At 40.7% G+C, this 1,153,433-nt stretch overlaps 1 protein-coding gene and 2 long non-coding RNA genes across 30 annotated transcripts; all 3 read right to left on the bottom strand.

The window, feature by feature from the left end:
* Nucleotides 1–116,321: 116,321 nt before the first annotated feature.
* LOC116786115 lies at nucleotides 116,322–152,511 on the bottom strand. 2 transcript variants are annotated; one of them, XR_004356828.1, is made up of 3 exons: nucleotides 152,404–152,511; nucleotides 117,789–117,855; nucleotides 116,322–116,485 (listed from the first exon to the last, which is right to left on the bottom strand). It is a non-coding gene; the product is annotated as an uncharacterized LOC116786115 (long non-coding RNA). The 2 variants fall into 2 exon arrangements; XR_004356829.1 differs by lacking the exon at nucleotides 152,404–152,511 and adding an exon at nucleotides 124,762–124,825.
* Nucleotides 152,512–408,186: 255,675 nt separating this feature from the next.
* On the bottom strand, nucleotides 408,187–921,569 carry ADGRL3 (adhesion G protein-coupled receptor L3). 27 transcript variants are annotated; one of them, XM_032685683.1, is made up of 27 exons: nucleotides 920,586–921,569; nucleotides 828,959–829,025; nucleotides 740,144–740,383; nucleotides 683,331–683,544; nucleotides 628,146–628,255; nucleotides 592,398–592,412; nucleotides 589,828–590,628; nucleotides 557,723–557,803; nucleotides 517,785–518,090; nucleotides 515,691–515,794; nucleotides 506,024–506,209; nucleotides 502,669–502,707; nucleotides 489,925–490,108; nucleotides 488,989–489,111; nucleotides 486,606–486,814; nucleotides 485,765–485,938; nucleotides 474,859–475,068; nucleotides 474,125–474,345; nucleotides 466,598–466,664; nucleotides 465,092–465,183; nucleotides 452,511–452,537; nucleotides 449,079–449,247; nucleotides 443,984–444,109; nucleotides 441,346–441,442; nucleotides 425,431–425,559; nucleotides 422,012–422,029; nucleotides 417,558–419,957 (listed from the first exon to the last, which is right to left on the bottom strand). In XM_032685683.1, exons 3-27 carry the CDS (start codon nucleotides 740,196–740,198, stop codon nucleotides 419,152–419,154), a joined length of 4,563 nt encoding a protein of 1,520 aa, XP_032541574.1. In that variant the 5' UTR covers nucleotides 740,199–740,383; nucleotides 828,959–829,025; nucleotides 920,586–921,569; the 3' UTR covers nucleotides 417,558–419,151. The 27 variants fall into 27 exon arrangements, with proteins under 27 accessions (XP_032541590.1, XP_032541595.1, XP_032541574.1 ...); XM_032685680.1 differs by having other exon boundaries at nucleotides 485,765–485,941; XM_032685681.1 differs by having other exon boundaries at nucleotides 485,765–485,941; nucleotides 920,418–921,569.
* A 35,200-nt stretch (nucleotides 921,570–956,769) lies between these two features.
* Nucleotides 956,770–967,184, bottom strand: LOC116786441. The gene is made up of 3 exons (XR_004356932.1): nucleotides 967,004–967,184; nucleotides 957,688–957,841; nucleotides 956,770–957,080 (listed from the first exon to the last, which is right to left on the bottom strand). It is a non-coding gene; the product is annotated as an uncharacterized LOC116786441 (long non-coding RNA).
* Between the last annotated feature and the right edge of the window lie 186,249 nt (nucleotides 967,185–1,153,433).

Consider the following 1,153,433-nt stretch of genomic DNA (forward strand, 5'->3'; position numbering starts at 1 on the left):
AGCTCACACAGGGGCTCTCAGAGCCCATCCAAGCAGCGCTGGAGATGCAGTCCCCCTTGGTAGGGTACTGGTCATTTCAGTCTTCCAAGCAGGAATTGGAAAGCTTCAAGCAATTTGTATTGGTGTTGACACCAAAGTCATCACAGCAACAGGTCTGAGGCAGCAAAGGCAACAAGGGAAAAATGAAACTGAAGAATATGCATTTGCACTGTGACTGCAAAGAGCCTGGTGATTCCCTGAAGAAATGAGGCTCCAGAGATGGGAATTGCTCTCTTGCCTACAGATGAGAAAATTATTTAGGTGAATATCACAGCTGCACAAACCCCAGCATCTTAATATTTAAAAACACCAGGGAGTAAGGGAGAAGAAAAAAGAAGGATGGAAACCTGGGAAATGAAAAGACCAAGTAACTGCAGGGGAAAAAAACAGCAGATGAGGGCAGCAGAACAGCCAGCAATGAGTTTATGACAAAGCAAATGATCAGTGCTTCTCCCTTTATTTTTTTAGGGAATGGTTTAAAATGTGTTGCCTGGTTGTTGGTTGGTTTGGTTTTTTGGTTGTTTTGGGTTTTTGTTCTTTGATTTGTTTGTTTGGTTTTTCATCCTGGCTTTTTACGTGAGAAGTTGTCAACACACTGGCAAGAAGTTTTACCAAAAGCTAGGAAATTCCTCACATCTTGCTACCCTTGACACTAGAGAGGCCCTGAGCACTGTCAGAAAAGCCCACCTTTATCTCAGCTGCAGTGAAATTTCTCTCTGCTAGAGGACTTGGCCAGGACATTCAGGCCACCTGGACAGCAGGGTTTGCTGAGACTTTGACATGCATGGTATGTCAACCTCAGACAGCATGTCCGTGGGACTGGAGAAATCCTATTTCCAGCCTGACTCCTTTGACAGCTACTCATGAAGCATTTGGTAATCAAGGGACTACATGTCCTATCAAAGTCCTTTGGAAAAGAAAAACAGAATTTGTACTCGGTATTATTTCAGATGTGGAATTATAAGCTGCTTTTGTGCAGTATTAAGTAAATAGTTAAGAACAAAGCATTTTTTAACAAAAAGAGGTAGTGAGATACTCATGGATTAGTTTTGCACTTCAGCAAGCCTCATAGAATTGTCTAAAATATCTCACAATTCTCAGGATGTAGCTTTTTCTTTTCAATGAGCCTGTCACCTCCTGTCAGCATCCCCTCTGCCTTCCTTCATCCTCTTAATTAGTGACTGCGAGCTCTGCCTTTGTTCTCTCTATTTGGCTTTAAGCTACAGAAATTAAATCGAAGGAATCCTCCAGAAGGCTTTGTACCTGCACATGAAGGTGTCATAAATAGCTTGTTAATGATTTCAGAAGTGACTAATAAGTAGCTACACTGGGTAACCTTTCAGCATACTGAATAATTTGATAAAAACTTAATCATTTTAATGGAGGATAGTTTAGTACCAGTATGGAACAAGGCAAATTGAAACTCATACCAGCAGTGTTGTTTTCTATGCCTCTACTATGGAGAGGCTTCTCCCCAGATGTCAGTACTGGGACAGAGCCAAGAATTAGGGGGCGAATTAACTCAAGGGCCAAAGCCTAAGGCAGATGTTAGGACTAAACTCCTTAAGTAGAAAACCCTGTAAATAAACCAATACAGTCCAAATACTTCAGCTAAAAATAATTGTCATCTTCAAGGGATACTCCCATATCTAATAAGCCAAATAAAAATTAATTCCTCAATTTTCTGCACCTGTACTGTCATTACAATCTCATTTCTAATCTCCGTTTTCTTGCAGCAGGTTCAACATCATAGTAGAGCACTGGAAAGTTATCGAATACTTTATCTTCTAGCTGTTCCTGCCAATAAACCAAACAACTTTGGAACTCAAGCAACGGCAAGACATTGATGTACTGTTCATGTCCAGGGTTACATTGGTCACTGCTGATTTTCAGAACTGAAGATTAAGGCAAAAATGTAATTAAACAAATAATAAAAAATTAACATAATTACTTGTTTGCAGAAGATACACCCCTACACCCACACTCTTCAAACACATTAATATCTCATGCCTAAAGGGAACATATGTATTAACAGGAGTTTCAGATTTTGTGCGTTAATGGGGACTGAAAAATGTGCTACTGTGACTGGCCACATCCCAACATGGGATATAATGAGACTGCATTTAAACCAGTGTATAGTTCTAAACACTTCTGGCAGGAAAGTACCCAACATTAACTGTTAACTATTAATAAATTAGTCTGGCATTGACCTACAAATTTGGTAAAATTTTAGGATGCTCGTGTCTGAATGGAACTCTCTGTAGGAGTAACAGAAATACTCTACAAAGAATAAGCCTTCTGAGACTCTGTGCATGTATCATTATCAGACATGACACTGTGAACAAAATAAAATGTTCTTATGACTAGTGACAAGAAATCAGAGTGCTTCTCTTTCCAGACAGGCCAAGGAAAGGGGTTTTTTTTCAACTACAACACTGCAGATTTCACAGTATCAGCAAGCATGTCACAAATCTTTACCCTGAACCAGACTGCTTGCTCTAAATCTGTCTAAGAATCTGTGACGAAACACCTAAATTTTTCCTTTTGAAATGGTTACTCATTTGGAAATATCCTTGAAATTTTCTTCTTTTCAAATACTTCAAATCTTATCCAAAACAACCTAGTTCAACATGGGTTGTGGCAAAACATATATGTCAGGGAGAATTTCAATAAAAAACATCTGAATATTTCTTTCTTTGAGCATTTCCCACCCCCAGCTTTTCTGTATCTGGCAGGTCCCCCTGCCAAATCCCCAATTTCCTTTTTTTCTCAGACCTGGACCTCAACTGGCTAATTTATCACCATAACTGTGCAGCCGTAGATCAGGGATGCTAGTCTCACAGCTAATAGCACAGTTGAGTTCCTGAATGTGTAATGGTTGAGGTGGCAGGAGTGAAAACAATGTTAAAGTCTTCATCTGGGAGCTTGATCCAAAACTATCAAAATGAATGGCAGGACATTTCTGTGTTAAAATCCAGGGCACGGAATAATGTCCAACGCAAACAGTAGCCCCAAGAGAAAACAAAGTGAAATAGATTTTGGGGGAAGAGACAGAGCGTGATTTTTTTGTTTTGTTTGGGAGTTTTCTGTTTAAGTTGCTAGTTTTGTTGTGTTGGGGTTCTTTTATTTGCAGTATGGTGTTAGAAACAAGATTTCAGTTTCACGCGTCCCATGAAAATATAAAAAACAGTGAGAAGGAAAATATTCGAGTTACAGCATGAAAATATCATAAGGGTTTGCTTTTGGTTTAATTTTATGGACTTGGAGTCCTATTTAATGGTCCCTGAGACTTGCACACTCAAAGGCCACTCACAACCTATTTACAAGGCATGATGCTGGGGTTCTTTTTCTACTTGGGAATGTGCTTGCTCTTCTATTTCTCCCCAAGTCATGTCTCACTAGCTTTGACTAACCTTCAACTCTGTAACTTAAATGCATCACATTTACGCTCTGGTGTGCTTTGTAAACCTTGATACCCACCTATAAATGGGAAAACATGACTCTACTATAGTTTCTTCCATTTGTAGGAAGATAAATGTGTATGGCATCAATGCTTCTTGGCTCTCTGACAGCAGAGCCATCACCTCCTGATCTGAGGCAAGCTTTAATGATGAAAATCGGTAGTGCTTTCTGACTTGGTACTCACAGAGAGGCATTAGTGAGACAGACCCCAAGTGCTTTTTGATTAGTGCATTTCTCCAGGCAAGAGTCTGATTGAGTAGTAATTTCCAGGCTGAAGCCCTTTGAACCAGTGGGGCATCTTTACCCGTCAGAGTAAAGTCAGTGGCAACTGATTCCTTAACTTCAGTGGACTGAGATCTTTTAAAACTGTTTCACAGAAAGGATACCTACAATCAGGTTAAATATAACAAACACAAACCCCTGATACCCTAATTTTGACAAAATTTCTGATTAGCCCAAGACTTTTGCATCTTTACATCCTACTATACCTGTATTTTTTGTGAAAATAGAATTAGAAATCATATTACTAGGTTAACACTTACTAATAACAAAAATCTATGTTGCTACCCCTGAAAAAAAGTACATCGTTCAGATGAAGAAATTCTACTTTTTAAAGCATGCAATACAGGAACAAATCTACTACTTGAGGTCAAGTTTACCAATTTTAAGAGAAATATAGTGCAGACTACATTTCTCTCATTTCACTGGGCATGATATACAGCTTATGCAGACTCCAGTAGAATGAGTTATTGGCTTATGTGTCTTGCAAAGGTAAAATCCCTATGGATTTCACTGAGAAGATGACAACTCTTTTGAAGAATTGTATTGCTGGTCCTTTGTACCAATAAAGTAATTGAAATTGGAATCTCTGATAAACACGCAAGTTTTTTCTCTGATAAAGGCCCATAGTAAGAGAGGAGGCAAGATGTAAATGTTTTATTCTTGTTAGGGTTTTTGTTGTATTTTTCTTTATGCATTCACTAAGGTCAAATGTATACTATATAGAACCCTTTAAAAGCCTTTTTAACATGTATTTCATACAGTTTGTAAAAGCCTGTATTACTTTCTAGCTTTGGTTTATGTACCAATGCTTTATAGTGTTTACTGGACACATTTCCAAAACCAAAAATCTATGATTCTACTAAAAACATTTCTTCCATTTTTCTGTAAAAAACAGCAGCTTTGTACTTTCCTGTAACTGAAAAAATCACTGCCAAATCCCAGAAAAAAAAATCAAACAAAAAGAAACCACAAAGCTAGATCAAACTAAGTACTTATTACTTTCTGTAGAAAATAGAGACCAGATTGGGGGTTGTTCGTGCATGGGATTTTTTTTTTTACATTAAAATAGATGAAACAGAAAGAAATGCTTTTTGGTTTCAGATTTTTAAAATTCTGCCTTGAAAATGTAGCCACAAAACCTTCCCTCACAAAGCAATTTTATCTCACTTAAAATTTCATCTTTGATAGCAGTTGTCAGTATATTCTGAGAGACTGCGTAAGTTAAAACCTGCTGAAAAAAATATTAGGAGAATAAAGTGAAATTTCTTGCTTTTGTGTCCTCCCAGCTTGACTGTATTACAGCATGGAGGTGCACTAGCTGTCACATGAGCCTGTATGTGCTGTGATGTGCTGTACAGATTCCTCCACTAATGAGAAGCAATGAGCACACTCCCATGCCCTGCTGCATTTTACTCAGCCTTGTTGCTTTGCAAGGATCTCTTCTCATCACTTCTCAGCAGGAATTTCTTTCTTTCGCAGAGGAAGATGGAGACAGCTTGGTGGGTGTTTGTCTGGGTATGGCTTCAGAAGGGTATCTTTGAAAGCTGTATGTTGCACAGAATAATAGCAAGCTGCTTAGCCTCCCTGTCTCAGTTACCCTCTAAAAGAGGAGCTGTAACACAGGGAGGTACAAAGGTAATTGTATAGAAAAAAAATTAAGAAAGCTTGAATGCTGGATAAAGAAGTAAAATAAATATCACAGGCATGGAGTATAAAATATTTGAAGTAATAACATGCATGCTTGACTACATGGACAACTTGTGTAAGACTTCTCTCTGGTTTGAACAGTAACCGAACCCAAATACCTTGAGAAAAGCATCTGGAAACTCAATCCTAATCTGCTCTCATCACTAAACTTCAGCTTTTCTTTAATATCTGATTTCAGTAGATGACTTCACATGACACAATTATCCCTGTTTTGGTTTTTTTTCCTTAAAGTGAGAAAGCACTAAGGGAAGCTATGGAAGGGATCCCCTCTGCCTTTCACGTATATTTGCCTTGAGCACAGGCTGCAGGCATATAATGAATCAGCTCTCGTCAAACAATTGTACAGGACAGAGCTTTGAGTTCTTGCTGAGAAAATTGCCTGGAATAGGTGAGCCCTGCCATCACTCCTCTTCTAGGGAGCACAAAATCCAGTTCTGTTTTCATAGCCAACAAGACGTGCTAGCACTGCCTTGCCAGTCACCTACTGCTGCTCCCTGAAATTTGCAGCTTCAAATGACTGATGAATAGACCTAAGACATTCAGCCTTCCCCACTTCTCTGACTTGAAGAAGGGAGAGGCAGCCCAGATAAAAGTCTAATGCTGCTTTGCTGCTAGTTCTGCAGGCAAAAACATTTTGTGACAGCTCTGGTACCTCAAGGTTGAACCATAGGCCCAGCACTCTCACTTTGAAAGAACTCAGCTCTGACCTTCAACCAATTTTTTAACGGATTTGGAAGCATCAACAGATTTCAGGTTCGTACTTTGTCAGCTCCCCATCTTTGAGCTGATACACAAGATGGTTTTTCTCAAAGATTCCCATGCTGCTAAGCAGCTTCCTGACTGTTTCTCCCCAGAGCCTGCTTCCAAATAGGAAGTAGGACAAATATATAGGACAAATATGAATTTTGCCACAGATGGAACACAAACAAGTTCAAAAAGACTTAGCTAGAGGCTTCTACAAAGGCTGTCATTGGAGATGTATGGGTGAGTGTAAAGGGTTAAAGCTGTGAAAGCTGAAGCCTGTTCCAGCATCATCTGAGAGGTGTGTCATACAACTAATGGCATGGAAATACTGGAAAAATGGCTGAGCAAATGTTCTCTGGCAGACCTCACGGCGTAGTTTAAGATCTCACTGCCCTGACTGACTATAACACATCAGAGCTAACATACCTGAGTGGTTCATAGAAGCACTCCCAATTTGTTTTAGTGCATTTAAATAATTCACAGCAGTGAAGCAGATCAGAAATCTTGCACAGGTTTAGGAGACACCATGACTGTGAGTACAGGCATCCCTCCTGGAAAGTTGAGGAAGGAAAAATAAGGAGCAGATAGTCGTACAACTTCAGAACTCCCAGCAGTCCCACAGGAGCACCTTGTCTAGACCCTAAAACAACAGGGGCAAATAGTTGTGCAGGGAGCTGGAACATGTCCAAAGAAGGTCAAAAAAGCTGGTGAAGGGTCAAGAGCACAAGTGCTATGAGGGGCAGCTGAGGGAGCTGGGGCTGTTTAGCCTGAAGGAAACCTAATGATAAAATATTGTGGCAAAATTCATCTGAGAGAGAAGAAGGAATAAAGCAATAATCTACTTGGTGGAGACTGGCCACTATTGCCAACCAGCAATCTGTAATTCCCTTAATCTGAAAGAGCCTCCATTTGATGCCAAGTTGCATAAGGTGGGTTGGATTTGTTAAGTTGAAGAGTCCTTGGGCATTTGTTACTTCCAACTTCACAGTTTGCCTTGTAAGTTTATAATAAAATCATTAAACCAGCAAGTGAGTCTGGGCTCCCTGCAAGACAGGAGGCTTCTTTCCTGCTTCCTCTCCTCAGCTCCTTCTCCAGAGATCTCTATTTTACTTTCGTCTCTTGCCTTCTTGTTTCCTGTTGAGTCACACAGTGAGAAATAAGTGTTTTGTGATCTCTTGTATTTTTCTTCTCAACTTTTCTTTCAAAGACGAAAGGACCACAGGAGAAAAAAACCCCACTCCTTCAGAGAAGATCAATTTCACATGTTATGAACCGTAGGACAAGGTTTCAAGGGAGAAGGCCCTTCACAAAGCAAAGAAGTTGCCATCCACCCTGCAAACAGAAGGTCACGGTCATTCACTGTAGGATAGTCCTCGCACAGACTTTCCCAGAGGGAAAAGACCAGTTTGACCGTGATGCTGAAAGGGAGAAGAAAAAGCTGTCTTATGGATCTGAGTAAAGATAAAATAAAGGTCTCACATGAAATTCAACTAGAAACTACAGTCTTTAATGACACCCCCTCCCTGCAACAAGTACCTGAAGCTCCGGAGACCCCAGATTAAGAAGCATTGCCTTTGTTTGAACAGTTAGCTGTTAACATCTCTCTTGGGGATTTTTCCAGTGGATAGTTTTGGAGTTTCATTAGGGTTTTTTTTAATATTTGCAAACTTTCAGTGGTTAAAATATTCTACATCAAGAGTTTCCATGGCTGAACTGTATGTTTTGTAAAAAAAAAAAATACTACTTTGCATTGCTTTAACCCTTTGTGTGATAGTTTTTCCTTACTCTACACTCTAGTCCTTGAAGTCTTGGAAGAAGCACTGAACAATCGCTCTCTACCATGAACTCATGGTAGACTTGAAAAGTCCTAAGCTGCTTGATCACTCCCTGTGCTGAAGCTCTTCTATATTTTGCTTGTCCTTGATAAGTGTAGCTATCCTTCCCCTCAAGGGTGGGTCATCACAATACGTCTTTTGTATCTTTTCCAGCAGTGTTACTCAAATGTAAGGCTGCCAGAAATACAGAGCATTCGGGAGGTGGGAGTAATGAATTTCTATACTGCTGTAATAATGACTTCTACTCTGTTGCTTATTCCTTCACAATAGTTTCTAAGCTTATGTCTACTTTCAGAACTGCTACTGACCATTAAGCCAATGTTGAGGCAGAACTGCCTGTTTTAACCCCAACATTTTCTTCTTGAAAGGCTAGCTGGTAGCTAACTATATGGTTAGGGTTGTGTTTTTTCCCCAATATCCCCCAATTTGTTTGGGTTTTTTTTCTGCACTGAGTTTGACTTTTTACTATCCAACCACCCAGAATTGTGATGTTAATGACATTGCCCTCCATTCACAGATAAGAAACAGAAGAATGAAGATTATACAGGGATTTCAATAGAGCAAAGGGTAAAAAGTGAGTCTGCCATATCCTCAGTTTTCCTCAATGTGAAAAAACCTATTCTTCTAAAGCTGCTTTGATGTTCCTGTATACCCACAGTGTTTGAGGAGGTCCACATTAAAGCAGCCATTTCCCTTTCCTTCCAACAGTGGGGAAGTTTCTTCCACCACTAGGAGAGCAGATGTATGCATTACCAATGTCCCTTCCAGGGCTGCTGCGGGCTAGTGTGAGCCACCCAGCTACCGATGGACAGGTAACCTGTTCCTGCAGCCTGATCATGGGGAGATCAGCAGCTGTAGTGGTCTGGTGCTGCTGCACACCTTTGTGAAAGATCATCAGTTTTCAATATTGAAATTAATCTTAATGCTAGCCTAGCTTGATGTTCAAAACCCCTTTCAGATGCAGATCTACAAAAGATGTGACAGCATTTGGGGAAGTAATTGAAAACACTGCAGCCTGGACACAGGTTCGGGAAGCATATGGACAATATCCTGCAAATAATTTCCATTTATAGCTGTTATTTCAGACCAGATCTTGTGTATGTAATGGCAGCTTCTATTATCTGCTTTTCTCTCCTACCTTCTCAAAACTTTCCATCTGTTTGGTTCTCAAATTAACGGGGCATTTTAGCACGATAGGCAAGATCCTCCAATCTATTATCCCGAAGGGAAATTTACTAGCTCAGATTTGCTGACCTGCACATTAACTCTTAGTTTTCTGCAGTTTGCTAGAATTCTCTACAAAACAACTTGTTTTATGCCACACCTGGAGACTATCATGAGATTTCAGGAAGTGCATGTCCCTGTCTAATACAGACGCCAAGAGCAGCACACTGTCGGGGCAGCACAGTCTCGTTAGTGTCAAATTAAGCCCATTCTTTCCAGTTGACACCATCTCTATCCACTCAGAAGGCCTCTTGGCCTTCTTGAGAAGACCTCATTGAGAGCAGCCCTGCAGAGAAGGACTTAGAGTTTTGGTGGACAAAAAATGACATGAGACAGTAGGGTAAGCTTGCAGCCCAGGAAGCCAATTGCATCAAAAGAGGCAATACCAACACGTTGAGGGAGGTGATTTTGCCCCTCTACTCCACTATTGTGAGACTCTACCTGGAGTAATGCACCCAAGTCGGGGGGCCCCCAGCACAAGAAAGGCAGGAATCTGCTGGAGCAAGCCCAGAGGAGGCCATGGAGAAAGTCAGAGGGCTGCAGAACCTCTTTCACGAAGACAGACTGAGAGAAATGGCATTGTTCTGCCTGGAGAAGAGAAGGTTAGGGGAGACCTTAAAGCAGTCTTCCAGTACCTAAAGGGGGTTTATAAAAAGAGAGACACTTTTTACATGGGCAGAGAGTGATAAAACAAGAGGCAATGGCTTTAAATTAAAAGAAGAGAGATTGAGTTTAGATATTAGAAGGAAATTCTTTACTTAGAGAGTAGTGAGACTCTGGAAGAGGTTGCCCAGAGAAGCTATGGCTGCTCTACCCCTGGAAGTGTTCAAGGCTAGACTGGACAGGGCCCTGAGCAACCTGATATAGGAGGTGGTATCCCTGCCCATGGTGGGGGGGTTGGAACTAAATGATCTTTAAGATCCCTTCCAATCCAAGCCATTCTTTGATACCATGAACCTTGGCACTGTATGGCAACTGCAGTCCAGGGTAAAACTAAAGCTATCATATTGTTGGTTTCTTGATCACAGCATTTTTCAGAGCTGAACTAAAATGGCTCTCTCCAGCAGAGGAATTTCTTTCTTGCTTATACACATGTTTATTAAAATGTCTGTTGGACAAACCCAGGGGTGTTGAGTATGTTTCTGAAGAATATAAGCAAAAACCCACAAGCAACAAAAGGTCTTCATTATCCATATTGGAAATTTCTATCAAGGACACGATCTAGCCCAACACAGAAAGGAGATTAGTAGCAGACTCTCATGTCTGGAGGCAGACAAATACTTGGTTGGAGAAGAGCCCAAGGGCTTGACTAAACTGACTGAAATAAAATAAAAGAGTCTTGGGAGACTCTGTGAGCTTGGCCTAAACTCCATTGTGAGCCCCCTGCTCTGATTTTCATTATGGTGCAAAATTTATGCTGCTCTCATATTTGTCCTGGGGAAAAAATGACTTCCATAACCAGAAGTGCTTTCTGCTACATCTGCCCACACTGGTAGTACACAGCTACCCCAAGCCAATAAAATATATTGCTGCCTGTCTTTTGCTCCTTGTGCAGTGGGCTTCCTGACTAGTGAATGCCTCTTCTTCATGTACACAGAGTTGGACAGAATAAGACTTTGAGACACTTTCAGCATGAGCTCAGATAGTGCCTACATGCCAAGACAGAGGCTACAGCACAGTCCCCTTTAGCCTGCACGCTGACTGACTTGCTTTACCGTGTAACATTGCCTAGAGGAGCTACCTATGGCCTGGAGCTCCAGACAATAATTAAGTTGTTAGTGGGTTGCCCCAGCATTACAGTAACTGATGATTAAAGCAGGTACAGGACACCGCTGAGGCCTGGCACGCAATAAGGCTGATCAGTTGCTATCCTCCAAATTCACACCATTGAGCAATTTTCTTACACGCATCGTTCCAGCACGCTGACAGCTTTGCTGTTCCCTAATCAGCTGGGGCAATTTATGCAGTTTCTGGCTGTGTTTTACATCAAAACTCATTTGATTCTCTGGTATGTTGCAATACTGCTGAAGACAATTATCCTTCAAATACACTTTCCACGCACATCATTCCCCTCCTTTGCCAGTTTTACACGAAAAGGGCAACACACAGCTGCGTGTGCTAATTGAGAAAGTTCTTATGTGTTGCACTCAGCATATTTCTCTGTTTTGTTTCTCAACTGTTCTCCTATATAACCCCACAGCTGATATAGTAAAACATTGATAATGACAATGGTATCACTAGGTTTGAAGTGGAAAGGACGACATTTTGTCGTCTCACACAAGCAGTGCTACATCCAGCCAGGAGAGATGCAAGAGTCTGAACACCAGTTCAACTAAGCACTAGCTGGTCTTTTTACGTACACAGAATGGAGAAGGAACTTGTGACATTGCCGTGTGTAAGCTTGTGTTGCTACTTTATAGCTCACCAGCTCAGAACAGACCTCTCATAACAATGACCTCAGATGAAAGGGAGAGATCTCCTTCAGTCTGAAATACTGCCTAATTGGAAGAAAAGTACCTCATGACATATTCCAAGCAAATACATTTGTATCATCAAATGCTTACCCGTAAGCAGATGGCGGGAATTGCACAGTGGGGGTCCTTCTTGTAATCTGCCACCACTAAGAGCCATTTGAGTCAGATCCAAAACCTCTTCAAGTCAATGGGGTTTTTTTTCAATTAACTTCAATAGAAGTTGGGTGGGATCCAGAGAATTAAGTGACCCTGGAGATGTATTCTGGGTGTCTGCTGACACTCTCCAGGGGGGAATTTCCATGTCCTCTAGGTTTGGTGGTTTTGGGTTTTTTTAAAGCAGTTCTGAAACAAGAGAGGTTTATTTCAAATCTCCAGAAATTTATACTACAGGAAAATCCTGTTGAAGTGAGAGGAAATTTGCAATTTATAGGAATTTTTACTTATGACTGCAGTACACTCTACCCCAGAAGTTTTACTGGCTTAGTAAACTGCTCAGATTGGCAAACAGATTCTTTCAGTACCAAACAAACAAGGCCAAAAATAAGTACCTAAACATTGCTCTTGAAATGCCCCCAAAAACTCTCTAGTAGCTGGAAACTTTCCACCACTCCATTTCTTGGGGGTTTATAGCAACCCTACCTGTGAGATCTATTAACATCAGCCTTTCCCTTCCTCCCACACTTGAACTATTTTAAAACATTCTGCAGTTAAGCTAAAGTCTCCATAAGTTTTGCATTAACGTGTTCTACAGTTCCAGGATGTGAAGTGTAGCTATTCCCTGGCTCAGTTTTGCTTTGCACAGAACAGAGGGACCTCCTAAGAGCTGTGTCATGGCCTATTGACAGTAATGCAGCTTTGACAAATTTATGTGCAAGGCCATGAGAGCTAGGCTTGGTGGCATTTTGAAAGAAAAGCAAAATTAAGCATTTTTATGGAAAGAAAGTAGCTTGGATACTCAGGACTCAGGCAGTTCAGATAGCTAGCAAAGAGGTCTACTGGGGATATGACAAGTAAAATTTCCTACATTTACCTCAGGTAATATGTCTCCAGCAAAAAAAAAAAAAAGAAGGGGGGGAACCTTGGTCTGTGATGAAAAGAATTAAAATGGTTCTTCAAGGTGCCAGTCCACAAACAAAAAAACTAAAGCCCATTCTGAAGCCCTATCAAGTGAATATTCTGTCTCCCACTCCTTACTGAGGACTGAGGGAATTGTATTCACTGAAAAGGTAACTTTAGGGGGTCGGGACATTGTGGTAGAAGGCAGGCTGAAACGGAAGTGTTAAGGATGCAGGCAAAAGAAAGGGAGGTTTAGGGAATCCCTACCCCTCTACTTCCTTCATGTCCTTAGTTGCTGTGCCTCCTGAAGTACTAAGGCTAAAGATGTGCAACTGATGACTCTTCCCTATACACCTAAAAGAAGCTCACCCATAATCATAGAGGTATATACACCAAGTCAGTGTTCTGTTTATTTACCTAGTATATCTGGTTTTGGTTTGACCTGAAAAATGTCAGACTCTATCTTGGCATTTGAAAAATGAATCTATTTTTTTTTTCCTTTCCAATCCCAATTTTTCCCTTTTTTATAGGTAGAACACTCAGAATACTCAGATCAAGATATTTGGATTTTTTTAGGAGATAAAAAGCTTTAAAAATGATGTCTCAAAAAGTAAAAATTTGAGGTTTTTTTGTTGTCGTTGAACCTGAATGCCTATACTGGCCATTTTTAATTTGTAAACTTTTGGAAAGCCTGCACAATCATCTGCATTTGCTTTCCAATGGACATCCAACAGGCCTACAAATGGTAGGTCACACGCACTTCCTCTTCCAGTCAGCTTTGTTCTGTGCCTTCCACAGGGAGAAACGCTGCCTGAGGGGGAGCCCTGGGAGACTGTGGCTGCAGACCTGGTACCAAGACACCTATAGACCTCTATCAGTTTGACGTTCTCTGTCAGTTCAAGTCCTTTGTGCTTATTCAAGGCTAAAGCAGAATGGTACTGAAGAAGTTAGTATTCTGTTTGTTGACATCATCAGTGATATCATAATCCTGGCAATAGGTATCTCTGTAATGTAACGCTCCACAGAACCTAAATCTCAACATTCCTAGACATATGATGATACACAAAAAGGCCCAGCTTTCCAAAGAATCAAACCCTAAAAGGAGATTCTTCTGGAAGGTAATTTTGTCTTTCACTAGCTTTCCAAATCAATCTCACCCAACCTTCCAAACTATAACCTGAGCCACTGAATATATTTCTGTGCTATGAACACAGGACAAAGTCAGCGTAAAAATCTTGCCATCAGTTAACTAGTTCAAAGTCTTTCCTATATTTTGTGTTGACTGGAATGATAAATAATTTATTTTTGGAGTACCAGATCACAGAAATAAATTTCTAAAACAAAACTCCTGCAAAATACAATTATTATTCAACTCATTTTAGCAATTCAATAAATGCAGTGCAATGACTTCCGTTAGCTATTCTCCTAGCCAAGGTCTACTACATCATTGAATATTATTGAGTTGGGTCTGCCATTTTACTTGAAATTATGCACCTGGCATTTTAGTCTATGGCCATAAATGCTGGAAATGTCAGTTATATAAGCATCCATCTTTTTCACTTCTGTCTCCCATCAAACATTAATGGTAAGAGCTTTAATCCATTCTACACAGTCCCAGATATCTACGTTTGCTAGGGAAGGAACTGCAACAGAGTGCACTGACAACTCACAGTAAGTAATTACTCTTAGAAATATCTCAGTAAACTCAATTTGCTCCCAGAGGTCTTTTAAATTATATCTCGTTAGAGTGCAATGTTTTTTCAAATGACAAGGTCACACAAAAAGGCAAAACTCTATTTTATCTTTATCAGAGCTTTACCCCCCCACCATAAAACTGTTATAACACATAATTTCAACCAGATAGAGATATTGTGTTTTACTGTTGCAGCCCAGGAAAGCCATAAAGCAAGCAGAGTTGTTGCTTACAGTCACAATAAATTTGGAATACCATATAGCACTCTAGGTGAGGCATACACATCTACTGATGTCAGCTGAGTGGGAAGAAGTAATTCTTTATTATTATTTTTTGAACTTTTCTAGTAAAATAATTTTATTTTGCATTTACACTGAAAAACTTCTCATGAATCAGAAAAGATTTATTGCAAACTATATTAATATTGCAGAACATACACTTTATCTCATCACCCTACTTATCTGCCTCAGTGACTTTACAGCAAGAGGTTATTGAAAAGCAACATGGATTGTGTAGTTGACCATCACTTCTAATTTTATTGCAAGTCTTGAGAGTTAGCATTCTTTCTTATAATCCCACCTTATGTAGCCATGCAATTAGGAAGGTAAAAAAAAAGCAAACACTGCAAAAGTAACAACATGATTCCATTTTAGCAGTAGTCATCGTGGGTGATAAAGCTGCAACTTCATTAATAGAGATTTTAGTTTAACCAAAGAGGAGATAGAAGCAGCCAAGCTGACCCTTCATTAAGAATGTCCTTAATTTTGTTCCCATTCGAAAAACTTCACCATGAAGTGAATATGTTCTTTTATTCTTAGGTCCAAGTTATCTGGCAGATTAAAAGAATGCACTAAATTGAAACCCAGCAGCACTGGTATATCTCAGCAAGTAACTACCTCCAAAGAAATTTTCCAAGAAATTCAGAGGAAAAGAGTCTGCAATCACAGAAAATGCACAGCCCAGTTTGAGAGCCACTATACAGGGGATGGAACACCGCATCATTCTGCAAGCAGTGGTAAGCCCAAGTCTTTCCAGAAATGTACCTAAATAAACTCACCTACTTACAGTAGAGGTCAAAAAAGCAGGAATAACTTTGGAAGAATCGATGTCCTCATAGTGTTTTTTTTTTTTAATCCTTTTTGTTCACAAAGATATTGTACAGGAGTGATTTGGGATAAACTTGCAGGAAATTTAATGGGTACAGTAGAAAGACTGGCATAACAGTCAAGAAAGTAGCACTTACAATTCTACAAACTTTACTAGCTTGGATTTGACTTATTTCTGTTTGGGTTTTTTGGTTTTTTTTCTATGACCATCACAGGATGAGAATTGCAAATGGATACCACCAACGGACAACCACTTTATATCTTTCCCAGAAAATTTACCTTCTCTAAGCCCTGTCAATGAAAATGGAAGACTACTTCTGACAAGGGATCTTCACATCTTGTTATAGTTCCTTGCATTGCATAATCAAGACGATATATAAAAGGCAAATACTGAAATTAATGCTTAAGAGTACAGATCACAAAGCTATAATTTTAGCTTGGTGCTAGAATGGAAGGGCTGAAAAACCTCATTCAAATGCAGGAGAAAATTATTTTAATAAATTAAACTGTGCCAATGTGATGGAAAGTGAAATGCGGGTTTTCTAAACACACCACAACTCAACTGTGTGGTCAGTAACATGAGCTCAGGCAAAAAAAAATATCCCACAACAGTCCTTTAGGCTCTCATTGGGCTTTCTGAACATAGGTTTTTCTGCTCGGTTTCTGACAGCTAGAAAACCATACCTCTCTGACAAGGGAGGGTGGAAGGACTAATAAAATCTTGCTGACGTTCCATGACTGCCTCTTGCTGCTACGATGGCATCTGCTGTTATTTACTACAGGTGGAAAGAAAACTATATACAACCTTATCCTATTTCCTCAGAGGCAGCAGTGAGTCACTACTGCCTGAAATACACAAGTACCTATGTATGCAGGGGAGGGTGGAAGGACTCAGTAGAGAATTAAAACTGTCTTAAATATATCTGGTATAGTCCTATTAGAGGAGTTAAAGGAATGTAAGGGTGCCCAGTCAGGTGCTACAGCACTATCTGTTAAGAAATCTTTTAAGAGAGGCTCTCTGGATTTGTTATGCCAGTAAGAATTACGAAGTTCTTTTTAAACAGGACAATGAGGGAGTCAGGAGCTGGGGTGGGAAAATAATTTCTCCTCTCCCAATATTTCTTTGATCTTCATTAAGGATTTGTGGCTACAAAAAAAATTATGGATGCAAAGCGTTAGACCAGTTATTAAGGGATATATGTCCACACTCTGAAAAATCCCCTGAGAGGTACAGAGGGCAGCTGCTTGGGCACAAAGGAGAAATCGTAGTTGAAGAAAGCATCTTTCCCTTTCTGAGCTATTTCTGTAAATCAGGGCACAAAGTCAGACTTGTGAGTTTCTGTCCCTCCATCCCACACACATGACATTGTCTGTGGACCACTTGGTGCAACAGTAAAAGTCATCCACAAGAAAAAACTTGAATAGAATAGAAAATTAAAGATTGCAAGCAGAGAATGTATAGATTTCAGGTAATTTTCTGTATCCTTATACTAATTTAGACTATAATTTGCATAATCAGCCAGCGCTGTTCCAACCTCTTCCCTTTACAGCTCTTCTATGCAGAACAACATTAACAGAGCAAACACCTCCGAGGACTAATTTTAGAAATGTCTTACCAAGTCACCCAGCTCAAAGCTTCTCAGCTGCTGAACTCTGTGCTGAGAACTCAACAATGGTTCAGACTGTTCAATAAAACCTCAAATAGGTCAAATCTGCCACTGATCTGCATCCAGTAACTTCATGAATAGAAGTGTACACCCCTGCAGATGTGGTCCACCTGACTTCATGACTCTACTGGTGCTTTGATTCATATCAGCTAGGAATTTGATCCCATGACTGCAAAAGCATTGTGCTAATTTGTTGCTGGAGAAAACTCGGAAAAATGTCTATACCTGTAAAACCATAGTCTGAGGTCCCTTTTTCTATAGTATCTAAATTTCAAAAACAACTCATAATCTGAATTATCTTTATTTTTTTTGGCCCAGTTTTTTAGAGAATACACACAGAATGCTGATATATTTTAAGGAATTTGGAACTGGCTGATAAAAAAGTTAAACATAACTGCAAGTCAGATTTATCTCTTTCTGTAGAAATATGTCTTGTGCTTGAATTATTCAATTTTTTTGCTGAGCTTTGACTTTTAACTCACTCCTTCACTTTGTCTTGCCCCAAACAAAATCAAAATGTTTCAAAGCCCAAATGAAAACAACACATTCAAATTCTGCACAACAACTTTGGCTTGAGGAAAACAAAAGCTTTCATGAAAAACAGTTTTCAGTAGAAAAACACTAGGATAGGAAATTTTTAGCCAGCTCCACCAAATAACTGTATCCTTTCTTTCTGACATTTTTACCTTGCTGGTAATGCTTTAATCCACAGTGAATCCTATTGATTTTCTTGGAGCTAAGTGATGTCTCTGCAGTCAGCACCCACCAGACAGTGATGCCTGAGCCATACCACTCTGGGAGCACAGTCAAGCTCTGTGGATTCATGAGGCAGGATTTCCTCTTGGTTTCTTCTTTGCTTTCTAAAAACAAAGGCAAAAGGTTAGTAGTTCACCACTGCCTTAATTTATCCAAGCAGAAAGAGCGTTTCTAGTGCTTCTAAGATTCTTCAGCCTATCAGACACATCATTCCTACCTCTGCAGGCTGTATATTGAACTCAGAATAATGAAAGAGAAAGAGGCGTGTTTCCATTTTTTTCTTCAATCTGAGTTTCTAACTGGCAGAAAACTATCCAGAGGTCTTGGAGGATGTTCTCTGAGAACATCTGGAGGATGGTGGTCTCTATCTCCCTAAATTTTAAAGATTTATAGATTTTTATAAGTCCTTAAGTGTTCAAAATCAAGACTGAATACTACTCTAAGAACTTTGGGTTAGTTCAGCCACAGGTGATTAGGCTTGGAGCAGGACTCATGGGTAAAATTTAATATATGCTGGTCAGTTTAGAAAACTATCCCAGCCCGTTCTGCATTAACGATCTACAAAACTGTGCAATGAGCAACAGAATGTAATCAAGCTTTAGCTACCCTTCTTTATTCTCCTAGTTGTATTTTTTATTGCAACCCTCCAGAGACATAAAAATTAAGAAACAGCAAGCCTGAAATCAGAATGATTAGATGAAAAACAAATGAAACAAACAAAATGACGAAAGCTGTTGTTATTTTTTTTTTTTACCTTTTCATCACTCCTGTTCTTTTTAATGCCACCTAGAACTTTTCAGAGCCACTGAAACTTTCCTATTATACACAAAGCTCTGTCTCAAAAATCTAGGCTATGCTGTCACTATTTCCCACTCTCAGACATCCCTACACAAACAAGTCTTTCAACAGAACATTTTGTCCTCATTTTACCATTCTCACTGCGAAAACTTCCTCTAGGCTTTCACCAAACTGAAGGATGATCAGAATTTTTTGTGGTGTGCTGATAACAACCAAACACAGTGAGTGTCTCAAGATGCAGTTTTGACTGTGGCTTGCATTTCTCAAGTGCATTGAGAAAGATCACAGGCAGCTGTTACCCCTTTTCACACCTCTGCATTAGTCAGACAAGTCACTATCTTCATGACCATGTGGTGGAGGAAATCTGCCACAGCTTGCATCAGAGTTAGCCCTTGTGAATGAAACTGGTTGGGGGAAAAGCAGTGATGGGAGTATTTTTCCCCTGATTTTCCAGTAGTTTTCCAGCAGTTTTCCAGCAGTTTGGAGTCAGAGCAGTGGTCAGGCGAGCACCCACACAGCCACTTTTAAACAAATCACAGACTCATCCACAAAACTCAGAGAAAATCTATTAATTCCTACAAAACTTAATCCAGATTGCACCCACAGTGCTATAACTGGATGTTGATCCATAAACAGCTACAAATCTGTTTCTATAGCTCAGAACAGGCTATCATCACTTTAATGACGTATAACACACACAAAACACCATAAAGTCTTAACAGAATAGTAAAGCCAGTCTTTATCCTTTTAAATAATCTGCATCTGGACTAGCTATCCAATCTATTTTCTCCTTGCCAGTTATACTGAGAGGCCATAAAAAAAAGGGAATGCCAATAGCCAGTAAATTAAAGTTCAGGCAACTGAAAAGGTCAAAGTAGTATGCTTTATTATTGTCTGTCACCGAGTATATGGCATGTCAAAATTCATATATGGTCATTCAAGAAAATAGAAACAATAAGAAGTCAATCAACATGCATTGACTCTACTAAAAATAATAGGATTAAAAAAGATTGTATCTCAAAAAATCTAGATATCAAGAAAAAAAACTCTGTTTCCTCTCCACTACCCTAACAGGTGGGAACTCAGAGAGGGACTAAACAACGGAAGCCTGCATGTATTTCAGCAATACTGCTGAAAAAAATGAGATTGCACCCTCAGCTGCAGATTGATCAATTTTTTCATGCATGTTTTGCAGTGTATCAGCATGAAGGCACAGATCCACAGCCCTAAGTGAATCTGCTGTTGTTAATAGTTTTGTTGCATTCAGTTTCAAGCAGTGGAGGAAAATATTGGTTCTCGAAAGGGATCTCTTGGACTGGCTGTCTGGCCCATGCATCTCAGGAGTACCTAGTATGGCCAGAACTGATCTTTGAAAACTGCACTAAGCCAGTTATCATAACTCACTGCACACAGGACAATTTGGTATCATTAAATTGGTTAAAAATGGTTGGTCCCTCACCGAGAACAGGTTGTCTGCTTTTAGTCCCTCCAAGTGCAGCTGCAGAAGGACATGTTCCTTTAATCACACAAGTGAATTATTAGAAACAGGGTTGGCCAGATGAAGTCTATTTCCAGGGATCTGCTAATTTTGAACACGACTGTGAGTATATAGAAAAAGAATTAGAGAGAGTTCACAGTTTTGAAACATGTTGTTTGTGATCAAGTCCACCAAACACTAATGAGACACGTCTTGCCTGCAGCACAGACTGATATATTTTTTGTCATGTAATTATATGTCACTGTGGCAGAACATATTTGCCTCGATGATTTTCTTTCTATCCATCTGTCTACCTATCACTGGGGAGTGGACTAGCTATTTACAAAAAATGATAAAAGAGAAGTAGTGTCTGGTCTTACCATTTCTCTTAAAACCTGACTAAATGCTCAAGCTCACTGATTTAGAATAAATATATTTTCTTCTACTTTTCCTAAAGGAGGATATGGGAATTGTTTTCACACCTGCTGGATTCATTGCCACTATAATTTTATTCTTTGACAGAACCAAAAACTATTGTATTTCCACGCTGTAACTGCAGTTCTGTGGTCACAAAATGGCACCTCTTATATAGTGTTCAAGAGTGTGAAATGGCCAGAGAAGACACCTGCAGCTGGTGTAGAAAGTAAGTAGTTCTTATATCTCACCAGTTTTCAAAGAGGATGGAGGGTAAGTCCTCAAACACACCACAGTGTCTCTTCCTTCACTTGGAGGAAAAAAGGTACATGCAACTTCTATTATGTTGTTAAAAAACACTGTCTTTTGTCATACTTTGGTCAGCTGCAGAGATAATTTCACCAAATTCTAGTCCCCACAGTGGTTTCCTCTCTCAGTTATTATTGTTACAGATAATGAAATATCATTCAACAAGACAATTCTGCACTGAGCCTTACTGAAACTGAACTAACAATCTTGTCTCAAGATTAAATACTTAGGAGGTTTAACTCAGAAGAAAAGCTGTCTGTGGAACACATGATCCAAACCTGAGGGAGGCTCATCAGAAAGATAAAGCAGTACATAGATTCCTGGGGTTAAGAATATAAATCCTATAAAAATCCTGTTAGAAATAGACCAGACTTTCCCGTACTCCCATCACAAAAAGCCTTGACACCAGTCTTTTCCAGCACAGGTCAATTCCCTTTTGGCACTGCTACTATCCTAAAAAGTGTAGCTCAAAACCTCTCTTACTTTTGGTTTGGGATTGGCAGATCACTGAAGCCTGTTAACCAACAGGTCACAGAAAGAGAAAATCTGATGTGAAATTCTCCCAGCCTTAACTGGGTGGAACATAAATTCAACTCTATCCCAGCAATTAAAGCTTTAATTTTATCCCTTTGAAATCCTTCAGTTGGTATTTGTCAGAGATTGGCAGAAAGTTACCTTGCTCGGACTGAGCAGATTATCAAACTCTGCTAGAAAGAGACAGAACTTAGAGCATGGCTTCCAACAGAAGTTTCTACTCTTTTCCAATTGAGTTTCTTGTCAGTCTGTCTCATATTTATCTTCTTTTCCTGCTTATTAAAGCTGCCACACTTATGACTGAAAATACTAGGAAAGTACTTTCAGTCTAATCAAAATAAATCCCCTTTTCAATCTCCTTTGCATAGGCGGTAGTTCATGAGCAGAGAGTAGAGCTAGGAGAACATGGCTGGGGAAAAAGAAGAGCAATTGTTTTTCCACTGGTTCCCAGGAAGCTAATTTTTACCAATATGTCATATCCCATTGCAAAAGGCTGTCTCACTGCTCACAAATATTTTGTCCTTGCTGGATGTGATCTAAATACTCGGATATCCTTACTGAGGCATTGCTGTGTATACATTTTCCTTTTGTGGCATATGAGGTTCTCTAGAACACAACAGGTGAGAAACAAACGTTGCAAAACACATCTGTTGCTTACCAGGGAGGTGCCGATACTCCCAGTACCTACTGAATACTGAGGATTACAAGGACCAGGCAGATATTTCCCTGAGCCTGTAGGCTAATGCACTTGCAGACATACCCAAATGTATCCCTTCATGGATGAAAATTGGGTAAGATGGTCATAAATACCTTAAAAGAAAAACAAAACTTCTATGCTGAAAATCTAGTATGTTCCATCTGTAGCAACTGAAGATTTTGAAGGGTGCAGAGTCAATGCATTCAGCCAGCCCAACTGAACGGATTAGAAAACCAAAGACTGATTTTAAATGACCTTAAATCCTGCCAGCAGGTAGATTGAAAGACTTTCTTTAAAAATACTCGCTTTTCCCTTAGGAACAGTTTGAACTCTGGTCCTGAACGCAGTGCCAGGTAGTTTTAGCAGACAGGAGGGGAAGTAAAATATATATTTAAGGGCATTTCATCTCAACACCATTAGGAGGAGAAACTGCATGGTCTAGTGGCTACATCACTAGGCTGGAACTTATGGCACATCTAGAAGTATGCCAGGGAACACTATACTGAATACAGACTCAACTCTTGGACCAAATGCAGGAAAAGGCGTGACAGCACCGTGCTGGACCATGTTGCTTAGCTCTGCTGGGAGCCCAAGCTTATTAAGCGCAGTATGGCACACCACTGATGTGACTGTGCTGCTCAGGTAATCCAAGGGAATGTATCCTGCTAGGTTGAAGCACAACACCATTAATCTCCCTTGATCGGTGCTGCCACAGCTGCCCCTGCACCAGGCTCCATGGCACGGCACGGCACAGAGCCTTAAGGAAACTCGGGCCTGGCAGCCAGCTTGCACACCACACACTGCACGGGACACTGGCAAAGGGTCCTCTCCCACACCTTGTTGGTTTTAGTGGTTTTTTGTGTGTTTTTTTCTTAAATATGCCAGCTTACACATTTTCACACCACTTAAAAGTTTTGCTTTTATATTTCAAGACTCAGTTTTTTTAAAACGTTCTGGTGTTGGCACGGTTTTCCCACTGTGGTTGGTGGGAGAATTACACAGGTGTTCTGAGGTGGCTTTCTAGACTTCTGTAGTCCTCAGGAGGGAAGAACCAGTCTCACAAAAGATTTTGCTCAGTCAGAATTGGGCCAAAACTTCTTTTTCTAGGTCAAACACTACTTTCCAATTCCAGATGTGAGATGCAAACAATGTAATACATTGGCAGCCTCTTTCATATCATGATTTGTCTTCATCTGAATCATTTCAGGACAGACTAGTTTAAGTAAAGGTCAAAGCAAAGACTTGACCCTGTACCACTACACGTACTGTCTCTACAGAAGGCACAATGAAACACTGTACGTAACTGTAGCAAAAAATTAGCAGTTAAAACTTGAACAAATCCAAAACCTTTGCATTTCGGTTTTAATGAAAAGAGTCTGTTTAGACAAATTCTCTACCATAAAAATCTTCTGAGTCGAGGTAGCAGAGCTGCTGTGTTTTTTATCATCTGAGGTGTTCCCCTCTGGAAAGCACATCTGCTGAGATAAAGGGATAATTCTGACGTGTTGGTATCTTACAACAAAGACCTATGTGAAAATTTTCCATCAAAACCAATGAGGCAAACTGGGCTTTTGATTAAAGAGAAAAAAGCACAACTTTCCACTGAAAAAAAGAACCAAACCCAAACACACCAAACGGAAAACTTCTCTAGGGCTTTGCTACTGCAGTGTTTTAAAATAAAATTAAGTTCCTTCTCCTCCCTGAGTTCCCACTCTAACCTGCTGACCAAGGGTAGATCTGTCTTTGATCTGTCCATCTCACATCATGGGCAGAGACTCGAGCAGAGTTGCCACTTCTCTCCAAGGGATAATCACTGACCGCCAAAAATATACTTCAGGTCATGTTTACTAGCATTATTCTAGACATGCTCTGAGCTCACTGCAAAACTGATTCCTCTCTCACCCCTTCTCTAGGTATTTGAAAGTGGTAGGAGTAGGTAGTAGCAGAAAAAAGTATTTCAAGCATCAGAAAAATGGACTGATGAAGAAGTAAAGGGCTAGTGGTAGATTTTTATAAATTCCTACCTTGAAGTTGGATTCATTTATGTGTTCTTACCTGACTTGCAATCAGTTTACTGAACTTTTCTTTGTTTGGCCATCTAGTCAGACAACCATATCCCATTTTGCCTCCTCAGTCCTCCATTCCCTCATCATCTACTTCTTCCACCAAGCAACACTTTCTTGTGCAATGAAGATTTATTCTGCAATGCTCTTACCTAAACCAGGGATTAATAGGGAATATTATTCCTCACCATGGCCTCACAAAATATTAAAAAAATATGTTGGCTCACCTAAACCTATATCTAAGAAGCCTGTCTCTGGTGCTACTGCAAAGAATAATCTCTGTCAGCCCTTTCAAGGGGGTAATAAACCACCTGATGATCAATCTGGCACACCAGTCAGGGGACAAGGCACAAACCTGGGGAAAAGTTAATGATCTCTCTGCTTCTGCCTCCTTTGCAGGTGAAGTTTGTAGTCAGCACCACTGTCTTGAACTCTGGCTGTCTTTTCTCATCGCTTCTCCAAAGGAGGAACTGCAGACACTGCATAAAAGAACTCAGTGAATTATACTTTTCGCCTTTTTTCTTTTTTTTTTCATTCAAATGAGATTCATGTTTAAATCAGACTTTAGAGAGAGGTTCAAGGCTAATTCTTTTTTTTTTTTTTTAAATCCAAATGTGGTTCTCCCATCCTTTATTTCAACCTGCAAAAATACCTCTGCTCTGCGTTTTCTGACAGTTCTGCCTTTGCCTTCAGCAGTTGCTGAGTTGCTTTGGACATACTTAGCCTGCTCTCAGCTAAGAAAATCAGTCTTTACAAGAAAAAAAAGGAAAGGAAAGTATGTGAAACAGACAGGTGAAACAATGCTGATCTCAGGCATTTTTCTACCCCAGCCACTGGTGCAAGGTCAGCCCATTCTGAGAAAACACCTCTGCCATTAACTGGTTTATTTACTTAAAGTTACCCTGCCCACCAGACATGCTTTGCCGCATTAACTAAGACTCTCTACTGCGGTCAACCTCTTGTCCACAACAGCCAGTCTCACACTAGTCTGGGGGGTTGTCACCTCTGCATCCATGTGCTGGCAGCAAGGATAGGGAGGTAAAGTCACACAACCCAACTGTGCCTTCTTGCTTGTGGGCAACCCTTTAGATTTGCCCTAATTTCCCAAATACGCCTGATGAGAGTATTTTGTTAGAAGAGGGCAGAAACCTGACCATCTGTCGCTGAAATGAAAAGGGCAGAAATGGTTAACAAACAATGTCCCCCATGCCCATGGAAACCAACAACATGAGCCACATGTACGGGAATGCTCTGAGCACAGAATCCCTAACTCTGTGACCTTATATTCATTGCTGTGATGAAGACATGGTACAGCAGGAAAGTGTCCTGTGAGGTACTGCATGCTCCAAATGCCCTGCATTTGGTTCAGCAAAAAGATAGATTTGCTTTTAACTACATAAATTAGGCTATTTCCTTTATCCTCGGTTTCTGTGCTGTCTGAGAAAAGCTAATGCTCTGGAAAACTAAATGAGAACTACTCCACAATCTTGAAAAATCCAGCTGCATGGCACTGTAACAGCTTGGGATTCTTACTACTATGGCACATGGAGGAGAGGGAGGTGATTTGAGACAGTCAGCATAGCTTCACGAAGGGCAAGTCCTGCCTGACCAACTGAGTGGCCTTCTATGATGAAGTGACCCCATTGGGGGACAAGGTAAGAACTGCTGATGTCATTTATATGGGCTTCTCTAAGGACTTTGACATGGTTCCCCACCCCATCCTTCTCTCTAAATTGGAGAGAGAGGGATTTGATGGATGTACGATTTGTGGATAAAGAATTGGTTGGGTAATGGCACCTGGAGAGTAGTGGTCAACTACCCAATGTCCACCAGAGGTCTGTACATGGACCAGTGCTCTTCAATATCTTCATCAATGACATAGGGGGATCAAGTGTGCCCTCACCAAGTTTGCAGACAATACCGAGCTAGGTGGTACTGTAGACACATCTGAAGGACGGGATGCCATCTAGAGGGACCTGGACAAACTTGAGAAGTGGGCCCATGGAAAATTCATGAAGTTTAAGAAAGACAAATGCAAGGTGCTGCACCTGGGTCAGGGAAATCCACAGAATAGATACAGGTTGGGGGATGAACGGATTGAGAGCAGCCCTGCCGAGAAGACTTGGAGGTGTTGGTGGATGAAGGGCTGGACGTGAGCCGGCAGTGTGCATTTGCAGCCCAAAAAGTCAATAGTAACCTGGGCTGCACCAAAAGAAGCGTGGCCAGCAGGTCACGGGAGGTGATTCTGCTCCCCTACTGTGGTCTGGGGAGACACCTCCTGGAGTGCTGTATCTAGCTCAGCTCTGGTCCCCAACAGAGGAAGGACATTGACCTGCCGGAGTAAGCCCAGAGGAAGGTCACTAAGGCTGAGAGAGATGGGGTTGTTCAGCCTGGAAAAGAGAGGGCTTTGGGGTGATCTAATTGCAGCCTTCCAGTACATGAAGGGAGCCCACAAGAAAGATGAAGTGAAACTTTACAAGGGCTCGTTTTTACAGGACAAGGGACAATGGCTTCAAATTGAAGAAGGGTAGGTTTAGATTAGATGTAAGATAGAAATATTTCACAATGAGAGTGGTGAAACACTGGCACAGGTTGCCCAGTGATATCCCATCACTGTAAACATTCAAGGTCAGGTTGGATGAGGCTCTGAGAAACCAGATCTTGTTGAAGATGTCCCTGCTCATTTCATGGGGGTTGGACTAGATGACCTTTAAAGGTCCCTTCCAACTCAAACCATTCTATGATTCTACTACAGAGACAGTCCCTGCTCAGCCACAGGAAGAGGAGAGGAGCTCATGGCCACATGTGTTTGGTTGGGTTATGGTAGCATAAACAAAAAGTATCTATGAATTAAGCTACTGTAATAACAAATTCCCTCTTAGGTAGGACCGAGCTGAGACCAGCAAAATGAAGCTGCATATGACTTAAGTATTTAGACAGATAAATGTGAATATCTGGGCTATTATAAAGGAGCAATTTGTGTGAAGGGAGATTGCATTATGCTTATTGAAAGTCAAATTTATTTCTTCCCTTTCTTATTAAGAATCTCATTTTAAAAATCCCAGCCTCGGGTCAGGGTTATACTTATAGGGCTCACTTCACATCTGGCAGTGCAGAATTCAAAATTCCTGCAAAATTCCTTGCTGTAGTCAATCAACAGCATAAGCCCCCTACTCGGGACAAGATTTTTTTTATTTTTCTTTTAATTAAAAAATAGCCAGAGGGCATGTACAGCTTAAATTACTTGCATAGAAAAAAATGCTTCTCTAAGAAACCTATTAGGAGATATGGCTTGAGAGCAACAGAAGCACTTCAGACTAAACAGAAGTTTAATTTTTTTAAGGTAGTGGAGAGGAGGAGAGATATTCTGAAGAGTTTTCTTCAGCTAATTTTGGACTGTTATTTTCTGCCCTGAAGCCATAGTTGAGTTACCTCTGAGGAGATCAAGAGAGAGCTCTTGGGGGAAGAGTCAGTCACTTAGCAGAATGGTGGAAGGAACTTGTCTGTGTGTGGATCTCTGCCAGTGTGGGTTTGTTTAAAATATGTAAACCTTGGATCCAAGTCAGTTCCAAAAATACAACCCAATGATAGCTACAGCAGTTTGGCTTGCACATCAGCTGGCATTTTTATGACATACATATTGTTAGTTGGTATAAAGCACCTGGAAGCTCTAATGCAAACAAGAGTGGCAAACAACCTCCACTGCCCCCCCAAAACATAGAAGGGGAAAAACAAAATCCCAGAATCACACACACCTTTTGGCTTCCCAAAGCCACACTGCATTGAGGATGTGGAGTCCTCCTTGCCTGCAAGCAATGCGACCACATGTTTTGACAACCTGTCTGCTTGCCCTAGGGAGAGATGCAAAAGCCCTGTGCCATCTGAACACAGGAACAGAAAGACTCAAGCCAAAGAGGACTATGAGTTGTCATTTTTAGCTGGTAGGTGGGGAGTCAATAGCACCAGGTTGTGCTGAGTCAGCCAGAGCCAACAGCATTTCAATCAGAGTCTACATTTCCAAGGGACTTAGAGTTAAGTAGCATATATCCTTCCCTGGCTTGGTCAGTATGCAATTTCAGGATCTGACAGGCTGTTCTGCAATTTCTTTTAGGGAAGCATCAAAAAATGGCATACTCTACTCCACCCCTCCCTCTCCTAATTTTCTTCTGATATCCCTCATTTTCATGCAAATGATGCAGAATCCTCCTGCACCTCACTCTGTAGTAGCAATATTGAAAAAAATGCCCTGAAATGGCAGTTTAGGTTCAGAATTATTCCTCCTTTGAGAGGCAATGACCATATAATAGCGTTACACTCTAGTTAGGCTTAAAAGTAAAGCCTCGAATTAGAGAGCAGATCATTTCAGTGACCAGACATGAGGCTTAAATGACTGAGAATTTAATGCAAAAATATGGATGGGCTCATTTAAATACTAACAAGCTGTTGTCTTGGCCTATCTGCAGAATAACTGAAGAGGGATAGATGAAGTCTGAAACAGCAGCTGTGACTTTTGAACTACTCTTCTGCAAATGGATGAGGGGGACAGCAAGGGGGACAGAACAACCTGATGTGGGTAATGCTGAAGAAAAACATAATGTCACACAGAAGAAGGGATTTCTCCCTCATCACCAGGATGGGAATTTCTTTCTTCCCTAGCTACTAGATGAGGACTTCCCTAGCTTTGTAGCAAGAGCCCTCTGCAGCTATCTGGGCATAGATGAAGACCAAGGAGCACCTATAACTCCAAGTCTTGACCCCTGGTTTTCTAAGGAATATGAAGTAATTCAGCTAAGTTGAACAGAGAACAAAACAAAAGGGAATTCATCAATAGATTAGAGCAGGATTTCTCTATCTTTGTGAATGTGTGGATCCACTTTCGGCTTATCTGCTTGTATGTGATCCTAAGTCAGCAGCAGATAAGCTCCTCCAGGCCAGGAGCACAGGCTGCAGTCCCAGGCTGCGAACATTTTCTTCCTACTCCATCATGTGAGAACTGAGCAGTAAAGAGAGATTCAAGACAGTGAGCAGCTAACAAACTAGTGGAAACCCTTACAGTTTGTGACTTCACCTGGATTTCATGGTCCTGCCCTGGAATAGTAACCAGGGTTGGCAGCTCAGAGAAGATGGAGTTGATTCAGACAGCTGCTGACACTCCATTGTTCCTTTTTGACTTTCCCAGCTACAGGCAACAGCATCATGTAGGCAGCAGTGATGACTGAAATAAAAGAAACTTGACTTTAGTACGTGTAACATACATTGGGGCAACAAAGAGTCTGCAAGAGAAAGAAGCCTTGACTGTGACCCTCCCAGGACTTGTGTCCTCTGGTCAGCCTTGCCAGAATGCATGATTTACACTGGAGCTGAGTGCAGGGAAAGAGGACCCATTAGGAGAAGAAGAAAGCTACATCATTCCTTAGCTGACTGCATGTTTTGTGCTGCTGGCACATGCAGTCATCTGGGAAGCGGCAGCAGAAAGTTGCATGGTGGTAAACTTTAAAAATACCTTTCAGGTGAAACTGCCACCACACCAGCAGTGGTTTATGCTGACACGTTAAACTTCACAGGGAGAGAGAAGAGCTGCACCACAAGCTCTATTCAAAGGCAGCTGTAAGAAACTGTCACCTCTTCATTGTCAGTTACCAGTTCTGATCTTACCCAGGTGACCTTAACATTCACTAACCTATCAAAAATAATACAGATCTGACCTGGCAAGTTTGATCCTGTGACTGCCAAAGCTGGATTTTCCTTCCACACCTCCTGCCGCTAACAACCTCTGGGATGTAAAGAGCATTTTCAATGGCTCAAAGAAGCCTTTTCAGTACAGGAAAGAAAGAAAAAGGATTTCTCAAGCTGAACATAGAAATCTTGCGATGTCCTGAAATGTCTTTCATTTATATGTATTTTTTAACTACAGGGCCTTTAGCCGTCTAGAAGACCCTGTAAAGACAAGGTAAGCATTACCCTTTCCAGACAGGTATCTTGCCATCTCTGAAGCTCTGTGTACAGTCTCTAGACCTCATCTCTTTTGAGGCCTTAAACCTGATGTGTAGTGGAAACGAGACCGAGCCCATTTCCAAAAACACAGGGCATCCCCTTCTACCAGATGAGGCAGAAAATGTGCTAGCAGCAGCCACTTTAGAGATCCATGGCACACACCTTATCAGTCAGAGAAGAAAAAGATATATTCTGCTGGGATAATTAGGAGATTAAGTGAAGGTAATGCAGTCATGTTTCCCTGCTTGTTTAAAAGAGTGGAAGCTGGAGAGACAATTTAATGCCAGTTTTCACTACAAGAGATAAAAAACGACAGGGACATAATAAATATAACACCTTCTGCCTGGGTTGCCTGGGATACAGCATCTAGGAAAGATAGACAGAATGGGTGAAGTACAAACCAGTCCCAATTCTCACAGCAATCATTGCCACCAGAATGCATTCATGTTGTGCCATTTTCCATCTTGTTATAACCTTTGTCACAAGAATGAGGTTATTGGACAAGAAAGGGTTTTCCATATTGGGTTTAGAAGTATTGCTGCCATTTCCTTGATCTTTTCAATATTCTGTAATTGATCGGTTTGCCATCCCAATTTCCCCTTGTTTACAGGCTCTGTACCTTGTAGCTGACCAGGCAATTCAAGTAGATAAAGGACTACTAAAAAATCCCTGCCTTGTAGCACTCTGTTCTGCCAGAGTAATCAAGGAGCAGGGGCCACATTTTTCTGCTAGTATAAATAGGTGTAGCTTCAATTATGCCAGTTGGGTTTATTCTCTGCAACAGGCCTTGAGCAAGCAAGGTCCATTCTGCAGTTTATTGAACAGGTCTACAGAAATGTCAAAATAAATTGAAAGTTTCCATTGTAGAATTACAATTCCTTTTTCTTTCTATGGCACTTCTGGTGAAATGAAAAATTCTAAATAGATTCTGCCTAAAAATATCATAAATAATTAAAAGGAAAATGTGTAAGATTTGAATTCTTTAAAATAGTTCTTAAATTCAGCTTTGTCTGTACTGGAGGCAGAACTCTGAACCTCTTCTTGGCAATGCCTAGATCAGCCCTTTGCAAAGGTACAAAATCCTAAGCCTGCCACAGCTTAATGCTGCCTTTCCATCTATTCACTGGGTCTTTAAAGCACTGCTTTAGTCTACAGTTTCATTTTTCTCCTTCAAAACGGCAATAACAGTATTTTTTCCACCTCATTTACTTATATGAAGAATTTTAGGACAGAGGTTACAAACTCTAGTATGCCTAACACTCAAAATAGGCAAGTAATTTCAAAAGGTATTTTGCCCCAGCACAGCCTGAAACAACTACCAGCTACCAGTGGCAGAGATGGTTAAAATAGGTTGGTTAGCCAGAAGTATGGGTCAGAATTCCCTGCAAGGGGAAAAAGCATCTCTTTCCATGTTAAGTAGCGTGCAGTGTATGGAAAACCTAGTCTCTGTTCCATTAGGGAAATAACAACCCTTTCACCTGCTGAAACCCAAACTTCTTCTTTCAAGTACCAATACTGACAGAGCCCCTCTGGCAGCAGGTGAACTGCACTGCTCCTCACACTCATTTGGGCCACTTCGTATGGAGCACTACAGTGATATCAGAATCCAGCTCTGTCCAAACACATTCTTTGCACAGTGACGGGGCCCGGATGCCACATCAGCACCAAAATTGCCATCACGAGCTCCGTGTGCCTCTTCGGCAGTGAGAATGTCACTTGTGCTCAGAGAGCAAGGGATCCAGAGGCTGCCCTCGAGCTCCTCAACCTGCCAGTTGATGTTGCAATTTTTAGGCAGTTTGCAAAGCCTGTATGGGAATTTATAGCAAAATAATCAACTGGGGACAGCAAAGCTCTCCCCAAGTGAGTGAGACACTTGGTGCATTGACTGCATCAGGTATGGACCCTGAACAGTGAAGGTCAGCACAGAGCTCTTCTATAGAAGCTGCTTATTTTTTTACTCTAAATAAAAGTGTTTTCTGTTTGCAATCCTACAACACAGTATTAAAAGGGTTACACTGTGTAAACATGCAACATACTTTCCACTATATAGGATAAAGTATAAATGCTCAAAAAATTACAGTATCTTTGAACTTCCCAGATCAATCTGATTGAACTACATACATCATTTTAAGTTTACAATACACTTCTTGACATCAAAGGAGGGAAAGAAAAAAAGGATAGTGTGCTTTTTTTAATCAGGCTGATCAGAAGTACTGCTGTGACATCTCTTCTATGGAGTTTCAATAATTCAGTGATTTTCTTTTAAATTGCAGTATTTTGTATATTTTAATCTCTTGTTTTATTTGGCTGCCTTTGAATTTGTTTCCAGGGAGCTCTTATGTTAGAATCTTGGTACTATTTTTGCTATTGGTTTGGCATTTTAGAATTTCAATGTTCATAAGAATCTTGAACTGGGAATAACTTGGTTTCATATTACTAAAATCAATTGATTGAAGGAAATTCAGCAAAGAATCACCAAAAAAACCCCTGCCTCATACTGATCTGATTTATTAAGGACCCATTTCTCTCCCTCTGGAGTTAACTTTGAGATTGTTTTATTTACTCCTAAACAGCTCACATCCACTGAATACATGCATACGGTTCAGGACCTTGTGCATAGACTTGCTAGAAAAAAAGCTGCTTCTCTCTCTCCGTCTACATTGGCTTAGTGAGAAAGGAAGCCATCGATTTAGAGGCACATTTTTATCTCCTGTACATCAGTTTAGAGGCCTTGATATCAGCTGGGTTAGGCTGCTTTTCATAGAGTCATAGAATGATTTGGGTTGGAAGGGACCTTAATGATCATCTAGTTCCAAGCCCCCTGCCATGGGCAGGGACACCTTCAGCTAGACCAGGTTGCTCAGAGCTCCATCCAGCCTGGCCTTGAACATGTGGCATCCACAACTTCCCTGGGCAACCTGCTCCAGTGCCTCACCACCCTCAAAGTAAAAATTTTTTCCTAATATCCAATCTAAACCTACTCCCTTTTAGTTTGAATCCATTCCCCTCTTGTCTTGTTACTACATGTTCTTGTAAAAAGTCCCTCTCTGTCTTTCCTGTAGGCTCCCTTCATCAGTTAAGATTCAGTCCCTTGGTCTTCCTTTAATTTCCCAACAATTTCAGTAATGTGCAAATTATGCTAGAATACTAAAGTAGCACAGCTTCTTTTCTAACCCTGTGCAGCAAGCAGAGGTCACTAGGTAAGCTTTTTCTTCTTTGCTCTCTGAATTTTAATTGTGGTTATTTCACAGCTTGGCTCTAATTTCCAACACTAATTTATAATGAAATCTCCGTATTTTACTTAGCTTCTGGCTTTACATTTCCTGCTTGCTGAGTTGCTCTGGATATTGTTAGCTGACTCCCTGCTGAGAAACTCCACATAATTGCAAAAAAATTTTGCAGTGCCCTTCCCCAAAGGTTTTCCAGGTAGAGTTAGCTAGAATCAGACTTCTGCCCTACAACTCAGCACCGTTTCCTCTTTTTGCCTCATCTCTGTTTAACACAGTGAATAAACAAAATGCACAGACCTTAAAAATACGTAAAACTTGCAATAATCTAGGTCCTAATTATAAAAAGAGAGTTAGCCAAGCTTGTCATAAGAGCAGCTTGCTGGAACAGTCAATAAAGGCAATAGAATATATGATGGTGGCATCTAGAAGGACCATATGCCATTAAACAAAGTTAGTAGTCAGCATGAGGTACCCAGACAATTTCCATACAATCCTCCCACCAACAATTCCCAACGCTTTGATTCATTTGCTGACAGGGAGGCTGAAGTTACACACCTTCCCCAGCTCAGTTCACTGTAGGTGCTAGCAGCACCCAAAAATGCAGGCAGTGGGGTGCTTTTAGCAAATGGGGAACTATTTGCTGCAAGAAAGAATCTCACAAGTTGGCTCTAAATCAAGGACATTTTAAACATCAGCCCTGCAAGCTTCACTTAAATGCAGCAAGTGCAAGCCTAGCCATCACTGAAAGATTTTTACAGCAGAAGCCAGGTAGGAGCAGCAGTGACATTGCCTAACCAGGGATGAGATACCCCCTTCACCAGCCTCTGCAGTGTGACAGGGTTGCAAGGCAACTGGGAACACACTCAGCAGAGCACACAGACATCTCACATGTCACTTGTTCTGCTCTATCACTCCTTCCTAGTTTTAAGTTAAATGGATCATTGCTAGAGTTCCAGCCCACCGATCCTTACTTCTGTTAACCAATGGAAATATTCCCACAAGTAAGGTCTAAGCAGTCTGGTCTGCAAGATCTTGCCTTTTGCTCTAGCCCGGCACCACCATTGCGCTGTGTTTGATTTATGGTTAATATTCCTGTCAGCACCACAGGCCTTTGACACTCAAATCACATTACTCAATTCCACCTACTGCTGCCAATAACAAGCGCTGAAGTTTCAGTTCCCAGCAGTTTGATATGTGAAGCTGAAGAATAGTTAGATTATCACCAGTTATGCAGACAGCACATTTGACAGCCTTGCAATGATGTTTTCAGCTCTCAGTTATTGCAGTTACAGTGTGGAAATCACAAAAGGGGTGTGCACTGAATATGCACTACGAAGACATCTACTTTGGAAGAGGCAGGCTTCTGGTTAAATACATTTTATAACATAATTTGGCAACTCAAAATCATCATCTTTATATCTTAGTAGAGAGGTGGTTTTCCATGTAAATTAATTATGATAAGCTTGACTCACATCAACACTAAAAGAGATGGCGGGAATGAAAATTTTCAGCACTAATTCTGTGCTGTAGAAAACTCTCACATGACAAATGTCTATAGTACTACAGTTTACCCCTGCAGACAACAGTTGTAACTGAATTACAATATCTGGTTGATTAAAAGAAATAAATCTTTCCCCATTTAAAATATTTGCCAGTATAAAGGAAAATCAAAATTATAGAAATCAATATTTTAACTTATATAGACACACTTGCAATTTCTCAAACCAAGCAATCCCCATCACTAATCTCTTAAAAATTGTGGTTTAAGTCAATTATTGTTGGAGTGGGAGGAGGGGCTTAAGTTGGACACAGTTTTACTCTGATTATTGTAATGAAAGGGTAATACAGAAACACTGAAAGACAGACATCATGACTGAAAAATTCTTTGGAAATATTATCAAAGTTTCTTTGAATTCTACCTTTAGACAACAATCCACAGTTTGTTTGCGGATACTATAGAATTGTAACCCTATTGCTAGTTACTGTCTTTGCATAACATATGCTGGCAGGTTCCTATTTGACTGAGTTGTCAAAGGTACCTACTACTATTTTCATGTAATTTTTTCCATTGTTCCAATAAAACTTGGAGCAAACATGCAAATTTTTAGTGGTCAACAATAGTAGTTCAGAGGAGTTACAAGGACACAGCAAGCTTCCTCTGGGTACTCTGTTCCCATTAAATTCTTTTGCTATTATTTGAAAAGCTGGCATGTATTTAATTTGAGTGCCTACCAGACTGAATATGGGATATTGTATTCCAACACAGCCAATGCTGGCACATCTGATCTCACCGAAGACATGAGTATAGATATTTGTCTTTGGTCCTGAAGAAGCTTGGACCACTTCATCATGGGCAGCATAAGTATCAGAGAGCTGCCAATATCTGATAACTATTTTTACTTTCTCTGCTACTAGTCCTGCAACACAGAGGAGTTATCCCGAGTTAAGCATGACCAAACACTGGCACAAGTGTCCAGAGGGACTGTGGGAGTTTAATTCTTGGAAAAACTCAAAACTTAACTGGACAAGACTCAAGCAACCTGCTTTTATAGGACCTACTTTGAGCAAAGAGATAAAGCAGAAACGTCCAGAGACCATTTCCAAATTATAGCATGTCCAAATATTAGGAAGGTTTTGAACTCAAGAGGGCTCTCTTCTGCTACTTCCTTAACTGTTGGAGAATCAACAGTAACACAAATCATCTCCATCACACAGTGAACAGTCCAAGACAGGTAGATAAACAGCCTGTGCATTACTCTTCCTGATACGTGTTTTCCCCTGTGAGGAAATGTTCTGATTTTATTCAAATACTCAGGAACAGGTTTTAGAGAAAAGACCCACAACCAGCATTATCTCACTTGTGTTATTTGCCCACCACAGTGTGGAATTTAGACCAGCACACAAGAAAGGTGAAGGTGAGTTTCCCATTCCCGATTTCATGCAAAACTATTAGAGAAAGAACAGGTATCTTTAACTTGGGAAGGACTGCATACATTTCTTAGTAGCTGCAATAAAGATCTTTGCAAGAATAAACAGGCAAACTGCTGTTTCAGGCAGCATTTTGGCTATCTTTCCAAGATATTCCTTTTTATGTGGTCATCAATAAGAAGCCTACTAGATTTATCACATGAGAAAACGGGAGCTTGGGGCACAGTGGCTGAGTAATATAGACCAATGCTTGGAGTTCTATGTCGTACTAATGGCTCTGCCACCCACAGCATTTAGACCAGCAGGCCCTCGGCTTGTGGTGCTGCTACTCATCTGACTTCATCAACAGCACACACAGTTGGAGATTTGCACAGTGGGGACTCATCTCTTAAAAAATAATAATAAAAAAAATCAGGCAGCAGCAGTGAGAATGTTTTCATTGATATGGAAAGCAGCTCAACATGAAGAGCAAACATGCTAATAGCACAGACAGACAGGTGTGCAGCACAAAGAATAAAAATAGTGCAGCCCTCTGTTGAGCAACTTCTATTCAAGATTTATTGATTCTATCTTCCACCAAATGAGAAATAAGTGGAGCAAATCAAAGCATAAGCTAAACAGAGCAGAACAACATGAAACTTGTGCAGGACCAGCAGCTCCGTGCCCATTGCCTGAGGCAATCTGCTGCTGAAGGATAACGTGCCAATGCTAATCAGATGATCAGTTCCCCTTCCCATTAGGCATTCTGCTAACTCAACAGATAAGCCTTCACTCTCCTGTGGTTCCTCTAGGAATGCCAGCTTAACCTGGGAGGCAGCCCTGTTTCCCTTCTGAGTTACATTTCAATATTCTTGTTATTCCTCGGTCTCAAGCACAGTCCTGGAGATGCTGACACCATCCCCACCCCCCACCCCATGTTACTGAGCTCTAGCCAGCCTGCAGCACTGCACTGCCAGCCTTCCAAACGCTGCCAGCCATCTTGCCCTTTTAAGAAAAAAATATGTGATCCTGCAGAGCCTGGGCTGCCAAAAGACTGCATTCTGATCCCTGACCAGAGAGAAGACTAAGTTACAGCAGGCATGGTAGAGTATGCAGTGGTAAGAAACAAGCTACAATTACTTCTTTGACAATCTGAGAATCTTCCCTGCACTCAGAGACCAAAAAACCTTCAAGCAGCTTTTGCTGGTCACATGCTCACACATATTTTTATTTTATCCAATGCTAATGTATTAAAAAAAAAAAACCAAAAACAAACAGAAAAACAAAACAACGTCACAGCAGACTGTGGAAGAAGTCCAATTCCAATTGTAGACTGCATTATTTTCAAGGCCATAAATTTCCCATCTCATCTTATTCAAAAGTAAATACAACACTGCTTTCTGGCAAGGAAAAGAGAGAAATGCTCTCTCTAGGACACCTCACGGAATCACAGGGCAGGAAGACACACAACAGATTTTACCCATATTCAATGCTGTCTGCTTAACGGCTGGGTTGGCTTAAAGGGCCCAATCCAAAGCTCTTGGAAGTCAGTGGTTTCCATTAGGCTTTGAATACATCCCAGTTACTGATAAATAAAATAATGGTCAAGTGGGGAATGATGTACAGAGCAAAAAAACCCCTCTGCATACTAAGTAGGATTGATTCATTTTGGTGTGTGCTCAATCATCTGCTAACACAAAATATAAATAAGTGCTTGTGTGTATATTCTCTATTGAAGAAGATATATTCCAGAATGAGTAATGCTTTTCAACTGCCGAGACAGACATGCCACTCACCATGTCAGATATATCACATACAAACTCTGACACACTGCCTGCTAAATGAGACAGATTAGCTATTACACTGAACACATCAGCCCTTAACTGGCTGTATTCACAACTGGGTCAGACATGCAGTATGCTCAAAGTTACCACCTACTGATTCACAGAGATAATTTAGTAAGCTGCATCTACAGAGTGCCTTTCCCACCACAATCTATAATAAGGTAAACTTCATATAATGTGCCTACCTGGAATCAAACTCATTGCTGTGCAACAGCCATTAATGGGAAATATATCACCTTTGAAAATTTGGCTTTCTGGGGACACACTAAGCATGTGACTGGGTGAAATCACTGACAGAAAATGTTACAGTCTACAGTAGGAACAGTAGTTTTTCTTTTTTTTCTGCAAAGTTGTTATTACTCTTCAAACACAGGGGACACCAGCCAAATGTTCAAGTAACTGGAACAAGCACTGTCAGAACAGAAGTACTCTCTCTAGCATAAGAGACCCAGCATCAGTCTTTTGTATCAGCTTTCAGAGACATTTCTGAAAAATTTAGCAAGCAGGCAAACAAAAAATTCCCCCCAGGACGAGCAGAGCTCAGATACTTGATCACTGCTGATGCCTATACTACAGGATAAGGTAGTTATTTATCCATGTGTTTAAATACCTACTTTCTTAAAGCTCAGCATCAGAATTCAGATGGCACTTTAGTTCTTTAAGGAGCACAAGTTTACCCACTGCATGAGATGACCTGGGGTTTACTTACTGCTGATATTAGCCTTTTGTGAGTGAGATAAGGGGGATTATTTAATACTAATCCGCATTTACTTTTGCACCCATCTCCAACAGTGCCAATGCAAATACACTTTGGGAAGCAGGCAGAATGGAGAGACAAGGGATGAATAGGCTGCCCAGCACTTGCCTTTCTCAGTTTTGCACCATTACAAACAGCTGGTTTTCCATGGCCACCTAATATAGACCAGGTAATAAAACATGCTTTCTTTTCTTCTGAAGCCACTAGTTCAAATTAACAATTACTGTCATGTAAACAGGAAACCAGGGACTTTACACTTACTTACACATTACTCTTATCCAAGCTCTTCATGGCAGTGCTTGCCAGGTGATGTCCACTTGACAAACGTCAGTGCACTTGCCTTCTCATGGCACCAGGAACTGAACCTCCAGGACAGGGAACAGCGCTGGATTACAAATCAGATTTGTGTGAAGGACAGGACAAAAACAGATGAGACAGGAGACTAACCACAGGGCTGCATACAGGTATTAGTTGTCTTTTTCAGAGTTGTCATTTTGCAAATACGACCACAATGCATAAAGGGCCTGTTCAGTGCAATAAAAAATAATAGAAGTAGCCAAACTTGAATGCAGGAATATCTTCACTTTCAGACAGCCCTTCTTCTCCATAGGATTGTCCTAATAAATACTTCCCCCTCATTTGCGGGTTTGATAGTAACTCACCCTACTAAGCTTAAATAGTCCCTAGTCTCTAAGATATCTCTCAGCTTGGGTTCCCTTTGTTTCATCTGGAGGTTCAAGCAACCACCTAGAACTCCTTCTAAACTGTTAGCCCACCTGCCTCTCCCACCTTGCACAATCACACATGCTGTGGCTGTTGTTTTGTGAGAAGCAGGAGAGAGAACTCTTCCTCGTCATCCCCCCCACGTACAAAGGAGTAAAGTTGTAACACCTGGGAATTAATTCACAGTCCCCAGTACAACTAGGACATAGTTTTGCTTTTGCAGTGTGGACCGTATCTGTATCTGCTGCTCATTAACACAATATTGATTACACTGGAAACTATCAAGGGTCTTGGTTGATACACATAAAGAGGAACTGTAAACCCATCCATTTTCAGGAAGACACTCAGATATATATCTTGCAAGTAGACTACAGGCCTTGCTAAAGCTTTCAGAGTCAGAACCAGGGATAAGGCTGTTCTAGGTTAAGACTGTACCAATGCTAATGGACCTGTTTCATTATCAGTGCTGGTTCCTAGAGGGGACCTACTCCAGTCATCTCACCTCATCTCAGCAAAGCTATCATATGTCAGACACACCACCACCTCTGCTAGGTCTCACTGTCTGCATCTCATCAATTAATGATGAACTAAAATGAATAAATCAAGTGCACATAAAAAAGTGCAAAAAGGTCAGATCTAGAAACCAGCTATGCCAATTGCTCCCACAGAAAAACATGGGAGCAGAGAGAGGTTAAGCCCTTCAGTGCCTCTGTTTATACAGCTGCTTAATAGGAGCTGAGCTTCATGAAAAATCTAATTCATGGTCTATGGTTTAATGTTGTTCATTCATTTCCTTTCAGTAAATAATATCTCTTTTGTTATTTTAATTTAGTCTTTGGGGTTTAGTCTTTTACATTAATTTTAATATTCACTCCATAGAAACAAACGATATGTCAACTGTTAAGCACATGGGGTTAAAACTAGAGAGGTTTATAGCTGAAGTTTCTCTAAAACACAGAACCCTGAATAGAGGCATAGCACAAGCCACATAGGTGAAGGAAGTGAGAGAATGCAAGAGATGATGACAGCATGCTTTTGTGATGAGGCCAAATATTAGTAACACAAATAACACTTGCAACTGCTGCTGCTGCTGCTGCTGCAAAAAAAAAAAAAAAAAAAAAGCAACTACGCTTGTCTTCCCTTTCGTTCGGATTCTTGATGCTTTTTTCTTCCTAATAGCAGCACATTTATAAACCTACCAAAAAATCATACCTTCTTTTTAGCATCCCCTCCTTCCCAGAATGGTGGTGCAGTGCAGAAAATCCCAACGCTCCTCCAGGAGCCTTAGTCTGAAATGACAGAGTCCCTTCCCAGCAACGTGGCTGCACAATCTGAAATTATGGAGACTGACATCTATTAACCCATTTGTTAGCTAACACCAAGAAGACGACTAAAGTTGCCCAACAGACTATTATGAGATCTTGCTTTCAGCAGCTTATAAATTTACCAGCATTTTATCACTGGCATTGAATTATGTTACATCAGGTATTTTCCTCACAAGCACTACTCAAAAAGCCAGTAGGAGGAGGGAAAACTTTTTTATTTTGCCTGCACTGAAACTTTGAAAAGAAGATCCACTAAATCTTGGTATGGGTTTTTGTCTCTTCTTTGAAACCTTTGCTGTCTAACATGCAAAAGCTGTTCTGAGACTGGGATTGTGCCTCCTTCCTGTGAGTTCTCTACAATGCAATAACAGGCAGATTCATATATCAAGCTTCGCTGTAGATGACCAGCAGGTAGAGGAGGGAGATTTTTATTAACATTGGATTAACTAAGTCTCTTCAAAACCTCTGTCCTCTACGTGACAGCTGGATAAAATTGGTTGATAGAATTTACTGAAGCACATTTAGAGTGGGTATAAAAGGGACAGGTAGACCTTGATTTCAGTAGCTTTACATTCTTAAGCAAAACCTCTCAGGCTCAGAAAGTCTGTTTTCTTTACTTAGTTGTAGCTCTTCATGTGGTGGAAGCTGAGGCTTTGCACTTCATGCAGAAATGGTCTATGTGACAGAGATGGGCTATGCCCAGAGTCAAAAAATCCATGATAATTTCAGCAAGGTACTAAAAGTCAATGGTTGAAATGTGATAGCAGAATTTATGAAGAAATCTAGGCAGAGAATAAGTTGTTCTGATGAGATGGGACAGCAGAAAGAGACAGGGCTGGCTGGGCAGAGGCCACTGGCATCTAGAAATGCAGGATCTTATATGAGACAAATCTTTTACAGGAAAGAATACTTTAAATGTCATGCGTGGTGTTGTAGTTCTTCATACCAGCTAAGAACTTGTTCCATGGCTTTTCCTTTAGGGCAGGACACATGCAGTATAAATGATATGGTTTACCTCAGTAAACCTGATGACACTGTGGATAATAAGATGAAATCAAAAGCTCTGTAGACCTTCATGAAAACCCAACTGCAGGAAAGAGTCCACTTCTTTAGTCCAATTCCCATATGCTTCACTGCAGCAGGTTCAATTTTTTAGCAGAGGATAAAACACAGCTATTTTGCACTGTGATCTGTTTTGTCATACAGTAAGATTGCCAGCCATGCAGAAAGCATGACAGCAGGTTGTATTTCAGACTGAAGTCTAAAGATATATTTCAGTGCACAAAGTCTTCTCTTACAGTAATGGGTTACTTCTTGTTACAGTAGATCTGTTTGTGTGTCTCAGTGTGTTTAGAACAATAAACAAGATCTGTACTATTCACTGGGCAATCTCTGGAGACAAAGGGGTAGTTGCATTTAAAAGTGGGTAATAATAGATTTTATGGTGAGATGGTAATTGGAACAAAAGCTTTGGGAAGAACCTCTACTCAAAGTTCAGCACCGTGGAGTATTTTAATCAGTCTTTTGAAAAAAATTGGCTTTTGCTTGTCTGAGCATTTAGGGGCCACTAGACTATTCCCCCAAATAAGTTGGCCAAAGTTGCATTTATGAAGTGGTCAGGACTTGCAAAAGCCATGTTCTCAGTCTAAATCAAGTTTGTATCAAATAAGGTTACTCAGCTCAGACAGTGACATGTGAGCCACCCTGGCATAGCCTCAGCCTTACTTGGCTGCTGCATCCCATACTGACAGAGGCAGTTTGGCTGCTTTGACAGGATCAGGTGTGCAGAGCATGACCCATCTCTGAATCACCGATAAAAGTAACATCCAGGGAACACTGAAGTGTTTAGCTGGCAAACAGCTGCCCCATCTCCCATTCCTGGTCACAAGCCCCATTTCTCCTGCCTGCAGAATAATTCAGAACCGTCTAACTTTTTCCATTCCTTCTTTGTCAAAAGAGTTGCAGAAGGAATCTTCGGAAATGGAGACAGTGAAAAAAGGGATAGCCTAAGAGCCATCACCTTTTTCAGCACCACTGTTTTTTCTGTCAACCCACTTATTGGGGTCAATTTTCATGGCCCTGAGGGTGAAAATCTCCATAATCTTTCTACTGTAGAATTTGGCTACAATTTTTTACACTTTCTCAGATGTATAAGACTTTCTTTGCTTTCCCTCTAGAAGATGGAAATGATGCCTACAGTTCTGCATCTTCCTAGAGAGTTGGTGCAAACACTATTACCAATATGAGAAATCTGCTTCAATCCCAAATACAAAATTGCTGGCACTCCCACACAGCCCAAGAAGCAGTGTCCATGAACATTTTGCTCAGGTTTTTCATAGTCACACCATATATATTAAGAATGAACTGCAGGTCAAATAGTCTGGCAATTCACTTGCTAGCTTAGAAGCTTGAGGCTCTGCCTCAGGGCCTTTCACACCAGCAGCTATTAACTACAAAGAAATGTCACCTGTGGTGATCATTATTGTTAATTATGGAATTCCTCTATCCACACATCTCCATACTAAAAGCTTTTCCTACCAGACTCCTTCCTCCATCAGGCATGACCAGATTGCTATGATTATCATACCTGTAGAAGCACAAAGCAGTGAACAGTAGTGTCTTCCCAAAAACCAGGTTGCTACACTTTATCTACACTGGCTCCAGTAACAGAGACCAGGCAGAGGCTCAAGCCCTGCTCACTGCTGTCTTGTTCCCTTATTTGCAGGGTTACCTGGTATTCAGACTGCCCACAGTCTTGATGTATATGAAGCCAGAACCGTTCACCTATGCCCAGGTGGATGAGATTTTAGTATCTGGTTAAGAAAACACAGGGTGGATGGTATTTATGGATTCATGCAAGGCTTTTCCTCAAAGGGCAAGCACAATTTGAAAAGAGGGGAAAAGCAACAGTAAATCTACAATGTTCAGAGGAAGCTACCTACGTCTCATGGACAAAGATTTTCTCTTGCATGTGATCTGTGAGCTGCCTGATGTTCTATGCTTGCACTGCCTTACAGCACAAGCAGATAAGGGTTGAAGCAAAAAGGGGATGAAGAGCACTTTCCAGAACAAGTAAATGAAAGCTGGAAATGACCACAGTGCAGGGTAGAGCCTTGATATATACAACTACAACCACCACAATGTGATACTTGCTTATATTTTGCAGGCTTCTACTCAACCATTAAGGCCCGAGAGACCATCTCTCTCCCTTACCTAAAGACAATTTCGATTCACAGCTTTCCACTCACCCAGATGGAAGATCTTTAAAGCTCTTCTCACTCCTGTGCCATTTCTCCACAATACTTCTGCAGGAGAGGAACCAGATAAGTGGCTGCTATTCAGCAACATCTGCATATATCATAAAGCAAAAAATATCCTCCCACTTCCATCAGAAATTGCTGCAAGATGCAACTATCCTTGTGGATAGCTATCCCTACTTGCCCCTGGAGGATATACTCACTAACTCTTAGGTATCACTTAGCAATTCAAATCCAGAGTCCTTATTTCATCAAAACTTGATTTGTCCTGCAATCTGTTGTTTCTTTAGGAAAAACATTCAGGAAATGTCTCTCTTCATAAATCCAGCCTAAAAGGTCCCTGGGAGGTAATATGATTGCAGACTGTAGCAAATAATTTCTAATAATTTATGTCTATTATGACATATGGTTATACCAGCCAAGGAGTTATCCTGAAATCTATCTGAAATGTGAATTCAGCATGCCTTTCACTTCTTGGAAGTTTTATATGCTTTATTACTGTGGGTTTGGACTCAACAGGCTAAATAAAGCTTCCTCTTGCTTGTCCAAACTGAAATGTAAAATAACACAGGGGAAATAAGCATTTCTCTTCTACACAGCAGCACATACAAAATTTTTTCACTGAAAAAAGAACTATAGCAGTCAAGTCTCTGGGTCATTCTTCTCTCTGTGAAAAGACTGGTGAAAAATATATGTTAATGTTCCCTGCCAATTTTTCTTCTCTTAGCCTCTTCCTTCCAAGGCTTTCATTATGTTCCCCCTTCTATGTAGTTTTAAAAGATTTCCTTGTTTGACAATTTTGCTGAAGGCAATTATGTTACTTGCCTTCTCCTGAGCTCAATATACAACAGCAGAAGTGGTACACTGTACATATGGTTAAGATCTGTTTTAAAAACACTTGCAGATTGCTATCAAATCTTGCTGTGTGGCTTGTCATTTACATTCAGCAGATTATGTGAAACCCTAACACTCTGCTATGGGATAGTCCCTTATTTGAAACTCAAGAGACGAAGTTTCTATTGTTCAGCAGAAGAGACTGTTCTGTATTAAATTGAAACAAGAAACACATTTAGAAACTATCAAGGAAAATACACATCCTGGGATGACAGCACAGTTTCTTGTGCTTTGTTAAGTGTTCGGGAGTCAAGACTATTCACCTTTCTAATGAGAAAATGGTTCTTATTTTAAGTTTATAGTTACAAAAAAGGCACATTACAGATCATAGAGGGTGCATCTCCAGGGCAGTCCCGTCTGTGCATAACATTTCAACATTCACCTGTCAAAGTGCAGCCAAAGTGCAGTGCAAGTCCTGCTGTAGGACTCAGCTGCTTTGGCTAAACACAAACCCCTTTACCTACTTTGGAGTTATCAAAGCCAACGTACTAGTAATTACACAGGCAGGAGAGTTTTTGAAATTTGGTTTCTGAGTGCTTTCATTGAGTATGTCTCTCTTGCATGTGGATTCCCTGGTGTACAATTATACAGTCGAGCTCAAATTTCAGTCTTTCTCTTTAGTGGGGCACTGATAAGGTTTGAGTCCTTTACTTGACCCCCTATTTTCAGAAAGCATGCAGAAACTCAGCATGCTCAAACCGCCTCTTCCCCAAAATCAGGTTGAAATAAGCTAGTAAGTTCAAATAATACCAAGGTGGAAAGTCAAAAAAATCAAGCCAAAACAAATACCATGCAATGAGTGGGAAATCCAAGAAGCTGATTGATATGAGAAAGAAAATAAAATGTAAATAAAAGTAAAATAAAAAAGTAAAAATAAAAAGTAAATAAAAAGTAAATAAAATATTCATAGTGACCATGGGAAGGGCCTCTATCCTCATGGGCAGCCAACGTGCTTTCCCTGCCCAAGCCCCAGTACTGCCTCACTGCCTGGGTGATGCACATGTTCAAGTCTGCCTGTTCCTACTATGTGTCCCACAGATTCTGCTCATGGTGCTCCAGACAGGTGGAGAGTTATAATATGGGATGAATTCACAAGACAGCAATGCCGCGTCTTTGAAATTAGTCACTCTCTCCTTTTGCTGCCATCCTGTTACCATGCCAAATAACACTTAAAAAGGGATCCTCTTTCTCAGCCATCTCAAAATATCCCTTCTACTGGGGAAAAAACCCACTGTGTCTACAATATAAGCACATCTCATTTGTACCCTTTTGGGAAAAGGTAGTGCAGTCAGGCCTTTGTCATCAGCCTGGTCCACAACAATCCCACAGCTGGGAGTGTGACACAGGCATCCCCACTTCACTTGATCCCAACAAAGAACCTGGGTAAATTCAAGTGAATCAAAGGAAATATGAGAACCTAAATTGCCTAAATTTTGAGAATTTGAAATGATAACTTTAATGTCACATTAGCTTAGTTTTTGTGTTAATTTCTGCTTCTTCTAAACACTTCCTTTGTCAAACAGATTTTTCCCTATCAAGGGAATTTAAAACTATATGCAAGCCATTTAGGTACACAAAGGCCACAGAACAAAGGATATTTGCAAAACTGAAATTGGATGAACTTTGCAAGAAAAGGCCAGCTTGGGGAAAGTTATTTCTATGTATCACTGCCAAGTTTAAGTAATGTAGTAATGATATGGGACTGGACACATAAAAGACCATCTGTATAATTAAAATATACACAAAGGTGGAATGCAGACAAGTATCACTGTATGTTAACAAAGTAAAAATGGTAAAAAAAAAAATTAACCTTTCATGGACACATTGATGTCAGAGACAAGTGTTATGGAAAAGCAGGAAAGTTGGCTTCTCTAAGACTCACACTACACATACCTCTCCTCTGACAAGCTCATCCTGCAGGTCATGCCAACAATTTAGCTCCAATTCTGTAGTCCATGTAATGCTTATGTAACTTAAAGCATAGGCTCTGTGCTTGTAAATCCTTAAACTCACATATAATGCACCTAAGTGCTTTTCCTCACTTCAAACAAGTGTACTGCTGTCTCTCTTATCACTTTTAAGAAATCATACTGCATTTTCCTCATCTCTTTATGTTACTGTGTATGTATTCTCACACGTAGTGAAAGTTGGCCGTGCAAAACAAATGGTGCAACATGGCTCTAATATTATGAAATCAGGAACTGAATTATTACAGTCGATAAAAAAATTTTGTCAAGTTCCTTATAACTCAGTTATCCACCCCAGACTGATCAGAAGGTGGCAGTATTTCAAAACATTACATTTTGATTTTACCAGAGGGGCATTTATTTGTTAATTGACTACTCATTAATAATGAATTTTATTATTCCTAACACATAAAGGTCAAGAGCCATAACTTCTAGTGGCTGAGATGCAGCGGAAGAAGTAACCTGTGTTACACTGCAGTTTTGAAGACAGTCTGCTGAATCCATTAGTATGGGGAGATACAGAAGGCTGCACTGGCTTTCCAACTGCTTTTATTTGTGGTAAACTATGTTAGATTCTTTTACAGAAACGACCTATTCTATGAAATATGAGATAAAAATTTCCAAGGCGTCCAAGGGTTGTTCTTGTGTCCCAAAGCAGTCCCTAAAATCAACAATGTTTCTGGGAAATATTTTGCCTGATTCATGTCCTGTACCTTCTACAGATTTATATAAACTATCCCTTTGCATATTTCAAACTGCCATCCTTTTTTTTAAGCAGGTTACACACACTGTGAACTGCTCTTCTTGAAGTCAAAAATACCTTACTCTTGTGTTTGAGCTGTCACTGCTTTGTCTTCTCCCCCTGTACAACAGAAAGTGGATTGTAACACAACCCTTTAGCACCTATCACTTTACACACCCAGGAACATTCACACTCTGCTGAAAGACATTCACTGAACAGCTTCATAGCAAATCTACCTGTGGCTTGAAGCTCCATATAATAGCTCTGAATCACCTAGGAGTTAGTATATTCAGGAAAACCACCACAAAAAAGGTGTGAGTCTACAGTCTATCTTTCCCACATATGTGGCTCCACAGTGAAGCTGTCTGATTGAATTAAAAAGAAGGTGAGAGAGAACAGAAAGTCTGCCTTCACCTCACAAGTAAATCAGCAAAGGTTCCTATAGAAATAGAAAAGATCACAGAAGAATCTTTGCCTCCAATATTATTCTTCCATTATACACTTTACTCTTAACATGATTTTGTCCAATAACTTTAGAAATACGACTCCAGATTACAGAGGAGAGAGCGTAGAAGTCACCGACTAAAATGCAGTTGGTCAGACTAATACACTTCCTTATCTTTTTTTCTGCATGACTGCAGGAATTATCCAGAAAAGAGGAACATTTTGTTGGTGGTTTGTTGAGCCTACTCACTGTGTTAAATCACCTGTGCCAACACATTTAAGGAAATTATTAAATGCCATAAAAAGCAGTCATGAGACCAAAGCACAGTGAAAATATCTAAACCAACAAAATAGTTTAGCAAACTGAAATAAGAACTAGGAATATTGCAGTATTCTTAAATCAGCCTTAGATTGCCATAGGCTTGAACTAACATTCCCCAGCATTCATGGACGAGTTTGTCTGGATTTACATAAGCTGTTTAAAATTGTGGGATCATAGAATATCCAGAGTTGGAAGGGACCTACAAGGATCATCAAAGTCCAACTCCTGACCCCGCACAGAACAACCCCAAGACTCACACCACATGCCTGAGAGCATTGAATTGCTATGATACAGACTCTCAACTTCCCTTGAATAACACTGATCAAAATGACTATTCAATATTCTGGGCTTGCTGGTGAAAATTATTTCAGGTACTGGATGTTGAATACAGTTTAAATTTTATTCACATTTAATCAGTGCAAAACAGAGACATTTAGTGGATCTGCTCGATGTCTAGAGAAAGGCAACTAAAAGGAAGTTTTATCTACCTTTACTTTGATAAGGGAAAATTAGGCAGGAAGTCTAAGAGTTAAAATGATGAATGATTTACATCCCCAAATAACAAGAGAAAAAAATGAAATTCTGTTCCTATTTCTTCAGAGCAATTAAGACTGCCAGCTGCCTGGGCAAAAAAAGCAAGAAAACCCACTATCTCCTGCTAATGTTTTGTTATAGTCACTGCCTGACAATCATTTTTGTCAAAGAGCCACATTCTGTAAACACTTGACAGTGGTCTCCGCTGCTTTGCTTTGCTCCTGCGGCGAAGCATGAAGTAAAACAGCGATGCAGGAATATTACCACAGTTGCTTGCTCTCCTCTGACAATAGCCAGGCTTCTCTGGAAGGATCTCCGTATTGGCAGGCTGCTTTTCATTACAACAAGGTGGCCAATTTCGAATATCACATGCAGCTGAAAAATTGTGAGTAAACTGCCATTACTTCCAGTAGGAACCGAAAGGGCTTTGACTTGCAGAAGGGAAGATCACAGACCAACAAGAAATTCTTTTTATTTAGGTGGACTGGAGAGAAAATGAGGGTTCATGGCCTCAAATTGCAGCAATCCTTTGTTCTGTTATCTCCTTATACAATAGTGGGAGAGCCAAATACATTTCATTTGTACTCAGAGAGGAGAGTTACCCTCATGCTCAGTTATACTGGACAAAGCTCTATTGAATTGGCCAGGACAAAAGCAGGCAGTTTGTATTAAGCATGGATTCTTCTTACAATGCTACTTGGTTTCTAAGGCACAAGTCTTACAGGAACTTAAGCATCGTTTTGCTTAGAGCTGCAGTGTTTAACCAATTGAGGAGCTCAGCTCTTACAGGGAAGTTGGGCACACAGAAGTCACAGCCTTATTTATTTCTGCCATTGCTTAGAGGTTTCCTGTACAGCCAAGGACAGACAGCAGTTCACCACCTCTCTCCATGTGCAAAGTCAGCTGGGTCTGGACCAACAGGAATCCTCAAGGCTCTATAGATGCATCTCTAGGAACCCAAATTCTTTAAAATCTAGCTCTAAATGACTAAAGAGAACAAATCTCATTAGGGCTGATATAACAATAAAAGCCAGTTGTGTTCTTTTGAAAATCCTAAATAGCTCTTGGTTTCACAGTCATTCTATTTTGTGCCCAGGAAGGAGTTACTCTCTGTACAGTAGTTAATGTTAGAGTGAGTGACTTCTCCTCATACTGGTTTCCAATGCATTTAGTTTCCAGAAAGGGATGTTTTTGCATTGGCATGATGCAGATTAGAAGAAAACAGCTCCTCAGTGGCTGTGCCAGGCGAGGCGCTGCCACATACAGCTTGACTGTGCTGATACTAAACGCTTTGATTTTCCTCCTAAACAACACTGCTTGAAAAAGCAAGAGAAAGGTGAAGTCTCTCATTACACAGACAAAAGGAGGTAGGGAGCATGAAGCATCTTACTGGGTGGGCTCTCCTTTTTGCCCCCGTTTTGTTTTCCTGGATTTGAGTTTTAAAATGGGTTATATTTCGCTTGCAGCAATTTCTTTTAATAACTACAATTATTCTCTCCCATTGTTCTGACTCTTACAAGCAAATTAGGGAAATTCAAAGGCAATTTTCATGATTGTTTGTTGTCAGGGGCTTATGAATGGCTGTTCTATTTCACTGGGATGTTGCATTAAATAAATAATGAGCATGGCACAAGAGTCATAAACAGTAAGATAGAGATCAGTTCATTTGGGGACAGATGCTGCTTGGTGCATGCTAGGTGAGCATGCAGCAGACACAGGAGGACTCTCTCCAGCTAGATCTATTGACAGCTTTCGTGTTTAAGAAAGGGCAATATTGCTCTCTCACATGCAACTGTGCATCTTTAAAGATCTCATTTAGCATGTTTTTCACGCCCTAGTCAGAAATTCATGCAAAGAGGAGATAGAGTTGGGAGGTTTGACATCCCCTCCTCTCTCAGTGCTTGCGTAGCAGGCAGGGAGAAGTTGCAGACCACAGCAAAGTGCACCCTGAATAAATAGCACCAGGACCTCGTTACATACCGTGTGGGAAATAACATTCACGATGTGAGCTTAGAACAACAGCAAGACTACATTTCTGGAAAAAATCCAAAGCCACGGCCTCTAAAAAAGACTCAAGCATCCATTTATCCTGCTCAAAATATCATGCAAATATGTTACTAAGTGGCATTCATCAATGACAGAGGATCAGGAACACATGCCAAATTATTTCATGTTCAGTCTGGCTGGAGAAAGATGAATGTACAAGGCAAACTTAAGCTAAAACCTTCCAAGCGCTCCCATATCTCTAAGGTTTTTAATGTATAATAGGATTAATTCCCATTTCCATCGGCATGTGCATACTCCTCTGCTAGATCACTGTAGAGACAAACCAGGTATAAAAGACAAGCCTGATGTTTTTAGTCTGGTTTAGTTTTTTAAACCTCTGATCAACTGCAACCAAATCCAGTGAAGTGGGAGAAATCTCAGTCTAAGTTACATAAAATTAAATTAGATTCAATACATCCAGCTGATGTCCTAGCGGACTGTAGAGGCTCAACAGCATCAGGTATCTTTATAAATGTTCCCAGTTGGCACTCATAATTAGCCACGAGGCAGGCATCTGCTTGATATTGAACTTCAGTTCCAGTTCTTGCTGAATTACTTTACTACATACTATTTTAATGTTGATGAAGGAAGACAGAGAAACGAGAAGTTTCAGCAAAATGCCTGTAACCTGACAAACAATTCACATACGGAATCATCTCTGCTCATTTAATGTCATTTGTGTATCACAGATTTTGTACAACCTACCTTGGCTACAGACAGAAATCAAACCATTCTCCTCCTCTAGAATGACTCAGCAGGGAGAAAGTCAGAGACATTACTAAAATGCCTATCCAACTCTGTGTTCATAAGGTGCTCTGAAGAGGTTCTGCCTCATAGATGCAGCTGGGCAACCTGTGTCACTTAGAGTTTCTTCTTGGAGATCTACGCTTATGAGAATTTCTAAAAGACCAGAGGCAAAAAATTAACTCTGGCAAGAAGAAATTAGCAAACTCTCCTCCATCTGCTTATCCCAAGGCAACCTGAGCCTGGTTCTGGAAACATTAATCTGCTCTCAGCAGATCTTCTCACAGAAGGACTGTGGACCGCAACCTAAATAACCACTTTTTATAACTTTTACTCTGGTATTCAGAATCTTCTTTATCTGCCTCTGCCTTTGCCACAAGCAACCATGCAGAATTGGATCTATAAATTTGCTCAGCCTCATGTTCTCCTGAGCTCTTCAGGACTATAGACCGATGTCTAACAAGAATTTCCTTTTCAACCTTTGGGAATAAAGGTAGAAATTCTGTTCAGAAAATGGCTATATATATGTTCACTCAAAATAATATATAGGCTACTGATATCATCTACAAAAACAAAGAACATCAGTACAAAAAGAAAAGCTGATCTTGTGTCTCTTGAATTTTAGCTATGAGGGTCTGCATCACTCCTTGTAGCACTATCTCATCATGGAAAAACACCTTACAGGTAATTTTTTTCCTCATCCCCTTTGGTTTGAGTGTGTGCCCCAGGCAGCAGGCATGACCTGTTGCCCTGTGCTCTCTTTGCTTGTTGGCAACCTCTTCCAGCCAGCCAAGCCCTAGGCAAGATCTCCTTTCTCCTCCCCATCCCAGTGGGCACATCTCTGCCAGACAACAGCAACCAGGCCAAGATAGACATGTACATCTCTTTTGACAGCAAAACCTGTGTAAAGCAATACCAGGAATACAGATCTTATCCAGTAACAGGGCGTAGCCAACCAGCCTAAGCACCAAGCTGTGGGCTCTGCAGTCTCATGTCTGTGTTGTGGGTGAGAGCAGAGGTGATGTCAGATGGTGAGATACAACAGGACACAGGCAGTGTTGGCACAGCCTTCCCCAGTGCTTTCTATGTTTGCCCCAGACATGGGTCAGGCCTTGACTGTTGCAGAACCCCTTCGTGTGTACCCAGTCCTCTTCAAACAGTCAGCTCCCATTCTCTGCCCTTTGCTCAGGGTGTCCCTATTCGAGGCTACCTTCACATCCCACACTCTAGAGATCACAAAGTCCCTGCTGCCTCACAGACCACACGGGTAAAAGAGCCCTCTGCACCCTCTCTCTTCTACATAGCCATGCCAAGAGAGAGGTGACTGGTCATGAGTCACAGGGATCCTTAAACTTTTTGTCTGAAAATTTCTAGCCCAGTCCTTTGTTAATGTTCACACAACTAGAAAAATTTTCTCTGTGATATGAAGAAATAAACAGCAGAAAATAAACTGTACTGGTTTTGCATTTATTCAGACTTTTTTTCACCAAAAAATCTAAGCCTTCATGAAAGAGGAGAGAGAACCCTAGACAAAACAAAACAGTAAACCTACCCAGGGACACTTAGTCCATTCCATACCTTTGTTTTTTTCTTTCTCACTCTCTGGTAAACTGAATTTATAAATTGAAGTGAAGACAGAAAAGTAATCAATGCTTTCTAGAGCCATTATTGGAAACACCTAATGATAGACAACTCTGTTAGTAAAAAAGCCCCAAAGTCTTAACACTGTAGCCTTCTGCAGTGGCATTCTTATAGTGGCTTTGCTGACCCTGGTCAATAGAGAGTTAGTTTATGATAATTTAAAAAAGATTACAGTGTTGGTTGTGAAGAACCATAAACAGTGATAGAACTGGTAGAAAAAATAGGGCTGGGAAGATAAATAAAAATAATGATTTTAAGTAGCTTAAACGTAACTTTTTTTGTTCCAATGAGACTTTTGCCCGTTAAGCATGATTTTAAATAGCACATCCTTGCCATCCCAATATACAGCTTCTGAACTACTAAAAGGATATTTTCAATGCAGAGCTTTATTTAGCAAAGGGCTTGATCCAAAGCCACTTTATGTAAGGGAATTTTCCTGCTGATTGGAACAAATGAAGCCATGAAACAAGGACAACTACTAAAAGTAGACAGAAAACTAAGAGGAGATATAATAGCAGTAATCAAGTACATAAAATGTTACAGGAAAAAGGAAGAAGGCAGCAATCTATTCTCCACTTCCAGGGTAGACAAGATAAAAATAACAGGCTTAAGTTACAATGAGAAATTTTTGCATTTCACAAGAAAAAAACCAACACCTTGTTAGCAGTAAAGCACTGCACTTTGCTAAAAGATGAAGGAGTTGTCTCTTTACCCAGTTTCAGAGCAGCTACCAGACAACTGAGGAGTGGCTGAGGCACATCTGGCTCTGCTTGGGCACTGAAAGTCCCTTACCTACCTCACTTCTGGCAATTCTTCCATGCTCACTTTTCCAAATTGCAGCAGTTGATTACAGTACCTAAGCCTCCTCTGTTTCACAGAGAAAGTTATGGGTGATAACAATGCAGCTATTAACAGTACTCTTAGCCTGGAGTGTTGGAGGAGGATGACCATTATGGCAAGAAGGAGCTACGGGAATCTACAAATACTGTGAACAAGTAGCAAAAATCTCTGCAGACCTCCTGTTTCCAACCTGAGAAGTAGCCATCCTGGTTCAGAATACATGCACTCAGTTCAAGTTCTTCAATCAGCCAGTAGCCAAACACTTAAGATAAGGTGTAAGAATGGAGTATATTCATACATCTCAGAGCTTTCAGAGCCATGTTGTAGAATTTGTGACAGGGTTACAAGCTGGGCAGAGATAAGAGATAGAGCTGCCCCGTCTTTCCTTGGAAGCACATGCACCAGTAGACTTGAAGGGATTTCCAGTCTTTTGAGATACACTGCACTAAATGGGAGAGAGGTACCTCTGCAGAAGAACAACAAAAATCTGCTGGATGAGGTAGATCAAAAGGTGTGACAATAAACCTCCCCTTATCAAATCTGTCATGCTTTTGTCCCAGCCAATTCAACAGGTCTTTCTCTAGTATAACTGAGTCTGGAGATAACTCTTACCTCTGAGTAAGAATTAAATGTGGTTACAGAAACACAGCCTTCACTCCAGCCATTCTTTCAGTGTAAGCAAAGACTTTGAACAGGGTTCTCCATGCCTCCTCTGGAGCTTCAGGGGATTCCCTTCCACTTTTGCCTATGCCTCCATGGTCTGGCCGTGGTCTTTTCCCTGAGACAAGAAGGGTCCTTGCCACCCCCACAGCTCTTCCACTACACTCCTTGATGCTTCTGGCAGACATACACATTGCAGGAAAAGGTGTGACCTTAAAATGAACATTCGCCTAACAGTAAATGAAGCACACAGAAACATATTCAACACTCCCCAGGACATTTTAGAGGCCTAATCCTGAGTGGAAATGAGACAATCTCTGCATTGTGCCACTTATGAAAACAGGACTTGAACCTCAGGTGGCACAGGCACCCTTGCACATCCTATTCCACATTTAAACAATAATAAGAGCTGATTCATAAGGAAAATTTGTGTCTCCTTTTACAGTCCTATTTGCCATTTGGGTGCGAAACATATATATTTCATAAAGAGTTGCTAAAGAGTTAATCTGCATGTTAATACATAGTAAATCAGTTGTTATGGAGTCCAACCATTGTGCAGGTGGCTTGCAAGTTTGGCTTGCAGCCATCTACGGCACCTTCAACTGATGAGCTAATAACCTCTGTAATACACACCATCCACTAGTGGAGCCACCTATGCTTTCAATCTATCATTTATTGCCTTTTCTAAACTATAGATAGACCCTTAATATAAAGAATGACCATTTTATGTTTGCTTGCCTGAATATATATGAGCACTCAGCCACATCATTAAAATAATTTTACTGCTAAGGCATACCTAATATTCCAAACAGATAGAGCAGAATTTAAATTAGGGGAAAAAGGAGATGGTGATTCCTTACAAAAAGGTTTGGAGATGTGACAGGAAAGAAGAAAATGGATTTGTACAAAATAACAAGCCCATAAAAATGTGAACTTTACTGAGAAGTTTTCTGAGCTTTGACTGAATCTCAGTTCACTTTTAGTTTTAATTATGATTCTGCATTATCCTTGCAATTTCTGTGTTCTCCTGGCCACAGGAGAAAAAGTACTGAAATACCACCATTACCATAGCAGATGTTTTTTAAGTCAATGCCAAAGCTTAAAAAAGGTTTCTACTCCACAAGAAAGGACATGCTTGATACAATCCTAAACTGCCTCAGATCAAGGAGAACTGGTAATTAAGGCAGCTGAGAGCAAAAGGTGAAGAAGAAGGCTATATGTTAAAAATCCTAACCAAATACATGCATGTACTTTTTATTTTTTTAAAAGGCTCAGATCCTGGAGTTATGGGATGGGAGAGGGAAACCTCCTTTGTTTTCTACAAATATATTTCTCATTTTGTGATTACCAAGAGAGACCCAAATCCATAACTAAAAGGGAAACAAAATGGTTCAATGTCCTCTGTGCTTTAAAATGGCTTTCTACAAACATGATGCATAAATGTTTGGGTGGGCAAGCTTTGCAAACAGGCATAGAAACATGAGAACATGGGAGGGTGCTACTGCTCAGAGAAACAAAGGACACTTTTCCCAGTCTCCCTTCACCTACCATAATATAAATAGTCTTTCAATACAGCTGGAGTGTTGCTCCTTGTCCGTGGCACTCTGACACTACTGTGATTTTCACTCAAATTTGTCCCTGGCATTAAGAGACAGATTATTGTCTTACCTGAAGGCTGGCTCATGAAATTCCTTTTGCTGGGGGCCATAGTTGTGTTGGTCATCCAACTATCCTCTGGGGAGGAAACTGAAGCTCTTTTCTTTCACCTGTAACAGTCTTGATGAGAAATTCACTTCTGGCAATTTAACCAGTCCTCTTCTGTGAACTCCCTCCTTGAATATCTGGAGAAGTGCCGAGCCTGAAAAAAAGACAAAAGACACTGTTCTGAGAAGCTGAGAGACACAGGAGCTGACTTGGAAGCCTTTGGTGGGGGCTTGCACGCCAAGTATGAGATTTGACAGTACCTCCCCTTTGCCCTTCAGTTTACCACCTGCTCTGCTCTGATGGAAGGATTCAATTCTTTTGCAAAACACAAAGCTGTGAAACTTCAGAAATTAAATCCATGTAATACGATCCTCTTGCCTCCTTTTTCACAAAGCTGTCAAAATAATGATGTATTCATGGTGTTTTACTTGATGTGTGAAATTTCCAGCACACAGATATGAATCAAAGCATTCTGTGCTATTTATCCTCTCAAAAGGATTTTGAGCAGCTTTCTTTTAATAGATGGAAACTATAATTTTAGAAGGTGGGTAGTGAAACTTCTCTTTACACTTGAGTGGACAGCTCAAGGTGATAAGGGAAGTGCTTGGGAAATACAGCAAGCAAAAATGTTTTATGTCCAGTTACACTGCAGCCATTCCATGTCTTGTCTGATTTAAGGGAGAAGAATCTGAAGTGAAAGAATGCATGAGGATATATGAATACAGCCATGTATATATCCAGCATTGTTCTCCTGTGGGAGATGCATCCTAATTGCAATATCACAATTCAGCAGCGGGGAAGTGGTAAATCTGTGCCATTATTGTACGTCTTTGTCTTAGATGGATGTGGCACCACAAGCCCCACTGTGCTGCCCAACTTTACTGCAGTGAAGTGGCCACCTTGTTCAAGGCAGTGGCTTTGGGCTACCTTCAATTCACAGGCACATATTAAGCAAAAACTACTTCAGCAGAATAGGTTCAAACTGACATGGTTAGTAAAGAGACTCATTTCTTTAAAGCACAGCTAAAACCAGTTAAGACTGGCTTTGTATGGGAATGTGTTTATTATTTCTTAATTTATTTATGCATCAAGTGCAGTCAGATTAGAGTGGGAAAACATCAAGCAATGCATACAAAATGCATGATGAATTACAAAGTTGGGCCAAAGTTCCCAGCTGGGTAAATTGGCACTGACCCTTTGACTTTTTGGACTTTAATGGATTTATAGCCAGCTCAAGACCAGGATATATTGCCACAGAGATTATAGGGAGTATTTTCCCTTTTGCATTTGCTCTGCTTCTAGAACTCATCAGCGTTGTCAAACACAGATAGGACAGTGTAATGCTGGTGTAATCTAAACAGCATGTATTAACACTGAAACGAAGATGGAGTGAACCATGTTTTGAGTACCACTCCACTGTAGATTTGTACTATGGAACTGAATCCCCATCAAGCAAACAAAAATGTACTCAAAACCTACAGAAATCAATCAAAAAATTTCTTTCTTGGGTGGGGGGTTGAACTTGGTGTTTTAAAATATCTTTTATAAAATTTGGACTTCAATAATGACTGAAAAGACTACAACAGAAGAGATTTAAAGGATCTGTCACATGACGCTTTTTACAAACAACTACTCATATGTGTAAATATTTTTGGAAACATGCAATTCTTACCAGTAATTCATTTGCTATCCCAGAAAAGTCTTTTAACACAGCTGCAGAAGATGCAACGCTTTTTCTCAAGATCTCAAACCTCCTGAACAACCAATTACGTTGATTGAAAATTGGTTATTTCCTTCGCCAATTTCCCACCGATCAGGATAACACCACAGCACAGGTTCCTAATCAGGGTTCGTTAGGGTGAGGTCTCCTTTTGGATTACTTCATGCTATTCTTTAGGATAAGAGGCTTGACTTTTAAAAAATAAAACAAAATCAGCTCATAAGAGCAAATTATATATGAGTGATATACAGGAAAAAAGTAATTGCACTTACAGGAACAGATACCTGAGGATAGAATTTTCTACAAAGTATTTATCTCTTAGGTGTAACCCTTTTCAGAACAGCCCTGTAAAATAGAAAACAAAATAGCTTCACAGGACTTCTCAATCTCACCACAGACTTTAAGAGAACTAAGTTCCACCTATGGAATTTTACACATGGCAGAAACATACTCGATTATTTACCCTAATTAACTCTGTTGGCTTTGTATTAAAGAGGACCCTAATGAATATCATAAAAATCTTACGTATTTCCTCTCTGTCTTCAGAGACTTGAATTTCACCAAAAACCCTAGAATAACATTTAATTTCAGACACAAGGGAAACAACTGATATGGCTGTTCAGTTTCTACCTGAATTTATTGGCACTCTTTCAAATGCCAGTGCTGACGGCTATTTTTCTTTCATAAAAGATGGGACAAATATCTTGACATGCTGCTGGAACTGGTAAGCAGCTCCCAGGCGTGCCTACGGCAGCAGACCAAGTTAATTCTGTGCCTGTCATCAGACCTTGCAAAATTGGATGTCATGTGCTGAAGCAAGTTATGGCATCTGCAGGGCATTTTACTACTGGAGATTGTGTCTTGCAGCAATGTGACATGAGACACACTGGGAATTAGCCCCAGTTTGCACCTCCCATGCTTTTCAGTTCCCACTTTCTACAGCTTCTAGTGTAGACTCTTTAGTATATTCATAAGCCTATATGACCTTGACATTTTTGGAGGTTCACCTCTCCAAGTATTTCCTCTCTACCAAGATTAAGGTCCAGCCACTGAGTTTAGCAGTCTCCCCTTTTCTGGCCGCAAAAGACTTGATTGTTTTTCATCTTTCATCTCTCTTTACCAAAAACTAGACAGTAAACTTTACCAGGACAGGAATTACTGACTCCTCCTTGGAAGGCACTGTACCTAAATGGACATGGAGAAAATTCCTTATAATATAGATTTCCCCAGTAGAAAATGTGTTTCTTTATTTTAAACTGGTTATTTTAAAAATTTTCATAGGCATGCTTTAATTATGAGTATTCCTGATCAGTGCAGTGCATTCTTTTATAAGATATTCCCACAGTATTTGATACTGGTTTTGTTCTATGCTTTCTGTCTCTAGTCAGACTGTTGCACCTTCTTTTTATTTTGTTTCTCAACTTTAATTAATTTGGTAATTTTTATTTTTTTTTAAATGTGTCCCTTTCCTATGAAAGCTGATTAACAAAATAAAATTTGTGAAGTTAGACATGATCTAAGAAGTAGATCACAGGTATGAAAAGTACCCAGACAAGTACACACACACTGACAGCAAATTAAAAAAGATTAAAGAAGGTATTTATTATCCCTTGGATGCCAGGTATTATAGTTAAAGTACTGACAGCGGTACTGGGCTCTGATTATCAGTGAGAAGACACATCATTCTCATTTTAAATGTATTTATCAGACTATTCTTCCTTAAAAACTGAAAATCAGGGTGAAGGTATGAATGCATGAATGTAGGGATGTGCATCAGTGTAGGTATGTCAACACTGAATCATTTTCAGCAGGACAGAAAAAATATAGCTACAGAGTCATCCTCATTTGGTTGGCATGGTAAATTTTGAAAGGCTGATTTCATGGCTTAATAAGAAATGAGAAACTGTGAGAGGGCAGAGGATGGGGGGAAAAAAGAGTAAAAAAAAAACCTTCGCCAAACCCAGTAATTCTCCCTCTCTGTAGAAAGAGCTTTATAATCATGCATTTCCTAACCATGCAAACACCTTCCCAGGAGCAAGGAGTACATATTCTTTCTTTTCTTTTTTTCAGCTAGAACAGTTTGAGACTCAGATTGAGTACGTGACCTCAAAATTATCAGTTGACTCCTTCTACCCAGCACAGTCCCAAAGCTCTGAAGATTCACAGAGGCTATCACTATAATATTACACTGTTGATTAATAGGGACAATTTAGGCTGATAATCTTACTTCATTGCATTCATAAGAACTGAGTCATGGGGGGTCTTTTCATCTCTAAGAATCTCAGAAATTTCACCACATTCAGTGACTTAATAGATGATGTGGCTTAGAACCACATTGCACAACAGCAGAGCACCCTGGAGATACACTCACTTGTCATAATATATAAAGCTTCTTCCAAATCCATTGTACGTGGCTTTACACTGTTCACTGCAGACCTCGAAGGAAGAAAAGAGTCTTTTCTTGTCTCATTGCTCCCAGGATGACATTTGAAAGCCAGCAAATGAAATATTGGGAAGGTGTCTCAGAGTTCTGTTATATATTTGTTTTTCTCTAAGAAACAGAGTGGAAAATGGCTTCACAGAAAGTTACTTCAGAGTAGAATTATGAATGCTATTTACAGAATACCCTAGGCATTAATATTTGACTTGTACAGGTATGTTTGCTAGAAAAAAAAAAGATACACATCTCTTGCACAATATTAATCAATACAGTATCCCAAGATATGAAGTTGCAGAGTCAGACACCTGTGCAAAATGAAGAGAAGCTCAGCTACTAACTTGAACTGCAATCAGAAATAGATCCTTGACAGCCTGGCTGACCAGCTCTGGTGCCTCAGCATCAGGCACTCAAGGGAGCTTCAAACCACCTGTAGGCAGGTTTGTCAATACTAAATACCCATAGTCTCCTTTTAGAGAAATGAAATTACTGAAAAATTTTCTCTATAGCTGGCTGAGTTTTCATCCGCCTTGATTTTCTGGGCACATCATTAGAAAATTAAAAAAAAATTAAGATAATTGTTCTGAAGTGACATAACAGGAATATCTCTTTCTTACATTTGCACACATGGTAAGTGCTCAAAATGGGAGTTGTTGGCTTTGTCTTTTTTGGTTTTGTTACTATAAATACACATAAATGAAAATACCCCACCCAGCAGCAGCATCAAACTTTTGACTGCTGTTACCACCACAAGAAATTTCCTACCAAATGGCTTGTGAGTGAATGATATACATATATTTAACCTTTATATATGGTAACAAAAAAGCTGAGTGGCATTTTCGTTTTTTATCTGTGGAAACATGACAGGACAGGCTCAAGCTAGTCTACATATTTTCTAAATGTACTTAACTTGGGCATCTCAAGGAAGAAAAATTCCACTTATCTTTAGGATTTCTGAGAGCACCTCATGTGAATCACCAGTATTAAATATTGCACTTCTTTCCTCTGTGAATGCAACCATTAACATTATATGACAGTACTGGTTAGGAACATAGAAAGGAATCAGTGTTATTCAGGTGATGTTTTCTCCTTAACATTGTTTCACTTTTCAATGTTCAACTCACATTCTCTGCTTTTTCATGTTTTCACTTTCATTCATATATGGTGTATATGTGTGCCTAAGTTCCAATATTTTAAAAATAAAAACTGAACCCTCCTCTGAACCCTGAAAGCCATTATGTAGGACCCAACTGACATTGATATGGGCAACGGGAGGATTGGAACATGGACTGCCATATGAGCCATGACAATAACATGGACTAGCCAAACCCACGGGGGATACTCAAGAATGTCAGGTGTCATGCCACTGCTTAGTTAGCTGTCAGTACAACAGTCCTCCTCATCTTCTCCTGGTTGATTAAAATCCCAAGATATGGGAGGAAGGATGCAAGCAGGCAAACAACAGCACCGGTTGCACACTCAGCTCACTTGTCAACTGGCAATGTAATGGTAGGGTCTCCAAGAAACCTCACCTTCTCCTGCCTCTGTACGACTCTCTAATGTCTGTAAAAAATGTGATATACCCCATGGCTGACAGCCCAGTGAATATATTTTGAAAGCAGCCTGAAGGCTTGGCACGACTAATTCTGAAACAACAGACAAGCAGCCCTCTGCTCTCCCCAGCCAAGGCAAAGACACTTTGGGCAGGACCTGGTACAATCTCACCTTCTTTCACACACTCCAAAATGGCTTATCAGGGTTCTGCCTCTCTGACTCACTCCAGGTTGTGAGCTAAATCAGACAAAACCTTGACTCTTAGGTGCCAACAAGAGGCATTTCCACCCCCAAGCACATGTGACAGACCAACATCTACCAAACTAAGTTTCACAATCATCGTGTGTTTGTGAAAACACCCTTACTTAGTTGTAGAACTTGTAACTTGAAAAATGTTGTTATAAAATGTTACAACATACATAAAGAGTCATTTAAAAAGTAAGGCCATAAATGTAGTAATTTCTAAAAACCTGTATATTTTATTTGGATTCATTCAGAGCTTGTAAGAAACCTGAGAAGCAAAACCTTTAAAAGTTTGCTGAATACCTTTCAAAAAATCACTTAATGAGAGGAAAAATAAAAAAGCCTCTACAAAAAACTTCAAGCTGGTAAACAGACCAGTGGGCTGCACAAAGAAATCACTATGCTCCAATTCCAGCACGCTGTTACAACCTGCGTCACAATTCCATGGGTATATTGATTTCCACACACAGAAGGAGATACATATACATGAGGTGAATGTCGATGTATGGTACACAAAAACCGTACAAACACACATGAACACATATCAACAAATACCCAGATGTTCCCTCTCGTATTTTCCTTCTGTTGTATGTATTTTTAGAGGGAGCATTGATATACATGTACGGTGTGTATGACATGGTGACATTTGCTTCTAACAGCACGAGCCTTTTGTTCTCATTTTGCTTACCTGTCACTTCCTCTTAATCATATGACTGATGCAGTTATAACCTAATACAACTAGAAGGCACTGCCAAATGCTTAATAATTTGCAGCCTTCCTTCACTGCAGTCTTGGAGTGCAAGTGGCACAGAAGAAGCATGCTTGAACTCACTTGACCTGGACAGCTGCTTGAATAATGGCTCAAAAATTAACGCCAACTCCAAAAAGTGTTGAAGGCAAACTTTTGGCATGTGTCCTTCTTTGTTCCTTTGCAGATTTCAAGTATCTTTTTAAGAAAATTAATATAAATAGAGTAGACTGAAATGTAAAGATCAGAAACAAAGCAGAAAAATGTTTATAAACAAACTTCTTTCATACGATGAACTCACAGATGAAGAAAACTTTGTTGTTAAAATAATTTTGAGGGTCTGATGTTCAGACAGAAATAAACACAGATCAGAATGGTTACTGTACTGCTTTTACCTCTGCAGCATCAAAACATTGTCCAGTATGACTGAGGCAAGTAATGACACCACCAGCAATGGCAAACAAAAAATCCTACTCTTTTCTTTCATTCCAGCCCTACTTCCACTTATTTCAGCCCAGAAAATTATAAGCAGCTCAGTTCCATTTGATTAAAATATCGTTCCCAAAAATATTAGTTCTACATTTTTCAAATCTGAAATTACACATAGGCACCTAACTCTACACCTGAAAAATGTCTGGGAAGCTGTGCACCCCCAGTGCTAGTGACAATAGCTGTCCCATAAGCACCTTGCAGACAGCTTTCCTAGGTGAAATACCAAACCTAATGCCACATTAGGAACATTCTAATCCTTTGAGTCTGCCTGTGGATGTGAAAGCATAGAGACTCCCCACACCTTTTTTCCAAGCTTTTTTTCCCTATAGATAATGAGGATACCAGGGACAAGTACAGATCCTGCTTCCCATAGTAAGGCAATGTCACAAAACCTCCTCTGAGGGGTATCCTGAGAGCACCCTTATACCGCAATCCACTACCTGTACAGAGCTTTGGTACCCAATAGGAGATTCCTTGCAGAGGATATGGTCCCATGGAAGAATGAAACTAAGGCCAGATATCTAGAAATGTCAACATAGGTACAACAGAGCACATTTCAAAAGGGGCTATTAACTTACAAATGTTATTTGGCACCTCGCTGGATTAAAATAAAATTTCAGTCCTCCCTTCAAAGTTCAATGCCAATTTTTCTTCTTCCAAGCAAGCCAGATCTCTGCAGAGCAGGCAGTCAGGCATGTGGGACAATGTAGTTGGGAACCCTGCAGCAGTGGAGGCTGCAGGTTACTCAGGTCACCCAAGCACTTGATAAAATTTCTCTTTCTTGTGCCTACGTGTCAGTTTGAGCATCCAGTGGAAGAATATCAATGCCCTGTTTTGGTCACATCTGAAAACCCCCAAAACACCTCTTTAGGTCTGCTAAGTGATGAAGAGCTGGAGGGGACACAGCTAACTCCAAACAATGTAAAAGGTTAAAGGTACCATTGCAACTGTCAGTCACGTCCACACACAATTGCTGATATCAGTCTCCACTGAAAACTGGCTGCAGAGCAACACAGGCAACATTTTTGCCTGCAGAGCAACACAGATAACATTTCCAGCTGCAGTTTGCACTGTCAGCCTTCTCTGCTTTCCATGCCCTCTGCTGTGATTGCTGTGATGCCTTTAGGAAGGCAGCCAGTACAACTGCATACAGCTGACTGCTTATGTCATTTTATCAGCTTTAAAATGTGTTCTAGGTAACTAATTACACTCACATGAAAAGTAAATACATGAAAGATTGATCAGACTTTAAAAAGAATGTGTGTGCCTCCTCAATATGGAAGCCACCATCAGACATTTTGAGAGCTACTGTCCTTCTGCCATGAACCTTGGCAAATTGGGATCAAAATACTATTTAAAACCATTCCTTCCTTCTAAAGCAAAGTCTACCTCTTTCCTGTACTTTCCAGTATTATTTTCTCCTCCTTTTTCATGCTCTCATTTATGGCCCTTTATATTTCAATTAAAATACTTCCTGTGCAGAAGGATAAAACACAAGTCTCACCAGACCAGATGCAAAGCCCAGACTGTACCGGCAGTATATGGGAAGGGCAGTGCTGGAGTGCTGGTGACTGGAATCCTTGGGCTCAGACTTGGGCCAGACATGCAGCATGTCTCATAGCAGCCAGTGTTGAACCTTCATCTGGCCCCTTATATTTTGTACAAATTTTGCTTCTTATGCTGACAGTGATTATGGGACTCTAGGCAAAACCAATTAAGTAGCTATATGGGTTTCCTATTAATAAACCTGACTCTTTTTTTTTTCCCCTTGCTATGCTGATGCCACCTGAATGCAGGTATGGTTATAAATCACAAGGAAACATGCTATTAATCAAGGAGCAAGGATGTTATACATGAAGAATGGCCATTCACAGGTAGAGCAGCCTCTTGTTTTATTTGTAGTGCTTCTTCGTAGAGAGGGCGAGTGGAAGGAGAAACTCACAGTGGGTTCTCCTTTAAACCCCAGCCCTAGGCTTTCCTAATTTTCTCTTCTAGCACAGAAATTAAGCATACTGTAGTGCTTTTTCCACTACTAATATATGTCACTGAATGGTAGCTATTACATTTGATTAAGGGTACAGGCATACAGTGATTTACACTCACCTGGAAGGTACTTTTACACGATCCTATTGACATAAGGGACTGTGATTCATTCAAAAGCAAAGCTGTAAGCAAAGTAATCTCTGGAAGGCAGAATTCTCTTCAATTTTTTGAATGCTTCCTATTTGTGTGTATGCATTGCATGTGACTTTATATTTAATTGCAAGCACTTTTCTTTTTAAAATATGTTTTTTAGAAAAACAGAGTAGTGGTTTACATCACAACTTTGAAACTCCCAAGGATTTTAATGGTAAAGCCATTCTCTGCAACTTACTTTATATCACTGTCTAAAGTACACCTTCCTATTTCTCTGATAGCCAATATTTGTACGTGTGTCAAACAACTGAAAGTTGCACAATTAATTTTCTACTTCTTGACTAAGCAAACATTTCATACTCAGTTCAAATATACACTCATGGATGTAACGTTATTTTTCATAATAATCCTTGCAACTGCTTCTGAAATGCACTTTTTGTCTCCTCTCCTGACAGAGAGGCCAGAATATGGTTACATTGTAAATTTTCCTGGCATTCGCCTTTAAGTCTTTCCGAGCAAATTTCATTAAAGCCATTTGCTTTGAGGTAGTTTGCTTTGGGAGAAATTTCATGTTTAGTTGTATATCTTTTCGAGACTGGCCAAAAAATCTGAAGCCTCATATGGATCTTTCTAAATAAACTCAGTGATAGTTTAATTCAATAAATGTTTTGGCCTGTAGTCATTTTTTCTGCAGATTCCCTTTGCCACTTGAAGATTATATTGAGAAAACTGTAAAATATGAGTGACATTTCAAAGAATTCTTAAAAATAAATTCATCTACATTAACTGCATTAAGACAAGAAATGAGCTCATGGCAAGTGGCAAATTCACCATCCTCTACAACAAACAATTACAGGAGTGTGGAGTATATACAGAAAATCGCATACCCTACAGCAAAGCAGGATATTAGATTTGCCTGCTTATAAGTAAGCCATCAACTGGCTTATGGCTACACTACTTATGAGTTATACTATCTTTCAAGATACAACTCACATTTTGCTTAATGCCAAATGACACATTCAATTTAAATCAAGATATGGCAGCGAAAAACGCTGTCCCTAATAAGTGACCCAAGCAGCCAATATTTTTTGGGTTTCTTATTCCGAGTATGCAGAGTTTAAAGGCAGTTCAGAATCTTTCATTTCATACATCTAAGATTTCTTTACTTACGGTACAGGAAAATCACATCACTGTAAATCTCTCAAGGTGAACTATCAGCTCTGCAAGTAGCCAGGGAAAGGATTTATTTTTAAAACAGGGATTATTATTGCTGATGACTGTGCTACAACTATGGAAGCAATGTTTAGGGATGCATTCACTTGTAGCACTCTCATTATGTATCAATCTATGTTCCCAGCCCACCAGAATCCAGGCTTTAAGAACTGTTCTCACCACCCCATCTAAAGAAGGAGACAGACTAGAAGATAGGAATATCAGAAACAGTCAAGACAGCTTCATCTAAGAGGAGGCTTTGCATATACAGATAACTGAGCCTGGAGGGAAGATGGCAGAGATGTATCTTAATAGAGGTCTGTAAGATCAAAAATGGGGGAAGAGGAGTATGAAGCTGGTTTTGTTTGCTGCTTTTCCTGTCAGTGAGATGGAGGCATCCAGGGAAACGACAAGGCAGCAAGTTCAAAAGAAACAAGAGGTACTCCTTCCATACAGCACAATGGGATATTACACAAGCTGAAAAATAAGCGGATTAAAAAATGGATTAGCCAAATTCCTAGAGTTCAGGTCTCTCAGGTACTAGTAAATACATTGGCCTGGTTGCAACCCCTGATCTAGGCAGCCCCTTAGCTAGAGACTGCCAGAAGTTGGGAAGCTATCCAAGGGACAGGTCATTCACAACATGTTATGTTTGTTAACTCCCTCCCTGAGCACCTGCAAGGGGACCTTCCTGTGGGAACATTATGGGACAAGAAAGACCTTTGCACTGATTTGACACAGCCCCACTCTATTCCTCAGCTGCCTGGAAAAACTCTACTTCAGAGCTGGTTCCATCACTGTTCAGGGTAACCACCATTTTGGGGCCTGTCAGAAGTTGAAAAAGTGCCAGTTCTGCACTTTAGAGTAAAACAAAGGTATAAAAATAAATCTCCCGGCAGAATTAATAGAATACTTCAGCCAAATTCACATGGAGGAGGCTATGCTTAGACTCTGGCGAGATTCTTTCAGGATTTTTTGGAGTTTCAGTATTTTGTGTAGCACCAGGACGCCCCACTGAGTAATAGTGATGAGGAGAGCGTCCCACTCCACTTGCACCTCCCCAGAGTGATTGCTCAGCTCTCACTCTGCATAATCTAGGGAAAGCCTTTCCAAATGCTGCTTTGCAATGGGAGAGGCAACACTACAGAAAATATTCCTCCATGGGCACCAGAGGAGGAAGATGTTTAGTCTCCAAGTGAGCTGGCAGGCAGGGGTCATTGTATGCCCCTGACCCTGCAGCTGCTTCAGTTTTTGAGTTTTGCTGTGCTCTCAATGTGCTCCAGGTAGTCTGCTGGGGCTGGGGCATAAACTGAGATAGGCATCTGAACTCCTTACACATGCCTTAAGTGCTTTCCATAGCAAAAGTATTTCTGAATCTGCTCTAAGGAAACATCTGGTCTTACTTCTGTGCAAACCATTCTCACACTGGTGTTTTTAGTGATTAAACTATTTTAGTTATCGATGCCAAAACTCCACTGAAATACACTGTCTATATGAGACCAAGTGTCAAGAAACTGTCCAGGCAGAGTATAGCTAAAGTCACAGATATGCAAAACCAAACCCAAAACGTACTGCAAGAAAGGAATCTCTGGATGAAATTCAGTGATATTCAAGTGATCTGACAAGATTACCATAAGATTCCAGATCATCTTCAACATACAGGAAGATAAAAAAAAAAGAAAAAAAAAAAAGAAAGGAATATAAGAGCAAACCTTTCCAGTTCTTTGTTGCCTCTGGGGTTTGTCACAGTTACACTCACAATTCGAATTCAAACTAGATGGTAGACAGAAATCTTTTACTTTGGATCAAGGCTGAATCAAAAGCCATCCAGATTTTTTTTTTTATAACATCACAAATCTCATTCAAAGTTTTAAGCACCGTGTGCCTATCAGCCATCTGCTGGTGTTGGATAGGATCAGTAGGAAAATAAATATTTTAGTACAAATTCAATTACTGGTTCTTTTTACCCAGGCAAAAATAAAATCTCTTTATAATACTATGAAATACAGCGAGTTGCAATGGGTAATGAGCAAATTCTTGCACTTAAGGGACTGTGGCTCAATTCCATTATCTGCCAGTCAGGATACTAATCACAGAGCAAAGCGCCTGCTACTGAGAAGGAAGGAAACACAAAAAAAGGAAAAGCAACTACAAAAAAATCCCACGGCTCAGGAAAACCAAAAAAAAAGACAGATAGAAAAAAAAAAAAGCAATTGCCCTTTAAGTGAAAACTATGCAAAGCAAGAGTGCAAAACTGGTAACAGCCCTAGAGCTGACAGCTTGCCTTAGAAGTGAAAGGAGATTCCAAACATTACCTTGAAGGAATAATACACAATTACAAACACATCAAAAGCACAATCTGCTGGGAAGGAGAGAACAAAGGTAATCAAAAATAGTCTGGGAAGTGCATTTTCTAAAAGAAGGCATGAAATAAGTTTGTTGGCAACCTATTCCAATATATCTAGCAGGCACTTAGTGGAGTACATTAGTGACAGAAACCCATTCACAAAAGAATATAGGTAAGAACAGGTCAAAACTTAAATCAGTGCCAGTACATTGACTTTGGAGGAACATCACTGATATTTATCATGATGGGGTCTGACCCAGAAAAGCTCAGTAATAGTCTTCCCAGGAATCCTGACTCCATAATAATGAAAAAGATCCGGTATTGCCTACAGAAAATATGTGTTCAAGTACACAGGGGACACATGGAAACCACCAACCCCATCAGCCCCATGCAGAGTGTACAGAAAGCACTGGCTCATGGAGGTGGGCTAAACACAGAACATCCACTTGTGCACCTGTAACACATACAGGGGATGTAACTCACACCTTTGGATTCTGCGTGAAAAATGACAGCTCTTACATGTGCAGCTGTTTCCAGTATTCTCCAATGTGTGCACCAACAGGCATTTTCCGCAGAAGCTGCAGGTCCCTGTGCTTTCACTTTAAGCCTACCCACATAATGCTTGCTTCTTTCTGTTGCTTTTTGCAGATCTTTAGACAGGGTACAGCTCCCCAGGGGGATGGACACCACAGGCTGAACATTGTTAGTGTTTCATATAGAGAAAAGGGATGTGGATCAGCAACTTCCGCCTCTGCACCCCCCATATCATCCTAGCAGTGTTACTTTCCACCAGAAGTCACCTTTCCCTTACAGGCACTAAAGCAACCTGGAGGCTCAGGCTTATTAATCTACCTACTGTTCCTCATCTCTTTCTGTACTTCTTCCATGCAGGTCAAAAAGTCTCAGCCATTCACAATTTCACATAAGCTGGTAGTCACCATATATTTTTTGTGATAAGAAAACTAAAAAGAAGACAGGATATCCGTAACTGAGAGGTGGTCTCTCTTGAGAGGCTCTCCTAGCTCCTGGTGAAGCAGCTATTGAGCAAATCTTGTGACAAAATTCATCTGTGTCACTTCTCTAATAAAAATACAACAGTTGCACAGTTCATTTTACAGCACAATTGATAAATCAATTGGAACATTTCCTGCAGAGCTAATAGCACCAGACACAACTTCTCCGAACTTTTCTAAGAGAAAGTGTAGCACTATCCGCTTGAGGAGAGGACCAAGCAAGTTTGCCAATAAACCTGAACAAGCCAAAGGAAAAATCCAGCAGCAGGCAAGACACTTTAAGGAAGCTTTAGTCGAGTTGATGTGCATGCTGGACTTAGTGGGAATCTGGGTCTAGTTCCTGGCTCTGCTGTAAACTTCCTTTGTGACCTTGGCTAAGCTCCCTCAGCAAGCTGTCTTCTCAGTTGGTAATGAGACACTGAAATAGGAGGCTGAATGTCTGTTGTGACAATATCTTGCTTGCAAAGCAGGGAAGAAGAATGAGAAAATGTTTTCTGCCCAGAGTATCCAACTGTACCATGAACTATCCCTTGCCTAGCAATGTGCAGCACAGAACACATGTTGAGGCTTTGATGCTGGTCATGGTCCACTAACTGTATTTTAATACAAACAATAATGAACAAAAAACATTTTTCAAAGTGCCTTTTCTGGCTGAGTGTAAAAATTACAAATGCAGTAGACAAAGTCTCAGTGTTTTTTAAATATATCTATAAAATTACTTTGAAGCAGGAGAGAATGGTTTATTATTTCAAAGTAGTACAGTCTTAAACAGTGGGAAAATATTCCCCATATTTCCCCCCATTCTCTAACAGTGGCAATGAATGTCATAAATCTCATTTTAAATCTAGGGATATGTACACATAAAAAGTGTTACATTTATTCTGAGACCACAAAAGATTACTCTGAACGAGTCTCAGGCTAAATATATTTATATGCAGTGATAAAGCCTTGCTCTACATTAAAATCACTCAGACAGCTTATGAATTCAAGGTTTCACCAATGTAAATAAAAGAAAGTCCTGTTATTATAAAAATGGAATTGAAAATAGAGCAATGATGGAATAAAACTTTGAGGTAAATTAAAGACTTGATAAAAGTCACCTGTCTTCAATGAAAAGTACAGTGACAGAAGTGAGATTGTAAATCACTTCATGTGGCTACATTTTCTAAGAAACTTTTAAAATGAATTATCCTTTGAGAGTCACAGTCAAGCACACACACATAAGAAAAGATTATATTAAAGAGGAAGGTAACAAGGTGTTGCTTTTCAGCATTGCTGCTCATGCTTTTGCCTGTGTGATTCCCACTAAACAAAAGAGCCACTCTGCTCAGATCTCTTTCAGCTCTGAAAGGTGCTGGTGTGATCCTAACAAGCTCAACTGACAATGGCAGGCTGCCAAGGATGCTTGGCCAGCAATGCAGCCCACGGTGAGAAGGGCTGAGGGATCTCAGCAGGCTGCCTTTCTCCTTCTCCCTTAGCCCATCCTGTAAGCCCTGAAATGCATGTGACAGAAAATCACACTGACACAGAGCCTGAAGCATTGCCAAGCAGCCCCTGCATGCAGCTTCAAGCTACAGCCATTCCCAGGCCCACTTTGCTGCCTCCCATGCCACAGCAATGTATTTCAATTTCCAGCGCTCTGATCCAGCCCCTACCCATGTCAGTAGCTCCATCTTTCCATCCTCCCTGATAATGAGTCTTTCCTTCTCCATTGCTGGGTCTCCTCAGCTGGCCACTGCAACTATCCCAGCATACTCAGCTACTTTCCCTCCCTCCTCTTTTCCCCACCACTCATCTTTCAGCTCCATTTTTTCATTTCTGCCCTACCCAGCCTCACGACCTGAGCTGCTGTTCTAGCTCCTTCTTTGGTTGTGACCAATGCAAGGTTTTCAGATTCCAGCTCTTCTTTATTTCACTCTCAGTAAAAATCCTTCTCCTACACCCCCCTACTCCCACTGGAAAAGCTTAAGACCCCTAGACTCACAGGATAGAGAAAAGATCACAGTGTTCCCCAGAGTTTGGGCTAATCCATATCTGACCTGTTCCAAGAAACTCATGCCTATACCCAGAGGATAGGTGAAAGGAACTCTCTGCTCTCATGCATGGTATTTACTTATCCTGCACTTTAGGAAGAGAAGAAAAGGCACAAAAGAAAACAGATTTAATTTGGAAAATAGAAGAACTAAACACTACAGGGTGGCAGGTAGCCCAGTGGCTAAATCATTAATGCCCCTGTGGTGTCCTTCTTCCAGGTGAATTCCTAAACTACAGTTTGTTTGACCTACAGTTTTTTTTGTCTTCAACTAACCTTTAGTAATTTATAAAAACTAAAACTCTAACAAGAAATAATGACCAGGGTATAAGTCATGGCTGGAAATCAGAAGGCAACAGCTTGAGCCAGGATCTTTTAAACCACATGTGCTGGTCCCCAAACATACATACTTTTCTGAGTGAAAAAAACCTTCCTACTGAAAAAGCCAATGAAACCAATGTGCCTCTGGTAAAAACCACCCTGATCTGTCTCTGACACACTGGCCAGAGCTGGCAAGAGGAAGCTGGACTTTCTTTTCTGCACTATGCATAGCCACTGCATCAGCTCCAGGCTGAGGTATTCAGGCAACAGGGCTAAGCGTCAGAAATATCTGTGAAAGGAGTCTGAAGAGACACATGAAGAACAGAGGAGAAAGCAAAGAAAAAGTAGAGAAGAAAGTGGGTGGGAGAAAGAAGACAAATATGAAGACAAAGAACAGCAAGAACAATGCAAAACGGGTAGATAAAGGGAACGAGGAAAGGAGTAAGACAGAAAATCCATCTTGCCAGAAACAAACATTTCTTATCAGTTAGAAGAAAGTGGTACCTCTGCAAAATCCAATTTCAAATGTCAGAAGAGAAGTGATAGGGAAGGAATGAATCACCTGCATAAAGGTACAAATTCCTTAATGATTGAAAATCTACACTGGGAGGTGCAGAGAAGTCTGAAGGACATAGGGTTTTAAAAGGAAGGTGTGGATAGCTTTGAGAATTTGAAACCTTTCATCATTTGAGGTAAGGTATTGAGCAGCTCTAAAGCTCTATCCACACCTCTCTAGGTCATCCAGCTATAGTCTGACTGTCATTGACACTCAGAGATATTTTTACATGCAAGGAGCAGATTAGTGATCTCAGATTAACATTAGGTGAAGTCCTATTTTGCAGGTTTAGAAAAGCCAACATCTATTTCTCCTGTTGCATCACCAGGCACATCTACTTGGTGATGTCATATTCCAGGGGATCTGGAGTCACCCTGTCAAACTTATTTAGACTTCCTAGTTCCCAGTGCTACAGGCATCACACACTGGCAGCCGTGTTCCTGTAAGTTCCACCAAGGCTCTTCTCATGGTCCATTAGGAGTGTACCCCCCTGCTTTCAGCTCATACCCTGTACATGGCCTCAAAGGAGAAAAACCTCATAACTAGGTTCTAAATCAGAACTTAAAAAATGGTACTTAATTGCTTTCCTAAGGCTAGGATTGCCTGATGGCAAAGAAGGAACCATTTCAATATTTTCGTGTTATTTATTGTAGCTATATAGAGAGTACATCACTACCCAAAAAGGGCTGAACATTAACAGGGAGGAAAGAAAGAGAGACTGGCTAAGAATAGTCACTGAAATCTTTTGTTACATATATCCAAGGTAGGGAAGGCTGGCCTTTTCTGGTGAACTCTGTACACACAAAAATAATAGATATCAGAAAATATCAGCACAGAGAATCAGTGGCATACAGTAACTGTACATAGTTTCATCAAATAATCAATAGGACTTCAACACACTATTTATCCAACAAAAGAGGTTTCTTTGGCTTTTTTAAGAAATAAGGAATATAAGACTGCAATTTCATGTGTCGTATTTGAATCTAGATAAGGGGAAGGCATATTGAATGAATTACCCCTTACAGGATCAATCTGCATGAACATTTTAAGACATCAGGAAATTGTTAGTTGGGAAACAGCTATACAGCTTCTGAACAAAAATACAACCATGAAATAGGGAGAAAGTTTTTATACTCACTGCCTATACTTTGAAAATCTTAACAGCAACAGTGTTGAGCTTGTTTTTTTTTTTCCCTAAACTATTTTTCTTTGGAAATATAGCAGAACACCAGAAAAATCTGCATGTGGCAAAAATCCATGTCACCACAGCATAGATTGCTGAATGGCAGCAAACTGGCCACCAGCCCTTCAGAATAAACGCATGCACCATCTGCAGGAGGCTAGAATATCTCCTCTGGTCTAATTTTTGGAAGATGCCTAAAAAAGGGACAACACAACTTGGAAAAAACTCTTTGTCCTGTGTGTGGAATGGAATGAAAGATGAACGGGATTTTGCCTGTGGGGAAATTCTGTGCTCAGCCACACAAAATACTTTTGGCTGCTAGACAGACACCAGCAAGGCGATGTTACAAAGATGACAGCCAACTGTGCCCTTTAATTGCTAGGCCATCATGCAACATAATTTCTCTATGTTATTTGAAGCAGACACAGAACACAACCAATACAGAGTTTTTTTAGATGCTGATGAAATAGCATTTGTTCCTTTCAAAGATTCTTTGACAAGACAGGAATACTTCATGCTGGGAAGGCTGCCACTACGGGATCATGGCTTTCCAGAAGTGTAAAACTCCCATTTCTGAAACAGCAGATCTGTCACACACCAGACTCAAAATTTTATGACAGTTTATCAATTTGGCCATTTTTTTCTTTGTTTTAAGGAACAGAGTTGTTGTACCTCCCTCACTGAGTCCAGCCTAAGAATTAAAAAAATAGGCTTTTCACATAAGACACGAGGTTCTGATTATTGTGAGTTTTGATTGTAGAAAACAGATGCTTTTCTGCCAAGCTGATGGGGGTTCATTACTTACAGGGATTTAAACTAGAAAGAACAAAACCAGTAAAACAAAACAAACAATAATTTAAGTTGCCCAAAAATGTAAAATGTTAGAATGAGCTTTTAAAACCTGTCAGTAGCTCCTTAGGTCAGACTGGAATTATAAGGAATTTAAGCTGTGAGTTTTCACTGAGTTGGATTAATGTCTCCATCTCAAAATGACCATAGCATTTGTAATTTACTTGCAATGGGACTAAAGGTCTGAAGTGGCACTGGATCAATTTACATCAGAGAGAACACTCACTCTTACTGCGTATATAAACAGCTACCATTCATAAAGTAGTGCAAGTGCCCACATTCAAAATGATACAGTAGGCAGGGGCTGCTCTCAGGAAACACAGCCCCATCTAATACATTTGTTGTCCTATTTTTCAGTCTCCAAGCTTGCAAGCAAGTGACAGGAACCATAAAAACGCGTGACAGATCACCAAAAGGGAATGTGTGCTTTGCTGAGTGTTATGACACAACACACTGGTTACTTTAAAGGTGTAGTTTTAATATTAATTAAAAAAACTTATTTAAAAACACTTCCCATCACACTAAGTACCTCAGTCTACAATATCCATATACACTCCTGATACCTGCAGGACACAGTAGTGTTGATGGTTTACCAAGAGCATCAGCCATGTGAGGAATGCTTTATACTTCTATTAAAACACCATTCTACAAATAGTTTTCTGTGTGAAGATTAGCATATTGGGTGAGCCAAAGGAAGTGTTGGCAAAAGAATTCCCTTCAAGAGGATACTGATGTAGAACATGTTCATATACCTTCTAATAAATGTCCTTCCTATGGCATCAAGTACAAATGGCTGTAGAAGATACAGAATCAATGCTAATGAGATAAGTCATGTTTCATCTTGACCTGACTCCCACAGAAAGTTCTGTCACCCCCACAGAACCAATGGGAGCCAATCAGAGGCAAATGTGGCACCACTTTAGGACTGTACAGCTTGAGGATTTCCAGGCCAATTTCTTAAAAATGTAACTCCTACAAGTAGCTCCATGGCCTTAACAACAAAGCAATGCTCGGCTAAGTGCCACAAAGTTCTGCCTGGGTTTGGATGAGTATCACAAAGGAACAAGTTCTCCAAGCTTTTATTTGATGACATAGTGATTGAGAATAAGGGCTCCAGAGAAAATTACTCAAACAAAAGTCAAGGATGGTCTCAGTGACTTCGCCTTTCCACAGGACTCTGCATACCACACATAGGAGAACAACTCCTGTCTTGGCACAGCCATTATGGCAGAAGTTTCCACTAAAATAAAAGCATGCGAGCAGCATAAAGGCTTATAAGATAATCAGTGAAAAGACTGCTTTGCAGCAGCAAGAGAATGAAATCCTACAAACCTTTTAGCCCTGATGCTGTCTACAGTCCAAGATATTAGTACCCTAACAGTGCCTTGATCTTATAAAGTCAAAGCAACTTGGCCCAAGAGCTAATACTGCTGCTACTTTGGCAGTACTATTTTCTAGTACAAGTGCAGTCCTACAGTTCAGGTTTCCAAATCCCCCAGTCTGAGAGTTGCTAAACAATACTCTAATCCCCAGAGAGTGCCTGCAGGAACTGATATTTATACACTTTGGAGAAGTAAATTTCTCTTTATCCAATTTCTAAAGCTTTCTGAATACAAAAAATAAAAAGATAAATTAAGGTCTGGCAATCAGTGACTGAGCAAGGTATTTTGCCTCTGGCTAATCCAGGTTATAGAAAAGATGGTTGTTTTGTGATCCCAACTACTTCCATGGATTTGTTACACCAGCCTTTTATTTTCTTTCACTTTGGTAGAATGCAACTCTGGAATTATACTTCAGGCTACTGATAAAGTTGGATACTCCCCCTTCTCATTGACTGATCACTGTAGCAAATGGCCCTCTAATCATTTTAAAGACACTCCTTGTCATAGCAAATGCTGTCATAAAGAATTGTCCCAGGATTTTGCTCTGTGGGGAAGTGAAAATATAACCTGGAGGGATGATTAAATCTTCTCTCTTCCTAGATAGCTTAAGGTACTGCTTTAAAGAGAGATACCTTAAGCTAGACATCTGCTCAACCTTTCAGAGTAACCAATGCAGCACTTATTTTATTTAAGAGTTCCAGAAAAATAACATATTTCACTTAGGATGTCTGTATATTTTCTTGTTTTCATCACAATACTTACCTGAAATCACTTCAGGGTGCCAAAAACACAGGAACTAAGGACACAGAAGTCATGAGGATCAATTCAGAAGCTGTGGCACAGGATAGAATAACTGAGGTAAATTTTACTCTTCTATAAATTAGTTGTTCTAGACTTCTTCGGTAGAGATTGCAGACACAGGCCTCTCATCCAGTCCTAGCTTGTGATGAACTGCCTTCTGGAAGGGTCTTTCTCTAATTTTTTCTTTTTTTTTTTTTTTTTCTTCTTTGGCCCACAGAGGGCACATGGGGTTAGATAAAATACATACCTCCCAGAGCTAGTCTTAAATTAAATAGATCTTCATTTTATAATCCAGCTAGATTGTAGAGCCAATGATTGGTTTAGCCAAGAAAGAACATTCCTAAGAAATGAAAGCAAAGGTAAGCAGCATGAACCAGAGCAGCAACAGTCTTTTGTATTCATAAAAAGGCTATGCCTGTTTCAAAAAGCATAGGTACATGAAGTCTTTTCAGAATTAAGATAATAAACACACCCAACTTTCAGGAGATGCATTTCTTCATCCCTGGTAAGGCCAGTCTGCTTTTGAAACACTGAATAGCTCTGTCAATCTTATCTGACATCCTAGAGGTTGAGAAGCTCATTTCTCTGGCAGACTACAAGCATCTGCTTAGTTGCCAAACCCTGAGCTCTCTGAGGCACTCTCTGAAGCAGTGGGAAATGCAAACAGCATTGCCAGTGTGGCACTACAGCAACGGAACTTCAAAAAACTCTTCTTTCAGTAGGCTTCTTTCTGGAGGGGTATACTAGCAGTATGTTAGCTGTAACTGGCCTTCAGTACTTCAGCGTCATCTGTAGCATAGGGATAATAATTTCTACCCTCTGCAGTTTGTAAGTAGCTAGGTTTAAGAAGAAAAATTGCAAATATTCCTATTCCTACAGTCAGAACAACTTTAAAGTAGAATAAGCATCTTACTAATAGCATTTTGCAGACAGTATTCAATGTGAATGTCAGGGACATTCTGAATGTCAGGGAGCAAAAATATAATAGACTCATCTCTGTAGCAAGAGAAGGAAGTGGAGAGACACAAGATCAAAATCTGAGACAGTCGGAATGATGCAGATATTGTTCAGAAAATGTCAACTATTTTTCTTGGGATATATTAAGCGTGTAGAGTTTTCCTACTCATGCGGGGGTTGGTGGTTTCCAGGAGAGGAGTTGGGTTTGCTTTCTTCAAACTAGGAGTTTTCTTCATTCTAGATTATGCAAAATCTAAAAGAGTTTGCAGTTTTTCAAAACTGGAAAGCCAAAAGGCTTGCAAGAAATACACTTCCATTAAAAATATACTTTCGTTAAAATTTTTGGTTGGGGGTGGGGATGTCACTAAAATAACATTGTCAGAAATACATTGAACAACCTCATGAGGCGAACATTTGGGGAAATTAGTGAAAATAAAAACTTGAAAGAAACAATACTGAAACAGACCTTGAACAGATGATAGCAAGAGCTTAGACAGAGAAATAACAGAGGGTTTGCAGGTCAAAATACTGGCCTGAATTTCTCACGTGCTTCTTAGTGACATATCTAGGAGAAGACAGAGTTAGAATGTGTTAATAAGGGTTATATCTAAGCTACTGACACCTGGGAGAAGGTATTCAACTGCTCACAAATCTGTTCAGGTAATTAGCTACAGACAGGGAGAAAGACTTCTTATCTATAAAAAAATCTTCAGCCTTTTATTCAGGAAAAAAGTAAACACCAAATACTACCCATAAAACCTCATAAGTTTAAATAAGGTTTCAGTTTGCAGGTTTATCAAAACACCAGATTTTAACAGGAAATTTTCTACCAGCTGAAGTGTGATCGAAGATAAGAATCATTTTACTGTGGATAAAATCCACATTAACAAAACAGTTGGGAAAGACTACAAAACCAGAGGTTATGAACATGAGTGATAGGGAGAACTATTTTTGAACTCTCAAAAGGAAATAATGAGGACAAGATTTCCAATGAAATTGAGAAAACCAAGATGGAAACTAAGTTTCAGGGAAAACATATCGATAGTGAGCTAAGACAACTGCCCATTGTTTTCTCCAGCTTTGATAGCCCCAGATGAGCACATGTATTATGGATATTTCCCACAGTCCACATTGAGAATGTGGTCTGCTAGAAACCAATGCTATTTTAAAACTAAGGGGCTGGACTGTGCCTTCTAACTGCTGCAAAACCTCCAGTAAAGCTGTGGATGATCCATCACATGGTGCATGTAATACTGCAAAAAAAAAGCCTTAAGAAGCACCATGGAGAGAACAATTCTACACTAGAGAGGAGATGGATGGGGTGGTCAATAAATCCTTTTCCACTGCAACTTCTGTAATTAAGCAGAACACATTGCTCATTCTTATGATTCAAACATAATCCTGCTGTTGTCTTGAACATACAGGATTTGCAGATTCTAACTGTTTTAATGACAATGTACCAAAGAAAGCTTTTTCCTTGCTTTCCCAGACAAATTCAGAGTCCACATCGGGAGGGAAAGAAACCAGTGGGGTGTGAGGGATTTTGGCCTTATAATTATCTTTCCAATTCTAGCATATTCCTTTATTTGAGTTTTACTTAAACAGCTTTAAAGCTGGAGCTAAGGAGGGAGGGAGCGAGGGGAGGAAAGGAAAACACCACATTTTCTGTTGCAAAGAGAGATGCAAAACCCCATCTAATACCATGCAGCTTTACTAACTCCAACATATACTAGCAAAGATGCATTAATCTATTAGAAAGCAGGTACAAACCAGAGAATGACAACACTCTGCCTTCTGCTAATGAGTATTTACCAGTGCTAGCCTTTGCTAACGGATGTTCATGGTATCCAACAAAAGCAAAGCCCTGAACACATACTTACCACCACATTAATAGTTCTCCTATAAAGAACTCATTTTTATCTATCTTTTCCAGACCTAAACAAGTTCTGCCCTTTCCTCCTCTTCCTAACTTTCAAATGAGCCATGTTAGATCTTTGATGTTTTTTTTAGAGTTTTGATAGTCAGGCTCCCAAAGTCCCATAGCCCTGGGATACCCACAGCAGCAGCTTCCACTGAAGTCTGCCCAGCTCCATGACCTGTTGCCTCTTCTAAGTGATTGTCAATGACTAGGGATGGAGGGGAAGAAAAGGTCTGTCTTACTCATGCTGAAACAAGAGAAATGCCAGAAATAGCGTGTGTGTCATTGAGAGACAGCTGGTAAACACCAATGTGCTTCGAGACCTTTTGTTGATTCCTGCAGATCTTCTCTCTTGCTATACAGAAAGAAATTTTAAGATCTGTTTACTGGAGTTTCACCTATAGGGTAGCCTATCTTTAATAGCATCCATAATCCACTGTCCAAAGAGCAAATTCTCTTCATGCTTTTCTATACTCTAGTGAAAGTATAGAAATAAGGATTTTCCCTTATATTTTTTCTTCTTGCTATACCACAGAAATGGGAAATCTTTTCCTTAGTGAGAGCCAAGAGTTCTTTCTAACACTTTTGGCCAAACACATTTTAATGCCCCTGATAATAGTGTAGGTCTGCTACAGCATAGAAAACCAAATGGTTATAGGCCACATACAATTGGATAGCAGACTTCTCCTGGGCCACAGACCAGGAATTTTCCATCCTTGCTGGTTTGTAAGACAGCTGAGGACTTGCTGTAATGGAAAAAGCTCTTTTGCTTCTAAAAAGCATCAATAGAAAATGAAAGATTTGACATCTTTGAGAACAGAGCACTCTCCACCTGCCACTGTCAAGGAGTTTGCTCGCTGAGGTTCAGTTGTTTAGCAGCCACACAAACATTTTAAGTAAAATGTATGGCATTATCTTTTCTTTTGAAAGTTGGTTTAATCTGATCAATAAACTATCACAGCTATGATTCACAGAAAAAAATCTCTTGAGGCAATATCACAAAGTGATAGGCTCTTTTAAGATCTTATCCCAGATTCTCCATGACTCCCTGTGAATGCTGAAAGCAGATATTGATACCTCTAGAAATGCTTTAGACAGTCAGTGATCCTTCCACTTGAATGGTAAATGCAAAGAATTTCTGCTTAGAGAGTGTTAAGGTGCTTAAATGTTATTAGGAATCATTTAGGTAACTTACTTGAGAAAGCTGTAAGTCATTTTTAGAAGCGCTGAAGAAGTGGTAAACTGTGGAAGAAGTCAGCAAGACAGAAATTCTTGCTACTCCAGGAAGGTACACCAGTGCCTCCAGTTTGAGAGGGGCAAGACTTTTGCTCCACTTCCACTGTGAGCCTCATACTGCCTGCAAAGACTGCTGAAATGACATTTGGAAGGCTTGGAAAAATACATGAAGTTGAGGAAACACCTGTTTCTGGAGCCTAGACAGTGCTAAAAGAAAAAGGAATCTCATATTCCCTTCCATCCCCCAATGGATACACAAAACATCTCAGTTCCCACTACTCTGAGCCTCATTTATTTGGTCCTCCGTGCAGAGTAAATTGCATACTCCTCATGGAAGGCCACTGCACTAACTCATGCATCATCTTTTGCTCTCAAGAGCAAGACATCAAGGCAATTTATGCACCGAGCCCCAAAGTGCAGCCTAAACTTGATCTACCTTCTCTTGTGCCAGCTGCTGATTCCAGATCTCTGCAGCCACACAAGGTAATATCTTGCCTGAAGCTTTTCTCATAGGAGCATCACAGAAAGCCATGAAGCACAGAGGACTACCTCTCAATTCAAGAACTCTCACGTGAAGACAAGAGATTACAAACTCTTCATACCTGTGATACACTTTCTGTGTATTGGCACCTAACACCTCAGATCTCAGCTGGTATTTTTTCATTGTAACTAGTACTCAAAGTTTGGCTGGCAGACTGCATAAAACCACGAGCTACTTTCACTTCACCTAAAGATATCATCAATCCCATGCAAATGAGGGACAGATATATTTGTTTATCTACACAAGCAAGGCCTTTAAATTCAAAGAAAGTGACAGTAATTCAGATAATACACAACCACTGTGCAAAATTATGTGCAGAGTTGCTGCCATTACTCTTTCCCTAATCTACAATATGCAGAAACTGTGAATTTAATGAGCTTCATAATTATTTTGTTCTCAAAATTCCTTCCTTTTTGGTAATGACATTATTTCAAATGATATTTTTTTCGCCATGTCCCTAGTCAATCATGTCAACTCTCTGAAAGATGTACCTCAAGTAAAGTAGTAAAACCCAGAGAGAGGAGGAGAGGTTGATTTATCTCAAGGACTTTGCACCTTAAATAGTCAGTAAAATATTAAACATCCCTATCAATAACAGGTGGACCGTATTATAAGCTTCCTCATAACTGGAGTTCTTAGGAACAAATTGACATCTTTCTGAAAAGGTGTTAAGAATTTCATTTAATCCTTTTTATAGTGGTGACCATCAATCTATCTTAATGTTTATTGGAGAGAAAATAATTGTCTTTTCTTTTTGGCAATGGTATTTCATTATATGCAGTAGGATAAATAACTACAATTCAAAGCAAAATGAGATGAAAATGTCTCTGTATTTTTTCCCTGGCTTCTTTTCTTCTTATTTTTAATTTCATGATAAAAAACTATAATTAAATTAAGCTTGATTCTTATTTAAATGCGCATCTTAAAGTGAAAGCAGAGAAATTACTTTTGTTTTCAAAGTTGTTATATCCCAATTGATCTTCCACACATTGGTATTATTATCTGATTCTGAAGATATATGCATTTATCAAAAGCTAGAGCCATCTGTCTTAATTCTATGTAATTTCATTACATATTCATCATTTATCTAGTCTGAGTATGTGACATGAGACCCTACTGACTAGGAATTCTATACTCATTATCACTTCACACTGCGTTTGGATGGACACAAGGCTGTCAACTTCCATTAATCTACTTTTGATGTAAAAATCATCGTCTTGGGATAAGCCTCAGAGCTCCTGAATAATCAGGCCACACTGCTACGTAAATGTAGAGACACCAGTATTTTTATAAAAGAGCCTGCAGCATTTATTCCTGCTTGTCTTTCACAGTGTGCAGATGTCACCCTGCAGATGCATCTGAGGAATGGAAGTATAAACATCAGCAGATTGGTACACCTGGATATGCAGGCACACACCGCCCAGAGGTTACTGCGACCCTGCCAAGTGTGACTCTCACGAATGTGGAGATGGGCAGGAGTTAATGGATGTAAGGAGAGGTTTTCTAACTTCAGTCACAATTGTTGGAAGGTCCAACATAATTACACAGTAGGGGCTGCATCAACCCACTGCAAAGCTAAAGGTATTTAACTTCAGCCTGTCAGAGTAATTGAAACTGCTTGTTCATTTCAGAACAGACTTTGGAGAAGCTGTTTTCTGTATGACAATATTTTTAAAGCTTGATAGTGTAACCAGCCATCTTTCCAGAGAAGTGGTCACAACACTAAGCATGACAGAGTTCAAGAGATGTTTGGATGATACTCTCAGGCACATGGTGTGACTCTTGGGGACGGTGCTGTGTGGGGAGCTAGACTTGATGATCCTTGTGGATCCCTTTTAACTCAGCATATTCTGTGATTCTGTGATCTTCTTAGCCTCTCTAGTTGCGTGATGCAGCCATTCATTTTGCTCCATGTGAGCCTTACAGGGGAGAGACCCTGGGGAGAGACCAGCTATGAGATAGGTTCTCCCTGCACAAGCAACTGGGACCAGCTGACAGCCTGGACTCTGCATGCTTTCCCTGTTCAGCTACTGCATTGAAACAAAGATAATAGAGATAACAAAAGATGGTTCATTATTTACGTGGACCTGAACTCAGATTTTGAAAATTAGATAAAGTGATGGTAACACCTACATAGACAATTATTTGTCTACTTTACATGAATTCCGGGTTGCCAACTCTTTTTGTGAACATTTTAGTGAATGAGCTACCAGGCAAGAGTATGTGCTTAAACCTATGGCTACTGCAGAATACTTAAATAAGTGGAATTTCATTTTGTAAACATGAATATTCACACTGGAAATGTCATTTTAAGAAGAATCAAGCTCATCCTATCTGGAAACACAAAGATAGGCTGTGATTTGTCTGTCAAAAGGATATATATCAAAACATGTCTCAAACTGCACATTAGGCACACTTGAAATTTATGAAGCATCCACAGGGATGGTAAGAGACAGGATTTTATTCCCAATGGCTAACTATCAGCTCTGCTGCTTTTCAGAAATTGGTTTTCATTGCTGTTTTCCCATCAGATAAATGGGGATGAGAGCACTCACCTTCATCTGTGAATTGCTCTGATCTCTACCAGGCAAAAAAGTTCTGTATCACAAATCAACACTGGTAACAGTCGACTCAGTTACAAAAGTGACAAGGACTGATTAACTCACGAGCAGAAAAAAAAGGGCTGCAGTTGACGAATGCACCTTGTCACTAACCAGATGTCTGCTTGAATAGTTCAGTGCACTGAGGTAGAGCCTAAACTCCCAGGACAGCTGTTGAACCCACTGGGCAGATACTTGCAGTGACTGGCATTCTCATTCTGCTGGGTCCAGGGATTTGCACAGGGAAAGAGAATTTACAAGTTTACATGTGGTAAATTCACACCCCACTTGATGGAGCCTCATCATCTATCTTCATGCAGACAGACTTCATGCTGAACCTTCTAACCCAAAAGAATCATAGATTCATAGAATATTTTGAGTTGAAAGGGACCCACCAGGATCATTAAAGTCCAACTCCTGGCCCTGTGCAGCACAGCCCCAAGAGTTACACCATATGTCTGGGAATATTGTCCAAATGCTTCTTGAACCCATACAGTCTTGGTGCTGTGACCACTTCCCTGGGGAGCCTGTTCCAGTGCCCAACCACCCTCTGAGTGAAGAACCTTTTCCTGATATCCAGCCTAAACCTGCCCTGACACAACTTCAGGCCATTCCCTCGGGTTCTGTCACTGGTCACCACAGAGAAGAGATTAGTGCCTGCCCCTCTGCTTCCACTCCTTCCAAGGAGGCACAGTACATTTAAATATGTGGAAACTGTGACTGGGAAAATCTAAATGATGCTGAAAACAGTGAGAGAGCCTGCTCCGAAATCACAGTGTGAGTAGTCATGACAGCTCTCTGAAAGCATTAGGTTAGCAGTGAAAACAAACTCCCATCATCACCCATGCTAGATGGATCCAAAAACTAGCACTTGAGTCCCACAGAGAAATATTACCTGATCACACACAAGTTGGTTGGATGTGGTGGGATGTGGTATGACTAGATATGTACAAGAATGAGGTGGTTTGATCCCAGAGCTCAGTCAGGGTAGACAGTGATACAGGGTGAAAACCATCACCATGCCTAAAGCAAATGGGCCGTTTGTGTGGAAAGCAATGTGAGGCAGCTTACGGTGCTCAAGGTAGCTCTGAGCCTGCTAATACATGTGCACAGGGTGAAGGGGCTCGGGGCTCCCTAGATCTACAGGAGCGCAACCAAGAGACCTCAGCTTTACATTCAGCTCTGGCAACAGAGCAGACGATGCTGGCTTGGGGCTTCTCAGCACCACAACACACTGTGCAGTCCACAAATGCTGCAAATCACTTGGATTCCTCGGATGGGTAAGAGTTTTCTCACCCACAATCTTTCTAAAACCAACTTCCTGACCACTGAAAGCCATTAAGCACTCCATTACATCACAAATTAACTGTAACAGTGTGTTCAAGTGCTAGTTTGGCTAACTAAAGTACTTTTCCTTTTCTTTCTGTATAGGGAAATTATTCCTTTCTGTATTTTCCCAGTCTTACACAGTTCCACTGAATGGTCCTGTCCTGTCAAAAAATGGTTGCCTTTACCTTAGCTTTTTAGCTAAATTTTCATGACTGATCAAATTCTCCTCTGGTTAAGAAGGGTTTCACTATTTTTGCAAAATACATTGCAGTTCTGACTCTGCATAAAGCATATTCTAACCATTAAATTATTTAACTCAAAGATCTGGTTCAATTTAGTTTAGCCCACTTGTGCCCGTGAATATAAACTGCATTTTAAATGTTCTTCCTTCACCAAAGTCGTGGATTCTGGCAATGAGCCGTCCTGTAACTGTAACATTTAGACATGTGTTGGTCAGAATTAGGAAGGGAACATGTGCCAAGCACCATCAGAAAGTTGGTAATTTGTTATTGTGACTGCTACTGCTTATCTTCAATTTAATTGCAATCCAAAGATTTCTTTTTCCTCTTCCCCAAGCGTTCCTGTTAGTTCTGATAATTATAGTGAATATTTCCTAAAAATTAAGCCACCTACACAAATCTATCCCCAAAATAAGTGCTGGAAGCAAAATATAACATCTCCCCGTCACTTCATGGGTATCTGTATCGTCACTAGATTTATGTTCTAATGCTACATTATTACCTATTACCATAGCTGTTAAAACCTTACTTTTCATGCTAATGAAAATGATGAAAGACAGGGGGTTTGACATAAATACTGTAATAAGAACCATATTAATGTGACAGACGATTGCTCCTCTGTGACAGACTATGAAATCCTGTGCAAGAGTTACAGAAGGTTCATTTACATGTCTGCTCATCTATCTCTCCCTACAGGGAAGCAAGGGACTCATGCTCAGTATTGGAATGGGATGAGAATCAAAGGCGGCTTAAAGGCACAAATGGTCATCCTAAAAAGGAATGCATCCCAAGGCATACTCTTCCTAGGTGACCATAAGCATAAAATGTCAATTACAGGATCTAAGATCAGACTCCTAACACCTCTTTTCAGGCATCTAATTACACACCTCTAGGTAAAACTTCCAAAATTTAGGATGGAAGCAGCACTACCAGGAAAATGGTATTTGTGCTCCTAAGACACATCCTTCTGTTTTGAATTTGCAGCATGTTTTGTTCACTACATTTGACACAAGTGTTACCATCTTCCAGGCATGGTATGCCACTCCAATTCTTTCCATGGCTCTCCTAGTAATTTTCACAGGTTACGTGTGTGCTCTACTTCTCAGAAATATGTCCTGACCATCCTCAAAGAGAGACCTGGGTTACAGGCAAAAAGGGAGCCAAGATAGTCTTATATTCCCAAGTCCAGATGATCAGGAAAAGGGCATTGAAAGGCAAAGTGCAACCACCTATTGGACATCTGCCTTTTGGAGTATTCTGTGTAGTCACAGAAGATACAGAAATACCATCGTCACACACCAACCTTTTTGCCAATCACACAAGTTTTTTGTCAATTGTGACCCCAGTGATTTCAGACCAACCACTGACTTGGATTAGAAGATTGTAATTTTACTCCAATTCACACTGCTACCTGATCTGCTAATGTCACAGTAACTGTGACAATGCATGACTGGTGCTAGAGGTAGACTACTCCATCATAAGACAACAATTCTCCCTACCTACTCTTACAAAAAAACAAACAAAAAACAACAACAACACAAAACCCCCCAACCAAATAAACAAAACCTCAAAAAAAACACAACAGCAACAAAAATCCAACACCCCATAAAGTAAAAACAATAATAAATCCAGACTTGTTTCTATGTGCTTTCTACCAGTAAAACATTTTAGTTACAGAAATATTTATTTTCCTTTTAGAGTCTCTCTCCTTGCAAAGAGAAAGAAAATAGCAATCACATAGATAATTTATTATTAAAACTCTAATTTACTGATAACATGCAGACAAAGATTGCTTTCCCCATTTTTAACAAAGTAAACATGGTATCTATTAGAGGAGATCTCTGAAGGTTCCTCATCTTTTCCCATCTTTGCTGTCTCTCTATCCCCTCTTGCTTTATTTCGATTACCTTTCTCTAAACTTGGCTATATTAGCATACTTTTCTGCACTTCAAATGTTCGTGTGTTTGTTCTTTGGTCCACCTTGAGCAGGTGGCTAGAACTGATTTCTAATTTGTCTTGAAAGGTGAATTTATTATTTTCCTCAGTGAGTAAAGTAACCAGCAAAAGAAAAAAAAAAAAAAAAGAGGTTCTCTCTCATCTGTTTCTTATCCTTAAAAAACCAAATGAAGTGAAATTTCTAAGGCTGCTTGTGGCATCACCTTTCACTCTACAGTTTAGCACATTTTACTTTAGCAGTAGTTCAAAAGTTCACTATCCTACATCTGATGCCTTCTGCTCACTACAAATGTCTGCAGTACAGCAAGAAGTTAAAAAGATTAAAATATTACAGCACACAGGAACACCCAGATCCCATAAAGTCCATGCTTAAACTGAAACACCATCACACAAAATTCCCCCATACTTATTTGCTGTGTAACACATGATCAGTTAAAGCTGAAGTTTAAGCTTTTCTGGTTTTCATCTACTTTCACCAAACATGTTTGTATTTTTAAGATTTCCTCTGCAGGGTGCCAGGTTTGAAATTTTAATGTTTGTGAAAAGAGGCAGAGGCAAAATATTTAACAATACATTAGTATCTTCTGAGGTTCTAGCAAAACCCTCAAAGACTGTCAGTGGAGTTATGAGATGCAATACATACTGTATCCTTCCAGTGCTTCAAAGGCAAGCACTGAGACACAGAAATTGGTCCCGAGACTGTCAGAAAAAGAGTTTTTTTCTGGTATGGCTTTTTAGCACTATTTGCAAGAAATCAGATAGGTAGGAAAGCCTAACACTAAGGGCCTGCTCTTTACTCCAAGTATGTAGCAACTGTGTCATGAAACAAGAATGGAAACTGAGCTATGATTACAGGAATCTGCATGCTCAAGGTCACAGAGAACATCCTCACATATTGCTCACCCAGCTCATTCTCCAGGGCTTAACCCATGAGGTCATGTGCCTTGCAAAAGGAGTCGCATTGCCTCTGTGTTAAACATTGTATTTGTATGGCACCTTTCCTTCTAGTCTATTATTTTTTGAGTACAGAATATGCTGTCTTTCATGTCATGTGCTTGTCTTCTCTATGAGATGCTGCAAAGTCAGCAAGCGTTGATAAAGCTGTGAAGTAAGGACCTCTGCATGACTGCAGGGTTATTGTGGGACTCCTGACTCTTGTGCACTGGGGAACAGAGATCTGACAATGATTTATTTGTCAGTGCACTACACTGACAGCCAAATCAGCCAGAGAGCAAGTAAGAAATAAAAGGGCAGAGGGAAAATATTTGGGTTTGAAGTTGTTCTGAAAATTTCTCATAAAAAAAATCAATTACAAACCAAAAAAATGTTGTGTGTGTCTAAGGCTATGTGCACTGGCCTACAGCAAGGAGCAAAGTCATTTATCTTCAAGGCAGTGATCACAGGTAAAAATAAGAATGCCCTTTTTTTTCCCTCCACTTGAAAATCCTAAGCAAATTGAGTTGCTAATTTGATTTCACAACTTTCAAGAAACCACTTAAATTATTGGTCCTATAGATTTGTGATACTAATTTTCAAACTGCTTCCAAGGCTCCCTTCTCAGATAAGTTCTGTGTTGTGAGTTTAATATTGCAACTGAAAAAAAACCAGCTCAAAAATAACTTTAGAAAAGAGCAGAGAGGAGGGATGCTGCTTGTGGAAAGCAAAAGCCATAGCAGATTAAGACTCAACTCCTCTGAAACATTTAGCAAATCACTTTCTCAGTTTTCAACCACTCTGGGTGGGTACTGACTGCATGCTCTTTCAGACATGGATCTGACTCTCTGCTTACACAGATGGGGAAATAATGGCTTCTAGCAACCTCTGAAAAATTAGAAATAATAAAAAAGCTTGTCTTAGTGGGGGAAGCAACCCAGACAATGTGACTGGTTGCATACTCCATCTCTAAATGTCTTTTCAATGATTTCAGCCTCGCCACTGAAGCAAGCATGGTGAAAGGCTGTTTCTGCTCTCGTCGGCACGTTGCATATCTCTGCTAAACATCTTAACCCCTGCTAGGTCCCTGCTTATGGTCTGGAGCTCTTTAGAAGGAAACAGAACTAGGACTAGTGATTTTCTCCTTTTTAAAGTAAAATATTAAACCAACGTAGATTATTTCTCAAAAATTAATAATACTTACTGGGAGCTTGACATTATTTACCTTATAAAAAAATTGTCTTCTTAATTTTCAGTCAAAAGACTTATGTAGTGTGTAAATCAATGCAGCAGTTATATTTCTTATTATCAATTCTTCTTAAGCTACAATTTCAAACATCAGCAGACGACTCAGTGTTTATCCTTCCAAAGCACAGGAGCTAAAGACAGAAATAACCCATGCAAGAACCTTAAAGAAGGATTTTCCCTGAAAAATGGTCACATAAAATCAAAATCTTATTCAACAGATCGCTTAACTTCATGTATTCAGACACACCTGCTCATTTTCTTATGAAAAACTGACTTTTTATCACTATTCTCTAACCACTATTGGCACAGCTCCCCAGGAATGAACTATCTATTCTTTCCTGGAATCATATGAATCCTTTGTATTTTTCTATCCTGTGCTGCCAGCTATAACTATTCCAAAATTATAAGTTAGGCCATAAAATTAAGGAACTTGTTTAAAAAAAAAAATAAAAAAATAAAGTGGCTAAGAAAAGAAAGAAGTCCTTCTTTCTTACCTTTCTTTTATGTTCAGTATAAGGTCATTTCCAAGCATCTCTTTGGGGGCTACAGACTTTGTTGACTTGATTCAGAAAGACGAGATCACAGGGAAAAAAATTACTGCTAGAACCACGATAAATTCAGGAGAGAAGGGAACACTGCTCAGAGCAGTATATACCTGAAGAGACCTGATCTGCTGATCCTGGAGCTATATTTAAGTGCAGCACTGAACAAGTAACTTTCAAGGCACAGACACATTTTGTGAAGGAAACCTGCTCCTCTGATGTGGCCTATGAAAATCAACGAGCTAAGATAGTTTCTTAAGGTAAAGGACTTGATCTCATATTTCTCACCTACAAAATTTTCACCCCTAAATGATGGTGCAAAGGCAATCAGGTCCGAGTTCAGGTTTCCACTGAAATTTAATGTATAAAACAGGAGTCCAGGCACTGTACACACAGAAGAAACAGCATCTCCTCAGGGTCAACTGGCTTTCAAGTGGCCTCTGAATACCTCCCTACCTTCTGTGAGCAGTTGACCTGTGGAGAGAAAGCAAGGTGTGGTAGCTTCAAGCCTCATTGCTTTATAAACGCAACTTACAGTGAAATCTATTGAAATCAACACAGCCAGGAGCTTACCTTTCATAGTAGATTTTTCTGTGCACAGAAATACTGTAAAATAAACCTTTTTTTGATGGGAAAACTGCTTATATAAAAGATAAAATCACTATGTTTATATCCAGGTCATGACAGAATAATGTATTTGACTAAAATAGTTACAGTAAATTTTTACACCATAAAACATTCTGCACATCAGACAGAACCGTAAGTTCCTTCTCTTTCATATTTGTGAACTTCAGTATGGAAGCTAAAAAGCAAGCAGTTTGAACAGATGTGGTGTTGATGGGGCTCTGCTCATTCTAGAATTACACGTTGTGTCAGCTGGGAGACTATAGAAACAGCTTTCAAGCTTAAATTCCTTCAGCATGCTGGGGAATGTACAGTGTGGGATGTACAGTTCTTGTATCACATTTCTTTCTTTTTTTTCTTTAAATAGCAAGTGTTTGTAACACACACACACACACACACACACAGAGAGAGAGAGAGAAAAGCCCCAAGAGATGCAGAGCCCTGAAGAGCAGTATGAAATAGTTTTTGCTCAAAGCATCAATGAGTAATTTCTGTCACCTTCAGATAAAAATGGGAAAAGTGTAATCCCACTGAGTAGAAGTATGGAAATACCTCCACTACTGGTGAAATAACTGCAAGACTACTCTCTCCATACAGCAACAGATCTTTCAAAGGATACCTCAACATTTTAATTAAGCATAGCTAACCTACACAACTATTTACATTATATGGTACCTAAAAGTTCCAACTGACAGTCAGATTGCCCAGCGCTGTCAGTGCAGAAAGATGGGGCATGAACTCTGCTTAATGTGGCCTCAAAACTGGAAAATTGGGGAAATTCCCAATAAGTGGCCACTTGTCAGGATTTCTAGGTGGGCCCTGCACCGGTGCAAACTTACAGCTACTGGACAAGTACAGTGGGTATGGACGTGGTCCTCATTTCTAATAATGAGTGCATTGTGGTGACCTGTCTCGTTTGCTTCCAGTGAGTTGGACAGAGATAAATAGAGACTTCACAAAAACTCAGAATGTTAAAATCGCTGTTAAATTATTCACTGTATCAGAGAAGATGTCTCAGAAGAAAATCTGTGAAAACTGTACTTTGGTTTGTAAACCCTTATTATTGTAGGGTTAGGAGGAATTCTCCATCTTAACATATAATTAAACTTAATGGGAAATATTTAATTAAACTAAGAAACATGAGAAAATTCCCTCAGCAACAAGATCCATGATTATAGTGTTGCAGTAAGCCTAAACAAGACTTAACATATTGTAGGGCACACAGGGCCAAAGCTTTTGGGCTATTTTTAACATGTTGCAGAACACTGGTAATTAGAAATAGGAAATGTTAAATATACTCATGTCAGGTTCACACAGGGAATTTCATCAAATAATAATTGAACAGCTTCTGCTACTACAGGGTGATACACACTCAGTTTTAGGAAAACACCATCCTACATTGTTAACATCTGGATTCAGACTTTGGGAGCTTGGAATTTCTGGATAGTAAGAACAGGTGAGCAGGTTTGTCAGTTTTATGAACAAAATAGCTCCAGAGAGTCCACTAGCTTCCTAACACTCAGGTCCATCTCTCAACAGTAAGAAAGTTCTAAATTTCAACTTCATGATCTCCTGAAATTTCTGACATATGTACGTTAGAGGTAAAAAAGCCTGATAACTGCGAGATGGAAAGGAAATTGTGAAGTATTTGTAAAGCAGTATATAATTCAAAATCAGGAGTTATTCAAATATCCTTAAAAAAAATCCAAGCAATCATATTATAAACAGATGGATCTATAACAAAGTCAATAGTGAACAGAAAATTTGGAGATAAAAAGGTCTGACCAAAAGTTCATGTAAGGCAACAGGTTTCCCCTTGGGTCAAGTGGGTAAGTTTTCCCTGATATAAGCTGACATAGCTTCACTAACACTACAGTTTTTTGTCCTGTGGATTGCATACAGATATAACGACATTTCATCTTCACCACGTTACATGCTGAAATCACCTAGGAGCCACTAATTTCTGTGATGACTGAAACTACCACTACACCAAGTAAAAAAAAAAACAATCCAACCAAAAATATATCTGAAACCTAAGCAAAACATTTACAACGGCAAATATACATTTAGCACAGAGATAATCAGAGATTTTTATCCCACCGAAAGAGTGTACACACTAGTGCTCTACAAATTAGGAGAGTATTGCCAAGCAAATCTATTGCTATGAATCCCTTGGTCTTTTAAGGGCAATCATTCATCTCTCATTCCACCAGAATTCTCTGTCCTTTCAAAAGTAGTCATGAATCCCTGCAACATCAAATAAACCCCCTACTGTACTAAATGCAAAGATAATAAAAGGAAGAGCATTTTAATGAGACACATAATTATGCTGTAATGTAAAATTCCTGAACAGCTTCTTTTGATTTTTTTCATTTGCTCATCTTCCTCCTCTAATCTGTTTGGGGTTCAAGTTTGGTCGTTTTGGCTGCTTCCCTAAAACTCTCTGCTAGAAGAGCCTCCCAGCTCTGGGAACTACCTTTTTCTATACAGGAACCTATGTAGCACCACTTCAGCATCAAGTGCTAAGGGCAGCTGACAGTGCCTGAAGGCACTTAACTCAAATGGACAAATCTCCAAAATTATGAGTTCTTGTCAGTTCCTAGTGGATGGATAAACAGCGTTGAAGCATGGGGAATATCTGCATCTGAAGATAGACAAAATTTTGAAGTATTTTTGATAATCTAGTTCTGTCGTCTTTTACCACCTCCTTTTCTGGTTTCCTACCTACTTGTTTCTTTTCTTCAAGTGTGGTATGTGAATGAAAGAGATGTTAAAGCATCAAGGATACATTCAGGTTTTAAAAGTACTTCATTTAAAAAGCAGTAGAATGTGTTTGCAGGGGGAAAGATATCTGTCATCTTTAAACAAGGATTTGCAATCATCAGCTCTAGTTAAAACCTTACACTGAAGAGTTACCTGAATGTACAATAAGCAGGTACAATTATTTTATAATAAGAAGAGGGAGAATTAGATTTAAGGTCTGCCTTTGGCAAAAATATCCTAAAGTAGCACAATTTTCTGCAGAATTACAGTTGCAGCACAAGCTGTGCTACTCAAAAGAATAGGTTAGTTCCTTTAGCTTTTAAATAAAAATATAGTCATTTGTGTTCTTCACCTGGACAGATTCTGTACCCTTCAATCTTTTGTCCTCATCCTATACAACATTCAAATAGGAGGAAAAGTGTGAATGCCTCTTGAACTTGGTACAACATGGTATCAACATCACAGAATGTGCTGCAAAAGCCTGCTGGGTTTGAACCTGCAGTAATACTTTAGTGACAAACCCACTTCACCCTCAGAAACTCTCTTCCAATTATAAAGTCCCAGGAGCAAAAAAAAATTTAGCAAGCCCACCAGGTGTATTAAGACTGCTTGGTATCTCCAGATCTTTTGAGTTTGCAGGATCTCAACAAAATGCATTGCACAAGCTGGCATTGTCAAATCATCACTTATAGTCGTACACTGTTAAAACATCACAGTTTGCACCCCCAAAGCTCTGCAGTACTCTGTCCACATCAGGGGTGCTGTGTGTATTTCTAGGGTGCAGTCAGACTTCCCAGACACAGTGCAAGGTTTGGTGATGTGGAAAGACAACCCACAAACCTGAGTTTGCTGCCACCACTTTCGTGAGTCTTCTCTTTGGCTAAGGTATTCTACCATCACATTTTATAACTTGCAAAAGTTACAAAAAAGAAGAAAGCAGAGGGGGAAAAAAAGAGAAAGCAGCAGCATCTTTGTAAGAAAAGAGGTCTGTTCCTTGCGTCATAAAACCTTGGGCTTCTAAAATATTAACTTTACTTGACAGCATATTTTCAGTTTGTGCAGCTTTAAGCTTAACTGTCTGTCAGAAAATTATATAAATCTGATTGCCCCTGTCAGAGTCAGATATGCTTTAGCTCTCACACTTCCCAGAAATGATGCTGCTTACCCTTTAGAGATGGAAGTGGTGTTTGCCAGTACAACCAGCATCTCATTATGGAGCCTGATGCAGTTAATGATGATTTTGCACAACACTGCATTCATTTGGGAACACACTAACAGCAGAAGAGGCAGTAATAGTCACCTGACACATATGGAAGTGAACCTATGAGTGGTCTGCTTGGAACCACGGAAGGCAGGGAGGGCAGAGATCACTGAAAGGTCCAATTTCGCCAGAAAACTTATTATAAACCCAGAACACCTCCATCTGCTTAAATGGGGAAAATTCCTGGAGAGGGATCAGCTGAACCAAAGCACATTCTCATGATGGCCACAACACAAACCATGGCCTCTCCAAAAGCTAGGCCTAGAGAAGACCTCCACACATTGGCTAAAACCACTTCTCTGTGGCAGGATCAATTTGATGGAATATTTGTCTTTAAGTAAAGTCAAGGCATGCTTGAGCATGTACATAAACCACACTAGGAGTATGTCTCCTCTCTTTTTACTATGTTTGTCACTGTATTGGCAGCTCTTGGATATAGAAACAGTTCAGTACCTGGCCCTTCAATTTTTCCCCCCATCCTCTTCACAAAAAAAGAGCAGCGCTCCATATTCATCTATTTGGACCAGGATGGTCCAGATAACTCTCCTGCCTCTGCCTCTGAGACGAGTGTTTGGTTTATATTCTCACAGAAAATTTGAATAATTTCTGTTTTCTCCAGCAGAGAGGAGCTCTATTCATATCATGAAGGCAGAGACAAGAGGGAAAAAACATCAAGAGAAGATCTGGAGTCTCATTTATGTGGAATTTTCCATTTGGTTCACCAAAACATACACCAAATGTTTCCATTCAAGTTCAAATTATATTTTTTCCCCAATGCAATCTTAGTTAGGTCCTGTTGCACATACATATTTTGACAGCCTTTAATTAAAGAACCATGTGTTACATTTCTACAGTGTCTCAAATATTAACTTATGTAGGTCCCACAATTTCATAAGTCTTGGTAAAGAGCTGATTGAGAGACCTACATAAGCTGAATGATTAACTGCAAAACTGTTTGACTGTTTTTGGTTTTTTTGGGGTTTTTTTGAGGTATGCCTTGTCAGAGGGACCATCACGTATCGGAAGAGTCCTTTAAACAAATGAGTAAGTAACAAGAATTGCAAAACTAATAACCATTCTATGAAAGTTTCTTCCTGGGAATAAAAATAACATTAGTTTTTATTGCATGCTGTGGTTTTTTTAGCATAATTTTCCATCTTTGAGTAAAGATGTGGGTATAAACTAAAACAGGTAATTTGCTACATTCAAGTTTTCACTCTCACAACTGCTGTGCTTTAAGATGTGTTTGCTGAAACCTATATTTTGCATATACCTCAGAAGAACTGCAAGGTATTACTATACTGCTTCTGAGAGATTTAAAGTGCTCAAAAATGGTTAAGGTCCCCCAATGACAAGTGATACCACATGACTTCTCCACATGCTGGCAGAGCATCTGTTAAAACCAATTAGGTCATTACTCAATTTCTCAATTTTTTCTTTAAGGTGAGAGAAAAAATACAAACCTTAAATGTTTCCCATATTATTCCAATGTAGCCAGTCCTCTAGGAAATAAAACCAGTAACATTAATGGAATGAGGCCCATCAATAAGACGTTTACATTAAAACAAGGACAAATAACAAAAAGATGGCATGTAATTGTGAGAATATCCTGGGCATTTCATCTCAAGACTACTGTACTCATTTTGAACAGGTTCTTGGACTCATTTTAGGCTGTATTTAATCCTGTAATTCCTACTGCATTCTAGTGTAATAGCATTGAAACCTTGATTGTTAACAGCATTTCATTTCCCTTCCTTGATTTAGGTCTAAAAATAATAGTTTCAGAGCCTTAACAGCTCAAATATTTCCCCATTAGCAAAAAGCTAATTCCTGAGCTCATTCCAAGGGGCAATTAAGTTGGAAAAGCAATTAAGGTTTCAGAAATGCCTGACAGTAGGAAAGGTTCAACCTAATATCCACAAGTACATGAAAACAAAACATATTTTAGGGTTATTAGGAGAATATGGCCTCAGACTGTGGCCAAGAGCTCACAAAATCAGAGTTATTAATAGCCTTGCTGTGTGAAGCATGTTTCCACCTCAGATGTCATGTAGGTCCTGGAAAGCAAACTGTCAACTCAATGTTGAATTAGTCGGTGCCACAAGGTCAGCTGAAGAAATTTCTTGCTCAAGAGCAGCCCTCTAAACGGGCTGTGTGCCACCTGGACCGTCCATTTAGCTGACGCTCTGCAACCTGTCCAAGAGCTCCTATCCTCAACCTGCCCAAGAGTCCCTATCCTTTTGCAACGTCACCCAACAGAGGTTCTCTTCTTCAAAAGGCCTTGCTAATGGCAGAAGCTTTGGGTCCTCAATCTCACCATCATCATCAGCTAAGCTGCACCATGTTCAAATATTTGGGTTATGCCAGTTCCTCCCACTCTTTCTTACTCAGATGCTCCTTCTCCCCAAGTAGGATGAAAAAAAAAAAAGGACCGTGGAAGAAGAGTGTAACAGAAATGAGTGGCTTTTATGTCAGAAACATAAGCCATTTTCCAACAATAATCTGCATGAACTTAAGAGGTGGGGAGCAGAAATATGAGGTTTAGTGGAAAAGTCCTTGGGCACTTCACACAAAAGGAAAATTTTTTTCTTTCTAAATTTTCAAACACCTCCACAGAGAGTAATCAACCTTCAACCTTGTGTAAACTTCCTCACCAGTCAGCTTAAAGTAAATTTGAAGGCTGGATTCAGTTAAACCCTCTTTCCTTGAACCTTGCAGTCAGCCTGACCTTACAAGGTAAACTGAGATGGCCACATGAATGAACTTTCTTGCAAGGGTGTCAGTATTTTCCACTAGCAGTCAGACTAAGAAGCCAATGAAATATGCTCCGCTCAGCACTTTTGCCCTTTCGCAGAAGGTTCCATCCAGCCCCTGGAAGGGTAGATGCAAACAACGAATCACAACCAGGAGGAGAGCAGTTTTAGATTTCAGCTGCAGTGGAAACTGTTACAAAGCACAGGTTATGGTGTCATGTAAGACCCAAGAATTCCTCATAATGAACGCCTAACATGTCACAAATAGAAAGAAAAGAAGCGTATCCAAACCCAAATAACTCAACAGTTCATAAAAAACAAATGCGTATGGGAAGAGGAGAATATTTGAAAGAGGAGTGGTTGGTTTTGGTGGTTTGTTTGCCAACAAAAAAGCCACAAATCCCAAAACCCCTGCTGTTAGTGTCAATACTTGCTGGTGGTTCTCTCTGACCAGAACATCACCTGAGCCTACCAGTACTTTCCCTGTATGTCATACTGTCACAATTTTCACACTGCTGATGTCATGGTTCCCTTATTGGTTCCAAGACTGCTAAAAGCCTCTCCAGAACTGGGCAGTTATCATCTAAAAATAATCATCACCAGCATGCACCTGTGCATTGAGCCATGTTATAGCACACTGCAGAGAAGAGACGTGCCATCTGTGAACCCAGGCCAGTGTATGCCAGCTGAACCTCCAACACAACCATAACTCCCTGTCCCCAAACATGACTCTTGGCACCCTGTACTGTAGAGGTTCCTTTGCAGCACTCATTATAAACAGTATTTAAAAACAGAAGAAAAAACTCACAGTCTCGTTGATAGCATATAACAAATTAGTTGTGCTTTTAATCTTCTTGTTATATCTTTTCTAATTCAGGAATCTTTGCTCCTGGCACAGTTGAGCACAGATTTAAAACATTCAAACACTTTCACATACTGTCTCTACTCATCTTGTTTTCAACTAAACTGCAGTTTTCCATACCTATCAGCCTCAGAAACACAATCAGCAGAAAGGCACCTGCATGCTCTCCACACAGGAACAGAGATGTCTGAACACCTCCTGGGTATGCATGGGTGACCAAGAAGCACAGATTTTGTTGTCACTTCTTGCTCAAGTCAAGTTCCATAGAAACGACTTGAATGAAGACACCAGCCTACTTGGCAAGGATAATAAAATTGATGAATAATGATACATCTTCTGTGATAGCAATTTCATTCACTGAACAGATTTGACAGTACGGTGAGGTTATTATGCATTATTTTTAGTACTAGAAATCAATAGCACTATTGTCCTTTTCAGTTCAATTTGATTTAGATGAAGCTCAGTGTGCAGAGAATAATGAGGAACACTGCCTCACATTAAATGGAAACAGAAATCATGTTCTTAGCAGGGTGTGTTTTATGATAAGGTGATTGTTCTGTGAACAGCATCTTAATTCAATATTTTGGATGTTTAAATAAAGAGTGTGCTTGAGACAGATGGAAGTCTTCTAGGAATTATATTTCCCCAGCATAAAAATGACAAATTCTTCTGTGAAGAGAGCTACTGTCAAAATGACTCTCAAGGGTCTGCTGTAGAGAAGATGGACAACAAACTCATGAGGGAGGAAGACTCCACTGAAGAATAACTGTGTGACATGGGCATCTTTCAAAGCCTGAGTTTGAGTTCCTTGTTCTAACAAGGGCTTGAACCTTGGGTTTCCATCATGGGAACAGGTCCACCCCAATCTATGCCAGTGCCTCATTTTTGGGAAAAACTTTGCAAAGCTGTCATTTTATTTTACTCAAGAATGGATTTTTTAATATATTCTTTTAAATGTCAAACATTTTTGCAAGGAAGAAAAACCACTTTCTCCTAATCAAGGGAAGCAGCAGGACAAATTTTCCTTATAGAGCTATGTCAGAGGACTTCAGTTTTCATCTGTTGATGCAAACAACTAAAAAAGTCACAGTTCCACCCTCCAGAAAAACAAATGCAAGTTACCTCCTCTCCTCTTCTGAACAAAATAGATACAACCACTTTGTACTGTAAGACTGGGTGACAAATTGCCCAATCATACTCTCCCTTTCCCAGGTGCTAGAAGACCTACTTGCCTCCTACTGAAGCTTTGTTTCCACTATTTTTTGAAACTGCACCTGTGCTGCACAAAAATATACTCTGCATGAAAAATAAATGAATGAGGTATCTCCTGGTGATGATTACACTGATATGGCTCCTACTTCATTAAATACATTTATTAAGTCAATTAAATGACAATAATAAAACTTTCCTGCCGTGCATTCCTTTAGAGCTGCAAATCATATCCCAGCTTTTCCACCTGAGGTTTATAAAGACCCAAGGGAGCCTAGCTGACATGTGGAAGAGTGGCAGCACATGCAATGCTTCTGGCAGAAGCTAGTTGAATGTGCACATCCTTCTGTGAGATAGCACACCACTTAAATGGGACATACACAACAGTATCCACTGACCTGTTCTATACACACAGCCCAGTCGAGTAGCAAGAGGTGGTTCTAGTCCACGAGCTCTGCCATGCAGAGCATGTGGGGGTTTCCACAGACTTTGAAAAAGCTGGAAAAGGAATCAAAGCCGTGGTCAGAGTTACAACTAGGCTGGCACTTTGGATTCAGGGCTCACCTGGAAGCCATTCAGTGTGAGCTGAAGCATTCATTTCACGTATTAAAGAAGCAGACAATAAAGACCCCTTGTGCCAGTAGATGGCACTCAGTTAATGACCTACACACACTTAAGAGCCAGTTCTGCAGTATTCTACACAATTTCTGCAGTAAATACAGAGCCTGCAGCTCTTTCTGTCTGCTCTGTGGAAGAAGTAGCTTTTTGTTGACAGAAGACATCCAGCTCCGTCCCTAGACTCTGCTTCACACAAAAGTAGAGTTCAGCTCCTCTCTGTACTGACCCAAGTCGTGCTGGTTGATGCACATTCTGTCCATCTGCAACCCACTCCTAGGCACAGGCAGGAGGATAACGCCCTGCTTACCAGCCACCCATCTCATTACATCTTCATCTACAGCACACGACTGATGCAGGAGCATATTGCCTTGGAGACAAACAGAAGATTGGTCAGGTTGGACTTGAGGGAGGAAAGTTGCACAATTACTGTTCAAGGGAGAAGGTGGCAATATGCAGAATAGCTCCCTCCTAGACGCAAAACATCTGAAGAAACTCTTGCTCCTAAGAGCAAAGCAATACCCAGCAAGTTCTGAATTACACATGGCCATCAGCCAATGCCAGTACAACCTGAAGAACTCAATCTCTCCTCTGCAGGAACCCAGGCCCTACATACCAGCAATCCAACATCTTGGCAAGGCACTTTGTTCCTGTACTGATGCATAATCATGAACTACAAGAAGATTTCAGTTCTGTTACACAGATTCAGAACAAAACAGGTAACTGTTGCTTTTGAAAACATGACACAAAGCCAGAGTTCTTCAGTAAAGAAAAAAAAATTAGCTTTGCAGCAGTCATTCTCTTCAATACAATTTTCAGTCCTACTATAGCTTTTCTCACTCTGCACTCCATTGAAGGGCAAATTCATAGCAGCTTTAAGTCACAGAGACACTGTACTTAAAACATTATTATATACTTGCTGGCATCATCCTAATTAAGACCACTTCTTCCCTCCCAAGAGGCAGCCTTGACTATAGGCACCACTGGATGCCTTCAAACAGAAGACATTTCCTCTGAATGCAGCATTCCTGTGTCACAGAATAACAGATATCTCATTTGTTTGCTTACAACACCTTTCTCCTTTTGGTATAGAAAGTAGTAAACAATCCTTCTTTGCTCGCACTTTTCTATATTATCATGCTTTAAGTGAGTTTTAAGTATGTAGAACAGGAGAAAAAAAATAAAAAAAGAAGAATGAAAAAATGCTCTTGGAAAATAGGACACCATGAGTGCCTCCACTAGAATGAATATAACCTAGACACCCAGAGGCAAGAGGGGGTGACAGTTTCCACATGCCGGTGCTTTTTTGTTTATCCCAATAAATAGTCTCACTTTGATGTCCCGTCCAAGCTGAGATGCCCAATAACAGACTCAAGCAACATCCCTTCAATTACAACAGCTAAATTCTCCTTTAAGGAATATTATCCACAAAACACAACTTGGGGCAGAGAGCTGAAATTCCAGGTCCATCATAAAAAGATGACAAAATTTATTGATTTGTCAAGTTTGGAAAAACCCAGCCTCCAACCAGAAAGCCCATTTTTCTCTATCAGAGGCTGAAAACACATATTTCTGGTAGCTATAAAGCTTTCAAGTAATGAGGCTTCAGGCTGCATTACCAATCAAAATCCATTAAATGGTCTACTTAATATAGCATAAAAAATGCATAAGCATTCAAATGAAGTTTAACAAAAATCTAACCCACTTGGAGTTACTGAAATTCTGCTAAGGCTTTAATAAAGCTTGAACTTATTCACTATTGTTTAGAGCAGGAATGAAAAACTTTTTCCATTAGACAGCAGGTGCCTATTTGAATTTTCCACTCCTGTGAATATATGATTTATGGTTGGAGTGACAGATTCAAAATCTGGCCTGGAGAGTGACTGCTGCACACCAATTCCACTTAGTGGAAGTAACTTCAAATTCTAAGTACTGGCAAAGGCTCTCCCCACCCCCCTCCCTCAGTCTGCCTTCTGTGCATGTGTAAAATGCCCTCTAATGAGCACAGATCACAAGCTGAGCATGTCAACAGCAAAATTGTTGTGAAAAGGCAAATGTCTAAGACAGAAAAAGGAGGCAAGTCTATATGGTGCAAAACCTTCTTCCCTGCTCCACACTAGTTGTAGCACTGTTTCTACTTTTAGGTGCCATAATGCAAGAAAGCTAGTTGCCAATATCAAGCAATCTAAAATAAGTTATTAAAATCAAGAAGATTTGGAAAACTTTCACAAAAAATATGCACAACATGCCACTGTCACTGATATAATCTCCACAAGTATTTTAGTAAAAAGCTATTTTCTCACATGCATTTTCCCATAAGCCATGTTGCTGAGAATACAGCTGCCTTAGGCAGGACACATCTCCAGGATGAAGGATCACCACCTCCCTAAGATCTTGCTTTATGGTGAACTTACCACCAGCTGCCGCATGAGAGGAGCCCCGAAGAAAAGATACAAGGACTCCCTGAAACAACATCTCAGCCTTGGCCACATTGATCAACATAACTGGTCTACTCTGGTCTCAAATCGGGAGGTCTGGAGACACACCATCTATAACGCTGCTGCTTCCTTTGAGAACTCACGCAGGATCACTCTCGAGGAGAAAAGACAACACAGAAAGAATCGTGTCTTGCAGAATGTACCACCTAAGGAGTCTTTGTGCTGTACCTTTTGCAATCGGATATGTCTATCTCGTATTGGCCTCATTAGCCACCAGCGTGCTTGTAACAAACGTGGATAGAGCCTTCCTAAATCTTTGTTCGCGAAACCCAGCCTTGATGATGATTTTAGTAAAAAGCTATTTTCTCACATGCATTTTCCCTTAAGCATTAAAAGTCATAATCCAAAAATTCAGACAATGTTTTATACATAAATGTGAGCTCATAAATATATATATATATATAAAACCCCAGCAGCTGCCCATAAGTACACAAGCGCTTGAGCATACAGAAAAAGACAAATATTAATAGAACATCACTATAAATCTTTGTAGTGGTACATGCTGCTGTTGAAAATACAAAGAACTAGCAAATACAAAGAGAACTGCTTCTGGTGTTCAAACAAGAACTTTGGATTTCAATGCCCATTTCTGGATAAGCTACTGCTTTCTCCTGTATAGTTGTGTTACTCTGTCTTTGATGTATATGATAGGACAGGGACTTTGCAAACACAAGAGAGCACAAAACACAGGTATTTTTAAAACTGCTTTTGCAGCTGTGCAAGCTGAAATGCTGTACACTCAGTCACTACAGAAGTGGTTGGTTGAACCTCAAATTCTGGAGCAGTTTCAACCTTATTTTCTCTAAGATTTGCTTTTTACCTCTTACTTGCTATTGATTTTGAGTGACCTTAGTGTCCGTTTGTGAAAGAGCAATGATGCCTCTCATCCCACATCCATTTGAAATGGCTGATATCAGCAGGCTTATACAACTGTAAAACAGATACATGGCTGTGCGCTTTTTTTTTTGTGGATTTGTGCATTCAACCAAGTGGCTTTTTGTGGCTTCATAATGTCAGTCTCAAAACTTCTTTGGGACTGTCTGTTCAGATACCTATGCTGAAAAGCAGAGTAAGTTTTATAGACCTCTGGGCAGTGTCAGAGTGATTAACAGTACATGGGTGGAGTAGACAGCTGTTACTGAGAAAATGGACCTTGGTAAAGCTGATTGCGTCCAGCTTTTGGGATCCCTTTAGTGACCACTAAGGCATAATGTACTTTTATCCTTTCAGTAGCATCACCTTCTGCCTTCCACCACCAAGCAGTATCCACTTTCCCCCCCCTTCCCTCCATTTTCCAAGCAGCACCAAGCTGAGAGGGGCTGTTCTGCCACCCACAGGTGACCCATCTACCCTGTTGTTGCAGCAGCAGTATAGCTTTAGTCAAGTAACTCCAGGAGAAGAAATCTGGGGTTAGTCATGGTTTAACACCAGCTGGCAACTAAGCACCATGCAGCTGTCTACTCACTCTCCCCCCCACACGCTGCCAGTGGGGAGAAGAACAGGAAAGAAAAGGTAAATCTTGTGGGTTAAGAACAACTTAATAATTGAAATAAAATATTATACTAAACATCATGATCATACTATACTACTAATAATAAATTATTATAATAATTTTAACGATAAAGAGAGGGAGAGTAAAAGAACCTGAGTAAAACAAGTGAGGCACAATACAGTATCACATTACCAGCTGACCAATGCCCAGCCTGTCCCTGCGCAGTGATCAGCACCATCCTGGTAATTCCCCCAGTTTATATGCTGAACCCGAGATTCCATGGTGTGAAATATCCCTTTGGCTTGTTCAGGTCAGCTGTCCTGGCAGTGGTCCCTCACATCTTCCTGTGCACCCACTCATGGGCAGAGCATGGGAAACTGAAAAGTCCTTGACTCAGTGTAAGCACTACTCAACAACAACTAAAACATCAGCGTGTTACCAACATGATTCTTATACTAAATCCAAAATAGAGTACTGTACTACCTACTAGGAAGAAAATTAACTCTGTCCCAGCTGAAACCAGGACAGGGGTCCATGCAATGTCTCCCACAAATTCTCTTCTGACACTCTGCCCATAATGGAAGCAACATATAGGAGGTATACCCTCCTTAAGTTGCTTATAGGAGCACAGTGAACCTTGTCCCACTGCAGAGTTTCTGTACAATGTAGGGTACAGGTATGCTTTTTCCTCTTAGTAGGTCAGGCCAAAACACTTGGATAGTAAGTTGGTCTCAGAAACCACTGACTTGCAATCTTCTTCACTGAAGGTTATTTGTACCCACTGAATGCAATGTCCACGCTGCAAAATTTGTCAGATGAACCTGTTATGTTGACTTTTTAAAATGAGTTTTCTTGAAGAGGATGAGCAAGCAAAGAGGCACTTAAATTAGCACATCAGTGAGCTAATATACTGCAATTTCACCAAGGCAATTAAAGATAGAACAATGTGGTGATGACATCAAGGTCATGAGTAAAATCAAATCAATAAATCAAGAAGTTCAAGTGATTAAATCATCAATAGATCAGAGTAAAATCAAACAATATATATTACAGTAAATGTAAACTTTTTTGTTCAAACCTTCCTCTGGAAGAGGGCACGAAAATATTTCTTTCTAGTTTGAGGCCTAATCCCACTTTTGGCAGTAAGTGGACTGCCAAAAGTACAGATGGATGCTTGTGTCCTATGCTTATGACTTGAATGTTAGCTCTGGTCCAATGTCCATGCAAAACAGCTTTAAGCAAGCACCATGGTATATAGAGAAGCTTTTCTGACTCCTCTCATGTCCTGACCTGATTGCAGGGGGTGTGCTGCAGAGCTGTATCTTTGTGGATGGGCCCTGGCAAAGCCAGGAGAAATGTCTTGTTCAACTAAACTCGCCTAGACAATTGTAAAGGACATCAGTGATAAAAGAATGATTGTACTCCAACTTCTTGTACTTTGATTATCTCAGAGCTGTTTCTCTCTTTCTTAACAACTGATTTGTTGGCCTGCCCTGACAGCTGACCTGCTAGAGACATGTCCTCACATATGACTACATTAGGCTTTGGATAATATCTAGGAGGAGCTCTATTAAATAGACTCCTCTTGCTGGGAGTTCTGTAGCACTCCTACTCAATCTCTCCTCTCTTCTTCACTAAGAGATGAAGATAGCTTTAGGGATACAGACTGCATCCATTTTACCCCCTTCGGATTCATGGGATAGACTGTCCATTCTTTCCAATAAAAATGAACAAACTTTCCTCAGGTAAAAAGTACCTCTGTGTTAAGCTGTCACCATCTTCCATAGTTCACTAGCAAAACAGTAACAATTCCAGTTGTCCACAGGAAAATGTAACTTTGTGTAATTCATTGGTCTATTTCACTGTTAAACATCTCTGTCTCTGGATACTGTTCATATATCATGCATTTTGCATCAAGTATGTTTGCTGATGCACAGACAGACACAGAATATATTCAGCTATATCAAACACAATCCCTCTAAAATGAATCATGCCAAGGAGACTAATGTCAGCCACTTTCTCCTAAGCATTCTGCAACACAAGCTAACTCTTCCAACCAGATAACCTCCCTGGAGCCTGTAATTCTGTTTAGTTTCAGGTGCTGTGCAGCTGCCAATAACTTACTTTATCACTTCCTCATTTAATTTCACCCCCACTGCAAATCACTTAGGATACTTTTTTTCTTCTTTGACAGAATAGCAAAGAATTTCAAGACATGCACAGGAAGAGTTTTGGGTAGCACTGCTTTTTAACCCAGTAAAATCTGTGACTGATTAGGTCACAGGACACCATTTGAGCCAGTGAGCTGATACAAGGTGCCAGTCTCAGAAACACACACCTCACTCAGGCATTGCTTTGTTCCACCAGCACCTTAGTAGCAGTGGGGCTCTTAGGGTCCTGTAACCAGGAACGAGACAACAAATTATAGGTTGTTGCATACAGAAGGGGGTAGGTTCAGATGACACACAAAAATGAACCCACAGGATGTGAAGGGAGTCCTGTCAGCCACCAGCTATTGGACCACCTAGAAGGCACATGCAGGGATGGTTTGAACTATAGTGACACTCCTCACTGTGAACTTTCATTCTGGGACAGATCTTTGATATACCATTTTCTTTCAGTTTTCCAAACAAATGGTTTTATAGCTTATGATTTGCCACAGAAGTAAAAGCAAAAACCTTGCTAGAGATGAAAGCTTCGATTTATCAGTTTTACTCTTTGTTTACCTATGCATCACTGACAATGATTTTCATTACTTGCTTTTGCAGATGAGGTAGCAAGAAGCCTTATAACCATTGCTCAGCTCTGATATCACTGCACTGATACTACTGTACCACTGCTTGGATAAGGGTACGCATTGCCCCTTGGACCAACTTGAGCTGCTAAGTCAGTACATCCATGAAACCTCACATGGAAATTAAAGGAATGGACATTTGCAGCTATTTTCTTGTGATAAGAAAGTAAGAGGGACCCTAGGAAAGTGTGTTGATGAATGGGGTGTTCGTCTGCCTTGTCATCCCGATCCCCTTCATATAACCTATGATTAATAGATTAGGTACAAACCTGTTTGAAAGTAGTTTGCAGAAGAAACAATATATCGGGTAAGATCAGCGTGCCCTCAAGTCCATTATCTTGTGTCTGATAATGTCTAGTCACAAGATGCTGTAGACAAGTTTAGCTAAATTTATATTCCATTAAAACCCTCCTTCTTATCCCAAGTAACGTATTTAACCTTGAAGCACATGGTCAGTACTTCCATGATTAATATTGCATTGCCTATAAAATTTTCATTTTTGGGACTGTAAAATTCTACTATTTTTCCAGTATTTTTTGCTAGTCTACAACAGCTTAAGGTTTGGCAGATCAGAATGCACTCCTTATTCTTAATGTAACTCACTCATTACTTGTGGTAAGACTCTGCATTCACAATGGAAACCACTATCTCAGACTACTTATATTCTTAAGTCACTTTTTGAATAATATGCTGTTTCATGAATGCATTATCACATATAGAACTGCTAGTTGACATATATTGTCTGTAATGCAGGCATTGTTGTCTGCTACACATATGCTGCAAATTATCAACATTCCTGACTCCTGGATAAAAAATGAGGAATTAATCTGATGAACGTAAAGTTTGGTTCATGTCACGATGCTCTTGGTGACATGAACCATCATGAAAAATTAAACAGAGGTATTCCTATGAATGAGATTAATTTTGGTCAGTGATCACGCTGCGAATTCTTTCACTGAATAAATTTACTCCACCTGGGCTGCAGTAGCTTTCTGTGATTGGATCTACTTGTTCTGGTCATGGTTGCATGCCCTGTTTCTGATCATATCACAATCAGCTGTGTAGTTACCACACAAAGCCAATGCTATACACCTCCAATTGACTACAGAAATAACGGTGCCTTTCAGCAAATCAAACACAAGGCTACAGATATTAACCCTGCGAGTATCCAGCAGAAATGTTTTTTAATCTAAGGTGGGAGAGGCTCACAAATAATTTACAAGGAGTTATGACTTTATATTATCTGAGTAATATATCTGGGGAAAAGGACCAGAATCGGTGGTGTGGACCATTCCCCTTTGAGATCTGTAATAAATTTTTTACATTATAATCTGTGGTGAAAAATATTCTGGTTGTCACGCTTCATACACTGGAGGCATTCTAAGTGGCCTGCCACTGAGTCCCCATTTGATGATAACACTGTCCAGATTTCTCATCATTTCACACTTTCACTCCATAGCTGTGTGCTTGTTACAACCTGCTGCTATAAAAATGATTTTTAATGGAAAATATCTGACAGAAACTTTATGCTTTCTTGACAAAATTTTTATTGGGCTGAATACTGGAGTATTACTGAAGTAGCTTTGGACAGACACCTGTGAGCTGAGGAATTGCTTTGGGAGGAGGGTGGGGAGGAAGCTTTTATTACTGTTCTTATATCCCTGAAATGAAATGCCTTTAGAGCAGAGGAAGGATCTTGGATGCTGCTATCAGAGAATGGTATGATCCCTTGGGGCTTATCAACACACTCACATCATCAGGAAGAAGCAAAGTCACATATTTTTTTTCCAGAAGTTCAACACACCCCAAAGTGTCATTCCTCTTTATCACCATAATACATAAATACATCCTAGTCTTGTAGTCATCCTCAGCTGATGCCTGCAAAGTGGGAAGTGGGCAGAGACTAAAGAATCCTGAGCACATGGGCCCATTCCCTGCCCTCTTCTTGAATGTATGATTCAGGCCCATTGCACCTCCATGCCATCAGCAACCTGTGGTACCCGTGCAGAGCTAAATCTCATGCTGTAACTATGCAAACTGAAGCCAAGCAGCACAAATTGTCCTAATTACTGGCAGCCACAGTCACTCCTTCATATTCGTCCTCTCCCCATAGCAGCGTGTCCTTGTATGCTTCTTTGTGCTGACAGGACTGTCTCAGAGCACCAAATAAGAAAAAAGACAAAAAGAGGGGAAAAAAACACCCCAAACTCACAAGCCATTTATTCAGTAGTGGGGTCGTGGCAGCGGTTAGTTGACTTGGCTCAGCAGCAGCGAAACTAGGACCTGACCTGTGAAACCAGGAGAGTACAGAGGTGATTACCAGAAGCCAAGCTGCTTGGTCAGCCCAGATTTGGTGCCTCTGCATACTTTCTGCGACAGACAGTTCAGGAAGAAGCTGCGTACTGCGATCCATGATCTTGGCAGCACAGTGTTCATCTATTTCCCATCACCATCATGCTTAGGGCACATGTGGAGAAGCTTCCTCCTCTCCAAAACCCACTACTCCAAACCTTTTGCTCGGGGTAGGTGTCTAGGCCACCCTTCCTGCTCAGTGCTGAGGGAAGAGTCATGATTGTCCAGCCTCTGAACAATGCCATGTAGCACTCTCCCACGAGGAGAAACCAGGACTGCTCTATGAACTGTGCCTTACCATTCCTACTGTCTCAGTAAACAGCAGCACCACAAAGCGAGTTTTATCACAGATATACTTAGTAACAAACCTCAGTGAGTTAAACACATTAGTAATCATAGTCTGACCTTCAGAAGTTCTGAATAACTCCTGCAGACTTCTGAGAAGTAGGACATTTGTTTAATTTCACTGGGAAAATTTTAATGTTGAAGTCTAACACTTAGATGCAGCCTAAAGATGTTAGGTCTGGATTTATGGAAGTATTTAAGGGTTTAAAGATGCAGATACAGACAGTAGCAGAATTTTGAAAAATGCCTAAGTACCTAATATTATGAAAATCCTCAGAAAATCTGTCTAGCTAGATATCTGTATCTTGAAGTGCCTAGTGCTGAAATGACCAAAGTTCGCAGTCCACCAACACTCTCTTACAAATACTACTGGAAGTCTGTCCTTAAGGAGCCAATGGCTTTTTAAAAGACTTAGAGAGTTTGGCTCAGACACTGAGCAGGATTTACATGGCTATAGGATATGTAGATACTTTCCTGTCTTAAATCTAGCCCTCAGTATACATATTGCTGTTTCCCTGCTTTTTTATGGTTGTACTTTTCTGCAGCTTATATTGTGTGGTATGAAAACACCAATGCTACTTTGCTGGCATCTGTAAGCCGAAAAAAAAAGATAAACACTAAAAAGAGCTTTTGGATAAAACCATATTGACAGTAATTGAAATTACATGCTTAATCAAAAGTACTGCAAAAGTACTAGCAGACTGCATAGAGGCCTCTTCGCTAAGTATATGTTGACCTAGTAGAAATCAGTATCTATTGAAAAAAGATTAATTAAAATTTGTAAGCAGAATTTACAACTGTGAGCTGTTCCTCAAGGGGCTTCTCAGTTGTATGAAAAGTATCATGTACCAGGAAAAACATTTCAGAAACTTCAGCTAAGAAATAAAGAGTATGCAGCTCCATCCCTTACTTCATAATATGACCTTTGGCCCTAAACACTTCTAATGTATCTCCTAAGACTTGCAAAGACTCACACTGCTCGCACTCAACATGATTGACTCAGCTTTGCAGGGTAAGGACAACACACAGTCATTTGATTCTCTCTGTGCAGTTCAAATGGCAAGAGGAGAGTCATTTAGCCAAAAAATTATATATTAACACAGCTTCCCCCAAAAAAACACTCTACTAAAATCATTATTTCCCTCTTGTCTCATGACCAATGGCACAAACCTCTTTACCTTGCTTGCCATAATGTGGATTACAGCAACGTAACGTTGTTGGCAGTTATTAGAAGCACTTCTCTATCAGTAGTAAAGCTTACTCATTCAGTACCTACAAGTAAATAGGGGTCTGTTATTGCATTAAAGGACATTAAAAAGGACATTGTCAGCTGCATACTGCCCACTGAAAGAGCCAGGCACTGAGTATTTAAGGTTGGCTCTTCCTTCTCATAGTAGCACTAACAGCTATGACAACAACATACTATTTGCATTATCTAGAATAAAACCCTGCTCACTGGAACAACACTAGTAAAACAAAGAGAGACATAACAGCATCTGATCATATCTGAAAGGCCTTTTCTCTGTATTAGTCTTGTTACAGGTACTCACCGGACGTCAAGTCTCTTTGCTGTGACTTAGTGGTGTGAGGTTTTATGGATACAAGCAGACTAGTCAGGCAGCAGCCACTTGGACACCTGTCACCAGGATCCCAAAGTGGTGAAAGCCCAAGGCCCAGATTTACTTTCCTGACAGGCTGTGTCACAACAGTTGCTTCGTGCTGCCAGCATTTATATGTCACTGGCAGGTCTGTCTGGAAAACAAAAACTGTATTTCATCACAAACACTCAGACTCTGACATTTAGTTCTGTTCCACAAAGAGGAGGATATCAAGAACTTTCGTGGAAAAATTCTGAAGCAGCATGCAAGCTGAACATGTTTTTCCAGAATAGCCAAAACAGTGTCCTGGGATATGAAAGACAAAGAAGAAAAACTTCTTTGGAAACAGAGCTACAAATGCAGCTGAAAGCAGTCCTGCTGAATGCCCACAAGTCATTGAAACAGTCACTTTGCCCCCATCAATGCTTAAGTACCCACTGTGTCCATGAAGAAGAAACCCAGCAAGACAGACAGTAATAAAGTTTAAAAAAAACATTCAGGTTCCTGTTCCAAATTACAGTAAGCAGATCTTTATGCCTGGCAACTGTGGGCAAGAATGACAACTAGCTGTGTAGAAGGGCTTCCTTTTTCTTGTTGGCTCTGGCCAGAAATATCATATTGAATCTGAAGTAAACGTAGTTTTGAAAAAATTCTGATTCAGAGTCTCATCAACCCCTTGGATTTGAGAGAGGATTTTCTCCTCTTCTGAATACCAACTGGAACCATTAAGGAACATCACTGAATAGACTCAAAGTCAGTCAGGAAGAGAAACCAAGGCTAACAAAAATCTCAGCAGCAATATAAAAAGCAAAAGGACAGCAATTCAAGGGAATTTATGTTTTCATTTATTATCATAGTTCCTTTTGCTACTCAGAGGGAGATTGAAAATAAATGACATGCTCAAGTGAAATACTGAATGGCTCAGGTTTTTGTGTTGTGAATATAAAATCACATCTGCTTTAAAGTACTCTGGGAAAACTAAAGCTTAAGATGAAATTCTGTTTTCGTTTTCACAGGAAGATCCTGCTGCAATAGCAACAGGATATATGCTTTAGAGATCAGAGAAGACAGTTCTAGGATGATTTACTTTAAATCACTTGACTCACCCCTCACCAATAAGCCTACAGCCAATCTACTGGCTGAGAATTTAGACCCATTAGAGAGTTCTGTACTGTTAGGTTTAAGCTTCAAAGCACCAAGCTGTACAATCCATGTCTTAATTCACAGATGGATTAAAAAAATAGTTAAAAGTATGGAAGGAACTATATAGATTTAGACCAAGCATTCTAACCGAGGATACCATCTCTGACAACAGACAGTACTGATGATTAGGAATGTAAATGGGGCTACTCATCATGTTTGGGAGAGATTTCTCTTAATAATGGCCATGCACAGTTTAAAAAATCTCCTCAGTCAGAGGTTATATGGGGACTGCGCTGTTTGCTGGTCACATAACGACAACAAATTTCTCTAATGACAATTCCATAGCATCCTGAAGCAACAAGCTGCATGCCGCCTAATTATACCTGGTGTAGAGAAAGCCTTCCTTTTACTTGTCATTTCTCTCCCCAGCTAGAGAGTCAAGCAAATTAGTCTCTTCTCAGGCTATTCACTGTAATACGGAGCTTTTTACCACCTGGTCAGTTGGGTTAATACCCTAATAGAGATTACTTGTGCGTATTTCACGGGTTAGAGCCAATCTCACCTAAATACCAGCCTCGCTGTCACTGAGTGAAAGGGCTGAGTGACGTGGAGGGGTGACCTTGAGCTGTGGGCCAGCTCCTTCGTGGCTGAGGAAGAAGTTTGAGGCAGCAGGGCATGGTGTGAAGGGGAAAAAGGTCTCACACTGATTTGCCGTGGTATAGGTTCTGTATATTGTAGCCACACTATTGCAAATGTGGTCTTCCTCCTCTACTGGTTGACTGAGTCACTTATTACCCTGTTTATCCTTCAGAATAACCCTTGCCCTTTCACGGCTTGCAAATGCCCTGAAAGCCCTCCTGCTGTTGATCCAAGGGAGGTGAGTCAAAAAAGCTGTCTGAGGCTGAATTTGATGGCCCTCCAAGCCCTCTGCAAGAGCCATTTCCTGGGCAAGTTGACAGATTTTCAGAGATAATGGCAATTTATGCAATGAAAATTCATGTGTGTGTAAATGAGCCACCAGCTAACCAGTTTCATTTGCTGCTGCTGAACAACCACTTTCTAGAGTTACTGAGTGTATTATGTTGTTTGAAGGTTTAGCACATGTCATCATGCCACGAACTCCTGGGTCACCGTTGTACCGTGATAGAAAAAGCAGAAGCACAGAAACAACAGTGAACACAGGCTTACAAATTCAGTCTGTAAATGCTCCCAAGAGAAATTAGCCCATACTGAGCTCTGGACTACTGTGACATAACAGCTACTGAGATCCCAAAACACACCATTTGGGGGATCTGTGCCCTTCTGTCACAAACTGCTAGGTGTGAAAACCACAGGAAGGATTAACAATCCCTGAAGCACCAAGTATTAGCAAACAAGGACTACAGACTGCTTGGCTTGTGTCCAATAACCTTTGAAACCATGTTTAAAGGGATGGACATCCAAGGGACACTGTGCTCCTTAAGTTTTTGCTATTTTCAGGAGAAGTCTTGTCCCAGTACATATCAAGTCCCACAAAGCTTTTAACTTAAACTTTGCAGGTACCTTCAAACACTTCCTCTCTGTGACCCTCCTCCACTCTCCTCATTCCCTCTGTTCAAAAAAAAAAAAACCCTCAAAAAAAACCCCCCTCATTAAAAGTTTATTTTCTTAACACATATGACTATTTTTTAAACACATCATAGTTTAAAAGACATAGCACACCAGGAGGTCTAAATAGATGCAGACAGGCAGGACAGCCAGATGGGGAGGTGGGCTTGCAGTAGGCTGGCAACACTCATGCGCCACCCCAGAGGTACACAAATTTTACTGACTTAGGATTAAAGGTCTGGTTACTCTACTATGATGGATAGCCAGCTGTAACCATTGCCAGGACATAAGAATACAGGCTGTGGGCAAAAAAAAATGAATAAAACTTACCTACCCTCAGGACTGAAAACTGTTGTCAAGAACCACTTTATTAATGAAGCTGGAACACCCATGAAGAATCAATGGTGTTTCTATTCCTACTATTCACAGGAGGATGAAGCAGAAAACAGAGGGTGCCAGCATAAATTAACTTTCACCTACCCCACACTGCAGCAGAAGGTTGCTTTCCTCAATTTCTGTTTAGGAAGGCACCCTCACATGACCAACTGAGCTTACTGCCTCATAGTGACCCTGAGATGCTGTGGTTGAGTTAACAAAATGAAAGAGAAAATGATGTGTCTAACTATGTGCAGCAGATCAGTAGCAGAGCTGAGAGCCCAGACCACTGCCTCCCAGTCTTCTCCTAGCAGCAAACTACTGGCACTCTCACTGGTTTTTCCTCCTTCTTCATGTTCTTGCAGAGAATGAGTTATAAAGTCCTTGTACTGATTCACATCCATCTGTATTTAGCTATTCTTTGCCAATGACACCAATTGTGTACCTAATCACAATGCTTTGCACTGAAGAACATATGTCTGAAGTTTTTTATATGATGAATCAAAATCCACCCTTGTACTCCTACCAGGTACCATTGACTGGAAAGCAAACTTATTATTTTGATATACTTAATGTGTTTGTGCTTATAAAGTCCACATGGACATACCTGGTAAATGACAAAGAGAAACTCTTTTCCCCTGGCTTTCTGCCATGTAAGCAAGACTTCCTCTTCCTTAGTAAACAAGTTGTGTTACGATCAGCATGGGACATGCCTATATGAGTTTTATAGCTTTGGTGATTTATTTCCAAATCTCTTGTTATTACATTAAAATATCACTTAAAGATATAATGGTTAATATTTGTGTTTGATATGCTTGCTTCATCTAAATTAAGAACAGTTTGTTGATCAGAATTTCAAGAGAAACTGCAAACTACTGTAACTATGTCTCCAGCTATTATGAAAATATGTATCTTTCACACACTATACACATAATAACCAGACATTCTGTAGCAAAAAATTAGCTGTCAGGTGATAACTCTGAACACAGTTAAAAATAAAACTAGATTTACTAATATAGTTAAATACATTATATCAATTATATTAAAGCTCACTGAAACAATGTGTGCATGTGCAATCCTTGAAATAAGAGCAATTTTAGAAATATTCTAAATGAAGTTGCTTTATAGGAGTGAAGTAAGTCACTGTCACGTTCAGTTGGAGATGGTAGCTTGAACTGCCAATCCACTGGCTAGAAATCTAAAAGCAGCAGATCCTACCCTCTGCTGTCCAATCAAAAAGGTCTACCACATGCCCTTGTCTTTTGACAACACCCTACACAGAAGGTCTATCCCCCAGCAGATGTCAGAAGAAATTTCATCCCCATCCTCTAGCTCTGACCCTACAATGAACTTTCTGTACCTGTACCAAGTCCTCCATCACCAGATGCTGGCTGGGAATGAGATTTTAATGAGGTCTGAGCCCCTCTGTATGACAAACTGTCTTTCAAGGTTACATGATAAATGTCATTGTCAGAGCTGTGGATTACATTCCTTAAATTACATGACAAAACCAGTCAGCATGGAAGGAAGATGGTCATATCTGTCAATATGTGTGTGTATAATTGCTTTTTAAATCCTATTGCTTTTTAAAATTTCTTGTTATGATGGGAAGGAGAAAAACCTGAAAGTATAAACATCTACTTGTCTTGTATGACTATAAATAGGGGAGAAAAAACCAAAGAGTTATCAAATGCTGTCCATATTCGAGTAGCTAGATAACATACATAAAAAGGCCTAAAGGCCTTCATTTTAAATCCTGTAGTTTCATGGATGACATACATTGTTTAGACTGTAACTAGAACTGGAATTGCACCTTCTACTACCCTGACTATTCACTCAAATAAAACCAGCATTTGCTGTGGTTGCATTAATATTCATTTTCTGCTCCCTCTCTATGGATACTTTTGGCAAGTGAATTTCCTGGCAAGGGCATTATGGAAGCAGCAAGTTTTAATTTAACATCGGAGAACATAGACAGAAGGTGTATGGTAAACTCATAAACACAACTAGCAGAAATTTGCTTTAAAGAACTACTCTCATTATCCTCTGGACTCAGTAAAGTGCTGAGGAACATACTTACCTTCAAGCAGTTTATGAAGTCCCTTTGAAATCTCTGTTTTAATATTTTCCTGAACTGGAACCTCCATCTGGGGAGACAAACAATACCTTGCTATAAGTGATGTGTCTAATAAAAATGAATCAGCACAGCTTGCATTTTGATTGCCAATTACTTACAATCAACTGCTTAGAAAAACTCTATGGTCAAGGAAATGCTTAGAAATATTCATTAAAATATTTGTGAACAATTTCAAGTGTATACAGGAAAGAATATGTATAAACAAGTTCAATTGCATATAGGAAAGAAAACAAAGTTGTTGCTAAAGAAGCCATGAGGTGATACTTCAGGTAATTTATTAATTTCTTTTCTATTTACGTTGGTCTTATTGTAAGGCTATACAAACTAAAAATTCAGTTTGCTGTTTGAATCGCTAACAGCACAATTAATACCACTGGTTAGTTTGGGAATGTTATAATAAAAGGTTTTATTTGAATGCATCTATATTCACCATCAAAAAACTTCATTAAGTCTCAGTTACAACTGCTGCTCAGAATTGAAGTTAGACAGAATGTATCATAAATACTGAAGAAAAATTAAGCCTATAAAAAGCATGGCAAGTAATAGAAAGGGAAGCAAGATAAATATTCAAAGACATTTCCATTTCATGCACACTTCTGAATAACTGTGAGAGTGGAAAGTACCAAAAATACTAAAACAGGCATTAAAAAATAACTCTGACCCTAAAATCTGGTCCTCAATCAAGGTGAAAGAACATGCTTACTCAGCACCTTTGTTATGAGAGGATATTTAAAAGGTTCAAAGACAGAAACATTCAAGTTCCAGTGAAAGCTGAGAGGCTTTGCAAACCTAATTCTCATTTGGGTCCTAAAAATCTTCCCCTGCTTCTTGAGAAGCTGGATAAAAGAGTAAAGACAGCTTAAAAGTTATATTGCCTTGTTGCTCCAGACACCTCTTTTTCAAAAAGAATTTTTTAAATAATGAAAGTTTAAGAGAAAATTCCTATTTTAATAGAATTGTTTCAGTCTTTTGGCGAAGGCTAAGAGGAAATGGAACATTTTGATGGGCCTTCTAAAGTCTGAAAAATAGGGGCTTTTTTCATGAAAAATAAGTACCACTCCGCTCAGGGATCATCTATTTAAAACACAACCTAAGCAAACAGCTGCTAGAAGTATGCCACTGTTTAGTTCAGAGGTATATCCACCTGAAAGTCACCCCATCACCTAGACTGCTGCCTGGGTTTCCCATCTGCTGTTGCTAATAGAGCAAAACTTATGAAATCACTTCACTTGCATCCAACTGCAAAAATTTTAGCTGACCTTAAGGGTATAACCCCTTTCTCTCAAAGTTACTAACAGAGACAGGTTAGCTAAGGCATATAATGCTTTCGGAAAACTCCACAAGAGAGTATGGCGTAATAAACACTTAAAGAAAAGCACCAAGATCAGTGTTTACAAAGCCATAGTCTTGTCTACTCTCCTATACGGCTCCGAATCATGGGTCATCTACCGCCACCACCTGCGTCTCCTAGAACGCTTCCATCAGCGCTGCCTCCGTACAATCCTTAACATCCACTGGTCAGATTTTGTGACCAATACATCTGTACTAGACCAAGCAGCTGTCACTAGTATTGAGGCCATGTTACTGAGAACGCAGCTGCGATGGGCAGGGCACGTCTCAAGGATGAAGGACCACCGCCTCCCTAAGATCCTGCTCTATGGTGAACTTGCCACTGGCTGCCGCATGAGAGGAGCCCCGAAGAAAAGATTCAAGGACTCCCTGAAACAACATCTCAGCCTTGGCCATATTGATCACCATAACTGGTCTACTCTGGCCTCCAATCGGGAGGCCTGGAGACACACCATCTATAACGCAGCTGTCTCCTTTGAGAACTCACGCAGGATCACTCTCGAGGAAAAAAGGCAACGCAGAAAGAACCGTATCTTGCAAAATACACCATCTAAGGAGTCTTTCTGCTGCGCCTTTTGCAATCGGATATGTCTATCACGTATTGGCCTCATAAGCCACCAGCGCGCCTGCAGCAAATGTGGATAGTGCCTTCTCAAATCTTCGTTCGCGAAGCCCAGCCATGATGATGACTAACAGAGATCAACCCACCATGTATACACCACTGACAGACAGAGAGGAATACTTTAGTATATGTAGTGTTATGGGAGCTGTGTCACTGCTTCAGAAAGTATTTATCCAATGGATGCATATAAGAGGTATATTCGGATGTATCTTGTTCAATCACAAAGCAGATGCAAGCATGGACAGAAAGATCAACAAAAAGGTTTTATTGCTGACTCCAAATTTTGCTATTGTCTGCTAAATGTAGCAGGTCATAGTACATTACAGTTCCTTGTCATGCTGAAACCACAGTCAAATTCAAGGCACATTTTACCACAAAAGACAAAAAAGCTTTCACTGCTGTTCTTAGTGACTTTCCTGTTGTCTTATAGTTTGGCACCATTTATTCTTCTATTATTTCTTTCCTAAGAGAAAAATATAATTTGTATTAAGTAGGTGACAAAAACTTTAACTTCTTTTAAGGAGGAGAATGAAATTAGGAAGAAGGGGAATTGGATAATGGCTGTATTATTCATAGGAACGCATACCTAATTTATATAGTGCTGCTACTATGCCTTCTAAATTTGCTGTAACTCCAATTAAGCCCATTTAAGTAATGAAAAGAACTACTCTACTGTGTCTGAATATTAATTTCATGGTCTGTTTTACATATCAGAGAGTAAAAACATATTCCTAACTCTTAGAGTAATTTTACAACAATTGCTGGCAAAACTTTCCAAGGTGCAAAGGTCCATCCAAACTATATTATTCCTAGATCCTATGATCAAATTTCTAAGTACTGGACAGGATCTTGGGACAAAAATGTCACAGAGAGATGAAATCTGCATTAAAGTATTTAGTTGTCTGGAGGATTTGGAATTTTAGCCATGTTAACTAGTCCTCAAGACCCAGATTTTCTGCAAAAATCAAGCCCTGTAAGTGTCCCTAAATTGGAAATCCATAAAATCAGGTAACAGCTTTGAAACTCTTTAGAAAATACAGAAAAATTAATAAATAAAAGCTTACATCAAGTTTTTCGAAAAGGATGTTAAATGAGGCTAGACAATCTCAGTTCAAGAAAACAAATAGCATTCATATTGGGAACCAATTTTGAACAGAGGGTAATGTGTATATTTTTGAAAGACAGTATAAGGAGAATGAAAAATTATTGAATGGCATACTAATCAATGTTTATTTCTGCATTTTAACCAACTCTAGAATGCACAGTAGGTGTATATCCCACTACTCTTGATGCTCTGCAGATTAGTGTGCATGCTCAGCTGAAAGCAAGCAACTCCCACACTTATTACCACAATGAAGTGGGTACATAAGCCTTTACAGGATGGAGTCTAAACTCATCAAGGACATAGAAGGACTGAAAAAGAACTCTAGAAGGAGTGATAAGTAACTGTGCAAGTAACTCTCCATGTAGTTAATGACTTCAACCCTGTAGGAACTCAAGCATCTGTAATTTGTGTTAGTAGTATTCACGCACACAAGCATTTGCACCTCTTTTTCCAATGCATTAGTTCTTTGCTAAGTCATATGCAATTAGTTCTGTTTTACTTTCTCAGTTTTTTATCCCTAAAGTTACCTTCAGCAGGCTATTTCTCCTCTTCCTATCTAGTAATAGGTAAAATAAATCTATTGAGCACAGTTATGACAACATTTTGGAAAGCTTGAAACTTACTCTACCAAATATATCACAACAGTAAATGTGACATCCAGCAAGCAAGGGAAGAAAGAAGCTAAAGGTAAGATCAATATGGTGGGAGTTAGATATGCAAAGAGTTGGATTAGAAAGTCCAGGTCCTATCAGGAGTTTCACAGGAAAGTGAGGTGATTTGAGGGTCAGTGCTGATATACTGCTTGTCCTTACGTTCCTCAGGGAAATGAAGTCATCAAGACTGCCGAGACATAGGCATATATGTTCCTCATTTCTTAAGACTTGATATTCCTGGATTGGTACTTTTCCTTGGCAGTAGAATAGTTTCCAGACAAAGAAAAATATTAAGCAGCAAGTTAGAGCAATATTCTTTGAATTTTGGTGCCTCAGAAGATGTCCTTTGTGCTTCACATTCATATAATGAATGGTCTGTTGAAGAAATCGGGGAGTAAAGAAAGCAAAAATGGATATATCCTTTTTTTTTTTTCTAGATCTTTTAATGCATACAAATGCTAAAGTTGTCAGATCAGCTTTCAGTCTTACCCACTGACCTCAGAAATGTGTGCCCCTACACAGATATGTTTTTGGCTTTCTGATTAAAATCTATTTCCTATACCTCAAACCTTCCCTGTCATAAACTGTTTAGCTTCATTTTTCCATTGTCCCTTCAATTACTGCTTGTGTATGCATGCGATTCTCTTCCTACTTAGGTAGGCAGTTATGAAAAAGGAGCTTTTAAAAATCAGAGCTAGTGTTCTCAGACATTATCTCCCACTGGTCAGGTCCTACAGCCTTCAGTTGGAGCAAGGGCAACGTCCAAAATCCCGTAGTTCAGTCATGCCTGGAGGGGGATTGCTCTAGCCCTCCTTTCAGACACCCAGGCTTGGAGGCTGGGCTTCTGATATAGGTAGCCCTTCCAAAGGAGGAACTACAGAAAAAAAATAGAGCTCCTGCTCCAGCATGTTTCTCACAGTGCCCACACAGAGCTGCACAGTAGCTCGGGAAATACGGTACCCAGTAACAGACTATGGGCTTGTACCAGGGTTGCCAGGCCTCAGGACAGGGACGTCTCTGGCTTGGTTTTTTTGGAATGTATCTTGACTGTTTTTCCTAGAGGGGTTCGACAGAACACCAATTTTTATGAAAATCTGAGGACAGTAGGGCCAGCATGGAAGAGTATGGGGTGAAAAAATACAAGTACAGTCCATCAAGAATTTGATCATAGAACAGCAAGGTCACATGGCCAAATTTCCCAATTTCTGAGGGTGAAGCTGGGACAGGGGAGTCAGGAAGGGCAATCATAGTCAATACATGAACATAAGACATAAAATACCTGGAAGTTTAATGCTCAGTGCCCCAACCACGTGTCAAGATCTAAAGCCCCCTCCTCGTCCATCTTAGACATTTAAGCCTCTGCTGCTCCTTTGATTAGGCTCCAGGCTTGCCAGCAGCACGGCAATGACTGTGAGACTGTTTCCATCACCACCTCTGGACTAATTCAAGCACTGTGCTTGCAACAACAACAACAGTGCTGCAGCAGGAGAGACCAGAATACAGGCTGACAAATGTAGTATTGCTGAAGTCAAGCGGTCACTACCATGGCAGCTGCAAGAGTGAGCAGGTTTAAAGCAACAGCATCTTGACCATATGGCCATCTGATGCCTTACTTTATGCACATAGGCATCAAAAACTTCAGTAGGGGCCTTAGAGAATGAATTTGCAAGATTCTGCCTGTATTGCAAAGCCTTCAAGCATTCCCAGTCATTACCTAGATACTGCTACCAAAGAGAAGTGAAAGGTAGCGATGACTAAAATACAGAGGAAAAAAATCCTAACAACAATTATATATTAAATACTCGTTAAAACTCGTACTTTGGAAGTACAGGAGTAAACAGTTAAGGTCACTCAAGCTGATAAAAAATGTGATTGTCTCACATTTGTGCTAAGAAAACTTTAAACTAAGCAAGACTGCTTTGTACAGTATTAAATAGAGGTCGAGAATCAGATACACACGTTTATCACAAGATGAATGGATTATAAATAGACTTTTAAGATGGCAATAAAATCATTCATTACACCTTTTAAATGAAAAGATGGAGTGAAAATATTGGCCAGTGTAATAATTGCTATGAATAGCCACAGCTGGCAAGCAGCTGGATTTTAAATAGGCTTTCTTTCCCAAATGCCAAAAGCACTAATTCATTGCTGTAACTGCCTATGTGAATTATAACTTTTGCAAACACTGTCTATTAGCATGATATACACAGTCCCTGCATGTTCTGTGCAGAGTACACTGTATTAATCTGGGGAATGGTAAAACACAGAGAACTGGTATGACCTCCATCATCAGAGCCCTCTCTACAAGCACAACATTGACAAAACATTGCATCCAAGATAAGCCCATACTGAAGTAGTTCTGCTGGAAACGGAAGGTTTTGAAACAAAAGGTGACCTCTAATAAAATTAAAACCCTGCATCTACACTTTGGGAAAAAAAAAACCCTTATTTGTGAGGACCGTGATTCTCATTCATCCGACAGTCATGCACACAAGACCAGATTCCCAGTCGACCTAAGAGAACAGGATTAACTCAAACCAGCAAAGCCACAATGATTTATAGTGACGTTTTCTCTCCTTGCATTAAATACCTTTCCACAGTTACCACTGTAAGTATTTATCACTGTCTGTAAAAGTGAGCGGTACCCAAAATGTATCACCTTCCTGCCTTAATTGCACAAAATAAGCTTCGTGTATCTGCTGGCAAAGGTCAATGTTGCAGCAGCAGTTATGATATCCCCAGGAGCTAAGTTTCACCGAGTATTCTGAATAAGCAGCAGGACAGATTGCTTTGGGCATCTCCAGACCTAAGGGGTCTTCAGGATCATCTGCCACAAATAACATCACAATACTGTAGCTGTAGCTGCAGTGGTCTAAGAATACAGGAGCATGACAAAGTTTGCAACTACAGATCTCAAGATCTATGTCTATACTTTCCAATAAAGCTCCCCTATACTTTTTAGTTGTGAAGGATAATAGATTTTGCTGGCCCTGCACTGCATTAGTGCAAAGATTAGAGGAATTCCTGCAGTTCTTTCCAATCCTAATTTCTGTGAATCTCTGACTTTGAAATCACAACACAGAATACAGCCTTAACATTCGAGGTAAGGAGGTTTTAATAGAGCATAGGATTCAGAGGTTCTGAAGAAAAAGCAGCACAGATCAAAGAATTACACCCTCCTACCACACAAAGTCCCTGTAGGTTGATGGAGGCAAGTTACTGTAGCTGCTGAGATGATAACTGAAAGGCAGGGCAGTCACAGGATGTGCCCACATTATTACATCAACCACAACGGGGCCTGGGCATCTGTGTTCCACTGCAAACACCAGTGAGAGTGGCAGCTGTCTTAAAAGCTCTATGTAAAAATAGAGTATGCGGACACATTTGCGGTGTGGCAGCGTAGTATGTTCAGGAAGAATGCCAAATATAAAGCTATCTTTGAGGAATACAAAGTTCCCAAAATAAAAAGAAGTAAAGAGAACAGCTGAGTGAAAAACTTATAATAGGTATCTTCTGAAATTGGAGTCTGAGTTCACATTTGGTCAGGACACTGAAAAAAATCCTTCTTTTGATTGCTACAAACTGCCCTAAAAACATTAATTTTTGGTTTGTCAGGGAAATCTGCTAACTAGTGTAACAGTCCACCATAACAAAACAATATTAATTTCTCATAATTATATGCAACTGGTAACCTTTTCTCCAACCTACCAAGTGAAATTACTGTCAGTTCAATAAAGAATACTACCCTCACATGTATTGAACACACAGAGACACACACAGAGAGAAGTAGACAGTGTACTCTTCATTCCAGAAACAGAAGAGCCTTGTACTATTGCCAATTACTGCCTGCAGTACTTACACATTCATTGCACAGTATTAGAGCACCCTAATACTTAGCCTTTAGCCTTTTCCTTGCAGAATTGATGCTCATATTCCCACACTACCACCAAAAGAATTAAAACACAGGCAGGTTGACTTGCTCACATTCATGAGAACACTGACTGAGTGTGAAGTTAAACCTGCATCTCCAAACTGCAGACAAGCCTGCTAGTGCTGTCTAGCTTCCTTCCTTGGTAGCAGAAATGTTTGTGTAAAACTTTTCACTAGGCTGCTGTGGTAATGGGAATTGCTGCTGTGTTTACACAAACCTTAGGCTATCACAGTTTCCCTGTCTGGCCATCAATCCATTCTTCTGGGTAAGAAATGGTTTAATATATGTTCTGCAGCAGAGATAAAAGCTCCCAAGTAATCAAAAGGTAGATGCTTCAGTGAGCACTAGAACTACTCTGGGCTACCCAGAGAAGCAGGAAACACTTTCCACAGAATGCAAGACTCAAAGACTGAGAATTGAAAGTAAAACAGAAAACACAGATGTATTTTAAATTTGTTCAGCACCTTGGAGATAAGGGAGAGAGGAAACAGCTTCCCAGAGAGCATGACCCATTGGAGGCCAGCTGGTCCTGCTCAGAAAGATGCTGCACTAACACCACATTGGTATAGTCATTTCTGGATGCATCGCTTCTCCTCAAGGTTAACTTGGATATGGTTCACATTCTTCCCAAGCCACATTCCTCAGAATGCACTCTCAGTCTCACTGATCTCAGGTCTCACAGGTGACTCAGACTTCCTATACCAGAGGTGCATGTATTAGCCCCGTAAATTTCTCCAGTTATTTATTTTAAAATCATGTAAACTTTCAGCATTTATGTTGACACAAAAGTTGTATGGGAACCCACATAAGAAAATCTGTATGATATATGAGAACCATGGCAGGAGAAGGGAGTTTTATTTTTATGCAACTTTATTTGTAGCCTTCCACTTGTAAATAAATCTTTAAAGATGTTGCAACAAAGGCTATTTCACTAGCTTTAAAGGAACTCATATATCCTCTACAGTAAAATATTATGCTTAGTTGATTTTTTAAATTTTTTTTTTTTTTTAGTTTTACACCTAACTCCAATTTTCCAGCTTCTAGCATGACCCAACGCATATATAGCAAACAGAGAACCTTTATTCCTAATACTACTTCTTAACTCTGCTCATCCAGGTTTATATCCTGTAATATGTGGTAGTAAGAATGGAGAAACCAATCCAAAGCTGAAAGTACATCGAAAGCCATATACAGCCACAGGATACACAAAAATCAGAGTCCAATGAATCATATTTCTGCTGTCAGAATTTTCTTCAACCTTAGCTTATTTTGGAGATCTTACTGAGGCTTGAACATGAAGTACGGTCCGTAATTCTGCAAGAAAGAGCTGGGGGAAAGGATCTAATCCATGTTTCACAGTAATGGGTTTTTTCCTATGAATCATCTACATACTTTTTACAACATTTTTTGTTTTAGCCTAGAAAGCTGACCTTACAAGTGAAAAAAAAACCTTCAATGACACAAATTTAGGTATTTTCATGCATTTGGCATCAAAACAGTTCCCCTTCCTTACATATTGAATGTAAGCAAACAGAAAACCAGAAGAAAAACACACAGCATTTTTATGCTTCTTTTATATCATTTTTACAACTGAATTTCCCAGGGGCCAGGAAATCTAGGAGCCAAGCAAATCGATGTTATGACACAGACCTTCCAACAACAGACAGTTTGAACACATTCTTCACGCTCAGATATATTTTTTAATTCTCCCACTGAAGAAAACTGAAGACTGACCATTAGAAAAGACAGACTGTGACCTTCGGATGTACCTTAAGCTGACAGCACACATGCACATGGCAAGGTATGAGGTACAGGTACAGCTGAGACAGCTGTATGATTGCTTGGTTAGGTTTGGGTTTTACTTTGAAGAGAACACAAGCACTCTGTCAGGACAATTTTAGTCTCGGGGCCTTGTCGTAGCAGCTGCTCAAGTTTGGGTCGTGTGAGCTTTTCTCTGGTTGTTTTTTTGTTGGTTGGTTGGGTTTTTCTATAATTTTTCAGGCTCATCAGAACAGCTAATGGAAATTAGCACCATGGCAAGTTCACAGTGAAAAGTGCAAGTCAGTAAAGCAAACTCGGCCCAAGAGGGGGATCAACAAGAGATATAGGGAAAGGTATTTCCTCAGTTAAGAGAAGAAATGCAATACTACATTTGGAGTATTTGTAGCACAGGTATTGTGTTGGTTAATGAGACAGATGAAGTGTAGTAAAGCTTTCACTAGGCTGGAAGTTTTAAGTCCTTGCTTTCCTGCAGATTCACTACCCATAAATACCACCTTCAGCACAGAACCTCAAAATGGAGTTGAGACTGCTAGTTTATTTGGAGAAGCCACACACAAAGGGAATCCAGCTGTCTGGAGACTGTGTGTGATCCTTCTATAAACCCTCATCCATTCTGTTATTTTAAAAAGAACAAAAATATCCTAAATAAACCCCCTACATGAAATTCCTCTCAAGGAAAGGATGAGCTGTAAGTGAGAGATGTTAGATACGTTACTTAACACAGTACTGGAGGGTGTTAATGTATAAGACTTGGGAAGGAACATGTACAGAATACAAGGAGAAGCACAGGACTGTTCAGGACAACACTTGAGCAAAAATTTAAGGGCACTTCATCACTGCGTATATTATAGTGGCTTTCTTCACCTGGAGCCCCCAATAACAGATTATTCTATGCCAAGAGGAAGGGGGAAACACTATGAACAATATCAAGCATTCCACACCTAAAAGAGCATATTTAGAAGCTCAGACCCTCTGAGCTTCCTACACAATTAATGAAGAAAGATTTCTCTAAAAAACAATACAGAGAGTGTTTCCCAAAGTTTAAAGTTCTCTTCACAGACAATGGAGAAAAATTTACCTAATTTGCTAACAAGGAAACAAGCTAGTTGCATTAAACTGCAGATATGAACATTCTTCTGCAGCACAACACACAAGCGTTTGAGCACATACATCTGGGAAGACGAGAAATTAACTCAAATATTTCCAAGAAGTAATATGGAACATGGTCCAAGGTAGACATATCAAAATAAAGTGGTACCAGGACTTGCAACACTGGTCTGACTTTTCACTGGGTAGTGTCATCTCTCTTTTTAGATGCAATAGAGAAGGCAGAAGTGTACAGTTTTGCTCATCTCCACCTGAAGCACCTAATTCTCTTCTATTCTAATTCTAGTGCTCTATATCAGCATCCTGCTCTAATGACTGGAGTACAATAAGTAATTGCTACTTCACAATCATAGGAACCATTCAGTAAAAGAGACACTACCTGTGCTTAGAGGCTGGAGTTAAATAACCAGGAAAGCAACTGTACTTCCTAAACGTGCATGGTTTATTTGCTCTTATTTTCTGTCCTCTCTTTATTCAAATTTCCCTACTTGCATCTGCCACAGTTGACCAGATTTCTTTGTCTTAAGCAAAGCCCTGCAGGCTTCCTTGTGCCAGCCTTCCTCCCTTGGGTAGGAAGAAAACATAGATTTCAAATGTTTTTTTGCACCTGTACTTTTCTACCCACAGAGGTGTTTCACAAGAATCAAATTCAACCAGGTTTGAGAAGTTCCACAATAAAAGCATAATTAGCAACTGTACAGTATTTAACATTGCAAAATGCAAACCAACCTAGGTCCTATTGAATAATGTGTATGCTTAACTCAAAGCAACCAACCACCTCATTGGGGAGCACTGGGACCGTACATGCCCAAAAGACTTTGTTTAGTCTTATCCAGAGTTGTTTTTCCAGGAGTACGTCCATAGTAACTCCAAGAAAGTTAAACAGGGTGCAAATACCTTCACATCCTTTAAGATTTACGAGGATTGCCTCTAACGCGTGGCAATGAAGATAGAGATGACTGCAGACAAAACATTTGTCTTCTCTATTGCAAGCTTGCCCATTCTGAATACAGAATAATTCAAATATGGATAGTTGAGACCAACTTTTAATAAGCAACCTGTAAGACAACTGCCCAGTGCTTTTAGCATATTTAGCCTCCCTTAATACTGCAGATTTGGAAAGGCAAACCATGTCATCACTATGTTCAACTCCATTCATGTCCTGTCAGAATCAAGATTCAACCATCTTCAACACATACTCATTAACTCCACTTGGTTGTATCAGTTACATTTTGTCAACTCACACTTTCAACTGTCTTTTCAACTCACACTTTCAACTGTCTCTCGGTGGAGACTTTAATTCCCAAACACGGACACAGTGGTACCCAAGTGGGACAGTCAGCTCCTCATTTTAAGGAGAATTAATAGACCAAATGAAAACATAAATGGTTTCCAAGTTCAAAAAGCAGGCCATAATTCGTTGGGACTTTGTTCATTCAGGCATATAAATAAATTAAAAATACATTGTTTTTGAAACAGAAAGGTTAAATTTGAACCTATATTTCCCATAGGACTCCCAGAAAGAGACAGGCAATAACATTTAGCAAGTCACACCAGAGTGCAATCACTCTGAGGAGCACTGTGTAAGATGCAGAGCAAATCAGAAGATCAAGTTCCTGACCACATCAATCAGCTGTTTTATAGGATCCACACAGAGCATATAAAGTCCCCAAGTCAGGAAGCCAAATGAAGGGAAATAAAACTTAAGAGGCAAAAATTCAAAATGCTACTTTAAATCTCTACTCAGTTCCAATTTAAAGCCAGTTTCATGATACAGGGATTGGAATTACACAGAAACTTTAGGTAGGTCCTCGATTTAACAAACAAAAACAATGAAAGGAAAGACTGGTCCGGAAAAGGTGCATTGCACTGAGGAGGCCTCAGCTATTATCAGAACCTCACTAATGCCTGATGTGTAATCTCTCCCCCATCCATTTCCCTTTCTGTTTTTTGTCTTCTTCAGTTGATTAGTTGATTTCCAATCCAAGACTGCCTTCTTTTTTTTTTTTTTCTAAATAAACAGAGCAATTTGCACTAGGTTGCCCTGTTTCCTTGCAGACAACAGACATTATTCTTAAGAAACTGATTACATATTCATATTAATGAGAAACTGTTTTATCTGCCTGTAATTAGTGCACTATGGACCATGGCCCATTCCTAAGGTCACCTACGCTGAATTAATAAAGCAGATATACTCAGCTTCCAAGGTAAGAACTTCAAAGGTGAGAAAGTAAAAGCATGATTTTGTAAACGCAATCAGGAAACTGCACTGGAAACAAGGGAAACATAAATTATGTAAATCAGTAACTGTTTATTCTGCACTATTAAATGAGACACTGCAGATTGTGGAGGTTTCTGGAATCAGCTGGACTGTTACTCAACTGAATATAAGCAGAACAAACTCCCAGCAGCTTAAGCAGCAGTGTTTTCAGAATCAAAAGAAAATTTCAGAATCAAAGGAGAGAAAAATGCTTCCTGCTGTTGGTTCATCTTCTTTTTTTCTGCTTAAAAAAAGTAACATAAACAAATAGCACAAATTGATGAAGACTGACACAAGAAATTTAGAAAAAAGTCAGGAACACTCTGAACTGCCTGTGTGTTGTTGATGAGTTGAATAGGGGCATTGCGACAGATGAGATCCTTGACCAGAGTATAGGATTGCTGAAGATCAACATTACCTAAAAAACCCTGTTTTGGTTCTACATCATAAATAAAAATGAGACTATCTTTTGTAAAGAAGTTTACCATGAAAAATTGTTCCTTTATATGAGAGAAAATCTTGCCTCTATATCAGGAGTTAAAAGGCTGTTCACAATATCAGGTACTAATTTCAGTTTGCCAGTTTAAGCAAGAAATCAACATTTACCTTCTTTTTGGTAACCACTTAAACTTCAAACATTGCACTTCTCCAGAGGTTAGTGTGGCGGCCCAACTACACCTCAATTTTTAAGGAAGCCAGGGCAAGTTCAGCAGTCTTACTCTGTGATTCAGTACTGTGGCTGCCGAGACTTTTTTCCCCCAGATGAATCTTTCTTCACTGCTTTCTTGATGTCTGCAGGGTGCCTCTTCGAACAATCTTTTGACATTCATGACTGCTCTTCTCAAAAGATATTCATCTAAACCCAAAGCACTCAGTTTTAAGCAATACCTATAAAGGGACCCACAAGATGCTCTGAGCATCATGGGGGTGACCAGCAGCCTGTGGCCTTTGATTCATGTGCCAGTATTTTAGGGTGTGGTCCTCTCTTTCCTTCATGATCACTTACTAGCCCTGCTTTGCCTAGAAGCCACTAAAGCCATTTCAATCTCCTAGGGAGATCTGGAATACCTATTGCCAAGTCTCAAGCATTGGTTTTACTGCCAGACAGAAACATGTCCTTATGTTTTCATAGAAACCAGCTAGTTTTCCTTCACTGCACACTCTTGCTTGCACACTCAAGGTTAACCAGGTTGCAAATTTTGTGTTTGCTGTCTGCTCAGAACAACAAAGATTATTATTTGACTTGTCTTCTTTTGCACCTTGTGCCATTTGCCATTGTCTGCATCGTGTATGTGTTTTTTGAACCAGGAAAGATCCACACGGTTACAGGTTTCTGGCAGCACTCACAGATTTTCTTATTGTTTTATAATTATATATGGGGTTTGGCATGGATAGAAGGTACATGAACTTTTTCAAATGTCATCTCTGAAGGCACCATATTTGAGGATACAATTCATATGCAAGTGTCCTAAGAGGAATCCACATGTGGGCAGGTCCTGTTACTCTTTTCTCTTAACATCTGCCAACATTTCGAATGCATTCAGAAAACAGAAGTAACTACATTGCATACAAAAAGCCATTACAGCCTTCTCCCACCTGTGAGAGTGTGCTAAACTGAACAGAATTCAATTACAGTTTATAGTGCACTTTACCAGGAGAGGAATTTTTATGTAATCACAGAAAAAAAATCAGATAGAAAGGTTGTCATAATGGCATCAAAGTATGCAGAGGCAACACAGATAAAGGGGGGGTCTTTGCTGTGCATGCCACAACTAAAATACATTTCAAGCTATCCCTGAAGACTCTACTTTGACCTATTACCCAGATAAAGCCAATCTCGACCGCGGGAGGAAATATTCTACCTAGACTCTGGTGTTTTAGATGCTTTGTCATAAACAAAAAGAATTCAAAGACAGAATTTCATTCTAGTTTTTCCCATGAGATTCTCCGAATGAACATCAGGATTCTGAGGTTAAAGATTTTAATTAAAGGAATATAAATTAAAATCTAACAATTCACTACCACTTGTGTTAAATCTCATTAAAAATATGAGGCTGCCCTTTGTCCTCCCCACTACCAACTGGCTTCCTACAGAATCACTACCAGAGGAGATAAGAAGTATCCCTGGGCATTTTTTCCTCTACATCAATGTGTAAAATATCTATTCAGTTCTTTCTAGGGACTTCTGCAGACTCAGGGACAACAAGATCACAGTTACATACAAATGATATACACAATTAAACACGACCTTCTGGGAGAGACTAAAACACCACAGTGACTTATTGATTATTTTCAAAAGCAAAAGGTCAGAGGTGGATGGGATTTTTTTCCCAAAAACACAGGGGCAAAACATAGATGGATTTTAAAGAATGACAGTTGCTAGTGATGTTGCATCCCCTGATAATCTTGCTCCACCACAGGAGGAATGTTTAGGACTGAAGGCCCATGGATAAAATACCTAAATGCATATAAAGATGCGCACCCACAAAACGACTTCCCACAGGATTTTTACCCATGCTTTAACTTGATTTCACTTTCCAGTGTGCCATAAGCTTTATCAAGCTCCCCTGCACAAAGAGATCATCAAAATATGACCGTTATGGCAAGCAGAAAATAGTCCTGGAGAAATACCTGAAGTACCCGAGGTGAGCAAGAAGAGCCTCACTGAGCTGTGCCCCCTTGGCTTGCACTCCAGCCTGTGTGGTGCTGTCAATGAGAGTTCTTGGCCAGTTTATCTACAAGCTACGTCAACATAGCAGAGTACAAATTCTTCTAGAAGCCTCTAAAAAATCTTTTAGGGAAGACAGGAGAGGGACCAAGAAGATGGAAACTTTATTTCATAGATTCATTAAATGGTTTGGGTTGAAAGGGACATTTAAAGGTCATCTAGTCCAACCCTCCTGCAATAAGCAGGGACATTCAACCAGATAAGTTTATTTAGAGACCTATCCAGCCTGACCTTCAATGTTTCCAGGGATGGGACATCTGCAATTTCTTTGGGCAACCTATTCCAGTAATTCACCACACACAATACAAAATTACTTCCTTATACCTAATGTAAATCTACCTTCTTTTAGGTTACAACTATTACCCCATATCTTATTGCAACAGACCTACTAAAAAGTTTGTCCCCATCTTTCTTGCCCTTTTAAGTACTGGAAGGCTGCTGCAAGGTCTTCCTGGAGCCTTCTCTTCTCCAAGCTGAACAACCTCAACTCTCAGCCTGTCTGCATAGGAGAGGTGCTCCATCCCTCTGATCGTTTTGGTAATCCTCCTCTCTGATCTCCTCCATCAGGTTCATGTCTTTCTTGTACTGAGAACCCCAGTGCTGGATGTAGCAGTCCAGGTGGATCTCACAAGAATGAAGCAGAGGGATAGAATCATCTCCCATGACTTCCCTCACCTGCACCTCCCTTGGTCACACTGCTTTTGACGCAGCCCAGGACTCAACTGGCTTTCTGTGCTGCAAGTGCACACTGCCAGGTCATGTTCAGCCTCTCATCCACCAGCACCCCCAAGTCCTTCTTGTCAGGGCTGCTCTCCATCTGTTCATCCCACAGCCTCTATTGATAACAGGGAATATCCTGGCACAGGTGCAAGACCTTGTACTTGACTTTGGTGAACCTCACGAAATTCTCACGGGTCCACTTCCTGAGCTTGTCAAGGTCCTTCTGGATGGTATCCCTTCCTTCAGGTGTGTGAACACACCGCACAGATTGGTGTAATCTGCAAACTTGCTGAGGGTGTGCTCAATCCAATTATCTATGCCACTGATGAAGACACTAAACAACACAGGCCCCAGTATGGATCCCTGAGAGACAGCACTCGTCACTGAACTCCAGCTGGACATAGAGCACTACTCTCTGGGTGTAACCATTCTGATGATTCATTATCCACTGAATAGTCCATACATCAAATCGGTATCTCTCCAACTTAAAGAGAAGGTTGATAAAATTCTATTTCTTGCCCTCAGTTTCTGGGTCTGTAAGAATTTATAAATATCAGACAGATCATGATGCAGTCCATCTGTTCAGAACATAAAAGTAATACAGTGGGTCAGGCCAAAGGTCCATCTGAGCCAGTATCCTCTCACTGACAGCTAGCAAAAGCAGATGCCTAGGTAAAAAGGGTAAGAACAGATCACATATATTTAGTACTTCCCCCATCAAGAAACCTCCCGAGGACTCTGGGGAACCATTTGTCTCCTGCATGAATTCATCCAGTCACACAAACCATGACATTTTTAGTATTCATAACATCCTGTTACAAAGGCTTCTGGAGTATAATTAAACCTCACATGAAAACTATATTTGTTTCTTTAGAACCTGGACCATAGGTTCTTGTACTGAAAGAGACTGTATTTAACTGAGCTCTGTCACCCTTTCCATACCACTCAGTGTTGTTACCCATCATATTCCCCCCAACACCTCTGTCAGACCCTAACTATTCCCTGAAACTTCAAGTTGTACTACATCCTTTTTGAGATGAAGGGAGCAGAACCACATAGAGTTTTCAATATGCAAACCACAGCTTCATGCAATACCATGATTTAATTTTCCTTTCTATTCTACTTTTAATACTGCCAGTGATGCTCTGCTCTTTGACTTCTGAGCTGATGTGTTCAGGGAACTCTCTATCATAAGCTCAGATCTGCTTCTCAGGGATTTACTGGCCAGTCCAGAAGCCATCACATAACATGTGAAACTAAGATTTTTTTTCCCACCCATGCATCACTTAACATTTATCTATGTTTCATTTGATCTGTTCATCTATTGCCCAGCCACTGACCGTAGGGTCCTTCCATAATTTTTCAGTAGGCCTTCATCTTTACTGTTGTGAATAATGTTTATTGATAGCACTAATTCATGTCCTTAATAACAGTTTGCCCCTTTTCCATTTCTTTTGTGAATATATTGAGAATGAATAGATGAATATGAATGAGTATCAGCACTGATGCCAGCCCAAACCCTTTGGAACTCCACTGACAATTATTTTACTACTGTGAAAACAGATCACAGAGTCCTATTTCCTTTTTATACCTTTTAAAAGTTGTCTTTGTGTTGCTAAATTAATGGTCAGGTACACAAGCCTCACGTGACAACTGCTCTGTTTTCTTGAAAGCTTTCAAGTTTGAGATCTTGTTGAAAGGACTACAAACATCATTTCACTCTACCTTCAAGTGAGGGGAAATTCAACTATGAATTTTACTTTAGTTGTTCTTCTGGTTTGGGGCTTTTTAGGTTGTTTTCTGAAACAAATCAATTAGATCTAAGAAAAGATTTTCTAACTCAAATAGAAACTTTACTTAAACCTCTACAAGAATTTTTTAAAAAATAAATCAAATTCACAAAATCATGCACTGACATCACAGTACACGTGCAAAACTTTTGAAAATAAACCAAAAGAAGGCTGATGCCATCTGCAACTTCAGCAAAGACTTATATTTTGTCATATGTGCACAAAACTGTTCCTTATTTACTGTATTGTGCTTCGAGATATTTCAAAGTGCAGCATTGCATTGTATGTTGTCCAATAAAACAAAACCCAGGCTAAATAGAAGCATTTATCTCAAGGGGAGTTAAAAGATGATTCCCAGTTATCAAAATATTTCAGTGAAGCAGAAATATACATTGACCAAGACACAAAAGACCAGTAATCGGTATGATTCTCCTCCTACTCTCCCACATCAGGATCGATGCCAACAGAACTAGAGTGGTATAGAGTTCCAGCTGTGTTAAATATCTAGGGTTATGGAAATTTTTCTCACAATCCAGGATTTAGAGTCATGATGCTCAGCCTCCTCCTGCTGCCTAATTGTTGTGTTTAGTTCACACAGAAAACACATAATCTTCTATGCTCACATGACAACATTCATCTCTACATGAAGCCAAACAGTTAAACAGAGTGAGAAGGCTGACATATCTCTCCTCTTCCATGTGTCTGGAGCCAGCTCAAACTAAAGGGTCTCAGCTTCAGCAACAATAGCACTCAAATTGGTTGGGGCTGGATGGGGGTTTAAGCAGTTTGATCTACTGGAAGGTATCCCTGCCCATGGCAGGGGGGTTGGAACTAGATGATCTTTAAGCTCCCTTCTATTCCTAACCACTTTGATTGTATGAGATGATAACAAGCAGCTCTTTAATATCAAACTTGAAGGAAACCCTACTCCTGAAGAATCTCCCTGCTGTAAGCAACAGCAGCACCAGAAGGGTAGATGGCTGCAATTACAGCAGGATGTCTTGGGTGACAGCAGTTCCAGTCCAGTGCGATTGCAGCCTACAGCAACACTGAGAGAAGTCAGAGAATGATCAGGGTGATTTTATGGAAGGTGGATGCCAGGAATCATCCTGCACTCACGAACAAGGTCAAATTCCCCTGTAACTTCTGTCCTGAGTTGCATACTAGCTACAGACACCGGATTATAATTTCGGGGTCTTCACTGCTGCACTGCGTTTCTGGTTGAGCCAACCACACCCCATCTTGAAGGATTCTGAATCATTTCGACTTTCAGCCGGTAGGGAAGTACACAAACCTTGTATTATACCAATTTCAACACAAAACATTTTGCCTTTTCATTGCCTTTCATCACAAAGTCAAAAAGAAATGGAGCTATACTTAAATATATCCTCTGGGAACAAAATAGATCTGCGATTTTCATGGTATGCAAATTTCCAATCTATTTCCACATGATTAATCATGTTTTTAACATCTGTAAATAATTTGTTTCTTCCAAAACTACTATCATTGCACTGGCTGTTACTACCCTTTTATAAACACTTTTTAGACAGTTTTTTCACCTACACCTCATCAATGTGGGAGGTGAGATATCACAGGCTCCAAGGAATCTAAGTTCTTGAATCTTTAAACTCGGAAAATCTCCTACTGAAAAAATCATATATTAAATTAATGAAAAGTAGCAGCAGTTCTCTTAAGGTTTTTTTCCAGCCCATCACTGTCAGATTTTTAATATTTTAGAGGGGAAAACCAGAAAATTTCAAGGCAGGCCTCAAAACTATAATTAACATGAAATGCTTTGGGTATTTATAGCTGGCTATTTCCATTTAGCAGCCTCTATTAATTTGCTTTTTATTACATCAATCTCTTTTTTTGTGAAGAAGCAAAAGAGAAAGTTAATCTTGGTATTAATGCTATCAGATACTGGGAAGGGGAACAGTCATAACTGCATCTCTGAAGATGGAAATAATATTCAACACAGTAATGCAAATCTATACAGCAAATTAAAGATTGCTGGCTACCTTCAGCACAGCAAATGCCTATAGCTTATGTTGTGCAATCTTGGTAAAACATTGAAGAAAGCTTTGTTTTGATTAGAAAAATACTCTTTAAAGAGTCCACATAGTCTGGCACTATAGATTGTACCACTCCCTTGAAAAACATCCAAGAGTAAACTACTAAGATCTATCTCTTTTTTTTTTCTTTTTCCCCTAAAAGAAATAACTACACTGTAATTCTTCCCATCTGCATTTATATCCCTGCTCTCATCAGACAGCTAATAGCTACACCAGCCCTCGAGGAAAAAAAGAGGAGAAGAGTCTGTCTCAGAGTATCTTCATACACCTTTCCCCTTTTTTCCCCTCTCTCTCCAAAAACAGCAGAAGAAAAAGAAATATGCCTGAGATTAATTCTTATCACCAGACCTGCAGGGCTGTCATGTTAAGAGTTCCTGAAGCTATTTCTTCTGGCTTTTCCACTTGCAGACTCTGGAGGTGGCAATAAGGAAAAAGAAAAAAACCAAAGGCTTATTCACCAAACAGCAATTAAATATGAAGTGGCAGTGCCTGCCTTTACTTGCAGCACCTGGCAGCAAAAGCTGAGACTGCAGCAGGACAGAGGTTTCTTTCCAGCTCCTAATTGCTCTCTACAAGCTTTTTAGAGTGACAGAAGACTGAACAGTAGCTGATACCTTAACCCCTTCTTTCTAGCTGTATTTGCCTTTTGGCTTTCTCCTCTTTTTCTTCTTCTCTGTTTTTTTCTCTCTGCAGTTTTCCCTGCTTGTGCAACTCACTGTCTCCCACAGCCAGGCTAGAGCAGATGCTGCTGCCCTTCCAAAGAGTGCAGGGCTGTACCAGCCCTTCTTCAGACCTGGGGTCAGGCGTGCTCAGGGAACCTCATCAGGAACCTGGAGATACTTCTGCTGAAGGCAAAAACCACCCTGACCTCTGCCATAATTCTTCACCACTACAGCCTCTCTGTAGACCTGCTGTTGCTGTCCTAGGCTAAACAAGCAAGGGGAGATACATCTTGCACACCTTTCACCCAAGCATCAGGATATGCAGTTCATTTAAAATTGCCCAGCAAGCTTTAAATCCCTTATTACCACTACCTGTCACTAAAAGAAGGGCAAAACCACAGCCATGCCTCGTTCCCTGTCCTCATATATTCCTCCTGCAGTTCCAGAATTCTCTTCTCTGTACCTGATCTCAAATTTGCGTGCTGACTGATAACTGATGACCAAAGCCCATTACACAACTCTCTAGGTTGTCCCCTAATCCATGACAGAGGCCCCTGGGTCCTGACAAGAGAGAGTTGCTATCATTTATTCAGGTCCCAGACTGTCCCACAAGGCCAAAGCTCTGAAGCACCCACCGAAGCTGCCTGGATCTCTAATGCCGCCTGCACCTGCCCTCTTTCAACTTCTGCCTTCCACCTGAGCCAGGAACCTGTCTAGCAAGCCAGGTTTGAGGTCACTGAAAGCAGCTATGAACCTGGCAAAGGAGGTAAAGGTGCTAAATGTTTGTTGTCTATTCATTTGCTTCAATAAAATGCAATGCTGACAGACTGGACAGGAGCTTAAGGGAGTGTTTGACTCCAAGATCAAAAACATCCAAGAAAAATCACATCTGTAAAGTCAGAACCAAAGGAACCCAGGCAGGGTTCAACCAGAGATCTTGTGAACTGATTCCACGGCATTTCACTCAGACCTAGCAAGACAACACCTCTCCCACTCCCCACACACCACAAGGCTCCCAGCACTACTGGGCGCAGAAAAATCTTCCTACTAACTGCTGCTGAATGAGCTAAATGCTCTGCACTACTGGTAATGTGAAGAGGGAGAGGTTTCCACTTCATTCTTGAAGCAGATGAAAAGGGTCTGAGGTTTCATTTAGTCATCAGCAAACTCCTGAGAGTTACATACTACAGAGGACAAGCAAATGAAATGGTTTATTTTTGAGTAAACAAACCCAAAATGAGGAAGTGAGACTAGCTGTGCTGGGCATTCCTATTGAGAAGGGAAGTCTGGGGGAGGGGGGAGAGAGGGTATGACACAGGTCTCGTTCAACAGCATCTGTGTCCTCTCCACCCGTTTATTGAGCAGGACTGCCTGCTATTCTTTAGTAATATTCCAAAACTTGCTTCCGATGCATCCAAGGGGAAGTGCAAAGTAAAGGGAGACAGAACTCAGAGCAAGAGTTGGGCATGGGAACAAGATTAAACCACAAGTGGGAAGTTCCAATGGAAGTTTTCCTGCAAACAGATGTAGAAGTTGGACCTCCTCAGGTACCCAAACACCAGGGTAGGTTGAAATACATATATAACAGTATCTCTCCAGAGACATTTCTCTCAGCACCAAGATGAATCAGGTTTTAAACCAGCTCCTAATCAGAGGCAAAAAATCTGCCACGAGGCAATTATATTTCACTTTGTGAGCACAGATTTTGTTCAGCACTACCAGCACTGAAAAATCAAGAGTAAAAGTTATCTTAAATAAAATATGGAGAAAAATTCTCAATCTATGCCAAAGTATTTTTATGTTTTCCATAGCTTCAAAAACATATGGGTAGCTCATATGCCACTTTGGAAAGGTTAAATGAATAGGGGAGCTTGAAACACCTCAAATTTCTTCCACTTCATCTCATCTCATCTCCTTTATCATCATTTCTGCAATGACTCCAAAATCCCCCTGGCATTCAGAAAGCGCTCAAAAGGGCAAGAAATGTTTTAAGACATCACTCCTTGAAAATCGATTGAAATCAAGTGAACAAACGCTTTGCTTTAGCTTGGACAGTTGTTCAGAAATGTTCCTGGCCACAACTCTACTTGCAGATTTATAATTCATTGCATTCCCAAGAGCGAGCATAAGCAGCTGGTGCAATGAGATTAGTCAGGCTCACATCTCTCCTTTTCATTCCAACGGTATCACTTGGCCATGACCCCTAGGATGGAGGTAACAGCCCACATTCAGCCAAACAATCCGGGCCTACAGATGATCTGTAGGATCAGATCCTCTGAAATTCATTAGCTAGAAGACACTAACTCTGCACCATCTTTTTTTAGATAGTTTGGAGATGCAGAATACCCCACCGTCTCCTTCTTGAGACAGCTTAAATACAATTCAGCTTCTAAATAAAATCTCTCATGTCATTTAGTAGGATGCACTGAGGTGGAAAGAAGAGACAAAAAAAGAAAAAAACCCACCCAAACCCCACCACAACAAATGGATGACAACAGAGATGGGATCACTCACAGGTAGGCACAAGCAGCAAAATATATGCAACCATTCAAGATTGTGAGCAATGTATTCATGTTTCACATATTAGATTTAAAATTAAAAGTTAAGAAAAAAGAGAGAACGCATCTGATGAAATTTAACAATTTGAGGTAACGGCTAAACCAACTGAAAATCACATGCATTCATTAAAATAAGCTATTACACCCAAGCATTTCCTAATCAGATAATTAGTAGCCTCTAATGCAATTAAGTTTACACAGCCAGCTAGCATAATTAAAAAACATAACTGAAACAGAACCATTATCACAGGATAAGTGTCTTTTGTCTGATTTTTATTTTTGTTTTGAAACCTTTAGCCAAAATTGCGTGTCCAAGGAAAACATGCAGACTCCATTTAAATGCTAGATGCATTTCCACAGGAGATCAGAGGTTATTCTCAGACTGGAAGATAAAATAATTCATCCAAGTGATACAGGAATATTTTAAAACTTTATTATAATTATGCTGTTCTACAGTTTTGTTGGGGCTGTTGGCTGAATTTGCCATCTAACTACCTGCTCTCCAAAGACCTGGCACCTGCTCTCATATTCCATGCCAGGGAAAGGATCACTGTACTAAGAGGCAGCCTAGGAAGACTTTAAAGAGCAGCTCCTTCAGCTGTGGAACCTGTAAGCACAGGAGATGTGTGTCTAGCTAGAGAGCACACACCATGAGCATCACATTCAGTGCTAAAAGTTTACCAGCAAAAACCTTCCTAGAGTAACAGCATACAGGAGAAAACAGGCAGCTTCTGCCACTTGGACTCACTGAATACTGCTTTTCTCAGTACCTGAAGTGGCAAGCACTACTGGAACCTTCAAGAAATAGGGAACAGAAAGCCTTAGGGCTAATTAAAGTTTCAGGTCCCACAGTTTCGTGTTCCTGGCTCTGTCACATACACACTACTTCCACTCTAGTGGATCCTTGCAAACAAAACCAACTGATTTCTACCGTCCCCTGCAGCTTGGGCTGCAATTAGATTCAAAAGCACAATGGGCTACTGTTTTAGTGATTAGTTCTGGATTATATTTCTGTCTGTGCAGGGAGAGCATATGTATTTTCAGGCTCCTGTTCCTCTCAGAGGTTGTTTCCTGGCACATCAGGACAACCCACTTACCTCTGACTGAGGAAATGAGGAGAAAAATCCTCAAAAAAGCAAACACTCAAGCCTATACATTTTACAGAAAGTTTTCTTTGAAAGTCAGTTCCCGCAAGGTCTTCAGGAAAACTGAATATTTGAATATTTGTATTCAAGTCTACAATTACAGGTCATGAAACAGTCTCAACCTCTTTCATAAAGCAGAATATCAATTTTTTTCAGTAAGAAACCTGAACTCATTTACCTGAACCTGAACTCATTTGTCTACATTTATGCAGCCAGTAAACCAGAGATTTGGGGATATGGATCCCATTCTACCTGCTGGTGCTGGCAGAGACCAATCCTACCCATCTTCTAAGCCTTCTGCCCAGGATCTCTGTAGAAACAGTCCCGTAAAGTGCAGTAATCTGTGCCAAACATGGAAGCCAAACAACCTAGCCTAGAATAGATGCCACACTTGCTGGGGTGGCAGTTCAGTTACTTGCACACTCTGCTTTGACACATAAGGACTTGAAGACTGAAATAAGGCAAGTAGACGGAAGCATCCATAAACTTGTACAGGTATCTTTGCACTGTGATAAATAAGTATGCTTTTCCTCTTGTCTATTTGTGAAAAAGTGTAACATACTTTTTACACTGTTGAAATATGGAGGTTTATTTACATTCCCCTAGAACTGAATTAGGCCCAGCTGTCATCCATGATAGTGCAATTTAAAGCTGTGGAATGCTGTGCAATGCAAAAGGAAATAAAAGGGACCTCACAATAAATATGCAGTGCTCAAAAGGAACCACAAAAGCTATGAATCTCACTGGGGCAATGGGAACCTGGGAAAAATCACTTTTTAGCCTTTTCAAGTCAACCAACAGCGGCAACAAGGTTTAGCAAACCCAAATGAGGTAGAACTGAGCTGGACTAATGGGCAGTATCACATTTTGCATCTGTTTTGTCACCTGTGTAACCAGAGCACTAAAAAGAAAATATTTCCACCAAGGAAACATTTGCACGTGATTCACAGCAAGAGATGGGACCAAAGTTTAAGTGACTTCAACACCTGGAAATATTTAAACTTAGACCAAAATAAAACAAATTAAGACATACAAGATGGTACTCAATGGGTTTCATGTAACTTTACCTGTAGGGTACTTAAAGTTGAAAGATCCAAAGAACAGGATAGGTCACGCAAACTCGGACACATACAAAGATCTTATTAAAAAGGCTATCTAGATGGAGGAGCTCTCAGAAGTCACTAAACTTGGCAGTCTTTCCTCCCCATAAAAGTCTGATTAGACCTGGGAAACCTCAAGGACACTACAGCAATCTAATTTTTCCCTGCGTGGGGTGAAAATATGAGCACTACTTACCTTTTTTGTATAATACAGAGACATTACAAATGGTGGGGAATGAGCATAAGGATGTAAAACAATCACCCAAAGCCTTTTCCATGTCCTGTTTTCTCTGATTAATCCAAAAGTGATACAAATCAAGAGCAGAGCCCTTCAGCACATGCGCTGCTGCCATCAGCTCTGCTGTCACTGACCACCTGTTCTCATACCAAGTGCAGAGACTTGCCTTGCAAAAGCTGATGTTGTTCTTACTAGAAAGGGCTGGTTTAGAGAGCTGGATCCGAACACAGCCTCAGAGGTCAGGTGGTTTTCTGGCCCTTCTTTGCTAGGGCTGGTATATTTCAGATTAAAAAAACAAACCAAAACAAAAACACAGAATTGGCATAAGTACTGGGTCTCAGCAGACTGACTGTGTTAGTTAAAAGCAGCAGGATCCTGATGAGATTTAACTTCATTCACTTTGTTCTGGCTTCATCAGCAAATGTATGGAAAGATGGCAAAAAGCCAAAAACTTTTCTAGCTGTGTACCTGTCTGTAAATCTCCTCGTTCTCTCCAGGAGCAAGCCCCTACGCCTAAGACAACTTTCTGTCCTTGTGCTCCATTAGTACTGATTTATTGGACAACAGGAGCTGCTGGGAGCCTGATTCAGTCTGTTTTGCAGCCTCCTAGCTCCTTTGGAAATTAGCACAACAGGAAGCCAATAGAGCCAGGGAAGCAACTATCTTGCTGACATCCCTTCTACCTGCTTTCTCAGGCCAGAGAAGCTTCACACCGTCATCTCTCCAGCCCACTTGATTTTAACTCTTCAAACTGTCTATTTAGGATCTTGGGATGTGGAAGGGACAACACACCACTGTTGTCTTCCATTAGTCCTGGTAGATGTCAGCTCCACCCTTCCTGCAAATAACTGAATCATGATTTCAGTGGGCCTTGTTCCACTGGAAGAAATTTGGAGTTGTTAGAATTACTAAGTTTGAGGAAACACTGTACTGGTTAAAAGGAGCAGGGGCCACAATCTGCACTACTTTATCTGTGGAGTTTTTTCCTAGACTTTTTCACCTGAAACTATTATATTTGGAAGGAACATGCACATCATATCTGGTCAAGTGAGTAATACAGATCTTCTATGCCTTCACCAAACCCTTGGCTCTACAGGAGCTGATACACTTCTTATGGAAAATAGCCAACCTCAATTCAAATATTACATTAAGAGATTCCAGGGAAAAGCAAGTAGCAAGCAAAGACGGAGAAGAGAAAAAGTTGTCCCTTGCCCAGGGGGAATGTATGCTTTCCTTCTGTTTCCTCCTACCTGAAAATGAAACACACGGGATCTTTAAGCTGCTTCCCCCCTTTCATCTGTCTTTCCATTGACCTCCTCAAGGGAAATGAGAGGGTGGAGCAGCCCTCCCTTCCATTATCCCTTAACACAGTGACTTTCTGAACCATTATTTCCCAGACAGGTTTCCTCATTTTGCAGCCTGCTGCACATGGCAATGGCATTTTACATTCTTCCATGCTGCTGGAGCAGTGGCATTTACTTCTGCTTTCTAATTATCTCGTTCTGCTAAGCAGTATTCTCTTAGTATTAAACAGTATAACCTTCACTGAATAAAGAGTGCTTTGAAGTCCAGCTCCTGATTTCTCACAGGCATACAGCAATACTACTACCAGAGTTCTGATATCGATCTTCTTCCTTTAGTTAAATTTGTGAATAAGAGACTACGAACTCACAATTTTAATGGGCGGAAATAATTCCTCTGCATTTCTGTACTTGTTTTCATATCTTTTTTCTCATCTAGCAAAGCATCTGACAAGGAATTTTTTAAAGTATTTTTTGCTTCATCTCAGCATGTGGCCAACTTCGAAGAAACAGCTGAAGTTTCATGTGAGAAAGTATAAGCAATGTTTCAAACACATATTGTGTCAACACCTTCCTCTGTCTCAGTAAACCTGGGCTAAGGCGCTCAATGCAAATCATCTCTCAAGCTGCTGAAAGAACTTTAATATGTTGACTGCAGTGCAGGCTTCCTCAGATTTGTAAATACAGATTTGTTATGCTTTGTTTTACTGTGTGCTTCAGAGAGAGTGTGCCCACACACGTGCCAAATAAATACCACTGCTCCCTCTTGTACAAACACTGAGAGATTAAAATTAATTTTGTTTCATCTAAAGGGATCACAGAAGCCTGCGTGATAGATTACCCTCTGCACATTCAAATCCTTTTTATATTTATATTTATGTAAAAATAAAATAAGTTGCTCTAAAACCTCAGGGAAGCAGGATCTTTTACCTATAGAGAGATTTTGCTGCCCTATCTCTTCCCATTAGGTTGGGGATCATAAAGTTCCTGAGCAAAAGTAGTTCTTTTGTTCTGACAAGACAGCTCGACAAATCCAAATCATATTCACAAGAATGCATGTGATCCACACAACTCACAGGAAACAATTCTCAGGTCAGAGACAAGGAAAAGCCACAAGAGCAAGCAGGTAAGGTTAGGAGAAGAAGGGGCTCTGCTTTGCTTTGTGTTTGAGCTTGGACTGGCCCCAGCAAAGAGTTAAATCTGATTTCTAGGCCCCATCCAGGCTTCCTTTACAGCAGATTGGGAGAATGTGCTGCATCATAAACAAACTTCCACTGCAAGCCCTGAGCCCCCGCAGGCTGCCCTCCTAATAACAAGTAGTCTGTGAACTATCCAGCCTGCTTTCCTGCAGTGCGCTCCCATCCAGATTCTCCAGTGCCTAATTAAAGAAGCTGGGCTCCTGCTGCCCTCTTCTCCACTGTGAAGACATCAATTTGGATGTCTTTCTCCTCCACCCCATCATGAGCTCTCAGTTAAGTTTTAGGAACATTTTATTCTGCAATCCCTGCCCTTCAGCTAACTTTGGTTCTAAGTGGCAAGCAAATCCATATGCTGCTGAGGGAGCAGGGAGGCAAACAGCCTGTCCAGCCACATGAGCCCCACATCTCTGGGAAAGAGTAAGTAAGCATGGCTCAGGCACCTGACATCCTTCAGTAGGGAGACTTGCTTTCCCTCGGCCTGTTTACACCCTTTGACAGACCTGTCACGTCCTGCTTTCACAGCAGTCTGTGGCCTTCCCATGTTTTCAATATTTCTCTTTGCTGGCTGAAAGGCAGGGAGCAGGCAGGTCCACTCATGTCTGAATGAAACATTTTAGCAAGGATGTTGTTATACGTACAGGCCTTACAGGAGCAGATGGACATATGCTGCCATGATATATTGGTCAGCAGTTGGTAAGGTATCGTGGGTTGCCCCAAGAAACATTTGTGGTTTTTTTCAACCACCTAGTGTGTTTTAGTACCTTTAGTCTGAGCTGGAAGCACTGTTCAGTGTTACCATGTCCCCTCCTGGATGACAGTACAGCTGAGCAGTCACTAAAGGCTGGATCTAACAGTGACAACAAAATATTATCGGTGCTTTGGGGAAATAGTGTGGTTCATACTTTTCGGAAGGGAATAAGGCTTATTTGTGACCAACAGCTTCCTGCATGAAACTGCATGTCTGTGCAGAAGCCAACTTAAGACATTTTCAAACCAAAAAGTTCATAATTTAGCAGACTTCTTCTCACAGAAATGCTGTTTCTGTGCCCACAAGTAAAAGGTTTACAATTCCCAAGAAAGGAGAGCCTAAAGACTGGTTTTCAAGTTTTCCCTGTCTGGCAAATCTAACTTCTGCACTAAGTCTGAAAAGTTTACCTGTAGGTATCTGAATAATCAGAGGAGTGAAGACTGCTGCACACACTCCACTTGAAAGCTTACTTCAGTCCAGATGGAGAAACATAAATGCAAGCCTCAGAGTAGGCTCCTCTGGCTGTTTCTGGGTTAGAGTTATTAAATTATGACTTAGGGTCTCAACTTAATGAATTGCTTCGATATAGTTAAAAGGATATTTTGTAATGGCATAACTTCACATCCCCAAACATTCCTCTCCTGCCAATAAATAGAAACTGCTGTGCCACAGCAAGCAGTGACAGGAGATTATCAATTTGGCTTGCTTTGCTCTTTCCCTTAGTGCAGGGATACCACATACCCTCGTGTGATATCCATTCATTAAGTAAATAAACAAAAATACAAAGGAGTTTGATTGAGTTACCTGTAATTGGAAAGATGTGCCTCTATCCTTATGGCTCAGTGCTGCCTAGCTGCTTTAATTACAGCCAGTGGAAAATTCCCTTTGATTTTAATAGGGACTAGCATGACACTGATGCTGTATGAATCTCATCCTGGATGTTGTAATATGGTGACTGCAAATCATCTAAGATCTGCAAATCCAGTATGAGAGAGACTGCACTACAAAAGACAGCCCTTCATTACACATGTTTACAGTACCAAATACAAAGTATCAGTATTATATTTTCAGTCCAGGAGTTTCAGTTAACTTAAGTTATATGACTCAAAATCATTATTTAGAAATCACACAGCAATTTGACACGGATAGGAGGGGGCCCAGTGTCCGCCTAATGATCTCAAACAGCATGAACAAGAGTAGATGAATAGGAATCGTTAGCTTATTATTTACACAGCATTTCTCAAAACACCAAGGAACTCTACCAAGTAAATGAAGACAGCAAATATAAAACAAGGAAAGGGAAAATAATGAGTTTTAAAAAGAAATTTAAATCATTCACAGAAATCTTAATCCTGCTGCTTGCAGAGAACACCAATTACTACTGTTTTACATGCACATAGCACACACTTTCCTGTCCAGAAAAACAAAACATGGCTCCCTCAAACTCTGCCATCTTCCTCAGTTAATATCTTATTCCATAATACCTCAGTATATCTTAAAAATCATAGGCATACTGTATTGCATTGCTGTGCAGGAATTCAGCCTTCAAAAGAGAAACCTAGCTTGTACAATGACCTTAGTGCTCAGAAAGAAGAAACATTCAGAAGAAGTGAGCCATGTCAATGATTTTAAATAAAAACGTTGAAAAAAAAAAATCTTTTTGCATAGCACATCCCCCACCAACGAAAGAGGCACATCTGAAATCAAAGAGGCACAACATTATCTCCCTGTTTTGGACTACAACTTACAGGTTTATAACACGGAATTGCAAGAAAAATGTTACCAGCTGAATACAGGAGCCGTGGAATCCTGGTATAAAACTGAGGAAAAAAGCCAGTCTGTGCACCAGGCTGGCAGAGACTGTCACAGGAGAGAGAAATGTTATTGCCCCAACAAGCAGCACAGAGACATTCAACCTACTGCACCTCAGCCTCCTGTTCTTAGCTTTTTGCTACCCAACCCTCCACACGCAAAAAAACCCAGGATGTACTTGGGTCACTTGCCCCGAAACAGCTGCACTGACACCTCCCAACTAGGTCATGTAGGTGTCTTGTCCTTGAGTGCTTTGTGGCAGGGGAGATGAATTCATAATTCCTGTGTTAGGGGGAACAACGGGAAAAAGAAAGTCTGATAAACAATTCAGCAGCTACAGAAGGATGTCCCCCCTGCCAGAAAGAGGAGATACCCAGCAGTGCCTCCCACAGCAGGTACCTGGCCCCGAGGTGCAAGCCAGAATCTGAGCAAGAAGAGAAAGAAACAAGCAAAGCTATGAAAGCTGCCCTCACCTCAACTAGTTTGCCTCCTAGCTAGGGCTCAGCTAGAAATTGATTTTTTTGGTTGAGTAACTGGACTGGAAACCTCTGAAAATGTTGGTTTGTGCAAGCATGCGTAGAAAGATGCTGATCATAAAAAACCTATTAGTTTTGCACAAAAAAATATTTCTCCTCAACAGTTAATGGAAAAAGTATGAAAATACTGTGCTTCATCCCAAACTTGATTTGTTTATTTTTTAAATTTAAAACTAAATAAATGAAAATTTAAGCTGAAATTAAAAGATTTTGATATGCAATGGCACAATGTTTTAGTCTGAAAATATTCAAACTGTGTGGGGATTGTTTCCATGTACATTTCAGTTTTGACAGTACAGAAACGCCATGTTTTTCAAAAAACAAACTACCTAAAATGACTCATTTGGTTGTTTTAGTTTACTTAATGCAGTACAAAAAGTACAACAGGTAGGTTGTGGGAGACCTCCCAGAGAGCCTACAAGCTAAAGGACATGGTCAGAAACCCTCCAGGCTCTCTCATGTTGTGCCATACAGCTGCCAGTACCAAACCTCCAGTCCCTTCAGTTATGCTGATTGCAATAATGGAATCAGTAATGCAGCAATAGCAGTGGCAAGGCAGATGAAGCCCAGCCAAAACAGGGATGAATTTTCATTTTGGGTAAAGTTTGGAGCACCTAAATAAAGCTAAGCATGTGCTTTGTGTTTGCAGTCTTAACACAACTGCCATTCTGATTTCTCATAAATAGTCCAAGTGCTTTCTTTCTCAGAAATGTATCAAAGGCTGTAAAATGAGGTGCTAGAACACTTAACTGCCAGTGTCCAGCAAACAGTATCATTACAGTGTATCTAAAAGTCTCCTGGGGGATAGGCTGGACATAAAAATTCAGCTGGATCATTAGGAGGTGATGATTTAACTGAGAAAGCACTATAAGTCTCCAAGCTGGCAACAGAAAGACATAAAATGAGTTGGAGGACTTATTTAATGACTAGTAGACCAATAAGGGAGGTATTTCATTGCACAGTAAGATACGTCGCATCATAAGAAAACTGCAATTTATCAAATATGAGTTGTTAGAGTCTTTCTAATCTGCAGCTAATTCCTGTTACATCAGTGACACTGATATCCTAAAAATCCTAACATGAACAAAAGTCAGAAGAAGCCAAAAGCTCTGAGTATTGAGCCTCCCTGGTACCAGACACAACAGAAGACTTTGGGGCCTGTATATGTTATGTATAATTTTGCACAAGTAGAAAGCAACCTCTTTGCACTCTATACAGCCTGAGGATACTAGTCTCAGGTGCCAAAGGCTGCATTCAAGTCCCCCAAGTCATTGGGATGAAGTATTTTGCCTTGACTCATACAGATTGGAGTCCAGTATCTCACTCATCTTCATCCTGACATCTGCTCCAAATTTCTGCCAAAGCTGTAGTGCATACACAATTTACCAAGCTAGGCCCTGGGTTACTGTGGTGCACATGTGCAGTTTGTGCTGTCACACCTCTTCCCCTGGGCTCCAGGAGACAAGAAGTCCCCGCACTCTTCTTCCTCAGCCTCCCTACACCAATGCACAGAGAAAAGTGTCTCTGCTGCAGAGTACTGATGAGAAATTAAAGGACATATTAGTTATACCTAGTGCATCATGCTTAGCATGTTTAGTTAAGACGAAATAATAAAAGATCTTTTTCTTAGACAGCTGCAGCAAATATATGCTCAATTGGCTCCCACTGGCTATCAAGGTAAGTGTAAGCCCAAATGTCACTACAAGCCTTTGAGAATGCCACCCAAAACCAAACAAGTGCACATGATGCACATAAAAAACCTCAAAAAAAATAATAATAATAATAAAACAAAACAAAACAAAAAACCAAAGCAAAGCAAAGCAAAAAAAACAAACAATCAACCAATAAAAAATCCCAAAAAATCCCCACTGAACAAACCAATTTTTTTTTTCCTACCTACCCATGTACCTTAGATTGGCAGGAGATGGTAGCATTTTTAGATCCTATCCTTTTTCTCCCCGGGCCAGAGGAGCAAAGCAAAGAACACAGACCTAGTATCAGGAATTCCTGGGTGGTAAGGTAGTGAGGAACTCCCTTGCTTCTCACACTACAGAATGAAAGAAGTATGCCTCAAGAAATGCAAGTGTGTTTGATCGTGAGAGCCATATAGCCCAATTTGGCTACAGAAGAATCACGCTGGAGCCCTTGATTTTGGAGCTCCACAGTGATTTCTTATTGTCTGTGATGATGATAGACTTCTCCATGGTCCTTCTTGAGCCAGATCATTCTCTACATGTATCTTCAGGACTCGCAGAGATGGGAGGCACATTGAGATAGTTAAATATCATCTAGCAGTGAGTGGGAAGTCTTAAAAATGGCCAGCTTTAGTGCACTGACTCCTGCTGAAGTCACTTCAAATTTCAAAAGCAACTTTTCAGTGAGATGAGTAAATGCAAAATGGGAAAACAGTATTCAGGAAGGAAACCTCAGACACAAGATTGGCAGACTTCAGTGAAGCAGAATAGAGTCACTTTGAGCTATGATTTTTTTTTTCCTGTCCTCATCAGTAAGGATTCTTGGAAGAGAATAAAATGTTCCTAAAAACCTTAATGGGAAAAACCCAAACAATTCTCTTTGCAAAGCATGTTTGGTTCATACTCTTTCAACCATGCAAACATTTAATGAGTTCTGTGAAATCTTCATTCCTGTCATTTCAAGGCTAGCAGATGCAGTCTTGGTAACTGAACCATGATTTAGATTCCCAGAAATCTGTGTCAAAATGGGAATCATATGAGCACTAGAGACAACAATAATGTGCATAAGCATACAAAGTACAAAATTATCAAAATACTACCAGAAATAAGCATGTGACAAATATAGATCTTGGAAGATTAGATAGGAGCATCTCTATTGTTCATGAGAGCTATGGCACTGACAAGTCTGATTGGAAAGGCTCATTTTCCACATGGTCCTTTACACTAAATGTACGTGTTTTGCTATTTGATCAGTACTCGCTCCTCCAAGAAATAAACATTTTGATTTGGGAGCTTAAAACTTCATTAATTGCTGTATAATTTCAATTTTCTGCAGAGGACTAAGATTCTACTTGCTGCCATTTGAAACACAAATGAGCTAAAGTGAGAAAAAATTATGGGCATTTGATTTTTCAACAGTGAAGATCCTGCTATGTGCCTACCTGGCAAAAAATGTCCTTCTGGGTTGGACTTCCAGGATGCTTACAGCTTCAAGGGTAGGCACACTACTGTCTAACATTGATTCATAGGTGCAGTCTGCCAGGGAACTTTCCTGTTTATTGCAATGGAAATTGTTATTAATCAAAAATATGTCAGGTTAAAATAAAGTATTTAAAATATTTCTTTTAAATATGTTTAAATAGGAGAACAGAGGAAAAAAGCAGTACATGAAAAAAAATTCTGTGGAAAAATTTAGAGATTAAGACTTGTGTTCATTCAGAGCATTCTAAACTGTAAACGTTGTTTCAGAACAAAAAAATAAGTTTAAATTCATTGTTATGACTTTGTTCACTGAAGTTTAAATGACTTATATTTGACAGAAATTACTTGTTAATATTTGGAATTACCACTAATTTGCTTCCTTAAAAATCTCAAAAAGAAAATACAATCTTTTAAAATAAACATTAGGTTTTTCAGATGCATACAATGACTCCATATTCTGCTGGAAAACATATCTAAGAAATAAAATGCACCTGTTATTTTACCCAGTGTTATTTGATCTATATTCAGAAAATTAAAATGGCACTGGTGCCTCAGAAAGGCATGTATTACTATTACCATGCATTAAGATTGAGTTAGCATCCGAAAACTCCCAGTCAAGACCAGACCATAGTGTAGCAGATTGTGTTAAAACACAGAATTGTACATCATTTGAGTACAGATTTTATGATGATTTAATGCTACTTTTTTCCTGCACTGCAACGTCCAGAGGTTTCGTAGGTTTGTATAACCAAGGGAAAAAAAAGTAAATTAACTCAGTACTTAACTGTAGTAAACATATCTCCACTCAGCAGTTGTTTCCTGTGTACCCGGGCTACTATATTATACTGTAATTTTTTCCTAAAACAACATTAAATGGGATTTGCAGCCTTTTTCTGAAGAATCTAAAGAAAATGGGTTCTGGCTTTGGCTAGGATAAACTTAATTTCTTCACAGTAGCTGGTATGGGGCCATGTTCAGGATTTGTGCTGGAAACACTGTTGATGATTCAGGGGTATTTTGGTCACTGCTGAGCAGGGCTTACACAGCAACAAGGTCTTTTCTACTTCTCATCCCACCCCACCAGTGAGGCTGCTAAGGGTGCACAAGGAGTTGTGAGGGGTCACAGACAGGACAGCTCACCCCACCCAAGGGATATTTCACACTGTATGGAGTTTGCTCAGCACAAACTGACAGAAGAAAGAAGGTACATTTGGAGTGATAGAATTTGTCTTCCCAAGTAACTGTTACACATGATGGAGCCCTGCCTTCCTGGAGATGGCTGAACACCTACCAGTCCATGGGAAGCAGTGAATGAATTCCTTGCTTTGTGTGTGCTTTACCTATTTAACTGTCTTTATCTCAACCCACAAGTTTTCTCACTTATACTCTTCTGATTTTCTCCTTCATCCCATTGGAGCAGGGGGCAGTGAACAAGCAGCAGTGTGGGGTTTGGTTGCCAGCTGGGGTTAAACCACAACAAAATAATATGAAATCTTACAACTAAAGGACACTTTAGTTGTTATTTATTAAGGTGGTACTTCAGAACCTTGAGCACCAGTGAAAACAGCTAATGAATTAGTCCTTCCTTGCCACAGTCTGCTTCTGTTCTTAAAATCTGACATTATAATCAATTAGTGAATGTGTTTGGATGAAAGGAAAAGCACTTTCCCTTCTCTGTCTGCTGGATGCAGCTAGCAAGTACCTGGATGTTCCAGATCTTGAAAGATTTTTTAACTTTATAACAAAGGCATTGCTTAAATTTAGACTGGATTTTTACAAACATGCATCTACAGAAAGATTGAGAGGTACCTTGTATAAAACTACTCCAGTTACTCAAAACAGAGGAAATTGGTGTCTTGTCAGGCTGTCCATCACCCTTCTGATATAAAGTGCCTGGTGTAATCCCTCTCTAGCTGATGTAAGATGAGTTAGTCTGAGGACAGGAAAGGTTATGCTGCCTTCTTGTTGACCTATGCTATACTATTTAGTATACTGTATGGGAAACTTTCAATTAGCTTTCATCATTCTTCTTTGGTGTTTTTCAGAGTTTCCTAACAAATCTGCTTTCCTGTCTCTGCCCTAGACTTTTCTCTTTTCTTCTTTTTTTTCTTTTTTTTTTTACTTCATTTTGTGGGGTGAGGAGAGGGTGATATGTGTGTGCATGAAGACTGGTATTCTCATTTTCTTTCGTTTTAGAAAAACTGAGGAGAAAGAACAAAACATTATTAGTGTAGTCAGTTCCTTCAGTGTAGCTATTACAGCCATCAAATATTTGCAGTTCTGAGAACAAATTCACTGTTTTTCTACAACGAAAGATCAGGTCTTGGTGGAGTGAGATGGTTGTTCCTGCTGCTACATTATTGGTGTAGTGTGATTTTTATTTAGTGATTTTTATTAAAAAGGAGGAAAAATGGGCTTGGAGTTTTCTAAGTGACCAGGTTGAAAGGAGCACATGCAGAAATACTTTTTATTGTAATAGTATCAAGAGATCCCAGTACTAATAAGTGTGTCACTATGGCAGAGCTTTGCTCACACATTGAGAGTGTGCTCCAGTTCTAAAAAGCCAACAGGCCAAAAAAAGGGACACAGAAAGGGGCAGAACAGGCAGTAGAGATGCATGTCCTGGTACCACAGAGCCCCAGTGCAATAGGCCAGGAACTGGTGCACATTGCTGCTCTACAAATAATGACAACTGTTTTTAAAGCTGCTTCTATGAGCTGGGATCCTGTCTCCTGCTTTCAAGATGACATGAGCTATTAACTCACTGAAAAGCAATACCTCTGGCAGCACATAAAATGCAAATAATGAGCTCAAGCGGGAGGAAATCCAAGTAGCTTTATCCTGCCCTCAATGCTGTCCTAGAGGAAGGAGAGGCCTCCAACATCAGGAAACAGCCTTCATGGTGAGAGAGTGGCCAATGCTCTGCACTTCCCCACAAGTACAGGGATTTCCCAGAGTTTCTGCAGCACACAGAATGCTATTCCTTTGAGGAACTGAGGGACAATCCTTGGATCTGGCTTGCCCAGTGGATTTCTCAACCTATCAGAAAACCTTGGTGATCCTTTGACCTTTTAACAGAGACAGCATAAAGCAGCCAGAACAAGGACAAGAGATCCAGGCAGTTATGGCAAGTGGGAGAGCTGAAGGAATAGTTTTATAGTGTCCACATCTTACAGTGACAGGGGGCCAATTCCACCCACACCAGACCAAAAGCCACTGAACCATCAGTCTGACTCAGTAACAGTGTTGCTTACCTATGCTATGAAACATGCATGCAGCATGTGAACTTGAAATGGCAGCACAGGAATCTTTCAATTCTTGATCTGTGAAACTTCTTCTCTTACAGGTTAACACTTTTCCAGGGTAATTTTAATCCAGGATAATAATTTTGCAGTTGAGAAAACAAACAAACAATGAAAAAAACCCACTCAAACACCCAATATATGTACAAAACAAAAACTTAATCTCCCTGTGTACTGTGACTACTCCTGTCATGATGTCTGCCTTGCTCCAGCAATGACAGAGATCTCTGACCAAATCCAACAGGATACTCACCATCCCCAGCTACACGCCATCTTTCTTTATCAAATTACTTTACTCACAGTCCAGATACTCCTCTCCATACTTGCACAAATCATAATCCCTTTGCCCTGCTGGAATTTAAACATGCACTGCTGTCAGAAGAGAAATAAATAACAAGCTGTGTGACAGAAAGCATCGTAGCTGCAACTGATGTGTAAAGAGACCATCTCATGTCTTCCCATTCATATTTCCCACAAGTTTCTCATGCCTGTCAATCTTGTTTTGATTAGAATAGCTTCCAGAACAGTCCTCACTGCATTTGTAAATTAATCCTTGAAACACACAGGTATCTCACTGATGCCAGGAGTCCAGTTAAGTCCATTTCTTCTCTGTGGAATTCTGTGTAAGCTCTGAAACAACCAGCCACGGCAACTCAGACAAATAACACAAGACAACTCTTTTTCAAGCTGTTTTGGGACTAAACAAAGGATCAGGTAGATAATTACGTTTTAGAGAGTTAATGGAAAAACAGAATAGGAGGTACCAAATCAGGGAAGTTTAACTGGGTTATGTCCAGATTACACAGCTGATTGCTGGGGAGAAATGAATTGTGCTCACATGTGCTGGGAACATTCCTCTTGTCCTCACTTCTGCAACCAGAAATATACAACTCTTAAAATATTTCTGCAGGTTTCTACAGAGTTAGATCTACAGGTCTGAGTACAAGGTGAGTGATAGAAAGAAACTTTAATAATCCAACTTCATGAAATTCTCTTCTGAAGCAGATCATGAAAGTAGAAACAGTGAGGGTATGGTCCTTGAGAGAATAAAGCTGATCACAACACATGGGAAGCAGGAGACTTGGACCTCACCTGGAATTTCGTCAAAGAAAGGACTTTGGTACCATGAAGAAGGACTCAGCACAGTTACATAATTCTGTAAACTAGATTAAAATAAAATTAACTACTAGTCCAGTAGTCCCCAGGAGGTCTCTCAGATCTCTCACTGACGAACTCTTCTACCCAAAACCTTTCTCTGACAGTTGAAGCTGTGATGTTGAAGACTCCTAGGGTAGTCCCAGACAGCACAGGGAGGTACAGATTATGTTTACCATCCCAAGGTACCCTGCTCCTGTACCAGAAAGTCATATAAATAACAAAAAATTGTGTCACCGAGTTATTTCGCTTCAGGCAACCCAGGAATCTTGCTCATGGTTCTCAAATCCATTCCAAATGCCAGGTAGATTTTTAAGACACTTAAAATTGAACCACTATTGAACACCTTTCCTGATGCATGCTTTGGACTGAGCTTGAAATACAAGCTGAAACTTGTCCCAGATGTGAGCCTAGATATTTGTATACTCAGACTAGAAACTGTGAAACCTCAGGCTAACTTGAACAGTGTCCCATTCCAATGACTTCTATGTATTCTACTGTCTGTGGTACTAGGCATTTCATAAACACATTAGAAAGTAAAGTCATATGTAGCTTCCAAACTATAGAGTAGAGAAAGCACTAGAGGAAAACACATCCTGGACCTCTGATGCAGTACACCATTCACTGGGCTATTTTTGTCTTTAAGCAAGTTTAAAAGCCCCAGCCTCACTCTCTGCCATAAAGTTCACAACTTCCAAGTAACCTGTAAGAACAGCATATAGGCAGAACAACAGAATATAAACAGTGACATGAAAAGCACACGGCACAGAAGTCTAAGAAAGGATGGTCTGTTCTAATATATTATTTTTCTCTGTAAAAACTAATATTTAAATTGAGCATTTGTGCTAAGCAATCGTAAAACTGTCACTACCTTAACGAAAAAAGGTAGCTACATGGCAGAAATTCAGGCTGCATACAGAGGAATATATTGCATTTGTCACATTTTAGAGGGACAATTAGCTTTCAGAATGGTTGAAAACCTATTTCCCTGAAGGTTGAGAAAACATATGTACCAAGTTATTCCCCAAACTGCAGCATTTACATGTTTATACAGTATCTTGACTAGAATGGGTAAATGATAAAGAATTGCATAAATCAGGTAGGAGGGAAAAGGCCTGTTCGATACACAAAAATTCTGAACATCCTCAAACTTGTAACCCAAAGCATGTCATTGATGAAGGCATACCAATCACATAAACAGCAACAAAACAATACATGGAGATATTGTGAAGGAAATCTGAAAACACCAGGTGGTTTTTTTTCTTCAGTCTCCTTAAGCCTTCAAGTTACTGACAAAATTTAATCACTTAATTAAATTAGATCAGGTTTTACAACTAATTTGGGGAATGCAATCATATTAGTCTATCACAAGCATGGGGTTTATTGCTGGCCAGAAGGCTCACAGTGAAGGAACCTTGCTTTGCTGCAATTACATGGGGTCTGCAAAGTGACAACAGAGATTGTGTTTCAAACTTTGGTACACCAGAGCAGAAGACAGACCCAGAAAACATCTCTCATCCCACCGCTGGATCTGCTAGTATATCAAGTGGTCCAAAATCATGGCTGCTGATTCTCTGGAAACTGTATTTTCCACAAAATACTGTTTCAATTTTGTTAACTCTTAAAACTCAACAACAACAACAAAAAGTTGAATGAAGTAGAAACTCCCAAGGAACTTGAAATTGATTAACAAAATGGATTTTCCTATTCCCATTAATTCCAACCACAAAACAAACACCAGGACTTCCCACTGCAACTAAGAGAATATTGGACAGGGAGGAAGGTGTCCACAAATTCTTCCTGGTATCGATTATTGTCCGCACAAAGGTTCCTTGCCAAAGGTCCAAGATCATCAATGAATTGCTTTTGATACACCAACATTTCAGTAACTGCCAGCCATTTCAAACTTAAGAAATCAACATTTTGCAGTAAAACTTCACTTTGCTGTGGAGATTCTGGCTCCCCAGAATTACAGAGATTTTTGTGAGAAAATGTTACGAAATGGCTCTTTGATGCTGATCAAAGAAAATTGATCAGTGGATATCTCTTACTGAGACTGCTAATGGAAATACTATCAAAATCCATTCCAACAGCTTCAGACACAGCAGTGAGACCAAGAGTTATACAAACAGCCCATGAGCTTCCCCATTTTTCTTTCACAGATTGCTGCATAGCACAGCAGTTGCATTGTCCTCACTTGTACAGTCCTTCTTGCCTTTTTTTTTTTTTTTTTTTCACAAAAGCAGGGCTTGAGCCTATAGGTCTGTTCTAGTTTCCTCTGGGAAGAGAAAATTGATTGACAGTGTTATAAAGTTAACAGTTTTGAGCTGTGTATTAATTTTATGTCTGTCATCTACACTCCACTCCTCTCAATTAAAAAAATTACTGACTTTGATAATTAAAATAAGTTGTTGAGAGTAACATGGCTGAGGAGACAGTACAAACAGCCAGCCTTGGCAAGATGTACTTCATATGTGCAACGGTCCGAAGGGGTAGAAAAAAATAAAAGCATAAAAGCACAAGTTGCCCCTTTTAAGCACCATTCCAAAATAGCATAGTGACATGCCTCAGAGATGTAGTGATTAGATTATCGCTAGAGAATGTGGTATTAGGTTGGGGAGTTTTACAGACATTATTATTTCTTTTTTTGACAGCAGTTAAAGAGCCCAAATCATGCACTGTGAGAATTGAGATGGTGATTATACAGAGAGAAGGAAGAAGAAAAATCCCCGCCCAGGGAGTTTACATTCTAAATGATACTCAGATACACTAATTATTAGGTTGCCTGACATTTAATCAATCACCAAACAATTTAAATGCTTGATAGAAATGAAATATCTGTCTTTGATTTATGTATGAGCAGGTTTCTAGCAGCAAAAACTTAAAACTCTATAAACCAATTATTATTCCCATTACCTCATCCTGAGTGACTCTCTGGGATGATAAAGCCATATTATTGGACTTATTGCTGAGAAACAGACTTCTAAGGCATAAAGTTCTCCAGATGGATGCTTTTGGGGAATTAGTTGAATAAGAGAGATTTAATCCATCCAAAAGTCAGTATACTTAAATACGTGATGAACATAAAAAACTCACTGCTAATCCAAAGTGACAGGTACTAATAGGGTACTTAGTGGATTAATAGCTAGCATGCTATGTTGCTAGGACCATGCTGTTTATTTCTATCGTGTGCTGGAATGGATGCAAAAAATAAACTCATTCCCTCAGGTGTATTTAATTCAAGTGGACAAAAATGCATGATTGTACATCTAAGCAACCAATTGAACCTGTAAGTTTATCTCTAAGATGCCATATTGCTTCAAACACTCGAGAAAAAAAGTAATAATCCAATTCTGGAAGAACTTTCAGATGAGGGTTTGCTGGTTTCCATTGCACTACCTTTTGTCAAACGGAATTTTTCAGTGTTATTAAACTGTCTTCTTGGGCTTAATTAATACCATGCACAGGTGCCTTGCAAGATAATCACAGTAAATCACACAAAGGGTTATGAGTCTCTGAAGAACTGCTATTAAAGACAGTCACATCATAAAACAATAGACTAGAAGGATGAAATTGTCACACACTACCCACTTCAGTTGGGGCTTTTCACTTCTGCAATCTTTCCTTCTACAGAAGGAATCAAATTTGTTTAGCCCAAGGTCCAACCCTTTAAAAAAAATGTGAAAACAGACAAAAAGACACTGTTCCACTAACACTTTCTGTAACTTGAGGTGCTGCAAGCAGTGTACTTGATGAACCGATGATATCCCTCATACTCCTAGCATATTTTTGCAATTACTGTTTGGATGAAAGTAGTGTCAGCCTCCTAAATTAGCTTCTGAGATCCCCCAAATATGTGGCACCAGAAGTTGCAAAGGATGGGTGAGCTAAAAGTAGAAGGTAAAGTTACTCTCTGCGATTGAAAAATAACCACTCCTCTTGTTTTCTCTCACTGCACATTGGACAAGGGTTTCAAGTCTAACAACCTTAATGACTTATGTTACATGCTTTTCTACAGTCACACACTGTAGAAAATATTCAGAATTGCAATTTGTTCAAAACTGATAGTCCTCTTACTGCTAGCACTGCAACTTGACAGACTTCTCCAAAAAGACAGGTTGAGACAGATATTGTGAAGTCTTCCATATTTAAAAGATTAAATCAGGTTTCCTGTGTTATTAAAAGAAGAATCAATAGGAAGAAGCTCAGTGCATCTTAGTGTTCTCTTGGGAAGCTGAAAGGATCAGTCTCTCTAGGCTGCCCTGCTCCCTTGCAGGCTGCTCTGACCAGCTCTACAATCCTTGGGAAAAAAGGTAACAAATGACTAAGTTTTTCTAAATACCATTTCAGATTTCCTGTTTTCAAAGGATATTTTTCATTCTACTAAGAAACTATGTCCTTGAAATCAAACTAACAGATTTTCCATGCAATGGGAATTCCTGTTTCAGCACACTCTAAGCAGTGCTAATGAAGTAACATCAAGAGATGCACAGACAACTGAAACAAAGAAATGCCAATGATGATAATAATAACAACAACCAATAAACTCTGCCCTCAAATCATTGTAAGCAGCAGCAACATTCATAGCAACACACCAAAAATTCATCTACCTCAGTTTCTCTATCCAACAGTGAAGGACAGAACATACATAAAAGGGAGCTAGCATGAATTTGTTTAATAATTCAAAAGGTTTTACTTCGAACTGAAATGTAAGAAATAAAGGCCATATTTACATTTTAATTGCTTTCACTTCTATGGTTCTGTACCACTTGTGCAACCACGTATGCTGCCAAGGGTACATTTTTAAATTATAGAATTTTTTTGTTTGGAAAAGACTTATAAGATCATTGAGTCCAAAGGAGTATGCTGAGGTGGAACTCACAAAGTCATAAAAATATCTACACAAGATTCTTCCTAAATATAGAGAAAGTATATTTGATTTGCCAAGTGACGGGACTCAAGGAAATGGCATGAAGCTGAGTTAGGTGAGGTTTAGGTTGGATATCAGGAAAAGGTTTTTCACCTGGAGAGTAGTTGGGTGCTGGAACAGGTTCCCCAGGGAAGTGGTCACAGCACCAGGCCTGACAGAGTTCAAGAGTCATTTGGATGATACTCTCAGGCACATCATGTGATTCTTGGGGTGTCCTGTGCAGGGCTGGGAGTTGGACTCAAGGATCCTGGTGGGTCTCCGAACATGTTGTATTCTATGATCCTATGTTGGAGATTTACTGTAGATTACGGAAACATTTTTTCTCAAGTATTAGTATGCTGCATTAACTGCCAAATCACGTCTCCTTTTCACCCTTAATGGAAAAGTGAGGTACGGCACCATAAACAGAAAGAGCAGAACATGATCACAGTGTCATGAAGAGGAGCACAAAGATGAAAACCTCTTCTGGCAACAGTTACAAAGTAACAGTAAGCAAAGAAGTATTCAAGGAACCATTAAGGAGTCAGGTATGCTGTGTTTTCCTGGGCTTGGTTTTTTTAGTTGTTTATAAACTGGACATAGCATACACTAAAAAAAAAAAAAAAAAAAAAAAAAAAAAACCACAACCACCACCTCTGAATAATCTGCTAACTTTGTAATATGGAAACAAACAATTTTCTTTGATGCATTGGGAAAACAGAGAAGGTAAGTAAATGGGCAGAAAAGGTCCTAAGACAGTGTCATCAGAGTTCAGATATGAGCAAGAGGAAAGAAAGCTCACTTCCTAGAGGAGAAAAAAAAATAATTTCTCACTGTACAAAGGTATGGTGGTGCAAAATTATTATAAAACACAGGTGAGTTCTGAGTTTTCTATCAGCTGATGTTAGCACACCAGAAAACAAAAGCAAAGCTACTCAGGAAAGCTTTTTTCTCAGCTGGCCATACAACTGATAGAAAGTAGCAAGAATTGCAAGTAAAAGGAAAAATAAACTGTCAAAAAAATCAAAGGCAAAAAAGCTCTCTGACTGTGAGGGAAAACTACGATTTCCATTTTTAGAAGACACCATATTTTAATCATAATTTAAGGAGAAAAACAAATTTCAGCACTTTGTATTCTAAGATCCTGGAGCAGAAACAAATACACTCACTCATACTGCTAAGGAGGTTTTAGCAGAACTGCAAGCAGGTATTAGTAATCAACAGACTCAGGACTCTGGAAGCAAACTCTACCACTTAAGTACTAGATGAAAATCCCAATCTCTGCAGTAGCTTTCTCAATTTGAAAGCTAAATAAGTCTATTTTTTCAAGAGGTTTTGCATTCTCATCAGTAAAACAAGAGCCAATAAATGGTTTACTCCATGTATTAACTTGAAGTTTCCAAGCAAAAACATAACAAATTCCAAACATACACTTTAATCATTTTCTGTGGCCCCAAGTTCTAGTGCAAACCATAGTAGTAATCAAACACAAAAACCTACTTTTGCAATTTCTGGATAACAAACTAAACCATCATTTTGTAGCTAAAGTTTTCAGAGAAAATCCTGTACAGTGCTCTCAGGAATCTGCTTCTTCTTGTGCAGGTGCAGGCAGGCAAACAGGATGGGGGTTGCAGACTCCCAGAAGAGTCTGACAAACAGAAGGGTTTCAATAAGCAGGAGTGTGCTGCTTTATTTTTTTCTGATACATAAACCAAGGGTAAGTTTTACCAGAACTAAGGAAGCCTGTTTCTTGAATCACACCCTTCTAGAGCTTAAAATGTAAACAGTCCTATTCCACTGTCAATCCACATAGAGGCATTCATTACAAAAAGTTTGGAAGGAAAAAATCTGAAGTTGGGACAGGTATCTATTTTTGCAGATATAATCTTATTGCAGCTCTTTTGCAAGACTTTTTCTTCCTTTTACCCTTGCTCCCTAAATAATCTCATAAAAGAAGACACATTCCTTTGCCTGCCACACTGATACACCATCTTTTATTTATCTAAACACATAAGAAACAGACACATCTCCTTTACTAAAAGATCAAACTCATCCTCTCCCTCCCAAAAAGCTACTTGGTGAAGTGAAAAAGTATCAGTTGCACCATCGCAGAAAGGAAATCAGCAGGTACAGCTCTTCTTCAGTGATAATCTGCTTGCCCAAAAATTACGCATTGATTAGGAAGAGCTAAATAGGTTTGTGAAGAAACTTTATCCAAACTACCAATTAAATGCAACCTGAATTTATTATGATTTTTCACAAAACTAAGGCAAATTAGTTTTATCAGCTTTGTTCATGCTCACAGTCATTTTTCTGCATTGAGTTCTGGCCACTGATGAGAAACAAATGCAGCAAAAATTCCATAAAAGGGCAAAATTATGTTCTTGATGAATTTATGATACACAAGGGTTCATTATCTGAATCACTCTCATTCTCTGAATGAACAGTCTCTACCAGGCCATACCAACCTCCTGTCTAATTCTAATTTATCTTAATTAAGGGAAAGCTCTGGGATACATCACCAAGCTATAGCTCCAAGGTTCCCTCTGAGAGGTTTTAAGTGCAGGGAAACAAGGAAGAAAATTTTTCTAGTACTTCTTGATTGCTTCTTAAAGAAATTTAAAAGCATTGAATGGTATATATTACTAATTCCCACAGAGAAGAGTAAATCAATGAAGCTACAGTCCTACTTTCCCCTCTTTTGGTAAGGGAGCAGCTGATATAAGAGTGATTAGGCAGTGCTAACACCTCTCTTATGCAAAAGAGTGAAGCAAGAGTTTGCTTAGCAAGCTAGCAGAAAAACATACCTTCATGTTTCAAGGAAGAGATCATGAGCTCATAAGATCTTCCATCCCAAGTAACTAAACAGAATTTCACTCACTGAATGAAGAAATGTTACTACAAAAGAAAAGAAAAAACAAACAAACGAACAAAACCAAACAAAAAAACAAACCAAACCAAACAAAAAAAAAAAACAAACCAGCTTGATTTGAGATGTTTTTCCCATGAAGAAACGTTTCTTATCCTTCCATAAGTTCTTCTGTTGCTGAACACCCTCACTCCTCAGACTCACTCCCTTTACTAAATCTGTATTTCTCCAACGTGAACTCCTTGTCTGTCCCTGGATACTGACAGACCTGTACCTTGACAGTTTTCTCATAGAGACTGTTCTGTACAGTACAACTCCAGCTGGCAAAGTTTCAGGGGCACCAACCAGCCCCAGTCACAGCTCTGCCAGTTGAATGTGACACTGTTTTCTCCTCTGTCTAGAAAAGCTGGTAATGGACTAGAAGCTGGATTGATGCAAAATACACTGAATTCCAGCATACAGAAATAGCAGACATTAATTAGATCAGAACAGCTTAAATGTTCCTTTTGCCAGACTGTAAATTTGTTCATAATTTGATTTATTATAATTTGTTGAGGAAAAACTCAATTGCTGAGTGTTCAATGAACCTTGGATGGTCAACTGTTATTATCTGATATTTCCCTTCATTGTTGTCTGTTATAGTGTTTGAATTGTCTTCAAAATTAAATACATCTAATAAAATACATGTTTGTTAAACAAGAAAAAGAAAAAAAAATAAAACAAGTAGACACTAGCCAAACCCAAATACTATTCCATCCTCCTCCCATCAAAAAAAACCAACAATTTCAGGTTAAAACAGCCTGGAAGGTGAATCCTGTGATAGGAACCAAGGTTTAAGAATTATAGGGTATGTGTTCAGGGGTCTAGCTCTCCATCAGAACACTTATATGACAGGATATTAGAAAGATAATAGTAGTATTCTAATACTAAATGTAGCTATCCCATTTACTGAAAAGTTGAGGGAGCTGTAAGATCTCCATAGGCTTTCTTCAGTGTGATCCTACTTTACTTTCAATGTTTCCTACTTTAGATGGTTTTGTGTGAAAGGAATAAAAAAAATTCCTTCCCAAAAGGAAAAAAATGGTGAAACCATCATCATTCTGTGTATGTGGTAAATGATGGATGTCACAAGTACATTTTCTAACGCATTTGCCATGCTTTAGTCCTGAATTTGTCAGGATTTGTCAAGAAATGAAATAATTTCTTAAGTCTCTGATGAGTTCTAGGCTCATCCCTGGAAAAACAGAAATATCCCACTGGTTAAAATCCAGTATTTTTTTTTGTTTCACAAAACATTTTACATTCCTAACACCAATCTTATGCAGACTCTCTGCAAGTCAAAAAGCAACACTGTGAATTTAAATAGTCTTTCAAGTGATTATTACTTTTTTTAATTGCCATTCCACAGCTGGAAATCTTACCAAGGTCACCTTGGTAAAATTACACATGCGACTGACAAGAAAAACAGACATAGCTAACCACAATAACAAAAAAAAGCTCTGAGTAATCTCAATTAAGTATCTCAATCTACTTGAGATACTTAACAGAGCAACAGGCTTCAGTTCTCAGGAGGCAGAAAAACAACGCAGTCTGGAGGAAGACACTCTACACAATAGAAACTGGCAGGTGATACCAGCTTCATTAGAGACATGGCTAATTTGGATTCAAGTGTCATACTAATGAAACTATCCTCCAAAACCTCAGTCAGTAACTCCCAGTAAAGTTTGTATAGAATTTTCTAACCTGGTTTAACATTTGCAGTTTGATTCATTTCAAAGTCCTACACTGACTTTCTAACGACTCCCTTCTGTAAGAGTACACCACACAGAGACAAAAGCAGAAAAAAAATACAATGCAGAACTTACATGAACATTTTTACTCCCCTGTGACTACATTTTCATGGAGTACTGGCAGCAAGATACTTGCCTGCACAAAAGAGATCTGAATGTACTATGGAAAACTAACATGTTTTACCCACGCAGAAAAAGAACTTAATTTTTCTTATGTACAAAACCAGTACTGTTCATTAAAAAGCACTTCCTTAAAAGCTGAAGGCTTGAAAGGCACAGAGAACAAAAATTATGCATCCCCTTATTGCAGCTGTTGAGTGGCAGATCTGGAACTGCCTAACATGCACACAGTAAATAAGCATTTGTGTTTCAGAGAAGAGACTCACAATTTGGGCCCTGGAAAGCCCTGGATCTCACATAAGATTGTTTTACATGCATTGGATGCATATGGCTCTCCTCTTAAGCACCATCTGAAGTCATTGCAAGCCTTTGCTCTTAATTCAAAGGGACAGTGGCTAAGTCTGTGGGGCACAACTATTTATAAACAGTATTAGAACTCTGGTAATATAAAGAGAAGTTGAAAGCTCTTTGCAGATGCATGAAAGCGTTTTAGGTAGTTGGTAGTACAAACACTACCCCCTAGTTTTTACTGTATCTCACTCCCCACTAGGAATATCATATGATGATTATTATGAGGAAAATAAAGTCCCGCATCTGAAATGGAATGATGTCCAAAGAGGCTGTTATGATGAATCTTCCACTGCCAAGAGAATCAGGAAAAAGGTGAATCACTTCTTGGAACTCATGTACTATATATCAGACAGGAACATATAAAAAATACATGTATCCTTGCTGTGAAGAATCCTTTGCTGTGTGCCATGGTTTAAAAAAGAGCTAGTTTCATCCTAATCTAACTTCTTGTTTTCCCATTCAGTTTCACCGCTGACTTGAGCACAAGTCAAGAAAGGGCCAGGCCTATCTTTGAATTCAGAGCAAAGACTGCTCTGTCTGGAAACCCTACCGCTCCAGCACAAGTTGCTCACAAAACGTATATTCAGTTCATGTATCTTATTTATTCATTTGTTATCCTCTGCTGTTTTGACCCTTATTGCTCTCTGGGGGCACTCAAAGTACTTCCAAGAGAAAATAAGTTTCCAGGAGAAAGGCAGCAGCAGCTCTGGGTTTTCTAGGCCCCTTAAAAAAAAATTTAAACCTGCCTGAATCATATGTCCAGTGAATTTTGTAACAAATTGAGTGAAACTGTTCATGTTCGTTTCTGCTTAAATACAGGTCTCATTTAAAAATGGGATCAGCCTGATTGTTGGATCGTTAAGGTTATTTGGAAGAAGGCTCCGTTGCACTTCTCACTGCAAATCAAGGTTTGATTTCCCTCCCTCTCCTTTTTTCTTTTCGTCTCCCTCTGAAATTTACTTACAGTCGAAACAATAAACAAGTAAAACTCCATTACTTTGGTCTCACTCAAAAAAACAGAGGGAAGAAGAAAGGAAATCAGAATCCAAAGTCTTTGGTGAGACTGAAAATCTAACCCCAATTTCTCAACAGTGACTGGCAGCTAAGAACATGTATTCAGTGACATTTGGAAAATAACACGATCCAGCTTCACAAACCAACCAGCTTTGCAGCCTAACATTTAAAGCCTGTTGAAGGCAGTGGGATCTAGTTGAATTACAGAAAGATGTTCCAGCCTCATGTGATATTAGGATTTCTTATTTTGCAGTTCCATAAACACTCAGGCAGCAACCTCCCTGACACATGAAGCAAGCATGCCCTATAAGGGGATATTGATCTCTTTTCCCAAGTAACAAGTGACGGGAAATGGCCTCTGGTTGCACCAGGGGAGGTTTAGACTGGATATCAGGAAAAATTTCTTCAGTCACCATCCCTGGAGGTATTTAAAAGGCATGTAGATATGACGCTCAGGGACGTGGTTTAGTGGTGGACTCAGCACTGTTAGGTTTATAGTTGAACTCAATGATCTTAAGGATCTTTTCATACCTGAATGATCCTATGGCAACAGACTGAGCTAACTGCCTGACAACCCTTTTGCACTATTTTTCAATAAGTTCTTTCACAGCTCACACACCTTCTGAAGGAGCTCTGCTAGTCAAAGGCAGTTTTCACAGATGGGGAACTCCCCTAGGATGACATGGCTCATCATGATGTCCACAGGCATGACCAGCACATCATGTCGGTTTGACTTTGCTCTGTGAAGCTCAGCTCCAGTCCCCTAAGGTTTACTGGGAGGTTCTTCCACTCAGGATTTGACACTGTCTCTGCTCTGGAAGCTAGGACCCAGTGGTAGTATCTATGCCAATAAAGGAAACAAAAAGAGCCCTAAGCACAGAAAACAAACCATCTAAACAATGCAGCTACTGGAACGTCTGGGCATGAATTTGGTCAGGCCAGTTAGGACTGTCCCAAATAGTATCAGGATGCAATTGGGGCATTATCAGGACCTTTTACCACTTGGTAGATTTGATGAGGCCATCCAATCTGTCGAGAGAGGAGGATTTAGTAAACTGGTTGTAAACTGAACCATGCCTCTTTGCTTTAGTTTTATGGCTAGGGAATAAGCCCTAGCCTGGTTTACTTTAATAGCAGGGATAGAAAATGGGCATAGTCAGGTGTTACAAGTTTTGGCCTATAGGTCTGAGCAAAACTTCATGTAATGTGTCTGAAATCAGCACTACTAGAGCTGCCGCTCACAATTCTGCACCAATAGCAGCCCTTGGTGGAGCAAGGCTGGATCTAGCCATCCACAAATGTGGATGCCATATAAGTGAGCTTAATGGCATTTCTCCACGATCTGCTGCAGTCTGAGCAGACTGACATCACCCAGCTTCTTCATACACTGGATTTTCATGCATATTCAGCAGCAATCTGGGAGGAAATTGCGTCTTGCCCTTGCTGTCACATGATAGGGAGTAGCCAGCTGCAACCCAGAAGCCTTCCAATCCTTGTAGAGCCAAGGTCTCAGGCATTTTCTAAAGCAATCGTAAGGTCCAGGAACCACAGTGAGACATTTTGCTGCCTCTGCCCACGTCCCTGAATGCTAAGATTGCAGCTCTGCAGCCAGCTCTAACTCATCTCCTCATCTCACAGATACTCTCAACCAGCACACTCTGCAGCAGAAATAGCAGGACTCATGATCATTTCTGACCCACAGTCATTTTTCTTCAGAAAGATGTTGGAGTATAAACCTGATTCAGCACCAGCAGCCTTTTCTTTTGTTTCCACAAAGAGGCATTTAACTAGGCTTGGCAGAGGGAGGTAAGCCTCCAGGAAGACATTATCTTGACAGCAAACACTGGTGACTGGCTTTGTGTGTATGTATGTGTGAATTTGGCAGACTTTGGATGCTAAATAAATATGGGTTATTAATAAAGTGCTAGCTGGAGATGGAAAATAAGATTGAATGCTTCATCTTCCCAGAGCTGTTTCAGGATCTTAGGGGGAAGATAAAGAACAAAGACAATGGAAAATGGAGAGCAATAGGGGAAGGATTGCAGGGGGAAGGGAAGTCAATAAAGAGGGGAATAGCAGCAAGGAGGAGGCAGTAAATCTGGATGGTTGTAAAAGAGGCTCAAGCAAAAAAAAAAAAACAAAAGGTAACAAAATAGCACTGGTATAAACAAAACGTCAACCACCTTTTGCCCCACTGAGTTTCAAAGCAAGATATGAAAACACACCACATGGGCCAAGAACACTTGCAAGACACTGAGAAGGAGCAAGAGACAAACAAATAATCTAAAAGGGAAAAAAGAAAAGGAAAGAAAAGAAGGTATAACATACGCAAAGAAGGAGTCCCCATACTCCATAGAGGTTTTAAAGTGCTGCAGGACTCTACAGAAATGACCATGAGTCCTGGAAGGGCTCTGCTCCTGCCTTCATCCCCATTGACATACTACCCAGCACAGCCACCTGCTCTTCTGTGCCTCAGGTCAATGCCGGTGCTTGAGAGACAAGTGCCAGTAGGTTCTCCTTTCACCTTGCCATTTTCATAACTTTGCCTTTTCCAACTCACATATTGCACATAACTTGGAACTACATTTTTGTATCCACCTTTCTAGGGACTAACCACACATATTACTTCTGTGGTAGCGCTGTGATGTCATACAGTGACACTACAATAACCTAACTTTGCAAATGTCTTATAAAGGTATGTAGTACTACAACAATCCTTAAACTTAGACTACATTTATTTTAGCCTAAGAAGTCCTTACATTGTTATACTTCATAATTAACAGCAGGGCTACTTTTCTGGATCAAATGGCAAACTGTTATATCTATCTTTACATAGGTGTAATTAATTTATTTTTGCCAAGCAACAAAGCACCTCATTAATTAGGTCTCTCGGGTCTAGTTCTCTTCTATTTGTGCTACAATAGTCCTAAAGCTGTCATACAATTAATAAAGGCTACAGTTTACAGTTACTGTCATGTTTTTGACCATGGCTATAGAGTGTTTCAGATTTGGCTGCCTGGAATTAATGGTCCCAGAGAGCAGTCTTTTTTTCAGAGAGGATCCACAACTCCACTGGTTTTAGTGGCAGGCTTGTAATTCAGAATCTGGATAATTTACATTTCTTTTATGTAGGAGTGGAGTCTCTTACCTCCTAGGGCTCCTGAAGCCTAACCTGGAGCTATTTCTTTAATTCTCACCAACATATATCACCAACCAAAACCTTGTTTTGAAAAGCACATCCTCCTTAGGTTTTGAAACTCACCCAGGCTTTGATCTATTACCTTTGTTCTTCAAGATGAGATAGAGACTGAAACAATCTTTTAAGACAACGGCATCAGAAAAAACCCACATTGTAAACCAAACTTATTAGTTCTATACATTCTTTTTTACACATGACTCAATACATACATCACATAGATGGGTTTACTGACTTATTTTGCAGAAATCCACACATGCTGCTCAACATGCCCATGTGCAGACGAAGCACGCACAAGCAGGTGCCTCAGCAAAACACGCTGGTCCAATGGTCCATGAAAAATTTATATGCACATGCACAGAGAGGTCAGGACATGGAGGATGCAATGTTCTTACTTCACAAACCTAGGTCAGCTACATACAAGGAAGATGCAATAAAACTTGGTCAACCATCAGAATGCTATTTGCTGCCACCCAGCAAAGACTTAGGGGATAAAAACCTAAAAGGTAGGATGGTTGGAAACCTTCCTACTGCCAGCCTTACTCTGGAGCACTATTACCAGCAGCACCTTATTGAAAAACTCTTCACGCTCCAACAAGTGCTGTTCAAGCAGAGATAACGTATGATTCCTTTGCCTTACCCCTCACAGCAGGAGTACATGACACCCCTGTAAGGGCAATGCAAAATGTTCAGTATGAGGTCTCTTAAGTGGCTCTCAGCCTTAGATCTCATTTAAGCACTCGTTTCTAGTACCATTACTGATGTTTTCTCCTACTCGGGTACTAGACCTTGGCATGAAAACACCATGATTTAACTTTGCTGTATGATGCAGCATATACTTTATGGGCCTTAACTGAGAATATATTTGTGGGTGCTTATGGTAGGGTTGTGGAGAAAAATGAGCTCTTTTCACAAATTATGTGACTTTATGCATATTTTGATAAGTGCATCAGCTGAAATAAAATATACTGATAAAGCAAGCATTCATTATCCCCTGCCAGCTAATTAAGTGGTCATTTGTAACTTCAACTAGATGTATCACTCAGAAATCAGTTTTATGCATAACAGTTCTGTTTGAAGTGACATCAAAGCCTGAAATCAAGGCATTGCTACATGCAGCATGAAGGCAACAATGACAATTCTGTTTTGTTTCATTATTCAAAGAAGGAATTTCCAAGAAAAATGCCACTGGAGGCTAAAACACTATTAGAGATATCTAGCATACAAAAAGCTCAATCCCATGGATGCTAAACAAGGGGCTCTGCAAAAATAACTGTTAGCTGCAGAGGTGGCTTCAATCTTTCAGGCAAAACATTTGAAATACCTTTTTTACAAAAAAACCTGAAAGTTCTCCATGAGAAACAATCTCTTCTGCAAGCTTTATACTCACTTCTGTCTTTTGCCCTACAGAAGGATACTTTCTTTCTTCAACAGACAAGGGAAAAATAGCTCAAAGCCCATGAAACTGGAAAAAATCTTCCCCTCTTCTCAATTAACTCTCAATATACTTCAGCATCATTACATATAGACATTTTTGAACTCCTCCAGTAAATGAAGGACTGCAGCCAGTGTTTGTGTAACAGTTTTCTCTTCTTCTGGGTCTCCTTTTCCATGAGGTCATCTGTGTTTCCTAAGAGGAGAAGCAAGGGATAATTGCAGCTTAGGCAGCCACATCAGCAGCCCACTCATCCACAGGCAGGTGGTTTTGCTTGGTGTCCCCCTCTTGCTTTTTAAGGCAGCGTAGAGGAGACTATATATCCTGTTTCTCTCTGTTTCTGCTGGTTTTCTCTCCAGGAAGAGAAAGAAAGAACCTTTATGTTCCTTTCTCCACCCAGAACAGGTAGCAGAGCTGTGCTATCCTGAAAGTTCCCTGCCACAGCAGCCTGGAGCAACTGAGAGAAATCAGTGGGAGTTCTCTCACCCACCACTCTGCTGAGTTACATGTGCTCCTGAACCAAGCTAAGAGCAAACACATCAAGTGAAGGGCCTGATCCAGGCAGGCAGTAACTCCCTCTGGCAGGATAAACCCTGTTGCAACAAAGGGATTATTCACATAAGTACAGACTACAGACTACTCTAGGGACAGAGTAGTCTTCCTTTGCAAAGGGAGGAACTGTGTGAGACCGCTGTGCACACCACATGTAGTCATTCTCAATTACCCTCACACCTGAGGACATGCTGCTACCATGACCAAAATCTGTTTTCACTTCAGGCATTTGATGTTACACTCTCTTCCTGCCAAATACTTCCCGCAGCCTAGAGGAGAGAGAGGCACTTTCTTTTCTTTTTTTTTGAAGTTAATCTGGTTACCAGTAAAGGCAGGCATATCCCACAGAGTAACATGCAAGGGAAGAAATAAGATTGCTGCTGCATTCCTGAGACACCCTTCTTCCAGGTATTCCACCCCAAATTTCAACAACCCTGGAGCAGATGTTGCCTGCAGTGGAGAGCAAGCCTTCAGATGATTCATGTCTGGGGATTTCTAGCTGCCACTGTTTGTCACCACACTGCTCAGAGGAGTTTATAAGCTTGCTGAAGGCAATAAATAGCTTCTAAAACCCTGCTCATTCATGTAGTCTCTACTTTGATTGTATAAAACAGTAAAATCTATAGCCAACGCAACCCAAACAGAACAAAATTTTCTCTTCACTTTAATGATAGAATTTTTTCTACTGGAGTATAGAATGCATACCAAAGGTGATAAAACTTGGTAGGTGCCCAAAAAGGTTCCCTGCCTGTGATAGGGTTGGATTTGTTTCTCAAATCCACACTGTCTAATGTGCTGTGGCATAACACTGTTCTTACCCAGCAATGTTGTTTCTTTGTGATATGTCCTAACACTAAAAGTCTCTACCTGTGCTGGTAAGGAAACGCAGGTGGAAGGATATATGTGAAAGACAGAGAGAAACTGGTGACAGACTCATGGAAGGGGAACCAGGGATGACACAGAAACCCCAGCCCAGCTAAACTTTAGGCCCAGGCTTTCCAAAGCACACCTACCACTATACACAGGGATTACTCGTGATTACAAGAGACTGGCAATCAAGGGTAGTAGCAGAAATGTAATCACACAGAGCACCCCATTGCTTGATGGTAGACAATGTGAGAAGTATCATTTGAAAAATTAAAAGCCCCTGGCCCCTGCCCTAAACAGCAAACAAGTAAATTGTTTTGAGTATCTCAGGAATCTGATCCAAAGCAAATGGGGGAGCCAACTAAACTAACTGCCTTTGGAAAGACATTATTTCAAACTCCTTGGGGAAAAATATATTTATCCTCTAGTATTGATGTTAGTTGACAACTGCAAGTGCAACTGTTTCTGCTTATTCATCCCCAGCCCTGCAGATACATTGAAGTCCTTGCAAGCAAATGGCTTCTCTCTATTCATGGGAATATTCATGTTTTGAAACATATCTCATGAAACATGGTTGAACATGAGATGCAGAGGAATAGCAACACCTCAAAACCTTATTCCTGGAATGAAGAGCATATGCTGTATATAGACTCTGCACTGAGACTACAGAACATCATGGGAATACAAAGACCGCTTCAAACACACTCAGACACAAAGGTCAGGCTTTCCTACCAGCACTGGAAAACCTCAGTCTGTGCTCAGGACAAATGCCAAATATTAGCTAAAACATCATAGTAAAATTGATCTTCTCCAACCTTCAACCAGCTAACAGATCTTAATTCTTTCATCCCCAGTCTTCTCCATACTAAAATAACAGCCTCCCTTCCCCTTGGATCCTGCTACTCTTAAGCAATCTCTCAGCCCATCACAAACATACCACAGCCACAGTTTCTCTCCACATGCTCCTCTCTGCTGCACCATGTTAGCTGGCCCAATGGGCTACAAGTTCCCAACCTCTCTTGCCCTGGGTCACAAAGCCTAAGGCTCACAAAGGCTAACTTGAGTCTGTATCTGCATGCCACCTACCTTCTGTTCTGACTAAGGAATCAGCTTCTCTAAACCTCTGCTCAGGCTTGTGGCAGCAAACATCTCACAACACCAGGACGCTGGATCTCTGCTACAAGAGCTTCCCCGTAAGAATCGTCACCAAAAAGGTTGGATGCAAAATTACATCAAGTGACCTCTGGGACAGTGCCTGTGCACTACTGTGAGAAGGATGGTACTACTGCTCACTGTGACAGCAGATATATCCTTCAACAAACACTCAGCAGAAGAGTTTGCCAGATACACCCACTCTCACAAGCAACAACACTACTACTTTGTACACAAGGTAAGATAAATTGAAAAGACTGCATTTAATGCACATTTCCTATTTCAGTCTCTGGGCTTATATCTTCATTATCAGATTAAGTGACTGTTAAATAACCCAAGATGCCAATATAAACCAAGGAAAACTCTTCATCTTGATCTGGAAGTGTTGAAATATGAATTTCAACAATGAAGGGCATATGTCCAATACAAACCTATTATTCAAGGGATAAATGAAGCTCTGCCCTAAATCAGGTCTACTTATATCTGAAAAATACCAAGGAAAAATGCTTCAAAGGAAGACGCAGCAAACTCACTCTTGCATATTGCCTCTTATTAGCAATACTTGAAGCAGTTAACAAAACTCAGTCCAGTCCCTGCTACCAATGAGGGAAACCAAAATATAAGAAAAGAGAAATGTTTTGTAGGCAGGAAAAGGAATTAGATCCCTGGCACCACACCCTGTCAGTTGATTTCTCCATCTAGGGAGACCATGTCTCCAAATATTACTTCTTCCAACACAGGCAGGGAAAGGAACAATCCCCAAATCCTCTTTAAGAATATGAAAAATATCTTCAGAACATAAGTCAAAATATTCATATTACCCATAAAAATGCAATTCCCTTTCAAAGAGCATGAAATGATAAAACAGTATTAAAATATTAATGGGGCACTAATCTGGTAAACAGCTTCATTAGGAGATAACAGCATTTAGGGAAAAAAAATATTTTTTTCTTATTGCTTATTCTGAAAGGAACTTGAAGCACAGCTGAGCAACTGGCTTTGGAAACATTTGCTCCACACCTAGCTCTGAGTCTCTGCCTGCAAAGACACAGGAAAGCATTTGTTCTGTTTGTGAAATCAGAGTGAGGCTTTTATCCACACATTTTGGCAATGGTCTCTGGTTGTATAATGATTTCCATATGTTTATCACATCTAAACAAGAGCAAAACAGCACAGTACCAACTGGTTCTGTTTACATTACGATTTAGCCTTACATTTGTTTTTTTGTTGGGAGGTTTGTCAGGGGCAAGTGAATGCTATTCAAAGTACCTTTCGCTCTTTGACACCAAAATCAAAGACATTGCCAGTAGGAAAGGGAAAAATCTGAATTCATTAAAAAAGAAGCAAGGTCAGAACAGCATGAACAGAATGCTGGATAATATAGAAGGAACTGGCAGTAACACCAATGTTTAAAGTGCCCTGACATACCTCATTGTAAGACCTTGTTTTCAACTACTTACAGCTTTGTCAAATTAACTGGTTTGCCAGCAATTGCCTTTCCTAGGTGACTACCTCAGGCTGGGCTTTTTTTTTTGTTTTGTTTTTCCTGGGGTTGGGGCTTCAGAGAAAAAATGTTCCATTGTTTCTGAACGCTGGAAACATTTCATTACAAAAACCACATTTGTTTCCCCCTTTTAGAAATAAATAAGCAAATCAGATTTGAACAACTTTCTAACTGAGCAGTAGTAATGTTGTAGAACTAATTGGTCCTCAGAATTTTGCAGTGGTAGTTTTGAAAATAAGTCGTCTTAATTGATGTCACAGGAAAAAAAATCCTGTGAAATAACATACTTGGTTAAGTCTTACAGAAATTCAGCAACTGTACAGTAGCATCTTGTACAACAGAGGAACTGGCAGTGGGATAAACTCAGGAAAGGAGGCTGTCTGAAGGCAAAGCTGAAACCAGGACTGGTTATAATAAAGGGCTGGGACTGAGAACCTGAAGAGAGGAAGCTTGATTTAACCCTAGATCATAGAATCATAGAATGGTTTGGGTTGGAACAGACATTGAAGATCACTTAGAGTTCCAACTCCTCTGCCATGGGCAAGGACACCTTCCACTAGACCAGGTTCCTCATAGTGCCGTGCAATCTGGCCTTAAACATACCCAGGGATGGGGCATCCACAGCTTCTCTGTGCAACCTGTAACAGTGCCTCACCACCTTCACATATTCTTCCTAATATCTAATCTCACCTACTCCCAGTTTAAAACCATTCCCCCTTGTCTTGTTACTACATGCCACTGTAAAAAGTCCCTTTCCATTTTTCTTGCGGGTTCCCTTCAGGTACTGGAAGGCCACAATTATGTCACCCCTAAGCCTGCTCTTTTCCAAGCTGAACAAACCCAATTCCCTTATCCTTTCCTCACAGGAGAGGTGCTCCATCCCTCTAATCAACTTGGTGACTCTCCTCTGGACTTATTCCAACAGGACTACGTCCTTCCTCTGCTGGGGATCCCAGAGCTGGATGCAGCACTGTGCGTGGGGTCTCGTGAGAGCAGAGAAGACGGGCAGAATCAACTCCCTTGCCCTGCTGGCCACACTGCTTTTGGTGTAGCCCAGGATACAATTGGTTTTCTGTGCCACAAATGCACATTGCTGGCCCATGTCCAGCCTCTCATCCACCAGCACTCCCAAGTCCTTCTCGGTAGGGCTGCTTTTGATCTTCATCTCCCAACCTATACTGACAGATGAGAAGCTCCAGACAAACTGCTGCAATAAAGGAAGGACTCAAAAATGCAGAAAAATGGGTGAACTGAACAATCTTGGTAATGAGGAGAAATCAAGGGATGGGGAGGGAAAGCTTATGACAAAATGCATCTGGTTGAAAGAATTATTGGTAGAAAATTAGTTACAAGGGGCCCAACGTACATCTTCTGAATCAAGAACTGGGTCTTCCTTTCTGGAATTTCTCTGTTCCTCAGCTATGACAGTCAAAGGTCTGCGCTGTTCATCCAGCATCCATCACCACACTGTGGAATTTCAGTATTTCATAGTGCTACAAAGAATCATAGTAAACAAAGCTGAAGAAATGACACGCAAACACATCTTTGAGTTAAGCACTCAAAATCTAAGCAGTGCAACTTTAAGCTTCTATACAGAAATCTTGACAAGGCCCTTTTGTGACACTGCCTTTGCTGTGCAAGGCACCATTACAGCTACTTTCTGTTCTGCAGGACTTCTGAGAGCACTGTGCCAACCTGGAAAGCACTGAAGACTTCAGTCAACCCATAAACAAAGCTTCAAGAAACAATAGGAATTTTAAACACTACAGCTCAGTGGTACCACAATAGCTCAGGCCCAGAAAGATGCTCTTTTCAAACTAACCCAAAACATGTTCTTTCCATTTGTTTTTTCACCAAATAAAATTACGCCCTAAAAGGAAATTTTCACCAGCAAATTTATGTCTCAGCAGCAGAAAACTTTGATTCCCAGCAGTAATAAGCATATAATTATGACTGTCCAGGCACTGAAGTGCTGAGTCTAAAGGTAAAAGTATGTCCTGCAGCAGAGAAGCATTTCTGTGTTATGCAGATTAGATCTGGCCAGTGACCACAGGGGGAATGCTCAGGAAACCTGTCTGTGTCAATGCAGGCACAGGACAAGAAGGATTGCCTCAGTTACTGCAGCTAACACTGGCATTATCACTTTATACAAAACATATTCTTTATTTAAATCCAAATGATACCAGCTAGTGAATATACCCCACCATCACTCTATATTAACTTGAGGTGCCCAACAAAATGAATCATAATCCACAGAAATTGTAAAACATTTTTTGTGGAAAGCTGGTGAAACTAAATATAAAACCTATTTCCTAGGGCCAGGCAACAGCAGCAGACTTCTGACGTGAAAATACCCAGTTGATCCTCTGATCATCTCAGGTTGACAGAGTAACACCTTCAAGGAACACCTAAAGTGCTGGATCAGGTGTAACGTGTGGAGAACTTCAAAGCACTGCTGTGTTTTCTCCAGCTCGCATCCATCTGGGACAGTTGGAGAAGCAAGAGGCACTTTCCCCAGGCTGAGCACACCTGGATGTTGAAATAAGTAGCAGCAATCAAACACAGCTGCAAATGAACTTCCTGTCTATGCTCTGCTCTGTTAACATTGCTAGCTAATATTTCTGGAAAGGATTAGAAGTGTTTGCAAAATGTTTTATGCCTAATGGCGTGCATCTCCTGCAGCAGCTTTTGAGCTGCAGGAGGAAATAAACATACAATCAAAATCCTGTTCATCAGTTCCCACAGCCTCTCTGAGAAAACATTTTTCCAGACTGAAAGGGGAAGTTCATGTTGTCACTGGAAGCAAAACACATTTTCTGTTTTAAAGGGCAGCACAAACTCCTAAAATAGTTCTCAGCACTGCACATAAAGGAATAGGCTGAATCCAGCACTGCTAGCGCTGTGAACTAAGCAAACATTTAGGGATTTTAATTTCTACCAAGCAAAAATACTTAATTATGGCAGCAGAGGTAATGAAGGGAAGAAAGCCCATTATCAGGAGGCTGAAATTTACTCAACTGGGCTCCACACCTGCACTGGAAAAATTTCAAAGATCTGCAAATTGAGAAGGCTGAAAAGTCAAACCTGGAAAAAAAGCACAGGTGTAGAAAAAAATGGAGACAAATCTCCCAGAAGTTATTCATGTAAGTGAGAGAACAACCCTTCTCCAGTAGGTTGAGCAGCCAAACCGATCTGGCAATAGAAGGGAGAAGTGCTTTGCTGGAGGTAAGAACACCAGCAAGCGGCAGAAGTGTGATCATATCTATCCTGGGGCTTTTGGTTCTCAAGTCAGAGATCCTTCCATCAAATCATATCCAGAGAAGAGGACTATAGTAAAAGTGTACCTCTTTGTATATTCTACTGGAAAAGGTCTCACAAACACAACTGTAGTGTGTATATATACAGCAAGTATTCTTCTGAGAGGTACAACAGCACCCATTTACTGACCCAATGAACTCCCTGCTGCCGTGCTGCTTACTGAGGGCTCGTATCAGGGAGGTCACCAAGAGACTACCAGACTTTGTAAAGTCCACTGGCCATTACCCACTGCTGCTTCACATGGGCACCAGTGATACAGTCAGGAGCAGCCTGAGGAGAATCTGGAAGGATTACAGAGCCCTGGGAGCAGCAATAAGGTACTCTTCAGTACAGGTGATTTTTTTCAGTTAGTCCTCCCACTAAGAACAAAAGGGTTTAGAAGGGCAAGTTGAATGTGATGAATCAGCAAATGGATATGGAACCAGAGGTTCAGCCATAGGACTCGCCTTGGGAAATGTGGTCTTTTATGGTCTGACAGGGTCCATCTGTCAGAGAAAGAGCACCTTCATTCACGGGCTTGCTAAGCTGTTGAGGAGGGCTTTAAAATAAAGTTGCCAGAGGGGGGGGAACCTCAATCCATCCCACTCCTACCAATGTGATGCCAGTGATAGCAAGAGAGGCCCAGAGCCTGGAAAAGGATTGCAGGTCAGCAGAAGAGCACCTGAAGTACAGCACGAAGGAATTTCAGCAGCTCCAGCCAGCTCTATCTGAGGCCCAATTTAAATGGCTCTATGCAAACACACACAGTATGGGAGTTAGACATATGTGCACAGCTGCAAGGCTGTATGGGCGCTGGGGAGACATGATGGGATGCTTCCTATGACCGGAGTGTTGAAATTGAAGGATGCAGGCGCTTTAGGAAGGATAGGCAGGGGAGATGAGGAAGGGGTGTTGCCCTTTATGTCAATGACATTCTGGAGTGCATGGCGTTCCACCTAGGGGTGGATGAGGAGCCAACCGAGAGCTTGTGGGTCAAGATTAAAGGGAGGGCAGAGGCAGGTGACATTATAGGGGGGGTCTGCTACAGGCCACCTATCCATGAAGACCGAGCTGATGAGGCCCTCTCTAGGTAGATAGGAGTAGCTTCACATTCATAAGCCCTGGTCCTCAGGGCAGACTTAGCCATCAGGATATCTGTCGGAAAGACAATACTGCAGGCCACAGGCAATCCACGGGGTGGGTTCCTGGATGCGTTGAGGATAACTTCCTTCTCCAAGTTACAGAGAAACTAAAAAGGTGCTATGCTGCACATTGTTCTCACCAACAAGGAGGGGCTGGTGGGGAATGTGAAGCTGAGAGTAGTCTGGGAGGAACACAGAGAAACTGAGTGGCCACAGATCAGTTTAGGAAAGCTAAATCCCTGATAGAATTGAATCTGGTCAGGGACATCAAGGGCAAAAAGAAGAGTACATTGTTGATAAAAGGAAGACTAGGGAAAATGAGGGCCTTCTCTGGAAGGAAATGGGAGGCCTGGTTACCCAGGGCATGGGGAAGGCTGAAGTAACTCAGGGACTCTTTGTCTCTGTCTTCAGCAGCAAGAACTCCAGTCACACCACCCCAGCTGCAGAAGGCAAAGGCAGAGACTTGAAGAATGAGGAACTGCCTGCTATAGGAGAGGATCAGGTTTAAGAACATCTAAGGAACCCGAAGGTGCACAAGTCCACTTTTACTGAAGTATGAGCTTCTCTATAAAATAAACGAGAAATTAAATTTTGGTGTTTGGTATATTTGATATTTTTACACTTTGATTTTTAAGCTATTAAACTCCCAATGAGGTGCAATTATCCCCAGTTCTAATAATAAGAATAAGTGAAGAAAACCAGCAGGATATGAACATGCAAAGCCTAGGAACAGTCATGGTCACAAGCATACCATATTTAAATAAGAACCAAAACAACTCAACCAAAGCAGTATGAGTAAATATAGATGAAAAGAATTCAGTGGGAACTGTGTCCTGTTTGACAGTGCATTTTTATACATATCAATGCACATGATGAATGTTTAATTTTAGAGAGAGGGGAAAAAAAGAAAATAAGGCAAAAAATAATGATACTCAACTGTTCCCCCCATTCAGAGCTTTCTTCCCCAACCAAACTCCAGTGGGAAATACATGAAGAAACCTTTTTCCAGCTAGAGAGGAAAGCTAGCTCTGCTACACAGACCTCTCGCCCCAAATCAGCAATCTTTATTTCTGCATTTCCCAGAGCTCTCACAATTGTACATTCCATTACTTTGACAACTGTCAAACAATATTAACACTGTTCATAGTTAGATATTCTGCTGATTGCTTAGCTAGTTCATCCTGTAAAAAAATCATGAAGATCACCAAAGATTAGCTTATCCTGCAAGAAACTCAGAGTCTATCCCAAGGTGCTTTGGAACGTCTCTGTAAACATCTCAATCAAGTATAACTTAGGAAGATTAGTTTTTCTAAGCTAAAGGTAGTGTTCTTTTGAGCTAAATATAGCCTAACTAGCCTCTGTGGGCTCTACCATCCTTGCTTTCAATATTTTACCTTATAAATAGTTTTGATTTAGAAAAGAAAAAAGCAGCATTTTATAGTGACATACAGTTAAGCACCTAGATAATTTAACTTAAATTCAATAGAAAAATAAACAAAACAAAAAAAGTGAAGGTTTTCAACTTCATAAGAGCTAATTTCAAGAAATGAACAAAACAGACCAGTGAAGTCAACTGGATTGACAAGTAGAAGGATTGAAATATGAAAGAATTCATCTCCATTGAGATGCCTCCCATGCAAGGTAGAAAAGCTGGAGGACTAGAGTGCAGGTCTGAGCAGATTTAAGTGTATTGAAACTAAGTAGTGAGCCTATGAAAAGAGGAAAGTGGACGATAAGCAAAGTGGGGGACTTATGGAAATACTACCAAGACTGAAGTCACACTAGATCTTGAACAGATATTTAAAAATTAGTGAAAGTATATCAAGCAGTAGAAAGGAAGGAAAAGAGGGAAGAATATTTAAACATCTCTCCACAAACTAAACGAGCAGTGGCCCAGTTTTCAGGAAGAAGGGTTATATTGAATAAAGGAAAGAGAATGATGGAACAGAAACTATAAGGATATCTTTAACCATTAAATCTGGAAGCTTTTCAACGTTAGGAGTAATGAGAACAAGCAACAACACTGGTTTCTAAACAGAGATGAAAGTATTAGGGAGCAGTAGAAATCCAGACTTCAAGGCCCATAAAGTTACCTCCAGCTCCTCTTTCCTAAATTTCTTTATCTGCAGTTTTCCTTAGATGGTTATCTAATAAACGTAGGATGGTACCTTTAAAAATAAATTTCCTTTGCCCTTTTCTTTTCTTTTTGTATTGAAGAAAGATCTTCCCATTGAACAAACACTGTTTATTGTTTCAGAGCTGAGAAAATCACTAACACAGCAGAAAAGATGGGAGCTTTTCTGAAGATGATAATTGTTAGTTCAGGAGGGCCAACCATTGCAATATCACTGTGTAAGGTTGCCTTACTATATCACAGCATGAAATAGGAGGAATTGTGCTTTGTCCATTTAACTGCAGCACTCACCTTTCTTTACAATGCTGAAACATCATAAAAAGGGGGTGCATAATCTTTATCCATGGATTGCAGGCAAGGGCTACAGGTCTGATTCCATAAGCCAAGGCAGGTTTGGGAGCCAAGCACCAAGAGACAGACACCTCCCACAGTGGGATCTTAAGATAAACTGATGAATCTTTAACATCTAAGTATTCTTCAAAATCTGACCCTTCAACTAAATACAGCAAAGAAACTACACACCTCCTGATTAAAATTAAACACATGCTATACTTCAGGGGAATGAGGGTGCTGGAAGAGGTTAATACACATCCTGCAAGAGTCAGAGCTGCAAATGCAGTTGGCAGATACCTGCCTCTTGTACAGTCACCATGAAGTAGGTTCAGTGTATCCGAAAACCCTCAAGTCCCTACAAGATAACCACATAGGTCAAGCCCAGCTTGATTAATGAACAGCAAAGCTGCAGCTTTTCCATGAATGTTTAAACATCAGGCTTCAATGCCCTGTGCTTTCTACCACTTTGTTAGATCTATAAAATAGCCACAATTAGCCAACACAGACATGAAAAGCTAAAGGGTACCATTCCAGGCAAAAAGAAATAACAGATTTGATGGAAGTAATAAAGCCTGAGTCACTGGTACTCAAAAAACCTCTGCTGCATCATTACGGAGGGGTAAAAACAGCACCTTTCATTTATGGTAGGTGGTGGAGATGGACTTCAAACCCCAAAAGTTTATTTGGAACTGGGTGAAATTGCATTCATTTCTGCGTATCCTGGAAAGGTCAGGGGCTCTGGCAGGGACTTGTGGTGCTGCTGAGGTCCCTTCTGATGAGATGCTTTTTATGACTGTATTTTAAAAAGTATTTATTTAGACATTGGCTGACAATGGCAAGAGACCAATCAGCTGGGCCTGCCTTGTTTTACACAGAGGAACAGTATGGTCTCCCACAAAGATATTTGAGGGGCTTTCCTGTATTATTGCTTATTCCTACACTTCCAAGTTATCCTGCCTCAAGTGTACCAGGCTCTTCAATTAAGCCCTTTAAGGAGATTATGGAGAGAGGAACTACACTCAGACCCTTGCCCTCTTTCAGAAACCTAATTAAATGGGTGAAACTTCCTTCCTTCTCATCTGTGATGGCAATAGCTGGAAATTTTCCACTATTAGCTCAACATTTCAAAACCTTTTAACACCTTTTTTTTTGAAAGCAGGTATTTTTAATAACAAAATCATGGATAACTGTAAAACATCATTATGTTTTTCTATCATGGTTGAAGAAAGGCAATTTTTAATAAAAGTGTGCATTTAAAAGTCTCTCTCTGCCAGAGCATGGAAACAGTGTTAGGGTTTCTCTCCTTAACACTGGTGCATATGAAAAATAGAACCAACAAGGAAATTTCCTGACCAGTTTGAACTATTTTCTACGAATGCCCTTATTTTCTTTTATGGAAGCAACTTACTTTTCTCCCCAGTGTTTGGAAGACTTATATGGAGGATTTATTATTAAATTATTTTATGAATGATATTCAACATTTTTAGAGCTTCATGTAAGAAATAGTCCCAAGACTTAACATTCCATAGAGACTCCTCTACTTTGAAACTAAACCATGATTTTTAGTTCCATATAATTAGTGTTCCTTCATTTCAAGTCAGTTACTAACATGAAAGGTAATTTGTGAAATTAGGCAGCCTGTTAGAAGGACTGTTTTTTCTTATTTCTCCCAGGATATCAATACTAAATTCACAGTCAAACATTCTTTCCTTTGTACTTTGGTAAAATACTCTATCTAGCATTGGAAGGACTGTATAGTAGCAGTTCAGTTCGATGCCACTTCTTTCTATTAATGTTCAGCTTCTCTAAACAAACTTGTAAAAAAACAGAGAGATACTGAAAAAAACTCAGCAGACCACAGAACAGAGAATCACTTCAATTTTATATGAACAAAGACAACTACACAAAAATAAATTCTGGGGTTTTCCCAGCTCAGTGAAAAATAAATATTTTCCATAAAACATTCCTTTTGTTACTTGCAGTTCTCAGTGTGGACTGCCTGAGTAACAGGGAAAATACTGCAGACACCCCAGAGCTCCAGAGAAACAAATCAATAGTCCCATCCCCAGCCAACACATTTTTCATGTGCCTCAGGTAACAGAACTGAATTCTCCAAATTAGGACAGAACTGCAATTTCCTGTAAGAGCATCATGGGCTTAAGGCACCAGGGCTCTACATAGTGTTTCTGAAGCAGAACACTATCATGTAGAAAGACACAGTATTTCAAATCTCGGTTTCTTCTCAGCCCGGATAAGTCTTTGCATAATGATTTCCGATTTTCTGCTTTATGGGTGAAATTGTGAATAATATCTTAGCACACTGGGGAAAAAAAAAACCATACCTTTCAAGAAAAGCATATGACCTTCAGTTACTCATTTTCTTCATATAAGTCCTCCAGAATTTTTAGGTTTACAGAATATAACTATTCTGTAAATTCATATAAGCATATTATGAGTGAGGCTACAAAGACTGTATTCTGAACCCTACTCACTGTGAGGTCTGCTGTCCCTGGAGGTAATTTTAACTCTTTGGCATCTAATGTCACCAAAAATTGCTAGGTTTCTGTGAACTGCCTTATAAACAGACCAAACCAGACACAACAAAGAGCACTCGCTGACACATAATGACTAATTCTTACACTGGGTTATTTACAAGCACATTCTTCACTGAAGATTTAAACAGATTAATGGTTGAGTCCATTAATTGCAATAAAGTGCATTCAGTAAATAAGTTTGCACCTTACATTCATCTCCTTTCTTGTTTTGAAATATTGCATATTGGATCAGCCCTGGCACTAATGGTAAAGCTACCTTCATAAAACCTGACAAGACACACAAATTATTTGGGAAAGTAAATTCCGTTTTCAGGGATAACTTCAAATGACCTTTCAAGGTAAATTTAAGCACAACAATGAAAGTATCTAATAAAGTGCTCTTTTTTACTTTTTTTTCAAAGACGCAAGGAGTTAAAATATAGAAAATTTTGCAAGCCTAAAACAAATGTTTAGACACCCCTGAAATGCTCAAAAAACTCTGTTCAGTTTCCACATTTCTCTACACAAAACTACTCTAAGTCCACCAGTGTCATTCTCCACCCAAACTGGCAGACTATCGATAAGAGTCCCAGGAAGGTCTTTCCTACTCCAGCCTTACCCAGTGCTATGGCTGACAACACAAGCTACAAGATAGAAACCACTCTTCTGAAATTCTGCAGATTTCAACACAAAATCAATATCAGTATTATAAGGAGACTCCCAACCAGCTCTATATGAGTCAAAATATAGGAACAAAATAAGTCAAACTAGTGTTTGCCACATCCCAAGTAGGGAATGTAAAAGAGAGAGTACCCAAACAGGTACAGTGCTCTTAGTCTCAAAAGCATCAAGGCCACAGCAGAAACCCCCAGCACAGTTTAGAAAGGACATGGACAAAGCAGAAGGACAACAAAAATTAACTATGAAAATAGGTAAGGAAAAACAAGAAGGCTGGATATAAACTTCCAGGCCATTGCTGAAAAGCTGTTAAGCATACAAAAGATTGCTGCAAAGGGAACAACCTATTCACCACAACCATGGAACAAAGTCAAGAAACCACTGCATAGATACAACTTCAACAAGTAAATTAAAACCCTTCAATATCCAGAGTTTCAACTGGGGAAGTTTAAAAGGATGGTTCAGGCATGTGCACGATGGCAGAAAGAGTACTTAGGGGACTAGGAAAAATGGAGACAACATGCATGCAACAAGAAAGACCCAAAGGGATTGAGCCAGCAGTGCAATGACCCAGCAAATCAGGCCCAGACTCCTGTTCTGTAAGTTTTACTGTATGTAAAAAGAAGCACACCTCAAACAAGGAAGTTTAATGATATTGTCTAAGTGAATCCACTCAAAACTGAAACCACAAAAATGTATGAAACCCTTCTTTTACATGGCACTGTCCCCACACCAATACAAATGAGGGTGGTGAGGCAGTGGAACAGGTTGCCCAGAGAAGTTGTGGACGTCTCATCCCTCAAAGTGTTCAAAACCAGGTTGGATAGGGCTCTGAGAAATCTGGTCTAGTGGAAGGTGTTTCTGCCTGTGGCAGGGACATTGGAACTAGATGATCTTTAAGGTCCCTTCCAACCCAAATAATTCTATGATTCACTGACAATGGTCAGATTACCTAAATATGGTCCCCAGCTTTCAAGCCTTAGCAGTTGGCGATGAGAAAGAGGGATACAGTGAAAACTCAGAATCTTCATGTAACATCCAAAATGATATCTAAAGATAATGTTTCATTTCTTTACTTGCTCTTAAAATATGTCTTTCACTGGATTAAGAACCACAGTGGTAGCCAGATGTATTCTCTTCAATAGCATCAGATTTTACCTAGTGAGAGATATATTAAAAAACATATGGTTTTACTTTCAGCTGTTATTTTTTCCTTACCCAAAAGCATGCCTGAAGAAACAGTCCAATCACTGCATCGTATAGGGGTGTTACTTTTATTAAGAGATTTCTCAGAATTGTGGTAACATTTATTGTTTAAGGGTCATTCCTTTACATGCAAAATGTATTAATCACCTACTCCAACATCATAATATTCAGAAAAATCACAGCTGGGTAAGTCCTCAGCTGCTAAAGCTCTTCTATAACAAGATGTTAATTAATTTATTTTGCTGAGGGGTGAAAGCTTAATTATTGTGGATTTGTAAACCCCCATTTGGCACTTTGGGACAGAATTTGTAATATTTCTTTCAATCATAGCAAGTCAGGCTGTGTTGTACACTAGGGAGTAGTATAGAACAATGGCATAATCATATTGTAAGGAATGTAGAAGTAGAAATATCATACAGAAACATTCAGAGTGGTCTTCAGCATTCCTTTCCTGCCTCTCACAAAACAACCTGTAGAATCCGGACACACATTTTGTATTACACTCTCTATAGACAAATCATCTTGTTTTCACTGACTTTTAAGGGAGTTGCAACAACTTACATCCAACTCCATGTCTGAGCCAAGTAAGAGTATCAAATGTTGTCTGTATTTGTCCACTCTACGATGTTGACCCATCTAAGTATCCTCTATGCAAACAAAACAAAAAAGCAACTCCTTTACTTTTTTATGCTTCTCTTGACAGATCCACTAGTGGTCAAGCAGAATTTACCTGTTATTAGCCGGAGGATCTCAGCAGAATATTGTTGTGTGTGATCACTCCATATATAAATCCTGACAAACGAACCCTGGATGAAGCTATGGAGGCTTCATTACTTACTATAATCTTTATGTTGTCCTCTTCATGTGCTCAGCATAAAATTGAGCTTTCAACATAAGGACATTAGACTTATAAGGAAGAAAAAAAATCCAAACAAACAAAAAAAAGAAAAACCAACGAAGAGATGAGCACAGCAGAGAAGATTTTTTTTTTTTTTTTTAATTTCAAGTTCAGGATCTACATGCAAGGCATGTGTCACCAAAACAAGTAAAAAAATCACTACTAGTTATACTGGTAGAATTTTCTGCATCATTTTTTTGAGGTACACCCTCAGTCTGGTTCCCCAACCAACCATAAAACTTCAGATTCTGCTGAGAGGGCAAAAATTACTGGTTCAGAGTCCTGTGGAACAAGCAAAGAATACAGCTCTGCTACATCCAGACAGCCCAACAATGCCAAAAATACTTATTTTCACTTTTTAGGCCTGTTGACTGTGTTTGCAGAATCTGTAAAAATTTTTGTAGTTTTCAATGCTAAACTGCCTATATGTAATCTTATTCTAATTCACTGTTTTACTGCCTCTAACAGGTTCTGCTCCTCCACATAGGAAAGATATATTATACTTTAAAATGATGACCATAGACAGAACACAGATGACACTCCATGAGGATGGGGTAACATTATTTCCTGTTATCTCCAGCTGCATAGGTTCAGTCCCTAAAAGGTCCTTGGTATGAAGAGAAGGCAGGAGGGTTTTTCGTTACATACTGAATTAACTCCAGGCCAAATGATATGAAAGCAGCGCTGACTGAATGTCTTCCTCATTTTTAGCCTAAAGGGTTTAACACAGGTTCCTATCATTCCCTGGAGAGACTAATGAACCTCATTGTTAGGAAATCTTACTTGACATTTTGTTTAATTCTCTTTCAGCATATTTTCTGAGTTACTTTGCCTCAGCACAGCCCAAAAAGCAATTCTTGACCTTTCCTCCACATTAAACTCTTGAATTTCATTTTGGAAACACTTTCTTCAGAGGAAGGTTGACCTCTGGCAAACATACACACACAAACTCAAACCTAAAAGCCATACACAAATAATTTCAATTGAAAGCATAGTGTGTGCCTGACTATAACTTCAGATCATCAAGCCTCCATCCTCACCAACACCACAGATTCCTCAAAGTACCATGACCCTTTCTCACCTGGTAGCACGCTGAGGTGTGGATTTACAGAAGAAAACAAGAGGTCAAGTCACCTGCACGACAACATTCATTTCAATTATATGTATTAATAACTCGTTCGAGACTGCAATAAGGATATACAGAGAAATCCTTTGAAAAAAAAGGTTCTTAACCATGCTAAATATATTTTGAGAAAGTAGTTAGACTGGAGAACTCCAAGCATCTATAATGAACATAACAGCTTGTAGCTCAGAGCTACACATCTGGGTTATTTAGCTGACAGGCAGCTGTATAGAATCATAAATGGACAGACCTGATCAGAGTAGCTCTGTCATTCCAACTAACACAGGAAGAACTAACGTCTGCAAAATGAGAGTCAGTCCCTTTCATTTTATGGGTTCCTTTTCCTCAAGTCTTTTGTCCTTTCTTTGTGAGACAATTTATCAGGTTTGTTTCATGCCAAATAGAGCATTATAAGCTCTATCATGAGGCAGCAAGTGCAGCACAACCATCACTTCTGAACATGACCTTTCTCATACAAGTGCAATTTATAAAGCATACAATTTAACAAAGTTTTCTGGAACTCATACTTGAGAAAGCAAAGGTGAAAAAGCATTACCATGGCTAGCAACTCTGCTATTTTTAAAGAATATATTTTTAAAGATAGATTTATTCTACCTTAACTGAACCCTGCACAAGCTCCAATTTTACCAAGAAGTCCATGTGTTCATCTCATTAAAAAAATGTTTTCTTTAAAAATGTCCTTCTTTCTCTAATACTGTTCCTTTGAACCACCAATGTTTTAGGATGGAGACTGTCTTTTTGTCATATATTTATATATAGTACCTGCTAAATCACAGTACAAAAATCCTTATACAGTACAAAAATACAAGCAGTGAAAAGCCTCATTCTTTACATCTGGTGGTATTCCTTTGTCCCCTACCTAGACACAGCACCTTTTTTGAGACATTAAATAAAAACATCTTTTTAATGAGCTTTCTCATTTCTATTTGAAATCTAAACACTGAATTGGTGATTTTTTCTTTCTGTGTTAGTTTGTGTGTCTGGTTTTTTTTCCTGTGGAAAAATGGCCATTTTATAATGCTGCCTCTAAACAGTGGAAGTTCATAGTTTGAAATAGATTCTGTGCTTTACATGGGGATGTATCAAGAGTTTTCTCCCTTCACACCCAGAGTAGCTGCTTCCAATAGTTATTAACTGAGACTAAAAATGCTGTCTTGCTATCACTCTCTGTGTATCCTGTGTAGGTTCCCATTATCACAGTATTTCTTCCCCACAGACTCTTTGATCTATGTATCTCACAGCTGCTCTGACTAGCTGGTACAATGGCTTTAAAGGGATTTCTCTCCACTCTCAAGAGAAACTTAATCCATAAAGATACTTATTGATAGCTTGCTTCCTTCACTGCAAGCTTTCCTTAACATGTAACTTCACTTACAAAGAATTACCTGCTCTATCATTTCTACAGACTTTATACCTAAAGATAGCAGTGTCCCATTTTTTAAATATTTCACCAAGTTTCCAAAATAGCAGTTATATCAGTGTCTTCAATTATAACAGATATTCCCATTTGTCCTGACTACTTCCTAGTCTTTGCAGGAAGGCTGCACGTATTTGGGGCCCCAGTGTTTGTGCCTCCATGTCCTGATAAACTGAGACTTCACCTTTTCAAACTCTTTTTGTTATTCCCTCTCTGTCTTACCAACTTTTGTCCTAGTTTTGTCTAGAATTAGTTTCTTAACTTCTTGAAAAGATGTTTCTTCTCTGAACACATTTACATTTCTTAGCTTTTTGGTTTTAAAACTCCCTTAGATTTTTTTTTTGTTATTTCCATTTCAAGCACTGCCTGGTTGGCTCTACATTGGTTCTCTCTCCCCATATGGTCTCTACCCATTCCAGTTTTTCCCCAGTTTTCTAATGAATATGATATCCTTCCCCTATACTATTTTCTTTTGAGCCATGACCTGAGATTCCCCTGCTCCACCTGTCCTTGCACATGACACTGGCAGTATGTCAGAGACTCGTGTCTCAAATCTGCTACCCAAAATCATACTATTGCATTCAATAATTCATCATCATTCCTGTCCATACAATGGGTACACACCCGCAGAAAGCACAACCCGGTAGCTCCACTACAACATGACAAAAAGTCTGTGTCTGCTGTATTCACACACTATCAAAGTTAGTCCTGGTGCAGCTCACAGTGGCATTAAACACCCTGGTATCTGCAACCCTTATAGCCAGATTCCCAGTTCAATAACTTATCTCCTTCCTACAGCTGAGATATGTTCCCTGGCTGTGTGTCCCTGTTACATGGGGATATCAGACCATTATCCAGAGCAACTGTGGCTACTCAGGCAGCCTTTCTCCCTCTTCACCTCACTGCCTTCTTTTCTGGAGGGTTTATTCATTGCAACAGTACAGGACCATAAAGTCATACAATGTGAGGGTTGGACTGCTCCATGATGCCCTCAAAACTCTGTGGGTTTTTCCATTTCTCTGAGTTTCTCTTGTTCACCTCAGCTAAATCAGTAATACACTGCAATACTCTGAAGGCCATAAGCTGCTAAGCACTGACTTAATGCAAATCTCATCTAGCAAACAAAGCAGGTGCCATTCAGGATTGTGGCAGTCACTCAGTGCCCTGGATGAACCACATTCATAACTATTTCTTTATACAGTAGCTTCAATGGAACTAGGTGGATAGAAAAACACAATTTGTTCACTTTATCTATCATAAGGTGCCTTTGTCAGATGTTACTTCTAATCTTCTAACAGAGACGATGTTACTTCTCCATATGCCATCAGCCCTATTCCCTGCTCACAGGATTTTGTTCCTGTAAGGCTGCTGCTACCCTTTCTGAGACCATCACTTTAGAAGGGATGTCACATGGCCTTAAAAACAAAGTGAAAATTTCTGAGCTACATACATTTGAGGTCTCCACAGCAACAGAGTAATCAAATCTGTACCCCCTGCAGTATTTCAAAAGGACATAAATATTGTTTGAATAATACAAGACTGTAGAAGCACCCACCACACATCTGTTTAGTTTGAAATCAATAGTGTCTTTACCTTCTTTCTTCAAAATAATTAGTCTTACTAATGATGATACCAAAAACTAGACCTCCTTCAGCTTTGCCTCTTCTTTGGTTTAATTGCTCTACTTAGTCTCTCAGGCACGAATGTAATTCTTCTGTAAAGCATAACATGCACAGTAATATAAGTCCCCTGTAAATCTGTCAAGATTCTTGAAAGAAGAGAGAGCTTTTGAAGTCTGGCTCATTTCTGCTAATATTTTCAAACATGCAAATATAGTAAGATTATAAATTAAATCAGAAATCATGTAATGAATCACGTATCATTAAAAAATTATCTTTGGAGGGGGGGTGTGGGCTGGGTTTCTTATGACAGATAAATGTTAGTTTTCACCAGAGACATGTTTGTTGAAATTTCTACCTTATCTTTTTTATGCACTAAACCAGTGAAATTAACTATTCTGCAGAAGACTGAGTATAAAAAAACATATACATGATTATGAAACTAAAGATACTAGCTAAAGTGGCAGATGGAATCAGAACATAAGGACCTAGAAAAAGGAACTATATTGGCCGTATTTGAACAGCCTTCACCAGGTAGATGCAATTGAACTAATTTTCTTAAAAGAGGCATTCTGTTTTCAGAAACTTGGGATCATTGCCTTTATGATTTCTCAGGCTGGTCAATGGGGAAAAAAAAACCAAAAAGCAAAGGGACTCAAAATCCATAGTCCCTCTAACAATGCAGATTTTAAACACTAGAGCTATATCAACAGTAGGAGAGAAGGCATAGCATGCAAGTAAGCTGGCCAATTTAGAAGTTATTAGACATCTAAAGTCTTTGCATGTAAGGAGGAATATATCTAAAATTACCCCTTTCTGACATCAATAGCACTACTGCAGGGTCTTGTTAATATCTCCTTCCCAAAATCACAGTCACCTACTTCAGATCAGTGCAGTTAGCAACAGAAAAAAATAAGCAAGCTGAAGGAGCTCTCTGAAGAGCCCCAAGAGTTACCAGCCTGGAAAGACAGTCACCAATTAACATGTTTGTAGAACTCAGCACTTCCAGTTTAAAAAAGAGAGACAAAAAATACAAGAGGAGGATAGGAATGATAATCCACAGCACACTTTCAATGATATGAAACTGCATAGCTAAAGGAAGGGTTTAGTGTAATATAAAGGCCTTCACTACAAACAACAGGTGATACTACAAGAGTGAAAATGTAAGCTTAATATCACAGTTGAAAACTAATGCTATACAATAATTTCACAAAAGAAATGATTTCCTGACTGGCACACCTAAAATTAGATCACAAACTTTACAAAGGATCAGTTCCTCAAACAAACTCAGCACCCAAGAGCTCCCAGTTGTTCTCCTGAAAACCACAAAAGCCAAGTCTGAAAATTATGGCACTATTTATCTACTCTCAGTGGGGACTGGCCCCAAACAATTATCCAGCCCACGTAAGACTCACTTCTGCAGACAGTGTTTACCACTAAAAAGAGAAACAAAACCCTCACTGAATTGTGTGATGGCCCTTTTTCTTTTTTCCTGTCAAGATATTGACTAAGACTGGTTAGAAAGAATCAAAATGAAAGTGATGAAGAAAAACAATTGCTATAGTTTTAGACTGACTTTGCAAAAACCTGTTCAGTCTGAACATGATGATGATAAATTAGATATTTAAATTACACTGAAAGTATTATTATCACTGCAAATATCTTTTCTAATACAACCATCTCTGTGAGTATGCATATCTGTTATTTTATGATTTAAACCAAAGGTGATTACCAAGATGCACCTTCTCAACAGGTTGTTCAGATGCATCAGTCACTGCCCTTGTGGCTGTGCACACAAAGGGACACAAGACAGAGTATTACTATAGTAAACATGTCTCAAAGGTTCAGTAAAAATATCAGTAGCGTGTTAAACCATGAGCAGTGAGTCCCATATCAACCTCTGATAGCAGCTAATGCCAGATACCTCAGAGCAAGATGCAAGGAAGATTTTTGTACAGAGGTATAGGATTGCATCCTCCCAATTTTGAATAGACAGATGATGATTCCTGCTGTAGTTCTTTCCCTCTTCCAAAAGCCTCCTTTGTTCACTCTTTTCTCTTAGCAGTGTACAATCTATTTATCTCTGTAGTATTCCAGTCTGTCTTTAATTCTGTTAAAATTTTCACCAGGCAGCTTTTTGATGGAATGAGTTTTGTAACTGAATAAAATTCAGAAGAAAAAAGAATGTACTGGTTCACACAGGGTTTTACCATGTTTGATATAATGGCTCCTGTCAAAAATTCTGCTGGTCTATCCACAGCCTTATGACACAGAACAAAAATCTTCCCTGGAGTAGGTAAAGCCTCTCTGGGGAGATCCTGGAGGCTTTTCAGCAGTCAGCTCTCAGGTTGCACATATCTTCCTGGCACAATGACAAGCCTGTGACAAGAAGAAATCAGTCTGTGATACTCATTTTGGGGGCATTTTGACCTTGGAAGAAGCTGAGATTGAGCAGTTTCTGAATTCAGCAGGCTTTTTTGAGGGAGATTTTTCCAAAGATGGGGAAGCAAGGTGTTTTCATGCACAAATAACCGTGTGATGCTGGACCATGAGAATATCACAACAGCTTTCTACTTTGCATTTATTACGAGCACCTTTATCATACACGTACTAATAAAAAGAGGTAGAAAAGCCAGGCATTCTTCAGATAAATAGCTGTACATTTCAAATGACAAACCAAAGAAACAATTAAAAGGCTTTGGCAATAAAAGTTTAACAGATGATGCACCGACAAACCACTACAATTACAAAACATATTTTCAGCTAATATGGTTAGCATAATGTACTTTGCAAGCATTAATGTAATACTGAGTTGGCTGTAAATCACTTTATCAATTATTGAACCACAATAAAATATTTATAAATGGGTTCTTATTATCAAATGCAATTGTGATAGTTTTAAACCTTGGCAAATGTAAGGGAATGTTCTTATCTTTTCCTTAGTAGAAAATTGTGGAGTGTTAATAAATGGCTTTGCCTTAAATCATGCTTTGCTTGTTTTGCATCTTTAGTAGTTCTGCTTTAGTGGAATAATACAACTGACCACTGACTTCATTTTGCCATAGTCTGTGCAATAAAACAATCCATTTATTGCTGTGAATTAGAACCACCATGGGTAAAGAGTCTACCTAGTTTAAGAGGTTTCTTCCATGAAGGCTACTGGGGTTGAGTACATTGGGTAAAATTGTCAGATAATCTATGAACTCTTTTAGGTCATATTACAGTAATAACTGGCTTTAAAGCATTGCATTTTTCATTGAATTTTGGAGTAGCATTCAGAAAATTGAAGAAAATTTTCCATTTTCTGACATATTTTTATGTGTCAGAAACAGTTTCAGTTAAATCAGAAATTTTCAGAAACGCCAAAAGTTTGGCAAATACCACCCTGAGAAGCCTCCGAAAGGCTAGGGTGCTTCCCTCAGCCCACCTGACTACTACCTAACAACAATCCAAAGCAAGAGGATGAAGTACACAGGGTACAATCTGGACTTTCATTCCAAAAAGGGAGCTTAGGCCCAGAAGTCTGCCTCCTGAAAAACCTTTTCAAAGTCTCTGCCTAAATTCCATTGAAAAAGAAAATCATTGTTGAAACCTTAAGAGTCAGCACCACTGTCCAGCTACAGTAAAAACGATTATCAAGTCAAAATGATAATAGGAGCAGTTAATCAGGTGTCTCTCAAGTCCCTGAATGGAAATCATATACTTGATTTTTAATGTTACAAGGTTAAAATTTTGAGCATATTCCTTCATAGCATAGTGGGAAGAAAGCAGACAGGCTGCTATTACATGGCCCTTGATGCTGCTGATAACAGGACAAAAGTGAACTAAATTACCGAGTGCTACTCTTCCAAGCAAGAAATTACTAACTGTGTTTCTTAGTAGAAATCTGCTGGTGTTTTCAGCACAGGAGGTGTAACAGGGCTTTACTCATTTTGCTCTGAGGCCAAGGCACCTATTTCAGTTAATAAAAAGGATATGCAAGAAAAGAAGGCTCAAGTGTCATGTGACACAGCAGGTGTAACAAGCACCACTATAGAGAGGCAGGTCTGACAAACACCATAGCCACTGATAGACTACCAAAGCATACAGTCAGATACATAAATTCTTCCTTCAAGGCCTTTAGCCAAATCCCAATAGTTGTTGTAAGATCACACTGTCAGAAAAGGTGTTGTTGAAAACTACCTTTGCTGCTGCCCCCACAACCACAAAATTGCAGCTGTCATAGCAAATCTGAACTGTAAACCACCTAATCACAGTCTGATTGCACAGTCCAAACATCATCTAGAAACACTGAAGTGCTGCAGAGAGCATCATTACACTTCATAGAAAAACATTGCTAAATATGGGTCTATTTGAGTGGGCAAAATCACTTCACTGGAAAAGTCTGTGTTAAACCCCTCCCACCCTCACAAAAGCCAGATGAAAAACATAGTCCTGTCTCACAAGGCAGGGTCAGAAAGCTCTCTGAAACAGGGGGCAGACACTGTCACTGATTTATGACCATACTGCTGATCAAAACCAGAGATCAGTAATTTTGCTGAGTGCTGGTAGGAGTTTTCCATGTTTCCTCCGAAGAAACAAATCTCGGAAAACCACAGTTGATGTAAAAAGACATATCTGAGGTTGTCTGTTGCAGAGAAATGCTGCCAATGAGGTTCCTACAACACACTGCATCAGCAGCCACATCTCAGTGGCTGACAATTGAACTTCAGCTAATAAAGGAACTCAACAGGAGACAGAGCAGCATGCAGGAAAGCTCCGTCTGGAAGAGAACAGGAGGCTGTCAGCAGTGTCTGAGCCAGCCAACAGGAAGGGTTGCAGACCTGAAGCTGTCCTGCAGCCATCCATTCAGCACAAGGACAACTGGGAGCCTCTGTCCAACACAGGTCTCTAAAGTGCTTTGTTTCTGGAGGTCTTCCCTGGTTCATCTTGGACGATACTCTCAGGCACATGGAGTGACTCTTGGGAATGTAGCTGTGCAGGGCTAAGGACTGGACTCGATGATCCTTGTGGATCCCTTCCAACTCAGCATATTCTGTGGTCTTGCCATGACCTACCTGAGCCAAAGCCTTGGGATGGGGGAGATGACAGCACTGTCACTGTAAGCTCTTTCCTGCAGAGACAGCAGCAGCATATCACACAGCCTGCAGGAGACAAGTGCTTGGATGAAGGGAAGCCTGTTCAAGTACAACCAGAACAGTACAGTCCTGGACAGATCCCCTGGATCATTTTGCCTGCCAGCTTCTGGAAAGGTGTCACATCTATTGGGTATATCTTGCATTTGGAAGTACATAGACCTTGTGAATAAAACAAACCTCCCATTAATTTGTCCTTTGGAAAGGTTTCTCTTTATGTCTTCCATTTCAATCTCCAATCAAAGACACAGAACCTCATTTATAAGAGAGATAAGCAAATCAAGAATAGAATATGGCCACTTCATTTGGACTCTTGAACACTTTGGCTGACTCAATAATCCTTCATTTTTGATTCTAGAAAACTTCATGTTTTTCAGAACATCTCTTATCCTGATAAAATTATATGGGTAATAGCAAATTAACCATGTTCCTAGTTAAGTTTTTTCAATAGTTTTGCCTGTAAAATTTCTAAATGCATTTAGCTTTGGTGTCCAACCACTTAACTGTCATATTTAGACAGCATTTTCAAAACATGCAGTAATGAATGAACTTTGTTTCCACAGAAATTAATCCTGAGCCACTAAGACCACATATCTATGTCCCTTACACATGTGTAGTGTGAATACACATCATATGTTACACACTCCCCAACAGTGTGCTCATTGTTTTCATGAATACAAAGAGCACCAGCTCAAAAAGAATTTAGTTCACCACAAAAAGTATTTCAAGCTTTTTAGCTTGCCTTGACAATATACAAAAAAATACATAACCACAGCAAATTTAGCAAGAGTGACAAACTGTTACATGCTAGTTGTGGCTGGAGCTGTTACCGTCCCTCCTCTCAGAAAATGCTACTCCCCAAAATTACTGGGATGCCCACAGAGACACTCCACAATTGTTTGCAGTCCAGAGTATTATAGAATCATAGAATGGTTAGGATCAGAAGGGACCTTAAAGGTCATCTAGTTCCAAGCCCCCTGCCATGAGGAAGGATGCCATTCATTAGATCAGTTTGCTCAAGTCAACTGTGGCCTTGAACACTTACAGGCATAGGGGGTGCACAACTTCTCTGGGCAACCTGTTCCAGAGCTTTACTGCCCTCTGGGTAAAGAATTTCTTCCTAATATCTAATCTAAACCTACTCTCTTTGAGTTTAAAACCATTGCCCCATGCCCTGTCACTATTTACTCATGTAAAAAGCCTCTCTCTCTCCTTTTTATACGCTCCCTTAATGTACCACAATGAGATTGTCCTGAGGCCTTCTCTATGCATAACAACCCCAGCTCTCTCAGCCTGTCTTATGAGGAGAGGTGCTCCATCCTTCTGAGACCCTCCTCTGGGCCCATTCTAACAAGTTGACATCTTTCTTTTACTGAAGATCCCAGACCTGGACACAGTGCTACAGGTGAGTCTCATGAGGGTAGAGGAGAGGGGCAAAATCACTTCCCTTTCCCTACCAGTCACTTCTCTTTTGATGTGGCCCAGAATGCAGTTGGTTTTCTGGGCTGTGAGTGCACTCTGTTGGTTCACGTCCAGCCTCTCAACCAAGAGAACCCCCAAGTCTTTCTCTGCAGGGCTGCTCTCAGTGACGACTTTTCCCAGTCTGTCCTCACGTCTCAGATTGCCCCAACTGAGGTGCAGCACTATTGAACTCCTTGAGGTTCTTGTAGGCCCACTTCTTGAGTTTGTTCCAGTCCCTCTAAATGGCATCTCTTCCTTCTGTTGTGTCAACAATTTCAGTAAACCAAAATCAGTGCTGATTTGCCATAATGCACTAAAGGGTAAAATCTAACCTTTCCAGATAACTTCACAAGAGCTGCAGCTTCTCTGCAGTGGCACAACAGCCTCAAGGTGAGAGGCATAATAGCCAGGGACAGCAAGACAAGTGAAATACCTGTATATTACAAGTCCAGATGTGCCCTGCCACTATACATAACAACTTTCACTCAAGAAACTTGACAGTTGAGCAGTTCTAAAAACAGTCCAATTCACCAATGTACAACACCTGTCCAGTTACAATAAATGGGCTGAAGACATTGAAATTTCAGTGTCATTCTGCAGACAAAAGGTCTACAGCTAAAACAGATGCTTCTAAGACATGTTTTCACTTACTGCTATCTTCTTTGTCACTGTTTGCTCTGGCCAAGACGGGACATTTGTGAGCAGGGCTGATACTCATCAGAGTCAACGTCATGCTGATCATAAGCCCTAGTAAGAGATTGACCCACCCCATAATCTTCTGATAGCTAACTTGTTGCTACAGTGTCTTCAGACTTGTTGGATGGGCAGGGAGCATGCAGCCTACCATGACAAGGGCAGCATACACACAGGCTTTATCTTGCATCAAGAGATTCCCTTTAGAAGCTGAAGATTTGGAAAGTTACTACCCTTGCAGTTCATCCCCTTTGTATTGGTTTGGGTTTTGGATTTATTTTTTTTTTTTTAATTAAACATCTAGCCTGAAATCCACTTATTTTTCTAATACAATATGGTTGTTTCACAAACATCTCAGAAATAACTGTTAGCAATTTCCTAAGTGGAACCAAGAGTCCTTTTATTTTTCTTTAGCCACTTCTACAATCTTTGTTAAAGAACTCATTACAGAAAGGCTTCTGAACGAATGACAGGACCTAATAATATTCTTCATGTACCAGAAATACGTGAGTGGGACTATATTATTTAATTTTCTGCAATGGTAGAACACCCTGCCACAAAGTTTACTAACTCAGGCTGGTCTCCTCTTCCCTACACTTAAAATGCAGATCTTACATAGACCCAGCAATTATCTGCAGTTTACCTAACAATTATTACATGATAAGTGTGTTACACAGTGAAGATTTTGCATCCTTTACCTTGCAGAACAGCCTCTACCTCACTAGACAATAATAAGTTGGAAAAGGGGCCTTGTGTAGTTAATGGAAGTACAGGGCAGAAAAAACTGATCAAGCTTGGTATTAAAATGATCCCCAGCCTAGTGGTTTTTCATTTTCTGGTTCCACATTTACTTTTTTTCCTATCAGCTAAAATCAGAAGTCTCACTGAAAATATTTTCAGAAGTTAAAGTGTTATTGCCTTGCCTCAAATACCTGAAGTTTAGAGAAAGACACCAACAAAATGCATGAGTTTAAAAAATAAGTCCTTTGGAATTCACTGGCATTTTAAACCAGTTCTAATGTACAAACAGGGAGGTAGTGCCTTGGTCATACTACACTCTCGTTAAGAGCTTCACAAAGATGTTCTGCAATACTCATTTCTGATGAGGGAGGCATGATGAGGGAACCAAGTACAAGGGTGCATCCAAATTCAATGTTTCATTGGATTTATTACATAAATAAATGTAGTGTAAAAAATTAAAATGCTATTGAAAACAAATCATTCTACATCCTGAACAATATACATTTCCAAGATACAAAACATACATTATACTTCCCATACTTCACATATCTCATGTTTCCAGTACATAAACAAAGTTTTTAGAATTCCAGTACTGAAGGCATGCTTTTCTTCCTCAGAGCAATCCCATTTCTTGTCTGAACGTGTTGCAAGAAGTCTAGACTAACTGCTCTAACTTAGGAACTTACTGTGCCATATTTATAAGCCTTGGGTTGGAAAGATTGTATGAGCCTTTAAAAGGAAATTCAAAGATATTTTCAAGTTATTAGATAATGTGAAAGAAGCTTTGATTTCTCAGCCTTCTTTTCCAGCCTTTCCCAGAATACCATTTTCTCCACACTAACAAGATTTTATCCAGTTCATCTCACCCTCTACTCTTGATACTCTCCTTCTGTTCCAATAGGTATCCCCTGCCTTTGTGTTTTACAAGATAAGGACCCAAAACAACACTTTACAGAAAGACAGAAAAAGTACTTCCATGAATAAAGAAACAAAAATAAGTATCTATATCAACCCAGTGTCCCACACAAATAGCAAGAGGTTGACCACTTTGGGTGTTAACCAAAGTAAATCTGTCCACCCACATGGCTTTTTTCTTATTATTATCACTTATCTATAGGTATGACATGATGTTCACTAAAAACACAGTAACACTGATGTTCAGCAACTGGTAGCACAGTCACAGGATAGATCAAATGTTCATATATTCAGAGTTTGAGACAGAACACTCCTGTCAGGCCATCCAGGAGCAACTCTGGGAGTCATACACTTACCACCCCAGACTTTAATTCTTGGGACTGAAGCCCCTTCACAAAGGGCAGCTCAAGTGAGCCAACAGGTGCCTTGCTTGACTCCCTACCCACTCATACAATCAGACAAGTTTTCCTTACCAGCTTGACCCCATGTTTCCTATAGGCAAGTCTCAGACATCTAGACTCTTAGAGCAATTTAATCACCTTTCCAGCCTCACTTCTATCTCTGCAAAGGTGATGGAACAGATCATTGTGAACTTCATCACTGAATATGTAAAAGAAAAGAAGGTCATCAGAAGTAGGCAGCATGAATTCACCAAGGGAAAATCATGCTTGGTCAACATGATAAGCCTTCTATGATAGGCAGGATAGGTCGACAAGGGGAACGAGTGGATGTTGTCTACCTCGACTTCAGAAAGACTTTTAACACTTCGTCCCATAACATCCTCATAAGGCAGGCTCAGGAAATGTGGGTTACATGAATGGACAGTGAATGCATCAGTCCCTAAGCTGACTGATTCCTAGACCCTTCCATCCAGGTCTCACTGAATCTCTGAAATGTCAAGAAAGTTCTTTTATAAACCTGGATCTATGCCTTGAATTATCATCAGCACCGGGAAATCAGAGAAGCTATAACATAAGTAAATGTACACAAACTCTTATTATATTCAAATGCTTTACTCATAAAGCTTCACAGTGCATTCCAAAACCATCAGATCACACAAAAAGACTGTTCAGAGTCCCTCAAGCCATCCCTCAGCAATGTTGCCAATCTAAAGGGTTAGATGTGTTCCAAACATACAATGTGTAATTGCCAGCAATCAAAATAGCTTAGTAAATTTGCTTATTAAGAAAGGAGCTTTGAGACCATGCAGCTTTAGTGTGGTTAGAACCAAGGCTGCATGAATACACGGTTCTTCACAGAAAACATCATGCTACTGGAAAGGAAGCAATCAGCTAACATACCATGAAGAATCATACTCCCTTGTCCCTGCTTGGATTGTGCCTCACAGCTGGAGAGAAGTCTGGTGCAATAAAGTTAATTGCTCACCAGCAAAGAAATAAGACACATACAGGTAGTATTCACTAGCCCTAAATAAATAAATGTTGATTTCCCTTCCTCTCACCATGAAAAAATAGAATGTAACTTGGCAATTCAGTTTTGTGTTCAAAGATGGTGCCAGAGGAGGAGAGAAGGTGGGACTGGACGAAAGTCATGAACAAATTAATGTGTTAACCTTTGAAAACTCAAGATGCTTTTGTTTTTAAAAACCTGTGAACTCTGAACTCAAGTTAGCAGAATTAAACCAGTTCAGCTAAAGGAGGCATATCTACCCCGTGGTCATTTCAGAGACATTTCCTCACAGTCTAAAGCAAAAAGTCTGCTTCTACATCTATTTTACCACAACCTGACTGTTCAGGTGCTTTGCTATTCCCAAGCCTGTGTAGATCTCTAGGTTTCATTTCCAGAGATGCAGATCTCACTCAAAGCATCAGGGCCTATTGGCTTCAGATTTGTACTGGCTCCTTCCGCTTTCCAAGAAGGGTTTGAAATGAAAATGAAATGCAATACTACTTTACATGTTGACCACCTCAGTGGCACTTCAGAATCCCTTTTAAATCTATGTTGTTTAAAAGGGTGATAAGACAGTATAATATCTCCTGGTTTACAGGGTGATACAACAAAGAACGCACACTTAAGAGACACCTTGAGCTCCCACAGAAAGAAACAAACCCAGTCAGTCATTCAATCTACACCAAGGCACTCAGTGGCAAATATTCCCCTAAATCGCTTGTCCAAAATCACAGTCAGCTGCACTAGCCCCAAGTATAGCTTGAGACTTTCCAGGTTGCCACTCCTGTTCAGAGATGCAAAGGCAGGAGATGGAAGCATTCCCTCCAGGTGTCATCCTTCTCTATTGTGCAGCTTTAATCTTCCTTACAGTTTAAAGTGTCTCTGCAACATAGATAAAACTGACAAGGTCATCCAGGCCTTGATGTGAATCCTGTAATGAGGCACAGAGATGCCAGTATGTTTTCTTAAGGCCATTTAAGAAACAGAGACTGTAATCAATTATCATCAGCTCTGGAAATGAGGCAGATACAGAAGATGAAAGAAAACTGCTAGCACAGATCCCCACTGCACTGTTTTTCAAAATTCTTTGAAATAATTTCATTAGAACTTCTTTTTTTTTTAACTCACATAACACTGAAATTCTAAAGACTATTTCTTTAAAGACAAGGAGATCAGTTCGGACATTCAGAAGGACACTTATAAGCAACCAAAACCAAACCAGTCACTTTCCACTGCAACTGGGTTGCCACAGGCAACTGGGTATTGCTAAGGCATAAAGAAAATTTACTGCCACATATTTAAGATACACTTCCAAGGAAAAAACAAAAAACAATCCCAAGAAAAATCTGCTTTAAATTCTTTTAAAGTGTACACAAGAAAACAAAAAAAAAGCTTAATCAAGGAAGGAAAAATGCCAGGGGTGATTCCCCTACAACTAAACCCCAGGTACTCATCCTCTTTGTGGTATATCTCTTTCTTCTTGTTGTGAAGAAAATGGAATTTAATTAAACATAAGAAAAAGAAAGAAAGAAAGGCTCTCCAGAGATTTCATTAATTTTGCAAAACTCTCTTTAGACTGGCCTATGATCTGACAGTAAGTTTATTTTAACACAAGTTCAAAATGCAGAACTCGTGATGATGCAAAGGTATTCATCTCAGACTATTTTCCAGAAACGTTTTGCTGTGAAAATGAATAACAAACAAGAAAAAACCCCATTCTATTATTTTGCTACGATCCATGAACTAGATTCTCATTTAAGATAAACAGGAGCAAACTTACCAAGGCAGTGGAGCTGAATACACTTACATTGTCTGAAACTCAGTTCCTTATACATGTTAACAAGCGTAACCTAAAGTACATGTTTCAAAGTGGCACCAAGAAGGAAGTACATTTCTGTGGTAAAGCCAGACTGTCCAAGGTAGCAATATTCCTGATTAACAATTCTTTAAAAGAGGTGCTGAGGATTCCCAGATGATGCTGAGGATACAAGAGAACATTTCTAAAGTAGTCCAACCCTTTTGCTGAAACACAAACATTGCAAGGCATCAAGGAACTCAGGGCACTTGGAAGTTGAGTTTTAAAGCACCAAGGATTACAGATGCTACCAAATAGAAATATTTTTCAGGTATAAGTCCTTTTCTAGACACAGAACACTGAGCATTCAGTTCCACCAAATTGCTTTGTACAAGCAGAACTGGGAAAACTATCAGGATGGTAGGTTGTAGCAAGTGTGAGATAAAACAACACAGCTTCATCCTCTTGATGGTGAAGGTTTCATTTTGCTGTGGCCTAAGTGCGTAAGTGCCACAGTCCAATGAGGAGTTTGAATTTTGAATTGTTGAGCCAATTGGTTGCAAATGGGGGCAATTTTTCCCCTGAATCTTTTGGTAAGAAGCAAACTGACTGTAAGCAGCTCTGGTCACTGTTCTGTGCTGCCAAATAAAGCCTCTTGTGATGCCCCGCTCAGTAAAGAGAGTTTTGGACACAAAACTAGGGCTTATTTTATCTGCAGTGCCAACACATCTGTCTTGCAAAGTAATCCCTTTTGGACTGAGTTGTCCAAGCTCAACACTATGGACAATAATGCCTCAGGATACTCAAGCACACATTGCTTGAGCCAGATCAATTAGCATATCTCACGATAATATTGTAGCTCTGCTGAAATCCTTATCCTGATTTTTTATACCTTTAGAATGCAAGAAGCACTATGACTGTAGGTGGGCAAAACAAAGTGTAGACCTGCAGAAACTGGCAATTCCTCCCAGCTAGCAGCAAAACTGTCCGAACTGAAAGTTCTTCAACAAATTGCACAAAACCTACTGAGAGCAGAGGGTGAATTTGTGTATGGTTATCTCAGATTTATCTTGCACTCTCATCCTTACTTTTTTGATTCAACACAACCGGACCCTTCACAGCTACTTTAGCTTCACTAGATTAGAGTGGATAAAACCTAGATATTCACTGGTTTAATGGATAAGGTTTCAAGAGAAAAACTATAAACTCAGCACAGAATTTCTTTATTTTGGGGCGCCCTAACAAGAGAACAAAATTTCCTTTTAGAATGTCTTTGCACAGGAAGAAGAAAGTTACAATACATTAATAAATCCTGTAAAACTGAGAAAGAAACATTTCTTGTTTACTGTAGCAAGAAACAGGATTAATGCGCTCTAACTCACAGTGTCAAAGGGGAAAATTCATAATTCATAAATTCTCATAAAAAATTATCATCCCATGATAGCTGTTAGCTTACAGATGACAAGTCTTACTGCTTAAAAACCTCCTGAAATGAGATATTAAGTTGATATTTAGATCCAAATCTGTCCTGTTTTGCATGCACTGTTTTATACATTAAATAACTAGTTTTGCTGCCAGTCATCTCCCAAGGATGGTCTTTGCTCTTCACAGAATGTCATACCTTTATTTTCATATAAATACCATGTAATTTTTATTTATTTTTGTTCTCACAGTCATTCTTTTCTCCATTAGAGCTGCTGTGCAACATATATGCAGGTCTTTGTTGTTAGATAAATCAATATTTTATTTACAAGGAAAATGCTTTATTTAGAATGCAGCAGGAGTGAGATATTTGCTGAAGCATTGGTGCATAAATAAACTGCTGAAGAAGTCACCTGAATAGGAAATTTTTCTCTCTAGGACACTGTCCTGTGTAGACAGCAACGGGTGATTTAACCAAATTCACCAGATGAGCATTACATCATGTCACATCATCTGCTTTAAAGGCCTTGTAGACAGCAGCCTGTATCATAATCAGTGCAATCCAGCTACTCTAACTACAACCAGGCAACAACTAGCATGAAGAGCTGCCCTGGCATTTTCCTTACACTTGTGCAGGAACCACTCTCCCTACCTTGAGACCCCCTTGAATTGAGGAATCTTTTGTCCTGTATCTGGCCATTTTTGAAAGGGTGTTTGTTTTGGGAAAAGTTCTTTTTGCAAGAACAATAACAATTTGTGTCATTGGTGGCGAAGTAGAGGGGGAAGGCCAATATAGAAAAGGAGAGGTTAAAAACAAAAGGGAAAAAGAAAGGGGTCAAGAGCTATTTCCCAGAGCAGCAGGTAGCTCAGGTGATGACACATTCCCTGAGGCGGTAGGAAAACTACTATGAACTATATGCTATGACAGCATGTAACTTTGCTTTCCATATCCCATACAATTACCTTACTTCTACTGCTGCTCCTGCTCACTAGTTTGGGCTCGTAACACTATTTAGAGCTTGAGAAACTTTTCCCATCACAAGTAGTTTTGAAACTGGTACCTTCTAGGTTTCAATTCAAATCCATCTTATTGGAAAATTCCCAGTCAATTGTAATTCTACCAAATAACAGTGCCAGAAGACATGATGTAGACATTACTGAGATCAATTACGTAAGATTAAAGAGTCCACTTACTGCCTAGTTTCTTTTTCCCCATAAAGATCCTTCAACTGCAATCAGGTTACCTCCAATCATTTTTGTAAGCTGAACAGATGGAGTTCTTTAAAATTCTAACCACTGAGAGTTTTCTTCAGCCTTCAGGCCATTTTTCTGTGGTTGTTCCTAATCTTCTCCAATTTTTCACCAATTTTCATGGTGAAAGAACTTAAAAGGAATCTCTTATTAGAAAAATTGAACATGGTCCATCCTTAGGTGATTGTAATTAATTAAAAACCTTGCATTGTGTGTAGCTCAAATTAAGCCTTCCAATATGTACTGCACTGCAGTGCATTTCTCACTCTATAAATACATCTCTCCACTTTTTCCAACATTTACTCACTATGTTTTATTAGCTAGCACAGGAGCTCTTGACAATCTTTTTTAGACACAGCTTTGAGTAACGTGAATACTTTACATTCTGAGGATGCACTTCCTCCAGATTTTAATGTGTTTGGTTTTTAAGTCATGTTCTATTTTTTCCAGATGTAACATTATCTTCACACTTGTGTTCAGAGTAGATACTGGGAGTTCAATTTTAAATACTTTTCAGAAACAATGACAAAGAACAAACTATGCTTTGTCTCAAACTAGTGCCTGTCTATTCCATAGGCCTAGTTTTCACATCAGGACCAGAAGACACACTTTTGCTAGTTGTTGGATTCTGTTTGCAAGTAGCTGGATGAACAGGATAATGAAATATTTAAGGAACCATAAAAGTGCTGATGAATAGTGCCATTTCCCCAGGTGAACTAGTACAGGGAAAGACTGGATGCACAGGTTCCCCTGCTGACTGGGGGCAACAGGTCAGGAGCAGGAACAATGATGCTTTTCCAATACTTAGCGTAACAGACAAACTCCTTGGATCATCTGGTTGTTACATGTAACAGCACAAAAATCCAGCATTGCTTTACGTCTCAGCCTCTCTTAAAAGGGAGCAATTTAACTAGGAATGATGTTACTGTCTCCTTCATAAAACGTTTTCTGATGTCAAGGGGCAAGACAACTCAATAATGAACTGTATTACATAGTGTGGCACTTGTGCAATTCTCTAGCCAGGTCTCCAAGAACTAAACTCTTCTATGCAAGAAATCAGTAAATAATGAACAACAAGGAATGAGTAGAATATGGTTTTGTTGATCATATTGTGCAGTAAATTGAGCTACCAGTATCTGAAAGAACCCAACAGTCAATCCCACTGGCTCTACTCCCCAGATCCCAGACAGAACAGTAAGAACAGTAAGACGAGCTTGTGGAGGTAACCTCATTTCATTTGCTAAAAATGTTTGCAAAAATAAGGGTTGGCAAAAACACTGCCTGAAATTTTTTATTGCTTTAGTTTCCTACTTCTGCTTCTCCACTACAAACAATGCATTTCCTTTCTCAGTGCTTTGATAAAAGGCTCTACACTCCTGGTGGGAGTTTCAAATTTACCAACAGAACAGAACATTTCATACAGGCAGTTCTGCTATTCTAGTAGGCTGCTCTATCTTCACTATGTTCTGTGAATACTACGCAAGATCTTGGGAAGTAATTTAACAGCAGCTTGTCTGTAGAAGCAGCAATAATAATACAAATTTTCATCATTAGGGTACCAGATGTATTTTAGGCAATTCTGGGTGATCCCTCTGCTCAGTAGAACAAATATTCAGCAAGAAACATAAGCCTGACTAACAGCAGAACATCTAGGACTTGAAAGGGAGACAGGCATCTGCAGGATGGTATGCAGAAGGCCATCAGGGTGCAAGGACTGTGTAAGAAGCCTATGCAGAAGTCACATGAAAAGGGAGGACACTTGGATCTGGACTTGTTCCATATAACTTCAGATGCTTAGTTAAAAACACTTAAATGACAATCAACGCAGATAAAGAACAAAATCAGTATGCCAAATCACCCTTTGGGAGGGACAGAGATTTGAACTGCATGTCCTGTCCTGTTTCTTTCTCTCTGTTAATAGAAGGACAAGGGGAGCAATGCAGAAGTGCTCCCACTGCTAGCTTAAGCACTCCCAGCTAAGTATGCAGCAATGGATAAGATAAGCCTCAGCCCACTGCCCCATCCTCCACAAACACCACAGTAAGAGATAATGCACTGCTACAGCCTGGTTACCTCAAGGCACCTTCGTCATTTTTACCACGTAGACACAGAGGACTTAAACAGCAGGGTCTATATAGCTCAAAAGCATCAGCCTTAGAGTTCAGGGGGAAAATAAAGGATAAAGATACTCATGGAAAGACTTACATTCTTAGACGAACCTCAGTATATGATGGAGGCTTAATGGATTTTTCTTTTCCACAGCTCAGGAGCTGAGACTCAAGAAAGGATTTCATTAGACAATCCCTTCTCATTTTCTCCACTGCTGCAGTAAATGGCTGTGAAAAAATTAAGCTCAAATGGTAAGTTCCTCTTCAGGGCTTTACTCTGTAGAAGTTCATATCTCCTTATGAAAAGGAAGCTTCTCTTGACATCTACAGCCAGAACTGTTAGCATCTTTTTCTTTCATTCACAAGATAAAGAGCCCTGCAATCTTCCAATGCATTGCAAATGGACTTCACTGTTTACACCTTATCTTTAAGCCTGGAGGAGAATGCAGGCCACAGCATCATGGTGAAATGACCTTTAAAACCATCTTATGCTGCAGTGGAAAGAGACATGATGCCCCAAGGCAAAGCTGAGAATCCTCTGGCTCAGCCTCTAAAAGTTCAACCTGGTAAAGGGAATAGGAGGGAAAAAAGAATGCAAAAATTTGCAGGGAAGCTGAGACAAATCAACTGATTTGCCAGATGTTTGAGATGGGCTCCCCACTCCAGTACAAAAAATAATGGGGGAAATACTTTGAGTTGCCTTGGGTTGAGAATATAAATTCCTTCACAGAAGGTGAAGAAACTTCTGATAGAATAATTTGTTAATCAAGGTACTTTTCAGAGTGGCAAACCCAGAGTTTTAAATCTCCCCCAGACTGAAGAAGGACTAAGTTTCCCAGTCGCCTAGTAAGTGCTATGGGCATGAAACCTTAAGGGAAGTTAGAAAGTATCTAAGAGGACTAAGTGTGAAGCAAGGACAGTTACTTCAACTGGGTCAGTCCTGGGCATGAGAGTCACGGCTATACTTCCCTCAAGTCCTTAGGGGAAAAGAAAGTGAATACTTAGAGAGGCAACATCTTTGGTGCTTGCATTCAGCCACCAGCTTTTTGTAATGACATTTTTGGGCTCTGATCCTTGAATTACTGTGAAGTTTTGCCTTCAGCACCTAAACACATTAGGATGCTATTTCTGTGACACAAGGCAGCTCAAGGCTCCATGAAGGACATCAGGACTTCAGAGTGCTTGGTGCAGAGATCTCTTTTCAAAATAGGACAGAGACTTCTATAAATAGCCCTGGGCAATCAGAAAGCTTTAGCCATTACATATGTTCTCTATACTAAGTCCTCAGCAAAGGTTTCAATCAGCATAAACCAAGGTTCAATGAAGGGTTGAATCAAAGGCCTAGTCCTATAAACAGTCAATTTAGTGCCACGAAAGATGACATTTATTGAACTCCTATTTCCATCCAAGCAATCCTACGGTGCCTGAATCTTAATCCATTCCTCAATGGATGATCGGAGCAAGTATAAAAAAAAATGTTTGAATAAAACAGAAATATCAGTCATCAAATCTGCTGTCAGGCTTTCTTGCAGTCTATTCGACCACAATAAAGATGAGGGTTATGTCAAAGTACACTGGAAATTTGCTGCAGCGGAGCCAGTTTTAAGCAGTCTACTCTAATAAGGCTTCAGGGGGGTTTTTTCACCTTATAGTGGACAGTTTCAGAGCATTATTGCAGAAAGGTGGCCTTTGTTCCCTTTCTCACTGTAAAGCTCCATTTGTAACAGGCAAGCTTAGAGTCTCTTAGACCATTTTCTAGTGAGAATTTTCCAGTGTTTTCAGTTTCCTATCGAAATCGGATCAATCACAGAAGTTGCCTATATCCTCTATTTCTCCAAGTGACTCTGGAAGGGCTCCAAAAAAGATAAATACACAGCCAACATAGCACAAAAAGATCCATCACAACAATTTAGGCAGTTCTGCTGCAGCATTCAACAACCTCTCAACTACAGTGCATCTGCATTATCTGTTGTACAGAGGCATTGCACACCCACCATGTATGTCCTTTATACGGTATTTACCACCAGCTTTGGGGTCAATTTGTGGGTTATTCATGCAACCACACTAAAAACACAACCTATAAAGCTATTGAAGTGGGATAGATTTCTAGAGATATCTTTCTGCCTCTTTCATCGATGTAAGCTAAATTTGCATTGTGCTATTCCAGCGCCCAGCAAAATCCTAGAGTGAGCAATGCCTACACAAAAAACCAGCATGCACTGGTACCAAAAGGATGGCATAGATCTCCCTCCCCTTCCACCAAAACTGGAGAGTAACCAGACCCAGCAGCATCTACCAGTCTGGACAAGCCCAGTAGAAGTAACAGGTTGCTCAAAATACAAAATGGCACCTACCAACCTTTCTTAGCTGTGCAGCAAGATAAGAAGGTAATGATCCCATTTGCGGAATACCAACAGCAGTTATCCATTTGACATCAGGGACATATCAAACTCTTGAATTTTAAAGGTAGAACCAACTACAGAACCCTTTTGTGTATCATTAACAACCTGGTAGTTATTAATCTACTTAATTGCAATAGTAGCTTTGTATTTGAGGACAGGACTTCGATCATTAATATTTGACAAGCACAGACTTGTCCATTATTATGTTTTGGAGTTAAATGGAAGTGTTGAAAATTAATGAGCAACTCTTAAGCTATCTCTTTCTTTGCCTAAGGGAGCTCTTTTCCACCCTCCAATCTTAATATGTTGTCTCCTGGTTCTTATCCTAGAATATTACTCCTATACTACTAATCTAGTGCAAGATCAATATTACAGCATTCATTCTCAGAAATTCGGCTTATCAACTGACCCTCCACCCCAGAAAAACCCAAACTCAACAAATGAAGAAAAAGAAACCCAAGAAACAAAAACCAGAATAACCTACAACAAACCAACCATAGTTAGTTGAACTCTGCTACCACAAAATACACCTAGAATGAATACAATTCAATTTTCAAGCTCCATCTTATATGAAAATTCAGCATAGATATGAACTGAGATTAAAAATCAGTACCACAGATTTGTATTAATGAAGAATCAGTTAATAGGAAAATAGCAAAGCAATCAATTGTGAGCAGGTGTTCATGACAGCAGCCTTATATAAAACTAATGGAAAAGGTCACAACAGGCCAGCAATGAACACCCTGTAGCTTGTGAGGTTCATTCAGAAATCTGAAGCAGCAAAAAAGAACCATAGACAAGGAAAACCTACAAATGAACTTTTGAACTCTCCAAGAAGGGATTTCTACCAGGGGAAGACCAATTTAGAATTTGATTTTCTGAGAAACAACTAGTTTTCATATGGGATTGGAAAAGTTTTCATTTGAAATAAGAGGAAAAAAAATTGAGATCTGAAGCTATATTGCAAAAGTCAGCAGTAGAACAAGACCCAAATCTTAAGGCAATATTAACAGAAGACCTCCCTTTTCCAATAACCATCAAGAGGTGGTACAAGTATGAATTTTTATCTTCTTTATTTTAATGTAATGGCCACCTGACTTCCAAGTTGCTTGAAAGAATGAGTACTTTCTGCATTTTTTATCCTTTTATTATTTTACTGCAACAAATGGCTGCACACGTAATTAAGGATTTAAATAATGAATAGATATTAGCATTATGTTAATCATCATCATTTTCCATTAATGGGAACTGGTGATAACTGTCTGTGAATCACAAGTGTTAGAAGTCACACAGACTTACACATTTTTAAATTTGAAACTCTATGCCTGTTATAAATTACAATCAAAGCAGCTCTTTTGACTACTCTTAGATTGTTCCCGATTCAATCTGTTGCACATCTGCTAGGAAAACGTTATGTCCAAGGCTCTTAAGAGAATATGGAATACATTAGTATCTTGAATTAAGAGAGCATGGAGTGTTCAAACTGTGATTATTCCAGCCAAAATTAAAACCTCCCAGTTAACATTATGTACGTCTATTCAAATTCCATTTAGCTAAGGTCAGTTATGAAAAACAATTGTCGTCTCACCACTCACTGCTCTCATCTGTCTTTTTTAATAAACTCATTACCAAGCTATAATTGGAGTGGTTCACTTAGGCCAGGTCTGGAAAGCGTTGCTTGTCTTAATTCTTCTTTCTGTATCTATTTCCACTGTGGTTTGGGGCTTAATCCACTGACACTCCAAATAATGAGTTCAACAAACAGGCAAGACAACAAAGTCTATTCTGAATGGTACACTGCACAATTTTCTTGTTCTACATAAACGTGTTTTAGTACCAATTTCAATAACAGATACTAAACAGGCAGCAAAGGCTAATGGGACACCCTTCTACATCACTCTGGAGTGCTCAAGAGTCAGCGATGAGGTTCACTATGCAGCTATCCATACACCAGCAATATTAATCATCCTCCCTATTATAAAGTCTAGTTTCTAATATCAAAACCCAAGGTCTGAATATTTCCCAAAATACACTTTTCCTGAATATGAAATTATTTTATTTAAAAAAAAATTGTATCAATCACCAAGTAGAAAAATACTTTAATAACCTGCATTTTCTACTGAGAAATAAGAGAGAAATTAAGTGGTAACTGGGAGTGCCACAGGAAGTGTAAGTTGGCTGTTTTGTTCATGGTATGTAATGCCTGGCAGAAGACTGATATGAAAACAGAATTAAGATAATAAAATTAGTTGTTCAACTGCATCTGGATGTCCAACACCATCTTTTTTTTCTTTAAACAACCCCCTGTCAAAAATTCCAGACTACATGTGTAAATACTTTAAACATAATAAAGCTGGGATATTTAAATATAAGAATGCCCAGATTTCACCTAGCAAGTAAGTTTTCTCCTACATCAGATGGAGAGGGATGTCTACAGAAGAGAAGGAACAGGGGGAAAGATACATTCTCACAAACAATTCCTCAGCCTTCAGTTGATTTTGATTTGGTGTACCTCCTGACTGACTCATTCTGGCAACTGAATCAAAATTTCTTTAACATTTTCTTTTTCAAATGCTCATCCAGTCTCCCCAACCCTTGAAAACTTCTTGAATCCATAACATCCTTTAACAAGAAATTAAAAGGTTCTGTACAGTGCACAAAGAGTGTCCTCTTAAATTTGGGGGTTTTTGTCTGAATCTAGGCCCTACCACCTCCACTTGACAGTGGTGAAAGCAATTAAGTGCATCTGTATCCACCCTTTAGATTATGTCCATCTTCAGGAAATGTTGGTTTTCCAAACACAGGTTAGCCAGCTGTTCCTTATTCGAAATCCTGTGCGCGTCTCTAATTTCTTTTATCTTTCTCTGCAACTTTCTTAACTTTCAAAAATAATTTCTGAGTTAAGGGGACAAAACCACATGCATTTCTCAGGGTGTAGCATGATGCTATCTGGGTTGCTCTCAATTTCTTTCCTCATAGTGCCCAAGTGCTCCCACCTCCCACCACTTCCCAGCTTTTAGTTCATGTTTTCATCTTGCTGCTTGGCTGTAACAATTCACTCAGAGGCCACTGTTGCATATATGGCACTGGATTCACCCAGTGCATTATTTTGTTCTTGTATACACTGAATTTCATCTGCCACTTTGATACCCATTCAGTCAGTTTGATAAGGTCATTCTGTAGACCTTCAGTCAAGTCTTTGTCCTTGCAAACCCAAATATCGTCACACGTAGCCAGTTTTATCACTTTAATGCTTACCACTTTTTCAAAGTTGTTTATGAACATAGTGAGCATCACAGAACCTGGTAGAGAGTCCAAAGACTGATAACATTTCCTCAAGACAGGTGAGCATTTACTGACCTTGCCTACATACAAATGAGCACACACCACATGCTAGGGGTTAATCTCAAGATGACAAGGATGCACTTGATTTATGTGACAAAGATCCAACATCAATATTTTGAGTAATGTGAGAGTTTCAACTACAGTGATTTAAATGATGATAGCAAATATTCACAGATCCTCATTCAAGGAATGGTAACCAGCTTCGCTAGTGGTATTTAGTGAAACTTCTTAATTGATCTCTGCATGTTTCTCAGAGTGATCTTTAAATACTTAGGTTGAAAGATCCACTGCCACCACTTTCCTATGCAGAAAAAACAGCATGTGCATTGACAGTGGACCCAGGCTACCCAAACTACACAATATCTACCCTTTATGAAGATATTCCAAGATTCATTATCCATCAATCTCAAATTGGGCTGAAAAACTGGAAGAGTTCCTCAAGGTCTTGTCTTATCTCAAATCTGGGATAGGACACTTTGATAAAGCAGGGCAACATTTTGAAATTAAACCTATGAGAACTATTAAAGCAGCACTCAACATTTCCTCTGTTACATGCTGAGACTAACCCCTTGCCCATCAGCTTAGCAACCCAGCTCTACTTCTGGTAGTACTACAGGTTGGCTTTATGCCTCTGCTAGATAGACTTGCCTATGTGACATCAGAAAAAGAAATAACACTCAGAGAAATTATCAGGTTGAGCTAATGAAAAGCAGACATTAGAAACTGGCTCTCAATTCAGGTTGCTTCTTCTCCTGACGAACTCCCATACACGACACATAACAAAACACCGAAGGGAAGTTATGCAATCGCACTCCAAATGTTACACAGGGTTGACTGCCAATAATATGCTAATTCTAATTGAGAATATCAAAGCAAACATTTGCAAAATGTCGTTCAATGAACCAGTATTCCATGAGCCCCTACTGTTAGTTTGGAGCTAGAGAGTTCAACTCTAGCCTTTCCAACTTGTGAAGGACCAGGAATCAGAATGGGGAAAATCTCAGAAGTGGAAAAGGATGTACAGTGATTGAACGGACTTTATGATGCGGACTTTATAGTTATTATGTATACACACATTGTATGTTCCCCCAGAATTTGTATCTTCTGGGTATATCCCGGCCTGTTCACCTCCCTGCTCCCCTGTTTCTCTGCCAATTGGCTGGAGGAGCTGCAGGGAGGAAACAGCCTCCATTTGCCCCTTCTCTCCTCTGTTCCTCCCACGTTCCTCCCTCTTTCACCTGTGCCCCTCTCCTGATTTGCTCCCCCATTTGTCTGTCCGATACCCCACCCTATGTTCTGCTCCTTTCCCTGCCTGAACCGATAAGAATCCTGCGCGCACCTGAATAAATCATTCTACCTGCATCCCACTCTCGTGTCCCAGACCTGCGCTTGTGCCATGGTCCCATCCCCTCTTTGGACCGTGGCACCAACTCAGTTTAGTTTGTCCTGTGTAATTGCCACATTAGCGACTTTCAGCATACAAGAACAGCAGACGAATGGTGATCAATAAATTTAGATTTTTTTTAAGAAAAAAAACCCCACATGCATCTATCACCTTGTTCAAAACATAGATAAGCCACTTGAATTATTAAAACATGAAAGGTATGACTGAAGGACAATCTGTTGTATAGTCTGTCACATTTCCCAGACTCCATACCAAGATGCTTTTTCCTTTTCTCCCTTCCGTAAACCCTTTTGGCTTTTTTCCTTAAGGACACTAAGACTGAGCCATGCCTGTTTAATATTTCCTTTACCCAGTAGGACTACCTTTACTGGTAGTAGGACATATCTACTCTGTATCGATCACTTCCATAAAGAACATTCAAAATAACTTCTGCTGTTATAGAAAAAGAAGCATCCTCGAGGGATGGGGAATTGTTTTTCTCACTGAACAGGAATTCTGCTAAGAGAACATCTGCAGTTCTTACTGTCTGCAAAATTGTGAAGTGAGAAAAAAAGATGTCTTTAGCTTCCACAAGATGCAAGTAACTTAAATGTCACTGAATCCATGCCAGAACACAGCTGCACAGTGGTCTTTGTCTGCAAGAGAAGCAAGACCCACAAGTGCCCAGTCCTTTCAAAACAGTCCTCCTGGGATCATCCATTGCCCTTGACGCTGCTGCCAAATGAAAAAAAGAACCAACCCTCTCCAAAACAAATGCAAAGGCCGCTTCAGCTCCAGAGAAAACCTCATTACTAGCACAATCAGACACAAACAGGCAGTACGGAAAGTTCCGCTTCTCCTGCAAAGAGCTAATGGATCTGCCCTGAAGGCCTCCTGAGGTAAGAGTTGTCATGGGCGCTGGTAATACTCACGCCACATCACCTCACTCAAAGGGTTCCACTACTTTTGCTTCTGGACCTGGAAGGAACACAGGACAGCAGAAATGGGAAACGAACATTAAGAAAGCTGTCATCAATATGAGATGCATTCCTGAGTCCAGGGAGGTCCACACAAACAGCAATGGTCATCGTCCCCAGCATCACCCAACTAAATTGTGGTCTTTCCACACATACAAGCAAGGCCTCAAAAACACAGCACACAGCAGAAAAAGAGCAAAAGAGGTCAAAATTACCCAATCATGTTAAGAACTCTGAAGTAGCAGGGGAGTTGTTAAATGAAAATGCTTGAGCAATCTTGGCAAGCAGAGTCAGATACCACTATACAGAGAAAAGAAAGAAAGTTTGGACTGGCATTCAGCTGAGACATTACCAATATTGCATGGGACTAATAATTTTCTGTATGAATTTTTACTATTCCCTCTGAGTCATGGAAAGAATAAATATGAGGTTTCATTTCACTTTAACGATTTTCAGAATGAGGCTCTGAAGATAAAGTCAGAAAGCAAAAATAAGTGTTTAGATATCTCTTGTAGTCTGCTCTGTGATACTGTCTCTAATCTCCATTCCTGGATGAGGAGCTCTGTGAGCTAAATCATCAGCTTGGAGGTGGAAAGGGCCTGCCCCAAGTGTAATCTGTTAGGTAGGCAATTAACATGCAACAAAACCTAAGGGAACAAACTTGTCAGAAACATTTGGTGGATTGAGCACACCAAGGGGAATACTTACAACATTTTAAAGCGTTTTGTTAAGAGCCCTAGATAAGTAGAGTGGGAAAGACAATGGTATTTAAGTGCATTCAGGGCAATACAATTAGGATACAACTAAACCAAAATTTTCCTTACACTGTCCAGGCATTGCAAAACTACTGAAACAAGCCTAAGTCCAGATTGTAAGAGAAATATTAACTCCTGGTTTTAAATATACAAATTACAACTATTGATGTGTTCTAAACCTAGGTCAGAAAATGCTTAGTGATGGATGAATGCTTATCACACACATCCCTATGATCAGGCAAGTAATTAGCTTCAGTCCTCTCTGTTGAATAAGTATCAGTGGTGGGTGAAGAATTCATGAAAATGAACTTAAATCCCTTAACTGCTGTGAGGAAAACCTCAGCTGCTGGTAGAAGACAGCACCAGTCAACACCAAGAAGAATCTTTTGGACTTGGGCCAGCTTGAACCTGAGGTCTCCAAAGATGAACAAGTAGATTCAGTCAAACATTATTTAATTTCACAAAGCATTATTCAGATTATTTTTACTCTAATTCCCCTGAGTCATTCCCCATAGTCCAGGAATCCCTGGAACCATTATTTTCAGGCTCTGAAAGATCAGAGACATTGCAGGATATGGCAGACTACGGACAAGGTGAAAATCAGAACATCCCTCTTTTCCCATTTCATTTCCCTCCTCTCCCCTGCCATTCCCTCTGATGGGGAGAGGAAAAGAGTGAGTGTGGCACATGCAGCACTCAAAGAAAGGTCAGTGCACTAATGGCTGCCTTTTCCACAAGTCAGCCACACAGAATTCGATCTGAAGATGCAATACATCAATGTAGAGTTCATTTTTTTTGACTGAGTTGACAGAAACAAAGGAACAGGTCATATATTCAATCTCTCGGACAACATAGGATTGCTTCATTTGCTATAAAGGTCAAAACCAGTAACCTGCTTAAGGGCTAAGTGTTTTTCTAAAGGTGAAACACTGATGAAAGCAAAACATCATTTATTTTTAACTAGCTAACAGAATGGTATTTGATTCTTCTAAGCACAGCATTCTTCCTATACCTGCTTATTCCTAACAAAAAGGTATCATTGTCTTTGAGCACAAATCTAGTGATCTGGAATTTTTTTTGCAGGAAATAGGCTAAGTAACACTGCAGAGTCACTGCTGATGGAGTGACATCATCATCTTCCTGAAGATCTAAGTTCCCCAGGGTGAGCTAGGCACAAGAACTGCAACAAGACACATTCTCTTTGCTTAACTGAGAGCTTTTCCAGCTCTGCTCCATGGCCATCTCTGTGACAGTTGTGTGAGATGGAGCCAAGTAGCTAAGAGGCCTCTTCCCATCATGGGGAGGGGACTGCCATGCTCCTTTGTCCCAGCTGGTTGGATGCTCTACCACTAAATACAAAGACAGGTTCCATAAGCCAGCAATTTGCAATTGTCCAAAATGAATCATGTGAAAAGAGACATCAAAATACTCATATTTAAAATAGCCAGATGCCTAAATCTGCAGGGACACATGTATATCCCAGGCTCAGTCTTTTGTTATGCCTGATTCAGAGTTTGGGTCTCCCTAACCCCTGGCCAGTCCATCCTAGTGTCTGACATTCAGCAGAGGGCTTAATTTCAACAGCCTTGAATCTCAGGAACCTCTATCCCTCTATCACAAAAGTAGAAAACCTAATGAAAAAAAATCATTTTTGGCAAATCAATATTTTCTATTTCACTAAAAACATCCTAGACTGCTCAAACTGCAAGATTGCCTTCAAATGCTGCTCATATCTCCTTTGGAAAGAGATCTTTTAGTATTCTTCTCACAAGGCACCAGATTGTGACTTAGACCTTGAAACTCTGCAGCAGGGCTGGAAAACACAGGTATTTAATATGGATGCATAGGCATATGCACAAAGCACTGCCTGAAACTCAGACTCAGCCAGGTGATGCTCAGAATTACTTTTTATAAGTTTGTGCATTAGAAAATAAAAGAGGTAATTCACTGTACTATACTGAATATGGGCCACAATGCTGATAAAAATCACAATCCTTTTTAAAAAGGGGTCATTATTCTTCTGTTCTCATCATTCCTACAAAGAAAACATTATATACAGATTTTGATCCACATTCCACCTAAAATCAGCTGTAGCTTGCTATTCCTTTTTATTAAAAAATACTTTGCTTAAGCTTGGCATTCTTAAAACAGGCTATAAAATTTTGAGAAGCTCAATGCCTTGAAATCTCACAGAACCTTCCCATCCACAAGCACGAAGCAGGGGACATTTCACGTCCCATGACGCACGACAGAACAATCTTATCTGAATAGCTACTATTTCTGTAACAATTTGCTTGCATTCAGACAAGATTATTTCCCTGATCTTGTCAGGCCACACAAATACATGAAATAAGCAGAGACAACAGCTCACATAAATATTGCAGCCAGAACCTGTGATTAAAGGTGTTCCCAGACACATCTTTGTCATTGGCTGCATTCAATTTTAAACATTTTTCCCCTAAACAAACCTTGTCTCCTCTTCTCTCTCCCTCTTTTTAATTAAATCTTCTCTTTAAGATAATCTTCAGATGCATCAAGTATTCCCCTCTGATATTTTACTGTCAAGCAATGAACTACTCTTGGTGGTTTCCCAGATCTCTTGCCAATGTAACCATGGAGACCTTGCCAGCTGCTACAACATCTTGAGGAATTTTGTCTCTCTCACTAGCTTTCCCCATGGTAAAATCATTACCTAAAAATGGAGTCACAATCGCTGCAGGATTTTTTTTTTTTTCATTTTTGAAACACTCACTAACTTACACGCTTATTATGCCAACTGTTGGATAAATTGCTCATTATTAAATAACAGTACTCGCTACTTACATAATAAAAGTATGCAGAGGAAACATACAGAGGTTGTCAGGTAAATGCCTATATTCTAAACAGTCCAAGGGATAAGACTCCATGACACCCTATTTTCATGAAATAGTTCCCAAAAATAGAAGTGCTCAATTAGCTGAAACAAAACGCTGTATAATCCACCTTTAGATGATGTTAGAGCACAGATATTGACTGAGAACAGCACAGACTCTCAAACCAAATGACCTAGAAATGTGTGTCAGACCTACATTTAATGGGTGACCCTACAATCGTACAAACAGGTTCTGTTTACCATCACCTCTTTCCAGCATTCTTCATGTGGAAAAGGTCAGAAGTACAATTCAAGCAGGATGCCAAAAGGAAATAAAGGGGAGGAAGGGAGAAATAACATTGCTCACTCTTAGACCTTAATTTTCATGCTTTTCCACTCTGTTACAGATGCCTCACCAAGGTTCTTATCCCATAACAAAAGAATAAGAAAACAGAACTTAGAAGAGAAGAATCTCTTCTTCTTTCACTCCCCTTTCACATCTTCTCTTCCTTACCACTCTCCTCTTTACTTTGCACAGTAAGGGCATGGTCTGTCCAAACAAGGTGCAATCTTTTGCAACACTTCTATAAATCAACAGCTAAAAGCCAATACCAGGTGCAGAAACTCAATTTGTTTATTTTGCTCTTACCCCTTAAGAGGCATTTATTTCTCATTCCTTTCAAGGAAACATGTTCATACTTCAAGAGCAAGAACTCCAGCAGTTTTAGCCTATCTCACCTATTTTGAGCTCTTTTTCAATTTTTAATTTGAACAGGGGCTTTAAAAACATTCCCCTCAAACACTCCTAAGGAAAAAAAAAAGCAAACAAGAAATATTGGCTGCTTATGCTCTCTTTAACCCTTTCCATTTCAAACACTGCAATGATTTTTTAGCTTTTCCTAGTGTATTTATAAATTGAAGGTAGCAAACGTTTCTAACAGGTATTGTTGCCAATGCACCAAAAGAGTTCAGTCATCTATACAGCGCCCATGCCACTGAGTTTTTTATTCCATTGGAATTAATCTACCAGTGCCATCTTCACAAACAGAAATAGGCAGTCTCCATCACAAACAACTTGCAGAGTCGAGACACACAGACAAGGCTTGCAGAGAAAAAGCATCCAGCAGTTCCAATCAGCTATGTCACAGAATGTACTGGAATTGCAACACACAACTGCTAGTTCAAGATACTCCAGCTTTTACATATTGTTTCTTGCTAGAGTTTCCCCCATTCCTACATGGTTTGAGGCAGAATAGAAAGTGCACAGTTTCTGGGGGCTTTATAAAAAAAGAGGAGCTTTTCCTAAGCTATGCTGTCCAGTGAATAGCACTGTTGCAGCCCAAAAACATAGGGCTTGGTATCTTTTACGGGTAGTGGAACATTTGCTGTAGCCCTCGTTTTACTTTCCAAGTACACAAACATACCTAGTTACTGGCAGTTTTATGTGATAAGTTTCGAATCAATTCTAATGCAAGCTATATAGTGTTCATGTTGTACTAACATGCTGCAGTGATGTAGAGCTGTCCAACTTAAAGCAACCCTTGTCTACTTCAAAGCTCTCAAAGGAAGCTGCAGTATACCTGTTAGGTGCATAACAGCTTGTTAAGCATGGGCGATCTTTGCTGAAGCAGCTCTCTACCAGCATTTTATGAAGAGGTAAGTGTCAGTCAAAAAGGAAGAAGGGTGACTCTAGGCCTTTTTTTAGAGCTCACAAGGAAAATATGCTAAATAACAACAGCTCGGAAAGTTCCACATCTCTACTAGCCAAGCGTAGGATCAATTTATTAGTGAAAAATTTCGACAGTGGTGGTATGAACAGGCCTCTTATGTAAATCGATCAATGGACTACAGCAGTAGCCTCAAATTTTGGATTAGTTCCACCCTCCCTCAAATGCTCCCCACTCCAGTCTAAGTGCTATCATAGGGCCTGGTCACAATCAGAAGCTATGAGTGTGTCCCACCTACCATAAATATTACATTAAAATGAAATTGTTTGTTTATTTTGAGGAAAATCTCAAAGTTTAAGGTATGGAAAGACTTCAGACACATGGCTTTACAAGTAGAAGAGAGCAGGCAAACACCTTTTAATAGTTTAGTCATGTCTTTGATGCGTGTGCATCAGGGCAACCAGGCCACTCTTCCAGGGAAAAGAAAATGTAGTAACAGAAAAAGGAGGAAAAACTCAAATGTATGTGCTGAGAAAGGATCAATAGACTGGAGCAAAGGATGAGAAATTGAACAAACCCTTACTTGAGCCCTTGGAGTATGTTTTGCTGCTTAAGCCAAGCATCCTTGCTGAAAAGAGAAGACAAAGCATGCAGTACAAGCAAACTTCCTGCCCTGCATAATCTGGCATGAGCTCCAGTTTGCCAAGTGAATAAGAGAGAGCCAGAGGCTTACCACAGACACCTTTCAAATGTGATCTTGCAGTAAGTAAAATAAGCATATTGTTTCTTTTCTTTCCTTTTGTCACTATAAACATCATTTGCATTGACTTTGTCTCTTTTGCATTTCATTAATATACTCACATTTTCTTTAGATTTTAACTTACCCTGAACTAAAAGTTCTGTGAAGGTAATCACCTTCTCCTGTGTGCAGTGACCCTTCACAGCAGATGTTCAAAGAAGAAACATCTTCTGCTGAGACATGCTAGTCAGGAAAACTCTCTAAAAGAAACTGGGGTATCAGATAGAACACCTAAAAATTAAGAGTCCTAAGGAAGTACATAACACCTTAAAATCATGAATTTGTTTTTAGCATAAAGAACAAAAGCCATACTTTCACTGTAAGAGCAAACGAACACGCACTCCAAAAAAAACCCACCAGAACCCAAACGAAAACAACAAGACAACAAAACAACCAACCAACAAAAGCCCAAAAGGTCCTCTAAACTCCAGACAGATGGCTGAGCTGGTTCTGGCTGGAACAGTTAATTTTCTACTACAATAGCTTATTCTTAAAAGGACAACAAAGCAATCCTCAATTTTCACAAGTGCTAGAAGTGAAGGCAAACTTTTAATTTTTAACTCACCCTGCTAACACACAAGATTAAAAATTGCTCTGGCATTATTAAGACTTTAAGTGAAGTTCATTAGCTTGAATTAAGAACATCATTTCTTCTCCACAACACCGCCCATCTCCACCCCCACACCTGTTAGCAATGGAAAGAAGCCATTCTGCTTTGAGAGCCGGTGTAAATGGGCTTCTCACAGTGCTCATCAGCAGCCTGCCACGGCTGCTAATCCCAACAACTTCAGTGAGAAGAAAAGAAGCCCAAAGCTGCACGCTTCCGAAAATCTTGCCCTGTTCAAGTACATACAAAATTGTTCATTGTAATTAGGATAAATTAGCACCTTTCATATTGCCCTTATGTCCTAGGAGTGACCACTACCAGTCACAATTGCAGTACAACCTGGGAACGTTTTCTCATCAACTCACATAATCCAGAGTACAGCCCGAGCTGGAATAATTACACCAGAATTAGGTCAACATGTGAATTGTATGGGGGATTTTTCATTGTGAAAATTTCAGTTGGGTAATGTTAAAATGTTTGGAAATGTGTTTGAGCAAAAGATTAAAGAAAACAGATTTCAGAAGAATTTGAAAGAAATAACTTATGTTTTCAACAGCTTTTCATTTCAAACCTCATTTCATTTTATAGGAGTAAAGAAGTAATTGAATTTTTGGTCATCCTAAGAAAAAAATATAGTTTATCCTGAAAATGATACCCTCCTTCAATTCAAAATTTCTTTCTTAATGGGTGCAGATACAACAATAAAAGAAACTGTCTGGGCTTTTTCTCTAGCATCAATAGGAGGAGAATGTGCCAAGTATGGCAAGGCCATCTGAGCTTTCCTTAGTGAAACAGTAGTTATGTAAAACATAGTCCCAACATATTTTTATTTACAACAGAAAATCAAGTATTAATCAGAGTTCAGGAAGAAAATACAGAACTGAGCTCCCGATCAAAATCTATCCTGAAAGGTTTAGCACAGTCTCCTTCAGCAAACTACTGGTTTTAGATCACTTTGTACCACGTATCCTCCAGGTGATTATTGCTGGATTCACAGCAAATGAACCTCTCATATGTTCTGTTCAACTTTCAATTTTATTTTCTATCTGCAAGCTTTCCCCTAGTGATGACTAGCTCTAAACACTACAGCTTTTGAGTTTAATGGCACTCGAGCTTAACAAAACTCTTCATGGTCATTAAGACAAAATGACTGAATTAATTCAGAAATTCAAGAGCATTCAGCTGAACTGATATTAAACCTCAAAAATACATGAGCCAAAGTCCATTTAGGAAAAAGAAAGGCAAAAATGAGTAATAAGAAATAGCCACAATTCAGTTTTAATTTAACTAAAGCATCTTAAGAAGAAAACACTCTAATGAACCACTTAATGACTACTTAAAATTATTTTAACAACTGATGACTTCAGAGAGAATTTAAAAGATAATTTCCCATCAAAAAGCCTTATGTAAAGTCCCACCTCTACCTATTAAATCTGAGAGTTTGGGCTGACTCACTCTGCAAAGCCACATCACAGAAAAAAGACAAGCAGATAGTCTAGGGAAAGATGGTATTCTGTATTTTACCTTTGTGCATATGATACACAAACAGAACTACTTTCACAGAGGCATAAAGTCATCAGACCCAAGACATCAAGCTCAGTTCTTCACAGGTATGTGCAAAGTACTTACCAGGCTGAGCAGGGCCCAGAGTAGAAACCAGTCCAGACTCCGCCTTCTTCCCATCCAAGTTTCACAAGCCAGAAAATTTCTCTCAAGATGGTGTATAAAAAATTTTAAGTCCTTCAGTATGGAATACACCAAGAACACAAAGTAGAACATGGCACTGAATGAAGAAGGCTCAAGAATCACTAAAATCCTTAGAATACCACACTTAGTCAGATGAAAATACTAAAATAATTCTAGAAATGAACCAGGTTTCACAATACAGAAAAATCTTACAACCAGTTTGAAGACCACCCTGTGGTCTTCTGAGCATGCATAAGATTGCTAGGGAATCCACTCACACCCCTTTTCCAGGTGATGCCAATATACAAATCCCCACCCCTTTTCCAGGTGATGCCAGTATGCAAATCTTTCCAGTAATGAGGTAGGTGCGGGGGAACCCTGCAGAACTTTAATGATACTTCATATAGGTGGCTGCAACATGCTCAAAATAATCAGTCATTATCTGCAAATAAACTCTCACTCTTTCATTCCAGCCTGAACACTGGGTACAATATCATATTGACTACCTCCTCCCACACACATTTTGTTCTCTCCTGTTCCTCCAGTAGCTTAAAAAGATAAAATGAAGAGAGGATAGAGGTCTACTCACACTTACTTGGTCCACTGGGTTGGCAAGCTCAATATCTGTTTCCATAGCAATGGAGAAATCTGGCCAGCATTACAGCTCATCTTCTATCCCCTTCCCCAAATGCTTTGCTACTCGTTTACATCTAGATGAGCTGCAGGTGGTTTTCAGCAGGAGCTCAGGTCAGTCACCTGAGGTCCCCAGCACGGGGTACTGCCACACCAGAGACACTGAGATTGCAAGTCCCACACAGAAGCCCCAAATTCCTCCCTTTCAGCCTAAAGGAAGGACAACCTGTTCATCAGGCTCAACCCTTGGGTTTTTTTGTGTTGTAACTCATTCTCTTTTGTATTCCTCCTAAAAGTCAGACAGTTCCTCCAGTCCTTCAGTACAAAGGCCCTCTTCCCTCTAACTCTAGTTGTGTAACAAAGAGTGTAAGTCTTCTTAATAACCACAGGGCTTGGAGTTGTGCTGCATGTGGTAAGCTCAGCTCTGCTTAGGCAAGCATCCAAGAATCTGGACTCTAGGTATCATAAAGTATGCCCTCAGCTCATATGTTTGCATTAGAATTATGTTATATTACTTCACAGTATGAGAAATGATGCTCAGCAATTCAGCTTTTCATCTAAGCTAGCCATACTAAAGCAGCAGTTCTGATACCTGATTCTCAGCGAGATAATTCCTTTACAGATGTTTTCATGGCAAACTGATTTCCCTCGTGTTTCACTCTAGTTACAGTCGGCATTGTTAATTTATTTTTCCTTCTACAAGGCAATAAACTGCTGCACATTTTTCCCTGGAAGGGAGAGATATTACTGGTTTATTTTGCATAACAGGAGACTCTGATACCAACCATTGACATAGATGAGCAAAAACCCACTGCAGAATCTTGGTGGAATCAACAAAACAAACTGCAATATATCACTAGCTTAGCACATGACAATAGTATCCTCTGCCTTAACTTATACCTTCACTACCTTCAGAGTAATTTGTTTGTCGTACGTAAATACTTAAGCTGTATCTTTAGAGAAATCATGATGTTTAATGTTTCACAATTGTCAGTTGTCTGGAATTCAAATTGAAAATATCCAAGTTACAGTAGCTATTCATAGCACAGTTCCATGAAAAGTAGGATTTGTCATGGTTGCAGCATATGGATGCCAAGGACATGTATAGCACTAGCATACAAGAAATTCTCTCTCAGGTATCATTACGGAAAGCCAAGGCTTCTCAGGGTCTTGAAAGACAACAGGAAAAGATGACCTTCCAGAGGACCTTTCACTTCAGACAGGCCAGACTACATAGAGGAGAAGCACTCTTCACTGACTGACCAAAAGCTTCTATTTAACACTCAGAGATCTCTGTTATCTCACAGAATAGTACAACTCCACATCACCTTCAGTAACACACCGTGTTTACTTCAGATACTGAACAGATGAGGTAATAGGAACAGTTGATGGGGAAGAGGGACTGACTTAAATTGTACTTGCTGCTAAGACAGGGTCCCCCCTCAGCAGTAGTCAGGTCTTTAAATTATTTACACTTATGTGGATTTGCTGTTCTAGAACAGCACATAGAACTAGAGTTGTGGGACCGGTTTACAGACTCTGTGGGAGGGAGTCACTTGAAGTGTTTGTACTGTGATGACAGAGGGTTAATTCTTGTCATTCACAGCTTCATCCTAGACCTGATAGGAAGCAGCCAAGATGGAAAAACAACAGATCCAGATAAACTATCTCTGGAATAAGCATGGCAGGAGGCTAGCAAACAATGCCTGCAGTCAGACAGTTGAAGAGATTACATTTCCCCTTCAAGTCACACTGCTCTTACACCAAGCTCAGGAAAGAACAGACCAAATGAACCCGGTGAACAGGGACAGGTACCACCCCTGAATAGACAGGGAGACTAAAAAAGGTCGGCAGATTCCTGCTAAGGACTAAGACAACACTAGTGGTTTTCCTAAGTTTCAAGCAGTTAGTAAACCTCAGAACAGATGAGGGTACCCGCATAGGCCAGTTTTTGCAGTCCCCTCTGCCAGGCTTCACTGTTTCCCTTGCTATGGAGATTTCACAGTACTCGGGTTCAGCAGTGCTATCCGGTTACAGACAACAACAGTTGCAGCTCCCCTGGGAAAACCCTCTGAGCAGTCACTGCTGATCCACACAACATGGTACTCCAGGGAAGGCTCCTCCAGAGAGCTTTACACTTGGGTAAGGGATAGTAAAGGGTTTCTCTCCTGTGTGCCAGCACCCAGAGAGCAGGCACACAACAGAGACACAGCCTGCTGTGCCTTGCTTGCTTTGCAGATAACAAAAACACATGGGACAGAGAGGATTTAATTAGTAGACCAGTTTAAACTGTTTAAAGTCTTTCTTTGAAAATAAGTCAGAAAGAAAAGAGAGAGAGTGAGAGAGAGAAGGTTTCTGATTTTGGAATATAATACAACAAAGACTGTTTCTTTCTGACTTTTGCCCTTTGATTATTTTCCATAAGAAAAGAAAGTAACAACAGCAAGAAAGTGGGAGCAGAGACAACAGATGACTGAATCCAAACCATTAATCTGAAAACATTTACATTTTTGTCAAAGTAGTTTTTTAAAAACATTTAACAAAAGAATCCATTACCTCACAAATTTAACTTCCCAGGGAAATGATATTTCAGAGTGCCTCAACACTAAACAAAATCATTGTATTCTGCAGAAGATGGCAAAATTGAAATTACTGATCTGCTCAAACAGAGATTGTATAGTTATAATGTGGAATTCATCGCCTGAAAACAGTAAGATGGCTGAATCCATCAGGAAACTCATGGCAGACTCAACTGAAAGATGCTTACACCTCCTTAGACCTTCTGTTCAAGAATAAGTCATCTAGGTTTCATCTGTGCAATTCACCCAAGAGTTCTGTCACTCAGTCTGCTTCTTGTTCCTATAATGCCAGTCATAGTCTCCCATGTATGTACCCTAGGCCTTCAGCATAATTAGAAAAATAATTATAAAATGTGTACATCTTGGGAATTAAACTAATACCAACATGTCATAAAAGAAGTAGGCAAATAACAAAATTAGGCCTTTTTTCCTTCTTCAGTTTTATAAAAGAAATACTTAAAAAATGTTTTTATAAAGGTACTATTACAGAGACACTATGTTCTGTTTATACACACTGAGCCAAAGAAGTTGATTAAGCTCATTATAATGTATTCTTTTCTTGTTCCATGTCCTAAGGAGTAGGAAAGTATACAATCACACTGGCCCTACTACCCTAAATAACTTCTCAGCCCATTTTATACAAGATCTAACTGAGGTTTCAGAAACAGATGTTATTGATCTGCTGGAGAGTAGGAAGGCTCTGGAGAAGGATCTGCACAGATTGGGTCAATGGGCTGAGGCCAGCTGTGTGAGGTTCAGTAGGCCAAGTGCTGGATCCTCCACTTGGGTCACAGTCCCCTGCAATGCTACAGGCTGGGGCAGAGTGGCTGGAAAGCTACCTGGCAGACAAGGACCTGGGGATGCTTTTTGACAGCTGGCTGAACATGAGTCAGCAATGTGCCCAGGTGGCCAAGAACACCAGTGACATCCTGGCTTGTATCAGCAATAGTGTGGCCAGCAGAACCAGGGCAGTGATCATCCCCCTGTACTGGGCCCTGGTGAGGCCATACCCTGAGTCCTGTGTCCCGTTTTGGGCCCCTCACTACAAGAGAGACATTGAGGTGCTGGAGTGTGTCCAGAAAAGGGCAACAAAGCTGGCAAAGGGGCTGCAGCACAAGTCTTATGAGGAGTGGCTGAGGGAGTTAGGGGTGTTCAGCCTGAAGAGAAGGAGGCTCAGGAGAGACCTTATCACTCTCTGTAACTACCTGAAAGGAGGCTGTAGCAAAGTGAGGATTGGTCACTTTTCCAAAGTAACAAATGATAGGGCAAGAGGAAAGGGTCTCAAGTTGAGCAGGGGGATGTTTAGACTGGATATTAGGAAAACCTTCTTCACTGACAGAGTTATTAAGAATTGCAACAAGTTGCCCAGGGAAGTGGTTGATTCACCATCCCTTGAGGTATTTAAAAAGACGTGTAGATGTGGCACTTAGGGACACTACTTAGCAGTGAACTTAGCAGCGCTGAGTTAATGGGTGGACTCAATGATCTTAGAAGTCTTTTTCAGCCTAAACGATTCTATGGTTCTATGATTATTAGGTTTGTGACTTTGAATCATTTAAGCAATCTGTTTGAACCCTTCAAATATGCATCTTCCAGCTTCCCCTTAAGATACCTAGAAGAGAGATGACATCCCTTGAAGCTGAACTCTACTCCAGACCAAGGACACTATGAACATAAAAAGCTGGCCCAGAGTGTCCCCAGACAGATTAAGGATTTCATGTTATCAGCATTTCACAAAACAGTATTGAAGGAAAGCGGTAACGTCTAGGTCTGTAAATTTCCCTGGTTGAAGAGGGACATGAAAGTAGAAAGAAACAAAGTGAGCAAGCTCAGAGATTTAGCGGGGGAAGAGGGCAGAAGTTCTGTGTTCCCTAACATGGAGAGCATGGTATGCATCACAGCTATGCACCAGAGCCATCATATCTATGAAAACTTTTATGGGAACAGCTTATCCTCAGAATACCTTAGAGAAGTAAAATTTTGTGCAAAAGATGTAGACAAGGTCTTCCAGGTGGCCATGAATTGCATTTTAAGTGACTTTGCTTTGGCCTCATAAGAATTTGGTGAACTCTGAGTTATCATAATTTCCACAATGCAAAGAAATTATCCGGAAAAATGTTTAATTGCAATGAAGAGTCGAGAGAGGAGGATTTACAAGCAGTAGGGACATGTTCAAGCAGTTATGAACTAGGAGAAAACTTGATCAATAAGAAGATCAGAGATTAGGAGGATTCCTTTTGGTCTGTTTCACTTCTCCTTGTTTACCTTGATCCACCACCATTTTACACTGCTACTTTCCCAGCAGTGCTATTTCTACTTGCTCAATATAGTGTTTAAGCCACATGCAGTACTTTAACACATCTGACCATCGTATGTATTTTCTAGTAGTGCCCTGTAAAAGTAACCAAAAAGTAAGTCTACAGTCCTGCTATCATGGGCTCTGATGAAATCAGAATCAGCTTTTATAAACTCTATGAAAGGCAACCAGCAGGCTCAATAGCTCATAAGCAAGAAAAATAAAAAAGGACATATTTCCACCAAGTTTCCACACAGTTTCCCTTCTAATAATAGCTTTTCCTGGGAAAGAAGAAGGGGGGGGCGGGGGGAGGGTGGAGCTTGAGAACAAAACGTACCCCCTCTTAATTCATGAATTCTCATCAAACTGTGTTGTGTCCTAGTAGACCCCCCTGTGTATCTAAAGCTTGTAGGATGATCTGGGATGGGACATTTGCTATATGAAACCTCTACATCTTCTACCTTGGAGACTGGGGTGATACACGGTGTATCTGGAGCATTCCAATGAAGAGAGCATTCCAAGAAGAACCAATTTTGTCATTTCTATGTAAAAAAGGTGCAGCTCTTCCTTTTTCCTCTTGAAAGTTTTTTCTTGCATGTACAGCCTCCTTGACTTGTATGAAAGTTAAAAGCATTGCTTCTGGTTTCTCATAAAGCATTCCCACAAAATTCAATGCAGCTTAGGTCTTCTCATAGCCTGAACACAATGGCCTGTTCTGATTAAGAGAACAAGGTTCATAACAAGCTCTGAAGCCAAAAGCACTGAAAAGGCTCCTCCTACTGCTTTACTGACAATAATACATTTTAAAAACAAATGAACACAAAACAACAGCAGCAGCAAGACAACTCAAAAAGCCACAAAATAACCCCCCCACACACAATGAACTCTCATCTTGCACACGTTCACTTGTACAACACAGTCCCTGAGGAGATGCTAACTCAATAGCTAGCTCAAAACTGCCTTAAAAGTATGGCACAGAGCCAAAGAACATAAACTCTGCTTCCAGGTTTAGTGCTATGCTGAAACGGTTATAGTGCCTCCAGACTTGGTGATAGGTCTGTCAAATCTAACTCCTTATTTCTGCTCTGCAACTTGTGCACAGAGAAGGTATGTCCAGTGTCTGCCAACACACTCTTAGTCGTACCAGTTTGATTTTACTTCTGATGAAACATTTCATTGTTCAATCAAGTGGGTGCAAAAAAGAAAGTGTGTGTCGAAGCGCAGTTCACAAATCAGCTCAAGTACGTGTCTTCCTAACTGAAACAAGCCAATTTTGACCAAAATATATGGGCAGACACACTCCTCTGAGACATGACTACATTAAAGAGATGTGTAGATCCCAGGACTCCTGCATCTCAGCTCTCTCCTCCTTTCCTTTTGCTCCAGTGAGGTTATTATTTCCTGCTGGCTTATAACATAAACAAATCTCCCCACTAAGTAACTAGAGAAATACAACCACAGACCACATGAATCTCCCTTTCCCGCTCCATGTATTTCTCAGCAAAGTCCCCCATAATCTGCACAGCTCATTCAGACTCACAAAATCAACAAGGTTGGAAGAGACCTTCAAAATCATCTAGTCCAGCCATCAACCTAGAACCATCATAATCACTCTCATACTATATCCCCAAGTGCCACATCCAGACATCTCTTGAACACTTCCAGAGCTGGTGACTCCACTACCTCTCTGGGAAATTTATTCCAGAGCCTAATGACTCTTTCAGTGATTATTTTTTTTTTTTTAAATCTAATCTGAACCTCCTCTGGCAAAATACAAATATGGAAGTGAGTTTCTCACCCTGTAGCCCAATTCACAGTGCAGCTCTGGATGACTTGATGTACTTAACACCAAAGTTTATCAACACCGCTGTGAATCCCAAATAACAGAGAAAAGATCAGAAGGCAGCATAGCCTCCTGCTACTACTGAACAAAAAGAACCTCCTTAATTGCAGGCCAGAATATTTTGTTCTCATTTCAACTCTACTCTGAACTGCACACTGAAATATTTTCACTGAAGAGCAAGCTCCTGGAATTCAGTTACATGGGAATCTCAGCTTTTCCCAAAAAGGAAACAGCTAGTCTGCCTAATAGCAGAGAAAACCTTGAAGACACATTCTGAAACTTGAAATGTCAGAGAAATGTTAGATAAATAAATAAATGGTTTGGAGGAGAAGGAGTTTGCAGCAGGTTAGTATTTCATGTCAGTTGTCTTCTTGGATTCTGTCAGAGCAGAGAAGCAAGAAATACAGTGTTTCATTAAACATTGGAACGCTCTGATTGAAAAGGTATATTAGAAACATAGAGTGCCTACAGAAATGCAACATAAGGCCGTGTGCATTCTCATCACATCCTGTACAGGTCATAGCACTCCACCAAAGCACAGGAGCTGGTCTGGGAGCATTGTCTCATAGGCCCAGTGTGTTAAAAATGAGTGCTATGTACCAGATCTACCAAAAGACAAAGATGGTGATACTGGGTATTATTTGTACAAAAGAAGAACAGCCTTCTTTGACAGATGCATCTCTTGCCTACCCAGTAAGGCACAGGTGTGGAGTATGTTTATTTGAGTCATTAGTTTGGGGGTTTTTGGGGGGTGTTAGGTGTTTTGTTTTTTGTTTGGAGGGATTTTTGGGGGGTTTTTTGTTTTGTTTTGTTTTAGAGAGATGTTGAATCACAGTTCAAGAAGCAATTACATGTGTGCAAAATGCTGCCTACAATTTTACTACCTTGTCTGCTTCAGTACTCCTTCAGCTGCAGAAAAACATTGTGGCTACTCAGAGAGCTGGAGTTCATGATTTATTACCCATGTTCGGCACTTACTGGATCCATCCCCAGTTCAAGTGCTTCAGCTCACTTCTAGAGACAGCACGTGCCAGCAGCTGGAATTTCAGAACCATTTCAGCCAGGACAGCCCAGCCACATAGAATCTGGCAGTTAACAGAGATTCATTCTTCTGAGTTCATTCACCAAACTGATAAAAAACATCATGAATTTTCAGAAATACCTAGTTCTTCAATTTCACTGAAGCATGGATTAAGCTGCTGAAAAAAATTAATTCATCTCCCAGTGTGAAAGAAGGTGGTTTTCCCCCCATTAGAAATTTAAAAAATATATATTATTTATCTATTGCCCCAAGATTATGTTTTTTAAAGCAGAAAAAATTAGGAAAACTAGGACTTTACTGAAAATTTATTCTGTCTGAATCAACTTTCTTTTTCAAGAAGTTCTGGTTTTGATACAGTACTGACTTTTGAACTAAAAGCTGTTCAAAAACACATAGAGCTATATCATATCCATTCTTCTCTGTCAAAGGAACTGAGACTTATACTTGGAAAGGACAATGAAGAGTTAAAAACATGCATTGTTTACAGAGAAAAAGCATAGAATTTCCTTAGAGAATAAAGTATAATTGCCAGGCATTGATAAATTGTGTAAGAAACACTATTGATGATTCATACCAGTAGAACTTGCTGCTAAATAAACTCTGACCTTGATACTCAAGAGACCCAGTTAGAACATCCTGCAAGACAATGATATATTTCTCCACACTAACCTTTGTGAGTAGTCTGCCTCTTCAGTTCCTTGAAACAAGCTAGTTCCAATTAAAGAGGAAAAGTGGAACTGTGTCATACATTTGTTTAAGTGACAGGACACATGGGGGTTATGATGTCATAGTGCCAAGAATATTGGGCAGGAAAAGATGGGTATGGGTTTTCTTCAAATTTCAGATATGTATAATTGCAACACTGCAGAAAGTATTTCCTTCTTTATGAGAAGAGAAAAAAAAAAAAAAAGTGGAGCTGTTAGAGGGAGGGAGAGGGAGAAAAAAATGCCATAGAAGATAAAACTTAGAGCTGAGAGGAGGCAGTTGTGTCCACATTCCCAACCTCTTCTCACTATGCAGAAATAGGGATGTTATTTTACTTCCTACAGTTCAGCTTCTCAGCTGCAATGCAGAGAGAATACAAACTTTCTCCAGCTTCTTCCTTGTTAGGTCTTACCCTCTACATGGGACATTCACATACAACACAATTTGGATCTATCCCGCCAAAGGAGTAACTCCCAGTAAAGCAGCAGTGAACAGAGAAGACCACCACGAGATGGCAGAGTCCTCAAGAACAACTCAATGAGAAAACTGAAGTCCCTTCTGATGAAGGCAAGACAGACACTGGGGAGAATGAGAACAGAAAAAAACCAGGAGGTTTTGGATGCAGAACTCCTCCATCTCAGCCTCTGAAGTGGAATGAATCAAAACTTTGAAGAGGTGTCTGCAGCACACAGGGGAAGAGACTCCACACAGCTCCTCAGCTGGCTGTTCTACTGGTATTTTTTCCCACACAATATCAAAGCTTCATGTCCAAACAGCAGGCAACAGTACAACTAGAAATCACTACTTGTGAATCTAGGGGCTGAGGATTGAACAATTTCATTGACTCATCCATGTCATTCTCTTGTAAACACTGTCCACCGTGTAACACATGAAAGTCCTTGAGAACCCCACTAAATAGTCACAGAACACTCGACAGTACCAAACCAATGACCATCCCGGCATTCTTTTTACAGACCTTTAGTACAAAACACCAAAAGCCACAGCACTGACAACATTCGTAAAGAACAGAACAGTGAAGGTGCAGGGTGGTACTTATAGCCTGTGTCACCTTTCCTTTGCAATTGGAAAATGAGTCTATAAACATCTTATTACGTGTATTTAAGGTCTACCATGCCTTGTTTGTTTCTGGGACAATCACATAAGAGAGACAAGCCTTGAAATGGGGGAAAAAAGTGAAGACTTTTAGAGGCATTTCTTAATCCCTAGATCTGTGTAGCAGAGAGAAGGGTATAGGTACAGAATTTTCATTCTCATATGTAAATTTCATCTCTGATGAACAGAAATTCCATCCTTTCAGTAAGAAGCTCCCAAGGAACCAAGCTGTGAAACATGCCCTTTTATGCTATAGCTTCAGGCAATCTAGGCTCAGGATGCAGAGCAGCTAGGATGGACTTGCTTAGTTTTGAGCAAGAAGCCCACACAGCAAGGAGAGGACAGAGGCAATTACTCATGGAAATGAATAGCTAGGAAAGTATGCCATGGTACAGTTTGCTAATGGAGCTGAAACACAGAGGGAGGCAGGAACAAGAGAAGGAGTGACAGTGATGGAAGCAGATGGGATATAGGGGATGTTTCATAATGTAGCATGAGAGAGACATTAACATGTTTGAAAGCAAAGGGAAAAGACAATGCCTGATGCAGAGAAGCAGTGAAGGGATGTAGGAAACAGCATGGCTGGTGAGGAGAGGGAAAAAGGAGAGTCCAGGGATTCACTTTCATCCTGATGTATGCTGAAAGAAAGTCTCAAAACATTTAGCTTTTCCTGTGAGGGAAACTTTGTTCTCCAATCACATCCAAAAGGAGAATCAAGCCTGGTGAGAAATCAGTTCTGAACTTCCCCAGTGTACAAGGTGATTTGCTTCAGGCTGACTTCTCTTTGCTTTTAAAGCCTGAGCAGCATCCTGCTACGCCTGTGAGTATCAAATAATGGTGACAGAATCAAACCATAAATAAAAGAATGAGAAATCCCTTGTGTCACGGTGTTTCCTTTATGACTCATTGGTGCCTGCAAATGAGGACTTCTTGCCATATTCCCACTGCACATCAAGTAATTAGCATTTCTGGTTCTTTCCTCAGTCACAATCAAACTGAAACAGGAAAAAACTCAGCTTTGGGAAGAAGCGATGAAGTTAACTGACAACTCTTCTCCAGTTACCTTGCTATTTATTTTTAAGATCAGTCCTGCTTGCTATTAAAAATGAATTTCAGGTATTTGGGATGCATTCCACAGTAATTCTATTTGTTCAAGCAAAATAAGTGAAACTCTCTTTCCCCTGCAAGCATTCAGTGATGAAAAAGACTAAGAAACATTGATTGCTTGTTTTACATATAGAAATGCAGCATGCATAAACAATAGGGAGCAGTAAATAAAAATTTCATCCTGGTTTCATAGAAAAAGTAATTTCAGCCAGTTGAATAATACAGCTGTCTAGTCCACCTCACAAGTTTGGTGCTTGTTAAAGACACTGCAGGAAATTTCATTATTAAATGAAGTTGGTAAATGAAACTTCAGCTGCTAGTTTCTGTAGAAGAGAAATGGACCCACTGACCCCTTTGAACCCAAAAGCTCTTATTACAGACACTAATTGTTGTAGGCTGTTCTCTCCTTTCCAGCTCTGCTGTGCCATTCTCATAAGATTCAAATTAATTCACCTCATTTGTCACTAGCCCTTCTCAGGACAGACTTTTATGCATTGCTGATGGTTTAAAAACTCTTGCAGCAGGTTTCCACAGCGACTTTTATATCTTTAAAAGAAAACCTGCACTTGAGGAGGAGTACATATAATGTACAGAAACCTACTATTAAATACAGGCTTTTGGGTAATCTTCCACATACTTTAAGGGGTTGTGCACTTTCCATTTCACTTTATCAGAATCTTCAAATCTTACAAGCTCATGAGTTTTGCCCTCGTATGTATTAAAGGGAATAGACTTCCTTATGTTTCAAATCTATAGAGACAAGTCAAAGACCAAAGCCATCTCTAGCTCTTAGGAAGCCATGAGCTGTTCAAACTCCATTCTCAGTTTAAGATGCGATATTACAAGATGCTTACTTTTCAATAGGGCATACATTATGTTTCTATTTTCGTAGTACTTGGCCAATTCCAGTATGTATTATCCTGTATCATTTGGTCCATGAAAGCTAACAGGAGTTCTTCCCGCTTTGGAAAAGATGCAGTGAAATCAGAAAATTATCTGCTTTAAAGTTAAAAATGCAATGGCAAATACTTTATGCGCAACCCAAACAATTTAATGGGAAAAGGAAGAAGAAAGAAAAAAATTGCTGTTGTGAAAGTCATCGTGTCATAGGAAAGGGTACATATTAAGAAAAAAGCCAAAAAATAGGAGGAACAGGAGGCCATCGTGCAGCAGGAAAGCTCTGACGTAGCCACCACCACAGAAATGTGGTGGGATGATTCACATGACTGGGGTGCTGCAATGGATGGGTACATGCCCTTGAGAAGAGACAGGAAAGGAAAGAGAAGTGGTACATTAGGGAGTCTTTTGATTGTATAGAGCTTGAGGACAGTGATGATAAGGTTGAGTGCCTACAGGTGAGAGCAGGGGGAAGGTAAGCTGGATATTCTGGTGGGAGTCTGTTATAGACCAGCCAACCAGGATGAAGAGGTATATGAGGTGTTCTATAAGCGGTTGGCTGATGTTCCACGATCCTCTGCCCTTGTTCTTGTGGGAGACTTTAACCTGCCTGATGTGTTCTGGAAACTCAATGCAGCAGAAAGGAGGCAGCCTAGGAGGTTCCTGGAGCACATGGAAGATAACTTTCTGTTGCAGCTGGTAAATGAGCCTACTGGGGTGGGGCCCTGCTAGATCTGCTGTTTACAAACAGAGAAGGGCTAGTGGGAGATGTGGTGATCGGAGGCCACCACGAGCAGAGCAACCATTATATGATAGTTTTCAATACTCAGTGAAATAAGGAGAGGTGTCAACAAAACTTCTGCCCTGGACTTCCAGAGGGCTGAATTTGGCCTACTCAGGACACTGATTCGAAAAATCCCTTGGGAAGCAGCCCTTAAAGCAGCCTTTGTCCTTTCTGCAGTTGTTCATGCAGCAGATCTCATCCGACAAAGTAGCCCTTCTCTCAGAGCAGGGAGTATAGAAATGGGATCTGTGCTCCAGTACAGATTCTCAGAAACAATTTGTAGGTGAGAAATTTCCTACGAGAAAATAATTTCCTGGGAAAGTGTTGAAAGTAGGCCTAATGACCGTGGAGCAAAGGTTGAAAATGCATGTCCTTTTGAATAATTTCAACCAGGATGCAGGAGGACTTTCAAGACCATAGGCCTGACCTGTATTAAAACCAAAATGTCTCACCAACTGAGTCACCTTGGTAGTGGTGAAAACAGACATCATCACATGCAAATATATTTCAAATTAAATAAATGCTAAAAAATAGTACAATTTGTTCTGAACTTCAGTCTTAACTCTACCTCAAAATTAAAGGGTTCTGTAGGCCAGAAACTTTGAGACATGGGCTACATTAATACTTTCAGAAAGGTACCACAGATCAGCATTAGCTACATCCAGACTAGCTAGTTCCAAAGCTTCCAAAGTACCTGCCTTATATCCCAGCTGCAGTCTGCAATGCATTTGGCTAAGGTACAACATCCTAACATTAATTTTAACATATAACCACAACACTCCACTCACCTCAGCTCCCTAATGTAAGAAATCAGTATTAAATAAAGGTTGGACATATTCATACAATATAAAGTGGGTAAAAGATAATAATTCCAGTGTCAAAAATCGGAGCCAAAACTATCTTTCCTGTCACATCTATGTGTGTACATAAGGCAAGGAAGTTTGCTAACACAAACCCAGCAGGCTGCAGAAATAAAAATGATTTCAGATAATTGGTAAGATACAAAGAAACTACTGCTTCGACAAAAACATAATTACAGCATCCTGCCCAAAAGGGTCTGTGTAAAGCAGCAGATGCGGGAGCCATTGTGATCCCAAGGAAATACTTTAAAGGGGAGATTTTTCTCATATTAGTCTATCACTTTGCAAATTTAACACCTTTGAGGCAGTCTATATCTTACTATCTTCTATTTTTGGGGAATATAGCAGAGTGCTGGACCTCTAAGACAGTTAATATAATACAAAATAAAAATTATTACATTTGCAACAACAAGAATCTATAGAGATGAAATAATGAGGCATGGTGCAGTGAATTACAGACATTATATTAATAGTGTTGACATTATTGGTGGTAATACTGTTACATGCATTTCGCAAAATCATGCCCCAGTTTATTACAATAGAGAAGTGAATCTAATAAAAGCAAATCAGCTCTCACTAGACCTGAAAATATTTTTCATTTCCCAAAGGAGCACTTCAAATCTTCTCTTTAAGACTGAACCAAAATTGCTAATAGGAAAGCTGGCCAAAACAGTATTGACAGCTGAGGAAATGCTAGGGACTGGAGTTGGGAGGTTGAGATATTTGGTGGGTTTCTCTTTCTTTTTAAATTTGGTTTAAGCCTGAGTTGAATGCAAACTTCTCTCTCACAGAAAAACAAGATATTCACATCACCTCCACTTCCATGCACGCACACAGGTGTGGCTGAGAATTTGTGTCCCAGTTGTATCAATTCTACAAAGGTCTGATGTTGTTTCTCAAAGCTACCTACCCAGGGAACCCTGAAGTCCTGGATACAGAGCTAAACAGCTCAAGAAAAGCAGCCTCTCTGTCTCTTCTATGTCTACTTTCAGACTAAGCCATAAAACACAGAGAAGGCAGCATGGGCAGCAATGACAAACAAGAATGTTTGTCTGCATTCTCAGAGGGTTTTGAAGTGGCTTTGTAGAAAAAGGTCAGCCCCTAGTGATTGTGATTTTACACTCCTGCTAATGAGGGCATACATATGCATTTGGTAATGTTTGTCCCAGAGGGACAGCCAGACTTTCATGGGGACTAGTTTTGACTGCAGCTGGAGCTTTTACTACCAGAGACAAGGGAGTACTCAACTAGATACATGCCCGCCTTTTATAAATTTCTTTCCTTTTTGGACATAGTCTCAAAAGCAGTGACATGAAAGATATAATAGATATGTAGCTATGGAAACAATGGTTTATTGTTAGTTTCTGTAGCAAGAAACAGAACAAGGACAGAGAGGAAGACAATAACTTGGCCTTAAGTAAACCTATTTTTAGAGAGAAGGCAGAGTACAGCACTCTCAGTTGCCCTGCTCCTCTGGAGACCCAGTACAAGGCCAACACAACACAGTGCAATGCATCTACTCTCTTTCCTGGAATAAAGGCCAGAAACATGAAAGCTTTGTCCAAGCACCACAAGAATAAGAGAAAGGGAATTTTCTGATCAGTACACAAGTAAAAAGCCTTAGTGAGGACTCAGGTTACACAAGGGACAGCCACAATAGTCTTATATATGCATGCATGGCCTTAAGTATTCTATAGGCTAAGCCAATAAACATCCAGCCCTCTACCCAAAGGGGGTTCCACCAATGACTTTGTGTCTCTGAGCTATGTGGTGAGATTCTGACCCCCTGGTTCAGGGATTCCGATCTTCAGATTTTAAGACACCCCACTGGCATACCCTATCCTCCACACAAACTCTTTTCCTAAACAGAATAAGTTCTAGGAGTAACTGCCTGGCCATTCACATAAGGTCTCAGATGCCTTTAAGCAAGCAGGCACAGGGCCCTCAGTAGATGTTCCTTCAGTAGTCCCACTCACAAGTGTGGTTCTACACTTCTGTCACACCAGAACAGTATTGGTATTAAATTAAGTCATAAAGTTAACTTAGAAAGATTAGTATTCTCCTTAGGGAACACACCCTTAATTCCAACAGTTGTCCTTCACGGAACAATAAAAGTAACAATAATCCTCATGTTCGTGTTTGGGGTTTTTTTTAAAAAGTCACTTTTTTAATGAAGGAAAGGTAGGTAGTGAAAAGTTGCTGCACTGACTAAAAGATGGGGAAAAAAGAAGGAAAAAAGTACATCTGGAAAAAGAAGCAAAGGTTAGAAGCTGGTACAGAATAGTCTGGTGGAATTCCTTTGTCAAGCATATTCTCTTGTCTTTTCAACTAAACCAATTTATTTTTATTCATTACAGAAAGAAGATAAAAGATTCCATAATTATTCATTAGATACATAGAATAAATTGATCTTTGCACAGAATAAAGTGATCATATCACTTCAGACTTTAAATACACAGAGGCATGTGATTAAATCAATATTCTCAAAGGAGACAACACTCACTAATAGCTGGCTTTAATAATCATAATTTTGCAACCCACTGTGCTTTGAACACAGGAATGAATTAGCCATGTCAAAGCCAAGTCCTCACAGGAAGAAGGTAGGCATTGGTACATCACAGTCTTTTTTCAGCTGTGGAAACGGAGGCCAAGGGTTTACTGGTAGCATTTACAGAAGGAGGAGGCACTTAAATACCATGATGCCCCTGGCTTTCTGTCTGCTCTTACAAGAATAGATGCCTAACTCACTTCTGGAACAACATTTTAGAAAACAAAATCATCTAATGACCATGTTTCTGTAAAGATGATTAAAATCACTCAAGATACAGGTAGTCATCTGAAAGGTTACAATTTCTTTAGCTGTCTTGTACTGTCTAGGGCTACCAGTTATGCTATTCATGTCCCTGTACTTACCTTTAATACCACACCTGACCCTTGAGACTGAGTTCACCCATGCCTCTAAAAACATTTCTTTGTCTCATTTGCAGTGCAAGACACCTTGCCAGGCAGCCCTGGACCCCCAGAGTTTAGATATCTGCAGGAGTTTGCTGTTGGTCAGGCTCTCTATTGCCAATGCAAAGAGGTATGTACAGCCTGAATGTTGAATTCCTTTCTTTCCCAGAAGTTCTTGTCCCTTTCTCTTGACTTAAAAGACATCTATGGTGCATAAACCAAACAGGTAAAAGAAACACATCCACTCCACACCTAGCAACAGGAACAAATCCCAGCTGTGTGCAGCATTCACGATTTGAAGGAGAAGAAGGCAAGGAAGATGTCATCCTGGAGTTTAAAGAGCAATTCGGTATAATAGGGGACTGTAATTCTCAGGTGATGGTCTCTACACCAGCACACCACTCCCCTCAAACATCTGTAGCAGCAGAGCAGGAAAAACTGCGTGTTCCCCTCCTCTACCAGTGCCTTGCCTTGTAGTGATCAGGGATCAGCACTTCTTTTTATTCTAATGGTAACACCTACATGGCATATAAGCACTTCTTTTCCCCTAAATGTTTTGTGAGGGAAATACACACTTTCTGAGCACCAACCAAATCCTGGAGGTCTGTGGTTACCAAACAGAAACATGTCAGAGATGTCTGCCCTCACTGACTGAGCTTGGTCTAGGCAAGATGTCACATTACCAGGCTCACAGCAGTTGCTGTCTTGTTATGCACCTTTCTTGATTAACCAAAAAATTCCCTCCTAGAGGCATCTGAAGTAGAGTACTCCCTCTGAACTGAAATTGAATTGATCTGCCTTTAATTTTTTTCTCCCTTGTCTCCACTTGAATTATGCATTCCAGTCTGGAACTGCACTCACAGAGGCTAATCTCCTACTGGTTTCTTTTCTAGGCAGCTCAGACCCTATCTCCAATTTTAATAACTGTCAGCATGTGACATTTGTGGATCAGGATGTAAACAGATTTAATGAAAATGACACCAGAGAAGGTAGATTCAAACAATTCCAGAACGGAAACAGCATTACCAGAAAATTTATCTGAAACTTTCTATGAAGCCAACAAAAAGAACAATAAACATCAGAAAAGGCTGAAAAGATTTTAAAACTGAGCTTCTTTACTACCCCATAGTGTAAAAAAACTCTGCACCATCTTCCACAGGGAAATGCATTGGAAAGAAACAGTTATATCTAGGAAGATTTTTACTATAACACAGGAAAGCAAACACTTTCTTTTTTCTTGCTCTGTCCTTTATTCCTGAGCTAAGAGCTGCATTTTTGTAGTGCAGTTTACTCAGGACATAATAGGGTTAGGACACACAGAACCCCAGTTCTTTCCCTGCTCTGGTCCCAGCATAACACTTGCCTTGGTGTTGTATACTGTCTTGGTCTCTTGTTTCTTTAGTATGACCCTTCTGCTTATCTTTTCACAAGCACTACGACCAAGGTTGTAAAGGCAACTTCTTTTGTAAATGCTGATGTTAGTATGATCCTATTGAGACATGCTGAAATTACAATGAGGAGGACATGACAGCCAATTCAGAATTCAGGCACAAATACCAGTGACATTGTTTTCAGCTAATCATATAATAGTATTGTTCGATAATTAACCCCAGCTTTCTCATTTCATAGGTTCTTGGGCAGGGTGTCTTTCTTCCCAGATATAACCATCTGGATAATTAGAAGTGAGGTAGGGGTCAGCTGTGCCAAAAATTGGGGGAGCCATGGGGAGCATCTTCAGGGAATATCTGCACTGTGAAATTGAAGCCAAGCAATTCAGCTGCATGAGGAGAGGTTAATGTCTGCAAGCAAGCAGTAGCAGACAAGAATAAGCAGTACAATCACATTTTCAAGAAGACTGAATTATCAGTCATAAAACATAACCTCTAAATTGTCTATCTTGTAAGTCAGTTTGATGCTGTACATGCTTGATTTTGTGATTCTTAATAGTGCAAATAAGTCTCCGATACATCCAAAAACTTAATATGTATTTCTTGACTTTACAGCTGAAATTGTTTGAGGTATTCTGGTGCCTAGGAGTAAATGAAAGCAGCAAATGTTCTGTAATCTCTGCAGCAGTAAAAGATCTCAATGAAGGAACCTGCTGCTATGTCACGGACATTTGCAATAATCACATTTAGGAAGGGAATGTGACACCACTTGTTCAATGTGATTGAGCTATTGCAGAGACTTGTGCTAGCTAATTAATCACTAGGATTGCTAAGGGAAAGAATCCTTTCCAGACAGATTTATAGGCATAGCTGGAATAAGCCTGAGAACTTTGTGCTTTCCCTGGGTGTGTGCAGAAAGAAGTCAACTAGGAGGCTGGCACTTGCATTGGTGATCAGCAGTGGGCTAATAGTGAAACACTATTCTAATGGAGCTGGAAACCCCGCCCCAACATTGAGTAAATAAAACTCTTATGTGAATTTCCTCTGCAAAAGCAAAAATCAAGATGGAAAAATCACAATAAATATCAGGCTCTGAAGTATAGTGACCTGTAGAATAGTCTGTTCACAATTTAAAATATTTTAAAATTCACTGCTGTTTTTAAAGATCTTGATTTTTTTTGTTCTCCTTAAGAAAAATGTGCATTTTCAGCTTCCTATCAGTATTGATAGAGATGCAAAAAACCAGACTGAATGCCAAAGCATTAGGACTCTGACAGAAATGTCTTTATCAGGATCCTAGGGAGACATTCCTGGTTAGTCCAGCTACACACACAGGTTCTCAGTATCTCAGTCCTCCTCCTTGGCAATTGCTGCATTTATGTACTTCCTCTGATTTCACTTCTGGCAGTTCTACTTTCAGACCAAAGAATTTTCATTTTTTTCTTAGGTCAAAATTTCCTATGACATCTGAAAGAGGAATATTTCTCTTTCCAATGCCCACTACTACTTTAAAACAATCTGTACAAATTTTGATTAAGGGTGTCTGATTTTTAAGAAACATGACAGCATTTTTTCAAAGAGGTGGACCCTGTTTTGAGGCATAGCCATTGCAACTTCTTGATTAAACAGCAGCACAAGTATCTCTTTTGGATTTAAAATACACTGTCAATTTGGAAACGGGGAGAAGGGAGGTGCCTATTCCATTGCTCCTTCCTCTTTCTTTCTCTTCCTTCACATAACACGCAGTATTCTATACCATTCTCCAAGTGAGGACCATGAATACCTGTTTGCTCCTGAAGGCTATAGGTAGAAATTAATATGCCAGAAGATATATTTACCTGAAAGCTATCTACAGGAAACGTTGTGCCTCGAGGAAGCAGTCAAGCATGTGCCTGTTCCAAAAGACATTATTATATGCTTCAGTAGTTTTCTTACACTGAGGTTTGAAGGATATAATCTCGAAAAAATTCTCATGCCCATATCTAAGTCATTTTCCTAACTGGCAAAAGATATTTGCTATGTCAGTATGTATTCCAGTCCACATCAGGTTGAGTTGGATTCTTTTTGAAGAATTCTTTCTTTTTTCCTCCAAAGAAGCACAGACTTCCTATACCCAGGCACACTGATATGGCCACTCAAGTGGAAAGACATTATTCAAGTTATTGATCTAACTCAGATGAAGCAGGATCTCCCAATCCACATAAATCAATCCCTTCATCAGCTACCAGAAATTGTGGGCAGGGGGACAGGAGGCACTCTTGGATTTCAATTGCAGATTCTTCTCTTGGTACAAGGGGATTATTTTGCACCAGTTAGGTGCAATGGAAGATACCACATGGGGTTGAATCTTTGAACCATCTGTATGAAAGAAGTCAATGCATGGGAAGAGTTTGTGATCTAGCTTCTTAACCTTAATCCGGCAAAAGGCAACTGTTTTAATACTACTTCATTTTTTTAGGTAGAAGAGGAGGATTATCTGTGTTGCAATGCATAGACAAGGAGACTGAGTTAATGGAGCATTCTATTTGGTTTCCACCTAAAAAACTGTAACATAAGAAAGCACATCTCCCCAAGAAATCTCTGAAATTTATTTAAAATGCATTTGAGAATGGTTACAATCACATTTCTGAGCCTCCTACCGGTGGCAGCTATCAGGATGAAATAGCATCAGTGACATGAACAGCATGACAGCATTATGTAAGAGATTATGAAGCCGTTTCAAACCTGCTTTGATTTGGCATTAACAATCAGCAGGAAAAACTTTGTTTAATATTTCAACAACATGTTTAAAAGTTAAACACTTTCATTCCTCTGATGGTGCAAAAGCCTGAGCAGTACAGAGACAGAAAAAGGAGGAGATATTTCAAGGTTTTTTGCGTACAATGTAGGATTATCACAGAAATCTTGTCAAAAAACATTCTTGCATTCCAACAAGATGCCCAGCATCAGAGGAGAACTCACTGGCATCCATTTCCAATGCATTTCCTTATGGGTACACATTTCTTCCCCTTTCATTCTCATGACTTGAAAATGAAGTTTGGGTATAGGCAAAGTGAAGCAATTTTATGGAGCCCAAATGGGGACAGAGAACCCATCTCTAGGCTCTCATATCTTCTGGATCTTGGGCCCAACCATGGACAAAATTTAGTTCCTTCAGAACCTGCAGCTCTCAAATGAGAAGGACTTACTTTTCCACCTCAGGAAAATCCTCAGAACAGTAAGAGGGTAAGGCATAATATTAAGCCCCAGGGAAGGCAGGACAAGAAAATGTGTCCCTTGAAACACATTGGAGACAAATCAGTCAGGTCCCTGCTTAGAGACTGTGAAACCATAAATCAATCTGGATGAAAGTGAAAGGACTGTTGTTCTTTTTAATGATTCTCTTTCTCCACAGACACACTGACAGTAGAGGGAAAATACTTAATTCCCTCATGATTTTGGAAACTCCTCCAAATATCCTCTGCATTTCTTTTAACTCAAGGCATGCTTCCTTTACAAACAACTCCTTCTGCTTTCCAGCTGTTCTGTGTTTTCAAAATGAAAGTACAAAAATACTCTGAAAATGCAGACAGACTTCTAGAGGAGTAATGATGGAAGTAATGAGGCTCAGATGGAACCTATGAGTCATGGCAGTGCTCCACATCATTTCCTGCAAATGCCAGATCTGATGAGAACTGTTCATTTTGGCCTTCATATCTTTAGCCTCATCCAGTGTATGAGTGATGGTGAAGAGTATTCTCGTGGTATCTTTAAATCAACAGACTTTTTTTGCCCCGTCATCTCTTTGGACTGATCCCCTCATTCTAGATGATAAGTACATATTCTCCCAGTATTTTAGCCATATGAAAGACAATATCTATTTCAAAATGGTGTCAGACATTTGTCAGGCACCCTGACAAGCTGTGTCACATCTTAAACAATTAGAGTTGACTTCCTATCCAGCATTCCATAACAAAATCTGTGTAACATACAGATTAACATGTGGCATTTTTCTGCTATTGTGGTGAATAATAATCAACCAATTAACCTATTCCATCAATAAAGTTGTTCCACTGTCAGGACTCACATCTTGGGATTCAAAGGATCTTTCAGGTCAATTCAAAAATTTAACATATCCAAAGAGTTGTTTCTCTCCTTGGTATAAATCTGGCAAAGTAAATTCATGCTATTAGCTTGAAGTGCACAGAATCTGTTTCATTGAAGTTACCCCTGTGATTGTGATTACTAGAACGGAGAAGCGCCTACTATAGAAAAGGTCACAAGTCTGAAGTCTAGATCCTACTGGGGATTAAGGAACACCACTGCAAACACTTCCCTGTCATTTGCTCATGGAAACATGGCCCCATTTTTTCAAATATATTTGTCATACTTTATTCTTGCACTCTATTAATCAAAATCATCAGTCACAAAATCATGATCACATTGTTGTACAATTAACTAAGTTTAGATAATTTGGGTAATGACTGCTGTATTATTTAGGTATTCTTACTAGAAGGAGATATGTGAACAGTCAATTTCCTACTGAATGTTTAATACATTTCTAATAGGCAGTTTATGCAGTTTTTGATGGCACACTAAATCATCCAGTATTTAACTGTGGCACGAAGATTGATTCAGTTTTGCAGTGGGAGTAGAACAACTGAATATACACAAGAGCTGATAAATGTGTAAGTTAAGATATAATGCTGCCACGCTAAACCTTAAAAGAATACGGAATCTTTTCCTATAAAAATGAGATTAGTAGGGTGAAACCACTTGTTGGATCAAGATATTGAGGCATAGTCAGGATTCTGAAGGGCTCCTGTTTTGTTTCTTTCTCCTCTCCCCCAGTCTGTCCATTTTGAGATACCTTTTATTTTCCACAAACTGAGCTTCTTCTGACAACATCAGAAGCAAGCCAAACTGTAGGGACTCACACTGGTTGGGGAAGGCAGCAAAATCTTCTTGCTTGCCATGTCATATCCCAAGAAGACAGAAGTATCAGCCCAGCTACTCAGCTAGAAGCTTCCAACTCATACTTTCATCTTTCCATCCCCAGTTGTATTAAGAGCTCAGTGCCCCAAAGATTTCCAAAAACCACTTTTGTTTGCCCCTACTTCACGAGAGAATGTAGTGACAGGACCAGGTGAATGGCTTCAAACTGAAAGTAGGTTTAGACAAGATATTAGGAAAAAATTCTTTACTGTGAGGGTGGTGAGGCACTAGAACAGGTTGCCTAGAGAAGTTGTGGATGCCCTATCCCTGGAAGTGTTCAAGGCCAGGTTAGATGGTCTAGTGAAAGATGTCCCTGCTCATGGCAGGGGGTGGTGGAAATAAGTGGTTTTTAAGGTCCCTTCCAACATAAACAATTCCATTATTCTATGATCCTAATGAAAAAGGTGCAAAGCTTCACTCAGAATTAAGGAATTCCTTATGCAGCAATGCTCTATGTGTATCACAATGTTTATGTGCTGCAGATAAACATAACAATCCACTTGCATAAGGGATTGTTTAGATACCTAACTGTTGCCTATTTACTTGGTGCCTGAATATCTGAAAAAAGATACCTACTTCTAACTGTCAGAGCACAGACACTAAGCTACACAGCTAGCATTCCTACTGATTTCACTAGGAGCTCTATACAGGAAAGCCTTCCCTCCCCCACTGGCACATTTTGTATTTCTCTCCTAGGGAGCTCAGTTGAAAATGTCAGTCATCCCCTGCTACAAAAAAACTTTGACACTCTAGGTTTAGAGAATGCAAAGAGAGTCTATAATTATTTATTCATTTATGTATCTTTTATTTTTCATCCTTTGATTTCTGAGAATCACCAACTAGATTTCCTAGCACAATAATTATAAATACTTCATGATAGTGTATGGATGTAAAAATTCTATTTGAAGTTTTGATGAGAGTCTGTGATGAAATGTTGGCGCATTGTTTTTACTCATCTAGGGACTTCGATGCTACAGTAATATTCAGATAATAAAACTTTGGCATTTACACATTACTTCCCACTTTCCTCATTACTTATCATTCACTTTTTCAGCTTGGAGTGTCATCTCCCAGCAGATAATTCCACCGATGTTTTTAATGTGGCACATTCGATTAAAAACTAGAAGAAACAGAGTTAGATTTAGCCAGATGAAGGACATATACTTGGCAAGAATGCACACACATGAAAGCTTGTTGCAGCACTAGCAACATCAAGCAAATGACAAGCTGAAAGCTACCTGTACCACTGACAAACAGAGAATGCTGTACACTGCAGGAATGAAATTTAGCCCTCTCTGTACACAGCTCTGCTGAGAAAAAGAAAAGCAATTTCCAAGACTAACCTGCTGTAGCCCTGAACAAGTCACCACAAAGATTTCCTACCGCTGTTTTCTACATTTTCTCCGATAGTCTCTAGAGGCTGGGTGACAGGGTTCTTCAATACGTAACACAAAAAATCCAAAACAAAGTGCTCATGTTAGTTGCAGCTGCTGAAATAGAACTATAAAGTTATCAGCAAGGCAAGACTGGTTTTTTAGTTCTGAATTTCAAGCTGGAGCAGCAGAGGTTACACTTGGAACTGGAGTGTATCACCTCCCCCTACACAGCTCTTGCAAAGGGCATGAAGCAATATCGAGAAGAAAACTCATCCTAAAGGAGCACCTTGGACTAGAAAAATACAGCAAAACAGTGGAAAAACAGCAGCCAAGCAAATGCAATGTTGAGCAAGCCATAGAACATGAGAAGAATAAACTCCTACCCTTTTGTCACTGAAAAATGCATGGAGCAATTAACTCTGTGCTGTAAAGCCAGTAATTCAAAGATATGAGAGGCTCAGGTTTTAGTCATGAGCCCACTTACAGAGCAAAATAATGCTTAGAAAATGCAGCACAGGAAGAAAGCTGCAGAGATCAGATGGGCAAGGACAGCACAGCCAGAAATCGAGCCAAATCTGGCCCTACTGCTCTGCATGTACAGCTTCAGCTGAACCAGAATGAGAGATGACTTCCCTGTAAAACAGGGAAACTGTTTACTGGCTTGCACACATAATTGCCCATCTTTCAGAAGCAGCCTTTTGATAGGATGCTGATGAAACCCGAGGTGTACTGAAAAGCTCAAATGCAGTATGCCTTTTCTTTCCCAGTTCATACTAACACCCATTCATTAGGCCACCATGCAATCTTTGCAGATCATACAAACAAATGGCTTGAAGTAGGTGTCTGGAAGTATCAGGAACACGGGTCCCTGAAGTACTTACATCAAAAGCATTGGCAGCAATGAACTGCAGTAAAATGGAATGTTATCTTAAACAAGGACAATGATGACAGGGATTTCAGGAAAAGAAAAAAACTCATTTTTATTTCAGCCCTTCAAACATCACATCAGCAATTCTGAGGCAGAAACTAAAGTGTATCTGTAACCAGTTTTATCTTTCCTCCCACAGTTAGAGCTTTTATTACAATTGTCACCTAAACTTAGAAGTTCATATTTATATTTCACTCGGTGCTTGTGATTTGTTTACAACACTGGCACTTTCAATCCAATTTCCACAAAATATAAAGACAGAAAGAGATAGGGTACAACCAATAGCGAAACTTTCAATCAGTCTATGTAAGTTGTTCAAAAAAGGTAAAATTTGCCAGAGCTCAAATGCTCACAGAAAAAAGGATGGCAAGAAACATCTTTGCTCATCTTGCGAATTAGTATCTCCTTCTGCTTCTCCCGTGAACTGATCTACCTTGAACGTGCTTTTTAGGTTTAACTCAAGAAAACATATCTGTCATTTTTAAATTAAAATAATAAAAACAGTTCCTCCTTTGAAGTCTTCATTAGCATGCATTATATCAATTTCCAGCACGGTAGTGACACTGACATTTTCAGATTTTCATTATGAATGTCAAACACAGAAAAAACTGAAAACCACAATGAGTTGATGCCATTTGAAAAGACTCTTTAAAAATAAAAGACAGAGAAATCCTGATGAGAATGGTGATAAAGCAGCCAAATCATGATTGGAGAAGGTATTATGCAGAATGGAAAATGGAAAGCCATATTAAAAGACCTTTAAAATCATACAGCCAGTTGCAATCCAGTTGCTTTCTGTCTGAGTCATGAAAACTACACATTTAATCACATATGCATAAAGGATGGAAAAATCATAGGCACTTTTCCTTGCACAGTACTTGATTCATTGGACCTTTACATAATTCACTACTCTGAAAGTGCAGGGGATATCCAGAGAAGTGTCACTCAAGACATTTTCCATTGCTCCATTTTTAAAAAACTCTTAAATGGGATTATGTAAATTATAGGAACATGAACACACACTGATGTATGGACACAAACCTCTGCCATTTCTAAGGTATGCGTACTCTTTCACGTTTTTTATTTCATGGACACAAAAACACGACTGCCAGGTTTTCAAGTCATCACCACTGCAAATGAGCTTTTTCCATTTGATCATTAATAAAAAAATAGAAATGGTAATGGAGTATATGCTGCTTTCAGCCCCTTTAAAAATACCTTTTACTTGATGCATTATGTTTTGATATATCCCAGTCAAATTAAGCAGAGGCTGGCAACTGCATATGGCAATCTGATTAATGACATAATATGATTTATGTGCTTCATTTCAGTATATTGGGTCATTCTGATTTTTTAAATATATTCCTACAGATGTGAATGAGCACCACATTAAATCCTGTCTCAGACAAAAATCTCCCATTGAGACTGAAATGACTGAACATTCTCATTTAATGGGAATTGCTTAAGGGACTTGGGTTAGATTTTTATTTTTTTTTAAGGCAGCCCAAACGCCATCTAAAGGAATTTCTAGAAAAGTCAGTACTAGCCAATACCAGCCATTTTAAAGACACTAAATAGCCATTAAAATGTGCATCTAGGCACATGAAATCTGCAGAAGTTCCACACCTTTTCAGATTTGGTAGTCTTCTGGGGCTACACCAGTCTGCATCAAAGTCCACTGACATCAGTTTACCACAACTGCGATTTTTATGCAGGCCTCCGTACTTTTGCACATTTGTATGAACAGCAGAGCCAAAGAACATGCATTCCAGACACAAGTGTGATTCCAAATCACTCTCCATTGAGATCAGCTATCGAAGCCATGGAGGCAGAACCATAGTCTCCTTGTATTTCTTCTTCCTTACAGCACAAATAGCACAAGAAGAACCTACAGGATCAAGCATCCCTCAATCACTTTCAGCTATTGCTTATACTACACACATGTAGGAAACTGGCAGGATAGAATGAAATGCTTCTTTTGCCACTGAGTGTCCGGAATTTTGATAGAATTAATAACTTCGGGTAATAGAACTTTTTTTTGCTATGAGAGCCTAAAACTGAATGTGAAGGAATTGTTTTTTAGACCTTACCTTGGAGCTTTCTGCTGGCCCTAGTAATTCTTCTCATTTTGAATGATGAACAGAATTGTCATTACTGAGAGCTTTGGAAATCCAGCTCACTAATGTCTACTTGAATCATCCAGCTACTTTTCCACTACAACAGTTTCAGAAATACTATGAGAAAGTGAGCTAAAAAGAGACTACGAAGGAATAACGAAAATATTTGTTAGAATTCTGAAAATTTTCAACAAGTCTCTTTAATCAGGGGATAGAGGGAGACAACAGTCTAAAATGCAAGTAGAGCACTTCATTAACATATTTTTTTAATAAATGTGTTTTGCTCAATTGCAGATATTTCTATTTTAAAAAAGCAGGATGGCACATTATCCTTATACTATCCCTGTGAAAGCTTTTTGTTGTATCTCCTTTCCTTGTAGTTTTAGGCAATGTTTAGGCCCATCTGACACTAAAGATAATTCAGTTTGTGAAGCCTAATTATTAGGGATTGGAGTCAGGCATTAGTTTATTGCTTAAGTGTACACAGTAATTATTACTGATGTTAAAAAGGATATTTAATCACTGAGAGGCTCTTATTGCATTATTGCTGGTGGCGTTGGCACCACATTACCAAAACTGTGTCTTCAGGTTTCATCAGCATCACACAGACATATGGGATTTTTTCATCTGTTTCTTTCTACATTTTTCACTTTCCATTGCTTTGTGGACCAACATAAAAAAAAAAAAAAAGTAATGAAGCAGGGCTGTTTTTCTCATTTCCTTGGGGAAAAATCTGCAAACATCACTAAGACACAAGCAAGTCTCAAAACACAGCAGTTTGTCTCAGGACTTCAAACTCAATCAAGTCCAAAGAGTTAACTTATAAAGATGTTTAGTGGGAAAAGTCAAAACTAACTCGTGTTTCTTCATTCTAACAAGCCAATACAGAACTTGCAGTTTGCAGCCTGAAGTGAAGACTTGCTGGGCAGTTTCCCATGCTCCACAATATTGAGATTGCTTAGCAGAGAGTCAGGCTGCATTTTCTGTCCCTCATAGTCCTCACATCAGGATACTTCAGTCTAATTCTACTACAGTTGATCAGTCTGGTGGAGGAAATACTGGTAAGAGGGTCTTCAGACTAGAAGACTCCAAAAAGTCATAGTGCCTCATCCCAGTAGTCTCATTTCATACTCTGAACCAGGCCACCTGACACTGAAGTAACCCTATTTTTGGCTCCTTGTTGCTGAAATACCACTGATAACTACCAAAAAATCCATCCCTCTTCTCCCTTAACTTTTCAAATTGTATCTGAATTCTTTTCCCAGTTCATTCCCAATGACTAATAAAATCCTCTATTATTCTTATTTTGTCTTTTTTCAGCTCTTTCTCCTCAAATAAAACCAACAAACAATGCAGTCAAAGCTGTACAATCTTCAATTCACTTTTTTTTTTGGACTGACTGGTGAAAGCTGCAATCGCTTACTGAATGGATGTACCTGATTTAATCTAAGGATCAAGAGATGTCATATCAGGAGAGACAACAGAAAATAATTACAGCTGCTGAAAACAACATGTGCAATGTCTCAGCAAGACCAAAGTTTTGGACTGTTGAAAAAGCAAGAGGCTACTATCATATTTTGCAGTGGGGATCATCCATCAGGAATCTTAAGTTCACTTTCATTAAAAAAAAATTTTCTTTCCTCTGTCATAACAAAAAATGGTAACTCAAAATAAGTATAATTTCTTCCATACCCTGGAACTTCCAAAGTGTTTATATCAAGACCATTATGATATTGCCTTTTTTTTTTTAATAGAGTGATGCAATAAATGTCCATTTCAAAGGGCATACGTAAGCTGAACTTCATATGCCCTACTCTATCTTGTCTAATTTTAAGTCAAGTTGATGGAGCTTTCTACCTAGTAGATATACAAAGCTGTTATGTTCAAGAAAGTAGTATTATTTTTATAAACTGTTGCTCAAAAAAGAAAGTCTATCAATCCTGAATACAGTTATGTATGTTAATATTCTAATACAAAATGGAAAGTGCATCATTGTTATTTAATCACAAGAATTTAGAAATGTAGGATTGAGGGTGAGGTTATTTAGGGAATGTGTCCTTACACCAGGTAATGTTCTAGTTCAATATTCCTCCATTAAATTACAGAAGTAGTTAAAAAACAAGAATGATAGGTTACTCAACTGTTCATCATAAAGTCATTTAACTGATAACACATTGTCTGGAATGTGTTATACAAAATGCTGGTAAGCCACTTTACAGGCAAAAGTATTATGCAGCTCTTCCAGATAGCTTTCCCTATGAATGAAAGGTTACTTAGTTGCTTCATTAAAAAAAAAAACAAAACCAATCCAAATATAGAGCAGGAAAACAATTTTCAAGAAAATAGTTTTTAATATTTATGAAAGATCAAAAAATAGTATTTTTAATTCATATATATATAAAGAGCTCAATGCTAAACTAAGTCTTGCGTTTGTTAATATTCTTTAACTGCTCCTAAAAGCTCTATTCTTTCTTGATCACTTTAAATTAAAAGAAAAATCCTGATTAATGCAAACAACTAAGATATTTCTAAATTCTTCATTTTATTTCTATCAGATTAGATGTCTAACCAGCTCAGAATATATTCCTTCCCTTTGGAGAAAGTAGAAATACTAGACTGTTATATTCAGAAGCAGAAGACCTAAGAGAAAAGACCTAAAGACCATCAGGATTCTTGGTCTTATTTCCCTTTCCCTGGGGACTGAGAACTTGTGTGTTTTATCTGTTTTTCACTACAGAGTCATTATGCAGTTTCTCAGGAGACCATGAAATGTCCTAAACCTTGCCCCTGCCAGCCACAGGAGGAGATTGGTCAATTCTTGTGGGAGAAAGATGAAGTGGAAGCCCAGACCAGTTATTCCTGCTTCTGATATCAGGAACATTACTTGTAGAGGCAGTAACTTCTCTGAGAGTCCTACAACTATCTTCTCCCCCTCGATACTAGTTGCAGTTTGCTACAACTCCATCCTGGCGTTGCATTGGGCCGTTAGCATGATTTTCCCAAAACATAGACCAAGCAAGGAAGACAATGCAAAGGTTGTGGCAATTCTTCTACCTACTCTGTCTCTGGCAGAGCCAGCCCTTCCTCCCTGCACTTTTGCTGAACTTGAACCCATCTCAAGCCTAAGTGCCTGGCTATGAACATGATACGTCTTTGGCAGGCATGTTATTTTTCTGCAGACTTCTGGAAATTAAGCAGATCTTTTTTATTTAACCTGATAAAGATATGCCAAATCAGAAACAAAAATATTACTCTGGAGCAAAAAAAAACCCTAATTGCTCATAAAATGGCTTCTTGCAAATAAATAAATAAATTTTTAAAAGAGGAAAAAGAAAAATATTTTACACAATGGATTCTTTCTTTCTATGTTTTATGGGAAAATAAGGAAGCCAGTAAATCTCAATAGGAAGCAGAAATCACACTTCTTATCAAGAAACTCTCTACTGCAGTGAGTTTCTCACAAAGCCTTCCAAGGAACCAGCATGTACATGGTATTCCAGCACTTGCCAACATGCCTCAAAAGTCTGTAGAGGTACATTATAAAATTGTGGTTCTTTACATTTGTGTTTTCTACCACAGGCAGTATTAATAGAAGAGAACTATTAATAGGGAAAAACTATCTGTTAACATCAGCCTACTATTAGTCTACAATTCTGTACTTGGTTTTTATCAAGGTGTGTATTTCCTTCTGTGCACTATACAACTAGCCTGTCATTTTTAAGAATGATTTTCAGGCAAACACACACTTGGCAAGGTAGCCCTACTAAATCACCTCCCAGAGGGTTTTTTTCTAGCCATCTATGCTCATTCCTAGTCAAAGATTTGGTATGTGCTAACTTGTGTTATGAGGCATTCTTTTCAGGACTTCTTTCATCAGCTGTGGATTCTACCTGTGACACAGCTCAGAAGGAGAACACAGAGTTGCTTTAAAGCTTTGCAATAACATACATGGAAAATAGAAATTGCATCCTATCAAATATAACTTGTTTCACTATGCATTAACAGCAGAGTCATATGACTTTCAAGGGCATATTACCTATAAACATACTAAAATTCAGTAAATGAACAGTGTCTGAGACTAGGAAGCCAGAAGAAGGTGGTCACCATTGTAAAGCCCTGGGTTTAAGCCACATGCTTGCCCAGGCAGTTTAGTTTTATTTAGACTCCCAATAGTTTGCCCACGTGAAACTTTTGCAGAGTCTTAGTTCTTTGATACCTTGAATTCATGTACTGAGAAAAAGCCACAGACTTTTCCCCAAGAGAATTTCTTTTATTTAGTGAGAAAATAAGCATTTTGGCAAAAGGGTTTTACAGGAGTGACAAACAACCAAGGAGAAGTATTACAATAGAGCACCCAGTAAACACCAACCCCATACTAGTCAAGCACACCTGCCTTACTCCTAGCTTCTAGCTACCTTGTGCTCTGCAGAAACATCTGTAAACTTCAAATTAGGTCTTGGGGGGTTTTTTCCACTATTGTCAAGCGTTCTTGTCTTCCATTACTTAACTAGTAAAATCCCCTATTGGGGTAGTAAAATCTTTGTGTCAGCTGACATGGTGACCTGTAATTTCAGTACTGAACTGAAAACCCTGGATGAGAACAACGCTCAAAGAAATGAAGAAGCCAAGGTGTGGGGAGGGAAAATTTTTAACAAAGGGAGAATAAAATTCAAACTATTGAGTAACAACTTGCAAACTATATGATTTTTGCACAGATCCTAGTGACTCAGAAATAAGCTTGATTAATTAACTTTACTTGCCAGTTATAGAGAAAGTATAAAGTATGTGCATAAAGTGTGCAGATTTTCTATATATGCACGTACTTGGCTGTATAAATGCTCTATTTGTCCCCCACTTAAGAATAAAGGCGATAGCATCATCCAATCAAAGGAAGAAGCAAGAGTAGTTCAAGGGGAGAATTATTTTTATTGTAAATTTCCAGAGGGAATTAACCAATTTTCTATATTATGATAGAATCAGCATATTGTAGATTGAACCTGTAGATAATGTCAAAGTAGAAGAGACGCTTTCAGATTTGTGTGCCTGCTGAATCTCAAACACAAAAGGCTGCCGTACTTCTGTTTGCTCTGCAGTTTTCTCATCAATGTGCACATTATTGAACTTTACTGTGGTTGCAATGAACACTTCAGAGTGGCTGATGAAAGAAGTGAAAATACCCCTCGGATCTCGTGCGATTCAGGACTTGGCAATGACTGTCTGTCCCGTCAGTGCATGTGTGATGGTGAAAGAACAGGAAGGAAATGAGATCATAGTCATATTCAATGAATTTTTTGAGCATGGATACATGCCATGCTGTTTAAAATATTCAAAAAGTCTTTTATTATTATTATTGCTATCCTACAATCTAATGCTGAATATGATTACCTCATACAGAAAAGAAGTTGGCAGGGAACTGACATGAAAATAAGGGAAATACATAATAGCTAGGAAAAGCAAGAGAGAGCTCATAACATTCAAATCCTGCTTTCCTACATTCAATTAGCATATACATTTTAATATGTCTCCTGCAATGTTCAGGAAAATGACATAGTAGCCTTCTGGATATATTTTATTGAAATTGGAGGGTTCAGTGCTAGATATGATGAAATAAGCATTAAAGATGATATTTTACTCTTTGGGTTTGAATGAATTTTTAGAAAAGCAGGTGCAAGTGAATAGGAAAGACGACGGTACTGAGGTACTCAAGGAGCAATCTATTACATGAATCTAGTATACAAGTAAATTTGGTTACACCGCAGAAATGGGATGCCTCCTAGTTTCCTACAGGACTTCCCCATATTTCCTACTGTTCTCCTATTTTCTTAGGGAGCCGATGTGGCAGACTACTGGAGTTTCTAGTCTTGAGGACACTGAGGTGTGTCCAGTTTTGTACAGCTGGAAATAGCATGCTGCATTTTACATCCAGGAAGCTTAAGAAAAAGGGGAAGGAAAATAATTAAATAAAGTAGCCCCAGCCTTGGGGTCTGCTTGTTAAGTACTGCCCCGAGACTCAGATGTTATAACCACCTAGAACCAATTTCACCTTCTAGTTTCAACTCTGGTATGACACACACTAGGAAAGCTTTCTTATTGAATCATCACTGCGGAGTGAATCTGTAATGATTCTTGAATATCTCAGTCATTAATTATACTGATCATTTGAAATGAAGCTGAGCTTTCAATTTGTTGTTGCTGTATGTTGCTGTTCCTTTGTTTGATAGCTGGACACCTGTTACCATATTTCTCAAGCATTCAAATAGACATTGCTAGACTGTTATCAAATTGATCTATGTTTTCTTTAAAGAAATACAATACATAACCAGTATGCTTTTAACTAACAGCTCAATTTTCAGGATCTCAAGTGTCTTCCTTACAGTTCTCCTCTTAATTTTTCCCCTACTTCTTAATCTATCAACATGAAAATCAGCTATGCATTCCAGTAGTGGTCCTAACAGCAACAAATTACAATATAAACTTTGTACTCTTATTGTATATTGCTCTTTATACATTTGCAATCCATGTAAGTCTCTTGACTCATAAGCACTGTAGGGCATCCATCATTCAATATCCCATTCATCAGCCACCATAGTACCTAGCTGGAGCATTGTACCTCTTTCTGGAGACATGGTGTCCTTAGGACAGAGCCCCCACCCAAGTACAGTGAGCATTCTGCATCTTTTCAGGTGATCATGTTGGAATGCACATTGTTTGCAGATTTGGAATAAGCTGCATGCAGACTGCAATGATTTCAACCTCTTCATTATTTGCTATTGCTTTAGCCTTAATGTCATCTGTAGCTTTTATCAGTAATGATTTTAGTTTTGTTTGGTGAAAATGTCATACAGGCAGAGACGAGGAATAACCCATCCAAGGTTAGGATGGGCAATCCTAGATTTACAGTTTCATTATAGGTTTTTTAATACAGACCATATTGATAAAACTTATTTCTACTTCTTAAGTAAAATGTCATGCAATACCATGTCTGTACTACATCTTTTCTGCAAACTAGATATAGAAGTACTTTTCTGCTTCACAGAGATATGAGAGTCTACACTGAAGCACTTTGATACTGTGACATTAACAGGCAACAAAGAAATGCAGATATCTGCTTTTAAACCAGAACTATTCAATTTTCTCACAGGAAAGTAAATGTTGAAAAGCATTTACTGCTTTAACACAAGATTTTATTGGTGGGAAGGCAGAGTAAAAAGATTGGTATTTTGGAAAAGTCAGCCTCAAGAATTTCTGTGAAGAAAAAGTCCTGGAATGAAAGAGACCAAGAACTGAAGGTAGGGTTCACTGGTAAAAAAGCAGGCAAAGACCTTGTCTTGTCGGAGTGCAAACACTGAGGGAGAAATACTAAATAGGTGGAAGGCTGAGGCTTAAAAAGAAATGTGAGTGCAGCAGGCCTATACTAAGCAACAGTGGTAAATTTTCAGGCTGGAAACAAAATTGTTCTTCAGGGTCTGGATTTCTGAAGTCATATTTTCCATTATGCCCTAGTTTGCCCAACTGAGGAAAAATAAGCATCAATTCAAATCCCTTCGTGTTACTGCCTACAGAAACCAAATCTTTCTACTAGAACCTTCAGAGAGAATCTTTAACAAAATGCACAGGTCTAAAGCGGTATGGATGAAGTTTCAAGTGTGCTCAGCACCTCACAGCTCCCTTTGTTCTCAATAGGAGAGTTCTTCTCCATTGTTCCGAGGGAGAGCAGCTATACACACTTCCAAAAGACTACTCCATAATCTCAAAACCCCTTCAATTTGCAGGATCAAAAATAACTTTTGCAATGCATAGGTTTACAGTCAAACAAGTGTAATTCACACCAAAGCTGAGGAAATAATTTATTCATTTATTTATTTTAAGTGTTACCTCTTAAGCAAAGTAATAAGGCAGTTTTAGTACCCAGAAATAATCTACAATAAATAAAAGTAATACAGTGTGCACTACAATAAAAAGGAATAACTAAAAAAAAAATTAAAAAAAAACGGTTTTTTGTGCAATGCAGTACATAAGCTTTCAGAATTGCTTCAAGCATAGCAGTTCTTCATGAAATGTGGTGACTACCATAAAAATACAGGTGCATTTCTAACATTTGAGGGAACTGTGAAGCGTCCCGCCCTCGTAACAAAGACACACCAGAAGGTTCTTGCAGTCTCTCTCATCAGCAAGGTCAAGAAGTCATGCATCAGGCTAGCAGTAAAACTGGAAAGAAAATACAGGCCCTTCTGTGCTTCCATTAGTATTCTGTCCACTAATAAACCAATAATGAAATGATACTCTAATTCTGAGAAGGCATCATCTCCTTGAAGGCCCAGAAAGGCAGAGACAAAGGACTGAAAAGCACCTTAAAAGATTGCCTAGTCATCTCCATCCTCTGCAAAAGCACGCCCAGGCTTTTCCTACAGTATCTCTGCTACTTGAGATTCTGCATCATATTCAGGCAGTGCAAGGTCTTACTAGTCTTACTGCTACAAAGTTTCGCCCAAAATATCTTATCTAAATCATTGTTTCTGAAGTTTAGACTTTTCACTGCTTGTCCTATCGGTGTAGCAGCCTCTTATAAACCTGCAGACAGTTACAACTCTCCTTGATCTTTCCCTTTGTAGGAAAATCCTTTACCAACGGCAGAATATTACTTTACAGCAAAACAGAAGAGCCTATGAAATGAAACGGCAGAAGCTGCATGAGGTAGGACATTCAGAGTCAGACTGCAAAGCAGTAGGTTGCATGGGGAACAATTTGACACCTCAAGGAAGGCGTCTGAGCTGAATAACCCATAAGTCTTAGCATAAGAAGGGTTCAACCAAACAAGTGAATTCTCAGAGCTTTCATTCTCACTTTTGAATCTTGTTCATGTAGCTCTTGTGTTGAATATGCTCTCTTTGCATTCAGAACCAAGTATTCACGAGCCTGATCTCAGACAGTTTTTCTAGTTGTCATTTTAGCAAAAAAACCTCAAAACTGTAGGATGATGTTTGATCCCAGGTGGAGAATTGTGACTGTCCTCAACCAGCTGAAAGTACTATATAGTGCATGCAATATATGCAGGCCCCACTATTACAGAGCACTTAAAAAAAAAAAAAAAATCAGACAGAGCCAATATTTACTTAGTAAACTGGCTTTGTTTCTGCCTGGTTCCCTTTACAAATTCCAGTATAGTCAGTTTGAAAGTAATTTTCTATCTAAAATTTTCAAGCTAGCAACATTACATACAACAATAAAATGGGGGGGAAGGGCGGTCTGTGCGGTGTGGGAGAGGAGACAATCATTTGAAGAATCCAGTGTATAATATTTAAGGTCTGTGAACATGCCTGCCAATCCTTTCCTGTATTTCTTTTGCAGAAACTCAGCACCAGCCTATGCAAATACACTGTAATTATTCTTGTAGTCTACAAAGAGCTCAGGTGTCAGTATCTAGAGGAAAATCCACAGAGTAGGTAGCTGTGATTTTTCTAATTTGACATGTTCCTTTTTTGAGAAGGATTTTTTTTAATTGGAAATTTCTCTGGTGTAGGAGAGATGTTTTAATCAGGCATCAATCTTCAACTTAAAGATGTAAGGTAGAAAAAAATGAATTGTGAAACTAAAATACGTCTATGTGATAAATTTTGAACTAGGACTATTCAGGTAGAATTTATGAGGAAAGATTTATATATTTAACTACCTTTTTTAAAAATTAAATAATATGTCTTCTGAATATCTTGTTTTTCCTTATCAGTCAGCAAAATAATCTATGGCATATTGTCTGCACATTGTCTTTTATCTTGCTGTGTGAATAAGAAAGGCTATGATTTTACAGAGAGTTTTTCGGTGAATTTCAAAAAAAAGAAAAAAGAAAAAACAAAAAAAAAAGAAAGAAGATATCCGTTACCCCCATAATCAGGTCTGTAAAAGACAGGTACATAGATTGCACCATATTACATGAGACAATCTTGCTTTGGGCAAGAAATCATGCTTGACATTCACAGCTCCTCTTCTATATCCAGCCTGTTTTTTAAAATCACTTTGCAAATGGGGTCTTCCAGAGTAATTTGTGACAAGAGGCACACAGTCAATTCTGGATGCTTTGGAAAATTCCACCAACATTACCCATTCTTCATCAATCATAAAGTGGCAACAAGAATCTGCTGCTCTCCTTACTTGTTCTGCAATATCTCTACCATCAGAGGCTTCTCTGTGGCTGGTGAGATACAACTTCACCTTTCCCCACAGTAGTTGGGCTCAAGGAAACCCCTTCACCAACACATGTAAAGACAGACAGCCATAGAGAGGAAGAGGAAAAACTGTGTAATTTCATTTTCCACCTTAGATACAGCCCAAATGTTTGTTTGACACATGGAATGGCTAGATTATTAAATATGCTCCAACAGCATTTTGGATTCTGGGATGAAAGAATCTGATTACCATAAAAACAAAGGGACTGTAGAGCTTCTCCGGCTGTGATCCTGATAAGAGAGCTGCTGCTCTAAGGAAACCAGACTAGTGTCATAAACTGGATTTCATCAATCCAATTTTTTTTAGAAACTAATTTTATTTTTCTTTCTCATGCCAGATGAGATCATGGGAGTGACCTGAAGCTGAACAACAATGATAAAAGTGTAGTCATTTGTTGACAGAAGCTCAGGCCAGCTGAGAAAAATGTAGAAGTGCCAAGCACTAGGGTTGTTATCCCCTTTTCCCGCTGTTTTAGTGCCATTACAAATTTCCCACAGCAGATGACAAAAGCTGGAGCTTATCCAAAGAAGCAACCACCCAAGCCAATGAACATGACCTTCACATCCCTGATTAAACTAAAATAAGGAAGATGAAAGGCAATGCAAATCTACTCCTGGGCAAGCCCTTCCAGTTGCTCTTGCCTCTCTCCCGTTACATTTTATCCCTTTAGACCGCTCATTCAGCATCAAGCTCAATAAGCAGTCTAAGCATGGCTGAAGTGTACAAGCACCACTATGATACGAGGAATAGTAACATGAGTACAGAAGGCTTCAAAGGAGCGCCTGAAGCACGGCGGAAGGAAATACATGTCAGGTGAAGAGCTCCACTGTTACAGATCACCAGAATAGCACAAGTCAACCAGAGGTTGCATGCGGCTCAGGACTAACATATGGAATACACAGCAATCTTCAGAATGAAATTGTCAATCCAGAACACAGCATAACATTCCATTTTTATAACATATCCATGAATTGAAACAGTAAATCTTGAGATAAAATACCAAAGCATACCTCTTTATACATATCTTTGGAGTTCACTTCCACAGCCTGCCTTTGAAGTTCCAGAGCCTGATTTCAAAGATATGTGCAAAATTTATTCCTACTTGGGTCATTTTTCAGATCTTACCTTGTGACAATTAAATGAAGTTAAGTCTTGTGACTCTCTGGAGCCCCTTTTTAGAGGCAGTATTTCCAAAGCATTTAAGTAATTTAAGAACTTGGGTAACTTAAGGTAAATAGCTCTTGGCAGAACTAGAAGGCTTACAAAGCTTAGATTTCATTTGAAAAACCCACCATCTCCACATTGCAATCTGTTTTGATCACTATCAACAATTTTCTATTGTTAAATTGCCTTGTCAAAAGTAGCAAACTAACTAGCTTTGCAGACAAGGCACTGCACATATCAATCATTTAAAATTGCTGTGCTAATGTTTCTGCTCAATCTGTGTAACTCATCTCAGCATAAAAGTCTCTCTGTTGGTAAGGACTAGGTAACCAGTGCCAGGAAATCATAAATGTTTGCGAAGAAAGATACGCAGACACCCAGGGGCTGAAGTTAATCCTGATGAGGTTTGACACATTGACACAGCAGTGAGCTGAGAATATTTTTCCTAACATTTGTCTATTTGTTCATAAGAAAAACAGCAGCTCTGTTTGCAGATGTGCTTAATTTATTTAGATTTCTTCACCTGTGATGCAGACTCACGGAAAGTTCTTATTTGGAATAATGAGCAGATGAAATAATTCAGCATGGAATAAGCTGTAAATACTGCTCAATTCACAGGTAACATATAAATGCAAAAGGAGACAGTGATCAAGTTCTCATGAAATTAAGCAAATGCATTATTCAGTTATTTATTATTTAATTCATCCACTACCTTTTCCTCACCTCTTCCCAGCAACTGCTGGGACCAACAGTTAACTTTGATATATGTATCCTTCAGAGGACACCGGTCTACTGTCAGATAGAAGTTAACTATCCAGTCTAGGACATTTAAACAGGCTTCCCACTAGGAACTAAGAGAGGTGTAGGCAAAAGGAGAGCAAGTTCATTCACTTTAGATGTGCTTTGCGCTATGAGAAAACTCTATCGGCCAGAGAAAGAGCCCTGACAATTAGCTTAGATGATGCGACCAATACTGGGAGAGATCAGTCTGACTCTTGGTGACTGAAAGCACTCTCTGGTTCCTACAGTATCAGTTGGGACCATCTGCTGTGACCATAGCAGAAAACTTATGGGTCAATCCCTACAGCAAGGAAGAAAGAAGCATCTCTTCATCTATATTACATCTCTTTTGCAGCTGTTCTTCAACACACCTTGATGTGGGTCTGGAGTGTACACAGTGAAAAAATGACTCTGTGGTGCTTCGTTCATCCTGAAAGTTGGTAAACTCCTCACTGCTTTGACTGTATCTGAAATCAGTGCACCACTTGCATTAATAAGGTTATTTTCATGTACTTTCACAGTAGAAGAATCATCTCACATCAAGAACATCGCATGAGTTCAGTAAGTCTGGTTACAGTCCCATTGCCAAGTTTCCAGTATATCAGAATATCATCATCAAACCTAAGAACTCAATCTTACTTGCAATTTAACACTAAAACATGGCACATTTCAGAAAACTCAGCTCTTCCCTAGTAGCTTTTCCATGTGCCATGAGCCCAGGATGAATCTCTGCAAGGCAGCAGAGGTGCATGCCTCTAACAACTCCATGCACCCTTCTCCTCCCATTCCCTAATCAAACTAAAGAAAGAGAATATTGGCAGAAGATCTGAAAAATGAAGCATTCTTCAGTAAGTATACCTGATGAATGAGGTCTTGGAGGATCCCTACACCCAGTTAAAACTTCTATGGCTTATAAGGAAGAAAATGTAGAAGGGGCAAACACATACATGACACAGAATTATAGAAGCCATTCAGGCAGGCTTTCACATATGTGATTTATTACTACACATTAATGATTTTCATTATTATTGCCCATTTCAAGTTGCAACACACTATTTGCACTGTAATCACTTACCTTTAAAATGTGCCGTAGGAGACATCACCACATTCTACCAAGATTAGCTGTGCTGTGTTTCAGACATGTAATTACAAAGAAGGGCATCACAGACTCTAAACTTGTCAGGTTGATTTTACAATGGCCACTGTCAGTTGTTCACATCAAAGATGTTGGTCTTATATGTAGAGGCAAAACAGACAGAACTGAGACACAAAAGTATTCTCCTCAAACCCTAATCAGAATTTTTTCTGCATCAAATCAGTTCTCTCTTCACTTTGAATGTGACAGCAGCATCAAAGTCTGGTTTTGGTCTCCCCTTTGGTGTTTTAATGCAGATAATCCTTACAATAGAGCATTAACTACCATACACAGAAGCATACACTGACAGTCTGGACAGAGCAGAAGGGTAGGAAAAGCTGGTTTCAAGGGAAAAGACATCAACTTCAGCTGGACCAAGATTTTAATCCAATATTGAATGGGTTGAACCTCAGAATTCAAGCCTTGTCATAAACACCTACTACTCAGGTTTGAGTATTTCCAAAACACTCTACTCAGAATACATAAAATTAGTAGCAACAGGTAAAGGATGACTATAAAGCTACCATATAGTGCAGCAATATAAAGTAGGTATGGTGCTTAAACAACAATTTAGGAAGCTCGGCTTACTGCCCACTGTTTTACAGTGAAAAAAACATTACTTGCTTCACCCATAAAGCGAGCCAACAAAACTCCAAATTTTGCACTACTCAAACAAAAACCATCATACAAAATCCTGTAAGAAACATCTTCTCACTGATCCACACGCACCAACAAAAATAATTCCATTTTGATCTCAAGAAAAATTCAATTTCATAAAAGCACAACATTCCAAGTAGTGCAGTCTCTTGTGTCCCATGCGAATGTCCTAAATGATAAGCCTAGAACCTCAACTGTTTCAACTTCTCTCTCTCTCTGGCCTAGTAACATTTAAACAAAGCTTAGTGGTTTTGGTTTTTTTTCATAGGACAGTCAGCCAAGAAAGTCACACAGCATAACGTTGTACACTAATTTTCAAGATGAATGAGAACATCTTTAAGATAAACTACAGAGGAAACTAATTCTTTTCTATGTGCCTAGAGACCTGTGCCCTGTCAGTGGATCTTCCCTGCCAGTGGAGCTAAGAGAAAGTGATGATGCTTGTATGTGCCACAATACAAAAAGCATTATGAAGGGCTTTCAAAATACGTGGCAAGAAGAACAATGGCAAATGCTGAAGTAATTAATCATTAAGTATTTCCTGTTAAAAATGAGTAAGAATGCCCTTACTGAGATATGCCGTAGAGCTTTTGGGCTCAGTTGTCAGTCAGGAATCCACAACTTCATTAGGTGTAAACTTCAAAGAAAAATGAAGCTTTTCACCTTCTCCACTGACATAATGAAAGTTTTTTACCTCCCTGTTCTGTGCAAGTATGTGCAGTTACAGGTGGTTTTCTTTCCTAATTATCCTTGTAAAACACTTTCGCGGGATGAGTTTTTCGTATTGTCTGACATTTGAATAGTACTTTTCAGTTCCTTTTCTTCTGTTCAATCTATAGTATTAGATTAGATGAGTATCTTTATGGAGTGTTCTCTGAAGCTATTTCTTCATCTCTAGCTTTTGACAGCACTTTCATGCCTAATCTACAAAAAAGTAAAGAGTAAGGGAGCTATTGATTATAGCACTGTAACCACTGATACCATCTCCGTAAAGAAGATATGGTAACTCAACAAACTGAACAAAGGTCAAATTGGACAGGATTGACTCTGCTGTGCCTATGCATGCCCATGATACATATGGAGCACATAGTGTTCACTTGCAGATTTACCGGTTATTCTGCTATGGAAATTAACAGAAAATCCTAAAAAACAGCCTAAGAAAGGAGAAAGGGATCAAATGAAGACAGAATGAATACACTACAACATCTGAAGTATTGCTGCTAGGTACCCACCTCACTTTATACTTCCCTTCTTGGATCCTTTTGCAGGAAGCTGAATCTGTACAACAATTATGAGCCTGAAAATATTCCTCCCTAAAATCTGAAGCACTGTAGATATCTTGGGAGAAGCAGGAAGAAGGAAGTTCTGAAAGGACATGCTCTTTGATTTTACTCCTCAGAGCACATAAGATTATGCAACCCTTGATACAACCAAAGCACCCCTCCTTTCAATTCAGCTGTAAAAACTGCTGACCACTCACCACTCATAACTATCCAGGTTATGAGATAAAAATCTGCTGGAAAATGTTACATTAGAGCTTTTTATTTACTGGACTAAATCTAAATGCATGCAAACCTTTGTAGTAACATGGCTAAACCCAGCAGTGGTGCATCAGCCAACCTCTCCATTGAATAAGACCTACAGTATTTTCAACTAATAAATGAGAACTCCAGTTTTCCATGTATCCACTGTATCCATGTATCCTAGTGCTTTCACAGCAGGCAGCTTAGGGGACAGAAGGCTGTTTGTTTAAACCGTGTGCTTAACCCCCTCATTCATGGAAATTAACAGTGCAGCTAAGTCAGCATGTGAACCTACCAAGAGGTGGCACTGGAAGGACACTCTTTGGAAGGAGCCAGGCAAACTTCTGCTCCAGGAAAAGATGGTGAGAATCAGCTTGTACACACAAAACCTCAGGAGGGACTCATGGCTCATCGGTTTCAACAAGTAACTGAAGCCTGATTTTCTACCTAGTTCTGCAACTTCGTCACACTAAACCTACTAGCACAAAACAGTACACACACATACACCATATAATGAAGAGTCTTGAACACAAGAAAACATGAGAAAGCATTAAGAAAAGTTAGGTTCAATCACATTATTCACACCTAAGAAAATATTATCCAAATATTATCCAAAATATTTTCCTCTTTTTTGAACACTGTTGATAATGAATTTAAAAGAATAAAGCCACTAGCAAGACATTCAAACATAGTTCAAAACTGCTGTTAACCTGGCAACTCTACAAATCTATGACAATTTCTAAGATCACCAGGAAAAGTAGACTTGTTTTAGTGAGCTTAAATCTACTACACATGGGAATCTGCATCTCCCATGGAGAAATTTTAGCAACCTACAATTAGCAGAAGAAAGAAATAATTGCAAATCATGGTATTAAAAGAGTACCTGTAATACTACATATGGCAGGGCACCCCTGCTTTTAGGGTGTATTTAGATGCATACCTATGCAAAAAACCTATAAATACATTATGTAAATTAAATTTTAGACATTTTCCCAATGAAACATTTCAATACTATCAGGAAAGTAGTCCTGAATTCACTTACTGGAAATTTGTATTCAGTGGGAAGTTTGACAGTCAAGCTTTTGTTATCAGCTGGTAAAGAACAGTTCTCATTTTACTCTCTCTCTCCTTCCTCAGTTTCACCACCAAAAGAAAACAACAGTTTTTGGTTAGCCTATTTCTTTTTGTTTTTACCCATTCCAACAAACGAATTTATCACAACATATTTAAGTCCCAGTGCTGAGAGAGTTTATACACACACTTTAGTTCATTCTTAAGTAACAAGCTGCTGCAGTTAATGAATCTACTCATAAGTAAATCTAAGTGTATATTTGCATGACTGGAGTTTAAAATCAGGTTACTCAAGACAAAAATTTGACCATGTACAATCTAATCACATGTAATAGGTTCTACATATACAGCATTTGAAGTATTTTGAATAATTTATTTCTGAATTAAGATTTTGTGTAATGACTTGTATGCAGTGTCCAAATCAGTTCCTGGACAAATTACAAGATGGAAGTAAAATGACTTATTTTAGCTGACATTTCACGTAAGGTTGATCATTCTGTTTCATCATAGAGAAAAAGCTGTTAGAGCATTTACAGATGTTTACTGAATATTGAACAACTCTGGAGTCTTTAGGTGCCTGCAGAGGTTTGCAATTCATCATAATCAAGAATTACTAGATATCTTAATTGTGAATACTACTCTATCATAATTGCAATGGCACAGTTTTGAGTTGACAGAAGTTCATTATGAACTACACCTAAATTGACAAGGTATACTTAATTCTGGTTTACTGACACTGGGCAGCTCTGTTGCTGGGTTTATTTGCTTGGGGAAGGAAGGTTTGTTTGGGTTTTTCTTCCACTAGACATCACAGTGGAAATATTAAGACCCATTGCAAAAAGATTAAATGCTTCATAAGTATCTGGATGGCAAGCAGTTGAAATCTCTCATTTCTTTTGCTTTTATGCAGGCAAAAAAATATATCTGAGAAACAAGTTGAACTCACAAATTTGTTCCAACAAAATGTTATCAGAGTCTGACACATTTCAATTACCTGTGTAATCAAATCATAAATGAAAATCACACAGCATTCAAAATACCTCTAATGTTCCAAGTCAAAATATATTCTTTACAGAGAGAGGTAACTCACATCGTTATGCTTCAAATTGATTACCACAAACTGTACCTATAATTAGATATAACTAATGCAATTTAAGGAAGAGAAAACTAATATTTGAAGCTAAACACTGAAAGTAATCTTGTTGCCTTCCAGTCAGTTACCAAGCAGAAAATGTACTGTCTCACTAATTTATTATTATTAGAAACATCAGACTTTTAATCTGTTCTACGGACATAACTATGTATTTAAGGTAGTATTTTCCAGCTGTATTTCAAAACAACAAGCCTGATGGATTTTAGCTGAAATAAAAAGCACAGAACTCCCTCACTATTACTATAAATGAATGAACCAGAAAAGGTAGAGCAGGAGCCAGCTGAAGAATGCTGCAGCATATTAACCAACATTATTTTACTTTTAGCTGTTTAAATGCTTGATTCATAATGGAAACATAAAAAAAAATGAAAAAAAAAAAAAAGGTAAAATCTTTCTGAAGGTTCAAGTGACAGGTGCTACAGAACCAAAGAAACATTTGGCATCATTTCAGCTAATATCTCGTCCTCAGGAATCCCGAATAATTTTTGCACTGTGCAGATGACAGGACACAAAAATGTTCAGACAATATTCCATAACAATTCCGTCCACCAAGCCTTTGGGTTTCTTCTCTAGCATTCTCAGATGATCATTTATACAATTAGGCCTTTAGCCACACACAGCAGGCATTATGGGTTCCACTTCTTGTTGATCCCAAGTTATGGTCTTATTCACCCATTAAGCTACTATTGACAACAGTACCACATGTTGACTGTTGAGACTCATACCACAACCTCTCTTGATCCAAATAGTTCCTGGGTGAGCACATACCTTCCAGCCTTCCTATCTGAAATATCAGGCACAGATATTTTCCTACTCAATTAGAACAATGGGCAGAGGTTCCTCACCATTAAGACAACACTAGGAGCACCATGACCCTCTCCAATACTAAGTGTGAAGGTTTTCTCCTCCTCTTAGCCACCTTGCAAACTCTACAGAATACTCTCCTTGTGCACTTGCTCTTTCTCAGCCATACTAGGAATAATGGCTGAACATAGAATCACTCTGTTCTCTGAGCAGCAGCTGTTCTTGCTACCTCCTGGTGCCTCCCAAGGGCTCCTATCTAGTGACAAAACACAGTACCTAACCCAAGGAGACAAGGCAAATAGAGCTATCTTAACTTACAGTTCTCTGAAGCAGCAGTACGTGAAATTTCAGCACAACCTCAAGAAGTGATATGATTCACATACCCAGCACTGCTCAAGCCTGTGCCCCAATGCACAATTTAGTTTCAGTCATATAGAAGAGCCTTACTGATGCTTTGTACACATCAGCAACATGGTTTTTATCTCACTTATTGCTAGATGATAAGAGCATTATGCCCCTTCCCGCAGACTAGGAATCATCATCATCTCTGTCTAGTTGCCTGGAGACAGACAAAAGTGACATAAATATCATGTGCCACTTGTTACCACGACAAAAACAGCCTAATAGGGAGGCAGAAGTAGATTGGTCCTGTACTTCCGACCTATCCTGGGAAACCTTAAGAAAGACCAGAACTTGGTCAGACTAGATTCGGAAGACTCAAAAAACAACAGCACTCTGTTATCATTGCACAGCTGAAGAATTTTATCATACTGGCCCCATAAGAAGTCTGTTCTCTAGAGCTAAGCTTCTCTAGCTCAGGAACATTAGAAGCCTCAACTACAATCTTCCAGACAACTTGCTGTTATGCTCACTGGTGGGCCTGAGGTACTGTGGTTTCCAAGGCGATTTGTGGGCTGAAGGCCTTGCATGTACAAGTAGGCATACCAGTCATTTAAACTTACCTTATTTATCTCTATTTCCAAGTCCTGAAATACAAGCCCACTACGCAACAGAACTTCATACTGAGCATGAGTCACCCACCTATAAGGACATGGTCCAAGATCACTTCCTTCTACAAAGGCCACTGAACAGCATCATCTGGCAAGTAACTCACCATTATGACTAATTGAAACTCTTGACATCATACTTGATGCCTAGTCTCATCACTGCTTATAATAGCAGCAGCACTCTGAGTAGCATCTTCACAATCTTCATTTAATGAGCAGTATAGCACGCAGAACCCCCTTCCCACACAGTGAGAAGTGGAAGACGAAATCTTGTTATGAAGATGACTGTCATATGAACAGTATTGAGCTCTTGTAAAGACACACACCTCACTTTAAAAAGCAGTTCTACATCACCAAGAGAAAAAGCATCCACACAGATGTCCACATTCTGTAAAATTTAATGGGAAAGAATACTATTGAGTTGACTTTTAAGTTCTTCCTTAGTGCCAAATGCCCAAAAGAAGACAACTTTAAAGAAGCGATCTGGATTTGGCAGCAGGGCAAACCATTCCTTTGCAGTCCTATTGCACCTGTGTGCTCTGATCCAGCATTCAGGAGAAGGTGTTTTCTGAAGGTGCCTAATGTTCCATTTTTACTTTGCAAGAGCAAAAACCTGACTATTAAAAAAAGGAAAACAACTGCGGTGGTAGCAGCAACTCTGCAACCTTTACTGTAAGTTGGGCTTCAACAATTTTCTTCAACTGATACAAAATTTCACATAGTGCTATCAGAAGCTCTGAGTAACCACTATTGTCTGCTGTCAGGTCCAAAACTAAAACTTGCCAATTCACAGAACCACAGAATCATACCGGTTGGAGAAGATGTCCAAGACCATTGAGTCTAATCTTTGACTGATCACCACCTTGTCAGCTAGACCATGGCACTAGGTGCCACATGCAGTTTTTTCTTGAACACCTCCAGGGATAGTGACTCTACCACCTCCCTGGTAGTCCATTCCAATGCTTGGCAACCTTTACATGAAGAAATTCTTCCTGAATTTAAGTGTGAGCCTGTGTTATGCAGAGCTTTAAGACCAGAGAATCTGACAAACAAGAGCGTGTACATTTATGTTCACGTGTGCGTTCATGCACACGTTTGAGAACCACAGGTGAGACATACAGATTCACCCTCAGCACTGTATCTTCAGTGTTAGCATTGGGCAAAGTGCATGTGAAAATCAATTAGAAAGCTCAAAAAGATATCTTTAGCCCTCACCTGATTCGAGGCATCTAAAGGTTGCACATTTAGTATAAGTTCCTGTTTCTACAAATATACCAAGAATCTTCAAAAGGGGAGAATACAAGAACGTCTTTCTGACTAAAACTGAGTATGCACAAGGACCAAGGCATACCACTAAGCATCTCAAAACAACAGGCAATTCCACTGATTCCCTGTGTCCCTGTGGCAGGAAGTCACACACATTGCTGTCAGGTCTAAGCAGCTACTGAGGAAGTACTCAGCATCTGTCAACAGTTTTTCTACTGGACTGGATTCAATCCTGTGGACAGCAAGGTAAGAAATAAAAAACCATGTAGGTACAGCCCCAAACTATTAAAATCCCATTTGTCTTCTATCAGAGAAGCAACAAAACAACACAAAACCAAAAAGCAGCACTATGTATATACATATCGTTGAAGAGATGACCACACGGATATGCAAAAGAGTTCATACTAAGATATAATTTCTGCTTCTTAGCAACTGAACCCATTGTGAAAAGATGCTTGCTCACAGTTAGTGAACACACAGGAACCAAGGTCTTTCAAGAATTTTACCCCAGTTTAACTTCCATGTTTTGGGCAAGTGGTGTGTCCTCCCAATATCCCTTGTGTTTTACCACCAGAATAATTAGGCATCACACACTGCTAACCGGAACACTGTGCAATAGAAAATATAATTTTCTTATTATATAAAGGGATTGCAGTGGAAGTGTCCTCTGGAGGGAAAAAAAAATAAACCAGCATCAAAGATGGAAAAACTACAGAAGATTGTTATTGCTCCAATATTTCCTTTGGTGATGTTTACCATTGAAATTCTCAATGGTAAATTCTGCAACTTGTCAAACTTTAAGACACTTTGTCAATCATGTGAACGAATTGACCTTAATCTAACAGAAGGTCACCACGCAAAAAACCCCACCCAAAACCAGAGATTTCAATTAGGGATTATATGCAAAGAAGAAAAGACAGATGTAGAGAAATTAGCATTATGCTTTTATAGCTCCCATGTTGATACTCAACAGCTGATTTTTTGTTGAGTTTTAGTGGACACATCATTGGTTTGTTAATAGCAGCAGTCATAAAAGCCCTAATGAAGCCCCCTGAGCACTCTGACCACACCAAACTAAAATCTTGTATTCTTGTTTCAGCACCTTGGAAAAATCACATCTTTTGTCTGTGCTCCACTTTTTAATTATTATTTTGCTGTGGGGGTTGGTTTCCTATTTTGTTTGCTTCTTCCTGTCACTACCTTTCACTTCCAGTATTCTGACATCTCGAACTGTCAAGAGTCAATGTGTAAAAGCCCTCAAACTTGATTGCCAAAATACTGAAACAATTTTCTTGTGTTTATCTTCTTTGCTCTCTGAGTGTTTGCAATAAGCCTGCTTCCAGATTCAATGTTTGTGTTTAAGAGGCTGTAGTATTAGCTAGAAAGGCTCAGAGTGCAATCCCAGTGATATTACAAACTATGAAGCAAGCACAAAAGAAATGCAGAGCTTTTTATAACCAAGTTTTCACCATGTAACTTAGGAACAAACGTATTTTTTTCTCTCACTCTCTCTCTGAGACAGTTCATTAAAAAAGCATCAAAAATTGCTTGCTTTTTTGTGATGGATTTTGTGCTTATGAGAAGAGACAGATAATGCTGGTAGTTGCTGTTTAGTCTCTGGGATATTAATCTGCCCAAGAAGCCATTCCAATTCCCAGTTCACCAGTCAGGTTTATAAACTGGGCAATGGCAAGCCATATTAAATGGAAACAATCTCAATACGGGACAGACTAGTTCACAGTCATGATAGCTGGGTGACATTCACACACTGCATGATTTATGTTAACTGCAGCAGAGCTTCAGTGGTATTAGGCCCTAAACAGTAGCATGGGATTGCAAAATGCACTTAAGATGTTCCTGCCTCCTGAAGAAATCTAATAATTAAATCAGATAATGTTTATATGTTAGTGTGGAGGGAGAATAGTGTTTGCACGGACCTTCTCTCTTGGTATTAAGTGATTTAGCTCCATTTAAAAGTGGTTTAGCAAACCCATTGTCCCAGTCACACACACGCATACTCACTGGGAATCTGTTTCAGAAGCTCACTCCCCACCCTCTGCTATACCAAAATTTCTATCATTTTCCAGTCCAAGCTAAATTTGTTGGCAGTAGTGGCCTTTTCCCCTGTTACCAGATGCTGCCATAGGACTCAATTATTTAATTTCTTTCCCCAAAGTTTAACTCCATCTATTTAGATCTATTTTGTCTCCATATCACAATATTGTTGGTTAGAAAGTCATCTTTTCTACTTTCCCATAACAAGACAGATCTTCTTTTCAGTCTCTGCCATTATTCTGAAATACACCTTCCTTGATAAAGAGACCAGAATGGTATAGGTGCACACATTCCCCACACCAACCCTTACTCTCATGGTTCTTCTAGTAATCATATAATTTATTGAAGGACAAAATTGTACACAGTGAAAAAAAGAATAGTCTTCAACTGTGGAACACACTGTACAATTCCTAATGATCACTGATAATCTTTCTCCCCATTAACCCTTCCCATACATACTTTTACTACGGTAAAGTACCTCGGGCTTATCAATTTGGGACAAGTGTGATTTTGATGACTTGGGCAAGGCTTTTGGATTGGAAGAGAGGTAAGGGCTGAGAATGACTTGCGGAAAGAGAGTAAAAATATCTATGGAAGCATTTTGAAAAGTCTCTTCTGAAAACACCTGCATGTGGAAGTTCCCACATGAATCTTGTTCCCACATGAGTCTTGTTCTAGAGCTGTGTTTCTGCACAAACAAGGCAGTGTACACGTGGACTCAGATCCACTCGAGAGTACAGTTGTTGTGCCTTTTCTTTGCATAGCAAAACTGAAGTCAAGTAATAGGTAAGCACATACAGGTCGGGTTAGAACCAGAAAGATAAATCAGAGCATGGATAAGTGCAAGTTGCCTAACCTATGTAACTTATGATCTCTTTATTAGAAAACTACTGTTATCTGCAGTTGACTTCTCAGGAACCTAGGCCCCCAGCACAGGATACAAATGTTAGCTACTCCAACCCATACCTGAGAAAACCACATAAGAAGGTCTGACTTTTTTTTTTCACCTATCAAAATTAGAGAGGAAAAGTGAATTGCTCTTTCTTCTCCCTAGGAGCACTTTAACATTCGAATGCAGGAATACTCATTTATCCATTGACACCACAGAAAAATTTTGAGCTAGTGTCTCACAGAGACTAGAAACTGCATCCTCCTTACACTGTACAGGCACATGTTCATGAGCCCTGCACTTTGTCTTTCAAGTAAGCACTCCATTTATCCAGAACTATGGAGTGTGCAGCTTCACACATCTATCAGCCAGTCTACAGGCTGCAGTGTAATGCTGTGTTTTCTGAGATAGGATCGTTTTGATGAACACAGTACGAGTGACTAGTGGGATTGCCTGCATGTCCAAACAGGATGTATGCCACTCCAACTCACATCTCATCCAACTCATACCTCATCCGTAAGGGAAATCACAGAGCTGGAAGGGAACGCAGCAATTTACTGCTCCCACCTCCTGCATGGCAAACAGTACAAGTGCTTAATATGATAAAGGCTTTATGCCTTTTTTCAGAACTGTCTGCTGTGTCTAATCTACCATTTTAGAAAAGAAGGGATTGTTCTTTCCATGAGGGTGACTAAGAATGCTCTGCAGAGAGAGAATGATGAGTGGCCAAAAAATAAATGGAGAGAAAACTTGACTGTTGTATGCAGTACAATTTAATGCAAGTCCTGGAAATGATGAAAAGCAAAGTGATTTTATAAGAGATACAGAAGGGACTGTTTGGATTGTGTGCACCCTGGAGCAACTGAAATCTGCTAAATTAAAGTAGGATGGAAAGAAACTCACTGAACAGTGTGGGAGTTTGCTTTGCTAGAAGGACAGAGCAGCACACTGAGATAAGGTAAACTGCTAAAGAAGAAATGCTTAAATCTGCTGAGTGAAACACCCTTTAAATTGGAATGCTAAAACAAAGTCATAATGACCAGAAGTCTTCACTTAGTATTGCCCTTTCTAAGAAAACAATCAAGCAGAGAAGTGCAGGGTCTGACCAACCCAGAGATGTGATAAAATAGGGTAGGCTCTATCCCTGTTTTTTTGTAACATACTCAACTCTTCTACCAGCATTCCACTACTTGTGGGCAACACAGTTTCAGAGTTTAAGTTTTTCCTAGTATTAAGCTAAGATCTCTATTGTTTTCAATTATATTAATTACTTCTTGGCTTAACCTCAAAAAGAGGTTCATTGTTCATTGTTCATTGCACTTCTCTTGTGAGTACTTTATACACTGGAAGAGATCTCTTTTTTTAGCTTGAACAAGTAGTTTCTTTTTTTAAAGGTAACATTCAGTAACGTTATAATTCTTGGTAAAAATGATAAGAAGTCACCATGAGACTCTTAAAGATTAATCTACATCTTCCTGCAGTGCTCTCAGGAATGTCTAAACCAATAATCCAACCAGGTTCACACTTTTGTCAAATAGAGTAGAATAACTATGACTACCTCTCCTGCCTAATAGAATTCACTCCTATTAACACATCCCAGACTATTAGCAACTGCATTTCCTGCAATGGTATCATCTTGTTGCCTTTGGTACATATTCAAATACACTGAAGAGATTGTTCTCACTCTGTATCCCAAACAGCTTTGAAGCTGCCTGAGATTTCAAGGGATCACATGAGTCTGAATAGAAACCAAATGGTTAAATGCCTTTAGGTTCAGACCCTCTCTGGGGCCTCAGGTAATTGTTTTGTACCACTCACCAATTTTCAAAGGCGAAAAACAAAACAAGGGCACCCCAAAGAGAACTAGAAAAATTCATGGCAAAAATTAATGGCGTGGTTGGAGGCAACTTTTAGCAAGAAGTCCTGTAATAATTACTGCATTGTCGCTCATAGCTGACCACTCCTTACTACTTGTCAGCTCCAGTCTCAGTCATACAGGATCCAGAGCTACCAGACAAGTTCACTTGACCATTTCTTCATCTACCATGTGTCTACAGAGTGCATGTAAGCAGATGTCAGGAAACGTGTTCACTAATAAGTAAATTGGTTCTCTAAACACAGTTCACTTACCTGTCTGAGATGAAAATAGGGCTTCACAACCCCTATGTTTACAAATTAGTTAGCTGCACGTACCTTCAGTCCCTTCTTCCATGTTGCAGTGATTCTCTGTGGGCTCAATTTAGAGAGCAGTGGAGGTAGCTGTGTGAAACAGCCAGCAGTCAAGCTAGAGGCAGGCTAGTTCCATTTATTCTGCTGTGAACAGGTAAATTGGATGGGAAAGTGTCTAAAAAAACTATTCACAACAGTTTCTCCTTATTTTGAAGAATGCATTACTCATTTGATCTAGGTTTTTTTAAACCAATGAGATTTTTAAAAATATCAGCAATATACACATTCTTTATTTAGACACAAGACATATAATCCAAGTATTTGAACAAAAAATAACCAGCTTTCGATGACAAACTAGATTCAGTAATCTGGAAGTCTCTGCCCTGTCACCCTTTAGAGCTAGGTGAAATGCTGGAAAACAGCCCTACCCCAATTCCAGTCCAACCTTGTACTACCCCACTCAAAATTTAGCAACTGGTGCCTCCTTAGAGCAGAGACCACAGTACTCTGATTTTCACTGCAGTCCAAAAGGCAGGATGTTCTGGAAGCAGCGGCTGTTACAGACAAAGAGATGACCTTTTTCCAGTCATAACCTTTAAAAGTTCCCCACCTTAACAGCAGAAACACTGCAGAAAGCTGAAGTCCAACTCTACAGCAAGCCTTGGCCAGGATTCTTAGAGGCTGAGCAACATCCCCTGTCCAAACCCACTCTCGTTTGCTATACCAGGGAAGGTATATACTCCCATTTGATCCCCACAGGCAATAGCTTTCAGAACATCTGTCCTTGTGACACTCCTGTGAAACAACTGAGAACTACTAGCCCTTGTTTACATGGGGGTAATGAGACCAAAAAAAACAAAGGACTTGTCCACATGGTAGGATCAAGCAGGTATGGAAACTTAATAGCATGACCGATACCTTTAAAAGCCTATGTGGAAAGGCAGGTGACATAACAAGCAAATGTTTTCATATGCTGTATCTTTTCTGCAAGATAATTAACACAGTTCTTCAGTCGGCTATTCGCGCATCACTCACTGACAGTTTCCCATACAAAGTCCAAGCAATGCACCTGCAAGCCATAAGAAATCTGTGGCAAAGCAAGGACAAATGCCAATATCCCAAATACATAATCCCAATAACATAACTACTATGTTATCTTTCAGTGCAGCTCAAGTGTATGCCAACAGTATGAGGAAGGTTTGCAGTCTGTAAGTCTATTTGTAAATCAATTCCAAGAGCAATGCTGCCTCTTGACCAGGATATTCTCTGTGCTGCTCCAGGTAGGTGAATATAGCTCAAGTGATAGCAGTTTTGTGTCCCAAAGCCTCTTATTTCCACTGCAAATAAAATTCACAGGTAAAAGGCTTGATTTACGAGGCTTGATTTATACTAATGACACTAGAAAAAATCAGGCTGCAGGTGTTGTGAAAACTCCTCAAAAGGGAAAGGTAAATTGAGGATTAAATTTGAAGTGCTAGCTGTAGAGCAGATTTGGACACATTTCCCCTCTTAAACTGAAAAATGTTCATGTCAAAAGTTAAGCAGCGCATCATTAAATTCAGAATTTCAATCTGGCCTCCTAACCACTACTGATATAATAAAAAAGGCAAGATACACTATAATGCACTTTGACTCCTCCTTATTATAATGCAGAGCATTTAAAGGCTAATTTTTCTCAAAGCACCACAAAGACCCCATCATCAACACAGAAGGGGCCACTGAGGTGTGAAGCATCTATCTGATCTGTCCCAAGGAGCAGAACAGGAAACACACCCACAGTATCCAAAAGACTATACTTAGGGAAATTTTGCTGTAGACTTCAGCCTGCTCATAGTACACCAAGTAGATGGAAGACTATTTCTGTGTGGATTAGACACATGGGATGAGCCAATGATGATCAAGTTCAACACGTGGGCTCCATAGTCTATAACTTGCTAATGACTAGGACTGCTAGCAAGGCTTAAAGAACTGGATCTGAAGGACCAGACACAAGAGTCCTCGTGGGTCTCTTTCTGTTACTAATCTATTTATGTGCTTACACTTTGTGTCAGGCAGTGCCTAAACATGAGACAGCCTTCTGCAGGCTCTCTCGATATCAGATGGGCTGCAAGCAGATCCATCTCCATACGGAGCAGATCTCATTTCCACTGTGGGATCTAAAGGGAGGTAAGTTAGTATTTTAAATGATGACTCAGATCAGCAGACATGGGAACAGGAATCTAGTTCATTTTACAGTCTTTACACCACTGAATAGCATCTAGCTAAAAATGACTCTTTTTTTGGATCACTTCCAAAAAGTGATGGTTTGGTTTCACCTAAATTAAGACTGAATGGAAAGTATTTCAGATACAGAAATTCACTGCCCAATACCATTGCCAAGCAGAAAAGAAACTTATCCAGCAAAAGGATAATTATCATCACGACAAATCCTACAGAGGATTTCCTGAGGCATTGCCACAGGGAAATAAGGTTATAATCACCAACAGTGACAATTACAGCTGACACAGAACCCCAAAATAAAAGCATGCCTTCATCTATCCAGCACCATCAGTTGCAGGTCATTGTTACTGACAGGATACGATTAAATGGAGGAGTTAAGACATTTCAACATTGCTTCATCATAACATGCTTGAATTATTCAGTTCAAAACAGTTGCAGAATGTCTATCATTACTTTTACCATAAGTCTTCTCATTTTTACCATAAGCCTTCCCAAACAGAAGGGATTTGATTATTGCTTGTTAATACATGAAGCAGTTTCACAGGTAGGAGTGTAGGACACAGGAGTTTGAATCCGTATCCAAGATATTTCAGCCTATGCTTTCTTGTTAGCATGGGCTAATTCTTAGAAAGCATTAGCATACTTTCTTCAAGTTCTAAGTTTCCAGAAGTGTGATAACAAAAAGAACCAGCATTTTCCAGTTCTCGGAGAAGGGATGCTGAGGTATGTGTAGGTGAGAGACACAGAGAGGAAGGGAACATCCTACCAGTGAGAATGCAACCTTGAACATCAACAAGTCCTCAAGCAGAGTCATTTATAACCCATCATTCCCGATCACTGATTGCCCCTAAGTTACATGGCATACAGCGCACTTGATAACAAATTATCCCCTTCATTTCCTTGCCAGAAGAAAGATGTCTCTGCGTCAGTGTACAGTACATTTACTCTAGAAAATTTGGTCCCTTAAAAATGCAGCCTCCTTGCCCAAGTTTTGACAGGCTGTGAAAAAATTCTGGCATTCATCTAGCTCAGCTTAAAAAAACAAACAATAAAAAGCACACACTGCAATAACAAAACATTAAAATTTTATGGTGAAAAACTTACATGGCTATTGAAAATATATTGTTGGATTCTAATGGCTCTGTGCCTGATGCATGGATGGAGTAGTATGAACTCCCAAAGGGTACATGCATATCATATAAAAAAAAAAAAAAGAAGAGATGAGAGTGAAGAAACAAAACAAGCCTGTCGTTCCCACACCTGGTATTGGAATGTCCAGCATTTGGTCTCAAGAACTGGACAAGCACAAAAAAAACCACATGCTTTTTGTTCTACTGCCTTGGAAATCCTGCTTTTGTTCCTCAGAACAAATCGTCCTCTGGGTGATGCAAGAGACTGCCACTGAACTGTGGGAAATGCAAATTTTAGTCATATTGCAGGCTGGACTGGATGACATCCCCAGCCAGTGACAGAGGTGCCTTTAAGACAAGCAGGGGGGGCAAAGGGTCTGCCTGTTCTTTGTTTCCAAACCAACAAGCCCAAAGTATTAAATGGACAAGTAGAATCTGTCTGCTCACACTCAGAGAATCCAGAGAGCCCAGAAGAAGTGTATCAACTAGAAACTATTATGCTGGCTCATAACCCTAGTGGAGGGAGGAGGTATGCAAACTATATTGAATACCTTTCTACTGCAGAATAAAGGAGAATGGCATCAAAAAAAGCAAAAGGAGAAGAAGAGGTTTTGGGGTCCAAAAGGCCTCCCAAATCTTGGGCCTGAATCAATGCACTCTTTGTAGGCAGGAAGGGTCAGTTAGAGGATATTAACATTACAGTGTTGGAGAATTCTGATGAGTGAAGGACACCAGGGGAAAAGTATCAGTGCATACCCAGCAGACCCTCTACTTCCAATAAAGCCAGGGAACAGAGATATAAATTTTTTAATAGATAGCAGAGCCACACATTCAGTAGTAACTTGCTGTCAGGGCCTGCTAACTAATGTCACAATACTAATTATTGGGACAATAGGGAAAAGAACTTTGCAGCCATTTTGACAACCTATGACATGTACAACTGGAGATATTAAACTGACTCATGAATATGTATGTCCCCTTCCATGTCCAGGATGCAAGTTAAATGCTCAAAAAACTTTTTTGAAAACCTCTCTACCAGCTATACAGCCCACAGGAAACAGCCCATGAAAGACTCAAATCTGTTTACTAATGGACCAGACCTTGAAAGAACCTGAGAATGACATCCCAGGTCCAGTATTGAATTTGGAAATCCCTCTGGTGTGGGCTTCAGAGAAACCAGGCAAAGCAAAGGATGTGAACTCCACTTAAAGTAGAACTCAAACCAGGAGCACAACCAGTGAGGTTAAATCAATACCCTATTAGACTGGAAGCATGTAAAGGATTGGAGCCCTTGATAAATAGTGTCACACAGTATGGACTGCTTAGAGAATACCAGTCTGAATTTAATACACCTATTTTACCTTGTTCTCATGAATACAGACTGGTACAGAATTTAAGAGCAACAAACCAAATAACCATGAATATATATGTATACACCACCATAGTAATTCCTTACACCTTGACAGCCTCAGTTCCAGAAACAAATGCTCATTTTATTTGTTTTGGATTTTAAAATGCCTTTTACTTTTTATTTTCTTTTTAATCCCAGTAGACCAAGACAAGAAATTTTTTCCCTTCAAATCAGAGAATCCCACAATGGGAAGAAATGTGCAGCTGTGCTCAATTGTGCTCCCTCAAGGATTCAAAACCAGCTCTACTCTGTCTGGTAACATATTGGCAAAAACATATTCCCATTGGATCAAATTGTAAGGTAACAATAACAGTGTAATTCTGCTGGAATATGTTGATGAGTGAAGATCAATTGGCAGAAACTCCAAAATGTTAAAAAAAAAAAATCTTCAGAAGAATGGTGCATAACTCCAAACCAACACATTCTCAGAACCGTTCAAACAAGGAGTCCTTCTTAAGAAGTTACATGAAGAAACTCACATGGGAGTAGATGCCAAGGTAAGCAGTGTTAAGAGATATGATGTGGGACCAAAAATGCAGCTGAATGCAGATATAATAGTAAAAAGACTCCCAACATGTATGTAAATCATCCTTAAATACAAAGAAATACCCACAGGTGATGTGAAAAGAGGCCTAACTCCCAGAGAACACTAGCAGATAGATTTATTCAAGTTGCCATTTATGTAAACAATATAAATATCTATTTGTTATAGAGGATATCTTTTGAGGATGGTCAGAAGCCTTCCCTTGCCACAACAACTAGGCTAGGGAAGTCATCAAAGAACTGTCAAAGGAAATAATCCTTAGGTTTGGAATTCCTGAAGGATTGTACTCAGATACTGGGCCCTATTTTATTTCAGAAGTAATCCAAAAAGTATCAAAGTTTCTCCAGCTTAAATGGGATTTACATACCCTCAAGACACCAAGTCTAGCAAAAACGTGAAAAGCAAAAACAAAGACAACAACAACAAAGTTTTCAAAGTTGTGCCCCGAAACTCAGCTCAAGTTGGTAGATGTTTTATGGATTACCTCAATGAGAGTTAGAATCACTCCATGAGTCGGGGAAAGAGTGAATCCTATTGAAATATTGTAGGAGAAGCCATATCCAGCTAAAAGGGTGGGTATTGCAGCAATCAAATGCATGTTAAAGGGGAAGGAATGATAAGAGATTATCTGTTGTCTCTTTTGCACATTTTATCATCTTTCCATAGGTACCTCAATTAGCAAACCTCTTTGCCCCTGGACATACCAGTACGCAACCTTCAACGTGGAAACTTTATATTCACACTTGTAAAGATGAGCTACTGAAAGAAAAACTACATTGTTCTGTTAGCTACTTATACGACTATAAAGGGGGAAGGAATCAGTTCCTGGATTCATTATACACCAGCTCCTCCAGCAGAAGCTAAGGTTGAACAGACAGCCAAATTAACAAGGCCCTTAAAGACTATATTGACACACCACCGTACCACAAAATCTAAAATTATATGTTTATTACCTTCTTTCAATATATAGAATTTACTATGTTTTTTTTGAAATACAGGGTGGAACTTCTGAGAAATCTACTGTGGATATGTCCATAAGTCTCAAAGGAGAGAATCTGATGTCAGAGGAGATTAAAAACCCACAAAGAAATTCACAGTAACTATGGATTGGTCTTGAAACCATGACAACAGCGTACTAAAGCAAAGGAAGAGTGAAGAATCCCCAGGAACAGAATATTATAAATCCTTATTTCACTGACAATTAATTGTTCAAATATACTCAAGCAGAAACTGTAATAGAGTATATGATTAAATAATAACTTGGTGTTAGCTGATGGATGAAAATATAACTGCAAGTTACCCTAGATTATTATAATTCTAAAAAATACACATCTGAGAAAATTTGTGTATGCAAATGATAGCATGATTAACTGGATCAAGACCACCACATGCTTTAAGAATTTTGTTACATAAGCACAAGTGACCAACCACCTGTTTCTGTATCATTCATTCTTAATTTACCTTTTGTATAAAAGACTGTGCTTATTTCCTAGAAAGTGTGCTGGTTGGGTTTGATGCCTGGTACTCTATTCTGCTGAATAGTAATAAAATTAAATATCTCAATTCAGTATGTAGATTGGCTCTTTCACACCCTGGTGAAAGAACCCAGCTTTAGGGGACAACAGTATTAACTAGTTGCCTGCTGCTCTATTCAGTAGCTCCATCAAGCAAACATCACACTTAGATACTAGTTTCAAACCAAGGAAATGCACTGAGAAAAGCACTAGTGGCCAGATCAGATTGGCCATATTAAGATAGGAGGTCAGATATAGATACATTTAATTAGAAAGAATTGTGTGATTTTCTCATTCAACAGGAGCTAGGCTGCTACCTGGAACACTGCATGGTTGTTCCTATTTTCAGAAAAATTTGAAGAATGCACATTTCCTGAGTTGGAGCCTTCATTTCTGGGTACCCTCCCAGCAACAATTGATGCTAGAGCTCAGCATATGAAGGACTGGAAAGAGTAAGACATCAAATTTAGCCCTAGTCCTCCTGTGGTCACTTCACAGTAAAAAATAAAAACCAATTACCAAGTTTTTGTTCAGGCTTGTTTGGGTTTGTTTTGCTTCTGAAAAAAAAAAATCTTCTAAATCAAAAAATTACCCCAGATTCTGTTTTTATAGTGAGCTGTTACACATGTTAAATAGTTACCATGAAGGTTTTGATTTTCCTGGAAAAGTACAGATGCATTCTCACATAATTTCCAAATGGCTTGTAATTCCTGAATTACTTTCCTCCCACCTATTTCAGAGTTTATTATGTTACAGGCTTTATGCCAAGGTCATCAGTTTGCACACAATGTAGATGTTAGGATATTTTATTGGAGTTTATGAATGGAAATGTCTCTTGACTATTGATTTACAAACTCTCGAAAAATCTACATTTTCTTTCACAGTTGAAAAACTAAGGCAGTATGGTTGACACATGGACACTTTATGGTGTCAGGTACAGACAACTATTATTATTGAGAACGGTGCAAAAGTAGCTTTCAATCTGGACTTCATTCAGTACAAATCATCTTGTCTCTAAATCCTTCTTGTGTTTGACATACCCTGAAACTGTTTATTTACGTGCTCATAGAAAGGGTAACAGAGCCATGAAACACCTCATCAATTACTGTGCCTGACCTCTGGAAAATGGCTCTCCTAAATTAAAATCCCTTTGAATGAGGACACCTTGCAGAAAAACATCCAGTAGGGATTAAAAATTGTCCAGGACCAGAGATTCAACAAAAGTCTTTGGTAAGTCATGCTGTGTTCCATTACCCTGTAGTAGGGTTCTCATTCTGTTTCTCTATTTTGAATGTGCTCACACAATCCTATAAACAGCACCAGTGCTTGGCTTTTCCATTCCAGTTTGCCAAGAGTCACACAGTTTAAGATATGGCTGTGCAGACCATACCTCAGCAAAGCACTGAACAGCCAAACTTTGGATATATGGAGTCACTGCTACATTGACCAGTGAAGACTAGGGGTCTGCTCAAGACTCCGATGAAAAATGTGAAAGTCATCTTTTAGCTGGAACCGTAAAAGACTCCTATTCACAATCAAACAGGGTAGACCTGCCATTCACTCTTATCATCAGGTTACATGGGCATTTGAACAGTTTCAGAAAAATGGTTCTTGGTTGGTTGGACAAAGGAATTATGCATTCTCTGAAATATACTGATTTATTGAACTTAGGAAGAGCCTCTTGATTTTCACATATCAAACAACAGCTTTGAGCACATTCACTTCTATTTCCCAGAGATCTCCTACAGAGGAACTGTACTTCACACACAAGTACAGGAACATGCGGCACCTGTTGCTTAAGGGCCACTAATTATTATGAATGATGCTCTTGCAATCACACAACTCCAAGAGACCAATAGATGTAATCTCTACTTAGCCATACAAGCCTTGAGATCCATTTAATGTAGGTGGAGAAGTTTTCCTCACAGGGATGTTTGAAATGAGATTACGATATAGAGTTAAATGTATGATGTATGTATGTTAAATGTACCCTGTGAATCTCAGAGCAACTGAATGTTCAGCTCTTGTACCTGGCGAAGACCAAAGAATACCAGGATATTTCCAAAAAAATGCATGCTCACCAAGACCCTTAAGTGAAACATACTGCTTCCCAAATGCAGCTGGCAATTCTAGAAGATGAGAGATGGTTACGAACTGCTGATCCAGGAGAATAGCCTCATTTACTACCTTCCTTTTCTGAGGAAACTCCTCTTTCATCTCTTTCTACAGTCCAGTCCTCTTTTTCCCTTTCCTTTATTTCCTCCCGCTTGAACAAATTAACCCACCCATTCTGTAATCTTACTTTCTATGCAAACAATTCATGCTTCAAAACTTATTTTCCACTGTGGAATATGCTACAAAATAGCTAAGCCTAGAGAGAAGGACAACAAATAAAAGCTCTGGGGAAAAAAATATCTCGGTAAAAGAAATGTAGAGAACAACCTCCATTCTAGTAGACGAGTCTCATTCTCTACAGTGCAGGAAAAAAAAAAAAAAAAAATCACAATTTGTATTGCATTATGCTATGCACTGGAATGAATGAAAACACGGGTGAATGCAATGCCATCCTTAAAAGTAATACTGAGATAAATGTTTAAAAAGCAATCCTCCTGAGAGGTTGAGAAAACGCAAGGATCTTTGTGAATAAGTGATCCTCTATGACACCCACAGAAATAAGTAGAACAAATCTCCAGATCTAGCTTCAGGGCACATCGTAGCTGAACAACCTTTCCAAACAGAAAGGGATTCAGTTACCACTCGGGTTCAGCTGTGAAATGCCTATCTGTGTCTACGAACTGTCAGAGGCAGCAAATTTCAGTCTCAGGCAACATCCCGATATTTTGGTTGATGCCAGCAGGTAAGTTGAATCACATGCTCTAAACATAGCATGTGAGCCTAAGGCCTGCAAGTCATCAAATTACGCAGCACCTACACTGAAGCCTCAACACACTGAACGTTCTTACAATTACAGATGGACTACCATTGCTCTGTGGAAGCGGACTGGATTTAAACCCATGCATTAAACATTTTGTTCAACTTCAGCCTGACCTGCTGAGATGTATAAACAGACAGCTTCTGCTCTGTTTAATCCATTTAAAACATGTCTGACACCTTCAATGCTGTTAACTCTGATCTTCAGTTACATCACTTAGCTCCAGTGGCTGAGCCAACGTTCAGGGTCCTACACGTACATACATAACCATTTCTGCTAAGAAAGAGTAAGCACAGGAAAGACCTGTTGACCTAGGGATTGGAGCTGGGGGCAGATCTGGGGTCCTAGAAACCAACCTTTCTCCTATTGCTACATGTACACAATTCCACCAGCACCCAGCCGATTACCACACAAAAACCTTCTATAATGGGTTTACTTTATATCCTTCTCTTTTCCTAAGTTTTCTTGTTAAGGAATCTCAATGCCCTTGTAAAACCAGAGCACAATCTGGTTTCTGTCACAGAAGTCAGAATCCAGAAATGGATTTGTTTTCTGTTGTGTCTATGTTACCTCTTAGACCATGGCTTGTATTCCTTTAAATACTTTAATTGGGCTTATAATTAGACCCTGTCTCCCTACCTTTATGTACCTTTCCCCAGCTTCCTTTTCAAAGTGCTAGATCCTAACAATATTAACATTCTCCTCTGGAACCTCTTGAGATCTTAGCAGTAATTTCATGCACCAATAATGTTTTATTGAAAATAAACAGACCTAAAACATTGGTAACCTGGGAATAATCAAGAAGTCACACGTGTCCTGATATACAGCCAAGCTGCCTAGTGACCTCTGTAATTACGTCACTCATTAACATATCCCTGGCCAGCTGGCTTTCCTCTGGGTGATAGAAAGCATACCTGCCTGGCTAAGCAGACTGAAAAGGTGTGACCGACAAATCAGTGAAACCTAATGGGATAGAACCCAGGTGCCATAAAGGTTTAGGCTCACTGGAGTGGTTTTGTAGTAAGGGCAGATGATCAAATTCGAGGTCTGCAGCAGGAAACTGGTATTTATTCTGGCACAGCTCTAACATTATATATTTTAAAGGATTCAAGGCACCTCTTGCATTCCTACTAATCACAGGTTAATTTCTGCCAAACCATTCTGGACAGAGGCATGTGAGACTCCACTACTGCCTAATATAAGGCAACTATTCCCTTCAAAAGCACTGATACTCCCATATCCAAATCTTTGTTTCTCCATAGGCAGCAAAGAAACCTTGGTCATGTGCCAAGGAGTGAGCAAATGCCAAAACGTGTTTAAAACAAAACCAAAACTAAACACCACACACATACACACAACAACATGGAACACACCATAACTTTAATCCTCCAAACACTGAGATCTATGCAGAAGAATGAGACAGTCTTCTTTCTTGGCACATATAGTAAATCTCTTCGTGCTGCAAAACACTTCCATTAAAAACAAACTTCCAGTAATCTTTTAGAGCATAGATGCCCGGTGGTTCTTCTACAGATTATAAAACTTGGCACATGTGCAAAAGACAAAAAAAGGACAAGTTAGCTTTTTAGTTTCAAGACCACCTTCCTAATTGCAACTGGAACTTCAAGGAGTCAGAGACCACTGAAACAGGAAAACAGATTACTCCATGGTATATGGAATCTTGGCTAGTGGTGGGGTTTTAAGAACCTTCCAAACAAATGTGCTCCAAAAAAATACACAAACATATCCTTTATCAGATAACAGGAAAGGAGTACCTAGCCATGGAGATTCATCCTTGAAAATTTTTTTCTGTGATTTCATGTCATTTTCAGAAAAAAAAAAAAAACCTAGATGTACAATAAGTACTTTCCCAAAAATTATTCTTTGCTTTCCTAAAACTCAAATATGAGACATTTCAGTCTTAACGTTTTGCATCCTGGGCATCAACTCTATTCTTCGGTAGTCTAATTAAAAAAGAAAAGCTACTCCAAAGTTTGGTTCAATCATGGCCTTCTAAAACATGGAGTTTGAATCAGCCTCTGGCACTGATCTCTGCCCAAAGACTACTGGCAGAGTCTGGTTCACTGGCTTAAACCAAAATCTAACTGTAAGCACAAAGAATCTTTCTGTTGGTCTGAGTCACAGGCAAATGGAAACAGTTTGTAATGTTAAAAGGCAGAGAACAATACAATACATCTTCAAGCAAATTACCATATTTATAAAATATTTTTACTCCATTCTATTTCTTTGGTCCTAAACACAATGAAGTCACTCATCTCCATTTCAGTGAACAGTTGCATTTCTGAATCTGCTGTTAAACTAAAACAGAGAGAGTGAGTTTTTTGTTTTCATCGAGGTTTTCTTTTTTCTTTGTTTTTAATGGCATGTTGAAATCCACAGAAGAACAATCATCTCCTCTCATTATGTTTCAGTCTTCAATTACAGCATGACAGAGGAGCAATCTTATTTCAAAATTACTTTTTTAATGGGAATAAGTCAATCTCATAATTTATTGAATTCACAAACTCCAACCGCAAACACTGTACAAAAGTTAAATCAAGATAACAAATTACAGTAAGCAATAGAAAACCACAGAAATGTAATTATACAGTTTCAACAGTTGTTCTTGTCCGGGCAGTGGAAAGCATGCAGACAAATCTGAAACTTACACTGAATTTTGTTGAATTCACCTTAAGAACCACCTCAAACGACAGAGTCAGAGACATCTGGTCCAGGATTTGGGGTCAAGTTATGGCATACAACAAGTGCTTCAGGAGAAGCTGTTAAAATAGCCCTCACATCCTACCCTTTACAGATTCATTCTCATTCCCATTGGCAGAAACTGGGTTTTCTTTCTCTTTCTAGACTTCTCAGCATTAACTACCACCATCTTGGGTATTAAAGACAAACCTCCAGTCTGTTATTTCAGCATTAAGGACTCAAAAAAGGTGACAACTCAGCTCTGCCAGAGGCTTCGCTGTAACCCTGAGCAAAGTGTTTATCTTCTTTCACCTCTCTTTATCACAGCAACTTAGAGTGCAGCTTCTTTAGGAAAAAAATGCATCTTAGCAGACAGATAGAGGAAGAGACCCTCAACTTTATTTGATCCTCTAGGCACCACTGTAATTACAAAACAACGATAATCAGGAGACATGATCAAATAATTAATGTGAAAAAAAAACCCTCGAGATGCATCTTATAAAATATTCAACTAGCTGCAGTTATTAATAACTTCCTAGATTATTGAAACTAAGCCAACAATAAAAATCAAATTTATTTTTGCTACCACTTCCTTCTGTTACCATCAGCCTGTAAGACAGAAAACTACAATGGCACATTTAACGTAACTGAGGACACCACCACTACCAAGTGTTGCCTTTGGACAGAAAGCCTTGTAGGGGAATTTTTCCATTGCAATGATTTGCAAAGTCATAATAATATTTCTATGTCCATATTAAATTTTATAGAGGCTATTTTTTTATTACCAAATATAAACTTGGGGCCTCTATTACCTGCCACACCATCTTAAAAATAGTTCCAAGGTTATGCTGTCATCGCATAACTCTGGAAATTTGTAACCCTAATTCAAGCATTGGAAATCTAACACATAATGTACAGCAAAAGAAACAACGCAGTGCCAAGTACAATTTTCTACTACAATAAACTGGGGAGTGTCTGAGCAGAAAATTCATCTTTCATATTGTACGCATCAGTAGTCCATAAGTGAAGATCATGCTTCTATCAAATGCTCGAATGATAATGTCTCTTGTGAAGCCACTTCTGAAGTGTCAAAAGACAACAGCAATAGTTTTCTGAAGTCCTGAAGCTAATTGTTTGGCTATTTGGAAATCAATGTAACAGGGAAACCTATTTTTAATCCCATCACACTTTGTACTCAACGTACCCAGCCTTGGCTACAGGTCCTCTACCATCTGCTTTATTTCTTAGATCAAAGTAGCACTCCTTGAAGATGCAACTTTCCATCTGACACAGAATATTTGGAGAAAGCAGCAATAAAGCATTAAAATTCCTTAGTTGCCAGATATTAAGAAGACCAGGAAACTTTTTTGTACTTTGCATACCAAGACTGTTAAAAGGCCAGGAACTCCATGCAAAATACTCCACAGACACATTGTCTGGCAAGCAGCTTGTTAAAGCTCAAGTTTTGCCAGAGCATGACAGACTTGGGCTGAGCATTTCACAGCCCTGCAATTCAAGTTTCCATACAACAGAGGGGAACAAGGAGGGAACAAGGACTCAAGACTTCTGTTGTAAAGCAGCCCACCACACACACACACTGATGAAAAGCACCATGCCTGATGCATTCTCATCACTGTATCGTACAGAAATATAACTTCATTTAGTGGGAAGACAGCAAGACACGCTAAAGAACCTGCTAGCAAGTATCAGGTTCAGACAATAACACATAAGCAGAATAGCAATGGACTGCAAAGGTCTAAATAGACTCCTATAAAGCAACAGCTTTATTGAATATACTGATCTATGAATGCTATGCATTTTGCACTGTGAAACAGCATGATCTGCATCATGTTAAGAGCTGTCTCTGCGTGCAAATCTAAAAGAGATAGTCCATTGATATATACCTCTCAAACATAGAGACAACTAAAAAAACCCAAAAAACCCATGTGAAAATCTCTGGTAACCTGCTGTTTTACAGAAATTACTGAATCGAAATTGTTAGCTGCACACTGGGAATGGCTCCAGTGTTCTTAGCCTAGGTTTCATAGCTGTTCATAAAACATGCTCAAAATGCACCTCAGAACAGCGTCTCTGCCTCCATCCCAAGGCAGTAGAAGTGCTATTGCTTTTCATTATCATGCAGGAACTCTAACTGCAGAAGTAGGAGGGCTAAACCCTGACTACCCATGAAAATACAGGGAAGTCTCAATAAACAGAACACATGAAATGAAGCACAGGAAAAAAAAAGCTCTGCTCAAGGAGACAGCTGAATAGAACCTAGTTATGGCAGTAAGAGAATCTGCAGTCTTACATCAGAAAGGGCACTCTTTCACGAGTTACACAGGACAAGGCTCAGAGCTAATACCACTATTTCATATAACATTCAACACCTAACAGAGGGTAGCTAAAAATGAAAAAAAAAAAAAAAACCACACAGTGAATCCTGGACAGAAACTTCTTAGCAAGTCATATTAGTTCTACTGAAAAATAGCAACACAGATGTATTCTTCTGCAGCATACTTTGCTGCAGTCTTAAAATTTACCTTAATGTGTTGGCTATAAATATCCACCCAAGAAATGGCACACAGTGGTACTACTCTTTCCCTTTGAGCTGCATTTCAGAGCTACAGCTGGCAGGAAGATAAGTTCATAGTGCATGTAACTACCATGCATCCACAGGAATGGAAGGGACTTCAAGAAGTTACAGGGCAAACTCCCACCTCAAGACCAGCTCAGTTTTGCCTGTGTCATTCCTGATCAGTGTTTATCTGACCGGCAATTGCAGACGAGCCACAGAGACTTCAGATTCTGACCAGAAAGTCTAATCCACCGTCCTTTCTATTGGAATGCTTTTTCTGAACTTTTTCTTCCAGAAATGTAAGCCTACAAATTCCCATGTTATCAACTACAAATGTGGAGTATAGTGGGTAGATTTCCTCCTCTCTGTAAAAGGAAGATTATTTCAAATATGTTGATATTTTGATAATCACTACTACCCTTAAAATGGAGAAATATCCCTAGCAATGATAATATATCTCTCCAGAATCCCAGTGTAAGATTAAGGAGGCACTGAAATAATAATTTTAGGTGAAAGTCAACTCTATTTACAACTACAATATATTCACTATGGTTAACAAAGAAATTTGCACATCAGGGTTTTGCCTCATGATTAATGCCACTTTTATTTACTGGTCAGCATAAGATCAGTTACAAAATCTGTTTCCATAAGACAAAGATAAATTTATACTAGGAATAAAACAGAGTCATTTTATGTTACAAACATAATGTAACCAGAAGCTTTTGTTCTGCTTTTAGCAATAAATGCCCCCAAGAGATAAACATCTTTAGCTATTTGAACAGATCTTTAAATCTCAAAAACAAGGAGGACCAGTCAACTTCTTCATTTGAAGGAATAAAAAACCCTGAAAAAACCCAAAGGGAAGCAGATGAAAAATAATCCCTCTGCTTGCTTTGCCTTCACTGCATGTCTTCCACACAGGGTTTCAACCACACCTCCAGGGTTCTCTGCAAATTCTATATGAGCCTAGGGGTCCCTATGATGTGTCCACCTATCACAGCAGAGCCAAATTGTATATTCCCTCCCTGCGCTCTGCAGACCCTGTTGGTGACCTTCCCTCTTCTCAGCAGCCCGAAGGTTTCTAGCCTTCTCTCAAAGGAAGATGAGTGTCAACTCTTTTTAAGGGACTAATTCATGCATGCAAGAAAAAGTACATTTCTGTATACATTTGTATAAGCAAGCTCTGACTCAAGGTAAGGGAAACAAGGAGTGGGATTTTCTGGGAGGCTTACTGCAGATCTGAATAGAAACAGATTTAAGCCAGTCATCTCTACATCACAAAATTCACCAGTGTTAATTGTAAAATGTAGCACTGCTAAAGCCAAGAAAGCTCAATGAAGATTAAAGAAAACAACTTTTAAAAAAAGATATCCTTGTTGTCAGTTTTCCAAAGGATCTAATAAACCTGGAGGCAAACAAGCAGCCCAAATCCTGCCCTTCAGGAAAACTTAGAGCATCAGATTCTGGGAATTTTGTCACCAATTTTGTAAAAAGGTTAGCAGTATGTCTCAGTGTTGACTTATATCAACAAAGAAATGGCAACAGGCCTTGTCAAGCAGAATTTTTGCACTTGAATCATCACCAAAATTCTCCAGGTCAAACTCAGTGTTCTGGAGCCAGGATCATTCATGGCTTAGATGGGGTCCTTTCTCCAAAAGGTATATGCCTGGCTTATTTAGCAGGATTCCCTTCCTCTGGGGAACAGAACAAAATACCCTTGCACAAAAGGGAGAAAGATAGGGAAAGACAAGCATTTCCATCTTGAAATTGCTCTGCTTGGAAATGCATTTGCATGTGTAGGATGAGCTACACATATAGCAGATATATAATTATCCTCAATAAGTAAGGATTCAAGAAGTTTGCTTTTTCAGAACAAATGTGGAATAGCACAATCTAGCATCAAGGACAGCTCTGCTACTGCTAGCCTAGGGCCACAAGGGACAGAGTCCCAGCTCTAAACTTTTATCATCCCAATTGCCTAAATCTGCACCCATATTGCACCCAATGCATCTGTAGTAAACCTCACTGGGAAAAGAGCAGTCATCACTGCGGTCATACAGGCCCTCAACAGCTTTAGTAACGATGTTTCAGCATTTCAAATGACAGAGCACCATTCCAACAGTGCTCAGTATGAGAACTGCGAGCTCTTGTCAAAATCTGTGTTCAGATTCTGAGCAATGGCCATATGAGCTGATCCCCAAATGGCCAGGCCCAGTCAGGCACTAGGGAAGAGAGCATTCACACAACAAAGGGCATTACCTGCTGAATAGAAGGGCTTTAACAGTTTACTGATGCAAGAAATGCAGTACTTAAGTCAAGGGTACTTATTTATAGCCTACTTGATTTCAAAATAATAGACAATGAAACTTCTGTTTCTTTCCTAACATGACCTTTGACCAATCTCCCAAGAGTATTTTAAATCCATACAGTTCTTCTTTCAATTTGACACCAAAATGAGGCCGTGGTAATTTAAGATTATCTTACAGTAAGTGGAAATTCAAGATTAGCTTTCAGTCAAAAATACTGTGGGACTGTGGTTCACAGTTCTACACTCAGCTTGCAAACATACTCTGGAAATATAAGACCCTAAATAACAGATGATATGGCAAAGCTAGTGAATGCCACATGGTGAGATACAAAGCCGTCAAGGAAAGAAGATGTCTTGTAAAAAATAAATAAAAATATAGTACCAGAAATTGACTATATTTATTTCATACTCCATAGGATTTGGTTCCTTTCCCAAATGTTGCTATACCAATAAATCCTCCTTCCCTAGGAAGTTACAGAATCACAAAGGATAGAGGAAATGACACATAAACAATCTGTGTGTTGACAAGAAGGCAATTTTGTAATATGTTGTTATTTATGGCCAACACTTAAGCAGATGGAAGATGCATCAAAATGAGAGTTTCATTTAGAACATGCAGGCCAGGGAGAAGTCTCCCCAGGAGAGTTGCACCACGGGAAAACATGAGGCACTTCACAGTTAGAACTGTCTTACAGTATTTGTTTTAACTTAAAAAGAAACATGTGGTAACATACTGGAGATCAGGAAAAGGTGCAACAGAGAGGATCTCTCAAATAGGCAGTGAAAGGAGGAGTTGGAAGCGAGACCTTTCTCAAGGGTGCACATACCCTGAGTAGACCTCTTGCTTCCTGAAGGAAGCAGCAAATCTCATGACATATATTGGGTCTGGCTGAGATGAACTTCATTTTTGCACAGCAGCCCTCACAGTGCTGTGCTTTGGTAGCTAGAAAGGTGTTGATAACACACCAGTGTTTTGGCTACTGCTGAGCAGTGCTGGCACAGCATCAGCACTGTCTCTCAACATCCTCCCCCCACTACCAAGGGGATGTGGGTGTGCAAGATCCTGGGAGAGGACACAATTAGGCCAGCTGAACCAAACTAGCCAAAGGGATATTCCATACCATATGACATCAGCTCAGATACAAAAGCTAAGGAAAGGAGGAGTAGGGGGCGGGTATTCAGCATTTACAATGTTTGCCTTTTGGAGCAATCACTCCATGTGCTGAAGCCCTGCTTTCTGGGAAGCGGCTGGATATCGCTCGCTAATGGGAAGTAGAGAATAAACCTTTTTTTTTATTTATCTCTTTACTTGTGCAGGTGCAAACTTTCACTTTTGCTTTTGTTAACTGACTTATCTAAACCTATGAGTTGTATTCCATCTTATTCTCTCTTCCCTGTCCAGCTGGGAAGGGGAGTGGTAGAACGGCTTGGTGGGCACTCGGTATCCAGCCAGAGTCAACCTGCCACAACATGTCCTGCTGGAAGTCTGTCATTTTACTATTCCTTCCCCAGTACTGGAGACATCCCTCCCTTTTACAGGTGCAGACTCTGAACTACAGTCGTGATGGCAAAAGCAGGTGCACAACTTGGCCCTCTGTGTACTGACTAGATTTGCATTCATTACTCTACTGCGTTCATTAGACTTCCCAAAGGCTGCCTGCCTCCAGCACTGCTGAGAGCACATGGTGATACAGTGCAGGAAAAGAATGGACTGGCTTAACAGGCCAGTGAGCAAATTCCATCCGTAACTCTGAGAAGCACAGCACACAGCTCCCAACAAATGCACTCATTTTAGCTGCATCATTTTCCATTGCATTAGCTCATACACAAAAGTGGAAAATAAATTAACAAGGGAAAATATTTATGCCTCCTCCTCTTCCCCCCCCCCCCATTTCATTTCATTCTAAATCAATTTGGAAGCCCTGCTAGCATCAGGGCCCTGAAGCACTGACAGCCTCAGGGAGCTTTTACTATCTGAGAGTCCAACTGTCTATTTTCCTCTCAATTGGCAAGGCCCCTTAGTCATACCATGGGACACAAGAGGCAGCAAGGCAGTTTTAGAATAGCAATCTTTTTCTAATAACTGATTTAACTTCCCAATCAAAGCTGAATTTTAGGAGTTTCCCACCCACTGAGGCATCCCCATGCATGCTAGGATAATAACCTCCTCACCTCACTCCCACACCCGCTGGCAATCCAACTCCTCATGTCACATGACTCTGTTCTCCACGGATTAGGTTTGCGGTTTAGTTTCCAAACCAGTTAAAAGCTCTGTATGTGCCTTTTTGCCTCTCTCTGCTGACTGAGCTCATTAGCCAATTTCCTTTGCCTTTGGCAGGGAGGAAGAGCCCCCAGAAACATTCATGTTTTTTGCAGGAATCAGCAGCAAAGCAAGTGAAGCAACTGTTTATGACCCTGGCTGGGAGAAGACTGTACCATGAATGCTCCCCCTGACCAGGCCCCAGCAAACCTACATCAGAGATGCTCATCGAAAGGCAAACACATGGGAAATGAGGGTTCATTAGCGCTGCTTCTCTATGAGCTATTCCATTTTTTCTAGGCTTCCTATAGCTTCATCCAAGCTCCATGGTGCTCATCACAAACTCAGCCTGCAATGTTTATCAATATTCTGTCTGCCTGGCAAAACACTTGTATGCAATGTGGGGAACAATGGACAGTGAGTGAAGAGCACCATGCCAGCAACAAGTAACGTCACAGGATCCCAAATGCAAGGCAGACTTCTCACACCCAGTGGCCTTTGGCCTCTAACCCCTTGCAGGAAATATCAGACAGCAAGCCCAGATGATGAAGCAGTGCCACTAAAGCAAATGTGCCAGAGGTGTCCTCCCTTCTCAACAACTTGCTCTTGTCTCTGAAGCATATTGATGTAAGCACCATGTTTCCTGCTAGGATGCACATGACAGGAGAGTGATCCAGTACAAGGATCACAAGGAGCCACATGAATAAAACATGGGGCAACAGGTAGAGTTTACAGCGGGACAGATTCCATCTTGATGCAAGAAATTTTTTACAGTGAAACAATCAATCACTGGAATAACCTCCTCAGGGATGTTGTAGTGTGTCCATCACTGGAGGTTTTCAACATGCAATTGGACAGCATGCTAGACAGTCTCATCTAGGCTTCCCTTCCCACAAAGGGTTGGACTAGATGATATTTCAAGCTCCCTTCCAACCTGGGCTGTTCTGTAATACTGTGCTTCTAAAAGAAAGGGTCTGTTCATTGCATCAATACCCAATGCCACACATACACAGCTCATGCCAGCACAGAAACACCATAAAGAGACTAAGGAAAAACCCAGAACTAGGGAGAGACTCCTTTTCTTTCAGTGATGCAGATGGATCAAATGCACAGCAAATCTCAGTTTTACAGCATATTTCTGGAGGTCATACCTCAGCTCTGTTCTGCTAATAATTGCTACATAACAGTCTTCATGTGAATATAAAATCAACTACCAAGAAAAACAAGTCTAAAATGTAGTTCTGGTTTGTCTGGGAGTATCTGCAAGATCAAATTAAATTTAGCTAACAGGTATGATCAGGTAAAGGTAGAAATGAAAGTGGTCAAAAGAACCACTTTAAAAATTGAGCATTTTGATGTTCCTTTTCAAAATGTTTTTCTCTCCTCTGAGAACTATTTGCTTTTTGGTTTTGGTAAAGCAAATAATTTTCTCTCCCCTTCCACTGACTGAAACAGTTTCACCTAATATTTTCTCCAGATTTTGACAGAGTGAAAGGCTGAACCTTCTGCTTTACGAAAAAAAAAAAAAAAAAAAAAAAAGAGCAAGAATAAAAATTTCTCCATTTAGATCAATGATTTGCTTGGGCTTTTTTAGGAGAACAGAAATCTGCAATTCTGTGAGAGTTTCTGTTTCTTCCATACAGCTCTTCACAACTTTGCATAGTTAAACTGCAAATTAGGCTTGGAAGAGTTACGACTTTTGCTTTGTGAAAATGCAAGTAGGGCATTTTTAGGTCTGAAGCCTCAGCTTAGCATCATTTACTAGACTTAGCTCATTGCCAGTATTGAGACTGCAAGGACACAACCTAAATGCACGACTTACAATAACTGAGCTAAATGAAAAACTTACAATGTTATGTTAACAGCTAGAGTGGAAAATACAGACATCACAGCTTGTTAAACTGGGTTAGTTAGAAAGCTTGCCAGAGTTGTTTTGGCAGTGAACACACTGATAAGCACCCACAAGGTGAATTACAGCCAGACGGCCACAGCAATGCTGCTGATGTCAGAGGGATGTCTTGTACAACAGCCTCCTGGGAGAGCACTGCCTGATGGTGGAGCAGGGCACCTCACCTGGGCTGTTTGTAAACACAGCAGCAAGACAAATATACTGAAGACGTTAGCATAGAATAGATAAAGAAGCAAAATTAGAGCTGAGGTTTGTGGTTTGGGATTTTTTTTTTTTCAGAAGTCCCTTTTTCTCTGGGGATGATTATTAAAAGCCTTATTTCGCTAGTTATAAAGGTTAACCTAATTTTAAACCCATGAAAATTAATATGGATTAGATTTTGTAAACTGCTTTGTTATTATATACATCTTGATAGGGCTGCTTGGGCTTCTGCAAAGGAAAAAAAACAATCCCAAGCACGACCATCCCAATGCCCCAGTTTCAGCCAGCCTACAACTCCACAGGAAGCCCGCCCACAGAACTCACTTCTTCCATGGTTTTCCTGCAACACCTCCAGAGATGCCTGCTGGCAGGAAGCAGGTTAAATCCACCTGGTGACTACCCCTTGCCCAAGAAAAGGTCCCTCCTTGCTCTGTGCCCAGCCCTGAGCAGGAACAGTGGTGGCTGCTGACCCAATCAGCAGGGCTCCCACAAGATGGTGGGTGCACAGACCAGAGTGGCCATAGGATCCTCGGAAGTGTCCTGAAGCAACAGGAGTCAGAAAGCCTCATTTCCCATCCCCCACCCCCCAGAAACCCCTCCACAGAAAAAAATAAATCCTCACACACATCCCCCTCTAAAAATCACAACTTCTCACCATCTCTGTACAACCATGTTCATGACTTCTCATAGTTGCACTTCCCTACCCTGGGAAATCTTAAGCACTGAGATGAGGATGGGGAAAACCATCACCATCAAAAAAGGCTCCAAAGCATATCTGAATCTAAAACAGCTGCTTAGTTGTCTTACACTGAACCTTCAGGCATTGCAGTGGCTTTCATGTGTGTAAAGCAGCACAAGGGGATACTTATCTATATGTTTAGGAAAAAAAAAAAATCAAAAACTTTCTGCCAACTAAACAGCCAGAGAAGCAGACAAAACAAAATATTTTTACACAAACAGGAATATAGCTTGTTTTGCTATTTTCACCTCAGAGATTTAAAACCTGCCCTGCCTCCCAAGTATGCTTCCTTCTCACAATGTAACTATTAGTCAGAATACTATAAAAATGTTTATCAAAGCTTTTCAGATGTAACATCGGAGAGGAGAGGGAGAGAGAGAGGAGAGATTATCTCATTGCTCTGCCCATGCACCCAGCATCTCTTCTTGCATCAGTCAGTGAGCTGGCTTGCTTCCTCCCCATCCCCTCTCTGTTGCTCATTATGCCTGCTGTCCCAATTTTTCATGTTTAAAACGCACATGGCAATATTTTGAGGCTGAAACCAAGGGCCAGGATGTAGTGAAAGCAAGCTGGTGTAAATCCTGAAGTGTCATGGAGTCGTGGTGATTTACACATGCTGTGCCAATGGCTCGCTTTGCCTCCTCTGAAGTACAGCACTACTTGCGTGACCATAAAACAATAAATAACAATAATAAAAATGCTCTGCACGCATTCTAACTTGAATAATTGCTTTCTGTCTCCTTCCATTCCCCTCAAAGTGTCAGCAGGACACAGCTACTCCCATTACTTGCTTTGCTAACCCAAAGAAAAGCGAGCTCTTAAAGTGATACATCCCAAAAGACATTAGGAATGTGTTTACACAGCAAAGCAGAGGTATCTTTACAGCAAATGCCAACATCTTTGTGCTGCCTTGAGAGATACAGCAGGGACACAATGGCAGCAAAGTAGGCTTTGGCACATTAGTTGAGTATGAATTTACAAGAGAAGGGATTTCAGCACTTGCTCTAAATCTCCACCTCTTCCTCCTTCACTTCCAGAGCAGAATCAGTTTGTTATCTCAGACATCAGTAAGTACCTTGCTGGCTAGTCACACCAGGCCAGCCACCTTAGTCACCAAAATAGATATCCAGCTCACTGAAAGCATTTGCACCTTGGCTGATAGCACGTCTGCTGGTGCACCCTCACTGACTACCTCACCTATGTCAATGCAGTACATTACTAGTTTGCTTGGTCTTGCTGTAGTCACACTTATTTTGTTACAAAGAGCCAAAACAAAATTGCCTAAAGGATCCAAAATCATTGGCAGCCCTATCACACACCAAGTGCTTCATTACACGATGACAGATGGTGACAGGGAAGTCTGCTCATTCAATGACCTCCAGCTGCTTGCTCAAGACTATCCAGGATCATGAGGACAGAAGCTCTAGAGGTCTAGGTTTGACCTAGGACTTCATAATTTCTCTAATCCTTCCTCTTCTTCTGACATAACCTGTGCTTCCTGACCTGTCCTCTCCTATAAAAGTATACATGAAGATAGTGAAAGGAAAAAAAAAAAAAAAATCAGTACAAAGCCCTGGGAAGCAGAAGAGAAAAGAAAGTTGAAGGGCTAGAGATTCACGGAGATAAACACTGCAGAAGAAAAGGAGATTGGAAAGAAATGGTGCAAGTACGGAAAAAAATGGAAAAACCATGTACAGTTTTATACTGGAATGGAGCTGGGAGATGCAAGGTAGACTGTTGAAAGTTCTGTGCACTGGTCTGGCTCTTCTGCTTATCTAAGTGATAACACTCTTACCAAAATCAACCCTTAGGTCAGTGGTGCAGAGTTTAGGTGTTCCCCAGAGGGAATGTGCAACACAGATTAAAATAAGAGTGAAGAACTGGAGGGAGAGGGGCTGGAGAAGAGAAAAAATAAGAGGAAGAACAGAAACCTGCTGCTTCAAAAGGCATGTGTCCCTGTGTGATTCTACCTGCTCAGTGACATGCTGTTAAGTTTCCTCTCTGTCTTCCAGAATGGGAAAGTCCATACCTATGCAACCATGACAACAGCACTCAAATACAATTATCTACACAGTAAAATATGTACCTTAAGAGACCAATGAAAGCAAAAAATTGCCCTACAAGGTTTACGGAATAAGTGTCTTCAGTCACTGCATCACCAGTATGAAGCTGACCACCTCTGTATGTTTGGAAATATTTCAAAGATTCATTCAATTTTTTTGGGAACAACTGACCATTTTTGCTATGTCTAAAGGAAACAAGTAAACAGAAAAAACAGGCAGTAATACTAAGCTATCATTTCTCTCTAAACCTGGAAATCTGACCTTTTTAGAACCGTCACTGTAGCTTCAGACTGGCATAGGTGTTAACATCTGGAATGACTGCATTTATCCATTCACCATCACCTGCTGTCAGAAAAAATTACAAAATATACACTAATGGCACTCAGCTTTGTTTGAATACTGTCGGAAAAATGAAAACCACCTTTCCCAGGGTGGGAAACACCACAACAACTCAGACAGTGCAGTTTTCCCTCTGGCTACAGGAGGACATCTGGCAGTCTTGATTTTAAGGGCCCAAAATGATTTATTGATTGCTCAAGTCTGCCAGAAACTGGTGTGAAAGCACAGCTCTGCATTAGGCAGAGGTATGTAGAGTCAGTCAAATGTATCTCAGAGAGAATCCCTTCTAGGGCTCTTTGTGGGAATAGCTTTGCTACTCTGTCTGAGTTATTCTTACTAACCTTTATATTGGTTTAGCAGTCTAGAAACTCTGAGCAAGATCAGTGCCCCAGTAAATTTTTGCACAGCACTCCCAAAAGGAACCCCTGTTGCAAACCTCACTGGCTGAAAGCCTGGCACATTTCAGCGGAGCCAGGATACAATCCTGACCCAAGCAGAGAGCAGAAAGCCACACAACACTGTAAGCCTCTAGGGGAGCCTAACAAAGAATGCAGGACTCCAGATTTGCACCGTGATGCAGTGCCTGGCAGACTACCTTTCTCCACAAGACCTACCTAGTACATCAACATGCTGACCCTGTGATAGCAGTTTTGCAGAAGGGCAGCAGTGGGCAACACAGGAAATTCTCATGTGCACAGAAACATGAAGTCAAGAATCAAATACCATCTGCCCCTGACAGTCTTTCACATCAGAGGTGGTTCCCGCTGGGGCAGCTCTGATACCACCACACATTCTCCATTATCTCAGATTCTCTGAAAGCTGACAGAGCTAACATCCCATTCAAAAGCCTTGACTAAGAGCCCTGGGAACTCAGAAACTGATGCAATTTGCAGGCTGTCAGCTTCAGGTCAACAGTGAGAGACTGACCAAAGCCTACTGCTTCTCCTGTCCTGGGGTGGTTGCTTTAGAGGCCGTTGTCCGCATTCAAAATGGAGTCATAGGCAACGTGTAGAGGCCAATACACCTGCTTGCATAAGAGAACAATTCTTTTAACTGTTGAATCTGTAGCTTTTATAGCCAAACACTCTAGATTTGAGCCCTTTTGTCAAGAAGCCAACACAGGGTGCTTTACATTATAGTATCTATGTACAGTAAGAGTTACCACAGCTTCCAGGATCCTATATTGCTGCTTTTAAATATCACCATGTCAACTAAAACTCTACAAGGGGTTGCTGTGTTTCTCAAGGGGATAGGAAGTCCATACTTTATGGAACTAATTATGTCTTTTTTCCTGCCATTGGTTCACAGTGAAATACAAATTAGAAATAGCACTATGCACAAAATTGCACTTTTGGGTTTTTAAGCCACTGATTATTTCTCAAGCCTTGTCATCCTTCCAGATAAACAATGTGACATCCTCTTCTTTAAAGTTTAGCTAGCATATAGTGATTATTTGTGACTACACAAAGGGCAGATTGTTGTTCCTATAACGATGCAGTGAAAAAACTAAAGGATGACTTACATGGACTTCCAAGTCCATATAAGCCTTTCTTGTTTATCCCCATATCACTTCACATTTGAGGTACAAGCTTGCTAAAAAGGTTCACTGCTTTTAAAGCAAGAGAGGAGCTTAAAGAATGTATAGGCTTTACTTGCAAGACCAGGAGATTAAAGTTTGGGAACTCAAGGAAGGATTTTCAAAACAGCTCAGCTTTGGCACAACTCTGCTTTTAACACAGCGGTGATAAGACTCCCATTGTCTACAAAGTGGGAAGTGCTCCTATTTCACTTGGAGAAAGAGGGTCGGCAGCATGCGATTTAAAAATGCCCAGCAGTTTTGAAGTCTCTGGTACCAGGAAAACATGTTTTACCACTTCTTACACAGCCAGTAGGTTGGGAAATCTGGATTTGGGAGAGCTGCCTTGTTTCAAACATGAAAGCTCATAGCCTCACTGAAACACTTACCTTAAGAAGATGGAACACTGAGCTGACCTTCAACTACTGAGACATCATAAAATCCTGAAAGCCAGCAACTCTAACAGGGGACTGTGGCAGTTCACAGCAGCTTGTCCTCTTTTTTTATCAGTCTTCTCTAGGCTAATTCCTATTGCTATGCTTCAGGAGAAAACACCTCTGTATGAGATTTTATACTGTAGCCAACTGCAAGGGGTGGTGGAAGTCTTTCGGTGGCAGTGTGATGAAGAGTAGATCAAACAGAAATTGGTAGGAACAATATTCTTCTATTCCCAGCTCTGCATCCTATTACAAAAGATGGGAGACCTCAACCTGCATAAAAAGATGTAATAATTGGAGGAGTTTCTGATCCTGGAAAAGCTCCAAGTTAACTGACTTGGGGGGGAAAAGATAATAAAAGAAGCTTATTTGTTTTGATATGTTAATTATTCTATCCAGTTTCTGTTGAAGATCAAAGACAAAATTCTGGTGCAGAAAGACTAGTGGACAAGAAAGCTCACCAGAGTACAGGAACTATAAGACAGAAACAATTCTTTTAAACCGTAAACTTGGGTAGTGTAGTGGGGCAGCAGACCAAACCCTAAGATCAATTTGCACCAGGCCAAGGTACACTTTCTGCTCACTACCACAGGCCCAGCTGTACCTTCTGCACTTGTTCTCTGGATGGCAAGCACATAGGAAGGAGAAACACAGGAAGATGGCAAGGCATTACAGAGGCCCTCCAAGGAGTCCACCAGATGCAGAGGCTTCCCTCTGACCTCAAAAATGCCAGAGAGATTGCATCTGCTGGTTCAGTATCAGTGATGGGAGATCAGTCCACAGTTACAATTAGGGATGTACTGGCAGATGCAAATGACTCTGTGGAACTTTCTGTATGCCTTCCTTGTTCAGAATAGATGAACATAGGCACCCATGAAGAGCCCTAACAGATGCAACAGAGATTCTTTACAGGCACCCAAGGTCCACCCATACCAATAAATTTGAAAGAACAGACAGCTCTGGATAATATACTCTGCACCATCAGAAATATAGAAGCCACCACAGAGGGTGGTCCATAAGCTTGGGTCAAATAATATTCATCCTCTCTTGTTGCCACATGGTAACTTCTGGGTACCTCAAATTCCCGAATGAAAGTTTTGCTTTCTTCTCTGTGCTGTTTTCCCTGTGCCATGTCCAACCACCTGATCAACACTTATAGTTTTTTATCGGTTTGCTTAAAATGAAATGAGCCTAAGGCTGTGCTTGGTTTCTGAATATTTCATTTGATCATGCTGTACTTCAAATATGACATCCCTTCAATGACATTGGACCTCAGCAGCTCTGCTGGAGCTCTAGCACACAGAGAGGACAGATGCACTGCCTCCTGTATTTTCAAAGGAATTTTTCCTCTCCTTTCACTGAGAATTATGCAGGAAGCCCAGTAGAACCTTCATATATACTGCTGAGACCTTTAATTATAAGTTTCTAGTAGGCATCCAGTTACTATACTGTATCACCCAAAGACAAAGTAAGAGAACTTGGTGCCCCTTTGTCCTCTTCATACAAAATCACTTTAAGTGCTTAAATTAACATTGTATGTCTGCCCTTGAAGGAATCCTTCATATTTAACCTTGAGTTGTGTGCATTCCCACTATTGTCTGTGCAAGCCTCTTGTTCTCACCCTAAGCACAGCCCTGCTTAGCTTTCCCCATTAAATTTAATAAGTATCCTATCCATGTGATATGGGATTCTTTTAGCTTGTCCTCAACTGGAACTAAAAGAAGTCTACTGTACCTCATGTTGCATGGGGTTAGAGACTAAATTTTTGCTTTGATTCATTACCATTATGAAATCAAGACCATTCCAGAATGAGATCAGTGTGAATTCATCAAGACTAAATCTTGATCTTGCCTGGCAGGGCATATGGGCAAAAAGAAAACAGCAAATGGAGTGACCTTTGCTTTGGCAGCTCTCAGCAACAGGTCTGACTGGAAATACCACAACTTCAGCTTTGCATATAGACTCTGGTGGGAAGATGAAAGTCCATATACTTAGAGAAGGTGACTGTGGACAAGGACTTAGAAGCTGCCAAACATGACAGCAGCAGGACCTGCAGTTCAAGGAGATCAGGTGGGAAGGGTATGATTGCCTTTTGCTACCTAAACAGCCCTCTGAACAAAAAGCATATGATCTACTGGGTGGCAAACAGCATGTACTCAGTGTTACTATCCTAAACACTACTGCTACACAGTAAAGACTGGCTTTATGAAATATGTCACTCAGAAATACGACTTTAGCCTAGATAGCCAAGCTAGCATAAGTCCTCATATGGGTCCAACTGTACTGATACAGACACTTTTGTATTGCTATATTTGTGTTTCCCTATGGAAACACAGGTTAGAAATACAGTTAAATTAGCTAGGCCAGTTTAGGCAATATCTGGGATGTTGTCAAAATTTTCCTGTGACAAACCAAGAGCTAAAAACACAAGATGAAAGAGAAGCAAAGTGACATGCCTGAGGTTATTGAGTATTTCAGTGACAGAAGCAAGAATAAGCTTGAATTCTCAAGTTTCATGACTGTCTGCCCATCACTGGCAGAGTCCAATACCTCCATTTTTTAAATTTTTTTTTTCTGTCAGACTAGATACTTTTAGATGGTCCACATATGGAAGATGTAATGTTTCATTTCAAAGGTACTTGTTTGAATATAGTTGATGTTGCATGGGATTTCTGATTTAGTGGAGTAATACAAAATATACTGAAGACATAATAAAAGCATACATTACACTTAGCAAAATGTTGCATTTGTAATACACAGCCCAGTCACAATACCAACATGATCCCCACCACTGGTCTCTGTAATAAGCCAACTGTCATGACACCAGGCATCCCCAATAACCAGGAAGTGATACATGGCTTGAAGCCAGCTCAAACCTGTTCAACTCTTCTGAATTGTTTTTCTAGTTGTTTAATTTTTTACTATATGTTGGGCTAAGACACAGATTCACTCCTCCCCACTCCCCCCTGGCCCTTCCCCTCCCCTCTGACCGTGCTGGTCCCCCACAGGGAGACAGTCCCTTTCAAGGAGGTTAGGGAGAAACATATACACCACCTATTCATCCACTCAGCTGTCGATAGTTATTTAACTAAACCAAAGGCCACCTTCTGGTAACTTTTGTGTTGACATGAAGCCAGCTTTCTTAGCAATAGTTGTGGTCCCTGAGCTTCATAGATATGTTGGCCTTGACCAGCTCCACTGAGCCTTCTTCTATTGTAGGGCTTTACTGATTGGACACAACTGGGTGTCTCTAATTGTGTGCACCTCATTGTTAAGGCTCTGCCCCAGAAGTGGGTGAGCATTATCCTGGTCTTCAGGATTTTCCCAGTATGATGTGCTGGACAAGGTGGGATTCTGAAAGAGCAGAGATCAGGAGCACTTTCCTCCACTTCAGACAGCATGGGCAGTTCAGATAGGGCTTATAGACTGAATTATCACAATAACAGATCACGAAAAACATGTTCTGGATGAAGTTAATCTCAGGCTATAGATACATTTATCCTCCTTTTGAACCCAGCATCCCCTTTCTCTCTCTCCATAAACCAGACAAAGCTAAAGCCTATGGTAGTTACCTTCACTTAATCAGTAGCTTATACAGCTTGTGAAGAGGAATGGGACAACCAGTCACAGACATGACCAAGGCCAAGAAAAAGAAATAGTTTTAAATGTCAAAGAGGACTTCCAATAAGCTCCTGGTAGCTGGAGTGAAGAAAGCTGAAATTTCAGGAGAACATACACATAATACCTGCAGCTTTCAAGAAAAGTGATGGGGAAGTCAAAGAACAGTGAAAAATAAGCAAAGACATCACTTTGGGGGAGACAGAGGTCTAGGGACAAAGAAAACAAACAGAAAATGTGTCTCTTATCTTTTCGAATTTCCAGGCCCAGTAAGAAACTGCCTCTACCTTGAAGGCAGCAACAGTCACTTTAACAGCAAATAACAAAAGGGTTAACATTGAAGAACTCCGAGTTAAACCAAACTTTCAGGAGCTCTTTGCAAAGGCGTACAGCTACAATAGTACTGTGGCTCACATACACTAATCAAAGATCTTCAAATCATTTGTGTAGGACAAAGGGTTGAGCTTAAGAGACACCAAAGAGCAAGAAACTATAGTAGAGACCTAAAAAAAAAAAAGTCACACTGCAGGATGCAGAAATTACATTAAAATCCAAAATGCTACTATCAGCAACCAAAGCTAACAGCTAAGAGCACTGATATCTAACTTTCTTTTAGAGCAGATTTGATTCATATACTAGATTCAGATTTACTGAGTTAATTCAGACATGACCTCCTTTGTATCAAATAGGAGCCTATAAATGTATTTCACTTTACCTGGTGGTGCCAGAGAAAGAAGGAAGATCTTAGGTTAGTCCAATCATCCGGAAATCCACAGGAGACACAGAGCTGGTTAGGAAGCAGTCACATGTTTTAGAGACCAAGGAGCTTTTTCCTTATGAGACCGTTGTTCTCAGCATTAATACAGACCTTATACTGTGTTATGTACTTGTGTGAGAGCTAATCAGATCATTAGTATGTTCAGGTGAAGCAATCAGCTGGGGCAAAGCCTTTGAAAGGTATGGAAGGAACCTAATTTAACTTATTTATAATGCAGGACCACCTGAGCGGAGGTTAAAAAAAAAAATCACAGGAAATCAGATTTCATCAATTCTACTTCTTACAATTTACACATCCACAAATAAGAATTTCAGTGGAAGGTCTGATGAGTTGTTATCTGGATAATCTCTAGGCAAAAGGGCTCTGCTAGAGGTACCCACATCCTTAAGGGCTCCATTTGTTTGGTTTTGAGTTGAAATGACCTGCAATTAATTTCCTTTTCACATTCTTGAAAAACTTCATTCTATATTCCAAGAGGAAATATTGCCAGTTTGGGAAAGAGACTGCATCTTCCAGGCATAACAACAGGATGAGCTGTTGGGAGCTCAGCCTTTGGGAACTGAGCATGTGTAAAAGCAGCATTCCCAGTCTCCAGGTCCATCTGCTCACAGCTCCATGGGGAAGTTTCAGACCTGCTCAAAAACTCATAAAAGAAGTGGTTTACTCCCACCTTCTACTTTTAATGGATTAATTTCATTTGACTAATTTTGTTTCATTTGACTAATTTTGTTTCATGTTGTTTATTCATTTCATTCCTGCTACTCCTTATTGGGTGAATTTCTTCCAAAAGTTAAGCGTTAGCAGTATTTCTTTGGGAAGGGGAAATTTTGTCTGCTATTGCAGCATTTCCCAGATCCTACTGCTCAAAATCAAGCATCAGTATTTTTATTAATAAAAACACAGCTTAATCCAAAAGTTAGCCATTCCATTAGGAGAAATTAGAACATGATTTTGGCATTACTAGAACAGAACTATTGGTAAAAATCTTATCTGTATAAAGAGCAATAAATTATGGAATTACATCACTGCCATCACAGAGTTAATTTCACACTATGTTGACTGGTGTATCCAGAGATTAACTATTTTCTCATTTCGTGTATTTTACAGAGACTCAAGCTACCGTCTTAGGGGTTTTACAAGGAAACAGAAGAAACTTTTATTTCCAGTTAGTTAGAAAACGTGAATAAATGTAGTTATAATAATAAGTACGACTAGGAATAATATCAGTTCCTGAGAGCTGGATGTGACTAAAATTCTTGATCAAGAACTAGAACTTAAATTGTTCATGATACTTGAGCTAGACCTAAGTTGCAGAATGTGAAAAGCACATGTAAAACCACGTTGAAGAAAGTAAAAGGAAAATGACCGTGAGATGAAAGGGAGGACAAAAACAGCATCCTAGTAGCAGGTGACATTCACATACAGTACATCACCCACTTTTTACCTTCAAGCTGTCCCAATAATACACACAAAAATGACTACAACAGAAACTCAAGATTAGAAACACGTCCCATTACCTTCCTCACTTTGAACACTGCAACATACAGAGATCACAGCATAAATGTTTTTCCCTGCCCTCTTGTTATAGAGTCTGCATTGAAGTGTTGTCTTCTGTGGACTCAGTGCGTGGCATTGCTGCACTGATCAGCACAACACCCTGGAGGTTAATGCACAGGTACTCCCACGATAAGCCCTCCCTGTTTCAGTTCCTGATGTCAATGTACAACAGAGCCATCTCATTGCATCTAAAGTTGAGTTGCTCCACGGGTGGATGAACAACACAAAGCCCTGAGCTGGGTCTGAACTAAGCCTCACACTTTTGAAGTTCTTTGGAGTTTCCAAAACTCTCTGATGGATTGAGATCTCTAACTTTCCTGAATGGCTTCCATAATAGCCATACAGAGACTGAAGTCCAATTTTAATGCAGTCTACTTTATGTGAGGGCAAACATTTAAAGCAACTTTTTTTGTCTGGTTGATTGTAATTTTCAACACTGAAGAGGCATGCCACACCTCAATGCATTTGCCAGTTCCACTTCAGTGTACGTAGCTCAGAGATGATGTGTTAAAACATCATCAATAGGGAAATAATTATTACTTATATATTAAGATTGAATGGTTTTGACTTCAGAGAGAAAAATACAGCCATAATAAAAGATCTGCTTTCAAATGTTGCGATATGACTAAGATTTTGGAAGTCACAACGGCCCTTCCCAAAATAATTACTTTCTGCTCTCATCTGGAGGGAAAAGTAATTGATTTATGGCACAAGATAAAGAGGGTTCTAGTATATATGCTATTTTATATTGTGAGTACTTAGCATACCTATATGGCAACTTTGTGCTCAGCAGTACAACTACTTTTGTACATCCATGCAAAATAACACAATTATCTTTGGAGGCAAAAGCAAACTGTCAGGTAAAGCAAGGGAAGCAAGGAAGCTGCTATTAATTTTTATGATAAAAAAAGCACTTCTCTCAACCAATATATTTGATTATTCAATTCAGATTGGAAATTCCTCCTTGGAAACACTGCTGCCAGTAACCCTTTTAATTAATAGTATCCAGAATCCCAACTGAACACTTATATATTGTGTTTCTTTCACAGTATGTTAACTTTTCGGGCTGTGCTTCAAAAGAATCCATACATGATGAGCACTACTCTAAGAAAAGCAACAGATCATGTTTTAAAGTCAATCTTGAAGCTACCGTGTGGAATGAATTTAGCATCCACTGGATGTCAACGGAGGTCTATATTTTATTTGTATATAGGATGTGTGTTATTTTAAAACTAGATCTCATTACTGATTTTATTAGGATAATTTTGCAGGTTTTTAAAGGGGATGGCTCTTTTCCCAGTATTATTATTATTCAGTGCCTGCTGGTAGCTGATAGAGGGAGCTGTTATCACAAAATGTCAAATGTCAATAATGCAGAGACAATGTCCTTTATCTCTCTCACTTCCACTGCAGGACAGTGGAAGATTCAACAAGTTTGGTGCTCAGTCAGGACTGGGAAGTGCAGGAAATACTGAAGGTAGTTGCATGAAAGGCAGCAGTGAGATTGGCATGATGAGAGAGATGTTTTGCAGTGAAGTGGAACAGGCTGAAGTGATGCTTGAAAACCATGAGAAATATCCTGTCTAATTAGTGTGGCTGTGCAAATGATGTAATGAGGCATTTGAGAATGAAATTGAATAGCAGTTGGATAAAAGATTAATAAACATCATGTCTGTCATCTATCAAAGGCCCAAGAGACGGCTGCACAAGACATTTACATTGTCATATGCATCAGAAATGTCCAGATATGGAAATACACACTGACATAGGATGCTGGAGTAGCCAGTTGTAGGGAATATCTGAGCAGCAGCAAAGTGGAAAGCTGAGTATGGGGCAGGGCCCCATAGCACCTAGAAATCCAGTAGTCCCTGAGACAACAGTAGTTATCAATGTGACAGAGCCCATCTGTGGACAGCAGCCTATGATGTTAAATTAAACCGTGAGACAATTTAGCCATTTAGGGGTACAGCTGAATCAGCAAGGATTACATAAAGTTCCTATATCTGCATTTCACATAGGACGACACTGCTGGGGGCTTGGAAATCCAGATGCCACTTTGGTGTCAGCTTACAGCATGGCTGGTATCCAGCTTTATTTCCACTGCCTTAAGTATGTTCTCTTACTAGCCCAGATTACTATTTTCATCTCAGGTACAAAAGATCAGAAACTACCTTATCTCCTCCTTCTCCTCCTCCAATATATCTCCTTTGTTTTTAGATATTATTAAAATTGCAGAGGCCTATTTCCACTTTCAGAGTTTGTTTCAGGTCGTCTGGAATCTTGGGAAGAAATAATTTGCTTATTTATATGCTGATTTTTTTAAGGCTTCCAGTACAGACACGAGAGCTGTAGCTCCTCAAAGTTGAACAGAAATAGCAGTGTAATCCCATGACTCCACAAGCTGGGGCTATATACATCAAACTTGAGCCTCACCCCTGGGATATAAGCATGGCTTAGGATTCAAGTTTTCACAAAGTGTCTTACAGCAAATGCACAATTAAAGACAGTGAGGGATAACGGATGAGATCTGCACAGAGGTAGCTCAATGAGGAAATTGTAAATTGCTGCTCTGTAGAAATTTCAAAGTGGTAAGGGTGTCATCATTCATTCACTAGCTAAAAGCCATGGCCAAAAGCTGACAAACAGCATCATTCTATTGCTCTACTAGTTCTGCAAGTCAAAACAGATAGTGAGTTATTTGGTGAGGGAGGGAATATCACTATTAAATAAATTACAGTAACACCTCTGCTAGAATTCAGCCGATGGGCAATGACCAGACATAGCTGCAGTGATTAAAAGACCTCATTCATATCTAATGATCACATACAGTAATAATCTCATTGTAAAAGGTAATCAGACACTTGTTCACTCTTCTTATCTCTTCTCCACATTTGTAGTTACTAACAAAGGATCCGCCTTTGATCATCTTTTCCTGTGCTGCTCTTTAAGTCATTTCATTAAAGGGTCAGAGTGTCCTGGATTAATGGCCATTTGTCATTTCCCCAAATCAATCTTGCCCGGAGTCTGCCGAGACCTTACAAACATTTCCTCAAGAGATTTTTTCAGAATTACAGAAGTTACAGTGTTGTGCTCAGATGAAGAGGTTTTATTGAAAAAAAAAATATTGCCAGAGAAGCTGTTGTTTTTCTTTAAAGGTATGGAAATGTTAATTTTTATTTCAATTTTTCTTTTTAAAAAAGAAATATATGTATATTGATTGACTCCATTTTTTTTCTGCATGTCCAAGAGGTCTTAATTCATTCAACTTTCCAATCTGATTATTTCTCTTGAATTGCCTCTGGAGCCTGGGCTCAGCCCATCTGTTACTCTTGAGCTCTTCACTATCTTATTTCATTTATGTCTAACACATCTGCTTTTCGGGCTCAAACCTGACCTGTAGACTTCTTTTGAAAGAGCCCAGTATTTTAATAAACTCAGTACCATGCTAAAATCTCTTTCTTCCTGGGGAAGACTGCCACCTCTGCTGTCTCAGGGAAGCACAGCCATTCTAATTAGTAAAGGAAATTCAGTCCTTCGTACCAGTGGAGAGCTGAATTCAGTGGCAGAGGTTTTCTTCAGCATTCAGATTTACCTGAGGGCTGGTACTACTACCAACCTAATAATGAGGGTCAATTTCAATATTTAGCAGGAATATGGATTTTGAAATGGTTTGGTTTGTTTTTTTCTTCTCCAGACAAAAAGAACTTTCCAGTCCTTCATTGGCACATGATGGTGGGGAGTGGGATAATTATTGGTCCATCTCCATCCTTTGCCAAGATTGTTTCCCTTGCAACTCCTGCACATTTGCTAAGAGGTATAACAAATTTAACACAAACTACACAGAGATCTCTTACCCTTTTCAATCAAGCCATGCATTCTTACCCAGCAGGTGTAGTTTACTCCATTTTTCAGTGGTGGTATGGAGATGAAAAGACACTAAAGATTCGCTAATTGTGTCTTAGCTCTTGAATATATACCACAAGACATATGTCACTGGATTTTCACAGTGCTTTTTAGGCAGGCAATTGCTTTGCACATGGATTTGCAGAGCTGCTAATGTGTTAGTTATTAGGGTAACACTAGAGGCCTGACTGAGGCTCTCTAAATGCTAATTCCAGAGCTGCTAGACTGTGATGGTATCAGCTAAGAGCCTTAGCAGGCCTTCTTCCTAAGCAATTGAGGTCTGGGTAGAAACATATGCTGGGCCCTCCACCATCCTGGGCCATCCAGCTGAAGCTCCTGCAAGTCAGAGGTATTTCTCATCTCTCTAGATCAAGCTTGCTGTGTAGTTTGGACGGGGTGGGTAAAGAGGCAGCCTTGGTTTGAGGTTTCAGATCATGACAGATTATTCCTGTCCCTAACTGGGGTAGAAGTACATATGCTGCTGCTAGCAAGCAGTAGTGGGATATTACAATTTGACCTGCTCTCAGCAGCCCTCTTTGGTAAGCCTGTGCCAGATTGGAACCCATATACCCATCTCACATTTAATGTAAACTGATCTTGCTGAAAAGTGAGGGTGTTGGGGTTTGCTTGTGCTCAGCCTCAGCACTGTACAAGCCACAACACTACATTCTGGTCGTCTAATTAGATACCTCCATCAAATACAGCTACAATTTGTAAATGTGATTGCATTACTTTGATTTTTACTGTTTTAATAGTAATTCACCTAAGTGACTTGCATTCAATTGAGAGGTATATACAGGTCATGCTTCGTTCAACTGGGGCGGTTCAGTTCAATCAGCACTCAATTCTCTTCGAGGAAACCTTCCAGAATTAGGCTGGCCAAAATGGGCAAGATGAAATTATGATAACAAATGACAGCGTTTTTGAAAAAGGTCTGAAATGCTGGACCGACAAGACGGAAGGCAGCAGAGAGCTGAGGAATGAAGCCTCGTAACAGCCCTTCTTAAACCAACAGTGATGTAGCTACCATGCATCTTATTGAAACAATAAAAGCTATTTTATACGGATCCAAAAAAACAAGGGATCCAAGGAAATGTTTCTCCCAGCTGAGTGGGCATTTCCCAGGACTTATTGGTTTTATTACCTCATCTGTGCCCTTAGCTGTCAGCACAGTAGTGCTGAAAGCTCCCCATTTAAAGCAGGCCATAGAAAACAGAGATTTACCATCTATCCAAAGCTTGTATAAATTTACTGTGGGCACAAGCTCAACAAAAGCTTATAAAAGAGGTACCTGTGGCTTCCAAATTAAGCCCTTTTTCTCTAATTAGCCTCCTTCTTCACAATTTTCCTTTTTCCTTCACTCTTAAAACAGAAAAAAAAAGGAAGGAATGGTAATACCGTGAAGGCCATAAAATCCATGTGCTTATACAGAGCAGGCACTTGACGCGTTAAAATTTAGCTGGAAAAGAAGTACAAACTTCTACTTCAACTGCAAAATGGACTAGGGAAATCAAGCATTCTGACGGACTTGGATGTGGTCGTGAGAAACCTTATACATTTGCCTGGCACTAATTTCCATCTGGTTATATTCCGAAAGAGTCTGTCCTCTCCTTGGAAGTTAATTCCAAGCATAATTGTTCATTGTTTACAAGCCAGTTTCTTTTACCTCCTGCTGACAGAGCAAAACCTCATTTCATCTTTTAATCTGATAGAAGTCTTACTGAAAGCAACCAGCACAGAACTAGTTTCTGGCAAATGCTGTCCTTGCTGTTAGATTATCATTGTAAAGAGCAGGGAGAGGTAATTTGTTTGTTAATGTTAAGCAACTGCAAATAAAAGACTTCTCCTAGGACTAGTCTGTAATAGAGGAGCTCTAAGATAATAATTTTAATAAGTAGCTTAGGAGGAGTGAATCGCTCTAGTAATTAGAAATTGGCTACAGAGCAAAGAATGTGGCTCGTGTGCCCTGTGCTGGGCTCCGATTAAATCTTGACCCTCCATAAACTCAGTTCATCTAGCCCAGCTTTAAGCTCTCTCTACAGCACTAGAAGAGTTGTGTACAGAGAGTGCAAGGTGAAAATCCACAGTTAACTTTGGTGCTCCAGTGGGATTCATAAGGCCAAAGAGCATTTCAGCTCTCCCATCCCCCTGTCACACAGGCAAAGGATACCTGCTGCAACTTCCCTTGGGAGCATGAAGCATAAGCGGGGCAGAAAGCCACAGACTGTGCCAAGTAGTAGAAGTATCCCATCCTTCCTTTTCAGCAACTTAAAATTTCAACCAGTTCTCTTGGAAGACAGTGATACTCAGGGATAAGAAAGCTAGTGGGTGTGGAGAAGCAATTGTCTTTCCTAAGAGGTGGACCAAGCCAAGGAGTCAGTCCATAGTTTCTAAATGGGCAGCCACATTTTCAGATCCAAATTAAAGGGCCTAATAACAAGTGTTTCAGATCTAAACAGTGGCCCAAGCACTGCACTGGAATTACCGCTGTGTTTTATTTAGCTGAACAGGAGGAAAGCTTCTCTGGAAACAGTAGGCCAGTGCCTTAGGCAGATTCTGCTTATGGTAAGGATTTGGTAGGGAAAGTTTCCCTTTGTCCTCTTGGCTAGTAGATTTGTGTATGCTTATATGAAAGATTGCCTGTGTTGGGCATGCACTGTTGTTTGCCTCAAAGGAAGGATGGGCATGACCATAGCACTGGGACCTATTTGCACATCAGTTCTTGGTAGAAGCTCTACTGTCTGGAAAGGTTACAGCCCTTCACCCACACTCCTTCTCCCCATTGGGGCAGCCACTGCTGCTCCCTGCTGTGGTTTACCCACTTCCAGACCTGCCAACTGAGCCACTCAGATGAGATGAGTATTCCCTGGCCAGTCTCAGAAAAGATAATACTGCAGCTAAACACAGTTTGAGTAGCCACCATTCGCTAACCATATTGCTCCCGGCTGAAGCAGGGCAGAAGATATAGTGATGTCCAGGTGGGAGAACACATTAAACAGGGCAGACTGTGATCTCTGTACGGCACATGCAGCCCAAGGAGCCTATCCAAAAACACTCTCAATGAACCTGCATGCATTTGCCTCCATAAATCAGTGAAAATGTGTTGTACTTTCAAATAGACCTGTATCCTGACTTAATTGCAAGAGGGGAAAAATAACTCCAACCAGAAGGACAGGTATCTGAATCACTCACAACTTACAGCCTGCAGGGATGAGCCTGGATAACCAGGGAGGTTCTTTCTGCTTCTAATGCACATTGATCTATTCACTGCATGCTGAAAATCTTCAGGCTTTTATTCTGTACCAACAAACAGTGAAGTCGTTTAGGTTGTACCAGATATTTACCCCCTCCCTGTCTCTCCTCAGTCATGAATAATCTTATGAATGCAAAGAAAATATCTATGAAAAACGAAAGATCTCACAATCAGCAAAACCCAAACTGAGCTGAACTTAATAGAGCAAGCCTGGAAAATCGCCAGTAACCAGTTCTCCATAAAAGTATCATGCAGAGGCAACATGCATGTAATACAATATTTGATTTGGCTTGTTTCTTTGTTTTAGCAAAGAGAGTTATTATCAAATTACTTTGAAATGTTTACGCTAAAGATGAGGTTTCTCTCTATTTATTTGTTGTTCACAAAATACGGTCATTTTTATCTTCACGTAGAGATCTTGATTTGTACCTGGATCCAAAGCTAACTACGTTAACGCAAAAAAAATTCAGTGAAGGTGACAATAGCAATCAATTCCTTCAAAATAGCTGGAGAAATTAAGGACTATTAAGACATGGAAATGATGGATCAGATAGGGTTTAAGTGATCATCTAGGAGCTGCTAAGCCTAATTTAAACACAGGAAGAATATCACGTTTCATCAGTTTCCATCTTCAGATTTAAGAGCTTCTCAAGTCCTCATTTATACCTGAAGTGTCACTGGCACATACATTAAAACTGACAAAATCCATTTACTGCAGCAAGCTGTTCAAGTTCATCTTCTTATTTTCTCCAATCATGCTAATTTTCCTTCAGTGTTCTTTGTTTATGAAAAAAGAAACAAACAAGCACTTTGTGTTTATTAGTCTGAAGTTCTCCTACAAACATTTATGTGCATTTAGGAACTGCACTTGTGATCATTGCTGGCATTCAGTCCAACTGTTCTTTAAAATCCCCAGCATGTCTCATCCTCTGGACACTGCTCCTCCCTATCTCACAAAAAACCCCAAACCACCAACCTTGCAAAACAACCTGTCCTCAATAAACACGTTTCTTTAAGGAATGCTCAAACTCGCCTGAAAGCTGCGGCCACTTGAAGTATAAACAAAAAATTAAATGAGAGCTTTTCCTGAGGCTCCCAGGCATTACTGTTCAAGGAAAGTCATGCATCCTTTCTTACCCTCCCTTAGATATGGGAAGAAGACCCACACCTTTTCCAGCGTTCTCTTTTTAATCCTGATTTTTTTTCCCTCAGAAAAGCAGATCTTCCTCTGCTCCTGCCTGGGAAGGAAAGACTTTATTCTTTGGTATTTAACAGGGCACTTGCTCCAAAGAAAGCTCAGCACTGGTCTCCTGACTCTACTTGGGCCCCATGTCTTGTGAAACCACTATCCTAAGGCATCTGCCACCTCACTTAAGTGTGTTTGAATCTGACCAGTTTGGATCATGGAGGGACAGGAGGGAGTCAATCACAGAAAGCAATTTCATAGCTGCCTCATATCCTCAACACACAGGCTTAAAAAAAAAGTCTTTTTCAGACTCTTTCTCTAGAGGGATAGATTATTTTCCCCTCCACATAGGCAGAGTCCCCCAAAGCCATTTACTTTTCAGAGGGTCTGTCAGAGAGGTCAGACCAGCCCAAATTAGCAGATATATGAAGAAAAGCAAGGAAACTTTTGAAATAATATCAATTCATCACCGCATCTCAACCCCCTGACTAGAACAACCACAGCACCTTACAACAGCTGAAATGCTGGTCTGTGTCCCTCACTGTTGTTAATTAGTTGCCCTCTGCTGATTTATGCTTGCTGTCATCTGCTCCACTCTAGCCATATTTTCAGTGCTGCTAAGAACACACTCCTGATACAAAGCTTCAGAAATTCCCTGTGGTAACACAACCCTTTTTCATTCAGCTATCATATCTGCAGGTATAAGTCCCAATGTTTCTGCACCAGCACCCCACAGCCATTCCTGGCATTCCAGCACCACCTCAGTCCCTTTGCAAGAGTCTGCTTTCTTTCTTCTGTTCCTTTCTCCCTGTACCCCCACCACGGCTCGAACTCACTTGTTTCTTGCAGGGAGACCTGATCATCTCTTCTCTGTCTTTCTTTGCTTTTTCTTCCTTAAGAGGAGGGGCAGTTGGGAAGTCAACAATCAGATGGACCTGACAATGGTTAATTGTTGGAATTTTTCACCCTCAAAGATCTGTAAAGTACTTTAAATATTTTTTTTTAATTTATCTCCTGATGCTTGTATATCTACGTGAATTAAAGCCTACAGGGGACCTAAATAGTGGGCATCTGTACCACCCATATGTCATACCATTAATTGCTTTGAGCATAGACCTAACTCTGAAGCCTTACACTACATGCTATAGCCTATTATCCGTTCCAGTCAATACCCATGGCTCAAAGCAGTGGTGAATTCCCATTTTCTCTATCACCTCCAGGCTCTGTCTCCTTCATCATAGATCATGGTTCTCCAAAATGTTTATTTCTGTCTCAGACCTGAGCTTGCCCCTTGCTCTCACATCACAAGCCTTGCTGGGGCCTCTCACACTCTCAGACTACGTGTGACCTCTGGGCTCTATCAGTCACATGTGTAGTCTTACAGCAGCATACAGGGGCATACCTCTGCAGTTCCACACTGATGGGCTGCTTTGGCCTTCTGGATGACTCCCAAGCAAGTGGGAGAACACCAAGGACACAGCTTGCTTGCAAAAGTGGTGCTAGTATGGGCTAGTACATCTCATTCACAGGGGGGAAGAAACATGAAACAAACTGAAACAAAAAACAAAACAAAACAAAAAAACCCCACAAACAAAAAACCAACAACAACAACAAAAAAAGAAGGGATCTTTTTGCCCCTTAGTTCTTTTTCTTTTTTTTTTCCCCTGAAAATTTCTTGCTTCCTTTTCTTTTTTTTTTTTTTTTTTTTTTGTTTCTTGTTGTTGGGGGGGTTTTTGTCCCTCTGCCTTTACGCAGGGCTCTTCTCTTCCTACTGTCTCAGGAACCGAAGCCCACTATGCTCAGTAGATCTATCTCCATGTCTGAAGATAAGCACCAACAGAACCACTCATAAAAACAGCAACCTGATGAGATGAGATCATTTCACACGTGCCATTTGTTTCCTGTTATACTGGGGAATTTACAGTGGCTGCTGGCCACTATAAATACTGAACCAGCAAGACAGCTTTCTCATATATTTCACTGCAATAGTCATTGCTGCGTTTTTTCCTAAGAGTAATTTGATTTGTTGTAATTGATTTGGTTGGGTTTTCATTCCTAATTAACTGTTGTTATGATGGAATGATGCAATCTTTGTTCACAAACCAGAGCCCAGAAGTGAAATTCAGAACAAGGTAATAGTAGCAGAATGGAGGAGAGCCTTACCTGCCAGGAGGGCTAAGTAGTGGGCTGGGAAGCCAATTAGTCATGGTGTTGATTGTTGCTGCTTACGTTAGTGGTGTGAGTAGACATGTCCAGTCTTCTCAAGATTCTGGTCAGCACCCTGCAAAATTCATTTCTTTATAAGACTTAGTAAATAGGACATACGTCAATAAGAGCTCCCTAGTGGTGTTTTGGCAGACCCTGCCTTTTGCTAATGATTGGCCAAATCTGCCCATCACTAGATCTGGTAGTGGAAGGCTGAGGCCATGGAGCTTTACAAACACACATGCACTGCCATCTCTGCAAAACCCTCCACTTGCAGTCAAAGCCTCCAACTGCTCATGGACATACACAGGGCAGAAGGAAAGACAGGGCTTTTGGAGAGAACGAACATCCCAGCTGCCTCTCAGGCAGTCTTGATTTACTTTTGGATGCTTAAGGCCAGGAGCAAACACTGAAACACAGTCGAAGTGAGAGCATCTCTCACCACCAGTCTGTCAGTCAGGCCAATGCATTTACCTTTGTTACTTGGAATTTATACTGCTATTTCTCTGCTTGTTTTTTTTTTTTTTTTTCTTCATGAGACCATTGAGAGTGCTTAAAATGTCTTAGCTGGAATCCTTTTCAATTGCTAACCTTAATTTTGGGAATGGACTGAAACTAGGAGCACGCAAATACCTCCAGAAAACATGAATCATGAGTCTTATTTCAGAGGTGCCTTTTGAAAAAAATGTTGTACAAATCAGAAGGTTCTGTGAGCCCAGACCTGAGATGAAAAGACTTTATTGGCAGCACTCTAAAACTCTCCTCTGCTTTTGCAATTCTGTTGCAGCTCCTACTATACTGATACAAGGCATGTTCTGTTAGTTCTTTCCTGGTATTTCTATTTCAATCAGATCATAATAAATGCAAAAACACCTGTGTGTATCACTTGAGAAACTAAAGTAGGTATTATTGATCACAAACAGCACCTAGTTCCCCTGAATTTTTCTTTTGTTTTTTTTCCCGTGAGGAAACCAGACAGAGAAAACTATGTGTTCTAATCAAACCAGAAAAGGTGTGTATTTGGCAATGATTTTGACACCCCATGGTTCAAATGCTGTGGTTTGTCATTCTTTTCTGCCAAAAAAGCTCTAAGCTAGTTTTTATGATACACCAAGGTCAGGGTGTTCATGATGCCACTGACCTTTCCCCAACACCCAGGAGTCATCAAGGGTGGCTACATAGTTTGAACCAGGTAATTTGTGTGTCTGAACTTTCCTGTTTAGCCCAGAATTGCAATTTCCAAAAGGCAAAAGTATTTATAAATTAATTTCTTTATGGATTTAAGCCAAAATATTTTTGTTTTCCACTAAAACATTCTAATACACAGTTTTCCACAGTGATGGGGGAAATAATCCATGCTGAAAAAAAATGAAAACACTTTTACAGTCAGTTCTAATAACTAGCTCTGGGCAGAATCTTCCTTTACTTAGAATGACCGATACTATGGAAGGTCTTTTCCCTTTAGTTTCAAACAGATAAGATGAGCTGAGTTAAGATAATGGTAAGTTTTCTTCAAATCAGAGCCTCCAGGATGTTATCCATTTTTTTCCTTCTATGGAGTTGTCCAGGTGAGGAATAGGCAATTGTCTTTATCTGAAACACTAATGGAGTTACAAGGAAGAAGTAGTAACATTAACAAACTATTCAAGCAATGTGTAGTAAGGAGCTCAAATGATGCTTTTTTCTTGGCAAAGTATCTCTTCTCATCTTGGGTTTCAAAATGTGGTGTGATTGTGAAGGAGGCACAGAATAAATAAATGCAGACACACTTGCCCTGTTTTGGACCTGAAAAAATGCTGCTTAATTAAAAAGAGGAAACCCTTTCATCTCCAGTGAGAAGCTGATCCTCTCTCTCTCTTGTATTCGCTCTTATTTCCTTTTGCCCTTTCAATTCCTTAATAACAGATGGCAACACAGGTGTTAACAATATTCCCAGCGTGTCCTGTGGCAATACTGAGGAGATCTATATGCTGCTATTAGCATTAATTGGCAACATCGCCCCGATGGACAAGCTATTATCTTCCTAAGCTTTAGTTGTCTCCCTCTGAATACTTATCTTTATCCAACTGGTAAAGTCAAGGTTCCACTCTATTGTTTTCTCCCACAGAGGGTGATTTATTGGATAATACGGTTTCAAAGACAATCTCTTCCTAAATTATCCTATCCATTCCATTATTTCTTTTCTATTATCTTGAAAGTCCAAAAGACTAGGTAAAAAAATTAGATGCCAAATTCACTGTAAGTTTAGAAACTGAGACTGACATCTCTAAATTCCTTTGATGAGATTTTGTGATGTCATTCTGTCTTTCCAATTAACTTGGAGTGGTGTAGTGGTGATAAAAAGATTTGGTCAGCATTTGTCTTCCAGGTATTGTGTAAACACAAGTCTCTCTATTTCATCCACACTTACTTTTTGTTGCAGAAGCAATGAATATATTTTATTTTATAAAGGTCATGCTTACTTCCTTTCCATGCAAAAAAGACACATTCTGTATGTGTGGAAAGTGTCATAACTGAAGAAAAAATAAAATAGTCTGGAACAGGTACTAGTTAAAGATGCTCTTGGGGAAAGCAGTTACATTTATATTATCAGGACAGGCAAGTCTTTAATGCTGTGATACTGTCATAGCAATTCAAAGATAAGCTACTTTATAAATATTAAATTCCTAAGGAAATAGAAATTCATGGTGTACTAGTTTCGGAACGTTACTTCCACCTGTCACTTAGATCCTGAACGTATGGTCTCTGAACAGCAAAGGACTTTTCCAATATGAAGATGTAGGCGTCAGGATTTTTCTTGTAGCTATGTATAAGAAGATCAATTTTTTGTTGCTCTGGTTTTCTCCTGAAGGATATATAAACTGCTTTCCTCTCGGCATCATCCTCTGGTCACAACAAGTGATCTCTGGCCCTGTTCTGTTGGTGTGTATCTTAATTAACATCTAATACCCAAGTACTAGTAAAAATAAACAAGAAACATTTCCTGATTATCCAAAGAACTATTTGAGGTCAACACTCTTTGCTGACTAGCACTCAAGGCCAAAAAGCAAATGAATCTTGTCTGGATAGTGTAATAGTGAGCAGGCTGGAGAGGGGATCCTACAACACTGCACCCTTGGCCCTATTTGCTAGACTTTGCTCAAGACAAGCCGTTACAGAATGGGCATTAAAGCTGGAATAATGGCAGATCTCTGCAAAAAAAACCTACGGCACCATCCCAGAGACAGAATCTACAGAAACATCCATTAGTCATCACATGCATAGAGTTACTCATAAAGGGACCTCTGACTTGCCTGACTAGCGTGTGAGCACCTGCCTGAAGGTGCCATTAAAAGCCACACAGCATGTGCATTTTTCACTAACGCAGCCTGCAGGAGTAGTTGTTTTTTTCCTACCACATACTCACCCTGAAGGACTGAGTCTATTCGACTACACAGTGCTGAGTGAAACTCTTTTTTTGTTACTGCCTTAAAAGTTGTGAAATACTGCCTCACTGTTTCTTCTTCTGTGAGGTGAGAGCCCTTCTCCACTTTCAGACAACATCTTGCAGAAAGCCAAGAAGAGATCTGTGTGCTCAACATCTTGTAATAACTTGAAATCTTTGCTTCGAACTCGCAGCTTTCTCAAGAGCAGGGTCATTGTACTGAACCAGAAGAGAGCAAAGCTCCAAGCTATCAAGCAGAGTACAAGCAGATTAGAAAGAAATGAAATTCATCAATACGGTGCCCTCTTGGTCAAAAGTTCACTAAGAGAAGGGAGCTGTACGATTCACCCATTTCCATTTAATTGGCTTGAAGCTGCTTCCTACCATGCTCAAGCAGATGTGGTGTCAGTGGAAGCCATGCAAAAGAAGAAACTTTTAATTATTTTAAAATGGCCTGCTTCATCTTGGGGAGCTGTGGTTAGGACTTGACAGAGAGAGAGATAAAAAAGAAAAAGCAAGAATGGGCTAATATTTGCTGGAATAAATCTCTGAATTTGCTTCCAAAACTTTTGTGTCCAGTGTATACTAATGCAAGGGTAATTTTTTCAGCAGGACACGAGAAGAAATAAAACTGCTGTGAACATTTTTGCAACCATGCATATTTATGGCCGAATCATTGTGTGATTACTTGGGATTTATTTACATCCTTTTCTTAACTCAAAAAATTGCATCTATAGAGAGGGAAGAAAACAGGCACCATAAAACTGATCACAAACCACAAAACAGCTAGCTGTATATTGGATATTTGAACCATTAGTTATAAGGCAGAAGTTAGACTGAAATACATGTAATATATCTGAAAACTATAAATTCTTGAGCAGACATAATCTCTCCTAGATGATGAACAAACAAACAGCAGCTAAGGCAATTAAACCTGTTTCTCAACATGAGTAGGTCTGCAATGGACAATATTGGCTAGAATCATTTTCATAATCCTCAGCCTTCTAAAATCTGATGTGGGAATCAGAGGGACATACCCTTTTGCTGAGACAAAGTTGCTGTTCTCTGAGCCTTCCCTTCACTGAAAAAGGCTGTGCCTGCCAAGGGGTTGCTACTACAGGGCAAAGAGTTATTGGCAGGCTGAGTCCAGGGTGGCAGGGAGAGTCCAGAAGGTACTGAAGTGACAGAAAGAAAAACAAAATATTTGAAGACACAGAAAGGGACTCTGTGGTTCTTTTTGCAAGCAGAAAACAACAAAAAGCTGCTGGCCAGAAAGGAAACCCTATGCAAGAACACCCTATACAGGGCAGAAATATTTTTATAAATCTTGTTTATTGTTCTCCTTTAAAATGTCACAGTTGTAGCTCCACATCCAACAAAGCCTAGATGCTGAGAATAAAAGCCCTGAGATGTGTCTGGAATCTGCTTTTTAAAACCTATGGTTCAGGAAGACCCATCTTAGAGATGAGAACATTGTGGAACTGAACACAGACCCATGATACCTTTGCATGGAAAGTATGAAACTTTTTTACAGCTGCCTCATGCAACGATGAACATCTGTAGATCTTAGCATGGACCATAATGTGTGATAAATGTGTAAATAATTATTGTGAAAAGCCAAAACCAACTTTCATTCTACCATCCTATTAAAAGTGTTTTCCAATGTTGATTTGGCATTTCTCTAAAATATTTTATCAACTCACCGTTCCTGCCACTATGAAATTAAGCCATAGCTGATACCTTCTAGTAAAACAGAGCTCCAAGTCCTACATTTTCCTAGTACCTATAACCAATAGGCTGTAAAAAGTGTTTACTGTTGGCCTAATTCACCTCCCACTGGTGCTACAGGGCACTTTATCACTGAGTCCAAAAAAAGAGATTGAGACTAGCACAGTGAGCTTCCACAAATCCCATCCTACCTTCGTTTTTAGTCTTATGAAGCAACAGCAGGATCAGAGGGAATGTTTATTGCTAATCAAATATTGATATATTACAATAAAAAAACTGACCAATTATGACTATCTGCCGGTTGTGTTTTTCCAGGGTTCCTGTGGTACCTGTGCCTGCTGGGATTTAGTTTAGCCCATCAAAGTGTCTGTCAGGATCAGCATTTCTTCATAGTGCTAACAGGATCAGTTGAACAGTAACTCCCCTTCAGCACACACATGTAGAGCATCCTAGCAAAACATTTCTCATTAAAAAAAAAAAAAAAAAAAAAAAAGACAAATTTGTGCTGGAAGGTGAAAACAAAATAGGAAAAAAAAATCATTGATGGCTAGAACCTAACTAACTTGAGAGAATTAATGAGCACTTGCTATGAAGTCTCTGCAGATTCTTTCTTATGACAAATATGCTCTTTTTAAAACTTGGAAGTTACCTGTAATGTTCCACTTTTTGGCAGCATAATGTAGCCCTATACCTTCTCAGCTAAATCTCATCTCTGCAAATGTCTCCAAACAGACACCTTTAGGCAAGTCCTTCTGTGGTCCACAGACCATCTTGTCCATCCAGATTGTGTAGAAGGTGCTCTCCTCCCTGCAGGCTCACCATCCTGACAACATATTAAGTCGCCAGCTGTGCTGAGGCACCCAGATGGGTCTTAGAGGATCCTGAGGTACATCCAGCTTGATGCCTGAGCTCAGACTCATAGCTCACATATCTGCTCTGAGCACAAGTGTCCTTTCAAAGACAACCCTGATGACACGCTGGAGTCTGGGCCAAGAGCACCCCTTGCCTAATGTGTCAAGTACAGGATGTCCTTAAGTGCTTACAGAATTAGGACACTGCTTGCTACAAAACACGCTTATAACCATCCTGAAAGCTTAACTGCTTGATACTATAAATAACTGGTTTCCTTTTCCCCCGTGACTGTTACTGCATTTCTTTAAGCTTCTCAGTTTAAAATAAACACCGACAAAAACAATGCGTTAGAAGGTGCCAAACTGTACATAAGGGAAAGGCATGTGCAAGAGTGCAAGCTATTCCTGAAAGTCTGACAAACTCACACAATGTTTTCCTTAGTTTAATAATAAATAATCATAGCATTCAAAGCACGCGGATTACACTAACAAGGACAGGATGACACACACACACACAAAAAGATTCTCAGTTTTTTGGCTGCTGAGTCTGAGTTACACAAACTATTTGCCAGAACTGACAGCTAGAAAGAAGATGGGATTCATCTTCTTGGATCATGTGGGCCTTTTATCTAATTCCTAACTACTGCAGGTGCCCCTCATATTTCTGCTCTCTTGTTTTGACCCATTTTAGTTGACAGGGCTTCTGGAGTTTTGCAGTATCTTGACGCAGTTGAGGCCAGAAATCTGAGCAGCAAGGATGGCCTGAGGTAATCCAATGGTCAGGGACATTCAAAGATCATTAAGCAAGGAGCAAGGCAAGCACACAATCAGAAGCAAGTCTTGGTGAAAAGCAACTATGGAGATTACAATATAACTGAGTCCAAAATAACAGACAGGTAAACAACTCATGAGGCAGAACAAGCCTTCAGCAGCAGAAGGCAAGAATAAAAAGGAATCTACAGAAATGCAGCTACAACCAAGTAGTGAGTTGAGCAGCTCAGAGAGATTGCTCTTGGCTCTTGACAGGGGAAGTTATGTCAGACTTTCAAGAGATAAGAGAGACCACATTTTAGGTTCCCAAGTTCTTTGTTCTCTTAAGTCTTGAGCTATAGATCAGGGAATAACCAGAAGGCTTCTGGCCACTGTTATTCGTGACAGCAAAAGGATTGACCCCTCAGGGTCAGGCTGGGTCACTGGTTGAATTTCAACCCACAGAATTACGTTGCTGTTCCTCTGAGTTTTCACTGAAGGCAAACGCATCACAGTGTGTTTGTCCCACATCTTCTCACAGCCTTTCCAGTCTCAAAGACCTTGGCAGCATCCAGTAGTTGCTGCTCCCAACTCACCTTCCTTTCCTTTTCCTGTTGGCTTATCTTCCAGCTCTGGAAATCGGTGTGGCCATTTTCTTTCACTCCACACATATGGCTTTGCATTTTGATGGGCAGAAAACCATGCTGGCACTCATGTTGAGTTTGTTTTATTCAGCTGTTTTCCACTCCCATATGTACAAAAGCTGTTTTTAACTCTCACCTCTCATGCTGATGCTTATATATGCCTCTGCTTTTCTGAGCTATACTTGCTTTATGACCTGCTGCTCGGAAAGTTGGCAGGTGTTTGCTGCATTTATATGAGGAATATTTCTCTTATCTTCAGCAAAACTGCCCCGGAGATTTTTGTTTGGATTGCACCTATGAAAGTACTGTCCTTGTGAAGGAAAAGGGAGAATTTTCACTGGTGCTAGTCTCCTTTTTGGGTCTGGAGTTCTCAGTCAGTTGTAGAAGGGAATGAGTGATGAAAGGTACTTGCCTCAAACAACAAAGACCATAAGGTGTGGAGAAGAATGCTTCAGAGAGGGAGTGAGGGAGGCAGAAGTAGTTTTGCCTTCAGAGATGAATGCTGAGAGGGATATCATACTCTGAAACCGTGCTGGCCACAGCTGGAAAACGTTCTGTTGCTTTTTAAATGTGAAAGTCATTGAATAACTGTATTTCATAATCATGCACACCTTACATTTTTAACATTGCCGGGAAGACTGTTTGAATATCATAGTGCAGAGGGAGTGTTTGCAATAATCCTGTCTCCTGAAGAGACATGGCCCACAAAGCTCAGGATGGTCTTTGGTGCCAACTGTCCTTTTAGCAAATGAATTCCCATCTGTGGGAGGTAAGGGCTGTGCTGGAGGAATTTCATAGATGGATAAGAAGGTATTTCTCCACTGGAATATAGCTAGATAAAATTTGGTACAAACTCAGTCTGTCTAACTTAACAAATACCAGCTCCTCAACTAGTTTATTACAGTTATCACAGTTAAACAAACATGCAGGTGTATACACACGTGGTGCTTTGTATATTTTTTAAACATTTTAAATTGCTGAGAACAGAAATAGTACATTAAAGTTCAGATTTTTCAGAGCCTCTAACAGTAATGCTTCCCTGCTGATTTAATACCATTTACACTCATTTGTACGTTCCATGGTTTTATAAAAGAATGTATGAGCACTATTGTTCATTAGATTTAGATAACTCTTTGAATATAAAACTGACCAGACAACAAGCCTGTGCACATTTCATGGTAGGTCTGAAAATCTTGAGCCACAGTGTGGAGCATGACCAAAACCCACAGGAAAATTTTTGCAAAAATGGAATCCCATAGTTTTGGATTCCCCGCCCCATTCTCCCCAAACAGAATTTAAGCTTTTCCTTCGTGCAGCCTTATGGTTACAGCATTCATCTAAGCTGTACAATGTCTTCTTTCTATTCTTTAGTCTGAATCAGGGCAATTTTTCACTCTGCATGACTGCAACTCAGAGGGCAAGGGTCTTTTTTTTTTTTTTTTCCATCCAAGGCTGGTGTGCTAAACCCCATGAGCTTAAGAAAACAGAAATATGTAGAAACATCATGAAAAGCAATACATAGCTTAAAAAAGTTATGATGTGAAATGACATTATATTCTCACAGTGACTAACTCAGAAATGTTCCTACTGGTCCCTATATGGTTTAGCTGAAGGCACCTCCTGTAAACGTCAAAGGTGGGCATTGAACTGCAGACCATGAAATAATTTCTTGAATAGAGTGTAGGTGCCAGCTTCTCAATTGCAATAAATCAGGGTATCTCCATGTAGATTGTTTATCTAACCCAATGTGTCCCTCTGTTTCTATTGCTTATTAAGCCAGAGGATGAAATGTAGATATTTTGAGGATGGATACACACCCTATATTAAGTATGAGAAGCCCACAAATGCTTTCTTGTGTCCCTTATGTATTCACCTAAAGGCAGATTTGTAGTGTCCACTTGGAGCTGACCCAACTTTCAGAAATTTGCCTGGCCATGCCTCTCAGCTGGGTTCAGCACTACATTCTAAAAGTGTCAAAGTTTTTTGGGAAAAGACTCCACATTCTGCCTTAAAGTAAGTTACACAGATGGAAAAATAAAGCCCAGGTCTTTCATCATTTATTCACATTGTACAGACAGGAGTCCTTAGCATGCTGGAACAGAGCTTGGAGTAGCATAGTTTTACAAAGCCAAAGTAAATTAGAAAGAAAATGGATAAAATCCCCTCATAGTTCACTGTTAAAGAATAATCATATGGCATCTGCCTTCATGTCTATAGCTGCATTACAATGAAGGACACAATCAGTCTCTCAAACATATATTGCTGGCATAGCTTATCATTTCTTACCTCTCAAACTGATCCTTCTGCTTCTGTTAAGTAGTTTTCCACTGACATTTTCTGTTCTTTTTCAATACTCTAGGAGCTTTTGATGACATTGACTGTTATAGGACTTTCAAAACTCGATCTTGTTTAATATGAGGACAATATGACTTTCTGGTATCTTGCCTTTTGCATTTGTCCTTAAATGGCACAGGCTTTTTGAAAGGACTGAAACCCCTTAATGGATTTCTCTGGAGTTCCAGTCTGATCCTGTAAAGCCCAGAAAGCAGAGACTGAGAGGAAGAGGAAGGTATTGCTGAATATGAGCCATTTTTGAAATTTACCCTCTCGTGGTAAAGTGAGGTAAGCTGACAGCGTTGAAATATTTTTAAAATCTCAGGGATTCAAAACTTTGCATTTAATGACATTTTTTAAAGGGACTTCGTGTCTGTGAATCACTAGTAACCTGTCCTCCTAAATTAACCCTCGTTTTACCTTATTTATTTATTTATTATATCTATCTGTTTTTTCTTTAACATCATCTATTATGAGGAAGGTTGTTAATCTCTTACAGATAAATTGGATCACTACATCCACCCCCACCTGCTCTTAGTAATATTGCAACTCTGAATTGGTAGTAAGTCATTACAGACTTTTTTCCCAGACACTTTCTTCTGTCATGATGCTATCACAAAACTACCTGGCAGCTTTCAAGCAGTCAAGATTTATATGTTGGATCAGATAAACAAAAGGCAGAGTTTCTGCAAGAATGTCCTGCAGCTTCTAAATGTGACCAAGCCTAGGCTGAAAGATACAGAAGATAATGTCTCCCCACTAAAACTGATTTTGTCAAAACCAGTGGACTCATCTGCTCATGCTCCTCTTGTTTGCATGACACCACACCATGCTTACTCATTCACAGTGTGTGAACGGGCACGAGATCTGGCAAATACAGGTATGTGTGTATGGGCATCTATCAGAAGTCAACCCATTCCTCTTTAACTCCATAATCGTGACAAAAGAAAAATACACAGGGATTTTCCAAGGCTGTAGTTCTTCATCCCCATGCATACTGCTCACAAGTGCAGAGTCCTGCACTCTTGGTGAGCAGAGGTGGTGTTAGCAGCGAGGGTCACCCGGTACTTGGGAAGGACAGGTGTGGCCTGCAGCTTGTATGCTGCGTTCCTCTGAAGGGCTGCAGCTCAACACCCCCAGGTCATGGCATTTGCTCCAATCTGAAATGCTGTCCCACACACACTGCTCTAAGGTCACTATCAACAGAAAGCAAGAACCACAACTCCATTAGCCAGCCATGATTCCCTCTTTGTGCTCTCATTAGCTTGGTAATAAACCTCTATGCTGGATTTTGATGAATTTTGATCTAAAGCTGCTGTCTACTTCTTTGCTAATTTTGTGTAGCATTACCAACACCTCTTTGGATGGTGTTACAGAATAGGGTACAGCATGGTCAGTAACACTTCAAAGCCCTTTTCCTATTAGTCATCACAAAAATTCTGGTGGATTGAGAACCACCTGAATTGCAGACCTCAGAGAGTTGTGATTGGTGGCAGGGTCTAGTTGGAGCCTTGTCACTAGTGGCGTCCCCCAAGGTTCAATACTGAACTCAGTATCATTTAACTTACCATCAATGATTTGGATGAAGGGGCAGATGCCTCCTCAGCAAGTTCACTGATGACAGACAGAAAGCTGGGAGGAGTGGTTGATACCCTGGAGGGCTGTGCAGCCCTTCAGAGGGACCTCGACACGTTGGAGACATGGGCAGAGAAGAACCACCTGAAATTCAATAAAGGCAAATGCAGGGTCCTGCACCTGGGGAGGAACAACTCCACACACCTGTACAGGCTGGGTGCTGACCTGCAAGAAAGCAGCTCTGAAGAGAATGACCTGGGGGTCCTGGCGGACCACAAGCTGTCCATGAGCCATCCGTGTGCCCTGGTCGGCAAGAAGGCCAGTGGTATCCTGGGGTGTATTAGGAAGAGCACTGCCAGCAGGTCAAGGGAGGTGATCCTGCCCCTCAGCCTTGGTGAGGCCTCACCAGTAGTGCTGTGTCCAGTTCTGGGTTCCTCATGACAAGAGAGACACAAAGCTCCTGGAGCTGGTCCAGTGGAGGGCTACAAAAATGATAAGGGGACTGGAGCACCTCTCTTAAGAGGAAAAGCTGAGACAGCTGGGCCTGTTCAGCCTGGAGCAGAAAAAATTGAGGGATCTTATCAATGCATATGATTATCTGAAGGGAGGATGTCAAGAGGATGGAGCCAGGCTCTTCTTGGTGTTGCCAAGCAATAAGGCAAGGGGCAGAAACCGATGCACAAGAAGTTTCACCTGAACATGAGGAAGAACTTCTTTACTGTGTGAGTGACAGAGCACTGGAGTAGGCTGCCCAGAGAGGTTCTAGAGTCTCCCTCACTGGAGATATTCAAGAACCATCTGGACATAACCCAGAGCACAATCCAGTGCCCTAAGAAAACCTTCTTGGGCAGGGAGGTTGGACTAGGTGACCTCCAGCAGTCCCTTCGAACCTTACTCATTCTGTGACGCTGTGATTTAAAGTGTTGACAAGCAGGAATCAAAAGACTTTGATTCAGAAACATGGGGCAAGCATTAAGAACATGCTTAAATATAGGTGTATATTTAAATGACCTCCTGAAACTGCGTCTAAATGTTTGTAGATTGCATCTGAGCTGATTAGTACCAACAACCACGTTAGATTTCTACTGAACCCATAATAAGCTCCTCCTTAATACTGTAGCAAGGGACTAGCGTACACCCACTTCTTATTCAAACACTTATGAAATTATTTTGATTCTAGAACTAATTAACTGGACTGTATCTTAATCATTCCTACTAGTATCATACAGACGTAAGCAAACTATCATATGATTCCCTACCAGCCTGATATATTTCAATTTCAACGTAACTTAATAATTGCAGTACCAATTAGTTAAAACGTTAAGTAGGAAAAAACATTGGATGGAGACATCTTAATTTAAATATAATCCATTAAGTAAAAACTGCTATTCTAATTAGTGATAATGTAGCACAATTAGGAAATAAAATTTGATTGGTACATTGGAGTTTAAAGTTAATTAGTAACTGCTATCCTAATTAGTAAATGCAATACTTTTCATGTAGTGTTTTGTCGGGGAGAAGTGCATGTACAGTAGAGATGATGGTGAGGAAAGAGGCAGCAGGGGGACTGAGGTGGGTAGTGTGGAACAGAGGAGTTCAGCCAGTGTCAAGCCCAACATCCTGATTCTGAACCAACAGTGACCCCACAGCAGAAGAGGTTCAATCTCACTCAAAAAACTTGATGTGAAGGATGATTCACTGTCACCTACAGGCAATCTCTTCCCATGGTTAATTACTTCCAGTGCCCAGATGAAGTGTTTCACTTTGACATCTACAGTTTTCTATTTCCAGATCTGGATCAGCAAATTTTGATAAACTAAGGAAAATAGTTGTGGAAGTCAACTAAATGGAAGAGCTCAGCATTTCGAATTAGGAAAATGCAAAGTTGTCCTAGACACAAAGGCGCTATAATACCCCAGGTCCACACTCTTATGAAGGAAAGGATGTTGGAGGAAGGGGCTTGAGACCTAGCAGGATCACCAGCCTTCTTCAAAAGATCTTATAACATTTCTTTTAATGAAAGAAGAGAGGTGAATAAAGGCCCTTTATTAGGTATACATATTTAGCACCATTCTCCAGTGTATTATTTTGCATTTATTGACACTGAGTTCTGTCTGCTATTTTTTCAGCCAGTCACTTGATGTCTTCAACACTTCAAAGGCAATTTTAGGTTTGTGTTTCTGGACTAGCATGAAAATACCAGGAAATTTTATTGCTTCCCAATCACTCCTTTTTCAATCACCTGTGGTCATGCAGAGCATACCAGGTTCATCACTGCTATATGTCCATTGTATGGACTGCCCTTTATTCTTCACTCATTACTTGTCTTTCAACAGAGGAAAAAAACTATATTGAGAATAAATTAACTACAAATACTTAATACATAGGAACAAAGTATACAAATTAATTAACTTTTCCCCTTATCTCATGATAGCTTTAAAAGGTTTTTTGACAAAGAGTCTTTGTCAAAAGATTTTAAAAATCCAGTATTTTGTATTGATTGATTCTCCTTATTAATACATAGGTTGCTACAGACAGCTTCAATAGATTTGTATGGTAATGACTTTTATAAAAACTACATAGGTGGTTATTTTCCCCACTGGATCATATTTATCCAAATGTCTACTCATTCCATTCTTAATTACAGTTTGCACCAGATGCTTCCAGACTTTACTTCAAAAATATTTGTTATATTTAACACTTTCCATTCTCCTGGTACCAACAACTATTTAAGGAGTACATGAAAACAACACAGCTGGTATGTCAGTACTTTCATACTTACATTCCTTGGCACCTCTTGTGTGAATATTAGTTAGATTTTGCAATTGGTTCCTATTCTTCCTGCTAATTTATTTGGAAACCTTTTCTATCACTAACTTAATTAGAGTTAGATTGTCAGAAAAACATCCCAGAAAGAGATGTTGCAACATGGGAAAGCTCCCTCAGTTTCATCAAAATGAATTCTTTTAATGCCTTTTTATTGCATAATCTGATTTTCTCTGGGTGCCCCTGACTGTGCCTCAGTCATTTATTATCCCTACAGAAGAGACAGCAACATCCCTATTACTGATATATGTAGGAGGTGGAAAGTGCATTTAGCAAGCTCAGCTCCACCCCCCCACACCTCCTTTTTTTTTCCCAGGATCTTTTTAGGATTTAGCATTTAACTTTCCAGAATTTAGGCATGTCTATTCCAGTGGGTACATAAGTGTTGAAACATCATATATAGCTTTCCTTAGTGTATTCCTTTATTAACACTGTTTGACTGTAATTCCTTGATTTTTTTTTCTCTCATGGGTAACACATTTACTGTGAGCTTCTACTTAAAAAGCATTTATGCTATAATCCAAGAATTTGACCCCTTTGACTGCTCTTTTTATGTATTTGTTCCTTTCTAGTTTGCCTAGATGGCTAGAGAGTAAGCTTTTCCATTCTTACACATTTTTTAATTCTCCCCTTTGAAGTTAAAAATGAAGCAGCACATTTTCTGTTCCTGAATGTGAAGCTGGGGAAGTAAAACACCAGCATGCATCTGCCAAGTGTAGTGTGGATGTTTCCACTGTTCAATGTCTTCACATGGGTCACACAAATACCAATCAGGAATTTTATCAAGATGGCTGGGTGGGCTTTGAAGTGAGGGTAAGGAATACTTAATCATGAACGGTTCCCTGCAATGTTGTTTTTCTACAATTTTACAAAATGTATGAGGGAAATAAACACCAGGGAGAAAGAAAAGCCTCTCATGCTGAGGGTTAAGGTTGGTACAAGAACAAATGCATTTAACTAAGTCACAAATAAATTAAGACTGGCAATTAGAAGATGGATCATGTCTATCAGTGATAGATTTCCAACCAGCAGAACAGGTTAGGAAAACGTTAACTCGTTTTAATAGACAGATCCCTAAATCTGTGGGAAAGATCATCTTTCTGTGAGAGCAAGGACTGTTAACTGCAAAAGATCTTTTGTAGGTAGTTCAGGACGTTTTTGTGCCCTTTTCTGCTAGAGGATCCTCCCCTCTGAAAAACTTTTGTTCTTACTCCCCAGATTGAAAGGCAATTCAAGATCTGATTCCATTTTGGCAATTACTTCGGCAGCATAAATCGCCACTGTCAGAAAAAAAAACCAAAGGCTTCCTTTGTTTGTACTGAATCTGCTACTCAATAATTTCATTTGATGTTCCTGACTCCGGAGTTATAAGATCAATGCACTTCCCCCTCTCCACCAAACTTGTATTTCTATAGTTTTTCCGCATATCTTCCCCCCCCCAGGCCCCCCCTTTTTTTTTTTTCCACCCACCAAAAAGCCTTAGGCCATTTAATCACCCCTTAGAGAAAGCTGTTCCATACTACTGATAATCCTTATTGCCTGGCTTTGGAGGTTGCCCAGTTCTGTTAGATCATTTTTGAGCTAGACAAACGAATCGCACGCAGCGCTCAAGATGTAAAAACACCATGCATTTAAACAGAAGCCTGAGGGTATTTTCTGTTCACTTTTCCTATTAATTTTTAGCATAACTACTAACAAGGACCGAGCAGATGTTGAAGCTCTAAGACCCCTTTTCTTACTGGCAGCAGTCGCTTTAGAACACATAACTGCAAGTGTAAAGATTTGAAGGGTTTTTTTAACCTATGCAGGGCTGTTGATTCCAATGTGTATTCCACATCCTGCAGAAAAAAGAGGCTTTCAGTCACCCCGATTGGCAAACTGTCATCTGCAGCATATACGTCCCTCACTGATACATACCAGAAGCCATTCACAGACAGCTGCAACCAGCCATTTCTCCAGACATCTTATCAATCTGGACTTGGGATATTTTTCTATTGCAATACACTCTCACGTTTCCATTCAAATAAGTCACGTAAGTATCTGTTTAATACCACTCTTGTTAGCTAAATAATTAAGGGCAAAGCTACCATTATGCACCTAACAAATCCTCTTATATTCAGCAGGATTTCTGCATTTGCTTGAATTTAAGTGTAAACTTTGGTATTTTGTTGAGTGGAGATGCCTTCTTGAACAAAGGTTTTATCAAATGAATTAAACAAACAAACACAGATTTCCTAAATCCTAGGCTTTCACCTATTGGAAATTGGTTGAGCGTGTGCATGGCTTAAGAAATAAAGGGAAGCTGAAGTTGTCCATCAGAATTATTTTATGCCAGCAAACACAAACTCTGCCTTATTTATCCTACATTTGAATTGTATAATTTGTGCCTCACCTGAGTCAAACTTCACAGAACAAGAGATGCAGATCAAGGGGAGGTCTTGAAGAGAAAGGCAGCAGCAGCAGGCCACCAGGCACACACATTGCAATTACCAAATCTGAGTAAAGATAAAATATCAGCATGCCTCTTGAAAAAGCCTCTCTGACCTTGGCTTAATGCCACAGGAGTTCCTTGAGGTGCATGCACATCTGATGAATCACACTTATGGTTTTAAAATAATGTAATTATTGAGCTTTAGGTTTCCTCTGATAAGTCAGTATTAAAGTCTGAATCCTGCCTTGCAGTTCTGCCTGCTCTTTGGTTAGGAGAAGCAAGAGCCTTTTTATCTGACTGTGTTTTACCAGGGGAGTATTTCCTTCTGGTCCTACTGTACTGCCCAGGACACTGAAAACTGCACTCTGCTTTGGGACCTGTTGCAGTTTGGAGCAGGGAGAGGGTCTTCCTGCAGGATTTCTGAGTGCTGGCACCACAGTACAGTGGCAGCAGGCATAGAGAACACAAAAATCTTACCAAAGGGGAAGGTGTTGCTGTGACTGGTAGCTGGAAGCCTGCACTGCGTTACACCTGAAAAAGTATTGATCTGTCTTACCAGTTTTGCACAGTGTTGTTGTTTACAAAATCCTCTCCAAACTCCTTTTTTACTGCGTATTTTTATAGCCTCCAGTACAACAGGGTTTGAGCCCCTGACCTCAGCTCTTAGGTAAAAATCATGATTCAAAGACCTAAGGGGTAACCTACAGGTCCCTCCCAAACTGGTAATGCTTTTCTGCAGACTGCCTGGGAAAGCAGTGGTACAGGTAAGCAGGAGCGAGGAACTTGCTTAAAGTCACATCATGAATTAATATCTGAGGGAAGAACATTACCTGCCTATTCTAGGCTATACAAATTGCATTTCTGCTCCATCTGCATGAGCTGAAATTACAGCTTGCCTCATACAATGGACCTGAAATAAGCAGAGTGTTCCTAGTGAAGGGCTTGTACCATTAGGCCCTAGTGGATAAGTAGTATTTGTTCCTAGAAAATGATGGTCACATCCTCTAAATGCCCTTTACTTTGACACATTTTGATTAAGCATCCTGAAGAGTCCCCCGATGAAGAGCCAGCCTGCCCTCATGCCACACTAAACACTGTAGAACAGCTCAGCTAATTTCAGCTGTCAAAAAATTAACTACCTAGACACAGCAGTCACTGGGGTATGCTGCACTCAGGAGAGATTCAAGACTCAGGCAGACTTCATTTCCCTCAGAGCTACCTGCCTCTCTGCAGGAGGGGGTGATTCATCCTATCCTAAAATAGGTATGTAAACCAGGGATTTGCATCACACTCCAGTAATGCTCTTCTTTCCTCCTCAGCTCCTGATGACTCTCAAGGGAGCCCAGATACTCAGCACTGACCAGCCCTGGGGCCAGTCTAAAATAATTTAAGATAAATCCAAAGCAATAAGCTTTTTCCCCACCCTAAGTAGCCAACTGTCCAAATTGGGTAGATCTTCAGAAGAAAGGTTTGCAGCCATCAGATCTGCTCCTCTGTGTAAGACAAGCACCATCCTTACTTACGGGCAGGGCTTGCAAGTAATTGCATTTCAGACAAGATTTTCTATCCTCATCTCTGCTGAGCCATATGGGGACGTTCTCATTTCAACATACAACGGAGCGTGGCTTTGGCATGTTCTGTGCAGAGTACATTTGACATTTTAATTGATGCCATTTGTTAATTAAGAAGGCTAAATGATGACAGGGAGAGAGGAGGAGATCTTATAAAGAATGAATAATAACCTTGTTCAAAAGCAGGTAATGAGATACTGGGTTAAAAATATGTAAGCGCTTGCAAAAACATCTAAATGTTTTTCAGAAATCAGGCGCTGCCCGTGTTTTCCTTATCGCAGAAATGTCAGGGAACGAAATTCATCACCTACTTACAACATGTGCTCTCTATTCAAGGTTTTCCTAGCAGAAAAGGCCATGCATCCCTAGGTTAAGCAGCAGTTTAACCTCTTGCCACAGTGTGAACTGGGTCTCACCATTCCCTTTCTCTCCACTTGCCACTACCACAGCTACCAGCAAGGCAAGAGGCCACACCATTGCCAGGCTCAGCCTGCCCACACTGGGCTGGCCCCCCCGACTTTGCACAGGAAGATGCCAGGTGCCTTAGCAGTGAGGAAGTAAAAGGTGCAGTTGGTGGGTGATGCTCAACACCGATCCCCTTTTCACATGCACCAGCAGCTGTGTTTGGGGCTTGTTTTCCCTAAATGCTGTCTGTGTGTTACACAAAGCCCCTTAATAGAGAACAGAGTCTGTTAGCCAAAAGGGTGGCTCTGCAGAAAAGCAGATCCAAAAATCCCTCGGGTCTAGCTCCTTTCTGTGCAGATGCACAGTTAAGTAGAAACAAAAGGAAACATCGAGTAGAGGTTGGAGATGAAAGGAAACAATTTTCACTAGCTGACATAGGGAGTGGGGAGAAAGGCAACCACAAATTTCCAGTGCCAGTCCCAAGCTTCGTGTTTTGGATCAAGAAGGACTTTTAACATCTAGCAAGAGGCAGTCAGGCTGCCCTTCCTTTAGAGCTCCATCTAGACTTTCCTGTCCAATTTGAAACAGCACTTCTCTCTCTCCCTCTCTCCTTCATGGGGCAAGGCTTGACCCAGGGATGGTCCCATTGCCATATTGCATTGCTCGGACTCACCTTCAACTTTCTGATCTCACCTGCACTCTCCTGCTCCTCTGCACAGCCCAGGAAGAGCACTGATATCTACATCTGCATCTGTGCAGAGTGTAGCATAAGTCCTTCTATTTAGTACACACTAGGAAAACTGTACAGGTGTGGGAGTTATTTATTATGGTCTATAATGAGTATATGATGTATATCTCCCAGGATAAAATGCGAGATAGTGTACAGAGGGTTTCCATGTTCAGGAGCTTAGCAGCAAAGCTGCAATTTTGGAGGAACCGGTAGAGCATCCAAAACATCCTGAGCCCCTGTTTTGACTCTCCTACAGAGCCTGGGTTACGCCTTGAGCATGTCTTCTGCCTTTCCCAGCCCTCAGTTATCTTTGGAGGTGGGAAGGCAGCAGTTAGCATTACTGCAACCTTGTCTGGACTCTGAGATGAGCACCAGCACAGGGGCAGTGGCAGGGATTTCCACACAAAGGTATACTGCAAAATTGCTAGAAAAGTTCATTTTCAATTTGCATTTAAAAAAGTCTGTGAAAAGTTTGGGAAGGTGATTAATACCAGCTCCAGAGTGGTGCAGGCTGACTGTTTGTGGTTTTTTTCTATTTGTTTTTCGTTGTTTACTCAAAGTATTCATTTATTTACCCTGTTGTTTTCCACTCCTTGCATCTGTTCATTTGTTTAAGTACAAGCCTCGGTGTTTTCTACTTCTGTTTCCTCTCATTACAGTGGAGCATCTGCTTAGCACTTAAAAAAATCAATCAAAAATAATCTTATACCATGGAGAAGAAAGTTTTCATAAACTATGAGTGAAGAATGATTATTGTCTGCATAATCCCTTTTGTTATTACTATTTGTTTAAACTTCAGTTTGACAACAATTCTGGATGACCTTGACAAACATATTTTGGGGGAAAAGGTAGGGATGACGACCTAAGAAAATACCTAAGAGAATCAGCCCTCCCTGAAAATCAAGGAAACAAGACTATTATCTTTCCCTCCCTCTGCAAGTAATTTTAAAACCAGTCTTGAGATGGGGGTAGCCTGTAAAAATATATGGTCTTCCCTGCTAGCCAAAAATCTTAAGTCAGGATGAACCTGGCTATATGTGACCCGGCTGCAAAACCTCTGCAGAAAGCTCAGCTGGGCACATTTGTGCAGCGTTCACGGCAAATGCAACACCACTGTCACCTCCATCAACTCCCCCTCTCCTTGCCAAAACTCTCCTTTCTTTCTTTCTCCCTTGACCAGCAGCTGCTGGGCTCTGAGAGTCTGTGGCCCCTTCCTTCCTTGCAGGGAGGGAGCTGGGGAGAGCATCCCCGCGCCCCTTTGCCTCCCTGCCTGCACAGCAAGCTCGGCTCTCACTGGTTATTCGCACGGAGGAATCTGATCTGACCAAGTGACATTTAGAGGAAATTGTCTTGCTGATTAAAGGAAACACGTAGGATCTGTGGAAAAGATATCAAGAGCACATAAGGGGGTGACATGAGGCTGAGTGTCCTCTTGATGACTAACAGCTGCGGGCAAGAGTTATTCATTAATGTAATCAAGTCATGCAAAATTGCATGACAACACTGGGGAGTTTTGCACAAGGGATTAAACGAAAAAGCAGGTACATGAACCTCTGTCAGCTTTTCCAGCAACTTCCTGAATTGCCTCCAGGTCCAAGTTTAGGGTTAAGAGGTGATCCTATTACCAGCAATCTGTCACAAGTGACTCTGAGCTCCCATTCAACATGTCTCCCTGGTGTTATTGCCATCCAATAGATCTTAAAAACAAATAAAAAGCAAATAAAAACAACACCAAAAAATTCTCACACAGCAACACTGTTCAGACACCATTGCATTAGGAAATCCTGGCCCCTATGATGAAATATTCAGAGACAGAGCATCTGGGTTGAGTTGAGGATGGACCAATGCCTTGTGAACCCTACCTGTTTATTCAGATATTTCTTTCTCCTCTCACCAGACATAAGAAAGCGAAGGCTTTCCACAAAACAAGATAAGACTTGCTGCATGAAAGTACTGTTCTTCTAATTAGCAGAGATATTCATGGCAGTGAGTGGAGGAAAGCTTTTTTCCCCTGCCCTATTCTGCTGTAAAGATATGCTATCATTTAGAACATCACTTAATTAAATACTAGAAATGAGGACACTTTGGAACGAAATAATTCTTCTCTCCAACAATTTTTTCTAGTGTTCAAATACTGGTTAGAAAAAAAAAAAATCTTGTCACAGTCATCTAGTACTTAATTGGTTTTTTATTTAGTTCAGCATTAAAGCATGAACTTTGAAGAAAAAATTAATTCATCGCTCTCCAGTGTGGACAGCTTGCAATGAGTGATTCTGTGGAAAGAAAGAAAACAATGCTGAGTCTTTATAAAGCCCCACATCTGATCTTGGTATCATCTCTCATCCTTTACAAAACCCTAGCTGACAGGGGAGGTACCTCCTTTCTATGTTAGCATTAAAAAGCAAACTGAAGGTAGGATTTTTCAAAGGCACTTATTTCTAACTGCTCTCTTGATTCCCATTGAAACCACTAGCAAAACTCTTCTCTCCCTTCCCAGAGACAAGGGCATGCCAAGCACATCTAAGCACCCCACATACGTAAAAATCAATAAATGCTTGTTTGTATCATCTAGATGGTGTCAGGTCAATGATGTGGAGACTCAAAGGTCATTTTGACCAGCCAAATCCACTGGGGGTACTCCTCCCTTCAAGTTGCCTCTTTAGCCCACAGCACAGCTCTTCTCATGGTGCAATTTGCTCAGGCAGCAGAGGAGATCCTACTGGTGCTGCCTTCTCCTTTCAGCTTTGCTCCAATTTAGACAGCTATGGAAGAAGACAACTAGGATTCCCTAGGGCAGGAGAAGGGAGTGGTGGGATTACTTTGGCCTGTCACAGTGTGTAGGACAACAGCAACCTCCGTGCCAGGGGCTTGGCAGAGATACTGGGGCCAAAGTGGGAGTCAGTTGCAGGAGTTGGCAGGGAATTTGGGAGCTGGCCCACGGGGCCATCACTGCATTTCTTTTAGATAGCAGGTATGGGCACAAGTCAGACCTGTTGTAAAGTGATAACAAGACTTGTATTGACACCAGGAACAGAGGACTTAATACAAGGGATAAAGGACAAAGACCATCTTAGGCATCCAGGAAAGCTTGATTTTAGAGAGCAGCTGCTGTTCCCACTCTCCTCTTGGAACTGTCTTACACAGATATGGCACAGGGATGCTGGTCCCCATCCCTGCTCCTGCATCAGTGATGTCCTGCAAGCAAGGGTGATTGAAGGGAAGCCACATGTGTGAGATCATATTAATTAGAAAAAACTCTGAGAGTACATGCCTCTACCAATGTGCTTTTAGGAGAAAGGCACATTGATAGAAGTTTTGGCCAAGTGCTAAAACCAAGTTAGCAAAGACAAGGAAGGTCAAAGTTCCTGTGCACCAGCAGATCACTGTGTTAATTAAAAACTACAGGCTATCCTGCTTTTCTCATCTGGTTATCATACAGTAGCTAAAATGCTCAGGGGACAACACTCTTCCTAGTGAGAGGGTGTAAGGGAAAGCACAGGGATCAAAAGGATGCTGTAGAATCAGTGGAGAGGTAACACACAAGGAGATCACAGTCTCTTCATTAGCACCAAATAAGAGCAGTTTTGAAACACACGAAACACTTTGCTGCACCATCTGTTTTGTCCGGCTAAATTCTCACATTAATCATCTTTATTCCTTGTGAGTAATTCCCTTATGGGAAATCTACTGAGCATGTTTAAATTTATTAAAACCATCACAGTTTATTAAGAGTCCATACTTCTGCCTTACAAACCTGATGATGGGGAGAGAAAAACAGCTATAATCACAAAATCATTTCTCTCATCTCTATACTTCCCAGTGTTATTCATGGCAGTAGTAGGTGTTGATGTTGCAATGACATTTCATGCATGTCCACTGCAGTGTGGCAAGCACTGTACCAGCACATCATGTTTCTCCAAAAAGCTTGTGTCAAAACATTCATAAGAGATGCAGATGTGGTTACATCTTGTTTAAGGAGGAAAGCTCTTGCCTGCTCTCCTATTAGCTAACATAAGCCTGTTCTCCATTTTTAACCAGGCAGCCTAGGTAGGCATCAGCCACTTGATTAACTCTGGACCACATCTCCCAAGACAGCTAAAAAGATTTTTTTTGCCTTCATTACCCTGTTCAGATAACCAGAGGGAAGCAAAAAACAAGGCTGGCACCACAACTAGCCAGGGAGCACTTGACAGATGGCAAAACTTTGTATTCCAGAAGTTTTCAAGATGTTCATCTCTAACAGGACAAGGAAATACTGATATGGTTTCCATTAAGTTTGTTTTGTGTTCTCCAGTTGCATTAAAAGACAGGGAATTTTTAATGACAGAAGAATGACTCATTTGTCTGGTGTGAATCATCACACTCTGACTGTGCCTCCTAACTTATATAAGGAATACCAAAATATTTTTTCTTATTAGTAATGGAAATTACTTAATGTGTATAAAGGGCTGTCACGCCATGGCCAAAGATTGAGCAAGACTGCAAAATCTAAGCCAGGGACCCTTTGTTTCAGCCTGTCAAACCCACATGCAATGTCAGAGGAGGAGCTATGCTATCCCATCAGTCACGCTGGCAACACAAATCCACCTCACAGGGACATCAGCTGCTTCACCAGACCATTGGCTGAAGCACGGGCACTGCTGGGGCAAGGAGTTTTCTGCCCACTTTGCACCAAGGCCAGGAACCTCTGTGGGCTGCCATGTCCCAGGTCACCAGCTTTTGTCCACGACCCGATTGAAGCCCAGAGCTGTTTCGCCTCTGGCACACTTTATTAGAGTTATCTCAGCTTGGTTTGCATGGCACAGAGAAATAGGAAAGTTAAGCACAGCCAGTTTTTTTCAGCCAAAAGCAAACACAGAGGCAATTATCCCCGCAAAACTCACTTTGCAAGCTTAACACACTCCATCCAGGCAACCGCTTTAAATCTGTACTGGCTAGTGACTCCCTGCTGAATAAGCTTACTTCTCCTTGAGGGGGTTGCCAGTCTAACTCAACTCATGTGCCTAAACTGGCAAAACCCACTGAAGTGTAAACAGGCCATCTAGGGTGTTCAGAGACCCATTCCTGGGTAATTGGCTTCCATAATGACTCATACACACACAAACACAAAACATAGGAAAGCTTCCCCTCAGGTTTGCTCAGAGTACATATAGCTTTTCACCTATGATGAATAATAAAGAACTCTTCCTTTTATTCCCCTGCCCATGAATTAATCAGGCAGGGAAAAAGGGGGTTTTGGATGAGTGCCATGGGCTAAAGGATAAAAATCACATACACACACAGAGAGAGCAGGGACATGCAGAAATGCCATATGGAGAGTAAACAAGCTGTAGTGACCTTCTCAGGCTTTATCAAGTATTCATGGGAAGCAGGCTCATGGGGATACAAAGCTAATAATAATGAACCCACCAGCATCCTGGCATGTTCTGGTTCTGCCTTCCAACAGCATTGACTCCCCATTTGCATGCCAGATGCCTGCTGGGCTTCAGCCCTTTGCTAATATTTGGAGCTAAAGCAAAGAGAGAGGGTGAAACAGCATAGGGAATTTCTTCATATCCAGGCCTTTTTAAATAGAGAAGAGTGGACAATTTTTTTTTACTCTTGTACCTTGAACATAGACCTTGGGTTTTTTCCAGCCTCTGAGGAACATGGTCATTTGGTACTTTCTGGAGATCAGGGATGGCATATGTTACCAAGTTACTGACCTCAGACATGAAAGGAGTCATCTTATTAGAAGCCAGCCATTCAACCGTAGCAAATTATATTTCTTGAAGGATTTCAGCCTTGAATTTTCATTCCATGATATATTTAAAAAAAAATGGGACCTCCTATACAGATAGTTAGAAGAATGAACTATGCAAGATAGGATGATTTTTCCAAAGGACAATATTCTATTTAAAAGCAACACAAATAGCTGAGTGGAAATGATCCAAATTATGTTGATGTGACTACTTGAGAAAGCTAAATGCACGCAAGTCTTTGCATCATCAGTGCTTTTGGCTTTAATCTCTTAGAAATAAAGGGAAAAAATGGCAATGTTGTCATTGCTTGAAAGACAGTGGCAGTATCTTGATTTTGGTATTCTGTGCTTCTCTTTGAACTGTTTTTCTCTCTCCTATATACTTCATATCTCAAAATAGTTATTTTAAAATAACAGATGTAATTGCCCAGAGGCAAGACAGAAAAGAAAGAGGTAAAAGAAAGGTTGTATAAAGACCGAGGGAAAAATAGCTGGACGATATCTATAAAAACAGAATTGGAAACTTTGAGGGCTCAAATGTTGCAGAAAGCAACTTAGGTCAGTTGCAGTAACTACCTGAAGGTGAACATTAGGCCATTTGAAAGAGGTTTGGTGAGCTTAGAGAATATTTACAGCTGTGTGAGGACTGAGCCAAAGCCGGCTGCAGCCGCCATCGCCCCAACCTTGCCCCAGGGGGAAGCAGGGGTTTTCCAAGGTGAATAAACCACTGTAACACAGAGCTGCTGCTCTGATTTCCCCCTATACTTTTAAATGGCTCTTGTATCTCTTGCTTTCTCAGGCTATAATGTGTCCCTGTAATAATTTAAACAGTGGTGCTGTTTAACGCTAAGATCCCTACCTCGTGCTTGGGTGGCTGGGGGTAGGGTAAATATGTGTCATGGGATAAGCTGCATTTCTCCTATATTTTTAACCACCTCCTTCATGCTTAGCCCATTAATCCAGTATGTATGTACATACTTCTAATATTCCAGGCACCTGAACAGGTCCTGCTGCCAATAAAAAACCCAAGCATAAAAGCATATTTTTCTTTTCCTTTGCTCACATGTGAAACTGCCTCAACAAAACCACATTCATTTGTGTTTTATTGGTGAATAAATTAGTATTATGGTGCTAGGAAATGTTGAGTAAGGCCAAAGAGAAAGTAAAACAAAACTTGATCCTTCAACTATCTGGGAGAGAAAGCTTGAAGAAAGATGCAAAGAGAAGACAGTAGGAGTGAATGGAGATCTGTGAGGTTCCAGAGGTGAATGGAAAGATGACAACAAGGAGGCCCCATACAAAGGGAGCAGTGCAATAACACATTACTTTTGATCATGACACTATTTTAACCCTTGAGGTGTTTCACTCTCATTCATTAACACAGGAGAATTTTTCCTCCTAAGCAGGCACAGGCATTTAGACACACATGTACATCCTGACTCAAGAGCAGCATCCACTACCTTCTCAGAAGCAGTCTCTATCTTTAGACTGACACATCAGTGGTCACGCTACAACAACATGATGCTATAATTGCTTATTTTGTCCAAACCAGCCCTCCTTTCCCCACCTCTGCATCAAGAGCTCCTAAGCACAACATTGTATACCATCTGGCCCCTGGAAACATGATATGCTTTGGTTTTAATTCAATCCAACCTTTCCGCTTGCTTTGGTGTTCTTTGCTCAATGTCACAGCAAGAGCAGCTTCCTGATTACCTTGCTACATGTTTATAATTAATTTCTCTCAGGAGGATTACAGCCAGTATTATTACCAAATGCATTTCCTAGGTATTGAAGCAGCACTGGTTCCAAAAAATACATGTGATTTATTTTCTCCCTAGGGAGTAGACATTTGTAAGTAGCAGATTACTGACATGCCGCAACCAGAAAGCAAAACATAATAGCAATTAATACAGCCTTGTGAGGGAAAGCTGCAGAGACCTCTCAACAGCAGCAAGTTGACAGCACCCACATCACAATATCTGCCGCAGGACTCAAAATACCAAGCAAGATTAAGACTAAGAGTGTGGGACTTGAACTCATTGCAGTAGAGACTGTCCTTTTATTCTGCCTTTGAACAGCACTGAGCAGGCAGAGGTCCTGCCCTACAACAGGTGCTACGAGTGTCGGCACTAGGGATGAGGGGGTAACACACACCCATATGAAAGCTCTGTGGGTGTTTCAGAGGAACTGAGGCCTTTTGATGGGATAACTTTCAGAATAAATTTCAATTTTTTTCTCTTTTAAACCTTCATTATTTCAAAGGGAAAAAGAAGATATACATTGTTCTTTTTAAAAGAAGCCATGAGCTTCCCCTGCTTTCCATACTCTTTTGTTTAAAATTCCCTCAAATGTGTGACATAGTAGGTTCTCTTGAGATTGTCCTTAGCAAAAGTAGCTCTTCCTAGGAAAACCGGCTTTTGGAGAAGATATCTTCGACTAGCCATGAAAAAATAAAACAAATGGCCATGGTATGATTTTAAATCACTAATCTCTTAATACAAAGCATAGGAAAGTGTCTCATGGTCCTCATTCAGTTCAATAGCCATTTAGCCCTATCCTTCCTTGATGAGCCATTCCATGGAAGGAGTAAAGGGGTCTTGCTTACTCAAAAAATACTTATTGACTTGGCAACCCAAACCACAGGTGCACGCCAGAGGCATCTTTGCAAGCACAGAGAGAACCACAGCACTACAGCAAAGCTTCAGCTCATCTTGCCTCACAGCAAGGACTTCCCTTCAGCACAGCACTGGGTCACATCCCAGGCTCTTTTGTAGGGGTCCTCAGGGAACCAGTTTGCTCATAGCACATCTCCTCCAGGTCTGCCTTTATGCATAGGCATTACAGGAGGAAAAGAGCATTGCAAGGTACCTGACAGCTGACTTGGTGGACTTGAGCCCTGTAACCCTCAAGCCTCTCTCCCTCATTAGCTCCAAAGACAACAGAAGTGGATGGTGGCAGAGCACGGGGGAGAACAAGCCACCTTGAAACCCAATGTGAAAGGCCACATTAATGAGGGTTGGCAAGTCCCTGCTTGTGGATGATTTGAAAATCAATTTCTAATTGCCAGTGCAGGTACAACCTCAATCATTTCCCAGACAAAAACCTGAGATGTTATGCAAGAAAACTACTTTTACTGAGAAATAACCAGCAAGGACTTTCAACTTTTCCCAGTAGTACATGACCAGCAGGGCTGAAAAGGGTAAAGAGGATCTGCAAGAGGATGGGCAGAGTCCCTCCTTCCCACTCTCCTTTATTCATCCACCTGTAAAACCAGCACTTAAAGCTTTACTATATGAACAAGGTAGTTTGCAAATGTTGGTAAAATATTTTTTAAATCACAGAAGGGAGAGAAAAGCAAATTTTAAAAAGTGCAATTTTCCCTATCCCATTGTAGTTTTTTTAATTGTTTTAAGGGGGAGCACAGGGCTTGTTATTATTTGGGGGCTGGGCATGTAGGGATTCTGGACATTGTCGAGATCTCTTCACAGATATCCCAGCTGTTGCAGCATCCAAACTTTCACTTAAAGATAGTGTTTCCACCTCTGAACATAACTCAGGGTAAATTGCTAACTTTCTGAATCCACAGCAGAGCTGAAATAACCACGCTAATTCTACCGCTGCTTTCCAGCACAATAAGGTTTTTAAAACCTAATTAATAACATTAAAGTGTTAACAGCCTTAACCTTTTCAGTACCTGAAGCAGATTATCACACCCCTTGCTTGCAGCCTGTGGTTGCCACAGTTGCCTTTGATGAGCCAGGCATTGGAAAGGATGGCATGTTACAATTAACTATATGGGTCTGGACTATGAAAAAAGTGCTTGGATGGCAGGAATAAGTGAACTACTCACCTCCCAATTATACTAGCTGGACTGATTATGATAACTCCAATTTAAAAATACAACAGCAAGCTTGTTCTTCCCCTTTCCTGACTCAAAAGCCAATTTTGCTTCACACTCTCTTCATTTTGATAGTAATGAACTTGGAGTCTGGCTCACAGTCAGGTTTGTGAGCTTTTTCTGCCTTGTGTGTTTTTTTTTTTTTTTTTAAGAAAACTTCACTCAGTAATGAAAGTAGATCCTGGATTGTTGGACAACAAGCCAGTTTTTTTCATATGGCACTAACTACCATCAAGTTATGGTTATTAAGCCTGGAGATCTTGAGAAAATTTCTGGCTTTTGGTCTTAACTGTTAGAGCACTAGCTGGGAAGACACCACTGTATGCAAGCCTGGTTCTTCATCTTATCCCATTTTCTTTGAAATTGGGATGGTGGGTTAGGTATCTGACCCTGTAGGACCATTATTCCATTCTTCAAGGCATACAGGACAAAAATCACTGGACTGTTGATTTAACTTAAAGCATTTTTCAAAATGCTTCAAAGTGTTATTTTCCCCGTAGTTTAACTAAATGAGAAAATTTTCCAGTTTGTGATGTCTTGGGTTATGGCACATGCACATATTCACTTTTTACTACATGGTAATGGCAGCAGCTGATCAGAAGGGTACAAATGGAAATGCAAGTGTAACCTGCAAAGCAGGGACAACTTGAGATCCTTAAGAACAATTAAAAAAGAAACATATTTTTTAATAAACAACATGACTGCTTGCTTGAAAGCCTTAGCAAGGTGAATTTCTCTGTTGTTTGCTAACACAGAGCGAGAAGGTTGTGCTTGCTTCCCCAGAACAGTAGCCCTAAATGTCTCCCAGCAGCATCAGCACATTTAAAACTGAAATTTGAAGTCTTGAGTGGCTCATGTTTGAAACAGCAAGTTGGTCCTCCTAGAATTAGGAAAACAGGGCAAGAATGGCGTGGTTTCAAAAATAATGCATTTTCGGTTCTCTGCGTTATTGGTCTTTGATATCAATAGTTTGGAGTTTTCTTCCTACAGCACAAAAGCAGCCTCCTGGCTAGAAGGGCTCCAAAGCTTTGGGTCTTCCTACCTCCTGACTGCACTTGTAGCATTTTGAAGGCCTGTAGAAACATGTGAGAGTCCTTATGGGTAGATTTCTAAAAGATACCTGTGGTGAATATTACTGCAGGTCTCCACCCTCCAAGTGGTAAAACTATTTCTCCCCTGTTTTGCTGTGACCTAGACTTAGGTTTATAATTCCAATGGCTTGGTTTTATTTGTTTGTCTGGGGGTTTGGGGGGTTTCTTTGACCCTCCAGCAAATAGTTATCCACAGAACATGAGTCATTCTCCTGTCTTTGTATCTCTGAGAGATACTTGCATTCTTTTTGTGATAGGCTGACCTCATAATGTCCAGCTCATAACACCCAATTTATTCCCTCATTCATAAGTGGAGGCCCACTTCCTTATGCATTCACTGGAAGATGCATATTATTTTATGAATTTCTAGTCAAAGTTATATACTGATGCCTAAAAGTTGTTCTAATTAGTCTCAGCTTTAACAAGGAAATGAGTAAAAATTCATCATGTTAAGACAAAAGGAAGCTGGATTAGATGCAATCTATGCCAAGCATGTATGTTACCCCTTACAGACCCATCTCATAATCCTAATTAGCTAATCTGATTGCTTGAGTCCAATTATTTTAAATACTCCTGGCAATCAATAGAGATTCATCCCCGTAAACCTATTTGACCTCTTTCCTCAGTGAGGCGTGATTACACACATAACAGTCCTCTATTAACCTTTGACAGAGGTAGGAATTAGTGATCAAGTCTGACATACAAGTGGTGGAAAGTTGCCAAGCAGTTTCACAAAAAATCCATCTCCAGAATGAACCCAACACTGTGGCCTTCTAAGAGAATAGAAATTCACCTGACAAGGTGGATACTAAAAGATAAGAGGCTTTATTGATCTCTCAGTTCTCCCTACTGCACCACTGTTAATTGCAAATGATAAGAGGAAGAGTATTCAAAGTAAGCAAAGCTTTTCAATATTAACCTCAATAAGCGAATTAAGCAGCAATACTTCGCATAAAATTGGAGATCACTAACAGGTCAAAAAATGCAATTCTTTCTTGCTCTGGGCAATCAAGACTCTCAGATGATAGACCTCTGCAACTTACTGTGAGCCTGGTAATTGCTGCCCATTACTGCAATAATCAGTCTGACCTCAGGGACGAGCCATACCAAAATCCTATTGGATTTCAGTGGCACTGGGGCAGCAGCCTCCACCACCAAGCCTATCTTTTGAAACGTCCCAGCCAATAATTCATCCTACACATTTGAATGAGGCTGTCATTTAAACTGCTTCCAGAAGAGCAAATCCATCCCGAGGCTATCCTGTTGAAATGATGATAAATCTGGGACACTGTTAATTAACAACTGCAAGAGATTCTTTTCCTATTAGCAGTAAAAAACACACGAGTATTCACAGGCAGCTATATTTCACCAGTAAAGGTGTAATTGATATTGAAAATTTCCAGTTTAGCTTCTGAATCTCTTAGGCATTGCAAAGCTCAAAGGAGAGAATAATTCCCTTCCTACAGGGGAAGGCATGAAGAGCAGCTGTACAGAGGTCAACGAAATAAAACTGGTGCAGAAAGACATGCAAAGCCTAAAGTAGCAAATATAATCTTACTCCCTACCCCAGTGCAATTTGCTTTTACATCATGGAGAATTTGTCATACCTGATTCAAAGGTCCAGTGATGCCAATAAACTGCCTTTAACAGAATCCAGCACCTCATACTTTGAAAGAAGACAGAAACACCCGGAACCTGTGAAAGTACTCAGAAAAACCACCAACCTGTAAATCTTCAGAAGAAGAACAAATCTGCAAAAGTGTATCATAATGTAGGAAAGTTTCTGCATCTCATCATAGCCTGTCCTGCATTCACTGTGCTGAGCACTGACTCACCCAAGTTCTCTGAGGGCTATTGCAGACTCCAGGCCTGGGTGCAGTGTGAAGAAATGGGTGTGGTGGCCTCAGCAGAAGGGAAGTTCTAATCAATGGGTATTGAAAACAACTGGAGCTGCCAAAGTAGTGCTTATGACAGTTGAAGGCCTCTGCGGGTACCTTTTCTCTGTATGGTCATGAGGGAGGCAAAGGAAAATTGGAAGGTGTTTCTAATTAGATTGGTGATGACACCTGGAGAAGGACTTCAGTGACACACATGGGGCAAGTCTGGACTGATTTTGTGCTTCGTTTGGCTCTCGGAGATGAAAAACAGCTGCTATATACATTTTCATGAGTTTTACATTTAGAGGGTACCTATAAACTGGTATGTTATGGCACTGAGCCAGTAGGGTCAGTTCTATGAAGGGAAACCATACGAGAAATGTTAACCTCTAGATTAAAAAAAAAAAAATAAATATTAACAGCATCTACCTGTTAGTATTTGAGTAGTAAAATTTAAAAATCAGATTGCAATGTGAACAGCAGATGAACATAACTTGATCCAAATTATTTTCTCCATCTTGCACACAGATTAGTTCTTTACAGTTTTGCCCTAAAGCCGACTTGACAATTCACACACTTGTTGATGAGCAATGTGCTTGCTCTGTCCTTTCCTCTGCGCCCTAATGGAGCCTCACAGCCTTTGATATGTTTATCCTCACACCACCCCTGTAAAGTAAAGGAAAGCTATTATTCATTCTTTGTATAGGTGAGAAATTATTGAAAAAAAAAAAAAAGATAAAAGGGTAGCCTGTCAACTATTTTTAAATTAATGGGAGTTAGACATCTAAATAACTGGGTGAATTTGGACATTGAAGAGTCATCTGGTGTCAGGCAGTAATTTCTACTGCTGTGCTTCATTTCCAATATACAGGTTTGAAGGTCTATCTCCCCCCTTGCTTTATCTTTTTTCTTTTTCTGTATCTTGCAAACCTGGATTTGGTTTGTGTCTTGTGTTCTAGGAGCCATATTATGGGTCCTTCAGCCAACAACCCCACTTCCAGCTGCTGTTTGCAACAGTGAGCCTACAGAGAGTGCACTGCCACGTTTTAATGATATTGAATTCCTGGAACAATTGTCTGGGACCATCCTGCAATAGCTCATACCATTTTCAAGCATTCCAGGAGAAGAAACACAATAAATTTCTGCAGATCAGGGAAATGCTAGACTTTTTTCCCTGTGCAAACACGAGTGATGCAGAGGTGCTCTACTTCACTTTTGAATTCTGCAGACATTTTGCTTCCTTGACGCTATTGTTTAAAACACTCAACATTGTGCTTAAAATATGCACACTCACATTGTGCTTGCAGGCCCTTGTAGTAAAACCAATGGTGCCCTCAGAGACCTCATCTAAAAGTTTAGTTCCAGCAGTACTTTAAACAGGAGACAGTAGAGTAACAATTCTGGAATTCTGCTGTGAAATAGTTACACATTTTATATCTTTTATCTTCCTCTTACACTAATCTTGTACACTTCAATATACTGGAGTTCTCTACAATTGAATGGCATGAATATACAAACTCCATTTCTCTCCATCTCCAACCAGCTAGATCATATAACCTGCAAGACAGTGACAACTTACGTTTGAGATGGTCATCTGTAAGCTTTGGTCACAGAGGTATTCTTGCTGATGTTCAGAAAAGGTGTTATTCACTACAGCAAGCTCTGCAGGAAATCAAAGAGCTGTTTTACTTCTACCTGTCTAGTGCTGTTTTGTGTGTATGACCAACTCTCCTATTAACTTATCTCCAGAGTCCCAGTTTCATCTCCCACTATTAAATTTTCTCCTTGCCAGTCATTTATGATTTCAGAAAAGTGTTTCAAAATGGTATTTTCTCTTTGGAAGTCAATCCTTTTACAATGGATCAAGTGGGGAAAGCAGGTACGGGATGGTGGGAAATTTCAAGGGAAGAAGAACAGAAAGAGCACGTTAAAAAAAAAAGTTGCTTATGGAATTTATTCATTTCATACCTGACTGCTTCTCTTCCCATAAGCATCTGCACTTGCCAGAGACAGGAAAAGCTCTCATTAGATCTCATGGCTTTTCAAAACATAAAATCTGCGTAGCACAGACGTGATTCATAAAGGGCTGTAAGACAGTTCAAACACTGTCATGACAAAAGCACATACTGAAAGCTTCCCAAAATTGCATGTGTCCCCACCTCCAAATTGCTGGTAAGTATAATAAATCCCTTCTGTAGGATCTATGTTCCTCCCTCCCCGTTTGCAACCTTTGTAATGGTCTCTTTCGTGCACTCTCTCCCCGACTGCCACTCTTGGAAAGGACAGCGACTCACGGTGTGTGGGCAAGACCAAAGGTGCCTTAGGAAACTGGTCTTTCACACACACTTGCAATGTTTTGTTCCTCCTAGTTCTGCATGTTTGTTTGCATTTTGCAGTTTCCAACTCTTTCAGAGGGCTGTATTCAGTTTACCTTGTTTCTATTGGCTCGTAAAGAAAGGCACAGTACCTCACCCTGCCAGCTAAGCAGAAACATTTTTTTTTTAAGGCATTTTGCTTTAAAACTGCTTTGCTCTCTCCTTCTCTTGCACCCTCCATCCCATGGTCAAACTGGTAAACCAGTTTCCAGCTCACACATGTAGTCAGATTCAAGTACTGAGTGGCAATGCCCTAGGAAGTACTAGGATGTACACTCCCTATTCCATGTTTTTGGAAGCCTATGGTGCTGTGCAACTGCAATAGGGTGACACAAGTTGTCTAGGACGCTTCACATACAATTAATCTCCCTATCCATGATTAATGACATACCTCCTCATAACCTTTATGAGTGTGCCTGTACATGGGCCGTGGCTGATGGGGTCATTCCTGATTTGTATCAGTGGAAGAGAAAAGAGGATCAGGCTCAAAATATAGTAGATACCTTGGGGGCTTGCAAGAGGTACTAAGTGTACAATTTTATTAGTGAGTCAGTCACACACGTCTAACCAGCTTTCCATTAAGTGGTTGTTTTAGTATGTTTTGACCCACCAAAAAATGTGACATAATTAGGAAAATGATCAACTGAAGTGCAGGCACAGGTGTCTCTGCTTGTTATTCATCCATGCTGCATGATATTTAGATGGGAAACAGCAAATGCGTGTGTGGTGCAGCCTGCAACAGCCCCAACATCACCACAGAGGAAAATATTCTTATCAAAAACAACACACAGAGGTAGGTTGGGTTCCCATCCCATGTAGAATCTTTTCTTCTGTCTTAAGGATCCAGTGCCCTGGGGAAGGCACCTCCACTTCTCTCTTTGCATTTCACAATGGAGATGAATCAGATCAGACTAGTCTTTTCTGCACATTGAATCTTGGGTCCTTTCTAGCATCTGCCCATGAAACTTCAGGGATGGCAGTATTGCACTTGGGCAATGGAGGTGTAGTATGCTTATATGCCCATGCCGAAATCCATCCTGCAGTTGCACTGTGACTGCTGCCTTGGCCCACCTGTCTTGGTAACAACTGATCATTGTGTTCATAGGACTCGAAAAACACTACTGTAGTTCCTGCTTCACCCAGAAGGATGGGTTCTCAGAGCTGGAAGTAATTCTTGAGGGAAACTAGTGGAGCAAAAAACCAAACTAGTTTTAATCAAACTATATTAACTCCACTAGGAAGCTGCTTGCAGTATTTGACTTCTGGACCACACAGTCTCATCAGTCCTTTCCTGTTTTTTTCTCAAATTCCTACACCACAAAGTTAATTCCTTTGAAAAGAGGACAGAATTGTCCTTTATACTGTGTTTTAAAGGCGATCCTGTGATTAAAAAGCAGATCCCACCTGTATTCCGATCCCAGCAGGATAGAAGGCTATACAGTTTCCTGTGCCTTGTCCCTGTTTAAGTACCCCCAAAAATTCTGTTTAATCTTGTAAAGAAGTACTAAGTAATAGGTCGTGGCCTCTGATACAGGGATGTAAACTGAGGTCCCTTTTCAAACCTGCTGCTAATAGGGGAAATGAAAGTACAAGAAGTAAGACCTGGTAGCAATTCTAGACTGTCCCTGACATGGCCAGTGCAACTTCTCCCAGTTTAAAGATTCTCACTCCAGGATGAGACCAGTGCTCTCTAGTAACCCTGCTCCCAGGAGAAGGCATTCATTTCATAGCTGCTTTTGTCTCCTACCTGCAGAGTAGAGAGACAGTGCTCTGTTAGAGCCCACTATTTACAAAAAGGAGGGATTGGCTGCAGCTTGAATAAATGACACAAAGCAGGAGGTGGCAGATGCACCAGCCTCCTTCCCTGGGCTGTGTCCTTCTAACTGTGGCATCTGTTGTCAGCAGGCAGCATCAGCAGCTGAGAGGAGAAGTAAAATGGAAGTGACTTCATTTCTACCCACTGTCATATATTTGAAAGGAAAATTGGGTCTGTTTCTCTCATCTCCATTACCAGCAGGATTTCTGGTGAGCTGGCTGCAGATTTCAGACAGCTTGTTTGAAATGTTCCATGCCAGCATCTGGATGTCCCCTGGTCTCTCCTTTAGCTTCGTCTTCATCTTCTACTTAGCTCTTTGAAAAAGAAAAAAACAATCATTCAGATGCAGAAGTTCCTATTTTGGAGCTACCCTGCTGGGTTGATGTTCTGGGGCCAGAAGGGGTGACAAATGCAGCCATACAAATCACCTTCGAGGTCCCTCAAATGCTCTGCCCAGAGGCATCTTTGTTCTCCAGAACACCTCCAAGATGCCTTGTCAGCTTCCCTACAGCCTACAATGCTAAGCCCCTTTGGTGAGCTGCTCTCCATCAATGACATCCCTCTTCCCTCACTCATTCCTATTTAGGAACTTGTTGAAGGGGCAGAAAGACTGCATTTGGAACAAGGAACTGGAAGATCCAACTTCCTGGTCTCAAGTCCTGCAGTGTCTGGACAGCAAAGGAAAAGACAAGTGGAAGAAGGGCAGCCCCTATCTGGAAAGGTTTGTACTTGCCCTCCTGAGCAACAGCAGCCCTCCCATACACTCTTCTCTGATCTACCTCACTCACCACGAGCCTTGATTTCTCCATGATTTCTTTCCAAATTTGCCTTCCTATCAGTGTGATACTCACTGAGCCTTTCATTATCTTATACCTGCAAAAATCTCTAAAGAAAACTTTGATCCAAATTTAAAGGTTGTTTTATTTGTATAAAGGCAGAAAACATTCAAAGTAGCACCTGGAATCTCCAGTAATTGTATGTAACATTTCTAGTGAGAACTGCACTGGTTTCACACTAAACTCTAGTTCAAATCACCTCTGGGAAAAAGATCATAATCACAATCTCAGAAACAAGCTGCTGAGTGGACTGCAGGGAGAACATTTGCTCAGGAAAGAATAGACCAAACCTTTGAAAACCAGGCCCTGATGTCTTCTGTTGGAATTGCAAATGTGACTGTAATTGGAAGCTGTCAGCTCCCAGGTAACAGTGGCAAATTAAAGTGATGAACCAAGGTAAGAAAGTGAGGTTTATAAATGGAGACACACTTTGCTGTCTACAGGTAGAGTCAGTCATATGTGAAGGCTGCATTGCAGAGCACTATTTATAAGAACACTCATTTGGAAGAGTGCCTAACACTATGCCAGGTAGATTTAGGTTTAGGGGGGGAAAAAAAGAAAAAGAAAATGGGTGGGGGTATATTTCTTTCATTGAGTTTCCTTCAAGTTTTTTTCCTCCTTTCCACCTCTACTGAATTTTCCCTGCACCTCTGCTGTGCCCTGCTCCATGGTGCTGGACAAGTGCCTTCAAACCTTATTTCGGTCTATGCCCTCCATCCCTTCTTTGTGCAGTGCATAACACAGTCCACTTTTTCTTTGCAATGGTAACAAGAACTGCAAATGGAATAATGGCTCATTTTCCTCCAAATATTTGTTTTAATTATGCATTCCCACACTATAGAGGCTTATGGTTTAGTCCAATGTGTATCTCAGCAGGATCCTGGTTTTCTGAAGGAGGATCTGAAGAGTTTGATGAGGCATAAATTCGTAGAAAAAAAATGGAAACAACTTCTCATTCTGCTTTGAGCATTTTCTCTCAGTACTTGTCCACTGTATGAAAACTGGTATGGATAGATCACCCCTGAATCCTGCTGCAAATAAAAAACATGTCAGCAAACAAGGAAAGAGAGACTTGAATGGGCCAGTCACAGTAATACTGTGGGTAATACAGTTGGGTGGTATTACCGCTCAAACAAATCCATCTATTTCCAAGTCCAAATTGTGCCCCTGGTGATACATAACATACCTTTGGCTGCACATCAGTTGCTCTGTAGAGGTGCCTTGAATTTTGCATTAACTGTGTAGGGAGCCTAAATGCCCATGGGCTAGAGTATTATTAGATGACTGATATCACGGTAGAGGGCTGCTACTGTTTTGGCCAGGTCCAAGGACTCCTTAAGTGAAATGGAGACTTTTCTCTGGCAGTGTGGGCTCACATACCAGTAACGTAGTGCAGTCTCATCAGTTTAGTATCAATTAGCATTGCAGCAAGTATTTATGTGAGGAATGAAACAATGGAGATGGGCTTTAATAGGAGAACTGATTGTGAGGGCAAAGGATCTCTCCTCCTTCTAGGGTGGGACCATTGTCATGTTCAGCCTGCTTTTTTATGGCTGGAAAAGCCTCTCAGCATGGTAAGGCTGTAATATTTACAGACTAAAGCTACTCAAAAATTTATTAACTCAATAAAGCACCAATTTCAGGGTGCATTTTATTAGCAACAATAATTACTGATCACTTAGCTTGCTATTTCATCTTACAAGACCTGGATTTACCAGCCACTGTCATCTCCTCCCTAAGGCTGGCATAGGTCAGGGATGCAACTCTCATTTTACATGGTGGTGTACACTTCTTCCCACTTACATTGATTATGACTAATTAAAAGTTTATATCATATAAAGACCAGATAAAATGCACTTTAAAGTAATTCTGGAGCTTATGCCAGCAGTAAAATATTTTAAATTAAAACTCAATTGTAATTCCTGCAATATATTACTATACCATTTATATTTTTGGGCTTTCCTGTTTAAAGAGATTTATTAAGATCAGGAAGATGTCCAGCTTTTAGTTAGTTTTATCCCAGATTAGTTACATATAGATAATGATGTTCAGGAGGACTTGCAGATGCACATCCCCATGGAGTGGCTAAGTCCCTTTACAGGGTGACGCAGCAGTATCATGCTTCATGGAAGGGAGAGAACTCTCAGAAAAGAAGAGGGACCCAGTGTGCATTTCTCTCCCCTGCACACTTTATTTCCTTCCTCTCCTGGTCTGTATTAATACCTCAGACAAAGATTTAAGTCAGCTGAGATTGGGAATGTCCCACCAATCTCTGTGGAAGCAGTAACACAACTGTGCTTTCAAGGGCCTTAGCACACAGGTGCTTCGGGGAGCATATTTTGTCTGGCATGGAGCGTTGGTCCAGGGAGAAGAGTGAGTAGCACTGCTGCTTTGATTTTAAAAGTGTGCTTTTGCTGGTGGAGATGATGGCCCTGGGGCTGTGGCTTTCTGTGCACTTTTACATCTCAGCCTCAGGCTACCATTCGCTTCAGGTGGGACCTGTACTCCTTAAATCCTTCAATTACTTCTAAAAATCATAAGACATACTCAACACCAAAGTCTCCCCAGTCTGCCTCAGGTTGAAGATCAAACTATGCATGGAGTGTAAGGGTCTCTTCCAGCCCTAAATACTCCTCTTGTGCTTATATCCTTCCCTTCCTTAAAGATAATAGTACGTAGATCTCAAATTCAGATTGTTCTTCCTTCTAATTTGAGGAAGCAACCTGCTGCCCTCCTAATTTGGTGATTTTATGTCTCTTGCTCTCTGGGCTAGATATATAACACGAAGGTTTCAACAAGAAGTTTTGCTCTCATGTTGCATGTACACGATCCCTCAGGTTGAAGGTAGCTCATAATAAACACCCTCAGTTACTGTTTGTTATCACTATATGCCAATTTCCTGTTTAATTTAAAATGTATCTTCCTTGCATATTGCATAAAACTGCAATAACTTCTAGCATTACTGTTTTAAACATCAAAAGTTATACCAATTTCTGACAGCTTTCCTTGATTTACTGACAATATTTAAGTAGTGCCTATTTTATAGCATTTGCTGCTACTAAGCTGAGATTCAAAGCGTTCAGCCCCCACTACATTTGCCTGCTTAAGCAGAGTGAGAGAGGAGAGCACAACAATCCTGTTTTGTGGCCACATTTTCCACCATAACTCTCATCAGGTTCATGGTTCATGATACAGCCATGGGTAAGCACAGGTTAAAAAATAAGTCGATCTATCTCCAACCAGGGTCGCTCAGAGTTGTTCAACTTTTTGTTGGGCTGACACAAAACAGGAGGATGTACTCTCTTTATGCCGCTGCACTGGGTCTTCCAGGGAGAAAGCAATGTGTGGGATCTTCCTGCTACACAGCCATGGCAGCAGTAAGGCCTTTAAGACTTACCCAAAACATGACACCCAATCTGCAGGCACTTTGAAGGTTGCTGAGCTGATCCATAGATGACTTAAGTCAATAGGACATTTCTCATGATCTTCAACAATGTTTCCACCAAGCTACAATACGGAAGAGAAGCACTGATTAAGGAAAAGTACCAAAAGCAACAATTCAAAAAGTGTCATCTCTACACTTCTCCCCCCATGAACATACTGCACCCAAGAGATCTGTTGTTCAGATCTTGTGAATGGCTATAATCTATGTTATTTGTCCTTTAGATTTTTTGTTTGTTTGCATTTCTGCTGAGGAGATTCACTAGGCATCTTTTTCTTTAAAAGCATGAAAAGTTTTCAGCCTATGTGTATTAGACTCTGTGTGTGTATAGATTGGAAATGTTGCCACACTACCACCTGGGAAACATATTTCGTGATCATATTCTTCCCAGTTTCCCCACATGTCCAGTCCAAAACATGAGAAAACATATCACCAACAGCTTCCACAAGACAGGCATTCTTCTGCCATGCGCTACCATTGTGACTCTGAAAACCATGGCCCTGAGACAGCACAATCCTGAAGGATATTTTTCTAACAGACTCCATACAACTACTAATTAGAAATGCTAATTATTGTCATATGAAAGATACTCAGAACCCATGGATGGCAGTATAAACTAAAAAAATAATAAAAAGAAAAAAACCTCCAACCTAAAGTGGGTGCAGCAGAGCTCACACCCATCCTCTCTCTGATGCATTGCAAGGCAATTCATTCTCTTTCAGAAAGGCTCCCTCCCTCACTCTTGTCACCAATACGATAGCAGACGTGGTCAGACCTGGTGGGAGTAGGATGAAGCAGGCAGAAATGGATGCAAGAATCCATCCCTGTGTCTATTCACAATGAAGAAGAAACAGCTTTTTCTGAACATAATTACAATGGGTGCTGGAGGCTGCCGATCTTGTCATGAGTGAATGTACCTTTGCAAGAGCAGCCAGGAGTCTCACCAGCTCTCTGGCCTTTCTCACAGCAAAAAGCAATTGCTCCAGCCCTCCTGTGCCACCTTCTTTGTAGCATCCTGCTGGGAAATATCATTAATGCAGCAGCCCTGCTGAGAGAGAAACCAATGGTGATTCACCACACAGGAACACTGTCTCAGTGCCAGGCTCTTCTATCATTGACTGCAAACACACCATTCCAGTCTGATTTTTCTCCGAAAGGAATTGTTGTAGGATCTCGCTCTGTGTACCCTTGCCTTTCCACCCAAAGGTCGCTTTTTAGCCTCTCAGGCAATTTTTAGCTAAACACAACAGATGGATTTCTCACAGGCTCTTAGATCCTACACAGGTTTGACAGAGTTGGGATGTAGGTAGGGAAAAATTCCTCTCCTTAGCCCCTGGGGAAATGGCTAATGAGTTTTACTAAGCATCAGCATATCTGCACAGGAAAAAGGCAGTGGAAACCAGACTTTGTAACTTCCAGCATGTGAAAAAAATTCTGGTTTAAAATACCCATTTGCAATGGTCTGGCTGGGCAGCCCAATCCTGGAGGGGCCACGATGTCAGTGGATTGTACACCAGAGCTCCTGCGGATTATAAAGATGTTCAGCCTCAGTGGATGGAGATCCTTGCTTCTGCATGTGGACCTCATATTGGCTTTCAAGATCTATGAGTCCGGGATTTGCAGTGTGATGACAACTCAGATATTTCTAAGAAATCTCTAATGTAATGCACAACTTGTGCTTATTTTGCCCGATCCAGCAAAAGGCTTTACCTGAATAAAAGGCTGATTGGTCAGATGAACTCTCTTTACATACCTAAATAGAAGCAAGGGTCCAAGGTTCTGAACACAAGAAGTTTCTGTGCACATTAGAAACTCATGTTGCCTGTAGCAGTAACATGTCCATGACACTGGAAAATAAGACAGGTAATCATACACAAGGTATCCAAATACTGGAATATGAAGATTACTGGAACGCAAGATGCGGTTTATCAAAAGCCTAGTGCAGGCAGATGCTGTGCAGTTTTCAGCAAATACTTTGCATTTTGGTTCTTTTCAAATGCGGCTCTGTAAACAGTGAATAGTCCCACTGTTAATGACTGGCTTGCTGTATTTATAGAAGGCCAGATGTTATTTAGCTATGATGGGATTTAAAAAGCAGTCTAAGAACTGAGGGCCCTTTTTTTTTTTTTTTTTAAATTCCCAGCAAATAATCATTAAAGCTTTGTTGTACCAACAACCCCAAATGAGAGGGCATCTACTCAAGGTTCAACAACACCATCATGACACAGGACAAGGAGCTGCTGCTTTTTCTAGAATAAATTATGTGATCTGGGGAAAGGAGACCAGAGTGTAAATAGCAACAAAGGTTCTAATCCTGCACTGGTTCACTGTAATTTATCTCCTCGCCCACTCTTTCCTGCTTTGAGCCAAAACTCTCTGAACAGAGCAGCATCAGGCTCATTGGGACTCTATTGTTGGCAACACTATTTTTGACATCGCCAAGATACTGATAAAAATCATAGACCTCTTTCCACCAATCCAGCGGGCTGTGGTTGCTCACCATATATTTGTTGAGAACAGGATTTGAGACCCCATCAGCTTTGGGCATCTTGCTGTCCATGTCACATACTCCTCTTCCAAGCAGCTGGTGCCAAGATTCGAAGCAGAGGTAAGAGACAGACAAGAAGGTAGGAAAGGGTAAGAAAATGAACAGCAAAAGAGACTTATAGAGGCCCTCCTGTTTAATTCCCCTATAGTGCAAGAGAAAAGAATTGCTAAACAAAAAAAGGTCTGCTGACTCTGGCATAGACTGGTTCTGCATGCTTGACATTATTTTGATAAACACTGATGGCAGACTGATGACTATCAGCTATTAACACTTCACCTGTGTCATCCTTAGAAGAGGTGGCAAGCCTCCATGCTGCAGGAGCTGCAGCTGCCCATAGCACCCAAGCAGCATTTTCTGCATGATGCTCCTGTCTTCCTAGCACAACACTGCTGGCTCTCCTGAGGCCAAAGTTAACTCAGGCAGATTTCTAAAATGCCACTTCAGCCTGCAACACTTATTGGGGAGACAGCATCACTTCCTTCGATAGAGGGAAGAACAGCAGCTCTTCCCATCCTTCTCCCACCCACAGGGAGCAAGAGTTTGGGGTCTCATCACTTTTACTTTTGGGAGTGCACTGACAGAGCACGTCCTCCACCCCCTTCAAGACCTCAGTAAATTTGTGTTTTCAGGTACAAACCTCAGCTTTTTTGTCATCCCAGTGAGGAGTTCTGCTCTAGTTGAGAATGGGATTTCATTTGCAAAGAGCTAAATTTTTTAAGGCAAGGCACTATCACCATTTACTGGCTTTTGCAATGCTCTTTATACCAGCTTGAGCTCTCTTCTTTGGTGAGTTTTCTTTTGCCTTCTCTAGAAGGATCTACACAAATGTGCTTATAGCATTTTGTCCCTGCCCTGTGCCTTACATACTGGAAATGTTGCTGCTTTTTCTCAATCAGCACCTGGCTGGGTATGTGCGGAAATAGAGTCCCCACTTCACAACCTAATACTGATTTCTTTCCTCTGCACAAGAAAAGTTCCAGCAGATATTAGCATGAGGCTGACAAGGCTGCCTTTCTTTTTGGGTTTACATTTGATAAGGCAGAAATCCATACCTCAAATCTGTGATGTATGTGGCTCACACTATCAGTGTGTTAGCCTGGATTTAAAGAAATACTTGACCACGGCTCCCAGGGGATCTTGATGCACAGACTGGGAATGATAGACCGTCTGTCCCCAGATCAGGGAGAAACCTGATGACAGGAGCTATCTTTGCCCTACTGCCTTCAATGTGTCATTTTGCACCCTGTCTTTTATTACACTCTTTTCCTCCATTCCTTCAGAATTCAGCATTCAGGCTCTTTGTTCACTCCTTAGATAGAGTACATTGATGGTTCTTAGCACACTACCTCTACCCCATGGGAGAAGGGTGTCAAACAGCAGCCAGTCTCCATGGGTTCAGAAGGTGCTGTACTCCATTAAATCATATGCTCAGTCTGCAGGTGAAGGCACTGAAAAATACTTCAGAAACTAAAAGGAAGCAAATAAAGGAAACAGCATAAATTTGAAAGTGAAGTACCTGCTGTCCTGTTAGCAGAACAGTATTTTCCTTGTCAGGCAGCAAGTCATCTTCCGACAGTTCCGTAACAGCAGCTATTAGCTGGTTTGTGCTCCTTATTCTTAGCCTTCTCCCCATTTATGCTTGGTTGATTTTGCTGTTCAGTGCAGAGGAGTCACAGGCAGATGAACCTGTTGTTGTTAAGAGCCTGGTTTCCAATCTTGAAACCCTCTGTTCATGCTCCTACATCTGCACTTAGACCTAAAATTGGCACTTGACACCCACTGAAAGAGGTAAGTGCTGACAGGCTTTCTGAATAACTAATCAGTGTGCAGGTGTTTAATTGCTGAATTAAAAACCTGATTTTGAAAACTGAGCTCTAAGTATCTGTATTTCTCTAACCAATTTTAATACTGACTCCAGATATTCGCCATGGGAAAATAGTCTGGTTATGCAGGACAATTCTCACGCTTTGTAAGCACTCAGCCCTATTCCTGTGGCTCTCCCATCCCATTTTTCTCAGGTGCCTACCCCTTTCTGCCTGCTCAGATCCAGAGGTGAAAATGGCAAAGGGAATAACCAAAAGCAACTTAAAACTCTCATCTGTTGAGGGATTGAAAATTATAAATTCTGTATTTGGTTTATTGTCATTGTATGGTTTTGTCTATGTTATACCTTTTTATGTGATTCTTGTGTTCTGATTGGTTGAATTTTGCTGCAGTACTATGTATATTTATTTTTTTTTCCTTATATGGTCATAATTTGCATGCTTGAACCCCACCTTCTGTTCCAGTGCCTTCCCTACCCATGTTATTTAAGGCTGGAGCCATTTTGTGCAGTGCTCTTTTTGTTCCTCACTTTAAGCCATTCAGTTGTACCCTGCTTTTATAATAAAGTCACCTTACCAGTTGCACCCCAAAAAGTTGTGGAGCTGTTTATTCAAGCATCGACCTCCACACTCATCACTTCTAGTTTTAAAAGCCTTCCCATGGGTTCTTGTTCCCAGCCTGTGTGAAAAGCTGGGGGAGACATGTACTGGAGGTACTGCAGGTAGAACTGGGGTTCACACCTCTGTTACCATTTCAGGGTTGCTTTTCACCTGCTCTGAAAGGCTTCTTTTTCTTGAAAGACTGGAAATGGCATTTGAGCAACCATTTTTTTTCCTTATTTCAAAGACAAAGCAGTAAGGGTACTCGTGGTTAAAATCAAAGCTGGAGGAGGTCAGCTAAGAGTAAAGTACAAGATTTTCAATGGCAAGAACCACTAAGCAGTAGACATGCCAGAAACACTGTGACTTTTCTCCTTTTAAATTAATATATTCAGGACTATTGATCTCCATTGGAAATTATGTTTTGGGTAAAGAAAGTTTGCCATGTTCATTGACAAGAATAGCAGGACATTTTCTGCTTTATGTTTTGAAAAGGGCTCAGTGGATGATACCAGCTCTATTCTGGCTCAATTCAGCACTCCACTGCAAAGAAAAAATTAATCCACCCCAAAAGTATTTTAAAACTAACAAAGCCTATTCACCATTAAATAGCACAAGATTGCCAACACGTCTCTGGAACAAAGCTTTATGACCTGCCTATGGAAGTTGGTTTGTCCAAAGATAAACTGTCTGGAGACACTTATTGTTAACAGAAAGTTTTGAGAGACATATTTATTCATGTTACCCAAGAACCAATATAAATAAAGCAGGGGAAAGGAAGGAAGTTGTTAGAGAGGATGATAGTGATGTAGGTAAGAGTGTGCTACAATAAAACCAAAACCATCTGTACTGCTGAACATGATCTCAGGGTACAGAGAAAAAGGGGTTTTTTCCTTTTAATATCTTTTTCAAGGAAAGGAAACAAAACAGTTTTGCTGGCATTGAATAGGCACATTTGGAGAAAACTAAACTCCAAGTGCCAGAGATGCGAGTTCATAAATTCCTGTGCATCTTTTCACATTCCTTCATCAGACTTGTGTTTTGGATGTTGATGAGTACCATAAGCATGCTTTTGAAGTTGTATAGTTGTGGCCCACAATACTAATCAGCAGCTGAAAAATAGTACTTTTCTATCTCAGCATTTGCCCTTCTACCCACACACATAAGACTAAGTTTAATAGCAACTGTGTCAGTATATGCCCAGACTTCAAAGGTTGTATATAATAAACATTCTTAGATTCATTACACTCTGAAAACAAATGGGTAAATTTACATACTTAGTTTTATACACACACTTAAACATACCTGAGTGGAGCAAGAACTCAGATTTTGGATTCCAAGACCTCTGCAGATGGCTCAAGCCCAGGGCACTACTAGCCAGCTGTTGGAAATGTTTCCTCTGGTTGCAAAACTGCTTTTCCTTGTTCCATGCAGCATACAGAGGCAGTTCATCTTATCTCTCTTCACAACAGCCTTCATACCTGGCCACACAGCACATCTCAAACACAAAACATGGGTCCAAACTGATCTCAGTCACCTCCTTAAGCAGTACAACTATCACCTAACACAAGCAATATTTCTTACAGTGGAGAGTCTTTCTCCATTATACCATTGCTGTGAGAGTGATCACATTTGGCTCTATATTTTCTATTATTCTCTTCTGACCTTCTCCTTTCTTTTCAAACACAAGACCTTCTTTCTTTTTAAGAAATGTCTTTCCAATGCCACTGTATCATGCTTTACTGTTTTGCACAATTGGCTTTGTAAGGAACTGTCAATAAAAACCTCGCTGCTGTTACCAATAATTCTCCCCATCTTGCATAGGTCCTACTCTAGGTCCCAAAGGATTTCCTCACCCCCACAACTTGACTCATCCTTTCAGCAAACCACAGCTCCCTCCTTTACTCTTCTCTTCTTATGCTGAGACTGTGCTCCAGTTCTGAAATGATTTCCCACAGTCTCCCCAGCAGAAAAATTATGAATTGGCTCACCAGGAACTGGCAGTTGTACTTGAAGGAGAAACTGAAAAAGCATCTAGCCACACCTGGCACGGGTCCAAAGACTTGTACCAGTCTTCCTTGACTTCTGAATATCCCTTGAGATATGATCCTAATTTCAGCTGCTAGACCCAAGATTTTGCACCTTATCATACAAAATAGACTAGATAAAATTATACAGACATCACAGCATCTGACATTACCTGTGATTTCACAGAGGACACGTGGAGAGTTGCCCCAGACAGTGACAGCAAAGCCCTGCCCAACCTACTGGTTATTGTCACAATTGTATTGCAAATGGCATGGGACCAAATCCATCTCATTTACCTCTGATTTAGACTGCTCACTGAGGTGTGAGGAGCATATGTAGGCTTGTAAAATAAATAACTCATCCTTGAGGATAGGGTTACCTGAAGGGATACCACAGAGGTACAGTTCTCCTGTCGGGCCAATGAGGTCCAGCCAGTCTTGTACACAAAGTCTTTTAACTTTGAGACCCTAAAGGTTAAATTTGCATTCTTCTTTTTCCTTTCCTCTTTTCTACCCTCTTTTTGCCAAATATTAGCTCCATGTTTTCCACACTCCTGGGTGCTCTTGGCAGTAGCCTAGTTCCCTGAGACAGACATAAAGTCTTTGTCCCTTTGCCCTAAAAAGGTAACTAATGACTGTAGTAAGCAATGACAGTAGAGTGTAGTTTTTACAGTGCCTTGTGGCTCCTTCCAACTTCCCTAAAAGTATTTTAATTCAAATAGCAAATATATTTCCTTTAGTAGCATAATACATCCCATTTTGACGAAATATATACTAAAAATATTCCAAGTTATTCTAGATCTTTGTTTCTGCTTATTTTCTAACAATATTTCTATAAGGGATACAATCTCTCTTTATTGTATATAGCTCATTCTGCATAGTACTTCTCATTTAAATTTAGCTCAGTCTTACCTTACCTATTTAACTTCTCTGAAAAGTTTCGAGCAGAGATATCATTTATTCCCTTTGTTCCTTACACAGATACATATCTCTAAGAGCAGCTCAATGAAGACTTAGTGGCTAATTCAACCTTCTGGGTCCTCTGGAGCTTTAATGTGTTGTCAGGGCAATGGGAAACCCATGGCTAATCTGAATTTGGTAAGGGATTTAATATCAAGCTCAGATGAAATAAATCAAATGGAAAAAATACGGCATCAAACACACATGGTAGGGAGACCATGGGGGTTAATTGGCAACTTTTCCCTTTGATCATGATCCAAGCATCATTGAGCCTAAAAAACAGATGTTTGGTTTGCTACCTTAGGAAGAGGCAAGGGGTCTGTGTAGTCATAAAAAAAAAAAAGTTATGATTTTTTAAATACTAACTACAATGCAAGAACTTTTAAAATTTTCTTTGTAAAAGTCTTCTCAAAGACCTTTGAAATCAAGCAGGCCACAGATGAGGTGAATTTAATTGATGGCTGGAGTTGTGTGGAACTTTTCTACATCAAAGTTGTCTTTGGATAATAAAACATTGACTACTTTCATTCCCTTTGGTTCATATTTTTTTAATTTTAAAACTTTCCTATTCTTGTAAGTAAGAAACTTTTTCAAGCACACATATGGTATCATACACCTAATTATATTCCGAGGCCAAACTTGCAGGAAGAAATTCTGCATTGTGACCCACTAGCAGCATTTCTATCCCACACTCCACACACTGTGGTGTGATTTCCTTTCAATGACTCTCATGCTTCTCAGTTCTGTTTTTCACCCCTTTCTACAGCTGACAGTTCAGTCATTAACACAGTGACTTGCATTCCTCTATAGGAAGAATAGATATTTATGACAGTAGGACAGGACCAAAGTGACTGCTGTACGTATCAAACAATCACAGAATGGTTTGAGTTGAAAGGGACCTTAAAGATCATCTAGTTTCAAATACACACCCACACATACCATGGGCAAGGACCATTTACTTGACCAGACTGTTCAGATCTAGTCTGTAATCTGCACTGGTGCAGCCTCACCTTGAATATTGTGTACAGTTTTGGTCACCACAAAATAAGATGTAAAGCTATTAGAGAATGTCCAAAGGAAGGCAACAAAGATGGTGAAGGGCCTTGAGGGGAAGCTGTATGAGGAGTGGCTGAAGTCACTTGGTCTGTTCAGCCTGGAGGAGACTGGAGGGGAGACCTCATTGCAGTTACAACTTCCTTCTGATGGAATGCAGAGGGGCAGGCACTGACCTCCCCTCTGTGGTGACCAGTGACAGGACTTGAGAGAGCAGCCTGAAGTTGTGTCAGAGGAGATTTAGGTTGGATATCAGAAAGAGGTTTTTCACCCAGAGGGTGGTTGGGTGCTGGAACAGGCTCCCCAGAAAAGCCATGACAGCTCCAAGCCTGGCAGAGTTCAGAAAGTATTTGGATGATACTCTTGGGCCCATGCTGTAACTCTTGGGGATGGTCCTGAGCATGGGTGGGTCTCTATGATCCTTGTGGGTCCCCTATGATCCTTGTGGGTCCCTTCCAACTCAGGATATTCTGTGATTCTGTGAAGATGTAAAAATGTATTTATACGAATTGAAGCAACAAAACACACAAGTAGATGCCCACAATTTTGCTCTCCAGTTTTAGTAATATCAGAGTCCTTTTCAACGCAAGTCCTGCAAGCCATGTGAGCCTCTAGCAGATGGGATTTTACAAGGGCCAGCGGTTCTCTAAGCCCAGCATCTGGAGGTAGCAAAGTAACATCTAATTCCAGCACTGCCCATGGCCATTTCATATCTGACTCTAAAAGGACCTAATAGTTGGTGGGATCCAGCCAGACCAGAGCTGTAACCAAAGATGGGGTTTGGGGAGAGCGGTTTTGTTTGGTTGCTTTTTGTTTGGTTGGGGGTTTTTTTAAGTGTTATGGGCTTGTTTTCTCTGGACATCTTAGTTGCAGATGTGTTACAACCATCACTGATTGGCTCTGCCTTGGTCAGCAGCAGGTCTGTTTCGGAGCTGGCTGTTACTAGCTCTGTTAGATATAGATGAAGCTTTGTTATTAGGTCTGCCAGATAGAGATGAAGCTTCTAGCAGCTTCTCACAGAAGCTACTCCTCTAGGCCCCCTGCTACCAAAACCTTGCCATGCAAACCCAATCCATTCTGTTTCTCTGACCCATCCAAGGAAACAGTTACTACCAAGGCAGGCTCAATAACCATGGCTTCAGAAAATACATAAACTAATTCTTCAAACTATGAAACAGGAATTGAAATGCTGCCTTGGATGGCAGATTCTGCTTGTGGCATCACTGCCAACCTCCTCCCCTGTTGTAGAGATCACCGTTTACAGAATTCAAATATTACCTTAAAAATGCAAAAGTCGTGACTAATAACCTATTGTAAGTAAACCCATGCAGTGTATCTCTAAAACAGAACTGTAAGTCTTTTGATGAGATACTTACAAAACAGGTCATATTAGATACAAGTGAAATGCTCATTCTACATAAAAACATCTCCTAGAACTTTTTAAACGTCTGAACATATGACACATGGGGTGGAAGCCCCAGCCCCCTTGTGGTTTGTAGCATCAAAACACTGGTTATAAGATCCACTTAGATAACTCCTAGACAAGTCTGGATAACAATCTGAGCTTCTGGTGCTCATCTGAACTGAAGCACCCAAATCCTTTGATGTTTTCTCATCATTAATTAATTCAGCATCAATGTTAATTGCCTACACAACGCATGGAATTGACAGTACATCGAGGACTCAGCCTGCCTGTTTTGTAGCTGGCTAACTGGGGATGCAATTGCTTTGCTGCTCTCATTGTTATTCTTGTCAGGCCAGACATGAAATAAAAGCAGTGACACTTTTCTCCCCCAAACACAGTCTGTCGTGGGTGCAAGTCAGATCTGATAGTTACCAACAAGAGAAAATGGACTCAACTGGCATCATGACAGAAATCCACAGACAGTATTTTTCCCCTTTTAATTATTAGCTTCAAAAGATAAACACACTGACATTGAGGCAGGCTTAGAAGATGCAGCATGAAACCTTTATACAGACTCTCACTGTGGGGACTAATTTGCAAAAATTAATACCAACTGAAGACAAAGTAATGATATTTGACAGATGTAAAGCAAAACTATACTGAAACAAAGAAGAAAGGACAAAAGGCTTCTTCCTTCACTGCGAAGGAAGTGCATCATTAACACCATGAATCACATCAAACTTAGCCCAGGCTCAAACAGCTCCAGCAGCTCAGCAGCCAGCACAATAACCCAGTGTGCCATACACCTGTAATTACAGTCTCCACAGCTCCCACACATTCCAGATATGCCCACTTTCTGTGCTCTGCTCAGTGAGACAATAGCACTCTGACACACAACGTGCATATCTCATGTTTCATGGCCCTCATGTGTCTTCCCTGTGCTAAATTGCTGGAGCATGTGAATCAACAATTACTCCCTATTTGAAACTTCTCTTTGACAGCTCAGAGCAAAGGGAGGCTTTGCTCATGTCCAGACCTGGCTGACATTGTGTTACCCCCACAGGCAACTTGGCCTCAACCCCTTTGTTTTTTCCAGCAGTCTCAAATCATCATTCCCCAAACCAGATCAGGGCTAGGCCAACAGAGACTAATCAGGTTAACAGGTTTATCTTGATCTGTTTGTTTCACTAAGCCTGACTGGGTGCAATTACACCCTGGTTGTGTTGGCTCTATGAAAAGAATGATTCCTGGCAGCAAGAGGTGAAGAGAGGGGAGGAAGCCCAGGATGGGGGAGTGAAGGGCTTCATCCATAAATCTGCAGCTGGAGCAGGTTTTGCGAGCACAGCCTGGATCCTGCTCTGCAAGCCCTGTGCTCAGCCATTCCTAACTCAGCAAAACAGATGAATAAAGCAAGCAATACTGAAGCTATTTCCTTCTGCAGAGACTGCAAAAGGTTGGCAGTCTGACTGTTTTCAAATAACCAAGTCAATCTTTTGCCCAGGGAAGCAAAGTTTCAAACTCTCTAGGATCTAGCAGTCCCACTAATGTTTGTGTGCCCAGTGGCAGGGGAATGCAAGGAGAATGGCAGATACTCTATGGCACAATCAACTTCCCACTGCTAGGAGAAGGGCATTGACAGGCTGGTCCAAGATGCCCAGAGATCATTAGAAAAGCTAGCCCTAACAGCCAGACAAGCCAGCAAACTGTACTTCTGGACTCTGCTTCAATATCATCTAATAAGCTACATCAGCTAGCAAAGGAACTGCTCAAAGACTCCATTTTCTTGCAGAAAGACAATGTTTTATTCAATCAGCTACTGAGCCAGCAACATTTCTCCCTACTCCAGAGCACTTGACAGTTTTTCTGCCTTTACTCACAGCACAGAGCAGATCTACACAACTGACTCTGTGCCCTGGTTGACTTTGGGTTTCTTTTTCTGAGGTTTCATTGCGGTATCTCCTTGTTTCTCCCTCCCTGTCTTCTTTAACAAACAGCTAAGAAGCAAACACATACTCATTGCCATGCTAGCCTTCTTCCAACACAATATTTTGTGAGCCAGATGTGAACCTTCACAGGCTGGCAAAGCCATCCCTGTCTGCCACTTGTACCATCTCAAAGGCAGGGGAAAAGATCTGAGGGGCCACAAGGATCTAATTAGGAATGGCCCAAAAACCTTGACACAATCTTGTAGCGACACAGGTGAAGTCCCTGTAACACTGGACTGACGGTTGCAAGCTTCAGGTTTGTGACACTTTTTTCTATAACTCCTCTTGTTACTAAATCAAGATCATAATGTCAGCTTCTGTTTAGATGTTTAAAAGGCCTTGAAGTTCTATTTCTTTTAATCTATACCCAGTTTTGGGGAGTTCACCCGATCTGCTGTCGTTCAGTGGCAACCCAGCAAACCTTGCAGCCATGAATCTGCAATAACTAACTGTATTCATTTTCCCCAGCCTAGGACAAATCCCAGCTTCAGTTTATCATGAGTTATTAGCAGAGGTTTTAGACACACCTTTTGTCTTGCTTTGGTTTCAGGCATTTAGCACCACAGTGCCACTTGGTTCTTCTGTCAACTGACTTGTGACTTCTGTACTGCAAACAAAAAAGGTGATAATTTGAAATGCTTGCATTTAATTCATCACCTGTAACTGTTTATGTCACCTGAAGCCTGTGCCACAGCATGGCCTAAGTACCTCCACTCTTGGCAAATATGAACCACATATGCACTGTGTGTGTTTTAGCAGAAATAATATCTCAGCCCTTTGTTACCCTATGCTTTCTCAATGATTCTCTCAATAAACTCACTGCTGTTATTAAAAAAAAAAAAAAAAAACTAAAAAAAAGAGCTTCCATATTTTTTGAGGCTATCCCCTACTTCTGGAATTCACATATTTGCTACAGTTTGGTGCCATAGTGTACTTTCTTAAGTGCACTCTGAGTAGTAGTAGGTAAGTGATCCTTAACCTTTTGTTGTAGCACATACAAAGCTAACTTGCCAAGGCAGATGAGAGGACTTTGGCCCAAACAACACAATAGCCCAGGCAAATATCAAGTGCTGAGATAGAAAGTTTGTTTGAATGCCATCTCCCCCTCTTTCCATCATATGAGCATCTAGTGAGGAATCACTGCACCCCTCCAACTCTCTTGTCTCCCATTCCTGACACATCTAAGACAGCCATGGACAGACTAGCAGTCTAGCTTACTGTAGAAGAAATTAGTAATTAGAGCTATATTACTAGGCTGTAAGCCTAGAAGCTTCAGCTCTAGAAATGAAGCTGCATCTATAGGCAGGACAGACAATCTGCATCCTAAAAAGAGTCCCTGGCTTGGGGATCAGCAGCAGAAAGCCATTGCTGTTTCTGGCAGGCAGACTGAAGGGATTCTGGAAGCTTGCATCCAGGCAGAGTGGGTGGAAAGAGGAAGGACTGGAAAGTGCCTGAGGTCTCAAGTGAGGTCATAGGAAAGTCATGTACAAAATATACAATTTTTGAGTCTTAAACAAAGAGAGATCCAGTCCACCCACTTACTCTGTTTAGGAGCAGAAAATCTGTATCAGCATCTGCTCCAGGAAATACCTGTGTCAGACCTGTGTCTGAACAAGAAGGAAAACCTTTATTTACTACTCAGTCAAAAATGGCACTAAGCCCCGAGTCATTAACTGCATACCTGCTGGTCCATGCTCACAAAACAAAAACCACCTTCCCCCAAAAAAACTCAAACCACTTTCCCCCCAAAAAACAGAGGGGTACTTCTCAATGACTATTGGCTGGATCAGGTGCTGCCTGTCCTCCTAAAATGAACATAAAACTGGCATCATGTTCTCCAGATGATTTAAGGGAACTGTAATGTCATATATGGCAAGGAGATCCTACAGCACACAGGTTTGGTACAAATGAGTGAAGTCACCACCACACTCACCTGCCACGGCTTGCTGTAGTCAGAGAAATGAATGATTCGGATTTCCAGGAGGATGAACCTGCTTCCCTTCTTTGATTAAATATCTCATATATTAAATTACACGCATAAAGTTTGCATGCCATGATTATCTCCTTTCTGGAGCTATGGTCCCTGACAAACAGGTATCTTAATCTGAAAAAAACTTAAGAAGCCAAGGGTAAGTGGCACAGAGAGGTAAAACGCCCTCTCCAAGGGATCCAAGAAATTGGTAACTCTGCCAAGTTATTGCCTGTCTTCTCCACTCCCTCATGCTGCTTTTCAGCATGAATTAGCCATCTGGCCTTCCCCTTCCTTGTGCTTTGCTATGCCAGCAGAGCTCAGCTCCACCATTTCACTGAGTTATATTTAGAGGGAAATTACTTCAGCCCTGCCCGGCCAGGCAGGCAGGAAAAGGGTTTCTGGACACATTGCTCCTGCACAGTGGGATAGGGACAGCAGAGCTGACCCTAACACTGGACATGCTCCATCTCTGACCTCCAGCCTTCCCATTGCCTCACCTGTGCAGTTGTGAGATGGAAAACAGCGTGGTACCTGATGTAAACACAAACTGCAATAAAAAACGAGAAAAAAATCGCAAGAAAAGGCAGAGGCTATCGTGTGCTTTTCCAGAGTGCTCAGGGGAAGAGGCATCTGATCAGTCTCTTATTGCAGCCCTTAGTCTTATTGCAGTTTAACAAGCAGACCATGCCACTTGCTCTCTGCGGCTCCACATATTCAAAGTCTCTTGACAGTAGCTACCCACTGAAACTGTGTCTCATGGTTTCATTACACAACACCCTCTACCTTGTGAGAGTTTTCCCTTTCCCTCAATTCCTGCTCTTGAGCCCCATCTCTCTCCATCTCCCTCTTAACTTATGCAGTATGAATACACATGCCTGCAGCCTCTCTCAGCCTGCTTTCCTTCCCATCCAAGGATCTGTACACCTGCACTCCTTGCACTTTTAACAGGGGTTGTAGTTGCTTTGGAGTAGGATGGTTGGGGAAGGATAACAGAGGAAGCTCCTGCCAAACCAAGCACAATGTAAACAAAAGAAAGTCTATAGATAGTGGAGTGCATTTGCAAGACTGAGAGACTTCACAATAAAATTCCTTTTCTTCTTTCTTGTTTTCTTCTTTTTAGAGGGAAATAGCAACTGGAGAGGATTCTCCTGCAAGTTTTGTACACTGTCTTTGCTGACAGATGGATGATGTCTTGATTTTGAAACCCAAAGACCACAAACAGCATCTGAAAGACTTTTCTCCCATTACATACAGCAAGCTCTTTACTTTGAAAAACATGAAAACAGAGAGAAAGGTGCCAGCAAGCACCAGTTCATGTGCTGAATTAGTCAGTGGCCCATGTCCTTGCAGGCATCTGCCCTTCCTGGTGGGGACATCCCAGGCATGACCATGGCACACCCTTGGTACTCTGCCAGGACCTTATGTATGCCTGCAGAGAGTGAATTGCTAGTTTATGGGTGCTAGGCTTGAAACAAGGGGAATTTCATTACCAGAGGAAGAGCAATGTGATATTAAAGGCATGATGAGGATTATCCCTGCTTGGGATCCACAAAACTCCCTTATTTGGATAATAGGGACAATAGTGACTTCTACTAGGACCCTATTCCCCAAATTCTGCCTCTTCTGCCCTATTTCTGCTGGATCTGAGATGGATTGCAAATGCTCTGCGACAGGCTATTCTTTGTAACCTCTTTGCTCAGAGATGCTGATAGAGAGTCATCTTAGTGCAAGCAGCCTCCAGCCCCTTTCTGGTAGGAAGCAGAAAATGCCATGCTTCAACACAATTAACAAGAAAATTAAAAGAATTTATCTCTGGTTCTCATTTTTTGTGCAGACTCTGACCATCAAAACCTACTAATATGAAGTGTGTTAGCTTTGAAAGTCACAGCAGCCCAGACTGTGCAGATGACCAATGGTCTCACCACACTAATTCAGCCTTGTCTAATATCTAGTAAAGACTTGTGAAGTCCCCTCTCCCTTAATGCTTTAAAAAAACCCAAAATTTGAAAAGTAAGATAGAAAACCATAGCAAATAATGCATACAAAGGAGTATTTATCCTTTTTTTTTTTTTTAAGTACATGAACCACCCTTTTCTCTCTCCTTTTTATCCCTCAAGTTCATCTGACTGTGAAACTCAAAAGGCTACATTAGCCTAAGCTGTATTATTGTTTCTCCTCCTCTCCTCAATCAGCAGACATAACTTTCCTCTGGAGCAGTGAAGTTTTAAAAGCTTTTCAAAAGTAGTTCCTAATAAGGACAAATGAACAGGCTGCCTTCTCTTTTTCCTTAGGTGGCTCCCAGGGTATCTGCAGAGGAGCTTCTGTAGGTCTGAACTCAAGACAACACCATACCCTCTGCAATAACCCCTCTCAGGAGCCTGACACAGCCTAAGTGTCACCAGAGATCCCAAGGCCTTAGATCTCATCCCTAACCCATAAGCACCCAAAATCATCAGTCCCCATAAACCTTGCCTCATGACTTTGTGTCCTATAAAGCACATTTGGCCCCTGGGGACTTCTCTGCAGAAACTCTTGTCCATGAATAGACAATATTCAATTGTTTCTTTCTTTGCCCACTGCTGATGTTTTTGTTCTAAAAGCTGTCAGAAAATCTCCCTAATTAAGGTATATTGACCAACAGTTAGGACTTAAAAGGTACCATCTAGGCTTTCCCGACCCCCCCCCAGCCCTTTGAGGTTAACAGAAAATATATAAATACATCTCTCTTGGAAACCCAGCTAAAAATGAGTTTAATGGGAATGCATCCCAGAAGCCCTTTGCCTGCTGAAGGGTGAACTGCCTTTAAAGCCTCTCCTCTATCACCCCAGGAGTTTCTACTGGGGGTTGATGCTCACATACAGTTGTTCAGATGTGTTGCTGCTCTCAAATGAGAATATAAGGATCACCTCTTAACTGTAATATTAGCCAGGTGTTCAAAGCATGACGCTTTGAGAAGGGGGTTCATGTTTCCTCTCTGTGTTCTCAGAGAAGATGGGCAGCAGATTCTGAGTAACCAACAGTCAACATGAAAAACCTTACCTGAACATGCTTGTGACTGAAAGCTGACAGTCTAAAGCACAAATTTATTTATTTAATCAAGCTGAAAGCAGTTTCCAGGATTTTTTTTCCCCACTCAATTATACAGCAAACTAATTTTTAATTAATATATTAGGTCACTAATAGATTTTTCTTAAAAAATAAAACATATCTACCTGTTATCACAGAATATCATTACAGAAAGCATGACTGCAGGGTCATATGGCATTTGAAATGTAACAAAAGCCCACTTTGACAGGCATTTTCATCCATCTCCAAGTTGATTGACAAATTGTTCATTGCACGTTCAGACATCTATCTTTCAGAAAAGAGAAGCAAGAGTCAGCCACTGCTGACTTTTATCTCCAGATCATTTTCCTCCTCAAAAGTGTATTGCACTCAAAGAACTTCACAAAAAGAAAAGTAATAAAATACTACTTCTGCTGACTTGTAAAAAGAACAAAACAAAACAAAAAACCAAACCCACATCAAACCCTTTTAAAAGGTTCAAACTGTGATTATAGTACAGAAATATTGCTAACCCATAAGCAGTAGGGAAAAATATGAATAAATTGTAGTTCAGTGTTTTACAACAATTATATTTTAGCTCTTAAACTGACTTGCAATCCCGACAGATTTACTGCACATTCAAATTAACATACCATAGCTGAATCTTACTGCTGCCATAACTTTTATTCAAACAGTCATATTTCCAATGGCAGCAACTATGCTTTTACTGTTGGATAATTTTTGTTAAGTAAAATAAATACCCTGTTAGATTCAGGGTTTTGCCCATAATTCAGCACCAAAAGCTAAATTGCTCTTGGGAAGAAGTTGTAGCCTCATGTATTTTTGGTCTTTGAGGGCTGGAGGTAGCAGTAAGTTAAGAGTGGAAAAAGGGCTGGGAGACAAAACCAATACACTATTCTGAACTGGGGACCATTGTCTATTAACATAAAAATGAGCAATGCTTCTGGATCACCTCTATAGGACCCCACAGGTTTTAGGTCAGTTCAGCATAGCCAGGCAATGCCACCCAGTCACCTCCTAGTGCTGCTGGTTTCTTTTGGTCAAATTTTGGGTGTAGTCTCACTGTTGAATGCAACTGTGTTATGGCAATACACCATGTTACCATCAGCCAAATTCCTCCTCTGTAGCCAACCATGCACAGACCTGCACTTAACCCCAATGGTAAAGGAAAAATGCAGGGTACTGTGCCTGGGCAGGGGTAAAAGCACAAGCATGGTGAGTGACTACTATCACTGCCATGAGTTTATCACATGTGTCCATTTAGTTTTCCTCAGTTCTTTTAGGATCTCACATAGCTTACATAAGCTCTGCTCCTTATTAGCTTTTAGCTGTGTCCCTGTTTCTGACCGGGAATTTTGCCTTAACAATTTGGCTGCTCTAAGTTTATAGAACAACACTTGGAGTTAGAGATAATTCCCATAATAAAGACTCACTTTAAAAGGTATTGAGGTACAGTTGCATGGCAATGCCTATTTATTTTAAAAGGAAAGAAAACCAAAGAACTTTGAAAATCATGTCATATTCAAGACAAGCTAAAACCTTCTAAGGACTCAACAACAGGGTTAAAACCTAATATTACAGTTCATCTGGCCACAGCTGTAATATAGTGATAGGCATCACACAAAGGTCAGAGTTTGACATGACACACTGAAGTCATGGCTCACAAGGCAAAATCTGCTCTCCTCTAAACGAACCAGCTCACCCACACCTTGTAGCACTTACACTCTAACAAAGTGAAGTTCAAGGCCAGTATTTGAAAGCATATCTAAAGATCCCATTTGTCTCTACATAACACACAGACTTTATAGTTAAATCTAAAAACCAGTAAATGCCAGTGACTTTCAAGTCTTGCTGTTTGGGCACTTGAAAACTAAAATACTCAAAATCATCAGTTGATCAACATGATTGATATGTTCTGGATAGAGAGTGAGAGCTTTGGTGTTTTGGGTCAGGTTCAAATGCATCCAGCTTCTCCATAAAAATAAAATAATGCTACCATGATTCGACAGACAGTATTTCCAAGCCTGCAATCAAAATGGGCATTTCCTCAGGTACAAAGTCTTCCTTTGTCTTCACTGGTAAGAAGCATCACTTCATTACCTTGGACCAATGCTGAGAAAATTAAATCCAAAAGATGACTCCATTATAACCTTGTTGGTCTGTTGATAGTTTATACATAAGTTGCCATACACATACATCAGCCAATCTTTACCATTTGTCAAACTGGATGTCCCATATATCAGTACAGATGAGAGAAAAATGTTATTATGTCCAATGTCCCTTGCTTACACAAAAGTTCATACTGAATTTGATGTTTCAAATCACACACTTGACAATTTTATTGTTGTCAGTGATAAAGGAAAAAGCTCAAATGAAACCCGTGTCCTTTGCTGTCAAAGACAAGGGTATCTCATGTCTTGAATGCCATCACAGGAAGGAAATTGCCTGCCCTGGTTTCAAAGAGAGATTTCAGGAAGAAGAAGGGAATGACTGCTTGACAAACTGCACTCTTTTTGAAAATTGTCTGTCAATCAGGGAAACCAAATCTGTGATTAGATGTTAACTCTTTCAAGTTGGCCTAATGTTGTCCGCACAGAGTATTTAGGTTCTTTCTTTAAAACATTTGTCAGAGAGTAGCTTCATCTTCAAAAACTTAGTTACCAAAGTTTTTCGGCCAATGCCTTCAATTTACCAAAAAACACCTTGTCTCTTTTAGTCACCACTATCTATCATCTCTCGTGTCAAATGTGTTCATTTCCCTCAATGCTCAAATAACCCTTTGATCTGATTCAGAAGCCTGGGAAGCAGCAACAACAGCACTCACAGCTTGCACTAGACTTATGGAAACACAGGGTGCAGGAGCCAACTGGCAAAGGCAGAACTCAATAGCACAAGCCTGGACAACAGGAATACTCAGCAGGGAGGCTGTGCAATAGTATCTTCTATTAAAAACAAACAAACAAAAAAGCATACAAATAAAGAGGATCCCAGCACAGGGGAATGTATGTTTACTTTGCAATTTGCAAGAATCTCCTATAGGCAGCAGCTGGATCAGTTTTAGCAAAGCCTTCTCTGAAAATCTGCCCCTTTTGTTTAGGAACTCCATAGTTCCTGTTCCCATAGACGTGGGATTTATTATTCATCTTTCTAAAATATCTGAAGGGAAAACACTAAGACTTTCACAGGGGACATCTTGGGCATGGCTTCAAAATAAATTTAAGCACTGAAGATGGAAGCTGTGGAGTTACAGAAAAGAGAACAGGGAAGTTCACTGCAGCCCTTCCCTCTCCTTCACGGGAGACCAATTAGGACTGACCAACCTGTGTGCCAGGGAAGTTAGAAGTGAGACTTTTTTTCCAAAATTGCACAGGATAATATTAGGAAATTGTAAACCCAAAGACAGTGCAAAAAAAAAAAAAAAAAGAAAAGGCAGCATGTCATAGAGTGAAAAGAGCTAAGATGTTTCCTACAGTAAGATGTTAAAAAAAGTCAAAACAAAATTAGGGATCGGATGGTTACGCTGCATGTCAAAGCTGCAACAAGGTTATATAATCTCCTGCTTCAGGATTTAAAGTAATCTCTATGATAAAATTAATATAAAGTTTAGATTATCCCATTTCTGCCCACTCCTCTTTCTCCCAAGGCAACAGTGGGTAAAGTGTTCAGGAGGCTTTCAAATTGCTGGGAGGTAGCTCACTGTATCTTTTCACAGCATGCCCTGGATTTGATTGGAAGTGGGGTTTCAGCCCATGCATCATTTAGCTGCTTTTGAAATTTTTATCTCCGTTGCTTTCCACTCTGAGACCACATCTAGCAATATCTACAAACGGTCGGTACTCATGAAAACGGGATGAATGCCAGGGTTTGCCAAGAAGATTCATATTACACCTAACAACTTTATAATAGCCAATAACCTACCCATCAGGTCTGGGTATTTTATAAGAAACCATACTAATGGCTTTTCTCTAATATTACATTATTGAATTTCATCAGTGGGCCACACTGTGAAAAAAGGGAATGTCACCTTTTCTATCTTTGTAGCTAAATAAATACATGTATGCAGGGCAAATCTGCATTAGTTCACTGTACATTTTTGAAGCATCAAGTCTCTCCTCACACACATATTGGCATTTACTCTCCTCCATGAACTTTGATTTCTGTGCTGCTTCTCTACTTTTCCCTCTCTGCTGAACCTGGTCTAGAACTACCTCCTGCAGAGGTTGTTTTATTTCACTCACTGTCAAGTAGATTTTTTTTTTCCCCACCATTTTCCTGTAGGGTAGGATTACTCTTGACTAACACCAGCTGCTGATTGCATGTTTCTTTGAAGCATCTTGAGCTGGTGGTAGTTAGTGAGATAAGCATGGGATGGACAGAGCTGGAATCTGATTCAGTTAGACTGTTCATTATACAGGTAAAAACTCAAATACCATATTTTAGGCAGCAACACCTTGCTCTACCTCCTAACTTGGTTTCTCATCACAGCACCAAATATCACACCACCACCCAACAGACAGTTAATTCCTTCTATCTTGAACCCTGCATGGTAAAAAATGTCTCACCCTCCCTTGAGACTGCATTTCAGACTTGAGCAATTCAGGGAACGATTATCCCAAGGGAGCCCGGCAGCCAGTTACCCTGATTGGAAACACAGAGCATTGTTTCAGGAGGATGAAAATCGTGTACAGCAACATTAAGAGTAACACATGCAAGGCAGGGACTGGGCTTGGGAGCTGAGGGCACACATTTTTAACTTTGTAGAGGAATGCAATGCAGATGCAAGCTGGGCAATGACCCACTCCAGCTCCTTGCTCCCTTGCTGCAGGAACTGTCAGAGATGTCTCCCTCCAAGGGGTTTAAGGAGCAGAGACAAACTAGGGTCCCAGGAGAGAGTTAAGAGAGAAACTGTAGCTTCCCCAAGGGCCTCAGATTTCCCCCAGCAAACACACCAGAGAAGGAGCAAACACTTGCAAATGATTCTTGAGTCACAAACACCACAATACATCACATCATGCTCATAAACAGAGCAACTGCTCACTACAAACCCAGAACAAAGATGTTCCTCTCTTAATCTCTACTTATTTTGCAGGCAGCAGACCTGCCTGTCCAGGCACAGGCACTGGATTATCAGCAATGACTTACACACACTGACCCTACCACAAGCAGGGGTAAATGCAGCTGCTCTTTAACTCCACTCACTGACTTCAAGGCCCTTTTAGCCTGCATAATGCCTGGAAAAATCAAATACTCACCTCCACAAACTCATCTTGCACCGTCACTATTCCTTAGCACATGCTGCTTCCCAGCACCCTCAGCCACACCCGGGCACAGAGCCAGGGCTTAATTGGGTGTTGTGGGTGGTCAGTGCAGGTGGAAACCCAGGTGAGACTGGAATGGGCAATTAAGGGTTATTAATGCCATGGAGCCCTGACAATTTTCTGCACATGCTGCAGAGGCTTGGTACATCTTGGACACTTCATTTTGAAGCCTCAGTATTGCAGGAGATGCTGCAGAAGCCAAAGTTTCAGGCTGGAGCAGAAAAATAGATGCTGAGATCTAAGAGTCCACCTTTGCTGTAGTGGTGGGTGAGTTCTGCCATTGTCCCAAAGCACATGACTTGCTGCAGCCTGGCAGCTATGGTGATGCTGTGGCTTTTCCTGTCAAAACCATATTTTTTCCATTTAATAAAATAATTGCTTCTGTTTTTGCTGATGGCCAGAGAGGCGTAGCCCATATCCTTCCTCCAGACACAGAGAGAACGTAAGGATGAGCAACAGCAATTAGAGAAATTAGAGTCATACATGGAATACATATGGTAAAGAGACAAAAATTAATGCCATGACATTTTCAATGGTACAAAGCTGTGAGTCCTGACACCCCCTTCTAGTTTGCTCACAGTGGAGTTCCTCCATATGATTTGCAGAAATAGTGTGTTTTGAGAGGAGGAAGATGGAAGAGAGAGATGTGTTTTATTGCAAGTTGCAGCTGAGTTCTGTTACATATTGCAGGCAATAGTCCCAAATAGTCTCCCATACTGTGACCCCAATGTGATAGCTTGCCTGGCCCAAATAACTCTGGGCATGAAACAGCATAGGGCTCATTTGGAAATGCAGGTATTGAAACCTGGAAAGGTAGGAATGGAAAAGGTTATGGTTCCCAAGCCAACAACTAAAAGAGAAAGTTCCACCTGACACAGTCCCTCAGGATGCCACCCAAAAGCTGACAGAAGAAAGCCTACAGGTTTTTCTCGAGGTACAATGTGTGCGTGCACATATGTGAGCATGTGAAAACATGATCCCTTTTGTATTAGTGTGAACAGGATCTGGCTTTGCCACAGACCTGTTGTGCATTGTGTGGGATCACGAGCACCCAGGCTTTTTCTAGAGGACTGATGTTGCCCAGCTGATGTGCCATCCCTGCCATGTGCCCATCAGCAGCCTGCTGCACCATCACCAAGGGGCATCCATGTCTGGGGACACAATCAGCTGGGGCAGGTACAGGGGTCTGTACATACTTGCTGCCATCGCTTAAACACTTGAGAGGACAGATCTCCTTGCAAAAGCACAGGACCGAATTCATGGCTATGACAGTTGCCTATTGGTGTGCAGTGCAAGGTGATTCCTTTGCTGACGGCAAACTGACATGGATATTATATATGCCTGTATGCCTAACTTAACCTCTGTAAAATCCATCTCTAAGCTGCCCTCTCCAGTCAAGAGCAAAAGGGAGACCCTTCCACAGAAAGGCTTCAAGCAGAAACAGGGAATACGTTAACTAAATACAGGCTAAAGCTCCTTTTCTACTCCTCTCCCTAAATGCAACCACATAAGGCTTGACTGAGGGCAGTCCTGACCCCAGAAGCAGCTATGTCTGGATGAAAGGCAGATGTTTGCTCCAGCCAGCTGGGGTCAGTGATTCAAAACAGCTACCCACTGCCAGCAGCGCCCATGGGAGCAAGAAGAGCAAAACCAGAGCAAACCTTCACAATGAGAGAACAGCAAAAGTCTAGTGAGTAGACTTCTGAAGCTCCCAGCAAGACTTCTTGCTGTGCTGGCTCTGCCCGGCTCTTGGTGGAACACCACAGTGAACTGAGTCCTGCTTCAGTCTTTGAAGGGGGAAGTGTTAGGAGCTGATTTTCTCTTTTGTATTGCCACTCACAAGCAAGAAGCAGATCTGTTCTTCTGAATCCAAATCATGTATCCAGCCAAACCACTGTGTGCCCTTTAGATGGACTAATCTACTTGCTCCTAGCATCACTCCCCAGTTCCCTCTTTGCCTGAGCTGCTATATGGTATTCCTCATCAAGCCACAGGAGCCATGTTCCATCTCTTCTCTTGTCTGAACCCGTTCATTGGAGTGCTGGACACAAGACAACAAAAACAAGTTGCTGTGCTGGTGCTGGATGCCTCTTTCCTGATTTAGCCAGCTAGATTTGCTGGCAGTGTGCTCATAGGCCACTCAGCCCTGACCTGATTAGCACCACGTGCTCCTTCCTTCTCTACTCTCGGGCTTCCAAAATGTAATAACAAATGAACCATCAAAACTTACAGGAAAATGGTGAATTCAGTTTGCCAGTGAATAAATTTTTCCTTGTTACAACAGTATAAATATAGAAATACTCCAGACTCCATGGAATATTAAATAGGCAACACTAGATTCCCTTAGTTGAAATTGCTTCCTCTGTCAAGGTAAATCCTGCACTCAGCCTCTCTCCATCTCAGCTTCATTTTGCTGGCTTTAGCAGACTGCTTCTTCCCAAATGACTGAATATGACCACTGTAACTAAATCAATCATCCATCTAGAGGCGGATGCCTGCACTTATTTATCTGGATCGGGAATGCTGTAGATAATGGGTTATTAAAAATTACACTTTTCAAGACACAGATATCACAAGCCTAACTGGCAAAGAATGAGCTTTTAGATAAGAAAGAAGGCTTAGGAGGGTCAATTAGGTTATAATTGTCTTGGATCCCTGCCCTCTCACACATAGGCTTTATTAAAGCCCTATAGTTGGAAACAATAGTTTATCTTTGCTTCAGCACAATTATTTTTAAAATGTGGCTGCACAATTTGGGGATTGCCAACACATGATATCCACAACCAACAGATCTGAGATTATCAAACATTTGAGCCCATCAGATTATAAAGATAGAGAGGACAAAAACACTGTTCTTCTGCCAAGCTAAGCTCAAGCCTTTGCAGAGCATGATTGGCTTGTGAAATAAAACACCGCAGGTCTGAAAGGAGCCAGTCAGTCACGAGTTACCTGAGCCTTACAGCTGAGCCCTTGCTCTTCGTACTCAGGTGGGGTTTCCCCATCCTGGAAATGTTTCAATGGCTCCAGCTATATCACAAAGCAACCTCCTCTTATGAGCATTTGGTCTGAGGAATGAGAGAGAAACCCCTCTTATGTCCTTCTCAAACCAATTTTTTTCATCTTTCTTTCTTGGTATCTGTTTTCTGGGTAGTAAAAGGGTCAGATGTGGCTGCAATGAAGTTGGCCAGTGAGGCCAAAGCCAACGAGCTGCTCATGTGGTACTGTGTTCCCCAGTGCAGACTTACAGCCCTTTCTTCGACAAGACCTATAGGAGTAGAGTTTCTACTTGTTTTCCTACTGTCCATCCTCTGGTTTTGCTGGAGGGTACCTCGCTGCCCCTCCTCCCCCGTACTAAGCCAACTATCCTTGCTCCGTGGCAAGAGCATTGCTGTTGATTTGCTCTACAGCTTGGTTTGCAAATACCTAAGGTCAATCCTTATGTGTTTCAGACAACAGGGAAACCAAATTGCTTGAAGGGAGGCATCCAGAATACTATCAGAATGAGTGCACAGCACCTGGTGATCATCATCAGCATTTTCCTTGTTGTGCTGTTTTTCTCACACCTCATCTCTGTGTGAAAGGATTTGTAAGAAAGGCATGGGAACTGGGAGCTCTTGAATCTCAGCCTCATTTCTGCTCCTTGCTTGCCATTTTGCCTGGAGTGAGATATTCATAACCTTATACATCCACTTTTGACGGTATCATGAGGGCTCATCAGATACATGTTTATAAATAATGGCTTCTACATGCAGTAATATGCAGTTTACAGTCAGCATAACACTAGGCTTGGAAAGGGCAACACAGCCCTTTTGATACATCCAAGGAATCCTGAGGACCACTGCAGAGATGGATTCTGAGATGGCTGATCATCAAGGGACCTTCCAAATAAATCCTCCCTTTGGAAACAAACTCTAGGGTGGATTTGGAGAGTTTCCCATGTTTTTGTTTTCAATTCATGACATTCCTTCCTCTGCCCCATTTCTCACAGGCTCTGTTAATATTGGGGGGAAAAAAATGCAAAAATTTACAATGTTTTTTGTCCCTAGAAAGTGCAAAAAATTTTGAGATCTTGTATCTCTTTAACTTACCCCAAATACACATGCATGCCATAAAGATCAGAGCAGTGAAAAAAAAAATCCCTTTTTTGTAGGTCAAGAAGCATATTTTGATAAAACACGCATTCATAGAATAAATTTTCTGTAATAAATGTCTGCCTTTTTACCATATATTTTATAATCTGTCAGCTACATCTTACATGTATGTGCAATATCCACATATTTAAAAAGAGAGAAAATGCATGCATTTTTTTTACTCACATTTAGCCTAAAGTGGCCTCATTATTTGTTACTTCAGTTTGCTGCTGCTGTGATTGAGAGCTGGAGAAAGGGAAGCCTCCAAGCAGGGATCATGGGAATATAAAGGGAATTGGCACTCACAACTTACTGAGAAAGTCTTGGGCTTGTGGCCTCATTTTGACTCCTATCAATGCCAAGTGTAAAATAATAGTCTGATTCAGAGCTAAATATCATCTAGATTTCCCACTGAGTCCATTAATCCTCTTCTTTTATTGTGACAGAAAGTATTAAATACCTCAGATTAGAATCGGGTTTTCATGCAGGATCTGTATTCCAATTACACAGCATCCTTTCCCAATTCAAGATATTATATTGATTTGTTTGGGGGTAGGAGGGATTTTCTCCCTTCTCCCCTCCCCCCCCTGGATTAAAAGAGCAATTTATTCTTTCTTTACACTGTTGTTCAAATTGCGGATATTTTTGTCAAGCTGCTTTCTATCAGAACTGGTGTATTAGCAAGGAGAGTGGTTGCTTGCAAAGGAATATGTGAATAATGGACCTGTTTTCTCCAGTCAAATCATTTCTCTGCAATCTTTGAGGATTATCTTCACTGAAGAATTCCAAAGTGACACCTGCTAGGCACATTCTAGCTAATTATTTGAAGCTCTTCTGTTTCTGCTGAAGCTTTGCAACCAGCCTGTAAAGAATGACTGAGCTGTGTTACCACAATAAAGTGCTTCTAGGAATGAGACAAACTGCTTTTTCTAGCCAATGCAAGCGACATTTGCCTCCCTATCACCACAAAAACAATATTAAGCTGCTCAGCACTGCTTTCTGAAGGCACTTCTGTCACCAGTCAGCAGAATTTAATAACGTCCAGATTTAATCCCACAGACCAGAGATGGGCTTCCAGCAGAGACACAGGGTGTATGAAGGGGGTATTTTGAAATTTAAGTTCTCTCACAGGCAAGTGAGCAGCTGGAGTTGTTCTGGGTTGAAATATTTAGCCAGGGCTAAATGAACAGATTTGACAGACCAGTAGCAAATTATGCTTTAAAGTTTACTTTTCACTTGGTGCCGGAATCACTCTTCTAAGAAGCCCAGAAAAGAGTTCCCTTATCAATACTTTTTGTTTCTTTCTTCTTTCTTTCTTTTTTTTTTTTTTCATTTGCAAATGCAACGTCTTAGATGTGCATTTGAGAAATGCAACAGAAAGGACTCACTGTCCCAGACTTCATGGTCCCTACTGGGAGGTGAGCATCTTCTGAAGGTGGTCAATGCACCCATTGTTGTCCCAGGCTCCTAAGCTGAATGCTTCCAGTGATGGTAGGAACCCACCAAATCTCCTGTTCCACCTCATCCTTCTCTGCCCATCTACAAAAAACCCCAAATAAAAATAAAGGCATACTGACACCGATGTAATTCAAAATGACAAAATGACAAACAATCATTAACCATTCTTCATAAAATTGTTTCTGATTTGTGATGAAGGGTGCTTGCTCAGGTGGGAAGAAATATGTAGTTATGCTGAATTACTCATGGAGATTTGCAGAAAGCCCAATATACAAATGTATTGCCAAAAGTTGATCCTATAGGACAGATGTTATCCCTGCTCCTATCTTTTTGGTTTTGCCCTGTCACTTTGTGGAAAAAAAAAATTAAAATCATAAAATCTGCATGCAATAGGTAATAAACAAGTCCCAGATGTTGAATTGGAGAGCTGGGTGTAGGAAAACATTGAGTACTTAGAGTTAAGGACAGGTAACCTAAAAAGACAAATATATAAACCCTGTCATGACCAGGTTGCTGGGATTTGGGAAATTCAAGTGCTGACTAAAAGTGGAAGAGAGGGTTAAGACTCTTTACGTCCAGTACAATTCAAATGTAGGCAAAGTCAGATGAGAATATAGCCTGGTTCAGGTTCATTTCCAGGAGACAACACAGACAGCTTTAGGGCAGTTCATAGCAGACTGTAAACATTGCATCCCCCCCTCATGTGAAGAGGTGATCTAGTGTAAATTGTACTGCTATGTCACATAAAACAAAATAAAACAAAACAAACCCAAAACCATTCAGAGATAGTGGTAACAACCATGGTGACCTGCAATGACCTGCAACCCTACTGGTCATACATCTTCTGCTAGAAAAGGCTTCACTAAGAAAGTCACCAGGTGATGTACCAGTCAAGGGAGATCCCATGGTGATGATCCATGGGGTTGTAGAAGAAACAGGTCACCAGCAAATGGGAAGAAAGCAGGCAACTGGCTCTGTGCTGGACCTTCTCGGCATCGCCTCTGTGCAGGAAGGCAGGGCTCAGCCTTCAGTGTCATGGCTTGGTTGACTAAGGCAGGTAGCATGCCCTGGCAGTGTTTAGCTGTATCTAATGTCAGTAATAACTCCTGTCCCCATCCCAAGGTTTCCACTAGTCTTAAAGAAACAGCAGTGCCTCTCCTTTTCACAGCCCTTACCTCAAAGTAGACGCCTGCCTCTTCCACATGCACACTCTCTGAGCAATCTCCTCCAGCCCTGCTCGCTCGTGCCTCCTGCCTGCCCGCAGCACCCTCTCTGAAGGGCAAGGGCTTCACTGATGGTGCTTGGTTGTCCCCATTCCTTCTTGTGCTTTTCTTGCTCTGACAGGGAATAAGGATACAACAGGGAGGAAAGGTGTTCTTCACTGAGCCCTTCACCCTACAGCATCCTGTCTCTGGACTTCATCTTGCAGTCAGGCTATCTGAGATTTTCTCACAGCTTCCACAGTTTTGTTTGTTCTCTTCTCAGTCTCTGTCTGCTTGTAAATAATGCAGCCCTGCCAAATACTAACCCCTCCACAGCATTTGCTGTCAGCTCCCAGCTAAATCTCTTCACCCAAGTCACTGTTTCTCCAGCCTTTCTGGTGATGCTGTTTTGGGTCACAATCTTGTTATTACAGCCCTCTTATTGCTAAATACAACTTGACTCCTCCCACCTGAAAAACAAGTGTTTGACAGGTTTGATGGAACTTCACCTCACCTGTAGCATACTGTGAAGATAACTCTGGAGAAACATCTCTCTTCACTTCAATAAATATATAAATACATTCCAGAGTGGTGCTATTTCAAAGTTTATTTTAATAGTGAAACAGCTTGCAAAATTTTTACTCCCTTCCACTCTTACACTGTAATAAACACCCTGCTGAAGCAACCCTCAGCCTTCAGGTACAGCACAGAATTATGTACCCTTTTCCCCCACAGCTGAAGTTCCTTGGTCAGACTGAACTTCTTGGAGCAGAGACAAATGTCCTTTTTGGATTGAAAACAGGCATCCTGGAGGAGGTAGTCCAGTCCACAGGCTATTTTTACGGGAAGGAGATTTGGAACTGGAGAGGAATGAAACACAAACACCTCCAAGGTACCACCAGATAAAGATACATTCTAACCTGAAAAAAAGATCTCATAACATTTCCAAAAAACACAATTTTGGTAGTTTTCCCTTATTTTCAGGATCTTAAAGCCTACTCTTGTTACCTGTTCCCTTGCAAGGAGTGATCTGGTAAAGTCATGACAGAACTTATACCAGCAATGCCAAGATCCTACCAGAGTTTTTCTTCACTAACCAAATTACTTAATAATTATCCTTAGAAGAGTGACCTGACCTCTCATCACTTAGAAATAAGCAAGGCTGTAGGTTTGGTTGACAGAAGTAATATATTTTTGTTTCCAAAATAAAAAAGTAAATCTGCACGCATTTTTCTTAACAATTCTGAGCCGGAAATTCAGCTGATAGCAGCTGGTATAAGTCCATGGTATTCACTGGAACTGGGACAATTCTCACTGGCTGAGTAATGAATTGTTATGAGTGAATGAGGAGTGATCAGGGTAACATTTGGTTTCAGCCATGTGAGATTGCAAATGAGAGATTCTGGTTTGGCTTTTTTTTCTTTTTTTTTTTTCCCTTTTGGTCTCAGCCATATATGGGTATGAAGATTTTAGTCAGAGTTTGCTGGGCTTTTACAACCATTTATTTTTTCCCTATAAGCCTGTGTTCTACCTGCAGATAATGGTCTCTGAAAATTTTTCCCCAAAGAAATAATAAATTCAGCTTTCAAAGTTATCTCAGCAGTAGATGGCACTGCTGGGACTGAAACCTGAAAGAGAAAAACAAAAATGCAAATTTTGCTCTCAGAAAGGACCATCAGGATTATAATTGCTATGAAATATCCCATACATGCAGGTTACCCTAATAACCACATATTGATTAGAAATCGTTTCGATAATTGTACTTTTAATGCATGGAGTTTCTAAAGGCTTTGCACATGCTTTGTTGTGGAAGAAAAGGAGGCTGCATGACTGCAAGCAAATGGGCAGCCTACTAGTAATGAGATTTTGATTTGTGTATTATTTATCACAACACATACCTTATAGTTAAGCTTTTTTTGGAGTGTTTATCTGGCTTAAAAGGTGATGAAGGAGCTTTCTATTGTGGAAAGGATTTGATTTACAGCCTGCAAAATATCCTTGCTCTTACATAACAGGATTACACTGAGTTCTTTTCTAGGCCTAATCTCTATTAGATATTGTTATAAGATGATGTTACACTTTCTTTAAGGCATGAACATGTGTAACACTCAGATGGACTGAAGTTGTTAATTGAATGTGCTGTATTTCTTTGAGAAAAGCTGTAGGAAAGAAAGGTTTCCCTGATCAAATCCAACAGAAAGTGAGGTGGCTTCCCATTATAAAGGTGGGCTCATCCCTACCATTACAGGAGATCTGCATTTGAGTTCAGATTCAAGTAATTTATCGTTGCCTGGTCTTTAAAGCAAGCCTTACTCACAGCTCAGCTCCAAACCTGCAAGGTCCATTTTCACAAAAGCAGAAAAAAGGACAGTTGTATTTCTCTGTGTCACAACTGCCTACATAAGCATCAGGCTCTTCTAGTTCTTGGTAAGCCAGCATTTGCCTAGAAGTGGTGTGGAAAAGATTAAAAAGCTGGGAGAAAGTACTTCCTCGTGTATAAAAATAAAAAAAAAATCGTGCAAAACATTTCCTCTGCAGCACACCCAGCCTGCATTTGCAGCTGCCACATGTGTGGAAACAAAAAGCACCACTTAGGGCAAACTTTTCCAAAATAAGATAATCTTCTAAAATATGCACTGAAACAAAAGGAAATGAAACCAGCGTGCTTGCTAATGATGTGCGTGCCCGCAGCCAGCTTTTTTAGGTGCTGCTTGAAGAAGTCACTGGAAAAAAACTGGAAAGTACTGTTACAGGGATTAATCCTGCACTGATCAGGCTTTTAGCTGGGTGTCTCACATGCACTCATAAGCACAGCTAGGCTGAACACCAATTCTGGGCTTGCTCATCTTGTGCCTGTACCAACATTATCCATTGATTCTGCTGCTAATCCTCGTTTTTGAGGCGTGAAGGGCTGCTCAAGGATGCAGGTCACTTTGTAACAGCTAGGACATCCAAAATGGACATTTTATTCTTTCTTCTTTTATTTTTAATTCGCTTCTCAGTCTGTGAGCTCCTGAAATTGGGAAAGAGGCATTCCAGTGTTACAAACACTGCCGTTATTTAGCTAAAAAAAAAATAAAAATAGTAAAGCAAATCACCAAATATCATTCTGAACACACACTGGTAAATTTTGTCACCATGCCATCACACGATTAAAAAAAGCCCGACAGAAATTACCTTTGAAAATAACTTTCCATTTCCTCTTCAATCTTTTCATCTCCTTTCACTTTGTTTTGGTTGAAAAGCAACAATAGAATGTCAGAGGTGGGAGGAAAGATATTTTCGTGACAGGATTGTGGAATATGCAACGGCTTGGGAAAAAAACACTCCTTACCAGTCTCATTTGTATTCAAAAACTCAGTAAGTTTTTCTTTTTTTATGTAGACATATACATGCACAAACAAGCAGGTGGTGCCAGGATATTTTTTTCTGCGTTTAGAGTGCATTTCCTACTTTGCTTTTGTCATCCTTGTTGTTTTTAAATAATAATCATTATCGCAAATTTTCATTTGAGAAGCGGATCATGCCAGGAATGTAAAGATGATGGTACCTCATTTCCTGTGACCTTAAAATAAAAATTTTAAGTATTCTGGCCTTGAACTGTGTTGTGTCATAAGAAGAAGAAAGAGCGTAGCGTTGTTGCCTTGTTTGGGTTTTGGATTTCCCCTGCTTCCAAAGGAATAAAGGGACAGAAATGTTAAAAGCTGTTGGGTAGTGTGTATTACTGTTGTGGTTCTCAAGAGAACAAAGCCATTCTTCTAAGAGATTTTAATGTGTTTTACCTGCTTCCATCCATCTCCCACTCTTTTGCTCCTCTGCCTTCCCTAAAATTTCAGAGCAATATCTTAGGCAGAGAGAACTTCACTAGATATCGTTCAGAGTGGACAAACTAAACCAAGAGCTGGAGCAGTGCTTGGGGTTTCTGGGTGTGGAGATTCAATTGCTTCTTTTGCCCCCATTTATCAGACCAAAAGCAAATCAGGCCACTTAACTGGCTGCCAAAACATGAACTTGGAAGTCTTTATATATATAATTTCTATTTATAGTATTATATATTAATGAATTGTTATAATTAATAATTATAATGAATATAATTAACATATATTTATATATCTATCATATACTATGATATATAGTAGATATATAATTTTATTCTTTAATACTGAACAGAGTTTTAAGGTTAGCAGCAATTTAAACTCAAAAATGTTAATTTCATGGTGCCCTGGACAGAAGAAAGTGAGAGTGAAACATTTCCTTCTTTTCTTTAGAAAATGTTACCCTGGAGAAATCTTTTTATTTTAGTGAGGTTATTCCTAATTTATAGAAGAGGAAGGTGGTGGGATGTCCAAGGTGGGTGTCCCTGGTGGGGTTTTCCTTACTGTCCACAATGCATCATCCTGATGGGGCAATGTGAAGGTTGGAGGGAACTATGATATGGGGAAACAAATACAGCTACTGACTTTGAATTTGCTGGGAGATATCACGGTGATCTCATCTTCACTTTTGGTGATCTCCTTTACACAACTTTATTTGTGACTGCTCTTATGCATCCACTCCTTCCCATCGGTAATTGTGATTCAATGTGACTTCAACACAAAATCAAATCCACTTCTAGCAGCATGGCCTGGGGAGTCTAGTAATGATGAGCCAGATATTGGTGTAGGTATGACACCAACAGCTGTGAGATTTCCAAATCTACCAGTGGATTTGCACAGGAGCACCTGGAAAAAGTATTGCAATCTCAGCATGAGTGCTGGGAAAGGTAGACAAGAGATATTGATATACCCCACCATTACTCTGTCCCCACAACTCATCTGGTTACGCCTTTGAAGGTAACTGTTCAAGAGGAGCCAAGACAAATGAAGAGGATCTAATTCCTTGAAACAAAACCAGAGTACTGGGCTAAGCAGTGCTTAAACACTTGAAAATACCTTTTCAAATCCATACATGCTAAGCTAAGGAAAAGCAGAGCTCAGCCAGGTCATAGATCCAGTAATGAAAAAAACCCAAGCATCAGGACTGACACACTCAAAAGCAATGATATATGGCACCTGAACCCACACCTTCACACATTTTGGGCATCCCTGCATTGCTGACAAGGCCAGCTCTACCCTGGTGTAGATGGTCAGATTGTAGTCCTTACACCGATATAGAGGTAGATACCAGATGAACCAGTCCACCCAGATCTGGAAAGCTTTCTGAGGTTCCCGGATGTCTTTGCCTGAAAGGCAATATTTTTAAAATATTTTATCTACATAAATAAAAGTGTATCAATTTAGGAATAAGCATCAATTCAAGCGGAAGACCCAAGCAAAGCTTTTGCAGTCCACAAGTAATGATCCTGTCCCACAGACTCACTTATAAAAGCAGAGGGGACTCTCTTCTACCTTGAACCAATTCAGCTTTTGCTCACAGTGAGTGGGGATTTTATCACTGATAGCAAACAAGAATGTAGCTACATCAGTGTACACCAGAGTTTTTACTAATCTTACTCATGCTAGACTCAGGTTCAAGTCCTCTCCATCTTATTTCCACAAGCATTGAAAGGTACTCAATAGAGGCTGAAGGTCAGGGCTTTTTTAGCACTGACCGGCTATTACAGAACTTACCCATCACGCTCACAGGAGACTGCAGATCCAATTTTACATAAGATGAATAGCAAAACACTGAGCCTTTGGCTTATCAATTTGCCTCGTTTCCTCATGTCTCTGCATCTGTAACAAAGCAGGGGATAATACACCTTTCCTGCATCCATCACCTGCTGGCTCTTGTGGCTCTTGCCCAACTTATCTAACGATCCTGGCACCCAGCCTCCCCTTCGCTACAGTAGCCTCTTTTGTCACTTGTCAACTAATTAGACCTCGCAGGCACATTACCAGCATGGGCAGACAACAAGGCCTAAAACAATTATACTTTTTATTTTTTAAAAAAGCTACCAGATGTTTACTGAGTCTTATCCAAAGGGATTTTATGGCAGCCTCAGAACTCTCCCAACAGAACAGCATCTGAGAGTCTCCAAACAGTGTGATTTCACTAATTCCTCAATAGCCTTGTGCTTCTGGGGGGGGGGGAGGGGGGGGGCACAGATTTTTCTTGTTTTCTTTCAAACATTTCAACAGATATAAATGGAGGAGGATTGTCCCTCATACCGCACCACTGCATTTTTTGGTACCTAGGACATTTTGCAAAGTTTTAGTGTATCATTGCTCCTCAGCATCAGAACCTTAGTGAAGGATGCCAGTGAATTTTGGGACTGGTAAGATATTGAATTTTCTATGAGTGTTGAATTGCACCTGCAAGATAAGACTAATTGAAATTATCCATAAAAAATAAAAAAGAAAAAGAAAAAAGAAAGGAAAAGGCTAGAAACCAATACGAAAAGGTTATGATCTCTAAAGGACATGGTAGTGAAGTAGGGAAAGGGCACAAGGCATACAGCAAGGTTATGGTCTGTATAAACTGTTCAGTAGAGTTCATTAGTAAGACAGTTCATCTCCATTTACGGTGCATTATTATCCATTAGTGTGGAGCAAGATTAATCAACAAGTGATCAGAAAAGAAAAAAATAAAGATACCTGTCTGTAAGGTATTACCATTGCACACCAGCCATACACCAAAGCAGCGATCCCGGGTCTCCTGACCCTTCTCAGTCTCCAGGAGGTCAGCATCCTCTATGCTTGGAATGCAAGCTTGGACTGCTCTGCGTTTGGACTTGGTCAGCTTCGACTGAGTGGTGTTGGCTGCTGCATCCCAGTCCAGATGATTTATGAAGTTCAACTGGCTCAGGAAGCCCTTGTTTGTCCACAAGCAATATTCACACCTCTGTTTCAGGGCAGGGGAGACTGAGACCATACTCCTTCCAGCAATATCTTTTACAGCAGGACCTGGAAAGCCAGCACTGCTCATAAATCACTGCATCGGGGGGAGGCCTTTATCAAGGCAACCCTTTTGTCTGTTCTGTATCCGATAGCCATGATTCTGCAATAAAGGCAGAAATACTGTTGACTTCCACAGTAATTTACTACAGGGAAAAATCAGGTAGTAGGTTCGATACAAACTTGACAGTTATAACTAGCACTCAGCTGTATGCTGAGGAAGCTTGACCTTCTTACCCCACAGGAAAGAAAGATAGGTTTGCTTATGGTATTTTCCTCCTATTCCTCACCTGTCACGAGCCTCCTCATTGCCTCTCAATTTCTCTTTGATTTTACATATATAGCTTTTACCACTTCTCTCTTCTCTAGACTTTTGTCCAAGAGAAGGAAGGAAAAGACCCTAGAGGACAAACACCTCCTTAAGGAAGGATTGCCAAACAGCTACCAGAGATAGAGAGCTGTGATTTCTAAGACTGGCACAAGACAGAAAAAGGAGTGGTGATATCTTTTATGTGAAATGTATGCAGAGAACAGGAATTCAGGGGGGCCAAGAGGACACAGTTAAGTTCATGCATTCCTTCCCAGTGGAGGACTGCTGAATACTAAACTGAGATTTTTAATTAACTTATTACAAGCTCAGGGTGACTAAAAAAATATTCAGTGGCTGGAAAAATTAAAGCTTACCTGCACACATCTCTTTTACCTGATGCAGTCTGATAACTGGTGAGATACCTACAGTAGAGATAAATACTCTCCTCTCTCTTGATAGTCCCCCATCATTTCCTTCATCCCAGCACCTTGTCTCTGCCTGCCTCTGCTCCCTCAAAGCTTTCTCCATGAGGAGCCTGTGGCAGCACAGAAAGCCTAGAAAAGTAGTATCTATAGCCAGAATGCACTTCATACTCTGCTGGCTACTGCAAAGAATGTTTTTCCAACACATTTTTTTTTTTGCAGTATTAAAGAAAGGAAGGTCCTCTACAGTTTGCAGTATTAAAGAGAGGAAGGTCCTCTACAGTTTGAACATTGTGTTGGGATTACACATTTGGATCCAAAGGTGCTCCACAGACATGTGTCTCCATGCAGATTTTCTTGGAAAAAGACAGACAGGCAAAAAGCTAATACGTGGGCCACTTCCAGGCAGTCTTTAGGCAGAGTAAATGAATCACTTTTGTTTTACAAGATGCTTCAGTGGTAAACATGGATGGATGTGCCTCCATGGATGGAGGAGGGTCAGCAGAGTGACTGGGTCTTGACGTGGTGCATTTGATGCTTTGTGTGCTGAACTAGGAGAGAGATGATCCTATGGGTTTCTGGAAGGCTGTACTACCGAATGTAAGAAAGATCTACACTGTGAAAAAGCCAAAACTCTGTCCACCTCACACCAAGTACCAACCTTGTATGGAGCCACCTTGGCACACTAGGAAAAGTGATGAACCAGATGTGCTTGGCTTCCAGCAGCAGAACCCTAGACAACCTTTGGCTTGGCAAACAGGCATTACAGGAGACTCAAGCAGTACCAGGCTTTGTCCTGCTAGTGCTTAGTTGTTGTTTGGGGGGTAACTTCTGGCATCCTATTTCATTTAGAAGTAAAGACATACTGAAACACTGCAGGCTCACACTTTTTTCTTCTGGAGAGGCTGTGATGGGGACTGCAAAAAAGCATCTTCCAGTGTCTAGACTGCCTAGGAAAGGAAATACAAAGTCATACTTTTTCTCAGTCCATGGTTTGACATAATCCCTTTTCATTTCTTTTTCTTCAGTGGCTGAACCCTGGGCTCATTTGCCATACTTGAAAAGATGAGATCTTCAAAAGATCGTCACAACCCCTCCAACTGTCTCTCCTCAGCTCCCAATGTGATTTCTTCAGCTGATGGATTCAGGGCACGTTGCAAACAGCATTGCAATGGCTGGTAACTCTGCACCTACCTCCTTGGAGATGCTGAGGTGTTTAAGGAGCCTCTCTTTATCTCTTCCACTACCAAAAAATGCTTGTGTGACAGCTTGCAAGGAGAGCAGAGGGCAAGAAACCAGCAGGTTAGCACCAGCAGTTCATATTCATCACAAGCTTTACAATGAAAAGTTAACAGTGGGGGAGCAGAGAACTGAAAATAGTCTTTGAGAGCTAAATTCCTCTTAGTTCAACATTAGTAAACATATATCTGTGGAGTAAGACAAAGGATCATCTATCTTCTTCCTACCCACCACACCACTAGAGGGGTGGAGGCATTTGAGCTGATCTGATTTCAGACACCTAAGAGCACAGGTGCCAAAGGATCTATAATCAGTGGAGAGAAGGGGCATTTTCAAGGGCAAATGAGCCCAGTTGGTTTTGAACCCATCTCAGGACAGCACTGAAACCCTTAGGAGGGGCTTATCTCACCACTGGGTATTAGAGCTAGGACATGGTAGTCCCCTCGCATGCTCCCTACCACAGTGGGAGCTGTGAGGTTCTGCAGCCCTTGTAAGGTCTTGCCACTTCATCACCTGCCAAAGCAAGCAAGCTGAAAGCCTTGTTTTCCAGGGTAAATCAAGAAAAAATGAAAGTAAAATTGACAGCAATAGTAATTTCAGTGGAATGGTGTATTACTAGCAGTGTTATTGCTTCTACTGACTTTATTAGAGTGTATACACAGTGTGCAATAATGTAATTAGATTTCACAATGTGTAATAATGATTTTTATGCAATGCAACAACTGTGCATTAGAGAAGGGAATTGGTTCCCATTACAGAGCCAGCACAAATCTTGGGCCAATACTTCATACCTGACAGTGCATCTGTTGGGTCTCAGGTCTGGGCTATAATCCAGTAAGAGCTGCAGAATAGCGTAGGGCAGGGATTTTTTCACTGTAGCTCCAGAGATGTCCCTGTGCTTCCCATGCTTTCCTGTATGGGCAGGACCACCAGATTCCAAGAGAACCCAGTGCACAGCTTGTTCATGACTGCAAAGCCAGTAGGAGAAAAAAACCTTTTGTAGGGTGGGGAACATTTTTACCTCCCTTGGAGAAAACTATTTAGGAGCTAGCATGTACCCACAACACACAATCCTGCTCTGGAGGGAAGAAAATGCACAGCATGAGATCAGTGAGAGAAGATGAACCTCCATGGATCTGCTGACTAAATAGGGGCCATTAAGGGGGATACTAAGGAGACAAAAGGTAGAGGGATCTTAAAAGTGCTCTTGATCCAGAGCTATTGGCTGTGCTATTCAGAGTGCAGCTGCTGAGGCTCGAGTCGGCTGACTGGTACAATTCACCACTTAGCACAGATGGGGACAAATAATTTCCAGCATCATGTCTCCCATTTTAGCCCCCAATGGCTGGACTGAAACAACTGTGCTCGAAAAGGGCACAGCAATAGCCATGTCACACATCCAGTGATGCATCCGAGAGCAGCAGCAGAAAAGCAGCCCTTGGCTTCAGCATGTCCAAAGCTTGGCTTAGACCTACCCGGCCGATGGCACCCCACAGCACTGTGACTTGCTCTTGAACTCTAATTGTGTCAACAAACATTTTACAACTTCAGAATAAATAACTTTCACTTTCCCTCTGAGCAGGCTTGTTTTAAATGCCACTTGCTCTGTCTCTACCATTAATGAGCACGAGTTGACGCATTTATTCTCTGCTGCATTTTCCACAGCAAATCATGGCTTTACTGCAAAGGTACAGAATATTAGAGCCACAATTTCATTGGCAAGATTTTTTTGCTTGTGAATCCATTAATATTTTCCCTGAACATTTTTTCTCCCTCGTCTTGCTGGAATAGAGAATTGCTCTTTTGCAGGTCTATTCTCGCTGCTATTCCCTTGGCTTGAGTGAAATATATATGAGATGACTCAGAGTTTGAACTCTCAGTATATGTTTCTAATACAAAGTCTCTGTGTGTCTGGGGACTTAAGACAGATATTTAATTTAAGATAAGAAATACTGGTGACATCATGCCTTTGATTTCTTTGCTGGATATCTGCTCAGCCTGCACATGGTGAAGTTGTTCAGCCATAACAGCCTCATCCCATTTAGGAAGTCACATAATATTCGGCATAGGTACAGAGCAGCAGACAGCCACTGGTCCTCTTGGGTGGTGCTTAGCTGGAGTGCACGATAACCCTGCTGAATCCATACAATAACACATATGTAAGGGTAGAAGACTTTGTAAAGCAAGCTAGGTTTTCTAAGACATTTTTGTGCAGCTTCTGCATCCATGGGACAGCAAAGCACATCAGCCTGAGGGTCAGCCACCCTTACCCCACATCCCACCTTGCACATGTTGGTTTATGCCCCTTCAACACACACAAGGGAGAGGTTGAATTTAACCTTGCCATCAGTGACTTCAGCTTCCCACAGCAGAAGATGCCGGCAAGTGCATCCAAGCAGAAGGAAGCATGTACATAACAGCTTCATTTTTAGCTTTACAGATTAAAAGAAAAAAAAGACGTGCATTCATTTTATTTTGTAACATGACTAACTAAAAGCTCATATGCATGTAGGGGAGCTTGAGAAAAAAAAAAGTCAGACTCCTGCAGCAACACCTTTAATAGAGACCATTTTGACGACATTACGGTGACAAATTTTCAGCCTTTCCTACAATTTTATACCTTCCTACACAGCAGGTGTTATCCAAAAAGATCTAGGAGAGCTATTAGCATGGATAAACGGGGCATAAGACAGGAAATAAAATCTAATTGCTGAGGCATGAGTCAAACTGCAGTACTTGCACATCAGGAGAAACAGTTAGCATATGAAGTGTCTTACCAAGGGGTCCTCATTCTTCAAAACTCCAGTCAGTCTTGAAACATCTTCCTAAAGTTTAGTCTTCAGTTCAGCCAGGAGTAATAACTTTGCTCCAACACTATCAGCTTCATCACTTTGGTCTACATAAAGGAAACCATCATCAGAATCCCCCTGGGCTTGCTAAGGGGCTTCCAAGAAACACACAGACATGCTGCTGTTACTTCTCCAATTAATATCCAGAGTTAATATCCAGGTGGGCACAAAGCTGATTAAAGCAGCTCCTAGACTTTAACTACTTTTGCTGGGTTTTACTTTTTTCGTTTTTTTTTCTTTTTTTTTTTTTTTTGAAGCCTTTGTCAGGTGCTTCTCCTAATTGCCCTAAATGAATAATGAACAAACCTGCAGATTGAGACAATTGGGTTTTTTCAGCCTAGAGAAGAGAAGGCTTAGGGGTGACATACTCACAGCCTTACAGCATCTAAAGGGAGCCTACAAGAATGGAGAGGGACATTTTACAAGAGCATGTAGGTTGCCCAGAGAAGTTGTGGATGCCCAGTCCCTGTAGGTGTTCAAGACCAGGCTGGATAGAGCTCTGAGCAACCCAGTCTAGTTGAAAGCTGCCCCTGTCCATGGCAGAAGGGTTGGAACCAGATGATCTTTAAGGTCCCTTCCAACCCAAGCCATTCTGTGATTCCATGATTATGGAGCTCACAGCTGAAACAGAAGCTAGATGAGAAGAAATGGTAGGAACCCAGTGGAGAGCACTCCAGAGGCATGTCTAATCCAACAGCAGTAGACCTCAGAGGACATAAACCTCTCAACTCCAGGGCTGTGGTTTGGTACATCACCTTGGCCTCAGGTCAAAATCAGCCCATGGTGTACTTGATGATGGCAGGTTTTAACATCTGTTCTAAAGCCCGAAAGCCACCAAACTGGTGGATATATGAGCTGCCTCATATAAATGGCTCATAAAGCATCCATGCTTTTTTAGCTAGTACTTATGTTTTCGATTAATTTTGTGTCAGTGTGTAAAGAAACCAAAACCAAACCTGCAGCTCCCAATTTAGGGCCCCTTGTATCAGATCACAATCACAAGCTGTTCAACAAAACTGACTAATAACATTGCTCTGTGCCCCAAGAAGGGATGAGCGGTAGTCCTAGGTGAAATGAGGTTGCTGAGGCTCAGGTGCCACCCTCACATTTCCACCTCACTGACCAAGACAGTATCATTTGGCCTCACATCTGTATCTCAGAAGTTTCCTGTTGAAAAAATCTCACAACACAAGCCCCAACCCATAAATCTCATTTCTTTAGGTGTGCGAATTTGCAGTAAGGGGGATGTGCTTGGCTTTAAATATTGACCTGCTGGAGTGCAAAGTGGATTCAAGGCAGAAAGGTGGTGGTCTTTCTTGGTTTGCTCAAAGGAGGGACATGGGATTTGCCCTTACTAGCCATGCACAGCCCACAGAAATAAAGCATCAGTGATGTTACCTATGTGTTGTGAGCCAACTTAACAGTTCTGCAGTGACTGGTTCAGTGATTGTGAGGCACGTGTACCCCCCCAGCATCCCTCTCCTGTGAGGCCATGCTCTTGAAGCCCAGGGTGCTGACGTGCGAAGTTTACTCCTCTTTTAGCACTCCCAGCCGGTAAGTCATTTTCCAGGCATACCTAAAACTACTGTAATTTTTTATGTAAGAAAAATACGGTTAAAAAAAAAATCAGAACAGTGTGAAATATGGCTGAAGACTCAGCAGGGGTGTTTCTTCATTTCCTCAAGGAGCTATCAGTTACTTCTGACCCTGTAATAAGAGACTGTAGGTGACAGGCTTTTTGTTTTTTACTTTTTTTTCTTTCTTTAAACTGTAAAACGATATAATGTCTTACTGAAGCTCATTGTACATCACCTTACTGGTGTATTGGGTCAGGGAGTCTGTGGGTTAATCCCATGATGGGTAATGAAGCATTACTTATAACTACATTTAAGACTTCACTTTTTCATTTCCCTGCAGAGTACCACTTGCTGTATTACCTGTGGTGAACTGCAGCACTCAATTCACCTTCTGTGGACACTACTTATTATTTTATAGGCCTCTAACATGTCACTTCTTTGGTGTTTCTGCACTAAAAATATTTCTAAATGGCTCCTAACAGGAAAGTCTCCACTTTCATTTAATAAATCCGTTTAGTTTCCTTATTCCTTGATCCTCAGGAGAAGCAGAGTGGTCCAAAGAAAACATGTGCCATTGATTGGGAACCTGGGATTAAGACTCCTCGAGATGCTATACCCTTAAACCCACATTGTAGCCTGACTACTTTCCCTGCTGAAACGCATAGTGAGCAGATGCTTTCCTTGCCCCTTTGACCAGGCTTTCTTCAAGCTGTTGCAGGGGGTATGGCCCATGCAATTGAGACACAGCTCCACATCATTTCATCTGGAATTGGGATTTTCTCATAAGGGAAGGCAGCAGAACTCAACACACTGGCATGTCCATGGGCTCTACCTTGCAGACTGGCATTGTTTGGTTCTCAGGCACTGGCTGGTGGCATCCTCCTGCCCCTTGATCCAGCAAAAAGCCACAGCTGGCCAGCAGTGACACCCACCACAACTGAAGCTGCAGGGTTCCTGCCTTTGCACTGTCCAGTGGCTCCTTGTTGCTTCGTTAAACTTGCAGCGATGTTTCTAAGTACTGGGATATTTATGTCGACTTTGACACACTACCAGTCAGATCTCCCGTATTAGGGTTGTATTATTTTTTATGTGAAATGTTGCAGCAGCTAATTGCAATTACCAGAAAGCATATACAAGAGAGCTTGTTGATTGCCAGTAGACAAAGACACTTTGGAAATCTTGGATTTTGCTATAGATGAAAGCCTATAAATTTTAAAATAGAAACCACGTTATCATTTACAATTTCCGTTTGCTAACAAATTCTGCTAAACAAAATTGGCGGCTGATTAAGTAAACATTTATACATAAATAAAACAGTGAAGATCTCTTCAGTTATTGAGATGCAGCCAGTTCAGTCTCTCGTAAATAATACAGTGATGAATTCTGGCGTTACAGTGCATGATAAAGCTACCTAGTCTCAAAGTCTTCGGCAAACTAATCCATACGCATGAATCAATCAGTTCATTTTAGTCAGACTGGCGTTACATAAATGTCACTAAAATCAATGACTGAAAGACATAAAAGATTAATAAGTCCTCATGCGGTACATCTAACTGGGATGCAAACTTACAGCAGATAACTTCACGCTGAACACAGCTATACAGGTAGTTTGAATAAGTCATTTTAATAGAAAACTCAAGGGCATGCCTGTGATGAGCAGGCATGGATGAGAAAAATCTGGTGCGTTATTAATTTCAGACAATGCCGAGTTCTTTTTCATAATGTACATTTTATTAATGCTCTCCATGATAGCTTTTCATACCGGTTCACCACCAGGAGTACAGTAATTACAATGTATTAAGATTCATTCCATGCCTGAGGAGTAAGGAAGTCCAGTTAAGATATGGAAAGCAAGTGAAATGTCAATCACTATTGACTCAGGGCTGGATTAAATCAAAACTCTGCCCTGGGGAACCCAGCGGCTGGGTGGGTTTGGTAACAGCACCTCCCAGACACAATCTTCGATGAATATCTGCCTCCCTCTCCTCACTGGCTCACCTCCGCACATAACCTGTGTGCCATCAATATGGATGCAGTGGATGGGATTCATCATTTTTATTAGGATTTGGGGTTGGTCTGGCTCATCATTACAACTCTCAGTTACTGGGTGTCAGCCTCTTCAGGGTTGGAAAGAGAGAGAAACATTACAGGTTGTTGTAAACGCCTCCAAGAATAACTCTTCTAGACATAATGGCAAGGGTTTAAGGTGCAGGATGATGGGATTGTCTGGGGAGAGAAACTAATAGTGAGGGCTCTAATGAAAAAAAAATCCACCACTCAACACAACCCAGCGGATTTCTGCTTTCCTGCAACCTAGTGGAAAAACAGGGAATATCTTCTTTCCTGCAGTTGCAGCCCTCACCAAGACAATGGTCACCTTGCCTAGGGACACTATACAAGGCTGGAGAAGCGGGCAAGGGAAGAGGCATCTTCCCTTGTGGCAAATGAAAACACAGTGTCCTCTGTGCACTGGTTTGATAAATAAATAAACGGTTTGATAAATATGTAAATAACTTGGCACTAGCAGTTGTTAGGTGTTAATGGCAACAGCAGCCAGAGAGAGGTGGATGACAGAGGAGGTATTCAAGTACTCAAGAGGAAAAGACCAACCCTTGCAGCTCACCTTGAACCACTGCAAGCAAATTACCTCTCTAGATGCCCACACTCCTCAGTCATTTAAAGCAGCTTCCAATTTCTGTTTATTGCCCCCTGGCCATTCCTAGCAAAGGTATAGGGGCTTTGCCCCCAACACTATTCTAAATATGTTGGTTGATACTATCTGGCTTTTTAATGGGGAAGGACACTTCATGCTGGCCCTGCTTTCTAGAAAATGCTAGGCTGAAGAGAGTCTTCTATGTCTAGAGAAAGTTATTCTGCGTGATTTTAAAAAATATCTTTTTTTTCCCAAGTATGGTTTTTTTCCCCTATTTCAATTTTTAATTTCAATTCTTTTTTTCCAATTTCCCTGCACTGGCTGAATCCACATGGTTGGACTCAGAGTAAATAAGGCATAAGTAGTTGTGAAGGATGAAGGGGAACACCTGAAGCTCCTCTCCAGCTTCCATCAGGTACCATGCTGCAGCAGCTCACATTCTGCAAGCGCCTGTGCCTGAGTGCCTGTTCTGCTGGTAGTGTTTGGAGATGGCCACTGTTGTGCCACAGCAGGGGACAGTGGATGACAACTCAATGGGGAGCAGAGATTTATCAGCTTTTACTCACCTAATGCCACCCCTGCCACGCCTCGTTCCATGGAGAGGTGTGGACACTACTCTGCGCTAATGCTAATAAAGCTGGACCTGGCAGCACTACTTATGACTTCTCAAGCTTGCTTGGGCATATAAAGTTGAGTACAACATACACATCCATATTCTCTCTTCTCTCATAGACACAGCTACACAGACATGGGGACCTGCACTGGCTGGCGCCCACCCGCACCAGGTACAGTCTTGCACACGCATTTGCGAACATGCTGAGGAGGACTGCACATACAGGCACTGGCTGACATGGACACAGATGTCTATGCTTGCCTCCATTTAGCCAGCTGAACTATTGGCCCAACACCATTAATAAGCCTTGAGGGTTCTTTTTTTTCCTTTTCTTTTTTTTTCTTTTTTTTAAACTAATGCTAAAACTCTGGGAATAACCACACTGACGGGGTTTGAATCCCTCTGGTGATTTCTGCCCATCCCACCCCCACCCCCCCTACAACTGCACCAAGCAGCCCAAGTCCTCTCTGGGCTGTAGCTGAGTATTTACACCAGTGGAGACCATGGGCCCAGTGAGTCCACCCTGTTTACAGGGATGAAGGATTAACTGTCTGCCGAGTCCTCTGATGGATGGGTCTGTCATCCTTCAGGTGCCTCCTGCACCCACCGTGACTGCACAGCTTGGCTGCAAGACCCCACACCAGCCTCCACCAGGCAGACTCCACGGTTTCCCACATATCCATCCCCAGCTGAGCTGATTGAGAAACGCTATCTTCAAGATACTAAGGCTCATTTTTTTCAAAAAAATATCTCTATTTACACAAGACAATAAAATCTGAGCAGCTTTCCCCCGAGAAGCTTTTGCCAAGCAGAGCTGCTGCTGGACACATGCGCCGGTCCCTATTTACACACAACAGCTTTGCTTGACAGTACCCTGTTGGCAAGTTCAGCTTCTTCTGGTGTAAGGACTACTTCTTTGTCCCTCTTTTCCTTTCCTTGTTAGCTCTTTGCACAGACAGGTCTGTATTTACAACAGTAACCTGGATCCAGTGGGTTCACCTTTATACAGCCCAGCTTGCAAGCACTGTGAGGGGCTCAGGATGGTGGAGTGAGCACACTCAGCCATCTTTAAGTGCTATCAAGTTGCAAAGTCAACGTTTGGAGCAGATGAAACTAATTTCTTATTACAAAAGACAATTTTCACCCGTTCTGCTCATCTTAAAAAACAGGCGAGCGACCAAACAGTGAGGGCACTTTCCAGGGCACTGCCATGCACAGGGCAGCAGGAATCTCAGCTGGGCTGTTATCTCCTTGGGGATGCAAGGGTTTGCTGAGGGTTTTGTTGAGGCTAGTTCTCCTGCCTCTCCTGTTGCGCGATCCCAAGTGAGGGATGGGTAAACTGAGGCACAGAGGGGCTGAGGTGGTACGCTGGCATGGGCTTGCTGAGGCAGGCTTGTTGGGTGCCCCAGGTGCTAGATGACACTGTCTTCCATGGTGACTCGCCTGAAGACTGGCTCCTGCTTGGGCGTCCTTCCACTTTCTGTGAAAGACAAGGGGAGAGCAGGTAAAGCCCCAGAACAGGACCCTCAAGCAACCACCAGCTATTTTCAAGACCATTTCCACCCCCAGACAAAGTAAAGGATGCCTGGGCTTGCCTTGAAAAGGAAGGCCTGCTCAGAATAGGTGAATGTATTTATGGGTCAACATCCCATCGGGAATCTCCTCCCATCCTTTTTGCTGAATGTGGTGCTACAGTTTTGCTTAGCTTAGCCCCACATGAGCCAGTTATTTGTTGAATAGTATAAGGACTGACAGCATCAACCACTGCTGCCCATCGCTCTGCAGAAGAAGGGCAATGCCAAAGTGCCTTTTTGTTCCTCTGGGTTTAGCCCAGCTCAAGCAAGGAGAGCACAGAGTTGAGCAGCAGCCACCAACTTGTACCAACCCAATAGGCTTGTTTTGGCAATCTGCATTTTTTGTAGTGTGTTCACCTCCAGCCCCCCCTTAATGATAAACAGTCAGTATAAATGCAGAATAAACAGATTTGTTTTGCTATCAGACATTATCTGAAGGGCACTTTACATCCTGAGTGCTCTGCTTTACAGCTGCCTCTATAATCACTGAAGCCCCAGGGAGGAAAACACCTCCTTTCACAAGTGCAGGTTGGGAAGACACAGCCGCATGCACTTTGGGGTGGACACATGCAGGCTTCTTCATAAATAATATTTCAGGGGGAGGTTAAGATAGGCTAGACACATTCAAGAAGAATCAAGAGGTATCTTGGAGCCATTTTCTAATCATAAATGATTTCACTCCATTTCCCAACCACCCAAATCTATGTTGCTCTGTATGGCATAATAGAGAATATTACAGGGAAAGTGGTGCAGGAAGAACCGGCAACTTTTCAGGCATCTCCCAGCTTGGCTATTTTGACTAATCTTTTTAATCTTTGAGGAGGAAGGACTTTCATCCTTTCCTTGTTGCTCATCTCTTTTGTTTTCTTTTTTTTTTTTTTTCCAAGCAGTGGGATGCATTTTCTCCTTTTATTTCCACTGCTGCTGCTAGCTTGGTGGGCTGCTTTGCATTGTAGCTCAAACTGTCAGCAGCTGAAAATGCCTGGATGCACGGTGTATCTTGGGGAAAAAAAAAATCAAATATTCCACCTGTTTAGTATGAAGCACTCCTCCTGGCTGATATCAACAGCAGCTTAAGCAATGAGGCCTTTTATCTCTAAGTAAGAATGGCAGCAACACAAGCAAGGAGGTGGGTGAGGGGAAGGTGACCAAAGGGCAGAGCTGAGGCGCTTGCACAGAAAGCAACTCTTCCATTTATCAGGGAGGGACTCTCTCAAAAAAAAGGTCTGCTTGGTGGCAAACCGTATTTTTTTTAGTGAGGAAACCAGAGGCTGGCCAGAGCAGGCACCCAACAGCCACAGCCAGGCTGTAGCCTGCCTCAAATTAGCCTCCTGTCACACATGGGCTAATCTCATACAACATTGCACTTCTCTCCAGATGACCACAGAAACCACCTGAGAAACTGCTTCTGGCATATTTCAGCCAAAGGACAAAGCCTTGCCAGAAATCAGAGGCTTTTTCTTTTAATTCCCCCCACGCAAAGTCCATTTACCCACACCCCCTCTGCAGCTTTCATGCAACCAAGTCCTACGACATGTTTTGGGCGCAGTGCTGCTGCTTCCCAAGGGGCATAACCAAACATCTTCCACCCAGTTCGTTGACTGCTTAGTTTTCCACATTCATTCCCCCCCGCCAAATCCATCAGTGGATGCTACCACAGGCTCATGCCCACAGAAAGGTGATGCCTTTGCTGCTGGTGGGACACAAAGGCTACAGGGCTTATGCCTACATTGAACTTTCCTGCCACAGTGACCCAACCTAAACTCTGCCTGAGATGCTTCCAAGAGAAGTAGGAAAAGACAGGCTGAAAAGAGTTTTATTATAGCCATAATTTATCCAGCGAGCATCCTGCTGCTGGAAATAACCTTTCCAAAGTTGTAACTTAAGATGCAGTGGATTTTAAGTGGCAGTCGGAGATACTGGGTCATCTGTACAAGTATTCCCATGCATACCAGCTGAGGAGGTTGTGCAGCAGCTATGTTTGTTTTATATTCTAAGTTGCTGTTCAGGGTTTTAAGCAACGCTGTCAAAATACCAAGCATTTGCTTCCAACACATAATAATTGCTCTGTATACCAGCAGGTTTTGTTTATTTATTGAGGTTTTAGCTTGGGTTTTTACATGTGTACAGTGTATTTAAGGAGTAGAAATATAAGAAAAGGAAATATGTGGAGGATGAAGAAATAAAAAGGCAGCAAATACTTAGGATGATTTTTTTGGTTTTTTTGTTCTTTGCATTTTGCTGAAGAAGACTATCACCATCTGTCTGGCATACCAAATACAATAAACAGTAAGCACCTGTAAAAAACTATTTTGATGTGAAAAAGGAAGATTTCCAAGCTATCCTGGCTAGTCTCAATATTTCAGCTTTAAACAGACTATCTCTTCTGCACTGGGATGACAAATGATCTGGTGTATGATCCATGCATCCCTAGGGCTTGCCAAAGCCTTTGGAAGAGCAAAACTGGTCCTACGCCAGCTACCTATGGTGAACGAAATGTCTCTCAGTTCAGAATGGTGAGTGCTGCTGGTTTTTCAGGGGTACTCCAGTGCTCTCTCCTGACTGCATTGGTAGTGCCCCTGCTGAGGACAGTCACCACTCACACAGCCATCACTGCCTTTCCTGGGAGCACTAATCACAGATTTTTTCTGGTTTCAGCTTTGCGCTGCAGGATGTTCTCCATGCTGTTACCAGAGAGCCTGCGACAACATGACATTTATATAATGTTCATGAGCACAGACTATTTAAACCCTAAAATATTCATTAAATAAAATTTGCATGGAGTCTAGCTGAATGCAGCAGATAGCTAAAAATAAAGTACTTTTCTTTCTAAAGGTAAGGAGGAGATCAGGGTGTGACAGATGACCAAGCCGGTGCTCTTAAGCTTTCCTGAGAAAGGTTTTTAATAAGATGAGCTATCTTTTTATCCCTGTTGACTAGACAATTCTACATGTTATTATATTCTTTATAAACTAGTGAGATCAAGAGCATATGGGGATGTGTGAGAGAAAGGCCAGCTGGCCAGAGAAGAGGGAGGAAGATGCAGGCAACAGGGACACATATGGAGACACAGAAGGACCCGCACGAGCTCTGTGCCTCCCACCACTACCAAGGTTTCCCCTGGCCCTCTGAAGCATCTCACTGCTTATTACCTGGGGGCAGGGAGGAAAGAAAAAGACTGGTTAACAACTTCAGATTACAAAGAATTAAAAGCAATCAAAAGGCAGAAATTAGCAGCATCATGGAAAGTAATATTGTCTACAAAATGCCTCCAAAGCTGTCATGAACACCCTCCCTTCCCAGCAACCCTCCAGTCTACATACTCTTTTCTAGCATGTCTTTCACCTTGTGTTTCTCCTTCACATGTTTCAGGGAGATTTCTACAGTCTCTTATGGCTCTTGAAGAAAATGGGTAGGAATTGCCTGCTAGAGTCAAAGTATCCTTACGCAGTAAACTGATGCATCAGCTCATTATGGGGTAGTCTGCAATGGGATTACAAAGGAAAAATAACCCAGTCCTGTGCAAATTAGAAGGACCAAGTGAAAAAAGGGATTCACAACTTGCAAAGAATCCCAAGATGATTTTCAGGAAAATGCAAGGCATGGAGCCTTGCACTTCTCCACTCTCCTCTTCCCACTGCAAAACGGCTTTCTGAAGAGACAACTCAAGCAAGGAATTGACAATCCTTCCTCCAAACATGCCTGGCAACCTATGCTTCCCAAAGGTGGTCCTGTGTTTCAGAAAGCGGTCTGTGTATTGTTTGATGTTTTCATCAAGCACTACCTGTTTGCTTCTATTTTGTTTGTTTCACTGAAAGTGGGATGCTTATTGCAGTTGAATGATGAAGATTTAATCCCCTCCCTATAAGGCAAATCTGCTTGGTTTTGTTTTGTTAAATGAAGCTCTACAAAGGAAGAACCATCCAGTACTGGGTTGATTATCCCCATCAACCCAGCTTGCAAAGTTATGTGCCCCAAGCATGAGCATGGATTTAATACCATAATCACCACTGCCTCTTCATCAAGCTGTTTTCTCACATCCCTGCCTTGGCTCAGCATTAAGAAATGCCTTAGAAGTTTTTCAGCTCTCCCTCCTACCCCAGGAGCATTGTAGGCACCGAGGACTTAACAGTGACTTGATTTTCACATGCTGCAGTCTGCATAGAACACACCACTATATTGCCAGTCATGTAATAATTATATCTAGCAAGCTATTTATCAACAAGCACAAACCTTCACCATGCCCATAATCAACTATCTGACACAACAAAGTCTGTTCTCAAGGGAAAAAAAAACAGCCAAAAATAATCTGCATCCTGCTCCTCATTTTTGGCTTAATAAAATTAAAATGCGTATCTATTTTCCCTTTATTTTGTGATTCAGCTGTTTCCAAAGCTATAAGAAGCACCAACAGTGAATCCTATGGTGTCAGAACGGCCCGGGGACAGAAATAATCAGCTTGAAAATAAGCGGCGTTTTTTTGCAATCAAAGCGCTAATGGGCATGGTAGGCTGGCAGAGGGAAGCGTGAGTGAGAAAAACAGCCTGCACACTGATAAATCTGAAATTACACAGAAAGGCTGGGGAAGAACGACCATTTGTAGTAAAGGAAGTCAAAGATTTTTCAGTAGGACAAAATGATCCCACAGCAAACCCACCACTGCTTCATTCTTGCACAGTTTCAGGGACACTGGTAAATGCTGTGCTGGTCACCTGCCTCCACTTTATCACGATGATATTTGTTAAGGCATATCTCACCCTCTGCATGAATTCAATCTGTCCATATTACCGGAAAACTATTTTTTGAGTCTAATTCAGTAAAAGAGTTTTTACATTCTCCAAAGTAGGAAGTACTTCAATTATTTAAAGCCTCGGCAGCCTCTACTGGGCTGCTACATGGATTGCTATGACCACGTGAGTCTGAAACACTTGCTTTGCCTGCACACATAGGTCTACTGCACTGTCCAGTTCCATCGCTCTGGCATGGAAAATAAAATGAAACAGGGAGGCAGCATCAAGTGCAAGAGCATGACCTGACTGGCCAGTGGCTGTTCTGCTATGACGTGGGGTGATTCCATAATTCCAACAGGAAATGCGCCCTTGCCAAAACCTAGACCTGGCAAGAGCTGCTGTTGTGATCAGTCCTTGGTCAGAAATGAAGTTTCCCCCCCAAGATGTTTTGGTCAAAGTGGCTGGTCGCAGGAAGGATGCAGGTGACTTAAACCAGACTCTTGTAGGCCATAAATAACACCAAATACCACCACCACTGATCCGCACCCCCAATAGGACTCTGCTGAGCAGCACCAAGCAGTGTCGTCCTAACGCGAGGATGACCCTGTGATGGAGCAGAGCTGCTCTGCTGCTGCATTTATCCTCCAATACTGGGAATATCTTATCTAACACGGGCCTCACCCACCTGCTCCAAGTCTTTTGGCTTTTACCCAACATGATGGCACTTCAATAGATGCAGTTTGGACAGAGGGAGCCCCAAGCCCCAAAGCCCGGGGCATGGGAGGGCTTTGTGAAAAGTCACGTACTGAAAAATCGTTACCAGTTGTGTCCAGAGGTGGTTATTTTCCCTGTCAACCTTCCTAGTCTATTTTGTGGCTTTCTGTATTCCTGATTGCTCTTGAAGGATTTGAAGGGGGAGGCTGGAGGAGAGCAGGAAAGCGTCAGTGAGCCACCGGCAGTGGTGGGACGGGAAGGGTGATGTGGTCGAGGGTGGTGATGGTGCTTGGCATATGCCCGGAGCAAGAAAATAACGAGACAGCAAACAATGACCGAGAAGGCCTAACGGGGACTTGTTTTACTCTTTGACATGCTACCAGCAGTTTTTAAATCTCAGAAGAAGCCAAATAAAATAAAAAAAAAAAAAACAAAACCAAAAAACCCCCAAACCCCCCATTACAATGATTAAAAGATACGACACATGAAACACTATACTCAAATCATCCGCGTGTCGTTGGCTACTTTATACAGTAGGCACAAAACAGACCTAGAATCACCTGCAACAAATGTCAACCAATGTTGTTCGCCCCTAAACAGGTACCACCAGCCTGATATTTCTAGTCAGCCATAGCTGCATAACCTTTGTGCTTAAATTGCTCAGCTTAGGCCTCCTTTCTTTGGCATTGCTCACCCATGCCATAAAGGAGTGGAGACTCATACTGAAGACAGTAATGGAGAGAGGAACAACAACAACAAAAAAAGGAGAGATTAATTGTACAGTACATACATACAGTATCTTCTAAATCGTGATCAGTTGTTTATTGGTTGGCAAACAAGCTTCACTTTTACAACAAATATTAGTAATGAGGTCATTCAACTGTTGAGACCGTACAAAATGGATCATAAATTAAAAAAAAAAATAAAGGAAAAAAAAAGAAGAAGAATTCATACTCCGTGCTGCTAATTTACCTCCAGAAAGCCTATGTTACTTAAAAATCCTGTCAAATAAATAAATTTCCTGTTAGGAAAAATAATGAACAGAAGACTTTTTATTAAAAATCACTGCAAAGTACTTTTTAGCTCACTACGTGTCAATCTATTTTCTTCTTAACCACTGCAGTACAAGTGCCTAAACCGGGACCAGACTGAGCCGAGAAGCCCTTTGCTCCTCCAGGGATATGGCCGTCTCCTGTAGAACCCCCACTACAACTATAAAAAAACCCTCTCAGTCCCTGGATGTGACCTGATGGCCTGGGTGAGGGGCTACTTGCTTCACAGGATTATCATCATGATTGGTTGTGCACCGACAAAGAGGAAGTTTGCCCTGCTCTAGTCTGCCAAAAGGTCTGCTGGCAATATGCCAGCTAAAAAAAAGTTATACAGCAAGGAAATAAAAAGATTGCCTTGGCTGAAAAGAAATGGTGATGGTGACTAAAAATGGTCCTTACAAAGTGATGTTTGGTGGTTTTTTTTGCCCAGTGAGATTTTTTTTTTACTGGGATGGGGAGGGGAGAAAGGAGAGGGGCAGTGGAAGAGAGAAAACAAAATTAAAAAAAAAAAGGAGTTATGAAAAACCTTGCTCCTACTGGTAGACAAACTTACAAGACCAGCACAACAGAAAAAAGTTCTTATTTTTTTTCCACTACATTAACAGGGACGCAAGTTCTGGAGGAACAGAAAGCAGACTATATGTGCAATGCTAGTATCTGTACATTACATAGAAATTGTTCGCTTCTCTTTTTCTGCCATTAGTTTTTATCATCCGTTAATACAGCAAAATGTAAAATATGCCTTTAGCACAGGATTCTAGGATTCCCTTCCATCTCATTAAATTTGTTTATGTTTTGTTTGCTCCCACAGCAAAGGGCGCTGCAGTGAAACCAAGTTGTGAGTGACCATAACCCATGATGTGATCTGGATTGGTAAGAAAGAGTTTTGCTAGCTTGTTTTATGCAGCGCTCCCACCTAGATGCGCCATCGCTACTAGTTTCAAATGCACATTTTTGGCCTTTTATAACTTTTTTTCCCTCTTAAATCAGGTCCTCGGTATTAAGAGCAACACAGCATCAAGGATTGTTTAAACAAACACGGCATAACTTGAGAAGGCCACGAAGTGTGCCGTTATCTATCTCTTTCATTAACATAATGAAGTCTGTCTGGAGGGAAGAAGGATGGGAAGATAAGGGGGGGGCGTGGGCAGCAGTTACTGTCCTCTCCGGGCCGGCCTAAAAATTCCAGTAAAAAAAGTCTGAGAATTTCCTTTTGAACAGCATGAAGATTTAGGAGTACACACAATATTACCACTGTTTGGATTAACTCAGAACAGTAAACCGAGCATTATGGAGAGGCTTTTAGTTGTCTCTTTGCTTAATTTTTTGCTGAATCTTCTATAGACTAGTGACCAAGTGAGCGGGTCCTTTTGCGTTGCCGTCCGGGGGCGTTCCCTCTTTGTTTGGTGGGACTATAAAACCATCGCTGCTGCCTCGACCTAGCTGGTAGTAAGTGTGTAGCTGATGGACGTGGTTCCTGGAGCCAAGGTTGGGCATGCTTTTGTAGTAAACATCGTCGGCATCGCCACCGCCGCTTTTGGCTGGCGGAGGATCGGTCTGGGTGCTGGCGGTGACGCTTTCTGTAATGGGCATGCCAGCCAGCGCGGGCATACTGGTGTAGAGAGAATCCCTGTTGGGCGACTGGAGGTCGTCCGTGTGCTCGTTGGTCAGCAAAGGGAAAAAGCTCTCACTGTTGTCTTGCGGGATACGCCGCCTACTGTAGAGGTGGGGCTGATGGTTGTCCGCCGAGTACACCCGGGGAGGCAGCAGCGGGGCGTCCGACTCCTCGTGGATGAGCTCCAGGCCCAGGCTCTCCTCGTGGGTGAAGGAGGTGGCGTCATCCAGCACGATGGCGTCGTCCTCGCTCCCACCGCCCACACTGTTGACGAGTTTGTTCATCAAGTTGCGGCTCTGCTCACTGGAGCGCTCATGGTTGTTCAGGTAGGAAGGGATGTAGTTGGAGGTGAGTTCCTTCAGGATCTTTTTCTCGAGGGCGTTCTCCGTGTGGTTGTACCCGCGGTCAAGGATTTGCACGCAGTTGCTGAGGTACTCGCCGCTGGCGATGCTGTAGCTGTTGCCGTGATTACCATTCAGTGGTAGAGTATCCGTGACACTTGTATCCCTGGCATTGTTCAGAAGCCCCTCTGAAAAACATTACACAAGAGAGGGTGACTTGTACAAACAGGACACTCATGCGGGACGTGCACACTCAAACCCCCTTCCTAGGCTGCCGCGGCTGCTGGGGTTACGCAGCAAAGGAGAGTGTCGCGGCCAAAACAGGAGGTCACAGCTCCGGCTAACCCGCTGGTGGTCAAGGTCTTCCCACCAAAAAAAAAAAAAAGGAAAGCACTGTCAAGTATGTGACTTCATGTGGCAAGAGACAGCCGGAAGGATAACCTCTCCTGGCCTATATCTCCTACAACTCTTGTGCTTTACTCTACGTATTCCTGGGGAGTTGAAAAACAGATGACCCTCAGCTGGTCAAAACTGCACTGGCTCTAGGCGCTTTGGAGGAAGGGGGTAACTCCTCCCAGCTGAGGGAAAAGTATTTTCAGCCCAACCTTATCACTGCCCAAACTTTGTTTGGGAGTGTATCCTTCCTAAAGGAAAAAAATCCGTTCTCTCCTTTTGCTGCGGAGGCTGTCACGGTAAAGACATAAGGCCTGAATGAAAGGATTCAGGGATCAGAAAGGTGGAGGCACAAAATGCTTCCTGTCCCAGGCTTTTTTGGAAGAAGGCTAAATGCCCTACCTATTTTGCCACAAGGGTACAACCAAAATTATTTACTCCACACTGGCCAGGTGGGGATTTTCTAATATAATCCATGTTGGAGGCAGCTGTTCTGGGGTCTTGTGAAGCCTTTAAAAATAGCTCCTATTCCACTCGCAAAGTTAAAGCAGAGGGTTCAGTGGAGGGTACAGCAAGTACCATCACTGACATGTTATGGGGGGCTCAGGGGAGCTCAGGGTATCAGGGTGCCCTCAATCTAACTGCCCATCACATCTCCAAAGGTGTCTCAACACCAACAACATAAGGCTGGAGCTCGGCTCTTTCCCAAAGCACTACAGGAGATGGAGAAGTGCTTTGAGAGCAATGCCAGCATGAGTGGGCAAGGGAGAAGAAAATCAGGCCCAGCAGTTAAGCTACCACGTTTTCTTTTTTGGGATTACTGGCCTCCTTGGAAGGAGTAAAGGAGTGGGGGGGCATGAAATAACTTATCGACCTTTCCACTAAGGGCTTTGGGCATCGCCCAAAACTGGTAAGCAACTCCCAGCAAGCCATGGTAGATCAGAAAAGCCATTAAACTGACAATTTCAGATGAACAGTTGCTCATACCATGCTGAGTACATGGCATGTGTACCTTCTGAAAATACAGGATTCGGTCTATATCTGTGATGGAGTAGTTGCTGTATGTCAAGGGCTGGAAAGCACTACTGAAGGCTTCTTCTTGCTTTTGAGTGAAATGCCCCAAATGTGTTGGTCGCCATTTAGGTTTCTGAAGTTTAGAGGGTGCTGCTGTATCCTGTGTTCCCCAGCAAATGAGGGAGCTATGCCAAAAAATCAACTAGCCATCACAGATATAGAGCAAAGCCGTTGATTTTCACAGTGAAAGCTCTCCAACCGAGTCACGATGCTTGGGGAGAAATGAAAAGTGAGCATTTTGGGGGGAGGACCGTATGTAATGGGTGACAGGTACAACAGCATCTGTTTGATGGTTACGTTGAGTAACATATGCATTGAGGCACTGAGCACTGTGCTTCTGCTGCCAATGCATAGATCTGGGGTTTGGTGCAGAAATAAAATGGAGGCATTGCAGGTGAGAACAGAGTGGGGTTTGCAGTAAAACACGCCGTATAAAAATGCCATGACCTCGCAAATAAAAATGTAAAGTTTAAAAAAATATCATACACACAACTATATGAGAAACTACACTGGGTAAATGATATCACAAAAATGAAAAATAAACAAAGAAAGCATCATCTAATCTCATCTATATATATATGTACGCATACATATATATATACACATACGTACATACACACGCATACACATATATACATATGTATATTCATATTCTTTTGATTTCAAAACTGTGAGATTAATTTCCTTTATTAACTACATCATCTATATGTGATGCAATAAAAGTGAACTAAAAAAAATTACATTTGATATGCAATGTTTAGCTTTACTCCCATACTTGTCTCTCTGTAGGGCTCTAAACGACAGCATGAAGAAAAGGAAAGAAAAAACAACAAGTAAGCTTACAGCGACAGTAGGAGAAACATGAGTAAAAAGCAAATTGATGATATGCAGAAAAGAGAGTTAACGGAAATAATTTCCACTGCCCAGAATACATGAATTTGTTACAAGGTTTATTTCAGGTTAAAAATATTGACATTTTAGACAGAAAAAAATATTTTACGCGCAATATTCAATAGACTACATTTTTATTTTAAAAATTATCACATTTAAACCGTTTTCCAATGCCATTATAAAATGTTCAGCGTGCAACACAAATGAAGAAATAATGCCTGGAAATTTAAGAAAAGCCTAAAGTTTGTAACGGTCATACTTGAAAAGACAGGCACTGTCATAGTCACTTCCAAATTCTTAAAATGAATGGTTTTACTTACTGTTAGTTATAATAACCCCTGGCAGTTGAAACTGAAATCTGTTCCCTTGCTAAAAATGTTTTGCCGTCCATCCTTTGCAAGAGTGGTTTATACAGTATGACTTTGTTCATCATGGGGCTGCTGGCATTGTACAGACTTTGGTAAGTCTGGATTTTATTTTAACCAAACACATGGCAAACTACACGGACTTTGCAAAAAAAAAAAAAAAGTAAGAGGAATAGTAGTTTGAATAATGGCATTGCTAAATGAAGCTATTGAAAAGAAAGGCTTAAAACAAGAAGAGCAAGAGATTAAGATGAAGAGACAGTGATAACGCTCAGCTTCCCACTTTGCAGTGGTCTGTGGTACACTGGGTTTTAACTAGAGCTCCTTAATGCTCATTAATGCTTGTTAACATCTTATCTGAAAATTAGTTCTCACAAAAGCTGTTGGGCCATTTATAGAAACTCCTGAGTTGGAGAGACTCTGTCAGTGTGTGTCCATCAGCTTCCAATGGCAGTGAGCACTCAGCCCCTCACCTACCACTTCCTCTTTCCTCTGTGCTGTGTGTCCTATCAAGTAATCGCTTATGCCACTGGGAAATAGGACTTTGGCCTTTTAGGGTCTGATTCTCCACCTCTTTCCAAGGGTATTTTTTTCAGAACTTCCTGCTCCTAAGAATTCATTACCACAGATGTGGCAGCTTCAGCTAAAGCAAAGATCAGATTTTAAAACACCTAACTGGGGAGGGGGAAAGAAATGGGTGGAGCAGTTCAATCCCATTTCTTGAGAGTGCCCTGCCTTGTCCATGGACAGCACCAGAAGTGGTATATGAAGGTGCAGAAAAAATCATAGCCTTAGTAATGTGGAATGAGTTACCTGGATGATGTTAGCTAACGATTAATAAATTAATTTACTGATAATCACCGCATGCCAACCACAGCCAAGGCACACCCAGAGATGATGACAGCATCTACTTTTACAATGCACTATCACCACTTTAGCATGCCTGCTGGTGCAGCATCTGAAAATCCCAAAGGACCCCCCAGGCCATTAGGCCTGGTTGATTTTGCTAACCTTCATTTCTGCTGTGAGAGCTCCTAATATTCACAGTTTTTAATTGTCCAGGGACAGTAACCAGTTTGAAAAGCAATAGCTACACCAGTTCTGCTCCCTCTGAAGTCAATGGCAAAGCTCCAGGGGCTTCAGTGGGACCAGTATTGGTCCACTCTCTTCACTTCCCACAAATGAAGCCTGGACAGGTTTCTCTGTTACCCATATAGCTGTGTTGAACAGAATAGCACTTGTAAAACAGTGACCCTATTTTTGTGGAATAAAATGTTGTTAGCTTAGGTAACTGTATCAGAAGCTAGTATCAAAAATTAGAAGAACACATGATTATTAAAATACACATAAAATCTTTCTGTCACTTTTCTGCCCAAATGACTTGGATTCAGCTGAGACACCCAGACCTGAACATCAAGACTTTTCTTAAGCCACATGCTGAAGACCCCACATTACCTGCTGCCATTTGATTTAAAAGTCTCCCACAACTCAAAGTTATCATGTAAGAAACTAGTCAGAACATCAAAGCTCATTTTAACATTTGCGGTACACTTAAGTTCTTAAAATCCAGAGCATTTCATGCTTAACAATAGCTCTTTTTTAAAAAAAGCATTCTTGGAAGCAAATTTATGGCACAAACTTAGCATAGTTAAGGAAATTAATGAACAGCAAAAAGGTCAAACACGTGTGCTTTTCTTGTGCTTTGAATGCAAATACCCTAGTGATACAGTTCAACATCTATTACTGTCATAACAATATGCTGCCATATAGTACAAAGGGGATTTTCCTGCTTGCATTACAACCATCATTGTTTCCCTTCCTTGGAGATTCTCTACTGGAATGTGATGCCTTCATTGGGAACAGAGAGTTGACAGAGTGCTGACACACTTGCGCTTGAACACAGTGTTACTCTGCAGTGATTCAGCCACCTTACAAGTAAGACAAAAAAAAATAAAAATCCCATGGAAGTGGCAGAGCAGGATGCAGCCACTGACAGACAGGAGCTGTCAGAGCTCCATGCTCCCCAGCTCCTCCTCAGGTCCTGCTTAAACACTTCTGCCTCTCCCTCACAGAAGCATCAGGACATCAGCTTACAAACACTGTCCCTTCCCACAGACAGAGCAGAGACAAACATGTAGGTGACAAGAGTGATTTCCATAGCAGAAACCTATGTTAGGTACAACTCACTCTGCCTGTTTATTTTCTGTTGCCAAAAGGAGGATATCAAAGAGCATCTAGTTTCCCTACACCTTTTTTCTATTATTTTTTTTTCCTAATAGCACATATAAAACGTATTACTGCAAACGGCAAAACATTTCTTATAATATCTCAGCTCTGTTCTTTGGAGCTGACCTACACTCCTTGCTTCAGCTGTCATTTTTCTTAGAGATCAAGGGCAGTTCTGTTTCATTTTGCGTTTTTCTCCCTGCGCAAGCCAGTGCACCGCTGACCACATTTCTCTATGCCATTTCAAACAAGACCAGCTTTGGTGGCAAAGGCCATTTTAGCTTCACTTACCTTCAAAGGTGTTCCTGTTTCTGAAATGAATGGTTTGACAAGAAAATGTGCTGACAACAAAGAGAGGAATGGATGCATTCAACAAAACACACACACACAAGACCAAAACAATAAAAAAGCAAAGAGACTGGAAAAAAAAATAAAAATCAAACCACTGTGAATGCTTTGAGTAAAACTGACGAGAGTCTTTCAAAGTGGATTTGATCGCTCATGGAAAAATAGCATCTGGAAGATGGAAAGATGCACTGAAATGAAAGGAAGGGGAGGGGATCTTTTTTTGTGCCCAGTTCAAAAAAAAAAAGTGTGTGTGCGTGGGGAGAGAAAAAGAAAAAAGGAAGAAAAAAAAAGAAAGAAATGGGCCAAAATAAGCCACAGAAAATGGAATTCTCACTAGAAAAATTAGAGAGAAACTCCAGCACACCTTGTGCGTTGTACATGCTGACAGAAGGGTTGTTATAGACCGCCGATTCCCCGAGCAATGTATTATAAGGGTTGTTAGTGCCATGAGGACGAAGCAGAGCATTGGTTATAAGATGATTAGCCATGGCTCCTGGAGCAGCCCGATAGAAAGACAGAGAAAAAAAACAACAAAAAAGGTCAATCAGGCAAATGTGGTATTAAAAAAAAGGGAAAAAGAACATTTAGAATGACAACAGTTGAAATAGTCCTGATTACAAGCAGCCAGCTAATTAGACTCGGAAAACTGTATGCCACTAAAGCAGAACAGATGTTACTGACGATGCACAAATCCAAACCAATGCAAAAGAAAATGTATCAGAAAGCGGATAAGCTACATTTATGGTGGTTTCCCAGTCGCTCGGAGTGTAAGCAAGGCTGCACCCACATGCTTGCTACAAAGAAAGAAAGAAAGATGGCAGCCTACACAATGTGGGGGGAAAAACTCTCCGGAAAGTGCCAAATGAATAAAAAAATATATATAATGACTAACAGACAACAGCACATTCAACTCCCACTATGTGCTAGAATCTTTTTTACCAGTCCTTCGCAACACATCTAAAATCAAAAAAGCAGAATTAAAGAGAAAGGATGGAGAATGCAGCCTCTCCAAAGGCTCTCAGCATGTATCAGAGAGCAGCTGTTCCTCATGTCTAAGAGGGCAAGTTTCACTTCAGCAGCTTCTCTGACACCACCATCAAGAACATCCACAACCACCCAAATCCATCCTTGAAGGTGAGAGCACTGCAGGCTCCATCAGACATTTCTATCAGGAATGAGAGTGGCCACAGAGATAAATGTTTCAAGGCTCTCTGTGTGCCCCACAAACACCTTGTTTCCCCATTCTTGGATCTCTTTGTTGCCGCTTCCAAGCTCTCAGACAGCAGTTGTCTTTGGCTCTTTGGTTTATCTCTAGGAGATGTAGACCTCTGGACTTGAGCTTTTCAGGATCATCACAGCTTGGCAGGCAGCTGCCAAGACCTACCTTGATTCCTGTCACAGGCATCAACCCATGAAACAAAGTCTGCCCAACCACCTTTTAGATACCTACAGGATGAAAAAAAGCCTTAAGCCCTTGCTTTGAATCTCTTCTAGTATTCAAAGATATGACTGAATTCAAAAGCTTCCCCTCAGGGCCATTCTCACTGCCATCAGCAGAGATCTAGAACAGGAATACTCAAGGGCAACCATGGTTTTTAACCTCCAGGAATAAATTGTTAAGACAAAACACTAGGAAAGTAAGTAATTGGTGGGGCAACTAGAGCTAGCTAGGACAGGACTGTCAGAGGGTTCAGGTGACCTGGCTGTCACTAACATCTGATAGCCTCAACCCAAACAACTAACCGAAAAGCCAATCCTCAAGCCCAGTAACCCTGGCATAAATGCCTTTGCCAATATCTGGGGCATGGAGACCCCATCTGCCACTTTTAGGTGTGGAGGAGGTGGCCCTGTGCTGTGGTGAAGGCTGTCTTTGCAAGGCATGTGGGGCACTGGGTACAATCTCTTCTCTGCAACTCATTATCTGATTTTTCTTTCCTTTGCATTCTTTTTTTTTTTTTTTTTTTTTTTTTTGGATGGAGTTGCTGAGGATATATAAGCCTCAAGGCTCCCTTAGTGGGGAGTTCTCTGAAAGCTCAAACCTTATAATTATTTACAGAAAGGCAAAAACTGGCCAAACCTAAGGCTAGGTGGAGGCCTCCAGAGCTGCCTCCTGCAGTGCTTGTATGTAGGCCTGGGATGGCACTTTTCTGTGTCTGCAGAGGTAGAGGAGTCTTACCTCTTCCTCATCACCCCCTGCCCTTCCTAGCCCCTGGCATATGGCATTAGCAGATCACTTAATTGGTCTTTTGAGCACAGGACAAAGTAGAAGGCGGTGCTGTATGGGGGCTGCATGCCAGGGAGGCTCCTCGACACATGCAGCTGGAAAAAAAAGACTTGTTTTCTCTCACCTGATATTTTTGTCTATGCTGATGGAAAGCAAGATGAGCTGCTGTGTTTGGAAATAAGGAAACAAAGCTGTCTCCTGTAAGAAAACATTATATGAATGCTTAACTAAGGAACCTTGAATGTAACTAACAGGTAAACGAGTCAATTCTTTCTTTATGGTAATGTGTTTTCTATCAATCTCACATACATCTGGAATGAGGGACTGTAGGAACCATTTCTTTTCTTGCACTAGTTTTATACCAGTGAGTTCTAAGTCCATTAAAATTGTTTCTGCTTTCATCCCACTTTTAATCAAGCTGGGCCATAAAAGATTCAAAAAGGGGCTCACTTTTATATAGGTAATGAGAATGTCCAGAGTTAATGCCAGCCATAAACTCAGAAGTTATATAATCCTCCCATCTGAGATTTAACCCAATCTCCAGCTCAGTCTCGATGAGATTTGATATGAAGAATATACCCACAGTGGGGTTTTGAGCACTTTAGCTTGAGGCGCATTTAAATGCCAACTGCCAGAAAGAGCATCTCACTCAATATATCTGCGGCCTGATCTGGTCTAATGAACCCAAGCAGGCAGGAACAAGCTGAGCTGATCCCACCATGGCTGGGCAGGTCAAGCTGTTTTGCATGAGGAATGGCCTGTTACAAGACAGAAGGGATCAGTGTCAGGGCTTTATGCTTTGCTCGCCTACGTTTGTCAGCGTGGTGGACTCTGAAGTGAGCTGAATTCACACAAATACTGCTCTTTCTGGTTGTCAAAAACTAGATAGTTTCTGGTAATTTTTAATACAGATACATGATTCTGATGATAAACTTGGCAAAAAAGGTTGAAAATCCAGAATAAGTAGGTCATTTTTGCTCTCTCACGTATGTGAAAGACAGGGCCTGGTACAACAGCCACCCATTCCTGTATGCAGCTACTGAGCAAAAGTAATGCATCTTCTGCCTTTCTCTCCCTTGACTACGTTAGATTTTTTATTTACTGATCAAGAAGCCACCTTCAATGGCAGTGCTGAGTACTTCTCTTGTAATTCAGCTGGTGCAAATCCAAAGCAAACTCACTGTTCAGCTACTTAGTTAGTTTGTTCAAACAAACTAACGTTCAGCTACTTTTCAATACTTTCAGAAACCCAGCTGGGCCCCAAGCACTCTGTAGTAGGTTTCCATCATGGTGGGCCGGCAAACTTCATACTCTCTGCATGTCACAATAACTGTAACTTTGGCATCTTAAAAACAACATGATATGTGCCCTGTATCCATAAATTTGGGCTCATATCTCCCTAACCGCTTTTGAGCAGCAACATTCCCAGCCTAAAAGGGTGCTAAGAGAGAAGGACTGCATCTAGGCTCCAAGAAGCCTACAGTTAAAGCTTTAGATAAAACAATAATATACCAAAAAAATCCTTGTTATTTAGTTTCTCTTTCCCAGGAGGGAGAAAGAAAAAGGTAATACCAGCCATACATTTTAAGTATCATCCTGACTTTTTCATAACACTTTATCATTGCTATAGCAACCAAAATGACTATTAGGAAGAGTGGATTAGGTCTGCAGATGAAGCACAAACCGAAGGAGCAAGTAGACTACCAAACAATGACCTCATTTGCACAAGAATGGCCTTGGTTATAGAAAGCCAACAAAAACCCAATAAAGCAAGCATGGGATCCTAGTGGCATGCTCTCCCAAAACACTATGAGAGAAAGCAAAGAGGCTTATTCGGCAGTCCTGTATGTGGGTGTGCAGCAAAGGCCGGGTGCTGGGACTGCGATTGCAAAGGTCAGTGCATTCCCAGAGACCCGAAAAATAGAAAGATCAGGGCTGTGAGTGCCTGTTGACCACCTTGAGTCTTCTCCCTGGCCAAATGCTCTTGGGATGTGACCCTTGGCAGCTGTCTGGCTCGGTGTTGGCAAGGAGCCTAATATCCTCAGCAGGCAGCAGTTATCGTTGTTTATTTTTATTTATTCACTTATGGTTGGATCCTCAGCTCTCAGAATCTGTGGTGCAACACAGATCTTTTCCAAAAAATCCCACAGCCTTGTGTCAACCTTGCTTTCCTACATTTCACCAATAATAGTCCCTATACAAATCCCTCTTCTGCTGTCTCCTGAAGCATCTGAGCCCAGCACATAGCTACCACTCTTTATTTGCCTTAGTTAGGGTAACTGCCTTAAATCAGCTGTGCTGGAACACCTTGGTTCTGCTAGTCAAAGGTACCATACTGAAAGCAAATGCATTCTGTTTCCAAACCCCTATCATGCTGTATATGCACGGAAGCATAAATTTGAGGTTGAAAAAAAGATAGAGCTTCAAACTCTCAGGTTCACCTGGGCATCCATCTCCTTTTTCAGTAAGATGAGATCATCACAACCAGCAAACATTTAACAGCAGAACTCACACCTCTACAAAATATTCCCTACAACCACACCAGCACAACTACAGTCCTAAGCCTCCTTGTTTCCACTGGTATTCCATGAAAACTCAGCGCAAAACACAGCTACTCTGATATCCAAAATTACATTCAAATTAAGGTTTCTGGAAATGCTAGTGCTCAGTTCAAGATTTCCTGATGCTGGATCTCATAAAGTAAAGGATCTACAGGCTGTGATCACAAGGAAAAAGGAAGGATATTCTTTCAGAAGGCAACTATTAGCTGGATAACACGCAGACACTCCTGTCCCTCTCACAGCATTCAGCAGTCTTCATGATTCAGGTCCTGCAGATCTAACCTTACTGGATTTAAAAAGCTATAAGAAGGAATGGGCTGTGCTCAGGGTACAGTGGGAGATCTGGAGGGTTGCATTTTTGACTGGCAAACTGAGAAAAACTGTTTAGAAAACCAATCAGGACAAAGAAAACGAAAATCCCACAATTTTTATCATCACTGTAACCACACACAAAGGATTCAGATAGTTACAGTTAGCTGCTTTCTATGCCTATGAAAGTAGCTATTATTTTAATGACAGTATGCAACCAAATGGTATCATTTTCTTTCCTTTCTAAAGCAGAAATTGACTTCCTTGATGTGGGACACAACACTGAATGTAGCAATAATTTTTTGGAAGAGATTGCTGTAATGACTGCAATGGGAAAACTGCACCTTGTTAAACACAAGTATGGTTTATCCACTCGCTGAAAGCAAAGGATGAAAATTATGATGACAAGCACACATTGCCAGACTCTAGACTGCATCATTCAGGAACAAAATTCAAATAATTTCTTGTAGGCAGCTGGCTGACAAAGCCCCACAAAGACATTTAGGTTATTTACCTTGAATCATCTGCACGGTCTACCTAACTGGAAAGGAAATGGATCCAACTGCCCCTCCTGACTTTCTGAAAAATACTGTCATTCTGCATGGCTCTGCCTGGCTGAAAAGGGCTTGAGGAACACTGCTTTAGCTGGGATCATCTATCTGCACAGCTAACACCACCACAGCTAACACACCATCATGTATCTTCTTTGACTTCTGGTCCTTTCAACTGCACACCAAAATCAGCTATGTGCATTTTAGCACGGGATGGAGAGATTTCCCCCACTGCCCAGGAGACGTGGCAGAAGTGCAGTTTTGCTGAGAAAGGAGACCAGATTAGTTTACAAATTTAATTGCACAAACTAGTAAATCAAATGAATGCTTAAAAAATGTGCATACAAAATCAGTATTTTCCAAATGAAATGTTTTCCCTTTTTGTTCCAAAAGAGTGGCTTGTATGAAAGCTTACTTTGACTTTTTTGTATTATGTTATTTTTATTAGAGTAGAAACAAAAATAGTTTAGAAAAAGCACAGCTGAGTAGTAACAAAATGTTTCATTGCCTCTGACACAGCAATCTCAAAATGTAGATTTTCTTGGGCATCTTTGTTTGTTTCAGAAGAAAACATATGTACTATTTTTGGTCAGCCTTAATCCTGTTAATAGTCTCTCTGCACTGATTTCAGTTTGTACATTCTGGCTGGTTCTGTACATCACTTAGTATCAACTTGTTCCATTTTACTCCCAGTGAAACAAAATACATTCAAAGTAGGCTTGTAGGAGTCAAAGCCCTAGTTTCTTTTATAGCTTTTCTTCCTAGCATTCCATAGCATCCTTTTCTTAGTTACAGGTACAGTTTTCAAGTATTTAAAGAATCCTGGTCTTCCATGTGTTTATTCCAACAATGAATGCAATTATGAAAAGTGAAATCACACATATTTGCTGGAAGACAACAGGTATTTTCAGCATTTTTACTAGTTCTCTTCAACAAACACTCTGACATTTAGATTTATCGAGTTGTGTTCTTATAATAGCCAACAGGATTCAGTTAATAAACTTCAATAAACTTCCCTATTAAATTTCTCTCAAATAGGTTTGTTGTCACTTGCAGCATCTAATCTATTCATTGTGAAGCTATTAATACTGACTGCAGTGAAATGGAGTTTCAGCAAATTAGGTTGTTAAGCTCTGGGCCATCTTCTGCCAAATGAAACATCCCGTGCTTTTATGCAGAGACGGGAGCGAAAGTATTTCTTTGCCCCTTTTTCCATTCCTTTCTTCTGCAACGATTTCAGATGACAAACCTCTGCTGGATTATAATCCGCAGGCCATGTTCAAAACACACAGTTAGTCTAAATCGATTTACAAATATTTGCTCCCTTACAGATTCCTTCTCAACTGCCTGGAGCAGAAACGTTGACCCAGGATAAGGCATTTCTTTATACCACCACTACTCCTTCCAAGGGTTTATAGCTCGACTCTACCTCGACTATACAACCATGTATTATCCCTAATTGTTCCTGTTTATGATTATTTATCACTAAACCTGAGCTCTTATCCAAGATGTGCAGACAGCACTGCCTATGGTGGAAATTGGATCATGGTTACAGGCATCTATATAAGCAGCTATGCTTTCTTCCTTCCTCCTTCACAGTCATCATATTAAGACTGCTCTGCAGCAATACTCTGCGAGATCTAATACTCCCCAAAGCCTGCTCTGATTTCAGAAATTGCCTTGCCCTTACTTTTCCTCTTTAAAACTGATCCACCTAATGACTGAACTTCCAATTATATGGCTGTCAATCCTAAAATCAAAGCCAGTTCATAATATCTCCCAAAGGAGGAATGTCATGTCAGTCACTGAAATCACTGCAACAAATCTCAGTTAACTCAGTCCCAGGCAGCGGAGAGGCAAAATAAACCAGAGAATATCAACAATGGAATTACTTTTGCACGTAGGCAGAAATAGGAATTAAATTCCCTAAGTTTTGATCCTTGATGCAGAAAATCATAATTTTCCTAGCATGAAATGTACAGTTGATTGGGAAAAAAAGAAAAGGAAAATGAAAAAAACAGCAGAAGTAATTTGCTAGTCCGAAAGGCTGATGAGTTTCAACAACAGAAAATACTCCTCTGCTGTCATCTACCTGGAATCTCTCTCTACTTGATATGTGATTTTCAAGATGGGTCATTTTGAGGCCATTTTGTTGACATTTAGCCAAACCAACAGTTGCTTAACAGGGTTGCAGAGATTTATGTCTTAAAAACAGCAATCCCTCATGACTGATTCGGCATATGGACTATTCCCACCAAATACGCCCTCCATCTGGGCAATGGGCCCCAGGAAGGGGTATCCATGGGGTCAGGGAAAGATGAGCATGTCTGTAAGAGTTACATGAGGGAACAGAAGCAGCAGAGGGGCATGGGGGATGAAAACAAAGAGCTTCATTAGGAAAATGCCAGTGGTGGTGCGAGGGGGAGGTAAAGGAACAGCCTCTACACTGGGTAAACTGAAGTTTTAAAGTTCTGATATAAATCGACTATGGTACTTCTTTTGCAGTCTCTCCTTGGTGTTGTGAGCACTAATACAAGCATCCATGGCTCTGGGACAGCAAGAACTCTTGAACACCAATCTGTCCAGCAAAGAGCAGAAATTGCAGGATTCAAGCTACTATGGCAGGATGAGATGCTAGAAAACAGCCTGTAGGCTTGCTCTGGATTAGCAGAGAAGTGACACTAGGGACTCTCCCCTGCTTCTTAGCCATTGATTTCCACCAAACAGCCAGGGGACACTTACACATCTCTGAAAACCCCCTTCTCAAGTGGTAGCCTAGACTGAAAAGAAACAGACACTGAACTTGTAATCATATTCTAGAGGGGGGAAGCAAGTGGCCTTGCTGTTGCTGTTTGTGGCTAAACCAGGGACCTCCAGGTTCCAGGACTGATGAATCACTCGAAACAAAGAATAAATTTTCCAGGACTGTGGGCTTTGCAGTGAGCAGGGAGATGCTCAAGGGCAAGGATTGCTGCATCCCTCAGGTTCATGAAGCACCTTGCCCCTGCCAACTCAGCAATGGTGAGCAAGGACAGCGTTAGGCAGTGACATCTCTCAGTGCTCTGCACAAAGGGACAGGTTCTTGGCAAAAGTGTTCTTAGTTTTAAAGCAATGATGATGAAGAAATGAGATTGGCACATTGGCAGATGATGGTCTCTGAATGGTCTCTGAGGCTGCTGTCCCTGCCAAAGGCCATCCCAGGTTCAACTTTGAGAAGTCCTCTACATTTATGTCCATCGAACCCTGAGCATCACTGAAAACAGAGCACAAAGTATCTAAAGCATCTCGATGGGGAGTTCAAACAGACACATCTCTTGCTCTACACCACATCCCCAGTTCTGCAGTGATGGTACTCACAAGACCAAAGTGTCTGCAGAAGACAAACACCTTTCTTTAGTCCAGTTGTTTTTGAACAGTTTAGCGCTCAGAAAATAAAAATAATGCAAAGTATTTTAATATTTTTATATCCATGAATATTTCGGTGAGTTCCCTCTAGGCATCTGCAGATGTATTCATGAACAAGGCAAGCAACCACAGGTACGTTGGACATCCTGTGAGTCCTCTGCAATGAACCTGCCTACCCCGGTATCGCAACAGGAGCAAGAATAAATGGAGAAAAAAAGTTATCACTAACTTTGCCTGCCAACATGCATATTCATATAACCACAACTCACTAATTTAAAATGAAGGAGCCCCCACACCCTAAAATGATCTCTCTGAAAGACATGACACGAAAGCTGACTGACTTCACAGGAGGAATGGGGGCATTGTTTACTGCTAACTTTAAAAGGAAAACAAATGGAAAGACAACAAAGAAAGTATTCATCCTCTAATATCTTTAAGCCATAAGAAGAGCCATAGCTGTTACTCAGAGCAAGTAAGGAGTGTTTAGACAGACTGTGATGGATCAGTTGATGGTGCTCTCTGAATATCCTATCAAGCTGAGTAAAGGCATTTCCACCTCTCCCAGAGCTTGGCTGCTTGCTATTTGTTTTATATGCAACATAGGTTCAACACAAATCTATCATACCGGTCCTATCAATCCATCAAGGAGTGAACAAGCATCTTGAGAAAGACTGATGCATGACAACAGCAGTGCTTCCACGGTCCAAATTTCCATCCTCTCTCCACTTTATCTAGGCACTAGCAGCAAAGGGTCAGCATGGCAAACAGGTTATAATGAGCTGCAATTGCTCTTTGAAGTGTACCAGGGATGGGGTTTGAGATCCCTGGAGGAACCAATTTCTGCTCCTTCCTCTTCTTTCTTTTTTTTCCTTCTCCCCTGCTTGTCTGTGCTTTTAATTACACCAACGTCTAGCCTGTTTTTACTGCTGTATTGCCAAGTTATGTCCAAACCATGACACCCACCACCCCTGAAGACAACTAAACTGAAGCATCTTCATCTTGCAACACTGAGATAAATCCAGTGGTCCACACCTCCCAGCAGAGAGGGCAGATCTGGGGAGAGTGACCAAAACCTGACTCATTGCTAAACCGCAGCTTTCATCTTCTGGAGTGACAGTCTCCTACCCAAGCAAGAATTTAACCTACTGTGTTTTCTAAATACGTGCTTCCTAAAAATGCAGGATAATACAGCCACCTGAAGATAATTTAAAACTTCACCCACACTCCCTGCAACACACACAGTTGTCCCTGCTGAGTTCACAGCACAGATACGATTTCAGCCTGGAAATCACAGCTTAATTATATTTTTGGGTGGGTGGAAGGAATTTGATGGGAGATTTCATTTAGGAAACAGTCAGGTCTCGGTTGGGTTAGAAATCAGGATATTAATGGTCTTCATTTTAATTTTCCTCTCTGACTCAGATTCCCACTGTTTGAATTTGAGCTCAATTTGTTCTGTTCATTATGAAGAAATCCACATGAATTTGACATTAAACTGATTACCTCTGAAAACAGTAGCAATAATTTCCCTTTTTCCTGTGTGTGTTTCAGATTAAGTCTTTGTGGTTGATATAAAAACGCAGGGGAGAAATAATAAAGCAAAAGGAAATCAAGTATTTATTCTGGAAGGCTACTTAGGAGAGGAAACATGCAATGACACTTATGCATTTGGGAAGAAAAGCAAGGGGCAGGGACAAACAATACCCTCATTTCCATTTCCCACTTCAGTCCATTTTCATGGGAATAAACAGGGGATGAATTTGGCTTTCCTAGTCAGGAATAATATCTGGTGCGCCAATAGTGGGGATCTTAGGGCTTTGTGATGACTCTTTGATGGGTTTTACTGGCATGCTCTCTCATTAACAGATCCTTAGGGCCACAAGGATGAATTTGTATTTAAGACCTACCATCCTTCAGTAAGAGCTGCCAGAGGTCCTAGGCTCCAATCTGCAAGAGCTGCTGGGGTTCTTATGACCCCCATAGGCCTTAGTGGTCTCAATGAGACCCATCAGGGACCCACACCCCTGCTCGGCCCTGGGCACCAAGTCCTTGCCTAGTGTCTGTCTCCTTGGACCTGTACTGTAGCTCAGTTTCCAGCCCTCTCTCTGCCACAATCTTCTGCTGGTCTGGGCTGGAGCCTTGACCTAGTTCATCCCCTCGTCTTGTCCAGGGCTGTCAGCTCTGCCTTCCGGCTTAAGCCCCTGTGGCACCATGACACATCAGAGAGGGTTTGGCTGGTGCTTGACACCTCTCAGCTCTCAACTCTTCTCCATCATGAAACAGTTCTGCTCTTACAGCTCCCTGATGTTTCCTGTCTTTCAGATGAGTGGAGCAACAATATAAACCACCAAGAAGTCCCTCCAGGAGACCTCCATGGATGAGAGTGGTGGGGATGGTGAGCAGTAGATGTAAAGCATATATGCATATAGCCAAAAGAAAAGAGGTGCACATATTCCTGTTTGTATAGCAAGACTTCTATTGGAATAAACTATTAAACTTGCTGTCTAGTGTGTAAGCCAAGACTCAGAGCATTACAATGGGAGTACAGCACTTGACCCAACACAGACTCCTGGAGTAGTTTCTGTTTTCTATGAAATCTGGTGGCTTTACCCCTAGCCCATTTATTTCCCTGAAAAGGGAAAAACTATTAAGATACAGTAAGTGTTTGCTATGAATGAAGTCACAGTTGCCCTTATCTGCAAACCTGAATGAATATACATAACTCCATCTGTGCATTTTCCTATAACAAAGCACTGCCTTGGACCAGTGACAAAGTCCTTGGTCTCTACTGCTCTTGAGCCTCACCAAAACAAGGAACATTCCTTTCTTTAAAGGATAACTTCTATTTTTCCTCTGGGAAAAAAAAAAAAATCACACACCTCTCTCTGCCCCTAAATTGAAAACTCAAAGGGTAACAGAGTACCATATAGTTCATGATGATTTTTTTTCCTCTCTCACTTTCCTCATATCCAAAGAGAGACAGTAATTACTGTATTGCCTCTCACCTAAGACATGGATAAAAATAGGTTGGTGTCAGATGGCTGTTTCATGCTATGACTGCTTGTTTGCAAGGCTGGCTGAGCTATCCAAGTACTTTTTGACACTAACACTCCAAAGGTGCAAACGGACCCATTCCTCAAGATCCTGAGGTGGCCAACTGGATGTACCCAAAGCTTGGGCCCATGCTGCACTCAGAAGTGCTCATGCTTACAGCTGTCCCCTGCTCCTCTTGCCATCAGCATCATGCTGACAGATACCCCATTTTCTCTCGCTGGCTCCATCTGTGGGCCCAGCACATGTCCATGATTAGATTAACAAAACACAAGTACAGCAGAACTGGAATAACAGTGATGCTGTTAACTGCTTCTAATCTCTAGCTCTTTTTAGAAACTGTCCTTAGCCCAAGAACCAAAAAATCTGCTGTTACAACCAAGCAGTCATCTGCTCTACTTTCTCCTCATGAACTTAACACAAAGGAAAACCATCTGTTGTTCTCCTTCATACATTGCACTTTTCAGCCTTCACAGTAATAAGTTTTAGCACACAGTCCATCCTGCACGCATCCCTTTTGTTCTAATGCATCTCTTTTGTTCTAGTTTGACAGCATTGCACCCAAGTGCCTGTAGTAGGACCACATGCTAAATACCCTACAGGCAAAGGGAAACTTTATTTTTCTACTCATGAGGTAATCAGCTTGGTTCAGCTTTCACACCCCTGAAGTTTTCAGCACTGGGAAAAGAAATGCAGAGCACAGGTTGGATGTGAAATAGACGGCAAAAATATCCAGCCACACTCATTCTATGAAAAACTGGGCAATGTTGCAGAGTGGGAGTGCAAGGAGCAGAAATCTACCTGGATCCTGAAACTGAGACCATGACCATGGGGTGGACAGGCATGCTCTTCATTCACTAGTAGAAGAGGAAACCCATGGCCAGTTTCTGTTCCCTTCCTCCTGATTTCAGTGGTAAAACAACTCTAAATCCACATCACTACTAAGCCATAATGAGCAACAATGGGAAACAAAGCCAGACATATTTTTTACTAATCCATAATTAGATGCTACCTTCAGGAAATATCTGAAATAGTCTTGTATGCTTTAGGATAAAGTGAGTATAGTTTTCATTACGGAACACATTACATCAGGCAAGTTTGGGGTTATAACTGAAATTCCTGGTATGATAAATGAGAATACGAAAAATAACATTATGATTAATTACTTGGGGGGGGTGGGTGGGAATAGTAGATAAAAGAGGATATGAAGCTGAAAAGAGCCATAAACAGTGTCATATCTGCTAAATCAGAAAAAGACATAGCTGTATGTCTAAAGGAGGGATGCACTAACACAAACACCATCTTCCAGACTGATGCCCAGGAGCTTCATGAAGGAAGAAGAGGGGATGTGATGTCATACAGAGATGCTGGCCATCACACAGGAATATGGATAGCTAGAGCAGTCTTGCCTGGGATGTTATCACGTAGCAGGAGGCTGCAAATATGGTGAATAATATCAGGGACAAAACAGATTTAAGTGAGAAATTTAAAGACACATCCAGCTGGAAGATGTCTCACTGCTTTCTGCTCTCACAATAGAAACATGAAAACTCAGTGCTGGCCCAGGACATGGAAAAGTGGAGTTGGGTCAGGAACTGGATGACAGGGTGGTTCTGGGGAGAAAGGATCGTTTTCTCGCTGTTTTAGAACAGAGGCTGCTGTCTGAAGGCTCTGGGAAAAATGCCAGCACAGACAGAATGTTTTACTTGGGATAATACAGATACTTTCATGCAAAAGGTGTCTAGGCTGGGAGGGCTGGAAAGGGATTTTTAAACAGGTATGCAAGCTTGTATCAACCTCAAACAGGGAAAGATTCTGACCATACAACTCAAGGCTCACACTTCAACCCCCTGAGCTTTTATTGCATGCTTGTAAATAAAACATTAATGAAACAGCTCCTTTAAAGATGGATATATATTTAAATATTAAGAGGAAGACGACTGTGAAAACCGTAGTGTCCCACTGCTCTGTTCACACTGCAGCTCTCTGGAGAGTTTTGTCTGAGCAAAGCCCTAAGACCACAAATGTTGCTTTTCAGCTGAAATAAACAGGATAAAGAGAGAAATACCTGGAGCCCTGTGCAGCTGGGATTACTGTTGATGTCAGGTGCATTTTCCATACGGATCTGACCACCTGCTGCTTTGGAGATGCTATTTCCCAAATAAATGCTTTTAACCTCCACTTTGCAAATACTTCTACCAGAAAAGAAAAAAAACCCCAACAACAATAAATATTGTGCCTGCCTGCGTGAAGAAGAGGGAGGATGACCCTGTATAATAGTACAACTTATTCAAGTCACTTCAGTGTTCCACCTAAAAGGCTTCCCTTCCAAGATAGTTATCAAGCTGCTTCTGCAGTCAGTAGAGAGATCCAGGCCCTCTGGATGATTCATCTCATCCAATGTTACACAAGGAAAATAGCTGGATGAAATCTGCTTTGAAGATGCCTCCCCTGGCAGTTCATTTCCCAACTGACCTTTAAATAACAGGCACATCTAGTAACAGGCTCTCACCACACTGGGATGAAGATTGCCCACTTGAAACCTCTTCACAGTTTTCCCAATTTATGGTCATACTTCCGGCTTTGCACAGAAAAAAATGTACAACTGAAAAAGAAGAGATACCCTTCTTTTGCTGACGAGCCCAGAAGATCCTTTTTGCTAAAGCATATCCCTTGGTAGCCTCAGTTGCATCACAAAGCAAGTCAACTTCTGAGCTAACTAAAGGAGCAAACATTTTACGCATAACACAATTGGGTTTGCCACTGAGACGGAGCAATGGATGGCCAAGGGAAACTGGCACTTGCTGTAATCTTTGTGTGACAACTGATTCCCCTCTGTGTTAAACTCAGAGAAATCTAGCTGGTGCTCTCCAGTCTTTAATACAAAGACAGAGAGACATGAGGACAATAAATGTGGATAAATCAGGTATTTGCAGTAATTGTATCTTTTAGTCAACTTTATTAATGAATCTTCAGTGCAAAGTGAAATTATCCCAGGACAAAACCACCAGCAACTTGAAGTACAGTACATTTCCATGTTAACTACACTGCCTTCCCCTTTGCACTGATTTGGGCAATATGTATAATGTTCAGAGAATGGAATCATATGCCCCTAGTTCCCCAGTACTCAGTAGCCAATATTATTAACAGCACAGTCAAAATCTTTCAAGCTTATCCTCAGGCAAAACTCACCCTAAAATCAGTGGAAATCTTGTGGTGAATAAAGACTGAATAAGAACCAAAGTCCCAACTCAATTCTCAGTTGAGATTTGCAGATCAACCATCAGGATTGGAAATATGTTTGATTTTTATCATCATGAGAGAACAGCTGGGCCCAGTAATCTCAATTCTACCCCCTCTTAATTCCAGCATCAACTGGGCAGATACACAAAACAGAGTTTGGAATCTGGTTGCTCAAGGTTAAACTATAAAGTAATTGTACTGGAGAAGAAAGAAAGCAATTTCTGAGGCTCTTTTTCTGGTATTCCTTTACCATGGCTTTCCTGCAACTCCCTGAAAAAGACTTGGTTTAAAAAAGCTGTTCAGATTTCCTCCAGTGCCAGACACCACATTTTGTTTGGCATATACATTTCTGATAGCCTTTCCACCGCAGATGTCTATAAAGTTCACATCAGTCAGTTCTTCAAACTAGGTATATTAACACCAACACAGACAATTTTGTTCCAAGCACAGTTTCTTCTTACGTCTATGTTCTGCTGCTCATTTTTGCTTCTGTAAAGATGACAGTATTGCTACATATCCAGGACAATCAGGACTCTTGTGATGCTTAACACAGACTATACAGTGCTGTAATGGCCCATTTTCATGGTCAGCAATGAGGCCTGACACATCAGCAGCTTCTGGCACTAGCAGTTTGCTGAGGGAAAGGGGAGATTTCAACTTCATTTAATTTCTCTTTTTTGCTTTTCCTAACTTCTTTCCAGAAATGACAATTCTTGAAAATGCACATGTAGAAATAAAAAAAAGAAAAGAAAAAAAAGGCAACAGCCACCATAAAACCTCCACCCAGTTATCACTGTAACATTTCTTAGGTGGGAAAATAGGGTCCAGTGACATTTGAGGTGAGGAGGAAAAGGCAGGGGGGGAAGGGGCCACACATTTCAGACTCCTTTAAGCCATCACAAGAGTTAGAGATATGAAAAATAGTTTATAATTACCTCTGTTGAGTGAAGCTGAACTGTTTATATCTCCAGTAATAAAGGAAGACTCGGACTGCTTTCGAACTGTGTCATTCCACATCCTACGAATCCGGCTCTGAAGAGGGATTGAACCACAGCAGGTAATGAATTTTTAGCAGCTGCAGAGAGGTTTCTTTCTGCCTCACTAAAGATGGCTATTGGCATGTCTAGCTCAGGATGAGACTTGTTTCTAGCCAGCTGTAAGCAAGCAGTTGCTGTTTTGCTATAACCTGCCTCGTGCACGTCAGACCCTGTCTGCCTAACTTCATAAGACAAACGCATAGCTCAAAGAAGAAGTGCATAACTGAATTGCTTACATCTTAATTTTAAAAAAATCATGATGAGAGAAACCCAGACCCCTGTGGGCTACAGGTTTACCAATAAAGCACCAAATAATGGAAAAATAACTTACACACAGAAGCACACGTGCTTCCCGTACTAACTCAGACAGCTTGATTCTTATTTTTTTGAAGTGCAAGAACAAGAACAAAAAGACTTGTTCTGTGTCTTGGTGTCCCTGAATGAACAGAGGTTTTATATAGCTATTTTGCATCTTGGGGATACAGAGAGGAAAAAAATTCCCCACAAACAAATGACTTCTGTTCCCCTACTGATGGTTTTGCCATCTATGGTATAGCTTCTGCTACTGGGGAAAGTGTCCTGAATATGCTGACCTTCTGTTTTGTTTATCAAATATGCTCTATCTGCCACTGTGGCTTTTATATCATTGTCTCACTCCTCCCCAACTAGACCTTGCAAAAGATCAAAAAATCAGCCAAAATTCATCTTGTGAGCGGTTTGACAATCCCTGTGTGAAGATGACTGGAGAACCCAGGCATCCAAGGGAAACTCTCCCTCACCTCACATTTCAGAGTATGATGGACATATCCCATGGCTGCATGAAATTGGTGCTTAGGTGGTCTGGGGGATTGGGAAACCTAGTTCTCACTGTGACAGATCATGTTTTTCCAAAGTGCATTTTCTGTAGTGAGAGCTTAGCCATGAGAGATTTTTCAGGGCTTAATCATGTGGTACAAGCTGAGAAGTCCTAGTTTACTCATTAACTATGCAGTAACAGCATCTCCTAATCATGCATTAGCCCTCTATAAATGGGAGTACAATGTGACATGAGGTCCATGCACTTTTACAGTAATTATTTTTCACCTGGACATTTAATCTATTGTATTCCTCTGACATGAGCCACTGTGGATTAATTATTCTGTTTGTTATGTGCTTCTCAGAGTAAAAAGGGATCTTAAGAGTTTTCTTCCTCATGTTCTTCTCTATTTAAAGTTCAGAGTCAGATGCTTTCAACAACTCAGAGTGATCTGCTTCCACTCTCCATCACGTGTGTGAGGTTTCTCCTGCCCATAAGAGGTCTCAGGTATTTCAACCTTTCCAAAGACAAGCTTTTGCTTTTGTACCTCAAACCTCATCTGCCATGAAGGTACTGCTGCCAGGAGACTCAGTTCACCCAAAAAAAGGCTTGTTTTCTTGTGCTGGGACTGACAAGAGGGAGGACCCATTAAAGTAAGCAATTCCTGGAGAGGAGGGCACCAGTGCAATAGCTAAGTTATGTAAAACTTTCAAATCAGTCATCTAACTGTTGCTGGATAGAGCGAATTTTGGACATTACTGATTTCTGTGGGTTTTGATGGCCTACTGGAGGGAGGTTCTATATTCTATTGCTTTTATTTGCTCTGCATAACTTCTAGACCTACGAAAATGCCAAAGTGGAGCTCTCGGATGACATCTTGGAAACTGCCAAAAATAAATAATAATTTGCTCCAAGACATAAATCACAAATTAGGTTTTCCCAGGAAGTTATAAACTGTTACTTGCTGCATGTCTTTCATAATTTAATAGTGAAACTGTCATGTATAATTACTTCCATTACTAATACTGAATAAATTTGTGTTTGGTTTCTATTGATTAAGAAGTAAGCTTCTTCATTTTATATGAACTGCTCATCCATAAATCTGCATCTCTACACAGAAGTTGGTTTCAAAAATGCTAAGTGCACAAACTACACAAAGCCTGAATTTTCAGGTGACCAAAGCGTAACAAATCCAGTAACTCAGTCAGATAATCTGACCCCAATGGATTCTCCTAAGAGGTCTATGAACTAAGGCAAATTGATCAAACCACTGAATGCCAGAAAGCAAATCCTTTCACTGTGAAGCCTATTGTAAGACTGTTTTTTTTTAATCAAGAAAAATACTTGGCCATTATAGCATCATTCCTGGACATGTTAATAGTGGTGACAACCTTAATCTCGTGATTAAAGGATGCACTGGAATGTAGCACAGCTGACAAAATGCTCTCAGCTCCCGATCCCCTGACCACCCACCTGTCCCTGGAAGGCAAGTTTGGGCCTTCTATTCCCAACACAGTTATGTAGAAGGTTCTTGGAGAAGCACTAATTGCCATCACATCTCAAGGGAAGCCACTGTGTTGAACTCGGGTCCAGAAGGGAGGGCAATCTCTGCAGGTGCACTGGGGAGAGCCCTAAGGCAGTTCCTTTGGTGCTGAAAGGCGCTTTCCTCCAAGAACAGCTGACAAGGGTATTGGTGTGGCAGCGCAAATCATTGGGGCACTAACAAGAAGCGTGGGTTACCTGTGAGCCTGTGGAGTATCTTCCAGGTGTCCTTGACCCCGAGGTTTTTCCTGAGCCGATAGAACTCTCTGTACTTTTCCCACTACAGCAATGCGTGCGCAGGCATTTTCCATACTCTTTACGTACCTAGCCAAGGAAAGCGCAATGGTGGTTAGCAGGCAGCTCCTCCTCCAACCCACTGCCTTCTGATTTTGAGCACAGCTCCTGATGTTTCCTCAGTGGTTCATTAAAGCTATAGCTGCTGCAGTATGTGGGGAAGGAGTCTATTACACCTTGCAGCTGAATGCTCTGGAGGTGTGAGCTCATGGTTTACGATGGCGTAAGCGACTGCTTCCATGCAGCAAAGCTGCTTGTTGACACCAGCCCCTTGTAGCGTCCTCTGAGGCACATCAAAAGAGCATGGGAGAAAGTACAGATACACTATTTATGACTTAAAATTAATATCCTCATAGATTTGATATAAAATTGCATATTGGCTCATCAAGGTACTAAAAGTTAGTGCTTCTGGCAGGGGACTAAGAAAAAAAAATTCCAGGAGAAACATATCAGAGATATCGATTTTTAAAAAAAAAAATGTTTCTTGCCATCAAATTGAAGTTCGAGGAAACTGTAGAGCCAGTAGCCCTAGAGATTATATTCCCAGTGCTCAGGTGTGGCTGGAGTCTGCTTTTCCACAGCACTGTGCAAGCCACTTATGTTTTAAATGGGCATTGCAGTCAAACCTATGCAGTCAAAAGGGCCGGAAGGAGGACCCAGGAAACTACAGGCCTGTCAGTCTGACCTCAGTGCCTGGCAAGATTATGGAGCAGATCATCCTGGGTGTAATCACACAGCACCTACAGGATGGACAAGGGATCAGACCCAGCCAGCACAGGGTTTAGGAAGGGCAGGTCCTGTCTGACCAATCTGATCTCCTTCTACGATCAGGTGACCCACCTGGTGGATGAGGGGAAGGCTGTGGATGTGGTCTATCTGGACTTCAGCAAAGCCTTTGACACTGTCTCCCATAATACACTCCTGAAAAAACTGGCAGCCCACAGCTTGGATAGGGGCACTCTGTGCTGGGTTAGGAACTGGCTGGAGGGCCAGGCCCAGAGAGCGCTGGTGAACAGGGCTGCATCCAGCTGGCGGCAGGTCACCAGTGGTGTCCCCCAGGGATCAGTGTTGGGCCCAGTTCTGTTTAATATCTTTATCGATGATTTAGATGAGGGGATTGAGTCCATCATTAGCAAATTCGCAGACGACACCAAGTTGGGAGGGAGTGTCGACCTGCTGGAAGGCAGGAGGGCTCTGCAGAGGGACCTGGACAGGCTGGAGAGTTGGGCTGGTTCCAACGGGATGAGGTTCAACAAGGCCAAGTGCAGGGTCCTGCACTTTGGCCACAACAACCCCTTGCAGTGCTACAGGCTGGGGACAGAGTGGCTGGAGAGAAGCCAGGTAGAAAGGGACCTGGGAGTTTGGATTGACAGGAAGCTGAACACGAGCCAGCAGTGTGCCCAGGTGGCCAAGAAGGCCAATGGCATCCTGGCCTGGATCAGGAACAGTGTGGCCAGCAGGACCAAGGAAGTGATTCTGCCCCTGTACTCAGCACTGGTGAGGCCTCACCTGGAGTGCTGTGTCCAGTTCTGGGCCCCTCAGTTCAGGAAGGATATTGAGGTGCTGGAGCAGGTCCAGAGAAGAGCAACGAGGCTGGTGAAGGGACTCGAACACAAGTCCTATGAGGAGAGGCTGAGGGAGCTGGGGTTGTTTAGCCTGGAGAAGAGGAGGCTCAGGGGAGACCTCATCACTCTCTACAACTACCTGAGAGGAGGTTGTAGGCAGGTGGGGGTTGGTCTCTTCTCCCAGGCAACCAGCAGTAGGACAAGAGGGCATGGCCTTAAGCTGCGCCAGGGGAGGTTTAGGTTAGATATTAGAAATAAATTCTTTACAGAGAGGGTAATCAGGCATTGGAATGGGCTGCCCAGGGAAGTGGTGGATTCTCCATCACTGGAGGTTTTTAAGATGAGGCTGGACGTGGCACTTAGTGCCATGGTCTAGCAACTGTGGTGGTAGTGGATCAAGGGTTGGACTTGATCTCAGAGGTCCTTTCCAACCCGTCTGATTCTATGATTCTTTGCTTCAGGGGACCTAAACTAACTTGTGCCAGAGTAGGATCTAAGTATTGACTGAATTTCAGGTGTGACTTTTTACAGACAGCAATACCCAGAAACCAGATGGGACAGGAGTGAAAATGAGCAGACTATACTGAAGAGCCAAAAGAGGGTCATGTTACCCATTGACACAAAAGAGCCCAAAAAAATCCATGCATGTCCAAAACACCAGTTGAGAATTCTTGGAGCACATGGTTAGCCATAAAATTTTGCCAAACTGTCTATGAGCATTTCACAACTCCATGAAACAACTGTTTAAATAGCAAATTACAGCTTTTTCATTAGGCTTTTCCTTAAGCGCTTGAGACAAACACAATACCACAAGTGCCCAATATGCTCGAGTGCCTAATCAATCCTTTGCTGAGAGAAAATAATTCAATTGCTTTAATTAGCCACCCACTGCTTGCCTCTCTGCAGCATTTTGCTGATTTTCTAGTCCATGATACATAGGAAAGGATTCTTTTTTCTCTTCTTAAATAATACCTCCCTCAGCTCTTAGGTCAGAGAGATGCATTCACCCCACAGCAAGGTACCAGCTGCATTCTCCTCTCTATGCTGCCATAAATCATGAGTGACTCCACACTCATCAGTGATGGCTTAACGATGCAGATTGTCTTAAGACAGAAAAGAAATGATTCTTCCATGTCAAGTGAGAACTGCACTAGCCAAGGAGGCTGTGGTGCCATGCTAGGCTGAGCTAGGGACTGACTCTTTGTGAGGTGCATTGTAGGCCAGAGAATGGACTAGTGAGAATGGTGCAGAAATTCAAACTCCTCATCAGAGAGGCATCTGCAGGTTTAATTGGCGATGGTGATGCTTCCTACTTTCTTGCTATCATCTTGCCTTGAAACTCTCTTGCTGAGAGTTTTGGGATCATCAGAAGGTAGCTGCATCTACATAAGGCTTTTAAGCTTCTTAAGATGTAAAAATTTGAGATGCAATGACAAAGACAAAACTCTGAACCCCCAAAGTTTTCTTTTGGTTTCAAGAAAGACATTTTCACACAGCTCTGCAGATCCTTCCAGAGGCATCGCTCACAGAGCTCACTTATTATGATGAAATTTGATTATCACAGAATCATAAAATCATAGAATGTTAAGGGGTTGGAATGGACCTTAAAGATCATCTAGTCCCAATCCCACTGCCATATGCAGGGAGACCTCCCACTAGATTAGGTTGCTAAAGGTCTTATCCAATCTGGCTTTGAACACTGTTAGGGTTAGGGCATCCACAGCGTCCCTGTGCAACCTGTTCCAGTGTCTAATCACCCTCAAAGGAAAAAATTTTTTCCTAATATCTAACCTAAATTTCCCCTCTTTCAATTGGTACCTATTACTCCTTGTCCTGTCACTACAGTTCCTGATGAAGAGTCCCTCTCTAGCTTCCCTGTAGGCCCCCTTCAGATACTGGAAGGTTGCTATGAGGTCTCCACACAATATTCTCTTCTCCAGGTTGAACAGCCTCAACTTTCTCAGCCTGCCTTTGTAGGAGAGGTGCCCCAGCCCTCTAATCAACCTTGTGGCCTCCTCTGGACTTCCTTCAACAGTTCTGTGTCCTTCTTATGCTGGGCACACCAGAACAGAATGCAGTATTGGTGGGGTATCACCAGAGGACAGTAAAGGGGTAGAATCACCTCCGTCAACCTGCTGGCCACGCTCCTTTTGATGCAGCCCAGGACTCCACTGGCAAACTTGCTGAGGGTGCACTCGATGCCGCTATGTCACCAACAAAGATGTTGAACAGTATCAGCCCCAGCAGCGACCCCTGAGGGACACCACTCATCACTGGTCTCCACATGGACAATGAGACATTGACCACAACTCTACATGCAGCCATCCAGTCAATTCTTCATTCACCAAATGGTCCATCCACCAAATCCATGCCTCTCCAATTTGGAGACAAGGATGTCATGTGAGACAGTGTTAAACACTTTGCATAAGTCCAGGTGGATGATGTCAGTTGCTCTGCCCCTATGTTTTCCTAGGTCAGATCTCCCTTCCCTGCATAGGAATATGTGAATAACACAGGAGCAAGACTGGGGCTCTCAGATGGAGAACAGATCTAAACATGACCCTGACTTTACTCAGTAAGCCATTTCACCAAAAGACACTAGTTACACTGAGACGCTGGGACCAGTGTATCCATATATAAACTCTTCCCTATATTTATATTGGTTAAAGAAACTGCCCTTTGAAACTAAGATGTACATAAAAAATTATCAGCAGAAATGCACAGAATTGGAGAGCTCTGTACTACTATATTTCAGTAGAGAACAAAAAGGTTCTTAAAAATATTTATTACTGATTGTCAGAGGCTGTAAGTCTGATCTACATATACATACAGAGATTTTTATTATGGTTTTTTTTCCCCAGAGTTTACCTAAGCTACTCCACTGCTATCTTGCAAATGTTAATTGGGGAAGCACTTACTGTGCTTGCTTTGAGGAAGATTTCCAAAAGCCCACATCAGGCCCAAGCAATATAAAGGCAGAGCACACACCCTTCAGTTCTTAAAAAAGCAGGGGAAGCAGCCATACCATCAACCCATATATTCTGCTACAGAAAGGGGTAATTTCCTTTAGGGACTGCAAATAAGCATGTAAAGCTCCATTTTGCTGTGAGCACTCAGCCACAGGAGCACTTTCCCGATATTCATGGATTTGCTCCTGTCTCAAACTGGCATACAGGAAAGGAGAATCTGGCTGACAGCAGACAAGTCCTGGTCCAGGTTCGCTACTGTAAAGCCCTGCCTTGCCACATATCTTTGTTATCACCTCATCCCCCTGCATCTTGCTGGTTTCCATTTTAAACACCACCCTTATTAGGTGCATAGAGATAAAACTGCATGAGACGAATTCAGGGACGCAGATGATGCTATGCTGTGGTTGTTAGGCAACAAAACACCCCGTTACCAGTTCTCTTGCCACTGGGAACCATCTGTCTTACCTTTTTCTGGAGGACACAATGGAAAATGAATATAAACATTCCCTGCAGAGAATTGAATATGGTGAAGAGATACGCCATGATGACTGTGCTTTCATTAATATACATGAGTCCAAATGCCCAGGTCAGTCCTAATAGGCAGAGTAGGGCTATTGCACCTATAACCCAGGACCTGTTAGGAGAAACAAAAAACAAAAAAAAGAAAGGGATTGGTCTTTCATCTACACAAAAGAAGGCACATGTCTACAGGCAGGAAGACTTTGCCCCTGTTTTTAGCAAAAAGAAAACAGCATATCAAAATAAATCACAAGGAGCTTTGTCTTCAAGCTGGATGCAGTTTACAAATCTTCAAGCTTGAGGAAATATAAGGAGATGGAAGTGTTATGAGCATAGAAATTCATCACAACCAAAGCACAATGTCTCTTTTCTTTTTTTAACACGTAAAAGCAGTGTGCATGTAAATGACATGTAGATGTTATTTCTGCAAATGGAGGAAACGAAAATAAACCAAATGAAACAACAACTCTAATTGCCACATTTTTAGTGTCCACTGGCTTCATAGGACTGCCAGTTGGATTAGTTTCTTTACACTTAACACCAAGATACATGTATTGCTGCATTTTAGCTAGTCTCACGTATGCCCGTAAACCAGATAAACTACAGGCAGGTGTGCAAGCCCTCACCGCTTGCCAGATCGGCTCCACACAAGGATGTTCTTTGCGATGCTGCTTCACGCTTCTTCCACCCTGCGATGAGGGGAACTGCATATAGGCACTCACACGCTGCATTTGCTAAAATGGTAGCTGCTGCCACACTTCTGCTTGGAGAAAGGAGGGGCAAACCTTCTTCACATCGGCTGCAAAACTAAGATTATCTTTTGCTCCATCTCAGGAGGGGAGCGGGAGTAAAGGTGCAGCTGTTGCTTGGTACCAAATGTTTTTCAATCAAATATGAGTAGTGGACATTCTGTTCGCTTTCTCTCACTAACTTTCTGCTTGGAGAGAAAGAACTTGGGGACATGAGATGACTGCTGCATGTTAGTTTTTCTGTGTGTTTTCAGGAAAGCTAGAAGCTTTGCTGGGATGTCAGGAGAAGTATTCCATGTTACGCTGCTAAATAACATTTAGCCATCTGCTAAATTAGCTTCTCAGAGACTGATCTTCCAATACCAGAACAAGAGAGTAAGTGTGATAAGCAGTATAGGAACTCAGTCCTGCTACTAGCTACCTCCCTAGTTTCCACATGCTGTATTACCTACAACTTCAAAGGAATTGCTGCTGCACAGGGGAGGGGAGTCAACTTTTAGCTGGGAAACAAGCAGCACTGTGAGCATGTTTGCCCTTTACCTCAAGGCTTTGATTTTCCTCTGTTGTCCCCCGCTATCATTAGGTGCAGCATCATAAAAATGAATGCATTGATACCCAGTCTTTGCACCCCTTCCTTACCATTTAACCCTTCTGTTCCCCAAAGCAGGCAGGACTGCAGTCAGCCAGCACCTCTGCTTCTTCTACCCCAAAGCAGTCTGAGGTGCTGCAGAAGGGCTCACAGGGACAAAGACCTATTCTATGTTTCCAAGACAATTCAACCTTGCAGAAATATGGCCTGGGTTTGGGCATATTTGGGCTTCCATCTGCTCAGCAGAGCATGGGGCAAGGGGGAGAAAGATGAAGGAGCAGTAACTTGGGGGGGAAAATCAGTCCTGCAGAGGTCAGGGAGACAATCTCTGCTATGGAGATGCCATGGCAGCTACAACCTTGAATGCTTTTCCTTTTAGCAGGGCTTGTCACAAACAGAAGCATACTAATGTTGTATTCATGTCTTCTGTTGTTTTTTGGGTTTTGGTTTTTTTTTTTTCTTTAGGTATGAGAATGAAAATGCAGCATTAAGTCTTCCACTGAAGTTTATAAAATATGTATTATTTAACCACACAACCAGAAGAGCTCCCTAAGGTAATTGCTTATTAAGACAGTTCTTTAAAAATCACTATTATGTATCTAGCACACCAGAACAGCTCCTCTGAAGCATTTCCAGTCAATCCCACTAATAAATATTTAGCATGATGCAAATTGAAAACGCACTCTCAACAATCCCTCAGAAAAGTAGCCACTAGATAAAGTTTATACCATTAGTTGTTAGGGTTATTTTCTTCCTGAGATTCTACCACCAGTGAGAGAACACTATCATCCTAATCACACGGCAATTAAAAAAATACAAGTACTTTTTTTCTTTAAAAAAGTCCAAATGAAATGGAAAAGACTTTTTTTTTTCCTCCCTCTTCTCATCCCCGATTAAAAGCTTACTGCACTTACAGAGTCTTCTAAAAATTATTTCCTGGATATCGGAAACGTATTCTGCTCTGAAGCACAGCCAATTCTTGAACCTGATTACAGAGCCTTTGGCTGCAGAGGTGTGCAGGAATGAAACAGTTATTTAGTGAAAATATGCTACCGTCAGTGATGGAAAGGAACCTGTGGGTTAGAAGAACCCCAGCAGTGCAAACGGCACGCATTACAGCGTTGTATGTCAGAAAACAAGACCTGGAGATAAAAAGGGCGTGAAGATTACTATGAATAGCTCCATCCCATATCCGCAGAAAAAAAATGAACCAAGCAATGAAAGAGAACATGGGAACGGTGCTGAAAGAATGAACACAAAGGACTCTTCACCAGAAGAACAAACTGAAAGTCTACTGCAAAGTTTATTTGTTTTTATTTTGTGCTACTGCACATTATTTTCTGGTTTCAGGAGAAAGAGCATGGATGCCCTAAGGTATGTAATTTCTAGGCATTTTTGGCTTTCTTTACAGGGTTGGTTGTTTTGTTTTGGTGCAGTTTGAGGTTTTTTGTCTTGCTATTTGTACAGACTTGCTGTTGTTGGAATTTTATTGCAATAAATAAAGAAAAACAACCATGTTTTGGTGTAATTGAAAATCAGTGATTTACAATTAGAGACAATTAGGTGCTCCAAAGAGTAAGGAGCCTCCAATGCACCACTGCACACAGATTTGCTTGCACTATTCCCAGTAACTAGAAAGGGAATCATGGGGAATAGCACCCATGTACCTTTCTGAAAATTTGCTTCTGTATTTATATTACCATAAAGCACTCCCAGTGACAGAGCACAGTGCACCACAGGGCTGCTATTGGGATAACAAGTCTGTACTATACAGAATTAACCTGGGAACTTTCACCTTGAATTCAAGTATGTCCAATTAAAGAATAGAAAGCAAATAGGGTGACAATTGGCTGGCAATACACATGCAGCACATTTACTCTGCACCTTAGCTGTATGCCTGACCATTTTCCTGCACAGTTTGCTCTTCTGCCTCAAAAGCGAATGACAGAAGCTTTAATGATTTTTCAATATTGATCTGACAGCTGGCTCATGAGACCACACTGATAAATGAAATTTATCAGCCATTCAGGTCATTCTTACTTGATGAAGGGTCTGTTATCCTCATAGCTAAAGAATGCGTAGACATAAAGACAAGAACACAAACATTAGAAATATAATGACATAGAGAATATAGTTTACTGCTAGTTCCCCTCCCTTCTCCCACCAGCCATCACCAAAAACAAAGGTGGACCAGCATCAGCCTGGAACACACCATCCAGCCTGGCTTGCTTCCCCGGGGAACTGAAACACGACCGAGGTCACTGGCTTCATGTACAGAAGCAGGCATTGCTAGCTGTGAGCTGCAGCTGCCCCTCCTGGCTTCCATCATGCAGCTGTCAATTGACTCTGAAATTTCTTTTAAAAATCATGGCTGTTTCTGGAGAATACAAGTTTTGAAACCCCAGCATAGCCACCACAGAGGGCTTTCACGTTTCAAGTGGAAAAACTTCACCACGCCTCCAGCACTCTCTGCTTGTGGGGCTGTAGCGTATTACAGGGATGTCTTTACTGCTGTTCACTTTTTCAAAGTGGAAATTCCAAGCTGCCACATTAGGAGTCATACTGCAGCATTCTTCAGGTAATGGCATCAGGATCTTATAAAGTCCTGGGTGACAGAAAGCATGTTTACTCCCATTTCATGGGGAAGGATAAAGAAAGGCCTTTTTCTGCCAAGCAAACGTGCAAAGCAGCCTGCTGCAGTGATGAAGAAGCCAAGATGGATCACTGAAAATGAGCTTCTATCACTGTGAGGACACGATTAGTTGCAGCCATTTTCCTTGGGGAGTCTCCCTGACCTTCTGGGATAGGCTGTGCGCTTAATTCTGCCTGTGTGGCAGGTGACGTGCAACATGTGGGGAATGCAGGCCGTGCAACATGTGGGGAATGCAGGCCAACTCCCAGGCCTCCTCTCCCCACTGACATGGAGCTCTTGAACCTGAGATCCCTTGCAGAAACCACCATGGGTGCCAGAGATGGAGGATTACTCAATATGTTCATCTCACTACCCCTGGCAACAAAGTCAGGGCCAGTTCATCCTGGTGGGATCTCCTTCAGTCAATACTGGCAACCTGCAGCTCTCCTACAATGCAATTAGATGAAGTGAACACGTAAGATAATCTGGAGCTGTCAGCTCAGCCATGTGGGTAGGAGCAGGGCCTGGATTTCTATTACTGGGTTCACAAGCACTCAGGTTTTATGGTAAAGACTTTATATTGAAAAGTCAACAGCGATAGATTACAAAAATAGAAAGTCGGGGAATTTTTTTATGCTGTTGCTGCTGTCCCAAGCCTCACAAAGTTTTTCAGTGATTCATAACAGCCTTTTTTCAAGGCAGCTGAAGGCTCCATTTCATCTTTGTACAGACAAAATGCGAAACTGGTAAACTCAGATTCGCTTTAAGCTTGAGGCTAACACTTCAAAGCAGCTCAGAAGAAAACTATCAAAAAGACCTTTGCAGTTTTCACCCCATTTCCAACGTAGATGTGTCTAGGATCCACTGCCCAAAGCCAATAGGTGGCTAAAGAAGTGAGATTTTCAAAGATGCCTGACTTCCAAATGGTTTAACTCTCTACACATAGGGCCCATAGAACTTAGTCCCTTATATCCTCATGAAATACAATCCTTTTCACTTTACCAACTCAAGTGTTGTAAGAAGCTTAACTCTTGTGTTAGCAACAATTTCTGACAAAAATTACTCCAGAATGTTTTTGGTTTTTTACCCCTGGTAAAGTCTGTGAAACCTATCAGTGCTTCAGTAATACTGTGTCATTATCTGCAACACATAAAAACCATCACTTAGACAAGAGAAAAACCTTGGAAAAGCCTTAGTTCCCAGAAAAATGGAGCTGCTAACTGGAAAACTGAGATTATATTCATTAGTTGTAAAAGCAAATAAAATTTGAAGCAGAAATAATTGGAAAACCTAGCCTAGCACAGTTTGAGTTGCTACATCTAAAGTGCTTCTCCAGATTTGGATAAATTTGTCCAAAATCTGGCAGTAAGGGATACAGCCCACTGGATTTAAACTATGTGACTCTGATTCCTCCATAGTTAATGGGAGAGTGGTATCCCACAAAAGGAATTTATCCCCTAGAAGAACAGGTATTTAAGGTGGATGAGGTTTTGCTATTCCCTGATAAAATGTGTTTCTCTACTGACTGCAGAGGAAATCTGAATGATGGCTTAGGTGGGGGCTTCACTTTCAAATACCTGAAGCTAAAAAGCTGATCTTTAGTGATTGCATTATTCATTTAACCTGCAAAATCTTACCTCACCTCCCTTGTGTTTCTCTGCAGCCCAGATGATGGATAGTGGATGGTCTACCAATCCGTATAAATACCTAATTCATTTTCTAATCTTAAAAAAGCTCTAACTTTACCTTGGGGCAAAGACTTCTTAAGGTTAATTACACATCACGTAAAACTCTTTCAAAATCTTATTTAAGTTAGATGTCTTTCAATTTCCCAGAGTAACTTCTCCTTCAATGATGAGAAAGGATTGTTCATATTACCTTCCATATTTCCGTGATATTTCCAGACCAATACTTTTTTTAAAAGTTGCTAAAATTTGTCAATTCAAAGTATTTTCCCATCTCTAAGGCAGCAGGAAAAGGCTCAGTAAGCACATGGACTCAGAGCTTGGGCCCCAAAATAACTGTCTGGCTAGCGAGCAAAAATGCCAAAGTGAGTACACAGGACCTTTAGTAGCTGTTAAGGGTGATGAAACCCAAATAAAAATAGATGGATGATGTGCCCCCTCACAAGCATTCTGAAAGACCCATGGAATTCATTTTAATATGGTGCAAATAAAGCAGAGAGACAGACGTTTCCTGCAGGCATGCAGGAGAGAAACACAAAATAAAGTGTGCTATTGTGTCTCCCCGCTGCCTGCTGGTATAAGGTACTAGGGATGTTTTGTTTTCTTTTTCTTTCTTTTTTTTTTTAAATTTCAAGGATTAGAAAAGATTGATTTATTGAACTGATGAAAACCTACAGGAAGGAGCTGGAAAGTCCAGCACTCCCCTCATAAAGCAAACGGGTTCATCATTAATTAGTGAAGGAGCATCTTCATGGTGAGAAAAATCAATAGCTAGCAATAAAAGAGTGCTTAAAGGATTTTGCCTTCGAGTTTCATGACAAAGTTACCACCTTGATGGCATGAAGCCAAATGGTTTCCTAATCTCCTTCCTTAGGCTGCTAGTGTTCATCACACAGTCATCATTTCCCAGTCTCATCTTCTGGCTCCCACACTGTCTTTGACAGTAGGTGGCCCATCCCCTGAAGACATCTGTAACCAGCTCAGGGGTCAGTGGGCCCATCAGCTTCATTTGCAGGAGAAAACCTTGGCTTTACATGGCATAAGTGTAATTTTATATATATTTAAGGCCACTTCTAACTTCTACCAGTAGATCTAACATTTTATTCAGACGAATGAGGTCAAACCTTCCTTGGCCCCATGTGATGCCCGAGCCTAGGATTTGGGACAACCAATGGCTGTGTTTTTCTGCCAAAGGCAAAGCATCATCCCTTTCCCCTCAACTCACCCAGGGAAGTCACAGTCTGCTTTCTGAGATTTGTTCTTAATTATTGCAATTGGAAAGAGAAATTCTGTTAAGCTCATCTCATTTTCTCTAAGTAATTAATTACCCTCAGAATTGCTTACCCTGTTTATTTCCTTCCTTCTAACTTTGCAAAGGCATGGTACGATTATTCAAGCCACGCTGATGTGTAACCACATATCTAATTGTTTCCACACTATATGGATTCAGCAAAGCCTTTAGACACATTTGTATTATCCAAATAGCACCAGCAGGGCTTGCTGACAAAGTGCTTAAAATGTATGGCCTTTTAAAACAATAATCATGATTTATGGGTTCACAGAAAGACTGTAGGTATTTAATATCTTCCAGGACACTCTCTCAAATCAATAACCGCTGATTGATTTTTTTTTTTTTTTAAATTCAGAAAGGACGATACCTATCAGTGGGAAGATTAGTGCTTTACAATCACCATTCAACATTAACACAGCCATCACAAAACCATAGGGAAACAAGCAAGACCCCAAACCAAATCAATCTGATACTAACCAAACCCTTCTGTGGAAAACTCAGGCAGCAGCAGATTGCAACAAACAAAATCGGATGCTGCCATCAACATCACTGGGGGAAAAAGGCACCCAGGCAAAAGCACAGTCTCAGATGTTTTTCCAGTAGGGGTTTTGCCACTGATGTGCTCCCAAACTCTGCACTCTGGCAAAATAAAAATGTGCCATATCTTTTCTTGGTAGGAAGCTTGTAAATAATTCATATTGAGCCAACTCTGACTGATTTTTCTGGGTTTGCTTTAGGCTGCCTGTAAGTTTGCTCAAGCAGAGATGCAGGTGAAGGCTATATGGAGCAGCAACGGGTTAACCAAGGCACTAGGAAGCATGGTGCTTTCTTACACAGGATCCAGGGAAATGCAAGACGAGACTTCGCTTGTTCAGCCTGAAGAAAAGGAGATTGAGAGCAGAGCTCATGGCAGTCTACAACTTCCTCATGGGGGAAGAGGAGAGGCAGGCACTGATCTCTTCTCTGTGATGACTCAGTGACAGGACCTGGCCTGAAGTTGTGCCAGAGGAGGTTTAGGTTGGATATCAGGAAAAGGTTCTTCCCCCCGAGTGTGGTTGGGCACTGGAACAGGCTCCCCAGGAGAGTGGTCACAGCACCAAATGTGACAGAGTTCAAGAAGTGTTTGGACAATGTTCTCAGGCACATGATGTGATTCTTGGGGTAGGGCCAGGTGCTGGCCTTCGATGATCCTCAGGATATTCTATAAATCTATGATTCTATGACCATCAGGATTGTGAAGACATAGTACTCTCTCTCAAGGCCATATGAAACACATGGATCATAGCCTGAGCTCTGGTATGATGAAAGTGAGGGAGGCAGTTTCTAATGCCCAGCTCAGTACTCCATGGCTAACATCTAAAATTTTCAGAGAGGGAGGTTTTCCAAGGGAAAGAAAAAGCTATTGCTCATTTTCCAAAGTGCCCAGATCATTTGTTCATCCTTGCAAAACACTCCTGTTAAGATTTCGGGTGACAGAGAATGTCATCTCTGCACGTCCCAAGCACTCTTAAAACACATTTCATTTCTCATCCAAGTTTATCCAGACCTAAACGCAGGCTCAGGGGCTCTTTTTGTTCCCTAAAATCAGATTATCCTTTCCTGGAACAGGAATCCATGGATGATTCCTCTCCAAAAGGCATCCCTGGAGCTGCTGTGCTCTGAGCCTGCTGTCCCCAGAAGTCAGAGGAGTTCAAAAGCGCTGCACATAGCAAAGCTGGTTGAAAGCAGAGATTTTCAACACCCTATTCCTGAACAACCCACTCAGTTCATCTTTCTATTTTGATAGTAGAGCTGTAGGAAAACCTTTAAAAAGACCTCACTCTGTACAGGCGTTGCTGTTTTATTTAACATTATAAGTTATAGGTAACGTCTTGTCAGGATTTTGGGTCATGTTTAACAGGTTCACTGTGGCTCCTGTAAGCATTTGCATTCACTAGCTTGTGTTTCAAACCCTTTGCACCTCCATTCCACGTCTCACACTACCACACACACCTCCTCAAAGCTGCACGGGTACATGAAACTTCCTCCCCCTGCTTGCTGCTCCACAGAGGGTGTCTCCATGTTGCCAGACCCTTGGCCCTTTCTTCACCGGAAACCGAGAACTCTGAAGATAAAACACTGGACCTTTTGCACCCAGATGCAGTGCTGGTCAAGCTTGCAAGAGGTGGACCCCTTCATTGTACCATGTCCTCCCTGTGCACTCCCAAGCAACCACAAACTCAGAGGTAATGAAGGACTAAAGTGCTGCTGTTCTGCAAATCCAGTCTCCTAGGTGAAAGCAATGCAATATTCAATTCCAGACCCTTCGGCATCACAAACTGTTCCCATGTTGCAGCATTTTATAATTAAATAGAAAAGATCTGGAAACCAATAGATGAGCTTAAATCTCAATAAAAAAAGTTGAAATAATCCTTACTGTCTCCTTACTTAGTTTTGTTCCTAAAATGGCTACAATAAAGCACAAATTAATCTTCCTTTAGTAATAGTATATCTGCTACAAATTATTGTTCGGCATTGGTAATGTAAGCTCTTCATCTCAAAGGAGAAAAAAATCTTGTATTTTCAAAAGTCTAACTCATTCCTCTCTGCACCAAACCCAGGATGTTTACTTTTTCTGCATTTCAATCAACTGAGTAAATAAAACTAGAATGGTAAACCTCTGTTCCTGCCAGCACAATACCGCTGTGTTAAATCAAGAATTTAATTCAAACATTTCTGCAGATGATTTTTGGAAGTTCTATTTAACCTTTGTTTTCAATTTTCTACCTAACTCAGGATTTTTATTTTTTTTTTATGCAAACAAACAGCAAACCCACAGGACTGAAACAACAGGCTAATCTGGGGGCTGGGATTAGTCATGTCTCTTTAAATAAAATACATATGTTGAAGCATGAAAATGAGCAGATAATCACTTACACCCATACAACATATGGGGAGAGCGGGCTATGGCAACGGTTTTAAAAGAGACATATCTTCAAAAGGGGCTTCTGAGCTTTGTGCCTGATCCTCCTCGTCCCTCACCTCCCCCAGCCTGGGACAGACTCCTTGAAAGAGTCCAGACTGAGCTTTGCAAACTTTTATAAAATAATAATCAAGGTTTGGCACTGGCTCCTACTTTTGGCTGTTAGGTTGCCCATTCTTAGATTTATTTCTGTAAGCTTTTGAGCAACCGACTCCTATGGAAAAAAAATACAAAATAAAGGCGTACGTTGTGAACTTTGTTTCCAGTCAGAAACTTGGGAGAATACACACTTTTTTATTTACCCATTAAATCAGGGCTGTGTGCCTTTAGCTGCGGACCATCTGAAGCTTCCACGGCAGCCAGCAAGCTGAGGAGGGCTCATTTTGGTCATTTGAGGATTGATTTCTGAAGGCTGCAGTGCAGAACATTTCCATTTCATCCCCATTAATGGTATTTGAGCATGTGTTCTTCCAAATGTGGTCACAATGCCTAAAAACATTATCTCCTGCATGCTTGGAATAAATACATGTTTTTTCAGGGAATTTCATGTTTTTGATATAGTGCTCATTCTTTTGTTGCAGAAGATGGGATGGGAGCAGGTTTCCACAAGAGGAAAGAAACTGCAACAGAACTACAGTGATTAATGCCAGGATTAAACTATCTCAAGGCCCCTAATTAATAGTGCTTCTTTAGCAACAAAAAATGCTTCGAGCTAAGACCCTGGGTCTCCCTGTCTGAAAGAAAGAAAATTAAATTTCCAGGATGACTTTCAAGTGAGATTCTACTGCAATGAGCTTTTCAAACAAACCCAGGACTACAGCCTGACATGCTCCTCTTTGAAGAGGTCCCCCCAAGTTGTGCTTACTAAAGAGCATCTAGGTGGCCTATGGTACAAGCCAACCTATACCCTGGCTAAAACAATAACAAAATAAAATGGGACAAAAAGAGAAACGAGCTGACAAAGCCCTTTGCCTCTTGCCTTCTTTCTAGCGGGTCTGCAACTGCATTTGGCAGCTATGGTCGACATGTTGGTCTTCCAAAGTAAACAAAATAAAATCTTGTTGCCACATACTACGGTACAGAAGAATGTCAGGAAGCCTGGTCTGGCTGGGAGAAATGCTAACAAACTCAGCTGCATTCAAGCAGCACTAGGGGAGAGGGCACTAGGGTGCCTGTGGGAACTTCAAAGGAAAGGTTACACCTGTAAGGAAAAGGATGGCTTCTGCTCTCTGCTAGAAGAGAGGAGGTTTCACCCTCTCCCCTCCAGCCATTTGGAGATGCCCAGTGTAACTTCAGGTGCAGCAACTGCTTAGCCCTGCTGATGAATCCCCTCAATCCACTTGTAGGACTTGCCTTTTGTTAGCTAAATGCTCTCCCTGCCCAATTTTCTACCAGTTTTCCATGTCAGTAACTAACAAGCCCCACACTGTGCACAATGAGAGCATACGGTAAAGACAGGATCTCAGATTTGACTAGATAGGGTGAAGAGTACATCTGGACAACCACCAGTGTAGCTCCTCTTTATTTCCCTTTATTAATACCACGGTGACTCAAATGAGCAGTGTTTAAATGGCTGCAGAACAAGCACTGCGCTGCCACACAACGCAAAGGCATTGGAGGAGAGGGTTCATCTGAAACCCTGTTTTGCACAGAGAATGGGGGTTAAGCATCTGGAAATATGTGAATGGTTTGTTGTGCTGCAGCATCTGGCATAGGTTGGATGAAAACCTGGTGTGCAAAGACCACAAGCTGCCAAAGTACATGCCTGACCACCTGGAAAGCAGTTGATGGATGGAAAATGGAAGAACCATGCTGGACTATTCACGTAAAAGGTATTTTCCTTTGTCACATAAGGTTTCCTACAAGAATGTGAATATAAAAAATATTGAGTGTAGTCCTGTCTGTGACAGTTTGAGACATTTTGCACATCTAAGATCTACCTGGCACAATGGAAAAGCATGAAGGAGAGACTTTTTGCCGCTCAACTCCAGAAATCACTCCACATGGCAGCAACCTCCAGTGAAACAGCCTCACAGCTGCTCTAAAGAATTCCAGCTGGTAACACATCCTCATGAGGAGCCATCTGCTAGCAAGAGTGCATCAATACTGCACTGATACGCCCACAGTCTCCACCTCACAGGCTATGAGGCTAGAAATGACTAGGTGGAAACAGCACAGCAGGCTTTTGCCATCCAAAAAGCTTACGTAGTCCCTGGTTTGAAAGATCTATATTCCCTTCAAGTTTGTAAGGGCTGGGGGAATCAATCTTCCAAAACAATGTCTTCCCCAGATACATTTGTTGACAGTAAATCAGTTTGTGCTCATGAGCCCTTTTGTGCACCCTTTGCATCCTACTTATGCTCTCAGATGGGTCATGAGTGAGACAATGTGTGATGCTGGCATAGCTACCAAAGACTAAACAATGCTCCTCACTGCCCATCTCTGCTGACCTATGTTTGCCAACAAGCCACAAAGAGATGGAGGAGCCACAGAGACGAGTGGCCACAGTGGATTCTGAGGTCCCAGAAACAGCCATTGTAAAAGGCTGGGAAGGAAAATCCCCTCCCACCCTGTGTTTGGGGAGGCATGGGCAGAAGTTACACACACCACGCAAGAGGCAGCTGGTTGGGCATCCTTGGCTGTGTCACTTCATACTAAAGATCTTCAAAAGGCAGAAGAGATCCCCACTCTGGATGAACTCTTAAAATTTCTGTGTAAATATCCTAAAGAAGACATCAAACTCAACTTTTTCAAAAGGGCTTGGATAAAAGCATGCTACTCCTGGTGCTGGTACCTCTTGTAAAATGGGAGCTAGTGTCCTACTGGCATCAGTGGCAGGCACAGAAACTCTTGTGGCTCTGAACAACATATCCCACATACAGAAGCTCACATATTTTCCTGGCTATGTGCCTCAAAAGCAGAACTAGAGCACGAATCTTGCTGTCTCAGTGGGCAAAACCCACTGAATCGGCTCAGTACCAACCTGCCACATTGGGAGGATCCTATTGGCACAGGGAGAAGGACCCACACATGTGGTTACCCTACTTCCCTCTTGAAAGTGCTGGGCTAAGCCAGAAAAGTTAACAAGGGTAAAAATTAAACCAGCCCCATATTCATCAAATCTCTTGCTGGGTAACCCCTGGGAAACTGGTGCCCCACCACAGGAATGTCAGAATCTCCCATGCTGGCACAATAATCCAGGGACTGTTCTTGAAGGTTAGGGAAGTTTATTTTTACAACTCTGCACAGTGCCTACAAATCTATCAGCCACACAGCATCTGGTTCAGGCACTGCCCTTTGAATGGCTTTTCTGTTGGTGCAGTAATTAAAGGTATCCCAGGTGACACCTGATCCCTTATCAAGTTCATTAATTTAAGTGGAGTTATTTGGCTCTCTATTTTCTATACTTCATAATGTATTTCTAACCTTTAAAGTGACATAGGCAAGGACCAGATTGCAGGGGCGCTTATTAACAGCCTATTAAAATATTTTATGGCCTTTATTTTTACGTTGCCATAGGGAATCAAGTATTTTGCTGTTGTTAAACAGGCTCAGGATTTATGTTGCGAGAGCTTCACCACAGCCTAACACAGAGTACTGCTAGGAAATGAACTGGGAGAACAAACTCTCTTTCAGCTCTCCATGTGCTGTAAAGTTGTCATATGCAGATGGCAGCAAGGGGCCCTCCAAAGCAGGCCCTTGGTTTGCTTTGCTTTTTCAAATATAAACCAATACAACAAGATGCAAAGCTCTGGGACCTGGGGGTCTTTTTACCAACCCTATAGACCCACAGAGGGAAGATCAAAAAGGATCTTCGTGGTCTCCTGTGAAATAACGTGATCTGTGGCTTTTTCTCCCAGAGCTGCTGTAACACATTGACATTTTGCAACTGAGTTAGAGCCAATGACTTTGCAAGAAGACCACAGTCTTCCCTGCAAGGAGACTATGATTTTATCTAGAATAAAACTATGATCTTACTGAAAAGCTTTCTAGAAACTGCAAACCCCTTGCTTCCCTAAGAAAACTCCATCAAAGGTGAATTCCCTTCTCTGTTACAAATCTGCACCTCCTCCTAAGTCAAGCACATTCACAGACACAACACATCTTGAAATTAGAGACTTAACATTGTCCTGTTTAGGTATCCAGAAATTACAATCAAGTCCATTCTGGAATTCTTGCTTTGATAAACTTTCTAGGTTGAGGCTGTTTACCTGAGTTTATATTATGTTTCTCTTTTTTTCTCAAGCATAAAAAGTAATTTGTAATGAAGCAAAACGTTTGGAAGTGTATCAGCAACATACTTAAAAGTATTTTAATTGCTTGTGTTTTCAAAATGTTTTAATGAAGTCAAATCAGGACTAGACACTCATCCCCCAAAGAACCTATAAAATATTTTACAATGACATTGTAATTGATGCAACTGGTTGTATAAATTCTTGGCATTTTAAACAAAGATACTAGAGATTAGCACAAGAAGATTATTCAGTAGGCAATTATTTGTTCTGCTTTAATTATAAGGGCTTTGGGTTTTTTTCCTCTCCATTTTTTAATTTAAATGTCATACTGCAAGGTTTTCTAGACAGATTTTGTGTGGGTAACCTTAGAGAGAGTGTTCTCAGTAAGCAATCCCATAGCACTAATGCATGACAAGCAGCCATATTAATAAATGTTATTAAATGTACCATTCCTTTAATACCTCAGCCAAGACCAAATGAAAGACTATCTTGCTGGGATCAATCTTGGACATCCAGGGGGGATTGCTCTCCCAATTTCATTCTGTACTGAGTGATGTCAGGAGAAACAGAGGCACACCACAGAGCAGCCTGCCCACAACCTGGGCAAACGAGTGCCCTGTGGGTTTCCAAGTTCACTGGGGTCTCTTGCATTTGCACAGACTCCAGTTCTCTTTCCTCACAACCCTCGTAGAAGAAGCTTCAGCTAAGAAACTAAAACTTCACCTGACGGACCATGCCAGGTTGTGGCATGCCAATGGCATTGCAAGCTTTGCCTGCTGAGGAAGTTTTCAAGGGGGGACTGACCTGGTTTAAATTAAAGCTGCATCTGCATGAGCTGCTCAGCAGTATAAACAATAAACTTGCTGAGAACTGCCTTGCAACTGTGCAATTCAGTCATCTCCTAACGAGCTCCCCTCACACCTCTTCTCCTACTCCTACCAAGAAAGACAGAGAATAACCCACTTCCAGCCGTGTTGCATAACACTCTCCTTTCCTGGGTGGGCAGTAAAGCGCTGACTCCCAGCAATTCCCTCCTCCTGAAGCTCATTAGATGGTTTTGTTAATTAGCAGGCTCCCAATCTTATCACGCACTGCACCTGAAATCCCGCTTGTATTTTTGAAGAGAGTAATTAAAGCCAGAGGTACTTGAATAAACAGGCACTGACAGAGACTAATATTCTATCAATAATAATGAAGCAGCTTGCTAGACAGTAAAATGCCCAGATTTACTGGGCATTCAGATGTTAACCCAGTCCAAGGGCGAAACATGCCTTGGCTGGAAAGCGCATCTGAGGATGTGGGCACTCCCAGGTAAATCCTCAGTAACACTGCTGAAAGCAATCAGATTCTGGGGAGAATTTGGGTCATGAAATCTGTCAGGGGCCAGAACAAACAGAAAAGAAGTAAGACTGCCGCCCTCACAGCACAGAGTAATAGTAATAATCAACAGTTCAACACCTTCCCTGTAGAGACTGCAATAATTAGCTGGTAATTATTGGGCACTCTTTACATAGTGTGACTAGGGGGTTACCTGCTCCAAGGACTGAAAATGTAGCTTTGCCTCCTTCATGCAAAATCAAATGGAAAATGCCACCACTGGCAGCCCAATCCCAATAAAGATAGTGCTTCATCATCAGCCACTTGTTGGTACCTATTAGAAACCACTCTGCAGTGCCACAACCCAGTGTACTATCCCCAGTTATCACTACTGCCAGCAGAGCTGGTTCCCCTGTTATGCTCCTCAGAGCGCAATGGGGAGAATAAACAGCAAAAGACAGAAACAGGCAGAGAGCAAGAAAAAACCCCAGCCACTTACTTGATATTGTCAAGACATCCAGATTCAGGTTTCAGTATGGCAGTATGATGAAACATTTTATAGAGAGCAATCCCAAGGAAGATGACATTAAGCTGCAATGGGGGAAGGGGAAGGAAAAAAAAAGGATTATGTGACACAGCACAACATGATGGGGAGAAAGTCAGCTTCTTCTCTGTAACAGATGGGTTACTGTAGGAAATTAGCTCTCCCTACAATTTTATAGTGACTGAATCACAGAAAATTTCCAAGCATTTTATAAGGTGAGCTGGCCTGCGGACTGCAGGACTGGTGATGCTACAGCCTTCCAAAGCTGTGGCACTGTGTATGTTACTGATATCAGGCTGGTTCTAACCTCAACTTTAGTGCTTCATTGATGTTATGGAAAATTAAAAATACTTGCTGCAATGGCTTTTTTGTGTCTGAGAGGTATACAGGCGTGAAAAGTCACTCCAAGCATCTTACTTAGCCAATCCCATTGTAACGAAGCATAAAGGCATCCTTTCCTGTGAATACACCTTTTACACATGGTGTAATGGGGCAGAGGGTTGGGGAAATCTCAACTGCTGAAGACGCTTAGCACAGTGCAAAGTTGAAAAAAAAAAAAAAAGAAAAGGAATTTGATTTGTTCTGTAAAAGATGTGATGATTCAGTGCCTCAGTGTTAAAAAGGCTGCCAATTCCTAGAAAGGAGTTCCTTCAAAATCCCAGTCTGGAGTTTGAGACATAATCAAAAAGGGAAGATACCTTTTTATGAATTAATTGCTTAGGGGAAAAGAAAACCCAACAGTTGTAGCTGGTGGCATGGCCCCCTTCTTGATATGGAAGGCTGCTGAAATGGTCCCCAGTTAAAGGAGAAGCAGAGACAATGTCTGCATTGAAGTGGGAGTGCCTGGTTTTCTGTGCTAGCCAAACTGTAGTTAGTCAAAACAAAGGATGGTTTATTTAAGCCATATTGTAGCAATTAAGTATAAGAAAACTCCAGCTGTCTCTAAAGTTCGGTTCTCTACCTTGTTGCTGTGTTAGCTGATATGCTGACAATGTGCTAAACATGAAGCTATACGAGCTTCAGCTTCTGCTGGGAAGGAAAAAACCCTCATCAAACTACTCGTCCAGTCTGGACTTTATTTCATGCCCACATCCCATATTTCCTCTTTTTTTTTTTTTTTTTTTTTTTTTTGCATTATCAATGAAAAGCTTTGATCTGGAATTCAAAAATTGGGTGAGCAGTGAGTGGCATCAAAATAGAGTCTGGCACTTCAAAATGTCCAATGGTTGTAACCAAACTCTGCAAGTGCCTGCTCCAAAGCTCCCCAGCCTGTTTTGATCAAGTATTTTGCAATGCCAAGAGCTTCTCATAATGAGGGTCTAATTGCTTGTGCCAGGCAGGGTCAAGGAAGAACATGCCTTTCTCAAATTAATCTGTGTAAATTAAAGATAAAGAGTAAAGGGACAGCAAAAGTTTTATTTCTTGACCTGAGAGATGGAGTAGTTAATTAGGAGTTCTTACCATAATTATCAAGGTCGCCGGTCCTATAAAGCTCCAAATGAAGTAGGTGTCAAGTCGGAGCCAACATCTGTAATGAAACACAGGGGAAAGAAGGCATTCAAGGACTGCACTCAGGACATACATCAAGACTGAGCAAGTGACAGAGAAGAATGTGAGCTGCAAAACACGCCGGTGGGAGACAGGAAATATTACATTGCTTGTTCATTTAAATGCTGAATTATGTGCCCAATTTCTGACAGCGCTATTGATGGAGTAAGATAATTACCTCTAGAGGAAGCAGGGAGAAAATGGCACAAGGCTTATTTGCTAAGGCTTTCTGCATCTGTCGGAAAAAATCCTTAAACTGAGGGGGTATTTTAAGGAAGAGGTCTGATGAACATCCATAGACCTGCTTCTTTGCGTTATGCTCCTCAGTGCTCTCCAACTTTGATGCAATCCAAGCTGTCTGTCAGCTGTCAAGTGAGATGACATTTCTCCAGCAATCATATCAGAGCAAATTTGGTGCAAATAGGAAGCCTGAATTGGATAACAGGAGGCTGAGGTTTAATTAGGTTCAGCAACTTCCCTTTTCAAGTGTTTTATTTCCCTGAACCTCCAGAGTGTTTTGTTTCCACTAATGTTTCCAGGGTTGCATATGGTCTGTGCTATCACAAGAAGTTGATTCATGGCCTAAAACTAAATTATTAATCGCTTAATTTCAACCGCATTTAATACTCCCCACATTTTTTAAGGCCCTTGGGAAATTACATTTCCATTCCTAGTTCATTCCAGGTGACAGGAAGATAAAATGGAAGAGACTGGTTACAAGACAGACAAATGTAAATTCCAAGAAAGTTTCACATGATGTTTAAAATAATAATATCTTGTCATGTTTGCAATGCTGCAAATCACAGCCCTGTTTATACACAAAGGACCTGAGAAAGTATAAAACCACTCTCATACTAAACATCCAATGGAATTTCATAATTAGGCAAGTGACAGGAACTTATTGCAGTGGAAGAGATAGCAGTTCTCACAAATGACAGCTCTAGTCTATGTGCTTCATGTTTTTCCCCTTCCAATGGACTTTGCAACAGGCATAAAGGTCTGTGCCAGCAGCCCTGCACGACATGATCAGCAGGAGATGCCTGCAGAGAGAATAATACAACATGCCCTGGCTCTCTACGACTGGGAAAAGCCAAGATATGAATAAATTCAAAAATGCAGAGAAAGCTTCACACTTCTCTCCCTGACCATATAAATTTCAAGTCTCATCAGTGTTGAAGATGTATCGATGTATGTACAGTCATATCACTATTTGTTACAAATTAAAATACCGTCACTTCAGTGACTGTCATTCCTGAACTGCCTCTGCAGCTTCTCATCCAGAATCTTCATGTGATAGCATCAAAATCTTAATGCAAGAGGCAAACAGAGGCTTTCAGAGCAATTGCAGGGAAATCTTGTTTCCTCCGTGGCTGTTGAAGTTCAAGGTGATTTAGATGCAGCTGGTAATGGAACAACATGAGTGACTTGAAACTACTTGAGTCTGATTCCCTGTAGGAAAGGGTTTATGTGATCATGACATCTGTGTATCACCTATAATAACATCTGAACTGTCACCCAATTGCAACTAGATTTGACAAAGGAATAGACGTTTCAAGGATAATGAAGTCCCTGTAAAAGCCCTCCCCTCATCCCTGAATAAAGATGTCTGCATAGCAGCAGCTCACATATTACATGGCATTTCAGACCCCGTCCCCCATAGGAAAAAAGTGTAACTAGTGTTTATGCCTCAGCTGCTCTATATAAATCAGGGAATATGCAGCCCCATCACTTTTTTCTACTGATCATGAGAGCTGGTGCATGGGAGAGGACTCAAAGGGTTGTGATTTTTGTTTTTTTTAATGAAAATATTTTGAAATCTTTTTTTTCCAGTTTAACATTCAAAACAATTCCCAGCCTCTGCTGCCCAGGAGTTGGGAATGCAGTGTATTTTCGTTGCCATCAACGTTGTTTTCCTTCAGCATAAAGAGTGAGCTGGCTCTTGGAAAACCCAGAGAAGAGGAAACACATAAACCCTCTCTTTACTTCTTAAAGCATGATGGCTAGCCTTATGGTCACATCTGGTGCAGCCGGTTTTTAATGCATATAGATTGGGACACAGGGAAAATCAGTGAAAGCTGAAATACAGAATAAGTGAAAAGCCGTGCTAGGCTGAGGAAAGAAGCGCAAAGCAACTGGTTTCTTTTCCAGACAGCTAAATGGATGAGATTTTCCACCCTGTTCCCCTAAAAAATCTGTCTCTTCAGTCGTGGAGAACAACTGAGTGACAAGAGATGGATACTGTGGATGAGAAAGAGGAAAGGAGCCAGGTCCTGCCCTCAGGATAGGCAGGGGCCAGACACGGAGCAAAAGAAGGCCCTTCCAATGAGAGACGGCTTCACCTAAGCCAGAGTACAGCTTGCGAAAAACAGAGAAAGCTTTTTTCCACCTCTCTGTACACTTTAAAGAATATGATGTAATTTTTTATTTGTTTGAACAGAAAAATCACCTTTCTATGAAACCACGTATGATACTTAGTCTTGGGTGACTAAATGGAAAGCTGAAGGACTGATCTGCAGAGGGACTTAAAAAAGCTGAGGAGCTTGGTGGTCATCAGAAAGAGATGCAACTTTGAACCTGTTTAAGTCGTACCTTATTAAAAATGCAAATTAAGACCAAAACATCGAAACGCAGGCATCCCGCCAGTTGCATTGCGGAGCTGTAAATTGCTAATCAGACAAGTACCACACTGAGCTTTTTTCTTCCCTTAAAACACAAAACCCCACATGCACAATGAGCTGCATAAATGAGCTCCTCAAAACAAGGAAGCAATCAGGCAACTCACTTCCCAAAGTTGCTAATCTTGGGCTGCTGAGTTACTTCTGACCCTCCACATGCAGCTGCACTGTGAGCACAGACTTGCCACATTACGAGTTCAGACTTTGCTGCCATTAAGCAAATGAGCTGCTTCAGGGCTCAGAACAAGGCAGAGCGTATTATCAGAAAATGTGCAGATGCAGGGAACACTGTTCAAAACTCCACTGCTTCTTCCAACACTCACACTAACTTATTCAGTCCTTGTAACGAGCTCCATAGCACTGCTTTCCTTTACTTTTTAATTTTCTCCTTTTCCACAGTGACAACTCGCAATATTCACCTAAAGCTTTTCCCAAGTAATAAAGACTACAAAGAGTTTACTCTATTTTCTGCATGAAGAGAAATCAAATACTAACCTATCCCTGGTGTGCATTAAATATAACCAATAAACAATCATTAGCTGCCATTGGACCATAAAATTTGAAGAGCCCTAAACATATCATGTTGTTCATGGGAGCTCAGCGGTTTGTTTCACGTGGCTATACAGCCTCCTTGTCAGGGTGCAGTAATGGGATATGTATGCACCAGACATGCCTTTCAAGGGTGCAGTATAGGTTCTGCTTAATGGAGTTCAGCATCCACATTGCTCATGCTTCTTCCTCCAAATACTGGCAACAACGCTGCAAATAAAACAAGTTCAGTGGAGCCACCCAAGACAGACCGCACTGTTAGAAGCTATTTTCTGAGCTACATTTACATGCACGAAATGTCGGCGGCTGGCTGATGGACTTGGAGGCTGTGTACATACACAGGGCTTTCATTTTGCTTTCTGACAGCTGGATTGCTTACCATGTATATCCTGCTTTATAGCATTCCAAATGGGGGGAGAAGGGGGAAGAAACAATAGAGAGATTCCTGCCATGATGAATTTGATCACCAGTGGATGAATATATCTACAAGTATGTTTTCTAAAATATATTGAACCATTCAAAGCGTAGCTGCTTTCCTCTGCAATTTGTAAGAGACTTTGATATTAAACTCAGGAAGGTATGGGAATATGGAATAGCTTCATGCTGTCAATTTTGGATGGCCTGCTTCTACAACAGGTCCTCTCAAAGGGAGACTTCTAAAGTCTTAACTGAGCATTTAATTCTAGACACAAGTTATTTTCAAACGCTAACAAAAACTGCAAATGCTATTTTCCCTCTGCATTTTGCAGCATTGCCCACCATGATCCTTGACATAAATCCGGCCAGGAGATGGATGGATTTGGTTAACACACGGGACAAGGCACATGATGTGACTTTTTAAAATCGCAATCCCAGTATTTTCTTTTTTTTGCAGCAAAACTTGAGCTGTGGCCATTTAAGACTCAGCAGCTGAAGACCTGGTCTGTAAGAAATGGTCACTTGGAAGTTCACGTGAGCATTGCCAGAATCACTTTGGCAATGTGGGGGAACCCCACTGTCTGCAGTGGAGCTCCGTGCTTTTCATCTTTACTTTAGAAATTACAGTCAGAATAAGGTGAGATGCAACACTTCTGAAAGGACCAACCACCGCTCAGCTTCTTCACATGAACAGTCCCTGTTAGCCTGAATGGGATGATCTTTTAAGGGAATCACTATGCTGCTGCTTGGTTATAAAAGCAAACTAATCTTTTAATATAAGTGGTTTGAACTACTCTTAAATAAAAAAATAGTAAAAGGAAAAGGATTGATCTCAATTCTTGAAATAATTAAGCGTAAAAGAGTATCTTTACAGGGCAGCCACTCTAAAGTGTCAATATGAATAGTAGGGCATGGGACACTTTAGAAAATCACAAGCACCAAGTGATATGCAAAGCAAGAAGGAGAGGAACAACTACCTGTTCCTGGCTATGTAATCTGGGCATGTGTTACAGGAGGGTTGGATTCAGAAAGGCAAATGAAATCAAAAAAACCTACACTGGGTGTCTAAGCAAATCATTCTGAGATGTATGAATGGTGGCACCAAATGCCGGGCAAAAAACAAATAACACTAACAGCTCCATAAGTCCTGCTTAAACAAATGCAGTAAATAATGGAGGGAGGCAAGTAATATATTCCAGAGGATGTTTTACAAAACCTGGCAAAACCAAGCAACTTCTTGCAATCAAATTATGTATGCCTGGCATATAGTTCACTGCAAATTCTAATCAGTTCTACCCTTCTAATAACATTACACTGAAAAATACATCATCATCCATCAACCAGATGGAGCATGATAGTTATACAAAACATATTGTGTGTTTTTTATTTTCCTCTGAGAAAATGTGATAAAAATGTGCATTGTGGAATTAAAAATTATAAATAAATATTTTAGGCTTTGCAAATATCTGTAAATACTTACTTGCAAAATATTATATATACATGTTTAATTATTAAAAATACTACTTTATGCTGTGGGGAGGGAGACATATTTTACTGGCACACACATACAACTGCTGCCTCCTCAATGCCAAAACAGTGAAGTTTTGTTGTTCGCCTTCAGTGGATTTCAGCCAAACTTTCTGCCTGTACCTTCCGTGCCATGGAAACATTTGGGCACCCAAGGCCTGTTGGGAAAAAGCAGGGTATCCCATGGAATATGTTTATTTTGCTGTGCTTCAGAAAGGTCCATACTAATTTAACAGGAACAGAAACATTTCAGCAACGCAAAGCTGCTGTGGTGCTTTGTGGGAGCTGTGGTTAAAGACTGTATTCCCAGGCTCTACAGCCATCCTGTTGCATGCCACTAACTCCCACAAGCTACACTCCTACTCTAGTCATCCCTACAGAACATCATGAAGGACTCTGCAAAGATGAAGGTGGATGCAAGTCAACTGCTGTGTCACATCCAAAGCCATGCCCTGGGCTTGGGAGTGTCCTTTCACTATGAGGGAACAAAGTAAGACATTTTCAGCACCCAACAGTTACAGAGCACTGTAAGGGAACGCAGTTGGTGCTAGCTTCAAACTAGCTGCAGTGCTGGGTTTTCTTGGCAGGCAGCTCAAAATGTTGAGATTCTCCGTCCCTGGAGGTTTTTAAGATGAGGCTGGACGTGGCACTTAGTGCCATGGTCTAGCAACTCTGGTGGTAGTGGATCAAGGGTTGGACTTGATGATCTCAGAGGTCCTTTCCAACTCGTCTGATTCTATGATTCTATGAGAGAGAAGTCAAAAGGATCACACTGATGCTCCAAACCCTGTGATGGTAACGCTGCAGAAGTCACAAGGTGAGCAGCGTGGAAAGTAGCCACTAAATACCAGACTGCAATGTGGACCGGTGAGGACACAGCTCCAGCAATGGTAAATGTATGGGAACTGCCTTTCCAGACAGCTGGACTCGTGACCCTTTGGCTGTAACATGTTTGAGGCTCCACGTGCCGAATGTAGGCTTCTGTGAAGAGACAGGTCCTCTGTAGAAACACCACAGTAAGAATAAATTTGTCCAAAGAGACAAGGTAAAATGTTTCCATACCTGATTCAACAGGTGCTTATATATTGCTCAAGAGGGGATGTGAATAGAAGAGCTGGTTGGGGCAGAAAGCAGGTGGCAGCTCATGGAAAATCTTCTCCAAAAATGGTGATCAGCTGTTGTGTCACTTATTCTTTGCCTTCTAGGCCTGTCAAAGTCGGTCAGACTACTCTGGATAAATTGGTAGAGATCCTTGAAAACTTACACACTCCTACCTTTATCTGTGTGGGCCATTTCCTTTCCACCAGGCATGACATTTATACAAATTCAGGTTGCTATTCTCCTACTCATGGGAGGAACACAACACAAATATCCATCTGGGATCCAAACCTATCTGCTGGCATGGTAATGGATCGTGAGCAGCTCCACTGCTCTACAAATCTGCTTTTGCAAGAAATCCGGCTCATATATACTAATAAGATTTCTGGCAAAAAATTTGTAGTTGAACTTAACAGAATATCAACTGCTGCCATGGCCTGACACAACTTATGCTAAAAAAGAGCTTTATAAACACCACCAGCTCATTGCTATGTACACCTTCATACTGAGCCCTTAACTCAGTTAAAATGACATGGAAAGGCAGCCTGACAAGGGAAGCAAAAAAAAAAAAAAAAGTCAATAAAAACACTACTGTAGCAAAGATGGCAAAGAGAATCAAAGGCTCATTTTTTCCTTTGTTTTCCATTAGACAGTGGTGTACAATAATCTAAATTGTGCTTTGATACCAGCTTCAGCAATGCTGAAAACTCTTTTAAGAATATTTATAATGATGAATGATATAGCTGTTCCAATTTGCCAAGAGTCTAATGCACTCCACAATCATCACCTGTTTTGCCTGTAGGCTCTATTAATTTGATAGAACACTTAAAAAAAAGAGGAAGAAAGCAGTATTTATTCATTCAAATAAGAAATACTCTTTGATTAGAGAAGGATGACCTTGCTGAGACTTGGGACAGTCACCTCTGCTGATGTTATGCAATCATGTGATAAAATTTTCCTCAACTGACTTCCCTGGAAAATACCTTTGCAAATCATTTCATAGTGGGGAATTTGTCCTGTGTCATCACAGTCTGCACTGGAGACAAAGAAATGAGGCAAGGAACGCCTCCTGGCTGAGCTCTGCCTGCACAAGCCCTGGGGGCTCCTCACATCCCTTCATCGTCCCCACTCCCATCTCTCCTGCCCAGGTCCAAGCAACGCCAAGCTCACTCACACTTTGTCCGTGCCATAGCTCCGGTAGTCCACCGCTGCTGACACGGCCACGATCAGCGCAGGCATGCCATAGCCCACCAAATAGAAGTACTTCCTCCGGGAGTGTTCGCTCTCAAAAACCTCCACCAGCATGATGTAGAGCTGCACTCCCTCCAGGAACATCCAGGTGAAAGCTGCCAGGAAGAAGAAGTGCAGGAGGGCAGCAAAGACGGCACAGGCAATCTGCATGAGGATTGAAAAGAGCAAGGGAAGGTGTTTGTACCATGCTGAATTAATGCAACAGTCTGGATTACTCTTACTGGGAGGTTTAATAAAAATCAGGGAGTTCTTATCTTCCCTCCCCCAAGGAAGAACTTTTTCTCACTTGGAAGATGTGTGTGAATTATTTCAAAATAGACACACCTTCACATATATAAATTACATTAAAAGATACAACGGTAGGTATGTACACAGTCTGATAAATAAACATATAGAGATGCACAAAGTGTAAGTGTATTTTTACAACCTGCTTATTGAACAGACACACACATCATTTACAAGCAACACACATACAGCCTCTGAAATCACAGCAGGCATCAGCATGTGACTCGCAGTTAACAACCAGGGGCCCAACCCTGTGAGGATTCATGGGTGGAATTCAGACAGCGCTAGAACGTATCTCACTGCACAGTCAAACACTGCACATGCACTGAGAGAAGTGCCTGTGACAGAAGCAGAAAACTCTTTGTCTCTTACCGGCTGGTCAGTCCGGTTGATGCCGATGAGGAAGAGGAGTTCTGCCACGAAGAGGCTGATGCACAAATTCTTGTGAATCGTGTTGCGATCGCTCTGCAGCCCACGGAAGAAGCAGAAGGTGAAGATGCAGATCAGGAGGCAGACCAGTGAGAGCAGGATGCCAACCCATGTGATGAAGTCCAGGAGTAGGTCATGGACTGCATCGCTGTGCTGTAGATAAAACCAAAATATCTCATTGCTGCATGATGCATGACTTTTAATTCATCCCAGACACAGAGTGAGGTTGCCTGAGACTCTTCTCCAAATATTTGTACCAACTCACCAAGCTGTGGCACAAAGTACCACTACCAAAAAGATGAAATGGACCTAAACTTGAAACCTGAAACACTGGCTCCAAAGTATCTTGCAAGCTGCAGGTGCCCTAAACAGACTCAGATCCAAAAACATCCCAGAAACAATGATGCTGTTGTTGAAAATACTGAGATGTCATAGCTAGTCTTGCGTGCAGCTCCATCTTACGCAAATGTGGTAAAGGAGCACCTGGACACACAGCAAAGAACCATCAAATGCCATGAGTCAAGTGTAAAAAAGTGTGTCATGCTGACAACATTGTGTCCAACAACCCCAAGTCCATTACAACCATTTACCAACAGTGAAAAAAGAATCTCTTTAAACGTTCGCAGAGATGTATGAGCTTGAAGGCTTGGAGGCTTTGGACAGAAAGAGATTGCGCAAATTAATTTTTTTTTCCACAGAGGAAGGAGAAAAGAAGTTTGATTTTTCTTTTTCAACCCTAGAGTCATATTTTAAAAATCCTAGGAAGTCAGATTGATCCCTAAAATATTACCCAGAAAAAAAAGGACAGATCTTTTAACACGAATTTGCTTTTAAACTGTGACAGAACAGTGATTTTAAGACAGCCTGGAAAGCTAGTGATTCCCTGTGATGAACTCGTAACATAGTTTTACTCCAAAGCCATGCAAACAAGGCCATTTCCAGTGGCAAAGTAAGGCAGTAAAGTTTTGTGAGGGGTAACATAGGCGTGCCTTGGCTCTGCTGATAAAACAGTCCTGCATTGTTCCTGAGCTTACACTAAGTATCCCTCACAGAAAGAGGAGGGGAGTGATGAGACCCTCTTGGTAAGAGTATCCTAGCACCTTATTCCTTATTCAGGCTGTAAAACTCACCCGTAACTCCCCAAGTTTCCATGAGATGCAGTGAAATTAGAGGGTAAAATGTAAATAACAAGTGAGACATACACGGTGAGTCAGGAGATGGTTGCTTGGGGCTAAGTGGTTAGACTCAATCAGCTGAGGAAAAGAATGGCTGGAAATCTCTGGGGGTTTTCCAGGAAGACCAAAGGGGCTTGCAACCCAGCTTTGTGGTCCACCAGGTTGTGTTATAAATGGTAATCACATTCCCCACCACTTCTGGCATTTCAATGACTTAGGCTGGCAAATACAATAGTGTCACACTTCAAAAAGCCAGGGCAAACTGGAAACATTTTTCTCTCCATGGGATAAAAGCTTATGACAGATGGAGAGAAAAGGTGATTAATTTATCCATTTTCTTTGCCTGCCTGCCAATGATAAAGCCACATCAAATGTCAGGCCTTTCCCGATATACACTCTGCTATGTTAGCACCCACAAGAAACAACTCAAACCTTTCAGCTCTTTGGCTTTATCAGCATGAGTGATAGGTATCAAATGATAATGAAAGATGGGGAGTGACTCTCTGTTCCATCTCTTCCATGCTGGAAGCTTTCTCTTCAGAGAGACTTGGATGTAGAAAGACGGAGAGCTTCCTTGCCCAAACACTCTTGAAGCTCCTCCTCAGTATTTCCAGTATCTAAGGAACTAGAGGTCACAAGTCCAACAGGGAGACAAGAAATCATTGTGTGCTTTCTGTAGATCATGACAGAAATGCCTATTCCAGCCAGCTCATCCAGCAGCGCCCAGAACACTGACAAGATGAAGCACATCATTTTCCTGGCTGCTGCGCATTGCTTTATCTCAGTGTCATTCCAGCTCATCCATCCCTCTTAACTCTACGAAAAAATGTTAATGCAAACCTTGCACCTTGCAAATCATTCTTTTGTCTGAGGCTGCTAGAGAATGGCAGGAGAACATCTCCCTGAACAAGCCTTCATCTGATTAGACTGCCCTGCCAGGCTGAATGGACCAAGAGCTCTTGGGCTGGGTGAGCAGGACAAGGCAGCTAACGGAGGTGGTTACAAGGAAAAAGCAACCACACAGACTTTGGCCAGACGCACCCACCCCACCCAGACGCAGCCAACAGCACAGATTCATCTATCCCAAGGCAAATTTAGCTTGGTGTAGGGAAAATTCTCTGAGGGCTTCTTACCCTAGATGGGGGGATGAATCTCAAAGGTCTCAGTTCCTGCACCGCTTATCACAAAACCACAGCTCTGCTGACTTTAATACATGATGCAGGAATTACAGGTGTTTTTTGCTCCTGGAGTGGGATCCTACCATCTGGGTTCATGGTCTTCCTCAGGGAAGGGCTGCTTGCCCAAGAAGCTTACCATGCTTAACAATAAACATGCTTCGTTGTTGTATTATTATTATTATTATCACACTACTCTTCTTTTTAATATTAATCGTAAAGATAATACTGACTTTATGCATATAACACTCATCCCTGGAGTGCTGGGAAACAACCATAAAACCAGCTTCTCCATAATTACAAACTCCCTCTCCAAACTCAACAAATTCACAAAAGAACAAACAAAAAGGAATAATAACAATAAACTGGGAACAAGAGCAATTTAAAAACACCTCAGGGGAAAAAATATGAATTCATAGCTTTTCTAGTAAAGTCCAAGAGAGAAAGTGGGTTGAATTTTAAGAGCTGGATACACTCCATCCTGTTTGGGATGCCCAATTTCAGGTGCTACTGCAGAGCCAATGAGTCAAGGAAGGTTGGCATCCTCCCCAGGGCAGCACCAACTACCCTCAGGGCAGGCATATCCAGAGTTTTTACACCAGCAAGTACAACAAAATGAAATTTGCCTTTTGCTGGAGATTGAAACTTGTGAATTACTGCAGTGTCACAGCTCACAAAGCAGAATAATATGGGAAAAGGAGGAATAGTGGTAATCACTCCCAATGCCATGAGCTTATCCTTGCCATCACCCAATCACTGTGTGACAAATAAGGGAGCAATGTACCTGGCTTACACAGCTGGTATATGGAGTTCCGAGGTTAAATATGATACATAGCACACCAAGATTTTGTATTTGGGTCTTAGTCTCCAAGCCTGGCCCCTTAGCCACAGAAAAATGCAAAAGGAGTAAATCTTCTCTTTACCCTGTCCAGCACTATTAAAACACTCCTTGACTAAGGATAAAATAGCTTTGATTTGCATGCTGATCACTGAATCACAGATTGGATAAGGTTGGAAGGCACCACCAGTGGGGTCATTTGGTCCAAGCTCCCTGCTCAGGTCCATCTAGATTCTGTGCTGCTGATCATGACCCTAAGGGATTTTTTATTCCCTAAAGATCCCTAATGACATCCTTACGGAACAATGCAAGCCCTAGGGTCTCTAAAGCATGCAAAATACTTCTGAAACCACCAGTGTATTGGTAATAGTCAACTCTTGCTTCTCAATGATCTCCCAAATACCTGGGCAACCAGAAGAGCTCATGAGAGATACCAGATGTCAGTCCAAGAGAGAATTTCCTTACAGAATCAATCAAACAGCTCCTTGCCCAAATGTACCATGGCTGACAAGACTGGTGCTACATGGCAGAGCATGCAAGACACTGAGTTTTGTTACCACTAAGCTACATAAACTTTACAGGTAAACTGACATGCAGATTACTTTCAGCACAGGAACAACTTAATTGAATTGAATTGAATAATTGAATAATTGAAAGAGATAAAATAATCCACTGCAGTTAAAGGGCTTCTATATTAAGTATGTTTTACACTTATGATTTAGGTATGAGCCTGACCCAAATCCCAGTGAAAGGAAATGTCTCTGGCTTTGGAATAAAGCTCTGTTTTTGCTCCAGTGGGGCCAAGAGCAGTAGGAGGAGAGTGTTCATGGAGACTTGTGCAGGAGGAGTTACTGGAGAACTGGTAGCAACCATGGCACGGTGAGCAGGCAGCCCAGATATTATCCAGGCTGGGAAAATCAATGAGGAGCTCTGGCAGTGCCTGTACACCAGAGCTGAGCTAATAAAAACAAATCCCAGGGAATGTCAGCTTATGACAGAATGGCTCTCCCTGAGATGAACAGCCATTTCCTCCCTTATTAAAAACATCAGCAGAAGAAAACAGCAGCCAAACTGAGCTGCCAGCAGCAAAGGACACATTCCTTTGCCTAATCTGTCCCTCCAGGAATGGAAGAAATAATATCTTTGGGGGTAGAGGAATAAGCAAGCAGTAAATAAAAACACAATGTCATAAACTAGCTCAGATATGACCGCTCGGCGCCTGGTGGGAGCTGGCAGTGTACTGGGCTGGGCAGAGACCCAAGTGGGACAGGTTTGAACTTCTGTGCATTGCTGATACTGCTTCCTGGATTTGTAGCTATTTGGGGCCATGCAGGGTCCCTCTGCCCTTTTTCCCCCATCACTGGTGGTGAGAGAGGATTACTGCTATGACCCGTCTGTAATGCTTTGTGGCTAAGTGCAAAGGGCTACTTAAGAAGCAGATGCGTTTGTAAATGTGCCAAAAGCATCAGCTGGGGTACATGGACTGGGAGGAAACCCCAAAGGACTCCTCAGTGTGTCTGGGCTGGCTAGAGGCATCACCTACCACAGCTATGCAGGTATGAGAGGTTTTGGGGGAGCTCTTCCCCCTCTGTGGCCAAGAGGAGTATGTGCTGGAGGCATCCCACAGCAAAAACAGCACCCATGGGCCTGGTACATATCCCCTCTCTACTCTGCAAAGGCGATGCTGTCAGGACACCATCAGGTTGTAACCCAGGAAAAAAAGAGAGCCCCTGTGCAACATCACTGTCTTCAGGCTACGGCCGTTCATAATAAGGCTCAGATCCCCAAGCACTCCTGCAAGGTGCTTTAGTTGCCTTTCCTCTCCTTGTCTTAGTCCACAAACCTACCTTCATATTCCGCGTGGGCAACACGGATCATTTTCCTCCTCTTCCGCCTTCCTCAGTAAGATTAAGGCCTCCTAGCAGAATTCTGTCCCACAAATTTCTCCCCAAAATGCAACAGCCTTCCAGCAACTGCCAGAAGCAGCAGCCAGCACAAGTCACAGAAACCTCCGTGACCAGAATAAAGCTATATGGGGGCAGGTGAGCACAGAGAAATGGGTACAGACCTCACCTCATTGCATGTTATGAACACTACTGCAGATACAGCATGTGGCAAGAGCCCAGTGTTTCCACTGCATTCACCAACACTGCTGCCATTGGAATGCAGCTGAGGTGAGATTCAGTTGTTGAGAAGTGGTGAGGCTTGGAAAAACAGCTGCATCCATCATCCTGCCCTTCTCTGCTGGCTGGATTCAGGCAGTTCTGCTTACTCATATGGCATCTCCATCCCAAGAAATGAGCTGTGGTGGTTGTGCCAAACTCAGTGTACACATCTACCCAGCCAAGCTGCCAGCTTGTTAACTTGAGTTTCTGGAAAAAGTCTGGTCACAGCATCATCAGCTTCTGCTGTCACAGTGATGGTCTTATCCAGCCTGGTGCCGAGAGACAGCTGGGACGTTTCCACCACACCACGGCCACTACCTCTGCTTTGGTCCACACATCCAACACACTCTCGGCCAGAAAGGAAGGGTGTAGCAAGACAGAGAGCAAGGCTTGCCAATAGGAGCTGCAGGAATTTCGTGTGAATTTTAGAACAGAGGGTCAGGAAACCCTGCAGAGTGATGATGTTTCCATGCTCTGTGGCACAACTCCTTACTATGAAACTAGCCCTGTCTGGCAGCTTGGAGAGTCAAGAAAAGCAATACTAAGCAAATATGTACCTGTTGGACTGAAGGGAAAGGAAGCCATGGCTAATAAACTGCAGTGTGCTCTAATTTCTGACACTTGTAAGCACCAAGCTAAGAAACTGCAAATTCAGGGGCTGAAGGGTATTTTTGTCTGAAGCCAGGAACAGTTGGTTCTCTAGTTGTTTCCAGGTTGGACACCCAAAAGTGGAAACCTGAGAAGATCTGGGTCAGTGCTTTGGGGAATGCACAGACAAGGACCAGTGAGATGTCCAACAAAACACATGAGAACTAGAAACAGCAAGACACAATTAGAGCTCAACGCAAAACAATGTGTGTCAAACTGAGAGTAAGGAACTCAATGAACTCCCTGGAGTGACTTGCAGCTGTCTAACCTAGACAAAAAGCTGAAAGACACTGCTACCAGTTACAACTCTAAATAGACCCCATAGGCATAGATTACTTGACCTAATAGGTATATTTTAATTAAGGTATAACCAACATGCTGTTTATAGCTCCTTGTTCTTGGGGTTCACTGAAGTGACAGATTTCTGTCCTTAACACATACTCAAATACTGCTGTATTTTGAATTTTACAATCTCACTGAAGACAAACACATTTAATGATTTTTCCACTTAATTAAAATAGTCCTTATTTAATAACATATTAGAACAAGTTACTTTTTGCAACGTGTAATATATAAGCTTGGGGTTTTTTAGAATTAGCACCTTTGATGGTACTAAATGATTTGTCTTGCAAAATTCATTACATGGAGGTTTCAGTAATTTAATTCTGCAGTTAGAGTGTTTTTGTAATCCTGCACCCACTTCTGCTTTCATTCATTTCTGCTCAATCCCACAAGTGCTAATATATGGATAAACCAGCTTGCAATAACTTCAGCTTGCTCTTTATATCTGAAATGGCTGTACTGCTTTAGGCAAGGGACCACTGCATTCCATTCAGACGTCACATATTTTTATTCCTTTCTCTCCTTCACTTGCCTTATGCTTCCATTCCCCAAATAATTAGCACAGTGTAACGTGTTTGTGGTATAGAATAACACCTGAAAGCTTCCTATTAATTGCAACAGTTAAAACAGCTTTCTTTTTTTCCCTCTTTCTCTTTTTTTTTTTTTTAAAAAGAAAAGTAAGACCTGGCATTCACTACATATTGATAAGCAATGTTTATCTACCCTGGGGTACCTTTGCTTACTCTGTGTTGGGTGGGTTTTTTAATTGCATTTTCCCACCAGCTCTAAACTTGTTTTCTGGCTGCATAATTTTCCCATGATACATTTAAGATGCATCTGCTATAATTAATATGATGAAAAGCACAAGCTTATATGAAAAACAGCCTGTAAATTTTGACTAATTCTGCAGCAATTACATAGGTAGAATGGCTTATTTAACTATGGGCTTTGTTCCATAGCATGGGAGCCACCACATTTTTATAGAATTTAAGGGTGATAACATCCTACCAATTCAAGCAATAGATAGATATTAACATAGATCTCGTCTATGTTAAACTTATATCATAATTTAACAAAACATCTATGAGACTGTAATAATTTTCTCATAACACAGGTCAAATGAGCCTCCTAGATGGTAAAAATGGTGATTTGTTTCCAAGTCTTAAAACCTCTCTGCAAAAGGAGGTTCTCATTTTTCCTGGTAAACGGTCTGGCAGGGCAATGAGCACAGCATGTCTGTAAGGTCATCCCTTACCAGGAGGATTCATCAGTGAGATCCAGCTCACAACTTGTTATACAGTCCTACTGTTCTCACCCCATGCTAGCTGGGGCTCTGACAGGGGCTAGAGGGGTACCTGCAGATGAGGGTCCATCACTGTTCCCAGCAGCTATGCATCCTGCTTGTGAGCACAGCCAGCTTTTGGCCTTGGGCACTGTTGTTTTACCCCACTGAAGTATGTGGGTGAATAAGAAACTCTGGGCCCAACCAATTTTAACAGGCAGAAAGCATCTTCAAATTAAATTCTCCTCTTAATCAGGTACTGTCGTATTAAGACCAGAATTGATCCCAGCAACTTCTACTCTTGAAGCACACCAATAAATCCCTGTTGCCATGGTCAGCCAGTGTCATTTTCTGCCCCTTCGGACAAAGACATATTACTTTTTCATGCTAGAGAGCCAGAAGGCCATCAATCAACTCCCTCAGCGGCGCTACCTTCCAGCTCCACCTTGCCACATCCTCTCTGCTAATAATTAAATTGTAGCCTGTAACTTGCAGAGCAGCCACTGAGGTCTCCTCTGGAGAACACACTCTTTTGCCATGTTACCAGGGAGGGACATCACTCATGACCAGATGAGACACTTGTCAAATAGGCGCTGTTTTTTTGATTAAGGAACAGGACTTGGATGTCTGCTCCCCATGAGGCCTATTGTTCAGTCTCATTAGGTAGGGGGTTATATTCACTAATTACACCAAAGGATGCTCCCTATGGATCCAAAAATTCAAACAACTAAGGACAGTAAACTACAAATCTCAATTACCGGAGAAAATTATTTCTGCTGCAAAACTCCCAGAATATTATTAACTATTGTGCGTATGAAGGTCCTCTTTAGGGATCCTAGTCACTGGCCAGAACGCTGCTCTAAGAGGTCCTGCACACAACATCATTGCCCCATTGACACATTCCACCTCCAAGAAGACTAACAGGTCTTTGAGGCATGGAATGCCTCTTTGTACAAGACACAAAATAACAAAATGGCTCAAAAGCATGTCTCTGAGCAGTGAGTGAGAGTCAACGAATGACAGCAACCCCCCTTTATTTTTAAGCCTCCACTTTTCCAAAACAGTAGGTATTCTGCTGCCAAGACTTTAAAATCAATTCAATGCAATAACATAAGGAATGTCATAGAAGCCACATCCCAGATTTGCCAAGAGCCACATGGTCAGCTCCACCAGCAGACCAGAGCGAGACAGTGTCACCAGGAAGAGCCAGGTGAGAAGCAGCTGGAGGGACGAGCTGCAAAGGTTTGCAGGTGCCATACCTGCCTTTGCCCTCAGACCGGGATGATCATTAAAGTGGGCATGCCAGGAAGCTGTCTGGTTACATCAGAGTCAATAAAGTGCAGCCAATTTGGCTCTTACAGCAGTGATACTTTGGCTGCAACAAATGATAAAACATGACCTGAAAGTCTTGAGGGTACTTGTTAATCCAGAAACAGCCACCAGCTAATAGCACACTGGCTTGGCACTCAGGAAGCTTCCAGCTGTATCTCTTTCCAACCTGTTGGTGAGGAAGGGTCTAACATCCTTTTCCTGCAAGATGAGATAACACGAGCACTACTTGTCTAATGAGGTTTGGATGAAATGTGCAGACAAGGCTGACCTACTTGCAGTTTGAGAAGAGGCTTGTTCAGCACCAGCCTGTATCCTGCACATGCAGTAGGGATCACCCTCATTCACACCAATGGAGTGGAAACTTATCTGCATTTCCCAGGTGCAATCTCTGACTTCAGTGACTCAGGTATATCTGTTAATTCCAGACAGGCGATAACAAGCCAAGCACACATTTCTTATGAAAATTCAAGCAGTTGCAGGAAACTGGCAAAACCAGACCTGGACTGCAGAATGCCATTAACCTGTAAAAATGTGCTCTGAATAGGCCATTTCTGTAGACATCTCCCAGGACAATGCCTCAGTCATTTTATGGCATGTTTCCTGGACTAGAACTGACTCCTGTAGAATAAAAAGGATATGTGAACCTGCAGCAACAATAGATCTACCCCTGCCCCCCTCAGCTGGTTCCAGCTGTTGTGGTGAATGTGCTCCCATGCTCTCATTTCTTTTTTTTTAAGAGCTTTAGTCATGCATGATGGTTGTTTAATATATATTTTATTGCAGCTCTTCACATTCCTCTTCAGATTATGAAGTAGAACAAAAATATACAAAGCAGTGACACTGGAAGGCTATTTGAGAAAAGGTCTTTTAAAACCATAATAGCTTTTGTTGTTATATGGTCATGGAAGTGGTTCTGAAACGTTCTGCCTGCATAGAAGATGCCAAGTCCATATCTAGCTCAGAGCTGTGGATTCTGCTGCAGTGCCAGGCACACGATATGAAGACACTGCAACACAGAAAATGACTAGGCCAAAATCTTTTGGGCTTCAGGGCCTTCTCCTCTTCTTTCTGTAGCAGTTGAGACAGTTCTCAATCAAAGACAACCAAGGCAGCTTAGGAAATGGAGGACCATCTCAACCATCCTCCTGTTCCTCAATAAAATCCCAAATGTGCACTTTACTCTCCAAACCATTGCAACAACAAAGAACATCTACTTTCAGGAGTAACTATTTAGCTCCAGTGGTAGTCACGTGGAAAGCCAGAATTATACTACAGACCTAAATGCAGGTGAGGGAACTAGTTGATCATGTACTGGCCTCAGGTAGATGTACAGTCTATACAGGATGGTATAAGAAGCTTCCCTTTTATGTGTAGCTCACTGTCACACAACGAGATGCAGAGAAGGTAACTTTTTCCTCCTAACTGGAAGTGGGAAAACACTTTTGAGTCCCCACATGTACCTCACACAAACATGTGTGGCAGTGTATCTGCAGCTGCTGCAAGCAGGACACACAGCTTGCACCCAGGAGGCAGACTGCAGCCAGGGTGCTCAGTATGCCTACACTGAGGAACCCACGAGCAAGAACTCAGCCAGGAGATGTTCTGCACCGGTTACCAAATGATATGGCAACAGCAAGCCTGCTCACTCATTATCCTCAGCTCAGAACTGCCCAAGCTAGGAGCTTAAGACAGGATTTGCATTGGTATGACTATCTCCTGTTTCACCATGCAGCAGAAGGAAGATTTACACCAGATGGTTTCTACTTTTAGAGTTCCTGTCACACAGCAACTTCCCTGCTCAACTCCATTTGCAGTAGGAAAACTGTATTACACGTTGACCACTTCTCCTGCCCACCCAGCGCACTGGCAGCCTGTGAATGTGCAATGCCTACCTTAACTTCCACATGGGCCATCAGGACTGCAAAGTTGGTCAGGTGATTGCAGGAGCATGTGGTGTGCGTCTTGTTAGTTGTCAGGAGGCGACAGCCCTGGGTGGACCAGTACCCTGTCATTGTACGTTTTGTATAGCTCCAGAACGAACAATTCGGGTTGAAATTTTCTTCTGACTGCTGCAGGGAAGAAATTAATAAATGTAATAAAAATGATAGGCTCTCAGAGATTTCTAAATGCACTACTGAGGCATTTCGTACTCTCACACTTTAATTTTAGATAAATAATCAGCAGTCAAGTATTACTTGCCAATACTAGAGAAAGTTAGATTGTTGCTGCTCTCTTTCCTAATGCAAACTTAGTTCTTTGTTCTTGATTAATTTCAGGCATTGACTAAATCCAGCTCTTCCAAACCAGACTGCTTCATTTGCATTGCAGAGGAGAGAAATTAATTGCTTTAAGCAATCAACTTTTGCAATGACTGTGCTTGGCTAACAGGAGGACTAGCAGTCCTCTTTCACTGTAATTCCACCTTCCTCTAACATCCCCTGCCACCATGATAAAATAATAATATGGTCTATTCTAATATATTGGTAGTTTTTAATTACAGAATGACGCATGTCAGCAACGGAGCAATGGGCATCAGCTCAAAGGAGATATTTTCTTTACTTCTATTAATGCAATGTAAAAGAGACCACCTCCATAAATAACACAAAGTGCAAAGGAACAAAAGTATAATTCAAAATCTAATCAAGCACTGCTGGGGGCCTCACAGCAGCCAACTTTTCCATCACTTTATTTCAGAAACTGAAAAAAAGAGAAGCGCTTTTCGAACTCACACACCTTGATGTGCTTGACAGTAAACACCACAGGATCAGCCAGGTAAACCTTATTGCTGAACTCTTTGTTTATTGCTGCAGTGATGACAGGGGAGTTGACAATGACGGAGTGATTAGTCGACATTGCTTCTGTTCCCAACTTCATGCTGGCATTCTCCGTGGAGAGATAGGTGCCCAGGTTGTTGTACAGTACAAAAGCCACCCTGATTTCACCTAGAAGAGCAGTAAGAGGTTAGATATCCAAATCAACTCACTGGGGTGATATTTTTCTAGATGACAAATCTCTTCTCTGAACCAATTTCAAAACTTCTCTGAGAAAACGTGAATGGACCAAGAGGTGGCTTATGAAAACCCACCTCCTGCCAATCCCAGTGATCACCAAGAGGTGCAACAAGCATCCCATGGATAAGAAAGGCAGACCTCCTTCTTCCAAAACAAACTTTTATAAGCAAACAAATCAGCGGAAGACAGACAGAGAAGGTGGGCTTATTTTTGACACCAGTAGGTGTAACTGGCTCCAGGAAAAAGGAGGCCAGGTGGTCAATTTCTCACCTAACATCACTTTATTCTTCAGGCTATGCTTGGGAAACATGCTGGCCTGTCACGCAGATGCGGTATAAAATTATAATTTAGTCTGTTAATAAATTAAGACTTTTTCAGAAAAGTGTAGGGACAAATCTGAGAGAAGAAATCAAAACCTTTCCAACACAGTTCCAATCTCACATGATGGGTAAAACAAAAATCAAGAAATTTAATTTAAAAATATATTTATTTTCCTAATTTGCCAATCAGATAACCAGAAAAACACCCTTAGGAAGCCTGCAGAAAACCTGGGCTACCAGCCAACTGTTTTTAACTGAAACCATCCAGTTTGCCTTCTGTTTTGCACATTATTTCACAGGCTATAAATAAGAATGGAATGTGATTTGTTTGCCTCTATTTGTATTAGTTGTAGAGAGAGGTATGTTTTTGATTCTATAGGAATCACCACAGCTTCTAAGGAAGGTGAAGCACTGATGACTCCAAAGGTCCCTCACAACCTAAATTCTTCTATTATAATTTATTTCTAGCTCTTTGGTTGCCTCCAGGCATGTGCCAAGCTGGTGCAAATTGATGGGGTTCTTCTGATTTGATCAGAACTCCAGTGATACTATGTTTAGAAACACAGACTTCCCCTTCACTTTCTCTTTCCCTACAGCATTTCTCTTTCCCTACAGATCTCCAAACCTTGATAGCAGAGTGAAACTCCTGTCCTGATGGAGTTTTGCTACACATCTTGAGTTTAGACTGTCTCTAAAAGAAATACTTCTCTGCAAATCCTATATCCAAAGGTGCAAAATGCCATCAAGGGAGCCAATGGCAAAACTTTATTTTTGAACCACCAGACCAAACTTTACTTTCAATAGTTGCCTGAAATTTTTGGAAGTTTTAACACATCTGGTCTGGCTGTAATACTGCCCTATATTCTTTATTCTTTGTTTAGAGAAAGGCAAGGCACTGGAAAAGGTTCCCCAGAGAAGTTGTGGATGTCCCATCCATGGAAGCGTTCAAGACCAGGTTGGACGGGGCTTTGAGTAACCTGATCTAGTTACCTGATCTGCCCATGGCAGAGGGGTTGGAACTAGACAACCTTAAAAGTCCCTTTGAACCCAAGCAGTGATCGAAGCCTGTACCAGATTGTGGTCCCCTGCACATAGATTAAATTTTAAAGGAACTCAGAAATAGGAGTATATTAGGCAAATCAGTAGAAGCTTATGAATTTGAAGTTGATCTGCAGCGGGGCTGTAGAGATCAACAAAGGTGTCTGCTCAAACTCCTGATCTGAAAATAAATGGTTTGGAAGGATGAAGACCATTCACGTATAACATCATCTCTAATTTATGCTGTTTCAGGAGGTTCATAACATACAGAAAGAAAGGCACTAAAGATTTAGACTCATAACAGTTAATCAACTTCTTCTGCCATGTCGGCTCATTATTAATATTTGCTACTATTGTTTCTTCCCTCTACTTTTTCAGATAGTGCCCTGCTGTGAAGCAGTTTACGCAAACAAGCCACTTATCCCATCTGAAGCCTCCTCCTGCAGACAGCAGCAGTTAAAAGCACTTTTCTGGACTCAGCGCTGTGCCCCAGCAGCCACATAATTTAAAGATCTGATGCATTTTTACCATCACAGAATACTTTTGAAGGCTGTGAATCACTTAGCAATATAATGCATTCCCAGTCAGCTAAATGAGCTTGCAGTCAAGGGCATGAGCAACCGACACTATCATTAATTTAAATATTAACAGAGAGATTAATACTATACTTGCAATGGTTAAACACAAAACAGTGCCTAAGGCATGACTGACTCATAAGGCTAGTGTGGCCTGAAGTGCTAGACCTACCATTTCGACCATTTTGCTTCAAGGTATTTGCTGACAGCTGAATGGCGCTCCCGTGGCCCATGTTCTGGGGAAACTTCAGATCTTCCAGATTCCCATCTGTGCTTAGTCTCGCAACTTCCAGCTCTGTTTGCAAGAGAAACCGACACTAAGAAAAATCTATACTGAAATAATCTTCAACACAGTATTTCAAAGCTATGAAATGGTGTTCCAGACCGTCTGAGAGTAGAGGAATCAACTTACAACGCTTCATGCTAGAATGTGTTTGGGCTCCTATTTCTTTTTAAACCTTTGCCCTGAAGAAGTTTTAAATTTAATTAAAAAAAAAAAAGGCAAATAAATTCTACTCTCTGTGGAAGACAAAAGACAACCAGTTCTTGTAAACAAGAACCTCAGGATATTAAGGACAATGGTTAAAATGAAAATCTGAAAATACTAGTTCTTTGCCACTGGCGATTGCTACTTTGTGTAAATGTTATCAATGCTCGGGATCTGTATTCATAGAAATAGAAAGAAGAGTTGTTCTCATTTTACATATGCACAGTGGGAGTGCTGGTGCTTTCCATCATGCTTGTTTTTTAATTAAAATCAACAATCAGCTGAATAAAGACACAAATTTGTATGAAATGAAACACAATTGCATTACGATGAACAATCTCCCTGTGAAGCAATGCTCTCGTTGCTCTAGCACAGATTATACCCTCAAAGCCAAGAGTAATAAAGGCAGGTCAGGTGCTCATTTTCCATGGGATTTCAAGGGTAGAGAGCTGCCTTATTCCTTTAGGCTCTTTCAGAAAGACTTTGAAGTCCCGCAGAAAGGGACAAGACATAGCTAACAAATTGCACTCCAATTAATCTAGGGGCGAAGGCCAAAGTCAGGTTTCACAGCCTTTACTCTTCCGCTTGCTGCTCTTGATATTTATGGGATCTGTCTCTTACGGATGTTGTCAGTGTTCTCCCGGACGATGTCTGTCTTCAGCAGGTTATCAGCCAGCACAAAGGCACTGTCCTCCACGGTGTCGAGCAATTTGGTGGCTGCGCGCTGCTGTTCGCTTGCATTCAGGTCCCTCCACGCATTCAGAGCCTGTGGCTGCAGGAGGTTGTTCACCGTCTCCACCATGGCCTGCAGGGAAGAGGGATGGAGTGAGAAAAGGCTCTAGCAAACCTAAAGCACCATTGAGACTTCTGACATACGCTCAGTCCCATCCTCCACACACATCAATTTATAGGATGACGACAGCGTCTCCTTTCCCCCACCCACTGGGGCAGCCTGCAGTGGAGCTTGGCAACATTTATCCCATCAGATGGGACAGTGAGGAAATATTGACTTTATTCTAAATGCACGCTGCAATAGTGCTTTTCTGCTTCCGTAATCAGCAGCTCTGGGCTTAGGAAAAGAAGGAATTAGGGTGGGGTGGGGCAGGAGGGGCAGGAGAAAGATGAGGATTAAGGAAACATGCAGGAAAATAGATTTCAAAACCCATAGTGAAGCAGGTTACTGTTACCTGCAGCACCAGAATTCAAGAGTAGGTCTGGGGCACTCAAGGAAGGTATTTAGTATCGGCACAGGCTACACTCCCCTTAGAATGTTTCCCACCACATAACCTCTGGCAGGCAATCATGAAGACACAGAGATAGTTTAGTTATGCCACTTCATCCAGAGAAGCAGCAGGTGCCCACAGAGATTTAGATAAGACACTACATTTCAAATCACTCAATTCAGAAGGGAGTCAGCCCTGGGTAAGAGCTTCAGTCCCTCCTACAGTGCACCTTCTGCCCCAGGGCTGCCACACACAAAGAGTTCTCCCATGGATAACTTCCCACAGGTTAATCTGGATGCACACCCAGGATCACATGAAACAGTACTGGTCTCATAACTGCAAAATTACAGCAGTAGAGCCTACCCAACCTGAAGGTTTTTCTCAACCTAAAACCCCCGCTTTGTTACTAACCAGAGCTGACTCAACCACTTTCCATCTAACATTTTTTAATGAGATCAGCTGTACCAGTTGGTAGAACTGACTGTGCAGAGGAAAAGGAAAAAAAATTTACTTTGATCATGCTTTCTTCAGCTGGTTAGTGTCTACCCACCAGGCAGGCCTGCCCCACAAAGAAACAGCTCCACTGCCAGCTAATGCTGACTGTAGAAATCAACCTTCCTTCTGAGAGGAAGCTGCTGTTCTTTTTCTGTATTCCGAACACGTAGGCATCAAACCTACACCTCTGTTCTGCAAGCCAATGACAGTCCCATGGGATTTCAACACTTTGCAAGCCTAAAGTGTACCCTAGGGGCTCACTTTCATGGAAATACTTCAGTATTTACTCCTGATACTGTTTCTAAACCCACCAGTGAAAAGAAGTTACAGCATAGCACCTTCTCCAGCAGAGCCCTCAGAAGGAGCCTTACAACGGCAACATGTGGCACGGGGAATGTGTAGCATCCTGACTCAGTCACCAGTCATAGTCAGATAAAAACGAGCAATGGGAGAATATGATCACATCAAACTAGAATTTGATTTTATTGCTACATCCAGATGACCTTAAAATAACATTTCAATTGCAGCAAGGTTCAAGGAGAAGAAGAGACAGCTAGAACTGCCACTGCTGGTGCTTCAGTTTGGAAGGTTTCTCATGCCATCATGTTTCCTACTGGGAAACTGCACCATACTGTGCTCCTCTGACAGCACAAAGCTCCTACTCACCAAGCTACATTTATTTATTCATGATCAACTAACTCATTTGTTCTTACACCAAACCTCTCCTGCACCTTACACAGATATTTCCTTCCCTTGGCATCTACTGGCCCTTGTCCCTTGATTAATAGACAACGTTTTTCCTGAGCCTCAAAGACTGGTTTCCCAAAATATGCAGTAACCCATGCTTCAACCACTGAAATGGCTGAAAATCTTGTCTTCTAGTGGTACTGCTGTCAAGCCTTTACAATCCAGGACTGGAATCCCTTATTCCTTTGTTCTTAAGTGGAATTTAATAATCATAAATCAATTTGTTAAACTGATTATGAAACTGATTTTCCTAAATACTCTAAAAATCATCTTAACACACTTACTGTGTACACACAATAAGCTGGTTGACATTAATAGCCAAGAAGAAATAGTAAAAATCCATAGCATTTAAGTGTGGGTTTTTTCAGCGTTTTAAAATCTGGAAGCCTGATCTCTGTAGCTCTTAAGAAAGTTCTATAGTATACTTTGGTAGCTTATCTTGTCATAGGCAAAAAGAAGGTAGCATTCTTTTCCAGTGACCAAAAAGCTTGGCTATTTTGCGATGCAGGTTCTATACAATATGGTATTTTTGTTTAAGACCTTTTATGTATGGAAAGCAGAAAATGAGGGATTTTCTCCCCTTTCAATGTTATCACAGACTGCAATTTGCCTTACTTCCATGTAGCTTGGCTACTAAAGGTGTCCTTAATCTCTGCTAAAACGACATCCCAGATACTTTTATCAATATCTGAAGAGAGGAAAGAGTCTTTGCAGCAGATCCAGCTCTTGGCTCTGGATGGAAAGGTAATGCCTATTCATCAAAACATGAAACAGATGCTGAAATATTTGTGTTACGGTGAAACATCTGCTACAAAGATTTTTCATCAGAAAAAATTATTCTAACCAATGCATTTTTTATTTTGTTTTAAATGTGTATGCATGTGTGCACGCAAAGTTTGAGAGAGAACACCCATTAAGCCTAATGTGCCACTTCCTGCACAATGTGCACTCCCCACCCAATAGATCCATCCTCTTGGGCTAACCTGAGACCAGCCACTTCACACCACTTTGGGTCTGGGACCTAACACAAAAGCTCCAGAAAGACGTCTAAGGACTTTGGATCAGGACCTTAGCACGTATCTGAGCAAAGCTGGTAGACTGTCTTTGTTGGCATTACACCCCAGATTAATTTAGTCCCGAGCTTTTCCCAGAGGGTCACTCCCGTCACCTGTCTCAGTGCATTAATCAAGTGTTCCCCACATTATATTTCTGAGTGCAGCACTTCATTATGGCCGAGTGCTGCGAGCTGAAGCCAAGGAGATGAGGTGCTAATGAAATGTTTGCATTCTGGACAGGAGTTGAGGTAGGTGTTTAAATGAAACAAAACAGCTGTTAAAGCAACAGTGTCTTGTGAGACAGAGACGCCAAAGGCGAAAAGTTGGGCAGGGGAGTGGGAACTGTGGGAAGGCAGGCACACATGAAAAGGATAAGCCTGTGTCTCTGTATTTAAGCTGAACCTTCGTTGTTTAGGTGGGTTTGGCACCTGGTCCAACGACTTTGTGGACTGATGAAGCTCCAACATAAAAGAAACAGCTGTACCAAACTCCCAGGACTGCCTCTCAGTGACCAGCTGTAGGAGAGTTACCCTGACAGAGGACCTTTAAAATGCAGAACGTATGAGAGAAGTGTGCTTAGGAGCTGATGGCTTGATAGGTTTTGAGATCCTATCACCTGAGATCCCTGGTGATTCTGATAAAGGTGGGGACTTCCACAGGAAGATAGGGAAGTTCTGACCTAGTTTCACTCCACCTTATTTCAAACATTCAACATCCAGCCAAGAAAAGAGCCCAGATACTCTAGTTTCTACCCCCACTGAAAGCAGAAGAAACTAGGGCAACTATTACCCTCATTTTGGTGCCCAAAGTCACATGAGATTATACCTGTCTATGGAGAATCCAACATCTATTAAAAGATACTGCATGACTGCTTCACTGAAGACCCTCTCCTTGCTTCCCAAGCTACATTTCCTCTGCTGTTGTTTTCTTCTCTCGCCTTGCCTGATCATTCTTCCAAATGCAGCTCAACTGTGAGCCTCATGCAAAATAAAAATGTGGAGCCTGGAGACCAAACATACCTCAACATCATGCACAGCATGGCAACAAACCAATGCTGTGGTTGCTTGGGCTTATTGAATAGGCAACACAAGCACACACGTGCCGCAGGAGAAAGACACAAGTAACTCAAACGACATGAAGGGAAAGCTATCACAAGGCATAACTTGCTTGTTTGTAGCCTAAGATCAAATGAGGGAAGAAGGGCATGTCAGAAAGGAGCCAAGAACAAAGCATCCATCTTTCTATCCTGAGATATGTGGGTGTAGCTGCATTCGGTGTGTGATGTCAGGGTATCTACACATGCAAAGCCAAACCCTCTAATTACAAGCCTCTAAAGAGCAACCATCCTGGGTGGGTCAGAGAATATGAGACACAGTGGACCTTTCATGTCTCCAGTAGTGACTACAATTGGACATAGAGAGAATAACAAGAACCTGCCAAGCACAGAAGACAAATCCCATGATGGTGATCCCTGTCATTATGTGGTTATATAGCACCACAGATTGTATGTTCAATGCAAATAAATGTTAATAAATTGCAGAGGGAGATTTTTTCCCAAATAAGGGCATATGCTCACGGTTTCTTGATTCTGTCCTGAGGTTACAAAATGGAAACAAAATGTAAACCTTCCTTCTCAGACATTTACAAATTGGTATTAAAAGATGTATTGTAAAACGGCAACTAATTAGGAGCCTTACAGTAATTATACATTACTAAAAGGCCAATTGTACATACCCCATTCATTTCCTTTGTGACAGCTGCTTCATTTTGTAAAACTAAATTTTGCTTGTTCATTTATTTTTCCCTTCTCCCACCCCAGAAATGCCTGGTGAGACTGTCTGGCTATGTGGCACACTGTTTAAACCTAGGAGGTGACTATATATCCAGTGATACCACATCCATTAATTTCTCTCTCACTGTACCAACGTCCAAGACACTTCTGTTTAACAAAAGTAGATTCTGCAATGTAAAAAACTGGGAGATAACACTGAAAATCACTAGGAGATTTTAGATGTACTAAGCTCATTGCCAAATTTGGGACCAGACTGCATTGTGTTATGGTGCTTAAGCAAGCAACTCTAACCTTAGAAAACCAGCAGCTCTTCTGGAGTTACGACCTCTTTAAATGTTTATTGTTCATTTTGGTCTCTTGCTGAGCAGCTGATGGAAGAACAAAAACCTCAACAAACTTACAAACGGAGGAAATACTGCTTCATGGCAAGTAAATACCAGCAGGTCCTACAGTGGATACAGGTTGGATCCTTCTGCAGAGTAATTTTCAAATATGCAGTTTGTCCTTCCTTACAAAGGAGCACCTCCTTAAAAGGAGACTGAACACACTGTACATGTCATTTTTCATGGAACCTACATCAAGGTCTTACCTCCTGCAGCAGGTTTGGGAGAATGAGGACAGTGGCATAAGGCATTAAAGCACTACTTTTGTAATGACATTTCTAATTAAAATATCTGCATTTTATAACTTTTAAAGCCCTATCTCATACTGCTAAGACTTCCTTGATCTCACAGGAATATCTCATGCAGTGCACTTTCAAAAATTAGGATAGAAGGAGCTACAGCTTTGCATAGGTAGACTAAAATCACAGCTAGTGCATGAAGCAAGCAGTGCTTGTACAGCTACACCCTGTACCAAAGGTGTTTGTCAACACTGTCTCATCAGAAATGGTTTGCTCACCCTTTCTGAGAACAGAAACGCTCAGGCTGTAGAGTGCAATCACACAGGCACAGCCCCAGGCTGTGCTTATGGTCTGAGCTTCTGGTCACGCCTGAGGTCTCCCCATACTGCTTCTAAACAAGTGCATCATTGCCTTTACTTAAAGAATGCAAAACCATTACTAGCCCACTTTCTAATAGCTTGAGGTTTTACGGTAAATCAGCAGAGAAAAAAACCCACAAAACTCCTTCAGGTCCACGCTACACAGTGCAAGTGAAAAGCCTGTCAGAGAGTAGATGCGCTGAAATGTTGATATGGTACAACGATCACAATGTTATGCTCTTTTTTTCCCTTTTTCCTACTGGAAATCAGTGGTACTTTAAAAAAAAAGCTTACCTGCCTCCTTGCTTAAGAAAAGGGTGGTTTTTCTCTGTATTCATATTAAATGTCCAGTGCTAAAACAAACCCTTTCCTTAAGCTATCAATATTTGCAAGCCTCCAAACTAATTGAGTTAAAGGCACAATCAATGCCATTGACGGCAAGTTCTGCTGGCAAGTTCTGCTGGAAGTTGTTCAATTCTTGCCTCTGGCCAGAATATACATGGTCTAGTTAGAATGGGCCCTTTGGAGGAGAAGGTCAGCATGAAAGTATGGATCTGAGTAGGCAAGTGGCCACTTTTGGCAAGGTTATTGCATTGGAAGGGATCAGCTCAGGAAATTACATGTTTTATTAGAGTGGCAAATGAACAGCACCTCAATCCCACTACATAGGGGTCATCAATCAAAGGGAAACAGTCGTCTACTGTCTTGGATTTCAGGACAAAAAGAGATGCACATACCACTTCTTCACCTTCCTAAGCCAGGAAAATGTCATTTTGGCTAAAGGATGGCATTAAATCCTACTTCCTGGCTCAGAAATGCAAATTCAAAATCAAAATTTTTCACTGGTCAAAGCATCAGTAAGCACACTGGAGATATTTTCTTACAGGAAAGCCCAGCCACTGTCTAAGGCTTTATAAAAGGCAATAAGGTCATCACAAAATGGTTATAGTATTCAGCGAAATGAGCAAACTCATATTTAAACTGAAACTAGCTGAACCACGGTGAGTGTTTAAAATAAACAAATAATTTGAATATCTACTGCTAATCTCCACTTTTGCCTTCAAAAATAAGCCAGAAGCACTGGCCCACATCTAGTGGTGATCACCAGAGCGATGACTGGGAACTGATGGTATCAGTTTTGGTAAACTGAGACAAAACGTACTCCTCACGGCAAAGGCAAGAAGAGGACTTCACATGACCTTTCACAGTGATTTCTAAAACTGCTCCACAGATTGCGAGCACAGGCTCTCAAGAAAGGTAGTGCAACCTTCTCTCTTCAACGATACAGCAAAATGTTTATGCTGTGGTTACAGGAACTGTATGGACTCAGAAATGGCCTGAATTCTACCAATGCTGAGAACTCACTGTAGTGAGAAGAAAGGCACTGACCTTTATTAAAATTAGGCCATCTACAAAATGCTTAACTATGAAAATAATGGTCTTTCACTAGGCATCCGAGGTTTCCAATCTTGGCCCTGAACTACCAATAATCTCCTAATGGGAACACACAAAAAGAATAGGAGATCTGAGAAATAGAACAAGGTTACAAATTACAGGTTATGGTTTTGCTTTACTTAATATATGAGGAAGAATACTTTAAGGTCAGAAGGCATCTGTAGAACTGTAGAAAAAAAAGGAATTGATTGGGAAGAAGGAAATAACATATGATCTATTTCACCTAATGAGATCTTCCCCACAGAATGAACTGAGAACTGCATTTATGAATCATCTGTATTTGCTGCCCTACTGTTTGGGATTTGAAACTATACAAGCAACGGCTAGAGAAATTACACCAGGGAAGTGAACAAAGTTGTAGCAAGAGAGGGAAATGGGTCACAAACAAGAAATGCCTCTTTGACAGAATGTCCATAGCCTTCAAGGAAACTCCTAGGGAGTCTGTGAGACTTATCCTTTCCTACAACAGTTGAAATCAAAGGGATATCTCCCACTGAACCCTATGACAATTTATACTGAGACTTTTTACCAGTGCCACCAGATACCAGGAGTGACTCAGCCTAAAGCAGAGAGTAAGCACAAAGCAACAAAGAAAACACCAGAATTTTTTTTCTCAGTTTATCTACACTGCATGAGTAACCATAGGTATAGGTCAGTTGGTAGGTGGAGGACCATGGGGTCACCTTTCTTTTTAACATTTATGCAAAGAATTTTGGAGTCTGGTGACAAACCCAAGGCTGCTGCTTTGATCCTCCGCTCCCCTAACAATGGGCTCACCACAGCAGAAACACGCAGGGCAAGGATTTCTAGTTTCACTCTTGCTGACACAAATCAAGTGCAGGTTTCTCAAGCTGTGAAGTATATTAAGTTCAGAGAGTTTTAACAAAGGACTACCAAACCGCAGAACCACGCTGCGAGTCACACTTCTTTCAGATGTTCTTTTAATTATATTAAATGAAAGTTTTAGGCACTTTGATGCTGATGGGCAAACATCTTGATCTCTTGAAAAAGCTGCTGAAAGTACTCCCTGTAGCTATAGTTAATATACAACATTGTATGCACACTGCTGGCCAATTTATTCCAGCCACTTTAACAATGATACCTCGCCTGACAGGCTGTGCAGAATAGCATCAAGAGTCAAGCAATGCACAAATCATTAGAGGGCTCTGAAAGTTGTTTGACATACACTGCAGAGCTCTTTGTCATACAGCCAATTAAGTGACCAAACAAGGAACTTGAAAACGTTCATTAATTTGCCCCTTTTTATATAAATGGAGGTTAGAGTCTTTCTTATCACAGGCACAACAAAAACACAGGCAAAACGAGCATAATTCAATTTGTGCTCCCTCTCAGAGCTGCAAGTGTCTTTCGTTTAGTCTTCATGGAAGTTGGGACCAGTCATGCAAGCAAGAGAGAAGTGGGACAAACAGAATTAATCCACTTTAAGTAGTACTGTCTAAGTCCCAGATGCACCTTTTATCTGCTGAGAACTACTGGGTTAGCAAAAAAAAAAAAAAAAAAAAGAAGAAGGTCTCTTCTACTCAGCTCTAAACTTAATGCCTTGAATCCTCTGAGGAAAGCCTTTCATTTTTTGCTTAGTACAGCAATTCAAACAGCCCATGCTTCAAGTGTGAAGTAACTTCCAGGAGAACCAGAAGGACAATTCTGACTGCAATCACCCGCCACTGTCTTGATACCTGGAGCCTGCCAGCACGTCAGCACCAGCTTCATGAGTGGCTCTAATGACACATGCACTCAGAAGCTCTTGTGACTGTCACAGAGCAGGTGGCACCTCCATAATCTTTGCCATTTGCTATACAGATCAGCGCAGCATTACCAACAGGGTCAGCTGATTTACAGAACAACTCAGGATGGGAGGAACCAGAGCAGCAAACATCTTTAGACAAGGAAAATGCTGCCTCCTTTCACCCCTTCCACAAAGTTGCCACTCACACTGTTGTATTCACCAGCTTCCAGCTTTGAAAACACTGAGACTGACTTTATAAAACAAAATTTAAAAAAAATAACTAAAAGAATGGGAACCCTGTGAAGTTTTAGTCTTCCAAGATCCCAAATGCAGCATGCAATTTCACATGGGAAGAGGCCACTGGCTGACATCGCAGGAAAAATCATTGGTCTCATGATGCCCCAGAGCTGCAGCCCACAAATCCAAGTGAAGCAAGGAGATGAGCTCAGATTTTGCAATCAGATGAAAGTATGATAAAAAGACTGCAAGCAAAGGTGTAGTAGGAGTCTTCATTAAAGCTTGTGTTTTCAGATAGTAAATATTACAGCAAAATTCTCCAATTTTTCCCCCATGTTTAAGCTTTCTGTGTTAATATAGCCTCACTTATCACATTATGTGAGTACTCAGCCCTACTTTTTTCCTTCACTACCCCACCTCCATTCCTAGAGGCCAGGAGAATTGCACCCATGGCATTTTAAGTAGGGGAGCTGAGAAACAGTGAGCACATGACACTTGCTGAGGGACATGGAAGAAATCTGTGACATGAAACCCAGTTTCACAACCTCCAAAACACAAAAATTTCTGTTTTATACAACCCTAGTGCTTCAGTTAAAGGAGAAACACCTCTGGAAAATGAACAAATATAAATTCTAAAAAAAAATACAAAAAATTCTTATCAGCTTACATCACACACTAGTCACCAAACTAAGCTATGTTAATCAAATGCATCACCCATTGTGACTCATTCTCCCATGGGATGACTTTTCCATCCCTTTCCCAAAATAGAGCGCAAGAACAGTGCACTGCAGAAAGGCGGGCATGAGAGATGTAGATCTCTGCTCTCCAAAAAGCCACACTCTTAGCAAATGGAGCACCTTTTCGAGGCCACTCTGCCATCTTGGTCAGCTCAGCCTAAGCTGACTATTAATTAGTATCATAAATTAAAGCCCATGTGGCTTTAAGATTGAAAACTCTTCCAGCAATTGCCTGGTCATTATATTATTATGTCTTTATCATGTCACTCTCAGGTTGGTTCTTGTTGGATTTTTGAGACAAAAAAAGATCATTTACTGCACTTGAAACTAAAGAAGCAGCATTTTTAACCTCCAGTAAACAAAATCTCTGAGCTTTTAAATCAACCAATACTGTGAAACTGAACAAATTAAATCAGTGTTTGTTATAAATATAAAGGCACCCAAAGAAATGAGATGACCATCTGATAATGTATTCCCAGTCTCATATTTGAATAAGTCACAAAATTTCTCAATCTGTTTGGTATGTTTATTTATAGTCATTTATTTTGGCCTTAAGAGGACTTCACACCCCAATTGCTTCAGGGGCTCTGTCATGGCTACCTAAATTTTCAGCCAAAGAAAACAGTAAGACTGATTTTAGCAACTGTTATCTTCTCAAGTCACCCTCGCCCTCCCAAAAATCCACTTTTTTGATATTTGTAATTTCTGGACATCTCTCACATAAACTTTGTACTGCACTTTGCTTTGTCTAAGGAGTACAGAACAGAAGGTACACTTCCAGCCCTGTAAGCCTAATTCATCCATGAAGGCTTTTTAAACTAATGGGATTAGCATAAGGAGATCATGTTAGCAAAGTTGAACACTATTTCTCTGCCCTCAGAGAATGGCATGATTTCCCATCTCCCATTGACTTTACAAAGTCCATGGTTTCACCATTTAAGATTTGTTGAAAAATCTCTGCTAAATTTCCTTAGTCAGCTCAGACATTTCACCACCTGGTAAAGGATAAGTAACAGGAGTATCTGCAGTCACATTTAATTGCTATTACAGATAACCTCGCCTTCACAAGATTTTTTGATGATTTTAGATACACAATTTTCCAAATGGAAAACTGTATGAAAATATGTCCAGATACATTATTTTACCTCCATATAGTACAAAGCAGAGTTGGAAAGGTTCAATTAGGTCATCTAATTCATTCTTCAAGCCCTCTGTTACAGGACTGTCCTCTTCAATATATGTACCACATTTGTCCATATTTATACTAAACGGCTTAAGCAATGAGCTTTCATCAGTTTTTGTCTACTAAAAAAGTAGGTGCATGATTAATGTTTAAACACACAATCTGCCTTTCCAAGTGAAAGGGAAGGAGTCCTTGAAATTAAGGGTAAACTGGAGTTTGTGTAGAATATTCAGGCTTTATTCTATGAAGGCCAAGCTTTCTGCAGAGTATATTAAACTCACCAATCCCTGTTGTTTGAAAAATGACAAAAAGACCAGGCATATGCATCAACTCTGTATGCCTGTGGAGCTAGTGGAAAGGACAACTATGGATCAGGTAGCACCAAGGCCCCCAACAAGATCGTGTAGCCCACAGTCAAATCAGCCTCACCACTTTTCCAGTGGTAGCAGTAGACAAGACAGCTAGCTTGGGAGTCAGCATTGCACTGCAAACTTTCCTAAATTCCTTCAAACTAGAAAACTAGCTGCTTTCTCTGGGATACCAGACAAGGGATGTGTAACTCCATAACTCATCTTTATCCCTTAATGTATATGGAAGGGAAAAGGTGACTCATGACATTTTCCAAAGGGAAGACAAACAGATTACCAGCACAGAGAGGAGTTATTTTATTTCTAATGTTCTAGAAATCAAGACCATCTAATCCCACATGCTAAATAAAATACGCACTCACAAAATAAAGTCAGTACTGACTGTAGGAAGTCGAATTTTGTAGGAAAGTTCAGTTATAGACAGTCCCCTCCAAAAACATAGGGTTCATTTTTACATCTCTTTGTGTTACACATACACATATAAATAATACTCAACCACCCATAAATACAACATCCATGTTCACAAGCACAAGACAGAAATTAGAAGGTAAAACATTCACATTTCTTAAAACAGCATTAACTCACCCACAGTATACAAACAGGTTTATATAAAAGTCACTGGAGCAATGTTATAAGGCAAGGTGACAGGATTAAAAAAATAACCCAAGGTCCTACCTTGAAAAGCCTACAAGCAGGTCTTTCCAGAATGTTGGGTCTTAACTTTGTTCATATAAAATATGAGGCAAGCCTATGAAAGTTGGGCCAGAGCTGGATGAATTTCATGGGATGTTATGTTCCTAACTCTAAACTTACTTTGCAGCACTCTCCTCCTTCCTACATCCCTCTGTGAGACTCTGCATTTCATTATGATCCTACCTCCTCCCTCATGCCAAGTGTTGCCACTTTGAATTGTTTCTAAATTTGAAAGGGTAAGGGAGGAAGAAAGAAAACTAAGGAAATGCAGGTGGCAGTTACATGAGTGACATGCTGTAAGCAAAATCCAGCTGGTCTGGAGACACCTCCGTGAGCAGCAGCTTTGCATTCTTTACTTGCGTACATCTATACTGTCCTGCTTATTCAGATGGCCAGATAAGCTTTTTCAGATCTCTTCTGTGTTTTTTTTTCCATTTTCTGATTCAGAGATTTTGCCTGAATTTTCGTCAAGTCTGAGAGAGCAATGGGGTAGGTGGGGTGACGTGAAAAATGACATTATTATCCTGTAACCTTAACCTTAGAACTTGCTGCCACAAAGGTGGTAGTAATCAGATTATTCACAGAGACAAGACTCACTTCACAGTCATTCAGTCAAACAACTGGACACGTGTATTAAAAATACAAGAAATACCTGGACATAGGCCCTGCAAGAGCGCTCCCTTTTCTGAAGCTGAGTCCATAAAGAGAGCAGATTAAAGACGGAATAGAAAAAACAAGTTAGTGACAGAACAAGGGAAAAAAATTGAAGAAAATGCCTATGAAAAAAACCACCTCATTTCTCTCTTAAACAAGTTCTGAAAAGCAACCAAACCAAAGGAGTGATTGTGTGTTAAGCAGCAGTGAAAGACTGGAAGGACTTGCTCCAGAAATATGGGTTAGTCCTTTTTCAGTGAAGTGAAGCACAGACTGGCAACTTTGCAAGAGCAGCTGTTAGATGGTGGGAGATACTGAAGTCTAGTAGAGATACTCAAGAGATGATGTTTTCCTTGCAGCTTGGAGATCACACATGACATTTCCACGTCAAACAAGGCTGAAAAGGATGAGGCTGAGTGGTTATTTACATAAGAGGAGTGTGGGCTCTACAGTCAGACAGTGCTGGTGGCGCAGTGAAAGCTTCAGAAGATTCCAGGGAGTAAGATGTGTGCAGGACTGCATTCTGATACAGAATGGACCTGTATGGACCCATCCTGACAGACCTGCTCAGGTCTCTGTTAAGACAAAACCTGTAATGTTTAGGCTTCACTGCTTTGGGCTTGTGTAAAGCCAGCTCAGGCACATCTAGTGTGATAACACATTGTACTGAAGGAGAGAGCATTGCCCAGGGCTCCTGATAATGTAAGGGCCACTGAAGAAGATATATCAATGAAATGGGAATTCAATTTAATATTTCCAATTAAGGTCATTCTCTCCCTTTTGTATTAAACTAATTCTCCAGGGATACATTATCCATTCCTTTCATGTCAAGTTGTGCTTTCCTTTGTAATTCCTAGACCTAAATGCTTTATATGCTGAATAGCTTTTCCACAAAGAATCCCACCTTTTCCATAGGAGCCACATTTAGGACTGTACTTTGATATGCATTCCTCATGCCTGATAACTGCACTTTTGTGTATCAGGAAATTCAAACAGGCACCTCTTTACCACCACGGGACCTTGCAGGCATTCTGCAGCAGTGCACAAGAATTGGTGAGCTCTACATCACTGCAATGAAACCTCTCAAAATCAGGCTGCTCAGAGCCACTGGCCTGACTGGGTTTGCTTTTGCTGATGTCCCTGGCTGGAAACTGCACATCAGTAGAGATTCAGGGCAACTTGTACTCTCGACACACAGCAGTGCAATCCCATTAGTACAGCTGAGAGCCAAATTTGTCCCCGAGAGTTTTGAGGCTCTGAAATAAACAAAATACGTCCAGGTATCATGCAATGCCTAATTTCAATCTCTAATTCATCAATTTGTAACAGCAGAAAACTTCCTCTGGGTAAATCTGGCCAGAATGAAGACTTTACAGAAACAAATGGAGATCAAAGAAAGCCTTGCTGAAAATTACAGAGCTGTCCACTCAGGGGTCTGCCCAGTATGCAATGGAGCAATTATTCCCTTAATTAAGCCTGATCCAGTGGAAAGCATAAAGCTTTTAGTGACAGGAAAGTGACTCCTGAAAGATGATGGCTTTTAAAAACTCTGATTATGACAGTTAATTTCAGTTCATTGTACACCAGCTTGTTAAAAAAAAACTACACCAGTATAAAGCAGCACAGGTGATTACTTTTGGATCCTCAGCACATTTCCTTTAATGATTAAAAGAATATTTAATGTCTGGTGCTTGCTTACTTTATTTCTTCTTTCTGACTAAACAGCACTAAACAAAACTCTTTGCAAATTACTTTTTTTCCTTTTTTTTTTTTTTTTAAATACTCTTGATCACCGAAGAGGAAAATGGAGCAGTAACTCTGCTGCCTTTTGTTTGCCCAATACTACTTCCAAGTTGAATTCATGCATTCTTAAATGAACACAAGCAGTTGCTCTTCTAAAGAATTAAGTGGGGAATGAGAGCAAGTAAATTACTGAGCCTGTCATTTGGATCACTGACTCGCATCGCTGTTTTGCAGGACTCCACGTGGTCTGGAATTTTAATGTGGAGTGCAATTGATTTGTACGAGTTGCTTGTGCAAAGCTGATGGCAAGGGGAAGAAACCTGCAATGGGGACCCCAGGAGTGACAGCTGAGCCAAGAAGCTCTGCCTTGTCCAGTCTTCCCCTCCCCTCAGTAACTCACACCTACCGCCAGGATACAACCCCATTTCATGTAATTGAAACAAATACTGTGAAGTGACATATAAAAAGATGAAAAATATGTGCTTGCAAAGCTGAAGTGACAAAATGTTGGGTGTGGCTGGGACACATCCAGAAGAGCAAGCAGACTACAACCATGAAACCTGTTAGTAGGTGACATTAATTGCTAGTTTTACCTGATGTTGTCAGACATCACCATCATTTAAACAAAGACCCATGGTATGATTATAACAAATAATGTTATGCTGATGTAACAGTTAATAAAATTATTACCCACATTGTTAAAAATAGCTGGAAGCAGCACTAATTAAAAGCATTGGGATAACCCAATTCACAGCACATGCAAAGCACATGAGATGCAGGACTTCAGTTCCCACGTGACTGAAATGTTAATCCTGAAGCCCTTTGCATTTAAAATAGCATCAGTCTATGATAATACCTTACAAGAAAAAAGACTATGTTACTTCTCTGAAAAGCATTTATCGTCATAAGACACCGAATAAATTTCAGGTTTAGCTAGGATCATTTATTCCCCCTATAATCTTGGGACTAAATTCTGTTCACACTTACATGAATGTCAGAACTGTCAGAGCCTGATAGGCAGCTGGGAACAAAATTCTGTGTCTTATTTTAACTGAGTGGCCAATATAACCACATATGCTCATAGTCACAGGGTTCAGCTGCTCTTTGTTCTAAGAACCAGGCCTGCACATTCCTTGTCAGAATCCTCGGTAAGTCCTATCCCACGTGTTTACATGAGACTCAGTGATAAAGAGGGCCTTTGACTAAGGAAACCCTCAGCTTTAAATGTATTCTTACATACTCCACAGCTCATATTTCCTGCCACAACTGGCAACTCCTAGCACCTTTACTGCTATGTAGCAATTCCACTTACTTCTGGAAATGACAAAAGGACGAATAATTCTTCTTAAACTGGGGCACAGAAACCACACTGTTGTCACGCAGTAAGGTGCTTCTGGGTTCAGTTATGGGTTATCACTATAAAGGCCCTCTAATACTAAAGCACCCTGAAACCCGAAGTGCAAATATGATGGTGTCTTATGTGTCTTTTGTAAATGTATCTCCAGTGTAAATGAATGTTTCTGTCTGCCTCTGTTTATATTTGCGCATAGAAGTGTTCATTTAACCTTCACATCAGCCTCCTGTCCCTTCCTGAGCCCCTTTGTTTTTACCTTATTTAAGCTGCGTGCAGCACTGTCCTTCCCGCCCGGAGTCAGGTTCCGGAGCTGCACGTCGAGCAAGTTCACCAGCTGGACCATGGCGGACACGGAGTACGCGATGTCACCGGCGTACAGGTGGTTTTTGGTGTGCTCCGCCAGCTCCCGGGCAATGTTGGCAGCCATCTCCCCCGACTTCATCTGCAATCGAGAAAACAGAGCAAAAGGTTGTCCCCAGCTGTTAGTGTGATGTTACTCCAATCCCTTCCAATCCCACAGTGTTAAGCAAGTTAACTCGCCTCAAGAAGAAGAAAAAGAAAAGAAATGAAGAAGAGGAGGAGAAAAGGAGAATAGAAGAATTTTCCAAGAAGTAAACCACAGCAAGGGTCTTCATCTTTTTACCATGAACAGTGTTTTGAGTATGGTTCTAAATGTGTTTTTTCCAGCTATAGTCGACCATGTTGGCTTCAACAATTTCTTCTCATGGGGCACTGTTTTCCATGGGATGCTCATGCTAAGGAAGACTTTAATTAGCTTGTTCCATTGCCTCACCTATGCCACTTGAAAAAAAACAGTCTCTCCTGTCAAGGAAGAGCAGTTTCTGATTCCAGAAGGTTACCTGATGATAAGAGATGATTTTCGTTACAACTCCTGCACAAAAACATTCCTTGTGAAAGGAACAAAAATAGGTGACAAACCCCAGACAAACCAGAGAATAAAGTTCACAGTTCCCATCTTATGGATTTAATAATCAGGTGCTAATTTAACACTCAGCATTTGTACGCAGGCTCCTTACCACACGGGCTACATCATCTATAACAGGGCTAGTGACTCTCAGCACGTATAAAAGCATACTAATTCAGGACCAAAAGGCTTAAGGTTTCAAGCAGAGGCCCACTGGAAGGGAAAACCCAGCAGACTGTTTGGCTGAATCTTCTATTGAAAGTCTTTTATCATGCAGTTGAGTCACAAAACTCACAAATCACCCGCAGTGAAATTCACTGTGTAATTACTTGCAAAACTCTCACTTTGTCCCCTGTGGCTTTTCCCTCTTTCTTGCTGTGTTTTGCTCTCCCTATCTGGTACCCCTTTTCTATGCCATGGGGATTTGGGACAGGGCAGTTGGGCCCATCTCCTTTTTATGAGAAGCCCACTACAAAACCACTATTACAAGTAGCATATATATATGCCAGGGATAAGGAGAAATTACACAGGATGACACTTTAACGAAGCTCCCACTTCTCTGTCACGCTCAATGATCAACTCTGCTGGGCTCTTCATATGAATTTCCAATTGTTTTATCTTCCAAGAGCTAAAAATCAGATATTTCTCTTGTTCCCTCAATTTCTGGTGCTTATTATAAAAGCAAGATTCTAGGGAAAGATTATAGGCTGAGCTTCTACCTCCCTGTAAATCAATTAGCTGAGTTATAAATGAATAACTTACTTTTATCAGTTTGACAGCAACAGTCCATCTGATTTAATGAAATCTAACTGAATATGTTCATATGTTCGTCCTCAGAGAATTAAAGCATATGATGATATAGAGAAGATAAATAAAGGAGATAATATGTTGTTCTTCCCATTAGAGCAGTGATAACATATATTCAAAAACTAAATTATTTCTTCCTCGTTGCATAGAAGGCTAATGCCATAGAAACCAGATCCTATTCTTACAGCTGCCTGCTCTCCTAAGCAGCTGAAGAAAGCCACACATCAGCACAGAGGCTGAATTTTGACCTCTTCTGTTGGCTCTCAGAACTTTAAAGAATGACTGCATCAAATCCCTTTACATAAAGAAATCAATTTCAACATTTTCCTGCAGTTCATCGCTGGAGCTTAGCATGTATCATGACACATTGTGTTTCTGTAAGCTTTGCAGAAAACTGCAGGAATTCAAGACTTTTTTTAGACATATTAGAAAAGAAAATCCCTGCTACCCAATATGTGATGCTCACATTTTCACTTGGACCACAAACCTATGCAAACTGGCACACTCAGAGAAAATTGCTCAGGGGCTACAAAGACAAACACAAGAGTTTTCTTTCCCTGCAGGTTGCTGTTGTTCCTATCTGTCTACTAAAGTAGTGTGGGCTGGTCACTAATAAACCCTTTCCCTTTTCTCTTGTACTGACCCTAAAAACTGCAAAGCTGAGGAATTCTAGTGTGGCCAAATAAACAACACAAAAAATAGGTAACAATTGAAGAAATGCCCCAGAAAAAGGCAGAGTAAAGTTCAAAATCTGTGGACTCCTGGGACATAGAAATATTTACCCAAACTTTTTCACATGCCCAGGTGTCCTGAAAACACAGAGATGTGCCATTCCCTTGGGACAACGTTTTTGGTTGACAGGTAATGAAGTTACTTCTTAGCACTGACAATTCCAAACCTATACATTGTCATACAGAAAATGCAGGTACAAGTCACTACAGCAGTGCTGAGACACTCGTCCATTCTGGCTGCGTGTATGAGGGGGCGTCCAAAATGATGGCTGTGTGACATGCTAATGCTAATGTCTCCAACTCTTTTAGAGCATTTTCCACTGAAACTGAAGTGCAATCCTGTCAAACCCAACTTCTACTATCACTCCCAAATGTTGGCTGAATATTCCAGGGCTAAGATCTGGTCCCTTATAACAGGATTGAGACCCTTTTTTGGTTAATTCTACATAAAGCTCAGCAAAGCTTACTGCTAACTTACTTCCCTTCTATAAAGCACTTCTCCACATCTTCCTGTTCATTACTGCTGCCTGGAAAACAAGTTCTTCACAACTTACTTCTTCCAGAACACGTAACACTCTTTAACCCAAACACTAACATAGTTATACAGAAACACAGGAACAACCCTTAAGAGGTTCTTCAGGGGTCAGGCTGTAATTGAGAGGCAAGCAAGAAGTAGGGAAAAAATATGCAAGTAACTGACCTTTTTACTGGGAGGCTCAAGAAAAAAAAAGGGAATTAAAAATAATGTATCTCTTTGATTTGAGACAACTTTTTAAAACTTTCTGTCTTGATTATGAAAAAAAAAAACCTTAAAAACCAAAAAGGATTCTGGGATAAAAGAAAACATTCTGTTGAAAGCAAACTGGGTTTCTGGTTTTTTTTGGCAGATATTTTTCCTTTTACAAACTAATTAAATCTAGTCTTAGAGTGCTAAGTTGAAGGTGAGAAAAAATGTTTCTCAATAATGAATACTATTTAATGAAGAATAACAATGTTTCTCAATAACGCCAACACACAAAACATAGTTTTATAGCTTCGCCAAAAAAATTGTTCCCCTCTTCTATTTGGACATAATGGTAGGATTCAGGTTAGATTTACAAATGATCATTGGCACACCTGAAATCCCTCTGTGCAACACTGTGCTAATATTTCCAAGTTTATATCATTATCTTGCACCTTCTTATGACTGAAAAGACTGTGAAATAATAGTTGTCAGAGAGGACATACATTCCTGCCTGTTTCATATATGTCAGTGAACAGAAGCAGGGAGTTTTGCCCGGAAAGACCAACAAAGACTCTCATGCAGCAGTGCTCACCGTTTCAGCCCCACCTTTCTCAGAGGGAACTGACCGCAGAAGAGGACAGTAGAATAAAAATGAGAGAAATTGCGAAAAAATAGCTATTTAGGGAAGAAAATTTGGAAGAAATAAGAAAGATACTGGGAAGGGAGTGAATGTGTTAAAGCACCAGTAGTCATAAAAGCAAAAATATTTTCCTGCAGCCTGAGGCTGACTGATATCAAAAAAGAAAAAGATTATAAGAAAGACTGAACTAGGATTTTTAAGAACAGTGACATACAGATGGACTGGTCAGCTGGAAAGACCATGAAGTTGATGCTGTTTTCTGGAGGGACAAACAGCTGACAGGTTTCATCAGGCAACATTAGACAGGTAGCAAGGCTATAACATGGTCTGTGAGCTAACTTTTGACACTGCAAAGACTTCACGGCCTTTTTCTTTCCCTAGCAGAAATTTCAACATACACGTGTGCGTTGAGAGAAGAGAGTCACAGCATATATGTCATCCTTTTCTTTTTTTTTTTTTGAATCACAGAATTGATTAGGTTGAAAAATACCTCTGAGATTACTGAGCAAACACCACCCTGTCAACTAGACCATGGCACCAAGTGCCACACTCAGTCTCTTCATAAATACCTCCAGGGATGGTCCTGGACCGTCCTCCTGGGCAGTCCATTCCGATGTCTAATCACCCTTTCCATGAAGAATTTTCTCCTAATGTCCAACGTAAACCCCCCCTGGCACAGCCTGAGACTGTCCTCTTGTCTATCCTGTGGCCCGGGAGAAGAGGTTGACCCCCACTTGGCTACAACCTCCTTTCAGGTAGTTGTAGAGAGTGATAAGTCTCTCTTCAAGCCACCTTTTCTCCAGGCTAAACAACTCCAGCTCCCTCAGCTGCTCCTCATAAGATTTGTGCTCTAGACCCTTCACCAGCTTCATTGCTGTTCTCTGGACTTGCTCCAGCACCTCTATGTCTTTCTTTCTGAGTACAGAGGGACAATCACTGCTCTGGTCCTGCAGGCCAGGATGCCACTGGCCTTCTTAGCCACCTGGACACGCTGCCGGCTCATGTTCAGCCGCTGTCAACCAGCACCCCAAGGTCCTTTTCCACTGAGCTGCTTTCCAACCACTCTGCCCCCAGTCTGTAGCACTGGATAGAGTTACTGTAGCTAAAGTGCAGGACCTGGCACTTGGTCTTGTTGAACCTCATACCACTGGTCTCAGCCCATCTATCTATCTAGCCTGTCTACACCCCTCTGCAGAGCCTTCCTATTCTCCAGCACATCGGCACTCCCACCACGTGAACAACGCATTCCATTCAACTTTCCTTTTTTCTTTTATTGGATGATACCCAAGGATAAAATTAACTAATTAAACACAGGTTATCCAACAGAGAGTTGGATCACTACTCTCCATATAATACAGCAGAGCTAGAGAACACTGAAAAGTGGTTTTGAAACTACAGTATTCAAACAACTTAAACTGCATTTTATGACCCTTTAATAATACATCACCTGGGGCATCTGGTCCATCCTGTCCATGACAGCACTATGAAAACAGACTGTCAAAAGCAACTTGGACGGAGGATTTCATCATGGTGTCATCAGGACTGCAACTTCACCCTCAGGCCTGGACACTATGATGTGGTGATGTCCTACACAAAACCTCACTTCCTCTGCAATGAATGCCCAAGCAGATCTACAATACCTGAGGAAGGTAATATGAACCCTAAGGTTCATCTGCTCTTTGTGAGGACATGATCTAGGCCACTCAGGAGGCATGTGCTTTAGATTTACAGATTGCATCCTTGTGTGCATTCCCGAAGGACACAAAAGCTTTCTGTTCTGCTACAAAGAGGCCTCCTCCCTTTCAGTGGCTTGAAGCTGAGCATAGTGGTGCCTGTCCTCCCAGGCAGCACCCAAAACTGAAAGCTGCAACAAGGAAGAGATATTTTCAGGCAAGTCACACGCTGCGCTAAGGATGGTGCTGATGAAAGCAAGAGGTAAAACAAACAGGCTGAGACTGAATGTATGAGCCCATGATCAGGACGATGCAATGTATCCAAAGCTGACCTTTTTGCTTCCTGTTACTGTATGACTCCAGAAATAACCCAGGTAGCAGTGCATAATTCAATTGCACTGGCAAGTTTATTCTCCTGCTATGTTACGAGGGCACGGTAGGCACCAACAATAAAGTTAAAGTAAATGTCAGGAGGCCAATGAATTGCTGAAGCGAACATTTGTTCTGATCTTCCATCAAGCACAATAACTCTAATGGAAGCTAAGAAATGGTTGTAAAACCTAATACCGTGATGCAAGCAGGCAAACACCAGTCTGAGTACAGCAGGAGAAAGAAAGAAGTAAATAATAATCCTTCTTTCACTACAGAGATATGAAAGCAAACACAGCATTTCCCTACCATCTTTTCTGGCTGAAATCCCTCCAGGGGACCCATCACCCTTCTTCCTGAGCAGGGTGGAAGTCTGGACCCAGCAGGTGACAGAAGCAGAGATTATTGGGAGACAAAGCAGATTAGGAATGAAGACACTGAGCAAGTATGAACCCTGGTTGCCAAACAAGTATTTCTACCCATTTTGTCAGCTGTGCTGCAGCTGCAGACGCTGTGGGATGGGTGGCCCAATGAGGACCCAGGAGAGGTAGGGATGCAGGGGAGCTGAGCTGCAGGGTGTGAGCACCTCTGTCCTCATGGTACAGCTGGCTTACTGCTTCCTCTGTCTGCCCCCATAGCAGCGAAAAGAAAAGCTGGCTTGGCTTAGAGGAGAAAAGCTCCTTTTTCATCTTTAGAGAGGTGCTGGAGCAAATCTGCAAGCCCGCAGAAGGGAAGTATCCCATCCACAGCAGGGATGTGAGAAACAAGTTCTTGATTTATGGATAAATCAGTCTCCATCTCTTAAGTGCAGCAATGATTTTCTAGCCTCTTGCTTGGGCAGGGAAACCAAGCAGCTATTGGTTATTTCGGAATTAATTTAAAACTGTGTTTAAGGATCCTACTGAATCTTAAAGGCAGGACATCCCCATGAGCCGAAAGATGACCTGGCGGGGAATAAGATTGGCCTGGCTGAACAGAGAGCTCTGGCTGGAATGAAAGGAAAAAAGGAGAGCTTATGACTTCTGGAAAAAGGGGCAGGTAGCTAAGGAGGACTACAAGGATGTAGTGAGGTTATACAGGGAGAAAATTAGCAGGGTCTAAGCTCAACTAGAACTCTGTATGTCTACTGTCACAAAAGACAATAAAAATGTTTCTCTAAATACACTTACAACAAAAGGAGGGCTAAGGAGAATCTCCATCCTTTATTGGATACGAGGGCAAACACGGTGACCAGGGAAGTAGTTGAGTCACCAGCCCTGAAGGGTTTTAAAAGACATGAAGATGTGGCACTTAGGGACATGGATTTATGGTGGACATGGCAGCCTTGGGTGAATGGTTGGACTCAATGATCTTAGAGGTCTTTTCCAACAAAAATGATTCAACGAATGCAAACCCCAACACAAACCCCTAGGCAAGCCAGACAGGGCTTTCCCCTCAAAAGTCACTTCTGGAAAGTCTTGATGGTTTGTAACAACTCTCCATAGACAATGGGTCACATAACCCAAGATCCCAGTGAATTTCCACTCAGGTAAAATGAGATCCAGGGTAATTTAGTAGATTCCCAAATATCAACTGGTGGAAGGTTTCCAAAGCCGAACATAACTAAGTTCCTTCAGGAAAGAAAAAACAAAATCAAGTCCCAGTTGTAACCTGCTGGGCATTTCTGAAAACCTGGCTGTTCAATTTTAGCCTGCTATGAAAGCGTGTAACAAATTAAATGGGGCTCATTTGTTACGCAAATGATAGCTAGAGTTTCAAATAAAATAAGCCTAACCCTGACGAAGATTTCATCAGTGCAGGCTATTATTTCCCTCTGCTAATGGCTTACGGCCTAGTCATCTTCACCGAGCAGCAAGAGGTCTCCCAGCTGCCTGGGTGAATTATGGCTGGAGTAAGTAATATTAACCCCTCCAGGATAAGTACATAGGTCATAAAACAAGAGCTGCACAGCTGCTAATGCCAGCAAAGGCAGTCTTTATTAATCAGCTTGCTGGGCATATGGCAGGAGAGATGCCCACACTCCTGCGTGGGACAGAAGAACTATGGGCTTTGGAGGGGCTGCACCATATCACAGCAGCCCGATGTTACTGACGTCTTCCCTGCCTTTGGGGAGGGACAGGTATAAATACAGATGAAGCGAGATAGTGATGATCAGGGGCATATGTGCAATTCAGAGGCTGCTGAGCCTCAGTTAAGATGAGGGACAGGGAGCAGTGGTTCTTTGGGAGTGCAGTATTATCACTAGTGGAGTTCCCCAGGGCTCCATCTGAGGCCCTGTGCTCTTCAACATCTTCATAAACAATGTGAACTGGAAGGGATACTAAGCAAGTTTGCAGATGACACAAAACTCAGAGGAGCTGTTGACTCCCTTGAAGGTAGGAAGGCCCTGCAGAGAGACCTCAACAAATTAGAAGACTGGGCAATAACGAACCATATGAAGTTCAACAAGGGGAAGTGCTGGATTCTGCACCTGGGATGGGGCAACCCTGGACGTACATACAGACTGGGGAATGAGATGCTGGAAAGCAGTGCCACAGAAAGGGACCTGCGGGTCCTGGTCGATGGCAAGTTAAATGTGAGTCAGCAGTGCCCTGGCAGCCAGGAGGGCCAACCGTGTCCTGGGGGGCATCAGGCACAACATCACCAGCCGGTCGAGGGAGGGAATTGTCCTGCTCTGCTCTGCACTGGGGTGGTCTCACCTTGAATATTGTGTGCAGTTTTGGGCACTGCAATATAGGAAAGACATAAAGCTGTTGGAGAGTGTCCAAAGGAAGGCAACAAAGATGGTGAAGGGCCTTGAGGGAAAGCTGTATGAGGAGCAGCTCCAGGTCTGTTTAGCCTGGAGAAGAGGAGACTGAGGGGAGACCTCACTGCAGTTTGCAACTTCCTCATAAGAGAAAGGGGAGGGGCAGGCATTGATCTTTTCTCTGAGGTGACCAGTGACAGGACCCAAGGGAATAGCCTGAAGTTGTGTCAGGGGAGGTTTAGGTTGGATATTAGAAAAAGGTTCTTCACACAGGGGGTGGCTGGGCACTGGAACAGGCTCCCCAGGAAAGCGGTCACAGCACCAAGGCTGACAGAGTTCAAGAAGCATTTGGACAATACTCTCGGGCACATGGTGTGATTCTTAGGGATGCTCCTGTGCAGGGCCAGGAGTTGGACTTGATGATCCTTGTGATGCCTTCCAGCTCGGCATATTCTGTGATTCTGCTGCTATCGTGCAGCAGCACAGCTAACTTGCAACGCTGGGACTTGCTTGCTCTGGCTAAAGGAGTGAATAAATCCCCACAAATTGCTATAATAAAGATTCAGCCCACAGACTCTATGGCGTAAACACACATCTGGTCTCTGTTTGTAATGAAATCAGCTGAAAGCACCACTGTGCATTAATAACAAAAACGCTCAACATATTGCTACCAAATAAGCTCTGCTTGTCTTGAACTTCCATTGTCACATGTTAATGCACTTTTAACACTGATAAATGATGAAGTGCGAGAAAACATTCATCAAGGGACTTAAGAGTCAAGAGATATGCATTACTGTGGCATTGTTTTCTATTCCATCAGTTCTGTTATAACTTGGGCAGAAGTTAAAAACAGAAAGTCAGAGGCACAATGCAAACATTTCACATTGAGCTTGTCTTTCTTTGGTAAGGATTTCTTAACTAGAGAGTTTATCCTGTGCTTGCGTGACATGAAAAATTCCTGGAGGATGCGTGAAAGGGAGTTTCCTTTTGCAACAAGTCAGTATTTTCCATATGTCCACCCACCTCCTCCTCCCTTTTTCTCCTTTTCTTGCCACAAACAAGAAATGCCATTCACTCTAGTTTAATTCCACTCTCCAGCTCCTCTCCTTTCCCTTCCCTTACCCTCTTTGCCTTAATTTCCATAAGACAATCATAGTCTTGATTTCTCCTCACAATTCCTGGCTACTATGCATAGCTCATGCTTTATGTGTGACCATGGATCCCTTTAGGTTCCTCGTGTGAAAAAAAAAGGGAGCTGAGGAAGGTCACTCTAGACTCAGAGTTGTCAACACATGGGAAGGGTTTTACCTTTTGAGTAATGTGGTTGATCCAGGGTGAAGAGCAGTTGCTAAGATCAGGTCCTTGGGGTTCCCAGACACCATCTGGCGCAAGACATCGGAACGTCGCAACCCCTGTAATAGGAAAGCCGTTCAATGTTATCGGTTACATTTTGCCCCCAGCACACCACAGGCTTCATTTCACAGTGACATACACCTCATGCAAAACCTGGGAGGTTATTAGTGCTCAGGTCCTCAGTAGGACACTTCTGAGTCATCTCAGTGTCCTAGTTTCCCATCATCTTGATGCTTAGGGGCCCTAAGATGTAAAAGACCCATGAGGTAATGCAGGAACACTATTTCCAATTTGCCAAACAGAAACTACACAGAAAGGACTTTGCCTTAGGCCAGGCAGGAAAGCTGCCCGGTACTAAGAAATCAAAACTAGATTTCAAACACTGAGCCAGCACCTTGAGTGCTCTGCCCCACCACTGGTGAATCGGGATCAGACCCTGTCCCTCCACTTCCTTGCTGCTTTCTGAAGATTTTATGGCTCTGAATCATCATTACACCATTTGGGTGGATACACACACAAGTTTGAAAGCTGTGAATGCCAAGATGTAATGCTGGGCTTTACTGTCAACCCCCAAGTGTCAAGAGGGACTTTAGAGGAAAGAGCTGTTTGGAAAGAGCTGCCCAATCCCTGCTGCAAAAGACAGCAAAGTGCCTCAGGCCCTTTCAGACAAAGAGAAATGCATCTGAAATGGTGCAGTTAAAGATCATTAAAAAGCAAGAAAAACTTTCTGCCCCCAGAGAACTGAACTCTTCAGCAGAAGCATGAAATACAGGCTGGTCTGACAGTAGCTCCAATTAAAACCAGTGAGAGTTTGCTCATGCCTTCAAAGAGAGTTGGAAGAGACCCATTGCTAATATTCTACAGCTTTTAACAAGTTGCATGAAGCACAGAAATTAGAGATGGGAAAGGTTTACGGCCATCCCCTATCAATAAGTTGGATTATTTTATTTTCCTTAGCTATTTTCATCCAATCCTTAGCTCCTGTACTTAGGAAAGGGCACTCTGCATCCAGCCTTCGTCTTCACAGCTTTGGTTCAGAATATCCTTTCCCCTCTCTGGGAACCACATGATACTTTTTGCATTAATTTTACCAAGTACGGCTGGGAAATACAGCAAAAATGTTCTTTACCTGTTCTCACCACTGATGCCTTTCCATGTCCCTCATACTTTAACAGGTATTTTATCAGTCTGTCCTCACCAAATTCAAGAGTGAGTCAGTATTCATATACACAGGTGTGAATGGCTCTCTAAGAGTGGAGAATTAACAGAGATTCTTCTCTGCAAGCCAGATCTCCTCAGCCTTTATTTTCAGGCAACTTCCTCCACTTTAAGATTTCTCCTTTGCAAGCAATTTTTGGGGCTGGACACCAAGACTAATGTGAAAAAGAAATATTTTTAGAAAACTGCATTTGTTAAAACATAGAGAACTGAACCATATGCCAAAACCCATTCTTCATTTGATTGTGTTTTAAATTGAACAGAAAATTTCCAAAAGCAACGTTTTTCAAGAAAACAATTGGGAGAAGAGTAGAAGAAAAGGGGCAAAATCTTTCTTTTGAAAGATTTGGCTTTGTTTCTCTGCTGCTTTCCCAGCTGATCACACTGGATGCTGGCTGCAGTTTGAAAAATCACTCACACTGGTTCAGAAGCTTCAAAACACAAGTTTTGTTGACCTCCTCCCCCATCCCCTCTCTGCTCCAAAACAAACAAAATATTAGCCATCATCAGTCAGTGAGTCCAGGGGCTACAAATACAGGTAAAACTAGGATAACAGGTGCATCATACATAACAGAGCATTTTACAGCACATCAAGTGCAACCCCACAGGGTCTTTAGTACTTGTACTCTCATTGGCCAGATGCTAAAGATCCTGCACAAAGTGCTCAACATCTTGAGGCTTCATCCCCAGCCAGCTGCTTGCCAAAGCTGACCAAGGCAACGCAGACCTGACAGAAGGCATCAGCGTGCTCCACTGGTGAAAGCTGCACACTCACAACGTGCCATGGGCAAGGGGAGACAGCTTGCTGTGTCCTCCCACCCCTCGACTCACCTATTGAGCCCATGGGACACGGCTGCTTCGCCACCTGGCCCTGCCGAGTCCGAGACCACATGATATCGCGGGCTTCCACGGGGTCGCAGCTCTCCGCACCGGTGGGCGGCAGCTGGGAGGAGGCGGGCGGGAGGTGCGTGGTCATCTCGTCGGGGACGTCGGCCATGGGCGATGGTGTGCTGGTGCTCCTGTTCCTCCTGCCAGAAGCCGAGGTGGTGGTAGGGCGGCCGGTGGTGCTGGTGGCCATCCGTGGTGTGGTGCTGGCAGTGGTGCTCCCCGGGCCCAGAGCCCCCGAAGTCGATACTCCTGAAACAAAGGCAGAGCTGGTTAAAGAGAGGAAGGAAAAAGGACTCAAGCCTATGTCCTGAGGACGTCCCCTCCAATGACTCCAGTGGCCTGCAGAGTTGTAGCTGGAGCTACAGCAAAGGCAAGGCTTGCTGTACAGCCACCTTTCACAGAGAAGCTGGAACAAACAGCGAGAGAAGCACACAGGAGGGTAATGACCGCTGGAGCACAACTGATTTTCCAAAAGCACTAGCCTCTGATGAAAATAAAGCAGCACTTTATGCCCTCACCATTTTTCTTCCTGGCATTTTAATGTAAAAATCATATTTCCCATCTTTTAGGGAACACCAAGCACAGAAGTGCTTTTAATTTTTTAGTGTTGCTGAAGACCCAGCTGGTTTGGACAGAAAAACATTTTCCATGGTGTAATAAAAAAAAAACAAACAACAAACAAACCACACCACAAATCTATCCCCAAAACCAGCTGTGAACAGAGGGATGAACACAAGACTGTTCTCTGGAGCAAGTCATTAATTGTCTCTGAGGTTCATGCCTTGCTGCTTCATCCCCAGAGCAGCATCTGGCCCCTCGAGCTGCAGGCCATGTCACACACGCAAAGGTGCACATCAGCCCAGCCAAATCCTTGAGAGCATAATGCTCAATGGGCTAAATCATTGAAAACCTGCAATGAGCAGTCAAGCAGCAAGAAGTGGGCAGCCTTCTTTAGAAGTGCATTAACCCATTGTACATCCTGCAATAGCCATGCCAAGTACTGTGTGTGGGGAATATTGAGGGATTCCAACCTTATAATTACCTTATTTAGCCTCCTATTTAGACCAAGGTGCTTGCACAGACTGGAGCTTCATATGGATTTCTTTATGGCTTGAACTGAAACATCAGGTGGGGAAACTGAAGCAGGTGGTCTCCAAGTGCTTCCCCATCACCCCTGTCATGTCATGCCACATACAGCTTGTGAAGAAGCCTGCTTCTCCCATCTCCTTTGCCTCTCTCTAAGCACCCTTCTGCTTCTCTCAACCTAACACTTTTACTCCAGTTAAACACCAGATATTCACACGCCCCCTCAGTCCCTGCCTAAGGAAACACTGAGGCTAACTGGGAAATGCAGGTAAGGAAGCCATATGAATAGGCTTGTCTGATACCATTCTCACTTTAATTCCCAGGCCTAACATCTCACTACCATCCCACCTCCTCCAACATCCAAAAAGCCTTCAGTCACTGTTGCTCCATGTCCAGCAATGGGAATCGGATACCCATACTAAAGAGACCCATGTGTAAACTCCAGTTTAGCCAAAAATTAATATTAAATGTACCGATTGTCCTGTCGCCCCAAGGAGCACCCTCTTAACTATCCTGCTGTGTGAGTAGGTTCAGCCTGCAAGCTCCTGAAAGGCCATCCTCTTTCTAGGTCCCTTGAAAGTCCCATGCTCACTACGTGTGCAATATTAGATAATAATGTGTAATGGGGTGCATTCAAGTCAACCCATTTCAAGCATAGAGAGGCCTGCATTTGCTGTAAAATAGGATATTTTCCATTCTGAAAGTTTTTTTCTGTTATTTAAGTAATTTAAGCCCATGGTGCTCTGAGCAACTCTCCTGCCACAGAATACTCAATAATATGGTAGTTGAAGCACATACTTGCTCCGGTTTTACGTAATTTTAATCCAAGTCTGAGACACCCTCTCCTCAAATGCTAAAACTCAGCATCACCATAAACATAATTTTCTGAGGGATAAGTATTTTCCAAGACAATGTTCAGTTTTAAAATCCCAGCTCTACCGTGCCTTGGAAAACAGGATTATCTTCTCCTCCAGCCTTGAAAAAGGTGAGCAGCAGCAAAACAGGCACTAAATCACCTGAGCACCAGGACATTGATCTGAAAACGGGTCTCCCAACCCCAGTGATCAGATTTTCCAGCTTTCTCCTGCCACCTTCCTTTCACAATGATTTTAAATGAACTCCGAAAAATACAATGTACAATCCTGCAGACCTTGACAGATTTCATCTAAATTTTGCTCAAAGCTGCGCTAGATCACAAAATGGTGATTTCCATCTGACATTACTGGAAGGATTAAAATTTGTAGAGAACTTCAGCAAATTTCTGCTTTTACTACAGCAGGTCTTGCCACGAGTACATGTTTTATTTCTTCATACTATAGACCAGCCTGGTAGATAGCAACCTGAAGAATTTTTCCCATTTACTCGTGCAATAAGAAGTTATTTTCCTTTTGCAAAATTAACTACGCCATGCACTACAGGCACAGAGGCAGTGAGCAGATATAGTGGATGCAGTTTCAAAGCCAAAACTAGCAAATCCCATTTAAAATAATTCTACAGTCATTTGTGAGCATATAGAAACATATACTAAGCACCCAGGAGCTCGCCTTGATCCACATGCAGGAGAGCTGCATTTTTGAGCCTAGTTTTCATTGAAAATCATTGAATATCCCACAGCGTGCTGTTATTGGAATAACTCTGGCAAGGTTACTGCAGCAGTTAGGCACAAGGGATTTAATGGCATTTTCCTCCATCCATAAAAAATTGAGCTGTTTTATCTTCCATAAAACCCTTAGCACCAGTGTCAAAATCTCTTTGAGGGCTTGTTCTTCCAACTTTTTTCTTGTTCCACTGGGCTTTCTTACTGGTTTTAAAAATAAACACATCTACCATCTACACAGGGTACGTTATAAAAGAGCTGCCTCAAAGTGGCCTCATGGAGTGAGACGGATGAGATATCACTGAACTGAGTTCAAAGGTTTGATTATCCAATAAGTCAATTTGGTGATGAGCTCCAGCAATCATGATCACCATGCTAACACCACCTAGTTTCACCGGCCCCAGGCAGCACCGCTTGCCAGTTTTGCTCACAGAACCGTGTGCTTCCATATGAAGTTAATTGGTAAGAAGTAAAAGAACAGGAGATCGGGATCATTTACATACAAATGATTCTCAAATCCAAGCAAAACCACGAAGAGACTGTAACCTGTGCAAAATTACCTAAATCCTACATCAGAGAACAGAGATCAAACCTCCAGATTAACTCAGGCTGCCAATAAACTGTGAATCTTTAACTCGGGGGAAAGCAGCACTGCAGCACTGCTTTGAGAGAAAGGTTCTTCAGATAATGCTTCACAATACAATTCTTACTCCAAGACAAGCACTTTTAAAAATCATCAACACTACTATAACCAGAAATGTTGATTATTTTACTTTTACTGCTTGTTTTTACCACACCTCACCATATCAAGACTTTAAAGGCAGCTTTTGGGTAAGACTCAGTTTCTACTCCTTTCAAATCCAAGACTTTGCAGACTTCAATTCCACAAAGCACAGCGCTGGGACAGGAATTTTCAGTGCTCCCAAGAAAGTGAATTAGGGCTGTGGAAACATTTCTTCCCCAGAAACATCCTAAAGTGATACTTCACTTTTTTCTTCCCTACTGTCTTTAGAAAGCTGGCACTAACAGTGGAAGACTAAATTTTGTAACCATTCAGATTAGAGCTGCAGCCATAAAAAAAACCAAACCCAAAACATTTCCAGTGTCCACAAGGGAGTAATTGCAACTCCCAGAGGAGCCTCTCTCTACTTAGGGCACATTGACTAGCAAAAAAATAGAAATTTTGCGGGTTTTTTTCCTTCTTTCTTTTATTTCCCAACCTTTATATAGAGCTCATGTTTCTGGAGGCAGAATTTTGCTTGGTGAAAGGAAAATCATGGTAAGAATTTGCTCCTGGGGAATAACATTAAATAAATAATGGATTGCCTTTTTTCTTTTTCTTCCATTTCTGTTGGTTCCCCTTTCCTGGAGAAATGACATGACAAGTGCACTACTGGCCTGAGACCAGCACTATGTATTTGCCATCAGGAAAATCCAGCACACGTGTCATCTTATCTTCTGCTCTGCTCACCTCTTCCTGGTGCTCCCAGACACATAGGATTGCATTCCTAAATGACTCTGACTAGTCTTTTCCTATAACAAAAGCAGCTTTGATTGCAAGAAAGGCTATTTGCTACCTTTTCTATTATTTTTTTTATTTTGGCACCCTAGTGCATGACCTCGTGTACTCGATAACTGAAAATACTTTTTAAGAGATGTCATGCACTTTCTGTCCCATGAATGAAGATAACTGGGGGCCCCTCGAGCAGAAATTGCAGACAAGATTTCCTGGGTGAGGCTCTCTGGCTTTTGCTAGGTAACAGATGACAGAAGACATCCGTCAAGCTCTGCCCCTGGGGTTGCAATCCAAAGGTTTGGCCTGACGGCTACGTGGTACGAGCCAGCACTTGCTCACTAACTGGGAGAAGAGGCTGCACTCCAAGTCTCATGCTCAAAGTCCAAGCAAACCACGATGACTTCACTCTCCAGCAAGATTTGCGTTCCCGAGCCTGACGCTCCCAGCAGACGTGGTGGGGTGCGGGCAGCCAAGAGCCCCTGCCTGTGCTGTGCTGCACCTCTGCAACACTGGACTGGCTGAGGCACAGCTAATCCAAGCAGTCCAACAGCAGCAATCCAAGTGCCCCCTTGAGCACGTCCAGGCTGTGTGCACAATTATTTACACCTGTTGCTGCCGTGCTAAGACAAACAGAGCATTGTAGGATTCTGAAAGGCTGCGAGAAGCAAAAAACCTGAAGGTCCCTCCCTCCCTGCTCATTTCGCCCTTTTCATATTTGGCAACCACATCCTTTGCTTGCAGCATCCCTTTTATCATTTGTTCTTCTACTGAAAGATGGTGCAAGCTGTATTTACATAGCAAATAAGAAGGTTTAGGCATGCCTTGAAAGAAGCAGCACAAAAAACCACAAACCTAATACAATTGAAGGATTATATCACAGTTGTTTTTCTCTTCCCTGTCACATAAATGCATCTCACGGGAATTAATTTTCTACAGGCATTTTCAAATGCATTTCAGAACATTTTCTGAAACTCACTAGAAAAAAAAATATTATTTGAAAGTAAATATATTCTCATTTTCTTTTGCCTTTCTGGATGTTTTTTCAAAGAACTCCATGTAAGGCGACAGAAAAGAATGACTGAACTCAAGAAGCACCCAGGGTAAGCCTTACACACCATCAACCCAGTCACTGACATACCAGTGGCTTGCAAAGTTATACTGAATCCATGCCATAAAAGACGTCAACCTGCAAAACTATCTCATGCTTAAAGTCTGCTGGAATACCAAAAGCAACATGCTGGTGCCACCCAGGAGCTGAGTATTCAACACAACACGTTATATTCAAGAACGCAACTGCACACAGCCCTGCACCCTGAAAAAGTCACATGAAGTATGATACATGGATCTTCTTTTTCCTCCCTCTTAACATAGGGTAAGAAGGGAAAGCAGAGGTGGAGGATGCTGCATCTGAGGCAAGAAAGATCCATTTCCTTGTGGACTGCTGACAAATGAAGAAATCCAGGAGCTGGGGGCCAGAGAATTGACAAGGTGAGATTAGCCCCTAAATTATGTACAGCTCCTTCCACGTGTTTGAGAGATACTATGATTTATTTTTACTGCAGGCGAAGGCCAAGTCGGCCTCACATCAAACATCTGAACAGTTCTCCCCTGTGCTCACACATGCCATTATTTGGGGAAGCCGAGCCAAAATCATGCATGAACATAAGTTCACACACTGCTTTTGGAGGGACTGGGGTTTTGGTTTTTGTTGTCAGAGCTTTATTGACTGAGACTGACAAATGGCTTACAAAAGTCACTGATGGGAAGATTAGATATGTGATGGCCCCAGAATATTCAACATGGCACATCATCTTCAAGAACACAACTGCGCACAGCCCTGCACCCTGAAAAAGTCACATGAAGTATGATACATGGATACATAGATCTCCTTTTTCCTCCCTCTTACCTAAGACAAGTTAAGAAGGAAAAGCAGAGGTGGAGGATGCTGCATCTGAGACAAGAAAGATCCATTCCCTTGTGGACTGCTGACAAATGGAGAAACACTTTCTGGATTTTTATTTTCCTATCTCTTCTGGTAGGGAATCAGTTTTTGTGCCCAAGGCTACTCTGCCCACATATGACTTTTCACTGGGCTTGGGCAGATGCTGCAATTGATATGGACCATATGTTGAGTGTCTGGACTAGGGGGAAACCTACAGCTGTGGTCCAAGACATGGTGCAAACTCAGCTGTTTCAACGCACTTCAAGCTGGAATCACTTAACACACTGGGACTTTCCTCTGAATATCAGTTTGAGCATTTAACGTAAACAACAAAGAACGAGAGCTGAAGTGTGCAAAATCATCGCAACAGGTTCAAGTTCACTCAGTCTGCCCCAGCTCGCCCTTTTTCACTGCACCACCACTCTCAGCAAGAAAACACATTCAAAGCAGCCACCACATGCACCAATTTTCAACAGGCAAAAAATACGTCTACCAAAGCCCTTTTGACTCAAAACTGTACATTTCTGACCATGACCAATGTTCATTACATGTGCTGGATTGCTACAGAAAGGTTGTTCTGTCAAAAATATTCTAGCTATTATTGCAAACTTCTAAGTTTTGCCTGAAAAAATAAGAACCCAAACAGCAGCCTGACTGTATTTTTGTGAAATATCAACTTTTATGCTTCTGTGGGACGTTTGTGGGGGTGTGCGTGTGTCAGCGCTTAATAATTTTTCTGGCTCTAAACAGCTCTTAATGTCAGGTCCCCAATTTAGTTGTCATTTGAATAAAAGAAAATACTTCTTTATTTTTTTTTTTCTCTCTGAACCCATTCTTCTCCAAGAAATTACTGGATCCTGCTTAAAACATGTAACTTCAGACACATCAGACAATGTTTTAACTGTTATTTTACAGCACATCAGCATATCTAGCAATACCAGGGAATGAATGGGCACAGCACGGGAGCATCACCTGTTGTCTTCACCATGGTCCTCTTCTATCAGGGGAGAGTTCCTTCAGTCATAGGTCTGGCTTCCTACCCAGGACCTCTGCCAAATCCACCTTTGTGAATCTCTTGTAACCTTTGGCAACCATCCACTGAGGGCCTGGATGCCATATTGCTTGTTCCAGACTTTGCAAATGATTCTGAATGTTCAGGCAGAAACTTAACCAGACCACTGTGCACAAGACACAAAAAATGAGCATTTTTTAAAACATCATGCTATAATGCTTTTAGAAATGCAGATGAACTATGCCCATAGGAGGCCTGGTAAACAGGAAAAGATTACAGAAGAGCTGATCTAATAGACAGTAGTTCAAGATTTATTATAAATAGACTAATCTAATAGTTTTTAGAGTTCAGTTCAAGAGCTACTTTTAGGCAATCTAGCTTCAATTCACTCTAGTTCTCAAAAATACTGTCAGATGTGGTTGCAGTTATTTTGAATTTCTGGACTTGAATGTATAAAATCTGATATTTTTTTTTTTCAATCCACATGTGGTTCCACACAGGGGGAAAAACCTCATACTATCTCTTTTTAAGGATATACCAGCTGTATATTATTACTGAATGTATGGAGTGAACTTCTAACCTCCTAAACAATCTCTGTCCCCTGGCATGATTCACATCCATCAGAGCCAGTGGTGCAGATCTTATGCACTGTCTTCCAACCTGAATCCTTCAAACTCTATTAAAGAGAAGCCTGGAAGGAATTCCCCCGTATCCCATTGTTAGAGAAATCACTTTTGATTTCAGTAACAGGTGCTGTCAGTTTTTCATTCAGACCATAATAGAGAGGAGACACGTGAGCACTACACTTGCGGCCTCAAGAGATTTACTGGAGGATGGGATTGCCAGGTTTTTTGTGGTTTTTTTTTTTTTATCTTTTAATTAATGAAACCATATACGTTCTATCCATGCAAGCTGAAACATACCTTTTAGTTTCTATGCAGAACAAGCACATGTGCAGCTGATAAGAAGTAAAACAATTTTTTCCCGTCTGTTTGGCATCGGATGCAGATTCATCTAGTATGTTTCCTGCCTTTTGCCTGTACTTCTGCATCTTTAATCGAACAACTTGCATGCACTCTGCAGAGGCAGTGCCAGATGGAGCCAGTCTCTCTCCAGCAGTTCTCCACCTCTGCATTTGCGAAAAATGGAACCAAGTGCAGGAGTCATAAAGTAACTATTCACGCCCTAGCATTTTCTCATCTACCCAATCAACATGACGAGTCCTTTCAAGAGCCAAAGGCAGTCAGTTTATACCACTATCTGAAACATTTCTTCAGTTGCAAGCTACAAACACAACTTTAATAAGAGGAAACTATCATCCTCAAATAGTCTCTGTTCATTTGTGTGTGTAATATCTCCAGCCTAGATGTTAGTCCACAAGATGGCCAATTGCATTCGGATAAATGCCTTGGACTCTCTTAAACATATCATAATCTGCCTGTGAAATGGCTGGATAGTTGCTTTCCAATTTGTGAAATGGTTCAAATGCTGTAAATAAAAAAGAAATTGGACAGCTTTCAAAAGGACAGATTAGACTTTTCAATTCTCAGTAATTTGGTGCTTCCAAGCTACACTCCTGTGACCTCCATATTAATATTTAAAACCTGGTTGTGTTATGCTGTTATTTTAAGGAAGAGGGCATAGTACAATCAAACTCAAGGAGACAATCCACTGGAACTACAAGAAATCATTTCCCTAGCCCTGCAGCATGTGTGTGTGCAAGAGGTGTTGGGGGAGAGGTGGCTGGAAAGCTGCCTGGCCCTACTTCCTCCTGTCCGGTTTGGCAGACTGAAATCATAGAGGCTGCTTTTTGCATTTACAATTCATCTCCTTTTCCATCACGTGCACTGTCCCTTAATCCCAGCTGCTCCGAGGTTCAGGATTTGAAGTGCCTTCCCCATTCATGTACCGGGCTTCCAAACTGGCCCCAATGCCCAGCGTTTTAAGTGCAAACACATGCTGTAGGTGGTCTGGTCAACTGAAATCAAAGACAGGAAAAACAGTAAACCATAAAATATTGAAGGTGGAGTTAGGGTTGCTTATACCCTTCTTTCTCTAGCCCATGCTAGGACTGACTTCATTAGCAAGCAGGTCCTACTGCATTCCCAGACATGAACTGGAGACCGGACAGCAGGGCCTGCTGTCTGTACAGTAGATCTTACATCCATACTCTGGAGCAACACGAATTATAAACCTGCCAGCAAAAACTCACCTTCTGTCTTTCACCAACCCCATTTATTTTTGCCTCTTGATACACACTAGTTATTTCAAACCTGTTTCAAAATCACAAATCGTTCTGCAAAGCCACCAAAGTGCTTTCTCTCTACAGAGCACTTGCTCCACTCAGTCTCTGACTGCACTGGTTTCCACGTTACTTAGTTATTCTATTTATTCTTGTTCCTACAAGAAAACCAGCCTGAACTATGAAAAGAACTGACCACTGAAACCACCAGAAATACAGAAATGCTGAGAAAGGCTGTCTCTTCTCATCCTTTGAGCACGCTCTAGTGCACCTTGGTGCGAATGTGCTGTCAAGATCCCTCCTGAAAATCAGAGGGCAGGCACAGCTTCGGCCTCTTGGCCATATCTTATTTTGAAGCTCAGAGATTAGCTCAAGCCTCTCCCCAAACCTGCCAGCAATGGTTTGCCCTCTGCAGATGGAAGGGAGGGAGGGAAGAAACAACCCTATGCCAAATAAAAAAAATATTTCATGTAAACCAATCCTGGGAAGCTGACAAAACTCCACTGTAAGAATATCAATATTCAGCTACTTTCAGAAATAAAGCAGTTTCCCTGAAAAAAACATAAAATGCTGCTCAGCTCCCTTTCAAAACTCTTTATTACTTATGTAGAAACGTCAATATTTTGTAAAGCTCAATTCTAATAGCCGTGTTCATGTTGGCTCAGGGATCTGTCTAAACAATGCTTTAACTACAGGACTGGCATCTAAATCTGTTTTATAGATATCTGACATTCTGCAGAGGGCTTTAACAATGAGAGTGCCATTAATATTATGAATAACACATTTACTTCAGCAAAGCAGATTTACAAAAAATAAACAAATACAGGGTGTTTTAAGGTGAAATGAACTGGGTAGCACTTTCAAGGATGCTCCATTTTCATAACAGACTTCAGTATTTATGGACACAGGCAACTTAGTCCACTGTCAAATCCATACTGATGTCCTAACAAGCCTGGCATGCAAGAAGCCCTTACCCATGGCCCAGAGGCTATTTTTTTTGAGGGAGGCCCTGGGCTGCTGGTAGCAATGTTGAATATTCATTCATATGCCTCAGCATCTCAAAGATCTCCAGCTTGAAGGCTCCAGAGCTGAAGGCATTGCCATGGCCAGTCATCTCAGCTGAAAAGTCACAGTAGAAACCTAAGAAGCAGGAACAAACCACCTCCAAAAATCAGAAAGGAAAGTTTTAACTAACCTGTTTGGCTCTTGCACCACTAAAGGCTACCAGCTTTGGCCAAGATATAGCTGCAAACTCTTACCCAAGGGGTTGATGACAATACATAATCCCAGGGTGGAAAAACTTACAACACTGATTTGTAGCTTTATATCTGTCAGATTTCAGATTATTCTTGTTAATGAATTGTTCAGACCATCACATTGCAAGGTAAGCATGTTTTTTCATGTGAAGCAGAGGAATATGCTTACTGACCTTTTAAGACTTAGAATTCGGCTCACAGAAGAGAAAGGCATAAAAAACCTACAAGAAAGTGAATAGTAGTGCTGAAAAGCAATTATTTTAGGTCAAAGCTGTATGCCTGCCTCCTCAGGTTTGGTATGTGGTTTTACATGCTATCCAGGTGCTAAAGTTTACATGCCCAGGAGAATTACCCTGGTCCAAACCAGAGGTATCAAATGCACAGAGGAATGCCCAAGTGCTGCTGTGCCAGAATAGTGACTTTCCATAATGTACTCTTGTCCTGGAAGCCTAAACTGCACCTGATCCATTTGGGCTACCAAAAAAAGTACTGTGGATCCTCATGAGCATCAAAAGAATCTGAGGAAGCTGGAAACTGATACAGAAAAGCAAATAGACACAGAAATGAAAAAAGTAAACTGTATCCTTTAGAGATTTTTAAACTGTGTAATCTCCTTGCCTTTGTATAATATATACACCCATAAAATGAAGTACCTGATTTCACTGAAAAGCATAAATTTTATATTTTGAACAAAAAAAATCATGTCTCTTATAAGGAAAAGAAAAAGATACACATATACAGCATGAGAAAAAAGAAGGGAGAGAGTGGACTGACGAGAGAAAATCTGACCTGGTCCAATGCACATATCTTAAAAAATATAGCTGCTAAATAGCTACATTTGTTTTATAGATTAACAGAGACACATAAACACAGCTAGATGTGAATGTATCTTCATATGACTGCAAGATTCAAAAGCATAACAGAAAAACAGAAGGAAAAAAACGTAGTCAAGCAGTATGTATCCAATTCTGAAATACAGCAGAGAAGCTTATATACTTACAGATATTACACTTTCAGTACAGGATAAAACTAATGCTACAATACATGGCTAAAGAGCTGCTATATGCTTCTAGCACATAGCCTAAACCTCATTTTACAGCTCTCACAGGTAACATAAAATAAATGCACTAGTCTACAGTGATTATTCATTTTCCCTCTCCCCAGTGTCAAACATGTTCAAATGTTTTTGTTTTGTAAATTTTTTACAGTAGACCACTTAGTACATGTGTTGAGACCTGTAATGTTATTAGCCTTGAGCCTTTCATATTCCATACATGCATCAAGAAGTTTCATCAATTTGCAGGGATGAAGTATATTAGTTTTTCTAGACATTGCAGTGCTTTACAGGTACTAAAAAACTCAAAATCACTAATATTTTACATTATCCAGCCAGAACTCTTATTTTATAATAATGCTAACCCAAAATCTAGCTCACTTATGTCATCAAAAGCAACTCTTCTTCCATTAACTTAAATATAAATGAGAAAAAGCATGCAGCTGAAGCAGACAGAATAATTTATAATGAGAGGAGATCTGTCATGCCAGGAATACTAAAAAAAAAACAGAGCATAACACTGAACTCATGTGGAATTGAAGGAAATAAGAGACTTTCTAGTATGATGGTCAGACTCGAGATGGGAAGGGAGGAAGAAGGTCATCTGTGATAGACCTTTGTGGTCAGCAATAAGCAGGTCAAGAAACATTTAAACCTTCAAATAAATATTAGACAATTTTATTTAAGGGGTCAGAGTCTGACTGACCATATATCAGAGACATGGAGTTCACTGGCATGTCAACCTGGAGCGGCTCAGCTAAACAGAAATTACAAAGTGTAAGCACTGCAGCAGCAAGCAGTTCGCCCTCTCTGATCAGCTGCTGCAGAGATTGTTCCAAGGCAGAAAGAAATGTGTCTTTGTTTGAAGAAAAAGAGATTTGATTTAGGAATCTGAGTCAGCCAGTCCATAGGCAGCAAAAGGTAGCATCAAAAGCCATTCAATTTGTCCAAGACTACAGGTGCTCCTTGGAGGTGCATCACAACACTGATGACCGCAGGAGCCTGCAGGTTCATGCAATACCATTGCCTTCACTGTATCAACATCTCCATGCCTGAGCCTTGACTGAAAATTGTGTAATGCAACAGCAAGCAACTTCTGACTTTGTCTCCTGAAAAAACACAATGTCTGTTACAGAAGATCTCTGAGGTACAAAAGAAACTGCAAACATCTCAACTATTTGCTCACCTGTCCTTGAGGTGTTTAGTTGGTGCTGGGAAAGTCGTAAGTCTTTTCATGGATAACCAGAACATCCAGAATTACAGAACGGATGCTAAGAACAGACTTGTGGGGAGAGGCAGGGGAAAACTCCACCCCAAGCAGCCAACCTGATGTCCTTATTTCCTTCTCCTCCTGCAGAGGACATCATTCATCACAGTCCACAACACACTCCTGGGAAGTGCTGAGACGTGCCAAGGATTACAGTAAAACAAGAGGTGGACAGAGAAGGCTTTGATCCTCCCGTGTTATTGTATGAGAAAATTACTCGCTAATGCAAAAGAATGAGCCCTTCTTTCGATCCGTGTTATTCCATGAGGAATCTCTTTCTGCAAAGTCTGAAGCTCAGACAAGGTATTGGACTGGAGGGACCACTCTTCACATCTTTTGCGCCAAGCTCAGCATGTCCACAGTACATTTCTGAGTGCAACATACAGCTCCGTAATCCTCTTGGCAGCAGCCACTCGTACAAGGTCAGTACCCTTGGCCTACAAGATGCCTTTCAAAATTAAGCTGTTATTTTCCCTTATTAAAGTTCACATTTGAGCTAAAACAGCATCACTGATCCAGTTAAACCCTCACTGTCTGCAGCTCTTGTTCAGAGCAGAGCACACAGAAATCTCATAGAGTCCAAAATGCCTGGTCAAACAGACTCCAATGAGGCAACAGGTTGTAACTAAGGGAGATGATTTTAGCAACATGAATCATTTCAGGTCCAGGGACAGCAACATGAATCGTGCTTCCTGGCTGAGATTTTGTCTTCAGTAATAGCAATGTGCATCCTGTACTGAAAACTCAAGAGCATCTCCAAGAGCAGGCTATAAAACAGTGGTATTTACCAGGGTACGGTGTCCCAACACTTACTTCCCGCAGGTGGCTTTCAGACACTGCCAGCTGCTGTTTTGCGTGGGGATAGGGATGTTTACCCCCAAGAGCAGGTCCTGTTCACTGCCACTTACCACCAGAGAGGGAAGGGGGTGGAAATAAGGAGAAAAATCATCTCTAGATCCAGCCAACTTTCAAACATGAGTTCACTGGATATCAAATCTCAGCAAGCAACTTAGGCTGAATATGTTTTAAGAGAAAGGAAATTTTAGGTGTGTGTAAAGAAAACAAAATAAAACACATAAGGAAGGAACTGAATCTAAAAGCAGATATTAGATTTCTTTTCTCTCCTGCACTTTGAACAAGTATTGTTCAAGGATGTTCAACAATCTGTTTGCCAGCTGAAGCGTGCAGGACTCCAATAGCAATATAACAGAAAATTATCTGTCCCTTTCTGTCAAGCTCAGGCAAGTCCACACTGTGGTGTCTGTCTAAATGAAAAACAGAACCACAGCAGAACTGACTCAAGCCAGCCTGAGAGTATGTTGAATGAGATGGGACAGAGATGAGGTAAGAGGGAAAGCAGATGCAAAGCGTGTAAAACGAGAATGAAGCCAAACACAAGGACCAACCTGACTTATAAATTTTTCCTCCTACAATTAATATGAATTGTTGGGCCTTTCTAGGTTGCCTTTTCATTTTTGATAGTATCTAAATCTTAAAACCCGGCCTGAGTGGATGAAAGTAGTACAAGTTAAGTCAGTGTTCATGAATATTTTTCTTTTGGAGACAATTTCTCTGCAGGGATCCTCCAAGTGGTGAATGCAGTGTTATATTTCCTTCATCAGCCAACAGAAACATTGCACCAGTGAGGCCAAGTCCTCGCAGGTGATAGGATCCCCGCCGGAATTTCAGCCTAACATTCAGAAAACCCCAATCTCCCTCTTACCCAGATTTCTCTCCCTGAACATTGAATAAAATCTCATTCATGTGGAACCTGCATTACAGCTCTCTGGGCACAGTGCTGGCTCACCTCCACTAAAAGGGGTCTTAAATCACTATTTTTAGCTCTTTTCCTCATCCCGGGTCAGTTCCAAAACTAACCCCTGCCTGTCTCACTTGTCATTGCCTACAAACCACTTCTACATCTGCCCTTGGGATAACAAGCTGGTCCTTCCAGTTTTATATCTCCATTGTTTTCCACTTACTTTCCTTTTTCCCCAAAGAGCAAACACATCCCCACCAGGCGCTTTCCTCAGCCTCATACCTGGTTCTCATCTCTCTGTTCCCTTGACACCAAGGATACTCTCAATGCCAACAATTTTGGATTCCTCCTTGACTTGACATCTGACACTGCCCCACCCATTCCCCTCAAAATCCAATGGGCACAATTTACAGCGTGGGATGGCGTCTTCAGCTCTCACCTAAAATTTATTTTAAGGATTATCTCAGGATGAAAAGTGCCTTGGAGATGCAGGATATTACCACTTAGGGTTATTCTATCAGAGAAGGGAAAAATTAGAGCTGAGAGGAGTGGGAAATCATTCCCTGCTAAGCCTGCAGTGAGCATGCCCAGGGGACACGACAGTGATGGAATAGCCCTGCAGCAGCTCCATGGCTTCACCGCCGCAGTAGCTCACTCCTACTGTCACTCACCCACCAACTTATTCCCATGCTGCCACGGCTGCAGGGCAGCCCTGGAAACTGGGGACACCCAAAAAAGCCCCAGATTAGCTTCAGTGCTAATTTCTGTTTGAGCCAGGTCTTGCACCTCACCTGCTCACAGACTCCCCAGGAATGCTGAGGCTCAGCTTTGTTAGAGCCATGCAGTTTAATAAATTGCTTCTCTTAGGTGCACCTATGGAGAAGGGGGAACCTATAGCACCCTTCTGTCCAGGGCTGTGGGTCCCTAGCACAAGTCTCAGATTCTCCTGACAAATCTCTTCATGTTCCAGGTTCTAATGGACCTAAGGAAGCCCTTCTGAGCACTGAGCGTAAATTAAGCTCATAATGTCCCAGGCATTTTCTAACATTTATCAACACCTTTTCTTCTGCAGAACCCAGCGCAGTAGGGTACAGGGAGAAGAGAAAAAAAAAGCCTTCTTTCTGGCTGATGCGCTACATCCCAGTGGTAACATTTGCTGAATTACTGCTTTCTCCATCTTTGGAGAATCATAACCAGCAGGGTAGTGCTAAAGTCTGACTGCAGGGAGGAAAATACATTCATTTTCCCACATCCAGAACTGCTAGATGAACTAGCTGTGTTTGTGTGTATATATTTATATATACTCTTCTTCCCCCTGCACAAAACAAATTACAATTAGAGTTACCTGCATCTGATACAAAAGCACACGATAAAGGATGTGATAGTAGATTTGCACTCAAAACACTTGTCTCATTATAATTGGTATTCTTCAAAAGTGATTTTTTTAAAAAAAGAAAAAAATGAAACCAAAATTGATACCCATAAAAGCATTTGTGATTTGACCTTCGGTAAGTTAGGTGTGCTCTATCAGAACTGCAGGCAAAGACCTGGTTTTCCCAACAATAACCGAGCACACCAGGAAAAAAAAAAAAGTAAATTATGAGACAGTCCTCTAATAAACAAACTTGAAGCCAAGGGCATCCTTCATAGGCCAGAATACATTTTATTGAACAAAACTTTCCAATTAATTACTGACAATACAACAGCTGTGTCAGCAAAATTTCCCACACTGCCTGTCTCTCCCTGCCACTCTGCCATGCAGCAAGATGGGAGCACAACAAAGCCCTATTTAAACCTTCCTTGTTGCAGGGCATCCTCAGTTTTCTCTGTGAAATATGCATTCAGTCCCCACTGTCCTTGGTGCCCAAGGTTAGGCTATCTGCAGCAAGCGTGCAGCTGGCACGAGGCAATGGCATGAATGATGATAGGTAATGATTTGGTGTACACCACCCATCATTTGGGCAATCAGTCAGAGACACAGATAAGGATTTGTCTTAGTGCATTTATGCACAGAAGCTTTAGGATGCAAGAGAAGCAGTTGGATATTTATTCCAGGCCTACAATGTTGGAGGTAGCACAAGGTGTTGGGAAAGAACACACAATCACAGCATCCTCCAAGAGCTCTCAGGTAAAGAGAGGCCCATTTTATTCCCAGGCTGGTAGGCCACGGATGGAAAGAGCTATGGAGAGCTTGAAAAGTATTTCACCTTTGAAAAGTGAGAAAAATGCTGTCCTGAGAACATCAACAAGTTGTGACAGAGATGTGCCAAGGGAGAGGAATTCAAGTGCGTGCTCCCTGTGCAGCTCCTGCTCTCATAGGTCAGTGAAGAAGCTTGTGAAGCAGGCACAAGTTTAGGCTCTTTTGTTGTTTGCAATTAGTCCCTTTGAAATGTTATCATCCAAACCAAATAAAGAAAATTCCTTGCGCACTGAATATTTAGAAAACCATTTTCCCACTGAGAGCAAAATGGCAGGGATGCAAGAGGTGCTCAGTATGGACTGAGTCCTGTGCAGCCTGTGACCTTATGAGTGGGTCAAGCAGGTTTTGCAGACTTCCCTTTCCCTTAATTTTCATACTTCATTATTTTTCTCATAGGAGAAAACAATGCAAACACAGTGAGTAAGACAGTTAGGTCAAGACCCAACGTTAGACTCTAAAAAAAAGTGACCTGATTTAAAAAAAACCACTAAGAAAGCAGTATCTCCTACTGTCTTAAACAAACACTGGCCTTTGGAGCATCAGGTTATTTAGGGGTCTCAGCCTTACTTTCACTCCAAGTTTCTTCTTCTCATATCACAGGTGCAGTACTGGCTCAAGAGTCCAATCTAAGCTACACATGCGAGGCCAGATCTAAGAAAAACCCTTAAAAGAATAAGGCTCCCAGTCCACTCAAGCCAATTGGGAAAACCTGAGTGTACCTTGGCAAGCACTGACTTGGTATAGGTATTTCACAGCTCAAATACCTATAGTTTCCAGTAAACCACAAACATCCTCTTCATGCATCTACAGGAACGTTCAATTTTGTAGCGCGTTTTTCCAAATCTCAGTCTGGAGGTGCTCCTCTTCCTTGGTGGTTGAGGGAACCCAAGGGATGGTTTAGCCCATCAAACTTTAAATAGCTCAAGATGGCTTAAATCCCTCTCCTGGTTTTCTATCTCTGTATATGTCTCTTTGCATTTGCTGGACAGCATTAGAAGCAGGGATAGCCTTTATTATGGTCAGGTTAGATTAGTGCTCATGGTTAGAACAGTGTCCCAGGGCTAAGCAACATCTGCTTCAGATTTGCTCTGAAACACCCGAAGAGAGCCTGTGCTGCCCTATTTCTCCCCACTCTCTAGCAAAGAGCCCTGTGCCAGCCTACGTGTGCCTTATGCCTCCCACGTCACTGTTCAAGTTCCAAACTGACTGCCTTTCGTGCTCAAAAAAAAAAAAAAAAAAAAAAAAAAGGATCTTTTCTTATCAGTATTTGAACAAGTTTCACTGCTGGAAACAGAATCTCTATCCATGTATTTCTGAATACAGAGAATATACGCTATAAATCTTCAAAAAATAGTATGTGAAATGGAGCACTAATGGGTTTTACATCTGAACCGAAAGAGATTGATACTCTGAAGGATTTTGATTTGCCTTTTTCAAATAAAACCAGTATTAATTACTAGTAATAATACAATACATAACATGGACAAGTGATGCAGAGCATGGCAGTATACAGCCCCCAGTTCAGTACAGTTTTTATACCTAGACTTATGCTTAAGAGCCTAGCATGGGCTGAACTCATTTCACAGTCAGAGACCCCAATTTTTAAACCCTCATTCGCTCATAAAATCCTGAAGAGATGAAAAGAAGCCAGATCAGCACCAAAAGATGAGGCAGGATTAACACAGGGATCCAGTATCTCTCCCAAGCAGTGTGTAACGAGCAACAGAGATCTGCCGACCACAGGTCACATTGCAGAGGACAAGAGCACATAAAATGCATTTTGCTCTATACTAGAGAACAAATGAAATAATATATAACGGATTAAATGCTGTAATAGCACGACAGGTCCTGCTCTATCTCTGTGCCCATCAGCTCAGCCTCAACAGGGGCTGAATCAGACTTAATCTTTCACACAAACTTCACCAAACACTGTTTCAATTGAAAAAGGCTTAAGATGAGATTTTCATACAACTTCCTGTCACAACCACTGTCAAGACACATGTACTAAAACATGACAGATACTAAATCATGAAGTATGTTATATTTCTTTTAAAATGCAACTAGCCATGTGTTTGAAAAGGACTTATATCATCCTAAATTTTAATTCAGCTGTTTGTCTAAAACAGGCATCTTGTTGCTCTGCAGTCTCACTGTGCTGTAGCTCTGGAGGCTTTCATAATACTACACAAAGACAAGTCGATATTTTTATACACTTAACAAAAAATAGATCAAGCTTTCTCAAGCCTTGTTAGCTCCTCATGTTTGTCCTCTCCTTGCATCAGGAGCACATCCTGGTGACAAAAAAGCTAAGCAATGCTGAAGGCTACAATGCCACAGACAAAGAACAATAGGAAGGAAATACATAACAGAAATAAATCAGTCTCTTAGTGAACACAAACTCTGTTTCTGAATAAATGCCCTCAAGAGGAAGGAAAATCTGCGATTTAAACGTAAGTTTTATAAAACATAGCTAATTTGCTAAATTGCCTCAGAGCAGACTAGGTTTTTTTTCTGAAGATTTCCATGGTGATACCAATGTTCCTCACACACAGCACTCCAAAAGCCAATAATATAATATCTGCTGCTTTTACACCTCACTGAGACACCTGGTACACAGTATTTCATGACCTATGCTGGTCTTCCAGGTGCTGGAGGTGATGATCCAACTTTTTGGCTGTTTGATGAGAAGAGATCTGTGTCCAGTCCTTGCTATTTCCAGGTTTGTGATTTTTCTTTCAGCTGCCAACAAATTTTCAAACATATGATATGCCACAGATCTTGTGGTTTGGACTTCCTCCAGCACTTCACTAACATCTGCCAAATTCCTGTTAAATCCAACTCTGGCTGATGAGCGCTTTCCAATGGTGTGAAACTTAATGCAAGTAACTAGTGGAGGCTTGGGAGCAATTAAATTTTAATCAGAGGTAAGTTCAGTTTTCAGCATTGTGAGTTATCTCTGGTGTCTAAATAGCTAATATCTGTAATAATACTCTTCTCCTCTTGTAATCAGCAGTATCAAGACACAGAAAGGGAGGAAAGTAACAGCTTAAGAAGTCCCTTTCCCAAGAAAGCCACTCTCTGTATTAATAACCTATGCAGTCTCTCTCTGACATGCCATCTGTATCCCTAATTACTCAGTTGTGCTTTCCAGGCGGGTCCAAGCATCTGCCCTTCTCCTGGCTGCCTCTCCTCAGTCTCCTGCCCAAGATGGCCCCTTGTGCCCAGCTCTGCTAGCAGGGCTGCTGGTCTCGCTGCTCTCCAGTGTGTGTTGGGCCAAGGAGCCAAGGCTAATGCTTCCTTTTGAAATCTCTACAGCTTCCTTTCACCCTCCTTTCTGCACGCACCAAGTCCTTGATTGTGAGCTGGTTTTTGCCTGGTTTCTTGGCTTCTTCCTCCAGCTGTGCCTGGAGCAGTGGGACACCCTCAGCACTGCTCCAAATCCCTCTTCCCCATAGGCTATGAATTTACAGATCTCCTGCCAAAGTCTGCCTAATCCACAGCCTTCCCCATCCTTGTAAACATGCAAGACAGTATGATGGTTTCTCATAAAACAAATCAAGCCTTTCTAGCTCTTGGTGACAGATGCAACTTAACATCCTTTTACTATTCTCCCACAGTGGGCTCAAAGCTTTCCTACTGCTCTTCCAAGTTCAAAAATTCCCCCTTGCTAACCTAGAGACTATTTCATTATGCATCCCAGCAAGACCAACATAGCAAGTGGAGCTCAGCACCTCCCAGGTTGTTCTTAATAGAAAACCTATGCCCCAAAACAGAAGTTGGTGGCTGAGGTCTGGGAACCATTCAGAGAAGTAGAAGGATCCCTGCAAAAACTGCTCTTTGGTATGAAATCTTTGCTAGAAAGTGGCCACACAATCAGAGCTGGGCTTCAGGGAAGCACAAAACACAGCAGTGGGCTCCCAGCCTCAGAAGCCTACATAGAAAGTAGAAGAGATAACAGAAGCTGGGGATTTTTTTTTTTACTTCTTTGTAAGTGAAAATATCCTAAACACCCTCAGCATGTGCAGCCTGGGGAAGTTAGATGAACAGCTGCCTGGAACTGAGCACTAATTCATCCATTTTGCTCTCTGTTAATGAATACAGACAATGGAAAATCAGTAGATGCAAAAACCCCACAATTTTTATGGATTTACAGACTGATTTTCTGTACCTCATCTAGTCATTTTTGTGCCTGTGTAAAGTGATGGCACAGTTGGTGTAAAGTACTACCAAATTATTATAGGGATATTTTTACCCTCCATTTCCACTGGTACGGCTAATGGCTACAGGTGTCAAAGGCAAAAGAAAATGTGTCTTTTAGCAGAGAAAAGGAATATTCAACAGAAAGAAAAATTAAATTAATTTGCTATCCCCACTGCTATCTCCAGTTCAGATAACATGCATGGATATGTAATACTTTGTCTGCAGCAAACCATACTTCCACCTCCACCCCTGCCTCATATTTTTCCTATTTAAAGTGGCGTGCGACCTCTTTAGAGAAAGGCAGGAGAAGCATCAGTCTCAGTTGCAATCCTGTGTTGGAACAGTCTCTTTCACATTTCTTACCTAGTAAGACACGTACCTCACTAGGTATTTCTCTTGGTACATTACAGATTGCAGCTGAAATCCAGCTGGATTAGTGATGAACTGCACTGGGCTCAAGAGGAGATTGAACACAAAGTGAATAAACCATGTTCTGACTTGCACAACCTCTCCCGGATTCTAGTTATAAATTTTTTAACCAAAAAACACTGTGTAGGGTAAGAGAAACATCTTCATAAAATGAATGTGCAGCTATGAGACAGTCCTCTTTAGTTAATGGCAAATTTTAGGGCCATGGCTATTGTGACAAGACAACTATTCCCATGTGCAAATGCAAAATCCCTTTGAAGCTGAATATATACAGAGCTCAAAAATGCTCCAAATCCCAAGTACTGCTAAGAGGAGGAAAGGGGAAATTTCATTTCCCACCAAATCAGCAAGGATAATGCAGCCCAGCACAATGCCATTACGGTATGCACATTGAATAAACCATCCCTCTGCAAAAATATACTCAGAGACTCTTTTCACTGGTTCACAGACTTTTAAAGCAAAAAGGTATTGTGAATAATCTGCTCTGACCTCTGTGGGAACCAGTTGGTACCGTTTCAGCCCCTGTGCCAAAAACTTGGACTCTGAGGTTGGCATCACTGTCAGATCGGTCTTGCCATGTAACTGCTGAATCCGCCTGCTGAGAAGGCAAGTGACTCTCAGCCAAAAATTTGCTTGCCACCCTTTATCTCAGATATGGGCACTCACTGCACTGAGTTACTACACACCTTCACCAGCTGAACCTCAGCATTACTAAGCAGAGCCCAAGAGACTCACTATAGATCTTACTCAGCGTCATTTCTGCACACACAAAACCCATAAACAAACAAGCAGCCCCCCAGAAACTGTAGGTCAAGAGCAAACAGACAAAATCTTCACTTTAAAAAGAAGAGAAAATCCCACCACTCTTCCAGGTGAAATTAGCTATGTCTACATCTGATACCTAAAATGCAGTGAATACCACAGTCTCCAAAAACCATGGCAACCTGAAAATGTGAGCAATACCTTTTTTTTTTCCTTTCTTTCTTAAATAGTTCTTTACCTGGCTGAGATTCCTGCTTTGTTTTTTAAGATAACAGTGTGGTGCCTGAGAGGCTCCAACCTGGAACGTAGCTGCTGGATGAGCCATGAATTTTTTCAGGGCTCTGGGAGATTTTGCACCATGTTTCTTTGGGTTTTTTTCACTCAACTGCATTTAATCAAAGACTTCAGCTATCCCTCACTCACAGCCAGTATCTCCATCTGTGTGCATTCACCCTTGGCAGTTTTTGCTGCCTGAGAAGTAGTCACATCCAGCAATATGAGGTGTTTGGACAGAACCATTTTTTTTTATTTTTCCCGGTGCTATATAAATTTCTTTTCCTGATTATTTTTTATCTCTGTCCTTTTAAAGAAAAGGTGAAATATCATCAAACAAAAGCTGAGCAACAACCTGCAGTAGGGCAAGAGCCAAGAGAGAATAGCAATTTACAGCTCTCTGCCTGAAGCAAGGGTAGAGATTACTGCCATTTAAACCCACTTCCATCTTGCAATTTCCCCCATTTCCTGCTACTTTGCAGCCTAGTGTATTAAAAACCAAGACACCAGAGCCGAGGTCTGACTTGAAGAGAAGCCCATCTCTCTCTGCTTGGGAATTACATCATATTTCAAGGCAACGTACATCTTGCTGTGGACAAAATTAAGTCCAATAAAACCAATTTCCGCTCTGACATTATTTAAACATGGCCACAATCAAATAGAGTAGAAAGCCAAATGAAAAACCTAAACACTAAAGTGATTTCATAGATGAAGGCTGAAAAGCCCCACTGATTTGAACCCCTCCTGCTAAAGACGGATGTCCTGGAGTATATTATGGTCTGTGCACTGTAAAATTCTGTGGCTTTTTAGCCACTCTTTCATTTTAAGTGGATCATGTACTCTACACTCTCTTCTGCAACAGCTTAAATCCAACTACGAGATTATCTTTTCCTGTAATACCACACTTTCCAAAATAGTAGCACACCAGCACTGTGAACAGAACCCAAAAAAGGAATTTAAGGACAAAAGAAGCATTGAGGGATACACCCTCAAAAACTACACAATGTTTCATCCTTGCCTATGGCTGTTGCTGTAACTGTGTGAAGTACCTTTGCCTTTTGAAAACTGCTGTATGAAAAACTCCCAGCTACCCAGTCAGTAATAGCAGCTTCTTTATAAAGATTTCTGATGATCTGCATTGGTCTTTAATTTGACACAGAAAAAAATCTTAGTATCTTTGGACCTAGCAAAAGTTGCCCATATTTTTTTTTCTTTATATTTTCACCCATGTAGCTGCCCACAAAAGTCCTGTCCTGTCTCCTCAGGTTGCAATAGAGAGGCAGAAGAAATTTTTACTAATTCCTTACTGATTTGACAGTGACTTGCAGTCCCCGACTCTGAACCCTCTCATCTAGCACAGTATCACAAAAATGCCCCCTTTGCTACTCATCCTGGCAGCACTGACAGAGCTTCAAGAAACAAAGCACACGAGCAGATGCATCCATGTCATTTAAATACAGGGATGCAGGTACAACAAACCTCTAAACAGCAAATTAAATGTCAAGATGTGCTTCCTCCTCCCTATCAGCTGGACCAGGAAAGGCATGGGGAAGCAGTAGCTGCACTACCACCCTGAGGACAGAAAGGGCAGAGCCAAGACTGCATCTCAGTCCTGTCTGCAGATTGCAGGGAGTGTTTCCAATCCTATTCCGGTTTTGTTTTTCCCCTCTATTTCTCCCTCCCTCCCTTTTTGAGGGGCGTGTGCGAACAAATGAATAACTCTGTGAAAATCAGAGAACAAAGAGAAGATCAAAGAAGCAGGTAGCTAAATCATTATTGTATCCCAGCTGGGACAAGAGTTAAAGCCTCCGGAGCTTACTTGCCAAGTTATTTTAGAGTGATGCCAAGAGAGCTGTGCCCTCTGAAGCTTCCTGGCATAGAAAGTGTTGTGAGGCAAAGCAACGAGGTTTCCAGTGCTGCAGGAGGGATGTCAGGCTGCAGGAGCCATCAACTACACAGTCATCTAGTTAATGCAAGTGCAATTACAGTCAATAAAAGTTGTTCGTTACTTACATCTCTTTGGTGTTGGAGTCCAAGAGATGCAGGTTTATATACTGAGGCACTCTGGGGTGGGGTAGGTGAGGATTTTGGGGCAGAAATTGGTTTTGTTACATATCCAAAAAATAACTTGATGTTTGAGATACTCACAGACCACTCTCTCCCTGATGCTGCACCACTCCAATGATAGTTAGTGCCTCTGGGATGAGGCTCTACATGGACCATATGGTGGAGATTAGGCTTCAAGTATGGATCAGAAAAACATCCTAGAAGTATCACCATATCCCTGATGGGAGCTGGCTAGAGAAAAAACCCAGGACTGTAAATGTAGCTCAGGTTCTTCACCAGGAGCCCCTTCTGCTCGGCTTTTTCTAGCAAGCTACGGAAGGATGCTTGGGTTTACCCCCACCTGACATCCTCAAAAGAGGGAGGTGCCAGGTGGTAGATCCACTTCAAAGGCTGCCAGGTAGACAGAAACTAAAGCTCAGGCCCTTCACAAGATGCACTGGCCAAGTGCCCAGAGTTGAAATGCAAGGATGCAACCTGATCTTACCTTGCATCGACACCTAGGCCCCAGGACAGTCAGGAGACCAGTCTATGACAAGTGTTTTTGACCTAGCACAACCTGCTTGAAGGACAGCCCTTTCCAAGCACGTTGAATGTGACTCTCTACATCTGTCCAAAGCCCACTGGGAGTCCCCAACAGCCTTGCCTACACCAACACAAAGCATTTTGCTGAACTACTCCTACTCTCGTAGTGCAAGCTACCAGAGAGGGATGCTGCCGTGCTGACCTGTCAAGGTAGGAGGGACAGGCACTGCTATCTCCTAAAGCAGCTGAGAAAGCATTTTGGATGGGAAAGTCACCTCAGAAAAGCAACCTTTGTGTTTGGAAATGCTCAAAGACACAGTTCTTGTGGATGGCAGAACCTACCTTGCTCGGCACGCACCTCTGTTCCTCCATCCTCCCTACTCATGTAACATGCTTGGTATTTTCCCAGCACCTCTTGCATAAGTGAATGCAATCCGTACTAATTAGCTGTTCACACAGCTTTTTGCTTTCTCCTGTGTTGCCTTTCCTCCCACATTTTTCTTCTTTTTCTCTCCAAATTGTCATATTTTTGTAAAACTTGTAGATTTGAGCCCTCTACAAATAGGGGTAAAATACTCTGTGCTAACATGTTTTTGTTCCTTCCCGTGCCAGCATTCTTTTAAAAACCAAAACCACACCTCTGGGAGCATGTTTTCTGGATCTAATTTGTAATTGCCTGTGCAAAGAGAACAGAAGGAAGATGTTAATTTCACTAGCTACTGATTGCAAAAGTCAATACTTCTTCAGCCATTGTGCCATTTCTAATCTTGAGAATTCTTCTGGAAAAAAATAAAATGTCAAAAAGTGCAAAATGTTTTACCCAAATGTGCAGGTTATCAACAATGGTTCCTAGAAAGCACAACAAACAAAAAGTATTTTAAAGTATAATTACATTTCTCTTCTGTGTGAAAAGGAGAGGACATGTATTTCTGTCATTGGCTGCTGATTCTGGAAATATTTGCACATTAATTATACTGTGGCAGCAATAATCGACCAGCTCTACAATTGCCTTTTCTCTTTTTTCTCTTTCCTAGAGCTTCTACAGAAACAAAAAGACCATTTCCCATTTCTCAGAATAGTATGTGAAATAAACAGTCAACAAAGTTAGTGGATGCCACAGCTAAAAAATCTCTTTCTACAGAAACTAGATGTACGTGTGAGTGCATGAAGTTACTAATCACATAACCAGCAAGAGGAAACATAACGATAAAATCTGGTCTTCAAATGACAAGCAATGGCTCCCAGGTCATGCCCAACTTTCACCATTGATGGGAAGGAGCAAGCCTTTATTAATACCACAGGAAGGTGAAGGACTGTGTGGGCAGAGCAACGGCTGGAGATGTGGCTGGTCACATTGATCCTAACAGGACTATGCTGAGTAAGAGGGGTCCTGCTTTTAACAATTGGGGCATTCTGTCATTCCTTTGGGAATCACAGGCGTTATTGCTCTAAAAGCTGTTTTGGGTCTTGCCTCTTATGTTCACTTTCATTTGCCAGGACGATCATGACAAAGAGAGACAGACTGACCCTGTGCGGAGCTGGCCCCTACTCCACCATCGCTACCAGCTCTCCAGAGCTGCAGCTCAACAGCAAATTTTAGTGTTGCTACACTAGTTTCTTGCAATATAAATACTTTTATATGATTAATGTGTGGACTGTATGTTCTACAAACACTACAGCTAAACCAAAGACTTCAGGTACTCCGGCCACTGTGATGCCAGCAAGCAGGAGAGCCTATCTTGAGTGATGGGGGCATGTGAGTGCAGGAGCTCGCTGCTCCATAGGGACTCAAAAATATCACTTTAAATCAGATCTCTTTAAATATTTAGGATTTTAATTTCTCAGTTATTTCAATGAGCAGCTAAGCATCAAAACAGAAACCAGTGGTCTCTATGTATAGTCAGGTAGGAGTTTAAGGGTCTGCTGAGCACAAAGGGCATTAAGTGCATTAAGTGAGCAGACAGGCACACCGCAGCCCTGGTGCTACAGCAAACTTCAGCTCTCTCCCAGGAACCCTTTCACTTAAAGCAGCAAGCAGAGGAGAGCTGACAGAGAAGCACTGCATCTGAAAGCAGGGCCTCGAGATTTCGCTGTGAGCAAAAAATTCCTTTCCACTAAACGAGGCTCAACACCTGCCACTCTCTTGTCTCCAGCCTTTGTTCGCTCCCATAATGAACACCTTTGTAAAAATAGCTGTAGATTAGAAAAGGAATTAACCTCCAAACAAAGGAGAAGACTAATTAAGCATTGCACTAAAAGAAAACAGAAGGGAAGTACATGTTTAAAAAAAAAAAAAAAAAGGAAGAAGAAAGACAAGACAGCTGCACAGATTTAATTCCATTTTTTCCTCTTGTAGGTCATTTTACTCAATGTAATTTCCTTTCTGTATTTGCACGAATTTGTTACTGAGGCACTGCCCATCAACAAAGGTTTTTTGTTTCTTTCCATTCACTACTCCCTTTTTTAATGCTTTGCATTACAAGCCCTCCATCAAAAAATAATCAAAAAAAAAGCAAAACAGATTTAAATTAGACTTTGGGAGTATGCCATTTCATATACTTCTCCCTAGAGAGCTTCAGCTAATTAAACAAATGATTGCAAAATACTCACAATGTCAACCCTGTCAGCTTATATGCGAAATATCTACACCGAGCCGTGTTTATTTAACCAAACACAATGTGGAGAAGCAATGTGCTCTGAAGATAAGCACAAACCTTAGGCCATATGGGGGCACACACTTTTTAAAACCATGGGCGAATTATGGAGAGGCCAAGGACTTTGAATATCCCTGCCCATGGTCTTGGGAGCCAGCAGGCAGAGCTATGCCAATCTGAAAGGGACAGGAGCTGAAGATCTGGGTGGCCAGGATGAGAAAGAGACTTCGACAGATTCCAAAAATGGATGAGCACACTAGGTTGAGCTCTGTATTACTGCCCAGAGGACAATGTAGGAGTGGTTAATGATGATGAAGGAAATATCTGGATTTTTGCTGTTAAATTGCAGCAGCTCAGAGCAAAAGCTGGAGAGAAGCAAGCAGATAGAAACAGGTGCCTGGGGTGGGAAACCAGGAATATAAATGTTACGTGATTAGTCTGTGCATAGTTGCTGGAGGCAGTGAAAGTCTCAATTGTCCAAAGCTAAAGGATTTTAAATCTCTCTATACATTACATAAAAACATCCTTTAAAAAACCCATTTTTTCCATCCCATCCTTTCCATCTTGTCTTGCCTTTCTCTACTCTAAGCTGTGTGGCTTGTCCAACATGCCCTCTCTGCCCATCCTCTCTGCCCAAACCATGCTGTCTGTTTTTACTGTCTGGTACTTCTCTCCCACTGACCTCATCTCCAATCCCTGTTCTAGTTCTTTATTCTTCACATTTCCTTCTTTGCAACACATAACTCCAGTATGAAGTACCCACTGCCTCCCAGGGGGGACCACTCCTTTCCTCCCACTCCTCCATCCTGCTCTTATCTCACACTATATTTAATTTGCCCAAGCAAGTGACACTTCCCAGGCCAGGCAGCTCAGCTTCTAGGAAGATTTTATGGTCAGATGCATGCAACAAGGTATAACATAAATTATTACAGCCTTGACTGGGAAAATGTAATATTAACTTCCCTAAAGTCTTGTTAAGGGTCACAGAACCCACTGTACAAGGATTGAGAAAAAAGAACAGTGAGGAGGGAAGGTAGAGAAGGAGAAGGAAAAGTAGCTCTGCTCACCATGGCAGGGCCAGAGGCTGAAGCTGATGTTAAAAATTACTAATGGGGTTAGGATGTTGGCAAGCCTCCAAGGGGTTTCCCAGCCCTACTTAAGGACTGCTGCTTGCTGAGGCTCTGGCAAACAGGACTGACCTCAACTGGGTGGACTGCTTGCTCACCACACCATGATTTAGGAGATGAGATTAAGAGAGGATAAGCCTCACCATACCTGACCCAGGCACAAACTCAGCTCTGGTGCACTGAATGTTTGAAAATGTGAGATGCAGTACTACAAGGCAAAAATTATTTATTCTGGGGTGCTACGACCATGATAATCCTGGATACTCCTGGGACACTGTCCTAGCTGAATCAGCTAGGTGCAAGGTACAGCAGATTGAGATGAGCTCCTACCCATCCAGTCCTGATTGCTTCATGCCTTGGCAGCAGTATTAATGAGAAAACAGTTTTGAAAGGGGAAACTCAGTTCAGAACATTCCTTTAGGAGGAATGCCAAGATCCTTCCTTGTTTATTTTACTTGTTGTGTAAACATTTTTATAATGTTCATCAATACAGTCTGTAGAGTGTATTTTTTTAAATAAGCAGCACGAACATCAGTATCTTGCTCGTGATCTTGGCCTTTTCTTTGACTTTATACCCTGAATCTAATGCATCATTTTCCATTTTACTCTGTCTATGGTGCTGGCCACTACTTGATTGTACGCTCTTAGTGAATCAACCTAAATGAATGAGAAGGTACTGAAATCACATAATAAATACCAGCACTGGAAATGGTCAGGAAATAGCAATTAAGGATGAATGTTCTGTTTACATGATCGAGACACATAAAGGCATGAGAAAGCTGAGAAATTCTTCAGTGAATGTGTCTGGTAAAAGCATTCAGTTCGCTTCTCCCAGATTCCTCCTTAGCAGCAATGGTTCCAGATTCTTATTGCTGAGCAATTTTAAAGTTCAGTGAACAAATTCTTTCCATTGTTTGATCTTCTCCCATTTTCTGTGTGAATTCTTCTCAAATCCAAGCTTACTTTTTGCTTCTAAATGTGAGCAACAATCTGCGGAGGCTCCAGTCAAAATGGTGCATTAAACTTCATTTCCCCCCCATCCAACTTCTTCAACACACATAACCCAGCTTGCATAGTTATGATCACGAAATATTAACATAATGTACCTCTTCCTTAGCAACAGCTATAGTGTCAGGGGAATGCAGCCCATAATAATGCAGCTTGATCTAGAAGCACAATAAAATATAAATAAGCTTGTTACACTTCAATGGCACACAGGATTCCACTGTGAAGGGCCTTCATGAATTTAGAAACCTCATCTTCTTTTTACTCTCCAATACAGATTATTTAGAAAAAGATTTATGGGCGCACATTCTCTTTTATTCCAGAAAATGAAATGTAATTGTTTACTCAGTAACATTATTATTTTGCTGCACATCTACTACTACATTTGTGGGCATAATAGAGACACACACACGCACACGTATCTGTGGAAAGCAATGCTCATAATGAGATAAAGATGAAACCAGGACTTACAGAAAATCTAAAGGGGAGACTGCCATGAGAGCATCTACAGTTGTGGTCAGTTTTTAATAAAGAAAGCTCATGCAATTTTCTCAAAAAAACCCAGTTGCAGGGAAACATAGTTACCAATTAGCATGCTTAATCCAGAGCCCTCTATAAGACTTCCCTTGTACCTATCTGCAAAGAACCCAGCATCCCTGGCTGGGTAGGGGCAAAGCCTCCTCCTTGCCTCAAGTCCAGCTGTTTCTCTCCATCCCTGAAAGCTCCTTGGGCAACAGCCCCATGGCTGCTGCACATTCACGCATGCTGGCCCTCTAACCCTTATAATTACATTTAATCAACCTTAATATATCTTCTTAAAGGCAATAAGATCTTTCAAATACTGCTTCTTGAGAGTTTTCAGAGAGAATGAGCTACATCAAGCCAATTCAAAGGCAGTAACAAACCATTTGGAGCCAGAGGACAGCGGTCCTTGTCTTCTGAGCAAACATTGCAGTTACGAAGCCAAATCTACTTGGCTGAAAGTCTTAAAGCATGAGGCCCTCTTATGAGGGAGCCAAGTTATAATGTTAGCAAGGGGTTCCATAATGTTTATCAGTAAATCAGTATTTAGTATGCATTTATTAAGGCTGGGATTTCCAAACACAGTCTTCAGGAGTGAGGTACACAATTCACAGGTATAAAATTCTGTCTGAATGGATTATATCATATCACTAGAATTCCTTGTAACAAACAACACACAAAGGAAAGAATCAAAATTCAACAATCCATTTTAAGGGAATTCAGGGGCCAAAACAGGCTCTAAACCCAGACATTTTAGAAAGCATCAGATCACTGTCTCTGGTGGAAATCTCCTATTTCCAACAATTTCTGATCAAACCAAAAATTATTCCAAGAGCCAAGTGCTGTAAAAAAACCTGCTTACCTACAGAAAATCTCACTGCACAACTGAAGAGCCGTCAAATGAACACAAAACTCTTCGACTCAGTGCTGTCAACAGTAGCGTGTTTGAGCCTAACACGATTTGCTTGTATGGGAGATCATCTGCCTGCCTTTCTAGACATGCACTGTTGACGAGCATCAATGAGAGCACGGTAACCTTGCTCATTGACTCATGGTTCTCAAAGCAAATCCCATGGTCTGATTTAGCCAAACCCCTGGCTGTGGTACCAGTCCTCATAAACGTTTGTTATTTGCCAGATTCAACTTGCCAGATTAAACTGGCCCTTTCAAACGCCCTCCCCCTAATTAGCAGGACTGATGAAAAAAACTAACTGAAAAAACTGTCATAAAAAGAATGAAAAGAATTAACATTTCCCAGAAGAAGATGGTGTAGATGTAACAGGACATTCTAGCACTGCAAATATTTTAGTATGCGTGCCACTCAGAAATCCACATCACAAGACAAGGAAAGGTTAATATTTTGTTAGGTAAATATATCATTCATAATCTAGTGTTAAAATCACTGTGTACCGGCAACAGGAAACTCTATCAGACACTAAGAAGTTATCTACTATTATAAATGGTGTCAACTGGACAATTTTTCATCCAGGTTTATAACTGAAGAAGAATAACACAAATACTACCCCCTGTAGTTGCAGCAGAATAAAACATGTTTTCGCACAAAGTAACAAAATACCGATAATACACCAGTAGTGCTATATCAGAGATGGCTTCCTACCTGTAGTGCTAACAAACTGTCTTCCCAGATTTACAGTAGAGTTGCTCCTCACCAGGGTTTTAACCCCCCCAAACAAGGGGGGTTATACTAAAAAAATGTATAAAAGGCATTTCATAAAGGATTCTACGCCAACCTGATCCCTCAAATTTGTACCTATTTGTGAATATACACAAGCCCTCCACTAGACAACTGCTGTCGGACTTCAAAACTTCCTCCTTTTCTAGAGGACTCCTCTAGAAAAACATGGTTGTCATATCCTGCCAGGTGATGATGACACATTTCACTTATGTCATGGAGCACTTCTACAAGCAGGTCCCATCCCACACAATGTGACAGAAGACACAACATCCAGCAAAGGATGCAAGCAGACAACTGCAGTGGCAGACCAAGGCTTTCCAGGGGCTAAGTTGCTTGTGGCAGAGGGCTCCCAAAGGAAGTGTCACCCCACATCGTGCACCTTTTTAACAGCTCTGGATGGGTAAAATGAAGGTCTGTTATGCCTCTCAATCAAAGCACTGCAGACCAATCCTATTCTCTTTTATACAGGCGTATGGCTTAGGAAATCACTGAACCTGAAATCTGATCTCTCATATGATTTATTTGCCATCTTCTCCCATTACACAAATATAAATATAACAGGCATTTTTCTGTAGCCCTGAAATTATTCAGAATTAATACCAGATGACAAAATGGACTATGTACCAGGAGGGGAAAAGTTACAGTAAAAGCTCCTTCCCATTAATGGGGCCATTCATTCATATGCCCACTATTCCACAGGGGAGCTGGACATAAATTATGTATTTGACATCTAGTTATAGATGATTATATGTGACATAATGAAGTTATAATGGAAGGAGTTTGCACATTGTTTAGTTATTAAATGCCCATTTCTTGTCCCTGCACCAGGTGCAATGGTGATAGGCCGTACAAATCATCCAGAAGAAATGCCAAAATGGGCTCCCTTACTGATAAAGCACCACACATGTTTATTAATTTAACAGCTTGTCTTATGTCTCCCCCATCTGCTCATTTAAAACAGTTATTTGCCCTATAAATATTTCAAAAAGGGAAGTGTAGCCAAAAATTAGTCTGGCAGAAAAGGGGAAAAAAAGAAAAGTTCGAGAAGGGTCTCATGCTGTATGCAGCACTGCACTCTTTTTTCCACATTGAACTGGTTCAACGGCTTTTTTTCAAGCTGGTAATAGGACATTCACTTTAGATTAGTGATGCTTGAGGGTGCACCACCATAGCTGACTCTACTTTCCAGCTGTTGCCACTGTCAGGTGGGTGAAAACTTCCTCCACTGATGGCGAGTGGCAAAACTCAGTACAGCGGAAAATGAAACCCACTGTCAAAAGAATCTCCTGGGTGCATGTCCTTGTCCATTTTGAGCTTATCGGGTCATACGGTAGCTTCAAACAGCCTACAAAGAATAACGTTTCAAGGCATCTTTAAATCACTGTTCATGCTGATCTCCATAGCAAAACTCCTTTACGAGGCAGCAGCTAGCTGGTGAAAAAAAGCTACTTAAAAAGGGCCTTTTCTTTCTTTTTTTTCAGGTGGCTAGGAATAATGGAAAAGATGTTAAATATCACTCAGATTGTTCCTCCCCTTCCCCCCCCCTCCCCAGTTCTTAAATATTTTCAAGTGTAAATACTTTGAACAGTTTCCACCAGCATACATGATTTAGCACTCCTCCTTGAGAGACTTCGTTAGCTCCAGCTTTCTGCTACAGCAAACGCTGTTATCTTATAAATAAACAGCAAAGCCCCGAGGTGCTCCTCTGCAGTGAAAACACACATTCCAAAGAAATAAGAGCAACAGTTCAACACCACAGTAAAAACAAAAACTGTGAATGGCACACAATTAACTCTTTCTGACTGAGAATACCTACAGGACATAAAGTGGGACCTCGCTGATGGTAACAAGCAAACAGGAGGACTATGAGTTGGCTGCAAGATTTCCAGGAGCTCTGGCTACTCTGGTCATGATACTGGTTATCACCACCCTTAATGCCTAATGAGGAATTAATAAATGCAGAGCATGGCCCATGTTCAAAGCAGCTGTCTGCTTCAGGGAATCACTGTAGTCCAGAAGTGTGGACATTTTGGTATATATCTGAGTCACAATGAGAGATTTTCAGAGAGCTCTAGATAAAACTGAGAATAGACAGCATTGCATCCTCGCATTAGAGCTCACCCATACCTCCACCAGCTTCACGACTCAAACTCCATACCTGGCAATACATTCCTGTATTTGCATCTATCACACCACCCAAACCCCAACCTGTCGCAATGCTGAGCCGTTTGAAGAGTCATAACCAGCCTGGAATGAGGCTGCCCATCACAAAAAAATACAGAACTCAAATAAGAAGTAAACAAACAGTAAAGGAATCCAGCAAACAAATCTGTATGGACCTCTTCAAAGCAAGGTAGCTTCAAATTCACTGTATATGTGAAGCTTGTAGTCATTGCAAAACCTTCACACTGACCATGTAGGTACGGTGAACAGTCATCTCCCATCCAACTGGTATCCCATTCAATACCAGTTACCTGCATGCCTCTTATACCCTCCTTGCCAGAAAAGTCACATGAGATGACAGAATGTTGCTGGCTTGCTGCAGTGAGTATGCACACCCCATGTTGGAGTGAGTGAGATCCTCTGGTGGGCTCAGGGCAGCCAAAAAGAAGCGCTGAGAGATGTCATCCTTGAAGAAAAGGCTGAGCAAAAGCAAACTCTGTACGTGACCAAGGAAGAGTAGGACACTATATAGCATCCCAGAATTGCATTTTTCCCAGGGAAAAGGGGAATAAGGGTCCTGACCATAGGAGACCACGAATAGCATCCAGTGCATGATCCTTTTTACTTAAAGGTATTGAATTAGTCTCTCCCCTGGACTCTTCCACATGAAGGACATCAGGAAAATAATATTGCCTTAAGGAGCTGGAAACACAAAGCTGTAACTAACTCTAAAGGGAAGGAACAGGATGAGTAAAAGCAGGACCTCAGAGAGCAGCAGAGGGACAGTGTAAAGGACCCTTGAGCTGAAAAATGGCTTCCTCAGGCTGGAAATAAGGATGTGCCTGTCCAACATCAACTTGGAGCAGAAACTCCTGTGCAGCACCTCTCTCATAGCACTGAATCTGGGGAGGGAGAGGCAGGCAAGCTGGTGTCTCAGGGCCTGTCGAGCACAGGATACGTGACCCTGTGTGTCAGCTTGAATTAAGGCAAGGAGTGCCACTGGGCCTCGCTGCCCAGCACTCCCCTTTCTCTGGACCTGGGAAGGAGGACTGGGGCTGTGCAATAAGCCCAGCTGTCAGATCTCCTATATCATCTGCAAAGCCATCGACCCTCTCTGGGACCTTTGGGAGGGGGGAAAAAAAAAAAGATCCAGAACGCATACTTACAAAAACCTACTCTATTTTTGGTAATAAGATTTAACAGTGTTGCTAATGTTCAGGAATGATTCTCCCTCAGACACTGTAAATGCAAAGGGGGAGAAAAATAGCAGAATGGATCCAGTTTTGAAGAAAGAAAGCACAAAGGAACATGCCACTAAGATGGAGAATCAAGGGGTAAACCCAGCAAAACCTCTCTCTGTCTCCCGGACATCGTGTCTAAGGAGTAGGGCCAGATTCTGTGTTTATGGAAGATGAACCCAATAACTGAGGTTTACAGGAAAACCTCCCACAGTGCCTTAAATGGGGCCAAAATAACCTCCCTGGCTAGAGAAATCTGCACAGAAGGGGTAGAACTTTCTGTGCCTCCTTCATTTGTTATTTATTTTGGGAACTGGGGACCAATACACAGTTTTGCTTATCAGTTAATATTTTGGAAATGTACTGTCTTCGAGCATATCAATCTCCAAGATAACTACTCTCTGAGCTTCAATTTTAAAGGACACCTTTGCAAAACATCAGCTCAACAAGGGAGGAGAGTTTCTCAGTCTGTCCAGCTTTAAACGCCAGGCATACCTTTCACGTTTAATATGATTCCACATATATGCTAAAATCTGTTTCTATATAGCTTTATAAATAGTTTTAGTGTGCATACTCCGTGAGTTTAATTCACTTCTTTATTGTTTTTTTAGTACCTGGCAGAATTTGAGCACAAATGCTAAATTTAATTTATTACTATATATGATAATTCCATAAAATCCCTTCCTAAGCCAGAGTATCAGTGTCACTCTCATCTATGAAACTCCTTGCTATTGTCAGTAACCAGCAATCCATTTTGAAACACAGGCTTAATCTTCAGTCTGTGAGATCACAACCTAAGGTCTCAGCTATCCCTGGAATTATTCTGTGCACAGAAGGTGTAAACACTTGCATAAAAATCAAGTAATCACATCCAGATTGCTGGACTGCAAGGAGGTGTAAAAATAATGGTTAACAGTGCTTCATATATGGAACTAATTCTAAAACAGCCTCAAATTAAAAAGGGAGTGGGGAATAAGAAGTATCTTCATGAAAAATGCTGACTCAGGGCTTCATTTCTATTAAGTGATGTACAGTGTCATCACTCTGTGGCTGTACAGAGCAGTGGCTCAGAGCAATTACCCAGTAATGCATGGTGACACTGATGTGCTAGTAAACTACTGGAGTTCATACTCTATTCACTGCTAGCATCAGGACTCTGAAAGGCAGGTAAAAACTCCTTGCATGCATAAACAATGTGTGTAAATGTCACCAGTGATAAAATTTTTAAAAAGGAGAAGGAAGAGGCAGTTACAAATAAATCTGTCAGCTGAGAATTGTAGCTGCGTAGACCCACAGGAGCACTAAAGCTGTATCTTTTTTTTATAATACAGGATGGAAAGATGCTTCTATATCGCTACCCAGGCTCTATTTCCATTAATTACAATTAAAACCATATGGTGGCTTCTTCTATTTGCCACTCTGAGTGCAACACTGACCTGCTCCTGGTGTTCAGCTTACTGTGAGGGGGAATGCAGAGGGAAAATTAAGAGCATCAAAGGAGCAGACAAAAGCATTAGTAGTTTATGCCGACTGTCATAATGCTGCTGTTTTTAGAGTTCCAGCTACAGGAATTGTGGAGGAACAACAAGACTTTCAGGACAGGTATTTTTAACTTCTTTGTTTAAAACAGCTCCTGTGGTTATGGGATGAAGCTTGGAACATGACCTCAGTATGTCCTAAGGTGTCAGAAAATGCAGCCAAACGAACAAAAAAATGTAGGCCTAACATACTTAGAAAAAAACCATAAAATATTATTACAATACTCTAATGGATTTTGGATTCTGAGCCTAGAAATGAGGCAGCAGGTAAATAAGTAAAGGTATATGTCCCACATGTCAGGGCCAGAGAAAAGCCTTGCTCTTCCCCCAGGAAACAGTACCAATTACTACATTTTTAACAGCCCCTAGTCACCAGCTAATAGATTGATGCCTCCAGAGGTGGCTTCCTCCCTGGCCCCTCCTATTAAGTGACACAAGGGTATTCAAGCCCTTTTACCAATGCACAGCAGCAGTAATATGAGTCCTTCCACACTAAGCACCTCCTTCTTTAAGATTTGTCAACCAGGGGGGTGGAGGCCCCGGTGAAAGCAGTTAATGTAGCAGTCTATGCTGGAAAAGCTCCATTTTACCTTCCCTGCAAGCACTGCAACTGTTCTGCCTGACCCACTTTGCCCCGCTCCTGGTGGCACTGCCATTTATCTTGCTGAGGTAGCTATGCCCCCACGAACACCAGATCACTGAAGGTTTTTGTTAGTTGTTAGCTCTTTTCTCTTGGAGAAAGCAAGGCACAGCTTTTTGTCTGCTGCTGTTCCAGCATCCTTGAGTCTTCCATAGGCTGCTCCAGACCCCAAGGCAAGGATTTACACTGACCTATTCTAAGTAAGCTCTGATTCATCAAATCAATGACAAACTAGAGCCAGAAGGTCCTGGAAGTCATAACTGTCTCTGCCTTACCGGAGTGCTCTGCTATAAAAGCAAGGTAGTAAATTTTACCATAGAACTGGAGGTTTTCAAGTGACTTAGAAGCTGATGATCTCAGATATATGTGTCAAATCTCAGGGTAGTTCACTGAAAGCTGTATGGAGGTTGTGGACTGTCAGGAGATTACACTCAACCAGCCTGACTCACGGCAAGACCAGACTGGGAGAGAAGACTGTGAATCTGGCATCCTCACATCCAAGTTCCACCACCACCTAGTTTCACCTTGCAGAGGTGCAAGAGGAACTGCCATGGAATGATAATGCTGAGGCTGCTTCTGTGCAGCAAGACTCAACTCCTTAGTTTTTGTTATTGCATCATCTAAGCAAACACACATTCACACTTACAAAGGGAAAAAACTCATCAAACATTTAAGTTCAAGTTCATTTAAGATCAAGGTACAGAACCTAGCTACGTGGATGCTGGTGGAAAAGCTCAGTCAAAACTGAAGGAGACTTTCATGCCAAGAGCACTAACACTATGCTTTTCTTTAGCCCACAAAGCCCTTGGGCCATTTGGAGGAACGGGGTTTGCAGTTGTAGCTGCAATTCACCAACAGAAAGGTTTTTCTGTCTCCCAGATTATTACAGATGGATAACAAAGTGAGATTGAGAAGACAGCTTTCTTCATATTCCATAATGAAAGTGTGTCTATCCAGATTAATCTTGCATTAACACGTATTTTTCAATTAAGAGCAGTTAGAGAAACAAGTGTGGACACAGACACACACCAATAGCCTTACAGTGTTGTGGCAGAATGGTGACGATCACTACAAAGGTCAACTTGGTACCCTTTCTGCCACTGTAGCACCCTTTGGAGAGTGAGAGAAAGGAAAAAAAACCCCAAACCTAAGCTACAGTGCATCTCTATGCTATCACGTTTTGGCTGTCCTCTTCCTCCCTTTCTCTTCTTCTGCAACATTCCCTGTGTTTGATATTCATATACACTTACGGAGCTGACCAAGAAATCCCTTCATATTCCTGTTTGATTTTAGCTTTGCTATTATCTATTCCAAGAACAAGCTGGTAATTTTGATATCCTACATGAATACTGACAATCTAACTAAAAGGAGCAAAAGGAGGTGTAAGAAGTCTCCACCAGCACATATGCTTGCTCTGGGGATAAACTCACTTCCCCAGGCCACAAAGGCAAACACTGGGCGCTCAGCACAGCACAGCCAGGGGATGATCCTCCAAATAAGGTAGAGAAATCAAGGGCTCACATTCACATTGCTTTACTTGCGTCATTCAAGAGAGTCACCTATCTTAGCAGGGCTATTCTGGACTTCCTCCATACTGGCTACTAGCATCACTCCCAAGGGCAATGAACTCCCCTAAAATTTGAGTCATTCTCTACAGTCATCCTCTACTGAGTCTAGAAAAAACCTCAAGCAACAGCGATGAGGATTGAATCCAGGCTGGAACCACTGCACAACCCTTTTACTCATCCGAGGGGCAGCTGAAATCTCCCCTTCTGCATTCTGCCATCAGTTCCCTGTGCCTTTGTACTGCCATTAGGAGGGAGAGGTGCAGGACAGAGGGCAGGATCTAAGGTATGCTGTCCCTGCAACAGTAAACTAGTGGGGAGAGCAAAATAGCTTGTGAAGTGATGGTATGTTCAAAGCTATGTAATGGGACATATGGGACATGGCCACCTGTCATACATCTTTCTTGTAGGAATTAATTGCCCCTGAGAGTGTCCTTGGATGGAGGGTGATAACTTTACAATGGAGGCTCTATGAACAAGTGAGTGACATGTACCCACGCTTATGGCTGGTTCACAATGCCATGAATGGAGGCTGTCTCACTGACTCACCCTTGGATGGCGGTCTCTCCAGATCCGAATCGAGGTGGATCGGTGGGGCAATGTAGGAAACCTGCCCATGGTGAGCCTGCCCTGTGGACAAATAAGTGGTTTAGTTCCACTGTTTCCTACAGAGATCTATCAGGGCTATAATCAAATGCACAGCATTTTTATGGCACCGGCTTAAAAACAGGTTTTGAAGCATTTTGTTCTATTGTGCATTTTTCCCAAGGAACTTCCATGTTGTGCAGACATCTGATGAAAAGTTGAAAACACTCCCATCTCTTCTGCTTTTTCCTTGCAGACATGGGTACTCTGCTGAACTTTAGTTATACCTGCTTTACCACTACCACATATGTGTTGCACCATGTTCTCTTGAAAGGCCATATGCTACAGAAGACCATTGATTTCACACAAGCCCATTCAATCTATTCATCTCACTCCGAGAGAGAAGCAAGCATTTCTATGTCACAGCAATTTTTGAAGGAAGCATGGGATGCAGCACAATTCCACCTGTTTGTCCCACCTGCAGAAGATGCAAATATCATTTTTTGGAACTCAGCATTGCTTTCACCTCAGTGGAACCTTTTTGGTTCCCTACACCACCATGCGGTTTCAGAGTTGCTAAGACCCAATTCTTCTCCAGCAATCTGAAGGTAACTATATCAAGAAACTTCTATTTATAATAAAAACATTTTGTTATAATTCATCTATTTACTGTAACAATTTACAGGGTTGTTAATCTCTTTTTCTAAACATGGAAAGTTAATGACACATAGATTATGATAACAGTTAGGGTAACCTTCCCGTTTCAAGTAATATTCGCTCTGCAATAAAAGCAGTTGATTCCTCTTATGAGACACATTCCAAATAATTAATACAGCTCCCTGTTGACACTTGCTGTTGTTGCTCCAAGCAATTTCCAAGCTAGCGACACAGGCAGTGGAGCAGCGATACAGTCTTCAGGCTTCTTTGTAATGACATCCAGGAATACCACAAGCACGGTATGCTGGTGCACATAATATGTGGAAAACATCTCTTCAGGGACATAAAATATTAATGGGAAAGGGGAGAGGAAAAACAAAAAAAAGAAGTGTGTCTGAATGGGCAAATTATATTTACTGCTTTACACTAAGGGTGACTCAGATAATTTGCATTATTAGCCATTACAGCAACTGGACGTAATTCAGGTTTAAAATCTACTGACACATCATAAATTCTGTATTTGCTTTTAAGTGCTTTAACATGGAAAATCTGCTTCAGGCAAACCCATAGCTAATAACGAGTTACTCTGCTTTCCTCTTCTCGTTTACATGTTAAAAATCCATTTGGTGTCATTAGTGCGCACAAGTCATCATTTAATAGCTGCTTGGTTCTGCAGCAGAAACAGGCAGACGATCTGCTCTCACTCCAAGCTGCTCAATGTGCAGGATAGTGCCCTAATAACCGTAGAACAGTCTCAGCATTTGCTGCATCAAAGATACCACAGAAATGCTAAAGAGCTGAGGTTGGCAGGGAACTCTGGAAATCACCTAATCCATCCCAAGGGCTACAAGAGCCCATAGCAAGTGTCCAATCTCATTTTTAGTATCTCTAAGGATGGAGACTCCACAGTCTCTCTGCTCAATCTGTACCAGTGCTTGGCTACCCTCACATGAAAAAAAAAAGAAAAGTTTTTCCACTCTCTGCCTCTAAGAAGAGCATGGCTCCATCTTCTTTATTTCCCCTCATCACATATTTCTACTTGCCAGTAAGATCGCCTGGATGATCTGTCCTGGTCCAGGACAGTCACAGCTCTCTCAGCCTCTCCCCACACAGAGATGCTTCAATCCCTTAATCATCACTGTGGCCCTTTGCTGGACTGGCTCCAGTAAGTCCCTGTTTCTCTTGCACTGGGTAGCCCAGCACAGTACCCAACATTCCGATATGTCTCACCAGAGCTGAGTAGAGGGGCAGGATCACCTCCCTTGATCTGCTGGCAATGCTTTGTCTAGTGCAACCCAGGAGCCTGGTGGTCTTTTCTGCCCTATGAACACACTGTTAACACGTGGGTTTTGGGTTGGTTTTTTTTTTTTTTTTTTTTTTTTTTTTGCTTCTTTTATTTTTTTTTTAATCACCTGGTCTTCTTGGGACCAAGTAATCCCAAAACCAAAAAAGAATGATCCTATAAGCTTAAAGGGTTAGGCCAGAATACACGTACAGTATATAAAAGACTACAAGAGTTTGTTTAGACATTCACTACAAATCAGTAATAACCATGGAAGCTTATTAATGTTTTATAAAAGCTTTTACCTTATATGGAGGAAGTATCAAATGCTCTCTAGTGATAAATGAAACAAGTTACAGAAACCTTTTATCTACTTGCTGTTGATGCAAAACACAGTTACTTCAAAAAAAAACCAAAAAACAAACTTGACTTCAGTTAGACTGTACACTTCCAACAATGCTAATAAATCAAATTTTCGGTTTTAATATTCCCTCTATAATAAAGCAATGTGAACAGTTGTTGTGATTTATATTCTGGGCATGAATGCCAGCTCAGGTGTTCTTCAGACTCATAAGAGTCTTCCCATTTGAGGAACAAAGGCTCTCCACTGCTGAGTCCCTAGCGATACATTCAGAATCAGGATACCTTACAAATCTTCTTATTAACCAACAGAATCACATTTTTGCTTTGGTTTTGCTATTACTGGCAGTGGTGACCTCAGAGAATTGAGGGAAGGGAGGCAAGGGGAGGTGTTTGAATCAAGGCCTGGCAATGGGACTGGTACACAAGAACACGGTACTCCTGGTTTTAACAGTATTACAAGTTCTGCCACTGATTGTATTAAAAACCAGTATTTTACCTAATGGACCTATGAAAGATTTTGAGACTGATAATACTGATGCAGCTCAGGTTGATAACAAAGACTGACAGAACAAGTTTTGCCAAGTGAGGCCAACTCCCAGTCCCTTTTGAGTGAGTTTTGCACTTTCAGATGGCTACTGCAAGCCCTGGCTCTAGGAATGAATGACTCCTATCTCCCCCTCTTTAGTTCCAGCTGCTGCAGAAAAGCACTTGAAAAGGGGGATGTGAGACCTTTAATAGAAAAAAAAAAAAGAAAGAAGGCAGAAACACTCAACACCAGTCTCTTCAATCCTTCAGTTGTTTTTAGTGCACACTGAGTCTAAGCTGACAAAGGTGCAGGACCAAGAGGTGGGACCTGGCCTCTCATCATCTCTCCAGCTGCCATACTTTCATATCTACACTCACACCTATAAACCAATGAGCCTATTTGTTTGACTGCTCTTAGATCTGAAGAGGTGCCCATATGCTAACCAATGCTGGCCTGGTACCTGTGCTTATTGGAGTGGAAATGCCTGGTGTCAGTTCCTTTTTGAATTTTGAAGGATTCTCCAAAGAAAACTGCACCTTGTCTTTTAGTTATGAAAAAAAAAAAAAAAGTAGACTTCTGATAAAATACCAGAGGTCAAGATGTCTCTGTTGCTGATGAGAAGTTCACCATGCCTCATATTATAACAGCTTGCATGGCCTTCTCCAGATCCCACCCTGCTTATAACCATCTGCTGTTTCTGCAGCCGGCTCCCAGGTAAAAAAGTAAACAGCAATCAAACATAATCAAGTAACATTTGATGAAGTTGCCAATTTTTTATGTACTAGCTAAGGTTGTGTTCCATTTCCCTTACTCCTCTTGTTGGAAACATCCAGGCACTGACATGGCCAATGGCCGTGGCTCCCTGTCAGTGGTAGGTGCTGGGCAGGGGGAGCAACAGGCAACAAGGGGTAATACTGGAAGATAACTGTGGATCAGTCCTGATCTGCTTTTCTTGTATCATAACACAAGGATTCAGGCCTGGCCAACACTGCCTAGCCAACACTGCCTAAATATCAAAACCATCTCAGGTGAGATACGGCAAACAGTAAGCATGACACAAGTAGCCACAAAGAGCCTGTCTTCATAGCAGCCATGTGCATGTGCTGTGACAATGTCAAAAAAAAAGCATGTTTGGTAGTAACAATTCTGGGAGTAAAATATGGATATGACCTTGAAAATCTATCTGGTGGCATGGCCTCCCTCAGGTAGAGGGAACAAGAAAGGTGTTTCTGAATTAGAAAAAGTGCTTGACTGGCCATTATTTTCAGGTCTGACACATGAGAGATGCAATAGATTTTAAAAAGCCCATAAGTTGGAAGAACAAAGATAATGTTTTGTGAAGACTGAAAGAAATATAATAGCTTGGCCTAAGGGATTTTTCTTCTTACTATTTTTTTAAAAGGGATCTGGATGCTCACAGACAGAAAGTAAACACCCACATATCTTCAAAAATCTGCCCCTAAGTGATTTAGTCATCTACAGATGCAATGATATAAAACTACAGAAAAAAATCTGCGAATGCATGGACTAACCAAGAAAAGTTGCAACAAAGCAGTCTCACCTGTGTATCTATTAAAACCATTTCCCCCTGATCCTTTTTAGAAACATACCCACTGTTTGTAGCATCTAACAGGGGAGGCCTCCTTCCTGATCCTATGCCAAGTTTCCAGTGCCAGTGACATTTGATTTTTCTAGAGTACAACTCCTGTTGTCATGTATGCACATGGGAAACCTTTCTGCCTTGCCCTTGCGCATTTTTTACCTGAGATTTTCCTGTGCACTGTCAAAGAGAAAACCTGTATAGAAAACTGAATGATTCAAACCCCCAAAAGCAAAGAAAAAGAACACCGACATTTACTCGACTAAAAGTAAGACTTTTTAAAACATACGATGAGAGACATCCTGAACATCTGATTACTTGTCTCCTAAAGCTGGCGATGCCATGAAGATAACTAAGATAACTAAAATCACCAGAACGGATGGTTCTCACTTTTCCCTACTGCTCCTTTGCTCAGTGCCTATGGTACCATGGTGGGTATGGACAGTTGTGTACCTAAATTGCAGTTCTGCCCCATGCCTGACCCAGTTCCAGCAGCAGCAACGAGCAGCCACCGGGAGATATATTTTTTTAAACAAACATGCTTCAAACTCTTTGTTCTCAAGGGGTGAGAGTCCCCTTTCTTTGCTGTCCTTATCCAGAGGCGATCGCTGCAACACATTTTTTTGCTGTCATGTCGGATTACTGAGATTTCTACCCATTTTCCAGCCTCTTTTATCATGCTTTGTCTTCCACAGGTTCACCAGTTCTCAAGATCCTTCTTAGACAATCTAGCTAGCATTTCGTGCAGAGGATTTAATTTAATTTCATGCTGGTATCTCTGATGACCCATGTTCCCAGGTACTGCTCCTACACCCTTTGTTGTCTGCACCTCCAAATGCAGACACCTCCATGGATTTAATCCCTCGTATGTTAGTCCACTTGCCTGGATCTTTAATGAGTTAATACCCATAAAAGTAAACATCAATTCCTCAGACTTTGATTTCAGTTCTTCACATAATTCCCCCTTTTCTAATAAGAATGGGGTAGGCACACACTAGATATGCTAAATACATATGCTAAGGAAAAGTCTTGAAAAACATACTGACAATTTTACTAGTATCTTTACAGATAAAGTATTTTTTGCATGCTGTGGCCCTTTCTTTCCATGTAACTGAAAATATTAATTTTTAAAAGCAGTCCAGTTTGTCTGTGATACAACATTACTTTTTGGCCACATTTCTGTAATTCTCTAAATGTTAACAGGATCTTTTCAAAAATCTTATTATTATCTAACAGAAGACTACTTCACTTAGTTGGATTGCAATTTCTAGGATCATCTCTCTCATATTCTTTAACTTCCAAAATCAGTACATTTTTTTCTTGCCCTTTTTCCTCCCCTCATGAGTCTTTTTGAATCCCATAATATGTAGGCATACATAAAAACATATGGAAAGAGAAATTAAAAAACTGGTAGGTTTGCAAACACGCTCCTTTGACATGCCATTAAACACTTTTCATTCAGGCCTATTACTCGGCATATATTCAGACTTCTCCCAGCAGCCTTTTTTTCTGCCTTCCATCAATGACTGTCTTTACAAAACATCATTTCCTCACTGCCCACCCTCTTCCATTTTGCATTAAGAGCTTTCTTTTTAAATAAAGCTTTTATAAAGCCATTCTCTACCTCAGATGTGTCAGAGTTAGCGCTGATTCTGTCCACCGCTTCATTTACTCATGGCCTTTTATGGAGTATCTCTCTTTCATCTGTACATCTCCCTTTCATCTTTCAACGCCCTTTTAACTCCTTAGGGTAGCAGCAACCCACCCGCTCCCGCTTCTTCCCTCCCTCCCAGGGTCATTTCCCTGTCCTTCCCTCGAAGCTGTGGATGCTTCTGAATACAAGAAAACCCTCTTTTCCAACAGGAACTCTCTGACTACATTATCTCTGCTCTCTTGCCGTTTTGCCTCTCGTATTTCATAATGGGAAGCATGGCAAGCTTAAAGCAACTGCAGCAGGAAAAGCAGGGTACATGCAAGCATGGCTGCCACGCAGGGACAGCTCCTGGTCACGTCTGCCTGCTGAAAATGGAGGCTACCAACACCGGCAGCCTCAATGGGTGCTGACAAAGAGCCTTCCATCCGCATCGAGGAGAGGGCTCCTGTGCAAAGCCACCACAACAAGCAAATGTTTCCTCTCCCATACCGTTCTTGACAGAAGCTATAATATTGTAACATTTTATGTTGTTTACTTACACATTTCTTATGAAGCTGCCTAAAAAAGCATATAAGAGTAGCTTTTTCAAATGCCAGCATTATGTCCTCATGTTTAGGGGATGAAGGACTGTGCTTTTCTCTGGAAAAAGCCCTGCTTTGGTGCATGCATTTTGTTTCTCCGCCTTTCAAAGAGAGGGATCAACAGGAAAACTCAAAAGGAACCAATTTGCAGATGAGAAGCAAGAGGTGTGTTCTCACCTGCCTGTCCCAAGTTTGTGGCTGAGTTCCCCAGTACTGACCAAAGAAAACTTCATCCTCAGTCAAGAGGGCTGCCAAATACAAAGAAAACCTTGGAGTCAAGGAAGAAAGCTCAATAAAGGATGCAGGGAACGGGGTGAGCTGGGGAGATGTTTGGCTAATACCCTGTCACACTCGCATCTCATGTTTTAGATTAAATGCAAATCCAAAAGCAGTGCCCGGCAGAGTGCTTGCATGAACAGAAAGTGTGATCAAATGGACTAGACTTTTCTGAGGAAGTACCACTCCTGTTTTCAGTTTGTCACAACAAACAAAAGCCCTAACCATGACAAGGAGGAAATCAAACCGTTTTGATAACCAAACTGTCCCTCTTGTGACAGCCATTATCTGGGATGACTAGGCTAGGTTTGAGCTATGGGCTAAAATAAGGACAAAAGTAATGCCAAAGGAATGGATTAAAACCTGAGTATTACAGCAGTTGAAGCAATTGCAGGCTTTTCACAGTGGCAGATGAGTATTTTCAAAGGAGCATTTAGGACTCCTGTCCCGGCTAAAGTCAGGGGTGAATAAGCTTCTTCAAATCACACCAAGATTCCTCATTTTGATGAGGAAACATTGTAATTTGTGTTTGGTGTTTAGATGGACCTCATCCTTTTGTTAAGGACTTAAAACATTAAATTTAGAAGCACTTTGGCTCCCGTGATGCTCTGCATCCTCCAGTGCACATCCCAGAATCTCTCCTGTGGCACAAGAGTTTGGTATAAGGGTCGGGAAGGAAGAAGAACTAAAATACACAGGAAATATTTCACCCACGCCATTATAATTAAACAGTGTTAAAGACCTCCTATCTTACCCCCAAACGGCAACACATAAAAGAAGGCTGTATCCAAATCTGGCTTTTCCCAGTGCCCAAGGCAGGGAGCTGACCTCCAGGGCTCCACATTTTTTGAGCCTTTGTCCCCAGTGCCTTGCCCAGCAGGTTAAAGAAACACAACATGTTGTATTTTTCTTTCCCTCCCAGACATGCTCGCTGTCCTATGAAATATAATTTACCAGTCACCTTCACCGAAAAACATGGGGCAGGAGGAGAAGGATTTTGGTGTAGAGGAAACACAGGGATTTGGACCAATGCAGTCCTCAGAGCCCTAAAGCAGACAAATATTGGTAACCACAAACCACTCAAAGCAGGTTTAGGCACGGTGAACCCAGGGAGGTTTCCTTGGCCACCTCTCAGAGATTTAATCTGATATGAAACGCATTGTGCCAGCTTCTGCTGTCCTTACTCTGTTTTTGTCCCAAAAGTCAAACAGGGTGTTTCCAACCTCCTCAGTGGGTCAAGCCCAGCCTGTTCTGCCTCAAGTGTGGCTGAAAAGAATTGGGATAGAAAAGTTAGAAAGAGCTTTTCGGGGGAAACCTAGCCAAAGCCATCCAGTCCATCTCCTGCAGAGGCAAGATTGTTCCTTACATTGTTCTGAAAGGTGTCTCCTTGGGGCTGTCCACCTCCTCTCATTATCAGATACTGAGCAACAGATCTTATTGTCCGGAGATTTTGTTTCAGTTTTCTCTTTGAGGGGAAGGAATTCTGCTGCCTCCCTGCCTGAGATGATTATGCCTTATTTTTTTCCCTGTTGCTTGCTCTTTTTTCCCCACCTGAGCTCCCTTAGGACCTGCTCTTTGCTGCTGTGCTCTCACTATCACCCATGTTTCTTGTCTCCTCCATCTCTCTTAGATGCAGCCTTGTGTTACAGCTAACCCATTTCACAGCAGTCTTCTCTCCCCTGTGACATGGTCAGGCATTCCTATCCCCTCTCTCGCAGCAAATCTGGCAATTAACGCAAGAACAGAGCCAGCTAGAGATGATCTGATGGAAAACAAGTCACTGAAAACAATAATTACTAGTTTTCCACTGGCTCAATGAGCAGAACCAATTCAGGCTGCTGTGGCAACAGTGCCAGATCTGATGCAAAAGAAAGGTCAAGAATAAAAGAGCCAGGGGTAGGACGGTGACAGCTATCAGTTTAACCGTAACATAAAACTGCACCCGGGAACAGTAGTGGCATTGTGTCTGGACGTCCCCTCCATCCTCATACCAGACTCTCCTCTTGCCCCAGGGAGACTCCCACCAATTGCAACCTTCCTTCAATGCCTTTCAGACAGTTTTTAATCCACCTGCCAGCATAATTTAGAGAGCTATGTCTCACAACTCCAGGTCAAGGGTTTTAATGAAAGCCAAACGTGTTACAGCACAGTTGCTCCTTGCAGGCAGAGCTTAGGACACAGTCCTGTCATTCTGTTACTTATGACACTCTTGTTCAAGTAGAAAGGGGAGCAGTGGGGGAGAAGGAGGAATCAAGTCACTCTTGCCACGCTGAGCCTAAATTTCAGTGGCAAAGAATCTAGGGGGGTTGTCGGAGAAATCAGCTGAGATGGTGGATTGCGAGGTAGGAGACATGTCCGAAGTAGACAGGTAGATCTGTGAGTCACCAGCCTGGAGACAGTAATTGAAGTGTCTCATGGTTTCAAACACTGTGTGATGTGGTCCAAGAATTTGTCACTCTCGCTTTCCTCCCTTTGTGATAGCCTATAGCAGATGTCCCTTCCAATTGTGTCTTTATTTTCCAACCTTTATATCTCTGCATGTGTAGCATAGCCTCCATCCCCACATTGTACCTCTCCAGTATTGCCTATACCTCTGCTGGGATCCTCTCTTTTTCTCCTCCACCACCTCCAGAGCAGGTGAGACCCCAACTTCTCTCACTTTCTACATCCTCTCTCCAGGCACTGATGACTGCAAGACTCCAAGAAACAATTTCATCACACAGGCCTGCCTCTTTGGCTCCTGACGTACATCCTCTTGTCCAGCTTAATCAACTCTATTTTCCATCGCCACATGGCCAACATCCTATTCAAACCTTAACTGCTATATTCCATGTGTTTCTGTGACTATTCCTCACTCTGACTGCAGCCCCAAAAAGACTGCCAAACAATAAAGCACCAGAGCAATCTTCTTCATTACAGGTATTTTTATCAACTACTCTCACTAGAAAAGTGCAAAGAGATGAGTAATTTGTTTTCCGAGTGGGTCAGTGCACCCTAACTGCATTAATCACTTCTTTTGATCTGCCACAGGAGCCTTGAGACAGGCAGTACAGCCTGCCTGGCTCTGCTTCCTGCCTGCTGCCAAGCTTCAGCTGTGGTGCAGCAGCAGGATGCTGCAAGAGGGGACAGACTCCATCTCAAAGCGAGTGATCAAGCAGCAAACAAGATTAACACTACATTATTTGATGAAGAAATGAAACAAGGGTGGGTATTTTCTTCATGGCCTAAAAGAAAGTAATCTAAGCCACTTCATCTTTTTTTTTTTCTTTTCTTCATTCTTTGCAAGATAATATAAGGTATGTCTCAGCATGAAGGACATGACTGCCTGTAGAGAGATTTTGACAACTCCCCTCTGAGTGCTAAAATGCTGTCAGCTGAAAAACTGAGCTGTTTGGGCAAATTGATCTAACTCTGACAGACTTCCTCTCTGTTTTCATGTTTTCTCTCTCAATCAAAAGCCTCCTAAAGAATCCATGTTTTCAATTCAGTGTCAGAGAAGAGGGAGAAGGGGGGAGATTGCCTACTTTTACTGCACTGTTCATCATTAACCTAGCTGGATGAGAAATTTGTGAGAGGAAGGGGAAGGTCTCAAAAGTCTTGCATCTCCCCATTGCACACAGATAGAGATCTGAATACAACAATTTCTCTAATTCACATATAGCAACTATATATGGACTTTCTGACTGCCAGCAAGGGCAGAGTCAATATATTTTGTGTGCAGACACTAAGAGCATAGGAAGCAGAGCCTATAGGTCTGAGTTCATCTCCAATGCCAATAAAAGGCAAGTTGCTGGATCAGCCATCCAAAGAAAGCCCTACTGAGATTTTTTAAAATAATCATTAAAAATCATCTCCTCCTTCCTCAGCCTAAGGAAAATGAAATCAAAGCATTTTTAAACCTTGTCCCTAGCTGTGAATATATCTGTAACCTTTCTGCATCAGTGACAATTTTGAATACAGTTTTTGATGGTCAAATCCTGGGAGCACTTTTAACACTTTATAGCAAAAATTAGGCATGCTCCTGTCACAGTCAGTAAAGGAGCACCTCTTTCTATTGCCTCGGTCGGGAACTCCAGAAATCCCCAGGTCTTTACAGTAAAGCAATGCCAAGCAGCCCAAAAGTGCTTTGCAAAGACAGTTTAGGGCTCTGCTGTTTTTGCACTCTTTTCACCTTTTCATGTAACACAGCTTTTTAACTCCATGACCACTGTCTTGCTTGTTGGATCTTTCTCCACAGTTTTTCTAGCTAAGTGCCAAAACATGGTAATGTTTGTTTATTTTTTCTCTTTACCTACCTCCTGTAAAGTCAGCTGAAGAAACTCATGCTCAACGTGGCCAATTTTGATTTTTTTTTTTAAAGACCCATGTGGCAGAATTGCTGGTTTATAGATTCAAAGAGATTTGAAGTCTACAGATTACAATTGATAAGCTACAGCTTATCAATTTTATTTTTGGTGAAGTCAGCTATGGACTTTTTTATACACTTCACCATGTCCCTTTTCACTGCTTCACAGAGTCAGGAATGGCACAGGAGGTTTTACTATCTGTTCTCTTGATGCTGTCGTCCTACATTTATTTCTTTCTACATGGTCAGGAAATGAGAAGTTTGCAATGGGTCAGAAACTGCACAAGCTCACAGACTTTACAATAACTGTGAGCAGAATACAGGTTCATACATTAAACATCTACAGACCAGATGTTTCATACAAGGTCAAATATAATTTTTTAGTATCAGATATTCTGTAGTTGGAACCTACATTCCTTAAGGCCCTTCAAGCATGTCTCAGGATTATTCTTATCTTAGTTCCCATGATGTTACTGTAGGCCTTTGGATGACAGTTTTGATTATAAGTCTGCACACTGCCTAGAACAATAAGATCCTGATTGGTATTTCTTGAACAATACAAATTAATTCTTGCCTGAGCCTCCTTCGCACTGTATGAATCATGCTGGATGTCTGCCCTCTGCAAGGGCAGCACACAGGTCTGCCAGGGCACTGCTCTGTCTGACAGCACTGGAGCAAGGGTCCCAAGGCACTGCTGAATTTCCTGATCCCAATGATCTAGCTGCATGCATGCAGGGGAAGAGGCATTGTTACACTACATCACTTCTGATGTGTGAGTCTGGCCCTCAAAAAGATTACAGGAGACATATAGCACGATTGAAAAAGGGTCTGAAAAGTACACCCAAAAGGTGGTGTGTTTCAGCCCAGTTGAGAATTCTTTCAGCTCCTTCTGCTTCAGGCTCCTGCTCTTTGCAGTAAAATATGCTACTATGAACTTAATAGATAGCTTTAGTTCAGAGTATTTTCCTTTGCAACAGAAAATATTCAAATTGTCCTGAGTCATATATTCCATCACCTCTGAAACACAATCACCCAATAAAAATACTTTTTTTTCCCCTTTAGTTGCCTGAATGAATGTAGAGATTTACATATTCATACATGCTAGCCCTGATCACCATTTCAAGGTAAACTTCCTCTGACAGGCTAACCCTTAACCTTGCATTTAGGTTTCTTTAATGATCTTTTGATTGAAGAACTGGTAAACTCAAGCTTCAGTTCTCTGGCCAACTTGGTCCTCTGTCAGGGACAGGAATTTCTTCCTTCACCCCCTTATGACCCAAGCAAGGAAGAAAAAATACCAGTATTTCTGACTAGGTATCTGACCTATGTGGGATTCACAACTTCTACAGCATTAGCTTCACACTGAGGTGTGGTAACAACCACGAGGAGACTAGGATGGATACATGCTTGTCTTTCCTGGATCAGGGAAAGGAGAGGGCAACCCTGTTTAATCCTTCTTGTGTAGGGTTGTATCTAATGGCATTTAGTGGCTTTGGAGCCATTCAAAGGGGTGCCATTCCGGCTTGGCATCTTGGGATTGAATACACAGTCTCAATACTATCGGCCATTCCAGCTCTGATTGACATGATAGTTTCAAGTAACATTGCTTGAATGGCTCACTTATCACTACAGCAAGAATTGTGTGCACACAAGCATCTGATAGAAGAGTATTTTGCTTTCAGTAACTTGTGTTACAAACAAGCCCTCTTGCTGCAGAGGGATTCTTAGACAGCACAATCTGCTTAAAAAACAGAAAGAAGAGAAATCGAAAAAAAGAATTTCCAGTGTGGAAGTACTTGTAACCCCACCATGGTAGTGACACCTTCATAGCAGTATAAATTCACTTTTCTAAATCCAGCCATCAATCCCTAAGCAAACCAGCTGAACCCTGGGCAAGCCTCAGCCAAAAGTCTGTCTCCCTTCTCCAGCCCCTGAGGAAGGTGGCTGCACTGCTCCCTGTGCCAGTCTGCCATTTAAAAGTGTGTTTAAGCTCCTTGGCACAGGTGACTTCTTTGTGAGGGAGTTCAAGCTTTCATTGTCCTTGCCTCCAGGGATGACTTAATTAGAGACTGGGTTTCCTTCTCAAGTTACTGGATTTGAGGAATCATGCTGTTGTTATTTCCAGGCAAATCAAACAGGAGCAAAGAGGGACAGTAAATAGAGGGGGGGGGTAAAGTCCGGGGAGGGGCGGGGGGGGGGGGAACACCAAAAAATAGAGGACTTAGGAAAAGATAACCCTGATGCACCTACAAAAAGGACAAAAGCACAAAAAGCACCTTCACAGTAGGCTGGAGACCTTGGCATCCAACTCTGTATCGCTATGATCAGGGAGCAAGTCCTCTGAAAGCTTTTCCTTTGCCAGATGCCAGACAAAAATCTCCAATTAGTTTCATACAGATGAGAGGCCAGATTGCAAGCTGCCTGTTACTTGACACAAAGGCGGCTTTCTGCTCAGGATAAGCAGAGGTTTAGAAAACACTAGAAGATTTTATTAAGGTGTGAGAACAAAAGAAGTGAGCGACTGCAGGAAAACGTGGAGGGCAACAAAGTATCTGTGCTGTGGATTGAGGGCACTTTCCAACACTTTCTGCTTTACAAGATGGATGAGCAGGGCTGCAGGTTGTCCCCAGGTAACTTCAGTCAAGCTGATTACAAAGGTTACAAATGACCGGAACATGCTTAGAGCACCCAGGACAACTAAGAAAAAAAACAACCTGTGAAAAAGCCTCAGTTTGTCAGGTGCTTGAAATGGCATTGCTTCGAAGTCAGCACTGGGAAGACATTTCACTTTCAGGCTCAAGCATGTACAAATCAGGAGAGACACACCCAAATTCTGAGATTACATCCTAGGACTTTTTAACCAAAAGCAAATAAAAACCATAAGAAATAATAAATATTCTGTGTTTAGGCCTTTCTTTGCTGTGCCTCTGTCTTCAGGACCTTTACTGTAAAGCCTCTTTCCACTTAGAAATGCAAGATGACTTTTATACTTTTAAACAGAACTGAAAATCCTGTGATCACAGAGGCTGAGGCTCTGGAAAAGCCATCAGTCACTAGCATTGATAGCCCTGAAGTTTAAGTTCAGAGCGCAAATTGCAGGGCCATCTTCGTGAAAATTTGTATATTTTGGGGGCATTTAGAAAATGAAGAAAGCAAAAGATAGTCCCAGAAGGTCAACCCCTTGGTGATCTGGTAACAAAGTCAGGCTGCTGGACTTTGCACTGGAGCAGATCAGTGCTCATATACTCTGTCCTACCAGCTCTGCTGGGGATAACCTCTCTCAAGGTCAATGATAAGCTGGGAACAGGAACATCATCATACAGCCACAGTGCCTGGGCAGCTGAAATCTGCTCAGATATATGGCACGCTGAATCAGAACCATACATTTAAGCTATTCATGGTGTACACAGGACACACTCACTGAAAGGCTGTGACAGCTTGAGGTGTTCAGTGGGAGAAACAGTATTTGAAACAGCATGTCAGGTTTTGATTAAACTGGCAATTAAGCAAGCAAGGAGCAACATGCCCTGGGGTTGCAGATGCGACAAGACAAAAGATCATTTCTTTTGTTGGTGCAAATGGCTGCAACTTTGCTGCCTTCACCTGGGCTGCACCTTTCCATGTGAGCTGTGGACCCAGCCCTCTCCAACCTTAGACAGGATCAGTGATATAATTAGCAATGAACTGCATTCACCTGGGAAGAAGGCCACTGGGCAGGGAGGGAAAAACTGACACTTTACAGCAATTTCTAACACAACACAGGTATTTGCAACACAGCGATGGGCTGCCAGTAGCAGCACCCATCTTCCATGTAGGTTTCCTCCCTCAAGTTGTCAGTGGACTTTTTTACTAGGGGTAGCTGGACAAAAAGGGAGCAATGGGAAGCCGAGCAGATACCTGGCATTACCCTCTGACCACCAGAAGCTGGCAAGGGTCTTCAACCCTGTTTATAAAGATCAGCCAATTCAGAAGCTTTTCTGAACTCAAATAATACTTTCCAGTGAACTGATGCATCTTACATTTTCCATGGGCACAGGACAAAGCAGGACTTCACAATTCTATCATGATCTCCCCAAGTGGATGAACATCTACCAAAATTTCATTGATCTCATCTACAACCTCCTACTGAGTAGGAGGTCTCTAAGATGAAGAAATTAGGGTCATTTGAGGTCAGCAGTCCTGCTGCTCAAATTTTAACTAAGAAAATTGTCACAGACAAATTAATGCATTGGAAACATCAGAACTGATTAGCATGTATAACCAAAGGACAGGCTGCTGACAGTGATTGTGTAGATAAACTTTGATGTCAGCAAACCCTTTTTGATCTGCTCCACATCTCCCAGTTTCAGACCAAAGGAATTCAATTTAAAAATACTGTGAATGCAGCACTAACATGCACAGAAAAAAACAGGCAATAACTTTACCATGGGGTACAATGAAACAAGAAAATATTACGACCGTCTGAAAATGACTTAGATGACCATGACTTAGCTAGAAAACAGTGAGCATCCAAGCACTCAGGTGAGACTACAGTTGGAGAAGAAGGACCCTACAACATCAAGTGGAAAAGCAAGCATGTGCTCCTAGGATGGCAGGAAATTCAGAAAGAAATACAGCCCAGCTCAAGAAGATGCAGGGCCTGGATTTATCCCCGTCTCTCATTCAGAGACATACCCTGGAAAGGCACCAAGGGTAATTTTTAACCAAAGTCCTCTGTGCTTAGCTCTGCAACAAACAATGGCCTCATAAAAAAGACCATATTGACAGTTAACTCCGCTGGCCACCTTTCTGTCATTCCTCTACTCCTGGCATTTGACATTTCCATGCATGTTTCAGCTCCTCTTGCTGGTTTGTTGTTAGTGCAATGCACCCAACCATCAGAAAACCTGGCACATGATGCACTCCCTGCTAAATGCCAATCCCTCCATGCAAGCCTGAAGCTGAATCTCAGCCCTTGCATCTCGCAATACAGATGAAGCACAGAGCTTCACCTTAACAGATAAATAAACACTGGACAATCCTAGTTAACTCTGGATATCAAATGTAGCTAGGGTGAAACACAGAGGTCTGCTCCCTGTGCACGGTTAAGGTGTTGATTTTTATACAGACAAATATATCACCACTGGGCACAGTTACAATACATATCCTAATATGAGATTTATGAAGGTAAAAGATTCCATCCCAGAACTGCAAATAAGTAAATCACCCAGTAATTTGTTTGGCACGCTTGCTCCTTTTTCCCCAAAGCAAAATGCAAGATGCGCGACTGATCTTCCTGTGGAGTGAACAGCAAACTTAAGACTCTCCCTGGTCAGTTCAGCAATCACTGCCAAGACTTTCCAACATTTTGCCACCCACAGATGAAAGTCATGAGCTATGGAAAAGGGTGGAATATGAAACAGACATAAAATAGTTACAGGGCTAGCTAGAAAGGCAGGGAATATTCCTTGTTACATCCCCTCTAGGTAGATAAACCACAGTTTCTTTGCTTGGTCTAAAAATGTAATGAGTCTAGGGCTCAAATCAACAACACAAGCTTTACATTGCACTGGACTGAGGGGCCATAACGTCAGTCCATAGGAAAAACCTGGTCAGAAAAACCTGCTCACTGAAGGAAATTATGATGTGCAAGGATCTATTTTTCTTAGGACCTGGAACAAAAGGCTGAAATTTATAAAGGATTATGACTTTCAAACAACATTGAATCAAGGGTTATCAAATCTTTTGGTTCCATACAACTTTTTTTTTTTCCTGGGTAATACTAAAATATTCCATGTTTAAATGTACAATTTTCTATATCTAAGCCCCAGGGTGGTATAAAAAGCCTTCAACCTTAATAGAGAAGGAGGCTGAGAGCAGCAGTGTTCCAAATATTTGCCACCTGCATGACTCCTCTCCAGCCTGCAAAAATCTGTCTCTGAATTTCCATCAGGCTGGTGCTCTCTCCCCTTCAAAGCAGTGTCTGTACTTGGAAACATCAGAGGCTGGAAAACACTGCCTAACAAATCAAGACAGTCTAATGGTGTCAAAGACAGAACCAAGTCTTTGCTTCACTGCAAATTATAGGAAATTTGCCTAATTCAGGAACCTATCCATTCCCTCACAGTCTTGCTGCCCCACTTTGGTTTGGTCTAGGTCTCTTTCCTCTCCCATTAAGCTTAGTACTGGCCAGTTGATGTTGTCCAACAGAGCCAAGGACCTTCAGTGCTCTGCCAAAGCCCAAGCAGTCTTGCCTGGAGGAGAGGATCCTATGGCAGGGAAAGGGATAGAAATATATCAATTCCCTATATTGCATTTGTAGCGATGTGCAAAATCAATTTAATTAGGTCTGCACAACATCTTGATGTCTGAGTAGAGTCAGGGAAGCCTATCAAATGCTTGTCTCTATCAGAACACGTGTACTGTTTGGGACAGCTTCATCTAAGGAGAAAAAACCCTCCTCTGTAATGCTACCGAGTATGTCCCTGCCTTCCAAGAGAATAAATGTATATTTAGCTTGCAATTTCTTCTTTTTCAAATATATCTAACCAACATGCAAATATATATCTATATATACACACAGACACACACACACACATATATATACACATCTGAAGTGCACATGACTTGCTGTCAAGAGTACTCCCTGCAGCAGTAGCTTCAGACATGTCTAAACTCAGTGTCTGATTTCAGATACTAGAAGATGAAGTCTGTACACTAAATAGGCTCAAACAAACACCTCAGAGATGCAGGCATGGCTTTTACCAAGCCAGCAAACACCTCACGGGCCCTCCAGATGCCTGCACCTGAGAACTTCCCTATAGAAGTGAGGCAAGATTTTTCCGGAGAAGAGTTGTTTCCCAGGGGCATAGCCATTGACTTCAAGTAAGCTTTTTAATCTGCTAAAACTCAGAAACAGGGCTAACTTTGACCTTGAACACTGCCCATACAAAAAGCATCAGTGTTTTTCAATAGATAATGAAACAGGGTATATTAAAACCCAGATAGACGAGACAAATTTTTTCATTAATGCTTTGAAATTGCCTGAAATATTTTCTTTTTAATAATGGGAACCAGTTTTCAGGCATTCAGTACAACAATCTTTATGTTGTTAATAAACACATTTGCCTAATGAATATCTCTTGGTAAGCTTGCCTGTAATTCAGGAAACCCAAGTGTAGCCAAGATAAAAATATGCACATACTAAAAGCTCAAACTGAAGGAAAAAAAATCAATTCAAAGTTAAATTACCCATCTTAAATTTCAGTATAAAGGCTACTAGAAGTACTGAGTTCTTGAACTTCAATTAATCTTTAGCAATTAAGCCAGAAGAGAAAAAGATTCTTCAGAGTATGAGAAAAAAAAGAAAAAGCTGCAGAGCTCATATCAGCTTTCTCAGGGACATCACTATTGCTTAAACTCTCATTCACGGCTCTGTTGGGCTGGTTAACTCATGCTTGTCTTTGACTCCTTTGGGTTTCTTTTTTCCAGGCATCCATGTGTGACTGCCTGCTTGTGTGTGGCATACATTTTCCATCTTCACTTCTCAGGGATTAATTGGCAGAAGTGCTTTCCATGGTTAAATAATTTTATTTAATTTGCACTGTGTGAAGATATTTGGGCAAAAGGGAAAAATAATCAAAATCTAATTACTTTTTTCCCCCTTTATAATGAGAAACAGTTGCATTCCTTGGAGACTCATCTGGGAATAGAACATTACTCAGTTTTATTATTAAACATGCAATAATAATAAAAAAAAATTTAAAAAATCAATCATGAATCTCTTGCAGTAGAAGAGTGAGAAGCCCAGGATAGGTAAAAGAGATTTCTAGAATCAACAACTGAAGCTTATGAAAATACTGAGTGGACAAGATAACATCAACATCATGTTAGAAAACATCCAAAGGACTTTGTTACAGGTTTCTAAACAAACAAACAAATGAATACTTTTACTAAATGGCTCAAAGATATCTCTTCATTGAGTCATGACAGCTATGGGAAGTGCCCCTTCTAGTGATTGGCCACAGCCTTTGCCAAGCAAGTTATGGGATTTCATAAAACTTGTCAACCTCTCCTTTTTTTCTAATTTCAGGTAAAAATATTTGTTTGTTTTCTGTGGATTCCAAGTGGAAAGAAAGGCTGCCATAGCCCTCCTCTCCCCTTGATGTCATCTGTCCTTACACATGTCCATCAGAAAAGGGTTTGGCTTCATAAAAAAAATACTTGGAAAGGGGCAGAGAGACAAATCAACGATCTTCTGGAGACATACTATTACTGGCAGCTCTGTGGCCCTTTGCTAGGTTCATCTTCAAACCACTACTGATTAAAGACCTCACCTGGAGCCAGTCACAAGCCGTGCATTTTCTCCACTCCCTGTTTGATATCACAGCCTCAGACATTTTTCCACGTGACCCACAATGGCAGGTAACCTCTGTTGCAGGATGCACCCACACACCCCAGAGGTGTGTGGGCATTCTTGGCCAGCTCCAGGCTACAAGGTAATAGACAACCCCTTAAACCACCAGTGCTTCTGCTCCCTCAAAGGATCCTCACCCTCCATGGAAAAGAAGGTGCGAGAGTCTCCCCTGAACTTATCAAGGAAGGAAACAGGTCACATCATGAAGTGACTTTGGAGGAATCGGGTTAGCATCATGATGCTAAACAGGTCTCTGCAGTCCACTCACAGAAGCAAGAATCACATTTAACCATCATGTCAGCACATTGTGGATCAACTTCAGGTATGCACAAGCCTGTGTCCGCTTATGCACAAACCTTGTGTCCACAAGGTTTCTAGGGAAGATGAATTAAAGAAATGCACTGATACAAGTTATATTTTTCCCAGAATCACAAAATATGCTGAGTTGGAAGGGACCCACAAGGATCATTGAGTCCAGCTGCTGGTCTAAAGAGGACCATCTGCAAGGATCACAGCCTGGGCCCCAGACTATCATCCAAATGCTTTTTGAACTCTGTTAGGCTTGGTGCTGGGACCACTTCTCTGGGGAGCCTGTTCCAGTGCCCAATTACTCCCTAGGTGAAAAACCTTTTCCTGATATCCAACCTAAACCTCCCCTGAAACAGCTTCAGGTCACTCCCTCAGGTCCTCTTACCGTTCCCCAGAGAGAAGAGATCAGTGCCTGCCCCTCCTCTTCCCCTTATGAGGAAGATGTAGACTGTGGTGAGGTCTCCCCTCAGTCTTCTCTTCTCCAGGCTGAACAGACCAAGGATGATTATTCCTTTGGCATATTAAAATCAGCTTTCAAATCAGAGTAGGAAAAGGACAGTCAGGTCACTGTAACAAAACCTTTATCTGGAGAGGACCTGCTTTTACAGCTCTGGATCTATTCACTAAAGAAATGACATTTGCCACTGCTCAATGTTAACCAACTGTAGAAAGAAACTTTTCACATCATTTTCCCCCACCCTCGTAGACATCATAAGGAGAAAATTTAATGAAACACATAAGGGCCGTGGTTCAGGAAGGCAATGCTTACCACTTTGGATGTGCAAATCAGGTTGCACAGAATCTACAGCACAAAACTGCCATTGGTACTACCCTATACCAGCTAGCCCTAAAGACATTTGAGAGTCATTTTGGCTAATTCCAGTCTTTTTAATTTGGTTTTAGCTGATGCATACACTGTCAACTATGTTGTGGAAATTACTTCCAAACTTGTGCAGGATCATTTTGGTCACTAATTACACTGTAAAGGGAAGAGAGGACTTCCCTAACCTTACTTAATACGTGTCCATTTTAAGGTTTCCTGTCTCTAATGAAAAGAGGGGTTAACACACCTGTTCTCACAATGTTCAATCTAACAAAGCCACAGCCTTGATAAAGCCTCTTTCAAGTGACTGATAACCATAAAGAAATTCCTGAAGGTGAAGTTTATCCAAAATATCACAAAAAATGGTGTTTGAAGGGAAAAAAAAATCAATTTGAATTAAACCATTTTTAGTGCAGCAAATTTACATTTGCATGTTAAGAAAATTACAACCTCTTGTAAATAAACAGACTTTGCCATTACATTTTGACACAAAAAACCTAGCATAACAACATTCTTGATACAATTAATGGTTATTTACCAAAATACATCTTGTATCCTTTACAGTTCTCATCCTTGCATCATCATCTTTTTTTACTGAATGTAAATACAGGCTCCTTTAAAAAGAGAGTGGGAAATAAAAGGAAAAGAAAAAGACAGGCCAACAATCAGAACACCCATTTGGAATCTTTCAGTACCTTATGCAAAAACTACTGGAACAAGTTTATGCCCTTTCCAGTGGACAGATGTTCTCATCAACGAGAAAATTAGAACTTGATGACAAACTCCGAGGTTTAAATGTCACTCCCTACCACCTTGATTCAAATAAAAATGGAAGTGGCATTAAGAGAGCAGTATACAAGCTCTGCAGACTGGTAATTTATTTTAATTAAAAAGTAGAGTTTACACACACATTTAGTGGCACTCTTCATAAAGTATACATCTGAAAGTAGAAGGCTTTCTTGATTTTAGTGCCCAGAAAGCTATTTTCTCATTGCTAGTGAATTATTTGCTCTCTTGGTCTATTCAGGAATTTCCCACAGCATGTAACAAGTTCCTAATATCTTAAATAAAATAAAAAGTCTCAGACCTTCCAGTAACTCCCACAGAAGGCACCTCCAGAGCACTATCTGAGCAAGGTCCAAAGAGTACAACTCAAGCAGCATATTTCTGCCTTTTTATATATGATGCAAATAGGCACATAAAAGATTCACTAACCAGGTGGTACAATCAAAACATTTATAATGCGAATATTATTTTACCTCTAACTCTGGAAGAGAATGTCCAACCAAGAAAAGCACTCCATGAAGTAATGCACTGATTGTCTGGGTGCCTTTCTGGAAGGTACACTTCAGTTAAAGTCAAATCATTAGGCTCAGTAGAAGAGGAAGCGGATGAAATCCAATAGAATGCATTACAGAGGTCAGACTAAATGAGCTAATGGTCCCTTCTGGTCCTAAAAAAATCTATTAATCTAATTTAATTCTCTGTTCTACTCTTCATACCAGAGTCAATTTAAACTCATTTATATGAAAAGAACACATTACAGCAGCCTTACACAACACACCATGTTCTGACCATGCAGTTTTAGGCTACCCAAAAGCTTCATTTACTTCCCACTGAGCTCATGTTTACCCATAAAGACAGCTTATATTTACAAGCAAGGCACCAGGCACAGGCACCTCTCCCAGCAAAATTCTGGATGAATGTTCACCTTAAACTACACAAATCAACCAGAAACTTGCCAGAGCACTTTCCACCTTGGCTTGGTTTTTTGGGTGCTGGCATTCTTTACTCAGCCTGATACTTGCCGTGGTGAAGAGCACAACACTTCTATCAATAAAATCTGTTCATCACTCTAAGGATATTTCTTGTGAATAATTTGTAACACACTCAATATTGCACCAAGAAAATACTTGGCACTCACTGTCCAGTGAGAAAACCAAGCACTTATGAGGAGCAGGCCAGAAATATTCATTGCTGTTAATCCCTCCAGTGTACACAATATGCTCCTATCAAGCAAATATATTTTATTACCTTTCCTTCTAAAAAAAAAGAAGAAAAAACATCCCCTCTTTTTCTTCTCCAGGTAGCCTTCCCTCAGCATTTCCATTCTCCTGAAGCCTCAGTGTTCACGTTAACATCACCAGTCATTTGCTTAGTTCAGCTGTACAAGAGTGAAAAGCATCACAGGAATCCAGGTTGATCAACCTTAGTGAGCCACAGCATCCTTCATGCATGCTTTGGATAGAGGGAATAATTTAACACAGAGGGGCCAGTACATGGGGGCTCACAAAAGCTTTTCCTCACATGGTATGTTGGAAAGATCTTATGAGTGGACTAAGGACTTCATCTCTGCTGGCATATCTATACTTGATGTCACCTTTATTTTTTCCTCTTTGCCTGCAGCATAGACAGCCCTTTCCTTGTCTCTGTCCTAAACATCAACAGATGAAAAAGAACTGCAGAGCTGCCTAATGCCTCATCTCTCCAGTGGTTGCATTAATTTATTCCAGCTATTTGAGGGCAGCATTGATGGCACCCCCGTAAGCCAGCTCAGACTGGTACAAAGGCAGTTGATTTTCCTATCTTCTGTCATGACCAGTGTATAACTTCTATAGTTTTCAGCTCTGATGTTTCTTTGCTTTTTTCCCCTCTCCCTTTTGAGTCTCAAGCAGGTGGTACTTTGTGAAAACACAGAACTGAGGAGCTACATAACATGAAGCACCCGATTTGCCTATTCAGTGCCAGTCTTTTTAAATTGAATCCCATATTTCAGTGAAACTTGCCTTAAGCCCTGTTTCCTCTCAGCACATTTTAATCAAGCAAAAAACCTATTTACAGTGAAGAAATCCCATTAGAGCAAACAATCACTACATTGTTTTCTGGGACACATCTCTTTCACCTAAGCCTTCATCATCTGCTTCGCCCTCCTATCATGAGGCACACCCTTAAAAAGGAGCCTTTTCAACGTAAAAATGTAGGGCAGATATTGCGACTCAAATTCATATGGATAGTCACTAACTGTTCCAGCTTACAATTTATATATTTTCTTTGGATTCTTTAGACACAAACCAGGAGGTCAAAAAGCCTCTCACTGGCAAAATGCAATTCCGTCCAGGGCAAACCGAAATTCACGGAGGACTTGCTCCTGAAGCCTCCAGCCCAAGCTCCCGGCAGCTTTAGAGGATTTATCTGAATACAGGTTAAGCTGAAACTCTCCAGGAACTTTGAGATTTTGTCCTAGAAACTTTTTCATTATATCAACATTTACTTGTGCACACCTGGTAGACTCACCTGAAAGAAAAAGATACTTCTTCCCCCTCACTCCCCTCAACTCTGCTCTCTTGATTTAGCATAGTTACTAATGCCAAAATACACTTTGAGGAGGTGTCCTTCAGAGTGCCTATTGACTCCTTTTTTCTGGAATCTACCTATATTCACCTTTCAGGTCTTTGACAGCATCACCAACTAGCATTTCACAGCCCCTCACGGTTGGTCCCATTTCTCTTTGAATGTGGAGATCTTCAAAGCAGCTACTAGGATTATTTTTGTTCCTTCAACCTAAATTCCCTTCCTATCCTCAACCCAACAAATCCAACCCTACCATAAGAGTTCATCTGGCTTTCTGAGGATAACACTGACCCTTCCATTCTTCATGTATATCTTGGGCATTTTTTAAACAGCACCATTACATTATGATTTCCAGCAACTCTAGAAAGTTGACTTACTGTCATATCTGAAGGATGGGGAGCTGCTAAGGACACCATCACAACTGCCTGAAGTCAAGGGAAGGCTCTGTAAAACCTCCCCGCCATAAAGGTTCAATAATTTTGGAGCTTACTCCCAAAGAGCTTCTTACCCCTCTTTAACCCGAGTATCAAGGGAGAAAGAAGGGCATCCAATGAATCCTCTGTTTGCTTTGACTCTAAAACAGAATATGGCAGTGCATCCATATCTGCTTTCTTGGCTAAAAAGAAAAAAAAAGAAAGATAAACTGGCATAGCAGCACTGCAGAGTGCTGGTGGCATCGAAGAAGTTAATTAACAACATTGAATTAGACTTTAGGAGACAAGTCTTAATAAGTGCTGCTAAAAATATTACAGTAGTCATTTCCAGAACAAACACAATCAGTGGCAGACGAGGGAGGAGAGTGATCCAGATCCATGAGCTGCCATGATGGAGGTATTTTCAGTAGGGAGCAGGAATAAAGGCTGCTCTTATCAAAAATACAGTAACAAAAAACCAAATCCGGGATCCCACATCCCAAGCCAGGCTAGTGGCTCTGCAGCCAGGCCACTGCAGAACTGCAAGGAGCAGAAGGTGTTTTCACCACACAGGGCCAGCCTTGAGGTGCACAAATATAACCTAAGCTGAGAGGGTAATGCCTTGAGAAAAAGCCTGGCAGCTTATAATCCTGTTCTGGGGTGGGAGGAGAGGAGCTGGCAGAGGCAGCAGCTCAAAAAGAGAACATTCCAGAGTGTCTTGCTGGGCTAAACCCCTAACCCTGTACAGACCCCCACTGCTGCACATAAGCCAGCTACATCTGCTGGCCAAGGGACAAATGATGCACTGATCACTAAAACCCCATGTTTAAAATCCCAGTGCTCATGGGCTCTAGTACATGATGCAGTCCCTTTCTCCTGCAAAAGGTGGCCTTGGACAGTTGCTACACATCACCCCTCACTCCCTGCCACTGGTGAACAGCTCCAACCCGAAGTGCTGGCACATACATGGCTTGGTTTGGTGTAAAGTATTTGCATCAAACTGATAAGCCATGGTTGATGTCAGTGTGACCCGGTGGTCTTGAACTTAATGAAACGGCAATTAATCACAACTCCAGGCTGATTCCTTACATTGAAGAGCTCGCTGCAGAAGAGGAAAAGCCACTATCCTTCACTGGCAGTTAATGCTTTTTTCCCTATGCAATTACCCCACTATCTACATGCCATGCTTGCTGCCAGAAACAGCCGTCTCAGCTTTTCAGACACGTTCTTGGCAAGGTGCTTTCTCCCTCACAGCGTTTGACAGGATTATGAAGTGCTGAAGTCTCTGGTCTCCTTTTGTTTTGAAGCTTGAAAGTGAAGTTTAGCTTAATCATTTTGTTTCTTCCTGCCCCTTCCCTACTTCAACCATCCTGGCTGCCCACCACCCCAGTCCCCAAGCATTCCTGGCCCATGGATATTGTCTGTTACTTCATGGCATGCAGGTCTTCACTCCTATTTGGTTTGCAATGGTAACAATTGATCTCCTAAGAAAATACAGTAGTATCCTGGTTTAGCTCACGGATGGGTTAGGTCTGCTGTAGCATTTTCTCAGGCTGCTCAAATAGGTGCCTCATAGCAGGAGCAGTGAACTGAGGAAGAGGAGGGCTGCTCCAACTCCCTTTGGTAAGGTTATATGGTGTTCCATGGTCCTACTGAGAGAAGTACAGTTTTATTTGGGAAAAGGGAGCAACCGCATATTTATTCGTACTGGAGAGACACTGAAGATACTCCCGCTGTTCTAACCAAACAATATTAATATTTATTAAGTGCTCCGCAAAGGGAGCATTTTGAAGCTGAGGCATCTTGCACTTTTAAAGTATTTTTTGTGAGAAGGTAGACAAAAGAGCTCAAGCTCCAGCTTTCTGGACAAAAAGTAGAAATCCCTAGTTTCAGAAAAGTCTCCAGTGGTATGATGGTTTTTTACTATTTTTTTCTCAAACACTGCTTTACAAAGAAGGCAAATTTTAAACAGGATAAAAATGACCAGGCCTCAAAATGGGGTACAAACGCAATTCTGGATCCCAGCATACCCCAGCTAGATGAAATCTCCTCCTGTCCTTTTGAACTTAAGGTACTGTCTGCCAAACAAATGTAGGCTGAGATGCCTGCTCTGTTATTAAAGATGTACTGCTTTTTTCACCTCCAAACTTAGACATGTCTCTCTGTCTTAGACAGTAAAAAGGGACTAAAATATTTATAGATGGAACATGAATATGTAGGCAAATATTAGAGGATAAAAGCCAGGGCCTAAGTCATGCTATGTGTTTAGCAGAAGCTCCTGAAATGAAGCACTGATCTCTCTGAAAACCTTCAGCAACACTGTGCAACCAGCAGCTGTCACTGTAAGCAATGAAGAGGAACAGCAGTGAGCCAGGGACGCTCCTAGATGGGAGGAAAGCAACTGGAAAATAAAAACACAGAAGAAGCAGCAACTAAACAGTCAGCAGCTCCCTAAAAATGGCCCTTGTCCACCAGGAGAAGCTGCTCATCAGAAAGTCTCAGCTGGCCTTTTAAAACACAGCTCAGATTCAACTTCAGAGATGGTAAGTGTGGCTTATCACAGTGGGATCTTGAAGTGATGGCAATTCATATCCTGTGCACAAGTGGGATTTAAGATTCCGCAGTCCTTTCAATGCATTTCCGGGCAAAGATGCAGGGCGTTAGAGGCGAGCAGTGCAGGAAGCAGCTTTCAGCTACCTATTAACACGTGACAGCTTTGAAACATTCAAGATCCTCTGCCCACTATCCACATTACTCAGCTGTCAAAGGAAAGGCCTCAGATTTATGATGTGAAAATTACATTTTAACGAGGTGTCATATGTGTTTAAAGTTCTTATTCATCACCATACTGCCACATCTTTTACCCAAGACACAAATGCACTTAATTAGCATATTCTGAGGACAGAGGGTTCACCTTATCTGCATTATAAAACTGCTTCAGGAAGAAAAAAACACAAAACAGCCCAAACATTCTTATTGAATAAAATGGTTGCAATCACACGTCAAGAGAGCATCCCACAATACTTGACAAAATGTGGAAGATAAAATTTTGACATGTACCCTCTGAGGCTTGTAAATTATCACAGATATCGACAGAATCTTTGTATCACATTTGGTTATCAGAATGGCAGTCCACAGTGTTAATATGCAACCTATGGAAGGCACTTAAGTGGAATGAGGTTGCATTAGAAGTCCTACATATCATACCACTGTCTTCCTTATGTATTAGGCATATTTATTTATTAATTTCATACACCTATGAAACACCCCATATGGTAATATTTGGGTCTCCTGGACATAATTTAAAATATCTTCTAATAAATAGGAGGTCTGTATTTCCCACATCACTGGGAACAGCTGTCAGGACATTCAAGTCCCAGATATGCACAGAGGGATTCTCAACCTGGTTCAAGTTCTTCTCTGGGCTTCCTCACTGCCGAGCTATGGGACAGGCTCCAGTTCCCACCTAAGCACCTAAACTCTCAGCCAGCACACCCCCAGCTCCAGTAAGAGCTGCCAACACTGGCACGGGGTACCCCAGTCATTTAAAGACAAAACTTCTGGTCTCTCTGCTGCCCAGAAACCCCTACCTGGTGCCCAGGTAGGAGCCAAAACAGCTCAGGGAGGTGCAGAGACATACAACTGTGAGATGTGCGTTTGTATGCAGCACAGCACTGGGAAGCAGGATGGGAGCACTTTCCCTTTTTGGAGAGGAGGGTATGTTGATATTTTCTTCAATTTATTTGCACAGAATGTATCACAAGTGGGTGATGATTAAAACAGGTAACACTGGTGCATATTAAGATTGATTAGACTGCAGAAAATTTTCATATTGTCAATACAGCCTTCTGTTTCCCTCTCTGCATATGTCTAGTAGGACACATAAAAAAAAATAACCTGAACACTATTCTGGGTTTAACTTCTTGAAGAATGCAATGAGATGCAGAGATATTTTTACTATCACTTCAAATTAGCAAACTCAATACCAGCTACAAAGAAATAGCCCAAAAACTCAGGAGGAGTTATGAAGAAGTATCCTCCAAAAAGCTCATTTTAAGGCCAAACAGCTCAAAGAAAATACGCTTCAAAGGCTTTTGGTATCTTTAAGTTCAGTTCTTGAGGGTAGACATTAATGATCTGTTTCTTGGGACTTGAAGGCACTGAGCAGTGTTTGCTTTCAAAAACACATTTGGGATAAAGGAAAAAACAACCCCAGACGAAAGGAAAAAAAACCATAGTGGGATAAATCCTTAAAATACAGCTTTTCCCATTTCTGAGAATAACGAACAACTAGGTTTAATTCCATTAAGTGCCTTGAATTGCTTCTAGGTCAGTTAAACTCAACTTCTAACACTTCAAAATCTTTTCCCTTCAAACTGCTACAGAAGATGAGCACAGAAACTCTAGGGTTTGACACTCATTTACTCTGAGAAGTATAAGCCCATTTTTTTAAACAGTGGGTGAGAGATGCTCTACAACACTGAAGATCTCAAATATGTTCCAAACCTATATGCACAGCTCTTTAATTAAAAATCACAAAAAATGTTTAGACAGGGATGTGATCCCTGCTTTTCCTATAAACTACTCAACTCCTGCCTACTCTCATTTTCTCTGGAGAGTTTGGTAAAAGACTGAAAAGTGAACTGGAGTCCCCAGAACCTATTTTTTATTTTAGATATCTCTGAAATGTATGATACCAGTGATTTCAAATACGTTTCAAATATGTTACTGACTATTTAAGTAGTTAAATATATCACTTTTCTTGTTACGACCAGTTTTTGGGTTTAAGAGCTCTTCTAAAACTTCAGTCTTAATTGTTTTTTAACAACCCATATGTTCAACCCATCAATTTTACAATCCTTTTTTTTTATTTTCTAATTAAGCAGATATTGTTTACATATTTTGCTACTCAAACTGTAACCCTATGGAAAATGGCTGCATTGAACACTGCTCTAATATGGAGAAACACTGATGATTTTCAACGAGAAGAAGGGAAACATATCCACAATCCACCCTGTGAAAAAATTAATATCTAAAAACCAAATACAAATATCCTCAGTTTTCACTGCTTTCCCAGTGTCCTGTTGGCTCCTGTTCTGCTCTTTGGTGGAGGAGCTGGGCTCAAGCCAACTATATATTTAGTGTTACACGTAAAGTGATGCAGCATGAAATTTGGTGCTAGCCAGAAAATGGGTTGCATTGAATTTGGAAGAGAAAGCATCATGCAGACCTGGTCTCCTGGCTTCTCTCTGCAGAAAAAACCCTGGTGTCAAGTAAGTGTTTGCTCACCTGTTCAGTTCAAAAATCAGTGCTTCTGCTTGACTGGCTCATAAAATAATGCTCTTGCTAATCAGGCTATGTGGGTAATGGAGCACTAAACTCCCTTTGCAAAGTTATTTTTCTTCGCTTTGAAATGCCTTGGCCCATTCAAATTGTCTCATTGAAAAATTCAGTTGCTATCAGAGCAGTTCACTCAAAAGTCTTCTACACCCATAAAACAGTGAGGTAATGGGATCCTTATGGATATCTGCCAAAAAGGAAATCCCGACAATTTTCAGAGAAGAGAAACTCATGTAAAATTCAGCCTCATGTCCACATTACAACGCTATCAAAAAGATTCCCTGACACTAGATTAACCCTCTCATGCCCACCAGCCAAACCTAAAAACTGCTTCAGCTATCTAAAGCACTGCAGGATTTTAATTTCTCATCCAAACAAGAGTGAAACAAGGACAAATCAAACCCTTGCACCTCACAGACTTTTAGTCCCCTGCAAGGTTTTCACTTGCTGTCTAATCTCACCAGCTTAGACTGTGAAAAAAAGGAGAACAATTTCCTTTTTTTTTTTTAGGAAAGTACAAAATTTAGGTTTTTCACTGATTACAGCCTTTTTTTTTTTTTTTATTAAAGATACTATTACTGACAACAGTCACCAAATGAAAAAGCGGCAGCAGAGAGCCCGTTATAATACCTGGAAATAATTCACTGAAAAGGAAAGCCTGTGAAATAGAAGGGATACAATTGATTTTCACTCCTTGGGGATAACCAATAGCTCACAAATTACTCTGCTTCACTCTAACGCTCAGAAAGTACATGCTGATCATTAGGTTGGGAGAATGAGAAGTATTACTTCATTTTTTGCTCATCTGAGATTTTGCAGAGGTTAACATCATCAAAAATATCTCTGCTGCTGGCTTAACAGTCATTCAGTTTTTGTTCATCTGCCTCTACAAGATTTTCTTCTCCCCTTCCTTTCATTTTTGTATAAAAATGAGAATTTCATTGCCATTTTAAGACTTTTATTCCAACTCTTCCCAGATTTTCATATCCACAATTTCTGTCAGCATTTCTTGATCCATTTTTATTACATGGCTGCACACAGTAAAAAAAAAAAAAAGAAATGCTCAGCAACAGAAACCTTTTGACTTCTCTTTTGCAATCTGAAGCCCTGAATCCACTTACCCACTTTGAAGTTTCTTACTTACAAAAAGAAATGTTTTAGAAATAGCCATGTTATGAATCAAATACTTTACTGTCCAAATTATATTAATTATGTCTTTCTTCTTACTTTTTCAGCCTTTCAAAATACACAGTCCATCACAGGAACTACCTGAGAACTATGACTAAATCACGTACAGAAGCAACCATTTCAAAATGACTGAGAAAACGCTGTTTGGAAATTCTTGAACTGTCACACAAGTTAGACCACAATCTAAGGCTAAGTCATGTTACCAATAAAGTGGCAACTTTATACTTGCAAAATGATTGAGAAGTTGATAAAGTTAAGGGAATATAACTAAGTTATTACCAGCACAATGTCTTAGAGGGGAAAAAAGGTGGAAAAGCTGGGAAACCTCTGAGGGCCAGATGTTTCTCTGAGAGAAAGTACAGTAAGTCATAGTAAATAATGAAATGCTTTAAAAAAACCCCAGAGCAACTTTACAGAAAATAAACTAAGAACTTGCAGGATTTTAGTGCTGATTCCCCTCCTGACTCTAGACATACACTTGTGAGTGCATGCTCACATATGCAATTAGGCTCAGCTTCTCTGAACAGACAAAACACCCCCAGCTTAATGAAACAAAGTAATTTAAACTGGCAGGCAGTTTTCCTCCAGCTGTTTGCAGTGACAGCATCTTTTACACTTTTTTTTGGCTGAAATTCCTGCAGAAGGGAAAACAATTTGATGATGTAGGAAAGAAAATTCAAGTCAGGAGAAAAGATTGCTACCCCTGTGATACGAATAAAACATGGGCATTTGGAAACTGTTTCAGGCAAGTTATGTGTAGCATACACCTTTGTCCACTTGATTTCAACTAAGACCAAAAAAAATATTCTGCACGTCTTAATAACCATCATAGGTTCTGTGGTGCAGGTTAATTTACAGAAACTCAGGCAGATCAGTAAGACAGGAATGTACTTCAATTTTACACCCTATTTGCAAAAAAAACCAGAAAGCCCGATTTAGAATTTGTTTTGGCGTTAAAACCCTTACCTGCTCTGCTGTCAAGCGGGCCAAAATCCAAGGAGTATTTTACAACGTGATAGTTGTTCCATACATAAAGGAGGTTGTCCCGGGGATTATAATCCACAGCAGCAATGTACTGGTAGGAGTTTGGAAAGGGCACATCCACCATGCTATCCTTGCTTTGGTCAGTGTTATATATGTAGTCTATTTTATTCCCTGTGGCTTCATTGTCGTCATCTTCATACACAGACTTCACCACATATAAAATCCCACAGATCATGAAGGCATTAGAAGCTGACCTCTTGTCATAGGCAGTATCCCACGTTCCTTCGATCCTTAACGTGTAAGGGTTTAACTGGCTAATGACTATTTTGCCATTATTTTGTTCTGTTGCATAGATTACCCACAGCCCGTTCTCATCCACAGCCAGGTCTATGTCAGACTTGCCTCCCCAGCGGTAGGGAGAGGTGTCATGGTAGTTTGCATTGGCTATGATGGCCTCCCCGCTCTTTATCCTTGTCCGCAAGTCAAACTTGACGATGTTCCTGGTTCGCTCCTTGTTGAAGAACAAAGCCCCGTCGTACACCACGAACCCCGTGCCGTCCACCCGGTGCGGGAGTTTGTAGGTCGTGGTTGGCCTCCCGGCGATGAAGTCGTCCTTGGAGGAGTACTCCGTCAGTGTGTCTGTCCGGTAAGGCGTCCAGGGCATGTAGTAGATCTTGTCAGATGCCTGCAGAGGGTCCTTGCACCAGGCACCAGACTGGTGGTCGGATTCAAATAAGTGTTCACTCTGGTACACTCCTTTCAGCAGTCCGGGGCAAAGAAAAACTGTTATAGGGGAAAAGAATTTAAAAGAAAAACAAAGTTAACGACAGTTCAGGGGTGGTTGGCCCAAGCATCTCAAAAGCTTCTAGTCCTGGAGTAGAGGACACTTGAGATCAGTGGAAACCCAAGAGCAATGCCTTGTACGTGGAGACTAGCCTTCCTGCCCTCCATGTCTCTAGAACAAGATTTGCTCCATCAAACTGATTTCCGCCCCTGCTTTTTCTATTAACTGTGGCTTGTTTTCTCATTGCTTTTCAAATCTATTTTTACAGGTGTACTTACTTGGACCACTCGCCTTTGTAAACTCTGAAATGAATATGTGCCCCCAAAGGATTTCTGGGTTTGTATTTCCAAATTATATTCTGCAGTGAATCTGTACCTACTGGGTGAAGGGCTAAACTCCGAGGGAATTGATCCACATATTTATTTGAACAGCCCACAGAAGAGTGGCCTAGAAATGGAAATAAGAGAAAGAAATTCCCATCCTTACAGCCCAAGTGAGATTAAATATTTAAAGAGTACCAATAGCAAAGCAGAGGCGAATCCCTAGGCTACTCAGAGGAGCATTTAAAGCGAAGGGAGTTGTGGGGGGAACAACCATCTGTAGTATAACTAGAAATGAGACTTTCAAAGCTGCTACAGGACACATGAAACATGCAGTCCACACAATTAAAAACGAATGACATATGGATGCTGAAAGGAAAAGACAAGGAAGGAAGGAAGAAAGGAAAGAAGGAAGGAAAAGAATAAAGTTCGCTGGAGAGGAACCCAAGGTCTAGATTTTAATCAGTTAAAAAATGTCCTGTTAAATATAGTAGTAATTCAAACTTAAAAACATATACCTTCTATTGTTACATGAGAGGAGCACAGAGGAGCAGTTTGACTAACTGGGATGCTTTGCTGCTCAGACTTCGGGGGGGCTGAGAGGGGCCAGGGCATGCCCAACACCTGGGAGGAGGCTCAGCCGGTGCCCGGCTGACCTCGGCACCACAGGAACGCCAACACCAAGGGGCCGGTCGGCTGGATGGGGAGGCAAAAGGAGGGATGCTGCAGAGCAAAACCAGCTCATTTGGCCCTCGTCATCCCCGTTAGCAGCCTCCTGACTTGGAGGTGTGTGTGCAGCTTTGGGGGGAGAATATATGTTGGTTATTTGTAATGCTGATCTCCATGACTGTGAATGGTACCATAACCATGACGACAGGATGGGCAGCAGGGAAGCATGAAGAGGTATCCCACCACGTACTTCTGCTAGCATGGGGATGGCAAGATGGGATCCCACATTCACACTTCCTGCTCAGAGTGTAATTAATTATTTTTGTAAATGCAGAAATTGGGATGTTGTCTGGAGAAAAAGATGGGAGGAAAATCAGATTTAGTAACTGGTATAAAATTGTATAGAGCCATTGGAGTCTAAGTAACCACAGAGAGTTGCTGTTAAAGAGGTGCCATTTCCAAGAGGCTTTTATGCCATAATTAGATATACTTATGCACATACGCACATATGCACACTTTCCAAATTCTTTGGGGCAGGAGAAGAGTGAGTTATCTAAGCCTTTGAATAGAAATTTAATGGAAAAAAGTGGCAGTGGTAAAAAACCTTTCAGCAAAAATGAGTTATCCGGTGAAGTTGAGCAGCAGAGATACTAAATAAACTTTAACAAAAAGGTAGTGAGAATTAATGACAAAGTATTTCAACTAAAACGTTAAACTGTTAAATAACTTAGCCTATACATAAGTAATATATATATATAATTTGAAAGGTATTTAATTACCTTTTTGTTCCACTTCTATTGTAGAGAGAGAGGTAAAGAGAGAAAGGAGAAAAGAGAATAGATTAATGGTACTGTATTGGCCAGGTATTTTTCTTTACCTCTTTCATATGAAAAGGAAGCTTCATTAATTTACTTTAGTATGTGAACATTTTATATATATATATATAAACCTTTCCTCTGATATACACTGGATAATATGCAGACAAGGTGAACAAAATACAGATTAATTTTAACTTTAGAAAAATCTTTAAGACGAAAAATAAAAGCTCAACACTTGGGACATAATGAGCCCCCTGAACTATTTGAGATATCTTGTCAGCAGCAACCTTGGACTAGTTTCATAGAGCAAAATGAAATACCCATAAACTGAAATATGACTGATACAGATTTATGTATAGAATAAAAATTCCAGGGAGGAACTTTATAGAATATATATCTTCATATATTTCACCAAAGTCCTGTAAAACAGAGATCCCTACATAAAGCAGGAGAATATTTGCTTGTGACATAAAAAGAGAACTTAAGAGAGTCAAATGAAGCACGTCGGTGGATATTCGTAGAGTCCTGACCTATATCCTTGGAGAAACAAACTTTAGTAAGACTTGGAAAAAAAAACAACCAACCACTTGAAATATTGTAATATTTATATGATTTATAAGATCCCAAAGATTTAAAGTGTTGATAAGTTAAAAATATCTAAGCACTATTTAAAAAGCCCAACCCCAGAACTTGCTGGATATTTTTTTGTGAATTATTCACCATGCCTCATAATGCTGCTCAAGAGGCTGCGTCCCTTTGGACAAAGCCCCTTGCAGGCAGAATAAATAAATGCAGTGCACTTATTAATTGCTAAATGCTCAGTACTAGTTTCTGTACCAAGCAACCTCCTGTGAGAAGCTTTTGGGGGGCCTTATCCAAAAGCTTCCTGCAGTTGTGGCACAGGCCCTGTCTTTTACAGTGTGGTGGGGACCCAAATAGCTCCTGCCACCCCAGACCTGGCATTTGCTGGTTCCCTGAAAGGGTAGCAGAAGACAAGCCCCAAAATATCAGAGAAAGAAGTGAGAACTTGCCAGCAAACCAGTAGGGTTTTGACAGTTGAGAGATCTCTGTTCAGAGAAGCAAGACAAGAATGCAAAGGTATGCACATGTGCTTTGGTTTTGCTTCCTCAGAGTTCACTCCAGCCCCCTCCAGACAGTCCTCTGGTGCTGGGATTGCAAAGCCCTTTGCATTCAAAAGTCTCATTTATTTGGATGGGAAACTGCAGGCTCAATGGAAGAGCGATTCCAGGGTAGGGCTACAAATGCACTGGCCAGACATGTGGATCTACACTTCCCCATGCAGGGACGCATACAGTTGGAGCCAAATGCAGCTCCCATAACGAGTATTTCCAAACTTCAACAGCCTTTATTACTGGGGCTTTGATTCAGGCTCCTTTCTACTTCATAACAGGTTAGGGTTAAAGGCAAATGTTTTCAGCATGTGGCTGTCAGGGCTCTGGGGAACAGAAACAATGCATTTGAGTGCAAGCACCTGATTTTGCAAGGGAAAGAGCCAGCAAGATTAAAAGCCTCCAGACTTAGCAATTGGAGAAACCTGCACAGCAATTGTACTCCCCATCCCAGGCTGTGGCTGGTCACAGTTAAGTAAGGTATTCAGAAGAACATTAAATGTCTCTGGTAAAAGCAAGAAGGCAACATGACATATCCTCAAATGCATGGCTTCATGCTGATTCTTCTGGATGATGGTATACAGTACCTCTGGCAGCATAGAAGGTAGTAATTTACATTTCCAAATGAGCAAAAGCTTTTGTAATGCACTCGAACAACAGTGTGATATTGTAAAGCAGGGAGAGAGAGGCTTCTAGAGGAGATAATATATTTGCAACCAGCCACTCTGGGTGACCTGAAGTGTTGATTACCCTTATCCTGAATAGCTCATATGTGTTATTAGTGGTCAGTGCCATATCCAGCTCTCTTATAATTCCAAACACAGATGTGTTTTGCTGACCTTCTGCATGCTGTTTCCATTGTATGTATCCCAAATACATATTTTCCGTCTGCTGATTTAAGACTTAGTGCTTTTGAATGTCAGTAATTACTCAGCTTATATTGGGGGGGCCATATTCTTCAAAAAGATTGCATGAGAGGCTCGAAGGATTTACTTCATCGAGCAATACTAAAAAGAAGGGTCTAATTAGAATCTGATTATCCCTTCAGTTACACAACATACCTCTGCAAAACTGTCTTCATAAAATACTAGTAGAATTTTTTTTTAATTTCACCTAATTAGACAATTTTACATCTCTGTAATGCCTGTGCCAGTCCGCAGAATTTAAGTACTGCTTATAGCACAGGGGCCACCTTACCTTCCTACAGGTATCTACAGAAAAAGCAGGCATACACAGCTTTTACTCATATAGTGAGATCTTCCATTACTGCTATCTCTGCATTGGAGGAGAACAAGGGTATTTCTCCTCTAATTCATATGCTGGTTGCAGGCCAGTGCCATTGGCTTCAACAGTGCCAGAGGCCTGAAGGAAATCAAAGAACCACTTGCCAGGTCTGAGGGAAGTTACAAACAAGACTTTCCATGTACAGTGATTTTCTCATGTTTCTTCAGATGGAAGTAAAACCGAGGACAACGTGCAATCATGGGCCACCACAGCCTGTCCCCAAGCTATCAGGCAAACTCCTGCCACCCATTCAGAGAAATTGCACAAAAACATTAATTAAATGTTCTTAGCACTGCTGGCTTGAGATTCTGAAAACACACTGTGGCACAATTAACACTTGAACAACATTAACTGCTCATTTTCTTACCACCACATTGAATTGCACTCAAACTTTTAAGGCACAAGCACACAGTGGCAGAGCCATATAGAGAGCTGTCTCCCTGGCACTGCTTCAAACCCACACAAAAGCAGCACAAAACTCCTGGAAAAAAAATTATGTGAGTAGGGGGATGTTAACAGGCAATTACAAAAGTGAGCAAAAAGTTGTGCCCCGTACTTTGGTAGCTGTTTGTTTTAGGTTTTTTTTTTCAGGGCAGATGTTTAATAGCAGAATAAGTGACATCCACTCCCTGTTCCTGTCCTTTACAGATCAGCCTGATTTAATACACTCAGATTAATAATTAATAGATTCAGTGTTAAACACATAGTTAATGGCAAAATAGAAGGAGTAAAAAACTCAGGTTTTTGAGGCTGACCTTAGTAGCACAAGATGCAGCATCTCAGCCATGTTGAGGGTGCTTCACGCCAGACGTGACTGACTGCTGCATCTCGCACCCACCAACCAACTTGACCTGATGCATAGGCATGTGAAGCTGAAAAGCAATCATCACACTAGGAAACAAATTAGGGAGAAACATCCCCAGAAGGCCTGATCCCGACACATGACCCATGGTGCAAGATGGTAACCATCACATAGATGACTCACCACTTGGCCCTGAGCCCTGCTGCGCTGGACTTGAGCACTGCAGCTCTCTCTAACTATCAAAATCAAGTCTCGAAGGTGCCTTGCACCAGGGCTTCCCAGGGTGGTCTGGGATCTACAGCCTCTTCTTTCTTTCTCTAATTCTCTACACCTCAAGTATCCACAATTCTTTCAACCTTTGACATGAGGTTTTCCCTACAGCACCCACAGAAGGCTTTCCCAATTTACATGTTTTTCCCTAACACACAGCGCTGTCTGTGGGTTTTAGGTTGAAAAGGAACACGTTTGAGAAGCTGCAAATCTAGCAAGGCACCCCAAAGCATGCCCATGTAGAGCCTGCTCACATATGAAGGCGGTCTTCTTCTTCGAAGACATGGCTGGGTCTTGGAGTCACAGTGTTCCCCTACTAAAAGGTTAAAGTAAACAAGAGACATGCTCAAAATTCAGGACATCAAGGCATGCACTGATAACAGACTTCCTTTTACCTATCAAAATAGAAAGTAGTAGTCTAGACAACTAGGCAACATCAGATTCACAGCACATCCAGCATGGCAGATCACTGACCACAGGACCCTATAGTCAGTGACAGAGAAACTCTGCCCTCTAGGTTGTAGGAAAATCTGCCGTTGGGTAGGATGTATTTCCAGTCACACTGATAGTAACGGAGTCCAGTAAAATGCAGTCCTGAGCAGTTTCTCTTCCTAACACCCAAAATTTACCAAAGTGGTTGAGGTTCCTGAGGAAGTGCAGCAGTTGACAGATCAGAGGCAACATGAGAGTAAGGAACAGATACTGCAGGAGGGTTATCAGCTTCTCATTCATCCCTCTGGTTCCTCATACCAGCATCCAGCCAGCGAGGCTGAAGAGGACCACACCTGTACGCATTTCAAACCTGTGGTGCTCTACCGTTGGAAGTACATGTGGTACAAAGGCAGATCTCAATGGCAAAACACAGTTGGAGGAAAGCTGGACTCTGCAGCAGCAGATCTAAAATAAATATATCTAAACCCAGGGAATGAAAATCTTAGAATCACGGAATGATTGGAAGAGACCTTAAAGATCATCTAGTTCTAACCACCCAGCCATAAGCAGGGACACCTTCCACTAGATCAGGTTGCTCACAGCCTCATTAAAATATGAAAATACTTGTTTTCTAAAAATTAATTTCAAAAATTAATTCCAAACACACTCAAACCCTCATACACAGTTTACCACAAGAAAAGCTAAGAGAGCTAGCTCGGCATTTATATGACATGTTCTGGCAACCTAAAGTTCATAATGCTGCAGAAGTATCTGTCTCTGCTTCTTTTTCTTCTCCTCACACATAATTAAAATGACAAAAGAGACCACATAGCCAAATTCAGCACTCACTCTGTGGAGCACAGACACAAAACAAAATACATGTCACCATTTCTCTCATCCACCCTCTCCTTCTAGTAAAGCCTGGGGTCCTCCTGTAGTGCAGGTGGGTGGCCCACCAGACCCAAATGCCTTAATAATGGGAACACAGTCACATCCACTGCAGCAGACTGTAGTCAGCAGAAGGTCAGATGATATTTTGCCTCTAAGCAAATGAAAGCAAACAGCAATACAATGGTCTTTGGTTTCAGTCCCTTCATTGCACCTGTTGTTTCTACAGAAGAGCTGTAGAGACCAGCCTTCATCCCCATCCTCCACACCAAGCTGTCCCCAAATCACAATTTAACTCCAGTCCTGTTAGTCCCAGTGAAACACTTATTTTCTGAGCTTTTAATGTGAAAAGTTTGAACTTGCAACAGGAAAAGACCTCTTGGGTCTTGGTTCAGGAGCAAGCACAGAAAATGGAAAGAATTAGGTTTTCTGAGACTACTTTGCAAATACATACTATTGTTCTCTTTCCATTTTTTTTGCCACCAAATCCTCCTTTACTACAATTTTTATTTTCTTTTTTTTTTTCCCCCTCAACATGACAGGTTTTCTAGAATGCATTTAAATCGGGAACAGACCCCATTAACATTACCCGGCTTTGCAGTCCAAGGGCAACTTGACACTTGAATGTAAAGCACTCAGACTTTCATTCTCCGGCCAGAGGAATAAGACATTATTCTTAGCAATTATATCACCACAAATTATCTTTCTTGTGGCTGACAATTTCTGTTATGAAAGAACATTCAATCTCAAGCCTCCCTGTTGGAGTTCTCCACTGATGCAAAACTATTCTGCAAGCCAAGCTTTAAAGTTTGTTTAGGTTTAAATTATTAAAATGTTGGGAGTCAGTTTGTAACATTATTTATCTTTCCAAGAAAATTTAAGGTTTCAGTAAATAGAATACTTTCCTCTTCTTGACTGTATGTACCTGTGTGTGCACATTATACTCCCTCCTCTAAGACTGGGAAAAAATTGTCTTGATTTATTGAACAGGAGAAATGCTTGCCTTTTACTGCAAATGAAGTGCTAATCCTTTATTTAATAAAAGGGAGGAATAATCTCACTTGCTCAGCTTCCATATTACATTTTTCATATAATACCCAAGCATCAGCAAACAAAGGTGCTCTACAAGTACTTTGCGTTACAATGGCTTCGTGTAACACAATCCCAAAATTATCACCTCCTAATTAATTTTGCTGTGAAGTACAGAGATTGGAAATGTCAATAATCTACACTTTCGTGAACCTCAACTTAAATTAGATCTTTAAATATGGTATCTATAGATCTGCAGAAATCAAAGCTGTCATTTTTCGTAAGTGGATTTTTTTTTCTCCTTAGATTTCCATTCATTTGATAAATTTGTGAAACCTTTCAAACCATTAATTTGAGTTTCCTTAAAATGTCAGTGCTTTCAGTCTGCTTTTTAAAACATAATAACTAAATTTAATAGATGTTCACTAAAATAAAACTAAGGATTATTAATGTTAAAACACCCGTCAGTGTAACTTAAAGTCATCAGGACCCAGGAAATCACTTATATAGTTTGAGTCTTGTCCACGAGAGGTTTCTGTAAGATGAAAAAAGTTACGGTTTCCTGCAAAATTGCCTTGTGGATTATACATCAAACTTCAGGCTATTTTGGGAGAATGCCATCTTTTTGTTAACACATTCACATAACGGATGACAGGCATCAAAGGCCAGAGCCCTCACATGGATTCTCCCTCAAACCCAAGCAATAAGAAATGCTTTTCCATGGCACTGTCCCCTTGAGGTAAATTTTAGGAGCTTAAATGTTATTACCTCATTTCCTAATTTTAGGTACCAAACCACACAAAAAATTATGCCTTTAAATATTTTTTAAGGGAAAACCAAAAATCACTTCTGCAGAAAGCAAATGAAACTCGGGGATTCTGGGGTTTAGGGTTAAACAGATCCCTGCTGGGTGCCCAGCCCTGCAAGAGCAGCAAACAGCAAGCTGGTTCTCAACGATTTTGTAAACATTTGGATTTCCCGAAACTGAGTGAATAATTTCTATTCCTTCTTTGCCTCTCTCCTCTCATTATTATTCCAGGTGGCAGTCACAGTGACTGGCTTCTCTGAAGAAGCAGACACTTAATCAGCTTCAGCAGATACTGAATGTGATTGCACTGCACTTCTAAATGTATTATTCCAAGAGATAAATATTTTTTTCTCAAGTAAAGATAATTCACTTAAGATATAATGAGTCCTGAAATATACTGCACTGGAAAGACAAGAAGCAGCAAGAATTGTTATATTCAAAGTTCATCTTCAGAAGAAATATCTGATTTTTTAATGTGTATAAATCTCTTCTGTAGATGAGATTTTATGTTTAGAGCACCATTCCAAAGAAAAAACGACCTGAAAAACTAATTCATCCCTGAATTTGGGAAGGAAAAAACTTGTTTATGCTAGTCAAAGTGTTTGTCAGAGCACTGGCCACTACTCACCATCCTCAAAAGTAGAAAAACGAGCCAGGCAGACTTCAGTTGTGACCCTACGGCAAGTAGCACATCCCTCTGTTGACACCAGTTTATACAAAAAACAGCAGTAACTTCTTAAATCATTGCAACTCTCAACTTGTTGTGCAACAGAGTTTTCCTTTTAAATTTGTCAATTAAAAAGAAGCAGCAAGATGAGTGAGCATGAGAGGGGAAAAAAGGACTGTGCAAGTACTGTGCAAAATTCAATTATGGCTACAGGTCGTTCAGCCAAACTTTCCTTGGCAGTTGGCCTTTTATTGTTTCCACTACAACAGCAGATGAGTGAGCTGCCATTAAATTACAGCAGAATCAGCCACCTGGACATCATTCTCCCATAACAAAAAAAAAAAAAAAAGGGGGGGGGGAGAAAAAGAAAAGCAAAAAATGTGAAAACAGAGATCCAGAAAGGAAGGTAAGCACTGTGGGGCTGACCCTCTGCAGCACTTGTTCTGCAGCTGGTTCCTGCTGCTGCTGAAGAGCCTGATGCTGAGCACCCATCAGCCTTTTGCAACACGGCCCCTGTAGCTACGATGAGCAAGATGTGGAGATCCAGTCTCCCCAACAGAGACGTGAATTAAACCTCACCCAGGCTGTGGGGTCCTTTTATAAATGGGGGAAAGGCATTACTGTGCATTACTTGCAGCTCCAAGTCTAAAAAGAAAAAAAAAGAAAAAAAATAGCAATAGCGGAGCTTTTTCCAAGAACAAGGTCTGGGCACCAACTGAGTACCAAGATGCTGCTCCCCTCCATAAAGAAAGGCACCTGTGTATATAGAGGTGGACCAAAAGGTGCTGGAAGCAGGGTTTGATCCTCTAGGGTTGCCGAGTGTGGTTTTTCAGGGCAGGAACATACACCTAATTCCCAGTGCTGCCAGCTCAGCCCAGGAGCGCTCAGAGACAGGGTACAGAAAGACAAACTGACAGAATGGTTAAAAACCCCACAACAAATCAGCTGTTTGGGAAATAAATAACTTTGCCTGGTAAAATCTAACCCCAAAGAGCTCTGGTAAGCAAGTTTAAGTCTAAGTCTTACTCCCCTTGCTCATTCAGCCCATGTGTAACTGGTCACGTAAATAGTCCTGGATAACCAGCCCACTTGTTCCTCCTTCTGGGATATCAAATGCACAGAAAGATCACAGGGCAACTAGGGGAACATAGCTAATTAAGAATAATTATTATTTCCATAGATCTTTATATCTTTCTTACTGGATGAATTGTAAACCCTCCTTACCTGACTTTAAAAAGAACAAAATCCTGAAGTTCATTAAAGATTTGTCCTCATCCAGGCAAGAGATAAATCTGGGATGTCAAGAGCCTGACAGAGCCATCAAGGTAAACATTACATGTCTTGCCTTAAGCAATAGGTGGAAAGGGAAAAATATCTTAGGTGGGGGAGCACTGAATTAAAGCTCTGTGTCTTTTGGTCCAATTTCTCTCCAAAGAGGAATAAACTGTTTGTCATCCTGCCAGCTATGAGACTAGCTATAAAATAATAGATTCCACAGGCCCAAATGAGGCTAATCATGATTGCCAAGGCATGTCTGAGCTGTGAGAAGTGAGTGAAATCTGATGCTCTTCAGAGAAAACATTTATTGAAAAGCTCTTTGCTCTGCAATAAGCCTTGGCAGTTATCTCATGTCTTGGAGTATCTACCATATTTCTCATTTGATTGCAAGGCATATTGCTGACACCAGCTGCTATAGCTGAGTTTCCTTTAATAACGCTTTGGTAGGTGAAACACCGCTTCTCTTTAGCTGATGAGAGAACGGTCAGGAAGGATTTTGTATCAATTGCTTCTGTCAATAGTACTTATTCGTAATTGTCTCCAACTGGATGCTGTAGTAAAATGCCCACCGAAATCAGAAAAAAGATTTCCACAAAGCCAAACAACAAAGGGACACGTTTGTTTTTCTCCTCTCTGAACTGGGAGAACACCCACAAAGTAACTGGAGAGGTGGGATTTTACTGCAACCACTTTGGAGAGCAAGCAAAGAGCAGGGGAAGGAGATGTTAGACTTCAAACTGGTCCTTTGGAACAGATTTTACAATCTGGTGTAAATTTTAACAACATCTGCTATTTAAAAAGAGAAGACAAAAAAAAAAGAATCAAGGCGTGCCTTCCAGCATTTTTAGGTTTAAGTAATTAACACATGTGTGCTGTATGTGTGTGTGTGTGTGTGCACATATGCGCACTCATATGCAGAGAAGTGACTTCCAACTTTTTAAGATTTAAATAATTAACCCAAGTGCGTGTAATACGCACATACGCTCGCGTGTGTAACGCAGAGGTACTGGCACAGCTCATACTTTGAGGCTCATTCCTAAAACACTCTAAAGAAATTATTCTGACACTCACATCCCATCTACAAACTGCTATGGCAAGTACTGCAGAAAACTGCTTAGGAGTCTTCATTTCATCTTCTCCTCTGCTTCAGCTCTCAGTACTTAGAGTCAACAAAATCTCAGCTGAGAGGCAGATGTTTCAGAGGAGATCATGCCCTGATGAACTGTGAAAGGCTCCCATGCCTTTTCCCCAGTTCATGCTCCAGATGTGCTGGGGGGAAAGGGAGAGATTGTGTGCATGCCTGTGTGGTGCAAGACAGACGGGCATAGCTCCCTCCTGGAGAGGTACGGACCAGAAGGTAGCATTAAATGTGCTGGTTCATCTGAATGCTGGGGTGTCGCCCCTCAAAGCCCAGCTGAGTAAATCCCTCTCTGCTGTGCGCAAGCATCCTCCTCACCTGTTTCCTTCATCTCCCTGCCACACCAAGCAGTCATTAATCACTGCCTACCAAACAGTACAGAAAACACTCCCCCATTTGCAGAGCTGACGGAGGAGCAGGAATGAAGCCGGGAGTCCCTGCAGTGCTCTCAGCAAGGCTGCAGCAAGCCAGGCTGCCACCAGCTGAGGCTGCCACACAGGCAGACCCTGGGCAGGCTGGCGCTGGAGTGTATTTACTTAACGAAGCACGCAGGTAAACGCATTAAGGGAGCAGCCTGCAGCAAAATGTGTGCTCTGAGCCCAAGTGTGAATAGAGAACACTTCATGAGTTTCGGGATTTGGCTCCCCACTGCTTGAATCCGGGACTAAGAAGGATGACATTGTATTTTATACTTACTTTTAATGAATAAGTACTGACATAAAACAGGAACCTAGCTGGAATGAACTGTCACTTTAAAGGAATACATCTGAGACCTTTAACTTGCACAGGTATATTCAGTGAAGTAAAAATATTATTCTGCTTGGGAGAACCACAAATTACAGCAATAAAATATATGCGGTGAATATGTAAAAATTTGGTACTATTTGCAATGAACTGAATATTAGGCACCGCTAGGACCTATCATTTAATGAAAAAGAGACTACTTTATTTCTAATTTAAAGCATAAGAATTTATGAAGGTTCAGGGAAGTCTTTTGTGTGCTTTTGCAACAGCTTAACTTCTAATATATTATATATTCGGAAATTAGGATCCTTGAGCTCTTGCACATTATTTACTGGTGCACATTATTGGAGTGGTCAGTGTGTGGTGCCCTCTCTCTATTTCATAGCCAATGCAGCTATTTCCCCATGGCATCAGTAGATTAAAAAAAAAAAATCCTGTTAGACAAAAAAAAAAAAGTGACAATGAAACACACTCATTTTGCTATGAGGTAATTCAATAAATCTGTCTACTTTGCTAAGGCTTAGTTTTTATGTAAAACAACACTTTTTTATCTTGCTAGATTCAAAATGGAAAAAGAATTAAGGGCGAGGTTCAGTTTTCAGTCCAGCTTTTAGTAATATGAAAAATAGGAAATAGTGCTAAAAGGGACCCTGGGAGATCTAGGGGACAAAGTCAGATGCCAGGGCTATGCCTGCTTGACATAAAAATGCTCTGTCTCTCTCTCCATCTCTTTTGGATAATTTAGATGATGCAAAACCTCAGGAATCAAATGATCACATTGCCAGAGGTTCACAGAGTGACATCGATGGGGGCATGCTGATATGGTGTCACAGAGGACTTTGCCCTTTCCTTTTATTGCATCCTGTTCTCTTCTGCATTCAGGAGGCCTCATCCAACAGATCTGATGGCAGCATGCCATGGCCTGAACCCATGAACAGCACAGGCATAGCTTACAGCATCTCCTGGGGGAGGAGATTCAGCTTCCTACCAAATTACTAATTAACCTTGGGGGTGGGAGGGAAGGGCTTTTGAGAAGAGTAGGACCAAAGTAAATACAGTAAGTAAGGTTGGTGAGAAGAGGCTGCATCAGGCTAAAATCTGAAGTGAAACAGTTCAAAAAGCATCACATTAAGACCAGTATGGAAACACAACCTAAAGATCACCTACCAACACACATCTCAACCATTATCCACCACAGTTGATTGTTAACCTGGTCTGCTTTCTCCACATGCACCTCTCAGAGAGAGGACACCAGCATGATAATAACACGTTTCTGGAAGTGACAGCACATTATAAATTCAGATCACACTCAGACATGACCCTACAAAGGGTTAATCAAGTTTGAGGCCTGGGCAGGCTTGTAAAAGCCTAGGATGTTGTGCATCTCTCTCACAACTTGAAGAGAAGAGCAGTGCCTTCAGTGAGGGACTCTGGGTAGCCTATCCAACAGCTAGGAGCTTGCATGGCATATTTCAAAACCGCATACTTCTATAAAAATTTAAACAACTTTCAGTGCATTACTATGTTCTCATTGAGCTAATGCACAAAATAGAAGAAATGAGAAGAAACTTCCCATGATGGCTCTTCCTGGGTTGACTGAGGTGGAAGGCCTGATCTTCAGCTCTACAGACGTTAGTTTGAATTATCAGAAGACCAACTCATATTTTAAAAAGGGTTCTGATTTAAAGAGAGCAGGTACTCAGCAGTTTCACAAAAATGACAGCCCATATCTTGGTGCAACACCAATGTTCTTTATAAAAGCAGACTGTGTGTGCGACCCAAGTCACGGAGAAAGGATGGAAGTGTACATATTACTTTGGCTGAGAGACTGCCCTTCTCCAAAAGCTAAGGGGAGGGGTGATGGGGGCTCTTGGCAGCTGGTGCTGCCTGTTCTGGTGTCTCATCCAAATGGGGAAAGGAAAAAAAAAAGGGTGGATGAGATGTCTCTGGTGCTGCATAATCACAGGCAGCAGAGGGACACAGCTGACATGGGGCTGGGGGCAGAGGTGGAAGCAGCAGCAGGTCCATCCTGCCCTTTGGGGAGCACCGAAGTTCTGATGATGCTGGGCCACGCTCCCAGCAAAGGAGCCCACCATCAGGCTGCAGAATCCAGACTGGTCCAGCTCACAAACCAGCACCTTTTTGATGATTCATGATTTCAACCAGCAGAACATATATCCTTGACACTTGCCACTGGAAAGGAATAGAAAATGGGCACAGAAACGCTACTTCACACGGTTTTTCAGGGTGCACCGGAATCAAGAAAAGCCATTTTCATCCCTGCAAAAATCCCCAAATCCCTCTTGTGCAAAGGCACATCCACAAGACCTTTGCTTTCTTGTCTTCTCCTTACGTGACCACATATCCATCTCTTCCAGACAGAGTTTCTGCTGCCCTCACTCCCACAGCTGTGCCATAAAGACAGCATTCCTCGCGACAGCTGCAAAATCTAGAGGTAAAGACAGGTCTGATCAATTTACAGGAAGCACCACTGCCGAGCTGAGCAGTAAAGTACATAAACCCAGCAGATGCCTCTGTTTTCAAGCCACGGGGAACCTTCTGGGCAAGGCTATGGCGTTGGTTTTGTCATGGCCAACGGGCAAGAAATGCAAGCTGGAAGCAACCTGTTTTGCTACCTTCCAGATCTTTTCGTGGACCCAACAGTTTGAAAAATACGCTTTCAACTGATGGCTTCTGGACTCCCTGTTCAATGCAAAGAGTAGGTATTACACAGCTCCTCCCTCCAAACCACACTTGAGCAAGTAATATTTCTGTTTTACAGATAAGGAAGCCAACACCTTGAAACTCTGACAGAGCAAGGATCAGTGGCCTGGGAAAGCTGGCCAGGAGTTTAATTCACTGTCCATTAGCTTACAGAAATATTTAGCTCACAAACTCTCTAGGAATACCAGTACTCCGGTTTTAAGGATGACAAAAGGTGAAAAAAGAGGGATTTTTACATTTTACTCTAAGCCATGCAACAAAATCAGAGGAAAACTGGACCAGGTGCTCGTGGCACAATTTGTAGTGAATTAAGCAAAAGGAAACTGTGTTTGACATATGCACAGCTGTGCAGGAACACAAGGACAGGAGAAATATGTTCAATGAAAAACTAAGATGACAAGTCTAGTACGTCAGAGCTCTTCAGAGATCTGGAAGTCCTACAATAAACCTCCATTTGCTAAACATGTCTCATTTCTTCCTGAAGCACAAGTGGAGACAGAAGAAAGCATCCACAGCATGAACAGCAAGAGCACATTAAATTATCCCCTCATTCTCTCTGTATACTTTATTGAGTGGGTGTGGGGGCTGTAAGAGAACTATGTTAAAACTAAGTTAAAAAAAAGAACAAAACCACAAAGACAATCTAAATAGGTGTTTTAAAATTATTCATGATTTCCATCCAAATCCACATGCCACTGTGGATCAGAATTACAATTTTACGTTTGTCTCAGAAAACTTACCTCACTGTTTACAATTCTAGTCATCTCTGACTGCATCAGGGATGCAGGTTTTTTTTCATGGATGTACCTTGTTTTATTCTTCTTAATCCTATTTTAAACACAAGCAACGTAGATGTTGCAAAACTGCTTATCTGAACGCTCCCGCTGTGCATGTTAGGATTCAAAATTTAGCCAAAATTGTAGATTGACAAGCCAATGACAGCATTTCCACTATGGGTGTGATGGTAAAGATAACAACTGAGGAAGTGTCGTGTTTTTTTTGATAGTACTTATTCTATAACAATATGCCAGGACCAGAGCAGAAATAGGCAAAAGCCCACTGCTAAAATGAGAAAAGCTTGTTCTCCCAATAGCTTGCAAGCTAAACAAAGAAAATAGTCAAGGTTAATTAAAGATTGATTGAGATTTCCATTTGGGAATAGCGGCAGGAAAATATTACCTGTTTCACCCAAGGAAGCGTAGCAGAGCTGGGAAATGGTGCCAAATCTGGATTCCAGTGCTTTAACCATAGTTTAAAATCAAATATGAAAACCTGCAAGCATAAGGAGCAAACCGTATGATCATCCTTGAGGAATGATCACTGCAAATGCAGCTGTCAGCATCTGTCCAATGTGCTGTGTGCAGCCTGGCAAGGTCACCTTGCCCAGGATGGTTTTTAAACATGATTGGGAGAACACAGCATGGTGGCCTTTCTTTAGCCAGACACCAAGTAGGTATAAGAGATAATTTTTCTATTCCTTTAGCCCCACAAGTTCAGTGTTGTGAACTCCTGTGGATCACATTTGCTCAGGAGAGAGGATGCAGGCTTTGGCCATTGAAGTTTTTTTCAATGAACTGTGAGCTGTCTTCTCTCAGTCTTGATAACCACCTGGGTGCCTGTCAGCTACCATCAGCAAAGTCTGATGGGGAATGTCTGGTTATGGGGAGATCTGCTCTGAGGAACTGAGAAGGTTTGTTACCTTACAGCATTGTTTTCAGGTGTTAGCTTGAAAAGCAGCCAAGCACTTCCTAGTGACAGCCTCCCCATAGATCCAACTCTATGGCTGGATTCATTGAGCAGCAGGAGGGAAAAAAGGTTGTAAGAAATGCTCCTCTGTCTTCCTCAGAAGAAGCAACATCAAAAGCCAGTTTCTCTTCCTTTGAGAGCCGTGCCTGGCCTCAGCCATTACAAGGTTAAGCTCCCAGAATAGGCTGCACTTCGGAAAGCCATCAGATTAAAGCTGGTGCAAAACACAGCTGCTGCTCTTTTATACAAGTCAGGTCCCAAGAGAAATGTCTAGAGCAAAGACCATAGCCTAAGTGCCAATGGCATTCTAGATGCACTTCAACCCACCATGATGCTGGCAAAGGCTCAGCAGCAGCTCACCCCAGCACCCTGTTGTCAGGGCAGCTGTCTGTGCATGAACCTGCTGGAGCGGGGATGGCCGAGGAGGTGAAGGAGGTGACAGCTATCATCTCCAGCAGCCAAAGCTGCTGGGATGCCACCAACCTTGACACCACTGGTGAACCACTGTGCATGAGGTCTCAGGCAGCTGGGGATGGGAACAGGGATGCTGTTCAATGGGCACCGAACAGAGGGAAACAGCATGGGGTTGGAGCCACAGCCTCTCTAGCAAATGGCCCAAGGCTGCCACCACCCTTCCTGTCTCAAATAACAGAGCACCAGGGCATTCGGTGTTTTCACTGATGATCCTTCTCTCCCATTCCTGATGTCTGCCATGTGTCTCAGGTTGCAAGGTAAAATCAAACTGGAAGTAGCTTTGCACATACACACACGCCATAGAGCTACACTAGAGTGAAGGATGCCAAACTGGTCATGGGAAAGTATACATGCCTAATATCCACCCCAAGAGCTGCACCAGTTTGCAGAGTGGCTCTAATTATAGGTCTTACTGTATTCTTTCCTAGCAATGCCAGAGGAGGCCAAGGATCTCAAAGTTGCCACCTATAAAAAACCACAAAACACAGACCAGAACCACAAGAAAGTGGAAAACACAACAGCAAGAACTGGAGTTCAGGATCACTGAGAGACCACACTGGGGTTGCATTCACAGCAGGGAAGAGCAAAATGAGACATCTACATGCTTCAGGAAAATAAATGCCAAGATAGACGTGTACCACTGGCCCTTTGTATAGTTCTCATCTCTGCCCAACCACAACTGCAAGGGTAGTCTAATGCAGTGACACATGTGACATGCACACAATGGGGCTTGGGAGTCACAAGACCTTCAACTTTGAATTTTCCAAATTATAACAGTAGGAATCTACCTATTAGATTATACAAAAACTCATGCAGTGTATGCATGGTGCAAGGACTGAGATAAAAATAAACACCAAACTGCCTCCCCATCCCACCCTGCTCCCATTCCTGAGAGACAGTGAGATGTTGCTCCTTCCAGGAAAGGGTTAAGCAGCTCTGCAAAGCACATCTTGCCTCTCCTGTTTGCACTTGGTGTGCAGAGAAGACTTCAGCTCTTAGCAGTGCAGTCCTTGGGGAGGAGCCCTTGGAGTAGCTCAGCACGCTATTTTGTGTTGCTTTCTTTGTTAATAAATCTAAAGGGGACTTTGGGCTTTGTATGCAACAGGGGCTTTATAGAGCAGGTCAGAGAAAGCTCCTGCTCACAAAGTCGATAGTGGAAAATGGCACTGCTGCACACAATATCATCACGCCTGGGACCTGAGTGTGCAGAATGCTGAACTTGTTGACTGTAATCAGAATTTCTGCTTTGTTTTCCAACCTTTAGCCACATAACAACTATGTTTCACAAAAGGAAAACTGGGACAGAAAACAGCAGCCAACAGGTTAGGGCATAACTGGGCTTCCTTCTGCACCATCAGGATTTATCCAAATCACACCCAGTCAACACAGCGTTTGCAATCATGACCTTCTCTGGCAATTACAGCTTTGCTTCCCTGTTAAAATGTTTTATCCAACAATGATTTTGCAGCTCCATGAAGCATTCCTGATTAGATTTTCAACACTGTTACACATGAGGTCTCTTGTACAGAACAGTTTCCACACAGAAAATGTGAGAATCGCCATTCAGCAATTTTCAGTGCTGATTTTGAAGTAAAATAGAAAGAGATAAATTTTATAAAAGAAAATAAAATTAAAGCGCTTGAAATCTCCTTAAAAACAAAGCCTTTCCTTTTTTCACATGTGTGCATTTAAGCAACCACATGTACAAATGAAGCTTTTTTTAAGAGTAAAAAATATCTCCTAGCACCACATACATTCAGGAACTGTAAGCCAAAATTAAAATTATCTATAGCACCATCACAGGCTTCTCTCCTGTAGTTTAAGGGTAAACAAGAAGGAGTAGAGAGCTTTCAATTTGTCCAAGATTAACTCCACATACTAGAATTGGAGATGGGAAAGATGGGTGGGATATCCAAGAGTCTGCAAAAAAAAAATTAGTTCATGTCAGACAAAGTCCTGTACTGGACATTTTAAAGACAGCAGGGGGAGGAAAAGAAAAAAGAGATGCATTATGACCACACTAATTGAAACAGGAAGAACAGTGAGTACATTTATTAATTTTCCCAAAAGTAGCATCCAGCAGACAGAGCAATGTAGAGTGAGATCTCATACCTGTGGAATAGAAATGCAGTCTGTAGCACTGTAAAGCCAAGACTGGTTTTCCTTGTAGATGACAGAAATCCAGCACAAAGGAGTCAGGGCATTAGCAAGAGCAAAACAGGACTGATGAAACACCTGGAACATCTTGTCCTCCCTACACCTTATATTGCAACATTCCCAACCAAAGGATGAAACATTTAGATGTAACTGGTCCATACGACCTCCATAATCATGGAGACTTGCCTTTCCCTAGAATGCTATATGGCAAGCCACAACATCCCTGGAAGTATTCCACATCAGTACCAATGAGTTTAATTTTCTGCAGGGCAGATTAGGATCAGGGATTAGCTCTTCTGGATAAAATGAGAAAGTGTGTTCAAAAATTCAAAATAATTACAACTTCACACTAAATTGAAGATTATTTTTTTCATCTATTACTTCACTTGTGAGGTTCACCTGCCAAGCTTGCTATTTTTCTTACCCATCTTTTTGCAATTGCTCAGTTGCCTGAGCAGCCAGGAATAGTGCAGGCAGTAAGCAATGTCCACTGCAAAAGCACCTTCAGCAGGATAACCATCAAACATGGCCATGTTAATCAACTCTTGCAGACTAAATCTTACAGAAACACAACTGGGTTTTCAAAAACACTTAACTCCTTCTGTGTGCCTAGCACAAAACATTTGGAGCTTTTAGCTCAATTGAATACTGCAGGAACATAGAACAGAGCATTTATACTTCCAGCAATTCCTTGGTATAAATGTTTTTTAAGTCCAGGACAAGGGATCTGGCAGATCATGATGTCGGAAAAGCTCTTCCATTAGGTACTGGACTACTAAGAAAACTTTGTCTCTGAACGATCAGGATAGATCGGGCAACTCTCTGAGAAACTAAACCAAATTTTGTTTGGATTTAAGCTAAAAGTATGGCTACAAAGCAGTGCTGAAATTCTGTTTTCCGCTCCATCCTAACTTCAAAAACCTGCCCAAATGGCCCAATGGGAGTATTCACCAGTCCAAAATTCAGGCCCACAGATTAGATTCTTTCCCCAGCCAGAAAAACAAATGCGTGAAGCTGGATTTTTTCTCTGCACATTGTCCAGAGCATCACCCGTTTTTTTGCCATGCTCTTTTAGAGCTGCCACATATCACCACAGAATCATCTCCACTGCAGCACTGGGTGAAGAGAGACACTGGAATGCTGCTACACTTCAATTATTGCATGAAAGAATTAATGTTTTTTCAAGTAAAGTGTGTTTTAGACCAAGAGATATTTGCATTTTCATTTCTTTAAATGGAACTAACAAGCCACATACATTAAAAAACCCTGTAAAATCAAAGGAAAAAGCCCTGTAACACTCATTTTCTCTTAGGTACCTTCAATTCAACATTATTGTAGCACATCGTTCTTTGGAGCTTTAATGCCTACACTTTTATAGACCAAAACCAATCACTGCTATTTTGCTTGAAAGAAAACCTGCAGGCTGTGAAAAGAAGGCTCTAATTGACTTATTTTGTTTTATGAAAAACTATGTCCCCAAATTCTTTATGTAGTAAATTAAATTTTCAAACTGATGTTTATCATATGTGCAATTGTTTCCAGAAATGAATTTTTAAAACAATGATACTGGACAGAACACTCAGGCAGAGAGCTAGCCTGATGTTTTTAAAACTAATGGTTGCAGTAAAAATGTCAGTCCGAAGAGGAAGTAACAATTTTGTCTTCTACTGCTAATTGCATAGGTTTCAAAATTGTATTAGGACATTCATTTATGGCCAGCGTTAATCAGGAGTCATATAGCTGTAGGTCAGAGCAATTATATGCATTTAAAAGCAAGTCCATCATTTCTGCATGTGATTTTTCATTGTAGATTATGAACAGGTTTACAGTGAGTATAATACTGCTAGTCTCCAATAAAAGAGTATTTCTCCCTATTTTTAGATCCATTACACGCACACAATTCAATCTGGGGACGTCTGAAATTCAGCACGACGGGCTGTACACTAGAAACAGAAGTTGTTCTCAGTTTGGTGCTTTCTTACTGATCGTTAACTACCACACAGCTGGCAATGAAATCAACCCCCCAATTGTCTTTTAAATGCAATAAACACATAACTGGGTCATATTATTGCTGTGAATCATCTTTAGCCACTTTTGCATCACGTAATTTAATATCCATTTGTAGAAGAGCTGACACCGCCAACTCTATTCTCATTCAATATTGGAAAATTTAATTGGCTACCTATTTGACTTCAGGCAAACAGTGATATAAACCAGACAAACTCTCACCTCTTGACCCTATTGATTAACCAAAGTAAAACACACTGTTGGTACCACAGAAGACATGTGAGCACTAAGTGTAATTCTGCATTTCTGAGAGTGAACAGATTCTGGGACTCTCTACTGCCGTGATGTGAAAAAGGTACCAAAAAAAAAAAGTTCAAGCTAACTGATTTATAGTAAATCCGATGTTCTACAAGCCAATATCCTCCTGCGTATTCCAGGAGAGCCTCTGCTCCTGAAAGGTGAGGTCGATTGCAAAGAACAGCATTGGATTTAAGAGGCTGAAGCTTGTAAAGTCACAGTCACAGCTGTGAGGGTATATTTATGATAGAGTAAGCGGGAATGCGAGAAATGAAGTGGAAAGAATAAAAGGGGAGATGAAAGATGAATTTTCAATAAAACCTCCCTGAATTCCAGCAGAGACAAAGTGATAAATAATCTTTCTGCAGATAGCCCTCATTTTGACACTATTGACTGGTATATCCATACACCTAATTTCCATGGACTATGATATCATGAGAAAGACTGCAAACCTTGGGTACCTGGGGCTCTTTTCCACACATCCTGATTTGCAATGAGACTGCCAACCTGTTCAGACTTATGCAGCCCACAAACTACATGGCAAAGGGAAACCACATCAAATTAATGCAGTAGCTCAGAGTTGGGTCAAAAGGATCACAAGAAGGATGATCACAAGTGGGAGTGAAGAAAGAGGAAGATGCATCTCTCGTGCATCTTCAAGCAGCACGATCTGGGTAGCAGGAGGTGCACCTCTTGCCAAGGTGGCCACAAGAAGTCTGCTGCTTCTTTTCCTGAGCTCTAGAGCAAAAAGATCTTTTAGGCCTTGCATGAACTGTCACTACACTCCCACACAGGACCAGAAAGTACCCATAAAGCATCAAATCCTACCATAAAAAAAAAAAGCTTTTACATTGGAAACTCTCTACATCCAGATCTGACCAACGGCACAATACAAGTTTGTCCCACTATCAGCAAAGAGCACTGCAGAATTCCTCTAATAAAGTCTGATATAAGTGACATAAAAATTGATTTCTTCCCATTAAAATAAATATCAAAAGTAGCGCTTAAGAAACTTCTTGGTTAACTTCAGAGCTTTGTTTTGATTTATTTATTTTCTTTGCCTGAAGAGAGGGCTGTGTAAATGCTGCACTGTTAAGGGAAAGAAGTTCAAACTTTACATAAGGGCTTTTTGCCCAGTGTCTCTTGGCATGCTTCCTTGAGTTTTAGATTGCTTTGTATTGTGAAGTATTACAGAATAAGATAACACTGTGTTATCAATGCACTGAGGAAGGGCTTTGCACTGAAGAAATTGAGCCAAAATTCCTTTTCAAGGAGAGCAGAGAGTGCATTTGAATAAGCACTAAATTCAGCAGGGGAATAGCTAATATGATTGGTTTTAAAGACACAGAAATGAGTATTTTGCTGTGTTATGAGAATTTTAAAAAGCCAGAGGAAGAACATACAAGCTTTCTACTCCCAGTTTCAGCCAAGATGCTGTAGCAATTTCATAAATCAGAGAGTAAACAAATGATTGTGATTTTATTTTTGAATGGCTACTATCACAAAATACCTTTGGCTCATTTGTTCTGGCAATATATGTCTCAATGATGTATTCTGCATTATAACCAGCAAATGTTTCTGCAGCGGATTTTGCTAAAGTGATGAAGATTTTTAACAGACTTCTCTCCACCAAATTAAGCACCAATCCTGCAAACACTTACACAGTTTATTTGTTTCCAGATAAGGCATGTACATAGACTTTTATATCTGTAGCAAAAATAGGCACAGTCTTAAGGGAATGTAGTCTCCAAGACTGTTGGTCTATCTTCTGAGGAGTGCTGGGCTACAGTCATCTGGATTGCTCTTCAAGAGCCAGGCTTTTATTCACAGAAACCTTTCCCCTGCTGTATTTACAGTAGATATTTCATTTTTAAAAGAAAGCAACACAACAGATGGAGATTGAAAGGAAAACCAAAGGAATACGCAGTATTTTCTGCAAAGCTGGGCATCTGACAAATCACCCACCAACATCACCATGATCTTAGGTTACCACAGCCTCTTGCAGTAACTTTGTACAAACTTCTAGAAACTTCAGGTAAGAAGTTTTGCAGAATTTCCCTGTCCCAAGGACCCTCAGGAAAGGCTGATCGATAGCTTTGCTGCAAACACAAATTTTATCCTTGCCCAGACAGGTGCAGCTCCCAACAGGCTGAGAAAGAGCAGGATCCTCTTACACCGGAATTGATGTTTGTTCACAGTTTTCCATTGTGCAATATTTCATGGTCTTCATTTTTTGGTTATTAAAATAGGATGTTATCCAACAAGTGGAGGGGAAGACAAGGTCAGGGAGTTGGTTCTCATCTCAGAAGTGGCAGCTAGAGCTGCTGAGCAACATGTGTTTCTCGTTTGAAACGTATCACTCATTCTTAAAAACAATAATACATACCATCTGTTGCAGCCATTCATAATTGATAAGATTTGGGCTGCATTTGACTGTGAAAACCCATTTCAACATGAGTATCGACATTCAGATGAAGAAGTGTTGCAAAGCAATTTGTCGGAGCTTTCTTACCGTACATTATAGCCAACAATGGCCAACTGTCTCCAGGCACAGACATGGGGCTCTGGAAGCCCCAGTTATCAAGGCACTGCAAAGCATCTTCCCATGGCAAAAAAAAAAGTTTATTTTCAGTTGAAATGACCATCTGAGTCCAACCACTCAACCATTTTGCGGCTAACCAAAAACCAAAGCAAAATATTAAAGGCATTGTCCAAATGCTTCTTAGAGACTGACAGGCTTGGGGCATCAAACAACCCTCCAGGAAGCCTCCTCCAGTGCTCCTCCTTCTCAGTAAAGAAATGCTTCCTAATGCCCAGTATAAACCTCCCTTGATGCAGCTTTGAACAATTACCATTTGTCCTATCGCTGGATACCAGCGAGAAGAACTCAGCACCTCCCTCCACACATCGTCTTCCCTCAGGAAATTGTAGAGTGCAGTGAGGCTGTTCCTTGGCCTCTTTTTCTCCAAACTTGGCAAATCCAGAGTTCTCCACTGCTCCTCACAGGACATGTCTTCCAGCCCTTTTACTGGCTTTGCTGCCCTCCTCTGGATGCACCTGAGCACCTTAACATCCATCTGTGGGGTCCAGAACTTCACACACTACTCAAGATAGAGGTTGCACCCACACCTAGTTCAGTGGGATAATCACCTTTTTTTGATGGGCTGGTTATACTTTGTTTGATGCACCCCAGGATAGGGTTTTGCCCTCTGGGCTGCCAGAGCACACACTGCTGGCTGTCAATCAGCATCCACAGATCCCTTTCTGCAGAGCTGCTCTCCAGCCACTCCTCTGTACCAGGTAAAGAATCCAGCAGTTGTTCTTGTTAAATTTTGTCCCATTAATGACTGCCCAACACTCCAGTCTATCTGTGCTTCCTCTGCAATGCTTCTCGTCTCTCAAGAGAGTTAAAAGCACCTCCCAGTTTGGAATCATCGGCACACTTGCTAATAATGCATTAAAATCCTGTATCCAGATATTTGATAAATATATCGAACAGAACTGGCCCTAGAATTAAACCTTGAGGAACATCACTGGTAAACAGTCATTAGCCAGAAGTGGCCACATTCACTACAAGCCTTTGAGTCCTGCCTTCCAGCCAGTTCTTCACCCAGCACATTATTAACCTGCTCATCCCACAGCTGGACAACTTGTCCAGAAGGATGCTGTACCAAAAGCATCAAAAGCCTTACTAAAATTCAGAAAAACCATAACCACCACCTTCTCTTCATCCACTAGGTGACTGATCTTATCACAGAAGGATACCAAATTATTTCAACAGGGCTTTGTCTGGGCCTGATGATTGCACTACGCTTTAAATGCCTGTCAATAGTACCCACTATGATTTTCTCCATAATTTTTCCAGGAACTGAGACTAGATGAATAGTCAGTAGTTCTCTGGGTCTTTCCATTTGTTGTTCTTATGAATTGGAATTACATTGCCTAACTTCAAGTCATCAGGGACCTCCCCAGACTCCCAAAACATTTGGTAGATAATCTAGAGTGGTCCTGCTACCCATCAGGACTCATGGACTTGTCAGCATTCAGCTGATACAGCTGGTCCCTTACAATTTCAGTGTTCACAAAAGGAAAGTTACTGCTCCCACACACTTGCAGTCCTCCTGCTCAGAGGACCAACCAGGCCAAGGTCTATCAGCATTATTAAGGACTTAAGCAAAGAAAAGCATTTAATGTCTCCACTTTCTCTTCATCTTTATTAGTCAGGTGACCACCTTCAACAAGTATCACTCCCAATGTTTTCTTTAAACCTCCTCTTGCTATTAACATACTTTAAAAAAGCTCTTCATGTTATCTGAAACAACACTGACCAGCTTCAACTCTAATTGAGATTTGGCCTTTCCTGTCTTCTCCCTGCATATACAAACTACAGCTCCGTAATCTTCCTTTTTTACCAAGGCAAAATGTGAATGATTGCTTTTGGGCACTCTAGAACTGGTTTGAGAATTTAACAGCCATTTAATTTTGTCTCTAAGAGGAAATGACAGAACAGACCAGTCCTCTTTGAGAAAGAAATACCTTTCCTTTGCACTGGATATCTCTCTCCATATTATCATCACTGCATCACAAACATCTCTCAAATGGGAAGGCCCAAAATCACGCTGTTTCATAATCAAGGCTGCACTGATTTTAATACTGTCCACTTTCACTCTGTGCATCCAAATTCCCTCCATGTCAATAAGAAAATTCCCAAGTGTTTCAGTGGGCTTTCATCAAAAGCATGTGCTGAAAGACAACTACTATGCCTTTATTAAGACTGTTTAAAAAAAAAGAAAAAAAAAACTCAGGGGGAAAAAGAACCTTCAAAACTTAAGACATTAACTTAAACATGACAATTGAACAGGTTATATTTTTAGTGGATTCTGTTTGAAACACTGACTTTTTGTTTTCAAAGTACCAACCGCAGAATGTCAATTTGTCACTTTATGGTAATTAACATCCTCCCCCACCAGAGTCATCTGGAACATATTTAATTACTGACTTCATTGAAAATGTATATGGCACATGCTCACTCTTCTGAGTGAGTCTTTAAATGGACAAAGGCCTATTTGTTCCTTCTTCGAAAACTCAGCCTCAGCACATAAAGTGACCCTCAAATTAGGCTTCTGTTATTTGCGTATACCATGTATAAGATGCAAACATGCAAGCTGACATCCATCAAACATTTAAGCACATGCCTTGGTGTAAGTGTCCCAGTGGTGTCAATGGGGAAAGCCCTAGAGAAACCAGGAGTACAACTGTGCCTTGTAGAAACACTCTTCTGGTAAATTTATTCCTGTGTTACAGCTTGTGCCTCTGCATCTCGATGTCCTAGTCCGCACCAAAGCTGGCTCAGACGTGCCTGTAGGTGCTGCAGGCACTCCCTGCACATGCACCCTGCCCATGTCAAACCTGTGGCAGTACTCAGATACGACCCTATTTCCCTGCTACATTTTAATAGCTGATGCCTCCACATCTTCAGCTCCATACTGAGTATTGACTAACAGTCTTTCCTGTTTCAGGCACTGCCAAACTGAGTATGAATACCTAAAGCAGCAACAGGATACACATGCGATTATATTGAGGTAGGACTAATTTCAGCCTATGATAAAGAGAAGACCATCAGTAGTAATAAAGTGTAATTTCATACCTACAAGAGCCACTAGCCACTCCTTTCTGCTCTCCCATACGAGGCTAGACTATCATACTCATTTATCTTACAATTTCCATGTTTGGAGCCATGTCTTATTAATAAAAAATATCTCCAACACCATCTATACATTGTTTCCTGGTTTTATTTCTCCTTAAGGTCAAATATTCGAACCTGAGTCTGCATTTTCTCCACAGACTTTACACTCCTCCCCTTCAGTTTTGCTGCAGAAACGCAGAACCATCTTTTTAAGGTTGCATTCAGAATAGCACTTAAATGCAGAATTTTCTGCTTTAAATAGTAACATAGGTGGAATAATGCCAGAGTGTTTCCTGTATAGACATTAAAGGCAGATTTTCAGGGGAGCTCAGCTTTCATTAGGGCACCTAAATATAATGGACTCATTTTCAAAATCTCGAGGGCAATAGTTCCTGTTCTGTTTAGTAGAACCATAATTTTGCAAATCTGAACATCTGAGGTTTGGGAAACTTTCAGGTGCGTGAGTGTGCATCTGTGTGGTCCTGCAAGCCTTTGCAAGAGATGAAATGGAAAAATGTGAGATTATTAATTTTTAAAGCAAAAAGGACAAAGGCCCAACGCTGCCTCTCCTGGGACAAAAAGAAAGGACTCAGCTGGATTACACAGTGATGCGCCAGCCCCAGACTGCTGCACTAGCGTGTGCTCTTCAGTAAAGGACAAGACAATAGTTTCACTCACAGACACTATTCAAACACGCACACAAGAGGAAAAAAAAAAGAGAGTTAATGAGGTGCAGCGGAATAATACCTTCATAAAAGCAGAGAGGGAAACCAGGTAGACGTCATCTGCAAGGTAAATTAAAATTATACATCTCTGAGGATTATCAGTGAAAATTGAGATCTGGAAGGGAATTTGCTTTTGATATTGGACAGGATAAATACTCACTAAAAATCTTTTTATGTGGGCCTGTAGAGCGGAACAGAGAAATTAAAGATAAATGAGATTAAGGCATTTTTTTTAAAACTACATTAGACATATTTAAGTTACTCATGAAGAGGAAAAGGACTTTAGAGGAGAAGATTAGTTTAGACCCTCAGCAATACATTCATCTGGGAAATCAATTGGAATAATCTTTTCTAATCTGAATTGGTTATCAAACCCCTTAGGCTCCCTCCCCGCCCCAGAAAAAAAAAAGTCAGACACACCTCAAGAAACCCTTAAGAACATCTCTGCATAACCTGGCAATCAGGCCAGGTAAGTGATGCACCATGACTATTTTTGGATAAGAAAACCGTAGAAATAAGTTGCACGATTTTGTTTGGGGTTTGGGTTTTTTTGTTTGTTTTTCAAATGGATACCCTGGGGATGGCTTCTTTGCCCCAGTCTTCCACAATTCCTCCTCCCATTTAACTCCTCTTAGAAACAGAGGCAGAAGTTAACCAAAATCAAATGATATGCCGGCTGCGTTTCTGTCTCCTTTGCCAGAGGTACATAAAACTACTGTGGTTTCATGCAGGCCTATATTGTTGTTAAAAGTCAACTGGAAATGTTGTTAGCAAGGGAAGTGGAGGAAATGAGGAAAAAGTAATACATTCAGATGCATTTGGCTCTCTTCCTGGGAGCCCTTTTAATATAAAGAAACTCAACAAAGTTGTATTTTTAGATCTGGAAAGATGTGCTTTCGTATTTCACACACTAAAGGGATTTGCCCTAATATACTCAAATTTCCCCCCTCCCTTCTCCTCCCTCATGTGCTAGAAGAAATGAACTTGAATCCTCAACTTAGCCACTGGATACACATATTCTGTTCTCCCTATTGGCCAGAATAAAACTCAATAAATGTATTTAATTTCTTTTGTGGATTTATAATAGCACCTGGCAAGGATGGTCTTAATCTCCTTATAGTGCTTACACCAATGAAAGGAACCTTTCCAGTATTTCTTGTGAGAGAAACTAAAGGAAAATAGGAATAAAATCTGGAAATATAAATATTATTTCCATGAAGATCTTCTATAAAATGTATGAAATCCATATTAAAGTTCCCAGAGGGTGCTTGGCATAATAGCCTAATTTAGACAATAGGTTATTAAAAGATGGAAAGAAATATATTCCTCTTAATGATGACAGAATTGTTCAGAGACAATTGGGAAGTACGGGGACATGTTTAGACAGAAAATTGGCAGCAAATATCTACTGGTGTCCTGTCAGAGAAAGACGAAAAATACGGCTTGGTACAAATGACCTAAAGCCAGTGGTTTCTTCCCATTGGAACTCCTGAAAAGCATGTTTGCAGGGGTCAGGCTGCTACATCTTGTTAGCATCTTTATTAAGGTAACACAAATTTATTTCAGACACTGCAAAGATGCCTTGCTATTTGGATATGCAACCATCAGCTGCCAAGGTGGAAGGACTGCAGCACCAGATTTTCATTCTTCTTTCTGCCCAGTACTGGTTACAATTTCCATTTTTGCTGAGACAATATCTGTCATTTACTATGGTAGAAATGGGTGTGACAAAGAATAATTTCTTGAAAAAAGCTAATGACTTCAAACAGCCTCAGGTTAACAGGAACTTGACCCTAAGTTTGCTGACACCAAAAGAAAGTTTCCCTGCAATTTAATGGCCTTTGATTCAGACTCAAAGACCAAAGGCATTCAGGCAACAGATTGAAAGATTTTAAGAAACTTCTAGTCTAAATGATTGAGTAGACCCAAACCAAAAATATATACTTTCTCACTCAAAAAAAAAAAAAAAAAAATCAGCTGCTGTGGGTAAAGATTGTAAAGGAATAAATGGTACATAGAAGTCACACAGGAATTGAGTTACTCCCTTATATTCATAATCTTCATAAAATAAGTTACACTACTCATCACAGTTTTCCACCTTCCACTTCCATAATAAAACCATTATAGAGGCCCTTGGGAAAACTGACAAGGTTCTATATCAAGAAAAACAGCATATGTGAGAAACACATAACAGATCTACGCTAAATTCTCTGACTTATTTAAAGTCTGGATCTCCACACTGCAAACTTTCATGAGAGTGAAGTGATTGTGCGAATAGGGATGTGAATTTTGCCTCTTGTACTCTACAACAGAAACCTTTTAATACACTCTTAGAAAAATAAAACTTCTTGTCACTGTAGTTCCTTAAAAATATAACAAAAGTATCAACAAATGTGCAATTAAACGTCCCATGATCAGCTGACAAGTACATAGGTTACATAGCCCAGGATATAACTGACTTCAACTCTTATCCACTGCAGCATTTCAGACCTAAAACAATTAAGCAGAGTACTGTGGTGACTTTTCTGTGGTGATACAGACAGCATGTGCAACTCAAAGACACACAGGAGCAAAAGCTGCTGTTCATGGAGATATGATTTGCAGAACCAAGCACAGTACAAAGACAGAATGCATCAGTGAATAGAGGCATTTCAATACTTTAAGCCTGGGACTAGGGAGTGGTGAGCTGGTTCAGCAGATGATCAGCTAGACACTAAGAAGAAAGCAACAGAGAGAAAATTACTTTTTGCACAAAGGTTCATATTAGAATGAGTAGAAGACATGAGGTGTTCCACAACCTAGAGGAAAGGATTGAAATGACAGGAGCCAGCAAGAGTTGGCTTTTCACAGAAGCATACTGGAAATTATAGATGCAGCAGGTAGTGATGGCCTTCCTACTATGGACATTGCCTAACATTTCTCTGATTTCTTCTCACAAGAAAATCCATAGTTTTCCTGCTGACAGCAGACCTTAAAACCAGTATGCATTACAGAAACATACACTGGAAATCACCATGTACCTTTATTTTTAAGCCAACCCCATTTCAAATTCAAAAATTAACCACATTACCACTTATTTCACTATGTCTCACAAAAATGTTCTTTTTCCTTTCATCTCAGGGTACTTTTGAGTTTTGAAACACCTTTATTTCCCTAGTCCTTGGCACTTAGTTTTTCTGCCCTTCCTGAACACTATGCAGAGAGCTCGGCCTCCAGGTTTGTGGAGCCCCATAATATCAGGTTGTTTTAACCAAGGGTGCTTTCCAATGGGCTGCTGTGTGGGTGCACTTTCCCCACAAACACACAGTAAAAGACAACTCATACGGGAAGTAACACATCCTTCATTTCTGCCTCTGTGGATTAAAAACAAAACCAGCAAGCAAAGCTGTGAGTTTCAGTGAATACAAAAGAAAGAGAGGTTTTTGGCCACAATGCCCAAGAAACTGTGTGCCTTGGAAGAAAGGCAATTTGTCAGTAGGAGGCAAAGTAAAGATTCTTTGCTCAGAAATAATCATAATGGATAGTTAGGTCTGGTGCTGGGTTTTTGGTTTGGGTTTTTTGTTTGTTTTTAATTACCGTTCCTAGCCCTTGCACACAAATAATTCATTTAACTAAATAAAACAAAGGAGGCCAGGCTTCAGGAGGGAATTTGCTCATTACTGACCAAAACGCCAACAGTCGGGTTTAATCCCTTGGGAACATTTGCCATTTTCACTACTGGGCCTCAGGAGACCAAGTTCTCTTGGGAAAAACAAAACCAAACCAAAACAAACATAAAAACCCAGGGCAAAAGAAAAGCAGAGAAGCTGCAAGTCCATTTGTTTAACAGAGAAGCACAGCACTGCTCTCAGCGGACAAACACTGTCTCTCAACGGACAGAGAAGGCGGCAAGAAAATGCACAGAGGGAAAGCCTGGAGGCCACATAATGGTCTTACAGCACTCCAGAAATAATTAAGAACTGTATTCTTGGGAAAAGTGGTCTCATTAAATTGTTTTCAGATTGCAATTTTGTCCCATCTTCTCTCTCCTCTTTCCCTTTCCACCAGCAATCTTAGAGCAATGAAAATATCAGTTTGCTTTCTAGTGCTTGTATTCTCTTAAAAATGTCATTATTCAATTATCTGTCTATTCACTGGCCCTAAGGTCCAGCAGAGCAGATATTGTGCGCCTTCATTTAATGTTTTTAAATGCACTTCAGTCCACTTGTGATACAATAAAACTTTATTGAATTCTGTTCCCACATCACGCTTACCATCCCTCACTTTTATTGATATGTGAGCCCATCTACTCTTCTATCAGCAATAAAAGGAATATTTCTAGCAAGGCTATGACCTTTCCTTCCATCACTACGGCAACTGGGAAATGTGATTTCAGGTTCCGTGTTTAAAAGGAAAAAAAGTCCTAAGAAAAGACGTGATGAACCATGCTCAAGCATTTTTTTCCTTCCTCTTGTTAGTGTTACAGAAGCAGGAAATTTTCTGTAAGCACCAAAAATATTTGGTGCCTTCAAAACATTTATTAGCCTGTTTAGCCAGAATGCAAAGGAAGGACAATTCATCCTTCCCTGGAAGCCATGAACATTTTTCCCTTTCAGGAATCAGCCCTTTGAACAGATCTTCTCACTATTAAAAACTGATGGAAGACTTGTTGCCTGGGTGTGAGGTAAGTTGTCATCACAGTGAGGTACGCCATGCCCAAGGCACCTGTCTCACTCCCTCTTGCAGCTGCCATATTTTCTATCAACGCAGCAATAGGTTTGTCCTCACTGAGTCTACACCTTTTTTCCACTTTGCCCTACCCTATAGCTTAAATTTTCCAATTACCTATTAAAAAAGACTGTTTCTGAAGGATAACAGTGTACAAGTTATTCCGTGAACTCCAAAACCTAGAACCTAAGGGAATTGGGAGCTCAGGAAAAACTGAAGGTAAATCATACTCATCTAGCTAAATCCTCTTTTCCACACTATGCTGGGTTCTCTGGGAGCCTGTACAGTTGTCTCTAGGGGAAAATGAACAGAAAAAACACTGCAAAATACCTCTGGTGCTTTCAACTCGTGCCATTTTCAAAACCTGAATAAAAACTAAATGCAGACAATTCCTAAATTTCAGTCAAAGCCATTGGGTGATAGTGTCATCCACGAAGGGAAGTGCCAGTACTGTGGCCCATGGACCATGTGCGCTCAAGAAAGTGAAGGGAAGGAGGCTCGTCATGCTGAAGTCATGTTCAAGTTCATTCATCCTTCACAGAGATACATACAGAACTACTAAAACACAGATAGTTTGAGCTGTAAAGTGTTACATACTCACAAAAGTGGTATTTCATTGGGAAAACCAACATGTTGGTTCAGGTTTATCAGATTACCAATTGAAAATCTGGCTGCTTACAATGACAGCTAGCCCAGCCCCTCTCCCACCACAACTGGTCCCGAAAAACTGGACTCTCTTGCTTGCCACCAGCCTCACGTAGGGCTTTGAATAAATCACTCATCTGCTTTCTGTGCTGGCTCCTAAGTAAAATTGGAAGGCCCTTAGCACATTACAAAGGTGAAATAAGAAAAATTACACTCCTAGATGTACTGGCACCATGACAACAGGATTGTACAAGCAGATGACAGTGAAGTGTTTCTGCAATGAGTGTTGACCTAGCTTCACAAAACCACCTCCACCACTGCTGTTCCAATTACCCATTTAACTCTGCTTGGTAAAGGGAGAAGGGGAGAGGGAAGGGATGCACTAGGAAACAACGGAGTACTGGATCGAAGGGACTCTCACCATGTCAGGTTTCTCATAATCACACACAGCATAACACAGCTTAAATGCAGCTTGAGACATCTCTCCACAATAAGATGTGTCCACAGCTCTGGCAATGGCAGACTGCAGGTCTGCAGTAGTATATATTCAATTAAAAAAACATCAAAAAACTCTCTTGGTTGGTAATTACTAAAAGAAAATTCAATTTAAGAAAATTGGAGTAGTAATTTCAGAAGAAAAAGGGCAATATTTAAAGCAGGTGTCAGAGAAATACACACTATAAGCTAAGGCCTGCTTTGATAAAGACAAAATTAATTTTATGACTTCTGATACTAACAATACAGGACACCTGATGCCACTGAAGCCTGTCAAATTAGGGCTGGTATCTTTTACCTACTGAAATCACCAGCTTTTCACTTGCTTTTCCCTGTCAGAGGGCAACCAAAAAAGTCCAGACATTTTTGGAATGACTGTCCATTTTTGTAGAAGGCAGCTTCTACCACATACAGCGACTGCAGGACCAGGAAAATAAGGCGAGGACTGGGCTATCTGCATAATCATCTGTCCCTGTCTCCATGTGTTGAAAGTAACTGCAGCCTCATGAAACTCTCTTTGCAAGGGGTATCTCTAGTAAACACACAGGAATGTGGTGTGTGGGGTGATATAAAGGACATTTCACAATATATGAGCTAGTGAAGTTTGAGGAGGTTTGGTTCTCCCCCATATGAGAGGAAAGGGGATGCTTTCCTCTTGAAAATGATATGAGCTAGTGGTGCAAGAGTTAATAAATAAAATCTCAAGAGAAGCAGGCTACCCAATGGAGTTTTAAATCTTACGTAATTTTTCTCTGAGGCAGTGTATACACTAGCACTATATTGAGCATAAGTGCCCAAGGTCAGTCCTAACAACATCTGTTAAAGATGATTCCCAAACTCTGTTCTCTTGAGATGCACACACAATCCCTTCTGCTGCTGAGCCAGCACGTGGGTAAACCCTCTCTCTGTCCACAAAGAATAATTTGAAACTGTAAGGAGTAACCCATCCAACCAGACGGAGGTAGGCTGGAATTGCACACAAGTGCCTGATTAAATTATTAGTTCCTTTACTATGCAACTGATGTGTTCCTTTAGGAGATGGCCATATGGCAGACACCACCATTTACCAAGGGCTCAGTGCACTGAGCCATCAAGGAAATGTCAGTGGCTGAGGAAAAGTTTTCCCCAGCGCTAGAGAACCCATAGAGTCCACTTCCTTCCTCCAAGCAAAACATCGCGTAAGGTGCATGGGTGTGGGGAGTGAAGCTAAGGAAGCTGGACCTGAAAGGACTTGGACAACAGCCCAAATATGGCTAGAGGAGCTGAAGCACCTGGGTTCAGTGATAAGAACTGACCTCTTCAAACAGTAGAGGCATCACTGAGGGCATCAAGGGAGAAACAGATTTCATCCACCAGGCGTAGCTTTGGTCCAACCATACCTTTTCTGATCTACTTGCCCAGAGCTGATACCTTCCCCATCACTTGGACAGCTTTCATTTGGGGGGCACTCGTGGGGCTGAGGCAGGGAACATCTACAAAATTAAACTGATCATTCTGAGAGAAGAAATGGAGGCAGTAACAAACCCACCACTTCAAGTAGGAGAAGAGCCCTAGGTTTTTGACTCTATATCTGCAGACAAATGGGGACAGTTTGCCTCGACGCAGCCAACTTCTCTGGTGCTACACTGAATAACAACACATGAAAATTTGATCCAAAATTTCCTAGGTAATGCAGAACAACAAGCTCAGGAGATTGGATCCTATTTCACCATGTGCTTATCCCTGGTCTTCCCCCTCCATAACTCTGCTTGCAGAGGCATTAGATTTGATTCATAAAGAAATGGAGGATACAGCCATCAAAGCTACTAATTTAATTGCAAAGGCACTGTGGCAGTTGTTGACGTTTTCCTACCCACATTCAGATCATTAAAAAACACGCAATCCCTACTGTACATTTGGTACTGAGCAACCTCAGTAGTGAGTTATTTTACATCTTGTACACAGGGCCAATTAACGCCTTGGGGCACAATACTGACATATTACCTTTCTCACAAGGCATTTCAAAATTCCTCTTTGTTTTATATGCAACAAAGGCTACAGAGGGGTACTAGGTAACGACTATTGCTTTACCAGCCCAGTCTCCAGAAGGAATGGCATATCTCATGCAAATCACAGATCACAAGGAAATACAACATGCTATGATAAACTGAAAGCAATCTCCCCTCACCCTCTCCATGAACAGTGTCAATTCTAAAATGAAAGACCTCATTTAGAGTGGAATAACTCCGAACTGTAATTTGGAGAATATTCTGCTCACTAGGGCAGACCATAAGCCCCTGATGTCACTCTTTCCATGGTTTAATAGCTAACTCCATAAAAAGTATTCCATCATTGAAATTAGAAGCCTCACGTTTTTGTTTAGAAAAAAACAAATGTGGACATGCTGAGCCTCCCGTCAGCAGAGAATCCAAGTCCCTCAGCCAAGAGGTCCCCTTTGCTCAGAGAGGTGGCCTAAGCTGCATCCCTCGCCTTGCAGTTTCTCAGAAGTCAAACACTATGCAGCCTTCCCAGATGGCAGAAGTAGGCAGGTGGCCACCTCCTGCAGGAGGGATGGGGACCACCCGAAGGGCTGTGAGATCCTGCTTTCCCTCTGGACAGCGTGCCTGTCACTGTTCAGACACGTTTGCTTTCCTGCAGCCCATGCTTGAGACAGCAAAGAAGATGGTCTTAGTCCTCAAGCCAAATCCTAGGTTTCAGCAAACTGAAATTTCCTGCTGCTTTCTCAGTACAACACTGTGGGTCAAAAGCATCCATTTCCATACCTGCTTTTTTATTTTGAGAGGTGTGCTATAAGCTCTGGCCCGCTCAAACAGAAAACCTAGAAATGGTGTTGTTATTCACTGCTCAGCTCTTTACAACTACTAACAAAAAGTGCACTCCTAGTATTGTCGTTATTTCTTTTCTGAGGTAAGACCTTTTTGACAGTAGGATTGTAACTGCGTCTAACACATTCGGTGTCTACAGAAAGCAAATTCTGACGTACACTTAACTTTTTGTATCTCTGAATTTCCCGTTTGGCACACACTGTTGTAATCTCAGATGACTGCCGCAAAAACGGATTGCCTGTAATTTGCCTTCATAACCATGGAAGCTTATAAATTAGTATATTCTACCATCAAACATCAAATTTCCCAAAACGTTAGCTTTCTACCTCCCTGGTGATACAATACCGTATGTAAGGCACTTATCAAATGTCACCAATTACACAGACATAGGTAAGCTGAAGCGCACTGCTGTATGATTACAATCATAAACCTCTGTGAAGAGCAGCTGGAAGCTAGCAGTAGTCCTCTGGTCTGCTTTCTCTAATGGGGTTTCCCAAGTGTTTTCCAAAAGATGATATGTTACGGTTAAACCGCACAGCACAGAAAATATGGGGCATTATTAGAATATTTTTAATCTAAGTACAAACCTTGCACAGAGAACAATTTTTCATATCTTATCAGCTCAGTCTGACTTGATGCACATGGTTTGGTTCACTCGCCCTTGGGCAACAAGAGACAAGCCCAAGGCTGGCCCAGTCTCCATAATAAATCTCTATTAAAGAAACAAATGTAAATATATCAAGATACATACTGTAAGGTACACATTCGTACTGCACTTCCAGGTACTTGTATGTCCCAGGGCATGGGTCTGGAAACACATCAGGGCCAGCAACAACTGCACACTGGGTCCGATTACTGCACCTGAAAAGCAACAAAAATGAGAGTCAGAAAACAGATCAGACAGAGGGACAGATCAAGAAGCTGAGTGGCCCCTCCAGTGTTAACAAGGGAGAAGATGCAGAAGCCAGGACTTCAGCATCAGCTGGGGAAGCTCACCAGTGAGCATGGAAAGGCTGGTGGCAAATACCAATGTCTTCATCAGCTTATTACCAAAAGAGAGGAGGCATGATGGTACAGCCCTTCCCCTCCAAGTAGCTCTTACAGCACCAGCAGCTATTTCTTTAAAACTAAACTGAGAGGATGAGCCAAAAATATGTCTACAGGTACACAATCCTCTAATTCTTGAATCCCAAACTCCATTACAGTGACCTCAATTAACCTTAAATACCAGCATCTGCACCAAACAAAACTCAAAGACTAAACCAACAACAAGGGTGGCAAAAAATAATCATTGTATATTTTACAACAGACATAAGAATATGTTTTACAACATGTTTATAAAGCGTTCCTACAGAAACAGTTATCTTGTATAATACTGTTAATGCAAAGCAAAGACTAGAAACAGCAACACTTGACTGGGAAAAAAAAAATCACCAAATAAAAGCTGTCTAAAATCCAAAATAATGTTTTTTGTACACAGCCTGCTAAGGAAACCTCCCAGTCTGACCATTCACAAGACAACATACTTGCATTAGCTACAAATGGCTAAGTTTTATTCTATCATTCTGCCCAGCATGGCTGCATCTCCTGAGATGACGTACTTTTTCCAAAAAGCAAGCATTGATCTCCACGAAGAAGACACACAGAAGGAGGTGACCTTGGCTGCTGCAGTGAGCATCTTTCAGGTTAAGAGGTTGGATCCTGCAAGATGCTGTTACTGAGGCACATATACATGTCCATGGGTGACTGATTTGCGCACGTGTAGAAACCCACATTTGCCTCTGCTTTTGTGGTACAAGCACCTCTATGTACAATTTTAGTGTAATTTGGGTATGCAAAAGCATTTAGCAAACAGTGATTCTATAGACAAAAATCCTCTGCTTCTTTGTGCATTTAAAGAAAAGAGAAAAATATAATTAGTCTTTGATTTTTATGCTTTTGCGTGCCAGAGAGAGACTTCCTAAGGGCTAGACCACTGCCTTTTCTTCCTTTAAGATTTTGCCTCCTCTGACGTGATATGGGACCCCTGACCCTCCTGCTCTTCTAGCAGAAGCTGTGACATCCAGCACAGAATTCATTTAGAGCTGCAGTGGAAATGCTTCCTGTTTACCTGAGGCTACAGTTTGTCAGCCTTAATGCAGATTTTATTTGAGCCCATAAATTAAAATTGATTCACTAGTGACTGCCTTAAGCTCCATAATTTCTTTAATTTTACGGAAAGATTAATAAGAGCTGATACGCTTGCTCATCAGGCTGTTTTGCTGGATAGCAGATAATCCAGAGGGCTGGGACATTCTCGTGTTTTCTAGTTGAAAGACAGTACTTATCACAGCAAGTGACTACTGTTATCATACGCACAGAAAAATAATTTTCTTAACAAAAAAAGTAACTTTGTTGTCCTCGCCTATGCTACTCACAGACAAAAGGCCTGGCTGGGACATCACAGGTAGCTTGGACTGTGCAAGTGGGCAGTCTTCCAGGAGAGACGTTGAACATCATCCAAAATTTCACTTTCAACAAAAATCCTTTAACTGGGCTCAATGTGCCTTTCAAAAAGCAATTGCAGTGGCCTAATCAATAGTCTTTCTGGCTGAAGGGACAGCCTTGGCCACGCTACATAGAATAATAGTAATGGATCAAAGATACCTTTTAAAATCACAAGTAAGAAAGCACAATTATGAGGGACTGGAAGTTGGAGGGAAACAAACGCATCTAGGGTTCATCTGTGCATGTTTTCTTTCTGTCTGCAAGGAATTATTTGCTTTGAATAGTCAATCATTTCCTTGCATCCATTTTTTTTTAATGCAAGCACTTGGATAGAAAAAACAGAAGTGAAAATGTGCAACCTAGAAAGCTCTAGATTCATAGCCAGAGTTTCAAAACTCGTCTTGGAAGTTGAAGGCTGTGAACACCAGTTTTAACCTCCCCAAATACGTGCTACCTTCTGCAATATCACCAGAGAGACTAAAACCATAAGGATACAAGGGGTAGAGTGGGGAACGCAGGGTACTGCTATAGGCTTTCCCCCCCAACTCTAGAATATCCTGAAGCTCCCTTACATAACCCTAGAATGGGGGATGGCAAAGCCTACCAAGCAAAGAAACTTGAAAAGAAGGTGAGATCAAATTGTCAGTGGCACCTTGGAGAAGAAACACAGAAAACCAAATGAAAAACTCCTAAATAAAATCTCAAATACTGTGTTCTGTCAGTACCTCATGAAATTAACAGAAAAAGAGCTAATACAGGAAAAAAAAAAATCAAAACCAGGAGAACTCAACCTCCTCTCTTTTTCACACTCATTTCATATGGGCAGTAAAACTGTGTCTGGCACTGGGTATTTCAAGTTTTCTCTTATTACCCCAGGGTGAAACCATGCAGGTTTCTCATTCTTAAGGGATGAGGACAATTTAGACTAAAACTCTTAAGAAAAAAGCTAATATCTGTTCAACCAACTATTACTGTCAGACATCAGGTTACAGAAATTTTAAGGGGACAAAGAGGTAAAAACTACTCATCATTAAAGCCCTGGTTTCTCTGCTTTTGCTCATATATTTTAGCACTTTCACAAGAGCTTCTTAGTTCCTTCGGTTTTGTCATATTTCTTTCCAGACAGATTAAAGGCCCAGGTGACAGTAAGTGACATGCAAGACATGACACAGAAAAGGAGATGTGTACAAGAAGATGAATCTGTAGTCTTGAAAATGAAGGCTAATAAAACTGTAACATATCCATTCCCAGCAAACCAGCCCACGAGTTCTTCTTTGTAAATCACAGGATTACACATGGAATATTGGGATTTCATGGCACTGCACTTGGGTCTTGGTAATACTCACTCCAAACTCCTGGAAGCTGTGGGGCTCAGTGCTGGGCATTGACCTTTCCAGTCAATGCAACAAGGATCCTTTGTTCTTTTTTTTTTTTTAGTTTTGGTTTTGTTTTCTGTCATGTCCCATCTGCCGTTCCTGTCTCGTGTCCCCCCCACCCCCACCCCTTTTTTTTTCCCCTTTTAATTCTTAACTCCCTTCTTGAAGGAAGATCTTTACTGACTACTGGAGCTACAATTTGCAGCAAGAACCAGCACTGCACCAGCTTGAGTATAAATCTGTCTCCTCTGCTGGGCAATCACAGAAACACCATCCAGGTCTCTTAGCTATACCCTAGAAACTGCAGCTCTGCACCACGTTGGATCCTCCTCCAACAGGGCAGGAACGGTTTGCATTGATGGTTCTAGAATAACTGAACTACAGAAAACTATAGTCACTTTTTTTTTTTTTTACACTCATCTACACCTCTGATTACTGCCTTTACACAAGCATCTCTTATTTCTAGACTGATTTATCAGCTCCTTCAAAGAAAACTACTTTTCTTTCCCCTGCATTGCCCTCATGCTGCAACTTTCCTAAGCAATCCCTGGCCTTTTGGGGTATTTTCTCACTTTCCATATGCTGTAATGCCAAGCAAACAAGAGAACTGTGGGAGGAATCTGGGAATTTAGGGGACCAGACAGACAACTTTACCCCTATTATAGAAATGGCTTTCATTTTATTAATTTATCCAGCATTTTAATGGGAAATGTTCTGGAGACATGGAAGAATTAAAGCAGCCGCTCAAGCGGTTTCAGTTCCCCTTGTTGCCATCTATGATAAAATCTGACAAGAAACTCATAGCCATCCTTTTTTTTTTTTTTTAAATGTGTGTGTTTGTTTTATTTTGTAGTCTTTATTTTCACCTGCCGTCATTCCTCTCCTTGTTGCTCCCTGAAGTGTAAGGTAGGCATCCGAGTAAAGACCCTGCTTGTCTCAGGCCACCTCCATAATTGCTGCTGGGATTTGTGGACACTTTGCTTGAATCAAGAGTGTCCACACAGCTCACCAAGAGCAACCAAGAGACCACAAATCGAGGCATAACCCAAGATCTGCATTTTCACCCCAACCTGAAACACTGATGGCAACATATATTCCTGTGTGTTCAGGAAAAGACGATACCCCAAACCCTTCTAAAAAATCAGTCCAAGGTACTTGGTAGCCTTTAATCTTCCATCATCTCATAAACAGAAGTTCATGTTATTCATATATATGTTTTGGAGAGGGAAAAGTGTAAATTATCCCAGTCACTAGAGGAGAAAAAAAAAAAAGGGGGGGGAGTTTATTCATTCTTTCCAGCTACATTCATTTCTACATATTAAGGTCCCTGGTTTGTCTTTCAGATGTGGAAAAATAATCTAGAAGAGAGGTGTCAATCCAGTGTAACACATACACTGTAACACAAAACATGGATTATTTTTGCAGAACTTCTCCCAGTTCCAGTGGAAAACGACTTTCAAGAGTTTTAATGTGAAGCAGGAATAATATTTCATATGGCATTTTTTTGCATCTATAGCAGTAGGACTGAAGGAAACATTTGAGTTCAGGACCAGCTGCAGGGCTCAACTCTGCTTGCAACTCTGTTCAGACTTAAAAACACCACCAAAACTTCATTTCCCTTCAGCAAACTTCCATTTCTTCTCCCTGGCAACATTTTTATGATTTTTAAGCAACAAGGTCATCTTGTGATAGAGAAGCAAAAACATTTCAAGACATAAACAGCTGCTTATTCCTGCTCTGATATCTTTAATTTTTTTTCAATGCTGACATTGTTAATACATTTAGCAAGAGACAAAGAAAGGAAAAAAGGAAAAAAGAAATAATAGTTTGGCAGTTTATTTTAGGCCTTTCCAGAAACCTTAATAGCACAGGCATGTCAACAACATCAGGCTAGACATGTCTGGATCAATATGTTTGACAGAACAAAAATGCAAAGGCAGCACAAAATAAAAGATCAATCCCGAACAAAAGCTTTTCAGCAGTAATCGTAGCAGGTGCAATACCAGCAAGTTCTCCAGCTCCCCGTAGAGGTGGGGACCATTTACCCCAGACAATAAAAACAGGTGCCCAAACCACAGAGGCAGGTACCTGTGGTGCTAGGGACATCAGGAGAAGAGCTACCAGAATCCACGCACAGGTCCACAGCAAGCCTAGAGGTTCAAACATTCATTTTGTCCCAACACACCCTCTTTCTCCTGGTCCTCATCCTCTAGAGACAAGCCCTTCAGAAGTGAAGTAGCAACTACTGTGATGCCATGGCCAGAAGCTCCTGTGAACAGGGCATAGTGGAAACTACTACTAATGGGGAAGCCACCTGCCTCCACTGAATCTGTAACCAGACTGTCAGAGCCCAAGACCAGGCTCTTAAATACCCATGCTGCTGCTGACACGCCCTACTCTTAGCTGGTGCTACCCCCCACCTACACCAACTTCTAACAAGGGATTCTCAAAACCCATGTGTGCTCCATCTGCCAAAAACCAAGGATACTCTTTCCCTCTTCCTTGAACTAAAACACCTCCTACACATAGACTTTGGTTTTTTTCTGCAAAGACAAGGCAGCCATCATGTGCCTAGGCATGCTAATATAGCCAAGACATCAATATCTAAGCCTCTTTCTCAAGGTCTATTATGCTTTTCTAATGGTTTTACAGTAAGAGACAGACTTAATTCATTATCCTTCATGGCAACGCTGCAAGACATCCTTTTGCTTCTCTGAAACACAAAAATCTCCTCTCTGGATGAGTGCTTTAAGAAAGAGGCTGTCACAGCAAATAACTCAGCCAGGAGTGTGTTCTTCCCTGTCAATATGTGATATTTCCAAATCAACCCTTTAGGAAGGGCCAAGAGAAGAAAAAAAATAAAAATAATGCCCTGGAGAAAGCAAACAGGAAGCAAAGAGAATTTTCACTCAAAAGTGTAGCTCACGTGATGGGAAAATAAAAAAAAAAACCCGAAATAAAACAACAACAACAAAAAACCCGCAACAAACCACAAGCAGACAAGAGAGGCAGTGAATGGTGGAAAGGGGAGAACAGAATCACAAACCCTGAGAAAAGACTTTGGTTCACCACATTTGCTTTCAAAACCATGCTGCATAAAAGCAAAGCTAAATCCTCCACCTGTTTAGCTTCCAGAAAAAAAGAATTCCTCAACAGAATCTTTTTCTGCCTCTGCAAAACCTTAAAAGCAAAGGATCTAATGACAGGGAGATGAAAATCCAGTTTCTCTAGCATTTTTTTTTCATTATGAATGGGCCTTTTTATTGATCTTTCAGAGCACTGAGAGGCTGGCTTTCCAACCTCTGCTGCGATATAATTATCTGTGGTGTTTAATGCTAGCACAGACGAGTCCCACTACACACTGCATTTTGTTGTTTTATTGACGGGTTTTAATTATCCAGGTGCTAAAATTGTCAGATAGGCTGCTTCTTACGTGATCAAGCTAATACAAGGAGAGGCAGAGCACTCTAATTGCAGCCTCACCAAGTGCCTCTGTGGAGATGTGCCAACGAGATACACTCAAACTGCTATGGTTATTGTAAAATCTTACAAAGTTTGATGAGAAGAAAAGCAGTTCTCTTTCTAAAGCCCCAACCTATTTCATTCCCCTGATCGTTATTTTATATTGAACAAAGCAAAATTGAAAGAAAAAAAAAAACAACATACCACCAAAACCACACCAGAACCTCAGTCAGCCAAACAGCAGAAAAATCCTGCACAGCCAAACCAAATCTGAACCATAAAGGTCACCAAAGGGACTACCTTGATATATTACGGAGAGCCTGGGAGCAAGATGGGAAACAGGTCCTGGAAATAATTTATACACCAGTTTTATGAAAGAGAAAAGAAAAAATAATTGCACTGTTTCAACTCATTCATAAAGCCCTTAAAATTTAACAAGAGGCATTTAACAGCAAATTCACAAGATTTAAGAGTTTTAATGGAAATTTGGGGCACCCCTGAACACAGTGTATCTGCTCAGCTGCAGGGACTCCCCAGGTCAGTAATCCGAGGTCTAGGGCAGGACCTGCCAGCGGGGATGATGTGACTTGTCAACCACCTCCAAACAAGGGTCCCCCCAAGCAATGAAAGCTTTTTCCTATGTGCTTCATCATGCAATGTCTCTTACATTTTATAGTTTCCTTGGATTTCTTTTGCCCCATCCCTTCGCAATTAGCACAGTGAGGACAGGAGCTGAAATCCCCAGAGGCAATGAATGTGTACTGCAACAGGAGAACCTGCCAAGTGGCCTGTGCTAGTGTGCCTGGGTACAGCATCCCTGCAGCAACAGGAAACCTGAATGCAGGCCTGGTGAAAGAAATACTCGTTGTTAGAGCAAGAACAACAAAACAATATGCCCAAACCACTGGGTATGTTTGGACAAAAGGTTTGGGTCAGCATGGAAAACAGATCTACACTGAGCACATCTCAAGCAGTCATTATGCTGCTCCAGCTGCGAGGAGCTGAGGACACAAGCAAGGCCAGGTTTGCAGTGTAGGCTAACATTATTGGATGGTCCTTAGGGTTAAACAGCAAACCAGGAAAGCCTTAAGTCTGTAAAGCTCATCTTTTAAAGAACTACATCTGCCCTTTTACAGGTACTCTTCTTCTTCCAACTCCATAAACTTCTGTAGCAGCCTAATAAAAAGACACTTTACAAAACACTGACAGGGTATCTGGAAAGGAGAGTAAACACCTAAAGCACACCAACCAATAAAAGGCTCATCAGTTTAGTCAGACTTAACACTAGTTAAAATAACTGTGAACAGAAAACATTCTGGCTTTTAATTTGGGCTAGGAGGTCAAATTAAAGGCTAGAGGAGATCTGGGCTGAATTTCAGCTGGCGCTCTACATTACTTTGTCTTCATTGCCATTTTAACACAAGTCAATGTGAGTTAAAGCCCATTTTTTTCTTCTTTAGCGCAGCTACCCAGAGCTGAGATAGCCAGAACAAGTTGCAATGGATTATTTTCTCTACAACAGCTCTGAAGAGTATTCAGACCCTCAGTCTACGATTACCTACCTATCCACTGAGTCTGCAGCACAAGGAGCCAATGCTCTGCCAGACACCCAGGTGCTGCAGCCCTGTGGCACAGTGAGGCAAGAATCTGCTGCTCACCACTGGCTGAGCAGAAAGCAAACTGGAACATGAACATTTAGAAACAGTTTAAATATGTTAACAAAAAAAAAAAATCCACCTCGTTTTTAAAAGAAAATCTGGTATTGCTTCCAATGCATTCCCCTTTACTAATTGAGATGTTTTCTCTAAGTACAAGGAAATATGCAGCCCATAATAATACCTGCAATGCTGCTGTCATTTACTATCACCACCCAATACCCCCATCTCAGCCTCTCAACGATTCCTCCAGAAGATAAAACTGAAATTAGAGAGAATATTGTCTCTAAACGGGCTAAAGTAATCTGTATGCATGGGCTGGTAGGTTTAGCATATTAGCCTTTCACCTCTGCAAATAGGGTTAAAGAAAGGTTTGGGGCCAAAATAATTTGTACTGCACTCCATCTCAAATTTGACATAATAACTGAATGAAACAAAAATGGATACGTCCAAACAGCACAGGAGGTCAAGGCTGGGCAACTCCCTGATGAACTCAAGAGTGAACCAAAGGCACCCAGGCAGTACCATTTCCATAACCCAGAGCAACCTCTCTCTTCATCACTCTTGCCAATGGCATGATACTGAGGTGATTTTGGAGTAAAGGTCCATAGATTGTAGTTAAGATGGCACTTGTCCCTCAGCCTCTTGGGGGGAGGGGTGGGGAGGAGGAGGGCAGGCAGTAAGCTTCCCGACCAAGAGAAATGCAGGATCAGAAACGTGTGACAGGTTGTGCCTTTAGCATCAAGGCTAAAGCAGTTCAGACAAAAAGATAATATTAGTGAGTAAACAGACAGCCTGTCACGGTCATATGCTATTAATACAGTATCTGTGAATGGCGCCTGATTTTGTACAGCACCTCATGCAAAGGAGACTTGGCCCCTATCTGTGTCTCAGGCATTAAAGCAATACAAATAATAATCAGAAACAAACAAAAGTTTCTCAAAGAGTAATCCTGAAATGAACTAAATATGTTTTTGATATTAAAAAGTGATTTTTTAAACAAAATTTATTCCAACATAACCAATGCTGCCTCTCTTTGATCTTCAGCCCAAAGCTTGAATAAAGGCAGTCTGCACTTTGATTCTAAACTCCAGAGAAAGCACAACATCACAAAACCTTCCCAGCTCAGCAATGCCCAACCAAAGCATATTCAGAAGTAAACAGTAAGGGAAAAAATGTGCCTAATGTTAAATTTATCACTTGAAATCACCATTGTGAAGTTCTTCAAAATGTCTAAGATAGCACCAAACTTTTTGTGGCTGCATGCAGCAACATGAGAGGGGAAGCATTTTTGAGAACATCTGTCCAGCAGCTCCAGAGAGGGTTTCTCACACTGTGCTCAGCACTAAACTGGGGAAAGTCAGTGATCACACACCTCTACCCCCCAGCCCCCCATTCCCTCCTCACTTGTCCTTCCTGGGGTAGTTTTCAACATATCTATTTACCTACCTATCTGTTATCAGCTACATATGCCCACCAGCTCTTCTCCTGACTTGCCCTATCTGGTCAGCATCCTGAAAAGGACATTACTTGCTAATTACATACCTTATCTCCCTTTAAAATATAGAGTTAAAAACCATGCAGATTTAGCTAAAAAGGCTACTCTGACAAAAAGTCTGATAGGAAAAGGGCCTGAGAACATCTTTGGGATAAGAACTGGTATGAACAGAGCAACAGGGCTTCTGCAAAATCTCAAGTCTTCTTTGTGAAGATGTGGAAAATAATTCATTAGTAGAGGATCATCTGTTTCATGCTACAGAGCCCGCTTGATGCTGTACTCAGAGAATTAAACTCTCTGTACGTAAGACAGTTTCCTTTGAAAAAGTTAAACTCAAAGGCCAAGTTTTCCAGAAAGTCTCTGCCTCCTACCAGGGCTGGATTTTTTCCAAAGAGCTTGATTCTTCTTAGAGGAGCCACAAAAAGGCCCAGCTGCTCAAGCATGGCCTGGGACTCCTCAATTCTCATGGAGAGCAGTTGAAGCTGACTGCTACTAAGCATTTTTCAGGTAGCAGGCTGTGTCACGGAGTGCCTAACCACTTTGGTAATTCAACCCAGATAGTTGGGGGGGGTGGGGGGGAGAAAAAAGGCCTGCACAGAATTGCATGGGAGCCTTAGGTGGGGCAAAAACTGGGAAATCCACATTCCAGAGCATGGAGCATGTCTCTGGCAAGTCAGCTTTAAAATATGTGACTGATGCTGCTCAGACATACTAGCTGAAGTCCAGGGAGATGGATGAAAGGGTAAAGATGCAGGATAAATTCATCAGATGTCTCCATAAATCATTTCTATAGTTAACATTTGTTCTCTGCTTTTCATTACTTACATTTCTAAAGCCACTGGGTGCCTTGTTGCAGTGGAACTAATAAAAAGGAAGATAAATTTTAACATCTCTTTTTGAAACATATTTAAATGATCTAGCTTTCTTTTGAATGTTAATGGCAAGCATTACAAGAAACACAATGTCTCAAAACAATTCACTAGGGTTGGAAGGGAAAGCAGAGTCCCACTGTAGGCTGGAAAATTATAGTCCTGGTCACCACCCCAACTGGTATAAAAGATCTTATTTCTGGCCCTAATGCTTTTGCAGCCTTAGTTTTGTCACCAAAACCTGCCATTGTTTTGCACAGACTCTCTGACTAAGGGGCGAAATTCCATACTTGAGAAGAGAAGGAAATATTTTTGGAGATTGGCAGTTTGGAAAAGAATCTGAGCTGCCTGACAGCTGTTCGGAGACATGGGATGCCAGAGGGGTCCCAGCAGAGCATACAGTATTACACACATGCACACGCACAGAAAATCATTAAAGTTTCTGTCTCTAAAGTTTCACATTTAATGAAAGAAAGCAAGGGAGATATCTGGAGAATTCTTGGGTTATATTAACAGTTAATGATATTCCCTTTGCCAAGAGCACACTCTGGGAAGCTCACAGGCAAAGGGGGACCCGCAAAAACACCAGTGTGGAGAGGGGGAGCAGGGAGAGCTGTCCTTCCCATTCTCCCTGCCATGTCCCCAGGGGGGTAAGGAATCAAGCCTGCTGTTGCATGGTTGGAGTTGTTCTACAACAGAAGCAAGGACCTTTATAACAGAGTTTAATCCATCGCAGGTTAAACAAAACAAATGACTGCACAAGTGAGCAATTAAAGAGCATTCCACAGCCAGCCCTGGAAGAGCCTCATCAGTGATTAATTAGGTTCAAAGGGCCAAGGCTAACCTAACAGTCCCCTGAGAGAGAGACCACTTAGACCCTTCTCAAAAAGGCAAAAAAAAAATTAAAAAAAAAAAAATTCAGCATTCGTATTTAACACTTAAGCATTAAACAGCTGCTAAAGCAGTGAAACAATTACTTGGGACTGACCTACATTCAGCTGTACTGTTTTATTACATTCAGGAGAAACTTAATTAAGCTTCTGTTACTTAATAAAAGCAAATAAAATTCTCCATTTTATGACAGGGAGCTGCACTGTTACTGCCATGTGAAGTTTTCAAATTTGGCAGTGGGGTTTCCCAAGAAAGCATAGCTCCCACTATCACATTCCTCCTCACTGCATTTGAGGGATAAAAAGATGCAGGATATTTCCATGCATTAATGCTCCCTAAGATGCACTACCTTGCTCTGCTAGCTACCATCAAGGTGGAGAAGACCACAGCCTCTGATACCTGCCCAGTTATCTTATGAGACCTACTGTACCTGTGCAATATGGTCTACTCCCAACCACATCATGGGCTAGTTCATGAGTACTTCAGCTCTGCCAGGAGGAAGGCATCAACTGTTTGCTTCACCATAAGAAGCAAAAAAAGCAACCTGTTCCTGGAAAAAAACCAACATACTACTGGTCTTATAGTTGCTCTTCTCCACCAGCACAATCTACATCCTAGTGAATTCAGTGGGTGAACACTCATTTAGAGGCACCACTGACCATTAACAGGGGCTGAGCTGGGTAGTGGGAGCGTACAGTCAAGGATACTCCTGTATTAAGAAAATACACACTAGTTCATGTCACCAAAGAGACTCCCCAAACCATCCACTCAAAGCCTGCCTTGAATATTAAGATCTTAAAAGATTGTTACATAATGATAGAAAGGGCCATGCCACACATGTGACCCACATTCAGCTACACTGATGCACTGTAACTGTGTCCAACTTCCCCACAGGACTATCAGCATGTCTACATCCTCACCACCTTCCTCCCTGAAATGCTCATCATGCCCTCCTCCTGCCCTCACACAAACAGCTCATCTTCTCTGACTTACTACAAGATCTAGCCAGACAAAAACACTGAGCAGCTGCCCAGACTCCCTGGACTTTCACTGAACTGACCACAGATGCTAAGACAAACTTTGGTGAGGCCACAGGAAAATTTCTTCCTTGTGAGGGAGAAAACCCCAAAAGTGTCCCTGGCTGAGCAGAGGTCGTGGCTCAGACAGCTCTTCAGCACTGGCACCGTGACCAGAAAATGACTTCTGAACACAGTGACTCCCACTGTGTTCCCCAGCCAAGGGTAACTTGTCAACTGGCTTTTGGTCCTACTGAACTCCGTGCTGGATGCTTGTGATCCTGAAGTTGCTAATGGATGTTTTGTCACATCCAATTCCACATGTGCCCTGTTGACATTTATAGCCTGAAATCTCCCTATTCTCTCAAGAAGACAAAGACATGGGTACAGAGGTGACAGCCACACACCAGCCAGGAAGCAATTCCCCCAGCCACGTGAGCCAGGGGCCCTTGCATCAGCTCAGAAACTCACAGAAAGTAGCTGTTAATAATGACATGACACCTCCCAGACTTCAAAATCACAAGAAGCTCTGAAGTCTGCACACCATTAGGACCATTAGTGCCATGCATACTGGTCTGATGATGCCTTGTTCCTTGCAGCTATTTTGTTCCTTCTCTCCGCAGCAGTTCAGCAACACAGATTTTGTTCTGTTGATCTGAACGAACTGGATTTAATTCCACCTATGGCTATAAAGACTCAGTTCCCATCCTCTAGCAGACCATCCACATGATGAAGTCCAACCTCACTTTGCAAGGGGATCACTACTTCTGAATAACTGACAGGAAACATTTTGGTAGGGGCTGGAAATGGCATCCTAGCTTTCTAGCGTATTTTGGACAACTAGAATAAAGTATCAGGTAAACACTCTTGCTACCTGGCTTGGTGAGCGTTTGACCAATTAATGTATAGGCACTAGCAGCAATGGAAAAAATTATACACTCAGTCCCATGTAATTCTATTAAAATTGTGATGACTTAAAATCCTGCACTACTTTGGCAGTCCATATTGTAGCCTGGCTGTAACAAGGAGCAGTGGTGAACAGTATCTCAGATGCTAGAGAGTAAGCAGGGGTGAAGACAACTCACCTTTGGGGTTAACAAAACTCTCCATATACTCACTACTAATAACCCTGAACGCAGTAAAATAATAGGTGAGTGACAGCATTTTATTTTCTTTGTTGGGGTAAAAAAGAATAGCTTGTTAAGACACAGGTGGCATCCAAATGCTTCCTTGTTTTTCTCAGTGCACGTGAGTAAGTTATTTTCCAAATGTTGAGAAGACGAGGCTTTTCCTCACCTGTGCTTTTCACAGCCTTTATCTTACTCCAGGCTTTTTGAAGTGTTGTCTATAAATAGCCCATGACCCTCATTGTACTATATTAGCTAGTACAGACATATGGACAAGGCTGAGAAAGTTTAGTGCAAACAGACTGACAGACAAACCCTAAAATATTGATCAACTAGGAAATTTCCTCTGTCCCAACCAGCCTCGTGTCCCATCTGTCACTCCCTGCAACCATGCAGCCTGAGAAAAAGACGCTTCAGTTTTCCAGCTAAAGGCTACCCACCTGCTAGTGCCAGGGGCTTGATCCTGCAGCCCCTGCCTTTTCAAATACTCTGACAACTCCCTCAAAAGGCCAGCATGCCACATCTCACTTACTCTGACACGACTGAGCAAATAAATAATGCTATTTATGCACTGCACACCATTTGTCAACCCATTTGTCATTTCTGATCTTCCATTGCTCATGCAGTAAAACTATGTGGGATTTTATTCAAACCTCCCTTGCAGGTGTGATGAATGCTTTATTTATAGAGCAGCATTTCGTCTCGTGGAACTGTTACTATGCATATACAGGCCTTTAAGTCTCTCTGTGTGGTATAAGCAGAAGGTGTAAAGAGAGATGAAAACTAGAGGCAGCACCATAATTAAAGCCACAGGGGGAATCATGGATGGCTCAGCTAAAACTGGGACGTGCGTGCCAGGGAAGACACACCACTTCAGATGAAACATTCACTCCCCATCATCGGGCAAGGGGAAAAACATGTACCAGTTCCCAAAGTCCTTCTTAAAGGTCAGCGTGACACTGTCAATCCCCACGCAGCTTATCAGAGAATACATAACATCAGCAACTGCTCTGCCTAGGGAGCATATTATTTCCGGGCAAATCATCTCCCATTGACTCTCCCCATCAAAATTTCAGTCTAGGACCAAAAAACCTGGAAGCAGACACTACTACAAATAACCACAGTTCAGTGAGCCATGAATAAATTCCCTTGGGTAGCGTCTTCCAGTGGCCAGAAGCCCAGACAGGGAGTGGTGAAGGAGCCTCCATTGTGATTTCTCCTGTGAGGCACAGCAACCTTGTGGGACACATCTCTGCTCTTCTGCAAAACTGGAAGCATTACCCTGACCTCCCTGAAAGGTCTTTTGAGAGCCACAGATGAAAAAAAAAAACAACATACCACTTTTATAACTGTTTTCTTGCATGGGAAATCTGCTACCCAAACCTGCTGAGATCTACAGGGCCTCTTCTGGAAGTAAATCACTGTTAAAATGAAGGGCATCAGAACATCTCCTTTGTTTCTACTTTGCATCACAGTCACCACAGTAAGGCTTGAGTCCCATTCACTCATGCCGTGGAGCACATCAAATACTTCCCTGGCTTACAGGAGTTCCTTCACAACCATTTGACTCAGGGAGGTCTGTAGTAAAAAGAGTAAAGGACCAGCCTTGAACCGATCCCTTTGTTTCTTGGAAGGAACTTTCTCGGTAGTTTTACTACGAGGGCAAAATCTCAGCTCTAGCATGATCTTCCTGGCAGTTCCCGGTTGCTTCAGACAAATCTGCAAAATCTACCATCAATTCTCATATTTTTGGAAGCTGTGGGGTAAAGAAAAGGTGAGAGAAACAGCTGTGGACAGATTTCAGATACCTTGATATCAAACCATTCCTTCCTCCACTTTCTTTTTAAATTTCAAGAGGACGGGTGGGATTCATACAAAACTGTGTAAATAGACATCAGACTCATGTTTATTGCCTAAGCAATAAAAGATTAGAATTGACAAATGGAGAGGTTTTTGGAGACACAGATGCTACAATCATTTTAATATAATTTGGATTTCCAAATCAGTAATTACTCTATCACATATTTATAATTTTGTAGATGCTACTAGAAATGCTGATGTCTTTTTCTATGCATAGTAATGAGCAACAACAAGGGCTGTTAATATAAAGCCTGTAATGTTTGTATTCATATGTAAATAGGTTATGTAAACGTTTTAGACATTTCTCACTAAAACACTGAGTTCTAATCTAAGTGGCTCCGTTCCTAAACTAGAAAATCGCACTCTGCATAGAAATTGTTTACTAGTCTGTCAGCAAAGCCGCCAACGCTTTTTCAGTGAGCTGAATTTATAGGGGGATTTTCGTCTTCCCATTAGACATGATATCGCACTAATTGACAACCTATAAATGCCCAGACAGATATGCAGGTTGTGATTTAGAAATTCGCTTGCTTGCACGTGATGCCACACGTATTCAGCACACGTGCACCTCCTGGGTATTCATATGCGCAAGCACAGGCACCATTTTTGGGCACTGAGGAATGCAGTAGTGTTTGATTTAATTAAACTTAGTTAGGCTGATACAAACCGTGGTTAAGAGCAACAGAATCAGTTTAGTTTCTACCCGCTCCTAATTGACTTATGATGAAACTGAGTAAGGTACATTAAAACACCAACATGTACCTCCAAGCAAGAGTAAATTAGAGAAATTTAAACCCTCGAGTTTAGTTAACTCCAAATTATACTAGGGATGGAAGAGAAAAAGAAAAAAGGAAGTGGGATAAAACAGTCCAGTGCAACCCTTTTCATCATAGGATGTTACCATTTTTCTTCCCTCCCCCTCCCCTCAATGTGCAGTCTGCATTTGTCCCACCTGGTACACAGAGAGCTTGATGGAATGGCCCTTGGGGCTTAAACAAGTCATTTCTAACTCAGCTGGAGCATCCTATAAATACATCACCATGTATTTACAGGACTTGTCTTTACAGGACCAAAGCAAAACCCTGGGTTTTTCTCCTCTTTCAACATTATACCGCTCACTTGTGTTAACTTCAGTGCTACCTGTTCTCAACTCTGTAATGCAGAGGATCGCATCTTGAGACATTTTCCTTGGTGCTTTTAACAAACCATATCCATCCTCATCCCTTTCTCTTCTTTTTGAATGTATATATTTGCAAAGACGATTTAGTGCCAGTAAAGGCTTTGGAAAGACAGCTCAGAGACTCCCACAGCTCCAGTACAGCATATGAGTAACTCCTACTTATAGAAGAGACAATAGATGTCTCCTCTTCATCAGCAAAAATGAAATGGAAATGACAACAACGAAGCAAACATCCTGCTGTTGCTCTAGCAACTTTCAGCATCTTCTACTATCTAGGGATAGTATTTTCAAGATCAGTTCAGTCCTTTGCTTTTGATGAGGCTGTCAAACACTGCCAGGGGCAGCTACTGGTGTTTTGACCTTGCTCTCTTCTGCCTTCCCTGCTCTTCCTTCATCCCTGCTTTCCCTCTGCTCTACTTTGAAGCACTCTCACATCACTCCTGGAATGGTATTAACACTTAAATAGCCAAGGTATATTTACATCTCACACAATCATAGCTTTACTCATCCTGCCCTCTTAACCACTACCTTCGAGCAAAGCCAAGTAACATCAGACATGCCACAAAACAACAGGGAGAAAAAAGCTCAACATCCATACCCAAGTAGTTGAATTACTGTCATTTCTCTGGTGAGCCACAGGGATGTGGGATGACCTGTGACAAACAAGGCAGTTTCCACTGGAAATTGGGGGCAGGTAAAGGCAGATAGCTCTACAGAAAAAGTGTAATAATTTGTACAGGCCACAAGTGTAGACTCTATTACGCCCCTGCCAAGAACAGTTACTCGCATGAGTAAAATTAAGAGGGCTACAGACTAGGTGAGTAAATCCACATTCACTTTGTTTCCAAGGACAGAAATTCATCCCAGCAAGGTTCTGTTTGTACAGTGGAATAGCAATACTGATTTCAGCTGTTATTGCAGTCCCCCTGTGCAGGAACACTGAAGTGAATAAAACCCACTGTGGTTTTGCCCCTTTAATCACCTTTGTGTTAAGGAGTATTGGGATGCCCAGTGCTAAGAAATTGGGCCATAGGCTGCTTTAGATTTTTATTCCCATTCCTCTTGGATGTGATAGATGGTCAGCACTTTCTTGTGATGATGTGTTAAAATGTGGTTGCATCTAAGAAAAACATGGGAGTGAAAGTCATTTTGCCTGTTCACCTGGAACTTGTTACATCAAGCAAAATAGCAGACAAGCACTCACAGTAAAATGAAAGCTCTTTACTCCTGTTTGGTGAACCTTCACCTATAAATTTTAGGAGGAAAAAGTAAATTATGGGCCACATGACACATTTGCTCAGCAGTACTGGTGGTCTGACATCACTATGTCACCTAAATATAGCTGTACACTGATCAAATCTGATCAGATTTCTCATTACATAACCCTTTCCAACAAGCACGATTATTTTTACTGAATCAGTCCAATGAGACCCTCACCAGGGGATAAAATTCCCCCCCTTGGTTTTGAAACATAGTCCCTGACCTAGAGCTCACAGTCTAGTCTGCAGACTCTTCAATAGCCTTGATGCTCAAAGTGATGCTCTGAAATCAGGGAAACACACAGGACCCTTGTGCCATGTGAGAGAGAGGACCTTGTCTGAAGAAGCTAGCCACTGTCCAAGGTCTGCACAGGGAGCAAAGTCAGCACGTCACTTTAACTGTCTCTGTTAAAAGTATCACAAATGATGATGAATCTTGTTCAGTATTTGTGTTTAATAAAAACAATGCTTGCTTCATCAAAATCTTTTTGGCATTGCCATATCCAACCTAAACCGACTCAACAACCTCATGAATTAAATGAGACTGATAGGAGAGGGCTTGTTGCTGGTAGAGCTTTCCTCCTCCTTTCTGTAAAGCCAGCTACCCTGGCAAAACAAATTATTTACTAACAGGTCTGTGCTGAAATTATGAGTCCTGCTGGTATGGCAAAACTTCTTCCCATGCTGTTAACCAACTGCATTGGCAAAATGTCCAATGCAGACCAGCCCACAGCAGTGTCCACTGGTGTTTTCAAAGGCTTCCCCCTCACGTTAGGAAAATCCTACTCAGACTTTGATTCCTGTGGTGCCAATATACCCTTAAACATCTGTTCTTAGGACTATCCCTCCGCATTACTTCACAGCATAATTACAAAGGCACAAAGCTGGAGTATCCCTCACTATCCACTCCAAATCCTCTCTCACACTGCCTGCCTCTTCCCACATTTCCCTCCATTTCAGGCAAATCCTGATTACAGCAACACAAAAGAAACTGGACATCTTTGTTCAGATGCAGCCTGAACATCATCAATAAAATATAGACTGATATTTGTCAAAGCCTCTGTTTGATTTTTTTTTGTTCTTTTGATGTTAAACAAGGAACTAAAAATTTTGTAACTATTTCACCAATTAAAAAAAATTACAGTGGCCTTCCACACAAGATACTAAGCAACTCTGTTGTCTCCCTCTTACAAATATTGCTGCTACACTTTCTTGCATAAGAGATTCTGCTCCAAAATATGTTTAGGTCCCTATTGAATCACCCTAAATCCACCTCGCTGTGGGTGGAAGAGAAAACATGAATGAAAACTGAAGCAGGAAAAGGTTCTTAATTTTGCACCACAATCCAGAGGACTGCAAGGAACATTTGTCTTGTCAACTAATCTGTTTAATCAAAGAATTTTAATCAAACTGCAGTTCTAGAAACCACAGGCTAACGTGGACAAATTATAAGAAAAATTAAACCACTCAAATAATCTGTAGCTCATCTATCATCAGATCCTATGTATGCTGGAGGTTTGAGATTATTTTATCTTGCATATTTAGTGAGCTGGATCCTTAGCAGGTCTCAGTCAAAAAAGATCCCGTGGGGCTACTACTGATCCCTGATGAATGCAGAGCTATTACCTCCAAATGCTGAGTTGCTCCAGTCTCCACATTTCTTCAGACACTCACATGCATCCACAGAACAGCCACTGTATTGTTTCTTATCAATGCAGTTAAATAGAAATAGTTGTCACAGCCAAATATTTTTGAGGCACTGTTTTCCCTTGGAAAACAATGAACTGTTGAATCAAAATGTTGTGTGGGAACATGTTGATTCACATTGTCGTTTAGGAAAAAAACCTTTCTAGTTTAAAATATATTTTCTGTGTTCCTAATAGAATTAATTATGTAGCTTTGTAAAGTAAAACATTCTGACTCAACATAAACATTCTTTCAACAGAAAGTCAGTTTTCTGGAAAATTTACAAATGTTTGATCTTGTGTTGATTCAGAATTGTTTTATGTTGCCAACACAATGGCAGAATCCTGTCCCACAGAGCAGTCGGTCTCCAGGTAACTCCCAGAGTTGCCTCTGCTTCTTCGTATCTTCTAATATATAGCTGCTCTCCAGCAGTTGAGAGCGCTCTCAGCAAATGTCAAGTAATGCAGGTCTCTTTCACCACCTTACGAGCTACCTCAAATAGATGTGAGATTACTATTTGGTTCCTCAGAATACGTGTCTATATATTTTGAGAGTTACTGCACAGCCACTGATCTTCAACTCACTGGCCAGCCAAATCCCTTTCTTGGTCCTAAATTCTAGACACTTACAAAATTTCAAAAGACTGGCTGAGTAGATTTGCAGGCATTAAAATGCAAAAACAAGTGCACACGAGACATTGATTGCACTGCAGCCTCAGATGAACTACTCAGCCAGAGACAATCCACGCCCTTTGCAGGAAGCAGGTTCATGGGAAAGGATTCATGATTCCATGTTGGTCCAACTGCATCATACTGCCTTTTAAAATGAGCAGTTTGCATACCATAGTGCATTTAACTCTTGTATAAGCAGCCCTGTTTTGAAACGAGAGGCTTTACAGGGTGGTTTTCTCCTCCCCAGGAGGACCCTGCATTCCTCAGCTGCAGAAGTACCAGGGCATCCAGGAGCCACTGTGACAACTGTGCTGTTCAGACCTTGCTTGTGATGGTATCGTGATGGCCACTTCTGAGCTTTACCTCACTCCTGCTGCTGCCTGTCAGCATTGCTGACCTCCCTTTGGCTACTTTTTGAGGGAGGCCCGGCCATCCCGGACACAGAACTTGAATTCCACAGGGCTGAGGAGAACTGAGTATTTGTCTGAGAGCAGTGAAAAAAATGGGAGCAAAAGGAGCTCCTTCCTATGCTGCAAAGAACCTGAACTCATACATGCTTAACAGGATGAGGGAGGATGGAGAGGTTCAAGCTTCAGGGCATTGCTTACTGTATAAGAGGCTCTCTGTGAAGGAACCTGCAGGAAAATCTATGAGGAAGGTTGAAGTACAGTTGTTGAGTGGGGAACCTCAGACGATGTTATTACAAACAAAAGACTAAGTGTTGCTCTCCAAAAGGTATTTCCTGAGACTGTCAAAGAAGGTTTGGAAAATGGAGAAGTGGTCACTGGAAAGGTGAGAAAATTACCAAGGCCATTTTTCCTACACTGTTAAAAGCAAGAACTGTAGTGGCAGAAGATTAAAGTCTATATCTCCCAGTAACTCAAAAGATTCAGAGGAAAAACAGGAAAAAAAATAAAATAAAATAAAAACAAACAAACAATGAGGTTTCCCCTTTGGGATGTCAGAGGACTGCAGCAGACACAAGAAGACAAGGAAATCTTTATTATTTTGTCTAAAGCTGTACTCATAATCAATTCAGATGGACATTTCAGCTTATGCCTCCAAACATCAAAACTATGAATCAGTGGTGAAACCACAGCACAACCATAGGCAGATTGTTAACTTTTTAAGAATGAGGGCTACAACTCTTTGCTTACAAAGGTAGTCATTTTGCATTTTTGTCTCAAATTTATCCTTCAGTCATCCTTGTGAAATGGAAATGTGCTGCCAGGACCAATTTATTATCTAATACATTCTAACGGCTACCGCTGTTTATTATGAGATGCTGCAGCAATGTTTACTCAAACATTCAAGAAGAGTAATTTCACTTCTTACCTTAGATTGTTTCTTCAGGTACACACTGATAATGCTGCTATCCAGCATCAAGTTAAAAATCACACATTAGAAACATAAGCTTCCACCTGGTTTGCTCCTGTGTTTTATCACTGAGGATCAGATAAATCAAAGAAATTATTTTTTCCCCTTTCTTCTACTTTTAAACATATTCTTCTGTATGTTATTTTTATTTGGATCGAGAGATGGCTATATAATACATTAGACACTTGCTTTTGCAGACTTGGGAAGGAATTTAATCAGTACATGAATGAGGCTTAAAGAAACAGAAAGCTTCCTAATGCAAATGCAGCTGTGACTGATAAGAAGGACAATGGATAGAAATCCTTGACTTGATTAACTTAGTGACCTAGAAAGAGGGATGTGTCTCATTCCAGCAGGCAGAACAGAGAAACACTCATTAACTGTTCCTTTCGGCTGAAAGGATCCTCAGCACTCACTTCCGCACCCAAAGGAGCCATTCACCAGAAACTTGGACACACTAGGGAAGCCTTTCTTTCAGCTTCTGGCTGTACAAAGTCGAACAGAGGTACAGGCTTCACATAAATAAGTGTCTTTCTCTCTCCCCCTCTCCCTCTCTCGCTCTCTGGCTTTGGCTTTTCAGAGGGTTCAGCTGGTCCTAAACCACATACAGTAAGAAAGATTATTTCAAAAGGACTTGGTTCACTTTGATGTGTTGTTTTGTTTTAATGAGATGACTTTTCTAAGGACACACAAAACCTCTTAACTATTTCATATCTGTACATGCACTATGTAGATCTGCATGGTAATTGTATGAGAAGGAGAGCAGAACTCAGCAAGACTAATCTTAGTAAGAGCTCTAAAAATATTTAAGATATATCTTACACCTTCAAAGCCCTGTGGACAGCAGCTAATTAAATCTCTCAACAGTGTTCTGATACAGGTGGGTTAAGAGTAGTTATCTCTGTTTTGCAGGTGGAAGGAGAGAAACAACATGACATGCTGCAGAATTTAGAGGCTACAGCCGTTTCCTTCTACAACTCACGGCTCTAAGTGCCCCAAAACCCCACAGAGCAGCCCAGTTGCGTGAGAAGAAGCGGTCACAGGCTGCCCTGGGGGAGTTTAGGCACTGAGAGAGAGGACATGAACCCAGAAGCAGTCTCCTGACCCCAAGGACTCATGCCGCAAAGCAACGATGCTGAACAGCACCGACATTTTTACACAGAGAAGAGATGGAGCACAGAGGTCTCATAAAGAATCAATTAGATATTGCAAGAGAATGCAAAATAAAAGTGGGGGAGACACACAGAATACCAAATGAAGAGGGGAAAGGCAGGACCATTTTTTCCTAGAGCTGGCTCATGTCTCCACTCCAGCTATCACAGAGCTGATTGGCACACAGGAGGATGGGAATTCAGAAGTGCAACAGAGCAGGAAAAGAAGCCAGATCTTCTTTATTTTGCCATGGTGGTCCCCTACGTCGAAGTAACAGAGGTTTCAAAAATTAATTAACATTCTGAAAGGAAAGTCTGACCACAAGAGCAGGTTTCTAATTAGCTACTGATAGCGCCGGTAGGCTGCTTAAGAGTCAAGGCTGATTCTATTGGCCCCCACACAGGGTGTGGGCCCTGACTGAGTAAAAAGCAAACAAACCTGGACACTACTTACTACAGTGACTCATGGATAACAGGGTAAAAGAGCACATTAACACTGGCTTATGAAATGTGGGCTTGCAGCATATCTCCAGCGCTTCCTAAGAATTAAGACTTTTATGTCTTAATGCCTATATGAGCCTAATCATCTTTCCTTCATTTATCTCAAAACAACAGTGTTCAAAAATAGCATACAAGGTAATGAGAGCTTACCTGAACCTCAGCTCTGTTTGGATAATATCACTAAGCATAAATCACGCTTGGCTAAGGTTTGGAGATAAATGTATGGGGAAGTCAGTGGCAATGCCAGGACTCTTCAATGGATGGAGCTCTTCCACAATCCTGGGCTGATAGTATGAGAGTTAAATATTTTTGATGATAAAAGGGCAACAGAGATCTTCAGGAGTGTCACTGCTGTGTCTGATCTCAGAGAGACTGCTTATACTTCCACAATAATTTTAACTGCCCTGTCTCTGCCAGCACTTACCACCCTCTCCCCTCTGAATACTTTTTGTAATGGAAATCTTCTCTTTTGGGGGGTCCAAATTTCCCCCTGAAGTTTAAGTGTGTTTTGACAACCATATGTGAATTAGAACAACATTTATAAGAAGTGAGGGCATAGGAGAGATTTAATGGAGAACTCAAGCAGGAAATAATAAGAGCTGGGTAATAAAAGGTGACAGGCACTGAGAAGCAGAGAGGCTGAAGACCACCTAAGCACAGCTCAATGCAGTTTGCAGGGAAGGAACATCTCAGCTGCTGGGCACGACAATGCACCAAGGGCAGAATAAGGTGTGTGAGGGAGTGGGCCAGCTCTGTGGAGTACAAAGCATACAAAAAGAAGCCATGAGTCCTTCCGCCGGGGACAAAGGAATGGACCAAAGTGGCAGGAAGGGAGGGAAGCAGGAGGTGCCAACTGCTCCTGCCAGACTCTGAGGCTGGCACAAGGTGATTGATGGGGGACATGCGAGATGTATAAAGGAAAGAACTGTGAGGAGGAGGAAGAATCAGCTAATTTAGCCACAAGCAACTAACACAGCCAAAATCATGCTAGGGTCAGGAGCCAGACAAAAATTAGGAGCTTTGACTTGACAGGAAGATGCTCGGTAAAGACACAAAGACAACGCAGTTTCTTCACAAAAAGACTGTGGAAATGGAGGCTGTCAGGAGGAACACAACAAGCAGGTTAAAAAAAAAAAATCCAATCCACAGGCAAAAGGTGTAAGAAAAAAAGGAAGCAATGAAAGAAACCTGATCCAGAAAGGGAGTGGAGTGCCTGACATGAAGCTGGAAGATGAGCTAGTCAGTGGCAAAAGAAAGAGCAAGAGAGATTTATGAGTTTGAAACAAATCACTTAATTACAGATGGAATGAATAAAGCTTTCACCTGAAATTTACTTCTTAATGCATCTCCCAGATAGTTTGGTGTGTGTCTGCTGATAAGGAGCTAGTTCAAAATAAAAGGAAAGCAAAAATCTCTGAGTACTTAAAAACAACAATATGTCCATCTTATCATGCTGGTAAGATTCCTGTGACTACAGCCAAGCCAGGTCCAAGCCATGGGTGTTTAGCAGGCTGGAGAGGCAGATCAGACCCTGGGAGGAACAAAGCTCTTATTCCAGGGAAGCAGCTGGCAAGGGAACATGGAGGCAAACACCCAAACACAATACCAGAAATAGAATCTATAAAACGTGGCCTCTACATGGTCACACAATTAAGGGAACAGGCCAGGTCTGATTAGGAAAAAAAAAAAAAAAGCCTATAAATATAGCCTAAAACTAAGGAGGAGGGGAAAGCATTAGTGCCCAAAGGAAAGCTCAAATGCAGTTTAATTCAAAGCGAATGACTGAAAAATTGCAGGAACCTCTCTAATCCCATCACTGACACCTTATTTTTCAGCCACCTTATCTGTTTGCATGGGTTTTTTTCAGCAGGAAGAGAGAAAAGATTTTATTAATTCAATTAATAAAATCCCTTGTTGACACCACTCCATCCTGAGTGATAACAAATCCTTTCCAGATGGATTGTAATTTCCATTTAATCTTTTATTCCTCTGCCCATCGGCAACCCACAGGGCATGAGAACACATTTCTAGCCATCGCTGACTTGGTGTTATATTGTCAGAGGTAACTAACATCCCTCTAAATGTCTTTACTCCATTTTGAGACCACTTTCAAAATCAGTTTCCCTTAGTATCCACACATAGATAAAACAGAGAATTGGGCCCCGGACTTCAGTCAGATTTGTGAAAACCTCTCTTCCCAAAACTTATCCAAAGATACAGAGGATCTGCTAAGGTTAAGTCTGATTCAAAAGTTGAAAGCTGAGATTTGAAGATGCACTGCATGTTTGGGTTCATTCCCTAGCCCTTTACCAATATAAATCATGCTTTCAGTGCTGCTCCGTATAGTCACGAGTGTGCACTTACATGGCTAAATTACTGACTGTGGCTTTAGGAAACTGAATTAATAGTATGATTGAAATTTGCAGGAAGCGAGTGAGAATTGCCATCCTTCTAATAACAGAAAAAAAAAAAAAGACTGTGGACAATCAAGAGCAAAAAATCCCATTTTCATGCTGCAGCTCTTAAGTGTGCAGATCATTAATTAATCTCTTTGTACATCATAAGATTCTGCCGTTCAACTGAACCATTAATGAGGCTCCAAAAAGGATCCTAGCAGTTCTCTTCCCTCTTTTCTCTCTTTCTCCTTGCCCCCCACACAAAGCACCCACAATGAAGACCCCCGTGGTCAAAGAGGGAGTGAAAGCTCCTTCTATGTCCATCATGGATAAGAAAAGGTAGAAAGTGCAATACAGACAGCAGCTTTTCTCAGTTGTTTTTAAACAATATATCCTTGTTATCATCACTAATGCTTTCCTGCATCAACCTGAAAGAACAAGCTCCTTCCCTGTTCAATGATAGTTAAGGGATTAAAACAGAATTCCCCTACTGTAAGGCACAGTCACATACAATATAAATTCCTTAACCTGAATTAAACCCAAAGAAAACATTTCTTTAAAAACAAAGGATGGGTGGGAGGGGGAAACACTGAAAATCTATTTCAAAAAGGCATGTTAAAGCCACCCAGTTGCTGGAAACAAAGTAATAACAGCTTATTAATTTACAGGAGAGGACATCCTCTCAAACTTCAGCCCAAATTTCCAAGAGCTACAGAGGGACTTGGGAGTCCTGATGGCATGGCCTGGAGAGATGATTCCACAGCAATGAAGGGTCTTGGCCAGGCTGCCCATCTTGGCCTCTCCAACAACCTCAAAAGAGAAACATTCAGCAAAATTACAGTGAGGAAGGTCTCAAAGGCTGGTGCAAATAGCTAGGAGAGAGGCACGAAGACCGTCTTAACCTTTCCTTTTTCACAAGCTGGCACTTCAGCACTCTACCTTTTGCAGCCAGGTCACTATGTCACAGAAAGCTGCAACGTGAAAGGAAACGTCCAGAACCGCAACCCCACATTAAGGTGCACTTCACTAGGCCTAGGTTTCCATGCAAAAAGAGAAAAAACTGCTGTTCAGGCTAGCCCAAAGAAGAAACCACTTCTTTCCACTTGGCATAACCATTTCAAAACAACTCCAGTTCCATAGATTTACTTATGTTTAACTGTTGTGTTCACATAAAAGCAAGTAACAGCAGCACTGGAAGACACAACAAACTAGTATGTTAAATAACTTTTGACTCCTCTCTTTAGTGGTCACTCAACTCTGCAGTGAGCCAATTAAAATATGTTTATTTTAAGGACTCATAAAGAATAGTGTGGACAAAATAAATCAGGTTTATTCTCCCTAATTATTTTTCCTGTTTGCTTGAATGACTTACTTGTGGATTATTGAAATACCATTCCCAAGTACCTACAGTTAGACAGGTAATGATTTTAATAGGAAAAAGGTTTCAACTACTATGTTCAAATATGTTACTCTCATCTATATAAAATCACATTCCCAATAATAGAATTTAATTTTACCGAGCAATATGTACAGGGATATGCTAATACTAAGTTCCTAGTTTCAAGAATAACTTTACTTATCACATAGGCATACGTATATAAATGCACACATCTTTTTCAAAATACACTTAAAAATACACACACATAAATACACATATATAATACACAAACACACAGATTTAATGTACAGGTATAGCATATATCCAAAAAATGAAGAGGAATTCTGAGAATGACTGAAAAATAGGGTAATAGCACATTATAACACTTGCTCTTTGCACAGGTTTCCTAGGAATTTCTGTGGATGACTGAGGACTGCTAGTACATCTACTCTGTTGAATGCAGGGAGGTCTGAGTATGTGGCAGTCCAGCTGAAATTACTGTATGTCCATAAATCTTGGCTGTGCATATTGTACAGGCACTGGTGAAACTGCACAGCACAGGTACAAAGGATCCAGTAATTTACAAAAATGTTGGGTTTAAGGTGCAGGCAACGAGGCCACTTTTGTACCTTTAAACATATGCTTCAACAGAGCATCCAGCTGATCTTCTGAGCAGGAAATAATCGAGCAGAAAGTCATGGACATAAAGCTAGAAGCCTCCTACACTGTATCATTGAAGTGCTACTTCCAAGATGCCTTAGTCAGAAACACCTTTAGATTCAAGGCAAGGAAATTCTCAGTGCTACTATATGGACATTTGTCTTCATTTTCATTCAATCAGAAAAATAGCTCTTTGATTAAACAGTGAAAACAGAACTCTCAACACCATCCATTAAAAAAAAAAATAAAAGAAACAACAGATATGCTAAGTTAAATTAGAATCAAACACAAGACCAGGACATTTCTGATCCTAAGCATCTGAAGAGACTACCACAACGAAAACCTACCATAGATCTCTTAACTGCAAAAAAAGTCAGCTAACAAAACTTCAACACACTCTCCATACTGTATGTTTTTTGCAAAGTAGCTCTCATTTCCCTTTCCTCTTTGGCTGTCAAAATGAAGAACTGGGAAGCATTTCCCCAAAGATTGGCAGAGTCTGTCAAAGATTTAGTAGTGCAATTGATGGGAAATCTAGTGTGTTTAGACAGCAATGACTGACATCAGCCTCTACAACACAGCGTGCCAAAGCTCTTATGCCATTACAAAACATGTCCAACAAAAAAGTAGTCCAAGTTCTGGCAGCTTATAATGGCAGCTTGCTTGGATACAACCAAAAGCAGCTTCATCCAAAAGATACAGAACATGTGAACTATTAAAAATGGATGTATGGCCAGTAATATGTAAAAGACACTAAAACAGAAGACACTGTTAAACAGTGGAGCTGTGTGGGACAGTGGCATCACTGTCACAAAAGGAAGTGGAGAATATCACCTTCTTCAGGTGGGAAAAAACCCAAAAACTAAGAGCTAGAATTAATAACAGTGTAACTACCTACAAAGCTTTCCAACTACAACAGATGCCAGATCATTAGTATTCTTGACTCAGACTTGGATGGTGAGGAGAAAACTGGAAGCTGTGAGCGGAGCAACAAGAAACAGAAAAAGATCAGGCTCAAACTGCAAGGTGAATTTAAATATGCAGTTCTTGCCCAATGGGAGTTTAGTCAAGAAACACAAAATACATCAGAAATATTTAACAAAGTATAACTCTACATAAAGGCATCTGAATACTGTTGTCTTGCACTGTATTGACAATTTGAGTTACTCATGGTCTGATTACCAATTTTTTCGACAAGTCCTCAGTGTTCAGAAGCTCAAACTAACTAAAGAAGTTTTCTAACAAATAGGAATTATTGTTATCACCAAATAGTAGGAAGGCTTCAAAACAAAGCCTAATACTGGTATGGGGAATATATCAAACGTGCTATCAACAAATGCTTGCAATTTAACTGTCTAAAAATTTTTAGATTAAATTTCCTGCAAGGCTCATTTCCTGTGATATATATGCAGGTTTAACATGAATGCTCAGTTTTTGCATGCTAAGCTATGTCATATTTTTTCTGGTTATTTGCTTTATGATTTTTTTAAGATGTCTCTAGGCAGACAAAAGGTTTACAACTCCAAGCTCCCCAGAAGGGAGCTGAAAGTATCCATCGGGAGATAAGCTTTAAAAGATCAAAGAAAAAAAAATTCCATAGTGAAAAAACAAAAATATTAATGGTCAACTGAATTCTACCTCTTTTTTTGTCTGGCATACTTAAAAACTGCAGTTGTAACCAAATTCCTTTCTCCCTCTGTCAACTTGTCCTCCAGAACCAAAGCTCTGTAATGCCAAAGCAAGTTTATGGTAGCAATGACATAATAAACTGTCATGGTGTAAAGGATATAAAGTAAGGCACAGTATTTATTGACCAATTGTTTCAGATGTAGCTGTTTGACAGGCTAATAGAGTTGGGATTGTTCATCCTGGTGAAAAGAAGGCTCCAGGAAGATCATGCAGCAGCCTTCCAGTACCTGAAGGGGTCTGCAAGAGAGCTGGAGAGCTCTTTTACAAGAGCATGCATGGATAGGACAAGGGGGAATGGCTTTAAGATGAAAATTATTAGATTGACATTAGATATTAGGAAGAAATTCTTTACTGTGATGGTGGTGAGGCACTGGAACAGGTTTCCCAGAGAAGTTGTGGATTCTCAATCCCTGAAAGTGTTCAGGGCCAGGCTGGATGGGGCTCTGAGCAACCTGGTCTAGTGGAAATATGTCCCTCCCCTGGCAGGGGGGTGAGAACTACTTGATTTTTAAGGTCCTTTCCAACCCAAACCACTTAATCTCAAAAAAAAAAAAGAAGAAAAATAAAAAGTATATCCTTGATTAAAAGTTAAAATAGTTTAATAAACACAGAAGCAAACTGCAAAGATATTTTAAGTATTGGTCTTATATATAAAAACATATGACTATTAAGATTAGCACTATGATGATAAAGAAACTCAGATTAATTATCAGTGAAAATTAGTAATATTTTTTCCAATATCTGTCATACCTTAAAGGAGGGTTTTACAAAAACACCAAACTCTGCATTAAAATCCAAACTTCATGGAAAGATGAGACAGTTTTATATAAATGCATTTCCCACTTAATTCTGCATAATTTTTGTGGGTAGAAAACCACACAAACCAACCACAAACATGGAATTTATAAGTGGGAAAAGACGCATGCCCTAACTCCAAATTAACAGTAAGGTGGCGACATTTATAATATTATTTTTGCTGGGCTATTTCTTCATTACAATAAAAATTCTTTATTTCTTCACCAGAGAATCATTTATGTTGAAAAAGACCTCCAAGATCATTGAGTCCAACCTCTGACCAATCACCACCATATCAACTAAACCACAGCACTAAGTGCCATGTCCAGTAGCTTCTTGAACACCTTCACCAGCTCCATTGTCCTTCTCTGGACATGCTCCAGCAACTCAATGTTTTCCTTGTAGTGAGGGGCCTAAAACTGGATGGTGCATGATTATTTCAGTATTCTGACATAAGTTTTTTAATGAAATGCCTGAAAAGGGAACAAGATTCATCTGAATCATGTTTTCCTTACAAAGAATCTATGTTGATTGCTAAATGAGTAGTACTGCCAAAGACAGAAACTTAAACATCACACATTAATCCCCTTAATAACATGGCATTTAAGGAATTAAAAAAAAAAATAAAAAAAAATAAGAAGAATGGACGTTTTCCTGACATTTTTGAGAACAAACCTCTCTCAAGTAAAAATATTTCTAAATAGCCAGTATAAAAATATTGTTGTAAAAATCAAAATGGTCAAACATTACCTGCCTTCCTAATCTAGAGATTAAGGAGAAAAAAAAAAAAAAAAGGCCAGTTTGATAAAAGCAAAAACAAAATCACCAGCTCTGGAAACTTCAGAAAGCTGCTCCAGGATTTCTCTCTTCTCTGCAAAACCGGTATATCAATAAAGCTCATAAAGACCAGCTGCCTTCATAGAAGCAAATGATGACCCTGATCCTGCAAATAGCTTGGAAGTGCTTCCAGGACAAGGGTGAATGAATTGAAATAATTTACTTTTTTCTAGCTTGTGACTGCAGCATCATCTATATTCTGCACAGAAGACAATTCATTTCAGGCAGACAAACAAATTAGATGTTCTTGGGGTTTGCAAGCTGAGCTTGTTATTTATCATTAACAACTGCAGTAATTATGCTGCAAATGGCCACCTGTTTAGATTACTCAGGTATTTGTGTTCCAGACAGACTACTGGGAAATCTGGGCACATGTGATTTTAAGGAAGGAAGTCTATAGTTCAATAATTGAGTTTGATCTTATTAAAAAGAGGGGAATCCTTGGGAAGAAAACATAAACATGTGCAGTCTCAGGAGCAACCAAGCGTACAAATGCTACCTCACGTGCACTTACAGGGAATGGCCATACCCTGCATACTGCTCTGTGCAGCAACAACTTGACTAAGTGGTTTAACTGCTGATCTTCCTTCTGCCTCCCATCCCTGTCTGCTCTCCTCTGTGCCCAGTGCATTCTCCTTTATTCACAGCTGCTCCTTGATGTGCTCTGGCTTCCTGGCATAAATTTAAATGATACCGTTTTGTTCCACATTCCCTTGTCGCAATGTATTTACCATCCCACCACTGCTCCCAAAAAGACGCTGTCAGATTTCGTGCAGAGGAAATCCGCACACAAGTTATTTAGACCACGTCATCTCTGCCCTAAGATTGGACTTCTGGAAAGGGATTCTAGGAAGGCTTCTAAAAAGTGATTCAAAAGTATTTCAATGCACACTTGCTAAATACCTACTTCAGAATCTTCAACAAAAGCCATTGGCTCTGGAAATTAACTTTCTAACTTACACCACAGGTCACATTTACCATCTTAGCAGTGCAGAAATTCCTCCAAAGTGTGAAGTAGCGGGATTCCCATCACACTAATAGGTGACGATGGAAACAGTTGTTTGTTTGTTTGTTTGTTTTGGGGATTTGGGGGGCAGTGGATATTTTTGTATCAGTGTAGCTTGTTGGTTATACTTTGTATATTATCATCAAAATACCATGGAGATTTTAAAGGCTTACTGTGCTAGTCCATTTGACAGTGTTGGCAGTTTGCAATATTGTGGTTGTTAAATGAACTACATTACATTTACTCTGCAGCTCAAGGAAGAGAAATAGGAAAACAAACTAACTCACAAAAGAGGGACACAGAGAACTTTTTGCACAAATGGCAACCTGACAGGACATCAGTTGAAGACAAAGCTTTAAATAAATAGTTAAGAATTCCAAATAAGATGTGATGAGCTTCTTACTGTACTAACAACTTTTGTTTTCTTAAGACTATGCTGTGATATCTCCCTGGAAGTTCTTGGATATAGAAGTGCTAAGCCTTTGCTCTTGCTATTACTAGCCAGTTTTCTTAGACAAAAGGTTTAGGGAAACTACTTTCCGCTGCTTTTCTCAAAGGGTTAGTGATTTTATAGCATGTATTTGTTGCCAACTTTCTGTTGATTTACTTTCCAACTAATTTAACACATCTTGACTCTAAGGTGTTTTTTATTTTCTCCCCTGCTGATATGACAATGTCAGAGATCAAAAGCTTGTTCCTATCTTTCAGCTCGTGCTACATTCAAGTAAATTACCAGATATATTACAGAAAATTTGCAGCACTCATCCAAACACAGTCACAAGCAACTCAACAAACTCTCAACACACTTCAGAGTCAGGAGCACTGACAAGCCAGGGCTGGAAAGCCAAGCTAACAAACTATGGAAATGTGTCTCCTGTACCTAGGAGGCACTTACAGATTTGTGGGCTGGAAAGAAAACTCAAAGTCCTATGGGGGAAGGAGGGGGAAGGAGAGGGATTGGTAGTAGGGGGTGTGGGTGTGTGCGTTCAGGGAATAAAAGGGGAAAAAAGATACATAGGTTTTCTTTTAGCTTGGTTTAATAAAGGTAGTAAAGAGATTTGTAAAGCTTGGACAGGTCTACATGGTTTTTAACCTGTTCTTGCCCACAGATGTTAAGGACGACTTGCAGAACACTCGAAAATAATGAGCAAGTGTCTAGTAAAGACTAGGTCAAGCATTTCTAGCTCACCTCTCTAGCCCTTTCAACACAAGCTAATCCTCCTTTGGCACTGAAATAAAGAAATACAAACAGAAATCCCTTCTGTGTTGGCTGCCTGCCTGAACTATAGTGTCTGTAAACTTTCATTGAAAACCCTGTTGGAGTGAAAATTAATTCAGTGAAGACAATTCACTGCTACAATAAGTGACTCTCTCATAACAAAACATACCTGACAGTTCAGCTTCATGACCCACACTGGAGGAAAAGACATACATATATACAACACATGGCAAACACACATAGAAAATGGGGAATAGTTGGGCTCTGACTGGAAGTTTGCAAGAATACTTCAAATTAAGAGACCTATGACAAGGGAGATATTGCACATGGACAATGAAACAAGGAAGAATTTATTTCATTTCTATCTTAAGTGCTCTCTAATGCACACCAAAACCATCCCTTTCTCCGGTATTCTGGGTAATTAACTCTGATATCTTGAAAACAGTAAAAACCAGATAAATCAGCTGTGTGGAGGGCTTAAATCAAGCCAGCACCATGGGCTGTATCAGTCTGGATCCCACGATATTCTTCAGAGAGCACCACTGCGGCTAGAGAAAAATACCTAAAAACCCTGATGAACTAAGAAACGTGAATTAAGAATGCACATGCTGCCTGTTATGACCATCAGAAAACAAAATAGGGTGAAAGCACTAACTGAAAAAGCTTCAGTATCTGTTTATTGTAATTTAAAACATTACAGAAATAAAAAGGTTGCTAGTTTAAAATTGCTGTCATATTAAGTCATCTAGAAGACTATTCAGGATATCTAGGCTTCCCTGTCCTCAGCTTGAATGCAATTAGTGTCTCAAAGCAATTTCAGAAAGACTTTTGAATAAACCAAAACTGGCTAACAGGAGGGAAAGCAAATGTTCCAAAATCACCACGGCAAACCCAAATGGACTACAGCAAAAAATCCCAGCTGACAAACTACCAAAAGCAATTTCTGACCATTTTCCAATAATTTTCATGCCATACACCTTCAAGCTATTCAACTGTATTACCTATCAGATGGAAGCTCTGGATGGATGGGAGGTGATTAGTGTCAGACAAATTCCTCTTTAGGGACCGAACTACCCAGGGCATTTAAGAGAGAAAAAAAAAAAAAAAAAGAAGAGTAGGACAAAAATGCAGTCAATCATATAAGGTGGTGGATAATTTATTATAAAGGGTTTCTCATTCTTTCCTGGGAGGGCTGCAGTGACAAGTGCCAAGGATGAGAAAACTTGAGAGACAAATCTTGACTGCTACAGGAGTTACAAAGATAACAACAGCCAAGCAAGGGATAATGGAAAGTATTTAAATTAGAGAGCAAAGCACTTATTTTTTCTTTCCTCCTTTTGCCCCCTTTTACTAGCATAACTGCATTGACATCAGTAATCATCTTACCCCCTCCCATTGTGCACTACAGAGGCCATACAACAGCCAGACCTACCAATTCTACTGAAATTGAAATGGTGACCACCAGACAGATGTTTTCAATTAACTTTATATGATTTTTTTCCAGTCCTCTTCCCAATAAACAGCAATTGTGTGCATATTGCTTGTGTAAATCTGAAATATCCAGCACCAGGTTATATATAATGACTGTTGCATTTCCTGGACCAAACTCTCCATAAGACTCAGCTCCTGTTCAGAGCTGTTTGGCCCATCTTTAAAGGGTTTGGCAAAGAAATCAAATCTCACAGCTATTCCCCAACAAAACTACTTTGGAAAATGACATGCCTTCTCCTTTTCAGTTGTCAAAACAGGGTGGAAACCAATGCTACCACTCCCTGTCTAGTGTGGAGGTTGTACAAACTGTAATTGCCAAATCCCTCAAAACACTAGAGTCACATGTTTCATCACTAGAAGCACACAGAAAAAAAAAATTGTGTTCAGTTGGATTATTCACCTATTCAGCCTTATTTAAAAAAAACAAAACATAAAAAAAGTCTGTCTTATAGACACTTCTTGAGCACACACTAAAATTAGGTCCACATATGTGTGAACACACACATAGGTCCAATCCACAGCTAACTGCATCCTTAATTACTCCTGTGTTTTCCTAAATCTGTTCAACCCATTACTGGGTCTACATAAACAGGAGACCAGCACCAGTTGTATTATACAATAGAAAAGAGTTAGAATTAATCTTAAAAGCATTAAGAAAATGTAGTTCATACTGATAGTAAGAGTGGCCTGACCACACAGAGCCAGACAACTCAGGCTACAAAACCCACCTGAAATTCTGCCCTCTGTAAAGCAGGAGGTTATTTGAACTTGTGTTGATGCTGTCTGACCAGCTTTAATTGCCTGTTTTCTTTCATCTATCAACTCCCTTGATATCCCTTATTCTTTTAAATCCACACACAGTCCTTCTACATCTCCTAGGTTAGGTATTTCAAAGCCTCCTCCCCGAGCAGTTTACCACATGCCAGAGCTGAGTCTGTGCATTTTGTCAGTGAACACTGATGCAATGAGAAAGGTTATTTTACCCACGGCTCCTTGAGCATGTGAGGGAGCTTTCTTTTACTGGGAGAGGTCTGTTGTCACCTTGCCTGCAATCCTCCATTACCGTGACTTGGGAGACAGTGATAAGCTCCCACTCCTTTAGCTTTTCTTCAGAGAATTAGAAGCTCCGCATCTTGATAAAAAGACACAGAATATGTTGCTTAAGAATGAAACCGATTATGTAGCCTTTGATTGCCGAAATCATGCTTGATAAATTGAATAGGAAGGTGTTAAAAAAAAAAAGGGGGGGGGGAGGTGGCTGAGAACAAGAGATGTTAACAATGAAGCTCTTATGTGAGGAGGATTCAGGTCATCAATTTTCCTTCAGTATGAATCAAATACTGTTAAAAACATGGAAGTGGCTCCCTGATAAGACACACAGACACGCTTGAGAAATTTAATGCTTTGCCCCTCGTTGCAGAATTTACAGCATTTAATCGACCAAATGGAAAGGCAGAGGCTCTTATCAACTGGAAAGCGGGAGGCGTGACAGGAGAGCAGGCTGGGATAACAAATGTACAGTGAAGTCATAGGGATGCTTGTGAAGCCACTCCAGTGTCTCGGTGATGCTGAGGTTCTCTGAGTTAATTAAATTACATCTCCCTCATGGGCACAATCTAATTTGGGACGTGATGGAAGTAAGGGATGGCCTCCATTTTCTTCCATGCCCTAGAGGACACAGAGTATCACTGAGTTAGATGCCTGATGACCCACATCAAGTTTTGCATCCTTATCAGTGAGCTCTTACACTTTCACACAGAAGATCTCCCCTTCTTCTTCCTCCGATCCCCTCTTCAGTCTCCTTTCCAACATACTTTCCTAGAAATCTCTCTCAACCATGATGCAGATTTCCATCCTGGCTATCTCCTCCAATTTAATACTGATCAAATTCGTCTGCCTACAGGCTGTGCCTGCTGCTTGCGTTGCTCTCTTGTCATTCCCTAAACTCAGTTTGCTAGTACACAGTATGTAGCAGGTAGTATCAGTAACTCTCTCACCTCCAAAATAAACTCCAAACCAAACCATGCATCACTACAAGATGATTCAGTCATTCACTAGGCTTTCATACACATTTCTTCTCCCTCAAAGGCGCTTAAAATAGCTTGGAGGCTTCTTTCAATCAAATTTCTCTAAGAGGCAAAAGTACTTTTCAAACCAAAGAACTATCTAACACAGATGCAAACCTTTATGTGCAGAAAGATCACAACATTTAATTAAACTTAAGACTCTGCTAATAGAGACACTTCCATTCTTTGCCATTACCTTTTAAAAGGTGGTAGAAAGGATAGCAAGTGAACTTTACTGATTATCCAATAAGTGGTTTTCACATCTATTGATATACCCGTGCATTTTAATACACAAGAATGTCATAAACATCCAATTTTCTAATATTTCTCAGAAATACAATTTTACTTAATGTTCACAAGTAATCTCTCCCATATAAATTAATGTTAACATTATTTTATTACCCCCCTTTCCACATAAAGCAACCTGTAAGTAGAAAATTGAACAAAAAGGGAAGGCTATTGACAGTAATAGTTGCAAACAGCTATTCAGGGGACTTCTCCCTGCTCACAACACTCATCTAAACACTGATTCACCACACAAAAGGCATCTTCATTAATCTGAATGGGACCTGCTAGTACATTTTTTTTTTATTATGTTAGCTGAATCACACTGTCTTTTGGCTTCCGAAGAGCCAAGAGACAAATTTTTTACTCTAGTATCTATGGTGTCACAGTCTCCCCAACACATTCTTCCCAGAATTTCTGCATTGACAAGCATTTCATTCCTTCTATTGATCCAAAAGCATACATTAAAATGGCTTGCAGAGGAGGAATTGCTCTGTCCTTACTTTACTCAATACTTGCCATTCCCTAAAAGCAAGAACCGGGAGCCTTTAAATTACAGAGAAAAGGGACAGCTTCCAGCTTCACATACAGTGTAGCAGGTTCCTGTCACACTCATGGTTCCTTCCTATCCAGTTTGGTCTCAGTCACCTTCCTTTCATGAAGATGCCCTAACTCTCCTGCTGCCTTGATGAAGCCACAGGTCCCAGCCAAGGATCTGGGAGAGGTTTCCCTGGCGCTTTGCCACTTGATAGCAGCTGTTGTTAATGCCACTGATGCCTCACTTTATGATCACTTTAGTGCCAAGTCATCATCTCTGACATGGGAAGAATCCATGCTTCTCCCAAATGCACTCCTTTATTTGTGGAGAGAGGGCACAAAATCACTGCTAGCAGTCTCCACATTTCATGACTAGAAACACAGGCTTCCCTTGAACCCTGTGGGAATTGCCCACAGGGCTGTGATCTTCTCAAGGTGGCATTTATCTGCTGACAAGCTGAAGGAACACTTTTCATCAAACATAATCAGGAAAACAATGATTAAAGAATAATTCTTATGATGTATTCACATGTCAATCAATCCTCTAAATCAAGGTATAGATCTAGATGCACAAAGAGGTAATCAACTTTTTCATCACAGGAATGACTTTTTGAATGGCATTGCCTCTTGTTTCAGAAAACAGAACCTACTGCACACTTCAACTGAGGGAAAGTCTGTTTTCTTCAGGTCGTTTCTGAGAAAGCACACAAGAAAAAATTGTAGCAACATGTGAAATGCCAGAGGCTTTGACCATACAACTCGACTCCCACTGCCCTGCTGAAATTCTCATTTGTCTGTCACCAATGCAGGCAACAGAGGTACACAACAATGAATGACCCTTACTACAACTTAATTTTTGACCTGAGTAGGTATGTGGCTTCCATTTTAGGACAACAGAGAACAAGAATTACCCGACAACCCACATATTGCCTGTTTCTGGGTGGAACTGGGATGAGGAGTGGAGGGTGTGGGAAGCTGCCTTTTCTCCTTTGTTGAATTTGCTAACAGTGTGACTATGTGGGAGAAGGGATCAGAGCTTGCAACCATGCCACTGTCCCTCAGCACTTCTGCCTGTGTACCTCCCAGACTGCAAACTAGTTCCACTTTACTGTGGAAGAGCAACTTCAGAGGTAACTTTGGGACTCTATAGAAAAAGTAGAAAAGAAAGGCTCAGTTTTGAGTTCTCTGTAACTGCCACAAAATACCTGTGAGCAAACCACACATTTTATGGTTTTCAAGACTGAAGTCACAAATTCCTGACCATATTACTGCAGGTGTCATAGAGGCAATTAAGCAATCATCCAGAGATACAGACTATCAGAGAATCCTGCTGTCAGCAGCAATCAAAGGCATCAAAAACATCTGCAACAAACAGGAGCAGCAGAAGCAAAAGGATCAGTGACATCAATTCGTTTCAAAGAACTTACAGGAAAGCAAATGGACATGGCAGAAAGGGACCTCTTTCTACACTGAATCGATTTATAAACCTTCAAAACCCCAGGAGGTGTTAACACTGAGAAAAGTCAAAGCACAAGTGGCAAGGCTGCTGGTCTGGAGAAGAGAAGCCTCTGCCACTTCCCCCAAGGGTGCCCTAGACCTCTAACGCAATATTAGGATGCCCCCCAAAAAATTAGAATAGAGAACAACATGCATATTATGTATGGTGAAACCTACTAAGTCAGGGACAGCAAGAATCAGAGAGGAGAGAAGGCAAGAATTATACCTTCTTAAAGGTATAAGTAATAAAATACAATCTGAGATACCAGATATATATGCCAGATATGGAGAAGCCATTCAGGATAAATTCTCTTTTGGAAACCAAAGATGAAAAATTTATTCTCTCCCCAGAGCCAAGCTGAAGCAGTCAGGAGTATTCATACCTTTTTGCTATCAACTCAATTAAGCATGCAATAAGGATTGCTGGGTAAAATGCAGCATGTATTGACACGCATGTAAAATGCAGACTCAAAGAGTCTTAAAATGCCCTTATAAATACAGCAAAAATAGGCCAATAAAATATTTTGTAATGACTATTTATGTGTGTATAACAACTTATTATTTCAATTCTCCGCATCAGGGATTTCTTGTTTCTTTCCTCTACTCCTTAAATAAATCTAAATAAATTATACATTTAAAAACAGGCTACGCATCTATAACAACAGAAACAAATTTCATTTAACATCCAGCTGTCAAAGCCAGCCCTTCTGTCACTCTTTATTCAAGTCTGTTCTACATAATTCATGTCATCTTAATTATTTCCTTCTCTTTCTGTGTAGGATAACACTTAAGGATGAGCCACTTACAGCACAGTCATTTCCTTTGGAGATGATACAACTGCGTGACATGATCACTCACAAAAAAGTACATTGATGTTTTGAGGTCTCCAGGTGGGGAATTATGTATATGCAGAGTCTATCATGGGATATAACTTGATCTGCATACTACAGCAATAAAAATAGCGGTATATATGCATAATACTATGTTTTAACACAGACAAACTGTGCTATTAATAGCCTCCCTTTTTGCTTCTTTATCTCCTGTATAAACAGACACTGACAGAGTTTATGGGAAGCAGAGTAAGACAGCAGAAGAGAGCGTAAGCTCTAACCAGCCTGAGATCCTTTTTCCTCTTTTTTCTTTTTTCTCCTAAATCCCCAAAATTAAAAACTCTTAATCCTCAGCTAAGGTCCTTCCCCTCCTCCACCACTCTGTGCCAACAGTCAATTAGTAGGATTTACAAACATTGCTTTAGTCACAAGTACACTAAAATATGTCCAAAGCAGTATAGGCATCACTCTAGAAATATCCTATCCCATTTGTATAGGATAAATAATTAAATTGTTTTAAGCAGTCTAATCTATTAATGCCTAGAGAGGGCTTAATTTTGGCCACTAAATTTCAAGAAGCTACATATGTCAATTCAACATAGTTAATAGCCATAAATCAACTTCCTCACTCTACATGACTAATGAATTTACTACATGATGGAGAAAGCCAATTCCTCAAATTAACGTTTCACTACAAAACGTTCCTCACTCTCCCTGCTGCCCAGAACACATTTCTCTTCCTTCTCTGCCCTTTCTGGGGCTTCCTGAAAGCTGCAGCAAGGGACTTGGAAAAGTGATAGGCTGGAGCCTGCTAACATTTACTCACAAGGATAACCACCACAATTTAGGAAATGTTCTCGGTTGAACTGAGCTACTAAAGCTCAACGGTGCTTCACATTACCCCAGACCCTCCAGAATCAGATTCTTCGTGTTCCAAAACACTGTTAGAAACATCATTGATCGCACCCAGGCTACAAACAAATCTGGTTTTGCTTCCTGTGCATACAGTCCTGTATTTTTCACCCTGCTCTGCTGCTCACATTGCTTTGAACACCAGCTCAAGTTACTCAGAGCCTCAGCAAAGCATGATCGCTTACTCAAAGCTGAGCTGAAACAGCATGAAGAGCCTCCACACTCAGGGTTGTTGCCGACTCAGAAAACAGCCCAAGGCCAGGAATATGAACATGGATTGACCTGCTACCACTGGCAGAGCCACATGCACAGACCAGCAAAAGTCAGGGGACTCACCTCATTAGGAGCTGGGAAGATCAAAGGAGTTGAACACAGCCACAGAGCAAAAGCATTGTAAAATATTAACTAAATTCCATACTGGCTGACTACTGAAGAAATCCCCCTCTTACCAGTTATGTGACATTCCCCACAAAATACAAGATTGCCTCTTCAGTGCCAAAATAGAATGTGCCTACCAACCTGCTTCCCCACATAATGCTAGCTGTAGGGAGTCACTGAAAGTAGGAACTGCCCTCCCTGAGGGTGCTGTCCCCATGGAAGGCATTTGCTGGTGCAGCCACACAAAGGCTGTATGGAACACAACAGATCCTAAGCACCTGCAAATCAGGGCACTCCAACTTCAGTCAGGAAAGTGAGGCTCACCTAGAGCAGTACAGGACCTAGACCACCACACAGTCTAATAAAGTCCCTGTAACCATATTAAAAAAAAAAAAAAAGACAAAGAATACTTAGAAATAAGCAACGACAGCACAGGTCTCACAGTGACAAAGAAAACACAAGAGATCACCTGGGAGCAAAAGGACATCGAGAAGGTCCTAGGAAGGAAGAAAAAGTCCAGCAGATGAAAAGCCAGGAGAAAATAGGAAGTGTTAAAGCAAGAGTTACAGCTTTCTCCGGTGCCTAATAATGAGATGATAATAAGATGATAATAAAATGAAAACCTTGGATAAGATGGAAAAATTTAAGTCAAAGGCTAAACTCTTGGTATATTATGAAGCCAGCTCCCTTGGACCCCATTTGCCTACTGTGGTCTTAAATACAGTGGGCAAAAGTGGGATATACTGTCACAGTGTGAGTTCATTGATTAGCAGCCATAAAAGTCTAGAGGTGCCACGCTGACAGTCATGACACCTGTGTGGGATATTAAGACAGCAATTTTTCAGCATTATGTGTGGTGCAGAAGCAAGAGCTTTAACAGACATCCAGGGCAACTTTCTTGCTTTCTTCGTGGTTTTGAAGAAAATCAAATGACCAACATCTGTATCATAATAAAATCTGGATTTGCTAGTATGCTGCAATACCTTTGGGGTCTTCTGGATGTTGATGCTGGTATTAAATCTGAAGAGACTGTGTGTTGCCTCTTCTTCCTCCTTGATATTAAATCAGTTCTTCTCTTTGTAAATATGTAAGGCAAGAAAAGTGCAGTTTTCTCTGTAAAAAAGGCTGTCATTTGCTATTTTTCTGTGCACATGTTGCTGTACTTTCTTATATGTACATCCCTCTCTACATATATGCAGTCAATCTAGATGTATATACAAACATGCCAAATGTTGCACATAAAAGAAATGCATATATTTAAAACATCATACTGTATACTGTCTATTTTGCCAATAGCCATCTGGGAGACGAAAAAAAAGCAGAGAAGAAATACTTCATGTCACCAAACTAGATTTTGTACACTTCTACAGAAAGAAAATGTTCCAGCTACTCTTTGTTTTTTTTCAAGCAAATTAACCATTACTGCAATAGCTTTACCCGTATAAAGACAACCAGGCTACACCGTTTAGCAACCAACTTCAGCAGACCACCATTTTGCTTTTTTTTAAATGCCACAGGAGACAGGACAGGCATATTTTTATCACCATTACACAAGACAGAACCCTGCAAATCTCAATGAATCAAAATCTTTTATTTTCCGGTGTGCTGACAGTATTTTTGTACCGCTTTGTTTTAGTTAGGCCCTCACATGGACCACCAACAGTTGATGATGACCCCTGTAGCAGCATCAGGATTTCGAAATTACCCAATGTTTACTTCAGGGCCTCATGCTCACATCTAAGCCCTCCAGCTATTCCTGTGGCCAATGCTAAGCACGTCTTTAAATTAGCACCGCAGCCGCTGCCGCTTTGTTTCTCTTCTCGCTGAGCAACACTGGACTGTGACCAATCTGTCCTATAGATTTCCCCCTTCCTGTAAGACCCTTAATAAAACCTGTGATATTCAAAAAATGATATGCTCTTGATTTCACATTCCTCTTTCACAGCTGCATTATTCCTGCTGAAACAGTGGAATGAAATTATGCATGGAAACTCCGCCGAGAATTTTCCTCTTCATGGAAGAAGAAAAAACGCCCAACGTGCTCAGAATTCAAATCAGAACCAGAAAGGTCCTGATTCCAAATACATGTTATCAATATGGTACACATTTGAAAATCGCAGGGTACTTGTCAAACTTGAGGGTGTCCCCTTGGGAGAAAGGGGATTAATATATAACCTTGGGTTAAAAGAGGTTACACAATCAGGATTTCCCATACCAACACTGAGGGAATTAAATTCATGGTGGAGATACTGCTGAAATGCAAGGAAATACAGGAAGAAACTAACATGATTAAAAAACATGAATTAATTCTTTTATGCAGAACAGCCCCAAAACACAGATTTGGCAGGTATACTCCTCAAACTCACTTATTTATTCATTCATTTTAGTGACCCTGCTATACTTTGTGAATTATTCTTCATAATTCAAGTAGAGTTCCCACATATTTTAATACATATTCTAGAGTCTCAAAAATGGAAGTTTTTGAACTATGTACCCATTTCTGTGTGTGCATATCTGTGTACATCTCCAAAGAAGACAGCTGAAAAAGGGAATATTGGTTTTTCATCTCTTAATTATGCTTTTCCCCCTCCCCCTTTAGTGCATTAATTTGGCTGCTAAAGGTTTCTGCTCTCACTGAAGGCTGAGACAACAAAGCCTCTCGGAGCCCTGATTTTTGGCACCACCTCACTCCTACTTTATGCTTGAGGCTACTTCCCCTCTGACTGATTCTTAATTTGAATAAGCTTTCACTGAACACTGTATCAGAACTGCAGCAAGTTAATCTTATTAAACCATACGAGTTTAAAAAACTCATAGCTTGATGTCAGGCAGGCTGTTTCCAAATTGGTATACTTAAGATCCAAATTAGATCATGAGCAAAATATTAAAAGGCACTAGAGCCACTTAAGAGTGAACTTCCATTTCCAAAAGAAATTTCTGGACATCGAGACCATAGGACTCATGCCAGTTCAGCAGGAGTCAGGCTCCTGGCTATAATGGCTACTTTTAAGTGTTTAAACCTTTAAAATTTAAGCTACAGAGAAAGGAATAAAGGCATTTATTTCACCTATTTTCAATACTAGCACAAATACATGGGTCCTTCTGAAGGATACACTAGGTATAGGAGGTTTCTACTCCAACCCGAAATTTCCTGACAAAAAACCAGCTTTGGGGTACACTGTGGCAACTGGCACTGAATCTGTAAGATGATACAACAAAGTTCCTTTTAAGCACTATAAAACAAAACCATCCATCCTCTTCCTCTGCCTTTACCCTTTACAGAGTACTTTCGGTTTTTAAATAATTAATAAGTGTTTACAACTTCAGTTTCACCTCAGCCACCTCTGGGTACAGAAGACTGCAGTCAGTAGGCATGAGGGGAGGGGTGACTAGGATGCAATCCACCCTTGGCTCACCAACCCATGTGGTTTGCAGCAAAGTAGGTGGCGGCTTAGCTGCCCTCTTAGGTCCCCTTGACTTCCAGTGATTTGGTGAGATGAACTACTGGGTCCTTTTGCCACCTGGACACCATCCAGGCCACAGAAATGAAGTTTGCAGATATCTCCTGGAAGATTTCTACCTCCATGCCAACTTCACACAGCTCTTGTCACATGCACGGCATTACACAGGCACCAAAGTGTTTTCTGGATTGCAGCCCAACATGACAGGCATTAGTCTGCATTGCTTGGTGCTTGGTTTTAACTCTTTACATCTAGCTACAAGTGCAACTAATCAACTGAAATTGATTTTCCAGAGCTCAGACTAATCCACTACATTGAAGGTGACCTATATTCTTTGTGTGTACGTATAGTTAAGGGGTTTGAGGGTTTTTTAAGGTGTCTTGGATATTAGATGCCTGTGTTCAGCTGTCAGCAACCTTGCCACTAATTCAAAAGACTGTCAAGGTGCACTTCTGTCACTGGCGGGAATTTTTGTTCTAAAGATGTCTCCCCTGCTCCCCAAAACACCAATGGTGAAGATTACTCATCTGCATTTGCACATCAAATTCTCCATTACTCATCGGAAAATCACCCAAGATACCAACTTGAGCACACCTCCAGTCCACCAACACCAAGAACATAATGTTCTCATGTGTGTGACTCAGACCCTGGATAATTGCAACTAGCGCTATATTTTTTCGGGAACTAAGCTTGCTCCCTCCAACCTAATGGATGCTTTTATATTTTACTCCACATATTTGCTAGTATTGAGGACCAAACTTTACTTTCCATCAGTACTAGCTAGGCCCCATTGTAACCATTTAATTGGAACAATCTGTTCCAAGTGACCAAGAGAATTAATGATTTATCAGAAGTAGCGCAGGTGTTTTGGGGCAGGACATAATTATATTTGTGTGGGTGTAATACTTGAGTCAAATGGGACATTCTGCATAATTCAAAGCCACTCCGGGAAAGGAAGAGAGGAAGGAGACTTTCTAAAGAGAAATGGCCTCAAACTCCCAAATTTATAACAAACAATTTTTTCCCCCCATCTGTTCTTTTGTTTGGCTTAAAATAAAATTTAAATACAAAAAAAAAAATAAAAAAAGAAAGAAAAAAAAAAAGAAAAAAAACCTCAAACAACCCTTCAGCATTTAAGTAGACTTGACGGGGGGAGGAAAAAAAAAAGGCAAATAATAAAAATAAAATAAATAAATGATCTTGCCTTTATATAGGTACATGCAGCCTGAACTAGAACTCTGTATAGCTTATCTTACCTCAAATGTGGCAAAGCAGAATTATGGGTATTCAGGGAAAAAGGAGAACCTTCTCACATGAGTACATGACAAAACTCCAAACCAACTCCCATGAAAGGAAATATTTGAAAGATCATAACTTGGTGAGCAGGTAAGTCAGAAGCAATGACAAATGCACACAAGTTAAGGAACAGAAATGGCAAAGGTAGATGGGATGTCTTTGTCTTCACAGTAAGAAAGGATAGTAATGAAATTAAAACCTGACAATCATTTTTCATACAATAAGCTATTATTCTGCTGGACTTCAAGATTCTAGAAGTCATCATGACCATGGACTTAATGAGATTCAGAAAGGATTTGACTATTTATATGGCCAGCAAGAATATTCAGCAATCGCAATTATGGCTAACAATCTAGAAAGAACATTAAAAATCTTAGGCATTGGGGTGAAAGCCCATTTCCTCACTATGAGAGATCAGAACATAAAAAGGCATGGGAGTGGCAGGGACAGCCCCACTATGGGATGCCACATCCTGCCCCAAGGCAGGGAGGACAGGGCACAGGGGCAGACCAGTGATCACTGGGGAAACTCTATTCCCATTCTGCCATCTCCTCTTCCAGCCAGCTCCAAATCCTCCCTTCTTCCCATGCATTAGTTTTATAGTTTTCTATGGTTGCCTTGCCCATAACTCAACCCTCCATTTCTCACAGTGTCTCTGTGATAAAGTTTTCCCCTTCTTTGTCACCAGTCCTACTCTCGGTAAAAGCATGGTAATATACTGTCTACTACCAACTGCAACTCTCGGTAACAGACTGAATGCTGAGGCAATAATTCAGTCTGGAAACTCTACTACTGCCCATAAACTACTCCCTGTCTCCCAGTTTACGATGTCTGCAGGACTCCAGCTGAATTAAGGTTTCTACTGTATAGAACTGACACCAATGTATTATCTTATACATAATGCAGAGAAGATGGCTCTAATCAAATTCCATATCCTGCCCTTTCTTTACATCACAGATGTGGCCTGGCATTTCTTATGCACTCGGCTTACTAATACATAAAATCCTTCTCCTGAATCATAATGGGCAACAAAACCTTTTCTTGGGTCACTGCTTCCGAGAACTGCCGTTCTTTCCCTCTTTTCCCCAAAGAGGTTGAAATAAACTTCAGGCTATTCCAGTAACCAAACTCGCTCTTAAATTTAAGGACCACATTGAACTGATCATCCAGGAACATTGCCTGCATCGGTCTGTATTTTTTATGCTGGCAAGGAAATGATTTGTGTCCAAGGTACACCTTTTGCCTGTTTGCATTTGGTATCACAGAGGGATCACACAAAATGGAAAGCCAAGCTATGGATGCCAAACTGCAAGCATGCAAAGGTGAGTGGGGTCTGCAGAGTCCTTCCAGCCCTGCAAAGAAACACAGAAATCCCAGGGTGTGGTATAAGCCAGTGCTGGTTTTACACGTCTTGGAACAGAATATGGAGTTCAAGCTCCAAAGATTCCACAAATGATGCAGTCAAAAATGTGCTGAATGAAAGCTTTGAAATGTCCTAAAGAACAGACAATCCCCTGTGTATAAACCCAATTTCGACCTCAGGCACAGACTGAGCTCTTTTGTAACATGAAGAAAGAAAGAAGCAAAAGAAAGTGATATAGATGCATTACTTCAAAGTCATCTTACCTCACAGCTCTTCAGACATTATTTCTAGCCACAAAACTAACAGAAGGAGGATGAATGTATCGTTCTACTCAAAACAAAGTTTTGCTTTGTTTTTTATCTTAAGATAGTGTAAGTCCATTTAGCCTGAATAAACCTTATTTGCTATGCTCTACATAGATTTAAGTCTCGTTTAAGGAGACCAAGCATATGACAGCCAGTCCCTGTGATGGCCTCATAAGACTGCCATATTCAGGTGGACTGAAGATGCAGGACAACTAAGCAAAAGTACCTCTGATGTTTATCGCTTGAGAAATTTAGGTAATGGGCAGGAGGTGCCATGTGGAGCATGCAGATGCCTGGTTTTAAACTTTGCTCTTCGGGTACCTCGGATAACGCTTTTCATGGTCCAAAACCTGTTTCATCAAAAGCAGGGGACAGCACCCAAGGGCCTAAAGCTGCATCTTCACCGATCGCCCTTCTTGCTGTTCCAGAACAGCTTTCTATGGGCCTGCACCCACTCCCTGCAGCGTGGTAATAAATGCAGCATGCATGTCAACCAGTGGACACCACTGTCAGCAACATATCTATCTTTGCTCAACACTTCCAGGGTAAAACTAGTAGCTACTGTTCTCAACAAGCCTCAAAATTTCAGAAAAAAACCCAGACGACAGGAGTATATTGCACATAAGCCTTCTCCCACTGGAAAAGCTACAAGCAAAAGGCTGCCAAGGGCTGTCCAGTTGCTTCCCCCTGACAAGGTGGAGCTGGCCACTTTCACACTTGTAAAATAATGGATGGAGTAATCAACCTGGATTTTCCCTGCACAGTTTTCAGCACATCATGTGTTCAGCAATTCTGAGGCCACTTGATTTATCTAAGAGATTACCCCATGTCTTCTCTTTGTCAGTTAAGGCCAGTGAGGGGGAAAAAGAAATGAAAAGAAACATAACAAAACAGCTGGAAAAATGAAACGGTCTTAGAAAACAGCAAAGATTAATTCCTCCAGCTTCCCCCAGTCTGCACACTTCAAGAAGTCCTTTCCCTTTGGCCACAGGGGCACATTGCTTTCTCAGCTCAAGTCTGAATTTTCTCAAATGGCAATGCATTGGAGTTGCATGCTAACAGCAACCAAAACCCAGCAGGCACGGCACAATACAATCCTCTATTTTTTTATTTATTTATTTTAAGTGTGGTGTTTTATAGCTGGCCATGGCTACCAATTGGTACCCAGGGAAGCCTAAAGCACTATTTTTGATCTACAGAGCCTTCCACAGTTTGGAACCTAATTACCTCCAGAAGCGAGTGCCTCCTCCTCATCTGTTACCATGGCAGCTGCAATCAGCTGAGATGTTTGGGCTGACAAACCCTGATTTACTGGGGTACCACGGCAATTCCAGAAGGCTGTCACTTTAAGAATTTACTCCAACAGCACTTTCAGGAAAGGAAGAGGTAGGATAAATTAAGACTGTATAGGTTGGGAAGTAGCAACCTATTTTAGAGTGATTCAACAGCTCAGTGCTTAAAACCCCACTAGCACTTACAGTTCTTGTTTGGATTTTTTTTGATTTTTGATTTTTACCCCCTCTTAGTAATAGTATATGTGCCCTTGTCTCAGGACCAAGGTTCAGGTAAGATTAACAGACTTTCCTTCATTTTAAAATATCTTTCCACATGGTGAGAAAATAGATTGTTTAACCAAGTGGTGCAGCTTGTTTACTAACCTTTAAAATGAGAATCCAGGGAATGTGAGCTTCAGTATTCCCTGTTAATTTCTACTGGTTACAAAAACTGTTTAACTGAAACAGTATTTTTCCATATTGACGCTTTTCACGTGGAGATCTCAAAGCGCCAGACTTATGCTTCCCAGAAAGCCTAGCTTCCCATTGCAGCATCTCAGTCCTTCAGAAATGCACTTCTCATGCCATCTGTGTGGTAACAAATTTAGAAAAATGAGTAGTATCTTGGCAATCTTTGCAAAATGTACTCAGGATGCAGAGGAGTGTGGTGGGGTTCCTACCAAATAGGGCATTCAATATCTGAGTCAGAGGTGATGACAGCATATAAGCAGGGGGCTGTTTTCTAAGAAATATGCCATTAATTTTGTACAGCCTAACATGACTGTGCTGCAATTCAGCTGAAGTCCTCTCATTCAGTCCTACTTATGGGCCTTGTTACTACAGAGCCTCCAGGTCTGCAGCTCTCCTTGTCCTCTGCACCTCCCCACACGCACTGTGAGAAGATAATTAATATAAAAGACTCTACAAGAACATCCCGAAATTAGTATGTTCAAAACCAGTGGCCACTCTATGAATGATTAACATGAATTATCCTATCTGTAAAATACAGATAATCCTGTCTCTTTATTTCCAAATGCAAGTGCAGATCATTGACATTTGAAAAGTGTCTCGAAAATCACAGGAACTGATAGCATCAATAACAGCACACCATGAGATGCAATATTATTACAATAATAATGGCACTCATTTCAGACTCCTGCATTTCTCAGGCCATCAACCAAAAACATTAACAAAACACAGCCCTTCAGGAGATGAAAAATCTTTGCAGTGTAATGCAAGCTGGTTCATTCAATTTCTTTATTCTCACCTAACCCTGTGCAAAGTGTCTGCTACCATCCTTCCAACTACTGAGAGAGTTGTCAGTGCCCCTCCTCATGTAAAAGGATTAGGCCCTCTGATGAAACTAAATGAAAATCTGAGAGCAGTCCTACACCCTTAATTGTACTTTTTGTTTTGGGTTGTGTTGGTTTTTTTTTAACTCCAAGTCTTGACCTGGAGGCATCATCAATGATGTCAACACTGAAACCACAGAGACAAACCATGCAAAATCAGACTCAAACCTAAAGGAAATTAGCTCAGCTAAGCAACTGCAGAACTGGCAGGGCATGCAGTACCTTCCCCAGCTGTGCCTCCTAGGGAGCTACCAGAAATTCCTTGGCTGCTTAGCCAGCAGAGGAGGGGACAAGAGCTGCAGCACCCACCTGACTGGCCCTGCCTTTCCCCTCACCAGAGAGCTGTGCTAGGGGCAGATGGCACTACGATGAGCTGCAGTGAAGCAGAGGGTACACATCCCACTGCACTGTGCAGGCTACACACCCTCCGACCAAGGAGATGCCGTTTCTCTGTCCTGGAAGCAGTGGGAAGCTCTGGGCAGGAGGTGTCTGGCCTGTGGGACACAAAATGGGTCCGGTGATCCTTTCAGAGAAGAGAGGAGAGAGCTGAGCAGCTTTGAGCCCTCATCACCAAGACAGAAGTGACAACAGCAGCACACAAGAGCTCTGCAAGGTTGTACTATGGTGAAAGGCAAACACTGCTTGATTTGCAAACTGAGCTCTCTGAGTTGCTGAGAGATACAAGAGTGGAAGGCTCTTGCTGGGGAACATCTTCTACATTCCAGATTTTGAAAAGGCAGAAAGAATTTTGCTTTGACCTTGAGAACAGCTGCTGAGACCTGTGAATATTTTTCCCATCTCTTCTGTTATGCCTGCTGGTATTGTCGTTCTGTCATATTATTCCATCCCTCCTTTCCTTTCTCCAGACTTAAGAGTAGCATCCAATGGTTGGGGTAGACAAGGATCCGAAAAGCAAAAGGAAAGCCTCGCTCTTGCCTTTAAGGCAAAAAATGCAATTGTTCTGTGTGTGTGTACCTACATGTCACGTACTTCCTACGGTTCCTACTTGGATTTCCCCCTTTCCCCTGCCCCTTTTAAAATTTAAGGTTAAAGCCTACAGAAAAGGATGTTCCAAACTACAAAGTTAAATGCAAAGGTGGTATGGAAAGCACACAGCTCTGTGAACATACATGCAAAAACTGATCTACCCATCTTCTTCCTTCTAGTGGCTCCAACCCAGGAAAGCACTAACACAGGTCTTCATTCCACAGAAGTCTTAAGCCCATGCTTTAAAAAGAAGAATGTGCTGGTGTATTTGTGTGCATTAAGGAGGAGGCAACTAAATGTTTAACTCCTGTGTCCACACTGCAGGCTTAAATTTGTGTGGTGCTCTTACGAGGCAATTGGCTCCACTGACTTGTAGTGAAACTACTAAGATTTTGCCTTTCTGAGCTGGGCATTTCTTCAGTGGAAAGCATATACAAGAAATTCAAGAGAGTACACCAAAAGCTATTTTTTTTTTCCTTTTTCTTTAGGGCAATTTTAATATACTAAACTGCAGTGTTAATGTTATAAAAACAAAGGCAACTCTTACGGGAATAGGAGGCTGCTTTTCCCCATTGTTGACAGAGAACCTTGGTTGTTTGAATGGATGATATGATAATTTTCTGGCACAGTTGCTCAAGGGAGGACATAGCAAAGACTCCCATGGTACCATGTACACAGTTTGCAATGGGAATGGTTAGAATTTAATTGTTACAGCCCTCAAAAAGACACTTCTCCAAAGCAAACATGCTACAAAATATATTTTTCTCTAATTAAATAAGACAAACTTCAGTTCATAAAGCACACTTTCTGAGTTGTTACAGGCAGCAGTTACTTGGATGCTTGAAGGAGGAGCTGGCAAGTTAAAAAAACCCAAAAAACCAAAATAGGCCACAGCGATTTAATTTTCTATAAAATAGCTCCCTACAAGCTGTTTAAATGTCCTTTACTTTAAGCAATACTCCAAAGATTCTAGAGATTTTCAGGGCAATGCTTGCAGTAAGAACTCCTTGTATTCCCTCTGCTCAGGGGGTTCCACAAACACACCATAAGATTTATGCCTTTCCCTTTCCAAATAACCTCATGTAGTCGTCTGCAAAAATTAATTTAAATAAGCACACAGAAGTAAAGAACAGGCTAGCTCAGGGTGTTGGGTTTTTTGTGTGGGTTTGTTTTTTTTTTTTTTTGCAGGGGGAAGAAGGGTGGGCTGAGAGTGCAATCACTAATGTCTACCATAAATCTGCTCTCCCTCGGCGTCAGCTCACAAACTAACACCACCTCTGTCTCATACATACTTTTTTCCCCATCTTTCCCTCTCTGCCTCCCCACAGCCACACCGTAATGTGTCTGAGTCGGCTGTACAGTGTTGCTGATTAAAAACTGCCAGTTGTTATAAAAACTTATTATACAATCTACAAGGAGACTGTGTATTTACGAATGCAATAATTAATCAATGAGTAATAAGCATGCACTGCGCATATCGTTTTTCTTTCCATACACAGCTTCAGTTACCATGCAAGTTTACACTGCCATGACAATCTTCAGTTCCCACAGCTGCTTCCCCACCCCACAGTGTTAGCAAAGACAAGCTCACTGTACTAAAGCCTGCGTTAATCTGCAAAACCACCCAAATACTGCTAAATTGATTAATTTTTGCAGGTAGAGGCTTTCAGAAGAAAATGGCATAGTTAGTGCCACAACTACTAGGCTGTCACAATTTTCCTTTTAAACTACTTTTTTCAGAGGCTCAGCTATGAAGTCTACTTGGAGCTGTGAGCTGACAGACTGGTTTGCATCTTAAGAACGTATTTCATTTTAATGGTTTTATTTTTAAATTGTTTCAACTCTTTAAATTAATGGAGATTAAAAAAAATGAGACTGACATAAAAATGCAAAGTAGAGTATTTTCCCCCTTTTTAGCTTGTCTTTTAACTAGAACCAGGTTATATTTATTTTCAAGAAACTCAGCAGTACCCAATAAAAGGATTGCACACTTATTCATAAAAATTGATCATCAAATGGCTTAAATGGAAAGAGCCATCACCCTTTCCTGAGCCTCTCTACTGATAAATGGCAGCAGGCAAGGCCCCACAGATATCAAGTCCAATAAGGATTTGCTTGAGAAGTTTTCCCCTCAGTGGCCAGCTTCTATGGCACTACTTTCTGCCCACTTGGAAACACAGAGATGCTTTGCTCCAGAGATGTGCTTCCCTGTCAAACTCTCTGCTAAGCCATTTGAGTTTGCACTGATGATACCTGGAGAAAAGGAATCAACGTAAGTTTTCATCCCAGTGCCTTGCGCACACAACATGATAATGTGTCCTCCCTGACCAAAGAGCTAACATCTATTGCACACTTGTTACACTTGGGGACTGACTGGAAGATTGCAGAGTTCTGCATTTGGCTCGGAAGCTGGTGCCTGGAGGACAATAACACATATATATAAAAATATTAATACTTTGTACTCTGTAACGGCCCACAAACGGATGACATGGTTTTATTCTGCCAATATGCAGAGGATTAAGGGTTTCTGCTTGAAGCCACTAACAACCTGAACATGAGAATTACAGTAATTCCACTAAAACCACACCAAATCCAGGGGACTGGCTGATGGCACGTTGTTACCCTTTCCACTTCTCTTGAAAACGTAGCTGGCATAATCTATAAACAAGACTTCAACCAGCTATGCAAGGAGGTCCAACTCAAATGGTCTAATAGGAGCCATCTCCAGCAAAAGGGACGTTTTTCATGAGACTTATCAGCATTCTGAGACCTAAATACTTGACATGGAGCAATTCTACGGGGAGGTCAAACCCAGCAGTTAGCATCTGAAACGCAGATGAAACTCAAGCTTTCTTTTCTTTTGCTCACCCCAGACCACTTTTAGTGCAAAACATCTCACAGCAAACAATCGTGAGATACTCCATTAAAACCTTGCACTGCTTTAAGCCATTAGGTCACCACGCAAACACTGCTGCCGTGATGTCAATTAGCAACACTTTGCCTATGTCAATACCATTATTAATACCTTGAAATACTAATCTCTATTGCTAATTAACAGTCAAATGTAGTGAATAATTATTCATGTATTAGGAAAAATTTACTGAATGCAATTACATGTCAAGAGCTGTGACTTATGAATCCTTCCCACAACGCCGCTTGTGCCAGAAAATATCCTTAAAAATTGAGCAACAGTTACAGGCTTTCTATAACCAGGATTCCTCTACGTTGGAAAAAACTGATAGGCCCTGGTTCTGCAATACAGGAGCCTGTCTACATGGCTTGTATCTCAGCTACCATTTCCAGATGGAGCAGCCACACTCAACAGCTATAGTTACTACACAGAAATTTAGCAAGTCTTCTGCAAGACCAATGTGAATACCAATCCTTGACTGGAAATTCAGATCCTCCCTAAAACTAAGTCTGGTAACACAAGGAATGAAGCAGACACTTCTTTGTGTTTTCAAAACTGTAAATGTTATTCTGAACACAAAATGTTAATTGTTTGAAGGAGATTACTGGCCTTCTGTTTGGACATAGCACAAGAACCACTGAACATTCATTTGAGAAAGATTTCACTTCTATTCTCATTAAGAGCCTTGATATTTAGGTATTTCAGAGGCAAAACTGGAGAATCAAGTTGACTGATCAGTAGTACACACAGCAAATGTTATTTATATTGCGTGATGCTAAACCAACTCCATTAAACCCACAGTTTAGCAACGATAGCTGTAATTCTGTGCACATACATACAGACTAAGTACCTGCATTTTCTCATGCAAACACACACACAAACTGGTGTGTACATTCCGGATTAAAAAACCAACAGTCAGCAAACAAAGAATATTAAATACTATACCTTTGAGTCATAATCTTATAGGCATCTGGCAGATAACAGCGGATATTCTCCATCTGAGCAGGATCAGAGTCACAGATTTTATCGTCAGTCCTCCCGTAGTTGGCACTTTCGATCATGATAACATCTGTTCCTGGGCAGCGCAGCTCGATGGGGTAACTCTCACAGGACAGCTCCCTTCGGACCACAGCCATGGGGACCGGGGCTCGGCTGAAAGCTGCAAGGATTAACACAGGAACACAGTAAACATTTACTTTCCATGCTGAGGCTAAGATTAAAAGCGGAGTGACGTTTAGCAGCAGGTTTTATCCATGTGTTGCACTGAGATAGTTTCTGTACCATTGAGATACGGTCTGTAGAAACGGGGTCCGATCGCTGGCTTACTGCCTCTCCAGAGAAATTACTTCTCCACTTAGTGACTTGATTTTCTCATCTCAAAAAAACCCTGAAGAGATCCCTTTTATATAGGGCTTTAGAAATCTCCTATTGAAAGAGGTAAATAGCAACTATGGTATTGTTATTACTTCTACTTACCAGGTGAAAAGCTAGTTGGTTTTGATATATAAAATTACAGCCCTGTGTTGTACTTGATCAGGCAAAGGAAATTTTATGACAACGAGCAATCCAAGCACCAGGATCCCACCTGCTCAGCAAGACTGCACCTGTCCTACAGCAGATGTAATAACATCTGTATTGCTCCTGGTCCTTTTCTTGGTCCTTAGAAAATGAGAGGCTGATGGCTTTTGTTGTAGCCTGCAGCATGCCAGGGGATGGCCTGTGGGTTCTGGCAATCTTCCCGAAGTTTGGGCCCTGCAGTGATATTTTCCATGGAAAGGACAATTTATGGGACACTGCATGATTTAAGTTCAGTCTTAGTTTTGTGTCGGATTTGCCTAGATGGTCAAATACTTGACAAATACTTGTAAAATTAGAGAGCTCTCAGAAATCTTACCTGTTTTAAAAGAAATCCAGGCTACAGTTTGCAAAAGAAAAAAGAAACACACTTTGAGATGCCTTGAAAACAAAGCCCTAAAAGTATTAGTAAATAAACTCACTAGACAACAAGCAATTGTATTTCTCATCCTTACAGCATCTTTGATCCAAAGATCTTAAACAGCTTGATGAAAGTGAATATATTAATCCCCAAATATCCATATGAAGTAGCTATGCATTGTCTTTCTTATCTCAGTAGCAGAAGGGTTATGCGGCTTCCAGAAGATCTCATGGGAAATCCATGGTGAAGCTGGGAACCAAATAATTGTTTCCCAGCCTAGCACACCAGCCGCAAACTGAAACAAAAGTCAACTCTTTTCCTTACTTATTCCACAAGAATGAAAACTCACCCACAGCAAAAAGGCTTCCAGCTGCAGGGATGAGGTGCCCTCCTAGCTACACATCATACCACCTCCAACCACAAAACTCAACATACAAATCAAGCCTGTATCTGTGTGATGGTCACAGAGCAACCAGTGAAGCTTTAACCCTCTAGTAGATCCATGGCCCATCTGACACCAAAAATCTTTCAGCAACTCACTTTCCCTGGGCTCCATTATAAAAACACCAAAATACCCTCTCCCCAAAACTGAAAACCCCATCCAGTGTTCTGCTGTCTTGTCCCAGAAAACTTCCATGTGGTACATGCATGCCAAGTTTGTGTATGGAAAATAGGAGCATATTGACGTTTCTCGGAACATCCCTTAACCATATCAAGGCTGTTCTATCTGTCTGGCAGGCAGCAATCCAACATATTAATTTCCACGAAGCCTTCTATTCTTGTCAGTTATCTCATTTACGTATTACTGGACAGATAAACATTCCCATTTCTGTAAATTTACAGGGATTACTCCAATATCAGATCCTTACTCATGCACTACAGTTAAGGACTAATTGCCAAACTCCCAAGACAGACATGAGCTTATTCTTGACTAACAGCTTCTACAGTTGGCATAGTTTTAGGGTTTGGATCATGTAAGATGCCCTGGTTTCCCTGACATTGGAGAAATAGTTTTACCCTGGGCTTATATTGCACCATACACTTGTGTAATGAACTAAATTCTTACTGCAACCAACTTCTCCTGTTACAAAAGGAGGGAAATGAGGAGGACAAGCATGAACCTTTAAGATGCAATACCTCAAACCTCTAAGACGCAATACTTCATTCTTACCCTTGTCTTTATGTCACTAATCAAAAACAAGGTAAGTGGAGGAAGGATGGGACAAAGTTAAGAGACAACATTTGATCAAAGAGATAAGCCAACCAGAAAGACAGAGTCAGCAGAGCCCAGCAATTTTAGCCAGCCCTGCAAACAATATCAAGAGGTATTAAGTCCACTTACAGGGATCTGTCCACAGAAGCCTGCAGCAGGCTCTGCTCTGCGATACACTATGGCAACAGGCCAGTGCTGACCAAAAAACTTCTGATGCCAGGCTTCTCATTTTGGAAAAGAGCTGTGGTGAGCTCTCTTTTCAAGCCTGTTCTGTACTAAATCTGAGCAGATTGGTGACATGGGAGGCAGAAGGTTTCTAGCAGCTTTTGGCAGAACGCTGAGGCCAAGGGCCCTCCCTCCTCCTGCCATGTGCTTAGATGACTCCTATTAACTGTCAAAGAAATGACAAAATGAGATTTACAGGCAATATTAGCTGTGGGGAGCTATGGTTTGGCCAGGCCCAGGGTCAATTTGGATCCTTTTCTCTGGACAGTTAATGTATGCTATAAAAAGGGCAAAGACAGTTGCTAATACTACTTTACTTTCTACAGTTCCCACTACAAAACACAAACTTCTGACCAACACAATTCAGAAAATATATTTTTGCTCTTAATTCCTGTGTTGGTTTTCTTTTGGGTTTTTTGGTTGTTTTTTTTTTTGGTTTTGGGGGGGGGGGTTGTTGGTGTTTTTTTGTTTTTTTGGTTTTTTTCAGTATCTATTCTATATCATAGAATAGTTATATCATTCTATAAGCACATGATGGCTGAGGAAAACCCTACTTAAAATCACAATAATTAACTGCCTGAGAATTCACTCATACAAACCTGGTGTATTTGTCAAAAAGCAATACCGTACATACGTAGCTAACCTTAATGCTTCCGTTTTGTTGGAAATAAGATGTTAGGAACTGCTACCAGCAAATGACAAAGCTGTTTAACATGTTTCTGTGGTACACTGAGAGCACACTTCTTGCATCTTGGGCATGTTTCCTGTACAAGAGACTCTACAGCACTGATCTACTAAAATTGCATGGATGTCAGTTCCAAGTACCCCCCTAACCCCAAAAAATCCAAACCAAAACTGAACACCCCTTCCCCAGAGTAACAGTTCATGTTCTACTTTCCGTTAAAGAATCTCTGGACAGGTGAAAACATTTTTAGATTTGGCTTTCAGTTTCCTGGAATTCACCTTTTTGCTTCTCACTTTATCACTTGCCTGCTTGCCATTAGAAGGACAGCTTTCACTTACAGACACCTCCCTGTGGTATCAGAGTCAACATTTGAATTTATTTTCTGGATATAAAGGATAAGAGCAATTTGACCCTAGAAAAACTGTAGAAGTAGCTGAATAGTGTAATACAACATGATCTTCTATCATGCTTTCTACTAAAGGAATAAGCACGTGTTTTCCATCCTGACATTGTCCACCAAATCACTCGCTCTGGATGGCTTTTTCTTCTACCCTGATATCTGCAATAAAGACTCCAAAGTGAGATTAGAGCCTGGCTGTTTACATTCTTGTAAACACATTTCTTGATGTTGTGTCCCTATATGATAATCTTACTTAATCATTTTTACTGGTTTTCCTATAAGGAGCAGTGATGTTTTGCTTTTTGCCATGAAACAAGATACATCAAAGCCCATCTGTGAAATACACAGCTCGATTGTATTAATTCATTAATACACTTCTCTCTTCTTTGAGCAGCTCCCTATCTTTGCAGTCTCTCACTGAGCTCCTTATTTAATCTCCTAAATAAGTGACCTAATTGTTGGCTTGAAGTCAAGAGGAGCCGATGGCTGCTCACTACTTTGGAAAACAGGTGTCTTTTTCCAGGATCCTATGTGCAGACAGCCATCTAAATACAGAACTTAAAAAGAGGGTTTTTCAAATTCTTTAACATTTAAATGTGTGCCAACTTGAGTTTCATAAGTGCAGCCATTTGGTGGGAAATAATCCTCCCGAGCTTCTGCAGAGCAAAGTGAGAGCAGAGGGTGAAAAGGCAACAGATAATGACAGGATTTTATCTGGGCGATTTAGAACTTCTTTGTCTCTGCTAATTTCAGGAGCTGGAAAATTAAGTAAGTCATCAAAATCTTGTGCTTTTTCTCCCCCTCGCTTTTGACCTCAGAACATAATTGCCTCTTGTCATGCCTGCAGGGCATGGGCTTGTAGTTATCACTGTGTGCTTAATCAAATGCCAAAATAGCCTTTAAATTATGTGTCTTCTTGGCTGCTAGAGACTTGTTGAGCTCTGTTACATTTAGAGGCATGATGGTAGTAGATGTACTTTTAGAAGAGAAGTGTGGGTTGATGCTTTTAATTAGGTTTTATACGCAATTTTCCCAGCAAAATCATGTTCTGGCTCAGAATTTTCAGCCTGAAATTTCAGTGCATATTTAAGGGCAGTGAAACAAAAGCTGGAAATGCAGAGATAATTATTTTCACAAGCTCTGTATATGATTTGGTCTGCCCAGCTAAATACCTAACTTCCTGTTCCCAGGCACAAACATAGCATGCCGAGGGAAGAGGTCTCCTACTAATTTGGAGGAATGCTTCTCTGTTTGTAATTTTGCAGGACTTAATATTCCCACAGTTCACCTTGACTCTGTGGGGGTTAAAAAAATCAGAAACTAATAATAATAAAAAAAATCAACCCTCCCCTTATTCTCTAGTCCACTCAGGTGTAGGTAGGGGCAGAAACCCCTTTCAGTCAATGAGTCAATAGGCTTTGTAGGACTCTGTCACTCCCTGACAAAAAGCACACACTTAAGTGCTTTTCTAAGTCAGGGTCCTACTTTTCTCTATTAAGATATAAAGTCTCATCAGTGCATATTTACAGTATGCAAACATTGCTCAGTATTTCTTCTCTGTTCCTCCTCTTCCTTAATCCAAATTATACCTGGCCTCTGATCTCAAGAATAATATTAGTAGTAAACAAAAGCTCAGGTTAAAGACAGTGACAACAAACATTTCTCCAATGTACAATACTCCCATTCCCCAGTATCTTCATTGCTCACAAATGTCAATCTAGTTCTGACAAGCTTAAAAAATGTTTAGTCCAAAGTTCTCTGAAATCTTATGATTAATATGGAAATACCATTCTCTTTCCCCCACTTTCTCTACAGATACTGACAACAAATAAAAGAGCAAAGACCTCTGTCTTTTCTAGAGGGATAGGGTAGAAAAACCTTTCTTCTACTCTCAGCCTGCAGCGGGGTTAAAGGTCCATCCTACAGACAATGGCTGGTGCCAAGACATTGCAGCAAATGCTTGCAACATCCGTATCCAGCTCCCCTGGGGAAGAAATGAAGGCTGAGTGCAGCCAGCGTGGCCAAACAGCTGAAGCCATCAGCAGTGCCAGGCTGAAGCTGGACAGTCCTGGTCTCCACTCCTATCTCTCACCTCTGTGCCTCAGTTGATTGCTGTCTCATCTATAAAAATGGGAAAATTATCTTATCTCCTCCATTAAGCACTCTGACCTCCTACAAAAAGGAAGATGAGAACTAGATATATCCTCAGAAAGTGAAGAATCTGGCTTCTCCCTGGGATTCCCCCTGTTAAGCAAATACCCACATCCTCCTAGACTATCCTGGCCTTTCTTACTTTATAGAAGATATCAAAACCAATTTGTAACTTTCCTTTGGGCACCATCACCAGATGTAGTGATTCTCCTTACCCAGCAAAGAGCCAGCTATGAACAGACTTCACAAACTGCAAGAGCAATTTCTCATATGGTGGGATGGCGTATACAAAAAAAAAAAGACAGGAGACAAACACAAGACTGTGCAACACCCCAGCCATGGCAACTAAAGAAAAGTTAAAAAACCCACAAAATCCTCACATCCTTCCCTGTGCATTTTATGTGGAGGTTGAGATTAACTATCCATAAATTGCTTAATCTACCTCCATTATAACACTCAAGTGGCCTCTGCTAGGTATTTGCTCCTAGGTTGTATGAGTGAAAATACAATAGATATTCATCTGCACGTTTATATCTGATGCCCTCCTTCACAATTAAAAGGATACACAGGAGAAGGTTGTAGTAAACACAGAAGGAGTTTTCTACAGGGACTGCTAAAACTCACACACAGTCAATGCATTTTCTTACAGAGGTGACATAGCCAAGGATACAAACAGGAGCACCAAAAAAGCCTAGCCAAGTCCCAAACTCCACATCTCTGAAGCAATACTCTGCCCACACACAGCAGCCTCATGGGAAGTACCTTTCATTTCTATAGCAGATCTCCTTTCTCATTTCTAGACACCCTAGAGGTCAGATCTCAAAAGGATGATGCACAACCACACTTTGGATGCCCAGAAAGCCCAGGGACAGCAGCCAGAGGATTAAGCACCAGACAGCTACATCCTGGGGTACTTCTACTATTCACACTTCATACCACCGATATTCCTCATCTCCTTGCCATGTTCAGCAGGTAAATATCCTTCTTCTCTACCCTCACTCTCCCAAACCCTAGCTCAAAATAGGGAGAAGTTTTCCTCATTAGTAAGAAGCATTAGATTCTCTTAGACTCTAAGTATTAGAGTAGCTCTTCCTAGAGGGATAAAGAGAAAAGAAATTCACAGAAAACAGGACTGGTGAATGATCACCAGAAAGAGGAAAGAACAGTGAAGTGGATGCATTTGTACCTAAGGATGAGTGTTCACAAGGGAAGCTGGTCATAGCAATGCCCTATGAGGAAAGAAAAAGAAGTGATAAAAGAACAAAACCCGAGAATCCAGACTGTAGCCATGAATGGAGCAGTAGGAAGTGGTTGAGAACATATAAAGGCAGACTGACCCAGAGACCCCCAAATCAGGCCTGTGAGAGAAAGCAGTGCATCAGCAGTACTGTGCTTTCTTTGCAATCCTCCATTCCCATCTTCTGGGTCTCATGGGCTGCTGTCTCATTAGTGAGTGATGGGAAACTGAGAATTGCAACAAACATTTCCTTTGACAAGGCCTCATCTTCACAAATTTCTCACTTGAGAGGTGAGTACCTCTGAAGCTAAAACTTACACTGGAACAAGGCATCACCATGCTGCTCAACAGACAGCGGTCTAGGGTAAGTCAGCCTATCAGGATAGTGTTGCTGAAGGGAGAGTGGATCCTGCTTCCTCCCCAAAACAAGCCAATGGTTCAGTTGCTGGTTGTGCATCCAGTTCTGGTGCTTGCTGGACCCCTTCTCAAGACTGGACAACTCAATAATTCACCAAGAAACTAAACCAGCAGGGAGAGGAGGTGGGGAGGGAGCAGTTTCTGCTGGACTGATAGAATTGAATCAGCTCAGAAAAGGTTAGCTAAGGTCAGAGAAAGAAAGCAAAGGATTTTTAGAAGGAAGGGACGCTGAATTTAGAGTGCTTTTCAAAAATACATGACAACCTACCTTCAAATTAGAGGTCAGAAGCACAGTCCCAGTCTGAGCTAAATGTCACTAATGAATTTAATTAAAGAAGAAGCAACAAGTTAAGAACAACAGACAAATAGAACATGTTCTCCAAGGGAAAGGCTGAATGCAAGTTCATTAATATTTAGGCCTCATCACAAGAAAAAAGCTATTCCCAAGTACCTTTTCCTTTGCAGTGGATCATCTAATTTGTAACGAAAGGCACACATGAGGAGATACTTGGATACAAATGTTCTTTAAATTCATAGGCTTCCTTTATGTGAATTAGCTTTCAAGTGTAAGAAAACAGTGAACAGACAGGGCAAGTGTCAGTGCTTAAAGTTCTGCACCAGCACATAAGATCTATAACCAACCCTTATGCTAAACTTGCCCTCCAGCCTAACAGTGACTTTACTTAAAATATGTGGCTTTCAGATCGTGGTCCATAACACTGAGACATTTGTATTCTCCACAAAGGAAGCATTAGGTTCTGAGCCACAGGGACCAGTCCTTCTTACAAATCCATACACCACAAATTTCACTGGCGTCTTTAGTAAGGTAAAACTTGTCATTAATTTCTTACCCAACTCAAAGTTACTGTTGCTATAATAGGCCCTTCGCTATCTCAAAACAAACAAACAAACAAAAAAACAAACAAAAAAACCCCCAAACAAACAAAAAACCAAAAACCAAACCAAACCAAACAAACAAAAAAAAAAACCAAACCCAAACACCAAACCAAAAACAAATCAGAGAAGCTTTGACTTTGACACTGCTGAACAACCTTGATGTCTCAAATTTAATGCAGCACAAATTAATGTGGTGAAGCAAGTAGGATTTGAGTAATAAAAAAAATTTGCCCCATTTCAAATTACTCCACTGTAGCTTTTTATTGTAGCCATTAATAAGGGTAATTTTTTTTAATCTCAGATAAAAACTTTTATAAACCACCATAGTAGGTATAATCACAGAGGCAGTTAGATAAATGATTATCAAGGGTTTAGCCTAAGAACATTAAGGAAAAAGAATCTGTTTATAATTTTCAGATTTCATATTAAATCATAAGCTCATTTAAAATTATACTTTGTTATTGTCTCCATTTAAAACACTAGCTTAAATTCCTACTCTTTTTAATAGAATGCAAAGATGAAATAATTTTCCTGTTACCAGTAGAGCTTTTTTAGGTGTGTCATCAGAATGGGCTTCAGGAGGGTTTAGTTGTGACCCCAGATGGCTACTGCTCAAGTGCTGAGGACGTGCTCTTCCGCATCATTTGTACCACTGTGAACTGGGAGGTGGCAGCCCTGGGCCACAGGAAGCAAGATAAGGATAAGCTGGAGAAGACCAAGACCCAAATGCATCCACAAAATCAGAGATGGTCTGCCATGGAGGATGATACAGAGGCCAAATTTGACTTCTATCTCATCAGAGGAGGGGGGGGGAAAAAGGGGGGGCGGGGGAAACAGGGAACCCCAAAGACAAAACCACACCAAACCAACTAACCAACCCCAAAACACAAATGTCAGTAAGAGACCCAGTGAACTCAGCAGGTTCAGAAATCGCTTTAAGGCTGTTGAAAATCAGACAGGTTAGATATATTCAGAGCTTTGTTGAAGAGCTGCAAATAATAGATTCCTACCAAGTAACACCTCCTCAAAGTTAAAGTTTAATTTTGATTTACAGTTCCCTGAAAAGCCTCTGAAGGGAAACATTAAAGCTCTTGTAGAAGTATCTGCATTATTACAGAAATGATGAACAGCAGAGTAAAGATTACTTTGTGCTGTTCACAGACTTGTTTACCAGAGCAGTAAATCTATTTTTAACTTTGTATTGCCCAGAAAAGAGAAGTGTGTGAAATCTGAAGAACTGTCCAGAGAAAAAGACAGGCAGGCAAAAAGAATTTCTACCAAAGTACTAGAGCCTGTCATTCAACTATCTGTAGAAAAGGCTGGGATCTCAAATATTTATCATTTAAACCAATTGCTTTACATCACCAAAGGCCAAGTATGACTCCTTCAGAGTTCATTTTACAAGAAGTTACCCAGACCTTTGTGACTAGACATCTTTAAGAAGTAATATGGCTAAACTATAGATCACTAAATAAGTAACTGATTTTTCTTGGTGTTTAAGATACCACAGCTCCTTTGAGTCTCTGACACAAATAACAACAGAGAATTTGTTCTTTCCACTAGCCATAAGTATGAAAGTTTTATAAAGAAGTCTGAGACTGCTCTACGACCTTAACTTCTCAGAATTGCATGCCATTATATATTTATTTTTTTATATCTATGCACAAGCTTCTATAAAGGCATGATATCCTGTGTAACAGGCAAAATGGAAAGTGTAGTTTTCTACACAGCAAGATGACATTTGGGGTACCCTACTCAGCACACCATAAAGGCCACTGATTTTTAGATACCAGTGAGTGCTTCTTAGGAAGACCCGTGAGTAATCTACAAAGACAACCCAGTCCCCTGCTTCTGGATGAGGTTTTCCATTACATATATGAGCTCCACCTCAGGCATGGAGCCATGGGATGGATCTAAGATCCTTTTTGCTAATACACTAACAAGAAGTACAAGTAGGCTGTGGCAAGCCATTCTTTGCAGTCCTCTGAATCATGACTCCCCAGATTCTGATGTTAACTCCCTCCCTTCTTTGACCTCAAAAGATCAAGGATTTCATTAAGAGTTGCTAGCAGTTTCAAAGAGTTGCTTTGAAGAAGCATACACATTTATCTGAACAGTGACCAACTTTATTTACTTCTCCTCAATCTTAACAATAAAAAACAGTAGGAGAATTAAATTTGGGGAATGAGCTGAAACATGCACACTTGCTCCAGGTAAAAATATATTCCAAGTAAAAGCAAATTTTCGGGGAAATCACATATTTTTGCCTGCAGATACCCCTTCTCCTCAGAAGAAAATAGCAAAACATTAAAACTAATGAATTAACTCCACAAAATGGTTCACTTACTAGGAAACACAACTAAAATCTTGAGTGATGAAGTTTGCTATTGCACCCACCTGCTCGTGACAAACACTGTGCTTAATTATTTTCCCACCCAACGCAGCCCGTGCAAATATTGCTCTAGAAACACTATATACCTAAATATGCATGCATATATACATATACACATATATATTGTGCACATATACAGATATATATACATATATACACTGCCCATCTCAAGGTGAATCACAAAAATAAAAATAAATCTGAAATAATGCTCAGCTGTAGGTTCCCAGAAATGCTCTGAACAGTAACTGCTTCCAGAAGAGTTGGGTGAACAATGCTGCGCCATAGCTGAGAGCTTCTGGCCTTTGTAGTAGGGAGGAAATGCACATCCTATGGCACCACCAGGACTGCCAGGGCACAGCAGTGTGGTCAAACTCACAATATTTGTATCTTCAGTACATGCTCTGAATCCTGACCTAACACACCCCCCAGCTGAGGTGCCATCCCAGGAGACATGTTACCACTCATTTTCCAGCCCAGCCTTCAAAGTGGTTAACAAGAGACCAAAAAGCATTTTAAAAATCAGCAATAATAAGTATGAATAGTCACAGAGACATTGTGCTCAGGAAAAAAATCCAACCTGGTACTGGTTAAAAGGAAATCCTATTTTATTAAAGTCCCTGCAGCACTGGATATCATGATTCATTACTTGTTCTGTGGGAGACTGTGGTGGTCGTTCACAGACACCAGTGTGTACGACTGAACAAAAAGAGGGTCTGTGCCCCAGAGGACACTTTAAAGAGAAGAGGAAATGTGTTAAGATTAGGAGCAAGAGCTACAGTGGCACAGAAAAGGATAGTCATGCAGCATGGGTTACAAAGAGGTGCAAATACTATACTTGAGGGCACAATATTCACCAGCTCAACAAAAATACGGTTGGAAAAAAAAAAAAATTATCTAACTTGCTTCAGGAGAAAACCACTGAAAACAACTATGATGAATGGAAGACTTTTTTATCCTTTTTTTTTTTTTTTAAACACAATCACTAAACTTGTTTTAAATTGTTCTTCTCCAAGAGGTAGATGAAAGAAGTAAATCTTTTCCTGATCTCTCTGGCAGCAAAAACCAGGATCTAATCGCCCAACAAAACCAGAGAGAGATAGGTGGCCTAAAGGCAAAAATGTTTTTAATACAATAACCTGATGAAAGAGGCCATTCCTCCTTCCCCTACAGATATGGCTTCAGAGAGCGCATGACTTTTTTCAAACCCCAGACAAGACAGCGCTGCCAGGACACAGGAGAATGCTCAGACAGAAGGGTACGGGAAGGGGTCTTGGAAAATCAGCAGGCCAAAGCTAATTCAGGCATGCCTGGGCACTGCAACTCAGTCAAGCAACAGCATCCAATGCAGTTTCTCTCATCAGTGAGAAGAGACACAGAATCCAACACCTTCAACTGAGCAGTCCCTATCAGCCAGGAGAGATTTAGGAGACCAGAATAACGCTGACCTTAGGCTTACAGAGTCCTGGCTTTGACCTCTCAGGACAGAGGACGGTCTAGGCAGCTTCACTCAAGATTGACTGAGAGTGGCACATGGGTGAGGGTTGGGGTGCTGCTACATCCAGGGCTAGGGATACCCTCCAACAAGACTGGGAGGCAGGCAGCCTGCAGGCACCCAGACCCCCACCCAGCACTGACTGAGGCACTTGCTAAATCCTCTGTGCTGTTTCTCCCTAAAGGGTTTTGAAGGACTCTTTGTAGTTAGAAAAAAAGCACCAGGGAAAGGTTTCCAGATAACTGTTTCTGGGAGATTATTAATTAAATTTCTAATGTAATTATGTTGCAGTACATTTAAGTGCACTTTATAAATAGAAACTGACTTTTATCTAACAAAGGATCCATTTCAAGCGCTTTTCCTCTATCTATAATATTCATTTCCTTTTCTACCTGTTTCAAGCATTGTTCTTCTAGAGTTATTTATGCTGCACATACAGAATTTTCTGTGTTTTCTAGGAATAAAATTGTTCCATACTTCCATCACCTTGTGTTTTCTCTCCATATTTGTGGAAAGCATTCTGCTGTCACTGCTCTCCAAGGACATTTTTGGAGTACAACAAAAAACCCTCATAAAAGAATTCAGATTTTTCTACTTACAGTTCTTCTATGCCCCCTATTACTCTGTAATAAAGCTCCTTAAATTATGTAGGGTAAAAAACTGCTTTTGAGGGGCTGAGGGCAATTACCTGGGCAAAATACAAACGGTCACTGAGCAAGTTTGTTGTTAAACCAATCCTCTCTGGAAAAAATAAAGTATTTTTTGATGCACAGTAATATTTGCCCTTATTGCTTTCAGGTGGAGACGCTAACACACAAGACTCTCTACTGGTGGAGGTTTGCACTACGGACCTAATTCCAATAAGGAATGAGGAAGAGAAACTCCTGAATATCTCTCTGCAACTTTTTCCCCCGCATTAATATCAGGGAAGTATAGATCTGGGAATCTCACACCATGACTTGCAAAACCATTACAGTATTGAAGCCTACTTCTGATCATTAAAAGTTAAGGAAATTTTAGTGAGACTGTCTCTGTGTAATTTCATATAGGATCCTGTTCTAACAAATAATTTGATCACAGAAAAACAAAACAGACAAAAATAAACAAACAACAGCAAAACCCCAAACCAAAACAGAAACACACAACAAACAAAAACCCCCACAGACGTCTGTGAGCAAATAACCCTGAACCAATGTAACTTGGTAATCAAATTCACTGTCCTGACTAGTAACACATATACTTGAGGGTTTTACCCAGGATAGCTCCTCATAGATTAAAATATTTCACACAAAATTAAACAGAAACAAAGATTTAAGATTAAAAACACAGACAGTAAACTGAGAAGTCTGTTCCAGATGACAAAATCCCCAACTCTGTAATCATGAGAAAAAGCTTCTTTTGTTAAATAGTCTACCCTCATTTAACAAAAAAGAAGACAAAGGCAGCAATGTAGTTAACAAGTACAAATTACAGTTTGGAAATACAAACATGTAGTGCTAAAAGCTCAAAATACAAATGAAATAACTGTAGACCATCAAACTCAGAAAAATTATGCTGGTTAAATTTTTAAAGCAGCAGCAGTATTTTTAAAATAGTGAGGTTTGTGGGTAGAAGACAACCAGCTATCAAACACAAAATGAACTTCCTATAAATATTCAGTAACTCACTCCAATCTGTATTTGGAAAGAAGCAAACAGAGGTATTCATAATTCACAATGATAAAGAGATGCTTTTTGTTCTAGCACATATTTGGAAAGATATAATAGGAAACAGACCAATATTTTTCATTCTGAAGAATGGGAGCTTGGAAGAAACCCACAATTCCTCTTCGAAACCCCTTGCTGTTTTTTAACTTGATTTTGGAAACTGGCACATTGCTACTAACAAGCTATTAGAACATAAGACCAACTGCACACAGGAAAAATGCATTAGCTGTTGCTTCTTAAAAAGTAATGTAAATGTGGAACTGTCATCCCTGCTGAAGCATTTCTGGAAGTTCAGCAAGAACCTCATCAGTCCAAAATCATTCTACCCACTTCTTGATGATCTGAAAGAAAATAAACTCAAAGCATGCCAAATTTGCAGTCAGTGCAAAAAATTGATGAAATGTTAAGTAATGACATGGACCTTGTCGGTTTTGCAGATTGATCTATACACTGTCTGAGCAGATCGTGCTTTAACACAGACAAATGCGAGTCCATGTAGGAATACAAAAAGTGCTCATTATGTGAGACCACAGCCTTGCTCTGAAACAAGACTGTTTTCATAACTGATAAGAATTTGAACGATACACAGTAGCTCAAAGGGCAAACATGATCTCTGCAAGTATGAGGAGGTGAATAATAAGCAGAAGTGGGAAGACAAAATTGCCCTGCATATGGTATTAATGAGTCCATTACTGGAATACGTACATTGTGGTGTCTACGCTTCAGAAAGGTTGTCAGAAGCTTTGAAAGGGTTTGCAAAACATCTTAGGAAAATTTAAAAAAAAAAACAAAAACAAAACATGTAGAGCCTGGAAAGCCAGTTTTACAAGTGAGCCACCAAAGTCACTTAGTCTGTTTAATTAATCTAAGAGACCATTGTAGTCTGCAGGTATCTACCAAGGGAAGATAATTTCTCTTTATTCTAGTAGAAAAAGGCAAGCAAGATGCAAGATCTGGAAGTTGAAGTCAGATAAATGGAGGTAGAAATAAGGTACATATTTTTATCAGTGAGAGCAATTTACCATGGAACAGTTTACACATATAAATATACGATGCATTCCTTATCAGTTGAAGTCCCTAAAAAATGACTATTTTTCTAGAAGAAAAATACAGATTGTTACAAATCAAATAGAAGGTACTGGAATTTGATTCATAAATTACTGGCCAAGATCGCTTTTGTACAAACAGTTTGGCTTGTTGATCATACAAGTTTCTTTGTATTTTAAAGACCTATGAAGATTTAGGAGAAAGAAAACAGGAAAAGAGGGGGGGCATTTAGCTGCATGGAACCCACTGATTTTATTATCTTAAACTAAAAAAAAAACCACACTAAAAAATCACCACCAACAACAAAAAAAAACCCAAACAAAAACCACAAAACCCTCAGACAGTTTCATGCAGATACCTGCTGCGCTTATCCATGCAGAGAAGGTTTGTATCTTGCCTTCAGTGGTCGTGAATAGAAAAAAAAAATGTTCCAGGACAGCTTCTTTGAATTCCCAGGAATAAAAGATGGCAAAGAGGAGGAAGGGAATTGCTTAATGCAAACCAACAGATGGGATTTCAGTCAGAGGCTTGCTTTGTTTTCATAATGAACCATAATCTGTGTAATCTAAAACAGTTTTTATTTGCTGCAGCGAGACAAAGAATGCAGCTATGGCATGTGAATTGTTTTTTCCACCATTCATCATTATAGAAGGTATCTCTTCATTGCTGCAGACACACTGGACCCTGGACCAGTCAGCCAGAGTAAGTTTAGAAGGATGGATGAAAGCATAGGTATGGCACTACATATTTAGTAGGTTTGTCTGCCTTGGGGTTTTTTTTGTTTTGTTTTTACTTCAGCCTTCCGATATGTTTATGTAATAAATTACCATAATTCTGCAAAGCCTATTAATGGGTCTCTAGGCATTATTAACTACATGAAGTTTTAGCAGCGTACAGCCTACAATATCAAATCCACAGCAGAGACATTTAGGGTCCTGGTATGACGTTACTAGGATGGGTTAGGAGCATTATTCTCCCAATGCTACATTCCAGTCATGGTACTGCAAGTGTTCCCACCCCTGACATGGTCCCATAAGTCTTCTTTGGATGTGCAGCCACTGGCGCCAGGCGTGGGGAGTTGCACAGAGCCAGCAGCACTGCATGGGAGCAAGGGCTCTGTTCTGCTGGCAGCTCTGTACCACAGATCTGTCCCTGCCAGTCAGCCAACGCAGGGCTCTGGATTACATCATGTTACTTATACACTATACCACAACATGGACAGGTAAGCAATTCAATGTTAAGGCACAAAGCCAAGAAAAACCTGAGCCACCTGGAAGCTTGGAGCTGCAACCAGTGGCTGCCACATATATCGCTTATTATTTTGCTGAAGTCCAAGATTTGGGTTTCAGAAACATCAGACATTTATTTGTGGCTTTTCAGCATACTTATATTCCCCATAATGTTTGCAATACAAAATACTGACTTCTATTCATACGTATTTCCCCATGTTATTAAGTTCATCTTCATATTAAAAATAAATGAATTTAAAATGTAGGCAGCTACATATATAAGCACTCTGCTTGAAAGACATACTTCTTCTTTAAATAGCAGCAATCAATACACATACTATATAACCTAAACAAATTTCTATTATGAATTCTTAATGGATGCATGCTTTGGTCATTTTTATTACTAATATATTATTGATTTACAGAATACATTACCACCTTAGGCACTGGGATTTGCTGGAGTCCTTACACTGTGTATGTAGTTCTAGTCAAAATAGGAGCCAGAAGTCAATACCCCATTTACCACCAGCATAGCCCCACCACAGAGTTAGATATTTAATTATGGTTTGACTCTCACAGTGGAATCACTTGTCTTACAGTGGCACATATAAGTCATAGTTATTAATTTAAAATTATCCATGAGGCCTGTCTGCTTGCCTTTCACTCTACTGCCAAAATGCTTTGGGAGTCACAATTTGGAAGAACACTGGCAGTCTAACCTTGCAGATCCCTTGCAGGGCAGAGTTTCTCTGAAATCAAAGCACCCACTTGGGCTCTTTTGCTCTGAATCAATGAACAGTTTCTCTTTGTTGCCATTCACATCAGGGAGCAGTGATTGACTCCTGCAGTTGCCCAGGAGAAAGGGAACCAAACAGCTTTCTTTGATATGAATAATAATACCAGCAGACAGGGAAAAGACAGCATGCCAATCAGCCCCCCCCCTCCTATAAACAGGTTGCAGATAACATGTCAACTGCTACTCCGTGAGGCTTCAGGAGAAGCCTACGGTGAGACAGGTACATCATAATATTGTTACACAAATCAAATCCAAAGTGTTTATTTCCTGCTCCAGACAAATGAGGAGGAAAAAAGGGTTTAGGGCTACGGTTACTTTGATGAAACAATGCTACATTGTTAGCTTACAGATTTATGCCACACAGGTGCAACAGGACACATGCATCTTGCCAGGATATTATCACGCTTTGGGCAAGTCAGGCTTTACGTCAAAAACCAAGCACAGAAATCCCAGAGATGCAGCATCACAAGCATCACTGGTTCTTCAGCTGCTCAAGGAGATGACTGTCCTATAATCTCTAAATCAGCTACTTCCAGGGTAAATCCAAAGTAATATATTGCTTTGCTGTTTTTAATATCTGATAAGAGATGGATGAGAACCCAGCCCCTTGGGGAGAATGGTCTGCAAGAAGAGATCCCTGCTTCTCTCTGTTTCCACTTCGCTTTTTTTTTTTTTCAAACTGATGCACATGAGGACAAAAGAATAACATACATACAGAGTAGGAGCGCTTTGCACCCTTTTTGCAGAAGAACAAACAACTGCAACAGAGACAAGTGTAATCAAAAACACGCCTGAGAAAATAACAGCCGCAAAAAGCAAAAGTCATATCAATTGCTTAGGCCTTTCTGCACACAGAAGTTAAGTGAGGTGAAGTGAAAAAGTTTAATTCACTGAACTGACTAGAATTAAACAAATAAGCCATCTGAAAACTGGAAGATAAGCTCCTAAAAACCTGTCTGTAATGCACACTGTCACACCAACTTTAAACTGACTCTGTTTTCCTCCATTGTCCCATTTCTTACCTAAAGGCAAGGTGCTCAACCCCCTCCTCCCTCATTTCTTTCCCGCACAGGGATTGCTCCTAGCACATGCCTTCCACGGGATGCGATGTACAACCTGAGCCAAATTTAGAAGCCCGCTCGGTCCTGGTCTTTGCTCCAACACCAAAAGGAGACAGGAAAGGTTCAACTGTGTGTTGAACCCTGAACACAACACAACCATGAGGGGAAAACATCAAGTCAGTCTTCCCTGCCTTGTCACCACTGCCACTCAGTATCTGTCTTGGCAGCGATAACTTTGAGGACCAGCCACACCACAACACAAGAGGCCACCCCAACAGATATAGAGCCTGACAGATTCAGAACACACCCCACCAACGCTCTTCCATGCAATGGTAGGGCTCTTGATAGCCCAAAAGTTTAGCAAAAAAAGCCTCATCTTTAAGCCTTACAGGAAAAAGCTTCCAAAGGCTCAGCAGACATACATGAGGTATTTTGTAAGCAGTCATTTCTGCTTCCATCCTTATTCACCAGTGGCAACAAGAATGGAGACAGTCCTGGAAATTATCCTTGCTCCACCCACTCTAAAATGGCTTGTGTCCAGGACCCCTAAGTTATAGAGCAATTCCCATTTTTGTGAATGTTTACTGCATCACCATCCCTGTTTATTACATGCACACAGAGCATAGTGAAACTAGTAAATACTGAGAGCTTATTTCCATATATCTTGTGCCAGGCAAGGACATGACAAAACACCATGTTTCTAAAATTAAACTTTATTATTAGCAAAATTAAATAAAGAGGTGCCACAATTTTACTTAACTTCAAAGTCACATCCAGAAGTTCATGGCAGTTGTTTCAATCAAATGTGTTATTTACCCAGACTCATGCTGAACAAAGCAATCCGTAAGACAGAACCAGACCTGGAAAGTAATATTCAAACAATATCTCTCTCTCCTATTTTTAAACACACAGCCAACACTGCTCCACTGAAATATCTTCCAAACAAAACAAATTCCTTACAAAGATATTTTTGTATTTCTTTAAACGCAATTTAAAACAGCTATGCAAAATAAATAAACAGAACCCACAGGAAACCCTTCCTTTCAGCTCAACAAAAAACTTTAGTTGAATCCCATACAGTGTTTGGGGGGCTTTTGTTTTTTGTTTTCTTTCCCCCCCATAATTGTTTCAGGAATAGTACCAGAGCAGAGAGATGATGGGCAGGAAACGACAAGGCTGGAGGCTATCAGTGGTGGAGACCTTGGCTCTGCTGAGTAAGCCTGCCCATACTCTGCACCATCCCAGCTTTAGGAATGCACAGACTTTGGTATTGCACTTCCCAGCGATCATTTTCTGCAGCATCAGATACACCACAATACTTCCTCAAGTCAGGAAGCTGAGGAACTCATCCAGGTCAGCTTGGCATGACACAGAGCCATGGCCATTTTTGTCACGAGTTAAACAGATGCGTATTTTCTTCTTAGCAATGATAACAGCTTCTTTTCTGCATCCTCCTTAATAGTCTTGAACTGGACCAACTCCTAGGTCTGCTAAAAAGCTCTCTTGATGCTGTCAGCCACCCATCAAGGATGGGGCAGTTTCAAGGGATGTGACGATTTCTCCACTAGCGTTAACAGTACTTTGTGCTTCAGAACCTCACAGGCATTGCACAGATAGAGGGAGTAGGAGACAAGGCTGAAAGAAGAGGTTTCTTTTTATTTTTATCCTTACCTTGCTCTGTAGACATTCATATCCTTCAGTTGCATTCTCACATTACATTCAAATACTGGACAGGGTCCAGATATATGCTCTGCCCCCCTGCCCCAGGGTTGTCCTAGGATTACACTCATGCCCTGCCACAAGTGGTACTGCTGTATGTCAGCTGCATGAACCTCCAGGCAAAAACCTCTCCTCTTGTATGGGCTTGTTATCACAACATGCTTGCATTTTCCTGCTAGCCACAGAATGATTGCACTGTATCTCACCAAGGCTTGGTCAGATTTCCCCAAGCTTATATTTTCCACTTATCAGCGTGGTTGGGATTATACAGCAGCTGGCTTGGCAATCCAGAGCAAACTGAACAGGTTGTTGACTCACAGCATAGCTGTAAATATGATACCCAAATGCCTAACAACCTCCTCTAGCACTGCACACACGGAGAAGGTAGGTCCCTACCTTCTCCTTTTGCACTCTGGGTTCCTGCAGCCCAGGTCTGCTTCTGCATTAGGTTTGCAGACCTTCACTGGGTCTTTCAGAAAAAATTTTCTCTCCTTCCCTCCTGCTAACCTGCATCATGTGGATTAACCGCTAGGGAGCCTTTAATGTCCCCAGAAATTATTGCTGGAGTCAGAGTTGTCAGCTATCTAACGGAGTCAATGCAGCCTTCTCCCTTGGTTCTGGGAAACAGAAGCAGTACTGCTCTGCCTTGGGCAAGGACACTCACAAACTCAAGGCAGCCGTGGGCACTGTTCCCAGCAACAGCTTCTCAGTCATACCTTTGGGGTCACTGTTCTCCCACAAGTCAAGAAGCAAATTTTACTGTTGTTTCCTTATCTTTATCCTCCATGTTGGTCCATGCACAAAGTCATGTCTTTCTCTAATACCCTACTCCTGCAAAGGTATTTTGTTCAAAATTAAAACTTTTTTGTGTTTTTTGAGATCTTGCATATAGATCTTTTATTTAGTTTGATGGTGAGAGTGGTGTTCTTTTTCCTCTCCTTTTAATCACACTCTCACTTGATGTACCGTAGTCCTGCTTTGGGCAGGAAGTTGGACTAGAGATCTCCAGAGGTCCCTTCAGACCAGCATAGCTGTAATTCTTGCCCCTTGTGGGTGTCATTGACACTACCATACTTACACTTCTTATTCTAGATAATACCCCAAATTGAACAGTTACTTCTGGAACAGAATTAGAAAGACAGAGCTGCAACTACAGCACACACCCTGGCCAATTTCACAGGCTGCCTCTGTCTTGCTTCTCCTAGGCTGGATTCTTTCCTTCTAGTACCAGGGCGGTTGCTATGGAGATTTCTTCAGAAACAAAGAGAAACAGGGATACAAGAAATACAAAGCATCCAGAAGGGCACGGAAGAGAAAACAAATGTATCTTTCTTGTTAATGAATCCATTTTCCTCAGATTCTCACCTAGAAAGCCACTCATGAAGAGAACAGACCCTCAAACACTCCTGCTCTGCAGGCACATTCCCCATCACATGGCATGGGGACTTTGTAGTACGTGAACACTAACACAGCTGAGCTCCACAGTGTGTAATGTGGACCACTACATTCCATAGGGTCACATCAGACTGGGGGAGCTGATAAAAACCAGTGAAAAGCACCATATACACCTGCCCTGGTCTTACAGCTTTTCCTACATGTCAGAAAAAGTGCGATCATGCTACAAACCATAGACTCGTCAAGGTTGGAAAAGATGTCCATCCTTTGGCCAAACACAACCATATCAACTAAACCACAGTACTAAGTGCCACATCCAGTTGTTTCTTGAACACCTCCAGGGATGGTGACCTCTCTGAGCAGCCTGTTCCAAGGCTCAGCCACCCTTTCAATGAAAAAATTCTTCCTGATGTCCAACCTGAACCTCCCCTTTGTTGTGTTGCTAGTCACCTGGGAGAAGAGACCAACCACCACCTTGCTACAACCTCCTTTCAAGTAGTTGTGGAGAACAATAAGGTCTTCCCTGAGCCTCCTTTTGTCCAGGCTAAACACCTCCAGCCCCCTGAGACACTCCTCATAGGACTCATTCTGTAAACCCTTCACCAGCTTCACCACCCTCCTCAGGACTCACTCCAGCACCTCAATGTCCTTCTTGTAGTGAGGGGCCCAGAACTGACACAGCATCTGAGGTTAGGCCTCATCAGTGCCAAGTACAGAGGGACAATAATTTCTCTAACCCTGCTGGTCACGCTACTTTTGATACAGGTCAGGATGCCATTGGCCTTCTTGGCCACCTGGGCAGACTGCTGGCTCACGTTTAGCCAGTTGTCAAACAGCACAAGTCGTTTTTCACCAGGTAGCTTTCCAGACACTCTTCCCCAAGCCAGCAGCACTGCATGGGGTTGTTGCGACACAAGTGCAGGACTCAGAACTTTGCCTTATTGAATTTCATACCATTGGCCTTGGCCCATTCATCCAGATTGTCTAGATGCTTCTGCAGAGACTTCCTACTCTCCAACAGATCAACACTCCCATTTGTCCCCTGTAAATTGACAGAAGACCTGCCTTTCCTAAACCCATGATGGCTGGCCTGATCCCCACATGCTGCATAATGGCACTCAGGATGATCTCTTCTATAATCTTCCCTAGAACTGAGGTCAGGCTGATAGGTCTGTACTTCCCCAGAACCTCCTTCTGACCTTTCCTGTACATGGGCATCACACCGGTCAACCTCTAGTTGTCAGGGAACTCCTCAGTTATCCAGATCTTATGATAAATGATCGAGAGCAGCTTGGTGAGCTCTTCCAGCATCTCCCTCAGAACCTTGGGTAAATCACATCCACCCACATCAGTGTCTAAGAGGCTCAGCACGTCACTAACTACTTCCTCTTGGTGCAAGTTCTCCCATGTATTTACAGGGGCTTCCATTAAAAAAATATCTCCTGCAAGCCTGTCCAGAGAGCTTGCAACACATCTTTCACATGTATGCGCTAGGTGGTTTATGGCTCTGTGAGTATAAACCTGCCTCCAGGATTGGGAACACTGAGAGTTCACAAAAACAAGTCAGAAAAAGCCCTAAGATCTCTTAGAGTTTTTGAGAATGTTCTAAGTGATCAGTATGGGTTTTCAATACTTTTTCTGAGATGCCCACATGGCTCTCAAACCACAGAAAATGGTAGACAAGACAGAGGGAAGCAGACAAAGCAAAGAAAGAGAAGAAATAATAAAGAAAAAAAAAAACTCAGAAAATACAGTGGCAAATTACAGCAGCTCCATTCACAGTACTACTCAGGGCTATTCAGTGATCTCACAGTTAGTTATCACCAACACACTAACAGGATGGAGACAAGCATGCTCTAAAAGAGGTTAGAAAATAGATACTTGTAACTACACAGATTGCTTCATTTTTCCAGATTATGCCTTATTTTAGTTCCTCAAAAGAAATGCCAGAACCCAGTTGTTTTTTGGTGTTTTCAACTCCTCCAGATATTGACCTTGTTATCGTGACTTATTTCTGTCATACATGCTGATAGGGCTACATAAGGACCTTAACTAAAGTCTGAAGACAAATCCAGTCCCCAGTCAGGGCTATTTTACACACTTATGTAAGCTCAGTTCCCATAGAGTTGGAGTGCATTTCAGATATCTCTGCCTGGCACGCAATGAGAGACAGAGTGGTACTCCTGCCCTCATTCTATAAGCAAAGGTCTGAAGGGATTATGGGCCAGGTCCACAAGGAGTGGTCAGAAGAACTGGCATGATCTTTGGTGCAAGGACTGACACGGGACTTCAGTCAAAATCTAATGCTCGTTCTGGTGCAGCATAAGCCTCAGTTTGGCAGTGCTGTCAGCATCTCTGGTTGCTTCACTTGCTACAGCAAGACACAAGCATCTTGTTCCCACTCACTGCCATCTCAGTGGGCTTCCTGACACATGAAAGTGACCCCAAGCATCTCATCAGTGGTCATAAGGCAAGTGGATGCAAAGACAGGGTCCCCAGCTTAGCTGTTTTTGCCAGTTGAGAGCGCTGGAAAAGCTTGGGGGAAAAAAAGTGACTGCCCTGCCTCTGCCCTTGCCTCCACAACAGCCCTCAGAACGGGTCAGAGTGCATACAGGCAGCATTCTGCTGCAATGCAGGCAGGTAAAGGAGCCTGCACACATATGCCAAAGGCACAAAGTCCTCTTATTAAGCATTACTCCTCACAGGCATTCCCACACCAAGGGAGTTCCCAATAAATCCTCTAGCTTTCAGCAGGGTCACTAAAAGTTCAGGTATTGATTTGACAGGTAAGAGGAGGTGAGGCAGTTCAGGTCTGCAGAGCAGCTGCAAGGCTTGTATCCTTGCCTGAAAAAAAGCACTACAGCTTGAGATGAAGGCACAGCAGCATGTCATATGTTCTCTTCAGTGACAACTGACCCATCACAGAAGCATCTCGATTTAGTTTTTGCTCAGAGCCTGGTTACTACAGCACAGCCCTTGGTGGGATGGCTTCCACCCAAACAAAAGCTAAATATCCTCCTTACAGGCATGATACAAGTAAACTGAAACAGCTTCTTCAACTTGGAAAAGGCAACTGAGAAAGAGAGAGAGAGATGCTTGAGATGTCTAGCATTGGTAATGGTATGAGGAAGGTAAATAAGAAATGATTGTTCAGTATTACTCATAATACTACAAATGAGGGAAGCCAATAAACTTCTCACAGCGACAAGGTTCAAAAACAAGCTTAGCCATGTATTTTTGCACATTACACATAATGACCTTGGGAACTCACTGCAGCAGGATGATGCAGAAGCCAAAGAGACATTCAAAAAGAATAAGACAAATTCCTATAGCACAAGGTCTATCAGTAGCTTTAACCTGACAGTACAGATGTTATCTCCAGATTAGAAAGTCTTGACATCAGAAACAGAGAATGCATGCCAGGAGAACGATTGCAGGTGTGCCATTATTGTCATACTACTTCTCCCTTCACCACATCTGTTGCTAATTAATGCTGAGGACAGGACACTGGGTCATCAAGTCTTCAGCCTGATCCAGTAATGCTTTCCTTAGGGATGTCCTCACTGCTTGGAACAGAAGAAAGAGTAAGGTGTCTTCTAGTATCTCAAAAATAAGTGATTGTGAGGAAGAAGGGGAAATAAGAGCTATTTAACCTAAGCAGACTTATACCCACCTATCGTGCAGAAAAAAAACCCCTGAAGTACATGTGCTGTTGTCTTCTCCCCTGGACCCTATTGCTCTAATAAGTAAGACATAATTACACCAGTGTAAAAAGTTATTTCCTAAAGAATAGATTTGCAAAGCTTCCACTGGCCTAACACCACTTTCCCTGAACTCTATGTTAAGACACCTGTTGAGTTCAATGAGAGCACTGAAGGGAGGCAGCAATGACAGCAGAGGACACATGCCAATCCTCCAACTGAAGCTAAAAATCATTAGTGAAACACTCAACAGGAACCCTACACACATTACCTGTCTCTATCACTAATATGTAAGGATTCAAACAGAACAAACAGCTCTTCAATACCAACATGCCGAAACCATGTGCAATCGCAGGACCATGGCCTGGCTCATCATTCACACAGAGTCAGTGGAAATGGGGGCAGGCTGAAGACCTCAGCTCCACCATATCCTTATACTCTGCTTTAGCACAGTTAGTCTTTGTTACATATAGGAACATGACTTTTATAACATTGTTATGTACAGGTCTATATTTCTGCATCCCACCAAGTCACTGGCATTCAACTCAGGGAAAAGATTTTGCTGATGAACTTCTTATCTGTTTGGTAAGAATACTAACAAAGCAAAAGAGAAACCCTACTAGCACAAAAGAAGCTGTAGTTTCAGCTCAGCTCACAGTAGACACCACAGGAATTCAGTCTACTCAGTACTTTGCTAAGTTACCATCTTCTAGCTCCCATAGGTGGGTACATATTGCAATGAACAATGCCCAGTTAATCCAAAGTGTGTTCCAGTCTCAGGATATCTCACCATAACAGAAGAAGAGTCAGTCCCCATGAGAGTGGGACCTTATTCTGCTTTCCAGTCCAAAAAAAAAAAAAAAAAAAAAAAAAAATCTTTCCCAGTCCACCCCCTGTTTCCAACCCTGCAGGAACCAACAACATCTAAATTGCTTTTCCTGTATATGGACCAGCATCTGATGGGTTAATAATAAAATAAATATTGATAAAATCCCACACCCAGCCAGATGGTGCAGCTGTCAAACAGCTCTGTCAGTGCATAAGAAGAATTAATCGTGCTACCGGTCCTACCATAAGCTCACAACAAAGTTACATTTTAACAGTCAAATTAATTTCCAGGTTTCATTTTCTTCTTGCCATTTTAAATTATCATTAAAAACATGATACAGTATTTCTGGAATATAATAAAACACTTTCCCGTGATCTTTAGCATAGTTCTATTAATACAGACACTTAGCTTTTACAGCATCTCCCAGCACTCCTCATGTGAGATCAACACAGTGATTCAGGAAAGGTTTGCCCTCGCTCCCTCACACGTACCAAAGGCATTTTTCTACCACATTTTAATCAAATCTGTAGTTACCTAAAACTAATAAGGTATTTATTACTTCACACAGTACATTGCCACCCAATATTTGTCCACTAAAAGAGGAAAAAAGCTTACAAATTGGCACAGATTTATAATGCTATTTTATAAGTGTTTCAAGTATGTATGTGTGTGTGTGTATATATATATATATAGAGAGAGAGAGAGAGCTATAGTATAATATAGTGTCAGCCTGGACAGTCACAATCATGGGGCAATTTCAGGAAGCAGCTACTGAGGTCATCAAATAACAAAGCCAATTAAGAATCATCAGAGGAAAAAAACAATAAATTATTGGATTCAAAAGGTTTCGCTACAATAAGCAAATAAAGCTAAAGAAACCTCAGAAGAGTCACTTTGCTTAGCACAAGTTGCTGTAATCAAGTGATGTTCATCAGCATCCAGCTGAAAGTAATATCTAGGCCTGAATAACTGGTTACTGCATTACTCTTTCTCCTATCATAAGGAACACAGGAATTGCAGCTTTCAGGTCAATTGAACTTTCCGTGTCATTGTATTGTAGGGAACTGAAAGATATCTGCTTTCTAAAAAAGTAGCAGATATTATCTCTGAAAGTTAGTGTGGGAGGTGGAAATAAAAATATTTTAAAAATTCAAAAGAAAAACCCCAAAGTCAGAGAATCACTACCTTCCAGCCTACTCCAGGACAGCATTTCCTAGTTCCGGGAACCCTACATCATCAGACCATTTCTGCCTATATCTCCCTTCAGGCAGTGAAGGTTAGATGAATGACACTCACCTGCCTGCTGTCTGCAGGACAAGTGCTCAGGAGCTGCTTCCACCGTGTGAAGGGAAACAAAATGACTTAGGGGCTAAAATCCTAGTCTGCAAGAAGTCAACTGAAGCTTTAGCAGCTATCCTATAGGCCAGTGAACTGATGATCCACAAGACCAACAAGATTTGGAGAGTGCACAGGACCTTGTGGAACAAAACTGCACAGGGTTCCTGTGTGCTGAGATGAAGAGAAGCAACAGGTGTTTAAAAAAAAAAAAAAAAAGCTTTCTTCCTTCTGTTACTGAATATTCACCATTTTAGAATGAGGTTTAAAAGATGAAGGAACGATGATAAAAACCTGTCACATTTCTACTAAAGTGAAAACTGAACATCTGTATCTGCATTTTGCCGCCTCCCGTGCCTGTTGACACAGAGGGGTAGCCCCAAGGCTAAGTTGCTGCAGGCAGCCATCAGGGACCACCTTGAACAGCTGGACAGCCCAGCATGAGCAGAAAGCACCATCAGCTGCAGAAACAGCACTTTTTGGGATAGCAGTTTCTGCCTGGCTCTGAGGTCCCTATCCAGAAGACGCCCCAGCAACCAAGGGATGGAGGAAATCTGCCTATAGACCCACCTTACAGGTAGTGTCTTCTTTGTAATGAGTTATACCTATTTCAGGATGGGGGGGGGAAAGGTAGCTTTTTTGAAAGAAGCATGAGCGTGCATCCTACAAGGTCTGCCATGTGTACAAATGCTTTCCCCACAAGATAATAATTTGTTAGTTATGCAATATAGCATGTGTCTTTCATGCCAGACATCACAATATGCTAACAAAAGAAAGTGTGCTACTATTTAACCAGATTTCATAATTTTTTTCACTCCAAAAAAAGCACAAAAAACTACCTGTTTTTATAATCTGTTTAAAACCAAAGTTCTGTGGTTTAAGTCACACTGCTACTTGGTAATACCAAAAAGTTCTAACACCCCCACAGAATCCACAATTTTATTCTGGCATAATATGCACCTGTTTTTATTCTTTACTTCACACACACATGGATTAAGAAATTATGCTTGTCAGGTTAGTGTTGTTCAGTATGTACAGCCCCCAGAAGCACTGGCTGAGAATGTTCTGACAAAATGTTCTTTCCTCAGAAAATGGTGATCTGTCAAAGCTAAAGCTGTTCATGAGAAGGGAAATTCTGAGAAACCTTTATGAGAAAAGAAAAATGCATGTAAAACAAAAACTTACAAATTGTCAAAATGTCCAATTTAAAAATCTTGTAAATGAAGATATTAAACTAATCTTGAATGCTTTTTCATTTCCAAGTGCTTATTAATCTTTTTTTTCTATCAACTTTGAAAAAAAGTTAAAATTAAAAAGCAGTGCTTCCAAGTACTGTAAATCCAATATTTTCGCTGATGAGTTCTCATGCCTTTTCCCCCACTCCCAAATTATACACTGATTAAATTTGAGAGACTAACATTCCAGTCAAGAAGAGAAAGTTTTCCTTTCTTTTCCCCCTCAAAATTATTTTGGCATGATCAAAAAAGCCTCTGGCTTTTCTTAGCAGATAGGGAGCCTGCACTGTCACAGTCATGCACACAGCCACACTCTACTGAGTTCCTTCACGATGAGGATTTTATGGAACAAAACATCTCTAATGAATGTTAAAGATGAGAAACAGAAGATGGTACATGAAAAACAGCCATGCTTGTCATAAATTTGAACTTCTTAGAGAATATCAGGAAAAAAAAAAATCCTATTGCCCACGGCAAAATCTTGCCACAAATCACACATTTTAGAAACCACTGAGGCACAGGAAGACAGATCTCCAATTCTTGTTGCTGGTGAAAGTAACCTCTCTGACAACAACTGCAACCTGGTCTCAGGTGAAGCTGTTACAGCTTGCAAAACCATCAAAACCTTTCTCCTCCAAGCTAAAATTACCACTGCCATTTTTACCCCATGCTTCTAACATTCCAGACATCTGAAAACACTTTCCTTTCTAGCTTCTATCAAACTCTGACTCAATAGGGAAAATCTGAAATGCAAGCACCTACCTGGTTGTTCTCCATCAGAACCATATGGAGAAAAGACAGTGCTCCCAGGAGGTTCTTGGAGAACTTTATTCTCTTACCTGAAAGTTTTTTACCTGAAAGTTAATAGTTTAACAATTCTTTTTTTTGAGTTGGGACCTCACCTACTTGAAAAGTTGAGAAATAGGGCACACCGTAACACTACCATTCAAAAGTCTCCCAATCTGGGGAGCACAAGTTATCAGAACCATAGTGATCATCACACCCATTAAAGCCTGACTGAACAGTTGGATTTATGAGAGTCAGGTTAACAACTTACCACCTTTTTAACGTAAGTGTGACATGGCATAAGCAGGAGTTGATGGTGAGCATCCAAAAACCACTTCCTGTGGTTTTCTTTGGGGTCACAGTGAGATGTGGCAGGGGAGATTGACAGTAGTGGGCAACTCCAGCAGGTCACAGCTGCTGAGCACCTAATTGCAACCTGAAAACTTGAGTCCAGGGTTATTACTGTTCCTGCTGATAAACTCCCCCCACAGCCATTATTGCTTTTATGATAGTTTTGAAGACAGTCAGTGCTGCTCATGCAATGAGCATCACATTAAAGTTGTTTCTAAAAATGCATGGCTTGATATTCCTGCTGGTTACCTCCCTTTTGGCTCAGCAATGTCCCCTCCAGCTCCGAGACTACTGTGAATCTACAATACCAGCTGTGTGAAAGCATTCAGTTTGAGCTAACTCTTCTCTAGAGGCAAGTCTCCTGCTTTCTGTGGGGAGAAAAGACAAAGATTCCATCTCATCAGGGAAATGAGATCACCCACTACTTCAAGATTTGCCTCATACTTTTGCAATGCCCTCACTCCTTTGCACTTTGCCAGGGGCTAAGTCCAAACACTCTCTCCCAGCGGAGCACAGGGCAGAACAACCGAAAACTGTTTTTATTAATAGCAACCTGTTAACTAACCAACACCATAAAACAAAAAGCAAGTGGATTTCAAACTTTATTCAAGACCTACTTGACATGCAAAATAATCTGAAGAGCAAAAGTTAGTTAAAATGAGTAAATTCTGGCTGCCACTTGTGGAAACTTAGATAAGCTATAAATGTCCCCTTAACGTCATTATCTCCAAAAGTCTTCATGTCTCCAGAGCCAGCTGCAATTGCAATTCTTTACCAGTTTCACTCCACGGCTGCAGCAGAAGCCTGCAAGTGCGATTCAACTCTGACAAGCAGCTTGTGGTTTTTTGTTAAAGGAAAGAAAAAAAAAAGTAGTATAGAAAAAGAAAAGGCATGTCAGGGCTCCAATCTTATTGTATTTCTTATTTTCTTACTAAATGTGCATGGCATATACATACAAAGACTGCAGGTTTTAAGGTTTTTTTCATAAAATGAAAACAGAAAACAACAATGCCTCACTGCCAGTTCCTCAGAAAATGAGCCTGGAATATGAAAATCAGACCAGGATACACCTATTTTTTGCACATCATTGTAAGTAATAGAAGTTCCTCAGGCAAATTAAACCACAGTGGTTGCTGTGCAATTTGACGGCATTTATTTGAGCTGCACAAGTGTAACTAATTATCCATGTAGAAAAAAATTTGTAAGCCATGTGTTCTCCAACACAGCAGAGGAGGAATAACCACCTTTCTTCATTATAATTTGCTAGCAGGAATTTTTTAAAGTATAAATATAGCAATACCGTTGTCACCAGGAAGGTGATGTTACAGCAGGTAAACTCTTTACTATCAAAAAGAGCATTTCTGCTCAATAGATTCAGGAGCAACCAAATCCTGCAGTCTCTTTAAAGCTGGGCAGCCAATGCAAAGCATGCATTTTCTTCCTTGCTACCTCTGGAGGCTGAGCCCACTATGTCTGTCACTGATGGACTACTGAGCTTGAAGAAACATCTGCATGTACCTTTGCCACAACACTGACATATTACAGGAAAACCCAAATCCATGCACGGTTTAGAGTTAGTATTTTTTAAAGTTTATGCTCTGTTGAACGCTGAACATAGATATCCACAAAACTACTGAAGTTTTAACATCTTGCTTCCTATCTTCCCACAGATTTCAAGTGTTTAATTACTTTTCTAGATCTAGCTGTAGCTCCCTTAAACCTCTCTAAAAGCAGGAGTTGTGTGCCTGATCAGTAGGCAGCTCGTATTGCCAGTATACAGCTCCCCTTGTGCTAAGGGACTGCAGCTGAAAAAAACCTGATGTATGCAGAGTCTACCTCTTTCCAGGCTATGCACACAGCATCCCTAAACTCCCTTTCCAGCAATGCAAGCCCTACAGATAGAGCAATGCATGCATTCACATTAACATACCTAGCAGTAAATATCAGAGCCCAGTAGCTTTTCAACACACCACCCACCCTTCTGTTGCCCCAAGCACACCTATAAAATATGTTATGTCCTCAAGTTGAGCCCAAATGCCTACCCAATTAATGGAGCTGTCATTTATCTCAATGCTTTTGACATTAATATGGCACTCCAGCATCCTGCCAGTGATATAATGCCAATAGGATCAGATCTTGTTAGGCAGGGATGCAAGGAACCCTGTTTCATGAATTTTTTTAATGACCTTCAGTATCCCCCCCAATCCAGGCTGTTTCATCAAAACTATAAAAACGACAAAGTTTCAGCAAAGGCAGAGCTGTTCTTTCCACATTACTATCACTACAGCTGCATTGCCATAAACATCCACAGGACCTTCCAAAGCAAATAAAGGTGACACAGATGTACGTCCCAGAGAACTTAATTTCTGACACATTTGAGACAAAGAGCCACAGTTCAAGCATGAGAGGCCAAGGGGTCACCCTGGAGACAAGGGAAGAAACTGACAGCAAAAGTAAAGAGAAAAAAAGAAGCTATCCAGGGTTTTTTTTTGCACAAAAGGCAGCTCAAAAGAGGAGAGGAGTAGGTAAGGAAGAAGAAAGAAATTATTCAGTGACATATAAAGCAGGAGGAAATAAGAATCATTACCAAAATGCAGGAAGAAAGAGAAAGCCAGAGAAGAGACTGATGAGAAGAAACAACTGTTGTGAACGTGGAGAGCATCCTCATGTGTCTCGCCCAAAATGTCAAGACGATCTCAGTGCATCCACGGCACATTTAACTCCTGGCACAACGGGTTTATGGCGACCTTGAGTGGGGAGATCTGTTTAAAGGACCGTGACATTCTAACATTTAGAAAAGCCTTTTGGAAACAATATAACCGAAGTCCACTGCATTCCCCTTCTGGTTGTTAACTCCAAGCTTATTTTTTACCAAATTATTTACCAAGTGTATTAACATAAATGGAACCAGAAGATTTATTTTTAATTAAAAAAAGAGAAAGAGACCTAAGCACACTGTTAATATTGCCAATGTCTTTCATGACTTCATTAGAAAATAAATTTTAAGATTCAACTTTAGTAGCTATTGTAATAGACCTATTTTTCATTGACTCAGTGAAATTCCTTTCACATTCCTTTTACTGTGAGAATTAAATGTAAAAGCAGATCTAATTTTTCTAAAGCAGAGACTTCCACCACTAAGGAAGCAAAACAACTGAATTATTTATCTGCCACATATAAGAACAGTGAAAAGAAAATTAAATCATTAGCTTTCTTCAAAACAGGAAAAGAAAGCAATCTCTCATCCGATACGTCTTCAGCTATGAATGTTGCTCTAATTATAGTCTGAAGCACACAGCAAAATTTTTAGGAGAATGGGAGGCATTTTCTGGCACTTTGAAAATGGAACTTGCCTGTCTCCCAGGTCTTCCTGTGTTGCCTAAGACCTCCCAACAACTTTTATCTCCCCACCTCTCAGGGGGCATCAAATTGCCACGATCCCTAGTCCTAAGGGATGATGTCAGAGCTAAGGTACCAGTGAGCCGCCTCCAGGGATCTGACCCAGGTATCGAAGTCAAAAGATCCACACAGCATGTGAAGGAAGCTAAGCCAGAGAGTACAGAAGAGATGCATTTTATCTCTCCTTCCTTTATCGCCCTTCATTCCTTGTCGAAGGCAAGAGAGGAGCAGCCAACGTGGATGCACCTGACAGATCACCATCAACATGGGCTCTCTACTACAAAGCTAAAATAAACTGCAGGTTTCTGAAGCTGCTTTCCAGTAATACAGGCTTCCCAACATTTACCATGTATATAAAGTGCTACTTACACCTATTCAGAGTGTCGCCATGTCCCAAAGTGCCAAACACTGAAGCCAAGTGCTTTGAGATAATCTAACACTTGCTGTACAAAGGAGTACTAAACTGTAAGCAAGTGCAAAAACCTAAGCAGAATAAATACCTATTTTCCCCCTGAAGGAAGACTGAGTAGCAGAAACAAAAGGCTATTACACTTTAGATAAATGTGTAAGGGATTATGATTTTCTTTTAGATATAAAAGAAAGAGAAAACATTGTTTGTTTCAAGGACAATAATTCCAATAAGCAAATTTACATATTCTGTTTCATTTGACACCCACATCTACATTTCATTGCAACCTATTAAGCATAGGAGGCTAAAACCTTTTATATTTTTCAAGGAAGTGAAGTGTGAAAACATGCAGGTTACATCTCCTGAAAAAAAACGAAAAAATACTCTCATAGTAGTGTTTTCATTCCTTTTGTTGTATCACCTACTCTGTCTTCCTCCCCATCCGCATCACAGAACAGCATCAGTGAATTAATCAATGACCCAAAGCCTTCTAGGACCCTGTTAGCATAATCATCCATGCATCTCAACCCAGGTGTGCCAACATGGGAGACAGCAGGAGCTGTGCCACAGAGAGAGTTTTGCTGGCAAACCCAAAGGGTGACGAGGCCCCCCCCTCAGAGAGTCCCTTGGTTGGAGGGATGCCAACTGGGCCCAGAGGTACCTCCACGGCATTTGTACCCTCATAGGAGATACGACCCAGGCAACCAGTTGCTCTCCAGATCATCTTTCCTGATCTCCCTTTGGGGATTTTGGTTCAGTGCCACTCGATGTAGCGTCAACTGTCACACCGAGGTCTCAGAACAGCTGTCAATCAACAGCTGCAGGGCTCAGCTCAGCCAGGCAGAGCACAGCAAGGCAGAGCTGCCTCCAGCTACCACTGGTCATGCAGGAGGTTTGGAGTAAAACCCAAGTATATCCAAGTGCTGTGTGTGCAGCAGTAAAACTTCCTCCAAACCAAACACACAATTTTCTATCTGAGCAAACCACTACAGGCTGTGGAGACCAAGACACGCTCTTCTGACATATGAATACACGGCAGTGTGAGAGTACAATGCAAGACAGAGCAAACAAACAAAAAGAAATCAAACTGTTACCACTGCTCCTGCCATGAGTTTCAGCAACAACTTTTTGCCAACACCTAGGCAAAGAAAAGGGCTTAGGACAGACCAAGGACCATATCCTGAGAGATAATTAGATCTGACCACTCCTGCCTAAGAATGAACAAGTAAGCAATTTCTGGAAGTAAAGATATAAGACATATGCTATGGAGTGTCCAGTTGAAGACAGTTCCCAGTCAAGCAGGCAGACAAGCTAAAGAAGCCTCAAGATTATACCAGCCATGCACTTACAGCATTTATATTCTGCTTGTACAAGGGAATTGTTTTCAGCAGGACTCATTATTTAAAATCCTTCGAACAGCCCCATGCAATGCAGCGAGAAAGGTTAAGGTTTCATTCCCCCAGTGAATTCCCAATGTAATTTGACAACAGTAAAGCACTGTTCTTGTTCATCAGGTTAAATACAGACCCTGTCACATCATTGGAGATGCTGTGGACACCAAGCTCTTTAACAGTCCACCACAAGTTCTGGCATTATGTCTGTTTGTGTGCGTGTTTCTTGCAAGTGATTGGTTTGCAACAGCTTTTATGAAATGGTAGTGGAGCTAATATTTGTCTCTGCTTCCCCAAGAACAAACTATACCAACTTCTCTCATTGTATGTAGATAATGTGACCCATAGCAATGCCCTGAAAATCTGGAATAATGGATGTAATCCTCAGAGTTTGAGGAGGACTCCGAGACTCAAGCTGCCCAGAGTTCCCATATAAGTAATCCAGCAATGAGACTACTCTATTTCTGGCAAAGGATGCCTTATAGCACCTCACAGGTCTCTTGTATCCATTAGTCATGTGATCTGTCTTGGCTTAAAAACTAAGCAAAATCAAATCAGATCAAATCACGCATCGTAAGTGCTACACAGCCAAACAGAGTCCTTCATCTCAAATAATACAACAGCAGTGCATAAAAAGCAGGAGTGCTAGTGTAGCATTTTAAAATATATTTGTGCACTGTACAAGAGCCACAGCTTGGGAATACATTACTAAGGGCTCATTTCTGCAGCACATTTCTGTGGTACCAACATGGAGGAAAACGTGTATGATACATCTCCATGGATGCTACGCACATGGAAAGCCCCCTCCGCAGCCCCAAGAAGTGCTGGAAAAAATGCTGTCAAAGAGATGAAAGATCAGCACGTGGTCAGATCCCTTCATCCCAAGATATCAGCTTCTCCTGCCTGGTCTTTGCTCTTCTGAGGAGTTTGGCTACAAATCAAAGCCCTTATCAGTGTGCAGATGAGGGGGCGACCCTGCTTATGCAGGGTAAACCCCTCTGTACTTAGAGTGGAAGCAGCAAAACCAATAAATGTACACATAAGCAAGGCTGCATTTTCAAACAGCAATAGCAAATTTAAGATTTCTAAAATAAGAGGCGGAAGAAAATGCTCATCAAGAACACATCAAGGCCCAAATCAGCACGTAAGGGGAGCTTAAGTCTTTAGCAATTAGGCTGAAATAGCACAATATCCAGTCACCAAAACCACGTCAGATGTCTGCTGTTACAGTTCCTTCATTCCCATCGCTAGCTGACCCAAAGATAAAGCTTAGTTGGGTACTTGTACACACACATGGACTGTGCCTCTCCAAAATGCAGGCACACAGGTCTGACGAGTTCCTGGAAAAGACAGGAGACAGGTGAGACAAAGGCTGCCACTCTGGGAGACGCAAGACCCCAAGGCTGTGTGTTTCTGAACAGTCATTCACATGTGATTTTAGTAACTGTGTATAACCTTCCACAATAATATCCACAATCAGTGGTGATGTTTGTGTTCATTACTGAAGTTTAGATACAAAACATCATGAGATGCTGTAATTCCATTTTCAGACAGTTTTACCCTGAATATTAAACATTATTCAGCTTACCCAAAAAAAAAAATCAGTTTAGCATAGTCATCTTAAGGGACTTGCACATTTTAATTCGGCTAAAAATTAGACTATAAATCAAGGCCTTTTTTGAGGCATTCTAAAAAAAGGCACAAAAATGTTCCATTCTTTATTTAACTGAAGTGCACATTGTGCTAGAGTTACTGAGAGCAAACAAGAGTAACTGAAATCAGTCTCCTGCTAATTTTCATAATCTGTAGTAGAACACTTCTCTAATTAATAATAGACTTCTAGAGACATCTATGTTGCCAAATAGACACATGCTGCACTCCTTTACCTTTCTGACATCTCTCCTCAGTGCTGATGTACAAGGTGCTTTCATACCTTTTCTTTTCCTCCTACAAGCAGGTTAGTATTTAAAGTTTGGATTTTTCCGTAAGTCTTTAGATTCCACACCACTGTTTTTGAGTCTACATTAGATGCTGATATTTCAAGACTGAGAAAGTCAGGAACAACAATACAATTCTATATTTGGATACATGCTGAAATAAATGTACTTTGCAGCCCGTTGTACCATAGAATTTGGAGGAAATAATACATTTATATATATATGTGTATATATATATAAGTATATTATTATTCAGGTTTGAATTTTTCTGTCTCTAAAGTCTACAGCTTAAATGGATTGCTTACATGCTAGCAGCTGTCAGTTGACAAAACAGTCCAAGTCAGCCAAAGCTACCTAGTGTACCATGGAAGAATGCATGTGTGCCTTTGGTACCCACAGACACTAGAGATCATTGCTCATACACTGCATGTCATGAAAGCTTTGGGACCCTCTCTTGCTCCCCATCCATTCTTCTGGCTAAAAGTCACTCTGGCCAACTTTGTCTTACAACGGGTCTCGAAGAATCCTAAAAAGTGAAGGGCAAATAACCTCATAAAATATGAAACCCACCAAAGATGAGGTATGTGCATGCTTGCTGTCTCTTTGCCATGAGTATGACAGGACATGCTGTTCTTGTGCTTGTAAAACCTGTCTTCCTGCACACAGCAGTCTTAGCAGCCAAGACTGAAAAATAATCTGCCTAGCAAGCAAAAAAAAAAAATTATTTTTGCTCCTCAGATGTATTTGATTCTAGCTAGTGCCCAGTTATAATCTATTTATTGTCTTCTACCATGTAGTACACTCCGAGCTGAAGAAAGAGTTGCCTTCCAATCCCCATTTGTTATTTATATGTTCGGCCTGCCTTCGCTCCAGCTCCCCCAAAACCTGCTATACGCTGACATCAGCAAATGGCAAACACTAGTAGGTGGCAGTGTTCATTTACTAAACTACCCCATGATGTCAAATCAACTGAATGTGTTCCTCGAGTGTTGCCCACATCAGCTCAGGCCTAAATTTAAAAGCACTTGCCTCACCCTCCTAAGACAGGCAATTTCATTTCATTTAATTTATTTTAAAATCCTGTAATCTCTCTCAAAGCTCATCACTTTTCCTAGCTGTTCCAGCCCCCTGACTCTGCTCAGGTTTCTGCCACATGTACCAGCAGCCCCTCAAGGAGCAGCAAGAGCAACAGGCAAGAGAGTAAGGGGCACACCGACAAAGAGAAGGAAGGCGGAGAGGCAGGAAAAGGCAAGGAGCTTGAAAAGCAACTGCAGACTTAGGATTTGTGCATGAAAGAGTCCAGTCCTACCAGCTCTGTAAGGAAGATTTTCCTGTTTCTTAACTGCATTCACTATCAACTTCATCTTTACAGATGAAACCATTACTCATGTAACCAGGGTTAAAAAAAGATACAGGCAGTCCCTCTGAAGAAGACTCACTCCACTGACCCCAACCCACACACAAACTTAGCTGTTATTTAGTTAAAGAGTAGCATGAATTGCACAAGAAGCAAACAGGAAAGCAAAACAACACCTACTGTGAGAGACAATTCACAATAACAGTTTTCTTAATAAGCACAGATTGTCTCCACCAAACTTCAGAAAACAGCTGGCTCTGATGAGAAAAATCACGCTGGTGTAGAAAGAATGTCACACCTCAAAATAGAAGGTTTATTTATTTTTTTTTAAATCATGAGTAAAGTGAATTATTCCATCCTTGAAAGTTTTCAGCACTTTTATAGTGTCTTTAACATCAAGAATTGCAGAAACTACTTGCATCTTCATAGGGATCTATGTGCGTACACTCTTTCTGAAAAAGATCCTGCTTGCTATTGAACTAGTTGATCCAAAACAAGGGAAATACTTAATAAAAGCCATTAATGGTAGAATTTACTAAAAATAAATATTTTTTCCCGGGTGATTTTCTTGGATATACCTAAATATCATTGTCCATAGAGGTAGAAAGAGAGTAAGGGATAGCTTAGACTTCAGCAAATGCTAGAATACAGTGAACAAGGTCAGGTTTAGCTGTTTTTATCTCAGTTCCTTGGGAAAGGGTATGCCTGGTACCAGATGCCTCTCCCATCTCTAGTGATGCACACAAAGACAAGCTGTTGCTCCTATTTAGATACCACTCTAGTCACCAAGCAAAAAAGTATCACCTAGAGCAAGGAATGACGCCAAAAGAGTGTTATTCTGAGAAGGACTGCCTCCTCAATTTATCATCATCCAAAATCAGTCAGAACAAACAGGAAGTCCTTTTTGAAAATAAATGGATTAACCAATGAAAAAATAAACCCTCTGAGTTCAGGTGAAAAGGGAGAAAGGATTGCCAGGGCATTAGAATTTTAGAGCCATTCTTCTTTGCCTTCTCCCCTACCTGGAGATCATCCAACCAGAAAGCACGTGATGACCAAGAAGGGTCCCACATGAAGCGCACCCTAGTGTTTTCAGAAATCAATCCCCATCCAGTGCATGCTGCAGTGCCCATCCATGCTGATTGCTGTGCAGTATTCCCAAAGGTAGATTTACAGCAGTACTGTTGCAATTCCTTGCTTCCCTCTCACAGCTAAATGACCTTTGGGAGAGACTGCAGCTGTAACCACAATTGCGAAAAATTACTTTCTTAGGAAAGTTAAGACATTCCCTCCTCAAATTCTTTACTGTAACTTCTGCTTTTCACTTACTAAAATACTGGTCACATCTAGAAGTGCCAACTCTAAAGTTTCAGTACATATCGTGTAAGAACACTACACTGTTACCAAAAAAGGAGAGCTGCCTACATTTCAGATGCATTTGCTCAGAACCCCCATGTGAAGCTGTCAAGTGGAAACCACAGCATCCGTAAAAATCTAGTGGAGAGACTTTCGCAGGGAAGAAAAAACAGTTGATCATTCCACCACCACAAAGCAAATGGAAATAGCAACAAATGACGAAGAGGAATAGACGCTGGCACTAGGAAGATTAAACTACATGAAAAACGAAACATGCTAGAAACTACCTAATCTGCCAAGATGTTGTGCTAGATACTCCACAATTATCCAGGAGCAGTCTTTGGCTCTTTAGAGTACAAGAGTGATAAAGTCAGATCACCTCAGCAGTGGGGGTTATTTAGTCAGATTCACCATGTCAAGGACCCAAGGACATTTGGATTTTAACATTTCTCATTTTTTCATTATTGCCTTTACAGATTTAAGCTTGTACTAGCAACAGAATTAAAAGCAGAATAAAATAAAAATAGCACAAGATACACATACTAACAGTACCAAGCAAATCCAGAAGGTACATAGCAGATCAGGTGTCTGCATTGCAAATCAGCATTGATATGTTCTACATACATGAAATTTAAGGCATTCAAGTTATGATCCAGAAGGAATACAAAAGCAGTCTCAAAGAACATTGTTCTTTTTCTACTCTATGATTTTTTTTGAGTGTTGCCAATTAGTCTGGGAAAATTTCCATACGATCAACTGAACAGAAAATGAAATTTGTCTGAAAAAAAACAAATGCTGCATATAAATACATTCTGGGATTTTTTTAAGAAAAAAAAAAACAAAACACCTGTGAGGGATTATTTTTTAAAAACACAAGAACTAAAGTATCAGTTTACCGCTAATTCACTGTGCTGCAAACTCCCACCTAAATGCAAATAAATGGTGTGTCCTTTAGGTCGGGTAAATGAAAAACATTCTACCAATACAAGGCATCTGTCAAATTTTCAATATAGACATTAAAAGCATTTGAAAAGTAAATCTGAAACCCCAGACTGAAACAACACTGTGCTTTTAATTTAAACACAATACACTGCATGGTTATTATTAAGCTCTTCACTCACAGTGTAATTTAAGGACCATTTTGATATTCTGTTTGGGAAAAGGTGTCAAATTAAGGAAAGTGGTGTCAAGTCCAGAAACTTTGTGAAAATGAGGTCCTATCTGTAATAGCATCCTTATAGGGTTTTAGTTCAACAGTATTTTTACATAATTCTAACGGTGCCATAGCATTTGCCTCACAGACCCCCATCTCTATGAAAAGACTTCCACAGCATGCTTATTCCCTTCAGCCACAAATGCTGTTGACAGATTATGTGCAGTTACCAGCTTATACTACAAAACACAACTCATGCTGTAATGGCCATGTGAAGCACGTGGCTGTACAAGTTCCCTAGACAGAACCTGCCTGGTTACATCAACAGCCCACACTTCCCTTAATGCTGACTTCTGACATTGAAAGCCTAAGAGGACTCTATGATCCCTACAGTTCTCCTCAACCTTGCTACTACAGAGAAGGGGAAGATGTTGGGCCAGCAGATGCCATCCACACGAGGAAGCCGCAGGCAGCCACAAACCAACTGCATACCAGAAGGGATGATTTTGCCTCTTTTGTCTTGCTCTCCAAGGATATTGAAGTTAATAATAAGCTTGCAAATCATGTCTGCTGCACAATGTCCCCCTAACCACTTTTAGCCTGTTGTCCTTTCGGAAACCTGTCTGGCAAAAAGGACAGAGCATAAATAATACAACTTCTGCAAGTTTTATGAAAGTGAGGAGCCTAGCAGTGGAGACACTCCATACTAGCTTCTACAGTGAAGCAAAGAATCTGAAATAGAAATCAGTCTCTACTTTTTCCTTTGCCCATGAAACAAGCTTTAGGAGTGATAAAGTTTGTTTAACTAGTAACTCACCCAAGGACAGCCATAGAAATCTCTTCCTACTATTTTTTGGAAGTACAGGGACTGACAAATTTTCTGACTTATCAGGTCATTCTGCACTGGACACAGGTATGCCAGGCAAAGAGTTTCCTGATGTCAATGTATGATGTGCACTTAAGTTGCAAGAGAAGAGTTAAGATGCCTTCTTATGTTCCTATCCTCCTGCTAAAGGGATAGATTGCAAGTGCCATGTCAACAATCCTAACTATGACATAAGGTCCTAGTCAAGTAATAAATTATTTACTACAGTTCCTTATTTGAAAGGGAGTCAATTAGTTAACTGGCCATCAATTAATACTCAGCAAGGAACAATACAAAGAGAGGAACTGTTCTGGTCAGCACAGATCTTGAAACAAAGAGTGCTTTTAAACTGGATACCTCTGTATTCAAGCCAGTATCGTGCTTCACTGAACATCTATTTTAATACATAAACGGCTACATTTACTAGCAAGACATCCTGTTGACACCTATTCAATCCTGCCCTACTTTGGCATGACAGCCTTTTGCGTTCTGCAGGGTTCAAGTGAGTGCTCAGATATATTCAAAGGATTATAATGCAATGTATTTGAGGGCATGAGGCAAAAACTTTGTTTCCCAGAACAAAATCTGAAGGGCAGCATCCCCTCGAGGATGTCACAAACAGAGTTACCCTGGAGACAGCCTCTGAGGAACAGTGGCAATCCTCCATAGACAAGATGATCTGTTGGGTTGGTATTTTAAGTGGTGGGATGGGTGTTGAGTTTCCCCGCTCCTTGTTCATTAAGCAGGAAGGGAATGAAGGTGAGGGAGGGAAAAATAATGTTAGTAAATTATTTAAGGATGTTTATGATGAGAAAAGTCTGTTACTCCCTCTCCTACACAATAGTATCATTTTACTGTCAGGAAGTACACAGTTTTCACAGTTCCTTGCCATTCTTTGAATAATTTTCTCCTTAACTTTGCTTTGAGCTCTAAAATCTAATAAAAGCGGAACTTGATCAACCTCTGTGCTCAAGAACTGAGGAACTTGAAGTTTCTGTATTCATGGTCTCCATTTTGCACAGCTTAACTTGCCAGGCCAAGTCCAGCACCTCCTCTCCTTGCCTGCTGAGGGAAGGTGAGTTGCTCCAGGAAACACATTTCAGACAAGGAGTCCAACCAGGAGAGAACACACACACAAAGCCATGGGATATGCAACTCACCTGAGGCATCACAGCAAACTCTGAGTCAAGATAGTTTGTTTTTTTTTTTAATGTTATCAAAGTCAGGTGTTCAGCTTTATAAACAAACATTCACTCAGGCTTGCCCATTAAAAATACCTTTCATTAATATTACTTTTCAGCTCTAATTAGGTCTTTCCCCACAGCTTTAACTAGTATTTCTGTTGCTTTCCAGGTAGTATATCTGGCTACTATCCATCTTATTTTTGTATTTAGCTTTACACATAATGCTGTAGAGGTGCAAGCATCATCACTATATAATCGCCACTAAATATATTTATAAAAAGTAAGGAACATTTGACAGTTACCACATCCATAAGATATTCAGATTGCCATATCCCAGTGTAAATAAGGAGGGGAAAAAAAAAAAAAATCAGACACTTGTACCTTAAACTGGTTGTGAGTCTAACTCTCACAGAGGTTCGTAACACACAGATTCCATTGACTTGTAAGTTTATCCTTTTTAATTCAATGCATTTTCATGAATGCTCGACAGACTGATCTCATCTCCTTATACCAATTTTTCTGTGCCCTAAACTTCTCACCATAATAGCGTTCCAGAGTGACATTGGATACACCAGCCCTCCCCAGAAGTTATTCTTGATTGCATTTTGCCAACTGGCCAACAAGGGATAATGAAATTCAACATGTAAGCATTCCCCCAAGAGCTGGAGAATTTCACATCTGTCATATATTTACTATCCAAAAAGAAAGGCACTGTATTTGTGCAAGCACCAGGGCTCTGAGAAACAGGGCTGTCACCAGATGTTCCACAGCTGAGAGTCTGTGTAGCCTCAAGAAGTGAGGCTAATCAGTGCAGGCCCTAAGTAATTAAGTTACTGTGCTTTGCAGGAACTTCTGGCTGGTTAGAGGAGAAAGACCACAATTCAACACCCCAGTGAGAGAAAGGCAGAAAAGAGCTCAGATATTATATAGGTGAATGGGGGACAGCCAAAATTACCAGGGCAAAGAATGTACTGGACAAAAGGGGAATCCACATCAAGCCAGACATCAAAATAGAGCAGTCCCACCTTCCGGGGCCTGCTAGGAAGATTTTGGCACCAGTGTCACAAATCACAGCACATAGCAAATAGTCTAAACCATTAGAGTTACCACTAAACAGCATCCCCAACCTCGTTTTTAATTAAGTTCCCCAAGGACACTAAACAGAGACTATAGGCTCATCCATTTTGTGCCTCATCTCCTTCATTTAATTGTCCTCCACATCTTTAATCTAAAGCTCCTGTGAATTCAGGTATTCAATCTGAAACGAGGATTGTAGCTGTCGGGATGCGAGGACATGCTTGCAGTGCCTCATGACAACTGCTCTGTGTCTGGAGAGATAGAAGTGCTAAAGAAACACCAAAATAACTTCTCACAAATAAGAGCTCATCAGCTCCCAAAATTTATGTCCAGGTCTGTTTTGTCATACAAAACCATAAAGGTAAGCAAGTATTTTTTTTTTTTTATAGCTGTCTGATATTGTAATACATGACTTTCATGCACTTTTGTCATCAAGGTTCAGAAACTCTAAGGTGTCTGTTGATGATACAAATTCATTATGTATTTGGCATGAGGCCAAGAGGCCATTTTTTTTTTTTGTTTCCAATCAAATTAAGGAAAACAACTAAACATTATTAGATTTTCTAGTCCTCAGAATTCCCACCGGGTTATATCTAATAGTAAGATTTTTAATTGCACGTGCCTATAAGATTACCAATTGCAATTACAGGTTGGATTTCAAGTCACGACAAAGACATGAAGGTATGTCAAATGTTCCTTGCATTATTCCAAGTTTAGATAGATCATCTCTCTATAGGTTTATTTATATATACAGTATGAAAATATACACAGTATGAAAATTATATTTTAAGCACATACACACATTCGTGTATATAAATACACACAGTCAAAAATAAAATCAAGTGGCCTGGATTTTCCTACAACTATTAAAAGTAGGCATTCTTCCTTAAAAAAATACTACAAATTACATACACGTAGGATTGAGCAGCAATGCTTGAGGTGATAAACAGAACTTGGCCGTGAATCGAATCTGTCTTTCAGAGTAGAGCTGTGCCTCCACTGGAGGAACAAAGGGGACACCTACTTGCAGAAACACCTGTCAGCCCCAGTGCCGGATACCCCGCTCCAGCAGAGGAGCGGAGATGGCAGAGACAGGGAGATGATGTCTTCTGAGAAACGCACGGCGAGCAACAGTTGGCAGGGTTACCACCAGCCCCTGGCTTTGTGGACGACCACCCTGGCTTTCCCTGCCTGCAGAGACACTGCCACACGGGTTTGTTCATCCACACCTTGAACTGGAAAGGTGTTAAGTTCCCAGCTCCACTCCAACCTGACACAACCAGTGCAGCCAAACTGCCTTGCTTATAAACCAACACGTGCATTTCCCCTTCCACTCCGCTGCAGAGAGAAGTGCTGCACAAGACTGATGTACCAAAGCCAGCTTCCTTTTGTCATCTGCTCTCTTGATACTAAATGAGCCCTTACTGTAGCCCCCAGCATCTCAGCAATAGAAACAAAACACTGAATTAAAAATTGGAGACAAATCTTCAGCAACAAAACCTGCAGAGTGAAGAAAAAAATTGAAAAAAAAAAATTCTCATTTAAATCAGCAGCACTGATGAACTTCTAATACCTCTTAGAAGAGCTTGCAGGGTATCAGTCTCCCAAGACAATAAGGACCACATGTAACACTAGCTCTTAGAGTAGGGTAGCAGCCCACAATCTAATGAGCTCACTGCAAGCACTAATATTTGAGAGATTAGCCCAGGGTACAATCTCTCCTATGTTACAGCCCAGCTTTTCCCCACTGGTCTAAGCAAACCACATTCAAAGTGCATTTACATGGAATCGCCAACTTGCCACGGGATTTGGATCAGACCCCAACTCCTCAGTATTAAAATGCAAGTTATGATTCAACATTCTGGAGATTTAAGAACAGGTGACAAATTAGACTGAGCTTCTAAAATCAGGCAGCCATCTCACTTTCTACATATTATGGTATAGGAGGGAGTAACAATAACCAAATTACCTATTTCTAGTCCTCATCTCTTCCTCTGCCCACTCTAACACAAAGACTGTCTTGAGAAGGATGTTTAATGTCCATGAATCTTACATAAAACCAATTTACACCTCAGGATGTACAGCAAGGCAGCCAACACTATCAGGTACTGCAGAAAGCAGCCCAACACAGCAAAGCACGAGGAAATACATAAAAGTAGATCTTGCTCTGATTACAATTCCTTGAGTTTATGGGGTGCATTCCATATTGCACTGTAACTAAAAACTAAAACCAGCCTAGGCCTACAGTCTCTACAATGGGCAGATTGCAGCATCTGTGTGGTGTTGGCTAAAAACTCACTGCACATCCCACAGCTTGGAGCAGAATCACGACAGAACATGGATGGTCCTGCCAGGCACTGGGAGGGATATTCAGGGGAGGCTGCCTGGTACAAAACCATTTCATGAAATCAGGGAAATTCAAAGTAAGGAAAATCTTCTGAACTCTCCGACATGCTTTTAATTTCTTCCCTTACCAGAGCATCTTTCCCAGATGAGTTGCTCACTAAGTAGTAGGAAATGCCTTCCAAATTCAAATAAAACCACATTACCAAACATACCCAATTCAAGAAATCCTGGTCAGTAAAGGAAATGACTGAACAATAGTGAATATACCATGGGGTAATAAACATCAGATGGCTCTAGCATTCATTTAACATGACTGTGGCATTGATAAAATGGATGTTAGAGATTTCTTGTAGGGAATCAGCAGTTTTGTTTGCAATAAAGAGCTTCTTGCTGTTTTCACTGGGCAAAGGATGCTATTTCTTACAGGAAAACATCAGGTCTGCCCAGATCTTGTGGGAGTAGGTTAGCAGCAACTGAGGGAGAGGTGTAAGAAGGAAGGTGGCCATAATTCATTCCCTCATTGTCACTCTTTTCTCATTTTAGCTTAAATTACTTCACAATGCCCATCTTAAATGTATGAGGGAACTAGGGCCAGAAAATCCTCAAAAGTAATTATTTTTCTATGCAACTCCAATGGTTTAAGCTTAGCTGAAGTTACTAGGAAAAGAAACAGAAACGACAATCCACTTGTGGGCATATTCACATCCAGAAGAGAGGTGCTACAGCTGCATGGGAAGGATAGGCATATCAAGTTTGTGCACTTAAAAAAAACCCTGGCCACTGCTGGAAAGGATGGCTCTGCCCTAGCATTATGCAGCTACTTTGCCTGTGAAGCTGTCTTCAGGTACTGTGCTTCTCCAAGTACTGGGGAATAGATGCATGACCTTATCCATCAAACCCCTTTACTCAACCCAGAACAGCAGGATCTCTCCAACCCCTGGTAGTTTCCTGTCATCTTCACCACATAATAGCTTTATCTAGAAGTTTAGCATCAACAAAGTAGGTGGAATTAGCAATTAGTCAAATAAGTCTTCATTTTTCCACTGAGGTAATTATGCAATAGGTGAAAACAGAAGGAATGGGTGGGCAGTTATCTCCCCTATTCATCAGGATAAGGAAGTGAAGCTGCTCACTTCTGCTCCTCTTTCTTTACTATGCCAGCCTCGTTCAACCTCGACTTCCCCCAAACCAGTCACTTTGGAGTATCTTGCATGTCCAGGAAGACACAGGACAAGGTGTCTTCTCACATGTAGACAGCTGCAGATATGAAAATATTCCTGGTGCTTCGTGGCACATCTGGGTATTGGGTAAGGGATGACTGTACCCATATTAGTCAGCTTTGATCCACCACAATTTTCAGTCCTAGTTGCTTGGGATTATTAACTCCAAACGGATGTATAAAAAAAGATTATTCTGATATGTTTATTTGGAAAAGTCAGGCAAGCTTTTTAATTTTATTTCTTTTATGTATTTACATCTAATGCCAAACCATAGTAATTGCATCACAAACAGTTCCTGCTTACATGGAAAATCATCAGGGTTTTTCATTGGGATGCTATAATATTTTTAAGACCAATATATCCACCAGAGGTGAAATGGGGCCCTGGTGCCATCAATATCCTGATGAGATAGAAGTTGCTGAGAATACGAGTAAAACTTATTCAGTAGGTTCTTTCCTTGAAAGAACCTGCATTTAATAGCTAGTCCTTACTTATTCCATGCTTATCTATGACAAGGACTAGTCAGGAACAGGGCTATCTAACAGCTCTTACTAATCAGGGACTACTGCAGAAGAAACACAAATGGATCAGTGTCAATGAATAAACTCAACATCCTCCTGAATCCCAAGTGAAAGCCAGGCACTGCCTCACAGAGCCCGTCATCACAACATACAGTGTCCCAAACACGTCTGGCTGCTTTTCATTCATATCTTTAAAAACAATTCATTGGGAAGAGGGTTGTGCCTTCATGAGCATTGACTTTTGTCTTCAACAAAAAAGAAGAGTATTAAAGCTTTGTAGAAAGACAGAGAGAAAGAAATATTGCAAAAGATTTTTAAGGCATTTATGGCCTCTTGTTTTTCCTCTCCAGTACCACCCAAAGTGTTTCCAGGTTGGTTTATTTTTCCCCAACACGTAGCAGAGCAGGCATACCAGCTTGGTCCCTCTGATGCTCTTCCAAACTGCTGCCAACAAACTGTCTTGTCTATTTGCTCAGCACTCACTAGGACAAAACCAAATGCACTGGCCATAATAAGAGTATTTGACGTGTGCATTTTTATAGCTTGAACTGGAAGAAGATTGGAAGGTTCAAGACACTGGTTACAAGCTAAGGTTTCCAGATCAAATCAAGACTAGGTCAGAAACAAAGAAACCTAGTCATCTGACTTAGCAACTGCTTGGCAGCTGATACAAAATGAATAGTTAGAGTTAGGTCAGCTTTTTACACAGCAGATGTCTGCACCACAACACCCGTTCATTACTTACAGTTAATAACTACACAAATATAACTTTTCAGGATTCAACAAAACTCCTCATTGCCTAAAACTACTTACCCCTCTTTGTGACAAGCTCCGAGTTGCACTTTTCAATTCTGTTTCTTAAGAGAGTAACTTTTCTTAAAGAAATTCACTAATAAAAACATTTTTATAATCACAGTAAAATATAAAGAGAATTAAATTATGGTACAATAATTTACACCTGACTGCACAGAGGCCATTTGGCCTTCATCTTTGTGTCTGAATGTGCTGGGTGGGAATTACTACACTATAATTCACATGTTGTCACATCTTATGGCTTAATTAACACTTAAAATCAGAGTTAGTCACTAGAGATCAGAAATCAGTCTTGTCAGGAAATGGTTACAAATGGAAGAAGCATCAGAGGTCACAGGCCTGAAAGGTAACAACTTCCCCCTACTCCTGTGAGAGCCAGCACATTTTCTACTGCTGTAGTTCAGAAGGAGACCCACATGCCCTGTTGCTGTACAATGTACATATTAAGAATTATCAAATGGTTAGGGTTGGAAGGGACCTAAAAGATTATCTAGCTCCAACTCTCCTGCCAGGGGCAGGAACACCTTCCACTAGATCAAGCTGCTCAAAGCCCCATCCAACCTGGCATTGAGTACTTTCAGGGATGGGGCATCCACAGCTTCTCTGGGCAACCTGTTCCTGTGCCTCACCACCATCACAATGAAGAGTTTCTTCCTAATATCTAACCTAACCCTACCCTCTTCCAATTTAAAGCCATTATCCCTTATCTCATCACTACATGCCTTTGACCAAAGTCCCTCTGCAGCTTTCTTGAAGGCCTTCTTTACGTACTAGAAGGCTGTTAGAAGAACTTTCTGGAGCCTTCTCCACACTAAGCAACTTCAGCTCTCTCAGCCTGTCTTTGTAGGAGAGGTGCTCCAGCCCTCTGAACATGTCCATGGTCATTCTCTGGACTAACTCAGACAGGTCCATGTCCTTCTTGTGTTGGGGGCCCCAGATGGGGATGGATGCAATACTCCAGGTGTGGTCTCAGCAGAGTAGAGAGGTAGAATCATTTCCCTTGACCTGCTGCCCACACTGCTTTTGATGCAGCCCAGGATACAATTGCCTTCCTTGCCTGTAAGTCCACATTGCCAGATAACACCCAGCCTCTAATCCACCAACCCAACAGGGTTGTTCTCAATCCATTCTCCACACAGCCTGTATTTGTGCCTCAACCCAGGAGCATCTTGCATTTGACTTTGTGGAACCTCATGATGTTCCCATGGCCCCTCTACTTGTGCTTGTAAAGGTCCCTCTGGATGGCATTCCATCCTTTAGGCACGTCAATGTATCATACAGCTTGGTGTCACCAACAAACTTGTTGAGACTGCACTTGATCCCTTTGTCTATGCCACTACTGAAGACATTAAATAACACTAGTCCCAGTATGGACCATTGAGGGTAAAAGATCTTGTTTCCCCTCTGTAGCAGGAAAGTGCTATGAGCAGACACACTTGCTAAAAACCAAAGGAAAAAACAAACAAACAAACAAACAAACAAAAAACCCAACAAAAAACAAACAAACAAAAAAAACCCCCCAAACCAAAACAAAACAAAAAAAAAAAACAACCAACCAACATTACCAGAAAATCGCCTTAAAATCTCCATCCTTACTTAGTGTGAAATTTAGATGTGAAAGAAGTGGATCCACACACAGACCTCTGTGCTGCACAATGGCTTAAGCAAGAATTAAATAGCATATAGTCTTAGCAAGGTTGAATTTCACCTTCTGTCAGCTTATAGGTTGGTCTGTCATCAGATTGGGAACTTAATACTGCAAATTTTAGTATATCACTGCTAATGAAAGCACTGCAGTATATACACAGAACAGCCATCCCCTTTTATCAGGAAAGCCTTCCTCGATCACTTGTTCCACTACAGAAAAGGTGGCACGGTTGCAGGTAATACAAATTGCCAAGAATAGCAAACATTATAAATATTTCAAGGATGATTAATCTTTAAAACACTGGAGTTAGGCAGAAGCCTGGAAGTCAACTTGGCTATTTCACAACTAATAAAACATGTATCTTGTATTTCATTGTGACTATATAAAGAGTATTGTAGTAAAAGGCAATTATCCACCATTCACTAGCTAACATAACACTTGTACAAGTATAAAAGAAACACAGTATGTATTTTAAGCAGTGACAGTATTTCCACTGTATTAAAATAGTAGTGAGGCAAATGTTCAGCTCACATTAAACAGCACTCTGTCACCGAGGACCAGCTTGCTAGCATCATATATTCCCCCAAGATAGATAATGTTGCTTGCTTTAACAGAATCATTGTCACCAGGCAACTACCAGTGCTGTTCAGTAATAAATATTTCCAATGTTCCCACAGAAACTAGCTCGGCATCTGGACCTGCTAATGCCTAGAGAGCTCAGCTCGACCTTGGAGTACCATCTTTTCACAAAGATGCAGCCCCTCACCACGGTTGTCTCCCAGAAGCATTGCAAGGATGGTGCAGAAGCTCAGAGGGCGAGAACAGGACAGCACACGAGGCTCTCCTTCCTTGAAGCTACAATGACTTGAAAGGACTTCAAATTTAATTTCCTACTCTGCAAGTGATAAATTAGTTCAGCCCCATCTCAAACTAATTCTCATATAGAGAGACAAGATGGCATCTGCCCCTAAATGTAGGAAGGTCACTTTACAGCTATGCTACAAGTCTCCATAAATAAATTCTCAGAGGCAACGAATCTTTTTTGGAAGTTTAGAATTGGGCCAGCAGCATTTGTAGTCCTGCCAGTTTGGTGCTGTCAGGTATCAGCACTAGGCCTTAAGCTTCATAACAATACCAGGCTCCAGGACTTTACAGTCTGAACTAAAAATCTATTTTGGCTTAAACTTAGCTCTGTCTCCAAAAGTTATTTAAAAACTCTTGCAGAACCTGCAACTTTTCCTAGGATCAGACAACTTTTGCCTAGCCCATCCCAGCTGCAATAGCAAAACTTCTTTAATGTCAGATTGTCCTGATTTTTTTGGCTGGAATAGAGCTAATTTTTTCTTAGTAGTTGGTACAGTGCTGTGCTGTGTTGCGGATTTGGTATGAAAATACAAAATCATATTCACACACAAGGCTGAAGGGAAGTAAGCAAATGTCTGTACGGTGCTTAGTTACCATCCAGGCTTAAACCAGGATACCTATTGTTTGTCCTGTAATTTCAGCCAGGTTTTGCTTACATTAGTGTTTAACTTGTTCCAACTTCAGTTTTGCTTAGCTTTGGCCAAGTGTGTGCTTCTAACCCAAAAATCATATTGTATATCAAGAAAAAGATTAAGAAATCTAAGTAGTCACAACATTGACTAACTAACCCCATGGATTATCAGGGGTGAACAGTGTGCAAGCCATTAACAAATGGCTTTAAGTTAAAACTTAAAAAATAACCCCAAGCAGCTTCAAGACCAGGAAGAACCACGCCCAACAACTGACACCACACTTTGCTCAAGAAGGAACCAAGATGCAGAAAGCTCACTCTCATGATACAACTACCAGTCAAGAGTTTAGCAGCAGAGGAAACGAGCAGATTGCAATGCCTGTTGATTTTATTGCATTTGTAACAATCTCCAACAGAAACTGGGCAATTTGGATTATTGCTTTATAGTCGGAGTAATAATAGGTGGTTGTTCTTTTTTTGATTATACTATTAAAAGAAGTAGCATAACAACAACAAAAAACTCATTCTTCATTGCCTAATGTGAGATTATGCACACGACACAATCCTTAAAAAATAATTTTCACATGAATAATAATAAAGCAATGTGATAGGATGATAAAGACCTTTGCATACAACAGGCCTTCAGCTCTTTTCCAGAGCCTAAAATAAGTTACTTCTTTGGAGACGTGCAAAATTTCAGCCCACAGCGATCACTGTGGTATCCTTCCTATCCTGCCCTTAACAGCAGGCAGCGCTGAATCCTTTTATTTCTATTATTACTTTTGTCCAGCAGTCTGGATGTCTTAAATCTCAACTCTCAGTCACACATAAGCATGACAGCAATGTGACAAAGCAGGTGTACATCTCTCCAGGCTTGCAAACTGAGCTGCTGCCTGTCACGTCCATCCCATTTCAAGTGAACTTTGACAGTGTTCATTTGTGGGTAAAGAGAAATCTGCTTTGTTTGGGGTCAAGGGGAGGAAGGCTGAGGAGGATGAGAACAGCTGCTCATTCTAGAAAACGTCTCCGGGAAATCCACCTGCTACAGGGAAGAGGATCAGTTTGCTCAGGTGTACATGGGGGTAACACAAGCCAAGGAGCACTCTGAAGGTCCAGACCTTCAGATGCTTTGGGAAAAGCTTCCAAAAGGGTCAAAAAAAAAGGCAGGGGTACAAGAGCCCTGTCCATAGCAGAGGCCTTGCAAAGGATGGAAAAGACTTTGCTTTTGCTGTTGTTGCTGATGGTTTTATTTTATTCCCTGGTATTGTTGCTTTCTCTCTTGGCTAATTCTCTGATTTTGTGTAACATGTTCAGTTTTATGGAACAGATGGATTTACAGGCTTTGCTGTAGCTTAGAAGAGAGGATAGCTTTTGGGGGGCTTCCACACTCCTCCAGGTTGTGTCATATATGCAAGTTGTACGCTATTTTCCATTCAAGTCAAAGGCAACAGTAAAGAAAGCATCCACTACTCAAATCTGCTATCATCTCAAGTATTTCACATGGTTTAAAATTTTTGTGAGCTATGATCCAAAGCAGTCTGAGCAAAACACTAGACAGTACCGTGCCTGTGCAGTTAGGATACAGCAGATTAACATCATCACTGAGGAACTGCACGGGCTCATGACTTTTTCCCCTTTTATGATTTCTACAGCTTATCAACAAGATGACATTGTACCAGGGCAGTATTCTGGAAGATTACTTTTCATCTTGCAGATCACTGAAGTATGCACCCTTTGACTCCACACCTGTCATCATGGCCACATCACACACACAATATACTCCAAGAAATGAAATAGCTAAAATAAAAAAAAAAAAAAGCCCCCTGAAAAAAAAGAAACCACCAAAACAACACCACCACCTCTCCAATTTATGAGATCACTGGTCTAAGAAATCTGTCTATAATGCAGCTACCACTACAGATGAAGAGGCCGTGTCAGGAAACTCAAAAAGAGAATGAGATGCAGCAAGGTCAGTTTGAAAAAGTAGTCTGTATCAACTCCAGCAATCACTACAGGACAGGAATCATTCCAGATCATGAAACAGGAACTCAAATGCTTTGTGCCCTGTTAAACATAAATTATGAATGCTTTCTGTATGCAGTGAAAAGGGATTACTAAAAGGGGAAATAAAAACAAAAAAAAAAAAGCAAGGTTCAACTGGACTATTTTTATAAGGAAGGTGAGGTTGTAGCATCTGTTTAAACACAAATATACTGTCTTCAGGCTAGCAAAAAAACTCTGCATTGATACCAGTTTGTCATTTGCCTTAGACAGCCTCTTGCAGGCACTTGCAGGGAGAGAGACAACAAGGGAGAGCACCTGAAAGCATCAGATATTCAGTCTCTGATTTCAAAGCCTTGGAAGCCCCATTGGATTGTTCAATACGACCTTCAATGGAACTCTGAGTTTTACGTGCACGTCCTTCCACGCAGGGGACTGGAGGGGGTTGACTGCCTAGTGCTAGCTGATAACAAACGTACTCATCAAACATCACACAGCTAAACCTTCTCCTCTCGTTTAGGAACAGGAATGCATCACCCTCAAACAACCAGACACATGTTCAGTATCTGCTTCCCCCAAGAAAGGCAACATGCCAAAGTTCTGAGGTGGAAGCCGCATGCTGGCCACTCTTAGAAATCAAAACAGGGAGAATCAAAACAAGTTCTTCAGTTCAGACCAAAGGTCTTCATTCTCCACTGTTCAAAGGCAGCTGTGAGCCTCTACTGCACTTTAACTGGCAATTTATAGGGATCCGATAACGTGTGTGTTGGGTAGATGTGGATGCTCAGATTTACCACCACTGACTGCTACAATAACCACGGCAAACACCCTGTACCTTTAGTCTGTAGAAGAACATAATGGATAGAAATATTTCCAGGCACCTAATTTCTGCATCTCTGGCATTTGCTCATCTGTAGCATAATATGGCTCCCAGGATACTTCTGACATTTTCATTTACTGTGACTATCAGGCAGGACTTTCCAGCTACAGTGGCACTGAGAATTTAAAACAGAACTGCCAGAGGCATATTTGAATTGTTAATTGCTTTAACTGTTAATACTGCTTAATTATAAAGATTTACAAAACATTTACCATTTAACTTTCCTGGAGAGGAATGGAGATCACCTTACCTAATGGCTCTTTTATTCCACCCCAATTGGTCAACTCAGTTTAAATATTCATTCTAATTTTCAAGTCAGTGAAGAGTTTTGCTTGCAGAATAATAGTACAGATAACCTTTGTGCCCAAAGGTGTTATATAAGCAGACAGGCTGTGCTCTATAGATATGTTCTGCCAATTACACGTATTTCATTTTTTAATCCCCTTCTCTGCTGTAAAACTGTACTCTTTGTCTTACCACATACACAAAGGATCAGTTTGTAAAGCACAAGAAGTCTGATGCATATTTTAAAAGCAGGGGCCCATAGTTTACATACACGGAGTCATGTTATTTACAAACACACTTCCACTGACCTGTAATTAAAATGAGATCCTTGGTGGAGTTCACTTTCCATTTAGGCATCTCAAAAATCAGGCAGTCAGATTTTCCAAAGCTCTGTTCTGAGCATTTAGCAACCATCACCACTAACAGGAGCTCCTGAACCCTTCAAGCACTTGTGAAACCTGGCAGCTTACTTCTGGGGCTTACATTTGGGTTTCTCATACAAAAAGAACCCAACCCCAGGCCTCAGAATCTTATTTCAAAGAATTACACGTGTCAGATTTCACTTAACAGTTTTCTGGTTAATAAAAAGATTGATTTTTTCCTCCTAGAGGTCTGTATTGGGTTTGCATAGTCAAATTTCAGGGGGCTGGGTGAGAGTTACATGGGTTGCTTCCTTGAGAAGTTGCTTGAAGCTTCCCTATGTCTGACACAGGCAATGCCAGCTGGCTCCAGGATGAACCTGCCACTGGCCAAGGCCAAGTCCATCAACAACTGTCATAGCACCCCTGGGATAACATATTTAAGATGGGGAAAAAGTTGCTGCTACGTGAGAGAAACAGCTCTGAAGACACAGAGGTCAGCAAAGGAGGGGCAGGAGGTGCTCCAGGCACCAGAGCAGAGATTCAGATTCCCCTGCAGCCCATGGTGAAGACAACAGTGAAGCAGCCTGTCCCCCTGCAGCTCAAGAAGGTCCACAGTGGAGCAGAGGTCCACCTGCAGCCAGTGGAGGAGTCTGTGACCCTATGGAGAGCTCACACTGGGCTACGCTGTGGCCCTGAGGAGAGAGGAACCCACTCTGGACCAGGTGTGCTGGCAGGACTTGTGACCCTGGGGAGGAACCCCAAGCTGGAGCAAGGGAAAAGCATGAGGGGTCCTCGCTCTGAGGAAGAAAGAGCAGTAGAAACAAGGTGTGATTGACTGAACACAACTTCCATTTCCCTGTCCCCCTGCACTGCTTATGGGGAGGAGGTAGAGACAACTGAGAGTAAGTTCGGTTCAGGAAGAACGGAGGAGTGGGAGGTATTTTTAAGATTTGTTATTATTTTTCATTAACCTACTCCAATTTGATTGGTAATAAATCAGTTCTTCCCCAAGTTGAGTCTGTTTTACTTTTGATGGTAATTGCTGAGCGATCTCTCCCTGTCCTTATCCCGACCAACAAGCCTTTCATTGTATTTTCTCCCTTGTCCAACTTGAGGAGCGGAGTGATAGAGCAGCTTTAGTGGTCACCTGGCATCCAGCCAGGGTCAGCCCACCACAAGTTCATCCATCTCCACAGCAGAGCAGCTGTGCCTGATGCTATTCTCGCAGTTCCCAGCTGCAGCCTGGCTGTGCAGCGTGGTGCTCTACACTGCTGGGTGGGTTACACAGTGTGCCAGGCTAAAGCAACACTCTTGGTTGTGGTTCCTTTTGGTGCAGAGTCACTGAGCCTATGGGAGCCTCAGTCTTTCAGCAGAGCACAGACATATCCACTGCAATGCACAAAATCACAGCCCAACATGACGGTGAGTAAAATCCCACCCTGGAGCTGTGGCTAAAGCAGGACATGCAGCCCCTTAACTGAGCAGTATTCACAGAAAGGAAATTCATTTCCATGCAGAAGCCAGGAGAGACAATCTCAGTGACACACAGCCAATAGAGCAGGCTTAGGCATGGAAGAAGACAATCTGCCTTAACATAGCAGCTAAACTCAGTAACAGAAATCTTTATGTGTCAGAGTTCTTTGTTTCAGTACTTAACTAGTCATAATGTAGCCTGGTAATTCAAAGACCTGAGGTGGAAGCAGAGAGAGAGAAATCAACACCCTGGAAAAAACCCACACCATTAGGAAAAGACAGACAAAATCCTTGCTATTTTCTCTTCTCTCTTCCCTTCCCACAGGCAAATTTACACCGCCTCTCACTCACCATGGGCTATCGGTGTTAAGAGCATTGTGAAGAACAGCAGCTGTGATGACCACATGACTGTGAAGGAGAGTTTGAAAGTATCCCAGCAAACAAGGGTTCAAACAAAAAGGTGAGAGTCCTTCTGTACTTGCTTCCAACACTTCAACTGTTGGCCTTCAATTCACATCCAAAAATGGGAAAAAAACAATCAAAAATAATAGTAATAAAAAAATCCCACAGCCAGTATCCAGAGTCTGAGACCTACAAATGAGAAAGGAAAAAAATGCAGTTAGCAAAACAACAAGATAGGTGTTTTCAATCAAGTCTTGCTGTGTTTCTTTGCTGCCAGCAGCTGTAAAGGCAAATTTGTCTTCCCCCCTTCCTGGCCCTTCAGATACACGCACATTCCTACATAAAATACAAATTAAAACTTATCCCTGTGCAGAGAGACAGTTTATGCATAGCCAGTGTTCTGCTTCCTCTCTCAAACAGTTTTGAACAACAATGCCCACAGGTCTAGACAGTCCACAGGCTTTGAAAGCTGACTAGAAAAAACAATTGTGTACACATTGCATCTTAGTGTAAGTATATGGGACTTTTAATACAGGGGAGGGGGGAGCAAAGAATAAATGCAAGCTCCTGGAAGAGCACAAAGTCACCAAACTGCCAACAAGACAGGATGCTTCGTCACCCAGTCTAGGCCATTCCTGTGAGCACACATGGGAAGCACAGTGCTTTAGGAGAAAATCCAACTCAGAGCTGCAACAGAGCTGCAGTCCTTGGCCTGCCTCCCCTTTCCCTCGAAACAGAAACCTTTTTTCAATATATGAAACACAGGCACACCAACTCAGCTGGTCCCAATGTAGGGAGCAAGACACTCAAACAACAATCTTAGGCTTTGGCTTTCTCTTTAGCCTCCCACACAGTATGTAATGCAGGTGGACACGCTGACCAAGAATTATCAATGCAAGCATCTGCTATATGTCCTGAATGACTCAGGCAGAAGCTGAGCCCAGCACTTCCCCAGGTACCTGGGCACTGCACTATTCTGCTAAGACCTTTCACTCCTTTTTGAATTTCTCTCATGCCTCTGTTGCAGAGGCTGACAACAAGATATCAGGCAGTGGGACTAGTAATACGGTTTGGGAGCATTTCCACTGATATGGCTCTTTTTGTTTGAGGTATCCTGTGTGGCTTTTAATCACTGAATCTGGACCAGGTTTTAAACCCGAATAGAGCCTGAAGTCACCCTTATTCTCTAACAAGCTAATTTCTAGTCACTGCCAGTGACTCGCTCCTAGTCAAACTCTGCAGTTATTTATTGTGGAATCATTTTAGTCTCTCAAGAAGGGTCTAGATGGCCACAGTGACTCAAACTTGGCAGGAAAAAAACAATTATACAGACTTAAACTACGGCATCAGTTTGAGACTTAGCTCCCCACTGACTTTGAAATGACGAGGAAGTATGAGGAATTGAAAAGTACTTTACATATCTGTTTTGAACTCTTTAGACTGCAGTCTTCACAGCACTGGTCTAATTAAAAGTATCTCGAAAAAATCTCTGATCAACAGAAGTTATTCTTCTCTGAGCAAAGCAGCTGTTTTTGCCAACTTCTGTTCTTGCCCAAAACTCAGTCTGAGCCAAAAACAGTATGAAAAAACTGTGTTGCATGCCATTGTGATGTGGGTATATTTCTGGAAGTTTGGCATGACAAAGTGGCCTTTGTTTTGCTTCCTATCTTTACTGATCAACTAAATCAAACCCCACATTGTTCAGAACTAAAGTCTATAAAGAAGCTGTTTTGAGGTTTTTTTAATAAATATATCTTTCAGTGCCAAGATTTTATGCTCCCACTCTACTCTCCTCCCCAGTCTGTCCCTGCAATTTGTTCACTCAAATGTATCATTTAGTTTCTGCAGCTTTTTCTCATCTCTGTAACCCGGGGTGACTAAAAAGCCCAAGGTCAATCTGCAGTCAAGTGGCTTCTTTATAGACATCCTTGAAATTAAGACTTTGCTGGAGCTGGGACTAATCAAAATGGTCACTGATAATATTTAAAGTCTGTTATTCAAACGGGGACAAGCCTCATGAATATTTTAAACTGTACATTTTAAACAGTGATCAAGTTTTCCATTTATATTTTAGGAGGCTACCAGCACACAAGCTACATCACTGACCATTATTTATGCATACTTTTTCTACAGTACCGTCTGAAAAGTTTTAAGAGTAAGAAGCTTTTTGTGCTACCAAATTTGAAAAGGTATACAGAGATGAGCAAAAGCTATCCAAGCTCAGGTACACTTCCCTCGAGCAAAAGCTCAGTCAGGCAGTGACGGAGTAAAGGTTTGTTTTCCGATTTTAATTTGTTTAAGCTGAATCAGTTCTGAATAATCTAAGTCTGTTAGAAAGAGATAACATTATGGTGCAGTAAAAGGGGTTTGGGTGTAAACTGACAAAGTCACAAATTAATTAGGCTCCCTATCCCAGAGAAGGGATAATTGTCAACAAAATATTTACACAGTGGCCTTTAAAATTGTTTTTATCTGTCTCTATATACCTTCATAATAGGATTCATGGATTTTTTTTTTCCTATCATCTCATGGGCTGGGGCTGAATGAGAAAAAGGATTCACTTGCCCTCTGCAAAGTCCAAGCAAAGTCTAATTTTTGGGAACTAATGTCTTGGAACCACCAGAACTACAAACAAACATTTTATCCTACTGGAAAGTACATTATTGAGTCACAAAGCTCCTGTGCAAAAGAGACAAAAGGACTTGCTCAGCATTATGCACCATTTACTCCAGTCATAAATCTGGTCCAGTATTCTCTGCCCTACCATCCTTCCTGCCAGAGGAGAATACGCCAGAGATGTGGCCTGCCAGGTGGTGTCTGCATACCCTGGCTGGCACAACCTTGCCCTTAAGCCTGCTTCTACAAAGAGTTCAATCCCTTAGGTTTAAACTCATGCACATATATTAACAAATACACAATGTGTCTGGAGACATGCCAATTGTGTTTAACAACACAGGGCACCACTATATTAACCAAATACATTGTAACGCTACAAAATTCTGGGTGGGTTTGTATTTCATGTAATCAAATAATCACAGTGTGTTTGTGAACTGGATATCTGCAGGGGAACAGTCAGATAGGAAATGAGTGAAACAACCCTTTTCCTTAGTGGTCACTCAACCCCTCTCAAGCAGCAGTATAAGACGCAGAAAGAGGCCCGCAAAACAAAATTCACTTCATCTTTGGATTACCTCCAGGTAAAGTGCAGCCAAAGAGAGAAACTAGAGCACATATCTGTGAACTGTTCAGTGCAGAGTGTTACATTTATTGATGCAAGAAAGGCATACACCATCACAGTGAAAAATTTAAGGGCTACACTTGACCTAAGGGGTTTGGAGTTTAACCACAAAGATGATGCAGCCTGCATTGATTTAAAAGAAAGTTCTTCTGCTTCACTGACCTTTATGCCCATAAGGCTGCCCCCGACACCTTCACAGTCTGATCTCTTGCATCACCCAAACCAGAATTGCATACTGGCAGTTCCCAAAAATCCAACTCAAAGTGTTACTGACAGAACAGGAGAAAGCCAAAGGAAACTAAACCCTCATGGTGAAGAGATGAGCAGTGAAGTATTCATCAAGGCATTGCTCATAAAAGAGCATTATAGATACACTGACAAACTCAACATCTACCCAAGTCTGTTCTTCAGCAGTTGATGTCAAGCAGCACATGGAGCATTTTCTGAGCTCATCTGTCGACAGTCTACAGGGAGGGTGAAAAAGAAAATTAAACCAGTTCATGTGGTGAGTGAACAGATAGGCTGAATTCAAAGCAGAATTCAGTGCAGTGCAAACCAAGCAGGTCAGAAATCCATTAAATTACTGCCTTCTTCCAAACACAAGCATTTACACCTGCACAAAGCTGGACACGACCATTCTCATATGGCAAAAGCTACCAGCCTTCCTCAGCTATCCAGCATTTTCTAGGCAGTTGGGGTACAGGAGGGGCAAGAGTGTTTTACAAGGGGGCTCATTAGCAAAAGCCTGATAGAAATGCCCTGTTTTTCTTATCCAGTTTTACTTGCAGTCATTTTCTTCCTACCCCTGAAAACACATATAGTAGAGCTAGCTTCAACAAATCAGTGACACAAGAACTACTTTATATTTCTTAATACAAAAGATTCCTGCACTTATCTTCTCCTTTGGCAGAAGTCACCTACCAAGTAGAAAATAAGTGTGATATTTCAAACAAATACTGATTAAATTCACTATTTGCAACAGGAAAAGTTTGGAAGTAATTAAACTCTTTGAAGCTGACGGACCAAGCTGGAACCATGGATGTAATCCTCCATTCTCAGCATCTGCTACTTCAGACAATTTATTCCAGGCAACATTTTCAGAATTTAACCAAGAGAGGGAAGAAAAATAACCCCAGTAAGAAAAACTATAACATGCAATCTCTGTAAAATTAAACTAACTGCAATTTAATATTAGGAAACTTCTTTAAGAGAATGAACTGTATTTCCACTCTCATTATGAATGTCTAAACAAAAGAATTGCTGCAATACATTTGGTCATAAGTTGCTTGCAAAACACATTTTAATTGTTCATTTGTACTTAAAAAAAGAAAAGACTTCATTAAAAAAGGTAAGTTTTGCTCCTCCAACCTCCTTCCACTTTTACCCTGTCAGGTACTCAGGGTTTGGCTCCCTGGTCACTTTGCGATGGCAGCAACACGTAAAAGGTCACACAGACATTACTGACTGTGTAACACAAGGGGAGCAGGGCAGGAGCAGGCTGCAATCCTGGCATTTCAATGGAACCACATGCACTTGCACTCATAGCCACTCACCAAATTACTGCTACACGGACATGGTTATTTATGGACAGATTTTTTTCCATGAGCAATTTCAAGAAGCCCAGAACGTGTTTCTGAGACACAAACTGAATTGTCTGTAGACTTTCATTTGTGTCTGTATTTAGCCCAGGAGAATGTTCATACTGTACCACAAGTACTTATAAACTCAGAGTTCTCACCAAGTTCAGAAAATCAAGCTTTTTTCCTCAAAATATGAAGCAGCAGCCACAGCTTTTGGCTCTTTATTTCAGGTTCTAAGTTTGCCAGATGTGAGGAGGCTTTGTGAGAGACCCAGTGAGCTCTCTCACAAAGAAGATTCACCAACCTGTGTTTCAACATGGTCACATCTATGTCTTCCTGCACTGCAGATCCTGTTCCTGCTCTTTTTCATGTCTCTGTTGGGGCAGTGAACTCAGAAGAAAGCTCCTCAACACACTCGCCCCATATGTACAAAATGACATAATATTTCTAAGTCCCTACTTCCAAGTAAGGTTTAAAACAAGCACTTTAATCTGTATTTCACCTAATTGTCATTTCTGTATATTAACATTCATTTCATCCATAGTGTTTGAAAGCCTAAAACCATTATGCCCTTTACTCCTCCTTTATAGCTGATGCAGCACTCTGAGAAGTAATTTTTAAAACCTTAAAAGCCAGCAACCTTAAAAGCCGGCAAAGTTTAATAAGTTTGTGTTTACCCTACATTCTCCAGTATCACTGCAGTGCTACTTACACCTCCCTGAGGGGAGCGGCCAAGGCAGTAAGGAATCACTATCAGCTCAAACCAAGCCTCATCAACCACCTGTTTAGGCTATAATTCAAAGTGACAAAGAGCTCTTTAGATGTTCTGTGGGATTTGCTGCAAAATAACTCAAGTGTTAACTGAGTTACTTCATTTCAGATTAATCAAGCCTTTGATAAGAGCACACACAAATACAGACCAGCCAAATACAGTAGCTTTTTTTTTCTTGTGTAGGTGAAATGGAGGTTTTTGTGATGTTCCAAAGGTCAAAAGGGGAACTTAAGATATCAGCTTGTTGGTTTTCCCATTCAATCCAGAAACAAAGCAATATCAGAAGAAAACGATAATCAGACTAATAGTGAAACTATTCACATATCTTGTGACTTCACAGGTGAGAATGGAGGCAGGAACAAAGTGAAAAGTTAAGAGTTTTGGAAATATAGTCCAGAAATTTAGAAATATTGTAATGAATTGCACATCTGAGTATCACAGCTACTGAACGTTCCAGACTTTCCTTAAGTGCCTGCTGGTTATCCCTGGCAATATGCTTCATTCCAGATTTAAGAGGAAAGTACACCATTCACAAGGTCCCTGGATGTGTGCAAATATATGATAACACATGCAAAATTTCAAAAGGTGCAGAGTATCATATGAAGATGTGGTAAAATATGCTAATGTTTGTATTGTATTACCATCCCAGATCAGTGGGCTTTCTGAAAACTGATTACGAAAAACTTGGTACTCCCCCTCGTTAAGCACCACCTGCTAAAGCAGCTCACAACTGGCAAGAAGCAAGTCAGTCCCTCCACCACTCCAAACCCATCAGGGAAAAAAAACCTACAAGTCTTGGGAAGAACTATGCAGCTCTTCACACAAGCTGCATAGTGCCATAAACTTCTGACCACCTGAAACAAGCCTATTTCATCATCATATACAGCAGTTATTACAAGAATATTCTGCAACCTTTTGGGGAGGTGTTAAGATCCTTCTCGAAAAATTTATTATACCTACATAATACACCATCTTTCTCAAATGTTTTAGTTTGCAGCACATCTTTACACAGAAGGAAAATAATGCATAGGCCAGCTCTCTTCACAGTATTGTCAACAGTTATGATTTCATCGCAAAACTCGGTATGTGGCAACTCCTTGCAATAATGAAAATTTCAGCTTACTTTTCAAGTAAATTTCTCCTTACGGAGAGAAGCTGAAAAATAGGACCCAAATACAGCTCAGAGGCTTAGTAAACCGGTGGTAAATAAACATAACATATTTATTTGATTTGAAATTTGTATGACTTTTAATCAAATCTCGAATATTTTTCTCTGTGAATGATTCACAATGTTGAAAGTCTGGGTTTGACAATACTCTTGTAATGCTTATTTGCATTCCACAGAGCCTTTGGCAATTCTTCTGTGACAAATAAAACACATGTGGGGCATGCATTGAAAATGCAGACAAGCTTATCACCAGGGTCAGCATTATTTTAACTTCCCTTCGCTACCACAAGCTGAGCTTGTATTTTAAGGTATCACCTCTCCCACACATACCAGCCTCTATTTATTCAAACGTCTTACCATGGCTGTAATTGTGATGGCACAGATCCTACACTGGATCTTGCTTTAACCTGAGGAAGTGACAGTCTCCAGGGAGAAAATAAGCCAAAGGAAGTAACAGAAAATTCCACAAGAGTTCAAATAGGGGAAGTAAAGTGTGATATTGGGACCAAAGGAGAAATACTCCTAAATACCTCTGGATGTAGCCTTTAAAATAGTTTTCAATATTCATTTATCCCTCCTATCTCTCCCTTCCTTCTCTGTCTCCTTCATACCACTTTTGATTTTCTTCCTTTCCTCTTCCTGGCAGGGAAGGACCTATTTAACTTACAGTGCCCCAAACCAAGCAGCAGCTGCAGATACAGAGGGAGAGAAAAGAGTTTAGTGCCATTCCGCCATCACAGCAGGATTGGGTTTTGAGGATGGGATTCCTTCCAGGGGAGTGTAGGGGAATGCAGGCAGGGGCCATTTCTCCTTTGACTGCCACTCATCCAGAGGCAGCCCGAAGCTCATATGAGTGGGCTCCTTTTCTCCATGCATCATCCAGGAACAGGAGGATGGTACACAGGCTTTTGAAGCTGTTTGTGCCCCAGAAGTGACATATGCCAGAGAGGTTTCTTACTTGCAAAGATGATAGTGGACCACTGTTTTTGTGGGCCCTGCAATTCAGAAAAGGGGAAAAGGGCTGCCCTGTGTCCACCTCGCGGCGCACCCTTTCACAGCTCAGTTGGTCCCACAGTTCCTTGGCTATGAAGGCTAAATAGTAGAGTTAAAGCCATCAACAGCTACAGAGAATTGAGCACTGCTGAGCTGAAGCAGAGAGCCTGCCCTCCTTGATGGTTTGTTTTGTGAGACCTGACAGACAGCACCGCATGAACCAAAATACCAGGATCACAACTGCATTTGTCATAGGAAGCAGTACTTCTGAAAATGCTGGACTTCCTCGGCCTTTGACTTACTCCAGTTCCAGTAAATACTCACAAATACAGCTATATGCAGTAATAAAACAGGCAAAGGGTACCACTTGACTGAGGAATTACAGTGAAAGCAGTAGCAAAGCTGTAATCTATTTCCTACGTGTAAAATCTGTATCCAGTGCATTTTTATTCTGCTCTTGCTTACTATTCCCTTCTCAAATGGATGGCAACAGATATTGCTTCTTTTGCACTAAAGCTGTAGCTTCCTTCACGTTCTGTGCTGATTAGGAAATTAACAGGCAGGTAAGCAAGGATACATCCTTTTGCCATTTAAAATGTACTACTCTTGAAAGACTTAAGAGACCATCTAAACATGCAACTCTATGCACACACGCACACTATTAAATGGAACAAAAATAGTTGTCAAATGAGATTAATGGCAAAAGCCATGCAACACATTTTTAAAAGAAAGTTATCTAGGAAAAAGATAAATTTAATTGTCTTTCAGATCTGTTACGATGTAATAAACGTCTACTAATGTTTAGCAGCAAATTGGCTTTTAATGATCATTGCTATTTTTAGCTGGTGGGTGACATGTAGTTTAAATATAAACCAGATTTATGTTTTACACACCAGGATGACTTTACTTTCTCAGATGACTCTCCTTGACTTAACCTCTTCACACCCCACAAGACATTTAATATAATTTTATTTCTAATAGACTGTGAGCCAATAGGATTGTATTTGCTACTACTGATGTTTTCAATGAGAAATAAAATCAATGAGGTTTATGCTGAAGATAAGTGTAAGTGATTAGCTAACTGTAAGTGGCTTGGAAAATATTAGGAGGGTTCTATTATTCAACCAAATTATGCAAATTAAGAAAGACTCTAGATTGAAGTAAAATTTATGAAACGCTCCTGACCTTGCTGTGTTGGAAAAAATCTTAGCTAGAATTTGTTCTTTTGGGAGTAACTCAAAGATGAGTATTAGCAGGTGAGAAACTGTGTCTCATTTTTTAACACAAGCAGGGAACCTTAAGCATTCCTACTTACAAGTTAAAAAAAAAAAAATCTTCCTAGACCTACAGACAAAGAGTAGCCCAGTGGGTTGCTAGGAGAAAAACAAACAGAACTTGAGGTAGTATAAAAAGAGCAGGCAAGCGAGGCAAAGCCCATGCATACACTGACTGGGAAAGCAAGACAGTAACACAGAAGCTGCATTCTGTATCATGAAAAAAGTAAGGGACATGCAGAGGGAAGAATAAAGGGTGCATCTAAATTTGTAGGTGTGGTATTCTCCAGTGAGATACATACACAGAAACAACAGAAAAAGCAATAGACCAAATTACCTAACAGAAAGTATTTGCAGTTCCCTAAAGCAAATGTCTGTGTAGTAATAATGAAGAGGCTGTTTTTCCACATTTTACCATGTTAATGGCTTCTGTTGCACATTAATCAAGAGTCAAACCTCTTTGATCTTTGAAGGGGAAAAAAAAAGAAAGATTACTACACTCATTTTCTGCACAGATACTTTTGTTATTATTTGTAGTCTGCTAACAGAAGTCACCATCTCACCCAAAGCCTACTTATGAAAGATCCTGAGCATTCTCACAGTAAAACACAGCTTTTTTCATCCTTCCCCCTTCCTCCTCATATTATCCAATCAACAAAGAACGGGAGGAAAACATTCTTTTGCAGGGAACAGATGTAGAGAGATAGAGGCTAGGAATTTCTATGGGTGCCCTTCAACTCTGAAATCAAGCTTCAGCCAGTCAGTGGACTATTTCCAGCTGACTTTAACAAGTGGTAAACACTCAACATTTCCTTAACCCCTGCAGAAGCATCCCTTCAGAGCAACTGCACCCAGTCCAATCTCCAATGAGAACACCCTCCCTCTCTCCACGTCCCCACCCCAAAATTGGCAGTTGCCTTAGCTTTGTTCCTCTCCAAAGGAATAGTCTGGAGATCTTTTGGGTCAAAAAGAACACTTTGGAGTTCTTTAGTGAACCCAGTCTCTTCCCAAGCTACTACTTCAGCACCAAAGCTCAATTAGTAAGCCAGATACCAAATCTCCCATCAAACCTTATGGAAAAGAGGTAATATCCTCATCACCTCACTGCCTTCACAAACTGCGAGGGCAGAACAACAGCCAACCTTGTAAGAAAATGATGCTAAGCCCCTGTCCAGTGAAAACATGAGGGCTCGGCTATGTACAAAGGTGCTCTGATGTCACACCAAGCCACCAGTCCCCCCCTCAAATACAAGCTGACAGACTGCAACTTCTTTGATCTCCTTCCTAATGAGGAGCATCATACCACTACACACAACAGCGACTGGAAATCTGAAAGGGCTGCTGTGGTACAGCTGAAAGCCAACACTTCTCTTGATACTACAAAGGAAACATTTTATACCAGGAACTCTGGACTGATAAAATATTTATATAATACAGATTGCACACACTTCTCTCTTCTCTTCTGAAGTGAAACAAAGGCCAGATATTTCCAGCTGAAACTACAAGAGGGATCTTAACTAAACAGAATGTTTAAACCTGGTTGGAATTTCACCAGGAGCTCCCAGCTGAAGCCTCAGGTCTCATACCACAACCTGGCATCATCAAGATATACATGGTAACAAGGTTTTCTCCAAAGTGACTGGCACTCTAACTCTTGCAAAAGGTATTTTTAAAGGCAAAATACTTGCTTTCTGCAAAAGTAAAGCAAGTTCCACAAAAGAAAAGCTTACTTCATTAGTAAGCACTTGTGCTCTTCAAAGAGTCCTATCAAGTTTTTAAACAGTAAAATTCTTGGGTGGGTGAAAGGCTAAAATTAATTAACTGAGTGCTTTCTTGCAGAAATTAACTGTGAAGACAGTGAGTGCTTTTTAAGAGAACTGTCTTTGGCAGCTGAGTAAGGAATGCAAGACGTTCTCTTTTCATGCCTCATAGCTGAGGATCAGTAGCAACCAGAGAAAACACACCTGTTGTGAAATTTGCCAATATAAGATGTGCCTGTCTCTGTAAGCCTCAAGGTAAATAATAGCCTATTCCATAGTAACAATCTTGCCACAGAAGGTTAGCTGAAGTCCTAGAAAATGATTGCAGTGTAATGTAGAGAATGGGAAGGGGGGAAACACGAAATCAAACCCTGCAACTTCTTCAGTGTCTTTTTCCTCCCAAATAAACCTAGTCCTACTTGACTCTTCCTGAAATTATGGGATTGTAATTTATCAATAACTGCGCTCTCATTTGTAGTTTGTCCAACTGAAGCAATGAACTTCTGTAACATTTTACATTTTCAGGTACACGTTGAATTTAAAATAATCAACAGAACATTGTAAACATGTAACTCACTCACTGGTATCTAGCAAAATCAAATCCCATCAAATACAGCCCAACTGAAATAGGATGGCTGTACCACTAGAGACTGTGCAATGAACTAAATTACTCAGTTTCCATTATTTCTAAGGAAGTAATAATCTCATTTCCATATACCTTAAGTATAATAGCTGTAAAACGTGCAGTAACACCTTTATTTGTGACGGTACATATGAAGTATGCAAGTCCACTTCTGATCTTGCTCTTAATGCAGTGTTTCCACCTAGATAAAAAGTGAGATGCCTCAGTAGTCAAGGAGCAACATTTAATTGCAGAAGTCATATTCAATTCCAAAGAAGAAATTAAGCACCTCTGGTAACTATAAGGCAAGATAATTAATCTGATGTATGGGTCTGTCTCTTATGATATTTTGCAAGGGACTCTGTAAATACCAAAATGTAGCTATGTTTGATGTTCAATATGAATTTGGGGGGGGGGAGGGAGAAGAATTTTGTTATCTCTTGAAATGTTCCCTGTGAAAGAAAGACCTCATTTTTCATTCCTCTACAGGAGAGGGTTTCAAAAACACTGCTATAATGCTAGCTCATCTGAGGTCAGTGGCAAAATCCCGCTGATGTCTGTAGGAAGATGTACAACCAAGAGAGAGCTTTGGAAATCATCACCCTAAGCCTTGTAAGCAGTAAGTAAAACCTTTGTTATTTAAGGTCATAGCTAGAAGTGGGACTGCACTAAAGTATTTCATTTGATTATCTGAAAGGCAATTCACTGTAAACAACAAACAACAACTCTTTACTACATCTTTACTTTGACTTATTTTACCACAAGAGAAGTAAGCACTCTAGTTTATAAAACAAGGGGATAAATGAGAGAGATATCAACCCTAAACATTTTGCTAAAGCAATCACTCTTTTGTTCATTTTCTTCTCCCTATAAGGATGAATCACAAGGGTAAAGCAGAAACACTAGGCTTCAAAAGTAACCAAAATTGGCAAATCATGTAGAAAGATAGATAGTGTCATTGTTTAGTACTTGGCACCAGCGTGGATCTGAGCAAGCAAGAACACAGATTGCCTGTGATGGGAAAATCTATCAAATGTAACAGAGCCAACTGATGGCTAAAAATCTAACATTAAGGTCCTTTCATTCCCTGCTTACCTTACATTTACATGAACTCCACTTCCAAAGCAAAGAGACCCCAAAGAGGCAGTGTCTGAATTGAAAGAGAACTGTATTTCTGCTAAGAGGAAGATTGTCTGTTGATCCAAATTCACCATCAAGAAAAAGTACATTACCTAAAATAATTTTCTCCAAACTAAAATTTTTCCATTCAAGCTTTGCCTAGACTGTTACAGAAATATGGAGGGAAGACTTGAACGTGTTTTCTGAGAGCAAGAAAGGGTAGGTTGCTTCCTGGCATCATTGTCCCTTCAGACCGCATAATTCAACACTGTCTTTACCCAAAGCTCACATTCAGTGCAAATGCAGCCAGTACAGTTCAGCAGCACATCACACACATGCCCAGAGACTGAGATCCCAGCCAGGGCTGCCTCATTATGGAAGAAAACAGAAATAGCTTTCCTAAATTGGATGCGATCACCAGGAACAGTTTAGCATCAAATGCTTCAGAATCTACTGTAAAAAGCCAAAGCACTAAATGCCAGTAGATTTCAGCCTTAGGGTGAGAGAACAGGGAGAGCCCAAGTGGAGCAGTTTGCTATCAGAAATTTATCAGAGTTAATGCATGATTTCTTCCTCCCACATTGGGAATTAAAACCACTGATGTGGGGCTCAGATTGGTAGAGTGGAGGGGGGGAGAGGTGACCCAAACAAGCACCTTCTCACAGCTTCAGTCACAGCTAGAGAGAGAGAGAGCAACACCTGGTAAAGAACTCCACTAATGTCAGAGGTTGAGTCTTCACCCATGACAGTCTTGTTGGGTGCCACAGTCCCATATTGACAGCAGGAAACAAAATTGCCTTTTCATGGAAATCAGGTTGGGAAACTTCTAGGAATTTCCTTCCTTTTTAAAACTGCCCTTCTTTTTTTAAAAGACTTCCCATTTTGAGACTCAGTCCAAATGTGTTGGTCTTACAACAAATGCACAAGAAATTGTAGCAATTTCTCCAAATGCAAGAAAATGCATTTGGAGCAATTGCTCCAAAATGAAAATGCAAGAAAATCAGGTGGTTTTACAAGCCTGAAGAGCCACATTGCCTGAAGAAGGAGTTAATCATCTCAATGACAAGGAAATCATCCTGGGTTACCCAGCGGCAGTGCTGAATGTCACTCTGAGCCATCTGAGGTCCTTGGCTCACATGACTGAGATATATCAGGAACTTTTCAAACAGCCTGCACATATCAGGGAAATCCTGGAAAAGTTGCCTTTATCTCTTCCTTGAGAATTAGAATTATGTAAGCTCTCCTTCAGGACAACAGAAGATACAGATTTGCTCTTACGCCAGCATTTCAGATCGAAACAACGTTTTTCTGAATTTTACACATTTTCCTGAAAATAATTATCAATTTTAATATTTTTCAAATAAGCTTTTCCTATTACCCAGTTAAAAATTAGTTTTTCTGATAATGTTGCAATCCATGGCACTTCATTTTAAGAAACTAAGGTGCTCTTAACAGAAGATTTCAGTTGTATTGGAACATTCTGGCTGATACATGATTTTGATTTAAAAACACTCAATTTGTTGGAGAAAATAGTATCCATGGATTTTTTTTCCCCTCCTCAAAACTGCCAATAACTTAAAGAAATTTTCTCCCTACTCAGTGGAGAAGATATGTGCAATATGATGACTCAGATCACTGTTTCATGAAATGGTCACACCACTGGGCAGCCCACTATGAGCTGAGAGGAGAACCAGGAGGAAAACACCATTCTGCTGAAAAATGAAGGTTGCTGCAGGAAAGCTCTCCATGACCCTGATTTCTGATTTTCCATAATTTCTGTTATGCTTCCCTCAGCAAAAGGGCAAGCCCTCTCTCCCTCATCCTCCTCCAGTGCAAAATCCACATATATTTTCAGGTCAACATTTTCCTGCTACCAAATATACTTCAGCTTGTATATGCTCCACCTATTAAACACCCATAACCTCTACCCCACTGGGTTCAGTCCAGAACCCACCGCCTTTTCCCCCAGAGTCCCCCACTGCCTTGAGTAAAAGCCTTTCATTACTGCAAGTAAAGACAAGACTGAGGGGAGCTAATAAGTCGAGAGTAGTTGAGGACACAGACCTCCCTAGAATTCTCTTTATAGGTAATTAGAAGTCAGTCACAATTAAAACAAAACAGCTTGTCAAACACTAGGTCTGTTCCCTAGTGGCAAGCTCACCAGTACCAGCAGTAAGGATGAATGCAATACGCTCTTTTGCCCAAGTTACCAACTTCAGCATTACTCCTGCAGAAAGGGGGGCAGTAGGGAAGAAAAGTGAGAGAATGAAGTATGTTCCAGCATTGCCATCCTCGAGTGCCTCACAATCAGTTCAAGCACTTTCCCCTGCAAGACTCTCTTGCATTTCAGCTCCCTCTACACACTTTAGTTTCCTACCTGCCTTGAAACACATTCACTAGTGTTTAGCTTTCAAAGAAGCGAGGTTCGAGACTGAAGTGCTCTTTCACTGATCTTTCTCTGACCTAATCTGGGCCTTGCTATTCTCATCTACAAATGACTGGTACTGGAGAGGTAGCGTCAGTCTTCCCCACCATGCACGGCAGCATTGGCCAAGAAAACACTATAGACACAAAAAGCTCATGTCAGGAATAATTGGAAGTAAAGCTCAGGGCTGTCTTTCAAAAGAGAAAAAAAAAAAAAAGAAAAAAGAAAAAAGAGTGAATCCTGAAATGGTTGATATAGCACTTTTGATACATAGGACTTCCTTGTGCCTTCCTCTCTGTAGCTTTACACTACCTTCCCCTGTAAAAACAGCCAGCACTTTTGATTCGTTTCTGAATACTAATCTTCTAGACAGCAGCAGGATTTTATCCAGTTAAAGTGAAAATGTCAGTCAGACTGGCTCACTCTATCTAATTAAGCTATTGTCATATACACAATTTCAGGGAATACTCTTGTAGTCCACAATTAAGGCTAAACCAGGACTAAGCCTTCTTCATAGCCCTTCAGCATCTCTATATCTACTCACTGTAATTTAAACTTGCAAAGTTCTTAGGAAATGCAGAAAGCCCCAACCCTTAAAACATGTTCCTCTATCTTCTTGACCAAACAGTATCTGGAAAGGTTTTTTCCCATGCTAAGAAAAGGGACAAAGAGAAATGCTCAGGAACACCACCACATGGTTAACACAGGCAGGACAGAAACAATTACAGAGGGATAACCAGCAAAGCTAGAGCTCATCTTCACAAAGCCAATAACTGCGTCTGTAAGGTTAGAAATTTCAAAGGCAGGCTTCATGAGCCATCACTGTGAACTGAAAACATGCAACTTGTATCTCTGTGGTGTAAAGCAAAGCCATGCTGTAAGAGCAGTGAGAAAACTAAATCAATACTGTTCAGGGGCAATACTGGTAAGCCACTAACCAAATGAGCAGCAACGTGAGCCTATCGATTTTGTAGAGCTATACTTCCACGCTCTTTTCTTCACCTTCAGAAACATTCCTATCACCTTGCAAAACGTAAAACTGGAGACTGAAACTCCTAATTAATACTTTCTAAAAACCTGAAGTCACAATAATTACAAAAACCCTTGCATGTTGTGCGTTAAATGTTTGTCGGAATACTTTAAGAATAAAAACTTGTTTTTAAATTATCCTGCTGTGGATATATCAGGCTGAACATCTAGTTATGACAACCTCAGGCAACTCAGCAAGACTACCTGGACAGGTTCATGACATACACTGCCTGACTGAAAGCTGCTTCTGCTGAGTACACAGGAGTGCAGACAAAGCACATTGCTAACCGGGGACAAAAATCAGGCAGAATTAATGCCTGGGCTTATTTTAATGTGCATCCAGAGACAGATAAACCTATCAATCAGTGGAGACTCACATGTCCCACCCTTCCTTTCCAGCCAGGTGAAAGGCTTCTAGGGACACACCTTCCTATCCCTCCCCCCTGTTCCCCTGGTCTCAGGGTGAAAACTAGGGCAGGATTAGAAAAGAGCTGAAGGATAAACACATCGGTAAAACAATAAATACCAGCTAGACAGCTCGGAGGGTCAGGAGATGTTTAGGAAGATTACAAGTTCAAAGACCACAGCAGCAGCAAGTACTGACAGATAAAGCATACTTCTTCTGAAAAGTATACGCAAGTTGCACATGTATATGTTGCATTTCAACAGTTTTTCATGAAAATTTTAATGGTTTTTAAATTATTTAATTTTTTTAAAATTATTTTAAATTATTCTTTTTTAAAAGGTCTGGAACATCAAATCACCTTACTAGTGCTTTCCTGTGGCAGACTGCATCCCTACAGAGTGTTGGAGAGGAGATCTTGTGTCAGAGGCCTCCAAATGGATTTTTTTTTAACAAGTTACAGATTCAGAGGGTTTGGCAGAAGCAGCAGGAATAGCAAGGGGTGGCATGGGTCCCTCCCAACTTCCCAATAGCGTTTCAGGGGAAGCCCTGCCTGGTCACTGTGGCCACTGTCTCTGGCCCTGCTTTCTCCCTTCATGGTGGGGGGTATCACCACCTCTGGACACTGACACCTTCTCTTTAGGGCCCACCACTCTCAGGTGGTGTGGGTCCTATCCCACAGCCTCCAACACAAGGGTCCCTTATCCCTGTGGCTACCCCTGACTCCAAGACCTCCCTTTGATGGTCCTCAAGGAACCATTCCACTCTCCCCACACCCCGCAACTCAGACCCCATGGTGACCCCAGTGTTGAGGCTCCCAGCCACCCAGGAGAAGAGACATGGGTCCCTAATGCTGCTTTCAGACCCCAGTCAAGGACCTAATAGCTTTACCAAGAGACCATTAAATTGCTAACACAGCTTTTAGGCCAGGCAGACAGGAATAATGGTTTGCAGAAGATTCTTAGGTGAGATTGAATGCCTCAAACCCATCCAAGAGCCCCAATATGCCCCACCAAAAAGTGTGGTGAGAACACGGCTGCTGTCCTTCACCAGGTGAAGAGGGCAGACTGCATTTAAATAGCCAAACAGCACCTACAGAAGTACTCTGAAAACAACACAGCCTCTGCAAAAGGTACTACAAGGTCTACAATGCTCTGCTCCAGAATAATCAGATTTTAAACATATCCTTCAGAGAAACGGTCCAGTCATTAACAGTAACTGTTTCTCATGTGCATCAGTAAAAGATGTAGTGCTACAGAGACTAAATGGGACTTACAGAAAAGAAGCCATAAATCTTTGTCAGCCTCTCAGAAATGAACACTTAATACAACTAGCTTGGAGTATTTCACTTCTCACTCAGCCGAGGTACCAATTATGGCACCACTATGATAGATTTTAATCACTGTTGTGTTAATGGCTTCCCTGATTTATTTTATCCCCTCTAATGACCTGTGCTCAAAGTCTCATGATCAAATACTTCCCCCTCCCAGCTGAATAAAGCAATCTTCTGGATTTTGACCTATAATACTGCTGACCTATCCAAAGACATATGAAAGGCCTCCAGAGGTTTGGACCTAGAAAAACTTTGGGTCAAAGTACAGTGACAATGCAGCCAGCAGTCATTTGTTTCCCTTTTCTTGCCCCTAATTCTACTCCTTGCTTTTCCTCCATCCCACCCTCCACAGCTTTAATTTCCTGACCGGCATGTCAATACTTTCTTTTCATGTTGTAAAAGTCGGTATAAAACCAACACATTGTTTAGGGCCACAAATCCAGAGTTGCCTCCTAAGTCTCCACTACCCCTTGAGTTAGTAGTTGGCACTAATTTAACAGCAGCTTCACAATCTCAAAAGGGGGAACACAGTCCATGCCAGCGAGAAGCCTCCCCACTTCAAGACAAAACGTGCCTTGACAAAGCAGGACCAATTAGAGATACTCTACATCTGTACATCCTGGTGTGATGGAAATATGTCACTTAGACAACTCTTCCCATGCAACAGCGAAGGGGTTCGGTCAGAGCACCCAAAGTGATCTAGGTAGCCTGGGTTCCTCCAGATGAGACCAAGGGTCATCCAGCAGTGTTAAAAAGCAGTAAATCAAAGCATCTTGAAGTTTCCCCTTTCCTAAGTCAGGGGACTTGCTGCCACAAGATGGTGATGAAGCCAATTCACAGAAGCAGCAGATGTTTATATCCCACTTCCTAATCCTCAAGAGCTCACAAAATCCTTCTCACCAAGTTCTCCTGGAACCATTTATCAGACAATCTGGCAATCTCTTTGCTGCTCAGGATCTAAGGAAATGGGAGAAGAAAGTCACATACCCAAGAACTCTCGCATTTGTTGCGAGTCAGTAACATGGAAGCAAACGGATTCTGAATAGTTTTTGCCATCATATCCTGAGAAACTCAGACAAAAATCACCCAAACAAGAGCACAGAGACAACTTCTCTTCTACGCTAATAACTAAAAATAAACAAATAATCAAGCTTTTATTTCTCTTCTCCCTCGACTTCCATCCCATCAACTACCTATATGCTTTCTTCCTAGATTTTTTTAAACTTCCTTCCTGTTGTGTACCAAGAATATGGGAATATAAAGCAAAAGTCACTTTCAAAACTTTTTTTCTTTGTGTAGATGCAGTGGGTTTGAGGTACAGCACATCCCATATCAGTCTTTGCCCTACCTGGCTAGGCTCAAAAGCTTAAAGGAAAATTCCTTGATAAATATCCACAGTGCCCTCTCTGCATGAGAACAGTTATCTTCATAGTGTCATGGTTTAATCCCAGATGGCAACCAAGCCCCACACAGCCACTCGTTCACTTCCCCCCAGTGGGATGGGGGAGAAAATCAGAAGGGTACAAGTGAGAAAACTCTGGGGTTGAAATAAAGACACTTGAATAGGCAAAACAAAAGCTGCGCGCACAAGCAAAGCAAAACAAGGAATTCATTCACTCCTTCCCATGGGCGGGTCATCTCCAGGAGAGCAGGGCTCCATCATGCACAACAGTTACTTGGGAAGACAAACAACATCACTCTGAATGAATCTCCCCCTTCTTTTTATTTCCCCCAGATCTATATGCTGAGCATGACACCACAGGGTACAGAATATCCCTTGGGTCAGGTGGGGTCAGCTGTCCCAGCTATGGCCCCTCACAATTCCTTGTGCATCCCCAGCACCTTAAGTGGTGGGGTGGGATAAGAAGCAGAAAAGACCTTGACGCTGTGCAAGCACTGTGACCAAAATACCCCTGAATTATCAACACTATTTCCAGCACAAACCCCAAACATCGCCCCAGCTACTGTGAAGAAATTTAACTCTACCCCAGCCGAAAGCAGCACACATATCCAGAAGACCCTAACTGTCCTGCACAACACATCCTCCCTCCATGAGTGTAAGGAATCTTCCTCACAACACAGTTGTGTTCATAACTGGTTTTATCTTTCACAGATCATTGGGTGCTGCTGTGACAGCAGGTGCCTTCAGGACTCTGAAGAGCTTTGATTATGGAGAAGCACCATCTTATTCCAGAGGAACAGGGGCCAATTTTAGGGCCGGATCATGGTGGTGGCTGGGTTAGGGAATGGTCCCATGAAACGCAACAACACATTTCATGGGGGATTTCCTTTTTACTCTCTGCCTGTAAACTCTGTGCCATATAGAGAGCTGGCAAAACGGAGAGGACAGATGTCTGGAGACATTATAGTTACTATGTTAACTGCCTGCGAGTTTATTCATCAAAAGGTGATCACCCTTTGTTCTAGTAAGAATTTAACTTTCTTTACTGCTTTGAGAGGTTGACAGCAAATCACTATTACACAGTTCTCAAAAAGTACCAAGTGATTTGCAGCCTGATTAAAAGGCTTGGTTCCTGACCTGAAATACCAAACATTAAGCAAAACCTACACAAAGGCAGAAGAACTAAGAGTTGACAGCAGCAGAAAAATAGATAAATGGAATCCCTCTTAGCAGTCATGCAGGCTCTGTACTTGTTTGCAAACTCATGTACCACACTGGACCAGGCTGGATGTCACAGGGATGCACAGTAAAAAAAGTGCTGTTACACTCAGGAGAAGCTTCTTTTTCTGCATTCAGACAAAAAAGAAGTTTGGAGCACTTAAAGAGGTATAACAAAAACATTCCCGCTTTTTAAAACAGGGACTTGGATGGGCATGCTATTAGAAGGAAAAAAAAAACAAAAACCAAACCAAAACAAAAAAAAATACACAAAAAAACCCCCACAGCACAGAGATCATTCACTTTCCATCAGCATTTCACTGAGACAGAGCTCCCGTGAGATGTCCTTGGATTCAACCTGGAGTTCATTTCCTGTGGACTACGATGAGCATTACATGCCCATAAGATTCATGCAATTAAGCAAACAAAATAATTTAGAAAATATCTTTCAACATTAAATCTGCTCTTAGAGTTTGCATCCTATAAGCATCACTTCCTGTGAAGGAGTAGCCATTGGCAGTACAAATCTGCCAATCTCACAAGCTGAACATGGAAGTAAGAATTCAGTTTACAGATGGGCATGAAGCCCAAAACTTGTCACACAGTTTGAAGGCACATAAGAGATAGAAAAAATGAAGTCACCTTCATCCAACTTCAACCCATGTGAAGCTGAGGGGAAGCTACTCTGGCATGACCTTTACCTGAGCATTGGATGGATCACAGACATTTGGTCAGGGAGAAGTCAACTACTGCTTTTCCCTGGGAAGGCAGGTTCCAGATGGGAGTTTGTAATGCTACTTAACACAGAAATCTCAGAAAACAGATGATAGAGTAAGCTGGAAAAAGGGGAAGGAGCCGGTAGCGTTTCCCTTAGATTTGCTACCAACATACCTACAATTTGGATAAGCTGGACTGATGGAACAAAGCCAGTTGTATGAGTTTCAACAAAAGTGCCAGGAACTCCACTTGACTCACAACAATTCCATGCAATGCTACAGGCTGGGGAAGACTGACTGCAAAGCTGCCCGCTGGAAAAAGACCTTGAGGTGCTGGTTGACAGCTGCTGAACAAAAGCCAGCAGTGAGTCCAGGTGGCCAAGAAGGCAAATGGCTTCATGGCCTGTTTCAGGAACAGTGTGGCCAGCAGCAGGACCAATACAGAGCTCAGCCTCCTCTACCTGGCACAGGTGAGGCCACACCTCAAGTGAGGTGTCCAGTTCTGGGCTTCACACTACAAGACATTGAGGTGTTGGACCGAGTCCAGAGAAGGGCAACAAAGCTGGCAAAGGGGCTAGAGATGAAGTCCTATGACGGGTAGGTAAGAAAACTGGGGTTGTTAAGCCTGGAGAAAAGGAAGCTCAGGGGAGACCTTATTGCTCTACACAACTGTGTGAAAGGAGGCTGTAGTGAGGTGGGGGTTGGTCTTTTCTCCCAGGTAAGAAGTGATAGGATGATAGGAAATGGTCTCAAGTTGCACCAGTTGAGGTTTGGATTGGGTATTTGGAAAAATTTCTTCACCAAAAGGGTTGTCAAGCACTAGAACAGGCTGCCCAGGGAAGTGGAGGAGCCACCATCCCTTGAGGAATTTAAAAAAATGTGTAGATATGGCTCTTAGGGACCTGGTTTAGTGGTGAACTTGGAAGTGCTAGGTTTATGACTGAACTCAATCTTATACTCCTTTTCCAACCTAAATGATTCTAAGACTCTATGCAAAGAGGGTTCTCTTCAGCATCAGACACCTATCCACTGTCACCCAACTGCTGTTAAAGGGTTATAAACTTTTACCCAGTCTATGGCTATAGAAGACAGTGCAATAAAAAGGCTGCCTCTGTAGAAACACCCTTCATTAAATCAGACAGGTAGGAAGACAGAGAAAAAGAAAAAAAACCAGATGAAACAGTCATTTTTTTATGTAAGTACCAATGTGTCTTGGTACTTTCTGCAATGTAGAAATTACTGCCCCCCTCCTTGGAAACGTTTATCATTAACAATGGAGGGGGGAAACAACTTGAAACCATGTTCAGGGAAATGAGAGTTGTACAGTTTTAAAGACGAAAAACCCATCATTTGCTAGTCTATCATCTATTTCTTCTGGCACTTGATGAAATTGCCCGCCTGGATTTTTTTTTTCTTTTATCAAAATTTAGGTCAGTCACTGTCCCTCATTCACAGCGTCACAGTTGCTCTGAAAATACACATCAAAGCACTACCTGAAAAAGTGAGCTGCCAGACACCACTGCAACGCAGGTCAAGCACACAAACATTTTTCTTTTTTGCCTGTGTAAAAGGCCATGCTTATTCCCCCAAACGCAAATCCCAGCCACATGTGAGGAAGCAGATAGAGCAGGAAACCAAAAGCTGCCATCCCATCATTTCACGAAGCGCTGCTCTCAGCACGGAGGTGGGAAGCAACACATCACCTCCCATTGCAGCTCACTCCAACAGGCAGAAAGGATGGTCAGCGGGATGGTCAGCGACATGCTGAGCGACACCACTCACACACAGACCCTGCTCAACCCTCCCAGCTGCCACCTCACACAGCCCATAAACACCCCGTGATCTTCCCAAGGCCCTTCCCACAAGAGAGTTGTTAAATAGGTGATTCTCTGAAGGAAAGAACTTGGGAGCAAAATAGAGGCTATGATAATGAACTGTTCACAAGGGCTTTATCTCCACAGGGGAGGGATTTGTTGGCTTTAAACTCTCAGCCAGTAGATGATGAAACACCTCTCCCCGGGGTTTACTGACCAACAGTAAACAGCGTGCAGGTACGCCTGCATAATTTTTTTTTTAAGCTCTTATTACTTCACCACAGGTTTAAAGGAACCCACCACAGATTTGCACCTAACACAGCAATGACGGAGTAACAAAAGGCAACTTCATGACTTTTCTTGCCTACTGCAACGCTTCCACTCACCTACTTATAATATATGCACATAGAAGCATGAACACTGGACTGGAACAAAACAAAAAACAACAAAAAAAAACCCCAACAAACAAACAAAAAAAAGGAAAAATGGTGGGGTGAATGCAGTCTATGTTACCCTCATTCTCTATGCTTTCTCCACAGTGCTATCCTCTAATGCACCTGAATTGTTTCTGATTTGCAGACCATTGCTCTCTAACATTATTGTTCTTTGCCTCAAAAATTGAGGCAAGGGCTTTTTTTTTTTTAAGGAGAAAAAATACACACACATACCCCCTTAATTATCAGCTCGATTATTTTTTTATATTTTAGGCTTTCTTAGTGTGGAGAGGGGGAGATGCCTCCCCTTACCAGAATGCTGATTTTTTTATTTTTGTTCACTCTATAGCTCAGAGACAAAATCTGAAGCTGCAATTCTCATGCAGTAATGGAACTGAAGGAACTGAGATTTCAAAAAAGATACAAAATACAGAGAGTTTCACAATGAAATTGCTGGAAGAGGCAATTCTGAACAGTGGTTTTCAGCAGCTTGTGCTACTAGCAGACACCACTCCCACTTGAAAAGGTACAACAACTTTACCCCAGTTGCCATCCTCTCACAAGTATATTATGAAGAAAAACTCTAAACTCCTGCAACAAAGCTGGAAAAACCCTCTGCTCACACTTAAGAAGCGGCTCATTAAACTGTGCTCAAGGCCAAAACAGCCAATACCCCCACATACCACAAAACTACCTTAGACAGGCAAGGATTTAGCCTTAGCAGACATTCTTTCATAATTTTAAAGTGCTGTGTTATGGCCTCATCCAAACTCCACACCATCACACTAGAGAAGTATTGATGGATATTAAGAAATGGGGAATTGACACCTAGCTGCAAACACAAAACATTATCTTGGACATCATGGATTTTCTGAATTAGAATAATAAATTTTAACATAAAAAGTCCTATTTGTGGAGACCAACTTGCTTCTACTGTGATTGAAGAATGCGGAAATCAGGCCAAAACAACACTAGAAATGGTCTGGAAGCAGAAAGACAGTTCTGCCCTTGACAGCAACTTGCTCATAAACCCAGCATTAGCACTGCACTGTCCCAAATACTCTGTTCTGAAACAAGCTATCTTATATCGTGTTCCCTAGTAAATCTGTACAGACACTTAATTCTACACCAAGCAAGACATAGCTCTCACAGGGGAAAAAGCTATCTGAAACTATTCCTGCAGGACAACAGCAAACATGTGTTCATAGACCAAGGTGTACCAGGACAGGTTCTCACCTGATTCATGGGCAAATTCCTGTATCTAGCTGCAGGTACAGCCTCCAAGAGAAAGCACACCTTAAATTTCTGAATCAAGAACTGCAAATCAGCCAGGGTGGTGCAATATCCTAAACTGGTCTCCTCTGCAACTCTATGTCCTCCACTAGTTTATGTTGGTTACCTGGAAGAGAAACAGACAGCTCTTGTGTATATGGCTATCAGTCAGCTGCAGCTTCTGTATATTTCTACTAATAAAAGTGCTTTATAAAAACACTATAGATTCACAAACATGAAAACTCCCACAGATCTAAATAGCAGCCATGTACCTTATTCTTTGTTTAAAAAAACCCCATAAACCAAAAATACAGCATAATATCACATTTAGAAGTCATTTGGGAGAGAAGATGAGTACTCAAAGCAGGCCCACACTACTGCCCTACATCCTATGCATCCAAAAAGTTTGCATTTTGTTGCAAATAACTACAGGACCAAAAGCAGCCCTGAGCAATCAGTGGACAAAGCACCTTAATTAAAGCACTGAAGTTTCAGCACCAAAGATGAGGGGAGAAGAAACCAAACAGCAAAACAAACAAAACCAACAGAAGATATAGTTAAGATTACTTGTAGGAAGCACAGGGATAATAGCCAGAGAAGCGAGACTCCAGCACTGCCCACCCTCAGACATGCTGCTTGCACAAGGACTGTTGGAGGCCATGCTAAGGGGAGAAGAGGCAAAGGATGCTTTGACATGGTTTTGTTCCAAGAGATGAAGAACTATAGCAACATATGTTTGAGTGCAAGCAAGGCTAGGAATAACAACAATGCTTGTGACCACCTAAAATGCAGGTTACAGGAATCCAGGGAAAAGTAGCTTGGAAAATAAAAGAATTGTGACACAGTGGAGGTTAAGATGGATAAGGTACAGTCTTTCCTAGCTGTAAAAACCAATAATAACCATATCTAAAGTGCCAGGCAAGTAATTCTCCATCAATTACATATTCTAAACCAAGGCAGCAAGGCACACAATGGTTCTGAAGATAGAAACACAGGAAAAGTTAAGGGACTTGTGGCAGACAACAGAAGAAATCACTGGCTCTCAACTAATCCCCTAGATTACAGCTCCTCTTCCTCCACAGACATCTTGCTTTGAGTTTATTCCTCGTTCAGATTACCTTCCAGTATGTCTGCTCCATTTTTAAGCCCCTCACAACACACACACTGCCAAGATCCTATCAATTTCAACAAAATGGTATGTGGGGTAAGAGGGGGAAGGTCAGTGCTGCCAGAGCCTCAGTTTTGGAAACCTTCCAGAGGGAAGCACAATTATACCAAATTTCTTCCTGCTTGTGCCAGTCAGGTTGTTAAAAGCACTGCCTGTGTTTGTACCATGTTATAAGGCCCCTCTGAGAGGGGGAAAGACAGGTCAACGGGATCGTTTAATTTGGACTCAATAGCTACAGAAGAGAGCAACCCCGCAGGAATCCGTTCATTCTTGGGAGCTGAGTTACGGTCACCATTATTTCAGTCCCGAGAGAGCTCAGCAGGCCAGAATACAAATTAAAAGATTATAAATAGCACCAAGCAGGGGTTTTTGTTACCATCTCTGAGGCAGCGCTGTGCTGACCTGCATTCAGGTTTCACCACGAATCTGAAATTCAGCTCAGGCCCCCAAGACAAGTTCAGGGAAGTGTCAGCACCATCCCAGTGACAGCTGTGACTTGGGATAACCCCCTTGCTTTTCTCTCACGGTGCCAGAGGAGTATTTACAACTTCGGTTTGAAGTCAGATGTAAATAGATGATTTTGTACAGTCCTAACCAAAGTCCTGACGTCCACAGAAAGCATTCAGAGCAGCAAATCGGAGTTCTCCAAGGGAAGAGAGAGGGTATACAATCCCAAACCCATACACACATGCAAGCTTCAAGCTCTCTTTCTCCAAGTGAAACTTCACTTGTGCTTGACGTATCCCAACAGAAATAAAGCTTTTTTCTTACCCTGCTTGGTGATGAGAAGTTGCATGGAATGGTGGGAGGGCAAGGCAAGGAGCTGAGATTTGGGAGCCTGTATTCTGTTTATGCCTCTGCAACTCATCTGTGATATGGCCTTGTTCAGCCTCCCTAATATGCTTGTGCTAAAGCCTGTATGTTTGGTTTAATGTGACTTTTCTGATGGAGAATACATTCTAGTTTATTCATAACCCTCAAACTGATTTCCTGATCTTTCAGAAAAGGACTTGAGACCATCAAAATAGACCTCATTTACTATGAGTGAAACATTCTCTGTGTGTGTGTGTGTGTGTGTGTGTGTGTGCGCACGCGCGTGTCTTCCAGCTGCAAATCAAAATGTTTTCCCTGGAATTATTTCAGCTGAATGGAGATTTCAACCCTGGCTCTGAGCCCCCTGCCATAGGTGGTATAACATCAAGTAGCCAGAATCTTGTATCTCAAAGAGCTCAACATTTCCATACAAAACAGCTGATGGCAGGACATCAAATAAACTCCATTGACTATTTCTGCCTTCACAAGAGTAGAAGTCATCAGAATAATGGATCATTTTCATGACTGGGCTCTTCACAGTCGTGATTCATTTCAAGCATCAGGATATCAGTTCTGACTTCATGGCCTTGAACCTACCACTTTCTAGCACGAGCAAGACAGTTGAAGCCTTATCAATTTTTAGGTATGACAAATGCTAAAAACAGACCTCTTAATGCAGTGTTTTCCAGATCAGAGAGGAAGGTTTCTGCTTTTGATATTCTCCTTTTGATAACTCCTCCAGAGTTTTTTCAGAAGAGCTGTGAAAAATGACTGGTCTGAACAAAGGAATCCTTCACAATTATCTAGAAGCCTTTAGAAAAGGTTGATGTTAAATGTCACATTTTATGCTGCTATCTCACAGGCCTCAAGGAAGAACAGAGCTTATGTCAGAGTTGGTATTTGTTTTTCCCTCTGTGGAGAGGCATACTTCAGTGGGAAAGCTTTTCTCCGAAAGACGCATTTCTTAAGCAAGACAGCGATATGAAAAGGAGAACGCTTTGAAGATCCCTCTCTCCCTCTGAATTACAGATTTTAATATATCACTTGGGGTAATAAGACCAGATTATTCCACCAATATTCAAGCTGACCTGGGTTTAGCACTCAATAGCTCTCACCAAAACCCATGTGATTCAGAAAATCAAGTTGCTGAATGCAAGCGAAGACTGGAGAATCTGGCTGAAAGCTAATGTGGAAAAATAACAGCCTCTCATCTCTACACACATTATTAGATAATAACATCACAACCACCGGCGTCCTGCTCGAAGATGCCCGATCCCTGCTTAATAACACCGATGCTCTGGGAGACATTCTGCTGTGCAAGGATTCAAAACCTCCCAATTCTCTGGTGCTCACCATCTCTTCCTTCCCCACCACCTCTAAGGAGTCGGCATCACTCCACACAGCTGCTCTGTACCTGCCCTGCTCCTACTGCTGTCTTTCCACCTGGGCTGCTGCTATCTAACCTTGCCGACAGGACCAATGACTAATCTACCCGTTTGCAAACACCACCAGACTTGCAGCTCTTCCCACGGGCATTTACCAGAGTATTTAAGGAAACGGTTTGCACAGATGGCAGCAGGTTGCTGGAAAACCGTTTAATCCTCCTCCATGTGCTTTGGAGACAGCATTATTCTTAGAGCTGGCAGCACTGTCTTGATCTGTTGTACCAAACTACAGATGTATCAGCCTTTGTATTATTAGACACTGGCAGTTTGCTCCAAGGGGAAAAAAAAAAAAAAGGGAAAAAAAAAAGAAAAAAAGAAAACACACCACAAAATCAAAAGCCCCACAACAAAAGAGTGTCGAAGCACCCTTGCTAAGCATTGGTCAGTATGAGCATGCACCCCTCAGCAGGAATGCCAGGAGAGCCCTGGGACCAGCAGAGCTGGGATTACACCCAAGTGGCAAGGGCTGGACTGCAGCCATCCCTTCCAGACACATTCCCACAGACAGAAACAAACACAAGGAGTACCAGAGCAACAGTGCTCACACATGTGCAGCCCATGATCAGTTCTGCAGCAAACTGCCACTGCTCATCCAGGGACAAGCCCCATTCTGCCATCACCCTAGCTAGCTTGGGGAGAAGGTAAGCCTCTTCTGTTCCCCAAACCACCCAAAACCCACTTGAAGGCCACCAGATGGATATCAGTAAGGGGTTGGATCCCACCCTGCAGCAAGAGCACATGCAGATTTCCAAAGTCCAATTTATTCCCTCAGTTCAGACAGTATGTCACATGGCTTGTGATAGTTTTGCTACCTAGGGATGCATCTCAACACTCAAAACCAACAGGAATCAAGAGCAAAATATTGCTGCCCATTCAAAACTATATTGCAGCTCTTTTCTCCTGGGGATTCACTACCACTGTCCAAATATACAAAATGCCCCATAACCAAACAACAATAAAGCAAATCTCCTTCCAAGGAGGACATTCACCCACAAAGCCTTCTTCAACATCCTGAATTCAGAGACACAGAGTAACTGTTGGAGATACAACACAAAAGGGACAAAAACACAATATTTTTAAAACTGGGTTAAGTGAATTTGAGGTAAGTACAGTCTGTTTAACACTGCAAAACACACATTTTTTTCAAGAGCATCCTCAAGTCAGCTGCCTAAGATGCTACACCTGGGCCGAGCCACCTGCAGCAGTCTGCCATGAAAAGATGAGAGGATCAGAAATCAACAGCATAAGGAAGCAGTTATGACAGAACAAAATGTCATGGTGCAAACCCTGAACATGTTTTAATTACTATCTGGAAACAAAAAATTAAATTTATTTCTTTTATTTAACAAAACAGTCTTCCTGCCCTAAAAGTCAGAGGGCCCAGCATAGACAGACATGCCTGGGCACTCAGATGACTCACACCATCTAACTAGAGGGGTACACGCATATGAGAGCACATCTGGCTGAGCTTCTTTCTTAGGCATTGCAGCCAAAAAAAAATTGCAAATCTCAATGTAATTACAGAACAAAAATTTCTAACAAAGAGAAAAGGGAAAAATGGAGCAAAGACTACATAGAAAACACTGCTTTAGAAAACAGGTTTTTTCTCTCCAGAGTCAGGCCTGTCCCATCACTGCTCGTACCAGGCAGAGCATCCAGTGATGGTAGAGGATTTAGGATAGGGCCCATATTTTGGAGTGATTTTGTCAGCTTTTAAAGTGGAAAAAAGATGCCCACAACTTGTTTCAATTTCTAGGCTTTAAATAAGATAAACTACATACTTCCAAAAATGCAGGAGCCTCAAGGCACAGACATATTTCTGTCTAAGGTGCAACTAATACATGTCGGCATACCTGCAGGATGCTTAATCAACCTGATTCAAGCACCAGAAACAGTGACAAGGGAGCCTTGTCCTGTCACAGATTTACTGTTACTGCTGCCATAATAGACTTGATCAAAAGTAGGTCTCATGCTACAATTATAATTACAATTTACAATACTAGCAATGTTTGTATTTCACAGATTTTCAATATGCTTAAAGGTGCTACAGGAACAATTTTCCAAATTAATCCCACCTTTAAAGGTGTTCAAGTGATGGAGACGCCTAATTTTCAATTCTTTTTAGTGGAGCTACCAGTCCTGGTAGGCATGCAGTCGCAAACTGAAGGCGTGAGGGACTTTGTCTGCTCTGAACGCAGAGACATCAGATCCTCTCCTGAACTGCCTGCAGACACTGCCATTTTTTGCTCAGAGCTCACCTTCATGTGCTGGTCTAAGAGCTACAATGCCCCTGGGGCCAGCTTGCAGGCAGAACTGGCACCCCAGACTCACAGGCAGAAGTGCCATCAGGGGAATAAAAGAGGAGATCATCTTTATAACCCATAAAATATAAACCCATAAAACCCCACATTTAAAAAAAAAAAAGGGAAGTAAAAAAATCCCAAGCTGGTTCCTAGATTACCTAGGCAGCATCCAGAAAGCTGCTTCACGTACCCTAGTGATACATCATTGGTAGCTAATTATCTTCTGCAGTTTCCTGCCTTCTTAGTCTTGAAAAGCACTCCACTTTGGGCTAAGAGCATGACACTGACATATACAGTACAATCTCCTTGCTGTGTAGTTAGTGGTACCAAATTTTACAGTATCACCTAGTACCTCTGCTCACACACAGTACTTCAGGCTCATCTCTCCCACAGCACCATCTATTTTTTTATTGGAAACTTCTTGCATATTTCTGTTGACAGTCTTTGAGGCACAGCCAGGTCACAAAGATTAATCTGATAATTTGATTTTCATGATTAATTATCTCCTGATAAGCAGCTTTTCCCCCACCTTCTGCAATAGTAATTATTGCCCAGCCCTGTCCTTAATTCATCACATCAAATTTGATCTCTTTTATCAAACTTTGACAGGTTGAGGGGGAAGTCACAAGTGAGCTCTGCCTTGCTGAGCATCAGCTAAGCTTAGGGACAGCAGTTGAGATGGAGAACTGACAATCTGCCTTGAAATTAGGTCCAGAGTCAGCCCATTGCCACAGGAAAACATCTCTTGCTACAAGGAGAGATGCTCACATTAGCTGAATGTCCTGTACCCCTTGTCATGGTACTGGTGAATGGATGATGAGAAGAAACAAATGCAACCTCTTGCTCTCTAAAAAGAGAAAGTCCTCTTCTTTCTCCTTCCACCTCCCTGATTCAGAGCCTAAAGGGATGCTGCTTCCAATACCACCTTGCTGTGCTGCACCTTCAAAGTGCCACTGAACCCTTGCTCTGGTGACAAAAGAAGAAAATGCCAGCAGGGATTATAGCGCAGACAGCAGTGGCCACAAACAACCTAATTTTCCCCAGAGGCAGGCTGTGTATGCTTTTTGTTGTTCAGAGCCATGTGCAAGGAACTGGATATTTGCAAATAAAAGGAGATTAGGACAAGACATTAATCTAGCATCTGTTGCTCATTCATGTCGTCCCCTGAAAGAGAGCCCAGATACAACATTTAAATCATAACACTCAGTTCTGAGCTGCTGGCAAATAAAATCATCTTCTTAGAAGATGGTAATTAACAGACACAGAAAATTGTGATATTACTTTTCATACCAACTAAGCCTTAAGATGGCTGTAAAACATGGAGTTGTTAAGGAAACAAAGTGAGGTTCCCTTTGGGGAAGGGCAGCTTCCCCTCAGCTGTGCCCATCCATGCACCAAGCCCCAGCAGGTAAGATGCAGTATGGTCAGGAAGAGGGTGGAAGCAGAAATGGTAACAGGTTGTCCAGAAACCCTTGTTCTCAGAAAGGCCTAACTTCTTGAAGCCTACCAAAATAGTACAACAGGGCTACTGTTCCCAGAGTTGGATGGCAAAGACTTCTGTTACCCTTGGGAATCATTTCTGCTGTTGGATAGAAGGGCACAGCAACAAACGGCATCCACAGCTTTTACAGAAAGCTCTGCTCTGGGCACCACAACACAAGAGAGTCAAGGGCATCAACCCAGCAAGCTCACTTCTATTTTTTATTTGTTTTCTTCATATCCACAGTTAACTATGCAGCTGTCAGTGCTGCTTTTCTGACAGAGAGACCAAAAAAAAAAAAAAAAAAAGGAGAAAAAAATAATTTAAGCTTGGGGAAAAAACATCTAGTTCAGAAACACAGATGAAAAGCATTTCATCCCTGCATATTGTCTGGTTTTCTACCAGCAGCTCCTTTTCACAGAGGATTTTGCCTGACAGAGCTGATAGGTGCTCACCGCTGCTCAGATTTTGGGTTTGATACCTTTCAGATGTAGCTGGCGCATTTGGTGTTCAAAGGCATCATACACGTGGCACCACCTGCATCTTATGCCTTGGGAATCAAGAGCACGTTTCACATTACAAACACTGGTTGTCTACTACTGCCATCTGATGCTTTCTATTCAGCACTTTTTCCAGCTTAATTTCATTTACTTTAAGATGGTAAAAGATGGTTCATTAGAGGTACTTCCCACAGCCTACTTAAAACAGTGATGAGCTGACACACATTTTCATAGATCCAGGTCTCATTGCTTTACCTCAAGTTGCAGGTCTTTGGCAGACAACAACAAGCCAGGCCAGTAAGAGCTGCCTTACAGTGCCATCTGGGTCCCTGTGCACAGCACCTCTGCAACCTGGAGTATTTCACCCTCCTAGTGCAGGAGGATCCTGTGCTCAGTAAACCAAACCTTCTGGTCAGTGGCATTCATTTCAGTTACACCTTAAAAAAAAAAAATAAACAATTTGCTCTTCAAGTGAAAATTCAGGTCAAATTTCAGATGAAAGACCTTAGCTAGGAAAGACACCCAGGTAATATATCAGAAAAAACACTTCTCAGTAATTTCCAGAAGACATGTGAAGGGGTTTTAGGAAGGTAAGTTTCAACCATGCAGATGAGCCCATAGTTAGTGTCAGTCAGTCCCATCACACCACACCAACCAGGGGAAGGGCACAGAGATCCAGCCTAATGGGGTAACTCCAGCTGGTGACATGCAGTGAGGAGACACACATGATAGCCATGAGAGAAGCTTGGGAGCAGGGATGGCTGTGACTGAGTGTGCCCTTTTCTGCAAGGAGTGTCTCACAGTTCCATATGTGACAGACCCCTCACGCCCAGGCCCAAGGTTTAGCCAGCCTGTGAGGTGTCACGCCACTACCTGCGCCAGTAGGGTTGGTACTAAATGATCTTTAAGGTCCCTTTCAATCCAAGCCATTCTATGAAACCCGCACCCACTCAGGAGCCATTTTGGTCCATTATCACTCAGCCCCAGTCCTCCTCTATGGCATTCATAGTTTTAGCATCCAGCAGCTCCAGCCTCCGCAGCCCAGCCACTATCTGCCTGCCTTTTAGGAGAGTGGCACTTCTTCCTTTTCCTTGGACCTACCTCACAGCTGAAAAACCCTTTAATTCCCATTTGGAACAGTGAAACAGCCTAAGTGCCTTATGAGATGAAACAGGGTCCTGGATATCAGCATTCAAAGAAGAACAGGTATCTACAGCAGAGCACACCTCTCATAGCTGGTGAGAGGTGGGAGGTAGGTCTGCTCCAGCCTGGTATGGCCGCCCCCTCCAAGATGACTACTAAATGAGTTGGCTGCAATTCCTGGAGAAGCTGTCCTCATGACACACCACCACTTCCCACCTCCCTCTTCCAGTGTTGTGAAAGCAGCCCAAGCATCACTCAACCCAAGCAACCTTTTGGCATCCAACTGGCATTAAACCCACCCTTGTGTTGTCATGCCATTAGTTTAAATCAGTGTTACAGCCAGTTCTCCAATCAATGAAATACAGAAAAACGACTGCAGGAAGGAATTAGCATCTGTAATCCCATGATTACATAAATCCCTTTGGTCAATCAGTTATTAATGGCTGTTATATTTATTGGGGTTTATAGCAGGCCTACAAACCTTAGCCATTAGAAGTAGGCACCAAAAAAGACACTGTAAAAAAGCTATTTGATTACTGACTCCTCACAGTAAGTGCTGACAGAATACAAATTTGGCTCGCTCTCCCTCCTGTTAGCGAGCCTGATAATGAGCTTGCCAATTAAGAGCCAATCTGAAGACCTTGGAGGGGAAGCTGTCAAGAACATGAACTCCCATGCCTCTGAGGAGCAGCTGCAGGACTCGTGTCGAGGGCCACCTTCAGCACTTCTTGCTGATGCCACCCGCTGATGCCTTTATCTCCCACAACTCATTCCTCTTACCCAGGAAACACAAACAGTTGTCACATATGCATATTAGGGCTTCTAAGGCATGGACAGCAGAAACAAACACTAAAGAGTAAAGCCGAAGAGTAATAAAACCTCCCTTGCTCCTTATCATTGCAGAGGCTTTACTAAGTCAAATGCTAGTCCTACTGTGAAAGTAGTAAAGCTTTAGAATAATAATAATAATAATAATAAAAGAAAAAAGTCACTAATTACACATCATAATAACTATTAAATTGTTCTGGGATACATTTTGTATTCTTGCATATGTGCGTTTCTATTTAAGGAGTCAAGGACAGTTTGGGGAAGAGAATCTGGGCTCCTAACTCCCTTTGGATCTCTCTTTGCACATTCCTCCCCTAATCAGCAATTAACTTAATGCATTTTATGAAAGGAAAGGCAAAAGCATAAATCCTACACCAGTCCAAAACCTCTGGAAACAGAACTTCATGGCTTACAGTGTGGCCAGCTGCAGGGACACATACAGTCCACTTCAGCCACAGCACGCGCCACCGCATAACTGCACAGGGTGCAAACATGCAAGGGTTGTGAGCATCTCACACCTCAGTCAAATCTTTCTATTTCCATTATACCCATTTGACTACCTTGGCCTGTCATTTAAGCAGGCAATTTCATTTCAGAACCACTCAACGCTGTACTTCATTGTATTCTTCTTCCTACCCAGTCACTGAGTGGGTAACTAACAGTGGCATTTCCAACAGAGAACTGTAACCAACACACTTCACCCACTGCAGTACTCCCAGTGACTGCTCGCATCCAAGGGACTGTCAGGAAGCGAACAGGAGCTGGACTCCTAGTCCAGGTTTTCTTCTGGATTTACCTGTCCCCCATTTAATTCATGACACCACACAATAAGTAACCCTCTGGAAATAACCTTTAGCAGAAAACCCTGTTACCAAAATAAAGAAACGCCATAGTTTCTCTGAAACCGTATCATTCTGCTGAAACTAATTATGAGAAAGCTGTTGCCTAATGAAAGTTTGCTTTAATATGACTTATGCGATTCATAAGTTTGCTTTGGACAGCATCCAGGCTTTTTAAATTAAATATTAGCAGCCTGTTAGCCTATCAAACAAACCTAAGCATGTCAAGTTAGTATTTTAATAGTGTTTTTTCTTCTCCTCCCAGCCTAGGTTTGGCTTCCTAATTGACTTGCTGCTTTAAAGTCAGTAAACTCAAAAGTCTGAGAAGAAGATGTCACACTTTAACGGTTTAGGAGTGCACACTTTGTCTGGGTGATTGATGGATCAAATGTGTGCTGAGGAATGCTGCAATATTTCTTTCATCATTTCTGCTTCTCATGAGGCTCAGAACTGGACTATCTCTAAACTTCTTTGCTGCTAGCAACAATAATAAAATTATCTCATTCATTATAAATGTAAAATACACCTTATCATCTTGAAGGGATGTTATTGAACTGACATTACTGTGTGAGCACAGACAAAGGTATATGTGAGAATTTATGACCTAGGATGCAGTTGAATACATGGACCAGGCGTGCTGGGTTCTCTCTGGCTCATTAAACTCCTCTCTGGTTATTGCCAGCCCCAACCTGTTCGGCCAATGAGATACGGAAAAGATGTGACAGTGAAAGGTCCTTCAAAAACACAGGCGATAAATGGGATAACATTCACAGATGAATGGTAAGGAAACACTGACATGTTAATCGAGGGTTGCACGTCTGACAAAAGGCACAAATGCAGATGGAGAGCCTTATTAAAGCAATATTAAATAATTTTCAGTGTGTGTTTCAACCATAATTATTTACTTTCAATCCTGCCTAATCAAATAAAGGACTGAAACATTTCTGATCTCAAGAGGAGTGCTGAAAGGTAGAAAAGGCTTTAAAATAATATGTATTCTCTTCAAAGTGACTAATATAGACTACACATATATTCACATACCTGTATCAAATTTTCTGGTGCAAGAACAAGTATTTCTGACTGCAGGTCCTGCCAGTGGGATGTGAAAGTCAGGCAGGTTCTCTAAAGCGCTGACATGGCATTTATTAAATGTTTTACATATAAAGCTTAGTTAACAAAACCGCTGACGATGCACAAGCCAGAATAAAAGCCTGTTCCCTCTCCAGAGCAGGGTGGCTCTCCCAGATTACAGGCGAGTCAGAAAAGGTGTTGAAACTCACTGAGGTCAGGTAAGGGGGCTGGTACAAATAAGCATACCATTAGGATAAATCTGCCCAGTGTGTCCCAGAAAGAGAGCACTGCAAGAAACCTCTCGGGATGCAGAGTCCAATGCACTTGAGCATAAGCAATCAGAGGAAGAATGAATGGGGCAGGAGGGATCAAGAGCACTGCCAATACCCTCCGGCCCTGAAATAGTAGAGGATTTGTTAAATCCCAGGGAGCAGCCCTGGCTCTATTCGGCAAAGGAGGATAAAGCAAAGCCTTGGCAGCACTGGCAAGGAGGGGGTGGTACTTCCCTTCCCCTCCCCAGATCTGGGGAGGATAACTAAAGGTGACAAGCAGGGCTGAGTGGCCAGGCACCCCAACATTTTTGTGCTCTCACAAGGAGCCACTGGCCTCCCCACAGCTGAGGCACAGGGGGTTTCAGCAGGACCTAACCTGCACTTCAGTTCCTGCACAAAGTGTCTGTTTCTGATGTTTGTCAGGCATTTGTCTTCACTCCTTACCTCCACAGCTCCTTTAAAATCCACTGCAAGCTTAAATAGGGATGTTGGGTGCTTTATCCCATAAAATCCTTCCTGTCCTGTCTCAAACGAGCATCATTTCATTGGAATAGCTATGTCTCTTGTTCTTTTTTTCATACCATTCATGGAAATGAAAAGGTGCTGTGCTATATGCAGTCTTGTGCTGACTACATTACGTACCAGCAGCGAGGCGGACTTACAGGCACCAGCTGTGATTTCTCCTCTGCTCTCCACACATCTAACTCGTATGACCACTCTCATGTATCTTTGCATTTTAGACATACCACTCTGAGACTGCTCATTTATCTAGAAATCATCCCCACCACAATGACAAGTCAGGAACACCAATTCCCCCCCTGCTCTATAGAGAGGCAGAGAAAACGAAGCAGCGGTAACACAAATATCGCCAGAATAGGTGGGTACATGACTCAACTTTGCCTTAGTAAGAGTCAAGACCAGGGCCACCCAAAAGCATAGCCTCCCCTCTCGTTTGGGTGGAGGGGAGATCAATCACACCTGTGTCCACACTGCAGCACTTGTGACATTCCACAGGACAACCTGCAAGTAAAGCAGGGATTCTGTCACATCCAAGGAGAGCTTTGCTGGCTGGCCCCAGCCAGGGCCATTTGCAGGACAGTCGTGCTTTCCTTTGTTCCCCATCTCTTTTCTTCAAACCTTCCTGGTGTTGCCTCCCTTCCCCCTGCCATGCTCTGGCAGGGATGCCGAATGCTGATGAGACAATACTTGATCCATCTTCAAGCACTTATTTTCGGGCAATTAACTTGGCATCATAGAAGCACTTAAGGAACCTGGCTTTCCGGAGTGGGAGACAACTGACTAAAAAGCTAAGCAAGGTAGTAAATTATTGTCAAATGACTAAAAAAGAACAGGAAGGGGGGAGAAGAGAAACTAACACTTTGATAGAAGACGTTTGCTGCTGTCAGGCCAAATCTGAGATCTGACAAAAAAAGCCAATCTAACAGTTTGAGAAACCATTAGCGTGAGTCCAATACTGGCCGCTATCAATTCTGTCTAAAACAATTGAGCTTTGCCATTCAAGGGTGGATGCTTTCTTTTCTGACATCTCCTGATTGCATGTCATCAATTCATCTTTGGAAAAATTAGCCAAGGCAAAGCATTTATCTAGTTAGATAGCACACATTACTCTAATGTTCAAAGGCTTACCAATCACCATGTGGTCTTTCATCACTAACTATGCCTACTATAATATTTTTTTTCTACTTTCAAAAGCAGTAATTTACACATTAACAACATTTTACTGATTTACCCGGTCTTGAATTCAATTTAGGGGAGCAGAATCACAGGCAATTAATTCAATTTTTCATAAACCAGAAATTTCCAACTCTTCCTTGTGGCATAATTTTCCTGCCCCCAAAATAACACTTCAAAGACGCATTTGCCTTTCATCCCCCAGATGCCAACATCAGGAATAGAGCATGAAAAAAAGCCAGACTCATACTGCCTGAGCAGTCCCCCTCTGCTGGGCACCCGAGTGTTCCCTCACATTCCCTACCTGGCTTTGGGAACAGTGGGGATTTTTTGTAGATCAGAAAGGTTGATTTTGCAGGCACAGCGTCAGACTTAAAGGGAATAAATAAATATCAGTCTTCCCATGCATAGCTTACAGCTACTCTCCACATTTTTCAGTGCATCTCATTGCAGATCCCTACAGCTACAAGAAGCCTACAGATACCTGCATAATAAGTTCTCATCTAAGAGAAAAAAAAAAAAACTTGCAGGTTATCCTACTGGCTATTCCAGCTATCTCCTCACCTTGTATGTGTACTGCCACCATCAGTGAGCAATGTCCTGGAGCTGGAACTCCAGTGCAGTGCTCTGCAGGCACAGGGGTCAGGGCTGCTTTCAGGAACAAAGGGAAAGAACCTAAGGACAGATAATGAGGGAAAGAAATTCCCCTACTCCCCATGCTTTCAAAGTCCAAATTTAACTGTTTCCTTCTGTCTCACTGAATTGACATAATTATGTAAACCACCAGTATATGAAAGTCCACAAGGTCCATACAGAAAAAAACAGACCTGCCACCCTTCTATCCACCAACCCACACAAAGAAGCAGGGATATCAAACACCCAGATTTATTCCCATTAACTATTCAGCATCATAAATCAAGCCCTCCCACCTTATAGAAACACATCACAGCCCTTGCACAATAGCATCCTTCTAGCACACATTTACATTATTCCCTCAAATGAAGAAAGAAATATTCCATGAAACACTGTCTGTGCAATCCTCTTAGACGAGTTTAAAGGAAGCAAACCCCAAAATAAAGGCAGGCAATAACCCTAAGAGGCAATACCTTTAAAGCAGGCAGTTCAAGTGGAGCACACAGCACTTCCAGGGTACAGGAGCAAACTTGAAGTCACAACCCTCTATGCAATATAACAACCCCAAAGTGAGGGTACGTAAGAGACACAGATCAATCCAAACAACCCTCCTTTGCCAACCTGTTTGTTTCTTTCTACAAATAAACACCCTACTACCTGGTATGAACTAGTGTCACTGCAGATACAACAGGGAACAAATGCTGGAAAAGTACCTGGTTTGTTGTTTTCACCAAGAAATTAGTTTTATGGGTAAACATGAACACTTAGATCAAGGTTGAATTATCAGCTGCACACTAAGTAGCTGAACAGTGTTCAGGAGGCACTGTTACACTCCTGCATTGTAAGCTGCCCCAGTCCTGCTTCCCAGGATATCTAACACACAGGTTCTGCTGTTGTGAAACCCTTCATGATTACAGCAGGATGGTCAGGGTTTATCTATCAGTTCTCAATGCTGGAAAAATTACTTGCTCTCCTGGACTTCCCTCACACTCCTGGGCATGTTCTCATCCTTTGATTTAACTGAGAACACCACATGCTTCAGCCACAATAGCATCAAGGGAAACAGAAACAACAAGCTACTTTCAAACATCTATTATCTCTTGATTCAAACAGTCATCCTAGGCTTGACATGTTATCTTCAAACACCACCTACAGCGGAAGCCTAGCCCAGAGCACTTGGATGGGACAAGAATTTAGCCACAGCTCTCCACACACTTTTCCAGACTCAAGTAATCCAGGGATTTGAAATTAAGCAACACAGAATTTTGCATGCAGGGCCTTCCAAAACTAACTGTCTTCATTAGCACCAATCCAGCTGCAAAAATATTTGTCAAAGCTTCATTAATGCCAAATGGGCCCTGCAAGCACGCAGGTTTTGTTAAGAGAACCCGAGATATTTAAAAGGTAGGGTGGGCTTCCCTTCTCCCATTTTGGTTTTCTTGGCCCTGCCATCTTTCCCTTAAGTTCAAAAGCTGGCAACAATTTACAACAAATTACTGTGTAGAAGGTATGCACATACATATGTGCCCGTGCACGCACACAAGCCAGAAAAGTCAGTAAGTCTCTTTTAGGGAAAGAATCCCCCTGCAAGAGTCTGGGCTCAATCCTTGACAGTCAAAATCGACCATTTGGTAACAAAAGTCTCAGGCAAAAGATTATATTCAGGCAGATGTTTCTCCAAAAAGAACACAGTAACCACTGTATTCCAGAAGAGAATCAAGTCTGGAAGTGCTTTGATTTCCCTGTCCTGGAATCCCAGGTAGCACCAGCCTACAGACTAGAGCCCCTCTGTGTACCAATTCTACCTTGCCATTGCCCCAAAGGGGGAAGCAAGGGATTTTGAGCCTGGTCCTTAAAAACAAGTACCATTCAGAAAATCAGCACAAGATAGTTTACCTTGTGATATTTATATCATTCAGGTAGTAATCACCCTACAAACTCCTCTACCTACACGTGCCAAAAAGTTTTCTTAACTTTCTATCATAGGTTTGCCACAGGGGTAAGCAAGCAAATATTTCTTTCTTAAAGTCCAACAGACACACTTTTCTCTTTCCTCTGCTCATGCCTATGCCATGAGGCTGGATATACCCACACCATAGTCTGTGCTTACACATGTGACGTTCAAACATATTTCATAGAGAAGAGACATGCTCCTTCATCTCTTTACTTCAGGGTTTCTACCTGCTCAGAGAGATGTATTTTGTCAAAGTCCAAGTTTAAGTCCACAGTAGGAAAGACCATTGAGAATAAAACACTCTTTGCTGGCAAAACCAAACAAAATGAAGCAGAGGATATAAATCTACAGATCCTCAGAGCAGGATTAAAAACACCACTTGCCTTCCCTACAGGCTTTGTAGTCTTCATGAGCCTGAGAAGGATGGATTTCAGCAAGTTAAGACCCTAACAGAATACCAAAAGAAACAGCATGCCATGTGTGGTTATATGATCTACTGGTTTACCAGAGAATTTTGTGAACTCCCCAACTCTTTCATGGCAGATCAATGAAGATTATAATGGACATCCACACCTTGTTGGGGATTTTCAAGTCTCTCAACCTGCAAAAACAAACTCTTGGGCTTTACAAGTACTGCCAACTGGCCTGTCTACCTGTTAAATTTCATGAGCCTTGAAATGAACACCCAACTCATAGAGATTATAAAATACATCATTTTGTAAGAGCAGTTTGTCAGCTTAAAAAAAAAAAACAAAACTTGAAACACGAAGAGTTCATGGTGAATTTTAATTTCTACCAGAAGTGGCTCCTGTGGTGTTTAAAAGGTTCAACCACCAACTCAGACCCAGACATACCTTGTAGAATCAGATTCACACAGGTTCGGAGGACTGCACCATAACCAGTACAGAGGTTACAGTCTGCAAAACTTACATAAGCAGCAGAAAAGAAAAAAAAAAAAAGGCAAACTATTAAGTTTGTATATTCCTTCTGTAATGCTAGGGAACCTCAAACTCACTAAAGTACACACTGAGATGATACACAGCCAAAACACAAGGCCTTTGCCTTCTCCTTAGATGCTGCTGCAAAATGGGGAAAAAAAAAAATCACAACCCAGCACTCTGCAAACTCTGGCACCCAACCCCTGGAAGAGTCTCTATGTACTCCTGTTCAGTGAAGAAAACCGCAGTAGATTGATGCACACTTAAATAGACCGGGGTTTTTGTGAATATTAAAAGACCTTTTATATAGCCAAGAACCTTTTCTGAAATGTTTCAAACACTCCACCAGTGCAGTGCTCTCCTTCTCCCAAGCTATTTCCTTGGTCAAGAAACAGGTCATACCTCCAAAGGAAAAAAAGAGCCCTCTGATCTCCACCTACTTCCTTCAGGAATTGGTCGGGGAGGGGGGCAGGAAGAAAGAAAAAGAAAGAATTTATACTCAAATTGCTTCATGGTTATTTTTCTGCAAAATTTTAGTAACTTTCTTCAGCTTGTCCACTCAGTACATCATATTCAGAGCTATCCAAATGAAATTTCCAAAAGTTCAGCAGGACTTCTAATTGCATTGCTTAAAATGGTTCCCTGTGGAGGGCCTATGACAATGCAGGTTACAGGCTTTCAGATCGAGGACATTTCAATGGGTAGACAGAGATTTAGATAGAAAAAGCCAAAGTAAGGAAGCACACAGAATTTTTATATACTGTGGCTAGTCAGTGTCTATTATATAAACACTTGGGTGCAATATGGGGCTTAGTTTTTAATATCCTCACTGTCTTTCTTCTCAGAAGTTTTCAACACATTGCTTATTATACATCTTCGTGGAGCAGGAAGACTGGGGTTCTTCACATCTTTGTGAACACAAACAATTTAACAGACCACAAGTCTACACAGCACAGAGGTGTCAAATGAAGAAAGAAACAGACTGCCTCCCAATGAAGTTCAAATCAGGAAAGCATTTAATTATGCATACTTCTCCAGTGCTTTGGATGCTTCTTTTAAAGGAGAGAAAGTGTCATAATTCAAAGGTATTTACTCTAATGAAAAACTACAATTGTTCAGGCTGTTTCCAATATATTCAAATAAAAGAAGATGGGTTGAGATTTTTTTCCCTTCAAGAAGAACACTCAGGAAATTACATCCCATCCAACCCTTCCCCCTCATCTTTTTGTCAGCAAATCCTATAAACCTACAAAATGCCAGGAATTAAATGCTAAGGTTGGCAATCTGTCATTGACATATGTTCCTGCCTTTTTTTTTCCCCACCAAGTCCTAAGATAAAGCTGCAGTTTCAGCCTTAGCATTGAATTTCTTAGCACCAGTTAGTATTTCGCGACTTTAATTCTCCCCCTTCCTTTTTCCCCTTTCCCTCCTCTAATCAATGTGATTTACTTTGCTATCCCACAAGCCAGTTTTTCAGGAGTCATGACCCAACTTCCAGACACTTGGAGGCACTCTGCACAAGAAACAGCACGCTCTGAACCAACACCATCGGCTTCCAAGCGTGACACCGGACAGCCCCACGATACACAGCCATGACTAAATAATTTTTTCCCTTTGGGAGACCCTCAGCACAAGCTGTCCAAACATTATTTACGGTTTCAAGTGTTGCTTTATTTATGGCCAAAACTCTCCCTGTTCAGAAGAGAGAGCGACTGAGTAACTTATTAGGAATGTTCCTAGGGAATGGGGGAAAGGGGGAAATGAGATCATTCATAACTCCAGAAACATTTATAGCTTTTATGCAAAATTTAAAATTGGAGCATTATCAAAAAAAATTTAAAAAAAAAAATCTAACCCAACCCAAACAACCCTAATCTGGTAGTTTGCCAAGCTACAGGTGGGTTTTCTAAGGAGGGAGAGGATTCCAGCTTTCTTGTTTGGAGAAGAATGGAACGCATGACTTCTGGGAAGATTAAATACTTGAAGTAGATATATTTACACAATATGTGGGAAGTGTGAACAGATGCTACATAGGAGGCCTCTCTCATGACAGCATCTCCAGAATGCAAGACAGTTTTTCATTTGGATTCTGTTTGTGTGGTGGGGTGGTTTCTTTGCAAGAAACAAGAATTATTTTTAAAAAGTGTTTTGTAATTGGAAATATTGGTTTCTAAGGCTTTCCAAATACATCTATTATTAGCTTTTTTGGTAGCTACTAGAAATAATTATTGTTGTCTTCCTACCTCGAGATTTCCATTAAAGATTGACTGTGTGAGTATTGAAATTAAAACCATCAGGTGTAATTTTCAGCAGCAGTAAATACAACTGTTCCTACTGATAACTCTCACGGTTACAGATGCTCCACACAGCTACAAACACAGCCCAGATCCTTACCTTCCCGAAATTCTGGCCCGCAATTTTGCTTACAGCAGAAGTTTTCAGCTCAATGGCAGGAAGATCATTTCTTGCAAAGTTGCCTTAGAATAGGAAAGCCATGACAAGGCTCACAAGACTAGATGGGCAAAGTAATCAGTGGGTAAATTAGGAAGAGAAAACAGGACAGTCACCACCAGAACTTGTGTTTAGTTCATTATAAAGCAGGGCCCCCATCAGTAATGACAAAGAAATTATATCATGATTTGTTTGGTTACGGCTACAGGCACCATCATTTTGTGAAGAGCTGGCAGCTCTCAAATAGCTGACTTCCAGAGAGTTCAGTTAAATATAACCCTCTCTGCCTGAGCCACAAATAAAATCTATTCCATTTAATGTGATTTCAGCTAAATCTGAAGAGTTAACAGCCAAAGAGCTACATATTGATTATGCCACTTCCATTCTGATGAAAATGACTTTGAAATAGCACCCAGAATCCAATATTTTCCTTAATTTCATTAAGTTCTGCTGCCAGAGGCTGTCTGTTTATTTTTATTATGAAGTAGCATACTCACAGGTAATCCTCCAGGTTATCCCAGACATTTACCAGCCCTTACAACAAATATACACATACACAACCATATCCCCATACACACAAACACCCATTCCTCCACATATGCTCCCCTTTCAATAACCTTATGGTGGAAAAGATATAAAGGAGACCGAATTTCAGTGGCTCAAACCCACAAGGAAATCGTGCATGCTATACTGTTTTCAGGCTGTCAGATCAACAAGAGTTAATCAAGGCTGTTGATAGGAGCATAGTCATTCATGCTGCTTTATAAGAAAATAGAGAAATAAAAAGTGATATGCACATGCATGAATACCATATACACCAGAGAAAATGCCTAGTTAGATAACCTCTTCTACTTCTAATGCTTCACAGTGATGTAGCTCTCTACCCCGAGGGCCTGTAGGTAGATAGGCAGGCAGTTTTAATACTCTCCCCTAGCTCATTAAAAATATTAATCGGAGGGTCTCTTCTGACACTGACTGAGCATGATCTACATTTAAGAAATCAAAAGCACTTCCCACCGAGGTCCATGATGTGTCTGTCCTTGTGCAGAGCCAATGTAAATGCTCATTTCTTAAAGCTAACTCTTAAAATTGGAAAGATATTTTCTGCTATCTTACGTCACTGCAGAAAAACTAAGGAGGGGAGGGGATATCCCAAGATGGTCATAAAACACACTGTTTTACTTGCTGTAGTCATATCTTTAACTAATCTTATAAAAAAAAAGAAATTAATTAACATGCTGTTCTTCCTGATACCATAAATTGACTATGTGCATCTTAGTCATATGAGTATAAGGTCGAGCTATGGAGAGGGTAAAAAAAAAGAAAAACTGGGAAAAAGAAAAAAAAACACACAGCAAATTCACAGCTGAAGTCCATAGTTTAACTTCTCAGCTGTAGTAGCAGCTTTTGATAAGCAATTTTTTCTTGTTAGTTGATATGGCTCCTTAGTGTAACAAGCAGCAAAGGCAAAAGAAAAAAAAAAAAATCAAAGAAACCTTTTATTAGGCTCATGAAAATAGCTAAGGGTAATGGCTCATAAATACAGCCCTGCCTACTTCTTTCATCAGACTGTCGACCATGAGATGCCCTGAATGTTTGCATACTGTTTGCTATGTCAGTGGTTTTCAGCTCCACCAAACTCAGAGCAAGCCCATGCTCATGACAAAATAATACAACTATGAGAAAAAACAATCTAGTAACTTCCATTAGGTACGAGACAGTACCTAGACAGCTGCAGTTGAGGAAGCCAATGATCCCACCTCTGTACAATGAGGAACAACCCTCTCCCTGAAGAGGGCTTGAGCTCAAGAGACAGCTAAAATCTCCTTCAGTTTTGAGGCTGTTCTCTGCAGTGCCTGATCACCTTTCAAAGATAAAAGGAGAAAGTAAGTCTGGTAACACTTATTACCTTTTTAATCCACCTTCAGTAGCAACAGAAATCCAACTGCAACATAATTCTTCACAATCGCCTCTGCCAGGACAGCACTACTTCACCTCTTGCAAAGAGACACAGAATTTCTCATGCAAGTTTAGTAGCATATTCTACAGCTTTTAGATTTTCTCCTATAGAAAAGTATTTGCTCCAGTAACAGCAAGAAGCCAGTTTGCATTTTCTGTTCACTCTGCTATATTTTCCAGTCCTCCTACCATTTTTACAGAATGGGCATATCTGGAGGGGAGAAGCCATACAACACCATCATTTTTGACTGGTTCATCAGCCTGACTGCAAGTTGCACAAATAGAGTTGCCTAAAATGGTGGTATCTAGTTAACAAAGGAAGCCATGATTTAATGCCAAATTAGTATGCAAGCAGCTAAGCATGACTAACTCTGGGCTCAAGCATAATTCTTCTGTCTTCATGAGCCTGCTAGCAGCCTTAACCTTTCTATACAAAACACTGTCAGGCAAGACACCATCAACACAAACCAAGTGTGTAAATCCTGCACAGTCACACTAGAGAGAAAAATGAGCACCAAGAAAAACAATGTATAGACATATCATATGTTAACCATTCAAAGCAGGTACAAACCCTGCATAATTACGTGTTAGCTAGAAAGGCTGATTTCAAGATGGACCTAATCACCAGCAAGATGCTTCACCAGGGCCAGATGTCCCGGAATTATGCCTACCCCCACCATCCTCTCTCTTTCTTTGCATAGAAAGTAAGTTGGGTCTTGGGAGCATAAAAATAAAAGCACAGCCTTCTTACATATCCACCTTCTTCCTCCTCTATTCTACGTGGAAAGCTTCCACTTCCATGCTCTACCAGATAATCAGGTCAGGAAAGAAAAAAAAAAAATCAAGAAAGTTCAAAACAATTTTTCCTTCGTTTCCTAATTTTAGTCTCTACCAACCTACAGATATGGAAAAGCACCTAACTGCAGTTTTGAACTAAATTGCTTAATGCAACATTCAAAGCTATCCCAGCCAGAATCCCAAGAAAAACTCTGAAACAGCCAGGGGGAAAACTGTTAAGAGAAAAATCCCTTCTCCCTCTTCTTCAGTCTGATCCAACAAAGGACAGCATCACTACTTCTTCCAGCAATAACCCTCAATTCAGCATTTCAAGACATCAATATTTTGGTCAAATTTTCAGCTCTCTGCTGTGCATACTGCCCTCCCTATAATGCAAGACCTCAGGGATACAGCATAAGTCAAAGCTGAGTGTACAAACAGCAGGGCAAGAGCAACAAGTAATCAATCATTGAATGCAGCTTACTCTTTAACAAGTGATTTCTTAAAAAAAAAAAAAAATTCTGAAACCCACATGGCTTTTAACTTTGGTTTGGCACAAAGACAGCAGCTTAGTTTCTGGTCACTTAAGTAACATGTTCCCAAGATCCAGGCTTGCTCCCAGCATCACGTTGTCTCCGTTTCTCAGTTCACACAACTTCAACTCAATACACAGCTTTAACTCTCAGCAAACAGATGCCAGAGGCTGGGGATTGATCTCAGCTTGCGTCCAGCCCCTTAGTCCTCTCTGGGGAAATGCCACGAGGAAAGCTGAGTGGGTGTTAGGGAACGGCACACCTGAGTTATCATGACCAACATCTGGCTCATAATTCTGCACCACGCTTTTGCTCCTTAATGCTTTGATTTAAAAAGCACCTATTTAGAGATCCTTAAAGAATTAAAAGCTGGGAGCAGGGGAGGGATGGGATAAAACACTATTTGTAGCACTTTAAGAACTAGCAGGTTTCCTCCATAATCATTTTCAGGCCTCTCTCAACTTCAGAGGGAGCAGATTCTAAAGACAAAACACAGGGTACTTATATTTCACTGGGAAAGGCCCTAAGAGAAACAATATTAAAAATACACATTAACTCAGAAATAAAACATTAACTTGCTCTGCATGGACAGACCAGAAGAAGAAGAGGGTCCAGCAAGAAGGTGGCACAACAGCCACCTTCAGTGTCCACAGTTCAGTGAAGACAAGGCATGGAACATTGTAAGCCATACAGAACTGCACACAGCAGCACTAAAGGTGCTGCACTAAGTCTCCCCTGGCCTTTTAAAACAACTGATCGTTCATTTTGTGAATTATCACCATTCATTAGAGCTCCCACCTATGGCCACAAACCAGACTTCACTTTGAAATTGAGCCGACCTAAGTTTGGCTACTGCTTGCTTAGATGAATAAACTGGGATCCTGAGCACCAAATGCACAAACTGTTGTTTGTCAGCTGATGTTTGTTCAACTGTGGAAAGGGTGGGCAAGGTCAGAGAGTGAGCTTTTAGTAGCAGACAAAGACTGGACAAGAAATGGTATTGCAAACACCATTAGTCTCCAGGTCTTTATTACAGCAGTGTCACTCCGTAAGTGCCTGATGTCATTAGAGTTATGCCAGCCTCAAACCACAAAAAGAAAATAGACAGGCTCATGAACTTTGTGTTTCACCAGCAAATTTCTGAGTTTCAGACTTTGCCTCACCATGAAGCTGCTGTTTGAGGGAGATAATGCCACAGTGCATGAATGCTGAGCACTAGCTCAACTCCACGCACGACTTCAGAGTCCCTAAGCAAGCCTCTTCTTAAATAAATCACACACAGACTCGTACCGAGTTGCCTCCCTGTTTCAGAGCCTAAAACAGGATACCAATTTGCTTAATGTGTAAAAGCTAAGCCACTCTGAAATTAATTATAAACATTTGCCTCACTTAGCTGAAATTTGTTTGACACAACAGTCAGGAGTCAGATTAAAACTCCAGCCTGTCCAGCTAAATTTCTCTGACTTAAGAAGTTAATACCTTGTCATATTAAAGGTGACACACTTGCCTCATTTCACTTTGCATAGCATTAACTGCTGATTTTCTTCAGTGCTTTGATTGGAAACAAAATTACCTACATACATGTTTGGTAATGTACAGCACCATGCAGAAACCAAATCCAAACATCCTCATATAGAAGAAATGGGATAACACTTTTCTTATTTTAATATATATAAGTACAAATATACACACACATACAGAGTAGTTCGCTGGCACAGTGTTTTATTTTATTTTTGGAACTACTTGGTGTGGCCTCTCATGTACCAGGAACATGAGCTAAAAAATGTTCTTGGAGTTTCCCCTTAGAGAAATAAGAGGAAATTTCACTCCTGTATTCCACTATGTTTCTCCAAATGGGATTACACTGTAGACTTGTAAGTCTACAAAACTAGGGGTCTTTTGTTTTTCCCTTTCTACCTCAGTAGACCTGTCAAATAAGGATAACTCTTTTCTCCCATCTTTTGTCCATTTTGTACATCTAGAGCTGTATATTTTTCAGGACGGAAATAGTGTTTATCACCAAGACCAGTGAGGCTCTCACCTTCAACCTTCCAAATAATTAAACACTAACTGCTCTGCTTGCATTTTGAACTATGGATACAACTTCAACAACAATTTAGAAAGAATTAAAATATTCCACTAAAGGCAATATATTGCATGATAGGTCTGGGAAAAGGAGAGGGAAGTTTCACTGAAGGCTTGTCTACACTGGAAAATAACATTGTGTTAGAACACAATGCTTAACGAGAGCCATTAACAGCTGGTGTCATCTGGCACCGCTCCTCTAATTTTTTTCCACAATACTTGCACAGATTTGCAAGGTCTCCTAAGTCTATAAGGAAGCAGCTGGCTCAAATCACAAGTGCCCTCTGAGGGCAAAATATTTTTGGACAGTTCAAACAAAACTGACCCATATGTATTTCCCTCCCCCCCAAAAAAAGACATTAAACACTTTCAAAATGCTTTTCCAGACCTAAAGTTTAGCTAAGCTAAACCAACAACATCATAAGAAGAACCTATACTACAACTGCAAGAGCCCTGGGTCTTCAGAAGAGAAGCACTATGAAAAAACAATCAAGCCAACACAGGGTTTACAGTCAATGGCTTTTATACAGAGTATGCAGGATGGCACCACCTGAAGAGTGACCTGTTCTGCCAAGCACTGGCTCTAGGTATAGTACTTCTGCCTGTTTGCAATCCATAACCATGAGTATCCCATCCTATCTCCTTCTCAACACACCTCCAGTTCAAGACAGAGTGAGTGTGGGGACAGGGAGAGGCACAGTCACCACCTTTGCAACTCTAGTTACATTAAACAAAATGTTCCTACGCTCTTCTATAGGAAGTTGAAGAAAATTAAAATAGCATGATGTTTCTTGGTTTGTTTTTTTCTCCCCAGAATTTTTCCTCAAATAAATTAGACAAGGAGCTTCTATGCAAGCAGTTTTGCTGAAAAAAAAAAGTTTGTCAGCATTCTTATTTTTAAAAACATGTCTATCCACTCCTAGCAAATGGTGCAGACAGGTCATGACATAAAACTTCAGCCTGAGGACCAAAAAAAAAGTTAAGGAAGGTCTGATATGTGCTGTTCACAAGCATAAGCACTACAGGATTTCCCTCCTCCTCCATCAAAACCCTGCCTACATTTTTCCATACCTCGTGAGTCAAAACCACTTTCTCCAGGTAACAGAAAAGAATTCACCCAAAGCAAGGAAAGCCCTGCTACATGCAAAAGAACCACCACTGCGAATGTTTGAGTTACTTAAGACAGGCACGTTTTTCTTTTCCCTATGGCAAAATTTTTTAAATGTGTATGAAACAGTAGATTGATTGTCATAGGAAAAAAATTACTGTTCCTTTTTCTTTCCTTGCACTAACTTACAAGTCATAAAAAATAATAAATTCAGACTTATGTCCTGATAAACAAAACCACAGCAGAGTACAGCATAATTTCTCCTCTTTTGCTGCTGTCTAACTCAGCTTTCTTAATTCATGCCATATTTAATCTACGTGTAGGAAGCCCACATTTGTTTCCAATAAGAGAAGGAAAGTAATGAGATGTCAAGGAACAGTTTCCTTAGGCCAGAGACTTCAAAGGTGAGTCTGGCAGCTTGTCCTGCATTTATTGTTTGCATCAAACTTAAGATTTTTCTAAAGAGCAACTGCCCATTTAAAATAATTATAAGCTGCAACTTAAACCCGAACAGCACATGAACGTATGATAAAACGCTTACACCAGCGTCCAAATTTCAGCATCAGCCCTATATCAGAGAACACATAGCTCCAGATGCTGGATTAAAACAATCAGTACGAGATGAAAATGAGCATATAATTCTTTCAGCTAATGCAGAAGGATCATGATGCTTAATGCAAAAGCAACATTAAATGAAAGTATGGACTATATTACCTCAACATATGAGCTGCAACAACAGCCACTTCTGGAATGCCTATTGGCTCTATCTATCCTGGAGCAAGAGGCAGAGTTGCCAATAAAAAAGTAATTCCACTGAGGGATTTATTTTTCCCCCCCTATTATTTTTGTCAAACTTCTGAATTACAGCAGATTTGGGAAAAACAGGGAACATACAATGAAAAAGAATAAAAGACGCTCTGCTTATTGCACAGAACTGTACTGCTCGTTCAAGCTGAGCCTTGCTGCTCCTGAAACCAGTGGAAAGGCTTGCCCAGGAAGAGGAAGCCCTTAAAACAAGGGCCATAGCAGAAGATAATAAGCATTAAGATACAAGTTTAATACTAAAAATCAAAATGAAAAGAGGTTACCTCCGCATCAGTAAGTGCAACACAAAAAAACCCTGCAAGGTCTTTAACACACAAATGTCAAGGAAGGCAAAACTATTTAACAGTCAGCCCATCTGTGTATCACAGGCACCACTGCTAAACACAGAGTATACCTTCTAATTGATTCCATTTTTTAATGTGTGTCTGTGTGCATGTATTTATGAACACATACACACTTTATTGTTTATCATCTTTCAGCACACACTCTGAGTCAGCAGATAGAAGGAAATATGTTTGAGCGGTGTTTAAAATGACACCCTTTACAAATGAAACCATCTAAATCCGGTGTTAGAGAATTAATGAGCTTCTCATGTAAATCACACATAATTTACAGTGGAATTTGTTCTTGTGCCAACAACCACTTGCACTGCATAATAATGAAGGCAGGGCTTCAGAGACAACGAAGCTCTCTGCAGCCTGTTTGTGTCCTGCCTCTGCTTTTCCCTGAGCAACCAAACACCACAAACCCTTTCAAAGTGCAATAATATGAGGCATCAAATAATGCAGTTTTCATCTCCCATTTCTCTGTTCCACCTCTGGCTGAGAAATATTACAACCACCAGGAACGCTCATTTTAAGAGGCATTAATTCACATGTAAGAGCATTTTAAGGCTGAGCACAGCCTAGTTTTGGGTTGAATACCTGAGACAACATTGAAGGCATTATCTGTGTTTTAGGCAAAAGTAGGAGCAGTAACAGCATTAAGGGGTGGAGAGGACCAGGGAGGACCACTGCACACCAGTCAGAGATGCAGCCAAGGAGCATGGACTCAGTGCTATGGTGCAAACACATCAATTTCATTTGACCCAAACCCCATTTCTGTTGAGAGAGAAAGCCTGAAAGACCTCACAAAACCAGACCTGAAAAATCACATACCTCTTTCTGCTGACAAGGATTATCAGTCACTAAGCCACTGTCTCACATACCATCACCTCCAGCAGCCCCCGCTCACTGTCATTGATCAGGAACACCCCAACAAGCTGCTGCAAAGCAGGACCCCCTCCAACAACCAGCCCAGCAGCCAGCAGGCAGGAGAAGAGCTAAATACCTCCCTCCCATGCACAGCTGAGGCCACAGCTGGGAGCTGTAATGCCTCCTTCCCGAGTAACAAGGTAGGGCTGGGGGCCCAAATTCAGCATGTGGAGGCAGTGAAACCTCCTCATTCTCTCCCCGAAGCTGCGGCATCAAAGAAAAACCACTTGGTCCTTGTCCCTTTTCTTTTTCTGGTGGGGGACTATGGCCTTTGTATGTCTGTGGAGACCCAGCAAGGCTCCCAGGATGCAGGAACAGAAGCAGTAATACAGGGCACATATGGAAACACCTAATTGTTCTTCCCTCCCAAAGCCACAAATATAAACCCGATTCTGTATCACCTCCACAGCCTCTTCTAAATGTATTTACAAGGGCTCCCCTGTCTGTTCCTTTCTGTTATTACAAAGCATTAGTATTTGATGCCTGGGTAATACAAAAAGGCAACCACCTATCCTTTCCTACCACTCTGCTCAGCAGTCACACAAGAAGAGCTTATTAATCCTGCAACTCCCCCTCAAGCCCAAACGAAGGAGGCCTGTATTATAAAACCTGGAGGGATCACCCTGTCACATTGTGCGAGGCTGTGCAGGAGGAAGCAATAAAAGCAGGAATTTGATTTTTTTCAAAACAAAGGACACATTCTGCTTGAGTATGCTCATGGCTCCCAGTAGCAGCAACCACTGCTGTCAACAGAGGTAAAAGAGCAGCAGGTGGAGAAATATGCCTCTTAGCACCAGTTATGTATCTGGGGTGTCAGCAGTCCAGTCCCACCATCTGTAAGGGCATTCTCAGGTGCCACATATTCCCCCTTACTTGTGACTTTGCTACTGAAGGTCCCATCCACAAGTGCTGGTGGGGCATTCATTGTTATTGAACAAGGCAACTGGTTTTAGTGGCATCATATGTGGAGCTGTCCACCCGCCTGCAATCATTGCTAACAGCATCGCCTGTCCAGTCTCATCCAGTTGTCTTCACTCTTCTGAGATTTTTCTGCCTCCTTTTCTTATTCCAAGCCCTCTTCTCTGCCATCCTGATTGGTCAATACCTTTTATTACATCCAGCTCTGAGACAAGACCAGGTACCCAATGAAATCAATAAAATTCAATATAGGGAGTACAGTGTATGTCTTAGGGACATTAAATGATAATTACACACATTACCTACATCTCCAAGTGGAGTCAGGATTTTACCTTAAGTCCCTGCTTCTCAGACTTAATAACTGAAATAAATGAGAATTTCTTATTTCACTATAGGTTTGAAAATCTGATGTTTAACAGGCATGACAGTACACCTCTTCTGTCACCACCTTTTCCATTTCTTTGTTTTTCTCACTGAATTGGCTCAGCAAAACCCACAGCGGTTTTCAGTGGTGAACTCCACTCTGTTGTAGTGAAGATGGCATGTTTGGTGCTCCATTTTGCACAGCAATTTTGGCACAAGAAGTACAACAGAAATTTCATTTGCGTTGAGCTGAAGTGCATCAACATCAAACCTTGTGCCAAGTCCTCTCAGAAATACTACCAGCCCATCCCAGCTGAGCAGCAACTGAACAAACTTCTTCCAGCCACCACAGACATCTGGAATTTTCTTCCAGTTACATGATTTCATACAGGTATCACACAGGCTGAAATCAAAATGTTGAGGCAGCCCCCCCCCAGGGCATGAAGTAAGCCCTGTACTCATCTGAAATACTCATTAAATGAAACTATGGTAATAATGGCCTCTTTGTCTGTGGGTGGTCAGGAAGTAATGAGTTAAAGCTCTAAGTAGCCCTGACTTGTCATTTGCTTATCTCAGTGGTCATTACTGGTGGAGACAGAGCCCCCTAATGCTTCCCTATAACACAACATTGGCTGCACATCTCCACATTTCCCTACCCTTATGAGGGATTCATGGCAGACAATAAAAGTGTAATCTCATGCCATATTTTCACAGATATGCCCCCATAAAATAAAAGCAAATGGGAAGCAAATCCCTGTGAAATGGCATTTCATGAACAGAGCTGGTAAAGGGTAAACAAGCACCTCTTTCCCAGCTTCTCTTTGCAGCCTTTCTTCAGGACCCATCCGCTCTTCATTACACATAAGTAAAATTAATTCCTACTCTTGTATTCCTACTAATGAAGCTTCTCAGAGCAGCCCAGAATTACAAACATTTACATAATGGCTTAATTTTTAGAATCAATTAGGAATTTATAAGAAGTCTTTCCACCACCAAAGCTCTGCACCAAGCCAGGTGCTTCCTTTGAGTTGCAGAAGGCAGGCAGCGCTCCTTTGGTTTTCAAACCCATCAAATTACAAACATAATGACTGCGTAAGAAAATTAATTACTTTGAAGGTTCAGCAGAAGTTCCATTACATTTAAATCAAATTAGGAGGGGGAATGGGGGGAGCGGGGACCAACACCTCCCCCCCTAAAAAAACCCACAAAAATCAGCCCAGTTTGTTTAAAATTAAAAACAATTCTTCTCTAGCTCCCCCAGATTTTGCAGTGTAACCTTTTTTTGTATGTTTCCCAAGGAAGCAAGAGCAATGCAACTGCCCTTTTTGGGGTCTCTTTTAATCTTCACTCCCTGCCCTGTAGCTCTAAACCCACTGGTTGCTTTCAATCATATTTGAAAGAAGGGCAAGGAAGATAAATTGATTTTTTTTCATGATTTGTGAACACTGGCAGCTGGACAGAGGAAGAGATGCCAATCAGCCAGCTGCCTAGGGAAAGGCAGGTAAAATACAGCTGTTAGATGTAACTTGAAAGTGAATGGGTGACTAATCAGTAGAAGCAAGTTTAAAAAAAAATTAAAAGTTAATGTTTCATTTGAAAATGAAAACAACAGGGTTAAACAAAACAGGAACTGTGCCATGCTGCACACAAGGTCTCATGATAAAATCAGCTTGAGTGCCAGAACGCAACTCAGAAAACCAGGCTCCCTGCAGCTCTAAGTGATGCCGTTCTGCGCTGGGGAGCCCCGTTATGCAGCCCTCCCTCCTTTCAGGAACGTTTTATCACAGAAATATTAACCAGTATGTGAGAAGCAGCCAGGGGGACATTTTCTTCCCCTCCCTACTTCCTCCTGCTCCCATTTTGTCTTTCCCTTCCCCACCCCAGGGACACTGCTGGCCTCCTCACTGTAGTCGTGCTTACACTCTGCTGTGGTTCTGCTTTAAGCATGGCCCCAGGTTATTTAAGCTCACCAAAAGACAGGGTGCACACCTGGATTACTAAGACTGTGCTCTACGTGGACACATTTTCCTTGCTGTACCCAAGAAGGTGCTCACAATTGTTTTTTTTTTTTCTTATGGAGCTCACAGTGCTGTAAAAAATTTGAGTCCAAACCTGAGTCCAAGGACTCACATTTTAGTTACTGCAACATCCTCTCCTGCAGCCCTGCAGAAAATCATCTTGACACATTTGTTTTCTTTCAAAACTCTGCCATGAAGATCCTTTCTGCACCTTGTTGCTTTGACCACATTCCACTTCCATGTTTTTCTTTTGTGGTTACCTCTATTTCACACATCCAGAATAAACGCTGTGCTTTTACATCTAAGTTCTTTTCATGGCTGACTTCCAACGTGAACAGCACCTCTTCTGCTACCAAGATGTACTTCTACTCTGGCACTAATGGCACCTTTTCCCCCAAATTTCTATATTCAAAAACTAAATGTTTTCTCTTACACTGGCATGCAGAGAAGAGCCACTCATTGCTTGGAAAGCTCTCTCTAGTCTTTCCCTAAACCTCCCCCCTTGCTGCAGTGCCCAAGACAGACCACACATTTGTTTTTGAGGGTCTAAAAATCCACCCCTGGCCTTGTAACTGCCACTGAAATCAACATATGCATCTCTACTTCCAGCTATAGCGCATTTATTTTGTGCATTTTTAAATAGATCTTGCTTTTTGACATGCTGAGGCTGACAACAGATGCAGATCACTGCCCCACAGCCTACCTACACCCTGTCTATAACACCTTACAATGAGGGGGCTTTGGGGCAGGTGTCCCTCTCTACTCTGCAGTCACAAAGCACAAAGCACATCTGGATCCGATCCATGTCCGGGGTTCCCAGATGTTACAGGAACTGGATAACATTTGAATAATAACAGTAACATGCTCTGCTGTTTGCTTTATAGCACCTTTGTGGTCCCCAGCACGCCTTACGTGTTACTTCAATTTGCCCCTTGCTATCACTACATAGCAATTTTGCAAGAGTCCTAGAAAGCCTGATTTCCCTTAAAATTATTGAGGGTCCAAGGAAAGACTTGAGGTAAGAGACAGTTGGCATTCCTAGCAGGTTCCCCCTCTCCTCCAACACAGTTTTATATCCTCAGTCTCTTCCACCTGGCTCACCTCCTGCCCTGTTTATTTTCAGAAAGCGGGAGAAGCCCAAATTAATAGAAAACGGGTAGGTTTCTGGTTTTCATCAAAACCCACAGGGTTCTGACCAGCATGGTCAGGAGAAACCCCCTGACAAGGGGTTTGCAGGACAGCAAAGCAAAATCACAGGGACGCTTGCAGGAGTGAGCCCATGAGACTGAAGTGCTGCTTCAGCAAGGGCAGCATCCCTGCATTCTCAGGGAGCAAGCATCCCAATGAGGGGAAAACTGGTTCTGTGTACTTCTGAGCTCCTTAGGCTCCTTTAAAAGTAATGTAAGGAACTAATTTTGAAAAAAAAAAAAAAACAACTAAAGAACCAGACAGTTAGACATTAACATTATTTTCTCTCTGCACACTGTATATCTTGATGAGCTATTTGGCATTCCAAACCTTGTGTCTGCAAAGAGAATAAAGGAAGACAAAATGTTCTGCAAATGCAAATATACAACTCTACATTAAGCTGAGGATCTCCTGATATCTCTATATAAAATGAAAGCAGTGCTTAAATTCTAGTTCTGGAGTACCTGAACTACACACAGGAAAAGCAATTCTTAAAAAGATCTATGATTGAGCAGTCTGCAGGATGACACATCTGCTTGTTAATATATAGTAGGCTGGGAAGGCTTGTGAGTGATGGATTCTGAAAAACTGCCTATGTATGTCAAATCAGATCGCTTTTTGTAAAAGGAAAAAGAGAGGTCTCAGAAACTGAGAGAGGGAGAGAGAAGTTTTAACAACAAAAATATAAGAGTAATAATTATTAGCTTCCATTGTTTCTGCAGACAAAAGGGCAATCACTTTAATTCTTTTGCATCTTGGCAAGTCTCCTTTTTCTTAACTCTTAACAATTAACATGCCAAATGAATATGAACCAGGACTCAATTACTGAAGAGTAAGGGGAGGGAAGGGGGAGACAAGGGCAGAATGCTCAAATTATTTCACTTTAAGGAACATCTCAGTAAAACCAGCTCATGCATACTATTAATTGAAGTGAAGTGAGACAAAAAACACCATGGAAGGAGAGATGTGAAACTAGACCCCCCATTCCCTTTCCTGTGGGAAGAAATGTGTGGAAGAAAACTATTCCTACATCCCTGCTGAGGATTTCGTGTCTGCCACTGCACTGTTGATGGGAACCAATAAAAACAAAATGTTTCTTCTTTCTTTCCAGCTGATGTCTATTTAAGACATACATATATCTCCTCTCACCAACATCCTCAAATCTTAGCAATTGGTTTCCACAGGTTTTCCTTTTTAAATCAGAAATCAGATATGTGCACATTCTGAATTATCTTGCAGCTATGTAAGCCTCCATCCCCCCAAAAAATACTGTTTTCACTGAAGTAAAGAAGTTGTGTTAGCAGGTTAATATTGCTATAATTTTAAAATTTTTTCACAGGAGAGAAATCTCAAATCAATTTTCAGAAATTAAGATGAAATACACATACATAGCAGTTTTATTTTGTTTCCAATTACCTTTTCCCAGTATTAATGTTTCCCATACAAACTCTTACAAATGGACCCCCTTAAGACTCTGAAAGGGAGGACAGGAATGTCCTGTCACAGGCAGGACATTCACACCAGCAACAAGGCAATCAGAGCCAGAGGACAACCTGGAAGAAGGGTCCAGAGGATTGCAGCATGAATAAATTTGGAACTCTATACACACACAGGTGACATAGTGATTTTTAACCTCTTTTAGCCTGCAGAAAACTAAAAGCGTTCCAGCCAAGCTCGTGTAGTTTGCTGTTACTGCAAAGGTCCTCAATGGCCCTTCTGGCTATAAGGATCACCCAGGACAGAGTGATGGGGGTGTGTAAATTTGCACTTAGGTCATCTTTGCTTGCAGAGGAGGTGGGCGTTTGTTGGCAGCTGCTCAGGCGGACAAACCTCTGGCTCAGGGTGTAAGGGTAATTTTGCACGTACTTCATTTTCTAGTGTAGCACATACATATGCATTACCCACATAGGCATGTGCCTGATTATATAAACCTTCACAACCAAAACACTTGACTCCACATCCTTCTTTCCCTGGGGAGCAGATGAAAGAGCATGTACAGATGTGCACCACTGGAAGCTATTTGCAAACTGCAGCAGTAAGGGTGATATCAAAAAATGACTGAGGAGAGAAAAACAAAACCACACGAAACCAAGGCGAAGTGGTGTGTCCACCTGACCCAGCTAGATTGATCAAATAGATTTGCTTTTAGTTAAAGAATGACCTCAAGTGGAGTACTATCCATATATGTGGATATATAATACACATTTTCTATAGTGCAAACACATAAGAAAGAAAAACTATGAGAGGGTTCCTCCAGAAACCCTAACTGTGAACTTCCTGGCATAGTTGCAGCTAAGCCCCTGCCTTAATCATGCATGTGTTTTGCATTATTTTTTATTGACTTTTCAAACTCATAAAATGAGAAAATAAAAGAAAATCTCGGTGACTAGTCACACAACCAATCTTTCTGGTCTTATAATCCCACAGACCTCTACAGCACAATTTTATTTTAAACACCTGGGTAATCCTGTTGAAGTCGGGGAGATTTACTCATGGACCTGAAGTCAAAGATGTGACTCACCGGGTGTCCCTACTGACAGAAAAGGCACAATTCCCACGGAGACCCTCTTGAAACACAGAGCCATAATGGCCACTTTTTTTTCCACAGTTTTTCAAGAGGAAAGTTAAAATAAAAAGCGATGCAAGCATGAGACACATCGGCCACTCATCTCAAGACTGCAGAAAATCAGAAATATTTCAAAGGCGACTGGGGAGCAGGGCATGGGATGAAATGTTAATGCAACCCTTGCCTGACCCACAGTCACAATGTAACTGCTAAAGCCATAGTGGATTCTAGCAAGAATGAATATAACCTGCAGCATCTTTACAGAGACTCAGCAAAATACAGGAAGGTCACCAAGTAAGTAAGCATCAAACGAAGGATTATCTTAATTTATTAGGAAGCAGTACCAGGAGGGCCAGGCAATTTCCATCTCCAGTGGGGTGGGATGATATCTGCCTGTCTGAGCTGAAGGAAATCGACTCTTTAAACAATAATTCCACTTACGGTCAGTAAATATCAGTCTGATGCCTCGGAAAAGACACATATTCCACAGATATCTTTTTTTTTTTCTTCCTAGTGCTGATCTACAATTCAAGTGTGGATCGCTTCCAGCCCTGATTCTTGTTTAAAGTCACACGAACCCAGGTCTAATATTTCAAGCATCCAGGTTCGGGTTCTTTAATTGCAACTTTCTGTGACTTCATGATTTATTCATCTCAGGATGCACTCAAAAGTCTAGCATATCGCTGACATCCCCGCACAGCATACTGTTAGCTTTAAAATTTCATAAACCACCATGTACTTGACAAGTTGAAAAGTTAACAAGGGCTATAAGGCAAGGAAAAAAAAGCATGCTGAGCTCTGATCAGCTCAGCCCCCAGAACTCAAGGCTTTTCAGAAGCACAGCACACAGTGTGGTATTAAAAAGGGAGACTCTATTACAATATTGGCTTTATGGCCCACGGTTCCCCATTCCTCAGCTGAGATAAAATACATGTCTCCTCTTTAATGAAAACCATACTTACTTCATACATAATGGCTGTAAACTATCAAACAGGATCTCTGTTGAATGAATAAATTAAGTCTTGCTCGCAGCTTTTTTTTAAAGACCTCTGAAAAGAAAATGGCTTGTGAGGCCACTCACTCCTACATGGGCACACAAGCAGCTAGGAGCCACTAAAAGCTGCCCTTTACCCCATGAAAATCAATGGCCACCTCTGTGCTAGATTCAGGGTGCTGTGGGGAAAGAGAGGGGAAACCTTGCACATTTGGAAATGAGGGGTCTCTTAGTCAAAGTGACTATTCAAGGTATCTTATTTACAAGAAGCTTCTTTGCAGAAAAGAAGTGCCAGAAAATTCATCCTGGGAAGGTTTCTATGAGGGTAAATTAAAGTTCTCAGCCTACAATCAATAGAAAAACATTACAGGCAGACAAAGACAACATTAGGTAAAACAAAAATAAATAAATGAATACGACCATAATACCTTTCAAGCACTGTGGGGATCAAGCTGTACCCTAGATGAACCCAGAGACTTTTTTTTTTTCCCATGTCTTCTGAATTATCCCACCAGTTTTTGTGTGCTGCCTGGGACTTTTGCTATTCACAAAGCAGGTCTTTTCTGATGAGCAGGCAGTAAAATGAGAAATACATGGTAAATGTCTTTTCATGCCACCAGTCATGGTGCAGCTCTCTCACAAATACTTGGGCTCAGCATCAGCTACCACAGGTCTCCCTCAGAGATGAAGGGGCTTTGACCACACATATGAACCACCATGTGAAGTTTTAGAGGATGACAAAACTGCCTTTCAAATGGTTTTCAAGTCTATAAACAGCACTTTCATAACAGCTTACCACTTCTGTTGTCCTGTGAATGGATTTCTTCAATGGGCAAGCAACAACAGTCATTCACTTTCATCCCAAACAAAACAAAGGACCACAGCTAAACCAGAAACCATGTGTGTACGACACCAGAATATTTGATTACCACTTCTGAAAATATACCTGCGTAGCATGGAAAATCTCCCAGTGGACTGCACTGCGTTTTTATTTTACAAATGCAAATTGAATTTAAGCAGCTTTGCAAAGCCTGTTTTGTTAAGAAAATCAGCCAGCAGTGTGATGTAGTTCTGCTTCTCTTTCGCCTACATTAGCAAGGACCAGCTCAAATCTGCAGGATGGGGCAGGGGATAACTTACAGGCAGGCATTGATTTGGTTTCCACACCAAACTCAGAAATTAGTCAGGCCAGTGAGAAATTTCTAGCTCACTTGGTGAACATTGAGCTTATAAGAAAACACAGATTATTACAAGATGGGCTGCAGTGGGTTTGAAAAAGCGATGCTGGAAACTGAAGCAGAAGCATAATTTAATAAAATGTAGCGGGAATCAGGCTAATAATAAAACCTGCCATGATGAGAAGACTAAATGAAATTGCTTCTTCTTGTCCATTATACCTTTATTTTTGATTAGGGAAACAAAAGCTGGGAATCAAAATGTCAGGCTTTTTCATCCCCAAGGGGTTCCTATGGATACTGAAAAGGGAGAAAGTGCCTTGATTCTGGCAAAGATAATTAGCATAACTTCAGAGTGAAAAATAGGTAGAGCCACTAGCAGCAGTCAGACAGCTCACGCATGGACGCAGACTTCTGCAAAGATCCTTTAATAAAAAGGTGAACCTTATCCTTAACTTGATTTCTAAAATGAGTACATAAAAACACATTTCTTTCATGCACTTGCCATGACATTTCATTACTTTCCAGAAAATGGTATGCAGTGGCTCTTGTTTCTTACATGCTAAAATATATAGCACACCGCACACTGGCTCTTGTTTCTTACACGCTGCATTCTGAAATCTGGAGTAAAAACCTCCTTGGGCAGAAAGGGCGAAGGAAATGTATGACTCAATAAAACTAACTGGCATTACATGCAAAATTTTCATTGTGCTATGCTCCCCAAACTCCTTCTGCTGAGGTCATTAAAGCTGTTCATTTGGGTTTCTTGTAATTTCTGTCCCCATGCTTCTCAACCAAGAAAGAAAAGGCTCATTAAAAATCTCTGATCCTTCCCAAAACAATACTCACTTGCATGAACACTGTCATTACTGGTCAACTCCCTCCAAGTGCCATTTCCAAGTACACATGAAGCCACATCACTGGATTACTCTTTTAATTACTCTTATTTGGATTTCAGTGACATCCAGAAGGCCAAACACCCAGCTTTGCTGGGTGTTTCTTTAGTCATCAGCAGGTGGAGTTCATTTCTCCTCTTCCAAGCCAAAACGTGATTGCATTGGTGGTGGTGATGGTGTTTAAGGACAAAACCTGCCGTGATCACTCTGTAAACTGTCAATACAACTGTCTTTCACTAGGACTCCCACAGCCTATATGGATGAGATGATTAATCACTTCAATTCTACCAGCCATTATTTCTAATTAAAAACTAACCCATAAATACCTATTTTATCACTAGGTTTGTGTGGTAAATAAATCCAAGTGGTCAGTAAAACACTCACAAAGGAAATTACATTTAAAAAATGACTTTTCATTTCCAAGTGTATCTTCCTAATTAAAATGGCTGTTTCCCATACATATCCCAGCAGCACCGTCTGCAATAATTTAAGAGTCTTTGAAAGCACAATTCTCAACAAACCCATTAAAATAACTTCTCACCATCATCTGTTCAGTGGAAACTAGAGCATTTTAAGATTACGCCACACTTCTCAATGCTGACAGTTTACTGCTTCTCTGTCTCCCAGTCAGGCACTGAAGAATTAAAGCACAAGCAAAAAGAAAAATACACAAAATGTGCAACTTCCTAAACAGGCAACTTTATATATGTAGATTGATTCCCCCTCAGTGCTGATGACAGATGCAAATCTCTTTGGGTAATTATATCAGCCTTTCCTTCCAGGAACATCTCAAACCTAAGAGGTTCTTGGGGCACCTTGGGGCTTCCCTGGTAAGAAAAAAAGCCCTTTTTTTAACAGCGCAAAGAAGCTGCTTAGAAGAAAACCCCAGGGTGGGACTGCCAGGCCAAGACACTGTGTGTGGTCGGCATGAAAATGCAGATGTTAACACCCTTCTAATCATCACTTCACATCTAGCATAGTCATAACTTACTCTGTATACAAGGAGCTCTTAAACAAACTCCTCTGCCTTGGAAGCCCCAAAAGCACACAATCCACAGAAAGCAGACCAAACTCCTTCATTCCTCATGGAGCACGTGGCAAAGAAATGCAACCCTGCTCCTTGGTATGGCTTCAGTCACCAGGGCAGAAAATGGGACCTCAGATCCTGAGGTGTGTTTTTCACAGCTTGAGTTTCCAGAGGAAGGAGCAGAAGGACAGTGCTGGGCATGGGCAATGTTTACATTGCAAAGGAAGGAAGGAAGGAAGGACAGTTCAACTGAGACATGAAAAAAGGCAAATGCTGCAAGCAAAGCACAAGCTGAACTACCATCTATAAATATTTGAATTATTCTATGCAACATTTCAGAATATAACAAACAGCACTGGGATTTATATTAAAATTATCCCTCTGTGTTGGTTCCTGTATGCGTATATGACTCATACATATTCTTCTTTAGATGCACTGCATATAAAATTATAGATCATATAAAAAGCTAAGGACCAGAGTTTCAAAAGCACTCAGCACACGTTTAGATACTCAATGTCAGCAGAGACTGCTGGAGAAATCAGGTGACTTTATTTGAGGACAGTAAGAATGGCAAAAGCCACCACCATGCTCTTGAATGTTGATGATACACAGCCTAGATGTCAAGACCTTTCCAAAACTAGGCCACTGTAGACTCTCAAGTGTGTGCTAAATGCAGTTTAAAAAACCTGACTCTAAATGGCCAATTTTACCTATGCTGACTGCTCAAAACCACAACACAGCCATAACTTAACATCTAGCCCAACTACAGTGCATTTGAAACATTTATAATGTGCCATATGTATTACTAGTTATTTATTCTTTAATATAAACACTTAAAAAATTAATTACACGCTCTGTCAGAGCTGTCTAATACATAGGCAATCTCAACTATAAAACACTGCTGTGCTCTTTTCTCTAACCACCCCCACCTTTTGAAATTACCTTCAGATGTTTGTTAAGGGACATTAATGCCTCTGAAACAGCAAGAGGTAAAGTGTTGCACTCAGCTCGGTGCCATGTATTTAATTCCTGCATCATTAACTAGTGCCCACTAATTTTATCCTTAAACGACAACACAATTTTATGAGACTTTTCCAGAGACTAGTTCTTGTAGCTCTTACCACTTTGGGAGGACAAAAAAAATAAATTTAAAAATCAACCCCATATGAACAAGTCTGTCCTGAATTGCAATTCTTCAGCTCACGTGGTTTTATAATGCTTCAAGTGTGCTGCTATGGGACTTTACAGTGTGATTCTGTCTGGATGGACACACAGCAAGACCAACACAGCAAGAACAACCTCAGCTGAGGCAGACTTGCCTTCAGCAACACTTGTATTAAGCTGCAAAGATCTCCTTGGGAGTCTCTCCAGCAGTCAAATGCTGGAGTCTACGCATAAAGCCACACTGGACAAAAGGGCATGGGAAAGCTGGCTTGGATATGTATTTCTGTGCACTGAAAAAGGAAAACACAAACATGAATAGAAGTAAAACTTAACAGATGACCTTTCTAGCTTGGGATTTGTTGAAAATGATCTCTACACCTTGGAAATTATGCAGGAGGAAATGAAGACAATGCATTTAGCGAGAGGTGTTTTCTCTATTTCATTAACTGCAGGGTGATTACCAATCAGTTGTGAAAGTTATTAAAGCAATTTGTAACTTTAGGCATCTAATAGCATTTATGCAGGAGGGAACTGGCAATCAACGCTACCTAATTCAGCTTGAGGTGTTTCTGTTTTTTAATATATCATAAGCGAATTACGGCTGCGCCTCTAACGATACACCACATCTGAATCTGGCTCTTAGTTTGCACTATTAATTTGCACATTTTAACCTGACTGGAACTAACAACCAAGGATGGCATAAGACTGTTTCTCATTCTCCTTGTTCCCTTTTTTTAACGTATAGCCAAGAAACTCCTCAACACCATGTTTTGCTCTAGAATAAATAAAATTTCTCCTGAACATGCAAAACTCCTTTTAAAGATATAGAGACCTACTTACTAAAATACTTTACTCCTGCTCAAGTAGGACTCCTTAATTCTCTCACTGGGAACAAGATGTAGTAGAAACAAGCCTGCATTAAAGCCAGATGAAGGGCTGCTGTAACAAACACATGTGCTTTATTCCACAACCAAGTCAATGAATTCTCATCACCCAGATCTTCATCTACCTACTTTTTACCCTACCGAGACGACTTTTCTTCATCATTAACCTCATGAGTTACTGAAAATTGTTGAAAATAAAGGCAAAACCAGCCAAACAGAGTCACCTGTGATGTCAACCACTTCTACCAAATCATTTCATGGTTTTAGCAGACCATTTTTGTGACTCCAAATACCTTACTTCAATTTCCTTGGCAAAGTGTTTGTAGTTGACTTTAAACTTAACTATTCAGGGAAATGAAATGCAAAGTCACGGGCAAACACTGACAGAATAAGAAAATGAACTTCAACATACACCATGTTATAAAACTGCAACTAATTAATATAGCAAACACAAAATGTTTACAGAAATCAGTTACCGATTAATGGCTTTTTTTGTTGTTTTTGAAGCATGGAATAATTCTGAATAAACAAATAAAATAAACAGCACGTAGCTCTGCCTATTTGGTTCATAATTGCGCATTACGAACTATTTCCACCTATGAGACTATGGGCCAGCATGTTCTCAGTTGGAGCCCTTTTGCTAAGAAATAACTGAAATCTCAATCATCTGACATTTAAATATAATATTGACTTTTGAATTGATATTTTAATGGTGTGTCTAAGCTGTGTGAACACAAATGTGTTATGCAGAAATAAATTTATATATTTCTACTGCTGGAAAACAAAAAACAAAAAAACACCCCATGGCACTATTTTTAATGCAGTAATCCCATAATTGTCTTCTCCACTTTCTAAGAATTATTTTTTTTCCTTTCAGGTGTGACAGTAAATCTGTTTTCCTCTCTTCATTTTTACAGACTCCAGCCTACGGGCATTTGCTAAGGTATGTGTCTTAATTTCTGACACCAAGTGCTGCTGCATTTCTGAAGAAGGTTTTGGGAAAGAGCCAATCGGTTCTGCATGTCTCTGCATCCTCACAGATGCGACGCGGGTATTCAAATCTAAAGGAAAACATCATAAAAATTCCTATTTTCATTTTAGTGACTTCCCACCAAGCAGGTTTGGCTACAAATGGGGAGATCAGCTGTCTCTTGATACCTTTGTAAAAAGGTATCCACTTTGCAAGGTGGCTTCTGTGATTTAAAACTCCAGACCCTCAACTCTCCCCTCTTTATACCCAGCAGGTTTAGGTGTCCAGTCTAAAAGTAAGGTGCAATTGTGACTGCAAGACAACATTGTTTAGGGGCAGGGTCCACAGGAGCATTTCTCCACGCAGGAGAGACTGAAAAATCATCCTTTTGTTAAGGCATTTTCTAGGCTTTGCCATCTTTTCATGCTGAGAAAGGAAAAGCATGATTTTTTTCCCATCAAGGGTTTTCATTCTACATCCACCAAAAACATGCAGTTTTACTGCAGGAGGGGGAGAGGAGGGTATGGTGGGAGAGATAGTAAGTTGATTTGGAAATGACTGAGAAAGGCTTTTTCTCCCTACTTATAACTCAAGACTTACTGAAGTTTAAAATTTGAAATGTTCAGGTTGGCTAATCCCCTCCAGGGCTTTGCATTACTAGTAAAAGTTACGACAGCAAAAAGACCTGGATTAGAAGTGGTTACAAACTTCAGCTTTCTGGGAGATAAAGTGGATGGGACAGCACACGGGGGAAAGAAATTTCAGAAAAATTCCAGTTTTACTACCATGACACAGGTAATACTGCAAATCTACTCTGCTATTTCAACTCCTTCTTGGAGGGGGGGGTTACATGTGCGCTTTAATGCACACCTGAAACAGTGCAGGAGTATATGCACAGGTAAAATGTACCCACAGGGCAGCTCAGTCCAGTGGGCACAGAAAGGAGTTGTATGGGGACTTCAAAGAAAATCAGTGGCCGTCCCTGTGCAGGCATGAGGGACCACTGCACTGCAGGAGAGAGAATAAGGGAAGCATCCTCCCAGCTGTAACTCCAACGAGCCAGGACATGACTGAAGGGGGAAAAAAAATTGTTCAGAGTTTTTCAGCTGTTGTGACACACACCAAGCCTGGTCGGTAACCCAGCAATCCATAGAGCCTCTCTCCTCCTCGCAATTGCATCCCATCATGAAAATCACTGAACCAAGTTCACAGCCTAACATGTACAGTTCCAGTTATCTAGCAATCCTGTCCTGTGGGAGGGAAAAAAAAAAAAAAGAAAAACCAAAATACAATCAGGAGAGACAGGTGAAAAAATACTGAAAAAAAACCCAAGAAATAATTAGTCTGTTTTCAAATAGTTATGCATCCAGCATTTATGTATGTATTCCTGAGGAGGAGAGAGAGAGAGAAAGAGGCACAAGCTGTAAGACTTTAATTCTGTGCATTTTCCAAACTGCCTCTTACTGTCTTATACAGCAGTGCTTCTATTTGTACATTATGCTGATTTACAGCCTTCCCTTCTAAAAAAGAAAAAAAAAATCCTGCCTACTCTGTGCAGGAAGGGTTAAGTGTTTAAACCTTTTCACACTTTTTCAGAAAAGTTATAAATTGGGCTATGAAACCAGCAAGAAATAAAAAGAGGAAAAAAAAGAAGTCTTAAATGGATAAGCCATTTCAGCAAGCTCTCTACTCTCTCTTTTTTACATTACATGAGAAATCTAATTAAATGCTTCAAGGGGGGAAGGCAAAGTAGTTCTCAGGCTGACTATATTTGACCTTTCTTCCTTCAAGGTGACAAACAAACAAACAAGATGCTAATTATTGTCTCAGCTTGAATTTGCACTTGAAAAAAAAAAATCAAGTTTTGCTTATCTAAGACTATGGGGAAAGCTGTAAACTCTCAGGAACTCTATAGTTCATCTTGACTTTGTTATGGCTTTTGATGCCCAAAAGCATTCACTCAGGAGGCCTTCACCAAGCCTATAGTGTGAGCATGAGCATCCAACTCCTCTCAGCTCCACTCTGACCAGCACAACTGGAAATCGCTTGGTACAAAATTCAATACGATTAGGACTGGGTATATATTGAAGAACAGCCCTATCAAATACTGCTCTGATCAGAGGGGAAAACACTGGACTTGTGTCATCACCAACGGAAATGCAGGGGAATGGAATAGTTCAGTTTGAGTTTTGGAAGAGCCCATCAGAAGACATGCCTTTTGGCTTGGCAATGTTTCCATTCTAAAGCACTTGATGCAAACCACAGATTATGGTTGCCTAAATGAACTGCTCAGACCATGCCCTCTGGTTCGAAACCTCCCCTGAGGCTGCCCCAACCACGCCTCCCACACCTTTCCATAGAGCCATGTGGGGACCCAGGCAGCGGGAACAGCTGATCCCCGAAAGCCAGCACCCTCTTTCAGAGGACCATGTGTGCATTGTCAGGAGAGGTGACATGAGGCCATGCAGGAGCTCTTGGTCAGAGAGAATTTACAGCTGCTTTTGCGTAAAGACAGGACATTTTCTTTCGCACTCTGACCTTGAACTCTAACAGGGCACACATCCCCCTTAATCGTATTCAGGGAACTCCTCAGCCTACTGATGATGGCAAATCTCCCATCATCAGCTTGACAATGGGCTAAGACTGTACCCTTAAAACTTCTGGAAAATTCAAACCACCACAAGGAACTCCGAAAACCAGCAGGAATCAGAAGTGCAAGTCGCAGGCTCTTCCTTTGCATAGGCATGCTTCAACATTTCACATAGCCAATATAACATAAAAATTTATCAATGAAATGGTATTAAGCCATGGGAGTTGCTAAGATGTTCTACTCAGAAAGTTCTTGGGATGCAACTATCCTGCTTTCCACACTGGAGCTGGCTCCCCACCACACAAATACATCTTTTTTTAGCACAAAGTAACATGAAGATTTGCTGTAGCAGGAAATTCAAAGCAAATAAAGGAAAAGGTTCCCTTAATAGCTATTGATGTCTATATGGTGCAGCTAATTGGTCACTGACATGAAATTTTTCTAATGTGAGCTGCAGCATCAGAAGGAAGTTTATTTAATACAAACTCCATGGATGTATCCACCTGTTCACCCTTCAGCTGCAACAGATACGCAGCTTTTAGGAGCTACGTTATGGGCTTTGAAGAACATCTCACTGGGAAGAATGCAGATGTCCTGCTCAGGAAGACACCTGCACAACACAGCCCAAGCCTAGGCTACTTGAATATTGACTGAAAAATGGATCAAAAGCAACAGGTCAAGGCACAGTGAGAAACATGTGGAAGGAAATGCAAACAGAAAAGCCACTAAAAGAAATCAATGCCACAAACAGAGGTGAAATTACCAATGCTTCTCACAGTGCCACTGGTTGTTTGCTCACCTTATAAAAGCTCATGAGCCATATTTTGCCCAGTAAGGCAGGGTTGAGCAGTGAGTTTAAAAAAGTCAAGCCGAGGGTCAGGAAATAGCTCCTCAAAATTTAAACTGTTAGATGCAGCCTACAAAGTGCTTCTAGAGCCATAAAAAAGAGTTATGATGTAGGTTCTTTACAACATGTTGGGAAAGAGCTTTTGTTCAGTGAGACTGTATCAAATACTTCTTTTCCTCCTTGATCTATTCACTGGTACTTAAGCTACAATGAAAAACAATCCCATGCACCTTTAAATATTTTATTGTTTGAATCAAAATGGCTCTTCTAAGCCTAAAATGGACAGAGGTTTGTTTCTATCAGGAGATACTGCAACAAATCTTTTGGAAATCTTTTATCAGTGTTCCACTTTGCAACATCCCAACCATAAATTTTACCGTGAGGAATTCATTACATAATTGGATGTGGCTCTACCCATTTATTTTTGCTTCCTGAGAATCCAAACATAATTCATGATTCATGTATAAATTATAGCAGGAGCAAGTGATCTGAGGGCAAACTGCATATTGCATTAAAGAAGACTGAGCTGCTCAACTTCGGTGTGTAACATTTTCATTTTAAAATGGAGAACAAGTACGGGAAATACTTTTGAGCTTTCTTCAATACATAAGAGAGTGAGACATGGCAAGCCCAGAGGCTTAAAGCTCTGTCAAGCCAAGACAATGGAAAATAAAAATATACATTAATAAACATGTAATTTATATGCAAACTTCAGTTATACCAATCCAGAATATGTTAATCAAGTCAACCAGCGAGCAGGAACTGGCACTGCAGAGAGATATTTATTGGGGTGTGGATGGAGATATTTTCTAATTGTTTTGGTTTTTTTTTTTTCTCTCTCTCTCTCAGCAGGTTAGTGTATTACCCCAGAACAAGTACTCAGCTTCTCTGGTCAGGGCCAGTTTTTCAAAAAGTGTCACTCACAGCAGGAATAATAGGAGCTTCTGAATGCTAAGCTCTTATGAAAAGGCTTTATATCCTTATATCTTCTGGATAGAAATGACGCTTCCAGTCTTCATAAAGGAAAGACAAACCTTCTGACTTTGTTTTTCTCTCTACCTCGTTTTTTCCAGAAGGGCAAAACTGAGCTAGCTGGAAAAGTTCCACATATTTTGACATTTCATCAACTCCAGGAAGAAAAAGTATTATGCAAAAACAAAATTCCCACCAGGAAACCTAGATGAATTATTTCAAAGCAACTGAAAACAAGTTCAAACTATCTTGGAAACAGTTTTCCATCAGTTTGTCCACTATGGTCCTTCTGCCAGCATTTGAAATGTTCGATTTTCTCCCCCAGCACATGCTCCCTTGATAAAACATCTCTTTGCTCATCTACCACTGGGTAGCGTGGAAGTCGCACAGCTATAAAGCATCCAGAGAGAACAGTCAGTCAGGGAGCTCACCCAGCTGTGGAAAAGTCATGCAGTACTTGGGAAGGACCACCCAGCTCAGGACGAGTGAGCCAAACTTGCAGGAACAATGTTAAACTCTTCTACATGGTCTATACTAGACACAGTCTTACAATTTTTCCCACTCCCCCCCAGAAAAAGTCGACATTTTCTGCAGCAGCCAAATACCCTTCCCTTTCTACATTTCCACTAATGGAAAAAATCTGCTCACAAACCTTACAGCAGCCCCAACAGAATATGGCTGGAATTGTGGCAGAAATAAGCATATCCTAGCAGAGAGATCTCACTCCGTCATCTTCCTTACTGAGGGCCAGGGAACCCTCCCCATGGAACACAGGACCTACAGGCTCCTGGGGTGGCATGGCCTGGCCATAAGGCACGGCTTAAAAGGCTCAGACTAGAGAGACAGGGAAAGAGAAAACCAGAAGAATATAATGGCCATGCATTTGCTGAAGCACTGAGAAACATCTATGAGGGCTTTGAAGCAGGTAAGTAATAATTAGCAACACTTTTGCTCAAACTGAGCAAAAAGCTCTCTATCAGTCACACCTGGGACTCAAAAGGGAGACAGATTTGAAGAGAAGGAAGTTAAGAATGGGAGGGGAGAAGAGAGGAGGTAGTGACCCAAATATCCACGCTGACTAAAAACAAGAGATGGGAAAGTTTCACCACAGGAAAGCCCATGGAGGATAAAAAGAATTAATGTTCTGTTCATCTGCAGCAGGTGAAAAAATAAGTTTTAGTATTTTAGGAATTTGTTCCTAAGCATTCTTTGAAGGCTTGATGTAGCACTTTCTGCACTCAATTCAGCCATTCAAGTGCAAAATAACACAGTAGAAAATAACAGTTACTTATGTCTTCATAAGACTGAAAGAAAGCATCAGGCTTCTTTTATTATAGAATCATAGAATCAACCGGGTTGGAAAAGACCTCTGAGATCACCAAGTCCAACCCTTGATCCAACACTGCCATGGTTACTAGACCATGGCACTAAGTGCCACATCCAGTCTCATCTTATAAACCTCCAGGGACGGTGAATCCACCACTTCCCTGGGCAGCCCATTCCTTCTTACCTATAGGAAATTTAACCTATCCTTCCCAGAGAAACCCACCAACATAAATATTGACCAGTCTTTCCAAAAGAAAAAGACTTATCCACAATCTTGACCTATTTAGCTCCCAGCATCCAACACTAAAACACACTAAGGTTTTGACAGTCAAAACCTAATGCTACCAGGTACCTCTTCATAGTAAATTATTTCAAACATGGATATGATAAAGTGTTCACCATGTTGTTCTCCAGACTCATTTAGAGCAGAACTGAGCTTGCAGAGTCTAAAATGCCAAAATGCCACCACGGCTAACAGGGGCATAACTTACTGTTATTTTAAGTGAAACACCAGTACAGAAGTGTTATGAGAAAGCAACTGGGGACTACTGAAATACCAAAGTCCAGTCATAGGAAGAAAACATCCACCGTGTTATGGCTGTGGGCTGACTGCAAGATCCTCCGCTTGCTTCAAACTAAAGCAGAAATGTGCTGCAATAAAGGAGAAAACTAGAGCTCTCATCTCATCTTTCCAAGTAACTTTTGGAAAGCAGTGGTCTTTGCTAAGAGCCACTCCTTCTGGCATCATGAGTGGAAAATTTTCCAGTTAAATACACACAAACACACACACACAAGAAATATTCCAGTTTCTTATTTACAAACACTGGGAATAATTTCTATTCTAAAGTAGACTTTTACAAATAAATGTAGAATTACAGAGATCTGCTAGGAATATCAGCAAACAGCTTGACTTACAATGTTTCAAACAAACCAAATCATGGCACTCAGATCATATGAAAGTAATTTTTCTATGGAAAATTGGTTTTTCAATTCTCAAGCTCTGCTGTAATAAAATTCCCTGTAGTGTGTTTGTATGTCCACTGATTCCAGGGGACTGATTTGTGCTATATGTTTGCAATTATTTGGTAAGGATATACCAATGACATAACTCTTACGACTACACAAGCTAAGCTCACCTCTTAAAGAACAATGCTTGGAAGTGTTTTTCTTTTCATATTAATCCTCCATGCACTTTAAGTAATTTGTGGTTACTTAAAGTTTTACAATTCAAAAAAATTCTTTGTAGACTGAACCAGATGTTAATCTTCACTTTTAAAAAGTGTTCTTGAACCCAACAGAGAGATAGCACCATTGATTAATAACTGAATTTTCCGTCATGTCATCTTTGAAGGATAGTTAAGGAAAACTCCCTTGTGAAATGTACTTTTGAAACATTACTGATGTCTGAATTTCTTTGATTTTCCTCGCTCTCCTTTCACTGCTCCCATTCCATAAAAGCTTCTTTGCATCCTTCAGAAATTGTCTTCTAAAAAAAAATTTTAAAAAGCTGCTAAGTAAGTCTGGCCCTTTGACTAAAATTACAATTAACAAGCTATGTGACTGAAATCTGTCCCCAAGGCAACTGCACAAACCCAACAAAGTAAACTGGAATAGCTACTGTTGACCTCAAAAGGGCCAGAATTTGGCCCACTGCAAACTTGACAAGAATTATTGAAGAAGTAAGTCACAAGATACCCATCCAGAAACCAAGCACGCTATTCAAGGTTTACTCTTGCTATATCTTTTAGATAATATGAGAACCAACATTAGCTATCATTAGACTGGGAATTTTTACGGCCTCAATAGTATCACCTAATGCAAAGCAAAACATATGACGGCCAGTTATTAATGAAAGAGCATTAAATATTTAGACAGCTTTGCTAGCTCACAAAATAAGCCAAAATTAGTGCCTCACAGTATTGCATTCCACTAGGATATTATTTTAAAGGTCGCTATAAGCAGCAGCAACCCCTACAGCTGGTATGCAGGCAAGACTTGCATTCGGTTTGGTGGAAGACGCAGGAGTTTTGGCCACTGACATACGAATTTACAATCTGGAATCTGACACCCCGTCTTGAATTACTCAACTGTTTACCCTCCTCTTTGTCATCTTCCCTAAATCCTGGTAGACACAAAGCATCTGCCAGGAGGTTACGCTGAAACCAGCAGGCAGGTCCCACGGAGGAGCTAGCTCTGATGTGCGATGGCTCCAACTACACAATGCGACTGGCGCCTTCTCCAGCTTCCTTGGTGCTCATCAGCCAAACAAGAAAATGCAGCCTGATTAGAGGTTCCTTTTTAGCAAGTGCCAAAATAAAACTTTCGCCTTCCAGAGGGACACAGATTATTTATTAGCAATTATTTCTCTCGAAAACCCTCTTTTCCAGGAAATCATCTTTTCGCTCTTCACTTCAGAAAGTTTACACACAGCTTTCCAGGATGTCACTACAGTGCGAGCAAACTATTTACATTCCTGCCATATGTCTATCGATACTCTGCAGCTGTCTATCTAATTTACAATTAAATACCAAACTTCTGCTTGCGTAACCATTTGCATGCTCGCCTATTGCATATTTTTAACACAGTTAAGTAGATGTTATTTTTCTATTTTTTTAAATCTATCTTATTTTTTTTCTTGCCTTAAATTTTTTCATGTCTACACATTTCTCTCGTTAAAATAAGAGAGAGATTAGAAAATAAGCATTCAATGCCCTGGGTATTGAGAGGTCATAAGAGAAAGAGTGCTACCTCCATCCTTGGAGGTTTTTAAGATAACAGCTATACAAAAGTCATCATCAAGCTGGTCTCATGCAGACAATTGTCCTGCCCTGGGTGGGAGACTGGACCAGTAACCCCAAAGATCCCATCCCATCAGCTCTCCTATATCTCCCAGATCCTACCATCCTGGCACAGGGAAGGAAACATCATACCCCACTTCTTTCTAAACAAAGAGGTAAGACCCAAGCCACATACCAAGAAAAAAAGCCCTCCTCCCTAAGAGACTAAGTATAGTTGTATTGTCAGAGGTCTGTAGTCACCATAGGCACTATAACTTGAATTTTGTGTGAACCTCTGTGCCCACTTCTTAAATTCAAGCCTCTGCTATAACTGACTTTATGAGCTGACCAACTAAAAGCAACAGCAACACTCCTTAGAGCCATGCATGAAGTAACCTGCCTCACCAGAACAAGACTTGCGCTTCCACTGCCTCCATGGTATTTCTTGAGTGTAGATTCAACATTTAACCTCCAAATGCCCCAAAATAACACCTTTTACAGCTCAAAGTGAAGATGCAACTGAGACAACATGTAAACTCCACACATGCATCCATGTGCAGACTGAAAGTCACCTGCAGCACAGAAAAAACCTCTTAGGAAACTGTGGATGAGCACCGGTCTTTTGTGTGTGTGTGTGGCTGTGTCTATGTGTCTGTGTGTCTGTGTGCATGCAGCTGCTATAATGGATGGGCAACTTTTTCACTCACATAGTAACTCCCAGAATCACCTCATAATTGTCATGCAAAGGAGAATGCAACCTCTGCAAGGCCTGGGAAAAACCTCAGCATATTTGTTTCAGCGATGAAAGGCTGACAGGTATTTTTCCAGGGCTCCAGGGGGAAGTAGGGAAAAAATTAATTTCCTAATCCAAATAAAAGACTTAGAGATTTTAATTCTTTTTCACTAACCCAAAATAGTATTAGAATTACACACCGATATAAGAAAAAAGCTAATCAAGTTTTCTTTTTTGGTGAAACAGCATTCTAGAAAGAAAAGTATTTTAGGTTAATTAAAATAAGTTACATTTGATGACAAAAAAAAGTCTCACTTTCCTCTTTTACTGTTAAAACAGAGTAAGAGTTACAACTCTAAATGTAAGACATTTAACACAAAGAAAATATTATCAATCCTGTAACTATCAAGAAGACATTCTGACATGTTCCAAATCATTTTTGTCTTACTTCCACTCAAAAGAAAATGCCATTAAAAATAATGAGCTTTAACAAGCAATTTTGTTTTGAAGAAACAGACTTTTCTAAAAGAAAATTGTTTCAATGGAATTTTTTTTTCTGTTTTGATCACTGACTAATTATTCGAAGACACTGGAGTTCTCTGATCCTGGACATATGACATGGATTATAGTGAAACCAGCTGGAGATTAAATTTCTAACTCACATATGGAGCTCATGACCCTCTTTATGAATCATCACACCGTTTGTTTAATATTTAATGCAACTCTTAGTTACTCTGAAGAAAACGTTGAACAACAGGGGCCCATAAAATTAAAATCACACAGCAAAATCACAGCTACTTGCAAATCCTTTCTCTTCTTTGGGACTCCATCACAAAACTGTCTGATCTAGGTTCATTAAGTTTATTTTTTCACTCCCGAGACAGTAAGATATGATGGAACACTAAAATTTCATATACACATCTCTGATTACAGCTTTCAAGCCTCAAGAGATCCAGCCTGGCCTTTCACGCAAACCTGGGCATGGTAATATCTTGAGATTAAAAAGAAATATTTCTGAGCATGCTAATCTATTCAAGTCTTGGGAAGAGTGGGAAATTAAAACTGTGCAGTTGTAGATGAAATTTGACTATCTTACATGCAGAGACTGTACACTGGAAAAGTAACTGTCTCAGTGGTGGTCTCTCTTTCACTGGCTCCTTAACTCACCAACTTGAACAATAAATTCAGAAAACTATGAGTAGGTATCTATGGATCTCAATGAACTCAAACCTGCTATCAGGAATATTTTATCTACCTATTTTGCCAAAGCTAAAAGAAATACAGTTTTTCTAAATACATTTGCAGAACTTCTAAAGACTGCCATTGCTTTAAGTGCTATTAAATGAGATGTGCGAGGAGTTTAAAGCTTCACCTCTCCCTCCACCTCAGCAAGGTCAGCAAAGTCAAGCCAAAACCCAGCTCCCATCCTGAATCTGTCTTTTGTTCAGACCTGATTCCACTCAATATGAAGACACCTCTTGCCTCCAGCTTTCAGACCAAACCACAGACTCACATCCAATCCCTGAGAGACATCCAACAAGCATAATCTGTTGACAGCCATGTTATCTTCTGGCATCAAGCATCCCTCTGCCTTCCCTTTCTGTTCCATCAATCCTCTTAATCCAGCTAAGTCTCATCATACCCAAAAATTGCACATCTCCTTGCTCTTAGATGCCTATTTCAACCTGGAATTAATTGATACAGCATTAGTCAAGTGATATAAGGCTCACATGGTTCACTGCTAATAATTTGCCATCACTGGCCATGATCTTATAAAAGTTCCTTTTAATACAATGACTGGTTGAGTGAATTCAGTGTCTGGAGTTGTGTCTTCACGCAAAAGCAGTGCCCCATGTGAGTCTCAGAACACAGGCAGTGTTGATTGCCTCATGCCAGAGCACGTTAGTTGGGCAGCTGAGAGACACTGGTGACCATTCCAGCTTTAAACACTGCTGCTGCTCCTTAGCTGCTGCTGTCCTGCCTGTGCAGAGCCAGGGGATGTATGACCATTCCTCATCCTCTCCAGTGCAGGTTACTGCAGCCCACGCCACACGCTGTTGGATGCTGTCTTTAAGAGAAGATAAAAGGCTTTCTCATAGCCCTTTTTGGAGCTCTGCTGATCTTTTTCACTCCTACCAAAGCCAACATCTGCATGGGCAAGATGGCTTTGCTCATGTGAAGAGCTGCAAGCATGGAGTGGAGCAGTGTGCACTTCCAAATCTGCATGTGACACATTTCATTTTCCAAGTGAAAAGCATGCAGCTGCAGCCCTGACTTCTGCATGGCCTCTCTCTGCCTCAGCACTGAACGTCCACAGAGCATTTGCCTGAGATTACTGCCTCTGCAAGCTTGAACCCATCTGCAGGGGTGCACGTGGAAACAGAAATTCCAGGTTGCCCATCTACCCAAGCAGGGTAGCAGCAGCATTCGTCCACTGAAAACACCAAGCACCCACTCAGTGGAAAAAACAGGTACCCAAAAATATCTTTCCTATGAAACCACTAGTTGTGGGGTCCTTTGCTGAATTATGTATGTAAGTATAGACCTCCCAAGCCCAGCAATACTGTCCTTGCCATCTCTCATGGCTTTGCAGTTTGCATAACTATTCCAGCAGCCCCTTCTTGTGTGCTCCCCAGCAGAATTAATTAATGTTTGCACAGTACTTTGAAGATGAAAGTACTAAGTGACTGCTAAATATCAAGCCAGATTCTCAGCTGCTTTAAAAAATGGCATTTGCAGTGCAGCATCTGGGCCAACAATCACCCTGTCTCATTAGAGAAACTCTGTAGCAAATGTGGAGAAAAAAAAAGAATTTGAAAAAAAAAGAAAGAAAAAGTACGTAAGAAAAAAATATAAAAAAAGAATAATATATGCAGAAAAGCAGCACTGAAGTAATAACCCTCATTCTTTTCAGAGTTCCTCTTTCTGCAGGTGAAGAGTACAAATCTGCAGAGCCACGACACCGTTCTCCTTCAAACCTCCTTAAAACTCACCTCTGCTGAGATGCCTACAAATCATTCAGCACTGATTAGCCAGCTGATGTACTGTGACTTCTGCACATTACACTTACCATAACGATTCAGCTCTTAATGCTGGCCCGCCCCATCTGTTTACTCAACGTACTGCTTCTTTCCTACCCTCTGCCTTGAGCATTTGCAGGCTTTTTTTTTCTTACATATAGGTACGGGGGGCGGGGGGGGTACACTGACACAAAAATATCTTTCCAGTCCTTTGCAGGACCCATATAATATGGACACACAAAAGTCAGTCTCAAAGGGTTAGCCTCAATAGTTTTAGATCCACTTACATGGACAAGCCTCAGTATGTTTAGATCCACTTCCTTGCATGTGTGTGTTCCTGTGTAAAACGGTTCATCATGGAAAACAACCCATGAGGTTAAAGTCATGCACATGCTATGCATAAAGCAGATGTGTGCTTTTACAAAAGGCACTGTGCCGTTGGTGTTTAAAGGCGAAACTCACTGCTTATTATATATATATTTATATGTATATATATTTTTTTTTTAAATAGCAGGAACTGCTCTTAAAATTGTAAACATGAGGTCCAAGAGAAAGTTTTATTGTCAAATCAGCCTGTCACTTCAGAATAAACTGCAATAGTTACAACAGGAGAGAAAGTGACTAAATATTACAGAGACTAGCAAGAAAGCCTTCCTCTGGGGGCTTGCAGCAACACAGCTGGTGCTCAGAGGAGAGGAGGCACCAGCAGACTGCATGCCTCTCATGTCAGGACACCATGGCTGATGGGAGAAGCACCTCCATCAGTTGGGCATGTGCAGGAGGAAGCACTAGCAATGAGTAATATCTGAGCATGAGGTATTAGAATGAGTCATCTCATTGACTGCAAAGGGACCAATACTGCGTGACTTGGATCTGGTCAAATCTCTTACCACATCCACATGATCTAGGAACCAAACCCATGCTCACTTCTAAAAAACACAACTCCATTTATTTCAGTAGGAAGCCATGCATGCAAAGGGTGTAGATACTCCTTTCACTGCCTCAGTAGACCTTATGTTTTCAACTTGTTAGCTTAAATTAGTCACATGCACTATTCACAGAGATACAGGAGGAGAGCCCTCAAGCCTCTTCCCACATGCAACAGCAAGACTCTACTCACTGAAATACCTAAAATAGCACTGGATTCTCAAGTATTAAAATGAAAGTATTGCACCAAAAATATGTTTCCACGCTGTGAGATTCCAGCGAGTGCTACAAATCTCAATGACACTGTCTTTGCAAGAATGCTGGAGGGTTTTTTTTAAAAAGGTAAAACCAAAGAGAAAACCCAGGCCAGCAATCTCAAGTTTTTAATCTGTATTCCCTTAGAGCAGCAGTACTGATCAAAACACAAGAGGAGAGGATGCTCCTACCCACCCAAAAACAGAGGCTGCCCATGCACACACTTTGCCAGTAGCAGAGAGTTACAGATGCAACCAAGTGGGTCAACTTCCAAGCCTTGTGCCTTGGGCAAAGCTGGATATTTTTTCCATCTGGCTGCAGACGTCTCGTACCCCAGTCTGCTTCATGCTCCTGCTTTCCAACTGAAGCCTCTCTCCATTGAGAAACATCCCTTCTGCCTCTTCAGCATGACTTAGGCTGATGCTCTGCACTCATAGCCCTAATCTCTGGAGAGCTAGGATGAGATTTTCAAAAGCACTTAGTGTTGACCTACCTCTGCTCCAAATCAGTCTGATCATATTAGGTTAACTATATTTAAGTTTGGCCATGTATATTTTGTCATAATAAACTTACCCCAAAGGAATGCTGCTGCTTTAAAACAAGATTACTAGATCTGTGACTATATTTATGCATCTCAATAAGGAATCTGATTTTGAAGTTCCAGGTCTGTGGAATTATTTTGGAGCACACTGAATATTTAGTACTGGCAGAACAGAGGTCAATGCAATTATGTCCTCCATCTTAAAAGGAAGCAGTCCGCTCTAAATTGAGTGCTAAAGAAGTACTGCACTGGAGACCTTAAGGCTCAAAACTCAAAAAACTAATGCTTAAAATTAATAGAGATCTCAACCCAGCCAGAATGTTCCTTTTTTATCCCCCAGAATCCGTGAACAGCTCTGCACAACGAAGACCTAAATACCAATATAGGACTTTATCTTTCACCTCCTCCCTTTTTTTTCCCCAAAGAACTGCCAGGCAGTGAGTGTTCCTAAATGGTACAAAAAGTGACTGTCAGATGTCACCAGCTCTTTTCCAAAACACAAACTGGAGAACCACTTCTCCAACTTAGTCCTTATGGCACCTCCAGAAAGACCAGAGTAATAGTTGGGGTGTTTTGGCCATGAAGCTCATACAGCGTAGGACTAAATGTACTCTTACAGACGAGCTTTTTTTAAAAAAGAAATTTAGTATGTTTAACCTTCTTCTGCTGCATTTTCTCTTTTGATATATGTATTTTTTAACTGGATCCATAATTGGTCTATCTAAATGATTGACAGTGAAGGTGAAGGAACAGCCTGTTAGTCTTGACTGCTGGAGTAATGAATAGAAAAGTTGACATGTTAAATTTCTTCACCTCCAATTGGAATTATAAATTATAGACTTCTTTTACATTATCATAATACCAAGTTCATCTTAAAAATAGAATGATTCCTTGGGGGTGTATTTATAGTGAAGAAATACATATCTAATGCTGTACTTAGCATATCTTCATATTTTAACAAAACTGGATTGATTGTTCCAGTTTTGCTCTTATTTTTGGAAATTAAGAAGCAGAATCAGATCATCTTACATTTTTTACAAGGTCCACCATTTTGCTTCTGTAGGTCATTCTGAAATTTTCAAAAGCTCTCTGTAATTCAACGTACCCTCTTGCTCTCCCTACAGCTACTTGGCAGGTTCCATCTTCCCAGTTTGGCCAAGGGCCACTTTATCTGAGTCTTTGCAGGGAGTGCAACAGAGATCTGAGGAAGTCTGTGAAAATAAAGTTTCTGCCCCATAAAAACCCCTTAATCCAGCCTTCATTCTTAAGCAAACAACTTCTGCAAAACAAATCAAATGAATCAGTTTGTGTGAAAGCAAACACAGCCCATCAATAAAAGCAAAGCAATAAACCACAGGGAAATGCCTCCAAGCCACATACAGTGCATTTAGACTCTCCCAATTTATTTTGCATGAGAGGGAGGGAAGAGAGCTCTTAAAACTTTTGTCTAAATTAGACTTCATTCAGATCATGCTGGTACAAAATCTCAAGGCCCAGTTCCTAATGGTGTAACTGCCTGTGGAAGTGCAGAGGGGACAAAGATGATCTGCATTGTGGGATGTCAAGGGGAGGGGATTACTGGGGAAGGGGTAGATACCTGGCCCCAAGTCCGGTCCTCCACCTCAAGGCAGGCCCAGGCAATAAATCCCTTGATCTGCCCCAAAATCTTGACAGCACCTGGGGTGGTGCTAAAGTCAGGTCAGAGCAGGGTCAAAGTGAGATACACTGGCCACAATTCTTTCCACTCACCTACATTTTCTATACTTTTAATGTATATGGCCCTGTCAGCAATGCTGCTTCCTACTGACTATCCCACAGGAAAAAAACTCAGTCTCAAGTCATCTGCAGGATGAATTCCCCTACAGCTCTCTTAATGTCTTCAATTACGCTGGTGTGCCTTGATCTTATGAAATATTTTCAATTTCCAGAACAGTTTTGACATGGGGAGAGAGGAAGGGACAGTGAAGAACAATACGCTCCCAATAAAACTTGGCATCATTCAGGATTTCTTTCACCTCAGCAAAAAAATCCTTTAAGACACAAATAAATGTAACTTATTAAGTTAGCAGGATCTCCTCCTAATAGTGCAATTAGCTTTCATAGAAGATATGCCCATGTACTGTCTTGAGAATAGACTCTCAGGCATATATAAGCATGTAATATCAGGCACACTTCTCTCAAATTAAGGAAAGCATTTGTCATTTCCAATGCTGACATTGAAAAAGAAGTGTTTAAATGCTCTATTAGCATAGAATCCCAAGGGATCTCCTGAGCAGTGCCTCTCAAGGAGCAAGCCCCTGCACCGACTCCTGCAATTCCCTTTTCGCTGCCTGAAGGAGAAGCACTGCTGGGGAGCATCATTTACAGGGGAGGAGGCAGCAAGACCCACAACACTGCAACAAGCCCAAGTAACAAGTCAAAGCCAAGGTATCTGAAAGACTTTGAGACTTTACCTCTTGCAACCACGTAAGGAACCTCTGCAGCAGTCCCATCCCATCCTGAACTCCCACAGAGGTCCAGACCTCACTCCCTGGCTTTGTTGCTCTGTTTGGTACAACACACGTGGACATACCTGTGCATTGGTTACCACTCTGCAGATTACACAAAAGCAGCTTTGCTTTATTTCAATTACTTCAGGGTTGGTAAATTGTAGCCCTTATCCATCAACAGGATGGTCTTCATTAGTCTGTTCCCCATCATTTAACATGACTATAGGCCATCACCAAACAGATTACACTGACTACTTTATTCACATGCTGTATTCAGCAAATAGGGAAGAAAATGTATTATTCTGGTAACTGATTAATATTTGCCACCAGATAAGAGAGGCAAATGTGTCCAGGAAATGCTTACTTGCCCAGTGTCACCCAATGGGTAAGTGCAGACACTATTCATTTGCAAGGAAGCCACAAGAAATAACTGCAAGGAAAGCAAAGCCACCATACAGACTGAAAAAAATTGATCTAACAAATACTGCCACACTATATGCAAGAATGCAACACAATGTTTTATTACACACTTAAAATTAGTACGTGCTGTTTTGTTGGTGTCAACACAGGCTTGAAATGCCTGATCCTTCACACTCCACAAATCCTATGCAGTGACAAAATCGACTCTAATATCTGGATGGCAGCAGTTACGTCTCCCATTGGCTGTTTCTGTAACCTGAAGAGAAGCAGCATTTCCAGAGCACAACTCACACTGTGGATGGGCAAAATCACCTTCTGAGGGTGTCCATGTTTCTCAACCAACCAGGACAACAAGGCTATTCATACAGGTACCCTGAAAGACATGCATCCTCACCCAGCAGGAACCCATTTGTGATTCCCATGGTCTAGGCTCCAGGTGAGGGACAGGAGGACAGCAGTAACAGCACTCGGTGTCGCACAATTTCCAGCTTCTCTTCAGCCTACACTGTTTAGCATCTGGGATATCTAATAATTATTATTAATTGCACTTAACTGCAAACTGTAAAATAGATGTGAGGAATGCACAAATAAAACTCTGGCACACCTGCAGCTTAGCTCCGGCTCTTCACTTGGGTTCAGTTTTATCATGCAAAGTTTGACCCATCTGTTATATATGTGCTACAATCAAGCTTTGCAAAACCCGTCAACCTGCAAGCCTTGGCAACAAAACCAGCCCAAGAGATGTAAGCGGCAATCTGAGAAGATACTCCCCAGGAATTAGATTTTGTAAACAAACATTTCAGCTAATTGCATTCTTGTTCTCAGTGCAATGAAGGCCCCATTTAGCCAAAGCATTTGTCTACAGAGTTTAGTTTCTTCCATTTAATGAACGCTGATCCTGTCTTAGCCTCTGCTGGTATATCATCAGGATCAACATGAAATGCTAATGGAGAAAGATGCTTAATATCATTTCAAGTGTTTAAGTTACAAGTGCAGCTATTAAAGCAAATCCATTTTACCTGTTCCTTCACTGGCTCCCCACTGAGACAGATTTAAAAATTTCCATGGGGAGAAGTGATTCATAATGGCTACACAGATGAGAGAAAAAGCCTTTCACCATTAATTACAGCCAGCATTTTCCAAACCCAAACTGGTCATTTCACCGGCACAACACATAATTAAGCAAGACTCATTTTATTTTGTTGCCTTCACAGATTAGTTCACTTTGTAAAAAGCAAGGTAGCTGCCTCCAGCAGTAGGGATAACTATGCCAACCAGAGAGAAAAATAAGGCTTTGTCATCTGCTTGCAGTCCACGGCAGAAAAATCCAACAGATCCCCCAGTATTCAGTCCCCTTGCTGGTTCAATGCAGAAATTAGTGTTGCTCCCTGTGGCATCCCAAACATGAGATCCTGTGGTGCACCCATGTAAGGCAATCACCACAGTCCCATGAATCTAGACCTTGGCAGTCAGAAAAATGTCCTCAATTTAGAACTTTCCAACGGCAAAGTCAAAGTGCAGGACATGCAATACCCAGAGCAGTGAGGAGGAGGAGGATGCTTCCTGCCCCTCATCCCTGTAGAGTGACTGGAGTGGGCCCAGCCCCAGTGGCATCCATAGTAGCCTCGCAGTCTGTGCTTTGGGGACGTCACAGAAATAGTAGGAGGGGATGATGTATTCACCTGAACTTCACTTGCCCAGAGAAGTGAAACCTTTTCAGAAACAACGTGAATTTTAAAGTAGGACTGTTTGTTTCTTTCCTCCCATGGCTCAGTCTGCCCCTCAATCTCTTTGAGGAGAAACTTCTCCACAGCAGAGGCTCCTGGTATATGTGCCTGACAGGGTCTCAGTTTTGAACTAGGCACCCAAAATACTGGTTGAAGCCCCCAGTGCTTGTGAGGCACAGCATGCTGCTGGCAGCTATCGTCGGAAACACTAAAGTTATCCTCATGCAGATTTTAAAAGGCCACTATTTATGCATGTAAATTCTGAAGGGCATTAGCGGCATCACTGACACACACTGACAGCCAGCTCAGCTCCGGGAAGGGAATAAGCAGCAGCAACTGCCTGAATAATTGATGTGCTTTTACTCTGCCCCATGGCCCAGTTATTACATTGCTCACTCCCTTCAACTGCCTGTGGTTTCTAAATTAATTAGAAATCTTAATGTCATGGCCAGCCAGTTAAAAAAAAAAAAAAAAAAAAGACACTGAGAACAAAAGAAGAGAGCGCTTCTCATGCCCTTGAGCCTTGAGATCTCTTCCTTCAGTCTGGCCACGCAGGGAATAAAAGCGCAGTCTCAGTTTCTGAAACATTGGACCCCGCACACTGATGCCAACAGCAGCACAGCATGAAACCCACTCAATCCGCAAAAAGCCCCCACTGCATGGGGCTGAACACCCCCATCAAGGTCACTGCTCCCATAAGTTGGGGCAAAGCCTTTCCTAGGGGCCGACTCCTGCGCAGAGCAGCTACAGTCTCTCAATACAGTGAAAAATATCTGACACATCCCTAGCCCGGCCACTGCAACCCAGTCCTATGCAGCACCAAACAAAAGGATGGCGTTGCAGTCTGGAGCAGTGAAAGAGCTCATGGTTGCTCTGCTCATACAGCTGACAGAGTGAAATGACTCTGTGGGATCCTGTTCACGGGATGAAAAAAAAATGTGTGCAACCTGATCTCAGAGAACAGGAGATCAAATACAAAATGAGTGGCCATGTTTTTGCTATATATATACCTTTATCTGCTTACAATATTGATTATACTTAAACTTTAAAACAATATCTATAGCCATCAAGAGACCCAGTGGGAATAATTCTCATGTTTGAGCCACATTGAAAAAGCATGAAGAATCTGGGGATGTTTTTAACCTCCTTGAAAAAAGAAATACTGGGGGTTTTTAAATCTCTTTACAACAGTACCAAAAGTATAAATACACAGAAATTACTGAATGTGTAAAGATAATTTTAAATTGCACAGATAACTTAGACTAATATTTCATCTTCTTTTAAAAAAAACAGTGAAATACCAGTGAAACTCAACAGTGTGGCAGAGTCTTCCTCTCTGCCAACGCATTATGTCATACTGTAATCTGCAAGATCTTGAGACAGAGAAAGGTATAAATCACCACCTTTCCATTATTCCTCTTTGGAAATTCATTATTTTAAAGAAATCTGATTTTCCAGTCTTTACTTTTGACAAGGATAAACTGACATATTCAGAGCACTGAACTGTCTGACTCCCCACTAAAGTTATTTCACATCTACCGTACACGTTAAGTGCCCAAACATGACAGCCCCACAGCAGTGATGGCAATCACCACAGCTGGTGACGGTGATAGAAAGCTTTACGGAGTTTTAAATGGCACTGTAAATCCAAATAGAAGTACCCAACAAGAAGTACCCATTTAGCACATGAAAGGTAGTTCACAACACTGTGAGCCGAAATTACAGGAGAACATGGTTATCTAAAAGTTTAATGCACTTTGATCAAGCATTTATTTGCTCAGAGAGCTTCTTCCTCTGTCTGCTATTTTTCCTCTCCTGCCGTAACTTTGCATTAAATTGATGCGTGCAGAGACCATCATGAAAGAAAATACAGAAGGTTCCACACAAGTTGCAAGTTTAGGCCCTTGCAGTGTTTTTCAACAGGCTTCTTGAAATGACACTTCCATTTGTAGGGTGGGAAGATGGACTTTCAGCAACTTGTAACACTTACACATGAAGAAGGCAGAACTGTTCCATCCTATGATTTGTTTGCATTTGTCATCTTGGCTTCATACTGCCTCTAAAACGCACATGCTAATTATTGGCAGAATGGCACTGCAGATGTAGTGAACACAAGATGTCACTCACATGCATTTCTCAAACCCAAGCAATGAAATAAAGCATCTCGTAAGAACATGTCACGTGTTCGTACAGAAACTTTCCTGACCCTGGCAACATCTGCTATCTCTCTGCCTCTTCACATCCATGTTTTTAAATCTCACTATGCTTGCTTTGCTATACTCAAATGTACAGACCTTCACATTATATATAATCTTGTACTCTTCATACTGTGCTATGTACATACATCTCTTCTCACTCTGAAGTTATTACATTAATTAATATAAAAATTTACTGAAAGGCTCAGCTCGTGTCAACTCCTCTAGCTTAACCATAGTAACAATGAAATCCTACACAGGCTTTAAAGCTGATTCCTCTTCTGGATCACCATACAGATGAAAGGATGCACCAGCTGAAGCAAGACTGCCACTACTCAACGTGGTCATGCCCTTCTTGTCCAGCTTTTACATCACTTGTCTCTAGCAAAGAGCAAAGTGCAAAACCACACGGGGTCCTATAGGGGTGCTCCCCTTTCAGCCTTGGAAAGAAGGTAGAAGAAGGTACTGAAGACAGCAGCAGTATGGAGCAGCACAGGTTTCCTCACTGCTTTTTGGAGCCTAGTCTTTCAAGACGCAGCCCCTGGCAAAGTGTCTCATGAAAATTTGATGAACAGCATTTTGTTTAACACCAGCAACTGAGCTACAGCCCTGTCGAGTTGCGTTGCCCAAACAAAATGTCACAACCCAGGAGGATCAAGAAACTCGATTGCAAGAGGCAGGCTTACAGGCAGCACAGGAGCTCACAACCTTTGGAGCAGGGTTCACTGCCCCACAAGTTACTCGGTCACTGAAACATGAGGAGGCTGCTGTAACACTGATGAACACTGAGTCTCCTTCAATACTTGCCCAGCATGCTGCAAGGCGGCACTAGGCAGTCTTGCAAATACTCACAAGTCCACAGCCCTCTTTTACCCTTTTCACTACATGCACCGAAAAAATCCACAGTGTGCTCTTCCCTAACATTCACTTCAGCATTTTCATGCTCTGCTGCTTTTGTTCCCCCGTTCCCTTTACATAAAGGAATATTCTCAAGAAACAACTGCACCTGCATAACTGAAAATACACAAAACCCATAGGCAGAGATAGTGTTGTGGGCTCATGGAACATGATCAAGTCTAAATATTTTAGCACAGCAAACAAATGAGGCAATGAGGCTAGACTATATGGTCCAGTAATTACCTTCTCTTGTTCTTCAGGTGCTAGAAATCCACACGCTATTTTTTGCAGAGTACCGTATTCAACATTTCTGGAAAAAAAAGAGAAAAAGAAACAAATTTTAAAATGTTTATATTTGCCTCTGAGGACTTATTAGGCACTCATGAACTTTCTCCTATACATTCACCAGAGGATTCATCAATGAACAACTGGTTTCGGTCAACAGATCTGATTTTGAAAAGCCTGTAAGAATTTTTAATCTCTATGAAACATATTTCTGTATGGGAAGACAGTACTAACACATAACCAACAATGCCTGGATGAAAAATCAGTGGACAGTATCACTACCAATAATAAAAAAAACCCTAAAGATATAACTAGCTATCAAACACACATGCAGGTATATGAGTATCTCTTCACCATAACAGACTCCAGTGTGATCTGGATAAACTACTGTTATACTAGAGCATTTATCAGCGATTTTTAGAGGTTGCTGCATCAGAATAATAAAGAAATATCTAGTTTGAAAGAAAAGAAGGTAAAATAAATTATGATTGCAAGGATAATAATTCCTGTTCCTCAGTAGTTTACAACTTAAAATTCCTCTGTCCCTTTACATCTTCAGTATTTTCTTCTAATTATAGTGTTAGATGCTAAATGTAACATTAATTGACAAAACCATGAAATGGATGGATCCAGGTCAGCCTCCTGGAAATGTTGGTTTTATTAGGATTAATTACACATGAAAAATTGCTCCTCACAGTTGAGATTGCTACAGAGGAAACTTCAGTGAGAATCAGCCTTGTCAGAGTCAGGCTGGGTGGTATAGGACTCCAGGACCTCATCCCATCCCAATGAAACTGTTAGAAAACAAAATTAAAAACCCATGCAAGGAAAACGGTAATGATGACTCCTGCCTAAAATTTTGCTTCCTACATTAACTATAAGCCCAGCTCATTTTCTGCAACCTGCAGGGGACGACATAGGTCATTTGATTTTTAAGTAGTGTATTAAAATGGAAAAAAAAAACTTTAAAGATTGACTAAAATAGGATCCAGTGTTAAACTGGGGCCAGTTATTCCAATTGCAGCAGTGGGTCCCCAAGCCTTTCCCAACCAGGACTGTAGCACAGCTTTTGCCCTGCTGCCATGGTCTCACACACACTGGACCATCCTAAACCTTAAAAAAGTTGCAGACTAAGAAATGGTCCTAGGGCTCCATTTTCACATCTTAGCTAATCCAGAACAGTCTTACTTTAATTTTCAATGGCAAAAAAGGGAAGTTGCACCCCAACTCTAAGCACTCCTTGGCAAGTACTTCCCTGAGAGTATGAGAAGGAGGACATAGAGGCATCGGTCTCTAACACATAATTCATATTATTTATGTACTAAAGAAGCAATTGCTTGCATTCAGTAACCTTGGAAGTCAGACAAGTAAATTAAAACTTAAAACAAGGCTTGAGAGTCCAGCATGCATGCTGCTTTTCAAGTGACTTCTCTGTAATAGGCGAGTATGGATATTCTGGAGGAAAAAGAGACCTATTCCAGGTTGCCTGTCAGCAAAACTGCCTCTGTAAGCAATAAACAGATTTCGGATCATCTAAGAAAATTACAGGCGAACTCAGGGTAAGACCAGCTATTACTTCTCCCCATAGAAGTGAAAAAGTCTCTATATGTAGAGATATACCCATTTTCAGCCTTGGATTTTGATCATATATATATATACAGTTTCAGTAGAAAAAAAAACACTTTTACAAGTGTAGAGCAGACCAGGCAACACCTCATAAGGGCATCCATATACTTTAATTCTAGGAAAAATGCCACTTGTTTAGACTACGCCACTTGTGTTTTATAACAAAACCTTCACTTGGTTCCAAGAAGCTTTTGGAGAATAATTCTCATGTAATCGGAGCAGTACAGAGCAGAGAAATCGTAGTTTGCCTAGTTTGAAGAAGTTAATGTTTGTTACCCCATTACCTTACAATGGCTTTTTAAATGAAATTAAAACAAGATCTTTGTTTCATTTATGATACCTTACATCTAACTTCTGCTTGGAGCATAAAGGGCTAGAGATAGCACAACATACAGTGGTTTATGGATCCTCTGTGTCATTTTAGGATTCAGCACGTGCTCTCCTCCCAGCTCAACTTTATTTTATCATAATGTGAGTGTACTGACTGGTAAATTTTTCTTGCCTTCCCTTCCCAAATGCCAAATGTATAACCTTGAGTTGGCCTCTGCCATGTGCTATTTCTATGCAGATTTCAAATGCAGATTGGGGAATTCTTGTTCTTATTAAAATAAGAAGGGAACTATACAGGGATTCCTATGCAGAGCAAAGATCTTGCAAAATACTTGCTAGAGAGTCAGTGCTCGATGCCAGTGGGTGCACTACAGGAACTGCAGGGATTTGGCATTAGCCCCAAAAGAGAGAATAAACACACTAGAGAAAGAGATACTGCTTTACCTTTGACACCTACTAACACACAGCAGTACACCACCTGTCCTGTGAGCAAGGGAATCTTGTTTTGATCTTCTTTTACTACTTTCCACACCACTCAACTAACCTACTTCCCCGCAAATCTACAGTACTTCTCAGAAAGTATTTGTTTCTTCCTAAGTTCTTCCCTGGTCATACTTTGCCTGGACAATTTGGTTAAGTGGCTTTTCTCCCTTGCTTCATCCTGTATTACCCTAGAGCTCTACCTGCCAAGATTACTGCTCAGTGAGTAATATAGATACTTCAACATAGCCCACTCTTACTAACATGGCTTCTGGTGTTCATGTGGCTAAATATTTCTAAATCCTCTGCTATGGTGAGTAATATATCCACCCAAGTAGGACAAGGGTATATTGTTCAGCATCACTAGATGCCACAAGAAGGGCAATTAATCTGCAAACTGGCATGCTGCTGCACCTTCATCCCAAACGAGAAGCTACTAATAAGGAGAGCAACAATAAACACTTTCTGTTTGGCAACAGCAAAGGTTGGGAGGAGAATCCATCAAGATGGGATGGCTCACACTCAACCAGCTGTCTTCACTACAAAAAGCCAAGCAATACAATTTCAGTTGTAAACACTCACAACAAAGGGACCCACAAAAAAGCACATGAATTTTTGAGGCAACCTTCTGAAAAAGCCTTGTTTGTTAAAATGTACCAAGCACCTCACTTCTGACTCTGTTGAAGCAGAGGAGTGAGCACCCAGCCTCTGCTTTTGGAGATGAATACCCATGTGGAGCAGCACTGCATTGCTCCCAGACATTAACATCTCTGCATCAGCCTGATGAAACCAAATCAGCAACTTTCACCTACAGTGACTTAATTAACATGCACCCTACAGATTTCTCCAAATCCTCCACACTGCCATCCTCCATTACCACGCTCTTTTGATGAAAGTGATTAAAGCTAACAATTATAATTTCTGTTAGAGATGTCCCTAGAGGCTTCGGCAAGGCTCAGACTTCATTGTTCACAGAACACAATGCAAAGAAATCTCTCTCCTGAAGAGCTCATCCTCCAAAAAGACAAGGAAATCAAGGAATAGCAGGAAGACACGGAGACAAAAAATTATTGCTCAAGGTCAAACAGCAGGTCTCTGACAGAGCTAGAAGAAAACCCTACTTCTCTAGAGCACTCCTGAGACTGTGCTGACTCTCCAATACTAAGCTGTTCAACTAATATACTTTATTTACCAAGTGTCAAGAGCAGGTGAAACAGTTCACAGTGTTACTTGCCATTCCGTTTTTGATCATATCTTCTTGTGGTGATTCTCCAAGCAAAGCTAACCATGACAGCAAAAGAGTTACTTTCCCCTCACCTTCTGAAGAAATGCTTCCCATACTTTTCCGTGCAGATTACTGACAAATCAATCCCCTTTAATTTTTTTATTCTTCCATCAATGTTTTCAACAAAGAGTGATTGCTCAAGCACCCTTCTCAACCTTGCACTTCCAATTTTTTAAAGAATGGTCAATCTCAATATGCTTAATTATAATTGCAAATGGATCGTTTTATCTTGTACTCTTCTGTTTTAATGGGATTATGTATCGTCAAATCTCTACAGTAACATTTAAAATAAAAATCTCCTACGTCATTCATATGTGTTTTAGATATTTAAAACATTAATATGCAACCTGTGTTATTACAAAAGGTTAGATTTCTAACTCCCTGGCCCAGTTATGACACCATAAATCTGATTTAATTTTCACTGATTACTAGAAAAATCTTTCCAAGGCAGTATAACTGTAATTTGATAAAACTTCTTGACAGACAATTCATCAGGAAGAGGGTGGTTCTGTTGTGCTTTGTACAGCGACAGCACAAAGCATGAGTGTGCAAAGAGAGTGAAGCTTTTAGTCTTTGCAAACAACTTCAGTGCATAAAATATTAAAAGCATTGCTAAACTAATCTCTGGCAAGAATTGCAAGCAATTCACTACAACTCATATTACGAATGCCTTTGGTTTACCATTTAAAAAACATTAGAGTCTACCATTATGGTTGTGTATCACAGTGCTATACATTAACCTCTGCAATCTTCCAACATGGTGTATTGCAGTAACAGAAATTAGGCTATCTGACATAAAAAGCTTAAAAAGACGCAATATTTAAAGAGAGCAGACAGAAAAGCTCCTCACTCCTTCCTGCCAAAGACAGCAGGAGAAAGTCCAGTCCTCTTTTCCTCAAAGCAAATGGTAAAATCCCATTAATTTCCCCTGGAACCGACAGATCCGCAGCATCTGGGAAAAGGATTCAGTCTAAATACATTGCAGACATAACAGATGAATGATTTGGGGGAGAGGGGTCGCCTGCTCTCATTTTAACACTTCTGTGTAACAGGAACAGAGCAGGTCATTTCTGTAAGCTTGAAAATGCTTTGTGAGCTTTCAGTAGGATTTTCCCTTCAGCATTTTTTGCCTTCTGTCTCCATTTTATTCTTGTTCCTATGCTTAATGGTTTTCAAATCTGTTGAGCATACAAGATGCTTAAAGCCTACACTTGATATTTACTGTTGTAGGACCCACATGGATGAAGTATTGTTCGCCTACAATTAATAGGAAAGACATTTACACTTCAAATATTCTGGAACAATTACGTCTTCTCCACTAAGGAAACAAACTGCAAGCTAAATTTTCACTTACACATTATATGGAAGTTTTCGTAGCAAGACTTCTATTTTAGGTACTGAAAAACAATCGTAATAAAATGCTCATCATGTTTGCAAATTACTTTAATTTCCATGATGAAATTTATCCACTCAGAAATACGTCTAATAACTAAACGAGAAAGATGCATTTGGTTTTGTAACAGTTTTCAAAGATTTTTTTTTTTCCCTCAGTGGGATAAGAAACTTCTAAAAATATGCAAAAAAATGAGAAAGAAAAAGAAGACAGAGAACACAGCCCAATGCTAAAACAGCAACACTCACCTAAGGCATGCTGAAGTCATGCTCCTGCTGTGCATGATGCAGAACACACACTTAAACCTTGCCGCTTCCCCTATGAGGCCACTGGCATGCTGCTCTCCTTCCTGCATAACTACCTGGCTCCTTTCCCTCACCCTCCACTTCTGACAGATCTGAAACTCCATCCAAACCCATATGCTTCTGTTAAATATCTTGAGTTTGAGGAGAAAAAGGTCAGCATCATTTTGTCTCAACCAGCTCTAGCTCCAAGCTGTCAGGACCAACGGGTGCTGGGTTAGGCAAGATTTTTTGCGCCTGTCTTTGAAGCAGAAAGCAGCCATTATTTCGAGCTGGCATCCCAGGGTTTGTTTTTTTCCCAAGCAATATACTGGTTCCAAGTGGTTTCTGAAGCAACCACCAGGTAGCTATGTGAAGCCCAGGATCTGGTATTGGAAGATCCAGAGAGTTCCCTGCAACAGCAAGGCATTTAATGAGAGAGGAGAGGGGAGCCTGGAGTCCTGCCAAATCTAATCCTGGCTATACGTGCCACAGCTGGATTTCTTCAAGTAGGGGCTATTACACTGGCACACTGCTGACCAAAGTCTTCTGTTTCGTGTAAATTCTCTGCAAAGACCTTAGGAGATAAAACTGATTAATCCTAATTAAAATGAAAATCAAGGAAATGACACAGTCTGTTGAATCTACTTGATGAATCAAAAGCCTCCCTCATTTCTATGTTAATTGTCTTTTTACAAATGTGCAGCACTCTCATACGCACAGAATAATGTTTTCATATTTTTCTTCACTTGGAACATTGCAGGACAGATGTTAGAAAGCAACCAGAGAGCCCTTCTGCATTATCAGGCCCCTGCAGAAGTGCCTAACTGGGTGCCGACTCCTTTCTCAGACTTCTCGTGGCTTTAATAAGAAAATCACATCCCGCAGCGATGCGACAGCCCAGACACTGAAGCCAGGGAAGGACCAGCACCCGGCAGGACACAGCACCTTCCAAGCATGCTCAAAGGTATGCTCAAAGATGCCCCATTAGCATTCACTAGGGAATATACCATAAGTTAAATTCAACCAACATAAACAGACTGAATCCCTCCTCTCGATTTGCACGGGTCTGATAACACTTCCCTGAAATATCATTGCTCGAGTTTTTATCAAAAGCCTGCTTGCACATAACACTGTATCACTGTGAGGACATTTGGGAAAGCAATCAACCAGCGAAACCACTCCTGAAGTGCAAAAATGCAGAACAGACCCTTTCAAGGACAGTTCAACTTTGGATATGAGTGATTTAAAGAAGAATGAATCAGTACACTGCTAACACCAGCCAATTATGAGGTGGAATGCATAGGAGGGTCTCTTTATAGATATGAATGTAACGCATTAAAGAGATTCACATTCAATTTGTATCCATTGAAAATTGCATGTTGTCTAAACACGTGGGGGGGCAAGGCTAACCTAAAATAAGTGCTAAAGACACACTGGACAAAATCCAGAATCTGCTGCATTACTTGCTTAGACACCATTTATTGTGGTTACATTTTATTATACAGTAGTAAAAAATTACAAGGCAACATCCTGTGTTATTTCCCACTGGGATAAATGATACAGATGTACTATTAAACCTCAAAACCAGCACCAGTCTGCCAGGCTACATTCCATTTGTGTCTTTATAATGTGTCAATAGGCTGACATTTATGCCTTCTGATGGTAAAGCGAATTATGTTATAGGCATTTAAATATGCCATAAAATGCATAGCACTGCACAAACCTAGAACTCTTCCAATCTTTACCAAAACAACACATACACACAAAAAAAAAAAATTCCCACCAGATACCAGCACCAAAACTTGGGACATACTGACTTCATTTTTTCCATGCTAAGCCAAGCCAAAGTTTTGAGGGACTTTTAAAATGTTCTTATAAAAAGGGGTTAATGAGACCTTTCTCCTGTGCATACGTTCAACCTACAGTTAGTTTTCATTTTGGTTATAGATTTCTGTCCTCTCCCAGAACATTCTGCTTTAAAATCTAAATAGCTGGCTTCATAATGGGTGACAGGACAAGCCCAACCCTCAAACTGAACCATAGGCCATCATGAAGCCCTATCCTGACATTTGCAACCAAAAACAGGAGCTCCAAGGTGCCTATCCCAGCTTGGTACTGCTGTCAACCTCAGCTGGGGAGGTACTCATGAAGATCCATCACAGCTTGCAGCCCAAGGGCATCCTGAACCATGGAAATACACCAGCAAAGGGATGATCTTATGGGGATCTCACTGCGAGTCACAGACTATATGTGAACTAAGACATGATGTCAGCATGGTCACTGGTGCTGAGGGTCTGAGGGACATTAAGTCCAATAATTCTGATTTAAAATGAGCTTTCTCTGCTTAGTCACCACCAGCTACTTTGAAAAGGCCAGCCTTCTGAGAAATCAAGACAAAACACTCACAGATTGACTATTAAATGTCCTGCCTGTGGGAAATAACAAGATTAAAACACGGAGACTAGCACACAATGGTTATCTTAGCCCCATCATGGTCTCCCCTTAATGCCAACCCCCAAAGTTCGTTAATGTGAAATGAGGCAAAATTTCTTTCTAAGAAATGAAGGTGGTAGAACCAGACTAGGGAACACAGAAATTCATCTTTATTCTTAGAAGGTCACAATTAAAAAGTCCATCTGTGGCCTAATTACAGGGGCTGCCTGGGCTACATCTATCCTGGGGTAACTGGAAGTGGTGGATAGGGATGCATAAACAGCAAAGTATAATGAGTTCGGTCTAAAACCAAAGAAGCGACAATGCTGTTGTTGAAGCTTTACTCACACGCATCAAATTCCTTAATAATATAAAAGATAAGCAGGCAAAAGCAAAGGTGGAGTTCAGAAATATGCAGCCTAGGAGAGCATGCTGGAAGGAGGGCTACGTCTCCAGTTACTATCCCGCAAGCAACTGGCTTGAGACGATAAGGAAAAGTTACAAACATACCAACTCTATAGTTTTCTGCAGGGATCACGTCTTGAAATGATTATGGTTGAAATAAGGGGCACTCATATATCTGGGACTTGTTTAAGAAAAAGTCCTTAAAAAAAACCTAAAAAACCCAAACCAACCAACCAACCAAACAAAAAAAAAAACAAACCCAAAAACAAACAAACACCAAAACCATTAGAGCTTGATGCATTAGAAATGCAGCTGCATCACATACTGCACTGGGATTGCCCATGTTTAAGCTGCAGGCAGGAAAGTGCCAGGCTGAGCCACTTCGTTACCCTGCTTACCATCATAATAAGACAGAAAGTGGCTGCTACTCCACTCTGACAAGTTTTTAATTACATCTAGAAATTACATTCTACTTTAAATTTCATTCTGAAATTGTGCCTAATAGAGGCTGCTAAAGATGAGTTTGTCACACTTCTAAATAATTATTATTAATGTGACACTAACATCTTTTGCTGGAGTTTACACCACCTCAAGTGGTGTAATGTCTTTTGAATAATGTCCTTGTCATTAAACTTAGCATCAAATGTGACTAAAATGCAAAATTATCCTGATCTTTCAATTCCAAGTGGCTCACCAGTCACAGTCCTCCTTCGTAAGGAGGCCCATCTCCTTTTCTGTTTTGGTGACATTAGCAAATATCTTTCAAAGGACAGACGAATACATTCCCACATCAGAGCCTGATGAACACACATGCACAACCTTAGATGATATTCATATCCAAGACTAAAGGTTATTATTAATAGGCTGCGTTGTCTCAAGACAACATGGTCCAATCTACAAGTCCCAGGATAACTAGATTTTCAAGAGCATCTTCCATGACCTTTAAATGAGCTTCTACAAACTCATTCTATGAGCTTTGCATCCTGTCAAGGAAAATACCACATACAGTCTCAACACTGGTAAACCATGGGCTTTGGAAATCCTGAGCCACCAGGATCTGAAACCACCAGGGAAGCAGGGAATGCAGATATCCTCATGAAATCAACTATCCAACAATCTGATATCCAAATTCAATGAGAAACCCTCTAGGTAATGATGAAGATTTTAAAAAGGAGGTAAAGAAGCCTCCTGATCCTTCAGAAAATAATAATTTTCCCAAAAGAAGAGGCTCCAAGGAAACTACACAGTCACACCCTGAAGTTATCTTTTGGTTTTCTAAGGGGCAAAGTATTTCACACATTTTGGAAGTACTCTAAATGCAGCTAAACTGGACATTAAAGAATCTCTGTAAATATAAATCTAAAATAAATAAAAGAAATGCACAGGAGGAAAAATCTTATCAGTGTCTCCCCACACAGTTAGTATACAATACTAGGATTCTTTTTCCTGAGACATGAAATATATATAAAACTGGCATATAAAGACATCTCTGGCTACAGTTATTTTGGAACTGACTTTAACCATCTTTGTTTTATTACCTCAGATAGCATGATGTCATCAGAAGCCTTTTAATGTCTTTTAAGACCTTTTCCAGTTATTCTTAAATTATTAGGTGTGAATATGTGCATGTGTGTGGTATTTCTTTATTTCTGCAACCATGTGATAAACTGCAGTGTCACAAGATAAATTGCATTCAGTTTACAAATTTGACCTCCTCACTTGAACTCTGCCCGCTAATCCATTTCAGCTGGGACTATTTCTAATATGCCATACTTCTGAACAGCTTTCAAACAGCTGTAGGGGCTTTTTTTGGTGTGTGTGTGTGTTTTCAAGTGGATTTCACATTAAAAGTATTTTCTTCTTTGCACCAGAAAGTGGAACAGATTACAAGCAGAAAGACCCCATCTCTCAACAGCTCCAGGATCAAGTGTCAGACACATTCCAAGCCGAAGGGGAACAAGAGCTGGTCTAGGTGTACAGGAAACTTTTCTGATGTGGGGTGCTTGCACCCTTAATAGTGTCCCAAATAATACTTGCCACACACCTGCAATCCCATTAAAATCCTCAGGAGTATCCTCCTCCATCACCCTGTAACAATTTTAATGAATGCTTAGACACTCAAGCCTGGCCCTCAAATACATCACCCTATGTCATGCAGATGAAGCATTACCCTACCATAGAGGGCACTCAGTTAAAACAGGTGCTGTGCTGCTACCTGCTCAACTCCAGGAAAGCAATTTGGATACTCCTCCTTTTCAGGAAAATTTCTAGACTTAAGAATAAATGCCTCAACTTTTGTACTGTGATACAAAAAGGATAACTAATAATCAAATTAATTCTAGTTTTTCCTTTGGAACAGATGAATGTATTTTAATTGTTGTAGATGTTAGTTTTCCAGAGGTAGCATAGAACCAGTTCTCACTAACATATGTTTTCTCTGTATGTTTGAGAAGTTCACTGCTTTTCAACAGCTTAATTTTATTTTTTTTTTAAATTTCTAAATTTCCTTGCTTGATTTCATCCCAGTTTTTTAAAAGGTAAATGATAAAGTTTTGTTTGCAGTTAGCCAGCATAAACAAATCATCTCTCAACTACTCACCACAATTTTTCACAGAAAGGACAAGAATAAGTTTTTTAATAACTTGCTTAAATATCCGTGACAGAAGAGTCTTCCTGTTGCCAAGCTGCCACTTGCATTTGACACACCTGACCAAATAGCAGAACTCCTGCTTTCCTGGTATCTTCTTGAATCCCAGGCAAAATAGATGCTCCTAATAGCACTTCTCTTTCCTTCAGCTGATGGGTACATTTACTAAGCAAAGCAACCAACTGCACAGTTTAAGCCCGTGCTTAACTCTACACATGCTCTGAGATACCAGGATTCACCAGCACACGCTGCCACACCACCCTTAATACAGGGTGTAAGCCTTAGCATTTCTGCTGCACAAGGAAAACAAGCCACCCCCCTTCTCAACTTCAAATACAACTGGGAAGTCTCAGCAGCATTCATAAAACTAATGTGGGTGAAAATTAAGGATGTAGTTAAGGGCCCCTGTCAGACCAGGGTCTTGCTGTACTTTTCCAAAAGAAGTTTGATAGCATCAGATATATAAATACGACCGGCTGAAGCAATTAGACCTGCATTTGCTATAAACTCTGCAATCAAATATTCATTTCATTTTGCAATGTCATCAGTAGTCTGACACAAGTAAAAGCAAATTAAAAATGCAGGAAAGTATTCCAGGTAATCACATGTGGGTTTTTTTTAAGGAGCTAATTTACTTATTTAAATTACAGAGACATACCGAATGGGATGGCTGTAAGAAAAGCCTATTGCAGGAACTGGTAGAGGCACTGGGTTTGGGTATATCAGAGCTTTTGTGTGGTGGTCCTTGATAACAAAAGCACCAATCCATGGGGTGACCTTTTTTTACCCACTCTAAGCCCTCATTACAGATCCTTTCTACTTCTAGAAAATGCACTCAGCTGGAGGCAATAGTAAGAACCTGACTATCTTCTAGGCATGCTGGTTATGCTGCTTTTGGCTAATATGCTTTCCACAAGTCACATAAATTATTAATCCTTACTGAATTAAAAAGAAAAAATAAAGGCATTAAGAAAAAGTGCACTTGTCTTGGGTGCTCCTTTAGGAAGTTCTGCACATGGAAGTCTCAATGGATACTACAGTTTTATTCACAGTTAGCTTGGGTTTAAATATATGAGAGGAATCATTGACTCTTAGTATGATGAGCACTGCTCAGGCTTTCCTTAACACGGAAAAGGAGATCTTACTAATGGTTTTACCTGAAATAAAGAAGGCAGACCTTTAGTAATCAGAACAAAAAAATGCTTTAAATTTCCCTTCTTTTTGCATAAACCATTACAGAGGTCACTTGGCCAAAAAGCATCAGCTGCTGAAAGACCCAGAGAAATGTGTCTTCTAAATTTGTTTTCTGCTGAACACCACGGAGAAACCCCTTTCCTGCTGGTGCTTCTTCATTGATATGCAGAAGTATAAACAGAGATACAGTATCCAAAACATTTTTCCAGAGCATGTTTTTTTGGTTGAAAAAACATCAAATGAATGACAAAGGGAGACTATAATTGTTTAAACAGTACCAAGACAAAAAAAAAATAAAAAAGGTGCTGACCACTTAGCAGAATGTTGAGAGGCAGTAGGTTTTAATCCACTATTAGATTTTTCAGTAAAAACCACTTGGTAGATTTAGGATTGACTTTCTTGATTGACTGGAATGGGTGGTGAGTCACTAATAACCAAAATGAAAGAAGGATGGACAAACCCATCACTGCTCCCAGATGTCAATTGCTGCTTCACACCAGATGGCTGGTAGGGGACCACAACAGCTTAAGTGAGAACCACCCTGAAAGGCAGTATGTACACTTACCTGACCAGCATCACAAGTCATGTTCGACATCCTCAAATGGTAATTTATTAGGTATTTGCTGGCTTGGATCCCCTAGAACACTTATCGAAGACATTAACACCTATTCCCACCTCTGGAACAAGTGATTCCAGTAAGCACCACATCGGGGCAATAAAAGCGATAGTGACTGGTCTGAACTGGGATACCAGCAATCCCTGATGGCTGATGTACACTTACCATGTTTATTTTGAATGGCTGTAAGAGGAACCGCTGCCCACAGTGCTAAGCAAACCCCAAGCAGTGGGTGGTCCCAGATGAGAAACGTGAGAAGCTGCTTGCAGAAGCCCATCTCAAGCCCTAGCTCAGTGCCACCAACACAAGGACTTCTTTGTTAACACCTATCTTCAGATCTCTAGATTGTACTTCTATCATTCACATGGTACCAGCAGAGAGAGCATGGCAAAAAATTTGAGCTTGCAGTGATAAACAAAATGTCGTATATAAACGAAGTTGCCAGGAAGATTCATTTTTGCTGAGCAGTATCAGATAAATAAATTATAAAGAACTGTAACTGCTGCCTATTAAGAGACAGATTTATACGATAGCTAAAGCTTTCATAGTTTAGGCAAGAATGTCTAATAAAATGGCACAGCTGTGATTTAGTACGGTGTTTAAATTCATCGTTACATATATTTCGCATTTCCGACTGGTCTTCGTTACCAAGTCATATATTGGCTTTGCCTGATATACGTATCCTTTTTTGCATATGTAATGAACTTATCAGCTTCCAGTAGAAAAGGCAATTTTAGAGCTATCTTCTCCTAAGGTTTGTGCTTAAATACGCTGGATGAGTCATCCACTGTACTAATAGACACAGTGAATTCAACAAGGCGAAAAATGTTAAAGGCTGAGATTCTGCACAGCACAGTAGGAGGATGGAGAGCACAAAGAAATTAAACTGAGAGGGCCTGTCTTACCCAGCAAGGCTTACTGGAAGTGGGGGAAAAAAACCTAACAAACCTCCTTATATATTTTTATCATTTGCTACAACCTTATAGGTCCTTGCATGTCAGACCCCGATCAGGCAGGCAGCATCCTCACTGCTGCAAACACAGGTCAGGGCTGCGAGAAGATAAATCCCCAGAAACATAGGTTGCGGTTCCCAAAATCCCTCCTAAAGCCTTCAGTCACCTGGATGAAATGGCCAAGGCTCCCAAAACAGCTTTCAACATCCACAGAAGCCACTGGGGTCTTAGCACAACCGAGATTTCCAAGGCACTGTTTTAAAACCTAGCTTTGGGCAGCATTCCCCCGAATCCTGGCCCAGATTCTCTCATTTCCAGGCTGGAAGGGACTGATGGCCCAGCTGCTCTGGATTTCTGCATAACACTAATAGTGAGTGCAGTCACTGCTGGTCAGTCTGTGCCCTGCTCCAGAAAGCGGGAAATTAGCAGTTAATCCTGTTGCAACATTTTTAAGGTTAGGGGAGAACTATATCTAACTCTGATTATCCTTCTCAGTGTCATCATGCACGTTCTACTGCAGCCACAAAAGCAAAGGGATCTGCAGGATTTGGTGCTGCAGTTACACCACAGAATTGCATATGAAGACATGTCAGTTGAATAATGCAAGATTTCTTCCTTAATGAAATCTTTTCCCCATATTTTTCATAAATATTTAAATGAACAAAACCAGAAAGACACTACAGATCTTTGTCCAGTTGCAATATTTTGAAAATAAAACACAAACCATATTTCTATTGGATTTAATTCACGCTGAAGTTCAAGTGAACATTTAGGCAGCATTTATCATCTTCAGAGCACTGTGCAAATGCAAGCTAATGCATGATTTGTGGTCCTGCTCGGCACATCTGTGGCTCTCTAATTTCCGAGTATCTACATGGTTCAGCCTGACTTGAGCCCTGCACTCTGGTGAGCCAAGAGCCACCCACCACCCAAGCACTGGTAAGCTGCAAATATTTCAGATCAATGGCAGCTCTGGACACTACGCAGTAAAATCCCAGTGTGGCTCATCTCTATGTTTCACAGCAGTTCTTACTTCAGAGTCAATTCTAAGAATTAGCTAACACAGCTCATAAAACACTATTCCATCCATCTAAATAGCAAAGAAAAGCGAGGGTAAAAAAGGCAAATAAATAAATGTCTTACAGATACGATCTTCTGGAGCATTTTTGCAGTTCCTCTTTTTTCCCAAATAACAGAGGACTTATGCTTATCCTCAAAGATGCTTACAAGTCAGCTTTCTCTTTTAATCACAGCACTTCGGAGAGTAAATAATTTTAATTGTCTTGTACGTTGCTGACTACACCAACAGGAATATACCAAGGGATATGGCCCAGAAAGGAGCTGGTACATCTCAAATGATCAGCAATGAATAAAACAGAAGCTACATTAAAAAAAAAATAGAGAGAGAAAGAATTTAGTACCACCGCAACATGAGAAACATAGTTTCTGACATCCGGGTAAATATTTGTCTTTCCTATGTATATAGCATATAAACCTATGTCCAACTGGGTACCCAAACCAGTGAGTTAAGATAGGAGGTTGGATCACAGAATCAACCACTTATGACCCTAGAAAAAGACAACTGTATTCTCGCATGAACTCTGACAAGTCAAAGGAGACTTCTGCTTTTCCGAAAACTGTAATGCTGTTGGTGTTTCCTATGGGACTTGAATTAGGAACTGGCGTGGAGGGCAGGCAGGGCACATGCTCCTGTTCTAAGAAAAAGGGTAAAAGAAAAAATAATCAAAGGGTTAGAGAAATCATTTGATAGTCTTGTACTGCAATTAGAGCCATACTGCTCTGAAGTTGTCTTTGGGATTTTTGTTTAGCAGGTTACTTTAACACTGGAAAAGTCTGAAAGTGCTGCAAGGTTTCCATATCTTTGAGGGCAACCAAGAGGTCTGGCATTTTTGGTAGCAGGCAGGAAGCCTTCTGAGTAACACTCTGTGTTCATTAAAGTCATCACAGCAGGATTTCACATGCTTCCTGCAAATATCAACCCTCAGCAAGGAGTAGTAGCATGGACAGCTTTCCAGGAACTCCAAATGTCAAACTGGCCATTGTGAGGTACAAAGGACAATGCTGCTAGGTGCACTTCGTGCTCCTTCCTTCTGGTTAACACAATGGTTTAATCTTCATATTTTCTAGGGAACAGAAGCTGAAGGCAGGCAACTTGGCTGAACGCTCCAAAGGGGATACAAAACTCTCAGAATTTATTTGCAGATATTATACAGCAAAGCTCCTTTTTCTCCTATTTCCTCTCCAGACCTCCACCATACCTGTGCATTCTCACCTGGCAAGATTGCTTAGGACCCTCTGAAGTCAAGAATAGAGGTCCTTACATGAAAGCAAAGTCTATGATGGGGATCTATATCTATCAGTCAGCACCTTTCCTGCTGTCAAAGTAAAGAAAACCCAGAAACCCAAGCACTGGGGAGAAAAATGCCATCTCTCACCTCTACAAGGAATGGTGAATAACACTTTGCTTCACAGGGACATGATGGTAGGATGCCTGCAAGGTGAGGCACAAGCATAGCCAAAGTCATCTTCTACTAAAGGTTTAAAACACAACACCTACCTGCAAACTAAGCTGATAAACCACTCCTTAAGAGAGGACAATAATATCCTTTTGCACCCCTGTGTCACAAGAGAGGCTGGCAGAGATGGGATGCTTGGTAGTGGGCGCTATGGCCACAACAGGTCACCTTCCAGCCGGGGTCATCAGCCCTCCAAGATACCTTTTAGACTCCTAGACTGAAGAAGAGAGGGTTTTTAGAGGGTTTGCTTCTGGTTAGTATTTCTCAAGCTGAGGTACCCACTTGCTTCTTCTTTAGTCCACAAGTTGCTCCTCACTTCTCATTACCAAACCGTGGAGGAAGGACTAAGAGTGCACCGACAACTTCCACAGCACCATTAACTTCCCAGGACATTGCATCTCCTTGAAAAGAAGCAGCTGGCATACAGCACAGAATAATGGAAAGTGAGGCACCCGTAGCAGGTACGTACAGGCAGCAGCAGGGATTGCTGGCCCCACTCTGGCACTTGCAATGCAAGGACAACTAGCTTCAGCTTATCATCTGTTTCCCTTGCTTAAGGGCAAAAATATGCTACACTGCATGATGAGGCCAAGGAGGAGGCTTTGATAGCTACATTATGCCTAAGCCTGGAAATGAGACAACACCGGGAACACATATATAAGAGGGAGGACTGAGCGCTTTAGGAGCTCTTCCCGTTTTCAATTACTTCACAATGCAAATACCTTCATAAATACCAGCAAGGCAGAAAAGAGAGAAAGCAATGGGACCCCAAACCAGAGGCTTGCTTCCAAAGTCCACACGAACTTTTTATACCTTTTAGCCATTTCATTTCCCAGGGAGGAAGAAATTCCTGGCATGGGGAGGCAGCAGCACTGTGCTGCTGGAGTGGGAGAGACTGGACCTGCATAATTTCTGTGCTCTACTGGGAAGCAGTAACACAACTCCAGCAAGCGGTGTGGAGCCAGTTTGCATCTGGAATGAAACACGCCTTCCTCCTCCAGGAGAGTCACCATGGCAGGGTCAAGCAGGCACTGCTTGACCAGGCTTCCCTTCCTGTGCTGTGGCTGGAAGTCAGCCAGAGACAGCTTAAGACTTTGGAGAAACGAAGAACCCCAAGTGCCAGTTAATTTTTTTACACAGGTAAATAAGAGCAAAGTGCCTAGAGGTGATGCTTGGCCACTGGAGTGTGTGGAGTCATGGCACAGGGCCGCTCCACTTACTCCAGCCAGAGAGTCCCTGCAGAAGGTTGGATGCTGTTTTTGAATCCTGCAGGCAGCATCTCCTGCAGGCTGACAGCCGAATTCCTGAGGCAGGGAGCCTCACGAGGGACTCCACTGCAGGAAAATGAACTCAGCTGTGCAAGGAAAAAGCATATTCAGCAGAATACAGCAGGGCTGGGAGGCACACAGAGCCAGGCAGGCAGAGCTGGCAGCACCCAGCGAGATGACAGCAGGAAAGTGCTGGGAGGCACTGGGCACTCAGCAATACTTCATAGAGTCATAGAATCTCCTAAGTTGGAAGGGATCCACAATGATCATTGACGTCCAACTTCTGGCCCTGCACAAGACCACCCCAAGACCATGACAGGACCACTTCACTGGAGACCTACCAATTTCTCTGCTCCAGCCTTTGGAAACAGGAACCGATTCATGTCTCTGGTTTTCTCAAACTGTATGCTCCTGTAAGAATGATGCTACTTCTCAAGCTTCCAGATGCCTTTTTTCCTTCCCCCTGAAAGGCCCTCTGCATTGCTCCCTTCTGCTCAGTGCACACATTTCCAAGAGCTTCCTGTGAAGGCCTGAATTGTCTTCAGGCAGAAGATGTTTACAGCATTCATGCCTTCCCAGTCACCAACAGCATCCTATTCTGGTGTGGGTCCCTTCATCAAACGGGAGTGAATCTGAAAGCTGAAGTGGGAGTTGAACTTCCAGAAAGATAAAGAAAAGTTGAAGCAAGAACCAAGGATTTCCACTGCAAAAGTTTAGTGCACATAAAACCACAACTGAAGTTAGAGGAGCCTGGGCTTCAAATAAACAGAGCACAACACACGCTCGCTATGCAGGGAAAGTCTGACCCCAAACCAGCAGCCAGCAGGTAGAGTTCTCCAACCTTGACTTCTCCACCTGCAGAGTCACCCAAGTAAACAGATAGATGGACAGACATTTTTCAAGAGTCAGAGAAAATAAATTCATCACTCCTTCTGGAGCACAGCAATACATCTACAACAAACAGCACAAAGGAGTTAAAATTATGTTAATAATTATATCTTCAGCATTTCAGTGCTTTGCAGGTAATAAAATACAAGGCCAACAGATGAGGGAATACAAAATACTGTGAAGCTGCTCACTGAACATTCATTGTCCCTCCTTACACCAGTCGGACCAGGTCAGGATCTGAGGTTATATGGCAATGCAGAAGTATTAAGGGACAGGGCTAAGGTGCCCAAATCTCCCTGCTTCCAGCATTTCTGAAAGTTCTTCAGCACTTAGCTTTCAGGAAGCATTTCAGAAAGGATTTACCCTCTACTACCCAAGCCGGTTAACCTCACCGAGAGGGAATGGTTTCAGAGGAGGGGAGACCTGGTGCCTCCTTTCTGTAGACACCTGTTCGGGACAGGTGGGAATCCCCTTTGGTCCTCTCCTTGCATGTTACACGAAGACACAGTGTAGCATTTAACCCCTTATACTATTTGGAAATACTGCAAACAAAATTGAAGTGCGGTACTGATGTACAACCCAAAACCCTAATGTCTTTAAACCAGTATCTTCCATGAAGGATGGAAGCTACAGGTGACCCATCCCACGAAAAAGAGAAAGTAAACATGAAATTTCCCTCCTTCCCAGGTCAGGTCCTTCCCTCCTGCCCAAATCTGGGCCCTGGATGCCCACTCCTGCACCATCATGAGCACTAGCAGGGGTGCATGGTGTGCCTCAAAGTGAGTTTGCAAAATGCAGCCACTGGCAGAGCCAGCACATCACCTTACACAGTTCAAACACTGCCACAGAGGTGTCTGCTCGGTTTTTTTCTCTTGTTAAGTTGCCAAGGAAAACGCAGTGAAAGTTATCTACATGATATCATTGCGAGCTAAGGACCTTGTTGTAAGTAATTTACTTAAATTTCTAGTGGATATATATACACACATTCACGCACACACACGTATGCATATACATATATGCATACATATATATACAGAACAACTGACATGCAACGTGCCTACAACTAGGAAACATAATGCTTGCTTTAAAAAGAGGCATGGTTGACTTGAGAGGTATCATCCTACAAGATTAAATCATAAAAAGTTTTAGATATTCTACTGTCAAGTCTGCAACTTGACCCTGAGACTTTCATAATCCTGACAAAATGGTTTGGGGGTTTTTCTTTGCTTTAGAGGACAAAGGGGAGAGGCAAAACACAAAGCCACAAACAGCAAATCTTTGAAGCAAAGAGAGGAAACAGAAAGCAAGCAATGTAAAAACAGATTCAAGCCTTCCACTCCATATTTAGCTGGTATTTACAACAACAGTTAGTTGGGGGAAAAAATAATAATTAGGCAATCAGGTCAATTTTAGGATAAAGAGTGGCCCTTTTACTACACGCAAATCCTCCTTCCACCAGACATTTAACCTGTCTTTGAGGACTGCCGAGAGCTGACTAGAGAAAAACAGAGCATTTCACCATTCACTGCAAATTATGCTAGTTTGCTAGTTTACTGGATTATTTTCAAGGGCTGCAATAAAGGCATAGACTGCCTAAAGGTTTACACACTGGATTTCCTTGCCATCTTGCTACATTTAAGGCCAGAGCAAAACGAAGGGGTTTTTTTTCCTTCTTTTTTGTGTTTGCTACAACTCCACTCCAACAATCTGACAGCATGTTGTATTGCCTTGGGCAAGGATACACTTTAGTAGGTTAGGAGAAATAAACTGCACAGTAACATCTTACAACCATCTAAGTCAGTTTTCATATTCAGATCTAAATAAATAGAAGTTACAGTAAGAACTGAGATCAGCACAATGATGCTCATCTGCTACAGCAGGAGATTCCAACCAACTTTCCACCAAGTGGAAAGTTCTCTGCCTTTCTTCCTACAAGATTTCCAACAGACCTGGAGGAAGTCCACCTATCTCACATCCTTGTCCAAGAAAGGATGCACTACAAAACAAGCAGCACCCTGATAAAGAAGCCTCCTGGATGCAGATGGTGGCATGCACTGCCACAAAGGAGCAGCAGCATTGCTGAAGATGGTACAACACGGTACACACACAGTTCTTCACGCTCCAGGAATAACAAGTGAGCCAAGGTGATGGGTATCAGCAAGGATGCACCAACAATGTTGCTTTTTGATGTGGAGCTACACCCAATGCCTTTGCTTGTCACAGCACACGCTGCAAACTGAACACGCATACAGCATCCTGGTTGTATTTTGCTGTGTTTACAAAACCCTCCCTGCTCCTGTCCTTTGAAGGCTACAATTGTGTCCGGCAGCCAAAAAATGAAGTGACATTAGGATCAGTAAATCTGAGCCTCCAAAATTCTGACATGGATATCAGAGTAAGATTCAAAACATTAAAATCACTGCTGAAGGATAATTTGACCTGCATAACCATACATTTTCTCACACATATATAATCATTTCCACAGGAGAGGGGGAAAAAAAGAAGAAAGTAAGCATGAATTGGAACCATTTTAAAAATTCATGTGACTTTTTGTTACTGGAATTGCCTTGTTAATTAGGGACAAAGATGTTGTTAATTCTAGGAGAAGGTGGAATAGGAACATTATTAAAAAAATTAAGGAAGATGTGTGCTAAAGCACCATTCAGAGTATGAAACATAAAGACTTTAAGTAAGCTCACAGGATCTTATGGTTACATCTGTACTTCACAGGCTTACAATGTGGATTTTTGAATTTTTCTAAGAAGTTAAAGAAAAATCAGTTGTGATTCAAAATAGGAAGTGGGGGGAGACATCAAATTTGCTTGATGTTTGGAGAAGATCATGTGTTTACTACCCTGCTTTCCACCCACAACAAGCACACGTTTTAGCAACGAACAGTTGGAGAAGCAGAAGCTGCCAGTGAAAGTCAAACATTGACATGCAGAAGGCATCTTATTTTCTTTTTTTTCTTTTATGTTAATTCAGAAAAGAAAAGCTTCACCTTTTAGACCCTGGGATTAAACAGACAGCACTGAGCCCCTTGTTATCAGATAAGCCGCTACCCAGGGAAACCACAAAAAGATAAAGCTAAAATTTTTGGCTTTCTCTCAGAAAGAGACCATGACCCTTCCCCCTGTCCTGAGTGAAAAGTCCCTGATGCCCTGGGCAATACCCAGCCATGGCATGCTCTTGCCTCACCACCAAAGTCACAAAGAGAAAAGCTGAAGAAGCTGCCAGAGTGCCAGTGGGCAGCACGCTGCCTCCGCAATACACGGCAGCACCTTCGGCCACCGAAAACACGTACATCCTTTTTTATTGCCAACTTACCATAAAGCAAACGTCTATTTTAGCTATTCCATCAGATGATGAAGCTCTGTTTAATTAATTTCCAATGCTTTTAAAATTATATATCCCTGAGAGCCCTGCTGGTCATGGCAAATGGCAATTTTAAAGAAAGCAATTCTGAGAACCAGCTGAATTTGCTTTTAAAAACATCATTTAAGAGCTACTCTGCCTAATATGTTCTACAACCATTCCCCAGCAAGTCTAATTGCAGATTTTCAAGCAAACTTTTTAACATTTTGTTCCAGTATATCTCTTCAAGCCAGGCTGTGACAAAGTTAGTGGAAGCTTGAACAATGGTTCTTGACAGTGGAATAACACCTTAAACTTCTCAAGGGCATGCCAGGCCAGTGTTCTTTCAGATTTTTTGCTACTCTGTTAAATTTTTAATATAGCTTCAGCAAATAATGAATTTACAGACTGGGACTGTTCCCAAATCAAGGTACCTGCAACTGAAAACGAAGCAAAAATGCACAATGCCCATCGGTGGCATTAAGCTACATATCACCCATCAATCGTTACACAGACTAACAGTCATGGGAGACCATTTCAAAGCCAACATGGTAACTTTATAGGCAGAAAAAGGGTCAGGATGGCAATGGTAATATAGTGGGAGGAAAGCGGCGTGCAAGCTATAATTCATTATTTTACTACTACCATAGTACCCAAAAATCCCAGTGGAGTCCTAAGCTCCAGCCCGCTAAGTACTGCACACACATACAGTAAAGCCCCTTCTGCCCTGAACAATATATATTCAATACTTCTGAGGACAAAGACCATGAAAGAGGCAGTGGTGCTGTCCCTGCAGTGCAGATGGCCAACCAGGGCAGGAGGAGGTTATGCACCTCGTGCAAGGTCAGATGAAAAATCAATGGCAGGCGAACACAGGTCATCTGAATTGCAGTCTGGAGTCCACTGCAAGGCCAGCCCTCCCCACTCTGATGTATGGGCCAGCGCTGCTACAGGCTGTGCTTAGGTACTTCGTGCATCCTCCTGGAATGCCACTTTTTGCTACCACAAGTTGTTAATTCAGCAAGGAAAACAACAGCATCCCTCTGAATGCCCTGCAAAAACGCAGTTGTTTCAGAGCTGTACTCTGTCTGAGCCTCTCTCAGGGTTTTAGGACCCAGTTGATACATGAGGCAGTCAGACACCAAGTGCGGAGAATACATGCCCCTTGAGGAACGCAAAACCTTCTGATAACCTCCCTAATCAATATCTCTCCAGTTACAAAAGTTCATGCAACACCCAGGACCCCCTCATTTTTAAGCAAATTACATAAATGCAGGAAGGACACTGTTTGCAGAGAAAACTGTGGCACAAGCCATTAAAGCCAGTGATCCACAACGGAAGGAAAAAGGAACTCAGCATTGCAGTTCTCCCTGGAAAAGCTCATCCTGGTTCAGCAGGATGGCTTACTAGGGGAGGAGCAGAATTAAACCCAGCAGCATTACCCTTGGCCCCTAAATGCAAGACCAGTGTGTGTTCTGTATTCCCATTAACTTCACAACTATTACTATCCCGCTCCCCCCTGAAAAAGTAGAAGTCCTTATATTTTAGGGATTTGAAAATCAACACAAAATCAGTTATGTTAAAGCCTTCCCTGTTGCAAACACACTTTGCTATAAATGGTAAGATTTGAGTGGCACCTCTGTAGCAGTTCCCTGCACTAACTGTAGATCAACTGAGTGCTTTATACACTATGGTGAGAGGATTTTTCAGAGCTAGACAACCCTCATTTCTTAGGATCATCATAGCAAATAGAATACATCTCATCATTTTCCTTTTCTGTCAATCAAAGCTATTTATCACAGAGGCTAAGAGTTGACCCATTAATGGGATAAGGATTCCTAATCTATCAAGAATATATGCCAACAACTAATCATTAGATCCTCTGTAAGCCTATACATTATTTACTTTTGACATAACACATTGTACAGATTTTTCTTTTACTCAAAATCATTCCTAGACCCACAGTGCTAGTGGATGAAGATGGCTACAGAGGAAAAATGGTTTTAACACCAGAAGAACCACAGAGCCTGTATCAGCTCCTCAGACAAGATAAATCAACACAGCCACTGACCTGATTTCAGCGGCACTAAGCTAATTTGCATCAGCTGAGCAGCGGACCCATTATCAATAGATTTGGAAATGAGCAAGCAGATGCAAAAAACTCATTTGGCATTGAAAGAATGGCAGTAAGAGGTTCTTATGAAGGTTTCTTTCTGAGAGTTTGATTTTTATGGCCACACTAGTGAGTACCTAGCTTCCACACGGTGTGTGGATCAAGTGCTTGTGGATACTACAGCACAGGGCTCTTCCAAAGCATGAGTAGAAGGGGTTTGTTACATAGAAGATTTTCAAGCACATCCCAAAGGAACAAGCTGGCTGTGAGAAGGACAGAAAGGGGTTAAAGCGATGATATACTCCTCCCTTTTCACTCAGGTTACCCATTCTCCACCCCAACACCCATCCTTCAGAGTTTCAGCTCGGAAAGGAGCTTGGTCATCCAGACTTATTTGTTTTTATAGTTCTGGAAAAGAGACAATAATCCAGACTCGAGACTCAAGTAAGAAGATAACTTCCATATTTAAACAGCTACACATATTTTCAGCCTATTTCAGGAGCACAGGGAAGATAACACGAAGCTCCACTTTCCAGGCTTACCATGCTAAGAGGATAAAAAGAGAACTCTTGTTAATACTTGTGCCTAGACAGTAGAGCATTATGGCTTGGATTCACAAAGGGATTTAGAACTCTAAGTCCCACTGAAATCAGGAAATGAATGGGACTTAGGGTCCTAAGGGCCTTTGAGAGTCCCAGTCTAAGTGCCTCCTCCTTTTGAAGGCAATGGGAACAATGCCACGGCATTAAACAAGGGCAGCGCCTGCCCTTAAAACTTTAACTCTATTAAAAGACTAGAGGTTATCTGGTGACAAACAGGCACAACACCCTTGGTGAAGAGACTTTGGCCTGAATGCCTTTAAAGCTTCCACTGCACTCCATCAAATGGAGCTGAAGTAAAGTCCATACACGTCAATGAGAGCTTTGCAGTGAGATTAAGATTTCAGTCCAGGTCCTTGAGTCAGAGGCAGATGAGTTGCCACCGGGAAGACAAACTGTTCCATCAGCAAGCCTGGACCATGCACTGTTACTGCACAAAGCTCTTCGAGTAGGTCGGCAACAGTGCACAGTGGTGTAGTTTTACCAATGAGCCCCCTTTTGGTTTCCAATGATTAAAGCTTGTCATCCCCGATCCACACTAACAATTCTCTGTGAAGTAAATACAGTCATGATACTTGCACTTCATTTGTTATTGCTATTTTAAATACAGTTGTAATAAAGATCAGTGACATGTGCTCCTGTAGAATGGAACAGGGTCTCCCAATACAGGTGGTATCAACATAACTGAAATTTTATACACTGGTAAGGCAAGGAAAAAAATATGACCGACCTTCTGTATCTTCTGTACTCCTGAGCACAGACTAAAAGAAATAAAGGGCATTATTTAAGCAAGCATCAAGTGTATAAATATTATCTGCTAATAAGACCTTCATTGTGCTGGTGTAATATGTATGTCCCCTTTTGCTTATACAGCTCCAGAAAGCTTCATAATGTAAGACAAGGGTATCCCAACAGATGACCTAATGGCAACTGCATTTGCATGGCAAATCCCTCTCTAACCAGGCTCTTGAAGGCTTCAGTTTCTCTTCCCTGTTCCAGTAGAGTATTGAGGCTGAGCTGATAAGTGCTCAGCCTCATCTATGGCACTTTTCTGTTCTACTTTGTTCACAGCACATAGCCAAGAAGACCATGAGGCTATTTTACAAGCCGTAACAATTTTGACAAATGGTCTTTCCTTAAAAAGCATCCCTGAAATCTTCTAGTGCTGTAGACAATTTGACACGGGGTCAGAAGAGATTCATCATCACTGCAGCAATGCTATCTCAACCCCCAGAACATGTAGCTAAAGCTGTCTCTGCTCTACCTAGACAGGAGGAGTGGAGGAAAAAAAGAAAAAGAGTTTTGTTTGTTTTTTTTTTTTTTTTAAGAAAATCAATAAACACCAGCACTTCATCTCTGCTCAATTTAGCCCTTTCTGGGAGCATAGATAATTCCTGATGGCAGTTGTCCAAAGTGTCCAAATTCAGACAGTCTGATAGCCCTTTCAGTAGGGTTAGTCCTGGTAGAGACAATAATCAGGCCTCCCATGACGAATTTCATTCAACGAGCAGTGCTGATTACGGGAGTGGTTCGAATCATCACACAGTATTGACCAGAGATCAATTTTCAGCTTGAGGTATTGTGGAGAACATATAGTACACAGCTAAGCTAAAGGCGGGGAGTAGGAATTCAATAGCCCACCCAACCATGTCAAATAAAAGCCTGAACAGATAGATGCTACCACTTCTACCCCCTGAAGCCCATGTTTTTAAAGGTATACTCTGTGATGAAAGGGAGTACAAGGAACTATATTTCATCATTACATTTTGCTGCATCATTAAAATTACCATTTGGTTTCTCCACCCCAAATTTATTTCAATAGTCAATGTGTTTCGCATTAAAACAAAACGGCAACTTGCTCAAACAGCTCTTCCTTTGATCTCATCTTTCCTTAATTAAAATTCTCTGAGCCAGGTAATGACTGCCCTTCCTGCTGCAGGTGCCTCATCTCCCAGCAGTATATTGTTTTTCACCTCTACCCATTCCAAGCATCAGAACTTTCAGCTCTGACCCCACACCACCACCATCTCTGTAAAAGGGGAACAGCTATGCTCCCTGAAGACCCCATACTGCCAACCATTGCTGCAAACTTCTAGCCCTTCACACTTTTAAGAAAAAAAAACATAAAACAACCTAGGTTTAAGGCAAGAAATACAGCACATCCTAAAAATAGTCAAAAAAACCCCAGTTGCTTGAGAAGGGATTCCTTTCCCAGGTATGCTCACTGTCATGTATACTACAGGATCACGAGTTCTTTAGAGGGTTCAAAGAGGAACCAGGGCTTGATTCAGCTCTGTGGCAAAGAAGAGAAGGTCAAGGTACATTAGGCCTCTATCAAGTACCAGCTCCCAGGAAAAGACCTTTCAGTCAGGGAAAGCTGCACCATAAGTAATCTCCTTCGCTTCTCTGGCCCCTAATGCCTAGTTTTCCTCCTCAGCACACAAGAGGACGCTGGGATCCCATGGAGGGAGGGAGTGGATGTGGGAAGAGACATGCACAGATGCTCCCAAATCTTCACCTTCTGGATGGGACAAGTTGCTGCAGATAAAATGGCTGTGGAAACGCATGACTTCACAAGCCAGCTTAGGACCATGGGGCTTCTACCTGGAAAAAATGTGCTTTACTTGCAGGGGGAGAAACTGAGAGTCAGGTACCCATGTAGACCCTGGTCTGTCTGCACTGAAAAGTTATGGTGACTACTTAGGTTGAGGTTTTCTTCATGTGAGCAAGGGTAGAGAGCTTAACCTTGTAGAAGAAATTTTTTACTTTTTTTGGTAGTTTTTTTTTCTCATCTGTTATTTACATAACCTATTTTATAATTTCCACAGGGCTCAAAGACAGTAATACAACACGTCTTTTAAAAAGGAAGACAAACTTGAAAATGGTTAATATAAATACCACATCAAATCACAGGAAAAGTAAATTCAGCAACAATGAATGTTGTAAAGTCATTGAATAACACTGCAAGTTGTAGTGTAGCAAGGAGGAACAAATTTCCTAACATCAGCCTCCCCACCAAGAGATCCAGTCTATACCCAAGCCTAACACAGAAAATAATAAAACAAGAGAAATTCCCAGCTGGAGCAGGTGAAATCACAAATCAGTAGCTGTACTGAGTTGACTTCCCACATCCACAAGCAAAAAGCAGGAGCTTATGCACATGGAGCATTTCAATGTTCTGCATAAGATCCTACTGTTTCTCTTCACTCTCTCATTTAATGTTTACTTCTTGTTTTCTTTAAGCTATTTAAGTCCTCTTACTTGCGCACTTTTTTTTTTCCGACTTTAACTGTTCTCAAGTCCTTTTTGTGTTCTCTCCAACCTTCTTCCTCTTAGTAAGCTAAACATAAAATCAAATCGAATTTGGCCATGAATGGGCAAAGAAATATAACTCTGTGGTCTAGGAAAAACTATATTAAATGATCCCATGCAAACCTAGCTATAAGACAGGAACGACCAACAGTATTTAAAAACAGGGAGATGTCAGAAGACGATTTTGTGTTGGGTTTTTTTTCCTTCTGCCTATTTTTCAATCTGTCAAAATGCAAATATAAGAAAAGGTAAAAATAGTGCTGAATGTTTGAAACAAGAGAATTAAGTAAGTTTTAAGAGTCTCAGCTTAGAGATCCCTCATCTACATAAGCTCTCAAACAATGATGTGTGCTAACAGAGTAAAGTGCTAAAATGCATCTGAGCTGCAAACAGGGGATTGGTATCCTGCAGTGACACAAAATTACAGCTGGATGACAGGGCCTGCAAAGTTAAATTGTATTGCTTTAAAGAAGAATAAAATAAGAGTACTGCTAGGAAATGCAGGCTGCTATACAGTAGAGTATAACGTGCACACACCAGGATCAGAAGTCTTTCTTATTATTCCACTACTGTAGTGGCCAAGGCATGCCAAATGAATTAAGCAACTTCATAGAGATTCAGCAGCAGAAATAATTTCAATTTAATAAAAACATCCATATATATATAAAAAGACATGGCCTGAAGCTTTACAAACCACAGAATTTCTATCAAGTATTTAAAATATTAAATGAGAAATTCACCTCCTAGTTTTACAAGTCACCTTCTGCCCTCAAGAAGAACAGATGAGGTGTTCCTCCTTTTCTAACCTCAGCCAACTACATTTTTTCTGAAGATATTTCTGTGCCTTTATTTCCAGCCCCTCCACTCTGCAGAGCTTTGTGTTACAGTGTAGCACTTTTCCCAGGACCGCCCCTGTCTTGTAATGCACCAAATATTTGGATTTTTTTCTACTTCCCTTTACTATAAAAAGCATCTTTAGTCATCTAGTTGCTTTCAAAAACAAGTACTTTCAGTGTGCAAACCAGTGTGTCATCAGAACATTTTTTTAAAATGCTGCATACTTGCCCTTTAAAAATAATAAAAAAACCCCCAAGTTGGACTTCTAATAAGTGTGACCCACAAGATCTCCAGTCTGCTGTAAAATCGTGTCCATGACTCTTACATTTAATCCATTGTTGCTTATCTTCTGAAAAGTTCATCCCCAGTTGGCCAGTTCAGCTATCCAGCAATAAATTTTAAAAATATGAATTTTCATTTCTGTAACATGAAAGTCTCTGTTAATTGAACAAATTCAATCAGCAATCCTACAGACTGGCCACAGCTTGTATTAAAATGAAAAGAGCTGAGATAAGATGAACAATTAAACACGACTACTGTTTCTACATGAAAAATTTAGTGCCAGTCAAAATGTCAGCACTCAGGGGCACGTCGAGATTGTGAAAAAGTTGTGATCGTTGCAGAGGCACAACTTGAGCAGATTCTTCTTCTTGCTTTTACCTGTGCCTCTGCACCTTCCCCATGACGTGATTTACAGCTAGCCTGATGAAGCTCAGCCGGCTATGGTTAAGACACAAAAATAATCTGGTCCATCGTTGAGAAGCACTGAGCACCGCCAAAACCTGTTCTGCGTTAACCTCCGCGCCTACTGACGGATTTCAGTGCCCCAGGCTTCAACTGATCAAGAGTCTGTCAATACTTCCCTGGAAACAGCCTCCCATCCTGCAGCACAAGGGTTCATTTGAAAGACCTCGTGTTGATTGCTAACATGTGTCCTCACTTACAATATTTTATTTCATGGTGAAATTCAGATGCAGTTATGATTTCAAGTTTTAAAACACTGTAGCGGTGGATTTGAATGGATAAACAGACTAAGCATAGTTAAAAGTCCCACTGGGAAGTCTTAAAAAGACTAATTTATGAATATGCAAACACTTTCATGTCACTCAATCCTGATAAACTCCAGTTGCAGGAGCCCACAAGATGAAGGCAATCTGATACTAAACAAAGCCACAAACTGCAAGAATAGTAACTTACAAAGGATTTATACTGAGGAATTTTATCCTATGCAGAGGAAGGTTTCCTTTCAAACATACTGCTGCTTTGGCTCTCCTTTTCCAAAGACCTCATATATCGTCCCTTTGTGACCAGTTTTCTCCTCATAGTAGCTTTTGACAACTACATTAAACTAGCCTATGTATTCCCATCTTTTCCACCCTAAGTGGTGTAAACAGAAGAAAAGGGAACTTTTTTTTCTTCTGACATACACAAAGTCACCCAAATAAAAATACTTTTACACCTGTTGCTTGCTTTGTTCACATTTAGAAAGCATATCACAACTAAAAACACACACTGCCTAGTAACACTAAGGACGTGTTAGTGGCAATGCACAGGACTTGCAAAATTATTTCATTCCAGCTTAATGCAGAAATCAGCAGTAAAAGTACCATCAGTGGCTTGAGGGCGTGGAAGGTGATTCCAGACATAGCCTTCATTAGGAATGCGGGCCAACAGGGAACATTTGGAGCAACCAGCCCTCTTACAAAGAGGTATCACTAAAGTTAGGACTCAAAACAAGTTTGGTAATTGGCAGCCAGGGTGTGTGTCCTACATACTGCTGTGCACAGTCGGGGTCACACCCTGACCCAGCCGCCCACTTGGTTTTGGTGGCTCTCTCAGCACTCTAATCATTGTCCTTGCTGTCATATTACTCTAAGTACTATGGATGATTAACAGAGGGGCTGCTGAAGCTCTGACTGAGCCTTCCACTTGCATTGAATTGATTGCACTGAGGTCATGGGAGAAAAATCACACCTATGTTATCATGGCAGACAACATGGCAGGAGGCAGGGGATGGCACAGACATGGCAACACATGGCAGCTTCTCCTCCAAGAGAGACACCAGAAAGCCCCAGAACTCAAGCAGCCACCAGGAGGGGTGATGTACCACCAGCGCCTCTTCGGGTTAAGGGAAATAATTGTTATGAGCTAATTGCTTAAGATCACAGAGTCCCTCTTGGTACATCTGTCCCTGGATGGAAGTGGATTAAATAAATGTAGCCATTTATTTAGAGGTCTGTAGGTTAAATGGAAAGATGTTAAGAGCCCTAGACTGCAAGCATGGGGTAGGTTTGCTCCTTTGAAATCTATATGTTTAATTTTTACTTCCTCTCTCATTATCCTGATTTGAGACCACCACTACTGCAGCAGTATTTTCTCATTTGGCCAAATGCACGTGGACCATTTCAGAAATGTTTTTTGTCCTCCAGAACAGACATACAGCATTTTCTCATGCTACCTGCAGCTCGCAGAGATCACATACAGTTTTGGAAACAACTCAAACCAACAGGTTATGAGAAGTCTAAGGAAACAGGTCTCAGCAAAGGGTGGACCAGCACTGACTCTGAGGACATCCTGAGATCCCTGGTGATGGACAACAAAGCAGCAGGAATGTGGTCAAGCCAGGAGCACTGACAAAATTAAAATCTCCATTACCGTGTTCTGATAAGGGAAACTGAGACAGAGAGTTAAACCAAAATGCCTTCTGGGTCATTTATGGCCAAAGCTGGTCCAATCTGGTCAGAGAAAAAAAACAGTCTGAGCAAGGTTTTAGCTCAGTTTTGTCCTTTGTTTAAAACAAAAAAAGCTATTTTTATAGCTGACACTGAAAGCAGAGGGTTGATCTCTTCAGGCTCTCAAAATTGCGCAGAGGTCTAACAGTGCTAAAGGATGCAAAAAGGCAAACTTGTTTTTTTAGTGTTTAAAATATATTAACCCAGATAGTAACTCATTTTCTCCTTAATTACTGAAAGATGACTATGCATCAAAAATGAAAGTATTTTGCAACAATAAAAGATACGATGATATTTTAGAGAATGTGAAACAATTCTCTTTCCCTCAAACCTCCCATTTAAAAAACAAGGATTTTTTTCTCAGGAAAATTACTTCCTTTCTCTGAAACAAATATTCTGCCACTTGTAAACATCTCTTTATGCTCAGCAGAAGGATGTGTGAAGGGGTACTGGAGCGAGGACCAGTACCTGTAAAAACAGTGATAATGGGTGAGCTCAGGTACTTGAATGTGAATATAGAACAGGCGAAGACCCCAGAAAAGCAGGAGGTTGCCACATGAAAGTACAACCCCTCCCAGGCAGTTTCTAAGTCATGATAGAGCAGGTGATATCTCAAGACAACACTCTCTGTCAAAACAGAATCACAGACAAGACGCTTGATTAACAAAGACACTAGTGCAGGTATGCCTTTCCTCCCTGGATGGAGAAACAAGTTAGCAAAGACCACTGGTTGTGCTAAGAAAAGGGATATCCTAAGAGCTAAGAAGCAGAAATGCAGGAAAACTAAATGCACACCTACTCCATGGTGAAGTTTCTTGGCCACGGCTGAGGCACAAAAGGTGTATATAAACCCACAGTAAAAGAATATGTAGGAAACTAAAAAAGAGGACAGAAGTCCATATGACCAAACTGCAAAAGTCAGAAAGTCAAATCGGAACCTTTTAACTCAGCTGGTATCTAGATCCAAGGCAGGTAACAAGAAAAAAAGTATTGATTTGGCTAAGTAAATTGTAAAATACAAGATTAAAAGGAACTTTCCCCCAATAACATGAAAACTCATGTCCTGAAATAATCAAAATGCATCAGATACAGGAGATCTGGAGATCTGAGTTTGTGTATATGGAGGGTCTATTCAAGGGAGGAAAGGACGACACCTGGTCTCATGGATCACCCAGCACACTAAGGACAAATTAAACTGGACACAAACACTGCAAAGAGGCTTCCAAAAATAAAAGCAAGGCCTTCAGCTCTTACCCCTTTAAAAAAGAGTAAGCAAGTACATGAGAAGCAAGCAGAACTGGCTCTCTGACACACAAGAAGTACACTGACAGAGCTGGAAGATGCAGACACCATATGAGGATGTATCAATGAGACTCAGAGCTGGGGGAAATAGCAGAGGAAAATAACAATTTAAGAGCAGCTGCTCCACAGACAGAGTGGCAGCTCTTCTCTACCTGGAGGACTTTGCCACATCTGTGTACAGCAGCAACAGCTGCTGCCTTAGTCAGGGAAAGGGGATGCTGGAGTGCAGGAAAACCAGAGGATGTGCTACCAACAGCTCCTTGTCACCCCGCCCTGTGCTCAACCACTTCTCCAGCAGCTCTCAGCTTGCTGAAATTCAAAGCATAGTTCAGGTACCACGTTCTGACCAAACAGATATGGATTCTTACATAGTCTTCTTTATATATCTTTAAAGAGTGCATTTCTTGCATGCTTCTGGCATGTCTGTTCTAGTAATGAGACTGGAAGATAAGTTATTTGCTCCTGCACTCTACAATAAGTTCAATTCATGGGAAAGTTGCTGCAACCCAATACTTTACCAGCCTTATATTTTGTGTCCCAGATCCTCTCAAGGAGCAAGAGCTGCCCAGAATCCAGGACAGGGACCCTACAGGGTAGGTAAATGGATAACCATACTTAGGTGACCTGTGGGCACAGCCCTGACTGACAGGTAGGTTTGCCTAGGGAAACCAAATTTTGAGGTACAGGTTTCAGGATGAGCTTCCCATTGGGCACATTAAATGCTGGAGGACTAAAGCTTGCCTCCTTGTAGCCTCTTAAGGAGTGATGGCAGGGACTGCAACCCCCATGCCTACCTGCCTCTCCACCTCCTCGGGTGGCACAACTGCAGGTTGATGGAGCAGTCCCCCCATTCCTGGCATTCAGATCATCATTTCCCAGCAGTTTCTGGCCTAATGAGAGTTAGACAAAGGATTCAGCTGCCCAAGGACTGGTGGCTAAAACAGAGCCCTCAGCAGCTTAAATACACACCAGGCTCCTTTTATAGCCAGCAGAGATTGAGAAAATGTAGTCAGGGGAATTCAGGGAGTGATTCATCTTGACCCAGACAGAAGTGTCCACCAGCATATACAAAAAGCAAACTGTTTGCCAAGAGGGCAGGCCAGCAGAAATGATGCTTGTCCTCACAGCCTCCACATAACTTGTGTAGCTACCACATAAAGATGTAATTATGTTTCTTCTCAGACTGCTGTTTAATTTTGCAAAGAGGGCCCCAGCATCTAAATTGAGTAACACAGACAAAGGGGATCAGACATTTTCGTGTCCAGGCTGCCTTCCCAGCTTTTAAAATGTAAATTGAACACACCTCAGCATATGGACATCCCTCTGCCCCTTCAGACAGCATACACACAAGGTTCTGCCACACTGAAAGAGCACTGAAACTGCACCACGGTGCTGGGTAGGGTCTAGTAAGCTATGGTATACACAGGTATCACTTTAGTTTTTTAGCAAGTTCATAACCTGGGAAAAAAAATGAGTGGGAAATCATAGAATCCTTAAGGTTGGAAAAGCTCTCTTAAGATGTGTAGAGTCCAATCATTAACCCAGAACCACCATGATCACCACTAAACCATGTCCCCAAGTGCCACACAGACACAGTTTTTGAACTCTTACAGGGATGTAGATTCCACTGCTTCACAGGGCTGTTTGTTCCAATGCCTGACCTGTTCTTCTGGAATGAAGAAATTTTTCCTAATATCCAATCTAAACCTCCCTGGCCATTTCCTCTTGTCCTGTCACATGTCACCTGGGAGAAGAGACAGAACCCCGCCCTTATACAACCTCCTTTCAGGTACTTGTAAAGAGCAGTAAGATCCCCCCTCAGCCTCCCTTTTGCCAGGTTAAACATCCCTCAGCTGCTCCTCATAAGACTTGTGCTCCAGCCCTTTTAACAGCTTCACAGCCCTTTTCTGGAATCTCTCCAGAACCTCAATGTCTTTTTTTGTAGTGAGGGGCCCAGAACTGGACACAGCACTTGAGGTGTGGCCTCACCAGTGCCAAGCACAGGGGAAGAATCACTGCCCTGGTCCTGCTGGACATACTGTTGCTGATACAGGCCACATGTCACTGGTCTTCTCAGCCACCTGGGCACACTGATGGTTCATGTTCAGCAGATGTTGACCAGAACCCCCAGTTCCTTTTCTGCTGGGCATCTTTCCAGCCACTCAAATTTTGCAAATTAATTTTCCCCATCAGAATCTATCGCTTTTATTTTTTCCTTTCTTTCTTTATTGAGCATATCTAGATGTAGTGCAAGAAATGGAAATTCAGATTTGGCCATGAAGACTGCAGGGCCATCTCACTTTGCAATTTGCCTGGAGTATTCTGGAGAAGATAAGAGGGGATTTTTATGGCGGATCCACAAATACTGCCTGAAAGACCTGCTGGAAGAGCCCTTTGCCTCTCTTCACTGGTGAACCTAAGTTGTGCACTCTCCTCTCAGCTAGTGCCAGGGGGCTTTTCCCACCTCATCCACAAGGACCACAATAAAGGCACAAACACAAAGAGAGTAGAAAAACGCTCATAAAAGATCAGGCAAATGAGTAAGAGCTGAAGCAGCCAGGGAGTGACTAAGAATTACTTTACAAATACTCAGGCTGAAGTTGCTGGACATGGAGGCTGAGGCCCAGGCCACCTGAAAGTCATCAAAACTGTGCCCTTTTGAGATGCTTCAGCTATGCAAAAGCATAGACTGAGAGCATCTTCTACAGAGCATCTTCTGCAGAGATTTAAGTAGGCACGTGTAGAAATAGAAGGAATAAGGCTAGGAGCCAAACTGGGGTACAGAGGGTGTGGAAGGAGGGAGGATAAGGCACTTTGCTAACATGACAATTTAGGAATGTGGCTCACAAGGCCTGTTATTTGGGTTTAGAGTTGCACAAGAGGTTATAAAGCTCAGATCTCCACCACCACCATCTCCAAAAAAAAAACCCCAACAAAACATGGAATATGTAAATAACTAGTAGTTGTGTTGCCACAGAATGCCCAGTTAAGAGGAGGTTCCCTTGGGCTAGGAGCTCTTCAAGGAGAAAGGAAAAAGCAGTCTCTTCTCCTAAGGTGCAACAGTTGAGGACATTACCCATGACTTAAAAGAAACCCAAAACAAAAACAAAAACAACCACACAACAAAACAAACAAACCAAACCAAACAAACAAATAAAACAGAAAAAAGAAATATGCTAAGAAAGTGCTTGACAATAAATATGAAAGGGCCACAGCATGGCTGTAGTAAGAAACTAGGGAGACTGTGCAGATCAAAGCTCAGCGTCAGGTTGGAAAAGCAAAGCCCTCATCTGCAAGGCACACAGGAGATGGCAAGTTACAAGGGGCTCCTGTTGCTGGCCTAATACTTGAAAACAAATTATGTCATTTAAAAATACAATCTTTGCACTTCACAAAAAAGAACAACAGCTACAAATACAACTTAAATGCTTTTCTTCTGACTTTCTGTATTTTGTTATCCAGCATATGAAGGAGAAGGACTGAGGCCAGCTGGGTGGGACAAAAAGAAACCCTTTTCCAGACACTGTATTTGTGCACAAAGAGAAAATCTTTACCACACCTTTCCAGACCTAGTCTTACAATTGGCTGTCAGCCTTTGGGACTTCTGTATAGTCCTCATGCTCACTTTAAAAAAAAAATAATAAAATAAAAATGAACAGTATATTTTTTTCGCCCATCTCCCATAAACATCCAAGTTACTTCCTCTAAAAGAGAGAGTTGCTTCCACACAATCAATAGTGGTTTTCAGTTGCCCGTGGTACTATCGGTGTAGGCGGGAAGAGTTCAGCAAAAGGTGGCGATGTCGCACACAGCCCGCCCGATGCATGGAAAGCTATACATGCCTGAAAAGCCATGAGGCAGCTTTCCTTTGGCTCAGCTGAATCAGCATGTGAATTTCACTGGGATGAATGAGGCAATGGCGCAGGCAGGGTATATCACTTCAGATTTTGGGACAGAATGACATCTGGATAAAGCCATCTTGGATTAGTCTGCTACTGGGCACATTGCAGCACTGATACCTTGCTCGACGGGACGTTTGTATTTGCATACTGTGCAGGAAGCTAGCTAGTGTAAACTGTTTGCACAGGAGATGGAAGGAATAATCCTCCTTTACTTTATAAATTGCATTCCTTATCCTAATGAAAGAGGAAGAATGAAGCATCACGCTGACACTATTGTTAGACCTTTCGATGCACTCACTTGGAAAAATAAAATGGTTGCACCAAGAAATAAAAATTCACTGTGCTGGTCACTCCTTTGCAATCCCACTTCCACATCACAAATAACCACTTTGCTTGCTGGGCTGTGTTATCTCTACAGCTCTACACATACATGCCAATATACATATTTGCAGGTGAGCATCCCAAATCCTCCTGTCAGAAGAACTGAACATAAAAGAGATGTCTGAGAAATAAAACCTGTCTAAAAAGCCCCCCGCCTCAAATTGGGTAGAATTGAAGCATTTGGCCATATCGAAACATCCTTCAGAAAAACATCATTTACCAAATGCCCAGGTTTATTCCAACACCGATGCTGAGCAAAAATGATCACTGACTTTGACACAGGGATATGTCAAAAAGCAGAAGATAGCAGCATTGTTCTGCACATGCAAGAACCTCTATTTATTATTTTATTATTATTTTAATGCAGAAGCAGTTGTCCCAGTGCTTATTATTTGGCTGAATGAGCTGAAGTGAGACTCCCCGGGCAGCTGCTGACATAATGAATGATTGTGTGGTGAAGCCCAGAATGTGAATGATGAAGAATTTTGAAAGGCTCTGGAATTTGTGAATAACAAAAGTAGCTACAGTCCCCAAAATCTCACCATTTGTTCTCAGCAACAAAGGAGGACTCAAAGGCCTTTGTTTAACAAAATGATTCAAAAACAGGATACTAAAGGAATTAAGGGTTATCTCTACTGGCATAATACAGCAAGCAAATTGTGTCCCCAAGTAGGAAGAGTTATGAATGTGTTCTGTCGAACATATTGTTAGCTGAATTACTACGTTACTGTTTCTTTTATCCCTTTTCCAGTACTGTTACCATGTTTCCTGTGTCAGTAATTCTCAAGGTCTTAAGGCCTTTCAGCCCAGACTCTGAACTCTCCTTGTTCCACAGGAGACTCTGGTCTTCCAATGTGCAAAGGAGAAGGATCTGACCATACAACCCCCACTTCATCTCAGGGTTTCCATCATGATGCCTTGGCATATCTCACCTCTTTACCAGTATTAAAAATAACCACAGTTACAATTATCTTAAATAAACATTCAATTTCCATTAAAAAAAAAATAATCACAACTCTATTGCTGGTTTCCAGTATAGGACAAGAGCTTGATGGCACAAGGCACCAGATGAGCATGGGAAAAAGACAGCCATGCCCCAGAAGTGGTTGCCTTTCCCCTGGAGGGGAAACAAGCCTTCCAGTTTTGGAGCACTTACTGCGGGAATTACATATGAACTCAGCAAAAGACGACTGAACCTGATGAAGATTCATGCCACACTGACAAGTGCTATCCAAACAAATATAAATTCAATTAAAAGACTCTGTTGTGTGAGCAATAAACTGAGAAGTGTGCTGGATCAAGGAGTGGAAAGCCAGCTCACCCATGAAGGTTGTCAGGCATGAGAAATTAGACGGCAGACACGAGCAATGCTGATGCTGTACCCAAAGGCAGGCACCATAAATCAGGATGGCACGGATGGCAAGGGGAGGGACGGATCTGGCTTTGCTCCCTCCTCCCTTTGTATGGGACCCTCAGCTGAGGTGCTGGCAAGGGTTTAACATCCTGCAGGCTCCACTGCCCACTGGACAAGCTATTCCAAAGCCCTGGCCATGACACACATGTTTGGGGATAAGCGTCAAGGGCTCCTGTGCAGGATGGTTATGGTGGTTATCTTTCCTTGCATTTAGGCATTCATTTTATTAAACCATGCATTTCCTACTGCAGCAGCCAAAGTCAATACTACCTGTGGTGTCTCTTTTGCCAATTGCTATAATGCTGTAGCTGCAAGCAGCACAATAAAACCTGCTGTGCTACCCTGACTGCCTCCAGTCAATGCAAATTTGGCAATCCTTCCAAACAAACCAGGCTTTCACCTTGAGATGCCACTCAGATCTGGAAGAATAAGTCACCCTGACATTAATTTCTACAGGTGCCTCATCCTGTCTCTTTGAGGAAACACTGATTAGACCACACTAAAAATGCAGCAACCTATGGCTAAAGAGCATCTTCAGTTCCTGGCCTCCTCCAGTCCCCTGAAGTAGTAAAATGACTTGGAGAACAAGAGGGATTCATCAGCATATCTTTACAAAGACTTCAGTGCACCTACGCTGACACTGGGTGCTAGGTATTATTGCTGAAATTTATTTTTTTAATGAATGCTAAAATTAGCACTAAATATTCCAATTCCAGGAGTTGTGCCAGAATTTAAAAAAAAAATTAAACCATGTGATTCATGATAAAAAAAATAGTAAGATATGACAGCAACATTGAGAAGTTGCCTAGAGAACATAAGGTGAAGAAATCTGTTATCAAATTGTCATGCCCAATATGAAACAAAGCCCCTACAAAACAATGCAGGGCTGAAGAGGCAGGAGAGGTATGATTTCCGAGCAGTGGCGTCCCTTAAAATATGGTTTAACACCTGTTATTAATCCTCCTGCCTGGCACATTTACACCATTACTTCTTCCATCTCAGCTACAAATTCAGAAGATCATGCCTGGGCCTGGCATTAACCCATGGAAACACCACAGTCAGAGTTCATCCATCCTGCACCCTCAAAAGGAAGCCTGCTACCCAGCTCTGTGTTCTGTTCATGAAAACTCCTAATTCCAGTCCCAGGCCTATTGTCCCTCCACGTCAGACACATTTTAGCCTTTTGTCTTCACCAATGGTAATTTATGGATAAATATATATGGCATGGCAGTGACTGTATTCTAGCTGCTGATTTCCATAGCTTTTATATATTGAGCCTCCACAAATATATGTAGGTTCCCCAAGGGGGAAAGAAATTTTTCACTGTTCACTTTCTAATATTGCCAGAATGGTAAATAGCAACACTAGAAATACTGAATATACAAGAACCTGACAGAAAGTAAACCACTAAAACACGGGAGCAAATGCTCCCAAATAGAGCCACTCCTCCAAGCAAAAAATTCTGCATTTATTAGGGATTTCTGCACTGTCACAGCTTGGCACTGGGCATTACTTCATCCACACTACCATTTTAGGCTCTTGTGACCTACCAAAATTTAGCACAGACTTCAACGTGCTGAAGCACAAACATCTCTTCTCTTGGTTCTGCCAGGTATAAAACAAAGACCTTAACAGCTCATCCAACAAGAGCGTTACAACCTTCAAACCACGACTGCCTTAAAAGCCCTTTGACATTCTCCGAAGAAATGCTGAGTGTGAAGAAAGCGCTGAGGTTATACACTATTGGGAAGTGGGTCTGCTCTTATCATTTCACCACCTTCAGAATCCCATCTGCACAGTGATAAAAACAGGAAGATGGAGTGCCTGTCCCAAACAGCATCCCACCGATGAGACAACACAGAGGAAGGTAACAGAGCCAGTGGCAGCTTAGGGAAAAATGAAGAAGAGTTGGGCACTGGTGATTGCACTGCATCATTAGGCAGGAATGCTCATGTGCCTTTCCCAGCATCACCCTGCCCTCATCCTGCCAGCACACAAAAACTGGGTTTAGCCCCCGAATTTTTCAGCTGCCTCTGATCTCAGTGATCATTAATGTGTGGACAATAAGTTTAGCCCTTATGTCCCCTCTGCTGTGCCCTGCAAATGACCTTTAATTGGCAAAGGACACAATGGGAGACAAGAGCCGATTCAGAGCCGCTCCTGCCGACCATGTCACTTCTTATTTACACTTGCCAAAGCACAATGGCCACTTCTCTGGGGACAAAAAAAAAAAAAAACCAACCAAAAATGTATGAATTTACTTTGTTGGGGCTCCATAGGACGATGCGAAAAGTTGGGGTAAAATGAAGCTCCAGTTGATCTATGTACTGCAGCACATAAGCACAGTGCCCGTGGGGCAGAGGGTGAAACAGATGCTCAGCATGAAGGAATACCCTGGCATATGATTTTATTTCTCCGCGACATCCAAGGATGGTAATTTTACTTTATGCAACAGGAGTATACTAAATTTTGTGCTGCAAGTTCGAACTCTCACAGTAGTCTTCAGGAGTGCTAAAAAAAGGAAAATCTCACTGGTTTTCCCATCTTTCGTCTCAAATTTTACAGCAAAAGAAAAAACAGCAACATTATGAGCTCCGCTCCCTGATGAAAATAGTAGACTCTATTTTACTTCCTTGTGTCGGAAGCCCTGTTTCCCAAGCCCCCTGGTCCTTCCTAGGTCTAGTCCCCTATCAGATCCAGACACTTTCCCTTCCATCCCTCCATACTTCATTTTGAAGATATTCCACACAATTTAATAAAGATCGAAATTCAACTAAGTGGTGGCCTTGCATAATCTAGCCTCACCACTCTGTGACTGTATCTCCTTTAAACAGCCATAAGCTAAATGAATAAGCAGAAGCAATCTTCCCTCTGGGAGAAGCAGCACCTTTTCCATGGCCCAATCACCACTTTATTACACTGGTTGCACAACACATTTTGAGGTTTGGTGCATGCTCTGAAAAACTGCAACATTTGTTCACACATAAAACTTTCCCAGAAGTAATACGATGCTAAATTAGCTATCATTTCTTCAAGTGGGTTGTTTTTCTTTTCTGCTGATGATTTTTATGCTCATGGTGCACATTAAAGGTAGCCTTACCAGACAGGTATAATGCATTAAAATGGAAATGTCAATATGGTGAAACAGTATGTGTCACATTAAACAACATCATTATGTGTATTTATACTCCAGGAGGCAATGACCACAAGATGCAATGCAACAGCAACTTTATCTGAACATTAATAAAAACTTGTACTTCTAGCAAGTCAGGTGTCATGGCAATGTGCTGCATAAGACCTATTACTGGCAGCAGGAATGGTAATTTATAAAAACGTTATATTTAGACCTACATGTTATATTTACATAGCAGGTCAAGAAGACAAATTCTGGAAATATTTTTTGCCTTAAAACATGAATGTTTAAAGTCACTCATCTTCTACAAATACATCCTTAGTGCTTCTTAAATTTTCAAGATTCTTATCATAATGATGGCTCAGATATGTACACTTGGAACTTTGAAACTTCAGAATAATCAAGTGAACATTCCTTTCCCGCATGTCATCTCAAGCACCCTCCAAAAAGGTCATCCTGAAGCCCACAGTGGTGTCACTCCATGCACAGCTCCAAGGTATAAAGCATTTAGGTAAATTGCCCAGCACAGTACAATCAGTATTTCACTTGTAGCTGACCTAAATACCTGCATTTCTTGACTGTTTTCTCTCTGGATACAAATTATTCCTTCTTAAGACATTAAAAAGCAGACTTCTATAACTCAGTGTTAGTCATCTGAGCTTAAAATTCGGGGAATTACAATTTTGTTCAACACACAAAAACTCCCTTAAAACCACAGGCTTGAATAGCAGAGTTTAAATGAGAAATGCTGCAACCTTTCAGATCTCCAAAGCAGGGGAGGGTTTATTCAAGCTTCCATCAGTACCCACTAGCTCTGCCACCATCAGGAGGGGAAAAAAATACAGCCTTACTTCCTAGGCGGCCCTGAAAACAGAAATCCTTGCTCAGTGCCAAGGTTTTTGCTCGGACCTGGAACAGCAGCAATGACCTTAAAATCTTGTTTCTTTAATCTTCCTTTACCAAGATTGCTCACCCACACAGCATCATTAGCCAGCAATTACACTGGCCAGGGGAAAAAGCCTGCTCTGCCCCTCACATCCTCCCCATCCTCCTGGCTCATGGTACAGTTTTGTGAACACCTCAGTATCAGGTCTGCCTTCCCAGTAGAGGAAGGAGGTTATCCACAAGCTTCATTGGGAGGATCTGCCCAACAGTTCAATGTGCTTCAGATCAGAGCGTTTCCCTCCTATGCCTCCATAATTTCCTCTTTTTCTCAGGGACCTTGAGGGCTGCTAAAATCTCAGTGACTTATTTACCTTGTCCACATGTAGGAACAAAAATATCTAAAGGAAAACAAAAAGTTATTTTATTGCAAGGCTGTGTGAAGAGATTCAAATGGGACTTCTATTGCACAAGGAGACTTGAGCCCAGCTTAAGGGGCTTTCCATTTACTTTCGTGAGACACGTAAACAAAAAACCATCGTGGTACTAAGAAATGCCTGTCTTACAACATTTTCTTTGGACACTAGTAAAAGAATGGAATTTTTAAAAAGCGAAATCACAAGATCCAGCAGATATAACGTTTAACTGGGAAGTAAAATCCTCAGAAAACTTCACACACAGACAAGGATGATTAGGTGTCTTAATGGGGGGGGGGGGGGGGGAAGGCTCAGGGATCTGAGTATCACTTTCTAACCTGCACACCAGCAAAAAGCTTACTAGAAAGGCAAGGGGACTGAAAACCAGTGAGATGAAGGTGGCAGCATTTTTAAGCGTTTTATTAGCTCTTGAGGAAGCACATATCAAGAGACTCTTTTTCCTTCATGTTTTTTCTCCTTGTTCCCCAAGCCTTGGGAGGGGGGTGAGCCATCAATTTCCGTGCACCCAGCTCTAGCAACTATTCTATAAACTGAGCAGGGCTCTTGTAACACTTCGCAATCGCACTTTCCACCACCAGCACCACATGACTTTAATGTTACAATGATAGACACAATTTCTATGGCCCAGGGAGAGCACAGCCAAGTGGGAAGGGAGCCAGGGCACCTGCATGACTCGGCATTATCACTTTGCCCCAGCTCCACATCTTTAAGACAACATAAAGGGAAGATTTCCATGTCAAAATTTTGTGAGGTGCTCAGCTGTGACGGCAAAGAGGGTCAAAACATGCAAGCAGACAATAAATGGCTCCTCCTATATCCAGGGATGCTCAAATTTCTATTTCAGAGTAATAGTACTTCCTCATCACTTTTAAGTTAAATTTTCTGTTGACACTTCATGAGTGATGTCAGGCTATTCAGAAACATGAATTAAACACTGAACTAAAATTAATAATAATTATTATAATAAATTATAAATAATTAGACAACTTGACAGCAATCATACAACTGCTACTAAATAAGAACAAACCCATCTCCCTAAAAATTGGACAAGATATGGACAAGCAATGAGCAGCTGCCCATGTTTCCATTCTGAGCAATGAACAAGTTTTAACAGGGCTTGCCTGACAGAAACATCACCATCTACTATCTGAAAGTGAAGCAGTTTCAAGTCTGATACCTGCCAAAATTCAGGTGTCCAGCTTTCTTCACATTAAACTACACAGTAATAAGAATAGTACCGACTGATACTCAAATTTCTCACAAAAGAGGACTGTATTTAAATCAAAGAGTTGTATTACTTCTTAGCAGGGAAAACTATAAGTTGAATTGCATCATTTATCCACCAAGATGGCTAGTGTAAATGCAAAATATATGAAAATACTGCACTTCATTTGGTAGTGGAGACAAATAAGAAATGCTTACCTGCACAGCAAGCATGTTTTTACAGATTGCTCTAGGACCATTCTGATGATGCATCACACATAAGTTTAGAAAACTACAGAACCTAAGCAAAGATTTATTGTATCAGCACTTGGGGAGCAGAGTGCCATGCAAGTTGAACAGTAAAAATGAAAAGCCACTTCGGTGAAAGCATCTCTTGTCTCCAAATGGAGCAGGAAGCACAGCTGGTGATCTGCCAAGGCTGCCAACTCCTCCATTCACCCACATAGACTAATGACAACCAGAAGAATCATTGGAAAGGTCAAAAGCAACCTCACTCAATAAAGTTCATGTTGCTACAGGCAAGGTACTAGTACATCAAAATTAACAGATTGATTCAAAATTCTCCCTGCTGTAGAAAGCTGGAGGAATGGCCAGTGACACTTTTTGAGACAAGAGTCTGATTCAGCTAAAACCATACCCATCCCAACTCAGGAAAGATCTCGGGTCCATGCTCAGATTAAGAGCTTTACAGTAAGGAAGGGAGAATTGAAGCCATCCCCCAAGGGACACATTGTCCTTAGCTCCCAGGGTAAGACAGATGACGTGAATTCATCATCCAACTTAGCAACAAATGCAATAAACACATTTGACAATTTACACCAGCTTGGGATCAGTTCATGCCAGAACAGGCATCCACTCTGTTTTCTAAATCCAGCATATTAATTTAGCCTTTGCCAATATGGCTTTATTTTCATATTAAACTCAATGGCATTTTACTACTTTAAAAACACACTTACACTATCAATTAAGAATTCATAGAAATCAAGACTGATGCCACCAGACAGTCTGGAAGATAAACCAGAAGTGCTAAAAAATTGCTCATTGAACAACTACTTGAGACTTAAAAATAGTTAAGAGAGAAATCAGGACCCTCAGTGCAGCAGCAAACAGCCTCTCTGAAGAGATGTCAGCAGCATCCCACAGTAAAATATCAAGCCAGCAAATCCTTCCTAAACTAATCATGATTGTTTCCAACTTCAGAGCCCCTTCTTTGGGGCTGGCAGGACTCCTTCCCCAAACTTCAAAGCTGCAAGACCTCAGAGATATTCTATTGGGTTTACACTGGCCAGCAGACCTAATATATTGGGTTGATACTGGCCAGCAGCCCATGGATTCTCACACCTGGCCAACAGACTCCTGCAAAAGCTGGGCTTTGCTCCAGAAGCTGCAATCTTTACAACCATTTCAAAGAAAGTATTTAAGTCTCTCAATGTTCTCCCCTTTGAAGAAACTTAGTGCAGAGGCTGGAGAGGTCTGGAGGATCTCTGTGGGACCAGTGAGAGGGGGAATAAGTGTGTATGTTTGTTTAGGAGGGTTATGTTATCTCTTCTACATCACCATATATTTTAAGGCAGGAAAAAATTCTCAGAAATGCTTTCAGAAAGAAGTAAAGAAAAGGTTTTGAGTGGAGAAGAGCTAGATTTAGCAGGTGAGTCCCTAAGCTTTCCTACAGCATCCCCAAGCAGGCTAGCTGGCAGCAGTATTCAGAAAACAAACCCTTAATTCCAAACTTTAAGGTGTAATGATTATTTAAATACTCCTAGAAGTAAAGCAGGCTCTCTAGGTTGAAATTTTTTCACTTTCTTTTCAGCTTCTTCCAGAATTCATTATTATAAATTTCTTTTAATTGCAAACCACCAGGAAATTTCAGATCCCCAGTGGATGCACCACATGAAGCAAATGGTAGTATTTCATCTATACACCTCTGTACCACAAAAGCAATGCTTTAGAAATATTTTTACAGGCACTCAGAACCTTCTAGTGACTTGAAAATTGTGGTCACACTGAGGATGTGATGCAAAGAGATGGTGCAATCCAGAGTTGGAACGTGCCTAGCTATAACCCTGCCTTAAGCTATCCCAATGAACTCCGATGGAAGATTAATGGAGGTGGAAAATAATAGTCATGCTCTGTACCCCTACTTACTTACAGCTAGTACTCAGCCATATTTCTTTAAATGCTCTAACATTAGAGGCAGATTTTCAAAAGACCCATCTCCCATCCAGCCTATCTTCAATGATTTGCTGGACCCTGTCAGCAGCCAGGGAAGCTAGCTGTATGCAGAAAGCAGACAGGAGAGGATAAATGAAGAATCATTTTCACCCAACATAACTCTTACGGAGAAAACATTCCAGATACCATGCACCATTCTGCCTTCCAAGGAAACCCTTCTCAAACACACTGATCTGAGATTTATTGCTGTTTCTTCCCCAGATGTATGGGTTCATGCAAATAAAAATAAAAAATAAAAAATAAAAAAATTAAATAAAAAAAAGGGGAAAAAAAAAGGATGGAAAAAATGCATGTCAAGATTGCAGCTTCATCTGAAACTGAAATTAGAGATTTTTCTGTATGTGAGACTTTGCAGCCACATACCTTGACCCGGACAGTCAGGAGTAGCCAAGCCGGAGGTGGGATCAGCCTTTCACAGCCAGCAGGCTGCGACCAGCCCTGCAGAAGAGCCTTGGATCAATTTGAATGTGAATTTATTATGAAAGTCAGATAAGAACTGATCTGCCCGCTTGCCTAAGGAGTGATAATACATGCTGTATTAACAGTAAAACGTGTTTCTTCTCCTCAGTCTTTGTAATTAAGATTTGCGTATCACTTTAGGGAAAAGCAGCTTCTTGTGTACTCCTTTACTTTCAGAAAGGTGAAGAAAACATGGTTTCTACCATGAAACAGAAAAGGCAGTGAAAAATTATTCTGGGCCAAGGGAAGTGGAATTTAAGTTGTTTTAAATAGGAAACCTGCAATCATTTCAGATTATCAACAGTGCCTAAGCAACTTAGTAAAACAAATTCCTACAGCTTTCAGCCTCCAAAGCTGTTAAATATGATTTTCAGGAGTCTTTCAATGACGTAAGCACACAAATACCATTGACTACATTGTAAAATGCCCTAATGCCACCAGAAAGAATTTTAAAAGGTTTTTAGGCTCCTATTTTATACTGAAATCAACAAGAATTAACAACAAACCTTCAAAAATATTCCCCAAAGGCAACACAGAATTAACATTGATGTTATTTAAAGGAGGGTTTTTTTAAATTCATAAATTACTGGTTATTTCAGTTCCTATCATTTAATGGATGAGGAAAAAAAAAAGGAGAAAAGGAAAAAATAATTTAAAAAATTCAGAAAAAAACTCATTTTCTCTTTTTCTAGCAATGCTTTTCTTTGCATTACTGATTATCAGAATGATAATGAAAATAACTCAGAACCAGAAAGTAAAGATAAAGCTGTGGAAAAGTTGAAAAAGCTCACTAAGACACTTAGCAAAATATCTAGATTTATAATTTCAGCTAACTTTTTCTCTTGCATATTCCAGGATTTCCTCACTCGATCTCATGAACAAAGAAAACCCACAATGCAAGTACTCCCATTGAAACATCTTTTTTCATAACCACTAAAGGAAGAAAGGAAACATTAATTTCAGAAGAGGTTGGGTTGTCTTTTTTCTTTGAGATAAAAAGACATATATATGCAAGACTTCGCCATAACCTGTAGTGTTTAAATGGGGATATTGTCTTTGACTAAACGGATTTAAATACCTGGCTGGGCAGCATAACTTAACACGGTTAAGTCTGTGATTCTACAGAGGGGGCTGAAAATCAGTCTATGTCATCTACTGAGTCTTTCCCAACTTTCAGGACTGTTTGCAAATGCTGCCTAACAACTGACTGCAGCAACAAATGAATACCTCAATAACTACTAAGATAAAGCCTTTCAACTACTGGAAAACTGGTTCGGTGATTGTGATGCAAACCATCACCAATTGCAGCAGTAAATACAGTAGGGAAGGGGTACGCTGGGAGGGCTTTGTCTACCTCTAAAATGGGATGCATTCCTGGCTAAATGCTTGCCCCGTGGATATGCAGGGAGATGAATGCAGGGAGATGAATAAAGTCAACAGCCCAGAAAAGCTCAGATAGCTCAAACCAGCATCCAGGAGTATCACCCTTGAGTAAACTTGGGAATGGCACAGCCTCCCCAGGCTTAGTGCAATGAAGTGCCGGCCTGGAGAAGATGGAAAGGAACCTCCTCTGAGAAAAATCTAACATTTTAAAATGAAGTGATATCTGTAGTGAAAGCATGAAATAAATAGTTTACTGAACCAGTTATAAACCTCTCTCCATAGAAAACATAAAATAGGAAGATTTTCCATAAATATTCTGGGTTAAAAAAAAACAACAACCAAAGCTATTTTGGAGAAAATGAAAACTGTGTTTTACTGCCAACATTTCTGATTAAACAATTTACTCAAAAAGCATAGTTTATGATAAAACAAAACTTAAAAATGCTGACATTATTGCAAAACATATGTCTTCTGCAAAGATATTAAAAGCTAGGTAGTAAACTTGTGCTCCATTTTATTCCTTTTAAGGTTAAACTTTTTTGGTTTAAGAGTAAATTGAGACTCGAAGTCCAAAATTACTGCTTTTAGAATGCAATAGCACCGTAGTTTCAGATCACAGTCCCTGTACCAATTTGTTCAGACTATTTTTTTTTTTTACTCTAAACACACTGTTTTCAAAATTACCAACAGAATATTTTTATGTATTTATGTTCTGTACTTAAAAAGATCATAGCTCACGCAGGAGGACCAATTTGGGAAGAGAGAAAGACAGCATGTTTTGCTGTGTTAAAAAGAGGAAGAGAATTTGCCTCGGTCAGGATTTGCTGCAAGAACCCTGCTCCCAGTTAGCAAGGGTTATTGCTATATTCCTTTTTTCCCTTGCAGTACATAAAGCTGGTGAGGGATTTTTTACAAGGGCATACAGTGATAGGATAAGGAGGGATGGCTTTAAGTTGAAAGAAGGAAGATTTAGATTATATATTAGAAAGAAATTCTTTACTGTGAGGGTGGTGAGGCCCTGGAACAGGCTGCCCAGAGAAGTGGTAGATGCCCCATCCCTGGAATTGTTCAAGGCCAGGTTGGATGGGGCTCTGAGTAACCTGGTCTAGGGGAAGATGTCCCCGCCCACGGCAGGGGGAGTGGAACTAGATGATCTTTAATGCCCCTTCTAAACCAAACCATTTTATGATTCTGTGACATCCAACTTTTCTTGCCTCTTCTGTGCATACATTTTTGGTACAATTTTTTCTTTATAATGACTAGCAGTTTTCTCCCTATTTATTCTCTGCTTTAAGACATTTTTCTGAAGAAAACAATAAACTTCAAAGAGCTGGACCATCACCCAAGCACACGCAAATGCTAGTCAGTGCAACACCATGTGGGTTAATTACAACATGGCAAGTGAGCCATTCATTTGCCAACAGTTATAAGCAAAATACCTAATTGTGAGGTGAACAAAATTTCTGGGGCAAGAGCTCCACATCAGCTTCTCTGCTGGCCCATGCAAAGCACTTTGCATGGTGTGCAAAATGCAATGACTTTCCACCATGCAACACATGAGCCTCTGGGCCAGTAAATATTGCTAGCCCAGTGGCTTAATGGTTAATGCCTTACTTTCACCCATGGGTATTTAAATGCAGGGAAAGCATTGTGCTGTGCTTTTCAGCTAAGAACAGCAAGGATGAAGAAAAGGTTTTTTGGTAGAGCAAGGAAGGATCAGCTGCAAAACTACTCAAGGAGGTCTCTGAGGCACTGCCCCTACAACAGAGAACCAATGCCTTACTAAAGTCACCCGCAATGCCAGCCTGGAGGACACCAAGGCAGGTATTCCTCCCTATGGAGGACCCCTACATCTGTGCATCCCCACACCTGTGCATGCTCTCTGGAAAGGCAACCCCAGCTCGTGGCCACACCAGCAAGGAGAAAGCAGGCAACTCAGCAGCATTCACCTCTCACAAACAAAGAAATCTGATCATCCTCAGTAATTTCCTTAGGATAGATTGCAGCAGAAGCCTAGAGCAAAATTAACTGGATGTTCTGTCAAAGCCATTAGGCCAGGGCTGAACTCAAAGAAAATTATGTTCACTGATGCCTTCATATTTACTTTAAAATGCAGTCATTTTGACAGGTTCATGAGGTAGGAGATCTCATTTTATGAAGGTCTAAAGGGACAAGAGGAGCGGAAATATAGCACGCTGCTGTCTCAGTCAGCAAAATGATCACAAAATTACTTTACAACTGACTTTCAAAACCACAAATCCAGTTATTTTGAGTAATTTCAGCCTTTTAAAAAGATACATGGTGCTTCAGGTTGACCAAAAAAGCAACAAACTTGATAAGTATGATTGGGACAATTTTCCTTCCTTGTAAAATAATGTTTCTGCACATAACCACCTTCATCTCCTTCAATTCAAGAGCAACTTGAGGAGCACAGCCTACCAACCAGACGACAGAGCACATTTGCAGTCAAGCCACAAGCTTTGCCTATCTCAGAGTCTCCAGATGGAAGAAAAAACCCAGGAAACTGAGAAGTAAGAAAGAGAATTAACCTTTTTTCGATGCTGCAACTGAGTGCCATGTCCTCAGTTCCCCAGCAGAGCACCCAGTAGAGTGTTACTGGGATATGACGTGGGGTGCTACCTGACATCTACACTACATGATGTGTCATCATCACAGCTGGGCTTCACGAACAAAGATTTGGGAAGGGCTCTACCCACGTTTGTTGCAAGCGCGTACGTGATGTATAATGCTACTATAAAGCATAATCCAACTAATCAGCAAGAAAGAACTGGCATAACTTTTCTCTAACTTGAGAAAAAGCAGTTTTGCATTGTCAGTTAAAAACAGGAGGGAAGCTTGGCTACAGCATCAGCTGCACCCCCTTGAAATGTCGGATACCTAAAAGCCACTCTGCCTCACTCCAGAAAATAAGCTGTCTGCCCAAAAGGCTGCAAAGGCTCTCACCAAACTCAAAATTCACCCTCAGATCTTGTTAAGATTCACTGGGTACCAGCCTAGGTCTCCCTCACCTCCTTATTAATAGTTTCTATCCAGAATGAGCAAGGTATCTAAATTTCCAAAGCTTTCAATCCCCACAAGTAATTACTTGCCTGCTTGGCATCAGAGGCGTGCACCAGCCCCTTTTTCAGATGACATGGTGCAAAAATACCAACATCAGCAGTGAGCAGTGTAAGTGATTTTCAGAGCTCTTCTGCGAAAGAGCCTTACCAGTAATGCCAGGATCGAGCTTTGGAAAGGGTCATCTTCCCTGCGGAGCCAATGTGTTGTAAAGGTGTGTTTCCCATACAGCAAAGTGAGAAGTACAGTTTACTGCCAAACACACAAACAGGGGCTCACGGAACGCTAGTAGGAGTAACTGCCCTGGATGTAATGTCTACTCTGCAAGTCCAGTACAGTACAATTAGAAAATAATTTGGTGCAATACCAGTTCCCTGGCTGCAATTACTGAGGTCCCCAGCCCTGAAATTACCACAGAGCTCAAAGGTTTGTTTGTATGCATATGCTGTGCCAGGGACCTACAAAAATTGCACTGCCCTGTGCTGAGACTTTCCACACAGACTTTACTCCTGTAGAAAACCTTGCTGTGAGCACAACTGGGTACACATAGCAGCAGTGGTAAAAAAAGAGAGGCTTTTACTTTTTTAATACTTTGTCCTTATTTCCACTTCCAATATTTAAAAGGTGATGCCCTTAAAATTAAAAAAATAATATATATAACTCCACCTTTTTTCCTACATATAAATTTATTATTTTCACCAAAAAGGCCTCTGCCTCCATCACATTTTAATTTCATTTTCTACTCCTTGCTTATTTCTGCAGCCATTTTTAAATAAATCTGTAGCCTCAGATACAAATAAACAAACGAATAAATAAAAAACGACAACAAACCTCCAGGAATGTAAGGGAAGGGAAATTAAGGAATTTAATTTTAATCCCTCTAGTGCTTGCTAGCATCAAATAAGAACAACCCAACCAATGTAGTAAGAGCAATACTGTCCGATTGCTGGATTGCTGATTGCAGTTAACACATTACATCTCTAAGAAGGGTCACTTTTTTGGTCTGCTGACAACATTCTCCCTTCCTCAAGCCCTTTCAAGGAAAATCCTAAAGCACTACAAGTTGAGGATTCACCTCAGGAGCGTAGGGATGGGGCTAGAGAGTGGCATTGCCTGGGGTCACCCATGGCCTGCAGGCAGAGAGCCAGAGCCACCTTCCAACCAAAGCCAGGAAGAGCTGAGGGGGAGCAGCAGCCAAGGACCCCTGGCCTGGTCAGGGCACGTACAGCAGAGATGCTGCTGGTTTATGTTTGAGGCAAGAAGGAGCTAGTTCTGCAAGCCCCAGCAAGCCCAGGAATTTTAATCCCTTCCTGGGAATCCACAGCGTGTGCACCCTGCGCTGCTGCCCTGACGTCAAGGACAACCTGAATTAAATAGGGATGAAATAATTAGGCAAAACAGATCTTGTAAAATTATCAAAGGACATCTGATATCTGAAGCGCACAACGTTACAATAACTGCAACATCTGCATAACCTGTCAGAAGCAACAGAAATAAATGAACGTTGCTGTTATTAATGCTGAAGTTGTCTTTAAACCCATTAAAATCACCATAGCCTCAGACCCAGAGAGGAGAAAGGTGGTGTATGACATCTGTGCTGATTACAAGGAAGAGGAATCTGGTCAAGCTGGTAGATACAGTCTTTCAAGCACACAGAGAGCTCCAAAAAAAAGCTATTATTTCTGGACTAAAAGGAGGAGGAGGATTGAGAAAGAAATTCTTGATTCTGGATTTCCATTCTGAGCAAAATTAAATCCCTCCCCCTCAAAAAAAAAAATCACATTTTTTTTTTTAAAAATAAGTAAGTATGAATGTGGTTCACCATAAAGACATGACCTGGCAAAAAAATAAATAATAAAAAGGAAACTCAATGCAAAGCTTGTGGTCAGAACAGACAGTACTTAGCTTTGTTGTAATTAAGATTGACTTTAATGGATAAATGTTGGTTTTGGCATCCTGTCTCCCCTCCAGAAGCAGACACTTAAAATTTCTGACTAACATTAGCATTTCAAATTGCCCAGAAAGTGATACCATCTGAATTTATTGCCCTGGGACCTCCAAAGCAAATAGGCGAATTGGGGTTTTTTACAGGGAAGACAATGTCCCTGGAAGAGAGAATTGTGTCTTGTTCTTGTGGGTTTTACTCACACCTATATTTTGCACACACATACATGCAATGCACAAACCCAGGGATGTTAACAGTATATTGATCACTGCAAGCTGGTGAAATGGAAAGAACACGCACTCTTGAGTATATGTGTATGTAAGAGAAGGTTCCTAAATATGTATGTGTACATGTGAGTATAGGAGTACACATATGAGTATATAATACTCATATATTCTCTGCATCGAGTATAGGCACTAAGGTGTCAAGTAAAGGGCCACCCTCACATCCCCAAACATACTCCAAGTGCTGTGCCGGGCTGGGATGCTGCTGCTCTTCCCAGTTGAAGTGAGCACCACAGGAGGCTCCTGCAGAGCACAGCAAATCTGTTCTCCAAGGGCTCCGTTTTGATGAATGCTGAACAACAGTGGGAAAACGTGGCCAGCCAGGAGCACAGAGCAGGCAGTAGGAATGATCTAGACTGCTCCTCCCTCCTGCCCCGAAGCCAAACACCGGTTGCAATGCCCCACAGTGAGATCTGAGCTGACTCTCCGTTCTAGCAGTGCAGCAAAGCATTAGAAGCTGCTAATCATAAAATTTTCCCTCCATCAGAGGAGTTGAACACAGGGAATTCCTTTCCCCGATAAAAGCACCCAAAATGCATTAGGAATGGCTGCAGTCTCATGAGACTGCCAGAGCTGCACCTATCCGCAAAGCAGACACCCCCAGAGCTCTATATAGGATACACCTAAAGCTCACCTCCTGGTGGATGTTTGGAAAAAAAAAAGACCAACAGAACAGATGTGATCCAAAAGGTGTGCTTTCATCACTGAGAATTTTCTTGTTTTATACAAAAGAGAATGGTGAGAGAGAGCAAGGGGCAAAAAAAAGCTGTACAGTGCCAAAAGTAAGGCAGGTAACCCAAGTAACCCAGTTTTGACGTGGAAAAATGTGATTTTTTCCAGGGTTCAGCTCTTTGCAGTGATTCACAGCGCTGCTCCTTTTGCAGCCAGCAGCAGGCAAGCTTGCTCACCAGCTCTGGTAAGCAAATTGGTTTGCTCCTGAGGGCAAAAGCAGGTTCTCTTATGAAGAAATCCCCAGGACTCAGCTTTTAAGGATTATTTTCTGTACTGGAACTGTTTACTATCTAAATAAATTTCAGGTGGCTACATATCCATTCTCTCTCAGATGATCTAACTATGTTTCCACCTGCAGCCAGGACAGTTTGGGGTGCACATGTCACAAATGAGCTTGACACAAGCCACCATTCAGCGTTTTGTTGTTAGCACTCCTGAATGTAGCTGGTGCCATTGCCAAGCGCTTCTTTTTAATAATGTATCTAGCATTTGATGCTGTGAAGATCTTCCAGAATGTAATTAAGTCCAAGGAACTCCTGCAGGCTGCAGTAGGTTGAAACTGATACAGTGCTATGTAAAGTCTAGCATGTAGGTTACATAGTTGGTGGATATATATAAATACATATATGCATATAACATCTTCATTCCTTTGCACACCCATGCCTTCTGAACATATTATTAATAGCAGCAGAGCTTGGAGTGCCGCATACGTAGGAACACTGTTGATGTAACATTTTGCATGTTTATTCTCAATGGATATTTGTGATCAACTCTGCAGGGAATTTCTTTTGTATCTCTGCTGAGAAAATATTATGAAATGGAAATAGCACCACTTCTTGCAGGTGGCCTGCAGATTTTATGTCCTGTTAAAAGGTTAGTTACAAATCAATCTGGAACTCAGGGTAGGAAGGACAAGTTTTCGTAATTTAATTAGAGCTCTGATACAACACAGTCCTTCTTTTGAAGTTCTCATCTTTTCTGAGGAGCTTCCTCACACTGGAGGACAGTAATGGCCAGAGACTGCAAAATCACTCATAAAAATCCCACTGAATTCTGTGAGGTCAGTAACTCACCTGTAACCTGGGCAGCAAAATATCTGCCCCCTGTCAATTGCAAACATGACCCTGGATACATAGAAATGCTTCTCCATATAATTTTTGTTAAGATTTCATGAGAAATTACTTTCCTGTGTAGAAATTTAATGGTCAAAATGTCACTTCTAAACATTGCAATTAGTTATGCTGCAAAGAATAAAATCACAAGCCTCATTACCACTTGATGAGACCAGTGAAGTTGACTCACTGGTGTTTATTTAAATGTGAGCATTACCTTCTGATTAAAAATAATATGGTAAGAAGTGAGCTGAAATGTCAGCCATTATCCCACAACTCATCTACAGCATCACAGATTAGAATTTTAAAATGGGATGTAAAGAAATATCTGCCTGACACAGCATGAATATAGAAGGTATTCAGATACCAAAGCAGTGTTCCCAGCCCCTTCTCTAAAATTTTGTAGCTTTTTCATTAGCAAACAAATAAATAGGTGAAAGAGCCACACTGTGCTCCAGCAATGAATAAGTGACCCATAGCAACCCAGACAAATAAATTTACATGCACATCTCTTCCTCTCTGCTCAAGACAGTTATTATACCTCTTTCACTGACTCAATGAGAATAAATTCAAACTCCTTCCTCTTACTGAAGGTAAACCGTCACAGGGCCAGAAATGCCAGTTTTCGGCTGTGTGTCACGATCCAGAGCGCCCAACCCTGCCCAACAGGGCACCTCCACCCAACACCACAGCCCTCCTTTTCTTCCCCAAAGCTTAGCCAAGACAAGACACAGTCATGTCCCTTCTAAAGCAACTGTATGACCTCAGCCTCAAACGCAGGGAAAAACACAACTTTACCACCATCCTGGCAAGGAAACTCTTCCGCACACACAACTCCTGCCCACAGACACAGACTGGCCACCACATTCTCAGCCAAACCAAGTAGCTGCCAGGTTTCAGGGTGCATCCACCCCAGTTTGGATCCTGTCCTTCCTTACATCACTATGTGATCTTGCACTGTCAAGCCTGTGGTGACACCCACCACCAACTTCATCAGCCGAGTGATCAGCAGAGTCAGGCAGCACTGTAGGTCAGCCCGTGGGTAACCGTCGAGTTGGCATGCAAAGCCAAAACCTGTCATCAAAAACTCACTACGAACCACACCTGCAGGGATGTAGGAGCACATTTGTGACACAGGGACCCACTCATACAACTGGGTTATCCTGAAACCAGTGCTCCTGAGGACCTCCTGCTAGGAGAAACCAAGCTACGTGCAGGACCAACAGCCCAGTGCAGATGCATTCACAATACACTTCAGTTTAGGGCTTGCTTAGGTCCACATCCACCTCCTTCTGCAGGTACACATACCGATGTATCTCCATGTTCAGTCCAGTCAGCAGATGCAGCTCTGCCGCTCTTATGGCATGACATCCAATCATCTGTGCATTGGACCAGCCAATCCACTGGGAAACAAGGATGTCCAAAAGTAGCATATATCTAAAGCAAACCAGTCTTAAGAGGTTTTAAAAAGCTCTTGTAATGAAGGTTAGAATTCTTCAGCTGAAATCTGTTCCTCATGCATTTTAATTTATTTTTGGTACTTGCTATTTGCTGGAAGTTCAACAATCCCCGCCCTGGGCTGCATTTGCTTCCCCTCTAAAGCCAATAGCAGCACATTTAATGATTTACTATAATTTGTGCTAAGCATGGCTCACAAACCATAGCTGTAAATTTAATCCCTATTTCACCTAAGAAATAAAATAAAGTTTGAAAGAAATTGCTCAGAACTAGGCAGACTTTTAAGCAGTTCTGCAGTTCACTGAATTAGGTTGACAACAAAGGGGATAAATAATGAAGTAAGTTAATCCCTATGAGCTTTCTGGGCAGCCAGTCCTCACTTCCTTCCACCCTGATGGCATCTCAGGTGTTCAGTCCTTGAAGGTCACAAAGCAGCCCCCAGAAGACCAAGTGAGCAATTCACAGAATAATAGATGGTTAAAGACAAGAACTTCGGGAGTCTTTCTGCTTTTATTTGGGTGCCATCATTTTTAAGATCCATAATTAAAAGTTTTCCAGGCAGTTACAAGGTGAAGCAGCCAATGTGCTGAAATTCCCCAAGGACCACACAAATCTAAGTGATAGGGCCTGATGAAAAAGAGTGCACACTGGAAGGCACACAATAAAAATGGTGATAAATTGGCAACAAGGGGGTTTTCACCTGGAGCAACAGCATAGTATGAAATGTATTTCATAATTTGCAATTTCCTTCATTCAAACCCTGTTCCAGAACAGCATGTATTCAAAGTATAAAGTAAGGCTGTAAAACAGGCTTCCTTAGTATTTCAGAGACCTCCTTTCTTATGGTGGGTCTGTAAAGAATCAGCATTAATGGGGTCCCAATTGGGTTTCAGATTCTGGTAATTAGCCCACTACCAATAAATAATAAAAAATCAGCACAAGAGAAAGAGAAATTTATGGCCTGTCACTGCATGGAAGGAAGAAAAAAATTATTTAAAAAAAAATATTGAATACTGCTTGCAGTACTATCTTTAAGAGTAAAAGCATTACTGCTGATAGGGCTGAGATCTGATGGCTGTCAGACAAAGATGGGGACATTCACTCTTTTGATTTGCATCTTCGCTGCACCAAGATACTTTGGTGCACCAAGATACTTACTATACAATGCATAGTAAGCATTGTAATAAATTCTAAATAAACACAGTGCAGTAAATCACCAACCACAGCACATTGGCACTATCAGCACTGGGGCTGGATGGCCAGATCTCAGCTATGCTGCACCACACACAAGGCAAACGCTGGCTGCTCAAAAAGGCAATGCCCAATACCCACAGATGTCTTAATCCAGCTCGGCTCTTAGTGAAGCAAATGTGAGTCAGAGCCCAATGCTGCCAAACTGGGACACCTCCTGTGAAACTGCTGCTTTCGGTACATTATTTTTAGCTTTCTAATTATACAGTTACCAAACACACCAGTAAGGCTGAGTGGGCCCCTCCTTAAGTGGGGGGGGGGGGAGGAGGAAAGGTGGCACCACATGAACTAATTGAGATGGTTTCAATAAAGCCAAAAAAAGTGACTACCAGCACAGGAGACAATCATGCACCAAAACCCACAAGTCTGACATGAAGAGCTCTGCAAGTTCAGGTAGGCTAAACAACACTGAAAAACGCAAGCTGCATACAAGACTCCTGAAGACAACTCCCTCCACCCACAGAGAGCATGGAAGAGCTGAAAATTAGACCATAACCTCTCCATATATCCTGGGGCAGGGGCTGACATTTCCAAGCACCTGGTGAGCTGTCAGCAGCCAGAAGGAATTGTTATAATAGACTGTCTATCAGCAGCTAAGTTGTATCATAAGCTAGTAATAATATCCTATGATGGTGCCTTTTAATTTATTTTTAGTGCTGTAACACCCAACAGCAGAGGAAGAATACATTTCCAAATGGGTCTGCTGGCTCGAAACCTCATTGCATTTCTTCTCTAAAAGGGTTATAGGCTGCTGGCTTCAGGGTAAGGAGGACTGAATATTTACAGCTGGCAATTGCTGGGGATAACCCCAGCCTCTAATCACTCTGACAGTGAATCCACCCTTTGTCATCATGACAGGAAGTCTGATTGCTCTTTTCTTGCAAAGTTTAGCCACGAATTTTAAAAGATGAGTATAGTGCAGTTCAGATGCCTTGTGTGAAGTCAAATCTAAGAGAAGGTTGATGTCTGATTGTCACATTTCCACTGCAATGAGTTATTTCAACTTCTACATGGCAAAGCATGCCTCCACGAAGCCTAACAAACTGCTGGGATTAATCGTTGCAGTTTGAAACATACTCCCTTCCTCAGTGCTGCATGGGTCCAGAGACCAAGACAGCCTCGAGTTCACAGTACATAAAGTTATCTTTATATCATCCAAAAATCACAGAAAATCATTAAGCGCTAAACCATCTAGGTTTTTCCCTCAAAGTTTTATCATATGAGTGAATTAAAAATTCACACAGAGCGGCTGCGATCCTCTCTCCCTCAGGAGGCTCCTTCCAAAACAATGTGACTTTTATTGAAAACAAGAACTAGTGAACAAAAGGCACTGCAGGCTGCCTCTGGTCTGGGTTCCCTCCTCTCCTCACCGAAGTCTCATAGCCTCCCTTTTCACCCAGTTGTGATGTCCAAGCAACCTCTTTCTATTAGCTTTAGGAGAGTTCACACATACCCATTTCCTCCCCAAAGATTTTGTCAACAGGCAAGAAAAAGAAACCAAACAAAGCAGTTGCAGAAGCACTGGTCTTTGGATCATAGGGCTGAAAGGCATAGAGCATCGCAGCATCTAGACAACACAGCAGCTCCTCCACCCTGTGCTCTCCTCTTGCTCACCTGAAGCTCTGATTTCTTTTATTTCTTTTTCCCTCCACTTGAAGGTTACTATTTCTGCAGGCCATTGATGTCCAGTCAGAGAAAAGGACTTTACAACACAGAAAGAGAAAAGCAGAGCTGGAAAAAGGTCACACTATTACATGTCGGGAAGCTTGTTTGGTCCAGTTAGACCTTCTCTGACAGCAGGTGGGGATTTTACCTTTCCAGACAGCAGTTTATCTTAAAATAAAATAAAATGCAGCAGATGTCATCCAAAATTGCAAACTGTCAGAGATCCCATTCACACAGACTCTGAAAATAAAGGCTTTTCTCACCACATGGGTGCCTGAATTTCTTATAGTAAGCGCATCACTGGCAGCATCCCTAAAATGCTAGCTTGTATCCCACTGTGCTACTGAAGTTATGGACCATCTATTTCCAATAGCCAATTCAATGAAATAGGAACAATCTCTAGAGTAAACATGCATTCTGCTTCCAAATGTGACCAGATTTAGTACTAGCTGGCTTAAAATGGGATGAAAAGGAGGAAGCTGCCACTCCTAAAAATTGTACAACAGTTGGACTGGAGTCACTGGGAAGCTGGTGGGCTTTCATCCTTCTACTTCCTCTACTTCCTTTGCCAGACCGGTTTTGTAAGCATTGGGTTCACACTAACGACCAAATATTTTGTGCCAGTTCTGCTCTAAAACCTTTCAAGATCATCACAGGAAATGCAAGTATTAGATCTGTGATGGGAATCAAAGGACCATCAGACTGGATCTCCATTCACATCCTCCATAGGTCCACATCTTCTCCCAAGGAGTCAACTCTCTGAAGAAGATATCACCAGATAGTGCTTGGCCATCATGACCACCATCTGGGTAAGGAAGGTCAAAATACTATTAACAGGTTAACAGGGAGGAGCAGGATAGGAAAGCTGCTCAGAATGGCAGGAGCTCTAAAGGAAAATACAGAAATACTGAATGCGCTTTAATGACAATAAGAAGCATCTCAAGAGCACTGGCACAGGAAATCTGCTAAGCTTCTCTGTAGAGAGATTTTATCTTATTTCTTGAGCAGTCTATTTTAAGACAATTTCAGTGACCTTACTTAACAGAGATTATGCTGTGTTTCAATTAATTTTTACAGCATTATAATTAATATTTTGGTGTCTGCTGGAAAGCATGCTGAGCTGTGTAAAATCCACATGCGCGGCAAGATGACAAGTGTTATTATCGAGGCGGAAGGAAGAAGATAAGAGCCCTCCAGCCTTGCCTGGCAGGGCAGAGCAGCACCCCTTCATAGGACTGCTCCTGTGAGGGCCCAGCACACTGAAGTGCAGGAAAGGTCAGCATTCCTCCCCAAATAACTGAGCGGATATCACTAGGGTGGGGATATTTTCTCAAGCTAATGAATTTGCACATGCACCCACACCACAAGCAGAGCTTCTTCTCACCACCTGCTCAAATAGCTGAGCCCCAGGAGGTGCAAATGGCCAAATCATCACAGCTTATACACATGCAGTTTTTAGCAGTGCAGCCTTTATTTCCACTCAAGAGCTGAACCTTAGTTCATCTAGTCAGATACACTAATTCCTCTGCATGCTGATCACCTCTCAAGTAAACTATTCTCACACCACTACATAGGCTTCCTTTTTGCAGGGCTCATTATTGTTTTATCCCTGGGCTTGCAGGAGGATAGAAGATATGGCAGATACTACTCCTCCAGTACCTGCTAGGCTCTCTACTCCTGACAGGTCACATCTCCAGAGATCCAGCAGCTTCTCTATCCTCATTCACTCAAAGAAGGTTATTTCTACACACCCACATCAAAAAACAAGACCAATGGGACACTGAATTAACCCCTAAGTTTCTGAGTGTAATACTACTTCTGCAGCAGTGTTTCTCCTCAGTGCAACCTCAAACACTCCATTCTGATTTCTATCGTTACTGTTTCAATGAATCCCAGCTTTTGACACTTTTACTGAGCAGGATCATGGCACAACCGTGCATAGAGGTTCACAAGGATGCTGCTACACATGCATTTGTGTCTCATATTCCACAGCTGTCAGAGCTCAGTAGATGTATGCACATCAGCTGCACTTTTTAAAATTTCAAACCAAAGTCTTTCTGAAACTCTGAACAACGTAGAACCAACTGTACTGTGCTTCACAAAATTCAACAACTGTGCAACACTGGAGTACAGCCCTGAATGTACATTTTAATCAATTAAACCTTTGCAAGAGATTATGTTAGGATGCTGCAGAGGTGAAGTACCACCATCAGCATTGCTAGAGGCTGTTCAAAACGTTCTTCCTGAGTTTGTAAGAAATCCTAAATCAGGAGCGAGGGGAAGTCACATAGTGGGAAATTCTAATTTTGACAGCTCAGCAGAGGTAATTGGTGAATGAAGAATGATTTGGCACAGAGGGCAAGAAGTCCACCTACAAGAAGGGGTTAAACTGTCTGGAAGTAGGAATGACAGGGACAGAAGAACTTCTTGCAAGGGAGTCAAGTTTCCCCGGGTGATAAGAAACAGTCTCAGAATTGTTTTGTAGCCATGGTGGAACTGAAGCCTCGGGGGAGCTCAGGGACTCAAGGACTCTGCCTCAGGCAGCGGGGCTGGGCTGGGGGATGGACCTCTGGCTGGGATGAGATGCCCCACACGACTACTCTTAGGACTGGTGCTGGAGCCATTGTATATAAGGAATTTGCTTGTGGTGCACCTTTGCAGACTCCCTGTGGAACCACATACTGCAGTAGGACTCTGCCCATATATTTAAGCACAAATGTATGCTTAATTTGCCCCAATGGGTACCATAAAAATCTCACAATAATTTTTTGCATTGTTCCCTAGTGAAAAAAAAAAAATATAACCCCTGATACCATGTATCAAATTGGAAACTTACCAAAGGTACCATTAAACAGCAAACTCAAGGTTACCCTCCTAAGTAGGGGTTACTTACATTTATGGACAGCTGAGTTATCAATATTGACTCTGGGCATGAACCCCTTCAAATCACCAGTGAAGATCCATTTCCAGGACAAACCCTTATCTCATTGTTGCAGTTCTCCTTCCCCAAACCATTTATAGCACTACCTGACCTACACAGAGCAAAGGAGGTAGGGCAGCAGCTATACCGGGCACAGGTAGGGAACCACGCAGCCTGTTTATGCAATGACAGATATAAGAAAATGAGGTGTAGCCTAATGAACAACATGAGCAGGTGCAGACACTGTTCATTTCTTTGTTTACACACACAACCCTCATTTTAATTGGAATGGTGTAATAAATTGAAGTATTCAGAACGTTTCAAGGAGGAATAACATTCACTGCAAGCTTCAGCTTTATTTTCCTCCTCACTCTGAAATCAATTAGACGTGCTGTTGATACGAGAAACTGGTTTGCATCTCTATGAACAAGCCAAAGAGGAAAAATTAAATTTGAGTCAAATGCAAGGACTCTAACTTCAATGTAAAGTCTTTGTCACGTGCTTTCAGCTATCAATTACTTCCTTGTCACCACATTTAGAAGCAACATGGAACACTTGTTACATCTCAGGTTCAGAGTGACAAAGCAATCTCAGACAAAGCAAGGATCTCAGGTTGGCTCAGCTGGTTGCATACAGCTGTCTTGCTCCTACTACAGGAGGCTTTGGTAAAAAAACACTTGCCACAAAGCATGTAAACACAGAATAGGTATGGTAGTTTGAGCAAGTATGCACAACAGAAGAGTACACGAGGCGGGGAGGGAAACACTTTTTGGCAAAAGCCATATATAAAATGGAAAGAGTTGAGTACAGCTCTTGAAAGCGGGGGGGGGGGGGGGGGGAGGAGAAGAAAAAAACACTCACTGGATCCTCTTTAAGGAATGAATTTTTGTAAGACTCGCTCCTACAGAAAAAGCACTGACAGTATACAATCAGTTGATAGCTATTCTGACAGCAAAGCCTAAGAGAGAACTAATGAACCAGTACACTTACTGCAAGATCTAAATTCTCAAAGTATTAACGGTCATGCTGCCCTCTTGAAAGTGGATTTAAAACAGGAACGGAAGAAGAGAACAGGAAAGAAAAAGAAAGGCAATGTTGGCCTTAGGACCACAGTATTGATCCAGTCACAAGGAAGAAACAAATGCCAATCCTATATATTTTCACCTCCCCTCCTATGCATGTTTCATGATTCTCTTAGAATAACAGAATCATTTAGGTTAACCCAGCACTGCCAAGTCCAGCACTGAACCACGTTCCTAAGCATAACTACACATCTATAAATACCTCCAGGAATGATGACTGCACTACTTTTCTCTGGGCAGCCTGTTCCAGTGCTTGATAACCCTTCTGGTAAAGAATTTCTTTCTAATATCCAATGTAAACCTCCACTGCTGCAACTTGAGACCATTTCCTCTCATCCCATCACTTGTTACTCCGGAGAAGAGACGGATTCCCACCTCACTACAACCTCCTTTCAAGTAGTTCTAGAAGGCAATAAGGTCCCCTCTGAGCTTCCTTTTCTTCCAGGCTAAACAACTCCTGCCCCCTCAGCCACTCCTCAAGGCTTGTGCTCCAGACCCTTCACCAGCAAAACGAGCCAAGAACAAATAGCCTTGGGAGCCAGTGTATGCAAAAATCTTTCCTGCAATACCACTTAAGAAAGGGCGACATTGCTTTACAATTCACTAAACAACATATTTACTCACAGGCTGACTACATATGTTGTACTTAGATGTCACAGCAGATTACTTGCTAATTACACTAGGAAAAACCCAAGTAATTACTGCAGACTCTTTCCTCTGGTTCATAAGAGGTCGGAACCATACATTTACATGACAAATAATCACGCCTACAACTAGAGGCGGCTGCTTCGAGCAAAAATGGACCCCTGGCCTTTGAACAAGTGCCATTAGGTAATTTATTTTTTTTTCTAAACACACTAAAATCTGAGGATGTACCAGAAATGTGGAGACGGAAAAGAATTAAGAGCTTTCGCTGCTAAGGAGTCAGTTTGTTTAGGCCAACGGTGTAAAAATCAAATTCCTTCTTAACATTTTATCAGCCTGATCTTTCAAGCTGATAAAAACTTCTTTTTTGCTACTGAATGAAAGAAATCATATTACCAGAGCTGATATTCGTCAGAAATATTTTGAACTGAATATGTGAACTGCTTTTAACTGAGTTTAAATCGATAAGTCCACTACTGTGGTTAGTTTTATTGAATTATACATTGGAATAATACAATTTCAATTATGTTATGATGACAGTATTACCCTCTGCTATGAGCTGTATTTATTCAGCTGGAAGGTGAGATGTACTACTTCTTCATTTGACAAATCAGACACACCATCACTTTCAATGTTATTTTATTGAATGATCACTGAAGGTTTACACTGCTACACATGCACCACGCTCTTCCCTCAAAAGGTCAATACCTTGAAAAACCTTCATCTTTGATAGCATTTCTTTTTCCTTTCAGAAATAAAGCACAGGAGAGAAGTTCAAATGCAATCATACAAACCTACATAAAACAGCATATGTTAAGTGCCTAGGATCACTCATGGCTGTTTCCAGAGATCCAAGCAGGGGTTTGGATGCAAGAGAAGGTTGTTTTTCAGGGAGTGGTTATGCTTGTAAGCATCATTTATATATGCAAGATGACAGCTAAATCTTTCTCACTTCTCCCTGGTGGAAATGCAAGAGGGGAGCAGCCTGTCGTCTGCTATAAGCATTTGAAATTTTTGTTACCTGTAAACATTCAGCTTTAAAGTAGGAGAGAAAAAAAACTAACATGGATTTGAGGCTCAAGTCTATGTTTCCTCTCAAAATATTTTAATTTTTAAAGCATCATTTCAAAGCTTCACTTACATAACGTTTGTCTTTTTCTTTGTCCTGTTTATCTCCAACAGAGTTTAAAACCACAAAGAAGTCACAAGTAGAAATAACTCATCACCCTAATACAGCACTTGTCAGAGGTGAATTTCAGAGCACTTGACAAACGTGGTGAGAATCATTAACCCCGTTTCACTGGGGTTTAGATGCAACGAGGAGACCAAAAACAGAAAGAAAGATGTGCGCAGACAAGGCAGGAATAGAATCCTGCTCTCCTACCTAGCCATGGGAGCACTGCAAACTCATTTATATTATAACATTATGACCATTATCGTAGATGTGCTGTACAAAAGGCTCCTTTTTTCTTCTAAGCACCATTGACCTCCTAACTTTAAACCTGCATTCCTGTCCTACCTACAATCAGGTAGCTTTTATTTTCCTTTGGTGACACGAAAAGCAGAACCGCTGAGTTTTGTCTAATTGCTTGATTAATGGTCATAGAAATCACCATTGTCTTCAACTACCTTGGCAGCACTAAAAATGATTACGTTTTCCTTTACATGGATAAAATGCTACTGAATAGATTTCCCCAAAATAATCAACAATCAGCTTTTAGGTCCCACATTAGTCAGTGATGTTCTCCTTCCACTGACTTGGAATCATGCTGATTTTTCATCAGCAGGAAAGGAAAGGTCTCCTTCCTTGGAGACATCCAGATTTCATTACTTTCTGTACCTAGGTCCCTCTGTATATCCCTGACCTGTGACAAACTCACTGCCTCTTGCTTCCTCCTACGTTCACATACAGCCCCTTCACACAAACCCTCACTTCTGCAAACAGGAGCATGAAGTCAATGCACATTTGTTCTTTAAATTAAGCTGAAGCGGGACTCTAAGAGCCCCAAATGTCACCTGCTTCAGTTAGGCCTCTTCTACTCACAAAATATCATTCCCAGAGACATTCACGTCCACACACGCTGCTGCTGCAATGTAGCTAAGGAACTATTAGCACTTTAGAGCCTTCAATTTAAGAGCATTAGTGTGTGACAATTAGATATATTAAATTCCGTTAGGCCAACAAAACTTATGATTTAACTAACAGAACAATACCAATAATTTATATGTAATTTTTCTATCAGTGATTAATCCACTAGACTTCATGCCTTTATCATGATACTTGTGGGTTTCACTTTTCAGAAAAACCCCACTACAGATATGCAGGCAAGTGCCAAGTTACACCACTACCTATAATTTCATTCTCCTTGCTGCCAAGCTGAGCCTGGGTCTTTTACTATGCGTACAAATGCTAATTACAGCTCAACACTAATGCTAATCCTGACATCTGCTAATTAAAAGATCACATCTTCTGCAGTGTCAGCAGTGCTATTCAAATGAAAACATTAATCAGTTTAAAATTAAAAAAAAAAAAAAAATCAATCAACAAAGCAGGAATTTTAGTCCTTGGTTCAATTAATATCAAAGTGCAAACTGGGAGTACTCTAGAGCAAGCGTCAGTACATTCTTCGAGAATATCTAATGTTCAGTAAAAAGGGAAATTTTCAGCACTGTGTGATTTCTCTTTTCTCAGTAACTGTCCACTTTCTCTCTTACACCTTATTTTATCTTCCCTTCTCTGTAATCACAGCACCTCTGAAACTCAAGACCAGCACTTACCAACATCTCATACTTAAACCAAGGCAAGCACAATTATCTACGTGTGTACATTCAAATACCTAAGAAGTCCCACTCAAGTTTCATGGGACCACTCTCTTCTACAGCTAACACACCTGGACCAACAGGATCAGGGCTGTCATGGACAACTACAACCCATTAACAACCTCTTGGAGAGGACAGTTCAGATTTGCTTCCCATTTCAACACACACAGTAGTCAGGGGAAAAGGTTAAAAAGCAGGATGCGTCCATCCCATGAAATAAATATTGAGATCACAAAACCCCACCAACCAGTCTATACATACCTGGACCTAACACACAGGGCTCCTTGATTTACCCATTCCTACCTCAATATCTTTTGCTTCCCACTTTGTCCCCAGTTCTTCCTTTCCCTAGGAGAGATTTCCCACTGTCCAGCACTTCACTTCTGTCCATTCACCCTGCAAGAGCCTTCCTGCATGGTAGCTCCACTCTCTCCGTGAATGGAGCTGCTACTTCCTAGCTCCTTGCTGCTTGTTTCTTCAATTAGTTTCTTTAGTGCTTAGAAACCATGGTACAGGTGCTCCACAGATAAAGTAGCTCTGAATAGACAACAAGCCTCTTGAATTTCAGAGTCTTCTCCACCTCTTTCTGGAAAGCACGTGCTGCCCAAGTAGGTGTTTCTGTTTGTTCTGAAGCTTTGCCTATCTCCCTGGTTATTTTTGGCCACCAAATCTTCAGTGAGGTTTTCAATGGTTCCTGTTAGATTTTGTATGGGGACTCTGTGAGCTGTTGTTCCATTCTGGAGAAACATATCTGCATTTCTGGATGAAGGAAGAGATAGAGCCATTGAAGTACCTCTGTCTTTACCCAGCCTTTGCTCCAGAGATGTTGTGAAGATGGGTCAGTTCCAAAAGCACCAAACTCAGACACTGCTGTGAGAAAGCTAACTCTGAAGAAGGCCAAGTCCCACCACAACACATCTAGAGAGTCAGCATATGCCCCATACACTGCATTTTTTTGACTCTTTCTGGTCAGAGATAGGATTATGGGGTTATCAGAGAATCAGGAGACTATTCCAGTGTCCAAGAAAATGAGAAGAATATGGTAGTAACTGGAGATTTTGAATAGATGAAGAGAAGGTGCAGCCCAATGGCATTCCAACAGCAACAGTCTCCTATGGAGCAACCTTGTAAAATTCATGTTTACAAAGTACCAGAAGGATGCCTATTGGTAAATACGAACAGGCATGAGAAGTCACCTCAAAAAAAAAAGTTACCTTGTCTTAGTGGGGCAATACTCCTGCAACCCTCCAAAAGAAAGAAACAATTCCAGTAAAAGGAAAAGCCTATGAGCAGCTTCCAAGGCATCGAGAAAGCAGCAAAATAATGCTTTTCCCTCATTTGGCATGCTACTGTTCAAAAGTTGTTTAAAATAGTCTGCACTTATTTTGCTGTAGCTCAATAGGAAAAAAAAGAGCTCTTAGAATTTGTTATACCAGTTAATATTTTTGTTTACAAGGAAACCACAAATCAAGTTTATTGCCTTTTTAACAACATTAATATGAAAATGCTCCTTTGATGTAAGATGCCAAGGTTTCTTTCTTTTCACCTTCTCAGCTACATCCTCTGCAATTGCCACCTTATCTACACTTCAAAATTTCCACTCCGGTAAAGTCTTACACTGTAATATATCTCTGGCTAATTATACACCGCAACCAGTTATAAATTAATCATGTTGATAAAAGGCCTAACAAAGTTACCAGTATCATTCTATAACACCCAAGCAATATTGCCAAGTCTTATTTGAATAGAATAGGCAATTCAATCAAGAAAAAGATGTGACAGAGACTTCCGACTGCAAAAGAATCTTAAATCATTAATGAAACTAAGAATTTAATGTATGCAAATTAAATTATATATGCATATTTCAGAGGGCTAAAAGTTTATGTGCATACTTTACTTGGGAATCTGCCTTGTGATACAATTAGAAAGAAATGGTGACAATTCAGATTTTTTATTGCTTTGGACTGTAAAGTGTTCATATAATTTATGTTCACCTAAAAAGGTACAAAATCCCATCAGTTAAAGGCAGGCTTCAGATGGCATAAATAGACTGTAGCCCCATTGAACCTGTTATAAGCATCATCTCAATACATCATTTGAGGATCAGGTCTCACTAGTCTCCAATTGTTAAAAAACAAACAAACAAACAAAACAACCAGAGGTCATGAAAAACTGGGCACCAGCTTTCACAGAATGCAAAGAAAATGATTTGAGACCTCTCCTCCTCTGGTAATCAAATTCAGCAGGAGGTTCAAAAGTTACCAGAGCATGGCACAGGGCACACTGACCTGTACAACCATTAAATAAGCTTTCTCTCCTGGCAAATCACTTCTTAAAGGTGGGAAGGGAATAGGTGATAAAAAATTTTATTGATTGCGCTCTAAGAAAAGTGTTAGAATCCAATTGCAGAGGATATGACATTTTGTGGCTACTAAACATCTCTTGAAAATTATTATGTTGACGTTTTTCCCCTTTTCAGCAAAGCAGGCTAAAAAAACATTCCCCCAATCAAATGCCAATTTTTTTTGACTCTGAAATCTAACACTATTTCCTGCTATATAAGCCATTCACTGGGAAGACATGTAAATCCAAGCAGTCAATGAGCCATTTAGGAAACTTTTTTTGCCCCCAGCACAGAGAATTATATTGATAAAAATACCCACACTGTCACAGTGAAAGCATCTATTGAAGCTCAAGGCAGTAAATGAGAAATAAGATGCTGTTTTCTAGTCTGAGGTAGAATTTACTAATTTAATACCTACTTCTTTTTTTTTCCTTTTTTTTCTTTTTCTTTTTTCCTAACAGATTAACAGCACTCCCAATGAAGAAATCACAGCAAAGGTGAAGTCCCAAGGTAGATGTATCCAATGTGCAGCACCACTTCCAGCTAATGCAGAAATGGCACCCATGGAGCCAAAACTCACCAACTGCACCAGCTGTGCTGCACTAGTGACTTCTGCCAAGATGTTGAGCCCTCCCAATTTGAGGTGAAAATCTGTTTTAGGCTCAGACCCAGGAAAGCCCATGCTTAACTGAAAGGGAGGATTTAAGCCTTATTACAGCATCTGTATAAACACTTTGTTGAATTAAGACTCTGCCCATTTACACCTCTTCCTGTCATCATTTTTCTCTGGGCTATTGCTAAATCACATAGGATCTAATGACCTAATTAAAACATTTCTTAACACTCACAGCACTTTTCATGCCAGCTTTCAACAGAACTAATGGCAAAAGAAGGTTAATAACTGGTAATTATCATACCCCTTTTAAGATTTTGATTCTAAAAAAATGAGTGAAAATATGAAAAACAAATTACTGCAAGAAAAGAGCAAGCATTCCTGAACAGTGTTAAAGACTATTCACAAGAATAGTAGTTTTGGCTATAAAGGGCAAATATTAAAAACACTCAAGGTATTCCAGTAGTATGAATATTAGAGACTGCACATTCTCAGAATTTCAGCTTTAAATAAAAGCCCTGTAGGAAAAGGCATTAAAATACTGATCTATAGATCGATCTATAAATCAAACTGATGTCTTGCTAAGATGCAATTGTTGAAATGCATCCTCTAACTTTTCACTGCTCTGTTAGGAAGCTTTCCTTTCATATACGTATACCAACCAATCTCTATGATCCATTTATACTAACAGAGCTTCAAAATGCTTTAAAACAAAAATAAACAAACAAAACCCACTCTTTAAAGAAACAATAATAAAACCCCCCACCTAACACTACAACACTACAGAACTCTGAGCAGCTCCATGAACAGTTTATATTAACAGCTGCTGTAAAACCAGAGGGAACATAAGCCTACATTAAAATAATATTTAAGGTTTTCACAAGAAGGGACTGGCAGATTTGCAGAAATACAGAATGATATTCAGAAAGGAGCCTGAGCTTGGACTTGTCTATTCAAGTGTGTCCTTCAGTAGGAAAGGTTGGTGGTAATGCAGCATCTCAATGCTAATCAGGCTCAATTGGTTCTTTCTTACAGAGGCAGATGCTAAGTTGTACTGACCAGAGTCCCTAGCGTATGACAAGCTTCAATCACAAACCTAGTTTTCTCCAGTAAAATGAAATTTGTTCAGATTACAAATTTGCAAATATCAGGAAAATCACTGAAAATAAGATTCAACTAAGACACCATTAAATATCATGTTTAAATCCCTTGAACTCTGACACTGTCAGCAAGTGCTGCCTGTGAGAGGCATAGAGACAGATTTTGAACTCGCTCTTAAAAGCTTTACAGAGTTATAGCCTTCAAACAGCTCAAAGATTTTTTTAATGCAAATTAATTTTATTCAGAATGAACGCATATGTCTTCGTGACCTCAAGAAATTTTCAGGAAGAGATCTGTGCAAAAGCACTTTTCTTGGCCACTGTAGTTCAGGAATAATGCTGACCTGAAAGTAAGTAAAAATGTTTGATGCACTCACAAATCCCCAGCAACTGGAGCAAATCAAGAGCACTGTGCTATAAACAGACACAAACACATCGTAAAAGAACCATAATGAAACACCTGCATAGTTTCAGAAGACTACAGAAGGCATGAATATGCTTCATAATCAATGACTTGAAATAAAGGGATCAAGATCAAGGGCTAACAAGTAACCCTCAATAGAACATTCTCAAACCCCTGAATCAGAATTATTCATCTCCAGCAAAGGTGGCTAAAACTTTCAAGTAATATTATCCCTTTCTTTGAGGTAACAAGTCTTACAAAATCCTTCATTGGGTCTAACACGCTTCCCTCCTCCAATTATTAGGTCTGATAATTATTACCATAAAGTACAAATAATTTTTAAGTCATACTGAAGTAGACATCTGAGCAACATCTGCTTTGTTTTCATTGTTTATTTAAAATTTATTTGTTTAAATGTTCCTTAATCATTAGCTGTTATTCTGTATTTAAATACTTTGATCATCTCTACTCTTATTTAGAGAAAAGAACATATGCCATTTTACATCAACACTAAAGAACAAAGAAATCTTCCTTTAGTCCTCTAATGAGGGCAAAATCATCCAATGGCATCACAGATATTACACCAGCTGTTAAAAAAAAAAAACTAAAAAAAAAACACCTCAACCACCAGTGTGGAACTGCTACTGAAAATCCCTATCACCAACCAATTCAAAAGTCATGGCTGTTCAAAGATTCAGTCACTTGCTTAAAAAAATTAAAATCAACAGTGTGGAGAAGAAACCAGTACCAAATAATCAGGAAAAGGGTGAGTGAATTTAGTGCTATGTATCTGCAATATTGATGGATTCGGGTATGTGCTATGCATATATAGCTCTACTTCCAAGAAGTAAGATGCAGTTCGCTCTCGTGTCTTTCTTTCTCCAAATCCCTGTACAAATTGTAAAATGAATTTGAACAATGCTGAGGTTTGATTCTTAGTTTTTACTGGAATATATTAGAAACAGCTTGAAGAAAGAGAACAGAACGCGCTTTGCTTAGCAAGGTACCATACAGAGGTTGAAAGAGACCATTAAGATCATCAAGTCCAACCATCCACCCAGCACTGCCACTGTAACCCCTAAAGCACTAAACCGTGTCACTCAGCACCAGATCCAGACATCTCTTAAACACCTCCAGGGATGGTGAATCCATCGCTTCCCTGGGCAACCTATCCCTTATCACCACTCCAGTGAAAAATTTGTTTCCAATATTCAATCTGAATCTCCTCTGTCTCAGCTTAAGGCCATACCCTCTGGTCCTCTCACTGCAGGCATAGTAGAAGAGAATGGCCCCCACCTCACTACAACCTCTTTTCAGGTAGTTGTAGAGAGTGAAGAGTCCACTCATCCAAGCCACAAGCAGCCATTTTTTCTAGGAGGATGCTGTGGGAGACAGTGTCAAACACTACTGAAGTCCAGACAGAGCACATCTACAGCCCTCCCCTCATCCACCAAGCAGGTCACCTTGTCACAGAACAAGATGAGGTTGGTCAAGCAGGACCCACATTTCACAAATCCATGTTGTCCGGGCTTGATCCCCTGGTTGTCTTGTAATGGTACTCAGGATGCTCTCTTCTATAACTTGCCCCAAACAGAGATATGGCTGTCAGGCCTGTACTTCCCTGCATCATCATTCTGATCCTTCCTGTAGATAGGCACTACATTTACTAATTTCCAGTCAGCTGGAACTTTTCCAGTTAACCAGGACTGCTGGTAGATCACTGGAAGTGGTTTGGAAAGTTCTTTTGCCAGCTCTCTTAATACTCGGGGGTGGATCTCACCAGGGCCCATAGACATGTACATGTCTAATTGGCACAGCAGGTCACTAACCATCTCTTCCTGGAGTATGGGGCTTCACTCATCTCCCCATTATCAACTTCCAGCTCAGGGAGTTGAGTACCCTGAGGACATCTGGCCTCGATATCGAAGACTAGAGCAAAGAAGGCATTAAGTACATATGTACGTGTATATATGCTCACATTCCTACTCACACATACTCGTGTAATATATATATGCAATGTTCAGTATCCCCTAGAGCAAGACTTAGTCAACACATTGGGGACTGACCTTCAGAGCATCTATGGTTGGAAACAGAAAGGTTGGGAGAGCCTCCAACACCCCAGAGGAAACCTCATACACATTTTGAGCAGCTCTGTTCTGTCCCGCAGCTTGTGCTACTACCATGCAACTACACAAAAGTCAGCTGTAAACCACACAGGAAACTGATCCCAGGTGAAAACAGCCTAGCAAGAGCTAAAAACCGAACACAGACTTTAAAATTAGAGCTTCATTTCCCAGCTTGGTTCCCCATGCAGCCACAGAAACAGATGGCAAAATGAAGAGGGTTGATTTGGGGATGGAAGGTAAGCAGTCAAAACTTGCACTGGAACATCTGTCCAAAGTGCTGTTCTCAGGGACTCAAGAAAGGAGGTAGAAAAAAAAACCCAAACTTTTTTTTTTGGAGTTTTGAAGAGACTAGTAGGACCTGTGCATACCATACTGATAGGACATAGCTTTGTTTGATAAACCAATAATTTGTCTGGAAGCAGGAGCTTAGGGCTGCAATCTTCCCCTAACTGGCCCAGCATCCCAGTGCACCTACTCAAGGAGTGCCTCCTCACATGAGTCAAGGTAGACACATCTCCCAGCATCTGCCTTTTCAGCATCTTTGCAACTTTAATGTTTCAGTCCTTGAAAGAAAAAGGGAGAGCAGAAGTGAAATTGCTCAGGTTTGCAGATCACTCCATGTTCTTGAGGAAAAAATGTCACGGAGGTACAAAAGTCCATGATGGGAGTCCCATCCAGAATACAGGACTACATGAAATCTAACAGAAGGGATCACTCATACGCCACCATGCTTGCATTTCTTTTTATGATATTTAAGGTACATCTCGCACCAACTGAAGTGAGAGCTCCTCCAGGGCACAAGCTCTGTGAAGATCAGAGGACATTTCCATTCTTCCCCATGCACTTCCTGATAGATCAGCTTTGCTGTGCCATGTACCAGCTTATCATGCAGATTCACATTTAAATTGGAAATGCATTACAAGCCAAGGAGAGTAATTTCCTGGGGTGGGATTCAGCTCCTCCACCTTAAGGTATCTGCAATGTAAATGTCTCTATCTGAGTTTGGCACCTTAGGCTTCCTCTACAGTCAGTGAAGAGAAATATGCTTTTTAGGGTGCAATTCATCTGATATATTTTAAAGGTCTAACATGAGAAGGAAAGGAATCATGCCTCAAAAGTACCTGCCTCTTTCCATTAGACAGAAGGCCAGTTCAAATTATTAGCTTGCACACAGACATCTCTGTTCAACCAGATAAACAGAACCTACCTCATCCTTCTTTAAAAAGCAAACCAAAAAGAAAATAAAACCCAACAAAACCAAGCAGAAAAACCCACCCAAAAAAAACCCCCACAAAATCAAAACAAAAGACCACAAAAGCCACACACACTAATTCCACAGCAAAAGCGAGGTGCAGAATAAAAGAATAAAATTATAAAAATACCAATTAGCTAAACAAACAGGCCAGAACAATGCCTGTTTCCTGTGCACCACACTTCAGCATTGCAATAAAAGCTTGCTAATGAGCCTGTTAACTGCACCAGGCTTATTCACCAGCAGCCTACAGCAGAGACCAGCCAACAGACCATCCAACACATCCCGGTGGATGCCCCCCAGATGCAGCAGCATCTCTCTCTGTGCACTTCAACCCAACTCAGTGACTGAGCAGATACCAGGAAAGCATGCAGGCTGCTAACTGGGATGCTTTTCTAGATACTCAACTGGCTTGAATAATTTTGTTTAGTTATTTCAGGAAGAAGAGAAAAAGGTAAAGTCACAAGAACGCCATACTCATCAAAAAGTAGCCAGCAGAAGCTCAAGCAATTTGGAGCCAAGGTTAGTTGTAAGGAAAAGCTAAGCATTTGTCAGGATAAAAATATACACAAGAAGGATCCAAGCATCAATCACTATTTCTGCATAAAGTAATAAATTTTTTAAAAAAGTTTTGTATCTTTGTTTCTTTCATATCCAAGGTATAACAGGTATTATTTCTGGAACACCAATTTCAATCTCCAAAATTCACAGGCTTTGGCACATAGTGATTTTGGTGAAGTCACTGTACACATGCAACTTTCCACTGGAATGTTCAAACATCATTTTCAATCAGTGATATACTCAGAACTATCTAAAGAGAAAAGACACGAAACTATAAAGGTCAGCACTGGGACTGAAGGAAGTTCTACAGATGAATCATGGGGCACAAGGGGATTTCACTGTGCCACATGTACAACTGAACTCAATACTTCTGCTGCTTCTATCTGCAGGCAATGGTCCTGTTAATCATAACATTATAACATATATAATACATAAGAGATACATAATAACCTGTAAGTTATTAGGTATAGGTAAAATAAAGTGATAAGAAATTGCCTTTTCTAAAGAAACTTCAATTTCCCACATATTTTAGGAATATTATGAGTCACCACTAAATCACTTCTCAAATGTGTCTCCAAATTGAACGAAACAGATATTTGCAAGCCTCTTCAAGCAGATTCACCCTTTACTTTTCTAGGCAACCTCTTATATGACTAATGTGCAGGAAAATTCAACTCCACAACATTCAGCTCTCAATTAGAGGCTATTTTTAATTAGCTACAAACACTATATCCAAAGAGTGTATCAGCAGCAACTGGCCTGAATCAACACACAGCTTTTGAGGAAAACAAACAAAGCAAGCCCACACAAGAAAACCTCTGCTGGCCTTCATCCAAGCAAGTAAACTAAGGGACATTTCCATTTTACTTCGAAGATTTCAGAGGATCGGTCAAAGCCAAATTAATTAGGGAAAGACAGCTTCTTCTCAGCTTAAAAATGGAAACAGACTCTTTACTATACACTTACCTGACGAGTGGTATAGAGACAAGGACAACAAAATCATATTAATATGAAAAAGTAGGAAATACATTTTTAACTGGTCTGATACCCTAAAGAGTAAATAAGATGAGAACCGATCAGTACAGTGGTGAGAAAACTCAAAAGGGAAGGAGAAAATAGAAAGTCCCTTATAATCTCGCACTGCATCCAGAAAATGGAGGCAACCACAAGGCTATCTGCTCATTCTCCTCCATCAGCACATGCCAGTATCGTTTTTGCCAAGATGTAACACCAGCACCTAGAGCTGAACACCACAGTGTAAACATTGCAAGGAAACATCAAGATTTCACGTGATTTATATGTGCCTCCCAGCAGGTCTTCCCAGATGATGAAGTGCCTTGCCAGCTGCTGAAATCTCAATACCAAGACCACAGATCTGCATTAAACAAAGCATTGCTCCTGCTGTTAGTTTGTCCCACCCTGTTGATGAACGATGTCCTCTTGATTAATTTAAATAATTGCTCCGTGTTAAAACAGCATCAGTAGATACACATTGATCACCTTTACATACCCTGGATGTCTGACGTAATGAGTCTGGAAATGGAAGTGAAGAAACTGCAAAGAAAACAGAGTAGACATCCAGCTGGGAAAAGGCTGGAGTAGCCAGGAATCAGCCCCTGCTCTGCTGGAAGGGAAGACGCTTGTCAGGGCACAAAAGGGTCCTCCTTTCTCTCTCAATCAACAGAAAATTAGCAAGGAGGCTGTAAAGTTAACATAATTACACAATGACCTTTGAACCTTATTACTGCATACACATACACAGGTTTAACTCATTGGCTGTCATTAGTCCCTTACTGTCTAACACAAAGCAGGTGTGTTAGGCAAAATTAAGCAAAAAAATTCAAGCGGAGTAGAAAGCAAGCAATGTTGCCAACCGGAATAATTAGAATGCACTGCAATACCTTGTGCTGCCTCCAGCATGGGCAATATCCCCTTCCCTAGGTTTTGTGTAATGCCTGGCCAGGCAGGCTCCCTTGAGTCCTAGGGCGATGCTGTAAGGAGGAACTTTCTCTTCCTTGTGGCATTTTCCATAGCATTAGTTTTTGTTACTTAGAATGCTGGCACATCTGGGACCTTCAGCAAGAAATGCAGCCTCTAAGTCCACGCAAGTGTACAAAGGCCTCCAATTCTGCACAGATGAATTCCAGATAAGGAAACAGGATCATAAAATACCTCCTGGTACAGGAGCAGCACTGCTCCCATGCACCTTTGCCAAGGGCCACCACATCTCACAGGATGGGAAACATCAGTGGTGCTTTCACAGTGTGCACCAACTGAACCAGCACACCCAGCACGTGTGGCAAGTAATTTTTTTAATTTAAAAAAATTAGGTTAGCTTTAGGAGCAACAGAATGCTAGTAAAAAATGCTACCTCCTTTTTTAAACAGCCACCCTAGAAATTTTTCCATGATGGATTTTTATTCTCATTTTTGAGGCTCATTGAATGTTCAAAATTAGGTGAAATGCTATAGCTTGGCAGCATTTACATAAAAAAAAAAGGTACAAAATTATTATAACAAGTAACTGTGGAGTTACTCAGAGCAAGTTACTTCTGCAGAAGAGCAAATGCCAAGTAGACTTTAGTCCAGTGAATTTTCCATCTTCCTTTTCCTGACTGACTTCTAGTTTAAGCAGATCATAATGGGATCATTACTTCCTCTAGCAGGCTGTGCTTTCATACGCAAATTTCATCTCCACAGAGAACCATTTTTAAATGTTTGGGTTTTTTAAGGCTGGATTATAACCTAGCTTCCATGTAGGTAAACAGATGAGACAAGGCCTGTCTGAGCACCTCACAGAGCTCATGTCAGAGCCAAGAACATCTGTCATCCTGTGCAACCAGCAAACCCAGCTCTCCACACCCTCACCCTTCCTCTCTGCCCACCACCATCCCAAGGGAATAATTTCATGGCAGGCAGTTTCACTGTCCTCAACATGAACCAGCCCTGGGGACACCATCTAGGATGCTCAAGAGGACTGTGTTTGCAGTCTTTGATCCATGGCTCTGGGCTTGCTGTCTCTTCTACAAAAACAACTCATATCCAGCTGCAGATCTATGGAAGAGTCCCTTAAATGATAGTAATGATGGAAAGTATTCCTCAGTATACCACATACGCAAATCACCTTGCAAGCAGAAATTATCCCTGAAACTCAATCAAGCATCATGGCAAAATATGCAGGCCTCACAGACACATGAATTCCTGTACTTCATACCCAGCCTCACAGATGTGTATTCGGCATCTGGTGGGATTAGCTGTGCGCTAGGGTAGAAAAATATACCCATACTTAAAAGTTATCAAAAGGTCCTGAGAGCTGTCCACCTTTTAAGAAAAACAATCACATTTTAACCAAAGAGCAGGGAAGGTGAGCAGCTGGAGCATCAAACACTGGAGGACTACTTAGTTGGCACCTCAGGATATCATTAAGGCATGGAGCTCACAATGTCTCCCAACTCCTGTAAGGAGAGGTTTTGGTTTTACCTCTAGAAGGAGAAATCACTTAATCACCATCTAACCTGATGTAAGGACAGCTGCTGTACAATGCAGGGAAGCAGCGGGGCAGATGGGGATTGATCAAAACACAGTTTTACAGGAGAAGCACTCTGGGACTCCTTTCCTTCAAAAGTGAACTTTCTTGACAAAAAAGGCCCTTTTACAGGGGAGGACTAAACCACTCAGAAAACTCACACATCTCGCCCTAAAAGATCACCACAGTCCACTACTGAAAAAGAAAATTTAAAATTTCCAGGTACTCAGCTTCCTTCTCAGTTTCATATTGGGAAAAGCAAGGTGTGTAATTGTGTGTCAACAGCTGAAATCCTATGCAGTTCATACGCTCCATGAAATTTTACCCCTGCACTGCATGGAAAACTATAATGAAGTTGACTGTTTTGCTGGAAAACAGATATATACCAGTGCATGTGCGACAATGTTTCAAAACTGGAAGTCCCATTTAGGATACTTTTTCCCTGATGAAGGGTCCCATGACAGCTGAGCCTAATAAGAAAGCACTGCGCTTTCAATCATCATGGTTTAACCCCAGCTGGCAACCAAGCCCCACTTGCTTGCTCCCCCCAACAGGACAGAGGAGAGAATCAATCAGAAGAGAGAAAGTGAGAAAACTCATGGGTTGAGATAAAGACAGTTTGATAGGTAAAGCAAAAGCTGTGCAGGCAAGCAAAGCAAAACAAGGAATTCATTCACCACTTCCCATGGGCAGGCAGGAGTTCAGCCATACCCAGGAAAGAAGGGCTCCATCACACATAATGGTTTCTTGGGAAGACAAAAAGCCATCACTCCGAACATCCCCCACTTCCCTCGTCTTCCCCCGGCTATAGAGCATGCTGAGCATGATGCCATATGGTCTGGAATATCCCTTGGGTCAGTAGGGGTCAGCTGTCCTGGCTGTGTCCCCTCCTAACTATTTGTGCACCCCCAGCCTCCTCACTGGAGGGGTGGGTGAGAGGCAGAAAATGCCTTGACACTGAGCAAGCCCTGCTCAACAGTGACTCAAATATCCCTGAATTATTGACCCTGGTTCCAGCACAAATCCCAAACACAGCACCATACCAGCTACTATGAAGAAAATTAACTCTACCCCAAGCAAAACCAGTACACCAAGGATAAAAACAAGGCAGATGAGAATATTTACCTACATTTCACATTTTCTCATTGTTGGACACAATACAAGAGGTTTATTACCTCTGGTGAAGCCTGCCTTCCTTATTCATGGATTAGCCTCTTTCCCTTAGTCTCACTGTTTTGATCGAACTATTATAAACCATAGGACTGCTTAAGGGCATCAGTACTGATCCCAAGAATCAACTACCATGTGGTTTGTTGTTTGTGGATATTTGTTTGTGGGTTTGGGTGGGTTTTTTTATACCTGCACAATCTAAGCATCTTAAAAGCTCTAGTAAAAGCATAAGACTACTGATACAGAGCTAGATATATATATATGTGCATCACTTGATATGCCAAACCATATGCCAGCAGGGAGGTCCTGAAGCATGTAAAGCTTGATCCAAAAATAATTCTTGGCAGAACTGGGGCCTGATTCTGCAACATATGATAATTTCCCTACATATACATCCTATTCTCACACCTGTGTGCTTGTGTTATCTTCTCCCCCCAAACCCATCGTAACTCCCTACACCAAAAAAAAAAAAAGCCCAAACCCCAAAACACGTTGCACAGCTGTCTCACTGTCACATCTATTATTCAAGAAAGGTCTCATTGAATAAATGTCTGTTCAGAGGCTCTAAACAAATTTCATTTCTGAACACCACTGTCTGCAGCCCAGCAGGCCATTTCACTAAGATAAGATCACACATTTAATCAAACGCTTCAAAAAAGAAATACACACCGAGTTTGCTTAATAACACCAAATAATAAAAGTGCAGCGTTGGCAGCATACTAATTTTTAGTGCTCTTTCTTCTTTGAGGGTTGTCTCAATAGTCAAGGTCAACCGTACATGGGATTTCTTCTAATTAGGGTTTCTGGTAATGGTTAGACCTGCTTACACTCACTACTTAGCCATGGTTTTCTCTAAAATGAAGACATCTCTCTTTCATTTTAAATTAAATCATTGCAGCATCCCACCCAAGTGTGACACACAAAACTGCACAACACTGCTAATTCAATAGAAAACGTAAATGAAAGACAACAAAAACCACATCTTTGTGGTCAACTCCCACAAATGTCTATGGTATAAAAGGAAAAGCAATTTACAGGAAAAAAAAACCCAAAATGTGATTATCTGCTTGGTGTTTGATTACAGCTCCTACTGCAACCCAGCAGAGACCTATGTGAGTTAGAAATTAGAAGTGGACTTGGCACCCTTAGGTCAAAATACATTTTGCCATTTATTTTATTGTAGTAGTAAGAGGAACCAGCTCAAAGAAATAGCATTACATTACTACTACAGCAAAATACATCTATATTATTACAGACTAGACTTTCATGGTATTCCTCACTAACTTGCCTGTTACTCTGGCTATTAATATTTATTTATTTACTCATTTAAGTAATCAGCTTTACCACAATGACGACTGCTGAAATAGGCTTTGCTCCCGAATTACATGAACTTGGGAGAACCCTGGACCCTCGCTGTGCTCAAGCCTGCAGCTTGAAAAGGGTCAAACAAAAGCTGGCATCCTCACCCTCACAGCTTGGCCAATGGGTTATGCTGCTCTGCCCTTCACTTGCATGGGATGAGGGAGCGATCAAGCATAAAGGCATCGGAGAAGACAACCCCCCATCTGCTGCTCCCAAATCTGAAGAAGACAAACAGCAAGGCAGCTCTCAGAGATATTCCCCATCATATCCCACTCTTCCATCCACAAACATCCCCGCAGACACAGTGGAGGTCCAGATTCTCCCCTCGAATGGGGAAATCGCAAAGCAGTTTAGGCTGGCATAAACAACCACTTGAGTCTACTGGCAAACATCTTTCTACATCTTTCAAACATCTCAAGTTTTACCCAAGATCTCAGCCCCCCTGCAAACAGAGCTGCTCAGGTGGGAATATCCACATGCACTTTGTGATATGAGCCTGTATTTCTCATCAAAACAAACATACTTGCACAGGTATAATTCCTTTGTCGCAGTGAAATGTTGTCTACCTTGACTTCAGCAAGGCTTTGGACATTCTCTCTCACAACATCCTCATAGGAAAGCTCAGGAAGTGTGCGCTGAACAAGTGGACAGTGAGATGGATTGAGAACTGTCCGACCAGCACATCCCAGAGGGTTGGAATCAGTGGCCCAGGGTCCAGGTGGCGGCCTGTCACTAGTGGTGTCCCCCAAGGTTCAGTACTGAGCTCAGCATCATTTAACTTACCATCAATGACTTGGATGAAGGGGTAGATGTCTCCTCAGCAAGTTCACGGGTGACACAAAGCTGGGAGGAGTGGCTGATACCCCGGAGGGCTGTGCAGCCCTTCAGAAGGACCTCGGCAGGTTGAAGAGATGGGCAGAGAAGAACTGTCTGAAATTCAATAAAGGCAAATGCAGGGTCCTGCACCTGGGGAGGAATAACCCCACACACCTGTACAGGCTGGGGACTGACCTGCTGGAAAGAAGCTCTATGGAGAAGGACCTGGGGGTCCTGGCGGACAACAAGCTGTCCATGAGCCAGCTGTGTGCCCTGGTAGGTAAGAAGGCCAATGGTATCCTGGGGTGTACTAGGAAGAGCACTGCCAGCAGGCTGAGTGAGGTGATCCTGCCCCTCTACTCAGCCCTGGTGAGGTCTCACTTGCAGTGCTGTGTCCAGTTCTGGGGTCCTCAGGACAAGGGAGACATGGAGCTCCTGGAACGGGTCCAGCAGAGGGTTACAAAGATGATTAAGGGACTGGAGCATTTACAGAAAAAATTCTTTACTGTGAGGGTAGTGAGGCACTGTAACAGGTTGCCCAGAGAAGGTGTGGATGCCCAAGCAGTGAGTGTTCAAGGCCAGCTTGCGTGGGAAATTGAGCAACCTGGTCTGGTGGGAGGTGTCCCTGCCCATGGTAGAGGGGTTGGAACTAGATTATCTTTAAAGTCCCTTCCAACCGAAATTATTCCATGATTCCATGATTCTATTTCTCTTACTGAGATACAACAGGCTAAGAGAGTTCAGCCTTGAAGAGACAACTGAGAGGGCACCTCATCAATGTATATGATTACCTGAAGGGAGGGTGTCAAGAGGATGGAGCCAGGCTCTTCTTAGTAGTGCCAAGTAAAAGGACAAGAGGCAACGGGCAGAAACTGGTGCACGGGAAGTTCCATCTGAACGTGAGGAAGAATTTCTTTACTGTGCAGGTGACTGAGCATTGGAACAAATTGCCCAGAGAGATTGTGGACTCTCCCTCATGGGAGATATTCAAGAATTGTCTAGATGCAATCCTGTGCAATGTGCTCTAGGATGACGCTGCTTGACCATATGACCCACTCTGGTCCCTTCCAACTTCTACAATTCTGTAATTTTAGCCTCTCTTTGGGAAATTGGAGATGTTGTAGAGAAAAGGGCTCCCCACTCCTGCAATCGAAATGCCTCGCACAGGCTTTAGAAAGACTCATTGCAAACTGGTGACCTACTTAAGGAGATCTATAAAGTGTATTACAATTGTAATTGTGGATCCCTTGTCAAAAAGTCACAAGTTATCACTCTATGCAGTGCAATTGCTATATTTCAAATACCTATCAGGATGAATTTTACACATGATATGTATCATTTTGGAGTCGTACTAAATAAAGCAGTGATTATAACATTACTGTCCTTTAAAAAAAAAAATTTAAAAAGAGGGGGGGAAAAAGACACACAGCCATTCCACACACCTGCATCCATTAAAGATAATCCAAAATGACATTTTCTTGCAGAAGTCTGTGCTGTGGGAATTGCAAGTGCAGTAGTTACATCATAATTTCCCTCAGAAGGAAGTGCAATATATACATCAAACTTTCAAACTATTAAAGCCTGTGATTGCAATATCCAAAATCCAAAGGAATGACATTTTAGATTACACACACAGCTCCAACAAGGTCAGAAGGGCTGAAGCACAATGTCCAATACAGAAATCTGTGGTGTGCTGGAAATAAGAATGGCTGTTCTCTGGATACTCTGGATAAGCCATGTACTACAGGATTATAAACCAGTTTTGTGCACCTCCAGATAGCCTTAACATAAAAATATCATTCAGGATTCAATCCCAAAGTGTTTTGTTACTGTGGAAAAAAAAAGGAGGAGGGGAAAAAAAAAACCAAACCAAAAATGCAAAAGAACACACAAACAAAACCAGCGAATAAGAATTCACATTACATGACAGATATATGGGTAAGAAAACTGCAGCATACATCTTGCTGAAACAAAAACACCCAAACAACGAAAGCCTGCCCCCTTTGAAGTGAGTGGTGGGAATTTGCACCATTTCAAAATCACAATGTTTCAGTCAGTAACACACACACGCAACAGCAGTGTGAAAGAAAAGAGGTTAACATGATCCCTGAAATTCTCCTCAACTGTCTCCATCAGTGAAGCCTATTCAAAGAGACAGCTACAATGGGTGCTTTTTTTTTCTGTTCCCCAGCAGTCTTTGGATCAGGAAAAAGTAAAAATAAATTAAATTAAATTTAAATAAAACAATTTTTTTTTTAAAGGGGAAAAAGGAGGGGGAAAAAAGAAAGAGAAAAAAATACAGAGAGCTATTGAAAATCTCCTTACAGGGTCAGCTGTCACTGGAATGCATTTGAGTATTCAGGGTACCCACCCATGCAGAACATCAAAAACCGGGCTTGGGTCCCTCCCCTATTCTCACGGGCTTAAGCCACGGCTTGGTTTGCAACACGGCGCTAATAGCAAGGCAGGGCAGTGCCTCTGCAGGGCTTGTAAACATCGAGACCCACCGATCAAACAGGATTCACTTATTTCCTGGTGTCCTCCAACACAACACATCGGGTTCCTTAAAAAAAACAGTCAACAGCTCAGCTGCTCCCAGAGCTGGGCTCCTTTGAGCTAAATTCCCCATCTAACCTAGATCTGCCCAAAGTTAGGTAGCATATATAGCTAACATGCCCCAACTCCTTGCTTGAAGGAAAATGTTGACATCCTCAAGAAAGCTGCAAACAGCACTTCTGCAACACAGTGATACTTCTCTTCTTCGCTCTGAGGGCAATGAAAAAAATCTCATTAAGGCAGGCTTGGGATCAGCAACTTCAGAATGGGAACAGGCTGCTACAACAAATAAGCAAGGACCAGCACTGACTCTAATAAAACATGTGGTTGCTCAGCACATCTGAAAATGTGGTTGTTTTAGTTTGGTATTGGACTACTAGCCAAGCAACTCAGTTAAAAATTTAAAACTGCAAGCCCATGCACAAGTATTTAGTTATTGTCCATCACTGCACCTACCAAAAAACAATCAGAAAATAAATAGGGAAAGTTTTTCCAGGAACAAAATAAAAAAAAAAATCCCTCTATGCATCAGCACCACCATTTCACAAACAAAACCTATGTATGCACACACACATACAAACAGCTGCAGGTACATATGTCTTGGGTATAGGTGCAATTCTCAGATTGCACCTATACCCAAAATTCTTATTCACTTCCTTGAGTTTGACAAAAAAATCAGAACAGTGTCTGTTCCCCAAATCATGTTATTTATGTGTCTATTTACGTGTCTGCATATAATAAACGGATGTGCTAAGACTGCATTAGTCAGGATATTCCTGTTCCACGAAATTTAAACAGCATCTATTGTTGCAGTGTCCTCACCTCTGAGGTGATTGGATAGATTATTGGTTCCTGTGGAGTGGGAAAGGGACTTACTGTAAAAACTCATATATGTGGGCAATGACTCTTACAAGCTACCTACTTGCTGTTGGTATAAAACTACTAAGACTCTTATCCAAAGGTGCCAGGTTTAGACTAGACCTCTTCTCAAAACAGCGCTGTGCAATGCTGGCACCTTTGTGCAGAACTTTACAGTAGGGCAATTCATGGCTAAATTTTAAGCACCACTTCTACAAAAGCCCAGGGAGTCCTCTTTCACTTCATTTTAACTTTGCATCGCTGTAAGAAAACATTCATGTTGGTCCTTTGTATTTATGACATTTTGTTTTAAGTTCTAGAAATACATAGCTCCATTCCGAAGTTCAAAATCAATGACTTTACCTGATATAAATCAATGCAACTGCAATCAAATCAGTAAAGCTCTTACAATTAATAGTACCAAAGCTATAACACGACCTACTCAAAACACTGTGAATAATACTTCAAAGCTGTTCCCTGACAGGTACCCACTGCAATGAATTGGAGTTGTGCTACAGACCTCTGAATCATTAGGTCTGTAGCCACTGAAATCATTCCTATGTAATTACTCACATGTTGACAAACGTGTTTTAAAAAAATAATTTTAAAAAATCCTGGCAGTGTGAGGCCATACACTAATGGATGATCTGTAAAAGTATATTGCTCTTAGGCATTTAAATGAAATGTATAGCTTCACATTGCTTAACTAGGACAGCTGCCAAACTCTTCTTTGCTTCCTTCAGAATGGTATCTATTTCATGACCCTTCAAACTGAAAGCTGTCAAGTCTCAAACAAAAGTGTCTTGATTTTAATTTTTTACTGTTTTCGGGAACACATTTTAGAAGTGTACACTTCTTTCAACTCTTCATCTTCAACAACTGCTTTGTTCAGCCTGAAATGCCACCTCTGGCAAAGACATTACAACACAATAAGCAGAAACTTGATGATGAAGCCGGGGAATATTTCTGAAAAGATACCACATCTGAGTTTCTGGAGCTTCTTTTGAGAAGATAACATATCTGAGATTCTTGAGCATCTTCCCCTCACAGGGAAGCCAAAAGTAGTGCTCCACTGACTACACTGGGAACTCCATCACAGATGCAGTGGTACCTCCCTTGAATGAGAGTGGGCCTGAAGAAGTAGAGATGAAAAGTTGAAAAAGGGAGAAAAAAAAAAAGGGAAAAAAAAAGACAGAAAGACAAAGGCCATTTAAAAACAGTGTAGTGCTCATGTCTCAGCCAGAGAAAAACACAGAGGTTTCAAACAGGCTGAAAAAAATCCCACACTGAGCATTGCTTAGTAAGTAAAACAGTGGTCCATAACACAATTAAAACAAAGTTTTCATTGCCTGAAAAGAGTAGCTACCTTGCTATAGCTACAGATGCTTGGTGCAATGACTGATAAAAATATCTGCCTTACAGGTAAAACCAGAAGGCTCTCAGAAAAGAGTGCTGAAGAAAAAGCTGTAGTGTCAAGGTGTCCTTAGACAAGTTGTCTCAAAAATGAACACTTAGCTTACAGCCAGGAGACACGTGCATTTCAGACTGCACTGTAGAGATTATCTAGTGAGGAACATAATACGAGCATTACACTGCAAACCTGGAGGCCAAAAACAGGCAATGAGATAACGTCTTAGATAGAATCACATCACAGATTTGAGTAGGAGGTGGTTTCCTTGCCATTAAAGTAGCCAAGAATTAAAAGCTTTGCTTAAAAGCAAAGTTCTCCTTCTATTTCATCAGCCTGCTCTGGGAACTTCCATGCCAGTAGGCACCAGAATGAAATCAGGGAGTGCTAGAGCATCTCAGTACCTACAGAAACAAGGACATATTCACAAGCATCTCAAGTAGGGATTAAAGAGCCTGATATTCAGTGCTGGTGAGGATCGTGACAAACATTTGGCAAGGCAGACATGACCCCAGGAGATGATGTAGTCAGAGGCCAGCATGTCAGACTGCCTTGCTGGGACAGGTATGTTCCTACAAATACACCAGAGCACAGTGAACTGGTGCAAATGACACAATTTCTAGCTCTCCATTCTACAGACAACTGAAAGCACTGGCTTCAGACATAGTAGGGACTCAAGTGTGTATGTACACTCTAAATTTGGCAACATGGTGAACTTTTCATATTCACATCCCAGCAGGAGGGCATCTACTGGATGAGAAAAGGGAAGAACTGGGCGTCCAAATGAACTACAATAAACAATCGCTCCAAAACATCAATGCTCACCAAGTGCATCCCACCCCAATAAGCAGTCCATCATCAAAAGAGGCAGGAAAAAGCATTTTTATTTTGCAGGGCTGTCCTGATGTCTCAGTATTGTCCCAAGTAGTACATCAATATTGTGATGTCTAGCTTTCAGATGATCACTGCTCCAAAAAAAATTAATTTTTGAGGTGTTCTTCCAAACCTCTTGTGATGTGCAAGAATGCTCTAAGGAGTAAGAATTTTTATCAAAATCACTCCAATCACAGTGTTGGATTGTTTCCACAACCACCAAATAACATAATTACAACAGAAAAAAAAAAAGTGAACTTATTTAAAACATAGAAATCCTCGTGCCCATCCTGCATGTTTTAGCTTTTCCCTCATCCATTCCTGCTCCCTGAATTCCATCACTTTCATCAATCATTAACCCATCCTTTATACTGTGTCACGCACTAAATAGCTTCCTAGTCAATCTACACCAGTCCCAACACTATTAGTATTAAAATCTGTAATAATAAATCATCCGTTCCTAGGACTTCTCCATTTACAAAGACTTCACTCTCCTGTGTGCATCTCATTTATTCGTATTGATGATGCATACACTCATGCTCTGAATGTGAAAACCCTGACAGCACCATCAGGCCCTCCAACTGAGTGTTGTCTAAAGCTAAAGGTCATGCATATTCCTTTTCAGTCCTTGCTTACCTGCCTCTAAATATTTATTTATTTATTTATTTATTTATTTATTTATTTTTGTGACAGCCCTGCGACGCTGGGGAACACGCAGACACTCAGCTCATCAGGCAGCCAGCTGGATCCGTGTGCCTGCATCTTCACCTACAAACCTGCTTGCATTTCCCTCCCACCCAGCAAAGAGCACCAGCTTCATTTTTTGCAACAGCAGGCAGAGCAATTCATTTTGTGTTTCAGGAGCAAAAAGCAATTAATGCTTGGACAGGCAAGCCGAGCACCTCTGCCACATCAACCCTGACCGGGAGAGCCGTGGTCCCCATGGCATCATCCCAACCTGTGGGATGCACGGCCGAGCAAACAAAGGAGGGGATGGACTCGGCAGGTGCTCAGGCACGAATTTAGATTTCCTAGGCTGAGACATAAACTACTTCATCTCCGGAGGGCACCAAGAAACCAAACCCCTAGGTCCCACTGTTGTCACAAAAAACATCTGAGCGAGGACTGTAGCCTTAAACTTAATAAATACCATTAAAATCTCATTGCCCCATAAAGCAGGACTCGGCGTTTTCACTGTCATCAATCTACACTGCCATTTATCTTGCTCTGGAATAAATGTTAAATTAAACATACCCTCTCCTAACCACCCCAGGAAGAAAAGGGAAAATACATATTTATTTAATAATACAAATTATACAGAACTCACAGGTCAAGACTAGCTTTATAAAAACTTCAGTCCTTCTGGAAATGAACATACCAGAGATTTGTATCGACTTTATTTTTTGCTAACAGGTAACAAGGCAACAGTCACTTTATAGTAAACCAAGCCTAAATAAGGAAAAAGTAATCTTAAGGAGCAGGAACAGGAGCAGCCTCAACCATAACAAGGGTGACTGATTCCTGTCCCCTCAGAGCAGTTGTTTTACCTTTAAGTAAAAAATACAGCTTTTTTAGGGAAAAAAACCACAGTTTTATGGTGGAGCCCTAACCTGAACTTTATCTCTCACCATCAGTATGGGTGCACAGATTTTCTCCCTTCCTGATCCGGTATTCTCAAGTGACGACTGCTGACTTTTTGACAGCAGCCCATTTTAACCTGCAACACCTGGTTTACCCCCATAAAAAAACTCCATGAAAGAATTTTTCCTAATGAATACACAGTAGAAGCCTGTTCGCATTGAGAACCCCTGGAAATGATGATAAATGAGCTCTACAAAGCACATGCTACTACTCAATACCAAGCAGGCAGCATTGGCTGTGCTCTTAAGAGACAGCATTCCACAATGAAAATGGATTTATTTCTTTTTAACTCCAGGGAAGGTATTTTTTTTTTGTCACCTTTGAAAATTTTGATCCTACACTCTGGAATAATCAGGGCTGTAACACAGAAAGCAATTGCAACCAGCAGACTACCTATCTGCCTTGTATCAAGAAACAGATGGCATTTTCACCCTTTTTCTTGCATCTCAGCCTCCGTCTAAGCAGCTGGCTGCCTGGAACCAGAACTGTGAGAGTGGAAATGGCAATAACTCCTAATGAGTGATCTAAACAGGAAAGTAAATACAATAGACACGGGTTGTTTTGGCTAAAGCAATAATGATCGCTACAGTTGACAAGCAGACAATACATTGCTTTTGGCCATAATACGAGTTGTTTTAACTACCGCAGAGAAGAATCTCATGCCTATCAGGAAAGGGAGAGAAAGAGAGGCTCCTTTCTTACCTCGCCATCCCTCAAGCAAAACTAAACATCTGCCTATCCACAGGGAAAGGGTGGGGGTAAAAAACCCAACTAAAGGTACTGGGGGGTCAACGCTGCTGGGGGGACAACTCTGGACACAAGGCTGCTGCTGAAACTCATCCTTGAAGGCAATCCCCAAATACCCAGGGAACATCTCTGGGGCACTGTACCTACATCTTCATTAGCAATAATGGGCACCAGCTCGATGTAAGCTCCGTAGACTGGAAAACAGGAACGGGTTACTTTCTGGCTGATGGCAGGGAGCAACCATCAGCCTTATAACCGTATTTTCCAACTTATGCAGTCAAAAGATAATTGCAAGGAGAACACAAATAAATAATTAAGCGAGCAAATAAACAAAGCGTAAAAAAAAAAAAAAAAAGGCATTAAAACCGCGATTTTCTTCCTCCAGCCATACATATCGGCCCTTGCTCAAAAATCTCTCTGGCGAACGGCAGTCCTATACTGTTAAGAGCCGGCAAACGCAACCTCGCAGGCAGGAGGTGGGAAGCCTTGCACATCCCTACCTACGCCGTACGTTCCGCTCTCCGGCTGCACGGGAAGGCGAAGTTCGCGCCTACCTGTAACCCGGGGCCCCCGGCTGGATGCAGACCTCGACCCCACCACCCCATACCAACGAGCAGGCGACTCCCCTAGCGCACGCCCCCAGTTCGGCAACATCCCCCCCTCCATGCCCCCTGTTATCCAGGAAAGCGACTGCTTCTCGAGGCACCCTTCAGCAATTAAATAGAAACGTGGATCCGCGAAAGGCTGGGCATGAGGACGGGGTGGAGGGACATAATGCAACTCAGGAATTTCTCAGTGTAACACCATCAAACCCACCGGTCCAACGCGGTGCCTTTCACAGAAAAACAGAAGAGAGAGTAGGAACAAAACCTACCGGGTCCCCTCCATCTCCTCATTGCCTTTGCCACCCTAGTCGTCCACGGCCAACCAGGCTAGAGCCTACAAGGCATTTCCCAACAAGATGCACACCCCTCGTCTCCACTATCGCCCCCCCCCCCCGCACCATGCAGACCCAGAGAGATGCTCTCCCGTTACCTGAAGGATCCAGCCCCCCTGAAGGCAAACTACCGTTATTATGGAATAATTCAATCCAAGCGAGCGCTCAGGGCGGCCGGCACCCTTCAGCCCAACGCAACCGGGCAAGGGTGCAACTGAGGGCCAGGCAAGGGCTGGTGAGCATCCATCCGCTGGGTGGTTAGTTACCTTTATTCACCTCCGGCTCCTGAGATGCGAGTCCCCATCAGATCCTCAACAACCTGCAGCAGAGAGCTGCTGCCACAATCCAGCCATTAAAACCAGGGGTGGGAGTAGGAAGCAGACCTGGCCACAGTACCAAAGCCCCCAGCCAGAAGGAAAAGGGGAGGACGAGAAGCACGGAACGTCCCTCAAGGAAGGAAAAATGTAAAAAAGAAAAAAAAAAAAAAAGGAAAAAATAGAAGTAGAAGTCTCTCCTTTTCTGCCGTGTTCTTCTGCTACACAAGCTTCCTCCCGGAGGACAAGGGTGTGTGGGGATGGGGGGAGGCGATCGCTTCCTCCTCTTCCCCGCCGTCGCCGACCCCTCTGGACGAAAGCTCCGCTCCGATTTACCTCCTCCAGGTGGGCAACTTCAGAGCAAGGTGATGTCTCCGGAGCCGGCACCACCGGCCAGGCGATTCGGATGCGGCAGAGTCATTGCCTGTGCTGCTGCTGCTGCTGCTGCTGCCGCCTCTGCTGCTGCTGCTGCTGCTGGGGAAGAACAGCCGCTGCCGAAGAGACCACCAAAAAAAAAAAAATAAAAAAGGAGAGAAATCTTCCACCATCCCCCTTTCTCTCTCTCCCCTCCAGCACCAGCCGCTCTTCGCATCCGCTCCCCTGCCCGCGGCCCCTCGCTCCGCCGGGGCTGGGGGACACAAAGGCGCCCGCGCGGAGGGAGGCGGGTGGTCCTCAGCCCCCCGCGCTCCGCCGACACCCCGGATCCTTCCTCCTCCTCCTCCCGCTGCGGAGACCGCCAGCCCCGGCTCGGCGCGGGCGGGCGGGCGGGCGGAGGGGGCGGCTCCGCGGGCGCGGAGGGGGCGGCTGGGCGGGCGCGCCCCGCGCGGTGCTCAGCGGGCGCGGGGGGGCCCCATGGCCCGGCACGGCTGGGCACGGCTCGGCACAGCGCACACGGGCAGGGAGGGAGGGGGCTCCGGGACCCGCAGCACCCGTGTCCCCCTGCTGCAGGGCCGGGCCGGGAGCGGGGAACGGGGGCCCGGGGAGGAGGAGGCGGCGGCGGGCGGCGCGGCGCTGCTGCCCTGCCCGGCGGCGGCCGCACGGAGCCGGGCGGGCGGCGAGCCGAGGGGCGGGGGAGCGCCGAGGGCCCGGATCTGGGTTGCGCGGACGCGGGCTCCACCTAGCAGCCGGCCGGCACCGCGCCGCGCCCGCACTGCCCCGCAGCCACCCCGCGCCCCCGGCAACCCACCCACCCCCCCCATCCCCGGCACCACCTGCCCCACCGCCCCCTCCCGAAAGGATGCCGCACCGCCCGATTGGCCGCTCTGCCCGTGGATCTCCTGCCCAGGTGGCCAATCCCAGCCTGCCTACCGGGCATGGAACCGCTCCACACTGGATCTCGTCCCTCCCAATTGGCCGCTTGGACTTTTGGTCCCCATCCGAGCAGCCAATTGCAGCCTCCCTTTGCAGCGCAGACCCATCACCTGCTTGGTTTACTCACCTCCCGACCGACTGCTCTGCCTACTGCTCCCCTTCCAGAAAGCTAACTGCAGGTTGTATTTCCAGCACGGGCCCATTCCCCACTAGATTTCTCACCTCACGATTGGCCCCTTTTTGCCCCCAGCCAAGCAGCTCATCAGAGCCTGCCTACTGGTTGCAGAGGCTCTCCCTACTGCCCAGCACAGGGATGGGGGGCAGGGCAGCCCAGCATCAGCCTGGGGCCAGGGGGACACAATCCATCCCTGCCCTGGGACCTCTAAGAGGTGGGAAACATGAACCCCTTCATCTCCAGAGAGCCAAGGACCTCCAAGAAAGAGGACAAGAACTATGCCTCTGGTTTAACATTTGTTATCTTAAATGCTTACAAGGAACCTCTGGAAATAATGGTGCTTGGCTGGAAGATGATAAAAACTTTTCTCATAAATCACATTGTTTGTTTGTTTTTAGTTTTTGAGAGAAGGACTTCAATCAAATTCTTTTAACAACAAAACAATAAAAAAAAAAGGGAAGGGAAGGGAAGGGAAGGGAAGGGAAGGGAAGGGAAGGGAAGGGAAGGGAAGGGAAGGGAAGGGAAGGGAAGGGAAGGGAAGGGAAGGGAAGGGAAGGGAAGGGAAGGGAAGGGAAGGGAAGGGAAGGGAAGGGAAGGGAAGGGAAGGGAAGGGAAGGGAAATGCAGTTTTCTAATTGCCTGAGTGAAGCCCAATGGAAGATCCACTCAGTTTGTTATCCTGCCCAGCTTTTATCCTGCCCAGCTTTTTCCTTAACAAACTCTTAAGGATCCTCCATGGTGGAGACCTGCTAGACCATCCTTTTCAATGGGATAAAGGAATTAATTAATCTTGTTTGTTAACTCAGACCATGAGTCAGGAAGATGCTCACACATGTTCCTAGCTGAATTTCTAGTTAGACAGGCACAGAAATGTGCCTTTGAGGTTAAGAACTGCTATTCAGCATTGACATGCTGTGGAAAATTAGTACCGATAAATATAAATGCTGTTTTCCCAATAATAAATTCAGGGCTTATCTCACTGACACTACAAAAATAAAGGAAGAACGTCAACTGTGGTCAGGGAAGGGAAATCTAAAAGTTTTAACAGATCTATCTCAACTGTTTCCATTTCCAATAGATCTCTGCAAAGTCATGTGAGAGAACACCTGTCCTTTCCCACATGGCTGCAAAATACCTCCAAAAGTCCAAGCGAGTGATGCACATTCTTCTACAAATGTTTACTTTAAGAAAAAGTAGGTTTTAGAGTAATTAAAAAGCCACTGCGCTTTGGCCATCGCATTTGGCTCACCAAAATTGTTATCCCCAGTGGGAAAAGCCCGCAGAGGGCTCCATCCTTGGGAAAGTCCTTTTTGGAACAGCCCTTCTTCCAGGGTCTGCATGGACGAAAAATAAATGAAACAAAAAACGACAACAGAAAAACCACAAACCAACAAAAGAAACCACCAAAACCCCCAGATCTTTAATACTGCTTCCATTGGGTTGCTCAGAGATATGAGATTTTCCAAGATACGATTACCTCTGTGATAATATTCACCACACATGCTCTGGGAATGAAGCAAAGCCCTACAAGTTGAAATTAGATTTCCTATATATCTTTAAGCTTTCTTTTAATGCAGAGGTGAGAATAAAATCAATGCTTAGTCAGTGAGTAGAAGACAAAAAACTGCTAGGCTAAAAGTGTGGTGGGGGTGGGTTTTTTCCCCTCATAACATTACATATAATGAAGATGGGGAGAAAAAAATGATAAATTGTGGGGGGAGGCAAGGAAGAGCTTCAGATGTTGCACTATTGATGCCCTTTAAAATTGTGTCTCAGGTGTAATGCTCTGAGTCAGCCCAGAAGAACTTAGACACAGAATAGTTACAATAGGTCGTGCAGTTGTCTCCTGAGGCAACAGGAAGATTATTCCCCAAAGGATATTTTCCCAGTACTTTGTCCAGCAAAACTTGAAAGCTGTCCAGGGATAAGGTTTCCACCAATTCCCTTGAGTGATTACTCCCCAGCCTCATATATCTCACCGTTTGGAAGATTTTCCTGCTGTTCAGCCTACATTTTTGCATTTCTTAATTTCATACCATTACTTGTGGTTATGGCCCAAATTAATCAAAGTACTTCAATGCATACTTAAATTTAGGTATGTGCTTAAGCTCTGTTGAAATCACGTACGTTGGTGTTTCGCAGGGCTGATGGATCTGCACACGTGTTTTAGCACTGTGCTGAATTGGGACTATGCATCATGCAAAATAATTATCCTTCTCTTACATATTTTTAAGCCATTATCCTTCCCTTGCTTAATTATTGATTAGATAAGCTATATATTTAAGCTACTTAATCTCTCTTTGTGTATCAGTCTTTCCAAGAGTCCGATAATTTTTCTTCTTCGGATCTGAATTCCCTCGAATTCTTTCGTGTTTTGTAAGGATGGATAATGAGGTATTGCAATTTAATGCCATATCCCAGGTGTGATTACATAAAGAGCAGTTATTCTGTGCAGTCAGAGGATATAACTTAACTTCACCAGCAACCCCAAAGTGCATTGATTTGTTGTGGCGCTCTATCATTTTGTAAGACTCTATAATCTACTTCTATTCTTTTCCATATCCATCACCCTGGGCATTCAGGTATTTTTACTTGAAGAGGCAGACAGCCCTTAGGCCTTGAAATTCAGTGTGGTGTTTTACACCAGAAAACCTGTAACAGAACCAAATCGCAACCTTATAGGTTTCCAGAACACTTCCTCCCACAAAAAAAAATCACAATTTTAAGTTGTATTATTTGAATGTGTTCACCCAGGATTTTGGGCTCCCAATTAATTTTCTTCAGGAGGATTTGTCACACGTACCACCTTGGCACTGTGGTGTTTGCTTCGTTAGCTGCTCATTATTCCACTATCCCCCAGGTAGATGTGGATCTTTAATGATAATTTTATTATTTTATGATGGTTTAAAATTAGGTTTAGTGAATTGTAATTGACTGTGATTCTGAGTCTTTTCTCTTTTTTCTGTTTCCTTCTTCTTTTTCTGAAGATCTGTGTCCTATTTGCTTTCTGTCTTTCTCTCAGATTTCCATGAACTTCCATAAACAACTGTCACTGAGCCATTACATTCTGTAATGAATTACCTTATTCTCAGAGATGCATGTCATCTGGACCAGTTCATTGGTACATTTTCATGCTTTTCAGGCTTGTTACCAGTTCTGCACAAAATATACAGTGTTTTCTTTACTTCATGATCAAATATTATATGGCTTGTTTGCTTTTCACCTTTTTCTCCCAATGTGAAATATTGTCATGACAAAAACACATGAACTGTAAAAAACAAATGTCATGGAGTGATACAAATAAACATCACATGTTTCCTGCAATAGATCTAGCAAAACTCATCTCTACTAAACTCACATTTCCATCATAAAATCCCCACAAATCAGGCTCACCAGTTTCTTCAACAACTAATGATAGCTAGATATTTACACTGAATTAGACCCCACAGACTCCACATTCTGTGTTTTCTTCTTCCTTATCATCATCTTCTCTGCAGTCCTGATTTAGGAAAGCACTCCAAGATCCTTCCCTACCAGGGAAGCACCTCATGATTTTGCATGCTGAATTTTCCCACACTTATTTTTAGGCATGAACCTCAGTGAGATCGCTGCACTTGGCTTAAGCAAAATTACAAAATAAGGAGTAGCTCATGAGCAGAAATCAGTGCCAAGGCTCACACATAGTCTGACTTTTGTAGTCTCTTCCTTCTAATACCTACCTTCATCTTCGTTTTGATACCATTTTTCTAGATGTGAGAGTAACCTCAAAAAAACTAACAAAAGTCCTCCTCCCATATTACATAGGAAATGCAACAAATAATAATTTAATTTTGAAAACACACGTCGTAAAAAAGTACTTTCCACTTAAGGCATAATGTTAGCCATAGCACACTGGCCAATTACAGTAGGTTTGGAGTAGCTTGGCACCATCAGAGCAGCACAAAGGAGAAAAAGTGCCATGGGGCAACTGGTCCCTAACATGCAGATGATGTATATTCCTTGCAGCCCCTTTATGCCCAGTGCCTTGTGCAGCAGAAGATGGGTTCTCAGTGTCTCACTAACAGTGTGCTGCTTTTGGCTGGGGTGGAGGTAATTTTCTTCACAGTGGTTGGAGTGGGGCTGTGTTTTGGATTTGTGCTGAACACAGTGATGATAATCTAGAGATGTTTTTGGTATTGCTGAGCAGGGCTTACACAGAGCTAAGGCCTTTTCTGCTTTTTGTACTGCCACACTGGTGAGAAGGCTGAGGGTGCATGAGAAACTGGGAGGAGACACAGCCATGACAGGTGCCCAAAAACAACCAAAGGGATATTCCAGACCGTATAACATCACGCTCAGTATATAAAATGAGGGGAAGAAGGAGGATGAGGGTGATGTTTGGAGTGATGGCATTTGTCTTCCCAAGTAACTATTACAGGTGATGGGGCCCTGCTCTCCTGGAGATGGCTGAACATCTGCCTGCTCACGGGAAGCAGTGAATTACTTCTTTGTTTTCCTTTGCTTGAGTGCGCTGCTTTTGCTTTTCCTATTAAACTGTCTTTATCTCAACCCACGAGTTTTTCAGCTTCTACTGTTCCAATTCTCTCCCTGATCCTACTGGTGGGGAGTGAGCCCAAGGCTGTGTGGGGCTTGGTTGCTGGCTGGGGTTAAACCACAACAAATACGCCTGATTCTCTTTTGATACTACTGCTCTTTTGGTAGGTGTCAGTGCTGTAACAATGCTTCCTGAAGTGTAGGAAGCAGTAGGGACATGGGAAGACTTGCTGGTATAGATGTTCAAGATAGGGTGTTACCCTGAAAATTGTAGTATTTAGTCCAACCAGGAAGGCTGTGCAAAACCACTGGGGAAGACTGGTGGTGACTGGTTGACTGATGGCTTAGACGTGGATTGTAAAATGGGCCTGCATAAGAGCTATCTGAACTGTTGACTTGAATCTGTCTGTAGTTGAGGTAATAAGGCAATTAGACACAAAAATCATTAATAATTTAGTTTAATTGAAACCTAACAATACAGACTTCCTGTACGATTTCAAGTTATTTCAACTGTTTGGAAAGCATGACCTGTCTCTGTTGTTCCAGTACTTTTGTAATGTAGGAGAAAATAAAAATTGTCACCAGAATTTCACTTTAAAAGAGTTTGTGTTGCTTTTTGTTCTCATTAATTTCAACTTGTGAATTCTCAGAGCAGGCTATGGTTATATTTTCAAATAGGCTGAAGCCTCTTTTTGTGTGTGGATAAATTAGGCCGGAAGATGTAACTAGCTGTTGTAAAGCAGGGGGGATCTTTGATCTAGAAGCCATCTTAAAGCAGATGGGTGTGCTGAGCATGCTTCAGCCAGGCTAAATGGGACAAGCAATGAAGTGCCCCTTCACATAGTTATTGATGAAACAACAGGAAACAGAAACAGCAGAGTAAAATAAGCGATGCCACCAGAGAGGTTTCCCTGGGACCGACAGCAAGTTTGGAAGCAAAGGGGTTTGTTAGTTGCAGCTGCTGGTAAAGGTCCAAAAAGTCCAAGGAAACCAGGAGAAAACAAATAAACAGCAAAAGCAATGGCTTGGTTGAGGAGGAGAAGAAGCAGAATGATTTTTAGGACCAAAGAGGTAGACAGTAATTCCTGGGCTGCTTGTTGATTTACTCTTATAGTATTCAGGAAAATAAGATGTTCTTTGCAACAAACAGCACACCACCACATAGATACTTGGTGCCTGTACTCCTTAGGAAGCCAAAATATTGACCTTAATCTTTAGGGCACTTGAAGCCGTACGTTGCGTGCTGCGACTTACCGCGACTACATCAGCCAGGATCACGGAGCCTTTACGCACTACAAGAAACCATCGTCTCCCATGAGGAAGAGTGGCAAATCCACCACTGGCATCCCTCGCAGCATTACCGTGCAGGATGAATTATGCTGATGTCCAGAAGGTAAGGTTCCAGCTTACATTGCTTGTTGGGCTTGAGAGCAATTTGAGCTACTGGGAGAAATATTGTATTGCCCCTCGGGGACTGCTGGGCGCACAGTGCTTTTGCAATACTCTTAACCATCTATCCTGTAATGCTCATATTATCTGTAACCACTTATCTCACCTATCTCCTGGCAGGCAGGATTGAGAGAAAAAAAAACAAGGGAAAATACCACTCTTGTTGCAACACTGTGGGAGGATTTAAAGCCATTTGTGAAACAAAAGTAGAAAATGATCACAGCTAAGAAATTTGTGTTTTAAAGGTGCTCTCCAAGGGCTTTGACTGCCATGGTATAAATTTAGTATTTGTGATATTAATGGAAAAATTCTGAACTGAGTAGGAAATTTAATTTCTTATTTGAGGTTATACTGCAGTGGTAAAGTGATCCTAATTATTTTTAAGACTAAATGCTATTGTTAGGGGTAAATTCAGTTCCAAAAAGAAATCAATAATACAAAGACAGATTTTGAAGATTTCAATTAATAAAACCAGGTAGAGTGGTTTGTATCAAATACAACAGAAAATCCCTTCAGTGAAACATGCATAAGGTTAAGTCTTGAGCAGATACCTCATGCATAAAATTTAATGAGTAAAAAACATAAGTCAAATAAGACTGGGTCAAAACACAGACAAAGGGATTATATCAAAAATCAGGGCTCTAAGAAATAGGTTGTTCTGCAGAGACATGCAACTGATCTTTTTGGTCTTCTACATGACCTTTCTGCCTTGTGAGCTCTGTTTCAGAAATCAGTAGAATGATTTTTCATTAAGTTCAGTTTTCTTTTAACTCATATCAGCAGTCACTGAAATAATGGCTTTTTTTACCCCCTACTGTACAGTTGATTGGCACATCCTTGTTTCACACATTCATTTTATAAATCTTTTAATGCTTCCTCTGATTGGGTCACAGGAAAATGATCCGAGACAAATGGGAGATCTAATCTTCAGATAGCCCAGTGTCTGGCAGCTGAAGAGAAAGCAAACAAAACACCAAAATGTACCAGCAGAAGCTCCCAATGACTCTGAAGAGATGATTGAAATGCAAAAAGGGCCAGTGGACTCACCACTGAGGGCTGTGTGAAATACTCAGTGGCCCATTACCAAGGTACTGATGTGGTAACAGTGCAAAAAGGGCAACAGTGCTGGGTAGTCTTGAATGTTCCTAAGTATGGTTATAGATGTACCTAATTAGTTTTGTGCTTATGAGGGCTGTAGAAGAAAGGGACTAAGAAAGGCTTGCTGAAACAAATTCTGAAAGGGAAAGAGGAGCAAGCAAGACGTACCTAATGTCTTTCATGAAGGATAACAGGATGGACTACAAAATGTTATGAACCAGCACACAAGAAAAGGGGGTCAGAGACCTCACCTATTCAGCCAAATGGAAATCTGACAGCAGTCGATACCTGGAGCAGATTTCAAAAGAGGTTTTCAGGTATATAATCTCACCAGAGGCCAGTGGGAATTACACACTGATCCATAGTTTTGCGTGACTAAGAAAAATAACAAACATATGGCAAGGACTGTAGGTAGCCTGACATTAGCACATATAAAATGTTTAGTGGTGGCATCTCCTGAAGCTTGAACTCATCTCTTGGTAACTTTGGCTGAGCAGGAGTTTATTATTCATAACTCTAAAATCTACCCCATCTCATTTCATCTTCTGAGCTGTACAATCAATAATTCAAGTATGCATTTTAAGAAGATTTCCAAATTAAGCCAGACACCCTAATGTATAGGACATACTACACCAATTAGTATACACAACAGCTTCTCAGTGAGCCAAGATGAGAGCAGCATAGTGATTTGGAGAATATGAATATCATTATACTGAAGAGATGCTTAGAGCAGTAGGTAGGGAATAAGGTTCAAGCATAGGAGTTGCTTTTCACATGCGACTCAATATATTTCAGAGATTTGTATCCAATGCCAGGCCCCTGTAAATTGACTGGCAAATTGATGTGTCCTGTATCACCAGGCTCTTTCAAGGGACATAGTTAAACCCCTAAATGTCATTAACAATGACGGAGTTTAAGTCTTATTTTCCAAACAAACTGCTATGGGAATTTTGCATTTCATTCAGCTTTTGTGCTCTTCAGTACTCCACACTGTGGAGCATTGCAGTCGATGAAGACAACCAGAGAAGGAACAAAAAGAAGTAGCAACTTCCTGTGTCAGCACTCAACCACTGAGTTACAAATGAGTTGGAGATGGTGTCAGTTCTGTCTTCGAAGCAAAACCAGGCAGTTACCAGCAGGTAACCAGCAGGTAACCTCTTAAGAGCACCGTTGCTTCTGCAAACTGAGAACAACCACAAAGATGGGCTTTCTTTAGAAAATAATGTGCCATCGAGCTCAATCCTCAGCTAACTTCAGCTGAGGTATCTGCAGTGGTTTGAGCCTGGAACACCAATATGCACAGATCATCCAGCTGCTTGTGTTATCCAGTACATCCTTTTCCTTGGGTACATTTTACTCACTTTCAACTTGCTCAAATGATCTGTGCAGGGAGGGAATTGCAGTACAGCTGTTTTTCCAGTGTTGTTTACCTGGTGCCACATGCTTGTTTGTGACACTTTCTGGGCACTAGGTGGCCTGGATGTGGCAGTGGAGAACATGATCAAATATGATGCAAACAGCAAAAGACCCACTTTGTGATGGTTGATCCAGGATGCCCATCATAAATTTAAATGTAGGTTGTAAGTTACTTGCCTTCTGCTTTTTGTAATTCTGACATAGAATGGTTTTTGTTTGTTTTGGATTTTGTTGTTGTTGATGGTGGATTTTTTTTTGTTAGTTTTTATTACTTTATTTTGTAGAGGGGGTGGTTTGATTTAGTTTGGGTTTTCCCTGGGTTTTTTTTCTTTTATTGATATTTATTTGTTTTTAATTAATTCCACTGATTGCCTTATTGTCTCTATTAAATACTAGCTGTTCACAGTCATGCTTTTCAGTATAAAGGTCTTGGACTAAGAATTCCTGCTATGACTGCTGACCTTATTGATGAGCTAGTTGAGGTGTTATTTTTTTTCTTTTAATCTGGAAAGTGGCTGTCCTCTAGCTTGGAAGGTTCAAAGCGCTAGTGTTGCTTGCTCCTTGATATCCTTCCAAGGACTGACATACAGGTGGATATGCTGTTGGTTGGCTCCGTGACCAAACACCTGCAGACTGCTGGCTTTTCTTTTTCTGCCCTTGTGCATCCCCCTCTTACAAATCCCTGGGTCTCATTCACGCCTTTGAAGAAAAGCGTATTTACTTTAACACATGGATTGAAAGGGAAGGGTCTTCCCTGAAGAAATAAAATTATCATTTTATTCAGGGAGGGCAGTAACATATTACCCTCCCAGGGGGGACCTCATTTGCCCCTTTGGCAGCCCAGGCCTGTGTATCCCAGCCTCGGGGCTAAACAGAGGCTGAATCAGAATAGTCTGCTCAGGCTGCAGAGCTGATCCTGCATGTAGAAGCTGGAGGGAATGAAGTGGGCGAGGCAGAAACATGCATTTCAGCTCTTCAGGCCATATCTGTAGGTAGCTGGCCTTCACGCACAGCTTTCCTGTACAAAGAATATTGGACAAGAAAAGGCCACCTGCTTCATCAAGGTGTATCTTTTTGTGTCCTTAGCAGACAGCTAAATCTCAATGTTCATCAAAACCAGCCAGGTTTTTATCTGCAGTATATAAATGCTAATCACAGGTATATATTCGTATAGACGTGTTAGCAATAACTACAGAGCACTGTTACTGCTGTTGTTGTCTTTGTTTTTCTGCTCTGACATACAGGTTTTCAGGAGGTCCAATTCAAATCCAGCTACCAATGAGTTTTGGACGTTATTATCACATTTTATACTTGTTTTTGCAAAGTGCATTGTTTATGTTTCTAATGTACACAATACTGTATTGGTTTTCCCAATAAATTTTTAAAGAATTGTAATATCCTTTCTGTGTCATTGCTGATCACGTATTTGTCTTCTCCTGCACTCTCAGTCTGGCATTCTCATGAAGTGGAAAAGCAGTATCCATGATGATATAGTCTCCTTCCTTCCTTTCTTAGCCCACCATGTTGGATCTGCTGGCACATACCTTAGGGCCATTAACAACCAAAAAAAAAAAACCTTGAAGAGATTTTGTGCATTTTCTCACTTGGACTAAGATTGAAACATATCCTCTATTACTATGCTGTTGTGTTGAAGCCACTCGTATTGTGTGGCTTTTGCAGAATGCATGATGCATAATTTGGCAGCCTTTTAGGCTGCACCTTTTAAAAATTTCTAGCTGAATTGTTATGATCATAAACAGAACTACTAACAGTCGCCAAAAGTTGACTGAAATTCCTATGCTCTGTACTTTCTTCCCTCTATCTTCATTTTATCATCACCTGTGCAAAGAGCCCATTCCTTTGCAGCCATAATTAATCTCTCAGTTTCTCTTTCCAGTCCTTCTTTGACAGCGATTATCACGTCTATTTTTTTTAGCTGCTGAAGCTGTCAATCCACAATGCTTCCCAAGAGCCATGTTCAGGTTCACAGAAGCAGGAAGTGAGCACAGAAGAAAGTCCCAGAAGTCAGTCATCATTTTAAAGATAAGGTCTGATCAGGGAGACACGGCTGCTTAGTTTCAGAAGATTTAAAAGCAGCATATGGTTCATGTTCTGGATATAAACAGCTTACACACACACCCCCTATTACCACACATGTGCTCCAGCTGTCCCCCTAAGCCCACATCTAGGAAGGAGCAAGAACTGCACAAGCACTCATGGTATTTTTCCTCAAGTACTCTCCCACCCGTTTTAATTTCAGGGACTTTCTCAATTACATGTCATTTTATTTTTTTTCACGTTTAGTAATGACTTCTGGATTTCTGCTGCACAATCTGATGGTGTTTCTCCCTGGAGGCCATGCAGATGTTGAGCACCCATAAAAGCAGCCCTGGCAAAGCCTCAGTGAGGCTGCAGCTCACCACCCCCAGAAGTTTCTTCTGCATCTGGCTCCTTCTAGCATTGTGACTCCAGAAACTACCATCTCCTCTCAGTCAAGTCTGACCTCTAGCAGGAGTCATAGCCAGCTTGCTCATGGGGAAACTGCTCCACAGCTTTTATCATCTTTGTCCCTCTCCTATGATTTTTTTCTTCATATTTTGTTTGCAAGTGAAGAGGCCAGAGTAGCACACAGTGTTCAAAATGGGAATTAACTATGGTTTGGTACTGGGGTTTAACAGTATTTTCTGTTTATCTACTCCCTAAAACCATCTACGATTTTATTCAGCATTTTCAAGTTCATGTTGTTTTCATGGTCTTGGTCCTGACAGTTACAGCCAGCTCAGAGCTCATGTTGTTCACTTGAGCCTCAGATTGCTTTTTCAAGGTGCATCACCTTACATCTGTTTTCACCGGGTTTCACCTGTCATTTTATTACCCAGCGTCTCCACCTTCACAAATAATTTGGTAGGTCTTTGGTCAACCCTCGTTTTCACTGACCTCACCAACTTTTTTTGTTATAATCAAACCTTTTCATTTTAAGAACTGTGTCTTTTTCAAACTGTTTATAAACATGTTGAACAGCGTAGGTCCTAATATGGAGTTTTTAGGAACTCCATCAGTGAGCTCCACCCACCTCAAGAACAGCCATTAACTCCTACTATTTTCTTTCTATCTTCGACTAGTAACATATCCAGGCAACTCCTCTTAGTAGAGCGAGGTTTTCTGGCTAAATTGATCCATCATTCCCATTTGTCCCCCATTTACTTTAAAGAATCAGAACAGGTGTCTCTCCCAGTATATTTGCTCCAATAGATCAACCTGTAGGGCACCAAGTGGCAGAAATACCAAACCCAACAGTGTAATATGAATTTTGTATTCAAAATAAACATAGCAACATTGCATTGTCACATAAATGATTGCTCTGCTGCTGAGAAATATTTCCCTATTCTCTAGGAGCAATTAACTACATAAAGTTTATAGTACTGGAAGGCAGTTGCGTACTGACAATGCAGAACAGTTTGCAGACGAGGTTGATTGCACTGGCAGGGTTTAACTGAAAAATAAAACAGAGATACACATTGATTGAAGCTATCTAAATAAAACATGAATGGCTTCTAATGAAAACAGCAGGCAAAACAGCAGTTTCAGGCCTCAGCAACAATGCTTTTCTCAGTGTGATGTGTGGGACAACCAGAGCAAATAAGGTTGAGTACTTTACTGGTTTACCACCTTAAGGTACATAATTTCAAGCCTATGGATTTATGAAAATACCTTTGGTATTATTCACCCTCCTCACCTCCAAAGATTTTGAGTAGCAATTTTACAGATTTTTAAAGGTACTGATAGGATAATCAATGGGGGGCCTTATAAAGGGTGATGAGTTGCTGTAGGTTATGTCAGAAGAGGTGCCGCCTCTCTGCAATGCGAACAATGCACTTCATGAAGCACCGAAAACCACTTTTTGCTGTCTCTGACAGTCTCTTGAACATGAAGATGCTATTCAGTTGGGGAAAACAGGTCCATGCTTCCTTCATTCTTCACTGGTGTTTCCACTGACTTTTGTGGAACTGCTCTGATTTTTTGGCTACTGGAGATTGATAAAAAGTTAATCTGAGACATCAGATTAATGGTTCTTCCCGAGTATGTATGGAATATTTTTATTCAGTTGATGTAGTGGTTTTTTTTTTATTTGACACCCATGTAACTCGTTTCTTCTGTTTTATTCCCCTTTCTCTGACAGTGGCATGCACAGTTCCTTCCATCTACCAACAGATTTCATTATGTTTCTGTTTACTTATGCTTTAAGATCATTAATGAGGATGTTGACTAAGTCAAGACCTGCCACTAATCACTGTGTTATGCTACCTGACAGTGCCTCTTTGTTTTATGTGCTGTTATTTGGCATTACCCTTAGCCACAGACTATTTGCCAGCTCTCAGTACACTTGAGAGCAAAGCTGGTGAATAATTTATTAACGAATTTGACTCTTATTTTCCTTCATGAAGTACTATTACAGACCGTTCAGAGGCTATAACGAGGTTCTTTTAGATGATTACTTCGAAGGCCAGATTAAGGCACAAAACTCCAAAATGTTAGGTCTCAAAACAGACAATCAACTTTATTTGTAACAATAAGTAACGGTAAAAGCGGGGGGAGAATAAAAGGGAGAGATAAGGAAAAGGAAAGGCTACAAAAGGAAAGTGCAAAAAGGTTACCACCACCAGCGAGAGAACTGGGTGTAGTCACCTTCAGGCAGTCAGGGAAGGACCGCTGGAGGTGAGCAGACTGGATCCAAGACGAGCAGGAGACCCAGGCAGGTGGGACACGAGCAGGATGGAGGCAGGCAAGACGGAGGCAAGCAAGATGGAGCGAGGAGTGGGGCCAGCAGCCAGCACGGGACCCTGGGCAACACCGACCAGATCGTACCTGTCAACAATGCTGGGCACTGCCTTAAATACCCCCCGGTGGGTGCTCAGTGGCCAGCTTGGCTCCGGGCAGATCTTTTCACGATGTCGATCGGTGAAGCTGCTGGTATATCCAGGCGGGCTGGCTCCGCCAAGGCGGGAAAATGTAGCAACTTTCTGTTGTAGACTCTCCTGGGGGCCAGCGAGCAGCCCAAAATGCCCCCCTAGGTCGATGAAGACAGCCCTGCTAAAAGCTAAAGTCGGCGTCCCCCATTATGTTCAGTCGCTGGGCTCCGGGGGAGGCTCCTGGTAGCCTGCAAAACTTACCCTTGGCACGCACCTCAGCCGATGGAAATAGCTTCCTTAGTGTGAGGTGGTTGAATGCCACTTCTGCAACTTTAAACGGCTTCGAAGAAGCCTTGCCCAAGGCGTTAAATTGCCCCATTAGCATCTCTCACGCCTCGGCAGAGCGGCCAATTACCAACTGTTCATTAAACCGGTCAATGTAAGAAGAAAGAAGCGAGTCAGAGATGGAACAAATGTCTTACAGGTACATACAGTCTGATTGTTCCTGATTTGTTTCTTACTTGAAAATTTTCAAGAAACACTTAATACAAACATGTTTTAGTATGTGGGTTACTGACAAATATCATTAATACGATCTAGACTAATACCTTATGTGATGTGTTTGTTTGTATATATACACAAATATATAAATATGTGTGTCCATGGAGATTTATTCTTTATGAGGTGTTCCAGAGAAGCTATGTTTCTTCTACCTGTGTGTGTTCAGTGATAACTGTGTTGAAACTGGCTCTTCAATTTTTATTTTTTTTTTTAAGGATTTAATTCTCTGTGAAGCATTTCCATCTCTCACTTTTGTTTGCCTTCTGAAGATCAGTACTATATTCACCTTTCACTAATATATTGATTGGTCCCCGGTTGTTTTTCAGTTTTCAGTACTAATCGTGGTGCTCTAGTGGAAAATCAGGCTGATTTTTTCTCTTAAAAAAAATCCTCATTGAGAAATTGATTTTTAATTTTTTTCTTTTAAAAGGAAATATCTATCCAGTCATTAATCGTTCTGTTCTTGTTAGAAAGCTGGAGCTCTCCTGGAAGGAAAATCAGCTGACTAGGGGGCGGAGCCCACTCATCCACGTGGGATTTAAACAGCTGCCGGGAGCACCAGCGACCCGGAGCGGGCAAACGGGCACTTTTTGACGTGGCACTTTCTGACGTGCAGTTCACACAGGCGGGGCAAGCAGGAGGGGCACAGCCACCTCCCAGCTCTCTCAGACGAGCTTTTTTTTTTTTTTTTCCCTGCAACTCAACTAAATCCGGCAATGGTTTCCAAAAAAGCAAAAACCGTTGCTGCTGCTGCTGTTATCGCAAGAGACTGGATGTGGCACTTAGTGCCATGGTCTAGTAGTCGAGGGGGTGTTGGATCAAGGATTGGACTTGATGATCCCAGAGGTCCCTTCCAACCCGGCTGATTCTATGATGTCATCAGTAGCTACACTGTTCTGTGGCCATGAGTCCCCCATTCTAATAAGAAGTGTCATGAAGGAGCATTTCCTTTCTTTGTTTCGAAACTAGCCTTGCCTAGTTTCATTTGATGTCTTCTAGTTCTCAAATTGGAAGAGACAAGGAACATCGATCCCTGTTCCTATTCTCCATGCCTTCTGTGGTTTGATAGTCCTAAGGCAAACCAGAAACATGAAAATATGCCCCTTGCTAGGATGCTTTTTGTTACTTACAGCTACACTATAAGGTCTGTAGGCAGAGAGGGGTTTATGGCAGCTGGGAAAGATTTTCATTACTAAAGATGATATGTGGTGAACCTGGCTGAACTGAAAGGCAATGGGTCTAGCACACTTATACACCTAAATCATTTATATACCTTTTTTTTTAGTATAAATTCCTCTCAGAATCAAGATGCACAAATTCACCCAAGTCTTACCACCAGAATTTTAATTTCCCAGCATTATCTTCATGTGTGCATCTAAGATACCTAAATCCTTAGACTTTTCTGCTTTTCTAGCTGAGCAAGGGAAAAGCAGTTCAAGGGTTTTGACACAACCAATCGCAGTTTGGGATTTAATAACTTCTAGTGAGGAGCTGAAGCAAAATGCCACACTGCATGACTGATTTCAGCTCAGCTCTGACAGTTTGCACAAGCCAAAGATCCATCCCCAAATAAGGTGGTTTCTAAATTCATATTTTTTTAAGAGCAGTCACAAAGTATTTCTAAGTTTTCCAAGAGCCTTAAAGCAAATGCGAGGAAGCATCTCTCTTCCTGGACCTCTGTGTCTTGCCAAGGAAAGCAGCTTTGCTGTGGCTTGTAAAAAGCTCCAGGAAAAAAAATCACTTATTTCAGTAAGTGACCCTTGCCTATCCCATGCTGCTGTTGGGTGGACAGGAAGAGTTTGGCAGTTAAAACACTATCAAGGAAACAGAATCATCTCACTTCTTTTTTTATTTTATTTGTAACATCATTATAGTTTACATATATGGATAGCTTAAAATATATGTAGTTTAAACATAGTTTAAACTGTAATAGATAATTTTAATTATTTATTTCAATAAATAATAAAATATTTTAAATATTGGAGCAATAGATTAGTGCTCTGACAATTTGTTATCAGTTGGGTTTGGCAGTGAGGTTACAAACAAGCTTATGCACCATTAGCATGTGATCCTTTCCAGCAGGGTCATAAGGCTTCTGTGTGGGTGACTGGTGTTTCCCCAGTGGAGTAGGACCTCTTACCAAGGAAGGTGCTTATTTTTTGTCTTTTTTTCCACCAGGACAGCTGCTTTAGCTGGTTTTTCCAAGTGTCAGGTTTAAATTCTAGGTTTAAGCAAGTAAATTATCAATGGAAAATAGGAACGTCTTGGAAATCTTTCCCTAGTCATGAAAAATTGGGTTGTCCTGGATTTTGTGTTCCTACCTCCCATGTTTCTCAAAGCACAGCTGCCTTCCAGTTTCTTCAGGTGCATGATCAAATACCAAGAATTTGACATTCACTGTGTCCATGAAGAGCCTAGGTGGGCTTTATAGACTCACGGAGGTGCAAGTAAGAAAAGAGAAAAATGTGAAGAAAAGTCCTCATGCAGCTGCAAGGGGAAGGATAAGGTTGGTTATGATCTTCCACATGCCCAGTTAAGCACCACTGTGAAACCTTAAAAACACCCTCCTCCCACCTCCCCTCCTTCCTGGGCCTAACTTTATTCCCTATTCTACTTCTTCCAACCCAACGGTGCAGGGACTGAGGGAATAGGGGTTACAGTCAGTTCATCACATGTTATTTCTGCCCTGCTTCCTCCTCAGAGAGGGGACAGGTTGTTTCTGCTGCTTCTTCCTCCTCAGAAAGGGGAGTCCTTCCCCTGTTCCAGCACAGGATCTGTCCCACGGGAGGCGATCCTCCACGAACTTTTCCAATGTGAGTCCTTCCCACGAGCTACAGTTCTTCAAGGACTGCTCCAGTGTGGGTCCCCCACAGGGCCACAAGTCCTGCCGGTAAACCTGCTCCAGTTGCTGTAGGTTCCTCTCTCCACAAGTCTGCAGTTACTCCACAAGTCAGCAATTACTCAGTGGTGGCTCCATATTGGGGCCGGCTGGCATTTGCTCTGTCAGACATGGAGGAAGCTTTTAGCAGCTTCTTAAAGATGCCTTGCAAACCCTATACAACCTCAGTGACTCACACCCAGCATCCCTGTAAACATTTCCCTTCAACAACAGCCCACAGGCTGCCACTGTGTATTTGCATTATTCTACAAATACTTTCTATTGTGAATAATGTAAAAATCATTGCCTATTGTGTTTCAACTTCTTTAGTGTCTTCTGAAAATAGTACATACACTGAAGTAGTGCAACATTGTGCTTCAAGTCTGGGTTTTGTTTGGGTATTTTTTTTGTTAGGATTTTTTTGTGTTGGTTTTGGGTTTTTTTCCCCTGCTATTTTTCACCTTTTTTGAATGATCTGGTGGTGAAGCATCTGTCACTGTATAGCAACCTTTATTACTAACATTGCTGCCTCTTAGGTACTTGAAATAAAATGTCCTTTTCTCAGCAGAAGGCTGGCTTTTGCTTCCTGGCTGGTGTGCAGGAATTGTTCCACCCACCTGTGAGAAGCAGCTCTTTCTGGGCCATGGCAGACCCACTGCTTAGGACCTTGTGACACTAAGGCAATAAAATAAAAATACTATATCAACTTGAAAGTACAGGGTGAGTCCAAATGGACTGAGTGCAATACAGTACAAACTGAGATTTATTTTTCCCTGTGTGCATTGTATCAGTTTATATTATCATAGAATCATAGAATCAGCTGGGTTGGAAAGGACCTCTGAGATCATCAAGTCCAACCCTTGTCCCACTACTGCTGTGGTTACTAGACCATGGCACTAAGTGCCACATCCAGTCTCATCTTAAAAACCTCCAGAGATGGAGAATCCACCACTTCTCTGGGCAGCCCATTCCAATGCCTGATTACCTTCTCTGTAAAGAATTTCTTCCTAATATCCAACCTAAACCTCCCCTGGCAGAGCTTCAGACCATGCCCTCTTTTCTTACTGACAGCTACCTGGGAGAAGAGACTGACACCCACCGGGCTACAACCTCCTTTCAGGGAGTTGTAGAGAGTGATGAGGTCTCCCCTGAGCCTCCTCTTCTCCAGGCTAAACAACCCCAGCTCCCTCAGCCTCTCCTCATAGGACTTGTGTTCGAGTCCCTTCACCAGCCTCGTTGCTCTTCTCTGGACCTGCTCCAGCACCTCAATATCCTTCCTGAACTGAGGGGCCCAGAACTGGACACAGCACTCCAGGTGTGGCCTCACCAGTGCTGAGTACAGGGGCAGAATCACTTCCCTGGTCCTGCTGGCCACACTGTTCCTGATCCAGGCCAGGATGCCATTGGCCTTCTTGGCCACCTGGGCACACTGCTGGCTCATGTTCAGCTTCCTGTCAATCCAAACTCCCAGGTCCCTTTCTGCCTGGCTGCTCTCCAGCCACTCTGGCTCAGCCTGTAGCACTGCAAGGGGTTGTTGTGGCCAAAGTGCAGGACCCTGCACTTGGCCTTGTTGAACCTCATCCCGTTGGAACCAGCCCAACTCTCCAACCTGTCCAGGTCCTTTTGCAGAGCCCTACTGCCTTCCAGCTGATCAACACTCCCCCGCACCTTGATGTCATCTGCAAATTTGCTTATGGTGGACTCAATCCCCTCATCTAAATCATTGGTAAAGATATTAAACAGAACTGGGCCCAACACTGATCCCTGGGGGACACCACTAGTGACTGGATCACAACTGGATGCAGCACCGTTCACCAGCACTCTCTGGGCCCAGCCCTCCAGCCAGTTCTTAACCCAGCACAGGGTGCCCCTGTCCAAGCCATGGGCTACCAGCTTTTTCAGGAGGATGCTGTGGGAGACGGTGTCAAAGGCTTTGCTGAAGTCTAGATAGACACATCCACAGCCTTCCCCTCATCCATCACGTGGGTCACCTGATCATAAAAGGAGATCAGGTAGGTCAGACAGGACCTGCCCTTCCTAAACCCTGTGCTGGTTGGGTCTGATCCCTTGTCCGTCCTGTAGGTGCCATGTGATTGCACTTAGGATGATCTGCATTATGTGCATGTGAAAAAACAATAGGGCACGTTCAAAGAAAAGAACTGCTTTAAGAGTTGTCAAGTGCCAAGTTACCCACACCAGTCTAGCAATGCACCCTGCAGCATCTGTGGGAACACTCTGGTGAAGCACCATGCTTGCCCCACATATGTGTCATTTGGGAGGATACCGGAGTGATCTGCAGATCCACTAGAGCATTTTCTTATACTCTAGTTGTCCTATATCATAGTTCTGCAATATGACTCTTAGATTGTTGCATATTGGTAAATTGTTTGCATGGTGGTTGAACAAAAGCACTATATTCTCTTTGAGAACTGAACTACAAGGGATATTGTCACCATCTTCTTCTAGTTCTTTAGCTTGCACTTGAGATTTGCCTCTTCATTTAGTTGTTTCTGTTCATGGAATTTACACAAACTCATGAGAAGACTTGGCTTGATGGAAGCTGCAATTTTCTGTGAATAAATATATGTGAGATTGGGGGGAAACCCCTTCAGACTTCTAAATTGAGGACTAGGACTTTTTAAAAATAAATAGAAAGAAAAATATGTCAAGAGTTAGCCCAACAGCAAAAGATTAATTCATCAAAATAAACACATCTAAGAGAATGAGACATTGTAAAAGCATCCATAAGCATACCTATATTAGCAAACTTGAGACAATGTATTCCTGTGGGAGACTAATGTAAAGAAGAAGTGTGTTTCCCTTGTGAAAAATCTGTGATAATACCTGCTTGTTTTACCATTTTTCAATCAATCACTTTTTAAAACCTGTCATTCCCTATCTATACAGTTTCTTCAGGTTGAGCTCTGTATGTAGTCCTTATTCATGCTCCATTCCCATGGCAGTCAAAAAATCAATGTCTGATTATACCCTAAGTTGTGAATTCAGGTTTCAACTTGTTTTACTGTTTGAAGGATTCTTTTTTCTTTTTTTTTTTTCCTTATTTTTTTCCCCTTTGGAGAGGCCTTCTTGTTGCCACAGGCTTGCAACAGAAGTGATTCATTCTGGATAGGAGAAATAAGCTCTGTCATGATGGCAAGGGGAAAAGTGGGCTTGGGTTAGTATAGGAATTATACCTTGGAGGATTTATATTTTTTTTATATATTTATTTATATATATTATTATTTTATCCTATCCTATATAAATTTATTATATACTTACATAATCTAACAGGAATTAGAGGATCTCATCTTGCTGATGGTTACCAGATGTCCCCAAAGATCACAGAGCAGAACCTCACCCGATATGTGAAGCCATTGCTTAGGTGGTAGCAGAGACTTTGACAAGTTCTGGTTCAGCCTCAAAGATCTGGAGTCTCTCTGGCTTGTTTTATTTAGCATGAGTTCTACTTATAGGCATTACAACTTTTTTCCTTGGTGCAAACTTTTTAACCTCAAGTAATCCTGCAAATTTTCCCACTCCTCTAAACTTGCCCAAAAGTGGCACAGCATCTAGGAGACACAGTTTCTCAGACAGGGAAATTAATTCTCCATGCCACCCGTTCCTGAGCTTTCTGAGAAGAAATGTGGTGACTAGTGCTATGAAAGTAGGATTGTTTTCTGCCTTTTAAGAATTAGAGGGAGTGCAAGTTATTTGACTTAGCCTACCAGTGGTAAAGATATTTGGTTACCACAGATAAAATACACACCCCATTTCATACTTCATAGTCCTAATTGTACAAACCTATTTCTTTGCATTGTGATGAACTAGCCTGGGAAACAAGACATGAGGGTCATAAAACAGGAATGATAACAAAAAAACCTGTGGCCAAGTTGGGGTAAAATCATGTTTAGACTATTCTCTTCAAATTAAAGCAAACACTTGCCTGGTAAGGGTGATCAGACTGACATGTAGTGGACTATAAAAATTCTAAATAGAAAAATTAATGAGAGATGATCACTATGACCTCAGATATGTAAGAATTATAAGGGGGCACCTGTGTCACACCAACTTTTGGCCTGTTTTCTTTTCCGGAGGTAGGCTGAGCTGGCTTAAATGGGAATAGAGAAATTACAAGATCAAATATTTTTCAAAAATTCAAAGAACAATACACACAAGCACAGTTTCACAGTACCAGCTCTATAACTAAAACAATGCATTTCATCATGCCACTCTCTGCTTTTCAGCCAGCCTTTGGAAGGTGGTTGTACCCAGCAGATTAAAACCTCAAGAATACAGGGGACTAGTGAGATTTATGTCCAGGGTACAGACTGGGAGAAGGAGTCATTTATAGCAGCCCTGGAGAGAAAAACTTGGAGGTTCTCATGGATGAAAAGCTGAACGTGAACCAACAGTATGCGCTCACAACCCAGAAAACCAACTGCATCCTGGGCCACATCAAAAGAAGAGCAGCCAGCTGGTCAAAGGAGGTGATTCTGCCCCTCTACTCTGCCATCCTGAGGCCCCACTCGAAGTGCTGTATCCAGGCCTGGGGTTCTCAGCAGAAGAAAGACGTGAACCTATTAGAGTGGGTCCAGAGGAGGGCCACAAAGATGATCAGAAGGATGGAGCACCTCTCCTATGAAGAAAGGCGGAGAGAGGTGGAGAAAAGAAGACTTTGGGGAGACCTCATTGTGGCCTTCCAACACCTTAAGGGGACTTATAAGAAGGAGGGGGAAGGACTTTTTAAATAGGCAGGTAGTGACAGGACAAGACGCAGTGGTTTTGAGCTGAAAGAGAGTAGGTTTAGATTAGATGTTAGGAAGAAATTCTTTACTTGAGTTTACTTGAGTAAAACTCAAGTTTTACTAAAGAATTCTTTACTCAAGTGAAGCACTCAAACAGGTTACCCAGAGAGGTTGTGGATACCCCACCCCTGGAAGTGTTTCAAGTCCAGGTTGGATGGCTGTGCAACCTAATCTAGTAAATGGCAGAGGGATTAGAACTAGATGATCTTCAAGGTTCCTTCCAAGGTTCCTTACCATTCCATGATTCTATGTGATTTCCAATCTATCTGGAGCCTGTTATCTTCCTTGCTCTTCAGACTGTTCCTTGCAATGACCATCGAAGGATTTTGGAGGTCCTTTCCCTGGGATTCAGAGCCCCATGTATCCCATACTATGTCTTAACCCTTTCTTTCAAAGGCTATCATGACCTCTGAATACCGCTATTTACCATCTACACCAGCTACTATGCAGAGAATATGGGGGTTTGCTTCATTTGCTGTTTTTATAATACCTCTCTGCTCAACTTGGCCAGAAAGACAGATATTTTATTTAGAGTAAAAGTTTTCCTGTTCCGGCTCTTGCCATCAGCTAATACTTAGGCTAACACCACCAGTTAGCAGTGACCATGGTGAGCCTGTATTATGGTCCATGTATTTTTTAAGAGGCTGACAAGGAACATCTGTCCAGGCAGGAAAAAAGCTGTGGAAAAAGTGATGGGGATTAAGTTTTCTGCATTTTACATTATAATGACATTTCCAATCACTTGAGAACTGCATGATTGCCTTTCATAGCTCCTGGGAATCTTGACTCAGTGAGTGAGAAATGTACTCCGAAATAATGGCACTCGTTCTAGATTTCCTCCTTGAGAATGCAACGGACCCTAATGAATCAGCTTCTCCATGCAATCCCAATCACTGTGTCAGTCTGCCCTCTGACACTCCCTGCATGCAAATACGTCACGCACTATTCTTAGCAAACTAAATTATTTTGGTGAGAAGATTGCAGGTACCTGCCATTTTCAGTAGCTCTCCTGGCCTGTGAGATCGCTACCATTTTGGTTGAGGTTTTTTTATTTGGTTTATTTTTTCTGATGATGCTGGGTTTTTGTCTTTCTGATACCATATTCTTCTTACTCAACTAACATCACCTATGTTCCTCCCAGTCTGGAGAAAATGCAGGAGAAGTCAGGAAACGTGGCAATGGTCATTCAAACAGTCTTCTGTTTTGTACTTTAAAAACATTAATTTACGTTAACATATACAATTCCACAGGCAGGTCTGATCCTTATCAACCTTATGAACCTTATGGTTTACCATGGCTCTTACTAGAGTTTGGACTATGTAGCTGAAACACAAAGGTGACCCTGACTTTGGAAGAGTATCTGGAACAAAAGGACTCCTTCTTCCTTTTTTTCCTGTCAGGGGAACTTCCAGGGCGAAGCTGCTTTGAAAATTTGGTTGGAGATTACATGTTTGGAAAATCTAACCCCAGTTATTGCATAATGCTGGTCCAAGAGGGGAGCTTAAAGGTAGCATTAAATTAACATTTAAATCAGCTATAAAATCGCAGAAATGCGAGGTATAGCCTTTGAAGTTTAACAATAAAAAACATCTGATTCCTACTTTTATTTTCTGGGTTTTTTACAGAAGACTTAAATTTTATGTGAAGTTGTTTTCCCATTATCCATTACTGTTAGTGCACATCTCCCATCTCCCCAAACAGTACTGGTACCTCTGCCCTGCTAAATCTAGACTACTGAGAACAAGTGTCTGGAACAAAGAATAATCTGCTTTAATTATTTTTGCAAACAGTTGTACTTAAGAAGCACGTCTTTATTATGAATTGTTATATTTTCTTTTATCCATACATAATGAATTTATTATAGTTGGGCAATTTAGTACATCCTTGTTTTCAATTTAATTGGATTCTTTTTAATGCCTGTATTTAACCCTCAAGCTGTCCTCAAGATATTCCTTTGAGAGCTACATTTTTCTTTTTCCATATTACACCTTTATATCTCTGTCTCTCTTGTGAAAGACTTAGATGGTGGTTATGAGGCTAAAAATCAACTAATCTTTGCATACAATAAGGTAAATTACTATAAAAGCTTGTCGAAAACAGAGAGCAGAGTCAATGTATTTTTTGAACTTTGAAAGCTACTTTCATGCAGAAAAGAGTTTTTACATTTTAGCTAAATGCCAAGTAATTTAAAAAAAACCAAGTCTGTTTTAAAGGTGGGAAATTCTACTAATTCTTTTTTCTAAAAAGAAGAAATTGTTGATATTGACTTTCTAAAGACAAGACTGGAGCAGTTCAAGATAAAGCCAGAAACATTTAGATCAAAAAATTAAGAAGCAGAATTCCTATCACTGTGCTGAACTAATTTTTTTTCTCAGAAATAATTACAACAAGTTAGCAAAACATGCTCATATGTTATTAAAATGACCATTTTTTCTTTCAGTGTTTCAGTCAGGAAATATTTTTAAATGTCTTGAAATTTATGAATGCCAGATTTAAAACATGCTATAAACTATTCCATTGTTTCATTGCCTCAGTATGGGTCAGTCTATATGCCCATAGTGATGGTTACAGGAACTTATTCCCACACCTCAACCAACTTGGACGTTCCTGCTGAAGTCACTGGGAGCTGGTTACCAAAGTACCTTGGCAAAGGTGGTCCTTAGTCCATAAACACAGTGTTCATGTCAAGCAGCACCAGGAAGGTAACTATTGTGCCTTGCTGGAGACTAGGCTTCCTTGATTTCTTCTGCAGGTATTTGAGAGAGAGACCTATCTCTGAAGAGCAATCTCAAGCATGCGGTTAGGAGTAACTCCTAGTTAATGGTGATCTCTACATCCATCCCTGGAGGTGGCCCTCTTCCCACCCCAGGAGACCAGTTTCTATATCAATGGCACGTGCTTACTTGGAAGCGTGAACACGGCGGCATCACAAGACCTGAATGACATGGTGTGATCCTCTTTGCTTAGCAAACCCTCTCCTTGAATGCAGCAAAACCTCAAGCAACAAAACTTCACACTTTGCAGCAGCTCTGATGAAATCACTGGTCCTGCTGATGGAGTAAGGGACACCTCAGCAGCAGGAAGAGCATTAGGGTCTGCCTCTCAAAATCAGACATAACTTCAACTGTACACCGATGTCAGAGCAAAAACCAATGTCAGAGCAAGATCTGTCCACATAATTTGGTTGATTTATTTTAAAAATCACAAACATTTAAAGAATTCGGGATAAATGTTATGTTCCTGTCATCTCTTTGGTGGTACTGTCATGCATCCTTCTACAGTTATGTTTCAATATGAATATTAAATGATTTTGCTTTATTTAAGTAGATATAAGGAGCATGATATACTAAGATAATGATCATAAAAAGATTAATGAGATCTTCTTGATGCTGTGTTTCTTCTCTTTTCATGATCAACCCTACAGCATTTCAGTCGGGAAATCTACCAGCTGTTCATATTTTCAGCAAGAGGTTTTCACAGAGAAACTTTTAAGATTTTAGAAGGATGGCAGGCCTGTTCAGCTTAGCTGTGTCATTAAATGCAAATGTCTACATTAGTACAGCATTAAAGTTCAGAATTCAAACACACATAACTCATGAAAACTGAAAGCTAAAGTTCCCACACTGATGTTAAATCAATCGTACTGCTCAGATTATGCACATTAAATTATATATTGAATTGCACACACCAAGCCATTGAATTAACATCTGTACACCATGGCCAGCTTAACTTCAGCAGAGATTGTTAGCAGCTGAATGAACCATCCCTAACTCTTTGACAAGTGAACCTGGTCCAAGAGGAAGAGACATGGGCGAGAAGAATGCACAGACACATGGGGCAAGGGGTCACATCTGACTTTTGTTTTCTGAAAACACAAAGAATTGTTCCTGGTACATTTCTCCACACTTTTGCTGAAAGGTTATGTCCTCCCTCCTGTTTAGACACAAAGCAATTCAGACAAACAAACAAACAAGTTTGTTTCAACAAAATGTCTGACAGATGCATTTTAAGACAGGAATTTTATTTCCTTGGTCTTGAGCCAGCAGCCTGAGTCTGTCCAAGCATTTCAATACCTGATCTGTACTAGGGCCCGAGAGCACTAGCCATGTTCCTCGAATCTAACGACAGACTTACTTCTGCTGCTAATTGATATCACAACAGGAAGAATCTGAAGAGTTAAGGCTCTGACATCATCTGGGGGTAATGCCATTTTGCGTACCCCAGTTTTATCCCACCTTTTCATGTCTATTTATTACTGCTGCTTTCTTTGGTCTCTGGTCCTGGAGCCTACTCTGAAATTCAAACACAATGAGTTCTGGATATAAACAAGAAAAAATACAATAGTTTATTTCATTACCAGAAATTGACACTTTTGGTGAGAGGATTAATAAAGCTTCAGTCAACTTCCATGACCAAACAGAACACTGTCTTTTGCTTAAATGCTGTGCAAAGGTCTACTAGGCTTTTGATTTGCCCTGAGAATTTATTAGTGGGCCTATTTATGCTCTCATTTAAACTTGCATAATCCTGCTATTGTAAGGAAGGCAAGATTTGTCTCGTGAGCCCACTATTTCTGGTGATGAGGCATGAGCAGGAAAAAACTGGCCTGACTTCACGAGCATCCCATGAAACCCAACGCAATGGGTTACACTCTGTAAAACCTCACTTTTACTGTCACCTTTCCCCAGGCCTTTGTGTTGTTCTTTGTGCTGGGCATCCTGGAGGGGGTAACAAACACCTCCTCACCTCCCCCCCCACACACCCTCCCCCTTTCCCAACTCTGACACTCCCTCCTCTTGCAGCCTCAAAGACTTGAGTGCCACATCAACAACAGAATTCACAAAGCATTTAGTACTGGAAGGACTTGAGCTATACAGGATGAGAAGAAGGAAAAAAAACAAACCAGACAAACCTGTAGTGTAATATTACCCAAGAGATGGTGATGTCAGCCTTTTTAGCTTCTTGAACAACTTTATAAGTGAACATTTTTGTCATTGTAAAACTGGGTGAATTGTTTTCTGGATAGCATATTCCCCATTTGTTTATTATAAAGCCAGCATTTCATTTTAGGGTCTGATTTCTGATTGTTCAGGCTTTACTTTAAGCTGCATAAATCCAAGTACTGTTCTTGTTTGACAAATTCCTATTTTGCTTCAGCTTCGCTGAAATGAAACCTTTCTTGAAAGTTATTTTACATCGTGAAACAATAAGCAAATGTAAATGTAATAGTTGATACACATCACCAAAGCAAAATCTCAAATTATTAAACAGTCAGATGCCTCTCAATTTTGTTTTGCAAAGTATTTCTTATTTTTAGGTGTAATCCCTCCCCCAGTGTCAAAATGCCATAAATTCCTGCAGAAAGGAGATGTATTAACTCTATGGTTTTCGACTGACTTACAATAGATAAAAACAATGAATCATGTGTGAATAAGGCTGCTAGTTGACAACTTAAAGTTAAATTTAATATATTTAACTTGAGATTTTCTGCTGAAGTTTAGTAATTTTCTGTTTGGTCACTGAAGAAAATTTAACTATACTGCACTACTTCTATCAAATTGTGGCCAATGTTCATATTTCCAGTGTCAAATGAGGCTCAATGTAGGCTGCAGTTTTCATCTCTTGAACGTTTTTTTTTTTAAATTTATAAACAAATTTGCTTTGCTCTTGGCCTATTTGGAGTTTGCTTTTCACTATTTCAGAACTTTTTGGAAAAGCACATACATTTGCATGGATGTAAACACAATTTTACTTCTCCACATGTGCTTTTCTAAAGCCAGTATCTGTGTATTTGCGCCATGACTGGGATGATATACTCTGTATTTTGGCTGCTAAACTGTGACGATTGCTCTGGACAGCCCTTCCAGTCTTGGGTGTCCTAGAGGGAGTTGTAAGGGATGTGACACCCTTAGTGTTGCTGGAGGCTGTTGTGGGCAGTGACCCAAAAACCGGCCACAACCCCATCACAAGATACAGGAGTGTTCACTAACATCATAAAACTTCAGCACAAGAAGGAGAAAAAAGCAACTGGAATGCCCTATGTGACTTGGATTGAATTGTGCCAGGTGTCTTGTTACTATCCTTGTCCCTCTCTGCTTCAAGCCATATGGAAGGATGCACTAGGAAGTCAAAGTACCTAAATTTCTAGAGGGCTACACTCCTTGCTGCTTCCAGCTTAAACTCCAAAATGATTCAAAGAGTCAGAAAAACAGGTAAATCAAAACTCTTCAAAGAAACCACGCGTTTGTTGAGTGATCAGCCTATACAACTTGTTGACACGTGATATCCCAGCAAGAAGAGACTGAGACTGTTACGTAGGATGTCAAACAAAAAAAAACAAACAAAACAAACCCCTAAGACAAACCCAAAGCTCAGGATTTGAAAAATACTTGAAAGCTTTCTGCTTGAGGTCATGAATTGTGCCTAATTAATGAGCAAAATTTTCCTAGGTACAAATTATCCTCTAACACTTTTGCTCTGCATTTTCTTCTATTATCCTCATTTGCATCCCATTTTAACCACTGTTTGAGATGGGAATATGGGACAAGTAAACAGCAGTCTGATCTAGTCTAATAGATTACAGCATTATTTCAGCTAAAATCCTTTCCTTTGTTAGTTTCCTAAAAAAACTGTATGCTTATCTGTGCCTTGCTGTATCCAAGAAGGTAATTTTCATACACGTTTCTGCATTTCCTTCCCTCATGAAGGCCATACAGCAACAATGTTCTCAGGGTTATATAAAAATAGCAGTCTCATACAGAGGTGGGGTATACATTTCAGGAGGTCACTTTTTGAAGACAGACAATGGATGTTGAATGAGGAATAAACAAATACTTAAGCAGAGCAGCACGCTGAGGGCTTCACAAAAACACGGACAGTAAAACCCCTCAAGCTCCTCCACAAGGTATTTATAGACAATTTAGGCAGGAGGGCTTTTCTGGTTTGCATTCAACTTCAACAGCAGCATTCCATAAATAGGCTATACACACAAAAGAAAAGCATAGCTGAAACCTAAAGATAGAAAGCTGTTCTTACAGAGTTGCAGATTTATCATTAGCTCAGTTACAGTAAACTTTATTTGGGTGACTTGCAGTGACAGAGAGGTGACAAAGGCAAACTACTTGATGTTCACTGTCTTCAGAGCGCTCATATAGGTAACACACTTTAATTCTCTACTTTATGCCATGTTTATTGGATTTTTGAAAAGTAGGTGCTGTTAAAGATAAAATGACACTTGTTTTTTTTGCTAGGAAATATCATAAAAACAAGAGCTCCACTTTAAGACAAAAAACAGCAATCACACAAGCTCAACAGGCCATATCTTCCCCTCAGTTCTAGCAGTGTTAATGTGGCATACAAGAGTTAATTCAATTAACTTCTTCATCTTTGCAAAGAGAAGATGATGTGTTGGCTTAGATACCGATAGCACCTCTATGGAGTAATGACAATGGTCTCACCAAAGCACTATATAATTATATAGTGGTGGGTTGAGCTTTGCTGGCTTCTGGAAAATATGACAAAAAGCTTGTGGGTTGAGTTAAGAACAGGGGGACCACTTGGCAATTACTGTCATGGGCGCAACAGGTTTGACCTGGCAAAACTGATTTCCCCAAGCACACTCGTGGGCTCAGCTTTGGCCAGAACTGGGTCCTTTTTTGAGGTCACTGGAACTGGCTCTGGGGACTGTTTCTGATGTCTTCTCACAGGAATCAATCCTGCAGCTCCCCTGCTGCAAAAATCTTGTCACGTAAACCAAATAAATACATAAAAATCCAGCAGATCCCAGTCAAAAAAAAATCTCTGACTTGCATCACAAATTACCTAGATTTCTTATGCTACCTGATTTTTAAAATAACTAATATATTTTTTTGGGAGGGTGGGGGGTAGTTGGACCCCAGGTATCAAGTTGTGCTTTTTACAGGAGATCTCCCGGAAAGAGGCTGAGTAAGAGTCAGGCAGGGCCTGGATGGCAGTGTCTGATGGGTCTGGTGCTGGAGGTAGTTTGTTGGTGTGTGAAAGACTTGGAGTTAAGTCCTTAATCTTCCACAAGCAGTCCAGTGTGACCTTAGGCAAGTCTTAGCTCTCCATCTGGAATATAGGATGCATAGCACTTTTCTGCCTGATGCTGGTGCACTGAGAATATTTGCATCAAAGGTCAGGCATGCCGACACTAAGATAAAAGAGAACCTAAATGTAGAAGACCAGAAATACTGAAGATAAGAAAGAGTTTCTCTGTATCATATTTCCTCGGTAATGCAAGAGTAGAGCAAGATTTTATCCCAGATCTGTTCTAGAAGATAGTACATAGCAATAATGATGATTTGTGTTGCAGAGATGACGCAGCAGATGGTGACATGAGACAAAAAGGTGTTATTATCTCAGTGATTTTTCTTCAGATTCCAGAAAAACCTTGATATATGCATATATCAGAATGCTAGGAAAAAAATACAAAAGAATGGAGAATACTGCAAAACAAATACATTAACCAAATAATAGCAAATAGTAAATAAAGCATAGAATAATCATGTGCATGTTTTATTAAAATAGATCACCAGCTGAAAACTAGCCTTTGTTAATAAGACATTGTGAAAAGGTCTATAAAATGTCCCCCACCTGGGTATTCTGATTGTCACACTGGGAACCAGTGCACTTTCATACATAAAACAGTACTGGAAAACAGCTATTAAAATCTGAGATGTGTGAAAATGTGGGAGTCAAAGAGCCTAAACTTTACTCCCTGATATTACTTATAGCAACCAGTTTAATTTCTGTCCATTATACTCTGTAGAGCTGTAAAACAGCTACAGTGTATGTCTCTCACAAGAAAGGATGCAAGTCCAAGTTTAATAGCCATGGACTTTATGGGGAAAGTCACTTTGTTCATACCAAAATAAATCTTTTAGAGCCTTCCCAGTTTAAGGCTTCCTGTTTTTTTCCCTGGGAACCTGACAGTGTGGAAGCTTGCCTTTCTTTGAGTCAGTGAGAGTTTTGTATGGATTTTACTGAGACTAGGATTATGGCTGTGGTGTACCTGCATTATTATCCTTCACTGCTCAGTCAGATAATGCTGAGCACAAGCCTTAGTATCATAAGGTTCAGAAATGGAAATCAAAGAAAGAAATTACAGTTACTGTAACCCTATCATATAGATCAGCCACTAGACCTTGAATGGGACATCATACCTGTGGGGAAAACCAGATACAAGTATCAGCAGCTGCCCCCAAGCTGCCCTTACTTAGGTAGACTGGAAGAAGGCTGAGCTGCAAACATCCTGACTCTAACCCACAACTGCCTCCAATTCCAATACTCCCCCTTCTACTGCAGTCTTGATCTGATTAAACTGTCATCACACTGTTAAAGTAATGCTTCCTGGGCATTTTATGGAGCTTGGATGAAATGGAAAGGGGTAAAATGAGGGATTCCTTGAGTCCATGACACAAGGCATCACACACGTGCGTGTTGGTATCTAATCTCCCCATAAAGTTAAAATAGATTTAGAATGAGATAAGAGAGGGGGGAAAAAAAGAATGTTTTACATGGTGAATTAGTTACCTGACCTGTTTTCATAGGGGGTCACGGTCAAGCTTGAAACCATGGCTTTGAACCTTTTTGTGCTTAACAGGAAAGAAGTGTATCAGCTCACAGAGAGAGGAGCCATGAGCTTTGGTCTTAGCAGTGCCTCAGGGGCTGTTTCTCTCATGGAGCATCAGGACCAAGGGGTTTTCCCTGGGAGAGATGAGTATGCAGAGAAGCCATGGTAGTTCTCGCTTCCCGGGCTCTCCTCTACTTCTGCCACTGCAAAGAGTATGTATGCATGCACATGTGTATGAGACAGCTTGCTCCCATGATTCCAAAAGGAATATGTAAGGAAACTGAGTTTTTACATCTTTTTCCCTCGGCTGCATTGCTTTCTCCCTGCTCCCTGCAATTTCCTTACTTTTTTTCTGGCCTTATGCAAAGAATTTGTGTGCAAACACCTCAGTGTCAGCCTAAGATTAAACCATGCAATTTTTTTCCTACCCTCAGAGGCTTATTTTATGTTTTTGTTGTTGTTGTTGTTGTTTTGGTTCTTGTTGTTTGTTTGTTTGTTTGTTTGTTTTGGACTTTGAAGATTCAAGCTGTTTCCAGTGCTTAGTGTGTAGGTTCCATGAGCCAGTTCTCATCACTAAGGAACTCCATGTCATTTGGACCTTCAGTTCATTTCAGCACACGCATTTTTGCTGTGTGTTATGGTACAGTAGGAAGCACCCAGCAGTCGCATGGCAAACAACAAGGCTTGCAATTGCATTTTCACAAAGCTGTTCTCATGGTCCCAAGGGTTTTCTAATTGTACAGACAGCAAATATCTGCCATTACACTCTATGCAACAGTGCTGTTTTCTGCTAAAGGCGAAACATCTCCTGAAGTGAGCAGGGAGCCTGATGATGCTTGATTAGCTGTCTAGCTTGTGTTTTGCATGAAGCAAAACTCCCTGTTGCAAAACTCCATGGCTTTCATCTGCTGCATCTGGGGCACCAGACACAACTTAGACTCCATGGCAGCAAAACACGTGCAGCACAAGAAAAATAGCCAGCTCCTGTGAATGATAAGGATAGGGGCCTCCACTGTGCATGTAACGTGACATGCCCTGCATAATACTCTGTGCATATTGGGTATGCACAGAGAAAGAAAAGTTTCTGAAAGATCATCACACATCTTCAGACTCTGGGCTGAGCTAATGGCTGGTGCTCTGAATGCTAGCATAATTTTTTGGTTTTTTTTTTTGTTTATATCTCAGACTGTTATCAATAACTGTTCATTTTCTACGTGGTAGATCCATGGAGCTTTTAAACATGTAAAACACCATCACTGAAGAAACCAAGGGTGTTCACACAAGTGTCTCACTCAATACCAGACTTGCAACAACTCTGACTTGAAATGGCTGCAAATAAAAGCACCAGGAGAGACAGAAAACCAAAAAGCAAACCCTCTCCCATTCATGGGAACAAAGGTATTTTCTGCCAGATACTTTTGTGAGAGCTGAAGTGATCCCTCACGGATCAAATAAAATACACCTTTAAGGAATTCTAAATGCACGCGTGTATTCGCTTTCAGTCTCGGTGTAATGGTGGCAGTCGAGCCGTCACAATAAGCTACCCGTTGTTAACCGCCACTCAATCATCAGAGCCACCTGATGTGCCTCTGTGTAGCCTTTTAGTTCTCACTGCTGCGATGGCTTGTTACTTAAAAGAAAGCCACTGAAGGGAATATGACTGCCAGAAGAATAAGACACTCTTACTTCTGTTCCAATTACCACAGTGCGCAAAAAAAAAAAAATTGTTGTATTAAAAAGAAAAGGCAAGAATTAAAAAAACTAATAACGTGAAGAAGAAGCTGGAATATATCCAACAAAACATTTCTCTGTCAGAAGATAAGACTCAGCTAAAATCAGAATACACTTTGGAAAATGTGTCAGTCCTGATAACGTTTTTTTGAGAGGCTGGTTAACTCTCCAGTAATTGTTGGAATTGAAATAGCATGGATTTTTTTTCTGTGCTCTGTTCCTATTGATTTCGAAAGTTGATTCAGCCTGTGTAACTCGCTTAGAAGCATGCCTCTGGTATGAAATGCTCCTGGACTATTGTTGTTGGACACAAATAGAAACACAGGCTAGCTTCCCTATATGCTCTTCCATTAATTATTCTGGTCCACCGCTTTGCACCTTGTATACGTATTTAGGCTGAAATAAAACAAATTAGTAAGAAACAAATCACTCTGAAATTAGAGAGGAGCAAGGCAGAGCAGAGCCTGTTCCCTGGAGACTAAACCACAGATACTTCAACATAGTGGTAAGTTTTAAATTTTTGTTCCATATTTGTTATTGGTATGATTCTTAATTGTACATTTTCTTTTTTTTCTGTCACTCAGCAAAAAAGAGACTCCTTGAAAAACTTCTTTTAAAAAGCATTCCTTCTTTGCTACTTCAAATAAATGAAAGCCTAAAATTTTGGCCTGAATTTTCTTTCCAGTAAAAATTATTTCTTTAAATTAAAACCATGAAAATGGTACAGAGGCAAAAAATATTTGGCTCATCAATATGTTTTAATAAGATATGCTATAAATTTTCAGTTCACTGTGGCATACACTTTTAGGGAGAAGCGTGGCTTTTGTTTAGCCAGTTGCCTAAAGTTTCAAAAAAAGCAAAGAAAATCATGTTGAAGTCAGATCACCAAATACAATAGCCTGATTACAGTAGCACTAATACAATACAATAGCACTAATTTACCTAAATACAATAGAGCTAATGATTTTGGCATTCCTGTAAAAGGAGGGTATTTGTGTTGATGTGGCCAGACTACTTTAAAGGAAAATCTCGTCCTATCTTTAGTTTTCCTGTTTAGTAAACAGATGAAGTAATATTCTGAATATGTACCTAGTGGCTTTTATAACATTTCACAAACTAATCAGAGAACAAACACTACATGGGTTTAGACAGTCATCACAAAGCTGGTGAAAGGCAGGTGTGCAACTAATTGTAACCAGAAAATCGACGTGTTGTCTTCCAACACTGAGATTTTTATTTCTGTTGCAACTTTCTGCTTGTCTATTGTTGGTGCCAATCCCACATCTAGTGAGCAAGCCCAACTTCCAAGCAAAAAAGCTTTCAGTTGCCACCCCACCGAGGTCTTGGTACAGCATCTCCCTAGGCCAATATGCAGAACTAAATCCAACAGGGTGGAAATTGTCCTTAGTATCAGAATTAAGCATGCTCTAGCTGCTCATGAAGCCTTACCCACTCTTGACGGAAAACTGTGTGCCGTCTATCGGAATCAACTCCAAATTTGTCAAAGGGTAATTATTATTATTAAATTCTATTTATATTAATTATTATAGTAATAAAGACATGGTATTATCTTACACATATTAATTACATTATAATTCATTGAAATAATGGATCAAAATTTTTATATATTATTTAAATAAATTATTGTATGGGATTTAAATAAACAAGTATTAAGAAAATATTTTTAAACCCTGGACACCAGCAGCTTATGCTCTGTCTGTCTGGCTGCACTGGTAGCATCCACTCAAGACCTGGCTGTCCAAAGGCCGTTTTTCTCCTGGTCGTTGTTTCTGCTTGGCTCAGTGGCACACTAACCCACGCTGACCCACCCCCTGCACTGGGGAGAAGCACTTAAGGATGGCTTGCACGGGGGAAGACTTTCTGCGAGCTTCTGAAAGTGTACAGTGTCCACAGTGCTCCCTTTGCTCCCTCTACTGGGCAATCCATTTGAGCGTCTGAAAATCATCGCAGAGTCCAAACTTGGCCTCACTGCTAAAATTAAAAGCACACATTAAAACACCTTCTTTTAAATTCAAAGGGAGGTTTGCTGAAACATTTCTGGTGATGAGAGAGAAACTTGCCCGCTACCAGCCGGCGCACGGGCAGAGGAAACTGCTCTCGAGTTTTTAACTAGCAGGAAAGGGAAAGCGCTGAGCCTTCAAGAACAGCTGCTGCTCAGATCCTGTTTCCACGGCTCTGGGGATAGCTTTAAGTATTTCTGCTATCCTCATTAGCAGAAATATGCAAAACACAGCCTACTCTTTATGCGCGGGGGATGTTAGAGAGTTTAGGCAAAAAAACTACCTGGGAAACTGGGAAAAAAAGGATGGATGGGGGAAGTGGAGAAGGGTCTCCCTCTTCCCTTCTAAATTCCTTCCCTCTGCTGTAGTTGACAACAGGACTCAGAAAGTTGCTTTTGAAAACCACAGATGTAATCTACCTGGTAACATTAGGGACAAGGATGAGATGATAAAGATGATTTACCTTAAAAGTGAATGTAAGCATAAGACAGTAGGTAGGGAGCCACTTAAATTCTTCCCAGGGGCATTATGGTTTAAAAAGTGATACTTAGAATAAAAATAATGCTTATAATTACCTCATAATCTGGTAAGTGTGTAATAATCTTTGCAGCATCCCTGGTAGGCAGGAAGCTGTTACCAGTCCAGATCCACAGAAGACAAAACTAAGGCAGGAGTATCAAGAAGTAGGCGCTCTGATTTGTGATTTCAGCTATCCTCATCTGCTGCAGCCTTTAGAAAAAACAGATAATGGCTCATTGTGTCTCTATTTATGAGAGCTACAGTGTTTTCCAGAGTGGTAAGACCTCATAGTAGTGGGTGCCCTTTGCCCAGCAGTTTAGGACATGGCACTATTACAAAGACTCACTGCCCTTTAGAACCATGCTAACAGTTTTAAGTGAAAGACAAAATCTTACAGGCTCCCTGTAACCCATGTCCCTGCTCAAGCATTGCAGGCCATCTGTTCCATCAACCACACATTAATGGGAGACATCCTGTGCCTGGGAAAACCAGGACACATTAAGGACAAGTTGACATCTCTGATTCAGAATTTCCTCTCTGAGCTTCAAGACATATCTTTGGTGCTCTGGTAACCTTGAAGTTAGACAGGTGCTATCACAAATACTCTCCTCATTTTCTTCTCCAAGTAAACCACAAATACTGTAGTGATCCATTTTGGATCTGTAAGCTATGGTATGTACAAATCTTAAACTGACTGATTTTTGAGTCAAAAGCTTATCCTCATGAGCAGTTTCAGTGGGGCAGCAGACCAGGAGACTCACAGTAATCACTTGTGTATTCAAGCCTCAATTTCAGAGGAAGGGACGCAGCAGAACCATGGGCTCACTGGAGGTAACTGGGACTTCCAGAAGACCCAGTTCTGTCCCTGCAGTTGTGCCCCTTCACACCCACCCTGCTCTCTTTATGGAGTCAGAGTCAGATCCTGTTTTAATAATTATAGGTAGAAGATACACAAAGGCTATTATTGTCTTCACTACAACAACAATGGAGACTTGTTATAATCAAATGATGGATTCAAAACCACTGTTTAAAATCAAATGGGCACACTGAAGAGGAGAATCAGTGTAGGGGCAGGAGAGTGGGTAGAAACAGGAACAGCAAAAACAATGTTGTGACTCAGCTGTAAAGCTACAGCATGACTTAGGTGAGAGGGGCCCAGGTGGCTGATAGGTGCAAGGGAATGGAGAAAGGTACCTTGTCCTGGAGCCTCCCACTGGGCTGGATTCCCCATCCCACTGTGGCATGCAGCCACTGCCCCTCCCAGTGCCACCATCAAATTCATCCCTTGCCACCTCGTGGCTGTGTCTGGTCTGTCTGATGGGGTTTGCAGTCTTGCTGCAGGCTTTTTTTCAGGACAAGATCTGCTTTAAAAGCAGAATCCAGTCCTAAGCTCTCCCAGAAGGAGGGTAGGAGGCAGGTACCCACTCTCCCTTAAAACTTGAAAATGCTGCTCCTTGAGACCTCAGAGGCACGGGGAGGACTCCCCTAAAGGCCTCCTTCTGAAACTGATCATGATATATAACTGTGCTGCTTCATCATTCTTCTCTCATTGAACTGAACTTCTCTAATCTCACCATACGAGTTAAAAAAAAGTAATCTCTTTAATCATTGTGACGGTTGTGGCCCAGTATGATTATAAGGCAGGATATGGATGTCACAGATATTGTAGGAGACCTGCATATATCTCGCGAACAAGATGACACCAGTGAAATTTATAGGCATGAAAATGCTGTCTTTGAAAGCCTTACTCTCACCTTCCAATAATTTAGTGAAACTCCAGGCTGTATGTGTAGCAGTGATTATGGAGTAAAGGCTTCATCCACTGGAGTGGATGAAGACAGAAGCTGTACAGACAGTTAAAGTGCCTGGACAGTCTCTTGAGAGATCCAGTTTGTGATTCATTTGGTTTACAAGAAACTGGAAACAACCCACAGAAGTGATTTACAAAATTTTTCGAAGATTGATAAAGCTACAGTATGCTGAGCTGTTGAACACCAGCAGCAATTTTTGTCCCAGACAGAGGATTAGAAACAGGTCTTAATGAGTTGTTTAAACATTTCAGTATTATATTTTTTATGCACATAATTAAATGAGAAAATAAAAGGCAAATATGAAATGATCTTAAAAAGAAAGAAACAATATGAAAGGTAAAGTGAATTATAGAGAAAGAAATTATATAGAAAAAATAATGACTAGAACAAAGTGATTCCCATACAACAGATAAACTCTCTGGTGCATTTCATCACTTTGTACTTGCAGACTATCTGTGAGTAGATCGTGACTTCTTCAGAGCTAATAACACTTAGAGCTCCTTTAATGAATTACTGATAACTTTCTAAGCTTCAGAACTTGATGTCTTTTTTTTTTCTTCTTTTCTTCTGTGCATGGAAAGTATTTGCTCTTTCTCTTGTAGCCCAAGAGAGCCCCAAAACCCACTGCAACACAGTTTCCTGTGGATTCCATGCTGTAAGCATTTACTGTAATGTCCGTGGGCAAGAAGTTGCTGAAGCCTGGTCTAATGCTTCTGCATCTGAGAACAATCTGGTTTGGTACTCAAGGAAGTACCAAAAAGCTGCAACTGGCGCTTTTCTTATATCCAGGTTGTTTCTAATGGCTTTCTTCTGTGCCGTGGCCCTGATGACTGATGAAGTGTCGACTCATCCTCAAATCACCTTCATTTAGCCATTCCCAGTGAGACCAATTGCCTCCTTCCACAGACACTGTAGAAAATTAAAAGCTTGGAGAATTCTGCCATGTGTGGGATATGCTTAAGAGGGGTCAAAAAGGTTCAGAAATTTTGGAGAGCAAGGGAGCATAGATGAGTTGCGTGACTGCCTAGCCTTTCTTTTCACAGGAAAATATAATCATAAAGAAATTATCAAATTATAATTATCATTAACCACTTGCAAAGGAATACTTAAAAGGAAGTGGCTGAAACACAGGCATTGTATGAAAATGTTCTCCTATGTCTAGTATAATAATCAAATAAAGCTTCTCATAACTTCAGTGGAAGCGAGTTGGCAAGGCAGGCTGAATGTGTCCCTTGGTACAGCCCAAGATGCAATTACAGCATGCAGTAAAACTGGTGGAGATGAAAACCAAATATTTTTCTCACCCCAATATTAACTTGAATACAAAAAGCTGTGGTGTCTTTCTATTCTCTAGATATATTAATTTAAGAAACTGCTGCAAAACATTGTCAAAAAACCATTTTTGTTTTTCCAGCAGATCTGCTACAATATTTTAGAACCGGTATTTGGTGCCTTCCTACAAAGCCATGTGGATTCCTTCTCAGTGATTTATCTCTCTTACCTAAGCAGACAATGCTTTAGTTCTCACTATCATAAGAGTCTTGAGCTGTCTTTTTGCCTAATTGGCCGCTGATCTTGTAATCATTCTTGCTGCCAATCGTGCTATGCTCCATTGATTTCAACACAGCTTTGCTCATAGCCTCAGCTGCAGGATTAGAGTTTATAGGACTCTCATATGTAGACAGTTGAAAAACACCAATTATTTTTCATAGGAATTGTTTTCTTCTTAAAAAATACCAGTGAAAACAGCCTTCTTTGTTACCAATGAAAAATGAAAGTGAAAACAGAAAAAACTGACCAAAGCAATAAAAAAGCGCATTTCCCCCATCTTGTTTGCTGTAAATTTTTTACCAGAAAATAGGGAAACAAGAATAAGACCCTTCTGATGAAAGCCCATTTCACACAATCTTCTTTTGAGTGAAAAGTTACCACTTAACTTCTCTAAATAAGGCCACAGGACAGCTGTAGGGCACAAAAGATCTGGACCATAGTTACATTCAGCAGTGCAAATGGTAATCCCTTTAGATCTTCGCTTACTAAACCACACTGCAGTGCTACAACTATGGAAAACCCTTGAGGAAAGCAAGAGTTCCTAAAATATCTCTCTCATGTGATGAGAGTCTTTTTTTGGCAGCCTCTCATTAAGACCTGCCCAGGCTCCTTCTTGCTTGCTTTGCAGGTTTGGGAGAGATCATAGTCAATACTTGCTGCAATTTGATTGGAAGACTATCAGGCTCAAAGTAATTCTTTCAGTGACAACTCTCAAACCTTTGAGATCAAAGGTGCTGACTGAAGTTGGTTTTCACATCGAGATTACAACATTATTTGATTTCATAGTAGTGTAGTCCCCAGAGAAGACATGAGTTGATTATGCAGTAATTCCAGGAGTGCCTCAAATCTCTCAGGGAGAGATGAATTCCATAAAACCAATTTTAAAGAAAGGACAATTGACCCTAGTGGCATTTTTTGTTGGTGGTGTGCTCTTATTTTTTTTTTTAGGAAAACTGCAAGTCCTATTAAGATACCGTGCAAATAATTGAGTCTGACAGCCTGTGGCTTCAACAAGCTCTCTGTTGGGGGTGGGGAGGAAGTCTAGAAGCCAGCTGAGGGCTAGATTGTGGATCACAGACCTTGCACTCCTGTTTGAAAGGTACATTACAAAAACAAAGGCAACAAGCAGCTTACCAGGCTCCAGGGAAGACCCTAAGGCATTTTGCTGCGAGTCTACAGGCAAGTTCATGCTACTGCATGTGGTGTGGGATATAGGTGCAAGTTTATGAATGGAGACAACTAAAAGTGGGACTCAGAGTTGTTTAATAACTCAATCACAGCTTAGAAAGCCATGTATGAACAGTGTTAGGTCAAGTTAAAGACTAGCAAAGGATATAATCCAGCAATGAAGACTTCCATGCCAAGAACTGCTGTATGGCAGAAATCACCAATACATGCTTCATGTTGTAAAATTTTCCTTACCAGAGGAATGGAAATAATATTTCCCCAACCTATTGTTGTGGCAGCATGCGGGCACAACTTTTTCTGTAGAAAAAGGTGGGTAAGGCAGAAAGAACATCTAGCCCAAAACTAGACTTTTTTTATGAGTCTATAGATCTCCTCTTGGGCAGGCAGTAATGGAACAATACTCCCATTAGCAGAGGCATTGCTATTTATAAATGTTTATTCTGTATTATATTTCTAAATTGTATTTAGAAATCATTGTTAAAAAGCAAGTATGTAATAAATTTCTGCATTATTTTTGAAATTCCTTTGATCATATATTGTTTTCAGAACATGAAGGCAGATAGACATCTGGCCTGGAGGAGTAAAATGGCACAAACAACTTTTTGAAGTATAACTATTTCCAATTATTGATGTTAAAAAAACCCCAAATCCAACCAAATGTTAAATCTTCCTGAAATGCTGGTTCTAAAATTAAGCCATAAGCAGACACTGTGCATGGCAGAATCCTGGGTCAATTGGGCTGTGTGTGCAAAGAAATGACCAACTTTCCTGTTCCAGCTCATAAACTGGAAAGAGATCTGTTTTCTCAAAGGATGGTCTGAGGCTACCAAAATGCCTCTTTTTACAAGCAACATATGATATGAGAGACCTAACACCTGAATATTAGAAAAGAAGCTAACTGAATGTTCCTCAACACATCCATGTATCCAGCATCTCAGGCTTTTGTAAAAATAATTGGAAAATGCAAATGTTTGTGAATCGCACAAACTACACATTATACAATCTTTAATTTCCTTTTGAGAAACAAATACTTTGAAAGAAAGGAAGTAATGCTTCTGAAGGAGTATAAAAAGCATCAGGTGCTTTTGCACTTAAGTGTGCTGCTTCCAGAATCAAAACCTATCAACTCTAGTTTTCAAAAAACAAGATCACTTTGAGAATCTGGTCAGAGAGCTATTAAAACCAAAGAAACTTTTAGAAGCACAGTGACTGAGGTGTTATCACTCTCAGGTACATGTGGCCAATATTCAACCAGATTCTGACACCTTCACTGTACCATCCAATTCTGCAGAATTAACAGTGCACGTAACAGTTCTTTTCCAGGACTGGAAAAGAACTCCTTTTTTATTTTTTTTTTTTTTTAGAGACAAAATCCAAAACAGGTTTGCACTTTTTTTTTTTTTATTTAGCAGTTGCCAAAATATGTTGCCAACAGGCCATTCTGTAACTGAGACCCAAGGCAGCAGAAGACAGCAGACAGTTTCTCTGGAAAATAAGACAGTAAACAAGCAAGAGAAGAATCAGAAACTAATTTCTTCTGTTATATTGCTGAGAAGTCTGTCTTTTGCACGTAGCTTTCAAAAATTTAACAATTCTCTAATGAAAGAGGGAATTGTTTGTGAGCAGGAAAGCTCTAATATTACAAAAGGAACTGTTGGGAAAGGCAGACGAAAACTCAGAGAAATGCCTCCAAATAGCAATGGCTGGTGAAATATTAGGAAATATTAGGGAAAGACAAGACAACAGCAATCACTGTTGTGGGGCACTGTGACAAGGCGTGCCAGCTGTGAAAAGCAGCATACATGACCATCCAAGGTGAAGCTGTCAGGACAAGGTTGCCAGGTAGTAAAGACAGAAGAAGCAGTGGGCAGCCAATGGAAGGATCAACAACCCAAGTCTTCAGTTAACAGGTAAGGTGTCAAGGTTGACATTGAGCCAGGACACTGTTTTAGGAGGCAACCACTGTACTTGTAATGCATTGTGCCCCTTAGTAGGGTGGAAGCATTTCCTTGAAACCTTCAGGGAAAAAGGGTAAGTACAAACACACATGCCCCCCTTGAGGTATATGACATCCAGCAGGTTTGAAAACTAGCAATTGTGGTCATATACTTAAACTGCATAATCCTACAGACATGTGAAGTCACCACCGAAGACACTGCCCTTACCATGTCATGAAAGATGTGGTGGCCAACAGACAGTTTGGCTAAAGCAGCACTGACCAAACAAAAGTTTGTAGAAAACACTAAGTAATGAGTCTGGGAGCTTGGAGCTAAAACATAGTTGCATTTATAACAGTCTCACAAACTGTTCTTTTCATAGCCAAAAGGGATTCTTTTGGTCTATTTATTTGTTTTTAAAAACAATGGAGCCCTCTCCTGTTACTCCACATGTGGTATGTGAAACAAACATTGAATAGAGTATTTAAAAATAAGTACACATTTTTAACAATATGTGTACTTTATTATGCCAAAACTGGCATTTTGGCAATGTGTTGATTTTAACATAGCAATGTGGAGTACCAAAGCACTCAGGATGTGTCTTTGGAAGCAACTTGACCAAAAAGAATAAAGATTTCTAGAGGTCATTTTACCTCTGCCCTAAAAAGCCTACCACTGCTTATATTTACTGTGTTCAGTCTCCAGATGAGTTGCCTGTTTCCTCTCTAGACACTAAGACCTGCCTTCATCAAATTATTTTCTTGGTTACTTTTTTTGCAGTGCTGTGGAAATCTATTGGGGTGAACATCTGTTTTAGAAAAAAGGATGAAATTTGACCTTGTCTGTCTTACTGAATTGTGCTTTGGTATCCCAGTTTTTTTTTCTGTGACTTCACTTCTTAACCTTGTTTCTCCCTGGCTACCCACCTCCATGTGGTTTTTCCTTGGAGATGGTATTGTGGAATCAAAGCACTACCTCAGAAATTTCTGCAGTCGGGTTTTGAGAAAGGCTTTTTTGGTGACATATACAGTGAAATAAAAATCACGTATTACTGACGGGGATTTTTTTTTACCTGGTGGCACCAGGAGATGTTTGCAGAGACTGACAGTGTCTGAATACTTATCTTTTACTGCAGGTATGGCCTTGAAAAGTCTTGATTTTGTGTCAGCTTTGATTAAGCATGGCTTGTCTCTCTTACATGAGACTTTGTGACAGGTTTTCTGTCTTCCCAGCATGCTTGTTGTAGGTGTTCTCAAAAACTGGTGTCTCTAATCTTCCCTTCACTTATTCTTATTGGTAACATGGATGAAAACATCCCTCTTTTATTTTGCAAGGCACTAAGGAAAACACTCATATTCTGCTTAATGCTTACAGATGGAAAGATTATATAGTATCCTACAGGGAACAATTCTCAGTCCTTTGCTTCCAGTGTGTTTTCTTGCTATGTTCCCATATAACTCTTTTCCTCTGTCCAGGAAAGACCAATGCTCAGGACAAGATCTCCCATCGGCTTTTCTTTAACAGTTAAACTCATCAAAGCAATTTCCCAGAAAAGTGCTAACAAAACAAAATGATGACCTACGTGTGGTATCATGATAGCAATAGTCACAGTCAGATAGTTTACTGTACATGAACGTTTTCATATTTGCTCTTCCCTTCAATAAAAGCTTTAGGAAACATCATGAGCAGAAAAAGCAATGAAAGTTTAGCCAAGCTAAGTTAAGTTTAGTTTAGTCTGGTTTAGTTTAGCATCAAAAAGGCTGTATAACTCTGATGAGCCTCTGTGACCCTCTCAGCAAGCAGTTGGAACCCTAGGGGGCATTTTGCCTGAAAGCCTGGGGGAAGGAAACAGTTATGTTGTGTCTTCAGTAATGCCCTGCTGAACAGTGGCTTTTCCCAACTCCATGGCATCTTGATGACCTTCTGCATTGAACAAATGTGCCCCTCTTGGCATGCTGGACCCTATGCTTTCACTCTGGCTTGCCCAGATGTCCTGAAGAATGCTTGCATGGGTGACCTCCTGCCTACAGGAGGAGTCCTGTGCTCAAACACACAGGAGGGCAATACTTGCAGGAGTTGCACACATAGTGAGCAAGAGCACTGTCCCAGCAGTAGGCCATCTTCAGATGGAACCCATGTTTCTCTGCGTTTTTGGCAGACACCTCCCCTGCTTTGCAGACAGTATTGAAAAGATGGTAAACAGCCCTCTCTTCAAGTGTTCAAATACCTGGCAGGACTAGTCCCCAGTGATGTCCTAGAGATGCTAGTTGAGCAAGAGAAGCCAAAAAGCCAAGAAGACCAAGAAGCCTTGCCCTTCCCTCCTGCATTTAAACTTCAAGTTTTGCACAGCTTAAAGGGTAGGCATCAGCCCCCCACCCAGCAGCAATCTGCATTGCTTTACTGACTGCACTGGAGCTCAGGTGTAAGACCAAGGGTCTAGCCTTTGTTTTTCTGTTACTGTACCAACTTATTCAGAATGTTGACTTTAATAGCTGAAGAATGGATTGATACATGTCCATCTACCCACTACAGATTAAAAAAGCAAACCATAAAAACACAGCCTGGTCTTGCTGAAGTCAATGCACAGAAAACCTTGCATCAAATACATTAAGGAAGCAGTTAGGCTGACAAAAAAACCATTTTGTTCAGATAAAAGTTGGGTCTAGCAGTCTGATTTTGACTCAAAGCATGCATTTAAACTGAAAAATTACTTTTTCCTTTGAGCTTACACCTTAATATTTCCCACCTTTAAGAAAAAAGAATGGAATTAATAAACTTTGCAATATGGGGAATTCAGATTTTGATACTTTTCTCTGCAAGAAATACAGACATATGAGAAAACACAGATATTAGCACAAGTTAAACCTTGGAGAAGTGATACCAACCTGCTTCCTGCTCCTGATAACTGAGATGTAGGAAGGAATTTCTTTCTTACACAGATGTTGTTTTTCAGGAGCTTTCCACATGGACTCGGATTGCTTGCTGGGCAGAGATTACCAGCATTTTGCATCACTTCTTAGTGGTTATGGACTGATGACTTTCAGGACATGATGTAAAATGCCATTGCTCTTTCCTCGGGCTACTAGAGAATAGGAAAGATAGATTGATGACTGTTGTTGGATGTGTTTAGACATCTCCTGTTTATCTTTCTAGCTACTTTTTTTTCCTCTCTATGAAGATAGCAGCAAAATTTTTGGTTTAAATGTCTGTCTGGAGCAGCTAGAGGCAAGGACTTTCCCCAGTAGTGTGTCAATACAAGCAAAGAAATAATAAATATCCAATTTTGGCTCAGGACTATGATGCACAAAACAAAAATATAACCCACGCCATGTGCCAATCATTCCATCTGATCATTCAACCCAGACTTTCAGTTTTACCTAAAGACACCTTTGTTTGTCTATTTAAGTCACCATTCCAGAAATTAAATGGGTGAGAGGGCTGATAATTGACTTTGTCTCTCTGCCTCTGTGAGCTTCCTAGAGTGGCCCGATGGCCAAATTGCTTGTAAACTCATGTATTTGTGAGAGCTGTCCCAGTAGGTTGCAAGACTTTAATTTAATCTCAGTTCCAGCCGGATAACTAATAGAAAGTGATCAGCCAGTTAAAGATGTTTAAGCATGTGGAATACCATGAAGTTATTTACAGCTATGTGGCACTGAGTTTTCTGCCCTGGCATTTAACTCTCCAAACGTTCACTGTCCAAATCATCTGACTGCAGCAGATGGGTAAAACTGCCTCAGTAGGACCGTGCCCATCAATGACTCTGAAAAGCAACCTAGTCAAAACCGTCTGCTTTTGATCATTTTGGTTAGGGCCAGACTACTTAACTCTGCTTGCTACATTGTCTAGTTTCAGAATTATAAGAGGCAGAACATACATGTGGTGGGACTTACTCCATTATAAAAAATATTCTTCTATAACCCTCAAAACAGCTCCAGGAGTGCAAGTAATAGTGTACAGGTGGCAACAGACACACATACAAATACATTATATGGAACTGCTCTGCAAGTCATCCATAGCTGCCTGCCTCTTCCCTCTGCCCCCATTTTTGTAGGTATTTGATGCTGACCATTACACTGAGACTTTGCTTCTGAGACAAAAACACCTTCCCTCAAACGGTGCTGTTCTATTCATGATCAAACATGAAACCATGCAGATATGTCAGTTCCTTAAAATATCACCCCTCACTCCCCAAACGGTGGATAGAAAATTTCTTTTGTTCAGCAAGGCAATACTGACATCTCATTGTATGACACAGCACAAGCCCTACACCAAATCTGCACTGCTGCTGCACAGTGATGGACACCATTTAAAATAATTTTTCTGTTTTCTTACATACTCTCAGCTAGCCATTCAGCAGCACAGAGGTTTGCACCAGGCTCAGGGGTTTTAACCCTCCTCAATATAATTGTGGTAGATCAGATGTAGTGACTTGGCAGCCTCTTCTGCTTTCTCCTTGAAATCAATTCTTCAGAAAACACACTCCTGACTCAATGCGAACACCAAACCACATCCTGTGGCTATTTGACCTGGTAATTAGCAAGTACCTCTGTGAGGAATGATCGAAATACTTGTTTTCAAGAACAAGGGATAAACCTCCACGCTGGTTAGTGAATAAAAAGGAAGTTGACAGACAAGATGCTGTTAGGAAAAGGTGAAGATAAACTCTTCCTTTGAAGACTTGAGCTAGGAGCAAGCTTGAGATTTGAACAAAAAGTGATGTAGGAAAAGAGAAGGTAATCTGCAGAGAGGATTTGTTTTAGTTTTAATATTTTAAATTCCTTCCATACATGAAGAAAGGTGGGGACTTCTTCTGAAGGGGGAAAAGGTTACACCCAGGAACAATCCATAAGGGATACAAATACCTAAGAAATTACTGGTGTAAATGTATAAAAGGCTAAGTTAAAAGAAAAAAAATATTTGTCTGTGTGAGATCCTTATGGGGTTTAAAATACAAGATTGGAGAAAATATTTAATTGCCACCCAGGGAGTCTTATCTTCATCTTCGAATGTCCTCCTTCCCCTTCCACAATTCTTACAAAGTACATGCCTGCATTTGCATTTTTTGTTTTAGATGTGCAGCTCAGTCTCTTCCAAGTCCCACAGACAAATTCCAAGCATTGTACAGCAGCTGAATGCAGTGCTTCTATTAAACTCTGCACTGTGGGCTCCTCATCCCCCATGGGGAGTTTAATATATGGTTTCAATTCCAAAACAGCATTCCTTTAGGGGCATCTTCTGCCTTTATTTATGCAGCCCAGGAGATGATACATCTATTGAAAGCAGCTTTAATAGAAAAAAAAAAAAGAATATTTTCAATTCAAAACTAAACAATTAATTGGACACTTTTGAGAACAGGTATATTACACCCTCATCATAGGTATTGGGAGCTGCTAGACTTTAAATCTGATAAATAGGATGTCCTTGTATTCTTTAACCATCCTCCAGGGAAAGTAGTTTGTAAAATAGCAAAATTGTTCAGGCACAAATATTTATCACAGATCCAATAAGATTTTATGTGCCTTGTAACTACAATATTACATGTTTTATGCTCCTTCAATCTTTGCTTTAGAGTACATCCAGTTTCTTCAGTACAGATAATTTCACAACCAGTGGAGATCTGTAAACAATATTTTGTTACAGCCCCATGAATACTAGGTGTCATTATTTCTCCTGTAGTTTCAGGGAAGCTTTATTCTTCCTGAACACACATTGTTCATGTTCTAAAAATGCTTGATATAGAAGGCATAATTATTTTTATTTTATGGGATTTGTCAGGTTTACACAGTTTTCAGTCCATTAGAGGTTAGCCACCATTATAATTTCAAGTACCTGGCTAGTATGTGTTGTTCGGTAGGTGCTGCTTTGTAGAACAGAACATCTTGTGCTTTAAAAATACAGCACAGTGTCACAAAAGGCATGCATAAGGGTACACTCCATCCTGCCCCTGATATAAAGGTAGTTAATGGAGGTATTACATAGCTTTAGGTGTAAGGCTGCCCAGGAGCCAGGTTGCTCCATGCAAATCAGTGCAAATCACTCAGTGCTGTCTAGGAAGCATAGCTTGACTACTAGTATAGCTGTTGGAGTTAGGCTTCACAGATCCTGGCTCCAGTCTTTTCTGGGGCACAGAGGTTTTACATTCACCATGATGAAGCTGAATCTCCACAGAAAGCAGCCTCAGCTCTATAAAGCTACTGAGGGTTCGCATGGCATTTCTACCCTGAATGCAGGCTGCGGGTATCTGAAAAGAGCAGTGTAGCAACCACTACTGGTCCACTCCTTTCTTTCTGCTATGTTAGCATGAAGAAGGACCTGGAGATTGGAATTAATTAGATTGCAAAATGCAAGCAGTGCATTCAGGGCAGTAGGGTAGGAGAAGGAAGCAATTGCTGAAGCAGCCTTGCTGCTGGCTGTCCGGCACGGGCTAACATGGGCACGTTCACCACCCCACTAAGGGAACTGCTGCATCCCTTCTAGCACAGTGGGCAGGGAAATCGTTTGTGTTGCTGCATAAGAACAGGCTGGTTTATACCTTTATACCTTGGAGTTTTATACCTTTGTCAAGGCTTTATTTCTCCTTTTGAGTCCTTGGACCTGCTGAATATCTCTTTCTCTCGTCTTGCATGTCATTTACCTCATGGACTTTACCACATCTTAATGACAATAACTGAAATTGGGCAAGGTCACACAGCTGCACTGCTTCACATGGAGCTTTGGAGCAGCCAGCTGAAACCTGGACTGAGGGTTGGGTAGGTACACTGCTTGTTTTATCCGTGCAGACTCAGTCAACATCATCTGTGTTTCAGTGATAGCTGTATTAGCTTCCAGCTTCTGCTCCCTTCCCTCTTTCATGGCTCCTATGGTGCTTTGGTAGACAATTGTATAGAGCTCTCCCCCACTTCTGCTAGGAACAGAGGTATTTTCAGTTCAAACGACCTTTGTTTTATAACAAGGAAATAGCAAGTAGCATTTGCTTAGGTGAAGGTATCTTAACTGCCTCTGACAGGCTGTGCTGAGCAGATCATAAATAGGCCTGCCACAGCCTGTAGGCAAAGGCACCATCTCTATCTGACAAAGAGTCAGGATACAAACCAAACCAAGGCTGAGGCAGGCAATGTATTACCCTGCTGTTGGTGGGAGCAAAGCACTACAGGGCCTTGACAGATGTACAAAACTTGGTACAGAGCTGAAAAGCATCCCTGCTCTGGTAGTGCACACAGCAGCCTCAGGATCCTGCTCCCGGCCCCATAGCAAGAGATATTTTTCCTAAATGTATGTTTGACTTTCATGAAAGCAAGTATGGCTTTTGAACGGTGGTCAGCATGCCTGGATAGCAGTGTGCCCTGACACAGCAATCTGCAACTTATTTAAACATCTTATGGAGACATTCCGTATTATTATTTAAAAAGACGGCATATTCAGGGTAATTCTAAAATAGTTTAGAGACATTAATTCCCTTGCACAGCATCTATTATAATGCAGGCTATTATAATAAATAAACCGCATAATTATCGGACTAATTGTCCAAAACTCTAAAACAGTCATTTTAATGAATGTTTCTGCTACTGTTTAAGCCATCATGCTCTGTTTGGAAGTCCAGCAGCTCCTCAGCAGAGGAGACACCACAGCTCCTTTTGTTTTGGTCTTTTCCCTCAGGCCTACCTTCTCAGCACACCTTTCCCCTTTCCACCTTTCACCATGTCTGTTCTACCTCAGAGCCCATGCTTCAAAAGCGTTTGTCGGGCATCAATAACTCAGCAGCAGCATTGTCTGCAGCAAGGGCATTTATTCTTCTCGTTTCTGCCTCCCACATACCCCAGTATGTTCTCCATGGTTCTGTCTTCCTCAGCAGAGGGAAGAGGCAGCCGTTTCAAGCCAAGGAAAACTGATGGTATGGCTGTCCTCTAATTTGGGATGGGTAGAAAGAAAAAGCAAGTTTTCTTACCCTATTTTTATGACATAATCACTGGGCAGTGCAGTTGTTATTTTGGTGTATGTTGCTGGAAGAACATGTATTGAATGGCTCAGGGGATAATGATTTTTTTTATTGTAGAGTGATCCAACATTAAGACAAACAAAGCACTTTCATCTTCCATGGAACTTGAATACTGTCTTCTCCCAAGTGTGCCCAACAAGGCCATATTAACTTGTAAAGAAGGCAGAAGATGTTAAGTCTTTCAAATTTACAAGAAGTTGGACAACAAAATAGGAAGAGAGAGAGGGACAGAGGGAGGAGAGAAGAAAATGTAGAAGTGTCCTGCTGAAAGGCTTGGCAACTACCATAGCTACAGGTAAGTAAAGGAGATAAGGAAGAGGAACAGGCTTTAAATTGTAGGGGCCACATAGCTGCAGATATCCTGAATTTTTCATCAGATGCTGTCACTTGGTGAAGAAGATTGATGCTCCTAAGATTCTTGCACAAATGTTGTTTAAGGAGAGAGTGAGAGAGAGATTAGAGAGATTAGAGAGGTACTTTCCACTCTGCATTTCTGTGGTTTAAAGAGCTGGATCACAAAGGACCAAAGGCCTTTAGTCATATGCAGGTATGTGAGTGAGGGATGTTGACAGAAGAGGTACAGGATGGAGAACAAATAGGTGGATAGCTTTTCCAAGCAAAGAAATAAAAACGGAGCAGCCATGGAAACTTTTTGCAAGCTTTCTCCTGTTTTCAGGCATGTCTAGAGGCGACCTTTTATGCTATCTATTTAAAGATAGCTAAATACTCTTGAATTGTCAGCAGATGAGCAATTGTGGAGGTACTCAGCTTCCTGTCTGATGTCAACTGGCAAGAATTGCTCACCTTCCCCCTCCCTACTAAAATTAGTCATGAAACTCCTGGTGACTTCAATGAAGTAGTCTCCGTCTTCAAATACTTGAAAGCCTCCATCCTTCAATATGCTGGTAAACTTAAAAAGGTATGTGTAGGCCTCCTTAAGGAGGCCAAAAAATGATAGAACAGAACATTTCAAGTTTTAAAAGTGTGTTTTTAAAGAAAATATAAGCAAAATAAATATTATTTCTTTCCCGTAGGGAAAAAAAGTCTTAGAACTCTCTCTGTCCATCCACTGCTTTTTGTTCTAGTCTTCAAAGCAGTGTCCCTTAGCATCCACACACACATAGAATGAACACTTTATGTTAATATTGCCACTGGATCCCTTGGATAAATTCATGTGAAAATAGCAGTCTTCTGTTGGAAATGTTCTGTGGAAAATTATGATATTTTCCAAACCCTTTACTGAGACAGGAGGAAAACACCAAAAGACTGCCCCAGCAGCCTCCATCTATGCCATCTAGTCCATCCATGCCACCTACAGAGGTGACCCTGCAGCTGACAGGTCAGAGGCATGTTAACTCAAAGATGCTTCTAGTGCGACCTCAGTGTTACTACTCGCAAAAGCAAATGGGTTTGGAAAAGCAGATGAGATTATTGATCCATCAAATTCAATTCACTGCAAATCCAAGGAGCTGAAACTTGATAGCTCCTGTGTATGATGCCTTCTTCAGACCTGCCAGCTGATGTAGACTAGACACAACCTATACATACTGACTGGCATGCTAGCAAATGAAGATCATATTTCGACAGTGTTTTCGAAGGGAAGGAAAAATGCAGTGCTGATTTCCTTTTCTCTTCATCTCTGATGTTTCAATAACATACACATTCATGTAGCCAAGCCCTCTAGTGTGTCACTGGGCAGAAAACCAAGACTGAGAGGTTTTGCCAAGCCTGTTTTCACCATTATGTCCCTTCTTCAACACAGACATGAAAATGGCCAAGTTGAAACTGAAGACTTCAGAGGAATTCCCAGGTCAAAGAGTCAAGTCTTTGTATTAAAACAAAACCCCATCATGAGTGTTAACAGTAAATGCTTTATTTATATAGGCCTCCTCAAAAAAAAAAAAAATCTCAAAAACCTATAAACCCAAAACTTCAATCCCATGCTTAAAATAATTTGTTTCTGTTACTCAGAGAGAAAGAACATATTTATACATTTTCTACTGAAAAAAAAAGCATGCTAACATACAGTACAAGGCTTTAGGTAACACCTTGTCTGTTGTCACTGTTGCTGTCTCTATCTAGGTATAGAAAACTTCACTCTAAATATCTTTGTTATATCAACTAAGGTTTGTTAACATTTCCTGGTATAATACCTGAATTTCCTTTAGAACTTGTTCTTATTTATAGGATTTATATTCTGTTTGTATTTTTGCAAAAAATACATTTTTGATGAGATAAAGGGTTTCAGTAGGGTCTCAGAGCAGCAGAGGCATGGAACTAACAGCAAAGATCACTGCTTACCCTGCTTGTATTTTTAGCAGGTTAGATTTGGTCCGCCAGCACATAATGCTGTTGTTCCCAGCTCCTTGGCTGACTGCTTGACCTGGTTTCTAACCAAAGTAACCTTCCCATGTCTCTCTCAAGCTGAACAGCAAGGACAGTATGGTCTATGCCATCTACGCACACCTTGTGATGCATTTGATTAGGCATATACATTGTAATCTGATGTCTAAATAAATACTTAGTGCAGAGATTTAACCACAAACTGCTCATATTTTTCAATATAGACCAGCCTCAAGTGGAGGCTTACGTGGAGATATTATAAATACCACATTCCTAATTTTTGTGCCATTAGGGGCAAACTACCACCGGTCACTTTTGCTATTGGCTTGTGATACTGGTGGATTGCACTGGTGGATTGCCAAGTGGTATTTGGCTGCATTTGCCAGCCATTTTGCATTGAAATTTCTATCATCTTTGTTTTTTGGAGGCAGAGACTTAGATGAATGTATTTCCTGGACTGGACATGTGAACATCTTTGAACAAGCTCAACCTGTACATAAGGTCGTAAGCAACCTCCTTTCTCTGCACGATGGGAGCGCAGCACAGGGAACTCATCAGTTTCCCCACACTTTTGGGTTATTTTATGATGATTTTGCCTTTTTTTTTTTTTCTTTTTGCCTCTCCCCATTTTACTGGAAGTCAGAATACTGTGGGAAAGGCTGGGGATTGAGGCTGAAGCCAGAACAAACCAAAAGGACAAATAGCAGTGAGTTGGGGTAGATGAGAGGACTAACTGTCAAGGCAGACGATTGCTGTAGCTTTCATAGTTAAGGCTAATAGAAGGAGCATCAAAACTGTTAAGCTGAACATTATTCATTTTTATATGCTGCTAGTAGTTACACTGAGCCCTCCTCATCACCTTCTATATTTTTAATACCTTCTGGTAATGTGGTAACTCCTGATCACTCCCTCAACCTCTGCAGACTGGAAAAAACAATAGTCATATTATGAAACCATTACACAGTTTTCAACAGGCATTGATAAAAATAAGATGCTTACAAAAAAAAAAGAGAGAGATTAAGATGTTTCTGACATTTTCTCCTAGGAAAGCAGAATTCTTTTAAAAGGAGAGGAATTTCCACTTCACAAACTCCCTGAGCCTGCAAGAACTTCACTGCAACATTGGATATTGTAAGCTCAGATGTCTCAGCCTAAACAAATAAATGACAATATTGAATAGACCTGTCAAAGAATCATAGCTCTCAGGGAAAAATCCAGTGTCTCAGATAATAAATCACAGGAAAAAATATTAAAAATAAATAAGGACAATATTGCACCTTTACTCTTCTGCTTTCTTGCTATCCCAAGAAAACCAGGAGAAAGTTATCCCTTATGCAGTTTTGAAAAATTATTTAAGGCAACAATGGCACCCAGAGTTTTTAATCAGCAATGTACTCCATGGAGCATTGCAAAGGTGAATGCTATAGACCACAAGTTTTTGCTCAGATAATTCACTGTTGCTCTACTCGATTTTTATCCTGTGTATACCTATTGATTTCAGCATAAAACTGGAATACAGCAAGGATGATTCAGACCCACTGCCTTAGTTTTGGAGGAGATGGCATGGAGACAACTAGGAACAGTAGAAATTCACTTATTTAAACTCCTTCTGTCCTTGGAGAAAAAAAATTGACTGAAAAATAAGACTCCTTCTGAAGAGCTCTGATCAGCAGCAAAGCTTAATGGCTGAAAAAACATACCTTTGGTAAATAGATTAAATGCAGTCTTTAGAAGAAAGAGTGCCTCCTCCTCTCAGACATGATGGTATGGCACATACACAGCAAGTTGACGGCAGGAACCTGACATTTTAAGTGTCGAAATTGGGGTGGTTTTGAAGCTGAAGTTGGCGTTAAGAGGCTCTGCAGCTTCAGCATTTTAGGATTTCTAAGAAGTTGATGAAAGGGGATTTGAGAACATGTGTTTCACTTCACTGTTGCCCTTCATTACATTGCATTAATTCAAGACTGCCACTAGTCACTCTCAGAAGTACCAATAGAAAAATATTTTCTATTTTTTGCATGGAAAATAATTCTTCCTTGAGAACAGCTCAGAAAGACCGTTTCTTACCTCTGCCCCTCTCTAGTGCTGCATGTACACTACTTCACAGGGTAGCAGAGCAACTTCTCTTAATTCCTGCCATCTCTTGAACCTAAAGAACTAATGATCTCTCTAATCTCCTCTTGTGAGATAGTCTTTTGAACAGAATTAAGCCAGAGTAACTAAAGGTCTTATATTTCTCGGAGGGTTTTACCCTATGAGGAATGAGCTATTGCAGACTGCCTGAAAGAGACATTAATGCATAAACCCCACAAACACAGGCATCAAACTGCATGAAAGCACAGACAGCAAGAAACTGCTTTGAAGCTCCAGCAGCTTGACAGCAGAAAAAAAATTTTGAAGTGGCATCCCTGTTCCCTGGTATGGCCTGCAGAGTAGAGGCATTGAAGAGTTCTTGGCATTAGCACCACCTGTGTCTTACTGAGATGAGGAGTTTCATCCTGATTTGGGAAAAGAAGAATTAGAATACAGCTACACACAGCAGGAGTAGGTGCCTTCCAGTCTTAGTTGAAAAGTCGGCCTAGTTTTTCCAGTGGAAGCGTGACCTGCCTGTTTCCCTGCACACCAGTTCTCTGTGTTTGGCAATATATCACCTTATCAACAGGAGACAAAAAGGGGAAGCAGAGGAGCTGCAGGAGGAGTCCTCCTGTGGTCCTATAAGAAAGAAGGAGTAGGTCAGAGGCTGAGCACCTCTTCTCACATGCCCTAGGACCCCCAGTGTAGTCACGATGGTGGGAGTACAGTGGTGGGAAGGAATGAAAAGTGGGTTAATGAGGAGCCCGCAAACCTCTTGCCTCCTCTTATGCTCCTTTGTTATGCCTTGCATCCTTCCCATTTCCTCTGGGCTTAAAAAAAGTCCATAAAACCAAACTTGAATCGTTGTACTCCTGTCTCCCACCTTTTTGTTTGTTTTTTTGCTTGTTTGTTTTTTTTGCTAGCTGTTCTGCTCCACTGTAAAAAAAAAAGAAAAAAATTAACTAGCAACATATTTAACCACACGGATAAGATTTAACACCTGGATCACTCTGCAAGCTCACATGAAATGTGAACATAATATAAAATGCACATTTTGTTTAGTTGGGGCAGGAGGTTACATAATAATGCATTAGACCAAGAAATCTTGCATGTCTCAGAACAACTTTCCTTGTGAAGGCTACTGCAATATATGCTGAAAAAAAGCCTGGGAGAATCTAATCTAGAGTTCAATTTACTACCCCTTAACAGGACACCAGGTACCGACAGACCTGCAGAGAAAACCACACGTGCAGGTTTTTAACCAATGACTGATGCAGTAAAATGATTTTGTTTATTCTGCAAAGAATGAGAATTAATTCAGGTTGCATTAGGCAGGTTCTGTGGGTGTTGCATATGCAGCTACTGCACCTCAGCTGACTCTTGCTATCTTCATGAGCTGCGTTATCTGAATTGTGTGGCTGAGCCCTGACATAAGAAACACGCAGTGGGCTCTGCTGGGAAGCCACCTACCTCTCCCAAGAGCATGGTGAGATTAAGCAGGATAGTTAGTCCCATGTAGCCACTTGAGACTTGTTCCAAAACTGGTTTATTTTCCATGACTATTCCCCAGACAGTTTCTCCCTAAGGAAAAGCGCTTAAGGAACCCATTTTCTGCACCAGAGCCATTACAAAGTTGCAAGAGATGCAGAAGACACTCCTTAAAAATGGTAGATATTTTGTCAAAAGCCTGAACTGAGGAACCAGCCTCTATTTCTTGAAGAGGGACAAAAAAGCCTTTTGCTCCCACAGTTACCAAAATAACACAATCAAAACCCTACAGCTGAAATGAACCTTTATTTGTCAGTGACTTAAGTGATCAGATGTAAACAACTGAAATCCCACTGATAATTGATTGTCTAACAGCAAGCAACAAGTGATGAAAAACTGGTAACAAATGCACACATTTTCATTTCTGCTGGGAAACCAGCTCAGCAGAGAGAGATAACTGCCTATGTGACACCTGTACTCTGACCACAGTAGAAAACAATGGGGATGGAGGGCAACTGGAAAAGAAATAAATGGCACAGCGGGTCCTCTCCACCACTGTGTCTCCTTATCAGACCTGCTGGGGTAACTCAGGGGTTTGTCTGACTTTCTGGAGAGGCTTCATGGCAGATTTCTCTGAGCTGACAGTGTAGTCTACACATAGACTGTGCTGAAGTAAATCAATTACAGGGCTAATGATTATTGGAAAGAACGAATATGAGCTAATGTCTTATCTACGTGACCTGCTGATTCATTACTAGCTCATACACCAAATGTTTTAGGCCCAGGGAAAAGATTGATTGGAACATCTTAATAGAGCCGAGTGGGATTTTGCTACATGCAGTGCCCTACATGCTGGACATGGTCATTGGGAAAGGATAACACATCCCATAATTAGGATTTAACATACAATGTGTACTACATCTAGGATGGCCTGATCAGACAGAGCAGACACTGGACACTGCACACCTGCTCTTTAAAGTATTTGATGCCTTTATACCGTATGTGTGGCTCTGTCCTCTGGTGACTGACCACCCTGAGACTTCCCCTTCAGAGGTAAACAACCCGAGGGCTTGTTAAAGGTCTTATGGTCCCAAGATGAGGTACAAAACAAGGCTAAATATGTTTCAGCCAGCTATCGACATAACTGACATAAAATAGAGGTTGCTTTAGGGCACCAAAAATTGAACCTTAGTCTTTAGTTATCCATCAGCACCATTCCTTCCCCTCTTTTCCTGTAGCTCTGAAGCAAATGCTAACCAACTTCATTAATAGTGGAATGATAAACATTTACTGCATTTAGACCTACCTTCTCTACAAACAAAGGAAGACAGAGGTTTAAGAGCATTCCTGTCAGATGAGTTGTGCAGTCTGTTGTCCCTGTTGCAACTCATAAATTTTAAAAGGGGCAATTCTCCTCTCAGAAAGTCTCATATTTAAAAAAAAAAAAAAAAGAACAACCCAAAAAACTCCACTACTCTGAAGACTCAATCAAGAATGCAGCAACATGAGAGTATGTAGTTAATGCTCCAAAGTGTGTACTGCCTGGATTTTGACCTTTTAAAACTCTATTAAGCTATGCAAATACAGTACCAAAGAATGGGTACTGTTCACAAGCGGTTTGCTAGCAGCAGTTGGAAAAAGACCTACACTTCTCCCTTGTGCCATACCGGCAGTGGTCTGACACCAATGAAGCCTCTTGATTGATCTGCACAGAACAGACCCACCGTGGAAGTTGTGTTATGGCCTCCTTTTCCTTTATTGAAGGATCTCTTTGACTTAATCCTGATTTTGTGTCAGCCACACAACAGTGCAAAACCTCTTCCCCAATAGTTAACTTAGAAACTGAATTAAAACATTTGCTATTAAGACTTGGCTTCTTCCCACAGCCAGGAGAAGGACAAAGGAACAAAGGAATGCTTATGTGCATCTCCCATGACATCGCAGCTTTTCCGTGTTTAAATTATCTGCCTTCTGCTCTACTGTATTTTGTTTCTTCACAGAAGCATTTATCTGATGCATTAGAAAGAATGAATAGTTTGGCAATCAAAGGACCAGATGCAGAAGTGGTTTTATAAAGTAGCTGAATTATTTCCTGCAGATAAATCACCTGGGCCATGACCTTTTCCACCCCCATTCACCCAACTTCTATTGAAAATGTTCACTGTTCCCAAATATTTGCTAGATAATTGATGGCAAGGACATAAGCCAACACTGCTCCCAGATTACAGTCCTATCCCTGATGTAACCTAACAGTCTCAGAGTGCTCAATTTATGCATATGGATTTTTGAAAGATGAACAAAATATTCTTTCTAAGCTTAGCTATACCAAAACACCATCAAGAGGCCAAGGGTCCCAAACTACATAGATTTCTTCATTAACTTTTGCTCTTCACTCATCATATATTACAACTGTTTTTTTAAACTAGGTCTTTTTGGTAGTTTCTTAAGTTACAGCATCCTTCCTGGGACAATAAATAAATAAGTAATCTACGCACCTAATATAAAAAATTAGATTTCCACACCAATACTTCTGTGACAAAATGGGACCCATAAGAATAAAAAATGAAGGTTTAATTAAGGAAAAAAATATCAACCAAAACCAACTCTCCTTACAAGTATAGTGACCTCAACGCTTTTTTTGACAAAAAAATTCTAGTAACTTTTTTTGCTTTAGGCAACATGATGAAATCTGAGGACATATGAGTCATATTTAGGCAAACCCCTAAATCATATTTAGGTAGACTTAGCATGGATGCAAAATTGGACAAATAAAAGTTTCAAAAAGAATATGCTTGCACAGCCAAGAGTGAATTCAGCCTTTCTTAAACTCATACCTGAGAATCCAGGACCAAGAAGTGTGAGAGCTGAACTACTTTCTGTGGAGTTACATTCATATCAGACCTAGCAGCATATAAATTATGATGCCCAGATGCTTAGATACTGCCAGACGCTACCTAGATAGGAGGGAGTTGGTATTTGTCCTGGTACATTTGTACAGTTCTATATATTCAGTGTGATTTTGGCTGATCTCTTAGGGATAGCAAACACCTTTGCATTTGTAACAGACCCAAATGTCCACCAGCACAGCACACCCCCCCACACACCCTCTTTCTCTCTCTGACAGTTAGGGAGACATTCCCTAGAGGGAACCTCTGTTGGAGCAGTACATATATTTAAGGGAGTGGAAGAAATAAAAGCCAAATACACATAGAAAGCAGAGGCCAAAACAAGGTGGCATCAACAACTTGTGCATAGGATGTAGGAATAGCACAACCTGCCTGCAGCTAACGCAGCTGGGAGGACACGCAAGTGGAAGGAGAGGGAAGTATTTCTAGCTTGGATGTGCTCCCAGGATTTTGAGTCATGATGCATGCAGCTAGCCAAAAGTGCTCCTGCAAAGGCTAAAGAGGCGGGAGGTGAATCATTTTAGACATTTTCTCACATTATTTAAGCATCTGAATTTTGTTCAAGTTCTTGTGCCTGAAAGGTAGAAGACGTTACAAAAATGTTGCTGCTGTAGCCATGAAGAGCATGGAGTCCACCCAAAGTCCAGACATGTAGGAGAATTTACACACAGCTTGCTTTCCAAAGCTGCCAAAATACGACCCAAGGTACATCAGAGAGTCAAGACCTGAGAAATGATTTATACAACCCTCTCTTACAGCTACACCACTCAATTCTGCTAAAGCATTTCCACTAGTATTACATTCCCCCACTATGGGTTTTGCAGAGTTCTTTGCTGACTATAAAGGCCATTGTAGTCTTAGGCACATCTTTAACACATTTCACAGCTGTCCTGAACCGATGCCCTTTCTCCACTCCATGCATCCCATGGCAGAGAGCTACCTACTCTCCCTCATCCTCCCACTCAGACTGAGATGTAGCACACAGAGAATCAGAGACTATATTGAGCGGAAGGGACCCACAAGGATCATCGACTCCAGCTTGTAAGTGAATGGCCTGTATGGGGATCAAACCAATGACCCTGGCCTTATTGGCACCATGCACTAACCAACTGAGCTAATCTGGCTGCCTCACTCCTTTGCTACTGCTAACTTTTCTAGGCATTGCTCTTCCAATTGCATAATCCTGTACAGTCCACACCAGAAGCTGTCCTTGATTTAGGGACTATATTTCTTCATCCCACTAAAACTACTGCTTCACCTATGGTAATTCCCTGCTGCATCTCCCTAGTAATCTTTCTGGGCTAGATTCCTCACTGATGCAAACCGGTGGAGCCACATTGATTTCAACAGAGCTCTGCTGGTTTTGTCAACTGAAGACATATTTCCTCTGGCTACACATTGTTCAGGCTTTCCTCTTTTATACCAGCAACTTACAAAGCACTGCTTGCAATTACGCATTTCTATCACAATGTGCAGATAGGAAATTAGTCTTCTGAGGCTTTCCCTTAGTCGCCCCCCCAGCTCCCTGCTCAGTCCTTGAAAAGGCCATTTGAGCATGCAATATTAATCATCTGCTGTGCAATAATCTTGGAAAAATGTAATATATTCTGGCAAATCGCAGGGCCTCCAGAGGAACCGCCTGTCTCCGAACAAACAGCTCTCATCCATTATCAGGCAGTGACGAACGCAGCTCCCCACTTATTTACCCCATCAGAATGCAAACAGCAACTCAATTCAATAGTAAGAAATGGGAGGAAATGATCTGTATTAATAAATGGTGAAAGCGTGAGATTGCCCGATTTCAGAAAATAAGATCAAAACCACTGAACTCCCTTCATTGTCTCATTTGATACCTTCCCTTTGCTGCAAATGCAGCACTGGGAGTAATTAAGCCTCTGAAAAAAGTTTCATAGTGAAGTCACATCGCCCAGAACAATTAAGACAAACATTTTGTGCACATTGTCATCTGTCTTCACCAGTATTTAAAGGTCAAGGAAACATTTCATTAGAAAAAAAAAGGAAGGAAAAATATAGGTAAACTGCTGTACACTCTCTGGGTAGGTCTGAGAACAATGCATGCAAAGAATCAGTGTTCATGCAAATGAACAAGCAGAATACCATCCATCTGGATGGCAAATGCTGTGCAAATGACTTATTGTACTCTGATAATGTCTGGAAACCTCGGTTGGAGGGTAGCATCCTCACAAGCTACGTGCTATAGGACAGCAGGGAGGCATGCTGCCCTGGTCTCAAACTGCTTGTGGACACAAAAGAGGGGTCAACAAGACTTCAGTGGTAGTAATCAGATGAGGATTAACAAGAAATGAACCCAGCTAGCCCCTACTGAGAGAGCTGAACAAATGTAAACCACTGTTACTAAAATGAGAAAAAGCTCTTTAACTGGAAAAAGCCATCAAAAGGAAAAGTTTAATTGCACAAAAAATAGACTTAAAATTCTACCCACTTCTCTGTTCCTCCCTCTCATCACATTTCCTGCTGAGAAGAATGGTAAAAACGCTATCATGTGAGATTTGTTATCACCAGATTTTGTTTATTTGGTGGCTGGTTTTAGCATGGATAGAAGAGCCAGTGGTGGAATCAAGTTATAAAACAGTTCTTCATGTACATTTATCAGCATACTTTAAAGAATGTAATTAGACTTCAGCAATAATACCCTCTTAATTATAGCTACAACCCCCTCAGATGGATAGGAAAGCACATTCATCTTTTCCATTCTTGAAGTGCGGTAAATGATGGGAAATAAATGAATTTATGGAGCTCTTACAAATAGCTGTCAGAAGCACTTCTACTTATTTTTGTTCAGTTGATTTTGTTTCTGTGGATGATTTCGGGATGAATTTACCCACAGCAAAGTAACTTTTTCTCTCAGACATTCATCCTGGATGTTTCAGCAGGTATAGTTATCACCTGGTGTTTATTATCCAAGGGGAGGGGGAAATTATCCAGGCTAGTAGGACATGACTGGGGAAGAGTAGTTCCCTGCAAGGGAGCAACAGGCTGAACAAGCCTCACATGAAAGCATACATGTCTTTATCATATTTTCTTAGGGTGCAAAGTTCTTTCAAGTCAGGAAATGGAAAATGACCTTTCCAAAACTTGAAAGCAATGTTTTTTTGAGTGGTTGTGATTCTGCTCACTATTGTCAGGCAGTTTCGGAGCAGTTAAAATGTTATCACCTGCAGTCCTTTTAATTTACTTTTGCATTATGCTCAGGTCCTTTCTGGTGCTATTTGCAAAGGACCTGCTGGGTGAACAGCCTGACCAGTCCAGATGTACCATTTTAAGAATCACCTCTCACAAGGACATTGCTACCAACTCAGCCTAGAGAGGGTTGGAAGAAGCTATTGCCTTCAGGACTGATCTCCGTTTTAGAAAATAATGTAACCAATGCTACTTTGCCTGTATCTAGCAATGAGAGCAGGCAGACTTTTTTTGCAGAACACTTCCCCTCCCCCAGAGAAGATCTGTTTAAAAAAATCCAAATATTTCATGGGAGGATGTCAATTTCAGCCTTTTTTTTTTTTTTAAACAGGAAAATGTTTAAATGAAGCATTTCTATTTTCTTGTTTTTGTTTTGAAAAGACACGAATGTTTCATTTCAATAATGTGAATGTGTTTTGTTTCTACTTTTCCAGTTCTGTTCATTTCAGCTTGTATGGCATAATAAAATATGCATGATAATACTGAATTTACACACCTCCTTTATTACATGTATCCAACACATCATTTTGATAATAAATGATAGAGTTCAGCTATTATCTAAATGAAATATTTTTATCTTACTGAATGAGATGTTTTCATACTACTTGAACAAACAGAGTAGAATCCATCTAGATGAACAATTTCTGAAAGTTTAGAATTCATTTTTACCAGCATTTTTGTTCTGGGACCTTTCTTTCGCTAGGAATCCGTAAAAAGCCTTGTTTCTGCTGATGGAAGGTGGACCATCTTTCTCAGACCATTTTGAACCATTCTTTTGCCCTTGTTTAAATCCAATAACATGTACCACTGCCTGTGTTTTTCTCATTATGGATTAGTTCCTGGAACTCCCAGCTGAAATTTTGAGTACGTGATCACAGGTACAGAAAGTGGTTGGACAGGGACCTCTCCTGTGTGATCATCCGGGTTTGGGACGTTAATTATTCAAAATTAATAAAATGATGACAAATATATTCTTCACATGGCTGTTCAGTACAAGATGTGATGAAGCAGAATTTATCACCTCTCTACTAAAATGAAATCAGGTAAATATTTAAGAGAGTAGTGTGAAGTTCCACAGCTAGATCAACAGAAATATACACAGAGGGGGAAGAGGCTCCTGGTAGTTTGAACAAATTCTCTAAACTTTGCTAACTTAAAATTAAAGAAAAGTATTAGCCTATGCTTGGGAAAAGATGCTTAGTTGTACCCTTTTTAGTCTTCTTCACTAACTACTGTAAAGATAAAAGACCATTTCTCAGTAATATCCTGACCTTTTTCTTTATGACTGCATTTTGATTATGCATAATATTGTCCTGTAAAATTACATTTCCTAATCAATAAGAACCACTAAAATAATTTCAAAGTATCATTTAAATGCAGCTCTAATTTCATTTCACCCAGCATCTGCTTAAGCATGCGACTTAGCGTGTGATTTCATTCCAAAAATTGGATCTGTCAAAATAGCATTCTGAAACGCTATGTTTATTGTATTTTAGTAATCCTGCATCACAAGTGCTCCTTTTCCAAGTAAAAGGATTCCTTTTCCTTAGCTGCTTGCCTTGCTAGCAGTCTGGTCCCGGTGAATAATTTGTTTGTTCCTTTTCACACATCATCGTGAGTAATGAATTTCCAACAGGTCTCACAGACTGCTTCTAATTGCCCGGTGAATGCAATCAGTGGAATGTTCTAGGATGCTGGTTCCCTCCACCTGAGGTCAGGGATACCCTCTGCTTTCCTCAGCAATCATACTTTCAAATTCCTTGACCCAACTTTCCGGGTCAGGAAGCGAGGCTACTGCCACCCACATCTCTCTAGGGGTGGGAGCAGCTGGTCTAATTGTTTAAGCATGGCCTTTGGAAAATTAATGTCATTGTCAGCAAATTTTTTCTAAGGTATCAGCTAGAAATTTAACAATTCTGCTGGTGATGCATGTTACCTGGTGTCTTGGTTGACAGGACAGGACCAGGAGTCTCCACAGTCAAAATCAGAAGTACTTCAGCTATTTTGCAGTGTGCTCAATCAATAATGCATACACCAGAAGCCAGTGCATCCACTGCACTCTCCCACTGCTTTGTTAATTCTTTGCAGCTAATAGAAGCAGTTAAACTTATGTCAAGGTCTAAAATAAGCCTCTAATTTTGACTGATTATGCACCAAGGACAGATACACCAAGTAATTTCAAGGAAACTGATGATTCTGAGCACCTCAATTTTTGGACATCAGACTTGATGCCATCTGCAAAGGGTGTGAAAAAGAGAAAGAGCAGAGCATGCCTCCCCAAACATTAGATCTCTTCAATGCATTTTGTGTTGTGTTTCAACAACCACTTCTCACTTTTAAAAGCTTCAGCTACATTTTTTGACAAAGTCATTTTTCAGTGTAGCACTGCATTAAAAAAGCAAAAGAAAAATATGAACATCCAGGATGTTCAGAAATCTTTTATCATGTCTAATAATAAACCAAGGATTAGTTTTCTTGTCATTCAGCTAAATATTTTGAATTGCAAAAGTTTCTAGCTGAGTTTGTTTTCATGTAGCTTTAAAAGCACAACCCAGACACTTCTTTAAGATGCAGAGGTGAGCAACTGACATTTTCTAACCTGATTGCAATTATTTTGGAACACATTTTATACTGCAGTTAAAGACAGCATGGGTCAAAACCTGAGAAACTCTAGAGAAGCATTGTTCCTCCAAATGCTCCTTTAGGTAAATTTAATTTTTTGCATTTCACTTTTTGTATTTCACTTTTTGTTTGTTTGTTTGGTTTATTTTGTTTGTTTACTCTGTTATTGCATTCAGCAACTTAGAAGAATGGCTGAATGCAAAAAAAGCATCTAAAGGGAATATACTCTTCCCAGATCTACAGAAAACCCTGTGCAGGTGAGGTGCACAGGTGAGGTTGGTATGTAACAATAATCTCAGTCAAGAGGATTAGGAGTTAAAAACTCCTCATTTACTCTCCTGTAAAAGTGCAGCAAGTATCAGCGTGGGTGCTCCTCATTTGTTTATGTGCAAAGTAAAACAGGTTAGCTTTTTTTAGCTTTACTGTTGTGAATGCCTCTTCCTGAGGTGCCCTGTTTACACAACGGATCCTTAGATGACCTGACTTTCAGCGTTGTAATTCTTGACCCTGCTCGCCATCACCTAATGCACCAGCTTTCTCTGGGGATTCAACAACAGTCACTTCCATCAGTCACCTCCACAACTTTGTGGATGGGTTGTTGATGGCAGTCTTTGACAGAGGAAAAAAAACCCCCTAATCACAAACCCACACCCTCCAGGAATTCTGAGGCTGTATTCCTCGACTCATCATGGCATAATCTTGGAACCAACACAGCGCACAACCTCAACCATGAGCAAAATCATTTCTACGGGAAGTTCTTATTGTGATCTACCACCTTCACCACTTGGGAGAAATCACATTGTGCTATTCTTGCAACAAGACCCGTCCTCTTCTGCGTGAGATCTCCTCTACAAGGTCTTTTTTCACAGATCATACAATGGCTTGGGTTGGAAGGGACACTAAAGATTCTCTAGGTCTAATCCCCTTGCCATGGGGTTCAACCTGGCCTTGAACACTTCCAGCAATGGAGCATACACGACTTCTCTGGGTAATCCAGTCCAGTGCCTCACTGCCCTAGGATTAGTACTATTCTTCTTGAAAAGCCTGCAGAAGTCAGATACAATTTTGTTCCTTTTTTTGTTCAGTCTTTTTTTGATTCATTTGGTACCCTGGAGTGCTTTTTAAGCATTTGATTGATAATCTTTCAGTGTCATGATGAAAATATGCCAAATTTTTTATCCTTCAATGCTCTTCTGCCCTGACCAGATATGTTTTTAAAAAGTCTGGGCAGAATTGGCTAGTCTGATTTATGGAATAAAGGTAAGCCTAGAAGAATCTGAGTAACACCTTTCTTCATGGGAAAATTTATTCTCAAAAAAACCCAAATGCTGTGCAATTAAGCTCATTTCACACATGTTCTCTGAGAGGGAAAAAATGTCTCATAATTCTAAATTTTATAATTTTAATGTTTTCAAAGCCAAATGTCAGTTTTCATTCTGAAAAGCATTTCATACTACTTTGTATGATTCCATCTTTATTTTTGGGTAAAACTGGTGTAGCAGACAAAATTTCCACCATTTTATTATATTCTTTCTTTTTTTTTCCATCCATTTTCCTGAGCTCAGACAAACTTTTTCAACAGTTTCTCTCGTGGAGAATTTTCAAATAGCCAGCTTTAGGTCTTAACTAAAAAAACATGAATGTCAAAAATCTCAGAATCCTGTCACCCTCACAGCAGTAGTGCGTTACATCACATTAGGTGATTATTTGGTCTCTCTTGGCTTTAAAAGGTATTAGTCTATTAATTATAGATCAGCGTCAGCATTTTTCCCTTAGACTTTAGCTTCAGCTTAATTTACCTTCCTTTTTTCTTTCTATTTAAGTTATACCTCTAAAATGGACTGAAGCTACATCTACTTTCTTTCCTCTTCCTTATATTGCAAATATCTTTTATCTTAATTATCTGTGTGACAGCACTCCATCGACTTTGAGTATTAGCTGTTTGTCAGGAGAAATCAGTGGCTGTCCCATGTTTTTCTTGTTGGACATTTATTTCAGATTGACTTCAGGCTCGACATTCTTTGTTTGCATTGTTACCTGCACCTTGTAACATTATCAACGTCATCCTGGCAGATAGTTGTATGTTGCCCTTACTGAATATCTAGACAGTTAGGGAAGAAAGCATGGAGAAGTGTCACAAGGCAGCCATTGCAGGTATCTCTCCTATAGCAGTCGCTGAATTTTGTCAGAGAAACACGTAAGTCATTCTGTGTTTATTGAAACATAAAGCCCTGGTTCTTGCAGTGCCTAACCAGGGGGCTGAGTGCATGTTGTGGCCCTCAGCAGAGGGCACATAGGAGGTTGCTCTTCTGTCTATATGGAAAAAAAGAGACATTTTCCTATCTCTCTTGCATTTCTACCATGTTTGATTGAAAAGAGTGCACATGTTCACAAGTTACTGCTGCAAGGCTGGAGATGGCAGAGAAAAAGGACAGCAGGATAAAGATGAGCAAGATGCTCATCAGAATTAAGCAGGTTATCGTGAAAAGGCTTCTCTCGTTTTAAAGACATTGAAGCTTCTGTGCTCTGGGCTTCATTGCCATTGAGCAAATTATTTAGGAGGTGTCTGCACTGCCCAGTGTAGCATCATGAAGAGGCCTTTGAGCCAGCCAGTATCAGTCTGTCAGCACGGCCCAGTGGAGCCCAGTAAAGTGCTGTACTGACATGGCCATCCTGCTCCTGCTGCCCACACAGAGTACCTTTGGCCAATGCTCAACTTTGCTGTGTAAGCATGTGAACTTATTTGCCATTAGTGGGGATATCCCTAGTGTGGTTCTATAAGGATGTTCTTAGTCTCTCTATTCTCTTCCCTGTATGTCAAAAGGGTATTGATATTTTCTTTGTCTTCTTTGCCCAGTGTACACTTTGACATGTACAGCCTCTGTTTACATTCACAAGAACCAGGTCTCGGTCCTGTACCAAAGTCACCTGCAAGAGAGCTTATGTAACAACCATAAGCATAATATTACTGTTGATAGGTCCTCATATTTTATAGTGCTCTCAATAAAATATGGGAAAAAAATTTGTCCATTCAAAACCTAAAAACATTTTGTGGCACTGTTTGGTTGCATGCAAGTCTGCAACTCTCTGTCAGATACTGCAAGCTTGTCATACCAGAGCAAAGTGCTGGTCACAAGCAGCTTAAAATATTTTTGCAGACCAGCTGGCTTACATATGGGAAGTTACAATACTGTTTAGCAGCACTGTGATTTTATAGTGCCTGAAAGGACAGCAGACAGCAGACTGCTTAAGAGGTCAGCAGTGTGCTTAAACATTTCTGATTGCACTAGTAGATTTTCAGATCACTTAACTATGGGTATAATCTTTACATAGCTTTAAGTAATCTGTTAGAACTAAATTATGCCTTGTCTTCCTGCTCATATTATTTTACTTCTTCTGGTAATATGTCATTCCCCATTCATTTAGATTCTCTAGAGTCTGCAGCTGAGAGCTCTAATTAGGTGTGCCTACAGCTCTGGAACATAGGTCTTCCATCTTATTTTCATGTTTGGATTCAATTTACTATATTGAAACAATTGCTTTACTCTGGGATCTATCAATATTTTCTCTTTCAGAGTAAGAATGGAACTTGGATCGGTCACAAAAAGTAAATGACTGAGCATCTTACTTGAAACCTACAGTTTGCTTGGTGATTCTCATGTTTGTCAAATGCACAGGAACTCACATAGAGCACTGCCATCACATGTCTTCTATGGGCCTATTTTTAGACATGGGTTTGTTCAGGATGTGAAGTATTTTGCACGGGAATTTAAAAACTCCTGCAGCAGACACGCTGTAATTTCAAGGCCACCTGGGATTTCTTTTTTGTCTCTCTTTTTGGCACAATGCACACATATGTTGAGATATCATCCTGCTGGTGCTTCTATGCATATCTAGTTACGTTAAGAATTTTACTGCTTTTTTTCTAGAAAAACAATACCGTGCACTTTGCAGACACTGTAGGTAAATTTCCGTTTGCTTTTCTCTGCCCTGTCCTCATCATGGCTGGACAGGTGAAAGCAGAGGTAAGCCTGAGACAGCTCAATATTTAGAGCTCAAAAGACCATCACTGGCAACCCCAGCAGTGAGGAGCATCACAGGCTGATGCTTTCCTGCACCCCAAAGTAGCTTTAAATGTGGCAGCCAGGTTCATTTTTTTTTGCTGTACTGTCTGTGGCCAGTCTCAGGGAGAGCTGTTTGTTACGGATGTGTCCAAATGAAGGATGACTCCTGCCAGGCCTTTGACAGAGGCAAAAAAAGCCTCATTTCCTGGCTAACCAGAAAAGACAGAAGGCTTTTCCAAATACATTTGCTGTTAAAATATGCCATTACTTGGGTTTTGAGCTCATTTGTGTGTGAACTGTCATTTAGTTTTGTAACTGTGCAGTGACTAGGGAACTGACCTAAGAATGAGTCTTCATTGAAGGTAATACAATATGAAAACAAATAGTAATAATAGCAACTAATGCTTTGGATTGCACACTTAGTCTCTGAGTGCCCCAAAGCCACATTCTCGGCCAAATGGAGATAATGCTTATGCCTCTATGGAGAGCTCTGGGAAATCTATGAAAGTATGTTTAACTTCCACTGCAGTTTGCTTGGTCAGGATGTGTGTGAAAGCCTGTGGTAAGCTAGGGAAATGAACTCCAAATATATACTGATTCTCCATCCTTTTCTGAGCCCTAGCACCGCCAGGTCTTGCAACATGTTGGAAACAGATGGGATCAGTTCATGTGTCTTTCTGGCCTTCCCTGCTATGAGAAAAGGATGTAGCACTTAAAAATGTAAATATACCTAATCAGGTTTGTGGGTGCCTGGAGGGTCATTAGGAACAACAAAATCCTGACAGCCTTGAGTGGTCACACACAGAGAAGTCCAGCACCTACCTACAAGACCTCCTTCCTGGAGCACCTCCCATGGGAGGCATCCCTCCCCTCCTATTCCCCAATGTAGATGTCATCTGCCTCTTGACCACCGAAAACCAATCAGCTGCAAAGCAACCATCTTGGATGCTTTGAACTGGGCACACAAAAATCAAGTATCACTTTTTTATCACCTTCAGCTGATACAAAACCTGTGTATGCACTGGGAACCTGTCTGCTAAACTCTGATGTAAGAAGCTGTACTGAGCACCTGTTTTCCTTAAGTAGTACATCTTGACAAATTACATAATCAAGAGCACAGTGATCCAGAATTAATCTCACAAAGATTAAGTCATATTCCATACATCCAGCACAGAAGTGGGAGAAAAAGGAAGTCTTTTTAGCACAAAGGCTATGGCAAACTAGTCCCCTACACTTGGTGATCTCAGTAATCCACAAGAAGAATTCAGACAATGACTGAGTTCATGCTTGAATCCTGCAGTTCATGATCTTGAGGCCACATGTTAGGCATTCCCAGTATTTTCTGCTTTTAAAGAGGATGAGGATTGTCATCTCCTGCTGCCTTCGTATGGGGTGACTACAGGCTTGCATTTAGTAGATCCATAGAGAAAACGGCAGCACCTTCTGAGATTTCTCAGCCCGTAGCAACCTCTAAATCATCACAGTGCTCCCCCCAAGCTTTCTTAACCACATTTTTTGATCATTGCAAGAGTCCAAGTGGAACAATATGGCTCTTCATGTGCTTATTATTAAGCAGTGAATAAAGGAAGAACATGTATGCACCTGAGAAGATGTGAACACAGCCTACCTATCAGTTAACTGCTCATGCATGCAGAGAACAGCTTATATTCACTCTGAATGCTTTTGTTATATAATAATAAAAGAAACATGCCACATGTATGCAAAATGCTGTTCTCAAAGACTCATCACTTGGCCAAATCTGAGCTCATTTTCATCAGGCCACTCACAGGGCTTTCTCGGGGAGGCTGGCCTCCCTTGCCAGGCTGGTTCTGCTGGCATCCAGCTCTTACAAGCTTTCTATAAAACCTCTTAAAAATTTAATATTATTTTAAGGACCAAGAGAAGCCCGTTCTTTTCCCTCTAACACAGCATGTGTTCACTTTGCAGTATGAATTTTATTTGCTCTGTGTTTGCTCTAGCTTTCCAGAAAGGTTCAATTCAGGGAGAAATAACAAAAAGGCTAAAAGGAAATATATAATTCAAATGCTCTAATGATTTTCACTCTGAGTGTCAGTAGCATTTAAGCTCTGATAAATACAGTTTCCCTATCCATTATATGAAATTGTTAAGACAAATCACGCAGCCGATTTGCAGTTATTAATACATCTTTCAAGCATGATTCCTCATCCTGAATCACAAGAAAAATATGTGAGGGAATACTGCTGATGCTATATACCTTTTACAACAGCAAATTATTTCCCACCCTCCAAGGGCCTAGGACACTGGGATGCAGATATCTGTCCCACACTCCAAACTTGGGCTGTGGCCTGTAGCTTGCCCTTAGCTGGGGACTGCAGTTCTTGTGTTCTGGGGAGCCAGTCACAACCCATCACTGGGTGCTTCACCTCACTGACTTAATGTTAAATATGACATACAGTCAGGGAAGAACTCACATGCTTCCTTTGTCCAGGTTTTAGATTAGCTGTTTCCATGGAAATAGGTTGTTTCTGTTTATTCATGCCTGTATTCTGCTGGAAATCCTTATTTTAACACCATTTCTTGCTGGGAATGGCTGGAGAAGGCATCTTGAGGCATCCTGGTACTTATCTTTTACTTTTCCCCGTAATTTCATACACAAAAAGTTTTGAAAGATCTACCACTGATCCACAGAAATTATTTGCAATGCATTTATGGATTTAATGAAAAATGGCACACAGCATTAAAAACACATGCTGCTGATTTTAATAGTAGCACATATGTGGTCAGTAAAGCAGGTTAAATATTTTGTCTGATTTATTTATTTATTTATTTATTTATTTATTTTAAAAGTCCCCTTTAGAGAAAATCCTTTTTAAGAAAAAAATAGCAACTTAATAGGAAAAAAGCACTTTGGCAGAAAGAATTCAGAAATGTTTTGCCTATCAAAAAGCTAACCATTTATCTTGGAAAAAAAAAATAAAGGACAGATTGGCCTTTTCCATTTTCTTTCTTATTCTCCCCAAGAGAAACAATTGCGATCTTTAGGAAGTTGCTATAATAGAGGGGGAAGAAATTTCATTTGAAAATATGGCAAGACACAAGGTATTTTCAACCATGTCTCTTCACTCTTAATGTAACGTATCACTGGACAGTAGCAGCAGGCATGTTGCTACACAGAGACAGACCAGCTATATGAAAGAAGAAAAAAAAGATACCAAAGAAAAAAGAAAAATATTTTGCCTCTTCCTTACCTTTTTTTTGTTTTCTGTCTTATGACTGCATGTAATGTCTTGAGAGTTGCAAAGTAATAATAATACTAATAGTAATAGTAATAATAATAATAACGAAAACAGCAAAAATAAGAAAAAATTTTCTACTTTAATCTGGGGAATCTCTTAGAGGAAAGTAGTGAGCTGGGTCTAATGATGCCTTTGGGAAGAAGACTAGTGTTTTTTTCATTTTACACATGATGAAAATAATAGATAAAATGTTTAAATGATGGAAAGGGAAAAATCAGTTTCCCTCTTCACTGAGGACATTTGGCATCAAGTGTCTCAACTAAGGGTATCTTGTGATACATGAGGGGCCTGCAATGGGGAAGAAATATTATGTCCTTGCAGGACACCCCCCATAGTTCTCTCTGGACCAGTTAAGTTAACAAACTGAGCAAATTCCCAGTTTTGGCAGTGCAGATATGACATGGATCTCAAAATCAACACTGTGCTATAGTCACAGCTATCCAGAATTGCATCTTCTTGACACAATGACAGGAGATGGCATGCAGGTTTTGATATGAAACAAGGGATTTGGGAATCTATGTACTTTCATTCCAATAAATACATTTGTTCCAGAGGAACAGAGGTGGTGTGATGATACATTGTGGCAAAAAAAAGTACATTGCAATTACATTGTGATGCTCCCATCATAGTCATTAAGTACTCAGATTATCTTCTGTCTCTCTCAATTGCATCAATTAGAGCTGTACATTCAATTTTCGAGGGTAATTTTGTCAGTGTGGCATGACGAAATGGTGCTTTTACCTGATTCTTCTTATTATTTTTATTATGCTAGACTGATATTTTCACATTTCTTGGGCTCTTTTGAAGCTGCTCTGAGCAACATCATGCTAATTTGCTTACTTGTATTTGTACTGCCCCTTTTATTAGCTATAGTCCTTATCATTACTATTGACCAGACGTTGTCCATGTTACAGCCATTCATTTGCCTCCTTCCACTGCGCAATGAGCAAGCCCTCGATATCTGATGCAGCTGGAAAATCATCCATGATTCAGCTATGATTTCTCTTTGATTTGTACTTCATGGCCCCACCTCTTTCACTTTGTGGACTTTTCTTCAGCCACATCTGAGCATTGACAGAATAAAAGTGGAAATGTTTTTCTGAAAGCAGTGTTTGAATCCATGCTGTGAATTTATCAGCTCTTCTGTGCCAAACCTCTTGAGATAAAACTGATCCTGCATGTGCAGGATAAACATTCCCTGTTGACATGGTAAGTTAGCAAGCTTGCTGAGGTATCCTGGGTTACAGGCTATTATCTTCCCTAGCTCTGGATGTGGAGATCTGGGATAGACATTTGGCACCACATCATTAGCCTTCACAGATTTGCCGTCAGCCTGTGAAATAATCTGTTTGTACAAAAGGAAAAATACCCCCCCCCCCCCAAATCTACCTGGACAACCATGTTTGGAGAACACAGGTTGTGAATTTTTGCGTTCTTCTGTGGAAAGCAGAGAAAGAGTTTTCTACATTTATGTATCAAAAGAGCAATATCTGTAGCATCTGCTTGACTGTTAGCCATCATTATAACAAATGACCATTCAATCAATACTATGAGTTAAGAATTTCAGCTCAGCTGCAGAAAGTCTTTCTATCCCACAGATTAAAATGGTTTGCTTTTCAATGACTCCTTTGTACTAAGGATTTGAGAGAGCTAGGGAAGCTCTTGTGGGGTGTGGGGTTGCTACAGAGCAGATGCTGGGATGCTGAGCCTCAGCTCTGCTTTTTATTACACAGAGATTGACTTTAGAGGTGACACAGCTCCTCCTGCCTTGGGTTGCTGCAACTTGGCAGCATCCAGCAGCTACAAACAGGACCTGTCCTTGTCCGCTGCTGAAATGAAGCCACCCATCTGAAGAAATGTGACATCTCTTTATGGAAACTTGAGTCCAGAGCAGGTATGAAAATGCAGCATAGACATACTCTGTGCTTAAACCAGTCAGCCACTGGATCCAAAAGGAAATGAGACACACTTTTCTGAGACGTACAGCCTTTTAATGCCACCACTTGCAGAACTTCATCTGCCCTTGCTACGTTTTCTGTTTGTGTTATGATGGACTTCAAGCATGTTGAAGACAGAAAAACACGTAGCAAACTGGTTTTGTTATATATAGCACCAATTTCCCTGTGGGAAGCTGTCTGCAGATCATTAGTTTAAGTTCATGTAATGTACCTGAACTGCAACTTGTACTTCCAAGCCTTACTGAAAACACATTGCCTTCTCTCTAAAATGTGTTTCTATTTTATTCATTCATTAACATTCCCAACAACTTTTAAAGTTAGAATATGAAAGGAAAAAGAATCAAAAGATTCTTCATCTCAACACTTTGTTTTTTTCATTGTGATATTCAGATTTAGTCAACAATAAAAGATTAAAGGCATGAACCTGTGAAAGAAAAACTTTGTGAAGCTGCCTGACAGGATTTGGAAAGAAAGAGCCCTTTTTTGCCTTTCTCTGCTCTCTGATTTATCTTCAACACTGATGTGTCAAAGCCACCCAAGTCACCTTTTTTTTTAGAGCAGATCTAGAGAAGGGCGTGTGCATTTTATTCTGTCCTCTAGGGTAAAACCAAAGATCTGTTGTAGTTGAAGACCATTTTGCACTTGGTTTCAAAGAATTAATTCTTCTCTCAGCATTAGATAATCCTGATGCTAGATGTCAGTAAAGAGAAGAGGGGGACACTGGCCACTGGTTTGGTCTTTTCCCTCCATCGTGGACCTGCCCAACTTGTGAACCTGGTCAACAGGGATATCCTGAACTGGGATACCTGCTTAGCCTTTGCAGATTCTGGGCCAGGAGCTTGCCAGCACCAACATCACATTTACCATTATCCTTTCTTACATGGTGGCCCAGGACAAAGAAGAATTTGAGTCTGATGTTTGAGATGACTTACCTTACTGCAGGCTTCTGAGCAATCTGAGCAAACTGAAAACGGACCATGTAAAATGTTGCTCTTAGCAGATATTATTTACAGCCGGTCTGACAAGATGAATCCAAAGTATAAATCAAACTTCAGAGCACAAATCTCGTTAGTTGCCATGTTAGTAAATCAGCTCACCTAAATAATCTTGAGCTTTTGAGAATGATGCAGCCTTCTGGATTGAAAATCCAGCTCCTGCTTGCGCAGTGAACTTGATCTGCTGACATTTCAAAGGATTGAGATCCTATTTCTGATGGTTCAGTTTATACTCAACTATAAACTATTTTGAGCAGCACTGCGCTGAATACAAACAGTCAATGCTCAGGTCTGTCTCCTCTGACTAAGTAGAGTAGGTTAGGGAAACTGCGTAATTTGTACATGTTTTCCAAAGAAAATAACGAGCAAACACAGGAATGTAGGGAAACAAAACACAGTATATATAAAGAATGTTCCAGGGAACTGCTTTTTGTTTGTTTTAACTTTTCCATTTGGAAGGGAAATCTGATGTTTTCAATCCATACCTCGAAGCTTATTCCCAGAATGAAAAGCCTATATTAGAGAGATGTGATTTCTGCTTTTCACTGAAGGTCTGGTATTGTTTGGCAATAAATTGTGTTCTATACAGTTTCAATTACTAACCCACTCAGATCTGACAGCTCTTAATTATCCAAGACATGATCTACTAAAATCTACATCTGGAAACCATGCCACTTTTTGCTTTTGGCATTGGAAAATCTAACTTAATGTTAAACACATACTCTTAAATGCAAAGCTTTAGGAGAAATTAGTACATCTGAATACGCCTTCTACAGATTAATTGTTAAAATAAATTACACATGCCTTTTATTTAATAGTTACAGTCTTTCACCACATTTCCATGTGCTGTATTCTCTCCATATATCTACTGGTTTGATTTTGCAGCTCCCATAGATCTGATGCTTGTTCTTATATGATCCTTTCAGCACAGTCATAATGGAGTGATACTCTCCAGGTTCCAGAGTCTGGCTGTTTTGTCACTTCTGATTAAAAAAGTTTGTGTCTCTCCTTATTTTCCCTCAGGGCATTCTTGTTTCATATTTTCAAATCTGTCCTCATAGATGCATTTTAAGCAAAAGCTGTGATATTAATATAAATCCATGTGTTGGCAGGAACTATATTTTAAGGTAAAACCTTACATATTGTAATGTAAGTGCAAAAAAGCTGGCATCAGTGCATCAGAGACAATACCTGACCTTAGACCCAATGTGCAAAGCATGTTGCCTTTGTAGCCCTCAAGTCCAAGTCCAATGGTATTCATGTTCCCCAACAAGGAGACAAACCAGGGCTCTGTCATGTTTCATAGCAGTTACTACATTTTAATGAGGCCTCCAGATTAAAAATATCCAATTAACAGTGACAGTGTTATCTTCTATTGTTGCATATACTTGTTTATGAAGGACATGCTTCCAAGTAAGATTTGGCACATCCACAGACTTTCTTGCCCTCTTCTGAATCTTGGAAAGATGCTGACATTAACTCTATGACATGGCTATTGTTTCCATAGCACCAGTTTGATGTCATCATTATGGATTTGTGACTTCACTACAGTCACCAGCTGAAAGCAGGGCTGGTCCATGAGGACATTTATTAAAGGCCAGGTTTCTGAAATAACAGCAGCCAAACAGTTAAGGGAAAAACCCCTGAACTTCCTTTGGACCTAAAACCTCTATTCTTTTGAGGCTTTTTGTGGTGGGATTTAAGTATTTACCTATTAAAGAAACAAAATAGTTCATTCATATTTCATTAATCAAGAGATAGAAAATCAACTGATGATTTCACTGCAAAACATTTGTTAACATTTTTTGTAAAGGGCTGTCATTTGTTAACATTTTTTGTAAAGGGCTGTCTTTTCATGGTTCCTTCCTTGTTAACATCCTAAAATAGGGGAGGTCAGATTAATTTCTCTCTAGTCCCTGTCTAACATCAACGAAAATACCGAAAATGTCTACAAATTGTTTCTCTTCTAATTTATTTGGAGATCCTATTTTGTCAAGTCCTTAAGCTATCTGAAGTTTTTTTGACTGATCTAATTCCTTTCTGATTCTTCCAGTACCTTCCTGACTTGTTATTTTTCTCCTTCCCTGTTTGCATGCAGCAAAATTATTCCTGCTTCCTCCAATCTCCCTGGTGAGCATAGATGTGAGGAAGTAATTGAGATTCCTGGTTCTGTATGCTTGCCCTGTCTTTCAAAGCCTACAGTGTTCCCTCAGAAAGATTACTGCTTTATATGGCTGCAAAAGCTTTTATTTGTCTTCACAGCTTGTGCAAGCCTGGTTTCATTTTCAGTAGTGGTTTTCTAAGGCTGTATCTCATGTTCCCTGATTGACACAAGGTTAGTGTTTAATCTACAAGGTTATTGTCTTCATACACACTTATTTTCTTTATCAATCCCTGCATTTCCCTGATCACCCCTGCTTGTTGTTTACTCCTCATAGTAAAAGTTTATTCCTTAATTTGTTTTTGTTGCACTGTGCTCTCGGAAAGCTGCTTCTGAGGGCTCAGCTCTCCTTTCCTCTGCCTTATTCCTCTTTTCTCTAGCAGCTGACTTTTACCAGTACAAACTTTTCTGCTTTTCTGCCAGATTTTAATGGTTGAACCAGACACTGGCTTTTTATTTTGGAGATTCTCCTGTTCTTTGTTTCTGGCAAGCACAGGCTGACATGTGAAATCCTTGCAAAGTTAGGTAAGTGTTCAATTCCCCTGGTGCCTAATCTGTAAAATATGATTCCGATTCCCTATTGCTTTTAGCCGTGTATCCATATTGAATTAAGTGGTTTCTGCAGGCAGAAATGAACAAAATATGGTGACGATTAAATAGAGACAGTGGAGTGCTGTTTCCCATCCTCCTGCCATCTCTTTCCTCTCAGCCAATGGCACTTCATGCTCAAAAGTGCCAGAGGCTTTTCAACGTCCAGAAAACATTTGGGGTTGGATCCCATAGTGTGTGGACCAGACTTCCCCTGTGTGGGTTGCTATAGTTCAGCTTGAAATATGGGATGATCTACAGGGTACACTGGCTGCTGCACACATGTACTGAGGAAGAGCCATGGCTTGGCTGGTACTATATAGGTCCCAGGTTGGGTTGTGTGTGAGTTGTTGGGGCTCATGGGCTGCATCCTCAGCTGGCCCAGGCAGGTATCATCTGGTATCTTCACACTCCCCGGAAGATGCTCGTCCATACTCACTCACCACTGTATCAAGGACAACATAAGGCTTTGCATGAGCTTGTGTGGCATGAAGACAACACCAAAATCCCTCTGAGAGTTTAAAGAAGGATGATGCTGGAGAGTGAGAGAACAAAAAAAGTAGTTTCAATTTTGCACTCGTCATTTTTATAACATCTTAGAGTTTAATAGCCAGCCCCTAGGAGGACATGGCCACAGTACTGAGATTGGAAACAGAGACAAGGCCTCTGCATGTCTCAGTACAGGATTTTCAACAGAAAACATAGATGACAAATGCTTATACCATCTAATAGCAAATACAGAGGAGAGGGTGTTGACAGAAAACACTTTTTTCATCTGATGCATCTGAAAAGCTAAAAATAAGGACTGAAAAGCTATCTTGTGCTTAGGATAAGGTACTGGGCTCAGTCTTTTCCTTCAAAAGCTGAACATACAGTTCATAATTTCTGTAATAGTGTAGAGGTTAGAATTGTCAATAAAAGTATGCAGCAGAGGGTGGCGGAGGAGGGCTGTCCCTGTGGGAAGTTCCCTAATCACTGGACAAGAGGCTATTTGAGCTGGAGTAGCTGAACTGCTGAAAATTTCTGTCTAGGAGAGGGGAATTCAAGTCTCACAGACTGGCAGTAACAGAAGAGGAAGCAGACAGGGTGGCATAGCAGGCAGACCACTAAGGTGGCAAAGGTATCAGTCCTGTCTGTCCTCAGTGAGCTATTTCAAAGTTTGATATGAAACAGTTTCTGAAACAAGCACAGGACACCATTTCCCAAAAGCTAAGTCTTAACAGCAAAGTTTTAAAGGGATTTTTTTCTGCTTTCAGTTTTACACCTTTCCTCCTGCACTAGTTAGGTGGCATAAATTTGGCTACCTGGAAACACAAATTCTTTCTGGAATGGAGGGGGAAAGCCATAGGAAAACAAGATCACCACCTGTGCATCTGCTGGATTTTGTTCTTCATGTTCACACATAAGGAAAGTTATTGCACAAGAATGGTGAAAGATGATTGAGTACTTATGATTAGTTTTGAGATTAAAGGACCCTTTATAGCAGATTGCCTTTTTTTTTCTTTTTGCCAAAGAAGTTAGGCAATATTCCTAATATCTTCTTTTTGGCTGGAAAAATGACAAGAAAAAAATCAACAATAATAAATTGTAGCTCAAGACACCCTCTGATCTTAAATCCTCTCTCATTAATGGTTTCTTAATTATAAGCTACACGTTAAGTCTAAACCCCTTGGCTCTGTAGAAATAGGGGAGCTTTTGTTGTGTGGGTCAGAATAGGCTTCAGGAGACAATTTTATTTCTCTTGGTTGGCCCCACCACTGCAAGGTTGTCTCCCCAGATCAGAAGAAAAACACTCTCTGAAGAAGTGAGCCATGGCAGGCCCACAGAGTCTTTGTTGGGATGTACAGCAAATGTCCACCTCAAACTTGCTCCTTTTGTGATGGCTCATTTCTGAAACTGTGCCAAGTACCCACTTTTTGCTGGAAAGAGTGTTTAAAATGCTGACTCCAACCTGTAGCTGTAGGCATAAGCAAGCCATATACTTTGTGTGAATAATCCAACCTAGCAACTGGAATGTTTTTTAAATTACATGGACTCAGTGTTTAGCTTCTGGGCTGTTCATTTTTGATTTACTCTGAATTCACAAATTGATCTGTGAACAGCCATTGCTTTCACAGAGGGATTTGATTTGTCGAATTATGGACTAGATTCATCATACTGATGACAGATAGATTTTCATACTTTGGATTTTATTAATGGCATGTTCTTTGCTTGTTAACATTCAAAGGAGATCAATCACAAGGTGTTCTGCTGCTATTGAGTTTCTCCGGAAAAATGACACACATCTGTGGAGACAGGAGTACAGGTCAGTGTGTACCAGTCTCAGAGAAATACAATACCTTTACTAGCAGGAAATAGTTGGAAATGGGTCCAAATTTCAGCCATTTCAAGAACATCACTGATCTCTTGGAAAAGTCTGTGTAGACTGAAATGCATTACTCTCAATGCTTTTTTGTTCACAATGCCTTGATTATCCCCCACCCCCAACCAAGGGGAAAAAATGTAAAATTTGTACAAAGCTGTACAGGGGGGGGACCATACTTGTGCTCAGGTTACTAACCCCTGGTGCTTTTCTCCAATTATAGACCTATACAAGTGAACCCTCCAGTCTTAAAAGTCTAGTATCCTATTTTTTCTCTGGAAAAATCAGCTGCCACTTCTTCAAGCATGCATCATTTAACTCTTTGAACTATACCACAGTGATCAGTATTATATGGAGACATCATATTTTCTTTAAGTAAACCTTTTATACAGCCCATGATGTGCATTTTCTTTTCAGTATTTTTGGAATTTGGTACTGTGGTTTAAAAAGTTACACTGTCTATTAGGAATAGGTGATTGAATGAACTGTTTGGAGCTCTGTCCAGCTAGAGACGAGCACAGAACATGGAAGTTCCACAGGACTGTTTAGTGTAGGATCCCTGAAATAACTACTTAGTGTTTTTCAATTCTGTTCACTTTGGGTGAAGCTCCCTAATATAAGAGCCAAAGCTTTACTTCACTTACCCAGCCAGACCTTTTCTTGGGAGCTTGCAAAGAGGTGAAATGGTTAGTTTGCTGTTTGCAAGCACTTCAGAGAATGGAACCAGTTTATTAGCTTCAGCCTCCAACCAATTCACAAGAATGCAGAAGGCAGAGGACACTGGGAGTGTACCTTAACCAATGCAGGAGGCTGATTAATACATTGTCCTGGCTTTAATGTTAGCAAGTTTCTTAGCAACAGAAATGCTTCAGATGATCATATCCCTCATTTGGGAAGACTGGAATATTTATCTGTCCAAAGGACACTGAAAATATACTACAATTTTTTAGGGGGATGGGGGATAAGATGGAAAAAAATAAAATGTATCGAAGTCTGTCTAGTTCTTCTGCACAGTGATTTCCCTTTTGGCCTTTTTGAGAAACAGAACCATCATTTTTTTCCCATCAGACCTTTTGCTCCTATTGAGACTGATGATTTTTCTTTGCTCATTGATTCCCATTGAGCCAACAGTTCTCTACCACATTACTTGGGAATTGCACACATAATTTTGAAGGCAAAGATGGCAAAAAAGAATAGTCTGGCGCACACAGAAACTGGAAATTTGTAATAGTTATTTTGTGCTTGACAAGCAAAGAAACAGATTTTACTCCTTACAAGCTTTTCTGTACCTCTAAATTTATACTGAAATAAATGTTATTGCACATTATATACTTTACAGGGAGACTAGAACTACATCGGCAAGTGCTGTGAGAAAAATGGTGGAATCTTTTTTTTCAAAGACAGTAGGTTGTCTTTGAAATCATTACTTATGGAAAATAGGAGTGCATTGGGCTCCATTTGAGAGTCACCTTAGCTGGAATCAGGAAAAAGACTTGAACTCCTTGAGCGAGGACCCTGAAAAGCTGGCTTGATGGGATTTAGCCTTGGAGACACATGCAAATGAGTGTTTGAGTTTGTGAGCCTGACCAACTATCACTTGGCTACCCAGGCAAATAGAAATTTGAAATATTATCAAATTTAGACATAGTATATTAGGTGGGTTTCTTTCCTATGTTGGAAAATGCAAGTCAGGTTTCCTAATGGTCAATTCCTGATCATTTTTCAAAGGCTGTGAAACAATATGAAGAATGTAAAATATAGGTAATTATTTTGTAAAGGGATAATTGAAAACAGCAGGACAGTGTTCTCTAAACCGTCCACCGCAGATGCAACTCTGCTCCTTTCCAAATCTGATGTAAGAATTCTATTTACCTCAGCAGGATTAGACATAGACCCTTGCTGGCTGTTTTTAAAATCTTAGCCTGGGAGTCTCTATTTCCTTTTCTCTACAGGAAAGAAAACATAAAGATGCAACAAAAAGCCAGTCACGCTTTCTACAGGAAACACAATTTTTCGTAGATGCATAGTAACTGTAAAGAATGCACCTTTCAAGGATCAGGGGTTAAACTTAAGAGTGAAGCAAAATTTCAGGCTCATTGAACTTCCCTGAACTACTATTTATCAGGTAGCATCCCTAATTTTTCACACCTTTTATTTTGTGCTAAACAATACCTTTACTAATCATATTTCCCTTTAGAAATATGCATTTTTATAAATGTATGCATCTGATTTAACATATGGTTTCAATAGAGGGTGATATGTGTATTATTCTTACTACTACTATTGACACAAAATAAATTTACCCTAGCAAAGACTTCCTTTAACTACAGTCATGTGACTACAGCCTCAGGAGTACATGAGATGGTAGACTATAACTATTCAATTTGAATCTGTCTTCCAAGCTCACATTAGCCTTTGCAATCCATAGTTCTGTGGGTGTATTGCAAGACTAGGGATGTACTGAATGTGACATTTACCTTACCTCATAAGTTCACATTTGGCTTTTGGCCAAATGATACTGTAAGTGGAAAACACTCCATTAGATGAATGTACATCTTAATGAACTGCCTGCTGCACAACACCACTTGGAAAAATTGTATGCTAAATACTTGTTTAAAAATACAGTTTCACACATGGCAACTTAAAAGGTGGTCTATTTGCCCTGTAGTGAGGAAGGGCTGGGTTATTACAGGCACTTGCTTTCTTGAGGATTAGCTACAATTGCAAAGGACACATGTAGACAGTCCGAGGATGGGATGAACCCTCTGCAGTTTGCTGGGTTAGCCCTGACCCTCTCTGTTGATGCAGATCAGGAAAAGGGCACACAAGGCTGTGGCATATTCTTTACTTCCAGTCCTGAGATATACAGAGGAGTAAAGTCTCATGGTGCTCCTTACACATTCCTGAGCACTTGCTAAAATCTGCAGGGGAGGATTGCATCACCCACCTCTCTGTAAATAGCCATGCCTCTGTCAGTGTAGTCTGCAAGCACAGTGGGGTAAACAAATGTTTTATCCTTTTATCAAGTGTCCTCTAAGTTCAAATTACGTCAGCACGTGATTCATTCAAAAGCAGACAGAGGAGAGAAAGCCAGTAATAGAAATCCATCCCTCCTCCTCTGCTAAGCCATAGTGACCTTTATGAACATCATGTTTTACTACCTTTGTTATGTGGGAGAAAGCTGGAATCTTCTTTTATATTGTATTTTGAAAGACAAAATTCTTCTTAAAGGAAGATAAAGTATAAGCAGCAACCTCTAGACATTACAGGTCACAGGTCAGCTGTCTTCTTCCTCCCCAGCGGAGATCATGAGGACTGTTTTCATTTCTTGAATAGATGCTGCAATCTTATTTGTCCATTTCAAGGGTTTGATTCTTCCACTGCTATCTTGAACCATCTGCACAAAGCTTTTCAGTACAGTACAGGAGCTGCCTTGCCTCTTCCTGATCTCAATGATCCCTATCTAGAGGGAAGGGAAGGGCTGATTCTCCTAAAAGTAAGAGGAGGAAGAAGAGTGAGGAAGAGTAAGGACACTGAAATTTTCAAGTGATACTACCAGCAGCTCTTTCAGCTTTTTTGACATTTCTCAACTCTAGAAGTAGTTGGGTCACATCAGAGCCTCCATGAGGGCTGCCAGGGCAACATATTGCTGGTTTGCAATATCCAAAAATCTCTGTGTCTTTTGTCTCTAAGTGCTATTCTCCTGTCTGTGTTTTTTTCAGAAAAAAAAAAATACTTTGTGGGTATTTGAATAGTTTCTTCTTTCAGCAGACTGAGTGGTTCCTATGTTTATTAGGTTAACTGGTTTAGGTCATTAGTGCTCCTCCCTAAAAGGAGGTATTAGAGTGGAGACCATTAAATAAGAGAGTTACTGTGATAGACTCTCTGAGCTCCATTAAATGGTTTAGGTGTTTGCTTTTATAGGCTTCTGAGTACATTTTAATTCCAGATTCTACCACTACACTGAAAAATTCCCACTTGAAACCTGAAGAGATCTTGGACCTGAAGAGTTCATAGGAGCTGCAACTAAGATGCAGAGTCCTTCTATTTTCAGTGTTTATTGGGTTTCCATGGCCAGGTTTTTGTAGTAGGGGACAGCTTTAGGGGTGGGTTCTGTGAGAAACTGCCAGCAGCTTCCCCCTGTGTCCAACAGATGTCCTTATCCTGATCCACGAGCCCTTTTCTCTCCCCCTTCTAGTTGAAGAGGGAGAATGAAAGAGTGGCTTTGGTGGGCACCTGATATCCAGCCAGAGCCACACAGTTCTAAAAGTGACAAGTCGAGAGTAAACTTAATTGTTCAACTTAATGTAGCCTCATCTTCTCATCTCGATTGCATAACTTGATCTGACTGCCCAGATCTGCAATCTTCCTGCCAACCCATTTTATCTGGGGACAGAAGAATCCACAGCAGCAATGGACTAACAGTGCCCTTATCTTGTACTGTTACAACCGACAGCAAAGCCTCCCTTTAGCATTGTCAAACTCCTGCAGACCTGAGCAGAAAACACAGGCGCACATGGGAATATGTAGGTATAATATTAAGTGTCTGAATTGTAGATTATTCAAATAATTAACTCAGCCAGCTACTTGGTGATCTACCTTGAATGATTAAATCCCTGGAGATGCATGTGTAATCAGATTTAAAATGACAGGTATGCCTAATTACAATAATTGTGAGCAGAGCATTTTATCACAGACTTTTGTGGACTATTAAATGACTAGTCTGAGTAATAAACTAGTTAATCAGCAGAAGAAGGCTTTGGTGAAGTTACATAAATGACACCAGTCTGGAAACATTTTCTCGTTTGAAGCCTGTGGCTTTGCCATTGGAGCTTCCAAGGGTATTGATAAGATTTACTCTATATAGTGTCAAAGGAAATCTAGAACAAGAAGGCAGAAAGTTATTCCCTACGTATTCATGGGCCATTGGTTGCAGTGATATTTACAGTTTTCTAATACCTGCTTTCTCTGAAAACCTGCACAAGCAAGTATTTGCTTATAAAACTGTTTTCCAAAACAAGATGCATGAAGAATAACCCTGCTGTGACTCCAGAGACCTGCGTAGTCAAGTAGAGAAGCTGTAGCCAATGTGGGAGTTAGAAGTTTTCGGAATCATTTACAGTTGTGGTAGAATCTCTGAGAATCATCTGTACAGTGCCTTGCTCAAACCTGTTTCTATGATCTGTTTGTCCAGCTCCAATGGATACTCCTCCAGGAAATCTGAATAATGTCAGACAATGAAAGCATGGAAAACATATGCCAGCAGGTAAGTAGCACAACATAAGTATCAATTCATTACAGAAAAACACTACATGAGAAAGAGGTGCATTTGCATCAGGCACATCAGTACTTTCCATGGCATTGCTTTCTATACAGGATCTTGACACTCTCGTTAAACCACAAATTAAAACAATTGCCTGAAATACCAGAGAAGAGATACTAGTGTCTTTAGAATGACTGTAACACTAGATCTTTATGTTGTCTAACATATCTTCCCTTAATCCATATGCAGTTTATTTGGTAAGATTTAATAAACTCAGTACATGTTAGTTCTCAAATTTAAAAAATAAAAATAGTTATAGTCTGAAATGCAACAGAGACTGTAAGGGATTTTGTACTTTTAACCTTGTGATCCTTGATAATTATAATGTGGTTAATAAATTGACTAATTTTGTTACTATATGGATTATCAACATCTGCAAAAGTACTAAATTTGAAATTAGAATATTTCAATTAATGTGTTCTCCATTTTTTTCTTTTTACAAAGTCTTTAAAGACTTGTGTTTATTTAAAGATTATTTTAATGTATTTCATTAATCTCTCAAAATAACTCCCTCTGATTTTTTCCCTGTTTGGAAGGAAAAAAAAGGTATTTCCTACATCAGAGCTACAATGACGGCTCAAACTGCATTCTCCTACATAGTAAAACAAATAGCATGCAGAACTAGTCTGAAATGAGGTAAATAATCTAGATCTTGAAGGTCAACAGCATGCCCATGGGAGAGAAAAATATATGCAAAAAGTACCATTCAAGGCATTTCCATGTGTGTATGTTCTGGAAGATCTGGTTATGACCATTATTCTCCAGTGGATTCCCAGAATAGGGAGCAGCAATGAGTTGTGCCTCCCCAGATGACTCTAATTAATAACTCAGTTGTGACTGCAGAAGCAACTCCAATAGGTGGGCAGAGTGAAAAGTGTAGACTTATGAGAATGCAGCCACTGCAGCCAACCATGAACTGTGATATCAGCTGGGAGGAAGCCGGGGGAGGAAAGGGACAGAGAGGAAATCAGTGCAATGAATGTCTTCAGCCTGCCTGTGCAAGAGAATATTGCTGAACAAAAAATCACTTCTCCTACAAAAAAGCTGATGGTGAATAAACTTGGCTGTGCGATTGATCAGCCTTTTTTTCTTTCATCAAAGGAGTTGCTGTATTTTAATCCTACCTGCAAACATCTTAAAATTATTAACATTAGCATTAGCATATTTGACTTTCATTTGTGACTTGATAGATTTTGAAACTCTATTGTATCCTGGTTGCAACACGAAGACAGTGGAAATGAATTAAAAAAAAAAGAACAGAGTGGAAAAATGTGGTGATGGTGGCAGTGTTGAAATAAAAAAGAAAGTGTTGGTTTATGCAGACAGAAAACAAACTTTTATTAAACCAAAAATCCAACGGGAAAGAGCGGAATGTATTTGCAACATGTTGGCAAGCCTTAAAGTGCATGAATTCTCTCAGGGCTTCAGATTGTTGATTTTTTTCTCCATTTTGAATTATGAACAGCAAATAAAAAGTGGAAAACTCTACTTTAGAAAACATTGAAATGCTTTCATGTTCCAGCCTACAATTTTTTACTCAAAACATTTTGTCAACTTCAGCCCAAAAATTCATGAAATCACATTTTTGAGCTTATTATCTTCTGAAAAGAATTTGCCCAGCTGTATTTTCAGACTTTGGTGATGAAGAATACATCTACATCCTTCAAGCCTCAATGTAGGTTTGCTGAATTGATATCTTGAACATTATTAATGCATTGCACTAGCAGCAAGTTTGAGGCATCCTCCACACCGTTATAATCCAGAAAACACTTCTGGTTTTATCAATTTCTAGGGATACCAATTCTGGAAGAGGCCCATGCTGAATTGGTTTTCTCTGAGTTTCATTACCTCTAGATTTTCCCGTGGAGATGTGGATCACTGTTACATGATTTTAGTTTATTGAAAAACAGCTTATTTAAAATTGCCTTCTGCAAGGTCTACAAATAGACTATAGATTCCCCAGTGGCTGCAGTACAAAGGACCACTGTGCTAAGCAGAACAAGAAGTCTGTGCTCCACTTCGACCAGATGGGCTAAGTTGCAGTTATATTTAAGTACAACATGTAGGAACTATTGTAAAGGAGATATAATCTGTCTCTTCCAATGTATATTATACCAACTTTAGGATAAAGAACGAAAATCAATATTTGCTTTCCGAACTTTACTATGCATGGTGAGTGTGACCATGTTATTGAAAGCTGTACAGACTGTTGAGGTAGCAGCAAACACACAGCCACCTTGATGGACAAGACTATTGAAACCTAACCCCTCTCCTGAAGCTGGCTGGAGTAGATTCAGTTAGAACCAGATAAAGCGCTGCAAAGAATCCCACCGTGTTCCGTCACTGAAACAAGAGCAGAGTATCTCCATTTTGCACAACTTCCTAGGAATTTGAGAAATGTAGTGGGTGCCAACACACTGTGCTTCTGAACAGTTGCTGTGCTGTGCTTTTTTAAAAAAAAATAGAATGTTCTTTCCTTTGCCTCTACCTTTGCGCTCTAAGATAACGTCAGAGCTAATTTTTCAAAACCTGTTCTTACCCTTTAATTATACTAGAAAAATGTCTTTATTTGTAAATTGTTAGAATGGATAAAATTATATACGCTTGATTTCTGCTAATACTCTATACCTATATTTTATCTGCTAATTACAGCAAATAGAAAATCTAGACAAGCATGAATACAATAAGATAATGTCTTTTAACAGTAACTAATTAAACCATAAAACAAGACGTGCTATTTAAGGGATAATGTTCATGGCACTTGAACATATCAAGCAATAAGCTGTGTTTGTAGTTGATTAAATGTCAGAGTGATTCTGAAACATCTAATAATTGCAAAAATAATTTCCTGCAAGTCTACCAATAAGATGAAAAAGTTCAGTTTCACATTTTGTGATTTACAGATGGAAACACACTGGACTTACAAGGAGAAGGAAAGTTTTGAACCGTAGCCAATAGCCTTTTGGTGAGCTTTGTGGATGAGGACAAGCATCAGTTGAGCAACTGGTGTTGTACACACCTGTGATAGCATTCTCATCTTCCTGTACTGTGCAAGTGCTTTCACAAGGCAAAAGCCATACTGATTTCAGCATGGATGGCTTTTGTTTAGAGAAATGAGAGCTTGCATTAAACACTCCTGTCAGTTGCTGAAGTAAGGGTATGAAGCACATTGTGACAGCGTATGGACAGGCCAAGCTAATAGCTCCCTGTGTCATGAATTTCTTCTCATGGTTATAATCTGATAATTAACTTTGAGTCTTTCCCTGTCTCAGTCTCTAGTGCTGCTGAGGAGGTTCACCAACAAAGAGATGAATTTTGGTCCCAAGATAAAAAAGAAAATCCTTATTGCATGTAGCATTTACAAAGCATTTACAGGCTTGTAGGATATGCATTCTTAAGTAGAGTTATTTATTTTCAAAGAGCATGCGTGGAAAGAAGACATTTCATTTACTGTTCTTTAGTACAGCTATAAACAGCACTTCTCAGTTATTTATTATAAACTATTACTGTCCTTCCTTGAGTCACAGATCTCAAGTTTCAGTGTATAAATATTAATGGCAGCATTCTGTTTGGTGTAATGGGTAAGCTGTTTGATCACACAGGCCCATATTTTGTGGAAGCAACCTTATTTGCTCACACTTGAGATTCTGCACCCTGTTGCGTTGCCGATAAGTGTCAGACTCCTTTTAGAGAGTATGTTATGCACTCTCTGGCACATGATTGGATGCAACCCTTCTCCCTGTCATCACGCAGCTCTATAAAGTGTCTTGAAATGGGAGAAATCTGGCTAACATCATCTCAATGCCATATAATTATCAGACGGTAACTACCCACGCTGATTACCACTCAAATTAAAGAGGGAGTTTAAAGATGAATTTGTGTGTTTATGTGTGGGTGGAGCTGGTGGCTCATCTCTGCCCAGACTCTTCAGCAGTAGGAAGCGCAGGTACTGTATTTCCTCTAGCTAGAATGGTAACTGAGAATTCCTAGCTAGAGAATGGAAAAAGAAAATGGGCCTCAGTCCAAACTGTTTTAAGAGGAAGGAAAAAAAAATATAGGTTTTTCCTAACTTGGCTTTGGTTCTTGTTTAACATCAAGGGAAGCTATTGCTGCTGGAGGCTCTATACTGAAAGTTATTGCATTTGTGCAAGTTGCTCTTTGTCCCTTCTGTTGTCTCTTGCCTGGGTGGTGGTTCATTTCTGGGCTTGTAGAAGTTCAATATACATTACTGGAGGGGAAGCCAGGTCACAGAACTCAGCCTGGTGCTTTTTGCTCACATAATGCATGGATGCTCTGACTACAGACTGGAGGAAAGAAATGGGAGCTACAGTCAGAGACTCAGGAAGGAAAAACAACAACCAAGTCACCATTTAGCCCTTTAAGGATTTCCAGCTGCTCAGAGTGATACTTTGTAGAGGAAACATCAAAGAGCATTGACTGTCTTTGTGGCTGAACTTACAAGTATGGATGTCTATATTTTTCAGTTGTCTCTCTGATATAGGGCACAGATTTTTAACTGAGACTTCTACTGATGTTTTACCAAGTTGTTGCATCTATCAAGGCAAATCAGAATATTGCCCGCAATGGCATTAATCTTACACCTGGGATTGAACCTGTATTTGTGCTGGATTCTTCCAATCAAACTGTTTGTAACAAGGGGATCTGTGGACAGATGCAAAATATAAAAGCCACCACTGTGCATCAGTCCATACACAAGAGAGTTATTTCATAGTTTCTACTATTACCAAGAGCATCCAAGCTTCATTTCAAAGCATACCTGCAGTAGGCATATCCATTTCCAGGCCTCAGAGATAAAAGAATAAAAGTTTGTGACATCCTTGAAAAGAAGTTAGAGGACAATAATCCATACCTACAAATATGCTTTGCTGTGAGCACTTTCCAATGGTCGTCTCTAAGGCCTGGAGGACTGATGATGACACTGGATACTACATCTGATGAACTTGGATGCTTTATTGAGTAGGCAGAAGTATTTGTGGATGTTACCCTGTTAAAATTGATCTTTTTTGATGAATGGTATAGTCATGGACAAATATAACAGAAGTTGAAAGACTAAGGGAAAATCATGGTAAATGCCAAACAGACTAGGTTGTTGCTGGGCAGAGGGGAAAAAACACTCGAAAAAAGAAAAAAAAAGAAAAAAAGAAAAAAAAAAGAAAAGTTTTGTGGTGGATCAAGATGAGTTGCTGTATTATCGCAATATTAATGGTTGTTTTAGTTGGAAAGATGAGACTGGGGACTCAATAGGCCCAATTTGCCTCAATGTAGTGGAAACAGGGATCCAGTACATGTTACTGTTCTAGTGTCTTGTGGCTCAATGTTAAAGAAATCCAGCTGATACTGTGCGATGAAAGATCATGTCGGTAAAACTGAAACAGGATCATTTTTATTACCATTGCATGTGGGTGTTTACATGTTAAGATGATTAAAGTCATCACACCTCATTCCAAGGTGTATGATGATTGTGACACAGGTCAGGTTTCTCAGCTGACTGTAGAAGACATTCCCATCTCTTCTAGTTAGGTAAGGTCACATCATTTTCCCTTACACAGAAGTTAAAAACTTGGAGAACTGCTCCAATTTATGAATTTATGATTTTCAAATTTATTTTTTAAAAATCTGCTGCTGACCTAACTTGGATTATTGCCCTATTAGTTTGGGTTGCTAAAGTGTTACACAAAATAACAGTAGCATTCAGACAGATGTCTGAGGTGCAGAGCCATAAATTTTGACAGCATTTTATTTGATGAAAGTAAATAGTGTCATTTTCCACTTTATGAACTCCATTTGACATATGCTCTGATCTTAAAAAATTTATTGCATTTGAGAATGGAAAAGATGGGCTGCTCAAGTTCTCCATGACCAATAATTTGTCAAATCTTTCTCCAATTTTTCTTCGCATGCAAAAGCCTGTTCTGCTAATGTCCTCCAGTGCTTAAAGCTAATGGGCTATATTTGGGGTATTCTATTATCTAAGATATGTGACAAATATTAAGCATAAAAGATGTCTACTGAAAGGGCAACATGATCTATTATTAATCAAAAGAATAAATCAGTTTTTCCTCTCCAATGACAATTCTTGTCTGTTTAAAAGGGTTGTTAATATTGCAGTTATCTTATTGTCAGTGGACTTCCAGATGTTTCTGTTCCTGCTGGGTATTAGAGAGTTTTCACCAATTCTACATCTAGCTCCCTGGGCAAGGGACAGATGCTTTCTCTGGTTCAGGGCTCAACACTCCATCTTGATAATAATATTTGGATTAATTGTCAATATTGCATTTTGTGAGAACATATTCCTGTAAAGAAACCCCAAAACATTTTGTCCAGGCAAGACACAGTCTTTCATGCAGTAATGAACCACCTAGAAGCACAATGTGGTAGCTGAGTGCAGATCCACACATGGGACTTGGCAAAAATTCTAGTTCCGATGCTGGTGATTGACAGTTCCCATCATGAGCACACTCTTTTGCAGAGTATCCCAGAGAAACGCTGCCTCTAATAAACTGATGTTTCCCAAGCTTTTCAGGAGTGGAAAGAAAGAGGTACTAGATCTTCATCATAATAGTAATCTAGAATACAGCCCCATCTGCAGTTCTCACCGCCCCATCTGTCAATTTTCTCTTCTTAACACGATGATAGCATGCAGATTCCTGTGTACCCATCATAAGCAGAGGCAATCTGAATTCCATGAATTCACTTTCCGCCAATGGGCAGAACATGAAGCTAGCTAGTTACAAGGTGGGTCTTTCTTGCAAATCACACCAAAAAAGCTTTCAGGAGTAAGAATTATGTGGTCTGCATAAATGTGGGAAGCTGCTGGGAAACACTGTTGGAGGCAATGAAAGATTTCCAGCTGGAAAGACATAGGCCTGTTGTTTCTTGAAAGCAAGTTGAAAATATGACTGTTGTTCAACACCCTGTGCTCCTCCCTAAGCATCTGGGTCAAGGAAACAAGACCTGCTGAACCTTTTATAGAGGTCAATATGGCAACACCTATCAGTGAAGAAACTCTGCTATGTGTTGATGATACTTTTGAAAATAAACCAGCAATGTTAGATGGGGAGATGTGAAAAATCAGATTCCTTTTGAAATATAACTGTGCTTGGTGCTCCCAGCTGGCTTTTCTCCCTCAGGGGAGAAGCACACCCTCACACTGCAACCTTTCCCCCACTCGACCCTGATGTTAGGCTAAAATTCTTGGATAAAAGGAAAGCAGATTTGTCTCCTATCTTCATTGCAAGCAATCTTTAACTCTGGTCAGTTCACGGATCAGTATTCAAAGGGACACGGCCGCATCATCCACCGTCACCATCCAGCTCAAGGAGATGCCTACTTCTTTGACCAACTGAAATTCTCACTTGACTAGCTTTGGATATTCCGATCTAGCTGAAGTCACTGATGCCATATGGGGATTTAATCCTCATTCCTACCCATGATTTGAAGTATGTTTTCATCTGTATTGCTAAATTAAAATAACATGAGGAAGGGTAGAAAACAAGAGGAAGAAAACAATAAGAGCGTCTTTTTAAATATATCCTCAAGTCTGATTCCAAGACCTCACTGTGGAGATAAAACACTTTTGGTGGTTTACTGTATATTTGAGGAGAGAATAATGTCTTAATTCTGGGCCTGTAAACATTTGGCTTTGAAATGTTTAGAAGTCTTGCTCCCTGCCACAGCATAATTATACACAACCGAACAATTATTTTACAGTCAATTAAGTACACTAAATGTGCATATTTAAGAAACCTGATTTAAACATCATCTCTACCATGCTGTATCTCTACCATATTGCGATTCTTCCATCTGAACCAGAGAGCAATTACTTCTCTAATGAAGCTCAGTGGTTCAGTCAACTTTTGAAGGAGTGTTTGAAACTTTGTTTTGTTGTGGAAATTATGCCAGTCACCATAACAGAGTTTGACTCTTGGTTTCTGCTGGTTACATAATCCAAAAAGGAAAATTTTCTATAAAATTGTCTTTTATTATCACTACAGCTCAAGCTGGATGCCTCCAAAGAGGAGCCCTGAAAAAAGAAATCACTGGGAATTTATACCCTTACAACTAAAGTTCCCCACCTTTCACATTAGAGTTTGAACCAACAGTAATAATAGTGTTTGGGGTCTTCCCTTTCTTTGTTTGGTCCTTTCATTGCCTTTAGGTGGGCTGTTCTTTTCTTATCTCTAAGGTTGCGGCTTCTGCTGATGATTGCATCTTCCTTATCTTCTGGCATCTTATGTGTTTCTTCACACAACTGTTGCCATATTGAACTGGCTCTGTGGCCTTCTTTTACCTAACTACGTAAAAGTTCAACAAATCTAGATGTAAGTCCACAGCTTGCAGCTTAAAGCTCCAGCAAATTTAGCTACTGATGCTAAGCAAACTATGTGATACAAGTTCTATAGAAGCAGTATAGCAAACTGAACAACAGTTTTCAAGCTCCTATCTCAGAGCTTTTTTTGCTGAGTGAATTGCCAAAACCAAGCTGTGGAGAAGTGTCATAACTGAATTGTTTAATTTTGCAGAATAAGTTTTCTTATGCAAAGAATTACATTTTTCCATCATGTAGTCCATCGATCAATAAAAGCTAACATTTTAATAGCAGACCAAATTCACAGCGTGCACAGAAAATCAGTTTTTGATAATGACTGAACAATGGTTTATGAAAGCTCTTATTAAGAAAAATAACATATTCATTTAGAAGTCATCCAGTGTTATGGGAGTTTCTCCAAATATTATTATAATATTAGAAGAATGATTAATATTATGGCACATATACAATTCTTCAGTTTTTTCTGGGACACAAGTTCTTTTCTGTCTATAGAATAAAAGATATGCCTGTGAAGAGGAGAAAGATATCAATGCAGGAAAGAAAGTAGACTGCACTGCTTACATAGAGAATGTCTGATTTGGTATTAGACTAAGAAAGGAATGCAACTGACTTCAAGCCAAAGCAGAATAAGAACAAACCAAAACAGTGAAATACTGTTACTACCATGACTACTACTACTAGCAAAAAAAAATTAAGCTAAATCTTTTTCATAAATATTCATTACTTTATTGCATTAATAAATTCATTACTCAAACCAAGTCTCAAATCATCTTGTCACATGGAGATCTAGTGCTTCAGCACTTCCTCCAAACATTTTTAAAGAAAAAAGAAAATCTTTTAATGAAACACCTTTTTTTTCCCCATTCTAATTTCACCTTAAGTGCTTAATTTTTAGTAGGTTTTAACACTTATGACTTACAGTAGGCAAATATATAAGTGAACAATATGATACAAAAGGCCATCAACCACTTGGGGCTTTTATATTTAGCAAGGCAGGTGCTCTGTTAGTAGCACTTGCCTCCACTTAACATTGAAAATACAGCTGTATTATGGAGAAGGAGTAAGAAAAATTGTAATATTACAATGTTCCTACCCTCTTCTGCAATCAGTTCCAGTAAATCTCTCTCTGAAAATCTCTGTCACATTAGATATTTGTAAAAAATAAGTATCTCTCCACCAGAGATGTTAACGATAAATGGCAAGGATGATCTCTTTTGATTTCACTGGGGTGCTCCTGCTTGCATAACCAAAGACTGGTAGCTTCTTTTAGAATGTCTGGAATGTTCCCTCACTTGTTAGTTCTTCAAGTAAGAAATGGATTTAAGACATATTCCTGAAGCAACCTGGGTTGTCCCTGTTTTTCATCAGGAACTAGCAGCCCAGTGGAATGAGTATTCAGTGTGATAAATTGGGTATGGGGTGAAGGAAAAAGATGAATGAGCACAGGCACTGTCAAGGCTTCTCTGGTAGAAAATGTTAACGATGTGCTTGGAGTTTCCTGATAAGTCTGTCAGATGTCCCATTACTGGGAAAAATCTTCTCTTCTGACACCATGCTGATGGGGTGGTGGAGGCAGAATTGGGAAGTAGTGGCACTTACAAAATACAAATTGAAGGTGGTTTTATTGTCTGGATTCAGATAAAGCATTGAAACAAAAGTTTCTCTGCTTTCACTCTCAGAAATAGTCACTGTACCTAAGCAAGAACAAGATGGATGGGGTTGAGCAGAAATTCAGACTGATTTCCAGGTGTACAAATTCAATGGGTTTTACTCCTGGCTGTTCAAGTAGAGCTTTCTTAAGCTTCTGCATGAGGGAAATAAGGTCAGGACACAATTCATTGGTCTTGCTGAAAACACTTAATAATTACTTGCAAATTTTTAATATAACTTAAATGCTAAGAGAAACTTTGAATCCAGTTGCTCAGAGCAGACATCTCCCAAAGTTGAGCAAAAAAGGGGAAAGAAGCCAACCCTGTTTCCCGATTTAAGTGTCAAATTATTTCTACGTTCTTTTAATGTTAGGTAAAAAATTAGTGATATCTCTCATAGATTGCTGAGGACTCTCCATTCACTCCAGAGGCCAAAGCACTTTTGCTTTGAGTGGATATGCTATTTCTGCTCTGTAACAGTAATTCTCTACTCAAAGGCAATAAAATTCCTTTAGCTAACCTTGAAATAAAACCAGATTGATTATTTCTGACATGCAGTATTGAAATCAACACCCTGCTGTGGAAGAGGTGTTGAAGAAGGACCTCTATCTTAAATGAAATATTGTTTCCCTTGTGTAAGGAAGAGATTAAAATCTTCAAAATGCAAACTCTGGCAATTTGATAATCGAGAAAAAGAGATAGCAAGGGCTTGACCTTTCAGCCAAGCACAACATCTTTTCTAACAGTTGTATTCGTTGAATGTTACCATTTACAGAAGACTGATTATTGCTTTCATCTAACTGTCTTCCTATCATTCAGCAGTGGTAGTGTAAACACTGGCTGGAAAGGGAGGAGCTGAACTAAAGATGGATGATCATTCTAATCCTCAGTCCATTCTAGAAGAATCCTGTTCATGGTGTGGAAGGAATGCAGCACAGTTCCAGTTCCTGCATGGATCCAATTTTCAGGCAGGAGTCTACTGGCGCTGACGTCACAGTATGAAAACATGCATTGTCCATTCAGGTAAAGGAACACAGCATTCCAATTCTAGCTCCATAGCAAGTAATAGCAGAAAAAATCCCAGATGTTCACCTGTGTAAGTGTAGGAACAGCTCTGGGGGGCTTAGTAGTTCCAAAGTATGCTATAATTTTGCTCTCAAAGTTGGTCTGGGAGCATACGAACATCTTTGAAACTGTGACTATATAATATTCCCTATAAAAGACTTTGTCCTGGTAAAGGAGTCAGAACAGTCTACATGTGAGCTGTCCAAAGACTATTTTTAAAGTACAAGGCCTAGATGTCAGTGTACATTTTGTAAAGTTGCTGCATCTTTTCCAACTGTTAGAGCATGATCCAAGCTGCATCACAAAGATGCTTTTCCTCGTGGGACTGTGAAAGAAACCCTGTCAAAGAAAGACTTTATGTGTAAACATCCAAATTCCAAATCTGAATAGTTGATATTCACCTAGAAACTCACTGGATAAAAATTTGAAAAACAAGTATGCTACAGAAAATCAAAACTGAAATAAAACTTGGAGAGTCCTTGGCAATTACAGTTACACACATGCACACACAAAACATGTAGAACATTGAGAAGTTTACAGAGTCACAAAATGGGAGCTGAGAAATGCTAGAAACACAAATATCTGTGAATTTTTTTCTGCTCCCCAGTAAGTATGATTTTTAACAAGACAATTATATGCTGTGGTGTTTTTTCCACACAGGACACCTGATTCCTGCAAAGAACAGGAGGGATGATTTCTGTGCATGGGTCAGACTGGTGGAGTGAAGGAGACTGTTGCTTGTGGGTTTGCTGTCTTCAATTTGACTAAAACCTTGCCAAGAAAAATTCTGGCATAATAGTACTTTTTAAAAATTGCTGCACCAGATGGTTATTATTCAGCTTACAGCGGAGTTGTTTAGAAATTCAGAACTTTTATGTGCACGTCATCAAATTGATAAGGACTGTTTCTGTGAAAGAAGAGCTTGATTTGGTCTGGAACAATGTATGGGCTGGAAAGAGTGCAATGCCATTATCTGCTGTAGTTGCCTTGCATTGGCTGTATTCCATCAGTAATGCGGGATGTATCACAGAGGCATCTGGTAACAGGTGACGATGTAGGACGTAAAGACTGCACTAAGAATGTAGGACATGAAAACTGCACCAGTGATTCAACTAGACCAGGACACCTGTAGGCCTTGACTGGAGGCCTCTTGCAGGGATTACTGAGATCCCTGCACTTTTTGCCAATGCTCTCTTCCCCTGCTACCACTCATCCTGCTACTGAATGAAAGTGAAAATGGAGATATTCAACACATTTCTGGAGTTGGGCAAACTGTTCCACCAGAGCCCAAGGAGGAACATGAAAGTTCAAGTGTGTTATCCTTCAGATGGGGATATAGCCAGGAACTGGTTTCTCTAGGTTCAGATTTTTATAACAAATCTTTCTTCTGAGTAATTCCCCATTGTCATATTTTGTCTTTCTTCTTCTTTTCTTTTCTTTTCTTTTCTTTTCTTTTCTTTTCTTTTCTTTTCTTTTCTTTTCTTTTCTTTTCTTTTCTTTTCTTTTCTTTTCTTTTCTTTTCTTTTCTTTTCTTTTCTTTTCTTTTCTTTTCTTTTCTTTTCTTTTCTTTTCTTTTCTTTTCTTTTCTTTTCCTTCTCTTTTCTTCTCTTCTCTCTTCTTCTCTTCTCTTCTCTTCTCTTCTCTTCTCTTCTCTTCTCTTCTCTTCTCTTCTCTTCTCTTCTCTTCTCTTCTCTTCTCTTCTCTTCTCTTCTCTTCTCTTCTCTTCTCTTCTCTTCTCTTCTCTTCTCTTCTCTTCTCTTCTCTTCTCTTCTCTTCTCTTCTCTTCTCTTCTCTTCTCTTTCTTCTCTTCTCTTCTTTTTTATTTTCCTTTTCTTTTCTTTCACACTCAGACTTTTATTTTAGTAACTTTCTTTACTCAGAATATATTTTTTTAAATTCTAGGTGCAGGAGAAGAGGTGAAAGATTAGAGTTTTTATACTAAGGTTTGAAAAGACTGAACATCCCTGTGTATAGGGGAGAATTTGCAGATAGTTTCTTGCTGTGACACTCTTGTTCAGGTGGACTTTCATCAGCCAGACTAGTTTCCTTTAGAAATTCAAATGTTGCATGTTCTGTATGCAGACTTTGATGAGGAAAATTTGCTTAGATAAAATAAAAGAAAAATTAATTAAGAAATAAATGCATTCTAATTAAAGCACTCAATGATATCTTGAGACTATGCAGCATATTATTTTTAATGACTTGTGATGGTGTAGAATTGTTTCCTCATATTCTTGTGACAAAGAGATGCAATAATTCTGTACTCTACACACAAAACCAGTAACAAAGGATTCATATAAATACACTGCCATGTGCTTACATCTCTATTCAGTTACTCAGGTAGTTGCACCACAGCCTTGTTTTAGCTTGGCTCAATGAACAGAAGCCAACAGGTGTTGACTTTCTCTGCAAGTCTGGCGGATTTGTTTTCAGTCAGGTTTTGTCTGTCTTGGAGTTACACACTGTCTTTTTTCTTGGTCCAATTCTGAACTCCTGAAGCTGGGAGTTATATCTTATCTTTAACAGGGGCTTAGGCAGTGCCTGTAGGACTTTGTGTCAGAAGGAGGTCTAGGTACTCCAGCAGCACTAAGAATTATTATTAAACATAATTGATTTCTCTAGACAAGGACTATATTCTGTAAAGAAGCTGGTCCCAGTTGTGGGTGCTGAGTACTTCTGCTATGTGCACCTTCAGTTTAAAATTACGCAATAAATTTAAATAAATGTGTGTGTACATGGGATCTTTCAAACTGCTCATCATTGCCATGAATGTACTGGCACTGATGTCAATAGGAGACTGCCCCCGGAATTCAGATAGCTGATACAGGCCAGCGCTAAGTGCTTCTGAAAATCCCTGCCTTATAATCCATTTATTTGAATGAATCCATTTCCTTTGAAAATGGAAAACTAAACAGGAATTTTAGAGGCATAATGCTACTGTCATCACAAATCTTGCACACTTAGCAAATATCTTCCAACCTAAAGAGTATAAATATGCTCAGGCTATACATGGAGCACTTGGAAATCCTCATTAACAAATGAATGCATCAGTGAATTCTGCTTGGCAGAAAACGTATTGGCAACTCTGGCATACATCAGTTGCTGAGTTGCTAAGTTGCTGGACAGTTTCTGCAGTTGAGCAGAACATCAAGACGAACTCCCATTCTTAGCTATTATCTCATGAGAATTTTAATATCCATTCAAAGAAGCTAGGATGTCACTTTGTGAACACTTATCTGACAGATCCCAAATCACTGTTTACATATTTTTGCAAAATAAAGGCCTAAATTAACCCTGCCAAGATAGGTAGACACAGATTTTAGGAACTGGTAAGCACTCATCCCCAGACCTTGTGGGTCACAAATTTTCCTCTCTGAACATTGGAAGAAAACTGAGATTTTATATACATGGAAGTAGAGAGAATATATGCACTCATAACCTTTTATTCTGTAGCAGAAGACAAATGACCAAAGTAGATAGGAATAAAACTACACATTAAAGGAGCAAGAATAACAGTAATACTGACTGTGTAAAACCATGTGATACCTCCATATCATATGCAACAGATATTACCCTGTTTCTGTTTTACGTTTGCATTGCATAGGCTCCTGAATTCAAGCAGTACCTGGGAAAAAAAGACTGCCAAAGCAAGAGTTATCTGCCAGAGGAACGAGAGAAGGTTACCAGTGGATAGCTGCAGGTGTTTATTTAAAACCAGAGGAGGAGCTGTAGGAAAAATTTGGGAAAGGCGAGAGATTCATGTGCTGTGACCTACCACAGTAGAGAGTCTAGCAAAAATTCACCTAAAATGTGGAAAAAGGAAATACATTTGGTGAGTGGAAAATAGCTGCCAGCTGCAGACTTTCAGATTGAGTTTTAAATATTGCTGAGAGTACATTGCTCAGATGTTAACTGAATCTTCTGGGCATAAAATTTCATTTAGCACTTTGCATTAAAGTGCTGCAGCTTTCTGCAAGAGTGGCAAAGTTTTTTACACAGGCTTGTATGTTACACCCATCATGATATCTGGCAAGTTGGTGCATAATCTGACATGCATCTCTCAGGTTATTCCTCCTTCCAGTGAGGCAACCACATGTGCATAATTAATGGATAAATTTTATATTCTCTTGGCCTTTATTTCTTTTTTACTTCCCTTATTAGATCAAGAGCAAATTTAGAAATAGCTAGGAAATAATGTTTTTTCTCTACAAGTCTTAACCAAAAGCAATTTATGTTGCTTTCATAGCCAATTGCAACTGAAATACATGAGGCTTTTGCCATAAACCTGATGTACTTTGATTGAAAATATGATGAGTGCAAGTTTCCATTTAATTTAAAAGATATTTTTTATAGGAAAAAAAAATTCCTCACACAATTCCTTACCAAAATTGAAAAAAATTTAGTTTCTTACTATCGTACGGATGTACCACAGTATTTTTCACCCTGAAGGACTTTAGACTTAGAAATCAGGCATTACTGGGAAGTAGCTTGGGAAATATCTAACAGCATACAAAATGGGTTCAGGTTAGAAATATAATCTTTCAAATGATATAAAAGAGGATATTTCAGTATAGGAATATTGCTTCAGTTGAAACCTCAACCTGGGCACAGGCTTACATCTTAACTGAAGGTGAATTCTAATTGTTTAACATGACAAAATCTTTTTTTTCTGATAGTCAGCAAGTAGGTGTGAAGATGAGCATTAATAGGGCTGTTCCTCTGTCATTCAGAAATGTGCAAAATCTTATAAATTTGTCCCTTTAAATGGGTACCAGAAGGGTTAAATATCAGTTAAATAATTTTGAGAAAGTCAGAATGGTTAAAAAAACAAAACCTGTTTGTATCTGAATTTTAAATGCATGATGAAGCACTGACGGATATTCTATTAGGGTTTGGGAGATTTTTTAACCTTTTTTTTGGTGTAACTGAGAAAATCTGACAAGAATTTTAGTTGGAAAGTTTTCAGAGGCCTGTTAATTCACCGCTCTGTTCATCCATGCCTTTTGTGTGCAGCTGCAGAGGATTATTGTGTCAAATGTATTAAAATGAGGTACTGATTTAGTTAGAGAAACTCTACAGGAACTGATGAAAGCAATCTCTTGAAAAATGAGGGAAATATGTTTCTCCAGAGCTCTTAAAAGGGCTATTTTGACAATGCACCAAGTAATTTAGAAACGCAAAAGAAAACCCACAAAGCAGTTGGTTCTTACTGCCGAGATAGTTATTCCTCCATAATGCCATAACTCAATACTCTTTTCTCATTCAGAATTGATTAGCGTGTGTTTAACCTTAAGTCTGAGTCTAGGCCTTGCTGATTTCACTGGGAGTTAAATCCACACTTAAGTTTACAGCAAACATGAGAAATACAAATGCCGTTTTGAGATATGGAAGAGGGTGTATGAAACAAATACACCTATTGGGCTTGAAAATATTATCCTTGAACTACAGGAAACCTGAACTTTCACAGCTATGTAGGAACCTTTGATCCTAACAAAATCACTGGAAATTAGACATCTAAATACCTCTTGAGAACCAGAACAACACAGTGATAAGGTATTTAGGTAGCTAATGGTGTACTCCACATTGCCTATTAGGATTTTTAAGCTTCATAATGTACTTAGTTTCAGCTGGTTTAAAAAAAACCCAAACATTGCAATTCAATGAGTCACATTCCTTCTAGCAACAATAATGTTGTCGCATTATGAATGCTTTTGTATTGAAAGTGTCCAATTCAAGTAACTATCGTATGATTTGTATTAATAACATGTTGCACATCTGTTCATTGTAGCTTCATTTGGATTAATGGAATGTGAGACACTGCAATACTTTGATTAGCCTCTTCTCATTGTTGTGTGATCTGACAAAATTGCAGATCATTTGAAAAAAAATAACATCTACATGTCTAGTCTTCATAGTCTGTAGTAGAACACTGCAGAAGTGCTTCAGTTGAGCATACATGATCACACCTTGAGGAAACAGCAGGGAGGGACAGCATTGCAGTTAGCAGGTATCTAGCTTTTACAGGCAAGCACCCAGAGCCCAGTGAGTTTTGGCACATCTGTATTAAATCTCTGGAGTTTTGGTGTCTCACATGGGTCCTACATATTATCCTAATTGCAATCAAAAGAAGGTCATAGTGCCCTCTTCTCTCCTTCTTCCTTCCTCACCAGCTACCATAAATGTGAAGTTTGCCCTAATAGGTAGTCTTGTATCTACCATCTCTGAAGTTCAAAGGAAGGCAGAGGTCCACATGGCTTCAGGCATCCTGATGCCTCTCTGCAATCCTCTACCCACAGCTTTCTTCCCCCTGAAGGGTTAAAGTCCCTTACATTCTTGACTTAACTTTCTGTAGGCACAAAAAGTTTTACTTGTCAATATAAATAACTCAACCCTCTTAAAATCCTGTTAAATGCTTTTCCTCAACAATTTCCTGTGGCATTGAAATCCATGGACTGATAATATGATGCTTTAAGACATTTTCCCTTCTGTTCATTTCACATTTTCTGCCTGTCAATTTAATCAAGTTTCCTCTTGTAATTTTGTTATGGGTCTGGGACTGGCTGTGGGGGAGTATCAGACTCTTTCTCCTAACTTTTTATTATTTTGAGTCGTTCTTCTTATAGACTAAATAAACTTGTTTATTTTAATTGCTTTCAATCTTTAATCTCTCTTTCACTTTTTTTTATACCCTGTCCATGCAAAGCTTTACTGTCTGTGGAACACTGGAGCTTGGAGTTGAGACAGATTACCCTACGTGCAGTATAAAGGGGAAAAAAGGTATCACCAATTTATAAAGTCCTAGTCTATTCCAATATTTCTTTTAGCAATCCTTGCAATTTTTTATTATTTTTCCCAATCACTTCCTTGTTCTAAAATCTCAGCAGCACATCAGCCTGCTCACGACAAGTGCTAGATCTGTTCCTGAAATACTCTAGGTAATTTAGATCTCTAGGTAATTTGGATCCCACCAGAGTGTGAAAAATAATTAGGCTTTTTCTCCCACTCCATATCACTTCACATTTATCTAATTTAAATTGTACCTTCCACCTCACTGCGATGCTGATAGGTTTGTTCAGTCCTGTTTGAGCTCAGATACCAGCTATCCCAGTTGCTCTCATTCTGTTAACACTGAATTAACAGTGCCTTTATTCACTTCCTAGAGGTAAAGTGATGATAGTTAGTTTCAGATCCTAAAAGCCAGGGTGTTAGATACATATTTGACCTACAATTTGCCTCACATAAGACATCCAAGATATATGTAACCCTTACTTGTCACACAAGATAAATTTGTTACCATCAGTGTTCCTAGGGAAGAACCTGCAAAGTTGCTGAGTTTTTGTTTGTTTGTTTGTTTTAACATTTCCAATTTATTTATTATATTAATTTTTGCTAGTAGAACTGTGACTTCTTTGGCTTAGTAATGGAATCAGGTCTTCTTTTGCACTCCTTTATCAAAACTTTTCACAAGGATTCTTTGAAGCTATAAAAAAAGTTGTGTTTGGGCTAGAGGAAAAAAGGGATGATAGCTAGTGAGAGAAGTGGACTAGGAGTACATGCGTCAGTTCTGTATCAACTGGCTAAAGCATGGATTTTTTAACTAAGTTTTTTTTCAGAATTTGAATTCATTGGAGCTTAAATCTAAAGCATCAGCTGGTAGGTGCATATGAATCAAAAGTGAATGTAATGGTCAAATGAAGAAAAGTGTTGTAAAAGCACCTGTCTCAGTGTTTCTCACATTGGTTGTTACCACAGCATCTAACATTTATGACATAGCAACACCTGCAGCTGGTACTACCTTTGAGAATAATTCTAAATTCTTTGATAAGAAACTTCTGGATTTTATATTAACAGGGTTTTTAGCCATTCCTACTAGCACCCACCTACCTTTTGTTGCTTGTGCTCTGCAGATTTTTACACAGACCTGACAGGGCTTCGTAGTCAACAATAAGAGAAGCACCGGTAGCCAGTTTTCATTCTGGGGTTATTGCCACTACTGCATGGACTGCATGAAATATATGCTCACCAGGTTGTTCAAAGTGCAGCAAGTAACCTAATACAATGTAGTACTTGGTTAATTGCCTAAGGTACAAATAGTGTCATATTCACTGTTAATGAACTGAAGTGCCTTGTTGTATTAGCAGTTTGATCATTGATAGAGAGATAAACTAGCAAAATTTGTTTATAGTTAGCAGTGTGATGACCTTTCATTTTTCATCACCATGAAGATCTCTCTACTTGTCTAATTGACAAGCATACTGGGACAATCAATAGCTTATCAGTTGCTTCCATGTTTTCTATTGGTGTATGTAAGTAATACACTGTTTTTCTATAAAACGTTGGATGTGGAACAGTACAGTATAATTTTTCTGCTTTGAATATTACTGGTATTTAGTAAGCACTTGGTGCAGATTAGGTTGAGTGAGATTACTTTGATGTTGTTACCTTCAGAGCATCTTAGGTTTTTAAGAAATGATGATTGGGAAAAATCATGATCTGCTGATTTGGATTGAGGTAGACTGTATGACCTTCAGAAGCCTCCCAGTTCCTAGGTTTACATGTTTTTCTTCAGCTCATCTTCCACTGAAAGCAAAGCAGTCAGGGTTTTTTGTCTTTTTTAATAAGGAAAATCTAAAAATATATAGTTTAGGCATATGGGATACTGTCTTAATCTGCAGTAGGCCTGAAATGACCAAAAAGGGCTGCTGGGCAATGCTTCAGTCAGTCAAACTGTACAGACAAGATAACAGGACAGAGCTAGACAGCATGTAGTGCAGTATTTTGTAGGAATCAGGCTACCATAATCTGTCATGTATAACGGCATGGTGATTGAGCTGCTTGTGCTTAGATGCCCATTCATTTCACTCTGTCCTGAGAGACCATTAGAAGAGGAAGCTCTTGGCTGGGAAGCTGCTGAAATAGTAATAGTTGAGCCAAGGCTGCAAGAACAGGGATTCATAGCCTGGATGTAAGAATGAGCAGGAAACTTATATTGTCCTAGTTTGACTCTAGCCTCTGTAAAGTAAGAGAAATTCAACAGTCCTGTTCCAGTAATTGAAGCAAGACCATCTGGATAGAGACTGACTCCCAAACACCAGTGCCAGCTCACACATCTTTAGTAAATATTTGTGGATGGATTGCTCAACGCATCCAAGAGTTCTATTGGAAACATTCACTTTCCTGGAACTATAGGAATTGCTGAGCCTAGAGAATTTACTCCTGGATATTGTGAGCGTGTTTTTCTTCAGTCCTCCTCATGGTGGACTTTTGAGGGTTGAGAGCTTTTCTAGTCAGAAATTATGGAGGAATTGCCCTTTCTTACCTTACACTTGGATTTTGGAGGAATACCACTATTAAACATTTTCATGCCAATGGATTGAAAAAGGAAACCTGTAAATCTCACGCTGCGAAGGAGCAACAGTTCATTTTTTTTGTGAAGAAGCTCACTGGAAAGGGAATGTCTGATAAGAAAACCGAGTCCTTATATTAAGTATAGGTAGCTAAGATACCATGGATATCTTCAAATGATACTTCCCACCTACTTTACACAGAATGGCATGGGTCTGCCTCTGCAGGTTGATGTGTCTCTCCACAGTCTATAGAAGAAGCCTGATTGACAAGCCTAGCTGAAATACCACTTTGGGCTGCTAAAGTAACCACCTTAGGGTAGGAAAGACCATTGAAATATTCAACATAAAAAAGTATTTTTCTGAAAACAATCCTTAGCAGTGCTTAAAACACAGTCCTTAAATAGTGATTAAGCCAACAGACAAACAAAGATCTATAATGTCTTGATCCACAAAGTCTACATTGATCAGGCTGATAGAACTTGAAGAAGATGGTACACCTCCTGGCATCTTATGTAGCATCTCCACCTGCAACTAAGAGTTCCTATACTCTCCACAGGAATCCATCAAGGGAAACCTTGCATTCCCACTCACTGCACTTACTACCCTCCCCCAGTGTGGGTTGCTGCAGGGCAGAGCAGACTTCCTTCATAAACCACACAACCTAATCCCAACTTCACCAGGACCAGCCTAATTTTGACAGATTTTACCTGTTCACATACCAACACTCCACATCATGGAAGCCTCCAAGACTACCCTGAGTAAGTACAGCATGGAGACTAATCCTCAGAAAGTCAAATCAGTCAACTCTTTTTCGTTCTCACACATAACTTCGTTTTTTGTATCTGACAGTGTAGACACAGCTGCAACACATGGAGGATTTTGCAGTATGTCAGTTTTGTAATGAGCCACTCTGAAAAAGATATTTTAAATGTCTATTCCACTGTACTTCTGCTTATACTTAGGTTGTACCTTGAACTATATAAATGACACCTTTATCTTCTAAGGTCTTTCTTTACAGTCCACTACAAATGCAATACGTGTCCCCCAGCCTACAGGCATCTCCTTCAACAGCCCTCCAACCTTCAGTGTGGATCTTTTCTAAACTTATCCCTAAACAGCACTCTTATGGACCAATACATATAAACAGACCCAAACCAGATAAACATCAAATGTAAGAACTGCCAGCACATCTTTTTAACTGTTACAGTACTTTGTCCTCCACTGGACCATTATAAGACCTGGAGCTTACATATCCCATGTGTAACATACTTTAACAAGCACATCAAACATCCACAAGGAAATCACATGTGTGAAACCAAACAGCCAATAAAAACCAGAATGAGCAAATAATTGATGAAAAACAGACACACTCAAAGATCTGAGAAAGAATATTTCTCACAAAAACATTCATTTCATTTTTGCCTTTTCAGTTCTTATCCTCAAGGGACACCTGTGAAATACTTCCAAAATAAGTACTGGGAACTAAAGTTCATAATGCCATGGGTAATAATTAATTGAGTAGAGATATACTAGTTTTATAGCACATTATGACTTTTTGTTTCCATGACCATTAATTCTTGCAAGTCCAATTGTTGATAAATCGGATAGATTTCCCCCTTCCTTTTCTCACAGGATGTAGATATCTTGTCATCTGTTCTGTTACAGGTGTAATTCCTCTGTTCCTGAGGTACCTGCTGCATTTTCTCTCAAATGATCTAGCTGCTTAACAAATTCAAAGTGTTTTTTCTCAGCTTGCATGTAACTCCTAAGACCTCTGCTTTTCTTTCAGCCCTGAAAAACTTCTATGCTTGAAAGTTTGTCTGTTTTGACCACAGTAACTAAAAAACCCACTGAAAAACCAACCTTCTTCTCTTTCAAATCTTGCCTGGCTTAGGAAACACACATACTATTTTAGAGTCAATTTTATAAGGTAAATCCTATATGCTAAAAGACTGGAGATTTTTAATCTGCTTGGATGCACAACGAAAAAGGAAAAAATATTCTATCCTTTGAAGTAGGGACATTCAAATTCACATCTTACTCCACTAGTTGAAACAGGGCTCAAAGATAGTTATCAAGTTGGTGTTTATACTACTCTCCAAAAGGCTAAGGGAGATAAACTTCTCTGATTTTTACCTCTTGTTTTCTTATGTGGATTTTATAAATCAGAAGAGACCACATTTGAATGACGCAATTTAACATCTGCAAATCAAAGGATCACAGAATAGTCAGGGTTGGAAGGGACCTCTGGAAATCAGCTGATCCAACCCCCGATATTTTAAAAGCTCAAATGTATGCAAAAAGTATTGCATAAATATGACACAGTGTTAATCAGTCAAAACATTCAAAGAGCTTTTAGTCATCAGAAAATACATTTCTTCCCTTTGCAAATATTTCTAAATAGAAAAGTAATTTGTTAAAATGGATAAAGCACTCTGTGGCCTATGCTTTTAAATAGAATGAAAATTCATATTGTTTTTCCAGTGGTTGCACTTATTTGCTTGTTTCTGTTCCACCTTAGTCTTTCTTCTCTGTGGTTTCTTTAGTGACTGGAAAACAGTCCAATATGATTGACTTGATGTTGTTGTAATGGGTTGGGTAAACTATATTTTGATTCTCTGTATATTTTGTGGCTGGCAGATGTTCACAACATTTGGCTGAAGCAGGTGTGGATGCAAAGGCAGGTCTATCTGTTAGTTACTGTTTATATGGGGATATTGGTGTTGGCCTTGTTGATAGTATTGGTTGCAGGTTTTGAGATCTGAGGCTTGACAGAGAAGTGTTTTCCTGTCTCTGGGGAGTAGAAAAAGCCCAAGGCTCCATAGTGGGAATGCTCTATCTTGTGCCTTTATAAAAATGCTTCTCCTGTCTGCATTTACCTCTGTAGAGCTATTTGTCTGAATGATTTGTTGGTACTTAAGGAGCAGGCCAGTGTATAATGTTGTCTAATGTCATCAATTTTCTACATTTCAAACACATTTGGATAAACTTTTCAGGGAATAAATATAACACCAAAGCTCAGTAGTTGCAGCTTAAATCACTTGTATACAATGTGGTCTATTCTTTCTTAATATATCTGCACTTGCTGTGAGGGAATTGGGTTAAATTTTCAACAGAGAAAGTACGTTGCATTACATTTACAGATTTCACAGCCTTGGGCATAGGGGAATTGGAATTGAAATACTTTTTCCCCTCCATATCTCCTGCATTTACTGCTCTTCTGAGAAAAAAAGAATACCATTAATTCAGGCAGTAATAAGTGTTGTTAGTTGGCACATCCAAGTCCAGAACATCAAAAAGATGAGCAACGTATAAATCCTCCTGCCCTTAAATATGGTAAAATTTAAAACATCCCTGAACTGTGCACTTCACCAGCTGATGGCTGTGATGATTCAGAGCAACCATATGTCATGGAGAGAGCTGAATGTTGAAGCAGGAGGCTTAATTTTCTAAGCTTAAGAAGGGATGTCAAATATTCGCTAAAATAAATAAATAAGTAGATAAATTACTATTGGAAACTGCCTGAGTTCAAGAGAGGAACAGTGTTTTGAGTTGGCTACATGCACAGGCATATCATACAAACACACCCAGTGTTTTTCAAATACTCTATTCATCTGCTCTTTTGAGCAGCCGGTTGAACACATTGGATGTATAAATATGCTGCTCTTCAAAGTTGTCTGTCTCATGCTTATGATTCTAGCAATGATAACGTGCTGGTTTGTTGTTGTAGGGTCACCTCAGGTGCAGTGGTAAATCAAGTGGATTTTGTGGCCTATTTGGGATTTTTGTCCATAGGGAGGAATTGCTGATGTTATTTCATGGAGACACTAGAATAGAATATTACTATGCCTCTTAATTTGGACACAGCCTTTGTTGGTTTAAGATTACAGTGTCCCTTTTAGAGTACTTTACTGACACAGCAATTTCTGGGCTGTTCTGTGGTCAGCTAGCTAGTAAAAACTCTAGGTAAAGCCTTTGACATTTTGTTGGCAAATAAGAGACAGACATTTCCAGCTCGTAAGAGTAAGCAGGTTGAAGAGATTAGCCTTATTCCTTTGATGGTTTAAAGCTGCCTGATTTGAACTTTAGAATAGTCCTGTCCATTCAACATCCATTTAACAAAATAACACTGGAGTTATCTATAATCTCACGAGGAGCTATAGTCCTTCTTATTAACGATGTCCCTTTATGGAAAAAGCCTAGATGAACCTCTTTGCAATGTCACTGAGTCCTTTTAGTACACCTTGCACAACACTGAAACACATTGATATTGCTGAAAGGGAGTGAGGTGGCAGAAATTTTGCTAATTTCTGCAGTCAGGGAACACGCTCCCTGAGCCTGCAGAGCATCCCTAAAAGCACTCCTCTTCCTGCTGGTTGCATACAAGTCATGACAAGGAACAGCACACTTCCCACTTTCTCACTGAAATGAAGAATATGTTGTGTGATTATGCAAAAATATTTACAGACATCCCTAACTTTTTAATCACAGATCATTACTTCTTTTCTCAAACGAAAAGCAAAATCTTAGTTTTGGTTGATTGTTTGTTTGTTTGTTTCACAAGGCTGTTGTATGGGCCAAAACTTCTACAGTAGAAGAAGTATACTCAAAGGAAACTGAAGATTTCTGTTATGTTTTAATTGCTGAAATGTCCCCTGCTAATGTAGGCTCATGTATACTATGAACCTCTTGAGCTGCAGGAAGCTTTATGTTGGAATTAATCTGGGGTCCTTGGGGCATTTTGACAAGCTCCTCTGATCTAAAGCCTCAACTTTTCATTTCTGCACAGCATGTGCGTGGCATTTGCTACCATAAAGAGGTCAAAGTAAGTCAGTAACTGTGGGGGAGAGACTTGCTGACAACAGCAGTCACGAAACCAACTTCCCCTGTTCTGGGTCCCTTACCCTCACAGAACAAACTCATACAAAGAAGAGGCAGACTGGTTTGTTCTTCTCTCAGAGAGCCATTGAACATGAAACGAACTCCTAGTGCCATGGAAAAGTCACAGCCAGCACAACTGTTATCAAGGGATAATGGTCTTTTTGTAGTCAGCAATGGGCTCAGTGCTGTATTTGCTGACTGTGAGCCACAGAGTATAAGGCATGGTAAGCCTACAGCACTACCCAGGGCCTGCAAACAGAGGAATGAACCTATGACCCTCCCTCTCTTCACTGCTACAGAAAAGCCATCTTTCTCATGTAAATGTCCCTCTTTTGTTTCCTGGTGTTAGCAGCAATGATGTCATACATTCAACCATCTCTTATTTTCCAAAGTGTATAAAGCACTCATGAATGAAGGACCTGCAGTGGTTTAAAAGAAAATCACAACAGCTGGTCAGAATTAAAGCCCAGCATTATTAAATATTACGTGCCTTGCTCACGCTACCCTCTTGAAAGAAATATCAAGTGCATCCCTTTGGGTTACTGATAAAATGTGTGAAGGTAGAAAAACTGTCACCTCCAAAGCCTTGGGACCTCTAAAATTAATTTTTTTTGATTTTCAATTTTTGTGTGTGTGTGATTCAGTATCAACTAAATTTTCTCACCCAAGATATAATGTACTGCTTGTCAATATCAGTTAAAATCATGTGGCTACAGTAGGAGAGACTCATTGGAAGTGTTTTCTTTTGGCACTCAGCTGTACTTTTTGATTTATTGAAACAGGATTGCTTGCCAGTTACCAGAGTAAGTAAGATCACATCCAAAAGAAAAAAAAGACAAAAACCTAGAAAGCAAAACCTGTGGTGTTTGATTAAATAACCCTCCCTTTTTTTTTTTTTTTTTAAGGACAAATTCACCCAGGAAATTTAAAAAAATATTTAGGGAAGTAATTTAGTTTTAAATTGAAGCTGAATGGTTAATTAGTCATTAGTCAAGATTCTGCTGTGGTAGGTTGACTTTGTTTTCTTGCTCTTCAAGAGGGAATAAGAATTTGAAAGTTGAGTGAGAAGAAAAAAAAGGTAACATTTCTGTAATACAACAGGGGATTTTACAAAGCATTCTCTTGTTCTATATGCCAGGATCCAGCCAGAATTAGCATGTTCTAAAAATAATAAGAAAATCTGTTAATTATTTATATCTGCTTACTTGACTATTCATTAGTCTGTGTTTGTTGTCACTGTAAAGACAAAACTAAAAGAATTGCTGCTACCAAACCTATTACAGGATTTTAGTTCACTATAGAAAAAAATGGACCAAAGTATGCACAAGTTGTAGGGAAATATCTTTTTCAGCATGCAGAGGAGAGTATGGAAAACAAACAGAGGGTAGCCAAAGATGTAATAAACAGAATTTATGAACCAATACATGTACATCAGTTGTATTTGTTAGAGCTCTGAGCCTTCAAAGATTTATGCCAAGGGACCACTTGGAGTACATAAAGTCTTTTAGTATCATGGCCTCCGTTATCTCTGGGTGTTGAATTCACACTTTTAGGTGTCAGTTGCAGAAATGAAAGGACTTATCAGTGTACAGATAGGTATCAAACAATTTTATATTTTTTTTGCTTAAAGAGTGCCTGCTGTCTCTTAAAGGTAGGTCAAGTCCTCAGCTGGCAGGAAAGCAGTACAGCTCAACTGAGGTAAATGAGTCTTCCAACGTATATAGAGTGAGCTGTAAGTCCTCAAGGAAGGCCTTCAGGACAATGGAGAATACAGCAATTAAAATTCCTGTACCAGAAAATACGAATCACCATGGAATGAAAAGAAGAAATCCAGGACTCCAGAGAGCTGATTTAGGACTAAATCAGAAGAGAATAATAATAGGTGGAAAGTAAAAAGGGATTTGTTTGAGTAGGCCACCTATCTTCTCACAGCTAAACCTGATCATGAAATCAGGTACTCATCTGTGTGTGTTCCCCAAAGATTCACATGGGGAAGTATACCTGGAAGCACCCTACTACATGAGAGGATCAGATACCTGTGAACTAATATTCTACCTATTGGAGTTCATTGCCATGTGCTTTATTGCCCAACAGAGCTGCATAGCCATCAGATTCTCTGCTTTTCAGAAGACATTGAAAGTGGTCTGCATTAAAGGACAATTTCCATTCAATTTCTCTTTTTTTTTTTTTTTTCACTTGATGCAACAGAACCTGTAAGATACTTTTGACCAGAAAAAGAAACTGAAAACAGATGTGACCTTCTCTCCTAATGGTTTGGGCAGTCACCCTGGTTACTTACTGCTGAGTGATGTACAGCAGTAGGGGAGTGGGCACAGGCTTTCTAGGTAAGGTTGTTCTCTTCTTTACGTTTAACAATCACTGGAAAATATTGTGAAAGTTAAACAGCTTATGAAGTACACTAGCATGCATGATCTCATGTAATGACTTATCAGGCAGTAGAGAAGTTTGTAAAATATGATATTTAATCTGTTGATTCCTAGAAAAGTATTCAGCTAAATTCCAGAAAATATTACGAATTAATGCTCTTTTAAAAAATCTGTACTTTAATGTTTAATCTTCAGTGACACTTTGATTTGAATGTTTTATGAGAGGTTGAACTTTAGACTTACTTTAGGTTCTGTCATTAAATTAGTTGCATTTTTTTGTTCACTCCAGTGGATACACTTGGAGAACAGGGTCTCAATGGAGGACAAGAGACAGTTTTAGCTCTAGACCTTATTCAAGTTCACCTAGTAGTTGAAAATAACAATTAAAAACCCTGCCAAACTCAAAGAGCCACCTCATGTAACATGGTTTTCTCCTACAATCTGACTATCCATTTTTCACCATTTATGATGATCAGTATCCAATAAATTTGTGGTGGAAAATAGTCAGAGGAAATCCTTGCAAATGCTGAATATTCACCTGAAATATTCTGTTGCATTTACCCAGACCTGATCATTAATAACAAAAGAAATGGTGTCATCTTAGAACTTAACTTTCTGATAAAGATATATTCTGGGGCTGATGATGCATCATGATAAGATGCATCATGCCACTGGAAAATGGCAAATTCAAAAAATTCTGGTGTTTTCTGACCAAAGTGACAATGTCTGTGGTTTATTGTGGCCATGATTTACTGTTGTCCAAAATCCTTTTATTATCACATTCAGTGCAAAATGAAAGGCTGAGTGATAACTACAGCTCAGCAACCAGAGAGGGAAAATCATCAGGACCTCTAAAATCCTAACCTCTAAGGACTGAATGCTGCAAAGGCTCCTGTCTATATGGCTAGACCTGCATTTTCAATTTATATTTTTAAGTAAAGTGTTGTAGTAAGATGTAAGGAGTTTCTCATAGTTTCTCATTCTACCTCCCTCCTGCACTCACAAGGAGTTATATATACAGAGCATAGACAGCACGCATACAGCTACAAGAATACAGGCATAGGTATTCACTGCATTATCAAGGTTGTTGTGTGGAGCAAAGTTGGATATCAGTAAGAACCCATGTTAAAATATTTCACTAGGGTCTATTTTTCCTAATTTTTGTGTTGTAGTTTTAATTTTAATGTACGTAGTTTTTTCAAAACCGTGTATATTTTTTTACATATCCTCTGTTAACTACAGCTATAGTGTAAAGGAAACAAAGTGAAAAACCATTAAAACAATAAATGACATCTAATAGCTTCCCAAGAAAACAGGCAGTGTTTTTACAAGAAGGAAATGAAAGACAAAGACATAAAACAGAAAACAAAGATTTTTACGATGGGTTTTAAAATAAGAATCATAAAAGCGATGATGGGAGCAAAGAAGTCAAAAAACTTGAACCTGAAAGAGAAAACAGTATTTAGGACTGACAATAGAGAAGAAAATATGCCAAGGTCATATGAAAAGGATAAACAGAGAAAGACGAGGAGACAGGAAGAATTTGTTTGAGCACAGCAATTTCTATCACATTTCAGGGAAATATGCAAAGAAAAAGGAAGAAATGGAAGAACAAACCAAATAAATACAGTAACTAGAAAAGCACAGATGTGCACAGTTGTTTTATCTCCACTGAAACTACAAAGTAAAGAGAGAGCTTTTGAAGAACAGCTTTTTAAAAAAAAAAAGAACAACAAAAACCTTCTTGGCAATTCATCTTACTTGCAAAAAGTTTAGAAACTATGGTAAAATAAACTGTGAATGCATTTTTGACCAATCTTGATCTCTGTCAAGAATGTATGCCTGTTTTTGCTTGAAAATATTGTCTGGATAAACCCTCATACAGTAATATTCTGTACATGAGCATAGAAGACTGAAAATGGAAGCTTGGTGTTATCAGTTGCTCCAGCAAATCAGAATAAGGAAATAATTCATGTTATACTCAGTACAAGCAAGAATGCTACAAAAATCTCTATGTACTTCCAGAGTACAGGAAGCAGATTCTGAAACTCCATGGATACACTGCCATGGATTTGTAGCTTGTGATCACAGAAATAGTGAAATGATAGCTTCAGTAATCTGGAAATTGTTGTAAGGCTTTTATTTGCACTTCTGATTTTCCTAAAGTATTTTTCTAAAGTGTTCCTATCAAGCATTCAGTGTAAAACTTGAGAGTACAAAAATAATCCATGTACTCTTGCTTCTCTGTAAGTGTGACAGGTACAGAAACCTCTACATGCCCCTTTTTTCCCCTCTTTTTTTCAAAGGAAAAACCTGTTGAGTGCTTTAACAGTCAGACATCCTAGGTAGTCTGCCTCAGCTACTGCACAGCCCATCTCCTTAGCACTTCATATGAAAAGTTTCATCCAAATCTCTGAGTGCTGCATCATCACTCAGTAGCCACTGCTTCTGTCTGAGCAATTCCCCAAACATGTTGCAGCAAAGGCTTTATATTCAGATATTGAATTTCCATTGAAACAATGTATAATGGTTATTTCTGTTTTGTCAAGATCATTTCACTTTTGAAAAAAAAATGGTCGCAGGTATGGGTCCTAAATTATTAATTATTTTCTGTCTGAGTTGTACTGTTCTTCCTTTCTCCAGAACTGCTGGGGAGATGGTTGTCTGCACCTGAACAGTCCAAGGTCCACTGTAGACTTGACACTCCTTTAGGAAGTAGAACACACGTCTTAGAGGGCCCCATCTCGGGTGGGAGTAGAAAACACCGATCACTAGTTTCCTGGGTAGAGGCACGATGCTTGCGTTTACTGAACAAAGCAATATGTGGCTGAGAATTTTTCAGAAGAAAAAGACATTTCAGAGTTTTGTTTAAAACATTCAGCCTCATTGTTTCTCAGCTTAGTGGCAAAGTTTGTGCTGATGTTTTTCATGCTGGATAGTTGTCCCTTGAGAATGCTTCTGGAGCGCTGAACTTCTGACTATGTCGGCTTCAGTCTTCTGTTGACCTTCTGATTAATTCACCCCTACCTATTTTAAGCAAGGGTTACGCTGTAAAGGATGGGTAGGCAGTGGCAACCTAGCCTCAGACATGCAATCCGTGTGCTCCTATCCTCAGCACAGTTGCTTATTCTCCTTTGAAGCTACGTTCCTGGGAGTCAGAAGCAGATCACATTTACCAGGCTACACTGTACAGTATCTAATCTGAATTTCCTGTACCCTTTCCATCTGAATCAGCAGTCCTAACAATGAGGTTACCCAGAGCACCCGAGGGGACAGACAAGGGTGAGATACAAAGCCTCATTGAGAAGGAGCTATCAATTAGCAGACACCCATTTACTAGTCAAGCGGCATTAGAAAGTAATTAAATGTAAGCGGTCCTTCATTCAAAGTTTCAGGGGCAAGTAAATAAACGTAACGGAAGCCACAGCTATTAAATGGAGACATGACACGGGCAGTCAACAACAGTAAAAGACTTCTAGAAAATAAACTCTTTCATGTTAGTCTTGGGGAGGGGGCATAGCCATGGACTCTGACCGCAGAAACCTTGCTCTAGACTTTGGAGGCTCTTACTCATTGCATTGTACAGTTGAGTTTTGTTCTTAACAAAGGGCTGGGGTTATAAAACCACAGTGTAACCTCTGCAAGCTGACAAGACTTATTCTCAAAGCACAGGAGGAATTTTTCAAGGCATTACAAGTAAATGATTAGTTTACACGTTCCAATGAATTAAACTGGACTACTTAAAACACAGGGAAGTTTCATGGTGTGGGCATGCATAATTAGAGTAGCCATGCAGGATAATTTCTCTTTGCTGATGCCAGTGGAAGGCAGGGAAATAAACCATGGTGTCTTTAACAAATGGTTTAGTTTCATCTGGGTGAAAGGTTTTCAAGTGCTTTTGTTGAAATGACATTGCTATTGCGAGATTTTCCAAAGGGACAAGTTAAAATTTCATTTGTGCCAAGAGTATGCACTTCCAAGTCTTAGTGTGTTTGAGCTTTCTCATGTTTAACACTGAATTTGCTGGTTTTTTTCATTGTGCATGATAGCTAAGCAGCATCATGTGTTGCTTCGCTTATTCTGGAACCTATAAACAAAGTTGGAGCTCTAACAGCTACTGGCTCAAATAAAAATCTTTCATGCCTTTAATGGGGAAATTATTTTATACGTACCCCTTGCAGTGAAAGCTAGTACAGGAAATATAGTTCATGTAATAACAACTCTTCGGGTACATCTCTACAGGTCTCTTTCATCACATAGATATTCAGCAACCTCTGCCGATGCTGTTTGATATTTTGTCTCCCTTAATGAGATTTGAATCTTTATGGGATCCATCCCAACTAATTTTACTCATCTTCATATTGGACATACAATCTGAGATGTCCTCCAGGCTCCCTTTGTTGTCAAGGAAGTTTGGTAGGAGCCTCTCCTTTGGTTTAGGCTAGACAATGTATTTTTGAGCTGTCAGAGACTAGGCCAGGGGAAACACACTCTTGCTGTCCATCTCCCTTGTGTACTGTAGTGGAAGAAGCTGAAGGTATTTGTCAGTCTCACTGAAGTTTTTCCCTTCTTCACAGTGCTGCTTCTACAAAGAAGGCAAATCTCCGGAGAAGCGCCTGTATTCACACTTAGGTTTCACGCCAGCTGCTGGCACAATGGCAGCCTCATATGTTCATTTCATCGAAATACATTTTCAACTCGAGTTTTCTCCTTTGTGTTTATAAAGCTTTACAACAGTCTTTATAGTCACACAAGTGATCATATTATCTGGTAGTTGAGTTCTCAACTCTGTCAACAATTGAGGAAGAGATAGGGGGCATTTCAAAGGTGCTGCCCAGTCACTTGGTAGGATTACCTACAGTACTAACTAGATTGGAACCTTGGTTTTCAAGCTTTTTAGGAAAAGCACCTTAAACAGTTCAAACTTTATTTTCCTAGCAGACTATTAGATTGTAGCTATCTTGGATTTGATATAATGCATTTAAAATAATAATCCTTGCAAAATACTTAGATTCAGAACAGTCAGATTATAACCCCTTACCTCACTATCATAATGTACATGCATTATCTAGAAGATATCCTCTTTGTGCATTAAAACCCTGACACCATTGTTTCTGGATATCTGGGATAACATTGCAGAATCCTTATGCAACATGCACACATCTGACAATACAGGGTCATGGATCCTATGTTCTCTTGAGCACAGTTATATGTACAAAATCTTATTGTGTTCTTTATTCTACCTTTTCTACTGTTACGAAAACTTATTTATGCTGAAAACATTTATTTTAGAACTTTTCCCTGTGGAATTTTTATATATACTGGAAAATTGCCCTTTCTTTATTATTTTCAGATTTACACTTAGTTTAGTTTTTGTCTATCTGACTTTTTTTAGATGCAGACTCCTGTCCTTCTACAGTATATTTTATCTCTATGAAGCCTGATTTTCACCTTCCCTCCATTTTCTACAAAAACAACAACCTTTGCTTTTTTCAAGGTGTGTTTTTAGCTCTGTCTCGAGATTGAATGTTACTTTTGTTTGTTGGTCAATGCAGGAAACAAGAAATCTGTCATGCTCCTTACTCTAGTCCGGTATTGGCTGAATTTTTAAGGCTCCTTTTGCCCTCTCAGTTTTGCTTTGACTCTGTGATTTGTGATCTGGTAATCTAGCCCACTGAGTGCTGACCTTTCTCTCCAATATGTTGAGACTGACCTATCTCTATTCTGCAGACTGATACCACTTTACTTTTTTTTCTTCTAAGCTTCAGTCAAGAACATCTGATAATCTTTTCTATATGACTTCTCAGAAGAAGAGAAACTAACAATAAATTATGCTGCAAACTCTACCTCCCTGTAAAAACATGGCTTGTGTGAATCAAAAATCCCAGAACTTTTACAAAGGCTTGAAATATTGCTTCCTTTGGTTTCATGTGCAAAACTTCTCTCTCAAAGCTGGTATTCTTTCTGGTCATGCAGGAAGTCTTGGGACCCCCATATGATAAAAAGAATTGCTCTTTCTTACCTAAGGTAGGCTGTTAAACAAATCTAGTTGCATTGCTTTGATGATGCTAAATTTAACAAATCTTCTTTTCTCTCAAATGTCACTTAATTTTCATTCTTTAAGAGCCACTGGATTTCTACAGCTATGCTGGAGCTTCTCCTCGCTACCTACTTCCTGGTGGTTCTCTTCCTTATTATTATGCAGTGGTCTTTTGTGGTGAACTTTATGTTTCAGCACACGATAAAAATGAGTCTTCATCAGAGTAACAGATTCAATAATATAAAAACCAGAAAAAAAAAGTAAAGGGTAAGAATGTGGTTCTGTCTCCTAGTTAGTCTAATTAACATCTGTACTGTTGTTAGTGAATTCTGGGAGTAAATTTCCTGACAAAAAAGAGGAAGGTAATGTGGGAGGTTTCTGGCCTATTTGTGTAACTCAATAGCACACCATATGGGCTTTGGTCTTCTTCATCGCTCTACATGAACTTGGGTTAAAACCTCCAGGTTATTCACTGTAGCTTTCGAGGGCCCCATCGTACACCATCCCTCAGTACTGGGTGTGTTCAGCTGCCGCACAGCATCACAAACAACAAAATCAGGGAACCCATAAAGCTAAAGCAAAGAAAGTCCTACTTCACTGTCACTTGGCAGAACTGACTACCAGAAGTTACTGATAACTTTTGGCTCAACCCTGCTACCATCAAACTCTCCATAGGAAAAAAAGAGAAAAGAATTAGAAATCCCCAAAGCACACAACGTTAAGACCAACCTTTCAAAACAACGCTATTAAAAGGCTGATGGCAATTACAGCCTTAACATTACAGCCATAACTGTGCACATGCCTCATCAGAGAGAAATCAGAGGCACTATTAAAGCTCAGGTATAAATATCAGATTCTCTGTGGATTTTTATAACTTTTTTTTTAGGACTCAAACAATTGTTTCTTTTTATCTGAAATCCTCCAGGTCTGTGATGCCTTAAAATGCTTGATATATTTGACATGACACTTTACTCTATGTTACCCTTTGTAACAGAGACTGCTTCTTTAACCAGTACGACAAATTGTCACAGGGGGAGAGACATCAAGAGGAAATATAGGAAAGGAAATATTCATTTGAATTTCAGGATGTGAAGCAAGGGCAGGTGCATTGTATGTGTGATAGTCTGCAAAATAAAGTCCTTGTACTAGACAGGAAAATGGACAATTTGGGGGTGGTTTCTCCACAGTCTGGGATATCTGCGTTTTAACTGTACAGGACCAGAATTTCTAAAATGATTATTCTCCACAGTAAGGTCCCAACATCTTAGGGCTGCTTAGTGCAGATTAGTGGAAATTGTTAAGAGCCAAAATCTCCCTGAAAATGCAGACATGCTGAGCACCTTTGAACAGCTGGAACATCTTTTTTTCTTTTTTTAAAATCAAAATCATGTATGCATACTCGGGCAAGGCAAGTAAATTAGCGACGGGGGTGCCTCATAATGAAGTATAAATCAGTAGTGCAGTGCACCTGGATGGGCTGTGATATCCTTTTCATGAAATCACTGGCAACAGGGTGGTAGATAGGAAGTATGAAAGAGGAAATCATCAGCAGGTTTTGTTCTGTGATTTGCTTCAGCCATACCATGACAATATTGGCTGCATTCCCACAGGGCACAAATAAAGCAGCAGTTCAGGAAGCCTGACATTAGTTCCCAAAAATCTGATGATACTAAGTGCTGTGATAACGTAGCTCCAGCCAGCTGCTAAATTTTCTTCCTGTAAATCCCTTTCAAAGTGTAAAGGAAAAAATCCACAGCAGGCAGAGTCCAAACCAGACCAGTCTCTTCCATTCTTCAACCTGTAGTGTATCCAGCTGGGCTTTGGAGGTGAGACTGAAAAAACCTGCGATTTATCCGAAGTTTATTATTCCCATGTCAACCACTTATAGAGACCTATATTGCCTTTATGCTTCCAAGAGCTCTGAGGGGCAGGTATTGATTGGAGCAAGGGTGGCACTGCCTCTTTTTAGAGAGAGCATTTGGATAAGCCCTGCCATGTCAATCAGCAGTGTACCTCATATCCCTTGCCAGAGTTTTGGGGCAAACTTATGAAGAAATCAGCCAGTTACTTACTGCCTAAGTACTTTTATCCCCACACTTTGACCATGGATATTCATAGGCGCTATGAACATATGACTATGAACTACAACTGAGTGGTTTAAACTTGAGATCTGTATGTGATTGAAATGAAAGAGAGCACTCTTACAGAGTCTGAATGGAGTTTGATTTATCTTTCTGGTCTATGAGTAATTTTGTAAATTTTTCCCCCTTTTCTTCATCTACTTATATCTATTTTGTTTTTCCTCATTTTACTGTGCATGTTTTCATGACTTGCCTCAAAGCTTTCAAGAATGATGGTGACTTAGAAAAAGAGTTGTTGAATAATACAAATAATTTTGGATATGGAACATTTAGATTTTTCTAAATGACTTTTTTTTTTACAGCTGAAATTTGTGTCCATTTGGAAAGAGAAACGTAGGCATATGGCTGGGATTGCTGGCATCCCATCAATCTGTCAGATCAGCAGAGCTCTTGACTCTTGGTTGACTCTGGATATGCATAAATGCCAGTCAAATGGTAACTGCATGTATTGGATCTGGCTGAGATGGAGTTCATTTTCCCAGAGCAGCCCTTTTTGCATTAGAAAGGTGTTGATAACACACCCGTGTTTTGGCTACTGCTGAGCAGCGCTGGCACAGCATCAGCTCTGCCTGTCAACATTCCTCCCCACCACATCGAGGGCAAGATCCTGGGAGGGGACATGACCAGGCCAGCTGACCCAAATTAACCAAAGGGATATTCCATATCATATGACATCAGCTCAGATATAAAAGCTAAAGGAAGGAGGAGGAAGGGGGTGCATTTGTTGTTTACAATGTTTGTCTGCTGAGCGATCACTCCACGTGCTGAAGGCCTGAGTGCAGGACTGCTTTTGCAGATGGCAGGAGCACTGGGCTGTTCAGAATGGGCTGTTACCAACCATACATCTAAAAAGAGCCCTAAATTCCTTTAACAGGCCTTAGATTATTCACTAATTTTGCCCTAAATTTTCTGTTTTCTCTTTGTGAACAGCACATACTCAATAAATGCAATTTTCTTGCCTTTACTTACCGGTATAGTGAACTGGTATCAAGCTTTTAAAAATAATGATCTATGAAGCTCAATGAATGCTAGTTCAGCTTTAAAGTAAAACTATTGCAATAAGAATGATATTTTGTCAAGTTGGCTCTTAAATATTGGCTAGAAAAACCCATTCTGGTTTGAAATTAGGTATGCAAAATTCCCAGGCAAAATTAAAATAATTGAAAGTCAAAAGAAATGGGCTATTTTTGAATGATGTAGCTAAAGCCAGAGTAAGTGTGCCAGTTTCAGTCATCATTGTCAGAAATAGAATATACAATTTGACAAGGGAGTGGCTCATCATATTGCTTTATTAGTTGGTTTTGGTTGGTTTTTTTTTTTGTTTGTTTGTTTTTTTCAATTAAGAAAGTCAGATTTCCATTTTTAACATTCAGAAAACTACTTCTGAGAGAGCACAGTAATGTCATACTGATCACTTCGTAGGTCTACTCTCACCAAAATGTACAGCCAGAAAGAGCTACTTCACACCGCAGGTGCAAACACTGTTTGCAAAACTCACTCCATCTGTTAAATGAAAATAACTCTGAATGAAATGTATCAGAATGTAAATCATTTTAAATATGCATATGCATACATTCTTCTCTACTCCTATAACTATGCTGTTTATCCAGAGGAAATCTCCTTGTGTTGTAAAGTGTTGGTTTTTTATCAGCCTTGTATCTCATGTTTCCCAGGTGGGACTTTTTAGATGGACTTTTAATTAATTATAGAATGGAGAGATGTGCAGAAGACATGCTCTAGATTAAATCTTGAGAGCAAGACCGAGTTTTGTTTTGCATCAATTTACATTGTCACCTGACAATAGTGTACTCTGTGTCTTGACAAACTTTAAACCAAGGTAGGCATCATACATACAGCTGGAGATTTTACCCCTGAAATCATTGGCAGCCCCCCTAAAAGATCCCCAACTAATCCAATTCAATTTCTTAATTAATTTAGATGTAAGCTTTGCATGCTGAATACAGACACCTCATCCCAAGGTGAGAGCAGTGAAAATGTGAAGCAACTGAAGAACAGATGATTAAAATCCAAGCAAAATTTATTATAAATCCAGAATAATTCTAATTATCATTTCTCAGACTTTGCAGAAATGTCCTTATTCATTTTAAGCATGATTGGTACAATTATCAGTCTAAGATATTCCAACTGAGATGGAAGAAAATTATTGGATAAAGTTAAAACAGGTTTTAATGATGATGAAAGCAGTTTATAACTATGCTGTGGAAGAACAATCTGCTGTTTCTTCAAAATACACACCAGTCTGTCTACCTGCCAATTCCCTTAACATAGAATATATATAAATTTGTGTAATGAAAAAAAAATTACCTAAGGGTTTGCTTCTGACAGGTGCTGAGTGCCTGACAGAAGAAGCTCAGCAACTGTCAGGATCCTACTCAAAATAGACGATTTTCACAGACAGCAGAATAACTGTGAAAGAACATTTCTAACCTTAAATAAATACTGGCTTATCAACTTCACTCTCTCATCTGAATTGAAACAAAACAACATTGTTTGTCTGTAAGAGATGTCATTTAGTTTTAATTTTTCTTTGTTTAAACTTTGTATTTATAGACAAAAATTTGTTTAAGGTTAAGTAAGATTGTTGTCTGTTTGTTTGCTTTTATGTCCCGTTTCCATAACTGAAACAAGGGGAACTGAAAAATTCTTATTAAATACTTACTAATTTTCGTCTTGTCCCAGAGTTAGGATTTGACTCATATGCAATGGGAACGTTTCTTTTGATATCAAAGCAGTTCAGAGGAAGTCTCTGTCTAACCAGGTAGGGAAGCGTCTCCAAACTTCCGTTAGCTCTTTGTAGTCTGAACTATAATCAGATGCTAAATCTGGGAACTTCAACTTTTGCCATATCACTGGTTAAAACAATGCCAAAATGCTAGTGAATACTACTGAAAAATTTGTTCAGTCATAAAACAAAATTATTACTCTCTACAATTATGAAAATCCATTAATTAAGGTTGTCTCAAAGTTTCAACTTTTGTGCTGGCTTATTCCGACTGCAACCTCACTGTGAATGAAATATAAAACCATAGAATCATAGAACAGTTTGGCTTGGAAGCGACATTTAAAGATCAATTAGTCCAACCCCCTCTGCAATGAGCAGGGACATCTTCAACTGGGGATCAGGTTGCTCAAAGCCTCTTCCAACCTGATCTTAAAAGTTTCCGTGTTTGAACCTACTACCACCTGTCTGGGTAATCAAATCCAGGTTTTCACTGCCTTCATTGTAAAAAAACCTCTTCCTTTTATAGAGTCTGAATGTACCCTCCTTTTGTTTAAACCCATTGTTGAGAGATACTTCTGTTCAGCTTAAATAAGTTTTAAGTTGAATGAATTACGTAACATTATAATACTGTGTGATTCAGTGTGGTGTTTCCTCAGCGCTACTTGCTTGAGTAGCTGGATTTGTTAAAACCTTAGGCCACAAGCAGCGAACTTATACCAAGGTATGTTTTCATCTGCAACAGAGTTACTTTTCTTAGAAGCAATTTCTCTAATAGCTGTGCTGTGCTTTTTCTTTGGCTTTCCTGTGCTGAGGACCCCAGGACTGGGCACGGTACTCCAAATTGGGGCTCATGAGAGTGGAATAGAGGGGGACAATTACCTGCCTCAACCTGCTGGCCGTGCTCCTTTTGGTACAGCCCAGATACAATTGGCCTTCTGAGCTGCAAGCACATGTTGCTGGCTCATGTTCAGCTTTTCATCCATCAGAACTCCAAAGTCCTTCTCTGCAGGGCTACTCTCAATGCCTTCATTCCCCAGTCTGTATTGATACAGGGGATTGCCCCAACCCAGGTGTTGCCCCAACCTGGGGTTGCCCCAACCTTGCACTTGGATTTGTTGAAGCTCATGATGTTCCCATGGGCCTATTCCTCAAGCTTGTCCAGATCCCTCTGGATGCCATCCCATCCTTCAGGGGTGCCAACAACCCCACTCAGCTTGGTGTCATCAGCAAATTTGCTGAGAGTGCACTCAGTCCCACTGTCTGTGTCATTGATGAAGATGGCCCTGAAATTAGCTCAGTTGGTTAGAACCTGGTGCTAACAACATCAAGGTCATGGGTTTGAGCCCAGTACAGACTATTAACAGTTTTACTGGATGATCCTCGTGGGTCCCTTCCAACTCATTCTGTGACATTAAACAGTGCTGGTACCAATACAGACCCCTGAGGACAGAACTCATTACTGATCTCCCTCTCGACATAGAGGTGCTGACCATTCTCTGGATGCAAACACCTACCCAATTCTTTATCCACATAGAGTCCACCCATCAAACCTAAACCTCTCCAATTTAGAGAGGAGGATGTCATGCAGGACAATATAAAAGTCCTTGCAGAAGCCCAGAGAGATGATACCTGTAGCTCTTCCGTTGTCCACTGATGTAGTCGCTCCATCATAGAAGGCCACTAGGTAGGTCAGGGAATATTTTCCCTTGGTGAAGCTGTACTGGCTGTCTTGAACCCCCTCCCCATCCTCCATGTGCCTCAGCATAGCTTCTAGGAGGATCTATTCTGTATAATTACTTTAAAGTTGTGTTTGCAATCATTTTACAAGTTTACCAAGTCAATTCCCAAATTCAAAATAGTTTTGTATGCACATGTATACGTGGTTTTTTGTTTGAATATTTTTGTAAACCGTAGAAAAAACCCTTCAGATTGCACTGACATATCATACAATTTATGCAGAGGAAATATTCAAACATTCTTTCTTTTCTTCGGGTCAGATATGTGTTTATTACAAAATCTTGAACTGTCTATGTGTGAGACAAGGTAAAAAAGAAAATTCACACAACTTAGCACATTCAACGCTAGATCTTACTGCTTAATTTTATGCAGATTAGAATGTAAACACAGATAAATATAACAAGACACATCATTGCTGGAGGCTACCAACATTTCTACATACATGAGAAAATTAACTGGCACTACAATAACTTTGTTGGGGAGCTATGCCCAAGTAACTCCCTGCATATTTGATTCTGAAATAAAAATTACTTTATTCTGGAAAGATTATTCCCCCTTGGAAGCAGACTAATTATTCTGGAATAAAATTGCTTTTATTCTGGAACTGAATGTCTTCACTGGGGAGTTATTCCAGAATAGTTAAATTATACCAAAATAGCAATAATGGAAGTTATTACAGAATAGCTCTGCTGGTTAATTTCCCCCGTGTAGAGCAGACCAAAGGTTGACTTACACCAGAGTGTATCACACATAATTATGTGAGTGATTGCTGTAGAGTAAGAAAGGTTTTAAAGGGAATTACTCCTGTTTAAGACAACTTCTCCTACTCCTCCTCCATTACGCCTTCCCCCCGCCCCAAATAAAATCCTGGTTAATTAAGCCCTGCAGATAAGAAAGCTTCAATAAAAAAAATTTAGTATATTCCAGAGCAGGACAGTAAATTATTGTAGCCAATCCCATCCAAATTAGAAGAATCCTCTATGGTTGGCACTACCCTGTCTACTGTCTCATACATGTGTCGTCTGTATTGGATTGTCCTTCTTTCCATTCACAGTGACAGCTATCATTGTACGAAAACCACTTGTGTCTGTTCTTACTAAGCTGTGGCTGTTTCAATAGATTTCACTTTGTGTCCTTCAAAGTGTCAGTACCTAGAGTACACCATGTGAATCTGCCTTTCTGAAACAAATGTTGCACTTGGTGCCTAATCTTTAGCTAATGAGATTTGGGGGAGGAAAAAAAGAGAGAACTTCTGGCACTTAAAACCAGGTCCTTAGAGGTAATAAAATGGTGGTCTCAGATTCTTTTTCTACTTCATTTTTTGCTTTTAAATTGCAGACTTGTTAATGCTGAATAAACATTGTTTTATGAAAGAATTAAATATTGAACTTTAAATCAATTAAATAATAGATATACCAGTTATATTTAAACGTCCTTGTCATAGAGGAATTTAGGTGAGTTCTTTCTGGTTCATTTATCGTGTCTCTTCTGAGAAACCCTAAGTCTGTGATACCTTGTCCTTTCTTTACCACAGTGTTTTTTGTGCCTTTGTTTTTCATGGTCTTACATCTCTTATTTTACTTTATACCATCCACAGTCATTGAGGGGCTGAACAGTCATCTCTCTGTACTGACACAGAAGGAGTAACAAAGAGAAAATGCTGAATGTGGTCTGCTGGTTTAAGCAAAGTGGGGTGTATGCACACAGTATGGTGTTACTGATGCTATAGTCAGGCTGACAAAAATCAGCGTTTTCCACTGGCTAGCTGGACCCAGGTGTTCCTTTACATTCTGGGGTAACACTAAAGTTACTTTACCTTTGTATACCTAACTAACACACTCACGCCAAGTCAACCTGAATTGCCATCCTACTCCTAAATCTCCCATTGGCAAGTAACCCAGAAGTTTTCATAAATCCAAAGACTCAGATTATTTGGTCTACTATGACCTTTACTATAACCTCTGGCACAAAACAGATCATATAGTTCATACTTTTGCTCATTGGACTATACTTTTGCAAGGACTAAGGAACAGTCAGGAAAACAAGGCAAGATGCTTCATGTTAGGCATTCCTCTCCAACTATTACCTTTCTACCCATAGGCCAAAAGTCTAAGGACTTTTGGTTTCTGCCCTTTAATAACTTCTCAGTTAGTAAAAACATATTTTAGTAGGACAGCGCTCTTATCAGGACAGATTTTGACTGATACTAGCACATTAAATGTCAAATAGAAGAGAAATTTTCTTGTTGGTGTCATTTGGAATTGTATTGTGTTGTGCTATGCTACTGCTTATCTTGGGTTGCAGAGGTTATTTGCTGCAGGGAAGGCTGAGAATGTCATTAGTGCACTGTGCCCTGAGATAACCTAGAGCATATCATTAAACCATCTAATGACTGTATGGCCCATTGACCTCCATCACTCATTTACTAACAATGTTTGTTATTTACAGACACTAGGGAAATTACTGTTGAGTTATCACTCACCCTTCCCTTGCTGCTGCCATTGCAATACCTGATGATATCCAACAGGAAAATTTAGAAAGCCAGTAAATTTTCTTTGAAAGTATGGTCTGCTGTGCATATGAATTGTCTGTGGGTGTGTTTACTGAGCCCCTCTGTTGTCATCACCCATCCCTCCCCCCCAAATCTGGTATATCACACTTGTCACTGAAATAATATTTTCATTTAGCCATGCCTTGCCATCCAGCTTTGGGTTTCGCTAGCTGAAATTTTCTCTTAAAAGCATGTTATGCAACACTCTGGAATGGAGATAAATCCAGTAATGGAAGAAGCTGAATACATAAATAATTGGTACCTGTACTGAAAATGTCACTTTACCCCCAGATTCTTAAAATAAAGTAATTGAGAGTCTTAAATTAGTATCTTTTTCTGCCGATATAAAGTATTTGTTACCCTTCATATTAGAACACTTCTTCCATTAAATCAGGTATTTTCAAAGACACTTAAGACTATCAGACAGCTAAACCTTACTGGAACTGAAAGGTATTGGCTTTGATTTTTGTTTGTGAGGTTTTGGAGCAGAGGTTGGTGCCCAGGAAGTGAAGATAAGGTAGTTGTTTATTTAAACTATTTTTCAGTTAATATGCAATAAAAAAAAATTGGCAGTGTTTTCAGAAAATATTAAGCTTTCCTACTGGTTAAAGGTCTATTCAGCAAGATAAATTAACCTGCTGTTTATCCCAAGTATGAGCAATTGAACTTTCCTTTGAGGTAAATGAGGGTTAATGAAGAACGTGAAATACAGATGGAATAATATTCCAGTCACGTGCCTTCTTGAAACCTCACAGAGAGGGGTATAGCTTTCACTGCCTTCAGTGAATTATGACAGTACAGAACAAGGCATTGTGTACTGCTACAATTAATTAGCATTACTGGCTCCATTTGAGGGTGACCAGATGTCCATAGCCAAAGCAGGACACCTATCTCTGGCTGCCAGGATTTCAAAAGGACAACAACGTGCAAATCAAGCCAAATTATGTTTGTACTGCAAAAATTGATTCAGCTTTTGGGATTTTCCTGCGCAAAAGGGAGTAATAACATAAACAAGTGGTGTTTGTGCTTGAGAGAGTTTGACTCTGTTACCCTGTCCACTGCAGTTTTCCTTTTTAAAGCAGGACCAAGTTTACTGGGTTCTTCAAAGTCTTGCTCTTTATCGCTTCTTCACTTTCACTTCTTCACCATCAAATGGGGTTAATAAATAATGATATTGCAAGTGTAACAGGGAGAAATGCAAAGGAATGCATGTCTGGGATACAGATTCAGCAAGAATAAATAATCAGGCCAGCTAAGGACATTCAGGGCATCAGCTCAAATCAGTCTACAGAGTACCAGAGTTTAAGGATGGTATTAACAAGACACGGTATTAAGTGACCGAATAGCATTTTACAAAGCTGAATAAACTTGCAACCAAACAGAAGGTCAGTTGTTGCAGTCTAATATCACAAAACTGATCATAATCTGGGATACACCATCAGCCGGGAAAAGCTTAGCATGATGATAGACAAATGAATTACTGCAGCTTAATGACATCAGCAGAGCTACAGGAACTGACTATAGCAGTGGCCTTTGCCACCAGCAAATGTTATCTAAAATGCATTAAACTAATGCGTTAATCTAAACCACAGTGAACTTGCTACGCTGCAGTAATTCCATTCAATTTTGTGTCACAACACTTCAAACTTTTCACTAGGTTTTATTTAAGCCAATGCAGATTTAGTCACTTACTTCAGAACTCCAGATCCCCAACATAGGGGTTTCAGAGGAGACACTCAATTTAGCATTGCCTTCATTAGATTCCAGAATAAAGACCCTCACATCCAAATCTCCAAACTCCCGAAGAAATACTGACCAAACATGAGTCCCTTTATTTTCTTTTAATCCAGTCAGTCATTTAAAAGAAAAGTTCTCTCTATTTTACTGTTGACCTTCTTCAAGATGTAACATGATGTGCAGGCACCAAGTTCCTCTGAAATAGTTTTGCAGTGAAACTGCCACCATATCCCTCCATAAAATAAAGCCACTGTGTTTAAGCCAGGAATATTTTGATAATCAATCCCTCCTGCCTCTGGACACAAACCTGAGAAGAGGACCCAACATGATAAACTTGCAAGTTTATTACGGCAATTTCAGATGGCACAGAAATCATAGCCCCTGCCAAATCATTTAGTAGTCTTGCTTCAACTCTCAGCCATAGGAGTTCATTATGACTCCTCCTCATCTGTTCATAAACAACCTATTCAGATCTCTTCATGCTTCTAAGTGTGTAACTACAAATTCTTTTTTAATAGATACTGGCTGGTTTCTCTGTCATCTTTTACTTCTTCAGTCAATGAAATCATATCAAGAGTGGACATGTAATTAACATGAAGAAGAGTGGAATAAATTACTTTCATCCAAGCAGAAGCCCAGGGAGATGCTAACAGCACAGACCTTTCCTGCAAGAGACCAGGCCTACAGCACAAGAATTTCCTTGTGAACAGGTGTTTGGTGTAGTATCTTAAAAATGTAATGGCAAAGATGTGATAAGGGGTACCAGTCTTGTGGGAAAGAAAGTAAGGTATGCTTTTGCTGCAAGTGGATCTGGCTCAGCTAGTGAACAAGATAGGAAACAGGCTTCTTGGGAAAGAGAGCTCACATGGTGCAAAGAGGGAACTATATCAAAGTGAATGATCCTGGGCTCCTTCTAAAAGCCTCACCTATCTTCGAAGAGTGGACAGGCAGGATGAAAAGACCGCATGAGGGAAATAGGGCAGCACAGTGCATATGTTATACTATCAGATTTCAGATCAGCCGTGTACAGAATCACTTATGTGGGCTTTGTGCCTGTTTGTTTTTAACTGTCAGATGTCCTTTGAGGGTCAAGTCATAAATCAGGAGAACCTGCAAGATTTGGGAGGTGAGAAGGGTGTGCTTAAACTACTACAAAATGATCAAGCAATAGCCCTAGACTTTGCTTGTGAGTCAATATTGCAGTATAATCCTGTGGCTACCAGGAAATAATGGGGTGGAGTGGTCATAAAGGATGTGGAAGGGAAAGATGGCACTGCAGTGTTCTCCAATCAAAGGAAGGTATGGGACTGGCTTCCCGGAATTTGAACACGTCAGCCTGGTAAGCTTTTAGGTAGGAAAGGGTTACCTGAAGCTATGTGTCAGAATCTCCTATTTCATAATTACCTGCAGACTATGATAAAACAACTTTTTACCTTTCTCTCAGCTTAACCAAGGAGGCTAACAAGTGTGAGGCTCACCACGTAGGAGCCCAGTGAGGGATCCAAATCCAAATCACATCAATGTGAGAACAAATGATCATTTTTTAGCTGGGATTTTATCTCTTTTGGATGCTAGCCCCTCTGGATCCCATCATTAAATGCTCAACAGTCTGCTTTTCAACACCGCACTTAATAATTGGATTGGTGCTAGTACTGTTGAATACTGGACTTCTCTTTGGTGCCCTACACCGTTTCCCTGATAGTCTACAGAGGTGATAATTGTGTGGAGAGGGTTTGCTGAGGGTTTTATTTTTAAAAACTTGGTAGTTATTGTGTATGTCTGTCACAGCTTTTATGGTGTTTCAGTGATGGTTTGACAATTTTTATTTTCAAATTGACAGTTCCGATAATGATGTACTACTCAGGAAATCTGTAAATCTTCTGGTGAATAAATCCTCTGTATATTTTTGTTTAATGTATTTGGCAGCATTGTAATGGATTCAAAATTACATTTATTGTGCGTGTTACTGTGTGACAAGGGATAGATTTCAACCACTCCTTTCCTGAGAAACATAGCATTATTACTTGATGCAGAAATACTGCTTTTACATATAGGTAACTTATCACAATTTAAACTTGCCCTCTGACAGTGATTCACATAAACCTTGCATGTTCTGTGGCCAAACTGGGAAGTTCAGCAAGCACTGAGTATTATCAGATTCTCATGCTTCAGGGAAAATATATGGATTATGATTACATTAAAGCTACTGTTCCTGCTTCCTGCTGTACCACCTTAATATTACCCAGTCCAAGAGCATCTCCCACCGTGACCCACATGGAGCCTCTCTGTCTGACCACGTCTACTCTTCAAATGCATCTGGCTGCAGCAGGGAAGAAGGGAAATGGGAGGAGAAGGGCAGGACACCCAGCATCTCTCTGCTCTTGGGCGTGTCAAAGCAAGATTTTTTGATGAGTCCTAATCACTCTGATTTGTTATTGAGATCTGAAAGCATATCCTAACCTGCTTGAACAGACTTACCAAACAAGCCAACCTCACAGGCATATGTCATGAGAAAGACCATGGAATTCTGTGCCAATCACGGAATTTCGCAGGAGACCACTCCACCAAATTCCCACTCAGATCTCTTTAAAAATCATTCTCTGTCTTTATATTATACCCTTCTTCATAATGAGAGACTTCTGTGAGAGGCTTTGAAGACCCTAGAGGTCCAGAGATTGCCCACAGGATTTTTTATTGGCTTTCGTAATTTAATCATGAATCATGATTGTTTCAACCCACAGTTACCTATTCCTGCCAGAGCTATTCTTAGCAGCAGCTTTGTGCTTTTCTAGCTTCGCACAGAACTGCACTATCAGGGAGACTTACCATCCTTAAACTGACACCCTTATCAAGTGAATGTCCCTAACTTCAGTACCACAACAAATCCTTTCACTACACAGCTCCTTTGAAAGTTAAATTCTGTCAGACCGCTGGCTTGTTGGGTGATAAACCAGCAGGGAATAGTCAACAGGCATTAGGTGGGCTTCCATGCTATTCTACCTTTTCTTCCTCCTCACTGACTGCACATCCAAGGGGCACTGCCTATGTATAACCATGGATGTTATTAACATGTGTGATGGCACATGCTAAACTCAGGACACTCTCTCCTCTCTGCCTGTGGTTGCCCCATGACTCCAATTGGCCTGGGACCACGAAGGTAAGAATGTTCCCTACAGATTCCTGTCATTTTTGTTCCCGAAAAGAAAACCCCACAAAACCCAGAACAAGTGAATGAAACATTTTCATTCTAAAGTGTTCCAGAAAGGGCATGGAAAGTGGTAACATTGCAATTCAGTCAGAAGATTTTATTTTGGCTTTGATGCTTTTCCCTGTGATTTAGAACTCTGTCCTCAGTATTCCTTTATTTAGTGTGTGGGTGCAAGGGCAAGAACCCAAAGTAAGTTGATCTTTCTCCTCTTCTTTTATTTCCCCTGGTGAAACTTGCAGAACTATTTTTGTTTCTTTTTTCAAAAAGAGAAGGAAAAAAAAAAGAAAGTGGCAAGAAAATCCCTTCACCCTCTAATTTGGGAAAAACACATGTCCACCTCTTTTTACTACCATGAGGTAAAGTGTTGTTACTGCTGAACAGAGCGACTTTTTCTCCCAAACAGTTCTCTCTGATGTTGACATTATACCAGCTTAACTAAAATAGAATTGGTTTTGTTCTCTCCTTACTCGCAGTAGCTACAACTGCCAATGTTTCTATGCAAATAAGCCATCCCAATGTCATACCTGGATCATGGTTCTGAAGACACCTTTGAGACAGCAGTTCTTGCCCATTAGTTTTAAAGTATTTCTGTGGTTGCCCAGACAAACATACAGTGGGGTGGCTAATGTGGTCTGATCTGGCTATAGTGCCCCATTGCCACTGAAGACTGGAAGTTACACAGTGTGGGAAACCTCTGGCTTGTCGATACTGTACCAGAGATCCTACTGAACGAGAGCTCATGCAATTAATTTCAATTTACTAGAGAAATCTCTGTATATAGTGCCAGAAAAGCTGATGGTAGTATTGACCTGGACATTCTCATTTTTATCTGTTCTTTCTTTTTCAGAATTTTCTTTTCTCTCTTTTCTAGGTCTGATAATAATATTAACTTACTGAGGAGCCCTTAATATAAAGGAAGGTGTTATATCATAGAATCATAGAGTGGTTTGGGTTGGAAGGGACCTTAAAGATCATCTAATTCCACCTATCCTGCTGTAGGCAGGGACACCTTTCACAAGACCATTTCACTATATCATATTTTCACTAGATTTATGTCCTCACTCTGCTTTTTCCAAGGTCTGGGACTTATTATGAACCATGTAGTTTCAGTGTATTTTTTGTCTCTTTTTTGTCTAGAGCTGATTTGCTCTTTTTTAAAAAAACCCTACCTGTTAATATCCCACTTCAGAATTCACACTACCAACCCCAATTTCCCAGACAGAAGTTAGCAGAGGATATGGTATATACTGTATAAAAATTCAAATAGAAGCATCATGCATGATAAAATTCACTTGAATACAATAATCATTAAATTATCCATGAAGATATGGAAATGTTTTAAAAAATGATAACTTTGATGTTATTAACTGTGACTTTAAAAGACTAATTAGGATTTTTTTTCTCTTTTGTCACTATGATACTTGTCTATTATGAAGAAATAATAAGTGAAATGTAAATAATATCAACTATGCTATTTTGTGATATAATTTCTCTCTCCCGTAAACAACTACTCATACATACTCATACAAGTCCCATGTAAGAAGGTTAAAAATCATGTGATCTGTTCCACTGAACACAAATACTTTACTTTCTGGTGCATGCTACCCATTAATTCCTTCACCCTGTGTTTAGCACTTGTCTTCTAGAACAGACTGCAAGGGTTAAAGAGATTCATATTTCTTGAAAACAGCCACAAGTTCCATTGTTGGAGATTACTTTCCTTCCTTGTATGCTGGTCTGAATAGAAAGAGAAATTTATTCTTAGCAGGACTCTCCCCACGTTCAAATTTTTCTCCTTTCCCAAGAAAAGCTTTTGTCTTTGTTTCCACAAATGAGACCAGTCTCAAAATTGAGGCAGGCCTCGATTATGTAATGAGATCAGAAGAAAACACTTTCCCCTATGGTTGTAACCTTCAATTCTGTCTCTCACTAGTTATATTTAAGGTGTGTATCCTCATGACCCAAGGCAATCCATAAATCGTACATTACTAAAAGCCTTGAAATGGCTTCAGATAACAGATTTTCCTGTAACAAGAACAGACTGAAAAATGATTTCCAAGAACTTTTATAAGTTCCTGTATTATTATTTAATTATTCCATTTCATCTATAATGGTATAACTCTAAGACAGGAGTTCAATTGTAACTGTTTGGCAGCTTAAAGCAGGCCTTTCCATCTCTATGAACTGGGTTCTTTTTGCTTAACATGATTAGTTTAAAATGACAACTTATCTGAACTATTTCTCTCTACTCTCCCTTTTATGATATGTGTACAAAATAATCCACCATTCCTCAGGGGGCTGAATTGCCTTTAAGATTTTCAAAATTCCTTCAAAAATTGTCCAAAGAGTGTCTAGCTGAGACAAAAGACCAGTTTTCAGATGATGAAACTTGGATGACATGAATCCTATCCTAAAGGAACAAAAATTGCATTAAGAATCTTCTAAAGTATTTTTAAACTCTTATCATGAAATGTATTATTTACTTTTGTGAAGAAAACAGACCAATTACTTGACAATGTTTTATAAAAATCTGAATTTATATGAAGGGAATTTTCAATCATATTGGGTATTTTTCTAAAACTGGTGGGATCTTTGAAAAAGCTCTTGTTTGCATTCCTAATTCTCCCTTTGCTGCTATTCAAAAGAGTGGTGAAAAATGTGCTCACTCTAATTTGGACAGAGATAGTCCAACCTAATTCTGTGCTTTATTTCCAAGTAGTCTGATCCAAAAATCCATTGAGGTCATTGATGTTTAAATTGTTTTTGGCCTCCAATGGAAACATATAGGAGCTCATTTTGTAGCTTCAAGCCATGTGCTGGTACGAGGCATAAGTGTTATTTATCCTTTCCTTGCATAGAAATCCAGCCAAAAGAGGCAGCCAATTATTTTGGCCCAATTTTTCATGGTCTTCATGGAAATGAAAAAAGAGAACAAAATCCTCTTATTAAAACTGGCCCATCTCCATTTTATTCAAATGGGTCACAGTTCATTTCATACATTCTTAAAAAAAATATACTCCTGCTAGCAGTGATTCCAGAACTTATTTAAATGAGCAGAGATAAGATTTATCCTTATCCACAATGACTAACTTGAGGATGGACACCAGTTTTTAATGTACTTTTAGAATATTTTTATTCTAAAATATTAATAAGGATGTTAAAATTGAACTCTCACTGTTTTATCCTCTTCCTGGACTACAACAGCATATTCAAGATGACTAAACCATTCCTAACTCAGTTCTATACTATTCAGTGAAACACATCCAATTAGAACATTAGGTGGCACAATATAAAATAAGTTAAAAGATTTAAAAAGCTCACACTTCCTCCTCTAAGATTAGCCATATGAGAAAAGGATTATTAAATAAAACCCAATTAGTGACATAGTAAAACATTCAAAATAAAATCCCTAAACATTACCAAGCTGAATGTTCAGATCTTGCTACAGATGAGTAGACATATTACTCTGGCACGAGTTTCAAAATATGATTATAAATGTCAATTGGCAAGCCTGCAGGTTTTAATGCTTTAATTTTTCACTCTCTCCCTCTCTACCTCCCAATCTCTTTTTTTTTATTTTTTTATTCTTGAATCTCCAGTGATCTTATTAAGTAAGGGGTTTCAGTTTTTGAACCCATCACTAATAATGATGTCGAAATCCTAATGACCTCTGCTTGTCATCCAAGCAGACCTCTTCCGATCTCCAACAACTAACAAGCAGAGGCTTGATGAGAAACTGCTGCTTCCTTACACTGCCTTTTCTATGACTCTTGTATAGCTGGGTCTCTTGACTAACTTTATTCTTTCCCTTAACTCTCTATTTCCCCACTACAGTGAGAACTATGAGTTGTTTCTTCCACAGAATAAATATTCAGAGGTCTAATCCAAAACTTTGAAAATGACTGTTTGAAAACTGTTGCTTTATATGTGCATTTGTAAGTGTCTTTAGCCAGTGTGTGTGCTATCAGTACCTTTGAGACAAATTCTTTTCTTTCTTGGACCTAATTTTAAGTTGAATTTGTTTTGCGGTAAGAGCTGGCCAGAGAAGGAGAACTGCTTTTTTGTGGCAGTATTGGAGGCTTCCAGTGCAAGCTGCAGCACCTGGTCAGGGTGACCCCCAGTATCAATCAGGCTGTGGGATGAAGAGGTCGAGAGCAGCCCTGAGGAGGAGGACTTGGGAGAGCTAGTGAATGAGAGGCTGGACATGAACCAGCAATGTGCACTCACAGCACAGAAAGCCAATTGTATCCTGGGCTGCACCAAAAGCAGCGTGGCCAGCAGGGCGAGGGAGGGGATTCTGCCCCTCTGCTCTGCTCTGGTGAGAGCCAACCTGGAATACTGTATCTGTTTCTGAGGGATGGAGCACCTCTCCTATGAGGAAAGCCTAAGAAGAATTTGGATTGTTCAGCCTGGAGAAGACTTTGGGGTGACCTAGTTATGTCCTTCCAGTACCTGGAGGGAACCTACAAGAAAGATGGAGAGAAACTTTCCAAGGGTATGTAGGGACAGGACAAGGAGGAATGGCTTTAAACTGAAAGTGAGTAGGTTTAGATTAGATGTTAGGAAGAAATTCTTTACTATGAGGGTGGTGAGGCATAGGAACAGGCTGCCCAGAAAAGTTGTAGATGTCCCATCCCTGGAAGTGTTCAAGACAAGGTTGGATGAGTCTCTGAGCAACCTCATCTCCTAACAGGCACTCCTGCCCATGTCAAGGAGGTTGGAACTAGGTGATCCTTAAGGTTGCTTCCAACCCCACCCATTCTATGATTCTATAAAATGTGTCAAAGAGAGAGTCCAAAGGTGTGTGGGAATGAGGAATTTCAGAAAAAACCTCTGTCTACACTCAAAGTGCAAGTAAATGCCCATACTCTGAATATAGGATGTAAAACTTCTTATCAAAAAGAGAAATTAAGAAGAGGGATATATCTGAGGCTACCACAACAGTCTGAGTAAAAATTTCCATGAAGCATTATCTTCTTAGCATTTTTCTCCAAATCATGGAGATTTATATGTGGAAATTGGAACCGTGACTTTTATAAAGCTTTGTAAAATGGTCCAAATATTCTTTTATGGACATTTTTGTTTATTTTTAATTTCAAATAGAATAGACAATGTTGTCTAGCACTGTCAAAAAGTCATATGGGCATGATATAATTTCAGTGCCCTGTTTCTAAACTCAGCTATGTGTCAGAGGCTGTTCAGACCTTGTTAATGCTGACTGTAATTGCCATGATGAAGTTTGTGGCTACATCCTTTGAAATAGGATGTCTTCCAAAAGAGAAGCAATGATTTCCTACTGACATAAGAAACCACAAATAAATATTGCTGTGATGTACAGCCATTATTGCTGACTATTTGCATCAGTGTCCTCTCCCTCCAAGCCAGCGCTATCTGAATAATAAATTTCCATCCTTTAGCTCTCAAAAATAAGCTCTGGTGAATCTCACAGCTGGACATTTATCTAGAATTGTCGGACATTAAACCTGGTTAGATTTAACTTAACACGGTTAGATTCACAACAACAACCTCGACCTAGATGTCATACCTGGACTATATTTTTATTACTGTTGCACATGGCTGCAAGTACCTTGGTGGAGTGCTACAACTAGGTTGAGTTGTGCAGGTACCTTTCAGCCCCCTGCTCACCAGCCAGTGGAGGGTTAGAAAGCTAGTAAACAGGATGTCCAAAGTACTAAGGAACTGAGACTATTTCATATATGTACTTATTCCACATTTGAATTGAAGTGAAACCTTTCAACACTTTCCATCAAAGGCCCCAGTAAAAGAGATGTCCACATCTCTCTCCTCGGGGACTAGAAGAAGATTAGATCAGCCCTCTCTTATTTCTTCTTGTGGGAAGTATCTGTTTTGCCTCTCAGTTCTGTCCTCCATTTAAAATATCCTTGGGGGACTTTTTTTTTTTAAATAGAAAAGTTTTCTTTTGTTGTTAAGTTTATTTTGTTTTTAGCTTTTGTTGGGGGTTTTTTGTTTGTTTTTACATATGTGTGATTAATCCTAGTTTTGATGTGCCATGGAGGCAGCCTTCTCTTACCTTGGATGACAATACACTGCCTCTGCCTCCTTTTCTTCTTTTCCTGTGTGCTTTTCACACACAAATACCGACAGAGCTAAGCCATTGTAAACAAGAGCGTAGTAGCAAATGCCTTGAAGAGGCATTTCTACTGAGGAGAAAAGATTTACTGCTGAATAGATGCGCTGGCTGCCAGCACCCAGTCTCATTTTTCAGCTGTTCTTCAGGCTGTTAAACTATCAACAGGTGTTCCTAATAGGGAGAGTCATATGGTGGTGATGCCGCAGTGCTGAATCATTCTAACCCAGGGTGCACCAACTCACGTTCAGAGGGAGGTACTGTGTCAAGAAGGTTGTGGCAAGCAACCTGCAACGTCTTTTCTCCCTGACACCACAGTTGTGATCCCTGAATTGCCTTCCCCCAGAAGTCCCACTTTTACAGTTTCGTGCATGTATTGGCATCCAGCTAGGAGACTGGTAGAAGGCCATCACTGAGAGGCTGGTTATTTGCCTTGGAGTTAAGTCTAAAAATTTCAGGGAATCCATGTTCGGAGGCAGATTTCTTGAGAATTAGTTGTACATATTAGCATAATTCTGAGCTTAAGTAAAGAAATCTTATTTCACTTAAAGCAAGGAACTGAACCTAAGCTTCCCTTTACAAGAACTGCCCCTGGGAATTAAGTAAGTGTAAAGAAATGTCTCTTTAAGGAGACACAAATATTTTTGTCATTTAAGTTTCTTTCATGCACAGCATTGAAAGCTCTATTAAAACCCTCATCACAAGCAAACTCCAAATGTGATTATCATAGAATCATTTGGGTTGAAAGGACCTTAAAGATCCTCTAATTCTAAACCTCCTGCCATGGGCAGGGACACCTGTCCCTAGAACACTGGGCGTTCACAGCTTCTCTGAGTAAGCTGTTCCAGTGCCTCACCACCCTCACAATAAAGAATTATTTCCATAAATCTAACCTAAATTTACCCTCTTTTAGTTTGAAATACATTTTGTTAAGCAACGTTATTACTTTCAGAGTCGCCTTGGTCAACACATATCAAAGAAAAAGGAACTGTCCAAACATGCTTGTAACTAATACAAGCCAACACCCAAATATGTTAATTTCTGGTATGAACATGTGAAACAGTTGTCTGAATCAACGAAAAGTAAAAAGAGAACTGGACTGCAAAACAGGCTCCGTCTGATGCTATCGACCTGTGTAATAAGTCAGGTAATGCTACAATATCTAATCATCTCTTCTTGCTTTAAGAAACAGATCTGTGATTAGAATGCAATTTAAGAAAAGCATAGCTTCACCCCATTGCAGTCATGCTTTAGGTGGTAGATGATTACAGATTTGGTGCCTTCATGTCCAAAACTGAAGATATCAATAATGGGAAATTAGTTTCATTTGTAAGGTATATTTGGATATGTGAAAGGTTACCATGCTTTAAAGAAAATGTTTTTTTAAAAAGGCCACTGGTGCCTATGCCACAGCAGGGAAGCAGTGGCAGTGTGAGCACCATCTTGTTTTGCTGAATCTGATGACTTGTCCATTCAGGTCTGTATTTCCCCTCAGCATCAGTTTTTAGTTTGCATTTTGATGGGAGATAAGGCTAATGATCAGATAGTCAGGCCTATATCCCTTCTAAAATACTTTGTTGTTGCTATACTATAAAACCCTGTGTAGTTTCCATATCCACATCTTACCTTGAATACCTTTGAGTTCCTGATTCTAACAACCATTTGTAGAAATGAGTTTCACAAGGAAATTTGTAGGATGGAAAATTTTTTCTCACAATCAGCTTTCAATTTTCCATATTTAGGTTTCAATACTTGTTGGTAAAAAAGATTTGCTTCCCTCTACAGCATTTGGATACTGTGGGTAACTTTTTCATGGCTTTTTTATTTTTTAAATTAATAACAAAAATATTTGTGTCTCCTTAAAAGACATTTCTTTACACTTACTTAATTCCCAGGAGCAGTTCTTATCCTTCGAAAAGTGGTAGTGTTTTGTGATCCCTATGCAGTAGAACCACCACTGAAGTGGTTTTTTCAGAGTAGATTTTCTTGAGTAGCTTTTTTAGAGTAGGTTTTCTTGAGTATCTTAAAATTTCTGTAGCTGTACTTATCTTGGGTGGGAGGAACAGTCTAGCTTTTTTCTTTTTTTAGGTTTAAATAGCAAATTTAAAGCTTAGTAGAAATATAAATTATTCCTACTGCATATGTTACTTTGTCAACACTGAATTTCCTTTCCCATTGCAGTTCCCATTCTCTGAGTTTGCTTATGTTTCTTTGAAACTGCTGATAAGACCTGATGTAGATAAAGAAAGGTGAAATTTTTTTCATGCGACTGTTTACTCCCTTTATCAAATTTTATAAAAGTCCTAGTTCTTCTTTAGGGTGAGATGAGTTTGCATGTTAAGCAATAATCTGCTCTCTTCACTAAAGAAAAAGACTATATCTTGCTTCTTTGGAATTACAGCATTGACTACGAAAACAGTAAATTTTACATGAAATTCTAAACAAATACATGAACATGTTTAAGTGATGAAACTAATTTAAAATTGTATTTTCCTCTAGATTTAGTGTTAAGAATCAGTACTTTTTTAGGCAGAAAAAAATATTATTATGCAGCTTCTCCAAATCTTGTATGTATTCAACTTGATTGAAAGATCTAGAGCCAAAATGGGGCAAAATTATGATTTTTTAAAAATCTAATGTATCATTTACAGTAATTGTATTCTGATCTCAAGCCACAGTATCTATTATGCATTAATCATCACAGCATTACTATGGCATAGCTTCAGTAAAAGCAGTCAGTTTCTATGCTGTTCGTGTAAGACATTTCCACAACTCAGCTTACATATTTTAAATTAAAACTTACTTATGAATTTCCTGGATTTATGCTGTCTAAGTTAAAATAATTACAGTAGCTCTCTGGTGTTTGGTTGGCCTCTTCCTTAAATTGCTCGGGTCTGCTTTTAACCTTCTGTCACTTTAGCGCAGTTTCTGTTAGAAAATTATCAAATGCACTAAGTTTGGCTGACCCTGGCACAGCACCTCAGCATTCCCCTCTGTTAGCTCTCCACTCCAAGGAAACCATTTATTCCTACCCTTTGCTTCTTATCTCATGCCCAGCTCCCTGCAACCGTGTTGTCCAGCCCATAAGCACTGATGGGATGACCATGAGCACAGCAGGAACCTGGTACGAATAACCTGAAGTGCAGCTCAGCACCCAGGGCCTGCTTTGCTGCACAGACCTCTCCTGCTGACTCCTGCACAGTCACTTTTGTGATGTATCTGGCCTTTACCCCGAGCTAGGATGCTGGGCAGGGCACTTTGGTGGCACTGGGGACGGCTGAGGGCAGGGATGGCACAGCTGGAGTGGCCAGTGGCAGCAACTGGGGAAGGGGCAGCAGTTGGGATGAATGCTGCCACTGGGGCAGGAGCAGCAGCAGTTGTTGATTTCTAGTTGTTTAGTTGAGGATTTTTAGCTGTTAAAAATGCATTTTTGGGGATCAGATCTGTACTTCGATGGGAATCCATGTGTTTTCAAACTGCTGCAATGCTGGTATAAGCAGGATTGTCACTCTGGAAATTTTTAAACAGCCTTTCACTTTCAATAACATATTTGCTCCATGGGAACTGTTGTTAAGAGATTTCAGGGCTGGAAAAGCTGCAAGTGCCCACATGGTCATTGCACAGCTCTTACAAAAACAGAGCCTCTCTGGGAGGCCTCCAGAAACCGAGACTGTGGTGGGTGACAGCACAGAGTAAACAGCTATTTAAAATGCCTGCAATGCACGGAACATTGTGTGGCAGCGGTGCCGTAAACAGACACAGCGAGTACAGCAGCCTATACTCAGCTGCACGCAACTTTGCCACATTTCAACACTTCCAGCCAACACTTCTGAGAGCACTTTGTCTCAGCCTGATATTTTTATTACATTTTCCTTATATTTAGGTCACAGTTAAAATGATTAATTAAATTAGGGAAGAATTCATTCTTTGGCTTTTTTTACTGAACCTCTTAGCTGTTCCTAGAAAAAACTGCTTCTTTTATCTCCAAAGAGAATTTGCAGCATGGTTGTCTGGTCTCAGGCAGATCAGACAGATGTGTTCCAGCATCCCTAGGCAAATTTTAAGTTGTGTCCAAGTTTTGTCTCTGATAAATCTTCCTTTGGGTGAGCTTAATACAGATTTTCTTTGTGTGCTGCACTGAAATCCCCTGAGGACTCTCACTGTTCTGAGCACCTGCTGGGCACTCACAGGGACAGTGCTTCAGTAACAACTAAAGGAGGGGTAAGAGCTCCCTCCAAGTGGCCCAAAGCAGGCATTTTGACGTGCAGGGTCAAACAAAGCTTTCATGGCTACTCCTCCACACAGGTGCCAGGGGATGCTGTGGCAATAGACATGGAAAACAGGAAGAGTTTCACCCCCACCTTTCTGATTTGATTGTGGGGAGGGACAACTGTGAGATGCAGAAACAGGGAAATAAGTTGTATCCCTCTCTTTTAATGGCTGCAATGATGAGCTGCAAGGATAGACAAAGTATTGCATTTAACATTTCTCATTTCTCATTGAACTCTATCCAGCTCCCTCTCAGCAACTTCAACTGTAATTTCTCTCTAAGAGATCCAATTTTTCTCTTCTCTTTCCCACCAAAGTTCACTGAGGCCCAGGATAGGCAAAATCTGCTCCTTGCCTAGTAACAGAGCAAAAGTCCAAAATCCTAAACATAGGAATTTCTGACAGGTGGTGGAAATTTATACCACACACCAGTCCACTGCACGTGATTTAGGTCCTGTCAGCATCAAAGATATTGCTTTTGTATGTTCACGCCATTACCTGTTCTCAAGATGTCAAGAAGTCGGAGATGTCTAAAACATATTGGACACATATTTTTGTCTGGCTGCAGTGAATATATCTGAGGTGATAGTATCAAAGACACTTGATGATTAGGTAGAGGGACACCTAACAGATATAATTACTTGAAATTCTTTAAAATAGGTGAAATATAAATAGATGGCATATGCAGAACTCATAATGAGACTTGTGTGAAATAAGGAATTTGTGTACATGTGTTTGGAATGTTATGGCCACTTTGCTGGTGTCTGCCACGTGGGAGTAGCATATGAATTCAAGTTTTTCTATCACACCACTTCATCACATGTTTTTTCTGTGAGTTTATATGTGTGAGTGCATTTATGCATCTGTATCTCTCCCCATGTATCTCCATCTGCACTGAACATTGAAGAAAAGAAGCACTCATATTTTTCCAAGTTTTGAGGGAGTTCTCTTAGCTATTCTGCTTATCAGGAAAACATAAAATGATAATTTACAAGACAATTCTTTATTCTATTTAGATTCTGTTTGTAAAATCTGTCCACATCACCCCTCTCCCTTAGCTTCTTGGACATCAGTTAACTGATGACTAGTTAACCATTTGGCACCTTGGCTAGTTTAATTTAGAAATCATCTCCTCTTAAACCTCACCCTATATCTATGAGTCCAATCCTAATGATTCCTATATTCTGTCACTACCAATCATACTCACTGAATAAATCATAGCTGTATTGCTTCCAAAGCTGACAGTAAGATGCATGTTCACCAAAGAGAAAGGTTAAACACTTTTCCATCTTACTATTCTTTTCAAACACAGCGAAGCATCATTAAAATCCAAGTAGTCCTCAATGCTGCCATGCTAAATTAACATATGTTTTTAAGAACAAGCAGAAGATTTTTGAGTTAGATCTAACAATATTTAACTTTTGTCCTTAAGTGTAACAGACAGTTGCTACTTCCTGACAATATTTCACTTTTCAGGCATGTTGTGTTTGGTTTGGGGATGCACTGAAAGTATAATGTTACCAGGTCTGGAGAAGAAAATAAAAGTGAAAAACCTTTCAGTTTAGGAATTCACCTTTCCAGTTAGAAACACTTCTTTTAATTCTCTTGCATGAAATAAATAGACTATATCAAAAGAAAGAAAAGTTTAAATTCCTGCTATACCTGGTCTACTGGTAAACTGAAAATTCCTACAATATTTATCTCCTGAGATGAATTGTATTGTTGATTATGTTGGATAAAGTTTCAATTTTAGATAGATCTGCAAGCCAGAATAGTTCAAAAGGGTAATGCTAGGAAGTAATCTTATTGCTGTTGCAGGAGTTTAAAAGGCACAGGAAGCCAACTGTGACATGCCTCTACTGACAACACTTAGGAAAGCTGCATTCACTACTGACCTGGGAATCAAGTAGATTGTGTGTATGTTCAAAAATTTTACCTATATTTTCAGAAAAAGTCATACACACAGGAACCTAAGGGAAGTTAAAGATTTAGGTACCTAGGACTCCACTCTAATGCAATGATCGATTCAAGCAGTTAATGTCCCTGGGTATTTTGAGCCCTGGCTCACCCTTCCAGCTGATTATGAGATCTTCTAAGTTTAGGGCTTGTAATGGAACAGACTGTAGCCTCTAGGCTGTTCTGGAAATCCTGGTCAGCATCTGTACCTTTTGATGGCATAGTATCTCTGGCTTTCTGAGTCACTCTGTAACAGATCTCTCATGACATTCTCAAACCTGCCCAAACTTTTCTCCTTTACTAAATATATTGCTATTCTTTCACATATTGGTATGAGAAGGTAGTCATGAACAATGTTAAGGATGTACATAGAAATACTTTTTAAAAAATTAATAATTACTCATAGGCGTTTAATACATTGTTTTAAATTCCAAGAAGTCATTAGGTTGCTTATAATTGTGTATATCATTTTCCACTGACATTTTCATAAATGTCTATTACGCATGCTGCTCATGCTGGCAACATACTCTAAAATATCTACTTATCAACTATTAACCCTTCAAAAGCCTTTATGACTTTCTTTGCAACACATAGGGAAACCAAAGAGAGAACAGTTGTCGTGTGAAAGTGTATACAAACTAAAAATTGCAGAGAACCATGGGGATAGGCATTAGTGTAAGTTCTTTCATCTGTTTTGAACAAGTTCTTTTGTCTCTGTTTTCAGGACTAATGAGTTTAAAAGCAACCTCTATCATCACGCTTAAAGAGACAAAGGAAAACAGTTTCTGAGAACATTCCTGTGGGTTTTTTTAAATGAAAAGTTACTAACTGATTCATTATAGTAGACAGAGTCACAGAATGGTTATGGCTGAAAGGAACCACCGAAGGTCATCTTGGTTCAGCCCCCCAGCTTGAGGGTCTGCCCAGGACCTTTTCGAGTCATGAATATCTCCAAAGATGTAGACTCCAGAGCCTCTCTGAGCTACATGTGCCAGAGCTGTCACAACCATAGTGAGAGGCATTTTCTTATGTTCACAGGATGCAAAAATCCCTGTTTCAGTTTGTGTCTACTGCCTCTGGTCCTGTCACTGGGTGCCACTGAAAAAAGCCTGGCTCCATTGTATTTGCACCATTCCTTCAGATATTTGTACATACTGATGTTGATCAGTTTCCCCTGAAAATTCCCTTCTCCAGGTGGAACAGTTTCAGTTCTCTGAGGCTTTCCTCATGACAGGTGGTCCAGTCCTTCAATCATATTTGTGTCCCTTTGTTGGACATTCTCCAGTAGCTCCATGTTTCTCTTGTGCTGGAGAGCCCAGAACTGGATTAAGTACCCAGGTGTGGCCTCACCAGTGCTGGGGTAAGGATCACGTAGAACAGGGGAAGGAAAATACAGTGGTTTGGCTTTTAAATGGCAATTTCAACCTGACAAAAATGAATAAATTCAAAAAGATGCCTATCAGTGGCCTTTGTTAGTAACGTGACCTTCATCAATGACATCTAAATGCCAAGACTGAAATAATTACTTTAAAGAGTTTCTTTCTCTCTTTATGCCTCCTGTTTTCTTTCATTCTAGCTACTGCTATTTGTTACCTCTGTAGAAACTGACTTCCTACAGCTTTTTTGTCTCTTTGTGCCCTCAGCATTACAGATGCCTGGCAGCATATTGGATGCTCTTTTCTTTTGAAACCATTACCTTTAATACTGCTCCCCTATTATTCTTATTTTGGTCTAATCATTTTGTCTAAGCTTGGCTGTGTTTCTCACAACACTCCTGATTTTCTTGCCCACTGATGTTTGTAGGATATAATCTGGGGCTTCTGTTTGAGCTTCTCACAGAGCAGCAGTCAGCACTCAGCTAAAACAACACCAAAGCTTGTTCTAGATTTTCTTTCAGCTTCTCAGGGGATCACCACATTTCTGCTGGTGGTCTCTTCACTGACTGAGCCTGTGTTCTTGTTATGGTTGGCTGAGACTGTACAGGGTGAAACAGTTTCACCCTGGCAGTACCAGAGACGAATTTTACAAGGAAAATTCACCTGTTCTGCTATTTCTATTTCATCTGCTTTCCATTAAAGTGTTTAATCTTTTTTGTCCTTGTATCTGACACCTCTGCTTCTGTTTGTCCTGCCTTCTGAATTGTTTCTCCCATTTAACTAAATTTGTGGGGCAGAATCACAAATGTCACAAATTCACTCCATATATTTATTTCTATATCTGTGCTGCTTTGGCAGGGACAAAGTACTGCAAAATACTAAGAATAAGATTCATGGCGCACTAGCCTTCTAATTGTTCTTCCATAAGTTTTTATTTTCTTCTTGTTTCTTTTTCTACTTTTCTCATTCCATCCATCTGTTGCTTGTTATCATTCTAGCTTGTTTCAGTTTGTGTTTTGGCTGCATTACATAGGGCCCCAATCTAAGGATCTCTGATACTTGTTTGGAACCTGTGAGTTCTATTATTATATGTAAATATTCAAACTTAAAAATATTTTGCATAGATCTGAGAAAATATTTTGGTATTCAACCGTCCTAATTTCTCCAGACTTAGAAAATTACATCTTCTTATTTTGTCAGATGTACATTGTCTACTGGGTGTGAAGGACCTCAGAGAAGGCAGATGTGTAACCAGTGCTACTCGGGTAATTTCGTTCAGGTCCAGGGTAGACAGAACAGTGAGTACTGTGTGGAAAGTGATGGATGATGGAAAAGGAGTGCTGATTCATAGGAAGGGTGGGAAACCATAGCAATTCAACTAAAGCCAAATGATGCTGGGAAAAACAGTTTTCTAATCAGGTCTGGACATGCTTATTGTAAAGAGGTATTTCTGAGTGGAAAAACAGCCCTCCACTGTTAATACAGGAAGTGAAGAAAAGAAAAATGAAAAAGAAAGAAGGTTTTCCTTTTTATTTTACCCTGTAACTTATTTATATTGGGTCCATTCATTTCTTGTTTGTTTGTTTTGTTTTTCTAAGTTTATAACACAATTTTCATTCTTTCTTCTCATATTTATTCCCCTCGGTCCAACAGCGTTAATGGAGATTCTTAGTATTTCCAGTTTCATTTCAATGGGTAAACTCGATGGAACAAAGGATTATTCAAAATAATCAGCATGGACAGATTCTGCCCTGGCGCTTTTCAAAGGATTCTTTCTCAGGGTTAAAGAAAGAGAAATATTTTGGCTGACTGTCTCCTTTAACTTCTGCCTACTTTGTAGTCTTTGATATTTGGGAATTATCCCAAGTGCTGTCCAGTTCTCTAAGGGGTTGCCTGAATAGGAAATGTCTCCTGCATAAAGCAGAGCAGCTTTATGGGAAGAATTGTTGCTTGGTGTGTTGATGTGCTTTCTGCTGATGTAATGGGGTTCAGTATTTTATAACTGTCACTTTGAAATTTTTCTGTGGACTACTAATAAAAATGCGGATTAGGGAATACTGCTGATCCCACTGAAAAACAAATACTCCTACAGAGGGAACTAATAAGGAATTTGTTTGTATCTGCTTGAAATATAAAGAAGGTGGTAGTGGATTTACTATTAGAGGGGTGTTTCTCACTTCTGTTTTGCCTCAGCCCTCTAGTTAGTGGTACTAGATTTGTAGTTATTCCAAATCTTGCACATATTGATGCTAACTAGACTGATCTTCTTGATACACAATGAACATGTTTTTCATCATGCAAGTCAGAGTGATTTCCATTTTTGCATTTTAATTCTTCTCTTTTCACTTTGAAATTCTCTCTCTTCCTTCTAGGAGAACAAAATATTAGTTCTATAGGGTTAAAAGAGTCAAACACATATGCACAGGAGGGTTAAGAGAGTCAAACACACATGTATGGGAATGGGTTGGTTTCTTTGAGATATTATGAATTTCTGACAGTTCTGTACATTTTATTCAAAAATACTGATAAAATTAGGCTCAAAGTTTACTAGAAGTCATTGCTTTTGTAGATAAAGATGTGGAAGAGTTAAATTGCAAGCATCCAAGATAACGTGGGTAAGTGCTGTAAGTGTATACCAATTTCAAAAATTAGGATTTGCCAATGGCTTTCCAAATGGACTTACTGTCCAACATCTCAAACATTTAGAATTGAATTTTCAAAAGATTTCAATGCCATTTTAGACTCGCTTAATAAGCTAGCATTGGAATTGCTGGGGCTGCTGAGTGTTTTTTAAAATCTACCTTTCACATAACTTCTTCAGAAGCATTAGGTTTATTCTCCTTTTTTTCTTTTTTTTCTCCCATAGATAGTAACATACTTGTTTTTATATATTAACATATTTGCTGTTGCTCCCAAGCCAAAGAAGGTTTGTTGCGTGCAGTTTTTAAAAAATATTGTTGCTTTGAGATTTATAATATGACTTCCAATCTGGCTTGCTGATTCTACTTCCAAGTAAGAAAGAGTTCCTTTTATTCCCTTGGGAGACTGTGTAATTGGGATGCATTAGAAAATGTATTGTGTAAAAATAACAGTTGTTTACATATTATGAAATATTCACAAGAATTAAACATACCTACTACAGTCTCCGTAGTTATAATATCAAATATCTTCAACTTCAGGACATATGTTACACTGTTCTTAATCTCTCTCTTTTTTTTCTTCTTTTTTAATAGTGGGGATAGGATGCTATTGTTTGATTGTGGGAGGGTTTTCTATTTGTTTGTTTATTTTTTGTTTTGTTTGTTTTTTTTGTTTTAAGGAATTGCCTTTTTCCTTTCTACTGTATGAAACATCCTCCAGATAGGCAGAATGGTGCATAAATTATTCTTTTGGATAAATGTTGCATCACCCAGGCTGTCTAGGAATTTACACTGTCATAGAAAATTTTCACCAAGTAATGGGCAATCATTTTCTCAGGAAAAAAAGATAATAAACAGATGAATGAATGATAATTAATAACAACGACAGTGGCAGGCCCCTCGTCAAATTTTTAACATCATGATCAGGGGCTGAAAGGAACTGCTTGGAAGGAAAGATTTGTGGCTGGAGCCCACAAATCCCACAGGTATTGCTCCCAAGAAAGTTGATTTCAGCCACTTCTGAGGCACAGAGCATTTTACATCATTTTACATTGTCAATAATGAAGTATTTCCAAGCCATTTAGACCCACTCTGTGCAAAGCTGTCTTCTGATTTAGACAACTCACTTAAGTCTTCCTTGGCCAAATGCACCAAGCATGGAAAACCGTGGCTTTCCAACAGAGAGCTTTTGGACCACAGGCACTTCTGGCCTTTTCAGTGAGCTTTCATTTTAAGGATAGAGATTTTCATGTGCATCCTTCTGAGCTTCATTTACTCTTCCTAGAAAGCACAGTTGCACGTGTTTCTCATAGTGCTTCTTGGCACCTGAGGTTTTGCTCACTGGTACCTGAACAAACTGATGTCGTGGCTGCAGACTGGATGTGTGGGCAGCTGGGACAGAGCAGACAGCAGGGTCAGTAGACAACTGTGGTGGAAATCTTGTTGCATTCTGTTCCCACCCTGTTCTGATAATGAATGCCAAGCATGTGTGTTAACATTGCTGAGTTAATTATCTCTTGGCACTATGATAGCAACAGTTTCCAACCTCATGCTGAACTGTGTGGGTTTGCCACAGCCGTGCCGTTTGTATCAGACAAAAGGAAATTCAAATTTCTAGGAAAATCAAGTGTGCATACAAAACTAAATCCCAGCAGGGCTGGGCAAAGCAATGGGCTTCTCTAAAGCTAGCCATGGGTACAAAAATGTGTACATCGCTTTGATTTATTCAGATCAAATGAACCAAGAGAAAGCAAAACAGTGCTAGAAGTTATACTTGAAGAATTTCCATGCCTGGAGAAAGCTAACAAACTGAACACTCAGTCTGTACATTTTCCCTCTCCAAAGTACTCTAGTGACATGAGACAAGCATTCACATTCATGGAAAACTGTGAGATGGGAGAAAACCCTTGATGTTAAAATGTAGACACAGCACAGTAATCTTTCAAGTTCTTGGCAAAGAGGACTTTCTTTTCTTTTCAAAAACCAGTATTTTTGCATATTATCTCTTGGAAGAACTAGTTAGTCTTAAATTTTGAAAATTACCTGACCTTAACACTACCATATTCTAAAGGAGCAGGGAATCCAAGGAGCAAAACTCTATTCAGCAGCATGTTAGTTCAGCTAGTCTTTTGGAAGTCTGTAGTAGACATAGAGAACCTTCCATTTGTAAGAGCTGCCCACTGGATTTTATGGATTTCAGTCAAAAGCTAGCAGCTTTTGAAGATCTTCTTCCTACACTCTGTTCTTGTTTGGCAGCCTCTACACTAGTCATATGGAACAAGGAATGGTATTTCAAAATGTTGTGGTTAGCTTGTACAACTCTTTTGTCCATCTTCTGAATGAATTTTGCAGGAATATTACACATGGCTGCTGTCTAGGGGGGTTTTAAGAATTCACAATCTTAAAGATTTTGCCTTAGGCTATGAGGTAAACTTAGAAGAATAAGATCTTGAAACAATTTAACAAAAGACTTTTTGACAGATCAATGCAGTCTTTTACTGGATCTGCAGCTCTGGTAAGACAAGGTAACAAAAATAGGAGGATGCTGGAGGATAAATAATAATGTAGAAGCAATTAAAATGCCATGATTCATATCAGTAACTCTACCTTACTTCAGAAAGCTATGTTCAATTTCCAAGTAGTTTGTCATAAAAAGGATAATGCAGAATTAATGGAGGTTCAACAAGAATGAATAGGGTATGGAAAAATGCCAGTTAAAAGGGGGGTTGAATAAATTGAGGCTTACAGATTAGGTGTGGGACTCCTGCAATTCAAAGTAATACTGAAACTTGCATTGATCTTAATTGAACAACATTAAGGATCAAACCAATCGTATGTGACACAATAAAAACACAGAAAATAAAAAAAAGAGTATCGTGAAGGAGAACCCACAACTGCTCTGCAGAGGAGTAACCAGGAACCCCAGACAGTAGCAAGTAAGCTTAAACCCTCTGACAAAATGAATGTTTCTGCATGACATGCACAAGTAGATTATGCTTCTCATGACCATCAGAAGCTTGAAGGCTAGCAACCTATTCAGGTCCTAGAAGAAGAATGACCTCCTTATTAATAGGTAAAGATCCTGAGTTACACTGGCACTTCTAAAGTAACATCAATTTTGTAAAGACTTCAAGACTATTCCAAACACTCAGACCTTTGAGGCGTTTAACATCTTCTACCTAACAGATGAGGATAAACATTATTAAGGTTCAAATTGTATGTCGTTTGTGGATTCTTACGTGTAAGATGACAGTCCCTCTCACAGGAACAGAAGTTTGAGCTGAATGTTTTGGATCTGCTAGGAAGCTCTTGAGTTTCTACAGCCTGTCAGTGGAAAACTCCCCTGTCCCATTCTGCAAGTCTTTCTCTGCAGGGTTGATCGGTGTTTTTGGTTTTCGTCCAGTCGCGTGGTGCCATTCTCAGAACTTCCATGTTAAAGCCAAACAATGCAAGCTCCCATTTGTGTTTTCCATTACACATGTGTATTAAATCACCACTGGCAGTTACAGAACTGACCCCTGTCTGCACCTTTCAGACACGGGTGAAGCACTCTTTGATGTTGGCTTTACAGGCTCCTACTCAGCATTGCACAGGGGCTCTTACTGCCCATGGCCATGATAGGAGACAAATGTCTATTTCCTCCTCAGTGATCCTAAGACAAGTATCATGGCACGTATGTTTTAGTTAGGTTGTTTTCCACAGTGTTTGTTGCTTTTTGACTGTTCTTGTGCCACTGTTTCTGTCTTTGGTAACCATTCTGTTCACTTCACAAATGTGTATTTAAATGGTGACATTTTCAATGGAATTTTTAGTTTTTTATTGCCTTGAAGAAGTAGGATATGGAAAAGGAGGTAGAAACTCAGTCAAAACTACGATGGAGGAAAAAATAGGGGAAAACATGATGTTTATGAAAGCATTATCTGGGTAAAAAGTAAGTGAAACAAACAAAAAATATGACTCTTAATCTGTATAACATCCCCCAGTATTTATAGCATGTCAGACTGTGTAACCTCCAAAAGTCCCTTCCAAACTAATTCTTTAGATGATGCTGTGTTTCATCACATAACGTAGCTGTTGCACAGGCATTATGGCAGTATGGTTACTACCCAGACAGAGAGGACCGGGGTTTCTTTTGCACACTGTCTTTACACTTCACTCACTTTAACACATTTCAAATTTATCTTCAACTTTACCCTATTCATGAATTCTGTGAGTCTTCACAGGATTTCATCATCAGTATCATACTACTGTTGCTGACATGAATGAGTTCTAGTTTTGCAGAGTTTGTCCCTTACCCTATTTTCAACATTTCTGAAAATAAATTTTGTCGATACATTTTTAAGAGCTCAGGCTTGGTATCACATTTGGTAAGTTATAATCACTCAGCATATTTTGATCATAATGAGAAAATTCAGTGTTGCTCCTGTCACTGCTGCAAGACATCAATTGATCTGACAGATGTATACACTCATAAAGTAGGAGGAATGCAAATTTTGCTAACATTAGTTAGTGATGACTGCATTTCACCACAGGTGGCTCTAAACCAAACAGATTCCCACGTGGCTTATTCTGGACTGTCTTATTTTTCCTTAAAAAAAAAGTTATTTTTTGGCTCCATGAAATGCAGGATGATGCATTTGATGTATCATCAAATCATCATCATGCAGGGTGATGCAAGGCCTTAAGTTTGTAACTGCTACTTGTAATCAGAAACATTGTTTTGTTTTGGTTTTATTTTTTAAATAATATTCTGTGTTAGGATCAGGTGATTGTTTTGATTCCAGTTTAGTTTTACTTGTCAGATTGTATAATGTAGGATGAGTGTAGGAGATGCATGACTAGCTTTGGCTGACTCACAAGCTGACCGTGCCAAGGGAATTTTATAATTGTCTACTAAAGTGAACTTTCAAAAATATTACCCAAATTGTAACTCAGACATTAAGGAAACACCTGTATTTGCATTTTACCTGTAAGTCAGTTATGTGAACACATTCATTTCATTCCTTATCTACAACCATTTTTTAGGAAACATCCACAAGATACCAGCTCTGTTTTGTTGTTATATAATGCTAAAAATACCAAGTCTTCTGACAGTGAATTCCAAGGGTTAGGAAAGAATTCTACGGCATTTCCTCTAGTTTGGGGGATGCAAGCAGTAAAGGCCTCTTGATTTTATCATTTATAGATTTGGCTCAGTCTTTTATGTAACTTCCGAGTTCATCTCTAAATTAAACCGTTGCAGTCTTTTCCCTCACAATGATCTATTGAGTTTCTCTCACTTTGTCGATGGTTTTCTAGTGGTTTTTTTCTTTTTTTTTTTATCTTTTTTTTTTTTTTAAACTGTGGCAGGATGTCCCCCTTTCTTTCCCCCTCCCTACAGTCTCCTTTATCTGCAGTCAATGGAATGAAGTGTAGGGTTTTTCTGCCACCATTAGGGTGGGAGGCGTACTTGCAGCCGTTTAGAAGCCAAGCTGGAGGGGGACTTAAAAAGGCAAAAGAATAGGGAGGGAAGAAGCATTGAATGCTTGAATAGTTTTCAAAATTTTGGAGCCAAAATAAAAGAGGCCAGAGCCCTTTGTTCTTGTCCTGCAGTGCAGAATCAGGGCAATACAGCATCATTACAGGAAAAATAGCAATGGGTATGGTGAATGAAAACCAGCACAGATGCCCACTTACTATAAGTGAAAAAATCAGTAAGAACCCTGTGTTTGCTCCTATCTGGAAACAGCAAGTGGTAAGAGGGCAGATTATCATCTGAGATTCCCAATAAAGACAGCACTTTGCTGTAACTATTTAGGAAGCACTGTATAGCTAACATAAGCATAATATCATATCCAAACCCTGAACAGAAGTTGAGTTCTCCATCTTAGTAAATTGTCTGCCAGGAATGGCTTGCATTGCACTCAGTCCTGTGAGTTCATTGTTTGTCCTAACACATCAGTTAAACTTCCTCTAAATCTGGTGACTCCTTGGCTTGTCACCCGAAAACTGTGAGCTAGTAAAACCATGAGATGTATTTCTAGGGTCCTGTCTTCACCAAAGACCAAGCTGATCAGTGTGTCACTTACTCTTCAGATTTAGCCAATGTTTTCACAATCAGCCTTTTTTTATTATTTTGGGATGAGTAAAAAAAATAAAATTGCTGTTTCTTTTATACAGGATATAACCAGGCACAGATAGAAATGTCACATTGTTGGAACTGATTTTTGTAAGTCTGTCTTCTACTTGCAGTGAGGAATTTGTTTTGATTTTATTCCCTCAGGGTGATTACTAGTATTTTTCTAAAAATCGGCATAAATGGTCCCAAGATTCTGAGATTTTCAGTCATTAAAATATAAAGTAATCAAACATTGTTTCCTTAAAATCTTAAAGAGGGTATGTCTAGGAGCACAGACCAAGAGAAGTTGGGTAAGATCAATTGTCCATCTATTTCTTATATTTTCTGGAAGTAGTGGGAAATATTAAGGGAGAGAACATTAAGATACAAAATCAGATGACAGTGTGAAGTCATATGTCATGCATATTCCTCCCACTGCTAGTCATGAAGAAGGCTTCCAACTCTCCCTATACTCTTTCTCCCAGACAGTAGAAGGATCAGGCAGAGGAACCTATGTCTCACTCAGCTGCTTATTGATTCTTGACAAGTCACCTAAGATTGCTCTGCCTTAGTTTGCCCATCTGAAAAGTGGCAGTGATGATACTTTTGCCTTTGAAAAAAATATTCTGGGGTCTGAAGTAAAAGAAAAAAGCTATGGATACTTTTGGCTGGGGCACTTTCCTTTTTTTCACTGATCACCTCTAACAGTCTTTGTGTCTGTATATTGCTGTTTATCTGCCTGCATTAAATTTAATATGAAAATATGTTTTTGCTCATTTACACATATTTCTAATTTTCTTTCCTCCTGGCTATTTATTAATCGTTTATCTCTGTAATTGTACTATTGAAGTGTTCTGCAGTTTCTCAATGAATACTTAAATTCTGTATGTAAAAAAGTCTTCCTATTGAACAAGCCTCATACCTTTATTGTCCCATAGGGTCAGATTTATCCACACTACAGCAAGCAACTAAAATTGGACCTCTTTCTTGTGTTGAAATATGCTGCCTCCTGGATAACTTTGCCTTACAGGAAGAAAATGCATAACAATAACTTAGGTCTTGAATTACCCCAGGAAAATAAGTTCAAGTTTTCACCAGAAACTGTTGCAGCCCGTTCGGCTGTGGCTTGCTACGTGTGCATTGCCCACGATCTTTCCCGTATAGCAAGGTTAATGTTTGAGCCCATGCTGGTAATCTCTTTAGGTTCCTTCTTGAGAAGGAACCACAGCCTCCACAATCCCACCCAGAGTACTACATCCAGCTCTGGGGTCCCCAGCACAGGCAGGATATCAACCTGTTGGAGTGAGTCTAGAGGACGATGAATAGAGGGATGGAGAACCTCTCCCTTGAGGAAAGGCTGAGACAGTTGGGATTGTTCAGCCCAGAGGGTAGAAGGCTCCAAGCAAACCTTATAGCAGTCTTTCAGTACCTAAGAGGGGCCTGCAAAAAATCTGGAGAGGAAACCTCTGGTCCTTCACTATTGCTCAAAATTATATATATCTATGTCTATCTGTCTGTCTACCTATTTTTCTGTATGCTGTACCTAAATTTATTACATCATACAGTTTTCTTTAAGCTCTCTCCCTTTTAATGCCTTCCTCTTGTCCAGAAGTGCTAAGATTTTATGACATGAAAATTTTTGAAAAAGTGACTGTCCCTTTGTAAAATTTGTTTTCTTGTCCAAATTCAGGAATAATTGGCCATTTCTTGCAACTACTTTGATGACTACTCCTCTTACATAATGAATAGTGAATCCAGGCTTATGTGAAAGCATGCATTACAGTTATGGAAAATGTCTTTCAGGGCTTATCGTTCTTAGATAATGGCAGAAAGCTGATTCTAGTGAGGAACTTCTATAGCACTGCTTTATTCACTGAAATGAATCAAAATTCTGAGAATTATGCCTCTTCCAGCATAAAGCAAAATAGCAGACATGATCAATTCCCTGTGAGGATGGGTTCTGTTGCTTTTTGTTTGATTTTGCACAGGGATTTCGTTTGTTTGTTGGTTTGTGTTTGTTTGGTTTTTTAGCACTGAATTATAAGGACAATATGGGAATTCAGACAAACTCATATTTTAGCACCAGTAGTATTGCACCTGCCAACTAAACTGTCCAGTGCCTTCCAAAACAAACCATTCTATGATTACTAAATTTAGCACCTAAAGCAAATGCACCTAATGCATTTAAAGAGGAATTGGACCCTCAGGAGGCCTAGCTGTTTGGGAGGTTTCCTAGACTACAAAAAGGAACTTATGTAAGTTGACATGTAATGATTTGTCATTGATTTGGAAGGCAATGCTTCCTTTTAGTTGATGGGACCATAAGGCAAGACCACTTTGAGTTGTGTAGAATTATTGGAAGTGGCTTAAAACTGCACAGTGAAGGCATCTTCTTGAACCACCTATGAATTTGGATTATTCTTGTTCTGATGCTGAAGATCCTTGATATTTTTATAAAGCCTTTGTGAAATTACTACTAGTATTAGCGTGGAAGCAAGATGAACAAATAAGACATAATATTTCACCAGTGCAGTAAATACTTCTGATGTATAGTGGTATACTTATGATAATAGAATATTTTAATTTAGTATAAAGCTCAAAAGGTGCCAGAGAGCTTGTCTGAGGGGATATAACCATTTTCAAAAGTGATACCTTTAAAATCTGCATATCCTCTCTGCAAAAGACAGGATGTTATGAATAAAGAAGAGATAACAAGCTATTAGACTAGCTTTGTGAAAGTGGGTCTTTGATCCCGGTAATAAAGGACACCCATTCTACCTCTTCAACCCGTTTGTGTAGCCTATGATTTCAATAATAGTTTTAATAGGACTAGTCAGAAACATTTAAGAACTGTAATCCTTGTGAACGGGACCCTTCCAAAGGCAGTGGTCAACAGTTTTTTTTATGGACTGCCTGTTTACCACACTGGTCAGGAGAGTTCCTTTCCTTTTTTATGCTCTCACTTGTGCCTGTTTGTTCTGTGTCCACAACAGGTTCAGCTGTGCCGACAAGATGGGGGACATTATATGGTGATCAGAATCCTACTGCAATCACCAGCTGTGTCCATGCATGTCTAGGCTCCTGATGGATCACATCCAGGAGACACACTGACAGGGCTTGATTAAGTAATTACCTCCCCCACAAAGGGGGGTGCAGCCAGTTTAGGATTTCTCTCCTCCACAGGTACCTCGGCTGCCATGTTCACACCCTGAGAAGTCATCCCTCTCTCCCTATACCCATGGGAAAAAGAATGAGGGATTCTGAAATATAAGACAATGTAATAATATGAAGTCTTTATGGCTCAGAGAGAGTAGGGCCAAAAGGGAAGCAGAGACAGAATCAGAAGTTGCGCTTGATGGGAGTTATTGGAGATGCAGGTTCACTGGCACCACCACCGGTATAACCAAAAACACCACCAGTGTTTTTGATATGTATAGCACTTTTGGATGTGATGCAAGAGACTTAATGTAATGAAGATTTTTAAGAAACTATTTTCCTCTGGAAAGATATTTTCATTAAACAACTTATTCTACCCACCAAATAAGTATCATAACAGAGAGAAGTTGTTCTTGGCAGAAAATACAAAGAGAGAAAAGTGAAAGCACCTATCTGTCTCACCATAATTACTTCCCCAGAAAGTAGTAATAGATTATAGTATAAGGAGTTTGCTTTCAGTTTTCTTTCTTAGAGATACATATATTCTGCTGTAGAAGCTATCCAGTTTATAGGAATTTTCTTCAGAAGAGAGAGGCATTGGGTTGGGGGAAAGAACTTATCTTGTATTAACTTTGTCTCAGGCCTTCCTGTGTTGCAGCTGTATTATAAAATCACTTAGAGAATGTATGTATCAGGACTGGAAAGATGTCAATGAAACATTTCTCCTCATGACTAAATAAAATTTTTAAAAGTGGTTTGTAACTGAAAGAGAAACTCCTCCATGAATGAGGGGTGGAGCCTCAACTCAAGTGAAAAAAAAATAATTGAGAAACTTCAAAATAAAAACTAACAGTTTCTGATTCAGAGGAAACCATCTAATCAAAAATTCACTTGCTTTACCTCAAATGAACTAGATAACTGTAGATAGATTCCTGTCCTTTTGAGCTAGCAATACCAGCAGCACATCTCAATCAACTCTAAGATCAGACTGTCACAGCTTCAAGTTTTGCAAAAAACAGTATGGAGTGAATAAGCAAATGGAAAAAAACTTTCAAGACCTTTTAAAGGTGGACAAGTTGGGGTATAGTCAGAGACAGCAAGAAAATGGGAATGCTTTTCCATTTTACATCCTCATGGGTTAGTACAGTTTTGAGCAACTATTCTGAGATCGTCAGGCAATTTCATTAGCATTGCTTTGCCTCTGACATAACTACAGAGTCTATCGAGCAGTTTAGGCTGAATATAGTGAACAACATAACCTTATGTAATTCTGTAAATACTCACTGCTTGTAGGGACTTTAGTTTTCGATTCTTTTGGGCTTAAAGGGAGATGGCCTACCAAACTACATAGATCATACTCTCTAGGCTACATTAACGGCGTCATTCCTAAACTGCAGCAATCTGTCCAAATGAATCATGAATTCCTAGGGGCCAAATTCAATACTACATAAAATCCAGAGTGGACTTTTCCCCATTCAGCTAAATATAGCTAATTGAAAAAGTTGTGTATGAAGGAAGGTAAAGCTTTTGTTGACTAACAGGGAAAAGGGCATTAGGTTTGCTTTCCCCTTTAAGCATCTGAGGTGTCCAGAAAGTGAAAACTGCTTCCAGGGGAAATTTGCATTACAAAAGTAATCCCAAATTTCCATGAAAAACATATGCACACACACATTTAAACTGGAGAAAGTTTTCAAAATAATTAAGATTTCTGTCTTCAATTTTCTGACTTTTCACACTTCAACAAAAAATAAAAAAAACCTGGGCAAATTCCAGGTCCTGACTTTCATACCTTTGTGTGCCTTTTTCCATCTTGTCCTGGAAACTACAACCAAGGAAGTTAGAGAATACATGCACGGACTTTCCAGGAGTCTGTCTACAGATAAGAAAATAGAAACAAGCTTGCAGATAGCAACCTGCCAGTTTCCAATTTTCCTTGGAAAAAAAAAAACTTTGTCTAGCACAACTGCAACTTTTCAGTGAAAATATTTAGGCTTGTTAGATGGGAACTGCACATGAACTGAAACATCAGAGGGACTGTAATCCTTATCCTCAACAACCAGAGAAACTAAAGAAACCCAAACCAACCCAAAACAAAAAAGAAAAAACCTCACACTGAAAGCCCCCTGAAAAACCCCAAGCAAAAGCCCCAAATCCCAAGTACTAAAGAGAATTTTACTTTCCTAAGTGTTCTTACCATATTCTTGCCACCACATTCCACATATGGAAGGCACCATATCTTATTGCAAGTTCAAAATTGTTCAAGTAGAAGAATAGAAGTAGAGGTAAGAGCAGCAGGAAAGAGAGGAAACTGCTTGTAAGCATTCAGACTCTCACAATATTGCTTAATAGCAACAGCTGGCTATTTTGTGACCATCTAATCCTGCTCTCTTTCAGGTCATGTGAGTTTAGGAAGATGCAGCTTCTGCAGCGTGTTACTTTACCTTTGGAACAGGTGACAAGGTTTTTCTCTAAGTAGCTGCATGTCAAGGAGTCTCTCAGAATAAAAAATATATAAGAGATTTTAATGAAGGACTTTTTAAAAAAAGGAATGCTTCTTTTGTGGAACCAGTTTCTGAGATGATGAATCTACTCTGTACAAACCACTAAATAATGGAGCAGAAGAGATGCCTTTTGTAAAGAAATTAGAGAGGGAGCCAAAATGTGAGGTCTCAGGAAACTGAAGATATTGTGTTTCATTTTCTCACTGTGCTGTTTCAAATGCAGTAGGTGCAGCTGAAGTAGAAAACTAAGTTAGAAGAGGAGACAATAAATGTCATCCATTTTGAGGATCTTAAACTCCAGGAGAAAAATGGAAATAACTAGAAGATAATACTTGCGTATGTTCACAATAGAAAGATGATTTTTTTATATGGAGTGTATGATAAAAATCAGCAATGCTTTAAACCATGAGAAAACAATCATGCTCTGCTCAGTATAACTAGTTTACCTACCATAAATCTGGATAAAATAACACTTGATTGAATAAATATGGAAAATATTGAGATAGGAACGATTCATGGCAGAAGAATAGACAAAAATTGGAAAAGCATTTTCCAGTGGTTGCTGCTTAGGTAAAAAAGTTTACTTTTCTCAAAGCCATGCATTTCCTTCTAATTTCATCGAGCAATACAGGTGATTTGCTAGGATTGTGCTAGCCAGCTTCCTACAGGAAATATTTCTACTGAACTTCTGTTTGAATTCTTAATTTGAAAAGAGTAGAAAAGGAAGATGGACTCCAGAAAGACATGGCTATTAATGAAGCACATTTCATGATTCCCAAATTCACTGTGGGAATGAAACACTATTGAAATGATGTACTTCTGCAGTCACTGATCCCAGGCCAGAAGTTTTAACTGTTTGTACCACCCGAGATGAAGTCATCAAGATGCCTTCAAAGGCTTTGTATATCCGGACTTCTATTAGCCAGACTAAACTTTGTAATACAACAGATGAGCAGAGACAATGTTTAGTTACCTGTTTTTGTAATCTCATTATTTCTGCTTAAGGTGTATGTTTATTGTCCTAAAGGGTTCTGTACAGTGCTACACAGATAATACATTGATAAGGATTAAGAGTATTTTTCCATTATGAAAAAACGTTGGAGGAACTGTACGGCATCTGGAACATGGAATGGGGAGGATTCATCTGTGTCCAAAAGACTGGTAAGTATAAGCTAATTGTCTAGGCCCTCTTTGTAATCAACAGAGAAAGCACTAAAACCAGTGGTTGATTCATTCTCTCCCAACAGAGATGGAATGAATTACCATCTGGAGGGTTAATGTCTTATTCTTTCTGTAAAGAAAGTCTAAAGTTAAAGTTGAAGGAGGTAAATCCCAGCCTATATGTATTATTTTAAATTATATAATAATTCTCTTTTATCTCTCCCTCAAAACATTAATTAAAATGACCTTGCACACTATGGTAAAAAGTTAACCTCATCTTTTTGGTGAGCACTCTTTTGTAACTTCCACAGTCCATCCAGGAGATCTTTCCCAACAGCACATGTACATTCATTGCTTCAACAGGAATTGCATCTGTTAAGCTTTGGGATGACTGTTGGTGCCAGTGGTCTCAGTCTGCTCAGGATTCAGAGTCTTTTTGGCAGGAATCACCCAGCTACAGCTTGTTAGACAGAACATCCTTGCTGAATGACTTGCATGCAACATGTGTGGTATGTGCTAGATAGAATATGCAGCCTTTGCAAGGTGGAAGCTGTTCAGACCCAACTCCTCAACCTTGCTTCAGAATTGATACTGTCTTTCAGTGACACCAGCTGGTGTTCTTGTAGGGGATTGCAGATTACAAGTGAATTCCTTCAAGATAGGAAAGAGTTCCTGTAAGAATTCCCATTCTTTTCCCAGTTTGGACAGGATCTGGTAAGTGGAACTTCCTTTTATGAGTTCTGGAGGTGCCACCTTCTCTTGTCTCCAAAGTTAGCATTTTGTACCTCAAAAGGTTATGTCAGTCATATAGCATGTATGTTCTATACATTTATCCCAAAGAAAGAAACCATTAATTAATTTTATTCAGTCTTAACCGAGTGCTATGGTTGTGTGGGTAAATACACTCCAGCTGGAGCCATAACAGAGACAAGAGTAGTTGTATCTTCTGCAGTGATTAAGACTTACTTTTCTGTGGCCATTAGGGAGGCATGGAAGGCAAAACCAGTAACATGACCTTTTCATGAGATAATTTAGGAAGATCACTTTCCTCTCAGTGGCCTTGATGAAATGTTAGTAAGGTAAATTGCATGTGGCATTTAGAAATGTGCCATGCAGCCTCTCCCATTTCTTTTTCTGTTGTTCAAATGTGAATTTGCGGAAGTTGGTTTATTGTTGGGTCCAGCTGAAAATTTTCTCTTGTGACCTGTCATTATATTCTTGGAATTAATGCATTTGTTAGGCCCTCAGGTGTATCTCCTAAAAGCTTTACTGGTACCTTCCTCCAAACATCAGTTGTATGATTTTCTATGTTTGCGTGTAGTGTTAATGACCAGGCACATTCCTTGGGCTCTGCAAATGTCTTCGTAACACCATCTATTCTTTGGACCAGACTTGTTAATCAATTATACATAGAGGTGTCTTGGTACGGTTTTAGCAGGAACGAGATTCTATCTTACACTTTATCTAAAGTTTTGTTGTTTGAGTTTCTTATGACAATCCATCTGCTGTTGCCACACACTATGAATTTGGCTGTGAGATTTGGTGGTTCTTCTCCGGTCTCCGACTTTCTGCTTCAAGCAATAGTTAGTATGTTTCCAAATGACTTCTCATCTGCTATGACAACTACTACTTTTCTGGTGTAGTTACAACCTCTTCAGGTATCTAGAGAGAGAGAGAAAAAAAAAGTATAATTCCATTTATTCATCTGGACATGAAATTTTTAGTAAAGAGCCTAACCATCAGAACCATATATGTAAACATTGTATATACATTTGTTTCCTTATTCTCTGTGCTCTGAAGTTACTAGTAATAATTGTAAACCCAGCTGGCCACCTATTCTACAGTATTTCCAATAAAGCTGCAGTGTCTCCTCAGCCTTTGCAAACATTAGGTATCAGCATGACTTCAAGTTGTATGGCTGCATTGTATCAGTCTTGTCTCAGACAAGTGCTTCAGTCCTCAAGTTAGATAGTTACTGACAGTTCCTTGTTTGAAATGCTTCCAACAGAGTTTGAAGACTCAGGGTGGAAATTATTTCCAAGCTACTCTGAGAAAATTCTTCATATATGGCATTATGATTGGGTTATAATGACAGTGTCCTTCAGAACTGCAATTTGATTGCAAATCTGAGATGCACTCAGAGGCATATTTTGTGCATTAATGTCCCAAGTTTACAGTAGATTGACCTTAGATTATTTTGAAGTTGCATGAATCATATTTTTGGGGTTTGCTTATTTGGCAGAGTGCTTCCTGGGTTTTTTTCTGCTGCTTCATGCCATGGATGGTGTGCTTATACTTCAAACTCTCAACAGAACTGCAGATATTGTGAAAATCACAGAACCTCAGCAGCATTGTCCGTACAGGAACTGAAATTCTCCTAATACTCCATTATTGAGTTTTTACTTTGGTAAGCCTCTTGGAGAAACTCCTGCAGTGGAAAGGTTGTTGCCTATAAAAGAAGATGAACAATCTAAAGACTAAGCCTACCAGATTAAAATTTAGACTCAGGTGACACCTTACTGTCTTTTCTCACAGACAAGTGAATGTTCATTGAGATGAATGGAGGCATAACAAATGCAAATGTTAAGGATTGAAATAATCTAGGACCCTTGATTTCATTTCTTTATATATAATTTTTTTACTATCTGTATATATGTGTCAGTCTCGGTTAATCACTTTTTGGATTTCTGGATTTTCTTTAGAAGGATAATTGGGATCATTCATCCCAAGCACTTCATGATCCCATGTGTTTTAATGGATCCTGCCTTGTTTCTGACAAGATCTGAAAATGAGATACACACACACCACCCTATGCTTGTAGACAGGAAAAAACCCATTTAGATGAAATATAGTGTTTGGGATATGGAAGGGACTTTACAATGTGGGCATTGTATTGCAAATGAACACTTGCCTTCATCAAAGCAAGAATTTGATGACAATTCAGCTAATGGGGGGGGATATCAATATTGCCAAAGAAAACCATAGGATCATAGAATACCAGGTTGGAATGGACCTCAAAGATCATCTAGTTCAACCTTTCTTGACAAAAACATGGTCTAGACAAGATGGCACAGCACCCTGTCCAGCTGAATCTTAGAAGTGTTCAGTGTTGGGGAATCCACTACTTACACGAGGAGATTATTTCAATGGCTGATTGTTTCAATAAAAAACTTTCCTCTTGTGTCCAACTGGAATCTCCCCAGGAGTAACCTGTATGTATTGCCCCTCCTCTTTTCCATGTGACTTCTTTTAAAAAAGGTGTCTCTACCTTTTAATTACCGGAACACAGTGATAAGATTTCCCCTAAGCCTTTTTTTATCAAGGCTGAAAAAACCCAGTTGTCTCAGCCTTTCCCTGTATGGAAAGGCTCCCTGTATTTTGATCATCCTTGTGGCCCTTCTCTGGATTCTTTCCAGACTTTCCATGTCTTTTTAGCATAGAGGGGACGAAACCAGAACAGAGCATTGTGGGTGTGGCCTGACAAGTGCTAAGTAGAGTGGGATAATGACTGCTTTATTTCTGCTAGTGATGCCCTTGTTGGCTCAACCCATCATCTTATTGTGTCTCTTCACCACAGCACCACACTGGTCACTCATATTCCACCAGGACCCTGAAGTTCCATGGAGCTGCTTCTCAGCTGAGTAGAAACCAGCCTGTGCTGAACTCCCAGAGTATGTTTTCCAAAGTGCAAGACCTTACACTTATCCTTGTTAAACTTCGTAAGGTTCCTGTTAACCCACTATTTTGGCCTATGCAGGTCTTCCAAACTTTAGCAGGGTGCACTTGATTCTGTCATCCAGATAATTTATGAAGATATTAAAGAGTGTTAGGCCCAATATTGATCCCCAGGGAACCCACTCATGACAGGTTGCCAATTTGAAAAGGAGCTATTTACGAGCACCCTCCGGGTGCCTCCTGTCAACCAGTTCCCCACCCACTGTGAGAATGACTTGTCTAGATTGTAACATATCAATTTCTCAAGGAGGAGCTTGTGGGATCTAAAGTACTTAAAGCCTGGGAGCAATCCAGGCATACAAAAATCTAAATCCAGGTAGCCAATGTCCACTGTTCACCCCACATCAACTGAACAAGTTACTTGGCTGTGAATGTGATCAGGTTTGTCAAGCACAGTTTGCCTTTGGTGAATACAATCTGGCTTTTCCCAATCCTGCTGTTCATTTGAGGCCTCCTTGTAGAGGGGTGTGATACTAGCACTCTCCTATCCTTCTATGGTGTCCCTCAAACTACACAACTTTTCCAAGACTGTGGAGAGTGGCCTTGCTATAACATCAGCTAGACCTCTTACCCCCTGGTGGACAATGTCAGGGTCTGTTGATTTGTAGGAGTCAAGCTCCCACAAATAGTTCACATACCAACTCTTCCTTCATTGATGGTGGTTTTGTGTTTACATCAACCTGGATTTTTGTTCCCAAGGCCTGGGCCCCAATAATTCTGGTAAAGACAGATAGGAAGGAAGTGTTGAAAACCTCTTCCTTTTCAACATTGTTGGTGGCTAATTCACTTCTGTTTCTCCTAGTTGTTTACATGTCTGAAAAACCCTTTCTTGTTGTTTTTGACATTTCTGGCCAAATTCAGTTTCAGCTGAGCTTATGCTGATGCTTAACTGCATCTCTGCACACCCTGGAAATACACTTGTGGTTCTCAACGGATATTTGTCCACCTTTCCATCTCTGGTATGCTTCTCTTTTGGTTCTGAGCAGACTCAGAAGCTGTCAGTTAAGCCAAAGGGGTCTCTTGCTTCACCTACTTCCCTTAACCTTAAAGGATTTTTGCCATTCCAGGAAAGAATTATTGAAAAACTTCCAGCACTTGCTTACTCCTTTGTCCTTAATGGAAGCTTCCCATGGAATCCCTCCCAACTGAGGTTTGAGTGAGCTGAAATTTTCTCTTCTAAAATCTAAAAACTTTGTCTTAGTACTAACCTTCAGCATACTCAGTAGGATCCCAAATTCCCCAATACTGCGACCACTGCAGCCAAAGCTATCATTAACTGAGATATTACAAGGTAGGTTTTCTTTGTTTGTGAGCAGCAAGTCCAGCAGTGCCTCATTCCTGGTTGGGACATGTAACATTTGTATATGGAAGCAGACCACTGCACGTTCCAGGAACTTGATGGATGACATCCGAGCTGCTGTATTTTTTTTCCAACAAATGTCTGGATAGTTAAAGTCACCCACAAGAACCAGATTCTGTTGACCCAAAGCTTGCTTGAGTGACTCTAATGTTCATTGTTCTGAACATGACTGGGAAACAGAAAACTGTGAGTATCTTAACAGTTCAAGGAGACTCCTGCAACAAATCTACTAAGTTGATCAGCGTGTCTATGGTTTCTCTTCTTATGACTTCATAAACTCTTATAACCATATTCTGTAATTTTGTCAATTAATATTTTTATTTCTTTTATATTAATATAATTATTGTGTCAAGGTGATTGTTTATCCTTAAGGAACACAATGCTTATAAATGGTAAATTTAACAGTGTGGTACCAGGGTACAGTTAGAAACAACTGGATTAAAATATTTTTAACTGGAGTACTCCAAAATAACAAAATCAACTTCCTCTCCATGCTATTTTTACCGTATTTATCTTTTTGGCAGTGCTAATGTGTTCACCTCTGTTCTGTTTGACTGAGTAATTAGCAAACTGTACATTCCTTAAGGCAAATATGCTTTCCCATCTTTAGCACAAGCTGGTTTGAAGATAAATGCAGAGAATAGCTCTTACTGTCAATAGGGGTAAGCCAAGCATGTAGCATGCTAGTGGGCTAAGTGCCTCAAACCCAAGGTTCCCCCAGCATTACTATACTTTACTGCTCTAATTTTTTGGCAGCATCCTCAGCAGAGCAGCACACCTTTAATGGATTTGTACTTTGCATCTTAGACAGTTTGTCGTGTTATTTTCACAAGAGTTTCTGTTCCTCAAGGGGAAATTATTCAATGTTCTGTTCATTTCTGCTAATACTCTGAGTATTTTAGCAAAGCAAGAGTAAAAAAATCTTTGAGTTGCAAAAAGAATAAAAAATACCAGAGAAACCAGTGTTTCTAAGCAATCCATTCAAGAAACATATGAAGCAGTTTGTCTATTGTCCTAGATAGCTGTTGTAACTTTAAATAATGAATAAAGCAGCACTTATGTCTCACTTTCCAGAGTGAATAGAGAGCTTTTCTTGATAATTCCTTGAGTTCCTTGATAAAGATGCCTTTGAGGAAATGACAGCTGAAAAGACAGTTCAGAAAACCAATGACCGTTTTGTCTACAGAGAAGAACAACGCGTGGAGGGTCTTCTTAATTTTTATTTTATTTTTTTCCTTTCCCTTTACCATTTTAAAGAATGTCAAAGAGTAGATCTTGAAATGCCCAGAAGATGGGATCAGTGCTTTACAACCTGCCATATGCAGTTAAGCAGCACTTTTTAAGGGCTGACTTGCTGTTCCAGAAATCCATTTGCTTGGAACACAAGGTTAAACAGGTTTTTGCATTATTCTTGTTTTTGTGGTGGGCAGACTTAGCAGTTCAGTGGCCATGGGGCCTTGCCACTTTTCAATGCACTCACAGTATGCTCATTAATACTAATAGGAATCACCCACATGCACAACATATGGAGAGACTTCTATATATGTTCAAACAAACAACTTCTTGGTCACTCGTTATTCTGTTCCACTGCAATAGGAAGTTTCCACTCAGTAAGTGCCTACCTCAGTGATAGTTTTAAAAAGATGTATTTGATAACTGGAGGGGGGCAGGTGGGGGAAAAAGCAAAAAAAGGAGGGGGAATTGATCAGAGCACAAAACTGAAAATTAATGATTAAGTGTACATAGTGGATAGGACAAAAGACGGATTGTTCGTAGAAGGAATTCATGTTGATGAAAGGTTGTCTCCCAAAGGGAACAGTTTAAGTTACTAATCTAACGAGATAGGAAATATGTCTTCTTAGGAGTTGTGGTCCTTCTTGTTTGATGTCTAGGAAACTTGCTTTTTTCCCAGCCTCATACCCTCTCTCAGCTGGCAGATCTTGAGTCCTGCAGCAGAGGGTACAGATGTTTCTGCAACAAGTGCATACCTCCACTGTACTCCATATACAGGAATGGAAACTGGGTACTTTGCAGAGCTAGTCAGAATTATGACAACTGCATTCAATGAAAATTTTAAAAGGATAAAATCAAATCATTGCTTTCAGCTATATTCCAGCTTGTGGATCAAAAAGAAAGTAAACTTTCAAGCCTGAAACCACTTCCTCTTTTCTTGTTTTAGCAACACCATTCAATGAAAAAACACTAAATTTTCAGCCCCCACAACATTTATCAAGAATTATTGGAAAAGGAGGAAAGGGCCAAATAAAACCAGAACACAGTTTGGTGTTTTTAGCGAACTATTTCCCCTGCCCCATTATTCTTACCATTTTTCAGTAAATTCAGAAAGCTTAAAATAACCTCTCCACAACATTTTTGTCACAAAGAGAAAGTAGGCTTCCAGCTGCATTATCTGATGGACAGCAGCATCCTTCAAACAGTTCAACTTTACGTTTTGTGGGAGAAAAATAAAAGGAGGACAGTGAGTAAAATAGGAATTTCACTTCACAGAAATATTTGCTTCCCCAAATCCAGACAGCTATAGCTCATGAATTCAGTAAATTACCTTTCAGTATAGCAATGCATCTGCAATAATAATATGAAATTTACTCCTGCTGCAAATGTCCAATCTATAGTCAATATTTTTCACTAAACCTGGAAAGGTGTAGCATAATTCAGATGAATCTGGGGAAAACCTCAGCAGCAGAAGGATCCACTTACCTACTTGGTAGACTTTTGGGATTTTGCCTCCACAGAGTTTAGACCCATATTTTCTTTTCTTAGTGTGCTTTAGAGTCCAGTGATTAGGCTAGGCAGAGACAGTCTTTGCACTGACAGACATGTGTACATCCCTTTAAGACCTGGTGTGACCAGTCTGTCTTTGCATCTTATGCCCTGGAACAGAAGACACATTATCTGTGACTTATCATTTCATAGAACTGCCATTCAGTGTTGTATCAGGTTCCTCATGACTGGCATTTTTGTTTAAATACATGTCATTTTTCCTTAGTAGTACTTACTAAGTGCTTTGCATGAGCACATATCATAAATGCAAGTTGTGAGACTAAGGAAATTGTCAGGTATAACCTTCTCCTCCTTGTCACGGCAGTGAGGAGGCAGGAGTGACTAGATTCATCCTCCACTGTGCTGACAAATATTGGTGGAGGCAAGGCTCAGTGGCTGTAAATTGATAATGTCTTGTAAGTAAAAGCAGATTAGCAGTTTGGGATGTTTCTGTAACCTGGACTTTTGTCTCTCCAAATCCTGAGCATATGGATGATGGGAAACAGAGATTGGAGAGACCTCATTAGATGACACCAAACCAAAAATTTCTATGGGGACTTTCTTCATACCATGTTCCTCGGGAGGATGTGACTGGCTGTGGAGTAAGGTGAGGGAGGAAGTGACAAACCCACCTGAAAACTGCCTGGAAGTGTTGAAGTGCTGAACTGCTGACTGCTTTAGGATGACTTTTTTTTTCCCTCCCTGTTGCAGCTGTGCCCTATTTCATAAGTAATTAATAATAATTTAGACAAGAAGAGACACGGTGATTATAGTGCCTGGTGTATTCATCCGGGGTGAAGGACAATGTCAGCTTTCTCCTCTACCTGATTCATTACAGGAATCTTAATGTGAATTTCCTACATTTCTAGGTACTTCATGGTTTCTCTACTCAGTTTACTTGAGAAAACTTAACTGTTTTGTTCCTTGGTATAAAATCTGGAAGTCTTACCTACCAGACAGATATTCATGCTCATGAAGTAAATGGAGATTGTGATAGAAAGTAGTATTACTGGTAATCCAGTATATAATATATATAAAAATACAATCTTTCTTACACAGTGTTTAAGCTTACAAATTTGAAGGGGATTTTTAACTTCATTTTTATCTGCTTACACATAACTTGAAAGACAAATATCACAAATAAAAAGTTGTATCAAATTAAATTGGTTGGTCAAACTGAACAGAAGAGGGTTTTCTTGAAAAATGAGTTCTGGTCTAGTAGAAAATAGTAGAGAAAGTAAATAAACACAAAGAACAGTGATTCAAACCCTCCAAAACTGGTGTATATATATATATATATATGTTTTATGGAAGAGTTTGTATGTTTTCAAAGATTATCTGCTCCACAGAATAGTACAGTGGTGATCTTTAAAATGTTTATGGAGTTGAAATCTGAGCAGTTCCCCAAAATCGTGCTGTAGAGGAGGACATCTTTATCTATACTGTATGTGTGACTCAGAGGACAGTGGTAATGCTCTACACTTTTGTGATGTTTATGAACATTTTATTAATATTTTATTTGTGGTTAATGGATATTCTACTGAATTTTCCTCATATGTTAATAAGCATTTGCTAAATTTTTAATTTCAGTGGCTGCAAACTGATAAATTGTTTCTAATAAAACCCTTCAAAAATATCCCTTTTTATCTTTCACAAGCTTCAAATATATTTTTAGACACACAGGGTAATCTTTTCCTCCATGAAATTTAGCTCCGTGCTAACAGCAGCTTCTCAGGTATAATTCAACCTTGAGTATTAACTAGTCCGAGCTCAAAGAAAAATCCACTGATAGTGTTGTCCCTTTCTTATGAAAATTTTGTCTGAGCTCAGAAATGTAATGTAGCGAGGTTGCTGAAAAAGCAAACTTGACTGCATGTTAGGAATTGGAATAAAGAAATATTTTTAATGCTTTCCATTGATAGGTCCTGTAACAACCACAATAGAAAATCTCCCACACAGATAGAGGTATTTAAATATACACAGTGAATGCTAGCTGGTCAGACAACCTCTGTTTGAAATGTGTTGGACAAAGGTACCTCAAATGTGTATGTGTATGCACAAATCTGTGCACACACAGTTAATGGGTTTTCTTTTCTTTTCAAGAACAAAGCTTTTTCAGCACACTGAGTTCCTTGTGTCAAAGTGAATTTTCAAGTACTGCTGGTTTAGATAGCACTGACCATATCAAATAGTGTTGTTTGATCCTGTCCATTTCGAAATCTTTAACATGTACCACCAAAGTCAGCTTTCTTCCTTCCCTTGTGTATCCTCCATACTTTTCCACCCTTGCAATGAACTTCTTTGGCTGAGCTTCAACACTTCAATATCAAGTTTTAAAAAGAGAAATAAAGTGTCCAAAGAAGGGCAACAAACCTGGTGAAGGATCTAGAGAATAGTCTGATGAGCTCATAAGAGTAGAAAAGGGAACTGAGATTGTTTAGCCTGGAAGAAAGAAGGTTCAGGGGAGACTTTATTACTCTACGACTACCTGAAAGAAGGTTGCAGTGAGGTTGGTTGGGGTTGGTCTCTTGTCCCAGGTAACGAGCAATAGGACAACAGGAAATGACCTCAAGTTGCACTAGGGGAGGTTCAGGTGGAATATTAGGAACAATTTCTTCACCAAAAAGGTTATCAAGGGTTGGAACAGGCTACCCAGCAAAGTGGTCGAGTTATCATCCCTGGAGATGTTTAAAAGACGTGTAGGTGTGGCACTTAGGGACATGGTTTAGTGGTGAACTTGGCAGTGTTAGGTTGGACTTTATGATCTTAAAGGTGTTTTCCAACACAAATGATTCTGTGACACTATGATTCTTTTCAAATCAGTCACATTTCCTGTACTACTGAGCTACAGCAGATTCAGTTGCTCACTTTTAAAAGGGCTGGTGTCAAAGAAAGGAATGTGTCTGTGTTGTGCCTGTATGTCTGCGTGTGATGGTGGTGGGGAAAATGGAGGCAAGCAACGTACACCTTGATGATAGAGATAGAAAATGACAGAAAGATTAACTTCTTTGGACTTTCTAAAGCAGCTCTTGCAAACCAGAACCTGATGAAAGCTGTTGAGGGACAGTTTTGGATCAAAGCCTTAGTACGGGAGTGTCCAAAGCCACTAAATTTGTTTGGGAAGCAGGAAGTGAAGGCAATATCCAATCCTGAGAGACTATCGTGAATAGAAAAATGCAAAGGTCCATCAAGCTGCCTTTACCTTTATCCCAGTGCTCCCTTCTTTTGCAGTAATGACAGAAGAAATGTTAATTTTGCTCCTTATAAACCCTTACTTCTGGTCTTTCTTCTCTGCAGGAAATAAAAAAAATCTAATTTCTTTTTGTTTTGTCCCTTATATCTCTCTCCATGGTATATTTCAAGAATGTATTTTTCATTTTAGAAATGGATGCATTTGAAATTCAACAATAAACTCTGTCATAGACTAACAAGTTGACAAGTTGATTCTGATATCACTTTAAAACCGATGAATAAAAATGTGTAAAATTCAAGCTCCTTTCATAGGAATCCTAAACTTTTATTTCAATCCATTCTGTGACATATTAATAGCTTAGATTATACTTGCCAGGTAACTGAATTTCTTTTAGTGAATTCTTAATTTTATTTTATATATATATGAAAAATATATTCTTATATATTTGTATTAAATTTCATATGCAGTTAAAATTCTTTTCCAAAAGATTTATTTGATCTGTAGGCTGCATTTTGCCTTTCAGAAATGGACTCTGCAGAATGATAAATAGTATTTAAGATTCAGGTAGAATATTACAGGTGGAAGAATAAATACTCATATTTAAACATATGGGCAAACAGGATCTCCTTGACTGTGTAGCAGCAACAGTTGGATTTGTAGTACCTCTACATTCATGCTCGGAGACAAATTCTGTTGTCTGAGCTCTTTCTGTTATGGATCTGTTTTCCTTGGTTTTGAGCTGAGGAAGGACATTTGGGAATTGGATATGAAAAAACGGAAAAGCGAAATGAAATTCTAACTTGAAGAAAAAATAGTATTTTATGTGATGGGCTTCTTTGTTGTAGTTCTGGATTTGCTTTACCAAAAGGACTGAAAATATCAATGGATCTTCCCTTGAAGGCAAACACAACCCAAATACTAGCAAGAGGTTTCAATAGGTTTTCACATAAGGATCTGGTCCAACATAAAGTCTGAATTGTCAGCTGGTACAGACCAAGAACAGCCAACTTCTGTACCACTATTCAATGCCTTTATCTTAAGGAGAGTATGGAGCAAATATGACCAGATTGTGATGATACTGGGTTTTATTCTGGAAGCTGTATGGTCTGCTCAGTATGCTGATTATCCACCTTGTGAAGATGAGTCTTGACTCTGCTATGCTCTGAAAGTACACAGCAGGCTTTAAGTCTAAGGAAAACTGTGCGTGTCTTCTCTCTCCTCTTGGACACACACAGGCTATGAGAGAACAGTTGACAATCTAGTTTTACCATAGTTAATCACTTCTCTCTGCAGGGAAAGTCAGGCAAGTTTCTGTAGCTGTAAGTCAGAGTTGACACCAGCCATCTGGCTCCTCAATCCTTTCTCAATCCATGCCACATGCCTTCCACTAATTGTCTCAAGGCCATTTCTATTTTCCATTAGCTGCTGCTCTTAAGCAGATGGTTTGAAACAAATCTGTTCAATAATATATATAAATTTACAGGAAAGCAAGGGCTGTGTGAATGGCTGAAACTACCAAAGAAAGTGGTTGACTTCACTCTGGTGTGGGCATTAATATTTCTACTCGTTTGGACAGGACAGTTTTTTCGATCTCTTTAGGTCCCTTGTGGCTGTGCTACACCTCCCTGCCACAAGGCCTCTACTTGTGTGCTAGTTTGAATTCTGCCCTCCTTTTTGAATACTATCAGAAGTAAATGAATTCCTTACTCAGTATCTGAACTTGTTTAACTTTTACATAAACCTCAATAACTCTGCTTTAATCTTCCCTTTCCAAATAATGATATATATAAGTAAAGGATTTAAGAAGTGTTTCCCTTTCAAGGTATTGTTGTTATTTTCAGAGAGCAGAGAACAGGAAAATATTTTCACTTGCATTTTTCATTTCCTGCTACAGTCATCATTGGGTTTGACTAGCTTTATAAACCACTATCGCTTTTGCCACGAGTTCCTTCATAGGCCAAGATGCAGATCAGCTGAAAACATGACATGGTTAAACTGAAGGTAACAAAATTTTTGATACTTTAGCAGATTGTTAATCAGGCAATATCACTGCAGGAGCAAATTACATGCCACTGGCACCAGCACCTGTAGCTTTGTATCCAGGTTTTGAATAAGAAATGCAAAGCAGTGTGCGTTTAAGTTTATGTTCTGACTGTAATCACAAGATAGACATCTACAAGTAGAGGTTCTGCTTCAAAAATGCAATTCAATGCTCAGGTAAAAAGGCTCAGGTGCAAGTTTTACCAGTAGAGGTGTGATTTCTTGGTTTTGTTTTTTTTTTAACAGGAGTTGGCCATGTCTGTGCACCTAAGTATAAACATACTCCCTAACTAACATTTGAGAGTGGCTCACAGTAGAAGGTCCCTCTAGCCCAGCAATTTCATTTTCATCCTGGGTGCTGCTGATCAGCAGCAGATATTTACGTAAGAATATGAAAAGTGAGAAGAAAGGAGATATTCTTGCTAGGATCAGATGAAAAGCTACACTGCTTCTGGTGTTTAATAGCACTGCTCTGAATTGGTTCATTATAACATATTTCTGCTCACTACTTTCTGACATTTCGTCTCCCAAGTTTTGCTTGTATTGTGCTTAGCACAACAGGGAAATATTTGCCATCAGGATCTGATAAAAATATTACTGTCTTTTGTAAGAGCTCTGTATCCTATTTTTTCATCTAGATGTGCTGTTGCTTCTTTCTCCTCTGTTACTAGTCCAGATGGAATACAGGAATCCACATTGAGTTCTTTTCAGCAGAGAAGAGACAAATTAATTTTCTGCTACAGGAATCCAAATTATTGGTGCAGAAAAGTAATTTAAATACTGTCCCCATTTCAACTGTGGAGGAGGAGTGGTTAGTGCAAACACAGATGTGTCAGTTTCATTCTTCTCATTAAAAATCTTGTTTTTTAGAATACATGTGGGTGAAGCAGAAGGTAGGAGTTTTCCTGAAGGAGGTAAATTAAAACTTGGGCTAGATCAAACTTGTGCATATGGAATCATAGAATGGTATGGGATGGAAGTGTCATTCAAAGATCATCTAGTTCCAACCCCCCTGCCATGGGCAGGGACATGTTCCACTAGACCAGTTTACTCATAATCCCGTACAAGATGACCTTGCATTTGGCCTCGTTGAACTTCATGAGGTTCACATGGGCCTGTCAATGCCCCTTTCAATGGCTTTCTCTCTATTGAATCGAGTGCACCACACAGCTTCTTGCATCCACAAACCAGCAGGGGATGTCTTCAATCTCATAATCTATATTGTTGACGAACATATCAAATGGTACTTATCCCAGTACATACCCTTAAAGAAACACTACTTGTTACTTATTTCCACTTGTATATTGTACATGTAACTCTTTGGAGGCAACCATCCAGCCAAGTCCTTATACATCTAACAATGTATCCATCGAACCATATCTTTCTAATTTAGAGTTAAGATTGTCATGTAACACCATTTCAAAGGCCTTACAGAAGTTCAGGTAGATGACATCGATAGCTCTTCCCTTGCCCACTGATACAACAACTCCACTGTCAGGCACAATTTGCCCTTTGTGAAGCCCTGTTGACTGTTTCTAATCACTTTTCTGTCTTCCAAATATTTCAACTCATCTTCCAGGAGGATCTGTTCCATGATCTTACCAAGCACAGACGTGACGCTGACTGGTTGATAGTTCTTTTTTACCCTTTTTTAAAATAAGTGTGAGGTTTCCGATTTCTCCAATCACCAGGGTATTTGCCTGAGTGCTGTGGCTTTTAAAATATGAGAGAGATGTCTTGGGAACTACAAAATTCAATTCCTTCAGGACCCTGGCACCCAGGATCTCATGGACTTCAATTCCCTTAGGTGGTCTCAAAACTGATATTATCCTATGAGATGATGGAATCAACCTCTCATCATCACAGCCAGAGTGAAAGAGAAAAACTGTATTGCTTGGACAAGCAGTACTTCATTCTGACACTCTCTGCAAGGTCTTTTTCTGCTCATTACATGCAAATGCAGAACATCCCTTCCTTAAGCATATTCCTGAGAGACACGTTTTCTGTGTGTCTTGCAAGGTTATACAGTAAAAACTGCAGTGTGTGATGATATGAAGACATAATCATAATGGCATTGAAAAGGACCTGAAGAGGCAAGGTTGTGGGCTGAGATGAGAAAGATGAAGTTGTTTTCAGTGGGACACAGAAGATTCCTCTAAACAACACTACCTTGTTTAATATTTGGGCAGGGTTAGGGATATGGTCTTTGATGTTACATAATCAATGATACATCACTGCTGTTCTATAATACTATATTAACTAACTGGGTAAATTGTAATAGTCAGTCTATACAGAAATCTAATATCTTCCTTATTTTCTTATTGGGAACAATACTTTTGGAAGGGTTATGGATTTATTATATGTAGGATAGAGAGGGGATTACTGCATTTTGACTCTGATGCTGGGAGGAGGAAGGGACCTGTGTAGACAGAGGGCCTGTGTTCAGTTGTTAATATGTAGTGTGGATCCCATGAGCTAGGTTTACTATGTGTGCATGAAACAAGTATTATGTCTCAGGATACATCTGTCATCAAACTTACAGTGGTAGTCATAGTACTCCTCAAATTGCACACCAAAGGCTTGAATTTAACCCTTTTAAAAGGCTTGTAATGAAAATGCCAAACATAGCATTTTAGGAGTTACCAAGGAAATGTGTTTATTTTTATGTATTTTTTTACACTGAGAGACTGGTACTTAGAGATACGTAGGATTGAAAAAACCAGACACTCTTCTGAGACAAATACCAAAGTTTCCCTGCATGGTTTTGATGTACAAAATCTGTATAGCCTGCACTGGACTTTGGATAAAGCCATTTGCACCCATGACATTGTACCTGTTTCTCTCAGCTGCAGTCTTCTCATTAAAGGACCTATGGGGGTGTTGGAGATAACAAGTATTTTCTCTGCTACCTATGCCTCAAAGACAGAGACTAATGAGGCAAACAGATGTGGTTTACAATTTGATTAAAGGTCCCTTTCATGCCAGCTGAGAGATTCACTTGTGTTAAAGCTACTGTTTCTCCATCAATTTAAAACTGGGCTAGAAAACACCATCAAGTTAGAGAGCTTTGAGGATAGAGGATAATAATAAAAAAAAGTACTAAAAAAACCTATGTTTGTGGAGTTCTCTGTTTTCAAGGAAATGATCAAGTTCAAGGACTAGATATCACTCTTTGGTGTGTTACAATTTGGCAGAGCCAGGCCCAGCTCACTGTTGCTTCCTTAACTCTGTTTTTGTTTATCTCTCAGCTTGTATTCTAGTGCCTGGTGGATGATGAAGTAAAAACATTACCATATAAAACTGCATCAGCACAAAAAACTCACTATATTCTCCATGTATGTAAGTACCCACCCACGGAAAAGGTTGTTTTTGTGGGGTCTCATCTTCATGTTGATGATGCCAAGTCACAATGAAACTTCATGCCCTTCTTCTGAAGGGCCCTTCTTGCAGGGGGGTGTGAAGCTTCATTGCGACTTGGCATCAAAATAACCGATCAAACAAGTCAGTGCTCACTCCTTTTCTGATCTATTTTAACCAGTGGTACCCATAATGATTTTTTGCACATAACTGGAGCCCTAAAGTCTCTATGACATAGTTTGTGTTGCTGGGCACTCTGATGCTGATCTGCCTAGCTTACCTAGGGAGTGATGCACTGGCCTTGTAATGAGTGCATTTCTTCCTTCAGGAAGGATGAAGCTGTCTGTGATGGGTAACCTGTATTTCTGCGCTGACTGAGATGTGTCTCATTATAACATACTGAGGGATGAGAGATTACTCATCTTAAAAAGAAGTGATTCATGATGCTTTAGAAGCAACTTCTACTCAAACTTCCATGTGTTTTCAGGAGAATACCATCCTCCTCATGATGTAGATGTGTGAAAATATGGGTGCTGTTATCATAGCTCCTTCATGAGCCAGAGCAGCAGGTTTGAAGGCTCTCTGTCTCTGTTCTCCTATTAGCAGGACCCATATGATATTTCCAGGAAGGGCTGTCATATGGAAAGCATTCTCATTAAAACTTCCATTCTTCTTGGTAGCAGCAAGGCCCCAGTTTAGTTTTGTGGGACAGGCTGTGATAGAGGATGACAGGTGATATTCCAAAACATCCCAGGAGAAGAACCGAGGTGATAAAGTCTAAATTCTGTAGAAAAAGGAGTAATGATAAATATGTAAATACATATATTACATATATAAAATATGTAAAAGAGTGAGGGAATAGATTGTGCTTTCCTCATATGGGAGAATTATTTACAGGCTGTAATCACAGTAACAAAAATTTCACTTGAATATTAACAAAACCTTTATTTCCAGGAATACTGACACAAGCGATAAACTACAGGATATAGAAGGGAAGAGGCATTGGTGGCTTTTAAGTTGATAGCAGACATACTTCTATTGGGAGGAATGGTTCCAGAGACACCAGGGAGTTCTTCAACCTTACTTTTGTGGACTTCTTTGTGCAATTTTTCATGCAGTCTGGAAGAACATTAATCTGCCCACCTCTGAGGTCTCCTCTCAAGGACTTGATGTTTTGACATTCTTTGGTTTCCCAGAACTTCCATGACAGCTGGTCTTGGGTAAACATCCTAGATGTTATTCAGACAAGGCAGACATGGGGCAAATACCATACTGTTGCTCAGCACTTTTCAGCCAAAGACTCCAAAGCAGTTCATCCCCAAATTGCAGAAAAGGAAAGTAAAGAACATGGAGTTGGAATGAACTGAACGACATGATCCTCAAAACTGTAAATGAAAGATGTAGTCTTGCTCATTAGACCTTCACTTACTGCATTCTGAGGATAGGGCTGCAGTACAAAAATAATGTGTATAAATACCTGATAGGGAAGGCTAAGGAAGATGGAGCAAGACTCTTCTTAGAGGTATCCAGTGACAGGATGGCAAGCAATGGGAACAAACTGAATTATAGAAAGTTCTGTGTAAAGAAAAGAACTATTTACCTTAAAGCTGATTGAACACAGGGACAAGCTGCGTAGATAGTGGTGTCTCCATCTTGGCAGATTTTAAAAAAGGTAGTGAATGGAGCCTTGGGCAAAGTGCTTTAGCTGACCCTGCTTTGTGTATGGAAGGTTGACTGCATGACCTCCAGAGGTCCCTTTCCACCTCAGTTATCCTTTGATTCTGTGAAATGTTTTGGGCACTGTTTTTTTCAAATGCAGGTGTTAGGGGCATCTTAATTCTCCCTGCCTTTCCCGTATGTATTTTTGTATTTATTAGATTTTTGTGGCCATCCAGGTATAGTAGGTAAATATATTTATTCTGGTGAATTTTCCAATGCTTTGTACTCACAAGTTACTTTTGAAGGTCTACTGTTGTGACTACGATACAGTCATTTGAGGTCCTGGAAAATATAACGTGAAATGAGTGATTTTAGCTGTTTGTTTCATCACAAGGCCATTGAAAAGCAGGAACAAAAATATCTTGAGTCTGGTAAATTAGAAATTTTTAAAAGAGTGAATATGGTGGCCATGCCCTGAGCTTGTCCTCTCTTTGTGAGTAATAGTGATTGAAAGTGATAAATGGCATATGCAGCTGGAGGAAGCTCTTTGTGAGTAATGACATTTCTCTCTTCCGTGAATCAGTGTGCACTGTCCTGGTGCTCAGCGGGAACAAATATCAGCCTCCACAGTTTCAAACGCAATTCCAGGTTGGCTGCTTGTGATAACTTCCCTCCAGTTGACAGCCTTTAGGACAGAGCACAACATCAATACATGAAAGAACTGAAACTTTTGTCATCTTCAAATCCAAAGTAGTTGAATCAGTTAGTGTCAATCCAGCCAGATGATCAGAATGGCATGTCTGTTTATCAGAGGCAGTTTCCAGTAGACTGTCAGCTTCAGCTGGTGCTACAGGAGCAGTTTGAAAATGGGGTTTTCTGGTTACCTCTGATCAGGTTGAGGGGTCGCTGTGCTGGCTGAAAGCCAGCACACTTGTGAGGTTCTAAGCACATGAGAAAGGAGGGCATTAGTTAATTCCAGGATGGAACTGCAGCATGTGGGGTTGTTCAGTCCTTGAATAACCACATTTTCCACTCCTCTGCTTTGCTCTATTTAAGGAATTGACTGGACTCAGCAGTATTTTGCAAGCGCTGTAAAAGGTGCCTTTTATCTGACATTGCCTTTACTGTGGGAGAGGAGGTAAACTGAGGTCATTGTGCCATTTGATCTGTGTGACAGTGCCTACTATCAAAGAAAACTACCTTTGAAAGAGGGGCACACATCCAAACTATTTTTCTAGGTCTAGGAAGTACTTACGTCTCTTTCGTGACTTACATTCCTACTGGACTTTCTGTTATAAATGCCTTGTACTCATGGTTTCATTATAAATTATACATAAATCTTTTAACAACTAAAATCTGAAATTGTTAGCTCACAGTTTCCCCATTAGAGAAATTAATCTATAATATCAGATTGACAGTAAGTGAAATTAGTTTGTTGGATGTGTTAAATTCAGACCAAAAGTCCATTTTGATCAACTGAAAGATTTCTATTGATTTCAGTACACTTTGGTTCACACCCTTTAAATTGTAGCACATTAATCTAAACACCAAGGCATTCAGGCATTTATCTATTGGAAGTAAAAACAAACAAACCATATAGTTTCATTATACATCACATTGTTACTTTTTGCTGATCTTAAAAGAACTGATCTGCATTTGCTCAGGATTTTTTATGTAAGAGAGAAAATACATCCCCCAGAAGCTGCTGGCCTGAAAAATGCTAATGAAAAATGATGTCCTATAACGAATGAAAAATAATGGAAATGTTATGGAGATTGCATGTATACTACTCAGTAAACAACCTCTTCCAAATGATTTTGGAGGGTCTAACTGCATAAAAAGGGGAAGTAAAATACTGTTTGTTCTTGCTATCACCCACATCTTACTACATATAAGATAAAAGAGAGATAAGGCGGAAGATTACCAACCCATGCTACAACCTGCTAAATACTTCATCATATGCTGTATGTGAATTTTATACTTAAATTTAGAAGAAGAGAAGGAAAATACAGGGAGCAATACATCCCCAAACATCCTCAAACAAAGGTAGAGTCACTACTGTGAAATATAAAAATTATAAAACAATCAAGATACAGAGGAGTTTGAGCAGGCCTTGTTTAAAAATCTCTGTCACAACAGTAAGATTAATAGGGGCAAATGTTTCTGTGAATTGTAAGAGTTTGATTTCCACTGAAATTATCAGCAGTTAGATTTTTATGGCTAAGCATTTTATTTGGTATCCATTAAAAACTCATTAATAGAAATACATTTTGGGGAAGATAAACCTATTCACAAATCCAAGTAACACCTGCAGAAAAAAAGAGGCTAAAATGTTGAGTAAATATTTTATTGAATTCCTAAAATGTCTCAGTCTTTTCAAAATGAATTTTTTATTTCCAAAATATTTGAATTTGACACTCTTGAAATGAGATTTTTCAAACTTTTGTTTTTAAAACATTATTCTTCGTTAAAAATTACCTTTGTATAAAACAAAAAATCCAGACAATTAAGTAACCCAAAAATACAAAAAATATCACCCAGGGTGGGGGTGAGGGAGAAAGAGGGGCCACAAATTTTACCATATCAGATATTATCAAGTACAAGAACCTTGTAAAGAAAATACTCTGGGCCTAATAGAAAGTCCTTTGAAGTCAGTGGGAGTCTTTTCATTTACTTCAAAGGGCTTTAGATCAGGCCTTATTACAACAGTATAAATAATGCAGTGAATGAGCACAGTGAATTGGGAGTTGGCACATGGATGTTATGAAATCTGAAGTATTGACTAGTTCTACATATCAATGGTCATAATAACAATGGTTTGGAAGAAGAAATCTCAGATCCAATTAATTTAAATAACTGAATTATTAGATTTGTTAACCTTAGAGTTAATAATCTTGATTGGGCTGTTAACTTGGAAGGAGTTTAGTAGGCAAAGAAAAGATTTCATTTTTAACTACTTATATTTTCCAATCTGATGCTCATATTCTTGAGGGAAAACCAAGTTTAGAAATACAAGTGGCAATTTAGGCCAGGTTTTAAAATGCTTTTTCTTATGCATTCTACTTGCAAATCATTTTAGCTCTGACTCTCAGATTAATCAGCAGTTTTCATGGGACATTCATGGAAAAAGTTGATCCTCTACCTAAGTATGAATCATAGTGTCATACCATAGAAATGAGCACTTTGTCTATGCTTTTACAAAGGTCTTTCTGACAAAATCTTTTGTGTCTGTTTAGTTTTCAACCATTACTCTATATTTCTCTTCTTTACTTTTTGTATTTTTAATACTAACTTAGTTATTTTTTAGCTTTGTTTTCACTGTTACATTTCAGAAAGTGTTGTGCTATTTTTCCTTTCATATCAACACAAATTCCATCAACTCATAAAGTAGCTGTGATTAAATAATAACTGAGAGTCTCATGAAGTATTCATTAGTTCTCTGTATGTCAGAGTTGCACTATGGTACTCCCACAGATGATAATTGAGAGGCATGGAAGAGATATAACCTGCAAACCACTATCAGATTTACTGAGTGAGAGAAGAACTACATTTCCTTAATACCTAAACTGTGCCCTGATTCAGCAAAGTATTTGAACCTGTGTTTAATCTTGCGTTGATTCTACTTGGTTCTACTGAATCACTGTGTGGTACAGATTAAGTTCTCTGATGAATATGGAATAAATATATGCTTTAATACAAAGCATGTGTGTTAAGTTAATTTATTGAATCAGTTTTTTCCATGGTGAGATATTTCCTGGGCAAGCCTTTCTCAAATTTTCTTTTTGGAAGTTCTTTCTTTGTGTTTTGGTTTTTTTGTTGTTGTTGTTGTTTGGGTTTAGGCTGGCTTTTTTGGTTTAGCTTTTTTCTTTCTTTTTTTTTTTTCCCCTCAGCCTTCTTACTTTTATTACCAGAATAGGAATTATAACAGAGATAAATGCTGTCTAGTTGATTTGCACATGTTTCAAAAGTTTGGTAAAGAGAGTCTGACCTTTATTCTAATTTATGCAGGGAGACTCTCTCAGCTTAGACTGCAATAAAATTTTCAACCCCTTGTGACTCTTTTTATTACCTTTCATGCTCTTTTGGGAGTCAAGTCCATGTGCTTCACAAACTCTTCTGCACTCCAGATGACCCACTGGAAATCATGGAGTTTGGCTCTCTGATGAGAATGTTATTGATCACTACCCCTCAATGTATCCCATCTTGGCTGAATGGACATTGATTTCCCCTGAATCTACACATTTCCCAAGGAAGCATACCCTCACTTGGGAACCATACCCTCACTTGCAGTGAACTTCAGTACATTTCTGTGGCCAATGGCCTGAAACACAGGGTGAGACCCAGCAGCTGCACTTGCCAGTGGTACTTCATGAGCCAATGCTGACTTGCCGTAGAGAGGACACAAAGTAACACATACTTTATTTCCCAGTTGACAATTCTGATAGTGCTTCATCAAATGAGTAACTGAATCCACATTTATCAATGGGTAATTTAATTTCTCTGTGCACATTACCACTTTAGATGCCAGAGCTGTGTTGTGTTGTTTGGAAGATGGAAACACCTGGATGGGTACAACACTAATTTAGAGCCCCACTGAACACATGCTCATGAATTTGCCTTGGATTTGTTTTGCATGTTTGTAATTCAAGATAATTAATGTATCTTTACCTTTTTTCTCTGAAAAAGACCAAGTTTGTTTATGAAATAGCTGTGATTATCTAACTTGTATGCTCCTACTTTAAAAAATACTTCCATGTCTCCTATTCCCTCACAGGTAAAAAAACCCAAAAATCAAACCCCCCCAGATCCTCTGCCTTCCTCAAAACAAAACTAGAAAGCTCCAAACTGTGAGAAATAGAAAGCTTTGGGTTTGGACAATGATTTTGTCCAGGTGTTTTCCAGTGTAGCTTCCCTTCCTTCCCTTTTGCAGATGCATTCAGCTCTACATGAAGTAATAGAAAATATCTTTCCCACACCTTGATATCCCATTGTAAATAACTGATAATTCAGTCAATTCTGACGGATTGTAAATTATAAAATAATCTGTATGTAAATTCCTCTTATGTTTTTCTCTTTACCTTGTCCTCATTCCCTTTTTTTCTCTTTGTTTTTATTTTTTTCCTCCATGGTCTTTTCTTGTATGTTTTTGAATGAACACTATCTGTCCTTCTTCTCTTTTTCCACTCACCCCTTCCTTTTTTTTAACTTCCCTGATTTTATTGCTCTTCCCTTCCACCTCCTCTCCTCTAACTCCACAATCTCATTTCAGTAATGGCTAGTGTGCTGCTTTCACTCTCTGTCCATGTATCACAATCGAATCAATTCATCAGGTTTCTTGATTGAAGACTCTTCCATCTCTACAAAAATTTTGGCTTGAAAGTGATACTATGCTGTATCAGCTGTAGTTGTCAAATCTTGGCACCGTGACAACTGGTGGCACATGGGTCTTATTCTAAATTTTTTTCACAGAAAGCAATCCTCATTGCAAGTACTGTGTGTAGGTTTTAGAAAAAAAAAAAATCTCTGTAACTGTTCTTCTAAAAAACTTAAATGGAACTTTATTCACGTGAAATTTTCAGGAAACAATAGATTAAGTACTTCAATATGTAAGAATACGTAAATTTCTGGTACATTTTACAGAAACTGACTCCCGTGCTTCCTGTCAGGTTTTTGGATAGTAGTGTCCAGGAACTCTGTTGTTTCTCTATTCAGGTTTTCAGAGTGGAGTGGGGCTTTTTTTGGTGGCAGTAGGTTTGCTGGTTTTTAATCCTGACACCAGAATACAAAACAAACTCTACTGATAAAACAAAAGATATTCAACTAATCACATTGATCCAGGAGCTCAGGGTAAGTAGTTAAGGATGCACATCTTGATAAAATCAGGAGTTATCATGGCTGCTATTTTTTTGCCCAGAATGAATTCTGAAACTGTGAGTGGTAAATAGAGAAATAACAAAGAAAATTATAAAGCAACACATTAAAAGATTCCACACATTTGTCAGTAGAGCTTAACACCATTAACTTTTATGTCAGCAGAAGTTTATGTCATACAGCAGTTTAATCACATCTGTCGTAATGAAAACCTCATCCTGTGTTCCACATATGCTTTCTGTTTCCACAAGTGATTTCACAGATCATCCAAACTTCCCAGGAAAACCAAGATCCCCCTATTTCATCTGAAATCCAGCAGATGATGAACAAGAGAGCACATATTTATTAGCTCCCATTACCATTAACCTTTGCAGCCCCTTGGGAGAGAGGGCATTTTCTGTCCAACACATAGGTTAGAATTTAGCTGCCTGTGAAGCTCAAATATGATGGCGATTTTTAATTATTGTATGGCTTCATGAAACAACCTTATGCACACTGTTGGGGAGAACAAGGGAAAGGATAGCAATGGATTTTACTGTAGAAGCTGAGGCAGGCTTCAAGGGTAAGAAAAATCTTGTCAAGCTCTGTATGACATCATGCCCATTCTCCCACTGAACGAATATCCCACTGCAATCAAGGCTCTCTGGACAGCTCTGTCTTCCTGTCTCCATCAATGTTTGGACTAGCAGAGTTCTCTGTGTGGTTTACTAAGGTGTATGAGAATTCTGCATTTCCTGTAGACATTTCTTTTTTGGCTTGTGTGCATCGTCCCAGCAAGATTTCTTATATTCTCTGGTGTGACCTTTCTTCTACCCAAGTGGTGACCTAGATGATCTTTTTGTTCATGTTTCTTTTCCTGTTTTCTTCTGCTTTGGCATTAGTCACTTAGTTTTGAGCAAGGGACCTGTGTCCAACAGTACTGGCACAGGTACTATTTTAAACTCCTTTTATTCTTCATAACATGTAGAGGTTAATTAGCCTTTACAGCAGATCAAAACTGGATATGTTAGCAGAGAGTCATGATCAAAAGATATGTGAAGATATTTATGATTGACAGGACAATCTTCCATCACAACATTTGTTCTTACATGTCTGGTTGCCTTCTCGACACTGTGTTTAGAACTCGGATTAAGTATCGCATATCTCGTTAGGAACTGGGAGCTGGGCATGTTCTGCAAGAATGTTGAAATTTAGGAGCTAATGGCATCCATCTAATCTATTTTCCCTCACTTTTACATCAACAACAGATTCTCCTAACTCAAGCTTAAACTAACTCAAGCTTAAAGATCTGGAAAAGCCATACCATTGTAGAGTTCTACTGAGTGTGTTTTGTTAGCCTTGCAAAATGTGACAGAAGTGAGTCTCTGAAAATGCCTGAGGTAAAATCTGAGTTCATTTGATAACAGTAATAGTAATAACTGACTGATTATTATGTAACTTTTATTCATCCCATCCTCTGGTGAGAAAAAAATATTTTATTGCCTTACATCTCCTAAAATAGGGTCCTTTTTCCACTCTGCCTTGGGAGAAGGGAACCTGCCTCAAGAACAAAGTGCTTAGGGGATCAACATCATAAATAAAAATAATGTATTTATTCTATACAGGGAATTAGGGAGTTAAAATGTGTTCAAGCGGTTTTAGGGCAGAGGAGTCTCCTTGTTGTGGCACTCTTTCTGAGAGGAGCAAGCAAGAACATTGCGGTAAAACAGCTTAATTTGAAAACTGGGAAGGATAACTGCCTATAGCTTTTTTGAGGGAGATGCTCTTTGAACTCTCTAAAACTGTATGGAAAGAAATATATACAGAGAAGGGAAACATGGAAAGCATTGATAAGCACAGCTGTACTAGTTCTGCTCACAGATTCAATCCAATCCCATTTTCTGTCTCCAGCAAAGCATATATGATACTTCCCTGCTCTTGGACCATATGCAGAGCAGGGCTTTTCCTGACATAGCTTACCTGTCTGTTTAGAAATGCCTTCATGTTTCTTTCTTCCAAGTCTTTCATCCAGTCTCCCCTTGAACTAGTAACAAAGTTTTTCAGACACTAGCTGCTTTGGAAGGGTGCTGAACAGGTTCTACTACCTGCTTCCTGAAGAACCACCTCCTTTAATCTGTGCTTTTACTCTCTTCCTTTGATACTCTTGATGCTTGTAATGGAAAAGAGTGAATAGTCAATCCCTCTCCACCCTCTGCATGTTATTCACAGTTTTGTATTCACCCACTGATCTGCCTTCAGTTGTCTCTTGTCTAGGGTGTAAAAATTTAGTCTATTTAGTCAGTCATTCTGTAGTTGAGAGCTGGTCCAGAGTTTCAGTATTCCTTGCTACCTTTCTTAGACTTTGTCCAATTCCCAAGTTTTATTAAAAGTGTGTGAAAACTGTGGATACATATGGTGACATAGTTATCTTTCCTTGTTCAGTAAACACTTAATTGTTACAGGATTCTCATAATTTAAGTATTGCTGAAAATTATCGGAATTTTCAATTCAGAACAAATACCCATCTGCTACTCAAAGAACATCAGATGTCTGGCACCGTGTCTATTATTACCCAGCTAGATGAATGTTACAACCAAAGCTCCATCCTTGGATGAAGTCTGAGAGATGTGTACTGATGGCAATGAAAAATGAGACTATAAATGCCCTTGAAGAAGAGAGTCCATTTTAGATGCTGCTGCACAGCAAAGCACAGTCTTCATGTGAAGGTGATTTTTTGGTTCTCAAAGTTGCATAGTGCTTCATCAGACAAACACAAATATCCAGTTCTCATCTTAAAGTGGCAATGATGGATGTCAAATGGGTTTGGTGGTAGACTTAAAGTGCTACATAACTCACTCCCAAAGTATTTCTTTAGTGTCTGTATGGCTTAAATCTGTTTGGAGTAGTCAGGCAGTCCCTGATTTCCAGTTCCATTTTTCATCCTGTTTCTTCAAATTTCCAAAGCAGATGTGTTAATGACCTCTAGGAACTAAGCTGGAGACTACAATGTTACTAGCCTGACAATATCTTTCAGTGGCAGCTGATCAGGGACCTAATTTGTATCAGTATCCTAACAGCAGAGGATTTTGTATGCTGTTAATATTTTTCTCTCTCTCTCCAATTATCTTTCCAATCCACCTTTCCCTAGAGCATAAATTTTTGCCAGGTCACTGATACTGTTCTGCAGAAAGAAGCACAGAAAAAAGATTGTACCTTGTATGCTTGTAATTGGTTAGTACAAGTATTTATAGTGATCTGTGTCACTAATCTTTCTAATTTACACCTCCTACCAACCTCTGACTGCTTGTAAAATCTCCAGACATATTTTTCAGCCACTTTTAATTTCTGCCTGCAGGCGCAAAGGTGGCATGTCTATAATAAAGGTTCCAGATTTTTAATGAAAATTCTTTTTGACATGAAGACAATGTGTGATTTTGGATAAGTAGCAGACATATAAAGATCAGAAATGTTAGGAGGGGTCAGAAATGCACAAGGCATATATGTGTATTGTAATTTTTCCTAACTTAGAATTCAATCAGATTACTTACCAACGAAGTCTCTTGAGGATGAAACACCTTTAGACTTTTACTTGCCCTTGGGTTGACAGATGCAATCACAATTTGTTGTTGTGAAGAAGATGGTTGAAGATATTTAAAAAATGGAAGCCCCCAAATGAAAAAGTGAATATGGAGTCGAAGTTTGTTTCTTCTTATTTTTTTGTAAGTAGAAATGCTGCCTTTAGAGTAAGCAGTTAACTTTCTTCAGTTAACTTGTGTGGGGTTGTGTTTGGGATTTGTGTTGAAAACAGTATTGATAGGGTAGAATGTTTCTGTTATTGCAGTAGAGTGCTTACACAGAGTCAAGATGTTTTCTGTTTGTCACAATGCCCCATCAGTGAGGAGTCAAGGGGTGCTTGAGAAGCTGGGAGAGGACACAGCTGGAACAGCTTTCCCCAGTGGACCAAAGGGATATTCCATACCATATGACATCATGCTCAGCATATAAAGCTGGACAAGAAGAAGAAAGGGGGGACATTCAGCATTTGTCTTTCCAAGTATCTGTTACATGTGATGGAGCCATGATCTCCCAGGGATGGCTGAGCATTTGGGAAATATTGAAGGAATTTTTTTAATGTTGTTTGCATACACAGCTTTTGCTTTACCTATGAAACTATCTTTCAATCCATGAATTATCTCAATTTTGCCTTTTTGATCCTTTCCCCCATCCCACATGGTGGGGAATGAAGAAGCAGCTGTGTGATAATTAGTTGCCAGATGACACCTTCTTATTCCTTTTCTTTTTGGAGAGGGAAAGGAATCAGACTTTTCTTTAAGTTTCAATTCTTATTAAGAGTATTTACTAATCTATTTATTTTTAACTGTGGCTCAGTAAAGTATGATGTAGTTATTAGCCAGTGATAAGAATTTTCGGTATTTTTCAGCACTTCAGCAGTGAAGTGAATTTGACAAAAATGTTCCTTTCCTTAGTGCTTGATTTTCCCCATAAGAGAACTGGAAGATGATCCTTGTGACCCTTTTGAACAGAAAAAACATTAAATAACACCAAGTGGCTATTTGCAGTCTCCAATTTTATTAACTTTATCCTCTCTGTCTCCTGCAATCTTCAAATCAAAATGGCCTCTATGGGGCACTGCTAGAATTTCTATTTGAAATCAGAGTTTGAAAGAGGTCAAGAAGACTTCTGTCAAGAGGTAAAGCAGAGAAAAGGAGAAAAACAACTGACCTAAAGCAATTCACATTATTATGATGGTTTGACTTTTGGTCAAAGCAGGCTTACATCTGAATAGTTCTGTTGGCAAGGGGAAGGAATTGTTCCCATGAAACATTTTTGAACTGAACGGAAATCACTACTTATTTTATTTTGATGGAGCAATGCTGTAAAAAAATGATGGGACTGTGACTTGCGACTGAAGGCTTGGGCTTGGCCCTGGCCCTGCCCTCAACCTTAAACTGGCCCTTAACAAGTTATGCCTCTGAAGCTCAATTTTTCCTTCTGTAGAAGCAATTTCTTACCTTCACATACATGTTTAGGCTTGGTGTCCTCAGATGAGAATTGTTGTTGGGTCATCTGTAACAGCGGCTGTAAATTCAAGTGTCCTTCCTGCCAGCCTTTACACTTTCAAAGCACAAAAAGGTTCCAATATCCTCTGCTGTTCTCAAGACCTGGAACTTGATCAGGGACTTCGAGAAAAACTTCCCCTATTTCACAAGACCTTAAGTGCCCTCCTCAGAAACCTATCCCATCATTTACTCATGAGGAATAAGAGTTTACCCTCTTCCTTATATTAGGGATCCTACAAAAACATAGCTCTTCGTCCGAGAGGCCAGACATTTAAACATTTAAATGATTGGGAAGCAATACAATGTGGTTTTGCACAGGAGGTGGGTTTGCTAAGGCTCCTTTCCTCCAATACCTCTGGCACAGCTGTCCAAGGAAGTAGGCTTTGCTGACTCCAGAGTTGATGATGGACTGTCTCACAACCTTGGCTTTCATGCTCTGACAGCTTCTAGGACAAGATTTGCTCTGCAGTGGTGTAGTCCAGCACATAGTTATGGACTGGCCTGGAGTCACCGGACCCAGTGAGGGTGCTAGTGAGGCTGTTTTTTCTGCCCCAAGCTGTCATGGGGATAAGGAGATGTGTGGAACTCCAGGAAGAGATGCTCTGAGCTACTGAAACAGATGAAATGGAGATGAAGGATGGAAGTTTCTTCTGTCTGAGTTTCTTGGGCTTATCCTCAGCAAAGTGAATTACTTTTAGTGGTATTGTATGGAGTGGTAATACAGGAGCACAAATCAAGAAATGCTGATCAGCTATGTCTAGTCTCAAAACTCATCACAATATTGCAGAAAACAAGGAATGTTCTTTTATGCGTTATTAGCTTCCTGTCATGCTGGTACATTACAATTACCTGAAATGCGATAGTTTCACAAATATAGAGCAATGGTACTCAATCAAACAATTAAGTTGCAACTTACGAATGCAGTTGTGCTGGTAATTGCTGACTTAACTACTCAAATTTGCCTAAATATACAGTGACTTACAAGAAATTCCTTACTAATGTAACTAAATTGTGCCAAATTGAACAAGGTGAGCTTTATGACCTGGGGATAGTTGCTTGTAGAAAACTATTCTGCTGTTATTTCTCTTATCTTATACCATTTCTTCCCAATGTGAATGATATCAAGGTGAAATCTACCATACCTCCTGTACCTGATTTTGATCTTTTTACAACCAATTCCTCTGCAGTTTGCTTAGCAGAAACTACAGGTCCCTCCCTCTGTATTAAGCAGACTCTGATTCAAGAATGGGGTTAGCCTAGCAGTTATCCATGTTCCACATTGTGCTAAGGAGAGTGTACCACCCTCTGCCCCTGGTAAATGAGGAGGTAGAACTGGTGACAGCAAATATGAAGAAGGTTGAGGTACTCAATGAATTCTTTACCTCAGCCTTCACTGGCAGTCTGGTTTCCCACATCTCTCAAGTCCCTAAACCTCTAGGAGACTGTTGAGGGGGGAGAAGGCCCTCCCACTGTAAGTGAAGAGCAGGTTTGAGACGACTTGATGAAACTGAATGGCCACAAGTCTATGGGGCCCCACGGACAAAACTGAAGTGGGCCCAGAAGGATCTAATGAGGTTCAACAAGTCCAAGTGCAAGGTGCAGCACCTGGGCCAGGGCAATCCCAGACTTGAGTACAGACTGGGAGACGAGCTCATCGAGAGCAGCCGTGTGGAGAAGGACTTAGGGGTTCTAGTGGATGAAAAGACAGACATGAGCCCGAGGGCCAGTCGCATCCTAGGCTGCATCAGCAGGTGTGGTCAGCAGGTCAAGAGAGGTAATTCTCCCACTCCACTTTGCCTTTGTGAGACCCCACTTGGAGTACTGTTTCAAGGTTTGGAACCCTCTACACAAGAAAGACATGGACGTGTTAGAGTAGGTCCAGAGGAGGGACGGGAAGATAAGAGGGCTGGAGCATCTCTCTGGTGAAGATAGGCTGAGAGAATTGGGGTTGTTCAGCACAAAGAAGAAAAGGCTTTGAAGAGACATCCAGTACTGAAAGGGGGCTTATGAAACAAGAGGGAGAGTGACTTTTTACTTAGGTAGATAGTCATAGGACAAGGGGTAATGACTTTAAACCCACAGTGGGCAGGCTTAGATTAGAAGTTAGCAAGAAATTCTTTATTTGGAGGGTAGTGAGGCACTGAAATAGGTTGCTCAGAGAAGTTGTGGATGTTTCATCCCTGTAAGTGTACATTAGCAGGTTAGATGGGGCTTTAAGCAACTTTGTTTAGTGGGGGCATCCCTGCCTGTGGCAGAGTGATTTGACCTAGACGAGGTTTAAGGTCCCTTCCAATCCATGTAATTCAATGATTCTACAATTATGTTTTTTCCTAAGACAGTTGGACATCATGATTAGATGATAAGTGGACTTTTAACTGGTATGTTGAGGGGGTGGTTGTTGGAGGTTTTTTTTTCCTGTTTTCCTTTCTAGAAGGGCTATTATTTCCCTGAGGAATTCAGTCTGTAAGAGTATTTAACTTACTCTCTTAGTTTAAGTCACAGGACTGGCCTACAAAATCCGGTTGTTAATTTCAGATTGTAGAGTTCTGCTGGAAATACATGCACTTAAACCTTAACAAGAAATAAGTACATGGTCAGAAAGGGCTACTGTGCTTTGCTGAATAAAGATGATTTCCTAACCATGACCAGAGTAGTTTGAAAGCATGAGACTCTAAAACAGTTCCTTTGATAGTTCAATCAGCAAGAATCACATTTTGTGCCTAGGGAAGCTGAGAAGCAGCAACCATGACTACAAATTTTACTCTAAGTAATGCTGAGACACATTTCTCAGGGAATCCTGGAAGGGAAGTGGGGCCAGTATTGGCATTAATATTTACTTATCTAGAAGCAGCTCATACCCATCTTTTAGTGGTATTAACACTCTAGCTGGGTTATAGGATAGGTAACACCCTTGTCTATGCATAGGTTAAGATACACCAGCTTTTCTGCAGACTCCTGTGTCTGGAGATGATTTTGAAGGTAAAACAATGGGAAACATAACTGACACAGGGTATACTTACACAAAATCATCTTGGAGGATCTATATCTTCTTCTATTAGGGTCATGTGTGTGTGACCTTAATAAACTCCTAACTCCATTTAGTACCTTTTTGGAGGAGTTTAAATAATTCTTAGTCTCTAACAGATGTACCATTTTCCTAAAGTTTCTTCTGACAGTCACGCAGCACAAGGGTAAAAAAGGCTGCTACAGGATATTCTATTTATTTTTCTATTCCTACTTCTTTTCCATTTCCAGTGAAGTCTCCTTGTGTGTAAATTACTTTCAAAACAGCTTGCAGCACACCTGGTCTGTAGAGTTATTCTCATCCCTTGCTGAGAGCAGGGCACTGAGTTGCCTGAAGCCAGAGCACAGGCCATGCGCTCAGTAAAGACAGAGAAATAGAAAAAAGGACGAGCTGTAACCAGTGACTAATGCTTCTCTAAACCCCCTCTCCTGCATTTTATCCATTACCTACCAATCCTGGTTTCTCCTATTTTCTTTTCTACATGTAGTTCTCTCAGTTGTGCATCTGACCAATTCACTCCTGCTGAAGTAGCAGTTCCCAAAAGCTTATGCTGCAGTTTCCTTCTTTCATGCATCCTTTCTCGATCTGATTTTCTGAGTGTCTTTGGAAGACTTCTGCTACCATTACAAAATATCTATTTGTTTTACCTTTATTGTTAATGGAGCTATCTAGTGTGTTAGATTAATGGTTTACTTCTGTATTTTGCTGATCATCTCTTGCTTTTTCCTTTCTGAGATTGGCAGTAAGGAACTTTTAACACATAGCTAACCACAGTAGTGAAAGAAAAGATGAGATACTCCGGACTACTAGAGGTCAAAGCTACATGTCAAATCTGACAGACAATAGTAGACTATGAAGGTTGGGTGTGAAAGAATTAAATAAAAGTTTCTAGTCAGAAGTTCATAGGCTGAAAGGGCAGCCCAAAGACTATCTGTTATGTTTTCAGCATTTTTGTCCCTTTAACAGGCTCTAAACCACCACTACATGGCACACACTGACAAGGGTCCACAGAGAAAGCCTGTATCACCCAGATGAACTGCCAGGCTGTAATCAAGATCTCAACAAGACTTGAATTAATGCATTTGATGTCTGTACAGTTTAACTTAAATAGATAAGAGACCATGAGTTTTGGACCTTTAAAAGAAAGAGGACAACTATTTCCTTTGGTTTACATTAAAAAGGGGGACCTTTTTTTTTTTTTTCTCCTTTCAAAAGGGATATAACATTTCAGGAAATTCAGTCATAAAAGACTAAAATGAACTCACAGAAGAGCTATGTCTGGAATTTGTAAAGTACAAAGGAAAAGGCAATTAGCTATCCAAATCCTATTGAAAGTCAATAGCCTCAAGGCACTTTGAAAATCCCAGCACATAAAACTCACTAAAAGCAAACTCTGCAGTAAATGTGAGTGAAGTAGGGGAGCCAAGAAAAGAACAAAGAACACAAGATATCTATTAGACAGAAATAGGTGTGGAAATGCATGCTGTTGATACAGCTATGGTGGACGTTGCACATGCATTTGGGTTTTTCTTCACTATCTCATAATGTAGGTATTGCTCCCATTGCAAAAGAATTTATTACGTTTTCTTTCTTCTGAGTTGTCTGTAAGTCTACTCCAATCACTAGGAGTGTGTGTCGATGGGCAGCTTGTTAACTACTCCATTTGTGTAAATCCTGTTTGTGTAAATACTGGCAGAAAAGCTGTTTCTGTAAGAGATTAAGGAAACAACTGTCCTGGAAGAGAGTGGTTAGGCAACTGGACTTCATCAAAGCACAAAAGCTTGTGTAGCAGATCGCTCTTCCCAGCAGTATACATGTTCCAACACCTGAGCTGGTGGGTTTTTTTGTTTGTTTGTTCATTTCTCTTGTTTCTTTTTAATGGAGTCCATCCTCTGCTGTGCTTTAAAAGGTAGCAGTGTCTGCCACTATTTTCCCTCCTCTACTGATGATGCCAGGAAAGTCTCTTTGCTCCCTTTGTTGAAAACTGTGGATTTTACTGTGGGAGATGGCAGCTGATATGGTTTTGAAGAATGCAGGTTTTGACAGTAGAGCCTAAATCCTCCATAATCCCTACTCGAGGCACATATGACTTTCAGTGGAGCTGAGCTCACAGACTTTATTGCTGAATGATGTGCAACCCTCTGTTAATTAAATAAGCAAACGTCCACAGTCACTTGCCAACACATCGTATTATTGCAAGGAGTGTAGAATGTCACTTTCGTGCAGACCATCTGGAAATGTGAGCCGCTGCTTCAGCAGTTATCAAAATCTTTTCTCATGAATTTTAATTTCACTAATAAGTGTTACAGAGTGATGGCAAAGAAAGGTTTTGGTGTGGTTTGTCGGCAGTTGCCTTAGAAGTAGGACACAATCATTTCCTAACAGGATGCCTTTACACTAAATAAATAGAAGTTCAGTCATAAATCAGTAGAACAGCAGTGCAGAAAGTGCTTGGATTAAGATACAGTCATAAAACAAAATCCTAGTAAAAAAACAAGTGGTCATTTCAGACTTTTAAATGATATATTCGTCTGATATTTGGGGGGAGGGCATTTTTATTATGGGGCACAGCAAGAAGGGTGAATCTAAATCCCTTTGTACTGTCTAGGTGAATTACCTCCTACCTTTCCTCTTTAGCTTTTTCCTGACGTGGCTATTCAGTGAAGACACATTGCACTTCAACTAATTTGCTTTTTATAAGACTAGGTAGATACGATTTTGAAATTATCCAGAATGTAATGAAATCTGGCTTATCATTTATCATGATTATTTTAATATTCTACTTAATGAACTTTAAAATGCTGGTAGAAAGCAGAACGCGCATCCAATGAATGGTAGAGACGTTTGTGAAACCCAGTTACTAATAGCTGGAATAATAACTTTGCCTTGTGTTGATGGACCATTTTGGATGCTATTGTGGTTCATGTTACATCCAGGAAACACTTCATTAATCTTAGCACTTGTACTTTATTCATGCACACTGTCTCAGCCCTACAGAAATGGCTGTTTTCTTCCTTAATCTTGATCCAAAGCTTGCTGAGGCCAATGAAAAGCCTCTCGTTGAGACTCCCGGGTTTTGGACCAGATCCACAATTTACAGCCAGCAAGATAACAAGTATTCCTAGATTACTGAGCCATCATTTTGACAATTATGATAACATTTTTGTTATTTTGAAAGCAAGTGATTTTTGTGAATTATGACAGTGATTACAGTATTCAGCTCCTCACTGGGAAATTCTTTTCCAAAGGAAAAACTCTAGAGCGTATCAGATAAGCAACAAACTATCTACATCCTGATATACAAGTAGTCTAGTTTTCATAGATCTGTTGAGGAGCTTTGTCACCTGTTGCCCAAGCAAGCTTTAAGCAGGCTGAATGACAACAGAGGCAAGCGAGAAAATGTTTACAGAGATGTCTACTTTGGCTTCCTTGTCCAGTGAGACAAGCATTGCTGAGGTGGCTTCCTTCAGTTAATTTGAATTTGGAAAGGATTCCAAGTGGATTACCTTAGGGTCAAAGGCTCCACTGTCAGCTCCACTGTCTGTGGCTACAAAGCCTACTCCCAGGGACTGTAAACAAGGTCAGCTTTTAGATGCAGGTCACTTGAGTTTACCCTTCTGACAAGTTTTGGGGGGGGGGGGGGGGACACACGGGTGTGAGTGGGTGGGGGGTTCATGGTTTTTTTTTCTTAAAGCAAGCACTTTAGGAGTGTTTAAAGATGTGGTAAACGCCTGCAGGACAATGCTTACCCCACTACTAAAGAATCCACTGAGCTGTGCAATCTTATATAATTATAGAATGGTTAGGGTTGGAAGGGACCTTAAAGATCATCTACTTCCAGCCCATTATCATGGTCAGAGACATGAATAATAATCGTGGATCATGTAAAAAGTTTCCCTGGTTTGGAACCAAACCATGACTGTCAATTGCTTGATGTCAGTGTTACCATATTGGCCAGGTTGCAAATGATAATGCCATGTACAGATCTCTGGTATTTTCATATTAACAATTTTACAGTGGGTATGTTGTAGTTCCTGTTTGGTCTCTTTTCCCCTTTGTCACTGGAAACAATTTTCTTAAACTACCAAAAAAAATAATTCTTAATTTCTAGCAGTAGAAGAAAAAAGAAATATGGGGCTGTGTCCTGACAGAAAACAAACTTTTCAGTTCATCACACATTATTGTTCTTAATTCATATTACCATCCCATGGCACTCTGAAGGACTAGCAGTCTTTTCCTCCAGTTTGGGGTCCTAGATACTTAAGGATCAAAGTATTATTATCACAATGTAGAAGAAAGTTTCAAAGTAAAAAGGATTTTGGAACTTTGGGCATTCAAGCTTTCTTTTTTGAATATGATCTGAAATTTTCTAAACCGTTAGAAAGTAAAATTTTGTAGCTTTCACTGGTTTCCACAGTGGAATTATGGAGGATTTAAATCTTATTATTTTTTGACACTTGAGATAGATTTATGCTATATATGTAATAATATAAATAATGATAAAAATTACACCAGTAATAAATTAATTAATGCATTTGTACTGCAGTAATACATGGGATCCTGTTGTACTAAATATTGGACTATTACCATTAAGAATGTTGGTTATTGTCCCGAGGCCTCTACTCTTCAGATAAGCTAATTAATGTCAGAACCTCAGTAATTCTGAGTAGTCTACATAGGAAAGGACACTAAAGTTTACCTGTTTCTTTAAATCTGATATTTTCTGTATTTATAAAAAATAATTCCCAATTAGCTATATTGGTACTTCATTCAAAATTTAAAAAAATGTCAAGAACCATTTTTTCCTGAAATATTTGACCATATATTCTTCTGGTCTTCTTCCAGCCTAACAGATTCTGAGATATGAACAGTACAGCTTGTTGGAAACATAAAAATGAACAGTTAAAAAATGATATTTGGGTTTCATTTTATTGCTGTGGGGCAGAGATTTGAATCCCTATTTTCCCATAACTGAGTTTCATGACATTAAAGGTCACGTTAGAGAAATTGTGTCTAGAAATAGATGGGCAATAATAGTTCAAATTTTTAGGAGGAAAAATGAATGCTGACAACGAATGCTGCATGTAAATTGAAGAACCTTGTCTTCACAAAAGTCAAAGTGAGGAGTATGAATTTTTCAAAATTTTATTAAACTTAACTTGCTCACATTCCAGCTTATCAGAGAGAAAAAAAAAAATCACTGAAATATTTTCTCTTAAAATCTTTACAGACACTGCTTGAAGACAATTTTTTCTTGCAATGACTTTGTGATTTGGAAATTGCTTATTTTTAGCTGAAGGTCAACACCTGTGACTCTGCTGAGACATTTTGTGATGAGGAACAGAGGTTTGTTGACAGGGATACCTTACAGCAGGGTTGTCTCTGAAAACTCTGAGAACATGGAAATTTCTGGAATGAGAGAGTCAGAAAGGGCAATCTTGGAGCTACAGGTTGTGGAGCATGTGGATCTTACTAGGGAGCAAGCCATCTAGTCTCCTGCTTAGCTGCTCATTCACAGGGAATGTCACCCAACATTCCCAGCTGTAAGCTCTGTCTCGCAGATGGTACCACCCCCATATTACAGAGAGGCCCAGGAGTGTGACAGTAACTCTGCTACATTGGCTGCTGCAGCTCAGCTGGTGCTGCCACTTCGCTCCATATCATGGTTACCTTCCATATGCTGACTTGGAACAAACTCTTACCTAACAAATCCCAGCAAGTTCAGCTTGAATTAACCAGAATAAGATCTGCCTGGGTCACTTTCATACAAGTTAACACTGTGCAAATTTCCACCTGCCACTTACTCTCTGAATTTCCTCATGGAGCAGGCAGCTCCATGGCTAGCTCTACAATAACCAGGGTTAGCAAACATTCCTACTGGCTGGTGACATGAAGTTCTGCACTTAACAGGGCAGTAAACAAGATGGTATTTGCTCAGAATTACAAGAGTAACTTCATTTTTGATGGACCAAATTGGAATGGCAGCTGTCCTGGGAGATAGCACTATTAGCATCCTGTCAGTCAAAGTAAAACACCTTTTATCTGGCTTCACAGACTGAAAGAGAATTGTGGCTTCACCTCTCCCGACTGGCAAACATAAAACTGAGCAGCCTTGGCGTGTTACATATGTGGGAGATTGAACCATGATAAAGGAGGAGGATAGTTTCCAGCTTGGCAAGCCCTGGAGGCATGCATCTGTTCTCATCCTGAGCCATCCAGTACCATCTCAAGCTCTGAATACTACTTCTCCCCTGGCACCACAGGAGAAGCTTGTTATGCAGCACTATCCCTTTCCTCAACATGTCCCCCAAGGTATGGAATGAAATGGCCAAGTTACTTTCATAGCAGAGGTAATTATCTGCATTTCATCCAGCAATGAGGCTTTAGCAGAAATACAAATGGAGCAGATTTGGTCTATTGAGCAGAAAAGGGAAAATGATGAAATGTAACAGCTCAATTTTGAGTGATACCCTGCTGTTGTTCCTCCATCTCAGTTCAATTCAAACCTCAGTGTCCCAATATAAACAGCCCTGTGGCTTTTGCTACAAGCTGAGCCCTTACTGGGGTACTCAGTAGCCTGGAGCTAAGGTGTCTGAGGCTATTCTTTCCTAAGATCCTACAGCTGATGTAGGGCATGACATAATGTTCATTGTATAACTTCACAAGTGCTGACCCTCATTAGCACAATTGTCATTACACTCAAGAATACAACAAAGGCATAATTTGAACCTAGATTTTAGGCACAGATTCATAACTGTCATTGATGTGTTTTCCTCTACAGTGTCAGCACTTGAAATACGCATATTCTGCCTTTTGTGCGCTGCCTTATTTGTGCATCACCCTTCAGTGAGAAAAGGTTTCCAGTTGCGTGAGCAACTGACGTTCAGGCACAACCGCTTTACAACCTGCGGGGAATTTTAAGCGTGCTATTAAGACCGGACTTAATCTCTGTGCAAACTGTGGTCCTCCAGGTGCAGGTGGCAGGTGGTATTGGAAATACATTTTGCGTTTGGTACCTTGGTTTAGCACTGATCAGGCCCAGAGAGGCCTCCATGCATGGGCTGGGAGAACATCAGGTGGACAGGGCTTCTTGCACCTGTCAACCACACCAGAAACACACTACAGTTAAAGTCTCCTTCGCAACAGCCATGTGCCAAGAAGATGCTGACAATCCTCTCTTCCCTGAACTTTCCTTTTACCATCCACAGGGTCATGCTTTTTAAGCAGAAAAGCTAGTGTCTTTTATCATTTTTATGCCCCTTATTTATTTTAGACTATCTACTTTTGCAGAGCAGGTAAAAAAGTACCAGTTCAGAAAGCTGTCTTTGTAGTCATAAATTGTTCCTTTGAGTATATAATGAAAGCTCTGCTTATCAAAGTTGGAATAAAAGTTTAGTAGCAAATAACATTTAAATTTAAAAGTAAATTTTATAATTAAATTTTATATTGGTTCTGCTGAAAGCAGGAGTATTGTGCTGGTGGGAGTGAGGGTGAGAGAGAGACAAACAGTGCGATCCCAAACAGGCTTAGTGAAGGGTGATTGAGAGCAGCCCTGTGGAGAAAGACTTAGGGGTATTGATGGATAAAAAAAATATTAAGATGAGCCAGCAATGTGCACTCAGAGCCCTGAAAGCCAATTCCTTCCTGTGGCCATCAGTTCGAGAGAGGTGATTCTCTCCCTCAACTCTACCCTTTTGACACCCCAGCTGGAGTACTGTGAACAGCTCTGGGGTTCCCAGCACAGGAAAGACAGAGATTTGTTAGAGCAGGTCCAGAGGAGGGCCACAATGATGATCAGGGGGCTGGAACATCTCCCCTGTGAGGACAGACTGAGAGTTGGATTGTTTAACCTGGAGAACAAAAGGCTCTGTGGAGCCTTATAGCAGCCTTTCAGTATCTAAAAGGGACCCACAAGAAAGATGGGGAGGACTTCTTTATCAGGGATTGTAGCAATAGGATGAGATGCAACAGCTTTAAACAGAAAGAGAGTAGGTTTAGATTAGACATAAGGAAGAAATTCTTTGCTATGAGAGTGGTGAGATACTAGAACAGAAAAGTTGTGGAAGCCCCACTCCTTGTTGGATGGGGCTTTTAGAAACCCATCCAACACATCTCTGTTTGCACATCTCTGCCCATGGCCACAGGTGTATGAACTAGATATCTTTGAAGGTCCCTTCCAACACAAACCACTCTCTGTGATGGTTCAATGATGATAATGATGACAATGATGATGATGACTCCTCCTGGATCTCAGTAAGAAAGGCCTAGCAACAGCTGTTAATAGAAATAGCTGTTGTAGCAAGATAGATAGATAGATAGATAGATAGATAGATAGATAGATAGATAGATGAGCATATATAGTAAGAAAAATTTCTGTCCTTTTGTGCATCATTAGGCAGACCCTGGATGGGTTTTTCCATGGTGCAATGTGCAGAGCAGATCTTTTTTGTTCATGGAGAGAGGGGTTCCTTCTTTTTGGTACATCGAGGTATTGTATAAAATTTCTTAGAAGACAATAACTTTATTTCTAAAGGTTGATCACATGAGAGCTTCTTGCTATGCTGTGAGATGAAGTCCCATTTTTAACTATGCATGTTAGCAGGATTAGTAGCAAGTATATAACTCCCTCAAAGGACCAGCTAATCAGCAAAAAAAACACTGAAGAAATTCTCCTGATGGAGGAGTCTTGATACGTTCGTGTTGAGATACAGCACTAAACTTCTGCTCAGATGCAGTAATTCTTGATGCCACATTTCCCTGACTGCTTTCCAGTGTAGATTCATATGTTTGATTGAATAGAGAATATCATTGGATATACACTCAAGTTGTAATCCAACAAGGCAACCCAGATATGCACATAACTACATGCCTAAAGTTAAGTACTCACCTTACAGCTGGTCTGTATTGATATGTGTGCATGTATATTGTCCTGAATAAGGACACAAAGGACAAATCCAACTCTAAGTGGTGATGCTGGACAGTTTTCAAAGACCACATATGACCAACAAGGTCTGTTGGTAATCGTTCAAAAGGAATAAACAATAAGTAATAACTTTTTACCAAATTTTTAATATATTATTAGAGTCACTGTAGGTAAAATATTTAAAGAATTTTAAATGTATTTTAAACTGAGGAATATTTTAATTTGACATGTACTCCTTATTTCTGCTCATTTTCCTATATATTTTTTCAAAGCAAAACTCACAGTTTATCTTTCAAATTGAATAGATTTCTCCTTTTTGGGGAAAAAAGGAGAAAAAGACAAGTCAGATGTCTTGGGACCAAAGTTACTAGAGTGCAATTGGGTTTTTTTCAGAGATGGGAGGAACCACATACACAAATAACAGGAGGAGGGAAAGAGTAAAGAATGTTCCTCTTCACAGGCAAGCTTTACTTGTAAAATCACGCTGAGCTATCTGACAGACATAGAACTACAACATCTAGAGGCTAGAGGTGTTAATAAGGTATTAAAAAACCAAATGACTTCATCTGGACACCTTTTCTAACATATCTTTCTGAAAATCTGCTTTCAGAACTTATAATCACAGCTATGAAGACAGAAGAGAATGCTTCAGTGCTAAAGGAAATGTACCTCTCATTGACACGTGTCACAAGGCAGGCTGTGATAATTTTAAATCACAGCACAGCGTAGGATGTAGTGTGTCACAGAATAAAAATACAAATCTGATTAGATACATGCAACAGCTTTGTCTACTTAATATCCAGTCTGAGAAATTAGTGTTCATTCAGCAAGCTGGTTCTGTTCCAGTAGTGGGAGTTTTCAATTATTAGAGCTAGATCAGATCCAGGGATAATTTAGTATCAGCACATTTCTGATTGAAGGCTTTGTCCCACAAAGCATCTGATGAGGCTAAGAGGTTCTTTTCTTATGCTGTTTCCTCACAATTGATTTCTCTCCCTGTTTTGCATTTTCACATAATTAATATTTTATCTTTGCTAATTTAATGCCATTCTTTCTTCTGCTTATGTGTAATTTCTTTGCTCTTGGCAAAAGAAATATTTATAATAAATCCTCACTGGTACAATTCACATACAAGAAGGCTGATATTGAAAAGGTGGATGGCAAAAGGAGAGAATTTTTCCTTATAATTCCTGATTCTTCTCAGATCAATCACATTTCAATAACATCTATTCCCAGTATTATCAATCTTCCTAACCCTCTGAGTTAATTAAAATCCTCATACGGCCAAGAGTTCAAAGACATAAACGAAGTATCTAAACCAGCAAAGGAAAGGGGTTCACAGATATGACTAGTTAATTATTCTTATGTTTCCACTGCTCTGTCAGAGTGTGAAGTTGTAATTACAGAGCCTTGTTGGCAGCACAGACTGACTGATTGTGATGTGCTCCTTAACAGGTGCTGTACCAGAACTGAGTCTCCACACCCATGGTTTGGTCTCTGTTAGTTACTCAGAGGATTGAGAGCCTTTTAAAAGACTTGTGTTGTTTCTTTCAGTCTTACTATCTGAGAAGAAGAACACATCCTGCCCTAATTTACATCACTCAGGTCACTAAGAACACAAGCAAAGACATTGACAAGAGAAGTGAGAAACATGCCAATCATCAACTCAATCTTGGTACTTGCTATTTTCATTCTGTTAGCTTAGGGCAGCATTTAGCAAGGGGCTTGTGCACATGAGGTGTGCAAATATAGACTTTCCCTGCACTCTGAGCTGCTCCCCATTGTCCTACATAGTCAGTGCAAGGACAAATTGGATATTGGTGGGGGCACTAGTCTTTTTTTGTCAACCTATGTCTGCCCAGCTTTGACCGTGCTATATTTTCCAGCTACTTTCCTGGCAGGGCAGCCCAGTTTACTGTGGGGCTCTGGAGCAGGTATAGCTATCAAACAGTCTTTAAACACAGAAGCATTTTACTATGCTGCCAAACTCTACCAGTGGGTGTAGCTCTGTCACACAGAGATAATGGAGGTTAATGGCTAATTGCAAATAATTTTTAATATAAATGTGTGTATACGTGTGTGTGTATATGTCTATGTACATATTCTCTGGCAGTTTTCTAGCTGTTGGTCTTTTTTTTTTTCTTTAACCCTTTTCCCCCAGAAATCACCATGAAGAACAGGGACTGAGGGCTGGGTGTTTAACCTTGGGAACACCTGAAAGGAAGGAGGTGAGTACTGAAGGGAAGAATGTAATGGAGAATGCACAGAGGGAAGTAAAATACTTAGGCAAGTAAATGATTGAGTCAGTGACTGGAACAACCAGGTCTCTGCTGGAGATTAATACGAATGAGATGCTATGCTTCATTGACATTACCTAATGTCTTTAAACATTAGTGTTGTTTTTATGTTGCACTTGCCTAACTTAGCTGCAACTTGCTATTTAATCTATAAAATCATTATTAGCTGAATGATGATTGGAAAGCAGCAGGAAGATGCTCTGATTATGCCTTAATTATTGCCCTGCACCTGATCTTCACAGAGAGCATGTATAGTCCTACCCTCCCCTGTTCCTCTCAACATCTCATATCTGAGTCATAAGTAATGTTTTTGCATCTGTCTAAGAACAGAACTAAATGTGTTTCCACTGATTTCCAGAACAAGCTGTAAGCCTACAAAGCTTTGTTTGCCTTCCCTCATTTCTGGCCCAAGGCATCAAAAAGGAGATATTTGGTTAACAACTAATTAAACCCTTCCGTTGAGTAAGCCAGAGCTTTGTAAATCCACATCTTTCTCCATGCATACTATATGGAATGAGCTGAAACTTTTGAGTTTGCATATTGCCAAGTTGCCAAGTTTGCATTGACACAACTGGAAACTTTGAAGTAAGCTGAGATGAAGCAAACGAGCTTAAACCAAGGGATAAGAAGTAGAAACAGCCCTCAACTGTCCCTTCAGGTGGAGACTTGAAGATACATGCTTGATAATGAGGTGCCATGCTGGCTTATTAGACTCTGTGTAATTTAAAATGTAAATCCTAATGAAGGCACAAAGAGCTACAGAAAATAAGAGTCAGTTGGTTTTTAATAAATGAATATGCCATCTGCTTCTCTTATCTCCCAATGATTTTAGCATTGCCATCTCTGTAATTAGCACTGACAAATAGCACAATCCCAGGAAACCAGACAGCGAGATACAGTGGATTAGTTTTGCATCCCTTGCTGAGCTAACACGGGGCCAGAACTTGGGCCATATTGGCTTTCTGGCAGGGCTATTGCAAACTGATTGCAGTTTGTACCCATGAAAGCACACAAATAGGGATAGCAGAGTCATAGAATCATTATGGTTGGAAAAGACCTCCAAGGTCATCGAGTCCAACTGTTAACCCAGCATTGCCATATTGTCCTGGTTTCAGCTAGGGTAGAATTAATTTCTTCTCAGTAGCTGTTACAGAGCTGTGTTTTGGATTCAGAATGAGAATGGTGTTGATAACAGTGATGTTTTGGGTTTTTGCTAAGTCGCGTTTTCCTAAGACAAGGACTTTTTTGTTGTCTCCTGCTGTATAGGAGGAGGGCTCTTTCCACCTCCTTTATTTGTTTCCTAAACATTCATTAAGGAGCACAATAAATGAAATGCCCCTTTCACGAGACCTTCACAAATATGATACCTCATAAATAGTTGTGATACCCACACAAAAATTCATCTGTAGAAAATATTTGGCCTGAAAATTGGAAGAGAGAGTTGACTGTCTTTTAAAAGAAGCTTGTCTAGTTTCTTGAGAGTCCTTATCAACTCTTTCTTTACAAAGAATACTACTGGAAGACGAACTGGTAGTTTCGGCTCCTTCTATAGTTAGCCATTTTTTAGTGTTTGCAGACTGTAAGAGATGGAACTAACATTGTACCTCTGCTTCTTAAAGAGAAGAAGAAATGGCAAACTATTTCTTTGCATTACAGAGAAATTCACTTCGTTGCAGTTTTGCCGATCTGCACAGGAGGGAGACACAATTTACCACTTAAGGCAGTCACCAAAGCTTCCCTTTTTGCTTATATCCCTGGGAGATACCACTGGGCTACTTGAAAACATACATTTAGGGATTGGATTCCATGGTGGACAGAAAAAAACCAACAAGGCTGCCCATGAAATAAAAAGAACATATTTATATATGTAAAAATATTATAAAGAAACCATTTGTATTTCTACTTAGTAACTTTAGGCCTACAACTCCATGCAAATGGCAAATCATTTCCTCTGGTGACAGGTACACATAAAAAACTGTAGGACAGTAAAGCTTTTTGAAAAATCTATTTCTAAGCCAGGTAAATTCTGAAAACATGATTTTTCTTTATTTAGCTTAAAAGAAAGAAGGAAGATACTGATGTGTGTTCACTGACTGCAAAAAAAAGGATTGTCAAAAAGGACAATTAAGTTTTATAGGGAAAATTAATATTTCAATGATGGTTTTCTATTCTCTAAGCTTTTCACAGATTGTTTTAATTTATACAGGGTTCTTTAAATAAGACTCACTTTGTTTTGATGGGAAAGACCTGCTACTTTTTTGTTTACTGTCTTTTGTTTGTTAGACTTTCTCCAGAAAAAGGAATGAAGAGCTGAGAGCTATTCCTGTTTATATTTTAAGCAAAAGCATTCAAAAGGTGCAGGAGATGGTTGGTGAAATAATTTAATTTTGAATGCTGTGGCAAAACAGTGCCATTCAAAGGAACATTAGCTCTTTTGTGGAAAAGGAATTGAAAGAAATATCATTTCTACAGGGTTCTTTTTGCTCAAAATTCCCAAACAAATAAACCACACAAATTTCCACCTGCTCTACTAAGATATTTTTAAACTTCATAAGGGTCAGTGGCTTGTCATAGTTTCAGAGTAAGATGGATACAGTTTTATCCATCAGCTTACTCTCTTTGTGACCCAAATGATTAGTTTACATGATTCCCTGGCAACCACGACACCACACTGGAAAAGGCTAAACTCCATTATTAAGAACCTCAGCCAAAAGCAGATTTTTCACTGGCTATGCCAAGCTTTGATACAATTCTCTGTGAAGAAATGGAGCGTCATTCCTAACAGTTAAGCTGCTTAAACTTCCAATCCAGTGCTTGAACACTTGCAAAGAACATAAATTAGCAGAGAAAAGCAATGAAAGTAAAATAGGTTTGTAAATCCTGCAAAGATCCAGAAGTACCTCCAGTGAGGCTATGAAAGGAACTTTCACTAAGTCAGTGTAAACTTGGGAAGAGTCACTAAGCAGGAGTATTGTAAAGCACGGACAGACATGATTAGGTGAGTTGTAAGATTAAAGGATGCTACAGGTCTGGTCTCGCCTTTCCAGGAGATCTCCTGTTTCTTTTCCTGAGGGATCATCCACCTTTGGTTGTTTGCTTTTTGTGCTGCAGAAAGCCAGATGTGGTTCAAAACAAACAGATAATTAGGTCAGTAGGGGCATCTTATCTGCAGAGCTCTGTGCTGGTGTGAAAGGGACAGTCAAGATTTTACTTGGAAACATTTTCTGTTCCCTGCTATGGGAAGGAGCCAGAATGCTTTTACTTTCTAAATCAAGAACCCTTAGAATTCAAAAAGAAATCATAAATTTCTACTCTGCCTGACTAGTGTTACTGTACAAGCATGGCTCTCTTCTCTCTCAAAAATACAGCCACCATTAACTCCAGCTGTCTTTCTCATAGTTAACTGCTTTCTTTGTCTCTCTCTGAAGACATGAGGGAACCCACACCCTTTAACAGCTAGCCAGATCAGTTCATTCTGGGCCAAATGTATTAAAAAGTGCCTGTTTAGCCTGCAGCAGAGAAGACTGAGAGGGGATCTTATCAATGTATATAAGTATCTGAAGAGACCAGGTCTAGAGGATGGAGCCAGGCTCTTCTCGATGGTGCCAAGCAATAGGACAAGAGGCAACGGGCAGAAACCGGTGCACAGGAAGTTCCACCTGAATATGAGGAAGAACTTTACTGTGTGGGTGACTGAGCACTGGAACAAATTGCCCAGAGAGGTTGTGGAGTCTCCCTCACTGGAGATATTCAAGAACTGTCTGGATGCAATCCTGTGCAATGTGCCCTAGAATGACTCTGCTCGAGCAGGGAGGCTGGACCAGATGACCCCCTGTGGCCACTTCCAACCTTACTCATACTGTTCTACTGTGATACTGTGGAAAAGCCCAGTGGAAAGAAGAGCAATGCTAAAGATAATAACTATGACTAGAAGAAATTAATTATTCTGGTGTTTACAGACAGCTTAATATGCAACAGCATTCCTGATGTGCAGTGAAATTTCTGGGCAGAGTAGAGGGACCATATCAGGGACCATATTGCAAGAGCTGTCACAGAACCAGAGAGATGCAGGCAGTGGGGCAGGTGAGAGGCGGCATTTCTCCTTCCTTCTATCATCAAGGTCGGATTTAGCTTGCCTAAGATAGATGTCTGGTGTGGTTCAGTTGACAAATGCCTCAGAAATTCCATCCATTCCAAGTGAGTCCTACAACAGGAGGCTTTTGGCATCATCCTTCTGTGAGGTACCCCTGCAGTTACCACTCTCAGCTGAGGTAGGTATTAGGGTGGAGAGACCTTTGACTGTGTGCTAAATGAAGATGAAGTAGGCAACTTGTAAAGCATATAGGTCATCTGCTCCACTGTAAAACACAAGCACAAAAAGACAGAGCATTGGCACAATATAAAGAGCCAGAAATGCATGAAGCTCAACGAGAAAGGGGATTAACAAGGAGAAGGGAGGAAAATTATGTGGAATCAATGAAGTAGCACTTAGAGGTATTTAGGTTTCTTAGAAGTCTAAAGAAGTTTTGATTTATATAAAGGCAGAGGACAAATCAGTGGATTCTCCTTACTACCAGCCACAATAGAAGATCTAGCTAGCTCCAAAGCCATCATAGCTAGCAGGCACAGATGGTAATCAACTGGAAGTTAGGAATCATCTCAGAGTGTCGAGTAGGACTTCCAGTGGTCTCAGTGGTCTCACTATTTTGACTTGCAAATGAGTTTATCTACAATAAGATTTGTTGTTTTAGAATTGTGAATGCACTAGAACATTTGCCCAAGATGGAGACAGAATATCTCATAGAAAGGGTATGCTTAAAAAATCCACGGTATCCCACAGATTTTATCCACATACAGAAATATGCCATATGAGAGGGGTGTACAGTCAAAATTGGTCTATTTTCTGAAATTTTTGATTCGCAAGAAAATATTTATGAATAGTTTAGAGACTAAGGATTATATACAGACACTATTCGGTGAGTAATTTTGAGTACTTCAGTGAAAACTTTCTTCATGTGGTGAACACTTCAGTAATGAAAAAGAACCAACATTTATAAATTAATCATAAATTATTTACTCAGCTTTAGTCACAGTCTTTTTGTGAAGGGAGAAGAAAATATTGTCTGCAGTGCTGCTTGTTTTCTCATATTTTGTAATATTAGGGCTTTATTGCCCAGGTGATTGTGTACTTAAGGGAATGGTCATGGGACTGCTTAGACCAATTTCTTTGGAGGATTCTTTTAGAAAGACTTTGTGCAAATCAATTAGGGTCAGTCTCGTGTACAACCTCCTACCAAATTATTGGCTGGCTGTACAAACCCCCTTCTTCACCCAGCATTGAATAAGTGCCTCTGAATTGAAGGCCCAAGATTCATGCCCCATCCACCATACCAAGCTGCCTTTCCTACTTAGACTGGATGCTCTTTTGAGAGGGCACTACTAGTGTGGCTAATCAGGACCAGATCACAGACGGCATATTTTTGGCTACCACAAGACAGATTATAAAGTACTCCCTAAGAAGCAGCTTCCCTCTGCTCTAACTCCATCTAAACCCAGCATTTGAGCTGTGCTATTTACTATCGTCCAGATAAAGGCAAAAGTACTGTCCTTAGACTGTGCTGAAGTACCTGTATCCCAGCAAAATGGACTGATACGGTTGGCCAGGTTCCTGTGGGCCTTAGAAGGGCACTTTGCAGTACAACCTTCATCTGCTTTGACAATGAGTTTCGCGTCTTTCCCACGTAGAGCTTAGTGGAGGCAAATGAAATTAATGAGTGCTGAGGAATAAATGCTGATATATTGCAGTTCTGTTGTTGCCATAAAACAGGTATGTGTTACAACACATTTGTCTTACATGCAAAAAATCCCTGGGTTATGCAATCCTGCTGCAGATCAGCCAGGAAGAAGCTAAGTGACAAGATTAAGATACCTTCCCACTGTTGTACTGTGACACAAAACACTGGTCACTTGCTAAGGCAGCACACGCTGCACAGTCGTGATCCATGGCATTACCATGATAGGAACTATCAGAGTATGTAATAAGAAACACACATCAACAGCAGGATAAATGTTTGAGTTTTACAGCCAAGCAATGCCCAAGATGCATTCAATAAATAAAATCATGAAGAAAATGAAGGATTTCCTGAAGAGTACTTCATTACTAAAACTGACACATACGCAGAGAAAAAACAACAGCTAATTGGCCCATTTTGTGGCCGGACAAGAATGCTTATGCAGGGAGCATAACAGCATATATATCTACCTACTCATTAGAGGATATGAAACTTTCATTGACAGAGAGATTTTAATTACAGTATAAACACCTTTGGTGGGGAAACAATTATCTGCTAATGAATATTAACTAAGGCACAAGAAGGACTACTGAAGAAATCAGACTGGGTGAGTGACAGGGATGACGGTGTCAAAATTGCTTTCCCAGTGTTGACTAGTTACAGAGGATAGTTGCTGGAAGTACAAGAAGCACAAAGTACAAAAGTCTCACTTCAGCTGACAGGCAAACATGTTTAAAATATTTCCATAATGATGGTCAATGCTAGTTTTTGCCAGCAAAGAGGCAGTTTGAGACAACGTGGACCCAATAGCATGGTTCAGCCTCTGAGATCACTAAGAGAGGACCTTACCAATGTACGTATACAAGCATCTGAAGGGAGGATGTCAAGAGGATGGAGCCAGGTTCTTCTCAGTGTTACCAAGCCATAGGACAAGAGACAACAGGCAGAAACTGATGCACAGGAAGTTCCACCTGAACATGAGAAAGAATTTTTTTCCTGTATGGGTGACCATGCACTGGAATAAATTGTCCAGAGAGGTTGTGGAGTCTCCCTCACTGGAGATATTCAAGGGCAGTCTGGATGCTACCCTGTGCAATGTGTTCTAAGATGACTCTGCTTAACTAGGAAGGTCAGACCAGATGACCCATTGTGATCCCATCCAACCTCTACAATTTTACAATTCTGTGATTCTTTGAAGTTGGCTTCGATAACAAGAGGTAGCCATGCAAAGCTATTACAAAGATGGCAGAAGAGAGCCTCAAGAAACATCTACTGACTTGGAATGATTCCCTCCAGCACCCCTTCAAGTGAGACTTCCTTTCAAAAGAGCATTTCTTATTCAGAGCTCATCTCCAAAGAATCTACCTAGACATAGAACCAACAGCATGGTTATGGCTTGAAGGGACCACAAAAATAATCTAATTCCAGCCCCACTGCCATCGGCAGGGAAACAACCTTCTTTTTTTTTTGCATTCTCTTAGAAATGAAATTCAAAAAATTTAAAAAAAAAATCAGAAAAATATTTGTAAAAATACCTTAGTGTTTACATATGCTAAGCAGGAAGAAGAAATCCCATTTTTTCCTCTATCTACATGTCATGTTACAGCCATACAAAAGTGGTGATAAAGTGCCTGACCCCCTAGTCACAGTAATAAACCATTAGCCCCAGGAGTGAAGCTACTATCTCAGGGGCTCTGGAGTAGTGTAGTGATTTACCTGGTAAAAAGTGAGCGTCCTAAAGAGTACAGAAGAGAACGAGTTTCTAGGAGGCTTTTTCTTTGGCTGAAGGCAGGTTTTTTTCTGCCTTGACTTTCTGTTCTGTAGTGCATCCTGCCTAATACCTTTCAAGCTGTGTGCCAACTCTCTGGCCTTTTGATTCAATGTCAGTCCCAAGGGGTGGAAGTGCTTTTGTAAAGTGCCTTTCAACTCACAGGAAGCTGAGCGGATGATGTGAGCTTTTGGAAAAGTCTGGAGGCCTGGCCATGCATACTTAACTCTGTCTAATTGAAGGAGCTCGGCACACCAGATTGTGTAGGTAAGCTGATTTGTTTCTTGTCTGGAAACAGGTGCTTGTTTAGAACAAAACCACTGACATAAAATGACTCATTTTTTAGTACTGTGAGAAATGTGACAACACCACTTGCCTGTATGTTGCTAATAGAGATTGAAAATCAATGTGAATAAAAGCCTAAGCTCCAGTAAATCTAGATGTGGTGCTTTGAAATATCAGGGGAGAATATGAGTTTCTCATCTTTAATTCTTAAACCTTAAATACAAATGAGAATATTTCAAGCTTAATTTTTTCCCTGATGTATATTCACATATTTATCAGTGCTTCCATACTGGTTTATAGTAGAGAATTCTGTAGCAGTAATTTCCTCTGTGACATAAGTAAACACAGAAGGGCTGAGCAACTGTGTATATAGATAAACACACGCACACATATATATATATAAAGACACACAGGTATGACAGAACGCAAACATTTAGAATGCCATCCACAGATATTTAACTTACTTAAGTAACTGAAGTTACACAGTACCAGGTAGCAGGAATTTGATCTGCCCCAGAGGAGCTCAGAGCTGTTTCTTGAGAGCCTAGAACTCCCCATTTACAGTGGTGTTGGGTATATTTCGTGTCAGCATGTCACACAAGGCCAATCTGCCAGCTGGGACAAGGGGGGACAATTCCCTGTGACCCTACCATTTCCTAATCTCCCTATTCCCAAGCCCTATTTGCTAATTAGTGGGCAACTGTGTGGGAAGCTGCCAGTCGTAATGCACCCTGTCTCTATGAAAAAAGTCAGAAATGTGAGGTTTAGGTGGAGTGGTTTTAGGTCGTGTCCTCAGCTCACTCACACGGTGTTGGAATGTGTTATGAACACAGAGAAGAAAGAAAACCAAGGCAAATGGGGGATACCACTTGGGGCAATGTGTAATTAATCTCTAATGCATGTGCCTTATTGTAGTAAAACACCATAGAGCAACACTGCATTAGCAAATACCAGGCATTTAAGATGCCTCTTATGTTTACTTTTAGATTCTCTGGGGTGAAGGGGACAGTCACCCACATGAAGGATTCTGCACCTGATTAATTTAATAGATTGCATCAGGTAAAAGTATATGTATTTTCTGCTTTACACATGAATTTTAAAGAAATTTGTGTTGTTTGCTAGCCTGAGGACATAGAGTACCCTTTTATTAATATCTGTAAATCACTTGCTCTTTAGAAACCCAGAGTGCAAAGGGAAAATAAAAAACTAAACAAACCCCAAGTGTTTTTAATAGTCAGTTATTGAAACAATTTTCCAGCACTATTAAAACCCACAGGTTCAGGAAAGGGAAATAACTGAAATACAGCTTTATAGTAGGGACTTGCAATGTTACATGGGGGATAGTGAGCAGAGGGGATTTGTCTTTGCCTCTCGCATTTGAGCTGTTAGACTCTAGGAACAAATGAAAATGACATTATGCTCTACAGATATCAAAAGAAGGATGCAAAAGCAATGCATTACTTTTTCCTCAGAATTATAATGAATGAATTCCTTTTCTATCCTCCACATTAGTTTGTAAACTTTTCATAGAATCATAAGGATCATCAGGTCCAACTCTTCTTCTTGAAATGTTTGCATCATTTTTTCTGCAACCACAGATGGGAGCGATTGAAAATGCTTGTTATCCCATCTTTGGTTAAGTTAAAGGTAAGTTAAGTTTTTTGGTTTTGTTTTGGGGGTTTTTTTTGTGGGTTTGGGGGGGCTTTGGTTGGTTGGTCTGTTTTGGTTTTGGGTTTTTTTTCTGTGTGGTTTTGGTTTGCTGCTAGGACATGGCAAGTTATTCTTTATGGGACCTTACCACATGGCAAAAACTTCATCAGATGTATGATTTGCATGAGATGCTGCAGACCATGATAGTTGTTAAACTTTCACACACAGTTTTATCTTCCAGCTTGGAATAACTGTGAAAATGGTGTTCTACTTGCCATACATGTATCTATTACTGCATTAACTTTTTTGCACTGTCTTCACATAAAGGCATATGAAGCAACCAAGTTGTAACTTTTATGGCCCTCTATGTACTCTCAGCTTTCATTGTCTCAGATTCTAAACTCTCTAAGAAGGAGAAACTGCATACTCATGTAGTCTGTCTTATCCTATTTTGTCCACTGTACTGTGTACCACAATAATACCACATGAAGCAAGTACATAAATTCCTTCTGCTACAGCTGACAACAGTCAGAAAAGAGTCCTCTCCCTTTTGTTTCTGCTTCCACCAGAAGAGGATCTCAAGGGACATCTGATTCTTTCTTGTGCAAACCAGGGGTAGAAAGGAGTCTCAAGCAGAGATGTAGAGCTCTGCCTCAGGCAGATGTTAGTACAACTGCTGTGGCTGTCTAGCTTGGTATAGGAAGGCAGTGCGTGGGAAACTATTTGCAGAAAAGCACAAGCAATTTTGCTAGATCTACAGAGTTCAAAAGCAAAGCTATATATGCTATGCTGCTTTCTATCAACTACTGTTTACATACACAATGTAGAGTAAGAAATCCCACCATTCCTAAAACCATGATTCCCACAATAACCTTTCACAATTTTACACATCAAAAATGCTTAGTTGAGGTCCACAAAGCTTTATGACGTATACTTATACGTTTATCTCCAACCCTTCTTGTCTAAGCTGCCCACCCCTAAAACTACCTTGTTGTGATCCTTCTTTTCAGTCTGTTTTTTTTTACTTTTTTTTTAAACTATTGCTTTTAGCTTCTCCCTCAGTTAGGTTTGAATGATGTGATATATTTCATTATTATTGCTTTTAAGCTCACAAAGGTAATAAATGTATGCAGGAACAAAACTGACTAAGAAAAATGAAGTTACTATGGGAACATACATTGCAATTGAATCTGCCGTGACATCTCAAGAACCTCTAGGAAATGCAAAGAGACATCCTTTCTTGTAAGAATTGCTTGAGTTGATCTTTACTTCTCGTTTTTGGGGTCAGATCTGTGTCATTAAATCCTTCTCCTGATTTCACCAGGAACACTCTGTGAGTACACTGGTAAAATCTGCCACAAATGGTCTGGTGTTGTTTTTCTGATCTATACTAACTGTGAATCAGACCTTACATTCTTTGCAATTCAGAAGTTAAGTGAAGGATTTTTTAGGTTTGGATTAGAACTGGATTAATTCTTCCATTCTTTCTCTGGTTGTAAAAAGAGAAGTCATGTAAAAGAATTTCAGAAATTAATTGAAAATTATGGTGATTAAAATCTGCGTAATTTAAAATAAAATCCCTTACTAGCATACTAATGCATGATAAATTCTCTCTACATAGGAAGACAGAGATCTGCAAAATACATTAAAGTGACCAACCAGAAGAAATCCCCAGCTCCCCAGAAGAGGAAGGGGAATCATGATTTAGTATCTGTTGGTTTTTGTTTTGTTTTCTTTAGTTTAGTTTTGTTTTGTTTTTCTAAACTGCTTAACTACTCCTGATCCAACTCTCTCTCAGATAAAACTTAAAATTTCATTGTCACCTAAACCTATGAGTTTCCCTCTTTATCCCTTATGTCAGCATTAGACTGTGAAAGATTAAAGACGGGAGTGGTGTTTAGGAGAAAGGGATTATTTTACACAGAGCTAGGCTGCAAACCAATGCTCACTAAAGTGTAATTTTAACAAAGGGTGATTACATTCAAAAGCCACCAAGACTTTTAAATATGAGTAGAACCATAAATATAACTTTTTTAAAGGCACCTTTTGCTAGAAAAAAAGTAAGGCGAAAAACGCCGACACTCCTCACATATCTTATATTGGTGAAGTGTTTCAATCTTCGGAGAGACAAAAAAATAATCATTTGATAGTTTTTGAAATTCCTGAAGCAACATTTTTTCAGATTTCTTTTTTCACTAAAAAAATATGGAGTTTTCATTTCAATTTGAGATCAAATTTAGAGATTAATTCTTAGAAGACTTAATTGCAAAGGATTCGCAAATTGACTTGTCAGAATATTCGAGCTTTCTAAATTTCTATTACCCCACTGTAGAAGTAAGGATGGTTTAGTTACACAGAAGATCTGATTCTCCACGTTTTTTGATTTTAATTTTGTACTGTGCAAAGCAATAGCCATTTAAAAATATAGTAACATTAAATCCTTACTCTATAATTACAATGATTGGAAGAAGTGTTTGGTCCTCTGAACTTATTAAAGAAGCCATATTCTTAAATTTTTGAAAAATTATTGAATTGCTGAATTATACATGTCTACTTTTTCTTACAGTCTTAATTTCCTCAAGTAATTATAGTCAAAGTTTTACTCACTATTATGCTGCTGGAACTAGTGTGAACTCCAGTTTCAAAAAAGGTTAATGACCATGAATATTTTCCTTTTATTTCACATAATCCTTTTCCAGTAGGGTGTTCTGTATCTACATGGTCTTTGTTTTCATGTAGGTAAACCTTAAAATGCAAACTGCCAGCAAAAGATAAAGGTATGCAGGCCCTATGGCAGTCTGGTGGGGGAAGTATTCAAACCCACCACTAGGGTGTGTATCCCAGATGATCTTTTTCTCTCTTCAGAGCTCAGTTCTAGCAATTAAATTTTGTCCCTTACACAGTCTTTCTCCGGGCTTGGTCTGTCTGCTACATCACTTCAGACTGCCTTCAGTCTGCCGCAACCTCACTTCAACAATTTAATTTTGTCAGCCCAAAATTTTGCTCTGAGTTGGGGTTTTCTTCTGCCTCCATGTCTTAACAGCTTCACAAGGTGCTTGTTCTCAGAGAGCAAGGAAATAAAGGTTTGAGGAAAAATATCATAGAGGAAATGACTGTTTCCAGCAATGACTTCCCTGACAGGTGTCTGCCTTTTCCTGTAGCCAAGTTCTGCCCCAAGGAGAAACATCTCCAACGTGCTTGGACTGACATAACAGGGAAAGCAGCCATAGGTTCTTCCTCCCTCGCCGCTCTCCCAGTTACTGTCAGGTAATAGATCCATTGTCTTGTCCATATCCTTAAGCACTGGCCCAGTCTCCCACTGGTGTTTCAGATACAGACTGAATTTATTCTCTGTTTCTATTAAGGTTAGAAACACACATTTACTTACAGATTCCAGACATGATGACTATCAATGTGCAGGTGAGTGGCTATTTTCATCTGCAAGATACTAAGAGAATTCCCAGTTTGCCCAAGCAGAAAGACTGGCCTAGTTTTCCCCTCTGACCACCAGAATAAAGAACACAAAAAAATAAAAAAAGCCCTGAAAACAGGTTCTTAACTCTTTTCCTATGGATGCTACTAGCAACTGATGAAAATTTTTTTGTATAACTGTTGTTCCTGATCACAGAAACACAAAACCCAGTGTTTCAGGCAAAATACTATGAAATTACAGCACAGGCAGGAAGATGTTCACTTTTTTTTCATCATTGCTTCTCTCCATTTCAGTTGTAATGTATATAGTCCAAAAAAGCTGTCATCTATTAGCCTAAAGGAGCTGTATGCATGTCTTACATCATCTTTTGGATCAAATCACACATTTCTCCTTCTACTCCTCCAGGCCTGCATTTTTAGGAAGACTGAAGGGCAAAGAGGTTAAGATAACATCTCTGCTCCAGTAACATTTCTCATCCCTAACCTCAACTGTGCAGCACTGAAGGAAAGGTAAAAACTTCATAGCATAGGAAAGGTAAGTAGAAATCTGCTACCCCTTTGCACAGACTCAAACACATTCATCTGTGCAGTAGACGTGGTGAGTTTGCCATACCCAGGACAAATATCACCACACTTCCACATATCTCCTGAATACTCACAGTAAAGTTGTGTGACTGAAAAGTTATGGGAAGCAAGGCTTCTTATTCCCTCCAGCAGGAGCTGATGGAATGTGCAGGTAATTGAATTCTGACTGTCCTAATCCAGTCTGGTCTCAAACTCTACCTGCAGAAGTTTTGCAGAGACAGTCTGCTTAGCATTTTTGGCTTTCACACACTCCAGACAGCAGATATGTAGCCATAGACTTTAATATGGATAACCTTAGTTGCTTCTGTCTTAGTCCATGGGGTTACACTTTCCTTCAGGACATTTCAACCTGCTCCAGTGTGGGGTCATCTATGGGGTGCAGCCTGCCTCACCACGGTCTTCACCATGGGCTGCTCCAGTACATGGAGCACCTTCTCCTCCTCCATCTTCACAGCTCTTGGTGTCTGCATAGTTTTTTCTCTCGCTCTTCTTTCCCAGCTGCTGTCGCACAGCAGTTTTCACCCTTTCCTAAATATATTTTTCACAGAGGCACTAGCACTGTTGCTGATCAGCTCAGCTTTGGCCAGTGGTAGATCCATCCTGGAGCCAGCTGGTGTTTGCTCTGTCCAACACTGGTTGCTTCTGGTGTCTTCTCACAGATATACATTCCTCTGCTGGCAGGAGTTGTGATTGCGAAATAAGGCAAATATTCTGCAAGTGGCTACACGGCTGGGCAGGCACATGGATGCAGTAGCTAGCCACACAATCTCTAGATGTTTGGTGGCATGAGCACAAATGTGAGTTCCCACTACTGCTCCTGTTAGAATTGCACCTAAGGGTATTAACTGATTCAAAATCAGTAGGAATTTTGACCAAGGATATGTCAGAGCCTGTGCCTCAAATATTATTTTCTACACTGTTATTTTCTGTACATAGTATTAATTCACTGTCTCATGGAAGCTCTGTGTACCTAAGCAATAGACTGGATTCTGTCCCTTGCTAAGGTGATATTGAAGACTCTTTACAGTCCCTTAACATTTTTTCAGCCTTAATAGATACCTTATGAGTTATTTCAGTCTTCTAATGCTCTGCCAGGATAAAGAGAATTTTCTTTCACTGTCTGGGCTTCTTCCCTTCACATCCTTTTCAAAGCAATCCTTACTCAGCATATCGTTGGCATGTTGCATGTGTGAAAAAAAGACAACCAAACATCCCCACCCTCAGACCTACAGCCATTTCTAATGAGCGCCTCAATAACCTTACACAGTTACATTTTTATGGAAGGGTGTGGAATGTTCACTGTTATCAAGGAAGTAAAAGTTGATGTCTGATTGTGTTTGGAGAAGGATTTTCTTCTGGGCACATGCCAAGCTATTTTCAACAGCAGTGAAAAATACTACCATCACAATTGCTTGATTGTGATCCTTTACAGTGGAGTCAGCACAAACCCTCTAGAGACCCATTTCAAAGTACTACATTTTTTATACAATAATCTGATTTGGAGCTATCACTAGCTGAGGAAAAACTACATAGAGATTAACACGACATCCTGTGTTAATGAACACTCCCATGGTCTGACTGGGAACAGTACGCTAACTGCATTTGTCTCGACATATTCCTACAGATCTGAGGGAAGCAAAGAAAGCAAGAAAGACTGAGCTCAGGGGAACACATTGTTTTGTAACTGAAGTCAGCAGAAGTTAATCTGCTATCACAGATCAGATCCACATGAGGTCAGATGATAATTTCTTCTGAAGCAGTATAGAATATTCTTTTAAAGATGAAGTTATGAGATGTTTCAAGGAACCATGTTTTTGCACACTTTCAGTCTTCATGGTTTCTGTCATGCTAGATTTGGATTTTGCAGCCTGTTAGAATGTAAAATATCATTTTCCCTGTCTTTAGCTCATTCCTGTACCACATTTAGTATCTATAAAGGCAATCTGATACTGAGTGTACAAACCTCAGGCTCAGCATTACAACTAATAGCTTCAGAGCATGCAGGAAACCATCTCAGAACATAATCTAACTGCTTGCAACAGCAAAGAGCAAACTTTCTACAGTGCAACTGAGATGCCCAAAAATATCATACCCCAAGGAAAAATAAGATAATTGGAAGATACTAACAATGTCAAGAACTTAAAAAACAAGAACAACATTTCTATAACTACTTAACTGATTTGTTTGACTCACATACTCACCTACTCCCTGAAATCCCTACAATTGTCATCTAGTGACCAGCAACAGACCCCAAACCTCTGTGTAGCTGTCAGTAGCTCTCCCCTCATCCATCTGATGCTTGATGCTGTTGGATTCTTCCTGCATGCAGAAATGAAGCCTCTCATAGGGTGATGCTGCATTTGAGGCAATGATCTGGACCAGAACCTGAGCCACACTGAAAGAACAGAGACCCTGAAGCTGAAGAGAGTAGGATCCTTCCTGTTCTGCATTGGATTCAGCATCTTTCACTCAATTTTCAAAAAATTTTCCTGGAAAAAGGACCAAAACTAGGCTTCATCCCTCCCAGGTTAATGTCCTCACCTTGTGTATTCCTGTTTGCTTGCTCTTTGTTTGTTTGTTCATCAAAATTATAGCTCTGTGAGACAAATATTTCTCAAAGATTAAAATTGTATTAGGGTCATTGTTGTTAATAGCTGTTTTGAAGGCAAAGAACCTCACTCCAAAAGTTTTTTATGACTGAGAAAATTTTCTTATGCTAAAACGAGCAGAACTGGAATCCCTTCTTTGAAGTATCATGGTGTAACACCTGCTGTATCAATGTGTGTCAAGACCAATCATTTTTCAAACAGATACTCAATGAATAAGAGAGCACCAAGAGCCACGGCTGCTTGAAGTGACAGACTTCAACTTCAGCACAGTCCTGATTTAATGCAAACATATTTCCTGTTTCTGGCTGTCACCAATTCTTGTGGGAACAGGCTGGTATCATAGACACAGCATATAAAATCACAAGCCTTGCCACAGTGACTAGAAAGATAACAAATCATCAGCATATCAACGCAACTCATCAACACACAGGATCGAAGATGCATTGTTTACATTCAGGACAACTCAGCAGTCACAGTGAGTGTGGTGAATGGGGGTGAACATGAGCAGCACCAGCAACCAATGGATTTGCCTCAACAGGCAAAATATTGGTTGCACAGTGACAACAAGGAGAAATGAGATAATGAGCAGAGACAGAATTTAAAAATAATTTTTTTATTAATACTAAGAAGACACGGTATACTCTGTTACTCATAGGTTTGAATTAGCAAATGGTTAATTTAATGTTGGTTTGCTGTGTACAGGCAGCTTTGTTACCGGCTGAGAGGCTCCATTATTTTAGGGCTGAAGGAGAGATTTTCAAAAGAATATTTTTATGTGTGCCCTAAAAAACAGACAGATACGAAAGAGTTTTTGTCAGATACACTCATTAGAAACTGCTTTGGAAAATATTGACTTGTGGTATTTTTCAGTACTTTTGAACACACTACCAGATGACAGAGTGAGATGGTTTTGTATATTTAAATCCTCATGAAAAATATCCTACAAAAGTGTCATTTTGGGTCAGTCTCAGAGTTAGTTGTTCTTTCCTTCTTTCTTGTTTGGGGCAGACCTACTTCCTGATTCTCCATACAGGACCTTCCACTAGACTTTTTCCTCTTAGTCTATCAGACACAGTTTTTTGAATCGAGAAATAAGCACATTAAAATTAAAAATACCAAAATAAGCTTCAGCTAAAAAGTTGTTTCTACTTTTTTTATTACAGGAACAATTTAGCAAACCTGAGACAAATTTTGGAAACTTTTCAATATTGAAAAAAAGATTAAAAAAAAAAAGTAAAAAAACCCTTGAATTGAAAAACTGAGCCCAGATCTAGTGTTTAAGTGCTCTGTTGGGTTGAAGCCAAGAAGGTATCATGCTGAAGGTCACATACAAAGGGGTAATACTATAGCTGAGTAAGGAACCAGACACATTCTCGTTGTCTGAATGCATGGACTTCCCTAAAACACACTCTTTTGTCAAGTGCCTTTGCAGAGGACAGTCAGGCTACATTTTGGTTGTACAGAAAGCCTGGACACAGCAATCATCAAAATGAGAAGAAGAAAGAGCCAGAAGGCAGCAAAGTTACCCATAGCAAGGAAATGGAGGCAAGAACTAGCACCCATTCTCCTTTGTCAGTGTCTACCATGAGTTCTTCTCAGAAATTCCTGCTTCAAAGCTTAGAGGTATAAGTGACCAGAGCAGTATTGAGCACATAGCAAGGGCTCCCTAGGATGCAACTGGTAACTGTCTCTCAGGACTGTGCAGTACAGGGGTTAGGTGTCCAGAGAAGTTAGTTGTGATCCAGGCTCTGATTCTGACTTCAAGCAGCTCTGCTGCTCTCTGCTACTTGGCATGTCCACTCGAATGAGTAGATTTTCAGGCTCAGTAATCTACCTGCATGGTTCAGGTCATCACTACTTCATCTAGTCACATGGTTTTGGTAGGAATCAATAGGATCTCCACAGACTTCAGCACTGCTGGATGGAAGGGACAAGTGTCAGGGTCACAGAACAGCAAGTCAAGTAAGCAGGAGGATGAACTGCTGTAAGGGAGAAAAAAAAAAAAGGAAGAATGTTTGTTCACAGAAAAACAAGAGCAGAGAGATGCCTAGGAGTTGAATTTTTTGCCTCCTCTCTGGATAAGGCTACCTTTCTCTCCTGAACACACGCTGATTTTTGTTGTCAAACAGCCCTTAACAAGTGTTATCCTCGAGCTGGTAAATTCTATTAGGAATTTTCCCCTTTTTATTTCCAAAAACTACTCACAGTTTCTTTCAGGTGCCAGAGTACATCAAATCCCATCCCTAGGATCATCAGCTAGCTCATACTGGCAGGGAGTGAGAGATTGTCATAAGGCATGATTAGAAACTATAATAAAGATTTTTGGCATGCCATTCCTTTACATTCCACTTGCAATTAGTTATGTCCAAGCCTACCAGATGTGATGAGGAGTACACTTTTGCAGGGTAGCACTGGCTTTTCTCTTGACATATTTACATTAAATTTAAGGACTTTCCTTTTTTAAACAGGAAAAAGAGGATTCTTTGGGCCACAAATGAGGCAAACAGTCTTTCTCAAAACGTGATGTTCCCAAGTGTGTAGTCAAACAGTGAGAATGGTTGTCACGGTAACAAGGTTCAGCTTCTGTTTCCCCAATTGGATGATGCAATACTGATTAATTATGCTCATGTTGGGATGGTTTATTTAATGGATTTATTTAAAAAGCTGCTTTTAAAGGACACTTGTATAGATTTTATCTATGACTAAGAAGTAGATGAAAAGGCATGTGAATAAGGTCAAAGCAAAATTTTATTCTTGATTTTTGAAAATATCATCAAATTTTTCTTCTGAAGATAGAAGCCACAAGTGAGATTCTCAAAATAATTTCCTACCATTACTCAGCATCTTACATTGTTGTAAAACTTTTTTTTTTTCTTACTTTAATCATATTTGGGATAGTCCTAAAAGCATTTCAGAATTACCCCGGGAAATACCTCTGTAGACCGTGGTGAAAGTTTGCTCTGGACTCATCCTGAAGACTACTTATAGTTGTGTGTGATATCATTTCATCTTAGAGAACCAAAGTTAGTCATCTTCAATTTACTTCTACACCGTAAGTCATGCTTTATCAGTACATGAGTCTAAGAGTCACTAGACTCCAGCAGTCCCCACATGAATAATGAGTCCCACACATATTTAAAGAAATTCAAAAGATCTCCGAATGCAGAGGGGCCTCTTGGCATGAATTCCTGCAACAGACATCTAAGTACTTCAGAAAATGCCACCTGGCACATACGGCGCAGTTTCAGGAGCCCAAAGTCTTCACAAAGTGAATCATTTCAAGTATCTTATGTTCTCTTCAATAATGAAGTCTGTGTCCATGAATCCACGACCTTCAAAGCAACTCATCCTCAGTTATAGTTACTCCTATTGCATTATCTTACATTTCCGCGCTTAGTTCTCCCTTACTTCCTTGATACTAACATCTCGAACACCCAGTAACTCAGTTTGGAAGGACTCTGGAGGTCTTGAGTTCAACTTGCTCAAAGCATGGCTTTTCCAGAGATTTTCCAGCCTTTTCTTCTCTTGCAGAGATTAGTTTCAAAACTTTCCAACAATGGAGACTTCACAGCCTGCTCCAGTGCTCAGCTGCTCTCACTGCAAGGACCTTTCTGTTATATCTATTAATTATTAGCCTGTGCTGCAATGTGTAAAGCATTGCTTCTTATGCTGCGTACCTCCAAGAAGAGTTTGGCTTCATTTTCTGTGTAAAGTAAAAACTGAGTGTTCATCTGATCAGAATCTCCTTCCCTACCACGTGTCTTCACAGACATTTTGAAAACTGAGGTGATTACATGGTATTATTAACATTCAGTGTAGTAATGACACTGTAGAAAGACAGTCTTCTCCCTTAACAGCAAATCTAAGCACAGAGTTTTTTTACAACTTTTATCCCATAGAGAACTTTTATTTCTTCATGGGATCACAATTCACTTAAAAGAATTCTTGAAGTTTTCTGCTTCACAGTAAAAATATTCCTAAATATAAATATATGCATAAGATAAGCATTCATGCTGACACAAGTGGGTTTTTCAAGGTATCTTATTAAATCTAAGCATGTGTTTAACTTTTATCAGACCAGAAGCAGCTTCCTAAATTTTGATTTATTTTTTTTCTGCTAATTGCTTCTTGCAATTCAGTTCATAAGTACCTAATGGAAATCTTTAAGAAGTGACCTGATTTTGCTAAGGTGGAATATCCTGAACCATACACTGCCACTCTGCTTTTCTGAAAAATGTGTCTTGTGTTACGAGTGTGTATCAGCAAGAAAGTACAGCTAAGGCTTGTGGCCTTACACTTCATTTTTGCATGTTTTTTGTTTCCTAATGTTTAAAATCATGCAGCCTTCAGTATGACCTTAAAGTTGGGAAGGGAGGAATAGTTGCACAAGCTTAAGAGTGAAGTTTTCATCAAATCCCCTCAGCAAAACTGTTCATTTGAAATGTGCTTATGAAGAGAAAATTGAGTTTTGGGCTTGTTTTTTTGTTTGTTTGTTTGTTTGGTGTTCTTGTTTTTTTACTACTTGGGTTTTCCAGGAAGGTCTTTCTGCACTGAGTGTACAGTGAGATCAGGTATGGCAGCTGTGAATGACAAGCTTTAGAGGTGCAGTACAAAGTGTGTCAAGGCAAATGTGGGTGATCTCAGGATCAGCCTGTGCCTTTGAAATTCCAACTGGCAAATAGCTGGACTTCACATCCTGGGTGGGCTCCTACTTTATCTCACTTTGCTCACAGAGTGGCTAACTGGAAAGTTTATGTGTAAAACCTACTGGATAAAGAGTCTTTCACATCGCAATCATCAGAACAAACTATTTTTTATCCACTATAGGAGAGTGAATTAAAAGGTACTGCAGAACTGGCTCTTCCATTTTACGTGTAGAGAAAAGAGCCTAACTCATATTGAAGTGGTAATGAATATGAATTTTATGGACCATATTTACAGTCTAACTGTAGTCACACATACACAATTTCATATATGAGTTTCTGTAGGGTTTGTATAGGGTTTAACTAGACCTGATCCTCATCTGGAATGAACTGAGCTAACCAGACTGCAGGACACATGATTTGCAGACAATTGAAAGTTTGGCCTTTTCTGCTTAGAAGTAAGGAAAGATATATCCTCCCCCCAAAAGGGAAACTCAGCAAAGTAAGCTGCAACCACCAGGTTGATTAAAATATTATGTCTTGGAAAACTACGAGAAAATTGGAGCCCCAAACACACTAAAAATTTTCCCTTTGAAACAAAGTGTCCCTTTGTTTTAAACCTAGTGGGTTGGTATTCAAAGTTTAAAGTCAAAACGTTTTCAATACTGATCTCTAATGTTACCCAGGCTCCTTTGGAAATTGCCTATCTCTTCCTTTAGACTCTATATACTGTTCTGAAACTAAAAACTAGTGAATACAGCCACACTTTGACTCTCAGTTTTTGTAAGCGGAAACTCCAACAAACCAAGGCAAGTTCCCTGTCTGGCATAGGCGCTCTCATTTTCCCTAGTGTGTTTTGGGTTGGAATGGAAAACTTCATATTGACATCACATTTGTGCAGGATCTCTTCATTATGAAGGATCCTAGAAGCTGCACCAATTGCTCCTCTATCTGCTAGATGCCAGCAGCAGCACTGATTTGTTAGTGCCTTCTCTGAAGTGCTGTGATCAAGGCATCAAGTCTTGTAATCACTTAGAGCCTACAACGCCATTACCTTATCTTTGGAAGATGCGTATTCCCATGAGAAGCCCCTGTTTTGTGCTGTTAATTATTGTTAACAATGATCTGCAGATGACTCTCCCTTTATACAATTTCTTTCTTTGTATCCTTTTTTTTTGGAAGCTGCCAGACACATTTGGTTTAAAATTGATACATATTCCAATACTGATCAAACACAGCTTTGATTTTCCTTTGTTCCCTTCTTCTCCCTATCACTGGTTCAGTTACATTTCAGGAATGATGAATAAGGCTGGCTGGGAACTAATTATAAAAATGCAAGTTGGAAGAAATACAATTTGTACCATTGTCCTTTATCTTTCAAGCAGCTAAAATGATCACTAATATTTCATAAATGAAAGGGAAAAGTTAAGATACAACTGTTAGAATTGGGCTGTATTATAAATAATGGTTACTAGGGAGATTTCAAGAGGGCTTAATTTGGGAACACAAGAGTCTTTGAGAGGAACTGAGCTCTGTGCTCCTAAATCCCCCTGTGATAGCTTTAGAAAAACATTCCCTTAAGTCATTAGATCACTTCAGAAAGCACAGTAGAAACACAGAGGGCAGTATCCTGCTAAGCCATAAGTCTGACCTGATTCCTAAGTGACTGGGGCTTGCAAACTGTTGCCTTTTTACTTTAGCATGATGCAACATGCTACAGACATACCTGCCCCCTCACTTATACAGCTACTTTTCCAGGACATATTCTTTTTTTGAACTGACATAGTTTCTGGAGACCTTTCTGTTTCTCTGTTGCAGTTGATCCTCTTGCAGTTGATCCTGTCTTCCATCCCAGGTCCTGCCACTGCCTCCCAATTTGCCCAATTTACCCTGGTCCCTCCACAGCTGTCTTAGTACCCACCTCACATTCTGCTTTACTCCTACCTCTTGTTCCAACAGGAGGTCCAGCATAAGAGACCCAGCAAAATTAATTCATTTGGGACCTACTTTCAGGTTTTTTCCTCCAGTGCTGGAGTGTTTCAAATGGTGAGTCACTATTTCAGCCAAAAACCAGTGCCACCAGAAAACAGTGTTCCTACAGATTTTGGCTCTTATGATGCATCATTATTGATTTCTTTGCTGCTTCATGTTGATTCATTTCAACTGAAATGTGTATTTTTGATATAAAATAATTCACTGTTGCCTCTATTTTAGATCCATAATTTGAGAAAATGGCTTGAAGTAATGAAAGGCACTTTTGAAAGCCAAGGTTGCTTTGAGTCTAAGAAGGCTTGGAGAGGATTTCTTTGTCTCATGGCAGTCACTGTCAGTTCATCAGCAGGAAAACTTTCTTCCCTCAGATGATAGCAAAGGTATACCACAGTCCATGTCTACAGCAGCAGGATCAATACCTGCCCTCCATGCTGTGCCCATCAGAGATGTTCACAGCTCACCCACAAGCACAGCCCCACCCTTCATCCCACTCTGCATCTCTAGTCTGTGCTAGCACTGACCAAAGACCTCTGGATCCCGAGAGGACCCAAAAGAGATATTGTATGGAGGAATATCAGAAGAAATCAAACATACAGCAACATTTCTGTCATATACTTCCCAAACTCCAGCTTCCTGAGCTGGATGTTGGTTTTATGTCTAAGAAAGCCTCACAGTGTAGTTCTCTTCATTAACTTTTCCTGTCTCCAGGAAAAATTCCCTAAAAGATTTGCAGCCAAGCTTTGGCCAGGAGTGCCACACACAAGAACTGCCTCTTGTTTTTAATCTATCTCCTGCTATTTTTGCCTGACAGTCCTCATTTCTCTCCTAAGAGACATAGTGAGTAGTCATTTTCCTCTCCACTTACATCAGGGGCACTTAAGGAATGTCCAGGAGCATAAGGACAAACATTTTAAAACCCCATAAATTAAGAAAACTGAGAATCCTTTAAAACAAGAAAACGAAGTTTTCTCACAGTTTCACACATGCTTCAAATGAACAGTGTGATGATGAAAGAACAGCCTCTTGAGTTGGAGAGGAGTTGTAATCCTGCACATCTAGGAGCTGGCTGCACTTAGCTTTAAATGAGGCTCTCTGGAAGGGTCTATGGACAATGAACATTACCAAAGCCCCTGTATACTGTTTGTGAGTTTCATGTACATTAAAAAGTGATAAGTTGGCCGCCTACTGTTCATATTTTTGCATCAGATGGTTTTGTCTCACATCAAGAGAAACTAAATGGTTTTAGTTCAAAACAGATGGCAAACTGTTGGCAGGAGCTTTCAGAGGCATCAACAATTGTAAAGTAAAGTAGGACTCATAGGACAGATGAGAAATTAAATACCCAGTGCTAGAAAGTGACCTGAAATTAAATCCAAGGTATAGGCCATCACACAGCAGGATGTTGAAAACTTTCCTACAGATCTGCATTCTGCAAGTAACTCCTGTCTCTTTCAAGGACAGAGCAAAAGCCCCAGTTTGAAAGAAGATTGCCTTTTGGAGAAAAGAAATTCACATCCAAGTCTGTATCAGGCTATTTGCATGTTTCTCACAGACTGTTTCAGACAGAATTCCTGTCTCTTCTGAGCCAGGTGAGAAAAACTCCTTGGTACGATGGAACAGCAGAAACAAAACACCGCAAAAGAAATTTTTAGTAATAAAATACAGTCTGTCAGCCTATCAAACACAAGCATACACAAGACACTCCTGAAAAACACACACATCTATGTTGTGACCTGCAGTTCACCTGCCTGAAATCCTGAGTTAAGCATCTGGCTTAGGAAATACTTCTGTTGGAGTACACTGGCAGGTCAGTAGACACAAACATGCTGAGGGGTTATCACAACTGGCAAGACTGAAAGCTTTACGTTTCACCTTGCCTCAGTGCAGTGTCCTGGGCATGGGGGCTGTTCTTCCTCTGGTGTAGGAGCTGCTGCTGGAACGAAGAGCAATCCCCCATAACAGGGAGCCTGCCTACAGGCTATCCCTGATGCAGGAGATGAGTCTGAAAGCTGCCACATGAATATTCTTGCTGCTTAGAAATGGAAGCACAGGCCAAGGGCTGTTCAATTCAGTCTTGAGAAAGCGAGTCAGCCAGACAGGCAGAGTGACAGCTGCTATATGCCAGTTGAAGCTGGCCCCACAAGCTTTTGTCGCAGAAGAACACTGTTCCTACATGCCAGCTAACTCATCCCTATGATTAAAATCATTGTCAATCAACCATCATCCCAAACCATCATTCTAGCATCCCTATTTATCCCTTCATGACACCCTGTACTTCTGATCTTCCTCAGCTGTAGTTCTCATCCTTCTGGGAGTCCTGAATAACTTCAAGAAGACACTAATTTTGAGGAAATCTAAAATAAAAGCTGGACCTTTACTCCTTCCATAGACACTGTCAAGTTAAAAATTGCTTTGTGTCACTTGTAAGGTTTTTCAATACTTTCAAAAATTCCCAGGACTTCAAGGCTTCTCTTACTGAGGAAGATAGAAATTTTCTTCTGCACAGATATATTTTAATTATTACCTAGCTAGTAAAAGTAAAGAAGAAGAAAGGCAGTCATTCCTGAAAAGGGTAGGTGTGCATTCAGTTTCTCCCAGGATCAGTCAGTCCCTTTTCCTTACACTTCCTCATAACTCTCTGGTCAGTCAAAATTCTTCTGCTGATGGGCTTAAGATGACCCAAATGCTTTTGAAACCAGTCATGTTTTTCTTACACTGCTTGTCTCTCCATGCATAGCTCCTTCCATAGCCCTCCTGGACTCCTTTATACAGCACC

This window comes from Chiroxiphia lanceolata, chromosome 4 (assembly GCF_009829145.1).
Source record: "Chiroxiphia lanceolata isolate bChiLan1 chromosome 4, bChiLan1.pri, whole genome shotgun sequence".
NCBI classification, from domain to species: domain Eukaryota; kingdom Metazoa; phylum Chordata; class Aves; order Passeriformes; family Pipridae; genus Chiroxiphia; species Chiroxiphia lanceolata.

Excerpts from the sequence above, each read along its gene's own strand:
- ADGRL3 (XM_032685680.1), bottom strand. The coding sequence starts at position 740,198 with ATGTGGTCATCACAGCTGCTGTTCTTCACAATGCTCTTAACACCGATA. Across the intron at positions 502,708-506,023 it reads CTGCACGCAGCTTAAATAAG|CTTCAGAAAAGGGAGCGCTC; the intron begins GTAAAAACAAAG and ends TTATGGACTCAG. Across the intron at positions 452,538-465,091 it reads GGATGTCTTGACAATATCAA|CTATGAGGATAACAGACCCT; the intron begins GTAAGTGGCTGG and ends CGCATTCTTTAG.